The sequence below is a fragment of the Pleurodeles waltl genome, chromosome 6 (assembly GCF_031143425.1).
Source record: "Pleurodeles waltl isolate 20211129_DDA chromosome 6, aPleWal1.hap1.20221129, whole genome shotgun sequence".
Lineage (NCBI taxonomy): Eukaryota > Metazoa > Chordata > Amphibia > Caudata > Salamandridae > Pleurodeles > Pleurodeles waltl.
Genome location: NC_090445.1, coordinates 1,134,483,845 through 1,135,516,357, shown reverse-complemented (window position 1 = coordinate 1,135,516,357; position 1,032,513 = coordinate 1,134,483,845). Strand labels below are relative to the sequence as shown.

Below are 1,032,513 nucleotides of genomic sequence, written 5' to 3'. Positions count from 1 at the left end.
ACTTACAAAAGAAAGACCATTAAATAAATGACCTAAAAACGTCTTGAACAGTTTACATTCCCCATGTCTTACTAAGTGTTTCGATGATTTAATTAATACAATTTTAAAAAGCATTTAAAAAAAGTTAAAAATCCTGCAGCAAAACAGTTCATTTGGAGGGGTGAAAAAAAGGCCTGCAGTACTTCTGATGCAGTATGTAAAGAAAGTTGAAGGAAGAATGGTCGTGACCATCAAAGATGATATAACAACAAGACTGGGCAAATGAAAACAACATGACTCAGGTCATGGATGCCATTTTGACAGAATTTACAGGTCGCCAAAGATCCATACCCTCTTGCCCGTAATGTATTGAGCGGGAGCAGCCCCTGCCGTAATAGGAGCCATAACCGTCTGATCCTATGTGGCAGGTTCCAGATAAGATAGGGCTGCTTTTCCTTCAATAGTACAGTATCTGTTACAGATTGGAAGCTGCTTCCTGTGTGCACAGGCCCTTTTGTTCCTGGCAAAGGCTTGCAGACCACGTTGCTTGTCTAATAATGAGTTTTAGCTGTAACGAAGAAAGTGTGAGAATAGAGGCAGGATCTAACTGTAGTAGGTCTTTGGCATATGTGACATTCCTGCCAAAAGTGTATTTCGCTCTGCTGCCAGCCAAGATTTCTTTCTTTAACAAAGACCTCAAAGAATCATCACCACTCTTCTTAACCACCCAGCGTACAACTCCGGCCAGTCCTTGCACAAATGGGCCTCTTAAACCTCTTTTCTAGCCTTAAGATTGCTGCTGGGAAGGCCAAGTTAACAGATGTTAATGTCCTAAGGACGCGGCCCTCTGGATTATCTAAAAACCCCCATTTAGAGACTCCTACTTGCTCCAAACCATAAAGTAAAGCGGGAGGTATCTTTGCCCGGTATACATATAAGAGATGTTTAAAGTATGTTCTATGTGTGCCCTGTTGCTGACTTTCCCGCAAACAATTTTTCCCCAAAAAGTGTACGAGTTTACCCTTTCTAGCTTCTGTGTTCCCAATGACCAGTAGAAGTTGTCATACTTAGGTTTCTTTTTACCATGGAAGCATAATTTTACTTTTAGAGCAATTTATTTTTAGAAAGTGGGCCTCTGTGACTTGCTGTAACGCCTGCAGGCGATTATTTAACCCTTTTGGCGTGCAATCCAAAATGATTATATCATCAGCATAGAGTAAAGAGGTCTCCCCCCAGTATGGGAGCGAAACCCTCGCTCTGGGTTAGGTAGCTAGGTAAATCTGAAATATACAAGGAAAACAGCAACAGTCCAACATACAACCTTGTTTTAAACCATTCTGGGTTGGGATTTCATGAGACAAGCCTCTATCTTCACCTAACAACACCATTCTCCTGGTGGAAGAATGGAGGGCAATCACCAGATCTAGTAGGATACCTGGCATACCTAATCTTGAGAGTTTTCTCCATAGCGTAGCCCGATCCACTTTTGTCAAATACCATAGAGAAATCAATAAAGGCTGCATAAGCCACCCCATATTTCTCATTCATTACCTGGAGGGCCAAGATGTTATCAATTGTTCTATGTTTTTTTCTGAAGCCAGATTGCTCCAGAGGGATGATTTTGTTTCTTTCTGCCCAGTCACTAATTTGGGATGGCAAACATTTAGCAAATATTTTGCTTACTGCATCAAGTAGAGCGATCTCGCAGTAGTTCCTAGGTCAATTACGATCCCCTTTCTTAAATAAAGGAAATTAATACTGCCCTTCCAGGACAAAGGAATTTTCATAGTTTCATCACAGCACTGAAAGACCTGAAAAAAGATTTTTACTCCAGTTAAGAACAACATATTTCAGAACCAATATAAGGATTTCATCTGAACCCATGTAGTGCTTTCCTCTTATCTAGTTCCTAAGCACTAACATAACACAACAGAAATGCACTTGTGAGGTCAAAGAAGACTTTTATTGTTGTTAATTCTTCCCCAACCCCAATTTTATGAATGACGAATTAGTAGCTTTCAAGTCCGCGTTAATCAAACAAAATATATCAGTTTGCAATATACACAGCAGGTTATATTTATAAGATATTGAATGCAAAGCAAAACAAATACTTCACCGTGTGGGAATTATTTACAGCTTCATCTTTCTAAGGTCTGCAAGCTGATGACCCCTGTCAGCCGCGAGAAAGAGAGATTCATCTACCCACACGGGATTGCTGGCAGCCTGCGCCAAGCTCCAGCACGAGGTCCGGCAGATTCGAATCTGACTCTCTGCAGCCTGTTACATTCGTTACAAAGGTGTGCCCCCTCCTCTCAGACCTGGGAAACTGAGCAAGCCTTTTGGAGACTGGCCAGGTCTCCAAGACTACTCCTGTTCCCAAGCTCAAGCGAAGAAAAAACAACACCCATGTACTCTCTCTTATCATGTCTAGTCTGCTGTGAGAAAAACATCTTGGTTCTCTGGTGCAAAAACACAGCTTGGAAAAATACAGCTTGGATTCTCAACTGCAATGTCTAACTCCACGTTAAAGGAAATGGGCAGCTAACCGAGATATCAAATGCAATGTCTAGTGTCATGTCAAAGCCAATAAGCATCTAAGCTGAATACAAAATGCAATGTCTTATATCATGTCAAAGCCCATAGGCAGCTGAGCTGAATACAAAATGCAATGTATAATATCATGTCAAAGCCAATAGGCAGCCAAGCTGAATACAAAATGCAATGTCTAATATCATGTCAAAGCCAATAGGCAGCGGAGCTGAATACAAAATGTAATATATGATATCATGTCAAAGCCAATAGGCAGAATATCTAATAGCATGTCAAAGTCAATAGGCAGCTAAACTGAATACATCATGTCAAAGCCAATAGGAATGCAATGTCAAAGCCAATAGGCGGCTAGACTGGATACAGCATGTCAAAGCCAATAGGCAGAATACAGAATGTAATGGCTAATGCAATGTCAAAGCCCATAGGCGGCTAAACTGAATACAGAAAGCAATGGCTAATGCCATGTCAAAGCCCATAGGCGGCTAAACTGAACAAAACATACCATGTGCTACTGGTGAACATTGAGCAACTAATATGCGCAGTGGTGAAACACAAAGTCATTGGTCAAAACAAAATTGAACAAATGGCAGCACATTCCGCCCTTTGACCAATGAATTTTTGTTTCACATTTCTCCTGTTTCAAACAAAAACAAAAAACATCAGCACAAACAAAAAAAAACATTATGATCAAAGCAATCCCTGTAAAGCAATAGAAGTGAATTAACACATTGATTTCATAACCTTTCACATCAGATACATCTACATAGAAAAGACTGGGCAATTTTTATACTCTGAGTGAGTCTCTAATTCAACAGTGTTAGCAATTTGATGTGGCATGAGTTCTGCTCATGTAAAGGTGCACGGTCCACCTGAAAGGTTTGCTGGAAGATAAGCAAAAGTCAGAGTTCCATACGAGAGGGAAAAAAAAAAAAAAACATAGCTTAGTTCCAGTAGAAGAATGCAATCAAACAAGTTGAACTTGAACTGAAGGCGCAGTTTGCGCAAAATGGATCCATGGTGCTGGCACTTTACTCAGCCAGGTTCAGGTTGGGGATTCGGTCCCTTCCCCGACCCCACACGCACACACCGGAAGGGGGACCACACAGCACACTCAGGGACAGTGGCGAAACGTGGTAGGATCTGCAAAAGAAACAAGTATGACTTTTCTTGCAAATAACATTTTTCATTTAAACTGCACCCTTCCTCTTTCTTTCCCTGTTTTATAATCAGCAGGACGTTTTTGAGGCCCTTTGTTATATTTTCTGCAGGTTCTGGAGGATCACTTGGGGCTTCAGCCCACACATCAGCACTGAGGTTTTTATCTGCTGCGCCACAGCTTCCCTTTTCTTGCACTGTCAGAAGGGCTGGGGCAGACTCATTCTTTAACAAACCTCCATTCACTGCACTTTTGCCAATTTGGGCCATTCTGTCTCCAATTTGTATGAATGAATCAGATTCTTTTCTAGGTATCAGCATAATTTCGATTTTTCCTTGGTAATTTGCAGCAATCACTCTCCCTAAAACCTGATCAATTTGCCATTTCTGTCCTGGTAACTTTCCTCTCCCCAACTGCTCTGTGACTGCTTGCATGACAGATTGCTTTTGTGCGTGCTGCACAGTTTTTATCAAATCTAGGGGAATGTGCATTTCTCTCATCTCTGCCCACCTGTAAGTGGCTTTTTCTCTCAGCTGTTCACATTTCTGGGGCACCCACTTAGCCATCCCCACTAAGGCAGAATTCTGGGTGTACACTTCTCTCTCTGAATTTTTCTCATTAACATCTGCAAGGTAATTGAACCAGTTAGGTGCTAAAACATTAGCAATGAACCAAAAATCAGCATAAAAATGACACATCTCACGTAGCTCTTGCTTTAAAATCTGACACACATTATACAACTCTGTTCCTTCTACTGTGCCAGAAAACAACATTTCAGTCAATGAATCATTAGTAAAACAAACATGCTTTTTATCTTCAGTGGACACGAATTCAAATGGTGCATTCAACTTCATTGGTAACTCTTTTATCTGTGGTACTCTAGCCCTGTCTTGCAAATACCAGATCCATTGTATGATTCTAGCTAGGGGCACTATTTTCTTTCCTTGTTCTTGAGTTACATGTACATAAGTATTTCCTTCTTGCACTGCGCAGAAACCTAAAGTCTGCATTATTTCATTTGCCAAATCACAAGCGCGCAGCTGCATATAATTTTTCACAGTGACCATATACAAAAGTGTTAGGATTTCTCTCAAATGAGGGCTATTCTTTTTCCAAAAATCAAACAAGCTAATGAAACTCGGTGTCTCTTTCTCTAAAATCTTTCGTTTTACTTGGGCATTTTGCAACAGTAACTCGTAAATCACATTCTGAGCTCTCTCGTCCGTGTTATCAGTTAAGGAATGCATTTTGTCTGCCAAAAACCCTGGCTCACACGAAAACTCAAAGCAGCTCGGAGCTGTCTTAACCCCCTCATTACTGGAATGGGACAAGAAAGATTCTTCATTTTTATAACTTTCAGCATTATTTTGAATTATTGTATCCTGGCTAATTTGCTCACGTAAATTCCTATTTTCATGTTCCAACTTCCTACATTTCTCCTGCATTTCTCTGTAAGCAGATAAAGGTATCCAGACCTTTCTGTCATCATTACTTCCAAAACACACGTTTTCTACACATGCATTTTCTTCTGTAATTCCCCAAACAGAAAACAATTCACAGTTTTTCTTAGCACCATCAGGCAGTTTAACAACACATGACATGGTCTGCTGTGCTACTGTGATTCTCCAAACAACAAACAATTCACAGTTTTTCGTAGCACCATCAGGCAGTTTAACAACACATGACATGGTCTGCCGTGCTACTGTGATTCTCCAAACAACAAAAAACTATTTCTGTAACTCTCCAAACAACAAAAAAACAATTACACTTTTAAAGTGTGCACTTAGAAATCTACTAACTCGTCAAACCCCTTCTTAATCACCTCTTAATGACCGATCCCACGACTCCAAGTACCAATTGTAGTGCTTTCCTCTTATCTAGTTCCTAAGCACTAACATAACACAACAGAAATGCACTTGTGAGGTCAAAGAAGACTTTTATTGTTGTTAATTCTTCCCCAACCCCAATTTTATGAATGACGAATTAGTAGCTTTCAAGTCCACGTTAATCAAACAAAATATATCAGTTTGCAATATACACAGCAGGTTATATTTATAAGATATTGAATGCAAAGCAAAACAAATACTTCACCGTGTGGGAATTATTTACAGCTTCATCTTTCTAAGGTCTGCAAGCTGATGACCCCTGTCAGCCGCGAGAAAGAGAGATTCATCTACCCACACGGGATTGCTGGCAGCCTGCGCCAAGCTCCAGCACGAGGTCCGGCAGATTCGAATCTGACTCTCTGCAGCCTGTTACATTCGTTACAAAGGTGTGCCCCCTCCTCTCAGACCTGGGAAACTGAGCAAGCCTTTTGGAGACTGGCCAGGTCTCCAAGACTACTCCTGTTCCCAAGCTCAAGCGAAGAAAAAACAACACCCATGTACTCTCTCTTATCATGTCTAGTCTACTGTGAGAAAAACATCTTGGTTCTCTGGTGCAAAAACACAGCTTGGAAAAATACAGCTTGGATTCTCAACTGCAATGTCTAACTCCACGTTAAAGGCAATGGGCAGCTAACCTAGATATCAAATGCAATGTCTAGTGTCATGTCAAAGCCAATAAGCATCTAAGCTGAATACAAAATGCAATGTCTTATATCATGTCAAAGCCCATAGGCAGCTGAGCTGAATACAAAATGCAATGTATAATATCATGTCAAAGCCAATAGGCAGCCAAGTTGAATACAAAATGCAATGTCTAATATCATGTCAAAGCCAATAGGCAGCGGAGCTGAATACAAAATGTAATATATGATATCATGTCAAAGCCAATAGGCAGAATATCCAATAGCATGTCAAAGTCAATAGGCAGCTAAACTGAATACATCATGTCAAAGCCAATAGGAATGCAATGTCAAAGCCAATAGGCGGCTAGACTGGATACAGCATGTCAAAGCCAATAGGCAGAATACAGAATGTAATGGCTAATGCAATGTCAAAGCCCATAGGCGGTTAAACTGAATACAGAAAGCAATGGCTAATGCCATGTCAAAGCCCATAGGCGGCTAAACTGAACAAAACATACCATGTGCTACTGGTGAACATTGAGCAACTAATATGCGCAGTGGTGAAACACAAAGTCATTGGTCAAAACAAAATTTAACAAATGGCAGCACAACCCATTGCTTCCAAACTACGCATGCCTCTAATGACTTTTTTGATTTCTTTCACAGAGGGCGAAGTATATGAGTAATCATCACCAGCTAGAGGGCGCTTCTGTATAATCTAATTGGATGCATAGATGCCTAATTTGAAAGTGGACCAGCTCGCTTCGTTGATAACCATTGGAGAGATCTTTTTTAAAACGTGCCTTAGATGCCTCCTTCTTCTATTTAGTAGGGACAGCTGAATATTTCCTTCTAGAGAGTATTCGCTATATTGCTTGTGGAAAAGGGTATTGATCTCTCTATTCAATAAAAGTAGGGGGGGGGTTTATCATTTGCTTGCTCGAGGCCTTCTGGCAGGCGATCACAGGTAGCTGCTGCATAAACTCTGAAAACTTCTACAGAACATTTCCTGCCCAGCTTTAATGATTGCCTGAGACAGTAATTTGCCTTCCAGACCCTTGAGCCTGTCATAGGTCCAGTTTGTTCTACCAGTTTTAATATTGAATTTTGATTTTGAACCATCAAATCCCCAGGTGTCGGCTGGAGAACTTTCAGGTTAAGAGACAATACCAAAGTATTATGATCACTAAGTACTGTCTCTATCACTTTTATATTGTGTACCAAGGAGAATTCCTGATAGCTAGTTACCACATAGTCTAAAATTGATGCTCCCAACCATGATTTCTGTGTGTGATGAGCTGGCGAATCGAAGGGCAGTCTTCCATGTGCTATGATACAGTCACTCATCTTCACGTGCTCAAGGAGGAGCTTTCCTCGTTTATCAGTTCTTATTTTATGGGGAAAGACACAAGTGGGGATTGCAAAAGCGTCCTCTTTTTCCTCGTCCCAGAATTGGAATAGGGCAGGATATGAAATTTTACAGTCTAGGTCCCCGACCAACATAATTTGAGATGCAGGCTCCCTATCACAATACTCAATAATTAAAAGAAATATCTTAACTAAGAGGACTTCATGTGAGACACCAGGGGGATATAGGAATTTACCAATACCAAGGGAGCTCCATCAGACCCCTCACCTACTCCATATAAGATTATAGCCAAAAACAGATTGCTGGGATCTCTAAAACATTTGTAACAAGTTAAGCCTAATGGTCAGCAGGCATGCTACCCCACCCTTTGCATGACCTATCTTTGAAGGGGTATCGTTACATCAGAATGAATAATATTTATTGCACAAGAGCTCTCCTGCAGGCAGATTATATCTGCATTTAAAGACTTCAGGAACTCAATGTTGTCTCCATTACTTTTTATGCCAGCAATGGTCCAGGAAACAACAGTAAGCTCATTGCTAAAGTGATGATACCTCTGGATGAGACTTTGTAGAAGCATTGCTTAAAATGTCTGGTAACAAATTCCAGGAGTTGATGTTGGCACTTGATTCTTGGGGTAAACACTTCAGGGGTTCCTTAAACACCACCTGCTCACAATGCTTCCCACAATTTATTTTAGGCCTTGTTGACCCAAAGGGTAAAAGTTGAAAGTACAGAGGGTGGGGAATAGAGTTCTTCCCACCAGCACCTTCATGGGGATGCCCTTATCAACAACCTTGCTCTTTGCCTCCCCGGGATTAGAACAACATCAATACCTATACATTGCATCCATTCCGATTTACTTAAAAGTTTGTTAACTATCAATTTCGAGTAAAAGGACACTCTTGTTTTAGGACCATAACCCAAATCCTCCATAGATACCAAGTGTATATCATTACTTACAATTAACATAATTGACACTTCTTCCGAAAGACACTTGAGAAGAAGATATCTATATAAGATTAAATCTTTATCAAAAAGAAGGATAAAATCTAAAACTAAAGTGTCCACATAATTTGGTCTCTGCTTCCTTCCCTTGGGAAGCAACCGTTCATGCCGAGATATGAGCCACGCTGGGTCCTCAAATGGTTGTGCCAGGGGATTCAAATGTTGCATATTCGACTGTGATGGAGTCGTGTTATGACCCAAGATTGGACCGTCCACGCCTGACCCGCATGTTGTACATGAAGGAGCATCCAATACTCGAGATTCAAAGTTTGCAATATGGTGATGTCGAACAGGTTCCTCTAGAGTGTGAGGATCTTGCAGCGAAGTGGAGACCTCTGTAAATTGCACTTTTCTCCGACCTTTTTTAGTAATTGTACGATTTTGTTTCCTTGCCCTCTTATGATTTTTTTTTTTGTTCATAGGCTTTTGAATCCGTGAGCAAAATTCTCCAATCACCATATTATGTTTGGGCGGACCTTAAAGATCAGAAACATTTCCTGTTCTATACTTTGGGGTTCATAACTCAGGCTTCTTTCTGGAGAGAAGTCATTCAACACAAATCTGATAGAGTCTACCAGGCTCTCAATTGAAGCAGAGATTGTAGAGAGCTCCTTAACCTGGGGCTTAGCTAAGTCAATCCCAGGGTGAGCAACCTTGTTCTCTGCTACACAAGACCGTGTTGAAACTCCTTCCAAATGTAATGGGATCAGTTTATGACTGCCTCCTTTATTGGCGATCAGTTCTTTCAGAATAGCTGTAACAGTGTCAAAAATACAACCAGATCCCTGACAAATTTTTCCAATAGATTTAAAATGGATGAAAGAAGTCTCCCTAGACTAAGAAGAGAGGTAGATACCTGCATATTTTGATCCAGGGCATTGCTTGGGAGATTAACATTTATACCCAAATCAGGAGTCACAGAGAGATGTGAATACAAGGAGGGATGGTTAGAGGGAATACTGCTAAAGAGCTGCAGGCCTGTATACAGCAGCCGGGTAGAAGACAGAAGTGTATCCACCCCCTGTTGTGGCCCATATCTTTTATATAATTCTATGTGCAGGTCCGGGAGTGCAAAGTCTTCCAACCAGTGTACCAAGCCTATGCTTTGTGGGGGAGCTTTTGATTTCTACATATCAGCCCCTGGCTAACGCGGAGAGGGTTAGATTTAGTTTTCAAACAAGACCTCCATGGGAGCAAACAAACCAATCTCAGTTTTCTGGCTGTTATTGCGCCCTTCCAGTGCCTTTAGTAATCAGTCACAAGTATTACTTCCCACTTCTACTAGGCACCAATATATTATTCCGGTAATCAGATACTTCTACTAAAGATGCTTGGGGTGTAAGTGTCAGTCCAATCAGAGATAAGATACGCCACATTGAAAGTTTAGATCAAGAGTAACTTTACCACAAGGACAGCAATTCCTCTTTTGTGAAGGAGAGAAAACAGTTCTTAGTGTTCAGAGTTCTGAGCAATCAAATATCTGGGCAAGGTAAGCGGGGGGATAAGGTGTAGGGGAGAAAAAGGCAATAAGCTGCACCACAAGCTTCAGTGGCCTCTTCCATCGCCAAGTTGCTACTATCCTCTCCCGTATGTTATCTCCCCTATGTCACGCTAGGTGCTCTCCGGGTGCCTTCTGGCACTCCTAGTACTCTTTACCTCCCTTTCCAGCTGCGCCGCTCCCAGCGCCAAATGCCAGATGTGATGCTCGCGCAGCCACACGTCTTCTTTGGTGTCAGGTCATGCTGGATTCCGGGTTCACTGTCCACTTGGTCCCTTCAGTAGCAGACCGCGTGGGAAGCTGTATCTGCCAGATTCACTACCCCAGGCACGGCGGCCGCCTTTGTTCTTGGTCTCACCGTTGCTCAGGGATTGTGGCCTGAAGCCTGTGGTCAGGGGCACCCGGCCCGCGTCTCCACATCCTTAGGTTGTGGGCCACGCCGGCTGCAAGCCTCACTGCACAGCCTGCTTAGCCCCCTCAGTGGCGGCCCGTGTTAGATTTAGGGAGTCAGTGGATGAAAGTCGTACCTGCTTGGCTCCCGCACAGTGTGGTCGCGGCCAATGACCTGCAGTCACCCAGCCACCCGACCGTAGCAACATCCGGCCGGAAGTTTATAGTCTGGGCCTCCCATCCCGCGTCTCTATGTCCTTCAGAAACGTCTCCGCTTCCTTAAGGAGCAGCAGCCTCCAGCTGCAAACCTCGATGTATGGGCTGCGCAGCCCCCTCAGTGGCAGGGGTTTAGAGTGCCAGAGAGATGTCAGAAGGGCCGACAATCAGCAGTAAGCCTCCCAGCATCGACATAGCCTCCCGCTGCAGCTTCCGCTTTGAGCTGCTTCACGTCACATCATGAATTATGAGTCACCCATCTTGAGAACTGAAGCTAACCCAAAAAGCACCGGAACTTCTCTGAGTTTTTGACACAGCAGAGTCTTAAATGTTTTTTGAAGCAGCTAGAGGCATCATTGCCACATTAAAAAAATACAGGAAGGCTCTTGATGGTGCTTTTTCTACTAATGTCAAATTTAAAGTACTTTTGATTGAACGGGAGTGGTGTTAAACCCCAAACGTTTTGTTGCATCTCTACTGGACCTTATCAAAACATTTCAATGCAAATTACAATGTAAATAGTAAAGCACATTAGGCCTTACCATAAATATGAGACAACTATTAAAATAGAACCATGACGGTTTACTGAAGTTTTTTAATAATCACAGAAGACAAACAGCTGATTAAGACACATCAATTGGAATCCTAAAAAAGCGGATAGCTCAGAATAATAAAAATAGCAGAACAAAGTACAGTTCAGCTCAAATAAAATGCACCACAAATCAGGGGTCACAAGGGACACAGTTTCGCTTCCTACAGCTCCGGAGAGCGTGAGCCCAAAACCCTCCAGAAAGGCCTTCTTTCATAGTGCAAATTACAGCTAGAGCCATACCATACAATACATTTGTCCAGGAATCATAGGGCTTGAACCAAGTGGGATAAAGAAAGAACAATACAGTTTCTGAAATCGCACTATTCAGCCCTATCCCACAGATACATATAATGCAGTTCCCGTCCCAGATGCCCTTTCTTCACCTAACTTGTTATTACAAATGTTTCAACTTATTATATAAGGACAGATTCTCATGATAAATCACTGTGGCCCCAATAGGTGAACCTTGGTAACATTCACTATTAACGAAACCGTGCTCTACAGAACTTTAAAGAAAAGAAACATCTTTCTGTATCTGGGAAAGAGACATTAAATTTGAAAGCAGCATTTACAAAGTTGATTTATCATGAATAATCTGTGTGCAGGTGTTTTGCTTTTCACTAATGACCGAGCTGACAAAAATCTCTGGAATGCCAAAGAAGAGATTTATTATTTCAATACGCACAGTTCCTAAAAGGAGATTAGCATGTTGAAAGCACACATTTAAAAATAGTCACAGCAATTAAAGGAAAATATACCAAAATGATTCTCCACTGCAATATACACAGCAAATATATGTATCTATATTATAATGCAAAGCAAATGAAGAATTAAAAATGCATCACCATAGGGCCTGTCAGGTGCTTCATCTTTCTCATGCCAGCAAGACGATGACCCTGTTAGACTGCGAAAGAGAAAGAGATCTCTACCCTCACGGGAATGATATCAGGCATCCGACGTCTAGAATCCTGATTGAGGCCACTGACCCTCTCACTGTCACACTGGGTCTTTTTATATCTTAAAAACCCAAAAGGAGCTTTCTGGAAAAAACCCTCATTTTGCAATTCAAACATGCTGGCTAGTTTACGTATGCTTTGAAAATAACACATTGGGGTTTGGCCACAATCCCAAGATGTAAAGTCAAAACAAGGCCGTTCTCTGCCATCTGAGTACATCCTTATCAACAAAAGCCCTTGGTGAGAAAAACACGAAAGCAAGACAGAATGCACAGTTTACAATGTGGAAAATTATGGGCAGCCTTTAACATGGTAGTGTCTAATGCTACAATAAAGTCAATAGTCAGAATGAATCTAAAGCTAAACTGAATACAAAATGTAGTCTGTAACTGATGAACACTGGACAGCTAATCTAGGTGCAAAGTGGTACAACACAAAGTCAGTGCTCAAAACACATAGTTCGCTACAGCAGGGTGAAGCCAAAACAAAACAACAATAATTGCTCAAAGATGTGTTTAGACATCACCAACCATTTCGAAATTGAGACCTAGTTAGCTAACGTCAGCATAAGCACAGTTCCCTCAATGTAATGTCTTTATTTAAAATTTTCTTTTATTGTGATAATACTATTATGCATAGAATTATAGCATTCTACACCACTCAGCCCTTTCAGAACTACATAACACACTAATGTTTTATAATTGTTTGAACAGGACTGCAAATCCGAGCAGGCAATAAAAGTCCTAAATTGGATGACCTACTCAAGCATGAAGCTGCGTACGTTAAAAACTCAGTTCCTTTGTTGATGCCTGCTTGAGGTTTGAGTCTTACTATGACATCATTCACTGTATGGCCTCTTTATTGCTGCAGTGCTGAGTGGAAGGGATCATAGACTGTCTAAGTAGAATGTGCATGGGGATCTATTATGTCATCCTCACATAGCATTACCAAATCCATCGTTGGAATACAGTGGGATTCTGAAACTGATCCGGTTCCTGTGAGCATACCTTTGAAGTCCTGTATCTGTCTGTGCATACACATACCTATTAAACTGTTGACTCTTAAATGAGGGCTATATCACTGTAAAACACTTAGGAGGGTGATCCTATTAAGGAGAATACTAAAAGAACAGTTTTTTTGGAGAATGTTATATGTTTGAAAAAGGTGTGCCTACCTCATTGAAGTCAAAGTTGGCATTTTGTTTTTCAAGGGGGTGAATGTGAGTGAAAAGAGGGTGGCACCTGCCAAAGGAGGGTGAGTTGACAGCTATGCATACATACAGACATTTGTAAGCAGTGAATAGGAAAAGTTGAGAAATATATTCGGGGATTTAAGCAAGCGGTTGCAAAGCAATTCGCAGTTAACACCCACTTGAAGTGGGTGGTAACTCATTTGCATTTGCATGGGACCCCATCCCCTTTGTGAATGTCGCAGAAAATATTTTTTCAGAGCTGGCAGTGGTCCAATGGACCACTGCCTACTCTGAAAAAATGAAAGCAAATGGTTTCATTATTTTTTTGAATTGCAACTCGTTTTCCTTTAAGGAAAATGGGCTGCAATTAAAAAAAAAAAAACTGCTTTATTAAAAAAAGCAGTCACTGACATGGAGGTCTGCTGTCTCCAGCAGGCCACCATCCCTGTGAGTGCAGGGACTCGCTATGGAGTTGAAATTTGCGACCCACCTCATTAATATTCATAAGGTGGCTCTTTGCGACCCCATAGCGAGTCGCAGAAGGTGTCTGAGACACCTTTCTGCATACAATTTTGCGAGTTGCAAATTGCGAGTCGGTATGACTCGCAATTTGCAACTCGCAAAATTTTCTGTAGCTACATCTGTCCCATACTTCTTAAATTGTGAGTTTTGGAACATATGCTGTGAGCTTCTCAGTATTAGTCGAAGTTCCATGCTTCCCCCAAAAGAAGTATGGAGATGTGGCCAAAAGTTGTGGAGGGTATAATATACTATACTAAGCCCAGTTCTTAAATAATTGGGGAAAGACTTTTCAGGAGTCATGCCATAATTTTGACTACCAAAAGAAGTGAAAAACCCTGTCTGTCACAGCACCTATGTGAAATGAGTTAACATACACAGTAAAGGATAAGTTAAAGTATACACAAAGTGATATAATGCTTAAATTAATCTCAGACCTGGCAGTTCGGTTTGGACTGTTCCCATTGGAGCAGGGTCAAAAAGGATTTGAATATGGCTGGGTCCAAACTGAGGTGGTATAGTGTGCAAAATAACAATGGATGGGGATGCGGACTTGTGTAATTACCAGTGAATGAGATTAAAGCATTTCATCCATCACTTTTTTATGCTTACGTGTGTCACCCTAAATGGAACAGGTATGCCCAGATGTGGGCCCAGTGCACACTGTGTTTTTGGAACCAAGGTATACCAGGCTAATGAGCTCTCACTAAGGCGAAACTGGTCCTAAGTTGCTCCAGTTCCGGTAAGAGCTGGCCTGGCAGTTTAGTTTGGACTTTGCCCATTGGAACAGGATCAATACTGATTTGAATAGGGCTGGTCCAAATTGAGTTTGAATGGTGTGCAAAACAGCAATGGACTGAAATGCAGCCAGAGTAATTTCCATCGGCTAAGATTTATTCAGACATTCCAGCCATCACTTTTTGTGTGCTTTAGTGTGTTGCCCTAAGTGGGACAGGTATGCCCAGATGTGGGCCCCATGCACACTGTGGGGGTCATTCTGACCCCGGCGGTCTAAGACCGCCGGGGCCAGGGTCGGCGGGAGCACCGCTGACAGGCCGGCGGTGCCCTGCAGGGCATTCTGACCGCGGCGGTTCAGCCGCGGTCAGAAGAGGCAAACCGGCGGTCTCCCGCCGGTTTACCGCTGCCCTTAGAATCCCCCATGGCGGCGCAGCTTGCTGCGCCGCCATGGGGGATTCTGACACCCCCTACCGCCATCCTGTTCCTGGCGGTTCGCCCGCCAGGAACAGGATGGCGGTAGGGGGTGCCGCGGGGCCCCCGTAAGAGGGCCCCGCAAAGTATTTCAGTGTCTGCCTAGCAGACACTGAAATACGCGACGGGTGCAAACTGCACCCGTCGCACCCCTGCAACTACGCCGGCTCAATTCTGAGCCGGCGTCCTCGTTGCAGGGGCATTTCCTCTGGGCCGGCGGGCGCTCTTTTGGAGAGCGCCCGCCGGCCCAGAGGAAATGTCTAAATGGCCGCCGCGGTCTTTTGACCGCGGTGCGGTCATTCAGCGGCGGTACCTTGGCGGACGGCCTCCGCCGTCCGCCAGGGTCAAAATCAGGCCCTGTGTCATTGGAACCAAGCCATACCTGTCTGATGAGGCCTAACTAGGGTGAAACCAATCCTGGGTTACTTGTGTTCCAGTTCAGGAAGGACTTTGCCTGGAAGCTCAGTAAGGAGTATGCCCATTGGAGAAGGGTCAAAACAGATTTAAGTATGGCTGGGTCCAAACTGAAGGGGTTGTGGTGTGCAAAATAATGATGGATTGGGGCGTGGCCTGAGTAATTACCAGTGGCTGAGACTAATTCAAGCATTCTGTCCATCACTGTGCTTCAGTATAAAATATGTGGCATTGACGTAGCTTCAACCCGTGGAACACCAGCAGCTTTTGTAGAGCCAGAACCAGGTACCTGGCTGGCCACTGCACACCATCCTGCCAGTGGCCTCTTGAAATGTGCAGTTAGAGTTACTTACCACTCTGTCTCTTTTTTTACTCGCCTCACCTTTATTTGTAAGTCCAGACTTGTAAAAATATGGGGAAAAGCATTGAAATTCAGTACTTTTTACCATCTGAAACATAAACCTAAAACAGCAAACTCATGAGCAAATGAGTTATAAACAATTGCATTTCCTTTGTGCCTAAGTAGTGCCTTGGTTGGGAGCAGTTGGTTGGCACACACCATTAAGCCCAGATAAAACAGCAAACTTGGCCCCTACATCCCCTCGAGGAAATAAAGAACTCCTTGTAATGTAACTTCAAAAGCTGCCAACGGCGTTTTTACTATTTTGGGTCAATGTCTTTCTGTGTGTGTAAATACATTCATATTTTTCAGATTTTTAAATTGAGTTTTATACTTTTACATTAAGGAAATGAAAGAAACTGGAAGACAGGATGGCATACAAGCGTATATTTACACAGTAAGAGAGATGTTGAAATTGTGTTATATCAAGGATGAAAGGCTAGCTTGCCCTGACAACTATATTTGGCACCTGGTGTTTCCTAGGTAGGCTCGAAGTTAGAGCCCGGTACTGCAGGGGGAGTAGGTGGGGTGTGAGGGCTGTTGCTGGGTGCTGAGCCAGTTGTGTTTCTTACCAGCAGCTATTTGGCACATTAGAAGCAAACATTGCAAAACGTATGGTTTTAAAGGAGTGCTCAATGCAGCCAAGCTTGTTTCAAAACCATATGTTTTAGCATTTGGTTGTTTTATGTCCTGCAGGGTCATCAGGATCATCGCTGACCAGGGCCTTATCCAGAATGTGGAAGCTGTATGCTGATGCTTGGCTCAGAGCCGGTCCTAAACATATGAGAAGTTTAAATCCAGATACAGATGGTCTGTATATTCATGATTCAGACTCTTCAAGATCCAAAAGTGTTTTTACTTATAATGCAACAGTTGCAACTTATTTCAGTTTAGTATATTAAAACAGTGCTTCTCAAGCTTTTTAGACCCACAACCCACTTTTTAGAAAGACATACATTCACGACCCGCCTACCTTTAATGGACATGAGGGATGATTTAAAAAAAATAACTAAAGCATTGTTTGGTGTCACAGTGTCATTTACAGACAGCACATTTTCCATTGGAATTGCCACTAACTTTGCACAGACATACAGTTTTACTGATTAAACTATATTGCACACAAATGATAATGTGTGGAAATAAGATTTCTGTGTATATTTATCATGTGTGCATCACCAATTAACTTGGCTTTACTTGTTTTGATCCTATTTAAATGCTTGCTTCCAGCACACGTCAGAATTACAAAAAATGTACTTCATTTCTGGTTTCCTAACTGCTGAATGCATACATTTTATTTACAGGTATTTACATTTTGTTGTGAGTTGCAAAAAATCAACAGCCTAAGATAGTCATATAACTCACTTTGATAATGTCTCACCATGCAGTCAGAGAAAGAAAAGTAAACACCAACCTCATGTTAATAGAATAAGCAGCAGCTTGTCAGAAGACATAGCCTGACATTTGACCTCTTATCGTTTAAGCACAGCAAAAGTGACTAGATGAACACATAATTCAGTGGCATCTTAATTAATTGCTTGGACATTGGCAACCCACCAAATTTGCCTCACGACCCACAGTTTGGGAAACACCGTATTAAAGTGTACCCTTGAACTGAGTCTCAATCCAGGCTGTACATGTTTCACAAGAATCGGTGGTGGTATTATTTAGGGAGGATGTTGTTTTAATGCAGAAGCTAAACTGAAAACCAGAGCACACATCCATGATCAGTGCATTGAGACCTTTTCCTCCATGTAGCTGAAAATCTTAATTCATGTGCCCACTCCTGACCTATCCAACTAGTCATTCATTTATTGAGCCATCCATTTAATGACTGGACAAGGTTCTATAATGAAAAATGTGTTATAAAACACACCATATTTGCATTTTTTTTCCAAAAATGTTTTCTGTGTGGGAGAACCCTACACACAAAACCCACCTTGAGTGTTCATACTGCGCTCACTCACTACATATAGTATAAGGGCTTGTCTGACAAAATTTACTACAGCTGCTTTGGATTCTCAGTCCAGCGCTGAAGGCTAGTATTCTTTGATGGGATGTGACAGGCTTGTTTGCTTGGAGAATCTTTGGAGCTATATTCAAGCAGGCTAGAAGTGCGACTGGGTATTTGAGTTACTCTGGAGTGCAATTGAGCATTTGATCGGTGTCAGTGATCTTTTCAAGGAGGTTTAACTGACTGAAGATTTTTTGGCAAGGGAATTCCAGATGGGTCCGCTGGATGATAAGACATTGGTATTGTCAATATTATGATATTATAGGACACACAAAAGGAGCACTGCTGTTAATTGAGGGACTCGTGGTCTCAGAGGCCGAACATTGCACACCTGCCAAGAAGGGGCTGCATTTTCTCCGTGCACTGTGCGCACTAAACCCCCTTCCATCTCCCGTGGCATGTGGCACAGACAAGGAGTATACTGTTAATTGAGGGACTTGCGGTCCCAGAGAGCTTGGATGCTGCACATCTGGCCAAGGAGGAGGGGCTACTTTCTTTCCCCATGCTGCGTGCATTAAAATGCCTTCCATCTCCTGCTGCGTGGGACACAAACGAGGAGTATTGCTGTTAATTGAGGGACTTGTAGTCTCAGAGGGCCCAGGTGCTGCACACCAGCCAAGGAGAAGGGGCTGCTTTCTCTCCTCGTGCCGCATGCATTAAAGTGCCTTCCACCTCCCGCGGCACGGGACACAAACATGGAGTACTGCTTTTAATTGAGAGACTTGCAGTCCTAGAGAGGGCCCAGATGCTGCACACCTGCCAAGGAGGAGGGGCTGCTTTCTCTTCCTGCACAGCATGCATTAAAGCTCCTTCCACCTCCTGCAGCCAGATAAGGCTTGGCTGGGCCCCGGTGGAGAAGTGTGGCTCAATGGTTAGAGCGGCAGACCCTGATGCAGAGATCTGGCCCGGGACCAGGGTTCAATTCCCACCTCGGTGGGTCTTGGGCTCAATTCCATTGGACCAGATAATTCTTGCCTTGGTGCCTAATCTAATTGATGGGTCCCACTCTGTAACTCTGGGCAACAGCTTGCTTAATCTCCACAACAGCCCTCACAGTGCTTGGATGCCTGGCTTCACCATGGGGCTGTCCAGTAGTGGGTGCCTCACAGGGAAAAGCCAGGAGGGGTTCCCAGCGGTATGCATACAGCGCCTTGAGACCCTAACGGGTGAGTAGTGCGCTATACAAGTGCAAAGTTTACAGTCGCAGCTCGCAGGGATTCCTGGGGGCGGGGCGGTGTGCGGAGGTAGTAATTAACATTTAAAAAATAAAATTTAAAAAAACGTACCTCCACTCCCGTGCCGCCACACTCCTCTTCTGCACGCAGGCACAGCCTCCCAGCCTGCCATGTGGCCAATCCTGATGCTGCTCAAAGCAGCGTCAGGATTGTCTGGGAGCACCCAGCCATGGCGCTCCCAGGCAGAATGGGAGCCTGTGCAGGCTCTTTCCAGCCCAGCAACTGGGTTGCTGGGCTTCAGAGGGCCCTGTGCGCATTTGTGTTTGGCCAGCCCGAGACGGCACGCCAAACACATGTGCGCTCTGAGGGGAGCGCACAGTGCACTCCCCTTTGCTCATCGCCCCCAATGCCCCACCCTTTTCACAAGGAAGGGATAATAAACTGTGTTCCTTGTGACAGGATTTGCAGCAGTTGGTGCTGGCGTGGGGGGGGATGACACTCCTCTGCCGTTATGGAGGAGCCGCCCCTGGGGAATTGGAATGCCAGAATTTTAAAGAATACCAGAGACAAGGGATCTTCCATTACCCCTCCAATAACTTCTTATTTGTCTTCAGCAATGGGACCAATTTCGACTGAGCTAGAGATAGTGGAGAGTCATATTGATGCTGTCCAAAAGCTTACTGAAGTAAACAAGCCTTCTGGGCTCCCAAATTCCCCACAGGTGGACACTAATCGTGACCGGCCACAAATTCTCATTCAGCAAGAACCATAGTGCCCGTCGGCACTTCAAACCCTTGTGTTATTCACAAGACTTTGACAAATTCCTCCATTGTAAACTGAAGTAGCTCTCCCCCTGCGGGGGCGTAGGTAGGCCTGCCAGCATGATGGCCGTCACTTCGTGAGGCTCTTCTGGGCTGAGGGCCTCATCCGCGAATTTATCTGTTCAGAGCGGCCGACCCTGGCACATTCTTACTGGGGGGGCCCTCGGAACTCTGACGGATTCTGGTGGTTCTGGCCGGGTTTCGCCAGGGCCGTTTTCCCGGTATTGCATGACTGAGGGAGGCGGGCCCAGTGGCTCGGAGCCTCTCTGGAGCTTGAAGGCCAGACGGGGCCTGCGGCTCTCTGGGGCGCGCCTTGCTGGGGGCGAATATCTCTCCCCAGTGGGTCCCGCTGGCATAGCGGCAATGTTTCCTTTGCAGCACCCGACAAAAGAGGGGAGCGGTGAGCTCTCCCTCTTGAGGCCAGGTCGCGGTCAGATCGGACCGCGGCCTCGCAGCCTCGCGAACCCAGGGCCTATGTCGCATCCCTGCGCCGGCGGGCCGGCTGGGGCAGGCGGTGGGAGGAGGTCTTGGGGTGGCCTGCTGTGGTTGTTCCTCCCCATAAGTGGAGCTCTGACGGGAGCGGGGGGCTCTCCCAGCCCCCAATACTGACCTGGCCATACTGCGGTGGGTTGTTGGCCGGATGCTGTTGCCTGCGACGCTGGAGGGGTTGAGGAGCTCCTAGTGGCGGTTCCTGTCACCTGGATTGGAGACCTGGCGTGATTGCTGCTGTGTGTGGGTGCACTCTGGGTCCCTTCGCCGGTTGGTTCGGACCGTGGGACTATTTGAGGTGCTGAGGAAGCAGTGGGGGATGGCGTTGGCCCCTGGAACCCCACCTCTCTGGCTGCTCTGTTGCGGGAAGCAGGGTGCGGTTGTGCGGGGATTGCGACGGGAGTTGGACCCCTAGCTTCTCGATGCCCGGCTGTTCCCGGTAGGTGCCCTGAGTGCTGTGATAACTGGGGGACTACTGGCTGCAGTCTGCGGGCTGGGGCTCGGCGCGGTCCGGCCTAGGTGGTCGGAGTGACTGCGGTCGGTGCCTGGATGCCCCTCTCGACCTGGTGGGGTTGTACCACACTACCTTTCTGAGAACTCAGTGATGCTCATTGGTGTGAGGATCTTTTGTGTCCTGCTGCCTTTTTGATCTGGCTGTTGCTGCCTGTTGGGCCATGGCAGTGGCGGAGAATGGGCAAGGCGGAGCACAAACAGGCGAAGCTCACCTTTGATGGGGGAAGGAAGAGGGGTGGCATGTCTGCCTCTCAGCCGGGGGAGGTGCCTGTGGAGGAGGGGGCTCCGGATGCATCGGTCAAGGCTATGTTTCTGGACCTCAAGAATAGCCTTGCAAAATTGACGTTAAGCTTGACCACCTGACTGAGCAATTGGATCAAATTAAGGCTAGGGTGGATGATCATGACTCCCGGTTTGACCATCTGGAGATGCGTACATCTGAGCTGGAGGATCAATGTCAGGGTGAACGGGAACAATTGCTGCATATGGAGCGCATGCTGGAAGTTATACGTAAAAAAAATGAGGATTTGGAGGCACGGTCGCGCCGCAATAACATTCAAATAGTTGGCCTTCTGGAGTCCACAGACATGAGTAGGGCTTTGTGGAGGCCATGCTCTCTGACCTCTTCCCTGGTGAGCTCTCCCGGCTGCTGGTGGTGGAGAGAGCTCATAGATCGTTGGGACCTCGGCCCCCGCCTGGCAATCCGCCACGACCCATCATTGTCCGTTTGCTGAATTACCGTGATGGGGATACTGTCCTCATGCTGGCCAGGGAGTGGCGACCGGTGATCTACAAGAACTCTGAATTGAGCACATTCCTGGATTACACCCCAAGTGTACAGGCTGCACGTAGAGCCTTTTTGCCGATTAAACGCGCTCTGAGCCAGACAGATGCTAGATTCTCTCTTATTTACCCAGCAAAACTAAGGGTACCGCATGGGAGCAAACTACATTTTTTCACGGACCTGAAACTGGTGGCTAAATTTGTTTAAACGGTGCCTAAAAAGACGGTGGCGGGTGACCTGGATGCCTCCGGAGCTGAGCGAGCTGCATTAAGTGACAATGACTAAATCGGAATGGGTGGTGATGGTTGGGGATAACTCTGCGTTGCTGTGGGGGGTGCCCTGTTACTGTGTTATCTGTTCTATTGGCCGCTCTGATGTCTAGTTTGCTCATTGGCCCTTTGCCCTCCTCCCCCTGTCCCGTTTGGGATGGCTGGATGGATGGCTTGGCTCGTGCCCCTTGGATGAGTCCTATTCTTATGCTATTCGCTATGGTTGGGGTTATAGTTGCTAAGGGGGGTGGATTCTTTGCTCTGACCCATTTGGGGGGTCTGCGTGTGGGTGGTGGATGGGAATGTTTGGGTTCTGGTTTCTTCTTCCTCTTCCTTTCCTTTTCCTTTTTTTCTTCCGCTTACATGTGATTGGCGGTTATAGTGAGATGCTGTGACTGTGCGGTGTACTTGATAGAACGATGCAATGGTGCATGGGGATGTGACATCGGTTCACGGCCTCACTTGGAGCGTGCGTGGTCTGAATGACGGGCTTAAGGTGTGGCTTATGTCTGCTTATGTAAAGCGCCAGGAGATTGATATAAGCATGTTGCAGGAGACTCATATAGTGGCGGCTACGCAGAATTGGCTGAAGGCTGGCTGGATTGGACAATACCATGGTGCGGTGTTCTCACGCTATGGGTTGGCCTACTCAGAAAGTTATAGTGGATCCTAATGGCCGATATGTCTTGTTGAGTGGCATGCTGCTGGATAGAGCTTGCAGGCTTGTCTCGGTCTATGGTCAAATACTGATGACCCCGAATTCTTTCGTGAAGTGTGGCGCCTGATTGAGTCGCTGGGCAGCGGTGCTGAGATCGGGAGTGGGGACTTCAATGTGATTCTGGATCCGGGTGCAGATCGAGAAAGCCAGGCCAGGGTGCAGCACGTTGCTGCTGCTAGGACTCTGTCGTCTGTGATGGCTAAGGGTGCCCTGGTGGATCTATGGAGGGCGAATCATGGGTCTACCAGAGATGGTACGTGTGTTAACTATGCTGGTCCCGCATTGATCGTTAGTTGGGTACGAGGGATGTGGAGCTCGGGACACAGTCGGTGGAACACATGACGCGTACGTTATCGGACCACTCGCCGGTCAAACTAGTGCTGGCGGTGCCTGGTGGGCCTGGGCGCACATATATGTGGCGCTTCGGGATGGGGCATTCCGAGAGGAAGTTCACGAGGATATTACTCATTATTTTGCTGAGTATAGGGGTCAGTGAATTCAGCTGGTACACTATGGGAGGCATTTAAGGTGGTAATTCGTGGGATATGCCTCTCGAAACAGCATGGCATACTAAGGATGCTGCGGCGGGAGTTGGCTGACTTGGAGGCGCAGATAGCGGAATTGGAACAGCGCCGGTGGATGACCGGTCTGGAGACACGCTTGCGGCTCTGCGAAGTGCTGTGTCTCTGTACGATGAGGCATCTCTGTGGGAGATTTGTTTTTTGGGAAAGTATGCCAGGGCAAGGAGATATGGGGAGGGAGAGAGGGCTGGGCTCACATTGTCGAGCATGCTGCTCAAGCCATGGGCCAGTAATTACATCAATGAAATAAATAGTGCGGCAGGCGAGCGTGTGGTGGAGACGAACGGTGTCATGCAGGTCTTTTCCAATTTTTTTGCGGAACTGTATGCAGAGCCTTCAGGGCTGGACGTTGAGGAGGCACAGGACTACTTTTCTGAGATTAGCTTACTCTGGTTTGACGATGCGCATAGGTCCTATCTTGATGCCCCCTTCTCAGTTGAGGAGGTTAAATCGCCGATTCGCAGTCTGCCAGGAGGTAAGTCCCCTGACCTGGATGGCTTGACTCCCTCATTTTGTAAGGAATACGCAGATATCCTTGCGCCTCACCTCTTGGAGGTCTATGCGGAGGCTATGGAGATTGGGGTTCTTCCCGCTTCCCTTCGTGAGGCCCTTATTGTCACGATTCTTAAGCAAGGCAAGGATCCATGTAGCTGCGACTCGTATCGCCCGCTCTCCATGATTAACATAGATAATAAAATCTTGGCTAAGATGATAGCGGCGTGGTTGCAGCTGCTGCTTCCAAAGCTGGTACTACCGGACCAGTCTGGTTTTGTACCGGGCCAGTCTAGGTCCTATAATCTGCGCACGTACTTCGCTGTCGCAAGTACGATTGAAGCCGAGGAGGATGCAGTTGTGGTGTTTTTGGACGCCACTAAGGCTTTTGATTCGCTGGCATGGAAGTACATGTTTGCATTGCTTGACAGAGTGGGAGTGAGCATGCGTTTTGTGCAATTGATCCGCTTGTTGTACTCGGAACCCACTGCTAGACTGCGGTTAAATGGGAATATCTCTGGCCCTTTTCGGGTGGCTCGAGGGACTCGCCAGGGGTGCCCTTTATTTCCGCTGCTTTTCGCAATTGCAATGGAGCCTCTCGCTGCGTGCCTGCGATAACATCATAATAACAGAGGGCTGGCGTTTCAACAACGCCCTATATTAATATCCATGTACGCAGATGATATCGCGCTGTACGTTTGCGATCCGCAGAAAAATCTTGGTGCACTGCTGGATGAGATAGTGCGATTCAGCGCTTTCTCCGGCATTATGATTAACTGGTCCAAATCAGAGGGGATGCCCCTTTCTGTGGGAACAACACATTTTCCTTCCCAGTATCTGATTGGTTGGGCTCCGGCCCAGTACGCTATTTCTATACTTGTTTGTGAATCTCCCTCTTATACTTACTGCGAGCTTTCTGCGGTGACTCCGCTTTGCTCTGATACAGTTAGCTTGGCGGGTGGGCAGCCCGGAATTTCCTGGGAGAAGATGACGTTACCATTCGACTTAGGTGGCCTGGCTGCTGCTGACATGGAGCTCTATTATTACTGCGCGCAGGCCCATTTTGCATATTATTGGATACGCCCTGTTCGATATTTACCGCATCCTGCACCTGAAAGCGATGCGGTGTGGCAGGACGGACTATCTTGAGTGATCGGGACCCTCTCCCGGGCCCAGGCCGCGCGGAGTAGATAGCGCGGCTTGTTCTGCTAGAGCTTGGACCGCTTTATTGTGCCGAGTTGATGTGCGCGAGCCCTATGCTCCGTCGATGTCGGTACTTGATATCGCAGATGTTTCGAGATGTGAGGTTGCGCGACTTCCTCCGTGAATCAAATTTAACCGACTTAGGTGACTGGTTTGTGGAGGGGCGGTTGTTCTTTTTTTCCCTTTTTCTTTTTTTTTTTTTTGCATGCCCAGTGTACTTTTTCCCTACCTTTTTGGCACTACACTAAGCCATTCAGCTGCTGTAAGCGAATGCAATTATTTGAGATAGAGCAACTCAGCCATTAGAAGTCAGCAATGAAATAATGTGGAACAGACCAGCTTCTGTCTCATCTTAGCTGTTTTGGAGTATGAATCAAATGCTGGGGTTGAAGCCATGAGACAAGAGCTGATAAAATATCGCCGGAGTTCAACCAAAGTGAGAGAGCGTAGATTATATACTTAGAAATTAACATGAAATGTTTATGAACTAATGCGTAATAATGCTGCATAGAAAATGTATTAATATGTTTTGCTAAATGTGCGTTTGAAATATGCCCACAGGGAGTGGCCGCCAATGTATACAATGACTAATGAAACTGACTAATAATGATGAAATGTTATGTTAAAGTATGGTTTTGCACTAATATAAAAGGTTATATGTTAAAGTTCTGCTAATAAATCATTAGGCCTTAGTTAGCATGAGCTGAGGCCTAGCTGCCTGGTTTCATATTAAATGTGTTTTTCTAACGTACAGTGTGCTGACTTGCTGAAGGACATGAACTCGTATTTTTCCAAAGCTAGAAGATGAATGTAACTGTAGTAGATCCGTTCTCATGAAATTCGACTTGCTTTGTGAAACATTCTTGCTGAATGCAACAGTGTAGACTACTCGCAGGTACAAGGTCGCCTGAACTGGTACAGACAATGGAACCACTGACTAAAGATGCAAAGAGGACCACGAGAGTATGAAATCATACCGGATATTCTACCCGCTGAAGACGTCAATCATAAGGACCAATAAACTACATGAGAACTGTTCTGGGGTGACAATGTAGATTTTCCTAGTAATTTATGACGGAAAGTCTTAATTTTATTAAAGACACGGAGGCGAATATTATGCGTTCTTTTCTTACTTTATTTCAAATAGCAGCAGTCAAAAAACTACAACTCCCAAGAGGGTTAGAAACAAACTAACCAATGGGAGTAAAACAAGAACTAACGATGGACCAATCAGCTGAGGCCATAACCATAGAGTGTACACTTGACTGCAGGCAGCCCTCTTTTCTTGAACGAGCCAGTCAAAGAGAATAATAAAACAAAGGGTAAATGAGTCCCACAATCGCGAAGGCTAAGGAAACGGAACAAAGTTCTTGAACCACAGCAATAAACCGGGAGTACAAAGGTGAGATAAGCTGCTCCTGAGAGGATTGTGATGACACGTCTCGTGGGTTCCTCTTGAAAGATGCGATGAAGGCGCCAGCAGCGTTATCCGGAAGCTGGAGGTAATGCCGGAGTCGCTGGGAGGGAGAGAGAAAGTACATATTAAAAGGTACAGTGGTGGGATAATATTCGCCTCCGTGTCTTTAATAAAATTAAGACTTTCCGTCATAAATTACTAGGAAAATCTACATTTTATGACAAGACCGGAGGCTCTATTATGCGAGTTTAAAGCATATCAATAACTACTGAAGAAGCAGTTCTAACAGGTTTACAATAGAAAGTCTTGAAAACATTATCATTGGACCAATCTGCCGACCTGAGAATGTCCTCCAAACTAGATCCCAAAGCGAACGCGTTAGAGGCCATGGCTCCCCTGGAAGAGTGGGCTCCAAAAACAGAAGTGTCAATTCCCGCTAGGGACATAATGAATTTGACCCAACGGGCCAGGGTTGCGGAAGTCACCGGATTATGAGGTTTGCGAAAGGAAATTAATAGTTGGGTAGAGGAGGACGTTCTCAGGTTAACGGTTCTTTTTTCGTATTCTTTTAAACAAAGACCCACACATAATTTTGGTTTATCAGGGAAAAAGGGATAGAACACCGAATGTAAATTAGTTTTGGTGCGTTTGGCAATGTGAAACAAAACGCCTGAAGGTAGAAACTGGCGGGCAGAGACATCTAGGGCCTTAACATCGGAAACTCTTTTGATAGAAATTAGGCATAGGAGCATAGTGAGTTTGGCAGACAGCATTTTTAGGGAAAGACTCGGATTGTCTGGCCAAGAAAGTAAAAGTTTCAGAACCAATGAAACATCCCAGACATGGGAGTACTTGGCAGAAGGAGGTTTAGAGAGTTTGACCCCTTTTAAAAGGTGACAAATTAAGGGATGGATCCCGATAGGATTGCCATCGATATTAGAATGGTTCATAGAAATAGCGGATCTGTAAAGATTGATAGTACGATATGATTTACCCAGACCCGCCTGGGCCGCTAAGAAATTAATAATTAGATTTAGATCCGCTGAAAAGGGATCGGCACATTTTCCCACACACCAGCTTGACCAAAGAGACCAAGCTGATCTGTAGGCTCGCCTTGTGCCAGGCGCCCATGCATTATTGATGAGCTCTGAAGCTTCTGATGAAATAGGGAAGGACCGCTGGGTAGGCCGGAAATGAGCCAGGCTGATAGGACTAACGATTTGTTGAGAATCAGATTGTGGGGCCGTCCGAGCGGGTCTAGGAGGAGAGACGGAAATAAGGGGAGTAAGATTGGAAAATCTGCCGTGAGTTCGAGGAGGGGTGGAAACCAAACTTGAGATTGCCAAAAGGGGGCTATCAGGACAAGCGACGTCATTTGGCGCCTGACTTGATTTAATACTCTGTTGATTAGAATAAAAGGAGGGAAAGCATAATTGAGGGTGTTGGACCAATCCTGAAGAAAGGCGTCTGTAGCTAAGGCCAACGGATCCGGACGCCAACTGAAGAAGCGAGGAAGTTGAGAGTTGAGTCTGGATGCAAAGAGATCCACCTGAAAGGGGCCCCATTTTCTTTCTATTTGGCGAAAGACAGAATGGTGTAATTTCCAATCGCTGTAATCCGAGAAATGTCGGGAATGCCAATCTGCATTGGAATTCAGAGAGCCTGGAAGATACTCGGCAAGGAGAGAAAATTTGTGGGACAGACAAAACTCCCAGAGGCTCTTGGCCAGAAGAGCAAGGGGTCTGGACCTGGTGCCCCCTAGATGGTTTATGTAACGAACTGCGGATATGTTGTCCATGCGGAGCAGAAAGGAGCAACTTGCTCTGTCTTTTGTAAAACTTCTGATCGCAAAGGAGCCTGCAAGAAGCTCTAAACAATTTATGTGCAATCTGGACTCCTCTGCAGACCATATACCGCCAGTCGATATTGAACCACAACGGGCACCCCAACCCGTGAGACTTGCATCTGATTCTAATACAAGATCGGGCACAGAGGGGAAGATGGATCTGCCGTTCCAAGCCTCTAAATGGGATATCCACCATTGGATTTCGAGTTGAGATTCTTGGTCTAGATATACAAGATCGGAGAAGGCCAAACCTCGACGAAGGTGTAGGATCTTGAGACGCTGAAGGGCGCGGTAGTGAAGGGGTCCTGGGAAGATGGCCTGGATAGAAGAAGAAAGAAGGCCGACGACTCTTGCAAGAGTTCTGAGGGAAATAGAGTCTTTCTGGAGAATTAAAACCAATTCTCTTTTGATTGCGGAAACCTTGGCCCGCGGAAGAGACAGAGATGCCGAAACCGAATCTATTTGGAAGCCTAGAAATTCTATTTGTTGTGAAGGAACTACTACCGATTTTTCGAGATTTAAGAGGAAGCCGAGCTCTGCTAGGAGAGTAGATGTTATCTGTAGCTGAGACAGAAGAGAGGATTTGCTTTGATGCATAATTAGAATATCGTCGAGATAGATAAGGAGTCTGAAGCCCAGAGATCGAAGGTAGGATACAACCGGCTTTAATAGCTTCGTGAAACACCACGGAGCTGACGAAAGGCCGAAAGGAAGGGAGGAAAAGTGATACGTTTTTGAATTCCAAAGAAATTGTAAATATTTTCTGTGAGAAGGATGGATCGGGATAGTGAGGTATGCATCTTGAAAATCTAGTCTGACTAGCCAATCACCTTGGAGTAAAATATCCCTGAGATGGATAATAGTCTCCATCTTGAAGTGTCGATAGACGACAAACTGGTTGAAGGATTTTAGATTGATTACTGGTCTTAGTTTTTTGTTCTTTTTGTGGACGAGTAAAATAGAACTGATGAAACCGGAGGAGTCCGGGATGCAACTTTGGATGGCATCTTTTTCTAGCAAGGATTGGATTTCCGAAGAAATTAGAGATGACATTTCGAGAGAGAACCTTGGAACAAGAGGGGAACCTGACTGGTAAGGAGGAGAGAGAAATTCGATGCGATAACCCTGGATAGTGGAAAGTATCCATGGGTCTGAAGAAATTGACTTCCATTTTTGAAGGAAGAATCGAAGGCGACCTCCCACGGGAGGGCCAGAACGTTGGCTTACCTGAGGTATTGGCAGCTCTGGAGATGCGCTGGCCACGATTGCGGAAACCCCTTGATCTTTGGGGATAGAAGTGGGGTTTAAACTCTTGGTTGTAGTAATAGGAGGGGTTGGAATATCCTCTGGAGCCTTGGTTTCGATATTGGCGGCCGGTAAAGCGACTCCTACCTCTACCGTCCCAGGAAAAAACACGCTGGTTGAAAACCTTCTTTAGAGATTGTTGGGCTTTGGCGATAGACGAAAATGTGGAGACGAAACGACTAAGGTCCTTGATGAACGAGTCTCCGAAGAGTTTACAATCGGCCTGCATGCCGGGATCTCTCGTAGCAAGATTAGCCAGCTTAGGGTCCATACGGAGAAGGAGACCCTTACGTTTCTCGTGGATAATGGCGAATTAGCATTGCCCAAAAGACAAAAGGCTCTTTGGGTCCAAAGAGAAAGGTCCAAAGGATCGATAGGAGAATCCTCCAATCTAGCCGACTCGGCTAAGTCAAGTATTCTTGCAAGTGGACCGACCACGTCAAGGAATTTATCTTGGCACGTGGTCCAAGCTTTGTCCACCCCTTTACGGGGATCTTTGCCATATTTTGTAAAGAATGTGATGAGGGACTCATCAATAGCTGGGGTTACAGTAATGTTAGAGTCCAAAGACGGTCTAGAGCATTCAGATTTGAGTTTGGAGCGAGTCTGCTTGTCCAAAGGAAGGCGCAAGCGGGAAGAAATATATTCAGCCACGTGATCCAAAGGAAACCACTCCGTGGAATTGGGGTGATGAATGAGAGACGGGTCGAACATGGGAACACCTTCCGCATCAACCACACTGGTAGAGGGCTCACTAGAGGAAAATTTGATACGTTTGGAGGGGGGAGAAGAAGGTGAAAACGTATCATCAAGATTATCTGACAAAGATAATTCGTCCACGCCCTCTTCATCCGTGTCCAAAACCTTTGTAATAGCAATCTTTTTTTGGCGCTGATATATGTTTCGATTTTGCTTTACATTTAGCATGTGAGCTCGACTTTTTAATAGAGTTCCCCTCCTTAGAAGGAGGCCTGGGAGGAACCAAGTCCTCGTTCTGGTGTGAGGCAAGCTCACTCTCTGTATGTGCGCCTTTTGTTGTTTTAAAAGAAGAGTTTATTTTGCGTTTTCTGCCTTCCCCCGCAGAATGGGCCATAGGTTTGGACAACATGGACATTACTGAACTCTCAATGTTCTTTGACATTGTAACCATAGATGCTTTTAAGGCATTTTTAACTGAGGATTTTATAAATTTGTTTAAATCCTGTTTAAAGGATTCCTCATTATCCCCAGAATCAGAGCTGACAGACGAAATATCAGTATTCATATTTATTTGCAAGATGACAGACTGAGCAAATTAGTTGGGATAGTTGAAAATATGCCTTGAGAGAAACGAGGGAAGTTAGGGGTTAAAAGAGCAACACGCTCTATGAAGCTTGAAAGGCCCTCCTTTGGGCGGGACCGAGAGGGAGGGTCAAAGAATTCCTATGACGCGTCGGGAGAAGGAGGCCGGACTGCTCCGGAAACGACACGGAGCCGGCGTTGAGTTAAAGCTGCTTCGGCAGCTGAGGAGCGCGCAGGAAAGCCGGAATGCCTCGTCTGTCAGGCACGCAAAGCGAAATGCGCTGACAGGACGAGGAGAACACTCGAGAAGAACGCGCGACGGAGCGCGCGCGACACATTGAAAGCAAACGGTAACATGGAGGAGCGAGGGGGGGCAGGGGGGAGTCGAAGATTCAAAGTTACCACGCCGCCGGGAAGGTGCTATGTTTAAACAGAAAACCTGCATATAAATAAAACGATAGACATGCAGGAATAATAAAATAGCCAAATAAGTATACGCAAGACCAAAAGAGTGTACTTATCTTGACTGCGAGCAGCAAGAAAAGAGGGCTGCCTGCAGTCAAGTGTACACTCTATGGTTATGGCATCAGCTGATTGGTCCATCGTTAGTTCTTGTTTTACTCCCATTGGTTAGTTTGTTTCTAACCCTCTTGGGAGTTGTAGTTTCTTGACTGCTGCTATTTGAAATAAAGTAAGAAAAGAACGCATAATAAAGCCTCCGGTCTTGTCATAAAATTTTAATGAAGTCATTGCAACCCTATTGGAGGGAGATAGTGGGGTGAAAACTCCAGACCAATAGAAAATTAGGGGACTGTACAACGGAAAAGGGATAAAAACCCTTGACACAAGGAACTAAATCATAACGGAGAACCGTTTGATTAGAGGAGGGGGAGATGCAGTTGCAAACTTTTGCTGTGACCCAGACATTTTGTCACTCTGCATAGAGACTTTGCTGTTTGGTTCTTAAAACCATCCTTGCCTTTATATTGCCCGTTTACACTTTACCTCCTTATGAGGGAAGTGTCCCGTTTTACCCGATTTGCGGTATTCCAGTCTGATGGCGAATCAACTGATGTCCTGAGGACGAAGACAAAACCTGTTTGCTGACCCAATACGGAGGGTAACTATATGATGATGAATTTGTGATTGTCTGTTTGCTCTTCCTTTCTAGGTACCAACTGCTTCTTTTGACAGAGACCATAGTTAGATGTTTTCTAAATTGGTGTTGCTAAATCCTTTTGCATGAAGCCCAACATGCCAATGCTAATTCGAGGTTAGATGAGGGGTTCACTAAACAGACGCAAATAGACAAATGACTGAATCCATGCTTTGTTGGAATAATGTGATAATAATACTCTGCTAAGGATAACCTATGTTGATGTCGTGCTATATCGTGATTCTTGCTTTGATGAAATCTTATCAGTGTTGCCATATGTGACTATGCTAATGTGTTTCTTGGTATTGAGATTAATAAACTTGCTAGTAGAATTCTAATCAATAGGGAATAAATATCACAAGCTTGTACTAAACTGGTGTGGTTATTTATGACTGAAAGGTCATGGTGGTTTCCGAGTCTTATTGATGACGTTATTGACATATTGATTGACATGCTGATCAGCTATTTCATCCTAAGGTGTCTTCAATCAGGGTCAAAAGATTCATTGGCCTAAAACGAGTCCCAGAGTGAGTAAATTAGTCATAAGGGGACACGTTAGCAAAAGTGTCATGCTAATTTCTTCCTGTTCACTCCAGGCACCATTTAAAAAAATATGATAATGTTTTTATTTCTGAATCAAAGCCTACCCTATTTTGATATCTATACGGGGAGGAAGACGGTAAACCAATAGAACCAATAGAACCTTTCAAATAAAAATCTAATAAAAATGTAAACCTCTTACTCAATAATAAAGGTTTTTTTTAAACGCACAACATTTACTCATCAGCTGTAAGACCGTAACGCTTCTGTGAGGCCACCTCTTGCATGACTGTGTATGGTTGTTGCATCTGTATAGATTACTTACATGATGTCCGCCTCATTGCTGTTCTCGTCCTGTCCCAGCTAGCAGTGAATGGGTGTGGACACACTGCACAGGCTCCCAAATGGAAATCCAGAAGCTGCTCCCTCTCATTGGGCATGTCGGTTTGACCGCCCCAAGATGACCAGCTAAACCGACATTCACACTTACAGTGTGCCCAGCACTCCTCTTCCCCATGCTGTAGCTGCTGCCAGTCAGGATATTCCTACTCTAAGTCAGCTAAGCTGGCAGCCTGCAAGATTAATATAGAATGATAATAAAATAGTGTTATTATCATTTTATTTTAATGTTTGAATCTGCTAGCTGTCAACAGTGGGGTGACACTCCTCCATCCAAAAGGAGGAGCCATACCTGTGCGTTTCCCAACATCCATTTGCACAGGAAGGGAGATCACTGGAGTTCCCATCATTAATATGCTCAGGAAGGCACATCATTCCTCTCTCCTCTCAGGACCTATTTAATGGCTGCCATCACGTGGACATGTAGCTGACGTGCAACGGGCATGCCACTTTGAGCTGATTTGCACCGAATCACACCTGGACTGCACCCAACATCAGGAACCCCGCCGCTACCATACTTCGACCCTTTGGCACCTTAACTCAGGCTGCTGCTCCATGCACTGCTGCTTTGCCCCACCACACAACACTGAGAGAGCAATCTCCTGCTCTTCCTGCAGATTTACATGTACTTACCCTCACTCAACACTCACTGCACCAATAGCACTCAACACTTCACTCTCTGACACTCACACAGTCTGGCAATCACCAACCAAACACTCCACTCTTGCAACATGCTCCTCATCACCCTCTCACTCACCATATACACCACAGAGATCTGTGACCTGCTGCACAGCAATGCTTCTGACCTATATTTTCTCATGGAAACCTGGCTGACACCTGCATCACCCCCTGCCATTGCCCTCTAGCTACAAGATTGCCATGAAAGATAGACCTCACAAGCAAGGAGGCAGAATAGCCACCATTCACTAGAACACCATCTGCTGTTCCAAATCCACGGACAAGTAACCCTCCTACATGGAATACCTGTTGTTCAAGCTCCACATCAAACAACTTCACCCTGAGAGGCACTCTCATCTGCAGAACACCGGGACTGTGCAGCAACTCCACTGCTCGCTGTGCCACTAGGATCAAGCTAGCCAGGCTGATGAGGGGTGACACCCTGAAACCGGTCCTAGGATGCTTGTTTCCATGTCCAGTGAGTACGTGGCTTAGCAGTTAGGGCTGAACTGTTCCCAAGGTCAAAACTGATTTGCTTATGGCTGGGTCCAAACTGGGTGGCATGGTGAGCAAAAGAACAATGAATTTAACCCAGATCTGTGACTGCGGGTGAGTGTTTGAATTGTTTCAGCACTCCGTCCATCATCTTGTGTTTGCTACAGTCTCTTTAAAATTAATCCACACTAGCTCAGAAATGCCGGTACTTTCCCATTGAAAGTACAGCACATCTACAGTTAGAAGTGCTCTACAGCAGCCCCAACAAAGTATTGTAGGTCTGCGAGGAAGAAAAAATGTCATAAGTACAAGAGGAGAAATTCCCAGGTATTTCAAACATTACACAAGAGCGGCATACCTATGCAAGGACCAAGTCCTTTTCATACAGGTGTTGTTATAGTGAAATATTTTTATTGGCAGAGAATTCAAGATCTCTGATTTCAAATGCCTTGTCATTCCTTATTTCATCCTCGTTATCTTTGCATCCTGTTACTTGTAAATGTGCTTGTTCAATGGAGTATTTACAAAATAAAAGTTTACAAGTAATATATTGCAGATTGATGTGAGCTAAGAAGCCAAGTCCGGTTGAAGTTCTTACATCTGGCTTAGTACCTTTTTAGAGTTCTGTACCAGCTCTCACAGGACAAAAAAAATGAGTGGCGGACTAATTTAACATAGGCAATGCATACATGCCAACATTTTAGAAGAGGAAAGTTGGAGATTTGAAAAACATAATCAGGACAATGTATTTCCCCCTTTGGCTTCTATTGAAGCAGAGGCACTTTCAGGCGGGAGAGATCCAAAATAAAGCCATTTTTGCTTCAACAATCTGGAGTCTTGAGAACACTTTCTTTGCGCTTTGCTGCCGTCTCCTGGTATGGTATGGTAACACACATTCGTTTGTAGTATTCAGATATGATGCCACGACAGCTGAGTATTTTAAGATGCAGTTCTGCCAAACTTACTGGACAGAAAGTAAGCGCATAAAGGTGAAAAAATGTAATGTAGCCAAATGGAATATATCGTCTAGACCGAAGGTGACACAGGCACTTGACTGTAGTAAGCAACTCACAATTGAATTATAATTACATAGTAAACGGAGGACTGGGCGTAGCCTACAGTTTTATGGCGATGGACTTTTTACTAAAGCTGGAGGAGTTTCCACCCCGCTGTTCCCGGTGGCGTAGTAAAGGTGCTGTGGGCCCCACTGCAAGCAAGGGCGATGGGGCCCAACACCAAACTGGGTTGTATAAGATAGCAGTGGCGTCACCTTATCAGCTGAGCTCATGACAGCTCCACTAATTCGTAAAATAGAAAACTTACAGGCAGGCCTCTGAAAGTCTACTGACTTCTCAAGAGTCTTGTTCTCAGACGCTCTGGCGCCTTGTGAGATCTTGTTTTCCCCTTAGACCCGTCTGTAAAGAGGAACTGAGAGCCATACGGGCTCTCTGTATCATGTTAACGTGCTCAACGTGTCCGGGAGGGGCACGGAGCACGAGTGTATAAATAAAGGACGGAACTGCGGTGACGCAGTTCCGAGTGTGGCTGCAACACGACGAGGTCTGTGCGTGGTCTTTACATGCAGCGCGGCGCCACGTGTCTACAATGGCGACGAGTGGGATTCAAGAACATGGCGTTACAGTTAACCGAAAGTCATAAGATGATTCACGCGTAACTCATACCTGAAACGTGGTGTGGCGTTGGTCCAGAAAAAAAAAAAAAACAAAGAAGACCACGTGGTGCGGTGTCGGCGCTGGGAAGAGGCGAAGACCGCGGGTGGTGCCCGGGCGCCTCGTGTGGAGTCCTGCGTCGGCGGAGGTGGTGCGGTTTGGCTTCCCGATCGGGGAAGCCCAAGACGGTGAGCCCTGCCCCGCCCCGTCGGGCGTGTCCTTGCTGCTGTCGGAGCAGCTGTAGCTGAAAGCCCGGCCCCGCCTTGGTGTTTACTGCCACGTGGGGCAGTGATTGTCTGAAAAGGAAAGAACGCTCTGCTCGCCGGAGCGAAGCAGCGCGTCCATCACGTGGGGTCCTGAGGCCCTGAAACAACGCTCTGCTCGCCGGAGCGAAGCAGCGCGTCCATCACGTGGGGTCCTGCGGCCCTAATAAGTGCTCTGCTCGCTGGAGCGAGACAGCGCGTCTGCCACGTGGGGCCACGAGGCTGTAAATAGCACTCCGCTTGCTGGAGGAAGCAGCGGATGTGCTGAAGGACAGACGGCAAGCTGAGCGCTGCCCAGGAAAGGGCCTCAGCTATAGTTGACACGCATGTGGGAGCGTGTTAAAAAAAAAAAATATATAAAAAAAAAAAAGAGAGAAGGATTTTTTTTTTTTTTGGTGGAAAAAAAAGGCAACAAATAAACGACAAACTCGTACAACAGAAAGAAAAAAAAAACAAAAAAAAAAAAAAAAGTAAGGAACATTAGTGACTCGGGGAAGACTCTATATTGAAGGGGTGTAAAAATGAGTGCACCACCGCCAGACAATGCAAACAATGCCAATCCCCCTCCACCACCAGGGAATCCCCGTCTGCCAGCTCCACTACACAATAGCGTTCACTCCTCGATTACTTCTTTACCACCGTTTAGCCAACTGATTGACCCCGCCACTGCTGCGCCAAGGTGGCGTCTGTGGATTAATCGCCTAGAAAACTATTTTTCTGCAACCCGAGAAACGGATGGTGAGGTACGCAGGTCGGTGATGCTGTTGATGGGGGGAGACGAGTTACAAGAGTTGTTTGATTCGTTGCCGGATACAGGTGACAGGTCGGACTTTCCTGCAGCAGTGACGGCGTTGAATAGATATTTTGATCCTCAACTTAACTCGGATTATGAAAGGTTCAAACTGAGACAGGCGCAACAGACTGAAGTAGAGTCTATGGATATGTTTTACGCCCGATTGAGGAAACTAGCGAGTTCGTGCACGGGTCTGAACCAGCAAGAAGAAATCCGAGCGCAGATGATTCAAGGATGTCGGTCCAATGCGTTAAGAAAGCTTATCCTTCGGCAACAGGGCATGTCCCTTGACGATATTCTGATTTTAGCGAGGTCACATGAGTTGTCGGCAGTGCGAGCTGATGCGATGGCGGCGGTGAGAGGTCAGTCGTTGGCTGCTGCTTCTTCGACTCGTGCTGTTCAAGTCAAGGAGGAACAAGTAGAGGCTATCCAGACACGTCCGGCCACACCCCGCAAGTTGAACCCCAGCAGACCCGGTGAGAGAGTTTGCGGGAGTTGTGGTTATGAACATCGACAGAATGCGGGGTGTCCGGCCAAAGGTCAGTCGTGCAATCGCTGCGGGAAAGCTAATCATTTTGCGAAGGTGTGCAGATCCAGGAGGAACAAGCCCGGAGAACCGAAAGGAAGGGACACGAATGTCCGGGCTGTATCGAAAAGTGTGGAGGATGCAAGGGATCCAACGATGGCGAGTGGTCCAGTTGGTGAAGAGGACGACGAAGAAGACATTTTTGTAATATCTTTTACGGGGGGAAAGCCGGGGAAAAGGAGACCCCCACCCATGAGTGAGGTACATGTCAATGGCACGCTGGTGTCGGTACTCATTGATACGGGAGCGTCTGTCAATGTCATGGATGAAACCCTCTTCAAAAAGCTGGTACCTGCCCCGCCACTTACCATGACAGCAACTAAAATATACAATTATGGGGCTAAAGATCCGCTCCCCCTTAAAGGAACGGTAGAAGTGGCTGTGAACAGTGGAAACAGATCGACTGAGGCGAAGTTTTATGTAGTAGCTGGAGATCATGGCACGTTGCTTGGATGTCACACGGCCGAAGATTTGGAGTTGGTGTTCTTTGCGCGTCAGGTATATGATACTCAAGTGGAGTGCCTTCTCCAGGAGTTTCCGCAGCTGTTCGAAGGTCTGGGTCGTTTGAAAGGAAGGTGCATCAAGTTGCACATAGATCCCAATGTAGTCCCTGTGGCTTTGCGACATCGTCGAGTGCCGTTTCATCTTCGCCCGAGTGTTGAGAAAGAGCTGTTGTCCTTGGAGGAACAAGGAGTCATTGAAAAGGTGGATGGGCCGACACCATGGGTGTCACCGTTGGTGATAGCGCCGAAACCCAAACAGCCGGGGGCGATCCGTCTGTGTGTAGATATGCGCTTGCCTAATAAGGCTATCAAGAGAGAGCGACATATAACCCCTACTATGGACGATATTATTGCCGATTTGAACGGAGCCCAATGGTTCTCCAAATTAGATCTGAATGCCGGTTACCATCAGCTAGAGCTAGAGCCGGAGAGTCGGAACATTACTACTTTCTCGACGCATGTAGGGTTGCGAAGGTACAAACGATTAAGTTTTGGAGTGTCGTCAGCCGCTGAAGTGTTTCAGAATGCAATTCGAGAAACGCTGTCACGACTACCAGGAGTCATTAACTTGAGTGATGACATTCTGATATACTCTAAAACTAGGGAAGAACACCATCGTCATCTGAGGGCGACATTGAAAAGATTGGCTGGAGCAGGGCTAACACTTCATAAGAAGAAATGTGCTTTCTTTCAAAACTCAGTAGAGTTCTTTGGGTACGTGTTTTCTAAAGAAGGTTTGCAAGTGGATCCCAGGAAGGCTGAAGCTATCCGTCAAGCCCCTGTTCCGCTGAACCCAACAGAAGTTCGTAGTTTTCTGGGAATGGCTACTTATTGTGGAAGGTTCATACCCCAACTTGCCACCATGTCTGAACCGCTGAGACAGCTCACGAAAGGGCAACACCGGTGGGAATGGACTTCCAGTGCTCAGCAGGCCTTTATAGAGATAAAAAATGCCTTACTAGATAAAGCAACGATGGCATATTTTGACCCGAGTAGGAAAACGGAAGTGGTAGTTGACGCGAGTCCCGTTGGGCTGGGAGCTGTGCTCTTACAGGAACAGCGACATCAGGAGTGGATCCCCGTTGCATACGCCAGCCGGGCATTGTCGGCGGTGGAAACCCGATATGCTCAGATTGAGAGGGAGGCACTAGCAATTCGATGGGCATGCCGCCATTTTCATCTGTATTTGTATGGACACGAGTTTACAGTAGTAACCGATCACAAGCCTCTTGTCCCGTTGTTTATGGGTAGTCCGCGTCTTGCACCTCCGAGAATAGAGCGGTGGACAGTTTTGCTTCAGCCGTATAGATTCACAGTAGTGTATCGGCCTGGTGCTAATAATCCGGCGGATTATCTGTCTCGGCATCCGTCTCCCGATAGTGTTGATGGTCGCCAGAAACAAGAAGAAGAAAATACGGAAGTTTTTGTGAGCATGGTGGTACAGTCGGCATGTCCAAATGCTCTTCTCGTGACTGATATTGTGAGTGCCACACAGGACGATGTGCTGTTGAATGCCGTCAAAGAGGCCTTAGGTAGCAAACACTGGAAGAATTTTCTAGAGAAGACCCAGGTGTCATGCCCTGTGCAAAAGGTGGCTATGCAGAGCATCTGGAGGGTGCGAGATGAGCTGTCTATGGATGGTGATGGGTTAATTCTAAGAGGACGGCGAATTGTGCTTCCACAGTGTCTCTAATCAAGGGTCATCGAGTTGGCTCATCAAGGACATCAAGGGGCTGCCAAAACAAAAGCGAGGTTACGAGCTAAAGTCTGGTTTCCAGGAATGGATACGCAGGTGGATGAGATGGTAGGGAAATGCCATTCGTGTGTCATCACGTCTATAGAACCTCCGACTTGCCCAGTAATAACCGAACCGGCTACTCTGAAACCGTGGGCTAAAGTAAGCATGGACTTTGGGAGTTTCCCAGATGGAAGACTGACGGTAGTGTTAATTGACTCTTATACCAAATTGCCAGTGGTGGATGTGGTGGCATCGACGTCGTTTGAAAATATAAGGCCCGTTCTACAAAAGACTTTTGCTTTGTTTGGTCTGCCTGATGAAATCCGAACGGATAATGGTCCCCCTTTTCATGGACAAGAGTTTCAGTCCTATCTCGAGGGACTGGCGATTCGTCATCGTAAGATAATGCCTTATTGGCCTCAAGCCAATGGAGACGTAGAAAGGTTCATGCGAACTCTGAATAGGGCTCTTAGGATTGGAGTGGAGAAACATGAGAACAGTGAACAATGTCTTTATCAATTTCTAAGTGCTTACCGTCAAACTCCACATAGTACGACTGGTTGTGCTCCCTCATCATTGATGTTCAAGGTGTCTCCACGCGACTGCATTCCTGCCTACCCTAAATGGAAACCTCCAGCGTTGGATATAAAAGCTACTCAAAACAAGCGAAGAGCTACCAACCAAAGGGCGAGTAGCCAACGACGATCCAAGTATAGGGGTTTCCAAGAAGGAGATCGAGTGGTGGTGAAATGTAGGCGCGGAGGAGGGAAGTTCCGAACGCCTTTTGAGCCTGAGGTGTGGGGAGTGATCGGCATTAAGGGATCCATGATAACAGCAGCCCGAGGGAGACAAAGAGTCACGAGAAACGTGTCACATTTCAAAAGGGCTGGTCTACGAGAGTTGACCAGTGGAAGTGAGGAGATGGAGGACATCTTTGAGGAGTCACCTATTCTGGATGAAGAGAGGAAGAATGACCCGGAGCCTACTGGGACTGACCCGGTGGTACCTGGTTCGGTTCGGGAACACGGAAGCGGTAACACCAGAAGGGGAAGATATAACTTACGCCCTAATCCTGTGCCGAGTAGTCATCTAAAAGATTTTGTTTGGTGAACAATTTGCTCAAGCGTAAATGCCCTGCATGAAGAAAAGAAATGTTGGGAACAGTGTACCACAACCCCGGCCATGCAAAAGGGACTCTGTGAGTGACATTAACGATCTGGGTGCCTAGAAACATAGTGGGGGTATTGTCAAACGAGAACGAGTTAATTTAATCTTTTCAGTTAAAAGTGTGTCGTACTACCAAGGTTAGTGTTCGTTTAGGTTCCTTTGATTAAGCCCTCTCCATGTGGAGTGAAACATGGGGGAGATGTAAAGAGGAACTGAGAGCCATACGGGCTCTCTGTATCATGTTAACGTGCTCAACGTGTCCGGGAGGGGCACGGAGCACGAGTGTATAAATAAAGGACGGAACTGCGGTGACGCAGTTCCGAGTGTGGCTGCAACACAACGAGGTCTGTGCGTGGTCTTTACATGCAGCGCGGCGCCACGTGTCTACACCGTCCATCTCTGCCCATTCACTATCAGCTACGCATTTTAAGTTGAAGTGAGATGCTGGGAGCTAAGAGTGAGACAGGCAGAAGACATGGCTGGGAGGAGGCGCACAGAAAGCAAAGGAGGTGGAGGGCTTGCGAAAAATAGGCAGAGAAACAATGACGAGCAGAGCCCAAGGTCCCATCGCCACGCACATGTTTATCCATTATAAGAATAAACAATATTGGCAGTGCATTTACAGCCCCTTTATGGGATTCTGCCAGTCAGACCTCCCAACCCATATTTTTACTGCTTGTTATAGAGCTCTAAGTGAACACCATTTTATCCAGGGACCAGCAACCATCTCTTACCCACAGAGTAGGCAGAGCACAATGGCCTCAAGGACCAGTACATGATACTAGGTGCACTCTTCCTTTGACCGAGGACAGACAGGGAACCTTCCACTATCCCTAACCGGAGGAGCAGGGCAAGGCGAACCAACTTCCCTAAACCATAGAGTTTGGGGAGGTAAAACAAGAGCGTCCTAGCCATAAGGCCGGAACAGGCTCCTCAAGCTTCCCTACGCCATAAGTGAAAGACAAGTAAAGCAGACTTCCCCGTACTATACTTGTAGGACAAACAGAGCAGACCTCCATACAACACAGGATCAGGACAGGAGAACCAGTTTCCATAAAGTACAGGTGCAGCATGGGAGAACAATCTTCTTTTAACTACAGATGCAGGACATTAAGAGCAAGCGTTTCTAAACTATAGGCACGCTACAGGCAGAACAAGTGTTCTTCACTCATAGGTGAACAACAGAGCTAGCTCCCCTAAACCAAGAGGGAAGGAAAGTCTGAGAAGGCTTCCTTACTCTATAGGTGTAGCACAGGCAAAGCAATCCTTTCTTAATCTTAGGTACAGGAATCTTTAAGCAAGCTATTCCAAACTACAGGCTTATACCAGTGCTTTAAATGTAAATATAGAAATGCAGGTACTCACGATTTAAAGTACCTGTTCACTGCTGAGAAGTGCTGATACTCTCCCAATTATTGTATCCAAGCACTGCTGAGAAGTGCAGGTACTGTCCCTGTCAAATGAAAGAGGTGTAGGCACTCAGTACCAGACAGTACCTGCCCATTTATGGCACTGGTTTAGACAGGTAAAGGGAGTGTCTATAGCCAAAAAGGGCAAAAGAATCAGAGTAAGCTTCCCCTATGTTATAATCAATGAAGATGGATACTTGTAGGTTATAAAAAAAAAGTAGGTTTCTTAGCTTAGTTGTAGGTTACAGATAAAGCCCCACCAGGAGCAGCATCCTGCCGCTCAGCCCTTCTCACTCCAGCTATCCACTCATCCAAGCACAAACACCGTCAACATTCCAACCATACAATGACCTCACTCACTCGCTGAGCAGCAGGGAACATTAAGGTAGTGGGGAAAATGCATAAGATAGCAAGAGGCCCTAATCACATGGACAGGTCAAGTAGAGAAAGCGTCTCTAAACTATAGGTGAAGCGCAGGCAAATCAATCTTTTTTAAATCGCAGGAGAGTCACAGTAGGTTTCTCTAAGTCATGTATTCAAAAAGGCAGTGCAGGTTTCTTTAAATCAGCCGTAAAAATGAGGCAGGGCTTTTTTGGCAAGTCACACGCGCAGGATAGACAGAGAAAGCTTCTCTCAGTCACTGTCAGGCATTTTTTCTTCAGAGTCTGTTAATTGTAGGAGGCAACTAGTATTGCTGAATGAAAAGCCTCATAATCTCCCATGTTGGTCCAAGGTTGGTGATACTAGGTCTACAGTGATTAGGCAAGACTCACTGGCATGAGTATTCCGCGGTACAAATTGTTAGGACATAAAGGTCAAATACATAGGGATGCTGCGAGGGTTGGTACAAGTACACTGTAACACATAGCCTCGCAATAAATAAAGGACACTGTTTAATCAAAGGTTTTATATTTTAAAAAGTCTGGTCTTTATTTGGCACAAAAAGTATTATACTTTTAAGATGATTTTCGGAGTAAAAAGTAGCCGCTTTAAGTCTGTTTTTTTATGCAACAGCCCATCAAAAATGTTACTGTAACACAGCATAGAATAGCAAAGATGGTGACTACTGCCTACAGAAGTAATGGTGTCATTTTAAGCCGTGCGCAAGCTGTTCAAAGCCTCAGGAAATCTCTGATGGCTATGTTTTGCATAGCCCTCCAGCCCCCTTCTTTATAACATCTGTGGGCTAGTGTTACAATTGAGAAATACAAAGATCATTAAATGTGGCTCTCAGTGTCATTGTCTCTGTGAATGGAAGACTGACCAACCGCAGTTTTTAAGTCTACAGTAGGATGCTAAGATAGCATCTATTTCAACTCTCCCCTACACGTTCCAGACAATGCGTTCAACATTTTGAATTCAACAGGTAAAGGAAAGGGAGAACAGTGGGTTGGGTGGGTTATGGAGTCTAGCAACTAGGGGCCAGATGTAGCAAAGGATTTGCGCCTCGCAAACGGCGAAAATCGCCGTTTGCGAGGCGCAGATGCCTCTTTGCTATGCAGAAATGCATATTGCGAGTCGGGACCAACTCGCAATATGCATTTCAGAATCGCAAATAGGAAGGGGTGTTCCCTTCCTTTTTGCGATTCTGAGTGGTATGCAATACCATTTGCGACCGCATATGCGGTCGCAAATGGTGTCGCAAATGGTGTCGCAGTTACCATCCACTTGAAGTGGATGGTAACCCACTCGCAAATTGGAAGGGGTCCCCATGGGACCCCTTCCACTTTGTGAATGGACCCACAAATATTTTTTCAGGGTAGGTAGTGGTCCAAGGGACCACTACCTGCCCTGAAAAAAAAACGAAACTAAAGGTTTCGTTTTTTATTTTAAGTGCAGCTCGTTTTCCTTGAAGGAAAACGGGCTACACTTAAAAAAAAAAAAATGCTTTATTGAAAGCAGTCACGAACATGGAGGTCTGCTGACAACAGCAGGCCTCCATGTTTGCGAGTGCCTAGACTCGGTATGGGGCCGCAATTTGCGACCCACCTCATTAATATTAATGAGGTGGGTCTTTGCGACCCCATACCAACTCGCAGAAGGTTTCTGAGACACCTTTCTGCATAATATTTTGCGGGTTGCAAATTGCGAGTCGCTAGTACTCGCAATTTGCAAGTCGCAAAATGTTATTTTGCTACATCTGGCCCTAGATTGCTAAACGTCTGCAATCAAGGACTTGCGGCTGAATCTCTACACCCACATTGATTTGTCTACCTTATATACAGTGCACATGTGCAGTCAGTTTTGTGTTGTGCTTTATAAGAACAAAAATATACTGAATTAAAAGCCTGACAGGAAGGCAATCATCGAAAAAATGCTGCAAATTCCTTTACCGTTAGGTAAATGAAATAGGGTTTTAAAATGTTGGATTTTCTGGACGTATTGGACACTCAAACATGCTCAGCCCTATCTCGCGTGAAATCTCCTGCATGGAGTGAGGCCTCTTCATCTTGATTAGATTAGATAGAGTGCCACTCAGGGAATTAATCTCCAAATAGGATGGAGCCACGGCTATTTGTGATCTGTGCCAAAGGGGGGTGCAGTATATTAAGCACATATTATTTATCTGCCCTGCTCTAACTATTCACCAGAAAAAATGTCTGGAACTCCTCTATTTTTGATTAAATATTCAATCAGCTGAGGAAGCCTTGAACGCTTTATATAAACCACCAAATGAAATGTTCTGTATTAGGATTTTCAAATTCTTTAAATCCTTTTAAAATCTATATTAAATTCCTCTCGATTAGTGGGTGTGAGGGGTCTGCCAGCGCTGACTCAATGTAGTAATATTGGGCCAGTGCTGGAAGACTTGCTCGACCTACTTGGGAGGAGGGACCGTATAAGGATTTGTTGATTTTAAATGCGTTTTGTATATACATGCTGATTGGTTAGAGGGTAGCATGCCTATGTTAGATCTTTGGCTTCTGGTACCTGGAACATACTGCAGTTGTTCAACTGTGACTTTAATCTCGATATCCTCATAAGGTGATCAGGGAAGTCAATAAGAATGATCTCTTTTGGAGCCTATTTTCTCAAAACTTATTCCCGGGCTGCTATAGATGAGGTATATGGCAAAGAGTGGGAGGGGAGGACTTTCCTTTTATGAATTTATAGAAAGTAACTGTTAGAACTTAATTTTCTACAGAATTGTATTTAAATGTAGATTTTCCAAGTATTTTATGATGGAAAGTCTTAATTTTATTAAAGACACGGAGGCGAGTATTATGCTTTCTTTTCCTGCTTTATTTTAATAGCAGCCAAGAGGAAAACACCAATCCCAGAGGTTTGCGCAACAAGCAACCAATGGGAGGTAAGACTAATAACATCAACCAATCAGTACACTGTATCAGGTAACATATACCAATCCTGACTGCAGGCAGCCCTCTTTTCGGTTGCGAGACAGTCAAGAAACAGATTTGAATAAAGGCACTATACAACAAATTAAACATATTGCCAGGATTAGGGCAAAAAAGTCTTGAATTCTGTCCAAGTTAGGTGAATAGTATGGCTTGACAGGATGATGGATGCAGGGATCCGAGATCAATGGAGGTTGTGGTGAAGGAGTCCTTCGAGGAGAATCGGCATCCGATGAATTAGGTTGAAGAGGATGCTGGAGCGTTGGTATTAACTAGAGAGGGTGGGAGAGAACAACGTTAGTACAATAAGCGGTGGGATAATACTCGCCTCCGTGTCTTTAATAAAATTAAGACTTTCCATCATAAAATACTTGGAAAATCTACATTTTATGACAAGACCGGAGGCTCCTATTATGCTTGTTTAAAGCATGTTAACTACTACAGAAGATGCTGTACTAACAGGTTTACAATAAAAGGTACGAAAGGTAGCATCGTTTGACCAATCTGCCGATCTTAGAATATCTTCCAAGCGTGATCCAGCCCAGAAGGCTTTTGACGCCATGGCGCCTCTAGCAGAATGGGCACCAAATTTTGAAGTATCGATGCCCGCTAGGGTCATTACCCACTTGACCCAATGAGCTAAGGTAGGGGAAGATACAGGTTTATGGGGTTTCCTGAAGGAAATCAACAGTTGGGAAGCGGAAGATGTTCTAAGATTGGCCGTTTTTTGTTCATAAACTTTTAAACAGTTTCCCACACAAAGTTTTGGGTGATTTGGAAAGAAGGGATAGAAAACAGAAGTAATATTAGTTTTTGTACGACGAGAGACATTGAACATAACACCAGTAGGAGTGAAGTGACGAGCCGAAATATCTAGAGCTTTGACATCAGAAAGACGTTTGATAGACACAAGACAAAGTAACATTGTTAGTTTGGCTGAAAGCATTTTCAAAATAAGAAGTCGTTATCCTGCCATGAAACAAACATTTGCAAAACGAGATTCACATCCCATAAAGTGGAATACTTGGGGATTGGGGGATTGGAGAATTTTACTCCTTTTAATAGACGACAAATAACAGGATGTTCACCTACAGGTTTTCCGTTTATAAACGGGTGGTGTAGGGATATAGCTGATCTATAGAGATTGATGGTTCTGTAAGATTTGCCGGCGCTAGCTTGGGAAGCAAGAAAGTTAGCTATTAGGGTTAGATCTGCTGAAAAGGGATCGCGTGATTTTCCCAAACACCAGCTAGACCAGATGGACCAAGCTGATTTGTAAGCCTTGGAAGTGCCTGGAGCCCAGGAATTGTTGATATAGGTTGAAGCCTCAAGTGAAATTCCTGGGTAAGATGAGGAAGACCTGAAACCTTCCAGGCGGATAGGAGAAGAGTTTTGTTGAGAATGAGGTCGTGAGGGAGACCTTGAGGGTTCAGAAGGAGGGAGGGAAAGGAGGGTAGAAAAACCGGGAAGTCGATGGCTAAATCTAGGAGAGTGGGGTACCACACTTGGGCTTGCCACAATGGGACTACTAGAACTAGTGTGGCTCCTTGACGGTGAAGTTGGTTGAGGACTCTGTTTATCATGATAAAAGGAGGGAATGCAAAGTTTATTGCATGATTCCATTGTTGGAGAAAAGCATCGGTCGCCAGGGCGTGCGGATCGGGTCTCCAGCTGAAGAAGCGAGGAAGTTGAGCATTCAAGCGGGAAGCGAAAAGATCTATCTGAAATGGACCCCATTTGCGATGGATAGAGGTGAAAACTGAGGAGTGAAGCTTCCAGTCGCTGTAATCGGAAAGATGACGAGAATACCAGTCTGCAACTGAGTTGAGAGAACCTGGTAAGTATTCTGCTTGAACTGACATTTTTTGATGACGGCAAAATTTCCAAAAGCTTTTTGCTAGATCTGCAAGGGGTTTGGACTTGGTACCGCCGAGATGATTGATGTATTTTACAGCTGTCAGATTGTCCATACGAAGAAGAACGGAACAAGAGACTCTGTTTTTGGTAAAGGTTTTTATTGCAAAGGAGCCTGCAAGCATCTCTAAATAGTTGATGTGCAATGAAGACTCCTGTCGAGACCATGTGCCTCCAGTCAATATCTGACCACACCTTGCGCCCCAGCCTGTTAGACTTGCGTCGGATTCTAATACAAGATCTGGGGCTGAGGCAAAGATGGTCCTGCCATTCCAGGCTTCTAGATGATCGAGCCACCATTGGAGTTCTGTACGGGATTCGAGGTCGAGGGGGATGAAATCTGAATAAGCAAGACCTTTGCGCAAGTGTCTGATTTTCAATCTTTGGAGCGCTCGGTAGTGCAGGGGACCTGGGAAGATTGCTTGAATCGAAGAAGAAAGAAGACCTACAATCCTTGCAAGAGACTTGAGGGAGAGAGAAGTCTGCTGTAAAGATAGGGTTATCTCTGATTTGATATTTTTTATTTTTGAGGCCGGGAGTTGTAGAAGGCCTTGAGAGGAATTGATTAGAAAACCTAGGAATTCCGTTGTTTGTGATGGGATAAACATTGATTTCTCGTTGTTGATTAAGAAGCCTTGGTCTGATAGTAGTGAGATTGTGAAAGAGAGTTGGGACCGGAGTGTCGAAATATCTTGGTGCATAAGAAGGATATCGTCCAGATAGATTATGAGTCTGAAACCCTAAGATCGGAGAAGAGCTACAATAGGTTTCATTAACTTGGTGAAACACCAAGGGGCCGAGGAAAGACCGAAGGGTAGACAAGTGAACTGATAGGTGCCATATTTCCATTGGAATTGGAGAAACTTTCTGTGAGAGTGATGAATAGGGACTGTTAAATAAGCGTCTTGGAGGTCTAGACGGACCATCCAGTCGTTGAGGAGAAGCGAATCTCTTAGATGGAGAATCGTTTCCATTTTGAAGTGTCTGTGGACGACAAACTGATTGAATTGCTTGAGGTTGATGACCGGTCTTATTTTCTTGTTTTATCTGATTACTAGAAAGAGGAGGCTTATGAAGCCTGAGTGGATCGGACGAGCTGGTTGGATAGCACGTTTTTGAAGTAGATCTTGGATTTCTGAATCGATAAGATTTGACATTTCTTCTGAAAATCTGAGGGGGAGAAGAGGGGACGGTTGGAAGGGAGTTTCGTAAAGTTCTATTAAGTAGCCTTTGATAGTGTTGAGAACCCAGGGATCTGATGTAATTTCTTTCCATTTGTGGAGAAAAATGTTTAAACGACCCCCTATAGAAAGATGGCCAGAATGTTCGCTTACCTGAGTTATTATAGGACCTGCGATGGTTCCTTCCTCTGTAGCCTCTGGCACGTTGGGGATAAAATTGTGGGCGAAAGTCCTGCTGCTGTTGTTGTTGGTAACTATAGGAGCCTCGGAAGCCTTGGTTCCTGAAGGACCGGCCGGTGGAGCGGCTTCTTCCTCTACCGGCCCTGGCAAAAACCCGGGAGTTAAAAACTTTTTTGATTGATTGTTGGGCTTTGTCTAAAGAAGCAAAGGTGGTGACATATTTGCTGAGTTCTTTGATAAAATTATCTCCGAAGAGTAAACCATCAGCTTTAGATCCTGGGTCCATAGCTGCTAAGTTAGCCAGTTTAGGATCTAGTTTGAGCAGTAGTCCTTTACGACGCTCGTGCGTCATGGCTGCGTTCGCGTTTCCCAGCAAACAAAAGGCTCTCTGGATCCAAAGGGAGAGTTCTTCAGGGTCGATGGATTCATCATTCATTCTAGCGGATTCAGTGAGGTCGAAAATACGGGATAAGGGACTGACCAAATCAAGGACTTTATCCTGACACAAGGCCCAGGCTCTGTCCACTCCTTTACGGGGGTCTTTCCCAAATTTGGAGAAAAAAGTTAGAAGGGACGGATCTATAGACGGGGTGGCAGTAATGTGTAAGGGGAGGGAGGGCCTTGGACATTCTGAGCGAAGCTTGGCTCGTACCTGTTTGTCTAGAGGAAGACGTAGTTTTGCCAGAATGTAACTTGCAACGTGATCGGAAGGTAACCATTCGGTTGAGTTTGGGTGGTGAATTAGACTGGGGTCGAACATGGGGTTACCATCTGAATCTAGGAGAGGGGATTGAACGGATGATGTTGACTTGGATTTTTTGGAGGGGGGGGCCAATCCAAAAATTTGAGGAGTTGTCATCCTCATTATCAGAAGAAGAAGAGACATTGAAGCCATCATCATCATCGTCATCAGTGTCTCTAATGTCCGCAATCACAATTTTATGGGTCTTAGAGATGTTTTTTACTTTAGGTTTACTTTTAGTACCCATAATTTTGTTCCCCTCCTTACTAGGAGGCCTTTGAGGAACTTCGTCCTCCATCCTGTGTGAGCTTGGCTCACTTTCCAATAGCGCAGATGAGGCGTTAGCCTGATTAGGAGAAGCCTCAGAGGCTTTGTGCTTTCTGCTTTCCCCCGCAGAATGGGCCACTTGTGATTGGGACAAACAGGATGAAACTGTAGACTAGATTTGTTTGGAAATGGAAAAGCAGAAACTGCTTTTTTGACTGATGACTGAATAAAGTTATTTAGGTTAGCAGAAAAATTCTCATCCGAATCATCATTTTCTATGAAAAAATTTGAAAATTCCATGTTGCTGAAAGGAAGAGGCAAAAACTGGTAAGTAAGGGTTAAGAAATAAGGGCAGACTTTGAGGATAGACGTCGTGTGACTCACCAGAACACCAGAAAAAACTGAGCAGAATGAGGCCAAGAAACAGTGAAGCAAATAAGGGTGAGGAACGGAGCTCCGTGGCGTTGAAAGCGTGTAAAACACTGCAGGCGTCTTCAGTAGAAGGAGCGCTTCCGAAGGAATGCGCTCAGGAATGCGAAGAATGCGCTGATTAGCGCTCGCGTCAGCTGGCGTTCACAATAGAAAGTTCGAGCAAGCTGAAAGGGAGACGCTGCAGGCGGCCGATCTCTTCGCGTATTGAAGAGAAACGGCTAAAAATAGCCCACGCGCTACGAGAAGGCGCGCTAAGAAGATTCCACGTTAAGGAAGGTCATAAACATACACGCTACAATTAAAACAACATATTAACCCAAACAAGATACGATAATTTATCGAAATGTATGGAGCAAGTAAAGATATACTTATCTTGACTGCGAGCAGCAAGAAAAGAGGGCTGCCTGCAGTCAGGATTGGTATATGTTACCTGATACAGTGTACTGATTGGTTGATGTTATTAGTCTTACCTCCCATTGGTTGCTTGTTGCGCAAAGCTCTGGGATTGGTGTTTTCCTCTTGGCTGCTATTAAAATAAAGCAGGAAAAGAAAGCATAATAGGAGCCTCCGGTCTTGTCATAAAATTATTCTATCGGTGTGTGTATGATTTTTGCATGTGGACCGCTTCAGAGTTCCAAATCATAGAATAAAGAAATTGAAATTGAATTTAATTGGATGCATTGGTTTTGCATCTGTTTAGTAGACATTTAGTATCAACAGTACTGGTTTTATTTTGTGCAAATTGAAACTAAGGACTTCATGTGATGCACATAAGCACACAGTGAGGGTATACATCTTTGGGGATGCTACTTTCCTCACCCTAGTATATTACTAGAAGGAGATTGCAGATAAAGAATAACATCCAGTCAGGACCGGCTCTAGACATGGGCAGTATGGGCAGCTGCCCAGGGCCCCACATTCAGCCCACCAAATTTGGGCCCGCACCAGTGGACACAGCCAGGCAATGGCACGAAAGGTGTCTCTGCAATTGGGCCGCTATTGTCGAGCCCTGTCCCAGTTGCAAGGAGAATTCCCCCCCAAACACCCCCACACCACAAGAGGCATCTAGGATGACTACTGGGATTTTGATTGGTTGCTGGTTCTAGGACTGGGTCTGTGATTGGTGGTCAGGATTAGGGGTATGATTGGTGATTAGGGCTGGGTATCTCATTAGTTGTTTGAATCAGGGTTAGAAATTGGATTGATTATGGTTAGGACCCGGTTCCTATTGTCCTGTAGGGCTACTTAAGCCTAGGACTCAGGGCGTCTCAGCCCGGGCGTCGAGGCAAAGGGCGGAGAGGACAAGGGCAGTTGCCTGTTTGGGCCTGTTCGGGACAGGTAGGGACTAGGGCCTAGGGCCAGAAATGCTTCCCAATTCACCATGGACCAGGATTGATTTCAGTCCCTACACATCCATCAACATGCAAACACATTATCTGCAAAGACATCCAACTCATGCATCACAAACTGACCGCAGACAGATTGCAATGTCCCATCACCCAGCACTATACAACACATATACACATATCCTCCACAACTGCAACAGTCAAACACCTGCATTCTCACAACAAACACTACTCTGTCCACTCCCACTAACACAACCTGCCATCACCCACACAACACAAAACCACAGTATACATTTCTCTCAGTCTCAGCCTTCCAGATACACACTCTCTGCTCATACTAACCAACAACACTATCCGCTGTTTGCTCCACACAGACCACCTTTCATCATAACAATGCCAAACCCCAGCCTTCCAACACACCATCTACAAACACCCTTCCCCTCTCTTCACCAATTACACACAACCATACAATCCCCACACTTCACTCCGTCACACATATTACCTCTTCCAGTCATCACAACTAACACTAACTCCCCTGACACACATCCATCACCTCTTACACACCTCGTACATTCATCTCCAAAACACATCAACACCCCATCTAACACTCTAATTCCACTCACCAGCACTATTTCACATAAAAATCCCTCACCAAAAACAACTACACCAATATCCCCTCTCACTATTCCACAAAAACAATACAGACCACACACATCAGCACATCAAATCAACACAAACTTTCATTACACTTATCGTCACACCCTCACGACTACACAAAGAATACAAGTCCCGTCCTATCTTTACCCCTACTTTCTCACTCTTCACAAACACCTACCACAAGCACCACAACCCAGCAACTTTCATTCACTCGCCTCTCCTCCACTGCACAGTTTAGAGCCTTACATCATGATCCACATGCTCCTCCACCACCCCTAACCCATACTCCATCCACACTAAACAGACACAAACAAAATAAACAACATGCCACTTTTAGCAACCTCGCATCCCCTTGTCTATTACATAATAAGAGTTCCCTACCAAAAAAGTACACTCTTCATGTCTCTCTCAGCCACCAAGTCCACCACCCACACACACAGACCCAACAAAATGCCTCTTTAACCTGCTGGAAGAGGAACACTATATTGAAAAGCAAGGCTATTTTGAGCCTCAAACAGTTATAACAACTAACAACACTTCTGCTTCAAGCTCATATTATACTACTTACCCTTCTCCTAAACAAAACAACACTACCACTAACACACCTTTTCTAAACTGCCAGCTCATAAATGCTCGATCACCCTGAAAAAAACAAGCACCACATCTACAACCTGCTCACAGACACGCAACCAGACTTACTATTCATAACTGAATCCTGGTTGGGAGATGACATGGCCCCAGTGTTGCACGAAACCCTTCCTCCGGGCTATCATACCATCACACAAAACCGTATAGGCAAGAGAGGAAGTGGACTAGCTATTATATTCAAACAGGCAATGAACCTCAGTAAAACAGACAACATCTCCATACAAGGTAGTGAAGCCCTCCTCACCAGATGCCACCCTACTCCAACTTCCTCCTGTAACTTTCTCCTCCTTTACAAACCTCCACCTAACAACTCCACATTCCCAGATGCTTTTCTAGATACAGTCTCAAACCTTATTACACTAAACTCCAACCTATGCATTCTTGGGGATCTAAACATTTGGTTTGACAAACCCAATATACCCCATCCAAAAGCTATCACCACTGGCCTAGTCGCATTGAACCTACATCAGATTGTACACAATCCCACACACATCGCTGGACACATCCTAGATGTCATTTTTGCTAAGCCTGAACTGGGTACCGTTCATAGCATCATGCCAATCACTTGGTCAGACCACCATTTGATAATTTTCCGACATCAAACTCCACAAATCAACACACCCCACAACTACTTACATATATGCACCTATCGACCATGGATCAAACTCAATTTTGATGACTTAGAAACACAACTAACAGCCAACACAGATCTAGATACAATTAATTCTGTGCCAAAACTTTATGAGTGGCTACAGGAAGCTTTTGATATCCTAATACCACTCAGAAAAACTAAACACAACAAAAGAAAACCAACATCTTGGAGAAACACAGAACTTAAAAAGATAAAGCAACAAATCAGAAAGTTGCAGCGGACCTGGCTCAAGACAAACAACAGTCAAGACAAACTGCAGCTATACAAACGTAACAGAATATACAAATCATCAATCAAAAAAGCTAAAAAAGGTACTACTCAGACAGAATTCAAAATGCTAAATCTACAACCAAGGAATTTTATAAAATTCTCAATGAATTTCGAAAACCTACATGCATGGAAGGAACTCATTCCACTACTCAAGATTTCGCAAACAAATTGGCAACTCACTACACAACCAAGGCACACACATTGGACTCCTATTTAAAGCAGAAGAAAACCATCAGCACCAACCCCTTTCCAAAAATACCCTCTAAGAATAAACCAACCCAGCCTCTACAGTCCTTCCAACAAATATCCCAAGGTGAATATATGGATTTGGTCATAGCAAGCAGACCTCCTGGTTGCCCTTCTGACCCTTGCCGACCACAAATCTTCAAGAACATTCTTCTATCTACTTCTGCTTTCACACCTGTAAGAAGAATCATCAACAACTCTTTAATTACCGGAACATTTCCTGTAGACTTGAAAAAGGCAGACATATGACCGTTATTAAAGAAAACAAACCTAGACCCGCAAGACCCCAACAACTACAGACCAATCAAAATGGACCTTTCCTGGGCAAATTGATAGAAAGAGCAACATTCGCCCAGATGTCATAATTCATTGAAGACAATTCTATACTTTCAGACTTCCAACTGGATTCCACGCAGGAAGAGGCACTGAATCGGCACTCATAGCAATCTGGGATGATCTTAAAAACACAGTCGACCGCAATGGAGTTGCTGCCCTACTTCTCTTGGACCTCTCGGCTGCCTTTGATACGGTTGACCATGACACCCTATTTCAAAGACTCCACAAATCCGGCATAGAAGGGACTGCTCTCGACTGGATTACTTCCTATCTTCAAAAAAGATCTAATATCATCTACTCGCCCCCCTTCTCGTCCAAACCCTACCTCACAAAAGCAGGGGTCCCCCAAGGATCAATCATCTCACCTTTGCTTTTAAATATCTACATGATATTGTTACCAGAACTGATCAATGATTTTCATCTCACATGCTACAACTATGGAGATGACACACACATACTACTTAAATTAGAATGCCCCAAAAACATTGCAAACTCAGAAATCTTCAGTTGCCTCAGAGCCGTTGATCAGTGGATGACCTGGAGCCATCTCAAACTAAATACCTCCAAAACAGAAATACTCATATGTGGTGACTGGAAAAGTTATGACCCTCTGTGCGTCTGGCCTGACGATCTCGGACCACCTCCTCAATTATCCAAGGAAGTTAAAAACCTTGGAATGACTATGGATTCCAAGTTAACTATGAATGCCCAGGTGGTCAAATTAGCACGAACAAGCTTCATCACCTTGAAGACCCCACGACGCATCTTCTCCCACCTCGGATTTCCACACAAGGTGCAAGCTACTATCTCGCTTGTACTATCCAAACTGGATTATGCCGATCATCTCTATCTATTATGAAAAAACTACAACATATTCAGAACTCCGCAGCCAGGCTACTATTTCATGTAAAGCCGCAAGCCCACATCTCCCCTGCCTTGAGAGCACTACACTGGTTACCCGTTGCCAGAAGATGCACTTTCAAGCTGCTTTGTATCACTCACAAAGCTATACATGGAACAGGACCGCTTTTTATCAGAAACAAAATAACCAAATACATCCAACAAAGAAACCTCCGCTCAAGATTGGCACCCCGCCTTAGAACACCACCATACAAGAAAAAGACTATAGGTGGTACATCCTTCTCCATTCAAGCAGCCAAACTATGGAATTCATTACCCCCAACTATAAGAGCCACAGATAACTTTCTTGTCTTCAGAAAACTATTCAAGAGTTGGCTCTTTCCTTCATAACCACCATATTCAAACAACTATGGACTGCATATGCCTATGTTGATAAATATTTTTTTTGGATTATGTGTCTATTTCTGGTTATGTATAGTTGTTTAGAAAATATGTATTGCTACTATGTCATAACAATAAAATACACACATACTCTTTAAACCTGTTTGACTAAGTATATTTACCCATGGTTCTAATTATATATTGTATGTACATATATGTGTGCATATGTGTGTGTATTCATGTATGTATGTATGTGTGTGTGTATATGTATATATATATATATGTATGTATGTGTGTATGTTGTTCTGTGCTTGACATGTTCGTTGGTCATTGCATGGCTCCTGGGTGGGTTGTTATACTAGATATCTATGAATCCCTGCACTCATCTTATCACACTTATCTACCCATCATCATATGTCATGTCTCTATCAATCTATCCTCCATTCCCGCTCTGACTCATCCCAAATCCCTTCTACTACTTTCATCTCCTAAATAACTCTGCCTAAGCTTTTCCCTACGCTTCCACATCTAACTCACCAAACCTCACTCTACTACCATGACCTCCCAAACAACCTTACTAAATTCTCCCTCATTTATCTCACCCTGCTACTATAATCTCCCTAACCCTTTCACAGACTCTTCCCTCCTCCACCCCCCTTTACTCATCCCAAGCCTTTGGGATGAGTAAATGAAGGATATACTCCCAATTAACATCCTGATACTAATCCATCACTACTCTTGTTGGGTTCCAGAGCAGCGTGCTACTCGCCGAAAGGCGCTTCGACGCCTCGTCAGGGGTAGTAAGCGCTATATAAATACTATTACAATACAATACAATTGTCCTGTTTAGCGCCCTGGCAGTATTAACCCTCTCCTGTGACAAACAACCATCACATCTTCAGCTCTTTGTGAGCTCGTATGTGGCTGAGAGGGAGGGCAGCAGTCCAGGAGAGGTCTTCATGAAGCAGCTTCAGGGGCATCTATTGAGATGCAAACAGCCCCGAATGTGTATGCAATTTAAGGGGCCTCGCAGGTTCCCTTTCTGCCCGGGGCACCCTGAAATCCTAGAGCCGGCCCTGCATCCAGTCATGACAGGATAAGACTGCCCAGAGGCAGTACTGCTGACCGTGGTAACACACATCGGAGGCCTCTCATCACCATGATCCACTTATTCCCATACTGTGGAGCTCCGGATGTCAGAACAGTAGGGCTGCAACCGATGGTTCCAGAGTGTGCTCTTTGAGACATGCATGTCGTGTGCTTGGCCTGTTACTCAGGTGGACATGAGGCTCGGGGCACATACGTAAGTAGTGGCCTAGAACTGACTCTTGAATAAATTAGCAGGCTACTGTTGGCTGACAAGGGTTATTCCAACAGCAAGTGTGATGGGCCCAGGGGTGTTTTGGGTCATCACTTATGCGCCCCTTGTCTCCCTCATGCCAGTGTGTGCTGTCCAGCCTGTAACCCGCCACAGATACTAATGTGTCTGTCAATGGACGTCTGACCCTGCATTCAACCAATGACAAAGTAGTACAGTTCAGGAAGAAAAGCAGCACTACACTTGAAGTCTTTTAAAACACTGCCCTTCCCGCTGCAGCATCTACACCCTCTCAGTCCCCTCACCCGGAAGAGGAAAACACACAAGTCCCCTGACAGAGCTTGCAAATACATTCCTAGCTGGTGGCGGCCCGTAAACTAATTGGAACTGCTGCAGGGCTGTCTGGGCCCCGAGCACCTCTAGGCCTCGGTGCCACTGCACTAGCTGCATCACCATTATCTACCCACTGTTGGTGCCGTCCAAGCTGGGCTACCCGCTCCCAGCCCCCCACTTCTGACTGGTGCCCTGCTGAGTGCACTTGCAGGTAGTTTGGTGACCGTTCCTGATGAGTGCGCACACATCACTGATGCAAACCTACATGCTCCCCTTGCTCACCCGAATAGCTGCCACGGTTTCAAATTGATTATGTGTGACATGTCCACATTTTTTGTGAACTTATATATGGCATTTCAGTCCCTTGCGGGTGAATCTTTGAATGACACCTTATGGCCTTCGATAAAAGCAGTTGTATTGATTTAATTAATTAAATTACACAAATCGATACCGTTTGTGATGGTAAAGGTCTAAAAACAGCTCTTACACAGCTGCAATGACAAAATTATGTCACGTCACTAACCTACTTCCAATTTCAAACGCGATTGTCTTGGAAACGTTTTGCCACCAGAATAAACAATAAAACAATATTCTAGAATCAGCATTTAAATGTGGCCTGGATCCACTCATTCTCCAGTACTGTAAGGAATTTGCTGGCGAGAACACATTTTAAATAAGTCTCTGTTTGGTTGGTTGTTTCTGTGCAGTTCAGAGTCCAGAGAGATTTTGTCGCATGGTTTTCTAAACATCTGAGGAACCCAGGACCACCGGTTTCAGAACAAACCCAGAATTCTTAAAGCATTGGTTTCTGACTTAAAAGAGCGAATACTGCTGAGAAGTAAAACTTTAAGGCAGTCCATGTCCCTTCAACTCCACAAACATTTTCAAATTGACAGACACAGAAGACTTGTGTCCTTCCTAACACCACTGGATACACAGGCCCACAGGTGCTGGCTTTGGAGAACAACACAAAGACAAGACCATACTGACACAATTCGACAGCTATCACTCAGGTCACACTGTACAGCCAACAATAAATACGTACAATAAAAAATAAGTACATTAAGAACTATTTGCATTTTCGTGGTAGAGATTCTGTACTTCTCCCTCAACCCAGACTTATCTACAGCTCACATCATTTACTGATCCCAATATGCAGGAGCGGCTCGTGGTGCGTGGTGGGGGCAAGTGACACGTGGCGGGGAGGGGGCGAGAAGAAATGAATTGGAAAAAAAGGCTGCAAGAGTATTCCTCAAACATAGGATCATTTCAGTTTGGCAATCTGCAAAACTTTATTTCTTCAGATTGTCTATGACCTTTACACCATATAATTGGTTTAGGGCGACAACAGTGTAGTGTTGTGATGTCTGAACCCTATGTATTTTTCAAAATCTCTGAAGTTTTCAAAACTGGATTTCATGACCACGTTAAGAAGATCTGAATCAGTGCAAGAATAACCATATCAGAAGGTGTGCTTGGCCCAGGCACAACTTTCGAGGGCATTTTTCATCAACACCATTCGGATGAAGGTAATATTTGAATCGTTTGCTAGACCTGTATTTTCTAAGACTCTGACACATATCAGTGATCAAACTACTTTTTGACAATCTGATCCAGGAGAGGATGCATATAACATTTTTTGTGGCCACTGTGCCACAATGCTATTCATGAGCCAAGTAAATCCTCTTTCTTATGGAAGGTGTAAGGAATAGTAAAAAGGGTGACTGTTAGCAGTAACCCTTACAAAGAAGTGCTAATTCACCATGTATGTTGCAAAAACTTTCAAGCTGCATGCGACCAGATTATGTGCACTTTCTCAATGCACTCCAGATCTTCCAGCGCTGGGATTGGACAATGTTAATGATTGTGATGTATGCGGTGGCAGTCCTGGTGGCCTGCAGTATGTTTTTCTAGCTCAAGTCAGCAGGCTGTGCTAGTAGCGAGATGTAACATAGGTAGTTTTCTCCAATCATTAGTTTTGATAACACTGTCGTCAGTACAAAACATAAGAAAAATTCAGCCACGGTGTGCTTGTTTCCTGGCTTGTCTTTTTTCCAAGGCCATAGTCCTGTATACATAAACCCATGTGTTCGATCCAAGGTGGCATAATTTTCTTGTGCGTTATGAATATGATGATGATGATGTGAGGCTCTTAATCAGCAATGAGTGTGAATTCCCATCCATGGACCGCCAAATGAATTGTTCACATGCTTGCATCACAACTAATCCTTTATTTCTGCTTGCAAAAAAGGCTTCAGGCTGCATCTTGTATAAGGTATGATTTTGTTAGGGGCTCTAGGATTAACTGGGGCTACTGTTGTAAGTGACTTTGAAGAATGTTTTAGCCCTGGTGGATTATATGTTTTGTTCAGGGTCCACCACGTGACTAGTTAAGTCAAATAGATCTAATGGGATTGAATCTCAAATCTCCTAACTAAAAAAAGCAGTGGGGTTCAGGGTGGAGAATGAGATGACCAAGGTTCGGGATAGACTGTTTCAATGTGCAACAGAGTCAGTATTGATTTGTATTTGGTGGGTCTCTGTTTATAGCGGCACAGTGAGCAAATATGATGGTTTGGGATGCTTCCCTGAGTGATTGCTACTGGTTAGACTGTTTGCAAGCATTCATCTCATCACCTTTTGGGTGTTTGATTACCAGTACTACTGTGCCTGGAAAACTGAGACTGGTGCAGCTTCCAAGCCACCAACTGCCAATGTTGTAAATTCCAAAAAGTAGTAAATTCCCACCCTCTCTTTACTCCTTTTTTTGGTAAACCAGTCACTATATATATTTTAAGTTTCTGCTCCAAACAAATGAACAATTTAAAAGAGAATGTCAAGAAAAAGTGACACAGATATAGCAGACCAGACTCAGACCCCAAACCCCAACTACCAAGTCAAGAATGTATTTGGGGGTTGTCACGCCCCAAGTATGCCTTTGCCACCTGTGCCTGGTAGCTGTCCCTGGGAACTCATGACATGGTAGAGTACAGCACAACAGCCTGGAGTTTGTGCCTTGGGATCACATATTTTAAATTTATTTTCATTGCATGCAATCTTTTCTTCTCGGCTACGAGAAGCCTTGATGATGGTAGACCAAATTAATGCATGTAGACTGGGCTCCATGTTTCCAGCCCTTGCCTTTTACCGATTATTTTATCAAATGACTGACAACCTCTATACCTCTATGTACTAAGCCTGAGTTGAAAACAGAAGTGGGGGTGGCAGCAACTTAATAGGGTAAGCCAAGTTGGAGCTGAGCCAAGTGACTGGCATGGCTCTAAGAGTCCATGCACAAGCCAATCTATGAAAACATTTGGCATGCCTATCGATCTATGACATAATTTCATTAATATACAGAATAAATTCACCATAGAATGTCGGATTATATTGCTGCATAGGCAGATAAAGGGCGTAGTTTGGTCAGTGTGATGGAGGGGCGTGAGCTTCAGATTTCCCAACAATTACACTACAACATCTTATCTAAACACAATATATGACAGTCAGAACATGAAGAGGGCTTGAGGGGCAGTTGAAAGAGAGAGGTGTGTGGATTGTTAGGGATACTTAAATTGCAATACTTAAAATAATCAACATTTTTAAGGTCTTCAAAACATAGATGTGAGCGTATGGGCTTTTGACATTAGTGTAGGCATGTAATAACCCCAGGCGAAATCGAACAGACACTTCACATTACTTGACTGATAGCATTTGTCCCCAACTATTTGCTACAGATTACATTTATAGGGGGGTGAAATACCCCACACAACCCCCCCAGGAGCTGCACCCCTGGACAGACATTCATTAACTGTTTATAAACACGAATTTAGAAACATGAATGGCTTGCCTACAAAAGGCAATACCGTTAGTGAACTAAGAGACAAATCAGTATTCATGTAAACAATAAATGTAACCTACATTGTTATTATAGATGGAGCAACTTTATCATCTAATCAATCAAACATAAGAGGTGCTTGTACAGCACACATCCTGAACTCAAGTATTTCAAATGCCCTCATATGTGATCGGAAGAGGGAGGCTCTGTTTGCCTAAGATCACACATGTTTAACAAGTATGGAAGCCTGTAATGAGTCCAGGTTATCTGGTCTTACAGTTTGAAATTCAGCCACCAGATGGGTATCTCTGTCTATCTTATTTAATCAAAAGTCACTGTTTTGTTTTTTATCCTTGGCTCAGGACAAGAAAAACTGACATGAACATAGCAGATCCTACTCAAGTCCCCCAGACTCAACTACAAAGTAAAAAGTGCATTTGTTTGGGAGTATCGCAGCTCAAAATACCCTTCCCCTGAAGCTAAGCTCCTGGGTACCACTTCAAACACAGCAGAGCACCATTCAACTGGTGACGTTTGTCCTGAAATCTCTGAGCTAACCGTCTTTCCCTTTACATGGCCAGGCTGAGTTGCCACATGTCCACATAGATGCAAATCTGGCAATCAGACTGCCTTTTGGGAAGTGGAACAAAAGGAGGGGACCAAGGAGTGCCCCACATTGCAGGCTCAATGCGTCTTGTTGTAGGAGATTTGGAATTTAAACTTTAATGTCCTCTTGTTTTATGGCAGCTTTCTTTCCTCGTTGATCCCTGGTGGTTTTGTTGATTCTTACACCTTCTTAGATCTTGGAACAACTTCAAAAACAGGCACAGCACCACTTTTCACTCTGTCTATTCTGGCAATGAGATGAGAGACCAGCTGCAGCAAACAAATTAACTGTAATGGATGCACCGGGTAAGCTCAAATTCAATTATATTTTAATCAACTGCGTCAAAAACTCTTGCTTATGGTTAAATTTGTAATTTACTGTATCAAAGCAAAGAGGGCCAGTAATAGATCTCTTAAAAGCCTTATATGTCAAGAAATAATGAGTGAATGGTCAGTTTCAAACACCCATCTCAAGCAGGCTCAGCACCACTTGGATGAGGGTGATCTGTGGGAAACCTCTCTACCTCCAAATCTTTTTGTGAGGGCACTAACCAAGCAGGTGAAAATTATCTCAGCCCTGTTTGACTTGTCAAAGCGCACTCTTGGCAGCTGGGCATGCAAAGTCTATGACCCCTTGCATCTGCCTACACACCTAACTTCACCTCACCTGTAGCAGCAGAAACACTAGCTGATGCAACTACGATGTGGCCTGATTCCGTTAAAAGGTTATAGATATGGTAGACTGAAGGTATCCACGGATTTTGTATGTTGCCTATGTATTTATCCCACAGAATATTTTACCCATACTGTGTGTATTTGTGGAACACTGACAGCGAAGAGAAAATGTTGGGTGAGACCGATGATCAGAAACCTCAGCATCGGTTCTTGTAATGAGGCATTAGAAATCTGGTTAAAGGTTGAATCCATGCAATTAACGTCAAGATTTTTCAAAAGTTTTATGACGGCAACAAGCACCTTGAGAATGATAACTAATCCTCATGAATGTGGCAGCGAGGGCTAAATTATGGCAGCACTGTTTTAAATTGTTGATTTTCATAACTGTGTGACTCCCGCTTCTCCCGGATAATTATGGGTGGACTGGGCCTTATTTTTAATATTACATTTTCCGTGGTTTATGGTTCAGCTGAAGCGAAATTGACTCGGTCATCAACTTTTAGTACATTACTCTGTTTTCAGTTTTACTTTGTAAGAATGTGGCATTTATGTCTATCACTTGAGGCTTTTGAGACACGATTTATGGCTCCTACTGCTTGCTGTTTTGCATTGATCATTGATATTTTGTAAGTGATTATAACTCTTTGTGTACATGTGTCTGCATGATAATTTTTTAACTCGACTACAACACATCTAATCTAATCTAATCTAATCGGTAATTTGAAAAATAAACAAACACCCAAGTTCTATAAATACTTCTACATTTTACAACAGACATATCAAAGTCACTACATTGTCTTTCATAAGAAAGATACGGAGATATAACCCTTGCAGTAAAGGGGCCTTCACGAGCCATTGGCATAACTCTTGGCATTTGCTCATTTGAAAGAAATGTCTCTAAGTAACTCGGCAAAATCAGCATCCATCAAGACTTCACTTGATGCACCAGTGTTAACTAGAAAAGGAACGCTTAGGCCATAGAGATTGATGTCCAACACAAGTTCTGTGAGATCATCATTTTTTATAATTATGTTGTGTGCGGGGAACACTCTGACCATCAGTGTCACTTGAGTCATTTGAGACTCTGACAAGCTACTTGTGAATTTGCATTCAACCACAGCTTCAAAGGACTTGTGTTGGGAAGCGTGAGTACTGCATCTGTATTTTGTGGAATAGTTTGGGGGGACCAGGAAATAAGTAAGCATCTCTTCTTTTGCACACTTTCTGAAAATTACCTCTCTTACCCCACGATTTGCAGAGACTTGTGCATTTGGGGGAAGTGGCCTACAGGTGACCGACCACAGAGTTTACACCCTATCAAAAAGGCCTATGATGAAGAGTGAGTGCCTTTCAGGTGACATATTACGAAATACAATGGATCAGGGTATCTGCAACAACTCATAATTCCCGCCAGATCGTCAACATAGTGCAAACCAGGTGCAATAGCCAGAATGTCTTCAACACTCTGGCTTTGCAAAACTTTCTCCTCTAATGCCACAGACTCATGGCCTGCATCCATTTATAAATTCAGAACTTCGTTGTCATTGTTTTTGCCAAAATCAAAGTTCTTGATGCAGGCCTTCAGCCATGAAATTAACACATCCATTGATTTCCTAGAGTGCTGGGAGTTTGATAGAAGTAAACCCCTCACTATCCACATTTTTGTCGCTCGAAGTATTTCACAAGGTTGTCTTCGAGTCCTTCACATACGTTTTAGTCTCTAAGCCGAATTAGAAATGCCATGCCTGAATGTCGTGACCAGCATGGTGTAGCAAGATACCACTAATGCATTCATCATTCCTGAGTCTGAGAGCTGTGATCCTGACGTTGGATTGGCTGATCCATCATGCTCACACAGGTGCCAAATCTCCAGAATTGCTGACATAGAAATAGGTGGTCATGCAAAGCCTGATCGTGTCTGTCAAGGGAGAAGGGCAGATGGTGCCGCTTGGCTACATCTTCAGCCCTACACTGCTGGTGGGTTGGCGAAGTAGGCTGCATCTGGGGACTAGGACTCCTATCTGCACCATTCGCCAACAACATATTCTTCAATCAGCATCATATATATATATAATTTTTCTGCATATGAATTATTATTAATGCTTTTAATTTTGATGTGATCTTTGAATGGCAGATGACAAACCAGGTACAAAAGTTTCTGTTTTGCATAAGAATAAAAAAAGAATAAAAGAGAACATTTTTAATAAACTCAATTTGCACAACCCAACCTCAGGGAGGTTTTGTCAATACTATCCCCGTGGAAGTTGAGGCTTACACTTCTGCCGCAGGGACCGCTTTGGATGTTTTGACCGATTTACCCAGGTCCATGGGTGACAGGGTCTGCCCCTTTTGTTTAACATACAATACAAACAACAGATATCCTTGATATTAATGTCGCATTATGAGAGGGATAGGGAAAGGGGCTCAAACGCAACCTTAGGAAAGTTTTCTCACATAAATGGCGCCAGCAACAACCACTTAGCAGAAGGGGTGGTGACGAAACATTGCATTAATTTAAAAAGACCCGAAGAAGGCACGGAGGGTGACATTAGTAATTGGCAAACAAGGGTGAAGCTGGAGACCTGACATCAGCTGGGGCTAGAACAGGTAAATAGAAGTTCTGACCTGGGCAACCCACTTCCTTAGCCAGAGACCTCGCTTCGCAGTGAAAAATATTAATAATTCCAGCACTGACCAAGGAGTTCTGCCTCCCCAGCCTTTATCCATTACATTGTTAAACAAGTACTGGCGAAGGCAACAGGTCTTGTTTGCATTTTGATTCCTGACAACAAAATAAAAATAAAAGCCTGTTGCAGTGAAAAAACGGATTGTTCTATGTATGCAAAGCATCTCAGAGTTAAGTGGTTCAATGTGATTATCCGATATATGTGTGATGAGTTGCAAAACAGTCCCTCCTGCAATGAAACCACTCCATACAAGTGTAATGATATACCAACAGTCAAAACGATGAGGTGGTAGATTAATACTCTTTTGAACAGAGCCAAAGTTCACTCTCTATATATATTAAAGAACTGGTAACAATACGTTACAAACGGCACCGTGGAGTTAGACCTAAAAAGAGTGTTGTACACAGAGTAACCAATAGTGCAGAGAGATTTGTGTTACGTCACTGGGATGTATCAGTCAGAAGGTCACTTATTTGATTTAGAAACGAAGGGAGCTATTCATGGACGTCAGTTCATCGAAATGCAAGGGGTAGCGGAAGTGACATCACAGGCCTTTGACCTCCACTTTCAAGCACACACACACACATACCTATCCATGCACACAAACACACACTTGCTTACACTCTCACATAAACACACTTTCACCCACAAGCAAGCATACACCATACTTTTAAAAGCATTTTTACTTACCTCAGCTGCCATTGATGGACATATTTCAGCTAATTGTACTTCATTTTTATTACACTAATAATGAAAAATATATTATTATTCACTATTAGTGTAATAACAAATTGACAAAAAACAAAAAGAGTGGAGCCCTCAACTGAGGTTATAAGGTCGAGTTGTCGCTGTGTTCCTGACACTGTATTTGCCACCTCTGAGGCCAAGGGTCGCTAAGGCAGTGCCAGGGGTAGCAAAGGGCAAGCCACAGGCCGCCCCTAAATGACTTCCATGGAACTATTTCGTTTTACAATTTAGGCTATCATACAATCACTTTTCTCAGGTAGCAAACATGCATTACTCCAAGTGTCACAAGTATGACTAACATCACACGCGCACCGCAAATGTGGAAATGCCACAAAAAAATAAGCAAAGTTAAAACTTATGGATGCTAGTCATAGAAAGTAAGATCGACTCATCCATTCTCCCTAATACTTGGAGTATGGTCAGGTGTGTAGTGTCGCGCCAGTGACGTAACTGGTTGCTGGACACTACCATTAGCGATGAGACTGGAGGAATGTTAAAAGTAAAGTTTGGTCCTGTATTTTCCCCTTTTTGTCTACCCTTGATAGTCTGCCCTGGCCATGTGGTATTATGTATAAATAAAGGCGTGGCTAGAGGCGAAGTTCCAGATGAACAGAGGCCGGAGCGAGAGAGTGCCATCCACCAGCCACACCTTGTCACGAACAAAATCAAACTCAAGTGTGCGTTACATTTTGTTCACATTTAGTGATGGCAGCCCCCAACACTACATTTTGGTGATGAGGGTCGCACCTGCGTGCTGCTTGCCCCGTGGTGGCCGCTCCCATTGCGGTTCTCATGCCACGTGGGCCGACCCTTCAGTCCGGCACCCAAGCTGCCCCGCCCAGCTATCTAGTGCCGCTCGCCCCGACCGCAACCAACCTGGGGAGTGCCGATGATGCCAAGCGTGAGAGCCTGTGGTAACTCCTGGCAGATCTGCTGCGGGCGTGGCCTGTGCACGATCGCGGGACACGCCGCTTGTAGGAAGTTGGCTCTGTATGTGCTATTTCAAAGTAAGGAATAGCATGCACAGAGTCCAAGGGTTCCCCTTAGAGGTAAAATAGTGGTAAAAATAGATAATACTAATGCTCTATTTTGTGGTAGTGTGGTCGAGCAGTAGGCTTATCCAAGGAGTAGTGTTAAGCATTTGTTGTACATACACATAGACAATAAATGAGGTACACACACTCAGAGACAAATCCAGCCAATAGGTTTTGTTATAGAAAAATATCTTTTCTTAGTTTATTTTAAGAACCACAGGTTCAAATTTAACATGTAATATCTTGTTTGAAAGGTATTGCAGGTAAGTACATTAGGAACTTTGAATCATTTCAATTGCATGTATACTTTTCAAGTTATTGACAAATAGCTACTTTAAAAGTGGACACAGTGCAATTTTCACAGTTCCTGGGGGAGGTAAGTTTTTGTTAGTTTTACCAGGTAAGTAAGACACTTACAGGGTTCAGTTCTTGGTCCAAGGTAGCCCACCGTTGGGGGTTCAGAGCAACCCCAAAGTCACCACACCAGCAGCTCAGGGCCGGTCAGGTGCAGAGTTCAAAGTGGTGCCCAAAACGCATAGGCTAGAATGGGGAGAAGGGGGTGCCCCGGTTCCGGTCTGCTTGCAGGTAAGTACCCGCGTCTTCGGAGGGCAGACCAGGGGGGTTTTGTAGGGCACCGGGGGGGACACAAGCCCACACAGAAATTTCACCCTCAGCAGCGCGGGGGCGGCCGGGTGCAGTGTAGAAACAAGCGTTGGGTTTTCAATGTTAGTCTATGAGAGGGTGGGGTGGATTTAGCCACACTAGCTGCCTGGCCCCCTAACATGCAAAAATACAGGCAGCAGCTCTTTATTAATGGGACAAGTGTAGAGGGCCTGAGGGATACAGGTGCCAGTGTCACCATGGTGACAGAGAAACTGGTTTCCCCTGGCCAATACCTGACTGGAAAAACTTATACAGTCACCAATGCTGACAATCAAACTACAGCACATCCCATGGCAATGGTAACTTTAGAATGGGGAGGGGTCAATGGCCTGAAACAGGTGGTGGTCTCCTCAAACATCCCAGTAGACTGTCTGCTTGGAAATGACCTGGAGTCCTCAGCATGGGCTGAGGTAGAACTAAAAACCCATGCAGCCATGCTGGGTATCCCTGAACTAGTGTGCGTAAAAACAAGAGCACAATGCAAGGCACAGGGTGAAAAAGTAGAGCTGGAGTCTGGAAAAATGGCCCAGCCTACCAAGAGAAAAGGAAAGTCAGTTGGGAAACCAACTGCAACACAGTCAGAAAAAGGGAACCTCTCTTCTCAGGAAGAAGTTCTGCCCTCTGAGGGAACTGAGCCTTTGGAGCTTGAACCTTATCAGGTTGAGCTCTTAGGCCCAGGGGGACCCTCAAGGGAAGAGCTGTGTAAGGGACAAGAAACCTGTCCCTCTCTTGAAGGCCTTAGGCAGCAAGCTGCTGAAGAGTCCAAGGGCAAGAAAAATGGAACACATAGGGTCTATTGGGAAGATGGACTCCTGTACACTGAGGCCAGAGACCCCAAACCTGGTGCCACTAGGAGAGTGGTAGTACCTCAGTCGTTCAGAGAGTTTATTCTGACCTTGGCCCATGATATTCCCCTTGCTGGGCATTTGGGACAAACCAAGACGTGGGAGAGGTTAGTCAACCACTTCTACTGGCCCAATATGTCCCAGAAGGTTAAGGAGTTTTGCCTCTCCTGCCCCACCTGTCAATCCAGTGGTAAGACAGGTGGGCACCCAAAGGCCCCCCTCATTCCACTTCCAGTGGTGGGGGTCCCCTTTGAAAGAGTGGGTGTGGACATAGTTGGTCCACTGGAACCTCCCACAGCCTCAGGAAATATGTACATCCTAGTAGTAGTGGATCATGCTACTAGGTATCCTGAAGCTATTCCCCTTAGGTCGACTACTGCCCCTGCAGTAGCCAAGGCCCTCATTGGTATCTTTACCAGAGTGGGTTTCCCTAAGGAGGTGGTGTCTGACAGAGGTACCAAATGCATGTCAGCATACCTAAAACACATGTGGAATGAGTGTGGAGTGACTTACAAATTCACTACACCATACCATCCACAAACTAATGGCTTAGTTGAGAGATTCAACAAGACATTAAAAGGCATGATCATGGGGCTCCCAGAAAGACTCAAAAGGAGATGGGATGTCCTCTTGCCATGTCTGCTTTTTGCTTACAGAGAGGTGCCACAGAAGGGAGTAGGATTCTCACCCTTTGAACTTCTGTTTGGTCACCCTGTAAGGGGACCACTTGCTCTTGTTAAAGAAGGCTGGGAGAGACCTCTTCATGAGCCTAAACAAGACATAGTGGACTATGTACTTGGCCTTCGCTCTAGAATGGCAGAGTACATGGAAAAGGCAACCAAAAACCTTGAGGCCAGCCAACAGCTCCAGAAGTTTTGGTATGACCAAAAGGCTGCACTGGTTGAGTTCCAACCAGGGCAGAAAGTCTGGGTTCTGGAGCCTGTGGCTCCCAGGGCACTCCAGGACAAATGGAGTGGCCCTTACCCAGTGCTAGAAAGGAAGAGTCAGGTCACCTACCTGGTGGACCTGGGCACAAGCAGGAGCCCCAAGAGGGGGATCCATGTGAACCGCCTTAAGCTCTTCCATGACAGGGCTGATGTGAATCTGTTGATGGTAACAGATGAGGATCAGGAGGCAGAGAGTGAACCTCTCCCTGATCTTCTGTCATCAGACCCAAAAGATGGCTCAGTAGATGGAGTGATCTACTCAGACACCCTCTCTGGCCAACAGCAAGCTGATTGTAGGAGAGTCCTACAACAGTTTCCTGAACTCTTCTCCTTAACCCCTGGTCAGACACACCTGTGTACCCATGATGTGGACACAGGAGACAGCATGCCTGTCAAAAACAAAATCTTTAGACAGTCTGACCATGTTAAGGAAAGCATCAAGGTGGAAGTCCACAAGATGCTGGAACTGGGAGTAATTGAGCGCTCTGACAGCCCCTGGGCTAGCCCAGTGGTCTTAGTCCCCAAACCTCACACCAAAGATGGAAAGAAAGAGATGAGGTTTTGTGTGGACTACAGAGGGCTCAATTCTGTCACCAAGACAGATGCTCATCCAATTCCTAGAGCTGATGAGCTCATAGATAAATTAGGTGCTGCCAAATTCTTAAGTACCTTTGACTTGACAGCAGGGTACTGGCAAATAAAAATGGCACCTGGAGCAAAAGAGAAAACAGCATTCTCCACACCTGATGGGCATTATCAGTTTACTGTTATGCCCTTTGGTTTAAAGAATGCCCCTGCCACCTTCCAAAGGTTGGTGAATCAAGTCCTTGCTGGCTTGGAGTCCTTTAGCACAGCTTATCTTGATGATATTGCTGTCTTTAGCTCCACCTGGCAGGATCACCTGGTCCACCTGAAGAAGGTTTTGAAGGCTCTGCAGTCTGCAGGCCTCTCTATCAAGGCATCCAAATGCCAGATAGGGCAGGGAACTGTGGTTTACTTGGGCCACCTTGTAGGTGGAGGCCAAGTTCAGCCACTCCAACCCAAGATCCAGACTATTCTGGACTGGGTAGCTCCAAAAACCCAGACTCAAGTCAGGGCATTCCTTGGCTTGACTGGGTACTACAGGAGGTTTGTGAAGGGATATGGATCCATTGTGACAGCCCTCACTGAACTCACCTCCAAGAAAATGCCCAAGAAAGTGAACTGGACTGTGGAATGCCAACAGGCCTTTGACACCCTGAAACAAGCAATGTGCTCAGCACCAGTTCTAAAAGCTCCAGATTATTCTAAGCAGTTCATTGTGCAGACAGATGCCTCTGAATATGGGATAGGGGCAGTTTTGTCCCAAACAAATGATGATGGCCTTGACCAGCCTGTTGCTTTCATTAGCAGGAGGTTACTCCCCAGGGAGCAGCGTTGGAGTGCCAATGAGAGGGAGGCCTTTGCTGTGGTTTGGTCCCTGAAGAAGCTGAGACCATACCTCTTTGGGACTCACTTCCTAGTTCAAACTGACCACAGACCTCTCAAATGGCTGATGCAAATGAAAGGTGAAAATCCTAAACTGTTGAGGTGGTCCATCTCCCTACAGGGAATGGACTTTATAGTGGAACACAGACCTGGGACTGCCCATGCCAATGCAGATGGCCTTTCCAGGTTCTTCCACTTAGAAAATTAAGACTCTCTTGGGAAAGGTTAGTCTCATCCTCTTTCGTTTGGGGGGGGGTTGTGTAAGGAAATGCCTCCTTGGCATGGTTGCCCCCTGACTTTTTGCCTTTGCTGATGCTATGTTTACAATTGAAAGTGTGCTGAGGCCTGCTAACCAGGCCCCAGCACCAGTGTTCTTTCCCTAACCTGTACTTTTGTATCCACAATTGGCAGACCCTGGCATCCAGATAAGTCCCTTGTAACTGGTACTTCTAGTACCAAGGGCCCTGATGCCAAGGAAGGTCTCTAAGGGCTGCAGCATGTCTTATGCCACCCTGGAGACCTCTCACTCAGCACAGACACACTGCTTGCCAGCATGTGTGTGCTAGTGAGAACAAAACGAGTAAGTCGACATGGCACTCCCCTCAGGGTGCCATGCCAGCCTCTCACTGCCTATGCAAGTATAGGTCAGTCACCCCTCTAGCAGGCCTTACAGCCCTAAGGCAGGGTGCACTATACCATAGGTGAGGGTACCAGTGCATGAGCATGGTACCCCTACAGTGTCTAAACAAAACCTTAGACATTGTAAGTGCAGGGTAGCCATAAGAGTATATGGTCTGGGAGTCTGTCAAACACGAACTCCACAGCACCATAATGGCTACACTGAAAACTGGGAAGTTTGGTATCAAACTTCTCAGCACATTGTGATACCAAACTTCCCAGTTTTCAGTGTAGCCATTATGGTGCTGTGGAGTTCGTGTTTGACAGACTCCCAGACCATATACTCTTATGGCTACCCTGCACTTACAATGTCTAAGGTTTTGTTTAGACACTGTAGGGGTACCATGCTCATGCACTGGTACCCTCACCTATGGTATAGTGCACCCTGCCTTAGGGCTGTAAGGCCTGCTAGAGGGGTGACTGACCTATACTTGCATAGGCAGTGAGAGGCTGGCATGGCACCCTGAGGGGAGTGCCATGTCGACTTACTCGTTTTGTTCTCACTAGCACACACATGCTGGCAAGCAGTGTGTCTGTGCTGAGTGAGAGGTCTCCAGGGTGGCATAAGACATGCTGCAGCCCTTAGAGACCTTCCTTGGCATCAGGGCCCTTGGTACTAGAAGTACCAGTTACAAGGGACTTATCTGGATGCCAGGGTCTGCCAATTGTGGATACAAAAGTACAGGTTAGGGAAAGAACACTGGTGCTGGGGCCTGGTTAGCAGGCCTCAGCACACTTTCAATTGTAAACATAGCATCAGCAAAGGCAAAAAGTCAGGGGGCAACCATGCCAAGGAGGCATTTCCTTACACCGCTCTATTTGAGGCCCGTGTTGCCGGCCCCGCCCACCATGCCCGCTAGGCCTCTGAGCCTGCTGCCACCACGCTGCGGTTTCCTAGCAGCCCAGCGCGAGGCCGCCTTCGGGATATACGGTCCCACCTTCAACACGCTCCTGCACGTGTGCCAAAACACGCCCACGGCTTTCCAGCACCTTTGCAATTTCTGCTACAACTGGTCTGAAGACTACACGATGGTTGCTCCAGCACGCATCCCTGCAAGTTGAGGCCCGGTGAGTGCAACAACATCTTCTAACCCTGCTACTGACTTGCCATACAGCAGGCGTACGTACTCATTCACATAATGTCTGCCATTCCGCCCGTAGAACCCTTCATTGTCAACAGGGCCCCTTCTGCCCAAGCTCCAAGGTGGAGAGACTGGGTGGAGAGGGTCCTACTATTTTTTAAGCGACCAAAGTGGAGGATGCTCAGAAGCGCGCCATGATTCTGCATTTAGGGCGTAAGGATATCTATAAAATTTCTTAAAACCTCCTTGAAGACACCCCCAAAACGCACACCACCTTGATCGTTGCCCTAAATAGACACTTTGAGCCCATGACCAACACTGATTATTAGCGTTTTGTCTTCAGACAATTCCAACAACAAGCAGAAGAGTCAATAGACTCATTTCACTTGAGGTTGAGAGACCTGGCTAGCATGTGCAGATTCGCAGACGAAGCAGAAGAGTTAAGAGGGCAAATAATACAAGGATGTGTGTCAATAAAAGTCAGAGAACGGATCCTTGAAGAGTCAGGAAGGTCCCTGCCTGACATCCTCATGATGGGATGCACAAAAGAGTTATCAAAAGCCCGGGCATCTCATATGGAGGCAGCCCTACAAAGACCCATAAAAGAGGAGGCCGTCAACGCGGTGGTGCCACCTTCGAGCAAAGCAAAGTACCACACATATAAACCGCCGACAAGACAGTGCGGATACTGTGGCGGACCATCACACAGACCATCTGAATGCCCGGCAACGGGAAAGAAATGTGCAGGCTGTGTGAAATTACACCACTTTGTAAAGGTATGCAGGTCAAACAAGACACGCACTGACAGTGCATCTGTCAACGCGATGACAAGAAAATCAGAACACGGCAGCGACATGGACCATGATTAAGCTGAGGAGCACGTCATTCATTCCCTACTTACAATTGGAAATACTGCCCAATCATCAACGAAACTACCAAGATGCCAAGTCCAAGTAGGCACCCATGAAATTCTAGCAGTTGTCGACCCTGGAGCGTCTATAAACATTCTTGTTGCAGATGAGTACCCTCAGATGACTCCAGTCCCAAAGTTGACCAAAGCCAAGATCAAAGTGTATGCCTATGGGCAGAATACACCGCTGGCCTTGAAAGGTGTCTTCCAAACCACCATCACATATGAATCCAAAACCATCCACACAAGAGTGTACATAGCAGAAGAAAGGACGTGGAATGTTGATGGTTGTAAGACAGCGGAAGACATAGGAGTAGTCACTTTTGCATTTAGCATACACCGGGAATCAGTGACAGAACTCCTCACCCAATACCAAGAAGTGTTTGCAGGATTCAGTTGTTTAAGGGGCAAAGAGGTGAAGTTACACATTGACAAGACTGTGCTACCAGTCGCACTTTGCCACCGGCGCATTGCATTCCACCTAAGACCACAGGTGGAAAAGGAGCTAGATCACCTTGAGAAAGCTGGCATCATAGAGTGAGTGACAGGACCAACGCCTTGGGTTTCACCAATCGTAGTAGCGCAAAAACACAAACAACCTGGAGAAGTCCGCATCTGCGTAGACATGCGACTCCTCAACGTTGCCCTCAAACGAAAGAGACACCTAACACCTACGATTGACTACATAATAGATGAGCTCAGTGGGTCTTGCTGGTTCTCAAAGCTCGACCTACGGTCAGGTTACCATCAGCTGGCATTGCTTAAAGAGTTGTGTTACATCACGATGTTTTCCAATTACGTAGGATTGAGTAGGTACAAGCGTTTGAACTTCGGAATCTCCAGTGCAGCTGAAGTCTTCAAAATGTGATATACAAACTATTGGCAGACCTGCCAGGTACGATCAATGTCAGTGACGACATCCTGATTCATGGGCCGACCATAGCGGAACACCACTCATGGCTCAGAATTGTGCTACAGAGAATTCAAGAACCAGGCTTAACACTACACCGCAGAAAATGTGAGTTCTTGATGAACCAGACACAATTCTTTGGGTACGTGTTCTCAGCTGACGGAGTAGCACCGGACTGTGCAAAAGTGAGAGATGTCAAAGATGCACCCCACCCACCTGTGTGACGGAGGTTAGAAGTTTTTTAGGCATGGTGAACTACTGTGGCTGTTTTATCAAAGACTTGTCATCTCTCACTCAACCTCTCTGAAACTTGACCAACTCATCAGAACCATGGACCCGGAGCGCGGCCAAACAAGCGGCATTTGAAACCATCAAGGACGCCCTGTCCAGTGATACAACTCGGAGGTACTTTGACCCCAGTAAGGAAACCAAAGTCGCAGTCGATGTCAGACTGAAAGGATTGGGAGCTGTGATGTTCCAGAAGCAAGATGGCGGTGACTGGTCCCCGGTAGCCTTTGCCAGCAGGTCTCTAACCGAGACTGAGCAAAGATACTCTCAGATAGAGAAGGAAGCAATCGCTCTGTACTGGGGCTGTAGACATTTCCACATTTATGTGTATGGTCACCCCTTCCTAGTAACAACCAACCACAAACCTCTCATACCCCTGTTCAACGGCACAGCATCAAAGCCCCCTCCTCGGATAGAGAAATGGATGCTCCAATTACAGGACTGCAGATGTCAGTTGGAATATTGTCCGGGGGCCGATAATCCTGCGGATTATCTGTCGAGACAACCCAGAGCAGCCTCAAACAGTGAAATACATGACGCACAAGAAACAGAAGAGTATGTTAAATACATCTCAGACCGGTCCAGGCCACTGCCCCTATCCGTGAGCGAGATAGTCCAAGCTACGGCCAGTGACGAATGCCTTCAGAAGGCATTGAAAGCGATCCAGACCAACCAGTGGTTCATAGTGAAGAAGCAGCTGCCAACCTTAACTTCTGTCTCCCAACGAGTTCTAGGAAACTTGTACAGTGTTCGGGATGAGCTAACAGTGGATGCAGATGGATGTCTCCTCGGAGGGTGCAGGCTAGTAATCCTGTCATCTCTCACATCCAGAGTAGTGCTACTGACTCACAATGGTCACCAGGGCATGGTCAAGACCAAGAGCCGCCTGAGGTCCAAAGTATGGTTTCCCCTCATAGATGAACAAGTAAAAAAAGTGGTGAGGTCATGTGAGTGGTGCCAAGCATCCGGGAATGGCTCCAGTTGAAACCGAGCCCAGTCCCGAGTCGCCATGGGTATTACCTAGTCTTGACTTTGGGATCCTCCTAGATGGCTGCCACACTATGGTCATGATCGACGACTTTTCAAAATACCCAGAGGTAGAGATCATACCTGCGCTCACAGCCGAAGTGGTGATACCCCGCATTGAGAAGATCATGGCCACCCATGGTCTCATCTCCGAGATCAAGACTGACAATGGCCTGCCTTTTCAGAGTTGAGAACTGGCGGGGTATTTTGAAAGTGCTGGTATCTGACATCGGAGGATCACACCACGGTGGCCCCAGGCCAACGGCGAAGTTGAGTGCTTCATGAGCATTTTTAACAAGGTAATACACATTGCTCATGCTAGTGGTCAGCCCAGTGATTATGCTGTATATTCGTTTTTGTGAAACTATCGCCATACTCCCCACTCCACCACTAGTCGAGACCCTGGGCATGTGGCATTTGGGAGGGCAGTGGCTGACTCCATCCCACATCACCGGTCCTTGGTCCTCACTTCCATAGATCTTGACCAAGACCGAGAGCGACGATCTGCTACAAATCGCTACGCCAGTCGCCGACGACGGGCTATACCATCAGACCTCAAAGTTGGTGATAAAGTGCTGTTAAGGTAACTGTCCGCAGGCAGTAAATTCCGCATGCCTTTTGACCCTGTTCCCTGGACAATCATCCATCGGAATGGATCTTCAGTAGTAGCCCAACATGGCGCTGATGTCATGACCCGCAACATATCTCTATTTAAGAGATTTCATCCCTCAACAGGCACCCTGCGAGAGCCGGACCTGCCAGTAGCAGCGGATGATCTGTTGTCGCTACCTGATGGAGATGGCTGTTGTGAGCCTAGTCCCGAAGTGTCGGATGAAGCCTTTCAGATTCCCGCTCAAGATGTTATCACGTTTATGTGGCTTGAGTCAAAACACCGGCCCAGGAAGGTCGGAAGGCACAAGATACCATTTATGCAGCAACCCAGCTCCATCAGTGAGGCTACGTGGTCACCTGTTGGATGTGTGACTTGATAGTATGTGATCTAAGTATTTTGTTTTGATTTTTAGGAGGAATGTAGTGTCGCGACAGTGACGTAACTGGTCACTGGACACTACCATTAGCGATGAGACTGGGGGAATGATAAACGTAAAGGTTAGTCCTGTATTTCCCCCTTTTTGTCTACCCGTTATAGTCTGCCCTGGTCATGAGGCATTATGTATAAATAAAGTCGTGCTCTGGAGTGTGGCTAGAGTCATGTTCCAGACGTACAGAGGCCGGAACGGGAGAGTGACGTCCGCAAGCCACATCTTGTCACGAACAAAATCAAAATCAAGTGTGCGTTGCATTTTGTTCAAATTTAGTGCCGGCAGCCGCCGACACTACAAGGTGCTCGCTATTTAGCCCCCGGTCTATTTTTATAACTTAAGTCCTAAGCAGAGTGAATCACACCAGCAGGCTGCACGAGGACACCTCTTATTTATAGACGTGCATCCAAACTGCAAACCTATTAACTAAACACTCTGCTGCCGCCCCAGCTACAACATAATGGGGTTTGGTTTAAGATCGTTGCCAAAAAGTATGCAAGATTACCATCTAGTGGTGTACTCTGGAAGCACACTTCGACAAAGTAAAATACATGGGCTAAAAAAAAGAAAAACATCTTAAATAATTACGAAAAGGACATGGTCAGATAATAGTCTCGTCAAGGGAAAGAATGAAACCAACTAAATACGTGAGATTATTTTTTTTAAAAATCCATCCTTTTACATTATCAAACCTGAGTTTGTTAATCTGATTACAGTTGATGTCTGTGTATGTCTCCAGAGGGTTACAGAACTGAATCCTTGTTGGGGCAGTGAAGAAAAGTCACTTGTATATTCATAGTGCTGCGGGGTTCCAGACTGTGCCAGCAAGCATTGTAGGGTATCCAGATGCTCGGGTTTCCCCGGACACTCCCGGTTTTTAGAGGACTGTCCCGGTGTCCCGACGCTTCTCTTTATTTTAAATAAATGTCCCGGTTTTTGGGACAAAGGTCAGATTATTAAATAAATGTCCCGGTATTTGGGACAAAGGTCAGATCACCTAGGGAATAAGTTAATGAGGCCTACAAAGTATGAAATAATTAAAGTATTTTATCTGTTACTGTCAGGCAACGCAGTCCCCTGTCTGCCTCCAGCAGAGAGATGGAGTAGGAAGCAGAGAGAGGTGGGTGGGGGCGAGTTGGGGGTGCAGAGTGGGCGCTCAAGCCATATCTATTTTTATATGTGTAGTATTGTAAATGTGTGTGTCTATATATATATATATATATATATATATATATATATATATATATGTGTGTGTGTGTGTGTGTATACACACACAAACACACACACACACACGTATAGGCACACATTCATAAAGCTGCTAAAAAAAACGGGACAGGCCAGATATTAAAGTGAGAGTAATGTCTTTAGTCCTTCTTTTATGTCTGACCTGCCCCAGTTTTTGCTCTTCAAAATCTGGTCATCCTAAAGCATTGTCTTATTTTAAAATTGTACTACACACAGTATAAGGTAGGCTGTAGCAAAAGAATTAAGGACCTGATTCACAAAGGTAAACTTACACTTTTATGCAAGTTTGCTACTTTTCTGTACAGTATTCATAAACTACGTGTGGAGTTCCAAGGCTCTGCACTCCCTATATTTATCAATCAATCAATCAATCACATACATTTATAGAGCGTGCTACTTACCCGTTAGGGTTCCAAGGCGCTAAGGGGGGGGGTGACTGCTACTGCTCGAAGAGCCAGGTCTTGAGGAGTCTTCTGAAGGCGAGTAGGTCTTGGGTTTGTCATAGGTAGGTAGGGAGCGTGTTCCAGGTCTTGGCGGCGAGGTAGGAGAAGGATCTGCCGCCGGAGGTGGTTCGTTGGATGCGGGGGACGGTGGCGAGGGCGAGGCTTGCGGAGCGTAGCTGGCGGGTCGGAGTGTAGAAGTTGAGTCTGCTGTTCAGGTAGGTAGGGCCGGCGTTGTGGAGTGCCTTGTGTGCGTGGGTGAGGAGCTTGAAGGTGACCCTCTTGTCGACGGAAAGCCAGTGGAGCTCTTTGAGGAGTGGGGTGATGTGGGTGTGGCGGGGGGTGCTGGTGATGAGTCGGGCGGAGGCGTTTTGGATGCGTTGTAGTCGTCGGAGGTGCTTTGCTGGGATTCCTGCACAGAGTGCGTTGCCGTAGTCCAGTCTGCTGCTGACGAGGGCGTGGGTCACTGTCTTCCTGGTGTCGGTCGGGATCCACTTGTAGATCCTGCAGAGGGTGCGGAGGGTGTTGTAGCATGAGGAGGTGACGGCGTTGACTTGTCTGTCCATGGAGAGAGAGGAGTTGAGGATGAATCCCAGGTTGCAAGCGTGGTCGGTGGGTGTCGGTGCCGTTCCAAGGGTGGTGGGCCACCATGAGTCGTCCCAGGAGGAGGGGGATGTTCTAAGGATGAGGATTTCCGTCTTATCGGTGTTCAGTTTCAGGCAGCTGTTCCTCATCCAGTCAGCGACTGCTTTCATACCTTCGTGGAGGTTGGCTTTGGTGGTGGCGGGGTCGTTGGTGAGGGAGAGGATGAGCTGGGTGTCATCGGCGTAGGAGATGATGTTGAGGTCGTGACGGTGGGCCACTTGTGCGAGGGGGGCCATGTAGATGTTGAACAGCGTTGGGCTCAGGGAGGAGCCCTGGGGGACGCCGCAGATGACGTTGTTGGCTTCTGAGCGAAAAGGCGGGTGGCGGACGGTCTGGGTTCTACCGGAGAGGAAAGATGCGGTCCAGGCTAGGGCTTTATCCTGGATACCGGCTTCTTGGAGGCATGTCAGTAGGGTGCGGTGGCAGACCGTGTCAAAGGCTGCTGAGAGGTCCAGGAGGATGAGGGCCGAGGTTTCACCATGGTAGAGTTGGCGTCTGATGTCGTCCGTGGCGGCGATGAGGGCGGTCTCGGTGCTGTGGTTGCGTCTGAATCCGGTTTGCGATGGGTCGAGGATGTCGTTGTCTTCGATGTGGCGTGTCAGTTGAAGGTTGACGATCTTTTCTGCGACTTTCGCTGGGTAGGGGAGGAGGGACATGGGGCGAAAGTTCTTAAGGTCCTTGGGGTCGGCTTTGGGTTTTTTGAGGAGGGCGTTGATCTCTGTGTGCTTCCAGCTTTCCGGGAAAGTGCCCGTTTCGAAGGAGATGTTGATGATCTGCGGAGCTGGGGCGCGATGATGGAGTCGGCTTTGTTGAAGATGTGGTGGGGGCAGGGGTCGGTCGGTGATCCGGAGTGGATGGAGTTCATGGTCTTGCGTGTTTCGTCGTCGTTGACGTTGGCCCAGGCGGTCATGAGGTTGGTGGTGCTTGGGTTCGGTGTGGTGATGGTGGTGGGCGTGGTCGGGGTGTTGAAACTGCTGTGGATGTCGGCGATCTTGCTGTGGAAGAATGCGGCGAGGGAGTCGCAGAGTTCCTGTGAGGGCGGGATGTCGTTGACGTTGGCGCTGGGGGTGGACAGTTCCTTAATGATGTGGAAGAGCTCTTTGCTGTCGTGTGCGTTGTTGTCTAGGTGGTCTTTGAAGGAGTTTCTCTTGGCGGTCCTGATGAGGTGGTGGTGTTGGCGGGTGGCTTCCTTGAGGGTTGCGTGGTTGTCCGGTGTGCGTTCTTGGAGCCATTTCTTTTCCAGTTTCCTGCAGGCGCGTTTGGAGGCCAGGAGTTCGTCGGTGAACCAGGAGGCTTTCTTGCTGGTGTGGTTGCTGGGGGGTTTCTTCAGCGGGGCGAGGATGTTGGCGCAGTTGTTGATCCACTGTCTGAGGTTGTAGGCTGTGGCGTCGGGATCGGTGGGCTCGCTCGGGGGGTCCTGGGAGAGGGTGGTGTGAAGCTGTTCTCCGGTGACTTTTCCCCAACTGCGGCGGGGGAGCTGGTGGTTGTGGCGGTGTGTGGTGTTTTTTTTGTAGGTGAAGTGGATGCAGCTGTGGTCGGTCCAGTAGGGTTCGGTGGTGTGGTCGAAGGTGACGTGGTCGCTGGTGGAGAAGATGGCGTCTAATGTGTGGCCGGCGGTGTGGGTTGGTGAGGTGACGAGTTGTCTGAGGCCGAGGTTCGCAAGGTTGCTGATCAGCGTGGTAGAGTTGGTGTCGTTGTTGTTCTCAAGGTGGAGGTTGAGGTCCCCGAGGATGATGTAGTCCATTGAGGCGAGTGCGTGGGTGCTTGTGAGGTCGGCGATTGCGTCGCAGAACTGGGCCCGTGGTCCGGGGGTCTGTAGACGAGCGTTCCTCTGAGGGTGGTGTTGGGGTCGGTGTGGATCCGGAAGTGTAGGAGCTCGGCGGCGTTGAAGTGGTCGTCTGTATGGGTGGTGATCTTGAGGGTGGACTTGTGGATGATGGCGAGTCCTCCTCCGTAGCCGTTGGTGCGCTCCCTGCGGGTGATCTTGTATCCGTCTGGGATGGCGATGGCGATGTCTGGCGCGGATGAGTCGTTCCACCATGTCTCAGTCCAGAAGGCTACGTCGGGAACGGTGCTGTCGAGCAGGTCCCAGAGTTCGACGGCGTGTTTGCGTGCGGAGCATGTGTTGAGGAGTATGCAGCGGAGGTGGTTGGGTCTGGCAGTAGTTGGTTTGGAGGTTCGGTCGCAGGTGAAGTGGCAGTTGTGGCAGGCGAAGGGTCCGAGGGTGTGCTTCGGGGCGGCTTGATTGCAGTGCTGATCTCGGCCGCTGTTGAGTGCGTGGAGGGAGTTGGCGTCGTAGCTGAGGCTGGGTGTGGTGCGGTGGGGTGCTCGGGTACCAGGGGTTCTGGCGCTGGGCACGGTCCAGGCACGGACGGGCGCAGACGGGCTTGCCTCTGGTGTGTATCCGGCGCGCCATCGGCGCGGTCGCGCAGCGACGGGCATTAAGAAGGGGTGGAGGGAGGGAGAAGCAGCTGGGAGGCGGGTGAGAGAGCACAAATGGGGAGGAGGGGGGCGGGGCCGCGGAAAGCGGGGGAGAAGCGGCGATCGGGGTCAGGAACGGCGGCAAAAAACGTAGCCTAGGAGAGAGGGAACAGAAAGGTTAAAAACTTGGCGAAAAAACAGACTGAAATAACGGAGCCTAGGAGGGCCTAAGAGAGAGGGAGCAGAACAGTTGAAAACACGGGGAAAAAGCAGACTGAGATGACGGAGCGCAAGAGAGCCTAAGAGAGAGGGAGCGGAAGAGTTGAAAGCACGGGGAAAAAGCAGACTGAGATAACACAGAGGGGTGAGAGGAGAGGAGAGATATGGAAAGAAAGGCGGCACAGAGAGAGAGGTGTCAAAGAACACAGAGCACACAACAGTAAGGAAAATACAGAACAGAACAGGGCAACAGCAGACAGAACGATACTTACTGCCCACCACTGGGCCACCAGGGATGAGGCGCAGGCGGGAGCCTGCGGGTGGAGGAGGGCCTCGAACTCACGGGCAGCAGCAGCGGCAGTTAGGGCACCAGCAGGGTGCGCTGGGGCGGCGGAGGAGCGTCTTGGCCTGTGAACAGGTCAAAGATCGCACCCTTGTCGAGCAGCGACCGGCATTAGGAAGGGTGGAGCGAGGGAGGAGCAGCTGGGAGGCGGGTGGGAGAGCGTGAATGGGGGGGAGGGGGGCGGGCCGCGGGAAGCGGGGGAGAAGCGGCGATCGGGGTCAGGAACGGCGGCAAAAAACGGAGCCTAGGTGAGAGGGAGCAGAAAAGTTAAAAACCTGGTGAAAAAACAGACTGAAATAACGGATCCTAGGAGGGCCTAAGAGAGAGGGAGCAGAACAGTTGAAAACACGGGGAAAAAGCAGACTGAGATGACGGAGCGCAAGAGAGCCTAAGAGAGAGGGAGCGGAAGAGTTGAAAGCACGGGGAAAAAGCAGACTGAGATAACACAGAGGGGTGAGAGGAGAGGAGAGATATGGAAAGAAAGGCGGCACAGAGAGAGAGGTGTCAAAGAACACAGAGCACACAACAGTAAGGAAAATACAGAACAGAGCAGGGCAACAGCAGACAGAACAATACTTACTGCCCACCACTGGGCCACCAGGGATGAGGCGCAGGCGGGAGCCTGCGGGTGGAGGAGGGCCTCGAACTCACTGGCAGCAGCAGCGGTTCTGTCGGCTAATTCCCCTAGAAACAGCAGGGGTAATCTCTCACAGTCACAGAATTACGAAGATCAACCACCTAGAAGCTTGTAGCAAAAAATGGACGGCTTGAACACAAAAGATAAAACTAGTCCCATATTAAAAATTCTAAGCTGGAACATTGCAGGCCTAAAAAGTAAAATGGAAGATAAGGACTGGGTTGAATTCATTAAAAAACAAGACATCAGCTGTTTCCAAGAAACTTGGGCTATTAATGCTATTGACCTAGATGGGTTGTCCACTTTCCACTCACCCGCTATCAAGCAAAAAAAAGGAAGACCAACGGGAGGCCTGATCATTTGGTTCAGAACTTCACTACTGGGAAACTCCGTAGTAACCCATGCTGTATTAAGCAAGGAAATCCAGACGCTTGCGGTAAAATATGAGGAGTGGTCACTCGAAATAGTAAATGTGTATTTCCCTCCTATTAGCTGGGTTCAAGTCATGCCAGGTGTGCGGCTCCTTAAGGAATATATCCTAAATAAAAGAACTACGGGTTGGAGGAACCCAGCACTAGGTCATACGAACAACCGCTCTCCCCAGCCTTGTAAAACCTTTTCACTGATATGCGGTGATTTCAACACTAAACCTCATTCTATCCTCTGGGATGAACAAGTAGTAGAGGAAGACCATGCTTGGAATATTCCAACGCCCCGCATCCAATGTAGTAAAGACTCCAAGAAAGGAGAACTAATCTTTGAAGCATTAATAGACGGAGGAATCCGCACCTTAGCCGGAAGAACAAATTCAGATAGAACTTTCAAATCTACCTTTCGATCTGGAAAAAGGCAAAGTATAATCGACTACATGGCAATAAACATCGAAGCCTGGCATTATGTCATCGATATGGAAATAAGGGACAGGATTGAGAGTGATCACGACCCACTGCTAATGGAGATAGTCCATCCGGACATGAGCCCAGGGAAGGCCGTGTCTCCATTCAACGGAAATAGCTTAACAATAACTATGAGACCAAATAGGAAAAACATATTAAGGTCAAATGAGGATGAACCTTATACGAACACACCTAGTCAAACCTGGTTGCTATTACATAGCACGTTTTTAAATCTACCAGTTAACGAAGCCTTACCAATCCTGCATAATTTTAATAATCTGCTATTACAAACAACAAAGGAAAAGACCAAGCATCTTCAAATTAATCCTAAAACGATGGAGGGCTGGTTCAATGAAGAGTGTTTGAAATTAAAAAAGACCTTATCACAAGCACTAAAGAATCAGCATTTGAATGACTTTAATGAGCAATATTTTCATGAATGCAGGCAACAGTACAAAAAATTATTGAGATACAAAAGGAAGACATTCCCACATAAACTCTGGAAAGTTCTACTGCAGGTAATATCGGCAGGGAACTGCAAAACGTTTTGGGAGATAGTCAGGTGGGGTTGCGAAGGTCCTTCGAAAAACCTAGAACTGCATATTAACCCACAACTTTGGGTAAAGCATTTCACCGCCTTGTACCAGGAAGTTGCCAAGACGGCATCCGGGAGTACCAACAACCCAAACAGTCTTATTCAAGGGCTGGCAGGCAGAAATCAAAGATCAAGTAAGGTACTTCCACTTCAAAAGACCTATGCAGTACTTTCAAACCGGCTTGTTAGATCAGCAAATGAATCCCAGAATGAACTAGTTCCTAACGAACTCCCCAGCACAAATCCCATGCAAGCAACCCATGCCACTCCACGTGCATTGGAGTTAATACCGGAATTCAGTGAGAAAGAAATTAAACAAGTTATTCTCCTCCAAAAGCCGCACAAGGCTCCAGGCCCAGACGGTATTCCTTCAGACGCTTACCGTAACCAGCTAACGTTATGGCTACCTGCTCTAGCCCGTCTATTCACCAGTGTTTGGCACCACGATGTAATCCCTACTTCCTGGAAGAAATCAATAATTGTTCCAATTCATAAAAAAGGTCCTCGGGACATGGTGTGCAATTACAGGCCTATCTCACTGCTTGATAGTGTTGGAAAGATTTTTGCCAAAATGATTCAGTCGCGCCTAGACCATTGGCTAGAGGATGGAGACTTAATATCAATACACCAAGCTGGTTTTAGGAGAGGCCAAAGTACAACAGATCAACTTTTTAAGTTAAACTTGATCTGTGCGAAATACACCACCCTAAAAGACTGCCCATTATATCTGGTCTTTGTGGATCTTCAAACAGCCTTGGACAGCGTAAACCGCCAAACATTATGGCAGTTATTGTCGGAAATGGGTATACAGGGAAAAATATTAAGGCTGTTAATTCTACTGCATACAGGAAATACTGCCAGGGTCAGATATACTACGAGAAATGATTATACAGCAGAAATTCCAATCGAGCGAGGCGTAAAACAAGGCTGTGTTTGGCCCCAACCTTATTCAATTGTTATATAAATGAAGAAAGCCAAGACCTGAGGGAATTAAATCTGGACGTACCAAAACTAGCCAATGAAAGTACCTATCCTGCTCTTTGCTGATGACGCTGTACTACTGGCAAGAACGGAGATAGCAATGCATCGACTACTCAGGGGTTTCGAATCATTTTGCACCTCAAGGAGCATGGTAATTAATGAGGGGAAAACAAAGTTTATGATTCTTAACCAAAAACAGACGATGCAATCGACCTTTAGGGTAAACAACAAGCCTTTGACCCGAGTGGCTACTTATGATTACCTGGGTTGCAGATTAGACGAAAAACAGACATGGAAACCACAAATTTATAAAAGTAGCATCTCCCTGGCCCAACAAGCTGGAGCAGTACTCAGATTTGCAAAAGCTACAGGCAACCATTCTGTGAGTTCTGCACTGCTCGCATACAAAACAAAAGCAAGAGCCGCAGCACTTTACAGTGCAGAGATCTGGGGATTCAGAAAGACTCCATCAATACAAGTAACCGAGAATAAATTTCTACGCCGATTACTTTGTCTAGGCAATGCCACACCAATGAACGCAATAAGAATTGATCTACAAATGAGAAAGGTTGAGGACTACATTGCTCTGGCTCCAATAAGATACTGGATCCGTATTTGGTCAAAAGAGGAACTCAAACCATATAGAGATGTACTTATGGACATCATGAAGCTACAAAGCCATCTGAAATTGCCCTGGTTCAAACACATCTCAACTACCCTGGCTGCTATCGGCCAGGAAGACCTCTGGTTCCATCCAGAGAAAATCAGAAGGCCTAGTTTAGCTGTCATAAAAAAGGCATATTGGGAGAAAAAGACTGAGAGTATGTGTGAGACACTTAGCCCCTTATTCAAGCGCTATATCTTGTTTAACCAAGAGCTTAAACCAGCAATATTCATAGACAGTATTTATCCGGAGAAAAAAAGGCTTCTCTATTTTAAATTCCGCATGGGCACACTACCTGTGATGGCGGTGACCAACAGATGGCAACCCGTTCCTCCGGATAGATTAGAATGTTGTCCATGTCTTCACGGTGGCCCAGAAACACTTTCCCACTTCCTTTTATTATGTCACTTCACGCTTCAACTCCGCAAATTGTATTTACGTCCACTTTTTAGATCCTACGGAGTCAGGAAGTGCAATGAGGCGGAAGTGTTATGTATGCGATCAGACGAGAAACACATTGTGACAAAAGTTTCAACTTACATATTGGAAGCATGGAAGCTACGCTCAATAATGCACCCACAATTGGCACAAACATAACTACATGTGTTATCTCATAGCTATCTAGCCTGGGAAATTGGTGCAGGGTGTTGCAAAACTGGGTTAGGCAGTGGGCTTTTATTAAACGGTTGGCAGCCACCGTAAGGTCCCAAATGATTTGTGCCTGAACAAGATATTTAAATATTAGATTTATAATGTTTTTTTTATTTTTTTTAGAATAAGTTAAGTTTTATGCAAATTATGGTTACGCATTAAGTTTTATGATAATGTAGGGCAAATCGGATACATTTCGGCACATGTCAAATCAAAAATTCAAGCACAGTTTTCTTTTTATTGAGATGTTTTATTTAATGTGATTTTTTCCGAGTGTGATGGACTGATATTTATTGTGTGATTATTGTTATGGCCGGATAGGCTAACAACAATTAAATAAATGAATGAAATGGCAGCAGCAGCGGCAGTCAGGGCACCAGCAGGGTGCGCTGGGGCGGCGGGGGAGCATCTTGGCCAGAAAAACAACTTGAATCCTTCGTGGAGGTGAATTGATGATGCACTGGCGCGTAATTTGACTGTGACGACTGTGTTCTGTCTTCCTCTCTTAGCGACAGCAGAGTGCAGGGTTCACCCTTTATAAATCATCTGTAAGCTCCGCCCGCTGTGTAAAGCCCCGACAACCCTCGTAGTAGCAAAGGTCTTCCCGCCTTGTCAGGATGATGGACAGCTTTCCAAAGGGCCCCCACTGCGTTTACCGCCGATTCAGGTGGTGCGTTCTTGATGCGAAAGGAGCACGAGGGCATCTCCATAAAGACGCACTAGTAACAATGGCATTGCCAAAGGCACACAAGGTTGCTGGAGACGTTTACCCCGTGGTCCATCACGTAGCCAGAAAAACAACTTGAATCCTTCGTGGAGGTGAATTGATGATGCACTGGCGCGTAATCTGACTGTGACGACTGGGTTCTGTCTTCCTCTCCTAGAGACGTGAAGTTCTCCACAACTAGAGACTCTGCAATCAGGGAGGAGAACTCCACGCACATAAGTATAGGGAGTGCGGAGTCATAAAACCCTGCACATAGTTTGTCAATACCAAAAAATCTAGTAAACTTACACAAAAGTGTAAGTTTACCTTTGTGATTCAGGCCCTTACTCATTCAGATAAAACAATGGCTTTCAAAGTATACAGTTTAACAATACATAATAAGACAGTACCTATTGCAAACATTTGTAAAACTGACCATTAAAAACGTGCATTGCAGAAATCAGCAGATCACCCCCTTATGGTACCCCTCAAAAAGAATACATCTTCAAGTGCCTCCATCAATTAAAGTCTGTACAGGCTCTCATGCAGCCTCTGCATTTGGTGATTAATCAAATGCACACATTTACATTTCCTTTACTAGAAGACACTCTGGCAGGCAGGACTTTTTCTCCTCCCCTCTCTGAATTTTACAATAAAGAAGACATTTTCAGCCAGTGATACCTGAAAGTCTGCAATACACATCCTAGTATGAGAATAGTGTTAATAGGATTAAAAAAGCGTGGACTCGTCAAGCCCCATAGATCACATCCCCAAAGACCTCTATTTACATGCATATGTCTTTTCAGATGAGTCGAGGGTGTGGCAGGGAGGAGGCCAGCAGGGGCATATTCAGATGCAGAGTCCTTATGGTGTAGTCTTTTTTAATTTACAAATGGGCAGAGCCCACTTCCCCAGAGAAATACCCCGAGGAGAAGGGTGAGATTTGGAGGCTTATATTTTTTTTAAGGTTCATTATTGCTTTTAATGCAGCAGATGCAGTGGCACAAGGGCCAAGAGTGTGAGGGGTCACTGCACCCAATTTATGTCCGGTTTACTGGCAAAGTTGGAAATGGGAGACCCATTTTCCTTGCTACCATGAGGGCCCTGGTCACCCTTGCTGTGCATTGAACAGGACCCAAGCAACAGCAGTGAGCTGTGGGCCTTTTCCTCATCAGTTTTTTAAGGAATACATTTTCACTTTTGGCATGAAGTATGCAGTGACTCCATGATCTCAAATGGGCACTTAATGGCACATAGTGCTATGGGTCAGATTAACAAAAGAAAGCAGGAAATCTGCACCTGTAGCTGTGTGCCTGCATGTGGGTACAGATTGACTGGTTTCTGGAATTGACAAACATCCCCAGGCCTACACCTTGAAAACTGCAGCAAGTACATGTTTCCAGGCATATTTCTGATATTGTCATGAGACTCTCCCCCAGGCTCCTATTTCCCCTGTACATAGTTCTGCGTATGACAGAAATCCACACTCGGGGAAGGGAGCCTTCTGTGTATATGCATATGTTGTTTTCTCTTTTGGGAAATAATTTTCCCTATGGAGTAAGCCATTCCCATACAATTTTGCCAAATCTGGGGATACGTTGTTTCCAATTCCCACCCTAGAAGGGAAGTTGCTTCAGCCCAACCATTTCTATGGAGGAAAGAGGTTGGACCAAAGTTTTGGAATGCCCATAGATCTACTTGCTTGTGGGCGTTTACATTCTCCAAAGCAAACTACACCTTGGAACGCATACTTAACACCCCCTGTGTGGCAAATACGAGTATGAATTTATTTTCACATATGGATTTATGCCCTCAAGGAATTATTTAGTGGATCCCAGGCAGGCATTAAAATGTGTGTTTATGGCCCTACTTACCTTTTTGAATTGCTTATAGTAGGTTCAGTCTGTGACCCCCTCAGTAATGATGGTTCAATGCAGAATTAAATTGCGTTTCAACTCTTTACATTGATAAGCCTAATGATATGTTTTACATAATTTAACACTGCATTCGATCTAGTTATGGACTGCTCTTTTAAGAGTAATAAGAAACAACTAAAATGCCTTGACTTGAAACCTGAAAAACACTTGCAGATTTAAGCCTCACTGAGACTTCAATTGCACATTTGTTGTTCAACATCAAAAGCAACATGTATTTATGAGTCAGTAAAGGCTTCTCTTTAATTTAATAGCCACACTAATATTTTATGTATTTCATAGCCCAATTATGATATTGTATATTTTTGAAATAATACTTTCAGTCTAAAACCAAATCCTCTCACTCTACCTTTCTTTAAACACTTTTGAAATTTCATTTTTATCAACTATGCGTAGCACATTTAGAGTTAGTCCTTTAACAAAGTAGCATACGCTTTGCAACTTTCACGCATCCTCCAGAAAGTTATGCGGGGACTGTAAGGAAATGCCTCCTTGGCATGGTTACCCCCTGACTTTTTGCCTTTGCTGATGCTATGTTTTGAATTGAAAGTGTGCTGAGGCCTGCTAACCAGGCCCCAGCACCAGTGTTCTTTCCCTAACCTGTACTTTTGTATCCACAATTGGCACACCCTGGCATCCAGGTAAGTCCCTTGTAACTGGTACCTCTGGTACCAAGGGCCCTGATGCCAGGGAAGGTCTCTAAGGGCTGCAGCATGACTTATGCCACCCTGGAGACCCCTCACTCAGCACAGACACACTGCTTGCCAGCTTGTGTGTGCTGGTGAGAACAAAATGAGTAAGTTGACATGGCACTCCCCTCAGGTCCCCTCAGCCTCTCACTGCCTATGCAAGTATAGATAAGTCACCCCTCTAGCAGGCCTTACAGACCTAAGGCAGGGTGCACTATACCATAGGTGAGGGCACCAGTGCATGAGCACTGTGCCCCTACAGTGTCTAAGCCAAACCTTAGACATTGTAAGTGCAGGGTAGCCATAAGAGTATATGGTCTGGGAGTTTGTCAAACACGAACTCCACAGCACCATAATGGCTACACTGAAAACTGAGAAGTTTGGTATCAAACTTCTCAGCACAATAAATGCACACTGATGCCAGTGTACATTTTATTGTGAAACACACCCCAGAGGGCACCTTAGAGGTGCCCCCTGAAACTGTATCCAACTATCTGTGTAGGCTGACTGGTTCCAGCAGCCTGCCACACTAGAGACATGTTGCTGGCCCCATGGGGAGAGTGCCTTTGTCACTCTGAGGCCAGTAACAAAGCCTGCACTGGGTGGAGATGCTAACAACTCCCCCAGGCAAGAGCTGTAACACCTGGCAGTGAGCCTCAAAGGCTCACCCCTTTGTTCCAGCACCGCAGGACACTCCAGCTAGTGGAGTTTCCCGCCCCCTCCGGCCACGGCCCCCACTTTTGGCGGCAAGGCCGGAGGAAATAATGAGAATAACAAGGAGGAGTCACTGGCCAGTCAGGACAGCCCCTAAGGTGCCTGAGCTGAAGTGACTCTAACTTCTAGAAATCCTCCATCTTGCAGATGGAGGATTCCCCCAATAGGATTAGGGATGTGACCCCCTCCCCTTGGGAGGAGGCACAAAGAGGGTGTACCCACCCTCAGGGCTAGTAGCCATTGGCTACTAACCCCCCAGACCTAAACACGCCCTTAAATTCAGTATTTAAGGGCTTCCTTGAACCTAAGAATTTAGATTCCTGAAACTACAAGAAGAAGAGGACTGCTGAGCTGAAAAACCCCTGCAGAAGAAGAACAGAAGACACCAACTGCTTTGGCCCCAGTCTTACCGGCCTGTCTCCTGCCTTCCAAAGAAACCTGCTCCAGCGACGCTTTCCAAAGGACCAGCGACCTCTGAATCCTCAGAGGACTGCCCTGCTTCAAGAAAGACCAGAAACTCCTGAGGACAGCAGTACTGCTCCAAAAGAACTGCAACTTTGTTACAGAGGAGCAGATTTAAAGACTCCTGCAAATCCCCGCAAGAAGCGTGAGACTTGCAACACTGCACCCGGCGACCCCGACTCGACTGGTGGAGAACCAACACCCCAGGGAGGACCCTCCGGCGACTCCGAGACCGTGAGTAACCAAAGTTGTCCCCCCTGAGCCCCCACAGCGACGCCTGCAGAGGGAATCCCGAGGCTCCCCCTGACCGCGACTGCCTGAAATCTAATTTCCCGACGGCTGGAAAAGACCCTGCACCCGCAGCCCCCAGCACCTGAAGGATCGGAACTTCTGTGCAGGAGTGACCCCCAGGAGGCCCTCTCCCTTGCCCAGGTGGTGGCTACCCCGAGGAGCCACCCCCCCTTGCCTGCCTGCACCGCTGAGGAGACCCCTTGGTCTCCCATTGAAACCTACAGAGAACCCGACGCTTGTTTGTACACTGCACCCGGCCGCCCCCGCGCTGCTGAGGGTGTACTTTCTGTGTGGACTTGTGTCCCCCCCGGTGCCCTACAAAACCCCCGTGGTCTGCCCTCCGAAGACGCGGGTACTTACCTGCTGGCAGACTGGAACCGGGGCACCCCCTTCTCTCCATTGAAGCCTATGTGTTTTGGGCACCTCTTTGACCTCTGCACCTGACCGGCCCTGAGCTGCTGGTGTGGTAACTTTGGGGTTGCTCTGAACCCCAAACGGTGGGCTACCTTGGACCCAAAACTGAACCCTGTAGGTAATTTACTTACCTGCTAAATCTAACAGTACTTTACCTCCTCCAGGAACTGTGAAAATTGCACTAAGTGTACACTTTTAAAACAGCTATTTGTGTTTTATGTGAAAAGTATAAATGCTACTGTAATTATTCAAAGTTCCTAAAGTACTTACCTGCAATACCTTTCAAATGAGATATTACATGTAGAATTTGAACCTGTGGTTCTTAAAATAAAATAAGAAAATATATTTTTCTATAACAAAACCTATTGGCTGGATCTGTCTCTGAGTGTGTGTTCCTCATTTATTGCCTGTGTGTATGTACAACAAATGCTTAACACTACTCCTTTGATAAGCCTACTGCTCGACCACACTACCACAAAATAGAGCATTAGTATTATCTATTTTTGCCACTATCTTACCTCTAAGGGGAACCCTTGGACTCTGTGCATACTATTCCTTAATTTGAAATAGTGCATACAGAGCCAACTTCCTACAGGGACCCATGGAAAAATACAGCTGTCTGCGAGGAATGCTTGTAAGGAATCAGCTTATCTAGAGACATTCCGCTATTACCACAATTTGCTTATGGCTTCTTTAGATGAAAATTGGAAAAGCCGGCCAGTAGTATGTGGGTTTTAACGTCCAGAGCACTCAAGAGACAGTTCAGAACTGAAGCTGAATACGGAATCTTCCACAATATTTGGACATGCACAGCCCATAAAAGAATCCAAGACCTACACCACTCAAATTTTAAATAACTTGTGCAGAAGGTGGAATAACCATGGTAGATAAAACTGATATTCGTGAAAAATCATAAACAACTACATGATTTCTTTATTTAATTTTTTTAAATATTTCACCAGAGTTACAAAACATCTATGAAAACAGACCCCACCCAATCCCACAGAACCCCCCCCCCCCGGGGAACCTTTTATTATCCTCACAGTTATGTGCATTTACATACATTATCTGCTCAAGCGTAACTTTATTCCAGCATATTTCCCTCCCACAAGTACACATCAGTAAGCAAATACGACCGACGTCATGTCTCATTACATGAATGGCTTCGAAGCCCTCAGCATCAGTGGAGCAAAATGATGGTGGTTTTGTCTAGGTAGGTGCTGTATCAGTGGGTTCCATATGACTGCAAATTTCTTCTCAGTGTGTTTCGAAAGATGCAGTGAGAGCTAAGAAGACCCATAGCCTCCTAAACCATCACGCCATAATCAGTGCAGCAACCTTTTCCAGATGGTAGCTATTTGTATCGCGCTTCTCCCAATAATTGCAATGCAATAGTACCTGTTGGGAGGCAGTAGCCTCTACAACACTCTTCCATAATTGCTTTAATGTGGCTTGGAATTTCTTTCCAGAAGGCTGCTATGCCCTTAGACTCCCACCCAGTGGTCTCCAAACTTTTTAATGCCGCGCCCCCCAGTTGAAAAATAAAAAGCATTGCCCCCCTCAGCATTTTTCACAAGTAATTTATAAAGATGGCAATGTTTAAATATGTCTAGACCTATGTAAACATTGCAGTTAAATACTGTTACCTTTTTAAAAAAATGCAATAAAATGCTTCTGTTAAAAACAAAGGCCTGTTATCTATATAATGCTTCTTTTGGCCAGAGTCTGGCATCCACCTGGGATTATGTGAGGCCCCCCTAGTGGGGCCCACCCCCCAGTTTGAAGACCGCTGCGGAGTCCCACCAGATAAGTAACAAGTACCCTTCAGTACATGTCATTGCCTGCAGACATCTGAAACTGAATTGATGCAAGCATGTAAGAATGAGGTACCATTGAGAAAGCAGCTTGTACGCTGCCCCTTTGGGGAACCTCTGTATACCTTACAAATGGTCAGCTAGACCCTCTTATAGTCCTCTTCAGAAATATCTTTATTATGACCCCAGACCCATCCCTCGGAATTTCCAACTAACCCTATAAGTGGACTACTGCAATAATTTAGATAATCTGTGAGATCAGTCCCCAAGTACCCAGATGAGCTCTCACAAATCTTTCCATAGGGCCAGAGCTTGAGGTACTACCTGCTGGTTTACAGGGTGCATTACCCAATGTGGGATTCAGTTATACTGCAATCTACTTTTTGGTGATAATGTAATCCTTCAAAGTACCTGATTTCTCATGTCTGGACCTTATCGGGAAACGCTCTGCATTCCCCTTCATTCAGGAGTTTACAACCATCGCCTCACACATCGCCGGGCCAAGTCAGAGTTTGCGTGTATTAGCTTATTTGGGGATGGGAATGTAGTTATTGCCAGGAGTCTACAGACCTTGTCCCGTACTTCAAGTACTGTTTTGGTGGGAGTGGACAGATGTGCCTGGCGGGGTTGGTGATGTTTTTCCAGCCACAGGAGAACCCAAGAAGATCTAGCAGCTGCAGCCCTATCCATACATTTATATTTATATTTCTTGGCTTCCACTGGCACTCACTCCACTATGACTCCTACTACAATAGGAAATGATGTGTGGGCACAAAAGGCCACCATCTGTTTGGGGAGAGGAGAAATTACAGAGCTGGCCACTTACTCCAGGTCTTTTATCTGTCCACACAAAGCTAATTAAGTTTCACTAAAGAGACACAAAGTCCTCTGTCCAGGAAAGGTTCCAGAAGGGACTGGAACAGATATAGCAGCCACAGGAGAACAGTCATTTTGAGCAATAGGATATTACCTATCCTGAATATATATATATGTATATATATATATAATATGTACATATATATAGTGTATATATATATATATATATATATATATACATATATATATATATATATATACATATATATATATATATATATATATACATATATATATATATATATATGGAGAGAGAGAGAGAGATATGATATATATATCTGTGACATTATAATGTTTTAACCATCATCCGCACTCTTGAAATAATATGCACCGTGAGGCTTGTATTGACGTTGGGATAATATCTATCGGAGATGTGAAAATGCCCACGGGTGCAGTGAGTTGATTAACTTACAGCTTGTAAATCATGTTAAGATGGCGGCAGGATGATAAGGGATTTAATGAGGAGCAACAGTCCGTTTTTACTGATAGTGATCTGAGCACCGATGGGAGTGAGGGAAAGTTTGTTGCCGAAACGCGTCTGCCTGGGAATGAATAAATTGAAGTTTTGAAACCCGTGAGTGCCAATTGAAGTACCTGTGGGAGCATTGCTGTTTTGATTGATACATATATATATATATGCAAAAAAGGGAATAGAGAACTCTGGGTAGTTCTCAAGTTTAGATGGAGAGCAGCTCTGGTAAGGAGCACTCTGCAACACCAGCTACACTCTAGATTTGCTCACCTCAAATGTCTGTTTATCTAGCAAAGTTTTTAAGCATTGGATCAGCACAGTGCTATCCACGCCGAGCTAGATAGTGACAATGTCTTTTGCCATTTATACAGCAAAGTCTTTAAGCATAGGTCTGACACAGTGTCAACCTTGCTGAGCTGTAAAATGACTCTTCTCTTTTTTTGCATAATTTATGCGTCACTCTAACCCTGAAAGGGATTTGTTTTGACTTATACTGGGTGCTCCCTTGTGTCTGGACAAAGCTAAACCTCTCTGATGAGCTCTAATGAGAGCAAAACACGTGTCAGGGGTTGCTTTCACTCATTCCAGGTTGGCTTGGACGGTATTTTACCAGTCCATAGCTGTAATACTGTGCCTGGAGTGGTAAATGGCTTTTGTAGTGCTCTATCCGAGTATCCCCTGGCCTTAAACCTGTGTAAAATTTGTTGCTTAAGTCTCCGGTAACTGGATTCTGAACTACAATTGTGCTTAGCGGGCAACAGTTCACTATGCTCCACCTAAATTTGGCAGGTGGTTGCTAGAGGCATGTAAAATAGAATTTCCAGCTGTTTTTTTTCGAAATAACTCAGTAGCCCAAATTCCTTCACATGCAGTAAGCTTCACGTCTAGATATTCTGCAGATTCATTACTGTAATTCAAAGTGAACTATAAATTCAAGTTGTTATCATTCAGTAATTTGACAAAATCAACCAATTGTTGTTCCAGGCCATTCCACATGCAAAACACATCATTGGTGTAGTGTAGCCATAACACAAGTCAATTTTATCAGGCCACTGTTCTAGAGCACCTGATCCTATATATATATATATATATATATATATATATATATATATATATATATATATATGAAAGAAAAGATGTCCTGATCTGCGTGTTACGGCGCACTTAATTCTCCGGTGGTGCTGGTTTGAGGCAGGACAACCATATTTTCAAAAAACAAGATTCTCTTTCTGTTTTAGCAAGATAAAACCGCACTCTGTCGTTGTGCCAAAAATACCTTAACTTTTAATACATTAGTGAGATCATAAACAAACAAACAGGAATCCCTGGGATTCCTTTTTGTTTGTTTATGATCTCACTAATGTATTAAAAGTTAAGGTATTTTTGGCACAACGACAGAGTGCGGTTTTCTCTTGCTAAAACAGAAAGAGAATCTTGTTTTTTGAATATATATATATATATATACATAGAGAGAGAGAGAGAGATTTATGGAGTTCGATCTATGAAAATCAGGTTTAATTTGCTTTTCAGGGCTGGCCAATTACCTCTATACCAAGACTCCACTGCCCAAAGGATATTTAGGCCTACATGTCTAAGTAAGGGGTCCAATGAACAGGGTAGAATGCCATCCCTCGATTCAGATCCTCTCTCTGCTTCACCAAGGTCATGTTTCCTGATTTATTGTAATTAAACTTAAAGCTCGAGACCGCCTCAAAATCAGTTAAAATGGAGACTACTGCCAGAGGCAATTTGGTACAAAAAAAAATGTCCTTGTGTGCAATATGAATGTTTGACATTAAAATGGCAAATATAAGCAACCACAATCTATAAATTTTGTATTTCGAGTCTGAATTTTGTGAAGGTATCAAAGCACTTCTTTAACTTCACACATCAGCTGAGAAACAGAGACTCTCAGCAGCTCTGTATCTCATTAAAAAAAGTATGATTAGCTACCACGGGAGCCCAACATGCACTGGTGACTAGGTCCTGGTGACGAGGAAGCCTTCCACTGGTGGAAACATGCCACTGGCAGTGGAACAGTGTTACTGTCCTTTTTTTAAGAAATATCTATCTAGGCGTTCAATAAACAGAATCATTTTTTCTCTTAGACAGGGCGCTCTTCATTTCAACCATGCACCGTATGCAATTTACTTTAAAAGGATATCCCATGCAGCATTAATACTTTTGTCTCGTTTCCATGTTATTGGTGAAAGCGTAAATGGAACTATTTATGGCTGGGAATATAAATTTACAGCCATAAACAGTTTTGTGAATCGGTTCCTGCAGGACAAATTTCCCAGTTCCTAATTCCTTTAATCAGGATTGGCTGACATTAAACTCTGCACACGAACCGTTTTACAGTGCAAAATCCAAACCCAATGCTATTAATACAGTTTAACAAACAGGGTTCGAATTCTTGGATTTAATAATCCATTGTTTCTTTCTGATCTCCCATTAGACTGAAGACAGTTATATTGTTTGCAGTTATTGTGTAATTTCACAGTTACATTGGATGATAGCTGAAGTTCCTAAACCCTGCTACACTATTGTTATACACGGAGTAATGTATTTCCTCAAATGTTGCTTCTCTGCATCTCCTGAAAAGTGTTTAGCTATGTTTGGAGAGAATCAGTGCAGTGGATAGTGTTAGTTTTAAAGCAGTTGAATTATGGCTATCTAATGGTTCAGTACCTCTTTAATGACAAATGTTTCGACACATGAACACTTTTCCTGCAGCACCACCGGCCCCTAAGAAGCCACAATTTAAATCCAAACCGGTCTAGGGGTCTCACTTCACAAGAGAAAATATATTTAATTCTCCATTTCAGGGCAATTCCTCATAAGTATTTCAGTGGATTTGGAGCTGACCTTAGGACTGGGACAGTACTATTTTGACTATATGATTGGACTTAAAATATGTTTTTAGGGGCCAGTGGTGTCGCACAAGAGAAGTTACATTTAAAAAACGATGTTACTGAACAAACAGAGTCGTTTTTTCTGATTTCCAACTGCCACTGTTACAATGCTCTGATGAGCCCCCAATCTTTCAGACAGAATCTTTGAGAGTGGGGGTCACAATAATCTTCTCCTGCCGTTCCCACTGTTTTGATCTGGTAACTGGCAAATATTTGTTTATTGTTGTGCTTCAGAAGAAGTAGGGTATTTCTCATAAAACGTCAGGCAGGCTTGCAAAGCACCCCAACTCTGAGAGCAGATTTGTTTGCATATTCTTTCACGCTATACTAGGCCATAATTCAGTCAAATTACTCTGAAAGATGCTTAACAATTGGTACAAAATAGACAGTTGAGTTTGGTGAACAACTTGATTCAGATTCTGACAGCACCGTAAGGTACCAGAATTTCGCGACCATAATGTTGTGATAGAAACATTGTGTTATAAATATCATCTGCAAAATATTACATCATTAGAGCTAATAGTAAAAAATGTATGCCCAACGGGACAATATTTTTCAAGGATATTTTGGACACAATATTTCTGTCAGATGACATTTTTGCTAACAATTTTCTGACGTACAAATGTCTAAGGGCACTACTGCGTACGTTCTGCCACTTGTAGCCTACTAATTTTAATGTTAATATAACACTACATTGTACATTCTGGGTACCCCTAAGTATGTTACTCTGACATGTAAAAGAAACTTTGACATGCATTGGATGTAATCTCCCCAGTGCCAATTTGGTTGATGCCTCGCAACACATCCAGATATCATGGCTTTGGAGACGATGAGGGTAATTCAGAGTTTGGTGGTAAGGGTACTCCATCACAGTGTCAATGGAGTACCCTCTCTGCCAAGCTCACAGTCTGCCCATCAGATTTAGGGCTAGGTGAACCTTAAGTACAGAGACGAAAGAGCTTACTCCAGCTTCTTTGCAGATATACTCTTCTGGACGGCCCAACAACGTAGGTGCCATTGTAGGTTATGCACCTGACTATGCGCCTAATTCACACTAGGCGGTCGGATGGCTTTTCTTCTGCCCCTCACATTAAAAATAAATGTCCCCCATACCATGAGAGAATATTCCCATGGGGTTGGGGTCATTCATTTACCTTTTTTCAAGTAAAACTATGTAAACGTTTGGGTTGACAGATAGTCGCCTTGTTTATTCGAGCCGTTCATCAAATGTTTACAGCATATATAGAAACCGCAACGATGGCAGTTCCTGCCAATATCAAGGGATGTCTGTCAGGTTGATGGAGTGATTTACTCCATTGCCCTGACAGACATATAACCGTCCTCCAAACTCTAAATCATGCCCTATGCTTTTCATATAATATTAGGATCGTAACATAATTGCGCCATCTACACAGCATCCTTTTTGATCATGACGGTACTTCTAGTGGGATATCAATACCTTGGTATGTATGACTTTTGTCTTGTATTGGCTGGGGCTTGGCTCCAACGCAGTGCTTAATTTGTAAATAAAAAGGTGCTGGTGCTCAAAGTCCTCCTCTTAAACCCGCTGCTACTGCAATTAAATGTGGGAACACAGAATACTGAGGCGGAGTAATCCTGTAGCCATCTCGGGCCTCTTTAATCCATTTACAGCCACTCCCTGCCCCTTCAGATCTCTCTTGCAGCTTTCTGCCTTCTCCCTTTGTGACGCTTTTTTAGTTTTCCCTTCTTCTGTCTTTCCCATATGTGTCTTTTGCTCGCAGCAAATGCTTGAGGCAGAAGAATAAGTCCCGGCCCTCAAAAGTAAGTGCTGGAGCTCCGCACCGGAAACAACAAGCACAAATTAAGCACTGCTCCAACTTCAACCCTTGATTCCCACCATTGAACAATGGTATTCTGATTGAATCAATTGGAAATAGCCAATAACATTTTCCGTGCTGTTTTGCAATTATTGTACTGGGTTAGGTTGGGGCATAATAACATGCCCTCAATGCATTGGGGGCTCTAGACCAAAAAATACACAATTGCTGGCTTTTACTTTGCACGGGCTATGATAGACTCAAAGCCCTATCTCACGAGTATTTATCTGGGAATCAAAACGTATGTTGGGAGAAACCATTGAGCCACACGCCCACCCGTCCAAATACACTGTTGGTATAGTAAATTCCTCCTTAACCATAATCTAACAAAACAGATTTAAACAAATGCAGGCACAGTCTTAGGATCAGGTCAGGAACCCAGCCAGTCTGGAGGACGGGATTGGATTGTGCCTTAGGTGATATCTTGGATGTCCGTCTCGACCGGTCACAGGCTCCTGACTGCGTTCATTGTCTGGTTGATCTTCCTGAGCCAGGTCCCGAGCTGTCAAGGAGATGCTGGGGTACTGTGTAGCTCGCAGCTCCGAATGATGTCCAGAGGATTCAAGACTGCTTGATTCAACCCCGTTGCCCATCAATGCACCAGGGCCTTCCTTGGGATAATGGTCGGATTCAATGGGTACTCGAAATCTTCTGAAAAAGGACACATTTCTTGTAACCGTTTCCCCTCCTTGACATGCCACGATTAGTGCGCCATTCGTCTTGGTGACCCTCCTCAGTTGCTGCTCGAAGGGTAGTCGGAACTTGCTGCCAGGTTAGCGATCTCTGACAAGGACCAGATCTCCTGATTCTGGCTTGTCTGGGCCCTCCGTGAAATACTGGCTGGTTTATTGGTCTCTTTTCTCTTGTGCAGGACTTCTGAATAGTTCATTGGCAGAAGCACCCACAAGGGATGGTGCGGAATAGTGTTCATGACAACTCACCCCATGTTGGCATGTCCTGGAACCCGTCTGGTTGTCGAGTGGGGCATCTGGCGGTACTCACAGATGAAGCCTTCTTAACTGGCTGATCATCGACATGAGCAATGCAAATCACTTTATTGAGAGATCTTATAAATATTTCTACTTCCCCGTTTGTTTGAGCCCACCGTGGGGTTACTTTCCGGTGATGGATTCCCCAGGAGCAGAGGTATTCAGCGAATTGCTGTCCGTCAAATGAGGGACCATTGTCTGTCTTCACACTGGTCATGATGCCATGCATAGCAATGATCTTTTACATTTTTGTGATCACATCTGCAGCAAACTAGGAACCTACAACTTCTACTTCAGGATACTTCGTTTAGTTATCGATGATGACTAGAGCATGTCGCCCATCGGGGAGGTGTCCGAAGTCTAGACTGGCAGATTCCCAAGGCCGGTAGGGACCTTCTTTGGTGAATACTGGCGGGGGCATTCTTGTGGCCCGGCCATTTGGCACCATTGACAGGATTTGACCGCTTGCTCCACCATGGCATCCATTCCCAGGAACCGGACTTTGGTGCAAAGCTGATTTTTTGTCTTGGTGATGCCTTGATGTCCATGATGAGCCAGTTGGACTGCTTGCTTTGTTAGACTGGCGGAATTACCAAGCGGGGACCTCTCAGAAGGCAGAAGGCAGCCTCCTGCATCCATGGATAGTTCTTGTTGGATGTGTAGTAACAACTCCATTGGTCTGGTTCGACAACGGTGTCTTGAGAGTTTGCCAGTTGTTTGATTGGAGTGCATCTATAACAAGCTGTAGGCATTTGTGTTCTGTGGTGGCTTGCAGCAGCAATGCCATGGCTATGGGTAGGGGCCTCGATCTTTCTATGATGAATTTCACTTATGCTTCAGTGGTGTCTGCCTCCGCTGCTTCTTCAGGAGTCACTGCTCGATGGTATTACGATAAGTAATCAGCGGGGTTTGTTGAGCCAGGGCTGTACTCCACTCGGCAGTCATATTTTTGCAGTTCCAGCATCCACTTTTTGATGCAAAGGGGCGGTTTGGAGGCTGACTCTTCAAACAGAGGGATTGGTGATTGATGGTCCCTGGTGACAATGAAAGGATGCCCATATACATATAAGTGAAAATATCTGCAGGCCCAGTGGATTGCAATCGCTCCTCTATCTGCGAATACCTCTGCTCGGTGTCTATGAGAGAGCGGCTGGCAAACGTGACTGGAGTCCAGTCTCCATGATGTTGTTGCTGGGTGAGTACTGCACCTAGTCCTTTCGGGCTGGCATCCACAGCAATATTTGTAGGTGTGCTGGGATCGCAATAGGCCAACGTTAGGTCTGCTGACAGAACGTCTTTGATCTGGTTGAATGCTTGGTCTTCCATTGGGCCCCGGGACCACAGAGTTTTGGATTTAGTGAGTTCTCGCAAGGGTTGCGTGAGACCGGTCAGGTCTGGGATGAATCGGACATAGAAATTAACCATGCCAAGGAAGCTTCAGACTTCTCATGTGTTGGTGGGTTCTGTGGCTTCCTGAACGTCTCTTACCTTGTCAGGGTCTAGGGCGATGCCGTCCGAAGAGAAGATATATCTAAAACAACATATTCTCTGTTTGAGGAACTCAGATTTGTCTCGATGTAATGTGAGACCAGCATCACGGATTCTTTGGTGAACTCCTCACAAACATACGTGGTGTTCTGGCAGTGAATGAGCATAGACAAAGATGTCATCACTGACACTGAGGACCCCGGGGAGGCAGGACAGTAATTCTTGGGTTGTGTTCTGAAAGATCTCCGCCATGTTGGAGATGCCAAAGTTGAAGCGTTGATAATGCTGCAGGCTGAGATGTGTTGAGAAGGTTGTGATGTAACGCAAGTCCCAGTGAAGGGGCAGCGGGTAGTAGCAGGACTGAAGGTCAACCTTGGTGAACTATTTGGTGTCTGCCCGCTGATCAGCTTGCCCGTACTTCCTTTGACTACATAATTCACCATATCGATTTTGGAGTCTATGGACGATTGGAAGCACCCAAGGAGTGTTATTGGTGTGGTCTCACCAAATGCAAACACTCTTATCTTTGCTCTCTTTAGCTATGGTGTCCCCCTTAAGAACAAATAGGTGCTTTCTGACATTAACTCAATGGACGCACCTGTGCCAATGGTTGCTGTGTCCCTTTTGGAGCATGGGCCCTAGAGCAAAGAATGTATGGACTGCGTAATCTTCTATGTCGTTGTGCATGCCCTCTGGTTCTCCTGTGTCTTCGGAGACCACATGGACGACTACCTTGACTGTTTTGGGCTTTGATGATCAGCAGACCTTTGCGAAGTGATTATACTTCCTGCATGCTTCACAGCGTCAACCTTTTCCTTGGCAGTCATTGAGTCGGTGCGGAGGGCCTCCACAAATATCTGCACTCTTTGCACTTGTTGGCTGGCCCTTTGTGGGTTGTGTTGCTTGGACGTGTCCGGACAAAATTGACTTGTTCGATTTTGATTAGTCTGTAGAGGGCTGCTTTCATGTGTGAGGCCCTGACTTTGGACAACTCCTTGGATCGCCCCATGGATGCTTTGTAGCGGCTTGCCTGGTTCTTGGAGGATTGTGTTGAGCAGCTTGGTAGATGAATGCCCTTGTATTTTTAGTCCTCGTATTTTCTCTTGCTCATCAGTGAAACTGGTTGTGCGGGCTAGTTCTATTAGCCTACTCTGGAAACTGTCACGAGTCTCCCCGGGTTCTTGGCGAGCTTGTCGGAACACAAATCTCTCATAGTCTCTGTTAGCCATTGGTTCATAATGGTTGCTCAGGGCACGAAGGAGGGTGGCATATGACTTTGGCTTTCCTCTATTAACGTTTTGTATATCTTGTGAATGTCTTTCCTACCTATGTGTAGTAGTAAGGTTCTCTGTTGTTCTGCGGGGATATCTGGCCCTTCAAAATAGAACTGAAGACGTTCCACCCAGTCTTTCCATCTTGGCGCCAACACCGATGGAGCGCCATCAACAATGAAACATTCAATTGCAGGGATGGTGGCCATAGTAGAGTGGCAAGCGTGCACTTGGTGGAGGTCTTGGTGGCATAAACAGGTGCCTAATCACTTGGGTGGTCGTTGGACCAGGGCTCCTAGGATTCACTCCTCTGAATTTATTTAACATACTATGTTTGCCTCTCTGTTGGGTGTCTGTTGGGATTTGGGTGTCATGCAGGGCAGTGACGGCCTGGTGAGTCATATCAGTAGTTAAAGTTGCTGTGTTAGCAAGGTTGAATTCAGCTGTGTCGCAGCATGCGTTTGAAGTGATGTGCTTCATTCATGCAATTAGGTTCACTGCAGCATGTAGCACGTGGCCTGTGCTTCATTGATGCGATCGGATTCACAGCAGTGTGTAACACACGTTTGCTAGGGACACACCCGCTTATTTGTTCAAATTCACTGCGGTATAAAGCACTTTTTGAGCTGGAGACTCCTCCGATGCACCCTTCTGCCGGTTAGAATGGACGTGGGACATCGAGGTCGAGGTAGGCGCTGCACTCAGACTCAGACAGGCTATACAAATGCACGTGGCATGCTACCTCGTAGCTCCCGTGTTCTGTGTCCCCGGTTGCTGGGGTGACGTAGGGACAATTGTGCTGAGGGGTGGCAGAGTCAGCACACCCGCCTCGTCGCTCATGTATGGGGTAGGCTAGGGCCTAATTACACGCCCTTGATGCATGGGGGGGGGGCCTAGCCCAATAAAGACACGAACACAGGTTTGCTGTTACTTAGCACGGCCTATGAATGACTCGCAGCCCGCCTCACGCATATTTATTTGGGAACCGTAAATAACATTGGTAGAAACTATTGAGCCACACGCACAAGGGGATCTCGTCTGAGACCACCCGTCCAAATACAGGATCGTGACCCCAGTTATCTTGGCAATGTCATCTAGTTCTCTCCCTCATAGCGAATTGGCTTGGGCAGTGCCAGAGGAGATGAAGCAAAGTACCTGTATCACAGCACCACCATATTACCGCCCACTTCTCCTGCGGTATCAGTAGTGTAATCGGGCTAGGGTATAGTACCAATTTGTCACTATTTTGTCATGATTTTGCTGCCCGCAGCAAGTCGTGCAGTTGTCTGTGCCAGGTTAAACACATCTTCCCATTCCTTGTCGGTGAGAGTGCACCCCACCTCACTTTCCCACCTCCTCTGCCCTGCGGACTTTTCCTTGTAGTGTGTCATGTGACAAATTGGAATACATTGCAGAGTGTGTGTGCTTATCATCACTTTGAGAGGATGCGTTGCTCAGCAATGCTTGCAAAAGCTTTGGTTTATCTGTTGGACACTCAACGTCTAATTTGCAGGTATTACATGCATTCCATTTCGGGTAGGCTAAGTCTTTTTTTTAATTGATCAAGAGGGATCACCCCTGCCAAATCAAACAGGTCACCTATTTGTGTGAATCTCACTTCCTGGAAGGTTCTAAAACAAACTCCAGTGAGGGCAGGAGTAAAGTCCCAGTTAGATATTATTGGTGTTAGTGGAAATGGGAACATCGTCAGACCCATTTTAGGTTACAGAATACCAGGCAGTGCAGCTGCCTGGTATGCTAAAGACATCTTGGGTACATTCAGAAAGCTGCCCTAGGAATGCATTCTGTCCATTGCTTGCCATTGTGGTTTGTACCTCACATGTTTTTTCTTTCCGTTTGCTGGCTTTATTTGTTTTAGGCTGTCCAGCTTGAGTTTGTACCTTCCCTTTCACCAACCTTATTTACATGAATCTTTCAAGTGCTGCCTTTCTGTGAACAGGCCTGTAAATCTTGTTTTTATCTTGTTACTTTTGCTGTACATTCAAAGACTGAGGTCAAATGTCAGACACTGTCATCCAAGGGCACTTGTTTACTTTTCTCTCTCTGATTTCAAAGGGAGGTGCCTTACATGACAATCTTGCTAGATACTGGGGGTAGGAAAGAGTTTTTTTCTAGCACACAGCAATATTTAAATGAACTGTGCACGCATTTCAGAATATATCAGAATTAGGAACACAAATGAAGCACATTTTTGTTATTTCTGAAGTTTGAGGAAAACAAATACTGTAATATGATCAAAACAAATCATTACAGTAGGTGATGTAATTTACACATTTTCACCTGTGCACTGTATAGTTTTATGAGTAAAACTGTATGTCTGTGCAAATATAAAGATAATTTCAATTGAAAATGTGTTGTCTATAATGGTAGTGTGCAACCACACCATAAATACTCAACTCTACGCCATTCCACCCTACTCTGCACCATTGCACACTGCTACACTCTGTTCTGCACACACTACTTTACACCACTCCACTCTGCACCACTCCACTCTGTGCCACAGCACTCAGCACCACTTCACACTATACCTCTCTACTCTATCCTGTACCACTCTATCTATGCCAATGTACTCTTCGCTACTCTACACTACAGAACACAGCTCTTCGTCAATCCACTCTACACCACTCTAATGGAGGCCACACCAATCTACTCTTCACAACTCCACTTTACGCCACGGTACTCTATGCCACTCTGAAACATTGCACTCTACGCCACTACACTCTATGCCAATACACTCTGTGCCAATGCACTTTACTCTGTAACACCCAACTCTATGCCCCTGTACTCTACGCCAATCCGCTGTACACCACTTTAATCTACTCTGCACCACTGCACTCTATGCCATTTTGTCTGTGCACTGTACAGTTTCATGAGTTAAACTGTATGTCTGTGCAATTATAATGATAATTTCAATTGAAAATCTGTTGTCTGTAATGGTAGTGTGCAAACACACCATAAATACTCAACTCTACGTAATTCCACTCTACTCTGCACTATTCCACACCGCTACACTCTACTCTGCACACACTACTTTACACTCCTCTACTCTGCACCACTCCACTGTACGGCACTGCACTCAGCACCACTTCACGCTATACCTCTCTACTCTACCCTGTACCACTCTGCTCTATGCCAATGTACTCTTTGCTTCTCTACTCTACAGCACTGCACTCTTCGTCAGTCGACTCTACACCACTCTAGTGTAGGCCACACCAATCTACTCTGCACAACTCCACTTTATGCCACTGTACTCTGTGCCAGTCTGAAACACTGCACTCTACGCCACTGCACTTTATGCCAATACACTCTACGCCAATGCAGTTTACTCTGTAACACCTAACTCTATGCCCCTGCACTCTATGCCAATCTACTGTATACCACTTTATTCTACTCTGCACCATTGCACTCTATGCCATTGCACTCTACACCACTTTACTGTACGACATTATTCTCTATGCCACTCTATGCAACTGCATTCTACCCTGCACCCCTCCACTCTACGCCACTTCACTCTTCTTTGAAACAATCTACTCTACGCAACTGCACTCTCTCCTACTCTGCGCCAGTGCACTCTACACAACTGCACTCTACTCTGCATCACTATGCTCCACGCCACTATGCTTCACTCTACGCCACTGTACTCTGACACTCTTCTCTACAACACTGCACTGTCTGCCACTGAACTCTACGCCACTCCACTCAGAGCTACTCCACTCTAAGCTACTCCAATTTATGCCACTGCACTGCAAGGCACAATACTCTACACCACTCTATTCTACTCCTCTCTGCACCACTGCTATTGCACTCTATTCCACTCACCTATGCTCTGCACTCTATGCCACTGCACTTTATTCCACTCAACTCTATTCTGCGCCACTACCCTCTGCATCACTCAACTCTATGCCACTGCAGTCTGCGCCACTGCACTCTAGTATACACCACTCTAATCTATGCCACTAAATGCCACAAACTGCATTGTACACTGCTGAATTCAATGCAACTGCACTCAATGCCACTGCACTCTATGCAACTATACTTTTCCACACTCTACACTTATGCACTCTACATCAGTCCACTCTACTCTATGCCACTCCAGTGTATGCCATGCTATGATTCCACACTATGCCAGTCCAATACATTACACTCTCTGCCATTCCACTCTACAGCACTGCACCACTAACCTTTAGTCAGGCTGAACATGGAGAAACACATTGGCAATGCCATTAGCTCTTGCATAGGTGAGGCCTATTGGTTTTGCCAATGCTTGTTCTCTGTGACATTGTCCTATACTGCTAGGATGGCTCTTGTGATCCGAAGGACTACACACCCCAGGCCTTGTGCTCTCTGTGGAGCCAGTGGACTTTCCAAATGTGCATTCCGGCTATTAGTTGATCTATAAAACTCTTTCCCATTCCACCATGCTTCTAAATTGTGCAGCTTCGTAGTATTCTGTAGTATTTGGGATAAGTACCACTTCTTCCTTTGGATGTCTGTATGCTACTTTATGAGACATACGAGGCTTACATCCATCCCAGGTGAATTTTCCCCCCACTCACTGTAGGGTTTTCAATATAGAGGGTGGTGGCTGGAGTGAGAGGGATTGAAATGTGAAATGAGCCTTTGAACAGTGTTCATTTTTTGGGCAGCTATTCTTCTTAGACAAGAAAGGTTGCATTGTGACCAGGTAAGGAACTCATGCCCTGTTGAACGTAGAAGGTTTTGATAATTTACAGATGCTGTGGAGGCAAGTGTACTCATCAATTTTATTCCCAAGTAGGGTATGTGTTAGGTTGACCAAAAGATTGAAAATAGGGAGCAAAGAGTATCTTTTTGGTACAGCTGGACAAAAAGGTTAACTGGTAGCAATCTTTGCAGGTTTAAATTAAACCCGGAAGCATCTCTGAAACTACACATTTCTTTTACTAGCGCTGCGGGGGAGAAAATGGGGTCTGTGAGAGCTACAATCACATTATGTGCATAGAGGCTAATCAAGTGTGTTTCCCTCTCAATAGTGGTCCCTTGCTATTCGTGTTAGCTGTTATTTGTTGAGCCAGGGGCTCCACGAAAGGAGCGAATACACAAGACAAGCCTGCCTTGTCCCTCTTCAGAATGAAAGGGGGTCGAGAGGACCCCACTCACTCTTATTCGGACTACAGGGGAGGCGTGTCTGCACTGAGCCATTAGTGAATCTGACCCTGAACCCAAAGCACTTAAGTGTCTCCATAAAGTATAGCTAACGAACTCTATCGAAAGTTTTTTCTGCATTAAAAGCAAAAAATAATGCGTTATTTGCTGACCTATACACATTGTAAACAATATTGAGTATTATTTTTGTATTTTCGCCAGATTGTCTGGCAAGGACAACTCCTTCATGGCCCAGATCAGTCAGATCAGGCAGGTGTGGGTTAATCTTAGCTGCTAAAATACCGGTGGAAACCTTTGGGTCAACATTGATAAGTGAGATGGGTCTATGGGAGCCACATAGTGAACTGGCTTTACCTAGTTTAGGTATAATCACTATACATGCCCATAGCATAGAGGGGGAGAAGAATCCGCTTTCAACAAGTCAGTCAGTCTAAGGGCTACACTCAGGCAGAAGGTTTTATAGAGGTGAAGGAGTCCAGAGAGTGCTTCTAGAGACCTCCTCTAGATTATTTTCAGACCCATACTGAGTAACATCTAGCTGCATGGCATCCTTGTGAGTATCTTTCTGTGTGATGCCATATCTGAGCCTCCAGGACCCATGTAGACCTCTCTTACCAGTGAGGCATAAGGTGTTAGGTATTGGGGCACGGTCCGAGTGAGTCATAGCATCTTTTTTACTCTCCTCAACCCTCTCCAACAATAGCCGTACCAAGGAAGTGGTCTATGTGGGCATATGTTTTGTGCGAGGCCGAACAGTAGGTAAAGCCTAACTGTAGGGGTGTTGTTTTCTTCAAGCATTTTCTAAGCCTGGATCTCTGTCCTCTTTGCCTCTGCTAGAAAAGGCTCCAGACTGTCCGAACCTCTACCCAGTCCTGTGGGCTTTGCTGTCCATGACAAGGTTAAAGTCAGCCCCAACCAGGGTCAATTAGAAAATTTGTGCTCACCTTTTTGATAAATGTCTCATGGTCTTCATTAGTTGCATAGATGTTAGCCAGGGTGATAGCCTCGTCCCCAACCCCGAGCCACAAGGCTAGTACCCTGCGTCTTTCTCTGTCAACTTGTTCCTAATCTCCCCCCAACATTTATGTGACATTAGTACCCTCATCCCTTCTTTTTTTATCAGGACTCGATTATAAGTATTGCCAGGGAACACGCGTGATTTCTGTCAGTCTTTGGAGAGGAGGCAGTTCGCTTGGGTGAGACACACATTACAGTCATTGCAAGCATTGATAGCACTGCCAAGTGCTTCGCTGAGTTTTTCAATCCAGTGCCATTCAAGCTATTTTAACATCGAAGGGGAAGGTGGTGTCTGTCCAGGCACATGATCCCGCTGGCCCAGACGTGCATCGCGAGTCAGCAATTGCATATGAGTAGGAAATAAAAGCTTGAAATATAATTATGTGCAGATGGAAGTCATGATCAAAGTGGGTCTTAGTGCAACATGCATGTAAGAACAAATAAAAACAGCAAACCCAAAACTTATACCTGCCTGATATTATAGTGCATGCTCGACCTCTGAAGGGATATATGCCAAGCAGGATGAAACAGTGGCTCACAGTTAGCAACATAATTATGGAATGGCACCCCTCTGCTTGCTCTAGTCCTTGGTATGCTTTGGGCCATTGGGCCATTCCTTGGGAGGGAAATCTCGATAAACCATAATTTTTGCGCTGCAGGAGGTCGACTGGTTATCATGTGTGTCGTCATTGCACAACAGACTGCCTAGAACTGCCTGTCTGTCCGGGGCAATGGTAGATGGATCTAGTTACAGGTCCCTCACAGATTGTGAAATCTTCTGCTAATCGATGCCCTTGTGAGAAAGCAAGCATTGTTGAAAATGAGTCTCCAGCTGAGATTAGTCATCTGCAATAATCAGGGTTTTTTGCACTTTGGTTAGTGAGCGAAAGTAAATAATCCAGTCCTGCTATTTGAAATGAGGCGAAATAGATGCACTCAGCTATATTTTATGTTCTTTAACCTCAGGAAGTCAGTAACCTGTTTTAAATCTCTGTGTTTTTAGAGGGTGATCACTGAGAGGTTCTAAAATAGGAGATCCCATTGCCTCAGATCATGTCTCATGGTGCACTGAGGATTTCTTATTTCATCTTGAAGTTATAGATGAATTATCAAATGTCTGGTGCCTTGGAGCCTCCTGCACCGGACTATTCCTCCCTTTGGGCTTTGTCTGTTTTGATCACAAGGTTGTGTTTGGTTGACAGCATATGCTTAAACAGTATCGGAAGTTATTGCTCTATGTTGGCACTTTCCTTATCTTGCAGGACACCTCTAAATCTTATATTTTGCTGATAAAAATCATTTTTCCAAGTCGTCTGCATATGCCTGTATATCCAATTGCTGCTCTTTTAGTGTGACAAGTTCCTGTTGTAGCACCTCCACTTTTTCATCCTGCACCACACTGGACTACTCAAATACCGACACTCTGTTTCCTATATCCGTGAGATCCTGTTTCACGTCTCATAGTTCCCAGGTCAAGTCTTGTTTTACCATAAGGAAGTACGCCCTCAGGATTCCACAGAGGGACTCCATAGAGATTCTTGTTAGGATTCTGCATTTTGATGGACTGGTGGGACATCTGCTTAGGGCCCAGACATGAGGCCTTGTTTACTAGGCTGGTCTGGATTTGCAGGACTGGTCAGCATGCTCCTTAGGATATGGGCTTTCTTGGTTTTCCCTACTGCCATTGTGGTTGCAGCGAATATGATTTGTACTTTACATGATTATATATTGTAAGTTCCACAGCAATGAAACTGTAATTGCAGTACGTGATCCAACCTAGCAGAGTGTGTTGTGTCTCTGCAACTGCCACGGATTAGCCAAGGTGGCTCTTGGCACCTGAGCTGTCCTCACTTATACTCTGTTTTGTCAAATATTTTCAAGGGCAGATGCTCCTCCACCATGTTCATGTCAAGGCTTCATTTCCTAGCTCCTCCTAGTCACCAAGCCCTCACCGGGGCCTTCTGGGTCAATTCAGATATAGATCCAATGTAAGAGACCCAAGGTAGGCAGTGCATTTTTATGGTGGGTCAGGTCTGGTCCCTGGAGAGCCCATTGGATCCTCTGTGTAATATTGTAGTGGAGGGCACCACATCTATAAGGCCCGTCACCAATCTTGGGCCACCTCCAGGGCCACAGTCCTGAGGCGCACAAGGGCAGCAATGTCTCCTTAAATCCCTGTCCTTAAATACCTACCTTTGTCCGGCACCCTGCCTTTGGCAATATGAGGCAGATTGTGCTGCCCAGCAGCTGCCACGTGGTACCAGACATGCCCACACTCCAGCTCTACAGCTTCTTCTCAGTCTTAGCCTGCAGGCTCGCTGGACTCAAATTGTCCCCTGTATAATTTTCACTCAGCCTGGGACTTTTACAGGTGTCAGTTGGATGGCGGTTGCCATCTTGCAGATGCGCCAACCCTCAACTACAGTTCTCCATCCTCTTCTTTTGGGGCTTAGAATCCAACCTACTTTTATTGATTGGATGTGCATTGCCACCTTTGCCCACAGCTCGAGCCCACCGCTTTCCATGATAAAGACTGGGCTTCTGCGCCAGCATCAGGGCCGCAAATTTACTCACATTTATGGCTGGTAATGGGCTGAGGGACAGAATTAGCATCCTACCCATTTGCCATTTTAGGGCCCTATATTTATATATATATATATATTTATTTATTTCCTCAAGTCGGCTCCTAATCGCCAGTTGTGCTGTCCGCATGTTAATGATTGGTTCTTCTCCATTTGCGTGCATCCAGTCGATCCAATAAGAATCAACTTGTGGAACCTTCCGTCCATTATCAGTGGGTCCATTGTTCATTGCATTTCCAATACGCTTAGAATCAACAGTTACAGTGATGTAGAAACATTTTTAGGTTACACACATTTCCTCAAAAGGAATGCATTTCATTAATACAAATTCTGAACAAGTTTGAGATTCAAACAAAGGATTTGTTATACAGAGAACATGAGATCGTTCTACTAATGTTGCAACTTTCAGTATTTGGCAGACATTCAGTTTTAGTCGTGGCCTTGCTAACTTGACACATTTTAGTTAGCACAAGTGAAATTCATAATGTTTAACTGTAAGTATGACAGAATAATGCATTTTCAAACATATATAAACTATTAATACATTATTAGTGAATAACTCCGTATATGATGGTGGCCAATCAAGTAGTGAGTCACATGTTATTTTTCTATGCAAATATCAAAATCCCTTGTATTATCTTTATTAAGATTCCTTTTCCCAGGTTGCCAAGCCAATTCCCTACAGAAGCAAATCCTTTGCCAGCTTTTTCCCATAAAGTAGATTCTGTTAGTTCTTTCACATCAGTTTTATCTTTCGTTAGATTGTTAATAAAGCCTCTAATTACTTTGCTATTGTCTGGTATGTACTCACTACATTGTTGTGGACTAAGCAATTTACAAACTCCGCCCTCCTTCGCTAAAAGGATGTCTAACGCAAGGCGGTTCTGAAGAGTCATAGCTCTTACTGGATCAATTCAGTGTCCAGGAGAACAATGGCTACTGGAAAATCTATCAGCATGTTATCCACAACAGTAGACAATTGTTGAATTTTGATAGAATTCAGAACAACTCCCACTGAAGGAATTATTGCTCCAAATATGTCTCCAATAACGCCAGAAACTGATTCTCACTTTTGTTTCTTGTGTTGTAATTCAGTCATTTTAGGAAATTTACTCAAGTCTTCAAGTTGGTACATTTTCGGGAAGACTATCCCCATATAACGTGCCATACCATCCTCTATGCAGATGATAATTTGCATTTGTCCCACAGATGTCATAAATTCCAGGCACTGCTGGATCCTGACCTTTCTTCATAAACGCCTATTTCTTCTCTAACAAAAACTCATCTGCATTCACTCCTTCTCACAAATATTCTATCCACAGATGACTGTGGCCTATATATATATATATATATATATATACAAAGCTTACCTACATGTAGTGCATCTAAAGCTCATTTTACAGCTCGGCAAGGTTGACACTGTGTCAAACCTATGCTTAAAGACTTTGCTGTACAAATGGCAAAAGACGTTGTCACTATCTAACTCGGCGTGGATAGCACTGTGCTGATCCAATGCTTAAAGACTTTGCTAGATAAACAGACATTTGAGGTGAGCAAATCTAGAGTGTCGCTGGTGTTGCAGGGTGCTCCTTACTAGAGCTGCTCTCCACCCAAACTTGGGAACTACCCAGAGTTCTCTATTCTTTTTTACATAATTTATGCTTCACTCTAACCCTGAAAGGAATTTGTTTTGACTTATACTGGGTGCTCCCTTGTGTCTGGACAAAGCTAAGTCTCTCTGATGAGCTCTAATGAGAGCAAAACAAGTGCCGGGGGTTGCTTTTACTCATTTCAGGTTGGCTTGGATGGTATTTTACCAGTCCAAAGCTGTAATACTGTGCTTGGAGTGGTGAATCGCTTTTGTCATTTTACAGCTCAATAAGGTTGACACTGTGTCAAACCTATGCCTAAAGACTTTGCTGTACAAATGGCAAAAGACTTTGTCACTATCTAGCTCTGCGTGGATAGCACTGTGCTGATCCAATGCTTAAAGACTTTGCTAGATAAACAGACATTTGAGGTGAGCAAATCTAGAGTGTCGCTGGTGTTGCAGGGTGCTCCTTACTAGAGCTGCTCTCCACCTAAACTTGGGAACTACCCAGAGTTCTCTATTCTTTTTTGCATAATTTATACCTCACTCTAACCCTGAAAGGGATTTGTTTTGACTTATATTGGGTGCTCCCTTGTGTCTGGCAAAGCTAAACCTCTCTGATTAGCTCTAATGAGAGCGAAACACGTGTCAGGGGTTGATTTTACTCATTTCAGGTTGGCTTGGATGGTATTTTACCAGTCCAAAGCTGTAATACTGTGCATGGAGTGGTAAATGGCTTTTGTCATTTTACAGCTCAGCAAGGTTGACACTGTGTCAAACCTATGTTTAAAGACTTTGCTGTATAAATGGCAAACGACTTTGTCACTATCTAACTCGGCGTGGATAGCACTGTGCTGATCCAGTGCTTAAAGACTTTGCTAGATAAACAGACATTTGAGGTGAGGAAATCTAGAGTGTCGCTGGTGTTGCAGGGTGCTCCTTACTAGAGCTGCTCTCCACCTAAACTTGGGAACTACCCAGAGTTCTCTATTCTTTTTTTGTATATATATATATATATATATATATATATATTTATTTCCTCAAGTCGGCTCCAAATCGCCGGTTGTACTGTCACGCCACTTCGCCTCTGCAGGAATATCTTCTCACTTCCTCTGCGTTGTATAAAAGGGGACAGCACTCCAAGGCCTATATTTATACTTTTTTAGCGCCGCGTTTGCGCTGCTTTTTGATGCAAAAACGGCGCAAACTTACAAAATACAATTGTATTTTGCAAGTTTGCGCCGTTTTTGCGTAAAAAAATGACGCAAATGCGGCGCTAAAAAAGTATGAATATGGGCCCAAATGTCAGCTTGCAATCCTTTATTGTGCAACATCAACGGAATGAGTTTTGGCACTCAAGTGCCTTTCTCAACCTGAGAGGCGCACTGTTGCCTCCTCCTATCTACATTCCCACAAGAGTTATGTGGGCGTGTCAAGCCTTATCTGTTTAGTTATGATAACTAGTAAGGAGACGCGTCCTTAGTCCGATGAACCTTTTGACTAGTTTAAGATGATCACAGGATCATATCACATAAGTATCACCATTAAGTAAACAATTCAAATTATTAGCGTCAGTAATTGTATGCACCATGACCCATTCGGCCACGAATAACCACACCTTTTAGTATCACTTAAAATGTTTAGTTCCCTATATTAACAATGCTAAGATCACATAAATTAGTCTCAAAATCAGATGATACAGATACAGAAACAACACAGGTTGTCCGAGATCCCTAAAGAATGTTCATTTTATCAAAGCTACAATAACTAGGCCTTTAATAGCGACAGTACAAATCAATAGTAATTAAGCCAAGGTAATAACGTGCATTTGATCAGCAATTTGATGTCAGTTCATTGTCAAAGACAAATGAACAGAGAAAACACCTCTCTAATTCCAGATGAGCATTAGCATGTTGGGCATCATGCAAAAGGTTTAGTAACCCAAATTTAGAAAAGATCTAGCTATGACTCTATCAAAAGCAGCAGTTGGCACCTAGAAAACAAAGACAAACCAACAATAAAAATTGCAGTTTTATACATGGCCTTAAGGATCACCGTGCGGCATTGCCTTCATCAGGGGGAGATCAGCATCAAGACAGGAGAGGAGTAAGGAGGGGAATAATTCAGAATCGGGGCTCTAAGTTCTCGGAACCATCAAGTTAATGTCTAAGGCAAATCAGGAAAACGCTACAAGTTTACGCATTAAGCGCTAAAGTAAGCACCAGCATCATTGCATGGAGCATGGGAAAATAACTCAAAAGTAATAAAAGTTCCAGAATGTCAGTAGACAGGCTGGCAAGTGTCAAAGTGAAAGACTGTCCCAGAGTAACATGGGAATAATGGCTGCGAATGAAAGACTGCCACTGCCCAAAGCTCCAAGAACAGTGCGGTTAAGTTAAAGTTGTCCCATGTTTTCCATTGGTCAGAAGCTTCTGGCGATGATAATTGTCTGATTATAATTTTAGTACATATCAGAAAAATATGCTAGACAGACATCCGCACATTAATGATTGGTGCTTCTCCATTTGCGTACATCTAGTCGATACAATAAGAATCAACGTGTGGAACTTGCCGTCAATTTTCAGTGGGTCCATTGTTTATTGCATTTCCAATAAGCTTCCGATCACCAGTTACAGTGATGCAGAAACATTTTTAGGTTACACACATTTCCTAGAAAGAAATACATTTCATAAATACAAGTTCTGAACAAGTTTGAGATTCAAACATAGGATTTGTTATACAGCTGACATGAGATCGTTCTATCCACGTTGCAAATTTCAGTATTTGGCCGACATTCAGTTTTAGTCATGGCCTTACTAACTTAACACCTTTTAGTTAGCACAAGTGAAATTCATAATGTTTAACTGTAATGATACAGTAATGCATTTTCAAACATATATAAACTCTTAATATATATGAATACATTATTAGTGAATAACTCCGTATATGATGGTGGCAAATCAAGTAGGCACGCTATGAGTCACACGTTATTTTTCTATTCTAATACATTTTATATGTTAAAACAAATACGGAAATACATGTAATAATTATTAATGTTAATTTCAGCGCTCACAATTACTACCACCAATCACCTCACGTGTTGTTATTGTGTCTCTGATAACCAGTATAAACGACAGCATTTAGAATGTTCCTTCAAACAAATGTATACAACGCCTGCTTGTTTATAATATTCGCATCACAAAAGGTCATTGTCAAATACATCTTGTTCTTAAGTTAATTATATCCTTTGAGCTGATGCCAAAACGTGCCAGCACTTTGTGTAAAGTGCTTGCTTATTTACCAACATGGTAAAGAAAGCCCGGCACATTGTAGCCTTGTACACAAGTGAACGCACCATTTTGGAATATTAATATATACCATCACTCGATATGCCATGGAGAAAGAATAAATCCTAGTACATCATTATCACAAAATTCAAAAATCTTGAAATGTGACAATTTAAATTCGTCATCAGGTGTTTTCTGAATATTTCATTAATCCTTAATTTTCAAATATCATTTTTGTTGTGATTAGTATCTCAATTGGATCTATGCATATATTGTGACATGCACAATCTCCTCAAACTGTTATTATCCATCCCACACGTGGATAAGTTCATTTACAAAAACATGTTCCACCCCATTAAACTATTGTTATCGGATTAATAAATTAACACACTACCATATTATCACAATTAGACATCATAGTCCCCAAGGGGCCAAATCCTTATTTCATCCAGTGAGTCCTCACAAAGTCTTCACATTTCATACTTCAGTAATCTAGTCAGTCCTCCAATTTTGCCAAAGTTGGCTGAATGTCCTTACTCTTCACACTAGGGCCCTCATTACGACTTCGGGGGTCCGAGGACTGCCACGGTGGAGGTGGCGGTCGCACCGCCGCGGTCCTGGGGTAGCGGACTGCCATACTATGAGCACAGGGATAGAACCAACCGAGCACAGCCAGGTTGCTGGCCAAACTGCCACTGGGGATGGACCGCTGCGGCCAGCAGCAGGTATATCAAGGCCTGCAGTGAGGCTGTTTCCAACCACCCTAGTACAAGGCTGCACACCACCAGGATTTCTGGGGCAGTTGCACCGCCACGAAAAGGCTGGCGAAAAGGATTCACCCAAAAGGGAACACTGACCTTCAGGAACACAGGCACATCCGCAGGCGCCATGGCACGCAAATTGCAAGTCTTTCCAATGCTCCTGCAGGGTATTGAACTCCAGGACCAGCGAAGGTGACGAAGACACCAACCATAAGTACACCCGCCTAGCACACATTGGAGAGAAGGAGATTAGTACACACACAACACACACACACGGCAAGGCAAGCCACGCCCACACACACATGCATACAAACACCTGAACCAACACACACACACACACATATACACACACTCACACATGCCCAATCGCATATACACCACACATGCATGTGGAAGGAATGCCAGGGCAAGGTTGTTACCATCTACACCAATGGTGTAGTGCTGTATATATATATATATAGATGGATATAAAAACATTATAAGCAACATTATGAACTATGTACAATGGGGCCCAAGGCCCAGTCCATCATGCCCCTTACACACTGGGCACAGAATGGGGGCCCAGCTTGACTCCTGACTGCAAACTTCTGTCCCCCACTGGGCAGGGGCAACAATGGGGCATGCAGGCACCTCAGGGGCGAGGAAGGGGGTGCGGGTGGTTGTTTGAGTTTGGAGGGGTGGTTCTTAGGTTTTGGCTTGGAGGGGGGGTCCTTAGGCTTGGAAGGGGGGGTTGGGCTTGGACTTTGATTTTGGTGGAGTGGGTTTGGGTCTGGCCTTGGGAGGGGTGACAGTTGAGTTGACTTGGTGGGGGTGGAATTCTTAGGCAGGGAGTGGCAGGACGACAACCATGGTAGGAATGGAAGGTGGAAGGTAGGGGTGTGGGCAGGGTAACAGAGCGTTTGGGGGGCAGGGACAAGTTCACTGGTGGGGAACAGGGAAAATTCTCATAGGAAACGTTTCTTGGGGCACAGGGACGGTCATGGGAGTAAGGAATGGGAGTGAAGGTAGAGGGAGTGGTTGAGAGGTGGGTACGTGGAGGTGATTTGGGTGCAGGTGTGTGCTTGGATGCCATGTGGTTGCTGCATGACTGTTGGGTGGGTGACTGTGAGCATTAAGATGTAGTGGGGGGACGGGGGAGGAGATGGCATGGGGCATATGTGAATGTATGTTGTGGTGGTGTGTGCAGGTAGGGTGGGTGTGCTGCATGTGGGGGTGTTGACAGTCATGCTGAGTGTGTATGGGGTGCATGTGTGAGGGTCTGATGTTGTGGTGACGGCGGCAGTGAGTGCAAATGTGGTAGTATCTGGGACTGATGAGGTGGTGACTGCAGGTGTGAGTGGTGTTGTGCCGATGAGATGGGTGGTGGTGGGGAGTCAGTGTAGGGAGTGGATGTTGTCATGTCTGCATCTGAATGTTGTGTGTGTGTATGGTGGTGGTGTTTATGGTGCGTATGTCTGTACTTGCGTATGGTGTCTGTTGATGTGGATGCATGTGGGCAGAAAATGTGCCTTGGATGGATGAGGGGAGAGGGATGTGGCAATGGGAACTGGTAGCTGGAAGGGGTAAGGAAGAAGCAGGTACACTGTCTGCCGTCAATGAGGAAGCCAGAGTCTGAAACGATCTCTGCAGGCCAGCCACGGCACCGTGAATGCCTTCCAGGAACAAATTGGATTGCTGCATCTGCGATGCCAGTCCCTGGATGGCATTCACGATGGCTGACTGTCCCACAGAAGGGCAGAGGTGCCTGCAGCAAAGGAGATGCCCACCCTCCTTGGTGAGCGGGGCCAGGCAACTGGTTGGGGGAACTACAGGGAGGGCGGTGCTGGAAAGGGGGTTGGCAGACAAGGATGTAAATGGAGTGGTCCCAGATGGGTCCGCCACTACCAGGGAGCCGTCATCGGAGGAGGAATCTGAAGATGGTGTGGTCGATCCTGTCTCCCCGATGGCACTCCCCTCGCCCTCCGTCCCACTGGTCCCCTCAGCTCTGCTGGAGTCAGCCTCCTGGGTCCCGTGGGCTACAGCTTCCCCATTCGCCAGTGCCCCTTCTTCTTCGCCAGATAATGCTGATGCCCACAAAGACAGACGAGGAGAGGGAGGGAAGAAAGGTGGGAGAGAGAGACAGGGTGCAATGGGTCAATGCCAGCACAACAGTCACACAGTGGAACAACATCATCATCTGCTGACATGCCATGCCACGCCATGCCCTCACCTATACATGCTACAACAGTGGGACACCATGGGGCTAACAACAGCTATGCTGATCTGTACTGCTGATGGCAGTACAATTGTACACATGTACTTGATGTGACTCAGACTAGTCACACATGCCCAGTACTTGCCAACTCCACATGGCCATTTAAGGAAACAAAACCTGTACACCTGTATCAACTGAATCCTGCATGGGTAGTTAGCATGCCCACTAAGCCAGTGACAACTACAACACTGACATCTTGCCCCACTCTGCCTGACTACACATACAGTACAAAGCAGCAGAATGAGGATTCACTCATCTCCCCTGGCACAGTGTTGGGAAAACACAGATGACAATGCTCTGACACCTCAGGTGAACTGATGACGTTGGCAGGAGCTGCCTACCAAAACTTGGTTGTGGGTGACTACACACATTACACATTGGAAGTACTTGCTCTCATAAGTCACTAACAGAATGGAATGGGCACACATCTGTGATACAAATCCTGGCAGGGTGACTGAGACCCATAGGGGACAGGCATCTACCTAGTACCTATGCTACAGCTTCCCACTAGTCGACAACCCAAAAACACCTAAGCAACACATGAACGAGGTGAGAGTGTGTACTTACCCCCTTGTGGCTGCTGTGCTTCCCTCATGTGCCCATCCACCTCGGGGTAGGCCACCACAAAAATACAGGCCATTAGGGGGTCAGGGTCTGAAGGGTACCCGTTCCACTTTGGGAGGACATCCCCAGATGGGCCTCTGTGGTCTTATGGGCCCAGCATCTCAGGTCCTCCCTCCTCTTTCTGCAGTGGGTTCTCTGCCGGGCATGGACCCCCAGGATCCGCACTTGCTTGGCGATGGCCCGCCAAATCCTCTTCTTCTGATGGACACTGACCTGCATGGGTGACACAGACAGAAGGAGAAAGTCATGTAGAGTGGGTCACAGGGACAGCAGTGGACAGCACACATCTCATGGCAACATACACATGTCTACACGCCACTGACAGTCAGACTCCTCAGCCATCTCCATGCATCCACTCAATCTGCCACGTCCTGATGCCTTAAATCCACATACACATCGTTATCAGAGAGGATGGTGACAATACACTCATCTGCTGCTCTGGTGCCCATACAACTATCCATACAGGGGTAGGACCCCGTCCACAAGCTTCTCTAGTTCCTCCTGGGAGAAAGCTGGGGCCCTGTCACCTGCAGGTCATGGCATCTAGGCTACCACAGTCAGAACACAGCAGCACACGCAGTGGTGGTCTTGTGAGCAAGAGTGTTTGGAGTCAAGTGAGCATTGCCACATCAAATGGTGGTCATGTCCAACGCGGACATCACTGTCACCGCCGGCAGCGATCACCAATAGCTCTAGTCTCCCATAGACAACCATGTTATCCAATGATGAGTTGCATGGCCATTGCAACCCCCTACTGCCATAAAGTCTAACGCCGGTGGAATTAGGTCACTTCCATCTGTCGTATGCATGCAGGACAGCTGCCATTCAAGCGTATGTTGTGGATAGGGGCTGAATGTTAGCTGCGTCATGGGTGAAAATTGTTACTTATACACAGCTTTGCTGTGTCCACACAGTCAATGCAGCTTTTTCTGTCTTCTCACCCTCCTATTCACAGATACAGTGCAATGTTGGGGATGAGACATGCTCCTGTGTACCGGCCCCTTAGTCGAACTTGCCACCCTGGAAGAACGACACGTCATTCAGAAGTATCACCTGAACCGTCATACCATCATGAGTTGGTGACCCAGTTGGAGACTGATCTGTTGCCTGCCACCCATCATCCCAATGCCATCCCTCACACAGTACAGGTGTTGTCAGTCCTCCACTTTCTTGCCACAGGGTCGTTCCAGATGACAGTGGGCTTGGCAGCAGGAATGTCTCCGCCGATGTTCAGTAATGTTTTGAGGGATGTACTGTTTGCCCTGTTAAGACATCTATCCTGCTACATCAGGTTCCCCCCAATGTGCTGATTTAGCCACTGTTAAAAGTGGCTTCTATGATTTTGCACATGTCCCTCATGTGATAGGGGCCATAGATGGCACGCACATTGCCTTGGTGCGACCCAGGAGGAATGAACAAGTGTTCAGGAACCGTAAAATAATTCTATTCCATAAATGTGCAGGTGGTGTGTCTCGCTGACCAAATTATTCACAAGTGAGTGCCAAGTTCCCAGGTTATGTACATGACTCCTACATTCTGCGGAACAGCAACATCCCACACATCATAGCACCACTACAGAGGGACCAGGCATGGCTCATCCAAAATGTATCCAAATGTATGTGTGCCCCTGTACACTCAACTCTCTTCACAGCCTGGCCTATCTCCCTCCCGGTCTTGAAATGGTTACTGCCTCTGTGCACACAGGTGACTCTGGCAATCCCAACCTTCCCTGGCTACTGACACTTGTGAGACATCTGACTACAGATGCTGAACACCATTTCAATGAGGCCCACAGTAGGACAAGACATGTGATAGAGAGAACCTCCGGACTACTGAAGGCCAGATTCCGGTGCCTACGCATTTCCGGAGCTGCCCTACTCTACAATCCACAGAAAGTGTGCCAGATCGTGGTTGGCTGCTGCATGCTACACAATCTGGCCCTGATATGTCACACCCTACTGCTGGATGCTGAGGAGGTGGCAGCTGGACCAGTGGCTGATGAAGGGGACAGGGGGAGTCAAGAAGATGATGAGGATTCAGCTGACACCGGAGCAGGGATGATACGACAATACTTCCACTGAGCTTCAGGTATGTGTCAGGGGTATGCAATGTGACCTGTACTCCTGGCTGACTTGTGACATTGATCGTCCTGGAGTCTGTTAGCACTGGTGTAACTGGGTTCAGCCCTGCCTCTGGGTGGGGTGGGGGGGATCACATTTCACCATCATTGGGGTTGTTACTGTACACATTTCACTTCAATCATCTCCCTGCTGTTGTGTTGCTTCACATGTGACATGTTTGTGCTTTACTATTGTTCCCTGTACTGCCACTTCAACTACAATATGTGTGCTACACATTGTGGTGTCAACAGTATTGCTGCCCCTCCTAAGAGTACACATTGGGAGGCAGTGCAACATTACTGTATTGACTGTTGAACATGCCTTGAGTTTAGCTTTGTCTGCTGTAATGGACGGACCATTGGGGATGGTTGTTTGTTTGTGTAATGTGGTTCTCTCTTGGACATATGGCCAGAGCTGACACTTGCCAAATCACCCTTAGGACTTTCTTATTGTGGTTCATGTGTGTTGCGTGGACATTTTTACTCACTCCTATAGTAAATGTTGTTCCTGTCTTGTTCTACTTGGAGGGCATTTGTGTGGTGCACTCTGGTTCCTACATCACCTGTTACCTCCCTTGACATATGTGTCCAGCCCCTGGCTGCTCCACTATCACCCATGCTGCATATTGGCCCCCCTTCTGTCACTTACACATACTTTGGCAGGCCAATGGGTTGACAGTTACACATGTAATGGCACAGTACATTTTACTTCTTGCAATAAGGCATGTAGACACTAGCTGTGCTCTATAGTGTTTGTTTGTGACAAATACTTGCAAGAGGGATTTAGGGGGTCATGGTGGGTGGACTCATCAGAGCAGTCTGGCCAGCTGTGTTTAGTTCGGATCCAGTATAGGAGGCCACGGGAGAACGAAGAAATGACAGTGGACAGTCAACAGGGTGTCTCTGTGGAACACAAGGGAGAATGTTCAGGAGAGGGTCACTTCCTCGCGGTGGTGTTGGTCTTGGCATCAGTTCCTGCAGGATGTCTGGTTGGACGTCCTCGCTTGCATGGGGCTCCCTCAGCTACAGAGAGAGGGGTGCTGGTGGTCTGCGGGTCCTCAGGCATGGCCTCCATTCCACTAGCTGCCACTGTAGTGGAGGGCTCTATTGGGATGTGGCTAGTGGAAGGGGTTTGCTGGTGGGTAGAGGACTAGCGCAGGATGCTGGTCAGTTCCTTCAGCACCCCACAATGGTGGACATGGTGGCATTGAGGGCCTGCCACTGCTGCATGGCCTCCTGATGGTGTTCTCCGTGCTGCCCTCTTATTCTCCTGCACGGTGATGAGTATCTGGCCCATCGTGTCCTGAGTTTGGTGGTATGCACCCAGGACTTGGGAGAGGGCCCCCTGGGCAGTCTGTTGTTGTGCCTGCCCTATCCCTTGGACCACAGGTCCCCTCCCATTACCCTTTGTCCCCCGTGCCTCGTGCCCCAGGCACAGTGTGCCCACACCTTCATTGTCGTGAGTGTGTGCCCTGGACTCTGGCCCCTGTACTGTGGTGCAAACTTCTGATTGACCCGTCCCTGGGGCACTGATTTGGGGAGGTAAGCCTGGCTGAGGTGTGGCTACCACATGGAAGGGGGAGTCCGGTGTGTCCAGGGTGGGGCTGCTGGGTAGGGACTGACCAGTCGTCCCTGATGGGCCAGGCAAGTTGTCACTGTCTGGACATCATCTGGGGCCTTCATCCTGGGGAGGGCTGTCTGACCCTGGAATCCGCTGGCGTGTGGATGGAAATGAAGTGAGTTTAATTTTGTAGATGTCTTTGTTGTCCACATCAAAGTGGATGGTATAGCTTGACTTGCTTCCCAGTGATGGCAATGACAGCTGCAGTGATGCAGATATTTTTTGGGGATGCTGAATGTGCCATTGTTTCCATGTGCCATTGAGGGTGGAGGGTAGTGGATGACATTGCTGTCATTGCCATGTGTTTGAACACAGTCAAGGCTGCCAGTTGGTGTGGCATGTGGATTGGTTGTCCATGCAGGTGTTCCACTGTGAAGTGTGACTGTCTTCCTCTGTTGCATTGTGGGAGTTGTGGTGCTTGGCATTGTGCTTGGTATCCGTGCATTTGGGGGTGACTGTTTGGGATGGTGGCTGTGGGGTGGCGTGGCATGCAGGGGAGGGGTGTGGGGTGCTTGGGGGTGCAGAGGTGTGGGATGGGGTTGATTGGGGACTGATGGGTGGTGGGGACGCATGGTAGGGAGGAGTGGCTGATGGCTGGAGGGTGTTGTTGACTTACCAGAGTCGATCCCTCCGATGATTCCAGTCAGACCCTCTGGGTGCATGATGTCCATGACCTTCTCCTTCCAGGATGTCAGCTCAAGGGGTGGACGTGGGGGCCCACAGCCAGTCTTGTTCAGGGCGATCTGCTGCCTGGACACCATGGAACGCACCTTCCCCCTTAGGTCATTCCACCTCTTCCTGATGTCCTCCCTTGTGCGTGGATGTGTGCCCACTGATTTGATCCTGTCAATTATCCTCTGCCATAACTATATTTTCCTTGCCGTCAATGTTTGCTGGACCTGGGCTCCGAAAAGTTGTGGCTCTACCTTGACGATTTCATCTACCATGATCCTCAACTCATTGTCAGTGAAACATGGGTGCTTTTTAGGTGCCATTTTGGTGGGTTGGGGGTGTTTGGCTGTGGATGCAGGTGGGTTGTGGTGTTGGTATGTGTGTGTGATGTGTGCCTAGTGCAAAACGTGCAGTTGTGTGGTGTGTGCTGAGTGTTCAGTGCGAATTAGTCTGTGGTGCATGGGTTCTGTGTAACTGGGACATCGCTATGTGTGCTGTTTGTAAGGGTTGTAAGGGATTGAGAGTGTGTGAGGGGCTGGTTTATAGTGCCGTGAGCAGGTGTGTGTGGTTTGTGTATGTGTCTCAGGTGTGGGGTATTCAAACTGTCCAATGTGGTGTTGCCTTTTATTGGTGGTACCTTTTTTGAACCGCGGTGTTGCGCACCACCAATTGTGTTCCGCCTTACAGGTCCGCTGGGCAGGGATCTGACACGTGATAGGGCGGACGGAATGGTGTCGGCCTGGCAGGGCTGGTGGTCTGAAAGTCATTCTTTCGCCATCGGTCAGCCTGGTGGTGTGGCATTTATGGCTGATTTTGGGTGGTTTTTACTTTGTGACTCATAATACTGTGGTCACTGTACCGTCAGCACTGACAGTATAGTGAAGGTATTCTGCACGGCGGACTTTCCCGGATCCCGCCAAAGTCGTAATGAGGGCCTGTGTCTTCACAGCATGCCCCAATTCACTTAATTGCTAGTCTGTTCTCCAAACAGATAATCTGAAAAGAAAATTTAAATACAAAATCAAACCCAATTTTTTATTAAAATGTTACTCATGTCTAATCAATGTTAGAGGCAGTTGTATTGGTAATTATAATATTGTGGATGCACATATACTACCTCATCTGCGTTGAGTCCATTTTGTTTCCTTTTGTTCTGTTCCAATGTACATCAGGACTATGAATGAATGTATGAATGAATGAATGCATTTTATTTCAAATCATTGCAATTCCTCAAAACTGTATAATTACAATAATAAATAGTGGTATAAAAAGATTTTTAAAAACGTGTACAACAACCGTGATGTGGTACTTTCATACAAATTGTGTGTTTCGAATATGCGAGTATAAAAACATATGTGTGAATTAAAATTATGAAAAACACCATAAGATTTCATAAAAAACGGTTTCATTTCATTATAAACACATCAGAGTCGACAGTTTTAGAAGGAACAGCATCGATCAACTGAAAATGTGCATATGAGCAGTGTAAAGTGCAGGCTCCGCTAGCTTCAAGGCGGCTGAATCTTCCAAATAGAATTAATTTTGGGAAGTGGTGGTGATCGTCAGCCAGCGGCTTGGAGCAATGCAGATTAGCGAGATGAAGTGTTATGTCTCCTCATACAGGTAAACAAAATATCACATACTTCCTGCGGATTAATTACTAATAAAACTAGTACAAAAGACATAAGAAAATCTTTCATGTCAGTTAAACATTATGAAAAACACCACGATCAACATTTTTAGACAAGTCAAGGAACAATAATGATCATAGTGAACATGTGCAAATGAACGGGGTAAAGTGCTGTCTACGCACACCAGCACAGAATGGACAGCAGAGTCTTCCAAGTTCATTTTTAGGATCGAGCGCGCGCAAGCGATCTGGCCTCTGTTGCAATCTCTCTGTGGGCTTCTAACAACGCCCATCAGTTTGGTTGGTTCGTGGGCTTGCCTTTTAAAATTTGCTTGATTTCATTAGTGAAAGACAAGTATACGTCATGCCTTTTCCAGTGTAAACAGTGGTAAACTACTGAAAACATACGAGGCTCCGTGTTTTCCGAATGGCTTCTGCACTATTTCTTTTTATTTCCTATGCAGCGCGATGTCGCTTGGCAGTAGTCGAGCACTTTGCATGACATCGACCCTGCTACATGGATATTCTACTTTTGCTGGTTACACAGATAAATTTACTTTTGCCGGGCACATGGATAATTGCACTTTTGCCGAAACGTTTCACTGTGAGCAAACATCTGTTTCCTTTTCTGTGTCTCCTTCATGCTCATGGTGACTGTTGGCTCGCATGTGTGAAACTGTTTTACTTTTCATCATCGGTTTATGTGGCAAGAAAAGTCCGGTTAGGAGTTTACAACACTAATAGCTCCAACTCAAGCAAATGCGAGACCTTTTGCATTGCAAATGCCTGTAATCTTTGTTGGTATGCTTCCCAGTGGCTTCTTTCAGGGTGGTTTTTTACACCTGCATAAATTTGCCAAATCTGGACTATTCCGAGGGGGCCATGAGCTGTATTGCTTCTACACATGTAAATGTCTCCTAGACAGGAAAACTGGTCTTTATGATAATTTTTCCATCATGGCTGTAACGGGCTGGACAATAGCATATGAGATACAACAGAGACTCCTTTCTGTAATTACATAATCTGCATCCTATAATGTGAGATATCGTTTTCCAGTTACAATTTAATTATTTTATCTATAAAGGCACCAGGCTGGCCCAAAGGGTCTCTTTCAAGCACTTCTTTCCCAGGGCCTGGCTCATGTATGGCTGTATTTTGTGAATCTCATAGGATGCAATGAGAGTTGACTGACATTTTTTTCCTTGTGCCTAGCAATGTCGGCTTCCCATGACAACCCGTGGACTTGTGTGTTCATTGGACTCTTTAAAGCTGTGTAGCTTATTCTTTCTATTGTCCAGTTCTCAATTTCAGAGCTTAAAGTCTCCACCCCTTTGCTCAAATAGTTGCTCTGGTGGTATTCTTTACTACCAATATTGACTTTATCACCTACTTCATGGACTCTTCTGGGGCATTCAGAATCTGATAGTAATATTTCGCATGAGTGCCTACGCATTGATATTTCTGCTGCATGAGGCTAAACTCCAATTGTATCGGGCTGTTGCATGTATATCTTGGTATCCAAAAGATGTGCTTGCAGCCCTGACACTAGGCTTTCTCTAGTAAAGACTCACATAGCTCGAAAATGCATGTTTTATTTAAAATATTTGTATTGGCATTTCAACAGTTACATCTACAGAAGGAAGGTCTTTACAGAGGTGTGTGTAGCATAAATATTAGGAATGATGTAGCAGCAACAATGGGGAGATGGGGATTTTTGATGTTGCATGTGTGGTCACACCTAGGCACAGAGGATATTAATGAATGCCAAATGTAAACTGGAACAAAACTGGTTAAAACCACATAACATTTCTGACCAGCACTCAACATGTATGACAGGGGTAATGTCACAGCAACTGAATTAATGACTACTGTAAACGCATTTTTCATCCTTTACGGGAATCAAATGCACAACCAGGTCGACAAACCTTTTGACCCAGTAAGATGTGTGGTGAACCATAAACAATTTTCTTCAACACCACCCCAATAATTTAAACACCATGACCAATGTGGCCACGAAAGCAAAACTCCAATTAGGACTATAATTCAAAGCTATATTACAAACACAAGCTCAAAGTCATGTAGACTATTCGCAAAACCAAGTGATAGAGATACATAATCACCAAAGGTTGCCTAAGGCGATTAAATAAGTTCAGGATTTCTAACATTAACAAAACTAAGCATTCAAGAAGAATGATACAGAAAGTTAACAGAAGTATCTGAGACACAGAAATAACGCAGTGCTCAGATTGCACAATCATATAATCAATTCAAATTCAGTCAAATCTATAATCATTGGGTGGGTGCAGCACAACCTTACAGCAATTAGGGATATACATTTGTGGTGAGTAACACATGCGGGCAAAATACAAAAAGGGACAAAAATAATTTGGAAAAATAAAATAACTCGAGTTACAGGACACTAACTACAAAAAAATAAATAAGCGTCAGCATAGTGGAAAGTCTAACATAAAGGACATTTTAAGGGGAAAGGACAATTGGCAGAGAGGATGATACCTCTCCAAGGGATACAGCATTCAAGAAATCTTTGTCAGCAAAGCATCAGGTCAGCAAAGCATCTGCAATCATCAGGAGACACCTGGGGAACTCAGAAATTTCTCAGGAAAGTTCAAACAGCAATGACATATACATCCACATGAAATGTTCCGACTGGCTTCCATGAATAAGTCCATATTATGAAAAGGGAGGCATCAGCCAATCTCAATATTAGAAAACTTCAGGTTGCAACAGTCTGATAATTTCCCAGGTCTGTCATGAGAACATCTCCTCTTTCCGTGTGACTCCAATGGGTTTGAAACAAAAGTATGCCATGTTCCTGCAATATTAACTTTTCAAGGCCAAATAAGCTCATCTTCCACTGTTAGACAATAGAAGTTTTACAAGTAGGAGTTTGCTTTTCATGGGAAAAAATCTGAAGTTAGACTTCGCGTTATAAAAAATGTAAAACAAATCCGCACATTTAAATGACCGCAACACAAGCTCTGTAGGTCTTAATTACGATAACACAAGGAAATATAAATGTATTGAAAAAAAACCTAGTTTATAAAACTCACATAATATGAAACCATTATAAATTCATCACCAAATATTTCATCAGTATAAGTCATACGTTTCAGTATAAATTGTAAAAACGTTGTTATTACATTACATTAAATATAACAGAGAAGTGCATTTTTCTCATTTGCATGTATCTTTAAACTCTTAAAACACTCATTAATCATTAGAAATATAAATCGTTTCAAGGTGCACACTTAGGGCCTCATAATGAGTTTGGCGGTCCTAGGACAGCCAAACTTACGGTGGCAGTCAGACCGCCACAGTCCCAGTGGTCAAATTGCCAGATTATGATTGTGGCAGTCGGATCTCCGGGAGACAGCTGCTCCGCCAGGATCAGGGATCCCGATGGGTTTGCAGTGGTCAAAGTCGTGGTGGTCAGGCACAGAGGTGACTTTCCTTTCCACCAGGCTTTTTATGGCGGGGTCCCCACCATGAAAAGGCTGCCGGAAAGGCAGAGTTGGGGGCACAAGGGGGGCCCCTGTACTGCCCACGTCATGTCATTGACAGTGCAGGGGCACCCCTGTCAGCACCCTCAGAATGCGCACTGTCTTCTATGGCAGACTGTGCGTACTCCAAGGGTGCTATGTGCAGCCGCATTAGGGAGCCGAGGCCAATGCCTCTCTGCCTTAATCTAGACTGTAAATTACATTTTCAAGCATGTGATTAAATTAGAAAGGCACCAATGTCGAGTTTGAAATACAAGCAAATGGCACATTTAGAACTTGTGTCAGTGCAGCTTTCTACGTTAGGTTTTTTTTCTCTTCTATGTTTGTGACTGAAACTTGTCACAGTCCGCTGACTTTAATATCATGAGGAACAGAGCTAAAAATGTACGTTCTATCACTATGTACACATGGGGGTATGCGCATGGGGGTCCCACAGGTAGCAGGTTCACAACCATCTGTGGCTTGCATTTTTGTCATGGAAACGCCTGTTGCACGTAGCCTACTGTAGACAGAACTTTTGCTTTGATAACCCTCTTGATTGCTGCAGTCGTTGGGCTGCATAATTTTCCATGCAATTTACACAGGGCATATATGGTTGCTTGTGCCTTTGTCTTCATCCTGTTCTGCTATATGGTCACTTTGCCTGTGTCACTAATCCAAGCTCCAAGATAGTTATAACGTTTTGTTGATGTTATAGTCTGGAAGCCCAGCCTCAACTTGTGGCATGTCCTTCTTCAGTGGTTCTCAATCTGTGCACCGCAGCAACCCGGTGCACCATCACTATCCAGGGGTGCTGGAAACAGATGTGCACCTAGCACACAGTTTGGGAACAACTGCATGACTAACGGTGCAGAACTTGCAAGCCTGATGCACACAACCAATCAGGTGAAGGTGTGTTATATTCTTGGGGGAGACACTATGGTGCATTTCGATTGGCAACTCAAACACACGTAGTGGGCTTGATTGTCATGAGTTATTGTGAGCTATTCATAGGTTGCGGGGACTTGGAGCTTGTATCGTAGTTTGAAATAGGCTGAAAAATATTACCCACTTTTTTATTAGCAGTGAGGCCCCAGAGAGGCTCTGTTGATGGTAGTAGCTGGAAGATCCTGGTGACCCATGTGAACTGGATTGCTGCTGGCAGGTAGATTTCCCCAATGTGGGCTCACCTAAACTCGAACAGGTCTGAACCATTTTACTTGTGTATTAACTCATGTTGTTTCCCAATATCCGTTCCTGACGGTTATGCCGTACACTGGTCTGGAAAGTCACTTGTGTGCCGTGCTGCCAGCTGGAGCAGCGGGGAGTCAAATGTTTTCGACTCTTTTCTTTAAGAAAAGCCAATCACCTCTACATTTGTATTGTATCTAAGCTGAGTCTTGTATATGTTATCTTGTAATCCTTGAAATTGAGTGAAAATCATATTTGTCAATTTATTACGGGGGTGCTCTTATAATTAACCACATCTAATCTATTTCTTCATTGATTTGATAACATTGTATGTACATTTAAAGATGTTGCTTAATAAGCAATTTATTCTTTTCATAGTCCAACTTTAAAAGTTTTGAGAAAGAATACACTCCACTTGTAACGTAATAAGAAATATTTCCTTGCAATTTAGCAATGGTTTTTATTGTTCTTCATAAATTGCAATCAACATTTATAACTTTATTGCTTAGGTAGCTAACAGATACTTTAGGTTATTGAGTATATTCACTATTTATATTTCCATTACAAGTAACCAGTATAATTTTCTTGAAATGCAAAAGGATAGTTTATTATAGCGATATCTGAGCCCTGTGTCATGTAACTTGATATTAATTCGCCTGACAGCTATTTCAGGACACTGAAAACAACTGACTGAAGCCAACTCGTGAAAGGTGCCAATGAGAATTATTTCTTGCTTCCTCTGCCCATCTCCTGCTCTACTTGGTTCCCAGGAGTAAGCCCCTAGCTTACAAGCAATTTTTTAAAACAAAAAAATGTTTAAAAAAATTCCATATGCAGACCCCAGTGCTGAAGAGTATTGTTTATAGCTTAACCAATTTAAGTTTTTATTAAGCAACTGTTATATTTTATTTCATTATATCCATGATTATAATACCTCCATCCGAATTATTTTCAGGGAAAAAAATGGAAATACTCCAGAGGCTGGGCTTACATCCCCCCACCCGCCAAAAAATAGTAACATAATGGTGAGCAGTGGCCAATAGGTTAGGTGAGCCACTAGTCGAAAAAGTTTGGGAACCAAGTCCTTCTTGCATAGTGTCCAGATACCATCACTTTTGTTTTGTTTGGGTTGGCAACCAAGTGGTTACGTTCACGTGTATAAGGCATCTAACCTCTTCTGAATGCCTATTCTTGTTTGGTCAAAAGGTAGCTAATCACCCGGGTACTGCAATAAGTATACTTTCTTTTGGCCTATCTTTGAGATGGCTAGATTAGCACTTTGCAGCTCCTTGCCCAGATCCGCTGTGTATAAATTGAAGAGTGTCAGGGAAAGGACCCAACCTTGTTTGTCACCCCGATCTGTGTTGAATTTTGAGGATACCATGTCCCCTGTTAGGTTTACTTTCACCCAGGTTCCACTGTAGAGGGAAATTATGGTGTTCAGGAGATTATCTGGAATTTTCCAGTTTCTGATCTTTCTGCATAGATTATTGCGTACTATCCCATCAAACACAGCAGTATAATCTATGAAGCAGGCAAACACCGGCAAGATGTTCTTAACATTAGCTTGCTGTGCGATGTAAGATAAGGCGACAATGTCAATATTTAAACTGCCCTTACAGAGTCCAGTTTGGTAGAAGGGGAGTACGTCTTCTTCTTCAGTCCATGCTATGAATCCTGTTAATAGTGTGTTCGCATAAGTCTTCCCCTAAATGTCCAGGAGGGCAATTAATCTATTGTTTTTTGGGTCAGTGTTGTCGCCTATCTTGAATATTGGGTGTAGTAATGATCCTCCTCACGCGGCTGGTACATCTGCTTGCAGTCTGCCTGCTGTGTATAATGCAAAGAGGACCCAAGCCCAGAATGCCACAGCCTCCCTAAACATTCCTCCTGGAAGTCCGTTTCTTATCTTTTTTATTATTTGTAATACTGACTACTTATTTATTGTTGTGGTTACTTCAACAGTGGGATGTACGCTTTCCTCACCGGCTCTTGCTGGAGGTGGGCCAGGCCTTATCCTGACTGATGGTTTTCTGGGTTTCTCTCTGTACATTTTCTCTACATGGGTTTCCCACACTTCTGTGGCCACTAAATAGTGCCTATCGGTTTTAACATTTTCCAGCATGGTAATATATTCCTAAAAATTGCTGCTGTTTGTTATTTTTCCTTGGCTCATAGATTTTAGTCCATTCGACTTCATAGTGCTTTTGTTTTAGCTGCCAAATGAGGGTTTTATATTTCATGGTTGACCCCTGTTAATTTTCTCCTTGAATTAGTGGCTCCTACTCTTTCATGGGCTCGCTTGTCCTGCTTTAGCTTATGAGTGAAGTCCCTTAACTTTCCATTGTATCCCAATTTATCCATTGTTTGTTAGGGTCTGTTTACTTTCTTCCTGTTTCCTGCCCCCACTTAGGAGGATCGTATGTCTCTGATCCTGGTGGCCCAGTTGTTGATTATGGCTGGTGTGCTCCTATCAGCCAGCCTGCCTTCCCCCCTGTTCTTCCAAACCTCTAATTTGGCTGCATGGCAAGTGTTCCATTTGATCCTTCTCAACAGCATGTGATCTTCGACTCCTTTTGTGTAGTTAATTGTGACTGTCTGGTGGTACAATTTGCCATATTTTGACCAGGGCGGTAGCGCCGCGGTCACACCGCCGGGACCGGCGGTTTCCTGCCATCGTTGTCCCGGCAGTTATAATCCGCTAGGGCAGCGCTGCTTGCAGCGCTGCTCTGGGCATTATGACTCCCCTTCCCGCCAGCCTGTCCATGGCGGTAGAGACCACCATGGACAGGCTGGCAGGAAGGGGAGTCGTGGGGCCCCTGCACTGCCCATGCAGTTGGCATGGGCAGTGCAGGGGCCCCAATGCATAGCCCCACCCTGCTTTTCACTGTCTGCACAGCAGACAGTGAAAAGCGCAACGGGTGCAGTCTGTCGCACGGCTGCAACACCGCCGGCTCCATCAGGAGCTGGATACAATGTTACGGCCGACATCCCCACTGGCCCGGCGGGCGTAAACTCTGTTTCCGTCTGCCGGCCCAGCAGGGATGTTGTAATGCGGCTGGTGGGTTTGCGGCCGCTTGGCGGTTCAACTTTGGCAGGCGGCCTCTGCCGCCGTCCAAGGTTGTAATGAGGGCCAAAGTGTGTTAGACCGGTCTTTTATTGCTAGTTGTAAGATTGCAGAAAGTTGTTAAATCTCCTTCCAGCTAGGGTACACCTCCCTTTATTTATAATATCAACGCCAAGGTTGTGTAACTTAAAATTCCAATGTCCAAAGTTGGATATTCGCACAGTAACTGTTGAAGGTGAGCTATCACCATTTTTCTTATTTCTAGTTTCTTTGGACTATATGTGTTGAGGTATACACTTATTAGTAGCAGTGCCACATTGCCACCTTTACCGCAGTATCCTTCAGCTATGGCCGCCTGCAACATATCCGATACCAATTTAATTTCTTTAATGGCTAATTTTGTTGAGTGATTTATGTAAATTGATGATCCTCCTGATGGTCTTCCAAAACGGTGTAGTTTACTGGCTGGTTTGGGCAAGTCAGAAAATCCCTCCAAGTGAGTGGGAGTTACTGCCCAAGTTTCTTGAATATAACACAACTCTAATCTTCTCAATACCTTTTTTCTGTCCCCCTCAAAGTTTCAGGTGCAGCTTCAACCACTCCATGTTTGAGCTGTTTAACGTCTCTATTGTTGTATTCCAAGAAATGTAAGCCAACTAAGTATGTGTTTTCTCTGTGTTCTACGGCTCATTGGTGTTGCAATATTCTCTGGTGAACAGCTTGTTTTGTACTACCTTTATATTCTTTTATTGCATGGACACATCAGTATGTATATTGCATGATCGCTCCTGCAGCTGTAAACATCCTTTTATGGTCTTTGTGTTTGTGAGAAAGGCTAAACTAGTTTCTTTACATTTATAGCAAGCTTAAATGCCTAAAATGTAATACATTTGTAGAACAAAGGCTCAGTCTTCAACCAGCTATTAAAGTGTCTAATTATGTTACTCTTTACTAATTGGTCCCTCATCGACTGTGGCCTTCGAAATGCGAGTGCTGGTTTCTTCCCCATTCCTTCCATATTATGGGATCTTTTTGTGGTCTGGAATAATAATTTTAAGCTATGTCTTCCCCCTTTATGCTGTTGACCAAGTGTTGTAACAAATCTATGGAATATTTCAGATTCATCTTTCTTAGCCTCATCCCTCATGGAGATTACAATATCCTATTTTATTTTCAGCTCTTTCTCCCACTCTATAAAGTGTATTTTTTCTATAACCCCAATCTCTGAATCTTTGCATGACATTCAGCTGTGCTACTCTATATGCCTTGTCTGTGCTACAGTTCATTTTTGTCCGGAATAGTTCTCCATAGGGACTACTCTGATGCAATGGAACTACGTGGAAACTGTGTACATGTAGAATGCTATTGCCAGATTTGTGTTTTCTTTACATAGAAGTACATTGCTTCTTATTCTCTATCACAATATGTACATCTAGAAACTTCACAACTTTCTCTATTATATACCTGGTAAGTTGTAAATCATTGATGTTAATCATGCACATAAGCACTTCAGCAGTTTCTCTGGGATCTTTCCATATTACAAAAAGGTCATCAATGTACCTTAGCCAACATATGATGTAAGCTGTCTAAATTTCCATACCAGCACCTTGGATCACCTGCTCCTCCTACCAGCATGTATGCAAATAAGCATAGCTTTGGGCCAAGCAGGTGCTCATGGCAGTTCCATGCTTCTGACTGAACCATTCATTGTTGAACAAGTAAATACTTTCACCCAAGCAATATTTCACCAAAGCTTCTGAATGTGGTGGTAACATTTTAATCAATCACGACTCGCTGCGCTCTGAAGGGGCGGGGTGGGTGTGGCACACGGGTAAGAGGTGGAGACAGGGGGGACATTTAATAAAAAAAAAATTTAATCTTACCTGCTCCACTGCCGCAACGCTCCCTTTTGCTTCATTGCTACAGGGAAGCACAGGCTCCCAGCCTGTCCTGCGGCGAATCCTGACGCTGCTCAGCACAGAATTAGGATTGACTAGCCCTGCCCAGCCTGTGCCTGCTCTCTCCAGCCCGGCAACACAGTGCCAGGCTGGAGATAGCACAGTGTGCATGTGTGTTTGGCTGGCCCGAGACGGCCGGCCAAACATATATGCACACTGAGGGGGGTGCAAAGTGTACTCCCCTCATCCCCGTCGTCCCACATAGCCCCAACCTTTCACAACGAAATGATAATAGACATAGTTTATTATCCTTTTGGTGTGAAAGGTTTGCAGCTTCTGCTGCTGGTGGGGGGCGACGCTCTTCCACCATAGTGGAGGAGCCTCCGATGATTTTAATGGTTATGATCTCAAAACATAATTGGTCACTCTTATGCTATCTTCATGGTGTATAATGGTATGAATACATGACATATCCAATATTATCAAGAGAATACCCTCCTGCCATGCCATGCCAAATATATAGATTTTAAAAAACCCTCTGTTTCACATATGGAAGATGACAGGCAATATGCATGTGACTTAAGCAACAATCTATGTATTTTGACATATTCCCGAAGAAGTTGCAATCTGCCACTATTTTGGGTCCAACCAGGGGTTTTGTGCATTTGAATGTACTTTAGTGATCAAGTATAATAGCAGAGGACTCTTGGGTGTTCTGTTTTAAGAAACCTGTATTCTTGATTTCTTAAATTTCATATTCCCTCCACCTAGATTGGTTTTAGGACTCATGCCCTAAGGTAACTATAACTCATGCCCTCACCATGCTGCTAATTACCCCCACATAATACATCACTCATGACATCTTTGATAACATCATTGTTAATATAATTGTAACATTTGCAGTAAAATTATTTAGCAAAAAACTGTGCATGGCTGGGGTGTGAGTTATACTTACTTTAGGGCACGGGTTATAGTTACTTGAGATAACTCTAATTATAATTGATGAATTTCTATGGTTTGGTACGTTTGAAAGTGTGTGTGTGTATATATATATATATATATATATATATATATACATATACATATATACATATATATATATGAGATTGTTTTTGCTTTTTCTTATTACTTAAATTCTTTAATTTGTTTTATCAACACCGATACGTACCTTTTTGAGGGTCCGACCTGAAAAAAAAGAAGGAAAAATGACGCAGGACCAGACGTACAAAGAAAAGAGAAACCTCCTACCAAGAGAACGTTTTGAACATGTGCATGTATTGCCTCAAACCTATACACCTTGCCTTATCATCTGAGAAATCAATAAAGCAAATACAAACCCATGTAGTTTCTAACATTCAAGAGAAGCAGATCTCTTAGAGATGATCTGTGTCGTAATGACATAACAAGCAAGAGCAATATTAAGAATAATACAGGAAGAGGATTTTTCTGTTGTATGAAAAGCAAAGCTTATAAAGCAAGTAGCAATTGTAAGAAACTGAGAATTCCAGGGAGAAGTGAAGATTTTGTCATTAAAGGAAGTTTTGATTGTGGTACGACATATTGTGTATACTGTTTAGTACGCCCTTGTGACAAACTATATGTTGGGAGTACAATTCATAGTGCCAAAAAAAGAGTTTTGGATCATAGACGAGCGATCAAGAATTATGACAACAACTACCCAGTGGCTAGACACTTCTTTAATTATCACTCTGGCAATAAAACTTGCTAAGGTTTGTGGTTATTGACCAGGTTAAAATAAACAAGCAGGGTGGCAATAGAGAGCGATTACTGAGAATCATGGAATCAAGATATATAATTGATTTTGAGACATTGGACCCTGTGGGGTTGAACTCTAGTGAAGAGCTGAGCATTAATTTGGGTTAATTGGTGATTGTATGTTGTTTTGTAAGTCAGGGTGTTGTCTTAGGTTAGTACTTTTATGTAATGGGGGTTTGGACCTAACTATGCTCAAGAATGTTGCTAAGGACGACTTACCGGGATTGCAATAGGATGTAATGATGAGGTGAGGGTCTTTGATAACTACACTGGTTGTTTTTACCATAGTATAGAATCTGCCCACTTGGGCAATACTGGGTTTAACTCAATTATTGGCTAATACAAGTACAGCAAATTATGTGATTATTTATTTCGTATTTTTGCATTGCGTATTCTATACTTTAAATCATAAATCAAGAAGATAAATGTATTGAATTTTCTAGGTATGCCTTTAATGATTTAAAACTGTGGTATAACTTACTTAATGTGAATTTAAGTTGACCCGTCACTACCGAGACACATTATATAAATTATTATTGATTTATGTTAAGTTTGACATTTTAAGAAGGCCGCGGTCTTTAGAATCTAAAAGATGTATGAGCTGAGGTTGTGTCCGTTTTCTATGTCACTGATTTGTGTTATTTGAATGCGTTGTTATGGCAACACTCTATCCGTGACAAAGGCTTTTGCCGAAACGTATTGGAGTTTTTGCTGTTTGCTTAATTAAAGCTGGATTTCTATATTTCGGAGGTGTCCTGGTTCTCCTTGTATCGGAAGAAAGTGTTTGCCACATGTAACTTTGGGCGTCTCGGAGCCCGACCAGGACCGCTGTGTTGTAGCGTCCGCAATCCGACAGAGGCAGGGCCAGCTTTAGCAATTGCAAGCTGGGCCCGCACCCAGGATGCTGACCTCCAGAAGAGTTTTGGAGCTCCCTGTGGTAGTCTTCTTACAACTTAGGTCCAAAGAAAAGTGTGCTTGAACACTTTTTCTGAAGGTTCCTTGTGCCCTTGTCAACTTTTTGTGTGTTTTTCTTCTCATGTTTTGAGGCATGTTTTATTGATTTCATCCACAAATCACGAAACACAGGTTACATGCCCAATATACTGAATGGTACATTGCACAGATAATTAAGCTCTAGGATCAATAGTCTATTAGAGAGGAGTAGCCTAGCACAAGGAGAGTGCGGGGAGAAGGAGGGTCATACTATCTCCTGGAGCATAGTACTGCAGTAACAAACTGATGGCATTTGGCTAAAAGGGACAACAATGGAGGGGAAGGGCATTGTCTGCTAGGAAGGGGGGAGATGGATAAATTGCAGTTAATTGGAGAGGTGAAGAGTCCTGGCGCAGGCTAGTCTAACTTGTGGTAACAGCTCTAATAAGCAGGGGTGGAATTTGCCATGGGAGCCAGTGAGACAGGGGGTGCTTGTGGAGGAGAAGGGAACTTCTGTTTTTGGAAGTCATAGGGAGCAGGAGGAGAGGGCCTCCTGGTCAATGCCAAGTAACGGCTACAGCAGCTGTCCAAGAGTGAGGCTATAGAACGATGGCAGAGGCCTCTGGCATCCTCTCTGTGTAGTGCTGTTGCTTCTGCCCTGTGCACCACTGGAATCTTCCAGGCTGCATTGCGAGGGGTGGTTGCACTCTTCCAGCGCATTTTCACAGCACGCTTCACCAAGGTGAGGGCAAGGACTAGGAGTCTAGGAGTCTAGGAGTGGATGACCCGATAGTTGAGGATATTCTCCAGAGGACATCATGCCAATAGTGGCTGAAATCTGGGCAATCCATAAAGCATGCCAGAGATCCTCTGCTGCTGGATCCTGATATCAGGCACACGTGTCTGGGGCTGTTGGAAAGATGCAATGGTTTTGAGGTGGTGAGAGGTATGCCCTGTGTAGTGTATAAAATTGAATTAATTGGTGTTGGTTGTTGTGAGAGATCTGTGTGTACTCTAGCGCCTTTATCCACGCCGTGTTATGTAGGGACTTACCGAAATCGGACTCCTATGTGTTGTGAAGAGCCAAGTTACCATTCTCCTCCCATCCCCTAGTGTATGTAGGCTGTCAACTAGGGCATAAGAAGATGTTGTGGAGTTATCAAAGTGCCATCGTTCTTGCAAAAGCTTACGAAGAAGACCATATTTCAGGCATTGTCCCTAGTGAAGTTCATATTGTTCCACCAGTTCTTCAAAGAAGAGGAGTTGGCCATTGGAAAAGAGATGCCAGAGAGTTGATAGACTGGCTTGGAGCCAAGCCTGGAGATCACGCCCATAAAGACCCCTGGTTCCACTAGACAGGCCTATTAGGGTCAAAGAGGGAGCACTTGGGGGTGATCCGCAAGTGAGCCATCATCCCCACTGGGGACACTGAAGCCCCACCCACAATAGTTGCTGGTCTCTTTGAAAAGGTTGACCCCTCACATTCTAGGGGGCACCACAGTGCTAGAATCTGCCAGGTCATGGCCCCCCAGCAAGCAGGTCAACCATTAAAGTTGGTCCGCTAAAAATTACAGTTCAGAATTAGTGGTTCCAATGCCAGCAGATTACGGTGGGAGTTCTAGCTTTGTAAGAGCCACTGTGCGCCTACTACAATGCCAGATGAAACCCCCAACAGTTGCTGTAAATCTGAGAACAATTGCGGCAAGGAATCATCGGGAGAGTGATAAAGTAGTATAACAGGTGGGGGAGCAATATCATCTTCTCAAGAGCATTGCGCCCTTTTAAAGAGAGCAGAAGGGTTTTCCAGAAAGTGACCAGGGTCCTAAGGGAGTACACTGACTTGTTCAGATTATCGTCCAAGAGCTCTGGGTCGGTATTGACAACATTGATTGATGCTGAGGTAACAGAAGGACTAGTCCGTCCATTGCAGATAAATTCCACCCAAAACGACTGGTATGCAGGGCGTTAAAAGAGCCAGAAGATAGATACACACTTTTTAACAATCTCACTCTGTTGTGTTTTTCTTTTCATGGTGCTTCTTGATCTTGCCCACCTCACCCTCCTCCTACTTCTCCTGAATGCTCAATACACAGACATTAAAAAAGAATGAGAGCCAAAAGGCACCAGATTTGGTTTCCCCCAGGCCGCTCTCTGGGTAAATGCCAGCTCTGGATGGAGGGAAAGGGACTCCAACGTGATTTTCGCCCCACGAGCTAGGACCAGTGGGCAAAAGAGTTGTGAGAGCGAAGGGGGTAAGGTGTGAAACCTGAGCAGGGTTGCTCCTTTCAGGGCTGTGGCAATAAAGCCCAGTGAACTGCAGGAAATGGACAGCACTGCTTTCTAGATATAGAAGTGGCAAACACCACCGGTGTTAATATGGATGAGAGAAAGAGGGAGAATCCTGAGGTAATGTCAATTATAGACCCGGTAACAAGGATGTTGGGAACTGCACTTTGAATGTAGAGGCAGTGATCGTATGAGAAACACACCTGTTAATATGAGGAATTATGAGGTGTATTAACTTATATGCATTGCTTTTAATTACTTTACACATATATTTTTCTGTTTCTATGTTATAGTAGAAGAATGTGCAGTTTTGATGGATGGAGCACACTTGTTGGATAAAAAGGAGATGTGTGATTCGGTGGAAATAGCTCATGTTGAAATTCGTTGTGCGGGTCAAGGTGCCTCGTGAGGACGCTGCATTTGGGGAGGGTAGAATCTACAGGGTGGGAATGCTTTAGGTAAGGGGGTTCAGGAGAGATGGTTGCAGAAGATAGATGAAAGTTGGTTGCTTCAGTCATTTTCTCTATTCTCTTTCACTTAACTTATGTGTGCTTTTGTTAGACTGATGCAACTTTCTCTTCAATTTGTGGAGGCTGCAAGTGTTGAACGTTCATGACACTTGGGGACATAAGTGTGTTGGACATGTAGTTGTTTCTCCTTCTAATGGGTTACTCGATTAAATACAGGGCCCCGAAGTATGTGCTGGGCTACTGGCGTACAGAGACTAAACTGGTAACCTGTAACTCTGGCTGATCAATTTGTGTTATTGTTTCGCATGACTGAACTAGAAATCACAGCAGAGACCACTGGTTTCTTGTGAATCCCAGAATTCAGTTTTCTTTCCTTTTGAGAGTCCCTATGGACCAAAGTTCCCTGCTCCATTCCATTTGCCCCCATTCTTCTGGAGAGCGTTCTGTGATTTAGGGGGCAACATGCCAACACTCTAGAGCTGGAAAATTGTAGATTTTTTTAAAAAGGAGAATATATTTTCCCCACTGACATATTGAAGCAGAGGCAATTTGCCCGAAACGGGTCTACTGGTATGTATGGTGACAGGCAATCAGCATTTCATTTTTGGCAATTTAATAACATAGTGCAAACAAAAACAGAGTTATAAACTCTGTTTTTGTTTGCTAACTTGAACTGTCAAAAATAAAATGTTGAAGCCTGTCACATGCTCCAATATCCCCCGTTGGCATTAATAGGGAGGTGGCCCCACTGGAGACGTGATGCCGGAATGCCTCTCTCTCTCACTCCAGGACGTTATGTACACTCTCTCGTCCTGGACTTTTCACCTTCAGTCATTGTTGTTAGGGTGAGGAGGTGTAAGCAGTTTAACGGACGCATGGCAAGACTGCAAAACCAGAATACATTAGGTGATGAAATGAAGATTCGTGACTGGAATCATTGCCCTAATGACGCGGAAGGTGGTGGTCACCCTGCTGAAAACTATTGGGGTTCATGACGTGTCACCTCCAGGTACCCCTTTGGGATTCAAGGAGCTCTCTTCTGTCGCCACACTGAAACCCCTCGTGGGTCCTGGAAAGCCCATCTACAGAAGTTCTCAGTATTGCAAATTAATGCTACTAAACTCGGTCTCGTCTCTGCCTAGAGTGCACTGGGCTCTCCCTGCGGAGTAGGTAATTGCTGGGGTGTGATTGCAAGACAGGGCTTTCTTTTCCTCAAACTGAGCACTCAGGTGCGCAGCGAGGACCACCCTCACCCTCTCCGGTGCTGTCTTGCACACTGCGACCCGCACGCTTCGTGGGCGGAGGCCTGCCCTAGCCTAAATCTCCGCCCCGGGTACTCCCAGGCCGTCGGCAAGGGGCGGCGCTTCCTTGGCTGGGAGGTGCGGGCTGGGCTGCTTTACTCCACGCAAGGAGCCGGTTGGGGAGCGCGCAGAGGCGCCTGTACAGGGGAGGGAGGGTTGGGGCAAGGGTGGTCTCGACGCCGACACCCATCGCTGGACGTACGTCCCGGTCTGCTGCGGGACCAGCTGCAGACAACCTAGACCGGGCCTGGGAAGGGGAGCCACCGCCCCCAGGAGCAACTTCTGACACAACAACATAGACCCACCCTGCTGCACACATCGCAAAAGTTCGCGCCTGGAAGCCGGGCGCAGAAGTGCAGGGGTGTATCCTGAGCAATATTACATGAAGACAGAAGGTAGTAAAGCAGCCCTTCTCCCTAGGAGACACGGCCCGTCTCGATTTTGCCAAACCTCCACCACTACAGTCTGACAGATGCCTACACCGAAACTGTGTCCTGCGGAACGCTACAACAGTGCTGGGAGAAGTTTTTAATCCAGAAGCAGCCACCCCGTACCTGGAGAAGTTGGGTCATACAAAGCACCGCTCTGTGTTGGGATTTTTTTTCCACGGGGGAGCTGCTGCTGATGCACCAAAGCTGGCCTGCTACACTCCGGGCCACACCTGGAGGCCCCGGCCTCCCTTGCCAAAGCATCCCTCCTGGGTGCCTGGATCCAAAATGCCTGCCTGGGTGGTACTGCCCATTACCCTGCCGGCCTTCACCATCACGGGCATGTGGATAGTGTAAGTGAGCCTCCTTGTACCAATCCGTACATGTTCTCTGAAAATGTGTGCATGTTTATTTGTAGGCGGTAACTGTTTCCCTATTCTAAAGATGGCTGTTCGTGTACCAGCCTAGTGGAGAATTCGGTATGTTGTTGTACCTTTGTTTATTCATTGGCTTTGCGTTCGGACAGGTCGGCCCAGTACATCCCACACATTCAGAAATTAAGGCAACAACACGTTTCACATCTGCAATTCCACTACTAAAGAATAAATGCTTAAAGCCCCCCCAAGTTTTTCCCATAGTAAAATGTAAACACACTGTTCCATACGTTTCCAAAACGTAATCAAGTTAATTGTGATGTCTTTTTAGCGGATCGGCACAGCCTGGCCCTCAGTAACTCACATACGAGGGCAAGCAGCGCAACCAATTTGACACTTCTCGGCTCGATGAAAGATATATCCTCCGATGGAATTCTACACGCGCCACGCTGGAGCACTTAACAGGAAACCCGAAAACGTACCCGGGCATACCTATATCTATCCCATTCTTCCGTAGCGCTTTGAATCGGTTCAGTGTTTGTATAAACGCCGAGCATCTGTTTATTTAGCAGCATGCGCTGCGAATGGATGGATTTAATTTACAGCATTTTAACTAGCCCCTAAAAAGTACAAACAGGCAGGTTATAAAATGTGCTCATGAGTTTGTGCTCGAGGAGAAACAAGGATAGTGAATGTGTCGAAGTTTTTCAGCGGTCCTTAAAATTTCACTCTGTTAAATCGCTCACAATTTTGTCAACTAAGGCAACCAAAACCCAAGGGGATTAAACACTTATGCCAGGGTCACGCAGTGTGATCACGTGAGGAACCCGGGATTAGAACCGTAGGGGCCATTTAACCACTACAGACCGTCGTCTATGAATGGACTTGTATGTCACTTAACTTGCTGGTCTACAAGCGTCCATCTCCAACATTTGAAGTAGATTCGTTTCGGGTGTTTTCCTGGGACAGAAAGATGCCTTTCGCTCGAGTCAGAGAGGAAGGTTTATATCTTCGTGGCCTGTATTGGTAAAGAGTAGCAGTAGATGGATAGTCGAGTATTTCACTCGCACGTCTCTCTCTATACGTTTGAGCTCTGACCCCGTTCCTCTTCCAGCTGCCAATCTAAAGTCATTAACCGAGAAGGTATTAGAATGCTTGAGCCGGATTTCGGTTCAGTCTGTGTTCGAACGCACGGATATTTGAGTTGCGGCTTCAGATGAAAACGTGTTGATTGTTCTCCGTGTTAAGCATATTGTGTTCTTATAGCCACCCACTGGCCCAAGGCGATAAAGATAACATTAGCCACTCTCGTTTTGTAGCCAGCAGCCTAAAGTTTTCTGCATTTTAAGGGCTACGCTCCTAAACGGGAACGTGAAACCACGAGTCCCAGCAGGATTGGGTATAGTGCTTTGAAAACTCCGGACTGGCTTAAAGTTCACATAAGAGTATACAGCAAATCTAAACACAACTCATTGGCACAGTCCATGGCTATTTTGGAAATCCGGAGTGAATCAGAATCTCCCAGGGTTTAGAAGCGCCCATCAGTGAGTACTACATGATGTTTCTGACATTTGACAAATTGACTATTTTCTGTGGTGCTCGTTTTGGAGACAAATCCATTATTGAGCCAGAGTTTGGGACTTTGAGCTATACAGCCGTACCCGTTAGCACGCACATATTCCATTTTTCGGGTGGCTTCCACAGTGAGACACAGTAGAAGCCTACAATGAATTTACAATCCACCTCGTGTGTCATACGTATAGTGTACAGCTGGGCTTGGACAACTCCCCTGCCAAAGTGATACTAGTGTGCGTAAAAACGGATTATTTTATAATGAGCATGCATGTCCTGGGCCTACGTTAGCCATCGGGCAATTACATGACAAAAGTAAAATTTCTTTCTCTCTTCTTTCTTCACCTCGCCCCTCTCTCTTTAGCACCCACTTTCCTGCCTCTCTTTACATTTTCTGCCTACCCCATCTCTCTCTGCCTTTCTTGATTCTACCTCATCTTTTTTTTCCTTCCATACAACTCTGTGTCCTGCCTTTTTTTGTACCTCTCTCACATTCTCAACACTGCTCATACCTCCACCTTTATGCCTTTTTACCACTCCCTCCAAACCTCGGCTCTCTGTCCACCCTCCCACTTCTCTCTGCACTTCACTTCTGTTTCTGTCTCAGATATACTTATTTTCTGACTTTCTCAACCATCTGTTCATCATTTTCATCATCCCCTATCACACGTGTCCCTCATTTCTATATCTGCTTTACATCTTTTCCTCTGCCTCACCTCTTTCTACTCCACCTCAACTACTACCTAACTTCTCAATTTACGTCACTTTTTTTTGTTACCTTGCCCGTTCCCTCTATCTTTCTACCTTTGCCCCCTCTGCCTTCCCTCGGTCACTACCTAACTCCTTTTGTGCTACCTTTTTTTTAACTTTCTCAGTCTCTTTACCTTTTTTCTTTCTCTTTATGTTTTTTCTCACAGCCTTTCCATCTCTACCTCGCCATATAATAATCTACCTCACCCGTTTCTACCTCTCCATTTGTCTCACTACTCTCGCTACCTCAGCCTCTCTCCACCACTGCATCAACCTTAATTTTTTCTGTAACTTAACTTCTCCCCTCACTTCACCCTTTGTTTCTTTACACTTCCTTTCTGTACCTTCGTAGCTCTCCATACGTCTCTTGCTGCCTCACTACTCTTTAGATGATGTTTCTTTCTATACCTCTTTTAATTTTGCCCATCCCTACCTCACCACTGCCTCTAATTTGCATCTATCACTGCCTTTCTATCTGTCCTCCTCTATCTCTCTCTAGCACTACCTCTTAATAACTCACCTCTTTTTAACCTTACCTCTTAATCTACCTCAGCCCTCAATGCATCGGACCTCTTTCCTTATTGCTCTCCCTGTCTCGAACGTTCTCTGCCTCTCTCGCTAAAACCATATCCATGTCTCTACAGCTCTTTACCGCTTCCTCTTTCTACCTCTTTGTATTGTTAGTCTAGTTCTCACATTCTCTCTTCACCGGAAGCCTCTTCCTACATCCCCGGTTTATCTACTGTATCTCTATGCTTCCTTCTTCCTTCTTCTGTTTCACCTCTATAACAGATTTGTAGAGCGCACTGTCACCCAGAGGGTGTTCTGGCACTGAGCAAATTTGAGTCTAACCGCTCCTAGTGGGACTACTTGAAAAGCCAGGTCTTCAGCTTCTTGCAGGGTTCAAGAAGTGAGGAGGAGGCTCTTGTGTGTAACAGCAGGTTGCTCCACGCTTTAGGAGCAATGTAGAAGGCTCCACCGCCAGATCTGATTTTTCATTTGCATGGGATTTGTTCAAGTTGGAATCTGGGCAAGTGGAGTTGTCTAGAAGGTTTGTGACAGATGCAATTGTTGATGTATGCTGGGTCAGTGTTCTGAAGTGCCTTGAAAGTTTGGGTGAGGTGTTTGAATTATGCTTGTATGTGAATGGGGACCCAGTGGAGCTCCTTCAGGTGAAGTGTGATGTGAATGCGGCGTGGGAGGTTGAGAGTGATTCTAGCTGCCGAGTTCTGAATGGTCTGTAGCCTTCTGGTGATTTTTTTTTTCTTCTGTTGATCCCAGCATTACGGGTATTCCCCTAGTCCAGTGTGGTAACGTGTGTACACTGATGCGTGCACTGTATTCTGTAACTATCGTTGTGTTCTGTAACTACGGGAGCTCTGTAACCATATCAGCAGGGTGTCTCTAGAATGTAGAATGCATCATGACATAATAGAAGTCAGATGCAGTTGGCAGTTGATCTGAGACGCCTTGCTGGCAGGATGGGGGTTCTGTGAGACTGGCTTAACCAACAATAAAAGGCTCATCAACCAACCATTGGCAGTGCTGCACTTGTCATTACTTCATCCAGCATGTTTGTGATCAGAGCATGTGTGACAGCTTTCTGAGAACTGATTGGGAGCCATTTGAAAATGTTCTCCAGCATCATCAGGGTATGGAAGCGTGAGGCGGTCACAGAATTGACTTGGACTGTTTTGTCGAGTTTGCTGTCAATGCTGATCCCAAGGTTTTTGGAGTCGATGGTGGGGGTGAATGTGTGTCCTAGTTCTTTATGGCCACCAGGTGAAGTTCCACTGTGATGTGCTTTTCCTAAAGATCACAATTTCTGTCTTGTCAGTTTTCAGCTTTAAACAATTGGCCTTCATCCAGTCAGTGATTTCAGTCATGCAGACATTGAACCTGATCTGGGTACTATGGGGTCTGCCTGTGAGCTATACCCCTCTCTACTTCTGTCCTTCTCCTGTCTCTTGTGCATTTCTATTTCAACCAAACTGGACATCACTGTCTGTCCAGGGACATCTGCACATAAAAAATTGGATTGGAGAAGATGGGAAAGCCAGAGGAAGACAGATTAGTAAAAAAAAAAAAAAACATAGTAGTGCTTTGATATTCACTGGTACAGCGAAAATGGAGTTGTGAAGGTTTATTTTTTTTTGTCATTAAGGAAACAGTTATAACTACAGTTTCAAGCGGTATGTGATTACGCTTTCTTTGAACATTACGCACTAGCCCACAAAACATCCCCCAAATCACCCTTGAAGTGTCTTTGGTACAACGGGAAGAACAAACTGGTTAGAGACGGAATTCCAGGAAAAATTTCACTGCCAGACAATAATAATAATTAAAATAAAAAATAGACCCAAGTGCATGAATAAATGGCTCTATGTATGATGTCTGAACCTATGTTTAGTACTATTGGGCTAGCGGGTGCCTGGCAACTTGAGCTTTATTTACTTGCCACTGTTTTTGAAAGTTTAGCATATAATTCAGTATTGTTTCTCATTAGCGTTAGGTGGGCTTGAATTAACTGACAATCCATAAAACAAAGTTGATACCCTCTGGGGGCCTCAAAATATGCCTTGCTCAGTGTGCCAAAAAGCCATAAGATAGCACTCTTCACAGCTTGTCAAGAGGTGTTGGAAGTAACAGAAAACATCTAAAAAAAAAAACACTTCTTCCAACAAACGTTAGTCCTGTGTGTCACAATATAACTGTTGTGATATTTCAGTGTGTGTAAAGTGCCGGGGGTCTCAGCAGTGCCACGATGCCCATTTGTAGGATCGGCCCAGGTCAAGTAAATTACAATTTAGATCCAATATACACAATGTTTTTCATGTAGAAATTCTAAAAATCCATCATGTTTCAAAATTGTTCTTTTTTGCAAAATATTTTATTGGGTTTTAAAAATGCAAGGAACAAACATTACAAAGAAAAGGTTAGGGCAAGTTGTCACTGAATGTTGCGATATGGGTCTACTAACACGATTAGATGGATGCAGTATCGTAAGGTAGAACAGGGGTCAATGAAAGTTCTGGGATGTGTTCGGGGGAGTGGTTGTGAGAGAGTTGTTACTTTGGGAATGAAAAGTAAGGAAGGAATACGACTAAGGGGGCATGCACTGTAGTATGGATGTGGTTACTTGGGTTATCCGATGCTGTGGGCAGCATCTGCGTATTGGCACTGGGAGTAGTGGTGTGGGTCTATAGAAGAACCAGCGTGGGCCAGGGGTATGATAACCATGGTGGTGAGATCTGTAGTCATTAGTGCATATTTGGCAGCATGGGCATGTCGCCTTCTCGTTGGGGGGGAGGGAGGGGACGACGACGACGATTCAGCTGTGCTGGGGTCAGGTATGCCCTGTAAAGCATTTGGAATTGAATACTTTTAAAACAGAAATTACAAGATAGTGTTTTTAGGAATTGAAGCACTCTTTCCCACTCCATATCATGAAGTGCCCTCTCAAAGTCATCTTCCCAACTTTGGTGTAAGGGGATGAGGGAGATGAGTGTGAGTTCCCGAATTGCTTTATTTACCCATGTGACGAGGTGCCGGCTGTAACCATAACCAAGATGGACTGAAGGACTGGGTGGGTAGTTCTTCATCTATGATGCCCCCGAGAGTGCGAAAGGTGTTTGAGTTGTCTATGTAACAGGAACTGCCCTGGGGAAAGGCCATAGTCCTCAGCCAGGTGCTCAAAGATGGCTGTCTGAAAATAGGTCACCTGTAACTTGTACTGAATGCTCTGTCCAGGTCTTCAAAGTCTTAGTTGTGTAGAAGAACCCTGGCCGGCGACGTAATCCGACCAGAGGAAGGGTGGATGTGTATGCCAGTGTCGCATGGGAGAGGCAGTGTATGCAAGCCATGCAGGCCTGTGCCACTGAAACCTGAAGGGGCCACAGGGAAGAGGGCTGCACCTTTTGGAGTAGGAAACCCCTCCAGCGGAATACCTATTGGAGTTGTGACAGCAAGAAATGGGACTCAAAAGATGGGGCCCTCAAGTCTCAGCAGTCTGTTGGAAGCTGTAGTTTAGCTAGAGCCACTCTGTGTCGTTTGGCGCCCCATATTAGGTTGGAGAGGATAGTGTTTTGTTCCTTAAAAAAGGAACACAGGAGGATTACTGGCATGTTTGCGAAATAATAGAATAGTCTAGGTAAAATATTTGCTAATACTATCTTCCTTGTGGGGGCCTTAGTCCCGGCTAGAGCTTTATGGTGATTCCCCCCTACAGGTCAGTAGGGGTATGATATAGGTAGATATATAAGTAATGGGTCACTTGTGCCTGCCACGGTATATGGGTGTCCCCCAGTCGCAGCTCAAGTGGTGGTTGGTCTGGGCAGAGTGGGTATGCTGACAATTTCGACAAGCTAACTCGTAACCCTGCCGCAGAGGCAGAGTCTGCCAGGGTGGTCTGAAGAGGCGTAAGATCCATTGTGATGTATCATAGATATAAAAGCAGATCATCAACATAAAGAGAAACCAAGAGTGACCAATCCGTCCGCAGAATACCCCACTCTCGACCTTCCTCGCGGAGACGTATTGCAAGGGGCTTCTTCGCAAGGGCGAAGAGTAGTGGAGAAAGTGGGCATCCCTGCCTTGTACCTTGCTCCATGGGTAAGGGAGTCGAGATGAGGTGGCCTAGGCGGACTCGGGAAGTAGGACTGGTATACAATAACTGGGTGTACGCTAGCAGTTTTGGCCCTATCTCCATAAGGGAAAGTACTGTGAATAGATAGTGCCATGTCATGGTTCTAGTTAATCAATGTTGCACGTCTAGTGTGTATGGAAATGATTGGGTTTGAGTACAAATCCTTTTAACATAACCTGACACGTAGCCTACAGTGATGAGGTTCACCTTTGACCTGTCCTGACTTTTTAACTAGTAGCGCGTTTCATGCTGGGACCATGTTCTCATTGTCATGCAAACTACCACCCCACCCAAACCCTAAGTGATTTCAAGTAATATCATAGACTAAAGCAATATCACCATTAGCTGTGATGTCTCTGAATACTGAGGAAGAAAACTCGGCGTTATCGACAATATCCAAATAGAATTATTGTGTATAGGTGAATTTCCTGGCGCACAAGTAAAAGCACCCACTCTTAAGCTTAACCCATAGATTGGTTGAGGGAATTTAATAATGAGCTATAGGGCTGGCCAGGGTCAGACTCGGACAGAATATAGTCCTGGGTACCAAAATAAAAGTGGCCCCTATTAGTGAATTAAATAACTAAAAAAGTGCCCCATGTTTCCAAGTTGTGGTGGTTTGAACTTGTAAAACACTGTGTAAATGTTTTGCAAGCTAAGGAAGATTGCATGGATTTGAACGTGCTGCCGGTAATCGCAGGAAAATCAACAGTAAAAACCGACCCAGTATACCATAAAACAGGCCCACAAACTACAAACAAGCATTTGCAATGCAACGGGTCTCGCATTACGTCGAGTTAGAGCTATTAGCGTTGTGAACTCCTAACCAGACTTTTCTTGCCACATTAAATGAAGGGAAAAAAAAAACGAGCACAATCGATCGTGCTGCGAAACAAAGAGAAAAAGTAGTCCAGAAACCATAACGGAAAACATGGAGCCTTGTATGTTTCCAGTAATTTACTGGTGCTCTTGAGGAGGGCTAAACACCGGAAAAGGCATGACCTATGCCTTTCCCGAATGAAAACAAGCGGATTTTAAAAGGCAAGCCCACGAACCAAAGACAGTGACTGACGTAACATGGGTGTGGTTAATATCCCCCTACAGAGAGATTAGAAGAGAGACTGAGCGCTTTGCACTCGCCCCTAAAAGCGGCCCACACACTGCCTATCTGACCAGTCCTTCAGCAAATGCCTGATTGCCCTAAAGGCAAGTCCGACCCTGGCTCCAGGATTCAGGAGGGCCATGAAGAAGCATGTGTGGCCCATGAAAATGAAAGGAGTTGTCTAGCATCTCCTGGGTGTCTAAAAGCTGTTCCTGGGATTACTGAAGGTCTTGTAGGGAGATGAGCTGCAGATTTTACTTAGTGCGAGAGTCACGCCTACTGGTTTTAATTCTATTTCTAGGGGATTATACTGAAGCACTTTATTTCTTCTGCTCTGTTTGACTTCCCCCTTTCTCTGGGTCTCACCCTCCTTTTTCTCTGCCTCACTTGTTTCCCTCTGCCTCATCCTCCCCTCTCTCCACCTCAGCCCTTCTTTCTCTCAATTTCACCCTGTACTCCTCACCTTCTGCCTCCTCCTGCCTCACCCTCTTTTCAACACCCTCCTCCTTGCCTCATCCCCTGTCTCATTCTCCTCTCTCTGTGCTGTGGCTGCCTCTCCCTGTCTTTACCTCACCATCCTCTCATTGTGCCTCTCCTTCTACCTCATCCTTCTGTCTCCACATCATCATTCTCTCTTACCTCACCCCTCACTCTTTTCCATGCATGTTTCTCTTCCTCACCCACCTCCTTCTTTTCTTCACCTCACTGCCCACACTTTCCCTCACCAGCCTCCCTCTCTGCCTCACAATCTTCCTTCTCCCCCACGCACTCTCTTCTTCCTTCCTTTCTCTGCGCTTCATAATGCCCTCTTTCTACCACAATCTCCTTTCTCTCCTCTTCAGCTTCTTCGGCCCCTGCTGCTGCCTCTAGGCTGATGATTCTATGTATATAAAGGAAGCTTGAAATTATTTGTACAAGTTGTTGTGCTTATGTGGGTGCGTGTAGCTGGACCTTGCAATCTTGCTGCCTTCTACCTGTTCTTAAATGGCAGCTCTCAACATTTTGAACAAAAGGCATGGATTATAGAAAGTGTGTTCTTCAGCATGCAGAAGATCTACAAAGATCTGGGGTGGGGCGACATGCGTATTCTGAAGAGACAGAAAGGAGCTATGCATCTTTTTGTAGTTATGGGTAGTGCCCTACTGGGTGGGGGATACTTTTGACGAGGAATGAGGACAGGGATGAAGGAGAGGGACTACAGAACATGAACATGCAACATGAACTTACATGTAAGTAAAAAAAAAAATGGTTCAAAGTAGTACTTGGTCCTTACTCCATGGCATGGACGAAGACTCCAAAGTCCAGGAGACAGTCGGATGGCAGGAGGAGCAACAGACCAATTGGAAGCAAAGAAACGAGTGACGTAGGAGCCAACCATTGTTAAGTAAAGGTAATTAATAGGCGGGCTCCTATCCCCCCCTCCACACACCCCCCCACCGCCCCAGAAGATTTTTTTTTATTTTTTATTTAAAGGACACTAGCTTTTGCTGACAGTGCATGCGTGCTGTAGCCGATGCCTAAACCACTAATGCTCTGTCAGCCCATCTTGCTCTTTGCCACCTCTCCACCACAGTCCAAGGTTTTGCTCTCCACTCTGTGAGACAACAAAGAGCAAGCTCTGTACTACCATTGCCCTATCAGCCCAGAGAGAAATCTCCAATCAGATGCGAGTCCACAGACGCCACCCCGCCATCTCACGGGGACTTGATGGATATCAGTTTCAGAGCATCACCTGCATTCACCTCAGATCCTAGTGAGGTCGAGAAACGTGCTGGGTGCTCTAATGCAATGAAGAAAAATGACCACGTAAGGCCTTATTGGTTACAAAAAAGATAACTGAGTGGGCCTCTCACAGCCCGAAGCCACTGCGCCTGCTGCACCACTTGTGACTATGCCCTTTGGAAACGGGAACAGCAATCTGTTATTCTATCAACTCTTTCGGGCCCCTGGAGTAGGCAAAACAGTGCCCTTTGTATCCGTACTTCGATTAGGATCTGTGAAGACCCAATACGGCAGGGAAACGTTGGGCTAACGGCTACTTTCCTGTGAGAGGGAAATATAAAGTGTTCATGAGTGTTTAGAAGAAAATCAAAAGCAGTGGGACTTAATGGCGCTAAGGCTATATGGGATCCATATTTTAAGCAATATGCACTGCACACAGGTTGCCGCCTCACTACAGCAGTTCAGACAGGGGTTCGAGACTTCAATAAGCACCTTGCAACCACCAGTGAACATCCTGCCAACACTCCAGTTCTCGGGCCTGTCGACAGGAATTCCCCCATACTCCCAATAGTCCGCTCAATTTCACATCACCCCTCCCGGATATAACTCTTGTGTACTTCTCTCTTTTGACGTCAGTGCTGTGTTGTTTACCAGCGTACAACCCAGCTGTCATAATATCACAGACTGGATGGAGTTTTGTTGTTGTTAATTTCTTTCTTTTGTCATTAGTTACCACGACTTTGGACCTTCCTACCAAAGTAAATAACTAGTGTTTTTTTACTAACCAACGGAATGAAGGATAGTTTGAGTCATTCTTTCGAAAATTAGGTCTGGTTTAGTGACTGTAGACGTGACTCAGAGAAGTAGTGGCAAATGCCCAAATCTTAGACGCACACCTAAACGTTGCAAACATTTGCAATATTGTACATGCGCTCAAAAGTCTAATTCACCAGAGAAAACAAAAGGTTTCCTGACATTCCATGCACATCCCTTTGACCTCGTCAGTGCATTGCTCCCCACACCTGACAGTTCCGTCTGGTAGATGTAGCCCCTTGCACTCCCAGGTCTTGGGTTCGAGGCCTTGGCCGTATTGTCTCTCTGCTCTGCTTTTTCTCTCTGTCTTGCTTTGTTTTTCTATTGTGTTGTTTTTCTTGCATTTTTATTCCTCTTGTATCCTCTTTTCTATCCTCTGGTATTCTGTTTTGAGTCCTTCTGTGCCCCCTTGCTTCCTTTGCCTTCCTGCCCTCTGACCTCTGCCTGCCCCTGTAGCCCTGCCTCCTCCTCAGCACCGATTCCCGCCTCCCAGCTGCCCAGCCCTCCCCTACACTACTTAATGGCTGCCGCTGCGCGGTGAAGGAGCAACATCTCTGACCTTGTCAGTGTGTTGCTCTCATCTCACAGCTCTGTCTGGTAGCTGTAGCCCTTTGCACTCCAAGGGCTTGGATTTGAGGCCCCGCTCGTATTGTCTGTCTCTGCTCTTCTCTAGTTTCTCTCTTTCTGTTCTTTCTCTCTTGCTTTGTATTGTTTTTCTTGCATTTTTATTCCTCTTGTATTTTCTTTTGTCATTTTGCACCATTGCTGTGCCCCTTTGCTTCCCACCCTTGCTGCTTGCCCTCACCACATCTTCAACAGAGCCAAAGCCTCCATAGCACCCAAGCTCTGCCGCACCATCAACTGTTCCATCCAGTCCGCCACCATCCCTGAAAACTGGAAACATGCAGAAGTAATTCCCCTGTTGAAGAAACCATCCACAGATCCAACAGACCTCAAGAACTACAGGCCAATCTCACTACTCCCCTTTGCAGCAAAAGTCATTGAGAAGGCCACCAACCCGCAACTCTCTGAATTGATCAAGATGAACCACATCTTCAGCCCTTTCCAATGAGGATTCAGAAGCAACAATAGCACAGAGACCGCTCTCCTAGCTGCCACAGAGTACATCCGAACCCTACTCGACCAAGGAGATTCAGCTGCCCTCATACTCCTGTACCTCTCAGCTGCGTTCAACACAGTCTCCCACCACACACTCTGCGGAAGACTCCACAACGCCGCCATCCCTGAAAACACTAGCCTGGGTCCACTCCTTTCTACAAGCCTAACTCGGAGTCAGTCTCTCACCATTTCTGTCAGAACAGCACAGAAATCAGCTGTGGAGTGTTGTGGGGTTCAACATTGACATGGCCCTGCTCGCAACCATCGCCGGAGAACACGGACTGAACATCGTCTCTTACGCCGACGACACACAGCTGATCCTCTCCCTCACCAATGAATCCAAGGCCGCCAAGAACAACTTCCACAACAGAGTAAAGCCAGTCGCCACCTTGATAAAGGACAGCTGCCTCAAGCTCAACTCTGACAAGACTGAAGTCCTCATCATGGGCCCCACCGCCCCCACCTGCGCCAACTCCTGGTGGCAAACAGCGCTTGGAACCCCCACGGACCACACAAGAAATCTTGGCGTCATCCTGGACTCTTCTCTCTTGATGATCCGTCAGGTCAGTGCCATCTCGTCATCCTGCCTCCACACGCTCCGTTAACGCCAGAAGATCTTCAAATGGATCTCCATCAAACCCACGCACCTGTCAGCAGCTGCCTTGACTACGGCAACTCTTTCTATGCTGGCCCCACCCTGAAGATCCAAAGGAAACTCCAGAACGCTGCCGCCAGACTCATCCCAGACATCCCGTCACAGACCCATCTCCAGCCACCTGCGAGACCTAAACTGGCTTCCATTCAACAAGAGGATCACCTTCAAACTCCCAATCCACGCCTACAAAGCCCTCCACAATGCCAGATCCAAATGCCGCAATCACAGCCTCTCCTTCTACACACCCACCAGACACCTCCACTCTTCCCAGCTGGCCCTGGCCACCATCCCATGCATTTGCAAGACCACGGCCGGAGCAAAATATTTTTCCTACCTTGAGTCGAAAAACTAGAACTCCCTGCCTTTGCATCTCAGGCAAGCTCCATCTCTACCTCAATTCAGGAAGAAACTCAAGACCTGGCTCTTCAAATGAACCCTGTATGTCCCCCCCCGCACTCTCCCCCTGTATCGCCTTGAGACCCTAAAGGGCAAATAGTAGTGCTCTACAAACCTTGTTTGTTTGATTCCTTTTCGTTTTCAGGTTGTCTCCAGAACTGACATTCTATATGAAAAAGTTAAGGAAAATATTTGTTTGCACAGTTTGCCTTTTTCTTCACATGGAAAGGCCTTTTTCCCTGTCAAGAATCCCCCCTTGGTCCACACTCCCTTAAAAATTGGGAGCTTTTAGGACATTTTCCCACCCTTACTACACTGCCAATAGCTACTTTCCTAAATGTAGGCTAAAACCTGTGGTTCGGTGTCAGATGATTCCGGCAAATGCTTTTTATTACCTGCAAATATATTACTGCTTGTGTTTCCACATTTACATTTTCCATTTCACTGATACTCCCAAGATAATACCAACTTACCCACATCTTAGTCACCTCTGCAAAGAAATCTGTAGCTCTTAAGTTTTGCTTCACTCGTAACTGTGTTTTGTAATGAAATCTCCATTTGTTCTGCATCTGCAAGTTACACTAGTGTGAGTGAAAAATGTTTTGAAGTGAGCGCTGAATTGACGAATTTGGACGTTTCGCTTCACCTCAGTACCAAATTGAGCACATCTCACGTGGTTCCCTTACCGACTTAAGTTGAGAGCACGTCCACGAGGGCTAACATCGGTATTGGTATTTGGTTTTAAACCGCTTGGGATTCGAACTAGTTACTTGAAAGTTTCACACGCAATCTGGCACTAACCCTTCGCTGGCGTAACAAAGGCCCCCGGCGCTGGCATCCACGCCCCCCCTCCCCCCCCCCTTCCCCTCCCTCAGCACAGTAACCTGGGCTGGAAGCTCCCGCGTGTTCGGAGGGGGATCCTCTATGTACAGACAGATGGGGGGAGGGGCTCAAATTTCGTTACACAACTGTAACTCTTAGAACTATTTTGGCAGTTAGTTACGATGGCACTGCATTTTCCTATACCCGCGGGAGCACATTGTGAGTACAAAAATATTTGCCTTTCTACAATTTTCTGTAGTCCCAATATCCAGTACTGAGAATGGGTAAGTGAGCGTGGCTTATCCAGGAGGTATCGCAGTGTCCACTGAGCATGTGCAGGCAGTCTTTGTTGATTGTTTTGACCTTGTTTTGATCGACAGCATCAGCCAAATGTTGGATAATGCATTAGTTTAAGATTCGACATGTCCTCCCTTGTTCTGATACAGCTGGTCCTAACCGATGGGAAACCAGAAATCTGCTTGTATGTTTTTACTGAAAGTCTGCCTTGCACAAGTCATCAGCCACAACTCGCCAGATTTTTAGAAGCAATAACCCATTAGGTTCCGATTACTTGCGTCGCCCCCCCCCCACCCCCCCACCTCTTCACCTTCGCTAGTCTAGCTTGAGTTTAAAAAAAAAAAGTTTTTGAGTTCACCTTATGCCTGACGTCCCTGGTTCAAAATAGAATAGTCGTTTTTCTCCTGCTGGAGCTATCATGAGGAGCTCTGCTTTTTGTGCGTTCGCTATAGCCAGGGCCACTGGAATTATGCGGCAGGAGAGGGCAAAATTATGTGACAGGATTGAGTTAATTATGCAGCAAGAAAAGGCAAATTATGCAGCATAATGCTGCATATTTTGTAATAGTATTAATTTATAATTTCGTAATTTTTAACTTGGTAACACTCTCAGGGCATTGGTTGCACCTCATTAGTACCAATTTAACACCCAAATGTAGCAATAAGCAAAAGACAGGTGACCAGTCCAGCTTTGCAAAGGACCTTCCACTGCACAGCAGCATGTGCTGTCACATTTTCAGTAACCTTTGTACCGTTTGAGTTAGAATTTTTTTTTTGAATGTCAAAATCTGCAGAGTATGTGGCAGTTGATGGATCATGTGGCAAATCTATCAGTCATGGCTCACGGGTCTTCGAGGGTGCGGGACGGGGTGTTTAGGGGGGGTGACACAACATAAAAAAAAGAAAAAAAGATATATATATATACCTACCTCCGCTCCCGTGCCGCACCGTTCCTCTCCTCTTTCGTCTCGCTCTTGCACAGGCTCCCAGCCTGCCTTGCAGCCAATGCTGGCGCTGCTCAGAGCAGCGTCGGGATTGGCTGGGAGCGCCCAGCCAGGGTGCTCCCAGGCAGACTGGGAGCCTGTGCAGGCTCTCTCCGTTGCTGGGCTGGAGAGACTCTGCGCATGTGTGTTTGGCCAGCACTCCCCCCCACCCCCCTTTGCTCGTGGCCTGCCCCCTTTCACTAAAAACTATAATAAATAGAGCAACACTCCTCCGCCCTCATGCAGGAGCTGCCCCTGAAATCTATGTGTGAAAATCACTGCAAAACCGCATAATTCCAGGGGCCCCGGCTATCGCTTATTGCTAAAACACAGTCCCACACGCTCTAAAAATAGCATTCAGCACATGTACCCATGGACATATTTTATACTAATTTGGAATACAATACAAAAGTCCATCCTGTTCGTTAGCCTCCGGTTCAGGCAGATCACAGGACTGCAGATCATACCACAGCAGGTCAGAACATTGCATAACAGCAGTGAATTAAAATGGTCTACCAGGATTGACCAAGTTGAACAAGTGGGATACCCAGTATTGGAACAAGGCGATGTGTCCGCAATAAGCAAGTTAACACCCAGACCACAAAACCAGTAGCTCCCGCCTCCAGATAGTACCACATACAAACACATTGAAAGTACAAGTCTTTTGCTTGTGTGTAAATGGAAGAGACAGAAGGGGATCACAAACCTCAGTCGCTGGAGGAGTAAAGATTAGGCGAGAGAATGTTTTTTCTGTGTCTCACAACTCCCACGTCACCATGTCCTTTCTTTTGGCAGTCACTTTGCCATGGATATATCTTACTTTAGGTTGTAGACATTATAGGTAGTTGAGGGGTGAATGGTGTAGGGAATGTCAGGCAGAACTTAAGTTCAAGTTGACTGATTACTTATTTCTGTGGTATGGAAAAGACCTTTGAGATCCGTTTAAAGGGAAAGTAGGGAAGGGATGGCCTGAGTTCAAGTAGAAAGGCATTCCTGTGAAGCCAGTGACATGGAGTGACCACTAGGATGAGCACAGGAAGTTTGGGAAAGGTAAGGAGACGAAGACAGGCAAAGCAAAGGGGTTCGGAAACTGAGTAACTTGAATAAGTTTTAGACTTTGGAGGGATGAAAGATTTTAGATCGACTATACAATTATGATGAAAAGCTTGTACTGAGTTATTTTGCTAAGTGAGACATGGAAAGTCTGTTGTTAAAAGTGCCAGGAAGGCTGGTGATAGGAAAGGTTAAAAAAGCTTGTGGCTAGCAAAGTTCTTAACTTTTTCTAGGCTTCAAAAATAATATTTTGGAAGTAATCGCAAGTAAACTATAATGGTAGTGTAGTTTGCTCATGTCCAGTGAATTAATATGGCACCTAGCTGTATGGATTTGGAGGTGGAGAAGATTGTTTGATTTCTCAATACTTGGTATCTTGTTAAAGGAGCTGAAGTGCCGATGAGTATGGCCATGTTTCTGGTGTAGGTGGTGGGTATTTCAAGTGGGAAATAGATTAGTGGTGTAAGGGGAGTGTAGGTGAGCTAGGGGAAACAGAATATATAATTTCTGTACTTGATGATTTGAGCACAAAGGATCAGTAGCCCGCCTAGTGAAAGATTGATGTGGGACTGTGGCCACAACTTCTTTGACTAGCCTCAGATCCTACAACAAATGCATTACAGATCTCTTGAATGCCAATCTGCCTACAAGTTCACCTTAATAAATCCATGCACATGGTAAATTTAGCCTAAGGTTTTTGTATTATAGCCCTATATCATACCCGATTAAGGTGAGCTGGATCACTTCAGAGTGAATTTTATAATTCATGTTAGAGTGGTGGTGAAGGGCGGGTATTTCAGTGGCCAGACGGATATGGGCATGATTAGAGTGTGATGGGTCAAATCCAATTAAATAATGGTTGTCTGTTGGCAATGAATGTCAATGAAGAGGCACGCTAGGCGAGTGGGCGGGAAAGGTGTGATTGTTGGTCAGAAAATCATCTAAGAGAAGTTGTGTGATGAAGACGTTAAGACTCCGCTTTAAGATTGAGGTTCTTATTTCCAAGGACATTGAGCATTGATGAGGTGGTAGTGAGTTGAAGATGTCAGGCTCCTCCAAGCATGATTAAATAGTGGCCAGTGGATGATGGTTACGCAAACGTGGGCAACTACGTTTCCTCAAGACTAGAAACTGCATGCAACTTAACGGCGTGCCCCCTCTTATAATGTTGTGTAATAAGAGTGGGTGTGTACTTCTAGAGCGCTCTGGGGTCATAGGAGTCCTGTTCACTGGAGTCAGTGAGGGTGTATCCAGGGTCAAACCCCATCTCCTGCCAAATTGTGGACAGACATCAATAACGTACTAGCGCCTCACTTCTTGAACACCAACGTGTGTTCTATTTTTAAGCCCACCGGAGAACCATCAGCTGACTTGAGGGGAAGACGTTTTTCTTAAGCCTCTTTAAAGTGTGCTATCTCTTTCACCAATGTAAACCACTTCTTTTCACTTTTGCTACTCACTGTAATTAAGCGCAAAAGCACTTCCTGTGCTGCTTCTAGCTTTACTCTTCCCGCAGCGTCGAATGGTAATAGCGCTTGGAAATACAGCAAAAGCATAGATGCAGGTTGAACATTTGTGAAACAACGGGTCGAGGGAAAACGCACGCTTGCAAAAGTGATTGCTTTCATTTTCATTTGAAAACACTAGAAAGTTTCACACCCCTTGTCATTAAATGACTCCACTGCATTCTAGTACAGTTAGCCTTTCAATTTATGTTTAAATATATTCGTCAAAGACACCGTTGGCAAGAGTGTACTGGTGACACGTGTTTAGCAATAATTTGTGATCACCAGGCGGATTTAGTTTACCTTTTTCCATGTGTAAATAGGAATTTCTTAGACAATAATGTTCCCCTTTTCACCGGTCTCAAAGGCATTGCTTCATTTGTTAAAAAATGTTTGCATGAATAATAGACCTGTTTTCAATCTTGCTTGCTCCTTAGATTGTTCCCTAGGGTCTTCACTCAACCTTCCCCATACTCAAAGATTAAATAGGGGTGCTGGAGTCGCTAGAGGCCACAATACAAATATTGCATGAAAAAGCTGAATACAGATATTGGGTTGCATCAGTGACTGACATATATATGTTTACCTTGGTCATTCTGTGGTGGAAACTTCCAGTATTCCTTTACTGTTCACTTTACTTCTTACTCAACCTAATTTGTCGCAAATCCTTAATAAAATAATTTACACCTTGAATCAGAAATCCCCAGAAACAAGCTGATATTGAGAAGAGATTGCTTGCATTGTGCATGAGCTACGGCAAATGGGATTATATTTCTGGAATGCAGTGTCCTCCACCAGGCATCACGGTGCATGGAGTATGTTTCTGCATGGAGCAGTGAAATTACCTACCAGAAAACTGCTAAGAAAACATTTATATGAGGGAGTGCGAAAAGCAAGAAAGTACGTTTAAACTATCCAAAGAAGGGAGAGGCAGAAGGTTTAATGAGGAAAAAAGAGAAAAGATCAGTTAAAAGTAGAGATTAAGTGAATTACGATGTTCTCCCCTTCTCAAAAGCTGAACGGAAGAGTCGTAGATGCAGGACGCTTCCAGGTGAAGCATTGACTGGGACGCAGTTGATAGTGAATTCATCTTAAGTGCTTCTCTCCTGAAGCTCTTCCTCCGATGAAAACCTGTGAAACCAGAAATAAAACTGGGACGCATATCTATTTTTATCGTACTCAAAATCTACTCTGCTTCTTTAGCTTCGTGTCCTCAGACGGTCATTCAGCCCTTGCCAGTGTCGACTGCGGTAAATCAAAACGAGTTTGTCTTCAAGTGTGTAAAGGACGTATGAGTAGCAGGAGGAGCTTTTTTTTTTTTTTCTAACCTCTGCTGGGAATAATAATTCTGCTTTACCATATTATTGTAGACGAGCTGACAAGGGCGAGTCTCCTTCAGTTTCGCTTCTAAACTGGCTATCCGGGTCATTTCCTCATTGGAGGGACTGTTCTCTCATTTTCTGCTCGAATTTCATTGCTCAATATTTTTTATACAGCATCTTGAGATCTGTGCATGACTCATTCGCGGAGGGAGTTACTAGTTGGCGTTGATTTCACGTCTGTTCTTTTGATAGCTCTGTGTCAGTTTCTGATCTGGTAGAGTCCAGAAAGCGTTTAGACATCGAGTATGTCTCTCCTATTACAGCTATTGGTCTTGCCAATCTTTTTAGACATGCGGGTTATCTCGTAGCTGCTGTACAGAATGCTATTTAAAAAAAAAAAAGTGTGATGACGCTGCTTCCGCATTATTTTATAGAGATGTGCATTCATTTAAAACACGTGCACTTATAAAATATGTTTGAATTTTTTTTTTTTTTTTTTACCTTGCCAAGATGGATTAAAAAAAACAAGCACTGGCAAAGGCAGCAGGTCTCGCCTCTGCAAGCGCTATTGGCCTTTGCATATATGTTTTAGACTTGTTCTGCAGTAGCACAGCAGCTGTTCAGCATGGCTAAAAGTTTATGGGGTAAAGGATAGCAGCGTGGAGTGCCAAAGTGGAGGAGAGTGGAGTGTCATAAAGTGGCATAGAGTCAAATGGAGTGAAGTGCGTTGTTATAGAGTGGCGTTGAGTGTAGTAATGTAGAGTAGTGTGGAATGTGGTGGATAGAGTAGAATGTTGTCGAGTGGAGTAGAATTGAGTGGCGTAGCGTGTTATAGTAGATTGTCACAGAGTGGAGTGCCATAGAGTGGAGTAGTGCTGGAGATTGGGATGGCATAGAGTGGAGTAGAGTTTTGTAGAGTCAAGTGGAGTGGCCTAGAGTGGAGTATTGTGTCGTGGAATAGAGTGGAGTAAAATAGCCTGGAGTGGCATAGAAGGAATTGGATAGAGTGTAGTAGAGTGGAGTATAGTCATAGAGTGACGTAGAGTAATAGAGTAGAGAAGAGTTTAACCCCTTAGCTGCTGGGCCTTTTCCCCCCAGTGCAAGCCCTTTTTTGGTTATTTGGGGTAGTTCGTGCTTAGGCCCCTATAACTTTTTGTGCACATAAGCTATCCACACCAAATTTACGTTCTTTTTTCCAACATTCTGGGGATTGTAAAAGTACCCAGAGTTTGTGGGTCCCTCTGAAGGAGACCACGAATCTAGCCAAAATGTAGCTAAAATCTGCATAAGAAAGCATCTTTTTCCCCTGCAGATGGTATCAACAAAGGGTTTGAAATGCTGAAATCACCAGCTTTCAGGAACAGGCAGGTTTGAATCAGAAAACCAAATTTTTCAACACAGTTTTGACATTTTACTGGGACATGTCCCATTTTTTTTTTTCTTCTATTTTTTGTGCTTTCAACCTCTTTCCAGTTAGTGACAGAAATGGGTGTAAAACAAAAAGTGGATCCCGGACTACTAAACATTTCTGAAACGTAGATGAAATTCTGAATTCAGCAAGGGGTTATTTGTGTAGATCCTTCAAGATTTACCTACAGAAAGTAAGAGTTGAAATAAAAAAATATTGAAATTGAGTTGAAAAAAATGTCATTTCTGTCTATATTTTCTTCTGTAACTTTTTCCAACTATGATAGATATTTGAAACCAATATACCGTTAGGTTTGCTGGACCCTCCTGGCTGCGAGGATGTATAGGTCTTGTAGGTTTTTCAAGAACCCAAGCTACTCCGAGCCAATAAATGAGCTGAACCTTGCAGTGGGTTTTCATTGTATACCAGGTATACAGCAATGCATTTGGTAAAATATAAAGAGTGAAAAATAGGTGTCAAGGAAACCTATGTATTTCTGAAATGGGCACAAGACAAGCAGTTTAGAAATGATTTGCACATCTCTGAATTTGGGGGTCCCCATACTAGCATGTGAATTACAGGGCATTTCTCAATATTCTTTCTTACACACAGCCTTACATTTGGAAGGCAAAAATGTAGAGAAAGATAATTGGCAATACTACTTGTTCTTCTATTCTGTGTTTCCCCCAAGTCTCCTGATAAAAATGGTACCTCACGTCTGTTGATAGGCCTAGTGCCCGGACAGGAAACTCCCCAAAAAGCAACATGTTTTTCCGTTGCAAAATGATGTGTTTTTTCCAAGTGCCTAGCTTTGGATTTTGGCTGTAGCTCAGCTGGCACCTAGGGAAACTACCAAACCTATACATTTATGGAAAGTAAACATCTAGGGAATCCAGGATGGGGTGACTTCTGATGCTCTCACTGGGTTCTGTCACCCAGAATCCTTTGCAAACCTCAAAATTGGGCTAAAACAACACTTTGTCACCACATTTCGATGCTGCAGAGTTCAGTAATTTGAGGAGCGCCACAAACTTCCTTCCACCCAGCATTCCCCCAAGTCTCCCGATAAAAATGCTAGCTCACTTGTGTAGGTAGGTCTAGTGGCCGTGGCAGGAAACGCCCCAAAATGCAACGTGGACACATCACCTTTTTCCACTGAAAAATGATGTGTTTTTTGCAAAGTGCCTAGCTGTGGATTTTGGGCTGTACTTCAGCCTGCACCTAGGGAAACCTACCAAACCTATACATTTATGGAAAGTAGACACCTAGGGGAATCCAGTATATGGTGACTTGTTGGGCTCTCACTGGATTCTGTCACCCAGAATCCTTTGCAAACCTCAAAATTGGGCTAAAAAACACATTTCTCTCACATTTCGGTGCTGCAGAGTTCTGGAATCTGAGGGGAGTCACAAACTTCCTTCCACCCAGCATTCCCCCAAGCCTCCTGATAAAAATGGTACCTCACTTGTGTGGGTAGGCCTAGTGCCTGTGACAGGATTGTATCACCCAACGGTCAATATTAGTTCTTTAATGAGAGGAACTGTTGACCCTGGGGTGATCCATTCCTGATGCACCACTAGGTAAGGCACTCAAGTGGGTAGCGTTTTTATCAGGGCAGGTGGGGAAACACGGGTGGCAGGAATTTTGTGGATCTCAGCATACTCCTGTAGTTTATGTCACAGAAATGCAAGAAAAAATAGTTTTCATTCAACATTTTACCTTTGTAGGGTATTCTGGGTAAGAAAACTTTAAGGAATCCACACAAGCCACACCTCCGTGGACTCCCCCGGGTGTCTGGTTTCAAGAAATGTCTGGGTTTGGTACGTTTCCCTATATGACTGCCGATCCCACAACCAAAAACGCAGGTGCCTGCCTTACAAAACCGAGTTGTGTGTGATAGATAATTTTGATGTCTCCACAATACCATTTGGGTGGTGGAATTTGGGGCTGAACTAAAGTGGGGAGCTCCCAGGAGAGCACTCTCTCTGTGCTTGCCGCCGCATGCACCTGGTCTCTGGGTTGGGCTAACCCGCTATTGTCCTGCTGCACAGACTGTGCTTGCGAAGGGACAACCCAACTGTCCTCATCACCTCCCTCAGAATCACTGGAAGAGGAGTTGTCATATGGGACTCCGCTGAATGAAAAATCACTCCCAGAGTCTGCTCCATTGTCCTATCCCTCAGATGCTGTCTCAGTAGCCGCTGTCTCAGTCTCTGATCCTACATCAGAGCTGTCTCCCATAACCTGAGTTAGGGCTTGAACAGCAGTCATCCAACAAGACGCCATCTTTGCTACTGGCTAAAATGTCCCTCTAAAACACTAACCTATGTAGATGGTCACAAAATTGCTGGTGAGTGTGTGTGTGTGTGTGTGTGTGTGTGAGATACGTGCAACAGTAAAGGTCAGTCACCTTACCATTGCTTCTTCCCTCAATCAGCACGCTCTCTCAAGTTCATTAGCAGAGAGTGCAGTGTTGCAGAGTAGCGTAGAGTGAAGTGGCTTAGAATGGAGTGGTACAGGGTAGTGTGCAGTGGCATAAGTTTGAGTGATGTGTAGTGGCATAGTGCATTGGCACAGAGTAGAGTTCAGTGGCATAGGGTGCAGTGCTACAGAGCAGTCTGTCATAGAATGCAGTGGTGTATGGTAGAATGCAGTTGCCTTATAGTGCAGTGGTGCAAAGTAGATTGGTTTAGAATGCAGTGGCCTAGAGTGCATTGCTTTTGAGTAAAGTGGTGTAGAGTTCATTGGAGGAGAGTGCAGCGGAGTAGAATAAAGTGGCTTGGAGTGGAGTGGTGCAGGGAAGATTGCAGTGGTGTAGAGTGGAGTGTTATAGAGTGGAATGACACCAGGTGGAATAGAGTGGTGTAGAATGCAGTGGTATAGAGTAGAGTGCAGGGGTGCAGAGTAGATTGGAATGGCTTAGAGTGGAGCGATATAGAGTGTAATGGCGAAGAAAGCATTGGTGTAGAGTACAGTATCGCAGTATTTAGTGTGGTGCCGGGAGGCTCAGTGGTTAAAATAGAGTGCAGTTGCATAAAGTAGAGTGGTGTAGAGTAGATTGTTTCAAAATGGAGTGTTGCATGTAGAGTACAGTGGCGTACACTGCAGTGGCGCAGAGTAGATTAGAGTAGCGCAGAGGTGATTTACATAGAGTCCTCTGGGGTAGAGTTGAGTGGCACAGAGTACACTGATGTAGAGTCGTACAGTGTAGAGTGCAGTGGTATAAAGTCCAGTGTTGTGGAGAGGCACAGAGTGGAGTGGTGAAGGTTACAGTGGCGAAGAGTGGAGTGATATAGGGTGCAGTGGCGTAAAGTAGAGAGGTAGAAAGTGGAGTGGTGCAGAGTAGATGCCGTGCTGCAGTATGGAATGGCGTAGTGTGGAGTGGTTCAGAGCAGAGACAAGTGCAGTAGGCTAAGGTGACGTGTGCATGGTGTGATAGTGTTACTACCATTACAGACAGCACATCTTCAATTGAAATGACCATTACATTTGCACAGACATACAGTTTTACTGATAAAAGTCTACAGTGCACAAATGAATAATGTATGGAAATGTCATCACTTAGGGAAGTGATTTGTTTTCATCCTAATGAAATATTTGTTTCCACCACAGTTCAGAATTATAAAAACTGTGCATCATTTGTGGTGTCATGATTGTGAAATATCCGCACAGTTCATTTACAGACATTTACATTTTGTTGTGTGCTCAAAACAATAACAATATACATCCTTTTCATCCAGCACACCATCAGTAGCCAGCATGATTGCCACATAAATTCTCTCATTTTGTAGTCAGAGAAAGAAAAGTAAATGCCAAGCTCCCTTTAACACAGACCCTCACATCGAATCTCTGTCATTGACTGCACACCAATTGTAATTGTATTCATATAGCGCTTGCTATACCTTAATGGGAGTCGAAGTGCTTTTCGGTGAGTAGGACGCTACTCCGGAACCCAAAAGTATTAGTGGTGGATTAGTATAGGGAAATATGAGTACGGTATTAGTATAGGTAGGTATGAGTTAATTCGAACAGAGGACATGTGAGTCTGTTGGTTGAGTTGAATAGAATAATGGAGGAAGAGTAGGGAAGAACCCAGAAGTGTTGATTGGGAGATCATAGTAGTAAGATGAGATTCGGGAAGAGTAAATGAGAGGTGGAGGATGTTAGAGTCTGTAGAAAGTTATTAGGGAGATCATAGTAGTTAAATGGGGTTAGGGATAAGTCAAAGGAGAGATAAATGAAGGAAAATTTAGTAGGGTTGTTTAGTATTTCATAGTCGTAAACATGAGGTTTTGGGTGAGACAGGAGAGAAGAGTCTGGGAAGGGTTATTTTGGAGATCATAGTTGTAGAATGGGCTTGGGATGAGTCAGAGAGTGGAGATAGAGGATAGATTGATAGAGGTATAGGGTTATGGTCAGACAGAGTAACCCTTTGAGTAATTTTTTTCTCTTGTAAAGTAGGATTAGTGTAATAAATATATAGATACATGATTACACAATTACATAATCTATGTACCCCCTATTGTATTTCTTGTATGGTGGTGTTTTGAGGCGTGGGGCCAGTCTTAAGCAGAGTTTCCTTTGTTGAATGATTTTGGTGATTTTTTTTTTTATTCCTAATGAAAAGCGGCCCTGTTCCATGTATTGCTTTGTGGGTGATACAGAGCAGCTTGAAGGTAGATCTGGCAACCGGTCACCAATATAGGGCCCACAAGGCAGGGGAGATCTGGGCTAGTGGCTTTACATGATGGAGTAGTTTGGCAGCCGAGTTCTGAATGCGTTGTAGAGATGATCCATTGTGAGGCCATTGGCATAATCCAGTTGAGATAGTACAAGCGAGATAATAGCTTGTACCTTCTGTGGAAATACAAGGTGCTGGAAAGATCTGTTGCAGAGTTTTCATGGTGAAGAAGCTTGATGACAAGATTTAAAGACCTGTTTACCAAAACCCGGTATTGGGTGGAAGATACAGTAAATAAAGTTTGGGCAAGGGAAGGGACAAACTCAAACTGGACAGCCTAAAACAAATAAAGCCAGCAAATAGAAATCCAGAAAAGGTGAGCTACAAACCACAAAGTCAATAGTAAACAATGGGTGCAATGCATTCCAAGGGAAGCTTTCTGAATGTCCCCAAGATGTAGTTAGCAAATTAGACATGTACACTGCCTGGTAGGCTCTGGCCTAAAAAGAAATCAAACCACTGTTATGAAACACAAACCAAATGCATTTAAAACAAAATTAAAATGGATGACTCAGATGTGAGGGGGATGGAGGTGAAGAGAAGCAATATAGAGAGTAGTGGGAGAAGCAACACTAACAAATGGAGTAACATCTACCTTGGTAAAGAGTGAGGGGAAAGGCAGAGTTTAGAGCGCAACACAAGTGGGTGTAGGGGAGAGAAGCACGTCATTGAGAGGCAGTAAAGTGGGGTGAGGGGGAATAAAAACACACATCAAAACCCCTTTCAAAGGGCCACAGAACAAGCAGGATCTACTTGGCCCGGCCATGGTGGTTGGGATTTATTTATTCCTTGTGTCCCAGGTCTCGACCTACTATGGATCCTGAGCAACTAAGCCAAGTACTCCTTCATCATTTGTTTCTTGGTGGTAATGCAGATCAGGCAGTGCAAGGCTACTCTGTGGGGGGAGGTAGATCCAAGGTGTACACAGACTCTCAACTCACAAGCAACGTCAGTATCCCCAATAAATGAATGTCCAGCCAAATACTAGATTTTATTAAAAAAGTAGTTTTATATACGAAAGCAAAGTGAAATAACACAACAAATAATACACACAGTCTTCGTAAGGTCAGCACTCTAGTGTTGTCTGAGTAAGTATCTGAATTTCACTCACTCTTATCTAAGGCTGGTGGATTATTACTCATTCATGTGAGGCAGCATTCATGTTATGCCCTGCCAATCTATTCACGTCTTAGAAGTTCCACGCTTTTAGTCAGAGCCCATTCCCTCAGAGGTTCGGTGGCCTGACAATCACTCCTACCTGCTCTTGCTGGAGCTGTGGTTAAGCAGACCAAGCCGCGCATCAGCAGGCTGGTGGCGAACAGAAGTCTGTGTGTTGCAGGTGAGGTGGCAAGTGTCCACAGCGATCCTCCAATAATGTGATAAGTTTTCCTGAGTCCGGCAGCTGGTCTCGGTTGCTTCTGGGTTCAGGTGGTTGAATTCATGCTCTGCTTCCAAGAGTTGCAACCCGCTACTTTTCATTGTCACACCCTGCTCCAGGGCGACGCCCCCGTGTCTTCACCATGACACCATATAACATGCAGGGATTACGAACAGCGCACACAGGGTGATAAACCCTCTGGGTCACAGGACTGCATGGGCAGTAGACCACTTCTTGACACAGCGCTACACCAGGGCGATGGCCCTTAATCATCACCGTGGCCTCCACCTCATATACAGAAGTTGCAAACAGCACACCAGGGCGATAACCATTTCGGGTCACTACAGTGCCTGGGCAAACACCTGCACTGCTGCACTAGGGCAACAGACATTAATCTTTATCCCAGATCCCACCTGGCACACTTAGGTCAGGAAAGAACACACCATTGTGTAGCCATTTTAGCTATAGCTCCATGCACGTTAGTTTAATACACTAGGCCGCTGTGCACTTTGACCTAGATATATTTTATTCGGCTTTGCATTGTTATTTTTACAATAACCAAGTTTTAAGGTCTTGTTTTAATTTCTTCTATCTAACTGTTTTGCTTAGCCCAGCACTGTGTTCTCAAACAAGACATTCTTGATCACTTTGTGCTTCAAGGCTACAGTTAGGTACATTGCCGGTGAACGTGGTAGAAGGGACATTTTCTTAGAACATTAGTATTATAAAAACACTTCCTAGTCCCATTACACGCTAAGAGGGAGATTCCAGCCAGGGAACCACGACTGTATGGCGATTGCTGAATGCTGCGCTGCAGATGCTAACGCAGACTACAGGCATTTGCTCAGGTATGAGGGTCGATAACCTCCCAGGGGAACCTGAAAGGCAGAATTAGAGCTTAACATGCTGTGCTCAAATTATGACCCAGGTAGAAAATAGTCCATCGATTCTAGCGGCATTATGATAGCGTTATTCTTATGCTTCACTCTCATCGTCACCATTTTAATATTGTCATGTTGTGTCGTTCTAGTTATTGCAGCTCACGCTTTGCTATCTAAAATGCAGTTGTTTTATTAAACCAGTCTTTAAAACTCATACTGCTTTCATTGTCATTTATATATGAGACTGAATTGCGAATGAGAGAACTGGATGCGACCTGAGTGACCACGACTTCCCTGAGAAGTATGATATGTCATGCGCTCGGCTGCCCAATCATCTCTACCTTTCGGGAGAGATGAGACACAGGTGTCACCCACTGTGGGTCAGACTCAGTCTCCCACATCGTGGACGATCTTGCTGCTCAAAATCCAGTAGTCTCATTAGAATAATGAGAGCCTACGCGACTCTATGATGACTGCCTCTTCAGTAGAAGGTCCTCAGCGTGGGCCCAAATCTCTCACACTGCTTCAGGGATAAACTCAACAGAATTCCCCCCAGGACCTCACTGTTTCCTCCTTATAGGGTCCTGTGGTCTCTCGAGGCAGGCAGAGGAGTGCTCCAGGTTCCACTGTGAGTGATCTTGATTCTCCTGGGTGATATTCCCTCACTCAGCATGGTGGCTAGCATAACTTATTCTCCAGTCTTGGTCACAACAGGTAGAAGTCTTGCATCTCCACACTGATGTACAGCTCCAGTTTCACAATTTTAGGAGACTCAATGTCACCTTTATGTAATCAGCTTCCTGGCGCAGGTATGATTTAGTGTGTTAGTCTTTTGAGTTTGTGTTGTAGTTTGTGCCCACTTTTAAGTACCCACTCCTCTGCCCTGTCCTTTGTCTAGAAAGCAGTCTGTCACAGCAGGAGTCACTTTTTTCTTGATAGCCCCACAACACAGGCCATATGAGTGACTAGAGGATCACACCTTGATGTCAGACTCACTGATATCTGCCTATCCAAAGAAGCCTTCAGAGGCCGTCAGTCCGATTATTTATGATTTCCCTTATCGGCCCCATCTTCTCTCTGAGATATGCTAGTCCCCATTCACCAGTGACCTTTTCAGAATCAAAGAACTCTTTTATAGTACATAAGAGAGCCTGCCCCCACCTTCCTCATTACGGCACACACACACACACACGTGAGATGCAGAGCACTACATGCTAACATTATGATGTCCAAGCATGAGTTAAGCACACAGCAGCAGAACTTAACATAAGTGAGCCGGGATGCCTCACTCCACTATTACAAAAAACACGGTATGCTGCCACCACTGTGCTAATGCTACTTAACTCTCTGGTAAGGGCAGTAGCCTTTGCCCTCCTTATGAGGGAAGCGCTTTGGGTGCCCTTCCCTGTTCAGCAAGACTGCAATCTGTGAGACAGGCCTAGATCATGGTGCACATCCATGATCCTTGTTCTCCCATGACTAAAAATCAGCACCAGTGATCCAGATAACATTATAGCTGGGACATTCTTCACTATGAAAGAACCACATAAATTGTCTTTGCAACTGCCCTACAATAAGGTTTTTTTTTTTACCTGAAAACAGCCCCATTGAGTTGCAAAATAATCACTAGCTGCCAGCCGATGTGACGAGTAAGACTGCAAGAAGAGAAATGGATGCTTTAACACAGCAGAGAACGCGAAAGAGCCTTGGCTTTCTCATGAAGCAGTTTGGCTTTAGTCAATGGACCTATGCTTGTAAAGGTATACCTCTGATTAACACATGTGATGTGCTGGTGCTCTAGGAAACCTGACTTTGCAGGAGGTTGGATGAGGCTAGTGAGAAATCAGGGGAGTATTGCTTTATTATGCTGAGTAAAAGGACTTCTTTATGTGGATGCATCATTAGATCCTTGAAGGTGAAATGGCAGTGACGGGGATCAACTGCAGTGTATGTCTCAGGTACAGGTCTTCTGAACAATGCAGATTGGAGGATGTGCTGTTTGGTAAGCTATGTGAAGTGATTTGACTCCGTCAAGACTGTAATTGAGGATCGTTTCCACAATCAACCAATCCTCAGGGTTAAATCGAAGGAACCTCAGAGTGGGTGGTGTAGCTCAAAGTCGCTCCTGGTATTGTCAGTTATGCTAATAGTGTAGAACATGCACTGCTTTGCGTTGCAAAGTTCCCCATAACATGAACCTTGAAGCTCACAGGTAAAGTAGGTTATTGATTTGTAGAGAATGCATGTTCTTCTGTTGTTTGGTAATTTGAGGAGGCACATGCCAGAAGGATTCTAATCTCCATGGCCAAGTTGTAGGCTAGGTGCACCTACAATAATTGTTTACTATCAGTTTGTTGAGGGCTTACCAAGATTGGTTTATTCAACCACTTGGCCAACCACCCTTTTTAAGGTATGGTGTTAGCCAAGACCTTTTGAATTTACTAAAATTATCACTACAATAAACTTACTTATAAAGGCTTTGGTTTGGAGTGGTGGTTCATATTTTTCTTCCTCTCACTGCAGAATACAGCACGGGACAATAGATAGGTCCACTTCAGCTATTGACTCATTTCCTTTTAGCTATGGCATTCTGCTTTTTCATAAGGAGCAAATCCACACCCAAAGTAATTCCCTTAAGTGCCTGGGACCACTCTTGTAATGTGTGCCACATGATACCAAAAATACTTGAAATACTTGTGCTTTAAACCGTTTGTTAAGGTTGGTGAGGGCTCATCAGCTTTCCAAAAAATAAAGTTTTGCAAAAACCAGGGGAAAAGAAAACAAACATTGACAAAGCCAGAAGACTGATGTCCTACGTCAGACCAATTGGCTTTGCCAATTTTTGTTTGTTCTTGGAAAGCCATCTTTGGGGCTCTCACTAGGTTTGAACGTGGAGCTAATTAAGTAAACTATCAGTTCTAAGTAAGAAGAAGCTATTTTTCTCCTTTATGGCTCACTGTACAGTTGGGATTAAAAAATGTTTCAATATTCCAGTGACTAATGCCCCACGCTTACGAATACATACATATTTGTGCAAGGGTTGAAACTACAATGAAGATGCTCTTTGGTATGAATGTTCCTACCCACAACATCTGCTTTGCTGACCTATGTGTACTAATGGTTTATACTGTTTGGTTGCCGTTTACTTAAAGCTGCAGACTGCTTGTATCACAGACGAACTAATTTTTATTAGGGTGGTCCGAAGGTAAAATAAACCATTCTGAAAATATGCAAAACCAATTCTAGCCTTGTATAAACAAAAACGGTCTAATTGTTTATTCTGAGGTGTTGAATGTCATATGGGGTGGTTGCTAAAGTTATTGACTTTGAACCTAAAGATTGGAGTTATATTCCTGTCTTCTACATTACACAAAAAAGTCTAAGAAACAGAACTTCCGATCGCGTTACTAGCTGCAGATTCCTAACCTTTTAATACTCCCCAGTTATCAGACTGGATCCGGAAACTTTTCAGCAGTACCTCTGTGTGCTGGTGGGCGGTGCCTTGCGGCTCTGCACAGATCCTACTACGCTGTAGAAATGACATGCAGGCCTATAATGGCATCTCTCCTGCGCACTGAGGTCAATTTCTTTGTTTCGAGCCACCACACACGGTACAGAGCTCCCTTCATGTTTTTTTTAGACTTTTAACCTCAAGATTTCTTTCGTGTGCAAAGTATGTTACCCCCAAAACTACAGGTTTTAAGCTTTGTAAGTACTATCACAAACAAAAATTCCTTTGACACATCTCCACCAGGTATGCTATTGGTAACTCTGTTCGAGGCATAACTCCACATCCTTTTGCAACTATGCGTCAATAAACCCGAAGACCCTCGGTGAACATGAGGCAAAGCTCTGTGTTGCCAAGCACAAAGATTCCTCGTCTGGCCACTCCAAATCAATGCCTACGTCCACGGTTAGTTTGGGGTCGGGTTCCTGAAGTTCGCAGAGCCGCGTGAGATGTCGGTCTTCGTCACGCTGCCAGTCATCAGGTAAATCAAAAAAGAAACGGAATAATTTGAAGTGGGACTCTTCTCCCATGCACCAATCACATTCACCTGATAAGCACAGGGTCAAAACTACTTTTCTCGATGTTGTCCCACTTTGTAGGTGATCCCACAATGTTGCCGGCACAACCTTGGTTTCTGTTGCCAAATGCCACATTACTTCAGATCGAAGAGTTCTGCGCAGCCATGCTCTTTGGGTCCCTACTAACTCTTTTTGGCATGCTTTCTCGCCCCAAGGTAGGTTGGCTCTGGCTCCACTTTCGACCCTGCTTCCGACCCAGAGAACTATGCTAACCCTTGGTGCTTCAACGTAAATGCCTACTTTGTTGACGTTGGAGGAGAAGGATGTCTGTGTAATCCAACCTTGATTGAAGACATGCCTGATTCAACTCTATTCCCACATTAGATACACATGGAGGTAAAAACTAACTTTGTTACTTGGTTCCTGCAACCAAGACAGATTCCACTGAGCCTCTTCTCCTATTCAGTGGGGCACTAACAGATACAATATTAGGGGCCTGAGCCAAACTTTACTGTGGCCCCACTTTCAACAAAAAAATTGCCAGGCACCATCACCTTTCTCTGGATGAGCCTGCTTTCCTTTCGCAGCACCCTTCTCCTGATAGAATTGTGGTGCAGGCCTCTAAGAGTCAGTCTAATCTGAACACATTCCCTACCACTCCTCCTGACAGGAAATCTAAGGGAATGGAAACATTTGGCTACAGGATCTTTTTCTCTTCCAGCCTGGCCTTTGCTCTATCATCACCAGCTGTTTTTTGGGACACTACTCCCATGCCCTTTGTGATTTGGTGGCACAGGCTCTCCTTGATGTGCCTCACCCTATCCTGGCCCAAGCACTTCTGGATGGTCTTGATATGTCCAAGGTGATGATTCGTTAACACCACTAATTCCATTGTGCGAGCCATTGGCACTTGTGTTGCCATTGCTGCCATTTGTGACTGTGATCAACTGGGTTCTCAGGCGATGTCCAGTCCTTGCTGATGGACATACCCTTTCACAGGAGGCTCCTTTTCAGGGACAAGTTTGATTATGCTCTCTAGTGATTTAAATAGAGCAGGGCTACTGCTCGCTCTCTGGGTCTCTCTGCTCCTGCATGCCAACTGCACCAGTTCCAATGCCGCTTTCTAGGTTTTGGACAAGGCACCACTTTACTACCAGCCTGTCCCTCCCCCTCCAGGGACCTAGTAGTTTCGCGACTGAGGTGCCTGGGCCCTGCCCACATGGCCAAGCTTCACGTGCCAACTCCACCTATCACACCTCCTTTTAGCATGCCCTTGACAGAGCACATCTGCCCGGTAGGAGGCAAAACCCAGCGATTCTGTCTGGTTTGGCAGACGATCACTTGGGACAGGTGGGTTCTGCAGATAGTTTGCAGGGGTTATGCTCTGCCATTCTTATTTCCCTGCTGTACCTTCCACCAATCCCCACCCAACGAATGAAGGACCATCCCTCCTCCATTTTTTGTGGCAGGAAGTGCAAGCCTTTTTTTTTTTTTTTTGGGGCCAAAGGGACTCTTTGAGAGGGTGCAGGTACCAGAAGTAAAGAGTGGTTGCTATTTCCACTACTTTCAGGAGCCCAAGAAGGATAGTGGCCTTCAGCCTATATTAGACCTGCACCCTACAACGCCTTCGTCTGAATGGAGAAAGTCACGATGCTCACTCTGGTCCAGGTTCTGCTGCCTTTGACCCTGGAGACTGAATGTTGGTGTTGGACTTGCAGGATGCCTATTTTCATATTTCTGTCTTGTCAGCCCACCAGTGCTACCGGCAGTTCCTACTGGGACTGGAGCATTTCTAGTTTGCTGTGTACCCCTTTGTTCTGACCAGTGCCCCTTGGGTCTTCATGAAAAGTCATGGCAGTGGTGGCAGGTCATTTTCAGATGTTTGGGGTGCCAGTCTTCCCCTATCTAGATGACCGGTTGCTGGAAGTGGGTTTCCCCAAGCAGTCGTCAATCACCTCTGGATTACGGTGGATTTAATTTCATTTTTATGGTTCACTAACAACATGCCAGAGTCACAACTGACTCCTTCTCAGACACACTTCTTCATCAGTGCCATTCTGGATACAATTTTGTGCCTTTCCCCTGATAAGGGGAGTCTATGACACACCCTTTCATCCAGTATCCTGGATTTCAGTGAGGTCGACTCTGAGCCTGCTAGGATTGATGGCCTCCTGCATCCTGCTGATTGCGCAAGCCAGGTAGAAGTGGGTCTGAATTCCCAGTGGGCCAAACATCAAGGGGATCTCTCTGACCACGTTTAGATTTTGTGTAAGACTGCAACAAATGTGCAAGGTGATTATTAGGCTGCATTTGGGTCAGTGGTAGACCCCTCTCCCTTCCTCACCCAGAGCTGACCTTGAGAACTGTATCTCAGTTGGGGCGGGCATCTGCTAGAGGTTGAGATCCGAGGCCTCTTTTCTCCAGTGGAGTCTCGGATCCATTTCAACCTTTTGGAGCTGAGGGCCATGCGCTTGCTGTTGAAAGTCTTCCTGTCGTCCATCAAAGGGAGTCTGGTATAGGTGCTCACAGACAACACCCCACCATGTGATACTGTAGCAATCAACATGGGATGGGGTCACAGACCCTGTTCCAGGAGGCCTTGCACCTCTGGAAATGTCTGGACCATCAAGGAACGTTCCTGGTGGTGAACCACCAGCCAAGGGCCTTTAATGCAATGGTGGACGAGCTCAGCTGTTGATGCCTAGCAGATCACAAATGGCAGTTACATCTAGAAGTGGCGTAAGGTCTATTCGGCAAATGGGGAGAATCTTGGCTCGATCTGAGACATGTCCCCCCCCCCCCCCCCCAACCCGAATGTAAACTTGGGATTCCTGTTTGTCTTTCTGCCGATATATCTCATGCCCTGAGTTCTCAGGAAGATAAGGATACACTGGGCTCAAGTCATCCTAGTGGCCCAAGATTGGGCACTTTGAATTCCTAAGCTTGAGCATATATACTCCGATCAGGCTGCCACTCTGGGTAGACCTGCTGTTCCAGTAACAGGGTAGAGTTCTGCACCTTGGCCTTAGTACTCTCCAACTTTATGCTTGAAGATCGAGTGGCGACAGCTGAACAACTTTGATCTTCCTCCAGAGGTGGTTGATGTAATCTTGGCTGCCAGGCATCCCTTGACGAAAACTGTATATGCCTGTCGTTTGGAGAAATTTGTGGCTTGGTGCTGCACACCCCCAATTGACCCTCCCTCTACTCCCAAGTCAATTTATCTGATGTTCTTTTGTTTGCTCCGTCTCTTGCCCAGCTAGAATTTGCTTTGGGCACTGTTAAGGGTTCTCTTTCAGCCATTTCTACCTTCTTAAGATTTTGGGGTCAGCCCTCACTATATAAGTCGCAGAGTATGATCAATTTCTGAAAGAATTTCAACATGTATCGCCCCCTTCTCCTGTTGTCATGCCCCAATGGGGCATTAATCTCGTCCTGTCTTATCTGATGTGCACTCTGTTCGAGCCACTTCACAGCTGCCCCTTAGGTCTTCTTACCATTAAGAATGTGTTCCGTCAATTTGTCATGGCGTGCAAGTGAGCTTCAAGTTCTTTGTGTCAATCCACCATACACTACCTTCTTCCCAGACAAACTGGTTCCGTCGATTTGGGCATCCTTCCTGCCAAAGTTGTGACGTTGTACCAGGTTTGTCAAACCATTACACTTCTAGCGTTCTATGCTTTACCTTACCCCTCTAAGGAAGAGGAAAGACTCCATCACTTGGACCCAAAGAGAGCACTGAGCTTCTATATAGATTGTTCCAAAGATCACTCGGTGAAAGATCAGCTCTTTGTGGGGTTTTCTGGAGTGAAAAATGCACAATAGTGCAGAGGAGAACCATCTCCTGCTGGATTGTTCTCTGCATAAACGTCTGCTATGCACTGACCAAAAAGCAACTTCCAGAAAGACTGATGCTTACTCGACCAGGGCCAAAGCTGATAATTCTGCATTAGCATGTTGGGTCCCTGTCCTAGACATTTGCCTGGCACCTGTGTAGGCGTCCCTCCATACATTCACAGAGCACTATTGTTTGGACAACCAGGCTCGCCAAGAATTTAATTTTGTCAACTCTCTCCTTAAGGACTTTCCAGTTGGAGTCCACTCACAGACCACCTCTAAATAAGTTCTCCTTTGGTACCTATTCAAAAGATGAGGAATCTGTGGCTAGAAGTCTCTGTCAGACGAACAAGTTACTTACATCTAGTAACACTCTTTCTGGTAGAGACTCTATCTAGCCGCAGATTCCTCATTGACTTTTCCTCCTCCCTATTTTGTGATTGTACTCTATCCAGTATAAAGATCCCAAGTCTAGTAATCTGCACATTGTCCATCAATTTTCTTTTGGGGCTCGGTGTCTGGAAGTGTGGACAGTCTCGAAGGTAGTAGACATCAGAACTTCAGCGTATATAAAGAGCACCCACACATCCGAGGCAATCAGCTTCCAGTCCACCTTCTGGCATACAGAGGTACAGCTGAAAATTTTCCTGATTCAGTCTGATTCCTTGGAAGTATTCAAAAGGTGAAGATTGCGGCTAGATAGTCTTTACCTGAATGAGCATTACCAAAGGTAAGAAACTTGCTCAACAAGAACACAATTAATGGAGTGGAGCAGAATAATAATACAAGTACAGCTAATTAAATTATAAAGCGGTGAAAGGCACAGACCAAAAAACAATGAAACTTACTCCAGAATACATTAAGGGTGTTGCAAAGGGCAGGACCGGAACAAATTAAAGGAGATAAAGTGCACAACAGGCCAAACTAAATAAATGTGGCTGTAGGTGCTTGTGCAATTTGAGAATGTCAGGAGCTCTGCATCGGCAACACAAACATTCAGAGCTGAATGTTTGCATATTCATCTCCCATCCTGGAAAACCTAGTCTCAAGTCCCCAGCGAACAGACTTTTTTGACTGATTGTCTTGGGGGTAAGAGCCTAGAAAATAGCACGTTTTTTTTTTTTTGTCCGGAATTTGTGCTTTAAATGGACAGGTACTGTCCAGTACTGAGTCCCTGCACTTCATTAATTGAAGTTGGAGTACCTGCACTTCTCAGCGCTACTGCAACACTTTTAATGGAAGAGTATCAGCACTTCTCAGGAGCAAAGGGGTACTGTGGATAGTGAGTACCAGCACTTCTGTGTTTCTATTTAAAGCACTGTCGGGAACTGACCAGTGCTAGGAACCTATACATTTATATTTCTTAGCTCCCACTTGCAGGTGTGCACTTGAATGAGACCAATTGAAGAGTTGCAAGCTTGAGAGCAGAAATTCCTCCTATTGGGTTTACCACAGCCTGCATGGCAGTTGAATTGAGGAATGAGTAACATAGGGCCTGATTTACAGTTTGGCAGATGAGGTTACTTCATCACAAACGTGACAGATATCCCGTCTGCTGTATTACGATTTCATTATATCCTATGGACATTGTAATATGGTGGACAGAATATCGTCCCATTTGTGATGGAGTAACCCATCCTCCAAACTCTAAATCAGGGCCTTAGTCTGCCAAAGAAAGGAAAGTAGTACTTATAGATTTGTGTAAGTTTGACAGTAAGAGTTTTTGAAAGAGGGCTTAGCTCAGATTTAAACTTAAAGAACAGGTTACGCGTCAAGAATAGGCCAGGCAAAATTTACATTAAACTGGTGAAATTTGTATAATTCATGAATTTCGTGTTGCAGGAAAAGGTGTGTATTTGCTCCAAGTTTTACCCCGTATGACTTTTTCAGGCAAAGTGTGTATTAGCACAAAAAACAGACAGGCGATGTCGGGCACCCATATTTCATCATAAAAGCATAATTTCTAAAAAAAAAAAATCAATGTAATGTCACAAATTCTAAAGAAAAAATCGCAATTTAGGGAGTACATTGTGTAGGGCAAGCACACTTGACTAGGGAGTGTAGATTTTGACGAAGGCAGTAGTGACATCTAAGATTTAAAAGGCAGCACTGGTTGCTCTCTTAAAGACCTCACCACTCCAGCTGATGGGACCTTGTCTCTTAAGAGAGCAGCATATGGATGCCTAGCCTTTAGGGTTGAAAGCAAATGGTCAACTCAGTTTGCCTTTTTTCTAACTGTTTGCTCTTTAATAAGCATGGTGCGCACATTGAGTACTGTTAATACATTGTTATGACTGTAGCAGTCTTTTGGCCAGATGTAATCACAGATTATAAAACATGGAAAACTCATCTTGGGGCCTTCAGTGATAGAGGGAAAGGTAAGCTGGTACAGCAATGACTGGAAGGAATGAACTTGCGGAAGAGGTGTCCCTGAATCAATCTGGCGTGGTAGTTTCAGCTTTTGTCCACCCTTGAGAAATCAACATAAAGCAGAGTTGATCATCTTTGCAAGGCCAATAATAGGATTGCAAACTTGGAGGTTGACAATGCCGTTAATAGCCTAGATTCCTTCGCCAACATATGGTCGTGTGTAAAGCATGCTGCAAAACCTCTGAATTGGTGTTCCTTTCTAATGTTCCTTTGTCGTCCACCATTCAGGGTCGACGACGCGTTTCGGGTGGGATGCCTGCTTTTGTCATATTGGTCTCTATTACTATAACATAAAAACGGAAGGTTGCTGAGTTGTGCATGCTTATATGTAAAGGTCTTACAGATCAGATTAATAACCTGTGTGCGTTAATGCACAACTCGGTTACTGACTGGGGTCGGTGTGGGTGTGTGGATTATTGAGTTACTGTGGCTTGGTATCCCCGAAGGTTGGTCATTTCTCTCCTGCATAAACAAAGCTTGGGGCTTGACTCTAAATCCTTCTAGGAGGTGGACACAGTCTCCAAACTCCTTTTCTGAGCAGTGTCACTTACTGTGAACTAGGCAAAGATATTCAGTGACTGGAGCGAAAACAAATGATATTGAGTGAAACCAGTGGATTAACATGAGTATCCCACTGCTGATAAAGTGAATGGAATTGCTAAAAGTACCTCTACGTGCTTCTCACTTCAGTGACCTGGTTTGCACCTTCAGGTACAGGTATTCAGACATAACACTTTGACTGTCTGGGGAAGCTATCCCCCTCCCCCATTGTATGCCATGTTACAGCCAGAGCCCTCCACAATGGATCCTGGAACCTACTTCAATTTTGTAATTAATACCCTGAGCCAGACTTTAAGGGTTAACTTCAGAATATATCCACCTCTCTACTTCAATTTGCATTATTTACTCAGTATACTCTGTCACATTTATTTGATCATGGATTTATTGCTGCCCTTTGCTGTAGCCTAAAAGCCTCCATATTTACTTCTACATGGGTTCAGCAATTACCTTTTGCTTCCAGGCCTTGCACTGATCAGGTACTCTTGCTGGAGCAGTTTTCTAGCTGTTCAAGGGATAGAATGTTCGCCTGATTCTAGTGCCTATTAAAAGTACCTAATATGGATAGACTTGCATGCAAACAATGTTGTTTGTACATACAGTTTTGCGTCCTCAGATTGAATGCAGTTTTTAAAAAGCCTCCTCCGTATTCCCCAGAAAATTGCTCTTGATTTAAATCTTCCAATTGGTACCTGCCCTTTTCTTTCAGCCGAACCTCTACTTGCTTTCCATCTTATGCATGTCTCCTCTCTCTGAGCACATCTTATTCTTAGTCACATTCAGGGTTGCCTTAATCCATATTATTGTATTTCTGCAAATTACCCCCACTCATACATGGCAATAGACCCACTTCAGGTGGGAGTCTCACTATTTTTTAAAAGACAAAAATGGCTTTATTTTGGCTGTTTCCCTTCTGAAATTGCCTTTTCTACGATAGAAGTAAATGGGAGAAATGCATTCTCCTAATAATAATTATTTTTTAATCTCCCACTTTCCTCTTCTAAAATGTTGGCATGTATGAACACCTAATTTCAAAGATCACAACCTATCATTTCAAAGTTATACCCTCTGCAACCTAACAACATCTACTCTCATGTTGCTCATCTATTAATACCGCTATTTGCACGAAATCACACGCCCCCTCTTCCACTAAGGATCAGACCTCTCTCTTATTAATTCAGTCTACTCTGTAGACACTGAAGTAAATGCTTGAAAGGATTTCCTTAAGAGCACAAGTCTAATCCCCAAAACCAACATAACCACTGAGAAAAAACCCTTAACCTTGGGCTCTGGAGCAGCGTGCTCCTCAGGGTGAAACGTTTTAATACCACTTCAAGGGTAGTAAATGCTACTTAAATGCAATTACATTACAATATTAAAAAAATACCCTATCTGACCCACACTAATTTTAATACCATAACCCTCAGCACTCTGACAGTCGTCTATAGTTCATGCACATTGTATAATATTCCATTATGTTGCTTGACACGTTCACATTCATATAAGACAAAACCTCTATGGGCCAACCATCACTCAGCAATGTACCAGTGCACAGCAATATTCTACCCATTAGCAACTGAATAGGCATGGAATAACTGAAGAGATCTGCTACATGCTGTTGGCCAACATAAGGCTCTAACTTAGTCCAGCACTGCAGGCCTCGACAAGCTACATACTATTATAGGTTTTTGGCAACTCACAATGAGAAATGGGATGAACAAAGTCTGACCCAGCAGATTTCTCCACCATTTCACCCTCCCACCTATGTCTGCTGTGGAACATATACTTTAGACAAAATATCTTCCTGTGGACAACCAGTGAAGTAACAATATAAAGAGGACTATGATCATCAACAAATAAAACAGAGGTTCCTGCAGAGCTGCCAGCTTACTAAAAACCATAAACTATGTGCCTCTCCCTCACAAGTCTTCATCCATCACACTGATAAGCTCTGCATCCCACAGCACGATAACCACATCTTTGTGGGCGTCAAGCAGTCATGGAAAGACTTCCCACACGGGATAAAAACGGAGACAACACACTTCCAACCACACATCCTGCATAACGTAGCTTGCTACCCACACAGACAAGCAGTGCGCTGCCTCACATGAGATAGTAAGCATTGTATAAATGTTCCAATGTAATACAGCAGAAAAAAGAGCTTTCAGTAGTATTACCTAGAGAGTGGTTTCTATGAGTCCTACATTTGTTTGGGCAGATATTGTGTGCTTCTGCTGAAAGAGTGTTTTAATGCAGTTTTTGCCTTTTGCTTGCCTCCATAACCAGCTCAGTCTGGCTGTTTTTAGCCTATAAGGAAAGCTACAGACCTAATCTATTTATGTTAAAACGTTATGATAAAGTCCATAGGCTTGATGTACTTATTGTGAAAAGCATATGTTAAAGTGAATCAGCAAATAAGGGTGGATTGTTTTTACTCTATATTAATGCGTACATAGTTGTATTTTGTTGCGTGTAATCTCTCAGATGATCATTGTAGGCAAGTGTTTCATGTTGGTTAGCACCTCAGACAAACAGTGGGGATATAAGATTTGCACTGTAATAATTACTGTTAGAACCTCTTAGCAAAGGTACTATTTTGCTTTTCCAGCCACAATTGTATATACGTTTAGATTTTTGACTGTGTGCCTTATGGTTTGTTTGCAGGAAAGCTTGCATTAAATATAGTAAGCTTAAAAATTGATTATGGTAACAAACCAGTGATAAGGGTTAAATGCCTGATTGGCTCACTGGAAAAAGGTTATTTCTGACGCCATAGGTCCCATTCCTTTATTGTGAAAAGTTATGACAAATACAGTAGGACTGGCTTATTTATTGTGAAACACATTTGTTAAAGCCAATAGATGTGTAATGGTGGATTGTTACTGCACTGTGTTAAAACCTGTAGACCTTGATCTTGTTAAATGAAATTTCAGATTAAGTTTGTAGGAAAGGATTTTTGTCAGATTGTTCCTTTGGCAGCCCATTGGGGAGGAAAATTTGAACAGAAATAATTCTTGCTAGAATCTGTTAAGACCTGCCAGACTTAGGGTTTTAGTTAGTTAGGCTTAGGTTAGGCTTGTAATACATTTATTTTTATATATATATATAGATATATATATATATTTGATCTTCCTTCGTTGTGAAAAAAGCCGCTCCTGCGTGCATGGCGCACATTTGCAAGTGCTTCACAGCCAGTCACAATATTATTCCTCCATTCAAAGAATACTGAGACCGGCAATCCAATTTTCTGCTCCATGCTATATCCTGGCGCACAACACATTTCGGCTATTTATATACATTCACTGAAAAAAGGCCATGGTTAAAGTCACATTATAGTTGGGTGTGATGAAAAGATCTGTTTTTGTTTAAAAAACAGAAAAAGTTAGAAAATCACTGAAAAAACGAAGGTTAAAGTGATGTTTGTGTTGGGTGTGTTAAGATCTGTTTGTTAAGATCTGTCTGTCAATGAAAAAAATCACTGAAAAAAAAACTAAAGTTATGATATAGTTACATCAATGTCATTGACAACATTGATTGTTTGCACTCATAAAACCACAGACATTCACAGTTATAATTAGCAGAGCTAACTAACTTGTGCCCAACACCCATTAGTTGGATACAGACTGTACATAATTAGGTAGAAAAGTAAAAAGGTATTTACCCGCTGCAATGTAAGCTAGAAAACAAACTAACACGTTCATCAGTGATGTCATCAATGATTAAATTTGTCGTAGAACATGCCATGGGTGATGTAATATGTGAGGTCATAAGCAGTGCATGGTGCAGCACAACTGGTGAATTTCTGGGGGGTGTGTTTTTTTTGTTTTGTTTTTTGTTCAGAATGTTAATGTTGTCCTTGACCGATTCACCAAACTATAACATTACTTTAGCCTTTGTTTTTCAGTGAATTTCTAAGTTTTTTATTTTTTATTTATTTTTTTAGTTTTTTTTACCAAAACAGTTCTTTTTATCACACCTAACTATCACATTACTTAATTCTTTGTTTTTTTCCGAGTGAATTTCTAGTTTAATTTTTTTTTTTTTTACATAAAGTAATTTTATTACCATACCTAAATCCAACCCTTTGCCGCTCACAGATTGGGGCATGCACAGCAGGCGGGGGTTGCAGGGCCAATGGCGATCCTCCCCCTGCAGACAGCCAGCCCCCCACAGCGCGCACAGCTATTGGCTGTTCACAAGAGGGAGTTGGCAAGAGGGCCTGGCTTTCGGCCAGGCCCTTTGGCCAACACTCCTGGAGGCAGCATACTTCCCTGCAGGCAGCCAACCCAACCTCCGCATGGCTTTTTGGCTTTTGGCTGTGTGTGTGGTTGGCCACAGGGCCAGGCTTGCAGCCAGGACTTTTATTGAACTCCAGGCAGCTAACAACCTTTGGCTGTGCACAGCAGGTGGGGGTTGGCCACAATGCTTGGGATACCCCCTGGCATTTGTCCAAACCCTCTGCAAGCTTCCAACGCCACACAGTGCAATCCTTTGACCTGTGGGGTTGGCCTTCGGGATCTAGGGACCCCATCCACTCAGGCCAAAACATATGAAGGGGAAATGGGCATGCAACTTCTCTCCCTTAGTCTAAACTGGCCCTGGGACACCATCCCCTAGAGCCAAATTCCAATAATAAGGGGAATGGGAGCTTACATGTCCCCCGTCCCCCAATCTTGCTTGGGCCCCGGGAACCCCATCCTCCTGGGCCAACTTCAAAGGGGATGGGGGTGCGCAGGCCCCTCGCCAAGCCTTGATAGGTCTCGGGGACACCACCCCACCGGGCCAAATATTCTAAAAAAGAGAGGATTCCCCCCAGCCTTATCACACCCCAGGGCCCCATCCCCTGAGGCCTCATGTTATTATAAAGGGGAAGAGGGGGACTTCGGCCCAACCTCCTGAGCCTTTTCAGGGGCGGGGTGGAAATCTCCAGGGTCCAAATATAATTAAAAAAGGGGAGGGGGCTGAGTGGCCCCCTTCCCAAACCTATTTTGCCCCCATTGGACCCCATCCCGCGAGGCTTGCATTATTTAATAGGTGGGTGCCCACCATGGGCCCCATCCAGCTGCTACACTAGGGGCCATGGGTGGAGCCCCAGGGCCCCCTCCGTCCCAGCCAGCTCCTCGCTCAGTGCAGGAGTCGGCATTTCTCCCGCCTGGGGGAGCAGCCAATTATACATGCTCCTTCTGGGCGGGAGCAATATGTGTTCGGTTTCTCCCTGCAAGGTAGTGGGAAAGTTACTTTAGAGATTCAACCATTAATATAAATCGCCAACCGACAGACGAGATTCCAGTTCTCCACTGAGCCTAAGCATGATGTTAAAAACTAGTAACGCAGGTCTGATTGAAGCTTGAAGTATGCAAGTGTCAGCACAAAGACGTGTACCAGAAAAATGCTTGTCAGCCAAGCCAGTGGCATTTTCAAGTGGTTCATTATTATTTGTAAAGTATCAGCCCTGTAAATTACACATCTGGGGTTAAATTAAGGCATTTTAATAAACCTCCGCATCCCTGCGAGGTTTGATCTTTACCACGTAAACCATGCTTACCCCAACATGTGTTCTCAGCCTAATCACTGCTCAGTCTTTGGACTACATGCCTTGTATCCAGACACCATGCGCTGTAGCTTTGAGGGCCAGACTACTAGTAGGGTGACCACCCGTCCGTAAATTTCACGGACTTCCTGTAATTTCGCCCGGCCGTCCGTTGTCCGTGACGAAAGGCTTAACGGACGGCATTTGTCCGTAATTTTAGCCTTTCACCTAAAAGACAACAGAGGCAGGGCGAAATTAGGGGCAGATGAGTTTCCCCAGCTGGATTGAAAGGTAGGGGGTCTTCTGTGCTCTGAGGGCGGGACAGACAGATAAGAAAGAGACCTTCTTGCCAGGGGGGTCTCCTTCCCTAAAAAAATGCAAATGTGGGCAACTGTTGAATCTGCAAATGCAAAGGGGCTTGAAAACCTGCATTGACTTGACTTTAATCAAAGGATTCACTTGAAGCTTTCTGATGACAAAGATATTTCTTTTAGAGAGGTACTATAATGGTGTTCCAAGTTGCGCTGTGGAGTGTGTGGTTTTAATGGACTGTTATAAAAAAATGTTAGTACTAGGTATAAACTGTATATTATTCAAATCTGTATTTTAGAAGGACTTTTTTTATTTAACCAAAATGTATTTGCGCATTTTGTAGCAGCCTAGATAATTATGTAAAATTGTATTTATATAGCGCTTACTACCCCTAACGTGGCGTCAAATTCATGTTTAAAATAAGGACTTACACATTCACAGTTCTTTCAGGGGCCTCGGTACCTCATTGTACTAACAAGCATCGGCAAAGCCAATAGGTCTCGTCTAACCTTGAGTTATTGGCTTTGCCAATGCGTTTTAGCCATGTTATACACCAGAGTGGCTGCTGTTCAGCATGGATAATGTTTGTGGCATAGTGGTGTGGAGTAGAGTGGCATAAGAGAAGTGGCGTAGAGCCCAGTGGTGCGGAGTGCATTAGCGAGAGTGCAGTGGTTTAGAGTGCAGTGACATGGAGTGGCATTGGGCAGAGTAGAGTGGCAGAGAGTGCAGTAGTGTAGAGTGGTGCAGTAGCATTGAGTGCAGAGTGGGCTCGCATGGCATAGAGTGCAGTGGCATAGAGGAATGTATGTCTCAACAACGCATGCTGGAACCACGCATGCCTAAACAACGCGGTCGGAACAACGACTGCGTTGTTACCACGAATGCCTTAACAATTTTTCGTTGTAAAGGCATTCCTGGTAATGGCATTAGTGAACGGCATGCATGGTTCCTGCATGCGACCCCCCCCACCCCTAAACATTACCCCAACCCCCCCACCCCTGCCCCTGAAACCTAAAACCACCCCAACCCCCCACCCCTGCCTCTAAAACCTAAAACCACCCTCACCCCTTAAACCTAAAACCACCCCAACCCCCCACCCGCCCCTAAAACCTAAACTACCCCAACCCCCCCCAACCCAAAAAGTAAAATACCCCGGACCCCCCACCCCACCCCTAAAACTAAAAATATCAAACCACCCCGACCCCCCACCCCCTAAAACTAAAAATACCCCCACCCCCTCCTCCCCTGGCCCTAAAACAGCCCCAGTCCCACCTCACTTACCTGATCACATCATCCTCCTCAGCTGACTACCTTCTTCTGTGCCTTAACCATGCATGTGCGTGGTTAAGACACTGAACACAGAAGTCGTGATTAATGAAAGCATTGTTCCGCTTTCGGTGTCCACGACTTCGTTGTTCATGAGTCTTGGTTAAGGCTGCTTCCCGGCATAGAGTGGTGCAGAGTGGAGAAGTGTAGAGTGGTGCAGTTCAGAGTGGAGTAGAGTGCATTGGCATAGAGTGCAGTGGCATGGAGTGGCATTGGGCAGAGTAGAGTGGCACAGAGTGCTGTGGAGTAAAGTGGCATACAATAGAGTGCAGTAGTGCAGAGTGGTGCAGTGGCATAGAGTGCAGAGTAGACTTGCGTGGCAGGGAGTGGCGTAGAGTATAGTGCTGTAGAGTGCAGTTGCAGAGAGTGGAGTGATGCACAGTGCAGTGGTATAGAGTGCTGTGGCATAGAACGCAGAGGCACAGAATGCAGTGGCCTAAAGTAGATTGTTTCACAATAGAGTGAAGTGGCTTAGAGTGGTGAGGTGCAGGGTAGAGTGGAGTTGCGCAGAGTGGCATAGAGTGTGATGGCATAGAGTAAAGTGGTGTAGAGTGCCGAGGCGCAGAGTGCAGAGGTGCAGAGTAGATTAGAGTGATGTACATTTGTTAAAGAAACACTAAGTATATTTTAACATTTTTTACATTTTGTTTGTGCAATTTACATCCCAAATATTTTGTAGATTCATGTACTTGACACTTGGGGATAACCCAAATCACTAATTTGGCTTTTGCTCAATTTCAAAACCATTTAAAGACATGGACAAAGCGGGCAATTGCCTTGCACAACCTTGCAAGGGGTCTGGCCCCTGCTCACTCTTCACAAGCACGAACAGCGGACCATTACACTAGAAGAGTTTGCCAAGGTGGATGGGTGTTGCTTGTTCCACCACTTGACAGTGCCTCTCCTGTTTCTCTCCTGTCTGCAGAGACAACTCCCCAGGTACCCAGTAGCTTCCGATAGTCTTGGTGGACCCATCTTGTCTGATTTTAGGAATTGTCCCACATTTTTCTTCTCTTCCTTATTTATCCAGTTCTTAGCAACAACCCTTTCAATCACTTGCCGTGGATCTCCCATTTGATCTCAATTTCATCTTCCTCTTTTGTTATCTAATTGGTAGTCTGGGCTCCCGTTTCTGAGATAAATGCAGAGTCCCAGACATACACTCTAGTGCTGAGAGACTGCAGGCAAGTTGTGGGTACCTCACATTCTGACATTAGGTGTGAGACTGTCGCTCACACCATCTGCCCTGCCTCATTCTTTTTTTTTTTTAGGTTGAAAGTCTTCGGGTGGTTGGGGTGAGTCAGATGATTTTGTTCAATTTGTTTAAACTAGCATAAGGTTAGTTACCTTAATGTTTCCCAAACTGTTTGCCAGGGGTTTTAAAATGTTCAGAAACATAATCAAAAGTTTGCTGTTACTTTCTCTTCAAGAAAGATTGGGTAGATTTGGCAAGGGGCAATGGCCTTGACACAGTGCTGAAGGGCATTAATTTACTACTAAACAAGAAGTACTGTGAGACCTGAATGTAGCATACCAGGAGGCAATCACAAAAAGACCACAGTGAATAAATAGTGCTATGTTAAAAAAGAGTAAATAAATGCACTGACAACATAGTGAGGCATGGTCTCTCTTGGGTGTGTCTGTAAAACTGACGTTTGATCTTGAATTTTTGTCCTGAATTTTGACCCTTTGTCCTGAATTTATTTACAGTCCTGTCCAGAATTTGCCTCAATGCCAGGTAGTCACCCTAGGCCAGAGTGGCTCAGTGGTTTCTCTTTATTAGGCAGATATCCTCACATACAGAAGTCTTTCTTCCTGGTTCAGTTTCTCTTATGTGAACAGTCTGGATATAAAACTCAAAGGTGGCATCTCATTTAATTACCACTTTCACCTAGCCTTGTGTGCTGCGCGGACTCCTGTCTCACTGCACACAGCGCGTGGCATCAGGAGGCAAACCCTTGGGTCTCGAGACATTGGGTGAGCTGTGTAGCCATTCCTGTACCGAAGCTGCCTGTACTTGTGGTAGGCTGCACCCGAGGCCAGGTGGCTATCAGGGAATGAGTTCCTGCTAGCCACGGCCTAGGTGTCAAGAGTGACCACAGGGTTAAGTGGAACTGCGGGGAGCGCATCTGCTTCGCTCCCAGCCCTATGGCGCTATGCGAGTGTGCCTACTCGGGGAGTCTGATGTGCAGGAGAGGGAGGTTGGGACCTGGGTCTTCACCTGCTGTCAGTCGTACAGGTCCTCCAGCCCCAGCTTCCGACGAGTTATTACAATAAAAGATTCTGGCATGAAGGACTTCCACACTCTTGGTTTTTCACGTAGCTCTACTTGTAATGCTGCTTTTTAGCAGTGTCGAAATAGCTCATCTGTTCCCGATATTTTTCTTGACTTATAATCGTTATCACTACCACATCTGCTAAACAGGTCTTAATCGATTCTGGACTGACCGCCAGCCTCGCCTTTAAGTGGGCAGGATCCTCCAGGTGTTAGACCCAGTAGTAATTAAAAACAGGGGCCCTATATTTATGTCCTCAACGTTACTGGCAATGAGTCTCCTTCTCTGAACAGTGGATGTAAACAATGTTAAGGTAATCCATGGCTGCGTTTTTAGTTGCTATTTATATTTCACTTGTTTTACTTAATCTTGCATTCCCTAAGAGTGCTTGCTGTTTCCAGAATGTTGTTTTTGTATATTTTTTCATGCAGCGTATTCTCTGGTATAGTGCATACTGTGAACTGAGTCACATCCATGTGGTTATAACAAGCCACCACTGTGAGCTCTCGACTAGAGGTTGAAGTCAGTGCGAGTTTCTCAGTTTCTTCTTTCAGTGAGTCTGAAGGGTGTTCAGTTATCCAGTGCTTGCCCTCTCTTCAGATCAGTGGTCAGGGATTCTGGTTGCAATTGCCATTCTGTGCAAAAGTGTGTGAAGGAGGTACACAGTTACCAAACCATTGACAAGGCCAAAGTAAAAGAAATTGCAGTGCTTACAGGTGATTGCGTGCCTTGCGTGTTTGGAAGGTGGTGAAGTGAAGGGGAGGGGGGAGTTAATTCAGGAGAGTGATAAGTGGTGCTGACAAGGAAAGAGATGAGGTGTAAGATATGCGGATGGACGAGATATGAAGGGAAAAAAGGGCATGCATGTCTAACATAGAGTGACAATAAAAGGAGTGGTTGAGACACTGAAAACCACTAGCCTCTCCACAGACTGCAGTAGTGTTTGATTTTCAGTCTCACAATTTCAGAAATTAAACATTTTCAATATTAATTGCGTACAACAAAACCATTTTTCTTAATTTATCCTAAACAGCTAAAAGCCAAAGACAAAACCAACTGTCCTGGCTGTTGAGAGTTAAATGTCAGTTGTAATATATATAGCTGAATTCCAAAACAGAAAGCTCAGAGTGGAACCAAAATATTGGTTGGGTGACGCACTATGGGAGGCAGAGAAATTTAGTTTCCGAGTTTAAGCCACACCCTTTGAGAGAGATCCTACTTTTTTGATCCAACTTTAAGCCCAGCAAACAGCACATTGCAAACTGCTCTTAAGCATCATCATGCCACTGTATCCAGCCCTGGTTTGCTTTCTGTTCTGGCTGTTATAGGTCCCTTTATCCCATATTACACCAAGGACTACAAGTAGCAGAATACAAAGAAAAAAACTGGAATGATGACTTTGAGGAAATTGGCTGTATTATATGGTGTGGTTGGGCAACCTGACTTTGTAATACACTTTTCCGCTCCTTTAGGACCCTTAAATTTCATCTGTCTAACATTCAGCTCAACCCTGGATAGCTGTGGCATTGAACACCAAGGCTTAGACAGAGGCACAAGTGTAAAGCAATTAAACACGCACCAAAATAATTGAAGAAGGAATCTACACAACACTCAAAGTCCAACACCAATTTATAAAAATAGACTGTATTTTTAGAATGAAAAAGGTCCACCGGAGGATTCTGGAGATATAGATTTTACAAGCAATAATAAATCAATGCAATTTCACTGAACTGCAAACAAGCCTTGGCAAAGCCAGTGAACTGTACGCTCTCCTTCTAAGGGTCCCAGCAACTCTCCAACAGCACACCTGGGTTCAGCCAACTCTGTGCAATTTTGTGCTTCGGATCTTGGTCCTCAGTGCCTCATGGCGGCACTGGTAGCGTCCTGAAGAGGTTAAGCTACCAGTTTGACCCAACAGTCTTCTTCAGCTGTTGTGTCCCTGTGCTGTGTACAGGAGGCCAGTCAGCTGGCCCTTTCAGCCTCTTGGCTTGACTGGGCTCTGGAGACAGCTTCTCCTGGAGCAGAACACGGCAGGCACCGTCCCCCTGTTCACTAGTCACCAGATGCAGCAGGTGCAGTCTTCGACAGTGCAGCCTCTTTTTTTCTGGTCCCCCTGTGCATCCTTCTTTGGTCCTTCTTCCAAGTCGGTTGAGATCTGAGGTTTTTGTGTCAGGGGTGTCCCCCCTTATAACCGGAGAGCACCCTCAGGGCAGGATGCTGTTGTTAGCCAATGGGACGCCAGGTTTCTTTCTACCTGGTGACTGCTTCCCGTGGAGTGCTGCATCTGGCTAGCACAGGACGCACCATTCTGCCCACTCCCAAGATTGTGAGACACCTGTCTTGGTGTTCAGACCTCACTAGTCCACCGCTGGGATATAGCTACCTCAGACCTACACACCCATAGGGAAACTGCTTTGGCAATTGGTTTCCCATCTCTGCTCCTCGTGCCAGCCTGTCGTCCGCAACAATGGGGCACCCCTCCCCCTGGTGTTACACATCTGCCCTGCAAAAGTGGCTTCACCTTTGAAGCCTGCCTTTTGGGGTTAACACCCAAATAGCTTCCTACAGGAGGGAGGTGACACCTCCCTGTCCTGCAATCCTTCATTGATCACCTTCCTGAGAAAATGGTGGTATGTCTCTCCAGTAGGACTCTCGTAGAACAGGCTCCATGTGTGCCCGGGAATGCACAGGAGTTTTAAAAGGCAACAAAGTGGTAGCTTTGCCGAAGCGGCACACTGCAACAAGTTACAATTAATTTTGACTTGGGATGCAAGTCGTGGTTAATGTAACGAGTTTTTTGATACCTTGGAATGCCCACTTTGGTAGCACTGTTCAGCAGTTAGCACAGCTGAGGGGTCAGCGTGCAACCATGTACTTGCCGATTGGGGAACTAAGTCTTTCAACATTAAAAATGTTGTTTTGAGTGTTTTAATGCTGGGACACTAGAGTGGCATAGAGTAGAGTGGACTGGTGTAGAATGCATTGGCAGAGTGTTGCAGAGATTAGTGACGTAAAGTGCAGTGGCATTGAGTTCTACAGCATACAGTGCAGCATCATAGAATTTAGTGGCGCAGAGTAAAGTGGCGTACAGTGGAGTCAAATGGGATGGAGCGCAGTGGCACAGTGTGCAGTGTAGTGTCAGAGTGTAGTGGCATAGAGTGGTACAGAGTAGAATGCAGTGGCATAGAGTTCTGTGGCATACAGTTTAGAAGCATAGAGTGGAGTAGTGAGGAGTAGAGTAATGTGCAGTGGCGGACAGTGCATTGTTTTAGAGTGTCAGTGCAGTGGTGTAGAGTGGAGTAGGGAGCAGTGGCATAGAGTACAGTGATGCACAGTAGAGTGCAGTGGCTTAAAGTGCAGGTGTGTAGAATGCATTTGTGTAGATTACAGTGGTAAGAGTAGAGTGCAGAGTGAAGTAGAGTGGCATAGAGTAGATTGTTTCAGAGTAGAGTGAAGCGGTGCGGAATGGTTCAGGGTAGAGTGTAGTTGCATAGAAAGTTATTTTGTACAGCAGTAATTCCCAACCTGTGGTCCAGGGACCCCCGGGGGTCCGCAAAGCCTCAGGGGGTTCGCAACTGCTTAGAAAATTAGATGATATTAACAGGTTATGTTCACAGCTTTCAGTAATGACTCTTTGGAGGCCCTGGCTTCCAATAATGATACAGTGGGGGTCCCGAGTTCCAGTAATGATAAAGTTAGAGTCCACAGAAGTCAAAAGGTTGGGAACCACTGGTGTAGAGTAAAGTGATGTAGAGTGCAGTAGTGCAGAGTAGATTAGAATGTCGTACAGGGGATTGATGTAGGGTGCAGGGGCATAGAGTTGAGTGTTACAGAGTAAAGTGCGCTGGCTTTGAGTGTATTGGTATAGAGCCTAGTGGCATAGAGTGCAGTGTTGCAGAGTGCATAGAATAGAGTTGTGCACAGTAGATTGGTGTGGCGTAGAGTGCAGTGGTGTAGAGTGGCAAAGAGTGCATTGGCACAGAGTGGTACGGAGGAGAGAGGCGAAGCGTGAAGTGGCATAGAGTGCAGTGGTGGAGAATGGAGTGGTGCAGAGTGTAATGGCATGGGATGGTGCAGATTAGAGTGCAGTAGTATAGAGTGGAGTGACGTACAGAGGAGTATGCATGGTATGGTAGCGTACTGCCATTACAGACAACACTTTTTCAATGACCATTACATTTTCACAGACGTACAGTTTACTTTAAAAAACTATCTAATTCACAAGCGAAAATGTGTGGAAATTACATTTCTTTTGATCAAATCAAAGTATTTGTTTCCAACACACTTCAGAAATAACCAAAAATATGCTTCATTTCTGTTCCTAATTTTGATATATTCTGAAATACTTAGATAATTCATTTAAATGTTGTAGTGTGCTAGAAGAAACCTCTTTCCTGCTGCCCAGAATCCAAGAAGATTGTCACATAAATTATCTCAATTTAAAGTCCGAGATGGAAAAGTAAACAAGGGCCTTCGGCAGACAGCACCTGACAATTGATCTTTGTCTTTGAATACACATCAAATGTGACAAAATAAGAACAAGATTTGAAGGCCTGTTTACAGAAATGTGGAAGAATACAGTAAACACGGTTTAGGCAATGCAAGGGTCAAACTGAGCCTGGAGAGCCTAAAGTAAACAAAGCAAGCAAACAGAAAGCAAGCAAATGTGAGTTACAAACCACAAAGGCAGTGGTAATCAACAGGCGGAATGGGAATGCATTCCTAGGTCAACCTTCTGAAAGTCCCCAAGATGTCTCTAGCAAACCATACAGCTGTGCTGTCTGGTAGATTGTGACCTAAAAAACGAGTTGGTATTTATCTTTTATTCTTAATATTAAATGGCAAAAGAAAACTTACAAATAAATGATACACTCTAAGAAACGTTTGTGGTTTGGTGTGAGAAATGATGTATTTTAAAGTACTTTTAGCTTGTTCTTTTCATAAAATAACACTCCACCATCAAATACAAGAAATTCTGTAAAAATCTGCTGCACAGGTGGATCCCCCCACTGTGAGGCATAAACACCACACTTGCCACTTGACAAAGTTAACTGCATTATAATTGCAGCCAAACAGCTGCCTACATATCCAAACTTTGGAGTTAATCCACGGACATTGGACGGAAGTGAATGTAGAGTAAATGCAACTAGACAAGGAACATCATCTCCAAAGAATTTTCTGATATTTTTTTATTTTAAGACACACTTGCCCAGTTATCATGTGAGCTCTAAATGAGACTGGCTTGGGGGAAGATGAAGGCTGGAATCTCCACCACAAAAATGTTTTTTTAAATGTGTTCTTCTCATTGAAAGCCACTGGCTGCATAGGTATTTTGTCAGAGTCCTGGTGTTTGGAAAACCTGAGAGAGTGGCTTGAAGGAAAATAGTAGTATGACTTGGTCATACTACTTTTTTTTCTTTTTTACTTTAAAGACATGTTGTCCAGTGGCTTGCGCTGCTGTGCAATATGTAAAAACAAACATTAAGAAAGCCAATAGATTTTGCATAGGTGAAACCTATTAGCATTGACAGCGCTTGTTTTAACATGGAAATTGTGGTTTACAAACTCCTCTCACTTTGCAGTCAACGAAAGAAGGGTAAAGTGAATTATGTGACATTCTTCGTGGGGTACCAGATGTGTGAAAGGAAAGCCTATGAGATGCTGTTTTTTGTAACATACCACCTTATGTAAATATCTGTAAATGAACTGCACACATTGAGCAATTCGGAAAGCAAACGTTAAGCACTTTTTTTCTAATTCTGAAGTGTGATGGAAACAAAGATGTTTATAGGCTCAAAACAAATCAATGCTACCGCCCTGATACAGTTCTTCTTCTGACTGCATTCTGCTGTCCAGACAGCAGTATCCACATTTCCCTCCACTTCGCTAGAAGCTACGCTCCTTACGGTTTACATGAGAGAGACAGAAAGAGGACACTCTTATCTGTTCTTCAACTATCTAACCCCCACAATAGATGCTCTTCCTGAGGCTAGGTTCAAGCGGGAGAAATAAGGCATGGGCATATCTGAGTAGGCAAGTTAAAAGCACCCCTTTGATTATAAACATAAGCTAATACAGTTCAAATACCTTCATCGGTACGACTAAACTCCTGCTACAATTTCTCAATTTGCTGGACATGACATTTGCACATTCTGCAGATGTGGCCTTATTAACGTGGACTTTCTGCACATGTCATGACAGTGTCCCGGGCTGGTTCCTTCCTGGCATGACATATTCCTTTTCGCTTTCTAAGATCCTAAACATCCAAGTCACACCGTCGCCTCATGTCGCCCTGCTGGGCCACACTTTTATGCTGCAGACATCCTGCTGGCGTCTATCCGCTATACTGCTGGTGCTTGCTAAGCGAAACGTTGCTATGGTATGGAAGCAGAAGAGAACTCCATTGGCACTGGTTACAAGATGCGCATACTGCTAGGATATGATTGATCAGTGTGCTGAACTGGCTCCCCACTCTTCTCGCCCTTTGGACATTTGGGTACCATTTCATTCCTTTTTGCTGTGTAACACCAGACTTCTCCCTCCTCCCCGCATAATGTGGGTGCATCTCCCTCCCCTTCCTTAGCTGCATTGTAATTCTGCAACTTATCTTTTGTTTTTCTCACCTTGATCAATAACTGTTGGTGGTAAACATTTCCTCATGTACTCATTTGATGTCTGATGTATATGTCTTGATCTCACTGTACTGACTGCACTTGTTTTGGTATGGCACCAATTTCAGTACACTAAGATTAAAACAGACAAAAAACAAATCAAGACACTTTAGTTGGGGACACACAAATGATAAATATTGAATGAAACACGGTTTCCACACATTATCGTTTGTGTGCAATATAGTTTCACAGGTAAAACTATGTCTTTGCAAATTTAGTAGCTGATTACATGGAAACAATGCCCATAAATGATAGTACACTACTACATAATGCTTATTTATATCAGTGGTGGAAGTGGGCGGGATCGGAGGAGCACAATGTGCCCATACTTTTATGATTTATGAAACGCTGTTACCCTAACTTTTTGTAAAAAGACATCCCCCCAGGGACAGTTAATTCAGTTTAAATGCCTCTGCTGAAGTGTCATTCAGTGAGTCTCCTGTGATGTGAAACCAAAGCTGGTTAGACTGGTAACAAGCCTTCCTGTCAGGGTGCCTGCTTGCCTGAAAGAAATGCAAATGTGTGCTATGAGTTAATCTGCAAATGTAAAGGATGCTTTGGAGCCGGTACTGGCTTTAATTGATCTAATCACTCGAAGCCTTGTGCTACCCAAGACTTATTCTTTTGAAACAGTAGCGCAAAGAGTTAACAACTGCGCTGTGAAGTACTTACTTGGTGAATTTTAAAGAGCTCTGGCATAGTGGGGGCATTATGTCCAGCCTAAAACAATTTGCCACTAATTAATGTCATTAGCAGCACAGTTATGTCCGAGTGTTAAATAAAGGTGGGAGTTAGATGGATCATAACCATGAATAAAGTGGATCTGAGTATTATACCAGGTGAGCAGTGGTTTTATCACTGATCTGGGCATTAAATCTGGACATTATTGCTGTGAGGGGATCTGGACTTTATTGATTATGGGAGGTGGCATTCATAGCTCTGGGCTGTGAAGTGCATGCTTTTAATTTTATTTATATTTATCGCGCTTACTACACCTGGAAGCGTTGAAGGGTCAGTAATGTAAAAAAAGTGCATTATGTACACTCTGGGTATTACTAAAATCTATATTTTGGAAGTACCATTTTATCTTAAACATTTTGCGCATTTTGTAGCAGTTTATCTTATACTATGTGTAATGCAAGTTTAAAATAATGAATTACATATTAACAGTGCTTTCTGTCACAGGCTGTGACCTTTTAGCACTAAGAATACAGTGTCCCGGGCTGGTTCCTTCCTGGCATGACATATTCCTTTTCGCTTTCTAAGATCCTAAACATCCAAGTCACACCGTCGCCTCATGTCGCCCTGCTGGGCCACACTTTTATGCTGCAGACGTCCTGCTGGCGTCTATCCGCTATACTGCTGGTGCTTGCTAAGCGAAACGTTGCTATGGTATGGAAGCAGAAGAGAACTCCATTGGCACTGGTTACAAGATGCGCATACTGCTAGGATATGATTGATCAGTGTGCTGAACTGGCTCCCCACTCTTCTCGCCCTTTGGACATTTGGGTACCATTTCATTCCTTTTTGCTGTGTAACACCAGACTTCTCCCTCCTCCCCGCATAATGTGGGTGCATCTCCCTCCCCTTCCTTAGCTGCATTGTAATTCTGCAACTTATCTTTTGTTTTTCTCACCTTGATCAATAACTGTTGGTGGTAAACATTTCCTCATGTACTCTTTTGATGTCTGATGTATATGTCTTGATCTCACTGTACTGACTGCACTTGTTTTGGTATGGCACCAATTTCAGTACACTAAGATTAAAACAGACAAAAAACAAATCAAGACACTTTAGTTGGGGACACACAAATGATAAATATTGAATGAAACACGGTTTCCACACATTATCGTTTGTGTGCAATATAGTTTCACAGGTAAAACTATGTCTTTGCAAATTTAGTAGCTGATTACATGGAAAAAATGCCCATAAATGATAGTACACTACTACATAATGCTTATTTATATCAGTGGTGGAAGTGGGCGGGATCGGAGGAGCACAATGTGCCCATACTTTTATGATTTATGAAACGCTGTTACCCTAACTTTTTGTAAAAAGACATCCCCCCAGGGACAGTTAATTCAGTTTAAATGCCTCTGCTGAAGTGTCATTCAGTGAGTCTCCTGTGATGTGAAACCAAAGCTGGTTAGACTGGTAACAAGCCTTCCTGTCAGGGTGCCTGCTTGCCTGAAAGAAATGCAAATGTGTGCTATGAGTTAATCTGCAAATGTAAAGGATGCTTTGGAGCCGGTACTGGCTTTAATTGATCTAATCACTCGAAGCTTTGTGCTACCCAAGACTTATTCTTTTGAAACAGTAGCGCAAAGAGTTAACAACTGCGCTGTGAAGTACTTACTTGGTGAATTTTAAAGAGCTCTGGCATAGTGGGGGCATTATGTCCAGCCTAAAACAATTTGCCACTAATTAATGTCATTAGCAGCACAGTTATGTCCGAGTGTTAAATAAAGGTGGGAGTTAGATGGATCATAACCATGAATAAAGTGGATCTGAGTATTATACCAGGTGAGCAGTGGTTTTATCACTGATCTGGGCATTAAATCTGGACATTATTGCTGTGAGGGGGTCTGGACTTTATTGATTATGGGAGGTGGCACTCATAGCTCTGGGCTGTGAAGTGCATGCTTTTAATTTTATTTATATTTATCGCGCTTACTACACCTGGAAGCGTTGAAGGGTCAGTAATGTAAAAAAAGTGCATTATGTACACTCTGGGTATTACTAAAATCTATATTTTGGAAGTACCATTTTATCTTAAACATTTTGCGCATTTTGTAGCAGTTTATCTTATACTATGTGTAATGCAAGTTTAAAATAATGAATTACATATTAACAGTGCTTTCTGTCACAGGCTGTGACCTTTTAGCACTAAGAATACACGAATCTCTCTTCTCCATTGCACCAGACCTCTGCAGTGCATGAACGAATAGAGGTTTCATAATGTACTACAGTGCATTTCCCAATGAGTTACAACTTTTCTTATTTATTTTTTATTTAAGTTCAGGGGTGTTGAATTTAATAAAATATCTACTTGTCGATGGGACAGGTTGCTTCATAAATCTACCTGTCCACAAAAAAAAATTCTTGTCCCTTTGGTTCCCTGTAGTGCAGCGACAAATTATAGCAGCAATCATATTATATAAGAGCTTTGATAATAGCCTTTCTGATTATACCAGGGCTAGTACTATAGGAGGGCTTGAATACTAGCAATGTACTTATTTTGCAGTCTTTCTACATATATAAGTACTGGGACTATAGCAGAGGTAAGCAGTAGTTCCAGGGTTGGAATGTCCTTTTGAGTCTGTGCACACCTACTAACTTGCATGTTCTAAGGGTTTCACCATCTCTTCTCTGATCTTTTCCCAAGCTGTGAAAGATTGGAAATTTACTGCTGACAAGGGGCAGAAGTAAAACTTCTTCCAGGGTTCCTTCCATTATAAATATTTTTTGGGAAATACTAGCATACAACAACATAAAATGTAACAATAGTTTAGCAAAGAGTTTTTTTTTTTTTCCCGGTTGCATTTTTTGTAAATATTTTATTTAGAAAGCAAAGAATCATCAATCTTGCTTTCAAGGTTCTAAAAATATTTGCATCTGTCCGGGGACCATTCTGGGAGTGTTATACATAGTCTTATATTGTTAAACTTTGCAAATCTGTGTACACTTTATTTTATTTTTTTGCTGGAACCACTGTCTGTAGTGCAGTCGAGCTTACAACATTTATTTAGAGTGTTAACCCTACTAGTAAAGGCTTTGCATTAATGAACCATAAATACAAGTGCGAACAGCATTAACATGTGGACATAAATATTACCTTAACTGCAGACAATTCCCTTCCCTGCCCCATAATGTGGTACTGTAAATTGGCAGTCAAAAGCTTTGTGCTGCAGAGAAGTAGGCCTACTCGTCCCAAGGACAAAACACATCTGAAAACTTGTCCTTGATCCTAAACAATATGTCCTGGGCATCGAGCTATAGGAATTTCATACTCTCGTAAGTTGGATATTATTTTATATTTAGCTATCTAATGGTGAAAGAACCAAAAAAAGCCCATGGTATATATATATTTTTTTTAGCTACACCTTTGACCCCGCCAACATGCTCACTGACCCCGCCCCTACCACATGCGGCATCAAAGTTCCCATCCTTTTTTAAATGCACTTCGGCCACTGAGTTATATTAAAAAAGCGTCCGTGAAGCACTGGTTTAGAGTAACACACATACAACACAGGCAAACAAGGTGTTCTGAAATGTGTTCTTAATAACAAATTACTTTCAAAATTGGAGTGTGAGTGATTCAAGGACACATTTAAATCTTGCTTTTAAATGCTATCTTTATTGTTCTTCCACAAAATAATCTAGAAAAATCGTGTCTTTGAAATGGGAAGCATTGCAATAGAGGGGTTGTTTTAGGGCGCTTTCTACTCCACAACTGTCACAAATGGTGATAATTTATGATTGCAGTTGTACCTCGGATGCGATTGCATTGTTTTATGCCTATAAGCCCGAGTGTCGCCAATAACGCACTGAAATGTCACACGTTAAGAACACTGAAAAAGTGGAAATGTTACACATTAGGAAACTGACAACTTGCCAGCTATGCACACATGTGTACAAAGACATACTATGCGTGGTATTCGGGCGGCCCTTGTTACATGGTTGTTAGAGGCGGCTCGGTTGCATCTGACGTGATGACTAGGGATCGAGTCGCGAGTTTACGCGAATCCCGTTGATTTGGAAATCGGCAACTGTTACAGCCATGTTTGCCCATGAACAGGGTTGAATTCATGAACCCTGAATCTGATTGGCAATCCCCGAGGCCAGAGCAGCGCGATAAGACAAATCCGTCTGACCAGCCACGTGGGCAGGTTTGACCATGAGGAGTTCTTGATCTAACTCTGGCATTTCTTTGACCTTTGTGCGCTGAGTGGAGCGTCAAGTGCCGGTTTAACTGTTACAGTGTGTCCGTTGCCTGCTTAGCAACGCAGTGGAATGGAGGCGCGCGCATTTTTAAAAGCGCGTTTTCTCCCTTTCTTTTTACGCCGCCTCTATGCTGTGTATAATCATTATCTTTGAACTGAGACAAAGGCAAATAAGGCGAGGTCCTCAATATCCACAGATTTCCTGGATCCACGGAATGGTGTACCAAGGATTCCAAGGGCCCTCGTGCACCAGGGAAATGCCCCCTCCGGTGCTGCTGGGTGGGTAAAATGAAGCAATTATCAGGGCTCACCCATGGAAGCTACGGCTCCGTACCTGGCGTCAACACCTTCATCAAGACCACATCTGCCTCCAGGTTAAAAAGTGTGTTCAGATTTCCTTGAGGCACAATTAATTGTTTCCTGCAAACTTTCCCTGTAAGGATTACATTTTCCCGCCCTAAAAAATCAGTTTCCCAGTTCTACACCATACAGTGTGCGGAGGCTTCCAGAGTTTAATTTGAATAACAATATGTTGAATTGCTGACGAAATGCCACCTTGTTGAACAGCTGAGCTTTTGTCTAGAATTAAAAAAAACAAGCATTGCAAAGTCAATGAGCCTCTCCTATGCAAGAGTTATTGGCTTTGTCAGTGTGTTTCAGACTTGTTGTGCATCAGTGTGGCTGCTGGTCAGCATGGATAAAATGTAATGGCACATAGGAGAGCGGAGCGGAGTGGAGTGAAGTGTCGTAGAGTGGAATGGAGAAGAGTGGAGTAGAGTGTTGTAGACTGGAGGAGTATAGAGAGTTGTGTATAGGAGCAGCATAGAGTGGAGTCACACAAATGTGGGTACAGTGCAGCAACCTTGTGTTCAGCAGCATACAGTGCAGTGGCATAGAACACAGTGTCATAGATTAAAGTGTTGCATAGTAGAGTGCAGTGGTGTAGAGTAGCGTAGAGTACAGTAAGGTAGAGTGCAGAGTAGAGTGGCATTGAATGCAGTGGTCTAGAGTATTATGCACAGGAGTGCAGTGGTATAGAGTGGAGTGCTTCAGAGTAGAGTGGTGCAAAGTGCAGTGGCATAGAGTGCTTTGGCATAGAATGCAGTAGTGCAGACGAGTAGCTTAGAGTTTAGTGGTGTAGAGTGCAGCTGCAGAGTAGAGTGTTGTAGAGCGTAGTGGTATAGAGTGCAGTGGCATAAAATTCCGCAGAGTACAATGCAGCATTGTAGAATGCAGTTCTGTAGATTAGAGTGGTGCATAGTAGAGTGCAGTGGCACAGAGTGGCAGAGAGTGCATTATCATAGAGTGTTGAAGAGTGCAGTGGTGTACACTGCATTGGCATAGAATGCAGTAGTGCACAGTAGAGTAGAGTTCAGTGGCGTAGAGTGCAGTTTTGCAGAGTAGACTGTTGTAGAGTGAAGTGATGTCACGTGCATAGAGTGAAGTGCCGGAGAGGACAGTGGTGAAGAGTAGATTAGAGCGGACTACAGTAGATTTGTGTAGAGTGCAGAGATACCGAGTTGAGTGGTACAGAGTTGAGTGCATTGGCGTAGAGAGTATTGACGCAGATTGCAATGTTGCAGAGTGGCATGGAGTGAGTGGCGTAGAGTGGAGTGCCCTAGACTGGAATAGTGTGGAGTTCAGTGGCGAAGAGTGCTGTGTAGAGCGCATTGGCATAGAGTAGAGTGCTGCAGCATTGAGAGACATAGAGGGCAGTGGTGTAGAGCAGTGGTTCCCAACCTTTTGACTTCTGTGGACCCCCATTTTATCAATACTGGAGCCCGGGGACCCCCACTAAATCATTATTGGAACACTGGGACCCCCAAGGAGTCATTACTGATAGCTGGGACCTAATATTAAATTTTTTAAGCAGCCGTGGACCCCCTGAGGAGGCTTTGCGGACCCCAGGGGTCCCCGGCCCACAGGTTGGGAACCACTGGTGTAGAGTGCAGTAGTGGAGAGTGCATTGCTTGGAGTGGTGCACAGTAGTGTGTAGTAGCGTGGAGTGGTCCAGTGTAGATTGGACTAGTGTATAGTAAGTGGAGTATGGATGGTGTGGTAGCACACTGCCATCACATGCAACACATTTTCATTTGAAATGACCATTACATTTGCACAGACATACAGTTTTACTAATAAAACTATATATTTTACAGAACATGCACAGTTCATTTAAACATTGTTGTGTGCTAGGAAAAAAACACTTTCCTACCCTCATTATCCAGGAATCATCTCACTTTGTAGTCAGAGAAAGAAAAGTAACACCAAGCTCCCTCAGAAGACAGAGCCTTAAATTTGACCTCTGTCCTTGAATGCACAACAAATGTGACAAGATGAGAACAAGGTTTACAGGCCTGTTTACAGAAAGGATCACTGGTGCAAGTTTACCAGAAGAGGTAGTGTGAAAAGGCTTTGATCCTTGGGAGGGGCAAACTCACTCTGAACAGCCATAAATAAAGCCATAAAAAGTCCGAAAATGTTAATTACAAATCACAAAGCCAGTGGTTAGCAACGGATGGAATGCACTCCTAGGGAAGCTTTCTGGATGTCCCCAACATGTCTTTAGCATACCAGATCGCTGCACTGTCTGGTAGGCGTTGACCTAAAAAACAGTATTTACTTGCTCTTACTGTTGCAGGTCTGTAGCTCTTATGCAGTGTAAATTCCAGACATTGTTGTTTCCCTATCTTGGATTTTCTTTATTAAGGGGGAAAGAGTCAACAGAGCTGCAGTTCAAACCTTGTTTGTAGGTTGCCCATGGATCTCGGCCTCAGAATCTTAACCCACTGAGCTATTGTATAAGCTGAACATCAAAAGTGTCTAACGATTGTTAGAAGTCGTTTCACATCTGAAGTTGCACTATACGAATAATGTGTATCCTCAGGCGTCGATTATTATTTTCTGAGGCAATTGGACTGGTTAATATTGGGTGAGATAACATTTTGGAAAATATTTATTTTGACCACATTAAATCAGAACAGATATTTCGGCATTTCAAATGTCAAGGGCACTTGAAGTTCGTTCATTTGTTTTGTTTGTATTTTTTGGAATTATGCCTATCAGCAGTGGTGACCGCACCACACACCTTTCAATGCCTGGGCATGGAAAAGTACAAGCGAGCCACTGTTGTCTCACAGTACACTTTGTACTAACAGAAAAACCCCACAAATGTTGCTTATTTGACGCACAGAAAAAATAGTATTACCTTCTTCATTCTGGATTAAAATGTGCGCTCCTAGGGAATAGTAATGCTGTGTTGCATTTATGGTAGAGTTACAGATGATGGAAAAAAAAAAGATGATGTCAAAGAGGGTAGCTCTAGTAAAAGATGGCATTGAAACATTGTTTCTTTGAAAATATCTCTTTTCCCAGAGTCAGAAATGTATGGGTTTCCTGCGTGCTGGAGCAGTGAGGTGCCGATGGCTAACTGCCCCGGTTAGCGGGTGCCCTTGGGGGAGGGTAACCTCAAGCCTACAGTGAGATGGCATTTGCTGGTGCATTTGAAACCGCCTATAATAGTGGAGGATGGGCCAGCATGCAGCTAAAAGGCAAGAAGCGGCGACCCCTCACAGTATCATTGCCTGAAACGTGCGTTGCCTCGCTTACAGAACCCGATTTGACTGCAGGAGGAGCAAAGCAACACATGACATATGGAGGACCAGCGATGGCTACAGTCAAGAAGGCCAGTGAGCAGGAAGTGGGGATAACGCACCACAAGCCCGCTCGCTGCAGGGAGAATGCAACGGACGGCGACAAGGAACATGAGGCAGAGCCGCACTCTGCCCCGCAGTGGGACCATTTAGTAAAGGGCTGGCCGGCAGGCTTGGCGCAGCAGGCTGGTAGTGAACCGCAGCGGATTATAAAGCAGGCCAGAGAAGTTGTGTAGCAGCGGGGTCCCGGCTAGTTACTGGAGCAGGTGCTTAGCCTCCTGCAGACTGGGAAAGGCAAACAGGTACACTGCAAGAGAGAGAAACAGCGAGCGAATCTGCTTTAAAGAAGGCCTTGAGGCTCGTGAAGGCAGCTCCCAGAGGGCGCCTGGAGCCCGAACGGTGACACCCAACAGGGAGGAGTCCTGTGAGGACAGCGATGAGCAGAACAAACATGCTGAACCTCAGGGAAGCAGCAGAACGGGGGAGGTAGGGCCCGTGCTTAATTTGTGCTTGTTGTTTCCGGTGCTGAGCACCGGCACTTATTTATCAGGGCCAACACTTATTCGTCTGCCTAAAGCATTTACTGCGAGCAAAAGACACATATGGGGAAGACAAAAACGAAAACGCGTCACAATGTGAGAAAGCAGAAAGCTGCAAGAGTGAGCTGAAGGGGCAGGGAGTGGCTTTAATGAATTAAAGGTGCCCGAGATGGCTTCAGGATTACGCTGCCTCAGTATTCCGTGTTAGCACGTTTTAAATGCAGCAGCAGCCGCGAGTTTAAGTGGAGGGCTTTAGGCACCGGCAAGTTTTTAGTTACAAATTAAGCACTGGTAGGGCCCCATGGGCTAGGCGCACAAAAGCAGGATGGTGCTGCGGTGGCAACGGGCATAGCTAACTGTGGCACCCAGGTAAGTCTGATCAGTTATATGCAGGACAGCACCCCAGAATAACAAGGTTCCCTTGAGCAGCATCAAAGGTGGCATCCATGGGCTCAAGGTGGCTGGCCCTATCATGTCCTACATCACACCCAAGACATGAAACAACCTCCTTCAACACATCAGAGCTGGCTCCTTATTTCTTGAGTTTCGCAAGAAGCTGAAAATCAGGCCCTTTGTACAAGCACCTTGGGCACCACAAACCAACACATCTGCCCAAGCACCTGGATACCCTCTCGGGTGATTAGTGGGCTATACAGATCATCATAACATAACAGTGTGGATCCAATGTGTTAGGACCCCCAGCTGGCACCCCCAAACTCATGGGTGGCATGGTGAACCTGGCAAGGAATGGGAGGCGCACTTCCCTCATACTTTGCACAATAGGACTGGTCAGGTGATGGTGCTGGCAAGGTTTGTTGCCCAATGGTACTATGGAAACAACACATTGACAGGCACAGAAAATGGCAGACAACCACCACAAGGAGCTGGATGCACCCTCTATAATTGTTGAGGGGTCAGGAGGTAGCAGTCAAGGAACCAGCAATATTGGGGCAGCCTTAAGAGGCCAAGCTGACGAACATGGCAGACAGCATACTAGCAGCCAGGTTCCAACCAGTGGCCAAAATGGGGAACCCACCAAAGTGACAGGGTCAGCAGGACCACAGGACAGTCAGGCGTGCAATGTGGAACCCACAAAAGCCTGCACCAGTGCAGTGTGACCGGGGCAGCTAGCGGGAAACCAGCCAGCAGATAAATAAAGCCATCACTCAGAACCACCCCTATCATTGCGCAGGAAACCGGTTTGGCTAGCCTCATTCTTATGGCCAGGAAGGAGAGGATTTTCTGCAGGGAATTTATTGAAATTTTCGCATTATTGGAAGTACAGCAAGCGGGGTTAGACTTGATGCGGGACAACTAGGATGAAGACAAGAGAGACTGACACAAGTCTAGAATAGAATAGTTCATTGATAACTGGCTCTAAGCATTCAAAATTCTAGCATGCGTATTTGAGGAGAAGTTTCCCCAGAGTGTGATTGCCCTCTTTCTATACGAGCAAAAGGTCCCGGAAGTGCAGCACAAATATCAGGGCGAGATATGGCTGTGATACGATGAGGGCTTTAGGGAAAAAATGGAAGCGCGTGAAGGGGTAATCGAAGGAGTTGAATTTTCAAGCGCAATGTTATAGAGGTAAACAGAAGGACCATCAGTAGAGCAACATTAATAGACCCAACCTTGGGAGAAGGTCAGAGAAAAGCTGTGCAACAGCATGCTGGAAATATGACAAAGACTAATGTAAGTGGGGTCAGTCTTGCAAATTCAGACAAATTTGTAGCTTTTGTGGGGGTTCGAACCCAGCGGATGCTATTGTTTAAAAATAAATAAATAAATAAACCCACAAACACTAATGCTTAATTGATATCACAAGCTTGAGGATGCACACATGCTAGCATAAGGTTTTCAAGTAAGGCTTCATCGTTCCTTATAAGGGTCCGCAGGTAGATCACTTTAGCTGCACCCTTATGTCAGTATCTGAGAATATAGAAACAGCTAGATTTAAAGTGGTAAGGGAGCTTCAGCTGGACTGTTTGGCAGGCCCATTTGGGCACCCACCGCTTAGGAATTTTGTGGTTTCGCCACTTGACGTGGTCCCAAAGGAGGTTGGTAAGTTCCGGCTCATCCACCATCTATTCATTCCTCCGGGGATTGCCAGTCAGTGACAGGCTGGAGGAGGAGCTCTGCTTTGTATCCTACACCGCAATGGACGACTCAGTGGATATCCTAAGAACAGCAGGGAAGGGGGGCTCTGACGGCCAAGGCAGACATAGAATTTGCCTTCTACCTCCTCTTAGTCTTCCCTAGCAGCTACCACCTGCTGGGTTTCCAGCTGGACTTTTTTTCTACTACGACAAATGTCTCCCCATGGGTTGCGCAATTTCCTGTTCTTACTGTGGAACCTTTGAGTACCTTCCTGGATTGAGAACTGGATGAAAGTCACCCACAGGATGGTGCCTGCAGTAACTTAATGATTTCCTCTTCATTGGGGACCCGGGTACTGAGCAATGTAGTGCCAGACTGAGTTACTTTATCACGCCAGCAGATCAGCTAAGCGTGCCTGTAGCGCATGACAAAACTGAGGACCCCACCATCCAGCGACCAGGGCAGACTCCTAGGAGGGAGTCTGCAGGCAGCCACTTCCACAGGGGGATGACCTGAAGCACACTATTGCAAACCCGTTAGTCAAAAAGAAGAAACCCTCAGCAAAATTCAAAAGATGCTGGGAAAACTGACCCACCGCAGAACATTTGCCCGACGCCTGACTTGGCTGACGAAAGGGCTTAGTAAAAACACCATGGGGTCAGACTATCACATGAAGTAAAAGAGGACTTGCAGCAGTGGGGTAATTTCCTATTGGACTTTAACAGGACTCTGGTGTGGTGGGGAACTTGGGTTTCAGCAAGGCAGATGGAATTATTCACAGGTGCAACAGGGGGGAAATGTTTTGGAGCCATTCTAGGAACGTTCTGGTGTGCAGCACGATGGCCTGCTTCCTGGCACGAGGGGTAGCTGACAGAGAACATCACGTTCCTCTAGCTCCTTCCTTCTGTGGTAGCCTTTTTGATGTGGAAGGATGGACTCACTAACAGACAGATTACGCTATGGTCACACAACCATGCGGTGGTGCAGGCACTCAGTCTGGTGGTGAGGCTGTTGGGCTTGTTGCTACACCTAGTCAACTGCCAGCTGAGCGCAAACATCGATCAAGGCCAGGCATGTGTCGGGTAGCGATAACTCTGCCACTGAAAGCAAGAAAGAGCTTTTGTGACTGAGGTTTCAGAACTTAGTGCCTGGAGTGTAACAGGAAATGAACCCTGTGCCCGGCGGGACTGTAGGTCCTGGCAGACTGTGCCCTAACAGCACTGGTGGAACAAGGACTAGCACCTAGGACAGCAGCCAAGCATAGATGCTGGACTCACTTCTAGAGGGTAACAGGTGCAAGTGGGTACGGCAACATATTCAGTCAAGAGGTCGAGCGCTGGGGCGTATTCCTCTAAATTACACTTAGAACCGATCCTACAAGTTTTTTATACTGCCAGGCAGCAATGAGAGTGTGTAGGTGTATAGAAACAAAGAGGGAAGACCCCAGGCAACTCATAGACTAAAGTTGTTATTGCAGGTACTGTCCAGTATATGCAGGGCAACAGGCGAGGTTGACCTCTTTCATGCTGCATTTGCACCGGCCTTCTTAAGGGCATAGAAGGTCAGTGACCTAGTTGCCCCTTCCAAGATCCACCTGGGCAATGCATGCATATGACGCGAGGACACTCAACTGGGGGAGGATCACATGATACTGAAGCTTAGGCGCTCAAAAAACGATCAGGAGGGAAAAGCAAACACTTGCGCCTGGACTGCCTAGGGGACCCCAAATGCTGCACGGTATGCCTAACTTGGCCGTACATTCAGGCGGTTGACTGGAGGGCCAGGAGGAAGCTTAACATCTCCATGAGTAAGTTCTGTAGGGGCAACAGCTGGGATATCGTCAGGCAAGGTCTCATTAACCTTAAAACCATGGGCAACTACATGGAAGGTAGGGCCCTCCTCTCCAGGGTAGGCATGGACATGTTTCTACTGAACATCGTGGGAGTGCTCAAGCAGTTAGGATTTTTTTTAGATTTCACAGCGGTGGGTAGGTTTGAGACAATGGGGGGAAATTTGATGACAGTTGAGGAACTGCTGGCAGCAGGTCGGAGACCTAAAACCTGCCAATAATAGCACAGTTGGGCCGGAGGGAGAGCTGCTCGAAAAGGTTGCTTGGGATGCCTCCATGGCAAACGTCAACAAAAGGCTTAGTGCAGTGCGGACATGGGACTTGCAGGCCAGCAGAGGGCCATCTACGTTGGACATCAGTAACAAGGAAAGTCCAGAGGCCGCAGTAGGTGACCCCAATGGGCCGCTGAGTAAAGTACATACTATGTGGGAGGTACTATCAGAGCTGTGATATGAAGACTTTTGGTGATCGAGTTACACGATCAGGCGCAGACTTTTAAGTGATTTAGGATGTCTGATGGAGACTACATGTTGAATGGAATGTTAATGATTTGCATGATGTATGAATCCTATTAATGACCTTTAATTCGTGATGATTTATGACCCATACTATGATGTCAATAAACTGTGTCCGTTGACCCACCAGAAAGGTCTGCATCTCCATTACTCAAAGAATGGGGGTGAGGCCGTGCACAGTAAATGGCTTGAATCCGTGAGGGGGTCACTCGCTCGCCTGGGGTAGGTTCACAGCTGGCAGGATGGCTCAGTAAGTGAAACACTTGCCACAGACATGTACTGGGACCTGCCGCTGCTTTCAACCTCGACTGCTAGTCCGAGCAAGGACGAGTCAACTTTCCTTACTTCTAGAGTTGAATTTCGAAATAAAAACACACCGATGCCCAAAGGTCTCCTCTGAAACTTGCGGTTGCTGCAATTAAATGTGCGAGCACTGAGTACTGAGGCTGCATAATCCTAAAGAGATCTCGGGCCTCCTTAATCCATTCGCAGCCACTCCCAGCCCCATCATCTCACTCTTGAGATTTCTGCTTTCTTCCTTTGTGACGCTTCTTTGTTTTTTTCTTCCTTTGTCTCTCCCATATGTGCATTTTGCTCTTAGTAAATGCCAGATGCAAAAAAATAGGTGTCACCCCTCAAAAATAAGTGCCCTTACGGTGCGCCGAAACCACTGCCTCAAATTAAGCCCTGTGATCTGCCCAATAGACTCCGTAGTCTGGCCAACAGCAGACATGATGTCCAAGCCTGAAAAAGTGACCCGAACTGCCATCTGTATCAGCGAGGTGTGTGGATCCTCAAAGCAATGAAGCACTTTAGCACTATATAATGACCTATGACACTAAGGTGTCACTAGGGATCTAAAACTTAGCTTTTCTTGATTTTTGAGATTCTAAAAGTAATTCTGTTAATATTTCTGCTTTCGACATTTAAGTCAACCATTTTGTGGACGTTGTCATTACACCTTAGTCTGCTATTTTCTTTGCATTGTCTTTAAAACAGACATTGCTAAACAGCCATTTAAGGGATATCTAGCTACAACCTTACGTAATCTCAAAATTGCTAGATATCAAGGGTCTAATGTGAGCATGTGGAGACAGGAGGACTTAGGATAAATGCCTTTTATGGGCCCTTAACTCTGAGGTAAGCTATATTTTGGTTCATTGTTTTGGTTACTGTGTTTCTTAAAATGCACATGTCCTAGCTGCTCCTAAAAAATTTATGTTAAAGTGTTGTGCAGTTGCGTATTTTGTCTGTCTCAATATATGTATATTTGGGATTTACTTTGTCGTACTTGTGACTGCCATTGCTTGTGCATCTTATTTTTAATTATTCCAGGACAGGTAGCAAAATCAATGGTCTTCTCCTCTCCAGCTAAGCCCCTGAGCTGTTGGAGTGATCATACTCATGCCATCAGTGGCTGTTTTAAGACACTGGGAAATATCAGGCGAATGTTTGGTGCGAAGGATGCGCAGTGCCCCTAGGTGTAGGGAGAGAGGGGCTGAGATGTACCACGTGGTGTGAGACTGTCCTGCACTGTGAGGTTACTGGATGGATGTAATCGACTGTGTGAATGAGGTTACTGAGAGAGCAGTACTCTGTACCTCCCTGGTTTCCTTACTTGGTGGATTTCCCTGCCCGCCTGAGCATAAGCTCTCTACTCGATTTGTCCCTGATACTTGCTAACAGGGAGATTACCATGCAGTGGAATAAATCCTTCACTCCTCAGCTACATAAATGTAGAAATGCTCTGTTACAATGGGCTGGTTGTGAGAGTAAGGTACTGTTTCACGAAGTGCGAAGGGGACACTGCACGATTGACAAAGCCAGGGCAGGGAAAGCCCTCTTGGACTTCCTGAAAGAACCGGCTGATGAGCCCCCTGACAGTTCCTTATCGCTCGTTGCAAAGGCTGGGGAGGCTTGAACACTACATTTCGCACTGCGGGGGATATGTTAAGTAAACCTACTTGAAATGTGATGCAAGGTGCTTTAATGCCTTATGGCTTGGGTGTTCTGTTAAGGGATTCAGGGGTGACCAGGAGGAAGGGGGTGGGAAGGGTGGGAGAATGCGGTGTAGTTTGGGATCATACATTGTGTATGAGGACACTATTGGCTTTGTCTTGTATTTGAACTTGTATTTATGTCGGTTAACCCAATGAGTGCTGATTGGTCTGTCTTGCTGCGTATGAATAAATGCAATATAAATTCTGCTTAAAAAAAGAAGAAAAAAATCAAAGGCTCTTTTAAGGCCACTGAGAAAAGTACAGGTGATGGGGCATCCATGGCGGCTCTATTCTTTCAAGGCAAAAAAACTGGGATACATCAATCATCTTCACTCTGGTTAGAGGTGCAGTGCAAAGTGGCTCTGACCACTTGACGTTTGCCTCGTTTTGATTTTCACAGCAACGATAAACAAATCTGACCACTCAGCTTCCAGGATGCTGCTGCAAGTCACTCAGGTGCCTGGATACTTCTGGTTTATCCAATACGTTTTCTTCCCTCGTGGTTCTGTATGCTTTTGAGTTTTCTTAACGCTACCTCAAAAATGGTGGTGTTTACAGCTGAGGGTTATTTTTATAGCGTTCAGGAAAAGGGCATACGAGGTGGGCCCTTGCTCCTTTTCTCATTAATTTCTGGGTATCTGTGAGTCGATCCTAATGGCTACGCCCCTTTAAAATTTTGTTTTCCAGCCACTCTATGTATCATTTCAGAGGGCTAGCTTCATATTTTAAACCTTGGCAACCTCATTGCCTTAAACTCCAAATGCACTGCTTTGTGCCTCTGTTTATTTCTTGCTTGGTACATTTCCTACAGATCTCAAGACTCACTTATTGTGAGCGAGACTCGCACTTTTGGAATGTGGAGCGAGGAAAGCGGGAGACTGAGGAAATAAATTGAGTGATTATTTTTTTTCCCCCCTTGACTATTGCAGTGAAAGTAAAGTTAAGCACGAGAAAGCTAAAATTAAGCCATTTTAGCTTTTAAAAATCAGATGCCTCCCTCCTAATTTAGACGCGTTAACATGTATAGGCGTCTTCCCCCACCCCAAGGTTAACATCACACATGCTAAAACCGGAACTTTAATGTAAGTTTATTTAGAGGTTTGCTGTTTGTAGAGCAGCTCCTGGAAGTTGTATAGGCATAAAGGAAGCAATTCCACTTTGGTGAAGTCCTTCGTTTAACATGGTGAGCACACAGTGCTTATTTACCTTTTTTAAACCAGAAGTCTACATTAGGACTTTTTGAGTTATTTACAGATTTTGCTTTTATTTTGATTTATGTTTTTGTAACTGTTTTACTCAAGTCACTGCTCGTGCCCTTATTTTCAAAGATAGTGTGATTCCACATCCTTTAATGATCCCAAATATGCTAATTAGTTCTCACTCCTAAGAATTCTCATAACTTGAGGCCTTTGCTGCCACATTGTAAAAGAGCAAGGAAATTCTTCATTCGAGCTCACCTATTGAATACTTCACCCGGAGCAACAGTCTCTCCAGCTCATCTTGACAGGAAATCCTGCTGCTGAACTGGAAGCTCCTCTTAAGAAAAAGTGGAGTCGCCTGAGGGATGACCTGATGTTTCTCCAAAGTACATATTATTTCTGCCTTCTGAAACCCAGGTCCCTGTTAACCCCACTCCTTCAAAAAATCCTTGCAACTACAAAGTTAGGGCGAATCTTTACCCCCTCCCCCCCCCCAAAAAAAAGGCTCTATTAAGATACGCTGGCCATCCAAGCCGAGTAACACTTTGAATCCTAATAGTTCACATCCAACGACTGTGAGACTTTCCCCGTGGGTAAAATGGATGTATGTGCCTCGGAGGACAGCTGAACAAACGCTACGCTGGCACGTTTATCACGCTTCCCAGCGTTTGCGGGAATAAAACACCCCTGCACTAAATTTGCAGAGAGTTCCAGTCCAGAGAGAACAGGAAAACATGTTCCTTATTTTAATCATTTCTTTTGTGGCTGGGAACATACTTGGCTCCGTTTAGGTAAACCCGAATAGGCTCTGTACGCTTTTGTGGTCATAAATCGATTCCAAAGTTTCTTGCAGACCTTGGGGTCAGCTTACACAGACCCCTTGGATGTTTGCCCTCCTGCCTCCACCAGGCGGGGAGAATACATTTTTAATGGCCATGAAAGAGACTGCTGGTTTTATGTCTGTTGCAAGTGCATTTATTACAATTGATTCGTTCCCTCTGCAGTTCGAGCAATCCTCACTTGTCATTGGAGGATAGCCGTCGGTGCCGACGCATCGTCTCACATGGAGTCTGTTGAATGTGCTTGACTAGCTCGGAAAGACCGATAAATAAAGATGGAATATACAGTGCATAAAACGAATTATAAAAAAATGTTTTACGTCCCCCAGAGTGGGGGACATTTGCCATGGGAGACCTTTCTGCAGTCAGCGTTATGGCTGGGGCAGGAGCTGCATTGTATTATGACGCCAGTGGTCGAAGTGCCCTATAATAAAAAGTATGGGAACTGTGACGATGCCTACAATGGGGGCAGGGTGAGGGGGCGTGGCTAACAAAAACAAAATATTCGCCAACGTTTTTCAGTTTTTCACCTTCAGGTAAATTATATATATATAAACAATGCACATGAAATGAAAAATAAATGCAAGTTAGGTTAATCAGTGGGGAATTGCAGTATTGTGCATTATTGTAATTGGATTGTATTGAAATAGTATTTATATAGCGCTTACTACCCCTGACGAGGCGTTCATGCGCTTTTTGGCGAGTAGCACACTACTCCGGAACCCAAAAGGAATTAGTGGTGGATTAGTATACGGAAATAAGAGTACAGTTTTAGTATTATTAGGAGTTAATTTAAGCCGCGGATATGTGAGTTTGTTGGTTGGATTGACTGGAGTAATGGAGGGGTATAAATCCTTTATTAATGGATGCACTGCAGAGGACTGTGTCTGTGATTAGAGAGTCACAGAATGAAACTTGGTTGGCACAGTAGAGGCTTGCCCTGTGCATGTTAAGTGTGACAACCTCACAGCCTGATAGGAAGTACTGTGAATATGTAAGTCATTGTTTTAAACTTGCATTACACACAGTACAATATGGACTGCTACAAAATGCACAGTACGATGTAAGATAAAAAAAAGTGTTTCCAAAATATAGATTTTAGGAGCACCCATATAATGTATATAGTTCAAATTATTTTTATTATTGTATTTTAAAAGCACACTTCACAACTCTGCTGGTAACTCCCTTGCCAGACTGTTTAAAAACAATAAATCTGTCTAATCGAGAAGCTTCAAGTGATTCAATTAATTACAGCCAATATCCGCTTCAAAGCACCCTTTAATTTGTACCTTCACCAGCTGCGCCATTTACATTTTCATTCAGGCAATCAGGCACCCTGAACAAGAAGGCTTGTTTAGCTGCTTGCGCTTTCCTAGGTTTTTACAGCAGATGATGCGGTCTGCCTTGACACTTGCTTTTACGCATTTGAACTCTAGGAATCAATCATCCCGGGATGGTTGTCTTTTCATAAATAGTAGGGGAACGGTTTGTCTACAATTTTTAAAAACTACAGACACGTCGTGCCCCTCAGATCAGCCGACTTCGACCACTGGTGGTTGTAGATACATTTTCATTGTGCCTCATACTCTGACGATGCCCCTAACCTCATTTTAAAGGCAGAGTTGCGTTGGGGTCAGCCAACACATCTGAATTTAGAAAGGTAGTAAGTACTATCTGATTGGCCTTGGACAGAGGGTGCCAGCACTCTCCATAGCACCTGGACATGTTTTCAGGTCTGCTCTTTCACGTGACAACCTAATGTTTTCCGGGAGATGTATAATGTGGTTGCTTCATTGAGCAAAGTGGACTTGCACATTTGACGCGCAACAGGAAATCCTCCTAAGTCAGTAAACACAGTGTCCTGGTGCAAGGAGCTAGGTGGGTGACCGACTGCCTTCACGCTATGACAGAGAATACGCCTTCTTGTGCTGAAATCCAAATGCTTTTTGGTAGTTTAACCCTTCTAAGTGTTTACGCAGGAAAATGGCAGTGATTTGTTTAATTTTAACCTTCTCTCACTTGATGACACCTTAAATAATGTCTTGTCTTTAAATATCATAACCCTGAATTCTGAGATGTTTGATTCTCAATTTATGGCATAGCGCCTCTGTTGCAGATGGTCTCTTGTACAGTGAGCTAGTATCCTCCTTTGACTGCTAGGAGTACAAGAGCAAAGCTTGACGCCCCGTCTTCCAGTTCTTACAAGACAGGATTCCTGCATTTAGATTGCTGAGCCCATTGGCTCTTCTCCGAAATCCCAGTTTTGTATCTGTGCTTTTAATTAGCTGTGATACTTTCTTTGGGCAATTCAACTGAAGCAATTGCCTGCTTTACAATGCGAATTGAGCTTAGCTTTATTACAGTTTGTGACCATTTCTGTTCTATGCATTGTCACCAAAGAGGCACCCTGGTGCCAAGGGAAAGGTTAGGGCTATTGATGCTCGACAAGTAGCTCAAGGGTGGAAGAAACTAGATGTGCTGAAAGCATTGTTCAAAGGAAGAGAATTCAAAAGATTAGTGACGAGATAAAATGAATACTGACAAGATAACAATCAAGTTGGTTGACAAAAATTCTTCGGTTTCACAGTGGATTGGTGATTCATGGACTCCCACTCATCCCTTTCACCTTAGTTTGTAGCATAGGCTTTCTTGGAGAAAATACCCTGTCCTTCCATCCGTTTTTTTATATCTCTGTTGTCTCTGGAAGATCACTGCACACTTGCCATTAAAAGCTTGTCAGACAACAAAGTCCTCATGGCTGTGATTCTCCCCCGCCTGGACTAATGTAACTCTGCTTGGGTCTTTCCTCACCTTCTCTTGTCCGACTGACCATGCCTCGGAACTCTACAGTTCATCTTATTTTCAAAGCCCTGGTAACACAAATCTCACCCCTTAATGTTCTCCCCTCCATGCCTGGCGGTACTATAATGCATTATTTCCTTTTCTCTTTGCCTCGTTTTGAATGTCTTTCTAGGTCCCATCTATCTTCAGTGCAAGTTCTCGTTGCTGTCCCCCTCTATTGCTCTATCCTCAATGTCTATACACCATGCCCAAAGTGGCCCCTTTTTAATCAACCAATGAACTAAGCTGACTTGATGCTAAGCATTCAACAGAACCCAGACTGGGAAGAGTCGAGTAGGTGATTGACATCTTTCCTCCCTTCTAGAAACCAATTAATATCCTTTTCAAGGATTTTTATGGGAAGGTGGAGATAAAAGCAGAGGAAAAAGTGCTCAAGATGAACGGGTCCACTGTAGGTTTTACGAGAGGGTAAAACTAAGGATTTTTCCAGACCTTAGGCCCTGAGCAGTTATTAACACATATGTAACAATGATTATTGATTACTGGAACCAGCTTAGGGGAGTAGCTAGTAGATTCAGGATCAAGAGGAGATCTCAGAATAAGAGAGCAAGAGCTGAGCTGTGTGGTTATGAACATGGGAAGGATCGGAATGAGTGTGATCAACGAAGGAACAGTAGCTATTTGCGGGGGTTAGTGAGGAAGAATGCATAGTATGGTCAACTAGAGCTTGCAGCTCTTTAAGAATTGTTTTGTGAAAAAAGGAGAGAGGGAGGATTATTGAGTAGACTCTCACTTGAAATTGCACTTCAGAGTTGGGTGAGAGATACTCGTTGAAGCCATCTATAATCAGCAAAATGGCAAAGCGAGGGGGGGCGATGTAGGCCGTTCTCCCTTGTCCTAGTACAGTCCTGCCTGGAGAGCAGTACTGCATACAGCACAAATATAGAGGGGTACAGTGGCTCTGGCTCTGTGGCCATGCTCAGAGTCGGGGAAATGGAGTGCGGCCCACACCTCTGAGTTCCTATGGCATTGTGGGCAGCTGTTCAGAGTTGGTTGGCCGGTGCTGGGCCCCAGGAAAATTAGGGTCCATTGGGTATATTGCACAGTCCTGGAGACCGGGGAAACACGCTCTGGCAGCGAAAAATGCACCCAAAAAATTGCTGATGAATGAGCTCAGTCTTTAATGTCCTGGAGACCTTGCACAGAACCTTGGGCAAGCCAACAAGCCTTTGGAGGCTCCTGGGGGGGACGAAGTTACAGAGTCCAGTCCCTCCCTTGTAGGATAGCCATAGCAGGCCAACACCATGCATCAGCAAGGTGACAGTCCCTCCTACAATCCAGCTCACAGCAGCAGCAGGCCAACCCAGCAATGCAGAGCAGAGCGGAAGTCCCTCCTGGCAGTCTCACACTCCTTCCCAGTAGAGTTCTAAAACTGCAGGGTTTGGGGTCCAACTTTTATACCAGAGTACCTAGAGTCTGGAAGGCAGGAGAACCTTCCAGTTCTTCCTTTGAAGTCCCCATGGTCCCTTCCTTTCCCTCCCCGGCTCTAGGTACTACACAGGGGGTTGGCAACCCTTTGTGTGAGGAGAGGCAGAGCCCTATTCAGAGGCAAGTGTCAGCTCCTCCCTCCCACTTAGTCCATGAAGGCCCATCAGCCTGGTTATGATCTATCAATATGCTAACCCCACACCCAAGCTCCCTTTTTGTGGGGCCTGTTTAGCCGGAATGCACAGAGCCCAGCTTTCAGCTAACCATCATGTTCCTTTGCCTGACCCTAAATACACGTCTGGGGTAAAGTAACAAAATGTCAACTTTCTAAAAGTGGCATTTTCAGGCTTGCAATAAAAAATCGGATTTCACCATTTTTTGTGATTTTTAGTTTTGAGTCGAGTGACCTCAAACCCCATAGTTCTATCTCATCCTATTTGGAAGTTAGACTTAAAAAGATGTTTTAAGGCAACCCCATTGCTTTTCTATGGGAGACACAGGCCTTGCAATAGTGAGAAATTAACTTTAGCAGTTTTCCACTATCTGGGCAAGGTACACTTAAAAAGCACATGGTCAGTCTTTTATGTACAGTGCACCCTGCTCTTGGGGCTAACAAGAGCCTACCTTATGGGTGACCTACAGGTGATAAGAAGGAAGGTTTGGGCTTGGCATGTGGGTGCACTTGGCCTGTCGAAATAGCTTTAAACTGCACACACAGACTGTGCAGTGGCAGGCCGGAGTCATGGTTGATAGGTTACTGTGGTGGATGGCACAATCAGCACTGAATGCCCACAAGCAGTATTTAATTTACCAGCCCTGGGCACACAGGGTGCACTTTACTAAGGACTTGCAGGTAAATTAAATATGCCAGTTTGTGAGAAGCCAATGTTAGCATATTTGAGAGGACAAAGCACCTGTACGTTAGCACTGGTCATCCGAGGTAAAGTGACCAGATCCCTAAAGGTCAGCAAAACTAGGTAAGAAAAACTAGTTGGAGGAAGACAAAAGGTCTGGGGGTGACCCTTCAGAAAGGGCCATTTCCAACACTGAGGTTAGCGCCAACCAACAAAAACAACCAAAATCTCCACTGCCCTTAATCATGCTGCTGCAGAAATAACCTGTGGCCTTAACCTATCAAATCTGTAATATCATAGATTCTTTGATCACCCAGTATGCTGAATAAATACATACGCACAAATACAAACACACACTCGCTAACAAAACACATGGTCTATGAAGAAACTCAAATGCACACGTTCACGGATGCCTTGAACACCATTGTGCACACAGTCTTAATTACACAATGACCACGGAGTGTGAAACTTAGTTGGCCTCTCAATTTAAAATCAGAAAACCAAACAGGTGTTTGGAGCTACTGGTGGGTTCAGTTCCTTGCAAAAAGGCTACAGCAAAATATATTGTATTCATCACTGATCTCTCTGTTTTCAAAGCGAACTGACTGATAAAAGCGCATGCTTCATGTGTACCTAATTCAGGAGGACCATAGCCCTATTCCTGACCCACTGGATCTTCTTGGTCCTTTCTGCTTTGACACAGCTTCTATCTGGCTCATAAACCATATGCTATGTAAACCTAGTAAGCCCTTAACTATGCAGTACTAGTACCCAGGGCCTTTTGTTTGAAGTTGTCCACTAATAAGCTTCCCATGTATTATCAGCCTAACTTCAGAGCTCCATTTCACCAAAAAAAGTGGATGGGCTGCTTCTGGACACCTTTAATAGATCTGCCGTCAACTGTTCTAAGCAAATAGTCCCTGCAACTGGTGAAGTACAGAATCGTGGCAGGAGAGCCATTAATCTGTATTGGTGAAAACTTAGATGAGAGTTTGTGGAAAGAAGAGTCAACGAGGAACTCTACTTATATTCCAATATAGCCACTATTTTGTCTAGTAAGTGCACCCAGGTGAAAAACCCATTCTCCTATCCGATTGTTAGCGGCCTTATGTTGTTGTAACAAGGGATTTGAAAGTTTGTTGGTGTAGAGCTTGTGTCACGCTGAAAGGTAGCTTCAGTTAGGCAGTCATAGGGAGAGAGAGCATGGAGCTGGGCTTTAAGAGAATCGCCCACCAGAGCTATTGCGCCAGAGTTTTGGGATGAAGAAGGTGCAGGTGGCCCCTCGTGTACACGAGCAGGCTTGCGCTAGAATGAGCTGGGGGGGAGGGGGGTACTGAAATTGTTTGTTATAGGCACCTTTATGCGTGAGGAAGAGTTGCGGACTGCGTTTCTACCTTTATGTAGCACAAGGTACCTCTGTGCCATTCTGCTGGTTTTGTTAAGAATGATTTCTTTGATAAACGGTGAGGTTTTCATTTTTTTGTGTTTGTGGTCTTTCTTCCAGGCCCAAATCCCATCGCTTACATCTGTAAATTTCTGACTCTCTAGATCTGCTTTCTTTGTTCAAACATGTAATTATTTTACAAGGAGCATATGCCACGCCCTGACCTAATCTCTAATGACAGCGGGCGCTTTATATAGTTCTAGGGTTATGTTGGAAGGTAGGGATGCAGTGATTATAGTTTTAGGGGAGGATGAGGCCCTGGTTATTGGTCAGAGATTTTTTAAATTGCAGGAGTGGAGTATGGACGTTTTGGATGGTGAGTGGCTCAGAAAATGTTGTGTTGCATTTTTTGTGTAATGAGAGGTACAGAAGATCTTGCCTTAAAATAAGTAGATTGAGGTATTGTGTATTACAGGTGCAGGTAAATGAGTGCCAGAGTAGCCATACATTTTTTTTCTTTTCCAAATGAGGTTTCAGTTTGTACAGTAACTTTAGAAGCCCCACCTATAGATATGAATTTCCACCGCTTTATTTTTGGCCCTTCATTTACCTTTGTGTTGGAATGGATAACGGGAGAGAGGGGTGTTTGACAGAGAGAAAATGTAGTTAACACACTGGGGCAATTTGTCTCGGATCACTATTTGACTCCACACTTTGGGGTCATCTTTCCGTATGGCATGCAAATGTATGTATTGTCCCGGTGGAAACTGCTGTGAGAACGGCCTGAGTCAGTAGGGGATCTTCTGAGCACAAGCCTGGTTTAGTCTTAATCCACTCAGTTCTGATTCTTTTATCAGATTGAGATCCGGTTCTCTTTTTCTTTTACAAGCTTTACAGTCTTTCCTTACTGAAGCACTACCTTGGTCTTCAGACCTCGTTGCTTCTTGACTTGAGGATGAGAGACTTTATATGCAGTTGAAGTGGTTATTCAGTGATAAAATAAATATTTGTTATTTAACAGTTTACAGCGTTTTGCAATTCCCCGTGGTACCAGGCAAAAAATGTGAGCTTTGCAAAAAAAATATTAAGTACAAATTGTTGCCGTCAGCCCAAGATGACCCACATGTTGGCTCACTGTCACCAGGTCACTTTTTTCTGTCTGCATGGGTATTTGTATGCAGGTCTCGAACAATAAAAACAAAATCACTGGTAGTGTGTATGGACAAGTGAGGCGCCTAAACTGGTGTAATACTTGCTGCTTATTGTGCTATTTTTAAGTAATTAATATCCCACATGCACTGGGTTCAATCCCAGGAACCAGAAAGGAAAGCTCACTTGTCTAGCTGGATCAGCTGTTTGCACGTAGGCCCATAGGTTTGCGAAGATAATGCCTCCATTGCCTGATTTCCTTCCTGTGACGATGATAAAAGGGCAATCTAAGGCTGCATCTCAGGATGCGCCTTGCATTTCCCAATAGTGGTAAGTACTGCTGCTGGTGGACTGTGGATCAGCTAGTCCTTACTGGGAAGGTCCAGCTGTATGTGGGGAAACACCAAACAAAAGGGAGCTGTGCTGGTGCCTGAGGATCATGCGAAGGAGCAAAGCAAGAGGAAGGGATCTTGACCGCTGAGTCTGGGTGATAATGGTGGGTTCAACCCGCACATAGACTGACTGAGACAGAGGAGCATTGGTGGGCAAGCCACTAAACACAACTGTGAACATTTTTTATTTTGATATGTAATTAGTGACATTACCAGCTCCAGTTTCTGGATTTCTTTCTAGAACATAAAATAGAAATGAGTTTTGCAGACCTCTGATGCCAAAGATTTAGTCAGTGTACCAGCCTGAGACAGAAACCCCGAAGGACTTCAACCACAGGGCAACCCCTGATCCTTACTTGAATGATGTGCGTTAAACATCACGGTCAATCGTGTAAGGTTTATTAGAGATAGTTAGTGGAGCCAAGAACCACTTTTATCATGGAAAGGCACACTCAAGAACACAAGGAAACCAGGAATATAGCTTCAAGATTTATTTTAAACCAAAATCCTATTCTAGTGCACAGAGTATGAGTAGTAACTATTACAACAACAAGCCGATTAGTGACAATTATACTTATCAGGAGGGCGAATAATAAAAAAATATTTTAACACTGTGATGAGATCATAACATTTCCTTATATCAATATCTCCAACACCACCATCCTCTCGGCTAACTAAGCTTAACTTAGCACCTAAAGAGGCCTACTGTTTCAGAGATGGTTCACATCCAGTGTTCAGCAAAGAAAAGGTATCTGCTATTCCTGTCTGCAGGCAGTTAAATAAGCCCTCAGAGTGAAGGCTGGATGTGCCTTCAGCGAAGATGGTGATTACAGCTCTGTATGACTCTCAGTCCTAAATCCCTGCTACGGAGTTCCTCTATATGCTGTTGCACACTGTTCTTAGTTTACATATTGTATCTGAACATTGTTGAACATTTTCAGAATAAACAATTGGTAGCAAAACACCTGCAGCCTCTTAATTTAATTATATTATGTGAAACCTTGCTTTTGTTCAATAACAATAAGTGGGAAGTAAAGATAGCAATTTCTAACAATCACTGGAAAATAAAACTCAGTTCATTAACAAATGAATATATTCTACCAGACTTAATTATCACGTTGCAGGGAATAACACCAGAAATATAAGTTTGTTTATATTTGAGACATGCACCTAAGCCAACAGCATGTGTCAGTGGTTCTTAACCTGTGGTCAAAACCCCCTCAATAATATTGAAACTCTTAATGGCGTTTGGGTCTACACTTTTAGATCCTGATGACATTAAGAGTTTCAGTTTTAATGAGTGTACTGGGGTGACTGATGTATGAGTGGGTGAGTGAGATTTTGGTAGGGTTGTTTGTGGTTTGGGTCTGAGAGGATGGAGTGGTTATTCTCCTTGGCTGTATTTAAATGTGTATATATTTAATATGAATTGAAAATATAATTTCTACGACATTTGATATAAAAGTTGTATAATACATTTAATTAAATTCACATTTAATATTTTATTTGACATGTTCTATATACCTAGTGGGCTCTGTTTTAATCACAGTTGAGTGTATTTTAAAATTGGCAAATAACTTGTGACTGACTAGCACCAGCAGTTAGACGGGGTAGGCCATTTTGTCCACTGTAATTTTTGTTCCACTGAACCACACCCCATTATACATTGTCAGCGGCCCTCAGCTTTGTTAGATTTGGCTTAGCCTTGGCCCCTGGGGACTGTCTTTAAAATAGAGCTAGGGTAGGCACCCCATCCACGGTCCCCTTTACTCCCTCTTGAAGTTTTTTAAACACAAAATGTTAAACCTTGGACAGTGTAGTGGATAAATAAAGTCTGTTTGAAATAAAACAATATAATGTAAATCAGTGTGTCATCGTAACCACAAGCACTTCATAAGTGTCTTATAAAGACCTTTAATCCAGAGCACGATCTGTGGGATCTCCAGCGCGGCTTTGCTAATCTATTTAAAAGCCCTCATTGAGCTGTTGAGCCACATATGAAATCAATCTGTATTTGTTAAATCAGGGCCAGCAATATTAACATAATCAACAGGAAAGGCAGGAAACTTTATTTGTATTAACACTACACAGTGTCAGATTGATTTAACATGATATTTGGCTTTCTTGAACATCGTGTACTAATTTAGCTTGTGCAAGGGCTGAATGCTTGGTTGTTAAATTCAAGATTGAAGGATTTTTTAAATCCAGAGGCTGAATTGCTTTATGTGTATCCAGGAAACCTGGGAGAAATCCCAGCTTCCTTGTGCAACCAATTTGAGAGAACCTTGAAGTAATTTAAGCTCAGATGTGCACTGCTGTACTAAAATGTGACTCCTGTATGGTTTAATAAGGCACTAATGTTGCGTCACATATAACCGTAACATGGGCGCTATTTACAGTATACATGACAAACAAATTATTGGTTGACTCGGGACACAAAGTTGTCTTTGAATGTTATCTAACTTTATATTTAGAACTCATTATTTTCACCAAATGTCCTTCAACACACTGACATAATCTAATGTATTAAATTGAAACGGATGGCAAAGAAGTAAGTTTTACATTTTTATAGATGTTTTATTATGGTTTTCGTGACATTTGTTGCATGCTTTACATCTCAAAAGTTGTGATGACATTTCCCGAGATTTGGCTCTTAGGACCAAGCAAATACTGTGGCTGGGCTCATGTTCGGCTCTCTCTCTAAGAATTTGGTGGTCTACCCACCTCTGCCTGACAGCACAGGCCCAAGACACTGAAGGTGATGTAGAACACCTCTACAACAATATAGAAGCGGAAATTATTTTTCTTATAAAATGTAATTGATTAGAAATGCTGATATCCTAGATAAACCTCTGGCTTCCACCCTGCAAATTAGTTTCCTGTTTCTTCAATGGAAGAGAATGAAGGTGATGGAGCGTTTTTTGAAGCAAACGTTTCTGGTATCTGAGAAAGAATTTATGTGGTCTTTTGGGTTTTAATTCCAACTTTCTTGCTAAATTTATGTAACAGTTTGCTGCTCATTTGTGCTACGTGAGCTGGTTAAAGGCATTTTTGTGAGATATGTTTTTCACCAAAAGAAGGAGTAATCCTAGTTGGATGATGGCATCGTTTTAGGTGATGTTTAATTGTCTTTTTTTAATGCACAACTCCATTACCTATCAACTGATCTACAAAGCACTAAAGCTGCCTAGTTTTAAATCATTTGGCAGTGTCACAAGTTGCTAATGTTTGAATGAAGTAAGTCTGCTGTTCTAATTAGACAATTCAGGTACAGTCACAATATCATGGCTAAGCCGTTTATGCACATAAATTATGGTCCCAAGAAATATTGTAATACTCTTAAGTTGGGGAGGCGCATTAATTTATGATGAGATGGATAAATGTATTGGTTCACTGAATATTATTCCTCCATCTACTTAGCATAGTGGCTGAAAAATGAAGAGTAAATCAAATGTGAGGGTGTTTCTTATATTGCCAGTGGATGTTAAGATGCTGCAGAAGATGGCATTCCTAGGTAGGAGGTATTACAACTCATTTATTTTCTAAAAGAAATGTCAAAGCCCCCGTGACAAACATTTGCCCCTTTATTATCGAAAACATTTGCGTGGTCCTTGTAGGAAACTATTTTTATAAAACAGCTTCTCCAGGGTATACAGGTAGAAATCTACATTGCTGCATCTAGTGAAAACTGAAGTGGACCTTTCTGAATGTCCCTCTTCCCTCTCTGTAGTGCTGTTTAGGGAGTGAAGGCCTACTTCTACTTTGTTGGATTATTGCCATGAACCAGTCTCCTAACTTTACTTTATGTTGACAAATAGATGCCGTAGATGCTTGTTATATATCTTATCTCTGGTAGCCTTTCTCTCCCCCACTCCTGATAAAGCATTCAGGGTCAGATGTATCATATTATCCAATAGCGATTACCTAATTGCAATTTATTGTGAATCGCAATTAAGTAATCGCTATTGGAATGTATGAATCTCCAGAAGTTTCATACTGCGATTCGCAAGGGCTCGTAAATGGACCTACCTCATTAATATTCATGAGGTAGGTCGCAATGTACGAGCCATGACCTGCGGGGCTCAGCAGACCGCCATGTTTGTGATTGCTTTTCAATAAAGCAATCTTTTTTTTTTATTAATGCGCCCCGTTTTTTAAACAAATGCAGCCCATTTTCCTTAAAGGAAAACTGGATGCATTTAAAAATGAAAAAGAAAAGTTTTCTTTTCATTTTTTAAGAGTAGGAAGTGGTCCCTAGGACCACTGCCTGTTCTTAAAAAACGTTTTCGCATGCATTCACAAAGAGGATGGGGACCTTCCTCTTTGCGAATGGGTTACCACCAATTTAAAATTGGTGGTAACTGCGATTGTTTTGCAACCGCATTCACGGTCACAAAACAATCATACATACCTCTGCGATTCGGTATTAGGAAGGGACGCCCTTTACACGCCCTTCCTAATACTGAATCGGTATGTAGTCGCAAATTGGACTTGTTACATACCAAAATGCATTTTAGTGATCACAAACGGCCGTTGGGCCGTTTGCAATCGTAATAATGTTTGATACATCTGGCTCTCAGTTCCTTACATTGGACTTTCAGTTAAACGGCTCCAACCAAATTCAGACCAGGTCTCGAAATTTAAAACTTTGCTTTAGCTAACATTTCGCAACCAAAATCGGGGTAAATCTTTAGATGACTAGTTATGGGAGTGGTTTGCAGCTCCGCAGGTTCCCCCCCATCTCCACTGACGTTCCTGTTATTGGTGGAACCTGTGTAGAAAAAGATAAGATTATAGTGTCTTGAATATTAAAGGCCAGTACACAAAGCAGTATTATTATGTGTTTGCTGCATGGGCATCAGTCTGCTACATCAGTGCAGTAGCGGATGGAGCTGTGTTTTACAGTCTGTAGCTGTCAAAATGTATTGCACTAAATCTACAACTTGGAAATATTGCCTGTCAGCATGGTACATTATGTCGTTCTGAAAATAGCCGAGTAACAGATAAATAACTATCAATTTCTAAGCTGTGCGTTTGTCTCGGGTTGTTGATGTAATAGCCGTGGCCTACCTAAGGCCTTTCCATCGTCTGGATCTTAACAAAAGACCCGAAGGATTAAGGGTAGCAGAGTCATTGGTATGGCACTGAACTGCCTTTGAAGCTTACTGTTGTTTTCATAGTCACCCAAGATTTCTAACTGATGAAATGGTCAGTGGTTTGATACTGAATGGTTATCAACTTCTCAAGAACTTTAATCAGGTAACCAATCAATCCATCTTTATTCGATCATTAAAACGATGATTATGAAAGAAACAATACAAACACAATTAAAAAAACATATAATAAATATAAACATACACCAGAAAAAAGATCAGAAAGATTTCATAGTGATGAAAAACTCAGTGGATAACACTCTAAAACCTGGAGTATGACACCACAATAAAATACATATATGCGACTAATCCAAATGTGCAAAGGTCAAATAGTTAAAAAGCAGTCGTAGATAAAACAACATACTATTAACAGAACATTTTTTTAAACCTATATTTTTGACATTTTGTTATCTACAAACATAACAATAATAGCATGTCACTTTTTTTCTTTCCATGACAGTGCAAAGCAGGGATACATTAGGAGAAAATAACATTACAATATATGGATTGCTCAAGTACATCAGAAAAACAATATATTAGGTGCTTAATGCAGTATCGATCTGTACCCTGTATTGGTAGTGGGGTGTTCTGACCTCGCTATAGTAATGTAGCAGTGCCTAATTAGCCCTTCCCAGCCTATGCTAGCCCCAATTTAGTACTCATGTCCTATAGTCAGGCCACAGGGGTGTCGACGTAGTTGCATCTCCCTGCTTCAGCACTTCTGGTCAGGCATACTTGTATCTGGGAGCTTGGTTGAGGAGGATTAGATGAGGATTAGAGATGCTGAAATATGAACTGAAACCCAAACTTAAAGAAAATGTAATCTGTCTATGAGGTCTCGATGGACACGCTGCGATGGGGAGCCCACTGCTCCATCTCGGGGACCATAACCTCGCTCTGCTTATATCCATCAGGGCAGTCGGGTAGAGAAGAAGGGTCACCTATAAGTTCAGTGGGGAACAGACCATAAATCGGATCGTGTAGGTAGACGTGGGCGGGGGGCGTTTGTAATGCGCTCTTTGACGCATCACCAATCTCCTCACACTCTCCTTTCATCATCTGACTTGGTCCGACTATCAGGGCTCCCATCTGTGTCTCGCTTTCACCAAGGCCGAGTCCATGAATTTTGACCCCACTTTCTGATTCCTAGGTCTATCAAACATTCCCAAGAGGCACACCTCCATTATGCATGAGTACGGGCCAGTGTTGCCAATCGTGCGAACAACCAGGAACCACTAAAGTTGTACTTGGGGGCAACCTCGTCTAGAAATGCACATCTGTGGCAGCCCTTCTATACCATTAACAGAACTTTTAGTCACGAATGAAATACTGGAAGTGGATGTTAGTCTTTTTGGTTGCGAAGAAGTCTATTTATTTGTGGGGTGGGGGGGTCCAGTTTATTTTATTTTAGAAGAGAGTTTAAGATCAATCCCAGTGCAAACCAAGTGTTCACTATGAATGAGCTCAGGCTGTGATGGATTGCATTAGGGAAATTAGGAGGGCAGAGAAGCAAGTGATATGGAGTTATCCCGATTCCTAAATAGTGAGTTGGAACTGTCCACAGTTTTTCAGATATTAGTAGATGAGAGTTGGATTGTTGACCGTTTTGGTTTGGTTTCAGGCATGTCTCTATGGGTGATATGTTGCATTTGTTTGTTGATACGTATGAGATAGATTGTGCTTTGTTGTGACTGAGTTCCCGCATGCTGTAAAGCGAGGATGAAGGCATTTGGACGAACGCGGTGACTGTTGAAGTGGCATTTTGTTTTATTTGATACGTACACAGTTATGTTTTAAAAATATTTTGCCATGTATATGGCGACTTTATAACCATATATGCGGGTAGATGTCCTTAGCCCGAACAAGTGAGCCTGTCTTTTTTTGTTCTTTTAAATGTGGGGATGTAACTGCTGGCACCATTTTTGAGGTAATATTTACTCCAGGACGCTGGAAAGTACACGGTGCCCTCGATAGCTCTGTTGAAGTTATGGACTCTGGGATCTAAAAGAACGAAGGTCAGTGACTAACAGTCTTTGCTGTGCTTTCATAATGTCATTCTAGACATTTTGAACTCTATAAAATTACTACTTTCTCACTATAGATTAAAGTTGACCATCTTAAAACAATGCAATAACTCATGAAAATTCATCTATTAAACGTTTTACGTGTAATGCCTTTTAATATTTCGTCCTTCAATTAAAAAACTGAGCATACTTTTAATATTGGACTAAATAAACCACATACGCTTGAAGCATCATAGCAATTAGAAAAACTTTTGTATTGTAGCTTCCCTAAACATTTTGGGACCCTTGATAATAGAGGGTGCAGGACCTGGACCCTTGAGGCCACAGTGGTTCTAGAGAGTACATGCACCCTTTTTATAATCATTGACGGAGGCAGTGGTGGGCGCTGCCACAGTTTTTTAGTGCCTGAACGTGAGCAGGGCAGATAACACTGTGGCACATTTGCCTATCATGGGAGCATTCCAAGATCTCACTTTGATGCCAAGTCTGCAGTCTGTCCGACACACCCTTTCCCCACTAATACAACTTTGAATGTAGTTAGCTTTGGCCTAAACTGATAATTTCACGCCTGTCAAGGATCCCAGGAATATTGATGTTATCAACCAATTCGACTTGCTCCTCCAATAAGTTGCACTTCCTGTCCTTGATTATTGGCTTTAATTGGACAGCAACAGCATTGCATTTGTCACGCCAAATCCTGCTATTTCCTCAGCCTTCATCCTTTGAGCACACCTCAGAGTCTCACATTTGTATCAGTATACTTCCTTTAAGGGCCACTTTTCAGACACTCGCCCTGCCATCAATGTATGTCATCTTCAGCCTGCAAGTAATGTGATGTTTGTATTTCTTGAACGGAGTGTACTAATTTAACTTGCAAAGGGGTTGAACACTTGATTGTTAAATTCAAAATTGAAGGATCTATTAATCCAGAGACCGAATTGCATTATGCGTATCCAGGAAACCTGGGTTGAAGTCCCAGCTTCCTTGCGAGAGAGCTCTACTGGACCGCTCTAGTAGTAGCAGTACCGTCTATTAATATCAAATATCGATACCATTTTGTTGCATGTTATTAGCAAGCATAAAATGGCAGATTAATATGTGCTAATGAGGTTTTGAATTTGGTGTTGTTAAAGTAAATCTAATTGGCTTTTTTGTTGATGTGAAGCTCCACAGAGCAACACATAATTCACGCAATATCCAAATGACATTTGATATAGTTACAAATCATAATACGCAAATTACATTTGATATAGTCACAAATGATTTAAAGATTTTGATGGCCTCTGACAGATATTAGGAGTGATTGTGGTGATTTCTCGACTGACAACCTAGAACTTGTAGGTATAAGGGCAGGAGGGACGCTGGACGGATTTGGCCTCTGTTAACCATTTTATGGGATTATGGCGCACATGCATAAATCACACCCTTACTTGAATCCATGGAACACCCCTTTCAGTTAGTGGCAAACCTATTTAAAAATTTACTAAAAAACAACATACTCAGGATATGTACAATTCTATTCAGCTCTAAGGATTTCAAAACTTGCATGTTTGGCTCTAAAGTTCATAAAATAGGATGGCTGGGATTTATGTCAAACACTCTTTTATGGGTGAGTCGAATTATTGTTTCATCATAGATTAAACAAAACTAAGTAAATGTAATCCTGCAGATGTTTTCCTTGCCACCTCAGAAGGAAGATGAGATTTTCATGGGCACATTTATTGACAGTAACTTTCCACAGTTATGGCTGGCTATTCTCTCATTGCTTCTTTATTTGTATTCTCTACGTATTCCCTAACATTTGCTTTGGAACTTTTTTCTGAAAATCATCTTTTTTGTGTTTTTCTGGTTAAGCTGCATTTTATTGTGATATGGATAGTCCTGTCAGATGCAGCTGCAGATTTATGGCTTGGGGTTGAATATTGTATTTATATATGCTACACACTTGTAGCTATACATATGTTAAGAAACTATAACCCATGGCCTAAAGTTACTTAATGCCGTGAGTATAGTTTCTTCAAATAAGTATAACTATAACAGCTTAATTTCTATGGTTTAATATGTGTAGAACGTCAACCTAACTATAAAATCCCTGTAACCTTTGTTTTTTCAGTAAATTTCTATGTTTTTTTAAACATAGTAATATCTAATTACTACATGTTAATACAACACTGCCATGCACAGGCTTTGCCCGTGCGCAGCGAGTTTTGGTGTGCGAGTAAAAAAAAAAATATTGTTTTTTTGGATCTGCAGGTTCTTCATGACTTTGCACGGGGGCATCACTAAGCGCCGCTTTGGATCTGCGGAATGGCCCAGGAGAATAAACTGCAACTTTTCCCCGTGAGGGGTCCCCCAGAGACCCCTCCATCACCCCTGTGGGGTTAGGATACCTGTATTCTGACCCCTAAGTCAGTTTTTTAGTGTTTTCTCCCTACACCTCCACAGATGCAAGAAAGAAAATGGTGGCCACAACTTTCCTCTCAGGTTGCGGCCAGCCAATCAGTGCTTGATTTTCCCCTGGATCTGCATACACCCTGCAAGTGGATCCGTGAAGGATCCGTGTCCCTACATATCTATATTTCTTTTTCCTTTATTATCTCCAAAAACTTCTGAGCAGAATTAGAGCACATCACAAAAAAGGAGTCTCTCAGGACCAAAAGCTAGTTTTCTGCCAAGTCTTGTGTAGTCCCATCCAGCGGTTCAGCTGTAGTCATGTTCAAAATCCCTATGGGAAATTTAATGGGGAAAATTTATTTTTTTGCGCCCCCTCCCCTCTTTCTTGGCCCCCGCTTGATGGATCACCCCTAAGCTTTCCATGCAGAACTAGGCAAAGTAGGGCACTTTTTGTGAAAATTATGGGATGATTCAGTGAACAGTGCCAAAGGTATTTGCAAACCAACAAAACACTTTATCTATGGGGATTAGGTCTTAACTATAACTATCTACTGGTGACTACCAGTAGGTAATATATATTCGGTGAAAGCACAGAGCCCCCAAAACGGTCTGAAAGGAGCACATTTTGTTACAGTAAACTGTTAAATCGACAAAATAAATTAAAAGAAAAGAGGTGCAAAGTAGTACCCCTGTTTCAAGTCATTATGGACAAAGGGTTCCCCAGTAAACTCATTATTTAACCATATGAATATTTAAATCCAGTTATTCATGTACAGCTCAATGAAGATACCCAAAAGACCTAGTGGAATTCCCTGAATCTTGAATTTGGCATATAAAGGGAAACGGTCTACAAAAGAAAAAAATACTTAAGTACTTGATCTAATGATATTAAATGTTTTGGTATTTTATGCAAAACATTATTAATACATTTCTTAATTTTTAGGTGGTAGCTCTGTAGTGTCTTGTGAACTAATTGAAATCTGGGTTAGGAAGGGACTTCCTCTGATATTTTTGGACTGGCCTTTCAGTTTCATCCGTTTTGCAAGTGTGTATGTATGTATGTGTATATGTGTGTATGTGTGTATATATATATATATATATATGTCTGTGTATGTGTATATATATATATATATATATATATATATATATTATTTTTTTTTAATTGTTAAAAAGTATACATACCAAGAGAGCATTTCCCTCAGTGGATGTCAACCACTGGTCTAATCGTCACTCACATTTTAATTGATTACTTCAGATAGATTTGGTTGAATGGTCAGATCACTTTGCCCATTAGTGCCTTTCATTTTAGGAGACTGCAGAAAGGTTACACATACTGTTCACATCTGCCTAAAAACGTTTTCTTCTCTTTAGTGACAAAGCAGGTTGAACTTTTTCGTTTTTTTTTTAATTATATTAATTTTAAATATTGGCTATTACGTTTTTGTTTTTTTTGTCTGTATTTCCGGTGCCCAGTAAGTGGTTAGGTCTATTCTGAGCTTCCATTTTTAAGTTGTTTCATAAAGTGATATTGTAACATTGCAGCTGCTTTTAATTTTGGTGGTGATTTATTCTTGTTTCCTTTAAAAAATAACATTAAAAGGCATGATGCGACTACCTTATTTAAATATATCAATAGTAAAATAGAAACATCAATGGTTTTTCTAAACTTTTTTTATTGCAAGGGTATGGCATACATCTTTAAGTAGTGGCTCGTTTTCTTTTTTGCCATTTGCTTGCAATAAAAAAAATAACCATTGCCAAAGTATGCCATGACCACAGCAATTGGCATAGTGCATGCTAGCGGTGTAAAAGTAATCACAGCATTTAGTAGTTTGCCAGAGGGAGGTGTCTGATTCTGTGCAGCCACTGCCACTCATGTAGCATCTGAAGCCAGATCCTTACTGGGCAAAGTCCATAGCATATCACAACTGGCTTTGCAAATAGAATACATTTTACAGGCTGTTAGTACATTAGCAACAAAATGTAATATGGATAATCATGCCTCTCCAATCACATTTACAATACCAAATTAGTAGCAAATTGAGACCACACCCATATCTAGTGGAATAAACAAGAATCCGTTTTGATACATTATTAAATTGAATTACAACAAAGCAAGATGAATCTGAGGTCCTTGAAACGCTAAATCCTTAGAAATTCTTAATGTCACATGCCAGTGATCAGCAACAGGACAAAATGCTTTAGGGCATCTTTTGGCTTCAACCAATTAACAGTCAGTCACTAAAATCATGACCCAGCCTGAACTCCTAAACCTTGCCTTCTGAGGCCTACTCTTATGCTTTTAGTTGACTGCAGGCAAAAACATCTTGTGGACCATACCAAAAACGTAGAGGGCTTTAGAGCCCGACCATTGCTTAGAACGGTTTTGCTTTCTTGTCACTGTAATTTGCTTGGTTCTTATTCATTGGTTTTCTTACTCTTTTTGTGTTTGTCCTTCCCCTGAAGCACAGCCTGTTTGCCATCTTGTCAGCTGGCGGACTTGTATCCTTCCACTGCTCTCATTCAGGAACCTTCTTTATTCCTTTTTGTTTCAGTACTCCATGAAAGTGAATGTGTAGCGCTTCTCTTCTCAACCACTACTGCACCCCACTCCATGTTTCTTCCTTGTACCTCTTACAGAGCTCATCCATTGCTTTCCCCAACCTTCTCTGGCTTTTACTATTTTTTTTAAAAGCCTCCACAGCCTCGTGTATCTCTTTTTCTGCCTGGCCCACTACCTGTTGCTCTGACCCACTTACTCTCTATACTTAATTATTTGTTGCTCTTCGAACCCCTCAATGTCCGGATTTTTAGAAAATGTTGTTTTTATATTTTTTAGACGGCCCGCCACCTGTGATTTGATAACTGGCCTCTCCGCAATAGTAAAAGCACTTTTGAGCCACTAAAATATATATATCTATATGTTTAGTTCCTGATCGAAGTGGCTTCTACAAACGTGGATCTGTAGATGAAAAATGGGGTACAAGCCATTTCCTTGGCATACACATGCATAGTGATGCATGCGCTCACAAACCTCATTGCAAATGTGCACACCTAGTTACTGTACTGTTTTTCCTTTTTTTACCGATGCTACACAGCTTTGGCAAAAATGTAGGAGTAATCTGTCACTAGAATTTTTCACAGGACCTACTGAATGAATGTGGTGCTGTACGCCTTATGGTGAAAAAGGTCATGTCTCATATTTACTATTGTTACCGCGGGATACAAGGATAAGAGAGGTCATTCCTCGACCCTCCTCTCCCTAAAAAGCTGTCAGTGGTGGCTGGGCCCTCGAGCTTACCAGAGTTATTACATTTATTGAAGGTTGAATACATTTTACTTACTGAATGTAGGGTTATTGAAATGCTTGCCTTCAAATTTGTTTTGCAGAGCAGGTCGACCTTTCCTAATATCTTTTAAAAAACACGTGATGGCCTCATAAGCTTTGACGGGAACCTGACCCGCTAGGTGTTTTGCATTGATGCACTCTTCCCAATCATGCTGCAGATTTAGCAGCAGGATAGGAGTCAATTGAGAATCGAAAAGATCAGGCTATACATTAAAAAAATGTATAGGTTTGTATTTCGGCTTTATATAGACATGTAATGTCCATTTAGCATTATTTAAGAAACTTCAATCGTAGAGATCCGCAGAAAATGACCGGGAAGAACACTGACCTAAAAAAATATGTATTCAGCACAAGTTGAATATTTTATCTTTGATCAAATTCGTCCGTCAGCCTTCATATTCATACACTTGAAGCAGATTAAATGCTGATTCGAATGAAAAGCTTACCTTAGTTCTGGATGTTGCTCTTTGCTACAAATTGAAATGAAATCCTTAGTTTTTGATTAACGGATTCCTTCAAGCTTTCATGATTTTAATGTACAAGTCATGCAGATGAATGTAAGCGCTGTAGAAGTAGTCCAGGGACTCAAAGGTGTGCTTTTTTGCATTACCACTATGAAGCTTTTTTTATTAGGTTTGACGTTTTTAATCATAAAACAAACTATTCTACCTTTTTGAGGAAAAATCATTGAGTCGAATTCTAGAATATGCAGAATTTAGAAAATGCGTATTTCTCCTCAAGAAATTGTGTTAAGTACAAGAAAGCCCGGAGCTAATTAGATGTGCAATGGTTGTCCAAAGATTAAATCATTTTATAGACAATTGGATCAGGAAACGACTGTCAGGTTAGGTATTTCACATTTACGCGCCATAACATCTTAGATTAAGCTGCTACTGGGATACTGGTTGCACCCTTAATAGAGTCCGTTACTTTTAAAGGGTAAATGCAACTGCAAGTATGCATAGGCCTATTGGCTCAAAAAGCCCAACTGCTTCTTACTAGCAGTCACTAGCAGCGAATAGTGAGCCTTGAAAGTGGTACCGCGTAGTACTTGGCTCGAACTCCAGTCAGGGAAGTGAGCAAGTCTGACTTTTTCTCCCAGAGTACGAGAATGTGGTTCTCCTGCGCGAAAATGTTGAAAAAATTGGATCAACTAGTGCATTTATTATGTGAGAACAATTCTCACATAACTTTTGCTCAAAAGCCAAGGTTTTGAAAGACCAGTATTTAAAAATAAGTCTGTTCATGTTGTGCCAAATTAATGAAATGTGATTCCTCCAAGGAGTTGACTGCATTTTTTAATCTCATACTGTGGGCAGTCATGTATGTCAAATATGACGTCAGTTGTGGGTAGGAAAGCATTTTGTCATGGCCTCTCTCATCCCCAATTACCTCTGATGCCCCCTTAAGCAAATGTTGCATACAATATGCCAGTGCCAGAAGTTTGCCATTTATGCCATCCATATACCACGGGTGACCCTTCCGTCAAAAAATATCTCTAGTATGTCTTCGCCAGCATTTCATCTGCCTCCCTCTCAGATGTAATAGTTGCCCTCCTTTATGCCAAGAACTGCCTACAGCATGATGGTGCCAGCATTGTATCAAGGATGCCCCATGTACCAATAACTACCTCCAGTATGTTAGTGAGACCATTTTCAATGTGCGCTCCACATGCCAAGGATTACCTCCAGCATGCCAGTGTCAGTATTTTGCCATGTGTTCCATATGCCAAGTACTACCTCTACTATAACAGTACCAATTATTACTTCTAGTATGCCGCTGCCACGTTTGACATCTAGCATGCCATTGCCAGTAATTTTCACATGTGCTGTTCTTCAAAAAATTACCTTCAGTGTACAGTGCCTCCGTTTTGAACTGGCTGTCTTTGTAAACCAAGAATTAAGGTCGGTATTCCAGGTACAACTGCAGAGTCACATGCACAAGATCACATTCTCTCACACGCCCTCAGGCACGTCGCCACCCTCACTCATGCTCACTTACAAATCCCACACTCACTCACATTTTCACTCCTGTTTACTCACCCATTTGTACTCATTCATACTCATTCTCGCTAATTTATTCCTACTCACTCTGATTTTACTTATTCCCGCTCAGTTACACTCAGCCACTGTCACTACTTTCTCTCTCACATTCATTTTCACACACTCATTTTCTCACATTCATTCACGCTGATTCATTTCACTCATTCACTTGCCCTTACTCATTCCCGCTCAGTTACCCAGTCACTGTCATTCACCATTTCTCTCTTACATTCATTTTCACACACACACACTTTCTCAAATTCATTCTCACTTATTTATTCTTGCTTGCTCTCACTCTTTCTCTTTCTCCCTTGTACTCTAGCACACTCACTCATTCTCACTCATATGAACTTGCACTCATCCTTACTCGCTCATACTCAGTCATTCACTCATTCTTACTCAAATTAATTCTCAATCCCAATTCCTCACATTCATTCTCACTCATTCATTAGCAGCCACTCTAACTTGCACTTACTCAAACTCACTCGAAATCACTTGCTCAAACTCACTTTTACACTCTCTAACTCACTCATTTTCTCATGGTCATTATGTTCACTCTTATTCTGATTGTGTTCACTCTTATTCATTCTCACTCTTTCTGACTCAGACTGCCTGTCACTCACTTTCTTGCACTCTCAGTCAGTCAGACACTCCAACATACCGTCTTCGGCACTCTTGCACACATCCACACAGCAGCATTTTAAAACATTGTTTTTACTTTCCTTGCTGCCTGTGCAGGTGCCTTTTGAACTTCTGGTGCCACCCAGCAGCCAAGCCGAGCCTTCACTCTTCAAGCAGCAGTGCAGCAGAAACTCTAACCTCGAACTTGCAGGTACCAGCACTTTCCCATCTCTGTGGCAAGTTGGCAAAGGGTGAGGAGACAGTTCAATTAGCCTGTAGCCCCAGACACTATAGGTCTTAAGCACACAGCTACCGGGGCTTCCTTTAGCAGTGATGCTTCAGAGTGTCCCTAATGGGAGAGACTGAGTAGTTCAAGGCATATGAGGCTAGGGTTGAGACTTAATTGCTCACAAAGCACTGCACAACACCAGACCAGAATACCTCAACAGACGGCTTTCCTTCTACACCCCGACCCAGCATCTCCAGTCCACTGACCTCTCCCTCGCAACCGTGCCCCGCGTCTGCAGAACTACAACCGGTGGTAGATCATTCTCGCTGCCAAAACGTGGAACACTCTACCCACCCACCCACCTGCGCCAGACCAAAGACCTCCTTACTTTCAGGAAGCTTCTCAAGACCTGGCTGTTCGAGCAGTAGCAGCACCTCCCCTCCTCCCCCTCTCCCCCCTCCTTCCTCAGCGCCTTGAGACCCTCACGGGTGAGTAGTGCGCTTTACAAATTCCTGATTGATTGATTAATTGAATCAGCAGTGGACAATTTCCATGATGGCTCTTGCAGGTACCTTTGTGCACCAGCCATCAGACCATCTCACTGACTGCTTCAGGAAGCTGTACCCTTAGGTCGCGTACAGTTTGCCATTTTTTATTAGACCAAAAGTGAATCATAGATTATTATGTACTTCTGGTATAATTAAAAGGCAGAGAAAACCAGGAGGATGTAACCCTGAAGTCTTTTAGGGTGATCAACCATTGCAAGTCACCCTAACTTCATGGGGGCGTTGATGCCACGCCTTCACTAACCACAAAAAATTATGGTTTTATTTTTAAATTTTAGTCAAAATACTAAATTAAATATGCTTTCACAAATCAGTTGTAGCACGTTTGCTGTTATAAGTGAGGAGTCTCTTGTGTCTGTAATTCCAGAAATCCTTTTACTAATCTATTTTAACACCTTCACAGCCTTTCAGCCAAACATTCTAAATCAGTAGATCCCAACCTGTGGTCTGGGGACCCCTGGGGGTCCGCAAAGCCTCCTCAGGGGGTCCGCGTCTGCTTAAAAATTAAATAATACTAACAGATTAGGTCCCCATCTTTCAGTATTGACTCATTGGGGGGGTCCCTGGATTCTTGTAATAATAAAGTAGGGGTCCACAGAAGTCAAAAAGTTGGGAACCACTGTTCTAAAGGAAGTCCCCCTTCAATGTTTGTACAATACTTCCCTCCTTATTGAATGCCCCCGGGTCCTACTGAAGCTTACCCCATGGTACCTGCTGTATCTAACCAATTGGACACTCCTGTGGTATTGTTTCTTTCTGTTCACATTTTAATGGGTTGCGCACCTAGCATTACAGCCTAAATACTTTCTTCTGCTTACCAAAGTTGGGATGCTTTCTAAATGTTCCAGGCTAGACTGGCAGAATGAGATTGTGAGACTTAAAATGCTTGCCTTAGCATAGCTGTTACTGCTGCATCCGTCTTCATGCTCATGCTATCCATGCTTTCAATCCATGCCTGCCTGACGCATAAAACCTTGTTCCATTTTGGCTCTTGAAGCGAGATATTTCAGATTAGCTTGCTCAGCAGCAAGAGTTTACATTTCGGTAACTTTTGAAGATTGCATCTTTTCTCATGACTTCCGAATTTTTCTGTTTCATCAAATGATCTAAAAATGTCTCTTTTTTTGCCTCTCCTTGTGCTGCCTTTGCTTTTTTGGAATGCTGGGCAATTATGTGGTTGAAAGATTGTTTTCTTTGTTAATATATATTTTAAGACTTCAAATTGGTGTGTGGGTGGATTTTCCTTAACAGGAAATGGCAAAGACATATTAGACTGGGGAGCAGGGGCTTGCGTTTAGGGCCAGATGGACTGACAATCCAGCCCTGGCCTAAACTACTGGAAATACTTTCACTTCAGAACGACCTATAAGTCATGTTTTTCTATCCAATACAGTTGTAAAATTGTACTATAGTAAATACTCTGTCGTTTTGCCTAAAGCTTAAAGTTTTTTTAAAAATTGTATGAAAGATTAGGCTGGTTAAGGGAAATTAGTTTCTTGTTGGCACTTGTACGCTGCTCTAAGCCAAGAGTTGGCGTGGAAATAATATCACCATGCGTGGCTCTACGAGCCATTAGTGTGAATACCATATTCAAAATCTAGCTATTCATTATATGCCCTAGCAACAGTGGGTAACACAATTGTTTGCTACTTCCAGTCTCTGCCTTGTAGAGGAATTCCAGGCCGCTCTGAGAGGCTGTCAGTGTGGCACAGGCTGTCTGCTCCATTGACCAGCAGAGACCCTGTCTCTGGTGGCTGTTGTCTGGTATAAGACGGGTTGGCGGGGGTGGTAGGAGGCTGTGTACTGTTTTTTCTACACATCTCGGACATGTTATATTGTAGCAGTGGAAAAGCAAAGTCGGATGATTTTAGCAGCCATGCATAACATTAAAATAATAGATGGGTAAAGAATGAATAGTGAGCATATTCTGAGTGACTTCACAGACAACTCAGGTTTCACTGTTGTTGTCAGAACGTCTCTGTGAAAAACATCCCCGTTACTTACTGTTAGCCGTCTATAACTACATATTCTTGGTTTAATCAGAGATGATACACAGGCAGCAATGTCAGACAAAAATGATCATTACTGTAAAGGACGTCCTTGTGCTGATAAATCGAAGACATGTTGATCATAGTCTCAACGCACTTAGGGCCATATGTACGAACACATTTTCCCATTGACACAGAATGGGAAAAACCCTTTGCTACATCTGGCCCTTTAAGTATACAACTCCAAAGTGCTATTTGCATTAATCTACAGAGCTGTGGCTTGGTTTTTAGTTTCACTCTTATACAGGGAGTGCAGAATTATTAGGCAAGTTGTATTTTTGAGGATTAATTTTATTATTGACCAACAACCATGTTCTCAATGAACCCAAAAAACTCATTAATATCAAAGCTGAATATTTTTGGAAGTAGTTTTTAGTTTGTTTTTAGTTTTAGCTATGTTAGGGGGATATCTGTGTGTGCAGGTGACTATTACTGTGCATAATTATTAGGCAACTTAACAAAAAAAAATATACCCATTTCAATTATTTATTATTACCAGTGAAACCAATATAACAACTCAACATTCACAAATATACATTTCTGACATTCAAAAACAAAACAAAAACAAATCAGTGACCAATATAGCCACCTTTCTTTGCAAGGACACTCAAAAGCCTGCCATCCATGGATTCTGTCAGTGTTTTGATCTGTTCACCATCAACATTGCGGCAGCAGCAACCACAGCCTCCCAGACACTGTTCAGAGAGGTGTACTGTTTTCCCTCCTTGTAAATCTCACATTTGATGATGGACCACAGGTTCTCAATGGGGTTCAGATCAGGTGAACAAGGAGGCCATGTCATTAGATTTCCTTCTTTTATACCCTTTCTTGCCAGCCACGCTGTGGAGTACTTGGACGCGTGTGATGGAGCATTGTCCTGCATGAAAATCATGTTTTTCTTGAAGGATGCAGACTTCTTCCTGTACCACTGCTTGAAGAAGGTGTCTTCCAGGAACTGGCAGTAGGACTGGGAGTTGAGCTTGACTCCATCCTCAACCCGAAAAGGCCCTACAAGCTCATCTTTGATGATACCAGCCCAAACCAGTACTCCACCTCCACCTTGCTGGCGTCTGAGTCGGACTGGAGCTCTCTGCCCTTTACCAATCCAGCCACGGGCCCATCCATCTGGCCCATCAAGACTCACTCTCATTTCATCAGTCCATAAAACCTTAGAAAAATCAGCCTTGAGATATTTCTTGGCCCAGTCTTGACGTTTCAGCTTGTGTGTCTTGTTCAGTGGTGGTCGTCTTTCAGCCTTTCTTACCTTGGCCATGTCTCTGAGTATTGCACACCTTGTGCTTTTGGGCACTCCAGTGATGTTGCAGCTCTGAAATATGGCCAAACTGGTGGCAAGTGGCATCGTGGCAGCTGCACGCTTGACTTTTCTCAGTTCATGGGCAGTTATTTTGCGCCTTGGTTTTTCCACACGCTTCTTGCGACCCTGTTGACTATTTTGAATGAAACGCTTGATTGTTCGATGATCACGCTTCAGAAGCTTTGCAATTTTAAGAGTGCTGCATCCCTCTGCAAGATATCTCACTATTTTTGACTTTTCTGAGCCTGTCAAGTCCTTCTTTTGACCCATTTTGCCAAAGGAAAGGAAGTTGCCTAATAATTATGCACACCTGATATAGGGTGTTGATGTCATTAGACCACACCCCTTCTCATTACAGAGATGCACATCACCTAATATGCTTAATTGGTAGTAGGCTTTCGAGCCTATACAGCTTGGAGTAAGACAACATGCATAAAGAGGATGATGTGGTCAAAATACTCATTTGCCTAATAATTCTGCACTCCCTGTAGTTTCATTACTGGTAAAAAGCAGCTCTGGCTTATAGTACTCAGTTTCCTACCTGGCCATTAGGCTTCAGTTGTTGTTCGAATCTGGGTGGGGAAAATACTTTGGGACACAGGGCCAGATGTGCAAAGCTATTTAGCAGTCTCAAATGGCGAAATTTGCTGTTTGCGACTGCTACATGGCCTTGTACCATGTAACAACCCTATTTTGCGAGTCTATAACCTATTACCAACTTTCAAACAGTGTTTTCGACTCACTATTAGGAAGGGGCATGCCAAGGGCATCCCTTCCTAAAAATGAGTCGTGGGGGGATGTATGATTGTTTTGTGACCGAGAATGCGGTCACAAAACAATGAGTTACATCCAATTTCAAATTGATGGTAACCCATTTGCAAACGCGAAGGGGTCCCCTAGGGACCCCTTCCTCTTTGTGAATGGGAGCACTAACCTTTTTTCAGAGCACTGCCACTCTGAAAAATGAAAAGGAAACTTTTCATTCTATTTTTATTTTTTAATGCATCCCATTTTCCTTCAAGGAAAATGGTCTGTATTTAAAAATATAATAATAATAAAAAATAAAAAAAATAACCTTTATCTTAGAAGCAGTCACAGGCATGATGGTCTGCTAACCCCAGCAGGCCACCATCCTTGTGAATGCTGGCCATTCCCAAATAGGTCGCAAATTGCGACCTGCCTCATGAATATTAATGAGGCAGGTCCCTTGTGGTCCTTTTGCAAATCACAAACAGGGTTTGAGACACTGTTATACATCATCTTTTGGGACTTGCAAATTGCGAGTCACTAAAAATCGCAATTTGCGACTCTCAAAAGCTGACCATAGTCCACCTGGTCCTTGTGTTATATGGCAGTCTAAGGTCTGACGAGTCTTATAAAGTACCATTTATAGAAGATGAAAAGGTTTGTATATTAAAGTACAAGGAAGTGACATTACCAAGATGGCTCATGGAAACACCTGTACAAATAGTGTTTAGATCTGGTTTTTCCCTGCCTGATACTCAAAGACTCAAGTACGGTTTAGAAGATTGGTGGGTGAATCTCTTAGAACAGACTATGAAAGGAGACCTGAAATATTAAAGAATACATCTCTCTAATACAGAGACACACACCAGCACCACCACCAACACGACACACACCCACATGAGATGCAGATCCTCACACGAGACTTCACGAGTGCAGGTGTGACAGATACCTGTGTGTTGTGCATAGAACAGCACCTTCCACCAGTAAAAAACTCATAACAGCAGAATACTATGCGCACATTCAGCACTGCTCATGTGTTCCTTATAGTTGAGTATCTCTGATTAGACAACTGTATCAATGAAAATGGTAGGCAATCGCAACTTCCAAAACAAAATGTAGAAACTACCCACCACCTTGTGAGGTAGGCACTCTAATAGTTGTCAGGCCACAACCCGGCTACCTGATGCCCATGTAGCGAATGTTGTTATTCCCCATTCACATATGGTGACATCCAAGGAGTGTAAACTATTAGGCCCTGTTACTGGTTATCCTCCCTCTTTGACTCCGTTAATGAGGTGTGGTCACTTGTCTTTGGTGGACGACAGCCCGTCTTGGCAAATGTGGTCGCCAAACTCACAATGATTCACATGGGTGAAGGCCCTATCGGTGCGGCACTGCCTGTCAAACCTGGCTCAGAGGCCCCACATGTCTGGGTACCCCTCTGGATCTTGCTTCCTCCAACACACTTCTCTCACTCACGAGCACACCGGTCTTGTCGTGTAGGCAAGTACTGGTGCACCAGACTCTAGGGCAGGTGTTCTTTTTTCCCTTGGTGATGTCTCCTCACCCATCAGTGTGAATAGCATACTGTGCCACTAGTCCTGTCACAGGCAGAGGTCTTGCAGAGCTTCCCATTCACATGCAACACGGCTAGCTGCTTGCCAGATGACAAGTTGGGGGTCTCTGAGTTCCCTACTTATAGTTCTTTCCCAGATATTAAATGTGATCAGGGTCTGGACCTTTGAAGTTTTATGTTGAGGTTCTGCTTCTTTGAAAGTTACATTTCTTCCCTTCATCCTTCCTCCTGAAAGAACATCTGGCACAGCAGTCTGGAGTCCAAAGCTGATTAATCCACAACAATATTCAATGGAGTGACCAGAGTTCACACCTGGATGTCTACTACAGTGATATGTGCATCAAAGGTTAATTCTGGGCCCATCAGCCCTACCCTTTATGATCCTCTGATCAGCCCCATCCCCCTCTTCCTGAGATATGTCCAGGCCCCTTCTTTATGATCAGTTCCTGACTCAAAGTGCACAGGGAGATGTTGACAAACTAAACATGTATCCATGAATCACAGACATAAACTTATCCACTTTAAATTTCTCAGATTGCCTAAACTAACCCTAGAGCATTAGCGAAGTATGACCCCCACCAGATCCTTGCAGTCTCCCAAGTGTCACGCTGCTAAAGCTGATTTTGCACACTTGACGTGGACATGTCTCAGAGTAGGAAAGTTCTGGAAATATGTTTTCCTTCTACTGTCTTGCATGATAAGAACCACCTTGGACTTGAACCCGCTTGTTGCTTTGCTCGGATATGTGCGGGTGGTGCCACAGAAGGTGCACAAGTTTACTGCACTGGCGCTCCTGCTGGCAAAGAAGGGACTTTGTATCTGCTGGGGCAGCCACCAGACCGGACTGCACCAACTTGTCTAGCTAGCATGACTAATTGTGACACCAGCAGTGAAATATATGTAAAGGCACTGCCACCCACATCTAGGTCGACTGCCATCCGGGACCCACTCAGAGGCTACTTACTGCAGCAAGAAACTCCAGAACATCTCTAGCCTGCATGCTAACTATAGCACTTTTATTGCTTATGCCACTCTGCACGTCATTGTGGGGAACTGCAATTGCTGGACCTAAAACCTGGCCAATACTGGCTTTTTCATACACATGCATGTATATATATATATTGTTTTGCCTAGATTATACAAGTCACTAGTGGAATGTCTGTTTATCCATATAATGACATGACAAACCTGCCGGAATTGTATGGTTATATACTTTGACCATGCCAGCTGTTTTCTTCTTGTTAATGTTGTTTTCACTTTGCTTACTTTTATCTCCATATACCATTCACTCCTTACATCGGTGCTATAATGATACTATTGTAATGACTATTGTATACCTTTACTTTAAGGTATAAAACTGATAAAGTTTTTAAAAAATGCACAGGGAGAGCCTGGCTCCCTCTCATCCAGTGCTTGTCCCGCCCAGCGTACAGTGCACTGTCTGCACAACCTCTGTATAGTGTCTCTTGCGCTCTCACACACACGCACTTCCACATCAACTTGTTGAAGGCCAAGGGTGAGATAAATATCTTGTAGCATAACTTTTAAAAAGGTGAGTGGGCCTATAAGCCTCACTATAGTGACACAGGGTAAGCAGCATTGGCAAAGCCGATAGGTCTCACCTATACTAGAGCTATTGGCTTTGGCAATGTATTTTGCTATATTGTACACCAGTGTGGCTGCTCTTCAGCATGGTCAAAAGTTAGTGGCATGGAGTTCCAGAGTGGAGTAGGGGAATAGAGTGTTGTAGATTGAATTTGTTGTAGTGTCGTAGATTGGAGCTGGGTGAGTAGAGTTCAGTGGCAGAGTTTCATAGATTGGAGTGGGGCGGAATAGAATGGAGTAGGTTGCAGTGGATTGATTGGAGTTAGAGTGTGGTATATTGAGGTGGATTGGTGTAGGATCTGTTGGAGTAGGGTGGATTGAAATTGAGTGAAGGATTGTAGTGGATTCGAATTGCATGGATTAGATTTGATTGGGGTGAGTGGTTTGGATTGGAGTGATAGGGCTGGGGCAGGGTGGATTGATATGGGGAGGATTAGATTGGACTGGCGTGGACTGCAATGGAGTGGGGTGGATTGGATTCACTGGATTGGAGTAAGGTGGGTTGGAGTGTGGTGGGGTGAATTGGAGTGGACTGGATTGGAGAGGGGTGGGCTGTAGTGGGATGGATTGGAGAGGATTGGGATGGATTGGGGTGGGGTGGGATGGAGGGGTGTGTTTGATTGGAATAGGCTGTATTGGATTGGAGTGGGGGGTGTTGGATTGGAGCTGGGTTGATTGGACTGGGGTGGACTGGATTGAGAGTGGGGTGGACTGGACTGGATTGAGGGTGGGGTGGATTGGATTGAGAGTGAGGTGGGGGTAAGTGGATTGGGGTGTATTGAAGTGGGTTGGAGTGGGGTGGATTGGTTTGGATTGGAGTGTGTTGGGTTGGATTGGATTGGAGTGGGGTGGGTTGTATTGGATTGGAGTGGGGTGGTGTGGATTGGAGTGGGGTGGACTGGATTCATATGGGGTGGATTACGGTGCATTGGAGTGGGGTGGATTGGATTTAAAAAGGGTGGATCGGGCTGGAGTGGGGCGATCGGGCTTGAGTGGGTTGGGGTGTATTGGATTAGGGTGATGTGGAATTAATTGGGCTGATGTGGTTTGGGGTGAGGTGTGTTGGAGTGGGGTTGATTGGACTGAGCTGGAGTGAGGTGGATGGGATTGGTATGGGGTGGACTGACTTATAATGGATGGATTGTGGTGAAATGGAATGGGGCAGATTGGATTAGAGTGAGGTGGATTGTAATGGGGCAGATTGGATTAGAGTGAGGTGGATTGTAATGGGGCAGATTGTTTTGGATTAGAGTGTATTGTTTAGGAGCAGAGTTGAGCAGGGTGGAGTGGGGCAGAGTGGTGTGTGGCAGATTGTTTTGGATTGGAGTGCAGCAGATTGCAGTGGGGCAGATTTTTTTAATTGGTGCAGATTGGCGTGGAGCAGATTGTTTTGGATTGGAGTGGGGCAGAGTGGAGTGGGCAGATTTTTTTAATTGGTGCAGATTGGCGTGGGGCATATTATTTTTGATTGGAGTGGGGCAGCATGTTTTGGAGTGGAGTGGGGCAGAGTGGAGAGTGGCAGATTGTTTTGGAATGGAGTGCAGCATATTGCAGTGGGGCAGATGGTTTTGCATTGGTGCAGATTTGAGTGGGGGCAGATTGTATTAGGGTGGGGTGGATTGGGTTGGAGTGGGGTGGATTGGCTTGGTGTGGACTGGATTGAGGTCAATTGGGATGTTGTGGGGTGGATTGGATTTAGGTGGATTTGATTAGAGTGGGGCGTATTGTTTTGTATTTGAGTGGGACAGAGTGGAGTGGGCGGATTTGAGTGTACCAGATTGTTTTGGATTGGAGTGCAGCAGATTGCAGTGGGGCAGATTGTTTTGGTTTGGTGCAGATTTGAGAGGGGCATATTGTTTGGATTGGAGAGGGGGAGATTGTTTTTGTGGGTGGATTGGATTGAGTGGTGTGGAGTGGATTGAGTGGGGTGGATTGGAGTGGGGCATATTGTTTTGGATCAGAGTGGGTTGTTTGGGATTGGAGTGGGGCAGGTTGTTTTGGATTAAAATGGGGCAGGTGGTTTTGAATTAAAATGGGGGAAGGTTGGAGTGGGGCAGATTGTTTTGGATTGCAGTGGGGCATATTGCTTTTGATTGGAGTCGGGTAGATTGGAGGGTGGGTTGGATTGGATTGGAGTGGGGTGGATTGGGTTGGTGTGGGGTTTACTGGATTGGAGTGGGGTCAGTTTGGAAGGAGAGGGATTAGGTGGATTGGATTGGAGTGGGGTTTATTGTTTTGGATTTGAGTGGGGTGGATTAGAGTGGGGTAAATTTAAGTGGGACAGATTGTTTTGGATTGCAGTGGGGCAGATTGGAGTGAGGTAGTTTGTTTTGGATTAGAGTGAGGCGGATTGGAGTGGGTCACATTGTTTTGGATTGGATTGGAGTGGGGTAGATGGGAGTATGGAATGTTGTTTTGGATTGGAGTGGATCACATTGTTTTGGATTGGATGGGCAGACTTTTTTGGAGTGTTGCAGATTGTTTTGGATTAAAGTGGGGTGAACTGGAGTTGGGCAGATTACATTTGGGTGGGTTGGGAGGTTTGGAGTGGAGTAGAGCGGTTTGGATTGGATTGGGGTGAGTGGTTTGGATTGCAGTGGGGTGGAATGGTGTGTAGTTAGGTGGGGCGGATTGTAGTGGGCGGATTGTAGTGGGCGGATTGTAGTGGGCAGATTGTAGTGGGCGGATTGTAGTAGGTGGATTGTTGTGTACTGTAGGATTATGTGTTGTGGAGGATCATTGGAGGGCCTGAGGGTGAGATCAATTAAGTTGATCGTGTCCAGGGTTATGTCGTTGGCTTGGAACATGATACTTCCATGGTTGTAAGTGGATATAGAAAGGTTGCCCAATAGTCCAGAGGGGAAACAAAATTTAAGTTTGCATTCACAGGGGATGTTAAAGAGAGAAGAGGATGGGGAAAAAACTGCGTAACGATCTAATCCATAGGTCAGTGTTGTGTGTGAAGAGGAGGAGGTCAGTTTTAAGAGAGTGGGGTATTTGATCTTGAAAGTATTTGTGCCAGATTTGGAAAGGAGAGTTAGGTGGGAGGGCGGTGGCAGCTGATGAGGACGATATGTTGAGGGCTGACGTCAGGATCCATCTTTTCACAAATAGATCTCAGAGGTATTGTGTTTGAGATTTGTCGAGGAGAAGTGTGTAAGGATCTAACTTCTTACAGAATTATCCCAGTTGGGGTTAGTTGAGGAGAGGTGTCTGAGCAATGGGTTGCAGATTTGCAGCTGATTCTTTTTAAAATCACCACCAATCCTGTTGTTTTGGTCAGTAAGTGTGAGCCCCGTCCAAGATGGCTGCCGCACCTTGCTTTACAGTCTTCTTTCTAGTATTATGAGGTGGGGCTTGTGAACGTGAGCCCAATCTAAGATGATCCACTTTACTGATACTCTCAGTCTTCTTTTTACTGTTGCGAGGAAATGCTGGTGAGGACCTTCTCAGCTTCTATGGTTCACTTGTGAGGGAGATCCCTAAAATGTATGCTACAAGCAAGGAACATGGGAGTGCGGGGGGTGGCATTGGTTGTGTCTAGCGTGCAGCAGGGGCCAGCACTCAAGGCAGATTGGCTAAGAATATTCCTCCAGCAAGTAGCAGCGAAGTGCAGAACAATTTGCCATAAAGGGAGACCAGGTCGGGTAAGACTAATATAAACTGGTTAGAGTGCTGTTGCGTTCCAAGATGGCTGCTACATCTTCGCCGTGTTCTCAGTATGGTCTAGTATTTGAATCCTTTGTATTTCTTATGTACTGCAAGCCTCCCTTCAATGAGCCAGTCAGTCACCCAGAATGGATGGGGAGCTAGTGTGGCACATAGATGTGTTATGGCCAAGCTGTGCAGGCCTCTAAGGAATGCTCCTCCTGCAGATTCCGAACACGGAGGACTTCTGTGCCTCTTTTTCTGACTTGGAGTCCCTCGTGGCTGCCATGTTGCAGTCAGGCCGGCTTGACCTGATCCACGCTCTGGATGTAAAATACTATTTCCAGCCCCCAGTAAGTTTCACACAAAGTCTATATGTGGAGGAGAGGAAGGATTGGACCCAGGCCAATCTTCTGCCTAGGTGCGCCTGCAACTATCCTAGTCCTCAGGCGCCTGTAGAGCGCGTTTAGGTTCTTAATCAAACCACCCAGTGCTGCACCTCTGCACCACAGGATCACTGTAGTCCCCCCAACGTTCTAGCATACTGAAAGACAGCTGCCTACCCGAACCCAAACGGACGCAACCTTCCTTTGACAACTCAAACCTACTCCTTCTCCTAAAGAGCACATCTTCAAATTCCGCTACTCCCTCCTCCTATATTCCTGCTACCCCCTCCTCCTACCTTCCTGTAGGGGGCTGCCAGATTTCCACCATCATCTCTGACCGCATTAAAACTCATACACATCATCCCAGTGCATGCTCATCCCCTCTTAACTTGATTCAAATCCTATCTTCCTGAATCAGCCAAGTCAGAAAGACGACTGCTTCTCTCTGAACTGCATGCTACACAACTGTTGATCTGCAGTCAAACACTGTTTAGAGTTATCAGACTCAATCCTGACCCATAATCTTGACATCCTGAGCCTCACTGAAAGGTGGCTCAATGTCTAATCTAACCACACTCTAGACCTTCTTTTTCCTCCCAAGTACTCTATTTTGTGCTGCGACCGGGAAAACATGGTGGAGATCTCACACTCATTCACTGAAACTCTGAGATGCCGAACTCTCCCAATGACTACTTTCAGTCTTTCAAAAGCTTATCGGTGGAACTGTCCACATCCATTACCTCCAACTTCAGGTTTAATGTAATTTACCACCCACCGAAACAACACCTTCATTAAGGCATGCATGTATTTCTTCACCTTTCAACTTATCAACTCTGACAACACACTATCTTCCTTGGTGACTTCAATATCCACTAGGGAGACATGGGCAACAGTTATGTGTACACTTTTACCTCCTTTCTCAATGCCAACAATCTCCAACAACACTGCCATAAACCTACACACCACAAAGGCGCCATTCTGGATATGATAATCTCCAAGTCCTGTTACCCAAAAACATATGATCCCATTCCAGTCGACTGGTCTGATCACATGCAGATCCCGTTCTGTCTAACCAACTCTTACAACAAACCATTTGGGCAAAGTAAGAAAGAAAAAATATGGTTTAGAGGCACGTCCAACCTTGACACAGAAGCCATGGCCATCATGGCCTTTCCCGCCCCAATTGCGATCATACCTCATCCTGACATCAGTGAGGCCACTGTCAAGTTCAGCTCCTGCATGGAATCCCTTATTGACAAATGCACACACCTGAACTGCAAATTATCCAGACCTAAACCTTCTAGGTCCTGGTTCTCTAAAGAGCACGAAAGCTTATCAGAAAATACAAGAAAGAATGGAAAAAAGCACCATCTTCCCTGTGTATGACTAAGCTTCATAAAATGAGAAAATAATACAAACACCAAATCCTCCCATATCAGAGCCCTTGTGAATTCTGCAAACAGACCAAAGTGTCTGTTTGAGGTTATTTCACAAGTCTTCTACCCCTCTATCATTTCAGCTTCTAAGACATCTGTGGCCTGTTGACTTTGTGGATTTCTTTGATTAAAAAAAAGTTAGAGACATCCATATTTCGCTTCCCATCAACGACTCACTTGAAATGTTTGAGTCTTTACTATGCAAAGCACTACAATCATGGTCATCTTTCTCTCCAATCTCCATGCAGGACCTACAATGAACTATCTCTAAAGTTAAATCTTCAAACTATCATCAGGACACTATTCCAGGCTCTCTAAACAAATCTTTTACCACACACCTACTTCCCATTTGGACCACCGTGGTAATTTCCTCTCTCAAACAGGGTCTCTTCCCTTAACCTTTAAAAATGGGTCAAATCACTCTGCTGTCATAAAAACACCTCTTTATCTAGAGAACCTGAACTACTTCCCAATCTCCACACTCCCATTTTTAGGCAAAATCATTGAAAGTTGTGTAGCGTCTCAACTAGCCTTACACATCCAAACAAACAACCTCCTAGACAGCCTCCAATCAGGTTTCTGCCAGGGTCACAGTACTGAAACTGTGATCCTCCAAATAGTCGATGATTCTCTTAGAATTCCCGACTCCGACAACTCCTGCCTCCTTGTCTTCCTAGATTTAACCACTGCATTCTACACTGTCAAACCATCATGACCTCCTTTGTATTCTTCAACTAAACATTGGATGTGGAGGCACTGCCCTCAACTGGTTCTCCCCTTACCTATCCAACTGTTTCCAAATTGTGAAAATGGGCAACTCGTTCTCGAGACCAGTCAGCGTTCACCAAGGTGCCCCCCTTGGTTCGATCCTATCCTCAACTTTCTTCAACCTCTACCTAGAACTTCTGTGTGTTACTTGTCAGAAATTCTGGTGTTCTCTTCCACCTCTATGCTGACGATACCCAAATATACTTGAAAATCTCATCCCTGGAAGATGTGACCCTGCTTTCAAATACACTTGAAAAGATTCACAACTGGATGTCCAACTACCATTTAAAACTCAATCCAACTAAAACAGAATTTCTATTGGTCTCACCCCCGAAAGAAAAATGCCAGTTCAAGAATGGATAGCCAACGTTCCCGCCTTCGAAGGCTGCCCCGCCATTGTCATGAGTGCTGGATCTTTTGGTATCACCCTTGATAATCGTCTTAATCTTCACAGCCACGTAGCAGTCATGGCCAACAGAGCATGATATCAACTTAGACTGCTTTGGGGCATCAGACAATTGATTCCAGAACAGGACCTCAAAACAGTGGTGCAGTCTATCGTTCTCTCTAGACTATATATTATGGAATTGCCCTTCTCTCAGGCATTCCCAAAGTTCACATAGGCCCACTGAGAGCAACACTACATGCTGCAGCACACTTCATCTTCGGTCTCAAGAAATTTGATCAAATTTCCCCTGTCCTTCTAACCCTCCAATGGCTCCCCATTGAAGCATGGGCCCAATTCAAAATCACTTGCATTATACACAGAGCACTGCACTCTGCCTCACCCTCCTATCTAAACGAGAAACTGAAAATCTCCTGTGCAAATGGGAGTTCTAGAAATGCCCAATCCCTGCTCCTGGAACCCACCTCCTTCAGTCAAGAACGATACATGAACCAGTCCTTCTCTGGTAGCACCACTAGACTCTGGCACTCTCTGCCTCCCTCACTCTGTCTAACCTCCTGTCTAGCAACCTTCAAAAAAGGATCTCAAGCTCCTCCTACTTGACAGACATCTTGGTTAATTCACCCCGATCACACTTATTTACTTTCACCACTGCGTCCTGATCTGCCTTAGATCAACTGTTCATGTCCACTGCCCTATTCTTGTAACTGTGTCTTGTGTTAACTCCTGTTGTCATACAATGATGTAATTGTCCGAGCTTAACTACTATTAGAACATTGGTATGTTGGATGTTGAAAACAGTGGAGTGCTCCAGGCTTCCAATGGCCCTTAGAAGTCTAGAGCTCCAACATTCCAATGTTTTCATTCACAGCTGTTGCTGTGAGCAAAGGCCCACAGAGCCTGAGGGGATTTCAATCCCTCACTCTGTGAGACCATCGTTTTTCTTTATTAGAACATTCTGCCCTGTATGTTGTAAATGCAAAAAGAACGGTTGATGGACAGAATGTGGACCAAATCGAACATTCACTCCCAATCACAAATCTGGGTTTAATCCATCAGTTCTTTTTGCTCACCACGCAATTCCAGTTTGGACCCAGGAAATATGCAAATCAGTCTTGACCATGTTCCCCATGGGAACAGTCCAGCCCGAATGGACCAGAAACAAGTATCCTGGGACCGGTTTCGGGGTATCACCCCTCTTCAGCCAGGCTAGCTTGAATCTGGTGGCATAGTGAGCATGGGACCCCCGTCTGGGCATACCCTTCCCACTTGGGGCGACAAATGCAAAAAGAACAGTTGATGGACGGAATGTAGACCAAATCAAACATTCACCCCCAGTTACAGATCTGGGTTTAATCCATCAGTTTTTTTGCTCCCCATGCCATTCCAGTTTGGAAACAGCCATATGCAAATCAGTCTTAACCCTGTTCCCCATGGGTACAGTCCAGCCCAAACTGGGGTGGCATGGTGAGCAAAAGAACAATGGATTAAACCCAGATCTGTGACTGGGGGTAAGTGTTTGCATTGTTCAGCACTCGGTCCATCATCCTTTTGTGTTGCTGTATGTTGTAAAGCGCTCTAATGCCTTTGGGCAACGTCCACGCTATATAAAATTGTAAATAGATATTGCTTGCAAACATTGGCGCCCTAAGTCCAGGGTCTGCAACCCCTCCTAGGTCTTTGGCATTCCTAGACGTGGTAGGTTCATTGCACAGCATACCAGAATATGAATTTGTTAGTTATATAAAAAGGTAGTCATTCATATTTAAGTTTTGTTTTTTGCACTGTCCGGCTGCTGTCCTACAACAACGTTCTTTGGCTGTACGTTTCCTTAGGAGTGCAACAAGAAAAATGACAAAAGAATCATTCAATAGCTCATCGATTTTTTAATCGATCGAATTGCTGCACGAAATAGCTTACATATTTGTATGTTTTGATGTAGTTTTAAATCTGAACTACTGATGTGATTATTTTATGGTTTCTAAAATATGTTAATAAAAGGGTTGGTGCGTATATTACAGTTTTTTTTAAATGTAAAATAAATTTATGTGTAATAAAAAATACACTTTTTATTTTTTATCCTCCACTGTTTTCTGGTGCCCCATAGCCACATCCATTTAAGGCTCTCTCGCTATGATTGCACGAGGCAGTATGTATGGGGCAGGTATTTTCCAGATAGTCCAACTCTTAACATGTCCTGAGTGCCCTTCACGCTTCCCAAATGCGAGGAACGAAACATGGCCAAAACGTAGCCTTGTTCACCACACCGGCTAGAAGCTGGTATAAAAGTGCACTTTATAAACCTTACAGTGTGCCGACGCCTTTTTGATTTTTAATAAGACGAACTTTTGATATTCTGCATATCGAGGGAAGCGGACCTCGATGACTACCGAGCATCACTTCCGGTTGGGTGGATGCCGGCAAGACATACATTTTGATATAGATGTACACAGTACGGACTACAACATGCAGTGTGGGGTAATACCATGTGTTGTAATTGTAAACGCTTGGTAAAGATCAACCAGTTGTAATGACCGCGGAGTAAAAATCCTTGTTGTAATGTCCGATATTCCACCAGAGATCAACATACCATTGTTAAAAAAATGTAGATGTTACTCGTCCAGGTCCTGGAATATGGAGGAGGGAACTGAAACAGCAAATATACTTTCGGATAATATAAATAGCATCCAAATGTGCGTGCCTTGAGTATGTAGCCAGTGAATGCATTGCACGACTCACTGTATCAGTGCACCCACCTTATGTATAGAGAGGACAACTCCTCTGTATTGAAAATATCACAATTTTGAACCATTACTGAATTAACTTAAAAGAAGGACAAGTTAACAAATCTCTGATTGTTGGAAAATTACAGTTTTGCAGAAATAGTATATGTGCTTCGTTCAGTAGTATTATTTATATTGATGAAGGGTTTATTCTTTTAAGATGTCCCCATCAGCACATTGTGAAAAAATAAAAACGTGTTTGACTATGGCTGCTTTTATTACTTATAATAAAAGCATAAGATACTCTCATAGCTCTGATAAAAAGACCAAAATAAAACATACAGATTGATATTTGTGTACGTTCAGAATACCTACTGCCCTGCAACGCATTAATGGTATGAGAAGTGGAAGACTTGCTTTTGAGTTGGCATGTGTTATGAAATCACAGCTTGATAACAAAACGGGATGGAAGAGATATGTTTGGGTTTAGGGCACCATCATATTTCATATATTCACCCATCAAAAATACTCTATGCTTCCTTTTAGGTGGAAGCCTACGAGACAGCACAGCTGTCTGGTTAACTAAAAACAACTTGGGGACATTCAGAAAGCTGACCTAGGAGTGCATCCCACCTGTTGCTTACCCATCAACTTTGTGGTTTGTAACTCACATTTCCTGGCTTTCAATTTACTGCCTTTATTTGCTTTAGGCTGTCCAGCTTGAGTTTGACACTCCCTTTGTCCATATCTTGTTTACTATATTCGTCCATAGATTTGCTTTCTTTAATCAGGCCTTTGAATGCACAGCAAATGTGACAAGATGAGAACAAGATTAATAGACCAAGGTCCAATGTCAAGCTCTTCCAAGGGAGCTTGGTGTTTACTTTTCTTCAAAGTGAGAGAAATTATGTGACAAGCCTGCTGAGTGTCCACTAAGAGGAGAGGATGTAGGATGTCTTTTTCCTAGCTCACAAAAAATGAACTGTGCTGATGTTTCAGAAGATATCAGAAATAGTACAGATGAAGTAGATTTTGTTTTGTAATTCTTAAGTGTGGTGGAAAAAATATTTGAATACAATCAATACTCTAGGGGATGACATTTGTAGACCTTATCTTTTGTGTGCAGTAAAATTGTATTTCGATGCAAATGTAATGGTCATTTCAGTTGAAAGTATGTTGTGTGTAATGGCAGTGGGCTACCACACTATGCATACTCCACACTACGCTCCACATACACTCCACTTCATGCCCTTCTACTCTATGCCACGCCATTCTACGTCCCGCCACTCTAAGACTCTCTACAACACACCACATACTCCACGCCACTCCAGCCTACCCCACTCTCTCAACGTCACAAAATGCCACTCCACTCTACTCCCCTACACTCCATACCACTTACCCCACTCCAATTCAGTGCACCTCAGTCTAGCTCACCCCACTCCACTTCACTATAATCTACTCCAGTAGACCCCACTCCACTTCAAACCAATCTACCCAACTTCACTCCTCCCAAATCTATCTCACGTCACCCCAATCTATCCAACTCCACACCACCCCAATCTACCCCCTCCACTCCACCCATGTCTATCACACTCCATTTATCTCTACCCAATCTACTCTATTCCACTCAAATACAATCTACCACATGTGCCCAAATCTACCCCAGTCCAGTGTCGCCCACTCCCCCCTGCCCCACCCCAAAATACGCTAATCCAATTTACCTCATCCGGTCCGCCCACTCCAATCTGCCCCAATCTACTCCACTCCAATCTACTCCACCATAAACCTCTTACCCTACCCCGTTGTGCCCCACACCATACAACTCCACTCCAATCTACTCCACTCTACCCTACTCCACCCCTCTCCTGTCACTCTTCGATCTACCCCACTTAACTCCAGTTTACCCTACCATAACCCACCCAATCTGTCCCACTTCAGTCTACCCCACTCAACCCCCACTCCCTTCTGCCCTGCTCCACCCTAATCTACCCCACTCCAGTCTTCTCCTCCCCATTCCTATCTACTCCTCCCCATTTCTATCTACTTTCCCCACTCCTCTCTACCCTTCCCCCCTCCTATCTACTCCTCTCCACTCCATTCTACCCCCTTCCACTTCAATCTACCCCTCTCCACTCCTGTCTACTTCTGCATACTCCACTCCTATCTACTCTAAACCACACCACTTTACCCCAGTCTACCCCAATTCAATCTACCACACTCCTCCATCCCAGTCTACCATGTACCTTAATCTACTCCACTCTGTCCCAATCTACCCTAGACCACTTCAATCTACCCTACTCCCCCAGTCTACCCCACTGCACTCTGCCCCATTCTCCCCCACTCCATTCCCTTCTACCCTTCTATAATCTACTCATTCTAACCCACTCCAGTCTATCCAGTCCACTCCACTCTTCAAGACCCCACTCCAATCTACCCCAATCCAGTCTACTCCACTCAAGTTTACACTACTCCAATCTACCCTACCCTACTCTAACCTACCCTAATCTACCATACTCCAATCTACCTCACTCTAAGCTACCCAAATCTACTCCACTCCAATCTATCCCACTCCACCCCAATTCAATCGAACCTATCATGCTAATCTACCCACCTTCCCCACTGCAATCTACCCCACTCCAATCTACCCATTCTACCCCATTCCAGTCTACCCAAAACTAGCCCACTCCACCCCAGTCTACCTTAATCCACCCAACGTCATTCTACCACACTCCACTGTACCATAGTCTACCCCACTCTAATCTACGCCACGCCACTAACCTTTAGACATGCTGAACAGCAGCCACATGGCCAAAGACGATAGCTCTCACATAGGCGAGACCTACTGGCTTTGCCAGTGCTTGTTATGTTTGCTTACCAGTGGTGCTACCACCATATTTTAAGTGATCAACAGAAAAATGTGTATTCAGAAGCACTACTCAGATGGGATTTCTCTTCACCCACATGTTGATTCTCTTTCAACAGCCTTTGATTGGGTGGAAGTTGAGTGATTGTGCTGAAAGGTGGCCTGTTTTGCCTTTTTTGCCTTATGGGTGAGGTTCGGCTCAATTCATCAGGACCGAATTGGCTATGATGACAGTTCATTGATCAAGTCTGTAGACCAGATAGGCCAGACCTATTGCCTTTGTCATTCTTTAAATAATAAGCCTATTAAATGTGAAAAGCATTTCTTAAAGCCAGTAAGCCTTTAAGGTTGTGATGTTAGACAGATATTTTGCTACATGGACCATCATACATTAACATACTTAGCAATGTATTTGTCATTCACTCCATCTGTTAAAGCTTTATTGTTCAAGATTTCCAGTATGAAATTCCTTGTGGGGCCCTATTGAGAAGCACTACATATTGTTTTCCCAGCATACTTGCAATTTTAGAACTGTGTCTGGTGGTTGCAAGCATGTACACAGTGCAGTAGGCCTCAGGCATTTATCACGACAAGCTAATGATAAAGGTTAATGGCTTGATTATTTAATTGGGAAAGGTTATGTTGGATGCTGTTGGATTGAACGGTTTAGTAGGAAATGTTATGGCAAAGGCAGTAGAGCTGACTTATTTATTGTGAAAAGTATTTGTTAAAACCAATATGCGTCTAAGGGTGGATTGTTATTACACTAGGCTAAAGGTCGTAGACAGGTATCTTGTTATATGGAATATCACTGATCATCTAACAAGTTAACGTTTCTGGTTTTACTTTCCCTGTATGGCATTCCCTGAAGTTAGATGACTTGCCCAGTTAAAAACCATGTTAAACCTCCAAAAGAGGGGTTGTGTATTGTTTTGCACTCTGTTATTTAGTACATATTTATAATTTTGATTGTATGCCTGATGGTCGACTTTTGGGAAAGTTTATCCTTGTAATGCCTTCTTAGTAGGACATTAAACACTTAGCTGTCTGCCAACCTCTTGTAATAAAAACAAATCAATACCAAATACATGTATTAAAATATGGACATACATTTACCTGCAGAGAGGGGCTTTAAGTCCGCCGTCTTCGGCCATTGGTCTGTTTTAGTGTCATTCTCACTCTGCTTCTATCCAATGCAACCTGCAACATGTTAATCTCCTGGCTTCAACCAGATTGGAAGGAAATGAACCTCTAATGCCAAGTGAGATGCCAGCCCATTTTTAGCTCTTATCTGCATCAGCGCATGCACTGTCGCTTGCGAGACATTTTGTTTATATAAAGGGTTTAGTGCCTCCATCACTTTACCACTTGTTCTTTTCATCATCACTCTCATTTCCTTGCTTTTCTTTGGTCACTTCCACTTCTTGTGTTTGGCCGTCCTTGGCCCACGTATTGCTTCCATGCCCAGTGCCCTTCCACTATTAATTCAGAGCTACTGTTTTCTTGTTGTGGAAGCACTCAATAAGAGTGCATGTGTTTGCACTGTCTGTTGTGTTACTTGCCCCCTCCTGCTATCCTTCATGTTGCTTGGCCCGTCCTGCCATCCTCCCCTGCCTTCTTTTACGCTCCTCATGCTGTCCATCAAGTTGCTTGCTCCTCTGCCTTGTTGCTTACCTCCTCCTGCTTTGTTGTGTTGCTTGTGTGCACTCCTCCCTCTCTGTTATGTTGCTTGCCCCTTCTCGTCCTCCTTGTTGGACGTGCTCTTACCCACCAGAACTAAAAAAGATGTTATGACACAACTAGTGTTGGCTGCATGACAACACTTGCAGAGCCCATAGGATCTTACCTGTGTGAGAGCTGTTGATGTAACTGTTGTTTTTCTTTTGCCATGTTGTACAACAGCGCGTTTGCAGTGCAGTATGGCTGAAAATTTCTTTGGGGTATTTTTGTTCCTTTCAGCATGTCTAAGAGTGCAGTGGCGTAGAGGAAGAGTGGTGTAGAGGAAAATGGTAAAGAGTGGAGTGGGGTAGAGCGTTGTTGAATGGAGTGGTGTAGAGTAGTACAGTTATTGGTTAAGTAATTTAAGCATTGATAGAGGCAACAGATAGGGTGAAAGCAACATAAATAAGAAGCCATTTCTCAATATTCCCAAATAATTTATAGAAGTGGCCGATACGGTGAAAGCAACATAAATAAGAGTCCGTATGCCAGTCTTAAAAGTAGGGAAACATATTGCATGTCCAGGAATGATTCCAAAATGCTTATAAAAGGATGAGGAAGAACATGTACTTGGACCATGCTCCAGGAAGGAACTAACCCAAGGAACTAAGGGAAGCCTATGGGAGCTAAGCAATGAAAAGAGTGATAGTGAAAACCATGAATGGTAGGTATGCTGTGGGGAGTGTGAAATCCCACTAAATAGTGAACAGTACGCCTTGAAGAACAGCGCATGCACAGCGCGTAGGTGAGACCTAAAAATGGCTATTGGTAGTACTGATCCAGTGCTTTGGAAGACAAATGGTGTGGTCCATACAAGATAGTTCATAGGGTTTCTGAGTTAACTACGTGGTGGACATAGGACCTCAAGGGCACCAAACAGGTGTACCATGTAAATAGGCAGAATCTTTACCTCTGGAGAGATTACATTGAATATCCTAGCTATGGCAGAAGTTGAGGAAGACATTCAGCATCTTCCTACCTTGTTACACAGTGACATGAGGAATGGCACTATGAAAGGGTTTCAGTTAGCCCCTAAGTTAACGTCCAAACAGCAGAGAACGTTTTTTGTGATGGGTTTCCAATCTCTTATCTCTGACTCCAGGGTGGACGTGTGTGTGTGTGTGTGTGTGTGTGTGTAAGCATTAAGATGGAAGCTGCCAGGATGTTGGACCTAGGGGTCATTGAGATAGCTTGCATGCCATGCTCTAGCCCTGTGGTACTAGTACTAAAGCAACGGCCTACTGACTTGCGGTTTAGCATGGACTACAGAGCCCTAAGTGAGGTCCAAAGACAGGTGCTCATCCAATCGCAAGGGCAGATGAGTAAGTGTATCAATTAGGTGCTGCAAAGTACTTCAGCACCTTTGACCAGTGGCTACTGGCAGTTTGCCTTAGCATCAGGTGCCTAGGAGAGGGGTGAATCATTTTATGGTGATCCTCTTCAGATTGAAAAATGCTCCTGCCACTTTCCAGCAGCTGGTGAACCATGTTCCTGCAGGTCTGGAGGAGTTCTGTGTCACCTACGTGGATGAATTGCAGTGTTTAGCAGTTCATGGCAGGATCACCTGAGTCTCCCAGGATAGGTGTAGACAAGAATACAGGAGGCAACCAAGTGCCAGGTGGAGCAGTACTTCGTTATCTGCCTTGAACAAGAGGTGTGGAGAAAGAACATCTACCCATTGGATGTCAAAACTCAGTTTGTGATGGAGTAGGAATTGCCTACTACCCAGACTGAACCAAGGGCCTTTCTAGGTCTCACAGGGTAGCACAGGAACTTTGTGGCTAGTAATGGGAGTATAGTTGCCCATAGGCAAGAAGTAGCCAAGAAAAGGGATCTGGGCTGAGGTGTGTTAAAAGGCATTTTAAGAAGTAAAGAAGCTACTGTGCAGTGCTCTAGTACTGAAAGCACCTGTCTATGGTCAGACTTTCATTGACAGATGCCTCTGACAAAGTAGTTGGAGCAATATTAGCTCAATTGGATGACAAGGGGAGAGACCATCCAGAAGCCTTTATCAGTTGGCGGTTACTACCCAGGTAACAGAACAGGAAAGCTAAGGAGAAGAAGTGCTTTGTAAATAGTGTGGGAAGCCTTGTATTAGTTCTGCCCTTACTTTTTTTGCACTAGGTTTGTAGTGCCATCTCAGCATAAGCAGTTGATATTGTTGGTGGCTTTGAAAGGTGACAGTCCCAAGTTGTTGAGATGGTCAATCTCTCTGCAAGGCTAAGATTTTGTGGTGGACATAGATGTATTGCCACTGGAATTCTGATAGATTGCTAAAACAGCGGGAAATTCCAACAACTCAACCTCTCCATGTTAGAAGTTTGTTTGGGGTAGTCTGATCTTGCAAGGCTGTCTCTTTGGCCCGAAAAGTGTCTTGCATTGTTATAGACATGTGCCCCTGCCCTGAGTGCCCCAGCTGCAGTGATATTTGGATCGCTAGTAACCATTTGTGGTAATGGGTGAACACAGATCATGCGTGCACTGTGTAGGTGAGACCTAAAAAACGCCCACTGGTAGTATTAATCAGCACTGGCAAAATAAAAGCACCTTAATGTATATGTTCACATATGCTTTTGGAACAATAAAGTCCCTCACATGGTAATAGATGTGTACCCCTCTCCAGAGTGCCCAGCTGTGGTGTCCGGATCCTTGGTAACAATTTGTGCACAATGACCTAGGCCTGTCTCATGGATTGCGGTTTGGTTAGACAAGGAGGGGCACACAATGTGCTTCCCTCATAGTGGTGAAAGCCTACAGCTCTTACCAAGAGCTAAGTAGCACAGACATGGTGGTGGCAGCATACCCTCTTGTAATAAGCATTAGTATTATGTCCAGGGCGGTTTACCCCTTGTCATGGGAGTAGGGCCTACTGGCCCTCTCAATTGAGGTTCCATTACTATGTGCTTAGCTTGCCCTTGGCTTAGTTCAGGATGGACGAAGGGGTGGAGGATAAGCGCATGTGTTGCACGGTGTGCTGTTATGTATATGTGCCCATGACAGCAGTACACAGAAAGCTATATGTGGGTTTGTGTGCAGTGAACTGGTACAGTGCATGAGGCCTGTGGGTCCAGATTGGGAAACCCAGTGCTGACTCGAGGAACGAGTGGAGTTTGAGGATTCTCCCAGACAAGTTAGTGATTTGCTGCATTCCTGAGAGCAGGGTGAAACAAACTAGAGGATGGAAGAGGCAGGCTTTTCTTTATACTTCAAATGGTGCTCTTTGATTCTGAAAGAGATCACTGCTCAAGGGCTTGGCCTGGGCACATCTCAGGAAAAAAGGTTGGAGTAGGACTGATAAGAGAATAATAAAGAGAAGGGCTGGACCTTTTTGTAACTTTTTTATAAATAAGTCAATGAGGCTGACATCCAGGTGTGGACCTCCTGTCATTCCCTTGGCCTGCATTTGGGACTATCAAGTAGACTGCCCTGCTGTATAGACGGCTCTGTAGAGGAAGCGTGCAACAGAGGAAAGGACACTTCAGCGTGGTCGACCTCCAGAGTACAAACTTCAGAGGCAGGGACACTAAATCAGACCAGAAGTCCTTGTGAGGAGGAACAGATCACCGGGTGGGAGTGATATCCAGTGAGGATCCTCCTGAGTGGATCCTGGAAGTGAAGTGTGGGAATCCGGTCCAACAGGACTGCTGCACAGATCAGGCTGTCTGCTTGTGTGTGCAGTGTCGACACTTGTATGCCAGCTGGGGGGCCGCAGTGAAGAATAAGGGTCATCGCACTTGGTGCTGCTCTGCAATGATAAAAGGGATGTTGCTCTGTCCAGTGACTGTACCTGAAGAGAACTTCACTTTAATAATGCTGCTTGCGACCCCGCATGCTAGGTGAGGGTCCACGGGAACAAGAGGATAGTCTCCCTGGTGCATCGGTGTGGCAAGAGGAGGGTTGTCGCCCTGTGTGCCACTGTTCACGACCCAAGATATTAAAGGAGGGCGAGGTGTGGTGAAGGGAAAGGGCTGTTGCCCTTAAGCAGCCTGCAGCCATGAAGGAGTAGGCAGTGACAGGTGAAAGAAAAAAAGTATTATAACTTCCTTGTTAGAAATGGGGTGTCTAGTTGGCAGTGGTTTGCACCCTGTCCAAATAGGAACCCTTATTCCAGTCAGGGTATGGAAGTCACACAGCTAAGAAAACCCCTGCTCTCATCCCCCTTGATAGCTTGGCTTAAGCAGTCCGGCTTATCTCAGAGGCAATTTATGTAATGTATTTACACACACACAGACAAACACAAACGCACACACACAAACACACACACACACACACACACACACACACACTCACACACTCCACACACTCCACACAGGTTTAGAAAAATAGCCAATATTTATCTGAGTAAAACAAGACCAAAACAACAATCCAAGATACACAAGTAAAGATTTGATTAAATATTAGTAAAGCGCTCAGAAACACAATAGCTCCACTATCACAACATCTTGACAGTCGTTCCTCACAGTCAAACTCCACTCACGAGGGAGTGAGGCCGGTCACAGAGTTGCACGGATCCCAGATACAGTACCTTGGAAAATAAGGAAACAGATGTTGCACAGAGTTGGGCAGGTGAGGCATTGCTGGAGCCTGTACGCCATTGGTTCCTTGCTGCTACCGGGGAGGCGAGATGTCAGTTCCTTAATTCTAGGCAGGTGAGGTAAGGTGTCGGTTCCTTACAGTTGCAAGGGAGGTGATGCAGTATTGGTGGTGAGGCGTCTGTTATTTACGACCCAGCAGGGTCGGTGAATCAAGCAGGTCAAAGTGTGAGGCGTCGACTTTTCAGTGTCGCGGTCACACCACAGGGCCACAGAGTCAGGTGTCACAGACGTCGTTGCCATGGCACTCTGGACTCATACTGTAGCGGGACTTTGAAGGCGCTGCGGTAGCATCAGGTGTTTGTTGCAGCTCATGGTTGTTGCACTCAGCGAGCGCCACGGCTCCGGTGCAGGCAGCGGCACGGAGTCGGACAGCGCCGCCGGTTCCAAAGTCGCTCTGGAGTCGATGTGTTTGGTTTCTTCTTGGTTGCACCAGAACTCACTCCCGAGGGCACAGGAATTGGATTTGGCATAACTTGGCAAGTGAGGACTCTCAACTAGAGAGCCCAGGTGGTGGCAGATAAAGTCTTTGATGTCTCTGAGACTTACTGACAGAAGGGAAGCACAGTCCAAACCCTAGGGCACACACATTGCAGCTGGGGCATCACATCAGACCTTCCACGAGGAGCTAGGACTTAGGAAGATGTGCTAGGGAACACTAGTAATTCCTCTGTAAGAAGTCTGCATACATTATTTATGGTGTACAGTATTATACTTTGTGTGTGTGTATATAAATACTGCCTGTTATGTAAATGCAAGTATTTGACTTGACAATCAGCGATTGAGGAGTGCTCAACGTATTTTGAGTTGTGAGAAAGTGTTCATACTACATCTACCTCCTTCCTGAGAAACCTTGAACTGCTCAACCCGTGCATCACTGAGAGTCAAGTGCTGAAGAAGTACTTGGTCCAGCGGTTTGGAGCTCATAGTCGGGCCCTGGCACATCAGGAGTAAAGGGCCTCAACCTCGATGGTTGAGCCCAGTAGCTCCTGCTTGCCCTATGGCCCTCTGACGAGGGTTCTGACACATGCCCTTATGCTTCATAATGCTAGAGTGGCACAGCATCATTACGTACATGTGCACATACAAGGTGATCCATGTGCATGCACGTATTATAACAGAGGTGCACCGTAGCAGCATGATTGTGTGCATGGATGATGATGAACCATGGATGCATGTACATCAAACGTTATGGTTAACGTTTTTATCAATGATTTAACATAAAACGGATACTGCGTGGCCAGCAGCAGCACAATCATCCCTACAAAAAAAGAACAGGCACATGCCAGTGACAGCAAAATCAGTACATAGGGCCTGATTCTAACTTTGGAGGACGGTGTTAAACCGTCCCAAAAGTGGCGGATATACCACCTACCGTATTACGAGTCCATTATATCCTATGGAACTCGTAATACGGTAGGTGGTATATCCGCCACTTTTGGGACGGTTTAACACCGTCCTCCATAGTTAGAATCAGGCCCCTAATGCCCTCTCCCATATCCACATAAAACCAAACACACACGAAGTAGAAGTCCGGTAGCAGCAGTGTACCAATAACGCAGAATATGCAGCAGCACTGAAAACTTTACATACAGGAGGATATGGAATGAAAGTTTCTCAGAGTGTGTGTGCGATTGAAAAAGTGAGATTTGTTTTGTGAGGATGTGGCGGTGTATGTACTATTGCACTGCTGGTGTGTGCATTGGGATATGTCTGTCCATGTGATGTCGGTGTGATGATGTGTGCTGTTGTGTCTGTGTGTTATGTGTGTGTGTGATTGTGTATGGCTGCTTGAGTGACAAGTTGGTGGATGATACAGCGAACATTTTCCGTGATCTGTATAAGCATTCCGATGCCCGATAGCTACGTTTACGCTAATAAATAGTCTCGCGTAATTTCATAAACGTTGTGACTGTTGAATATCCGTGAGAGACTTCAAACTGTTTTTGGCAAAATCATTTTTAAAGTGAATATGAAAATTACTTCAGTTTGAACTTTTGTTTTACACATTTAGAGGGACATAGACAAATATCCATAGTCTGTGCTTCAGTTTTGGCAGGGCTAGCATTTGTGGGTGCAATAAGCGAGCCTTCTGGGAAATTGGCTTTGCTAATGGGAATAATGGGAAATAACTCTTTTCAGCTAGGCTTTCACAATAAAGGGCGAAAAGCATAGACCCAGCTCTGAGTTGTGTTCTTGCTTCAGCAGTGTTTGAACGGAACGTGGCTTCGAGTCCAACGCTCTCCTGAAATCTTTAATCCATCCATCCACCTACAACTACCGCCAACAACCACACCATCAGCAACGCCATGGAGTCCCAGGTGCGCCAGAACTACAGCCGGGAGTGCGAGGCGGCCATCAACTGCATGATCAACCCCGAGCTGTATGCCTCCTACGTCTACCTGTCGATGTCCTACTACTTCGACCAGGACGATGTGGCCCTCAGCCACGTGGCCATGTTCTTCAAGGAGCAGAGCCACGAGGAGCGCGAGCACGCTGAGAAGTTCATGAAGTACCAGAACAAGCGCAGTGGACGCGTGGTGCTGCAGGATGTCAAGAAACCGGACCGTGACGAGTGGAGCAACACCCTGGAGGCCATGCAGGCAGCCCTGCAGCTGGAGAAGACCGTCAACCAGGCCCTGCTGGACCTGCACAAGCTGGCGACCGATCAAGTCGACCCCCATCTCTGTGACTTCCTGGAGTCCGAGTACCTGGAGTAGCAGGTGAAGGCCATCAAAAAACTTGGCGATTACATCACCAACCTGAAGTGCCTGGGCGTGCCCCAGAATTGCCTGGGCGAGTACCTGTTCGACAAGCACACCCTGGAGGAAAGCAGCTGAGCTCCCCCAGGAGGGAACGCCAGCCTGCTGCACCCACTCCCACCAAATCTGCATTCTTCTATCATTTACACTGCTATGATGTCATCAGAAGGTGTGTGTGTGGGGTGGTATTATTCTCCTTTATGTATTTAAACTGCTTGCAGGGGCTGTGCTTGTCAGCACGTTTCAAGAAATCAAGTTTTTCAGCATTTAAAAAAAAAGAAAAAGGGAGAAATGCATTTATTTACACTTGGAGAGACTGACATCACAGGAGATAGGTAGGGTCTGTATGTCTTTTTTTTTCTTTTTCTTTTGAATGTAAATTCTCACACCACCTTACTGTAGTTATCTAAAAGTGTATCCTGCACAACCGTTTGTTGACATTTTGCACCCCACATGTAAATAGGACACACATACACTCCACAAAAAGGCTCACCTTTGCATCTGTCAAAAAAGTTTTCACACTCTGGGTTTCTTCAGAAGGCCCAAAATTAATCATCACTTTTCAACCAATGCATGTGGTGTTCCTTTTGACACTTGTTCCTCATAGAAGGTCAGTTTTGTATTGAGCAGGGCATGACTTAAGTGAGTGTAAAAAGCTATGGTTAGCAGCAGGCACGGCCCGTCCTTTAGGGCGGAGGGTCCACGCCCCCCCAACTTTTGCCCCTCATGAAGAGTGCCTATTAGGCTGAGCAAAGGTCAGCCTGACAGACACTCTTCATCTTCAGGCAGCCTGGAGCGAGACATGCGCGATTTGCAGAGACTCCTGGCTGCCTGAGCTGAACTTTGCTGGGTTAAAGAGGTCATAGCTCCTATGGGCGTGACCTCCTTGGCTCAGTAAAGGTGCCTCAAGGTCCTCCGCCTCGGTGACGAGGGGAAGCGTCACCCATTGACTCCGACCTGGGCGCTTCAGGTTTAACCCCTTCGCCTCCAGGCCTTTCCCCCCTCAGATGCCAAGCCTTTTTTTGGCTATTTGGGGCAGTTCGCACTTAGGCCCTCAGAACTTTTTGTCCACATAAGCTGACCACACCAAATTTGCGTCCTTTTTTTCCCAGCATCCTAGGGATTCTAGAGGTACCCAGACTTTGTGGGTTCCCCCGAAGGAGACCAAGAAATTTGCCAAAATACAGCAAACATTTTGTTTTATAAAACAAAATGGGGAAAAAGGGCTGCAGAAGGCGACTTGTGGTGTTTTCCCTGAAAATGGCATCAACAAAGGATTTACAGTGCTAAAATCACCATCTTCCCAGAATTCAGGAACAGGCAGACTTGAATCAGAAAACCACATTTTTTAACACAATTTTGGCATTTTACCAGGACATATCCCATTTTTACTATTTTTGTGCTTTCAGCCTCCTTCCAGTTAGTGACAGAAATGGGTGTGAAACTAATGCTGGATCCCAGAATGCTAAACATTTTTGAAAAATAGACAAAATTCGGAATTCAGCAAGGGGTAATTTGTGTAGATCCTACAAGGTTTTCCTACAGAAAAAAACAGCTGAAATAGAAAAAATATATATTGAAATTGAGAACCCTAGGTACCCAGAGCCAATAAATGAGCTGCACCTTGCAATGGGTTTTCATTCTGTACCAGGTATACTGTCATTCAATTGCTGAAATATAAAGAGTGAAAAATAGGTATCAAGAAAAGCTTTGTATTTTTAAAATGGGCACAAGATAATGTGTTGAGAAGCAGTGGTTATTTGTGCATCTTTGAAATTCCGGGGTGCCTATACTAGCATGTGTATTACAGGGCATTTCTCAAATAGACTTTTTTTTTTTTTTACACATTGTCTTGCATTTGGATGGAAAACATGTAGAGAAAGACAAGGGGCAATAACACTTGTTTTGCTATTCTGTGTTCCCCAAGTCTCGCAATGAAAATGGTACCTCACTTGCGTCGGTAGGCCTAATGCTCACGACCGGAAACGCAACAGGTACACATCACATTTTTACATTGAAATCTGACGTGTTTTTTGCAAAGTCCCTAGCTGTAGATCTTGGAAACCTTCCAAACCTGTGCATTTTTGTGGGGCTCTCGCCAGGTTCTGTTACCCAGAATCCTGTGCAAACTTCAAAATTTGGCTACAAAAACACTTTTTCCTCACATTTTGGTGACAGAAAGTTCTGGAATCTGAGAGGAGACACAAATTTCCTTACACCCAGTGTTCCCCAAGTCTCCCGATACAAATGGCACCTCACTTGTGTGGGTAGGCCTAGTGCCTACGAAAGGAAATGCCCCAAAACACTATGGCCCTCATTCTGACCCTGGCGGTCGGCGGAGAGACGGCGGTCGGACCGCGAACAGACCGGCGGTATTAAAAATGGCATTCTGACCGCGGCGGTCCCCGCCGCGACCGACCGCTACTTCTCCACTCCGACCGCCACGGCGGTCATGACCGCGGGGCTGGATTTTGCGCACTCCGGCCCGGCGGTCGTCCCAAGACCGCCAAGGGTATTATGACCCTGCCTACCGCCGCGGTTTCTTGCGGGCGGGAACCGCCGTGCGAACCATGGCGGTAAGCACTATCGGGGCCAGGGAATTCCTTCCCTGGCACTGATAGGGGTCTCCCCCACCCCCCACTACCCACCCGAGTCCTCCCCCCACACCCTGCCACCCCCCAGAGGTGGTACGAACCCCCTCCCCACCCCCACCCCGACATGCACATACATGTACCCCGACATGCACACACCCCCAACATGCACATATACACACCCCCTACACACACATACACAACGGGGACACATACCCGCACACATACATGCCGACACGCGCACCTGCCGAACAGCACACATTACCCATAGACACAGCAGCACCCCCCGCCCGCATACACGCACTCACACACCCCCTCTACACACTCACACGCACACCCCCATGCACGCCCACATCACACAACACCCCCCCACCCCCTCCCCTCACGGACGATCAACTTACCTTGTGCGTTGGTCCTCCGGGAGGTGACGGGAGCCATAGGGACGTGACCGCCAACAGAAGACCGCCAACAGAAGACCGCCACACAGAAATGTGGGTCGTAATTCTGTGGGCGGTGTTCTGCTGGCGTGGCGGTGGAGGTTGACCAGTCTCCACTTTCCCGCCGACCGCCAGTGTGGCTGCTGGCGGTTTTCCGGCGGAACGCTCCCAGCGGTCAGAATGCGCACAGCGGCACACCGCCGCGGTCGGCGGTCTTCACCGCGGCGGTAACTCAGCGGTCTTGCGAAAAGACCGCCAAGGTCAGAATGAGGGCCTATGTGGACACATCAAAATTATCAAATACAAAACTAACTTTTGCGTTTTTGGTCCTGGGCTCATCAGCCATATAGAGAATCCTACCAAACCCAAACATTTATGAAAACTAGACCACCGAGGGAGTTCAGGGAAGTGTGACTTGAGTTGATTCCCAAGTGTTTTCATACCCAGAATCCTTAGCAAACCTCAAAATATGGCTAAAAAACACGTTTTCCTCACATTTCGGTGACAGAAAGTTCTGGAACTTGAGAGGAGCCACATATTTCCTTCCACCCAGCGCTCCCCCAAGTTTCCCGATAAAAATGATACCTCACTTGTGTGGGTGGCTCAGGTGCCTGCAACAGAAAAAGGTCAAAAACGTAGCGATTGAGGGGATAGCACAGCGAGTTGATAAGCACATATTTTTCTTTTATACATCTTTAGGCTGACTCTGCTTTGGGTACCCACACAAGTGAGGTATCATTTTACTTGGGAGACTGAGGGGGAACGCTGGGTGGTAGGGAATTTGTGCCAGAGCAGTGATCCTACAAAGAAAAGTGAGGAAAATATGCTTTTTTAAGCACCTTTTGAGATTTGCAGAGGAGTCTGGGTAAGAAAATGTTGGTGGATCCAGGCAAGCCACACTTCCCAAGACTCCTTGGGGTGTCTAGTTTTAAAAAATGTCTGGGTTTGGTAGGTTTCCCTAGATGAAGGCTGCACCCAGGACCAAAAACATAGGTATCCCCCCGCCCCCACAAAACACAGGTAGGTTTACAATAGATCATTTTGATGTGTCCACGTACTTCTGTGATGTTCCAAACACTAAAATTGTGAAAAGAAACGCACTTAGGTTAAGTTAAAAAGACCCCTCACCCACCAACCAAGTTGGTGGCATGCTTCATCATCCCGGTCCCACCCGAGACACCTAGCGTGTCACTGGTGTGCTGCAACGCCTGATTACAGCGGAACAGGTTTTGTCATTTTTAGCACACATACTGGTTGGATTTGGCACAAGGGTGACTGATGGTTCAATAGATCAAATTTTAGTAACAAGAGATTTCACAAAAGTGAAATGCACTGTAAATAACTGAAAGGCCAAACAACTGAACCAATGACTCACAGCTCGTGAGCTCTAAAGCTGCGTCAAGGCACCAACTGCTTTACAGTCCATTCACACACCTTTCATACATGACATGCACAAGACCATTCATGCTGCCAGCTGTGGGCCCAGCACATTACAACACTCGCAGCAAGAGACAGCGCCATTCAAGGGCCCATCACTTTCATACGCCCTCATGCCTGATACAGTAATCACACCAGCTGATGGGAGTGTGTAGACCAGCATTTGGCTGGCACAGCCAGCCGAGCGCCACGCCACGCACACAGCCAGCCGAGCACCACGCCACGCACACAGCCAGCCGAGCGCCACGCGAACAGCCAGCCAAGCGCCATCCCACGCGAACAGCCAGCCAAGCGCCTCCCCACACACACCGCCACCCAATCAAGTCATGCATACCGTCATCGCTTTCTTTTTGTTTTTAAACAACAAAGAAACCACTAATTATAAATAAGTACAACACTACAAATACAAAAGCTCTAACTGAATACATGACAGTAATGCCAACTGTGAAACTAAACAGATGAAAATATAAAACAGCAGTTTATGCTCACAGTATTTCTTAATAATTCTTCTGTGTGTGGTAGCTACCTGAAACAGCCACCCACACACAGCCCAGGCTTTGAAGGACAATCAGGGCAGTACATCCTAGTTTACTTCCTGATACCTCTTGGAGCACAGACTCTACATCTCTTAGCAGGAAAGTTTTTTTTGGCCGTGGGAGGAATATGCTCAGCAAAGTAACAATCTTTCAATCTAGCCACACCCTCCACCATTGCTTCTCTAGGAGCTCTTGCCTGTTCCAGCACAACAAGGCTCGCTTCGATAGACTCCTGAAATTTCACAAGTGTCATCCTTGACTCTGGAGAACTATCCTTGAACACAACAAAAGCATTAAAAGTTACCAAGTGGAACAGGTGAACCGCTAATTTGTTATACTAAACATAAGCCTTACGAGCAGCAGTTTAAGGTTCCAACCTCTGATCTACTCTATCAACACCACCCATGTGCTTATTGTAATCTAAAATGCACACAGGTTTGTGCACTTCAGCAACTTGACCCCAAATAACCACAGTTGAAGTACTCTTCTCATGGATGTTAGTTAGCATGTACACATCCCTCCTGTCTACAAATTTCAGAGCTAGCAGCACATCATTCTGCAAGGCACTGCACTGTCCCTTCTCAAGTTTTTTTTACAGAGAAGTTCTCTTGGATAGCCTTTCCGATTAGAGAATATGCCGCAAACAACAGTGTCCACTCTGAACAATTCCTTGAATAACTGAACTCCAGTGTAGAGGTTACCTACATATAAATGGTGACCTTTGTTAAACAGTCGTCTACCAAGTTCCCACATATTTTTCTCACTAACTCCAAAAGGGGGGGGGGGTCAATACTAGAATCCCTACCAGTGTAGACACGGAAATTATAAACATATCCTGTACTACTTTCAGACAGCATATACAATTTAATTCCATACGTGCCCTCTTGCTAGGAATGTACTGCCTAGAAACCAAACGACCCTTGAACAGGAGCAAAGACTCATCTACAGATATTTTTTTGCCTGGAACGTAGATCTCTGAAAATCTATCTACCAAATGATCAAGCACAGGTCTAATCTTAAAAAAACAGTCAGAATCAGGGTGATCTCGTGGCAAGGCTAAAGCATTATCTACAAAATGCAACATCGGAAGAAGACGCTCATACCAGTTACAACTCATGATTGCAGGAAACATAGCAGTTGCCATCAAATGACTAGTAGACCAATATGGAGACATGGATGGCTTCCTTATCAGCCCCATCAAAGAAGTTAATCCCAAGAACTTTTTCAACTCTTCCAGATTTGTGGGAATCCACCGGCTAGCTCTAGAGTGTGGCCTAAGTCTGGCAGCATAGTCCCTCAAATACTGCTCTGCATACAAATTGACTCAACAATCTCTTCCAAAAATATATCGTCCATAAACAACTCAAAGAAGTTGACAGGCAAAAAGTTTTTCGTATTAACTCGACACCCTGGGATACCTTTAAACGCAGGCAACTATGGCTGCTCTATGTTTGGTGCAACCCACGTGTCCGGTCTTTCTGTGGGAAGCCTTTCAGCTGCTGGCTGCTGCACCATTGGCACATCAGTGTCCTCCACTAAAACAGGCCATTTGTCTGCACTGAGAGTGGATTCATCATCAGATGATTCCTCTCTGACAGAAAATTCACTTCCAGAATCTTGCACTTCCTCCTCTGCCTCAGATGCAGAGTCAGTCTCATAATCATGGTCAGAAGACGACTCAAAAAGCACACCACCAACCTGCTGAGCAGTCATCCTACGGCTAGCCATGATCCTTTCTACAAAAAGTAACTGGACAAATGCACCATCTACAACCAGCACTGTGTAAGATAAGTAATAAACAAAGTGTAGCTTTATCACTAAGAGTTATAAACTCAAAAACTACTCTGCCCACTTGCCAGAAACAGCTTGACTCACCAGCAACTATTCTGCACAGCCACAGCAATCACCAATGATATCCCACTAAAAAGTCAAAAGAAAAGCAAATTAGACATCAGACAACACAAATATCATTGCAGATGGCATCGCACCAGACTCTGACAAGGAAAGAGACCTACAGGAAGCCCCGGCCCCCACCAACATGTGAGAAGTCTGAAGCTTACTCGGCGTGGTCAATTTCTGTGTCCGATTCATCCCAGACCTGACCGATCTCGCGCAACCCTTGCGAGAACTCACTAAATCCAAAACTCCGTGGACTTGGGGCCCGATGGAAGAACAAGCATTCAAGCAGATCAAAGACATTCTGTCAGCAGACCTCACGTTGGCCTATTTTTACCCCAGCACACCTACAAATATCGCTGTGGGGGTGGAAAGGAAAGCGATTCCCCTTCCAACCTTGACCTGGGTTGTGGGGGGGAGGGGCGGCCCTCGGGGGCGTGCTAGCGCTTCCCCTGAGGGCCAGTCCCAGGACGTAATTCTTACGTCTGTGGTGCCTCACACAGACTTAACCATTACGTCCATGGCGGTAAAGGGGTTAAACCCTGAAGCACCAAGGGTGAGTGTCAATCAGTGACACCTTGTCACAGAGTGTGGTGGGGTCAGAAGTCTCACTGACCCCACCCCACATTGTGACGAAGGTGGGGACTGCTGCCTTCCCTCACTGGCTGACCTGTAGTCAGCCAGTGAGGGAAGGCAGCAGTCCCAACCCTCCTGGGACCTCCGAGCTTGAAGGTAAGTGTGTGTGTGTGTTTTTTTTTTTTTTAATGAATGTTTGGTGCATGCGTGTATGTTTGAATGTTGATGAGTGATGTGAATGGATGTGCGTGAGTGTGTGAATGAATGAGTGTGTGTGCTTCACGCCTGCCCCCCTTCATTCTAAAATTTCCTGCTGCCACTGGTTAGCAGCCTTGGTTTCCAGTAGCATGCTCCCTGTTCATTTAGCCACCTGACTAATTGGGATACATGCCAACATTTCAGAACAGGAAAGTGGGAGAAAATACATTCCCCGATTTTTTTTCAAATTCGGGGAATGTATTTTCCCCAATGACTTCTATTGAAGCAGAGTAACTTCAGGCTGGAGACTGCTACAATAAAGCCATTTTTTGCTTAAAAAATAGGAAGTCTCCAGCCTGAATCGAGTCTATTGCAGTGAAATAGATTTCAAAGAAGAAGCACTGACTTCTAATGAAACTAGAAGCCATGAGAGTTTGTTTAAAAAGAGAAGCAACAGAGAGAACTCTAAAGTAATAGCAAAACACTCAGGGTTGATTGAACGTGAGGGAGAAACGATCACGACTTAATTGTAAGTTCTCCGTGCTAAAGCCCTGCAACAGTGCAAAAAATGTAAAGATAATTCTATTGATGACTGTAATTGTCTTCCCCACAGTCAGGCTTCAGACTTGGACACAGCATGGACACAGACATGTAAAGCTATTGGGATGGGGGGTACTGTCTTCCCAGTTCCTATGTTGGGTATATCAGATTCTTTCAACAATCTGGGCCACCCATCTTTGTTGAGAAGGATGTCCGTGATGATGAATGCATCAGATAGTTCGGTCAAGCGCTTTCACTGCTTCTCGAGGAATTGATCTCAAAATAATTTCACTGGGCACTATCCAGGGAAATGACCATAAGATAGGGATGCTAAAGGTGTCCCCACCCTCACTTGTAATTGTCAGTTTATTTTCAAGTTCTTCAAAAACATAGAGGTTGCTATTCGGTCTTATGGTGATACACAGCTAAGAAAACTGAGAACACAAGACTGCAAAGCCAAGACATTGCGAGGATCACTTTTTAACATGTCACTTTTTGCCCACTCACTATCAGTTGGTGATGGGGAGTCAAGAGGAGGTCACTAGAGTGGTACTCACCATTCTTTTCCTCTTGCACTGAATATATTAATAACTGTCTCGCAGGAACATCTTAAGTTTGTACTGATTGCCCCCACTTATCATTAGCATTGTCATACTAACTGTATCCCATAATATTTCCCTCTAACATGTATTTACAGTTTTGCATTGTCTGCTGAGAATAAATGCTGAAGAATGTTATAAGTAAAAACACTGGCTGAACAATGATTTATTGACTATTATCATATGTCTCATTGCGTTAAGAGACTCTACCCACCCCACCTTCCAGAGTATGCCTTGGAGTACTCAGCTTTGCAAACCTGAGGGGGGGGGGGGGGAGTGCTAAAGGGATGTAATTTATGCTCTAGTTTGGGTCCCAAAATGAGGTAAATCCCCTATACCCCAGTGGTAAGGAGCTCTCATTGTTATAAATGTAGCCCTGTAACCCTGTTCGCCGATGCAATTCTGAAGAAGTTTCCACACTCATACTTGTGTTCATGTTCTTAGTCTCAATTTTAAGCTTTAAGCATTTGTAAGAAGTAGCAGTAGAAAAAGTTATTCCCAGAGCCCCAGCCAGTAGCAGCTGGTGTCAGGGGGAATTAGTGGGGCAGTGCGGGGAGAGCAATAAAACAGTTTTTTTTAAACTTACCTGCCTTGCTGCTCTTCTTCTGTGTGTGCACAGGCTGAAGCTCCCAGACTCCCCTATGGCCAATCCAATTGCTGCTGTCATGCAGGTAATACCCATGAGAGAGTTGCGATTGGGCGGAGTGGGCACGCTCCACTGAAGACTGGGACCATGTGCCTGCTGTTGTCCTCCTTCTAGCAATGCAGCTGGGTTGGTGAGATGTCAATGCGCATGTTGGTTTGGCCATCCTAAGATGGCTGGCCACACTGACGTGCACTGAGCAGTACCCAGCACTCCTCCCCATTCTTACTATAGGCTCACCCCCAAGACTTGGCTCCTAACGAAAAATAATGAGATAATAAACCTGTTATTATCATTGTATATTTCGTTTGCCTCTGTTTGCTCTCCTCCCCCCATAACACTTCCAAACTTAAGGAAATTCTACACATCTGTTGCAGAATACTGATTTCCTTGGTGTCTAATCTTTGTATGAACCGATAGTAGGGAGTGCACCTGCTTCCTGCCCGGGGGGGGGGGGCAGTTTATCAGCCACACATGAGTTTCAGCTGTGGTTTTGAAGTGTACCAGACATCACTTGCTCAATAATTCTCTGTTTCCTGACCTTCACATCCGTAAAGAACTTTACACCGTTAATGTGGCAGGATAGAACGCAAAGCCAAAAGCAGAAATAGACGTGACTATGAGTTGTTTTTTTTTCTTTTTAACTGGTGACTACATTTTCAGGACCCCAACATCGCAAGCCCATCTTTTGCCAGCCTGCTAAAACCAGCTGTGCTCTTCGATCAGTGGATGCAGCAATATTAGCGAGAACAAAGCACAGTTAGAATGTATTGTAAATCATTTTGCATATAATGGTATTTCACATTACTTTGTTTTTAATAATTTGTTCATATGCAGTTGCTTTATTCATCTACCTCTTTTACAGGATATTTGGTGTGTCCTTTATATTTAGATGTTAAAATGTCAGATATTTTATTTTCCTATATTAAAACCAGTCCAAACCCCTTTTGGAGGGCCATGGGACATCCACGGGCTTCTCTCCCAACCGTGGTGGTTGAGGCCTTTTACTCTTGATGTCCAGAGCCCTGACTTACTATGGATCCTGAGCAGGTGGGTCAAGTACCCCTTCTGCCCTTGACTCTCACCTGTAGCTGTGGCCAAGCAGTCAAAGGCTCTTTCTGGAGGGAAGTGTAGATACAGGATAGTGAACATGCCTCAACTCAAAATGTGCTCAGCAATGTCAATAAATCAATGTCCACTCAAATACTTATTTTTATTTTGAAAATAAATATTTAATTTTTTCAAAGAAGTAAAACGACATTCATAAGCAATAGCACAATCCCCTTGAAGTCTGGGTTCTAGTGTTTCACCTGAAAATCCCTTTATTATTTTCTCCTTGTAGTGTGGTCAGGGTTATTCCCCCATCACTGGTGGAAACATCCAGGGAATGCTGCCTAGTAGGCCTTACTCTAGAGTCCACCCAACTTTTAAGATTACAGTCAAAGTATCTATGGTGGCACAGCACCGTAGGCAGGAAGTTCCCTGGGGCCTGGTAGGCCCATAAAAAGTATTTCCCAGTCCAGCGTCGAGGGAGGGTTCAGTACCTCAGTGTGTTTTCCCCGACTGTGGGCAGTTGCAATGCTCTAGTCTTATTCAGGTCTGTTCTCAGGACATGCAGCAGCACTGGCAAGCGCAGGCTCTCCCTTAGATGTGCGGTGGCTCCAACAGTGAAAGGAGGGCCTTCTAGGATTTCATTGACACAATACATTCAGCACTCCCAAAACAGGGGAGTGGATTGTGTTGATCCTATTGCTCTCAATCTGATCCCAGTGATGTGGTAATGTGCTTCTTGGTGTCCTCCTGAGTCCATCGGACAGGTTGTGGGCAGGTCTTGATGATGGTTTTTACCTGTGGCATGCAACTTTCAGTTCTGCGTGTGACATCCTGGACTTCTCAGTGCCTGGTAACAGCAACCACTTCTGGCAAAAGGGGGTGCTGTGATATCTGCTAGCAAAGCATTGGTCTTCATTGGTAGGCAGTCTATACCACAGCAGCCCCTCCTGGCATCCAAGTACACCAATGGGGCCCACATAAGTCTTGGTGCTTTGTCGTCCGCAATCCCTTCTATGGTGACACTTCTGGCATGTGAAGTTGCTGCGAGAAAGAGTTACAAGCTTCAGGCTTCCCAAACGACACTTTGTTCATGGCTGATTCCTCAGCGGCGCTCTCTTGGCATACATGGGTACTGACCTAATACCGCACATGGCAAGACCTGTTTGGTGAACAGATGTCTCCTCACACCTCGCACAGAGAGTCCTCTTGATAAGGTTCCCCACTGGGCCTCATTCTCTCTAATGCGCTCCTCTTCTTGATGGGCACTGCTCTTAGCAAGCAGGCAGGAGCTCTAGGCTCCCAAGCAGGTGGTCTTGGTTTCCCTGGGTGATATGCCTTCACCGAGCCAGGAGACTAGCATGTCTTGGTGCCAAGTCCTGGTCACAGACCGAAGTCTTGCATATCTTCCTGTCCTCACACAGCCCATCTTGCTACTTGGCAGACATATTTTTGAGGTCGCAACCTGCCCTTATAGCCCATTTCTAAACACCAAATTTGATTTACGGGATGAGTCTTTGAAGTTTTGTGTTGGGTTTCTGCTTCTTTTGAAGTGTACACTCTTCCTTTCTCTCTTCCTCTTGAAAGGCTGTCTGTCACAGCAGGAGAGATTCTGAAGTCGCTAGTCCCATAACTCAGGCCATGGGGGTGATTAGAGTTTACAACTGAATGTTAGAGGCAGTGATATTTGGATCATAAGGTTAACCCCGGAATCCCATCCCTCTTCTTTATGATTCCCTTATCAGCCCCATCTCCTTCCTGAGGATGTGTCCAGAGCCTTTCCCTGTGATCTCTCACTGAATCAAAAAGCACTCTTTGAAGTGTAAAGGGGAGACACTCTTTCTTCTCCAGTGCCTCCCACCCACCTCACAGGAATACAGCAATACACAAATCTGTCTAGGGGGGATTCCACTACTCTTCTTGTCCTCACCATTTTGGCCAGGGCTTCCCAAAATGGAACCCAGGGTCCTCCATACAATGTATCACTGCAGACACTAGCATTCAGTGCACATACACAGCACACACTGTCCAATACTGTTCCCTCCATGTCTTGTGCCCTCAGACGCATACATTCTACACACACATTCGCTCGCGCAGCACAGCACAACATCTCTTGTAATGTGTCCCTCACAGGTACACATATATGCCCAGTACAAGCACTCACCCTGTGTGTACTACACAACACTACTCTAAACCTTCCCAAGCACAAATACATTTAGTGCAAAATGACCACTCTTGCGCTGTGCAGCATTTTACATCTGACTGATGTAGGCCAAGGGTGAGTTAAGCACACAGAAACGGAACTTTAAAAAGGTGAGTGAGCCTGTAGGCTTCACTTCACTGATGCAAGTTAAAAAGGACCTGTACACTCCTACTGATCACTGCATGGTATGCGGTCACCACCTCACTTGTGCTGCTTAGCTCTTACTGGAGGCACCAGCTTTTTACCATTATAAGGGTAGTGCTTTGGGCACCCTTCCTGGTCCAACAAGACCCCAATCCGTGAGACAGGCCTCTGTTAAGGCACACATCCATTATCTGTGTGTGCCTATGACGGCAAAAATCTGCGTTAAGGATCCAGATAACAGTACATTGGCAGATGTACACGTCCATTACTGTGCAGAGGACTTTTCCGTCCCAAAAAAACCTATTAGGCTCACACTTAAGGTTCATAATGTTAATGAGAATCCTCTGTTAAACATAAGGAGTAGCCCACTAAAAATCACTGACAGTTTCGCAAATTGTTTGTCATTTATTGACAATGCCAGTATGCACATCAACATATCCAAAGAAATGTATAGGTGTGTATGTGTACACTATGAATATTTTAAGTTTTATTCATATTTCTGGATGTGATGAACTGTCAGTAAGTATAATTTAAATTAAAAACAAGTAGAAAAGCACAATATAAGTATTTGGGACAAGAAACATGTTGCAAATGTCATCATAGACTGCCCCAAAACACATTCAAGATAATTATTTGCAAAAGACATTTGAAATAAATTAGCACCCAACATTAGCTTAAAGCTAGCTCTGCATCTGAAGAAAGATGTGTGCAACCTGCAGATCACAGATTTGAAAAAATAGAGAGCCGAATCATCCTTACATCTTTCAAAGAATGAATATCTGAGTAGCACTAAGTTGCAAAATAACACCTACTATTCAAATAGTTCAAAAACAGTAAAATATGACAGCAAGCTCAGGAGACAACACACATCATTATTACTACTAATCTGAATATGCATAGTTTGATTAATATTCTTATTTTGAATATGCGTAGAATGATTAGGTTTAAATACTAGTGTACGGTAATGCTGCAATGACAAGGCAACAATGCGGCAGGTTAACTTAGAAGAACTGAGTTTTGATTTGTTTGGAATCCTACAAGGCACCATTGTGTGGTAGCATGGCAGTGTAGGGGTGTTCTACAGTTTTGCATCATTTACAGAGAATCTACAGTACCTTAAAGGGATTTTTTTACTGACTGAGATCTTATTGTGGCAACTTGAACAAGGTTTATAGTTACTAGACTTAAGCAACAACAGAAATGTAACTTTACTGTGAAGATTTGTCACTCCTGGAAACAATTCATTTCAAGCCCAGGACAAAAGACGTCGTTCTATTTTATTTTTTTTAGCTGTATGTGACTGGTCAATTACTTTATCTCTAATCTCAAGTTTATTTTAAGTTTATTTTGCACTGTGCCAAAGATGGCTTCGTTGTACAGTTCATATGGTTTCGTATTTACTGGCAATATGTCTATATAGACATGTTTCAAATTATTACTTTGCAAACTGTTGCATCATAAAATTGACACTGTCCCATTCCTGTTGCAATTATTAGGGACCTCTCTGCATTTCCAGTTGTTTTTGTGGTTTTCTGCATTTCTAGCAGATGCTCACAGTTCGTTCTTTAAACAGATTCTTAGCCATGTTTGTGGTTTTCTTTTTCTTTTTTTATCACAATTTGTTTTATTCTGATGGATATTTTTAACTGTTGGTTGATTGTCCCACATATTTGGAATACCATAATGTTCTGTAATTCTCTGATTTACCTACTTTCCAAAATGGCTGGCAATTTTGTTGCATCTTGCTGTGTACACTCCGTCCTCTGAGACGCATACACAACACAAAACTGTACTTTAATCCATGTTAACATTTGCTAAAATAGCTGTTTATGTAGAAATTCACAAACTGAGTAATGCATTAAAATGCATAGATTTTTAAACCAGATATATTTTTCAAGTACATTTAAAACGTATATCTGGATATGAGACGTTTGCAGCTGTGATATTTCTTTGCTGCAAAATAATACGCTTCTGAAAGCTAGATATTAATACTGAGATCATTTTTGTGTAGATGTTTGCTCTTTAATGCACTTTCTTGGATTTTTAATTGTGACAACATATAGATTTGGCTAGCTAGATGGTCATCATTGATTGGTGCCAACTGCAGCAACCCCATCGGACTGTCGCCCCTAACCCCTTCCTCAATATGGCACCCCGTGAAGACTGAGATTTTAATGTCAGACAGTGCTGTGCAGCAGTTAATAACAGAGGATTTGTCGAGGGGCACAGATTGATATTCATGCCTGATGCAGGGAATACTTGCCATTGTAAAGCTTTAATTGCATGGTACTTTGTGTATTGCTTATACTACATGATTGAGGGTGTGGATATTATACGAGATACCTGAGATTGCACACATTACGTGGCTGAAGAACAAGAGCTATCTGACACTGTATGCAAAACTCGTTATCAAATGTATATGTTGCATATTGAAAGCAGGCATACATTCATCTAGTGAAAGCAGATGACTGTATTCCAGGTTTTCTTGTGCAATATATAAATACATTTCCCCTTCTATTTCGCATTCTGTAATATTATCGATCTATTCCTCACTAAGGATTTTGTATCACTGACTGTGTGCACACCCTTTCCCACATGATTACAGGGTTATACTATACGTTAGATCCTCTGCACAGCCAAATGCATACTTATATCACCTGTTTTCCCCTTGGATGTGTAACGCAGATAACTCTTGATTCAGAAATTTGGAAATGAAGGTGATAATCATAGAATTCTATATTTTAGATTGTCCATACTGCACAGAGTCCATCGAAGGACTGTCCTGAGGAGGGTTTTAAGCATGCCCCTAAACCCCCAACACAAAGGTTCTTTAATACCCTCTCATTACAAGAACGTGCTACTTCGGTACACGTTCTGCTCTCCAATGGCCAAATTGATACCCTGGCCATAATTGACAGTTCTTTATTAGATTAGTAAGGTCAAGTAATTTCAGAACGTATTAACTCACTTTTACAGTTATCAAAAGGAATGTTGCCCAATCTACCTGGTGAAGGAGAGTCTACTGACAAGAGCGTAGAAAAGAACACCTGTCATTGAAACATTTTTAGTGAATAATGTGGAATCTCCTATCGCCAAATGTTCTGTGCCTGCTCCTTTAAAGGGGCCATTAATAAAATGGTATTGCAATAGGGTTTGCAGCCAACTAGACATTATCCAACCAAGGAACATTTTATAACTCATCTTATGGGTGATTGTTGATGATACGAACTTGGGTATGAGAAATAGTTTTCCCTAAATGGCCCCTTTTAACGTATGGACCTTTGTTTACGATGGCATGTTCAGTACACCTCGTTTGTGTCTGCTGCTGTCAGTTAATCATGTGATTCACTTTACTTTATGGTTGTATTTTAAAATCGCAAAGCTACCAACAAACAGAGACGTCTGTGCAGTTTTGATTCATTTGGCCTTCAACAACGAGCTATGAGCGCAACCCGCGCGCTCCGTCATAATCTTACTCCGATTTTTGGAGAACAGAAATGTGACTATAATCCCGTACCGATAAAAGGGACCGATAATTTGCCTATAAAACGCAAGGTTAACTCTGGTCTGGTGGAATCATATGTAAGTAATACGGCGCATAAGTTAACCGTAAGAAAATAGTCTGCTGCCCCCTGCCCTAGTAAATGTGTTTTCTTACCTTGATGTAAGGGATTCTAATATATTTGCATCATTTTATGTGCGAACTTTCAAATAAAAAAAATACAGCTATACACAAGAGATGGCTTTTCGGAAGCCCCGGTGTACACAGCTCCTCCTTCCCAGTGTTAACAACATTAAATTGCCTCACAGACACTGCTTTCACTCAAACCATACTAAACATCTGTTGCTCAGGGTGGCACTAGACGGTTCTGTCGTAACGCCACTCTAAGCAGTGAAACACAAATACTGCACAGCACCAGGTAAAAAGTAAAACGCCAAATCACAACAATCGGTAATCATTTCAAAAACACCCTTGCATTAAAGTAAAACCAAAACTGTGTCGAAATAACACTTCTAACAGGCAGTTCCCACGTACAGAAATCCTAACTACACCTTACAAGTCGTACATACTGTAAATCATTAGGTAGTGCTATTATTGCTTCTCGTAAGTTGCACCAGTTAAACTGTAAACCTAGTTTACTGACCATAACCTGGAATCATAGTCTGACCAGAGGTGATGGTACCAAAAACTAGGGTCGGATCGCTATAATGTAGGTGGAGAAATTACTAGAACTAAATTGGTTGTGAAAGGTTCAAAAATAGATAACGTGACCATAAGCGACTGATGAGGAGGGGATTGCCACACTCCGTTCATTTAAGAAGCCTTATATCAACAAGTAGTGTCTACATTTTTCAAGGAGCTCTCTCATTTCCCAAACCCATCTGTTACTTAGCCCATGGTTATAGGATTTAGTAAAGTTTACTTAATACATTAGTGAATCTTAACTAACTTACTGTGGGGGGGGATTACTTTGTGTTGCTGGATGCTAGACCGTGGGATCTCTTAAATTGTTCTCTTTTAATCCCATTACCTCTGATTTAGGGTAAATTTGCCTCTGACCCTCAAATCTGTCTTTCTACTTACTCCTGGCCAAGAGGGCATTCTCCCAAAGATCAAAGAACATGAGGCCCAGTTTGTAAGCCCGTTACTTAACACTTCTCTTGCAGCAGGCCTGCTACTATAGGGGTTACCATCAGATATCATTATTACTCTCTTGGAAACATCTACCTGCACATCTTGGGACATTTTTCCTAATTGATTTTTGTAAGTCATGGTGGCCACTCCACTCTGAATTCAAAGTTCCAAGATCGTTGTCTTGAGTTTGAAGTTCGCTTTTGACTTTGCCAGGGCAACCATCCTGTCCTGATATCTGTGCTGGATGACCTCAAACTGATGGCTGACAGGCTGGCCAGAAGATTAGGTGCAACAGTGTTTTTCCAGTTACAACTGTTGAATGTATTCAATACTATCAGTTGTATGACTACTGTCACTGATATGTGTGACATAGGCACTACTGGCATAGCTTTGGACTGGCTAGGTCCTTCATGTGTGATGGGTCTCAAGATGTGTCAGCACCTTATGGGTCCGGGCACCAACTAATTGTCCTTGGTTTGCCTCACCTTACCGCCCTTTCTCTTCTTTCACATCTATATTTGTATTGAATTTAAGGAGTGACACAGCGATAGATACCAGGACTGCATGACCTCCCTACTGAATGGGATAGGGTGTCATTTGCTCTAACTGAACACCAAGCAAAGGTGAGCATGTTTTTTGTAGCAAGTGGATATCTTTCAGTTGATGACGTGTTCTCTGATTTCGGCATTTGCTTTGAATCATTGAAGAAACTATAATGCATAGGATTCAATGTTAACAGGAGTCGCTGACATAAAACTTTTGGGGATGGTGACACATCAACCTCCTTATTCTAATTCATTGCGTAGTGCCAGATAGACGTGTCTAAGTCAGGAGGATCCTAAAATGGCACTGATACCCATTGTAGGATTCATACTAGTTTATTGGAATGTTATTTAACTTGTCCTCTCATATTACCTTCTAAATAAGTCACAGACCATTATCAACTAGATAGTAGTACTCAGTGTTGGTAAATTCATCCTTGCTACATATTTGCTGGCCACCATCCACTGATTTCCCGCAGCGGCCAGGGTCAGGTTGAAGAAAGTGCGTGTCCCATTGTGCCATTGATGGCACCAGCTCCCTTTCTTGTAGGAGTACTATGAACTTTATTAACTTAGGAGGGTATCTGTTTGGCTTGCTGAAGATATCTTGGGGACCTTTAGAAATCTTCCCTTGGAATGCATTCCACCCATTGCTTACCATTGGCTTTGTGATTCCTAACTCACATCTGCTTGCTTTCTGTTTGCTGCCTTTGTTTTAGGCTGTACAGCTTGGGTTTGTCTCTCTCATGGCGCACACCTGTTTACCAGGGTCCCTTGTATTCTTCCACCAGGTTCCTTTCTATAAATAAGTCTTTAAATCCTATTCTTATGTTGTTCACATTTGCTGTGCATTCAGAGGCAGAGGTCAAGTGTCTGGCTTCTGACTTCTGAGGGAGCTTAATGTATACTTTTCTTTCTCTGACTTATGTGAAACTCATGCTGAGATCTGGGGTTTGTGCTGGAAGAAAGCTGTACAATGTTATTTTTTCTAGCACATAACACATTTAAATGCCTATAAAAGAACTGTGCAGATATTTCAGAATAGCACAAATTAATCACATTTTTTGGAGATTCGGAAGTGTGGGGAAACAAATATCTTAATATTATCAAAACAATCAGTACATTAGGGGGTTCCATTTCCACATATTATTGTTTGTGCACTATATAATTATCAGTAAAAATGTATGTCTGTGCAAACGTAACAGTCGATTCAGTTGAAAATGTGTTGTCTGTAATGGCAATGAACTAGCCCACCATGCATACTCATTAAGCTACTGCACTACACAACACTCTACTCTATGCCACTCTGCACCATTCTACTTTGTGCCATCTTTGACATGCTGCTCTAATTTACAACACCCACTCCACTCTGTGACGTGACACTCCACTCTATGCCACTCGACGATACACTACTCCACTCTAAGCTGCTGTACTCTGACACGTCACGCCACTCTACATCACTCCAGTCCACTCTGCGCCCCTCCACGACATGCCACTCCACTGTTTGCCACGACATGCCACTCCACTGTTTGCCACGACATGCCACTCCACTGTTTGCCACGACATGCCACTCCACTGTTTGCCACGACATGCCACTCCACAGTTTGCCACGACATGCCACTCCACTGTTTGCCATGACATGCCACTCCACTGTTTGCCACGACATGCCACTCCACTGTTCGCCACGACATGCCACTCCACTGTTCGCCACGACATGCCACTCCACTGTTCGCCATGACATGCCACTCCACTGTTCGCCATGACATGCCACTCCACTGTTCGCCATGACATGCCACTCCACTGTTCGCCATGACTTGCCACTCCACTGTTCGCCATGACTTGCCACTCCACTTTATTCCATGACACCCCGCTCCACTCTATGGCTTGACACACCATTCCACTCTACATCAATCCACTCCACTCAGCAACACATGACTACTCTATGCATCTCCACTCTTTGCCCATCCAGTCTACACGCCTACAGCACTCTACACCACTCTAGGACAATCTACTCCACTTTAAAACACTTTATGCTACTCCCTCTATGCCAATTTATGCCACTCCACACTACAGCACTCTACTCCAATCTATACCATTCCACTCTACGCCACTCCACTCTATACCATTCCTTTCCACTCTGCCACACTACAGAACTCAATGCCACTCCACTTTGCGGCCATGTACTCTGCTGTATGCCACTCTACTCCATTCTAAGCAACTCCCTCTATGCCACTCAACATTACTTTACTCCACTCGCTTCCACTCCACTCTGCCACTCCACTCTGCGCCACTCAACTCCATCCACTCTCTGCCCTTCCACTCTACAATACTCTACTCCCGCCGCAACACTCTACATCACTCTGTGACACTACAACAATCTTCTCTAATGTACGCCACAACACTCTACGCCACTCCACAGTACTCTACTTTATGCCACTAACTTTTAATCATGCTGAACAGTACCCACGCTGCAGTATATCATGGCTAAAACACATTGGCAAAGCCAAAGCTCTTGATAGGCAACACCTACGGGCTTTACCAAAGCTTGTCTGAATCTTGCAGCCTGCTGAAGGTGGCGAGAAGGAATCTAGGATTTGGAGGGAGAGCCTGTTATGTCCTTATTCTTAAAATGTACATTACTCTAACATTTGCTGTGTGAATTGGAAGCAATCATTTATCATTCAGAAAGATATTAAAACCCATCAGATTGTGGTCAGCTATTATCTATCTATTTTTACACCCTTTTCCTGTGTTGATGTCGACTAACCTTGAAGTTGCAGTTGCAGATGCAGTGTGTTTATAACACCAGTAACAGTGATCATGTGGATTATAAGATGGTCATACCAGTTGTGTTTCGCAGAGATAGTGGCACTAGTTCGGAGACGTTTTTCTCTTTTTGTTTACCCTTCTAATAAAAGCATGGAATTTGGTACCTCATCCTCAAAGGACACGGGATAGTTTCAGTGAATTTCCCAAAACCTATAGAACCGTCATAGGCTTGTACGGGTAAAATACGTTGCTGTTAAATTTCTAGCTGTTATTCCCAGTTTTGCCAGTCACCCTTTCAGTATGTCTTAAAAATAATATTATCTAAATATCCACCACATGGAAATCGTTATTGTCCTTTTTTTATAGCTACCTTGAAAATTGTTTTTGTAGTTGTAGGGTACTGGTTGCGTCACCTGTCTGGATCCTTACCAGAACTGCAGTGAAGAATTTAGCACAATCAATTACATACAAACTTCGTGCTACCTTGTATATTGTAAACAGGGCGTATAACGACGGATTGAGAGGCCTCCATCTTCCTCATTCTTTTCTTCAAGTCTGCAATGGATGGAGAAGCATATCTTGAATTCAGTGACGGCTATTTGTGTACTCTCTAATGTTGTCTCACGCACATCTTAATCCCATGTCTAAACCAGGTGTTATATTTATTTGTCCTGTTGCTGCATTCCTTATAAGTGTGGCTTCTGTGAGTGTGGTCACCATTCGATGCTACATATAGCTAGTGCTTCTTTCTTGGGTGAGGCCCCCTCGGAAGGCAAAATGTCCTGTTTTAGTGCCAAAGGGTGCCTTTGATAGAGCTTTATTACTCTTCAGCAAAATTCATTTAGGACCAATCCTTTGCTTTTAGATGTTTTACCATTTCTACAAATAAAACTGAGAATGACACTAGGGAACAATGTCACCAATACACTGGTGAAATTCGTAGGTTATCCAAAGAGACTGGAATATAAAACAATTTCCAAGGTGTAACTTTGTTTTTAAGAGCAACATTTTCTGTGTGTGTACTGGGGTGACTTTTTGGCTATTGTTCAGTTCCCAGTATCTCCTCATGAGAAAGAACGTTCTCAATAAGGGGAAGTGGTTTCATCATCCACACTCATATTAAAGTCTTCCAGTACAGTCATGTGACCAGAAGGCGACTACAGCACCTCACATTATTTTTGTAATTTTTAGGAAGTTGGGGCCAGATGTAGGAACCGGTTTGCATGTCGCAAACTGCGAAAAACTCCGTTTGCGACATGCAAAACGGCCATTGCGATGCTGATTCACATTTTGCGAGTTGGTACCGACTCGCAAAATGTGAATCCGACTCGCAAATAGGAAGGGGTGTTCCCTTCCTATTTGCGACTCGCACCGCAATGCAGAATTGTTTTGTGACCGCGAAAGCGGTCGCAAAGCAATTTGCAGTTAACACCCACTTGAAGTGGGTGGTAACTCATTCGCAAACGGGAAGGGTTCCCAATGGGACCCCTTCCCCTTTTGAATGTCGCTGAAAATATTTTTTCAGAGCAGGCAGTGTTCCAATGGACCACTGCCTGCTCTGAAAAAATGAAACCAAATGGTTTCATTATTTTTTTTGAATTGCAACTCGTTTTCCTTTAAGGAAAACGGGCTGCAATTCCCCCCCAAAAAACTGCTTTATTAAAAAGGCAGTCACAGACATGGGGGTCTGCTGTCTCCAGCAGGCCACCATCCCTGTGAGTGCAGGGACTTGCTATGGGGTCGCAATTTGCAACCCACCTCATTAATATTCATGAGGTCTGAGACACCTTTCTGCATACAATTTTGCGAGTTGCAAATTGCGAGTCGGTATGACTCGCAATTTGCAACTCGCAAAAATTTCTGTTGCTACATCTGGCCCTTGGTCTCGAGACCTCTAAATAACTTTAATATTAGGAAATGATTCTCAGTTGTGCATTTAGTACTGGGACTTTTCCTATGAAGGGCGTGTTTGTATTTCAGACACTTCAGAGCTGCTAAATATGGCCATTGCTCCTCTTCTGATTTGTAGCAGGGACCCTCTGCATTAGCAAAGAGTTAGAGGTTGCCTTCTTCAATCCAGTCCTGTAGGATGTCTCCTCATTTGGAGAGGTGGGAGATGTGTCCCTGTGCTCAACCCCCCCTAAAGATACATCTGGGAGTCGATCCATGTGGGTAATATCTGACTGGAACTGCGGTGAATATAACCTTTTATCGGTGGGTCATTGTGATGTCTTTACTAATCCTCCTTTTTGTTTCCATACCGTGTTGTTGTCTTGTTTTTTTCCTAAAATGCCACTTAGAACATTTTTAAAAAGATACATCTGGGAGTCAACTGTGTAGGAGTACAAGGGCCGTCCAACACCCCTGCATAGGATGCAGTGTGTAGCTATCAAAAAGTATAGATGAGATTGAGAACCCCAGGAGAGGGCAGCTCTTAGAGGAACAGACTCAGATTAATCTTCTATTGCCAGATTTTCGGGAATAAATTAAGTCATTCAGGTCTAGGCCCGAGCACATCAGTGTCTCCCCTTAGCCCTTTCTGTGAGTTTGTTGTGGGATTCTGCATTGCAAATGGCGGACAGCAGCTTCTGTGCCTTACCTAAGATGGAAGACAGACTGATAGTGGTTTGGTGTTTTGGTGAGCTATTGTGACATTACAGTTCTTCTGAGTCCTATTGAGGTGTACTTGAGACCGATATTGGAGTGTCATGCCAAAAAGCACACTGCCTCCATTTAGCCTGCAACTTGGCACTAATCTTTGAAAGCGACCTGTTATTACTCACCCAAAGAAATGCTATCTCCCAAACTGCATTTGCCCATTTAGGCCTCCTAAAAAGGGTTTTGCAGTCACTTCTCTCGCTAATCACCGAAATGGTCATTTAACTGGTCATTTCATACCGAACAATTTTAACAGTTTATACTCGGGCCTCCCCATGGTATCCCTCACCAAATCTTAGAAAGTTCAAGATTATACAGTCCTCCTGTATGGGTGGAAAAGATGTGACGCATAATACTGGCTTCAAGCAAAGGTAAAGGTGACATTCAAAACTCCCTGCCCATTATTAAGGCTCTCCATGGTCCATCACCAAACTATCTCACAAACCGTTTCCTTTCCTATCGATCCAAAGCCTTGGGTTTGCTAACAGATCTCCTTTCTAGCTGCCAAATTAGAGGCAAGAGGATGGTGGTCGACCCTTTCATGCTTAGGGCTCTATCCAATGGAACCCCCTTTTACCACATAAAAGACTTTTAGAGGTCTTCATCTAGTTTGGAAATTCCTTGTAGATTCGGCTATTCTCCCTGGAATTTAAATAATCAAGACGTTCCAACTCAGTTGGCTCTTAAACTCTTGGCTGGACAGACGCCTAAGACTTGCACACCATTCTCACTCTAGTTCCCAGGACTCTTAATTTAAGGCTTAATCATCATTTTTGGACATGTTAAATTCTTCTTGTTTTTTTATTGCAAAATCCATACCGACCTGATGAACTTCCCCAGTAGGTTTCAGAGAGTATTGTCCTGCACACTTGTTTTTTCATCCAGCGGAAAATGGGATTAGGGCTTTCTGTTATCTTTTCTTGGCTGATTTATGTCCATTTTCTCTTGCCAAAGCCAGTTGAAGTGTGTCATCCTGGGACATTCCCCCCCAATTTCAGTTGGAAATGAATTTGCCTTGTTCAGGGGAATAGGTAACTGGAAAGTAGTTGGAACAGTTCGAAAGTAGTGTACCTTCCAGTTGGGTGGTAGGGTTAAGCTAATACTTAATGATGCACGTGTTAACAAAGGGCAAGATTTTATACACTACAACGTGCACCTCTAGTTCTAGAGACTTTCATTTATCTTGTTGTCATCCCTGGGCAGAGCTCGGGGCAGGACATTTTGAAGTCTTTGTGTTTTAAGTAGCTGACACTGCTACGACCTTGAGTTTTTGCCTTTTATCCTTACAGGCGGATTGATTGACTTCTCAAACAGTATTACCATCCATCCTGAATCCAGGCTGAAATTATTGATGAGAAACTACTCCTTTATAACTTCTAGCTCTACCACCCTTCTCCCCCCTCCCTCAAAACCTTTAATAAATGCCTCTCACCATAGTGATATTAACTGATGTTCTAAAGTGCAACGGTCCTGCATGCTAAAAGCTGACCAGGAACTAGAGCACTTTTGTTCAGGATGCATGCATCTTCAACTCACATATTGAAACTGCCATCTTGTATGCTTTTAACATGCAGGGGCGTTTCACTTTAGTACCTCAGGCTACCTCAGGCTATGCCACTATATTGAGAGGCATTTATTGTAACCGTTACTGAATGTCTTTCAGTATAGTGATATACTAAAGTGAAACGCACAGGCATGTTAAAAGCATACAAGAGAGCACTTTTAAATATGTGAGCTCAGGATGTGCTCATCCTGAAGTGACATATTGAAAAGTGCTCGTCTCTTGTATGCTTTTAACATGCAGGATCGTTTCACTTTAGTACCTCAGTTTATATCACCATATTGAGAGGCATTTATTTTTAATAAATGACTCTCAATATAGTGAAATGAACTAATGTACTGAAATAAAACTGCCGGCATGATAAAAGCACACAAAAGGAACACTTTTAAATATGTGAGTTCCGGATGTGTGCTTTGCTGTGCCAGACTGCGGTTTGTTTTTATTGTTTCTGAAACAGTAAAAATGAACCGCTGGCTGGCGGGCATGTAGAAGGCCTCCAGCCCCCTGTACCACTTACCTGACAGATTCTGCTTCGGAACACGCACGGCGGCCCGCAGCAGTGTATGCTCCTGCTGTTACAGTCCAGGACGGGAGGCTGGAGGGTGCCAAGTGTGCCCACTCTATTTCCAAAGTAAAAAAAAGCATGCATGTGTCTCTAGGTCCCAGAGTCGCGTGACTGTGAACTCTGAGATTCTGTGACCACGAGTCATATGTCTGCAGTCTTTCACATGCTGCAAGTAACACCCTTTCCCAGCACCTCAGATGTTGAGTTGGGAAAGGGTGTTGCTTGCAGCGTGTGAAAGTGATTGGCAGGCAGTCCAGGGAATACAGGGCTTATGCCCTAGATGCCCAGGACTGCCTGTAAATGCGACGCCGCTGGCATCATGAATGGGAGGTCTCTTCAGACCCCCAGACATAGCAGGCTCGGGATGGCTCTAGGTCAGCGCTAACCCTGATTAGGATTTTTTTTTTTTTTTTTTTTTTATAAAAGGAAAATCCTGAGGGACATATGCTCATTAGAGCATGTGTCCCACTTGAAAGTGCGTGTCTGCCTGACTTACATGTAGGAAGTGCAAGAGGCAGCCAGGTACTTAAGCAGCACCCCACGGGCTTAAGGCCATTCTTTAAAAAATAACGCAGATTGTAATTGCTCTTTGTAATTAACAGTCTCATAACTTAAAAAAAAAACAACAAAAAAGATTTGCGGTGCCTTGCCACCTTCTAATAGCTGCTGTTCTTTCAGGGATGAGACTTAGAGAATGCCCATCTATCTGGGTTGCAATGCCTGTGTCACGGTTCCCTCCCTTTTCTTCCCATGTCATCCCAGTCCCCCATTAACATACGGGCCCAAAGCTAATAAATCAGTTACCACACGATAACTATCACGATCAGTATCTCCTAGGTTACCCCAGTTGCAGACTCCCTTTTCAAATTATTTCCCTCTTGTTACATTTTGACTTTTTGATATGAATTGTTTATTTGCAGTACTGCATAGGCCCTGATACCTGTGCCCACCCTCCGTCAGTCTTACAGGTTTGGCACATATTCGTAACCCACTCCACCAAGGCAGTGGTGATCGACTTCTATACCTCTGTTGCCAGCAATGCTATTATAGTTGTACAGTCTTGTGTGTATGGAGGCATTGACTCAAAAGGGGGTTGCTGTATTAAAGATGTTTTAACCAACAAAAATTACGTTGAAAAAATAAAAGCCATAGGCTTTTAAGATGAATTATGTTTACACTGTTTTAAAGCATGGAAGCTTGCATTTTGTTACATGACACAGATTACCACAGTAGGCAAGGGTTTTGGTTTGGTGACCCACCCAAACAAACCATGGAATCAAAGGAGTGCACTACGATAATCTTTATTAGGCTCTTTTAGTAGGGATTTATTATTGCTTTGAAAACTATAATTTTGTACATATTTGTAATTTTATTATGGTACCTGATGGTTCCTGTGATGGAAAGCTTATGCCCCACACAATATGTGTGAGTTGGTTATTGTGGTAAGTCAATGATAAGTGTTATGAGCCTGTTTTTTTATGAAACGTTACGATAAAGGCAGTAGGTCTGACGTTTTTATTGTTCAAAGCATATCATAACGTCAATACGGTTTTAAGGGTGAATTTGTTATTACTTCGTATTAACGCCTGCAGATAGACGTTTTGTCAGATATATTCACACAGAGTGCAGAAGTTAGTTATAACATTTTATTTCGGCTAAGTAGTCTTAAAAGTGCCGCGTCCACAAAATGTAATATATATATATATATATATATATATATATATATATATATATATATATATATATATATATATATATATATAAAATAAAAATCAATGGCTTAAAATAATATAAATGATAATATGAACATACATATACTGGGTGACCATTCAGGAATTCTCCTCGAATGCTACAATATACATATTGTACCATTCCGATGCCATCCTGGAAGGCCTAGTTTTAGCTTCCCTGGAGCTAAGATGTTTAGGGGTTGTTAAAGTTGACACTTTTGATCTAAACTTCCAGGTTCACTGAAAAAAACGTGAGACAGCAAACACAATTAGTTTATTAATTTCACTGCTAAAAATCCTTAAGGCATCCCAATAGTGTCTTGCACCTTTTAGTTTGCATAATGAAATGATCCATTTCTTTCGGGGTCGTCTGTAGAGGGGCAAAAGAAGAAAAAAATAGGCCTCCATCTGGCTAGATAACAGACAATGGGGGCAATAAGATGGCCAGCATGCTGCTTTGTCACACTTTGCAGTGAGTGATCTTGACAGTAAAGTGCCACACCTAAATTGGACATTGGCTTAGAGAGGGTGTATTCTATGTAAGTATGACTCAAAACAATGAATACATTCGTGGTCACAAACTGCCCTTTTTCTTCAGTTGTGAGGCTCTTTAGTGCAGAAATTACTAAGTATTTGAAAACTTGAAGTTGAGAGAGAGAGTTTTGACAAATGAGTTCTTTACTAAAGGGTTTTCCAGTAAACTAATTTCACGTTTTGTTCAGGTCGCGTCAAAGTAAATATAAACTTTCTTGAATAGCTTTGTATCATGCATAAACCACATTACTGTGAGAACCACAAGCCAGTGGATTAGCTGGATCCATTAATCTTCATAATGGACAGTGTTCATCCTGGCTGCCAACTGTATTATGTTGTAACAAGAGTCAATAAAAACCCTCTTGGCATATCATTCAATACCACATTCAGTAACCAGGGTTTCTCTGTTTTATCATTAATGGACAAGACTCCTGGTCCAAAGAAGACCTCTGCCAGTGGTTTTCAGCAGTGTGACTTCTATGATAATCAGCGGCTCAAAATTAATGGTGTAACATTTATCAGGATAGGTGTAGTAAAATGTTCTTTACCATTCAAATATCGTACATGGGTATGCATCCCACTGACTATACCAAGACCTGGATCATATAAATTGGCCAGTTGTACATAGGAGGAGGAGGTGTTGCTGGAATCAGTTGGGATTTTTCCTGGGCGATCTTAAACTTTTGAGCACAGAATATAATGATAAAGCTGATGTGTTTTTTTCGTAAAGAGAATATGAATAATATCTCATTTAAGCCAGATATATTTATACTGTGCATTGTTTTTTTTTCTTTCGATTCTGCTGTGCTATTAAAGTTTTTCTAAAATGGGAAGGTGTTTTTGCCTCATGCCTATAGTAGGATGTTAGATTGGGAATCTTTGGTGGATCTTGGAAAAGGTGAGAGAAGTTTAGGGGACCTTCCTAAACAGTAACGGGCTTCATTTCCCCTGCAGCATTAGGCCTTACAACAGCTTTCTGGAAAGCAGTAGTATGTCTTTCCTCATGTGTTATGAACGTAGACTGACAGCTGTCCCTCTAATCTGCTTGAGCTCTTAACAAGGGAAGATGGGAGTGAAACTGACAACGCAGATCAACAATGAGTGTTATTGTGGGATGAGCTGGCCAACTTGGCTGTGCGTCAGTCTCCCAGAACAACCATGCTGGCCAAGCGCGTAAGAGTGACGACGATATTCCTTTTACTTAAATCGATATAGAGCACTTGCTTTCATACTTTTTCATGCCAAGCACCCCTCCAGTCACATCACCCAGTTAATACTTTTTATGCCAAGTCTCCTACAGTTCATACTTTTTCATGCCAAAGCCTCCTTTTTGGCTGGGCACCCAGTATGATAAACATGTTCTCGCAACTATTGTGTGTAATGTTAAATCCTGTCCAAGCCATCACGTTAAATTGTTTAAGAAATATAGACGAGAAACTGCTTCATGTGTGTGTTTTTTAATTCATCGCAATAAATACACGCCATTGTAAAAGATTGCAAGTCGGGCAAAGTGTCAAGTGAAAACAAAGGGCATCTTAAAAGTCAAAAATATTTTTTAGTACAATAAATTGACTACATGAAATGTGAAATTTACAGCATTTTAAGTAGAAGGGAAAGAGAGAAATGGCTGTGGTGATCTATATATCTACCAAAAAACGTCTTCATAAATTGATGTTCACTGTTACCTTTTTAACCATCAATATACGTTTCATATTTTGTTACCTTTCTGAGATGTTGCGTGTTACATCTTACAAGTAAATTTTGACAAGTATATGGTAGAACAATTGTCTTTCGAGCATACTGTATTGCCTTTTGGGTAACTACCATGTTTTTAGTACTGCAAAAACACAGACTAAACAGAAACGTATATTAAACTGAGCTTTATAGAGTGTTAACAAACACATATTTGTAGGTAAAATATAGCCCCATGAAAGTCCCCACAGCCCTCGTCTGCCCTATACCAACAGATTATGCTGCTTTATGAAACAAGCATTAACAAAGCCAATAGGTCTCGCCTATACAAGAGCTTTTGGCTTTGGCAAGCTGTTTTTGCCATGTTGTACACCAGTGTGATTGCTCTTCTGGATGGCTAAAAGTTGGTGGCAAAGGGTATTGTAGAGTGGATTTGTTGGTGAAGAGCGCTGTAGAGTGGAGTAGTTGGAGTAGAGTGTCATACAGTTGAGTAGAGAGGAGTTTAGGTCAGTGGCAGAGAGTGACGTAGACTGCAGTGTTGTATAGTGGGGTGGAATACGGTCGAGTGGGTTGCGGTGGATTGGAATAGAGTGGGGTGGACTGGATTGAGGTCGAGTGGGATGGATTGAGTGGGGTGGAGTGAGTGGGGTGGATTGGATTAGAGTGTGATGGATTGAAATGGTTTTAGGTGGACTGGAGTGATTAGGTTGAGGTAGGTGAATAGATTAGAGTGATAGGCCTGGGGAGGATTGGACTGGAGTGGATTGGTTTGGAATGGAGTGAATTGGAGGAGGGTGGGTTGGATGGATTGGACTTAGTGGGGTGGACTGAACTAGGTTGGGGTGGATTGGAGAAGTGTGAGGTTGGATGGGAGTCGGATGGACTGGGTGGAGTGGGGTGGCTTGAGATTGGGTGAATTGGAGTGGGTTGGATTGGGGTGGATTGGGGTGGGATGGATTGCAGTGGGGAGGGGTGGAATGGATTGAATGGTGTAGATTGAATTCGATTGGTGTTGGGGTGAGGTGGATTGGAGAGGATTGGATTGCAGTGTGGTGGTTTGGTTTGAGTGAGATGGATTGATGTTGATCGGATTGGGGTGCGAAAAGGTGCATTGGATTCGGTGTGGTGGACTGGACCAGATAGAGTGGTATGGATTGGATTAAGGGAGATTGGATTTGGGTAGAGGGATTGGAGTGGGGTGGATTGGACTGAGTGGGGTGGACTGAACTGGGGTGAGGTGGGGTGGATTGGAGTAGTGAGGTGAACTGGATTGGAGTGGTTTGAAATGAGTGGATTGGAGTAGATTGGATTGGGGTGGGGAGGGGTGGATTGGAGTACGGTGAAATGGATTGAGTGGTATGGATTGGATTGGAGTGAGGTGGATTGGATGGGCATGGGGTGGTTTGGATTGGAGAAAGGTGTAATGGATTGAGTGGGGTGGATTGGAGCCAAACGGATTGGGGTAGATTTGTTTGGTGTGCAGTAAAATGCATTGGATTTGAGTGAATGGGGAGGACCGGATTGGGTTTGGGGATTTGACTGGGGTGGATTTGACTGGGGTGGATTTGACTGGGGTGGATTTGACTGGGGTGGATTTTACTGGGGTGGATTTGACTGGTTTGGATTTGACTGGTTTGGATTGGATTGGGGTGGAGTGGACTGGATTTGAATGCGGTCGATTATAATGGATTGGACTGGAGTGGGGTGGTTTGGAGTAGGGTGGATTTGAGTGGTTTGTATTAAAATGGACTGGATTAGACTGGAGTGGGATGGATTAAGGCTTCTCCAACAGGTAGCTCCTGAGCTACTAGTAGCTCTCCAACTACCTTGAAGTAACTCTCCTGTGTGCAGCCCACCCTACTAATTTAGAAGTGTTTGCTTCATGGAAATAATATATGTACCCAATAAATTGAAAAGTGTGTATTCAAGGCAAAAATGTGTATATTTTCTGAACCCATAGGCTTAGCTGATGTTTGAAGCCAAATTGCGAGATTTCCAAAACACATTGATAGCTAATATTTGGGTGATGAATCATGAGGGTTTGGAAGACTTACTACAAAAATTAGTACCTTGGTTCTTTGGGCACTGCAGGTATGACTATCCATAAATTGCCCTGGAAATGCATGGCAAATTAATAAAGCAATTTACGCAATCATTGCGGGCAGTCTTGTCTGAGGCACTGAGGTAATCACTGCTAGTATTTTTGCATGAGGTAGTCACTAATGTAATTTTGTCCCACAAGGTCAACATTATCACACTAAAAATATTAGTCCAATATGATTTTCATTGAACATAAGTAGTTCTTACAAATGAAAAGGTTGGAGAGTCCTGGATTAAGATGGATTGGATTGGATGGACTAGAGTGTGGGGTGGATTGGACAGGAGTGGGGTTGGTTGGGTTGCAGTGAATTGAATTGGAGGTGGCTGAAATAGATTCGAGGGGGTGGATTGGGTAGGGGAATGGTGAGGCAGAAAGGAGTGGGTGAATTGTTTTGGATTGGAGTGCATCCAATTGTAATGGGGTGGACTGTTTTGGATTGGAGTGGGGTAGATTAAAGTGGGCCAGTTTGTTTTTGATTGGAGTGGGGCAGATTGGAGTGGGGTAGATTTGAGTGGGACAGACTGCTTTGGATTGGAGTGTGGTGGATTGTTTTGGATTGGAGTATGGCAGATTTTTTTGAATTGCAGTGGGGCAGATTGTTTTGGAGTATACTGGGGTGGATTGTTTGGATTGGAGTGGGGAAGGGTTGGGAGGATTGGAGTGGGGTGTGTTGGGAGGATTGGCGTTGGTTGGGGTGAGTGGTTTGGATTGGAATGGTGTGGGGTGGATTGGATTGGTATGAGGGTGGATTATGAGGAGGAGGGTGGGGTGGATTGGAGTGAGGTTGACTGCACAATTATGTGTTAAACATAGTTTCAGAAATTACACATAACAAATAAATTATGTTGCTTTACATTATTTAGAACAAGATAATAGTCATCATTTGTCCAACAGGCAATCAAAACAAGAGTGCAAATTAAGAAAAAAAAGGCTTTGCAAAATAAAAGAAAGTTAACTGTAGAAAATAAAACTTTGCTATTTTGTTTGTCCTGCTGGGTACGTTTTAGCCATTCACTCTGCCTTGTGTTTGCGGGGCCCTAGAAATTAAACAGAATAAAATAGTACCTCAGTCATATCGGACGGGCACTGATTAAGTTGAAACAATCAGTGCTCCACAGAGAGGAATGGAAATGATGCAAGGCATGCAGCGATGAATTACGAGGCTTAACAAAAGAGTGCCATGCAAGCTAACAAATGGTAAGTAATGGGGGGCCTCCAAGCCCTTGTATGTTAACATAAGTGTCTTTCAAGCAAAGTGCCTGTGTAAGCGCTTGCCCTTGCAGGCTGGACGCTAAAAATAGGCAGAAGATCTGGGTATTCCGGGCCTTCACAGGGAAATGCCAGCTTTTAAGTTTAGATATTCTAAGCAAAAAGTCAGAATTACATTCTAAACTAAAGAGCCAATGCATTGACCTTGCCATCTAAAGACCGACAATCCTTAAACTTGTTCAAAAGTGATAGGCACATTTATTTTTGTTTCAGAGCTCCTGTCTCACTTCTTAACACGCTCTTAAACTAAACAGTTAAACCTCAAAGATAGCGAGAAGACAGAAAAGTGAAATAAACCTCTGCAGTAATTCAGGCCTGATGAAAATTAACCCAAGAGAGGTGAAAACCACTTAATGAGGGTGAGCCTGGGCTCTGACATAAGGTTGACCAAAATTATCCTCTGCATGGGTGTTAAAGCATAATACAAACAATAAACAAACATAGATTTTGACGTGCCATGCTTTCTATCTAGCTGCTACCGGTAATAGGATGGAGGATTCTGGTTACAGATGAAAGCAGTTTACTAACAAACTAAACTTAGTTTGTCTGTCATGCTATGTATGTGTGGTAAGGAGAGTCTTCCTTGAAGATGGGTAATCAAAATCTTCTTGAAGGAATAGACCTTGGAGAGAAGCTTTCACTCATGCTTCTTTGATACCAAGTACTTTGGTGTTTTTTCTCCTGTGTCTGTCCTTCATCGTAGCCTGGCAGATCAAGATTCTGATTTACTGGATCTCATGTTTGGACAGGTTTGAAGTTTAAGTGCTCATGGTCATGAGTGTAAGAGTATTACCCCTTGACGAGCTGCTGAGTAGTGACTGTATATCACCCGTCAGGGTGCCCATATTGTCCCATTATTAAAGCATCTCTGGACCTTGCTCTTTCAATAAAACTTTTATCAAATGGCATAAATATCAAACCTATGAAGCCCACATTACCAACCTGTCTAGCTGCTAGTGTTTTTGTACAAATAACTACTAATACAACACACCAAAGATAGCCTGGTCCATTCGAAACAATGATAAAACGTGGGGTACCACTTGTTGAGTTTCGATTTTTATAAATGAAGGGTTTCTGTACATTTTTATTTTTTAGAATGGCACATATATTTCCTTTTTATTAAGTCAAGTGTGCAAGCGCCTTTCGACCTGTTGTAAGTATTCTGTGGCCTTACACCACACGCCCATCACTTTTATAAGTTCATGGGCTTGCCTTTCAAAAATCCCTTAATGTCATTGGTAAATGCCTTACGTTTTTCTCGCATTGGGGTGCTTTTGTTACTGCCTTGCAAACAGATCCTGTTACATGGATTATTGTACGATTGCTGATATACTTCAGTGTGGGTGAACCGTTTTTTTCTTTTGTCTCTGCCGCAAACTCCCTCTACGGTACTGAAGCGCTGGTCACATTGTTCACACTGTTACCTAATCAGAGTAATTTGTTTTGGCACTCCCCTTCAAGCTCCATAGCTTTCACAATAACACTTATAATTGTTAAATGCTTTACCTAAAAAAAAAAAAACTAAAAAAAAAACCACAGAAATCCTCAAAGGGGCTTTCTCGACAAAGCGGGAGAGCTGATACTACAATATTCACTGCACTCGGGAAAACTTTCCCCATAATGCCTTGCATGCCATTACTTTTAGAAAACATTTTTGCTCATAGCTCAGCTTGTGGTGATCCTAGGGCAGTGGGACCACCACCAAAACGTTCATGACAACGTGCTCAGTCTGTCTACATCATCTCTGGGTTCCAACACTAGTTTAATGGTGACCCCAAAATAATAACCCCTCCCACTATGGTATCTTTTTAAGTTGGAACTTTTGTTTTACAGCTTTGTGTTTTTAAGGGCCTTGATTGTAATATCTTTGCAGTAGGCCTTTTAGCTCAGAAAATGTGTAAGGGCTCTACTCCTTCTAGGGGCTAGATATACGGTTCCAGTGCATTACTTTCTACCATTTTTACGCCCTCTAGGGGCTAACTATATGGTTACATGACCACATTTCTTACAAATACTATTTTCATTCTGATGTCCTCTAGGGGCTGTTCTAAGCATTACAGTAAACATATCAAGATATTACAGTATTCGCGGCATGGAAACTCACCCCATAATTCTTAGCAGGGCATTACTTTTACAAAACATTTTTGCTCATGACTCAGCCTGTGGTGTTCCTAGGGCAATGGGACCGACTTCAAAACATTCAACAGGACGTGCTATTTCTGTCTACATCATTACTGGGTCCCCACACTAAGTAAGTGGGGACCCCAAAATAATAACCCCTTCAACCGTTCAGTGTCTTTTTAAGTTTTCATGGCTGGAACTTTTTTTTGCAGCTGGCAGTAGTTTTGTTTTAAGGCCATTGTTTGGTATATCTTTGCAGTAGGCATGCTAGCTTTCAAGATGTGTAATACACTATGTTCTCTAGGGGCTAAATATATGGTTGCACTGCATTACTTTCTGCCATTCTCTTCGTGTGGTTATGCCCATCTATTACCATGTTTCTTCCAAGTGCTATTTTTATTATGGTGTCCTCTAGGGTTTGTCCTGAGCATTAAATTCAACATGCTACAATATTCGCAGGCACAAAAACTCTCCCCATAATGTTTTGAAGAGAATTACTTTTACCAAACATTTTTGCTCGTAACTCAGGCCGTGGTGGTCGCAGGACAGTATGACCACCTTCAAAACGTTCACCCCAATCTGCTCTTTCTGTCTACATCATCTCTGGGTCCACACACTTTAGCTTAGTGGGGACCCAATAACCCTACAACCATTCAGTGTATTTTTCAGCGCTTTCATGGTTGTAACTTTTTTTTAGGGCTGGGAGTAGTTTGTGTTTTAAAGGCCTTGTTTGTAGTTTCATTGCAGTAGGCCAGCTAGCCCAAAAATGTGTCATGGGCTATGCCTTCGATTGACTAAATATGGTAACTACGAGTACATTGCCTTACCTTGTCATTTTCTTTTCACATGGTTATGCCCTCTAGGGGCTACTATATGGTTACATGACCATGTTTCTTAAAATTGCTATTTTCATTGTGGTGTCCTTTAGGGGGCTGTTCTGAGTATTACAGTCTAATTCCAAAAGTTTATTTTTGATAAAGGTTTTTAATATGTTTACATGCTAATTGTATATGTTTGCCTAATCTCTCCTCGTTGCAATTATGACCACGATTCAGGCCAACTTAAATTCCTTATTACACTGACTGTTTGAACACTATTGACATGTTTGGGTGACCCTTCTAGTTTATTTCTTTCATTCCTCCTCCGTGGCTGTCTTGTGTCTTTTTTTCCTGAATTGTGTTAGTCAGCAAGCAACTCTGATGGCGGGTGGTGAAAGTGGTATTCTGTTGGAAATAGCATGGCGGATTTAAATCAGGATGCTAAATGGCAGCATTTTCATTTTTGGCTGCAGATAGAAGAAGAAGGTAAATGGAAGTGTTTTAGTAATAGGCAGGGCCACTGGAATAATGTGGCAGGATTGACCAATTTATGTGGCAAGAAAAGTCCAGTCATTAATTTATAATGCCAATAGCTGGAACACAAACTAATGCGAGACCTAACGCATTACAAATGCTTGTTATAGATACTGTGGTTTCGAAGCTAATTGTATTTTGAACTTTATTTGGAAAATTGACATGAATTTTGTTTGAAAATGTTATTTGACTATAATAACTAAATATCAGGCAATAAAGGTGTGACAGACTAGCAAATATTTTGCGCTGGATCCATTGCATGCATTGACAACCATGCAGAGGACCTTTAAATTAATTCTTTAGTCCGATGTCAACCAGAGTAGAGGCTCAGGGCAGGAGTGAAGATCCAAAAGATTTCTCTGCAGTCTTAAGTTAAAGCTTTTTTAATTCTTTGAAGCTTTATCCATTTTGAGAGGAAACCTGAATACAAGATCCTAGAATAAGCTAGATCAGATAAAATCAGTGTTCTGCACAGTGGTTAGATTGAAAGGAAGTGGTCAATGCTAATAATTCAGTGTACTGGAATGACTTGTTAGACTCAGTTATTTTATTCTGAATTGTACATTAATAATAATGACCATGCATCCCCATTTAAGAGAAAGAGCTGCAGATCAGTCCTATCAGAGGCGCAGGACGGCTTACAAATAGATGTTTATAGAGAATGGTGAAGCACAGACCATCAACAGTTTTATTATTGCTTATTTTGTTGTGCTTGACTAAATTCTTTTTCCTGGGCCTTGTTTCCCTCCTCAGATCTGCTTTCAGTTTGGCGCTGGTGTCTCTGCTGTTCTGGATCACACATCATTTGTTTTTCAAAGGGTGCAATGCAGACTGCTTTGTAACACTAAACTATAAGTGGGACAAAGAACCATCCCCTTGTTGCCATCTGGTGCAGTGGGATCCGAAGAGGAGTCAAGGTGCTCTGACCAGCTGGGCAGTCCGTGGTATTTCTTGATGGGCTAGAGCCACTGTCCCTGCCACTTCCTGTCCTTTATCAGAAGTTGGCTACAGCTTACATGAATAAGGCAACCACCCTGCAAAATGTCGATTTGTAGGAGGGAGGCAGCCATTCTATATCGATTATTGTATGGTTAACTCACCCAGTGATTCCTGACAGATCGTCTAGGTAAATTAATGTCTGTGGCCTCTGAGAGATTGAGATGAACTGTGTTTTTTTGCCAGGGGTCGGCATTTTTTGCTCGCGGGCTCAGACTCTCTTCTTTATGTTTAAGCGCTACCAGGAGAATGTCTGTCAGGAACAACTCAAAAAGTTGGGGATGGTTTGATTGGGGGAAAAAACGATTGCCTATGAGTGCAATGTAGGCGCACACAGGGTTTATGCACAAGTTTAAATATGTGCATTTACTTGAGTAAATTTAAGTTCATATCAGGCTGTGTGCACACACATAAAACACAAATAGACATTCAGACAATATGCACATTTAGAAACTTGAATTCACATTTGAGTGCACACACATACATTCCTCTCTAAATTGTTCTCCAGAGGATGCCCTTGTGTGGGGTGATGCGCCTCACAGCGGGATAGTCTCCAGACTGGAGTATCCACAACAAGGACATAAGGAAGTATGAGCAGCCTGCACCCATCTGTCAACAGCCACTCCTAATCGTTTTCAGAAAAGAGATAAAGACTGACCCCTTCTAAATATTTCTTCATTCCCTGACAGCAGGAACTGCAGTCCCATCCTTCACTCCTCCATCCTCCAAATGGTAGTTCTACAGGAAAGACTACCAAGTAGCTCCTCTCAGCAAAGACTTTCTAACAAAGCCTTGTCTCCCAAGCTCTCACTTGTGTCTAGGTCTCTTCGCTCCAGCTCAGGAATGTCAGCCATACACTTCCACCGTCTGGTAATACAACCTCAAATCCATCATGTGCACCGGAGCAGGCCAGGGTATTCAAATGGAACCCACAGGCTCCCACTACTCTTTTAACACAGTGCATTACCACACTGGCCACATGCACGGACACATGCAACATATACTTGAGATGCTAACGCTAGACACCTTTGTATCTGTCGTTCCTCTGCAATAAAAACATAGAATGTGATTAGGTTACATGGACTATAAATGTATTGTCAAGATGCTCTCGGCCAGTTCCAAATAACTCCTTTTAGTAAGTGATACAACCATTTAGTGCAGTGATGTTACAATAGTGAGGGAACACTATTACATGAGGCTTTGATGGAAAAAAAAAAGTCTGCACTATCTTCCCATGCGCAGTAGATCGTGTGCCAAAAGTGGGATGTTCCAGATTGTGCTTAAGAGGTCTGCCCTAGGCTTGGCACAAAACAGGCTCTTAAAGTTTAAATGGTCTGCACACTTGATATCTAAGCAATCTTCCCTTTACACAGAGCACAAGTGTTAGAAATTGGGTTGTTGGTTGACTGAGGTGTGATCCTTGGTCAAGCAGCAATCCTAGTCCTAGTCAGGGTAAGGCACAAGCAAACCCTAAATTAACCTGTGCTCACCCTCTGGTAGCTAGGCATAAAATAGCCAGGCTTAATTTAAAGGCAATGTGTAAAGTATTAGTGCAACATTTCAAACAGTAAACCAGTGATAACACCATACAGGAGATTCCACACCATGTTTGAAAAAATAGATCCGAATATAATTAATAAAACAAGACCAAAGCGACAAAAATCCAATAAACAGAACTGGAGATACTGAAATACAATGTTTTAAGTAAAAATAGGGCCAAGAAGAACAAAGCTCTGTTGGGGATAACTGGCTGTGACGGACCGGAACAAAGTCAAAAGTTCAGGCCGACCTCGATAGAACATGGACCAGCTACAGGGGCCTAGTTAGGCCTGCTGAACACAGTATCTTAAATCCTGGTTGCCAAGGATTGCGTGGATCCGCGTCAAAGATGCGGCAGGCAGCTGAGGCTTTGCGTCATTTACGAGATGGGGCGAGTCTGCTGTGGAAGGTCCTGTTGTGTTGAGGTTTAGGATCTTGTCAGTGGGGCTTGTGATGAGAGAACCAAAGTCGAGGATGCCTCACACAGTTGAGGCAATGCATTGGTTTCGATGAGCAGCAAAGCTGCGAGGCAGAGTTTTGGTGTTGTTGTTGAAGCTGCCGTCAACGGGAGATGTGAGGATCTTGCACTGGGGAAAAAGTGTCCCGCAGTGGTGGTTCGAAAGGCGATGCATTGAGCCCAAGATGTAGGGGCAATGCGGGTCTTTTTCGACAGATCCAGTCCACACAACAGTGGCCATGCTCGTGGATGTGCTGCTCAGACCAGGAGATGCATTGTTTCTGCCCGGGGATGTGTCGCTCAGCAGAGCCTGTTGGTTCTACTGAAAAAAAAACCTAGGCCCACTTCCAAGGGTCTAGTACTGGGTTGGCACTCCTTTGCAGGGTAGGCTCACAGATGGCAGAGTCCAGGTGCAGAAGCAGAGTGGTTGGAAGTTTTTTATGTCTCTGAGACTTCAGATCAGGAGGCCAGCCAACTAGCCCTTGTAGTCACACTGTGTTCTGGGTTCAAGTGATACAGGTCCTGTCCTTCTCACTCAGGCAGCAATCAGCAGGCAGCAGGTCAGTACAGCAAAGCAGACAGTCCTTCAGGAGCACAACAGTCCTCCTTCCGGGCAGAGTATCCACAGGTCCAGAAGTGTACTGAAGTGGTGGTGTCTGAGGTACATTGTTTATACCCAGTGGTGCGTTGGAAGTGTAGAAGACTTCAAAGACAGGTCTTTGAAGTGCATAGAGGTCCTGCCCTGGCTCCCGACTTCCTACAGGGATGTATGCACCCCTTTGTGTGGGTACAGAACACAGGCTATTCAGGTGTGATGTTGGGTCCAGCACCTCCCTCCCATCCTGCAAGGATGGACCATCAAGTCACACCTAAGCTCCAGTTGTTGTTGGTTGTCTAGTGGGAATACACACAGCCCAGCTGTCACACACCCTAGTCATGGTATCAGAAATAGGCAGCAGGCACCAAATGGCTAAAGTGAGCAATCGCCAACTTTCTTAAAGTGGCATTTTCAGAGCTGCAATTTAAAATCTGACTTCACTGTTGGTTGAATGTTAAATTGTCCTTACAGAGACACCAAACTTGAAAAGTCTTTTTTCACAATTGGGAATGACAGTTATAAAATGTTATAAGGTAATCCCAATGTTATCCTATGGGAGATAGGCCTTGCAGTAATGAAAAAGGCTGTGACTTTTTCACTACCAGGACCTGTATAACATAAAAATACATGTCCTGCCTTTTTAATACATTGCACCCTGTCCTCTGGATTGCCCAGGGTCTACCCTAGAGATGTCTTATATGTATAGAAAGGGCATGTGTGGGCCTGGCAAACAGGTTATTTTGCAAGGTTGACATGGCAGTGCACATACAAGCTCTGCAATGGCAGGCCTGAGACCTGGTTAAAGGGGTATTTAAGTGGGTGACACAACCAGTGCTGCAGGCACACTAGTAGCATGCATTTTGCATTTACAAGCCCTGGACACATGTACTGCAAGCCACTAGGGACTTATAAGTAAATTAAATGTACCAGTTGGGGATAAGCCCAGTACTACCATGTTTTAAAGCATAGAGCACAAGTGCACAGAGACCTAAAAACAACAAAAACAAATTCAGCAAAAATAGGAGGAGGAAGGTGAAAGGTTTGGGGATGACCCTTCAGAAAGAGCCCTTTTCCATTAACAACTCAGTCTTGTTTCTTACTTCAGCTTTAAGTCCTCAGATTTCATGCTATTTCAATAAAAATCCTACTGCTATGTTCCTAAAGCCCTGCTTGAAAAATTGATCTTAACTTAAAACTGTTGATTGATTCCCTAAAGTGACCCTACAGTATCCCCAGACATTCCTGGTTTTCAGAGGACTGTTATGATGTCCCAATGCTTTTGTTCAGTTTAAATAAATGTCCTGGTTTTCGGGGCAAAGGTCAGGTCAACCTGCAACTCAGAAGTGAAAGGTATGCACTCCTTTCACGTGCAGCTTTAGAGTCTTAAATAATTGAAGAAGTCATTTATTGGTTTCTGCCCGTCTGCTGCTGCCTATGTGTGTGCGTATACGTGCGTTTGTGTCTCACGTACTTTACAGGAAAGGCCAAATATAAAAGTTAGTCTAAAGGTTTTGGTCCTACTTTTATGTCCGGTCAGTCCCGTTTTTTTCTTTTCAAAATCTGCTCACCTGCCCTTCCATCCTCTGCATGACACCGCTTTCTGAGCATAGCCTTCTCAGTCACGTCTGTCTCCCTTGACCTCTGTCATTGGACTTCTACAAATGGCTTACACCTAATTTCATAGATCATAAGCTCTACTTTTTTAAAACCATATACCTCCAAACGAACTATCCCATCTCTGTCAGCCTTGCTGTTCATCTCACCAATCATTTGCATTTACCCACTTAGGCCCCACTAATGAGCACACATAATTTCAATTAATTTTATCTGCCACAGGAGAAAATGCATAAAAATGATTTCCTGACATTACATGACTAATCTCAGTAAGCAATAAATACTTTATTAACCACTGGCTGTGTGTTCCAGAGCAGCGTACTACTTGCCATAAAGCGCTTCAACACCTTGTCGGCGGTAGTATGGGCTATATAAATGCTATTACAATTACCATTGGCTGATGCGGGGGGAGATATTCAAAGGCCCCTCTGCACCAGCAAGAGGTCTTTATTTCATTTTAACTTCAAACTGCTCGGGCAGACCTTCCGTGAACAACCTGAGTCTTTTTTTTTTTTTTTTTTTTTTACTGTATTGACAATCTGCAACCATGGCGTTCTGATATGATTACAGTAAAGTGAAAGTAAATAGAGGCAAAGGGCTTTTTTTACTTTCACTGCCCCCCCCAAAGCTGTGATTGCTTCAGAAGAGATTTCATTAGAAAGGGGAGAATTTCCCCTTTCCAACGATATCTGTGCACTGTGGATTCCTCCTTGGGATCGCCACAGGAGAGTGGTCTTCAAGCAGGTATCCACCCACTAGATACCAGGAATTTTGGGGGAGCGGCCCCTTAGTCAAGAGCTTGTGCTTCCCCTCAAGCCCCTAATAATTTCATTCTCCCTGCCCCCTGGTGGCTGGGGGCGGATGCTGGTATTTACCCTTGATCAACCCCCCCCCAATGAGACAGCAAGCCCACTATTCACCAGGGTATAATATAAAACTAAATATAGGGGCGGGAGCTACCTACTACTGGCATGGCCATGATCCCACTGTCCAGAAAATCATATGACATCCTTTCTGTTCCCCCCAGAGCACAGATCATGGTGATTACGTCCAGGGTGGCAGAAAGCCCTCTAGAAATCAGGGGATTTTAAAAAGATACATAGGGGTGGGGTTTCCCACCAGGGGCATAGCCATGACTTTACTCCAACAAGAAATTAGACAGCCTTTCTGCATTCCCCACGGGATGGGGTGGTTACCCCCAAATCTGCCCCATGGAGGGCAGAAAGCAGACTAGAATACCAGGGCATATTATAAAAATAAACATAGAGGTGGGGTTAGCTAGCGTGGGAATGTGTTAGCATCGCCCTATGATGAAGCATGCCACTGCTAGTGGGTGAGGGCAGTTTTCTCAAAAATAATATGCTGTATCTCTAGCCAGTGGGCCTATGTTTGGGGTCTCATTTTTATTCCTTGTCCTCTGTGTGTGAGTGGTTCATTGATAGGGTGGGTTGGACAAGGGTTTTTTGCTCTCACCCCTCAGAAGGCCTAAATACAAATCAGATAAAACTTCAGCATAGTAAAATCAACAAAATCCTTAACACCATATTAAAATCATTAAAGAACAATTCCTATTTAACAAACTAGTAAAAAAAGACATTATTAATCATAAAATGTTCACAATAAAACTGGAACCATTAGCTCGTGGTTCTACGTCTCAGAAGCAGATCATTAGGGGGACAATAAATTATGGTGGGGCTACAAAATTTGCGCAGGTCATTTAGCTAACAACTAAAATATATAGTTTGTGGAGGTTGCCCACCTTGGGCATGGCTATGCCCGCACCCCAACAACAAGGCAGACAATCATTCTGCCTCACCCCAATGGTTATATGGGAATGATTCCCCATTATACCATCATTGCCTGGGAGAGGCGAAAAGCCTATTAGGCACAGGGTATCTTTAAAAAAAAAAAAAAACATTGGCGTGGGGGCTGCTAACAGTAGGCTTGACCATGCCCCCATGCTAGAAAGGACACATACTTTCTGCCTAATCTGTGGGGCAGATTAGGGCAATTACCCTAATATGCCTCACCCCAGGAGTCAAAAAGTACACTAGATACCAGAGACTGCATTTATGCAGTATTTTGTGGTGGGTAGAGCGACCCAACAGCATGGACCCGTGTTCTCTCTCAAACACAGAGGTATATCTGAGGGGGGTGTTACACCCCTCTAATAAATATATTTACTGATTAGTAGTTGGGTACAGATGCTTTCAGTTGGGTATTGTGAGATGTCAGTCGGATTTCACCAGGGATATTTACATACACACAGATAAAAACGCAAACACACTCTCTCCGTTTTTGCTTTGAAAGCTCTCAAAGTATTGGTCATTTTACAAAATATTGTGATTTCTCTCTCTTAGTACTCCCACCAATCCTCATTCCTCTCCCTTTCCACTGCCACGTAGGCTCCTCTCATACACCCTGCTTGTTGTATAATGTATTTAAACATTGTATGCCAGTGTGATTGTCAGGAAACCTGAAGCCGACACCCCCACCCCCAGTCTTACTTATCAGGCTACGTCCCTACTCACTCTGCGGCCAGTAAACTTTCTGCCCCCTCCCCTCCCAGGGGGCTGTATGGGGTTATTCAACCCTAGCAGCCCCGGAGGCAGAAAGCCACTAAATACCAAGCAATTCAAACCATAGCCAAAACAAGCAAAAGGAGAGTGCTGCCTACCCTGGCATCGAGCCATAACCCCACTCCAGAATGGCCCCTGGCCTCCTGGGAAGAGGTAGGACGTTTGTCTTGATTGGAGAAGATTGCCCCAATATGTCTCCAGGGCTGGGGTTTAGAATGTCTTCCTAACACCAGGGGTTTTCCCTCTGGGGCAAAAGAAAGTGAGGCAGGTGTGGCACTCTGTTTGTCCCATTAGGGGGCTGTGGTCAATGCCAGAGTGTAACACCTGCATCACTTTCTTTTGCCCCAGTGTCAAGTGCCCGACTATCAGGTTGACTTTCTACCACTCCCCTCCCACATGGCCTCCCCTACCCCCTCCCAGGGGAGGAAAGACACTATTGCGCCTTCTTGAGCTGGACTATGGCTCGATGCAAGGATAGACTGCACCATCATTTTTTTTAGGTCTCTGGTAGACAGCGCATGCACTGTCTCAGAGAGACGTGTTGTGTATAATCTGTGAGCTTCAGCCCGCCCATAAGCTTTCCATTTGCATGCTCCATCATCGGTCTTGTATCCTTTTTCCCCATTGGTCCATGGTATGCATGCGTCATGCCTCCTCTTGTGTTTAGTCCTCCCTCAGAGCATGGGCCAAGTACTTGTGTCCAACTACTGCTCCCATTTTAGGAGTTCATTTTTCTTTGTGTTTGAGCACTCTATACAAATGCTTGTTTTTGTACAAGCTCCGTCTCCTACCTGGGTTTTATTTCAAACCATTCCTGTTGTTTTTTTGGCTTCTTAAACAATAGCCCTATTTCACTATATCCAGCAAAAGTAAAAGGATCATTGCTATTTTAGCAATATCTGTCCATGTATTGCAAAAAAAAAAAAAGCAATGCGTGCATGTAGTGTCATTCCACATTTCAATTCGAGCTTTGTTTTACAGTGTGGTGGGTCCCTCTAGTGTCTGAAAACAGAGTAGCCACACAATAGTTCATCACATTCTATTTGCGTTATACATCGAAGCCTGGGTCATAGTGCTTTTTTACATGACTTCAGTTATGCTGAACAACAGCCATGCTGCTATTCAGCATGGTTAACAAACCGACCAATTGACTTTGCCAGTGACTTTTTGTTTTGCTGCCATTTTGAAGTCCGTGATGTTTAGTGGGCATTCTGCCCCCTCAGGGGCAAATTGAAGACAAACCCCCTGTCTAGTGCTTTTTGGGCTTGGATAGGATGCCTCCTGAGAAAACCTTCCAGCCTCAGGTAGTTCTCAAAACTAGACAACCAGGGGAGTTCAAAGTGAGGTTTTGAGTATCAATAACATCACATTTTCTTACCCGCCCCTCCCTGCAAAACAGAGACTGTGACTAAAAATACCCACTTTCCTCACATGGCTGTGAGGAAAACTTCTGGAATTTGCGGGTGGCCACAAATTTTCTACAATCCAGCATACCTCCAAGTCTTCTGATAATGGTAGAAACTAAGACCTGGTTTTTTTTAGCTGGCCAGGTACAGCTCTTGGGAAGACCATTTGCTCGCTTTTATTTAACTGTCATATCATATCCTTGTGGACTACAATTTAAAAGTTGACCTTCTGGTTGTTAGTCATTTCTCTAAAAGTAATTTAAAAAAAATATTAAGCAATATCTGGATGATATTTTTTTTAGGATAAGGTTAGGGATGGGTGTTAGGATCAAGTGTTTAGGGGTGAAGGGTTTAGGATCAGGGACTTACCCTGCACCTATTATTTCAGCTAGGAGAGCAATTGGTAGTTCTTGGTTTGTTCATTCTTGGCCTGCCCTTCTCTGACCCATGAGCCTTGTGAACAACACATTTAAATACATTCCCAAAAGTTAACATCCCTTCTGAGCGCCTTCATTTGGAATAATCCCACTCCACCTCTCCCCCAACCCTATTTACTCTGCTCCCACCCCTGTCCAGAGTTCTTTGATCTATAATAATAGCAGTCAGTAGGTGTCATTTCCTGTCATGGAGAAATGCTAACTCAACCCCTCTGAATGCTAGCTCCAGTCTGCAATGTTGTAATTGTGTCTACTGGATACTGCGGCTTCGGGCTGCCCTGGGAAATTAGAGTCTTACGTCCCCTGTTCATCCAAGATCTTTGTGTCCGGCTTTACAGACACTTTGAATGGATTATTAGACTACCCTTTAATATGTTAAGGCTGTTTATTTCTTGGACTAGCCTCACTAATTCCTGGCCTCTTGGCCAAGTCCTGCTGACCGTTCGTATTGCAAAGAGATGACCCGCAGTCAGCGTTTATCAGCATTGAAAAAAGGAAATACACACAGCCTTAAAAGTCAGGAAGAATCACGGTGCCCCTTACCACATTAAGATTGCTTAAAATGTTCCAGGCAAGCCTTGTGGAAAATTAGGCATTTGGCTTCATAGTGTAATTCTTCCCATTGCGGAGACATGACCCAGAATCTGCCTTTACTTGCATTAGAAGGTACAAATATGCAGAGTCTTGGCAGCCAGGAAAGTCAAACTACACCCTTTAAGGCTCGTCGCAATGGCTTGCACGAGCCAATTGATTCCTGCGCGTTTGGTCCGGCCCAGCTACAGAAGCGCTAGCCACATGGATAGCTAGCTACATATCACACTAGATAACTACTTGGTGCGACAAACTTTGCATTGTTTAGGTAAAAAGTGGAGATTGTAATTTTGGATCCTTTGTAACCGTAGTATTTGATAGACTAAAGGAAATAAAACGCAAGTGTAAATGTTACCTTGGTTTGTTCGGATTCTTGCGTTCTCCGAGCAGCACAGTGCTGAGAGCCAACAGCATGCCAGGAGTGTAACAAAGCCCCCCCATTCCAAATCTCAGGGGGCCCTGACCCCATTCTGTCGAGGGGGCCCATCATTTTACCTCTTGCCACCTGTGCATACATAAGGGCAGATGCCAGTGAAGGGGTTTCTCGCAAGAGAAATGGAATTGAGCTTAATAGAATTCGAAAAAGACTGCTTCTGAAGAGCCAGAGAAAAGTAATCCGCCATTTTGTTGGTGATACCAGTTAAGGTTACATCTGCGGAAAATATAGTACTAGCATGTGGCTTTCGAGAAACAGCTTAGTATTTCATTCATCAGCTTCACAGACTCTTTTTGTGTTTTATTCCTGCTTGTGAGGTGAACGAGAGCATGGATTAAATCATTACTGTGGTTTGTGTCCCAATGTTTACGCTCTCTGTTTTGTCTTAAAGTGTCTATGGTGGCGGTAGGCCAGTGTGCACATACACTGCATGCTTTTATCAGCAGATTAAATTTGCTGTTCTTGTACAGATATTTCGAGCTTGATGGCTGAGTGCTTTTCGGTTGGAAACACTGCACGCCATCCAAAAACATCTGTAAATCAATATGGTTTGTTTGAAAAATGAGAATCGGACTGCTGGATGCATAAACGTATCTCTGAATGGAACGGTTGGCTGCTAGCTATCCAAAAAGCAAACTAATAGTGTTTTCTCAGGGATAAAATACAACACCCAGACTTAAAGAGAGTGGTAATATGGTCCTTACAGTCCCAGCTTCTTTGTATTTTTTGGTTATCTACCTGTTCTGTAATTTCTCAGGACTTATTTGTACTAGTAGAGAGATCGTTTTTTTTTTATTTTTTACTCCTAATGGAGAAGCAAACCTTCTCCTGTTCCTAAGAGAGAGAGAGAGAGAGAGAGAGAATTCTCCCTCTCCCCCCCCCCCCACAAAAAAAAAAAGGTTTGTTGCTCACTAGCACAAAATCAGTGGAATATACCACAATTCAAGTCCTTCACTGTTTTTGCTCTTGGTAGTCAGTCTGTTCTTTCTTGTGTCATTTTAAAATGGTTGTTTTGTGTGTTCTGCGTGGGGTGGGGTGAGTTATTGGATGCATTGCATACCATAACTAACAAGCAGCTTTGTGGCTTTGACACAAAAGCATAAATGAGTTTCTAACTGTGGGTTTTCTCAGTGGATATCACAATTTTTTATGACGCACGTAATTGTGCACTGCCAGGGCTAGGCCCTGTATGCAAACAACCCCATGCATGCAGGTAACCCTAGTTGCGCATTGCTGCGGGGTTCTGCTCCCAGCATGGCTCACGAGTTCAGTGACCCTCATTGAGTATTGGAATCCCACTGCAACTTTCTTTGTCCCATGCCTCACTTTCTGGGGTTCTGTGGTCCCTATGCCATGACAACAAACTCCCAAATAGTGGGGATGTGTTAATGAACCTCACACTGAGTTTGTAGTACTCGGCAACGAAGCTTATATGGTCGATGGATCCTTTTGTAGGATTCTCAGTACTTTTAAACCTAAAATGGTTCCCGGGGTCCATGGTACCAATAGTCTGTGGCCACCAGGTGCTACTGTAGGTGTCACGACTCCTTGAATCTGTAAAAAGGATCCTCTGAAACTGCATTCATTTTATTTATTTATTTGCTTGTTTTTTTATTTAAACCAAGCAATATCCTTTAAGGATCCCATGATTCAGGCAGTGCTCATCCTACCCCCTTAGGTGGCCTTCAAAACTTGAAATTCTTTCTTAGGAACTGCTACAGCCTAAAAAGTCTACCACAAAAGAACTTTTATTTTTGTGGCCAGCCAGTCCTTGTATTGCACTCTGATCCACTGCTCCAACTAGATTGCATGTCACAATGACTTTGCACAGCTCTCCTACTGGTGAGATAGTCTCTTAAAAGGAATTTTACCTTACTGTACAAATTTAAACCATGCCTCCTGATTTGGGTTAAATATCTTATTTTCAGAGAAATATGTATGGAAAAAACGGCCTGCCATTAAACCATATATGCAAATGTGCAAAGTGTAATATGCTATTTCATAGTACTGTCGTGGCACGCAAGACATAAAACCTCTCTCGAATTATGGTCTCTGACCAAACTCATGAGACTTAAACATTGCTGCTGAATCCTCAAGCCCCATTACGAAAGCTTCCAGGCATATGAGGATGTTATTCGACTTTACCTTACGGCAGACCTTTCTTTTGTTTGCAGTAAAACCAACATTGTTTTTCCTATTCTGAATTAGCATATTCACATTTGTGCAAGAAGCAGTGGGGCAGGTAGGAAGGTGTTTTTCCTGCCTTATCTTTAGCAAGGGGCCAAGTATTAGCAAGGCAGTGGGAAATACGGTAATAGCATGCTGTGTCTTGTATCTGCACAGCATTGGAGGCACATTATGTGGGTTATGGTTCTTGGTGAACTTGTGACAGGGCTTTGTTTTCAGGTGACTTGGGAGCAGTTGCTGGTTTTGTTATGTGCTTCTGGAGTGGATGGTGGGTGTAAATAAAGAACATTATTATTGCTTTCTGAACTCTGTGTTGAATTAATTTTTTTAATGTATGAATATATGTTTACTGATGTCATTATATTTACTGTCATTTTACCCGCTCACCCCCATAGGCACTCTGCCCACTTCTGTTCCCAAAAAGCAAAATGACGTTCTGCACAGTTTATCTCCCCTGCCTAGACACATACGCTACTCTCCACCCCCCCTATGCTTTAAACAAATAAACTCTCCATCTGTTTGGGTCTTCTCCTGCCATCTCCTCTAGGTCCCAGTCCAATGACTTTCTAAGTTCTCAAGTAAGTTTACGTTATGAGAAGTCTCTCTGTTTGCTTGGTTAATGTTGGTCTATCAGTGCTTCCTCTTTCTGGACCTACATACCTATTTCAAGCCTATACTTCCCAAGGACAGAACAGCTGTACCTCCCAGCATTAACCTGACCTTAACTTTGAATTATCCATTCCATCTAAAATGACACACAATCTATGCCCTCCTGCTTTTTAGCAGGCATTATGTCAAACAAGTTTTCATTGAGGAAATCTGTGAATGTCAAAAAATATTCCACAAAGTCATGCTTATGCGGTTTCAGCTCCAGGAGTGTGTACCCCAATGCTACTCTTCAAGTGTCATCTTTTGTGAAGAGAACATCTCCTAATTAAGCAATAATCTTTGAATATGCTGCAATGCAAGCAAGGTTCCAAATTATTGGAGGAGCACAGAGGAGGATACACAAGCGTAATGACTCAACAATGGAATTCTCCTGGTGGAGAAAGCACCTCACGGTCATTCCCTACCTCTCTGACCAGACTAATTGATGGAGAGCAATAGCCCAAACGTCCCTGTCTACTAGGTCTCCATCATACATCTAATCACTGTGAGATGCCTGCTGCTGCACCACCCAGCTTATCCTTCGAAAAAAGGTACGCTTTTGTCACGGCAAACTATGTAAAGCTGTATTTAGGTCTCACCTAGGATCGTATATACGCTGTCTGTTCTGAGACATGTTAGCTTACAGCAGGCCTACTGCAGACCATTGATTGATTTCATTGTCCCTCCCGAGAAGCATGGGTGTATTACTTGTGTTCTTCCACTTTTCATTTTTCAGGCACGACTTTTTTCTTCATATTTAAGCACCCAGCGAGAGTGCATGTGTTTTTCAGCTGTGCCCTCCCTCCCCCCCCCCCCCTCTTTCTCGCCCTCCCTTAGTTGATGTTCTTACTTCCTCCACTCCAAACTCCCTTGACATTCCTGCTTCCCATCACCACTTGTCAGTTTGCTTTGCCAGCCCCACCTGGCACTCTGTTTTCCACTTGCTCCCACAGCCCCACTCGCCCACCCTCCATTGTCAAAGTGTTATCCTAGTTCCTCCCGCCCACCGTCAATTGTCCAGGTGCTCCCCACCCACCTGCCACTTGTGTGCTGCTCCAGCCCCGCCGACCTACCCTCCTTTGTCCGCTTTTTCCATCCCATCCCGTCCTCTGTTGTTAGTTTGCTTCCACAGCCCCTCGCGCCCCCCCTCCGTTGTCAGTTTTCTGCCCCAACTCCTCCCGCCATCCGTTGTCAGCTTTCTGCCCCAACTCCTCCCGCCCCCTGTTGTCAGCTCGCAGTCCTAGCCCCTCCCACCCTTGGTTATATACCAATAATAATGAAGTTCCTATTTGACAAACGTGTAGGTTTTGTGTTATGTAGATTTCAGATTTTGGAATCCTCAAACTTCGTGGTTTTTGTTTTATTAATCACGGAAGAATGAAAGACGGCGTCAGCCTCCCAAGCTTTTTAGTTTAAGAGAGAAGAAGGACGACAACAGCTAGAGTTCTCTCCCTCTACTCTCTTACTAAATAGACTGGCACTGCACCCTTATTAGCCACGTTTGCATAATCACATCTGCGTATTTATTCTGACACGTGTATGATAAAATCAGTGAAATAAACTTAAATAACTTATTTGAAGCAGGGGACTATAAAGAAGGAAGTCCATTAAAAGTCTCAGATTGTTTTTAGAGTTGTGGGTTAAGGCGGAGAGAACGCATATCTATTATCAGTGCTTTAGTATTAAAAGTTACTAATTTCGAGGAAAAAGAGGAGTCGGTATGAGGGCAAGACGATAAGAAATCTCCTGCTTTAACTACTCCCCCAGGTGCACAGGGCTTGACCGGACATTCCTCTGTGGCAGTGTGTGCCTTTCGCTCGACTCCCTAGTTCTGCGGGGTTGGCTTGTGGCCAGGCCCTCTCAGGCCTACAGACGTAGCTCTGTCAGTACATTGGTAGGTTGATGTAGGGGGCCTTTGTGAATGTGTTTGTTTACTTTACCACATGCTCCAGCACTGTATTTTATATCTGGCTCCTTCTAAAAATGCTATGATGGCAGGGGCCTGTTGAGGAGGTGTTTATGACAACAGCCAACCTTGAAACCTCGACTTTTCCTGTTTGCAGTGGTTACAAGTTTCTCCTTGCATTCAGATCCCTTTGTATTCTTAAAATATTGACATAGTGATGATCCCACCGCCCCCGAGTGTCAACGATGCGCTTTTCATACGCAGATTGCATTCCAATGTGGTATATTCCGGCACTCGCAGCAGGGGCACAACCCCTACGCCCACATTAACAAACGGCCCAGACAAACGTAACTGAGCCAGCTCTTACTCACTTAATGACTTAAAACACACTGCAACAGTGACCTAACGCTGACCACCATGAATCCTCCCCAAGAGAAAGTACATTGGTGGTTCCGAGTTTATTAAGACATCCACGGGAAGAGACACAGCAGGAAATGCTATGGCCTCATATGCCCCTGTGCCTTCCTAAATTCTACCATGCCCATATTCTAAGGGGGTAGCAGTGTTCCTACGCGCGGTGTGATCTGCTTCTTTGCAATGGTTATAAATTAAAGAAACAATTATCTAGGGCTGTTTTATGTACAGGGCGCACTGACCCAGTCTGCATCATGCGCACCCTTACCTGGGTGTGCCGGGTACACAGCAGGGCAGTGTGCCGTGTAACAGTTAATGCACTGTTTCCAGTGTAGGCACAAGCCGGTTCCTGCAACGTAAACAGTGCATTCGTGAAAGGCAGACGGGCCGGTTGAAGTCGCGAATCTTCCTTTCACTGTGCAGGAGCCAAGCTGACCTTCATGTCAAAGAGATAGACATCCCCGACACCTTTCATGCTGGGGATGCTAGAGGGGTGTCCTCCGGATCTCCTGGACTCGCTGCCAAATGCCACCCTTAGGTGGGCACCAACTGTGAACCATCGCTTTGTGTTGCAGAATAAATGTGGACCCTAACTTTCCCTTTGCCTCTGCCCCCATGTGTCTAATATGGCGCAGGCACGAAGCCCAAGTGTTTCTGCATTTCCATGGGTCCGTGCCCAATGCAACTGAGGGAATGCCGACTCGTTATCATGCTGGCAAAACGTCCACTGACATGATGCGCATTACAGAGGGGGCCGCAGATGCTTGTGGGAAGTAACAGAGAAGTACCCATAGCACGCAAGAAGCAGCTCACTCTCCTGTTGGGTTCCTAGGGTATTTTTGTAATGCGACGTCTAATCTTTTCTGAATCTCACTAGTGAACTACATTAGCAATGAAACGAAAACGTTTTCTTTTTTTGAAACCCATCCACTGACCATGGTGGGGGCTGGTTAGAGGATCTTGGAGCAGCGTTGGGAGCAGTGGATGTTTCAGATGCTTCCCTGAAAGTCAATAGCGATAGGCCAGTTTGAGGTGAAGAGGAATCTTGTTGAAGAGGTTGTGCGCATAGGAGAAGGTCCTTCTTGATGGTTTCTCCTTGCATGCGTGAGCTCGGGGGTTCTCATGTTAGTGCGGCTCAGGGCAAAGGTGGTGGCAGGGGAGAAGTTTGCAGCTAGGCAGCAAAATTAGGTATGTTGTCCACAACTTGTCAGATTGAGTACACGAAGGTAGTGCTAATGATTTGGCTGTGATATTTGTCGTTGGGACATTTGATTTGTTGCAGTTCTCCCAATGGTCATGGTTAATGAACGTTAACTGTTTTTAAACACAGGTGATACACTAGTCTAGAAATAAAGGCATTATTGTCTGATTTACTTGTGTACTGCAACTGAAAATGTACAATCTTCAACATGTATATACCGCTCCTAATTTTGACAGTTATGGGAACTGTAGAAGGGGGAACATATGGTGGTGGAACACAAGTTGGGGTAATTGGAAAGCTGGTTACAGCATTTCAGCATAAAGCATATGGCCCGTGCACATAATGAGCCTGGAAGCCTTAACAGCCCTGATTTCTCCTATCATGCAGCTCTCAACTCCATGGGGCTTCCGCACTTTCAATTTGCAACTCAGTCTGAAACCTGTGACTTAATCTGCATCCCTCACTGACAGAACCAGGACTTCATAGATGAATTTATGGTCCTCCTTACCACCTCATCCTTCTGGCATGCCTACACCATCCTCCATCAACCTCACTGATATAGCTAAAGAAATAAAATCATGAGACATCCTCTTCATCCACATTGCTAAACTCACCATGGCACAGCATGTCACTTACCCAATACATGCCAAAGGACACATCTTTGACCTTATCTTCATGATAAACCATCCACTGCAGACTTCCCATTCGACTGGACTGGCCACCTAGACGTTCCAATCACCCTGCTCGGCATCCAACTAACATACAGAGGTCAACCACAAAGTGAACAACAAACCTGCAGATTCTTTAAAGACGTCTTCATCAGCAACCCCAAGTTCAAAGCCCACTCTTGCCCTGCTACTACCTCACCAGATATCAACACCCTAGTGAACAAATTACCACATTCATAGAAAACCATGTGTACACCCGGTACCAAGTTCAACACGCAAGCTGAGGTTGAACCTTTCAGCACCAGTGTACTCTAACGACCTTGATATAGAAAGCAGTCTATCTGCAGACAGGAAATAAAGTGAAAGAAAAATGTAACAGCTGATGACCTCATGCTGTTGAGTGCCATCCATGCAACACTGACAGTTCATCACATTAACCAAAGCCAAGTACTACGCCAGCAGCGGCAGTGAAGCTGCAGATGACTTCGAGTGTTCTTCAAGATGATCAAGCACTGCATCAAGCCACGCCATCTAGTCCTATAATCACAGATTAGAACAATTCTACCAGCTTCTTCAGAGAAAAAATACAGAAGATCTAACGACACTATGTAGGAGGCTGGACTGGCTTGTAGTGAGTACCAAGGGGTACTTGCACCTTGCACCAGGCCCAGTTATCCCTTATTAGTGTATAGGGTGTCTAGCAGCTTAGGCTGATAGATAATGGTAGCGTAGCAGAGCAGCTTAGGCTGAACTAGGAGACGTGTGAAGCTACTACAGTACCACAAGTGTCACTTGCACAATATCATAAGAAAACACAATACACAGTTATACTAAAAATAAAGGTACTTTATTTTTATGACAATATGCCAAAGTATCTTAGAGTGTACCCTCAGTGAGAGGATAGGAAATATACACAAGATATATATACACAATAGCAAAAATATGCAGTATAGTCTTAGAAAACAGTGCAAACAATGTATAGTTACAATAAGATGCAATGGGGACACATAGGGATAGGGGCAACACAAACCATATACTCCAAAAGTGGAATGCAAACCACGAATGGACCCCAAACCTATGTGACCTTGTAGAGGGTCGCTGGGACTATTAGAAAATAGTGAGAGTTAGAAAATTAGCCCTCCCCAAGACCCTGAAAAGTGAGTGCAAAGTGCACTAAAGTTCCCCTAAGGATAAAGAAGTCGTGTTAGAGGAATAATGCAGGAAAGACACAAATCAACAATGCAACAACTGTGGATTTCCAATCTAGGGTACCTGTGGAACAAGGGGACCAAGTCCAAAAGTCACAAGCAAGTCGGAGATGGGCAGATGCCCAGGAAATGCCAGCTGCGGGTGCAAAGAAGCTTCTACTGGACAGAAGAAGCTGAGGTTTCTGCAGGAACGAAAAGGGCTAGAGACTTCCCCTTTAGTGGACGGATCCCTCTCGCCGTGGAGAGTCGTACAGAAGTGTTTTCCCGCCGAAAGAACGCCAACAAGCCGTGCTAGGTGCAAATCGTGCGGTTAGCGTTTTTGGACGCTGCTGTGGCCCTGGAGGGACCAGGAGGTCGCAAATTGGACCAGGAGAGAGAGGGGACGTCGAGCAAGACAAGGAGCCCTCTCAGCAGCAGGTAGCACCCGGAGAAGTGCCCGAAACAGGCACTACGAGGATGCGTGAAACGGTGCTCACCCAAAGTTACACAAAGGAGTCCCACGTCGCCGGAGACCAACTTAGAAAGTCGTGCAATGCAGGTTAGAGTGCCGTGGACCCAGGCTTGGCTGTGCACGAAGGATTTCCGCCGGAAGTGCACAGGGGCCGGAGTAGCTGCAAAAGTCGCGGTTCCCAGCAATGCAGTCTAGCGAGGTGAGGCAAGGACTTCCCTCCACCAAACTTGGACTGAAGAGTCACTGGACTGTGGGCGTCACTTGGACAGAGTTGCTGGATTCGAGGGACCTCGCTCGTCGTGCTGAGAGGAGACCCAAGGGACCGGTAATGCAGCTTTTTGGTGCCTGCGGTTGCAGGGGGAAGATTCAGTCGACCCACAGGAGATTTCTTCGGAGCTTCTAGTGCAGAGAGGAGGCAGACTACCCCCACAGCATGCACCACCAGGAAAACAGTCGAGAAGGCGGCAGGATCAGCGTTACAGAGTTGCAGTAGTCGTCTTTGCTACTTTGTTGCAGTGTTGCAGGCTTCCAGCGCGGTCAGCAGTCGATTCCTTGGCAGAAGGTGAAGAGAGAGATGCAGAGGAACTTGGATGAGCTCTTGCATTCGTTATCTAAAGTTTCCCCAGAGACAGAGACCCTAAATAGCCAGAAAAGAGGGTTTGGCTACTTAGGAGAGAGGATAGGCTAGCAACACCTGAAGGAGCCTATCACAAGGAGTCTCTGACGTCACCTGGTGGCACTGGCCACTCAGAGCAGTCCAGTGTGCCAGCAGCACCTCTGTTTCCAAGATGGCAGAGGTCTGGAGCACACTGGAGGAGCTCTGGACACCTCCCAGGGGAGGTGCGGGTCAGGGGAGTGGTCACTCCCCTTTCCTTTGTCCAGTTTCGCGCCAGAGCAGGGGCTAAGGGTTCCCTGAACCGGTGTAGACTGGCTTATGCAGAATTGGGCACATCTGTGCCCAAGAAAGCATTTCCAGAGGCTGGGGGAGGCTACTCCTCCCCTGCCTTCACACCATTTTCCAAAGGGAGAGGGTGTAACACCCTCTCTCAGAGGAAGTCCTTTGTTCTGCCATCCTGGGACAAGCCTGGCTTGACCCCAGGAGGGCAGAAACCTGTCTGAGGGGTTGGCAGCAGCAGCAGCTGCAGTGAAACCCCAGGAAAGGCAGTTTGGCAGTACCAGGGTCTGTGCTACAGACCACTGGGATCATCGAATTGTGCCAACAATGTCAGGATGGCATAGAGGGGGCAATTCCATGATCTTAGACATGTTACATGGCCATATTCGGAGTTACCATTGTGAAGCTACATATAGGTAGTGACCTATATGTAGTGCACGCGTGTAATGGTGTCCCTGCACTCACAAAGTTCAGGGAATTGGCTCTGAACAATGTGGGGGCACCTTGGCTAGTGCCAGGGTGCCCTCACACTAAGTAACTTTGCACCTAACCTTTACCAGGTAAAGGTTAGACATATAGGTGACTTATAAGTTACTTAAGTGCAGTGTAAAATGGCTGTGAAATAACGTGGACGTTATTTCACTCAGGCTGCAGTGGCAGGCCTGTGTAAGAATTGTCAGAGCTCCCTATGGGTGGCAAAAGAAATGCTGCAGCCCATAGGGATCTCCTGGAACCCCAATACCCTGGGTACCTCAGTACCATATACTAGGGAATTATAAGGGTGTTCCAGTAAGCCAATGTAAATTGGTAAAATTGGTCACTAGCCTGTTAGTGACAATTTAGAAAGAAATGAGAGAGCATAACCACTGAGGTTCTGATTAGCAGAGCCTCAGTGAGACAGTTAGTCACTACACAGGTAACACATTCAGGCACACTTATGAGCACTGGGGCTCTGGTGAACAGGGTCCCAGTGACACATACAACTAAAACAACATATATACAGTGAAAAATGGGGGTAACATGCCAGGCAAGATGGTACTTTCCTACACAACCCCCCCCCCCCCCCCCCCCCAAACGAAGGACAATAAGACTAGCCATGACCTGATGAGTCTTCATTGTCTAAGTGGAAATATCTGGAGAGTCCATCTGCATTGGAGTGGCTACTCCCAGGTCTATGTTCCACTGTATAGTCCATTCCCTGTAGGGATATGGACCACGTCAACAATTTAGGATTTTCACCTTTCATTTGTTTTAGCCAAAGTAGAGGTTTGTGGTCTGTCTGAACAATGAAGTGAGTGCCAAACAAGTATGGCCTCAACTTATTCAGAGCCCAGACCACAGCAAAGGCCTCCCTCTCTATGGCAGACCAACGCTTTTCTCTAGGGGTCAACCTCCTACTAATAAAAGCAACAGGTTGATCCTGGCCCTCAGAATTAAGTTGTGATAGGACTGCCCCTACTCCTAATTCAGATGCATCAGTTTGGACATAGAACTTTTTAGAGTAACAAGGGCTTTTCAGGACAGGTGCAGAGCACATGGCCTGCTTCAGCTCCTCAAAAGCTTTTTGACAGTTTGCTGTCCATAATACCTTTTTAGGCATTTTCTTGGATGTGAGGTCATTAAGAGGGGCTGCAATGGAGCCATAGTTCTTAATGAACCTCCTGTAATACCCAGTGAGGCCTAGGAAGGCTCTCACCTGAGTCTGAGTGGTAGGGGGAACCCAATCAATAATTGTTTGGATTTTCCTCTGCAGTGGTGCAATCTGTTCCCCACCAACAAGGTGTCCCAGATAAACCACCTTACCCTGCCCTATCTGGCACTTTGAAGCCTTGATAGTGAGGCCTGCCTTTTGCAGGGCCTCCAAAACTTTCCATAGATGGACCAGGTGATCATCCCATCTGGAGCTAAATACAGCTATATCGTTCAAATATGCTGCACTGAAAGCTTCCAGCCCTTGCAGGACTGTATTCACCAACCTCTGAAAAGTGGCAGGTGCATTTTTCAAACCAAAAGGCATTACAGTAAACTGGTAATGGCCTCCAATGGTTGAAAATGCAGTCTTCGGTTTAGCATCTTCTGACAATTTGATCTGCCAATACCCTGCAGTCAAATCAAAAGTGCTTAGATACTTGGCAGATGCCAGTGTATCTATGAGCTCATCTGCCCTGGGTATAGGGTGAGCATCAGTTTTGGTTACCAAGTTGAGACCTCTATAGTCTACACAAAACCGCATTTCCTTCTTTCCATCTTTGGAATAGGGTTTTGGTACAAGTACCACAGGAGAAGCCCATGGACTTTCAGAGTGCTCAACCACTCCTAGTTCTAACATTTTCTGTACCTCTTGCTTTATGCAGTCCCTGACATGGTCAGGCTGCCTATAGATCTTACTTTTGACAGGTAAACTGTCTCCAGTATCTATAGTGTGCTCACACCAAGAAGTGGTACCTGGCACAGTAGAGAAGAGTTCAGAGAATTGATCTAGGAGGTTTATGCAATGGTCTTTCTGCTCAGCAGTAAGACAATCAGCCAAAACTACACCTTCCACAAGAGCATCCTGTTCTGTGGAAGAGAAGAGGTCAGGTAGAGGATCACTGTCTTCTTCCTGTCCCTCATCAGTTGCCATGAGCAGGGTGAGATCAGCCCTGTCATAGTAGGGTTTCAGGCGGTTTACATGGAGTACCCTAAGGGGACTCCTTGCAGTGCCTAAGTCAACTAAATAGGTGACTTCACCCTTTTTCTCAACAATTGTGTGGGGACCACTCCATTTATCTTGGAGTGCTCTTGGGGCCTCAGGCTCCAAGACCCACACTTTCTGCCCTGGTTGGTACTGAACCAAAACAGCCTTCTGATCATGCCATTGCTTCTGGAGCTCTTGGCTGGCCTGAAGGTTTTTACTGGCCTTTTTCATATACTCAGCCATCCTTGATCTGAGGCCAAGTACATAATCCACAATATCCTGCTTAGGAGCTTTTAAAGGTTGTTCCCAACCCTCCTTTACAAGTGTGAGTGGACTCCTAACAGGGTGTCCAAAAAGAAGTTCAAAGGGGCTGAAGCCCACTCCTTTCTGGGGTACCTCCCTGTAGGCAAAAAGGAGGCATGGTAAAAGGATATCCCATCTCCTGCGGAGTTTTTCAGGGAGACCCATAATCATGCCTTTGAGAGTTTTGTTAAATCTCTCCACCAGTCCATTTGTTTGTGGATGATAGGGTGTAGTGAACTTGTAAGTTACACCACACTCCTTCCACATGGCCTTTAAGTAAGCAGACATGAAATTGCTTCCTCTGTCTGATACTACTTCCTTTGGGAAGCCCACCCTGGAAAATATTCCCAGGAGGGCCTTTGCCACTGCAGGAGCTGTAGTGGTCCTTAAAGGAATAGCTTCAGGATATCTTGTGGCATGGTCCACTACCACCAAGATGAATCTATTGCCTGAAGCAGTAGGAGGGTCAAGGGGGCCAACTATGTCAACCCCTACCCTTTCAAAGGGAACCCCAACCACAGGCAGTGGAATAAGGGGTGCCTTTGGGGTGCCACCTGTCTTGCCACTGGCTTGACAGGTTTCACAGGACTTACAAAAATCTTTTGTGTCCTCAGACATCCTAGGCCAATGAAACAAGGGAACAAGTCTGTCCCAAGTTTTCATTTGTCCCAGATGCCCAGCTAGGGGAATGTCGTGGGCAAGAGTTAGGAGGAACTTTCTGTACTCCTGAGGAATCACTAATCTCCTGGCAGCTCCAGGTTTAGGATCCCTATGCTCAGTGTACAAGAGGTTGTCCTCCCAGTAAACTCTGTGAGAGTCACTGACATCCCCATTAGCCTGTTTGACAGCTTGCTGTCTTAGACCCTCTAATGTGGGACAGGTTTGCTGTGCCACACTCAGCTCCTCCCTGGCAGGCCCCCCTTCACCCAAAAGCTCAGCAGTGTCTGCTTGAAGCTCCTCTGGTGAAGGTTCTGCACAGGGAGGGAATTCTTCTTCCTCTGAAGTTGAATCCACTGTAGAGGGAGGGATAGTAGGAAGTGGTTTGCTTCTACTAGCCCTAGCTTTAGGGAGCACTTGGTCCATTGTTCCAGGATCCAAGCTTCCCTGTCCTTTTTGCTTTTTGGCCTAAGCCCTTGTCAAAGCAAAAATGTGCCCTGGGATGCCCAGCATTGTCTATTAGGGAATGATTTGGAGACATCAGCTTGGTCAGATGTGGAGTTGGAGGCCCATGCAGCAGTCTACAGGTAAATCTGAAGCTACCACAACTTTCTTTGGACCAGTAACCCCCCCCCAGTTGAGATTTACAACAGCCATGGGGTGGCGAAGTGTGTTGTTGTGAGCATCGGTTACTTGGTACTGGTGACCAAGTAGGTGTTGTTCAGGGTGGACCAGTTTCTCTATGACCATAGTCACACTGGCACCAGTGTCCCTGTAGGCCTGAACCTCAACACCATTTATTAGGGGTAGCTGCTTGTACTTATCCATATTAAGGGGACAAGCAACTAAGGTGGCTAAATCAATAGCCCCCTCAGAGACTAACACAGCCTCTGTGGCCTCCCTAACAAGGCCAACCCCAACTAAGTTACCAATAGTGAGCCCAGCTACTCCCTTGGATTGGCTATTAGTAGGTTTGCTCCCACCACCACTGCTATTAGTAGGGACACTAGGTGTAGCAGTAGGGGTTGTAGTGGTAGGAGGCTTGGTGCCTTTCTTTGGACAACTGGGATCTGTTGTCCAATGGCCTTTTACTTTACATAAATAGCACCATGGTTTCTTTTCTTTGTTTTGATTAAAGGAGGATTTGGACCCACCACCCCCACCAGAGTGTTTTTGTGGGCCTGATGAAGACTCATTTTTAGATTTGTCCCCACCCTTGTCTGAAGACTTACCATCCTTCTTTTTGTTGCCATCTTTGTCACCTCCTGTATGAACTTTTCTGTTCACTCTTGTTCTGACCCATTTGTCTGCCTTCTTTCCCAATTCTTGGGGAGGGGTCAGATCAGAGTCTACCAAGTACTGGTGCAACAAATCAGACACACAATTATTAAGAATATGCTCTCTCAGGATCAAGTTATACAGGCTGTCATAATCAGTAACTTTACTGCCATGTAACCACCCCTCCAAGGCCTTCACTGAATGGTCAATGAAATCAACCCAGTCTTGTGAAGACTCCTTTTTGGTCTCTCTGAACTTTATCCTGTATTGTTCAGTGGTTAAGCCATAACCATCCAGGAGTGCATTCTTAAGTACTGTAAAATGATTGGCATCACTTTCTTTCACAGTAAGGAGCCTATGCCTACCTTTTCCACTAAATGATAGCCATAGGATAGCAGCCCACTGCCTTTGAGGGACATCCTGTACAACACAGGCCTTCTCAAGTGCAGCAAACCACTTGTTAATGTCATCCCCCTCCTTATAAGGGGGAACTATCTTGTGCAGATTCCTGGAATCATGCTCTTTTGCAGGATGACTATGGGGAATACTGCTGCTGCCACCATGGGTTTCTAAACCCAACTTCTGTCTTTCCTTCTCTAATTCTAAAGACTGTCTATCCAAATCCAGCTGTTGCTTTTTAAGCTTCAGTCTGGTTTGTTCCACCCTCAATTTATTGAGTTCCCTTTCTAACAATCTGTCATCAGGGTTGGTGGGAGGGACATTTCTAGATACAGAGGTATGATGGGAATGAACAGAAGGAGACCTGTCCCTTACAGAGGGCACCCTAACAGCTTGGCTAACAGAAACATCAGTACCACTGTGATGTGAATAAATGCTTTTGCTATGATGTGAGACAACACTATTTGTATGGTGTGGCTCTTCATCATTACCAACTATGCTAGACTGTCTAGTAATGGGCAGGCTAGGAACTTTCTTTCCTGACTCTTTGCCTGGGGGAGTCCCTGGATCAGATTGGGAACCATTTGCTACTTTTTCAACAGATGTGGCCCCTATGGCCTTATCTTGTTCTCTAAGCATATTAAGAAACAATTCCAAGGAAGGATTCTTCCCTACACTCAAACCTCTCTCTATGCAGAGACTCCTTGCTCTTTTCCAGCTAAGGTGATCATATGCAAGTTTGGACAGATCAACATGTTGGCCTGTGCCAGACATTTTTAGAGAGAGTTAAAGTGATAGCAAAAGAGAAAAAAGTTTGTCAGAGCTTTTAGAAAGACAGAGAAAAAAACTTTTAAAACTTTTTAGAACTTTTTAGAAAGTTAGAAGTACTTTTCAGCACTTAGAAAAGAGTGAAAGGAGGAAATGCAAAACTTTTTGGCTATGTGTATATACACTGAACTTGTTTTGTATATTTTTCTCTTATGAAAAGTACAATGACAAGAGTGGTAAGTAGTCTCAAAGCACTTATCCCACCGCTGCACAACCAATGTAGGAGGCTGGACTGGCTTGTAGTGAGTACCAAGGGGTACTTGCACCTTGCACCAGGCCCAGTTATCCCTTATTAGTGTATAGGGTGTCTAGCAGCTTAGGCTGATAGATAATGGTAACTTAGCAGAGCAGCTTAGGCTGAACTAGGAGACGTGTGAAGCTACTACAGTACCACAAGTGTCACTTGCACAATATCATAAGAAAACACAATACACAGTTATACTAAAAATAAAGGTACTTTATTTTTATGACAATATGCCAAAGTATCTTAGAGTGTACCCTCAGTGAGAGGATAGGAAATATACACAAGATATATGTACACAATAGCAAAAATATGCAGTATAGTCTTAGAAAACAGTGCAAACAATGTATAGTTACAATAGGATGCAATGGGGACACATAGGGATAGGGGCAACACAAACCATATACTCCAAAAGTGGAATGCGAACCACGAATGGACCCCAAACCTATGTGACCTTGTAGAGGGTCGCTGGGACTATTAGAAAATAGTGAGAGTTAGAAAATTAGCCCTCCCCAAGACCCTGAAAAGTGAGTGCAAAGTGCACTAAAGTTCCCCTAAGGATAAAGAAGTCGTGTTAGAGGAATAATGCAGGAAAGACACAAACCAACAATGCAACAACTGTGGATTTCCAATCTAGGGTACCTGTGGAACAAGGGGACCAAGTCCAAAAGTCACAAGCAAGTCGGAGATGGGCATATGCCCAGGAAATGCCAGCTGTGGATGCAAAGAAGCTTCTACTGGACAGAAGAAGCTGAGGTTTCTGCAGGAACGAAAAGGGCTAGAGACTTCCCCTTTGGTGGATGGATCCCTCTCGCCGTGGAGAGTCGTGCAGAAGTGTTTTCCCGCCGAAAGAACGCCAACAAGCCTTGCTAGCTGCAAATCGTGCGGTTAGCGTTTTTGGACGCTGCTGTGGCCCTGGAGGGACCAGGAGGTCGCAAATTGGACCAGGAGAGAGAGGGGACGTCGAGCAAGACAAGGAGCCCTCTCAGCAGCAGGTAGCACCCGGAGAAGTGCCCGAAACAGGCACTACGAGGATGCGTGAAACGGTGCTCACCCGAAGTAACACAAAGGAGTCCCACGTCGCCGGAGACCAACTTAGAAAGTCGTGCAATGCAGGTTAGAGTGCCGTGGACCCAGGCTTGGCTGTGCACGAAGGATTTCCGCCGGAAGTGCACAGGGGCCGGAGTAGCTGCAAAAGTCACGGCTCCCAGCAATGCAGTCTAGCGAGGTGAGGCAAGGACTTCCCTCCACCAAACTTGGACTGAAGAGTCACTGGACTGTGGGCGTCACTTGGACAGAGTTGCTGGATTCGAGGGACCTCGCTCGTCGTGCTGAGAGGAGACCCAAGGGACCGGTAATGCAGCTTTTTGGTGCCTGCGGTTGCAGGGGGAAGATTCCGTCGACCCACGGGAGATTTCTTCGGAGCTTCTAGTGCAGAGAGGAGGCAGACTACCCCCACAGCATGCACCACCAGGAAAACAGTCGAGAAGGCTGCAGGATCAGTGTTACAGAGTTGCAGTAGTCGTCTTTGCTACTTTGTTGCAGTGTTGCAGGCTTCCAGCGCGGTCAGCAGTCGATTCCTTGGCAGAAGGTGAAGAGAGAGATGCAGAGGAACTCGGATGAGCTCTTGCATTCGTTATCTAAAGTTTCCCCAGAGACAGAGACCCTAAATAGCCAGAAAAGAGGGTTTGGCTACTTAGGAGAGAGGATAGGCTAGCAACACCTGAAGGAGCCTATCACAAGGAGTCTCTGACGTCACCTGGTGGCACTGGCCACTCAGAGCAGTCCAGTGTGCCAGCAGCACCTCTGTTTCCAAGATGGCAGAGGTCTGGAGCACACTGGAGGAGCTCTGGACACCTCCCAGGGGAGGTGCAGGTCAGGGGAGTGGTCACTCCCCTTTCCTTTGTCCAATTTCGCGCCAGAGCAGGGGCTAAGGGGTCCCTGAACCGGTGTAGACTGGCTTATGCAGAATTGGGCACATCTGTGCCCAAGAAAGCATTTCCAGAGGCTGGGGGAGGCTACTCCTCCCCTGCCTTCACACCATTTTCCAAAGGGAGAGGGTGTAACACCCTCTCTCAGAGGAAGTCCTTTGTTCTGCCATCCTGGGACAAGCCTGGCTTGACCCCAGGAGGGCAGAAACCTGTCTGAGGGGTTGGCAGCAGCAGCAGCTGCAGTGAAACCCCAGGAAAGGCAGTTTGGCAGAACCAGGGGCTGTGCTACAGACCACCGGGATCATCGAATTGTGCCAACAATGCCAGGATGACATAGAGGGGGCAATTCCATGATCATAGACATGTTACATGGCCATATTCGGAGTTACCATTGTGAAGCTACATATAGGTAGTGACCTCTATGCAGTGCACGCGTGTAATGGTGTCCCCGCACTCACAAAGTTCAGGGAATTGGCTCTGAACAATGTGGGGGCACCTTGGCTAGTGCCAGGGTGCCCTCACACTAAGTAACTTTGCACCTAACCTTTACCAGGTAAAGGTTAGACATATAGGTGACTTATAAGTTACTTAAGTGCAGTGTAAAATGGCTGTGAAATAACGTGGACGTTATTTCACTCAGGCTGCCGTGGCAGGCCTGTGTAAGAATTTTCAGAGCTCCCTATGGGTGGCAAAAGAAATGCTGCAGCCCATAGGGATCTCCTGGAACCCCAATACCCTGGGTACCTCAGTACCATATACTAGGGAATTATAAGGGTGTTCCAGTAAGCCAATGTAAATTGGTAAAATTGGTCACTAGCCTGTTAGTGACAATTTAGAAAGAAATGAGAGAGCATAACCACTGAGGTTCTGATTAGCAGAGCCTCAGTGAGACAGTTAGTCACTACACAGGTAACACATTCAGGCACACTTATGAGCACTGGGGCCCTGGTGAACAGGGTTCCAGTGACACATACAACTAAAACAACATATATACAGTGAAAAATGGGGGTAACATGCCAGGCAAGATGGTACTTTCCTACACACTAACACTACTTTGACACTCATGCCTCTATTCTGCATCCTACAGTGGTCCTCCATTAACTCCTGTCTCTTGCAGATCTCAAAAACATCGTTTGTTTTCGTTGCTGCACCGCAGCAAGGGCAGTTTGGAGGCTTGGTCTGACAAGTAAGATGTGGGCAAATATTTTTGCTATAGGAGGGCATGGTGGGTCTGGTGTGCAGCGTTAGTTGATTTTCTCAACAATAGCGTACCTTGCCTGGAGCTTAACTGCAAGAAGTTTCTACCTTGCGATACACCTATGAAATCTAGCAGAGATGGCGGATGGAAGCTTTTTTGTTTTTCTTGCTCTGTCTGCTGCGAGTACAGTCCCTTCCCGAACTATAGAATCACAGGTCTGTGTGTGCGCAGACATTATGTGGCTGCTTGAGGGTCTTTTAGGTCTGGTGCGCAGCGTTGGGCTTTACTGTTGATTCCTTGCCCGTAGCTTAAATGAAGGCGTCTCTATCTTGCAAAATCACATATACAGCGGAGTTGGCAGACAGCAGCTTTCTTTTTCCTTGAGATGCCAGCTGCCAGTGCAGTCCCCGAATGACTGAACAGTGTGTTGGCTGTTTAAAAAAAAAAAAAATTGGGGTTGCTTGTGGGCTTATGCACCGGGTTTTACCATTGACTTCCCTGATATTATAACAAAGATTGCCGGTAGCAGACTTAGGTGCATGCAGTCTTCTATACATTGCAAAACACGACGATACAACGTGTCTTGGCAAGATCAAAACTGCTCTGATTTAAAATGTGGGCCAATTTTAACTAATTTGCTTAATGGGCGGGACACTTTTAGTGTGGTGTCAGGGTTTGTTTGCTATCCCAGTCCTGCCCAAGTGTTGGGGATTTATCCTGTCCAGTCTGGCTGGCAGACACAGGTTAGCTCAATGACAGGTCAGGACTGGACCGTCCGCAGCTCTTCAGCCTACATTAACCTATTATGCCACCATTCCATTTTTAGATATATTGTACACATACCCCGAAGCATCCTTTTCTTAATCCCTGCATATTTTCAGCTGCACTGGCCTCTAAAACTTACTTGGTCCCTGCTGCGTAGTGTTGATCCGCGACTGATGTCTAGTCAGGCTAAGCAAGTGGCTCACAGGCCCCCTGTAAACTTCCTCTTAGTGTGCCTTGATTGCGATGAAAGGCTTTGCCACAATTGTTTTACAGTATGGTCATGTTAGGAAGAGGTTGTAGGTCAGTGAGCTTTCATTTCAGGGGTTTCCATTAGTTTCTAGATATCTTTAGCGCTTATGATTGGTCAAAATGTTATCATTTCTTTAGCTCTTTCCGTACACTTCATTGCTTGACTTTAATGGGGAGAAAGTGTCACACATTTGGCAGCTGTATGTCACTCATATCGAAACTATTGAAATGTCACTTATGCCATCTGAAAACTTAGCAGCTATGCATCGGTGCATACTTAAACAAGCAAATACAAATTGAAAACACTTATAAATGTGTTCTAAAGCTGCGCTAACGATCCCTGACTAATAATTAAACTGAGACAGAAAAGTCTCAGACTCATAACGCAACAACAAATGGCCGGTATTTTGTCATGGAAAGGTGGCGACTCTGGTGCCAGCATACATCCTTTGTGGGGATTTCGCTCAGTACTGGTTAGGATGTGAGAGCGCGCGCACGCTGCCAACGAGTTTGCAAGCCCTTCGACGCGCGGCTCATATCTAGCGCTGACGTAGTGCGCTCAACTCATTTTACACTGAAATATTTCCGTCTCTTCCTTTTTCTGATCATTACTGGAGAGCATGATTGGTGTTTAACCTGCCGCTGACCTCCATAGAAATCCGCTCTTTCGGCAATGTTTTGTTTTGTAACGGGAAGGGTTGGTAGCCTGGGACTGGCGTGGACGCGGCCCAGCCTCGTGGCGTTCATTCTCCCCGGAGACCGTCGTTAAGAAATGCGCCAGTAATGCAGCCTTTGAGTAAACCCGACTCCTTCCTCTCTTTCTACCCACGACGATACATTTTTAACGGGCCTGTTTTAAATTCTGAATCCGAGCAACGTCAATTTGATCTCTCCATTGCAGCGTGACGCAGCTGAAAACTGTTCATTTTGTTATTGGGTCTGTTAACTGTATTGGCCACGCCCGTCTTCTTGTTTGCGCGCCTGTACGGAAGTTATAATCAAAATAAACCACCTCCGAATAGAGAGGTTGATGTACGGTGGGCTGATACAGGACTAGGGCCAACTGAATGTTGTTAAGCATTACACAAGGTGCACATTGTCTACGCCACCCCCATTTTGACATCACGGTAGCCCGCAATGGAGTATAAAGACAGATGCTATGTTTTCAGCTTCCTTATGTGTGACATTTCCATGTTTTCAGTTTGCTTACGAGTGATATTTCCATGTGTACAGTGTGCTTATTCCAAGCCTAATGTGTGAATGTTTTGGTGACACATTGTTGCAGCAGAAAAAAATAAATTGTAGACAGAGGAATTGATAGTCTATGGGCAGAATAGTATTTGGCTGGATGCTTACTGTCCACCTTAGATACGTGTGTCAGATCTGTAACAGCTACGAGCTTAGCTCTCGCCTATGCCAATATGTTTTAGCCATTTAGTACTCCAGCGTGGCTACTGTTCAACATGGTAAAAGATAATGCGTAAAGAAGAGTGACAGAGAAATATTGTAGAGTGTCATAGTGTGGCGTGGAGTACTGGAATGGAGAGACATAAAGCAGAGTGGAGTAGTATTGATTGGAGTAAAGTAACAAAGTTGTGAAGAGTGGAGTAGATTGTCTTAGAGTGGAGTGTGTAGAGGGGTCTAACGTATATTAGAGTGGCGCTGTGTGTAGTAAAATAGAGTAGCAGTAGTAGTGGCATAGAGGGAATTGAGTATAGCCTTGTATAGTGGCATAGAGTGGAGTTTAATGTCAGAGTGGCCCAGAGTGAAGTGGCGTAGAGTCCATTGGTTATGAGTAAAATGGTGTAGAGTGCATTGGCATAGAGTGTATTAACGTAGAGTGCAGTGGTTTAGAGAAAAGTGCAGTGCTGTAGAGTAGCATGGTGAAGAGTAAAGTGACGCAGAGTGCAATGGAGTAGAGTGATGTGCAGAGTAGATTGTAGTGGCTTTGAGTGCTTTAATGTGGATTGGAGTGATGTGGAGCGGCGTAGACTGTAGTGACTTAAAGTAGATTGTCTCAGAGTAGAGTGAAGTGCCATGGAGTGGTGCAAGTTAGAATGCAGTGCTGTAAACTGGCATGCCAAAGTGCAGTGGTGCAGAGTAGGATAGAGTGGCATAGAATACATCATGCAGAGAAGAGTGGCGTGGAGTGGTGCAGAGTAGAGTGACGTAGAGTTAATTGGCAGTGGCCTAAAGTGGAGTATGCATGGTGTGGTAGCCACTACATAAAAAACATCTTCAATTTAAATGAGCATTACATTTGCATAGGCATACATTTTTATTGATAAACATATACAACGCACAAATGATTTGTGGAAATGTCATCACCTAGTGTATTGTTTTGTATTGATCTATAAAATATTTGTTTTCACCACATTTCATTATTACCAAAAATTTGCTTAATTTGTACTTTCCTAATTCTGATGTATTCTTAAATCTTGCACAGTTCATTGACATCCTACAGCCTTCCTCCTAGCACCCTTCCCCCGTAGCCAGCATGTTTGTCACACATTCCTCTCACTTGGAAGTCAGAGAAAGAAAGGTAAACAACCCTCAGAAGACAGAGCCTGACATTTGACCTCTGGCTTTGAATGCACAGAGAACTCAAGCTGGACAACCTAAAACAAATAAAGGCTGTAAATAGAAAGTAAGCAAATGCGAGTTACAACCCGCAAAGCCAGTGGTAAGTAATGGGCAGAATGCATTCTCAGGGAAGCTCTGAATGTCCTCAAGATGTCTTTAGCAAACAGGATAGGTGCAATTTTGGGTAGGCTTCGACCTAAAAAGCCTGCGTATAATGGATAATAATCAGTTGTCATGAAAGGTCCAAATTGCTGTAGTACTGTCACGTTATATGCACTACATTAGAATACTGAGAAAGATTTTGTTGTTCTTGACTTTTGAAAGTACACGTTGAGATGTGACTTCTCAATACTAGGATCGCCATCACATTTCTCAAATGCTGTGTACCTGGAGCTCTTTAGATTCCCGCTGAAAAAAGCTCTAGGTTTTTCTGAATAGGGCAGCCAGGTTGGAGGTTAATGCCCCATGCTTTTCCCATGCTGCGTCAATTCATCAAAGTTACACTGGCTGCCTGTAAGTCAGCTCGTAAGCTTTAAAACCATATATATATCATATTTAAATCTCGACCTGAGAAAGCCTGCAGCTTCATTCCAAATAATCTATGGGAATAAATACAGAAGAGAAAATTACGCTACCCTAGTGCTTTAAACTAAATTCTGGATGCAGACTTAAATGTGGGACAATGCTTTTCTGTTAATGCACCTAACCTTTGGAATTCGCTCAAACTAACGCTCTGGAGCTTTTTTACTTAGACCTGGCTACAGAGACATTCATTTTGAAATTAGTATTTCAGGAGCTTTGGGTCGTCATTCTCACCTACATTTGGAAAACCACCTAGCGGCCTTGCAGTGATAGTGATGTTAACATAACATCCGAGTGGAGAAAGGAATTCTATAAATCAACATGGGTTGCTACTGCTTTAGTCTAATAACAGCCTAAAAGATGCTGCAACTCTCCTGACATGCTTGTGCTAGGTCAGTAACCAACTTCCTATTTCTAATATAATTTGTTCTGGAAAATTTTGTGACACTGGACAAAACAATGTACACACCATCTAAAGCGTATATTTAAGTTCGTGTTATCTGGTTAGCAAGCTGAAAAGAGTGTGTACGAGGTTCGCTACTTGTAACAATTTAAAGTTCATGGATAAATTGCAAATGAAAATTATAACTATGACTTTTAATCTTTTAAAGTTTGTGTAGTTTAAACTTGGTTTGTATAGGGAAAAATGTTTGCCTACTACAACTAAGCTTTAACCTTTGTTTGTTTTCATAAAATGTTTTTTTTTTTTTTTTTAAATAAAAATATGTTTCAAATTGTAAAGTTTAGTGTTGGAAGTTAAGAGTTATGTGGCGTGTCATACAATACAGGGGGAGAGTGTTGTAAAGTCTCCTGTCATAGATTGGAGTATTGTAGATTTGAATTGAGTAGAGTGTAGTAGCTTATCGTATAGTGTAGTAAATTGTTATGTAGTGTAGTAATATGTTGTCTCATATAGTGGAGTCAAGTATCGTAGACTGGAGCAGTGAGTTATACAGTGGAATGGTGTGTCCAACAGTAGAGTAGAGTGCCACAGAATGTCATAGAGTGGAGTAGAGTGATTTAGAGTGGCTTAGAGTGAAGTAGTGGAGTATTGTCAAGTGGAGTGCGTTAGAGTACAGTGGACGGGAGTGTCATAGAGTAGGGTGCAGTGTCACAGTGAAGTGGCATCTCATAGAGAGAAGTTGAGTGGTGTTTCGTTGAGTGTCATATCTAGTAGAGTGGCATAGAGTGAATGGGCATAGAGTGGAGCAGAGTGTAGATCAGTATTGTAAAGTGGAGTTGCATACAGTGGAGTAGCGTGTCAGACAAGGGAGTGATGTACAGCAGTGTGTAGCGTAGAGTGAGATAAAGTGTAGTAGAGTGGAGTGAAGTACACAGACACTTTTTCCCCACTCTACACCCCACTCTATAGAGTGGATTGGTGTGTTATAGACTCTGGTGCCGTGGAGTGCAGTAGAGTGGTTTGGCGTAGCATACAGTCGACTAAAGTTTCATAAATTGCAGTATTGTAGTTGGGCGCTGTACATTGTTGGGAAGTGATGTAAACTACAGTAGAGTAGAGTGGCATGCAATCTAGTTCATTTTTTTAGAGTGCTGAGGTGTACAGTACAGTGCTGTAGAGCGTGGTACAGTGGATTGACATATAGTGTTCTGTACAATGGCATTGAGTGACGTAGAGTGCAGTGGCGTACAATGGAGTAATGGAGTAGAGAGGACTGTGTCAGAGTAGAGTAAAGTGGGGTGCAGTGGCATGCAAAGAGTTGCATACAGCGTTGAATAGTGGACTAGAGTATTGTAGAGTAGACTGGAGTAGAGTGTTTTACAGTGGCACACAGTATAGTACAGTGGAGTGAAGGGATATAGGCAGGAGTAAAGTATCGGAGAGTGGCATATAGTGTAGTAGAGTGTTGTGGAGTTGCATAGAGTACAGTGGTGGGTGAAATAGAGGAGATGGATAGAGTGGATTGTTGCATAATAGTGTAGAGTGAGGTAAAGTCTCATACAATGGAGTAGAGATGAGTGGAGTGGTGTACCATAGTGTGGAGTAAAGTAAAATAGAGTATATTGTGTCATAGAGTGGTGTGGAGTGGACTGGTGTAGCATAGGTCATGAATTGTGTGAAATTGGAGAAGGGTCTTGTACAGTAGAGTGGAGTGCTGTGTCCTATAGACAAGTGTTGCATAGCAGAATAGAGTTTTGTATATTGGAGTGTACGGGTATAGAGTTGAGTTTAGAGTTGGACAATGGAGTGTACGGGGATAGAGTAGAATGTCAAAATGCCATGAAGTGTGGTAGACTTTTATAGAGTGCAGTTATATAAAGTGAAGGAGAGTTCCCCATAGTGGAGCAGTGTAGATTGCAGTATCGTACAGTTGGTGGCAGTAGGAGGACTACCGTAAGGTGGAGTAGAATTCGGTGGAATACTGTACAGTGGAGTGGCATAGAGTGGAATAGCGTGGAGTGGAGGAGTAGGGTACAGTAGATTAGCGTAGATTGGGTGGTATCTTTTAAAGTGACGCAGTGTAGAGTCTGGTACAGCATGGTAGAGTTTTGTAGAGTTATATAGACTGGACAAGAGTACACTGGATTGGTGTAGAGTGGAGTAGCATACAGTGGAGTGGCATAATGACAAATAACTTAGAGTGGAGTAGTGCAGACTGGAGTGGCTTACAGTGTAGTAGTGTAACAAACAGTGGAGTGGTGTATAGTGAAGTGATTTAGAATGGAATGGTGTAGTGCGGGGTAGAGTGCAATGTACAATGGTGTAGGATAGAGTAGCATACAGTAGACGGGCAAATATTGCAGTTGCATATGGTGTAATAGCAAACAATGGAGTGGCATACAGTAGAATAGCATAGAGTGGAGTACAGAAGAGTAGCGTAGAGAAATAGCTTAGAGTGGAATAGCGTTGACTAGAATAGCATAGAGTGAAGTGCTGTACAGGGGAGTGGTGTAGACTTGAGAAGTGTACAGTGGAGTGGAGTAAAGTGAAGTGGCATATAGTGAAATTGCGTAGAATGGAGTGTTGAGTGTAGTGGCATCCAATGGAGTGGTGTGGAGTGGTATACACTGGAGTGGTGTAGAGTGGAGTGGCATACAGCGGAACTGCATAGAGTGAAGTGGTGTGCAGTAATGACGTAGACTGGAATAGCGTATAGTGGTGTAGCGTACAGTCTAGTGACATACAGGGAAGTTTTGTAGACTGGAGTAGCATACACTGGAGTGGTGTAGAGTGGGGTGGAATAGCATGCAGTAGAGTGACATACAGTTGAATTTGGTGAAGTGGAATAGCATATACTACAGTAGCGTATAACATACAGAAGAGTAGCGCACACTGAAGCAATGTAGAGTGGAGTTGCATGCAGTGTAATAGCAAAGAACGGAGTATTGTACTGTGGAGTGCTGTACTGTAGAGTGCGTGTAGTGTAGAGTAGCGTACAGTGAAGTGGCATGTAATGGGGTTGTGTAAACTAGAGTGGCGTACAGTGGCATGAGGTAGAGTGTAATAGCATAGAGTGAAGTAGAGTTCAATCAAATAGTATAGAATGAAGTTGAGAAGACTGTCATACACTGGGGTGGCTTGGAGTAGCACACATTGCAAAGGCATACAGGAGTGGCCTATAGTGGCGCTGTGTACATTGTAATAGCGCAAAGTGGAGTCTCATACAGTGGAGAGGTGGAGAGTGGTATAACGTCTAGTGACGTGTGTGAGAAAGTAGCCTCTTTCTAGCCTTGTTACCCCCACTTTTGGCCTGTTTGTGAGTGTATGTCAGGGTGTTTTCACTGTCTCACTGGGATCCTGCTAGCCAGGGCCCAGTGCTCATAGTGAAAACCCTATGTTTTCAGTATGTTTGTTATGTGTCACTAGGACCCTGCTAGTCAGGACCCCAGTGCTCATAAGTTTGTGGCCTATATGTATGTGTTCCCTGTGTGGTGCCTAACTGTCTCACTGAGGCTCTGCTAACCAGAACCTCAGTGGTTATGCTCTCTCATTTCTTTCAAATTGTCACTAACAGGCTAGTGACCAATTTTACCAATTTATATTGGCTTACTGGAACACCCTTATAATTCCCTAGTATATGGTACTGAGGTACCCAGGGTATTGGGGTTCCAGGAGATCCCTATGGGCTGCAGCATTTCTTTTGCCACCCATAGGGAGCTCTGACAATTCTTACACAGGCCTGCCACTGCAGCCTGAGTGAAATAACGGCCACGTTATTTCACAGCCATTTTACACTGCACTTAAGTAACTTATAAGTCACCTATATGTCTAACCTTTACCTGGTAAAGGTTAGGTGCAAAGTTACTTAGTGTGAGGGCACCCTGGCACTAGCCAAGGTGCCCCCACATTGTTCAGGGCCAATTTCCCTGACTTTGTGAGTGCGGGGACAACATTACACGCGTGCACTACATATAGGTCACTACCTATATGTAGCTTCACAATGGTAACTCCGAATATGGCCATGTAACATGTCTATGATCATGGAATTGCCCCCTCTATGCCATCCTGGCATAGTTGGCACAATCCCATGATCCCAGTGGTCTGTAGCACAGACCCTGGTACTGCCAAACTGCCTTTCCTGGGGTTTCACTGCAGCTGCTGCCAACCCCTCAGACAGGTTTCTGCCCCCCTGGGGTCAAGCCAGGCTTGTCCCAGGATGGCAGAACAAAGGACGTCCTCTGAGAGAGGGTGTTACACCCTCTCCCTTTGGAAAATGGCGTGAAGGCAGGGGAGGAGTAGCCTCCCCCAGCCTCTGGAAATGCTTTCATGGGCACTTTTGGTGCCCATTTCTGCATAAGCCAGTCTACACCAGTTCAGGGACCCCTTAGCCCTGCTCTGGCGCGAAACTGGACAAAGGAAAGGGGAGTGACCACTCCCCTGACCTGCACCTCCCCTGGGAGGTGTCCAGAGCTCTGCCATCTTGGAAACAGAGGTGCTGCTGGCACACTGGACTGCTCTGAGTGGCCAGTGCCACCAGGTGACGTCAGAGACTCCTTGTGATAGGCTCCTTCAGGTGTTGCTAGCCTATCCTCTCTCCTAAGTAGCCAAACCCTCTTTTCTGGCTATTTAGGGTCTCTGTCTCTGGGGAAACTTTAGATAACGAATGCAAGAGCTCATCCGAGTTCCTCTGCATCTCTCTCTTCACCTTCTGCCAAGGAATCGACTGCTGACCGCGCTGGAAGCCTACAAAACTGCAACATAGTAGCAAAGACGACTACTGCAACTCTGTAACGCTGATCCTGCCGCCTTCTCGACTGTTTTCCTGCTTGTGCATGCTGTAGGGGTAGTCTGCCTCCTCTCTGCACCAGAAGCTCCGAAGAAATCTCCAGTGGGTCGACGGAATCTTCCCCCTGCAACCGCAGGCACCAAAAAGCTGCATTACCGGTCCCTTGGGTCTCCTCTCAGCACGACGAGCGAGGTCCCTCGAATCCAGCGACTCTGTCCAAGTGACCCCCACAGTCCAGTGACTCTTCAGTCCAAGTTTGGTGGAGGTAAGTCCTTGCCTCACCTCGCTGGGCTGCATTGCTGGGAACCGCGACTTTTGCAGCTACTCCGGCCCCTGTGCACTTCTGGCGGAAATCCTTTGTGCACAGCCAAGCCTGGGTCCACGGCACTCTAACCTGCATTGCACGACTTTCTAAGTTGGTCTCCGGCGACGTGGGACTCCTTTGTGAGACTTCGGGTGAGCACCGTTTCACGCATCCTCGTAGTGCCTGTTTCTGGCACTTCTCCGGGTGCTACCTGCTGCTGAGAGGGCTCCTTGTCTTGCTCGACGTCCCCTCTCTCTCCTGGTCCAATTTGCGACCTCCTGGTCCCTCCAGGGCCACAGCAGCGTCCAAAAACGCTAACCGCACGATTTGCAGCTAGCAAGGCTTGTTGGCGTTCTTTCGGCGGGAAAACACTTCTGCACGACTCTCCACGGCGAGAGGGATCCGTCCACCAAAGGGGAAGTCTCTAGCCCTTTTCGTTCCTGCAGAAACCTCAGCTTCTTCTGTCCAGTAGAAGCTTCTTTGCACCCGCAGCTGGCATTTCCTGGGCATCTGCCCATCTCCGACTTGCTTGTGACTTTTGGACTTGGTCCCCTTGTTCCACAGGTACCCTAGATTGGAAATCCACAGTTGTTGCATTGTTGGTTTGTGTCTTTCCTGCATTATTCCTCTAACACGACTTCTTTGTCCTTAGGGGAACTTTAGTGCACTTTGCACTCACTTTTCAGGGTCTTGGGGAGGTTTTTTTTTCTAACTCTCACTATTTTCTAATAGTCCCAGCGACCCTCTACAAGGTCACATAGGTTTGGGGTCCATTCGTGGTTCACATTCCACTTTTGGAGTATATGGTTTGTGTTGCCCCTATCCCTATGTTTCCCCATTGCATCCTATTGTAACTATACATTGTTTGCACTGTGTTCTAAGACTATACTGCATATTTTTGCTATTGTGTATATATATCTTGTGTATATTTCCTATCCTCTCACTGAGGGTACACTCTAAGATACTTTGGCATATTGTCATAAAAATAAAGTACCTTTATTTTTAGTATAACTGTGTATTGTGTTTTCTTATGATATTGTGCATATGACACTAAGTGGTACTGTAGTAGCTTCACACGTCTCCTAGTTCAGCCTAAGCTGCTCTGCTAAGCTACCATTATCTATCAGCCTAAACTGCTAGACACCCTATACACTAATAAGGGATAACTGGGCCTGGTGCAAGGTGCAAGTACCCCTTGGTACTCACTACAAGCCAGTCCAGCCTCCTACAACGTGGCATATGGATGCATGAACATGTAGAAGCAGTGTAGATTATGGTGTGCAGAGTAATGCAAAACAGTAAAGTGTACTGCCTCGAGTTTCTCCAGATTTACTAATCAACGCAGGGCCACTGATGGTTGCCTTGTGTTCCTTTGTAAATCTGACTTAATTCTTGTATTGCGCATGCAACACTATGAGGGACACAAGGGTATTGCAATGCAATAATACCGCTAGGCCTTAGTTATATTTTGGGCCATCGTATACCATGATAACTTTGCAGTATACCACGATACATGGTGATGACAAGCCACTATATAATTGGGTAATGGCTGTTCTTAGAGAATGAAAAGACAGCCATATTGTTTTTACTAAACTTTGGCTGTGTTCAGTGTTAGGGCCTTAAATATAGGTGAGTAGTAGGCCCCTGTCTATTACCACTTTATTTAAGTGGCAGCAGGTAGAGAAATGTATTTCTATATTTTTTCTATATTTTTAAATAAGTTTACTGCAAGGTACTGTAGTAGTTTTATAACATTTTATGAAATTCCGCTAAAGTACCGCAGTGACAGATATCACTGAGTTTAAATGCCTTAAAACGTAAAAAGACTTAATCTACTTAACTTCAATACCTAAAAAGCATCATCTCTGCACTGTAATGTGTAATCCTGCCAAATTTCATGTAAATCCATTTGGCCTTTTCGGGCTACGTCAAATAGAGTATTTTATACAAAATGCATTCGTGGAAAAACACATTTTGGGACCTTTGCGATCCCTTTAAGGATTTACCCAAAAAATTTAAATCATCTCAAAATGTAGAAAATGCTTTAGATCTGTAAAGTTTTGTTGTGATTTGTCAAACATGTGGATAGTGTTTAGGGAGTTAACATCCAATGAATTCCTGTCTTTGGAAATACTAACTAGAAGTAAAGAGTGGCAATCAGGTTCAATGTCATTTCTTTCTTTTTATCTATTGTATATGTTATGTATTTGCTTATTGGTTTACGTTATCATGCGACCATAGATGTGCCTTTTAGTTGTTCATGAAGTAATTCTGAAACTTTACATTTGCAGTGTTGTTTATTTTTTGGACTTCCTTGCTACTTTTAGTAGGTTTGTGCAACATATAAAGCCCAAATTGAATGAAAGCCAATCATTGTTTATATAAAAATTAAGATTTTTGTTTTTTACCTAATGGCCAATTATCATGTCCCTACTACAGTAGTTTGTGTAATTCACTGCTAGCTCACTTATCCATTTAGTTGCACAGGAGCAAATAAGGAAGCTGGTTTTTGTTTGGCTTGTTGGGCATAGTTTTATTTTGTAAGCCAGAGAGCATGAAAATAAAACTTTTCTAGAGTAATATGTATTCTGTTAATGATGTATTTGTTTATAGATTTCCATATCATGTGACCATAGTTGGGTATTTCCGTTGTTCATTTAGTAAATCTGAAACTTAACATACACATTCTAGTTTATTTTTTGGACTTCCTTGCTTCTTTTAATAGGACTGTGTTACACATGAAGGCCAAAGTGACTGAAAGGAAATAATTGTTATTGTTATGAAAAAACGATTCTTAGTGACCAGTTATCATGTACTCCAAATAGTGGCTTGTGTGGCTAATTGCTAGGTCAGTTTTTCATTTTGTTTCACAGTGGTGAATAAGGAATCTGATTTTTGTTTGGCTTCTTGGACCAGTTTTATTTTGTGAGCCAGAGAGCATGCACAAAACAAAACTTAAGGAGATTAAGGTGTATTCTATTTGTCATGTATCTGTTTATAGGTTTCCATTAGTATGTTGTCATAAATTGGTCTTTTATTTGTACATGTTATAAATCTGAATCTTTACATATGCAGTCTAGATTTTATTTGGACTTCCTTGCTACCGTTAGTAATATTGTGGTACAATATATTATGTATTATATTGTTCGATGGCATGTGTAGCTGCAGATACACATGCTTTGCACATCCCGCCATCTAGTGTTGGGCTCGGAGTGTTACAAGTTGTTTTTCTTCGAAGAAGTCTTTTCGAGTCACGAGATCGAGGGACTCCTCCCCTTTCGGCTCCATTGCGCATGGGCGTCGACTCCATCTTAGATTGTTTTCTTTCCGCCATCGGGTTCGGACGTGTTCCTTTTCGCTCCGCATTTCGGTTCGGAAAGATAATTAGAATCTCGGAAAATTCAACGGTATTGTTTGCGTTCGGTATCTGGTTAGTTACAACAGATCGACACCGAATTTTGAAGAGCTCCGGTGGCCCTTCGGGGTTTTCGATCCCCCGTCAGGGCCTGGTCGGCCCGACCACGTGTCTCTTTAAGGCTAATGGAACGGACCGCATTCTGCTTCTGCCCCAAATGTCACAACAAATATCCTTATACAGATCAGCATCTGGTCTGTAACTTGTGTTTGTCTCCAGAACACAAAGAAGATACTTGTGAAGCCTGTCGAGCGTTTCGGTCGAGGAAGACATTAAGAGACCGAAGAGCGAGAAGACTACAGATGGCGTCGGCGCCGACAGGACAAAAACACTTGGAGGAGGAAGAAGAAACTTTCTCCATCGAGGATTCGGACTCGGACGAGGTCGATCCCGAACAGACGCCGAACACCGTGAGTAAGACTTCGACACACAAAACTCACGGAAAGACCACTAAAGCCCAGGGGACGCCACCGCCAGCAGGCCATGGCTTAACCCGAAAAATAGGTGACCGATCATCGGCACCGAAAAAGGGCACGCATGTGTCGAAGAGATCCGACTCCGGTCGAGATACTGGCACAGAGCAGACTCGACCCTGAGACAGCGGGTCAGAGCAAGTTCGGCACCGAGAGGGCGGCACCGAAACGAGTCGGCACCGAGAGACCGGAAAGCCGAAAATTAAAAAAGTGTCGTCTGATCCGAAAAAGGCTGCCGAAAAAGTTTCCATACCATAACATCCGGCCTCGGAACCGAAAACAAGTTCCTACACAGAGGAACAGGGACTGTCCTCACAAATGCAAGGACATAGGTTCGGACAAGAACTAGAGTCAATGAAGCCAGACTACACTCAGAGAAGGCTCCACATCCAAAAGGACACAGGGAAGATAAGTACTCTTCCCCCAATTAGGATGAAAAGAAGGGCTTGCCTTTCAAGAAAGACAAGCAGCCACAGGCAAAGGTGGCAAGACAAGTAACCCCGCCACCAACTCCACCACACTCAACGCAGACATCACCGGTAGCCACTCCACCACTGATGCAGTCCCCAACTCATACTGGAATGAGTCAGGATTATCCCGACGCATGGGATCTTTATGATGCGCCAGTGTCAGATAATAGCCCAGACTGTTATCCAGCGAGACCGTCGCCACCTGAGGACAGTACAGCCTACACACAGGTGGGGCAAGAGCAGCATAATGTCACCCTGCATGCAGAGCCTATTGAGGATGACTTTTTATTTAACACACTATCCTCCACACATAGCCAATACCAGAGTCTCCTATGCTACCTGGAATGCTCAAACACTCCAAACAGGTGTTTCAGGAGCCTGTGAAGGGCAGGGCCATAACTCCAAGGGTGCAGAAGAAATACAAGCCGCCGCCAACAGACCCTGTATACATCACGCAGCAATTAACACCAGACTCTGTGGTAGTAGGGGCAGCTCGCAAGAGAGCGAACTCACACACCTCAGGAGACGCACCACCTCCAGACAAGCAGAGTCGCAAGTTCGACGCTGCGGGAAAAAGGGTTGCAGCACAAGCGGCCAACCAATGGCGCATTGCCAACTCACAGGCATTGCTGGCGAGATATGATAGGGCTCATTGGGACGAAATGCAACATTTCATTGAACACTTGCCCAAAGAGTTCCAAAAAAGGGCACAACAGGTGGTAGAGGAAGGACAGAATATCTCGAACAATCAGATACGCTCGGCAATGGATGCAGCAGATACAGCTGCTAGGACAGTAAATACAGCAGTAACCATAAGGAGACACGCATGGCTGCGTACATCAGGATTCAAGCCGGAAATACAACAAGCCGTGCTGAATATGCCATTTAACGGACAGCAGTTGTTTGGGCCGGAGGTGGACACTGCTATCGAAAAACTTAAAAAGGACACTGATACGGCCAAAGCCATGGGCGCACTCTACTCCCCACAGAGCAGAGGCACATTTCGTAAAACACAGTTTCGAGGGGGGTTTCGAGGACAAAGCACGGAACCCACAACCTCACAAACAAGGCCCACTTATCAGAGCCAATATCCGCGGGGAAGTTTTCGGGGACAATATAGAGGGGGCCAATTCCAAAAGAGTAGAGGGAAGTTCCAAAGTCCCAAAACTCCTCAAAACAAGCAGTGACTTCAACGTCACAAATCCCCAACACATACAACCTGTGGGGGGGAGACTAACCAAGTTCTACAAACATTGGGAGGAAATAACAACAGACACTTGGGTCCTAGCAATTATCCAGCATGGTTATTGCATAGAATTTCGCAAATTCCCTCCAAATGTCCCACCGAAAACACACAATATGTCAAAACAACACATAGATCTTCTAGAACTAGAGGCCCAAGCGTTGTTACAAAAAGATGCAATAGAGCTGGTACCAATTCATCAGAGAGGAACAGGAGTTTACTCGCTGTACTTTCTCATACCCAAAAAGGACAAAACTGTAAGACCTATATTAGATGTCAGAACATTATATATCTACATCAAATCAGATCACTTTCACATGGTGACATTACAGGACGTAATCCCATTGCTCAAACAACAAGACTACATGACAACACTAGACCTAAAGGATGCATACTTCCATATACCGATACATCCTTCACACAGAAAGTGCTTAAGGTTTGTATTCCAAGGGGTACATTACCAATTCAAAGTGTTGCCATTCGGGATAACAACTGCGCCAAGAGTTTTTACAAAATGCCTGGCAGTAGTGGCTGCTCATATCAGGAGGCAGCAAATACATGTGTTCCCGTACCTAGACGATTGGTTAATCAAAACCAACACGCAAGAACGGTGTTCACAACACACAAAGTATGTCATAGAAACCCTCCACAAACTAGGTTTCTCACTCAACTACACAAAGTCACACCTTCAGCTGTGTCAAACACAGCAATACTTAGGGGCGACAATCAACACAACAAAAGGGATTGCCACTCCAAGTCCACAAAGGGTACAGGCATTTCACAATGTAATACAGGCCATGTATCCAAAACAAAAGATACAAGTCAAGATGGTGATGAAACTACCAGGCATGATGTCCTCATGCATAGCCATTGTCCCAAACGCAAGGTTGCACATGTGGCCCTTACAACAGTGCCTAGCATCACAATGGTCACAGGCACAGTGTCAACTTCTAGATCTAGTGTTGATAGACCGCCAAACATACAACTCGCTTCAATGGTGGAACAATATAAATTTAAACCAAGGGCGGCCTTTCCAAGACCCAGTGCCTCAATACGTAATAACGACAGATGACTCCATGATAGGGTGGGGAGCACACCTCAATCAACACAGCATCCAAGGACAATGGGACACTCAGCAAAGACAGCTTCACATAAATCACTTAGAACTACTGGCAGTATTTCTAGCGTTGAAGGCATTTCAACCCATAATAAGCCACAAACACATTCTTGTCAAAACAGACAACATGACACCGATGTATTATCTGAACAAACAGGGAGGAACACACTCAACACAGTTGTATCTCCTGGCACAGAGAATATGGCATTGGGTGATTCACAACCACATTCGCCTAAGAGCACAGTTTATTCCAGGGATTCAGAATCAGTTAGCAGACAATCTCTCTCGGGATCACCAACAGATCCACGAATGGGAGATTCACCCCCAAATACTAAACACTTACTTCCAAAGATAGGGAACGCCACAAATAGACCTATTTGCAACAAAAGAAAACGCAAAATGCCAAAACTTCGGATCCAGGTACCCACAAGATCAATCTCAGGGCAATGCGTTATGGATGAGTTGGTCAGGGATATTTGCATACGCTTTTCCCCCTCTCCCACTCCTTCCGTATCTAGTAAACAAATTGAGTCAAAACAAACTCAAACTCATACTAATAGCACCAACCTGGGCAAGACAACCTTGGTACACGACACTACTAGACCTCTCAGTAGTGCCTCATATCAAGCTTCCAAACAGACCAGATCTGTTAACTCAACACTAACAACAGATCAGGCATCCAAATCCAGCATCACTGAATCTAGCAATTTGGCTCCTGAAGTCTTAGAATTCGGACATCTAGACCTTACACAGGAATGTATGGAGGTCATAAAACAAGCAAGGAAACCAACCACAAGACATTGCTATGCAAATAAGTGGAAAAGATTTGTTTATTGTTGCCATAATAATGAAATTCAGCCATTACACGCATCTGCTAAAGACATCGTAAGCTACTTACTACATTTACAAAAGTCAAAGCTAGCTTTTTCATCCATTAAAATACATCTTACCGCAATTTCAGCTTATCTGCAAATTACGCACTCAACTTCATTATTTAGGATCCCAGTCATAAAAGCATTTATGGAGGGCCTAAAGAGAATTATCCCACCAAGAACGCCACCAGTTCCTTTGTGGAACCTTAACATTGTCTTAACACGACTCATGGGTCCACCTTTTGAACCCATGCACTCATGTGAGATACAATATTTAACATGGAAAGTAGCGTTTCTCATTGCCATCACATCTCTAAGAAGAGTAAGTGAAATACAGGCATTTACCATACAAGAACCCTTTATTCAGATACACAAGCATAAAGTAGTTTTACGAACTAATCCAAAGTTCTTACCAAAAGTCATATCACCGTTTCACTTAAATCAAACAGTAGAACTACCAGTGTTCTTTCCAGAACCAGATTCTGTAGCTGAAAGAGCACTACATACATTAGACATCAAAAGAGCTTTAATGTACTACACTGATAGAACAAAACAAATACGGAAAACAAAACAACTGTTCGTTGCTTTTCAAAAACCTCATACAGGGAATCCAATATCCAAACAAGGCATTGCCAGATGGATAGTGAAATGTATTCAAACCTGTTATCTCAAAGCAAAAAGAGAAGTGCCTATAACACCAAAGGCACATTCAACTAGAAAGAAAGGTGCTACTATGGCCTTTCTAGGAAACATTCCAATGACTGAAATATGTAAGGCAGCCACATGGTCTACGCCTCATACGTTTACCAAACATTGTTGCGTGGATGTGTTAACAACACAACAAGCCACAGTAGGACAAGCAGTACTACGAACTTTATTTCAAACAACTTCAACTCCTACAGGCTGTGCCACCGCTTTTGGGGAGATAACTGCTTACTAGTCTATGCAAAGCATGTGTATCTGCAGCTACACATGCCATCGAACGGAAAATGTCACTTATCCAGTGTACATCTGTTCGTGGCATAAGATGCTACAGATTCACATGCGCCCACCCGCCTCCCCGGGAGCCTGTAGCCATTTCGAAGTTGATCTTGAACATTTGTAAATTTGTAAATATATCACTTTAAACCACATTATGTACATACATATTTACTCCATTGCATGGGCACTATTACTATAATACACAACTCCTACCTCACCCTCTGCGGGGAAAACAATCTAAGATGGAGTCAACGCCCATGCGCAATGGAGCCGAAAGGGGAGGAGTCCCTCGATCTCGTGACTTGAAAAGACTTCTTCGAAGAAAAACAACTTGTAACACTCCGAGCCCAACACTAGATGGCGGGATGTGCAAAGCATGTGAATCTGCAGCGTCTCATGCCACGAACAGATGTACACTGGGTAAGTGACATTTTCCATATATTACTAAGTTAGAAATCTTTATAACTTAAGAAATACTTACCAGATGTCCCAAAAGAATAATTAAAGAAACTTTATTATCGTCCCTCGTGTCACAGCGATCATCTATACATGACACTTTGTGCATTATGTTCATCAAAATAGTTTGACTGTGGATTGATGCACTGAGACAGTATGTTAGTGTGCATTTGTCTTAGACTACTTATTGAAACCTCAGTGGTTTAATGATTAAATTACATGTTTGAAGAATAAAGCTGACATTGTTATGTTATAGAGTCTAAGCCAATAGTCTGTATTGAAATGATATTGAATTTCTTATAATAATTGTGTTAAAATACGCATGCAAAAACCGAGAAATGCAGTTCTGCGTCACACTGACTAAAATGTAATAACAGTAATTTTGTTTAAAAGTTACTGTAACAAACACTATAGAAGACTTATTAATGCAGAATGCATAGCTTGCATATTAAAAAGTTGTATTTGAATGTATTAATGTGCTGTTTTAAATCACTTGCAGTAGCCTCAGTGAGGCCTGCTAGGCCCTGTATTTGTGACTGTGCAGAAAATGTCAAGTCATCTTGCTAACTTGCACCTTCCTTTGATCCTCTTTGAATTTCCCATGAGAAGACTAGTTTGGTAATAGATGCCTATTGTACTATACATAGAGAGTGTTAGAAAATGACATTGGATATAGAATATCCTGGACTGTGAACTCGTGTTTTAATCTTACGTGGAAGTATATGGATGGACGCGGTTCTCGTGACAAACCTGGGAAAGCATGTGGAAGTTTCAGGTTTCATGATCGATTTCTATTGGATGTTGCCCCTTCAATGTTAAATGAACTGTTGCATTGATGAATCAGCTTAATTTATGAACTTTAAAGAATTGATGTTCAACTGGACTCAGATTAGATTCATATTCTTCGGAGTAGATGCAACAAAACTTTGCTTGCCATTCTTCTCAGCATGTTGAGCCCCTTGGAGAGGTATCTTCCTCTCTGCTGTCGCCCCTTTGAAATGCATTGGTGGGACTTGCAGACTTTCTCCCTAGCCTGCAAAGAAGACTCCTGCCCGAGCCTCTAATATGCTGATGCTTTCCCTTTTTACCTACTTTTTGCCCCTGTTAGTTAGTAACCTCTCGGCCGAGATCAACTTTTGCCAAAGTATTGTTGTCCTTTCTGTTCTCTGTCTTTTGCCTGCATGTGTTCCTCCCTGCACATGTCATTCCCAGATTGGCTAAACTGTAAGGATTTCCCCTGGCCCATCTAAATTGAACTTTGATCATTTGAGCTGCCTTAATGCTTATTGAAACTGAGCAGTGTTTTGTTTTTTTCCGATCCATCAGGGTATCTTACTGATGTTTTGTAATGTCTTTTTTGAATGCCTAGTTCTCTTAATGTAATCTTGAACGTTTGTTGTCGCCTTGGACAGCCCGTGGTGAATCTGTACCTTTATAACTTTGCCTTGTTAATTGTCTGCGTGACTCCGAGCTTAAGTGTGTAATAAAGTCCCTAACTTTTTTCCTGACTGGAGTTTTACTTGTATGACCACATTGATCATACTGAGTAACTTAATTGATTGGTATTAAAAAGTTTGTTGTTTCGTTATGCAGGGTCCAAAGAGGCATTGACCTCGTTGAGCATTCCTGCGAAGGATGAAAATGCTCTACCAGATTTCAGCAATATCTGACTAGCACTTTTCATGCTACGCTAAATACAAACGTCTAAGTAAAACGCATTGGATTTCAAGCCCGTTTTTAGGACCTCCCTTTTTTCTTTGCACCTCCTGGGACCAAGCACCGCAAAACTTTCAGTACTTCGACAATGAAACGTGGCCAGCAGGTCTGCAAAGTTTTGTGGGCATTCATCAAATGGGTGCAAAGTTATTAAGGGACAAAAATCCCTTTCTCTGGTCACCCTAACTAAAACTACAGAGTGGCTACGACCACTCTGAAATAAATATTATATATATATTTTTTTTTGACCACATGAGAAGCATGAAGCAGCTTAAGAAACACATTTATTTTTCGTGATGCTAAAATGGGTGATTGCTCAAACAAACATAAGCATTCAGGGAACCATCCCTGCAGCCTATATGAAAACCGTCTTACTGGGCATTGGCAGAAAACCCAATAGTATTATCATCAAAATAGACAAAACAGGAGGGAGACAATGCCAAAAAATATGTCTCCATAAATCACGAACCCCACATGTTATATCTCTACCTTAGAACTTAAAGTCCTGTACATGTATGTGGTGCTTCTCCCTGGGTCTTTCTGTCAACAGGATTGAAAGCCCCCCCTCTCACCCAGGAGATGGCATGGCTCACCATCAGGTCTCTCCTGGCACTGGTCTTCTTGATTCAGGTGTGAGCTGCAACCTGTATTAGGGACACCTAAAGATTATTTTTTTGTTTTGGTAATGGGAAGACCACTCTGTTGCTCCCTTAGAGCCAAATGGTGGTGCAAGGCTGGAATAGCAGAGCGAATAAGGGGAGGTAATATAAAACTTGCTCTTGGTGGACAAGATCAAGCTTTAGTATGTCCCTGATACGTTGAGTTTAATCTAATGAGAGTTAATTTGACACATTTTGGGAGGTCAACAGTTACTGCCCTACACCACCTGCTAATGAGGTGTTGGAGCTTTCACCAGGACCAGGATCTTCCAGGATTCCAACTTCCCTACTGTCAGAATCCAAATTGAAAAGTAGTAATAAACAACCAGTCAATCAGTCAGTTACTTCTTCCCTCAATTGATAAGTCAGCTAGTCTGTCATCCCACTCTAGGACTGGCTCTGGGATTCTTGATTTGGGAGGGTCATGAAGAAGCTTGGCGGGTCCTGGTAAAATGGCGAGGCGAGAAGCAACTCGGGGTTTCAGGATATTACCATTTCGACACTGTGAAAAATGGTACAATTTTAAGCATGTTTAAGAAGAGAACGATACTCACATGTAGTAAATTTTATTCTAATGGATGCTTTACTTTCTCTGTTTATTATTTATCTTTAAAATATCCTAGTGCTTATGAAGTGTTTTTCATTTTGCCCCAGGGCGTTGGAGGGTGCTATGGGTAATCTGCAGGTCTAAAGTGCATTAGGGGTTGCTATTGTTTATAACAAAATTCTGTATATTTTTTTAGATTTTCTTCGGGATTTACACACGTAATGCAAGTTTGCCTAATATTCAGTTATTTAAAAATCTGTGTTGATGGAATGATATTACCATGGACAGCCCCTGTGCTATGGCAGAGGAGCAATGCCTCACTACTGAAAGGCAGAAAAATAAAGTGATATAGTTATTTACTATCATTTTATTTTTCTGTTAAAAATTCAGTATATCAGCAGAAAAGTGTACTTCTATCCAAATCTGGGGTCTGCTGCCATCTCCGTGGTGGCAGAGGACAGAGTAGGTCTTATGCAAAGTGCGCTCCTGATCACCATTGCTTTAACGGCAATGAGCGTCTTCCCTGCCACTCATGTTGAGGCATAATACTCTTCCTAATATTTTTTTTCAATCTTGAATGTATACTGTATACTTGTGTGTAAATGTCTTTGGGTACAATTATAACGTTTTGTACTTTTTGGTGACCCAAATCAGGTGTAGACTAGTATTCTGGTCATGCCGAATTGCTGTGATAAGTTTTGACATTAAATAGGCAGGAAACATGTTGAGCTTCTTTTAACATGTCACGTTTTGAGCCAGTTTGGACCATTGTATCTATTTTTGGCTAATTATATTTTAACAATATTAAGGGCACCTGTACCTTAAAGGACTAGGATATCCCATATTTGTTTTATGACATAACCTTGCACTAGTCTGCTCACATATTCACACTGCTCCTCACTCTTCACATCGGCAATGTACAAAAGAACCTAGGCAAAGAGCCCCCTTTCGGGGCCCAATGGGCATTGCAGCGCCGGCAAATCGAGGAGCTGCCCGATGATGAAGCACTATACACAGTTGGGTGTGTGAGGGCATTGCTCCTGAGCAATCAGATCCTCGGATCCAGTGTCTCATGTCACTTTTGACCTATATCTTCTCCTTTTACTTAGGAACTGCAAACTCCTTATATTTTCATGTATGGATTCAAACCTGGGCTGTGTGAGCTATCAGTTCTGAACCCTGTTTGGGATTTTAAATCTTCAATGTAATCTCAAACCTATATACAAGAAGCCTTCTTGTTGATCTAAATATCCAGTTGCAGTTGGGAGGCTGGAATGTTAATTTCCCACTAACTTTACCTTACATGAATATAAACTCAAATCAGTGCACCTTTTTGTATTCCTTAAGCGCACTTGTGTAGTTGAAATCGCAGAGAGTGCTATAATGGCTAACTGCATGCTAATGTTGTTTCTTAGGAAGAGGTTTCAGGGATGGTGTACTGTTGGGACCACCAAAATCCTCTGTGGGTCTTTCACTAATTGCATTGTTTTCAGAATCCCTTAAAGGTAATAAAAGAAGTGTGATGTGACAAATCGTGAATATTAACTGTAGTCCCTTACAGTAAGGAACATTATAGCACTATGTGGTATACAGAAAACTGGAAGCGAATGATGAATGCTTTTTGAGACCCAATTTTCTTTTCCATTTTCTCTTCAGGTATGCCATGGCTCTCTCCAACAACCACATATGTCCTGTCACAAACTTGTAAGTAGAGCATTTCTGATTATACCGTGATGCATACCAGGCTTATGTATTCATGATAGTTGCAGAGTAATCAATGGGTCTGAATGTGCAGCAGCTTATCCAATCTCCTTAAATTTTGAAAAAAGCATTACATCTGATGTTAAAAGAAGAGTTAAATATGACACAGTACCAACATCTGTGTAGATATCATTATTATTGATTGCTTCTTTATCAAATGGAAAAAAAAGTAATTTAATTTCAGAATACAGGACACAGGATTGATAATAAGGCATGCAAGTACAATCCACTGGGTATGAAAAATCCTTTTTAGGTTGAAGCATGCCAGACAGCTGTCTGGTTGTGGGAAAGTTTGCCTTTGTATTTTGTCTCTGTTAATTTCTTGCTTGGTATTCAGTGGTTTTATGTGTTTCCCATCCATCTAGACTTTGTGCCCCTTAAGAACCATGGTGTGCTTACCATCTCCTGGACTGTCTGTTTATCCTTCCATATGTGCCTGAACATTTTTTTTTTTTTTAAAACACTCCATCAGACTGCCTTGTTTCCCACAGTCTGTTTCCCACTCCCTGCTCATTTTGTTTCATAACATTATAGAATGTATTTTTCCCCACCTTTATCCTCGGAGCTGCTCTTATGTGTGCTTCTAGTTTTTTACAGCTTCACTCTGAGTCACTTTCCTGTTCTATTTTCTACACATTGCACCTCTCTTGTTTGTTTACATCTTCTCCTGCCTTGTTGAGCTTTTTAGTTTGCTTCCATCCATGCCCCCTTTGTGTTGCATCCCTGCCCTCCTATTGGTTCCACACTCTGCGTTGGTTACCGTACCTGCTTTCTTTCCCTGACCCACAGTTGTTCCCCTGACCAGCCTCTGCTGCCTTTTTTCATCCCAAATGAGAGACCTATTAGTTTAGCTAATTATAGTTTTTAAGTCGTGCCTAGGCATCGCGCATGTACTGTCTGCAAGACATGCTGTATTCAGTCTATGGGCTTTAACCACGCTCACTATTGGCATTCGTTCTTAGCTGTGCTTGTCTTAAATGCTACCTTTTTTTTTGGTGATTTTTTTTCTAAATGTCCCTCCTTTGTGTGCTTATTTCCCTCCCAAGCGATTTCACTAAGAGAAAAGTTTTGTTGCCCATCACACTAAATTCATGTGTGTTCACACTTCCTCCTGTCGGAGAGTGTGACGGCTCCTCCTCCCTCCTCCCGTCTGGCATTGCAGCATTAGTGTTTTTTTGGTTGTCCATAGCTATGTGTTCACACCACACCAGTGAAAACGTTTGTGTTTAGAAAGGCACAAATCTTTGGTTTGTTCTTGTATCTCTGCTTGGGTATACTTTATTGATGTTTTCCAAGTCACTTTTGCCTCCACTGCTGTTTTAGAACTAATTGGCTCTGTGTGCGTGTCAGACCCACACTCATCCACTTTCAGTCTTCCTCATTCTAAAGTCTTCTACACAGCGCTGCAGCTGCTTCTCTGGTCCCAGTGGTAAGTCCTCATTCTTAATCCTCAAGACAGTGCTGTTAGCTGCTTTTCTGGTCCCAGTGGTAATGCCTAATTCTTAGTCCTTTACACAATGCTGCAGCTTCTTCTCTGGTCCTAGTGGTAATACCTCATCCTAGTCATTTAGACAGCGCTGCAGCTGCTCCTCTGGTCCCAGTAGTAAATCCTCATTCTTAATTCTATTTGTATTGCTCCTTGCTGCTTCTCTGGTCCCGTTGCTAATTCCTCATTCTGTGTCCCCTAGGCAGTGCTGCTAGCTGCTTCTCTGGTCCCAGTGGTAATTCCTTATTCTTAGTCCTGTGGACAATGCTGCAGCTTCTTCTCTGGTCCCAGTGGTAATTACTCATTCTAAGTCTTCTACACAGTGCTGCTAGCTGCTTCTCTGGTCACATCAGTAACTCCCCCATTCTAAATCCCGTAGGCAGTTCAGCAGCTGTGTCTCAGGTAACCGTGGTAATTCCTCATTCTTAGTCCTGTAGGCAGTGCTGCTACTGGGACCCGAGAAGCAGCTAGCAGCACTATCTACAGGACTTAGAATGGCAAATTACCACTGGGACCAGAGAAGCAGCTAGCAGCACTGCTTAGAGGACTTAGAATGGGAAATTTCTGACGGGACCAGACAAGCAGCTTGCAGCATTGTCTAAATGATTTAGAATGAGGAATACAAATGGGACCAGAGAAGCAGCTAGCAGCACTGTCAAGAGGACTTAGAATGATGATTTCCTACTGTGACCAGAGACACAGCTGCAGCGCTGCTTAGAGTTTTTGGAATGGTGGAGTTACCGATTGAACGAGAGAAGCAGCTAGCAGCACTGCCTAGAGGACTAAGAATGAGGAATTACCACTGTTACCTGAAACACAGCTGCAGAACTGCCTAGAGGATTTAGAATGGGGGAGTTACTGATGGGACCAGAGAAGCAGCTAGCAGCACTGTGTAGAAGACTTAGAATGCGTAATTACCACTGGGACCAGAGAAGAAGCTGCAGCATTGTCTCACATAGGCATCAATGATGTCATTTCAAATATTGCAGTGATGTTATCAGTGTTGTCATAGAACGTGTCATAAATAATGTAATATGGGATGTGATTAGCAGTTCATGGCAAGGGCGTGAGTTATAATTACTTCAGGGCACCCACACCTTTATTTGGGGGCTCCGCGCACTGACCCTGCTGGCTCCCAGCCAGCAACCATAGTTTGTGCTGGTCGGAGACGGGAATTATATGTCTATGGGTTCTCGAGTGCCCACCCACTACATATAAATTGTTGGAGAACACAGGGGGGGGTCTAGTCACTAGCAGCTGCTGATGGCTTCCCAGCCTGCATCCTTCATGGGTGCTGGCAGGAACCTGCTTCTTTTCTTTGCTCCCACCGGGGTGAGAGCAGCTTTTTTCTCTGCTCCCACCTGGCAGGAGCAAATTTCTGTTCCCTGCCTGGAGGATAGTGGTCAGGAAATAAAGTTTACATTCCTTGCGAGGACAGGGAACACTGAGACAGAATGTGATCCCCAGTGACTCTCTGAGGCTTGGGGAGGGGTCTGCACCCCCTTTCCATATTTATTAATTTAGCCCCAGACTATGAGGTGCATGAGGCCTCTCAGAGGCTTGTGGAGGGGCCCACACCACCTCTCCCCATTAATTATCATATCAGCCCGGTGGGTGGGGTCCCTGGCACCTCCAGAAAGCTCAGGGAAGGGACCCTTTTGGGACTCCCTCGTTTTCGTAGTCTTTGCTTGCCAGATCTTCCTTTCCAGGAAGGAGCTAAGGTGGATTTAACTCTTTTTTTGGGAAGGTTTGGTACAGATTGGTCAATTGGTACCATAGTTTTATTAGCAGGCCAATGAATCCATTGTGGTCCTAATTATAACTACCCAGTGGTGACCTGGCAAAATAGCTCAAATATTTTTGCAGTGAGTGTTGGTTGGGAGAGAATGTTGTTGGTGATTTCAACCGCAAAACAATACACACAAAAAATACAGAAACATGCATTCATCAAGTAAATGCACAAATGATAACACATTTTATTTAATTTGCAAACAAATATAAATAAACAAAATATATATATTAAATTGTAATAGGACGGTTGGAGCTTTTAAAAATTCAACTGAAGCTACACAACATCCAATGCCATATTCTGTTTGATGCACCTTCACTGCTCCCACAAATCATTCCAAGGATATTCATTCAATTTTTAGCCTCCCATTTTCAAATTCCTTGCCATATTCAGTAAGTTTTATATTCTTCAGTTGTACACTTAGCCAGTTGACGTACATACACTTTAGTAATCTGTTAATATTCATTTTCTAATAAGTCGCAGACCCCCTGAGGAGGCTTCACGGACCCCCAGGGGCCCCCGGGCCACAGGTTGGGAACCACTGATATAGAATGTATGATGCAGACGATGATTATAAATGAAATTTAATTTGTAAATATTTTCTTAACTGCATCTTTTATCTAGGTCCCTACTTAAAAGAACCTCCTCAGTAAAGATTTATTAGCATGGTTTAATGTCCAACCTGGACAGTTTAGAGTGAGGTCGCTGTCCTGCAATTAGTCATGCAGAGGCCTCAGTTCCGAGTAACCTTCCATTCGCCCACAAATGAATGAGCTGCTTCCAATGCCCTGCCCCCTTCTTGTAGCCCCCAACGGTTTGCTTATTTGACTGGTGTATGGCGCAAACCGGGAAGGAGACACACTACACTGATTGAGTTGAGCTGGTCGGGTTGCCACTGTTCATTTGAAGAAAGAAAAAAAACAGCCACTTTTTACATTTTGCTATTCTACAACAAGCAAGCGCTCGAGCAGAGGAAGAGCTCATATAGAACTGTCAGGAATATTTTGCAACACGGCATTTATCCTCTGCTCTAATAATCATTCTGAAAACCATTTAGACATATCTCATTGCTATTTTAGGTTTCTGTTTCACAGAAAAGAAATAACACAACATTTTACTGTTTTTCTCAGTATTTTTCCAACCTGAGGTTAAACATACAGGACAGGCGGTAAACAAACAGCCAGGTGGCAACACTAGATCATAAGCGTCGTTGAACATCGACCTAGGTGAATGGTTTACGTGCTGCTTGAAAGTGAAATCACCAACATTGTTGTTGCATTTGATTTGAATTTAGCAAGCCTTTGTTGCTCATTGACACCAAAGTTGAGTGACCTGGGGCCATATTACTTACTGCGTATCACAGGAAATGTGCTGTTCCTGGTGGCTTCATTGAAAACAACGCACTAGAGAAATGAAGATAAGTTGTTTAAAGGCGATGCAACTTTCCATCTGCATATAGGATCCCAGATTGCATTTCAGCAGAGGTTATAGATCCTCTTGAAGATGAGTGCAGTGAGTGACTAAAGAGAAATGCTTTGAGCATGGCTCCTTGGACAAGTGGTGTAAAAAACTATAGGTGCAAAAGTCTCCTCTCATTTGCATAGTGCCATGCCTCTGTGCAAAGGAGGGAACACCCTATTAAGATTGTGCAGGCTTCCATTTAGCAGCAGCACAATATGTTATAGATCAGGCCATACAAGTAACTATTGCCCCTTGTATAATAACAGAAGATGCTGTGAGTGCACAAAGTAGGTGCACATGCCTGTTGCAACCCTGGAGCACTTTCAGGAATGTGGCCCCTGGTTCTTAGGACAGCTTCTGTCAGGAGGAAGTGGAAGATCACAAAAAAGAGAGATAGGTATGCAGTTGTTTGCCAAAGACAGGTAGTTTGGGGTGAGCCTGTAAGGTGGGGGCAGGGGGGAATCATATCAGCCTTTCAGGAATAAGGTACACAAAGATTCACCCCGCCCCCCCACCACCACCAATAAAAGCATGATATATGTTTGAGACAGTAAGGCATAAGTTTAGTTTAGTGTATTTGTAGAGCGCATGGCTACCCAAAGGCATCCCAACGCTAACACATAACCAAACTGACCAACATAGTTGCTATGCTCTAAACAGCCAAGTTTTAAGAGATTTGCGAAAAGGAAGTTCTTGGCTGGTTAGCCGGCGCTCTGGAGGGAGAGAATTCCGTAGCTTGCCGCCTTAATAGGACATGGATCTACCACCCCATCTGGCTCTCTTCACAGCAAGAAGCCTGACCAGGGCGGCCATCGAAGATCTTAGAGGCCTGAGAGGTGCATAGAAAGAAGCAACCAATCTTAGTAGGGCTGGATCTCTATTGTGTAATGCTCTATGTATGAACCAGAGGGATTTGAACTTTATCAGTTGTTCCACCAAAAGTCAGTGGAGGAAGAAAATGGAGGGTTTGGCAGATTGATGTCTTTGGATATTTATGAGGTGCAGAGAGGCAGCATTCTGAACCACCTGCAGTCTTTTAACTACATATTTGGAAGAGCCCAGATAAAGAGCATTCCCGTAGTCCAGACGCGAGATAATCAAGGACTGGTCTATGAGCTTTTTGGCTAAGAATGGAAGACTTTCAAAGACTTTCCTTAAAAGTCTTAGATGACTAAAACAAGTGGCGGCTGTCGTTTTGGATTGATGATCGGTAGTGAGCCGCAAGTCAAACCAGACTCCCAGGCTTTTTATGTTATGTTTAGGATGAGGCGGGGCTTTCAGTGGCTCCAGGATTTATGACTGAGGCCCCTAAGGGAAGTAATTTCCTAACAACATTACCTCAGTTTTGTCTTCATTCATTCTAAGTTTGCAGTCAGACATCCATCTGGTTACTGCTTGAAGACAGGGGGTCAGTGAAGAGTGGTCAGTGTTGGATTTAGTGGAAAAAGAAAAGACCAATTGAGTATCTTCAGCATAGGACACCAAGGACAGACCATATGGCTTTATGACCTCTGCTAGTGGAGGCATGTAGCGATTGTTCAATGTGGGGCTCAGGGAGGGACTCTGAGGGACCCCGCAATTGAGCGACACACAGTTAGAAAAGTAGGAGTGATCAAGAACTTGGAAAGTCCTATCCTCCAGAAAGGAGGAGAGCCATTTCAACGCACTGCCTGTAATCCCGGCGTCTAACATTCTCCAAACTAGAATGGAATGATCGACTGTGTCGAAGGCAGCACTAAGATCGAACAGGATATTGCCCGCCGTGCCCCCTTGATCGAGGCACCTTCTGACCTCTTCCAGGACTGTAATCAGTGCTGTCTCAGTACTGTGTTGAGGCCTGAAACCCATTTGAGTGGGGTGGAGGATGTTATGGCCCTCGAGGAAGCCTGTAAAATGGCTGTTTACGTGTTTTTAAATTAATTTAGACACAGCAGGAAGCAGGGAGATCGGCCTGTAATTATTGAGAAGAGCTGCATCAAGGTGGGTCCTTTTTCAGTAATGTGGCAGGCCCGTAGAATGTGACTGCCATAAGGGAGCATTGAAAGGCCATAAACAGCAGGACTGCCAGTGAACATCAGTTTCTGGCCAAGACAGACATGGTTAGGCAAGCCAATGTAATGTCTAGAGAAAATGACACAATGATACTTTTCTGATCACTCCCAGGATGAGCCTGGCTGCTGCATTCTGAATTGTATGCAGTTCAGAGGTCACACTATTAGGATTCTGTAGAGAGGTGGCATTGCCGTTGTCTGACCAAAAGATATCACAATCTGGGCTACCTCCCTGCAAATCATCAGATGTAGGCGATCAGAAAAGGCGAATAATACTCCGTTAAAACAGGGTGGCAGAGTTTGAAATATGTAAATGATGCAGCCCAAGTTATGAGCTTGGTATAATTGTTTGTTTCAGTAAAGCATACCATTTGCCTCATAATATGTTTGGCTGAAACCATTACTCAACCTCATAATCCAAAAACGGTCTCTCGGTTTGGATGGTCAGGCTGCACTGAATAAGAGAGTCTGTAGGTCAGATGCTGCAGAGGCCTAGGATTCAAAACGGTTTGAGTGTTCCCAGAGGAATGTGTCTGCCAAGCTTTAGCTTGACCTTGGCCAAGCGGTGCCTGCTCTTATTTGGAGCTGCCCATGATAGACTCAAGGTAAGGGCCTGCATACGGTTGCTGTGTTCTGTTGCAACGGGGATTGATTTTGCACAGTGTAGATTGTTGGAGCAAACTCAAGCACAAACTGCACTTTAGCGGATGAACCTTTAGTCCCAGGCTAAGGTTTAACATAAAAAAATCAATAAAACATCAATGAAAGTGAAGCACATCAGGCCTAACAAGGATGATAGAGTTGTAGTATTGCAAACTATGAAGGTTTATTAACAGATTGGTAAGGTTACAAATTCAAAATCATTCATATTAGTCATAAATCAGTGATCATCACCTACGTGTGTTGATCAGTATAACTCAAAACAATTTAAAATAGCTAACCCAAAGACAGACTGTTTACAATTTTCAGAAGCAAATTCAGGAAATTCAGTTTCCCATGAAGGGAAGTTTCTCTACTTTGCTAAACTGAGAGGAAATCGGAAAATTCCTGAGAGAAGGTGTCGGCAATTAAAGGCTCTGAAAGGCAAACTCACTTAAAGATTTAGTCAGGTAAAGAAAGAATGGTTTGGCTGAGAAGTCTAACTCTTTGAACTGGGGCAAAATAGGTAATCTTGTCTCAAACCAGCGGAAAGGTGCATCCTAATCTAAATAGCTCAGCAATGCACAATTAAAAATGCAATTCCTGACAAGGTACAGCACTCCCTGCTGTCCTCCGGGGCACCAATCATGATTGAGCATTTCACTATAAAATAGCTGCACCCTTCTTTTGTGTTACTAAAGTTGCCCTAAGTCGGATGGGTATGCCCAGACGTGGGTCCTGTTCTCACTGTGCCCTGGATTCTAGCTAGCCTGGCTAATATGGGGTGATACCCGAAAACTGGGTTCAGGATACTTGTTTCTGATCCAGTGTGGACTGGCCTGGCAGTTCGGGCTGGACTGTTCCATGGGGAGCAGGGTCAAGACTGATTTGCATATGGCTGGGTCTAATCTGGGGTGGCATGGTGAGCAAAAGAACGATGGATTAAACCTAGATCTGTGACTGGGGTAGAGTGTTTGAAACGTTTCAGCACTCCATCCATCATCCTTTTGTATTACTAATATTGGAGAATGTGTCTGATAGGCGTACAACATAGAAAAGCAGATTTTTTAATGTTAAAAGCTATCAAACGTGTTTGATCACTATGCTTTCTTGAAGCTCCGTGTCTTTCTGACGTTCAAAATTAACAAGATTGAAAAGGGAAAGTTTCCACTTTAGTGTTGCACATGCTGTAACTGTGGCTGCAAAGCAAGATGGCCTTGCAAGGATCCATCTTGGGAGAAAGATAAAAAAACAGCATTAGTTTCCATGTGTGCTTAAAAAGGGACAAAGTTTGCACATGTTTGCAGGAAAGCAGTGGTGATTCCCTCATCGCTCTAGAAGACATTATTAGTGATAAGGTATGATTGCAGGGGCAGGTTTGGACACGGATTGGTTGTGTAGGAAGGATGCTGATGGGGTCAAATTCCAACTGCTGACCGCAAATTACACATGTGGGAAACTGTACATGAATTGGCATAATTGTTTACTGAACTACCACAGCCATGTATGATAACTGACTTTTATACCTATTAAGCTTTTACTGTATCTCCTTCATTGACTGTGTGTTTGATTGAGACATGTCGTTCATGTGAGAGAGGTAATCTCCATTCAACCATAACACTCCCTGAGATGTAGGTAGGTTACAGAGTAGTATGTTAAGGATGTGAGATGAAATATGATTGTAATGTATCTAATGTTTGCCTTGATATTCAGATTTTCTGGATTGTTCGTAATACTTATGATCATTCTAATACACTCTATTTGTAGGCATACAACACTGAATATTTAATCCTACAGTTGCAAAATAGCAGGCCTTGCATGTGTCATTACATGCGGATAAGAGTTTCTCTCACAGAATCTCCTAAAAGTTCCTGTCTGATGGAACATAGCAAGCTAGAATGGAAGTGAGAGGCACCTGTACATTCTTTTTTTCTCTGAAAAGAGTACATTTTCTTTTGAGGCTAAGGGAATCTACTGGGTCTGACCCCCAATAATATTGGTGTGAAGGTCTCTGGTGTAGTCCAGGAAGACCCGGATAAGGCTGTAGTCAAACATCATTATGCCTCTAATGCCTGCTGTTTGGCATATGAAGTCTCTCTGTAGTTTCGTTTCCTGATGATGGAGGGGAGGCCTCTTCCTCAAGGTGTGTTGGGCTCTTTCAATGGCAAAAAAACAGGAAGCAGGCAGTTTCCCATGACCCACAAGCAGATCCACTTGTCTCAGAGGCACTCTGGTTCTATTCCTTATAGAGAGCCCACCATACTGATATTGTTTTGGAGTGCTCTCTTCTCTGTATCCTCCACTCGCTATGCAGAGTTTTGGAGGAGACCACTAAGTAGTCTGCTGTGGACTTGAGACTTTGCACTGTCTTTGAGCTCTGAAACTCTCTTCTCTTCCTCAGTGAGCCTGGTCATGAGGTTTTGCAAACCCTGGCACAGTAGCAAGGCACCTGATCCAGTTTTTCCAAACTTAGCTTCTAGTGTGAGAAGGGAGCTTCTTATGGCCTATTGGATTAATGAGGTACCTTGTGTTCCTAGAGGTCTCTTCACCATTCCACTGGGTCTGGGCTGTGCGGCCACACTTGAGGGTTTTGTGAATTTGTCTATTTTGGCATGCTGAGCTGTCTTTCCGCTTTTGTATTTAACCTTGCATAAGCGAGCTTGGGGGCATCCCTTGCAGAGTCTCCTGAATATCTGCCTCAGGCTTGTGTGCTGCCACCTCAGTGACGGCCAGGACACAATTCACTCCCGGAAAGAGCAGTTGGAACAATGAGGGGACAGATTTCAGGGGTTCCTCTTCACCCCTCACCTTCAAATCAACATTGGAACTCGCCCAGAATTGCGCTTCCCCATAAGGCACTCAAACTGCTAGCATCAATAGTCCATATGTCGGTGTCTGCCCCCACCTTCTGGTAGGCTGTTTTGTAAGTCAAGTCTCACCTCCCCCACATCTCTCACTTATTGACAGACCCCCTAGGCTGCTGATGTCTGTTGTTTTTGTCTTTCAACCAAGGGTCTCTTTCTTATCTGTACAGGTCTCTATCTCACTCCTGGGTCCTTGCACCAGGTCACTGTAGTAGTCTGACCCTTGCCCTAGGCAAGACTGCTGGTTTAAGGATGACAGTATTTATGTTTGTAGGTGACTATGCCAGTCCTACAACAAGTTGCAACTGTCATCCCAACCCTCCTGGCTTACAAGCAGTACATTACCAAAAACCCAATCAGTAAAAAATTATTTGTGGCAGCCTTTACGCATGGATTTGAGAGTGCAACATCTCAGGGAGTGTTATGGTTAAATGGAGATTACCTCTTTCTCACATGAACAACATGTCTCAAACAAACATACAGTCAATGAAGGAGATACAGTAAAAGCTTACTAGGTTTTTATTAACAATACAGCAATCTACGATAAATTGCATGGGCTGCAATGATTAGGATAATGAACAATGAAAGAAACAGAATTGTGAAAACCAGGCATTAGTACACAGACCCCCACCATCTTGCAAGAACTTAAAATTACGTTAGATAGGATGTATGTCCTAATACCCTAACATAATGAACCTAACCCCTAACCTGAAGAGAGCTAGGTCTGATATACCTGACCTGCCAATGGGTGTCCATGAGAAGAGCCCCCAACCCTCGTTACCCTTGAATGAGGTCTCTAGATCAGACTCCGTAGGGACACAGAGACTGGGCCAGCATCAAGGTGACATGCAGCACTGATAGCTTCAATGGCATCTGGTAGGAATCCCACTGACTGTGTGAGATCTATTTCTACATATCTGATCAGACCCCTGACATAGGTCTTTCCCCAAACAATAGATAACAAGACATGCTTGGGGCGACATTTTATATAAACAATTCCCTTGAAAACGCAAAGACTGAAAGTATCTAATGTGAATACCTACAGTTTGTTTATCTTTGTCGCTTCATAGTGACGCCTTAGCCGAGTGGCACTGATAGCATGAAACTAAAACATTGTCCTAACTAAAAAAGAATGCGGCCACCTTGAAAAGATATAATTAAATAATTGTGCTAAAACAGAGCAAGCTAAGTAGGGTAAAAGTCACTGCTGCTCTTCCCCCAATAAATAGGAAGCGCAAGAATATGTCATGAATATAGCAAATTAAGAACGAAAGAAGCAGAATAGGTTATCATTGAAGGTGGGAAAAGGAGGGGCATTTTAACTAAGCCCAGACATGAGTCCCATGCTCACTGTGCGACTGGAGCCAAGCTACACCTCACTGAAGATTCCCAATGAAGGTGAAACCAGTCTTGGGTAGGTACTGGCCTGATTTAGCAGTTCTTTCAGGAATGTTCCTCTTGGAGCAGAGTCAAGGCTGTTTTGCATATGGCTTGGTCCAAAGTGAGGTGACATGGTGTGCAAAGTACTAATGGACTGGAATGCAGACCTGAGTAATTACCAGTGGCCGATAATGTAAGCATTCCACCCAACACTTTTTTGTGTGTTTCACTGACTAAGTGCACAATGGGTATGCCCAGACCTGGGTCTCTTGCTCACTGTGCCACTAGAATCAAGCTACTTCTTACTGAAGAGGACCAGTCAGGGCAAAACTGGCATTGCATTGCTTGTGTTTCGGTTTGGAGAGGACGTGGCTTGGCAGTACAGGCTAGTCTGTTCCTGTTCGAGCAGGTTCAAGAATGACTTGCATATGTCTTGGTCTAACCTGACATAGCATACTGGGCAAAGAACGATGGATTAGAACGCTACACCAAGCATTTACCAGTGGTTACAATATTGGAAGCATTCCTCCTGTCACCTTTTGTGGGTTTGGTGTAACTCCGTAAGTGTATAAAAATATGCCCAGATGTGGGCCCCTTACTGTGCCACTGGAGCCAAGTGTCACTAAGCTACACCCGACAGAAGAGGCCTAGTCATGGTGAAATCAGTATTATGGTGCTTGTGTTCTGGTTTGGAGAGAAATTGGCTTGGCAGTTCAGGCTAGACTGTTCCAGTTGAAGTATGGCTAAGACTGATTTGCCTATAGCTGGTTCTAGTCCGAGGTGGCATGGTGGCCAGAGGATGATGGATTGGAATGCTACCAAAACCAATTGCCAGTGGTTAGAATTATCTCAAGCTTTCCTCCTTTCACCTTTTGTGTGTTTGAAGGTTACAAGTCACTCCCTGCTTGCGTCTGGTGGTGTATCAAATATAGTATTTCTGGATGTACCAGCATTCTCCATTTGTTCTAGGCTATTTCCAACAAGACTTTGGCTCTCTGAAGCCATTAAGGTTTTCCTCCTGGCTGCATTCAACTGTGCCTGTATTCTCTTGACATTTGTTGTCCTTCGCTGATGCCTCTAAATGCGTGTTGCTTTTGTCAAGAAATGCCACTGTCTCCTGTAGTGTTAAATTTTATGTTCAGACATAAGGTGATTTTTGGTTTCTTTGCAGTGCTCGACGTATCTAAGTCTGGGGTTGAATAATTCCCATTAGGTTCATAGGTTGAATGTTCCTGTGCATTCTTACTGGCTCTCTGGCTATATTTAGTTTTCTTGAGGCTAAGGACTATGTTGCTTTCGTAACCTTGAGGGGGTTCTTGGTGGAATTAGACATCATGTCAGGCACTTTCCATTGAGGTCCTTCACTCTCTCCAAGGATTCCTACTGCACCATCCTCTTCTCCAGGATGGCTCCCGCTGTGTTTCCCCTTACTCTCTCCTCATTGTTCCCTCCACCTGGGTACAATGGACTCACCTCCACTCTGCAACATAGCCCGTTCACATCTCTTTTTTTCCCCTTGCTTTTCAATTTGACATCCCACCCGCCACTGCTCAGTGACACCATAGCTGTGCTACGTGCCAGGCCACCACAAAACTCAGCTGGGCCAGCAGAAGATCACCTCATAGGTTCCACTGCCCCACTGAGTCTGAAGTCTAAAAGTGGACCCATGTACGCTGTCCTTTTCAGCCTCACAACCCAAGGCACTCCTTGGAACACGGAGCCTACTAGGAGCACATGCTGCTTTTGTGACATGCAGCCTGCAAGTTCTCGATTTATCGCTGTTTTCTTTTCATCTCTTCCTCCTTTTTTTTATTTTCTTCATTTCCTGCTCTGTGTTAGAGTCTAAAGAAGAGAAATAAGTCCTGGCCGCCAAAAATAGTAAGACAGAAGAGAAAGGTAGGAAAAATAGTGACTTAGGTAGACATTAAGGATGAAAATATAGTGTGACAGTAAGTTTAGGGTGGTGGAAGAATGAACGATGAAGTGCCTTATTATTTGGCAAACCCCGCGTTCAGCAGCGCCGGAACTGGGCTCCTAGGAAATACTTTTAGAAGCTGCATTTTTTTCTGTTTTCTTTTTTAAAAATTTTGCAAATAAAACGTTGACTGTCTTTTTCCGGTACCAACACAGCTCGCCTGTAGACTTCTTAAAACTTCATTTTCCTAATCACTGTGGTCTGGTATGAGGACGGGTTTAGCAAATTAAGGAGCAAAATAATCCGGTTTGCTAGATCCTCCGTTACGTTCTTATTCATTTTTTGTAGATTTCATTTTTATCTCTCTTGCCCATTCATGCTTGTCTTTATAGCTATTCAATGTTGGCTTTTCTTTGGTACTCACTACCTGATTTGTTCACATTTAACTACGTGGATAATGGCAGTTGTTTACCCAGGTGTACATTTTGAAGCGAAAGTGCGTAACAGGTCGTCCTGTCCCTTTAGTTAATGTGTTTTTTTCCTCTCTTCAGCTTCATTAGCTTTTGTTTTTTTAACATCAATTTATTGTTGCTCTGTCATTTGACTTGCCTATATTTTTGTTTTTGCATCACGGCTTACGTTTGTACCCCTCAGTTTTAATTGCTGCATGCTTTTTTGAGGTCACCAATAGGTTGTTTTTCTTGAGGAAGGTGGCAAGTATAGTACGCAGTGGGTATTCTTTAGCTCTGCATGGATGCTTGTTGTGGAGCAAAATTACTTGAATTTACCTATCTGTTCTTTTTTTTTAGTGAGCTATTTGCAATATTTTTCCTGTTGTGTTTATTGAAGCTTTTAAAAATACCCTTCTGCGTTGTTCAAGCCGCCAAATAAATGGCATGTTAATTTAATTGCTGTGTCTCACTATATAAACCAGGAAATAGCAGAAATAGCAGAAATGGCAGAGTTTCACCAAAGTCCATTTTTTGGGTGGTAAATGTCTGCGAAGTGTTGCCTGTTTCACTAGGAGTCTGTGGGTGTGAACCAGCATTTCCACGGATTTTATTTTTGGGGTTGGGAGTTGTGTATTGTTTTGCAATTTATAGTTTTAGTCGCACAAAAGAAACTGTAGCTCTAATCAATCAAGGACGTGACTTGCTTTCCAAATTTGGGTGGGTTTGGTGAGCTGTATGGTGCATTTCTGCCTGCTGCAGCTCATGCATTGAGCCTCTTCAGCTCTGCTTTGGGGTCCTGAGGTAGAAAACTAAGGTTACTAGTATTCACCTTTGAACCCATAAATATGGCCTACTTAAAATAGGATTTTGAAAAGTAACTAAAGTTAAACCGTAACGCAGCCAACACGCTCAGGCTAAAGGTTTATGTTGGGATTAACAAAGTTAACATTGCTAACCTTCACCCGCCATGCAAGTACTACATCTTTAATGTGATGTGGGCAATTGTGTAGCTTTGGAGCACACAAATTACCATATAATCATGGGTTGCGACATAGCTTGCTTTACTCTCTTCAGTTCAAATTGGGTTATTTCAAAAACAATTCATAGAATTTTGTACACATACAAAAAAGTTTTGCAGTGTCTTGACAAACATGCCTCCTGCCCCTAGCCAGTTTGTTACATTTCTTACCGCTTCATACTAAAGAACAGGTTTCCAAATTGTTTTTAGATTTCTGCAGTGAGAAACATATATCCTCGTCTTGTAATTCCTTATACCAATGCTAGGTAATTTTTCAAAAAATAGTAATAGAGTCACATTAATGTAATTAAAAATGGCATCCGTGCTACAAGAGTATATCGTCTCTGGCTAAAAGTTAAGTATACGCTACTATATGAAGCACATTACCCTAATTAAATGTAACACCATGCTTTTTTTGTACATAGTGTGTGTGTGTGTGTGTGTATATATAAATATAAGCGTGTGTGTGTGTGTGTGTATGTATATATGTATGTATATATATATATATATATATATATATATATATATATATATATATACACACACACACACAAACGCACAGTGTGTTTTTTTTTGTGTGTGTTTTTTTTACCATTGTCGATTTGTGGGGGAGTTCCCATGCTTTATGGGAGGTGCGGCCTTGAGTTTGTCATGATGCTGCTCCCTCAACAGTGGTAATAAATTACACTCAACTGATCTGAATGTATGGTTTATACCATACAATTTTTTCATATTCAGTAGTTATAAACAATGGTATATAATTCTGTCCCGTACACAAGTGTTAAATCCATGCAGTGAGTTAGATTTGTGAATATGGCCTTAGTTGTGTTTTTTCTTTCAGTTTATTCTAGAATGGAATCTTCAGCACAATAAGCATTGTTTTCTGAAGACAGTTAAACAGTACTATGGTAGGGTAGGGTGTTATAATTAGGTGAAAATGCCTGTTAAAACAAACCGTTTTAAGTGAACAAAACCACTGATATTTACTAATTATTGTTACCTTTGGTCCCACACCATCCGCAGTCTGCGGTCTTGTCATGAATGATGTCCTTTCTGATGTTGCAGTGATTTTATCAATAAACGTTCAATGTGTGATATAATATGTGAAGTAATTAGCATTGCATGGCTTGGACCTAAGCTATAGTTACTTAAGATAAGTATAACTGGTGAACTTTATTAGTTTTGTTCGCTTAAAACAATATGTTTAACTGACATTTTCACCTAGCTATAAGGTCCCTTTAACCTTTGTTTTTTTTCAGTGAAATTTCAATAGTTTAAAAAAATGTAAAGTAACATTATTATAGTTCCTAACTATAACGTCCTTGTTAGACATGGGGTCTTTGGTTGGCGGTCAGGTTACCACCCCCACAGCTTTGCGTCGATCCAGTGGGCTATGCGTCGAAGTTCCGGTTGCCACTCTGGCATTTCATCGATCTCCTCTCCGGGTGCCAGGCTGCGTCGTTCCGGCTTGGTATGTGGTGATTTTCTCACTGCGCTGCAGGCTGTGCATCGTTTCTTGCAGGCTGGGCATTGAATTTTCGCCCCACAAGGAGTTGTTTGCAGGATGTAGTCTTTTTGGTGCTGAGACTTCAAGGGACAGGAGGCAAGCTCTATCCAAGCTCTTGTAGAGCACTTCTCAGCAGAGCCAGAGGGCAGCAAGGCAGCAGGGCAACAGCAGGGCAGCAGTCCTTTGGCAGCCAGGCAGTTCCTCTTGGCAGGTTGCAGGTTCTGGTTCAGGGTTTCTTATCCAGTGGTATCTTGTCCAGAAATGACTGAGTTGGTAGGGTCAGAGGCCCTGTTTAAATACCCAAATGTGCCTTTGAAGTGGGGGAGACTTCAAAGAGTGGCTTAGAAGTGCACCAGCTCCCCTTAACGTTCCGTCCTGTCTGCCAGGGTCCCAGTAGGGGGTTTGGCAGTCCATTGTGTGAGGGAAGGCCACTGTCCTTTCAAATGTAAGTGTCAGGCCTCCCACCCTCCCCGCCCAGGAGGACCCATTCAGTATGCAGATGTGACTGAGCATCCTGTGTGTGGGGTTGTCTAAATGAAATGCACAAGGGAGCTGTCAACTAACCTAGCCAGACATGGATTGTAAGGCACAGAAGGATTTAAGTGTAGAGAAATGCTCACTTTTTAAAAGTGGTATTTCTAGAATAGCAATAATAAATCCAACTTCACCAATAAGCAGGATTTTCTGTTACCATTCTGTCCATACTAAATATGACCTGGTCACTCCTCTCAGATCAGAATCGACCATTCAAACCGTATATGAGGGTAGTCCTAATGCTATCCTACGAAAGGAGCAGGCCTCAAAGCAGTGTAAAATGAATTTAGGAGTTTTACACTACTAGGACATATAGAACATGCATGTCCATATCCTGCATTTTACCTACATAGCACCCTGCCCTATGGGCTACCTAGGGCTTACCTTAGGGGTGACTTATATGTAGACAAAAGGGAGTCTTAAGGCTTGGCAATTACTTTTAAATGGCACGTCGAAGTGGCAGTGAAACTGCACACACAGGCCCTGCAGTGGCAGGCCTGAGGCATGTTAAGGAGGCTATTTAAGTGGGTGGCACAACCAGTGCTGCAGGTCCACTAGTAGCATTTAATTACAGGCCGTGGGCAAATGTAGTGCACTTGACTAGGGACTTGCAAGTAAACTAAATAAGCCAATTGGATATGAGCTAATGTCATTATGTTTTAAGGAAAGAGCATATGCACTTTAGCACTCAGTAGTGATAAAGTGCACAGAGTCCTAAAACCAGCAAAAATTAGGTCAGAAAAAGAGAAGGAGGAAGGCAAACATTTTGGGGGTGACCATACAGAAAGGCCATTTCCAACAGTCCCTTTATCCTTTTTTTTCCTGCAGCAAAGTTCTGTTTTTTTTAAACATGAAGTAAGATGACAGTTGCCCTGCTCAAGAATGGGTGCAGCCAGGCCCAGCACACAAATCCCTGTGAACGCCCTACACACTACAGCACATGGTCTTTGGCCAGGGCTTGTGCCCAACTCCTTGCTACCACCCAACCCCTGTGACTTTTTGACAACCCCCGTAGCTCACTATGTGACAGCCCCAGACGGCTGACTAATTGATCTTACAATCTGGGGTGTTATTTTAGGAAGGGCGACTTACTGACTGTCCAAGGGTCAGAACACCGAAATATAAAATGTGGGCCTGTTGGCTTTATCCCAAGGTCAGCATATCAACATATTTAAAGCAGACTTATTGTCTTTGTCAATAAAATCACCAATAATTATAATTGAATGTATATTTAATTACTTCACACATTGCAATGTAATGTTTTTATTGAAGTCTTATTTAAAAAAAAACACCAACATGTTTTAATATTTTCAGGCCACAGAATGCAGTACTAAAAATAATCCCAAGGGGACCATGCAAAATGTGATAAGCTCTTCTGGGGCAATGGATTTAATGACCCAGGAGACTTTTTTATTATGTTGCTGGGGGGTTGTTGCAGTCCCCCACAACATAAAAAGTTCTTAGTGGTGCCCCTGGCTCCATCTAGGGGCACTACCTGGATACAAAAATGTACATAACAGCCCTCACAGGGCGTTACGGTGTGCTCCATGCCGGAGCAGTGAATAGTGAATGAGCAGCGTCTATTGCTTTTTTATTTTATTCTGTTTTGAAAAAAATTTTTTAGATGCCCTGATGTCCACTTGTGACACCAGAATCTAAAAATTTGGTTGGGAGCCGCAGGAGGAGCCCCAGGCCCCTGCGGCCCTGATGGATCACTGCAAGTGGCCCATGGGCCCATGTTTGGTGAGTAGGCTGTTTGAGGTTTGTTTGCTGGAGTCTTGGTTCAAGAATCAAGCTGCAAACATTTTCTTTGCCCACATTAGTTTATTTAGTCCCACCTCACCCTCTGGTGAGAACAATGCACACCCAATGGACGTGGAAACCTCTCAGACTTCAACTATGTTGTTGACAACCCGAGAAGTTTAATTTATGAACTAATTTGCACATTTTTGTTGGACTTTTGATATTTGTGATGAAAAGTCTCTTCAAGCCATTAGCAAATAAGGCCACTGAGTCCAAGAGATCTGACTTTTATTAGAGAACAGTGTTTTACCTAATTATTTACAATGGGCATTAGATGTTTATTTGTGATAAAAAATGAAAAAAGCCACCATCAAAAGTTTACTTTGGCATATGTTTGCCCAAAAATTTAAAAAACCTAACTCGAAAAAGAAAAATTAAGTGTTTAAGTTTGGCACACCAATCCTGGCAGTGGACTATTTTTTATGTGGATGTACACACGAAAAATATCATCACTCTCAGAGAAATTGCTGAAGTGGGCTGGTCCACGGCCCCATGCTGTACAATTTAGGGGGCAGAACAGTAGTATAGTGACCCCCCTCCACCCCCCCACTTGAGCAGCTTAAGCAGGGGCTTGCCATGGGTATCGTGGGCTGGTGGGGAACTGGATCCCACTAAAAAGATAATTACTTCTGTGTGGGCATCTTCTGTCTGCAGGTCTGTGGACTGAGTTCATGTAAACCAGACTTGTTAGGGAATATGATGACAGAGGTGGTCTGGGGGTGAACTAACATATACAGCAAAGGAAACTGAGAAAGAGAAGTGAGGAAATTATAACATTATGCTAACTTACAAAGAACGGGTCTAATACAAAAAGGGAGCAAAAGAGAAAGGAAAGAAAAAATTAATTTGAAAGACAAAAGGTGGGTGGTGGAAAGAACAGTAGGAAAAGGAAGGAAACGTGAAAAGAATAAGGAAGAAAAGGCAACACGTTCCAGGTAAAGGTGAAAGGAAGGGTGAGAGAGTAAATGGATATAATGGTGAAAGGATAGATGGAAGATTGAAAGTATGTATGTATACATGACCGGGTAAAAGGATGGATTATGGATGTGTGAGTGGAAAGGAGAAGAGATGTAATGAAGGAGGATGAAAGGGTGAAAGCAATAGGATTACTTGCTTCTCGTGTTTGGTATGGTTAGTGGTATGGTTGAGTGGGGATTATTTTAATTTTCTGGTTACTCCCTTGGTTCAGAGGCAAAGTGAGAATTATACTTGACCAGACCAATTGATGAAGAGGGCTGACCAAAACCTTTTCTGTCTTATCAGTCATGATTTTTTGGGAAAACATGAGACTGGAGAGAAATCCAAAGATGTCTCAGACCGAAAAACAAGTTTTATGGTGCACACGGTGTGGCCAAAGCCACAAGGCATACCAAGTATTTATGGGCCAAGGCTCTTTGGCTATTGCTGGAAGTGGTATTGTGCACAGGCCACTCTCTTTAACCAGGCCATGCCATTTGGGCACTGAATATAAGGACCCTGCACATACAGTGCAGCTGCTGGTCATGTCCTGTGGGTTCTGTAAGCATGGCTGCTGGCCCGAGGGTTATTTTAGCATGGTGTATCCTGTTGATGCAACATGCAGTTGCTTTCTCTGAAAACTACATGTACTGCTCTGTTTTATTAAACATCTCCTATAAATTACCTGAAAACAGTAAGAGATCATAATGGTGATCATACAGAATATTTTTTTTAAAAAGTGAATTGCCGCTTGTTTTGGGTAGGTATAAATGTGATGTGATAAATCTTAAAGAATCAGGTTTGATATGCATCAGGACAGCACTGCACGTAATCCATAGATATTGTTCTCCCCTTTAGCAGCCTGTATTTGAGGCCTAAGTCACCAAATTTGTCAACTGTGGGGGATTTGTTGAACCCAAAGTGGATTTAAACACTGCTTATTTTTTTTTTGTCCTCATTCACCCTAGGCAGTGTATTAAACCTCCTTTGCTTATCAGCCAGCACATGGGAAGTTATTTTCGGCCAGGGGTTACCCTCTCTTCTCGACCAATCCTTAGACTGTCTTAACTCCCTAAGGATTTCAGAGCAGGATGTGTAATCATCGGACCAATGACACAAAACCATATCAATTTCAACAAACAATAAAATAAAATTACATCCATCAATGATCTATTTTCCAATCCAACAAAGGTGTCCAGAAATCCCCTCGCGCCTTATCCCTTCCCCCTATGGCTTGATTCAAATCTGCTGTACTTAATACATCTCTAAGCCATTCTGCATAACCAGGCGGGGCCTTCGACATCCATTTCCTGCAGATTTCTCGCCTCCCCAGCACTATTGCATAAAAAACTAACTTTTTGTCTCTCGCTGTAACAAACCGCCCCAGCCAGTCCTGGGCTTGACCAAAAATTATCAACTTTAAGGAGGCCTCTATTTTCTGCTTCAAAATACTCGAAATTGTTCCACATACTTCTTCCCAAAAATGTCGAACATCCAAGCATTCCCAAAACATATGAATATCCGTAGCTTGAGCCAAACCACATTTTGAACAATTCACCCCCTGGCCTCCTTTCATTTTGAATAATTTCTCTGGGGAAATGTAAGCTCTATGTAGCGTATAATAGTAGTTTTTCTTTAGCGCAGCGGGTTTCACAGTACCATGAAGCAGTGCTAATGACTCCTTCCACCACCTCTTAACCAACTCTTCCGGAAAGCAATCTCCCCACAATTTTGCGGGAAGATCAAACTCGCCGTCTACACCTTCTAGGATCCCCCAATACCAAGCTGACAGTTTGTGGGGACCTACCAAAGGGCTCGGGATAATTACATCCAAAAGGTTATACTTCCCCACACCTTCCTTAATCCCTTTAGCCCATTCTCTTACTTGCAAAAATTTCCACCTAGACAAAGCACCCCCCGTTATTAACACCAATTCTTCCCAAGAAAGAAGGTCCCCTCCGGGAAACAACTCTCCCCAATGCTCTACTCCAGCCTGTTTTATCGGTAACGCTAGTATGTCTTGGAAACATTCTGGAGTACCCGGGGAATCCCATATAGGTGCATTGAAGTTATACAGGGAGTGCAGAATTATTAGGCAAGTTGTATTTTTGAGGATTAATTTTATTATTGAACAACAACCATGTTCTCAATGAACCCAAAAAACTCATTAATATCAAAGCTGAATATTTTTGGAAGTAGTTTTTAGTTTGTTTTTATTTTTAGCTATGTTAGGGGGATATCTGTGTGTGCAGGTGACTATTACTGTGCATAATTATTAGGCAACTTAACAAAAAAAAATATATACCCATTTCAATTATTTATTATTACCAGTGAAACCAATATAACATCTCAACATTCACAAATATACATTTCTGACATTCAAAAACAAAACAAAAACAAATCAGTGACCAATATAGCCACCTTTCTTTGCAAGGACACTCAAAAGCCTGCCATCCATGGATTCTGTCAGTGTTTTGATCTGTTCACCATCAACATTGCGTGCAGCAGCAACCACAGCCTCCCAGACACTGTTCAGAGAGGTGTACTGTTTTCCCTCCTTGTAAATCTCACATTTGATGATGGACCACAGGTTCTCAATGGGGTTCAGATCAGGTGAACAAGGAGGCCATGTCATTAGATTTCCTTCTTTTATACCCTTTCTTGCCAGCCACGCTGTGGAGTACTTGGACGCGTGTGATGGAGCATTGTCCTGCATGAAAATCATGTTTTTCTTGAAGGATGCAGACTTCTTCCTGTACCACTGCTTGAAGAAGGTGTCTTCCAGGAACTGGCAGTGGGACTGGGAGTTGAGCTTGACTCCATCCTCAACCCGAAAAGGCCCCACAAGCTCATCTTTGATGATACCAGCCCAAACTAGTACTCCACCTCCACCTTGCTGGCGTCTGAGTCGGACTGGAACTCTCTGCCCTTTACCAATCCAGCCACGGGCCCATCCATCTGGCCCATCAAGACTCACTCTCATTTCATCAGTCCATAAAACCTTAGAAAAATCAGTCTTGAGATATTTCTTGGCCCAGTCTTGACGTTTCAGCTTGTGTGTCTTGTTCAGTGGTGGTCGTCTTTCAGCCTTTCTTACCTTGGCCATGTCTCTGAGTATTGCACACCTTGTGCTTTTGGGCACTCCAGTGATGTTGCAGCTCTGAAATATGGCCAAACTGGTGGCAAGTGGCATCGTGGCAGCTGCACGCTTGACTTTTCTCAGTTCATGGGCAGTTATTTTGCGCCTTGGTTTTTCCACACGCTTCTTGCGACCCTGTTGACTATTTTGAATGAAACGCTTGATTGTTCGATGATCACGCTTCAGAAGCTTTGCAATTTTAAGAGTGCTGCATCCCTCTGCAAGATATCTCACTATTTTTGACTTTTCTGAGCCTGTCAAGTCCTTCTTTTGACCCATTTTGCCAAAGGAAAGGAAGTTGCCTAATAATTATGCACACCTGATATAGGGTGTTGATGTCATTAGACCACACCCCTTCTCATTACAGAGATGCACATCACCTAATATGCTTAATTGGTAGTAGGCTTTCGAGCCTATACAGCTTGGAGTAAGACAACATGCATAAAGAGGATGATGTGGTCAAAATACTAATTTGCCTAATAATTCTGCACTCCCTGTAATAGGTAAATTTTGCTAATCGTCTAATCTGATACCAACATTCTGCTAATCCCCGCATGATTTTCAGCCTTATCTTTTTGTAGAATTTAGGGTCCCCGAATTTAAAAATAAAATTAGTTGACGCACCCTTAATTTTAGAAACCATTGTTTTAAATATTAGACTAGCGGTTGTAGAGTCAGATGTGGAAAAAACTCTGAAATTTTTCAAAAAGAAGGCCCAAGCATAGTATTGCAATTCAGGTAATGCCAAACCACCCTTTTGCTTACGCCGCCTCAACTTTCTCCTAGAAATTCTAACCCCCTTAGAGTTCCAAATAAAATCACTTATTAGGCACTGCATTTTTTCTATATATTTTTTCTGCATAGGGAGTGGAGAAGTCGAAAACAAAAAATTCCATTTTGGAAGGATAGACATTTTTACCAAATTAACCCTGCCAATAATTGATAGAGGGAGATGGGTCCAGCCTTTTAATAGGCCCTTACATTCCAACAGTAATTTTACCTGATTCCTCTCTGCTAATTGGTCAATGTTTTGAGGTATCAAAATTCCCAAACATCTAATTTCCTTCTTGCAGTAAACCGAACTATAATCCATGTTCCAGGCCATTATCTCTGTTTTTTCCACATTCACCTGATACCCAGAAACCATGCCAAACTCTTCAGCTAGCCTGAGAGTCTCAGGAAATGCCGTTGATAGATTGTCTGTAAAAAGCAGAAGATCGTCTGCGTACAAAGATAGTTTTTTCTCCCAACCCTGGCAACGGAAGGGGGAAATCACCCTATCTTCCTTGCAAAGGGCTCAATATATAAATTAAATAATACAGGAGATAGCGGGCAGCCCTGTCTAGTACCCCTCGCAATAGCAATTGGGCCGGTAAGATTCACGTTCACCAATATTCTAGCAGTTGGGGCCTTATAGATTTGATTTACTACCCCACACACATTAGTTCCCAGGTTAGCCTTCCTTAACAGACACTTTAAATAATCCCAATGTACTTGATCAAAGGCTTTAGCTGCATCGATTGTAATAATCCCCAAAGGGGAATCAAGTGATACCGCCAGATCTATTGCCCCAATCAATTCATATGTCAACTCGTGGAGGTATCTGCCCTTTGAAAAGCCCTTCTGATCTGGATGTATTAAGTTATTTACAACTCTATTTAATCTGTCCGCTATGATTTTAGAAAATAACTTATAATCACTATTCAAAAGTGAGATAGGTCTGTAAGATGCACGATTAGTCGGGTTTTTACCCGGTTTCAAGATCAACGTAATAACTGCCTCATTCCATGAGGAAGGCATATCTATCTCGTTAAAAAAGATTTTGCCAAATAATTCCAACAAAATCGGGCTTATTAAGTCCCCTAAAGCTTTATACACCTCCATCGGAATTCCATCGGGGCCCGGAGCTTTCCCTTCTTTGCCCCCCACTAGGGCCGCCCTTACCTCCTCCGCCGTGATAGGGCCATTCAACAATTCCCGAGCTTGTTGCGAAATCTCTGGCAAGATATCTTGGGCTAGCCAGTCTTCCACCCACTTTTCTTGCCCATCCACATGTTCCGTATACAGAGATAAAAAAAAATCTTGAAACCCGCGTTCAATGTCCTCCCTATGTATCAGTCTTTCACCTGTATCCTCGATCCTTATTTCCTTAATCTGGTTCCTGACCTGATCTGATTTGGCTTTCCAGGCTAGCAGCTTCCCTGAATTTTCCCCTTATTCAAAATGTTTTAATTTGCTAACCTCCCATCTTTTCGCAATGCTTGCCTGTAAAATATCAGCGAGTTGTGTTCTTAATCCGGCCAATTCCACTCTTCCTGCCTCCTCCTCCTGAGACCCAACCCCTTTACCAACCAACATTTCGGTTTTTAACAGCATCTCCTGTTCTAAAACCCTTATTTTGTCTCTGAACACTTTACGTTTGTAACATGCTATACTTTTGAGCACCCCTCGTATTACTGCCTTAAAAGAGTCCCAAATCACTGATAATGATGGCGACCCTATATTAATATTGAAAAAGGCCTCAGATTCCCTACGTAATTGCAGCAAGACATCTTCATCTAATAATAGTGCACGCTCCAGTGTCCACCTCTTAACCAACCTTCTCTGTGGGGCAGTCAAATGTAGTATTACTTCCGCATGGTCAGATAAGTGTGAAGGCAAATATTCGACTCCTTCAACATTTTCCAACAACCTTTCATCCACTAGGAAGTAATCAATACGTGACGCATGACTATATTTCTTATTGAAAAAGGAGAAGGCTCTGGCCTCCCCTTTCTTCTTTCGCCAAATATCACACAAGCCATGATCCTTCATCATTCTCTTTAAAAAAACATTGCGATTTGGGTGTACCCAAAGATCTGCAAGAATCAGATCTATCCAATCTATTGTCCAAAACCACATTAAAGTCGCCCGCCATAATGACCGAATCTGAGAATTCAATAAGCTGGGAAAATACCTTCTTCAAAGGTTCACTATCGTCACAGTTGGGGCCGTAATAACCAGCCAAAACTAAAGATACTTCATTAACCTGTAATTTTACTATAATCCACCGACCAGCTTGGTCTGCCTTTATTTCGAAAATTTCTGGTCTGGCTTGAAATCCTTGTTTAATTAAAATGACTACCCCCCTTGTATGAAAATTGTGGGAGGTGCAAAAACACATTTGCACCCACTTTTGAGTCTTAAATAACTCTTTACATTCGTCTGCAGCCAAATGAGTCTCCTGCAAAATTAAAATTTGCGCCGGAGAATCCTTTAAATATTGTAGAATTTTGTTTCATCTCGACTTAGTCCTCAACCCATTAATATTCCAAGAGAGAAATTTTATCATAGACCTGCCCTCCCCCTGGCCCGTACCAATTTTAGTCATTTAAATCTAACCCACCACCCCACCGTCTAGGTGAATGAGGAACCATTTCTGTCCTTATCCCAAGGAACCAACCCCCTTGGACTCCCCCCTCCCTAGCCCCTCCCATGGAGAACCCCCCCACTATATCAGCCACCATGGGCCTAATTTTAGAGTACCCTGCCTACCTGGGGGGCTCAAAATTCCAAAACTTATTACAAATATTACACATGATCAGCCTGTTCTTTCCTTATAGCATCTAACAATTCATCTGCCTTATCTATCTCCCTTATATTATGCATTTTGTTATTATACATTATTCGTAAGAATGCTGGGAATTTCAATTGAGCCGTAGCTCCGAGTTTTTTAAATTCATCTAGCCTTTTTCCCAGCTCCCACTGTCTATCCATTGTAATTTTAGATAGGTCAGATCTGATCTCAAAAGTCACATTATCCGTCTTTAATGCTTTCTGTTTTAGCGCCTTGGTCAAAATTTTCTCCTTTAAATGATATGTTAAGAAATTAACCAAAATTTTTCTTGGTCTTGTACTATTAGGCCGCCTCCAAAAGGGATCCCGGTGGACTCTCTGAATGTCTCTTTCAATCTCTTCATTACTTTCCTCCAACTCACAGACAGATTTGATTAATGAGACAACATATGATTTAAGATTTGCTCCTTCTGCTCCTTCTGGAACTTTTAACAGTTTTATATTATTCCTACGTGAGTAGTTCTCCAGATGCTCAATCCTGATTTGCAAACCTTGCTCTTTTTCATTCAAGCCTCGGATTTAATCTTTGTGGAGTTTCAACTCCTCCTTCATCCCCCCCACCGTCTCCTCTAATGTCTGAATTCTCTCCATCAAGTTATCGAATTTCTTTTCCAGTACCTCGCAGGCTTCTCGAATTTCCCCTTGGTTACATTCCAAACTTGCAAACCCTTTCTTTATATCCTTCGAGATGGAGAGGATCACTTCCTCCATAGAGGGGGTATACCTCAAATCAGAGGCCCCAGTTTGAACTGGGGGGGGACTAACGACTTGTACTGCTAGGCCTAATTCCTCCTGTCGTGGAGTGGACAAGATGCCACCTTGACACATCATGTCGGCATCAGTTCCAACTTGTATCTTCTCGTGCAGGGGTAAATTCTCGACTGAGGAGGGGAAACCTTCTTCAGCCCCCTTGCCAGAGTCTGTGCCACTTCCAATATCCTTGACCACAAAGGTATCCATTTTCCCTTGCCCCGGCACTAGCACAATATCCTCTGGCCTAGTCCTGAAATAGGATCTTAAAGAGGGTGCCAATCTATGCTTTATTTTTGTTCTCCCTTCAATTCCTTCTTTTTTTTCTTTTTTCTGTGAATAGTTCACCTGGTCTGAGGTTTTTCCCTTCAACCTCCCTAGGTTATTGCTAACCACCAGATCCCTTCTATCCCCCTTATCCCCAACCCCTGCCCCCCTACCTGCCATAAGCCGATGGAGGACTGGGGTGGGGCGGGGCTCTTCTCCTCCTCTCGAGTCCTAATTGTAGCCCCAGCACCAGCTGCTGCCTCGCTGGCTTTTTTTGAATTTTCTGAAAAAGGGCGTGTAACCGCGCTACCAGGCTCCCGGGATACCTTCCCGGGAGCCTTGCTAGTGCTGGCATTACCCGGATTCCCCCGAAGGGGAATCCTTGCCGAACCTCTTCGCGCCCGGCGGAGCTCCAGTGCGGCACGGCCCCAGTGCCGGAGTCTCCCGCCGGGCGGCTCATCCAATTTCCGACGCGGGTGGCTCTCCGAGAATGGCGTATCCGTCAAACACATTCAGCCGATCTCTCCACGCAAGTGCCACGCCCCCCTGGTACGGCAGGCGTCCCGTCTAACGAGCTGCGGCCGTAACGCAGCCCGCCATGTCCTCCTCTGATCCGATTTAATCACTGCTTGTCTATTAGGAGTTGCCATCTTAAATAGGTGGCTTTGAAGGGTGTAACCTTCTGAGCACTTGCGGCAAAGTTGGCATGGTGATTCTTAAGCAAGAACTGTTATGTGATGGAAGCAGAAAGCCTTACACTTATGCTGAGTGTGGTGACCATAATGGCAATACTTTGTTTTAAGATACTGCAGACATCAGAGCTTAATAATGTGTAACTGGAAGTTGTTGCTCTAAACTTGTATTGACAATAGGTGGTATTTGCTAACGTTTACACATTTTTGTCCACCAATTCGCTTCTGTAACCTATTTGTATTATCTTTTGGCATTCATGTTCTCTCCCTTATAGCCAATTTATTCAAGATCTCAACAAGGTTTATAAGCCAGATAGTAAAGCGGGTGTATTATGCATGAATACAAGTCTAACTCTTAGTAATCTCAGAAGCACCACATAGTAGAGTCTTAACATTTATCATGTTGATACTAACACTAATGGATCTTTGCAGGCTCCCTTTACAAATCAAATGCAACTCATGGCTCTAGTAAAGGTCCTTGTTAGGTGTAACAGTGCAGATCAACTCACTTCACATCGCCATGTTCAGTGCAATAGCCTGGGAAATTTAACATGTGGTTCGTGCAGTAGGTTATTTGAGAAACAAAGACTCAGTTTATGTATAGTTAGCTAAGGCCATTTCATCTGTGGTAATTAAATCTTTGTGGATGAGTAGTAAGTCTCAATAACTCTACTTACTTTTGACCACTAAAGTTAATTTAAACTTTGGGGTTAAGCTCACTTGTTGCCATTAAATCTCTGGTACTGTTGAAGCTTAGTTCATCTGGCGTAATTTGAACTCTATACATCTGCCATTAAAGTTCAGCTAAGTGTGGTCATTACAACTTCCTTAGATGCTCCATTAAAGCTGAATTGAAATCTGATCATTAAAGGCCATTTCACCAGAATTCATGAAAGCTCATTTCGCTTTTGTTTATACAAGCTGAGCTCATACAGGGTCATTAACACTCATTCATCTATACTCATTAAAGTTAAGTGAACCTGTGGTCATTAAAACTCAGTTTGCCTGGAATCATTAAACCTTAGTTTGTGCCTTTCAAGTTTCAGTTTGCCTGTGTTTTTTAAAGCTCATTTAAAAATCCCATAATAGGATATATCACCTGTAGTCATTAAAACTCTGTTCATCTGTGGTAATTAAATCTTAGGTCCCCATTGTGCAATAAAGCTTAGTTTGTCTGTGGTCGTCAAAGCTTAATTTTTTTTGTTTCACCGAAGACCGGTTTACTTGGCCCCATTAAATCTTAGTGAACCAGTATTCATAGCTGTTTTTTTACCTGTGTTTATTAAAATCACTTTTTACTTGTAATCTCCCCCACAAAATAAAGTTGTTTAAAAATGTAGGGGACACTTTTTAATCTTCCCCCTTTTCCTACTCGGCTGACATAATTACAGCTGTGAAAACACACCTCTCTGCTAGGAATATTTTATGAACTGGACAGGATTCCTATTTAAATCGACCTATGTAAGTGACAAATGTACATTTAAATGTGTGTTTGGATTGCAAACTCTATTGGTCAACATTAAACTCTATTAATGTACCCTCCGAAATAGACTTAATTATTAAATTGGCCACCAGTGTACTGGTCATGTCAAATGCCTACTGGGTGCTGTGGTCTGGAACTTCCTCACAGAAAACTTAATATCCATTAAAACACACATCTGAACTAAATATTACACAGTTAAATTAGATAGGCAAGAATCGGGTGGATACCCGATTACAATCTCAGTAAGCGAATCACACCCCGATTGGGTGTTCTTTCACCACCCATTCCTCAGCACCATCATTGTTGGACGATTACAGCAAGGCAGGCCCAGATGTCACAATGGTTGAGGTCTCCAGGGCAGAATGCCCCCCCCTAGGAGCTATGCAACTTCTTTCCTTCTAGCAGCACCAGCTCACGGTCTGCAGGTGCTGTCAGTGGACCTGGCCACACTGGATTTGATGAAGTATTTAGGGAAGTTTTCAGCAGAAACCGTGCTGAGAGACACCAGAGGACCTACTCCTATTACAAGTCGCTCTTGTCTTTGCTCTACAATGCATTTTGCTTTCTCTGGATGCCTTCTGTACTCACATCAGCAGCTCAAAGGACGATTACACACAGTGGGTCCACAGTGGGATGATTACACACCGGTGCATTCTCCCAGGTCACATGTGTTCCATTCAGTGATGTTGTTGCCTCCCAAGTGGTCTGGGATCCATTTAGCTGAGAGACGTCTTCTTTAATTCTGGCAGCAGAAGCACCATCTTGCGGCATACACCTACTGTCAGTGGACTTGGTCACACTTGGATTGGTTTAGTCTTTGGAGCAATTCTCGACAGGAACCAGACAGAGAAGAGGAGACCAATTCAAGTAATGGGACTCTCCTGGCTTCTATGTCCAATGCATACCTCCTTTTCTGGGTGTTCCTTATGCCGGGAGCATGATTGTCTTTGCCTCCTAGACAGTTTCTCCTGCCACAAGGTGAGGGCCACTCCTCCCCTTGTAGCCGGTAGGCAGGCTTCTAGGTACCAAGCAGACACTTAACTGTTCCAACAGAACGTGCAGGCTTAAGGTGATGTCCATTCCCCTCTGCAAGACTGGCTGTCTGGTTGCACAGCAGTTGAGCATTCCCATTCCTTGGTCAAAATAATTTGGGACTGTAACAATATGTCCTGGTTGGAATGAGACTTTAATACACCTCTTCTAGACAATGGATGTGAATCTACTCTTCCAAACATCAAAATTGTTCAATGTGGTCCTCTTTCAAGTGTCTGTTTAAGTCTGCTTTACAAACAAAGCCTTTGTGTAAATTGACGCTTCTTACAGCAGGTATCACGGGGGCTGGCTCCATGCAAGTGTACCTTCAACATGAGCATAATAAAGTGAGAGCTCTGCAATTGGCTGGTATCATCCGCGCTGAAGCGATAATCATCAAAAGAGAAAAGGCTTTGTCTATAAAAATCCCTACCTTTAATAACAGACCTGTAGCCCTACCCCTAACACAAATTATTCACCAAATGCCAGTGCTCAAAAATAACTAACTAGTAGTTTTTTTAAAAAACAAAATCTTCATGGAAAAGGTAGCTCTGTTGTTATCCTCCTCACTTCAATGTCTGGATGTCCACCCACCACCACAGTATTGCAGATAGTACACTCCACGTCCTGCCGCAGCTTCCTCATCCTCCCTCTTGTACCATGCTAATCCACGAGCGTCCACAATGGATCACACTGGATTCAGCACTCAGCCTCTTACATACATAGTCCTGCTACCCTGCAGTACAAATAAAATGTTTTATTTGTTTTAGAGCTCCACTGAAATAAAAAATATAAAACATTTTTTAAAATGAGCAACGTAAAACAATTATTTCAGTGCCACATTACAGGGTTTAAAAGCTCTTCAGGAAACATTTAAATATTATGAATAGAAATAACATACAAACTCTTTTGCTAGCAACATTGTCTCAAACCCTGATTCCGTCCTCAACAAAGTTCAGATAGGCTATTATCATTTTTTTTATATCAGACCAGTGACCTTTGTCAGCATTCAGTGGTAAGATGCCTAACTGAAGCCTAAGTCCTAGTTTCCTTACACTAAGCTTCGAAGATAAAAAAAAATAGATAATTTTGTTCTTGTTTATATCCTGTGATTCGTGGAAAAGACTTAAACAATTTAAAATTCGTGCAGTGAGCACTTTTACATTTCACTCTTTCTAATATGAATGTAAGATTTTTTGTAAAGGTATAGTCCTTTTTTGATTCTGAAAATATTTAGTGCTTTAACAATTCTCTCCGGGCGCCTCCAGGTGCATGAATTAAGCAGTAGGCCCAAAAGACTATTTTTGCCATAGCATGAGCAAAAGAGCTAGCTAAAGCAAATTCTAGGTGCAATGCCTAGACAGGGACTGCTGAGCTTACTGAAGGCCATTTTGGAGAATCTTTCGTTCGTATTAATTCAGAAATTGCCATTTAACAGATGGAATATATCTAAGAACATAAAGAAGTGTACTAGGATTTTTTACTTTATAAATTTCCAATAAATACATAACATGTCTCCTCCCCAAAGAGCTTTAAAATGTGTTCAGCATACCAGCAAGTGCTAAAGCCTTATTCCCTAAATGCAATAAATGTTGTCTGCCATTACGATTCTGAGAGAATATTCTAGTACATTTCCACTCTAACATCACTAAGATTCCAATTATAAAGATGACAAAGCTTTCTACCATTGAAGGTTGCCACCTTGGTTTTGGAGATGTTAATTTTCAGAAAGTTCTTTTTAACATACTCAAGTAGTGCATTTAACTTGCGTTGCAAACCAATCAAACATGATCACGTCATCTACCAAAAGACGAAAGGGACAAGACACATGGCTTGGTGAAAAATTCATAGCTTTTACAAATTGGCTTGGTAAGTCTTGAAAAAATAGGGAGAACAAAAGTGTAGCTAATATGCACCCCTGTTTCAGGCCATTTCTTGTATGATTTGAATTTTTGGTGATAAGCCTTTGTTCCCTTTCATCAATGCCCTACAACACATATGGGTATGTAATGTTATAAGCAATCTCTGTAGAGTCAATGGAATACCTATCTTAGCCAGTTTACCTTACAAGACTGGCTTATCAACTCGATAAAATGCTGTTGAGAAGTCAACAAAAGCATTAAAGATAGTTTGAAGTTTTGAAACTTAATATTTGTCAATCAGTGCTTGAACAGTCTCAATATTGTCTGTTACTGAATTAATGGGACTAAATCAGGATTTTTCACAGGGATTAGTCCTTTCTCTTGCCCCTCAATGTTACAGATGTCCCAGAACGCTGTTGCAAAGATCTTTCCTGTAGTATCGAGAAAGGCAGACTGTCAGTAGTTACTAGACTCTGTACGAGATCCTTTCTTATGTAACAGAACCACAGTGCACCACATTGGCATTTTTTTTTAACAATATGCAAATAAGAGTCATGAATTCATCCTGCACATCTGGATCCTCTTTCAAGAACCCCACTGGTATTTAGTCCCGGTCTGTTGTCCCTGAGTAGCTTGCTCTATTTTTATAGGCCACTATTGGTTTGCTTGTTGGTGGCATTATTTCCTTGGAGTAGGAATGTTAGGGATAGTAGTGAATCCACCTCAACGAAAACAGTAGTTTTATTGTTGTATTGTCATTAAATAGCTTGATGGCACACTTTGCTCTCCGCTGATGACGGCCGAAAGCCAGAAACACGTGTCCGGAGATACGGCATTCGCCGCACCAACTTATGGTGAAAAAACTTTCTACAACGTTACAGCACTTGCTGCACCCATTTATGGTGAAAGACTTTTTGAAATATTATTCTAATTCATTCTAATGACTGCATTTATCATGATGCTTTGGGGCTATTCGAGCTGAAATGTAAGACAGGGTGCTCCCTTTTTTGGATTGTAGCTTGATGGCATAATCTATCCAAACCGAGGCTGGGATTGAGATGGTGGCTGGAGTTTTTTTTATTGGTCATTTAATGTGATTAGACTCCACAATTGTTTAGAATTGTTGTTAAGTGCCACCGGTGGAGATGAAAGCAATTCTATAGCAGGACCGGAGGCGAGGATTATGCAGATCTTTCTTCACTTTTTATTGTATAGCAAGTTCAAAGTTAAACACAAAATGAACAAAAAAACTACAAGTTCCATGAAGCCGCCGCCATGGTAACCAGTATCCAATGAGGTTCCGTTGCTAACGCCGGTATAAATATCCCCGAATGCGTCACACTTCCTCTTTCTTCACTACTCCAAAACCAGATAAGTGCCTTTCTGCCTCCGGTTATTTATGCGTAATTGCTTCACAGTGTTTGTTTGCTTAACACGTTTTTCCATTAGGGTTTCTGTGGTAGCAACGAGCGTTGCTGCGAACGTGTCTTCGGCGCGGCAGGCGTTCCGCTCGAGCGCCTTTGTATTCCTTTTGAAGACACGTCGAGCCCGACAGAGGGCGCGCGCTGTGTTTTCAACGCGCGTTTGCCTGCGAGCGATGAGTGTTTAAAACACACGAGCGCTCAATTTGATTTTTGAGCTTATTTTCACAATATTTGTGTTTCTTTTTTCCCTGACACCTATTGTGGTACGAATTACCCCTTTGGGGAAGAAAATCTCTTGGCTTTCACTGGCTATTTATTGACAGAGGGGGTGGGGAATACCCTTTATATAATTTTTTATAGGGTGTTTTCTCTGTCACACTGTTACTGTTTTGTTTGAACCTCAGGATGCAATCCTCTCAGGAACATGAGCCTTTTGCCAACATGTCCCCAGGTGAGGGTCCCTCTCACCGTACCCTCCCCCTGGGGTGGACGCATTGTTCTCGCAAGCTATTTCCCACGCCTTGGCCCCTCTTAAGGAAAGCGTAGCTAAACTCACAGAACAGGTGTCCAAAGGGAGAGGCATGTTTGGCGTGACGGGAGCAGAGGGTGGTACCTCTACCCTTTCAGCCCCCAGGAAACTGCGCAAGCGCGACGCAGGGCACCTGGATGATAGTGAATTTTTATCAAACAACCGCTCCAAGAGTGCGCGCATAAGCGTTTACCCTTCCGGGAGGGTCTGTTACCCGGGGCAATGGGTGACATGCTTCACCACCTATGGAACCCTGATATGGGGTCACCTTAAGGCATCACAGGAGGTTCAGACGATGATTCCTCATCTTTAGATGATGACTCAGGTCGCCCTTGGCGTCCTGGTGCTACCCTACCGGATCCTTCTGACCAGGGAGATTCTGACTCCGATATGTTTGAACCGGAGGGTATTTACCATCCGCGTTCCTCGGAGTGGCGTCCAGACCACAAGGTGGCTGAATATGTCGCCAGTAAAATTAGGCAACCTCTGGAAAAAGAGGTGCGTGCTCGTTTACGGGCGGAATGCCCACGCCCGTCTTTGTCGGATAAGGTCGCTTTCACACCTGATATAGACCCTAAAATGTGTACCTTTTTTGGCAAGTACACTAAAGACCCCAAGAAGGGGATCGACCGATCCTGGAGGGCATGCCAGGATAAACTTCTCGATGTGTTGGGACCCCTCACACAGATAATTCAATTGGCGGAGCGTGCCAAGCAATCAAACACTCCCCTTCAGACAGGCATTGTAGCAGGTTGGGCCCAGAGAGCTGTCTGTCTCCTGGGCAACGCAAACTGCGCCATTTCGGCTGAAAGGCGCAGGTCTTTACTAATCAAAATAGACCCCAAATTAGGAGAGCTTTCTAACTCGGAGGCAGGGGCTATTGCCCAAGGCAATTTATTTGGTGACCCTTTTGTAAAAGAATTGGGTAAATTTGTTGCTACTTTTTCGGCTCTCGATAAAGCCCAATCATCCATCAAAAAGATTTTCCCCAATAAGGTTTTTGGCGGGGCCGGACGAGGCAGGGGTCGCTCTTCCGGCCACCACTACCAGCAAGGCCCCGGCTCCTTCCGGAACAACGGTTGGCGAGCTGGCCGACAGGGAACTTTCTTCCCCAACAGAGGCAGGGGGAAAGGCAGAACTACCAGGAATGCACGAGGAGCATCTAATGCCCCAGGAGGACCTTCTGGTAAGGCTTATCCCTTTTCCGGCGCATCACCTCCGACGCATGGGTTCTACAGACTGTTTCAAGTTTTCAGATAGAATTCTGGGGTACCCCGCTCCAAGAAAACCTGCCACCACCCATAGTGTTTTCTGCAGCAGACTCCGAGCTCATAGACTTAGAAGTTCAAGCTCTTCTTCACAAGGGCGCCATATCCTTCGCGTCTCTTCATCCCACAGGTTTCGTAAGCAACATCTTCTTGGTAGAAAAGAAGGACAAGGGTTTTCGGCCTGTTATCAATCTTCGTGCATTCAACGAATGGGTTGTTTACAGGCATTTCAAAATGGAGGGTATTCATATGCTCCGCGACCTCCTCTTACAAGGGGACTGGATGGTTCGTCTAGATCTCAAGGACGCATACCTCACCGTCCCTATTTTTCCTCCCCATCGCAGATTCCTGTAATTCATCTGGAACGATCAGGTATTCAAATTCACCACTCTCCCCTTCGGTCTCTCGTCGGCACCATGGTGCTTTACCAAACTCCTCAAACCAGTGGTGGAAGCACTGCGGTTGCAAGGCATACGCCTCATCATTTACCTGGACGACATCCTTTTAATGGATCAATCCAGGTCTCAACTTTTATCCAATATGAACACAACTATTGCTCTTTTCCAGGAACTGGGGTTCGTGATCAACCAACAGAAGTCGGAACTTACTCCGACCCAATCGTTAATCTTCCTGGGTTTTCTCATAGATTCCCGATCGGCATCCCTCAGTCTTCCGACAACAAAGATATCGAAGATAAAGAAGGAACTGAGAAAAGTCCTTCGGCGCGACAGGATTTCGCTACGTCAGTTAGCCAGAGTGGTCGGCCTGCTTTCCTCCTCAATTCAGGCCATCTTTCCAGGTCCCCTACACTACAGAGCCCTTCAACGTCTGAAGGCTTTTCACCTTCGTCGAGGGGTGACGTATTCCGAACTGATCTCCCTCTCTCAGGAGGCAAGGACGGAATTACATTGGTGGCTGGACCACATGGAAGCATGGAATGGCAGGGCCATTTTCGGGGCCGCCCCGGACCTGGTGATAGTCAGACGGCAGTCGCCAGGGATGGGGAGCTCGATGCGGGGACATCTCGTTTGGGGGACGCTGGACCCCGCAGGAGCTCACCATGCATATCAATTGTCTGGAACTCCTGGCGGGAACGTTTGCGATCAAATCTCTAACGAGAGACAGGATCTCGTGTGTAGTACTACTACGGATGGACAATGTGTCGGCGGTACAATACATAAATTGTTTGGGGGGGACACGATCGAGGGCCCTAGCGGAGCTAGCAAAGGATTTTTGGCATTTTTGCCTCCAGCACCAAATCTCAGTCACAGCAGAGTATCTTCCGGGATCCCAGAATACTTGGGCGGACTGGAATTCCCGTTTTCTCACGGATTCCAGCGATTGGCAACTACATCGATCGATTTTTCAGGCGATCATGGCTCGTTGGGGTCCCTGCTCAGTGGACCTTTTTGCGTCCAGATGGAATGCTCATCTTCCCCTATACTTCAGCTGGCGCCCGGATCCGGGAGCTGCGGCAGTGGATGCGTTTCTCCAGAACTGGGGGAAGCTTCAAGGTTATGCTTTTCCCCCTTTCCTTCTTATCCCACGGGTCGCAGCCCAGGTTCGCCGTCAAGAGGCGACAGTGATCCTAATAACCCCCTGGTGAAGGTCTCAGGCGTGGTTCCCGACTCTGCTGGAACTCTCTTGCGAGTGTCCTCTTCGTCTCCCGGTCTTTCCCTCAATTCTCTGGGACCCGTCAGGTTTTTCTCACCCCCTGGTCCTTCAGGGTCATCTTACTCTCATAGCTTGGAAGATTTCAGGTATCGGTGGCAGGACGGCCGACTTTCGCAGGACGCTGAAAAGTTCATTGGACAGGCCTTGGCCCCGGGTACATGCAAACAATATAGATCAGCGTGGAATAGATGGTCTCGTTGGTGTGTGGGCAAACACTGCGATCCCATGGGGGCCAGTATTACCGATATCATCAATTTCCTTGCAGAATTAGCGGAATCCGGTCTGGCTTATTGTACGATCAATTCTTTTCGTTCAGCCATCTCCGCGGGTCACCCCCCTCTGAACAACCCCCCGATTGGCGAGCATCCCTGGATATGTAAACTTCTCAAGGGTATTAGACTCTCCAGACCTCCACAGCCTAGATATGCAGAACTCCGGGACGTAAACATAGTTCTTAATCTTTTAACCTCGTGGCAGGATAATCAGCATCTGTCGAGAAAGGAGTTGTCAGCCAAATTAGCCATGCTTTTGTGCCTCATCTCATGTAAACGGGTGTCAGATATCAGAGCCCTGGATATATCGGCTCGAGTCTTTACTCCAGAAGGCGTCACGTTTACTATTTCAAGGAGAACGAAGAATAAAACCAGGTCAGTATCCTATCCAGCTTTTCCTAATTCCCCAAAATTATGCGTCGTTAGATGTCTCAAAGTCTATGAAGAAGTGACGGTGAATCATAGACCTCCAGGTGAAAATCAATTGTTGATTTCCATAAAGAAACCGTTTAAGGCAGTTTCTTCTCCTTCCATTGCCAGATGGGTCAGATGGATTCTGTCCGAAGCAGGTATCAATATTCAGGTGTTTGGCGCCCATTCTACTCGGGGGGCCATGGCTTCAAAAGCCATACAGGTGGGGGGTAGATTAGAGGACATCATGCATGCTGCTGATTGGTCTTCTGAATCTACTTTTAAAAAGTTTTATTTTAAACCAATTCATGAAGCAGCCTCACTGGTGGTGGGTAAGCTATGAACTTGCATAATCCTCGCCTCCGGTCCTGCTATAGAATGCGAAATTTCCTAGCTATCGTGAAGGAAAGTTTCAATTCTATTAAGGACACGGAGGCGAGGATTATCCCACCCACATACTACTCACGAGTTTTGCTCCGACCCGAACACTTGGAACTTCGTATTGAGGTGGTATGCTTGCATTTATTCCCTTATTTATTGTCATTGGTCATATATCTAGTTTACATTAAGCTGAGTTGCTTGCTATTATGATTGTATTTCTGATTAAAGTATTTAAGAATTGTGTGTTCCATTCATTATTGCGACTGGAATGCGACATTGTCTTATCGGTTTAGTCCCGAATTACACAATTTTTTCGTAGGATCCGAAACTGCAACCAATTGACTCTTCTAGGATTCTTTCCGCAGTGAAGTCGAGGAAGTGTGACGCATTCGGGGATATTTATACCGGCGTTAGCAACGGAACCTCATTGGATACTGGTTACCATGGCGGCGGCTTCATGGAACTTGTATTTTTTTTGTTCATTTTGTGTTTAACTTTGAACTTTCTATACAATAAAAAGTGAAGAAAGATCTGCATAATCCTCGCCTCCGTGTCCTTAATAGAATTGAAACTTTCCTTCACGATAGCTAGGAAATTTCGCATTCTGGTCAGCTGCTTTTCTTCTTCTTTCTTCGCTCCCCCCCCCACCCCCCCCCTCCACCCCCCAAGCCGAAGACTTTAATGTCTTTATTTCGGAGTGTAGAGTATTGAATGAAGTGATGCTTTTGCCTTCTTTTTTCTTTGTTTACTGGCTATCCAGATCTCCCTTATTACTTCCAATAATCAGTTCTCCTATACGGAGATTAAAGTTTCCTCTGCACTTCTAGATAAGTTCTAGGGGGTATTAGTTGACTTATTAAGCTGGGTAATGTTAACCATGTTCAAATAATTTTGACTTGCTTAAGGTCAACAACTGCTTTGCTGTTACTACCCTCCAGGGACCAGTTCGAAATTTGTTGGGGCTTTCACTCGAAAGTGGCTTGAATATTCGAATGAAAGCTTCCTCTGGAATATTGAACATGTACTTCAATCATTTTACCAAATAAACCACAGTTGGAAATAATATAATCTATTATTGATGAGCCGATAGTACCTCTTCTTGTGGGTACTGCTAGTTTATCAGGATTGATTCCACCTTTAACTATCACTCCGTTAATAATTGAGAACGATTCAAGAAGCAATTTGCTTCCCTTATTAGCTTTATGATTGGTTGGATAGATGGATCCTGGAATGTTCCACGCTTCATCAAGCTCTTTATTCCTATTTGAGCTCCACAGACAATTTGAAATCTTGGCATTAAAATCATTTGCTGTCAATATCTGAGAATGTTGTTCTTTTTCATTATAATTTCAGTATGGGCAAACATTGGAAATAACGAGTTGGTTTGCTCTCCTGGGGGAACATAAGCATAAACATTCAACAAGAGAAGAGCATTTTTCTGTAGATATTCAAACTTCAGCAGATTTATTCAAATGCATTGTATGTTTCACAAGAGAGAGAAAAAACATCAAAGTCCCAATAATTGACGGTAGAAAGTAATATGGGTAGACCACCTCATACATCGTCTTTGCTAATACTCGGAGTAGGATTATAAATTACCTACTAGGATTCTGCGGAAAACTTTGTGATGGACCTGGTGTCCTGTAGACAAATAATTAAAGCAATTGAAACAATTGTTTGATCGCACAGGCCTGCTAAATTCCAGGACACTAAAGAAGGTTTAATGCTAAAAAGGTAGTTTATATACTTAATTCGACTTGTTTTCATTTATCTTTACAGCTGTAGGTGTCATTAGAAGGAACACTACAAAAGGGACTGTCAGGTGAATCACCCTGGACCGGCTACACCCATTATAGCGTCCATGATGGGTGAAAGGATCCCAGAGGTCCCAACATAATAGAAATGGACATTTGAGAAAGGGACCCAGATGCTCTGAAGCATATCCATCAATTTGTGTTGGAAGCTATTATCAAATGGATGAAGATTCCTGCCCTGAGAAATGTAGGTGATTGAGAGGAAACAGTAATCCAGAACAGAAAAAGGGCAGGCCTGATCTAGAAACTTCCTCACTTTAAACAACAGAAACTGCAGGTTTGGGATATATGTCCAATCACCATGCAGGGGACATTCCTACCCCAACAAGATATGAAAGCTGGCAAACATCATACCCGAAATGAGCATGAGGCTTGCCTTTTGGAGATTCATTTCTATACTGCACGTTTCCAAGAGTGGGAATAAGGATAGAAATCTCATTGTCTTACAAGGACAACATGCAGTGAGGTTGTTGATGATGGCCAGCATGTAGACCATGGAAACATCTAACATGGTAATGATGAACAGGAGACTCTTGAACATGTCACCTTGAAATATTTCTCAATTCCACTTGCTTGTGTTTTGTACACAGTCCAATAAGACAGAGGTACGAACCTTAACAGTGATCCAAAGTCTTGTCAGCTGTTTGGTATGACGGTTTTCTACCAGTTTTACCTTGTGTACTTTGCTGTGCAGCCACGCTGTGTTTGTTTCTGTTGCAACTAGGGGTATTTATTGAAGCAACCCAGACACTGCTGCCTGTTTGCATGCTAGAGATATAAACCGAAATTTAAAGGTGTACAGACATTTAACAAAGTCGCTCAATACTTTTCTGTTTTTCCAAAATCACTACCCAAAGAAGCAAAGTAATATTTTTACACATCGGTAAAGTGTGACAGTTCCTGCTAGTGATGTAGTGTGCACTGACATGTCAAAGTCAGGACCATATGGAAACATGATCAAGCCATATATTTTCTAGTTCTATGCATTCATAGAATGTGAACCACTAAATGCAGCAGAATTCTTTGATTCTAAATCCACATTGGACATTCTTCATGCCGCAGCATGCTTCAAAAAGATGCAGTCGCAGCATAGGTAAAATCAAAAGTATGGTGTTAGTGCAGGCTTCTCCAATGAGTAACTTGTGAGCTATTAGAACCTCTGCAGCTAACTGAGAGTAGCTTGCCTGTGTGCAGCCTAGCCTACTAAAGTAGAAGCATTTCCCTGGTTGAATTAATATATGTATCCCAATATTGAAAAGTGTGTACTTGTGACAGAAATGTCCCAAACCTGTATGCTTAGCTTAAGTTTGGAGACAAATAGCTAGATTTCCAAAATAAATTTAAAGATGATATTAGAATATTATATTATGAAGCATTGGGAAGACACTATTAAAATCCTTACCTTGATGCCAGGGGCACTGCAACATGAATTATCCTCATAATTTTCAATTGATAAACCCATTTTCACATTATTAATGCCAACTGTGCCCGATGCACTGAGGCTATCACTGCTGGTAATCTTGCACAATATGGCCACTAAAGTAATCAAGTCAAGCTATATTCGGTTCATCATGCAAACGTAAAAACAAACAATACCAAAATCCATCAAAGACCAAAATTAAAATATATACATCATGTCTAAAATTTTAAAATACAAAATAAAACATATCATCCGATAAACCAATAACACAGTTTATTCAAGGGCATTCCTCATGGTCATAGCAGCTTTTAGAAAACACCCCACAGAAAACACTTATATTTTCGTGTAACAACTGAAAAAAACAGAGGGCAGAGAGTACTTGAGAGAAATTCATTTTCTTTAGTAGTAGAATAGGTAAATCTTCCTAGGGCCCTCATAGAATCTACAGAAAATTATAAAATGGAAGGTGTCCTGTGGGGATAAATTATCTCAGCCACAAAGGCGGAGTACATGGCCCACTTGCCTCCCCCTTGGAAAAGCTAACATGAGGTGGGAAAGATCAAGCCTAAATCTAGCCAAAAGAAAGCACTCAGAAGTACTTTATACCAACATGAGGTGTAGCTCAGTAGCGGAAACAGTCTGTAGAAGATAATGGGCATGAACACAGGGTTTCACAAGGGCAGCCTCCTCCCTAGAGCTAGCCCTCAGCTGGAAAGATTTGCTTTGCCCACTTGCGGTATGCTCTGCTAATCCCCTCTGGGGTACTGAACAATTCTACCCTTCCTAGGATATGGATAAGGTCCTTGATTTGCTTGAACAGGGGATATTGAGTACCCTGTCCAGTGCCATACAGTCCTTTAGTACCTCCCTGTTCAGGGTAGCAGTGGAATGTGACCAGATGTCCAGCCATGGGGCAAGAGGACAAAAAGCCATTCGATCAGTTACGTAGCCTATACACAGGTCTACATGAACAGAAAACATCGGTGTAGCATGAAGAAGACATCTGAGGAAGATGTTTTCAGTCACTTGCAAGCCTTTTTGATTGGTGTAACCCCACACCCCACTCCCATTGACTGCCTTGGAAACACATGTCACTTGATATATCTGCAAAATAGCCTTAGTCATCCTACTCTCTAAACATGTTGTAAAGCCAAACACAGATGCATTCTCCCTTGCAAACTCCTCCTTCCTCTTAGACACCAAGAGTCGCCAACACTAGAGTGTCATATTCAGCCCTAGGTAGGAGAAGACTCTAGTTCTAGGGAGGAGACTTTTCCCCAGAGTAAACCTACATGTTTTAGTCCCACGGGGCCCTACCACCATCACATAATGTTTGTTTACATTAACTGTCAAGCCCAGGTCCTTCACAAAGTTAGCAAAGGCATTCAACAGGACCTGCAAACTCCTCACAGTTTTGGCCACAATGACAACATCGTCAGCGTAAAGAAGTTCTGGCAAACTGTGGGCCCCCACATATGAACAGTCTGCCCCTGCGTCAATCAAGACCTGCTCCAATCTGTTGATACACAAGTTAAAAGCAAATGGGACCAAGATGCAGCCATAGGGAATCCCCCTTTTAATGGCAAAGCTGCATGAGCATTTCAGGTCGCTCAACTAGCGCACTGAGGCAGTTGTATTGCTGTGGAGGTCTCTTAAAAAAAGGATAATGTCCCTGTCCAACCCACCCCCACCCTTCCCATGGTCCCCATTAGCTGGCAGAGCTTTTCCCTGTTGACCTGGTCAAAAGCCAAAGAGTGATACGTAAATCCCAAGTGTATTGACCTGGGGTGGGCTATGGTATACTTACTTAAGACAATATAAAGGTTTAGGCACTGGTCCTCAGTTGGGCTCCCAGATCAAAAACTATACTGTACCCCCTGAGAGGACAGCATTATCTTTCTCCCACTTCCCCAATCTGTCCAAGAGCAGACATTTTTTCGGTCTTTCAAAACAGAGACGACTGTGTATATTTGTCTGTGTGTGTGCATAAATGCCAGGTGAAATCCAACAGCGACTTCACCATATCTTACTGAAAGCAACTGTACCCATCTAGTCTTCAGAAAATGCATTTATTAAGAGGGGTGTAACACCCCAAACACCCCCCGTGCCCCCACCCAAAGCTATGCCTCTCTGAGGAGCTGGTGATAGTGCTTGGAGCAGAGGCCGGCGCTTCCTGCAGGTGGTGTGGGGCAGTTTCTCGGAAAAATGCGTAAGTAGCTTGGCATTTAGTAGCTCACGGTGATTTTCACTGACCATAAGTAGCTCTCACTACAGAAAATGTTGTAGAGCCCTGATGTAAATCTAAAGTGTAGGGATGGTACATGTACAGGTTTTCAGTAGGTTCAAGGTTTCCAAAGTCACTAAAGCCCTGGAGAACTGGCACAGCAATGTGAATCTGTGTACCCTCCCCTTGGGTACAGATACTATCCTCAGGACCATAACAGTAGTATTTATCACACCATCTGGTTCTACGTATCCCAGGGAATCTGTATATGAGTGGCAGACATATATTCTCCTTAATGCATCTCTAAGAGAACTTGTGAAATCTAGGGTTTGTAGGATTACAGTTCACAAAATGACATTTTTGTTTTGGTTCCTTTACACAGGGTCGCACCAAATGAAGAGTGGCCCTGGATGAGTATCCTCATGAGTATTCTTACTGTATGATTCCCTGATAGGTATAAGCCTGTATACAAGGCATTTCACATTGATATTCACAAATTAATCTCCCTAATGCTCATACGGATACTTTGTAAGACTCAGTTGTGTGTTCCTTTGGAATGCAAATGAGTCTGGCAAAAAATAGGCCCAATCACCAAATAAACGTGCCCCCCATTTGCGAATCAATAGCTAAAAAGGTGGCCCACATTTACAAATCGACACTTTTGAACGTGTAAAGACGCGCTGTATAAGTGTTCCCCAGGTGTGGGGAACTACTGTAATTTGTGCTTGCTGCAGGCAGTAATATCAGGGAAATAAAATTGAAAACCGCCGCACATGGCCATAAATCAGGGCTAAAAACTATGAAAAAAACTACCCATACACTGATCTTTCAGGCGAGCCCATCGGGCACTGCCTGATTTCCCTATAGGCCCGTCCAACTCTGCTTTAGTTAAACATTACAAAGTCCTATTTTTTTTTGTGTCCAACTTTAGTGATCTGTTTGTGAGCAAATGGCCTTTGCTGATATTTCTTGACTAGCCAAGACATAACCCTAAAAATGTCATTACGTTTTTGTAAGGGAATAGTTATAAATCCCAAAACATGTGGGTTCAGTTATTATTTCTCTGAAATCCTCAGTATGAGAGATACCATATGTGTTTCGGTGTGGGCAGGGAGTCTCACATGTACATAATCGGTCCTTTCCCTTCAGACCAGTGGTTCTTAACCGTTTGACTTCTGTGGACTCCTGCTTAATCATTACTGGAGTCTGGTGACACACACTGAGTGATTATTAGAATCCAGGGACCTCAGCCGATGTAATTTCGATGATTTGAACTGCAAAACAAAATTAAAAAATTACAAAAACGAGAATTCATCAAACAAGTACACAAATGATGAAATAATGTACTTAATTCACAATTCGATATATATATCATCCATGATAAATTCTATTTGATGTACTACCACAGTCCCCAGAAATAAATCCAAGGATACCAACTTAATTTTTTAGCTTTTGATATCAAATTCCTTCACATTTACTGAACATTCTTTTAAAAATTGAATTTGACATTTTGTTTCTTTATTTATATATTTTTATAATCTTCATTAACCTGTTAATATAATTTTATTTTCCAAGTTGTCACGGAACCCCTGAGTAGGTGCTGTGGACCCCCAGGTATCCACGGAACACAGGTTAAGAACCTCTGCTTTGCACAATATGCAAGCCTGACCCTCGGCCATATGGAAAGGAAAGCAGCTTTAGAATGGGTCCGTTCTAGCACACGAGTATGTAAATGGTGGATTCAGATATTAATTTCCTCTGCACTCCATAGTACAGTGACAACAAACAAATGTAGGTGTTCATAGGGAGAGAAAATAGTATCAGTGCTTGATTTATTGTTTGCCAAAACACCGGAATGATTTAAGCGCTATTTGAAGAGTGCCTCACTATTATGTATATATGAAAATCGTTCAACTGCTAAAAACAAACATAGAAGACCTTGCAGTAGTTGCTTTTGACAGTAGGACTCTTGGCCTCAAGGCAATTGGCAGCTTTTTCCTTTGAAATTAGTCTGCATATTTGCCTTGCGTTCTTTCCATATTGCCCATCTGCCAATGATCTTGAAAAAGTAATTAACTAACTGCATACCATGGCATTATTCGCATACTGTTTCTGTAGTTGAGAGTACCCCGCACATGCCAACATATTTTTCAAGTTCAAGATAAGAGTGCCAGTTTCTTTGGTAGTGTTAAACTGATAATATTGTCGGTGGTTTGTTGAGGTTGTGCTTGCACCTTATTTACAAGTGTTTTATCAGCCCAGTGTGTATTCAGTATACTAGAAGGCCTTAAAAAGGAAAGCCAATCGGTCTCGATGATGCAAGAGCAATTGGCATTGACAATGTGTTTTAGCCATGTGTAAACCAGCATGGCTAAAGTTTAGTGTCATAGAGTGGAGCGTCATAGAGTGGAGCGTCGTGTCTGGGAGTGTAGTAGCTCACTTATTTGGAGAGGCCTAGTCTCTGCAACTGGAAACGGACAAAACACACCATACTCACACTAGTGAGGCACTGTTTACATTTGCAGACTTGGGAAAATGCTAGGTGGAAGGAAATGTGTGTCACCTGGCAGATTCCAGAGCTTTCCATTACAAAAATGTGAGGAAAATGTGTTTTTTAGTCAAAGTTTAAGATTTGCAAAGGAGTCTGTGTAAAAAAACAAATGGTGAGTGCCACACAATTCACCCCACCCTGGATTCCCCTTCATGTCTAGTTTTCAAAAAGGTGCAGGTTTCATAGGTTTCCCTGGATGCCAGCTGAACTAGGCCCCAACATCTACAGCTACCCACATTGCAAAAAAAGTCAGTTTTAATAGAAAAATGTGATTTCTGTGTTGAGTTTTGGACCCTTTCCTGTTGTAGGCACTAGGCCTAAGCAGAAAAGTGAGGTAGCATTTGTATTGTCAGACTTGGAGGAATGCTGGGTGCTACGCAATTTGTGACTCCCTGCAGATTCCAGAACCTTCCTACTCAGAAATGTGAGCAAAACATGTCTTTTAGGCAATGTTTGAGGTTTGCAGGCCACCAGGGTTGTGGGGGTAAGAAATCCACACAAGGCATGCAACCCTGGACTCCCCCAGATCACCAGCTGTCAGGAATGTGCAGGACTGTAACTGCTCCTTCTGAGCCCACCCACAAGCCAAGCACAAATTAATACCGGGTTCTTTCGGAACTACCAGTAGTAATAGGGTCAAAGCGTCAACACTATTAACACTTTCTGACTACTAAACCCATCACTTAGTGTGAGTGAGCCAAAAAGTTGAGTCAAGACACCAACCACTTTACGGTCCATTCACATGCCTTGCATGCATACCACACAATGCCAATCATACTGCCTGCGGCGGACCTAACACATCAACAAGCTGCAGCTATTCAAGAACCCATTACATTCATACACCAATTGGACTAAAACACCAATCACACTGCCAGTCAGCCACTCATCAACTTATTATACAAACCCACATCTTGAAAGCCAATAGTAACATTCTGCCAGCCAACAGCCACACATTCCGCCAGCCAAGAGCCACACATTTCGCCAGCCACCAAACACACATTTTGCCATTCTGCCAGTTAACAGCCACACTTTCCACCAGCCGAAAGTCACACTTCCTGCTAGCCACACTTTCTGCTAGCCAACAGCCACATTTTCCACCAGCCATTCTTTCCACCAACCAACAGCCACAAAATCACCACGACACAAATACTGACAGCTGTAGTTTGGTAAGTGCGTTCAACAGTTTCTCGTCAACCATGATTATCTGCTTCTACCTACAAAAGATCACTATGAAAGCAAATCTAGGTTATGGCTTGACTTCTTGTTCATGTCCATCTCACCCGCTGTTTAATACGGCAAGGGTGCCAGGTGCACCTTTATTAATTGTATGTGATACAAAGTAAAGAAAACGTTGGGAAATACAGGTAGGTCAGGCTGAGATAGGCACTGGGGACAATAATATCTACTGTCTTGCATCTTTCCTTGCTGAGCACAAACTCTGCATCAGAGACATTGGCAACTTTTTTGCTCTGTTGGAGGAATGCAGTCAGCAAAGTGCTGATCCTGCCGTCTTGCAACATCGTTCACAACAGACAATGTAGAGGCTACAGCTTCTACTGCAGTAAGGGTTTCAATAACGGACACCTGAAAGTCCATGGACACCAGTCTGCTGATAGACAACATATGCATTGTACATTGCCAACTGAACCAGATGATTAGCTAACCTCATGTACCATGTGGGAGTTTTATGACTTGCTTTGTATGATTGAAGACCTTGGTTGTTTCTGTCCACTCCACCCATGTACCTGTTGTAGTTCAGTACAAAGGTGGGCGTGTGGACTTCTATCATCTGTCTCCAAACCATGACGGAATAAGTGCTCTTATTGTGAACTGTGGTGAGCACATATTCTTCCTTCCTGTCAGACTTGAGAGCTAGCAGTTTGTTGCACCTCAACGCACTACTCTGCTCTTCTTGGAGCTTCTTCAAACAAGCTCCTGATGGAATCTTTTGTGCTGCTTTCTAGTGGTATGCAAGCCCCAGGGCCAGCTTTGTCCACTTCACTGAAGAGCTGGACCCCTGTGTAGAAGTTGTTTACATAAAGATTGTGACTTTTTTGAAGTCGAGATTGGGAAAGCTTCCATACGTTCTTCTCACTAACTCCTCACATGGAAGGACAACGTATAGGAATTATAGTGGAGTCCTTCCCTTTATATACTCCCAGGCTGTACACATAACCAGTAGAGCTCTCACACATGTACATCTTGATGCAGTAATTAGTTATTTTAGTAGGTAGCTAATGAAACAGTAGACACCCTTTGTGCAGTATCCAGAACTCATCAACTGCTACATTCTTTCTGGGCGTATAAATCTCTAGAAGCTAGGCTGACAGATGTGTTTAATGACAGGCTGAATTTTGAGTCACTCGCCTGGTGTGGGTGGTCCCGGGGCAATACAGAATAATTGTCATTGAAATGCAGCATACGCTGCAAAATCAAAAACACATTTTTCTCAAGACCAATGCAAAGCAGGGTGTTACCCAAACCGCATAAGTAGATGATCAGAAGCACTGTACGGTTGGTTGGTTTGTGGATTACTCCCATCTTCAGTGTTAGGCCCAGAATTTGTTTTTCAACTCTCTAAGTGAACTGGGAGTCCATAGGTGTGCCCAAGTGCCTCCGTGCTTCCTCAGAAAATGTTCAGCATACAAATTTGTGTGCTGCACAATTTTCTCACGTTTGTCTGAATCCTGCTGTATTGACCTTACATCCAGCATCTCCAGTGAATGGCAGAAATAGTTCCTGAACTAAATTAGGAGTTTGCCAAGGGAGCAGTGTCTGTGCTTGGTGCCCTGCCTGCCTGCAGTCTACACAGTCACTAGTTCTTCACTGCACAGTTAGTGCTTGCAAAGGGACATCACAACTACCACGGACATGTTCCTCTGAATCACTGGAAGATGAGACGTCACTGGAAGGATCTCACTGAAAAAGCACTCCCAGATACTGCTCCATGACCCTCTCCCTCTTTTGTTGTTTAAGTATTAGACCCTGATTCAGCGATCTCCCCCATCATTCAAGAAGCAGCCATCCAATGAGATGCCATCTCTTTTTTAACTAAAACTTTCTGACTTAGGTTGAATACAGAGGTGCTTTTTGAAATAATTGCTTTGTGTGGGGGAAAAAAAGGCGAGTTATTAAGTGAGAAAATGTAATGCTGTGAAAGTGTAGTACAGTGTGATCCCAAGAACGACAGACTCAAGCTCGCACTTGTCTGACACAAAGAACTTCTCCAAAGATCCACCACTGCCAAAAACGTCTGCAACAATTGTAAGAGAAAAAGATAAGACAAATATTAGTTCCTGTTGCAACACATTCAATAACACAAAAGCACATTATGCTACAGTTGTCCCCGATGCCTGGAGAAAATGTTTAGCATTATGTGCGCCTTGGGAAAGAGCAGAATGAGGGTGACTCCCAGTGATTTGGCCAATGTGCCTTCCTGCTTCCCCCCCCACCACAGCCCACGTCAGACGCTCATCAGTTATTGTATCATTTACATTTTAATTTCCCCCAGCACATATCATTTTGAAAATGGGTGAGCACAAAATCAGCCATTTATCAGTTACCATTCACATGGTAAGGCTACAGCGCATGGCTGAATCCATTTTAGCCACTGCCACCTATTCAGTCTTACACATTTTGTTTCCACCCACGACAGCATAGGGCAATATGGCGACCCACCCTCCATGGCCTCCTAAAATACATTGGCCTTACTAAAATGAATCACTGAAGAACGAATCACTAGCTGAAGTGGGCTCACCACTGCCTCGTGATCGAGGCTGTAGTGGGTGTAAATAAAATGTAAATGTCATTCTAATCAGTGACTGAACTGCTGCCTGGGGAGGGGGCACCTACAAATTCCAAGGCAACTGTACAAAAGAATTGGCTGCCAGAAACACTCAGCACATACACATATAAAAGGCAGCCATATTTTCACTTCATAGGCAGGTTGATTGCGCTGCCCTCACGGGCCCTAATCATCCTCCCTTGGAAGGGAAAACAACCAAATGTAATACATTGACCCCTGCGTAAATTCACCTGTGAATGGGAGGAAGGGGCAGCAGAAGAGCCCTAGGTACATAAAAAAAAGAAATCGCTGGCAAATCTCACCTTCACTGGAGGGCCATTTGGGCCCACCTTGAGGTCCAAAATGGTTCCCACTCAGAGAAGGGAAAACATAAATATACAAGGAAGGGTTGAAAGCCCGGGGGCTGATCACTCCACACAAAGTAGAATATTCCTGGTGTCTAGTGGAATCCCTGTTCTTGGATTGCAGTGCAGTTGCGTTCCATAATCAGGGACCTGTTTCACCAAGGCATCACTGGAAGATGGAAGCTCTGCACCTCCCCAGTGATCTCTTGTCGCCTTTTGTGCTGCCCGGTATGGCTGAAAAGGCCCCAGGCTAAAAACCAAAACGGGTGCCAAATTTTCTGTTCTGGGGGAAGCAGGTTGGGTGGAGATTCTCCCCCCACCCTGTGCCTTATCCCCACACCCTTCCCAGGAAAAGAAAAACGTACATATGTAAAAACATAGCTCCCAGGCTGACCCACCCACCCAATTCTAAAATATTCTCCCTGGTATCTGGTGGTCCCTGCTCATGGATCTCGGTCCATCTGCGATCGATGTGCAGGGATCTGTTTGAAAAGGGCATTGATGGAAAGGGGAGACTATCCCCTTTCGTGCAGTGCCTCTCAAATCTGCAGAGGCAGTCTGAAGGGGCAAAACCCCACCGGATACAGAGGGAGCCTCCTTTGCCTGCTCCTCTATGCACTGTCCAGTGGGATCAGTGATGTAGCCACACACTGAGGCATGCTGATGTTGTTCATGAGAAGACGGGTGGGGGCTGACGCGGACATATTTCTTCATCACCCCCCACTGAAGCCACCGTGCAGGCAAGCCTCCAGTCAGAGAACTGAAGCTTCATCCTCAAGCCGCCAGGAGGATGACCCGTTGACGTCCTCTGCACTGCAGAGCGCTCAAGGCAGGAGCTCAATCCTCCTACAAAGCTGTGGGATAAAACTCCATTCAGAAGACACACACAGTAACATGTCTTACATGGAATTTAGAATTTCTCATACATATAGATGCACTAAAGGCCTAACCTGGATGTCAGCTGGATGAACAGTTGAGAATTAATTCTTAGGATCGAAACAAACTGTGTAGACTAGCATAACAAAAGAAGGGATATTAAATACACAAATAACTAAAAGAGAACTGATTTCCTATCTTTTAGACATTCATAGGTAGAGCTTTATAGACCATTCATGTGCTGGATGTTGTGAGGCATATTAAGGCTTACCAAGAATGTAGATGAGTTTGGGGCTCGCCAATTACATACCATTGGTTAGCTTTCCTTGTCATTCGCTGTTTCTTTTTCGTGCTCCCAGCTTGTTTATCTTGTGTTTCTATTTCACATGGAGCATTGCCTGTCAATGCTACTTTCACCGCTTGCTTTTCAAGCACTACTTTTTTGTGAGAAGCATTCCATTTTAGTGCATTTGTTTTCAAGTTGTCTTCCTCGAGTACGTCTCTCCTCCTGCACTTTGTTGCTTGAATGCTTCTCCCGCACTCCTCCCTCTTGCACTTACCCCTGTGCTTCTCCCTTTTGTTTCCCCCTGCCCCACCCGTGCTCCCTTTGTGGCTTCACTATTCCCACCCCTTCATCCTGTTGCTTCTCCGTTCCACCCATCCAACCCAATGTTGCTTCTGCTCTTTTGCACATATTTGTTTTCTTTTTAATTACCAATCCAGCTTGAATCAGTAACCAAAAAGAAAAAAAAAACACCAGCGTCTTTCATTTTGTAAGCACATGCATGTTTGGCAAGCACACTTATGAAATGACTTGGGCGGCTGCATCATTTTTTTTTGTTGTTTTTTTTTTTTTTTAACTTTAGGCACACTGCACAGCATCATAGATAAAATCTAATGGCAGAACCAATAGGTTTCTAAATCAAGACCTATTCGCTTTGCAAAGCTTATCACTTACCCTCTTTCTAATCTCCTGTTGGAAATTCAGTCAAAAACACGTCACAACGAATAGGAATGTTGCAAGTTATGTTGGGGGCGTTAATGATTAATATGTTAGGTCCTTACTTTTTTTTTTTTTGTAAAGTACTGCTTTTTAAAGTAGATACACCCATAAGCTCTAACTCACAAATTACTTGTGTGCCTAAATTCACCACAGTTAAGAATTGACGTGTCACTATTTTGGCATACATATATTGAACTTTGACAACTCTTGTATGTTTATTGTTAAAAATATGGCAAAAAAGGTTTTTGACCTAAAAAAAAAAAAAAAGTCTTTTGGGAAAAAGGTAAGAAGTGTTCTGTGTTATTTATGAAGAAATTTGCAAAATGTATTTGGATTCCGGTGTTTATGAACCAAGACTAACCTGTGTTTCGCATAGTAAATATCTGTGATGTTTATCACTGGTATGCCAGCATATATTTTCTTTTTTCTCTGTGTCATTAGTCACTACCCTCACGCTATCTTAAAGGCAGAATCTGTTTTTTCCTACCACGGACTCCAAGGTGTAGGGTCCTAGTCCTCGGAGCAAGTCCTTCCCTATGCCTTTATTCCCTCTTTAGATCCCTTCCTTATAGGTCTTCTTTAGGTTTGTTGTACTGTGCATTGGCACAGCAGGTCTCCTCCTGTGTGTGGCCTGTCACAGATGTTCATCCTGAGCACATTATACTTAAGGTCGTAGATACAGGGAGTTCTCTGCCCAGCGTTACTGAGCACAAATCAAGGTCTACACATTGTACACCAGCTCATGATTTGCAGATGTCTAAAAATAGTTTTATACCCAAACTGTTATCGAGTGAGCTAGGTGTGGGTGCTATTATCTGCACACTGTAGATCCATTAAAGGTGTCCTTCAGCTATCATTAGTCCATGTTAGCCGACTGTTTCTCATGCTCACATTTGGACCTTTAAACAACACTACATAATTGAAGTACTCTGCAGTAAGCTTAGGCATTGGAGAAAACCAGAAGTACATTATTTGGTAATATATGAAAGCTTTGAGAGATGCTTGGCTTTTCTCGAGCCTATACAAAATTATCACACTCACCTGTATAATTTATAATTACTCATATGTGATGGGTGATGTACAGCAGGGTCTAGGATTTCCAGCCTATCCTGTCCAGCTACCCCTTACAAGCATTTTCTTTATTTCAATAACTACCCTGTGATCACATGGAGTGAACTTAAGTTTGTCCTATAGTTGCATGATATTTCTTCACTGGTGTTATTTACTGTATGCCTGGTGTGTGCTAGTCATATAGTATAGTACATTAGTATGCTTGTAAGTTTCAAAATCTACTTTTTACTATATCTTTCTGCACAGGTTTCCTAGTCTCTGTTATCTGTGGATGTTCTCATTTCTGGTCTGATTAGTGATCATCTAGAACAGCAGATGTATCTCTGTGTGAATTTGATACAGCCTTCTAAACTTTTACTGATAAAGCAAATGTAGCTGATAGTCCCCCATATCTTCACAAAGTCTCCGGAAATGCCAGATTCCAACATGTCTAGCTCAACATAGTGAACCGGCAAACTTGACCCCTTAACGATAACACCAAATATATCCTGCCACTAGCTCTGATTGCCCCAGATGCACCCTACCGGACGCTGACCTAAAGCTTATGTTATGGACCTGCACTTGTGTTCACCTATTGAAAAGAGATACACACCACACTGGCATTTACAGTTGATGCGGTGGGAGTTGGACAGTTTAGAGGGATCCTTACTGGGACTGTATAGACGTCCCACAACTGGTAGAATGGAGACTAGATTTTTGGATCTTGCCTTACTTTTGGCTAAGCATTCCATAGCCATTAAGTAGAAGACTTTCTCCTTATTGGGACAATCAGCCTGGCACACAACAGTAAAAAATGAGCTGAAAGAAATCTACTCAATGCATGGGGACAAGGCCAGGACCCTTCAAAGGTACTCCATAGCATGTATTTGGAATGGCCTGATTACGTCTTTCAAGAATTCCACTGGGGATGATACACAGCCTCCTTGAAGTCCCTCCACATTCTCTCTAAGTTATTTAGCGGCTGACAATGCCATCCCCAGTCTGGGAATACTTCTTGCTCCTTCCTCTCATTTGCAACACTCCCCTCTCTTTTTTGCTCCACCCTCCACCTCTTGCGTCTGCTTTTATCCCCTGGCAACTAATATGCCATGCGGAGACACCCACATAGACATCATTTTTAGAATTACAATGACTATGTTCTACCTACTGACATATTTTTCTCCAGATATTTGAGTGCGAAGTAAAAACTAGCCTTGCCATAGTTTTTTTTCTGCCAGTTATTTAATGTACTGATTACCATACAAGCCATTGCCCAAATATGCACGCAGATGTGTTTATTTCTTTTTTTCAACTGTATGCATCTATTTCAGTTGTATGGATTTATGAAATGGCTCTTAGCTTAAAATAATGCCAGGGTGTCTGCCAATAATATTTAAAAAGCTCATTGGCTGCCTTATTTTCATGTGTAAACTGCTTTCGATCGCACTAGTGTCTTCTATGTTAAAAACACCTCAGTTGTGTGGTGTTGGACCTAATCGCTTTACATTGCTAATCCTGCCTCTTCCTATGATATGTTTTAAATTAAAATTATTTGTATTCCCAAATTTCAGTATATAAACTTAATTTTTGTTAAATTGATACTTTACTTCTGACTTAAGTATGTTTGATTCCCACATTTGATACATCCTGGCCTTTTGTTATCTCTTAGCATTAAGCAAAGTATTTATTTCAAAACCTCATCCCTGAAAGGTACATTAAATTATGTTTTTTTCTTCACGGTACTGTCGGGAATGTGCTGAAATGCCTCTGGACCCAAAGACAACCCTTACCATCCCTTCAGCTCAAACAAAGCTTGGGGCAACAATGTTACTCCAGAATATAGGGGAAGAGAGTAGGATAGATGGAGAGACAAATACTAGCTTCTCTTAGAGATACGGACAAATGCTCTAGAAAGACAGATGAATACATATTGAGTGTCAGTCAAATTCCAGGAGTTCAATGTATAAGGATTCCAACAAATCACTCCACAAATATTCCACCTGCTTCCTTGAAGGGAAACGGCCTAATGAGTCAATGGAAGACCAAGAAGCAACCTCTGTCCCACATGATAGTCTTCAGCCAAGCATAGTAATGGATGGCTCATGCGACAAATGAAAAGCCAGTGCAAAAACGCGAAGTTGCCAGCCACATGGGTTAAGGAGTTGCTTTCTTTTGTACTGTCACTTCCCTTGATAGCCACGAAGTGACCTACCAACGTGACAGTATCATCTTGGGCAGTAGTGTGTGCCCTTAGACAGTATCTCACTGACACCAAGCCCTGGTACTGTGCATTCGCCATGAATCATTGTTTCTTGCAAATATAGCTCTCCCCTTCCTCTGCCACATATTGGCACGGGGAGTGTGTACCCCCTTTTCTGAGCTGTCACAGGGAGAACAGTTTACAGTTAATTTGAGGAAGAATACCCTGCCATGTACCCTCACAGTTCCTCATTTAGCCTCTCCTGGTAAGTGAGATTTGAGTCATTTGAAAAATGTGCCAAATAATTTTATTTGTAAAAAGAAAATTGAGCATTATTTTTTAAACTGTTAACCACAACTTGGTCAAAACCCCTAGAACTGCAGTGGCAGAGCTTGAAAGACTGAGATCTGAAGGCAGTGTTAGATTTCCTAATTTTAAAACATTTTACTTGTTTCTTTTTTAATGAGCTCGTTGTTCATTTTATGGTTATGATTTTGTATAACGGCCTACTTGAATTGTTATTGAAAATTCAACTTTATTTTTCTTTCAAATAAGGTTTGCACACGTGTAGATAGTCTTCCCTAACCTTTCCTAATTAAGTTTCCAATTTTTAAGTAATCGTTTTTTTTTTTTTTTTGCAAAAAAGTTATTTGATTAGCTTTCTCCAGATACTATGTTTACATTTGTTATTTATTTGACCTAACAAGAATTTGAAACATAGCACAGACCTACGATTTGAACCAAAGTAGGAAGATCTTGTTTTTCATTGATTACACAGATTTATGATGGCAGAAACAGGAGTCCAGTTCTAGCTTTACAATCCAAATTCCCACTACCTTCTTCCTTTTACAAATATATTATTCCCTACCATCTAGAGTTATGCAGCGCTCTACAGTTAAATTAGTCAATGAAGATGCAGCTTCTTTGACACCCACAGCTTTTTAAATTTATTATCTAACATTTCTTTCAAAACCATATTAATTTACAAATCATTTGATATACTTGTTTGACATATACTTACATTGCCTTTCGAATTGTATGGGAGAAACATTTACTGCGCTTTTTTAAGTACTACTATTTGGGAGAATGTCTGGTTGAAAATGTATAAAATGTGAAAAACTGCAAATATCACTAAATGCTTCTTTTAATTTATAGCAGACGTTTTGTGTTATCCTATTTAGGTGAAGAATTTTTCTACAAGAATCATTTATTTTAGTCTTCTAAACCTGGTGAAAAATTAATGAGTTTCTCCAGTTAAATATTCTTTTTCCATTTATATTATTTTTCGTGGACCTATTGCTGATGGTAATATGTTAAGAGTTTTAGATCCTGACATAGCATTCAAACAAATTGCTTTCTGTTGAAGAAAATTGTAAACATTCTTGTTTTTTTTGGTGTAATGTAGTTTGTCATCAGCCATAGAACAGATGATGCTTGTTCTGATATTAAAAGTAGGATAAAATATGTATTGTGAGTTTGCAGTTTTCTATGTTTGTTTTGTGTTTGTCAAATAAATGGTTAGTACACAATTCAAGTTTTCATAATGGAGTTTAAAGAGGAGCAGATGTGCACTTATGTGTACATCAAAGGTTGTGTTTTCCTACGTGCATAATGTGGTCTAATAAATGGCATGGAAGTGTGAGTCTACATTAGTCTGTTACGTGCATGCCCAAATATACAAGCCCAGCTCGATTATTTCACAAAACACAAAATAAATGTGGATAAGCACAGAAAAAATAAGAAAACAAATGTGAATGCAGGCAGAAATGCTGTAGAAACACCATACAACAGAGAGCCCTAACAAAGATACATTAAGACCACTCCCATCCTGTAAAGCACGGTCACATCTTCTGGGACTGAATTTGTGCTATAACAAATACTAAAAAAGACATATTTAAAAAATGTAAAGTAGTCGTAACCTGACGAGAAAGATGCTTATATGTATTGTTAGTGCTCTGCTCCCCTCACTTAACAAGCGTCTTGTAGAACAAGACTGACAGCAGGAATATCATTGGTATAAGCCACAGGATCCAGAACTATTGTGTTTGAGATGTAGGGACTTGCAACATGTTGCTCCACATTCGCAAAGCAGTAAAAATACATGGTACACTGTTGCTGTATGGCCACAAAGCCATGGGTATTCACAAGTGCATTGCTACAGGGTTCGGTGTATACTTTCCCTGTCCACTGGTCCCCAAGGTAGACACAAATATGGACGTACTCATCAGTAGTGCGCTTCATTGTAACACTGTCTGCTGTTACTCTGTCTGACTGAAGCCTCTTCTTTTCAGCCAACAGACATCTTCCTTACACACATCTCTTGCTAATTTACGTGTGCTCATACGTCAAGCACATATTGACTCAGCTGTACTATGCTTCAGATGATTGATGAGTTAGTTTGTTTGGAATTGGCTCCTATTTTTGTGATTCTCTGAAGTTTCTCTGTCAGAAATCAGTGTGAGATGATCATCGGGATTATGAATAATCTTGCAGTGTCCTTTAAGTCAGGATAATGTTTGTTTTTACTTTTAATGTTTGTTTTCCGTCACTCGGGAGGAGTCCTTGTGTTCAATGGGAAGCTGATAAAGGAACCTTGTAGTAGAGAGGCACAATGGCGAAATTTTGTGAGGAGGCAATCACAGCAGGAGGGCACAGCTGTAAGGGTGGAGGGGTGTCATGAAAATGCTTCTTCGACTCTCGGTGATTAATGTGCTATACAAATCAAAATAACATAACCTATTTTCTCACCAAGTCTATGAATGAGCACCCATTGTGAGCACTACAAGTCGGCACAGTTAACCCCGATTTAATGCGAGTAAAACACATTTTAGAATTCTGATTTAAAATCATTGTGTTGAAAAACAAAACTAATTTTATATATACTTTCTCATATATATTTATATATATATTTAAAGTATTTTATGCGTGCTTGAAAGTAGCCCCTCTTCACTTTGTATCAATATTAGAGATTAGATTGCTATATGTCATATTTTAGTTAGATTTTTCTGTTTAGCATGCAAGAAGAGACTCTCTAATCCACTTGTTCTGCTTACGATTTTCTGCCTTTTCCTCCGTCCCTTCCCTGTTCTTTCAATTTTTGCCCTGATTAGTTAACCAGCCCAACACTGTGCCTAATTTGTGCTATCGGTAGCAGGTGATGGCACCAATACCCATATTTGGAGACCGGCGCTTATTTTTCATCAAAAGGCTTTGGCTCAGAACAAGAGAGAAAAGGGCAGAAGAGAACGAAATGTGGAGGAGGTGGAAAATAGGAAAACGGTGATTCAGGGAGAAAATAGGGGTGAAAAAAACTGCATTTGTCAGATAAGGAGGCAAGAAGCATGTGGTGGTGGTAGAAAGAGACATGAGGTGGGATTAACACTTGGTAAAGAGTTCAGTACGTTCTCAGTCGGCGATCAATCTGCTTATTGCTTACATAAGAACAATGATGACTACGCTACTGTTCTCAGAAGATACTTTCCTAATTATGTGGTACAGGTTCAAAATGGACAGTGTTCATTCATAGATTACTCCCAATTGTAGGGTGCTATTACACAGATCACTACAATAACTTGAACATTTCCTGCAATCTCTCTGGGCTGTTTGCCAGGCTGGTTAGCTGATAATCTCGCCTTCCATACACCTTTTTGTGCAGCCCCTTGCACTCCCAGGTTTCTCACTGTGCCCTATATGGACAATTTCATCCTGCCTGAGAATGGCCTGCTGAGGAAGTAAGGCCTTATCTTAAAGAAAATTTAAGCAAGAGACTTGTCACCTAAACGTCCTGGAAAAAGGAAAGCCTTTAGATACAAAAGTTCTCAGACTGCATTTGACTATCTTTTGAACGGCTTGTAGTTGCACTACTTATGAGCTTGGGGAATCTCACATGTTAGTTTTTTTTCTTGATGTAGGGCACTATAAGGTATAACGCACCTCCAGGTATTGATTGTCAAGGATGCTTTGGAGGGTCTAGGTCACGAGGCTTTAGTAGAGGCAAAAATGACTTATGCAATTTGGGTGGATACGTTTTTCTCTGTTGATAATACCTTCAGAAATGTACTAATTTGTTGATGGTTGAACGCCTATGCCCTCCCTCTTAATTTCACATGCATGGAAAATGATTGAACCATAGGTGAAAAAGCTGGCCTTTTAGCACTTAATGTATGGAAAATTACAAAAGTAAAAAGTAACTGAGTGGGAGAGTTTTGGGTGGGGGCGGTAGAGTAGCACACTATGAGAATTGTAGACAACCCATTAAGAGTATGGGTCCGGTCCATACACTAAAGACTAAAAGGAAAGGTCAGGGGTGGATATTCTAAACATTGTAATGAAGACAGAGGTCAGTTTTTACTGGATTGCAGATGTTATGTAAATCTAAAGATGACTGTGCCTCTTCAGGATCATGTTTGCTAGTTTTGCCAACTTTTTGTGAATGTGGCGGAAGCCATACAAGACACTGCATGTACATATGAATACTGCCAATTAAACTTGCCAGTTGCACTGTTTGTCAGTGTCTCAGAAGGAGAGATAGGGACGCTAGACAGTATGAAATGAGGTACTAAAATTTAGCAAGGAGAGGTCTGCAGCAATCTGCAAGGAAACAACCACACCTAATCTAATCTCTAGTGAGAGTTTGCTGGTAATCGTTTTTTGCTTTGCAGAAGTTTATATGCTTCCTCAGCTAGATTATGACAGAGAACAACTTGTCTGTCAACATCACAAAATACCTATATTCAACAAGATGTTGGTTAAGGTTCAAATTGAATATATCTACTCCATGCCCCCAACACAATTTGGGGAAACCAACAATTCCACTTAACACACCTAATACATGGTGTGCCCCAGTAACTTTAGAGGCAGTTGATTGACTTGCTGGGACTAAGTCTTCTCCCCAGTGTTTTGGCTTTTTAACTAGTGATTCCTTAAAATTATTGATAATAAGTCTAGATTCCTATAATTCTGCAGACCAATGCTTCGTACCACAGGGACATGAGTGTAGGAAGTGTTCCTCAGGTTCCAACAAGGAAGAAGCACCAGATTATTTTCCTTGTAGGCGAAATGAACTGAAACAAAGTGAGCCTATACATTTGGTGTCATGGAACTTAGCGGGTTTAAGATATGAGTTGATTCTTCCAGGTTTCCAAAGGTGCATTGAGCAGTTCCATCTCTTCTTGTTCCAGGAGAGCTGGCTGCTAGAACCTCTATACAAGCCAGGGTGTAAAGCTTTTTATGTTAATGCTGTGGCCTCCCCGAGTAGTAAACTGCCAGGGGGACTTTTCCTATGGATTCAGGTATTTATTTATTATATGGAAGTACACAAAGTTGAAGGGAGGTCACCTATATGTTGCATTCTTTGATCTAATGGTGGCATTTGATCTTGTCCCAAAGGGTCCCTTATGGGTGTCACTTAGGAGGCAAGGATCCCTTAAGAACTCTTAATCCAGATAATTTGACTGCATCAGGATCATTCCATTAAAGTTCGATGAGATCTTCGGGCAAGCTCACCGATCCTATCCCCATAAACAGGGAAGTGAGACAGGATTGTGTGCTGGCACCCATCTTCTTCTCACTCTCTTAACAATGTTATAAAACAACTCCAGGAGTGCAACCATGACGCCCCGAAGTTTAATGGTGTCCAAGTGCCCGCATTTCTTTTTGCAAACGATACTCTATTGATACTTGATAACTTTAATGACTATTGCGTAACCAAGGGCCTATAAATTAATGCCAGCAAAAACAAAATACATGGAAAACCTGACCACACAAGACCTTTAGAGGGAACATAGGCCTACTGCAGCAAAAGCTGGAGCATCTACCCTAATTTCATTATTTGGGTATAACGCTTAATTCCAATCTTTCTTGGTTCCCCTACATAAACAAACACAAAGCTGCCCTTGTTCACAGCTCCCTGGATATAATGATAAAACAGCAAGCTATTACATCTAGAGCGATCTCTACGACTATCAAAGTTTATATGTATAAAAGCCAGAGAAGCTGCACTTTATGGAACTGAACTGTGGGGAGTCAATAATGTTGATAAGCTCATTTTGGAAGCAATTAAGTTAATAAAATCGCTATTATGCCTCCCCAGTGGTACTCCTTTTATGCCATTGTATTGAGACATTGATCTCAAGAGAACAGAGTACCTAGTGGTTCTGAGACCTTTGCTTTTCTGGGTGAGAACATGGACTACACAGAAACTTGACCACTACAAGTTGGGACTAAGGGAACTATTGGACCTCAATAGGTCTTTTAGTTTCCCTTGGTCCTGGCATGTCCAGTCCTGGTTGGGTAAATTAGGCCTGAGTTCTTTTTGGAGTGACCCTCAATCCTTGACGGTACCTTCAAAAGGCACCTTAAAGTTGACCTATAGGAGATAACGTGCCTGAACATCTACCTCAAAATTATAGATTGGGCAAGTTAGCTGCACAATTTTTACTCATTAAACCCATCCCACAGTTTGAACCTTATTTGTGCAGCCTCATTGGGCCAAAACTCTTTAAATGAAGTTTCAATATGACATCCTCCAAAGTAGATTTTATACATGGAGATAGAAAAATGTTATTGATGTTTCTGGTGACATCAGTTGCACCTTGTGTACCTTGTACGCTAAAGAAAATCTAGTGCGCATTTTATTTTTCTGCCCTATATATGCTAACTTAAGAAGGAAATGGATTTGCCCTATATGCTGCAACATGGGCTTTAGGAAACATCTAGATGCATTAAGGATAGAAAAACCTATATCTCCCTGCATACAGACTTTAACCTAAGCAGATATTTATTTGCAGTTGGGCTTGTGTGAAGGAAGAAGGGCATACATTTCTAGGGTACACTGTATTTTCCAATGAGTAGTAGAAAAGTCATAATGCTTTATAATTTTATGTTGACCATATTATATAACTGAACAATTGATTCGCTTACAAGGCTTACTTTCTTATGTATTGTAGTCCCCTCTTAAACCCTCCCTTATCAAATTGACTATATAGGTGATTAATTTATTTAATGGGATGTATTATGTATGGGTAATCAAGTATAGGCATACATGTGCTTGCAGGTTTACAAAACCTGCTCTGTACTGCATGAGTAAGTATTATATCACATCACATGAGATATGTATGTGTGCTTTTTATGATTTTTAACCGAAATAAGTCATATAATCATCAACTAGAGGTTGCTGATACTCTTTGAAGTAAGACAGTATGCAAGATACATAAGATTTTTGTGAAATGAGGAAAGAAGTGATAAACTATAGTGGCAGTGTGTTCTGAAACGCTATATGTAAACCAAGCAGTGAATAAGATATCTGCCTGCATTTTTTGTTTTCAATGTTAAAATAACATGGACACTGTTTCATAGGTTATCTTTTGAATTCACCATCTGTTTGGAGATAGACATTTGGTGTGAACACACATAAAGTTACATTGTACTCTTTGGAACCAAGAAATAAACTTTGTACCACTACAAATCTTGATTTTCTTTAGTAAACTATGCAAAAGAAGCGCCAGCACTGACACAGCTTGGCTTAAATAGGAATTGATAAAGTAGTCTTTGAGTAGAAGGGCACAATAGCGTAATTCTTTCAGAAGTTCATCACAGCGGGAGGACACATCTGAAAGGTGGATGGATGGGTTAAGGGGAGGAGGTCACGAAAATGCTTCTTTATTCGCTCACCCGAGTCTAAGAACAAGCGCTGGAAACACCACAGATTTGTCATGGTTGACCATGATTTAATGTGAATAAACCACATTTTAGAATATCCCTTTCAAGGCAATTTATTGAAAAGTAAAACTCATTGCAAGCAAACATTGTAGCCAAAAATGCCAGGGCAATAGTGCCAATCAAGAGAGAGAAATATGTTACTTGGTGTACCTTGATTAAGAGGACTGAATTATTCAAATTTTTCTCAGCTAATAGTTGCATGGAATGGGCACTCTATAATGTTAAGTCAGAAAAACGCTGACATAACATAATCAAGTAAGCCATGTTTCTTCCAGGCAGCATTCTGAATTCTTGTTGAGTTAAAACCCTACAAAACCAGAGTTGTGACCTCTACTACAACTGTAATTAATATTGCCTATACATGTGCCAGGTATAAAAGCAGTGTTGGTCTCGTGATTTGCAGAAGCTGTTGTCCGGTATATAAATTGACCCCAGTACTGATGAATTTAAATTTGATATCCTTTCAGGTCTGCTTAAAAAGTCTGGTAAGGTCAGAAAGACAGGTGCAACTATCATGAACCCTCCAGCTTGACCCAGGTATATGACGACCTGCAAAGTGTGTCCCTTTTTATTCAGAGATTCATTCTTTACCATCATAATTTCTATCAGTTCTTGCATGCAAGCACCTCTCTACAATGATATTCTCTACATGTCATATGCAGACTTTGGTGTTGAGCTTAGCAGTGTATCCTCCTCTCTTGATATCACTTGTAGAGCAATGATAATCTGATTGTTGTGTGTAACAGTTTGCTCGAGGACCCCAGGGCCAACCACCACAGCAATAGGGAACCCTCTGAGTGATTTTTCCACTGCAGAAAATAAAACAGTTTTTGGAAAATGATTGGAAGCAGGAAACATAGAAAAATGAATGACTGAAGAAAAGCTAGGCATGCCGTAAAAGGGATTGCAGGGAGAATGCACAAGAACATGCCACACACAGAGTTCATACCTAACTTCTTTATTCCTCTGTGTACAACATGCAACTAACTTCTCAATATCCTGTAACTGTTAAAAACAAACCCCTAACACCTCCCAGATTAATTGCATAATCACCTTTCAATGATTCTGATCCTTGACCCGCAGGGTCTTAATGCTCAAAGTCCCAAGACACTACATCTCCTCTCACCCCCTTGTTAAACAGAAAGACACACAAAGAAGTATGAACAAATAGTAGCATTACAGTTTCTCAGTCAACTGTCAGTATGGTTGCACAGTTTGGCCAGATGAGTGACATGACGTAGTTGATTTGTACCCGGACAGAGCCCGGGGGTACAAGGTCTGATGTCTGATTAGGGATTTCAGGTGTTACAGCTTCCGCTGGACTTGCAGGGGCCGATGACCACCTCAACAGATGTCTGAAGTGGGACAAGTCCCTTGTAGTGAATTTGCCAGGTCAATGTGGTGTTACCCTATGTCCCTTGCTCTGCATTACTTTCAGATATTCAACATCAAAGGGAGGATCTTTTTAGTTTACATTTTTGTTTGATGAGAACCCATTAACCCATATCAAACACGACCTCCCGAGTCTGATGACGTTCATCAGCGTATTTCTTCATCTAATGTTTCAGAGCAGTGTCAGTAGCATGAACCTCATCCTCTTTCAGAGGTCCACTGGGGTAATTTGGTTCTTATAGCTCTCCCAAACATCAGGGTGGCAGGACTTTCACCAGTGGTAGAGTGAGGAGTCGAGAGATAGGCAGGGAGGGCTTGGCACAATGCTCGATTCAGCTCAAAGCCCTCCATCGAGGCACATTGGATCACTCAGTGCAGGGTCCCCTTAAATCGTTCTCGAACAACATTGGCATGCGTCCACAAGTGTTGTGCTTTTCTGATGCTTAACATGGAGACTCGTCAAAGTCCTTGAGCTCCATGCTTTCGAATGGCTGACCATTGTCAGATTTTAAAGTGTTCATTATGCTCAACACTGCAAATATGCTATCTATCTTCCCAATAACCTTGTTGTGAGTTGTCAATGACATCCTCCACCAGAGGAAATTGGGAATATTCATTGATGACCACCAAGAGGTGGTGTCTGTTTGCCAGGTGCCCAAAGAAGTCAACACCTATTTTCCCCCATGCATGCGCAGGAAGATCAAACATGGTTAGGGGATGCTCGGTCCCAGTGGGAGACAGGCAATTGCATAAGTAACACTCCTTTAACTCCTTTTTGACTTTTTCATCCAGTCGAGGGAACCACACTCGATCTCTCAATACCCTCTTGATGCCACAATGTCCTTCATCGACAAGTTTGATGGCTTGCTGACTCAGTCTCGCAGGTAAGACGATCAGGGATCCTCTTAGCACAATGCTTTCTTTGGCGACGGACAGTTCATCTTGGACATTTCGGTATTTTTTTAATTCAATGTAGTCATTTAGAGGTCTTAACCCAGTGCTTCTCCGAGCAGTCTGATGTCCACTATACTGAGCAAGGATCGCTCCAAGGGCCACCAGGCTCACATCAACAATGATCTCAGTGTGCGGTTTAGGATCAAAGTAAGCCATCTCTGTGACATTTTCAATTACATGTTTTATATTCTTGTTACTGTGGTCACATTCAGTAGACTATTGGAACTGAAAATTTTGTTTTGTCAAGTCTCGTAGTGGGGCACTCACTGTGTCAAAATTACGAATGTACTGTGAGCAATAACTGGCAATGCCCAAAAAGGACCTTACCATGGAAACATCTTCTGAAGGACTTGTAGCAGACAATGTGTGCCTTCTATCATTAAAAGGAGTCATCCCTCCATCAGAAAACACATGCCCAAGGAATTTGAGTTTCATTTTATGAAATTCACATTTTTCAGCATTTAATGTGACTGCTGCGTTTATAAGTAACGGACGTACTTGTTTGAGAGCCTAAGCATGTGATTTGTTTTCATCATGCAAAAAAACAGTATGTCATCACTGCAATTGAAGGCTGAATAATCCAAGGTATCACATCTTGAAATATTTCTGCAGCAGATGACTCTCCAAAGCTAAGTATTTTGTATCCGAACAAACCAACATGAGTCAAAAAAATGGTAATGTACCTGCAGTTTTCTTCCAGTTTGAGTTGATAGTACCCTTTGTTCAAGTCAAGCCGAGAAAAGACTTTTTCAGTTGAAGGCCACTTGCTGCCAACTTTCCCTGTCTTCTGCAGCTTCTTTGAGAACCAACAACCTTTTGAGCACTACCACTGTGTTTGCTCTCGACTCACCTCAACCGATTTTGAGATTGTAATGCTGGTGAGTGAAGTTCACTAGTTATACCTGGTTGTCGCTGCCCTCTAGCGTTATCTCTGGTTGCCGATGACTGCGCCGTACCTGGTTAACACTGCCTTTAGCATTTTCTATGTATGACTGTTGGCTCAGTGTTGTGGCATAGCACCTTCTGTTTTTTCTTAAACTGGCCAACCAGTCTTGGCAGACTTTTCCAATGTTGCTTCTCTGCTAGGCCTTCAATTTCTCCACAGGGCCTCATACGGGCTGGCATGGAGGTTTCACTCTACATACGCCAACTGAAGGCTTCTTTGCACCGGTTTGGGGAGCACGTGGCATGCACAAGAAATTTGATATATTCTTTGCACACCCCCAGGAAAGCAGTTCTGTTTTTTCAGGGCACTTATCCCCCACTAGTCGCCAGTTGTTGTGTCCTCCCCAGCTTGGGGACATGCACAAGAACACGCCACACACGGAGCTCGTATCTGTCTTTATTCCTCAGCATACAACGTGCAGTTAACTTCTCAATATCCCATAACCCTTAAAGACCACACCTTAACACCTCCCAAATTGATTGCATAATCCAGTTCCTTGAGTGGGCCCCTTATCTGCGGTGTCTTAATGCTCAGAGTCCTGAGACACTACAGTTTTGACTGCTCCAAACCCACCATTCTGAATGACCACTTTTTTTAAGGCTTGGGTCATGTTGTTTTTCAGATTGTTGCTTAGGCCCTTGGACTTTTGTCTGGGGTCATTGAGCTGGTTGCAGATGATTGATGTTTGTGTGGTCCTTGGTTTTGCTCAGCAGTTTGAGGCCTTGAAACTATTTCTGCCTCTAGCTTGTTTGGTTTAATGAAGCTTTTGCTGAGCATATATTTTCCTGTTCAGACAGTGCTCTCAGTTATCCTTATTCAACTACCCTGACTTCGAGACACATGATTAAATAGCATGTTGTAACATCTGAGTGGCAAGAATATGGCTGAATAGTGATAATGAGAAGCAGGTTCCAGCATCTGAACAGATAGTCATTTGGTTTTATTTATTTATGTTTGTGAAATAGACAACATTATTTAATTACCTTGAGGAACATTGCCTCATAGTTACATATTATCTGTTTATTTATATAACACACATGGCATCATTGTGCTCTGATCCAAAGCTAAATGTCATCAAAGCAGACCAACTACTGCAGGAAGAAGTGACAACATTGTTAGAAAAAATATGTTTGCACAGCCCTTAAAATTAATTATCCTTCAGTAAAGTAACCTGAGGGGAAGACAATTCAACATTTTGGAATCCAGTAAACAAAAGCTATCTCACCTCAACTGGTGCGTTTAAAAATGTTAAGGGGGTGCAAAGTTTAACTGGGATATGAGGTACCATGAGGTTGGTAAGAAAGACTTGTAGAAAACAGTGCAAATCATGCACTACATCTTTTTTTTTTTTTTAAATGTGTTTTTATTATTTATTATCACACAACAAAATTACACAAGTGAAAGCTGTCAATAAGAATAACATTTGCAACAGGTTCGTTCATCACATCATCCTAGACGGCTTATGTACCATGACTGGGCTATGCTGTACTTCGCCCACTTCCGCGCCACTGCCAGAGAGAACGTGTTGCCACGGGCTGGAGCAGGGGGGGGAATAGTCCTGACTGGGCATCATATTAAAGCATCCTGTTGCATTGGAAAGAAAGAGAAAAAAAAAAAAAAAAAACAGAAAAGAGAAAAGAAAGAAAGAGAAAGAGGGGAAATACTGTGGGGGGGGGATAAAGGCCGGGGGGGGGCCTCAAGACGGAGGAAGCGGGGGCAGAGGAGGAAAGGAAGACACGCGCGCGAGCATTGGGTCATGCGTCCCTTTGTGTGCTGGTGTTATTGCTAGTTGGTTACCGCCTGTTAGGTTATACAATTTCATGTTGTCTCTCCCAGCTCCTGTCCGCCTTCCTCTATTTGACATTCTGATTCGAGCCTGATGAAGGGTGGTTGCGCGCTATCACTGGGGGGTTACAGCTATTTAGGACTATAAAATGCAGATTTTAATGTTCGTTGGGGGGATCGTTCAGGGCGGGCGTTCGTCATCTTTTCTTTCTATTATTGCTACGAAAGAGTTCCAGGTGTCAAGACCTTTGACCAGAACACCCTTTGTTGATAAGAGCTGCAGCGTGTCGGCTTCGGCCCTGGCCCAACGCCGCAGCTCCGATCGCCATTGTTCAATGCTCGGCGCGGCTGGTGCCTTCCAGTGCATGGCTATGAGGCGTCTGTACAACACCAGTGCCAGCGCTATGCATCTTAGGGTTTGTTTCCGTCTTTTAAGGCTTGGACCTACACCCAGCAAACACAGCTCCGGGGTGGGGGACATTTCAACAGCTGTCCAATCAACAAGCAGTACTATTATGTCTTCCCATACTTTCCGGATTGGGGGGCATTCCCAGGTCATGTGGTAAAAGGTGGCTTCGGGAGTGGCGCATCTAGGGCATGTTTGCTTTGAGTGGGGGAAAATACGGGTTATTCGATGAGGTGATAAATATGTTTGATGTAAATAATTAAACTGGGTATAGCGAAAACGCGGGTTGCGTGATACTTCTTTTGTCATTGTCAACGCCTGATTCCAAGCGGGTTGTGGTAGAGGCTCTGCTAGCACTGCATCCCACTTGTTCTTTGATTGTACTTGTTTATCTTCAGCGCAAGAAGTTAAGATTATGTATGCTCTTGACACATTTATTGAATCTTCTATGCTACCTAGCAACTCATGCAATCTAGGGGAGATATTTGGTTCTGAGTTTTCATTGCCCCAGCAAAACCTTAGTGTCTGGCGTACAGCTCCATATGCTATAAAGCTTCCGCGCCCCAGTTCATATTTATCAATTAGTGTATTGAAAGTTAGGAGGCGTCCTTCACTATAGATGTCGCCGATGGTGCGTATTCCCTTTTCTGACCAACTGTTCAGGCCAACTCTAGCTGCTATGTTGGCTATTTTCGAGATGGCCAAAAATGGAAGCCTGGGGGAATATTGTGGTGTTTTATTGTTCATGATCACATGGTGGCCCCATATCCAGTGCGCAATTTTCAGTAGTATGTTGCGTGGGTGTTTGGGGGATTCGCGATTCATCAAGTATTGTATTAAGCCCCTGTTCCCCAAAGGCGAGTGGATCATCTGTGATTCAGCTCCGTCTGGACGGCTTAGCCAGGATGAGATCCATTGTAACTGGGAAGCTGCGTAGTACATTTCGAATCTAGGCGCTCCCATTCCACCCATTGTTAGTGGGTGGTATAATTGTGTTAGTGCCACTCGGCGTCTGCCGTTGCCCCATATGAGATTTATTAATAGGCTATTCAGAGGTTTAAAGAAAGAGGCTGGGAGAGTCAGTGGGAGGGCCATGAAGAAGTACAACAATCGGGGCAGGATCACCATCTTCGCTATGGCTACTCTGCCCAATGGTGATAGAGGGAGTGAGCACCAGAAGGGCAGGGAGCCTCTAATGGATCGAATCGCCTGCCCCAAGTTGCCGTCCCTGAGATCTCGTGCGTCGTGATATATGTTTACACCCAAGTATTTGAAAGTGGTGTAACACCATTTCAGTTCGCCAGGGTTGGAGGATAATCTGTGTGCTTCAGGGACAGGACACATAGGGAATATGCACGACTTAGACCAATTTACCTTGAGTCCGGCCAACGTGCCAAACCTGTGCAGTAACTTCAGCACTTCAGGTAGGGATTTTTGGTGATCTCGTAAGAAAATAAGTGCATCGTCTGCATATAGCGACACTATACGGTGTGTGTGGTCGTCTCGGATGCCCCATGCAGGGGCTACCGCTCGTAGGTGAGCTGCTAAGGGTTCGATTGCGAGGGCGAATAAAAGCGGGGATAATGGGCAGCCCTGCCTGGTTCCTCTCTCTATTTTAAACGGTTGCGAAATCGTGTCGCCCGTTTTGACTCTTGCAGAAGGGTTAGTGTAGAGTACCTCTATCCATCTGATGAATGTTCGACCGAAGCCCATACGGCGCAACGTCTCCATCAAGAAGGGCCAACCCAGCGTGTCAAATGCTTTTTCTATGTCCAGTGATACTGCCACTTGAGCATAGTCATCCGTTCGTGAGTTCGCCATAAGGCGCAATAAGTTTCGGATATTGCTAAATGTGCTCCGGCCAGGTATGAATCCAGCCTGGTCGTGATGTATCAGGTCCGGCATACATGGGAGCAAACGGTTGGCTAGCAGTTTACCGAGTAGCTTACAGTCTGTGTTCAGTAGTGATAGTGGTCTATATGAACGTACATCCAATGGGTCTCTCCCCGGCTTAGGTAGCACTGCTATCAGCGCTTCACGGCATGTGTCTGGTAATTGTCCACGCTCTAGCGCCTCCGTCAGCATCTCTAGATATGGGGTTTGTGTTTGAGTCGGGAACATGCTATAGTATTCAATAGGCAGTCCATCGTTGCCTGGTGCTTTGCCATGCGGCAATTGTTTTAGGGCCTGCTGTATCTCATTGATATCAATTGGTCTTTCCAGGTCTGCAACCTGGGCGGTCGTTAGTTGTTTCAGCTCGATATCAGTAAAAAACTCGCTCAGTGATGTTTCGGGTGGGGGGACGGGAGCTTTGTATAGTGTGCTGTAATACTCCTTAAAGGCTAGGTTAATATCGGCCTGTGCATTTACTATTAGTCCTGTTTCTAATCGGATGGCTCCTATGGGGGATTTCCGGCCACCATTGTGTATGAGCCATGACAGTAATTTACCCGATCTGTCACCCTCTGCGTGGTTACGAGCTATGTAGTGTCGATGGTCAAACAGACCTAGTCGTCTATCAGCTTCGTACCATTGTGCGCGCTTTCCAGCTAGTTCTGTGTGTGTAATCTCGCCCCTGGCGAAGTCTTTCTCAAAAGAATGTACTTCCTTTTCTAAGTTACTAAGCTCACGTGCTAGTGTTTGACGCGCGCCGACTGTTGCTGAGATGCATGTTCCTCGTATGACTGCCTTATGTGCGTCCCATTCTGTTGATCTAGAGCCCGTTGTCCCCTTGTTTTGGATGAAGTAAGAGGATATGTGTATAGCTAATTCATCTCGGAAAGGGGGGTCTTGTAGCAATCGGGTCTGGAGGCGCCAAGTTGGGATGCATGCGCGCGGGCTGCCCCATCTGAAATGAGCGATGAGAGGGGAGTGATCTGAGATTACCCTAGCGGTGTAATCAGCGCTAGTGATCTTGTGGGTGATGTCTTGGGAGATGAGGATAAGGTCTATGCGAGTGTGGAGGAGGTGTACTGGGGAGTAGTATGAGTATTCGCGGTCATGGGGGTGTATATGCCTCCAGGTATCTATGAGACGGTGGTCTACCATCCATTGACGCAGCATCTGCGAATTTTTGATTGCTTGGGAGGCTGCTATGGGGGGGTGTGATCTATCCGTATCTATATGTGGAACGCAGTTCATATCCCCGCCCCAGATACATGTAGAGGGTAGGTCGTTTGAGAAGTGTGAGATTGTTTTGTGTAGGAATTCACTTTGTCCGACGTTCGGGACGTACAGTCCGTTCAGTGTTACTGGTTCCCCATCTAAGTGGCCTGTTAAATGTATGTATCTGCCCTCTATGTCAAAAACGCCGCGCCGCACAGTGTACGGGACCCCCGGGGCTATCCATATCAAAACCCCTCTTGCGTATGATGAATTTCCCGACCCGTGGACCTGCCCGCCCCACTTTCTTTCCAACCAGGGAATATCTACAGGGGTAATGTGCGTTTCTTGGAGAATGGCTATATGAATATTGTGACGCTTTAGGTGCGCGTGTATCCTATTGCGCTTTCTTATGCCCGCCATACCCTTAACATTCCACGTCATTATATTATATGTTGGTTCCTTTTTTGTCATGTTAAGTTAGGTTGTTGCACACCTATTTTTTTGTACAGTTGGGTCGATCCCGTGACGCGTCCAGAGACTGCTGTTAGTCTAGTGCGCGCCGCCCACCCACGTCTCCCCTCCGCCACCAGCGCCCGCCCGCCAGCCCCCCCAGTCCTACAAAACAACATTATCAAAAGAGAATAATAAAAATGAGAGCAAAAAAAATAATAGGCAAAAGGATATTTCGGGTAAAGCCCGGAGATAAACATAATGGCACAACTGGTGCCTAAACTGCAAACTGCGAAGTTAAGTTCCATTCGGGAGTGACTTGGTTGTCGGAGAGCGTGGTTTTGGTATAGCCGGGCGGGAACCGACCAGTCTCCAGGATGATTTTGTCCCTGCTCGGTCCAAATTGTAAGTACAACCGCTTTGGTTACCCTGTTAGTCCCAGTCAAGGAAGCTAGCGGCCAGATCCCATCCCAAAGAAACCACCAAGCACCGCTCTAGGCCGCATAAGGGCGGGAGGTCGCGTGTCCCAACGCCGGACTCATGTCTGTGGCGCAGTTCATATTCCCTCACGAGGTCTAGAGATCATCCGCAACGCGCGGTGTAAGGTCAGGGCCGGCCAGTAGGAAGGAGGAGGATGCACTTGATTCCCCTCCTGGGGATCCGCTGTCTGTAGCATCTGTGTCACTTCGGGTTTTGGATTGTGGTCGAGTGAAGGAGCTAGTTTCCCTTAATATTTGAGCTTGCTCTGATTCCATTTGCGATTTCGTTGGGCGCAATGTGGTCTTGCTTTGTTTTTTTTTCCTCCTGGAGCTGGGTGTTATCCAGTCCTCAGTTGTTGTCTTTTCCGTTGGCGGGCTGATCAAACCTTTGGCGTGAATCCAAGTCCATGCATCCTCTGGGGTAGGGAATATGAGCGTTTTCTCATCTATGGTGATACGCAGGCGGGCTGGGAACATGAGAGAATAAGTTATATTATTTTGTCGCAAGATTTGTTTGATCTTTACAAAGGTTGCTCTTCTACATTGTACTTCCAGCGTATAGTCCGGGTATGCAGATATGTTATTATTTTCCAAGCTGATTTGACTGGAAGATCTAAAGTGTTGAAGAACAGAATCTCTGTCTCTGTGGTTAAGAAATCTAGCTATCATGGGTCGGGGTGGCGCTCCAGGCCGAGGGGGTCTGCCCGGTATTCTGTGGGCTCTCTCTATCATTGGTGATTTTGTGGCATCCTGAGTTTTCATTATTTCTTTCAGCCAGTTTTCTAAGAAATCCTCGGCTTTGGGTAGTTCCAATCGTTCTGGGATGCCAATGAATCTGATATTGTTACGTCTTGAGCGCCCCTCTGCTTCTTCAGCTCGGCGTTGTAGCTGTGCCAACTCAGTTTCCATCTGTTTGAATTTGCTTTTCATGTCTTTCATTTCCGGGTGAACCGTTTCTAGCGACAGTTCAGCATTATGCACTCTGTCAGACAGTTTGCGGTGGTCAGCTCGGAGTAGGGAGACCTCCAGCACTGCGGCATCAATTTTCCCTTCTAGCGAAGTTTTGGTTTCCATAATTGCCTGCATAATTTTATCAAATTGCTGGGAGTGTGCGCGTAGCGTCTCGCTCAGTTGAAGTTGCGTTGCCTTTTGCATGTCCAGTTGGCCCATGGAGGGGGGGGTTTCTCCCTCCGCAGAAGTCCCTGTTTTGGAATGCTTAGGCTTGACCATTGTGACCACTATGCGACCGGGGAGAATTAGGCCGTATGAAATCAGCTATGTGTACTGGTGGGGCGAAGCAGAGCCACGCACGTCAAAGTGGGTGATTTTAGCGTTATCAGTGGTCCAGGCGTGGTTGCTTATTTTCAGGGATATTAGGAGTTAGTATGTTAATTTGTTGACTGAGGCCCTCCTCGTTGCAAGGCAGAGAGCTGAATGCCACTGGCCTGGTACAGGTGCGTTGGGTTTTTCACTTATTTGCTTGTGGCTTGATACTTTGGTGACCCACCGTGGTTGTTTTATGTGCGTTTAATTTATTCTGTGCCAGCGCTCACAATCTACTTGCTTCAATTTCTTTATCTTCTTCCTGTTTTTGTTTTTTTCATTCTTTTTTTTTTTTTCTCTTTTTTATTTCTTTTTTTCCTTTATTCTGATTTTATTGGCTCCTCCTCTCTTTTTTATTTATGTATTTTTATTTTATTTTTTGTAAATTTTTTCCTTCTTCCTTTCTTTCCCGCTCCTCCGCCTCTGCTTCCTACTTTTTTATCTTCTGTGCTGGGTGCTGGTGCTTGAGGGTCGTTGTCGCTGGCCCAGTGCTCTGCATGGGAGGAGAGGCCGAAGGTCCCCCCAGCCGGTCCGGTACACTCCACCAAAGGCACGCCGGGGCCCCCACTCCACCCGGGCACGCGTCCGCCGGCCGCCTCCACAGATCAAGGGCGGAGTGCCAGGGCGAGCCAGACGCCCATTCCCGGCGCCGACACGTCCAAGGCCCGACCCCGCAAGGAAACACCGCCCAGTGCTCTCGCCGCAGCGTCACCGCACGACGCTGCTACCAGTTCTTGGTAGGGGGGCCACGTGGAGCTGTAGGGATGCTAAGCCATATCAGGGGGGGCTCGCTCACTGCCGCGCGCCCCCGTGTTTCTTGTTGCTCCGATGGAGCGCGGCCGAACCGGAAGCCGCGGCGTCCCCTAGGCCGCGCCCCAGCCAGCAGGCCCGCTCCCAGGGCCCACCGCAGTCCAGGCCCAACAGCCCTCGACCCCCCCGGCGATCCCACGGGGAAGCCGAACGGGGCGACCCGACCGCCGTGCCCACGTCTCGCCGGCCGCGGGAGGGCCGCCTCACCTCCCGATCCACAGCACCAGGCGCGTCTTGCTTCCTCGAATCCGGCAGTTGATCACGGGGCCATCCGCAGCTACTTCTGTGTCCTTGAGGGCTGCCCCCGGCACTGGGGGGGTAGCCTCAGCATTTTATGGCCGACCGGGAACCAGGGACCAGGATATTCGGCAAGAAGGAGGGCCGCGAGCGGAGCTCTTTTCTCAAGCGTCCGCTCCGGCCGCCATCTTGGCCACGCCCCTCCATCATGCACTACATCTTAAACTGAATTTGTTTCACTGAGAACTGGCTGCCAGTGAAACAAATTCACTTTAATCATTCAGAGCTGCTGAAATCTTAATATGCTTGTGAAATTGCATACCAATTCGAAAGCTCTGAATCTATTGAGGTTTTACAACCAATGATGCAGAAATTCAAATATGGAAAGCATTGCTGTAGTCAAGGCTCAAGAGAATTCAAGTGCCCAACACCATGGCATGTCATTGGGGTGAAAATAATTTGCACAGGATGCATACTTAAAAAACGCAGCACAACTTTGTTATAGGACTCTGTGTCGAAAGACAAATATTTGTCAAATATGACACCAAAATTATTGGCATTAGGTACTGAAGCAGGCACAGGACCAAGGGATTTGAGCCATCATCTGCTGTCTGAGCATATAGACTTTACTCCTGCGACCCTGTCCATTTTGCAAAAGTTGTCAGCAAAACATTTGTGAATAGCAGAAACTTATTCTCTGACACAGCCAATAGAGTTGGTGGACTCATGGTCAAATCTCAACTTATGTTGATATTGGTCACCTGTATGAGAGTGTACATTAAACCCAGAGGATTGAACAAAACAAGGCTGAATAGTGGCTGTACATACAGATTGGACATGATGGGAAAGACCCTTGACCTTTGAGGAACCCTTCACTAAAAAACAGAACCAGGCCTTTGATACCAATTGGGTTCATTTGCTGAATATGATCCAAATCATTCTAAGGAAGGACCGTTCACCAGTGGTGCTACAAGTTGAATGGTGAAATGGGTCAACCATGGTAGAAAGGTTGAACAGAAGAAACCTGTCTGTTTACCATCATTACTAATACTGTCAAGAGAGGCTAGCAAAATGGACTCAGTTTAATGTCTATAATGTAACCCAACCTGGGAAAAGAGTATTAGCTTGTAATGCCACAAAACATTGCATAGCCATTTTCCCAAGGTTTTGGTAGTAGCTTTAGGGGTAGTTGGCCTATATCTAATCAAATGCACCAAATTTAAGCCAAGTGACTTGTGGCGAGGGGTGGTCAGTCCTTTCGTGAATGATACAAGAAGGGATCCTGATTAAAAGTCATGCAGATCTGTAAAGCAATTATTGGGGCCGCTGCCTGATGTAAGGTATTCAGATGTGGATAATGCCTGCAACCAGTATTTAGGGAGCAAAGGGAGGACACAACTTCAGTGTTAGTTGTAGGAGGTAGCATACTGAAAACATTAGCAAGCATAGGTTCAATCAGGCCCATGGCGGATGTGTATTATTAATAGAACCTCTGGACCTTCATCAATAAAAACACTCAACATGACCGCCAATGCTGTCACCACCTCATGCTTTCATTTTTCCCAACCAATGATAATGTAGAGACCAACTAACTAATTCAAGGATGAGGCTGTACCGGTTTCCTACAGATTAGGCTTTTTGGCCTAGGATTGAATTTGAAAGCCGTTGATTCACCTTGCAAACCTTTCACTATCAATTGAGGCCTAACTCAAACGAGCCATCCATCAGTGTGACAAAACATTAATATCTTCAGTTCAGAGAATAAAAAAAAAATACATCACACTGAAACAGTGTACATTATACAGTAAAAATCAACATTAACTATAAAGTGGCTTTCCCCTTTCTTGGGCTCTGCAATTTAAGTAGGATATGGGGCAAGATAATGGGCAGGAAAACAAAAATAATGTCTAGTAGAACAAATCCCTTTTTCCTCCGCACTGCCAGCCTATGACCTGAGAGCATGTTCGATGCCATGTTCTAAGGAATGAGCTAATGTTGTCTTGTTCATATATTTCATTGCCTTTGCTTAGATATGTGGCTTCTTCGAAAGACGTTTGTTACATCGGGAAAGGCAAGTGACATTAAAATATTCTTATAGTGCCACTCTTAATTGTAGAAAACAGTAAATGCACCTTTACTATCATCATCTGCGATCATTTAGCAAATAATTGTTTGTAATTGAATCACAAGTTGTTTCCCAAAATATTTCAGCGAAATAGTTATTGTACTTGTTTAGGTGGTCTACATTAAATTACTATCCTTGCACAAATCCTGCTTGCACAGAGGTTGCAGTTACAAATGGTGCGATGTTTTTACACTCTGTAGCTGAGGGACACTCAAAGCCCACCACTTGGATAACCACTTCTGTTGTACACTTCACTTGTAGGTCACAAGTTACAACCCTTTTAATATAGTTTGGTGAGCTGTGAACTGGCATAAACCTGTGTGCAAAATGCATAAGTTTAGAACCTTGCCTTGTTTTTCAGTCTATAGTTATACGCTTGTTAAAAAGGGTGCCTTTGAGTACTAATAAAGGCTTATATGCTGTGTAAAGTCTTACTGCTATGTTACTGATATAGGTAGGTGCATTAGACTTTCTTATGTGCAAAGCTTGGAAAACTCAAAAACCTGCCCCAGCGTCAAACTTCTCTCTTGAGCACTTGTGAAGTAACAAGCTTATTGTCTTTGTTTCCTGGCATAAAAGCGTTGGGCACTATCCACGAGGAAGAGACTCGTACAAAAGAAGTGCTTTGGCCCTTTAAATGAGGCATTTGTGTTGGCCCAGCTTGAACTGAAATTAAAAAAGCTCCCCTTCATCCCCAGCAGATTGCTGCACTGAAAGTAAAGTTGCATGTCCCCTGCTGTCATCACCTGGATAACGCTGGTAGTTGTCTCTGAGGCTGACCTTGATGTTGCTCAATAATAACTGCCCGACCATGGACCCAGATTGATCACCCTCATTTCCTGCACTAACAAAACAAGCATCGGCAAAGCCAAAACGTTTGCAATTGCAAGTCCTATAGGTTTTGCCAATACTTGTTTTAATGTAGTGTTTGGACTGCAAGATCCTCACATGGAGAAAAAGAAAGTTGTAAATCGCCCAGGGGTTCCCTGAGGTGAACCCTAATTTACAAGAACTGTTGGTGAAGGGATTCTACCCCTGCAAATTATAGTATATTTTCAGCAACTACATCAGCCCAATAGACTGCAGCTCCTGAAAAGTGAGTGGGAGAGGCAGCAGGCGAAAGACAGAAAGAGGGTCATTGCAGTGAGTGAAAGAGCAATGGGGCTGAAGGGAGAGATAAGGTGCTGAGCAGAGAGGCGGAGGTTAGACAGGAAAGTGTGTCCGGGAGGGGGCGGGGGGGGGGGGGAAGAGAGAGAGAGAGAGAGAGAGAGAGAGAGAGAGAGAGAGAGAGAGAGAGAGAGAGAGAGAGAGAGAGAGAGAGAGAGAGAGAGAGAGAAAATGAATGGCGAGATAGAGGATGGGGTCTTTAGAAACAGAAGGAGGTTGTAGGGAAGTAGGAGTTGGGCAAAAAGAGGTGAGGCCAGTGCATGAGCAAGAAAGGTAGTGTGAGCTACCAGTGCGAATACTGCTGCATGGGGAACATTCACACCCTGTGTTTGCCAGGTATGGTATTGTGAGACCCAGCCTATCCATGTGAGTACAGATCCTGTCAGTACTTAAAGGAAATGGCCGCTAGATCTTGGGAAAACAAATTTGTGTTTGCTAAAAATCAGCACGGCTGCGCCTGTCTGCTGCCAGTCATGCTGCCAGTTTCAGGCTAGTTTTGAAAGTCTCCCATTTTGTTTTCAGTCCCAAATACTGCCCTGTTTAATCTCTTTTCATCTGTGTATGAACTTGTCGACAGAATGTTCACTGCCCTAAAGGAGTTAGACTTAATACTACTAAAAAAACAAAAACGTCTCCCTTTACCATGCCTCATTCTCCATGTATTAACATTCAATGTTATGTGGTCTGTTAATAAGTGCTTGTTTACATTTCTACATAGTGTAATTCTACACCTTTAAAATATTTGATGGTGAATTTTAAGCTAGAGTTTCATGCTCTTACAGAAACCTTGTTTACTGATAAATTGTTTTTTTGTTTACGCCGTATATCCATGAAGACATTACAACAGAGTTTTTCAATTCATGAAGTTCACCAAGGCACACCACTCAGATAAGAGTGGTGTACCTCATGAGGCGCCCTTATAATCAAAACTCCTGGAACAGTGCAATTTTTTTTTAAACTGCAATCCAGCACTGAAAATGCTTACTATAAAATGTAAAGGTCCCTCAGGTACTCTTTGGTCATAATTTTTAGGCTACTGCCTGCTGTCTGCCCTTGAAGATGCATATCAGTCCTTGACATTAGTACTAGCCAAAGCAGTTAATCCTAAATCACATCCGGGTCTCCAAGGGCATTTAAACATCACTCTGATCAACTTTCCTCACCTCTAACGACTAAGGGGGGGTCATTATGACAAACAATGATTCCCCCTGCCGGCCCAGCAGAATGTACATTTTATGCGGTCTGCGGGGCCCCAGGGGGGCTGGCGGTCAGTTAAATGACTGCCAACATGAACACGGCGGTTAACACTGCTGTGTTCATAATGAGGGCCTGAGTATCTGGATTTGTATACACTTTTTGATCTTATCCTCAGTCCCTCTTTTTCTACTAATAATATGGCTCATTTGTCAACATTATTTACTCAAACACTCAACTGCCTGACCACTTTGCCATAATTCATTTCCCTGCACTGTCCTTTGAGACATATCCCTTACTGCCATTTTGCTACACATAAAGGCAATGCTCAACTTCCCACCCCCCAGCTACTGTTATGAGAAATTAAAAAGGGTGTTTTGTGAGGATTTATGTAATACCATACCCTCAGTCGACCCGCCTGATTTGAATGTTGCTCGATCCTGGTGGACCAATACCATCTTCTCTACAGATATCTTAGCTCCAGCCAAGCAAATAACTAAAACATTTTTCAGATACTGGATTTTATACATTGGAGTTGAAAACTCTTAAGTAATAGCTGCACGTGGCCAAATGGTCCTGGCGGCAGGAGTATAATCCTAGCATCAATGCCAATGAGAAAAGTTGAATCATAATTGCAGACAAGCTATCTGGAAAACCAAATCTGTGTTTTATTCCAAGAAAATTCTAGATTCCACCAACCTAGCTACAGTTATTGTCTCTTAGTAAAAGCCTTTGGGACCCATCTCCTTGGGAAGCGAATAAAAATTCAAACTCAAAAGGAATTTCTTTTTCAGATTTCTTCATTACGAAAATTGAAGATATCCAACTGATCCTTGGCATATGTCCTCAATTCCCCACAGATTACGTTTCTCATCCTGATAATTCTACTGTACTGAACTTTTTGCCTGTAAATCAAAACTTGTCTTATTTCACTAACTAAACCTTTGGGGTCTCCGTGGGACCCTGTCCCTGTGTTAGAATATCGCATGTGTGATGCCAGCTGGGTGAAAACCATCATGAAGTCCTCTTTTACAGAGGATCCTGTCAGCAATATTTTAAAAAGTTTTATGTAACTCTCCTTCTGAAGACAACCTAATTGAATCCTAAGGTTTATTAAGTTGTGGACGTATTTAGCAAGTGCCATTTGTAAGAAAGTGAATTATTGATTGAGGTGGATGGCAGTCTGTCACAAGTATAAAGTCATTAAACTGTTAGGTCTATGCAATTGATTCAGTAATTTATATATGTTCAATCTCTTATAGCTAGAGCATAGAGCAGACAGACTTAACTTAGTGAACATGTGTAAAGCATTTAGAAAAGCGGTCTCCAAACTTTTTAATGCCGCACCCCCAGTTGAAAAATAAAAATCATTGGGCTCCCCTTCAGAATTTTTCACAATTATTTTATAAAGATGGCAATGTTTAAATGTGTCTACACCTATTTAAACAAAGGCCTGTTAATGCTTCTTTTAGCCAGAGTCTGGCGCCCCTCTGGGTTCACTTGAGGCCCCCCTAGGGGGATCCGCCCCTCCCCCAGTTTGAAGACCTCTGATTTAGATGTACTTTAGTAATGCATAATAACCCCCAGGAGCTTCCAGCAGATAAAAGTTAACTGTCTAAAAGTTACTTTTTCTAAATATTTATTAAAAATATAACTTTAACATTTGATGTGAGTTAATAAGTATTAAAAATAGTGATTGGATAATTTTTCTAGCTGGTCACAAACCTGAGATAGTAGAATTAGTTTTTAATCTGTACTCTGTTTTTCTCTTATGAAAGCCTTATCCTTCCACAGTGAAAATAGTTTTTATGGGACTCAACACTGCAGAAATATGGTAACCTTAAATGTCTACATGTCCGACTTTTAAATTCCACGCACTCTTCCTTGTGGGCTATAAGCTCTATGTAGTGGTGACTTATTAATATTTAAAGGGAAAGTTTTTCCCTTGTCAAAAGGGTTAGTTTGGCAGGTTTGGCTCCAAGTTTTAACTGCAGCAGACAGGCTACATTGGTAGGCCTAAATCCATGTTTTCCTTGTCACATTAGTGGATGGCACAATAGGTGCTGCCGCTTACAGGTGACATTTAAAGTTCCATGCCATGGATGAAGATTCTACACCATATACTATAGACTAAAGAACTACATAGGCCAGTCAGGAATCAGCAATTGTTCACATGTTTTAGGCATCAGAAGACATAAAATGGACAGCATTGCCCTAGTGTCCAAAGGTTAAAAGGCAGCAGTAAAGGTTTGACTGTACAAAAAGGGCATTTTCTTACACTATTTCTCAATATCTTAAGGGGAAGGGCAGTCCACCAACAACTTTGGGACCAACTACAAATTATTTCATCCTTTTCAGAGGGACATTCAAGCATGCTTTAGCATTGAACTCTAGAAACACAAAAGGATGATGGACGGAGTGTTGAACAACTGGCCTGGCAGTTCGGGCTGGACTGTTCCCATGAGGAACAGGGTCAAGACTGATTTGCATATGGCTGGGTCCAAACTGGGGTGGCATGATGAGCAAAAGAACGATGGATTAAACCCAGATCTGTGACTGGGGGTGAGTGTTTGCATTGTTCAACACTCCGTCCATCATCCTTTTGTGTTGCTAAAGTTGCCCTGTGTGGTAAGGGCATGCCCAGACGTGGGTCCCTTGCTCACTGTGCCACTGGATTCAAGCTAGCCTGGCTGATGAAGGGTGATATCCTGAAACCGGTCCCAGGATGCTTGTTTCCGGTCCATAGAGGAACTGGCCTGGCAGATCGGGCTGGACTGTTCCCATGAGGAACAGGGTCAAGACTAATTTGCATATGGCTGGGTCCAAACTGGGGTGGCATGGTGAGCACAAGAACGATGGATTAAACCTAGATCTGTGACTGGGGTTGAGTGTTTGCATTGTTCAGCACTCCGTCCATCATCCTGTTTTGTTTTGCACTGAACTCGCTATCTATGTTTTGCTGTGGCATAATACCATTATGTTATGTACTTCCATATATAACAGGTAGTGCCCACAATAATACCAAAACCATAATATGCAGCGGTCAGCTACAAATTGTAACGTATACCTATTAAATTCACATACAAATCTGCAATGATGGCTTCCCATCACCAGCACTGGTCAGCCAAAACAAACAGACAAACATCACCAAATGAACAGGCATGGAATAACAGAAGAGGTCTGTCACTCATTACTGGCCAATATGAAATGACTTTAAAATAGTCCATTTCTGCAGGTCCCAAATATCTATACAATCTGATGGCTTCTGTACATCTCACAGATACTCCAATATGGGATGTTAATAAAAATACATCCCAACAGATCTCTCCACTTCTGTCTGCCTCTAACCATGCCACCCCAGGACACCAACTTCACACAGAATCTCAGATTTGACAACCCAGTGTAGTAACTGGCTTAAGCAGACTATATCATATGAAATACCATATGAAATGCCATAAAGGCCCAGCAGAGTTGAGCAAAGTTGACCACGTAATGAGAACAATAAAACTGAGCAACTGTCTCTTACACCTGATCATCCAACATACTGCTACGTGTTGTGTCCCATAACACGATAATTGCACCTCGGTAGTCATCGCACACGACATGGAAACACTTACCACATAGGACTGTAACAAAAGCAACATTATTCCAACCGCACACCCTACATGTTGTAGCATGCCAGTGCTGTAGGCAAGTGCTTCAGCACCCTGCATAAGGGTAGTAAGTTCTATATAAATACTGCAATACAATACATCATTTAGTGCTTGAAAATCTGCGGTGGGCTGCTGAATTTATTCCTACTGCCAAGATCCTTTTAGATATCACAGCAGCCTTCTATATGGTCAGCTAACAGGCTCTTCTGACTAGGTTTTTGAACTGGGTATGCTTGTCTAGGCATTAGTCTGGAGTGTGAGTTATCCATCCCAGAGATCTTTCAGGATGGCGCAAGCTTCTTTCGAGTACTATGAAAGACTGTGTCCACATAGGGTGCATCAAGGTCCCATGTTATCCCCACCTTTTTGAAATCTTTGTTATCTCCTTGGCTCACCCTACAATGTCTTCTAGATTTAACTTCTTGTTATACTATGATATTACTCAAAATATTGTCAAATGTGTTGGTGAGCTTTTTACTGCTTCAGCAAAATTGCATGAATACCTCTGAAGGTTCCACGATTGAGCGCAAATGCTCATAAAGTGGATTAAGCAAGACTGAGATTTTAAGCTCACTAAAACCTCCTGAAATTCATGCTGGCCTTCCTCACTGGGTCTAGTAAAAATCTTGAAAAATATATGAATAAACATTGACTATGTGTTAATTCAGCAGCACTGGTGTCATAGGTGGTGAATTATTGCCTTTTCCATCTCCACACACAGAGCTGTGTGCTTTAACTTTTCAGCTCGGTCAAAAAGAATCAGTTTCTGAATTTGTCTGCATCCTCCCACTGAAAATACTGCAGTGCTATTTATCTGGGCCTGAACTATTGTTCTATTAGTAAATTGCAGTTGATATAGAATTATGCAGCCAGACTGGCTAATGACATCAATCGTAGGAAACGTTTCCCATGTTCCGTACGTTGTCTGCTGGTGAAGGAGGAAAATCTCTTTTAAATCACTTTGTCTAGTTCACAAAGCATTTACTCCATATTAGCTCATTACTCTCCCGTCGTTTTAAGCAATGTCTCCTCTCCCTTGCACTAAGATCTGCAAATCTCTAAATTCTCCCCCCCCCCCCCAAAAAAAATAAATCCCATCTTAAAATATGTGGGTGACCCAGCTTTTTTGGCTGCAGTTCTTAAGAACCTTTGAGTTTTAGCACCATGATACCTTAGTAAGGTTGGTAGAGCCCTTTAGAAAAACATAAATGCAAATAGCTGATAGTGACAAAAAAGCTGATTCCGGGAAGTGGCAGTCATTATTTTAGGAGAATCAGCTAATCAATAAAAATGAAAATCTTGTGTTTGGGAGTCAAATATATTTTTAGCAGGAACTATGATGCTGTGTTTGTGAAAACAATTGTTTAATAAGCATAAAAAGCTAATATTCTTTTACCAGAAGGTACATTAAGAAAATGCCTGCCTGGTTGGTGTTTGAAAACCAAGATTTGCATGCTGATAATTTATTTAAAATTTGTTTGAGTGATAATTGATGTTGCCATTATTTTCTCACTGTTCATTAAATCATTGTGGAAAGCCTTTTATTATCGGTTTCTGAGGCATAACATAAAAATATTGGTGTTTCCTACAGGTTATTGATGGGGCTGAAAGTCTAAGGTCTCTGTAACTTAAGCCAGTGTTGTATTGGCTATGTCTGTAATATCTGTTTAATTTTGTGGGCTTCCTCTTGTGTCCATTACCTAAAAATGTGTCGTGTGTGTGCAACTTTTCGTATTGCCACCCTGTCTCTTCCAAGCAAATTTAATGGCATAAAACATAACTGAGAAAATACGTGGAACGGAGAGGATGAAACAAATCAGTAAGTGGAATGTAGACTCTTCGGAATGATGGGAAATTATATCAAATTCTGTACTTCTTTTATCAGTTTCACTGTAGTACAGATGGCATTTCTGCTGTTTTACGAGCGAATTGCACAGAAGAAAGATACACTGTTTTGCCACTTTGTTATTTAAGTATTTTGGAGGGTAACTCCACCACTTTCCTCCCAGTTACTGCTGCAGAGGGACGGATTTGCTCTTCAGAGGTTCAAAGTATTGGAGTGTGAGTGCCTCTTCAGTTGGCTAGTAAATCCTTTGGCTTTTAACAAATGTCTAAGAAAATTATAAAATAAAATACCCCCTTTAGCCCCATTTTTCCCTATTTCTTTTGCGGAAGGACCCTTCATCCACCACTCTTGTGGAAGCCAGGCTTGCTTGTCGAGCCACTGCAAATCCTGGTAGTAATTAGCTTAGGGCATTTTCCAAGTTCACCAATTGCTAAGGGTTGCAGTTGTTTAAAATATTGTTAAATCCAAAGAAAGAACAATATGTGTTGTACTGTTGTAACATGGGGCCTCAATTAGAGTTTGGTGAACAGGTTACTCTCTGTCATAAATATGACAGATATTCCGTCGGCCGTATAATTCTAATACTTTGTGAGGGAGTGACCTGTCCATGACATTCTGAATGGGACCCTTGATGACACAACAGCAGACATGGGTGCTTCTAATTAAAGGGTTGAAATAGTTATTCATAAGGTGTCACATCAGGAAATAGATAGCATGTGTGTATTCTCCCATACTCACACCTTTTACAAAGTAAAACATTACAAAATGGTCTATAAAAGTTGCTGATCGAGCCAGACAAACTTCCCGTTGACAGTTTGCACAGCCAAAGGGTCATAATCAACCATCATGCAGGCTTTTATAACACGTTTTGGGAAGAAACAGAGGTTACACACTCCATGACAAAGGACGATATTGAACTCATAACAAATCCAGGCAAAGATGCTTGAGAATGCAGTTGATTTCACTTCTCGATATTGATGCCAAGCTTTTCGCCAGACTCCTCTAGGCCAATACTTGCAGGGGTTAATTGATGAAGATCAATGTGGCCTCATAGGAGAATTACAAATACAAGGTAATATAAGGAGAGCTCTCCATCTAATAGAGAAAGTAGCTGGAGAAAATAGGCAATCATGGCAGTGGTGGATGCAGAAAAGGCACTTGACTGTGTTAGTTGGTGTTTTTTAATGCCATAAGTCTTAACTAAGATGTGTTATGCTCAATAAAATTAGGTAAGAGAACGAATTCCATCGATTCCACACTGTATTAAAGTGACCAGGAACAATAATTCTTAGTGTCACATGCCTTCCGAGGACAAAGGAGTAAGGCTCTTAGGGCCAGATGTATCAAAGGGTTTTACCCATTCTGTGTCTATGGGAAAATGTGTTTCTACATATGGCCCTTAGCCCCTTCTAGAGCTACCTATGCATATGAGGAAAAATGCCGCCCACAGCGACGATCACAATAATGGAACAGGAAACATTTTTGTCTGTAAGTCAACATTATTATGATGTTTTATTATTGGGCTTCATATTTTTTCTGTATGATGAGTTAGTTGTTGGTAAGAAGGATATTCTTCTGGTTAAGGGCAACCAGTATGTACTTCAGCACGTGCAGCATGCAAGCTTGAGACTTTCAAGGGTGAAAATATGTAGAAAAAAAAGTCAACCAGAAGAGGCAAGTAGGGTAATGATACACAAAAAGGGTTTTAAAGAAATACGATTACTTAACATTTTGTAGTTATTGCTCTAAACGTGAAGCACATTAGTATGAATTTGCACTCATGATTGAATAAAAGTAGAAAAGTGTACACTCTGTGACTGGCCAAGCAAAGATATAAGTCTGTATGATAAATGCTATATTGCATAACGTGCGTTATGGTCACAAAAGGTGCAGTCTAGTACTCAAAATTCTATAATTGATATATATTTTTGAATGTATTTCGACCTTATCTGTAATATGAACTCATCGTAGACTCAAACATTGGTTACTGTTAGTGATTCAAATACTATCATATGTACTTATTCAAGGAAAAATACGAGACATGAAGAAAGCCGGTATCAGCATTCAACAAAGGAATGCACCATTCTGAGTTGCGGTTGTCCGAAAAAAAAAAAGATCTCTGTAGTTTAGAGAGGAGTAGAGAAAAATGGTCTGAATAAGAAAAAATAATTATTTAACCCCCAAAGTAAAAGTTTGGGGTGGGGGGCAAACTTCTAAGAGAAACTGGATTTTAAAAAAAGCGGCAGTTGTGTTGTCACTAAGAAGGACAAGCAGTAACAAGGCAAGTATTGTGACGTGAAAGCTATGGAAGAAGGTCGAGGAGCACGTAGCCTGTACGGGTAGGGCAGATTACTGTGCTGTCCCAGTCATGTCAGTCTCCTTGCGGGTGTTACTTGTGTAGTCTTAGTGTTCGTTTTAATCGCGCATGTGACGTGGTAGACATGCTGACGTGTCTTTTGCAGCATGCTGCCAGTTTGTATTTAGCAGACTAGTCGTTGTACGACATACATGTCTAACTATCAGGATTCTTATGATTACCAGCTCTAATCATGAAGATAATCAAATGACCTATATCGTTAAGTCCTGGAATTTTTTGCTTTAAGAGTTCACACTGTCTGGGGAAAAATAGATGTGATAAAATATCTACAGTTTCTCTACACAAGCGTTTAGTGAATGTTTTTCATTTAATATTTTACTCATATCCGAATGATATAATAGATGCTGATTGAGAAGAAAGACATATTCATATATATGTTATATGCTTCCCCCATAAAACCTTTGTGTGCAAGAGATTAAAATATATCAGGCATATTATGTCTTTCACACAAAAAACAAACTTATAGTTACTCTGTGGACTTTGAGTTGTCCTATATGAATTGCACGGCTCGTGATTTCTGTTATGTTATGGAGATTTGTAGCGCACACCATTACCTGGCAGGTTATCCTAGCACTTAGCAGGTGTGAATGACTAAACCTAGGGACTAGTCGGACTACTCAAAAAGCCAGGTCTTCAGCTTCATGCAGAAATCAAGAAGCGAAAGGAGGCTCTTATGAGTAACCGAAGGTTGTTCCAAGCTTTAGGAGCAATGTAGGAGAAGGCTTGACCGCTGGATTTGGTTTTCAGTATGCGTGGTATGTGTGCAAGGAGTCCGGATGAGCAGAGTTGTCTGGAAGGTTTGCGAAAGCAGATGCAATTTGTGAGGTATGCTGGGCCAGTGTTATGTAATTCCTTGAAATTGTGGGTGACAAGTTATGAGGAGCGAGTTGAGCTCCTTTTAGATGTAGTGTAAAGTGAATCCACATGGAAGGTTTAGAGAGATTCTAACTGCTGACTCCAATAATCTTCAGCCGCCTTGTGAGTTTTTTGTTGAGCCCAGCCTACATAGTGTTCCCGTAGTTGAGCTTGCTTGTGACAAATGTGTGGGTGTGATGGTTTCTGGGTGCTGATTTGGAGCCATCTGAAAAATTCCTCAGCATTTTCAGGATATGGAAGCATGATGTGTTGACTTGGTTGGGTGCTCATATCGAGTCTGTTGATGACAATCCCAAGTTTCTTGGCATGGGAGGTGTGGGTGGATGTTGGTCTTAGTTCTGTTAGCCACCTGGAGGAGTCCCATGATGAAGTGCTCATCCCGAAGATCACAATTTCGGTTGTGTCAGTGTTCAGCTTCAGACAAGCATGCATTGAACTTATTCTGGGTACTAAATGTCTTGTCTGGGAGGGAGAGAAGGAGTAGAGTTTCAGCGGCGTAGGAGAGGATGTGGATGTTGTGAGAGCAGATGATGCTGGCTAGAGGGATCATATTATGCATTGTAAAGGGTTGGGCTCAGGGAGGATCATTCCGGAACTCTGCATTTAAGGTCATGGGCATCTGAGGTCAGGAATAAACAGATCCGTTGGAATGCATGTCCTTGGGTTTGATAGCTTGTAGTTGTTGGATGAGGAAACCGTATGAAATGCTGCAGAGAGGTTGAGGAGCATGAGGACTGCCATACCTCCTCTGTCGAGAGTCATGCAGCTATCATCCATGGCAGCGTTGAGGGCTGTTTCTGTGCTGTGGTTGTGTCTGAAACCAGACTGAGTGCTGTCTAGGAGTTGGTGGTTGTTGGGGTATTCAGTGAGGTGTCAATGATTTTCTCTAAAACCTTGGCCGAGAATGGTAGTAGGGAGATCTGTCTGTAGTTGGTTAGTATTGAAGGGTCTGCATATGGTTTCTTCAGCATTGGGAGGACTAGTATATGTTTCCTAAAGTCTGGAAAGGTCACAAAAGACTTGATGCATAGTTGCATTTTACATACTCCCTTTGCCTTCATTTTGCTTCTGTCTCTGTTTACCTGGCATTCTTGCCTCGCATGGACTGCTCCAGCAATGAGCAGTTTTCTTCTGGTGTAGCACCAAAACTGGTCTACCATTGTAAAAGTGTAATTTTTATTCAATTTCAGATGTGCATGTTATGTTGATTTTGTATAGCGCACTAATCACCGAGAGGATAGCCAGGCGCTTGGGCAATGGTGTTGGTGTGTGGTCCCCAAGGTGCTTATATGAAGAGCTAGGTCTTCAGCTTCTTGTGGTACTCAAGAAGTTAGGGAGGAGGCTCTGATGTGTTGAGGGAGGTGGATCCATGTCTTGGCTGCCATGTAGGAGAGTGAGCGACCTCCAGTTTTGCTTTTGCAAATATGGGGAGTGTGTGTGACTCAGTGAGGTGTTGAATAAGTGTCTGGTGGGTTGGTGAAAATATATGCTGCTGTTCAGGTATTCTGGTTCTGTGTTCTGTAGGGCATTGCATGCTTGTGTGAGAAGTTTGAGTTGGCTGCGCTTGTGAATGAGGAGCCAGTGAAGTCTCCTGAGGTGCAGTGTGAGAGAGGAGCAGCATGGGAGGTACAGTATGAGAATTGCAGAGGTGTCCTTGGTGGTCTGCAGTCTATGTAGAAGTTGTTTGGAGGTTACGGCAGTGTGGCTGTAGTCCAGCCTAATAGTTATGAGTGCTTGCATGATTGTCCGTCTGGTGTTCTGAGTCAAACATGTGAAGATCTTTCGCAGCATGCATAGGTGTGGAAGCAGGAGATGCACACTTCATTGACTTGAGCTGTCATGTTGAGCTTGTCCTCTAGGATGATCCCTAGATTTCTTGTGTGATATGTGGGGTTGGGGGTTGGTCCTTTCTTTGACGGCCACCAGGTAGAGTCCCATAGGATGGTCTTGTTGCTGAAGACCAGTACTTCCATCCTGTCAGAGTTGAGCCTCAGGCAGTTGGTTTGCATTCAATATACTAACATGGTCATGCAGTTGGTGAAGTTGGTTCTGGTGGTGGTTGTCTTTTTTGTCCTGGGAGAGGATGAGTTTGGTGTCTTGTGAACATCTGATGTTGGGGAGTGGTGTCATGTATATTTTGAAAATGGTAGCGCTGAAGGATGATCCTTTGCTTGACTCAGCATATGAGTTTTGTTGGTCTCTACTGTGAAGAGTGGCAGTCTAAACCTTTGGATTCTTCCTATGGGGAAGTAAAAGATTAATTTGAGAGCTGATACTTAATGTGAATCTTGTGGAGTCTTCTGATGAGGGTGTTGTAGGCGACCGTGTTGAAGACCCTGGTGAGGTCCAGCAGGATGAGGGCCTTTGTTTCTCTGTGGTCAAGGAAGATTTGAATGTCGTTGGTGCTTGTGATAAGTTCTGTTTCAGTGCAGTGGCTCTTTCTGAACCCTGATGGAGTGTTTTCTAAAAGATGGTAAAGTTCAAGGTAGGTTGAGAGTTGCTTGTTGATTTACTTCTCAATCACTTTGGCTGGATAGGGGACCTGGGACATGGTTTGGAAGTTTCTCCCCTTGATTTGGGTCAACTGTGGGCTTCTCGAGGAGTGCGTGGATTTCTGCAAATTTCCATTCATCCGGGAAAGTGACAGATGTGAAAGAGGTGTTAATGGTGTGGGTTATGGTGCTGCTGAGTGGTGATGTCCCCCTGGTAGTATATATGGTAGGGGCCTGGGTCCATTAGGGCCCTTGAGTGAATGGTCTGCATGGTTGTCATTGTGGTGTTTCTGGTGAAGGTTGTCTATGTGGTCTGGTGGCTGTCTTTGTTGGTGGTGGGTAGGTTAGAGATGTGTTCTCTGGGATTGGATTGGTGTGCAAAGTTGCTGTAGAAGTTTGCAGTTTTGCTGTGGAAGAAGGTGGATAGATTGCCACAGAATTGGTGGTAGGCAACAATGTTGTTGACAGTGGCTGAGGGTGAGGTGAAACATCTCCTTGAAGCTGTTGAAGCTTCCTTCGATGCAGTCCACTAGTGCTTTTATTCTTGGTATTTGTTTTGTGGCTGATAATGTCTGAGTGCAGGCTTGTAGGTAGTTCCTTTGGTGGTGTCAAAACTGGTCTCCATTTAATTTCTAGCTGTGTATAATGTTGTTAGATGTCTCTGAGGTCTTTTGTGTACCAGCTGGCTTGCTTATTTGATCTGCTATGCTTGTTTTGTTTGACGGGCGCAAGGGAGTCAGTGCAGTTCTTGATCCATTTGTTGATGGCCTTGTCGACGTTATCCATAGGTCTAGGTTAATCTGTGGTTAGGACGCTGAGCCAGTCTGTTTCTGTGATTTTGCCCAAGCTGTGGAATGCTGAGTCTGAAAGGGGTGTTGACTTGAGGTGTGTTGATTTGGAAGTGGGTGATAGAGTGGTCAGCCCATGTGAGTGGTGTGGTGGAGTTGCATTTGATGCTGCCACTTGTGGTGAAGATGGGTCCAGGGAATGATCTGCTTTATGTGTTGGATCCGAGACAAGCTGGTCAAGTCCGATGCTGCTCAAGCTATTGAGGAGTCATGTGGCGCAGGGGTTGTTTCGGTCTTCTGGGTGAAAGTTAAAGTCTCAAAAGGGAATGTAGGCTCTGGAGTTGATGGTGAGTGGAGCGACAAAGTCAGTGATGAGGTTGGTAAAGGTGGCTTGTGGTCCGGGTGGTCGATTGGCAAGTGTTTCTTTTAGGGTGAGGTTCTCATAGATTTGCAGACTGAAGTGCAGGTTTTCATGAACAGGGTAGCATTATCTGTGGATGTTGTGCATTTGATGGATTACTTGTAGCTGACAGTGAGTTTGTGGCTTGTGAAGGCAGTCCTTTAGAGTGATCTTGTAGCCCACTAGGATTGCTGTGGCAATGACGGGAGTCAGTGATGGGGTTGAGCCAGGTCTCGGTAATGACTAGGATATTGAGTGTCGCTGCTCAGCATGTCCCATATTTCATTGTGTGTTTGCGGAGTGATTGTGTTTCAAAGCATGTATGCATGCATACATTTACTGCACATGCCATTACTACACATCAAATACAATGCAGTGCATTTACCAGGCAGTGCCTTCATCACTCAAACTTTTGCCATGCATTGCTTCAGAACAAAATTTAAGTATATGTAAGGTAAGTGAAATCCACACAAGAGAGATGTCTTGGTAGTTCCCAAGTTCAGGGGGAGAGCAGCTCCAATAAAGAGCACCCTGCAAAACTCTAGATTTGCTCACCTCAAATGTCTGTTTTTCAAGCAAAGGTTTTAAGCAAAGGATTGGCACAGTGCCATCCATGCAGAGAGTTATACTGGGTACTTGCATCCTCCCCATGCACAGTTGTCTTTTCAATAATTTTATTGCAAATTTTGCAGTGAGAATATGAAAGATGGCATTGAATTTGTCATCAATGATATAACATGTAGAGCAATTAGCTGTGCATGGCGAAGGCGTGAGTTATAGTTCCTTTAGGGTGCAAGTTTTAGTTACTTGAAAGAACTCTAGAACTGCTGAATTTCTATGGATTTTGTACGAGTAAATTCAGAAACTAACTATGTCCCCGTAACCTTTGTTTTTTTCAGTGTATTATTGTGTTTCATGACTATACGTTAATCCAGCCGCTGCCGAGCACGGCCTTTGGCCTTTGGCTGTGCGTGATGGCGGTTGGCCACAGGGCACCTATAAGCACCCAACCTTGCATTGTGCACAGCCTTCTCCCGTGAACAGTAGAGGTTGCCTACGGCTGGCCTGCAACCTATCCCTGCTGCCTACCCCCCTAATCAACCAACCTGATGCTGTGCACGCCCCTTTGCGCGTGCACTGCAGTAGTTGTCCGTCGCTTCTATGGGTGTGAGAATAGGTGTGAGAGGCTGTATCTGGGGGCAGAGGGAAGAGTGGCTGTCACTGTTTGTCTGGGTGTGAGACTGCATACATCAGTGTTTTAGTAGGTGTGTCATTATGTGCGTGGGTCTGTGAGTCATCAGGATGTCAGTTGGTCTGTGAGTGGGTGTGTGATGGTCTGAGTGGGTGTGTAACTGAGTTGGGTGCATGAGGGTGTGATTGGGGCTCTGACTGAGTGAATGAGAGTCTGAGTGGGTGCATCAGGGTGTCAGTATGTCTGCGAGTGTGTGTGTGAGACGGTCGGAGTGGGCGCATAAGTGGGTGCTTAACTATGAGTGGGTGCGTGAGGGTCTGATTGGGGCTCTGAGTGAGTGCATAAGGGTCTGAGTGGGTCTATGAAGTGGGTGCATGGGTGTCTGAGTCTGAGTTGTGTGCATGAGTGTCTTAGTGGGGCTGTGAGTGAGAGAATTGATTGAAAGAGAGAGCCAAAGAAAGTGAGAGGGAAAGAGATAGATAGTTTTTTAGTCTTTGATGTCTGATACACTTAGGAAGAGTTATTTGTTTCCAATTTAAAATCAAAAATCTATTTTTTTTAAATATATTTTTATTTTATTTTACAAAAACAAATTGAAAAGAGTCTAGCTGGACTCGAACCACTGAAGCTCAATGTGAAGGTCTGCGAACTTCACACTAAGCTACTGTTTTTTTGTAATGTTATTTTAGCCCTTTATTGGCTATCTGGGACTGTGAGGGAGCCCTTAAGGGCTCCCCCACGCTCCCTCCTTATTTGTATTCTATTATTATTTTTAAATCATTTTTTTTTTTTTTTATATAAAATGCCCTCTTTACAGGTTACTTCATACTACAGGGTAAGCTTTAAGACTTCCCCTGCAGTGCCATTGCTTCAGCAAGCACGGAACTGCTTTGACAGCAGCTCTGTGTTTGCTGAAGCATTTCCTTTCAGTCCTCTCCACACGTGCAGGAGACAGAGATTAAAACTCTACTGTTTGACAGCAGGACCTACTTTAAAGGTCCGGCTTTTAAACAGCAGAGTGTTTCCTGTGGCTTGGCTGCAGCTGCAGTGCTGCAGCTAAGCCACAGCAAATAGCTATGTCCCGGGGGTGGGCACCCCAGGACATAGCAGGAGCCGGCCCTGGGGTGTGGCAGTCCCCAGGGCCATCAAAAGCTCCAAGAGAGGGGCTGTGTGGCCACCCACCCAACGGGAATAGCTCTGGCGTGTGGTGGTCCCAGGGCTTGGTGGTCCCAAAGGGATCCCTTTCTGTTTTGTAGACTTGGCCCCAGAGGGTGGTGGTCCTTGGGGCGCAGGGTCAGTGAGCCTCCCTGCATGTATTCAACAAAGCAGCTCTGACTAGGTGGCGGACGCCAGGGCAGCGGGGGGGGCACAGGCTCCCCTGCATATTTTAAAAGAAAGCCCTGGGGAGGTAGCGGTCCCCAGTACCCCAATACGCAAAGATAAAAATGAAAGCCCTGGGACCCCCCACACCAGTGCTAAGGGGTCAGGTTGTCCCGACCCTGGCCCCTTTCATTTTATTTGTATTTCGATGGCTGCCAGCACCTCCTGGTTTGAAGTGTTGGAAGCCAATCCGAGCTGTGCATTTCCCTGCACAAGCTTGTCTTTGTTCGCAAATACTTCACGTCCAGAGAGCTACAAATTTGAATTTCCCTAAATTTCTCAAAAACTACTGAACAGATTTACTCCAAATAAGCAAAACCGTGATCTGCGTACTGACAGGTACTTTCTTCCAAATTTAATTTAATTCCGTCCTGTGGTTCGGCCTGTAGTCATGTCTAAAGAACCCTATGGAAATTACCATGGTTAAAACAACATTTTTTGAGCCCCTGATCACCCCGAAACTTTCCTTGCACAACAAGAATCACCACAACACTTTTTTGGGGAAAATTTGTTGAAGATTTATTCAACCGGTGCCAAAGATAGAGGCAAGTCAAAAAACGCTTTCCCTATGGAAACATGATCCTAACTCTACCAACTGGCAACCGCCAGTTGGTTATTTAGATATATGTGTATGTATGTATATATATATATATATGTGTGTGTATATGTATATGTATATATATATATATATATATATATATATATATATATATATATATATAAAAATAATAAGGCAAGTCACAAGTAGATATACGTATTCCCTAGTTTTCATAGGAAAAGTGTTTTTTGTTTTGCTAATACCTTTGGCACTGTTTGAAGAATCTTAACAAAAAAATTTAAACTGGTTTGCAACTCAATTTATCTTCAGTGTGGAAAGCTTCAGGGTGGTTTGTCAAGTGGGGCTGAGAAAAAAGGGGGGAAAAAAGCCTTAGAAATGCACTAAAAAAAAACAAAGGTCACTGGGGCGTTATAGTTAGGTTCACATTTTACACGCACAAAACTGTAGAAATTCAGCAGCTATAGTTAGTTATTTCAACTGACTATACCTTGAGCCCTAAGCTAACTATAACTCGTACTCTTGCCATCCACTGCTAATTACCCCACATATTACATCACTCATAACATCTTCTGTGACGTCATTGATGACATCACTGCAACATTTGCAGGAAAATAATTTTTTTATTAAAAAACAAACTTTTATATGAACAAACAGTACATAAATGCTCCACTGACAAAATCACATACTGCCAGTCAAACGGTACTTTACAGATCCTTATCACACTCCTTCCCCCCCACCCCTCCTACTCCACCGCCTTCCTCTGCCTCCATTGTAACTCTCCACTTTGTGGCCTACTGCTTCGGCCGATTAGTCCAGCACCCAAGTCCCAGGCCCCCTAGATTTTCTCAAACTTCTTCTTGCAACCCCTGCACTTAAATACCTCTTGTTCTGGGTTTTTGCAACATTCTATCCCTTCTTCCCATTTCCTGAATGATGGGAGGAGACTCTTACCCCCATTTCTAGGCTATATCTCTTTTTGCTACCGTAAAACCCAGATTCGCCAGTATCTTCTGATATCTTTTAAGGTCTGAGGGTTCCCATATTCCCAGCAGGGCCATTTGGGGCCTCGGCTCAGTGGGGTCACTCACTGCTCTAACCAGGGAGCTCGCTACTCGTTCCTCAAACTGCTGAATACTAGGGCATTGCCACCACGTATGGATGAATGTACCTTCTGCATCACATTCCCTGAGGCACAAAGCATCTGCAGTCTTTCCAATTTTGTGTTGTAGTGTAGTCTGTCCTATGGAGGAGCTTTAGTTGGATCAGTCCATCAGCCTTAGTGGCCCTTTCTGTAGGGAAACTGAGTGCCTCCTATCAGTCCTCGTCCTCCATTTCCCCAGTGTCCTGTTCCCAGCTATCTTTGAGGTGCGCCAGTGTTCCCCGAGTATTTCTCATTAATGTGCCATAAGTCAGAGATGTTAACTTATGTCTAATCCCCCCGTCTAACAGTCTTCTTTCTAACGGGAAGTCCTCCTGAGTCCCCTTTTCTATGTCTATACTGTGTGTGATTGAGTGTCTATATTTCAGCCATTGCACGGTCGGCATCTGATATTCCTCTTAAAGGTGAACAAAGGGGACCACCTTATTAGCGTACCATACATCTGCCAGTGTGACTATGCCTATCCTATGCCAGCTTAAGATGCCCCACAAGGTTGCCACCTGTCATAGTTTTGTGCCCTCTCAGAGCGGTGTTTTGGGTGTGAGTCTCGTGTTCTATTCCATCTCCATAGGCAGACTTCTCTAGACCGCTAGGACCACTACCATTGTCGTACTCTCCCGATTTGTTCAATCTGCTTCTCTACAGTACATGCATGCAGATCTGATAACCCATTCTCCATCTGTCCACCCGAATTGCCGGGTTGTCGCTGTCGACATAAACCGAATTGTTCACTATGCTGACCTGCACTGCCTCATAATACTACTTGATATTGGGGACCGTGATAACCCCCTCAAATTTAGAATGATGCAGAGACCGCAGCGCCACGCAAGGCTGTCCCCCACCAATAGCAGTGTCCTTAACAGGGCGTCCACTCGTGCAAAGAATGCCTTCGGCAGTGCATATGGGCAGTTTTGCAAAACATATAGCAGCAGTGGGAGGGCAACATTTGGAACATGGACCCTTAACTAGTAGGGATAGTGGCAGTGGATGTTTTACATCTTTCTCCAGTCTCTGAAGTAACAGAGTAACGTTTGCTTGCATGTATGATGGGCTATTTTTGGTGATCAAGATGCTTAAGTATTTGAAGCTATGGGTTTCTACTCGCAAAGACAATGCCACTGGGCTGCGTTGCTTCCATCCACCTATCAGGAAAAGAAGTGATTTCTCCAAGTTAATTGGGAAGCCCGAAAATTTCCAAAATATATGGAAGATTTCCCAGACACTTGCCAAGGAATGCACAGTACAGGTCAGGCAAAGTAGTGTAGAATCTGCATACAATTATATTTGTTCTTCCCACCCTGAGCCTCCCATCCTACCCCAAATTTGGGCATATACCCTCATAAGTGCGGCCAGGGATTCTACTGCTTATGCACAGAACATCAGCGAGAGAGGACAACTCTGTCTTTTACCTATCTCAATGCAGAACTCCTCTGATAGACAGTCATAGGCTTTTATCCTGGCAGGTGATCCCTTATACAGCAGTTTAATCCAGTTTATATAGCAGGGTCCAAACCCCATTCTCTTAAGAAGCTGAAACAGAAAAGGCCATTCTACTGAATCGAATGCCTTAGTTGCATGAAGCAACACTATAACCCAGTGATCTCTTTCTGCACGAGACTGTCATATTATTCTGGAGCCATTGCAAGTTCAATTTCATTGAACAGCATGGCATAAAGCCCGTCTGGTCTGCATGTACCAGATGCGCCACCACAGTACATAGTCTATTAGCTAAGACTCGTTTCGAGGAGTTTTGTGTCTACATTCGATAATGTAAATCGTCTGTGTGAATCACATGTGCGGGTTTCCCAGCCTTGGTTAGAAGGATTGTCATTGCTGCACGCAAGTCAGCCTGCAGCGACCCCACACGGAGCGTGTTTCAGTATATTAAGAGTATTGGCTTAGCCATTTTACGGAGAAACTCAGTTGACAGTCCGTTCGGGCCAGGTGCTTTACTGGCCTGCAACTGACCTATTGCCACTGTGATTTCATGCTATGTCAGGTCTGTATCCATTGTTTCCTGTAACTCCAGGCTAGGGTTTTCACTGGGAAGTCCAGCACAAAGCTCCTAATCTCGTTCTCTGTGGCCTTGGCTCTTGTTTTATAAAATGCAGCCATATAAGTTGCAAAGGTTGCTGCAGTTTGTCGACTCTCCCTCACAGTCTCCCCCGACTCTAGCCGAATCTCCCACAGCTGCATGGACTCCCTTTCTCTGCTACCTGTCCAAGCCAGCAATTTACTGCCTTTATTGTTTGCTTTTTATATTTTCTTTTGCTTGGCAATGAAGACCTTTTCACCTTGTGGCGCGCTACCTGCAGTATTCTGTGCGTTTACACTTCAGGTATTGTTGAAGGGGTGTCGTGGGCTGAAGGGCGTGTCCCCTCTCTAATGTCTATATTTCTTGTTCCAGCCCTTCAAGACGTTTGTTGATTCCCTCCTGTCTCCCACTTCTCCCGCTAAAGGCCCCACTCTGAGTGTTTCTATATATATGCCTCCCAGATTACACTAGCACTGCTTACAGTGCCCTTGTTTCCCCGAAAGTAGAACTCCATAGCCTTGTTAAGTGCTTTCACCACCTGTTTGTTGGCTAGACGCCAGGTAACCATCCTCCTACCCCAGCATTCTTCACCCTTGTTTGTGGTTAGGTGCACTTGCAATGGAGAGTGAACATAAAATACAAGAGGCACTCATTATAACATGAAAAATAATAGTACTCATGAGTCAGTATACATAGGCAATGTTTTGTCATATATTTCTGAAAATTAATAGGATTATTTCCAACATAATCCCCAATTACAGTATCACTGTCCAAATCCAAATAGTAGAATTAATTGATCTGTTGTTCCAAGTTTACTAAGATCTAAAGTCCAAGTCCAGATTTCTCTAATCAAAGTTCAATCATATTCTTCAAAAGATGATATAGCTTATTATTTAAACTTTAGCAGCCGCATCCAAATTGATAGCCAGTCCAGATTTTCTCAAATCAAGGTTCATTAATATTCTTCAAAGGATGATATAGCTTATTATTTAAATTTTAGCAGCCGCATCCAAATTGATAGCCAACACGTGTTTCGTCCGGGAGTTTCCCAATGACTTCATCAGGGCTAAACATATATGTAGATACGTCCTATATCATAAGTATTCCTTACGAGCGAATCCCAGAATAATTCCGTTAAGCAACTTATCTGCTAATATCCGTTATTTCAATCCACCTTCCAATGAGTCAAAACGTGAAGCGTGAGTACGCGTGTGTATCGATCAAGTATCAAAACCTTTTGGCATGTAAGTATGAATAGGAGTATTCCCTTTCCGGGCTATGGATGGTTGGCATACAGCCGTCAGCCTGTCTGACTGAAGGCCTGGTGGGGGGGGTATACATTGAGAAAAATTGTCTTTGTCTCCCATTCTTCTATTATAGCTGTATAGCAGCCTCCATTGTCTGACCACGTTTGGAGGTCATGGAATGCCATCGACTTCATGATTAGTATTGCCACTCCTCTCAAACCCAAAGTGTGTTGCACATAGGCAGCTACCCAATACTTCCCTCTAAGTAGGCTATAATAGTGTGCTTCCATCAAATGAGTTTCCTGGAGGAAAGTCACTCCTGCCTTCACTATTGAGTGCTCTGGTCACCAGGCCTCTCTTCACCTTATTGCCGAGCTCATTAACATTCCATGAATGTAGAGTTAAGTTTTGCATCCTTGACATTACAATCTAATATGGTGAAGTTAGGCCACCTTGTCCATTCCGGGGTGAAGGGGAGTGAGGGGGCACGTCATCTGCCATCTGTCTGGTGCAGTTTCCGTGTGTGTGTGTGTCAGCTTAAACAGTCTTAACAAATTCCCAAAATACCCCCCACCTAACCTTACTGTCCATGATCTGGAACCTGACTACTCTCCCTCCTCCCCCCCCCCCCCCCCCCCCAATTCATGGTATGTGTGAACTGTTGACCAAATAAGCATGCAACATATCTTTATGCACTATTCATGCGGGAACGTGTCCTGCGGGCTCTGTAGTAATAACCCAGAACAAAGAAAACCACTTGTTACCCATGAGCTCCCCTCAGTCTTCTCCAGGCCCTGAGTAGGTCAGCAAAATATTGTGGGTACACGATACAGGCCAAGGCTCGTTTCTGCTCAGTACCTGGGCACACAGAGCCACTGTTTGTACTTAGTCTTTGGATATAGGCTACATTCAATTTCAGACAATACGATCGTACATCATTGGGGTAATCACCGGCTGATATTCTTGGCCTATGTCCTTGTCAGAGCCTGCAGAGTCTGTCCCCCTCCCTCCCCCTCTGGTACTATTGCTCTCCATTTGTTGTTGTCAAAGATATCACTACAGTTCCTAATTGCTTCCACCTTTTTTCTCTTCTTATGTCTTTTTCTGTGCCTTCGCTGGGGAAGATCTTGGACTTGCCCTATTCTTTCTTCTGGATTTCCTTGGCTGCCAGTCAGTGTCATCAACCGGCACGTCTCCCAGGCCGGAGGCCGGTACTTGTTGCTCCAGCCATGTCTCCGTGGCGGAAAGAAAAAAAATGCATCCTGTGTTTGTGAACCACTCTCAATTTGCCTGGGAAGATAAGAACATATTTGAGAACCAGTTGGCGCAGTAATTTTTTGATTGGCATGAAGGCCCCCCTTGTTTTTGGACCAATGTTGTATAGTCCGGCAATATAGTTACTTTCTGTATTTCGATTAGCCACAGCTCATTGGTTTGCAGAATGTTGTCCTGGTCTCTGTAATTCATTAATCTCAGAATTAGCGGTCAGGGGACCCGGCCCGGGGGCGGGCCCTCACCAGTACCCCGTGCACTCTTTCCACAGAGAACAAATAAGAAGGGCGACCTTGCAGTACTATCTTCTCAAGCCAGTCCTCCACAAACAGTTCCCTGTTATGCCCTTCCTTTTTTTATGGGACCCCTATCAATCTCATGTTATGCCTTCTAGACTTCCCCTCTACATCTTCGAGGCGGTCACTAAGGGCAGATACCCCATTGTATACTGTTGGGTGCATCGTTTCTAACTTGGTCTCTGTTTCTCTGACTCTCTCCACTAGTTTCTTATGGTCAGCTCACAGGATGCCCACCTCTTTTACCACCACACTAATTGCGCCTCAAGTGTTTTCTTAGTGTCGTTGATAGCTGCCAGTATCACTACAGTATGAGATGCTAGGGGGTCAACCTCTGGGTCGCAGAATTGGGCGTATCTCACATCTTCCTCAAGGAGCATGTTTTACATTTTGCCGGCTTGGGTTTGACCATATTTGCTCGAGTGGCGTGGTAGCAGTCAATGCTAGGGTCCCTGCTCTGATTGTCAAGCAATCTCTTTTCCAAGAAGCTCTCAGGACTCACATAGTGACCTCCCTCTCCAGCTAAGGGAGCTGCAGGCAATACAGAATAATGTACTTTCATAGTATCTGAATAACCTAGCTGTAAACTCACCGTGTCCACCTTTTCGTTCTCATTTCATGAGCAGGAGCCGTTGTGGTCCCTGTGTCATTTAGGCCTCACTGCCATCCATGAATGTGTTCTGGGCCAATCCAGCTCGAGAACACGCCACCGTCTCAGTGGCAGCTGCAACGCAAAGCCAGCAGCTTTGAGTGTGGCTCAGAGATCTGGACTGCATCAGGAGGCCGCTCTGCTCTCAGGCCCTCCTGCGGTCTCCAGGCGTCTGCGATGTCCGGCCCCTCTAGGGGATCCCACCCGTGGGGGTGCCACATGCCGGCAGGGTCCTCAGTCACCCCTGTAGATCTAGGAGCGTGGTTCGGGATCCATCCATGTTTCAGTGGTGTTGCCCTCTGGAACATAGTCAAGCGCCATCTTGCCTGCTGCGTCTCGGCCACCCCTCGGGCTTCTTTAATCATCAAACATTGGGTACTTGGGTCCCTGGTGGCCCCCGCAGCTGTTTCTCTCTGTGTCCAGGGTGTGTGGCGCCCCAGCGCCAACTGCACCACAGATCTGAGCTCAGGATAAACATCTCTGTGGAATTGCAGATGGCAGGAGCTCAGTCTAGCACGTCCGCCACCCTTGCCTGCTAGGCCACAAACTTCTGCAGTAAAATTATTGATGACAAAACTGTGCATGGCGGGGCGTGAGTTATAGTTTCCTTAGAGCACATTTTATAGTTACCTGAGACAACTCTAACTGGTTCTGTGTGTCTAAAATGTGAACCTAAGTATTATGTCCTTGTAACCTTTGTTTTTTTTTAGGGAATTTCGAAAGTTTTTTAAACTCTATTTCCTAAGTTTAACGTCACTGTAACCTTTTTTTGTGAGTTTTTATACTGGTGTGTGTGTGTGTGTGTATATATATATATGACTCTAAAGTATATACAAAGTAGGATATATATATATATATATATATATATCTATCTATATATCCTACTTTGTATATACTTTAGAGTCATTGCATTGTAATGCTTGCATGGTAAAGGCTGTTTTCCAGTGTTGACATGCATGCTTGCTATGGCATGTTGTGTAGACTGGAGGTGTAGGCATTGCATGTGCTTGTTTGGCAGCAGGGAGTTGTGAGAGCATTGTTAGTATTTGTGTGGGGGATGTGTCTGGTTGGCTGCTTGAGAACCAGCAGAAGGTCCAGGTGAAAGATGGTACCATGGTATGAGGCACGGCAGGAGTTGGGGGAATGGTGTTTGGGGTCTAGTGACCCAAGGATTGCTAGCAACCTAATGATAATTGATAGACGGTGACTGGACTAGGGTTCCTGGTGCTGGGCAGGGTCTCGGCGTGGATGATGTTAGAAATTGGGTCTCTAGTTGGCACAGGTATGCACCCTGTCCAAGCAGAGACCACAGTTCTAGTCAGGGTAAGTCAGATACACAACCTAAATTAACCTGGCTCACCCCCTCTGGTAGCTTGGCACAGAGCAGTCAGGCTTAAGAGGTTGTGTGTAAACTATTTGTGCAACACTTAAATTACAGCAGCACAGTGCACAGCAGCTCCTGGCACCACAGCAGTCCTTCTTCCTGGTAGAATGTCCTTCAGATCCAGAAGTGTACTGAATTGGTTGGGTTTGGGTTCCAGTACTTAGACCCAGTTGAGCCGTTGAACTGGGGGAGACTTCAGAAAGAGGCCTTTGAAGTGCACAAGCTACCTGGCATTCCTTCCCTGGCTCCACACACTCTACAGGAGTTATGCAGCTCTTTGCATGGTGAGCGGCCCAGCCCTCTTGAGTTGTCCGCTCTTTCCTCCCATCTAGCCCAGGTAGGTCTATCAGCCTCCCGATGGGCCATCAGTATGCAAATTTCACACCCCAGCTCTCTTTGTGTGACTCCCTATAGGGAATGCACAAAGCCCGGCTGTCACCCTCCTCAAACGTGTATTCAGAGGCAGGCAGAGGTACAGTATGTTTAAGGTAACAAAACGCCAACTTTCTAGAAGTGGCATTCTCGGACTTACAATTTAAAATCTGACTTCACCATATGTTGTGATTTTAAATTGTGAGTCCAGACGCACCAAATTCCAAATTTCTTTCTCTTCCCAATTGGAAGTTAAACTTAAAGGTTGCTTCAAGGTAACCCCTATGTTAACCTATCTGGGACATAGGGCTTGCAGTAGTGAAAAACAAATGTATTAGTTTTTCACTACCATGACAACTTACACTTAAATATGCATGTCCAACTTTTTAAGCACACTGCACCTTGTCCTTGTGACTAATCAGAGTCTAGCTTAGGGGTGACCTATATGTAATAAAAAGGAAGGTTTGGACCTGGCTCGCAGGTACAATTGCCAGGTTGAAAGGGTAGTTTTAAACTGCACATGCAGGCTCTGCAGTGGCGGGCCTGCAGGGGCGTAGCTTGGTAAGTAAGATTAGGGGGTGTTGTGAGCTTCAGATTTTCCAACAATCACAGAGGCATATAATGACAAAATACATTATACAACAAGCAGGGCACATGACAGGGAGACAAATGTGGATTGGTTTTGGTACTAAAAGAAAACACAATGTTTTGTAAAATAACCAACTTTTTTGAAGACTTTCAAAGCAGAGAGGGGAGAGAATGGGTGTGTTTTTGTCTGTTTATGTAATAAACAAACAAAAAATCCTTGTGAAATCCCTCAGACACCACACAATAAAGCACCTATGCCCAACTATTTTTCAGAAAATACATTTATTAGGGGGTGTAACACCCAAAACACCCTTTCTGAAGCTACGCCCCAGCAGGCCTGAGGCATGTTTAAAGGGCTACTGTAGTAGAACGCACAATCAGTGCTGCAGTCCCACTAGTAACATTTAATTTACAGGCCCTGAGAACATACTGTGCACTTTACTAGGGACTTGAAAGTTAATTAAATATGCAAATTGTGAATAAGTCAATATCCCCATTTGTTAGGGGACAAAGCACTGGCACTTTAGCACTGGTTAGCAGTGGTAAAATGCCCAGATTTCGAACATCAGCAAACACAAAGTCAGAAAAACAGGAGATCAGAAGGCAAAAAGTTAGGGGGAACCACGCCAAGGAAGCCAGAACTAAAAGACGGGCTTGCCTTTGGCACGCTACTGGTGCACCCGCTGCATACGTTTGTGTTGCAATTACCATTATGAAGGTCCTTTCGGGGGTGGGGAGATGGAATGCAAGGTGCTAGGATGTCATTACCTGTCCTGATGGGTGGTAGGAGATGAAGTCCTCTTGCTTGGCTTCTCCCTTTAAAGATGATTTTGGAGGGAAAACCAGTAATGTGACTTCCTGTCCAGGTCTTTGCAAGTATTGTTTACCAGTGACAAACTGGTCAGTCACTAGTGCAGTACATGCAATCCCCTTCCCTTATATTCTGATGAGATATGTGGCACTGATGATGTCCCCCTCCTAACCTGCGTCATTATTGGAACCCTGGGGACAAAAGCTCGAAACTGACCAAACGACATTGCTTATTTCTGGATCCGTTTTGTGCTTCCAGGGAAGGCATTCTTATCACGTTATAGTCTTTTGGTTTCTTGGTATGCACGTTTAATGTTTTTTTTTTTTTATTTTTTTTACGAGAGCAGTGCTTTAGCTAACACCTGTTTAAGGTCACTCGGTGTATTCATGCTAGAGTATTCATCGGTGCTGGACCGGTTGTCTCGGCTTCTATGTTACTATAGCTTTTGTTTAATTTTGCACAGTGTCTCTAGGTCAGTGCGAGCAAATGGTCAATCCAGAGGTGATGTAGCGACTGTCTGATCGGTTATGTTGTAGTTAAAACTAATCATGCGCATTGCTATTTATCCAACAGGATATACAACGTGTCGTGTATGACGGAGGAACCCCTCGATTGCTGCACGATGGACCACATCCCCTTGGTCAGGTAAGAAAATACTCCATAGGAAGTCATACCTGACGACGAATTACGGCTTGAATATGTGCATATATCGACTATTTTGTATCGTATTTGTTTACAGCTACATCTGTATTTTACTGTGTGAATAAATGTACTGGAAATGTTCGCTGCTAGTGATTAGAGCTTCGGTTTTCGTGCCATCGATCGTTCCTATTGGACCTGTGGAGTACTGACTGCACGATTCAGTGATCTTACAAAAGAGGCAGAACACATGAAACTTCTACAGAGCAGGGAACCATTCTCGTCATATTACTAAAAAAAGCTTCAACGTCTGTAGCCAGAGGTAACCGACAACGGGTGCCTGGTGTTTTGACAGTCGGCGAGGTGACTTCCGGGGTTCTTCGCGCTCGTCTGTCGAGGCCTTCAGCGATTGGGCACCGTTACTGGAGAGCCGCACCTGGCTCCATGAATGCTGTTTTCTGCAAGAGCTTGGCAGGCTCCCCTCTTCGGGCACCTTGTGCAAACATCTGGAACCGTTCGCTCGTGGTATGCAGACTTATTACGCTGGAGCCTGTTTGGATACCTTTGCAGGCTTGCCTGATCGTTGCCAGCTGCTTAGCCTTTGGGGAGAATTCTTCAGGTTTTTCCTTTCTCCGCCAAAGCCATGGCAAAGCTGGTTTGCTGACTTGACGAGGTTTTTCCTGTGATCGGAGTGCCCTGAGGTTACTTTATTAGTTTAGAATGCAGGGTTGCTTATAGATACCTTTTTAATAGTTATATGCGTTTAAAAGTAAAACCAAGGCATAGAAGTTTCTCAGTACGGATCAAGAATAAATCCATCATAACATTGGATACACAAATTGAAATCAAAGTATACAGTCTTGGGCGGATATTCTGTCGAGGAAAAAACAGTTTACTTAACAAGGGGATGCTCACAGAAATATGAAGCGATATAAAATGGATTGACACGATGTAGGCTCATGAGACTATTACTTAAAGTGATGGGTAATGTTCCAATGCTAAAGTGTGCCGAGACCTTCCAGTATAATTACAAATGTACACTGTGTTTATGATGGTTTTGCCACTGTACTGCTTGCTTACGTTGAGGAGAAATAAATTCTTTTGAAAAAAAATATTCATGTACAGTTCCACGACCGGTGAGGATCTCACACATCTCTATTGGAAGGAAAAACTAATATCGTAGATGTGAAGAGTTCACTCCCAGTCCTCACCTGATAAATGAGAATTTCAACTGTCCTGTTCGCACTCACTCCTTGATGGTAAGATACTGCTCACTAGGGAGGGACTGTGGTACTCTCACATAGGAAACAAAGGACCAGGTAGATAGGATGTAAGTACCCTTTCCACGTGCCAGAATCTTTTGACGTTTCCGATTACTAATTGATTGCAGTCATTAGTAAAACCACGACCCAAACAAAATTACGATCGCTGTATGTGGAAAACTTAAGACCTGAACACATTAATATCAACATCCATAATGTTCGCACTGAAGACCTTTTGCCAGGAAACCCGCTTTGCCATCAAGTTTAAGGTTGAGCTTTTGATCCAACCTCAAAAGATGTGCATCCTGAGGCACTGGGGAAAGGTCTGTGTACAGAAAGGACAGATTTAACAATGAAAGGGTCCAGACATGGCTGTGACCCTTGGGGAAAATAAGGGTCACACCTAGAGGGTGCAGGACCCATGCCAAACCATGCATGGCGAGGGGATCTCCGAATCCCCAAGTGTGGCTAGGGGAGTGTTGAGGTGGAAAAGGTTCCCTTCATGCGTGCTTAATCCTACGCTCTTATGGTCCCTCGTCAGAAAAGGTGCGCGTCCTCTATGATTAACACATAAAGTGCTAACACGTTACGTGGTATCGCAAGTGGCGGCATCACTCTGAGTGATACCACAAGGCACAAGGAAGCAATGTTAGAATGACTTATCTGGAATTTATAATTATTAAAATCAATAAAGTATATGAAACCAAAACAAAGAAATGCCCTCATCCTACATAAACAGAAATAGGAAGCACAATTATATTAAGTGGCTACCCCTTGCATTATTCGCACTGCATGACAAACTTCCACTAGTCTCCCTAAAATGGATAATAATCACTCAAAGCATATCCAGATTGAATACAATTTGAAAATACAGTACCTGAATAAAAATCGATCAGACTCAAGATTTGAATAAGATAGTTCCCAGATACAGAGTGCCAAGGTGCACAAGTGGATGAGCATACATGGTGAATCTGTGGGGACTAGACCCCTGTATCTTTGCAGGTAAACTAGCTATAAACATATTGAGCCACTATGCAGACTACAGTGTTACAGTTTTCAGAGTTGGTGGTGCTACCATTAATGTTATATCACTGAACTCACAGCGATTGATTGTGAAAAATCCAAATGTCAACAAAAGAACGTGTACTAAATGAGCCAACCACGCCCATTCAGCAAGAGAGTGGTAAGTGTGTACTAGGTAGATGATGGTGCGTTTTGGAGCACACCGTCACAAATAAATGACAAAAGCATGGTGTGGTAGCACACTTATTTGCAGACAGAAAAATCTCTCTTGTAGCTTCCATTAACTTTACACAGACTTGCAGTTTTACTGATAAAACTATATAGCACACAAACGATACTGTGTGGAAATTTTGTTTCAATTCATATTTGCCATTTGCGCATCACCAAGAAGCATCTTGATTTGTTTTGAAGCTATTAAAATATTAATTACCATGTCATTTCAGAATTGCAAAAAAGTTATTCACTTGTACTTTCCTAATTGCTGATATATATTGAACTATCGCTACAGTTCACTGCTAGAGATTTAAATTGTGTTGTGTTTTAGAATAAAAATGACATCCAATAGCTTTCCTTTCACACCAGTAAGATAGTCTCTTAATTCACTTTACAAAAATGTCATCTGCTTTTAGAGAAACAAACCATTCTCCTTGTTAAAAGAATAAGCAGCAATTTATTAGACCTATCCTGACATTTAGCCTCTTTCTCTGAAGGCACGTCAAATGTGGCAAGATAAAAACAACTTCAAAGGCATCTTTATCGTTCATTCACCTTTGGATCTCCAGCACCGTTATTTAGGGGGGTGCAGCAGCACCCTTACGTTCAGATCTTACACTTACACCTTACACAAAGTTGTTGCACACAAAAACACACTTTGATTGGGTAAAAGTGTCAGTGGACTGCTGGCCAGGTTATGGTTAATTCGTCTGTGCCCATGACATCCCTTGGCACAAAGCACACATCTCCAGAGCCCCACCTCCGTTATTTGACATTATAAAGGTAGGGCTAAAAATACCACAAATCCAGCTAAACAGGACTGGAAAAATAGTCACTTCTATCATGGAAAAACCTCGGAATGGCAGTATCCGATTTAAGTTTAGAAACCATGCTGAAATATTTTGATATTGTATTGTTGAAGGTACACGATTCCTGTTGAAAAGTACTGGTATACCTGTACCATATAACACTAGTGAAGACCTCTTCAAAGTAACTTACTTTTGCCCTTGTTCTCTTTCTGACCCGCCCATGCAAATCTCAAACGCCAAATGTGATCGGTATTTCTTCAGAGATTACTAAAATCAGATTTTTTATGCATGAAAGGAGGCAAACTACAGCGTGATGCCCCATCCCACCTCTAAACATCCACCACTGCTATATGAGTCGATACGTGAAGCACAACAGGACCGCAACATCATCAAGAGGACTACGAGTAAACCAGTGTACAAAATATCACAAGTGAAAGAGCACAAACCTCCCCAGCCTCCTCACAGCGCTCAAACAACTATTGTAGGCATGACATCCTAACCTCAACCATTATGAAGGCTTCCTTTGGAGAAGCTCTCACCTCATTAACATTGAAAACACTTCCATCATTATACACATGTTCCTAGATACACTCAGGAGAAAGATACAGTCACTCCTGCAAAACAAAATCCTAACCCACCGCCAACTTGTGGGTGTGGGTAGGAGAGCATGCTCTGAGACAGTGAGTAAAAAGAGTGGGTATGTATGACACAAGAGATGTTTTCTGAGTCGTTCCCCCCCCCCATGCGAGGATCAGGGAGCTACGCTTTATTGGCTGAGCTGTATTGTGATTGGATGCCTGAAGTGTTAGGCATCCAGCGACAAAGTAACTCATCTCTAGGCCTGGCCTAAATTTCTAACTCAGCTGGTGGAATTGGAGGAATTTTGTAATCCTGCATTACTCTTGTAATACATAATTACTGATAAATTCCACCTCTCTGCTGGCTGAATTAGTCTGCAGAGGTTGGTTTCTAAACAGGGCTGGATAGGGAGAGCAGTCCCTGTATGTTTAAAAAAACACTGGGGATTGAAGTTTAATCTGCAGTGGTTTTTAAACATAGAGGCATTGCTCCCACTTTCGGCCCTGCCTAGAAACCACTGTCTGCTTTGCTGTGCGTACCCCCTTGGTGCCCTTACATATCCTGCAGTAATCACAAGGAACTGGGAGTAACGGACCAGTGAGAAAATCGACAGAAAGGGAAGATAGGAACTTTGTCACCGAAAGCACGAATGCATCAAATAAGATAATTTTTACACCTTTAAATAAGTCTAGAGGCTCACATGATATTTTGAACAGGGGTAATATTTTTAATCTATTGCATGCAATACCATCACTGTCAACATTAACATTGAATTATATAGTTTCAATTGAGTTTCTGGCCCATACCGAGGGGATGATGCAGGAAGCCACCATGGCTTCTTTTCAGAATTACTTACTGGCACAATCAGTAATGAGAGAAAAAGCTATTTTGGCAGCTTAGGGGATACAGTTATCTGTACCCCCACAAGATATGTATCCAGAACCATTTGTGCTAGTAAAACCCATAAATGAGGGGAGTAAATTTCACTCAGTTCTTAGAGCCGCCAGAAGAAGGATAGAGAAGCCAGAAGAGCTTCATCAACATCAAAGCTGAGAGGAAAAGGGAAGGGCTCTACAAGTAAATGTGGGTTGGCTAACTGACGCACTACATGGGAAATGTAGGACATGACCTAATTGGGATAATGCGGCAAATAGATGGTATGACGTTCTATCCATTAGCTCATGGAACATCAACGGAGCACAAACCAAATCGCAGAAGAAGGATTTAGCCTTGTTGCTAAAAATAAGTAAAATAATATGCCTCCAGGAAACATGGGCGATTGAAACTTTTTATATAATAGGGGTATGCAGGACATTACAGACCAGCAGTTAATCCATAAAATAAGGGCTGACCAAAAGGAGATTTAGCAATTTTCATCAAAATACCACTAAAAATTGAAGCAGTCCAGGTATCCATAAAAAAGTAGTAACATTCTGGTACTAAAACTTAATAATTGGATAGGAGATACAAACTCTCCATTGTATATAATTAGTGTGTATATTCCCCCAAATGAAAAAATAAAGTCTTCAATAATACTTGAGCTATGCAATGCGATAATGGGCTTGTTACAGGAACCAAATCTTTCAGACATAATAATAACAGGAGACTTTAATATGGATTTGATACATAATTTTGAGCAAGAAGAACAGGTAATCCAGCAAGATTACATGTGGTCAATTCCCCCGCAAAGGAATAGGGCCCCCTGACAAGAGCATATGAAAAAAAGCGCTTGGAGTCCCTAGGCATGACAATCCTAAATGGGAGGTTTCAATCAGACAGCCCACCAGGGTAGACTTACTACTTGGCTATGACTTGCTCTATAATAGATTGCACAATTGTAACACTAACAATTTGGAATAGGATAAAATCCTTTAGAATAGATAAAACATCAAGTAGCGATCATGGAAAACAAAGAATTGTGCTTTTAGCACAAGTACAGTATCACCAACAAGTACCCTTGTGGGTTGGGGAAGAAACTACAGTAAACTATTGAAGGCTAATCTGGTCTAGCAAACTGAATGCCCAAATAAAGGAGTTAGCTGAAAGACTATTAAAAGAAATAGTAGGAAGCAGTTGTGGTAATAAAGTCAACCAGTGAGGGAACTTTCTTAATAAAATAATAGAAGAAGGAACTGCAAAGATGCCCCATAAGTGCCCTCGAGAAAGGCTAGTGCAGGGAAACAGAGAAAGAATAAAACTATCGATTTCGGCTCAGAAGCTATGAAAAAAATGGAACACATTGCAAAGGAAAATTAGGAAAGACCCACAAAATTGTGATCTACGACATACCTTTGCTAAAGTAAATAAGAGTTTGCAAAAACTAGTCTGGGAAGAAAAAAGGGAATTAAATTATGATTTCTGGGCCAAGATGCTATATTCAGCGAACCAAAAAAATGCAGTGCAGTTCTGGAAAGTTGTAAATGGAATAAATCGCCAACAAAGTCCAGTAGTTAATTCCAACATGGAAGAACAGACATGGCTACAATTTTTAAACAAAATATTTAAATCATCATCAGTAGGGCCCCAAGAGGAAAAACCTATAAATGAAGATCAGGAAGGGGGGCTTAGAAAGCAAAGACTGCGTTATAGATAGTTTCCCGGAGAACCAAATAAGGAAAATAGTATTAAATTCCAGGAAGGATGGGGCCCCAGGACCAAATGGACTTCCTCAAGTTGTGTACACTTCAAATATAGACTTATGGATTCCAGTAATAGCTACAGTTTATAACTGTGTGTTACATCAGCAGATGGTGCCAGATTCATGGTGGGGCTCTATAATAAATCCCATATATAAGAATGGTAATAAGGATGCACCTGAAAACTATCGGTTGATAACACTACAAGATATAGAAGCAAAGTATTTTGCTAGCATAATACTGAGTGAACTGCGAGAATGGGCAATAGATAGAAAGATTGTCCCACTAAACCAAACCGGATTTACACAAGGAGTAGGAACAGAAACTAATATATTAGCATTATCGTTGTTAATGGACAAACAAACCCTTAAGAAGTTACCAAGGTACCTTTGCTTTGTCGATTTTAAATCAGCTTTCAACTCTGTGAATCGTAATTTACTGTGGAGCAAACTTACAGCATTGAGTATTCCATCCGGTCTTCTCAAGTCTATCCAGCTCCTGTATACCGAGACTTGGGTGAGGATACGGATAGGGGACGGGTCTGTCTAGTCAAGAAAAAAATATACCTTTCAAGGTTTAAAACAAGGCTGTGTCCTGGCACCCTATCTTTTTAATTTGATCCTAGCAGACCTTTCGCATGAACTAAAAGTAGCGAACTCACATGCACCGAGACTAGGCCGATGTCTATATCTAATCTGCTGTATGCAGACAATGTTGTTCTTATAAGCCAAACACAGATTGGACTACAAAGATAGTGGGAAGGTTATCAAATTACTTAATGGAAAATGGTCTTACAGTAAACTTAGAAAAGACGAAGTTCTGGAACGGAATGCAGCCGGAAGAAAAATCAAAAGCATAGATGGTTCATGAATAGAGAACAGATGGAGTTAGTCCAATCCTATTGCTATCAGGGAGTAAGGTTTGATGAAAGGGGATGCTTTACCCAACATAGGCTGGATGTAAAAAGGAAAGGTTTAACACTACGTGTATCCCTCTCAACTCTAAAAAGAATCCTGAATGGTCCTAGCATTCTACCATTATTAAGGGAGATATCAGCCAAATTGGCACCTAGCGTAACCCCTAGGGTGCCTTGGACGAGGTGATCTCGTCCAAGACACTGTTTCTCGGGTGCCTTGGACAAGATCACCTCGTCCTGCAACCGGGACCTGGGGGGAGCGCTAGCGCTCCCCCCATGTGCTCCCCACCCACTCCCCCAAGGCAGTGATGGAAGGGGAAGCCCTTCCCGCCCCGCCCCCGTGAGAGAGGACCTCCTCCCATCGCTGATCAAAAGAGAAATGCAAAGCATTTCTCTTTCGATCACGTGGGGAAGGCCCAGAGAGGCTTCAAAGGGAAGGATTTGAAGTCTCTCTGAGCGTTTCAAAAGCCGGATTGCAAAGCAATCCAAACACCCACTAGACACCAGGGATTTTCTTTTTTTTTAAAGTGGCATAAGGGAGCAACCCCTTGGGCAAGGGTCGCTCCCAGGGGGGGCATTTTTTTGGAAGCCCTTTTCTGCCCCCCCCTGGGGACAGATTGGCCTATTAGTAGGCCGATCTCCCCCCGGGGGGGGGGGGAGGGGCAGAAACCTCTAGGCACCAGGGATCTTTTTTTTTTTCGTTTTGTTTTGTTAGGTTTTTTTTGGAGGTGGGGAACGACCCCTTAGGCAAGGGTCGCTCCCCTAGGGGTCAAATTATATTTAGGCCTTTTCTGCCCCCCTTGGGGGCAGATTGGCCTATATTTATGAGGCCAATCTGCCCCCAAGGGGGACAGAAACCACTAGACACCAGGGAGTTTTTTTTTTTTTTTACGTGAATTTCACGCAAGGGGAGCAACCCCTTAGGCAAGGGTCGCTCCCCTGGGGGGAAAATTTATTTTAGGCCTTTTCTGCCCCCCTGGGGGGAAGATCCGCCTATTGTTATTAGGCCGATCTGCCCCCAAGGGGGGCAGAAACCACTAGGCACCAGGGTTTTTTTTTTTTTTGCGGCAATGTCACACCCATAGGCAAGGGTCGATCCCGGTTGTTGGGGGGGGGGGGATTTATTTTAGGCCCTTTCTGCCCCCCTGGGGGCAGATCGGCCTATTATTAGGCTGACCTGCCCCCGGGAGGGCAGAAACCTCCTAGGCGCCAGGGCAAATTTTTATTTTTGTGTTTTTTTTGTTTTGTTTTGTTTGTTTGTTTTTTTAGAGATGAGAAGCGACCCATTAGGCAAGGGTCGCTCCCCTGGGGGGCAAATTGTATTTAGACCATTTCTGCCCCCCTTGGGGGCAGATCGGCCGATTTTAGGTCAATCTGCCCCCAAGGGGGCAGAAACCACTAGGCACCGGGGATTTTTTTTTTTTTTTGCACCAATGTCACGCAAGGGGAACGACCCCGTAAGCAAGAGTCGCTCCCGGAGGGAGGGTTGGGGGGTGGAGGGCCAAATTTATTTTAGGCCATTTCTGCCCCCCGTGGGGGCCGATCGGCCTATTGTTATTAGGCCGATCTGCCCCCAGGGGGGGCAGAAATCTCTAGGCGCCAGGGCAAATTTTTTTTTGTGTTTTTTGTTTTTTTATTTATTTTTTTAGAGATGGGGAGCGACCCATTAGGCAAGGGTCGCTCCCCTGAGGGGCAAATTGTATTTAGACCATTTCTGCCCCCCCTTGGGGGCACATCGGCCGATTTTAGGTCAATCTGCCCCCAAGGGGGCAGAAACCACTAGGCACTGGAGTTTTTTTTTTTGCGCCAATGTCACGCAAGGGGAGCGACCCCATAAGCAAGGGTCGCTCCCGGGGGGAGGGGTTGGGGGACAAATTTATTTTAGGCCATTTCTGCCCCCCGTGGAGGCAGATCGGCCTATTGTTATAAGGCCGATCTGCCCCCAGGGCGGGCAGAAACCCCTAGGCGCCAGGGCAATTTATTTTTTGTGTTTTTTTTTTTTTTTTTTTTTTTAGAGATGGGGAGCGACCCCGTAGGCAAGGGTCGCTCCCGGGGAGGGGTTGGGGGGGGCAGATTCATTTTAGGCCATTTCTGCCCCCCTCCCCCCCCCGGGCTGGCTGAGCTAGAGGCCAAAATCCACAGGTAGGCACTTTGCAAAAAACACCTCTGTTTTCTGTGAAAAAATGTGATGTGTCCACGTTGTGATTTGGGCCATTTCCTTCCGTGGGCGCTAGGCCTACCCACACAAGTGAGGTATCATTTTTATCAGGAGACTTGGGGGAACACTGGGAAGGAAATTTGGGGCTCCTCTCAGATTCCAGAACCTTCTGTCACCAAAATGTGAGGAAAATGTGTTTTTTTAGCCACATTTTGAGGTTTGCAAAGGATTCTTGGTATCAGAACCTGGTCAGAGCCCCACAAGTCACCCCATCTTGGATTCCCCTAGGTCTCTATTTTTAAAAAATGCACAGGTTTGGTAGGTTTCTATAGGTGCCGGCAGAGCTAGAGGCCAAACAGGTAGGCACTTTGCAAAAAACACCTCTGTTTTCTGTCAAAAAATGTGATGTGTCCACGTTGTGTTTTGGGGCATTTCCTGTCGCGGGCGCTAGGCCTACCCACACAAGTGAGGTATCATTTTTATCGGGAGACTTGGGGGAACATAGAATAGCAAAACAAGTGTTATTGCCCCTTGTCTTTCTCTACATTTGTTCCTTCCAAATATAAGAGAGTGTGTAAAAAAGACGTCTATTTGAGAAATGCCCTGTAATTCACATGCTAGTATGGTCACCCCGGAATTCAGAGATGTGCAAATAACCACATCTCCTCCACACCTTATCTTGTGCCCATTTTGGAAATACAAAGGTTTTCTTGATAGCTATTTTTCACTCTTTATATTTCAGCAAATGAATTGCTGTATACCCGGTATAGAATGAAAACGCACTGCAGGGTGCAGCTCATTTATTGGCTCTGGGTACCTACGGTTCTTGATGAACCTACAAGCCCTATATATCCCCACAACCAGAAGAGTCCAGCAGGCGTAATGGTATATTGCTTTCAAAATTCTGACATTGTAGGAAAAAGTTATAGAGTAAAACGTAGAGAACAATTGCTGTTTTTTTCACCTCAATTTCAATATTTTAAGTTTTCAGTTGTTACTTTCTGTAGGAAACCCTTGTAGGATCTACACAAATTACCCCTTGCTGAACTTAGAATTTTGTCTACTTTTCAGAGATGTTTAGGTTTCTGGGATCCAGCATTGGTTTCACACCCATTTCTGTCACTGACTGGAAGGAGGCTGAAAAGCACAAAAAATCGTAAAAATGGGGTATGTCCCAGTAAAATGCCAAATTTGTGTTGAAAAATTGGGTTTTCTGATTCAAGTCTGCCTGTTTCTGAAAGCTGGGAAGCTGGTTATTTTAGCACCGCAAACCCTTTGTTGATGCCATTGTCAGGGAAAAAACCACACGCCTTCTTCTGCAGCCACTTTTTCCCATTTTTTTTTTTTAAACGAACTTTTCACTGTATTTTGGCTAATTTCTTGGCCTCCTCCAGGGGAACCCTTAAAGTCTGGGTACCTCTAGAATCCCTAGGATGTTGGAAAAAAAGGACGCAAATTTGGCTTGGCTATCTTATGTGGACAAAAAGTTATGAGGGCCTAAGCGCGAACTGCCCCAAATAGCCAAAAAAAGGCCTGGCACAGGATGGGGAAAAGGCCTGGCAGTGAATGGGGTTAACCTATGGCAGTGCTGCACTGCGTGGGCGCGACAAAGTAGGTTTAAACACAAGTATAATAAGAAGATATAGACAGATATTCGGCTTACCACCAAAAGCATCACCAGCACTATTATGCTTGGATTTCGGGCTAATAAATCAGATAATAGCTAGAAAAGGGGGTCTACACGAAAGCGATCTACAGAATAAAAACAAATCAGAGGAATGATCTGTGCCAGGTTTTGTGGCAAGAACTTCAAATAAATAGTGAGCATCCTGCAGTGCTCTACTTGGATGTAGTAATAAAGGCATTAGGGTTACATGAAAGTTGGTACAGTCACCTATCTGTTGCATGCTTTAAAAGGGTAGTAAATAGCAAAATGAAGATGCTATATTTATTGAAAGATAAAGAAACATTATCGAAAAGATCATATACATGGGGAGTGTTAAATGACTATAAGTTCCTTCAACATCAACTCTGTTTTGAAGTAGGCTGGTCCCTTGCCCTAAAAACTAAATAAACAGGAGAGGGTGAGCTCAAATGAGAGTTGTAGGTTCTGCAATAATGAGAAGAGGAATTTGATACACCTCTGTGCCCAGCCTTAGTGCAAGAAAGAAAAGGTTTGCTAAAATCACTCTTTAATCAGGGTGGTATAAGGACATGCAGACAAGCAGTAATAGCATGCCTCAAACCAGGCGACCCAATCTTGAACTCCAGAACAATACCACACTCTGAAATATGAGCTAATCGCAGTAAGGGTACCAATAAAGACTGAGGTCATGGGTAAAATCTGCCTTTTAAACTGAGTATTCTTTTAAGTGTTAGTAATATTTATGCATTTTATATGGTAAGACTGTGATTTTATTTTTGGTAACATAGGGTACATTTTTGTAATGGTTTTTATTAGCTGTACAATAAAGATTTATTAATGCACTGCAGAGTATGAAAGGAGGCCAAAAGGTATGCACTGAGATGCATTTGGTATTTGGCTGGGCTATTTTCTTTGTGCGAAATGCATCTTTGCATTGGTTTTTGATTCCACAAAATCAAACTGCCAATTCCAACCACCCCATCTCAAGCTTTTAGGAGCGTGAAGTAGCTGTAGGGCACTGCCATCATATTCGGCACATGTATCTCTGGTGATGGTTTACTGGTCAGTGTGCACTTGAGGGACTGAGACAAGGAAATGTGAACCTATGACCGAAACAGCCCCAGGTCCAAAACCTTTGCCCATGTTGTCGATTAACCCGTGCCCAGGTCACATATTCTTTTCCAAATTGTTCAAGAATTCACTTTCAAGCTAGTAGTGAAGCCCTGTGCCCTAATGCCCATGCCTCGTGGGTGATACAATTTGTCACTGATCTGATAATGTGTCTCCCCAAGCGGTCCCCTGCATTTTGAAACAGTGTTGCTACTGCCTTTTTAAACCCTCAGGCCACTTCCTCTGCAACTCTGCTTTTATTGTAGCAGGAGCTCCACGGTTCTGAAATACGAACAACAGAGTGATGGCAGCTCACCAGTGTGCTCCAGGTATGCCAGTGATGTGGCCCTCTGTGAAGTATGATCAGACTGAAGGCTGTTCTTTTCTTCGTTCTCGTTCCAGCAACACGGATCGGGTGAAGAAGGCAGCATTCCCTCAGATGCCTACTGTCCGTGTCTGCTCCGTGGCAATCAAGATTTTAATTTGTTTGTGCAAAAATGCATTGATGATATTAAAGTTATAGGAACCGGGTATCTTCCTACACAGGATCTGTGGTTTAGGAATGCTTGTTCTGCTTTTTATACAGTTAAGATTTATGGAAGTTTGCTTTGCCTGTTGTGCACGTCTAGATTAAGGACACTTGTTATGCTTACGCAGAACCTGCAGCTCACGAAGGCGGGTCTCATACGTGAGGAGTGAAGTTCATATCCTGTGCTTATCAGTGAGGCCATTATGATGCCTTACAATGGGACCATGGGCTCTGTTTGTCATTGAATGTTCTGTCTGCCACTCATCAGCTCTCCTCTTCCGTTCATTTTCCTGTACCTCTCCCAGCCTTCCTGCCTATACGCATCACTCAGTGCTCCCGTCTTCTTAATTATGCTTCAAATGTCTAGGATGTCCTGGATTCTGGATGAGTTAGAAGTGAGTGGGTAGAGACAGACAGGATTAAAGGGAAACACAAGGTTTCAAGACATGCCAAAGCATCTGAAAACTAGAGGGGCAGTGGAAAAGACAGATGGCTTTCACAGTCAGTGAATTGTTGGTCAGGTTCAGGTTTTACTTTTTACACTGGGAGGCAGTGGCACCATTGCTGTGGGATGTAAGGGGTTTCCACGACTCCCCAATTCATCTGTCTTTTAATACACTAATTAGGGTCCAGGGTGGTGCCTATTTTCTTTGCTGTCCTTGGGCCTGTGGTACCCTTGTGACACCACTCTTTCCACAAGCATGGGGAAGGCCTACTATGTGGTGACAAACACAGCGCATGCCACACAGACCACAACCTCACCAGGGGTGTAACACACGCCCCTGCAGCACAGATGCCCACCACCCCTCAGGGCGCACACATATGGGGTGGCTCCTCTGCTTGGGTGGAGGAGCGTCACCCCCGCCAGCAACAACTGCTACAAACCTTTTACAACGAAACGATAATAAACCATGTTTAATATAGTTCAGTTGGGAAAGGGGCGGTGCATGGGGGGAGGGGAGTGCACTGTGCACTCCCCTCAGTGTGCATGTTTGTTTGGCCTGCCCTCTCAGGCTGGCCAAATACACATGCGCACAGGGCTCTCTCCAGCCCAGCACTGTGTTGCCGGACTGGAGAGAGCATGCACAGGCTCCCAGTCTCCCTGGGAGCACCCAGCCAATCCTTACACTGCTTTGAGCAGCATCAGCATTGGCTGCAAGGCAGGCTGGAGGGATGTGGCTCGAGCGATGAGGGAAACAGGAGCAGCGCAGTGAAAACGGAGCAGGTAAGTGTTTTTTTAAATTTTTATTTAATGCCCCCCCCCCCTCCCACCTTTAGAGCGCAGCAAGCCGCGACGGCCCCTCATTCAGACCAAGGTCTTTGAATATCTGTGAGACATGGGATTGCCTGGCACTCTTAATATTCTGCAGGAGCACACCATCATTTAGTGTTGGGTCACTGAATCTCACCACTTTGTATGCTGTGGCAGGCGTGGCTCCCACAGCCCGCCAGAGATATTGGATGAGAACGCCTTCAGACCTAGGTCAGCAGTTAAAAAACACGACTGCTGCTGTAGGATTAGACATCCCCCCTTCCGGTGCTGTCGGTAAAGAACCCTCACACGTAAAAGGGCTCTTACTGGTTTGTAAATCATTAAGATTAACAAGTGCAGTTTTGTGGGGTTTAGTTAAACCACATAGTGTAATTGATTTAACTGCTGACTTATCCAGGCATCTGTTCACTAGAGGGGGCTCCAGTTATGGCAAGTGGCTTATGTCGCAGCTCCTTTAGAGTTATGTAAAGAGAAGGGAGCTCTTAAAACCAGGTTAAAATGAGCCAGATATTTCGCTATTTGAAGGGGCGTCAAGCATGGTTCCGCGAGGGAGGGGGTCTCCCCAGTTTGTTTAGTGTAATCATTAAGTATTGGATTCCAATTTAGATAACTGGGCTTCCTGCCCCATCCAGTGTTGGATTGGTCAGTTCACCAGCGCCTCGCCTTCCACTGCTGGCCTCGCTTTTCACTGCCCTCTTTTTACTGCTAGCCTCACTTTTCGCCATCCATCCTTCACTGCTGACCTCAGTTTTCACCAATGTCCTTGCACTGCTGGTTCACATTTCACCTCCCTCTTTCATTGCTGGCCTCAGCTTTCCCCAGTTTCTCCTTTCATTGCTGGCCTCACCTCTTCATACTGTTTTCCTGTTTATTGGATCTCATTATATCGCCATTCCAGCAACTGGATGCTAGGTCTGCGTTGTTGGCCCTTGCAAACACATCATCCTCAGATCACTGTGGATGTTAACGGTGAGCATTTAAGTACTTAGCCACTTTGACGGCTATGCAGGTGTAAAAATATGCCTCGTTTTGGGTACAGTTTGCATTAGTTTCAGGGTGGGATGTGCAGGACACTTTTAGTGGGAGTGATGTACGACCCCAACTCTATACCCACTCCATGGCATGTAACCTATAATTTCTATAATCTTAAACTAGACGTTTTCTTGCAGCAAGCACATTACTGCTGGGAGAACTCTTAAGTATTAGCATAGATTGTGGAATTGAGTATGTTTTATCCAGGATACTGTTTCAGAATCACCTCTCTATGAAGCCAATATATTTTCAAAATTTTCATGATTCATCGTAGACCTTAAAAAGAAATACAAGTCATACACTTCCATGCACATCTCAACTGCCCTTCACTTAATTGTGTGGATTGTCCACAGTGCGGATGATCCTTATTAAACTTGTCAGAAATGTGGATTTTCACTTTATATTTTTCCCTTTTTCCCCCAAAATAAAACCAATTCTTCCAAACCTTCCATTTCAAGTTTGTATAATAGGGAAAACGCAAAAGCCAGTTACATAGCCTACGTTTAGTTTTTATTATAGTTATACACTCTCTATTACATTGTTCCCTATGGATGAGAGAACCTGTTGTCATCCATGTAGTCCATGGGACTCAGTGCTGCATGCTTCTAGTGACCTCACAACAATGCAGCACCCATGATAATATAGGAGTGTTTATAGAGTTTTCACACCCAGTGTTCACGTTTATTCACAGATTGTTGTCACTGAATTGAAAAGTGCAGTTGTGTGTGAAAAACCATTTGGAACATGTATAAATACAAAGTTATATTAAGTGGAATTTAGGGTAAGAAAATCTCAGAAATCTTAAATATGCGATTAAGTACTTGGAATTACTGAGCCTGATATACAAAAGATTTTATTTAGCAATCACAAAGCTTGAAATGTGAAAAATCACACGATTTGTGACTCTAAAACCAGTATTGCAAAGTACAAAAAGTACTTATTGAGTCTGAAATATCTTTCCCTTCCACAAGTGCTTCTCTGGGACTCGTAATTTAGAAGGTTGAGGCAGGGACATCTCTTTCTTCTGAATGATAAAGGAATGTATCAATGATTCGCAACTACAAGACAGTTTAAAATGATTCCTTAGATACTGGCATATCAAGGCTGAGTGGCGTAGATTCTCATAAAGGAAGCTGTCATTGAAGGACCGCCGCCATTTTGAGAATGATAGCTGTGGGTACTGTGAGGGTGGTAGGTGGCGGGCGTTACAGCCACCTTTCTCAGTTATCCCCTCGCAGTAAACAATTCCTTTAGAGGTCTTTTCTCCCTCCCAGACCTCACTACCCCAATTCTCAGGCATTTGATAGGATTTGCAAAACTGAATCCTGCTTCATTGTGAATTGGGTAGGATTTTGCAAATTCCAATGAAGGAGCCTTTTGTGCAGCAATGCTGTGGTACATTTATCTCAGTGTATAATGAATGTGTGGTTGCAAAACAGTCATAAAAACAACTTAAGACTTCTTTGTCACCCTCACCTTTGTGTATTATATCCTCTGTTCCTGAATCAAATTTTTGGGTGTTTGAGTGTAATTATTGCGATAACAAAAATGCATGAAATAGCCATTTTTAAGAACTAGGCTTCAGTGGCCGTATTACCTTTGGAACCCCGGTGGTGCAGCTTATGTGCACTTGCTTTTGTTCCTCCGGGGCACTGTGGAATCGCCAAAGGGTCTGTAGATGCTTGTGTGGTCCTTTCTGTAATACTGATAGTGCTGGTGCATGCGCAATGCCAATGCTCCATATTTCAATGAATCTGCTGCTCCCAGAGCAGGTTGAGCTTGAAGCTACTTTGGGGCTGTACATTCATTCTAATTAGAGCACACTGTTCCTGTTTGCTCCTGGTGCACCTTCTTAAAGCTGCGCATTGGTGCAAACAAGGACACTGCACCATTTATCTGATAGGGACCCTAATGTTAATCTTGCTTAAATGGTACTCTCAAGAACTGTGCTCTTCATCAGCAGTCATATGTGAAGTCTGATGATAAAGAGCACTTATTTTGTGAATGGGCGTGACACCTTAAAATACTTAAGGACGTTATTCGTGGAACTGCAAAGGGGCACTAGATATTTCCAAACATTATGATTTTACTCTTTAAACTGTCAGGCTGATATGTTTAAGCATTCAGCAGAACAATGTCTTCAGCAGCGAGGTCTGTTAGTCAAAACGTGAGTGAAAGTTTCAAGTAGTTGATGGACTACCATGTTTTCCTCCCCCCCCCCCCCCTCCGGGTTCATTTCGACAAGATTTAAGCCTACCACTTGTCTTGGTGTTGAACAACAACAAGGAACAGCTTGGACTTTGTTTACTGTAATGACATGAATTACAGTACAGGGATTGTTTTAGCCTGGCATGTGACACTTCATGGGCTTAATTCCAGTCCTGAGAAAAATGTCCTGGCAAGTTCCTTTCACACTCAATAGCGTGAGTGGTGCAGATAATATTTGATCATGTTTATATTGCAGACCACACACTAAATGTTAGTTTGATTTTATTTTTGTTGTTAAATGATGTCCATTTTGCCCAATCCAGTGGTACTCACCGACCTCGGAATGATGCCAGTATGAGACAAGAGAGCTCATCCATGTCTCAATAATAACAGCTGGAATTGGGCATCCGATGCCACACATAAAGGGGCACATTACACTTTCAATAAATGCTCATAAATGTATCAGACTTTTAATTTCAGTTGAAATCTTTATAATATACTAGCAAATAATAAGTAGCCTGGCGAGAAAGTAACCATTTCTTGCAGTTCTTGTTTTGTCTCTTTTTTTCTATTTAATGTTTTTATTTCGTTTAAAGCAAATTCAAAACGCTATTAACGGCAATCCTACATATTGCAAAACATCTGCTTGTCATTGATAACGTAATTCGAGGGCGCCTCCCTACAAAGTACATAGTCCTCACCATCGCAGGACCCAGTCAGGATCTCTCAGGCCGGGGCCCCGCTGTCCATGCACATTGCTGGCTGTGCAGAAGGGGGCCCTAGAGCTCGGGAGCTAATGTTACACCGCCGCTTCTTGTCACTACCGAAGTGATGTAAAATGTTACATCACTTCCTCTTTCTTTCACTAAAGCTTTAAACAGTCTGATGTAAATGAAAACATTGGATTCAGTTTTATACTTGAAGATTATCTTCCCAGATCGTAGTAAATTATTTATTCCTGTCAGTTGTAGCTAACATTGACGGCCTGGTCATCTTTGCACGCCGATTTTTTGTTTTATTCCTTTAACCCGTGAATGCATGAAAGAAAGAACTTGTAGAGCGCACTGATGCTGATCAGGCCCGACTGGATTCAGCCAGTAGAATAAGGCATACTCTGGCAGAAAGATAAGTCTTAAAGTCTCAAAAGAAATGCAGTTCTCAATAACACAGTCTGTGAAGTTCTGTACCATCTGCCTATACCAAATGAGAGGAGACCTGGAAGAGGACCCTTATGTAAATGCCTTCATTAGTTTACCAGCATTCTTCATTACTTCAAGGCCTGGTCTTCGTCATCAGTTTTTGGATCATGAGGTTTGCCATATCGCTATTTTAGGGTCTACCTTCCTAACCTTCAATCACAAACCTTTGTCTAACACAGCCACAATACACCGTTGTTACCAACAGAAGAGCGGAGGAAAAGACAAAAATGCTGTTAAGTCTTGCAAGGCCCAAATCGGTCATATGGACTTGGACGATTTAATTCTTCTAAGTGCCTCAAATTATATTTCACATTTGATTTACTCTTGGTTAGATTGTCATATTCCACCTAAATCCTGGTTTTGTGACTTTCCCAGATTACACAGGACTAAGAGAGCTGATTACAGTAGATTGATTACATCCATGCCGGACATTATTTTTCAACATTTGATGCAAGTAAGGACAGTCCTGGTATAGTGTAAAGAGCTTATGCCAAACCATGGAGGATTCACCAAATTTGGCAGAGCAAAATAGAAAACCAGAAGAGCGACCATACACAGGCCATGACCTAAAACATTGGCCTGGCCTTGTGGTGTGTTTGCTTAGCCATGCAAGCCAAGTATCTGAGAACCAACTACTTATAGCACAGTATGGCGGGAGGGCGAGCACCAGTGGGACAGAACAGGCCAACATCAGAGTCAAAACAGAGGGGAGATATGGAACCCTAGCAACTCCAGTTCATCAGTAATGAGTGACATCTACGTGATGAGACTCTGAAATATGTTGGAGTATTGCTGGGACAGACCTGGCCCCATCATGGTAGACCTCCTGGCCAGGCGGCCACATGTCAGAAACATGTAGCTTTGGGGACAGGACCACAGGAGTGAAACCCGGAAGCAGTAATGCAGATCTCTCGAAGCCAGGTGCAACAACAAAAAAAAACGTAAGGCCCACCTGCCAAGTCCCTCTCTAAAGGGGCATAGGGGCAAAGTGGTGCAAAGCCAATGGTCCACCTCCTTCTAGCAAAGGATTTAGGAAAGTCAGGAAAAGACTTATAGGTCATACAAATGTCACATAAATGATAACATTCCTTTAGTGTTATATACGGTACACAGGTACTGAAAGAGACTGTGCTAGTTAGATGAAAGATAGAATGATTTTCCCAAAGGGAAAGAAGGCATGTGACTGTCATACGTCTGGATATTAAGAGGAGCTAGGAGTTGCATTTAAAGCTCTGATGTAGGTAATTGAACAGGTATAAGTGTTTGAGGCATCTTCTGGTGGGATGTCATCGAAAAATTAGAATTCTGTCTGTGGAATGTTATGATGTAAGAAGGAACATTGAAGGAGCATTGTTCTAAGAAGGAGTTGAATTGTAATTTGATTAGCTTGAGACTGAGGCATTTTTAGTTGCAAACACACTTCTTTTGGAATCTTTTCTGTAGCTGACTCTTACTGTTTCAGTGTCACACTTGATGGCTTTTTGTTCATGATTAGGTAAAACCTCTTTTGGTAAGGAGGCCAAACTCATACTGTGAGGACTAGAATGTAGAACATAGACAAGCTTTTTTCCTCATCACCCATCAGCACAGGATGACTGGATCTACCATTGTCCACCTACACACAGTGACATCACAAAATTTCGTATTATCCATCTGGACAGGAAGTGACATCACTGGTTTTCCTCCTAAAAACGTCTTATAAAGAAGAAGGCAAGCATGAGGACTTTAATTCCCATCACCCATCAGCAAACAAAGTGACATCACTGGATCTCTCATCATCCATCTATATAGAAAGGAGCATCACTGAATTACCCATTATGCCTCTGGACAGGAAGTGACATTGCTGGTTCTCCCGCCAAAACAGAATTTAGAAGAAGCCAAACAAGAGGACTTAATTTCCCATCAGCACTGGACGTTTTATCACTGGATCTCAAACCATCCATCTGGACAGGAAGTGACATTACTGGTTGTCCCAACAAAGCCGAATTTAAAAGAAGCTAAACAGAGGACTTCACTTCCCATCAGCACAGGAAGTGACATCACTGGATCTCCATCATCCACCTACACCAGAAGTGACATCACTGAATCTCCCATCATCCATCTGGACAGGAATTGACATTACTTATTCTCCCACTGAATTTTAAAGAAGAAGCCAAGCTAGAGGACTTAATTTCCCATCAGCACAGGAATTGACATCACAGCACCATGCAGTACTCCCCTCCCCAGACCTACTTAAAGGCAGCTGTAACATGGACGCACAGTGGATGTGCGGAGTAGGCAAGCTGATGGTGCGTCAAAAGTGAGCCCATCTGCACTCGTCCGTGTCTGGACAATGCCCAGCGCCAAGACCCTGGTCTGATGACCGGCGAGTGATACTCTCGAGCACTCCTTATGACACAAGACCCCGGATGCTGTTCCCCCAACTACTGTCATGCCGTGCCCCACACCGCAGTAGGAGCTTTTACCTGCATCCACTGCCAGTTCTCCAGCAGCCACCAACCCACAACCCCCACGCAAATACTAAGAACAACCTTCACACCCCCTCCCAACTCACACGTCACACAAGCACCAACAGCGCCTACAAACCCACCCCACAACACACGCCACAGCAAACATGCACAATGCCACCCTCTTGTATGCATACTTCTCAACACATAATCACTCAGCAAACACACAACCGAAGTATGGACCTGTGGAGTAGCAACAAACCCGACATCCTCTTAATCAGAGAGACCTGGCTCAAGCCCTTTGCTTACCATCGACTCCACAGCCTACATTCTCCTTGGCGACCTCAACTTTCACCTAGAAGAGCAAAACAACCCCTGATGCACAACACTCCTCGAAAGCTTGAGCAAAATCGGACTCACTCAGCTTGTCCCAGAACCAACACACACCGCAGGGCGCACAGAGGACCCCATCTTTACCACAAGTGCCTGCACCAAATACAACTCCACCACTCACATCACTCCATCATCCACCTCTAAATCAGCACACCTCAAGTCAACACCCCTACCTGGTTCAGCATTCCAACCCACAGCTGATACAAATTCAGAGCAGCAGACTGGCTCAACACCCTCAGCACAGATCATCGTAGCCCGACAGATACTTCAACAAGACATCAACAATTTCTACAACTGGATCATGAACTACGTGAATATTCTCACACTCATCAAACCCAACAAGCATAGTAGATCAACAGGCAGTCCAGCTGGTACACAAAATACCTCCAAGACACCAAACAACACTGCAGACATGGTATTTGTCCTGTCCACTTGGTTGATTGAGAAGTCCTATGTAATAAAGTGTAAATGGAGTGCCCTCCCCAGTAGCCTGCTACCATTGTTCAAATTGTGCAGTTGAGTGGTGGCATACAGGATAAAGCAGATTCAAGTGAGCATTTAAAAAAGATAACGTTTTGAGAAGTTTTGGCCATCCCGACGATAGGCTCCAAGGTCCACACAGCGCTTATAGCAGCTGAATATATACAGCTGGCCTACCCACTCCCTATTGGTCAGAAACAAATAGTATTATTTGGAGGTTTGAGACAGCCTTCCTCTGAGTCTCATCTCTGCTGCTGCTTGAAGCTCAGATAGAACAAAAGTTGTTGGTGGTGACAAAGAGTTCTTCATTTAACTGAGATTGGAGGTGATCCTGTAGCAGCTGGGGTTAGGTGGTGGCACCAACAAAACGTAGGGAGTTAAACCAGGTGAGTGATGCAGTTTTCGGAACCTTGAAGGAGGTTGCTTTCATCCTATACTGCACTATGAAAACATTGGGAATGAAAAAGAAAGCTTGCCTCATTTCCCTACGACATCCTGCCAGACTCTTTCTCCTATAGTTTGTTGTTGCAAGCAGCTTAGGTTCAGTGGTTTGGTATTGTTTACACCTTCATGCTCTGGAAAGAGAGCTAACGGAAGTGGAGGAGCGGACAGTCACTTTTTTGCCCACAGTATACATGCTGCAAAGAGGCTTTCTTGTGCAACTCTGGATATCTGTCGCCCTGTAATAGTTACTCTAACAATGGGTGAATCGTTGCCTGTGGACATGCTACATGACCTGCAGTGTACAGCTATGGCTATTATATGAAATGTGCCCCGGGGGTGCAGTTGGCATGTGCACCCACCTTTTATGTGACAGGGATCTTTGCTATTACAGAAGTGGCCATAGATGCTTGTGTGCTGCTATAATAATCTAAATCACACTCTGACTAATGTCAGGATACACTATGTGTGGTTGCATCAGACTCAGGAGATGGGACAAGAGAAACACAGACAATGGATATCATCACTGCCACGTTGCACAGCTAGGCTTATTCTGTACTGCATAAGTGTTTATATCTGTAAGGGAAAAGAGATGTTTTAGTGTGTCTGTAGTGTTAACGTTGATGTTAAACCTTTGATTTTTCATATGATCTCATGACTCTTTATTCCTCACTCTCTATTATGGATGAAACTCGAGATTTCTTTTCAAATGAAATGGAGTAATGTTGATCACATTTGGGACTGTTATATGTTGTTTGCTAAAGAGCTACCTTTGCTGTTATGAAATGGCTTTTTGTAATTCCGTTTTCAATCAATGTAACAACTCATATTTGTATAATAAAAGCTTTAATATTGTGTTTTTCATGTGATTCATAGTCATTAGTCATACGTTTACAGTTATCAATATCTGCAAACCATATTTCAATAATTTTGTGCCAACATAACTCAGCTGATGTCTTTGCAAGCTTGGTTAGTTTGTAGATTATTCCACTAAATCCTTGTTGTATGTGAACAAATATAATGGTACTCCTAACCTAATGGATGATTCCTTGTCAAAACAAATAAAAACAATAGGAGTTCACATTCCAAATGGATTACATCTTGTGAAAACTAGTGGAAGACTATATCCCTTGCAAGCATAATGCTTGAAACTCCTCTGATATCCAAGATGTCTTTCATCGACTTCACAAAATAGCAGACGTCAAAGAGTTTCATCAAGTTGCAGCTGCGCCAACTATATAACACATTTGCCAAGGAAGGATGGAATAGAACACAAAGAGGTTCTACTCGAGATATCCAAGGGTGCTTCCACCGTTGGCAAGTTTTGTATGAGCTAGATAATGGAAAAGTTCACAAATGAACCTGTAGTAACAAGAGAAGTAATTGGTTCCAAGAATCTTGCTGCCTCACAGCTGAGCCTTATTACATCAATATCGGTTTGCTAGAGTGAAGAGATCTTGCAGATGTTTTCCTGGAGGATTTTAGATCTTTGATGCTAAAGAGAGGTTGGATCCACAGATCCCTCCTGATGGAAGAGTCAAATAACCTTCTTATTCTTTCTTCATAACACTGATGAAAAATACTGAATGGGTCAACCAAGAAACTCCAACAATGTGTAAACATTTACAAGAATGTGAATAGAGGTTCCTTGGCTTCAGATGTCTCCTTTTTATAATGTACACTGAAACAACTATAAGGGGGTGAAAGAAAACATTGAAGGACTAAATAATTTACCCTTTTCTGTTCTACTCTAAAGTCAAGCTACTGTGAACTAAAGTGATTTCTATCAGTCAATTGAGTAATAGCTGAGATCTGTTAAAAGGCACAAGTGATCTTGTACAGTCTAATAGGCTTTAGCATGCAAAAAAGAAAAAAAACTCAGGTGTATCCAGGAACACTGTCAGCAGTTCATATACGGACTGGTAGCCAATTCTACTATACATTTCATCCTACTTTGCACAGTCCAGCAACAGAGTCAAATACAGCCACACCACAGACCTCACCTGGACACATCACGCCATCGTCCACTTCACCATCGCAGCATCACCTCCAGCCTTCCTTGCACCCCCTTTTGCAGCTGAGGCAAAGAGGCACAGAACCAGTGGCTGGATGCCTTCAACACCACCCAGCCCCATGCCGCAACCAACCTGAATCAGGCAGTCGAGAATTCAACACCTGGTTCACCAATGCTGCGACCTAGTCACCCCCATCAAACCAGCCAAAACCCAAAGATCCAACAAACAAACCAGCTGGTACACACCCGAACTCGGCACAATGAAGCGCAGCTGCAAGCAACTAGACAGAAGATGGTGTACAAGCAGAGACCACATAGACCACCTTCAATTCGGCTCTCAGCAACTACCACCATCAACTCGAGACACAAAAAAGAAGGGACTCGCAAACCGCATCAAGGCTAGCACCAACCACACCAAGAAACTCTTCACCAGCATCAGAGAGTTCATCTGCCTAGCAGCCACAGAAAACTCAATCTCTCCCTCACAGGAACTATCGACGCACTGGCAACCATTTCCATGACAAGATATCCACCTTCTACAGGAACTTTAACTCACCAACCTCCTCAGCTTCCCCACTCTTACCGAAACCACCCTCGACCACTAACTCACTGCATGGGAACATCTCATCACCCAAGACACAACAGCCATAACAAACTTGATCCACTCTGGCACACTGACTGACCATTGCCCCACTGCCTCTTCAACCTCAGAAGCGACAAGATCAGCCCCCACCCTCCCACCATCCTCACAAATTCCACAGCCACATTTCCCGACACTTGGAAACACGTCAGGTTCAGACCACTCCTCAAGAAACCCTCTTCACACACCATCGACCTCCAGAACTGCTGCCCCATCTGGCTATTCCTGTTTCCCAGCAAAGCCATGGAGAAGGCTATCAACCGTCAGCTCACCAAACACCTGGAAAGAAAATCCTGCTAGACTCCTCCCAGTCCGGGTTCAGAGACAGCAACAGCACCAAGACCACTGTGATTGCCACCACAGACGACATCCGCATCCTACTCTATAGGTGAATCTGTTGTCCTAATCCTTCCTGACCTCTTCGCAGCATTCAACAGAGTCTCCCACCAAACTGCCATCAAGAGACGGCACCAGATTGGAATCAAAGAAGACACTCTCAGATGGATGGCATCATTCCTCATGGGTCACACGCAAAGAATTCATATCCCCACCCTCTTCATTTGCAACCTAAGAGGACCATCTGCAGTGTCCCGCAAGGTACATCCCTCTACCCCACCCTCTTCAACGTCTACTTGACACCTCTAGCCGACATGTTTAGAACCCAAGACATCAGCATCAGATCCTACGCTGGTGACACCCAGCTCGTCCTCTCGCTCTCGGCGGACCCCACCACAACGAAATCCAGCATCCATAACTGCACGTAAGAATGTTGCTGCCTTTATGAAGAATAACTGCGGAAGCTCAACATGGACAAGACTGAAGTACTGATCTTTGACAATCATACATCCCTCTGGAGTGACACCTGGTGACCTGCGGAACTCAGACCCACCCCTACTCCCAAAGACCACACTTCACCATGAAATGACAGATCAACATGGTCTGCTCAGCTTGCTTCCACACTCTCCGCATGCTCAAAATAATCTTCAACTTGCTCCTCACAAGCACCAGGAAAGTCACGCAGCTGTCCGGACTATGGAAATGCACTATACACCGAGACCACCAGTGAACTCATGAGAAGGTTCCAGATGATACAGAACTCAACAGTCAGACTGATCCTCAACCCTCCCAAAAGGTCCCACATCACGAGCACTTGAGAGATCTCCAGTGGCTCCCTGTCCTGAAAAGATGCCAATTTAAACTACTGATACACTCCTACAAAGCCCCTCATGACCAAGGACCAGCATACTTGAACTCCTGAGCATCCACTAACCATCCAGAAACCTTCGCTCTGCCTCCCTCGCCCTAGCACAGACTCTGCACATCTGACAGCCACAGTGGAGGATGCTGCTTCTCCCACCTCGCTGCCAAGGCCCTAGAATGCCTGCCGCCTCCTCTGAGCATCTCCCTCGCTGCCAGACTTCAGGAAGAAACTCGAGACCTGACTCTTGGACTAACCCAGCATCCCAGCTCCTGGATACCCTCACTGGTGATAATCCACGCTTTAAAAGTACCGATTGATTGATTGCCCGATGGCGGGCTGATGCCTGATGGCGGGCTGATCTGTGCAATAGCTATGGTTTGTACTTGCTTCTTCATCCACAAGTGTTTGAGAATATATAGGAGTAAAGCTGGAAGTGGTAACATTGGGGGAAAAAAACAATTGTCTCAGACAAACAAGTTTTTGAATACTTCTATCATACAATTTGCCTCAAAGGCAGGGAGAGAAATTAAGTAATGTTCTACTTGGCATATTGTGTTAGAGGGGAAAGGTAACCTTTTCTCTATGTTAACTAACTTCAGCTATGGCTGCAGACAGTGTTCGCTATTTGAATACTTGATGCCAACAATGGCTTTAAAAGAGCACAAAGAGCAACAAAGAAATTGGACTTTGGGAGAGCCCACTGAAGACATTGAACTTGATTTGTTGGGTTGGTTGGGGTGTCGATAATGGTCAGAGCAGTATGTGGATGGTTATATTATTGATCAATATTCTGTCTGCGCACTCCTAATCATGATGTGGTTCAATGCTGTCTTAATAGTTTTTTCTTGCCTTGTGCTGCCCAGGAGGGTGCAATGTTTTGTTCTGCACCGCAATGTTCAAACTCCTATATTGCGCGCCAGTAGTGATAACTTTGGCCAGATCCGGGGCACACGCTTCTGTGATCTGCAGGTTCTCCCCGCTACTTTTAAGTGCTTCTAACTATCTGATAACATTGCAATCATGCCAGAGCGTCCGTTTAATTGCTGTTTTTTTTTTTTTGCTTTATACTTCATGTGAATGATCTTCATTCAACATCATATTGTTCCAAACGTTTAACAATCATCAAATCCGAATGAAGAATAAATCTTCATGAAACAATGGCTTATATTGCCCAATTCATTTCGGGTCATGTGACCCTTCTTCAGGGGTCTCTGTGAATCACAATGAATCACTCACCCAGATACAGCAATAAGCTACTGAAAGATAATCAGTCAGACTTTGCAATGGGTCTTCCGTTACGCTGCAACACGTTTCTCCTTTTTCTAACTTTTGATCCGTTTGAGCTAGAAACAAATATTTTTTTAAACAGGCCAATTATGGCGATTATGTGACATGTAACAAATTCAGAAATGTACAGAATCGCAGCAGAATTACGTAATTCGAGTAACCCCGCATTTAGTTTGCAATTGAGTCAGTGCATATATTTACTTTGCTGACACAAAATAATTTTAATAGCCATTTTATGGATAATTGTTCAGTAAGTACATGCATTTTGGATGTGTTAGCCTGTCATAAGGACACAGAGTTGCTGACCATTTGCCTTTAAATATTCATTTATTTAATTATACTGTCATGTTAAATTGTTGGTGGATTTACAGCTTTCTTAGTACTCAAACTAGAAATGTGCACATGGACTTCCTTAAGAATGCAAAGAAAATATTGCTATGACATATTTTGCTGTGTAGGCCATTTAAGGGGACCAATTACAACTCAAACTTAATCCTGTGAATCTTTTCATAATGCTCTTCATTGAGGATTTTTTCTAATTTTGCTAATGCTGTCTGTTCTGTAAACGGGCCTTACTCACAGCAACCTTGTTTCTGTAGTGCAACGTGTTGCTTTATTACTTGTGTTGCCTCTGTTGTAGGACTCTTACCATTGAGGTAAGATTGCTTGATTTCAGGTGGCAGCACCACAACGTGTGGATGACTGAGTCAGTCCCACACCGACTGGAAGCTGTCAGCCTGACCTTCTCGACTAGCTAGCAGCATCTCACCCAAACCTAGAAAGTAAGGGTGTTTTGTGGCAGCCAAAAAACATGACTCTGACTCCTCAGGGAAGTAGTGGTTGAACAGATCTTACCCTTTCTTTCATTTGCACAGTCTCATACATGCAAAGATAGACAAAGAAATGCAGGATAGGTTTCAATGTGTTTATTGAAGCAACCGCATTCTATGATAAAGGCATGATTGCGACCATTAGAGTGAAACATATAGAGAGTGCCACAATCCTGGTATAAAAATTAGTCTCAGAATTGAGAACATAGCAGTGTTAGCCCTTCTGCCTGTAGTCCACGGAAAGAGCCCCCTGACCTCATACCTGGATAAAACAAGGGCCTGTCTGTTGGTTTGCTGGCAGTACTCTTGGTTGACTTGAGAGACAAGGCCAAGATCAGCAAGCTCTTGAGAAAGTGGCACACAGCGTAAGATGGCTGCCTGGAATGTCCCCTGTATCTTTCTTCGGCCTGTGTGATGTCTATATAACAAAACGTGTTGTGTTCTGCAAACAGGCGTGACATGATATGTCTATGGTTATACATATAGGGATACACAAATGGAATGTGTATATAGATAAAAGGACACAGGCCTAGAGCTAAAATAAAGATGCATGCGCTAAAAGGGAACACATAACACCTCCCCCCTCCCATCAGTTGCAGAAAGAAAATCCCATGTAGTTGTTATATGTTTACAAAAAAAACTATAACAGAAGGTGAGACCTATAGACTTTGGTGGTGGATTTTAAAAAAACCCATTTGTTTTCTCTATTAGGTTTTGTACATTTTTCAGGCACTGCCTGTTGCCGTTTGGGCCTGCATCACGAAGGACTGCGCATACACAGCACAAAGCTGAACATATGTTTATTCGTGCCTGCAGCATGTAACGTGATTTACTGTAACCTTGTATTTCTATGAGTTAGAGCATTATTTTAGAAAGCACTGTTCAGAAACTCAGCGGGAGGCAAACCTTGCTCACTGTTTTAGTTGTACTATCTGAAAAGTACACTTAACTCTAGCAAAACTGGGTTAAGTATTTTACAGTTAGGGTTCAATAAGGATAAGGGGCAGTGTGAGCAAACATCTAGTCGATCTCTACTATTAGACCTCTATCATGGCTTCCCACATCGAGGCTGGTAAGCGGGTGGCCGAGTGAGCCTCCTAGCACATCTCCAGTACATGTTGGAGCAGTGTTGCAGAGAAAGCTGCATAGTACTCAACGAGCAAACCATGAGAGCCAGGAGCTTTATTCCTGGCAATCTGCGACACCGGTAGCTTGACCTCCTCTAATTGGACTGGTGCATCCAGGTCAGGCTTTTGAAGGTGAGTGAGACAGGCAAGGGGTAGGCCGGGTAGGAACTCGGGTGTACCATCAGAGTTAGGGGTTGGTTTTGCAGCATAGAGTGTACAGTAATAGTCACAAAATTCAGTATTAATCTCCCTCTGTGTATTAGGCATTCTAATTTCTCAACTTTAATGGCCCCCCTCAATTTATGTTGATGATCTCTAACTAGCCAAGCTAGAAGTCTACCCGCCCTGTCCCGGTCTGCATGGATCAAAGATATAGGTCGTCAATAATCATGACGGCTAAGGTGTACCACCACTTCTCTATATTGTTTATGCTTGTCCCTGAGACATGTGCCACCCACCGGGCTACCCACCACTTCCTGCTATAATTCACACAAGGAGCTTTCTAAAGAGTACTTCCGCTGTAAGAGTACGTTGGGCACCCCACAAGGCAGACATACAATGCACTCTGATAACCACTTCGAGCTTCCCATTCTGTCGCTGCAGAGGGCGTAGAGCCCTTGTTATGTGTAAAATATTGGAGTATGCAGTGAGATAAGTCTGCCTTGAATGGGGACTCTTGTAATCCTTTAGGTTGTAGCTGCCATGTGGGGAGGGTCAGAATGGATCTTCCCCATCGCAATTCTACCTGTAACGGGCAGTGGTCTGATAGGGTGCAAGCTAGATATCTTGCTCGGGTGATGAATGAAATCAGTATGCCAGTGCTAAGTATTAAGTCTAACCATGTGTGTAGGTTATGGACTGCTGAACAAAATGAGAATTCCTGGTCATTTGGGTGTCAGTCGAATAACTTTATTCGGCAGTTGCCATAAAAGTGCAAACCAGAACACATATTACCGATCTACGAATAATATAAAACACAATTAAAAACTATAAAACAATTTCTAAGAACACCATATAAGCATCCGATCTAAAACCCCTTGACATATAGCAGATAAATATACTAAACATGATTAAGAAATAACAAAAGCACAAAAATACAGATATTAGCTAAAATTAGTAGACTTTCACTAACATATACGAATTTAAAATAGAGTAGACCTTTTCCTAATACTTACAGAAGCTGTAACAAAATCTAGTACATGATGACGGGTTTGAATATCTGACAGTCTCTGAAAATATAATAGAACTTCCTTGTAGTGGATAGGTCTAAGGTGACGTAAAATGGGTAGGATAAAAGCCCTTCTGGGAGCAGCGTATAGAGGGCAAAAAAGAAGAAAATGCGAGGTACTCTGATTTGACTTGGAATCACAGGGGCAGAGTGGTAAATCCTTTTTCCAGAAACATGGTTCGGGAAAGGCTACCTTAAAATGAATTAGATTAAATCTAAAAAGTGTTAAAAGAGAAATTGTTCTAAAACTTGAAAACCAGGTCAAATAGGGTTCAAGGCATGGAGCAGTCGCAATCCGAGTATAGGGATCAAAGGATTTCAGTTTCAGGGAACTATAAAATCTCAACTCTGAAACGTGCTCAGAATAAGTTGACTTCAAAACAGTCCTAGAATTTGTAGTTAACAAATGGGGTTCGTCAAACATATACCTGAGCCCTAGCTTCTCAAAGGAGTTTCGCAGAAACTTAAGCCAGGGAATCCTATTTGAATTGTCTAATTGTAGGCAGTCAGAAATGCAGTCTTGAACAAGTTTTGCCGCAGGGTTTAGCCAGCATCTAATCCAGAGCAGTAGAGGAGCAATGGAGACCCTGTCCTCCAAAAATCGCTGACCCATTTCTTCATGGCAGATGATATTTGCTGTACATTTTGGAACCATCAGTAATCTACGCAAGAATTTATTTTCAACGCTCTGGAGAGAGGGAATTTTGTTATAGCCCCAAACTCCTGCCCCCTATAGGACTGCTGCAGCGCACTTGGAGTTATAGAGTGTTTTCATCTGTGCAGGGGGTCTGTGGCCTATTTTACTAGTAAAGCGAAAAATTGCTTCGTTATTCCTTGTCAGCTGTTGGAGCTTGAAGTTAATATGTGGCTTCCAGGACAGGGAGGAACTCATATGCAAGCCTAAATAACAAAAATTATTCACCTTGTTTAAAATATGTCCTCCCATACTAAATTGTTTAGACTTTGTATTACGTGGGCCACATGTCATAACAAAAGTCTTGGGGTAATTTACTTTCAGATCAAGGTTCAACATAAAATTGTAAAATAGGTCCAAAAGTCCCTGTAAACCGTTTGCGGTACGAGCAATTAAAACTGCATCATCAGCATATAATAAAACTGGAAGTGATCTCTGGCCCATCTTTGGTACATCTTTTGCATGTTTTACCAGCGAATCATAGAGCCCATTTATGTAGATCAAAAAAAGAAAGGGCGCGAAGATACATCCCTGTCTTACGCCTCTTGTTGATGGAATGGGAGAAGTTCTCTGCCCATGTAAACCAGTCTGAACAGAAACCGTTAAGTCTGTGTGTAGCCGTTTAATAAGCTCCAAAAGGGACGTATCACAGCCTAAAGCTCCTAGGGTTTGCCATAGATTCGACCTATTAACCATATCAAAGGCACTAGTTAGATCAATAAATGCCATATGAATGGACTCTTTTTTGACTATCACATATTTACTGAGTATCAGATGCAGATTTAAAACTTGCTCAACTGTACCTACACCGGGTCTAAAACCAAATTGAATAGGGGATAAAATCTGGGCTGCAGTCACCCAATCTTCTAAACGGGATAAGATCACGCTTCCTAAAATCTTTGCGGTCGAATCAATAAGGGAAATTAGTCTGTAACAGGAAGGATCTTGTCTGTTTCCTTTTTTGAAGATGGGAACAATAATAGCCGATTTCCATGAGATGGGTACGTTACTATTTACCGCGCTATTCAACACATTTGTAACTAGCGGACCCCAAAGGTCAATTTCAGATTTAAAAAGATCAGCGGAAACCCCATCAGGGCCAGGAGCCTTTCCCGGCCTTGATCGATTGATGGCACTTAAGACCTCATGGAGATCAAAGGTAATATCTAAGGCCTTAATATTAGGGTCTAAAATAGAATGTGCTGTAAGATTATCTTCTATATACAGGTTCTTATTATTTCCTGGACAAAAAAAACTTTCCTAAAATGAGTTACCCAGACGACCTCGGCAATAAGACAGTCATCGGCCTTAGTATTATTATCTGAGAAGTAAGAGTGATTTATCACTTTCCAAATTTGGAAGAATCCTTCAGCTCAGAGGCAGTCAAAGTTCATCCCAGGCCGTAGACCTAATTTCCGATTTCCTTTTTTCAATGGCGGCCTTATAATCGGCTCTAGCTAGTTTAACTAGTTGGTGGGAGAAGGGAATTGCTTTGAGAGCATCTTTAATTTTTTTATGGGCAGATGAGCACTCAGAGTCAAACCATCTGTGGGCCACTGGCCCCTTCAAGGGCCTGTCCACCACCAAGTCTTGCGAGATACCAGTACTTAAAGATTCAAATTCACAAACTATACATTTAGGATCTAGCTGCTGGGACAAACACATATGAATAGAGTCTGACCTACTTTTTACAATTTCATGGTTAAAAGTTTTAGGATCTATTTTGTCCCATTTTAAGCGTAAACCACAATTTGGATTAAAAACAGTAGTAGCTCTCAAACTTTTATTCTTAGGAACCTGGTTAATTTTTAAATCCAAGTTAATACTAAAGGGATTATGGTCACTGGCACAGTGAGGCGTGATCTTAAATTCTTGAATTAATTTAAAAATCAGAGGAGCCAATAAGTATAAAATCAATAATGCTCCTCTTCAAATTCCCTGTGAAAGTTGGTATTTTACAGGCGTCAGCAGGCAGTTTCTCTGTAACGTGTACCAGATCAAACTTGCAAATAAAAAGATTTAGAGCATCTCCTTCAGTAGTATGATTGAAATGAATTAATGACTCTCTACCCTCAGCAGGGAAAGCACACAGGTCCAGGTGTTCCTTGCTACACAGAGGAGTATTGAAATCACCCACCCATAGAGTAATTAGATCACTATTCGGCAAAACATTTGATGAATCTATAAGATCCGTTTTTTCCTCCAAGTGACCCATAAGAAGGCCCGAGGGATATTATTATAAAAATTTAAAATTAAGATATCTTTTTGTCTGCTAATGGAAACTAAAACAGCCATGAAGTAAGGGGAAGACCGGATTAAGGACACGTTTAAAAGCGGGAGATGTAAGGAAACAAGAACTAAAAGGCCACCACGTGCTCTCCCCATTTGGGAGGTTATCGCCGGCTGACACAAAGAAGTAAAACCGTTCAGAAGGAACGTGTCTTTAGACCAGGTCTCCTGTAGACAAACTATGTCATAAGAAGAAGTAAAGCTCCTCCAATCCAAATTGTCAGTTTTGGATCGCAGCCCTGCTATATTCCAGCTAAGCAGGGTTAGTGGTCTAGACCCAGGACATGGAGTTAAAACTCTAGTATTTATAAGAGTTGGCGAGTCCAATACAGACATTTCTGTGTCCAAATACATTCATTGTGAACATTCCCGGCTTTTGGTCTCTCTGTATTAGAGGAACAAGGGTAGACCAAAGCCGTCAGTCAATCATTTTCGTCAAGATAGTTAAGAGCCAAAAACCGGTTGCTAGTGGGTACGTTTACCTGTAATTGGGACCTTTCTGGGTCAGGTCTATGGATACTTAGATTAGTAACAATGCGTTTTGGTAGGAGCGCGGGGTCATAAAATTGACACAGGGGATGTATTTGAATCCTATTACATGACCTATTACATTGTTCCGAGTTGGTCAAAAGATAGTCCACTGAACGAGGGTTTGCAAAATTTAGAACAACATAATCTCCCTCCTCCATTTTCTTTGAATATCCAACCCTCCTCACTCTACGGGCCATAAGAATCTTGTCATTATGGTAAAAGTTTGATTTTATGTTGGATTTCAACCAGTGACCAGCTTTCCTAATTAGGGATTGGGTATCTTCTTGTTTGGAACTCTCCAAAAGGGGAACATTTGAGAGAACCAAAACATACGGATTGCAATCAGGAGGTAGATGTAAAGAATCTGCGTGACTTGTAAATTTATTTGATCCCATGTCTTGCAACCTAGAGGAGTGAACTGGTCATTTGGGTGGTTTGTACGCCATGTGTCATGAAGGTGTTGGTGCTCCAGCCACGTTTTAGGGTGTTGATGCAGGGAGCAGAGTGTAGAGGGGGTGTGGAGTGATTCCACCCCTCCCCCAAAGACTTGGAGTTTGAGGATCAGTGAATAGTGTCGGAGAGACAATGTCAAAGAAAGTGGACTGATTGGAATTCGGAGCATAAAGGCCCACCAGGGAGCCACCCAAATGGCCCTCTACAATTGCATATCATCCCTCCTAGTCTCTTATGTGTTTAGTGGCTGAATGGGCGCCCCCGAAGCAATCCATATGAGTACCCCCCGTGCATATGCCGAGGATGTAGTGCCGTAAACTCAGCCCCTCCATTTCGTGAGTGATTTGTGTTCAGTCACCGTGAGGTGGGATTCTTGTATATTAGCAATATGGTTATAATGGCGCTTGAGATATGTATGCACACGATAGTGCTTAATAGGTGTAGTTATGCCCCGCACATTCCCTGTGATAACATTTTAGTGTGGTATTCTGGTATCTAGTGTATCAGTCATAGGTTAAGATGAGCACAAAGAAATGAGGGTATGATCTCATTGCCCATTGAAACATGAACAATAACATGAGTTAAATTTGAAAGTGTTGTGGGGGCATAGTAAGTGAGCCCATAAGTTTATGCCCACAGCCTGTCACAGATGTTGTCCCATCCAACAGTTAAGGGAGAAATTGAGTTACCTGATCCGCGACACCTGTACCTGATACAGCAACCAATGATGCCTAATAGGGCGATGAAGGGCCATCACCGTCACAGGTTGTTGGGTGATCTCTGTCGCCGAGAGGTCTGATTCTTCTGCCTCAGAGTTGGAGTCTGACAGGTTATTCTTCGAAAGGGGGGCAAAAGTGTTATCACTGAATTGTAAAGCCTCCAGCACTGTCCTAGCTTGTTCATTGATGCTTGATCTAATGTGAGTTGGTGTTTGCCACCAAGTTTACTTTTTCAGTGGTTTCTACGAGGAGTCAGCCAATCCCTTGTGGTCGCGTCATCTGCTGTGCAAACCCCTTGACATGAAGCCACGTCCAGATGTCCTTGGGCGGGGAGAACACATGACTGGTCTCACTAGATGTAAAACTCAGCTTAGCCAGGAATAGGAGGGCATATTTGATACCAAGTTCTCTGAGTTTTTGTTTCACTTTGTAGTAGGACTTACGGACTTCAGTCGGGAAGTCTGGGTAAGCCGTGATCCTAATATTTAATAGGATTGCAATCATGTAAATTGATAAATCTGACAATGATCAGCTGTAGCAGAGCACTGGGGGGGTGGATATCGGTCTAGGATCCGATGCACTCTCTATCGAGAAGAATTTTGGGGCTTTCCAGCTAGCACTGTCTCGATCAGCCAATTCTCCACAAAGACTTACACATTAGGGCCCTCAACTTTCTCAGGAACCGAAGGTTGTTGAGACGGGATCTGCCCTCAGTGTCTTTAGCGCACTGATGTAGAGTAGCCACCTCAACCCAGAGGGATTTCACCTGGGCTTGTAGATCTTGCACTGTTGGGTGAAGGGGAGGTCAAGTGATGATTCCGCGTCCTCTACCCGGCCCACTAGTTTACGGTGATCAGCACATAATAGATTGACTTCCAGGGAGATATTCTAATCTTGATTCCAGCGAGGTTTTAGTCTACAATATTGCCTGCAATATCTTTTTTTCAAATTGCTTGGCATGAATTTTAAGAGTACTTTCCATTTGCTGCAGGGTTCCCGATGTGCTCTCTTTGGAAGAGGGGGAACAACAAAAAAAGCGGTCATGTCTGATGCCGTCGTTCTTGTGGGTTTTGGTTTCACCATGGTGTTAGGTATGATCATGAATCGCTGGTATGCTCAGGAGGCAGCCGATGTTCTAAAGCTCGCCGAGAACAGTGGAGACGCAAACAAGTCACACTCTACTAGGTTTCACCCTGGGAGCCATGCACCTGAATCAAGGGAGGTCCTCTCCGTCCACTCATTGCACTCACTCCCATAACGCACCCCCAGGCTCCAGCCTGAAACAATCTTCGTGGAGATGTGGGTCATCGTGGAGATATGCTGTGTGAGTGGTGAAGGAAGTGCTTAGGGAATGGTAATGAGCAGCACCGTGATAGATTCAGCAGAGGCAGACCCTCAAAGTCCCATCTCTAATGTTCAGGATGGCACAGTGTTGCAATGGTTGGCAGGGTAGTGCGCTGTCACATCTGAAAGGTGGTATTCCGCCAATATGAATGTGTAGCTCAGTGTCAATGCCTGTTTTTTTATCCGCTGTGCAACTTTAGTGAGTTTGTGGATTTATGATACCTTGAATCAGGGGCTGTTGGGTTCCAGTAGCACCTAGGCTGTCCTTGAGAATGGTATCCATCAGTGAAAGCTATCATTAGTCCTTGGTGGTCGGCAGGACAAGTTCATAGGGGGTACCACTGATGCAATCAAGTTGTGCCCCATGTGCAGCTCCCAATAGGTACACAGCCCTCCCAGTGGGAGTGTTTTGGATCACTGCAGTCCCTCTAGCCGCCGGCAGTATTATCAGGAGGAAGACGATCCGGTGCAGACTTTATGGTGCCGCGCGCTCACCAGGCACATCAACAATGCACAAGGTCAACGAAGACTCCATCTCCCCTGCAGCAACACACCATATCCATGGGAGGGCCAGAGAAGTAGAAGAGCCAGGAGCTGCTGTTGCTCAAACGAGAGGTAGGCCGCAGGGCTCTAACCAAGTGAGCAGTTGCAATTATGTGTGAAGCAGATAAGGCAATAGAGGGGCGCAGGTAGTTAGCTGTGCAGTCCGCGAATCACCAGGTTATGAGATGGGTAGTCCGAGCTCCCAGTAGACGGCCCGAGCAGCTGCACAGCTCGATCACCGCTTCTGCTCAGAAGGTAGGAAGGAGCCTCACTGTAAGGTAGCGGTGTTGGGAGCCAGGCACCATGTTGCTCGGTTGTCAGCGCAAGAATCAATGCATTCCAGATTCCGTCCTTCGCACCCGAGAGTTCCCACCAGGCTTGGCTCAGCACCACCAAGCCGTCTGCTTTCAAATCCTCCGATTCAGGTGGTCTGCAGTGGTTCAGTAGTGGGAGTGGGTGTGGGCCAGGCACAGCACCATTAACATCTACATCCTTCCAATAGTTAGAATTGCTGGATGGGCAGGTTATTTGAAGGAGTTGTGATCGGACTAGAGCGAAGCTCGTTACGATGCGTCCCATACGGCTGCCATTTTGGCTACGCCCCCTTGATGTTTACATCTTAACGTTACATAAACATGCCGTATTGTGGTCTATCTGTGAAATGAGCCCAGAAAGACCACTTCCATTTAGTGTGTTCAAAAGGCTGCTTTATTGGAACAGGTGAGTATAACAATTCAGCCCTTGGCATCCTGCGTTACAAAACTATGTACCTCACCATACAAACAACATCTGCCTGACACCTACACCCCCACCCCTAAAACAACACCCTCTCCTTGTACCTTCCAAACTACCCAATGTCATTCATAACACTTGAACTTCCCTGCTTAACTTTTAACTTGTGCCTATTTGTAAGTGCCAACTTTCTGTGTAAATAACCCTAATCCCTGCCCTCATTCTGTTTCTGATTTGTTGCCTCCTCTCTTAGGGCCTGGTTCCCCTCTGTAAACTCCAATGTCCTTCTGTGAAGACCCCTCCAACCTTCAAGGCATCCGCCCCACTGCACCTGCTCCAAGCGACAGCCGTACATCCTTGCCCTACGCACCTGCTCCAACAATGCAGCTTTGCTATCATTAACCTCTTCAAATTCCATTCCTTAGGTTGGGAGGGGAGGGGCAGGAAAAAAAATCCCCAGACTCCTAAGCAGGGCTGCTGTTACTGTGTGCTCTCACACAAAATGGTGGCTAGCCCTACAAAATGGCAGCTATATATCCCTTGGGTTACATCCTTTAACGGATGTAGCCCAAAAACAGACCAGTTGTTCTGCTGTGCCACCTCCCCCCAATGCCCCTGGGGGAGAGACTGCCTAGCGGCATCTGTCATCCAAAGCCATATTAGGTTGGGAGAAATACCTTTTTATTTTTTTTTAGTGCCTAAACTGAGATAAGAACCCATGCCTTAAGCCAAGTCAGCCTGATAAGTTTATATTTAGAAAGGAACCTGTACTATCCTTTGGTCCTCTGGTAGCGGATGTGGTCAACGTGGGATCGAGTGGGGCCACATTGCCTATCGTTTAGGGGCATTGCAATCTTCTACGGACCACATTGTGACAAACCAGCGTTGTACAAAAATCTTTTTTCAGGCATACACAAAATACTAAGTTGGAACCTTGACCCTCCTCACTTACACCACCGGAACAGGTGTGCGCACAGTGGAGAGTAGTGAGTGAAAACCCACACTGCTTTGGATAACATAAGACACAAGTGCATTTTATGTGCTCTACATACACCCCTTAATTGTCCCAAGCACCTCGAGCCTATCTAAAACGGAATGTGCCTCTTCCCTCAGTGGTGTTGCATAATGTGGAATAGCAACTAGGCCGACTCTCACTGGATTGTTGGACCAGGTCTGTTCTCATAGACTGAATACATTCATTTAGTGCATTAAATGTGGGACCTCATCGCAAACTAGCTTTGTGGAACATAGCGATTTTATGGCGTAACAGTTTGATTACTTTAATGATTTTCTGATTAGACTGAGGCCACCTTACGGGGCTACATTTGTTTTACAATGAATTCTTTTGAAGCATTTTGGGCCCTGAAACAAAAATCTAAAATAACTTTTTTTCTCTGGTCTCAACGCAAGTGGAAATGTAAGCAAAACTGTCTATATAATTATTTCTGTGTGTTTTTATGGTTTATCTTGGCACATTTTTCCCTCCTGGCTGAGTATTTTTGTGTTTTCTTTCTCTTTCTTTCATCGGGAATGTGTGACTCAACTGTTTGGCAGTTGCAGACAGTGGTTGAAACAGGAAGACATTGTTGTAGGGGCACGCCATACCCGCAGGCTTCAGTTTTTTGTGTAAAACAACATCAGCTCAAAGATGGCGGCTTGGGGTTCCCCTTGCCGAAGTGCAGGGGATGAAATCCAGAATTTGCGAAGATGCACACTATATGACAAAATATAGTCTATCTGAATGAAGGGGCAGCACAAAAGGCATTTCACAAAGGCCAGCACTCAAACTGGAACGAAGAATTTCCTCATACATAAAGTGTCTCCGGGTATAAAGCTTGGCCCACCAAGGGCATACAGGTGCTTTTTCAAGACTGTTCTGTTTGAAGTGTGTGACATATACCGGTTTCATTTGGAATCACTGAAGTGTTCACAATGGGTTAGGCATTTAGTTCTTTGTGTATTCTAAGAATTTGCTGTGTGTATTGTCTTTGTTTTTCAAGTATTAAGAATGTAACCTCCTAAACAAAAAAGTCATATAGATTTTTTTGATTGAAGCCTTAGTTCTTTCTGAATGTGGAACTATTCCCAAAAATGTAAATCTTAATATAACTGAGAGGTTTTGGCCCAATATTGTAGCGTCAATGCAGCTTTGAGAAATTTGAGTTGAACAAGGATAACGCTAGAGAATAGGAAATGTCAGGAGGTGGTGTAGTCCATATAGAAGTAACTTGACTGGAGGAGGACTTATAGTTGTAAGAAATTATTTCTTAGTTTCACATTTGGTGGCTCTGTATAAAAATACACATTTTTAGTAAGGGAGTTCTCTTCATTAAATTTCCTTTGGCTTCTCGCAATGCCATTATCAGAACCACAGCTCTCTTAATTAACTGTGCTAAACAGTCAGACCATATAACCATAATTCTAGTTTAGTCTAAACTGTTACTGTAGTTATGTTTTCTGTTTTACTTGAAAAAAAGCTCCACTGCTTATGTGGCTAGGTCAACTGTATATGCATTTCTCAGAGAGAAAGAATATGTTTGCAGTAACTTGTTTCCTGAGTATCTCACAGCGTGCCAAGGTATTTTAATAGAATGTTTTATGAGCTAAGGTGACCATTTAAACAATGGTAGAAGAACAATGCCATTTTAAAGATTGACTGTCATACGAGCCATCCTGTCAAAAAAATACATTCTAGGCAAAATCCTTCAGTGACGTGTTAGATCATCACTTTCACAATATTTCTGGAGCTTCCATTTTTATAAATGTTGACGTTTATCATTGCTTCTGTAGCATTTCAAGAGCTTACATCTTCTTAAAGCATCATTTTCAATAAATAAACAGAGTACACGTGTTATGCTTGCCCCGGTTTCAGTTTAAATTCATGTTCAAGTAGCATTTGTGATACAGTAACCCAGTAAACATATGGGGGAGTATGGTAGGTAAGGTATTTATCTAAACATTAATTTTCCTCATTGTCCATTCTTGGTCGATTCTAGACTTTCAAGGGCTCTTTCGTGGAATCCACCTCCTCAGAATAAATTTACCCTTTCCTAATTGTCAAACAGAATGTGAATGGATCTGGGCATCTTGAATTGGCTTTGCTCAGTCTATAACAAAACATGCATTGGCAATGCCAGTAGGTATGGCTCTAAGGCAGTGATACTCAAAGTATGGCCCGTGGGCCGCATGCTGCCCTCTTGACCTTTATATGAGCCCCCCCTGATGAACAGCAGCACCCTGCAGCTGTTCACTCGACTCAGCACTTACATAAAAAAATAAAAAACAGGCAAGTATTTCTTTAAAGGTTGATTTGAAGTTAAAGAAAGGAAGTAACTAGGTCGTCTACTTAACTATAAGAACACCTTCATTTTCAAAGCCATCTTGCACTAAAAGTGTAAAAATATAATAAGGTATCTTCAAAATTCTGAGGGTGTATTTCATTAACATGCAGACTCATTTCACTTTAGTACATCATATTACATCAGTGCATTGAGAAGTATTTTTTAAAGTGATAGTTTTGAAACATGAATTTAGAAACATTCATTGTTCTCCACACACTGACATCATTGCCAATAGTGAACTAAGAGGCAGGTCAGTTGTTGTTTGCACTCATAGGGTGGCCTGGGTTCCTATTACACATGAACAACACATGAACAACACCCACCTTACCGCCTCCCCCTCACCCCCCCCCCAAGACTGCCACTTTGCTGGCATCAATGCGGCCCTCGTCGCATCACAGACTAAACTTTGCGGCCCCCGAAACAATGTTTATGAGTACCAATGCTCTAAAGGAATATATTATGGTAATATGAAGCATTACATGTAAATAGAATGGGACTGAATATGTATCTGCGTGGAAAGAAAGAACTGTACAGAACTGTACATCACTAACCTACCCTTTCTTGCGAAAATCACAGAAAAATGTGTAGCGAAACAACTCTCTCGCCATATCAAGGAAAATGATCTTCTTGACAATTTCCAGTCTGGCTTCATTCAAAACCGCAGCACTGAAACAGCCCTGCTGCTAGTGATTGATGACGCGCTGCGGATACTCGATTCAGGGGAGTCTTGTCTTCTAATTCTTCTTGACCTTTCTGCAGCCTTTGACACTGTCAATCACAACACTCTCCTTAACACTCTTCAACAGAGAATGGGCATGGAGGGCACTGTGCTCAAATGGTTTGCCTCCTTCCTCTCTGATAGATCCCAAATGGTCAAAATAGCTAACAGTCTTTCAGCTCCTGTAGCAGTCAGTCAAGGTGTTCCTCAAGGCTCCACACTGTTCAATCTCTATTTAGAACCGTTGGGAAATCTGCTGAGTAAATCCGGGATCCACTATCATCTATATGCGGATGACACTCAGATTTACCTTAAGGTGGCCTCCAATCACGATCTCTCCTTCCTTAGCTCTACCCTCGACTCCATTCAAAACTGGATGGTAACTCATCAACTGATCCTGAATCCCTCCAAAACAGAATTCCTCCTCCTTTCCTCCTCCCTTTCTCATCCCCCAGTGCAAACATGGATGGATCAGATCAATCTAATGAACAATAAGCCCATCATTGTCGAGAGCGCAAAATCCCTGGGTGTCATTCTCGACAAAAAATTTAATCTACTCTCCCACATTAACTCCATTGCAAAGTCTGCTCGACACCAACTGCGCCTTCTTTGGGGGATTCGTCGCTTCTTCCCGGAGTGCGACCTTAAAACCCTGGTCCAAGCGCTGGTTCTCTCCAGATTGGACTACTGCAACTCTCTTCTTACTGGCCTTCCCAAATCCCACCTTTCCCCCCTGAAGTCTATTCTCCATTCAGCAGCTCGTTTCATATATGGGGCCAAAAGAAGCGACCACATCACACCCATTTTATCCACCCTCCGTTGGCTTCCCATAGAGGCAAGATCTATCTACAAAACTGCATGTATCACCCACAAAGCCTTGCACTCCTCCTCCCCTCGCTACCTGGTGAATAAACTGAAACTCTCTGGGGGCTCCAGACCATCACGTAATGCAGAAAAGTTATTGCTTGAACCTCCCATTTTCAAGAAGGAAAGATTGATGGCCCAATCCTTTTCAGGCAACGCGGTGAGAATCTGGAACTCACTTCCGCCTCAGCTTCGGACCACCACCTCTTCCCAGGCCTTCAAAACTGACCTCAAAGCTCTCCTCCTTCAAAGACACTTCCTAAGTTAATTCAAGCCCTCTGTTTTCAGAAGGAAGTCCTTCCATTATAGGATATTCTGTTCTCCATGCCTATAGAAGTGCCTTCCCAGGGTGTTTTTGTGTTTTGAGTGTCTGCCATTTAGTGCAGTATTTTACCTCTACCTGTATCTTGTACTCGTTTGTAACATGCACACGGCACCTTTCCTTTTCAACGTATCATTTGCTACCTCTTATATCTTGTTTGCTTTTGATACATGCACAACGGCCACCACTGCCTCATGTAACGTAACTATTGTTTTAGTGTTTTGAGTGTCTACCATTGATTGCAACTTTTTTACCTCTATTCGTACTTTATTTACTCTTGTAACCTGCACACGTCACTTTTTCCTCTCATAACGTATCGTTTGCTACCTCGTTTATTTTTTGCTCTTGATACGTGCACAATTATCACGATTGCCTCTTGTAATGTAACGCTTGTTTTTGTAACAGGCTCACTTGTAATTTGTCTCCTCTTGTATCTTTACTTTGCCTATTGTGAAGCGCTCTGACACCTTCGGGTAAAGTCCGCGCTATATAAAAACGCATTAAATAAAAAATTAAAAAATAAAAATATTGGTGTAGGTTAAAATGCCAGGTGGCAGTTGTACTGTCAATCCAGACCTAAAAAATCCATGTAGGTTAACGACTGCCCTTCTCTTTATCTGTGAAGCTGCCAGAGAAAAACAACATAAATTCTAAGACACTTTAATAGCATTCCAATGTCATGCGTCTGCCGATGGAAGTTCAAGCTTAGGCAGCTGGATAAATAACAAGCATTTGTAAAGCAGTGGTTCTCGCATTTGCTTGAGTTATAGCCATTGGTGTTGTAAATTCAAAACTGGACTTTTCTTTGCACATAAATTGGTCAACCCTGCATCATAATTTGGTCTTTTCCTGACACATAATTCCAGTGGTCCTGCATATAACTAAAGCACCTACATTTACCATCTTCCTCTGTCTGTTGCCAAAAATGAAAATCTGATCATTTAGCATCCTAATTTAAATCTGCCACGCTAATTCCAGTAGAATACAACTTTCACCACCCCACCATCAGAGTTGCTGGCTGGCTAACGCAATTCCCAAAAGAAGACAGCCACAGATGAGAAACGAGGGAAATAAACTGGAAGGGTCACCCAAACATATCCAGAGTGTTTAAATAGTCATAGTGTAATAAGGATGTTAGGATGGCCTGAATCATGGTAATAAGTGCAAGAAGGAGAGATTAAAACAACATATACAATTATCATATAAACCATGTGAGAAGGTAGCCTCTTTCTAGCCTTGTTACCCCCACTTTTGGCCTGTTTGTGAGTGTATGTCAGGGTGTTTGTCACTGTTTTCACTGTCTCACTGGGATCCTGATAGCCAGGCCTCAGTGCTCATAGTGAAAACACCATGTTTTCAGTATGGTTGTTATGTGTCACTGGGATCCTGCTAGTCAGGACCCCAGTGCTCATAGGTTTGTGGCCTATATGTATGTGTCACTAGGACCCTGTCACACAGGGCCCCAGTGCTCATAGGTGTGCATGTATATGTTCCCTGTGTGGTGCCTAACTGTCTCACTGAGGCTCTGCTAACCAGAACCTCAGTGGTTATGCTCTCTCATTACTTTCAAATTGTCACTAACAGGCTAGTGACCAATTTTACCAATTTACATTGGCTTACTGGAACACCCTTATAATTCCCTAGTATATGGTACTGAGGTACCCAGGGTATTGGGGTTCCAGGAGATCCCTATGGGCTGCAGCATTTCTTTTGCCACCCATAGGGAGCTCTGACAATTCTTACACAGGCCTGCCACTGCAGCCTGAGTGAAATAACGTCCACGTTATTTCACAGCCATTTTACACTGCACTTAAGTAACTTATAAGTCACCTATATGTCTAACCTTTACCTGGTAAAGGTTAGGTGCAAAGTTACTTAGTGTGAGGGCACCCTGGCACTAGCCAAGGTGCCCCCACATTGTTCAGAGCCAATTCACTGAACTTTGTGAGTGCGGGGACACCATTACACGCGTGCACTACATATAGGTCACTACCTATATGTAGCTTCACCATGGTAACTCCGAATATGGCCATGTAACATGTCTATGATCATGGAATTGCCCCCTCTATGCCATCCTGGCATTGTTGGTACAATTCCATGATCCCAGTGGTCTGTAGCACAGACCCTGGTACTGCCAGACTGCCCTTCCTGGGGTTTCACTGCAGCTGCTGCTGCTGCCAACCCCTCAGACAGGCAGCTGCCCTCCTGGGGTCCAGCCAGGCCTGGCCCAGGATGGCAGAACAAAGAACTTCCTCTGAGAGAGGGTGTGACACCCTCTCCCTTTGGAAAATGGTGTGAAGGCAGGGGAGGAGTAGCCTCCCCCAGCCTCTGGAAATGCTTTGTTGGGCACAGATGTGCCCAATTCTGCATAAGCCAGTCTACACCGGTTCAGGGACCCCTTAGCCCCTGCTCTGGCGCGAAACTGGACAAAGGAAAGGGGAGTGACCACTCCCCTGACCTGCACCTCCCCTGGGAGGTGTCCAGAGCTCCTCCAGTGTGCTCCAGACCTCTGCCATCTTGGAAACAGAGGTGCTGCTGGCACACTGGACTGCTCTGAGTGGCCAGTGCCACCAGGTGACGTCAGAGACTCCTGCTGATAGGCTCCTTCAGGTGTTAGTAGCCTATCCTCTCTCCTAGGTAGCCAAACCCTCTTTTCTGGCTATTTAGGGTCTCTGTCTCTGGGGAAACTTCAGATAACGAATGCAAGAGCTCATCCGAGTTCCTCTGCATCTCCCTCTTCACCTTCTGATAAGGAATCGACTGCTGACCGCGCTGGACGCCTGCAAACCTGCAACAGAGTAGCAAAGACGACTACTGCAACTCTGTAACGCTGATCCTGCCGCCTTCTCGACTGTTTTCCTGCTTGTGCATGCTGTGGGGGTAGCCTGCCTCCTCTCTGCACCAGAAGCTCCGAAGAAATCTCCCGTGGGTCGACGGAATCTTCCCCCTGCAACCGCAGGCACCAAAAAGCTGCATTACCGGTCCCTTGGGTCTCCTCTCAGCACGACGAGCGAGGTCCCTCGAATCCAGCAACGCTGTCCAAGTGACCCCCACAGTCCAGTGACTCTTCAGTCCAAGTTTGGTGGAGGTAAGTCCTTGCCTCACCTCGCTGGGCTGCATTGCTGGGAACCGCGACTTTGCAGCTACTCCGGCCCCTGTGCACTTCCGGCGGAAATCCTTTGTGCACAGCCAAGCCTGGGTCCACGGCACTCTAACCTGCATTGCACGACTTTCTAAGTTGGTCTCCGGCGACGTGGGACTCCTTTGTGCAACTTCGGCGAGCACCGTTTCACGCATCCTCGTAGTGCCTGTTTCTGGCACTTCTCCGGGTGCTACCTGCTTCAGTGAGGGCTCTTTGTCTTGCTCGACGTCCCCTCTCTCTTCAGGTCCAATTTGCGACCTCCTGGTCCCTCCTGGGCCCCAGCAGCGTCCAAAATGCCAAACGCACGATTTGCGCCTAGCAAGGCTTGTTGGCGTCCTTCCGGCGGGAAAACACTTCTGCACGACTCTCCAAGGCGAGAGGGATCCGTCCACCAAAGGGGAAGTCTCTAGCCCTTTTCGTTCCTGCAGAAACCTCAGCTTCTTCTGTCCAGTCGAAGCTTCTTTGCACCCACAGCTGGCATTTCCTGGGCATCTGCCCATCTCCGACTTGCTTGTGACTTTTGGACTTGGTCCCCTTGTTCCACAGGTACCCTAGATTGGAAATCCACAGTTGTTGCATTGCTGGTTTGTGTCTTTCCTGCATTATTCCTCTAACACAACTTCTTTGTCCTTAGGGGAACTTTAGTGCACTTTGCACTCACTTTTCAGGGTCTTGGGGAGGGTTATTTTTCTAACTCTCACTATTTTCTAATAGTCCCAGCGACCCTCTACAAGGTCACATAGGTTTGGGGTCCATTCGTGGTTCGCATTCCACTTTTGGAGTATATGGTTTGTGTTGCCCCTATCCCTATGTTTCCCCATTGCATCCTATTGTAACTATACATTGTTTGCACTGTTTTCTAAGACTATACTGCATATTTTTGCTATTGTGTATATATATCTTGTGTATATTTCCTATCCTCTCACTGAGGGTACACTCTAAGATACTTTGGCATATTGTCATAAAAATAAAGTACCTTTATTTTTAGTATAACTGTGTATTGTGTTTTCTTATGATATTGTGCATATGACACTAAGTGGTACTGTAGTAGCTTCACACGTCTCCTAGTTCAGCCTAAGCTGCTCTGCTAAGCTACCATTATCTATCAGCCTAAGCTGCTAGACACCCTATACACTAATAAGGGATAAGTGGGCCTGGTGCAAGGTGCAAGTACCCCTTGGTACTCACTACAAACCAGTCCAGCCTCCTACAAACCATATAAACATGGTCGTGTTACCATATAGTTAGCCCCTAAAAGGCATAACCACATGAAAAGAAAATGACTGAAAGTATTGTAATGTAACCATATATTTAGCCCCTAGAGAGCATAGTGCATTACACGTTTTCAGGGCTAGCAGGCTCACTGCAATAATCTTACAAAAAATATCCTTAAAACACAAACTACTCCCAGCTGTAAAACAAAAGTTACAGCCATGAGAGAGGTTAAAAAGACACTGAATGGAGGGAGGGGTTATTATTTTGGTTTCCCCACTAACATAGTGTGGGGACCCAGAGATGATCTAAACGGAGCAGGCTGTGCATGCCCTGCAAAGCATTATTGGAAGCCAGAGTGTTGCAAATATAGTAGTATGTTGAATGTAATGCTCCGAACAGGCCCTAGAGGACACCACAATAAAAATATAATTCATAAGAAACAAGGCCATGTAACCATATAATTCGCCCCTAAATGGCAAAACCATATGAAAATAGAATGGCACAAATTAATGTAATGCAACCATATACTTAGCCCTTGGAGAGCGTAATGTCTTACATATTTTTAAGTCTAGCAGACTTACTGCAGTACTAAGGCCCTTAAATCACAAACTGTTCCAAGCTGTAAAACAAAGGTTCCAGCAATAAGAAAGTTTAAAAAGGGACTGAATGGTGGGACGGGTTATTATTTTGGGTTCCCCACTAACCTAGTGTGTGGACCCAGAGATGACGTAAACAGAGTGCGTCATGCTGAACGTTTTATTTGTGGTCTCATTGTCCTAGGACCACCACTGGCAGAGTTATGGGCAAAAATGTTTTGAAAAAGAACGCTTGCAAAGCTTTATGGGTCAACGTTTCCGGAGCACAGTGAATATTGTAGTATCAGCTGTGCCAGGAGACCCCTTGCTGATTTCTGTGTTTTTTAGTAAGGCATTTATCAATTAAGTGTTTTGGGGAAAGCTATGAAGTGTGAAGGGGAGAGCCAAAAGAAATGATGACCCCGATGAGGTAACAGTGTGAAGAATGTGACCAGTGCTCCAATACCGCAGATGGAGTTTGCTCTGTTTGCACTCTAAGGGCCATGACTGCCGTGGAGCATGAAGGGGATAGACAAAAGAAAAAAAATAGTTAATCCACCCGGAAGTATATCTGCAGTTGTGCTGTTATCCATGTAACAGGGTCAGTCTGCAAGATGGTAACAAAACCACCCCAATGTGGGACAAACTAAAAGCAGTTACCAATAACATCAAGGTATTTTTGAAAGGCAATAGCATGAACGAGTGAAAGTGATGGGCTTAAAGGTGGGCGCGGTTTACAGCCCATAGTACTTACAACAGGTCAAAACGCTTGTGTGCGCACCCTTAAAATGATCACAGCAGTGTGGAAGGAAGCTCATTTTTGTGTAAGCATACAACTTCTGTCCTATCAAAATGTGCGTCCAATGTGTGGGTAGAGTCAAAGCCCCTCTCTAGTAATGCTCTCATAATTGCTGAGCGACAGCTGCGCTGTCAAGCTAGAATCTGGGCATTTGCCAGAGGGCACGCTTTCTTTTTTGGGTCCACACAGCAAGAGTGGGAATTTGAGGGTACATTTTAGATTTGAGCAGTCAGTCTTGCTTTGAGTTTTTGACTAAACGCTTGAAGTGGCATTTATCTATCCTGCATGCAATACCACTAATATATGGTCTTTTCTGATAATTGTTGCTGTTTCTAAACATACAATTTAAAACAGTTCATATTTGTTTAACCTTTTTTGATAGGGGATGTTCACCTGAAAAAGATGGTAGTGTGCTTCAAACAGTTCAATACATATATTTATTCAAATGTATTTAAAAGCTCTGAGTTGTGATGAAACATTTCATAGATATAAGGATGTCTCAACATTTTAACCAGTCAAACGAGACACACTTTTAAATGGGCGATATCGGGAATTGTGTCTGAAAGTATAAGTTGAAGTTTAAGGTTGAAGACAAAGTGTGTAGATGAGGGAGAGACAAAACAGGGGTATAGTGGTCTCAGATACAAGACGGGGGGATAAGAAGGAAGCCAGATGATAAGATAAAGGAGGGTGGGAGGGAGAAAGAAAAACGTGAAAACCGAGTACCGAGCAAAGTGTTCACAGGATTAGAGAAGGGTTGAATTCATATCTTATGTATTTTTTTTCTCGCAGTTGTGCGCTTGATAACTCATGGTTTGTCATGGATGTCATTTAGGAAGACCGGGTTGAAGCCCTGCGGATCCTGTTACGAGGCGATGTCCATGATGGTTACGCACCTGGTATGCTTTTGGTGTTTGGAGCACGACCACAACTCGAAATTGTGCTCTGAGTGTCTGACCATGCATGTGAAAGCTTTAAGGGGCTGGTTCCTAAAGCTCATGGTGGCCTGATGCTTGACTCCGCACAAGTCGAGGTCGCGCTAGAGAGGAAGTTCCTGGGTGTGTTCGCGGAAACCTCCCTCTTCGTCGTACCACTCCAAGTCTTCTGGACGATCGGGTAAGTCGAGGCACAAGAAGTAGAAAAAAGCAAAACATTTTTCAATTTCACCTCGCCCGTCATCCGACGAGGGAGCAGGAGCATCGTTGATCTAGGCTTTCCGCTGCAGAGCCTGCCTGTTGGCCAATAAATTCAATGTCTCCCTAAGTTTCTGGGAGCTGGAGTAACCCTTGCCCAACTCAAATAGTTTTATGAGGCCATGCGCCTTATTTTTGGGCAGTCTGTCACCGTTGGTGCCCCTTTGGGCCCCATGGATTCAGAAGGGGCCCCTTCGGGTTCCCCTGTCGGTGGCTTCAGCCTCAGCTGCTCTCAGGGGCACCCATGGATCAATGCTTGTATCCCTGACAGAGTTGGTCATACCACTTCATGCTTCCACGATGCCGGTCCTGACACCGACGCTGCCCCCATCCCTAGGCTGTGCCATCCCCATCCTCGTTGCTGACTCTGACACGCAGCCGGATGGGTGTCGTACAACTCTGACTTTGGAGCCGGCAGCAGCTAAGCCTTCTATGTCTGCTCCAGAGCCCCTTTCCTATGGGTTAGTTACTGTGAGGAATTGGAGGGGTCACTAAATCCTTTGGAATACCAGCTCCAAGATCATATGGACTGGCGTATGGACTTGGGTGAAGCCAGTGGAATGGATACCTCCCCAGATACTGGCATGCTTTCTGTCCCTACCGTGGCTTCAGAGGAGTGAACTTCCTATTCTATTGTGATGCGAAGAGCAGTAGAGGTCCTGGACCTTGGCCTGCCTTTGGTGGCAGTCCGACCTAACCTCTTGACAGAGGTGCTTGAACCTGGAGGTTCACCCTCCTGAGCCCCTGCTCCACTTCAATGAAGCCCTTACAGATGTCCTACTGGGTACCTGGTCCAGACTCAGCCAAGGGGCTCCTTTGAAGAGGACTATTGCCTGCTGCCATTGCCCTACTCCGGGCTGCCCACGTTTCCTTTCGCAACCCACCCCTGAGAGCTTGGCCATCTAGGCCTGTCTCTCCCATGGCATGTTCCTTCCGCACCTCGGAAAAAGGAATCTAAGAGGCTGGACACAGTATAGCCCAGAGGCCCAGTCTGTACTTTCCGAAGCAGCTGCTTATGGGAGAGACGCAGCAAAGTGCATAATCCCATGTGGACTGGACATGACCGACTCACTGGGCAGAGGGGTTGCATCAACAGTGGCCTTTAGGTGCCACCTGGTTGAGGACGTCTGGCTTTTTGGGGGTGTCCAAGTCAATCTTTTGGACATGCCCTTTGATGGCACCCATCTCCTCAGAGAAAAATAGGATTCTCGTGCTACGGCCAGGTCCGTGGGTCTCGCTGTGGACCCTTGTTTCCCCAGTCTATTTTTCACTCTGTTGGCGGCTATGGAATGGGGGCCCAGCCATGTCCGTTCCCGTCCAGCTACTATGTTGCGCATGCTGTCCAGCCTCTGTGGACCAGGGACGCAGGATCCACTGCCCTCTTGGATCAGGGAGCCTGCGGTCTGGACAGAGTACTGCCCGCCCCCATTCCCTCCTCTTTGAGATTACCCTTCCGTCCATGCCAACATCGCTGCGATCAGATGACAAAGGATCACTTGGCAGTTCTCCAAGGGGAAGTTACAGCTCTCTTGGCTAAGGGGAGCCATAGAGAGGATTCCTGTGCCAGAAATAGGTTGTGGTTGCTATCCCCACTCCTTCCTGGTACCCAAGAAGGACAAGGGCCTCCGCCCTATCCTAGTTCTTCTGTCCCTCAATCTCTTCCTCAAGAAGAAGTTCAAAATGCTCACTCTGGGTCAAGTTCTTTCTGCCCTGGACCCAGGCGGCAGGATGGTAGCATTGGTCTTGCCTGCCCACAGACGTTACTTGCTTTTCATGGTAGGCCACAAGCACTTTCAGTTCACCATGCTCCCTTTTGGCCTTTCCAGTGCCCCTGGGATGTTTACCAAGGTGACAGTGGTGGTCGCAGATCATCTGCGCATATCAGGGTTCAGTCTTTTATCCTGGTGACGGGCTGTTGAAGGTGGGCTCGCCCCAAGCAGTCGTCACTTCTGAGATGGAGATGCTATCTATGAGAGGCAGAGATTGGAGGCTTCTGGTCTATGGCAGTGTTCGGACTCCACATCAACCTGTTGGAGCGCCATGCGATTACGCTAGCATTGAAAGCATTTCTTTCCTCTGTCAAGGGGAAGAAAGTGTAGGTCTTCACAGACAACACCACCACCATGTGGTACTGCACAAAGCAGGGCGGGGTAGGGTTGTGGACCCTTTGTCAGGAGGGTCTGCACCTCTGGATGTGGCTGGAATATCAGGGCATTTTCCTTGTAGTTTGGTGGGCTCTCTGAACACCGGAGCATACAAACTCAGCCAACAATGCTTAGTCAGTCACGAATGGCGTCTACATCCAGAGGTGGAGCAAAGTCGGTTTCAGCAGTGGGGAGAGCCTTGGTTTAATCTGTTCAGCTCCACAGAGAATGCTCAATGTCAGCAGTATTGCATGTTGGAGTTTCCAAGGCAGCAGCCGCTCTTCGAAGCTTTTCGTCTCCAGTGGAAGTCTGGCCTCCTGCACTCCTTTCCATCCATACCACTTCTGCCCAGAGTTCTCAAGAAGATCAAGAATGACTTGGCCCAAAGAATCCTTGTGGGTCCGGACTGGTCACAAAGGGTCTTTTGTCCTGAGCAACTGAGCATAGCCATCAATCTTCCGATCAGACTGCCCCTTCAGGAGGACCTTCTGTTGCTACAGAAAGGGAGGGTTCTCCACCGTCTTGTGTGGAGATTGAGCAGCAACAGTTGACAGCTTTTGACCTTTGCACGAAGTCTGTAATTTAATCTTGACAGCAAGGAATCCCCCACCAAAACAGTATATGCCTGTTGTTGCAAGAATTGTGTGGATTGGTACACAGACACGTCTGGTAACCCTTTTCTGTTCCCCTCTCTGAGGTCTTATTCTTTATCCTTTTTCTGGCCCAGCAGGGGTCTGCTATGGGCACTCTCAAAGGTCATCTGTCTGCCATTTCTGCATTTTTTGTGGTTGCCTGATCACCCTTCTTTAAGTTTCCTGTTGTGAATAGGTTCCTTAAAGGCCTTACTCGTATGTCTCCCCCATCTCCATTCATTATGCCCCAATGGGATTTGAATTTAGTTTTGACATTTCTGATGTGCGCTCCTTTCGAGCCTCTCTACAATTGGCTTCTCACTTTGAAGACAGCCTTGTAGCCATTGCATATGCCTGTGGGGTGAGTGAGCTACAGGTTTTGTCACCTAAGCTGCCCAACCTTTCCATGTATCCTGAGAAAGTGGTGCTTCACACTAGGGCCTCCTTTCTGCCAAAAGTGGTTATTCTCTTCCATGTATGCCAATCCATCACCTTGTCTACTTTTTAGGCACCCCACATCCTTCTAAGGAAGAGAGAAACTCCATCAACTGGACCCAAAAAGAGCATTGACGTTTAACCTTGATCATACCAAAGAGTTCCGGGTGGATGATCAACTCTTTGTTGGTTTTGTGGCTGTGAAAAAATCTCCAGATGGGGTCATACACTGCATTAAAATGTGCTACGCACTGGCTAAGATTCAACCCCCTTGAGGGTTTGCGTGCTCAATCTACCAGAGCTAAAGCTGCAACCACTGCATTAGCATGTGGAGTTCCAGTCCTTGAGTTCTGTAAGGTAGCAACTTGGGCATCTCTGCACACATTGACCAAATCTACCTGGACAGTCAGGTCTGTAGAGATGGGCACTTTGCCAGTTCATTTCTGCAGGACTTTCTAATATATTAGTTTGCAGACCCACCCCCGGGGATGATATTGCTGGGGTATCTATTCTAAAGTATGGAGTCTGCAACTAGATGTCTCTATCAGATGGACAAGTTACTTTCCTTTGGTAACGGTTTATCTGGTGGAGACATCATCTAGTGGCAGATTCCGTACTGTCCCACCCACTCTTCCTGCTCTGTGAACTGATTCCTAGGGACAGGGACTCCCTTTCACGGTCCTAGTTTTGATACACCAGTAGTCAGTGTTCTTCATGGCTCTGCGCTTCTGGCGTGGGAAGTCGTTAAATGAAACTGATGTCAGCGCTCCGGGGTGGTGCCTAAATAGGACCCACAATGTCATGTCTGGCACGGTTGATGCCGACGACGGATGTGGAGCCGATCACCGCCACCTAACCGCATGCAGGGGTACTGCTCAAGAGAAACCTACGGATCTAGACTGACATTTGGGGAAATTTTAATGTAAGGATTCTGCAACTAGATATTCTTTTTACCAGATAAGGCATTAGCAAAGATAAGTGACTTATCCTTATAGAACTATAATAAGCAAAAAACACTGGCAAAGGTTTGACTCTTCTTAAGTAAAAAGACTTGTTAAGTTTCACGAATACAACAATGATTCACAATGGGTAGGAGCAGTTCAAGTGTCTATCATGCAAAAGAAAGCACTCAGAACAATTCCCTGGCAGCACTGGCAACATCTGTTGCCACTGTCCTGCCTAGTCTTATTCTCCGGAGGCACTCGCAGAAGGCGGGGTACGCTAATATAATTAGAAGGACTTTAAAAAACAGACCAGTGACTGTGGATTTATTCTCTCACAACAAATATTCTCATTTTGTCATAACAGACAGAAATAGTCATGGCAACTGGAATTATGCAATTCTGCGGCAGCAGTGTTTTATTCACAATTATGGATTTGTCATATTTGCTACATAAGCCATCATCTGCTGCATAATTTGTAGATTTGAACAAAAATCCTTTTTAGGATAATCAAAAGTTACTAAACATGCGGCCATGTGTTGCTGCACTATGGAAGGCCCATCGCAAAAGTGTACTTGTCACATTTCAGCTGCTTACTAGTATGCCTGAGTTTTAAACTGGTACTAACAATGTAAAATATGTATCCAGACAGTGTAAAAAATGACATATAAAAAGAATAATAAAGGAATGCCACTGTGAACGGGCGAGCCCGAACACAATCTCCAAGCCGGCCGGGATAGACGTGTCGGATAGGTCCGACACGTCATTTCCGCGTTCCCACGTTGCCGTGGGAACGCCCTCGGAGGACGGCTGGCGTCCTAGTGTTGCCGCGGCAACCCAGGAGGGTTTCCGGGCCGCGGCAACAACGCGGCCGGAAGTTCCCGATTTAAAGGGACGGGAACGAGGAGGAGGAGAAGGAACACGACCGGATGAGGACGGGAGACGAGAGAGAGACCAGGCCATCGCGGAGTGAGAAGAAGTCGGAAAGGATTATCCAGGACTCTACCCCGAGGGAACACCCCAGTTCCAGCCACGACCCAGGAGGGTTGTGGCTTGCTAAGGTACGGTCCTTGTGGGACACAAAAGGGAATATCACGGCTAAGAGGGCACTGGGGAAGGGGGCAACGACGGAGTGAGGGGAGGAGTGGAAGGGAGTTTTAGAGAGCACAAGTAAAAACCACAAGAGTCACATAAAGTGCACTAGAGAGAGTTTATTCACTTTACCCTAACTCACAACCATCACCACCCCACCTATGTTACCTCTTCCCCTTTAATTAAATAAACCATAAAAACATATGTAATACCCCACTTACCTTAGCCTTTTCCTTTTCTCCATGGTATCACATCATTGGAGGCCACCGACAGACAGGGAGAACACCCACCTGAAAGAAGAAGAGAGGAGAAAAATCAAGAAGAAGAATAGAAGACGACGCCATAAGAACTGAAACTATAGGAGAGGAAAAAGGAACAATTAGAGACAATCCCTTAAAACTTAAATAAATCACTTACCTGACCACCCCAATTACTCTCCGTGGGTTTTTATACCGTTCGTCCTGCCACAGTGGTGTCAGAAGTGGGATTTATAGGAAAGGAACCATCCCACGGGCAACCGAACGGTATAAATAATGAGTGACAATCCGTCTCTAGAAGATATGATTACACAAATGGCGGAAGGCCAACGCCATCTGCAGTTAGTATGGGAAGCTCACCAACGAGAGGCAAAAGAGGACAGGGAGGCCTTACAGTCAGCCTTGAAGAGCCAAGCGACGATATTAGCAAATAACCAATTGGTTCACGAAACGGCAATGAAGAAATTAACGGAAACAATTGCCGCCAGCAAAGTACACCCCAATGTACCCAGTTCGGTGTTGCAAAAATATCAGGAGGGAGAAGACCCGGAGTCTTTCTTCACTAACTTTGAAAGAGTAGCTTCTTCGGCTCAATGGCCAGAAGACAGGTGGGGGCAATATGTGGCACCGTTGCTTACAGGTCTCCTGCTAGCGGCTTATCAAGCAGCGAATCCCAGGGGAACAACCCCATATAAAGAGAGAAAGACCAGCATCTTAGAACGAGTAGGCCACGACACCGAGTATTATCGAGTTAAATTCCGGAAAGTAAAATGGGGACCAAATGAGGACCCCCGAACCTTCTACTTCCGCGTGAAAGATTTGGCCTTGAAATGGCTGGGTCCAATCGGGAATAGCAGAGAGGAGGTTATACAGACTATTATCCTCGAACAGTATCTAGACTCTTTACCTACTTCGACAAAAAATTGGATACGACAACATCCAAAGGTGGATACCGACATGGCCATTGATCTAGCCTGCGCATACCATCGATCCACAGATGTGAGAGGTATGCCACCCAGACCCAACATAAAACCTGTTGTACCCAATCCAAAACCTTCGCCTAGAATTCCCGTAGAAGACCCGGGGCCCTGCAGATTTACAGAAGGTCCTCCTTTACAGGGACCACAGTGCTACAACTGTGGAGAGTGGGGGCACATAGCTCGTATGTGCCCACGGAAACTAGAGGGAAGCGAACCTATGGAGATAGGAGTAACACGGAGACGCGTACTCTGTACAGGAAAAGGAGACCTTAAGTTTAAACAAACCCTGAGACTTAATGGTCGGTCTGTATGTGCTCTAATTGATTCGGGTTGCAGCCAATCCGTGGTACGCGAAGACTTAATAAGCCCAATCAATAGGGAATCAAGTAGGTGGGTCACGATTTGTTGTATTCACGGCGATAAGGAACAGTACCCCGTGACAGGAGTTGACATAGAGTGGGAAAACTATAGGGACTTACTTCCGATGGGAGTAATGTCTCAACTTATTGAGGAATGTATCATTGGTACTGACTATGAACACTTCACAGAACTTCTGGACCATGTTCAAAAACTAAAAATTCACCAGGATTGGTGGGTTGAGGCGCCTTTTTCCGAAAGTAATATTGACTGTCCTCTACCTCGTAGGAAACTTTCACGTAGAGAGAAGCGAGATAGAAAAGTACAGTACAGGTCTCATAACGAGCAGGAGCAAAACCAAAAACTTATAGCAGAAACACATGATGCACCTCTAAGTTTCCACCATCAACAGAGAGAAGATCCCTCCCTCGCTCAGGCTTGGAAATCGGCAAAAACATAAGAGACAGAGGAGGTGGGTCCTTACTTCCTGGTTAAACGAAATCTCCTATATAGGGTGACCACTACCCGGGATGGGGATCATAAACATCAGCTAATAGTACCAGAAAATTTTAGGAATCAAGTCTTGACCCTAGCTCACAATCAACCAGGGGGAGGACATTTTGGGAGGGACAAAACAGAAGAGTATCTCCTCAGATGATTTTATTGGCCAGGTGTTTTTGCCCACATCCGGAGGTATTGTTCCCAGTGTCAGCTGACAGAACCTGGTAGGCCTAGGAAAGCACCACTTTTGCCCCTTCCCATCATAGATATACCATTTAGCAGGGTGGGGATGGATTTAATTGGACCCTTGGTGCCTTCTTCTAAAGGACACTCCTACATATTGGTGCTCGTGGACTATGCCACCCGATACCCAGAGGCCATTCCCCTGACCAGTATGACCACAAAATCTGTCGCACAAGCAATGATAACAGTCTTCACTCGAATAGGGTTTCCCCGCGAAATACTCACAGGGACCCCATTCATGTCTAATCTCATGACCAAGGGACCCCATTCATGTCTAATCTCATGAAACAAGTTTGTAAGACCTTAGGGATTTCCCAAATAAGAACATCTGTTTATCATCCACAGACAGATGGATTGGTGGAACGCTACAATCGGACCATCAAAACCCTACTAAAGAAAATAGTCACCGATTCAGGGAGAGATTGGGATCAAAAATTGCCATTAGTTTTGTACGCTATCAGAACTCATGAACAGGCGTCCACAGGGCATAGCCCATTCGAATTAGTGTTCGGACGGCAACCACGCTCCCTTTTAGACATGGCCATAGAAACATGGGAGGAAGAAGCTGAGGAAGGGGGAAGACCATTGCTGGAATACACCCACAACTTGAAGTCTCATTTACAAGGGCTATGGGAGGAGGTACGAGAAAATATGGAACAGGCCCAAATAACACAAAAACACTATTATGACAAAGGGAGTAAGTTGAGAGTTTTTCAGCCAGGAGATCAAGTTCTCATAATGTGTCCCACGTCTGAACAAAAACTTCTCGCCAGATGGCAAGGTCCTTATCGAGTGATCCGAGCAGTATCTCCCGTTACTTACCTGATTGAGCTAACGACCAACCCTAAAAAGACACAAATTTATCATGTGAACCTATTAAAGAAATGGGAAGTATCCGAGAACACAGACAATGTAGTGGAAATGGGACAGTTTCTATATCCATGTAAGGAATCAAACATTGAGTTTTACCCTAAATACCAGCAAGAGAATAATAATTTACCCTCTATCAATGAGTCATTGACAAGGTCTGAGAAAGGGCAGTTATTTCTCCTATTGAGTCACTTCCAAAAGTTTTTTTCAGAAAACCCCAGAAAAACCTCTTTAATTTACCATCAAATACGAACTACTCCGGGTAAAGTAGTCAGTTTGCGACCTTATCGTATTCCGGAGGCGAGAAAGCACATCATAGAGGATGAAATCCAGAAAATGTTAGCTCTTGGAGTGGTGGAACCCTCTAATAGTCCCTGGTGCTCCCCGGTAGTCCTAGTACCAAAACCTGATGGGACTGTAAGATTCTGCATAGATTTTCGGAAACTTAATGAAATTTCTATGTTTGACACCTATCCCATTCCTAGAGTAGACGACGTCCTTGAAAAATTAGGAAAAGCTAAATATATGTCCACAATAGACCTAACTAAAGGGTACTGGCAGATTCCTCTGGCCCCAGAGGATAAAGAAAAAACAGCCTTCTCTACTCAATCTGGGCTGTATCATTTCACAGTGTTACCTTTTGGCCTACATGGAGCTCCAGCGACCTTCCAAAGGTTAATGGATAGGTTACTAAAACCCTTCCAAACATTCTCGGCAGCTTATTTGGACGATGTAGTCATTTTTAGCGAGACATGGGGGGATCATCTAAACCATCTGGAATTTTTTTTCCATACCCTGACAAAGGCAGGATTAACAGCCAACCCCAAGAAATGTGTACTAGGGAAAACCGACATCTCGTACCTCGGGTATAATATTAGTCAGGGCACTCTCCAGCCCCAAATAAAAAAAGTAGAAGCCATTAAACATGCCCCTACCCCTAAAACAAAGAAGGACCTACGCTCTTTCCTGGGTCTAGTAGGATATTATCGTAGGTTCATACCTGGATATTCCACCCTTGCTGCGCCCCTCACAGATCTCTTGTCCAAATCCAATCCTAACCAGTTGTTACCCTTTTCTGACCTTCAGACAAATAGCTTTGAGAGATTAAATTCCTATCTGACCAGGGACCCGATATTACAATGCCAATACTTCACCAAACCATTTCATCTGTATACAGATGCCTCCGATGTGGGACTAGGGGCAGTTTTGAGTCAGCTTGACAGAGAGGGCCGAGATCTCCCTATCCTATTTCTTAGCAGAAAACTATTTCCTCGGGAACGACATTATCCTATCATCGAAAGAGAGTGCTTAGCCATTAAATGGGCGGTGGACAGTTTACAGTATTATCTCTTGGGACGACCTTTTATTCTGTATACGGATCACGCTCCCCTCACCTGGATGGCCGCTCATAAAGATTCCAATTCATGGATTCTACGATGGTTCCTTGAACTACAGCCTTTTTCCTTTCAGGTTCGACATGTCCCAGGGTCGCAACAAGGACCTGCTGACTATTTGTCTCGCTACCCTTGCTCCTCTTCGGTCCTCGAACAGGACCGTTCTTGGGAAGGGGTGTGTGAACGGGCGAGCCCGAACACAATCTCCAAGCCGGCCAGGATAGACGCGTCGGATAGGTCCGACACGTCATTTCCGCGTTCCCACGTTGCCGTAGGAACGCCCTCGGAGGACGGCTGGCGTCCTAGTGTTGCCGCAGCAACGCAGGAGGGTTTCCGGGCCGCGGCAACAACGCGGCAGGAAGTTCCCGATTTAAAGGGACGGAGGGACGGGAACGAGGAGGAGGAGAAGGAACACGACCGGATGAGGACGGGAGACGAGAGAGAGACCAGGCCATCGCGGAGTGAGAAGAAGTCGGAAAAGATTATCCAGGACTCTACCCCGAGGGAACACCCCAGCTCCAGCCACGACCCAGGAGGGTCGTGGCTTGCTAAGGTACGGTCCTTGTGGGACACAAAAGGGAATATCACGGCTAAGAGGGCACTGGGGAAGGGGGCAACGACGGAGTGAGGGGAGGAGTGGAAGGGAGTTTTAGAGAGCACAAGTAAAAACCACAAGAGTCACATAAAGTGCACTAGAGAGAGTTTATTCACTTTACCCTAACTCACAACCATCACCACCCCACCTATGTTACCTCTTCCCCTTTAATTAAATAAACCATAAAAACATATGTAATACCCCACTTACCTTAGCCTTTTCCTTTTCTCCACGGTATCACATCATTGGAGGCCACCGACAGACAGGGAGAACACCCACCTGAAAGAAGAAGAGAGGAGAAAAATCAAAAAGAAGAATAGAAGACAACGCCATAAGAACTGAAACTATAGGAGAGGAAAAAGGAACAATTAGAGACAATCCCTTAAAACTTAAATAAATCACTTACCTGACCACCCCAATTACTCTCCGTGGGTTTTTATACCGTTCGTCCTGCCACAGCCACTTTACATTATTCTGCAAAATTAGTCACCCATGCGGCATAATTTGGTCCTTCTGTGTTGCACAATTCTAGTGGCCCTGATTAAAGTGTTGCTATTGCTCCTCGAATCCCAAACTGATGAGAGAAGTCTGAGATGGAGCAAGGGGAAGGTGAAACATAGGGACGGAAGGATAATAGGGAGGAAGCTGAGGTAGGATTGAGGATAATGAGAAACAAGCATTTGCAATGCAACGGGTCTCGCGTTTGCTCGTGTTAGAGCTGATCGCGTTGTAAACTCCTAACCCGACTTTTCACCTATCGGCAAAAGTGCATTTATGTACGTAACACGAAAAAGTGCAATTAACTGTGTAAAGCGCTCGACTTCTGCCAAGCGAGATCGTGCTGGGAAAATAGAGAAAAAGTAGTCCACAAGCCGGACAGAAAACAGCAAGCCTCGCATGTTTTCTGTACTTGGTCGATGCGCTCGAGGAGGGATATCCACCGGAAAAGGCATGACATGTGCATGCCTTCCACTAATGAAATCAAGCAGATTCTAACAGGCAAGCCCACAAGCCAATGACAGACACTGACGTGACGTGGACAGGGCTCCTAGCCCTTTTTAATTACTAAAGCGTCTCGCTTAGCGAAACGTATGCGCAAGCGACGCAGGCTCGACCCTAAAAAGGAGAATGGTGAAGGGGGAGAAGGAAGGAGAGTCAAAGACAGAGGAGGGTGCGAGGAGCAAAAGGGACAGAGAAGCTTAAGAGAGACAGGGGCAAGGAAGATAGAGGAGGGTGTGGTGGAGAGAGGAGGCTGAGGTGGTGAGAGATGTATGCAGTGAAAATAGAAGGGTGAAGTTGAGCGAGAATAAGTTGACCAAAATGAGAGGATGGCGAGGTCAGGAGAGAACGAAAGTAGGAGTATGCGGAAAGAGGCAGTTGAGGTGAGAGAAATATGAGGGAGAAGTGGAGAAAGACAAGGGCACCGCACTAAAGCAGGTGGATAAGTTGAGGAGAGAGTAGAATGATGTGAAGAGAGTGAGGTGGAAGGAAGTAGATGGTGAGATCCACGAACAGAAGAGTGGAGAGAATGGACGTGAAGTCGAATGAGAGGAAGGTGAGAAACAGAGAAAGGAGAGTGAGGCAGAGAGAGCAGACAACATCAAGCTCATATGTTTAAACTTCTAGAAATGTACAGTCTAAACCAGTGGTTCCCTACCTTTGGACTTCTGTGGACCCCCTCTTTAGCAGTACTGGAACTCAGGGACCCCCACGGAACCATTATTGGAATCTGGGGACCCCTTACTGAGTCATTACTGGAAGGCGCGGGTTCCCCGCCTAAACATTGTTGATCATTTGAACTGCAAAACGATTCACATAAAATTCAAAAGCAAGCATTCATCAAACACAAATGACAGCACATTTTATTTAATTTGAAAGAAGTATAAATAAAAATAAGAATATCAATAGGAAGACTAGAGGTTTTCTAAGTTGTAATTGAAGACACACATGATCCATACTATATTATGTTAAGTGTCCCTGCACTGCCCATTACGATCAATCTGAGGATACTAATTTAACTTTTATCCTCCAATTTCAAATTCCTTGACATTTAGAGTACGTTTTACATTTTTTAATTGTTCATTTAGCCACTTAACGTATATACACTTTATTAATCTGTTAATATTATTTAGTTTTCTAAGGCAGTTGCATACCCCTGGGGAGGATTTGCGGACCTCCGGGGGTCCCCGGACCACAAGTTGGGAACCACTGGTCTAAACTAGTAGATAGAATCTGGCAGTGTGTCGCATGTGCAGCTCACACACCTGGGAGTCTCTGGACAACCTCATTGATCGTCATGGTCCGCCATGCTTCTTCATGGCCCACACAGGTCTCAAATCCTGGAACCTGGTCTGGCTGTTTATATCCGGATTGAGTTTAGTTTTAATGGCTCATGGTCCCTCCGTATTTGGAGGGTAAGGATAGATCGAGAGTGATTCAGTTGTCTTCTGAAGGATAGCTTGAACGTGCTCTCTGCACAGTGCATATTCATAAGCTCCAAACGCTTTAATTTCCGCTGGCTTTCTGTGTGGAAAGTAGGTGAGGGGTCATCTCTTGGTGCCAGCAGTGTAATGGGAGAGCGAAAGAGAAGGGCGTAGAGAGAGAGAGAGAGCGCGACAGAATTAACTAGGGAGAGAGAAAATTAACCAGAGACGCAGGAATGCAACTGAAGCCAGAAAGGAGAGAAGGAAGAAAACTTGAGAGGAATGGGCGAGAGAAGAAGGAAAGAGAATAATATGAAAGTATAAAAGAATAAGAAAAGAAAGGAAAACAGTCGGTGAAGTGAACCAAACAGAAAAGGAAAGAGAATGAGCGAAAAGGTAGGCGAAACAAAATTAGTACTTCTGAGAGCAAATAATACGCAGGGGCGTAGTTTGGTCACTAAGATTAGGGCGGGTGAGCTTTAGATGTCCCAGCAATCACTGTGGCATAGAAACACAGCTTTGACAAGCAGAGCGCTCAAGAGGGGCTTCAGGGGCAGTGGAAATTCAGAAGAGTATGGATTGGTAGGGTTATTAACTGAGAGAAAATACAATATTGGGTAAAGTAACCATTATTTTTTAATACTTTCAGAACAGGAGAGGTTGAGAGTGCGTGTGCACTTTTGCCTGTTTATGGAAACATGCCTTGTGAATTCAGTTCCAGCTGAAAATACCTCTACCTAACTATTTTCCAGAAAATACATTTGTTAGGGGGTGTAACACCCCAGACACCCCCACCTTCTCCCCGGAGTTACGCCCTTGGTAATCAGAGCAGAGATATGGCTCTTAGCTGATTCCAGCTTTACGTCGTCATTCACCACCCCTGTTTGGAAAATATAACTAAACTAGCAAAGGCAGCCATCTGTATTCATGTGGGAACAGTGAGTCACGACAAGGTCACTGTGCCAATGCATGTGACAGTAATGCAGTGGTCTTCAAACATCTTCATTTTCTGCTGTTCCCCTCCGGTGTTAAAATAAATCACTGGGCTGCCAGAATATCAAACATATTTTCACAACTTATTCAATAAAAATGGTAGATCTGAACATGTTTAACAAGTTATACGTTTCTTTTGTTTTCAGTTATCCCTTTTACGAATGCAATCGAATTTATGATTGGGACATCCCATTGGGAAGCAAGGTCTCCCTAAAAGTGTAGAAGAATCCATAATCCTTTAGCAGAACTAGGGGGAAGTGACCTTGAGATTTTTTTTGATGTCCACTTACCCCATTTTGGCACCTACTCCAATCCACGGCTTAAGTGAAAGAAGATGTTACTGATGGTCATTACAGAGTGGCACATTGCCTCTCTCTCTTTTTTCTGCTTAAAAACACAGCACTGCTTTTAACATGATGTTTGCATCTGTCCTCCAGGGAAATAGTAAATGCTCCTAGTGTCTGGTCCCCTCCCACACCACCTCCTCGTCACACTCCGAAGATTAATTAAGGCCAACCCAGCGGGAGCTCATCCCACTGTATGAATACCACTGCAGCAAAGACGTGGAGTGGGCCCTAATTCAGTGGTGGGCATGTCCCAATAATAAATAGTTAAAGTCCTTGGTGCCCTATTTTTGTGGGTTCAGCGCGCTGAACAGAAATGGTAAGGGATACACATTATGTGAAAGGTAGTCGACCTGCCACGGCTACCTGCACCTTGCGCACACACACACACCACTGATAAAGTCTGTGAAAGTTACATTTTGAGGAGAGCAGGTGTCTGATTAGAGAAGCTTTCGTCCTTAATGATATCAAGCACGTATATAAACTCAAAACAGTTCTGCAACAGTGCAAGGGGAGATCCCTTGAACAAACACCATGGCGTATCTATCAGTAGTGCAGCAGAACTGGAAAAATGTGTACAGGTCTTGCCAACTGGATGCCTCACTTAAAATGAGACCCTTGTAGGCAGAGATAGTGGTTGAAGGAACTGCGTGTGCAATCAAGCCGGTTAGAAGTGGGAGAGGTGTTCCCTTTGAGGCACATATATTTCTACAAGTATCCCAATGGCCTGCCAGGGAAAATGACACAATATATCCATACAATGATTTACGAGGCAAAGGAAGAGGGCCAACTCCCGGAAGAGATAGGCCTAGCAAGTACAACTTTTACTCATGAGCGTCCTACATGCCGATTTCTCTGCTCAATGTGGTGATTAAGATACTGGCTAAAATATTGGCCAATCAGTTATACCAAGTAGTTGACACACTGATCTATCTGAATCATTCAGTATTTATGCCTCACTGCGCCACCATATGAAATTTACCCCATCTAAAGGGTTCTTTGGGGGAAGGTCTATCAGGAAGAAAAAAAACACTGTACTTTTGTCCTTGGTTGCTGGAAAGGTATTTGACTCTTAGTGTGGCCGTTCAGTTTCACACATTGAATAGAATGAGTAAGAGCTGTTATGTGGTTGCTAGACACAGCCCCAGTGGATTGAGTGCAGGTGAATTTGAACACTGACACATTCTCTCTGGGGATGGGCAGGAGATAGGGATGTCTGTTGTCCCTGTTCTTGATTGCGCTGGACATTGAGCTTCCAGCCTACTGGATCCATAGCAGTGCCCTGTTTTAGAGGACTGGAACTAGAAACATGTGATTTAGTTGTATATGGATGATCTGCTTCTTTATCTAGTGGAACCACATTGATCTACCCCCAGAGTTCTAAAGGTGGTTGAATTATATGGGACTTTTTCAGGCCTTTGAATCAGCTTACTCAAATCGTTTTTGTTTCCTTGGAGGACTGGTCCCCACTAATTGGTGCTAAATGCCCATTTAGGGTGTCATGGGATGACTTCCGTCATTTAGGCATCCAGTTTGTGAGAAGCATGGATAGTTTCATAAGAAAATTTAATGTCATTGCTGCCAACTTTTAAGGATGATGTAGAGCATTCAATAAAGCTGCTCTTCGCATGGCTGGAAAGAGCTTTCTATATAAAATGATTACATTACTCAAAATCCTTTTATATACTTCAAAATACCCCATAAAGAATCCAAGTAGAGTCTTTGGGATGTAGAACTGTTTTCTGTAGATTACTGTGAAATAGCGGGACTGCCAGAATAGCACTGAATACTCTGTGCTGAGAAGTTGAAACAAGCATTTGCAATGCAACCGGTCTCGCGTTTGCTTGAGATAGAGCAATTAGCATTGTAAACTCCTAACTGGACTTTTCTTGCCACTTAAATTGAAAATGAAAATAAAACAGTTTTGCAAAACTCACTAGACTTTTCTTGACATATAAACTGAAAAGTAAAAGTTTCACATAAGCGAACTGGCGGGCCGCCATCAGTGCAAAGCAGACACACAAACGGAAATAACAGTTCACTCGTAGTGAAACCTATCGGCAAAAGTGCAATTATCCATGTAACCAGAAATAATGCAATTATCGACCTAACCGGCAAAAGTTCAATTAACTATGTAACAGGGTCGATGTTATGCAAAGCGCTCGACTTCAGCCCAGCGAGATCGCACTGCGAAAAAAGAGAAAAAGTAGTCCAAAAAACGGACGGAAAACATGGAGCCTCCTATGTTTTCAGTACTAGGTTGCTGCGCTCGACGAGGGCTAAACACCAGAAAAGGCATGACGTATGCATGCCTTTCACTAATGACAGCAAGCAGATTTAAAAATACATGCCCACGGACCAATAAAAGAGACTGACGTAACATGGGCGTGGTTTGAAGATAAAGAGAGATTACAACACGGGACAGAGCGCTTTGCGCTTGCCCATAAAAAGCAGAGTCATTCTGCCCAATCAACCAAAAATACTATTGAGCGTCACAATTGATAGTTGTTAACAATTGGGCCTTTATTTTGCAACAGGAGCCTTCTATAAGGGCGAGAAGGGTTACCTAGGGACACGATACAGGGGACAAACTCGGATGACTTGGCTACCTCACATGACAACAGTGAGTAAAATATTACAACAAAAATAGACGGATGGGATGGAACCCATATGGGTATCAGCGACATGAAAGGTAAGGTCATAGTGATACCGGATGATTTCCAAAAATGGGATATGATTGGCATCTCAGAACTGTGAGAGACGTGGGACTCTGGAGAGCCGAAAACATTTGAGGAGTTAAAAGAAGAGTATCAACTGACAAACTCTCGTTATGACCACTGCCTCAAAATGTCACATGCACTGCAAAACCTATATACACAGGAAATAAGAGGAGAATTCTCATTGGAATAGTGGGTGCTTTTTCCATCACCATAAATATGCAGGAACCCTAGTTTATAGAAAACTAACCAATAATCTACATGGGCCACTTAACATGCTCAGAACTAAGTGGTAAAGAGGCCTAGAGGATGGTGAGTTGAATGAGTGTAGATAGTTACCCGAAGAAAGTGTCCATAAAAACAGGCTTTAGCCTTGTCCCACTTAAAATAGTGTATTGTACTTACTATACCCGGGTGCAACTAGCTAAATTTATATAATTTAGTGCCTGACAATAATTGTAGCTATCTCTCAAAAAGGTACACTGTTCCAAAGTATGACCACCACTGAAAATCTCCAGGCTGTCTTCAAGTATGGCTACTTCGGAAGCAAGGACCCTCAAGTGTCATCATTGGGCTTGATCCACGTCAGACTGGCACTGCAATGTCTAACAGGACCCTAATAGGGGCCACTTAGCCAAGTTTCTGTGAAAAAAATAGAATGAAAAAGAAGATGGAGAGAAAAAAGTGTTAAAATTGACTCAACTCTCCCTAAAGAACTCCTGTAATTAGTATCAGAGAGCGTTGGTCTGCGTGTAAGTCCCTAGTAAAGTGATATTACATGTACCTTTGGCCAGTAAAGTGCATGCTACATGTGGACCTGTAACATAGATTGTGCCACCCACTTAAATATTCTCTTTAGCATGTCTCAAGTCTGCAATTTCAGTTTTAAACTGCAATTTCAGCATGGCAAAATAAACCTTTTTAGGAGGCCTAAACCTTCCTTTTTAATAAATATAAGTCATCTTTAGGGTAGGCCCTAAACAGCCCATAGGGAAAGGTGCATTGTATTTAAAAAGTTGGACGTGTACTTTTAAGTTTTACATGCCTTGGTAGTGAAAAACTCTCAAATTCATTTTTCACCATTGTAAGGCCTACCTTTGCCACAGGATATCATTAGGTTACTGTATTACATTTCATAAGTGATACCTTTTATTTGGGAGCAGGTAGAAATTACATGTTTGGTATCTGAGGAAATGTAATTTTAAACCCTTTTAGTGGTATGTTTTAATTCTAGTGGTGGCTGGTGATTTTCTTTTTTTCTTTTTTATTTTTTAAAGTGGAGGGGCATAAAAAAATGTTCCTTCTTACTTTCACAGCATGAGACAGATAGCCATATTATCCCAAAGTAACGTGAATGCATAAATACTGAGACAAATCCTAGTGTCCTGTTTGACTGAACTGTCAACCTAGGCAAATATTTTGTTTAGGCAAATGTCCTTTTTCTTCATTATAGCATATGAGTGCATCTTAAACTATACAAGTTCAGGACATGATGTTCACAAGAGAATCTTTATTCATAGAAAATAATGTTTCTTGTATCAAAAGAAGCTAGGACATATGGATGTGGACATGGCGGACTCACCTCCTAGCTCAGTAATAGCATTGTTGATAGGGCAGGGACACAAGAATGTTTCCGGGCTCATGTTTTAAGTTTTAAAACAATTGTTTTTAACAAGAATTTCAGGTGAATGTGTGCACACGAGGAGTAGCGATTTTGTGCAAAGAATTCCACAGAAATCAAGCTGTAATTTCTTCAATGTAACTTGCTATTGTTTGATGACACTGGTGTGATAAGTAACCGAGAAATGCAGGCCCGAACATCGCCTGTACTCATGACATTGTTGTGGGTCTCAGGAAAAAAAAATGTTTTATGAATTTTCTCACCATACAACTCCTGAGTTTCTTGAGTTGTGCACGCTTATTGAATCCAATATTTCTCAGTTTGTTTATTTTTAAACAGTTCGACAAGTAAAAGAAAAACTTTATTTGAATTGTAAATATATTTCGGGCTTAGCTAGCGCAGGTGCTGTCAGAGCCAATCCACTGGATTCTTGGGTGGGCTCTCCGTTAATTAGCTAGATTGCCCGCAATTAGTGGAATGCTTTTAGGGCCTCTTTGTTTAAGGTAATCTCCTTTGTTCAAACAGAACTTTATGCAGATCTGCATCAGTCAGCCGCTTGTGTTGTAAGGTAGGCTCTCTTCCCTCTAACTGAATACTGCATGGAGCACAAAACATCAGGTGAAACTGCTGCATTACTCACTACGAGCCATAGAGCAGAGACCCCTCACATAGCGCTCATGCAGCAGTTAGATGGAAGACAGGTTGCTATGCAGCAAAGCAGTGGAGTGTTGAATGGTATTACTTTATTATGGACGGCCAGATTGTGGCACAGACAGCTTGATGCAAATGTTAATGTTCCCCGTGATCCCCATGCCAGCACTTAAAAAAAATAAGAAAAGACCAAGTACATATTTAGAACAGAAAACACTCACCAACTGCGCATTAGCCAGTCCAATGATTTAAGTATAGCAACATATGAGCATCGCTTGTGAAAGTCGAGAGCGGCAGTGAATCCTCCCAATTCTCTGGCAAATCCCGTAAGTGAGAAATACATAATGAAAAGAGGCGGCTACACCCAAACCTAGCCTACCAATTCCATCCCTTCCCACCTTGACTCTGCTAGCCCCTGCTCTCTATGATCTCTCACTGTCTTTGAGACTACGTCACTACACCCTGTGGGCCACAGTGTCAGTGCTGTAGCATCCTCCCCAGCCTTGGTACTCGCCAATGGATACACCACACACGGAGCTTTGTATTGAATGTCTTTATTCGTCTGCGTGTAACCGCACACTCTACATTCTAAACCTGCATTCATTTCACCACGTTCCAACACTCACATCATCACTCTACAGAGTCTTTTAGGAGCCAAAAGGGTTCACACTTAAACGACATTACAAGCGCCCAGTGACAGCCCAAATCAAGACAACTTAAAAACAGGCCGTGCCTTAAACCTGTAGTAATTGCCCTGGTTTATCTATCAACAAATGGGGAGCACTCAACTGTGCATGCGCAGTTACACACAAGATTACAGAAAATCTTGTGTATTTTTTAAAATGGAGCAAAGTTGGCATTTTCTTGCCCTAACCTTTTGGTGCCTGCAGTCTGTTCCTGTGTCACATGACGAGGTGTAGTTAGCAGTTGGTCTTTGTGTATTCCTCCTAGACAGCAACACATTAGAGAGTCAGTATGTTGGCAGGAGTGGTCAGCTTGATGTGATAATGGGGATGGGGCAGTCACCTGTCACACTTGCATTTATGCAATAGTGCCCTAGCTCCCACATAAAGAACTTCACGCTAGTCTGATGTGCCTGCAGACAGATTGAGACCAGGGAAACTGAAAATTCCAGATTTCTCTGTAGGGGGAAAACCCAAGAAGTTTCTCCCACTTCAAAGTGGGCACCAGATATATCAAGGAGCCCCTCAGACCCACTCTTAAGTACACTCCTGGACCTGTGGATACTACAGAAGGAGGACTTCCCTGCTGGCAGAGCACTACCCTGCTGCTTGAGACCTCTCTGCCACCGTCCAGCTGACCTGTGGTACCTTACTTCACTGGATCTGCAAATGGTCCTGCCTGAGCCTTGCTTTCCTCTGTTTAAGTGAGTTACTGATCACCAAGGGGTGCTCCTGAAGTCCTAGGCCCTTGGTGTGGCATCAGTGGAGCTACAAAAAATGAGAAATCCTGAAGTTTGGGCTCTTCCTGACTGCCAGTGGGCCAGTTCGTGCCAAGATCCCACGCTTACCGGCAGCCTCCAGTCAGTCTGACTCTGCGCTACAGTGACTGTCAGTAACAACTGAGAATGTGAGATCTGCACGTCATGCTACAGGATCGACAGCCCACAGTGACTACCACCATGAAGCTCCAGCAACGACCATTTAAAATCCAACAGGCTGTTCTCACTAAAGCGATGACCGTCCATGACACCAGGACCGGTCTTCACCCTACAACAACCATAGACAACGCTCTCAATGTTCTGCAAACGGAAATTCCGGACTTTAGAAGGTAATAATTTCAGCAGGACTGACCTTGTCCCTGTATCCGGCCTGTGCTCCATCGCGGTAGACCTGAGATTGATACTTGGACCCTGTCTCAAACAACCAGATAACTGCGAGTGGCACTTTGTGCTTTTAGGCACTATACTTATCTTACATCTTTGAAATTGCATATCTCGTGTTCTACTGATTTGATTTTTTTTTTTTTTTGGTATCAAACAATTTATTCAATTTTACTCTATTTTTTTGGTGTACGATTTTTTTTGTGTTGTGTTTCCACTTTATTACTGCTGGTGAGCTGCATAAATACTTTGGAGATTGTCTCTAAGTTAAGCCTGACTGATTTTGTGCCAAGCTACCAGAGGGTTAAGCACACTGTAATTTGGTTCAGCTTGACAAAGATTGTGGCTGTTGCTTGAGTACTGATTCATCCCCCCTCAGCCAAGAACCCAATTTCTCACATCAGTTCTTGAATGGGGGAAGTGGGAGCAGACAAGGTAGATGGCACTGTCGATTGACTCCGGATCAGAAGAGCCTCTCTCCTTCACGCCACGTTAGTATTGACGGGAAGCCATTGCATGTTAACTTGTTTCTCATAAATAGTACTTAGGAAGTAAATTGTTTATCTGCATCCAATCCCAATATGTGGTTATCTAATTTCAAGCACTTTAGACCAGAGAGCTAGAAATACCATACTCATTTCATACCCCTTAATCTTGTGCCCTCCTGAGCGCCCTGGTACTAGACATTTGTATTCTCAATATCATCTGACATAAGTACTGTGTCCTGAATATTGATTACAACAAATTGTCCCATTGGTATTAATAATAGAAAATTAACACCCAACAGGATGACATTTGTGGACACAATATGTCCAACTATATTTTTGCATACAAAATTCTGACACAACTTTCTTAGAGTTGTAACACTTTGACAGAGTAGCATTGGGGACCTTGCTCTGTGGAATTATACAAACAAGAACCTGTACTATCAGTGATGTAAACGGGAAGCTTTCAAACCTTAATATATACTTTATTAAAGGAAGACCTTTGTGTTTGAGATAACACAGAGATTAACCAGAAATAAATTATCAGACATTGAACAGACTAGAAACACTACACTACAAATATCACCAACCCTCTCACATTATGAGACACCAAGGAAGAGGAATTGACATATGATCACTAATAATGAATTTGCGAATGGTAAGAGGCAATACACCAATAGAGGTCAGGTGATCTGAGACTTGTTTAAAATCAAGCTGAGCTTCCTCACTAATATCAACATTAGATTGGTACATTCAGCCAGCAGAGCAATACATACTTTGTATCGGACTTTAGCTAAGGCATAAAAGTTTAGGAAAATATTGGTTTTACACCCATTTTTGTGAGCAGTGATTGTGTTTTTGGGCTTGAGTGGTGATTCAACAGATGTTACCTATTCCATTATGATGTTAGAAAAGCCGATCAAAAAGACAATATTTAGCACTTTGTATCTGGCAGATTTTGCCTCTTTAAAGCAAAAGCCCCAGGCCCTGCTCTTCATCGAATGTCCACCATACTAGTTTGTGCATGTTATGGAACGATTTGCTTTTTGTTCAGGGTTGTGTTATGGCTTGTTATGACCATAGGTTCTGGATTGCGTAACACACCCTAACTGGCTAGTTTCACAGATATACGTATATTGTATTGGACCCATGTTGACCTTTTCAATTAGTTTCTTCAGTGAACCTCTTTATATACACCTCTGTATTTAGCAGAATTAGCTGTACTTTTATTTCAAGACTCTCTTTGCTCGTATACTGCACGAGCCAGAGTCCTGTGACTCCATTCTAGGTAGGAAAAGCTGCCAGTAGAGTTGTTGGGTTGGTGCACAGACACAAAGCGAGTCTGAGTACCAGTACGTGCCAGCTTGGAGAAGATCCAAGGGAATACTTTGAATTTGAAAACCTATTTCTGTCCACCTACCTGGAATTGAGCTTATTGGCCACATGGTTTTTAACACTTCTTCAGTTAGAACATTCTCTTTTTCTATATCCTTGAGTTTTCACATGAGGGCCCGGTTCGCTTGTGTGCTCAGCCTTGAAATTCTTTGTGCCGGAGCCCGTGCCATGGCTTACTTCAGAATGACAAGCCAAGAAACATTCCAGAACAGGACTTACGTACTTGGCTGCCATGTCTCCGTCGTTTCAGCGCTGCCAGGTCTCCTACTGAAGCATGAAAGCTGAGTGGATAAACCTGCCATGCCACAGGAATAGAGAGCAGGTTGACCGCATGCCTTGAGTGAGACACCAGTGAGGTCTGACTGAAATTATGGGCCTCAGGCTATGGTCTGCACAGCAGGGATTACTCTTATGTGTGGGTTTGTAAAAAAAAAAAAAAAGAAAAACCAACAAGAACAAAACGTTCTAAATAAATTATTGTACTTAGGAAACAAAATTCACCTATGAAGGAGCTCTTGCAACATTGGCGGTCGACTCAAGAATGTGAAAACAATCTCAATAAGCTGGAGCCTCGAGAGGGCCTACAGTATGTTTTGTAAAGTCATGAAGCCCCCGGTCTTATACCAGGTCTTAGCATCAATAGGAAATCAACAGTCAAGAGCATGGAATGCCAGGAGCATCTGCAGACGACCTGTACGGGCAAAACATAATGTAGTAGTAATAGCGGGAGCTAAAGCAACAAACAGGGCAGAAGGCTCAACACACTTTAAGGAAGTAACCAACAGTTCTTAGGAAGTGTTAAACGCTCTCTGCTAACTGACCAATCCTTTTTGCCTGAAAAACTCAGTGCTCATCTACCTCCAAACACCTTGCAAGCCTGTCCCCTTTTGCATCCCTTCTTCTTGCCCTAAAACACTAAGGATAAAGTGGCAAGGCGAACAAACCTCGAAGCCAATATTTCGAGCTCTTGATCATGCCCCTCTTTAATAGAATTGTAATTCTAGGTTCCCTCCTGGGATACAAAAACGCTGAAGAGCACAACCTATTCAGAACCTTGCCTACCTAATCAAAATACTAGAAAGGTGGTCACACTGCAACTTCATATGTACATTGAGCAGAATTTCTTACACTCAGGTTTCAGATCCATGAGACTAACAGTAACTGCTCTTCTGAACATCAGTGATGACAAACTTATGTCTCGTAAGTGTCATTACGCAGTAAGTGTCATGATCCATATGTAGTCAGATATATCACAGACCACAAACTAAGACTGATTGCTAATTTCAAAATCTGGCCTATAGTGGAAACCGAAGATAATAATAATTGGGTTTGTCTGTTGGCATTTAGTCATCAATTTGTGTTCCTTAACATTAAGTAGAATGTAAAACAAGTTAATGAGCATAAACGGCATAAGAATAAATGCATTTTAAACAAGCTATACAATGTAAAATGTGAATAATGTGTAGCCTACCATGGATATGTTCTTAAACGTTAGAAAGTGCCAAATAACTGCACACTGTCTTTGCCATTTTGATAGGAAACTTCTGTTGTCAGTTTCCTTGGCAGAAAGTACCCAGTCCGTGGACCGGCTCGGAGCACACTTGAGAACAAAATAAAAGCGCTTGATTTTTAGGACACTTCTGAAAACATAAATGTTCAGTTAAGCCTTTAAATATGTGTCACATATGCAACCCTGATTAATGCAGGATATGAGACTGTCCTGAATCAATGGTATATGGTCCTCCTAGCTAATGGCCACCCTCCCATCCCAAACTCATCTACTGACAAAGATGTCTCATGCCCTCCACAGCAGTATAGTCCAAACTACATTCAATACCTAGAAACTTTAGAAGTCATGTACTGCAAAACCATATACATTGCGCTAACAGCAACATTGTTTCCTAGGGCATTGAAAACGCTAGGACTAGGCATTCACGTTTATTGGTGGGGACACGTCTTTTGAAGTGTTTATTGGTGTAACAACACCAGCATCGGGGGTGGAGAGTGAGTGTGACTGGGGGAGTTTCAGACTCTCTTCAACAGTAGGTTTTTGCTGGTTGAAACCATTATGTCACTAACAGTAGTTATATTAAATATATATTAGTGAATCAGAAGTAGGAAGGCACTAGCAATAAACAGGTGCACTAAGAGGATGAAATCACAGTACTTGAATCTGCAACAAGTCTTTAGTCTTTGACCAGATAAGCCGTAGAATATTCGAAGCCAAACATAACTTTAGGATAAGTGTGTAGAGAATATCATGCCAAAGTCAATAGTTTTATAAACACTGCATCTCTTCTGAGATATTTATTTTGCCTTTATCATTTGGAACATACTGGGAATTGTGGTCACATATCGTTTTTGTCTCGCATATAAATTGCTCAGTGTTTAAGGTGTGGCTAATTTTTAAGTAATGTATCTATTGCAATCATGTACACAGTTCTTAAACAAGTAGTGTTACTGTTATGTCAATTTTGTTATCACCCGTGAGGGTATCCACATGTTTGAGCTGGTATGTCAGCGTGTGCGCCCTGTAGAGTTATTAGAAAAGCCAGGTCTTCATCTTCTTACGGAACTAAAGAAGTGAGGAGGAGGCTCTGATGTATTGTGGGAGTTTGTTCCATGTTTTGGGTGTGAGATACAAGAATGAGCACTCACTTGCTTTGCTTTTGTGAATGTGGGGGATGTGTGGAATGTGTGCGAGTGAAAGTGAGGCTGGAGCATAGGTGTCTGCAGGTTCGTGAAAGTGTATGCGGTTGTTCAGGTATGCAGGTCAAGTGTTGTGCAGGGTGTGTAGGTGTGTGAGTGTTTTGAAATGTCTGAGGTCTGTTCAGGATTTGCCATAGTGGAGTCTGCTTGTGATGAGGGCTTGCCTGGGATTCTGTGGCACCCATTTTAAGATTGTTTTCACAGCATATATTGGATGTAGAAGCAGATGACGATCACTGCGTTGACTTGTTCCTTCATGTTGGGCTTGTTGTCAAGCATGACCCCCAGATTTATGGTGTGGTCGGAGGATGTTGTGTTGGTTCTAATTATGTCTTCCTCCAGGTGGCATTCCCTGGGGAGATATTGTTTTCATAGACCATTACTTCTTTCTTGTCCAAGTTGAGCTTCAAGCAGTTGGCTCTCATGATTCTGCTAGCATGGGCATTCAGTTGGTAACGTTGGTTTTGCAGTAGTTGTTTTGTCTGTCAAGGAGAGGATGAGTTTGGTGTCATCAACGTAGGAGATTGTGGATTATGTTGGTGAGTGGTGCCTGTGATGCTGAATACGGTTGGGTTAAGGGATGATTCCTAGGGTACTCCACAAGTCAATTCTTGGTTTCTGATGTCAAGGGTAGCATACTGACTCCTTGGGCTTTTTCCATGAAGGAGTAAATCCAGTTGAGTGTGGGTCCTTGGATGCCAAACTTGGCATCTGATGAGTGTGTGGTTTGAGACTGTGTCGAACCTGTGCTTCCTGAGAATAATATTTTGTCTATGTTGTTTAAACCCTAGGTAGTAATACATAAAATTATAATTTTACTCTAAAAGCTTTACGACAGTGACAGCTGCTACTCACCTCCGCAGAGACTCGCTTGCAGGTGACATTTTTAGGGAAAAAAGAGTATACAAAGAGATTTTTGACGCAAAGTTTTAGCAACTTAATTTGCTTACCCAAAAGTAGCTTTTGCAGTGTTTTTTTTATTCAGCAAAGCATATTCTGTGGAAGTTTTCACACTTTCAAGTTATTAAAATTTCCCCAGCCATACAAAGTTGATGACGTTTTTACTTATTTATTTATTTTTTTAATCAACAGTGACAACAAGTCACCTTTGTACATCTCGAAACAGGAATAAACTCATGGCGCCTAATTTTCTATGTTTAAGAGTTGTGCAGCTAGTCAGATGTCATCATATGCCCACTTGGGTTATCATCTCCCAATCACATGGTTGACCCAGTGATGTTTACACGGTTTCCTCACATTGGACGGAATCATGTGGCATACAGGTGAGACCCTTAAATGCTGACTGAACCACTTCCCATGAGAGAAATTCAAGATATGGCAGATTCACCTGTAAACTAATGATTCATAATCCAGCTGCACTATCATAATTGACTAGAGATAATAAGTAGTCTAATGGGAGAAGCCAAACTCGAAACTGGCCATCAGGTAGTGATGGAGGTAGAGGTAAGAGCATGTCAGTGAAAGGGGATTGACGAAGAGGAATGGTGTAGGAAGCCAGTGGGAGAGGTAATGGTGGTCAAAGAAAGTGGGAAGATCATGTGAAGAATAAGAGACATTGTTGAATGGAGCTAAAGTGCAATGGAAGAGTGGAGAAAAGGAATCTTAGAAGTATATTCAGAACCTAAGTGTCATCTTATTTTCAAGCAGATGCCTACATTTCTAGGTTATTGCCAGAGTGGCAATAGTCCTTGTTGGGTCTGAATTGGGCCTTGTAGCTGTGACGTTTTCAGAACGCAGAGCTCAGCACTGCAACTTTACTCTTAAGTTGGGGGAAAAAGCCTTATGGGCTCACTTAAGCTGTTTTGGTTTGCCCTACAAAGGCTGCTCACCTTGCCTATGTGTAATCCCCAGCCACCCTAGGAGTCCAGTGATGCCTTCACACCACATACAACCTCTTTTAATCCCTCGCTGGAGATTAGTGGAGAGCAGCCTCGAGGAACTATGCTTGAAATGTTGGTTAGATCTAATCGTGACTACCTCGGAACACACTCCCGGCCTTCAACAACTTTCCTTGTCCCGCCCATTACCAACGTGTAGTGCTTATAGTGCAGCGAGCCAGCACCCGTTTGGCTTGAGTGGCAGTCAAATCAAAAAGGGCTTGCATGGTGCACTAAGAGCCTGTTGTGCCCCTGAGCTTCCGTCCGATTGCTTTTGAGTCAGGTTGTGTCCCCTCCTCTTCCCACTCAATAAGGCTGCTGTTCCTTGAGTTGCAGTCCTCCGACCTGGAGCTGTTGAAGCCAAAGTTCCAAGAACCACCATTTCGGCCAAACTGTGAACAAGGAAATGGCGATCTCTTGTTGGACTCTGTCTTCAACCTTCTGAAATCTGTAACACTTTGCCTCCTAAGTGCAGGTTACTGTTGCACTGACTTTTGGTTGCCAGTGTGTTTTCTGTTTACGTTTGTTTTGAGTATTCGTGGTGTGTAGTTCCGTAAAAGGGTAAAGGTTTGAGAACCATCACAAAGTAACTTGATTGTATCCGGGTAACTGCGATCCTTCATTTGACACTTCTTTATTTTTACGGTGAGTGATTGAAAACGGTGCAGATTTATAAACATCATTCCATTTTTTCAGTAACGTGAGGTGTTGTGCTGTCTCTGTTTCAGCTGCTTTCATGTTTGTAATCATTTAGTGATTGTGTGCAGTATTCAGTAATCATATTCAGGTATCCTAATTATATCACTGTATTATATTGCAAAACATTTATGCCATTTACCTTTATTTTTATGGTAAATGTTTATATATTTTGTCATAATATTGAAGTGTTATCTGTTTATAAAACTTAAAACCCTGGTTGCAGACTCACACCTTATATTGCAGCTGCGATCATTGTGTTGAAATGTTCCTATAAACAGCCCTCCACGCCCTCCTTCGAGCTGGGGCTTGAGTGCTCGGCTTTGTTAACCCAAAATGTCTAGAAGATTCAGAGACCCACCACCGGTCACAGCCAGAGCTCCAGGTGGCCTACTTCAAGGGGAGCACCATCTCTCTCACCACTGACATTGCTTGTTTTCCCTGAAACGTCAATAATCGAGGAAAAGTCTGACATCAGGAAATAACTGTACCCCAGTACTATCAATTTGTTTGAAAAGAAAGCAAGTCTTATTTTTCTGCGTTAGTTGTTCGGATCTTGACCCCTGACTGAGTCATGGTTCTTCAATCCAGCTTGATTATAGTGGACAGTGGACGCCAGCCATATGCTGCAAAGGTTTCAAGGGAATACTCTGGTAAGGGGAATCAATTATATCCAGGTGCCTAAGTGATGCAGACAGTTACTTATTAATGAATATCATTTTAGTGGAATATATTTTCCTGCAGCTAGCAGACTCGCAAGCAAATGAGACAATATGTGCCAGACCGTGAAGGAACGGACCTCTGTCTCTTCGCTTGCTTTCCTACTCACCATCTTGTCATGCTGCCAGCTGATACTCAGGAAGTATTGATTCTGCCTCAAGGGTGTCTTTGTCGTGGTGAAACGCTGGAAAATCCATGTAACTGCTTGGGGGCCTAGTTCTTCTACTCCTTGTTGTGTGACAAATCATTCTTTGGTACATTTGCTATGTGGCATATATTGGTGTTCCAGAGATTGTATACCATTATACGTATTTAAGCCATTCTGAACAGGTTTCAATATTTTCTGACTCTTCATCAGCAGACGGTGTAACAACCGCATGCAGTAAGACTTTTAAATAAATTAGGACCAGGTTCACCGTTTTACAAGTCAATATTTGCTTCTTGAGGTGAGGGCGGCAGGGATTTCATATGGACAGCCAGGCCAGGGCTTCTGAAATTGGCTCTAAGGGTCAAATCTTGGCCAAAGCAGGAGCAGAGTCATCAAACACAGTCATGTGGGACATTTAGTAAATCACAGAAATTAGGTAAGTTGTGCTAACTTTCTGGCGTGTACCATTATAACAAGACTCTTTCCAAAATGAAAAAAACTGTATTTTCTTTATACATATGTGAATTAAATCTGTAATGTAATACGAGTGATAGTAGCCAGCAGCAGTGTGCATCGGAATTTTCAATCCTGTAACTATAATGCTAAAATAAAATGAAAATTACTAATTCCATAATAAGTGCTGTTGGTTACAAGCAAGACTGGCGAAAGGAATCACCTGATGGTTAGTCCACTTGGGCGGTTGTCCTGCTGGCTCCAGCTCGCGGACCAAATAATGCTTTCCATACAAACTGATTATAAAATGCTTGGCGCCCTGCTGCTGTCCTCACCTCAGTCTGCGTTTCACTCACCTCAGCCTAGCAGCCAGCTCCTTCCTTCTTTGATACAACGCTGGTGGTGGGGCAGGGACTTTGTGATTGGCACTGCTAATAGCGGCTTTCCAAAGCCGCAGGGAAACAACACTTACCCTCGCAACAGTAATTCACTTAGTTTACTTCTCCTTATTCTTAGTGGTTGCTTCAAGTGAATTGCGTACACAACAAATCATTGTTGGATGTGTTTGAGGGGTGACTGATTGGTTCGCCTGCATTCTGAGGAGCCATATTTAGGTGTAGTTCAACAGCGCAACTCTGTGCAAGATGTTGTTACCAACTCTTTAAAATATGCAATGGGTGCACTTTGGCTCAATCTAGAGGAGTAAATACTCTCTCACCTCATGCAGTTGCCAGTATTGTCTGTCATTCCACCTTCCAGGATGTTCTTCCATTAGACTACACGAGGGACTTTGTACATCTGAAAAGTTCCACTCGGGCATCACACTATTTGTGACATTCAGTTTTTATCCCCTTTATACATTTTTTATAGAACAGTCACTTTTTCCACATTATTCTCAGCGTTGTCAAAGCCAGTAGGGCAGTTTTTAGACTGATAAACAACAGTTGTTGATGCCTATGTTTACTTCCATTGGCACACCAAAGCCACACTCATTGATTGCCTAGTGAACTGAAAAGGCTGCCGAGGTTGACTGCCTGTTCATTTGCTCACTCTCATGGTTATGAACTGTACATGTTACGTTTTCACAGCAGCTATTTTCAGATTTGTAATAAGTCCCCAGCCGTGGCTGCTCGCCATCATAGCAGCGCCATGGCCCACAGATTACCCACCTGTTCTGGTGTGAACATGTAGCTCAAGACCCACCATCTAACTCAGCTTATTAAAGTAGCCCAAGGTAATACAGTATGGGATTTGCATTCCCGAAATTTTTTACATTGCTTTAATGCCATGTTATTCATTCTTCAAGCCCCCTTTCTGGCGTCTGTTTCCATAAGCAAGGCTGTCTTAATTCTGTTGTTACTCATCGACTTTGTGCAGGAATAGAACAGGGGACTTTTTTTCCAATTAAGTGCTTGCTTTGTAAAGAGTCTTTTCACCTTTTACTGAATGTTTTATGTTCCAGGTGGAACAAACAAAACTATTACCTAAATTGTTGTCCGTTCATTTTAGTTTTGTGATCCGTTTCCTTCCTTCTTTATCCTTTCATTCCCACAGTATCTATCAATTTCTTTTCAGCTTTTCTTCTCATCTTTAGTTTTCTTTTTTTCCTTTCTTTATTTGCACCCTTACTTACTTTCTTTACTTGTACAGTTTCTTCCTTCCTCTCCTTATATCCTTTGCATTTCTTCCTTCCTTCTTTCTCATTCACCGTCATTGCTATCATTCACCTCCCTCCAATTATTTGCCACCTTCCATTCCTTACTAGTTCTTTATTTGCACCCTTACTTACTTTCTTTACTTGTACAGTTTCTTCCTTCCTCTCCTTATATCCTTTGCATTTCTTCCTTCCTTCTTTCTCATTCACCGTCATTGCTATCATTCACCTCCCTCCAATTATTTGCCACCTTCCATTCCTTACTAGTCCCCATTCCTTCTACATGTGCTCCATTTTAAACATACCTTGTTGTGGACAATGGTTGGACCTATTCAGCACCTTTATCCACTCTTCACTCCTTCCTTTTATTTCATTCTTACTTTTCTCCGACTTGTCTGCTCTGGACTGTAGACTGTGTTGAATTGTGGTTGGGGGGCGTGGCAGGAGAGGCGAGGGGAAGGGACGAAGAACATGAGCCTTTCTCCCTGGGGAAGTGGGGGCTGCCAGCCTTGGAGGACGAAGAACAAGCCACGCACACTGCCACGCGGACGCGGGGCTGCCTGCCTCTGAAGTTTGGCACTGTTTTGACACGGAAGGAGGCAGGAGGAAAGCTGCAGCACAGTGATATTCAAAGCACAGTGAGCTAGTGGTGGTGCCACGCGTCCAACTGTGCGGTGTGGAGCCCGTGCTATATGTGCATTGCTCCCTGAGGTCCAAGACAAGATAGGATAAGATAAGTTATTGGGAGTCTCACTCCCCTCTCACCTCCACCCCTGCTGTTTTGCCTCGTAGCCTTGAGAGTACCCTGGGAAGCTGGAATAAAGATTGTTTTATAGACACTTATCTTTGTCTTCCGTCCTACCACCTGCTAAGCCTACAGTAGGCCTACAGAGAAGTGTGACCGTGACGTTATTGGTGACAGCGGTTGGAGCCCATTTATTCTTGCCACCAAATTGTTTAACTGCTCCTGGGGCCTTTGGACTAGTCAGCCTAATCCTCCCAGGCCATGGTGGTATGACAGTTTGGTTGTAGCAGGTGGCAAAATGAAGAGGAAATACCAAGGAGGTGAAGGAGCACGGCGAGGGCCCTTTGGTAGGGGGGCCTTGCCAGGGGGTTAAGCAGGGGCCAGCAGAAGTGGCTGAGCTAGGTTTTGGTATGGCTTGCGGCCCTGCGCACCCCTGGCCACTGCATCTTCAAATCCCCCCTCATCCCCAATCAAGCATTAAAGTCCTTGAAAATATACCACCCGGAGAGAATACTGCTGCCACTGATTTATCCTCTGCAAGGACTGTGCTCCGATAGTTAAAGTTCAGCCCAGAGTGTTTCGTAGTGGGATTAAATCTTCAAACTTAAATATAAGTAAGAACATTGGTACTGGCCAATAAGAACTATAATGACGGCAAAGAAACTGAAATCCAGGTGCTTGATTATGGGGAGGGCCTGTACCAAATCTAAATCTAACCCGTTGTGGAACAGAGCACCCCATAATAATGCACTGACAGTCAAGAACCAGATTTTATCCCTTTGAGGTAAAGAGAAACTGACCCAAGAGGAGTTGATTGACAGTATGACATTGACTACTGGTCTGCAACTTTTCAGCAGTATGCCCTTGGAACACTCCCTATTAATATCCCAAACATCGACAGCGCCAGATCTGGAACTAATTAACAGTCAGTCATGTAATTCACCTGACTAGGAGGCAAAGATCTCTGCTTTGCCTAGAGAGAATTGTATCCTCTATTTTATGGTTAAAATTTCTTTGTTGAATTTTCAATAAGAGAAATTAAGGGTAACACAGCACCCATCAATCTGAAAGAACAATTGGCCAAACCAACCCCCAACACCTTGACGGTCAATATCATTTAAAGTTCATTCACAGTAAGAAGCAAGCTTCGGGCAATCCCATAGATCCTCTATTTTAACTTTATTAGAAATATCTGTAAGGTGTCTGATACTATTCAAGATATTTTCACTATGCCATAGAAGGTCTTGATAGGCTGTAAAGAGGAAAGGTAACACAAGATAATCTGAGTGCATCAGGCCAAAGGGCATTTACTGCTATAGTCCAAGAAGTAAATCCAGAGTTTGATTTTAATGCTTTGATGTCATGGGGTTCAAGCTCCGATTTCTGTTCACAAGCAGGAAAGCCTCAGATGAAAGCATGTGAAGATTTTTCTAAAGAAGACCCCACTGTAGAAAGCCCTGTTCTCTCATTAAGATATAGTTTTGATTCTTGTTAGGTGTATTCTGAAGCAGCTGGGTCCTCCATAAAAACCCCAAACACGGACGTAAAGTTTTCTCAATGTTTTTTTTATTTATTTTTTAGCCTAAATGGAAGAGTGGGAGGGGAAAAAAAGACCCAACTGGTGAATTTCGAAAAAGGGTCATAAAAACTTTGTTTCAGAGACGGGGTGAATACTCCCAATGGACGGAGGGCTCTAGTCAAGACCATCAACTAGAACCCTTAATTTCGGGCCAACAATCTCCAACCATAATTGCCCCCCATCAAGAGGAGCGTTTCTGAGACAGCAGCAGTGCCCCGCTCCTGTCCGCTAACAATATATGCCCGTCTTCTCTTAATCCAGTAGCTTTGCTGTTGGTGGACTTATGTAAGACAAAAGGCCCTTCGACATGATTTGACCAGCAAAACAAACCTTTGCTCTTTAACGGCACTGATTCTTTTATGTTACTTTGTTGCTCTTTTTGATTCTGATTTAATCTTGAATCGTGCATCCTTACTTGCTTGTTTTGCTGATATTAAGATTCTGAACTTAATTCAAAACAGTGACAACTCATTGATTACCTTGTTGCATATTGGGCCAAGGACCAAATCAATGGTAACTTTCCATTCTAAGATCGTTGCGAATACAACACAGCAAAATAGTGAATATATGCAACGCGAAGGTATCAATGTTTTTACTGTTTTTGAAGAAGTAGATAGGCAGGGCGACGGGATGATTCTATGGCAAAGTAATGGGGCGGTGGTCAGCCTTACACCTTTAATGGGGAACCTTTAAAGGAGTGGGGAGAGGAGGAGGGGTGGGTATGAGGGGAGACTGAGAATTCCAGTAACTTATCTTATCCTATCTTGTCTTGGACATTAGGAAGCAAAGCACATATTTCACGGGCTCCATGCAGCACACTCAGCCGTGTGGCAACGCCACTGGCTTACCATGCTTTTAATCGTACTGGTCTGCGGCTTTCCTGCTGCCGCCTTCTGTGTCTAAACAGCACCAAACCTCAGAGGCAGGCAGCCCGCTTCTGTGCTGCAGTGCGAGTGGCACTTTCTTTGTCCTTCGTCCTCCGGGGCAGGCAACCCCTTCTTCCCTAGTGTGAGTGTCTCGCATTCTTTGTCCCTTGTACTCGCATCTCCTGCCACAACCCAACCATAGCACCACACAGTCTAAAGTCCAGAGCAGACAAACCAATGAAAGGTGAGAATGAAAGAAGAAAGAAAAGCAAGGAGTGGATCCTAATGTGCTGAAAATTCATATGGGAATGAATGGAAAACATGTGATTTTCAGGCGATCTGCAAATACTTGTGTTGAATGTGCAAATGATGAAATCCAAAAATGGAACACATTGCTGGGTGTTTTAAATACTGCACACCTTCTCCACTACTGAAGCCCCATAATTAGCAATAAGCTAAAAGTGGTCTCCTGGACAGTGGCAGAAATAAAGAAGTTGCAATTTTTAAGTATTTTAAATGTTGCCATCATCTGCCTCCTGGACTGCCTGGTGTAATGGGGAGCTCCAGATTGATGCTTTGTTCACTGTAGAATGCAAAGCCAGTCTGTCTAGGAAGGGTTTTGCAAAAGGGAGGGTAGTGATTCTTCTGAATAATAAGGTCAATGTGAAATCCAACCTTTTCCTAGTGGTAACATTGATCCCTAATGAAGGGGAGAAAGCGTCATCTCCTATCTTATTGGTAAACATTTATATCCCTCCTTATGTTTCGTATGACATGCTTGTGGACAAGGTTTTTACATTTGTTAAAAATATCTTAGACAAGGAGCAGGCTGCATATGTAATATTGGTAGGAGACCTAAATTGCGAAGTCTCCAATCATGCTCTTAATATATTTCGTGAACCAGAAAAAGAGGATGCATTGCGGATACCTCCCATTGTTTTCCCTGCCAAATCCAGAACCAACAAGAGAGGGAAACTCCTTATCGACCATTTGAGAAGTAATGACTGCTTAATAGCTAATGGGAGACTGCCTTCTGATTTCCCTGGCACAGAATATTCCTAAATCCCCATTGAGGGTGGCTATTTTGAATTATTTGGTTGTTGGGTGCTCCTTGTTCTTTCTGTTGGGTGTCCTAAAAATAGTTGGTTACATTTTTTTTCCCAGTCATCATTAGCTGGCTTTTACCCTGGGATAACTACTTGTCCCGTCAGTTCCTGGAAATGTGAGGGGGCCTTCTCAAAATGTGATTTAAAAATCATGTAGAGCTCAGCGGGTCCCAAGAATGTTCTCTGTCCTAAAGGGCAAACTAGAAAATGTGGTCATCAATTTAGACTCTTGGGTGGGTGATGTTCTGCATTGTTTTAATGTTTATGAAGCAGATTGCAACAAATTCTATTCAAAGAAGGCCCAAGGGAAACTTTAAGCCCATTCATTTACTGATTCTCCAGTTAAACAGGGAAATACATTGTTTAGTCAGGATACCATTTATATTATATTCGACTGAGAGGAATAACCGCTTATCCTTATTGAAAAGGCAAAGGAGTCGTTTAAAAACCCGCCTAAAATAGGAGGCTAATGTCTTAAGGGCAGATAAGAAATTTTTGGGAAACTATAGTAGAAGGGTGTGGGTCAGATCCATCCCCTTTACAATTGAGGAAGATAGTTTGACGAACTTCATTTCTGCCTTATATGCGGCAAATGGTGAGTTTGTAAATTCCCAGTTTCGGAATTGAGTACATCCACCCATAATTCTCCATCAATAAAGGAAATGGAGTTGGCCATCTCAGGAATGCGTTCATTTGCCACGATGGGTCCAGATGAAGTCCCAATATCTGTAGTGAAATGGGCCAGATGCTATTTCCGGATTATAAAAGCTGCCATGAGAATAGGAAAGTCCGTCCCTTGCTGGACCGGAAGCATTATTGTCCCTCTGTTTAAAAAGGGAGACCAAAAACTGCTAGGAAATTATCATCAGATTGTTATACTAGATGCTGTGGGTAAAGTCTTTACGAAATGCTTGTTGACACAGTTAATCTCATGGCAAGCATTAATAAAATGATGCCACTTGAGCAGATGTGTTTTAGGAGGAGAAATTGAACCATTGTCAATTTAGATGCTGTACAATTAATCAATCAGAAATATGTATTTATTAAAGATGGTATCACTTGTGCCGCTTTTATAGATTTTTCTGCTGCATTTGATGAAGTGGATCGATTGGTGCTGTGAGAAAAGCTATTGGGTTTAGGTAGGATGGGCACTATATTGTGCATTATTATCGCCTTCCTTTCTTTTACCTGGTGCAGCATACTATTAGGCGGTGATCGTGGTCTCTCAAAGAAAATAATAACAAATAATGGCCTAAGACCAGGGTGCATTTTAGCCCAGCTGCTTTTCTCCTTATATTTTTCGGATTTACCCATTTCCTTATCACAGTGTATGGGTATAGCCCCGACTATCGGGGAAGACCAGTTTCATATCTGTTACACGTGGATGACATAGTGATCCTGGATCTTACCTCCAAAGATCTTAATAATGCTGGAGGCATTTCTACAATTTGCTGATTCACATTATTTGAAGATTAACATTTCTAAGAGCAAAATACTCTGGTTTCATGGTGAGAAAAAAACTAAATATATAAATTTTTCCTGGCATCTGGGTGCCCAAAAATTAGAAGTGGTGAAGTCTTATACGGTTTTAGGGAAAATAATGTGCAGTAATCCGAGTTATGATGCTCATATTGTGTATAACACGTGTAAAGCTCAGTCGCAGGCCAAGGTATTGGGAGCACTCTATATCTGCAGGCAGAAGACACTTTCATCTTTTAAAGGTCTGTCGGGCTAAAACCTTGCCTCGCTGCTCTATGCAGTGGAGCTTATATATTTTGCATTTTTAAAAATAAAATAGAAGGGCAGATGTTAAATCTTACTTCTTGCAATCTCTCTATACTGGTGGCAGCATTAATACTGGAATTGAAATTAAAAGTCTTCTTGCTCAGGGACTGTTCAGGGGTTGTTTATTGGGTTACTTGCCTTGAGAGGAGTGAAGAGGACACACTAAGGCACTTCATGAGAACGGAAATGCTTGCAGACAAGAAGAATAAGACATTAGTCTGCAGACATTTCAAGTATGTTGCAGCTCAACTTGGGCTGGAGCCAAGCTTGGTACTTTCACTCCCTGTTCTACAATTAAAGACTTGCTTAAAACTGATCTCCCAGGCCTTAAGCTTTCACCTGGAGAGTGAGGTGTATATCAAAAAACATGCAAGTGCAAAAAATTGAGGGTTCGATGTTCATAAATAAAGCACAACATTATATTAACTGGAACATGTCCCACGGAGTTGCACAATTTTGGATCTTGTTGCAGCTAGACATACTTCCTTTCAGTGGGCTCACATCCAAATGGTATGGATCTTCCAAAGTATGTCATTTCTACCAGAATGGGATTCAAGACTTGAATCATGTGTAATTTATTTGCCCACTCTTCAACTGTGTCATCGTAACTGGTTGAGGCTATCTTTTTGAAGTTGTCGCTTTAGAAGTTTTACAGTTATCTATGACCCTTCTAATTAATTGTTTTGCAATTGAATTGTTAACGTTTTCAAATGCGTTTTAAATGTGTACTAATCATATTAAATATTTGGGGTTAGTGATCTGATCCCACGTGTTTTTTATTGAATTCCATGAATTTTAAGGTTTTGATGGTGTTTTCACTTTATTTGATTATTTGTATAGTTTCCTTTTTATGTGTATCTCCTCGAAGTTCTGTAACACGAATAAAAGAAACTTCAACCTAAACTTTCATTCTCTCTAGTCTTTCATTTATTCCTTGTCTTTCCTTTACATTATTTTCTTCCCACTGCCCTCCTGCCTTTCCTCTGTTTCTCTTTCCTTCCTTTTTTTCTTTAATTTCCTTCCTTAGCTCTCTCATCTTACTTTCCTTACCAGAGCGCTATTTTCCTGTGACCATCATAACTATCTCATTTGTCTTTGCAGTAAATGTGGTAACATGCCTCCTGAGAGCTGTTTCTTCAGCCTGATCTGCAGCCTCGGCTCTTTTATGGGTAAGTTCAAATTCCTGTAATTGTTTCTTCTGGATTGGAAAAAGTTGGGTAGTGATATTGACCTCATAGCACCTTAATCATATATTTAGAATCCTGTCTCTTCTGTTACCTGTCATTGGGCACTTATGCCACCATGGCCCTAACTGGAAACGATGGTGTAAAGCTGTTAATACCAAAGCAGAAAAGTGGTGAATGCGCGTCCCTGCACTGTCTCCAACCGCCTGCATAACTTATTATCTCTTCTTAACAAATTACCTATTATTCTGTCTATTTGGACTAATCAAAGATGAGATAAATGATCTGTAGAGCCTCTACCCCAGACGTTCCTGTTGATTTTCTGAAACATAGACCAGACACTGGAGCACTGTCAGGATCTGTAAAGTCCCTTTTTTTGGGGTCAAAACCTTTTTTACCCTCCAAATGTAGTAAACATATTAATTAAAGCATCAGGTGCTTCATGTTATTTTCTGTCGAGAACAAACACCTGTCTTGAAATCTGTTTTGTGCCATGAGGCACATGCCAAATCTCATATTTGTGTCTAAAAATGCTATCTCTTTCTTTCCTCACTGTGAATATTCTGATCCACCTGCAGTAGAACACTGATCTTTGTCACAGAAAACATCAACAGTGCTGGCAGAAATGGAAGAGGGCGTACTTTTTCTTGAATTCTGCTTTCTTATGTTTCAAATGCACGTTTTTATTTAATCCTTGCTTCATAGACCCAAATTGAAATTAACTTGGTCCGTGGTATCTGCTTATGGCTGGCAATCGATCGCAGGAAGTATGATTTGTCATTGAAGGCTTAAATTGAGGGCATATAAAAAGTAAATGCAAATGTTCACAGACCTTAAAAGCCTAAGAGAAGATGGTGATTTTGTAACGCTGCAACACCCGTTGGTTTATTTGTCATAATTTGCGTATGAAAAACGGTAAAAACATTTGTTCTGCACTCTGTTGTTTGACAACCTCCCACCACCGATCTTTAACGTTGATTAAGAGAGTTGGGAGTTCCCTGATGGCTCCATTTTAGGTGTTCGGAATGCCAAACGAGGTCTGCCTGTAAGTCTGCTAAACCATGAGTGGACTAACCTTGAAAACCCTGGTAAGAGAATTTGTTTCCTTTTGGCCAGTGAAAGCTACTATACTGATCTACCAGTATGGAGCACATTGAAAGCATAGAGATGGTCCTAACCCAATGAGGCGCAAGATGAGGAGGAATACCTGCAGATATCTGGATGCGTGACTTCGACCTGATACACTGGTCTGTGTATGGGTATAACAGTAGAACATGACGATATTAGGTCACCATATGTTTACCAAAGGGTTTAGTGCTGGGCCAACATATCTCTTGCAACTACGTCTCTCCTCTGGTACATTAATTAGTTGGATCAACTTAAAGCTAAGGACTTTCTATGTTCATTTAGGAATACATCTCAGGTATTCAGTGTAGGAAATTTTGCAGTCAAATCCATTTCTGCCCAATACTGTAACGTTATGTAATCTTTATGAGCCTCCTGTAATATAGGATTTTTAGTTCAAGTTGTGCGATGTGTTATGTAATGCACCATCATATCATGCTGTGTTGACCAGTGGTTGTACGGGCATTGGCAGTTCTTCGGCGTACCTTTGTTCATTGCTGAATTCACGTAACTATTATGTTTCAAGATCTCTTTTCCAAATTGATCCCTTTTGATTCCATTCTATCTGGGTGTGATAATTGTATATTTAAGTTAACTTCTGGTTTATTGCTACATAGATTGCTGAGAAGGTGTAGGTGTATTTTGGGGCAGGTTGGTGTAGTGTCTTGCATGATTTAGAACAGAATCTCTCTGACTCTGCGAGGACTCCATATCCGTATGACGTAATCGCCAGAATATAATGTAATGAAGGCGTGCATTAGAATGTTGGAGTTCACAGGTACACGCAGAGGAATAGACAAGTGATTTACAGCTACGTGTGTGTGCCAGTCATTCAACAGGTTCGAGGCTCGGAAGACGCTACATTAGCCACTTAGCCTGCTGTGTAACATGAACTATGTTGTGTGCATGGCAGTGCCAGGAATTTTATCTGCAGCTGAAGTAGCAGTGCTTAGGCAATGATATAAATCTGAGATTAGACATATCTTTGCAGAGTTGGATGTATCTAGTCTGTCCACTTCGTTTTGGGTTGGGTTTAGTTGTCAGAGCACACAAAGCAAACAACACACTTTGTAGTTACATAGCTCACATGTAGGGCATTACCTGCCCTTTCACATGAGGAAAGGCAAATGAGTCATTGGGCATCCTCATGAGGACTTTTCAAGAGCCCAGACCTTTCACGCCTTTCTTGTTATGTTTAAGCTTCTTGCACTAGTGAGCATTGGAACATGCAGCTTTCATCTGTGGCTCGCAACTGGTGGAGTTGACAACTCAGACGGGGTTAAGTAATAAGACCTCTAAAGGGAGTCCCAGAAAAACACACCTGGCTTGGCTGTAGCTTAAGTACCACAGTCTGTTGGTTATTGGAATTTGGTGCCAAAGGAAGTTAAACGACTTTGCAAGACAGTTGGAGAGGATGACCACCCTTTCTGCCATCAGACAAGGGACAGTGGTGGCGCTGCACCTGCTGCACAGTTTTCCACGTGCTCTTAGACGTTGTCATCAGGAAAGGTCAGATAATAAAAAAGTGCATAACGAGCTGTTTAAGGAGGAAGACTTTGGCCATGTGAGACGAATATATAAGGCAAAAATTAATTGAAATTGATAATCATGTTTCCTTAGGTTATGGATAACCTTCTTTATAGACACAGATATACATATATACATTTCCATATTCCATCGGCATGTGCCAAGCTATTAAAAATTAGCAACTGACCATCTGCTTGTTAACTTGATTATGCGCAATAATAATAGGTCTATAATAGTATTATGTGTGCATTTTCATATCTAAGAAGGCGCTAATGTTTGAGGTAGACAGAATGCTGTTGCCACTTGCAGGAAAAAACTTGCTTGTTTTGCAGTTTTTCATGTAGTGCCAAAAAAAACAACCTTTTTAGTAGCGTGTTGACATTTTATCGTAATTTATCTGTGGTACGTGAAAAACAAACTCTTTAGAAATCATACCAATATAAAACAAGCATTTGCAATGCAAGGGGTCTCGCGTTAGCTTGACCAGAGCAATTGTCATTTTAAACTCCTAACCGGACTTTTCTTGCCACTTAAATTGAAAATGAAAATACAACAATTTCAAATAACTAACTGGACTTTTCTTGACATATAAACTGAAAAGTAAAAGTTTCACATCCAGTGCAAAGCAAACCCTCGTACTGAAACCTATCGGCAAAAGCGCAATTATCCATGTAACCGGCAAAAGTGCAATTAACTATGTAACAGGGTCGATGTCATGCAAAGTGCTCGACTTCTGCCCAGCGAGATCGCGCTGCGAAAAAAGGGAAAAGTAGTCCAGAAACCGGACGGAAAACGCAGAGCCTCGTATGTTTTCAGTACTTGGTTGCTGCGCTCGAGGAGGGCTAAACACTGGAAAAGCCGTGACTTATGAATGCCTTTCACTAATGAAAGCAAGCAGATTTTAAAAGGCAAGCTCACGAGCCAATGAAAGAGACTGACGTGACATGTGCGTGGTTTGAAGCCCAGAGAGAGATTACAACACGGGACAGAGCGCTTTGCGCTCGCCCCTAAGAAGTATTTCATTTAGAAGAAGGTTGTAGCTTCAGCCCATTAATACACTGTGCAGAAGAAGACCTAGGATTGGTTTTATCGGGTTCTTGCTCATCACCTAAAGCATCTTTAGAGTGGTATGACCACTGTACCGAAACACGTAAGCAGTAATGAATGTCCCATTTTCAAACCGTAAATGCTTCACTGCACAACAAAATAAATAAAATCAATTTGCAGTTTTGCCAGATCTAGTATAGAAAAAGATCCAAACAAATGAAAAAAATTTGAAGGATGTCTGCTATATTTACGTCCCAATTAGGAATACAGGCTTCTAATTTTCTGTGCATAATTTTCGCTTTGCTAAAGAGCTTTAGTCTTCAACGTCATAAAGTAGATTTGTCCAAGTGGGGACTAAGTTCGTGCCACTTTTTTGAGGTGAGCTACAAGATTCATCTGCATTGACTGCTTATAAATGGAATTCACTTACAGAGCCAGTGTCTGCTTGAAAATTACATGTATTGGTCCATCTAGATGTGCATGGTACGTCATACCCTAAGCATTCTTCAGAATGCATCTTAACTTTAGGTTTACCTTGCTTGATTGTTAGACTTCTGCTTAACCATTACACATGGTAATATTTTCCAAGGAGTAGGCTGTCTTCTACCCAGCCAGTGACACAGCTGTAGTGCTACAAAAGACTTAAGATGCGAGGAGAATGGTTGATATTGAGGGGTCGTGTAAGAGTTGTGACTATTCCTACCTTAATTCAACATTTTCGTGGAGTATTTCCAGGAACAACCTTGTGTAAAGTTCTAAACTCCTACATGCTTATAAGATTAATGTCACTTGGTCCATTAACCTAATATCAGCCAGTTAAAGAAAGTGTATAATCTTACCTTAGCCTGATAGACTAGTTGACTAATACATTGATAATGCATCGTAAAATCATCTGTCATCAATAATCCAAGGAATTGGTCACTTGGACCAATCAACGAGTGAAAATTCCTCATCATCATAAAGGTAAGTATACAGTTATGAAATGTTTTTCTTATTATGCTGACCAATTATGTGTTACTTAACCCACCGCTGTAACAGCAAAAGACAATACAATGGTGCCATCCTGTAAGTGTGAAGCTGGATGCATTGATGTGAAAAATGAAATGTTGCGATTTACATATTTTGTCCACTATCACATCTGCATGCAATTTTGGGATCATACATAGAAGATGGTCGTGGAGATTATCTTTATGTGGTGAAAACCCCAACCGGATGATTTCTCAACTTGACCAGTTATTTCCTTTTCTTGACCTTGTATTTTTGATATATCACAGCTTAGTCTGACTCAGTCTAGGGTTGTCATTTCTTTTGTGCCCAGGGTGGTGGAGTTAGGCAGAGCGAATACTAGCATTTTGAAAAGTTATGGCTGTATGACACCATTCAGTATCAAGTAGCCCTAGTGGAGGTACAGCTTCAGGATTTTTATTATGCTAGCATAAAATCAAGTTGGTTTAATAGCAGTTGTTATGTGGCAGAACAAGCCCTATTTGGTTGCTTTAATTCAGGCATCAGTATTTTTACAATATTCAATTAATATGGTGCCAGCAAATATGTATGCCCAGGTTAACTGGAGTGTAAGTCAGCAACAGACAAGTTGCTTCAAAATAGATGGGGAGTCAGGCAGAGTTATGTCCTGATTTGTTTAGATTGTTCATATCCGTGTTTAAGTCGACCTGTTGAATGTGCAGTATGCTTCACTCACAATCAGTGGTATTCAAATATTATGATCATATTTCACCTCAAACTTCTGTGCAGGGTCTTGAACTTTTGCTTGCAAATATGCTCTGTATGCTAACATCAAAAGCCTAGATACTAATAGGGCAATGAGTATAGTATTTTGTTGCCGGCCTTTAGGCTCTGCACACCGGGGTGCTACCATCCAGTGCCTAGCTTATGTACTCTGATCCACAAAATATGTTAAAAATCAGTTAATCCTTGACTGACATATTTAACTATCTGGTAAGGACAGTGTGCATTGTGCTATCCTCTAATGTGACAAGTAAAGCATGGTTTCATGCCTACCAATGTAGCCTGACTACTGCAGTTTGACATGTCAAAATAACGTTTTTGGAAGGATTTGAAACATGAATAAGCTTGTGTAGTCTATAGTGACAAGCCCCCAACAGCTGTTTTCTTTGTGTAAGGATCTGGCTGTCTAATGAGAAAAACTAGAGTGCAGATTAAATTATTAATTCTGCTATCTCAGGTTTGGCACTATTTTTAATATTTATTAAAAGTCCAGATCAGTGGTGAAGTTAGATTTGTAATTAATATTTAGGAAATGTGGCTTTTAGAAAGTTAGCTTTTCTCTGCCTGAGGCTAATGGAGGTATGTCTGCATGACATTAATGAATTGTGAAAATCTCCCCCAGAGCAGGAGAATATTTAAGCCTGATGAAAGAATGGGCTGGATTTGAGGCTCATGATCCCAATCAGCTATGAAAGGGCAGCAACGGAGCTTCCAGGAACTTCATTAACTAGAAAGGAGCAGTGATGAGGCCTTCCCATTCGTAGTTTAATGTAGGGAGATTCCTGGCGGAAGTATAGTCTTTGAACCCAGTGCACAAGCTAGTCAGATTGGCTTCATCCCGGTGGAAGGGGGAGCTGTATAAAAACCAGTTGGTGTAGCTTAGGAGGAAAGGTCTACTCATTTCCCTAAACACATCCCTGACTGGCACACAAGCTCCTTCCAAGGGCAAGAGTCTGTGCCCTCTTGGATTTCTCTTAGACTAGTGCAGGGTTCTGCTAAGTCGGTCCTGCAGAGCCGGGTCCATGCCAGATTTTTTGCATATCCACAGTTAGAAAAATGTAGAATTCTGAAACATCTTGTTTCTAAATGTGGATATGCTAAAAATCTGGCATTGACCCGGCTCTCCAGGACCGACTTTGCAGAATCCTGGACTAGTGCACCCAGGAATATTTTGATGTAAGGTAAACAATATATGCTGTCTAAGTGCTGTAGAGGTTGTAGAGTTGCCTCTGGGAACCTTTTCTCAATTGGTTAGGGAGTGTCCAGGAGTTGGCCCACCCACTGGCTACTGGGCTGCACAAATGTCGTCTTCTCCACCAGCACCTCTGAATACTTTCTAGGCCCGTGGAGAAAGAGAAGAAGGGCTGCTCTAGCAATTTAGACCTGTATGGTTGGACCTGCGCTCACTTGTACCCGGGACAGAGAATTGAGCACCCTCCTATAAGACTACTGGGACATCAAAAGCTGCAAGAGGCCTCTTTCCTAGAGTGACCAGTTGCAACTGGTAGAGGTCCAGATCCTGCTGGAGTGAGTTCTGAACCTTAAGTGCTGTTCCTGAAGTCCTTTGAGCCTTGGTGGCGTCCAAGAAGACATATTCTAAAATCTCTCAAACATTTGGAGTTGGATTTCCAGAACTCCTCAGGACTTGGACCAACCATCCAAGTCAGTTTGTTTAAAGTGTGCTGGGCAAGGAAATCAGGTTGGTCCTGATCTGAGCTTTCTACTGCCAAAAAATCTAGTTCAGCTGAACCTTGCAGCAAGTCTATCCAACTTTGGTGCAATGTTACTGGATACAGCATGTCACCTTGCCCCGCTATAGAGGAAGCTGAGATGCTAAAAAGAGACTAAGTCTGAAATCTTAACCGGGCAAAGACATCAAAACTATCCGACTGACAAGAAGACTTCCTAGGCATGAAACATGACACACTGAGATTTTCCTGCCAAAACAAAAGCTTTAATTGGATGTCTTCTAACAGCTATCCAGTATTGAGATGACTGCCTCAGAAACAGTCTGCAACCTTGCCCTGCTGAAAGATTTTGACTTCCATTTCAGAGATTAAGTTAGAAGGTAAAAGCTTTGACTGGAATGAATCCGCTTGGTGTATCTGACCAGTGTTCTATTGTGGTATGCCTGAAATCGCATCAAGGTCTCGTCGTTTGTGCACAGTACTTTTTATTGGTGTTTTTGTTCTTTTTTTGACACTGTTTATATGAACCTCTTTAAACATTTATATCTCGGAGTCCCGCTAGATATTTGTCATTTTGCTCATAAAAGTTTTCTGTTTATAAAAAAGAGTGAACTTTTTATTGGGTTGTATTTTTGACTTTTAACTGTTTTGTTATTTCAAATTGATTTACTCCTTTTCTAAACTAAGCCTGTCTGCCACCGCTTTTAGGGGTGAACTAAGGTTAAAATTATTGAAACTTATGCGTGGACCTACCAGGTTGGTGGCTTCATTACTTGTGTTGGATTACCGTCAACTCCAATTAAAAACTCCCTCTCTTACCTCTACAAATTGTAGTTATGTGGGACAGCATTGACAGAGTTATTGAGTTTTTTACCTCGGCATACATTTCAAGAAAACTGGCTTTTTGAAGGTCAGTAAGCAAAAATCTACCCTGACCATAACAAACATGTATAGGCTGTTTCAAGGCATAGTGCTCAACTAGAGGGAAGGGCCAGGGACCCTAATCCTCTGGCACAAACTCTGCTCGCAATTTTGAATGTCATACAGGCCTGGGAATGAAGCCAAGCTCAAGCTGGGAAGAGAGGAAATACACTTTTGGAAACATTTGTTCATCGTACCCCAAGGTTCTCCCACCTTTCGCTGCTAGCTAAAACCTGCACTAAAGGAGTGTGGCAAATCGGAGGCAATCATCATTTTGGATTTGGTTGGTGTTCATCTTGGCTGGCTGTTTCATGGAAACAATTACAAAAGTGTTGGAGACCTTACTTTCTCTGTGTATCCCTTCTTCAGTTTTCAAAGCTACAGCCATTGTTTATTTACTGGTAAGCATTAAAAACGGTCTCAAACCGTCCTGTCTCCCCAACCTATTTACAGTTAAAGGACTTATCAGGCAGTGAGCAGTACCTCGATTTGATCAATCTTACCTATACCAAACTCCTTTATTGATGATTGATACTTCCACTAGCAAGATGTGCCAAATCTTTGGATCCTAAGGCTTTAATATCTCAGTTATGCTTTACTCCCTGACAATGAATAGCGAATGGACAACTTCCTAATCGACTGTCCTTTATAAATGGAAAAAATAGACGAAGCGTGGTTGTAGAGAGGCGTGTCAGTTATGTAGTGAAGTTACTGCCAGAAGCGTTACCTTCCCTGTTACTCAATAGATAGCTGCAGCCTGGTTGCAATGATTCTCTTTTTGTGTTCTAGCTAGGAGGTTGGGTACTACTCTGTCTTGCTAGTTGTCCTCATTTAATGTTGTGACTCAGTGTTTATCATATTTGTGTTTTGATTAGTAGGTGTTATGGAAATGTTCATTTTGATTAATTTGTTTTAATGCATTAACATGTTACAGTAAATTTTTCTGCAGTTGCTTTATTTATGATCTTTTGTAATTTATATGTTTCAAAGTTTTATTCTACTGTTGAAGTCTGGCTTGTTTAAAAAACCTATTATGATAAATTCTTTACACAGAGAAGGCTTTGATTCCACACACAGGAGTATTTTTCTCTATCCTTTCTTGCTTCTATTATTCCACATCCTATGGAGCCCTTGTCTTGGAATGCATTGGGGACTGTTTGCATCCCAAAAGTACACTGATCCATCACACAATAAATTACTTAACTCATACATACGTTGTTTTCAGAAAGTCTTCACCTATGTTTTTAGTGTTTTCACTGACTGCAGCAGTATTTTAAGATGTTTTAGCCAAGACTGAAAATGTAAGCCAAACCTTAATGGGTTTCCAATAATTGTTTTAAGGGTTCATTTGCCTGAAAGAAAAAAGGCTTCACTTGAGGAATGGCACACAACCACTTGCTGTAGTTATTCCCAAGAAAATACCTTTTCAGTATCCTCTTTGGTAGGCCAAATCATGGATCTACACAGATTTATCTTCCACAAAGTAAGAATGTTCAAAGCATAAATACTGCAGTCCTTCATGAGCCAGACTCCAACCGCAGACCTAATGTAGCACTGTGTGGAACCGCTCCTCTTGAACTGGTCTTACACTGAATCATCACATGTGAATGTGTGTGTGCATGAATCTTTATTTCTGGACTTGCAAAGTATGTCTAGTGTAGAACACTAACCTAGAGGCTGTTGAGATCCCCCTTAAGTTCCATAATTTCAAGCACAAACAGAAAATGTAGTCTTTTTTGCACTGTGTAAATATACTCTATTAATAGCCTGTGCCGCTGCAAGAAGTGGTAATACTGCAATGCTGAGTATTTTCGGCAAGTATTTCCATCAAAAAGATGCAGGTGTTACTGGCTGGAAAATACCTACTCAAAATCCTTTGAGGAAAACATTCTAGGAGGTATGCATATGACGAAAGGGCTTGTAGTTGACAGGGACCCACTGAACGACTAGAAGAACTCCTACCAGGTGTGTACACACTCACAGAAGGTAGGATGAGCAGACAGATGGCATGTACACTCTGAAACAAGACTTGTAACATCTTCAGCAAGGATGAAGCAAGGATAGGTGATTAAAAACTATGGGCCTGATTACAACTTTGGAGGAGGTGTTAATCCACCCCAAAAGTGACGGTAAAGTGACAGATATACCACCAGCCGTATTACGAGTCCATTATATCCTATGGAACTCGTAATACGGCTGGTGGTATATCCGTCACTTTACCGTCACTTTTGGGACGGATTAACACCTCCTCCAAAGTTGTAATCAGGCCCTATGTGTAGGTGCTGATCCACAAGTAGGAGGTTTGGCTGCATATTCCTGTTTCGATTTACAGGGCTTCTACCTTTGTAGGTTTAAGTGTAGAGATACTTTGGTATTGCTTTTAGTTGTTTTCCTTGTAGAGCTACAACGTTGCGAGTCTATTGCAATTTCAGAAATCTTTCTAAAACTGATACTTATTACATCTCTCTTTTGCTGTCCAATAGACACTTGTGCTCTTTGGGACTAACTCTGAAAAAGTTGCAGAAATCTTCACACAACAAAATTGTGAAGCAGATTTGCAGATCTTACAAAGCACAGGGCGTGTATTCCTAAATGGCATGATTGAGAGGCAAAGCATGGCAACACTACACTGCTTGTCACTGTAAACAATATGCCACAGATGGTTGTGCCTTACTTCTGAATATTCATTAAATGACCCTCTGTTCCACTCTGAACACACTGTGTCTCCAGACAGCAAGCATATACCCTCAGGTGCAGATCATCCCACTAGCCCTCCTATTTCTAGGACAATGGACAATCTCTCTGACACAAATAACTCTCTTGAATCAACCTGCTGGGAAATTCTGCAGCTGTTACAAACCCAGTAGGCTGAGGCTCAGCAACATTACTTGCAAGTTTAAGCGGATAATGCAGTCATTCAGCAGTCCTTTGACGAGGTTAATAGTAAAGTGTGCATCTTGTCTGCAGATATGGTGGAGCTACAGCAGCGGGTGGCGGATGCGGAAGAGATGGGATCCGCACCTGTTCAGTCTATGACACAACACAATAAGAACCTGGCTCTTATACAGTCTCTGATGGAAGATCTGGGAAATCATCACAGAAGGAATAACTTGCGGGTGTTCGGGATATCGGAAGGCACGGAGGGGGCGACCCCTGTCAGTATATCGTGTAGCTGTTTGGGAAAGCTTTCCCGAATCTTGCTTACTGGGACATGGATTTTCAGGTTCAGCATGCACATTGGTTGCCCATTAATCAGGACAGGAATAAAATATCTCCCCCGATCACACCTGGAGCACCCTCGCCCCATACTGGTGTTCATTGGGAATTTTTTGTTGAGGCAGGTGATCACAAGGAAAGCCCGCCCTGCAGTGCTAGTTACAGTGGACGGCTTGAAGCTTTTTGCTCTATCAGATCTCTGTAGGGCGACTTAACAGACAATGGAGTCTGTGTCAGATGATGGATCCTCTCAAGGCCCTGGGTGCTCAGGGCTTTCTACAGGAGCCAGCACGACTCACAAATATTCACAATGGACAGCCTCAGATGTGTTTCTTGGAGCAGGAAGGCATGATGGCTCTCAGTAATTTTAAAGTATCAGATAAGTGATTGTTATAACTTGTGTTTGTTCTTTTTTTTCCTCTTTTCTTTTTCTCTTCTCTTACCTAATGCTTGATACAAGAGCTGTTTGGAAGCTGTTGGGTCTGGATACAGGTTAGAGGAGCAGACACTTATTTTACGTTTTTCCTTTTGCATGCATTTTCCTCTGGGCAGCTCAGTGGGTTGGATGACGTCTGCAGCTTGGAGTGGAGGGCTCCTTGGGCTGTTCAGCCATCAACAACCTGAGGGTGGAGAAGATTCCCCTTGCCAGAAACAGGGTGGTGCAGGTGGGGCAATTGGCGAAAGGCGGGTCGGGGTGGGAGTTGGGTTTATCATAAAAATCTGAAGGGAGAACTTGGCAACTTGTAGGTTGGGGGGCCAAAGGGGTGAAACTAGTCAGAATAATCAGTGGCGATGGAATGCGGAGAAGCGATGGAAGGTGTGCATGCTTACTGGGTGAGTTGACAAAGATTGGGGGAGGATGCTGTGGGCCCTTTAAGTTAGTTAACAATGGCAAGACTAAAGGCAATGTGCAGGAACCTATCTGGGTTAAACGTGCTAAATAAACAGTGATTGCTGCGCAAAGAAATTAGAACGTGTTCCCAGCATATCATTTCACTAATTGAGATGCACCTGCCTTACAAAGATCACCATTTACTTAAACATCTTGGATCTATAGAGATTACTACCTCATTACAGAGGGTGTCCCTTAGGGACATAGCTATTTTGGCAGCTAAGAATCTACAATATACGTTTTTGAGGACAGCCTCATACCCGAGAGCTCAATGCCCCAGCGTACAGTTTTTGGCTTAAAATTTGTGATCTGTCCATTTTGAAGACCCGAGGATGGTTAACACGCTTTGTATGGAATTACTGGAGTTGCCTGGGGAAATGTTTCTAATGGGAGAGTTTGATTGTGTGATTGATTATGCTTTAGATTCTACAAACCACTCTGCCTCTCGGGTGTCGTGAAAATGTGGGCAGCTATTTTTGACTAGGTTTGGATACATGGGCTCACAGATGTTTGGCAGGGTTTATTCCCCACAGAGCTTGGCTATACCTTCTACTCCTCACCACAAAGGCATTATTCAAGGATCGATATGATCTTCATTAATTAGGGGCATCTGTGGGACGTGGATTTGAAGATATGCCCCGAGGTTTAATCTAATCATAACCTTATTTTACTCTGTTCTCATTCCCAAAATACTTGCTGGCTAATTTTAATTTTTGTCCGGTGGTATCCAACTCTCTTTAGGAGTTGTTCTAAGTAAATGTGGGCACCATCTCTCTCTTGGTGTTTTAGGACTCAATGAAGACCTGTATCAGAGGCATTACTGCACAGTACATTCACAAGTTGAACCGGGCCAAGCAGGACCGGGACAGTGTGCCTGCCCAGGAAATATGGCTTTTGGAAATGGCACACTCAACAGCAATTAGGCTGGTTAACTCTGACGAGCGAGTGCTGTATGCTCAGCACATCAGGACCTCATCCTTATTGGGCCAAGGTCTTAAGGACAAGGTGACAGTCAGCTGTTCTGAAAACTAAACCATGCAATGTAAGTATGGCTAGCAAGTAGGCCATATATTGGCCCATCAGATCTAGATAAAAGGGCTGGCAGCTTGATTGAGCGTATCTCCGGCTGCAATGAATCTGTCCACACACTCCCTCAATCTATTGTTCTGCAATTCTCAATATTTTATATGGGTTTATACAATCAACGCCAATTCTATCCCATTGGAATTTTATAAAATCTATAAAAGCATTGTACTATCCCTCCGTTCTTTGTGTCGTACGGTTTCTTCACGAGGTCGGCAAGGGTCCGGACTCCCGGAACATGACTAACTCATGGTCATTCTTAAGAAGAGGAAACCGCTATAATACATGGGCTCATATCACTTATTAACGCTGATGCCAAGATTTTTGCTAATGCTCTTGCCAATCGCTTGGCCCCAATATTGTCACATATAGTTTTTAAACAACATCATGGTTTTATCCCTGGACGGGATACCACCAGTCATAGCAACTCAGCTATCACGGTCTTTGATGTTACAGAGAAAAATGCGGATCAAGCTGGCAATGATCTAATTAGATGCCAACGAGGCGTTTGTCTGTGTGGCCTGGGACTGCCTGTCGCCACGATGGGGACCTTTGGAATAGGTGAGCGATTTTCCAAGTGGGTGCATTCCTAATACCAGTTCCCGGTTGCTAGCTTAGTGTATGCTGGCATAACAACAAAACCAGCGGGGCACCTGACAGGGTTGCCCGCTATCTCCCCTCCTATTCTTGCTATATATTGAACCATTTTGGCTGGCATTACAGAAGAACTTGGAAACAGGGTATCTGATGTCTGGTGATTGTGAACTGAAACTCTGCGCTTATGCAGATGATGTTGCTGTTTTACTGTTAGACCATTTGTTACAATGGAACCGATCATGGAGGAAAGGAAAAATTTGGTATGGTGTTTTGCTATAAATTGACTGTAGTCAAATACCAACTGTTGCTGAATTATGGACCGGTTACTCCATTGTCAGGTGTGGTAAATATGGTCACGTATTTTGGGGGTCGAACTAAGCGCCCGAGGTGATAAAATCTTCACATTAAACTATGAGGCCCTGCTTCAATCGGTTGCAATATGGTAAAAATTAATGTTCTCCCTAGATTTCTGAGCTCTTTCGGACAATTTGAGTGCCAAACTCATTTTTTTAAGAAGCTAAAAGGCACTATTAGCAGTTTTATCTGGGGATATAAACGAGCAAGGTGGGCAATAGATCAGCTAAAACTATCTTATAGGCAGGGTGGTTTACAACTCCCAGATTTTAAGTTATATTTCTGGCCAGCATTTGTGGGCCGTCTACGCAGCCTGTTTATCCTAGCAGAACTGGACCCATCGACCTTTTGCTGTTGTCCGGCTTTAGGGCCTGATCATCGGCTTTTTTTTTATATTGGATCACTGATCCCTATTATTATAGGTGGGGTAGGTTCAAGTTTGTCAGGGATACAGTGACTGTTTGGCGGGAAATCTCCTCCAAGTATTTGCTAAAGTAAATTCATCAGGAAACACCACTTTGGGATAATCCGGTGTTCCTGGGTGTCTTTAATGATTCTTTTTATGAGGTGTTGGAGAGACAAGGACTTGCCATTGTGAGGTAGTTATTCGATGTTAATGGTTTTCGATAATTTTCTGATCTGCAAACTGACTTTAGCCTGCCCCATAATAATTTTTTCAAATATCTGCAGCTGAGAGAGATTTTTTTCTCCAGAGAGTTTGGTTTGGAAGATTTGGAAAGTTCCTCCGTCTTGTCAGAATTTGTTAGATCTATTCAGAAGTCTCTGATTAGCAGTATCTAGCAGGGTTTTTGTGAACAGAGGAGCGACGACCATCTTTGGCTTGTGGCTAACTGAAGTAAAGTGCTCCCCTGGGAGGTGCTGCCCTCAGTGATACGTAGTGCACTAGAGATAGTGGAGGGTGTGGTGCACTCTGTGAATTTAAAGCTGCATCAATTTAAGACAATATGTATGCTTTAGTACACTCTGGAGAAAATGGTGAGATGGGGCACGAACCGCAGTTCAGACAAAGCTAAATGCCCCAAATGTAGCCTATTGGTAGCAGATATCTTACATATGTTCTTTGCATGCCCAGCTCTTAGGGCGGTGTGGGAGGAGGTTTTTAATAGGATTCGGACAGCTCTTCGATATGAGACCCCTCTTTCTCCAGAGGAGATCATGTTAGGTTATAGGTTGGAGTTTGATAATGGACTAAGGTGGCTGCTTTCGGTCCTAATTATATCAGCCAGGCTTTGCTTAGATAGATTTTGGGTCTCTGCTGTTTCTCCGTGCCCCCACAGGATGATGGGTAACCATATGGCAAATACATGATTTTGAAAAGGCCTTGGCCAAAGCAAGGGGTGTCAGTTCTGTCGAGAAATTAGAGAGAATTTGGGCGAGGTTCAGATGTATTAGACTACTTACAATGTTTGGGGTGATGTGTATGAGTGCAACTGCTTACTTTATGTAGTAATTGTCTTTACTGCTTGGGGCCTTCGTGCCAGCATTATTCTCTCTGAAATCCCTCCCCCCCTTTGCTGTTTACTGGTGCTATAGTAACCAGAAAATGGTTTCTCACCTGGGATTTTCCTTTGGTCAACATTTCTGTTTTGTGTTTTTTTTTCTTTCTTTTTTTTTTGTTTTCTGCTTTTCTGTAATATGTATTGGATTTGATTAATTGTGACTGAAAAATAAAACAAAAACAATATGACAGTCCAGTTTATAGTGATATGCACGAGACAGCAAGTCATCATTAGTGGGACTGCCACATTGAAAATGTAAAGTATACAAAAAAGTGATTGATGGAATGCTTGAATTAACTAACCTTAAACACTGGTATTTACTTGGGACCACATCACAGCCCGTCTTTACTTTGCATACCATCCCACCTCAATTTGGACCCTGCTGCAGTGAGAGCATTAAAGCCCGAACTGCCAAGCCAGAACCTCCTTGAACCGGAACACACAAAACCCAGAACCGTTTGTGGCTTAATTAGGGATGTTCATCCAGGTACAGCTTAGTTTCAGTGACAGTGTGCATGGGACCCATGTCTAGACATACCCGTTCCACTTAGAGTGACACACTGAAGTATTCAAAAAAGTAATGTATGGTATGCTTGAGTTAACCTCTGGCACTGATAATTACTGCGGTTACATCCCAGTCCTTAGTTCTTTTGCACAAAATGCCATCTCATTGTGGACCAAGCCACATGCAAATCAGTCTTGACTCAGTGCCAGTGGGAACAGTCTAGCCCGAACATCCAGGCCAGGTCCCCACTAAACAGGTACATAAGCAACCCAGGACAGATTTACCCTTATCAGGGCTGATCAACCAGCTACAGCTTTGTTACAGTGACAGTGTGCATGCAACCCACGTCTTGGAATACCCGCTCCACTTAGTGTGACCCAGTGAAGTATACAAAAAGTGATGGATGGAATGCTTGAATTAGTCTCAGCTACTGGTAATTACTCGGTTGAATCCCAGTCCATCTTTCTTTTGCACACCAGGTTTCTTCAGTTTTGACCCAGCCATATGCAAATTAGTCTTGCTCCAAAGGGAACGGTCATCCAGGACTGCCGGAAGATGAGGTCCTCCCTGAACTGAAACACAAGCAACATAGTACTGGTTTCACCCTTATTAGGCTGGGTCCAAGCTGCAGTGGCATGGTGGGTGAAAATTATGAATTGGAATGTGGCCCTGAGTGATTGGCATTGCCTCAGATTCATTCAAGCATTCTTTCCATTAACTTGTTTTCGATGCCCTAACTTTGAAATTTTAAGTGGTGGTCCTAGGATTCCTGTACACGGAGGAGTAAATACTCCCTCTTTTTATAATGAGTGACACAAGTACTATGGAACCCTGTTCATGCAAGGGCTGGGCGCTGCCCAAATAAAAGGTAAGCAGTCATAGACCTCACATTTGCACAGATGGACATCTGTGAGTACTCGCCCATACCACTTTAAATCTCTGTTGGTGAATGCACACGCAAATCCGCCCTTGGTCAGTAGTCAGCACTGACATTTTTAAAGGTTTGTGATTACAACATCCAGACACATAGTAAAATAAATAAAACACCTGGGATTTTGCCTCATCTCCTCTTTCCATATTTACTGTTGCCACTCAGGTAAGCCCTCAAATGACGTACATCTCAGAAGGCCTGCACTCAGGCACTGGTGATCGATTTTATCCACCTGGAGTCCAGCATTGTTCCGGTCTTCACTCTTTACATCCCCTAGTTCTCTGAAGTGGCTGCAAGAAAACAGGCCAGCGCTATTTAAATGCTTGCCTTATCTGGCGTTATTGTGACCACATTATGCTCATGAAATTTTCACGTCGACTCATTAGCTCAGTTGGTTAATGTATCTGCTGTAGATACATCTGATTGTAACCCGAGAATCTCCGCTTCTTCGGCCGAATCTTGAATCGCTAAGACGAGTATCCTCCAGATGGATAACACTAACTCCTGTTGTATACAATGTAGACGTGGCAAAGAAATGACTGCAGCAGCTCCGTAAACAATAGAAGGCATACCTGGCAGTGGGAAAGACAAAGGTGCCCCAAACAATTTTTGTAAACCATAAAATAATGTGAATCCTAGCATGTGCAGTACTGCAAAATGCCCCTAGTTTAAAAAAACGTGTATCCTGCAACTAGGCATTGAAGCACAAGAGGCTTAAGGGAAAATCCACAGTTATGTCAATGGATTAACATAGGGACCTGTGGACAAGTCTACCACACTTAGCAGATGAATAGACTTCAAAAAGTACGAAATGCTGTAGGGCAACTGGCATCCCTCTTAAAGTCCATTTAGCCGTTGTCAGCCATATCAGAACCCTACTTTGTCAGGTGCAGCTCAGGGATGAGATCCTGAGCCTGCTTCTGTCCAGGGTAGCGCCAAACCCGCATACCATGCTCAAGGAGGGAAAACAGGCCTACAGTGGTAACCAAGGGTTGTTTGACAATATTTTCGCTTTCGTTTTCTAGATTATCTTTAATTAAAGGAGGCGTTAGCATTGAATCTGTGTGATCCACCAGTGGCCAAGGCCAAACCTCTGCAACTGCCCTTCTTTGGTCATAGTGAGAACTTCTGCTTGGGGTCAGAAAACATTTTTCGGATGCTGCGGCTAAAAAAATAGAACTCTTTATCGAATATTCTGTGATTTGTACTATCAGTTACGAGTGTCAAGAAACAACAAAATGCATAACTGTTCAGAAAAGCTTTTTCTCACCCTTAGGCCCTCAGTTCTCCTAAAACCCGCATCGACCTTGGGATCATTTGCACTTAAGTTCGAAACAAATACCCCAAAAATAAATATGAGCATAGGTTGCATTATAGCAATCTTGGTATGTTGCGATACAGGACCAAAAAGTGTTGGAGCATTGTAGCATTATTGTAGCACTGTCCACACATGCTTTGCCGCCAGTTGGATAATCACTCATAAATAAATGACAGGCAATTTTAATAACTAGGGGGCACAAAAAATGTAGTTCAACAACGGTTCTAAAATATTTGCAAATGTCTGTATCTAGCCCTTTTTTGATTGATGCAATGCGTAGGTCCCCATCTTAGCACAGGGTGCTGGCCAGAGTCCTCATTTGATGAGCAACAACCATCTGGTGCCCAGTGTGGTGTAGCATGAAGAACCAATTAGCCATTTTCTGAATCATGGAGTGCTCTGTTTCAGATGGTGCCACATCCTCCCGCAGTCAAGGATCCGATCCCAGAGTCTGACTCATACAACTCAACACGCCCTGCCAATGAAACCAGTGTCTGATATTGAGACACTGGGCTTGCCTAGTTGCGTATCTCATTTCTGTTCTTAAGCGAAGGCATGTAGTCTTGGCTGATACTGAACACTGTATCACCAGTTAGATTAAACAGACCATACATTGTTAGGCAGAGAGGATTGAAAAACCTGTCTGTCCATCTTTTGTTTCAGTGATCCAAAACACCACCAGCATGTTTACACTTGTTCATGGTAGGAGTTTACAGAATATGGCTTCCGATGCTAGTCTTGCAACCAGTGTACCTCAAAGAAACGCTAACTGGGGCAGAGAACTCTGCTTGTTATCGCTGTTTGCTTTCAGAGGTCTTGTAAGTGATGTTCATGTATATTTGGTTGTGAAGGAAAAGTTCTGGATTGAGTCCGTTTTAATTGTATTTAACAGTTTTGTTGTAGTGCATGAAATTACTAGTACACATAAGTGCCACCCCATCCCACCCACTTTCCTGGGCAAAGAAATACTTGTGAAATGTTAACATACATATACTGTAGGCACAGAATGACCTTTGGTGCTCCTGGAAATAACCCCATCATGTTCCTTTATATCTACTTGGAAGAAACTGTGCCTGCTCTGTGCCTCAGTAAGATGCAAAGGAAATGTTGTGGTCATTGGCGTTCCTGTTCCCAGGAAGCTTTATGGTTGTCATCCATTGTGTGGTGAATGTGTTTGGTGAGATGAGATTACTATAGTGCAGAGATTTTTCCTGAGCTTCACATTTAATCGGCTAGATAAGTCATCCAGTACTAAAAAAAAAATTCAGGGGTGGTTGAATCTAGCTCACTTTTAAGGTGGAAGCCTACCAGACAGTGCAGCTGTCTACTTTGCTAATGACATCTTGGGCATGTTTGGAAATCTTTGGTGGGAATGCATTCTGCCCATTGTTTACCATTGGCTTTGTGGTTTGTGTGGGAACCTGGCACCTTGATGCAGTACCCTCCCACTTTTTGCCTGGTTTCTGAATCCGACTTGGACTGGAGTGCACTGGGATCCTGCTAACCAGGCTCCCAGTGCCAGTGTTCTTTCCATAAAACATTGTAAAAGTGATTGGATACACCTTTAGCTACCACTATAAATCCCTAGTAAAAAGTACTTAGGTACCCAGGGCGTACGGTACTAGGGGTAGACTCCTGAGGGCATCAGCACTGGTTGGGCCACCCTCGAGGGCCCTGCACCCAGACACACTCAGCACTGCCAGTGCAGGTGTCCTGGTGCAAACCTAAAATACAAACTCGACATCGCACACTCACAGTGTGCCCTGTCCACCCTATACTGCATATGTTATGCGTAAGTCACCCCTCTAGCAGGCCTTCTAGCCCTAAGGCAGGGTGTACCAAACTATATGTGAGGGCATAATTGCATGAGCAATGTGCCCCAACTGTGTCCTTGCTAAACCTGGGACATAGTGAGTGAACAGAGCAGCCATTTTAATATATGTGCTGGACATGGGTCAATACGAGTTTCCCAGCCACATAATGGCTACTCTGAACACTGGGTTGTTTGGTATCAAACAGCTCAGAATGGTAAATCCAAACTGGTACCAGTACTGGATTTATTATAAAATGTACCCAGGGTCTCCTTAGAGGTGCCCCCTGCATAAGATAACCCTAACTGGCAGAGCTGTTGACTGGTTCCATTCAGCCTGCCACTCCAGACGGCCAATGTACAAACCGGGGGGAGAGCCATGGCTCTCTGGTTTGTATGACAATGCCCTTCCTGGGTGGAGGAGCTAACTCCCCTCCTTCAGGAATGTGCAACACCCTGGTGGTGAGCTTCAAAGGGCTACAGCCCTTGAAACTCGATCCCCAGGCCTGCTGCTAGCAGCAGATGGCCTCCCCCTTTGCAAACCCCCACTTCTGGAGGGAGCAAAGGTGGGAAAACCACACAAAAGCGTAGGAGGCGGGGTGTCACTGAGTATGTACCACCACCATGTTGGATGGCAGGAAAATAGCCACTTAGGTTTAGGGAAGTGACCCTTTCCACAGGAAGTTGTCACTTTAGTGGGTGTAGCCACCCAAGGGTAAGTGTCCCATTGGGCACTACCAGGTTCCCCCTAAAACACCCACTAAATTTAGTATTTAGTGGGCTCCCCTAGACCAAGAAATCAGACTGGAAGAGACAAAGAAGACCAGCACCAAAGAAGATCCAAAGCAAGAGAACTGCGGACCTGCTGCACTAGAAAAGGTGCCAGACTCTGAGTGCTGCACCCAGGACCTGAAAATCTCCGCTGAGGAGGAGCTGGACACTGGACCGACCCCTCCAAGCTTCAGCAATCATCCCAGATCTCCTTTCTGAGGTAAGGCACCACTCAAAAACAAAGCAAGAACCAATAAACTGGTGAAGTTCACTTCACTGAATGGCCGATATCTCTGAAACCGGAAGTCGCATGCGGGCCTGACGACCACCCGGACGTGACCTCCAATTGTGCCAAGTTTGGTGCACTGCGCCCTCCAGTGGCTGAGTTACGCCTGTACCCTGGGTACTGGTCAGCTGACATCGGACAACCAGAAAACCAGCTCCCCCACTACTGAAAAAGGATCAGTAGGAAGCCCTAGTCGAGGGACTTCAGGAATACCCCGTACCTCCGACCAGATTGCCCCCATTGTCCTGTAAGCAGCCCTCTAAGAGACTCACCTCCAGCTCCAAAGGACTCAGTTGCGCCCAGCTCCTGGATCTCCAACTTGCCCTGCGCCTAGCTGCCCTGGAGCTTGCATCGTGGGATCTGCTTTGTGCCCTGTGTCCCAAACCCCTTGCGACCTGATCAGCCCAAGGGGACCCCAAGGCAACGTCTTTAAATCTGCAAACCAGCTAATTTCCAGGTGGCCCTGTGCCTGTGCCAAGAACCTCTCTACCACTGCTCCCGCCGGAACCTGGAGCCACCCGAGACTATTAAGCTGGCATAAGTTTCCTACCGACTGCTGTGACCATCCTGCAGAAGAAGAGACTGGTAACTCGCATGTATGATTTTTAATGCATTTTTAAAGGTGACTGTGCATTGATTCCAATGGGGCGTAAGTACGCACAGAAGGACTAACTTTACCAAAACTTTGAAAAGCTAGAACTTGAAGAGTACTTAAGGTATTCTAAAGATCTTGGTCTTAAAATTTAAAGAAAAGTCTGAAGTATGATTATACATTCTGGACTCGAGTTATTAATTGAGGGTGTTTGGTGCATGATTGTATTTGTGAGTACAGCAAATACTTAGCACATCTCTTGGATTAGCCTTACTTCTCGACCAGCTACCTTATAAATTGGAGCATATGGTGGTCTAATTTTACCTCTGGAAACCAAAGTGTGGTTTCCTGGACCCCCTGCATAATGTGCCTAGTTTTGCACCCTGCATATCAGCGGTGGGATAAAGACTTTGTGTTTGCTGATACCACTTTTTCAATAGTGTATACACATGAATAACTCTCTAAATTGTCTTTAGAATAATTGTTCTTGATTTTTCTAATTGACTAACATTTTTTACAAATTTTTTAAAGTAATTGTTAGGGCCCTGGTTCGGTCCCTACAACTTTTGAAAAAGTCTAAAAGTCTTTGCTTTAGTTGGTTATCCAAAAAGGGGAACTCTAAATTCCCAAAAGGTCCCAACTTTAGTAATATAAAAATATCCCAACTTTAGTAATATAAAAATGTCTGATTCAGAGTCCAGAACCTAGGAGCTCAACCTGGAACCTCATGAGGCATATACCTTTGACCAATTAAAGGGACTCTGCAGACTATACAAGATTCAAACTGGACAAAGCCCAATACAGAGAAACATAGGTTTCGGGTGGCCCAGTATGAAAATAATCATCCCCCATAATGATGATGCATCTGAGGAGGATGAAGACCCTGTGGAGATGGGGGTAGCTCCTCTTCCCACAACACTCTAAGGCACCCACAGACACAGACCTGGAACTTGCTAGGCTGACCAAAAGACTGGCGTTAGAAAGACAGCTTTCGGAAATAGAAAAGCAAAGAAAAGAGTTGGGCTTAGGACCCATCTCTGGTGGCAGCATACTAATAAATAGAGAGGAAGAGAAACCTTTCAACCTAAGACTCCAAAAAGGAGTTGTCCCCCTCCCCCCCCCCCCCCCCCCCCCCACCAAGAAGGAGATGATATCCAAAAATGGTTTATTGCCTTTGAGAGAGCCTGGATTGGGAGGGATGTCCAAAAGAAGCACTGGAGAACTCTATTATAGGAATTATTCTCAGGAAAGTCCAGGGATAGGCTCCTGACACTGAGTGAAGCAGATGCCAAATCCTATGACCTCATGAATGGTACCCAAATACCACATAAAGTTTAGGGGGACTCACAAATCCCAGTCAGTCCTGGGTAGAATTTGTGGACTTCTCAGTAAAAATGCTAGGTCGTTGGTTAGAAGGCAACAAAGTACATGATTATGAAGGGCTGTACAATTTAATGATAAAAGAATACCTTTTGAGTAATTGTGTCCATGAAAAGTTGCACCAGTACCTAGTAGATTTGGGGCCCGTCTCCTCCCCCAAGAGTTTGGGAGGACTGCTGATCATTGGGTAAGAACTACAGTGTCCAAAACTAGAACTGGAGGGGGTGACCAAAAGAAAGATTCAGGGAAGATCCCCACCCCTAGAGAAAAAGATGGAGCACCCTAGAAATAAAGGAAAGGAGTACTTAGGCCCCCAAAAATCTGACCAGGAGGGTGGGCCCAAAGACACCTCACAGAACAAAGGTGGGTACCAGGGTAAAAACTGGGATGCCACTAAAACTTGGTGCACAACTGTCAAAAGACAGGGCATCACACCAAGGACACTTCTTGTCCCAAAAACAGACCCAGTAGTAAAGCCCCAGGGTAGCCAGTGTAGCCATTGGGGATAAGGCTTCAGATGAGGAGGTCCTCAAAGCCTTTAACTGGAAAGTGGGCCCCACAAGTGAGTTAGAGTTTCCAGAAGGGGGTAGACACTTCCACCACCTACTGGTACCTGTATGGGACACGGAATCCCAACCACTTCCCTGAGAGACACCTATGCCATTCACAAAATTATGCATGACAGACTGGTGCTCTCAAACCACTACATCCCAGGAGAGACTGCCAAGGTAAGGGTTATCCCAGGCAAAGTCACTGATAGGCCAGTAACTGTAGTGCCTATAGAGATAGATGGGCCCCTCAGTTGGAGAAGGGTGGTAGTCAGTACAGACTTGACTGTCTCCTTGGAAATGACCACCCAGAGGTTGGTCAGAGCCCAAAAGAGGAACTGGTCTAGTGCCAGTCCTCTCCCAAGGATTCTGGGGGTTCTGCCCCTGCAGTAAGAGCAAGTAGGCCCCAGACGAAAAAGGGAGAAGGAAAGAAAAGGAAAGGTGAACAACCTTTAACTAAGGCACCAGGAAGCCAAGGGGTTTCTTATCCATTAGGGAAGAACTCCACAATTGGAACTGGTGAAGCCCAGCTTCACCCCCAAGAAAACCTGACTAGTCAGGTACCTGCTCAGCCTGAGTTGATAGCTCCCTTGGTTATTCTGCTGTGCCCTGAATTAAAATTAGGACTCAGGGGACGCGCAAGGGCTCTGGAACTGAAGGACCTAAAGCCTGGATGGCATGGGTGAATTAATTGGAAGAAGATTGTTTTGTTAACTGTTTAGTTGGTTCTTGCCTGTGCTGCATTACAGTGGTAGTCTGTGCCCCATTATGCTGTACAGCACACAGAAACAATGACTTTCGTTAGAGGTGAGAAATGGCTTCCTGTCATGAGTTACTGGCTTAATGGAGAGCCCAATATGCGATGTTATGTTTTTTCTTTTCTTCCCGGTATAGGAGGGTGTGTTACTGCCGTTGAGAACATAAAATAATGAACACTAAAAAAGCTTTCCAGTATTGACTAAGCAGATATTCACTGCAAATGTTATTGGAATGTTGCGACTGTGGCGCCCCACCACAATCAAATAACATCGAAAGACATAGTGGGTACTTCAATTACCAGAATGTCAGTGGAAAATTGCAGCTCTGCTTAAGAACCACCTGGTATTAAACCTAATCTGCCCAGTGGTGATATAGTGAGAAGTGTGGTGCCAGAAACTGCAGTGACTAGGAGGCCTTTGTGCAGTATGAACAGAGTTACGGCTGCAGCCTTTACATTTAGGAAATTGTTGATTTGTTTGGGGAGGAGTTGATTCTCTAAGGGTTGTTTCACGGTTTTTGCCTTATTTATTGGAATTAACAATGTTCCCCTGGAGGGTCTGTAGACGTTTGAGGAGATTTTGACCTGTTTTTTGGGCCTATAACTGAGCTGTATTTTGTTTTGGGGGCCAAGAAAAGGTTCTTAGCTGTGTTTATTATTTAGACTCAGTCTCTCTGGTTTCCAGTTTTTGTTTTTTACTTTGCATCCTCGGATGTGTATTCCTATTCATAACATTCTAATAGCAGAACTACAAGTCTTAGAATGCTAACGATCCACCGGGACAGGATGTGCTCCTCTCTCATGGAAATTAAAAAATGTAGTATGTAAGTGGCAAATGTTGATTACCAGCTGTTGAAAGTGTGAAACTTCAAAGTTCATGAATCGTTAGTAAATCCTTCTAATTTAAAACATAATCGCATGAAAGCGGGTGGGGCTTGAGAATACTTGACTGCTCTTGTGAAATGTGTGCTATTCCATAGTCGTTCTCAACCACAATACATCCCTTGACCTTCCTACTTAGCGCCTCCCCACCCAAAATGAATAAATCAGTTCCTTGAATGAGTGACTGAGCGCCTGGGGCATAGCTTCCATTGGTGTACAGGTGCAGTGCCACTGGGGCCCAAAAGGCCCAAGGGGCCTACTGTACTCCGTTAATGATAGAAACCAAGGGACCTATTCCATGGGGCCACTGACACCCACAAGAAACTGAAGGACCTGGCTCTTGGAATTACTCTGAGAGGACCTACACACCTGCTCAAGCGCCTGGATAGTCTCACGGGTGATTATTGCCATACGAATAGACTGACATAACACATTGCCTACGCTACTGCTGGACTCTCAAGAGTACGTTTTTGGTTGAGCCTAGACAGCGCGCACGTGCTGTCTGGAAGACCTGATGGAATGAGTAAAGGACTTTGCTCCCGCCTGCCTCTACCTGCTGCTTACCATAGGTTGAAAGCAATGTTGCTCTTCTTTTACTCCCTCCTTTTTTTTTTTTTTTTTTTTAAACTGTTTTATTGAGTTTATCATAAACAACTTAAAATAAAAACAAAACAGGCAGTGCATTTTCATATGAGATATCACAATGTCCATTGGACTCCCGGGCAGAGGCTGGTGATACCTGTAGGCAAAAACATGGGACATATCCAATCAGACCAGCAATAACCCCCCCCCCCCTTCCCCAAGGACCTTATATGTAACCAAACCGTTCATACACCTCGTTTACCAGCATGACTCTTTTACCACAGTTGGTTGTCACTTATATGCATAGTATAACATCCTATTGTCAAGGATCCTCATCGGCGCTGCAATCAGAGCTGGACTACTGAGCCCCCGTGAAGGTTTCTAACAGTGCACTCCAGGATGTTATGTCCTCCAGTGCCCCTTCTTCCCTACGTGTAAGTCTCATATTTTGATCTTCGGCCGCACCCCATTCCAAAACATCACGGGACCAGTGAGAGGGGCAGTGGCGGCCCGTCCTTTAGGGCGGAGGGGCCACGCCCCCCCCACCTTTTGCCCCCCATGAAGAGTGTCTGTCTGGCTGAACAAAGGTCAGCCTGACAGACACTCTTCATGTTCAGGTCAGGCAGCCAGGAGCAGACATGCGCGATTTGCGCAGACTCCTGGCTGCCTGAGCTGAACTTTGCTGGGCTGAGGAGATCACATCTCCTATGGACGTGACCTCCTCGGCCCAGCAAAGGTGCCTCAAGGCCCTCCCCTGGGTGATGAGGAAAGCGTCACCAATTGACGCACTCCCTGGGTGCTTCAGTTTAAGCCCTGAAGTGCCCAGGGCGAGTGTCAATCAGTGACACTTCGTCACAGAGTGGGGTGGGGTCAGCAGTCTCACTGACCCCATCCCACTCTGTGACGAGGCTGGGACTGCTGCCTTCCCTCATTGGCAAATGAGGGAAGGCAGCAGTCCCAACCCTCCTGGAACCTGGAGGTTGAAGGTAAGTGTGTGTGTGTGTGTGTGTGTGTGTGTATGTGTGTGATGTTTCAAATTGAATGTTTGGTGCGTGCGTACATGTTTGAATGGTATGAATGTTGTTAATGGATGTGCGTGCGTGTGTGAAAGAATGAGTGTGTGTGATGTTTTAAAATTAATGTTTGGTGCGTGCATCTTTGAATGGTAAGAGTGTTGTTAATGGATGAGCGTGCGTGTCTGTGTTTGAAAGAATGAGAGTGTGTGTGTGTGTGTGCCACGCCCGCCCCCCCTCCCTCCTAAAGCTGCCGGCCACCACTGGAGAGGGGGATGGACTTCGTACACCCATCCAGCCCATAGCCACCCTTCGCTTAGCCAACACCAAAGCAAGCTGCGTGAACCTGTATGGGTCGCGCCTACCCCGTGGTCTCTGTATTATACCAAGGAGGGAAGCCAATGGAGTCTCCTCGAGCCCCAGACCGGTGACCCCATCCAGCTTCCAAACCACCACCCACCAAAATTGCTGTACCTCCCTGCAGACCCAGGCCAAGTGGAGAAAAGAAGCACCCATCTCCCCACATCGAGGACACCCTGCCTCCCTTGTCGGGTCCATTTTATTAAGTCGAGCAGGCGTGATGTATACACGTGGACAGAATTAAAGTTGCAATAACTTAAATCTGTGGTCACAAGAAACCGTGCGTACCAGCGATAGAGGCAAATTCCAGTCCACATCTTCTATGGGGTTCTCCAGCTCTACCCCCACACTATCCCCGCGCAGCACTCTCTAAAACAGAGTCAACAAGTGGGATCATCTCCCCAATTTATTAATCCATTCAACACCTTTGACGCCACAGGGGCCACCGGAAGCCCAGACCAGACCTCTCGAGCCACACTCTCAATCTTGGCTTGTTACAAGAACTGGCCAGCACTCAATCCAAACGTATCTTGCGCCTCCTTAAAGGAAATAAACTCACCATTGGGATATAGATCACCCGCCAGCAAGCAGCCACCCATTCTCCAAGCCTCCATTGATATGAATGTATCCATATCCCGAAAGGGGGCTAGACTCCAGATCTTCAGTTCCCTTTCAAAGGGGGCACGTCGGAGTATCCTCTTAACCGCCTGTTCCCAGATCCCAGCTGTATTCTTGACCAGGTAGGGGGCAGGAGTCACTGACCTACCATCTGACATTAATGCGTGCACTAGTGCCTCATCTCCCAACATGCCAACAAACAGCCGCTTCTCCCAATTATCCGTCTGCGTCATTCACTTAGCAGCATGTTGTAAATGAGCCGCATAATAATAGAGTCTAATATTAGGGAGTGCCAAGCCTCCATCTTCCATATCCCTTTGTAATGTGGACAATGCCACCCTGCTATGGCGGCCAGCCCAAACCAAGGAGATCAAGAAGCTATCTAGGCAATTAAAAAGCCGAGCCGTCAATGGAAACAAGGAATTCTGGACCAGGTAAAGACACCGCGGCAAGAACACCATCTTGGCCACAGCCACCCATCCCATCACGGATAGAGGCAGCTTATTCCAGAACGAAATGGAGCGCTCCGACCCCTTCACCACCCATTCCACATTGTGCGTCAGATGTGCCGTCACCGTATGTGTGTGTGTAACCCAGATTAACAAAAACTTTAAAATTCCCACCTGAGCCCCACCTCAGGCAAATCCTCTGGCGGGGCATCACACAGCGAACCCATAGGAAACAGCGGTGACTTCTTCCTATTTCACCCGTAGCCCAGACAGTGCCCCAAATTCTTCCATCAATTGTAACAATAGGGGGACCGAGACGCGTGGCTCTCAGAGGTATAGCAACGCATCATCAGCATACAGGGAGACGATATGATTGACCCGGCCCACCTGAACACCCCAGTGCCCCAATTCCTCACAGCCAGGCCGCCAGCGGCTCAACCGCTAAAGCAAAGATGAGCGGTGACAATGGTCATCCCTGCCGGGTTCCCCCTACCAATCGTCCAAACATCTGATTGCTCCCACTGCACGCGTGCGGATGAGCGGAGAGCTGTGTACAATAAACAAAACCAAGCACAGAATTGAGAGCCAAATCCCATTCCCTGCAGAACTGACAATAAGTACTCCCACTCCACAGTGTCAAAAGCCTTCTCTAGATCTAGTGAGACTAATACCAATTCGTCTCCAGAGACTGCTGTTTCATATAAAATGTGTGCCAAACGGCGCAAATTGTAAGTCGTACTTCTACCGGGAATGAATCTGCATTGATCCTCATGTACCAGACCCCGGATCACTCCACGTAATCTAGTAGCCAAAATGTTACACAGAATCTTGACATCCGTATTGAGCATAGTAAGTGGGCGATATGAGGAAGGGTCATCAGGATCCCCCTCAGGCTTAAGCATTAGACAGACAACGCGCTGTCGCATGGTCTCAGGAAGAATATCCTGATCCCGAGCTTGCTCAAACACCGCCAATAACCTCTCCCTCAGCAGTAAAGGAAACGTCTGGTACAACTCTATTGGGAAACGGTCCCCATCAGGCAATTTAGACTTAGACAACGCCTCCTGAGCCGCACCAACCGTTATCTCAGCCTCTAGGCTCTCCACAGTGTGCGGCTCTAGCCGCCGAAGCCTCATCCGTTTCACAAACTCTCCTAATCTAACATCCGAGACGGGGGACCAGCCCTGTACACCACCTGCAAATGCTCCACTAATACCCAAAAATATCTCTGCGATTAATAACCTGTACCCCTTCCGCATTCCTAATACACAGGATGGGAGGAGAGTCAACCTTCTGCTTAAGGAGCCATGCCTACAATTTACAAGACTTGCCTCCCTCCCTGTGAAGACGCTGTCTATACGATCTAAGGGTAAAGTTACACAGCGTGTCCCAGCAGTTGCTGACCTTCTGAAACAGCCGAAGATGCTCTTGCTCAAGCTCTGAGGTCACCGGTGTCTGCTGCTGTGCAACCTCCAGTTCACTTTCGGGACCGCCTTCATGGCATCCCATTCCGTGCCCCTGGAGTTAGTCGTACCCCAATTTGAATCAAAATAGTCCTTGAGGGCCGCCGCCATTTCCTCACGACAGCCAGCCTCCATAAAATAATGAGGGAGGCATACGCTACCCACGGGACACATTAGCATCAGATCCCCACAGCACATGCATCAGCACTGGTGCATGATCAGACAAAAACCTCCCCAAATGCCTAACATCAATTACCTGTGAACAAGTCAGTCCGCCCAAGAGGAAACGATCCAACCGACTAAATGTATTGTGAGTCTTAAAGTGACAGGTGTATTCCCTGGCCTTGGGATGCAGTTCTCTCCAACCATCTCAAAGCCCTAGATTATGCATGACTTCTGTGAGGGATCTCGTCATCAATGGTTTTGTTCCCCACTTAGGAGGAGAACGATCCACCTCGTAATCCAATATGCCATTATAGTCCCCAACCCATATCAGAGGGGAGACTATCCCCTCCCCCAGCATTTCAGGTATGGTGTCATAAAAGGAGGGATCATCTATGTTAGTTGCATAAGTATTTAGAATGGTAAGGGGCATTCCATCCAATGTGCCATGTAAATGTATATATCTCCCTTCCACATCTGCTTCACTATAGATTTGTGTAAACAGGACCCCAGGGGCAGTCCAGATAAACACTCCCTGTGCCTAGAGTGAAAAGGATGAAGAGAACACCTGACCCCACCATTTCGAGCCAACCTATGTGATTCCTCTTCTGTCAAATGAGTTTCCTAAACACACTCTTCATGACCCTTAAGCCGTCTCAGGAAGGAGTGTACTCTGTAACACGTAGTGTAGCTCTTCAGACCCCTAACATTCCATGTCAGTATATTAATCTGTCAACCCATGTGTAGATTGTAAAGCCATCCCACCCGCTAGGGCCCCCTACTCCAGCCCCACACCCAAACGAAAAAGGCGAGACAAGTCCCAACCACCCATCTTACTCAACAATGTACTGCCGTTATAAACATCAAACCGTTAAGAACTTAGGCAAACTTTGTATCCCCGAACCTCCGTACCCACCCTCGGATGAACAGTAAAACATGCTTATCAAAATATACTGTAGATCCATATATATGTATGCTGCCAGGACAACAGCCCACAGCCCAACACCCAAAAGCCTACCACAACTGTGGAAGTGAACACCCCTCATCCCCACCAGTATACACAGTGCCATCCACCCCATTCAAACATCATCTAGGATAAACATTTCCCCCCAACCATATAGTACACAGACATATGAAGCCCCTTTAAACAACTTCTCTAAGAGTTTCATTACTCCCAATCATGCAGAACGTGGACCACAGGCCGATCACAAGGCCCCTGGCCGAGCCGCAAGAACAGTATCTCCCAAGAGCTTACATAGTCAAGAATCAACAGATAGCACCCCAGCCTCCATGTCCAATGGGCCAGCAGGTTCGACAACCTGCTCAGGATCCACCACCGCCATAGTACCATCCTTCTGGATATCAATTCTGCTGACAGAGTCATTACATCGCTACGCAGAGACCTGGGACGGGCCACCTCCACGCCTCCTCCAGTCCAAACCATCCACTCCAGAAGTGCGAGCTGAACCGACTCCAGACTGCCCAGATGGACCCGGGCCAACCCTGTCCCACATCTCCAGCCATCTCCAGATTTCAGGATGACTTAGATCCCCTTAAATCACCTTCAGCCGTGCCGGATACAACAACATGTCTCTGATGTTCATGGCCCGGAGCTTGGCTTTCACCTCCAGAAACCCTTTTGGGGAAGACTGGAAATTATTTGAATAGTCTGGGAAGGTGGAAATCTTGTGATTCTCAAAGACAGCCCTATCGGTCTCATGGGCGGTCCGTAGGGTACAGTCCCTGTCTTTAAAATTCAGTGGGCACGCTATGATGGCCCTCGGCGGCCCCCCAGGCCGAGATGGAGCAGCAAAAGCCCTGTGTGCGCGCTCCACCGCAAACACCCTGGACAACCCCTCCGGCTGCAACACTTCTCTGATCCATTGTTCAACAAAGCTTTTCACTGTGGAAACTGCCGCGTTTTCTGGGAATCCAAGGAGGCGCACATTGTTCGGTCGAGATCTGCCCTCTGAATCCTCCAACCGCGCCTCTAATGTCTCAGCAGTTGATGTGACCGGAGGTATCTGCTTGCACAATGTGCCTAACTCTGTTTGCAAGTCCACGATAGATCCCTCCGCCACGTTGACCTTATCAAATACCTTGCGGAGGTCAGCTTGCAGAAGTTTCACCTCCACAGCCACTGTTTCTATTTTCCCCTCCAGGGCCACTCTTGCACCATGAATGGCGGCTAACAGCTTAGCACGCGTGGGCTTCCCCGCTGAGGCTGGCGCCTCTAATGCCTCTCCTGACCCTCCCAACCCTCCTGTGCGAGTCTGTCTCCGTGAAAGCGGTGTAGGGGTAGTATATTTTCCATTGTGTTCCCCTATGATGGCGCAGTCTGCCGCTGTCACCCCATCTTACCTCAACAGAAGGAGAATAGGATATGTTACCACCAGGGCACTGCAGATCCACTGTTTAGCCCAAGTGTCCATCGCAGGGGCCCCCAAATGCCCGCACCGCCGTGCCTACTACTTCTGCCCAGCGTTGGTCAGGTGCGCACACTTACGTGCAGGATCACGGATACAAGTCCTCCACGCCTCTGCACACGCTCAAGAGGTAGGAAAAACAAACACCTCACTGTGGCAGTAAAACCATCAGTCGGACCCCAGTTCAGCCTCCCTCATCGCTGGTTACCAGTGGACCCTGCAGAGGAGTGCACCAACCCAGGCCACTCCCAAGGGACCCAGCCTAGGCCCCGACCTCCTTCTGTGCATGTGGGGAGCAACATACTTGCAGGCCATCCAGAGAGGGAGGGGGGCATACATGCCCCCCTCACCTCCTTCACCTCAGAGTTTCGTTACGGAGCGAGCTAGCAGCAACACCCACCCCGGTTCCGGCCGTCCTCTCTGCTGACTCTGTGGGGGGGGGTATAGCCATCAGCCCCCCCCTGCCCACACACACACACACACACATACTCCAGGCACCTGATCCGGGCCGGTAGGCTGCCGCACCCAGGTACGACCCCGTGCTCCAAGCTCGGAGCTCCAACTGGGGCCAAAATCAGGAGTGAACCCGCCAGCGACTTCAGGGCACCTCCTTTTGCCATTGCAAGGGGGAGTACTACCATCCGTCACTCAGGATCCCTGCCGGATAAAAACGGGACGGCGGAACGCACTAGAGACGTGTTCCGCAGGCCATCTTGGTTGGCCACGTCCCCCTTTTACTGCTTCTTAAGTGGTTTGGTAGCCAATATGTCACTTCCTGTTCTTGGCTGAGGAGCACCGGCCAAGTACAGTTTAATTGCACCTGAATTGTTTTTCTGTTGTTTGGATGGACTATTTTTTTTGTTTCTTCTGCCTCTTGTGTTTGTCAGTAAGTGCTCATGTTCACCCGCGCAGTTTGTTTTCCACGTTTGTACTTCAGTTTGTCCCTACTTTACACAATCAGTAAATATGTATAGTTGTTTCTTGTGTGTGTTTTGTACATTTTTTGTAGCTTTTTATAGCATGAAATCGACCCAGGTATTGAATCCTCAACAGCAGCTCTCACCGCACAGCGGGAGAGATGATACCACAATATTCTCTGCACTCTGGGAAACTCACCCCATAATGCTTTGCAGGCAATCCTTTTACAACACATTTTTGCCCAGACCTCAGCCTGTGGTGGTCGTAGGAGAATGAGACTACCACCAAAACACACAGAACACGTGGTCCTTCAGTCCAGGTCATCATTTAGGTCACACTAGGTTAGAGGGAGCCCAAAAAACATAACCTCTTCCACTATTCAATGTATATTTAACATTTCTTTTAGCTAGAACTTTTGTTTTCACAGCTGAGAAGCGTTTGTGTTATAAAGTCCTTGTTTGTAATAAAATTCTGACAGCCCTGCCAGGTCTGCAAATGTGTAATGCACTATGTTCTCCAGGGGCTGAAGGATAATAATTTACCTTAGGCACAACTAACTCAGTTGGCTCCACAGGGACATCTAGCCACGACCAGTGGTACTGCCCTTCAGCTGTTGGCTCCACAGGGGCATCTAGCCACGACCAGTGGTACTGCCCCTTCAGCTGTTGACTCCACAGGGACATCTAGCTACAACCAGTGGTACTGCTCTACAGGGACATCTAGACCCTGAAAATGTGTAAATGACCTATGGCACTGCACCCTTGTGCCGCTGAATCCACAGTTAAATGATATTTAAAATACCTGCTAGGCATGAAAATGTGTAATACACTATGCCCTCAAGGGGCTGATTATATGGTTACGCTGCAATGTTCTTTGTCATTCTTTTTTATGTGATTATGCCCGCTATGGGCTGACTATATGGTTACATGACCATGTTTTTTCCAAAGTCTATTTTTACTTTGGTGCTCTGTAGGGGCTGTTTGGACCATTACAGTCTGATGCCAATTGTATGAAGCAATGCACAAACACAGTTTATATCTGATAAAGGTTTAATGTGCTGCATGGCTAAATATTTATAAGCTCCAACTCTTGCTAATGCGAGACCTATTGCATTGCAAATGCTTGTTTGAGTTAAAATGTTAAAGGCCCTTTGTGAAGATGGTCTGCACATTAATTTTGTGCACCAATCTATATTGGATGTTTTGTGGGGCATGCCTGTACAGTGTGTAGCAACTGTATGCGATGTGCTCATTCAGAGACCAGATATAGCAGAAACAGCATCACTACGATACATGTGGTCCTAAAATGTGCCTCTTTTCCTTTTTTTTCTTTAGTGACACTGTCCAGAATAAGCATGATAAATTGTACTACATTTATGTTGATGAGAGGTGTAAGGAGAGAGAGCAGGGATGGAATGGTGTGAGTTCATTGGACGAGGCGTTTTTTAATAACAAAAAAAATGTTTTCTGGCGGTCCTGCATTACTCAGATAGTCTGTTGCAATATGCTGTACAGCATAGAGAAACAATGCCCTTCCTTAGAGGGCAGAAACGGCTTCCTGTCATGAGCTAGTGGAGCAATGAAGATTTTGGTTTTTTTTTTTTCCCATCAGGTTTCCTCATATCACCAAGCAGAACATAAATTAATGAGCAGTACTACAGATTTCCAGCACTGACTGAGCAGCAGTTGACTGCAAAGATTATGGAAATACTAAGACTGTAAAGCATATGGATGGTGGTAACGTCCTGCTCCATGGCCTCCCAGACTATATATTAGCTTCTTTTAGGGATATCCTACAGATTGCAGCACGTATCATCCAGGGTCTCATTACTGTGTTGGCATCCCATTTGCTCACTGTGCAGAGCCACACTTTTCCAAAATCAGTGGCATCATTTTCAAAGTCATCACAACTGGAACTCATCTTATTTTGTAGACACATGTGTAATCTCTCGACACTGTGCACACCTACAGCCAGGCCAACATCCTAATGCAGACTAATAAATGTAAAAGAAAAGGCAGCTGCCCTTTTCAGTGCATGCAACCAGGTACTGAAACATCACCCCTGTATCCGTCAGGACTGCCCCAAATGGTGCTCCAACTTAGGAAAGTGTTGAAGACTCTCATCATTAAAGAACACTACTTTCCAACAAATTTATAGTCCACAAAGCCACCTTTCATATCAGTCACCGACTTAGTGCTGGTCTTTGACCTGTACAGCACCAACCTGCCTTTTGGGTAGGTTTGCAACATACAAATACCATATATTATAGATGCATCCATACATATGTTTGAGATTTTTTAGTAGATATCAACTACAAATTGATTGGAGTCTGTTTTCATATACTACCAAACATATGGTAATGAGGTTGCTGCTAGCAGTCTGGATAGACTGTAGAACCAGTTGCAAGAAATGTCATCGTTGTTTAACTCTGTTCCCGTCTGTTAAGACCTCTAGCTAGTTAGTACCCTGTGAATTACACTCTATGGACCTAAATGTGACTATTCAGTTACACTGTACATAAGTGTAGCTAAAGCATGGGGGTGCCTATTGACTTGCTATGATTGTCTGTGTCAAGCTGACTCTGAATTGGCATCACCACTTAACTCTAGATATGATGGCATTGCCATCTGCAGGAAGAGTGGAAAACCTACCATGTTTGCCTTGGTTTTCTTCATGTTGCTCTGCCCTTTTTATATGGTATATCTTTATGATTTGCCTGACCTCTTACTGCGTGCAGTTCATGTGTTTCTGTTTGCAAGGTTGGCACAAGGGCTGCCTCCCAGACAAGCCCAACGCCATTTAAATAAGGGCATGGAGTTGGTGAGCTTTTCGTTTTTCCTTGGGTTGTATTCCATATGTGTGCATTGCTCAGTAATTCAACCCTGGAGGGGGTGTTTGTAGATTTAGATTGTCTTTGAGGTGCTTGGTAGAGAAGTAGGAAATCTTAAGGCCCTACACCTAACAGTAGTCTATTGTTGGAGTTTGACAGACATACTGGCTAATGCAACAATTGTTCTTTCTTTAGCAGTGGATGAATCTGTGGGTGGTCGTAGTAAAATGTATGTGGCTGGATGACCTTGTGTTGTTATTTCGTTAAACCTGGTACCAGGACTTGGGAGGCCTTTTCTATTCTTTAAATACGGAATGATTTGTTTTTTGATAGCTTGTTCACAGATCCTAGTTCCCCATGGCGGAGTGATCTTCTGGGTGACAGCATGCCCTAAATGAGGTCCACTGAGCCAGGGGACGTGAATAGGCGGCGTTCAACCTGGCGGAGCAGAGGAGACATCGATCTCGAGCGGCTGCACCAACAACAAGATGGCGGCTTGGGGCTGTGGATCAGGCCTCTGGGTGTGCTCCGTGGACTGGGTAGTGTGCGCATCCCTAAGTGACAGCGTGAAGATCTGCTGGGTGCCGCGATGCAGACCGACGGAGTGGCCGTGGCCGTGACCGGGCAGGCCTGCCTCAGGAGGAGTATGGCAACTGTATAGTGCCTGGACCGGTGACTGACATAGAGCAGACTAGGGGCATTAAAGTAGCCCTGTTGAGACACGACTCCTGACAGGCTGTAGACCGAGTAACTGATGTGGAATGTAGAATCTCTGAGCTGGAAGACACAATGTAGGGACTTCCCTCTGTAGTGGCTCGCCTCTCACATTTCACCAAAGTTCTACAGGGCCGAGCGGAGAACGTTGAAAAGGGGCCTAACCTAACAATCTTCTGTTTTTCGGTTCACAGGGGAAGCAGAGGGCTCCCCACTGGAAATATTCCTGGAGCAGTGGATTGGGTCATGGCTGAACAAGGATTTTCTGCCCCCTTGCATTATCATTGAGAGCTCAGAGGTCACTGGCTCAGAAACCTCCACCATGAGCCCCACCTCACCAAGTTTTTGAACTGCAGAGACAGGGACGCCATTCTGAAAGGGGCAGGGGTGAAGGGTCAAATAATACATCACTTGGGGCACATAATCTTCTTCCCAGACTACACTCACCATGTCCAAGCACAATGGATACCATACAGTCAAGATAAGCAGAAGCTGGGGAACATAAACCACTCATATATGCGTCTCTAAACCGCACAGTTGCGGGTGCTTCACAATTCAAAATCATATTTCTTTACTCCATAGGAGGCTTAGTTATAGAGAAGTGACCCCATTCACTACACCAACCCCTGAGATGGCAGACGACTACTCCTTTGAAATCAAGGAGGTGGGGACTGGGAGGACCTGCTGAAGGGAAGCGGAAGAAACGATCCTGATGGCAGAAACAAGGCTTAATGGATGCCAAAGCCTCTACGTAGTCAGACGGGAGACACCAGGAACAGACTGATGTTGATGCACCGCAGAGCAGGGGGGCGCCCTGCGGCTCTGCCACCGAGTAACAGGGACTGTTGACCAAGTCAGGGCCCTAGGACAGGAGGGGACTCCGCCGATGGCCATGATCCACACTAAACATTGCATGCCAGCACCACTGCATCCTAATGAAGTACCTACTGCTTATCACTCCCCAAGCAGAGTCGTAGGTGGGTTAATTGTCTCTACCATATAATTACACCAATCCTGAGTTACTTCTGTGTTAGTTTTGGAGTTTGGCGACAGATGCTTCTTCAGGGAGGGAAGTATAGGGTGCAGAGGGGTTGGAGGGTTGGTGGGGCCGGGGGTTCGAAAGGTCAGAGTTTGTTTTGGTTGTTTTGGTACTTGTTTACTCTGGTTGCTCAGCTGCTCTCAATACTGAGCTCACAATTTGCACAGCCATGATCAAACTTAGTGACTCCGACTATGGTCCTCACTAATATCCTAACATGAGCACCATGGGACTCTCCACTGTCCCACGCCATTGTCATGTGTGCCTTCACGGTATTGACATGCAACAACGTTAATAGGCTTCTGGGTTGATTTAAGAGAGGGGTGGTAATGCAATCATGCACCAACATACTCCTGCAATCCTAATGTTTCAAGAGATTCACATACCCGGTACTAGCTGCCCATTCCTAGCACGTTGGCTGTACAAATGGGTGGTCTATGCTGGTTGTTACCGAGGTTCGTGAAGGGAGTGGCCATATTCTTTCACAAAACCCTGTCCCTGGTGTCCTTGAAAGCATGCAGAAGGTTTGTGGTCCTTGAAGGCTCCATGGAAGGTACCCCTTACAATCTGATGCGTATATGTCACCTTGCCTTGGCATGATCCACAATGGTGAACCTCAGAGAGATCATAATTGCCCTTCCTCAGGGGCAGACGATTATATGGGGACATGTCAATGATCTCATGACTGACGAAGATTGGCACAGGCTCACTGAATTATCACAAAGGAAGGGGGAGGGGCTTGTCTGACTGGGCCACTGGAGTGGGACTTAGCAATTTTTTGAGAATATGGATTCACAGATGCCGTGGATATACACAAGCAGCGGCAGAATGTGGCTCATTGTCCCTCATCTACTACCTGTTACTCCTGGGCCCTGCCTTCATGCACACCACAGCATGGCACAAATTACCTTGAGGGATCTCTGTCCAGTAACCGCATACTTCCGTGCTCCTTCAACATGGGAAAAGCCCATGTGGCATCTTAATGCATGGCTCCTCACTGATGATCACTTCTCTGCATACTTGGCTGAAGAACTGAATACATTTCTAGACCTCACCAAGGGCACTGTAGACTCAGCCAGTGTGTTGTGTGGAGCCTGTAAGTCATCCATGTGAGGAAACGCCTACTAATAAGCTCAGGCAGAAACCGCAAAAGGCTGGTGAAGAGCACTGATCTAGAAGCATCCATACTACCCTAGGAATGTAGAAGACAAAGTCACCAAATGGAAAAGATGCAACGCTGCCTGGCCCTAGATAGAGACTTCCTGTGCCAGCTATGCCTGTAGGAGGCCCACTGTTGCTGAATAACCTCCACCCGGAATGTCTATGGATGAGGGGACAAATCTGGTACACTCCTCTACTGGCTAGCCACAAGGTACACAAAGTCCCGGGTTGTGCTCAAAGTGAGCCATGGTAATGAGGTGTTGGTGGAGACATCTGCCCAGATCGCTTCTGATTACACAATATTATGAAGCTTTATATGCAGAACAACCCTGCCCAGGACGTGAGATTGAGGATCCACTGTTTGAGGACATACTGCTAGCTTTGCTGTCAACAAGCGACAGGGATGACCTAGAGCAGCCACTTACGCTCTAGGAGGTGAGGCGATTTTCTTTATTACCTAAAATCAAGGAAAACTCCAGACCAGAAGGCTTTCCAGTTGTATATTACAGTAAGCTCCATATGAAGATCCTTCCCTCTATCTTGGATATGTTCATGTAGGAGAACTCCAAAGGACATTTTCAATTGGAGATGGACCTAACAACCTAGGTCATCCTGCCAAAACCTTGCCGCCTACCAAACCAATGTGCCTTATGCTGCCCCATCTCACTTATCAACACAGACATGAAGCTCTATGATAAACTATTAGCTAACCACCTCCTACAGGTATTACCCCCCTTAATCCATCTGGACCAGTACAGATTCATACCGCACCGTAGCACAAGACACTGTATTAGAAGGGTCCACCTGGCACTAGCTCACAATTGTTCACTAGGTGGCCCACAGTGTTTCTGCCTGTTGCTTTTGATTCCCAGCACTGGTCATACTTGGAGGAAACCCTTAACAGTTGAGCTTTGATCCATAGTGCTGGGTGTACACCAGGGCCCACAGGTGCAAGTGCGAATAAATGGAGCCTTATCCCCTAGATTTCTCAGCTGGCAGGGCACTAGACAGGGGTGTCCCTTTTCCTCCCTCCTGTTTGCACTACCCATAGAGCACCTGGCAGCCTGGGTGCATCGCTACACGCAGGTATGGGGCTTTGACTGGGGGCTGGCAAAGGAAGACAAGATCGCCCTCTATGCGGACAAAGTCCTCCTGCTCCTCTTTAGTCCCGCATTGACGGGTTCTTATCCAATCCATATTCTGTATGCCTTTGGCTCTGCCTCTGGTCGGTGGGTCAACTGGGATTAATCCCTCATGGTCCCTCTGCTGGGTGACTGACCAGATGAGACCGGGCACCTGGGGATCAGCATACTCCGCCTTAGTTTCTATTCCTGGAAATGCACATATCCTGGGAACTGGAACTCACCTGCAGTCATAACCTCTGACCCCTGCTACGGAGGGCCGAGAGGACATGACCCGATAGAACAAGCTGCCCCTTCATTTCATTGGCAGGATAGCCCTCATTAAGATGATTATCCTCCAACGGCTGCCATATGCTCTTCAGAACTTCCCCTTCCACATTCTACGAACCTGGTTTAACACCCTGGCTGCGCTCTTGAGGCAGTTCATATGGGCAAATAAGCCCCTGAGAGTCCCGTTTAGTAAATGCTTCCGCACGGTATACGAATGGGGACATGTTTGGGGTAGGGTGCAGCAAAGATTTGCCCAAATAACCTAGATACAGATGGGACTCATCAAGGTTCAGGGCGTACTGTCTACAGCAACAACAGGCTAGTGGACTCTGAAATTGGAGAATGGTTGGGGTCAACTGAATAAGGATTGGTGAGAGATAGCCATAATTGGCCTGGAAAACATAATGAGTATGTTTATGGGGCACCAGTCCCAGAACGTCTCCCGGAATTGACCGGAGAGTGGCTCAAAATGTGGAGGGCAGCAGTGCAGTGGACTGGGTGGGATTGTAGGGTTAAGCTGGAGTCTCCCCTGTGGTGGGCCTCTGGATATAGTTCATGTGGCAAACCTCAAAGGAGTCCAAGGGTGAGGACCGTATTGGGGATATTGAGCTTGAAATATATATGGGACCGACACCACATTAAATAATTTCAGAAACTTCAGTCTGAATTCCACCTGCATAAATTCTAGTTCTTTTGTTGCCTACAACCTAGGCATGCTCTTTCTGAGTACCAAGAAGAGCTGGAGAAGGGCCTGGACTACAGCCCATTTGAGGGGAGAGTACTTATGGGTCCACTGGAGAAAGGGGGATTTCACAAATCTATAATATCTTGGTTGCACATTCTCCTGACCTGATGGGACCACTGAGAGCAAAGTGGGAGGTGTGTGTGGGCCCCCCAGATGAGATGGACTAGAGGGATGCCTGTATGGTGCTGCACACTCTGGCAGTCTCTGCATGGCTTAGGCTCATTCACTTTAAAGATCTCCAAGTTCATCTCACACCTTCCTCTCTGGAAGGCCCGTTATGCCAGTCACCTATATACATTAGATATCCAGAGCTCAGAGGGGATTCCTACCACATTGAATGGGCCTACCCAGTCATGCAACATTATTGGTCGAGTATATTCTCCACTCTTCCTGGGGGGGTGGGACTGCATATTGACGTAAAACCTAGACTTGCTAATTTGGGCATTGTGGAGGACATGGGGGAGGGGGAACCCGTGTGAGGACTGGATGCTGGTGGTGTTGAGCACGCTTCTGGCCAAAAGGGATATGGCCAAAAACTGGAACTCCCCTGGTGCTCCTTCCATCACAGCTTGGAAGAAGTGTGTGGACTAGTGCAAGAAGATGGAAGAAACACTATATATATATATATATATATATATATATATATATATATATATACACAGGGAGTGCAGAATTATTAGGCAAATTAGTATTTTGACCACATCATCCTCTTTATGCATGTTGTCTTACTCCAAGCTGTATAGGCTCGAAAGCCTACTACCAATTAAGCATATTAGGTGATGTGCATCTCTGTAATGAGAAGGGGTGTGGTCTAATGACATCAACACCCTATATCAGGTGTGCATAATTATTAGGCAACTTCCTTTCCTTTGGCAAAATGGGTCAAAAGAAGGACTTGACAGGCTCAGAAAAGTCAAAAATAGTGAGATATCTTGCAGAGGGATGCAGCACTCTTAAAATTGCAAAGCTTCTGAAGCGTGATCATCGAACAATCAAGCGTTTCATTCAAAATAGTCAACAGAGTCGCAAGAAGCGTGTGGAAAAACCAAGGCGCAAAATAACTGCCCATGAACTGAGAAAAGTCAAGCGTGCAGCTGCCACAATGCCACTTGCCACCAGTTTGGCCATATTTCAGAGCTGCAACATCACTGGAGTGCCCAAAAGCACAAGGTGTGCAATACTCAGAGACATGGCCAAGGTAAGAAAGGCTGAAAGACGACCACCACTGAACAAGACACACAAGCTGAAACGTCAAGACTGGGCCAATAAATATCTCAAGACTGATTTTTCTAAGGTTTTATGGACTGATGAAATGAGAGTGAGTCTTGATGGGCCAGATGGATGGGCCCGTGGCTGGATTGGTAAAGGGCAGAGAGCTCCAGTCCGACTCAGACGCCAGCAAGGTGGAGGTGGAGTACTGGTTTGGGCTGGTATCATCAAAGATGAGCTTGTGGGGCCTTTTCGGGTTGAGGATGGAGTCAAGCTCAACTCCCAGTCCTACTGCCAGTTCCTGGAAGACACCTTCTTCAAGCAGTGGTACAGGAAGAAGTCTGCATCCTTCAAGAAAAACATGATTTTCATGCAGGACAATGCTCCATCACACGCGTCCAAGTACTCCACAGCGTGGCTGGCAAGAAAGGGTATAAAAGAAGGAAATCTAATGACATGGCCTCCTTGTTCACCTGATCTGAACCCCATTGAGAACCTGTGGTCCATCATCAAATGTGAGATTTACAAGGAGGGAAAACAGTACACCTCTCTGAACAGTGTCTGGGAGGCTGTGGTTGCTGCTGCACGCAATGTTGATGGTGAACAGATCAAAACACTGACAGAATCCATGGATGGAGGCTTTTGAGTGTCCTTGCAAAGAAAGGTGGCTATATTGGTCACTGATTTGTTTTTGTTTTGTTTTTGAATGTCAGAAATGTATATTTGTGAATGTTGAGATGTTATATTGGTTTCACTGGTAATAATAAATAATTGAAATGGGTATATATATTTTTTTTGTTAAGTTGCCTAATAATTATGCACAGTAATAGTCACCTGCACACACAGATATCCCCCTAACATAGCTAAAACTAAAAACAAACTAAAAACTACTTCCAAAAATATTCAGCTTTGATATTAATGAGTTTTTTGGGTTCATTGAGAACATGGTTGTTGTTCAATAATAAAATGAATCCTCAAAAATACAACTTGCCTAATAATTCTGCACTCCCTGTATAACACACAGGTGTCCCCACAAATATGAGAAGGTCTGGAGCAAATGGTGGACCTATCATGGTCTAGAAGGTTAAGGTTATGGACAGATACCGCAACATCATATTTTTTATCAGTGGGACTGTGGGAGGAGTATTTGTCTGTGCGAAGTACCCTATGCACTGTTTTTTTTTGTTTTGTTTTGTTTTGTGGGAGCAACCATTGTTCAAAAGTTTTATAAAAATATATAATTGGTATGTACTTGTTTATATATGTATTATTTACTGTATTGTATTACTTTTTAATCTAAAACACACTATTTACTATTGTTATTATGGAATTTGTGCAGTAGACTTTGTGGCATAGTGTGGTTAAGTGTGTGTGGGTTTGATATAGGTGATATAAGCGGTGGCTGATTGTGTGTTGAGGAACATGAAGTTTGATGTATATTAATTTAGCAATGGATGGGCGCGTGATGTAGTACAGTAGGGTGATGGTGTGATACACAGTTGATGTGGAAGATAATGATGCTGTATGGGCTGCAGCTTTATTGAGTTTCATGTGAAATTATGACATGCATGTTTGTGATATTGAGCAGTTCACTGTAGTACGATTCCTTGTGGTGAGACCAGTGTTCTATTGGGCTGTGTGGATGTTAGTGGTGACCAATATTACATTGGAATGGTGGTAAAGTGTGAGAGCGAAAGAAGGAAGATAGTTGGGGATGTACTAGGGTGAAGCGAGGTGTGGGTAGTGGGTGCTTGTGCACATGATTTGTGCTTTGGAGAAAATAGCTGAATGGCAATGTTTAAAGAGTTGACATAAGAATGAAATTCGAAATGTTAGATCGTGTGTGAGATGCGAGGTCATGGGATAAGTATTTAGGACTGGATAAAATAGTAGAAATGGTTTGTTAGGTGAGGGGAATGATGAGTGGAGAGAAGAAGGGCTTTGTGTCAGTCATGAATTAGCTATTAGGAGGTGGAGGTCTAGATGTGGTGAAATGGGAATGAGGCGTCACTGCGGTGAGGTTTTGGGTAGAAGTATTTGTAAGTGGGAGTGTGAATGAGGGAGAGGGGACGGAACGAGGGTTAAGCAAGAGTTCCGGTGGGAGCTAGGAAGGGATTTGAGAGTGAGGTGTGACTGGGAGGTGAAGAGCAGGCAGTGGGAAGGCTTAGACGTAAATTGGATGGACAATCATAGGTAAGGGGAGCTGAAAGCTGGATAAAGGTGCGGTAAGAGGTGGACATTTGTAGAGAAGAAGGATGGAAAGGGGTGCCAAAGGGGGAGGTAAGGTGTGACATGACAAGACAAAAGAAGAGGTCAGGGAGAAAAAGAGGTGTGTTCTAGGACAACTTTCTGTCTCTCCCTGTGTTAGTGACAGCCAAATATCTTTGCTGGACTGCAGGCGACCTCTGCCACATGGTTGCTGGATCTCGCAGTCTGAGTAGAGATCTTGACTAAATTTCACCAGTGGTTTGCTCTGTTTTGCTCTGCTTTGCTTGTACACATTGGGTGAACCCTGATCAGTGGCGGGTGTTAAGTCTCCACCAGCACTATTAACATAATACTTGACTCTCAAACTGCTATGAAACACAGGGTCCTTACCCCTATGCATACCGGTGACTGATTCCATTTTCTCGGTCTCCAAAAATTGCTTCTACACGGTTTGCTTGCCTGCAGCTTGTCCTGACACCGCACTCTCTCAGATGTCTGTCTGCGGCCCATGCTACTGAAGTGGGTATGATGTCCACTTTGCCCTGTACGCCTGAAATCCACTAATAGGCTTGATGACCTTTTTGCTTACTAACTGTAACTTTAAGACTCTGCCTCTGAATGAGAAGTCTGTGATAAACCGTTTGTAAGTTCTTAAGCATAGATGGCCGATGTTGAGCTAGTGTCTTAACTTATAAATTGCTTGTCATTTAAGATTTTGCGCTACAGCCACTATTATCCTTAACTCCCCTTCAATGTTGGGCTTTACCGCAATTTAAATATTCTTCAATTAGCTTAGTCCGACCGTGTTGTCCTGGGTCAGTTGGGTTATGGGGCTGAGGCAGAGACCTCAAAGCCACATTTGCCCTTTAGACAATGCGGCTATCTGTGCAACATTGACGTACAAAGCACACACTTTTGGAATGATGTGCTTAACTGTATGATGTGTTTACAAATTCCAAGTGGCTGCTTTGTGACATTGAAGAGCTGTTAACATTCTGTAGTGTAGCTGTTGTGTGAGAGCATTATTGCCACTGACATTTCTGCCTCCATATCCAGCACTGAGGCTGCTTTGTCCTATCAGGAGCCCAGTGCATTCTGGGAGTGTTCTGCATTACGGCGGCAGCTCTCACATTAGAAGCGCCTACTCGCACTGTGGCTCCTTTAAAAGAGGGTGGTGTTTAATAACGTAAGCAATTTTTGATGTTTTCTATCACCAGAGTTACATACGTGCATAGCTGGCAATATGGGAATAACAATTAAGACGTTGCCGTGAGGTTTATTGAAGACATTAACTCCTTTATTCCAGGAATTTAAAATTGTGTGTGGTGTTTTGGGTTTTGCACACTAGGTCTGTAGTCTTCATCACCTGCTACTAGCTAGAATGGGTCTATATTCCTTACAGTTGCTTGGTATCAACACTGGTGACTTTCGCAATAGTTGCATGTGATACCGTCAGGGCACTTTAAGAACTTGGGATGCTGGTCGTCATGCTCTGTAGCAAAATGTGTGCATATCGTCTCTCCTCCCTTTTGCTTTCCTATCCTGTACAAGCAATTAAGCTGCTTGAAACCAGTTTGCTTGTTCTTCTGTGGCGTTGTATGTACTCCTATGTAATGTGAGATCTCTTTGCATGAGTGGTTGCATATGTGCAGTCCATTCCAGATATTGTGTGCTGTTGTTGAACTCAGATCTATTCGTAACACGAATGATTCCAGTATCATCGCACTTGATGTCTTTTAACGCTTTTTATCGGTTCTTGTGACCTTTCTTAGCCCATAGTTGCCTTTTTAAATGGCCTCCTTATGTCTTTACACTTTTTTATAGCCACAATATGTATTTGTGACTTTTTATCGCCTTTTGCCCTCGGGTCCCTCGAAGTGACTTCATTTACAATGGTAGTTTCGAAGGTGGCGGTGTTTATTTAGTGTGATGTGTCTGAGCTGTTTCATCCTGAGGTGCAATATGCCTAAAATAGATGTCTGTGAATGGTCTCTATCTTGAAATTTTCCTCAAAGACAGTAGCATGTCCCAGTAGCTTGACTGGGCTGACGAAAATCTACATGAGCTGGTATTGTGCGATGTGTGAAACCTGCCTACTTTAAACCTGTAACTTGAAATATGAAATAAACATTCCCAAAGATAATAGGTCTGGCATTGGCTACCAGCCTTTTGGCTTGCCAACAGGATTGTTTGGAAATCTGCCTGGCTCTTGCCAATATAAACAAGCATTGACAAAGACAATAAGTCTCACCTGTGCAAGAGCTGAATAGAGTGCAGTGATGTAGAGTGTCGTAGAGTGGAGTGGCATAGTGTCATAGAGGAGAGTGGTGTAAAGTGGTACAGAGGGAGTTATGCATAGTGAAGTAGTGTGCTATAGAGTGGAGTAGATTGTAGTTGAGTGGAGTGGCATACAGTGGAGTAGTGTCACGGAGAGAGTTGAGTGGATGGTTGTAGAGTGAAGTGGCATAGAGTGGAGTTCAATATCATAAAGTGGAGTACGTCATAGAGTGGAGGGAATAGACTGAAATAGTGTGCTGTAAAGTGGCGTAGTGTGGAGTAAAGTGACATACAGGGGGTTATGCACAGTGGAGTAGTGTGTTGTAGAGTGGAGTAGATTGTAGTAGAGTGGCATGACAGACAGTGGTGTAGAGTGTCCTGGTGGGGAGTAGAGGAGAGGGTTGTAGAGTGGAATGGCATAAACTTGAGTAGAGTGAGGTGGCATAGAGTGGAGTCTAGTGTTGTAGAGTGGAGGGCATATATTGTAGTAGTGTGTTGTGGAGTGGCAAAGAGTAGAGTAAAATAAAGTGGCATGGTGTGGGGTAGAGGGAGTGTCGGAGAGTGGAGTATAGTGGCTTAGAGTGGAGTAGGGTTCCATGGAGTGTTGTGGTGTATTGTCTTAGAGTGAATGGGCCTGGAGTCGCATATCTCAGAGTAATGTAGAATGTCGTAGAGTAGTGTAGTGGCATAAAGTGAAGGGTCATAGAATGGAGTGGGTGGAATGTCACAGAGTGGAGTGTTGTAGAGTGGAGTATGCATGGTATGGTAGGGCACTGCCATTACAGACAACACATTTTCAGTTGAAATGACCATTACATTTGCACAGACATACAGTTTTACTGATAAAAATATACTGTGTAAAAACAATAATGTGTGAAAATGTCATCACCTAGTGTGTTGATTTGTTTTGATTGTGTTATATTTTTTTGTGTGCTACAAAAAAAGGCTTATCTTTTACTGTACAATTGTGACATAAATCCTCTCACTTTGAAGTGAGAAAAAGAAAACGCCAAGCTCCCTCAAAGACACAGCATCACATTTGACATTTGTCTTTGAATGCACCACAAATGTGACAAAATACAAACAAAATTTAAAGGCCTGTTTAACAGAAAGCAAGAATACAAGGAGCCATGGTAACCAGGCTATGCTCTACAGGATGGACTAACTCAAGCTGGACAGCCTAAAACAAATAAAGCCAGCATATAGAAAGCAAGCAGCTGTGAGTTACAAAACACAAAGCAAATGGTAAGCAATTGGCAGAACGCATTCCCATGGAGGTTTTGAGAATGTACCCAAGAGGTCTTTAGCAAACCAGACAGTGCAGGCTAAACACAAATATTTTGGGGTCTCAAAAATCAGATATTAATATTGTTGTTCATGCCACTGAGGGTACTACTTTGAGTGTGGATGTGTTCCGTGAAAGAACAGAATCCTGTTGCTCTCAGCGAAGTTAGCCATTGGCTGAAGAGGGTTGACCCATTATCCCATACTGTATGCTGTAGAGGGAAGAAGAAATTTGTGAATGACACAACAGATCAGTGGATGAAGGCGGCCTGCTGAAAAGAAAAAATATATATATATATTACCTAGTGGCAGTCGCCACTAGGAAGTTATAGTTAGGATCATGTTTCCATAGAAAAAGTGTTTTTTGACATGCCTATATCTTTGCCTTCGTTTGATGAATCGTCACAAACTTTTCCCCCAAAAAGTGGCCTGGTAATTCTTTGTGTGCATGGATAGTTTAAGGGCTGAGCTGATCCGTGAGGTGGTGGCCGAGAAAAAGGGGTCTAAAAAAACGTTGTGTTTTCCAAGTTAATTCCCATAGGATCCGTCAACACGTCTAGAGCCCAAACACTGGATGGAATTACACCAAATTTGGCAGAAAGGTAGCTGTCAGTACGCAGATTGTGCTTTTTGTTAATTGGTGTAAATCAGTTCTGTAGTTTTTGAGAAATTTAGGGACATTCAAATTTGTATATGTCTGGCCGCGAAGTATTCACAAACAACGAAGAGCTCGTTCTTGGAATTGCACAGCTCTCATTGCCTGTCAACACTTCAAACCAAGAAGAGTTGGCAGCCATCTTGGGACTTGGCTTGAGCTGAGTCCCAGCAAAAAAATTGTAAAAAACAAAGAAAGAAAGAAAATAAAAAAGGTGCCAGGGTAGAGACACCCTGACTCCTTTGCGCTGGGGTGGGTGGGGCAACTGAGAGCGGGGGCAAGGTCTCAGAGGGACTCCTCCAGAACACAAAACTTTTTTTTTTATTATATTTTTGCTGCACGTTCCCGATATTTGCGAATTTGCGGCATAAATGTAAAAAAAAAAAAAAAGTCTGGGTTCCCATATTTGTTTTTATAGGCCCCCGGGTGGGCCAGGTCCCAGGGGCATTAAAAATCTAGTGTGGGGGTGCCACCCCACAGCTCCCGGACCACCACCATCCTGGAGCTTTCATTTTTCATATATGTGAGGGGACCTGTAGGCCCCCCCACTGCCATGGGGGCATGACCCCTCCCCCCTTGCCCTGGGGTCCGCCACCTTCCCAGGGCTTTCCTTTTAAAATATGCTCACAGCCCCCCCCCCCCCCTCCACTGCCCAGGGGACCACCACCCCGGGGCAAATATTTTAAAAAAGAAAGGTGGTCCCTTTGGGACCCCCAATCCCTGGGGACCACCACTCCCCTGGGCTATGTCCTAGTTGGAGGGGGACGCCGTGGGCCCCCCTTGAAAAGCCACTGATGGCCCTGGGGACTGTCACCCCCCCCCCCCCCCCCCCCAAGACCGGCGCCTGCTATGTCCCAGGATGCCCACCCCCAGGACATAGCTGTTTGCTGTGGCTTGGCTGCAGTGCTGCAGCCAAGCCAAGCCACAGCAAACACATTTGGGTTTTGACAGCGGGACCTGTAAAGCAGGTCCTGTTGTCAAAATCGGAAATTTCATCTCTACCTCCTGCACGTGTGCAGGGGACAGAGATAAAATGCTTCAGCTAGCAGGGCTGCTGTCAAAGCAGCTCCCTCCTAACTAAAGCAATCACATTGTGAGGGAACCCTTAAGGCTTCCCACGCCGTGCCAGGACGTAAAGGGCGTGGTGGTTGGATTGAGATAGAGCAATCAAAATTACTATACGTTTAAAAAAAAGAAAAATCATAGAAATTCACTGCAAAAAACAAAGGTTACTAGGACGTCATAGTTAGATTTTGAATTTACTCCTACAAAAACATCGAAATTCAGCAGTTATAGTTAGATTTCTTTCAAGTAACTTAAACTCCTGCCTTCGCCATGCACAGCTAATTACTCCACGTTATAATCATTGATGACATATTCTGTGCCATCTTTCATATTCTCACTGCAACATTTGCTTTAAAATTATTGATGAGACAACTGTGCATGGTGAGGGTAAAGTTACCTTAGGGCGCACGTTTTAGTTACTTCAGAGAACTCTAACTATAACTGCTGACTTTCTATAGTTTTGTACGGGTAAATTCAGAATCTAACTAATGTCCCTGTAACCTTTGTTTCTTTTCAGTCAATATATATTCACTTAAAAAAACAAAGGTTACAGGGTCGTTATAGTTAGGTTGATGTTTTACCTGTACAAATCCACAGAAATTCAGCACTTGTAGTTCTAGTTCTACTTAAGTTAAGAAACTATAAATCATTGCCTAAAGTTACTTCCGGCACGAGTTATAGTTTCTTAAGACAACTATAACTACTGAATTTCTATGTTTTTGTAATATCTACATACTACATGTTACCACATGTTAATGCAACCACCACTTTCCGCCATGCGTGGTGGGGATTGGCCTCAGGCCATGTGGCCAACCCTTCTTCTTGCACCTAAACCCACGGTGTGCAAGACCTTCAGACATGCGCAGCAAAAGGTTGGATGCACTGGGTGTATTTTTTCCATTTTTCCCTGGATGCAGTGGATGTATTTTTTCAATTTTTCCCTGGATCCTCGGATCCTTCCACGTTTACAGGGGTGGTGGGGCTGGCACTGAGACCCGTGGTGGATCCTCAGATCCATGGATTGGTCCCAAAAAAACAATTTGACAAATGTTTTGCTAATGGGGGGGGGAGGTACTATTTGTATTGTGTGGTTTGGATACCTTTAGTCTGACCCCTTTATATGTTTTTACACTTTATTTTTGCCTCCCCTGGGCCGATACAAGAAACAAAATGGCGGCCGCACCTTTCCTTTCAGATTGTGGCCAGTCAGTCAGGGCCTTGCGGATCCACGAATCCTCATCGGATGGATCTGCGAAGGATCCGCCTTCCCACATAGCTATATTTTTTAACCTTAACTGAAAAATTAGGAACTGATTAACTCCAAATTATAAAAAGCATGCTTTCTGGACCAAGGTCTAGCTTCCTACCAAATTTGGCATAAACCTGTTCAGCGGTTTGGGCTGTAGTTGTGTTCAAAACTTCCCATAGGCATAGAATGGGGAAAAAGTGTTATTGGACCCTTCCTTTTTCTCGTCCCCTGATTGACAAATCACCTCCAAATTTTCAACACAGCATCTGAACTAAATGTCGAATAAGTTTTTTAAATGTCATGAAAATTCGTCCAACAATGCCAAAGTTATTGGCAAAAAACGCTCTGTCTATAGAAAAAGTTATAAATGAAAAGGTCTTGGCTACCGCCAAACGTAAAATGTCACCTGTTCTTTGCTCTGTGCATGGACCTTGGTTACAAGTCAAACCTGAAGAGAGGCATTTCAAAGTAATTGAAACTAGTGCTGAGAGATTCGGCTCCGACGTTGGGGGAGACCCTAGACAGTAAAAACTGCTCCGCAGTCTGTGGTTGAGAAAGAAGACACGTGTTACTCGAGCGATGCCAAGGTCTGCTTGACAGCTGGAGCAGCCATAGCTGCTATGTGTATAAAGTGTCAGGTTAAAAGAGGCTCCCCACGAGAAACCTCCAGCGTGGGAAATTCCTGGGTGCATAGAGGAGCCTGAATCCATAAGGTCGCACGAGGAGAAGATTCCTGGTGGGACCACTACAGCCGGTCCTCTGAGGGACACGAAGCTGCTATATTGATTACTGTATGTCCACAAACAGAGGGGAAGCAGGCAAGGGTGTCAATTTACCAAAATGCCAGGGGTGGCGGAAATGACGCCACACGCCACGCCATTTGACGTTTACTTTGACTCACACACAAATGCTTATACATACATATTCACACTCTTTCACTTAAACACACTCTCACCCGCAAGCATGCATACAACATACATTTAGAAGCAGTTTTTCTTTCCTTAGATGCCAAATAGGGTCATATTCCAGCTTATTGAACTCCATTTTTTATTACGCAATAGTGAATAATAATATTCACTATTTGGGCAGTAAGAAATTGACAGGAAACCGGGTCCCCAACCGAAGTCCGTGAGGACCCACCTGCCCCTGTGTTCCAGGGACTCATTTTGCCACCCTATGAGGCCGGGGGTCACAAAGGCCGTGCCCGGGGGTCACAAAGACAAGTGCCAGGGTTCGCAGCTGCGACCCCTAAATCACGTCCATGAATGCAGGTGCACTACAAATGTCTAGTGTGCGACATGTCATTTAATTCCGTTGTGCTGCTCGGAAGTACACCAGTGTGTTGAGCAGGGTGTTTTTTGTGTGTGTGTGTGGTGGGTGAGGAGCTGGCGAAGGACAGTTTGTCCCTCAGAGTAGAACTATAGGCTACTTAGCTGAACAACAAAAACGTCTTGTGCTTTGGAACGGGCTCCGACGGGAGAGAACTGTCTGCGAACATACAGAACAGGTTGCGAGGAGCTGTCAGAGGGCAGTCTATGCCTCACCAAATCTATGATGGCGCCAGCGACTGTCGCTAATCTTGTCCCTTTGTGAGCCTCGCAAAACCTTCTAAACACGAAAAGTGAGATATCAATGTGGTAATATTGTTTTAAAGTATGACAGCTGGATTTGATGGTCACTTGCTTGCTGCTATTGGGGAAATAATGCAGGTCACCCAGGGCAAGTATCCGATAAACGGAATGGGGTGGGGGGGGGTGGATTTGGGGGAACCGTCTGACCAACGGTCTCAAGGAAGCTGGAAGTTGTGATGGGAGACTATGTACTGCCAAAGGAAACAAGCATTGGCAAAGCCAGTAGGTCTTGCATGCAAAAGATATTGGCTTTTTTTTTATTGTTTTAGCCGCGCTGCTGTACTACATTGCTAAATGTGTTTTTATTATGTTCTATGGTTCCCAACCTTTTGACTTCTGTGGATCCCCACTGAATCATTATTGGAATCTGGGTCTCTCACCCCGCCCCCCCCACTGAGTCTTTCCTGAAAGCTGCGAACCTCATCTGTTAAAGTTATACAATTTTCTAAGCATGTCCCCGGACCACAGGTTAGGAACCACTGTTATGTGACACGGCCAGTGTTGGCCCTGTCATAACACTTTTTAAAATGTTTGTTATTGCTGGAGGGAGACGGGGGTGACAACAAGGTGGGAAAGTGAGAAGTGTGATGCAATACTGAGGACGGGTGTAGGAAAAAAAAACACTGTGACTCGGCCAGCGGCGCTAGTGTCATAGCACTTTTCTTTTGTTATGGGTTAGGAACAAACATGGAAACACAGAGGGTGAGGCCGAAGGCAGGCAACATGGAGAGAGGGGCAAGGCAACAACACATGGTGGGCAGGGGAAAAACGCTAGTGGTGTCCACGTTATAGCTCTTTTTTGTTATTAACATTGGCAATCGAGATAGGACCGACGAGTGAAAGGAACAAGCAGCAACGGAAGGAGAGAGGGGGTGAGGGTAAGCAGTATGGGCAACAATGGAGGGAACAGTGGTGGAGGCAAGCACACAGCAACAACGGACGGAGGGGATGGGGGCAGGCAAGGTGGGCAGCAACAGAAGGAGGGGTGACAAGCAACATGGGCAACAAGAGAAGGATGGTGGCAAACAACATAGGCAACAACAGAAAGAGGGAAGCAGGAGTGGGCGAGCAGCATGGCCAGAGAAAGGTGTCGTAAAGGAACTTGGGAAACGATGGAACGAGGGTGACAGGGTGGGGCCAAGCAACAAAGGCAACGGATGGAGGCAGTGGGTGGGCAAGCAACACTGGCAACAATGAAAGGAGGCGGCAAGAAGGCCGACAGCAGAGGGTGGAGAAGTAGACAAGGGAGTCAGTAAAAGAGAAAACAGCCTGTGGAGGACAAATTGCTGAGACAGGTTTCAAGAATGGGCTACAGAGAAGCTACAGGCAGAAGATCCAGCCTGCAGAGCCCAAATCAGAGAAACGCGTTTCACGGAACAGGCTGGAGAGACAAGCAAGCAATCTATTTTTTGCTAGTACACAACACACAATACTGTGCTTGTTAAACAGTATACATGTGTAAACTAGGCTTATCTGGGCAACAGGATTCTGTCTCCTGTATACCCCAGCAGAGATCTCAAGTGGCAGTGTCTGCGTCCGCCTGCAGCATTACTGCCTGTCCTTGGGAAGCTGTGAAGAGCACTGGGCCTCTCACACCTCCCTGTTGTTCTTAGTTTGCTTAAACAGCAATAAGGTGTCCCTGTTCCAGTTTTCATCTGACTGGGCATGCTGTGTCATCCTTTCGTTAGCCACCTTTCCCCCGGCTAGCACCAAGGCCAGCTGCGAATACATGTATGCCATCTTACATCCCTTAGGCCTTCAAATGTTCCCCAGTAAACAGAGCTGTGGAGTAAGGGTGCCCGTACCCCTGTGGTATGTGTGAGGTTGTCTAAAATCCTGGTCCAAAAGGCCTGCACCTGCTGGCAACCTCAGGCCATGTACAGGGAATGGTAAGTACATGTATGATGCTCTGATCTCTTGCGCTGCTGCTGTTTCCACCGCTCTTCTGGAGCCCTTCAACCGCTGTTGCAGCTTGAACCTGGATAACCTACATAAGTAGCTTCCTATTTTCCCCGCTGTTTCATGTTTCTCCCTACTTCTCATGTGCTGGAAAACCTCTCAGAGGTTTTTCGTGATCAGTGATGAACTTCGAGCTGCAGACACGGTTTCATTCTTGTGACTTCACCATACTCTTTCATCTTTTGGTGTTTTGTTTGCAACTCATTTATAGCTTTTTGGGCCGGTACTGTGTGACATAAGGAAGACCAGTGCATCTTGTGCACACTTATCCAACATAATTGTTGATTCATATTTTTTCTGTGTTTTTTTGTGATTCCTTTCCCAAGAAGGGTCTGGTCTTGGAGCACACAGCGCTGCAAATGTGTCAATCTCTGTGCCATCCTGATCCCTGGAGTTGCTTTGAGCCCCTATCAGAGCTGGATGCCCAGGACTGACTCGGGCAGGGGACGGAAACCTTGCGGCCCATGTCCTTTAATGTCTTACAGGCACAATCAAGGTCTTGAGTTGAAATATTGCTGGGATTATAGAGAGATTAGGGGATGAGGAATGTACTTGACCTTCTGTGCCTCTTGGACATTATATGTTTACAAGAGTCACAGCACCCCGGGGTTCCCTTATTTTAGATGGGTATGCCTCATTTGTGTCACCGGCCATCTCCTCTCCCCACGGCAGAGCAAGGGGTGTTCTAGTTACGTTTGTTAAATTGAGCCAAAAGTGTAAATTGCAGAGAGTTGTTTTTCCTCACACTATCTTGGGCATGCTTCTGAGCTCCTCAAATCAGTTCAGAATACTTGTTAATTTCTATCATTCTGCCTCAGCCCAGGGGGAGGTTGCTGTTGCAAGGGAACTAGGTCAGTTTCTCAGTAACTTTGTTGTCAGCTCTCCTAGGTTCACAGTGCTTTTATTGATGGAAGATGTCAACCTACATCCATGCGTTGGTTGTTTTATGTATGCGGACTCAGCTCTAGATGACGACCTAGAGGCTGTGGACGAGGTACATTTGAAGCATACACCACAAGGTGATCTGTTCACCACCTTGGTTTTAGAACATAATCTTGTGAATCTTTTAAATAATGGGGACATTAACAGTGCAGCACAAGCCCTAAACCTTAAAGTAGTAAGCTCAAGCTCAATTATTGATTACATCTATGTTTCTGACGGTCCCTAATTGATTTCAAGGTAGTCTGACATGCTCAGAGTGACCACAACCCTCTCTTGGCTACTTTCAAGTGGTCACAGACCCTGAGTCAGCCTTATGGCTTATTTCAGGAACTGGCTATATCCACCGCACAGGGGAGAAGACTTAAATGGGCTTAGATGGTTCCGGCTGATTTTATTCACTCCCTTGAATCCTCTTGTTACTCGGATATCTGCATTTGTTTGGACGAAGGGACCTTTGCCTCCAATATCTTGAAGGCTTTCGCTAATATTGGGGAGAGCATTAATACTGCTCTCACTATCCCTTACATCAGTCCTACGCTAGCGCCCTGTAAGTGGTTTGACAAGGCCTGCTCCCAGGCACATAGAGCACTCTATGGTCGCTTTGCACAGGCAGTCTCGCAATCTGGAGGAAGTGAGGAAGGCCAGGGCGAGCTTTTGTGGGGCACTTTTAGAGAGGAAGAAGACACTAATGAGAGAGCTATGGGACAAGTTGCTGAGGACTTGTGCTCTACGGGACAGTATGGAGTTTTGAAGGGTAGTGAATCACCCCCTCCTCTCCCCACACCATGCGAGCATGCAGGCCCTGACTATCACTCGTCAAGCCTGGTTAGATCACTTTGGGGCCATTTACGACCTTGAGTCCAGTGAAGCCCCGGTGCCTGAAATATGGAAGGTGGACTGGTCTTTGCTTCCAGTAGGAGTAAGTTAGGAAAGCTATCATGTCCCTCCTAAATGGCAAGGCCCCGGGCCCAGATGGTATTCTGGGAGACTTGTTTAAATCTGAGGTTGGCCTGTGGGCCCTTTATTGACTCAGCACTTTAACACAGCCTCCTGTGGGCCGCTTCCCCCAGCTGGAAAACAATTGATGATCGTCCCGATCTTCAAAAGGTGGAATAGGGCTGACCCCACCTTCTTCCACACCATTTCCCTGGTGGGTAGTGAGGGTCAGGTGCTGGGGAGAATCTTGTTAGTTTACATCACCACCTGCGCTAAAGACAAGCGTGTTTTGTCTGAAGTACAATATGGGTTTAGGGCAGTGTGGGGCACTGTAGATCAGACCCTGAATTTGTATAGGTTGATTGCAAAGTACACCAGGGCGAAGGAGGGGGTGGTTCACTTTGCCTAAAGGACCTAACCTTGGCCTTTGACAGAATAAATAGAGCTAAGCTCTGGGGTGTGCTTGGGTTCATGGGGGCTGACCTGATTCTAATCTCCTTCCTGGGTAGTCTTCATGAGGATTTGTCAGCCTCTGTTAGGTATGGACTGAATGGGGAATGCACCCAGACCTTTAAATTGAAGAACAGGGTGTATTGTGGCCCCTTTTCTCTTCTCTTTTAATATTTATGGTCTGGAACAGGCTTTATTGGACCAAGGGTTGGATGTACTGAGCCTGGGTGATTGTCATCTGCCTGTTCTCTTATGTGCAGACTACACTGCCTTAATATCATGCACAGCCAAGGGTTTACAGCGCTTGTTAGACCTTTTTGTACATTTTATGGTGGGGCTGGACCTTACCACACGTAACGCAAAGTCCCATGTAATAGTGGTGGGTCCCTGAAACACTAGTTCTAGAAGTTTTTTCGATTAAGGTCAACCTATAGCTAGGGTTGATCATTTTTCATACCTAGGGATCCTACTGGATTCCAAGCTTGCCTGGCAACCCCTGCTTAAGAAAAACACCATTAGGTTAAAATCAGCAGTTAGTGGGATCAGTGTCTTGCCTAGGCCCTTAGGCCATGCATATGTGGAGTCCATGCTCAAAGTATTCAGGGCTAAGTGCATTACGGTGGCCTGTTATGGGTGCAACATTTGGGGGTTACCTGTCATTTTCCCAATTACAGGTCATTGCAAACTCTTTCTTGAAAGGTCTTCTCAGGGTTCCCCAGAGTGCACCTTCCGAGATGGTTTGTGAGGAAGCCGGGTTGGGGTATATTTCTGACCTCATTGGGCTATGCCCTCTGCTTCTGTGGCTGTTCAATTAGGTAAAGGAGGTCTTGAACCTTAATAGACTTATTCAAGACTTGCTGGCTCTAGAATGTATGTTGCACATTCCATGCTCTTATAAATTAGACGAACTTTAATCTCTCTGGTTCGCCGTTAGCTCTTTGCTGAACCAGAGTGCATTGTGAAGGCTGACATCTCTTTGATAAAACAGGCTTTTTTGGCTAGGGCGGAGGCTGAGCGAGAGTCCGTGGCACTTCTTAAGCACGCTATGTGTCATTTCATCATGGTTAAAACTGTTCCTGGGATGGAACCCTATCTGACATTGGAGATGCCGATTTGCGATCCCAGTTGTTAACTTATTTTAGATTTAACTTGATTTACCAACTGCTGCCTAAGGGTCCTGGCCCAAAGTTTAGGACTTACAGGCATGTTCCTGTGATGAGATTTCCACTCCTGACACCTTTCATATTGTTATGAGATGCCCAAGATTTATTAATCTCCTTTATAAGTATATCCGTCTGTTCCTTTTGCCTTTCAATTTTAGTCAAGTGAGACCAGTCTTCTTGTTCTTGCAAATGTTAAGGTCTCCAACTATTTGCTTTTTAATGACTCATTTTTTATCTGGGATCCTGATCCATTTTTATAGCGTAAAGCCGGCACTGATGTGCTTTTTATGCCACTTCTTATATTTCACTCTGTGAACTGTAGAGTTTTGTGTTAGATTTGTTTTACATTTTTGTGATTATATCATTTTACTGTGCACACGCTTGTGATTTTCTGGAAAAATCAAATAAAGTTTATTGATTGTTTGATTGACCCTGGCGTTGCAATGAAGATGCTGTTACTGCAGCGCTGACTGTAAAATCTGATAATAGATGTCAAAAGAAGGAAGGGGTAGGAGGGTTGATGAATGATGAACATCACTAACCTCTGTCACTTTCTGGCATCTTAGGGGGGCCTTTTACTTCTGTTATGCAGTGGTTAGATTTTACATGTGTTCTTAAACATAGATTTGGAAGTTTCTAGTAGATGCATACAAGATTTCTGGTATTATTGCATCATTTTCTTATTTTCATTATTGGTTTATTTATGGTCAACATTTCAAGGACTTTACTTTATCAGTAATGAAAATCTTTGAGAGATTGTAATCATGTCTCATTCCAAGTCTGAACAATGTAAAATTGCCACAAAATTCAGGAGGCAAACCTTTCAATACCCAGAATTCTTCTTCTTCAAGCATCTTCTACCGAGGCCAATGTTGTTGTTTTGCTCCATATTTACTCAACATTTCCTTCACTATTTAACCCAGGCTGAATATTCAACAATCCGATTTTGCATATGCAGGTCACCTTTTTAGGGCCGAGCGCAAAGCGTTCCGTCCCTTGCTCTAATCTCTCTTTGGGCTTCTAACCACGCCCATGTCACGTCAGTCACTTTCATTGGTTAATGGCTTGCCTTTTAAAATCAGCTTGCTTTCAATAGTGGAAGGCATGCGTACGTCATGCCTTTTCCGGTGTTTAACCCTCTTCGAGCGCACCGACCAAGTACTGAAAACATACGAGGCTCGATGTTTTCCGTTTGGTTTCTGGACCACCTTTTTTCTTTATTTCACAGCACGATCTCACTGGGCAGTAGTCGAGCGCTTTGCATGACATTGATCCTGTTACATAGGTTATTGCACTTTTGCCAGTTACATGAATAATTGCACTTTTGCTGATAGGTTTCACTGCGAGCAAACTTTTATTTCCCTTTGTATGTTTGCTGATGGCGGCTGTTGGCTCGCTTATGTGAAGCGTTTACTTTTCAGTTTATATGGCAAGAGAAGTCCGGTTAGTTATGTGAAACTGTTTTATTTTCATTTTCAATTTATGTGGCAAGAAAAGTCTGGTTAGGAGTTTACAATGCTAAAGCTCTAACTTGAGCAAACACAAGACCCATTGAATTGCAAATTCTTGTTAAGTATTGCATAAAATAGTGATATTGGGGGCCCAATTGTTGTCCATGCAGAGAAACATACCTTGCACCAGTGTAGGTTGACCTTTGAAAAGGAAGCATAACTGTGCTTGGTTGACACAACATGCTGGTGATAGCATCTGAAGAGTCGAAGAAGTACTGTTGGGAAGGGCCAACGAGCTATAACAATTACTATGGTTAATGGGGAATTACTGGGAGATTCATGCAATGTGTTGTATTCCTCATAAGCAGGCTGAAATTCTGTGTCTGCTCCACAGCTCCTAGCTCATCCCTGAGGTGTTTTGTTGGCTTTGTACCAAAAGAGAGCCAAAACAAGGGACAATATCCCCAAAATGGGTGTGGCCTATCATCAAGCAAAAGGCTGTTTAAAGACTTGCCAAAACTTCGATTTTTCTCCCCAGTCTCAAATATGCATTGTTTTCACAAAACCTATGTATCATATGAGAAGTACATTTTGCTGGTCGTCAGAGTTTTTTAAATCCAGAGCTTAGGCAGAGGCCCACCTAATGCAAATCAGTATTGATCCTGTTCCTCATGGGCAAAGTGTATCCTAAACCTTGGTTATCCCTCCACCCTTAGGCATACTGTGTTTTTTAGGTTGCAAATTTACAGCTCACACCACCCCTAGCTGACTGACTAAGCTACGCCCCTGGCCGCGCACACTAGTGGCGCAGAATTTGCAAGATGTTTTCTACTCGAACCAGTCCCCAAAAGGTGAAATTAATACAAAAACACATAGCCTAGAAATTGCACAAATATACCTTTTAATGCAACAAATGGAAATTAACTAAGATTTTGCTTGCGTTATAAACATTTCACCCATGGTGGTATTTTCCAACAAACAACAACCGACCTGTCCTTGATTTTGTTTAGGAAATTATATTATATGAATAACATGAGTAATTACAAACTGAGAGAAACTGTTCCTTGTTTCTTTACACAGTGATGATTGTGGGTCTGCTGAGATACGCACATGTGATTGAACATTACGGCCCATCTCTCCTGAACACAGTCGCCTTTGCGCTGGGCTGGATCTGTGCGGCTGGTCTGACCATGGTTGGCAGCTTCCAGGTAAGGCTTTGGTGGCATGTCAATTGCGTGCTTTATATAACTTTTTTGGCAAAATATGCACAACCCGAATAGTGCTTTATTTTACCGTTATAACTCTCACCCCGTTGTCCGCGCTGCACACCCCAGCAGCCCCGACTGTCCTGCTGCCCAACCGCCATGAGAAAAAAAAGCGCTACGATGCGGAGAGCGCTGACCACGTCATATCACTTTTTTTCTAACTTTACTTTTAGACATGCTTTGCACCCACGCTGCTGTAAAACAAGGCTAAAAGACATTGGCAAAACCAGTAGCTTTCACATAGGTGTGACCTATTGAGTTTGCCAAGGCTTGTTGAAATCCAGTTTAAATGGTCTCTACTGCCTCGGGTGACATATTTTAGCCTATTGAAGGCGCAGCAATCAAGGCTTGTGAACCTGCACTTAAGAAATACACTAACCCCATTTATTATCTTTTTTTTTTTTTTTAGCATGGAAACAAAACCAGTAAAAAAAGAAATGCACGCACACACAGTCTGAAGCCCAGTGTTAAGTTTATAAAAAAACATATATCTATATTATCGTAAGTGCAGGGGGGGTGCTACGTTTTTCTAAGCAGTCCCCACTTGCACTGCCAGATGTTGAGTTGCTGAATACCAAGGTTACCTAGTCGTGACTCCACCTGTTGCCACTTTTTTTTCCAGCACTCCCACACTTCCTGTTTCTTTATCTCATTTTTGCAGGTTCATTTTCATCTCTCTTTCTGTATTTGTCGTTGTTTTTTGTGCTCCCATACAGCCTGCATATTCTGTCTTTCTCTTGCTCTGGGTCATAGTCTGATGAAAAGTAAATCCCAGTCCCCAAAAATGAGTGGTGGTCCCCACCACCTGCAACCATGGCACACACTAAATATATTGAACCATGCTCAAATTCCACACCCACATTCCTCCACTTTTATAATGGGATCATAGGAGCAAACTCTCTCAATAATTGCACACTACTTGTAAATGTAAGGAGCTGGGGTTGTGCTTTCTTTGAAGTGTGACAATGGTTTTCCAGAGATGTTTCCCAAAACAATGCTTTATATATATATTTTTTATTTCTGAATAAGTGTGTGTTATGGCAAAAGGCACGTTTTTTCTGTATGTTTCCAGATTAGAGAAACATCTGTAGCCTAATGGTCAAGCCCCTAGGATTCAGTGAGACAGGATCAAGTAGAGAGGAGAGGAAATAGTGAGACAAGGAAGGAAGACCCATATGGAGGCTACAAAATAATATTCCCAATGACCCCATTGGAAGTCCACCAGTCAAGAGCTATCCAAGCCACATTAGGCTATATTGCTGCAGGTTTATCTAAGCAGCTGGGAGATGTGGTGCAAATACTGTACCGCAGGTTTTAACCCCTTCGCTGCCAGGCCTTTTCCCCCTCCTGTGCCAGGCCTTTTTTTGCCTATTTGGGGCAGTTCGCGCTTAGGCCCTCATAACTTTTTGTCCACATAAGCTAACCAAGCCAAATTTGCGTCCTTTTTTTCCAACATCCTAGGGATTCTAGAGGTAGCCAGACTTTGTGGGTTCCCTTGAAGGAGGCCAAGAAATTGGCCAAAATACAGTGAAAATTTCGTTTTTTTCAAAAAATTTGGAAAAAGTGGCTGCAGAAGAAGGCTTGTGGATTTCCCCCTGAAAATGGCATCAACAAAGGGTTTGCAGTGCTAAACTCAGCAGCTTCCTAGCTTTCAGGAACAGGCAGACTTGAATCAGAAAACCCAATTTTTCAACACAATTTTGGCATTTTACTGGGGCATACCCCATTTTTGCAATTTTTTGTGCTTTCAGCCTCCTTCCAGTCAGTGACAGGAATGGGCATGAAACCAATGCTGGATCCCAGAAACCTAACCATTTCTGAAAAGTAGACAAAATTCTGAATTCAGCAAGGGGTCATTTGTGTAGATCCTACAAGGGTTTCCTACAGAAAATAACAGCTGAAAAAGAAAAATATTGAAATTGAGGTGAAAAAAACATCAATTTTTCCTCTACGTTTTACTCTGTAACTTTTCCCTGCAATGTCAGATTATGGAAAGCAATATACTGTTACGTCTGCTGGACTCCTCTGGTTGCGGGGATACATAGGGCTTGTAGGTTCATCAAGAACCCGAGGAACCCAGAGCCAATAAATGAGCTGCACCCTGCAGTGCGTTTTCATTCTATACCGGGTATACAGCAATTCATTTGCTGAAATATAAAAAGTAAAAAAATGCGATCAAGAAAACCTTTGCATTTCCAAAAAGGGCACAAGATAAGGTGCTGAGGAGCAGTGGTTATTTGCACATCTCTGAATTCCGGGGTGACCATACAAGCATGTGAATTATAGGGAATTTCTCAAATAGACGTCTTTTTTACACACTCTCCTATATTTGGAAGGAAAAAATGTAGAGAAAGACAAGGGGCAATAGCACTTGTTTTGCTAATCTATGTTCCCCCAAGTCTCCCGATAAAAATGATACCTCACTTGTGTGGGTAGGCCTAGCGCCCGCGACAGGAAACGCCCCAAAGCGCAACGTGGACACATCCAAAATTTTGGGAGAAAACAGAGGTGTTTTTTGCGAAGTGCCTACCTGTAGATTTTGGCCTCTAGCTCACCCGGCACCTAGGGAAACCTACCACACCTGTGCATTTCTGAAAACTAGAGACCTAGGGGAATCCAAGGAGGGGTGACTTGCGGGGCTCGGACCAGGTTCTGTTACCCAGAATCCTTTGCAAACCTCAAAATTTGGCTAAAAAAACACATGTTCCTCACATTTCTGTGGCAGAAAGTTCTGGAATCTGAGAGGAGCTACAAATTTCCTTCCACCCAGCGTTCCCCCAAGTCTCCCGATAAAAATGATACCTCACTTGCGTGGGTAGGCCTAGCGCCGGCGACAGGAAACACCACAAAGCGCAACGTGGACACATCCTAAATTTTGGAAAAAAACAGAGGTGTTTTTTGCGAAGTGCCTACCTGTAGATTTTGGCCTCTAGCTCAGCCGGCACCTAGGGAAACCTACCAAACCTGTGCATTTCTGAAAACTAGAGACCTAGGGGAATCCAAGGAGGGGTGACTTGCGTGGCTCGGACCAGGTTCTGTTACCCAGAATCCTTTGCAAACCTCAAAATTTAGCTAAAAAAACACATGTTCCTCACCTTTCTGTGGCAGAAAGTTCTGGAATCTGAGAGGAGCTACAAATTTCCTTCCACCCAGCGTTCCCCCAAGTCTCCCGATAAAAATGATACCTCACTTGCGTGGGTAGGCCTAGCGCCGGCGACAGGAAACACCCCAAAGCGCAACGTGGACACATCCTAAATTTTGGGAGAAAACAGAGGTGTTTTTTGCGAAGTGCCTACCTGTAGATTTTGGCCTCTAGCTCAGCCAGCACCTAGGGAAACCTACCAAACCTGTGCATTTCTGAAAACTAGAGACCTAGGGGAATCCAAGGAGGGGTGACTTGCGGGGCTCGGACCAGGTTCTGTTACCCAGAATCCTTTGCAAACCTCAAAATTTGGCTAAAAAAACACATGTTCCTCACATTTCTGTGGCAGAAAGTTCTGGAATCTGAGAGGAGCTACAAATTTCCTTCCACTCAGCATTCCCCGAAGTCTCCCGATAAAAATGATACCTCACTTGCGTGGGTAGGCCTAGCGCCGGCGACAGGAAACACCCCAAAGCGCAACGTGGACACATCCTAAATTTTGGGAGAAAACAGAGGTGTTTTTTGTGAAGTGCCTACCTGTAGATTTTGGCCTCTAGCTCAGCCGGCACCTAGGGAAACCTACCAAACCTGTGCATTTCTGAAAACTAGAGACCTAGGGGAATCCAAGGAGGGGTGACTTGCGGGGCTCGGACCAGGTTCTGTTACCCAGAATCCTTTGCAAACCTCAAAATTTGGCTAAAAAAACACATGTTCCTCACATTTCTGTGGCAGAAAGTTCTGGAATCTGAGAGGAGCTACAAATTTCCTTCCACCCAGCGTTCCACCAAGTCTCCCGATAAAAATGATACCTCACTTGCGTGGGTAGGCCTAGCGCCGGCGACAGGAAACACCCCAAAGCGCAACGTGGACACATCCTAAATTTTGGAAAAAAACAGAGGTGTTTTTTGCGAAGTGCCTACCCGTAGATTTTGGCCTCTAGCTCAGCCGGCACCTAGGGAAACCTACCAAACCTGTGCATTTCTGAAAACTAGAGACCTAGGGGAATCCAAGGAGGGGTGACTTGCGGGGCTCGGACCAGGTTCTGTTACCCAGAATCCTTTGCAAACCTCAAAATTTGGCTAAAAAAACACATGTCCCTCACATTTCTGTGGCAGAAAGTTCTGGAATCTGAGAGGAGCTACAAATTTCCTTCCACCCAGCGTTCCCCCAAGTCTCCCGATAAAAATGATACCTCACTTGCGTGGGTAGGCCTAGCGCCGGCGACAGGAAACACCACAAAGCGCAACGTGGACACATCCTAAATTTTGGAAAAAAACAGAGGTGTTTTTTGCGAAGTGCCTACCTGTAGATTTTGGCCTCTAGCTCAGCCGGCACCTAGGGAAACCTACCAAACCTGTGCATTTCTGAAAACTAGAGACCTAGGGGAATCCAAGGAGGGGTGACTTGCGTGGCTCGGACCAGGTTCTGTTACCCAGAATCCTTTGCAAACCTCAAAATTTAGCTAAAAAAACACATGTTCCTCACCTTTCTGTGGCAGAAAGTTCTGGAATCTGAGAGGAGCTACAAATTTCCTTCCACCCAGCGTTCCCCCAAGTCTCCCGATAAAAATGATACCTCACTTGCGTGGGTAGGCCTAGCGCCGGCGACAGGAAACACCCCAAAGCGCAACGTGGACACATCCTAAATTTTGGGAGAAAACAGAGGTGTTTTTTGCGAAGTGCCTACCTGTAGATTTTGGCCTCTAGCTCAGCCAGCACCTAGGGAAACCTACCAAACCTGTGCATTTCTGAAAACTAGAGACCTAGGGGAATCCAAGGAGGGGTGACTTGCGGGGCTCGGACCAGGTTCTGTTACCCAGAATCCTTTGCAAACCTCAAAATTTGGCTAAAAAAACACATGTTCCTCACATTTCTGTGGCAGAAAGTTCTGGAATCTGAGAGGAGCTACAAATTTCCTTCCACTCAGCATTCCCCGAAGTCTCCCGATAAAAATGATACCTCACTTGCGTGGGTAGGCCTAGCGCCGGCGACAGGAAACACCCCAAAGCGCAACGTGGACACATCCTAAATTTTGGGAGAAAACAGAGGTGTTTTTTGTGAAGTGCCTACCTGTAGATTTTGGCCTCTAGCTCAGCCGGCACCTAGGGAAACCTACCAAACCTGTGCATTTCTGAAAACTAGAGACCTAGGGGAATCCAAGGAGGGGTGACTTGCGGGGCTCGGACCAGGTTCTGTTACCCAGAATCCTTTGCAAACCTCAAAATTTGGCTAAAAAAACACATGTTCCTCACATTTCTGTGGCAGAAAGTTCTGGAATCTGAGAGGAGCTACAAATTTCCTTCCACCCAGCGTTCCACCAAGTCTCCCGATAAAAATGATACCTCACTTGCGTGGGTAGGCCTAGCGCCGGCGACAGGAAACACCCCAAAGCGCAACGTGGACACATCCTAAATTTTGGAAAAAAACAGAGGTGTTTTTTGCGAAGTGCCTACCTGTAGATTTTGGCCTCTAGCTCAGCCGGCACCTAGGGCAACCTACCAAACCTGTGCATTTCTGAAAACTAGAGACCTAGGGGAATCCAAGGAGGGGTGACTTGCGGGGCTCGGACCAGGTTCTGTTACCCAGAATCCTTTGCAAACCTCAAAATTTGGCTAAAAAAACACATGTTCCTCACATTTCTGTGGCAGAAAGTTCTGGAATCTGAGAGGAGCTACAAATTTCCTTCCACCCAGCGTTCCCCCAAGTCTCCCGATAAAAATGATACCTCACTTGCGTGGGTAGGCCTAGCGCCGGCGACAGGAAACACCTCAAAGCGCAACGTGGACACATCCTAAATTTTGGAAAAAAACAGAGGTGTTTTTTGCGAAGTGCCTACCTGTAGACTTTGGCCTCTAGCTCAGCCGGCACCTAGGGAAACCTACCAAACCTGTGCATTTCTGAAAACTAGAGACCTAGGGGAATCCAAGATGGGGTGACTTGCGGGGCTCGGACCAGGTTCTGTTACCCAGAATCCTTTGCAAACCTCAAAATGTGGCTAAAAAAACACATGTTCCTCACATTTCTGTGGCAGAAAGTTCTGGAATCTGAGAGGAGCCACAAATTTCCTTCCACCCAGCGTTCCCCTAAGTCTCTCAATAAAAATGGTACCTCACTTCTGTGGGTAGGCCTAGCGCCCACGAAAGGAAATGGCCCAAAACACAACGTGGACAGAACATATTTTTTCACAGAAAACAGAGGTGTTTTTTGCAAAGTGCCTACCTGTGGAGTTTGTCCTCTAGCTCAGCCGGCCCCGGGAGGGGGGGGGGGGCAGAAATGCCCTAAAATAAATTTGCCCCCCCCGGGAGCGACCCTTGCCTAAGGGGTCGCTCCCCCTGCGTGACATTGGCGCCAAAAAACAAATCCCAGGTGCCTAGTGGTTTCTGCCCCCTTGGGGGCAGATTGACCTAAAATCTGCCAATCTGCCCCCAAGGGGGGCAGAAATGGCCTAAATACAATTTGCCCCCCAGGGGAGCGACCCTTGCCTGATGGGTCGCTCCCCATCTCGAAAAAAACAAACAAACAAAAAAAAAAACACAACAAAAAAATTTGCCCTGGTGCCCTGAGGGTTCTGCCCCCCCCTGGGGGCAGTTCGGCCTAATAATAGGCCGATCTGCCCCCAGGGGGGGCAGAAATGGCCTAAAATAAATTTGCCCCCCCCAGCCCCCACCACCCCGGGAGCGACCCTTGCCTACGGGGTCGCTCCCCCTGCGTGACATTGGCGCCAAAAAACAAATTCCCGGTGCCTAGTGGTTTCTGCCCCCTTGGGGGCAGATTGACCTAAAATCGGCCAATCTGCCCCCAAGGGGGGCAGAAATGTCCTAAATACAATTTGCCCCCCAGGGGAGCGACCCTTGCCTGATGGGTCGCTCCCCATCTCGAAAAAAACAAACAAACAAAAAAAAAACACAACAAAAAAATTTGCCCTGGTGCCCTGAGGGTTCTGCCCCCCCCCCCTGGGGGCAGTTTGGCCTAAAATAAATTTCCCACCCCCCCCGGGAGTGACCCTTGCCTACGGGGTCGCTCCCCCTGCGTGACATTGGCGCCAAAAATCAAATCCCAGGTGCCTAGTGGTTTCTGCCCCCTTGGGGGCAGATTGACCTAAAATCGGCCAATCTGCCCCCAAGGGGGGCAGAAATGGCCTAAATACAATTTGCCCCCCAGGGGAGCGACCCTTGCCTGATGGGTCGCTCCCCATCTCGAAAAAAAAAAAAAAAAAAAACACAACAAAAAAATTTGCCCTGGTGCCCTGAGGGTTCTGCCCCCCCCCCCTGGGGACAGTTCGGCCTAGTAATAGGCCGATCTGCCCCCAGGGGGGGCAGAAATGGCCTAAAATAAATTTGTCCCCCCCCCCGGCCCCCACCCCACCCCCGGGAGCGACCCTTGCCTACGGGGTCGCTCCCCCTGCGTGACATTGGCGCCAAAAAACAAATCCCCGGTGCCTAGTGGTTTCTGCCCCCTTGGGGGCAGATTGACCTTAAATCGGCCAATCTGCACCCAAGGGGGGCAGAAATGGCCTCAATACAATTTGCCCCCCAGGGGAGCGACCCTTGCCTGATGGGTCGCTCCCCATCTCGAAAAAAAGAAAAAAAAACACAACAAAAACATTTGCCCTGGTGCCCTGAGGGTTCTGCCCCCCCCTGGGGGCAGTTCGGCCTAGTAATAGGCCGATCTGCCCCCAGGGGGGGCAGAAATGGCCTAAAATAAATTTGTCCCCGCCCCCCCCCCCCGGGAGCGACCCTTGCCTACGGGGTCGCTCCCCCTGCGTGACATTGGCGCCAAAAAACAACTCCCCGGTGCCTAGTGGTTTCTGCCCCCTTGGGGGCAGATTGACCTAAAATCGGCCAATCTGCCCCCAGGGGGGCAGAAATGGCCTAAATACAATTTGCCCCCCAGGGGAGCGACCCTTGCCTGATGGGTCGCTCCCCATCTCGAAAAAAACAAACAAACAAAAAAAAAAAACACAACAAAAAAATTTGCCCTGGTGCCCTGAGGGTTCTGCCCTCCCCCTGGGGGCAGTTCGGCCTAATAATAGGCCGATCTGCCCCCAGGGGGGGCAGAAATGGCCTAAAATAAATTTCTCCCCCCCCAGCCCCCCCCGGAGCGACCCTTGCCTACGGGGTCGCTCCCCCTGCGTGACATTGGCCCCAAAAAACAACTCCCCGGTGCCTAGTGGTTTCTGCCCCGTTGGGGGCAGATTGACCTAAAATCGGCCAATGTGCCCCCAAGGGGGGCAGAAATGGCCTAAATACAATTTGCCCCCCAGGGGAGCGACCCTTGCCTGATGGGTCGCTCCCCATCTCTAAAAAAACAAACAAACAAACAAACAAAAAAATTGCCCTGGCGCCTAGAGGTTTCTGCCCCCCCCCCCCGGGGGCAGATCAGCCTAATATTAGGCCGATCTGCCCCCGGGGGGGCAGAAATGGCCTAAAATAAATTTGCCCCCCCAACCCCCACCCCACCCGGGAGCGACCCTTGCCTACGGGGTCGCTCCCCCTGCGTGACATTGGCGCCACAAAACAAATCCCCGGTGCCTAGTGATTGACCTAAAATCGGCCAATCTGCCCCCAGGGGGGCAGAAATGGTCTAAATACAATTTGCCCCCCAGGGGAGCGACCCTTGCCTGATGGGTCGCTCCCCATCTCTAAAAAAAGAAACAAAAAAAAAAAAAAACACAAAAAAAAAATTTGCCCCGGCGCCTAGAGGTTTCTGCCCCCCCTGGGGGCAGATCGGCCTAATAATTGGCCGATCTGCCCCCAGGGGGGGCAGAAATGGCCTAAAATAAATTGCCCTCCCCCCCAGGGAGCGACCCTTGCCTAAGGGGTCGCTCCCTTTGCGTGAAATTCACGCAAAGAAAAAATTCCCTGGTGTCTAGTGGTTTCTACCCCCCTTGGGGGCAGATTGGCCTCATCAAAATAGGCCAATCTGCCCCCAAGTGGGGCAGAAATGGCCAAAATATAATTTTCCCCCAAGGGGAGCGACCCTTGCCTAAGGGGTCGCTCCCCACCAAAAAAAAAAGAAATGAAACATAAAAAAAAATAAAAAAAATAAATGGTCCCTGGTGCCTAGAGGTTTCTGCCCCCCCTGGGGGCAGATCGGCCTAATAAGGCCGATCTGCCCCCAGGGGGGGCAGAAAAGGCCTTCTCCAAAAAATGCCCCCCCTGGGAGCGACCCTTGCCCAAGGGGTCGCTCCCTTTTGTGTGTTTCAATAAAAAAAAAAAAAATCCCTGGTGTCTAGTGGGGTTTCAAAAGCCGGATTGCAAGCAATCCGGCTTTTGAAACCCTCGGAGGGACTTCAAAGGGAAGGAAATACTTTTCCTTCCCTTTGAAGCCCCTCCGGGCCTCCCAAGTGATTGAAAAAGAAATGCTTTTGCATTTCTTTTTCAATCGCGCTGGAAGCAGAGCTTCCAGCGCGACTAGGGAGGCCCCTGTGACAAATCAGCGCGCGCTCGCGCGCTGACGTCACAGGGGGGGGTGGGGGGGGTCGGGGGTGGAAGGGGAAGGTCTTCCCCTTCCATCCCGACTTGGGGGGGAAGGGGGGTGCACGGGGGGCGCGCTAGCGCGCCCCCAAGTTCCCCTGTGCCTAGGACGAGATGATCTCGTCCAAGGCAGAGGGGAACTGTAGCCTTGGACGAGATCATCTCGTCCAAGGCACAGAAGGGGTTAAACTGCCTTTGTTTTAATAAGGCCTATGAAGTGTTTAACTGCTGTTTTTGAGTTTAAGCAAATGTTTTCTCCAGATATAAAACTTCACATTTATGGTAAATAAGTAACCATGGATGGTGTCCACTTTGATTGAAGCTCCTAACTTCAAAGAGGACCCAATTACTTGTCACGATCTTGAAAATCTGGGAAAATGAACATTTTTGAAAAAAAATATATATTTTTTTTGCAAAATCAAATCACAGATGGTGAGAAATAAACATTAATATACGCCCTTCAGGCAAGCATGCTATCATATATGATGGCCTTTATGACCTCTTTAGATAATTGTTTATCGTAAATATGAAGACCGATTTAATATCTTTAAAACCGAGGGAGGGGAGGGAGAATCCCTCGGTGCCCACCATGAAAGAGAAGATTGAGCATATGGCTAGTTTGGAACCAATGGTGGGAATTGTCAAATCTAAAAAGTTGTTTCCATGTTTTTGCCGGTGAGAAATTGAGTTTTTTCTGCTTGCCCGCAGCGAACTTAGTACCAACAATCTTTTTTGTGATGTTCAATTCTTAACGGGACAGAATTGCCAAGTGAGACTCATATATTCAAGTTCAAAGGCCCCATACTTAGCTCCAGCGCAGCAGTGCCTAACTGCAGGTTATGAATTAGTGGAAGGGGGTGTTTGCATCAAAACACTGTAATGCATGAAGGAGGGCATCACTTGCATGGAGTTCATTGCAAGGCCAGCATGTGGGTTTTTATTTTTTTCCCAAATTTCAGTAGAATCTCCCTAATGCTCAAGGTCCTCTGGAAGAGGTCTACACCGAGGGCTACCTGTGAAAGTGATTGTAATTAGGCATGATGTTCGTTGAATTTTTATTTTTCTGGCCCCAAAGTAATCTTCTTCTGGAGTTTGTTTTGTTACCACCTGACAATTTAAAAGAGGATGCAAGATATGAGAATGGAATGCATTGAAGATAAAATGGGTGACGTTTGAACAGAAGCTTCTGTTAGGGTGTTTTTTTTTTTAAACACTTTTTCACAGCTGATATCTGTCTTGTTGCGGAATGCAACACAGATTTGACCAGTGCTAAGAAGGGTTGTACTACTACCTATTTTGCTGATTAAGGTTATTCTCTGACCCATCACATCACATGATGCAGAATGTCAAGGTATACAAAAAGCTCAAAAAATAGTTGCAATTATTACTAAGAACCTATCCTGGCACAGTTTCCGGGAAGAGTTTTATCTTTGTAAGATAAGTCGTGGACAACTTTTTGGCATTCAAGAATTTCATCCAGTTGCAGGCATAGGTGTGGAAATGAAAGTTAAGATGTGATTAAAGTTATAAGTGTGTGAATTAATTGTATATCTGAAGTTTCTCATTTTTTAATGGAATTTTAAATCCACTCCAATAAAGGTTTTATTCTTAATGGGAGCAGGGATTTGCCTGGAAACGTAATTTTGAGCACTTGAACATGGTTGGAGTTCTTTTTACACAAATTATTACAACCAAACCCTATTCAAATACCCCTTAATAAATCACATGCAGTACGTGTCTCTTTAGTTGCTTTTTCAAGACGAAGTCGTTCTCAGTTACAGTTTTTGCAAAGTGCAGAAAGGTAATTATTTGTTGGAAAGAGATATTTCGAGGAGTTCTTAAGTATTTAAGCAGAGTCTGCAATCGTTATATGGAGGATCATTATTTTAGTCATACCTGTATAACAATGTATACAACTGTGATCTTGTTTGTGATTGATTTTTCTTTTCCTGTTGGCTTCATACACATAGTCTAAGGTGCGTCTGCACTGTGACAAAAATGCACCAATGTTACAACTGCGCCAGGACGTGCAGTTCTTGACAAAACCAAGGCACACTAGTAGTTCTGCACTTCATTCAAAACTCTCTTCCAAGAGTCTCTAAGAACTTCCTTCTTGCTAATATCAGTTGCACTCCGAGGACTGCTCTTAATACCTCCCTGAGAGCTCTGATCTGCTAACGCCTGGAGTCACTCAGTGCTCGGCGCCTGGTAAACTCCAGGTTTACTCAGACATCTTCTCATTTTTAAGTGTGTTCATAGCGCAGCTGTATTTGCAAAGAGCAGCAGAATACTCTACTGACGACCAGTTTATTGTACCAAATCAAGTAAAGCAAAGGTGATGCACAAGGTCATATGACGTGGGGTTCTGATTCAACAGGGTTTCAGACACGACTATGTCTTTGAGAGTTGCGTTGGACAAATGGGGGTGGAACCTTGTAGTATAAAATTGCATGACTACATATTTGTATTTTAAGACACAGGTGTATAAAGTAATTTGACCCACATTTTTCCGTTTTGCTAGTATTATTATAATTTGTATTGCTATAGGGTAGCCCAGCAAAACCCAGGAAGATGTGACTGACAGTCTAACTAGATTCTAATATAGTCAAACATACTTCCTGCCAAAAGTCGATGTAACACAATTAAATGTACTGTAGGCTATTCTGCTTATGTTAAGAAACTATAACTTGTTGCCCTAAGTTACATTCTGGCACAAGTTATAGTTTCTTCAGATAACTTTAAATATAAATGTCCCTGGATTTGAGGAGAATTGGAGGATGATTCGAGGATTCAAGGATCGGCCCAAAAAAAGGACTATTTTTTTGCCCATGAGGGGTCCCTGTGGCATCCCTCCATGTGTCCTATGTGGTCAGGATACCTGTAACCTGACCCCTTTTATGTTTTTGCACTGTTTTTTCCACCCCCAGCCAATGCAAGAAACAAAATGGCGGCTATATTTTTTCTGTCAGGTTGCGGCCAGCCAATCAGAGCCTTGCTTTCTGTCAAGCAGCTCGGGCTGCAGTAGTGTTCATACTCCTACGAGAATTAACATGGGAAGCTCACTTTTTTTGCCCCACGCCCTCCCCTGTTTTCTTGGCCCCCTGCTTGATGGATCTCCCTGAAACTGTCCATGCGCTACAAGAATTACCGCCACACTTTTTTGGGAATTTTTTGTGAAGATCTTTCAAACGACGCCAAAGGTATAAGCAAGTCAAAAAACGCTTTTCCTATGGAAACAAGGTGCTATCTATAACTACCTACTGGCAACCGCCAGTAAGTAATACATATGCAGAGGGCCAAAGTTTTGCTTGGATGCTAAGCTCAGGGATTACTATAAACTAGAATTATTTGTGGCACTTAACTTGTTTTGGTTGCAACTGGAGAACTTCAGACATTCACAAAGAAATTAGAAGTGAGAATTATTTTTATCATATGTACAACAGAGAACAGATTCATCCTTTATTGTTGCATTAGGTTGGCTTGTTTAGACCCTTCTAGAAATGTTTGTTCACCCAGATTCAGAATTATGAGGCAACGTACATCATGTGTGAACCCTCGGGCCCCAAAAATCCACAAGATGGTATTGTCCCTTAAATCCACCACTTGCTGGCATTGTATAGGTGGTGCCTGACATGTCTGCCATCTCACACACTCACTCTTCCGCTTTGGTGGCTTCTGTCTACCATTGGGGTCTGTAGGTAGAGAGAAGCACTTTGAGAAAGGTGTATCTTTCAGGGGCCAACCAATCAGGTGTTACAGCCTTTGATAGATCAGAGACTATTACCAGTCTAGTGGATCAGCGCAACATCACCTGGACTGGACTGCTGATTCTGTCTGGAGCTGCTACACTCTAGTGACACTGATAGCTTGAATGTGCCAACCCGCACAATGTTTTCTTTGAAGCAGCACACCACTTATCAGCAAGCCATAGTCTTCTGTCAACAGTAACATGCACATGTTCACTTGAGCAGGTCATCACTCGCTCGAGGCAGCCAGCTTCATTTAAAAGGCTCATACCTTTCTGGCCTTCACCAGTGAACGCAAGAGGCAGACTTCTGTTGTTCAGAAGCAAAGCTTTTCAGGCAGTGCCACAAGTACACGTGAGGATCGAGGGTAGAAGATGGTTCCACTGGACAAGTACAATAACTGGATGCCCCACAGTGGGATGGGCAAGGTTGCCTTCTGCTCTACATCTTTGAAGAACTGCCAGAACTACAAATTCAACTCACTTTGGCATAATAACTCTCTGGAAGCAGCATCGTCACTCCGGCTGAGCAGGTGGACATAGAACGCTAAGGAAGCAAGGTGCAACTTAGTTGCAAACAGTGTCATGTTTGTCACCATTAGAAAGTGCAACCGGCCATAGCTTTTAAAACTTAAGTTATTAATTATTTTAAAAATCTACACAAAAAGAATGAAAAAAATAATTTATAAGGTGCTTTGGTGGTTTCTAGAAGTGTGCGTGGTGTGTGGAAATAATAGGGAATCACAATTGTGTCCATTCAACCACAAATAGTGGATTGTGATGGGTACAATGAAGAATCAAAGCTATTATGCCAAAACGACGGGTAGGAAATACAAATACCTTAAGAGCATGACCATACACCCTTTATCTCAATTTAACTCTAATGTATGTGAACAGGAATCTATTCAGTGAGCAAAAACGTTTTTAGATTTGCAGTTTAAAGTTCCACAGGCCTCCAGATCACGTTTTTTTATCCTCCTGGGGAGCTCTCTTTTCTAGGTTGAAAGCAACACTGCACAAGTGTGCCCACTTTACTGGGCACGCTTTAATATTGTTTGCATCCTGGGGCTCCAGGAACAGCTAGTAAAACCTGTTACAAGGACTGGCACCTTCCCATTTTATGAGTACTGGAGCACTTGCATGAAACTGTGCATCCCTTTAAGGTCAGTAAAATGAATCTGCCACTGAATTTGGTGGTAGTTTAGCTCTTGTTCCCCACGCTATTACAGTTAGAGCACCTCCAGCTCCTGAGTAGCATTGCTTGCAGAGATAGAGAGAGAGCTGTGTTCCATTGTTTGGTTTAAAACAGGTTAAATTGTACAGATGGGATACTTATTCAGATTTCCGACTAGCCAAACTTTAGAGGAGTCAGGGTGAAAAAATGTAACCATTCATTGTATCGAACAAGGATAGCAAGTGCACCAGACTACCTGAGGGTGGTGTTTATTCCCGTACCATTTTGAGATCTGAATTAGTCAGTACTTTTTGATTTTATTAAAAAAATAATAATAATATATATATATATATATATATATATATATATATATATATATATATATATATATATATATATATATATATATATATATATATATATATATATATATATATATAAAATACTTAATGAAATGGGCTTTTAGCCAGTCCTCTTCAACTATTGGTTTGTTATTGACATTCACATTGTAGCTTTCCCATGATGCCTTACAGCATGGGGCAGTGGGTCAGTCCACTTCAGCCACTGGATAAATTCACAGCTTTAATGTGCCTTTTTGAGACCAAATACATTTTTTGCGATTAGACACACTTTTTCAGTTTTAGATTCAGGTGAGCAGGTAAGCTTCCCAGCAGCAAAGTTTAAAAAAATAACGTAACTAAACAACAGTTGACAAAGCCAAAAGTCTGGCAGCCAACACCAGAACTATTGGCTTCGCCAATGCTTGCCCCTAATTGTGACGAGATGGTGCATTCTCCAACACAGTTCACCAAAACAATGGGTCGCGAAGCTATAAATATCATCGGCTGTTCTGCAGGTCATTCATTTTGCATCACTTTGTAGTCTGCCAATCAAGCCTTATCTACCCTCCTTGTGGGCTTTTGGAGGTAGGGAAGCAGAGGACATTTGCATCGGAGAGGACTCTATTATGGGATACCCGGTAATGCTAATTCCCCGGTAAACCTGCGCACATCTAACCAGGGAAACCCTGTGGCAATCGGTGCTGAAACAGATTCCTATAGTTAATCCTGATGCCTCGGTGAAAACATGCGATAACTTGTTATCCTGCCCTCGGACCCAGACCTCAATGGTAGTGGTGCTTTGAAGGCTAGGATTGCTAGTTATGTTTATCTGCGCCTAAAACCTTGGAGGCCTAAAAGGATTTTGGAATAAATGAGACAATAATGTGGATTTTTGCAGCACGTTTTTCCCTCCAAGAAACACAGGTGTCTGTGAAGGGAAAGTCAAGAAATATTTCAGGTCTTCCAGGGTAGAATGAGGGTAGTCAAGTGCTTATCAATAAATTGTGTGTTCAATCGAAACACTCAGGTCCCAGAAGAAACATACATCTGCCACATAACTGAAGCACTGCCTGATTTAATATATCACTAACTCACTCGGAAACTGCCAATGATGAAACTTATGCCAGTAGAAAGAGCATCCATCTTATTACTGGAAGACATCACAGCATGTGTCCTCTGCGAATTAATAGTTCATCAGTATACATATACCAGAACATATATGATGATAGGAATTGTTATTAAATGGCAGGTGCCTCCAGATGCTAAGGCTCCTCTAATACGTCATCGTTGCTCAAGTATTATTAGGTTTTGCCAGTAAGAGCATGGAGCTGGCCTGGTGGCTCCGTGGCTACTGAACCGACTGCAGTGTTCTGTGCTTCACCTCACGGGCACAGGTACTAATGTTGGTGGCTCCACTTAGCCTCTCATCCTTCTGTGGTTGATAAAATGAGTGCCATTGAATCCGATAACACCTAATATATTTTTTCCTTCATTTGCTCCAAGAGACACCGCAGGAGTAAACATGCGCTGGATAAATAGGTCTGTCTTGTTATTATATTATCTTTCAGAGTGCCTTGATAAAGAAGAGGTCTACACAGACTGGCAAGCAGGCGTGTGCCATTGAGTCTTTAGAAATCCAGTCCCAGACACTGAAGGCAGACTAGACCCCACAATCATTGCAACTCCAGCACCAGTGACTGAGATCCGGCTATTAAAAGTGAGGCCCTTGGACATATGCATCCGGCCATTCGCCCTAACCGCGTTGCCATTTGTATTTGGGGAAGTCCGCGGTGACAAGCTTTTAATCTGTCTGTTTAATGGGACCTGAAACCTCTTACTCTAGGGCTACAGAACAGATGACTTAGTGCCCAGGACACATTGTTCGTGAGAAGAAGAATTCTTCATTTACTGTCCAGTTCAGAAGTAGGCTCCGCCTTCCAACCGCAGAAGTCGCAAGGTGCCAGTTTGCAGTACCACCAGATTGATATGCAACAGAGGAACCTTTTCAACTGCTATAATGCAAGGCACGCATACAAACAAACAAGATGTTCAAGTTTATGTAAATATAATAATGTAAAACCTTTTACTAATTGGCCAAATGCAAAGAGGCAGTGCAGTAAAATGAACGCTTCCACAAAGATCTGAGGTGTTCCACTCCCCCTTTCCACTGGGATTTTCTCCAGGCTTTGCTTAGAGTACATCTCTGACCATTTACAGGGTTGGCAAGGTTGAGAGTAGTTTGGAAATGACCACAAGCTGGTGTTTGTGGATGTTCACAAACTGTCAAGGCAGAACATGCCATGAAACACCCACTGTCGACTTCTTGCATGGGATTTACTCCCCATGTATCATTACGCTGCTGTGGAGTGTGAGTGAATGGATTTATCGTACATGGGAGCCTTTTATCTTGAGACCACACTCGCGTTACCGGTCTTACCACTGCAGACCCAGCGGTAAAGACTGCCGCATTACAAGTCTGGCGGTTTGGCCTAAGTTAAACCGCACAACACCACAAGTACACCCAGGGTGGTTGGACCTCTGGGCCGAAGGTGAGCACCTCCTGCCCTGTAGCAGCCGTAAGACTGCTGGCAGTATTACGACTCGGCAAACCGCCAGGCTTTTCGCGGCAGTCACCCCACCATGAAAACACTAACGGTAACGCACCCGGTGACAGGAATCCCCATTCCTGGCGCCAGCACCCCCCCCACTCGGCCACACACCTGCAAACACCCCGCCACCCATCCACACGCTTGCAGACACACACCCTTGACAGCACGCATCCCTCCAGACACCCCACTCGCTCGCACACAGACACGCACCCCTACTCATCAACACACTCCCTGACGTACACCCCACTCACTCGCTTGCACCGACACAAATACCCCTACTCACACGCATTCCAATACACACACCTAATCACTTGCACCCTAACACCCCCTCTGCTTCCATTCAGACCACACACCCTCCGCGCACACATACATACACACAGTCATGCACACTCATATCGCTACACACACATGCACAAAACACCATACCCCTCTCCACCTTTCGGACGGTCCACCTACCTGTCTGGGCGAGGTGGTCGTCTGGGAGGGGAAGGGTGTTGGCGTTTTCACCACAAGCGCTGCACCGCTGTGCAGGAACAGCCAACACTGGTGGTCTTTTGGCGTCCGCGACTCCAGCGGTCTTTCCAAAAGACCACCAAAGTCGTAGTGAGGGCCTAAGTCATTACCAAACTAATAGAATCTCAGAGCTTTAACCTCACTTATATTAAACTAATTCTAATATCTTTTCCTAACACTGATGTATTTAGTTTCACAGTAAATTATGCTTTTTATTCTTTACATCTGCAATGATACTACCACTTTTAAGTGGAGGAGTAAGGACTAAGGTTTTCAGTGTTTGTCGGAAGGGTGATGATGTGACCATGTATTATAAGGAATAAAATACCATGTGCAGTATAGTTTAATGATATTTCAAATCACCTGGGAATTCCATATCTTTAAAAAGGAACTCTGCCTTCAGTATTATTTCTCTATATGATCAAAGTATTATTTCTCTAAATGATCATGGAACTCTTTGCTGACTTGCAATATCATTATAGAGTATACCGGGATAGTTTATCCCATATATAATTGCAAGATAACCCTTAGTTCAATTTCTAGCAGTCAACTGGCACTTGTAAATTTAGAAGCATTTGTAAACGGCTGTGTGACTCATTCAAGCCTTCTGTTTTTGCTTTAAAGCTACAATTATTCACTGTCATGAGTTTTTATGCTGTGGGCTCCAGACGACCCCCAAACCTCTCATTGTATCAGTGTTGCTGCCAATGACTCAGACTCTATTTAGTCTTTAGCTCTGTCCTTCGTCTCATAATATAATTGCCTTTCTGCTTTCTGTGCTCTCAGCCATCCTCTAGGTTTCCCAGGCTGCAAACTGTGTAGTTTTTCCTGGTTGATCATGCCTACTCCTAGATCATCTTTTTCTCTTTAGCTTTGTCTTTGCTTTGACGGTATGAATATTTCCCTTTGATGCGTGTGCATGCTGTGATACCCCTAACGTGCCCAAGCGGCACTTTGTGTGTGAATATCGCAGTGCGAGCCTGAGGTCTTTGGGAGTGCCTTTCAAGATGCATTTTGGGTTCTCTTGTTCAGAAGAACTTTAAATATTCAAGTTGAGCTAATTCATGCACTCATTTCAAATAATACTGGATTAGACCTTAAACTTTCAGAATTACAGCACACAAAAACAGATAAAAATGCTCAAGGTGCCTTGCATTAGCCCCCACATAGTGCCACAAGCGTAAGCTAGAATTTATAATTAAATTTCTTTATTTGCTTGAATCTAAATTGTTAGTGTCACAGTAATATTTTACGTAAAATTCAGGGTCTAATCAATTGTTCCTTCCATTGTATGAAATACACAGTAGGGGTAAATTGGTGGATGTGTAGAGGAGGAGTAATATCAAAATAAAAAGGTAGACATGGCACTTGAAGTTGTAACTTTAATTGTTTGGAATCTGATATAGATCTACATTCACAAACGACTTCTTGCTGTATTAGTGAAAATTACAACACACCTTTAATGGTTTCCAGTAATCCCTAGAGTAGAAACTGTTGGTTTCTTTTTTAATGCTCTAGCCCTGCCTCACATCTCTCTGTACATTGTATGTATATACTTCTCTGGCTAGACATAGATCCCCAGCTCTGCTGAGTAAGAAAAATAGAGGTGGTGGGAGATAGAAGAAGGTCAGAGGCGTAATAAGAACGGTATAGCGAGAGAGGTAAATTAGAAGAAGGAAAGTAACACATAGATGAAGTAGAGTTATGAGAGGTAAGAAGAGGCAAAAAGCGAAAGATGGGGCAGCCTGAAAGAAAGCTAGAGAGGTAGAATGCAGAAGATATTGGAGCTAGCAAGATAGAGAACTAGCCTGGCAATCAGGGTTGGTTATGCAGAGGAATGAGGTAGAAAGAAGTTTGCAGTAGAAATAAGTGAGCTAGACAACTAGAGTTAAAGAAAGAGAGGTACAGTTAGCTATAAAGATGAGTTAAAGATAGAGTAAGTGAGGAGGTGGAGGGGGGCCAAAATGATAAGTGAGATATAGAAAGACAAGTCAAGTAAAGAGAGGAGTGAGGCTGAGAGAACGGTAGGACAAAGGGGTGAAGTATAGAAATAATCATCGACCGAGACAAAAGAGATGAAGTAGAGTAACAACTCGAGCCACAGGAAGGGAGGTGAGGCTGATACACGGCTGAGGGTGTGAGGTTGACAGGAAGAGGTGAAGTAGAAGCATATAGGTGAGATATAGATATACAGAGAGTTAGAGAAAGATGGTGAGTTGCAATAGATGAGGGAGCGGAGGTCATGTATTGATAAAGGAGATAAAGAAGCAAAGGTAGTGAGTAACAGTGAGGTAGTGAAATAGGTGAGATAGAGGTAACAGAGCTAGGAGGAGGCGATAGGTAGTGAGTGAATGAAGGAGGAGGTGGAGAGGGGATAGTGTGTAAGATGTGAGGTAGTGAGAAAGGTGAGGAAGCGAGTCGTAAGGTAGAGAGTGAAAGAAGTGAATTATAAAGTGAGGTGCAGGGAGATAGGTGAGACATGGAGAGTGGGTAAAGAAGGTTGAGGTTGAAAGATGCAGTGAGATGGAGAGTGGTGGGTAGGGTTAGGTCTAAGCTTAGACTGGTAGAGAGATAATGTGAGAAAGAGGAATGTAAGAAGGGGGGATGACTTAGAGTTGAGAAAGAGGGGATTGGTACATAAAGATGTCAAGGGGGAAGGAGAGGAAGAGCATAAGAAGTGGGGAGAATTAAGGAGAGAGACGTTGTGAGTAATGTAGCAAAATAAGTAGAGGTTGATCGAGAGGGATGGCAGAGTTGGTCAGAGGGGTAGATAGAGAAGAGTACTACAGAGAAGGGCAGGGACTTAGTGATTGATGGGGTGGCGTAAGATACAAGAAGATTTTGAAGTAGAGAGAAATGGTGAAGTAGAAAATGCTTGGCAGGAAGGGAGAAATATTGAAGTACACAAGACAGAATAAGGTGAGGTTACAAATAAGTTAGAGGGAGGTGGTAAAGCAGAGATTGAAGTAAAAAGTGGTGAGGTCTGGTAAGGAGAGGTGCCTGACTAAGAGATGTGAGGAGAGCAAGAAAGATTGGTAGAATGTGGTGATATATGGATAGTTTAGGTATATTTGAGAAAGTGAAGCAAAAGAAGATGAGATAAAGAAAGAGACTGAGGCAAGAAAAAGATAGAAATCACTTTATTAGGGGGCCTCTTGGGTGGCGCAGCCCTGATTAATTGTGTACTTTGCCCATGCCTTAAAATAGCTCTAGTCGCTGTTCCATTATTGATGCCTATAGATTTGTTTTTTTAATTGTTTCATTGAGTTTAAACACACAACAATATAGAGGAAAAAACACGACACCCCATACCACAGATGGTGCAAAAAGTGGGAAGATGGGGAGGGGACAGCAAGGGGGCAGGGTAGCAAAAGACATCCCATTTACAATGCTGTATTAAAGCAGTTATTTACTGGTGGTTCACATCCCATTTTGATGTAGATAGGAACTGTCTATATGAGGTGGCAGGGTGACAGGAAGGATGGGCGCTCAGTGTACTGTATACTGTGTTGATATCGTCTGTGCTCAGGTCGCTGGTGGCAAGTGGGCGTGCTGTGGACAAGGGGGTTGTAACCGCTCTCCAAGGATTGGAGCATCTCTTTGGTACAAGGAAGATAGAAATGGCGCAAGAAGGATGGAAGAGGTTCCCAGATACCTCTGGGGTGCGAGCACACTGGCATCTGCTCCTAGAACATGGACAATTGTGCTAGGCAGTATGTGACGTCCTGTAGCCAGACCTTGAGAGTGGGTTGTGAGTGCCAGCCCCGGTGCATGACAACTCTACGTTTGGCCATGAGCAGGAGCATGCCTGTGAAGTGACAGTACTGAGCAGGAGTATCCTTTGTGTAACACAGGAGGCCTACTAGTGGGGGGGGCTCAGTAGCACGTTTTCTCTAATAGTGTGTATATGTGAGAAGATTCTCCTCTCAGAACCGCACCACCCTGGGGCATTCCCTGGAGAGATGCAGAAAGCTGGCTTTTGGTGACCCACAATGGAGGCATGGGCTTCCTTCACAAGCCTTGTCCTGTGTAGCTGTTAGGGAGTGTGATACAGGCGGTGTGGGAATTTGAAGTGTATTAGCCTCAGTATATAGTTAGGTGCTAGAAGTTTAATCTAGTTGCAACAGTGGGCCTACTGGGCATGTGTAATAATGAGGTCAAGATCTCTGTCCCATGCCGCAAGTGCTGTGGGGGTTGCACTTGGCACAGTGGATTGCAAAGTGTTGTACAGCCTGGTCACAAGCTTGCACGGTGAGTGGTTAGTGAGTATATGTTCCAGTGATTGGAAGATTGGGGAGGTGCAGGGAAGGTGATATGCAGTGTTTGACATGTTGCATGCAGTTGGTGGTACAGCAGTGATTCTAGTGCAGTGGGGTGTGAGGTTACAAAAGGCAGGATTAAGTGGCCATCTGGGTAGAGATCAGAGAAGGTCCTAAAATCCCTCCTATATGCCCTCGCACTGAAATCAGGTAGGGAGGGGGGTAGCTGAGGGTTGTCTGGAGTGGGGGCGTTCATGTCAGAGAGCCCCATGTGTTTTTGCAAAGTATTCCAAGTCCAACCTAAGCAGTCCTTCAAGTCTGTTGCAGTCTGCAACGCCCTGTAGGGGGACATATAGGGCAGTGGTTAAAGTCCAGGGATCGACAAGGCCTGTTTCTGTGGCCACATGGGGTTGAAAAAGCGTAGGGTGGATCCAAAGTGTAAAAATGTCGCCTGAGTGCAAATGGCATAGAGTGGCATGTCTGAAGCGGTCAAACCACCTTAGGAGAGCGATAGAGTAAGAAGATCCCATTTAATTCCAGGTTGTTTGCCAGCCCATGTTAATGTTACCAGATTGGAGCATAGGTGCCATAAGAAATGTGATGTGAGAGGACTTGGGATGTTGAGAAAGAGGTACAGGAATTTGGGTAGGATAACCATTTTTGCGATCGCAATAAGTCTGGCAATTGACAGCGGAAGCCAGGTCCATCGGGATATCCTGTCCCCGAGCCAAGACTTAGCATGGCCATAGTTAGCTGCCCATAGCTTGTTTGGATTGACAGCATATGGGGGTCCAGTAGAGGCACAAACTCAACATCTTAGCTGCCCTTGACACAGTTATCCTTCCTACCCTCATATGCACCCTTGTATCTTGAATGGGAATCATCAGCAATGCCCTTCACCGGTTCTCTTTCTACCATTCAAAACAATACCAGTTTGTTCATATGGGCACCTCTATGTCACAAAAGATCCCTATTACTCGTAGAGTCCCCCAGGGGCCCATAATGTCTCCTGTGAACTTCATCCTTTTCATGGAGCCACCTGGAATTTTTATCACAAATAACAGCATCCATATTCACCAGTGGGCTGATAATAAATAACTCTGCTTGAAAGTATTTTCTGCTGAAGACATCCAACGCCTCTACCATTGTTTGGACATCATCTTGAAAGCCCAACCTGAAGCGCAAACCAACCAAGACAGAAGACCTGTTATTTGCATGACAACAAACAAGAACAGTCATCAGGATTCAGCTTAGACACCAACTTCATCCTCAAGCAATACATTGCCAAAAAACAAAACAAAGACAACATGGTAATAGCTTTCTCTTCTTAACAAGGTCAAAATGTTTCTCCCAAAAAGCGACTTCAGAACTGCTGTTCAAGCCCTCATACTCTTGCACCTTGAGGGTGGTAATGCCATATTCCATGGAAATCCGGACTCCACATTAGCATCCCTAATGGGCATCACACACACCGCAGTACGTCTGAACCAAGGCCTGAAGATATATGATCAAATCATCACCATGTTTATGGATCTCTTTTGGTTCCCCTAGCCAAACGCTCACATCATCTTCAAAAACAACAGCATCATGTACAAAGTCCTCACGACCACCACCCAAGCTTATCTTGTAGACAAGCTCATCATCTCTGGTGGTTCTTGGCACATCTGCAGCGAGGACCCTATCAGACTGCAGACTAAGAAGTGTAAAAATAACCAAGACAACAGGCCTTTTCAATCTTTGCAGCCAATATCTGGAACAACATTCTTGTATCCATCAGGACTGCACTAACCCTGTGTTAATTTAGGAGAGAGCTGAAGACCCACACCTTTAAAGAACACTACATCACAAGGCATTAGTCATCCACAACCGATTTCCTCTCGTGGTGTAGTTATTTTAGAAACACCCATGTTTTTACCGGCCTTCTTATCTGTAAATTCTCCTGTGTGTTTCAAATCATGGCTGATAATGAGTTCCAGAGCTTTGCAGCTTGTGCTGAGAAAGAAGTGCCTGGATGTCTTCTAGAAAGTTGGTATGATGATCTACGCTTGCAACCTGAAGCGCAGGGTCCTATTTTGTTTGTATAACTTGAATGCAATTTGTATGCATAGTGGTCCTTGTCCTTTTCCCTGTGAAGCTCTGCGGGTGATACAAAGTGTCTATAACCTTGCTCATCTAACTACAGGTAGCCAGCGAAGCACTTGCAGGACTGGTGTCATGCATCCTCTAGGGTGAAGGGAGGGAAAGACTCTTTTGGATTTGTTGTATTTTAAGTATGACACTGGGGTGCCTAGGTATAGGCTGTTGGCATAGACTAACTTAGAGATTTCAAGTCTGAGAGTAGATGAAAGCTATTGTTCGATTCCAAGGGATGGGAAGGTAAATTGCAGTCTTTTGTCGTGTAGAAGGTGCTCTTTGTGACCTTGTTGACGTGTACTTTCAAGGGTAAATCTGAATCCTTAGGTTTCTTACCTGTCTTGATGTAGTTAAATGGCCATATTGCTGTAGGCTGGTGTTTCTGACATAATCCATGTGTCTGACTTAGCAGTGTTCAGCTCCAGGTGGTCTCATCATCCGTGCATTTCAGACACTGAGGCAGTCTTCAAGTCTTGACTTGTAGGGGTCTTCTAGTGCAGTCCATTTTTTTAGTGATTTACATATTGTCTGCATAGTTGTAACAAGTGAGGATGAACTATCTTTATTTTGTCTAGTAAATGGGTTGGCTAGATGTTGAATGAGAGGGGATATTATGGCCCCAGGAGAGACAGCCTAATGCAGGGTGTGAGGGATTGATGTGGTAGGTACACCATATGTTATCCGCCTTTGAAGTGGGAGGCAATCCATTTGAGATCATTTTCACTTATTTCGAGATGAAGTCCTCGTATTAGTGTTTGGTGCATTGAATAGGTTCATCATGCAGGTATTCCCGTCTAGTCAGAGCGCTCATTAGAAGCATGCTTTGTCTTTCCCAGAAGGGACTTATCATTTATAACCTATATTGAAAATGTACAAATGTCATTTACATTGGGCATGTCCAACCTTAATCTTGACACCTTCTCATTAATACTCTATTTGATATCAATTGCAATCTGTCCCTGACAATATTGAAACCCTTTGCAAACTGAAACGTTCCTGATATTAACTGTATTTTACCAGGAATGGTTCTTCACCTACCAGTCTTGTACATAGCATAATCATTTTTCTTTGTCATTCTTTCTTAGCCACAGTGTGCCAATATTTCTTGTGTTTAAGCTGGTGTTTAGTTCCAAAAAGGCAAGGTATTGTCTGCTTTTTGAAGTTACCAGACTTCCATTATTCTGATATAAAAGTCTGATAAGATAAATATTCCTCTGTGCTGTAACCCTCGTGGAAGCCTGGATAGGATATCTTTTCCAAATACTTTGGAATGCATATCCAGTAACAAAATTGGTGTGTAATGTGTTGGATTATGTATGTTTGCCATTTTATAGCGGGACACTATTTGAGACTGTTCAGGAGCTTTGGGACGTGTTTTCTTTTCTTTTTATATGAACAGATTTTATTTTTGTGAAAACAGCAGTATACAATACTGTTGCTCTTCCTATAACACACTTTGCATACATAATGCCATCCATTTCCCATTTGCCTTGCCCCTTTCCACCCACTACGAACTAGCGTTCGGGTACAAACATGTCCAATTCTAGCCCTGTATGCCATGGTAAGTCCACCATTTTATGAGGGCAGCCCCTTGCAGTGTATATTTCTTCATCCAGTTTGCCACACCAGTCCATGCCCTTAATCCAAGTTGTCATGCGTGGGGCGATTGCAGTGTTCCACTGTCTAGCAGTATCTCTTTTGGCTCTAACAGTTCCCAGCCCCACCAATATCCTATCACTCCTGGGCCCTCCCATATCATCCAGTATACCAAGAAGTATACCTAGGGAGTTCCTCAATACCATCCCCACTACCCGGTAAAGAGTCTTTACTATGGAAACCCAAAACGTGTGTCTGAATGGACAGGACCAAACCATGTGGTAAAAATCTCCCCTTAAATCTTGGCACGTCGGGCTGTCCCAGGTCCTGGCTTCCCATAACCGTAGGGATGTGAGGTAAGTCTAAAATATTTGGACTTCACCAGGCGAAGCCTTGCCGATAATGCCAAGACCCAGGGAGCTATGCATGCATCTATCCAATCAGCCTCATCCATTTCCCCCACTAATCTTTCCCATTTGTCTTTCAAAGGATTCCACAAGCTTTCTATAGATCTGCGAGATCCTGTCCTTCCCTAAGTGGCTCATAAGTAAGCTCCCCTCAAGTGGACTGTATTTGTGAATCCTGTCCGATTTCTTATGGTATTTGTGAAGTGTGTGGCAGAGCTGGTGGTTCTGAAAGAACTGGGAGACATGCATTTGAAATTCGGCCTTCGTGTCTTGAAATGCCCTAATGTGGTCCTGTTCCCAGACATCTCACTATATCGAGATCCTTATGGAATCCCAGCCCATAAAGTTTACAATTTTGGCATATGTGCCAACCATCTACCCTTCCAAAGGGGGTCTCAAGCTTGAGTTTACAGACCCAACCAGTCCAGCACAATACATCCCTCCATGCGCAAAACACCCCCTGGGTCACCTCCTGCAGGGGAGTTGGGTTAGAAGCACCATAAATTATGCCCATCACTGTACACAGATCTACAAGAGACTGCTCACACTGGTATGCTAGGTCCCCTCATCCCCCATGCATCCATTCATTGATAGGCACCAATTGGGCTGCCCAGTAGTAAAGACAGACATCTGCCATGGCGAGTCCGCCAACATAAACCAAGCGGAGGCATGTACCCAATGTTACTCTCTGGGGTTTACTGTCCAAGATGAATCTGTGTCCCATGGAATCTAGGGCATTGAACCATGCCCTTGGGATGTGCTGCGGATGGTTTTGAAGAACATAGAGGAGCTTCTGGATGGTCATCATCTTAAAAATTACTGTCCTGCCCTTAAGAATACGTTGTAGCTTTTTCTATCTCGTCATATCCTATGGAGCAAGATTAAGGCTCCACTTGAGGCCCAGCTCCCAGGAGATATGTATCCCAAGGTGTTTAAAACCAAGTTGACCCATCGGGACCCAAGGTTGCACCAATAAGGATTATTCCCAGTTTACCTTCAGGCCAGAAGTCTCCCCAAAGGTTTCCAGAATGTAAAGGAGCTGTGACCCGTATCCCCCGGCCTGGACAAAAACAACAGCACATCGATGACATATAGGGCTATAGGAATCTCTGTTGCCATGCTCCAGTCGAACCCCCAAACCAGCCGATCACAGCGGATCCAAGCCGCCAAGGGCTCTGGCCAGTGCTTACAATAGGGAGGGCACCCCTGCCTGATGCTTCGCCCAATGAAAAATTGGTGGGACAATACCTCATTAATTCGCACTCAGGCCTGAGGTCCGGCATATAGGACCTTGACGTATACACAAAACTTAGGCCCAAAGCCCATCTTAGTAAGGGTCTCCTCCAGGAATAGCCAGTGGACAGTATTGAATGCTTTATCGAAATCTGTCAAAAGAATGCCTGCCAACCACCCCACAGCTCTAATACGGTCTAGCACCAAATGCACCCCTCTAAAGACACTGTCTAGTGCTCTGGCGTGGGATGAAGTGGCATTGGCCCGGATGCACCAGATGGGGAAGGACCTGAAACAACCTCATGGCCAGTAGTTTTCTGTATAATTTGACCTCCGTATTTATAAGGGTGATGGGTCTGAACGATGCACAGTTGCTGTGTGAACAGCACTGTTTAGGTAGGACGACTAAAGTTGCTACATCTATATCAGGGGAAAAAAATGGCCATTAGCTATTGCCTTGAGGAATAGGTCTAGAATGGGCACAAGGATATCTGGCCAAAGGTTACCATAGAATTCCACCAGTAGCTATCTGGTCCAGGTGTCCTCTTGGTATTGATTAATCCCCTGCTCTAGTGCTATCCGATTCTCTGCCGTGAGATGAGAGATTGGAATGTCTGCTACCAACGGGGTTATTGATTCGCACTCCGGGGGGATAGTGCTACATATAGCTGTTTGGAGTAGCGAGCAAACACCTCTGTGATCCCCTGGGAATGTTCAATGAGGTAGCCAGTCTCGTCCCTTATACTGGTTATCACCCTGTCTGTGACCTCCCTCATGGCTAGCCAGTGGCAATGCTTACTCAACATGTCCCCACACTTGTACACTCTCTGCGTGGAGGCCATCCAGCATATCCGGGCTGCTTCTAAGCACTCCTAGCGTAGCGTCGCCCTATCTACTGCCTACCGGTGTTGTGTTTGGTCCGTGGGTTCAGTCGGATCCTTTCACTCTCGCTCCAGGATCTATGCCTCTAGGTCTACTATGTGGTCCAGTTTTTCATATTCCACCCCTTTAGCGTACGTATGGGCTATCCTTCTCATGGAAGCCTTGCATGCTCCCCAGACCACCCCTGCTGATTATACCGTGCCCCTGTTTAGGTCTATGAAGACTTTCAATTCGGTGGATAAATGCTCCACAAATGGTTCAACAACCAGAAGCCAAGCATTGAGCTGCCACACTGGGCATTCTCCCAAGTGGGGAGTCCCAACTCTGGTAAGGACCAGGGCGTGATCAGAAATCCCTCGGGGAAGGATATCCGAACCTGAGGTTCTTAACATATCAGAGACAGGAAGAAACAAATAATCTATACGGGCCCACAATCTGTGTGCTGCTGATGCATTTGTGTATTCCTTTTCCCCAGGGTTCCAGACCATGAGTCACTAATCCCCAGTTCAGCTGACCATTCTGAAAGACCCTCCCCCTGCCTCTGTGATCCTCTCTGGGGCTTCTATCCCTTAAATGCTGTTGGAGTCACCCTCTACTATAGTCTAGTCACCCCCGGGGGCATCTCCGCAATCAGGTTTCTGAGGATGGCCTGGGAGGACTACTGTGTTGCCGGTAGGACATATGCACTGATTATGTTGTACCTAGTACCTTTCAGGGAACCCTCCACGAGCACATACCTTCCCTGGTTGCCCCATATGACCCTTTTAGGGTTAGTGTCTTATGAAGGGGAATTGCCACACCACGGGAACTATGAATGTACCCCGCATGGTATACCCTGTCTTTGCCCTTATGGGCCAAGAATTGACAATTGTGGCCACTCAGGTGGGTCTCCTGAAGCAATAGGCTTGTAGGGTTGTGTCTATGGTGCAAATTGACGTATGTCCCCTCTTTACATGTGATCTAGCATGCCGTTAACATTCTAGGTCATGACCAAGTGTTCTCCCATGCTAGTAGGAATAAGACTATATATGGGATTCCCATGTGATTTGGCCTCCGCTCCCTACGAGGGGCACCCAGCGACGCCAAGTATAATGATGTGTTGCACTAAGTGTTGATGAGCAATTAAACAAATAAAACAAAGCGAACGTTTGCAATTGAAAAACAATTTCTCATCCCCCCAACCCACCCACCCTACATTTCCCACCCTACAGATGCATCTGTCAGCCACCCCACACCTAAACTTCAGAACTAACTAGGGAGTGATGTACTTAGTTGGCGGGGGCTGGAGCACCCTCCCGTGAGAGACCTTAGCCACCAAACTTGTCGTAGGATGCAGATGTGCTGGAGTGCAATAACCTGGTCTCAGTTTCCCCCAGTGGTATTGTCATAGTTCAATCCCATTTCAGGAGCAAGGTGAAGCTGAAGCGCCGGGCCAGAAGCCGGTGGGGGAGTCTTTTCCCTCTCATATTCTGTAGACACATCCAACTGATCTCCCTGTCTCTGATGAGACCCATTCCAACTCCGATTACCCTTCCCCTTCTCCTTCTCAAAGCTGTGTCCCTTTACCTTTGTTAAAGTGGCCGACTGCGATGGCTGTGGGCGATTAGCAGTCAGTGGCCTCTGCTTAGTGACACAGGTCCAAGCATCCTCTGGTGACTCGAAAAACAGTCTTTGAACTATGAATCATTTGAAGCTTGGTGTGATAGAGAAGCAAATACGGCAGCTGCATATTTTGTTTTACCTGATCATAAGATTTGCACTGTGCTTGTACCATCTGGGTGTAATCAGGGAGAGGAGACCGACAGTCCCTGCATCAGTTTTTGATGTGGCTGAATGGAAGAAATCCACTTCTATATTTTACAGCTACAATTACTACGGAGTCTCTGCCATTTTGGGATTTGGAAGTCAGGCCAACGATGGGGAGATTAACCACCAAAGTGTATCATAAACCAACAGAGAGAAACAAACTGCTCTCATTTAAGAGCTTTCATCCCAAATAATTAAGAGAAAATCCACTGTACAGACAGTTCCTACGGCTTCCTAGGAATTGTTCCAAATTAAGTGATTTTAAATAGGAATCCTTGAAATTGGAGCAGAAACTAAAGGATCAAGACTATCCGTCCCTGATTATTCAGAGAGCGCAGAAGAGGCCGAGGAATTGCAATAGGAATGTGCTGTTGGGGGAAAGGATTTAACCCAAAACGGATCGACCTATGGTGTCACAACTTTTAGCACAGCCTCCAGTGAAGTGAAACAAATTATCAATAGAAATTGGAGGATCTTAAACTCCAGTGAGCTACAGCTGGCTAAACCTTTGTTTTCGTTTAGGAAAAGTGTCAATATTTGGAATTGGTTGATCCACACAAGACCCCAGCAGCAAATATCTACCGAATAATTGAATATGTGAGACTTACTACCAGTGAGGGGTCACACAGCTTGTGGTTCTTGCAGTGTCTGCTCATTGACAAAAAACACCAAAATGGTGGATGTGGGTCTGGCGTCTCCCTGGACTGCAAGTCCGAGAATGTAATCTATTTAATTAGGTGCCCATGCAATCTTCTCTATATGTGGATAACCACACGCAAGGTGAAGACTTGGATCATGGACCATAGAAGTAATATCCGATGCAGAAATACAACAACAAAAATAACTACTAATTTCATTGAGCTGGGGGTTTGGCCTGGACAGTATTGGATAAGCCCACCATACCGCCTCATATGATGGATATCAAAGGGTGTCTTTTTAAATGTGAACAACAGTGGATCTATCACGTTCGGAGCCATCAACAGGGACTGAATGACGATATACCCTGGCACCAATTAAATTGTCAATAATATGTGCCATTGAGGTGGCAGGAGGAGCACTGTACTATTTCAAGAGTGGGTCCACCTCCTTTGTTGGGGTGGAGTATGGGATGAGGAGTACTCCAAGATGAAAGAATAAAGTTGGTAATGAAACTGAGTATCTATAATAATCCCCCTCTCCCTGCCCGCCCCACCACCACCACCACCACGACCTCCCTTTTGTCATCCGGTCAACTGCACCCCAAACAGAGAGCGTCCCCCACTCCTGGTATATAATCATCAATAATCCTCAATTTGGAGATCATATAACTTTCCCGTCTTTCTGTGGCTAATTGTTTGACATACTTAACTAAAGAAAGTTGCTGATTTAATTTGAGCTCTGATTAGGAGTTAGATTTGTTAAAATATGGGTTGGCCCCAATCTGAATAGGAGATGGATCTGTTGTGCTCTTTATTCGAAGGATATAGGAGTTTCTCATACATCTAAGATGGCTGCAACAATATGTAAGAATGGTCACCTGACCTGCCTAGGATGCGCGCACTGATACGCGTGACATCAGTGTAGATCACGTGCCCTAGAGAAAGGGAGACAAAAGACTGACGTTGGCGTTGTCCGAATGTAGTCACAGAGTTACGTGTAGTCGAATAAGAGGTGCCTGTCCCTTGAAAAAGTAAGCTACGAGTTGGGTGGCGGGATTTTGGTTGGTGGATGGACGGACCACTGTCTGTGTGAAGAGATAGTGAACACATGTTGTGAGCTGGGGGAGGGGAGGTCTCTGATGGGGGATAGGTGAAGTTTCTTCCTGATATGGGGGAAGTGATACACAGTGCACAGATCACAATGCTGGACAAGGGAGGGTCGGCATGAGTAAGGGATTTGACATTGGGATGCAACCAATTATTATGAAAGTGAACTGTGACATCCACTGAAAGAAATAGAATGTTACAGTGACAACCTACCATTAGGATGAAAGGTAGATTGCACGAATGGCAAGATGTCTTCAATAAAGGGGAACAGTGATACATTGTACTATTAATTTTGATCAGTGTGTGACTACAGGGCGGCGCTCCCTCTAGCTCCAGTTTAGGAGATAAAGCAATGAATACTCGGTGAGTGAACATGTACATTGGATGTTTTTTGTTTTTTTGTTTTTTAAAACCTCACTGCCTGGAGTATATCACTTAGGGTGATAATGTGGAGGATGGTGGTTATGACATACAGTGTTTATGATAAGCCCCGAATTGGGGGTCACGTGTGTGTGCCGATGAATTCAGGTGAGGGGGAGACGGACACATGCATTATTAATGGGAATTGGAGATATTTGTTTGTCCTCTTTTTGGTTTTATTACAGATGACTAGAAGTGTGTATACTGATAAGGGATGAGTAAGTCCAGACACCCTATTTTAAGACAAGAGGTAGGGGGTACATTGTATGGGATCTAATGCCTGATGATTGACCCTTTTGGGCAACGAAGGCGGTCAAAACATGTTGACGTATAGCAGACCCTTTGGGATGAAAGAGTGATTGGGCTGCGATATCACCACCATTCATTTATAACATTGTAATCCTATCCGGGGGGACCCCAAATAAAGAATCAAACCGGATACCCATGAGATAGTTTAAACCATTGTAGGTTTTCTGTTTAATTGATCCCTACATGTTTTTGTGTTGTCCTGTGTTTCCCCTATTCCTATTGCTCTATCCCTGGTGTGGGCTTTCACAGGGATGTGGAAGCAAAGCCCGATGATAAAGCAAGCCACTATTAGTGGGTGAGGGCAATTTTTAACTTCCTAGTGGTGCCTGATATATAGGTAGAGATCATATCTTGGAGACATTCATGAATTTTCTTGTCCTTGGTGTGTTAGTGTAATCAGGGAAGATCATTATGCATCCCATTTGGAACGCCAGTTGCTCTTTTGCCCCAGCACCCAACAGGATGGCGTCTCAGTCCCTCTTATTCAAGAATTGCATGATCAGCTGGACCCCGGGCAGAGGTCTCGGGCCAGAGATCTGTGTACCCACTCGAAAATGAAGCGAGAGGGAAAGGCTACGTCCGTACCCATCTCCCCTATCTTGGTCTCCAGTGAGGCTTTGTAGTCTTGGATAGCTTGCAGGATAACCAAGATGCTATCGCTTGGCGGTGGCGTGCCCACAGAAGTGCTCTTTGTTTCTCCTACTGGAGCTGTGAACTTGTCCATTTTGGGTTGGCTCGTGGATGGGGGGGGGGGGGGGGGGGGTCTCGTCCCTTCCCCTGATGCCCTGTCCCAGAGGTCGTTCTGTCCTGAAGGGTGGGGATGTCAGCGGGGGGAATCTACTGCCTCTGCTCTGTGTTGCCCATCGTAGAAATAAAGTGTCCAAATTAATTAAAATAAAGTGTCCAAATTAATTATTCTGGGGAGGCTACCCACTTGTACTAGCGAAGCCTGAGGTCAACTTACGCAGCTAGCCTCCAACTCTGTGCGACGGCTGTGCCTTGTGGCCTCAAGTCCACCAGTGGGGAAAATCAAGTCCCGGTCTGTTTTACTTTGTTCCTCCCCTGTACCCCTCACTTCAGTTTTGCCGCCTGGGGCCCTATTTTTTCTGGGAAGTTTTGAAGGAGAAAGGGAGGGGGGCCCCCTCCGCATGGCCTCCACCTCCCTCCCCTGTGCATCTGATCTAGTGTTTGGAATGCAGAGTGAATGATGTAATAGAATGTTGATGTGTGGTCTGCAGATGAAAGCCAGGAGGTAGACAGTTGGATGGAGGATGCAATCCCGACAGGACTTATCTGCTGTTGCGGTACCCAAAGGGTCTAAATTGGAATAAAAAAAATTACCTTCTACGTGAATGGCACCAGACTATATGAAGACCCTGCCTTCTAACTTTAAAAGTTTGTTGATGATTTTTTAAGGACATGCATGAAGATGTTGCAAGATTCTGGTGGCAGTTAGAAGCCATTTCTGGCAGAAGGCGAGGCTTGTCGTGAGAAGCCATGTGCCCATTAAGGACTAGTTTGTGGCCGCTCACCCTCAAATGCAAACTGTGTTAGCTTAATCTGTGGGGCAAGAGGAGCCAAGTGAGGAGGTTGGGGAAAATCTTGCAGGGACAAGGAGGCAGCTGAGAGAAATTATATGCTGAGATGTGTATGGTCCTAAGCTTAAGGGTTGTGCTACAGGGAAAGTGTTATAAGCTCGGAGCTGTGGAGGCAGTGATAAATCTCCTTTACAGTAAATTTAACTCTGAAATGACCCATTGAGCATTTTTGCCTATCAACATGCCATATACATCTTATTGGTAATGCATATGTTGGGTTTGTAAGATTCCATGCAAGTTGATTTCCGTTATTTAGGAATTTGGTGGGTCAATGGTTGTGGCATGCTAAATGCTTAGTACTGCAAGACTAGTTGAGGAGTTTGTTATCCTCTTGGAGGTTGTTTTGGGAGTACTGGGTGCACATTTACTTTTGACTCTTTATAATGTTTAGATGGCCAATTTAGGGGAGAGGGTTTAGTACAATCTGCATGTTGTTGTGTAATATATGTTCTGTTTGTGCTCAAGTGTCACAGATGTGTGGAAGAGAGGTGTTGCATAGGTTCTCATTCTGCTAATGAGGCTACTGGATTTGGGAGACAGGATCTACCTGGATTGTGTGTACTAAGTATGATTCCACATGACACCTGTCGGCCTAATACGGGTTCTCCAGCTAACTAGCAGCGAGTCATCTCTGGCCAAAATGATTGTGGCAACTGAGGGCGCATGACAAGGAAGACTCCTCAGAGGAATCGTGGTCGATCAGATCCCATCCCCTTCTCTCAGTTACCGAAAGTCTCATACAGGCAAAGACAACAGAGGCAGAATATAGTTCAATAAGGATTGATTGAAGTAACTGTATGTTATATAGAAAGGCATTTATTGCAATTACTAGGATGATAAAACACAATAAAAAGCAAGCAGGTGACTAACAGAGTAAAACACAAGAACAGTCCTACCATATTGTCACTAGGAGTGATAAGTTGGGAAAGAGTTTGTAACTGATGTGAGAAGTTGCATGCTGAGATACCCTGTGGTGTGCTAAGTTGGGGAAGAGTAGTACCCTGTTGTGAGAAGTTGCATGGGGCCAAGGGTGCGACATGGGAGAAGAGAAGAGCCACGTGCCACAAGACTGCAAGGAACCTACACTGTGGGTTAAAATGTGGGGACTTGTAGTACTTTGTGGTTTTGTGTGTGATAGCCTCAAATTTGGCTTGAGTGTGATTAGGGCTAGTCACCTTTCTGTACAATTGGGAAACATAGTACAGAGCTCAGTACATGAGACATAGTAAGTTTTTCATAGTACATTTGTGACTTTTTTTTTGGTGGTGTATTTTATTTTGTTGTGTGTAATGGCGTTGGTCAGGTTTGTGTGTGATAGAGTTTAATGCAGCTCTTATATGTTGTAGGTGAGTACTTTACCTGGTGACATAAGTTGATGGTTGTGTTGTTTGACTGCTTATTTGTTTGATTATTGTGATGTCATAATTTGTTCAAGATGCATCTAATAGAGATTGCATTAATTGGTTGAAGACGTCCTGACATCTTGTGGTGCAGTTTGCAGAGGACATGGTACTGCAAGCGGATTAAGTGATTTCTTTGGCTGGGCACTTGGATATGTTGGTTTGGAAAGCGAGTGTGGCTGATCATGAGCTGTGTTGGAGTACTCGGATGCACTTTGCAGTGTGTTGTCCTTGTGGAAGATGGAGTAGTTGAGAGTGTGTTGTGTGTGTTTTTCTAAAAGTGAGGTTTGGGGGCACTGTATTTGACACTGTCTCACACCTCACCCTCTGCTCCAGGCTCCACGCAGCCGGCATCCACAGAAAGGCCCTACAATGGATATGCTCATTCCTGCCAGGCCAAACACAGAGTCAGACTCCCACCTTACCTGTCAGAACCTACAGAGATCAGCTGCGGAGTTCCACAGGGCTCCCTCCTCAGCCCCACACTCTTCAACGTCTACATAGACCCTCTCGCATCCATCGTCAGGATTCACGGACCGAACATTGTCTCCTACACTGACGATACCCAGCTGATCATCTCACTGACCGAAACTCCACTACTGCCTAGAAGAATTTCCACAACGGGATGGAAGCCATCGCCGCCTGGATGAAGGACACCTGCCTCAAGCTCAACTCTGACAAGACTGATATCCTCATCCTGGGACCATCCACAGCAGCCTGGGACAACTCCTGGTGGCCCTTGACCCTTGGCACCACCCACGACCATGCATGCAACCTCAGCATCATCCTGGACTCAACGCTCACCCTGACCCACCATGTTAACTCAGTTGCATCCTCCTGCTTTCACACACTCCGACTTTTCCGGAATATCTACAAATGGATCCAAAAGGACTGCCGAAAACTGTAACCCATGCCCTAGTTACCTCCAGAAACGACTATGGCAACTCCCTCTATGCCGGTACCACACAGAAGAACCTTAAAAAGTCACTCCGCCAGACTCATCCTGGACATTCTCCACCGCAAACATATCACTAATGACCTAAGAGACCTCCACTGGCTCCCTATTGAGAAGAGAATTAACTTCAAGCTCCTCATCCACACTTACACGCCTACCTCAACCACCGCATCACCTTCTACTCCCCCACCAGACCTTTCTGCTCAACAAGTACTAGCCACCGTACCCCGCATATGGAAGAACTCAGCAGGCAGAAGATAGTTTGCCTACTGCACGGCAAAGAGCTGGAACACCCTACCCCTGCACCTCAAGCAGTCACCATCGCTACCCCAATTCAAGAAGGACCTTAAAACCTGGCTCTTCAACTGAAGCTCAGAGTATAAACCCCCTTAGTGCCTTGAGAACCTTACGGGTGAGTAGTTGAGCTTTATAAACCCTGATTTGATTTGATATGTCCTTTATTGCTTTGCACCTCACAGCAATGGCATGGCAAGGTCCCCGTTTCATTTTTTGACTATGTAGTTCCTGCACCATGGAGTGCCTTTGAAGCAAAGCCATCTCTACCTTTCTGCTGTAATCCCTCTTTTGCATGAACACATCTCCTAATCCAGTATTGCTGGCATCTGTCATAATGATTTTGCCGTCTTGGGTATCAAATGGTTTTAGAAGTTTTACTTCTACATTATCTGCATGCATTTTCTCAAAAGCACTCTGATAATCCGGTGTTGAATCTACCCAAACATTACAAAACAAATGTTAAGAAACTTGCATACCCACTCATTTCTATAAGATACATTCACACAACTGATAAAACTACTTCCAACCACTGTAGACTTTGTGTTTTTATACCAAATGGTCAGGGTAATTAAGATCTGATAAAACATCTCCTACACCTTTGTTGTTCCACCCCAACAAATTCAATCCCTCCTTCGCAACATAAATGGAGGCACGCTTATCCTCAGACTGTGTCAAATTTACCCATACTTTCAATGACTTTCTCTGTGTATGCAAATATATTTAGCCTGGAGTTTCTCAATGTCAACAGTATTTTTTTTTTTTTAATTGCCCCAGTTAAAGTACACGGAGACTCTGTACCTATACTGCATTGATCAGAATGTACAATGCTGGGGCTTTCGTTTTTCATTCTCGCTAGAGACACTTTTTTACGACTTCCATCCCCAGCTGCTTCTTCCTTGTAAACACACAGGACAAACTCAGTACTGTCACTTCCTCACATTCATCATCCAGGTTGGACATCACAGCTTTCTTTGTTCCTGAGGACAGACACATTTTTGCAAAGTGCTGTTGCATCTGAAACATGATTGAGCCAAAGCAGGACAATTTGTAGTAGAACTAGTGTGGTTACGAATGCCACATGTGAAACAATGTGTTGTCACTGTTTTTTAGGTTGAGCGTAAGCGTACAACCTCTTGTATACTTTTAAGTATACCTCTTCTGTGGGCTTCCTGCTATTTCATTTGTTGGTATCAGTGTCATTGCTAGTGGTCAGTCATACCTCCTTTTCCCTTCTTCTGTGTGGGAGCAGGGACAGACCACTGTATAATTACGCTTTGTCCTGTCTATCTGGTCGGTAGGGGCTTTTTTTTTTTCCTTTGCTTCCTGCTCCTGTCCAGGGAAGCTTCCCTTTTCATTTGCATAGCATAACATTCTTGTGTTGAGCTTAGCTGTAAACAAGACTGTTATCTTGGTCACATTTGGTCTTTGTAGGCTCTCCGCACCCTCTCTTAGCAGCCTAGTTCCTGTCTTTCCTTTGCCCAGTGCCAGGAACCCCAAGCATGCTTTCTGCCAGAGCACCTCAGTTATTCCAGTCAGTACACTGCTGCTCCAGTACTGGGACCATGGGCGCAGCTCCATCAGTGCACCTCAGTTCACACACTCCAAATCCTTCAGCCGTGCCAGTGCAAGGAACCCCACACACACTTTTACGAGAGCACCTCAGTTCCTCCAGTAAGTACACTCTGCTGCTCCAGTACTGGGACCTTGGGCTCAGCTCCATCAGTGCACCTCAGGTCACACACTCCAAGCCCTCAGCTGTGCCTGTGCCAGGACCCCACTTACCCTGTCTGCCAGAGCACCTCAGTTTCTGAGTTTAGCTGTAAACAAGACTATAAATCAGGCTATTATCTTGGTCACATTTGGTTTGCCTGCCTGTTGTCCCTGGTGCTGAGAGCAAGGGAGGATTGCTTGTAATTGCTTATAGCCTAGCTGCCCAGGGCTTCTTACATCAGGGTCTGCAACAAAATTAGCAGTGTTATCTGCACACCCCAAATAGTTTTCATGCACTTTGGAATGAACTGTGACTGCTTAACATTTCCTGCTTTCTTAGTCAGATCTGCCTGACCTTTCCTAATTAAGCAATTCAGTGGCATTGTAAATTAACCTGCTACCCCCACTTTTGTCCAAACAAGCATACAGGAATGTTTTCCCATCCAGATGCCCCGACCCCAGATATAACCTGATGTCACCTAGGAAACCTTTGTATGGCGTCCCTGCTCTTTCAGCTCTGCTACCCAAGTGCAGCTCAGCCAGAGCACCTCCTTTCAAGTACTCAGTGCCCACTGCTGTTCCAGTGCTGGGACCCCTCATCCAGCTCAACCAGGGCTGTGCAAACCTTAGAGAAAGTGTCCACTTCTGATCCATACTAGTATCCCACTCACAGTTCCATCAGTGCATCTCAGTTCACACACTCCTAGCCCCTCAGCCGTGCCTGAACCCCAACATACGCTGTCTGCTAGATCACCTCAGTTCTTAGTCAGTACACTAGGCTATTCCAGTACTAGGACCTCGGACGCAACTCAATCAGTGCACCTCCGTTTGCACAGTCCAAGCCCTCAGCCGTGCCAGTGCCAGGACCCCCAGACATGCTGTCTGCCAGAGCACCGCAGTTCTTACAGTCAGTACACTCTGCTGTTCCAGTACTGGGACCTTGGGCACAGCTCCATCAGTGTACCTCAGTTCTACCCTGGTAAGGTCACTTCCTTTCCAATACTGGGACCCCACTGACATACAGTTTAATTACAGCAGCTCAATTCTAATATTCATTCCCACTGCCAAGCCAATATTGGATCCAAAAGAGCGAAACACACCTCAGCCAGTGCACCTTAAGTCTAACATCCAACACCACTGTTGATAGGAACCACCACAGCACTGCTAGAATCCATCAATTCTAACATTCAGTGCTCATTTCTTCTCAGTAATAAGGCTCACACACAGGCCCTTCAGGGCTCCTCGCTTCTGTGGTTCAGAGGCAATGCCATTATCATGCTGGACACCACTCGCAGTTTCACCAGGGCACCTCCAAGCAACACTGGCATGCCAGTACTAAGTTCCACACATAGCTCCATTAACAGACCTCACTTCTGACCTTGTGTGCCCGTTACTATTGCAGTACTGCAGCCCACATACAACTCTGTCAGTGGACCTTAACTATAACCTGCAGCCCTATTATTCCAATACCAGGAATTACCCGGCGCTCCGTTTCTCATTCCTCACCCGCTGCCTTTCTGTTATTCCACCACTGGGCCAGGACACAGTTCTGTCTATTCCCCAAATCCTGATCTGAAGCACCCCCAATATTGCTGTATTGGGGTTGACATACAACTCTGCTAATACACCTCCTGCTGTTCTGCAGTGCCCCCTGCTGTTACACACTCTGACTTCTGTTTGAGGACTTCTGTTTGGGGGACCCAATTAAATCTATTCTTAGCTACCATCTTTATTTGGGAGGGCCTGTTTCACCTATATCACTCCATTCTTTCCTTTACTCTGGTTACTCTCAATGTTTCCTTTCTCCTCCACTTTTCTCTTTCCAGCTTTTAAAATGCACGCTAACAGTTTCGATCTTTCTTTCAACTGTTTGTTTATTTCTACTCCTCTCCTTTTTTCCCTCTACCTCTTGCTACCACCTCTTTCCTTGTTTCGTTCCTCTCTTTTTCTTTATCAGGCGTTCATTATTTCTCTGTTTTTTCTCTTCCCTTCATTCTTTTTGCCTTTATTTGCTCTTTCCATTGACTCGGTGTGCATCCTTTCACTTTTTTTTTTTTTTTTACAGATTTCTTCCTTCCTTTTTTTTTGTGGTGTTTTTTTAATCTTTATCTGTCAATTCACATTTTACTATAAATCCCTCTTTTTCCCATCTTTATGTGGAAGCCACAAGTTACTTGTCAGGATCCGAAGTATGGGAGTAGTTTTCGCATTCTGTGTCTTTGGGAAGTGTCAGTACATGCATGCTCTGGTTCTTTCAATGCTTGTTTCTCGCTCCATCTCTCTTTTTTCTCTAATGTTAATTTTTCTCTTTCTATTCACACTTCTTTCTTTATCTTTCGTTCGCTAGCTTCCTTCCCTTTTTTCTTTTGTCTCACACGTTTGCTCTATTTCTTAGTTGTTTTCATTTTTTGTTCTTTCTTTCCCTTCTTTCTTTTATTTCCTTGTGACCCCCTTCTCTTTCTTCCTGTTGTCTGTTGTATTCCTTTTGCTTCTCTTTTTCTGCCCTATCCGCTTTCTCTCTTAAGGCCTAGTTATCAATGGAGCAGCAGGTGCAGTGACGCGGGGGCCCAGAGACCTACGGACCTCACTTAACTCTAATTACTGCTGTATTTTACAGAAATTTCAGCCAATCATTTTCATTTCTTACTCCAGGGCCCATGACACCGTTACTACGCCACTTGTCCTCTCCATCTTTACTCCCGAATCCCTCTTTCATCACCCTCCAATCCGTCCCAAATGATAATTTTGTTATGATGTTTTGAGCATTACACTCTAATGGCAAGTTTATTTCTGATAAAGGTTTATATGGCAATTGTATATGTTTTAAGATAGAGGTAGAAGGTAAATGGAAGTGCTTTAGTTAAATGCAGGGCCACAGGAATTATATGGCAGGAAAATATGAAATTATGAGGCAGGTTGACCAATGTATGTGGCAAGAAAAGTCCAGTTATGAATTTACAATGCCAATAGCTCTAACAAAAGAAAATGCAAGACCTATTGCATTGGAAATGCTTGTTTCTATTTTCCTCTTTGCTACTAAGTTTACTGGTCTTAATGTTCTTCACGGTTACTCCGTGAGTTTCTTTTTCAAGTTGAACTTTAATTTCCTTGCAGAACACTGCATCAACTGGAAATATAATTTTATTGAACTAAGCTTCTGAATTCTCTGTACGTCTCACAGTACATAAAGCAGTATCAAGATCTGTGTTTTCCGTTGACAGTAGTAGCTCCCTGGATTATTCTGTTGCTGGCTTTCTCAATTATCTGATCATGAATAGTTTCATCCTTTAAGTCGTGGTAGTTACATGTGGTTGCTAATGTCCTCTACAACGCAACAAAATCATCCTTAGGCTCCCCAGGTTGTTGTGCTCTGTGTAAAAACTTGTGTTTTTCCAGAACAACATTGCTGGCTGGATAATGCATCTTGTCTGAAGCTTTCAATACTGCATTCCCATACCCAAAGTCCCCTTCCTGATTCAATTTATCTTTTATTTCTTGAACTCGTATTTATTTTAATTGTTCTACCCCCTGGACCAAGGTTGTGCCCCTGCAATGCCTTTTATTTTTATTTGTGAACGTGTCACCACCTATGGTTTCCAAATATGCTTTGAACTCCCATTTTCACCTTTGCCTATCTAATATGGGTGTGCCTGTTGTCAAAAATAGAGGCGGAGCAGATATGCATTCCAATATCTTTGTTACGGTGGAGCAAAAGAGTGCAGTGGCAAACGTTTTTATATAATACCCCACTGTAATGAATACACATGCTTGCCACAATTGCAGAAATATGGCAGAGATGACACAATTGTAGAACAGAAATATGGCAGAGATGACGTATACTGAAAGTTTACTTAGGTGTAGGGCTGTTTCTCATTGTATGAACTTCCCAACAGTGAGACAGGAAACAAAATGGCGCCCTTAGTGGACGTAAATTGATGTATGACGTCAGCAATATACGTTGGTGCTGCATCATCCTCAGACGGCAGTGAAGAGAGAGCTAAACAAACCTTGATGGAATGTTAATAACAGAAGGCTTTGTTAGGAGCAAGCCAGTACTTCGGCCACCAACACCTCACCACGGCCTAACTGCCAATAGTGTTATGTTGGGGCAAGAAGTGAATACTCCATTGCCACAGTCTAGATAAATTCTATTTAAGCAAGTCAAAAATTTATTATAATCTGTACATACTGAAATGCTGAATGGGTCTCAGGTTGGAACCATTGGGTATTGTGTGAGAAAATATATTGCAAGTCCTATTTCTTCTAATTCTGATCAGCCTTTCTTTACATCTTTAATTATTATGTCCCATAAATTAAAAAATTAGAAAATTAAAAAGAAATTCATCCAATATTCTGTTTACATAAAAACACAAATATGCTGTTATATCAAATCTGTATTTTATCGTAGCTCCCTAATCACCTACTTTTGGATAAAATCTACAGGAAAGAGCCGAGTCACTGATCCTGTCTCTCGTGTGAGGTTAATGGCAGAGGCCTCTGAGGATTCACCCACTTTGAGGCTAATAGTCATGGCTAGAACTGTAGAGTGCCATAGGGCATCCAGGCTGCCAATCAGTCATTTAGCACAACCTCAAGACAAATAAAAATTCATCTAGTAAACACTTAATGACGATTGACAATATATTCAGCTGCCCTCCACCTACAAATACTGTCTTGCAAAGGCGTGTTCTTTAAGGGGATGATGGTGTTTTTGCAGACTGTCCTAACTAGGTTACTTATTGCCACTCATTAAAAACTGACTCCCCTGCCTCAGTGACCACAATACCAATGATGAGGGAACGGGGGAGTATATTGTTCAAAGCAGCAAAGCCGCCATGTTCAGGGCACTCAGGCAGACACCAGCAACTTATCTTGAACCTCACTTAAAAGATTCTTAGGACACAACTTTGACATCATGTCATTCTAAGTAGAACAGGAGACCCAGTCCATAACACATTTAAATCACATTCCTCCAGCAAAACTGCAAGTAATGTGTCACTAGAACCACCCCTTTAAGGAATGAATTCAACTATACCAGCACCACACCCCTCCCATGCTTGTCGATCTCATGTCATATCTCACCTTTTGGTTACTCTTTAAATAGGAATAGAGATGGCATTTGGGAATCTCAGTGTAGATCTCAGACTTATGCCAGAATATACACATACCAGACAACATGTTAACTAGTATTAGTTTTAAATGTTATGGTTGCTGAAACTGAAATCAACAAGCACAAAAAAAACATAAAGAATGTATCAGTTGTAGACCTTAAAAATCACAGTTCTTCAAAGCTGTCATGGTGATTTTAATGAGTTAATAATGACACTTATTATTTAACAAATGTAACGACTAATTATCCAATACCTAACTTAAAAATTATGAAAACAGATCTTCAATGGGTTACAGTTAAGGTCCCTTATAATCAAGGCCGGTTCTAGGATTTGTGAGGCCCCTCTAATTTGCATACAGCGTGAAATCCATCTACTCCTCCTATCACATGTTGACTGTCTCTTTGGCTTTGACCCTGTTCCTCACTTCACAGTCTTTTGACTAGGTTGACGCTATATAAATACTCCATACATAGCTACCTAATGCAATCTGAAAACAAATTGTTAGCTGACGATTAAAGATATACGTTTTGGAGAGACCTCGGCCAAACCTTTCCATCATCCAGTGTGACTAATATAATGTATTTCCATGTAATACAAATTAAAAATATATGTACATATTGTATTAGTGTTAATGTTTATCTTTTTATTGTTTTACTGATATCAGCACCAAGAAAATTGCTTCTTGTGAAAGCGTTTTAACAATAGGCAATTGAGGGTAGTTTCTGTGACGTTATTTCCTGAGATTGTTGACTGCAACTACATCCTGACGTCGTTTTTTTAAAGAGTTTATTATTCACTGTTTTCCAAATTGGAGCTGAGTTCCAGCTATCCAGGTGGATAAGAGGATGTACTTCCGAATCCTCGGTGATAGCTGGGAAAGGCCTTTTGCTTGCTTGTTTTCTTTTTAGCACTTCTTCTGTCTGAAGGTTTCCTTGCTGAGGGTGTGTGGAGAGCCAGTGGTAAGGACAAGTTTGTCATTCAAGTAGACAGGGGTTTCAATTATGCTTATGGGGTACTTTTACGGTGCAAACCTAGCCAAAAGGCAGTGGATTACTTACATGGTCAATGACAAGCACCAAGTCAATGAGTGGTAGGAAAGGTGGCTGGTTTGTGGCCTGTTAATGCATTGTGATGGCACTTTAGATGAGGCAGCTGTGTTTCAATAAGATCCTGGTTGGCAGGGACAACTGTGTAGTTCTGTCAAGGTAGAATGATGTGATCGCATTTCTTCATTCCCTAGTGAGGTGTGTTGCTGCATGTATAATGACCTTCAGGGGGCCACTGTGATAGATGGTTTCCCAGATACCTAGAACAAGATAAGATATGTGCAAGCAAGATATGAAAGTAAATCAAAATTTTGAAAATAGCTTGACTTCTATTAAAAGCATCACCTACGACACTGTAAAACACCAGAAACTAACAGAATATAATCATATGTAGGCTAAAAGGATTTAATGTTGTGTGCCAGGAGACACGGCTACCAAAACCCCTATCAGTGACCTCTGAAGCCTTTAAATGTTAGGATACTAATTATTAATACACTTACGCTGTTCCAGACTTCATTTTCTCTTGTTAATTAGCATGATGCAGACCCAATTAACAGTTTTGAAATGCATGTCCTTTCACTTGCATATGATGATTTCTCCCAATATTGCAGAACAGCTAGAAAGTACACGTGCAAATTGAATTAAATAATGCTGCAAGCCTGGCTGACTAACCAGCACATTTCCTTGGGCCCCACTTAGCTGGACTACGGTTTGAAGGCCCAGGACAGGGGAGCCAGGCCTCTAACGTTGCATCTAGTCAGTATTTTGCCTCAAGGGCTAGTATTTCTGTTCTTAAACCCGAGCAAAAGATCACAAAACTCAACAGAACTTCTTGGGATATTAAAATATAGAACAAAAAATCCTTGCCTTATCAACAAAATTGAATATCTCAAATTGGAAGGGCATAAAGACAAATGTTCTAGAGCAGAGATCTGCAAACTGGGGTATGCCCGCCCTGGTGGACCTCCATTGATCTTACGGGCACTAGCCTCCATTTATGAAAATCATTTATTATGCTTCAGTGTAATAGAGACCTTCATTGTGCTTATTAAAACAGTGCAGCACTTTTAGTGAAATAAAAAAGTGGCAGTGAGTCATTCTGGGAATGGGCTATCAATTTATTTAGCCATTTCAGCGGTGGACTGGGATGGGGGGAGATTAACACTGGTTACAGACAGGAAAGTAACTGGAAAAAAATATTGCTTGAGCTTCAGAAGGTATCAAAGGCAAACCACTGGCCGACTTCCCCTGGACTCACAGTGCTTGACCAGGGCTGCAAAGTCCAAGGGAGAAAGCCATCCTCCCAAAGTCTTTCATCCATGGTCCAGCACCGTAAGGCTAGGGCATGGCCCTTCTTCGAGTCTTGCAGCACTTGACTGGGGCTTTAAGGCTCGAGGAGGAATGGCCTTTCCCAATATGGTCCAACACTACAAAGCACGGGGTGGGCCCTTCCTCCCCTGGACCTCACAGCAGTGAACCATGCCTGGGAACCCTTGATGGCAAGAATCAATCCCTAACTTCTTCAAGTCAGGAACAGGCTCCACCGTCACCCACCTATCCTAAGGGCTCACTCTCGGTACAGAAGGCAAATGTCCATTATCACATAGCAGGACACTTACTGTGCTTGTAGTTTTACCAAGAAGATGTTTATATGGAGGTTACCAAAAATCACAAAGTTTCAGAGTTTTATTACAATTAAACCATGTTTTATATTAGACACTTATTCTCTTTAACAGCTAAAGCATGTGACATACTGGGAAAGTTATGCATCTTGAAACAAGCAGTCCTGTATTGCAGTCTTGGTTCTTCTCCTTGATTATATTATTTGATCTTGGGCAGATCAAGTTCTTCCTCGACCTTTTCCTCCTTATCTGCCATTGTCTCATGGGCTGACTGGCCAGTATTTTAAAGTAAAGGTTTTAGGGTGGGTCCTATTTGTTCAGGGATGTTTCATTCTCAGTTTTCTCTCCTTTTAGAGCCCCTAGAGGTGAACATTTTAATAAGGTGTCATGTGTAGTTCACTTCCTGTGATATAACTCCCCCTCCCAGTTAACATGTTAGCAAATGCTGGCACCCTCACACCTCTGCACAGTGGTTGCTCCCAGAGCCAGTGTTGAGGCATCAAACTGGGCTGGGCTGTTCCAAGATTTCCCAAAAAAGGTGTGTTTTACACCCATTATTGGTTAGCCTGCTTGCTTGCATCATTCTCTTGGCAAGCAACAAAAGGTTGGACATTTGACATCTGGCAGGAGCCTGCTACACGATGAAGGTCAAACATCTCAAAGAACAGTCCTGCACTCTTCCACCCTTCTTTGGTTGGCCTCACAGCACTGGATCATGGCTGTGAGGCCCAGGAGAGATTGGTGTAGCAATGGTGCCATAGACCTTGGTGAAGAAAGGCAAATGGGCCCCTCTCTCTACACGCCTCCCCTTTCGAGACATTGAATACATCAAAAATCTGGGTAAATTGGAACTATGACGCCCCTGCACTCCATTGTCCTTGTACCTGCTGCACTATTGTTAGATATGCTCCCGAGAGGACTCATCCCATGGGTCCCATGGCCATGGTGCTGTGATGCAGGCACCCACCTCCTCTACCCTCTCCACCCTCTTTAGGCCTTGCAGCAGAGGACCATAGCTATAAGGCCAAGGAGAATTGAGTCTGTGGTGGATCAATGGTGCAGTCAGCGATGGTGCAAATATTGTAAATTGTTCCTCCCCCACTACACTTTGGTCACTGATTGGCTAGTAAAATACAGCAATAATTTGGGTGCATTGGATCCAAAACCCCACAAGGACATGGTCCCACTGCACCTGCTGTTCTGGTGATAGCTATGCCCTTCAAAAGGGCTTCTTCCCTTGGGCATTTTAACCTTGGGTCAGTGCTGCAAGCGTCAGGGCAGCAGCCTCCCTCTATGGATCCTGGCTGTAAGGCTTGAGGGAGATGGGTCTCCCTGGGCTTCGCAGTTCTGCATCATGGCATAGTAATGTAGCCATGTGCCATGACATGAGAAAATTATGCCAGACAATAAAACACAATCATAATTTGGATGCACTGGCTCCCTAACTTCCATGAGCCCTGGTGCACTGCACTATAGCTACACTCCTCCCTCACAATCGCCCTAACACCCATGGTCCAGTGCTGCTAAGCTCATGAGTGGTTGCATCCTCCCTTGATTGTCTAACCCTGGCTGTGAGGTTCAGGGGAGAGAGGGCCTCTCCCGGGCCACACAGCTCTGGGACATGCTTGTGAGGCCCATGAAAGAGGGGCAAGTAGCACAGCAGGGGTGCCCTGGTAACAATTAAGTGTCTCTTCACCTCCATCCACTGGCTGGATAGTAAAATAAAGACATAATTTGGTAACATTGGGCTCTTTCTACCCTTGGGCCCAATACCACTGCACCTGATGCACTACTTGTGGCTATGCAGCTGACCTGGACCCATGCACAAAGCTGTGGTACAGAGCTCTGAGATCATTTCAGTTGGTTTCAAGGGCCCTAGCCACATGGGCACCCACCACTCTCGGTTATGGTGTAGCACTGAAAGGATTAGGGGAGGGAGCACCACTGCAGCGAGGGCCAGGAGACAGAACCCAGAATATCAGACCCTTTTTCCTTGGGCCTTGTAACAACAGTGTAGCCCTTGACCACCCCACTATGATCCAAAGCTGTGAAGTGCAGGGGAGGGTGGTGCTATGCTCTGGGTTTCACAGCTGTGGTCTAGTGCTGCAGGGCCCATAAGATATGGCCCCACTGCCCTGGCCTCACAGCTATGGTCTAGTGCCCCAAAGACCAGGGCAAGAGAGTCCCTTTCCCTGGGCCTCGCCGTCATGGTCCCCGTCATCATTGCGAGGGCCAAGTAAGGTGGCCAATTTTCCATCATCACTTCCTAGGACAACTTGTGAATTGGTGACACCTGGGCATTTGGAGACACTTTGTGTGTGCAGAGACATCAGAAGATGTTTGTTGGAGAGCAGGGGAACTGTATGTCATAGAGGATTTTTGGGGGTTCATTTTAAATCCTCCCACTAAAGCAGGCTATGTTAAAAGATAACTCAACTGGTGATTATATTTATTGAGCATGATTACTTTTCATACTGGATGTGAACCCTGATCCCTTTACCACCTCCTAGAGTAAGCCTTGACTGCTCGCTGTTTCAAATTTTGAGTAATATGTTTAGAAAATGAACTGTGGTATCTAAATAGAATGAAATAGCCTTTATCTTCAAAACACCAGTGGTAAATATTGGTATCTACCACACATACTGTCCATTAACCTCTTTGGTGCGGCCGACGCCCACACACCCTCCCTGGTGCGGGTCACGACCAGTGGCCGACACCAGGAAGGGCATTAATAAATCCTCGGGTGCGTCGCACCCGAGGATTTTTTATTTTTTTTTAAAATTCCCTCGGGAGACACAGAAGCTTCCGTGTCTCCCCCCGCCCCCCACCCGCCCCTTTGTGACGTCAGCGCGCCGCAAGGCGCGCTGACGTTTCAAAGGTGTTTTCCCCATCAAAGCAGGAAGCAGCCTTGCGGCCGCTTCCTCCTTTGATGGGGATAACGGCCTTTTACACGTTCGGGAAGGCCTCGTAAGAAAGGGGAGAGTCTCCCCTTTCTTACGAGGCCTTCTGAAACTGTTTCCTGGCCCCCGATCGCAGCTGTGCTGCGATCGGGGGCCAGGAAACACCACTAGACACCTGGGATTTCACTTTGGGGGGGCGGCCCCCCCGGAAAACGGGCCGCCCCTCTCCCCCCCCCCGGCATAATTATAAAAAAAGGTAGGTGCCCCCTGGGGGGGGGGGGGGGGGGGGCGCAATCGCACCCCCCCAAGGGGATTTAAAAAAAAATGAAATGACAGGGGGGTCGCCATTTTGGCCCCCAAGGAAACCATACAACAACTAAAAAAATATATGTATATATAGAACTATATATATCTATGTAGATATATATATATACAGGGAGTGCAGAATTATTAGGCAAATGAGTATTTTGACCACATCATCCTCTTTATGCATGTTGTCTTACTCCAAGCTGTATAGGCTCGAAAGCCTACTACCAATTAAGCATATTAGGTGATGTGCATCTCTGTAATGAGAAGGGGTGTGGTCTAATGACATCAACACCCTATATCAGGTGTGCATAATTATTAGGCAACTTCCTTTCCTTTGGCAAAATGGGTTAAAAGAAGGACTTGACAGGCTCAGAAAAGTCAAAAATAGTGAGATCTCTTGCAGAGGGATGCAGCACTCTTAAAATTGCAAAGCTTCTGAAGCGTGATCATCGAACAATCAAGCGTTTCATTCAAAATAGTCAACAGGGTCGCAAGAAGCGTGTGGAAAAACCAAGGCGCAAAATAACTGCCCATGAACTGAGAAAAGTCAAGCGTGCAGCTGCCACAATGCCACTTGCCACCAGTTTGGCCATATTTCAGAGCTGCAACATCACTGGAGTGCCCAAAAGCACAAGGTGTGCAATACTCAGAGACATGGCCAAGGTAAGAAAGGCTGAAAGACGACCACCACTGAACAAGACACACAAGCTGAAACGTCAAGACTGGGCCAAGAAATATCTCAAGACTGATTTTTCAAAGGTTTTATGGACTGATGAAATGAGAGTGAGTCTTGATGGGCCAGATGGATGGGCCCGTGGCTGGATTGGTAAAGGGCAGAGAGCTCCAGTCCGACTCAGACGCCAGCAAGGTGGAGGTGGAGTACTGGTTTGGGCTGGTATCATCAAAGATGAGCTTGTGGGGCCTTTTCGGGTTGAGGATGGAGTCAAGCTCAACTCCCAGTCCTACTGCCAGTTCCTGGAAGACACCTTCTTCAAGCAGTGGTACAGGAAGAAGTCTGCATCCTTCAAGAAAAACATGATTTTCATGCAGGGCAATGCTCCATCACACGCGTCCAAGTACTCCACAGCGTGGCTGGCAAGAAAGGGTATAAAAGAAGGAAATCTAATGACATGGCCTCCTTGTTCACCTGATCTGAACCCCATTGAGAACCTGTGGTCCATCATCAAATGTGAGATTTACAAGGAGGGAAAACAGTACACCTCTCTGAACAGTGTCTGGGAGGCTGTGGTTGCTGCTGCACGCAATGTTGATGGTGAACAGATCAAAACACTGACAGAATCCATGGATGGCAGGCTTTTGAGTGTCCTTGCAAAGAAAGGTGGCTATATTGGTCACTGATTTGTTTTTGTTTTGTTTTTGAATGTCAGAAATGTATATTTGTGAATGTTGAGATGTTATATTGGTTTCACTGGTAATAATAAATAATTGAAATGGGTATATATTTGTTTTTTGTTAAGTTGCCTAATAATTATGCACAGTAATAGTCACCTGCACACACAGATATCCCCCTAACATAGCTAAAACTAAAAACAAACTAAAAACTACTTCCAAAAATATTCAGCTTTGATATTAATGAGTTTTTTGGGTTCATTGAGAACATGGTTGTTGTTCAATAATAAAATTTATCCTCAAAAATACAACTTGCCTAATAATTCTGCACTCCCTGTATATATATATATATATATATATAGAGGTAGATCTATATCAAAGAGATTTATAAAGCGCGCTACTCACCTGTGAGGGTCTCAAGGCGCTGGGGGGGGGGGGGGGGGGGGGGGGGGGAGGGAGAGGGGCTGGGAGGTTCACTGTTCGAAAAGCCAGGTTTTGAGGCCCTTCCTGAAAAGAAGTAGGTTTTGGGTCTTGCGAAGGTGGGTTGTGAGGGCGTTCCAGGTTTTGGGTGCAAGGTAAGAGAAGGATCTGCCCCCGGTGGTGGTGTGTTTGATGCGGGGGACAGAGGCGAGAGAGAGGTCAGCTGAGCGGACGTTTCGTGTGGGGGTGTGGAAGGTGACTCTCGTTGAGGTAGGCAGGGCCTGTGTTGTGGAGTGATTTGTGTGCGAGGATGAGGTGATCCTTTTGTCAATGGGGAGCCAGTGGAGGGATTTGAGGTGTGGAGAGATGTGTTCGTGTCGGCGGAGGTCGAGGATGAGTCGTGCTGCTGAGTTCTGGATGCGTGTAGTTTGCGCTTGAGTTTTAGAGTGGTGCCGGCATAGAGGGTGTTTCCGTAATCAAGCCTGCTGCTGATCAGTGCGTGAGTGACAGTTTTTCTGGTCTCTGTGGGGATCCATTTGAATGTTTTTCAGTATACGGAGTTTGTTGAAGCATGAGGAGGTAAGAGCGTTGATTTGTTGGGTCATCGAGAGGGAGGAGTCTAGGATGATGCTGAGGTTGCGTGTGTGGTTGGCGGGGGTGGGTGCAGGGCCTAGCGTGGTGGGCCACCATGAGGGGTCCCAGGTGTTTTTGTGTTGGCCAAAGAGGATTATTTCGGTTTTGCTTGAGTTGAGTTTCAGGTGGTTGGCTGTCATATATATATCACTTTTGTCAATATGTGTGTGGTTTCCCTGGGGGGAAAAGGGTCCGACTTGTCTAGTGACAGTTTTAGTGCCATAAAGAAGCGCAGAAGGTTTATATGCCTACTGCAAAGAGCACATCTGTATTTTATGTAAATAGCTGAGTACATTAGTAAAGTCTATGGAGAGATGAAGGGCACTTTTGCTGGGTGGTAATGAGGGAATCCGAGGAGGAGGGAGTGGGAGCACCAATAATGATTGTTGGACTGGGCGCAGGAGGTGCTAAAGACTGTGACGAATGGTATGTGACAAGGTGTTTTTTGAGTGTCTTGAAAGTACGTGCTGAATGAGGGAAGAAGCGCAGGTAAGGTGGCCTCTACTGTTGCACGTATCTCACACACACCATCGATTTTGTGACTGTCTACGTAGGCTAGTGTTTTAGAGCAACAGTTTAGCCAATAGCAGAGATGGCATCTTGATGGATGACTGCTGCCTGCACTCGGATTATAGAGGACCGCTCAGACATAGGATCAGAGACTGAGACATCAGATACTGAGACAGCATCTGAGGGATAGGACAATGGCGCAGACTCTGGGAGTGATTTTTCAGTCAGAGGAGTCCCATTCGATAACTCCTCTTCCAGTACATTATGAGGGAGGTGATGAGGACAGTCCTGCTGTCCCTTCGCAAGCTGTTCGTGCAACTGGGTAATAGTGGGTTAGGCCAACCCAGAGAGCAGGTGAATGCGGCGGCAAGCAGAGAGAGAGTGCTCTCTTGGGAGCTCCCCAATTTAGTTCAGCCCCAAATTCCACCACCCAAATCATATTGTGGAGACATCAAAATTGTCTATGGCAAAACAAACTGGTTTTGTAAGGCAGGCACCTGTGTTTTTGGTCCTGGATTCGGCGGCCATATAGAGAAACACACTAAACCCAAACATTTCTGGAAACTAGACATTCGGGGGAGTCCACAGAGGTGTGACTTGTGTGGATTCCCCAAAGTTTTCTTACCCAGAATACCCTGCAAAGCTGAAATGTTGAAAAAAAACGCAATTTTTCTCGCATTTCTGTCACACAAACTACAGGAATATGCTGGGATCCACAACATTCCTACCACCCAGTGACTCCTCACCTGTCCTGATAAAAACACTACCCCACTTGAGTGCCTACACCTAGTGCCTGTGTCAGGAATGGATCACCCCAGGGTCAACAGCTGCCTCACGTAAGGACCAACATTGACCGTTGTGTGATCTATTCCTGTCGCAGGCACCAGGCCTAACCACACAAGTGAGGTATCATATTTATCGGGAGACTTGGGGGAATGCTGGGTGGAAGGAAATTTGTGGCTCCTCTCAGATTCCAGAACTTTCTGTCACCGAAATGTGAGGAAAACGTGTTATTTTAGCCACATTTTGAGGTTTGCAAAGGATTCTGGGTAACAGAACCTGGTCCGAGCCCCACAAGTCACCTCATCTTGGATTCCCATGGGTTTCTAGTTTTCAAAAATGTGCTGGTTTGCTAGGTTTCCCCAGGTGCCGGCTGAGCTAGAGGCCAAAATCCACAGGTAGGCACTGTTTTCTATGAAAAAATGTGATGTGTCCACGTTGTGTTTTGGGGCATTTCCTGTCGCGAGCACTAGGCCTACCCACACAAGTGGGGTATCATTTTTATCGGGAGACTTGGGGGAACGCTGGGTGGAAGGAAATTTGTGGCTCCTCTCAGATTCCAGAACTTTCTGTCACCGAAATGTGAGGAAAACTTGTTTTTTTTAGCCACTTTTTGAGGTTTGCAAAGGATTCTGGGTAACAGAACCTGGTCTGAGCCCCGAAAGTCACCCCTCCTTGGATTCCCCTAGGTCTCTAGTTTTCAGAAATGCACAGGTTTGGTAGGTTTCCCTAGGTGCCGGCTGAGCAAAAGGCCAAAATCTACAGGTAGGCACTTCTCAAAAAACACCTCTGTTTTCTTCCAAAAATTTGGATGTGTCCACGTTGTGCTTTGGGGCGTTTCCTGTCGCAGGCGCTAGGCCTACCCACACAAGTGAGGTATCATTTTTATCGGGAGACTTGGGGGAACGCTGGGTGGAAGGAAATTTGAGGCTCCTCTCAGATTCCAGAACTTTCTGTCACCGAAATGTTAGGAAAACTTGTTTTTTTTTGCCACTTTTTGAGGTTTGCAAAGGATTCTGGCTAACAGAACCTGGTCCGAGCCCCGCAAGTCACCCCTCCTTGGATTCCCCTAGGTCTCTAGTTTTCAGAAATGCACAGGTTTGGTAGGTTTCCCTATGTGCCGGCTGAGCTAGAGGCCAAAATCTACAGGTAGGCACTTTGAAAAAAACAGCTGTGTTTTCTATTAAAAAAAATAGGATGTGTCCATGTTGTGTTTTGGGGCATTTCCTGTCGCGGGCACTAGGCCTACCCACACAAGTGAGGTATCATTTTTATCGGGAGACTTGGGGGAACATAGAATAGCAAAACAAGTGTTATTGCCCCTTATCTTTCTCTACATTTTTTCCTTCCAAATATAAGAGAGTGTGTAAAAAAGTCGTCTATTTGAGAAATGCCCTGCAATTCACATGCTAGTATGGGCACCTCGGAATTCAGCGATGTGCAAATAACCACTGCTCCTCAAAACCTTATCTTGATCCCATTTTGGAAATGCAAAGGTTTTCTTGATACCTCTTTTTCACTCTTCATATTTCAGCAAATGAATTGCTGTATACCCAGTATAGAATGAAAACCAACTGCAGGGTGCAGCTCATTTATTGGCTCTGGGTACCTAGGGTTCTTGATGAACCTACAAGCCCTTTATATCCCCGCAACCAGAAGAGTCCAGCAGACAACACGGTATATTGCTTTCAGAAATCTGACATCGCAGGAAAAAGTTACAGAGTAAAACATAAAGAAAAATGGCTGTTGTTTTCAGCTCAATTTCAATATTTTTTTATTTCAGCTGTTATTTTCTGCAGGAAAACCTTGTAGGATCTACACAAATGACCCCTTGCTGAATTCAGAATTTTGTCTAGTTTTCAGAAATGTTTAGCATTCCGGGATCCAGCATTGGTTTCACACCCATTCCTGTCACTAACTGGAAGGAGGCTGAAAGCACCAAATATAGTAGAAATGGGGTATGTCCCAGTAAAATGCCAAATTTGTGTTGAAAAATTTGGTTTTCTGATTCAAGTCTGCCTGTTCCTGAAAGGTGGGAAGATAGTGATTTCAGCACCAGAAACCCTTTGTTGATGGCATTTTCAGGGAAAAAAACACAAGCCTTCTTCGGCAGCCCTTTTTTCCCATTTTTTTGGAAAAAACTAAATTTTCACTGTATTTTGGCTATTTTCTTGGTCTCCTCCAGGGGAAACCACCAACTCTGGGTACCATTAGAATCCCTAGGATGTTGGAAAAAAAGGACGCAAATTTGGCGTGGTTAGCTTATGTGGACAAAAAGTTATGAAGCCCTAAGCGCGAACTACCCCAAATAGCCAAAAAAGGGCTCAGCACTGGGGGGGGAAAAGGCCCAGCAGCTAAGGGGTTAATTATCCACTGGTACAGGACCTGGTGCAGTGGGTATATTTTAACTATGGATCAATACTATATGACAACTAATAACCGCTTTAAGGTGGAAATAAACATTGTGGTTGAAAGCTGGCAGGGCTGGGCCTGTAATAGAGTGACAATCCCATGGAAGGGGCAGCCCCTGCGCCTTGCCATCAGAATCACTTATACCCCCGCTGTGGTCTACTGGACTAGTTGAAAATATGGAGTTAGGAGACGCTGCTTTTAATCCCAGCTTCCCACTTGGCCCAATTGTGTTCTCTTGGGCAATCACTTTGTGAACTTATTGGCAAGATTGGGAGTATTTTGATTCAATGTAAAAACTGCTAATGTGATTTTAAAAATGGACTTAAAATTACCTTGAAGAAGAGTGGTGCCCAGTCACATGATATTGTATTGTATTGTATTGTAATCGTATTTATATAGCTCTTACTACCCCTGACGAGGCATCGAAGCGCTTTTCGGTGAGTAGCACGCTACTCTGGAACCCAACAAGAATTAGTGATGTATTAGTATCAGGAAATAATGAGTACAGTTTTAGTATTATTATGAGTTAATTTGAGCCGCGGATATGAGAGTTTGTTAGTTAGATTGACTGGAGTAATGGAGGGGTGGAGGAGGAGAGAAATACAGAAGTGTTAATTGGGAGTATATCCTTAATTTACTCAACCCAAAGGCTTGGGATGAGTAAAAGGGGATGGAGGACTGAAGAGTATGTGGAAGGGTTAGGGAGATAGTCACCTAAAAGCTGTACAGTGGTAAATATATAGCCTTTGCACAAAATACCACTGCACAGCACTCATGGCTCTACGAATGTAACCAACTGTTTGATCCTGGGAAAATAATACTCTCCTTGTGCCTCGTCCGATAGTATAGCAGCATTTTGAAACAGGCTTAATGTGACAAATAGATACCATAAGTGTATTCCTTGAACAGGTCCCGAGCATGGATAGAGGAGGGGAGAGGATGTGGCGCTACAGTTAGAGCTGCCAACCTGGAACTCAAGAGCTAGGTTCAAGTCTCGGCATTTGGACAACATTCTGTTCCGGGCAAACCAAGTAATCTTCTTGTGCCTAACATATGAATATTCAGGGCCACTGGAATTATGCGATTCTGAGGCTGTTGCGTTTTTTTTGCATAGTTATTGATTTGTCACATAATCTTTCATCTGCTGCATAATATGCAGATTTTAATAAAAAAATGTTTCTTGCTCATATTGCTGTGGTTCTGCACCTTTCAGTTGCATATTGCTGTATTTGGGTTTTATACCAGTACTAATAAGGTCAAAACTTTGTCCAGACAGCGTTAAAGTTTTTAAAGTTTAACGTGTAGAAATGACAAAATAATGAACTGGTACTATCTCAAAATATGCTGCATTACCCTGCATAATTTTTCATTTTATTGCAGAATAATTTAGTAAGACAAGCCGCATAATTTGGTCCTCCTTTGCCACTTCATTCCAGTAGGCCTGGGACTATGTCCTTGTATAATGCAACCGGTGCCCATGTAAAGCACTCTAAAACCTTCAGATAAACATGGCGCTACATAAACCTGCAAAAACAAAAAATCAAAATTGGGTTTCTCTAGCTCATTCAAGGCTGCTTGCATTTTATTAGCTGAAGGTGCTCCTGAAACTGGATGCTGCAGGATCTCCACTGTGCTGTAACAACTCCCTGCCACTTACAAGTACCTCTTTCACAGCTCATAGAGGCTGAAATTGTGACTGTTGTGTGTCCTTTGAAAGTGTTAAAAGTGCATAGGACCCTAAAATGCGGGACAGTGTGTGTCAAGTAGGGCCTTTGAGTGGGCAGCAGATGGTATTAACAAGCATTGGCAAAGCCTATAGGTTTCACCTCTACGAAATCTATTGATTTTGTCAATGTTTTTAGACATGTCACACAGCAGCATGTCTCAAACTTTAAAAAAGAAAACGCTGCATTGACCGCATTCAAATTTACCGGTGACAATGTCAGTGTTTTGTTTTAACTTTAAGACATGCAGCACAGCAGCTATTGCTTCTGTCACATGTCTAAACAAACATTGACAAAACCAATAGATTTCATAGAGGCAAAACAGCCAGTCATGCAGATGTTTTATGACATGTGGCATACTTGGATTGCCAATGATTATCAACAGTAAATATATCTTTGTTTACCAAATATTCTGAAATGTCTCTGACACGCATAGCACTTTATAAAAACAGCCCACCGCCTAAAATTCCTCCAATGTCCATGATTATCAAACATTGCTAAATGAGCCATTAGCAGAGTCGTGGGCTCAGTCGGAAACCACTGTCACGCATTAGAACATACCTTTCAACTTGTTGGGTCATGAATGAGATTGAAGCTGATATTTAATAGGGTGGTTCTGTGAAAGATAATGAAGATTATAATATTATGAGGGTGATGCGAGATGGCAGAGAGTGTTACCCTCCTAAACTGTAAGGGAGTACATTGCTGTGAGCGAATTTCACTGAAAAGACGTACACACTCTAAAGGCTAATGTGGGATGAATAGGTATGAAAGTGACCGTTACCCCAACCATGATGGGATAACTCTATATGTTCCCTTTACTGTCCCTAGGTGGTAGTAATGTGTGTACTCACTGAAGAGCTGAAAATTAGCATTACTTGAGGACGCTCGGAGTGGCTGTAAGCGGAGTTTCCGTGCACCTAGAGCAACTCTTTCCATGGACAATGACTAGCCTCTGTCAGAGGAAACAACTTTTCAGTGACCTAGGGCCAAGCATGCAAAGCATTAGTTGCACATGCGCTTATCCTTGGTACAGCACTATTCAAGAGTTCACGTGTATTCGAAAACTATGGTTACGCCCTTCTTTGATAGTGCAAGGGCAGATGTATTCTGCTGTTGTAGAGAAAGATAAAACAAGTGGACTAGAGTGCTGCTCGGAAGACAGTGGCATCTGCCGTTGGCGACAAGTACTGCATTGTACAGCTCATAGTGAAACTTCAACCAGATTGGCTATCATCATCCCGTATTCGCACCCTCCCAAAAATCTCAGGAAAAAATATGAATGTATTACTTACTGAAGGTAAGTCAAGCTGGACCATGTGTGACTATGAAGAGACTTGGAAAATGAGGGGAAAAGTTTGTGGTGAATTCTGGGCAAATCTCATAATCTCCCTTTACTTAAAAAAATGAATGAATGAATGACTTTGTGTAATGTAACTAGTGCTCATGTATAGCCCTACATCGGGTAGAGTTTGCGTCAAATAAAACTGCAAAAACAAGTTAATTGTGCTATTGGGCAGAATGGAAACGGTGAATGTGTCTTAAGTGATTGTGAGTTGATAATTTGAGTGGTTGTTATGAAAAAGTGTCATATTAGTCCAGCCCATTTATGTAGTGTCATGCTATGAATTTGTGTGTTGTATTGTCTGAAAATGCTTTAAAAGATGCTGTATCTTTAAGACAAGATAGTCTTTTGGCTTATCCCTTTGGAGGCAGACTCTGTGCTAGTCTGTTAGCTTTATGCTTAGACGTTCTTGGGCTTTTTATTGAGGCAGACTTTCCATCCTCCTTCTTGCTGAATTATACTTCGTTTTTTAAGCTTACTTGCATGGAGACTGACTTTACATTGATTCTCTCACATCATTTGACTTTGATTGATTTCCCATGAAGACATTGATTGCTGATGCATTACTCATTTTTGCTTTCTATAATGATTTTATTTTTTAATAAACCCATGAAGTTTAAACCCGGAACCCTGTCTTGCACAGGTTTACGATAATTAGCCTTAGACTACGTTTTCCAGAGACTCCCAAGGCCTTTCAAAGACTCATTTAGTCCTTTTCTTATGCATCAAGCCTCTTAATTAGTGAACTAGAGCGTTTATATGGGTCAGGCAAAATCTTTACAGAACTGCTTCAACTGAGCCACTTTATAGCTCTCTAGTTTCCCTAGGTCAAAAGCAGCTCCAACTGATGCATCTCCAGATTGGGACATGATGAAAAGTCAACAAAGTGCAAAGTTCCAAAGGCAGAAAACAAGTTCCCAATGAAGTTCAAGAAAAGTCAATCAAGGGATCAGCAAAAATATGGAAGTAGAACAAAAAGAGTCCCACAGAGAAAAAGCAAAAATCACAAGACAAGTAGTATGTGGTCACGTAGTGGTCTGCACTGAAAACAGTAGTGTACACTTAATCACTGTATGTCAAGTACAAATACAAATACAATCTCAACCAAGTGTAGAGTACGGTCCAGTTTTTATGAGGTGCCGTTTATCCCAGACCATAAGCACATATGTCTTAAACGGATTCCTGGCCCTGTCTTTTAGAAAGTGACCAGCTAATTAAATTCAGTGTTAAATAAAGAAAAGGTTATTCTAAATAATATTGGGACACCTTAATATTCAACTAAAAATGTAACATATAATGTGTACCTCCAATCATATATTGCATTATACATTCTTGCATGTCATCACAGGTTACTTCTCAAATTAAGTCATTCATCACATCACTAATTAAATCACCAGTGAACTTAATGAAGATACTAATAACACTATCAATTACATCATCACAGACACTTGTTAAACAAATCTGTATGTCAAAACACCTCATTCTCGGTCCATTCTACCCATTACTGTAGTTGAATTCTCGGTCCATTCTACCTATTACTGTAGTTGACATTGCTTCACGTTCACAGACTGAGGCATGGTTCATAGTTGAATGGGGTCCCCTGGTCTGTGTTTTAATCCTGTGTTTGGTGTTTCCATTTCTAAACCACATCCTCAGCCTCATCAAATGTTCTGTGTGCTGCTGAACATTTCATTCTCTGAGAAGCAGGCAAAAAAAAGCTTTTGCTCGTTGTTGCCCTTCCATACTCTACTGTACAAGCATGTTAGTACTATGGAGTACAGTTTACCTTTCTCTTTTATATCTACTCCTGTTGGCTTAGAATAATGGAGAAACTTCCACCATACCCTACCCCGCTTCATATGCATTAAAAAGGAGGGATTGCGTTGACTCTTTTTCTGGGATGCCGGGCATATTTGTTAACTTGGGACCATAGACTAAACCTGCACTTACCAGCGGGACTGACTTTGGGAATTGGTCTTGATTCCGTACAAACACAAGGTCATTGATTGTGTGATTCCGCCGCAGTCCCCATTTGCTATGCCTCTTCTATACTAGCTGGCTTATCTATTCTGCATCCATCCTCCAGAAGGTGGAGGTAGGGGGGCTGAAGACTGGGCACCTACAGTGGCTCAGGCCATGTCTGGTGTGAGCCTGTCCAGCACCTAGGCTACCTCCCACTGTAGCCTTACACTGTGGGGCAGGGTAATGGGGTTACTCCATGGTTGGGACCCACACAGAAGTGCTTGGGTGTTGGGGAGATACATCCAGCCCTTCTGCTTATGTCTGAAATCACCATTGAACTGTCTCTCTTTTTGCACTGTTAGTGACACCCACAAAGCACTTGGCCAATTGTACACAAATGTTCCGAGTATTAGATCATGGCCATGGGTAGCCAATTAAACCACAGTCATCAAGGATACCAGCAACCACTCCCTTTGCTATAGTAGCAGAGTGCACTGCCCTATATCTGGCCGGTCAGAATAACTGCAGGCAAGCATTTGCTCTCGTTCACTGTTTAGCTATGTAGCAAAAGGATGCCTACATTCCAAATGCAGCACTTCGGTTATGGGCACCTCCTTGTCTCACCAGCACGATCATTCCATCCTGGATGCTGAGTAATGTATCACAGTAAATATGTAAGGAGTGTTCATTCTGAGCGGGACAGAAGAGCATTTTTGAAACATGAATTTGGGTAACTGAACTTGTGAAGGCACTTTATATAGAGTGGGTGGACAATTTTAAACAACAATAATGTGTGCGGTGGGCAGGTATGCTACTACTTTAACCTTTGGTCGTACAGAGAGTGTATAGGTTGATGGTTATCAGGAGTGGGCAGGATCCACGTGATTGGTAGCAGAGCACAGGAGAGCATACAGTACTCAAAAGCATTGCATAACACACAGTTAAAGGTTGTAAATGTTTGAGAAAAATACATAAGCATAGAAGGCAGACACATAAGTATACTATCAGTATATGGAGAACACTGCTGCCTACAGCATATTTTGAGGATGTACTCCCATGGTTTCTAATATGAGGCAACTGATTGTCAGAGAGAAGCAAGCTATGTGTGCTTTAACATAATAGGAATAACTGGTGTCGATGGTGTATTTGCTGTCATCAATGATATTATGAGCATTGCATGGGGGACCATACAAAAAGACTCATTCAAACATGAACGTCTTTAATATTAAAGCTGCATTAGAATTAACCTGTTGCTACCTAACATTTCACAGCATGCTATTCAGTGTTGTTTATTATAAGTGTCATTAACACATACAAAGCTAGTTTTCATATTAAACTATTATGAATGCCTACTTTGCACCTATTGTTCTGTGAAGTTTGGGCTTTTACATATAATTATTTGGTTTTGTGTGTGAGAATACCCAAAGATTAATGTATTGCTTGATTCATGTGTACAGCTAATGTACCATGAAATAACTTGCCATTTCCCTGTTTTTAGTGGCATAATAGAATTTTAACACAGATATCACAATAAAACCACATGCTAAAATGGGACAGTTCTCAATAAAATCAATCACATCTCTTTACGAAAAGAGCATAACACCTTCATTAATGTGCATGTTGGACCTGCCTTTCAATACTTGAGTGGTCTGAAGCAATATCTTTATGAAAGATGCTTCATATGTATATTTGCACAGCACACTATCACATGCAAGGGTATTCTGGCACTGGGCAGGTGTTTGCCTAGCCCAGCCTATGGTAGGTTGGTTTGTTGGGAAAAAAAAAGTCTTCCTCTTCTTGCAGAATTCAAGGAAAGAGGAGTATGCTCTGATGTGGAATAGGAGACCATGTCACGCTTTAGGAGCAATGTAAAAGAACAAGAAAACGTCCGTCCTTCTGATCTGGTTCTGTTTCTCCATGGAATGTGTGGGAGTAGGAGTTCTGCGAAGCAGAAGTTTGTGGGTGGTGAAACAAGATGTGACTGTTGAGGTGGGTGGAGCCTAAGTTGCGTAGGTCCTTGAATATATGTGTGAGGGGTTTGAAATGAGTGTGTTGGTGTTGTGTATCCGGAGCCAGTTGAGTCCCTGATATCTGGTGTGATGAGAATTCTGTGTGTGAGATTGAGGGTGAGTCTGGCTTCCGAATGCTGGATGGTTTGTAGTTTTTTAGTGAGTTAACTTGGTGATCCTAGTGTAGAAGGTATTCCCATAATCCAAGTTGCTGGTGCCTAAGGTGAGTGGCAATTTTTCTAGTGTTGCATGGAAGCAGTTTGAAAATCCTCCTTAGCATCTTCAGGGTTGGGAAACAGGATGCATTAACAGCGTTGACAATGTCCAGTTTGAAGGCAATGATTATTCCAAGGTTCCCGGCGTGGGGGCTGGTTGGGTGTCCAAGATCGGCTGGCTGTCAGTTGGAGGCCCATGCTGAGGTGTTCTTGGTGAAGATCATGCCTTTTGTCTTGTTAGTGTTCAGATGCAGACAGTGGGTGTTCAACTAATTAGCGACTTCAGTCATGCAGATGATGAACTTGTTTCTTGTGTTGGGAGTCTTTCCGAAATAAAGAGCATGAGCTGTGTGTCATATGCGTAGGAGAGGATGTTGATGCCCTATACGCAGATGATGTTGGTCAGAGGGATCATGTTTTTGTTAAAGTGAGTGGGACTAATCGAAGAACCTTGAGGCACTCCGCAGATGAGTTTGTGGGTTTCCAAGTAGCAAGGTGCCAGACTGACGGCTTGTGTTTTATCCATTAAGGAGCAGATCTAGCATAAAGCTGGTCCTTGGATTGCAGTCTTGTGCAGGTGCCTCGTGAGAATGATGTGTGAGCCCATGTCAAATGCTGAAGAGAGGTCCAAGAGAATGAGGGTTGCCATGTCTCCTCTGTACAAGTCTTTGATTTGTTCTTTAATTTATGAGGTAAAAACTGCCATACTGTAAGTTGAAGTCTACGGTATATTTGGTTGGTATCAATCTAAGTACATTACAAGAAGCGGCCCTAACCTGTTGCCCATTCTCTGAATAGTGGTATTGTTATGTCACCTGAAACCTAGATCATTATTTTCAAGATCAAAATACTTTTTCTCCACAATATCATCACCTTGTTTACTGAAAAAAAGTCTGAGGCAATGTTGGAGAATGTACTATCTCTCGAAAGGGTAATGTTGGTTTCCTTTCATCAATTGATGTTTAGAATCTGAAGATTTAATACAATGGGCCAGCTAATATCCTCTTTTTGCACAATCACTTGATTGTTTATAGAGAACTTTAATGGGTTTTGTCTTTGCAGCATTGCTCATATTAAACACAGTATCAAAACAGTAGGTTAAGGTAAAAAAAATATTAACTAATAAGTTTGAAGTAAGACGTGATACAGAAAAAAACTCAATTGGTTTTATGGAAAACTGCTCATTAAATTGATGATTTAATATTGGAAAAATCTGAAAGAACTAAATGAACCAAGACTCGACTGACTCGCTTCTCTTTATTTTGTGTTCCATCTGGAGCCCACAAACATCCCCCGCTTCCCACACCAAGAAGTAAAATATTTTTATTTAATGGTATAATCTTTTAAATACGGAACAAGCAGTTCTTAATCAATGGACCTCCGACCTCTGGGGGTCCTAGGACCCTCATAACTTTTGTTTTCTGTCAATTATCAAAAGCATTTGAACTAAATAATTATATAAATGTGGTGCTGGCGAGGGTAACTGTGTGTAGATGAAGGGCACTTTAGAAATGTACTAATATATGTCGTCTTTGTATGCACTTTTGTTTCTTAATGTTGTAGTGTCCTGCTGGACACGTTCTAGTGTTTGGCCAGCCTCTCTGCTGAGGGCTGGCCTCCCACATACACCCCACACCCACCCAACACAGGCGTCACCGGTCAGGTGACCCTGGCAATAAAAGGGGCCGGGCGCACGTGCCCAGGGCCAGTTCCAGATACCAAACACCAGTGTCCGTGTCGTACATTCTAGTAGCATGGGGGCCTAGGGCCCCAACACAACATTGGCGACGAGGGCGGGTACAGCAACCCCACGTGGCCGCAGACGACTACTTCCCTCATGGAGGGAACAGGAAAGTAAACCAGTGGAGAGACTGGTGCCCGCTGTGAACCCTGAAAAAATGAAGGGAACGGGAGCGACATCCCCCACACACCGAGCATGAGGTGAGTCCGGGGGTATAAGCAAAAACCCCATCTGACAATAACCAACGCGGCCCGCAGCTCTGAGAAAACAGTTGCGGCCGCAAACAGAAAAGTGCGACGGTGCTAAAAAGCACCCACCAGCGGCGCGGCGACCACAGCACTGCCAGGACGGCTGTGATCGCCGTGAACAGGACGCCGCTATTGCGCACCAAAAGAAGCGTGCGATAATGCCCAAGGCCGCCCCCCGTGTCGAGTGCAGCGCGGCCGGCAGCATGTGGGAAGGCTGCTGGGCCGCATAATGTGCACATATGGTGCTGTCACGCACCACAACTCAAAATAAAGAATGATCCAGGTCCGCCCCGCAGCGCTAGGAAAGGCAGCTGCGGCGGCCGCGGTGAGAAATGCGATGGTGCTCCCAGGCACCAAAAGTACATGACACGCCAGAGAGCATGAAGTAAAGCTGCCCCAATGAAGCTGAACAATGGTGCAAACACGCACCGAAACAAAGTGAAATATAAGGTGCAGACACGCACCAAAGTGCAAGAAAATGCCCAGGGCCGCTCCCTCTACAAGCGACCCGACCGAGAGGTGCTGACCTGCACCAGAATAAAGAAAAGCCCAGGGCCGCTTCCCCACCCTCTTTTTTTTTTTCTGAAAAGAAAATGTTGAAATGCGGCCCGCAGTGTGAGGAAATGCTGCGGCCGCGTAATGAAAATGGTGCTGGCCTGCACCCAACTGACAGCAAAATGCCCAGAAATGCGTGGGAGTAAGTGGAGAGGTGCTGACACGCACCTAAAAAAAAAATAAAAAAAATAATCAAAGTGCCCGGAGCCCCCACACCCCTCACAGAACCTCATGCTGTCTGCCTGCTGCCGGCCTTTTCAAACGAGGCTGAACAATGACATTTACATTTTACAAGAAAAAAAAAAGACAGAAAAGTGCAAAAAAGAAAAACGTCACTTACCTGCTGCTCCAGTCACCAGCAAAAGCCCCCACCAGCCTGAAGAACTCCTCAGCTGCATGGCTTCCAGCATGGTTTCGGCATCTGCTTTCAAAACAAACGAAGCCCGTAGGAGGAAAGACTGTCCTTCAAGGTGGAAAAGGAGTGCACTAGTGGCATCCAGTGGCCATAGTCGGTACTGCACCATTTTCTATTTTAAAGTAAAAAAAAAAGAAAAACAGCTTTGTTAAAAGAAAGTCTACAGCAACACCCAAGAGAGTGACTGCACAAGACTAACAGCGCGCCTACGGAGCAAAATGGCGCAGAAGACGGAAACGGCGCAGAAGATAACGACGCGAACAACGCTACACAGGGACAGAAAGGACTACAGCTGTCCCAGCCAAGCTGCAACGGTGTGAAATGAACGCAAGTGCCACGTGAGGCACAAGGAGAGCGTGCATGGACTGCGCAGCCCCTGGCGGCCATCCACCGCCATCGCCGTAAGAGCACCACATGTCCCAGCAGTGATGGACATCACCACAGGACAAGAAAGGGACATGCCAGGTGCTAACAAAGGACGCCCAGAAAAAAAAAAAGAGACTATGTCACATGCGCAGAGAGCTGCGCCAGAGAACGCAACGACTAAGGCAACGCCCGCGAAGATGGAGAGAGCACCCGAGAGCGTGACGTAACGCACGGGACGAGAGGCCGTGCCAGCCGGCCTTTCTGCAACACAAGATGGCCACCGTTGGCCCATCACACAGCAGGTCGAGAGAAGCAACCAACCCCTGCAAAGCACACCCAGGTTCAAGCAGGACCCAGTGCCAAGAAAGCACTGCCTTGAGGCGCAAGCACTGCGCCCTCAAGTGAAGAGGAAGCGGAAAAGAAAGTGACCCTCCGTCCCTGCCCTGCAACGGGCCAGAGACTCAGCAAGGAGTGTCCTCCCCCACATTGCCTCAAGACGGAGTCGGCAAAGACTCGCAAGAGGAGAGTCGCACAAGGAGTGTCCTCCCCCACGCTGCCTCAATACTGAGTCGGCAGTGACTCACAACAGGCAAGAGGAGAGTTGCACACCCCAAATGGCACGATGCCACCCAGCAACACTGAGAAACACCTAGTCCTTGGACAGGAGAGGAAAGGACCTTCTAAAGGTCCACACAACAAAGGAGAAGAAAGCGTGGCGCAGCAACACGCTATGAAGAAGGAAGAAAGAAGATTGTGTGACATCACCTGTCACACTGCAACACCTGACGACCACAGAAGAACAAGAACGGAAGATCAACAGGGTGGAGAGTTGGAGGACTCATGCAACAAAGAAAGAGTGCACCCACAGACAAGACCGCCACAGGGGTGCGGGGACGTCACTGGAGACAGCTCAGCGGGAGTACCAAACGTAAGACGCCATGTGCGGACCGCGTACTTGCCCCACGCTTCACAGTGTGACCGTCCAAGCCACCTGTCACCGGCTGCTTAAAGCAGATGGCATCACTGCCAGCATCTGCACATGAGGAAAAGAAAGACTGCACTAGCTATGGCGAAGTCCCTCCAATCACCCTCACTCCAGCAACATCACTTGTCGTCCAGGTCTCCGAATGGCAAGCACCATCATTGCCATGTGCATCACGGTATCCATCAAAGGAGCAGTTAAACAACCAGACTGGAATCCTACACCTCTGCTTTAATGCTCTGAAGAACCAGTCAACCAATGACCAACTGCTCGCCCTGACTGTATCCTGCTCTCGGTGACAAGAGCAAGTCGTGACCTAGACCCATCTACCCCTGCAATTGCACGAGCGACTAGGCAGTGGCTCCTAGGAGGTCTTGCAGCTGCCCTATGTGGCACACAAGCAGCCCCAACGCAGACCACAAGCAGTCCCGTGACAACCCAGACAAGGGGCCTCTCAAGCTTGAGAGAGGACTGGACATTGCCCCACCGATGAAGACAAAGAGACAAACAGGGCTGTGCATTGGAGACTCCAACAGGTCACAGCACACCAAGACTGTCTTCAGTGAATAAACATGACACCAACTAGACACCCGCCTGGCAACGTGATAGACAATTGCCCTGAGTCCGTCTGAGAGCCCGCATGCACCTGATCCATGTCGGCAAGCGCCCTGACCACGGAACATCCACCCTTGTGGTTGCACGAATGAGTTGGCCATGGCTCCTGTCGGAGAGCCTGCTGCGGCCGGCAGATGGCCCACACGCAGCCCAGCACAGTCCATGCCAATCCCGTGGCAAACCCTTCGAAAGGGCCTCGAGGAAGTTCCATAGTGAAGAATCCAAAACCGAGAGGTGGTCTGGAACCAGCTTTGCCATCAGAGGGTCAGAACATACAAAGGCTTCAGAGGAGGACCTCACGCCATCACAGATGTCATCCGTCTTCAAGGGATTGGCCTTCGTGAAGCCAGGATGTCTCGGCAAGCAGATTCACAGTAGACTCCACCAACGCTCGTGATGCACCCAATTCGGGTGATGCACCCAATTCGAATGACACACCCAATTCGAATGATACGCCCTATTTGAACAAATTGAACTGTAAACACCACCAGCCTCGCCACGAGTGCCCACAGGACTGAAGCACGGTGCATCAGTGGACACTTGTCCAACCATCTGACTGTCAGAGTCCGGATTTCTTCCACACTGTGTTCGTGCCCAGCTGTGACTGGTTAAATCATGAACTCATGCAGAAGGATCCGGGTGCTCCCAGCTGCACCTGCCCACGGCAATCCTGCAGCCTGCCTTCTTGAGGCCGAGAGACTGATGGTGGTGTTTTTGTTACTCTGTTTTTCTCTTTCAGGTGGGACTTTGTTTTTGTTCCTCAAAGTTTTGGAGGAATGTAGTGTCCTGCTGGACACGTTCTAGTGTTTTGCCAGCCTCTCTGCTGAGGGCTGGCCTCCCACATACACCCCACACCCACCCAACACAGGCGTCACCGGTCAGGTGACCCTGGCAATAAAAGGGGCCGGGCGCACGTGCCCAGGGCCAGTTCCAGATACCAAACACCAGTGTCCGTGTCGTACATTCTAGTAGCATGGGGGCCTAGGGCCCCAACACAACAAATGTCAGTTCTTGATGGTTCGCCAGGTCTTACTCCCTTCACCAGCCAGCTGCAGTGCCAACCAACTGACTATTCTTTACTTGGCCAGGTTCATACTGTTCACGTTAAATTGCAGTTTCTGTGGAATTGATAGAATATGGTGCCAGAACTGCCAAAAGGATGCCGTTTCAGGTTCTCTCATGCCTGATCTTGCCCAAGCAACATTATTTTCTCGTATTTTTTATTCCAAATATTCCCCTTCCTAACGCTTCTCACAAATACTGTTTACTTCCGCATAAAAGCTCCTCAAGAGTGCACGGAAAGGTCAGTCTGTGTCAGCGGAAGGCCGCGCAAAACCAGTCTTTTGTTCTCTGGAGACCGAAAGGAAATTAATTCTCCCCGAGATGTACTACCGTTTAAAAACACACATACCCCAGAAAACAAAAGCAGAAGTTCAGCCAAAATGTTCCTTGTTCAGATAATGAAAAACATGGGAAATTATATCTCTCCCAAATATCTTACAATGATGTAGGACTTTAGAGCATTTTTTTCTGTGTCATCTGAAAGCGCTACAAAGCCATTCTGATGGCTAGCTGTGCTGTACAAATGGATTCTACCAACATAACACCCCGTATTTGTTCTGAATCGCTCGTGAACAAGGCTCGGTTTCCATCGAAGGGAGAGGTCTTCTCTGTTCAAGGCGCGCCCTGGCACACTGCGAAGATGAGATCATGTTAATATGCGGCGTTGTCTTTCGGCAGCCGCCGCCTGATCACAGGGACTGTCTTCACTCGCCTGAAACAGGAGGAGGTGCCAGTCCAACCCCCTACTGCCAAGATGGCTCTGAAACAGAGAGACGGCGATGGCAGGAGAAAAGGGAGGCGTGGTTGACTGTAACGCAAAGTCAAAAGCCAACTCAATAATTTAGCGTGGGATTGGTAGTGTTGCAGATCTGAAAAAAAAAAATACGTAGGTAATTTTCCACAAGCAGAATCCTGCCAAAGGACTTGAGCGAATATTTCGACGTTAACTTTTGTTTTCCGGTTTATGCTGGTTGCTCTATTGTGGTGTTCACTCTGCTATACAATAGAGCACAAGTCTTAAAAACAGAAGTGGGGAGCTAACCAAGTGAGACATGTACACATGATGTCATGGTGCATGCCATCACATCTAAATACAGCACACGTATGTTTAGCAGGTATATCATGAGCGCATTGCAATATTTCACACATGAGATTTTGCGCCAGGGTTGTGCCAAAAAAAGTGACGCAACCACAACGCAAAATGTGATCTTAAGCATATACATTTTTTTTTATAATTCTTCCACAAAGATATTGCCAACTAGTAGGAAATCTGTTCTACTTAATTGGTTTCAAGGTCTTCATTTTAACATATCTTATGGGCTTAAATCACCTGCTGCAGAGATCTTTATGTGCCAACTAGTTCTCAGGGAATAATTATAATGGTAAAACAATTTGGAGGTTAAGGTATTTGTTGGAGAGTTTTGAATGGGAGTAGGATAGAATTTTAAAAGTTAGAGGCGTCAAAACCCGCTGCCAGAAGAGGGTGATTGAGCACCTGTGAGAATTGGTATCTAGTAAGTGCATGTACCAAAACCGCACCCATTTTCCCCAGTGTGCGCTGTGCTAGGAAGACCTCTTTGTTACGTATAGGACAACACGCACTACCTGGGGCTCTATGCAGTAGGATGTGGTCCCCCACCTTTCATCTTGATCCATCTTGGAGCCGGGCACGGTGTTCACCAGACACCCAGATCCCTCTAGCCAATGAATATCTGCCAACTGCAGTCCCCCAGAGGTGTCCCTTTTATTTTGCGTGAACAGCTCGCCCAGTCTAAAAGGCCCATAAAAAGCCAGGGTAAAGGCTGATTTAAATGAGGCGTCCTCCCAAGGAGAAGTACAAATGCGATCCAAAATGACTAGCAAGGCCCCCAACTTTGCCGCATCTATGGGCCACCTAGAGCCTAGCTTGCACTGAATGCACTGCCAGCTCTTAAGGGCCCTTCTAACCATAAATGATTTTGTGCCATCGGGCACCCCCCACAGTTGCGCAAAGAAGGAAATAGCAGCAGAGTAACGCCTGGTGCATGCAAGTGACTTCCCCTCTGCCCTCAAAAACTCTAAAAATGCCAAGACTGAATACAGATCAAAACAAGCGGCCGATACCATCCCACCCCGGAAATTAATATATGCTGCAAATGCTCCCTGATAAACCTTCTGTGTTCTGGGTGCTAAGCTGGCTGCCAAGAGGTCCGGTATTCCTTGGCACCAATTTGCCACAGATGCTCTGGAAAAGGCATTGGGAACCCCTCTGCTCTCGGGAGGTGAGACCTGAAAACCTGCATCTTAAAACGGGAGAGTGTGTCAGCAGCATTATTCAAAACACCAGGTACGTGCTTAGCTCTAAAGGTCACATTCAACCTTAAACCAAGTAATACTGTCTCTTTAAGCAGCCTTAGGATCATCTTGCACCTACCTGCCTGCTGGTTAATGCACTCAACCACTGACATGTTATCTGACCAGAAAATCACAGACTGTTCCGAAATCCCTCTGGCCAAATCGACAAAGTCACTAGAATTGGGAATAGTTCAAAGAAACCAATGTTAGCTAGGCCCTCCTGGACCCAGTGTAAGGGCTATTGCTGAGCGCATCAGGCCTTACCAAATATAGCCTCAAAGCCTTCGCTGCCTGCCGCGTATGTGAAAAGGCCCAATTCCTCGTTGAATCTTGTCGGACGGGGCCACACTACCGTCCCATTAAAGTCACGTAGAAAGGTCTCCCAAATTCTCATATCTTGTTTGACTTCGTTGGAAAGCCTGGTGTGATGATGCTTGACTTTCAACGCTGACATGGCCTGAGCAATGGACCGAGAAAAGGGGCCCCATGGGTATGATTCGCAGCGCAAAGTTGAGCTGTCCTACCAAGCCCTGTAACTGATGAGGTGTCACCCTCTGCGCCCTCAAACAAGACCGCAACGCATGCGAGAAAGACACCACCTTCTCCCAAGGTAATCTAGACACACCTGCCACTGAATCCAACTTTATCCCTAGGAATTCAATCGTAGAACAGGGGCCCACTGTCTTTCCCTCCGCTAGCGGGACACTGAACTCCCTCATGAGTTTAAGAAAAACCTCCAATGCACCAGCACATTGATTAGATCCAGCTGGACCCAGGAAAAGGAAATCATGCAGAACCGCTCTGTGCCGTGCCCTGCCCTGTCCCTAAACACCCACTCCAAAAAGGTACTAAACTTCTCGAAATATAAACATGAACACAGAGCAGCCCATAGGCATACACCTATCAAAGTAAAACCTCCCTTCCCACTGGAAACCGAACAGATGGAAGTCATTGGGATGCACTGGCAACAACAGAAATGCGGATTCAGTGTCAGATTTTGCCATCAAAGCCCCAGGACCCAGCTCCTGTAGCATTTGAATTTCCTGATCAAGAGAAGCATACCTAACAGAACACAATGCCCCATCAATGGCCTCGTTCACCGATTGCCCCTTTGGAGCCAACAAATTGTGAATCAATCTGAACTCCCCTGGTTCGTTCTTGGGAACCACCCCTTAAGGAGAACAAACAAAGCCCTTCATGGGAATTTTATCAAAAGGTCCCATTACCAGCCCCAAGTCCAGTTCCTTTCTGATTTTTGCCCCTGCCACCCTGGGGTTGGACCACAGACACAGCTGATTCCTGCAATGGGGCGAGCCCACATAGTCCTGGGCTAGTATTCTAAAACCGTCTTTAAAGCCCAAATACAACACCTGCGCAGCTGCTTGATTGAGGTAAACAATAAGCCAAGGGACTATAGCCAATAGATTAATTGGGGACGAAGCCTTAACAAAAAAGGAAACCGTTTGACCCTTGCCCACCAAATTGTCAGTCTTGTTTCTCGTCACCCTTGTCCCGTGATTTCTTAAAACACTTGAATTCAAGGTGGGAGGCCTGGACACAAAAGGAACAGCAGTGTTTGAAACTGCATGTACCAGGGGACCGCGAGCAAGTGCGCCGGTTGAAAACCCAGCAGGCCCCCCTTCTTGGCCCCAGACCCTCCGAGGGGCCTGAGCCCGACCCTGTAGTCCCACGAAAGTGCTGGTGACCAGGCCCCTGAGTGCGATTCGTATAACGCAACCAAGTGATTATGTGTATCTGATCCCTTTCCAACAAAGACTTATATGCCTTGATTCTTCTGAATTCCTTATCGTATTCTTTCCATGCTGTGCCTCCATACTCATTGTGCGCTCCCACAAACCTGCTAACTGGGCACCTAAGTCACTGAAATGTTCTGCTAGAATGGCTTGGTAAATGGAAAAGGTTCTCAACCAGTTGGACAACGAGTCCTCAACCTTCTTCCTTTGGGGGCCCATGCCTACACTCTCTTGAATGCTCACATTCTTTGCAACTCTTCACTGCCTCCTTATCAGACTAGTAAATCAAAGATATCGATATAAACCCCCTTCCAAATCTTCTCCCTCACCTCTCCCTACTGGTACATGTAGCCCCAATTGTTCATGCTTAGAGAAAATGTCCCCCAAGTCTGTAAGGGGAGAAGCGTGACCAGTACCTTAACTTGAGATTCCCCGGGCCAGAGAAGATGTTGCTGTAGAGGTCACCATCGTTAGGTAATTAACCGATTGTTGTGCGGACGCGCCTGACGCAGGAGTAACCGGTTGTACTATTTCTTCCTGTGGTTGCTGGGGCCCCTAGACCGTGACGCCATTCTGTGTGTGCAAACCCGGAAGCACAAACAATGCATCCGGGGCTGCGGCATCATTACAGCCAATCGCCTGTGATTTTGTACCAAGGGTGGAGACCGCCACTCTCCCTGGCCCGGCGCCACTGCCATAAGTGGCTCCCCCAATTGGGGTGGCCCGTGCAAAAGCATGTCTCTATTAAGTACTTGTGAAGTGATAAGTTGTGTGCCATTGTTTCCCCTCCACTGCATTTAGTTGTGAGACTCTTGATAGCTCCCAGCTAGGATACCCCAACAAGAGGCGGTTGGATGGCTCTTTAACTTCACTGCGACAAGTTCAGCATATTTTTGTTGGGACCAACCTCTTGTTAGGGGAGATGGCGTCCATCCTGTGAAAAGAGTGGGTAGATGCTGTCTTACCCGAGCGTACACTCAACTTGTGGCCTGCTATGCAAAGGAAATCACTGTCTTTTTTTATGTATATACTTATTTATGCAACTTATTAGTATACCTTCTCTCGACGAATCACAGAGAACAGTTCCAGTGAACAGACACTCAGTATCCATGCCCCTTTCCCAGTTGATAGAGTGAATCATCGAGTTTAATATTAAGGGCATTCACATCTCCCACTGCTTTGTAAAATAACCTTGCACCAACTCAGACCACGAAAAAAATGAGAACTTGTTGGTTCTTTCATCACTGAATGGTCATGTCAAAACCACAATTGAAATGGAAGGCCAAGCAACAGTTGTCGCCACCCTTCCATTTGGATGCTGCGCTAACGTCAGATGGAAAGTTTCTTGTACACAGTGCGGACAACCTCAAGTATTTGCTTACTGTCAAGCAAAATATTTAAACTTTCTAATCCATGACTCCCACTCCTTTCAACAATCTAGGTCAGCATGCCTGACCCATATTGTAAGGTGCAGTGGAAATGGTACTACAACCTACATTTACCCCCTCTGAATCTAAGTGAAATCCTACCATCCATATATAACATTGAGACGCTTCACTAAAAGCAGGCTCACACACACACCAGTGCACAAACAAGATCACTGTCTCCAATATCCTCTCTCTCCAGTAACGTGCTCTTGTCAAATCCTCATTAGCGCTAATAGACGACTGGTGCCAGAGCACAAATAGTTGAAACAAAAACATGGAACACCTCACGCTGATGGACTCTACCTCCAGTACTAAGCACCTGCTGAAACGTCCTATTGTACATAGTGATGGCTGGTACCAGGGCATACACAGATAGAACCCCTGACTTCAAGCCAAAACACAGAGGGTGGGTAATACACTTCCTTGAGCTTCCTCTCATGACAGGGTTCTCTTCTTTCTGTAATGGTTATCTTGTGATAGGGTAACTTCTTTCACACCTTTCATCACCGTAAACAATTTTTTATTCACTTTCTCAAACAAAAAGTATAATCTCCTCTTCCCAACCTTCACAATGGTGACGTACTGCTGTTCTGCGCCCATAATTTCATACCAAACTCAAGGTTGCTACAATTGCTCGCACTGGCAAGACTAAGAATTCTCAACATGGCAGGGTACTGACCTGCCCCACATTTTCACACCAGAATATATACATTGTTTGTAATCCCAAAGCACCATGCATTTAGTTATAATGTACCACTTCCACAATCTGCCAGTCACTCTCTCTGGTTTAATCTACACTCTGTGACAACGTACATACATCTCACCTTTTTAAATTGATCTTTATTTGCTTTTTAGCTATGACTTCCCATAACCTCATTCCTATGTGATGCATGGGGTAATATACATCACATAACAGTGTTACCATCATGCAATTCAATGTCATATATCTAAAACATGCTCAATCTCTATGTATTTTGATCAAGTAATATCTAAATTACAAACAACTTTTGAATCCCCAATCTCCAACCCCGCCCCAGTCAATCATGTTGTCATTATGACAGAGGCATAATGATGTTTACAAACCAGCCATGGCAGCTAGTCCACAATCCCCTGAAGCCCACTCTGTCAAATGAGTAAGCAGTATGTTGAGTGTTCAGTTGTAAGGTGGCTCAAGGCGGTCACTTATCAGTTTTATCTTATTCAGGGGAAGTCGGATAGTGTCCCAATCATTCGTCAGTGGGTCATTACTGTTGCATCTGTTGCTGTGAGATCCGTGTACTTCTGCTCTTGACCATTTTACCGCAGTGAGCAGCCATTCTGGCACCGCCCAAGCCTTCTAACACATTACAGTGTTTGTTTGGGCGATTATTAGAGCCAGATGAATAAGCTTACAGATCTGCTGAAGTGGCTAGGGCCTGCAAAATTGGCATAGGAGATACAGAAGTGGCTCTAATTGGGATTCTTTTCCCTCTCATTTCCGCCAACACTGCCCATCTCCTGTCAGAATGCCTGAATGTTGCACACTCCAATACCATGTGATAAATGTGGGCCTGCAACTGCAATCTTACACAGCACTCATCACTGGCCCTCTGGTACATCTTATCTACCCTGTGACAGGACAGGTAAGTTTGGTGTATAAAGTTTAACTGCGTACATTTGAACCAGCCATTCCTAGCAAGCGGGCTAACACCAGCACCCAGCCCCAGACATCGTCCGATAAGTCAGTGTCCCTAGCAATGCCTCTCATTTCATTTTAGATCAGTTAGTAATGGTGTGAAAGGCAGGTGACTACACCATTTAGATCGGACACCTCATATACAGCAGCTCCCGGGAGTGAGTAGAAGTGTGAGCTAATCGGATGTCAGGGTTCATCGGGTATGGTGGGAAAGGTTTGTCTTGCAGCCTCCACTACAACTGTGTGCACCGAAAACTAGCCTGCACACAAGCTTGTTTGCTCTCTTAGACTATCAAATGTCATGAATGTGAGGTTCATCACATCCATCATGAATGTCTCTATTGTACAGATTCCCGCCTCTGTCCACAACTTTGTATCGACAGGTCCTGACAGAGCACTAAAATTGATAACCTCTGTATCAGGAGCTCAGGAGAATTAGGGACATTTCCTCCATACGCATGCTCCGAGTAGTTAGGCATTATTGGTCACAATCTCAACAGATTGTGACCAATAATGCCTAACTACTCTGAGCATGCGTAGTAGTGATCCTCGCCATGCAGTCCCACCAGCAGAAATCCTATTACTGAAACTCCCTGCTATCCTGCCTCAACCTCCAACATGTCACATCCTTAAGTTCCCACATTCATCCGTTATTGGCCAAAGCAGCTGCACAGCTAGGTAATCTTAAAATTTGTTAGGCCAGTCTCCACCGTGACAGTGGCATCATAGCCTTAGTTATGTAGATTCACTTTCTTTTCCTTGCCCAAACCAGATCTGAGAGTAGACTAGTCGGGCTAAAAAAGTATGGGGATGATCAACATCTTCACAATAGTCACTCTGCCCATTGGCAACAACAGGAGACCCCTCCAAAACTGAGTGGAGGGTCTGATGATTCACATATAAGTTAATCATCAGAATGTATCCATACTTCCAAGTATGTAAAAGTGTCAGGTGCCCATGCCAATGGAACGACCAAACCCAAAGGGGCGATCGTATGCACTGAAAAAAGGAAGGACTTGCTCCAGTTCATCTGCAGACCCGTCAAATCACCGACTTTGGATACCATCATTACCTCCACTAAGCTAGTTTATGCGTTAGCCAAATAATGTAAAGCATCATCCGCATATGTTGAAATAATGAGGTATGTAGCAGCAGAATACCCCTTTCGGTGTTGAGGAACACAACCATAGAATCTGTTTTTCCTGGGAAGACCAATCCAAGATATTTAAAAGCCTTCTAAAGTTGGTATGTGTGTTTTACCAAGAATAAACCTGTTCTGGTTGGGGCAAGATCACAAATGAAAAGTGCAAGTCAAGTGGCAAATACCTTCCCCCATTATCTTCATTCTCAGAATTGATTGAGAAGGGACAAGGGCCTGTAAGAGCAGACATCCAAAGGGACCAATCCCTGTTTCAGCAGAACAACTATGGATGCCATCTTTGTGGACACAGGAAGTCCACAGCATCAGCTGTTTTGTTGTGTTATGTGGACAACTTTGGACCAACTGCTGTCTATAAATTGAGCAAAAGTCTGTTGGTTGCCAGTCAGTCTCAAGAGTCTTACCTTTAGCAAAGAGATTATTAGCTGTATTTGATCGCCTTGGTCATTAGAAATTCACTCAACTCACTCCACTGTACTGCATTCAGTGCAGGTGAGGGGATAGGTTGTATGAATGAAACTACATCAGGATACAAAGCCCCTGAGGCTGGGTATATAGAGAGGCATAGTATGTGGCAAACTCAATGTTAATTGCTTCTTGAGTGTAGATGATATTGCCTCCCCCAGTTCTAATAGAACATTTGGGCTTTCTTTTTATGTTCTTATGTAGTAGTTAAGCCAACACCTGTCCTGCTAAAGCCCCATCAGCTTGTTGTCAGGCCAAAAACTCTTTATAATGGCCATGACAGACTCTGGCTACCAGCGCCGTAAGTTCCTTAGCAATCTCCAGTTTGTGCTTTCCTACCTCTGTTCCAGACTCTGTTTCCCTCAACTTATTCTTTATCTCTTTTTTGTTTTATATAAAATCTGTTGTGTTTACAACTTTTTGACCCTGTGTGTGGTTTTGAGGCAGACACTGTGTGTCCCCATTTTATAAGCATCCCACATAACTGAGTGATCCTCCACAGAGCTGTAATTTTTCCTAAAATAGAAATCAATGTTCATGCCCAGGTCAGTTTGGAAAACCAGATCCAGTAAAGCGTCAACTTTTAATCTCCATGTGGGGATAGTTGGTCAGGCCCCTATCTCAGTCAAAATGAATAGCAAAGGACTCTGATTAAAGTGTGTGCAGCCCAGGCATTCTGTCTCCCAGAATCCCCCAATCTTATTAAAAATGTTCAACCTATGCTTTGGGTGATAATATCAAAACTCTAGCATGTCAGAATGCAATTCTCAACAGGACTCTACTAAGCCCACAAAGTGATGAGAATGTGCCCCCCATAAGTGGTTGGATGGATCTATCTTTGGTTAATTCTATTAGTGTTGTAATCTGCACCCAATGGACGTTGTGGCTTGGGTGGCTGAACAGTAAAGATTGACGCCTTGTCTGAGGGTGCCACAGCAACCTCATATGCCAGTGGGTGATGCTAGCCCCAAGTATTGCAAAGTTGGGGGTTGTCACCTAGGAAAACTGAAGCTGTGGCTTGCGGGTTGGAATTAAACACCAAGACATGCCCTGTGACCTGCCCAGATGATGTTGAGAGGACTGCGCTCCATGGTTGAGATGGAGCTGTATTGTGAAGATTAACCCTCCCCCCTGTGTGGTGAAAGGCTGAACCAACCGCACCAAAGGAAGCCTGGAGCACCTCTGACCGCTGTTAAAGTCAGCCATGCCGTTCAGAAGAGAGCCTGGGGTTGGGGCACCTGCTTAAATCGCTGAATGCTTCCTTACTGTTGGAGCGGGTAAGAATTGATAAAGGCCTGTGGACCCCAGATGATTCACTGCTAAAGGTGCTGTGGCACCATAGACAGGGTTTACTATTTTTTAAGAGTTACAGTGGACTTTTGAGGAAGGCCTACTATTGACCGTTCCCTGGATGCAGCCACCAGTGAATGGGAAATAACCCCAACCACTTTACAAGGAAGAGGCTGGGACAGGGATTTGCCGTTGAAACACTAGAGCCCCAACCTCAAGGGAATCGTGTTATTCCAAATGTTGTAATACTTTTAGTGCGTAGTTTGAAATAAAATACTAATTGAAAATTGAAAAAAAAACAAGTATTTAACTGGACATTTATTTATTGACATTAGTGAGTGCACTTTGAGTAAACAGTTGTGTTCACTAACCAGTATCTGCACTCCCAAACCTCCCTGGCAAAGAGGGGTACTTGGACTACTTGTCCACAGCTACAACTGAACGTCAAGTACAGAAGGGTACGCCCAGGTGCTCAAAATCCATAGTAGGTCAGGCCCTGGGACATCTGGAGTAAAAGGCCTCAACCACCATGGTTGGGCCCAATACTCCTTTGGTGCCCGGTGGCCGTCTGAAAGGGGTTCTGACAGAAGGGTACTGTCTTTCTTCCCCATTTTACTCACAACAGAAAATAACGCAAACAAAATGTGTTAGCTCTTGTAATATACACAAAAACAGCTAATGCATTACATCATACGTTTTACTTAAACACCATGGCCCTGATTATGAATTGGTCGGTGTGTTCCAACCGCTGTGCAAACTCTGTGTTTGTGCAAGGGTCGAAATTGTGAGTTAGCCATTATTTAAGGCACGCAGTCATCACTGAGTACGGGAAATATCTCACCCTTTGTTAAATTTCAGTTGGACAAAGCTACTGGAATTTAACAGGAGAAAAAACAATCAGAATTTACCATACCATGCGAATTTTGGTTCAGTAAGCACCAAAATCTATATTGTAATAGTTCAAAAAACTCACCATGTGTATTACTTATTGCATCTGATATGAACCCTGTGGTATCGTTATTTAGGAGGTGCATTAAACTGCAGATGTACTCGGAATCTGGGTAAATGCAGCATAAGTGCACACACCTGAAAATTCATGCTCAGCCATCAAACATGTGAAAACACTGTCCTCCATGCCAGATTTTTAAGAATTTCAAATAGCATGAACCTAAATGAAACAGCAGGAAACCATTTCCTCTTATTTCCCACTGTTATTGTAAATTGTATTTATATAGTGCTTACTACCCCTACGAGGCATTGACTCTCTATGCAACGAGTGGCACAATACTCCAGAACACAAGTTTAGAGTTAAATAGGTGGTAGCTTAGTAAAGTGAACTTGCTCTTCCTCGTAGGATTAGTTGTGTTAAGCTTGTGGTCATGAGAGGCCATGCCTTTACTCCAGTGTTTGGATAGGGGGTAGGTTAAGTTAAGCGGTTTTGTAAAAGGGTTTAGGTTAAGTTAAGTGGATTCGTAAAAGGAAGACGCAAAATGTTATTAGGGGTATTGGTCATGTAGGCCTATTAGGGGGATGAACTGGAGAGAAATGAGACAAGACCTTGGAAAGCTTGGTTGGTAGTCCTTAGTTGACAAGTGGTTTGGAGCAAGACATGTCAGTCTGTGCGCAGGGTTTTTTTTTTACATTTTTTTTTTTTAGATCAGCTCAGACCAGCACAGGACAATCTTGAGAAAACTGCTATTCCTTATTCCACTTTCAGCAACAAGAAGGTAGAGAATGTGGCCCATCTTTATTGTCCACTACCATCAGTCACTACCGGGCTTGTAGCCCTTCTTCACTGTTGATACTCAGTGCTAAAACATTTTAGGTTGAAATTATTTCACCTTCCGCAGAGCATGCTTGCGATGGCTATTGCCAGTACTCTGCCGTTAAATCCAAAATGAAAGTAAGCACTACCAACTTGGCCTGCTGTAATTCCACACACATCACAGTAACAAGCATTTTCAATGCTAGGGGTCTCGCGTTTGCTCATGTTAGAGCTGATAGCGTTGTAAACTCATAACCCGACTTTTCACCTATCGGCAAAAGTGCATTAATGCACGTAACCCGAAAAAGTGCAATTAACTATGTAAAGCGCTCGACTTCTGCCAAGCGAAATCGCGCTATTAAATTAGCGAAAAAGTAGTCCACGAGCCGGACAGAAAACGGCGATCCTCGCATGTTTTCTGTACTTGGTCGATGCGCTCGAGGAGGGCTAGCCACCGGAAAAGGCATGACGTATGCATGCCTTAGACTAATGAAAGCAAGCAGATTTTAATAGGCAAGCCCACGAACCAATGAAAAACACGGACGTGACGTCGACAGGGCTCCGAGCCCTTTTCTAAACACTAGGTGTCTCGCTGCGATATGCATGCGCGAGCGCATGCAACGCAGGCTCGACCCTGAAAACCAGAGCACACCACTTGTCCAAACAAAGCAGTGGTGAGGCTGTCATCGCACACTCTTGTAGAATGTAAATGGCTGTGCTAACATTATGATACGACAGGTGTCTTTCACATTGCATCACCTCAGCCATCTTTATTGGCCTGTAGCAAGTTGCTGATCTCCTATCTCAGACAACTCAGCATATTCACGAGGCTCTTGAAGTGTTATCGGTTGTGCACGCTTTTGTCATGTAGACCATTTTCGTTCACCTCTGTGCCACAGCTTGTCCTGTGGCTCTTGTGTAACAGGCTAACCACATGTACATTAAACTGAGCACCAGGAATTTACAATTAACTGCCTCCCACACCAGCCCGCACAGTAGTTAGTGCTGCAATATTTTAAATACACACAGTATGGTCACTGTGGCTAGACCCTGGGTCTCCCCACTCCCATTGAGTCATGCAAAAAAGTCCTAGGCTCACTGAATCACTTCGTAACTGACTGTTGAAATACACATGTTCCCTGTCTCTTTTCTTTGAGGTAGATCTTTCCTGCTGGGAGAATGCTTTCTGTTCTATTTTCCTATATCCGTCATCCAAAATACTACTTTATATTTCAGAAAAAGACACTTTAACAACTTCTTAATTGTGTGACATGTGTCTGTCCTGTACCCACCCTCCTCACTGCAACAACAGCCAGCTTTCTAGGGGGGCCGGTAGTGCCCATTCTAAACACATCAAAAATAAAGAAAACAAGTGTATACACAGCGAACAATTGTTTAATATTCAAAAGAAGAAATATACGTTCATTTGTCACAGATACTCACAATCTGTAGTTCATCCAAAATATGTTCTAAGCTGCCCCAAGTGAAGGTGCAGTGCAAATGAACAAGTGAAAAGGTGCAAGGTGAAAGGGAAAGTGAAAAATAAAGTAACTGTTTTGGCTTACATAAGAACACCAACTTCATCAAATGTTTGGCTACCAAATGCGTACAGAAGTAGTAAACCAAAACTGTAGACGTATTGACGCTTCAGCCCTGAGCAACAACTTTTCCTTCATCAGGGTTGAAACTAAGGTAGCACCATCTCTGCGGGTGTCAAACAGTATTTCGAACACAAACATTATTTACAGTGCATGGTTCCAGATCTATAATGCTTTAATTTGCTCATTGCCCAATGGCAAATAAGAGTTAATGAAATAAAAACGATACAAGTGGTCTCTAATTCAAGCCATTTATTACTCAAAGAATGCTGAAGAAGCACTATTCTCTGAATAATGAACATTTGTGTCCTATAACATTGGGATGTTAGCTGTCAAAAAATGTTTAAAGAGTTTGCAGAATTCTGCGGATAAACAGTCTGTGCTTCCTGCAGCACAGATGGTGCATCCTGGGCCAGCTCTCTCTGCTAATATATGGTTTCTGGGGTTCAATTTTCTCAAAAGACTAAAGATCTTTCTGAACTGATTAGTGCATTCTTTATTACAGATGTGTTGCTTCACATATGATTGGCTGCAGTAGCAGTGTACATTATGTTCAGACTTCCTATCCATGTCCCAGGTAGGATGCCCACAGAAAAGGGATGATTACTGTGAGAAGTAGTTCAGCTGGTGAGAGGAACACAGCCACCAGGGTGGCAGGTAGGCACAAAAAATAGTTCATGTATAGGGGGTTCAGGAGTATTCGTTTTCCCAGAATCACAGGCAAAGAGATATGACTTGATACATTTGAAGAAGGAATTGATCACATTTGTCCCTGAGTGGGTGTTAGACACCTTGGCGGACTTGTGATGGTGTGTATTCATAGAGAACATTTTTTTTTTGCTGGATGCTGCCACTCAGTCTTTCCTATATCAGCCTTGTGGGCAAATCAGCATTTGATGTTCCTCAGATAGAGGCATTAACATCCCTAGAATGTGTGATCTCAGGACTTCTCAAGAGTAGCATTAGAAATGAGAAGCCATAGAAAGGGCAGTTATTGCATGACACTCCAAACTAAGAGTTAGAACCTGAACTGTAACTGCATTGAAATTGTCCCACGACAGAACCAGCAGAATGATGGTACTTGATAGGCAAGGCTCAAGCTGGGGTTCTTGTAAACTTGGCAGGTGGGCATACGAATGGGAAACCTGGAAGGGCCTCGCTGTCCTTCTTTACCATCATTGTCTCTTTTTGACTGAATTGCTTGTTATTCCTTATGACATTTTCAGTGTGTTTTGAAATAAACCATCTGCCGCAGACTTTCTCTCCTCTTTCCTTTTCCCAGGCTATGCACACGTTTGTGCCCAAAAAATGTCAAGAGGTCAATTTTTGCCATGACAACAAACACTTTGTGCTAGGAATGTTTTGAATAAGAGATATGTATGTGTGGTGTGATGTGATTCTGGGAGTGGAGTAATACTGGCTGTGTAGAACACAGCTTGAGGTTTAAGTGCTGTTAAAAGGATAGCCAATATTTCATTTCAACAGCTTGCTTGCTTTTCTGGTGCGCATTGGGCCATTAGGCCTATCTGGATCTGTTCCCTACAGAGGCCTCACTTCAGGAGCTGCTATTTTGGAATCTAAGTTGAATTACCCAACTGTTTCTAAGTAGCAGAGGGGGCACAGCAAGAAAGGATTCAGGCTTGTCAATAAAAAAAACACTGCTATCCACCTGTAATAGTAATATTCAAATGTTGTTGCTGATGCACAAGTAAAGTTGTAATTTTACTAGTCATAGACTTAGACCAATTTGTTGGAGTAGTTAAAAGAGGGACACGTCTCCCTTGTCACTGACGACATCTTTGGAAGTTTTGAGTGATGTATCTCTGAGGGGTAAGAGAGAGACTTAAAGGGTTTCTAGGGACAAGTTCAAGATCAGAGGGCTGGGTGGTGCTCTGATGAACAGCTGATTGGGTCAGGCTGTGAGTGCCAAGGATTGCCCCAAGGTCTCTGAGGGGACAGTGATGTCTTTTGAGGGCTTAGTAGGTATTTCCCAGGTTAGACTGAGGACAGCTAAGGGCCGGATTGGAGGATGTAGTGATCAGCTGCTGGTGACTGAAGAGAGGCTTTGGGCCTATTGAGGGCATGCTGGAGGAATCTATGGTAGCAGCGGTATAGGATTACCGCACTTCCTATGAAGTAGGGAAAGTGTGCAGAAAGGTACATATAGTAGCAGGTGAAGGCACTATGCTACCCAAACAGTGTCAGTTGTATGTGAGAGAGACTCCCACACAACCATGATATACGGAATACACCCAGAACATGGAAAATACAATTTTATCAGGGAACATAAAAAGTTGGTCCAATCAATTGACTGCAAATATGAGATTCAGTAATAGGGTGAAGCATTTAATCCGCAAATTCAAGGTAGCAAACGTCCTTCGTCTATGACAACTTTTTCAACGCTGCAAATTCAATATTGCAAACAAACATTTAGTTCATAAATATATTCAAGACAACAGCATAATAAAAGACCTGCACTCAAGTGTGCAATTGGTGGGAATAAGCACAAAACAATATATATATGGAAAAAACCTACAATTAGCTGATTGTAATTGCATCACAAGAGGCGCTTCGTGCAGAGAGTGCAAGGAGGCCCGTGTAAAGATAGCGAAAAACATGAAAGGAAGAGATAGTTCACACAATAACACCAACAGTGAGTATAATCTCATGCCACATGGTCGTAGAAAAAATGAAATTATATTGCTCTGAGGTAGACACACAACACTGATTGGTACCTGTAGAGTCAAATGTAACCACCAGAAGTAATGCATGCAGAGGGAATTCTGCAAATGCATGGTATGTACAAGGGTCCTAATTTGTGAACACACGCCTTTGTCAGACTATAAAACGGACACAATAACTAGAGAAAGAAAAGGGAAAAAGGTGAAGGTCATAATTACGAAGGTAGGTGAGGTATTTCCAAATGATAGGAGTAATCTCAGAATGAAGAGAAGTGTGCATACCTTATAGGCAAAGTAAGGCTCTCTAGGAAGCAGTCAATGCAGTATACGTGGGGAAACCATTATAAGTTTACGTATTATAATGAAAATTATAGTGGAAAGTGGATCAGAATAATGTCAGAGTGCTTATACGTGGACCAGCAGATAAAGTCTATGTGTTGTGTTGGTGGCAAAGGTCTAGCAGGCACTACCATTTTAGAAATCTTTAATAGTGTGTGTAATAGCAGAGAAATTGGACTAGTACAGCCGAGGTGTCTGGTAAAATGAGAATTGCGCACCATATTTAAAGTTTCTAATTTATTTATATTATGGATATTACTAACACACCTCCAATCATTAAAAAGGAGGAAACAGGCAGGGCAGACCACAATTAATTAAATGTGATGGTAAAACATATATTAGAACCTCTAAGGGAGTAACTTAGAAAAGGGGATATAAATAAAAAATGGTAAACGTAGCGGAAACACACGTGTGCCAAGGAAATAAGGAGTAGGTATTCAGACACTTAAAAAGGTGGATGTGAACCCAAGAAGTGGAAAGGAAACTCAGGTACAAATAAATATATCACAATGTGAACGTGAATTGATTATGAGCCATGGTCCCCCTGAGCAGCCGTAGAGGAGAACAAAGACGCAAAAGTAGAACATCCATCCAGAGACAAGGGATGAAAGTAAGTCAAAAATAAAGTACAAAAAAACTAAATAGTGAAAGAAAATTGACAAGAAAACTCAAAATGCGTGATCATTACTACAAGAAGGTACATGATATACAAGTATGGGTATGCTGATAAAAATGTATAATTAAGAACAAGTCTTATTGGGGAAGAGCGCCCAAAAAGTATAAACCGCAAAACCGTAAGTACACACTTGTAAATGCTATACAGAATGTCAAAGTGTCTGTGGCAGCAACCACATTGCACATGTTTATGAATCATCCAAAAAGACATGAAGCTCACGATACAAATTTAGTCCCTGACCGCAGTACTAAGTTTGGTGATCCAGTTAGTTTCTAGTTTGCGTAGTTCTCGACCTATGTTGCCTCCTCTTGGATTTTCTAAGGCCATTCTAATTGCATGAAACTTGATTTAAGATATCTTGCAAATTCTGTGTTCAGCGTTAAAGTGAGTTGCGAGTGGATAGTTCCCTTTACTATTCCTGATGGCACTGATGCGCTCCAGAATTCTTTCTTATAGTGGTCTTATAGTTCTTCCTATGTAGATGGGGTGGCAATGCAGTAGACCACAAATTTGGTTTTGCAATTAATTAAGGAATTGATAGTATCTTTGGTAGGAGTGTTATGTTGGAAGCATTTCAGTGCATCCAGGGGAAGTTTATTTTTATTTATTCAGGGAGTTTGGTGGTGGGCTGAAAGTGTTTGAGTAAGGATTGGGGATGTATGAAGGCAAGCCCATAGGGTTCTAGGGCTTTACTATGGGTCTTTGATTGCCTATTGTGTTTCCCTGAATGTTTTTGAGAGTTTATAAGGACCAGCTGTAGGCATGTCATAGAAAGCTGTGGGTCACTGGGAAATGAGATGACAATGTTGTTGGTGAACTGGTGACTGATGACCCTTTGGCTGGACTCTGACCCCTTTCAGGGTTGATTTATCATGTCTTAGGGATAGTTTGGTGTCTGAAGGCTTAACAGGGGCACTAATGGCCTGCTAGCTGTGTATGGACGCAGACTGAGAGCCTTTGATGGTCTGTTGTCTGAAGTTAAGTTGGTGATATTTGTAAAATTCTGAGGCTTTTTCAAGGCCGATGGAAGTTGTCTACATGCCAACAGAAGATGTCTCTGAGACATCTGGAGGATTGTTAGGATCAGATTGGGATGACTGAGACTTCGCTGAAGATTACTAAAATGATGCTGGTGTCTCAGAGGTCACACTGCATCCATGGATTATTCTGAGCACTGACTGGGGTTTGGAAAAGGTGGAACCAAATTGATTATAATTTGCACCTGAACACTAACACCACTGGATACTGGCTATTATAGCAGAAGACTGATAAACCCTGTGGTCAATGTTTTCAGCTACACCTATGGAATGTTTGTGTCCATTTGCCAAATTACAATAAAAGGAACCACCTTCATATTATCCTTGATGCACAATATATTACATGTACACACGAATCATAGAGGGCAGAATATTTGGCTGAAATTACTAGTGCAGATTTACCTCCAGGGATAGGAGATTCGAGGTCAGGAAGAATGTGCCAAGAGATAAGTTTTAACACTGGACACTTGAACTACATGTAGCTAACCCTTTTGAAAAATTGCCATTATATTTGTCTAAAATAAATTGATATTATCAATATAATATGATTGCTGCAGGAAACATTTAATCTGAGCTCCTGACCATGAAACTGTGCACTAGGGCTGGGATTACTGGTTCAAAGCTGGGAATAAATTAAACTATGTAATAAGACGTGGACCCTGTGATGGTATCTCTTGTGTTGAAAAAACTGGATGTTCATTTGCTTTTTTTTACTGAAATATGCAACTAGACAGCGTTTGTGACAGTCAATGGTGACTTTATGGCGAACTGCTACTGCATTTTAAGATTTGTAAATGGCCCAAATCTCTCATGGGCTATACAGAGAAGACTGTAGGTTTGCAGTGTTTTCTGAAGAGCTTTAATTTACAGGGGCTGCCAAAAAAAGGTAAAAGAGGAGATGATGATTTTTGATGTGGATGAAGATGTCTTGACATAGTTGCCATCTCAGTTACCACTTGTACTTTGAGTTATCTTTACAGGTTACCAGACTGCCACTGTTTTACAGACACTGGGAGACGTGGTTGTTAAAAACAGTGCTTTTTTAATCACAACTTTCAGTGTTAAATAATTGTTCAACAGAGGGGGGGGGGGGTGATCACTCGTGGCTCGCGGGGATTCCTGGGGGTGGGGCGGTGCGCGGGTGGTGGTGGATGGATGCACAGGGGAATTAATAACCTAAAATAAAATAAAAACGTACCTCAGCTCCTGCGCCACTTCTCTGCTTCGTTGACTGCAGGTACAGGCTCCCAGCCTAGCCTGTTGGCCAATACTGACACTGGTCAAAGCAGCGTCAGGATTGGCAGGGAACGCCCAGCCAGGGGGCTCCCAGGCAGACTGGGAGCCTGTGCAGGCTCTCTCCAGCCCAGCAACTGCATTGTTGGGCTGCAGAGAGCCCTGTGCGCCTGTGTGTTTGGCTGGCCTGAGACAGCCGGCCAAACACAACTGCTCTCTGAGAGAGTGCACAGTGCACTCCCCTCTGCTCGTCACCCCCAATGCCCCGCCCCTTTCACAAGGAAGGGATAATAAACACAGTTTATTATCCCTTCCTTGTGAAAGCATTTGCAGCGGTTGCTGCTGGCGGGGTGGTGTGATGCTCCTCTGCCCTTATGGGGGTGGTGCTCCTGGTGGTGATAACATATGAAGATTAGAGCAGAACTTTCTTACAAAAGTTCTAAACCAAGAGCTCTGTGCCATTCTGGAGTGTGATAAAAATGGCTCGCACTTGATGCGGACTTGGTATAGAGAGCTCTGGTTTAATGGTCTTATTGCAAGGACGAAGACACACTACCACACTAGCTGGATGCTTCAACAGAGAGAGTTCCCCCTTTCCAGTAAATGAGTTGCTGGGCAGTCTCATCTCGAGCTGTCTTTTTGTGAGGATTATATGAACCTGTGTGACCTGCATAGGTCCCTTCTTTCGAAAATTGTATCAAGTGGAGGGTTTACAGTTTTCATTTTTTCTTTTGATCGTGGCCTACTTGTACAAGTTAAAATCAGTTTAGATGGGGTGTTTAGTTAGTTATTAAACCACTCGTAGCATTCAAAATACTGATTGATATGTTACAGCCACAATTCCATACCCATTCACTCTAGGGGAATATTTCAATATGTACCCAAGATCTGGAACATGACTCCCATGCCCATGATGACAACCCCAACGCTGCTCCAATTTAGGAAAAAGTTGAAGACACCCCACCTTATTTGAAGAACAAAACATCACAATGTGTTAACAGTCCACAAACCAGCTACCTCTTCTATCACTTGTTGACTTTCTTTGACATTTTACAGCCTTGTGGCTGGGTTCACACCATAGAAATACCACATAAATTAACATCTACATATACACAAACAAGCACATTAAGTCTGTGTGTCTGTCTCTCTCTCTCTCTCTCTCTCTCTCTCTCTCTCTCTCTCTCTCTCTCTCTCTCTCTCTCCTCTCCCCCTCTCTTTCTCTCTCTCCTCTCCCCCCCCCCCCTCCCCCCCCCCCAATTAAGAAACCTAAGTCAAGCAACATTCTGGCTATCCTTACCTTGTGTAATGTGCCATGAGTCAACCTGTTTGCCAGGGAACTCTGTTGAAGTGTTAAATAAGCTTCTAATTTTTCTTATTTTCTTAAGACTGGGGCTAAAGACTGTTGACCTCGCCGAGGACACAGTTACGTGTTGGTCACTAGTAGTCTGTTTTCTAGTTCTGCCACTATACCTTTCTGTAACCGCTGTCATTATTCTTTTAATGAGATCATTGCACCACAGCTCCCTACCAAGCCTGCATTGTGGGCGAGTCATTTTATTAGACTCTGGATTGGCACTGCCCTTACTTTAATAAATTAATTGGTCCAAGTCCATCAAATGTTTTTTCAAAGTATTCTCAATGGAGAAGTCAAAGAACTTAAAATAATAAACTTCTTTACGAAGTTAGCAGCCATCCCGTACATGAGGGTCATCCGCATTCAATCCCAGTTTTGAGTTGACAACAGTTTGCATGCTTGGACCTGTCACATTGTGAATTCCAAGTATGATGTACAAGTCCAGAACTTGGTTACTCTACTGATTCTCAAATCAGACAGATCTGAATATATTCCGCCGAACAGAAAAATGGTACTGCTCAACATAATGGGTTACTCATAGTTTCCAAAATCAAATCAAATCAGGGTTTATAAAGCGCAACTACTCACCCGTAAGGGTCTCAAGGTGCTGGAGGGGTTTGTCCTTTGAGCTTCAGTTGAAGACCCAGGTCTTAAGGTCTTTCCAAATTACTGTTTTCCCAAGTTTAAAAGGGCCAACACAAACCACCTTGGTGTATATTTGAATATTTGTTGCTTTGCCTTTGAATCCTTTAGCTGAAAAACAAAAGTGTGCATATTTATTTATATATGGATGTGTGTGTATGTATATTTATCACCACTGGGTAGTTATATTTAGGGTCCTGTTTCCATAGAAAATGCATTTTTTGGTGTTGCCAATAACCTAGGCACCGTTTGCTGAATCCCCACAAAACTTTCTAAAAAAATTGTTTTTTTTTGCCTAGTTTGAGCATGGAATGTTTCAGGGTGATCCGTCAAGCAGGGACCTGGAAAAAAAGGGAGTCCAAAACACATATACCCCATTTATGTTCCCATAGGAACTTTAGACACAGTTACAGCCTAAATCGCTGAACAGGTTTGCTCCAAATTTGGCAGAAAGCTGGATCTAGGTCCAGCAAGAGTAATGTTTTTTGTATTTTGATGTGTTTGAGGGATTACTCCTAAAACAACTTTGTATATCTAGGGACGTAGAGACTTAATAGATCCCAACAGACCTCAGAATGAGATCTAATTGGCTGCCACCACCTCAACCAGGAAGTGGTGCAGCCATTTTAAGACTCAGTCCTGAGTCGAAAACAAAAGACACAAGGGGCCAGAGTAGGAATACCCTGACCCACTAGGCCTCGTGGCGGGGTCCCAGAGAGACCCCACCTGGGGCCAATTAAGATGTATTTTTTAACATTTTACCGCAAATTTGCAGGGATCAGCAAATCTGTGGCAAAAAAAAGCATGGTCTCCTGTTGTTTTTTTACCCCCCCCCACCCCAAGGGGAACAGATATTTATAGTTTGGGGGAGGGAGGTGCATGTGGCCCCCTTTCCCAGGTAATTTTGAGCCCCGGTGTCCACATCTCCTGGGGCCCGGTTGCATATGTGAAGTGGAGGGGGTCACACAGCCCACTTCCCCAGGCCACTTTCAGCCCCAGGGACCCCAGGCTCTCGCCTCATTAGTAAAGAGGAAGGGGAACACGTTCCCCCTCTCCGGGCTGTTTTCAGACCCAGGGACCCTGCAAAGTGTGAAAAGGGAGATGGGGGGCACATGCTCCCCTTCCCTGGCCTATCTCGGTCCTAGGGACCCCATCCTCTAGGGTCTGCTGTATTTGCATTAATGGCCCTGGGGACCCCATTCCCCCAGGGCTGACTCATATGCAATGTCCTGGGTTGCCCACCCCAGAACATAATGGTTTTTCTGTCCACACTGGTGTGGGCAGGGAAACCTATGTTTACTCTCGCTCAGCAGGAGCAATTTCAAATCTCACACCAAGTCTACTCCAAGCAGGCAGGAGCTTGAAAAATGCTATTGACTGCTGGGAATGGACTTTAGATCGGTTTCCCTGCCCATTGTGATGTGGGCAGAGAAATATATCTAAATATTGCTCCTATCTGCAGGGAGCAGCATTTTCAGCTGCTTCTGTGGAAGGGAACTATGCTGGCTCCTACTGGATGTGGGGTGCTGGCTGAGGCTTGTGGCTCCTCTGTTGCCCCACAGTCTTGCGGCTCCTCTGTTGCCCCACAATTTCACCCAACAAAAGTGTGGTGTGTGCCGTGGGTGAGCACTAGTGCACCCACAATTTGTTGGCTGGGCCCTGGGGGATGGAATCTCGGAGGCCCAAATTGTCCCGGGGAGGGGAGTGGCGTGTCCCCCTCCTCCCACTCAAATACGTATGCAGAACCCAGGGGATGGGGTTCTTCAAGGCGAAAGAGAGCCAGGAAGAGAGGCCACATGCCCCCTTTAACATATGCGACTGAGCCCCAGTGGATAGGGTCCCCGAGACTCATATTACCCCAGGGAGGGGCTGCCTGCATCTCCTAAAAAAAATGTGTCCCCCTCCCAATAATTTTAATTAGTGGCCCTGGTGGAGGTGGCCCAGAGGGCCATAATAGGTTCGGTGAGAGTGGCCATGCGGCTGTAAATATTTATATGAACCAGACACTGGCTCATGCTGTTTTTATTTCTCTCTCAAATAGTAGCATGGGCTCTCACTTTAAAAAAATAAAAAATGCCCAGGACCCTGCACGAATTTGCATCACCAATTACATATTAAAAAAAAATAAAAAACATGTTTTTGGCCCTTAGGGGTATCCCAATCTTTGCAACCTTATGTCTGCTTTATTACGTGTTTTCAAGGACTCAGGCCTGAGTCCTGAATCCTAAGACAGCAACCTGCCATATCCATGGACGTCGTTTCACCAAAATGCCAGAGGTAGGTGTGTCAAGGCAATGAAACCTGAAGCTAATGAGGTGAAGACCCCCTTTGTTTTCAGCATGTGCTGTGGGTGTCCTCAAATGTCAATAATTACCTCCATTGTGCCAGGGCCAGCATTATATCATGCAGGCCTCTCATATGCCAGGGATACCCTTTTATGCCAAAAATTACCTACAGTATGCTAGTGTCAGAATTTTGAAATGACTTTCATTACTGTCTTATTTCAAAGTTACCTCTAGTATGTCAGGACCAGTATTTAATCCTGCCCCCCATATGCCACAGGTTTCCTCTCTTATGTCAGGAAGTATCTCCATTGAGCTAGCTCCACAGGTGCCCCAGTGCCAACATTTTCCTCCTGTGCAAGTGAAAGATTTTTCCATGGGTGCACCCGGAGTCCAATAATTAACTCTGGTATGCCACTACCAGTATTTTACTTATGGGTGTTACTCTCTAGTATTTTATTTAAGGATTATGCCAATAATTACTAGCATCCCAGTGCCAGTATTTTGTCACAAGTGCCTGTAATTCTAACAATGCCTCCAGTTTGCTAGCAGTTATATTTATCCTGAATGCCTGTCAAACCAAGAATTACCATCAGTATACCATAGCCAATGGCAGACACTAGATTTTTACCCATGTTCGCTTACTCACTCACACTCCTTCATTCATCCTCATTTAGTTGCACTCATTCAGTATCTTGCACTCACTCACTGCTCATCCATACTCACGGACTCTTCAGTCATCCTCACTCACTACCTATCACCGACTCTTACTCACAGTTACAGATTCCCATTCACTCACTCAATCATGCTCACACGTATAGACAGATGCTCGTGAACAGACACGCTTTTGCACACTCTCTCTCTCACCCACAAGCATGCACACAACATACATTTAAAAGGTTTTTTCACTTACATCATCTGCAACTGGAGATCTCCTTCCAGCTGTTGGTGCTCTTATTTGCGATTGGTATAGTAAAACACGTGCAGAAAAAAGGATGGGGCACCAATGACTATAAGATCAGGTTGCCTTATTGTTTTTGGCAATGAGTTTGCTACCATTGATGCCAAGACTTGCAAAGGCAGTACCAGGGGTTGCAGGGGGCAAGCCAGGGGTCATAAGGGGCATGTCAGAGGTCGTAGCTGCGACCCCTAAATTAAGTCCATTGTTGATGTGGTGTCAGCCAATCGGATCTCATTTTGAGATCTGTCAGCTCAGCATATCCTCTAAGGCATGGGTACTCACAAACATTATTCCAGGGGCCAAAAGGTATTGTCTGTGATGTGACCGAGGGCCGCATGGATGCCAGCAGGGTGGCTGTACATAGGATGCACTGATATAATATAATAATGCGATGTACTAAGGTGACACAGTTCTGCATGTTAATGAAATACTCTCTGGAATTTTAAATACCTTATTAAATTTTTGCTGCAGGATGCCTTTAGAAACACATTTATTTTTAAAGTTAGCTGGTGCATTAGTTGCTTCCTTTTTTTAACTTCAATTAACCTTTAAATAAAGGCTTGTCTTTTTAGTTAACTTCCTTCTCAGTGTTAGTGCTGAGATAAGAAAGCAGCAGCCCAGTGCTCCTGACCAGGGGGCCGCATGTAAAGGTCACGAGGGCCGCACTTTGAGTATCACTGCTCTAAGGTGTGAAATTTACAATCTTTTAGGCTTAATTACTCAAAAACTAGTCGGGGTTTACACCAAATCACAAATAGCATGTTTTCTGGACCAAGAGTTAGCTTTCTGATTTGGTGTTCATCCATTTGGGCTATAACTGTTTGTAAATTTCCTTGGGATTCCCTTTTTTTCTTGGCTCACTGGAAGAATACATTTCAAACACAAGGATTCCTGTGTGTGCCGTGTTTGACCTTGTGTCATTTGGTGGAGAAGTGTTTACAGGGCTGGCCCGTCCCTGACACGAGCACCGACTCAATGGAGCGCACCCTGTTAGGGGCCATTTGGAGAAAAATATATATATAGATAGAGAGATATAGCTCCCAGTCAGCAAGAGATTTAAAAAATACTCCCACTGGCTGGGAGCAGACTTGTGTTCTGTGGTGGGGGACCCGGGGCCTATGAATGCTCAGGAAGATGGGGGCATACATTATTGTATTGATCCCCAGGGATTTGGGTCCTCTGGACTATTAAGGCTCGAGGATGGCATGGTGCATACCCCATCCCTTAGTATATAAATTTTGACCTTGGGAGATGGGGGTCCCCGGAGACTGAAGCCAATACTATGACCTGCATACCAAAGGCTGTGCCTGAGGTTGGCAGCCTGCTGGGGGTTTAGGTCCAGGGCCTGGAAGCAGGCCAAGCCCTGTGGCCAAAAAGGACAGTAGTTTGAAGGTGGTGTATAAATTATAAATTTAAGGTCTGCCTATAACTGTAGAATGTATAATTTTTGTGCATTTTAAGTTTGGTTTATATACAAAGAATACAGTTTTTCTAACTATACCTAAGTTTTAACGTTTGGCTTTTTTCAGTGAATTTTAATGGCTTTTATTTTTAAAATAAACGTTGTTTCAAATTGTAGATTGTACTGTTGTAGAATGGAGTGTTGTTAAGAGGAGTGATAGAGTACATTGTAGCACAGTGTTGTACAGTGTAGTGTCGCACAGTGACATCCCTTGTAGTAGTGTCAAGTGGTGTACAGTGAATAGAGTGGAGTGGCATAGAGTGGAAGGTTGTGGAGTGGTGTACAGTCAGTGGCGATGAGTGAAATATGGACTGGAGTTTCATAGAGGGGAGTAGTGTAGCGTGAAGTGGCATATAGTGGAGTGGTACATAGTAGAAAAGGGTAGAGTGGAGTGACGTAGGGTGGTTTTGAGTCGGCAGTAGCATGGAGTGGGAAAGTGGAAATAGGGACATTTATTTTTATGCGGCAGGGAGTTGGGTTAAGTTTATTTTTTTCTTTATTCATTTTTTTTGTTTTATTGTCATCCCCCAGTCGCCCGCCCACCCCCCAGCCACACGCCACCCTGCCACCTTAGCGAGCTGCAACTGCTATCTAGAACTCTTTTTGCCCTATAGGCCAGTCCGACCCTGTTCCCCAGTTTATGAAAATAAGTATTGTAAATGCGGAACTCTGTCAGCAAAAAACGCATCACACTTTATTTTCTTTCTTGATGCCTTTTAAACCTACAAAAGAAAAGCGCATTTTATAATGCTTGTATTTGAGTTTCTTACACGCTTTGTATTCAAAACTATGATTGATGCAAATACACATTTTCATAAAACACATTTTAAATGTTAACACTTTTCAAATCATTGACAGACGTACCTGTTGTCTCAGGCAAACAATGAATAGTAGTGAATAACATGTAAATTGTTCTATAGAGTACTAAATCCATTAAAAAATCGTAAAGTACAAATCACAATACGAGTAGCATGGTTAATATGGTTCTATTTTGCCATCTCAGGATTTGAGTGACATTTACCAACCTCTCTGCCTTTTACTATGTGGTTTATAAATGTCATCAGAACCCGTAGATGGCAATATAAGCGTATATGGCACACCTTCCTGTTATGCAGTAATATATATGTAGATATATAAATACATACATAAATATTACAGTGACACTGTGTGCAATCTGATTATATAAAACCTACTTTTATTCCTTATTTGTATTGAGGCAAGTGGTGAGGTTTTAATAAGAATGATCTGTAGCACCCGTTCATTGAAACACAATTCATCGGACAGGCCTGTGGGGGGCACATCATCTCCAAAATAAATCCTATTTGTGCTTTGTCAGCCACCATCTTTAAATAAGTGTCATTTCTCACCCAGCTCACCACGCCAGCCTTTAAAGCAGCATTTTATTCTCCCACTCCGCGTTCTGCTGACTCTCATACATGGCGAAGACACTACATCTTCCTTATTGTTTACACACGGTCCAGATTCAAAAAACTGAACCTCCCACCATCAAATACTGTATTACCAGACCTAAAGCTAGGGTTCTGTCTCACCACATAACACTTACCTCATCACTTCTCACCCTCTCTTATAAAAGAGAAGAATGCAGAATCGTTCCTCACCCAGAAAAAGACTCAGAAACGCTTCCACAACACACCTTCACTGAGGACTTTTTGAAACCAAATAACTTGCTAGATGTCCTCTGAAAGGTGTCTATACACCCCCACATGTAATTGTCCACATCCAAAGTCGCCATTCCAGCTTGTTAAAGTATTTATCTACTACATACTCGCTTCTAGATACCACATCTCTCTTCATGCAGCAAGTTAGCTGTGCAATAAAGCTCCTTACCAAAAATATCTTCCCAGCAATGTCCCTATATCAACACCAGTACCACTGTAATTATGTGGGCATGGAGGACCAAATTACGTGGCTGTGAGAAAAGGCCTCGTTTGTCATGGTTAGCCCCCATTTTTGCCTGGAATTTAATGTAGTCTCAAAGTTGTTAGTGCCCAGTGCCCCTGCTAACCAGGTTCCCCGGGACAAGATTTCTTTCCCTAAAACTGTTGTGATGCATTGGCACAACTGGCAACATCATTAGCTGGCAATATAATTCCCTAGTAAATGATACCCAGGCCATGGGGTGCTAATGGTAGGCCCTGATGGCAGCAGCACAGATTGTGCTATCCTCTAGGGCCATGCATCCAGAAGCACTCAGCACTGCCACTGCAGGCTGATTGTTCTGATCCAATCCTAAAAAAAAACAAAGTTGACATGGCACACAGCCTGTGTGCCCTGTCCACTACACACTGCATGCACTATAGGTAGGTCACCACACTGGCAGGCCTTCCAACCCTAAGGCCGGGTGCACTATATGGTATGTGTGGGCATAGATGAATAAGCAATATGCCACTAATGTGTCCTTGCCAAACCTGGGACATTGTAAGTGAACAGGGCAGCCATTTTAATGCATGTGCTGGACACTGGTCAGTCCGAGTTTCACAGCCACATGATGGCTACCCTGAACCCTTTGTTGTTTGGTGTCAAACAACTCATTAATACATCCAAACTGGTACCAGTATTGGATTTTCTTTTACAAAATGTGCCCAGGGGTCACCTTAGAGGTGCCCCCTGCAAAAACTAACAACCCTGGCATGGTTGCTGGCTGGTCACAACCAGTCTACCACCACTAGGCAAAATTCGGAGCCCCTGTGGTGAGAGATCCTGCTCTCCGGGACTCAGAACAATGCCCTTCCGGGGTGGAGGCACTAACACCCCCTCCCTCAGGAATGTGCACTGCTCTGATACCGAGCTTCAAAGGACTTACTGCCCTTGATACTCGACCCCTAGGCCTGCTGCCAGCAGCAGATGGCTGCCCGTGTTGCAAACCCCCACTTTTGGCAGGAGCAACAGTGGCAAACCAGACAAAGGGCAGGGGGAGTGGTCAGTCCTGGCTTGCACTACCCGTAAGGTATTGCATGCGAGGTGGCCCCGCCATTTCATTTTTATCCATCTTGCATGGAAGGAAAATAGCCAATCGGGAGTAGGGAAATGACCTCTGCCCACAGGAAGTGGTCACTTAGAGGGTGTAGCCACCCTAAGGTAGATGACCCATTGGACCTAATAGGTAACCCCTAAAACTCCCACTAAATACAGTATTCAGTGAGTATCTCTAGACCAAGAAATCAGATTCCAAGGACAAATGAAGACCACCAACAAAGAAGACCCAAGACTCAAGAACTGAAGTCCTGCTTCACCAAGAATAGGCACCAAATCCTGCGTGTTGCACCCAGGATTCGACTATTGCCGCGGAGGGGTTTCTTGGGCATTGGACGAACTCTACAAACCCCAGGAGGATCTACACTCTTCACAAATCGCCAAAGATCTCCCCCCAGAGTGAAGGCATCACTCTACAGCAACAAGGAACCAAAGACCCATTGAAGACCACTTCTGTGACCAGCTGCTTACTAAGGAGCCGGATATCACAGCTGGACCAAACTTTTACTGCCGGACCATGAGGACAAACCCTGCCAGTGTGCCACGTTTGGTGGCACTGCAGCTTCCAGTGGCCAGACAGTGCAATAGCCCTAGGTACTGATCACCTCACATCGGACACCCAGAAAGACGGTCCATTCCGGACTGAAAAAGACCCAGTCAAGAGACTTCAGGAACCACCTGGACCTCCCACCAGAGTGCCCCTTCTGACCTGCAAGCGACCCTCAAAGTGACCTACCTCCTGCTTCCAAGGGCACCTTTGTGAACAAATCTAGGCTCAACGATTTGCTCTGCACCCGGCCGCCCTGTGCCCTGTAACAAAGATCCAGCTGTGCTCTAAGAGCCCCCAACTCCGTGCGACCTCGACACCCCAAGGGGACCCACCAGGCTTATCTTTCAGTCCATCTGTGCAACGCTTTTCCAAGTAGTCCCTCACAATGGCCTGGCACCAGCTCCAACAACTTTCTTCAGCTACTCCCACCAAAACCGGGAACTGTCCAAACCTCTCCAGCTGGTCCATAGTGCCACTGACGACCTCAACATACCTACAAAAGGACACATTGGTAAACACATTGCCTGATTTTCTATGCATTTTTTAAGTATTTTCTCCATTGAGTCCTACTTAATTACACACAAAAAGACTATTTCTACTAAAACTTCAAAAATTCATAATTTAAAAAGTACTTACCCGATTTTGATGATCTTGCTCTTAATTATTTTAAATAAATCTGAAATATTGTTTCAAGTCATTCTTTTGAGTGTGTGGTCTCATTTTTTGATACTGTAAGTACAACAAATGCTTTGCACTTCTCCAAGATTAGCCTAACTGCTCGACCAAGCTACGGTAAAAATAAGAGCATTATGTGGTCTAGTGTTTACCTTTGTAAACCAACATGTGGTTGCGAGGACCCCCTGCACAGTGTGCCTAGCTTTGCACAGTACATAGAGGGACGGCTTCCTGTAGCGCCATGGCTGACTAAATTCTGTGAAAGGCAAATCATGCAGCATAATGCGCCACATTTCGTGATGGTAATTCTTCAATATTCTGTCATTTTTATATGTTAATGATTTGTCTGGGCAAAGGTTTCATTTCAGTAGTAACAGTTTAACACACATACACAGCAATAAGAAACTGGAAGGTGACTAATCAAGCTTTCCAGACAGCCTTTCACTGTGCTTGAACATGCCTTGCCGAATTATTCGTAACTTTTGATCAGGTTGAGCTACAAACAATTTTTCTCTTAAATGTGCACACTAATGAAGGATTATGGAGCAAATGCTGAAAATCCTCAAATATGTGGAAAATGCCACGCCAGCAAAATATCAATTTCAGTGGCCCTGCTTAACACTAGTATATACACGTCAGTAAAGCCCAGTGCTGCAAGTCAACACAAGCACTGTACACACCCTTTGCATCCAGAATCCACTTTAGTCAAGCCCTTTCATTGACAAGCAGTGGCAGTGCTAACTGGCGTGGTACAAGCGGGCTCAATTCACACATAAATGTTAACACCAAATATACACATAGTACTAATATGCACACAGAACTAATAACATAGTGCACAGCAACTGACACACAACAAACAGATCGTAAATTACGTAGAAAATATATTGCTCCTAACATTTTGCTTCTACACCCAAGCACAATTACTCACCTTCCCCTAACAAACATCCAGTGGCCTAGCAATGATTCAGAAACTTGTGCTGTATTTAAATGTATACTGTTTCATTCCACAACACAAAACATGTCAAAAATGTCACACAGCATAGTTAACAAGCATTAGCAAAGCCAATAGCCCCTACCTTTGTGACCTAATGGCTTTGCCAATGCTTTTTAACAACGCCGCTCAGCATGCAGATGTTGTGCATTATGGCTAAAGTTTTAAAAAACAAAAAATGTTATTGATGTGCTTGTCCACATCATTTTATAGGCACGTGCACCACGCACGAAAGTGGATCTGTAACTAAAATAAAATAAAACTCACAAAAGCATTTTTAGTTTTTTAAAAGTGGTGAGGGGAGTGGGAGAAATGAGGGGGGAGGTAACATGGGAAGGTAGAAACAACACGAGCAGAAGTAACACGGAGGAAGGCTGGGGGACGCTGATGCAGCATGGGATACGGAGACAACACAGGGAGGGCAGTTGGGACACAACATGAGGAACCATCACACAGGAGGAGGGCAACACAGTGTTTGGGGAAAGCAACACAGAAAGCGCTGGTTGGTAAAGCATCTGCGAAGAAACAAGCTGGATGGGTGGAATCAATTTGGGAAGCACAAGGGTGAGAGCAACAGTGAAGGGGTCTGGGAGAGGCACATGCGCGGCAAAGAAGAACATGGAGTACAGGATTAGTGAAGTACACGAGCGAGGAAGCTTGAAACACATGCACTCTCGTGGAGGGCCTAATGAGGAAGAAAAAAGTAGTGCTTGAAAAGCAAATGGTAAAAGCAGATATTCCAGCCATTCAAATGTGATGATAGAGAGGAAAAGATTCATGGGAGGGTCAAACAGAAGACTGACTAGCTAAGGCAAAAATAAGTAGGCAAATGAGATTGATAGGAAACCCAACAAATGGTAACCAAAAGGAGGGTTCCAAACCCCCTATGTCCTTGATAAACCACAATATGTCTTGCAACAGACTGCGCATGCACGGTCTAGTAGGCTAGACCTAAAAATGTCAACCATGCTATAAAACAATAAAAACTGGTTTGCACATACTCAATGAAACAGCAGACTCCTAGACAAGCCTCCTAGACCAATTGACAAAACATACATATGCACAAGCACACTCTCACCGCCTAATGCATTCCAGTATCAGTGGTGTAACAATTACCCCTGCAGTGCGGGAGCACCCCGAGCACCAGGGGACCTCCTCAGCGCCATACACTGTTTGCGGGCAGCAGGCCCCTGACACTCTCCAGAGAAGGAGGGACCCCCCCTACAGGTACTTGGCAGGGGGACTTCCTTAAGTTTTGTTACGCCACTGCCCAATATATATGCCTCACAATTGTGAAAGCGATAAACTTCTCTCTTCATTAACAATTGTGTCAACCGTGAACATCATACACCAAATTTAGAGTAATAAAACATGTCACTTAAATGAAAACTGAGTTACAAGCAGTGTCACTCTTCACAAGCCGAACTATTCGGCTAACTAAAATAATAGAACCCCAAAAGTCCTGTAAGCTTCTTGCTATACAAATCAATTGCAGCTCATGCCGTAGTCATTAATTACAAATAGTTCACGAAAATAAATGCCCACCACCAGGCAAATATTAAACAAATAACCCAAGCCACAGCTATATAGCAGCTTGTAAGTATGCATCCAATGAATTTGTCACGAAAACCTGGTATTTGGTTTGTAAGGGAACAGTTTACATTTTTCTAGAGTTTCACAGATGACTTTGCAACTGAAAAATGTTGTGCATTATCATTCACCCATGATTCTCCAAACACTATCTCCTTGAATGCACCCAACATGTCACTACTACCTACGATGCTGCTTGGACTTAGAGATGCAGGCCCAGAGGTTTCTGGGCTGAATCCAAGCTGCCATGTTTTCTTCCTCCACAGCACAGGCTATGCAAACCTATCAACAGTTCAATGCACCGCTGAAGTTATTGCTCAAGCCTTTGTACTTTTTGAGCTTCCTTTCCTGGTGTTGGTCCCCCTACTTCTGTCATTGGTGTTGCAGTGCCTTCCAATTCCAGTAGTGACACCATGCCCGAGACCACTGTACAAGTACCAGCATCTGCGAATGTTATCTCAGTTTTAACAATCTTGCATCATCAGCTGATGTGCAGAATTTAGCCAGTGCTGCAGCCTGGTACCACTCAGCGGTAGAGTCTGTAAGTAGGTGGAAGACACTGTGTGGTTGCGACACAATGTGCACTCCATGCCTGCCATTCCAACTATCGTGCGATGTAAACTTGCCTGGCATTATATCAGGGAAAACTATTGGATTCTACAAATCAGTTTATCAAATAGCAGCAGGCCCCATATCCCCTTTTTATACCTGCGTTGTCTGTTGCGAGGCGTTTTGTTAGCTTAAGTTGCATTCTGAGCCCACCCTTTGCTTACCATTGATTGTCTCAATTGTCACCAATTTTCTTGCTTCTTATTCATCAACTGTGTGAGCTTTCCTTTCTCTTCTGGTATTTGAACCTCCCCTGAAGCATGGACGCATTACACTGATCTTCCTTCCACTGTTCTCTTTTTCGGGTACCACTGTTTTCTTTTTGTGTAAGCACTCAACAAGAGTACTTCTCCCTCGTGTACTCGTCTTGCCTCCACAGCACTCTGTGTTCCTCTCTCGCCATCGTGCTTCACCCCCACTTCCCCTGCGTTGCCTTCTTGCCTCTTTGCTTTCTTCACCCACCTCCACATTGCTGACTTTTGCAGGAGTTGCTTCCCCCACACGGGCGCCACGTGCTGCTTCTCCCAGCCACAGTGCTTCTGACGCCCTGTTGCATTCACCTCCTCATGTTGCTTCCCCCAATCCGCTTAAAAAAAGCCAAGCATGTTTTTTTCCGTTTTATTTACTGATCAACTGGGATTTGTAAGACTAAAAAGAAAAAAAACGATCACATCATTTGTAGGCCCATGCTTGCGTGGTGCCAGCACCTACAGAATGATGTGGACGGCTACGTCAAAAGATTCTTATTTTGTTTTGTACTTCCTTAGCCATGTGACACAGCATAGGGAATGCTGGGGTGCATGGCTAAAACTATTTGTAAAGCAAAAAAGGTCGTAAAAGCGTGACCGCCTGTTGATTCAGCACCAGTTCTACTTAACAGCGCTCCTTAAACCCTCCATCAGCACTTACCCCAACCTTTTACCTCAAATACTAGAAGGTCTCTCGCAGCCTGGCACCAGCCACCTGCACAGCCGTTCTTGGTGATCCAACTTCTCTGGCTTTGGCTCAGTGCCAAACTGTTCTCTCCTCCTAGCAGGTGGTTAAAGTCAGAATATGGCTACCGAGCCACATGCCCAAAGAGTTGGTTGCTAGCCTCAATAGGAGTCTAGCCGAATTTTTCTTTGGGACCCTCTTGCACAACTGGTACAGACCTAAGATTTGTTAATATGTTGATGTGTTGGTTATTTTCACTTTATTTTCTATTAACAAATCGATAATCATATGTGTTAAATGATTCCCCGTATCTATTCTGACCTCCCCTATTCAGCCTATGACCACTGTTCTAAGAAAAGTGAGAACGTACAGAACACTTCTGTCAAAAGTTAGGGGGCTGGTAAAGTTGACCGAGTATCTAAAATCCAAATTACGCAACCATCAGATTTATGCCAATAGCTGTATTTACTTTGGCTGACTTCTTCGCAATCTCACGCTTCATTTTCCGGTTTATCTCATCAAATAAACTGAAACCATCTTAAACTAAGGCACAGTTCTGAGGATCTGCTTTTTTTACCATGGTTTAATTGTGTTATCCTCTGTAGTTGGCATCACAGCTCTCTGAATATGCTAAAATCGGCGGGTTGTGATGTCAGTTAAAACTTCTAATAGGGTGCAAAATTTGCAGAAGCTGCCACATCCCCGAAGGTCCTGCTCACTTAGAAGAAAAGAAGGCTGGGCGCTGTAACTCGTGGACAGCCGGTTGTCCCATTTGGAGAAAAAAGTGCTTTATTAAGGCTGAAAAGTTTTTTCCCCCTAAATTAAGGTCAGTGATTCAGTGCCTCAAAGTCAAGTAGTACTACTACATTGACACACTGATATTAATACTTACAATACTACTATTTTCTCATCTGATATTTCATTACCCACGACCCACATACTGTCCAGTGGCTTTTTGGGCACTGGGGCATTTTCCTTCAGGGCCCTTTGCATTGCATATCTTGTCCATGCATTGTATCAGGCCAACAATCCTACAAAAAAAAATCAGTCCGCTGGCCCAGAACTGGGACTTTAAGTGAGATTGTGGCCCAGATTTTCTATTCTGAGACTGAAACTGATTCTGTTCCGTTTTCGGGTGTGCTGGTCAGGCAGTGGTACGTGTGTGTTGGACCTGGATGGGATGTTGAAATTGACAAGGACGTGGTCTGTCTAGGGAACTGGTGTGGGTTTTTTGACTGGGTTGTTGCAGAACTTTGTGAAACAGGGTCCAGGATGTGTCCAGAAACATGGGTAGGTCCCATTACTTGTTGGGGGATGCCCAAGATTTCAGGGTCTTCTATGAGTGGAGTTGGAGTCAGCATGGTCCTTCAGGTGGGCGGTCAGGTCTCTGAGTAGGATGTAATTATTAGCATCGAGGGAGAGTTGTGCAGCAAAGTCTGTGATGGTGTTGGTAAAGTTAATACTCCGCCCCAGTGGCCTGTAGGTGAGAGTGCCACTTACAATGAAGATAGTTGTGACGTGAAGCTTGAACGACAGGTGTTCCTTGCTGGAGGATGACACATCTGTGGATGTGGTGCAGCTGATGGTGGCAATTCCTTGTCTGGGCTGGTTTGCTTGGCAATCGTGCAACCGGTATTGGGGGAGAATGAGTTTGACAGTGCTGATGCAGGGTTCGGCCAGGTGTTCATGAAAAAAAGGGAGGTCAAGGGCATTGTGCAGCAGGTGCCAGATCTCTGTGGCATGTTTAGCCGGTGTTGAGGAGCATGCATGTGAGTGTGGAGTATTATGTGAGTGGTTCCAGGACTGTGTGAGTGCCAGAGAGTGGGAAGTTGATTGCTTTCTGGGTGATGAGAGGAGTATTAGTAAGTTCATGAAAACTTGCAGGAAGAGCAGGAGAATGTTTCTTTGATGTTGTGTGGTGCAACAAGGCAACAGCTTGTGGAGCAGGGGCCTGGGTTCATGGTGTGTAGGGTTGCAGCATGGTAGCAGTGGGAGTAGGAAGGACCAGGGTTCCTGGTGCTGTGCTCAGTCCAGATACGGATGGGCGCAGACAGGCTTGCCTTTGGCGCAACCATTACGTGAACCATTAAGCAAGTCATAAGAGGAGAGAGGCATGATGTCACTTCCTGTGCAGTTGGATGATGGGAAATCCAGTGATGTCACTACCTGTGCAGGTGGATGATACAAATGACTCCTGTTGTTTGGCTTCTTCTTTTAAAGACTGTTTTGGCGGGAGCCCAGTAATGTCACTTCCTTTCCAAAAACCTTCTCTGAAGAGAATATCCACCCACAATTTCAGCCATCCTCCTTTTTACATGAGTCAGATTCTTTAATCCCTGCCCCTTTGAACATATCCCATTTATTCTTACAGCCCCCTCTGGAATGCTTGGCAATTTGATCCATGCTCTTCCTTTGTGTAAAGTCCAGGTTGAGCAACGTTGGAGTGTAGGAAGATGGCAAGGAGGTGCTGTTCTGATTTTTAGTCACCAAATCCCGAACTTCTAGCATGGGGAGCAGAATTTCCAAGAAGTAGCATTTTCAAGAAGTAGCAGTGATCTAGCTGATCTGGGGAGCCATGCCACAAGGCTCAGCACATTATAGCCGACTCTATATGTATCCATTGCCTTTCCTTATCGTATAAGAACCATTTAAAGAGGAAGAGTTGGGTTGCTTGATAATAACACTTGATCTCTTGTAAACCTAATTCTCCCGCTCTTCTCCCTGCTTTTAATTTTTCCCAGCAACTTGTGGTCATCTCCGCCCAGATGAAGGAATTCATTGCTACTTGGAGAGGCTCATGTCTTTCCTTGATATCGCCACAGGGAGGGTCTCAAGTAAATACGGCTGCATAGGTAGCACATTCATTTTCACAGTTGCTACTTCTACCAGAAAGGATATAAAAAGGAATTGCCAGTGACAGAATAATTTTAAGGATAATAAAAAGTCTGTGATGGTTAACAATGTATAGGTTCCTAAGTCGAAAGAAGTGATGCAAAGCCCCAACATTTGATATTGACTATGACCATTCAGAATTGATAAATGGTAGAAAGATGGTCTGTTATATAATGTGGCAGTCCCATACTTACCAAATCAATCTTTTCCAGATTAAATTTAAAGCTAGCTACTATGCTGTATTCTATTATCGCATCAGGATCTCCTTTAAAGGATGGCACTGGATGGCATGTGAGGTGGAGGAGCTGTACCGTGATCAGTGATGTCACCTCCCTAGTGCAGTTCCTGGGCCCACGAGTCTGTGTGGCACTTTCCATCTTAATCAATTGGGTGGAGGGGGTGGGATTTTTTTTCCTGAACTACATGTCCCTGGGACCAGCATGACCTGCTCTCTTCCTGAACCACACTTCTGACTGGGTGGAATTGATCCGCGGAGCAAATGGAGTGATGTGGCCTGCCTGGAACAACATAGAGGCCTTTGCACCCGTGAGGCATGTTTACCAATACTTAAGACTGGGATTCCACCTGGTACACTACCGTGCCCCTCTTGGCACCACTGGAACATAGCACAGATCTCCTACTTCTGAGGGCAGATTCCCGAAAGGTGCTGATGCTACTGAATGGACGTGACCGAACAGCTGCCTCTCAGATGCGTTTGTTAACTGCTCTGCTTCTACCTTCAGCTGCGCAGCCTCCAACAGGAATGAGGGCGTACCTATTGCGACCTCTGACCACTGAAGGATCTTCTGCTGGGATTGGGACAGCCAGCCATTATTTTGGAATGGGCAGACCTCTGAAAACCACTATAAGGACTCAATTGGGCACGATCCTGAGTCCTAAACTACACCACCATTACATCGAACAACTCCCTCCAGCCATTTAGCTAGTCCTAAGAGGTGCTGGTCCTGCTGGACAGACACAAATGGTAAGCCGCCTCTCAGGCGCAATCTCACTTTGTTCTGCATCTTCCCCCCCTGCACAGCCATCCGGGAGGCCAGAAGATCACAGGAACCTCTGACGAGAACTGAGGAGGGCCCACCATAACCCCAACTACCAGAATCCCCCCCCCCGCCCAGGATGCAATCTTCTGGTCCCCTGTGAACTAATATGCCCGAAGACCGACAGGTGCCAGTACTGCCTGTCTACTTCACCTCTGCCCACGGACCTTGGGGCCTACAGAATCAATTGTCAAGGACTGAGGAATTCCCTGCAGTTCTACGCTAACCAGGCGGTTAGAAGCAGGCCATCATTACCTATCTCCTTCAGACTGCCTCTCCCCACAACTACAGTGGGAAACAAAGATCCACAGCCCTACTACCATACTATCAGAATGATTGCTGCAGATCCCTGCTCTTCAGCCTTCTTGCTCACCACTTCTCCCTGCCAACACCACCAATGTCTACGGGCAGGATGACTCAACATTTTACCTTTGCTAAAGCCACATAACATTCCAAAGTGTCACCCCCAGTTTCCACTATGCCTAGTCCCGAAGTCACTTTGGACTCCATTATTGTTGCTCGGAAACTTGTAGAAGGCTCTATTGCCACAGTAAATCTCTGGACTACACAAATGAATACGCAACTCAAACTGCTGAAGGGGGACATGACTCAACTACGACACTGCATGGACTTTACGGGGCGAAGAATCAACTATCTCAAGATGAGAGTGATGGAAACCATGACATGGAGCACTGAGCTGTAGAATATCCTGAATGAAATAGAAGACCCCTGTTGCAGGAACAACCTCCTTTTATATTGGGTGTCCCAGTGATGGAAGGCACTCAAGATGTTCTACTATTTCTCCAAAACTTTCTTCCACAGCTACTGGGCTTGACCTTCTCACTTCCCCTAGAATTTGAACAGCACATTGCACCGCTATATGGTCCACATCTGCACATCATGGGGCCACCCAATTATTGCCTAGGTCCTACGCCATCAACAAGTGAGTGATCATTTTGGAGGCCAGAAAGCATTGCCCTTACCAGCATAATGGCTGTAATATTTTTCTGCAGATTTCACACACACTATGGAAGAAGTTCCTGGCCCACGCCTATCGCTTAGAAGGCAAGACCTCAGCTACTGCCTCATGGAACAACAACCATGCTGGCGATAGTCAATGACACAATCAAGGAATTTTGTGCACCAGCTGAACTGGAACTCTGCCTGGAAAATAAAAAGGCACGGCAGCATCAGAATATGGACACTACACCACCCCACAAATCGACACCCCAGGTATCACAAAAGGAGGCCACTAAAAGGAACCAAGACTCAGACAGGGTCCTTAGGCAGGAATTCTGCCAGCAGGCTATAGATGAATTGAGGTCCCACACTAACCTTAACTGAAGTTACCTAGTCTTACCTTTGCGTATTGACCCCTGGAATTTATTTTTCTTTATATTTTTCCCTGTCCCAGATCAGGATGCTCCATCCCACTCTCGTACCATTGAGCAGCAACCACTTGAAGTGGTCCGTCCCCACCACCTTCCAAAAGTTTAACTTGGTATCATCGTACTGTGAACATGACCCTTTGGTTTCTCATGTCTCGTGAAAGGGAGGAAGATGCTCCTCCCATAAGCGTCCCGGGGCCAACAGAGGAGGACCCAGGGGCACTGGTGAGTGGCGCTCACCCAGAGGCACCTCTGACGTCGGGACAGAGCAGGAGGGAGAAAAGACGGCAAGGACGGAAGACGTGGAGAGGAAGGAGACGGAACGGGAGGAGAGACAAGGGAAAGAGGACGCAGAGAAGAATGAGACAGCGCAGCAGCAAAGACGGGCGAGAAAAGATGTGGAGACGAAGGAGACAGAGGTACAGAAGGACAGAGGGAGAGGAGACGCAAGGGTGGAGATGGACGGGACAAAGGATTCCTGGGATGCCGCAGACTCAAGATGGAAGAGCAGCAAAGCCCCAAACCACTGCGATTTCTCCAGCCATGTCTCAGGAGGGACATGGCTTACCAAGGTACGTGGCCAGAGCTGGCACTGGTGACCCAAGAGAATTGGAAAAGAGGGAGGGGAGAGACAGATAAACTCCAAATAAAGGAGATAAAGCATAAGGGAAATATACCATGAAAACAAAGACTACACACGGGGTGTTTAGAATTGGATTTAAACTATCCCCCCCCATCTCTCACATGCATGGGACCTTCCCTCCCCCTCCCTGAAATAATAAATCTGAGGGAAAGTTTTATTCGCTTACCTGACAAAGAGTCCTTGCTACTTTTCTTTCCTTTGAGGGAGGCCTGGATCACCACCACCTTACTGAAAACCTAAAGAGTAGAGAAAACGAAGGACTGTAGCCTCAGAGCGACTTACAGTATCTCAAAACTAAGAAGAAACTGAGAATAAAATAAATCTGATTCTAAAGTATCCTAAGTTTACTAGTTATTTAGCCCTAGCAAAATCACCTACTTCATACCCCTACGCCATACCCTATCACATCCCATTACATCAGATGTCAGAAAACGCTATCTGTCTTATGCTCCAAGAAGATCGACATTGTCCTCATGCAAGAAACACACCTCAAGGCTGAAGAATCAGCTAAACCTAAAAACGACTGGATTGGAAAAACCTTTTTTCTACCAAACATCGGGGGTCATTCTGACCCCAGCGGGCGGCGGTCGCCGCCCGCCTGGCGGAAACCGCCATTTGGCCGCTCCGCGGTCAAAAGACCGCTGCAGCCATTCCAACCTTCCCGCTGGGCCGGCGGGCGCTAACATTGTTGGCACCCGCCGGCCCAGCGGGAAGGGGGCCTGCAACACTGAAGCCGGCTCCGAATGGAGCCGGCGGTGTTGCAGGTGTGCGACGGGTGCAGTTGCACTCGTCGCGCTTTTCACTGTCTGCTATGCAGACAGTGAAAAGCAGGCTGGGGCCCTGTTAGGGGGCCCCTGCACTGCCCATGCCAGTGGCATAGGCAGTGCAGGGGTCCCCAGGGGCCCCTAGACACCCGTTACCGCCAGCCTCTTCCTGGCGGTGTAAACCGCCAGAAACAGGCTGGCGGTAAGGGGGTCAGAATCCCCATGGCGGCGCTGCTTGCAGCGCCGCAATGGCGGATTCGCCCAGCCGGGGGAAATCCGGCGGGAAACCGCCGGACCTGGTTTTCTGACCGCGGCTTTACCGCCGCGGTCAGAATGGGCAGGGAAGCACCGCCAGCCTGTTGGCGGTGCTTCCGTCATTCGCAGCCCATAGTCTGGTGACAGGGGTGCTACATCTTCACTGGAGTGAAATTCTCAGACCAGACCTTGATTGTTGGCTTGGTCTATGCCCCATGGGTGCGAGACTATCCTGACTATCTAGACTACCCAGACTGCTGGTAAAATTCAGCTCCCATAAACTCAATATTGGCAGAGACTGGACTCTGATTCAAGACCCCTTTTTTTAATATTTTTTTTATAGACAAAACAGAAAGACCTGATACGAGACACAACAACAAAAAGGCACTACTCTGCAACATAATAGATGATTACTCCCTGCATGATATACATGGTGCTTAGTACGCCCCACAGATCGTGAGTATACATACCTCTCTGATGTCTACAGCTCAGAATCCAGACTAGATTATTTTCCTTACAAGATTGCGACTCTACCTTTAACTTGATTGTGTACTATTGTCACAGAGACAGTGTCTGACCATGCTTCCATCACAACCACCTTAGATTTGTAACTGAGCCTATTTAAATTCTGCATGTGGCAGCTAAGTACGGCACACCTCAAATCTATGGAGGAGAAAGTCTGACTCAAGGCTCTCCTGGATAAATATGAAGCTGGCGGAGCCCACCACAAATCTATGCAACTCCTATTGGCAGTGCATAAAGCCTGCTTGCACAGCATGTTTATGAGAGATGCCAGCATTGCGAGAGCTGCTGCTACTGTGAAGAAGAATGCACTGCAATTAGTGGTGAAAGCCCTCAAAGATTACTCCTGAGCCCACCATGTTCTAGACGACTGAGAGCACTGATGAATTTAAAATGTAAACTCAACAGTGTCTATACACTGGTGGCAAAAAAAGAGCTCTCTCACCTCAGGCAGATGACCTACGAACAGGGTGAGAAGGTGAGGCATCTGCTAGCAATGCAGCTAAAACAGATGGCAGTCCAATCATCAATTAGGGCCATCTGTACAACCACCTGGAAAATCCTTACCCACCAACTAGATATTGCAAGAGAATTCTCGACATTTGATTTGACGCTTTACACAATAGAATACCGGGTGGACACTATGCAGAAAGACACGTTCATGTCAGACCACTGTCTACCCACTTTGCCTGCGGATGCCTGTGAATAGCTAGATCTAGACATCAGCATTGAGGAAATCACAGATGCCATCAAACCTCTAAACACAGGAAAGACACCTGGGGAAGATGACTTCCTGCTGGAATTTTTCACATCTACACAGGACCAAATTTTGTCCCACTCCTGACAGCAATGTTCTCGGAAGCCAAGATCATTGACTTCCTATGACCAGAATTCTGCAGATGACAGGTATCACTTATCCCAAAACCAGGCAAAGACCACCAGTCCTGCACCAACTTCTGTCTCATTTCGCTGCTGAACTGGAATATGAAGATGATGGCTAAGATCCTGGCCACCAAACTGGGCTGCATTATCCCGCTACTGATCCATCACAACCAGGTTAGCTTTGTCCCCATACAGTTCATCCCGCAACTGCTTACAGGCTCTAGCTCATGTTTTATGGTCTACTTAAAATTATACGGATGATAAACTCCTACTCTCCCTCGATGTGGAGAAGGCGTTCAATCAAGTCAAATGGCCGTATCTTTCGGCTGTATGTCCAGATTTGGTATGGGCTGGAATTTATCCAAATAGTTTGCTGGCTGTATCACCCCACTACAGCAATGATCTATTGTAAGGGCATCCTCTCCTACTTGATTTTTATCAACAGAGGGTTCGAGACAGGGTTGTCAACTTTCACTGCTCCTTTCCCCCGCATCTTGGAACCAATGGCCATGCCCAGTCGGTGTCAACAACAGGTGTCCAGACACTGGCTTAGGGCCTGAAGTTTCTGCTTTACGTAGACTATATATTCCTAACACCAAGTAACCCTGGGGTATCGATTCTAGCACTCATGGATCTGGTTGATTCCTTAGCCCACTTTTCCAGTTATAAGATCAACTTGAGTAAGACTGGGGCTGAGGCTGACACTGATGCTGCGGACCTCTAAGTTTTCTCTACCTCACCTCTGGGCCAGGTGGATACCAAATGGCCTATAATACCAGGGCGACTTGGTGAGCAAGGACTTTGAAGCCATGGTTAAGGATAACATTCTACCCCTTCTTGAAACCTCAAAAGTGAACTTTGTCAAACAGTCCGCCCTTCGATTATCTCTCTGGGGCAGAGTCCAAACTGTCAAGATGATTATAACCCCTAGATTTAACTACTTGTTTGGCTTGCTGCCTCTCAGTATTCCTGCCAAAATTATATTGCAGATTAATTCAGCTGTCTGAAAATTAGTGTGTGGCTCGACACCTCTGAGACTGTCTTCCAGCAAATTATATACCGATATGACCTTCGGTGGCTTTGCACGCCTCACTTGAAAACCTATTACATGGCCCGGCACCTGTCACAAATGGCTTCCCATTCGAGCTCACACAGCAAAGCGCCCCTCAGGGTCAAATTAGAATGGCATCTGCATAATTGAACACAGGGTTTATCGGTCCTATACGCTTGCTCCCGGCCTCAACTGACCCCAGCAGCCCGATGCTGATGGAGATGAACCCACTGTGACTATAAATTGACGGCTTCCCGCGTTTCCCTTCAAATATCTAAGAGACCATATTCTTGAACTCTGACACAGTTTCTGAGACTTAGCTCCTTATAAATACCTGTGTTTTGGATGCATATTCTGAGCTGCATCCGAAATTACATTAAAGTTTCGCACCCAAATGAGGTCTCCCGGACCCAATGTTTCAATTTTTCAAACAGAGGAGTAGATAGCTTTCTGGCATGTGTTCTGTGCATAGATATTGACTGTAGCTATATTTGCACCTCTTTGTAGTCTTCCAAATACACAAAGCTACAATCTCTTATGTTGCAAATCAGGTTTTCCACCCTCATCTGTAGGTCTTTACAGAATCCTGTTGTTGCTCTCCCCTCTTCGTCACAGCAGTTGCACAGTACTGAAGTAGGTATGCATTGTTTTTCAAAAGTGAAATGTATTTCTTAACCATAGAAATTTCTTGGAGGCATATCATGTCAGGTATCACTTCTTTCACTCACCTTCATATCTTATGTCTCTTCATTGGTGAATTAAATTCCCTCACGTTTTATGGAATGTGCTTTACCATACTGTTAACATAAATGAGTTTGCGTACGATCTGCAGCCTCCATAACCCCATGTGTCCATGCAGTCCACAGAGTTACTATATCAACCATCGCCAGTAATGCTGATCCCTGAAGATCCATCCCCAATCCCCCCTTTACCACCCCCTTCAAAATTCTCAACTAGAACCTCTTACTTGTACATCAGCAGATCGGGTCCCTCTTCCTGGGAGCAAATAGATACTTCCCCAGTGTGGTGATGAAGTGTACCATAACCCTCAACTGCCCCGTTTGACAACTCCGTACTTCACAGCCCAAGAACTCGTCCAGTTAACTACTCCTAATGGATCATCCTTAATGAAAGAAAGAACAGTGTGGCAACTGATGCAGCATGCCCAGGTCTAACAACAGAATTGCTGGATTCTCAAGTTCAGTTCACTCCCCTTTGAATTTTATTATCACAGTCACATGTCTTTTGCCTTGTAGACCGCAACTTCTCCCACTTCTCCTTAGTTCTCCATTTTGATTCCTACAATTCCTGAGTCTCTGCTGGGGTGCTCTCCTCAGTGTTCTCAAAGATCCCCTGAGCGTTTTCACATGTAGAGACCGCAAGCTTTGGAATCCAGTTGAAACCTTCGAGGAAATGGGTATGCCCATTGGTATTGCAGTTGTCTCCTTTGTAGTTCTGCATGGATGGTTATCAACAATGTTTTTTGTTCAACATCCTCTGTGACGGGTCCTGGTGCAAGGTCAGCCTGTAGCTTTTGCCTTCCTAGCAACCTGCTTTTTTTCTGTCCCTAAGCTGCGATGATAACAAGTTAAATATAATGCATCTCCGTGACCTCCTGGTGCTTCTTGTATGGTTACTCTTCTGTGAGCCCTACTAACTGGTGTTGCAGAATTCTAGTCCTTGTACAGTATTGTTCTGAAAACTCACCTAGTACTGGATAATGTCAGATCCCACTTCTACTTCACGTACATTTTGTACTCTGATTTTGTCTTTTCGTGACCTGTTCTCTAAACTGGTGCACTTGTACCACTGGTCTCTCACCTCTTCTTCCTAATGAGACTGTGACATCTGGGATGAATCCATGTCTTGGTTCCCAGTGGCTGTCATTCTTGTTGATGGCCTCTCCACTCTCCTGTGGCATTAATATCCTTAATCAAATCAGTTAGAGTTGCCATTATGTCCTTTTTTTAGGGTGGCAGTTGTTTTGTAATCTTCTGGTGAATATCAAGCAGGCATCTCTGCAGTTCTTGCTTTGTCAGGGGCGTGGGAAGCTAGGCTGTTTTTTGCTGCCATGTCGTCCTAGGTATCAGAATCAGAATGCGTAGCCTGACCAGCCCCTGTGGCATTATTGCCTGCTATACCTCACCATCCGTCCTTAAGGTCCTCCAGTGTGCCAGTTCCTTTTGAATTGGGCATCTAGCCATTCCCAGAAGCGCTTTGTAGGTTCTCTGTTAACTTTTAGGACATACAAATCGTCTGAGGTGAAATTTCCAGTATCCCGAAGATAGTTCTCATTAGCTGGCCATAGGCCAACACTTCCTCTTTTATGCTGTGCACAGAACATATCATTTTCATTTGCTTTGTATTGTAAAATGCGCTTTCAAAACATGCCTGGAGTTTAAGGGCCTGAGCATTTGTGCTAACAGTTCTTTAGCTTTTTTTTTTCTTTTCTAAAAACAACACTTTGAGGTTTTGCGTTGTCCGCGGTGGTTACAGAGCAAAAATGTAGCATCAATATCATAGAGGTAAGAGTCCGGCATGGTACATTGCAACACACTAAAGACATTAATACATAGAAAAATTAAATGACCATCAAAGCGAGGATAATCACGGATGAAAGTTCGCCTGCACTGGGCTTTATTATAGTTAGAGTCAGTTTCAGATATTGAGAATCCTCCCAGGCGAGACCTCTGCAAAGTGTCAGGCATGGCAGACACTGGGGTAATCCGATCCTTTGTCTGTTCCATCTCCCTCTTAACATAGGTTTTCAATTGTCAAACATGTACATTCTGTCAGAGATTCTAGCAGTCAGTAGCTCCAAGTCGTAGATATGCCAGCCTTTAGACCACCACATTGTAAGGCTCGGAGAGAAGCAGATACTTACAAGTGTGGGCGATCAGGAGTCTAGCTGCTAAGAGTAAAGAAGTCAGCAACTTGCGTGTAGGCGTAGTATGCGGATGTATCAAAGCCTCTGCAGCCGTGCCCCGCAGCACCAGCGGATCAAGTGGCAAGTCCATTGAGCAAATCCGTCTGAAGGACCTCAAACTCAGAATTGCTTTACATGTGTACTTTGCCATCACATGTTAAAATAGTGCCTTGGGCCTCACAGCCTTTCCAGGAGAGATCTGATGTTCCAAACATAGCGTGTAATCTCACTGGTGTGAAATACCCTCACGTGAGAATCTCGTATGAGCTGGACTTGTGTTGCAGGCAGATCGAAGTTTTGGCAGCGCATGACCAAATTTGTACCTGGGTGTCGTCAGCGATTACTTTGCCAAGTCGTGCAACAATTTCAGTTTGTAGTTGTGTCATTGTGTATGTATGAGCCTGCGGAAGGTAGTATAAAGAGGGGGCGATACCTTTCGTTGTGGCCCCCTGGGTGAAAAGCTGTTTTAAAAGTGTTTTAGCTCTTATGTCTGGCTCCTTCATAGCCTTTGTGCTCGCTCAGTGGAGGAGTTGGTTGAGCCGAAACTCATCAGCACTAGACAGTTGGAATAGCTGTTTGCATTTGCATTTATCCATGGTGTTCCCATTACAGTAAAAGTCACCTAAGAATGGGGGTGCCCCCCTTCAAGTTTCAAGATGTTTATTTGTTGTACCTAATTTGAACTCTGGGTTGTTCACAATGAGAGGGGTATGTGGTCGCCTCATGATGTTTATTAATCTTATTCCAATATCTCTAGAGCGTAGATTTAGCACAGATGGGCGCCTGAAAAGGCGGGAAGCGGTCTCTGTGTTTTATCCACAGTATGTACTGACAGCACATTGCATTCATAGAGATTGCTAATAGAGCTGGTAAGAATGACCCCAGATGCAGAGTGGATGTGCCATCACATGCCAAGCCCGACGTGGAAAGTAACCTTTGTGAGCTATTAGGAAGATCCGCCACCCCTGTGCCCATAGACTTTGCATAGCTGACCTGAAACCCCAAAGGGGCTTCAAATTGCTTCAGTTTGTCCATTATGCATGGGAGGAAAGTGTCAGTATGCCTCAGGAAGCATAATGCATCAACAGCAAATAGGGCCCGTTTACATATACTGTTCCCCGTCCACCTCGATCCCATGGACATCAGGGTTAGTTCCTAAGCGGTAGGCCAGGGGCTCAATCGTTAGTCAAATATCAGTGGGACCAATGGTCACCCAAGTCTAGTACCCCCTACAAGGAGGGATCAAGACAGGAAGGGCACAATTGAATTTGATTCGCATTACCGGGGCAGCTTAGTTGGCCAACGCGTATGTTGTCATGTAGGGACCAGGCCAGTTTTCGAATTGGACAGCTCACAGATATTGCCTACTCTATCAAAAGCCTCCTCAGCGCCACGCAAGAGAAGAATCATCTTGGTTTTGGTCTTCTCTACCTCGTTGGCAGTATTGACTGCCAAGCACACATTATCTCGGGTCTGTCTGTTATAAAGCCCTTTCCAAGTCCTCTTTCCTCATTAACTACAAAGGCCGCTTGTATTGTAAATGATTGACTTTTGGAAGCTTATTCTTTCCCCTTCTGTGCTCCTTTGGATGCTCGTGCTGGCTCAATACTCCAGGTTCCGTTCCAGTATCTCGTGTCAGGTTGAGCTCCCACTGGAGGCCAGCCTTGCTGTCAATCTACGAGCAAAGCACAAGCGTCAAAATGGTTGACTTGCGTAGAGCTCGCTTCCACAGAATGGAGCACCAGTTTGTGTGCAGCGGGCTGCTTCTGCTACCAAAAAGGAGATTGGCGCTCTCTACACTCCTGCTCACCAGCGCAATCCTTGAGTCAGGGGCTAACATATTGCTGGTCAACCACCTGAAAGAGCATCTCTGGCTGGAGCTCACCAGAGAGAAACCATTCATGCTGCACCGCTCACGTTATTTATATTTACTTTAAAAGTCAGCTATGTGTTTTTTGCTAGCACTTTGGGTGCCTAGATATTTGGTGCTATATTTTCTCTCTCCTTTTCACAGTTGCTGTTATAAAGTGTACAAGTATCATTTTCAAATTGTAGCTGTCTGCAATTTGAGTGCGTTGTTAGGTGGTGATTTATTCTAGCCCCCTTCACAGATTTTTTTTTTTTTAATTTTAAGATTTTTATTGCAAGCATACAGAGCCACATTTAAGTGATTGTATAGTTTTCCTTTTATTTTCATTTTGTGGCTTATACTTGCATTAAAAATACACAACCATTTCACAAGCTTGCAAATGCCATACCCGTTGGCTTTACCTGTGTTTGTTTTTGCTGGTGAAAAATATACGTTTGTATCTTCGCAAGTGCATGAAAGGAATTCACAAACCATTTTAGAATTATGCTCTGAAAGCTGCAACTGGAATCAAATCAAATCAAATCATTAGCATTTATAAAGCGCTCTACTCACCCGTGCGGGTCTCAAGGCGCTAGGGACAAAGGGGGTGGTTATCGCTGCTCGAACAGCCAGGTATTTAGGAGTCTCCGGAAAGCAGAGTGTTCCAGGGTGGTCCTGAGGCTGGTGGGGAGGGAGTTCCAGGTCTTGGCCGCCAGGAAGGAGAAAGATCTCCCACCCGCCGTGGAGCGTCGGATGCGTAGGACGGCGGCGAGTGCGAGGCCAGAGGAGCGGAGGGGGCGGGTGGGGACGTAGAAGTTGAGGCGTCTGTTGAGGTATTCCGGTCCCTTGTCGTGGAGGGCTTTGTGTGCGTGGGTGAGAAGTCGGAAGGTGATCCTTTTGCTGACTGGAAGCCAATGCAGGTGTCTCAGGTGTGCGGAGATGTGGCTGCTGCGGGGTACGTCGAGGATGAGGCGGGCCGAGGCGTTTTGAATGCGTTGTAGGCGATTTTGGAGTTTGGCTGTGGTCCCGGCATAGAGGGTGTTGCCGTAGTCCAGGCGGCTCGTGACGAGGGCGTGGGTCACGGTTTTTCTGGTGTCGGCGGGGATCCAGCGGAAGATCTTGCGGAGCATGCGGAGGGTGAGGAAGCAGGCGGAGGACACGGCGTTGACTTGCTTGGTCATGGTGAGAAGAGGGTCCAAGATGAAGCCGAGGTTGCGGGCGTGGTCTGCGGGGGTCGGTGCGGTGCCGAGGGCCGTGGGCCACCAGGAGTCGTCCCAGGCGGACGGGGTGTTGCCGAGGATGAGGACTTCAGTTTTTTCAGAGTTCAGCTTTAGGCGGCTGAGCCTCATCCAATCTGCGACGTCCTTCATACCCTCTTGTAGGTTGGTCTTGGCGCTGGCAGGGTCCTTGGTGAGGGAAAGTATAAGTTGGGTGTCGTCGGCGTAGGAGGTGATGATGATGTCGTGCTTGCGTACGATGTTGGCGAGGGGGCTCATGTAGACATTGAAGAGTGTCGGGCTGAGTGATGAGCCTTGAGGTACGCCGCAGATGATCTCAGTGGGTTCTGAGCGAAACAGAGGGAGGTAGACTCTTTGGGAGCGGTTTGCGAGGAAGGAGGCGATCCAGTCCAGGGCCTGGTCTTGGATCCCGGTGGAGCAGAGGCGGGTGATTAGGGTGCGGTGACAGACGGTGTCAAAGGCAGCCGAGAGGTCGAGAAGAATGAGGGCGACTGTTTCACCGTTGTCCATCAGGGTTCTGATGTCGTCTGTGACTGAGATGAGGACGGTTTCAGTGCTGTGGTTGGTTCGGAATCCGGTCTGTGAGGGGTCGAGCAGGTTGTTGTCTTCCAGGAAGGTGGTCAGCTGTTTGTTGACGGTCTTCTCTATTACTTTGTCTGGGAAAGGCAGAAGGGAGATGGGGCGGAAGTTTTTCAGGTCGCTCGGGTCAGCCGTAGGTTTCTTTAGTAGGGCGTTGACTTCGGCGTGTTTCCAGCATTCGGGGAAGGTAGCAGAAGAAAAAGAAGAGTTGATGATGGTCTGGAGGTGCGGGGCGATGATGTCGTCGGCTTTGTTAAAGATGAAGTGCGGGCAGGGGTCCGAAGGGGCGCCGAAGTGGATAGAGTTCATGATGGATTTGGTTTCTTCCGTGCTGATGTGGGTCCAGTTGTTGAGGGTGATGGTCGGGGATGTGGGTTCTGTGGTGTTTGGTTGGGTCTGGTGTCCGAAGCTGTCGTGGAGGTCGCTGATCTTGCGATGGAAGAAAGTGGCGAGGGATTCGCATAGATCCTGTGAGGGCGTGACGGCGGCGCTGGGATTGGAGAACTCCTTGATGATGCTGAAGAGTTCTCTGCTGTTGTGGCTGTTTTTGTCCAGTCTGTCGGTGAAAAAATTCCTTTTGGCAGCGCGGATCAGGTGGTGGTGTTCGCGGGTAGCGTTCTTGAGGGCGGTCATGTGGTCAGCGGTGCGGTCCTTGCGCCAGGCTTTCTCAAGTGCGCGACAAGTTTTCTTTGATTCTTTGAGGGTGTCAGAGAACCAGAGGGGTTTCTTGGTGTTGTTCTGTCACTGCGAGCGTTTGAGGGGAGCAAGGTTGTCTGCGCAGTTGGAGATCAAGTTTGTGAGGTTGAGGGCTGCGTCGTTGGGGTCGGTAGTGAGGGTGGGTTGGTTGGCGGCGAGTGCGGAGAAGAGTTGCTCTTCAGGGATCTTGTTCCACTGTCGGCGAGGGATGGGTTGAGTGCGGAGGTGGCGGGTCTCGCGTCGGAATGTGAAGTGGACGCAGCTGTGGTCGGTCCAATGGAGGCGTGGCTGAAGAAGACGTGTTTGCTGGCGGAGAAGATAGGGTCGAGTGTGTGTCCGGCGATGTGGGTGGCAGTGTTCACCAGTTGTTTGAGGCCGAGGTTGGCGAGGTTGTCGAGCAGGATGGTGGTGTTGGGGTCGTTGTTTTGTTCCAGATGGAAGTTGAGGTCGCCTAGGAGGATGTAGTCCGGTGAGGCGAGGGCGTGCGGGGAGATGAAGTCGGCGATGGTGTCGCTGAAAGGGGCGCGAGGTCCGGGAGGACGGTAGACGAGGGATCCTCTGAGGGTGGTCCTCGGGTCGGTGCGAATCTGAAAATGCAGGTGTTCAGCGGCGAGAGGGGAGTCTTCAGTGGAGGTGGTGATGCTGATGGAGTCTTTGAAGACGATGGCGATACCTCCTCCTACTTGGTTGGTGCGGTCTTTCCTGGAGATCTTGTAGCCTTCGGGGATGGCGGTGGCGATGTCTGGAGCAGAGGAGGCGTTCATCCAGGTCTCCGTGATGAAGGCGACGTCCGGTGCTGTGGAGTCTAGGAGGTCCCAGAGTTCAACGGCGTGTTTGTGAACGGAGCGAGCGTTGACTAGGATGCACTTGAGGTGGTTGATGGCGCGTGGGCTTGTGGTCGTAGTTGTTGCGTGGTGGAAGATGCGTTTGCAGGAGTTGCAGGCGAAGGGTCCATGGGTGCGTTTGAGGTGAGCTTGGAAGCAGGTGTTGGAGCGTCCTGGGTTGAGGGCATGGAGGGTGGTGGGATCGTAGCGGATCAGCGGGGCTTGGGAGAGGTGGGGACCAGTGGTCGTGGCGCTGGGCGCGGGCCAGGCGCGGACGGGCGCAGACGGGCGCAGACGGGCTTGCCTCTGGCGCGCCAGCGGCCGCCATATGAGGTAGGAGGGTGGGGGAGGGGTCAGCTGGGGGCGAATGGGAGCTGGGGGGCGGGAGCGTGCAGGAGGTCGCGGCGGGAAAGCGCGAGGGGGGGGACAGGTAGAGTGAGAAGAGCTGGGGGAGGGGGGTTTAAGGGTGGAGGGGGGAGAGTGTTAGGAGGTTTAGGAGATAGGGAGAAAGATAGGTGTAGGGTTGTGAAGATAGGGGAGGGGGGGTTGTAGAGGTGGGTGAGGGTGAGAGGTAGACTGGAACAGGTTTTCAGGCACAATGTCAAAACGTTTTCGGAATTCCTGGACTGAGTAAACCTGTACCCGTACGAGGTTGTAAACCTCGTGGTGCAGATTTACTGATTTCTTTGCTTGCTAGACACTGAGAAGACCATGTCAGCAAAAACCCAGTATGGGGAAAGGATCTCTCCATCAAATATTCAGACGGTCAAAATTCGAATGTCAGGCTCGGTACCACGTGCACTCTGATTCTTCTGAGGCTGATGTAGATTTCGGAGACTATAGCATGCAAATGCTTTTTCACTAAGTGCCCTTCAAAGGGTTTTTGCTGGTACTCGGTGACAGTTTCTGGTTTTCAGTGTCTTAACCTCTGTCTCTCGAGTCTGACATTTTGTGTAGTGAAGCTGCTGCTTGTTATTGAAGTTCTGAGCTGTGGCACGTCAACTTTTGATCTCTGTGACTTTGAGATATCATGTGATTAGAGATACTCTTTTACTTACTTTTATTGGTTTGATTCTGAGCTTTAGAATCCGTGGTCGTCATGGAAGCACGCGCCCTGCAACAAAGTATGTTTGTAATTAAATAAATGTCATATGCTGGAGAATATTGCTTCTTCTTAATTTGCCCTAACCCTGTTATCTTCAAAGGACAACAGACAACAGCCTCCTAAAATGCATGGTAAATGGGCTCCTCAGATCAACAGGACAGGTCTTTGTAAATCTGCCTTTATTTCTTCTTGATCAGACCAACTGCAAAAAACATCTAGCTTCAACCTGCGTCAGCAATTTAAATTAACTCACCCTCTGGATTTGAGGGTGATTACAGAGACACGGCATATTAGGATAATGTTGGTTGAAATTAACATGCACTTCAGTTACAGCTTTTTTACAACAGGAACAGATTTACTTACATTCTAATTTCTATATTTGAAAAGATTTTTTGTAATTTAGTCGCATAACTGCTAACCTTGCTATGTGGAGGGTATCAGTGACTTTCCTCAGTGCGACAACTGAACGTTAGGCAACACGGTAATTTAGTAATCTTCCTTCTCTTCCTTTTGCAAGGAGATTAGAACCGCAAGCACCCCTGTGCCCTTCCAATCATTTGGGTCACCAGTGCTAAGGTAAGACAATAATTGTTGGCTGCTGAAGGCGCATCACAAAGGGGTGGAGCCAGATTGCTCTTGAAAACTAAAATGGGGCATCAGTGTCAAGGGAACTGGAGCAAAAGTTTACTTTTGAGATAGGGTGGCAAAAGTGATTGCACCAGCTCTGTGTGCCGTGTAAATGGCTGGTTGCATTTTTCAAGTGTCTCTACTGATTAGCCATCAATCACATAAATAGTGCTTACAAAAAGTCTAACAACTGGCATTTGAACCCATCGTTTTTGCCCCCTGTGCCACCCCAGACAAGGTTTGCCTTATGCAGCTCATTACTGACCCTGTTCCTCCTGGGAAAAGTCAATTCTGAGCTGCCAGATGAGGCCCCTGCTGGAAGGGAACACAAGCAACCCCTTACCGGTTTCGACTTTGTTAGACCTTATCACTGAAGTATGGCTTGGATCCTATGGCACAGAGAGCAATGGTCCCATGTCTGGGCATAGTGTTAACTGCTTAGGGCGTAAAATCAATCACACAAAAAGTGATGGGAGGAATACTTGCAAAACGTTTAACCACTGGCATTTTCTCAGGTTGCATTCCAGGCCATTGTTTTTTGCCCACTGTGCAACTCTAGACCACCTTATGCAAATCACTCTAGACCACCTTATGCAAATCAGTAATGACCCTGCACCTCTTTGAAACGGTCCATGCCGAACTGAGACAATCCACAGATCAGGTGAGCAAAGACAGAAGTAATCATTAGAGTGCTGACTAAGAATCTTTTGTACAGCTGGTTGATTGACACTGACCATGTCTGGGCGAATTGTTGTGGATCTGCATCCGCCTGCTCTGAATAAACAAAAAAACACATAGGAAGCAGTCATTGCGCTGCCCACAAGCTCTGTTGTGTGTGGGCAGCTGGACAGTGTTTTTCTGGACTGGAAGCAGAAACCCTCTGCTGATACAGTTCTGAGCTACTCGTTGAAAGCTTGTTCTCTGCTACTGTTACTGTGCTGTTTAACTTGTTGTTTTTCTGCTTAGCACCAAGAAACCCCAGTGGTGTTGAAGTGTTTTATAAATAAATTAGAAATTGATGTAGAAATAGTAACCTCACGGACTGCAAAAAGCGCACAAAATCTGCCTGTCTCTTTGATTCGCCCATGTTGCCAACTTGGGATGCCTTTATTGCTCAAGTTTGCTCTGCAGATGGATTGAGAAAACAGTGAATTCCACCCATTTTGTGATTCTTGAAATGTTTATGCCAAGCCCTCACAAGTACTTAATATGGTGCAATGATTCATGATGGTCAACACCAACTCTTAATTCTCCTCCCAATAGCCTGCAAGGCTACCGCAGGTGTCTGTCTCTGAAGTTCCTGACTGCTGTGTCCTGTCTGCTAATAGTACCTCACCTAGGGCTATGTGTAGATGATGTGTGTCATGTCAGGGCATCCCTGTAAGGGTACAGTCCCTACCTAGACAACCATTCTCTGTACACCCTAAACAGACCCACATACAGTAGAGTATAAAATGTCCTAGTTACAGTGAAGGAAACTTTCAATTCTATTAAGGACACGGAGGTGAGGATTATGCTTATCTCTTCCTTTAGTTTGCATTTAGCAGCCTTAACAAAACAATAATTTCAAAGACTGCATGTCCCATAAGTCTTTGCAGCCACCAAACAACCATAGAGATAGTCTTATGAGTATGGCTATCCAGATCTCTACTTCCTCTGTCTTCAAGCGTGCTGCGGATCCAGGTAACTTTCAGAAACCCTGTTTTTGTTCCTATCCTACGAAGGAAACAAACAACCAATGTAATAGAAAATTCCAAAATTCATGCACCAATAATGATCCAGCAGAAAAAGTATAACTGAGACAACAGAGGTATACAACAACACCATTCAAATCCTAATAAAGAGAGTATAGTATAGCAGAAGAAAATCAAACAGAAGTATACTTATCTCAAAGTCCATATGACTAAATAGACTGGGAGGGTGAACAGAAAACTGTATGGGAGGGATAATTCTTGCCTCCGTATCCTTAATAGAATTGAAACTTTCCGTCAGGGTAGCTAGGACATTTTGTATTCTATGTCAGGACCAGAGGCTCAGATTATGATAGTTTAAAGCTGATTGGCAACTAGAGCAGCCATGCTAGGAATTGGTTTAAAATGAAAGGTCTTAAATGTAGATTCTGAAGACCAATCTGCTTCTCTGAGAATATCCTCCAGTCCACCTCCCTGATAAAAAGCTTTGGAGGCCATGGCTCCCCATGAAGAATGGGCACCAAAAGAGGTTGTCAATCCCAGCTTCCTGAAGGACCCATCACACCCAACGGGCAGTGGTGAAAGTTGACACAGGTTTGAAGGTTTTTTTGAGCAAGAGAAACAAAGGAGCTATCCCAGCCGGCCTATACTCTTTTGTCATGTTTACATATGCCCTTAAGCAACGGACCACACAAAGTTAGAAATGGCCCTGAAAGGGAGGGTAATGATGGTGTTGGATTTGGTGCATCAAGAAACTGTAAAAGAAACTCCCTCTGGAGTAAACATACATGCCGTAATGTCCAAAGCATAAACATATGATACTCTTTTGCAGGAAATTAAACATAATAACATCGCCAACTTGCCTGAGAAAGATACTGATTGTCTTGTCAAGATTGTAACATATGCAAAATTACTTTAACATCCCAGAGAACGGAGTACTGTGGTTCCGGTGGAACCAATGATCAGATATCCCTAAGCAGGCGACCAACAAGCGGTTATTACCCTATCGGGACATCATGAAGGGAAAGTGACCGGTGGAAATGTCTGATCTGCTTTTGTTTATAGTACGGTATGCCAACCCCCTGTCTGGGAGCGAAAAGGAAATTGACCGTCTGCACTACATCTGCCACCACAGGATCCCATTGCAAACATCAGGGTAACCACTTATGCCAGGCTGATCTGTACCGTTTGACTGTAGAGTCAGACCAGGCTCGTTTGATGAGAGCCAAAGCATGTTCGAAAGGTCTGGGTCTTCCCAGCGACCCCTGTAATCTTCCACACCATCAGAGTGAAACGGTTGTCCTCAACCAAAGGGTGTGAGTTGCTTTGCGGATCCTTCAATGTTTGAGGGGTCTGGGGAAGCTGGATTGGAGAAGCCATGAAAAGTTCTAGAAAAACTGGAAACCAGGTTTGAGATCTCCAGAGCAGTGTTACTAGGATCACTTCCGCTTTCTGCCGCCTGACCTGGGCCATCAGCCTGGTTATCATAGAAAAGGGGGGAACGCATACCCCCGTGTTTGGGCCCAGTCCTGGAGAAAGGCATCGGTAATCTAAGCCAGAGGACTCGGACGCCAGCTGAAGAGTGGGTAACTAGTAGTTGAGGCAAGATGCAAAAGGTCCACTTGACAAGGGCCCCACCAATCTATGATCTGCTGAAAAATAACTGTGTCTAACTGCAAACTGTAATCCTTTAGTTGGCAAGAATGCCAATCTATCATCTGATTGAGGCTCTCTGTAAGGTATTCCGCTATCACTGAAAGGTTGTTTTGTAGGCAGAAGGACCAAAACTCCTTGGGCAGGTCTGTCAGGACTCTGGACCAAATGGCAAAGGACCCGCCAAGGGTTCCAAGCAATTGATATGCAGGGACTCTTCTCTCTCTCTGACCACTGACCTCCTGTGGTAACGTCTCAACAGCGAGCACCCCAACCCTTCCAGCTGGCATCGGACTCTATTACCAGGTCTTGGGCTAACCCAAAAATGGCTCTGTCATTCCAGGCATGCATGTGATTGAGCCACCATTGCAGTTCCATATAAGCTTCCGGGCACACAGAGATCTCTTGGGCATAGGATAGGCCCCTTTCTGAGGTGTTGAGCCTTCAAATGCTGGAGTGCATGATAGTGCAGTGGTCTGGGAAAAAATCACCTGAATAGATGCGGACAAGAGGCCCACTATCCTGGCCAGCTGACATAAGAGAAGTCTTCTCTCTCTCCAGTTTTTCCACAGCTCCTTGCGAATTACAACTATCTTTGCCTGGGGAAGACAAAGGGATTGTTGTACTTAGTCCATTTCAAACCCTAGAAAAAACATTTGGTTGGCCGAAGTGAAATCAGATTTTTGACAATTTATTATAAAAACCAAATCTTATAGAAGAGAATTGGTTATATCCAACTTGTGGAGGAGTCTCTCTCTGTTTTGGTGCATCAAGATAAGATAGTTTAGATACACAATAAGCCTGATTCCCCTGGTGTGCAGCCATTCCACTACCGGTCTCATCACTTTGGTGAAACACCAAGGCGCTGAGGAAAGACCAAATGGAAAGCAGGTGAACTCAAAGATCTGACCGCCCCACTCCAATTGGAGGAACCGTCTGTGTGGTGAGAGGATGGGCACGGTGAGGTAGGCATCTTTTAGGTCGAGTCTCACCAACCAGTTGTTGGTCAGTAGTATGTCCCTGAGGAGGTGAATCCCCTCCATTTGTAAATGGTGGCATACTACCCACCTGTTTAAATTCCTGAGGTTAATGATTGGACGGAAGCCCTTGTCCTTCTTTTTGACAAGGAAAATGTTGCTTACAAAACCCCTGGGATGGAGAGTTGAGTGAGATATTCCGGAAATCACACGAAGAAGTACGGGGTTCACTAATAAATCAAAGAGCGAAAGTCAGGGGTATACTTGTGCCCCTGGCTACTCGAAGTCCTTATTAGGAGAATGAGGTCAGTATGATGTTGTGGAGTATTGAAAGGACACGGGGAATTCCCTTTACGGACTAGGCGGTTTGACACACCATATAGTGTCATGCTTCATCTTTTGACCACCTAGTCCCACCCAGGTAGGACAGTGCCACCTGGGCGGACTCAACCTCACTGTTAAAAGAACAGGAGGGAGTGCGTAAATTAATTCTTGGTCTGGAAAGATTTGGGATCCATCTAACCTAGGGAAAATAAAAACACCTAACCAGTCACCTGTGCGAAGTTACAATTTAATAATGGTAGCCAACATGTTCCTGCCCTTAATAGTGAGCCAAGGAAGATCTCGGGGCATTCATCAGGGCCTCAGATCCCTAAGACTCAAATTAGAGTGAAAGAGCCTACTCCAAATTAACGGAGAGTGAAAGAGTTAAGATGATGGGCCTACCTTACCCAAGGAAATACCTTGAAGTGGCCCTATCCCTAGAGGCTAATGGCCTCTGGTATCCAGGAGGGGGAGTGTACCCTTATTGTCAAACATGCTTAAAAGGGGGCACTCGCTGTGTGCCTATGCCGTCCTCTCCCTGGACCGCTTGGTAGGGATATTCCACCTTTCTTGAAAAGTTTGGAAACTTCATGATCTACTACCAGTGTGCCTTCCTTGGAATTTTTTTTTTTTTGAGGAGGAGCACGTTGGACCAGAAACCTGTAAAGTTCTATATGGAAACCCTGAATGGTTTGAAGAACACACGCATCCCCTGTGATGGATGCCTACTTTTGACCAAACCACCTGAGCCTCCCCCCTACCCTGGGGGGTTACCAGAGGCACCTCCAGACGCACTGCTTGCTCCTTGAAACACTCTTCTGATGCCGCAACCACTGCAAAGTCCTCGCGAGGGATAGAACCCTCTGAAACATTTAGGATCCTTCCAATGGATGGACCTCTTTGTGTGTACCCTGTTGGGGTTTGTGAGGGTGCGGCCGGAGGAGCGCTCCCTACCTCTTCTGGCCCTGGCAAAAATTTGCTGGTTGAATTTTTTTTAAATAGATTGTTGTCTTATCTAAAGATGAAAAAGTATTTACAGACAGAGTAAGGTCTATAATGAAGGGATCTCCAAAGAGACCTCTTTTTGCCACTGGGCACACCTCCGTAGAGGCTAGCTCCCGCAATATTTTCTCAATCTTTATAATGAGAGACCACCTCTTCTCCATGGAGAGGTCACAGTTTGCATTGCCCAAGAAACGTAGTCCTCGTTGGGCCCACCATGAAAGGATAGTAGGGTCAATGAGGTTGCTGGATTCAATGGCATCTTCAGTCCTAAATTTTCATGAGTGAGTGACCCCAGGACGTCCAGGACCTTATCCTAGCAAGCCCTGCAGGAACATTTGAGACCTTTTTTGGGCTCTTTAATAAATGTGACAATAAATGTAACCATCTTAGAATCAATTTCAGGCATATCGAGCACTTTATTGGCTGCGAAGGTCTAAGCCATTTTGCCTTCAGACGAACCCGCACATCTTGTTCCATGGGCTTGCATATCTGGATGGCATCATAATGTGCCACTTTTTCTGCGAGGACCCAGTCAGATGAGCGGGAGTGGTAAATGTCTTCTGGGTTAAGCATCCCTGGTACACCCTCCGAGGGCCGGTTGCCTCATCATCCCGCCTGGCTTTCCTGGCACTGCCATCTGGTTGCCTCGGTCTACTCGGGCCTGGCATACCTCCCGAGTTCCCCTCAGGGTTATCTGAATCTTTCCCGGTGTTGTCATCTGTTCACCGGGGGAACAGGAAACGTCCTCGCTTATACACACAGGCTGTACATTCACCCGTGTTTCACAGGTGTCAAGGTGCCTCTACATAAAGGCAAGTCTTAACCGCTCAAAAGCATCTGAAGAGGTAGTTGGCATTTTAGCACTGGCGTACAGTTGAATGGTGAGTGTGGATACCTGGGTATGTGCAAAAGGTCTTCCCTAACGGGGGTTGTAAAAGAACTTTGGACCGCCAGATCCAGAAGTTGTTGGTCAGGGGTTGTAAAGCTTTGGCAACCACCCTCCCTAACGATGTGTCACTGACATCTGTCAACTCCTCATCAATAGGGAGGAGGTTGAGTCTCCTCCATGGATTCCCATTCGTCATTAGACTGGCAGGCCACAGTAAAAACATTTTGCTGGCCCACTTTAATGGCAAAAGGAAAACAAAATCACCAGTATTGGAAAAAAAAACAAGGCACAAGTTTTTCAGCAACCAATGCTTGTTGAGTTTGGAACTGCCAAGGTTTTTTGTCGGGCAGTTTTGCTACCGCCACCTAGATCGAATTAGGCACAAGAAAAGAGAAAGCTCAGTGAAGAACTACGTATCTGGAGCCTAGAAAGCCTGAGGAAAGGAAATTGCTCGTTGAACTGACGCACGCTCGTTGCTACACCCGCAGCTGGAAGCGGAAGGGATTAGCAACAACGTATCAGCTCAAGAATTCCTGGCATGCCAGGAATGTGAGAGGAGCGTGTTCTGGAGACTCATGCCTTCCTGCGGTGAAGAAGGCGCACCGCTCGTGTACTAAATAAACAAAGGGAGAAAGGGAGGTGTGATCGCCCAGTGGCCGAGTTGCGCCTCCCAATGCGTGAAATAAGGCTATCGACAGCCACCCCAAGGACTGCCAGAAGTAAGAACAGCAAGCTGATCGAGGCCGCCACAGAGAGAAGACCTCTGATCACATAGGGGAGCGCCCACGGCGCCGAATGCAACTCCTGTGAGCCCAATTAAAAGAAAGGTATTGCCAGCGCTCGCTCGCTCACTCACAAAGTAAGTAGCCACAACAAAATATATATTAGACTGATCAATTGTCAAAAACAGTAGGAAAGGTACTTATCTGGCTGCAGAGCAGCGAAGAAAGAGGAAGTGGAGTTCTTGAAGGCCATACTTACAAGACTGTACCTCTATGGTTGTTTGGTCGCTGCAAAGTCATATGGGATTTGTAGTCTTTGAAATAAACGTTTTGTTAAGGCTGCTGAGTGGAAAACAAAGGAAGAGTTAAACATAATCTGAGCCTCCAGTCCTGACATAGAATTTCTCAAAGCCAAATAATCAGCGCACTTTGATTGTTAATTGTCCCCTGATGTGACTTCATGTGCTCTCCAAAGACTACCCCCGCATGCACTCTTACATAAATCTCTTTCCCTAAGCATACCCCACTATGCTGCTGTTGGCGATCGCTGGGGCCTTTTAGTGACTGCAGGGGCACCTGCTCTTTCCTGAAGCCAACATTCCTACACTGTCCTAGCCAAAATGGCATCCTAACGTCCCCAGACGGTGCGATAACCTGCTGCTGGTGAATCCAAAGGCAGCACCAAATGGACTTTGTGATGTGGGTGCATAGAGCAGCTCGCGTATGGCACTGCCAGTCCCGTTTACACTGACCACTGAGACCTGGAGAATCCAGTGAGCATCTGGCGATATCATAGGCGGGTGATCATGGAGTGTGGCTTGGGCTGCAGTAGAACGAAGTGCTAAGACCTTGTTTGTTCTTCCCCCAGAGAACTCGTTCGACGTTGCTTACATGCTGGTAGATTTCGGATGGGTTGGGATTACCATGCCCTTTCTACATGCTGAGGCCCTGCTGGTGCTCTGTTTTTTTAGATCATCCTCCTTGACTCAGGGTCCTGTATGGTATGCCTCCATGCACAGCATTCACTCAGTTCATTTGGACTGCTTTCTGCTTATCTGTATTAGAATTGCTTGTCTGCACTAGAATTGCTGATGCATCTGATAAGAACAATATTGGGGTGAATGTACCTGTGCATTGGGTTTCCGGGTTTGGGACATTGATGTGATCTTGTAATCTGGGGTGCTGAGCGCTCTGGCTACCTGGTTGTTTGGCTTCTCAATTGTTTGTCAATATTGAGTGGCCTACTGGTGCTGCCCTTCTGGGGTTTTCCCCCGGGTGCCCTGATCATCAAACGTAAACCTGTACATGCCTATTGGAGATCACTGGGATTGTCACAGCTGGGCACTACATGGTGATATAACTGAGATCTCTAAGGGGCTGAAATGGAGTCCACTGATTGAAAGACCTGCTTAGATTCATGGTGTAGTGGTGCAACGTTAAATCTAGGACCTTGCCTTCATCTCAAATGCACTCGCTTACCCTGGGAGATCTGGGCAAGGTGGACAAATCACAGCCAAAGCTCACCTTTGACCCAAATAGTCTATTAGGGGCCATATTGCCGGTCCCGCTGCTTATCATGTGGTTGACCCATGAGACCTGAGACGTCCATAAATGACTTGCGCTCTATCCTGCAAGACGTCAGGCACAGCACACTGCTTTGACATGCCAGCACCCAGTTCACTCAGATGGACTCTGGTAAATGGAGTGCATAATAACACTTACTTCCATTAATCAATATTTTGTTTTCACCATGGTTGGTGCAGCTAGTGCTGAGTATTTCTAGACATCTCCTGTTTCAGGATAGTTGTCCTTTATCAGTAGAGAGTAACTCATACATTTAGAGATGCAGGTCAGTAGTCTTTTCAGTTGACAGTACCACTCCTTGAGTGCGGCACACCACAAACAGCTCATCAGTTCCACCAGCTCAAGAGAACCTTATGAAAAAAAAACAGGATGGGACACACTGCCTCGACATCCCAGCACCAAGTTCTTTCTGATGCATTCTGGTAAATGCAGTGCATGATAATACTTACTTCCATTGAGCAATTTTACGTTTTCGCCATGGTTGGTGCAGCCGGTGTTGAGGATCTCTAGACATAAGCTCATGTTTCAGGACAGTTGCCCTTCATCAGTAGAGAGTAACACATAGAGGTGCTGGAAATGCAGCTCAATAGTCTTTTCAGGTCACAGTACCACTCCTTGAACACAGATGTTTCACAAACAGCTTGCCAGCTCAAGAGAGCCAGTTGAAACAAAAACAGAGCGGAAACACACTGCCTTGACATCCCAGCATCCAGTTCCATTAGATGCATTCTGGTAAATTCTGTGCGTACTAAAAGGGACATAAGTGGTCTGCTGTTTACTTCAGAGATGCAGATAGGATGGTGTGCTTGGCTTTGGGTACATTTGGAGAAAAGAGTGAGCAAACAACTGAAAAGATTACAAATTGCAACTATGGGGGCCTATTTCACGAATATAAATGTAAGATTTGAAATCAGATCTGTATCAAATATCTAGCCCTTACAGCCCATGATATTTGTCGTTACTATAGAATACATACTGCATTTCAAGATGTGGTTCTTCGTTTTCCTGCTGAACTGGATTCCTTTTCACCGTTAACAAATCTGATACAAAATGTTAGTTTTAAACATATAATTTCCCGACTGTACGGTCTGGCTTAGTGTAATTGACCCCTGGCCAGGGGTGCTGCTCAGCTGAGTTAGGCGCTGGATACTCACTGTGATATATTGATGAGCAGGGGCTGTTTTGCTGCTTACCTATTAAAAACATCTTTCTTAATAGCAGACATAGATGTATACAATTTAAGTACATTCAGAGATTTAACTGCCCACCTCCCAATCTCCAGCTATAAGCCCTCATTACAACCCTGGAGGTCAAAGAGCGCCAGGGCTGTTTTGGAGGTTGTACTGCCAACAGGCTGGCGGTACAAACTAGCATTTTACGACCACAGCGGAAATGCCACGGTCGCACCGCCGGGACTGGCGGTTTTCCGCCATGGTGGTCCCGGCGGTTTTCCGCCACGGTGGTCCCGGTGGATTTAATCCTCCAGGGCAGCGCTGCTTGCAGCGTTGCCCAGGGGATTACGAGTCCCCTTCCCCCCAGCCTTTCCATAGCAGTACGAACCGCCATGGAAAGGCTGGCGGAAAGGGGAGTCGCAGGCCCCCTGGCACAGCCCCACACAGCTTTTCACTGTCTGCACAGCAGACAGTGAGAAGCGCGACGGGTGCAACTGCACCCGTCGCACGGCTGCAACACCGCCGGCTCCATTTGGAGCCGGCTCCCATGTTGCGGCCCACATCCCTGCCGGCCCAGCGGGGATGTCATAATGGGCACCGTAGGAGTGTGGCCGCATTGGCGGCCACACAGCGGTTACAACTTGGCGGGCGGCAGTTGCCGCCCACCAATGTTGTAATGAGGCCCATAGTGTCTTAGTGAAAGGCTAGATGCCATAGGTGTCAGGAAGAGGTGGCTGATCTTTAGCATTTATCTCGAGGAAGTCCAGCATGTAAGCTTTTTGGTGTGCTGAGTTCATTGATTTAAGTAAAATGATAGCCCTTAGAATTGAGCCAGATCCTTATAGATTTACCTAGTATGTGAAAGAGATAAGCGCATCTGTAAGAAAATATACTGCATTAGCATTTACACCAGCTACAAGTTGAATTTCAGTGAGATGAGACTGGGGTCCTCTCCCCATTACTAATGACCCAATTTTTAATTGTGAAGAGACCAGGCAAGAGCCTGGGCCTATTGCGCCGCCAGGTGTAACTATTGATATCAGGAGACCAACTCCATCCTGTTACTTGGACCTTTACAAAATGGCTTTTGCCATTCAGGGGTTCTATCATACCAGATGAAATTCCATACTTTTTCTGTATGGACTTAAGCAAATCCAATGGAAAAATCGAAGACCGTGTTCTCACAGCAAGAGTTTTGACAGAAAGGTCATTTTCATACTGTTAATCTGGCCTATCCATGATATTTCAAGCATCCTTCATGTGTATAGGTCTTTGAAAAAGTGTGTCTAAGAGTGACAGGATATTAACCAAATTAGTCTGTTCCCAGGTATTCTATTCCTGTTGTGTAATATATAAAGCCTAATATTTTGAATATCTGTTCACTCTCTTCAGCTGTTATTCCCTTCCCCAAAGCCACAGATTTGCTGTGATAGACCGTAAAGCATGATATCATTTGGAATTTCGCCACTCATTCCAGTAATTTAGGCAAAGAAACCTGGGGTTAGCAAGGACATAAGGCACATCATCTGCAAAAATGGTGACAAAGGATACACCGGTCTCATTCTTCTTTGTACGTTTATGGGATCTGAAGCTTGCGATCTTATTTGTATGCGAAGAGAGGGCCTTTGGAAATTTTCTAGTACTGGGGTTAAACATTTGGGTCCTACACCAGGGTCCCCCGGACAAATGCTCAGTAAATCCTGTCTAAAGCCTTCTCTGCATCAAGCAAAGCACTAGTTGTACATTTTTGCTACATGCTTTGTCTAACAGATTAAAGGTGAGGCATATAATGTCTCCTATCTGCCCATCCCTTATAAAACTTGCTTGAAAAGAAATCAAAAATTGAGAAACACGTATGGACATTAGAATAAAAAGAGTAATCTCTCTCACCTTAATGCAGAAGGATTGTGCACTTTAAATAGGTTCAAGTCCGTCATCCAAGCTATCAACGAGGATGGGGAAGGGGTGTTCAACATGCCACTGAGAAATAGACCTATTGACATCTGGATTTAGCCTCACATTGTAATCTTCACCCATCACCTATCTATCTTAGGGAAAAGTTGATGACAGAAGAGTTCCCGAAACGTGTGTATTGCCACCCCACTGCCATGCCACCTCAGTTCCTCAATTAGGAAACAAAAATATTCTGAACACCAGCTCGGACCAATATAGTGACTCATCTGGCCTAAGATGTGGCCGGGCAGTGCATCTGCATGAGAAAGAATTGAAATTTCAAACGTCTGAGGATAGAAGTTGAGCCTTCTGAAGCAGAACAATGTTTGTTCATTTGATATGAAGCCAGTGCATGAGGGCCTTGCTCTTCAGTGGAGACTTCAGCCCTTGAGTGTTAGGTGGCAAAACACTTATTTTGTTTGTACCTGGACTAATTGCCTAATAGTGTGGGTGTCATCGAAGGTCACCTCTTAACTCCCTTTAAAAAACGAGGCCCATTAAATCTCTATCAAGAGTACATGCGTAGAGGGTTACAGCAACACTAGTGTCACAGCTCAGTGTCATCTCCCCCTCTTAGTTATCTCTCGACATTGTGTGAAATAAGTAAAACAAGCAACAAAATTTACGATAAACACTGCAGTCAGCAGAAATCGGACATATAAAAATACCTCATCATGATGTTCTCAGTCAGTTGTGTAGGACTAACGTCCATCTAATTCAGTTTTGAGGGGCAAGCTCCAAGGCTATCTGAGGTTGGAAAAGAAGAGACAAAAAAGCACGAGTGTTGGGGATAAAGGTGGGTAGGGGGAGAGGTTGAAAAGAAAGGGGCCCACGTTCTCAGTCTAAACATTTTTACTGACCGTGTTGAACCAAACACTACACGATCCGAAAGCAGTCTACAAAAATCACTTCCAATCAAAACACTGTCATATTCACACTGCTCTTTGTGTAGTAAACCTGTCAGCATTCTGTTTATAGTTCTTGTATAAGTTCCACCTTATGCCTCTACAGACCAACCTCGAGAGAAAGTCTCTCATGTAGACTCCAACCCGGCATCGCTGTCCGGAGGATCCTCACGTTGAGTCTTGTTCTTTGGTTTTCACTTGGCTCTTTATTGCTGCCTCTACCGTGTTGATTTCGACTCCGAAGGCGTGTTTGAATTTTCCGGTCCCACATTCATTAATGCTTCCCCTATAGTCAATGTGGAAATTGGTCTGCCATTTAGTGTGAACATTATTTTGAACTGGAAAACCCATTTGTATAGACCGGGAACGTGCTCCATGGCAATCGTAAGCTATCTGCATTCACCAATATCAAGGCCAATATATTTTGAAAAAGAGACTTTAGAACCTTTACATACTACGGAGTCGGTTTTTCTTTTTTTTTTTTCCTCTTTTTTTAGTCCTCATACACCTCCAGAGTTTGTCACACCTTTATTCTCCAAGTTTACTGTTTCCACAACCAACAGTGTAAAGGTGGACACACGGCCCAAAGGAGGCTCATCTCACCCACTCAGCCTTCCTAGGAACACCCTCGTGGCTGGCATGGATGGAAGAAAGGTTTTTAAATCATTGGACTGTAACCCCACAGTTGACTTGCTTTAAGCGACTCCTTATAATAACTGTATCCTAACTTTTTGATTTACAAAAGGTGGGGGGAGAGGAGGGCCAAACTCCAAAAGAGGAGCCCATAACTTCTTTTTCTTCAATCTCTGCTCGGGGCCACCCACCTTTAGATCTAGTTTAGGCCTGTTCAGAAGAGCTTCAAACCAACTTCTGTACAAGGGGGGGGGGGGGGGGGGGGGAAGGACACCGTAACCCAGCTCAAACAGATTTCCCTTCTCGCCAAAAGAAAACCATAAAACAGCAGGTTCCTCTTTTCTCTAGACCAACCCTTCAGATCTTGTGGATTTACAATTATCCCTCCCTAAAACCTGCAACAAAGTTCCTGCCACCTCTGTCAAAAGGAAACTATTGCTGGACAGTCTATGAACATATGGATATCAGTAGCATTTGGGCCCCCGCATTTCACACAGTTCACCACTTCCCCTTTCTTTATTTCAGTAAGTCTTGCCGGGGTAATATAGGCTCTGTGTATCACATACAAGTGATTTTTCCTCAATGGGGCCACCTTTACTACGTCAAAACACATTCTCATTGATTCTTGCCATCCTGCCTGTACCAATTCCCTCATCATGGTGCCTCCCCATAGCTGCTCAGGCAATTTAAAATCGCCATCAATTAGCTCCAAAATCTCCCAGTACCACATTGAGACCTTATTACAGAGAGGAGCCATTAAAAAGGTCTTCTGCTAAGGGATTTTCCCCCTGCCGACTGAATCGGATGGATTGTGCCCAAGCTTCCACTTGGATGTATTTAAACCTGGTCAGAGTGCCCCCTGTTTTATCCCTTAATTCTTCCCAGGGGAGTACCACTGCTTTCCTTAAAAGATCACCCCAAAATTCCAGACCGGCTTCCTTTATTGGTTTGGCCAATACATATTTCAGGCATTCTGGGGTGCCTAGAAAGTCTCAGATCGTAGCCCGCTGATTGTAATAAGCTATCTTGGTGATCATTTTAACCTGATGCCAGCACGTTGCTGCATCTTTCAATACTTGTAGTTTTATTTTCTTTAAAAAATTAGGATCGCCGCACTTAAAAAGAAAATGATTTGCAGCTCCATCGATAGTTTGTGTCATAGGCTTAAACTTAACGCCCATCGCTGTAGCATCCGGTGAGGCAAATAACCTTGAATTCCCCAATAGGAAGGCCCAGGCATACAGTTGTAGATCCGGCAATGATAGGCCTCCCTTCTCTCTCCTCCTACGCAATTTCTTCCATGCAATTCTGGTGCCCTTGCATGCCCAAATAAATGAGTTTATAACTTGTTTATGCTTATTTAGGTACCGGCTATTCATTTGTAACAGGATAGCGTTCTGAATGAAATTTATTTTGGGCAAAATAATAATCTTGACCAAGTTTACCCTCCCCAGTATCGTCAGCGGAAGATAAGCCCATCCCTTCAGTAAGTTAATGCACTCCTCTGAAAGCTTTTCCTGGTTTTTCTCTGCAAGCTTCTCAATGTCTTGTGTGATAATTAAACCTAAATACCTCATGTCAGTCTTCCCCTGCCGTATCTCCCCTTCTTGGTTCCATGCCATTATTTTGGTCTTTTCTGAGTTCACCCGATAACCAGAGACAGTGCCGAAGTCCTCAACTAACCTTAATAAGGCTGGAACTGCAGTGGACAAATTTGTGGAATACACCATTAAATTGTCTGCGTAGCGTGCTAATTTCCTCTCCCACTCCTCCCACTTAAAAGGGGCTATATCAGGCTCCTGTCTTATTCTCCTAGCAAGGGGTTGAATGTACAAATCAAACAACAATGGCGACAGAGGGCAACCCTGTCTGGTACCCCTAGATATCCTAAAGGGCTCTGTTAGTTTCCCATTAATCAAAATTCTAGCAGAGTGAACTTGATAAATCTGTCTTATGGCACTACAAAAGCTATACTTTGTGTTTGTTTGCTTTTGACGCCATAAGTGCGCCAGGTATGCCCAGACGTGGGTCCTGGGCTCACTGTGCCACTGGATTCAAGTTAGCCTGGCTGATGAAGGGTGATACCCCGAAACTGGTCCAGGATGCTTGTTTCCGGTCAAGGGAGGACCTGGCCTGGCAGTTTGGGCTGGACTGTTCTCATGGGGAACAGGGTCAAGACTGATTTGCATATGGCTGGGTCCAAACTGGGGTGGCATGGTGAGCAAAAGAATTGATGGATTAAACCCAGATCTGCGACTGGGGGTGAATGTTTCATTTTTTCTGCATTCCGTCCATCATTTTTGTTTTTTTGCTTTTGTCGCCATAAGTGCGCCGGGTATACCCAGACGTGGGTCCCGGGCTCACTGTGCCACTGGATTCAAGCTAGCCTGGCTGATGAAGGGTGATACCCTGATACCGGTCCCAGGATGCTTGTTTCAGGTCCAGGGAGGACCTGGCCTGGCAGTTCGGGCTGGACTGTTCTCATTGGGAACAAGGTCAAGACTGATTTGCATATGGCTGGGTCCAAACTGGGTGGCATGGTGAGCAAAAGAATTGATGGATTAAACCCAGATCTGCGACTTGGGGTGAATGTTTGATTGGTTCCGCATTCCGTCCATCATTTGTGTTTTTTTTGTTTTGTTTTTTTTCCCCTACAAAAGCTATCTCCTAAATTATGATTCCTCAATATTAGAGTTAAATAGTCCCAGCTGACCCTGTCAAAAGCTTTTGTGGCATCCAGAGTTATGACTCCTAAGGGGATCTTATAGGCAGTTGCCAGATCTATTGCCCCAATTAGAGTATGTGTAAGCTCATGTAGGTGCCTACCCTTAATAAAACCCTTCTCATCTACGGTGATCAAGTCTTTTACTACGACATTTAATCTATCCGCTAATATGTTTGCAAATAACTTATAATCACAATTAAACAAAGATATGGGTCTATGTGACTCCCACCTAACCAGATTTTTACCTGGTTTCAGAATCAGTGAAATGATTGCCTCATTCCAGGAAGATGGAATCGGAGAGTCATTCCCAAAAACCTCAGAGAATAATTTTAACAGGAAAGGTATTAATGCTTCCACCAGTACTTTATACAATTCGCCCGGGAGACTATCTGGACCTGGAGCTTTGCCTCCTAAACTACTCTTTAAAACAGCTGTTATTTCACCTAATGTGATTGGTCTATTTAACCAGAGCTACTGCTCTGGTGATAAGATAGGAGGAGTATCCTTCCCTAGCCAAGTTTGAAACTCTGTTTCCCCAACCCTTATCTCTTCCGTATAAAGTATGGAAAAAAATGCGAAAAAGCACTATTTATTTTTTCACTCTGTGTGGTCTTTCCCCCTCGGTCTAACTCAACTTTCTTGATGGAGTTTTTCACTTGATCTCTTTTTACTTTCCACGCTAATAACTTCCCACGCTAAAAACTTCCCTGGACTTTCACCATATTCGAAATGCGCCAGCTTTCTTACCTCCCATCGCTTTACAACTCTTGATTGTAAAAGGCCTTCAAGTTGCTGTTTGATAGTGTCCAGGTTTTGTTGCCCCACCAGCTTCTCCCTTTCATCCGTACTCTTCAATAAGTGATCTCTACATCCCTTCATCTCTGTTTCTAAATACTCTAATTCTGCCCTATACTGCTTATTCTTGTAACTAGCAGTATTCATAATTACCTCTCGTATCAGTGCTTTATAAGCGTCCAAGACCACATTAAATGAGGCTGAACCTAAATTCTCCTTAAAAAACTCCTCAGTCTCTACACGCAGCTTGGTTACAACTTCTTCATCTAACAATAAGGTACGATCTAATGTCCACTGATTCGCCTCTCTCCCCTTTAGTAGGTTCATTTTTTATACTACAGCTCCATGATCCGATAAATGAGGGGAGAGGTACACTATATCTCCTACCGCATCACACCATGCCTGATCAACCAAAATTTTTTAAATATGTGAGGAATTACTGTATTTGTTATTATTATATGAAAAGACCTGCTGCAGACCTGCTTTGTCCCGCCACCAATCTTACAACGCCCTTTCCCTCATCATCCTTCTAAAAAATTGCTGAGATTTTGAATGAACTGCCGATCTGCTTTTTGTTGATCTATTAAGCTTACTATCTAAAATTACATTGAAATCTCCTGCCATTAATACGGGATCAGGAAAGTCCAAAAGCTGACAAACCAACTTTTTGAGTGATTCTATATCATCGCAATTGGGGCCATAATATCCAACCAATGTAACAGATCTTCCAAATAGCCTTACTTTAGCTATTATACATCTACCTGTGTTATCTGTATTAACCTTTGAAATTACTGCCTCAGTCTTATATTTGAACAATATTGCAACCCCTCTAGTATTAAAATCCTGTTCGGTACATATACAAAGACAGATCCATTCTGTTTTCTAAACAGCTCCTTACATTCATCTCTGGTTAAATGAGTTTCTTGCAGTATCAAGACCTGGGCGGGTGAATCCCTCAGGTACTGTAAAATCCTGTCTCTTCTACCTCTCACCCTTAAACCATTCACGTTCCAAGACAAAATTTGAAAACCTTGATTACAACCGATCCCTTGGGCTGCTCCTTTCCTATCTATGTCTTATGGTTTGTTTAACGACTTCTGAGGTGCACAGGACTTTTTTTCCCAAAATGTTCTCCCATCTGCTCCCCACCCAGTGCTCCGCAAAACTCCCCACCCCACCGTAGACCCCTTTATACCCTTGGAGAACCCTCCCTTCATACGGACCGATAATGGCCCAATTCTGAAACACCTCTGGGTCTTTCTCGGCAGGTGCAATACCCTCAGCTATTTCTAAATTCCTCTATGTTTAATCGTCTCCAGTAACTCATCCGCTGCTTTAACCTCTCTTATATTATACATTTTGTTATTTTACATAATCCTGAGGGCTGCTGGTAATCTCATCTGTACAGATGCACCCAGTTTCTTAAACTCATCCATCCGCCTCCCAAGCTCCCATTGCCTGTTTATAGTCACACTAGAGAGATCTGACCCGACCTCAAAGGTAAAGTAATCTCCTTTTAATGTTTTCTGCCTAAGCGCCAAGGTCAGGATTTTCTCTTTCAATGAATAAGACTGAAAATTTATCAAAATCTTACGGGGTTGGAGGCTATCTGATTTTCTCTTAAAAGGATCCCTATGAATCCGCTGAATGTCATTCGCTATTTCTTCTGGACTTTCTTCCAATGAAAGCGAATCCTTTAGAAGAGAGCTCAAAAAATCTTAAGATTTTCACCTTACGTTCCTTCCGGGACATTCAACACTCTCAAATTGTTCCTCCTAGAGTTATTTTCTAGATGTTCCATCTTATTTTGCGAAGTCTGTTTGTTTCCCTTTAATATATTGATTTCTCCTTTATGAGCTCTAATTTCATCCTTCAATATTTCCACTGCCTCTTCTAACGCTTGTATTCTTAATACCAGGAGGTCCAGCTTTTTTTCCAGGGCTCCACAAGCCTCCCTTATTTCTCATTGATTATTTTCAGAGATCGCGAACTCCCTTTTAATATCTTTAAACAAGGCCAAGAATGCCTTCTCAGTAGGGTAGTCCAGATTGTTTACAACTAAAGCAGAACCTGAAATGGGGACAAAGACAGGGAGGTAGACATGATTGGTGCCTCGCTTCCTGGTGGCACCGGTACTGAGGGGTGCGCAATAAAGGGCACTATAACCTTGTTACTGGTGCTCTCTCCACTTTCTTCCTGATAGTCAGCAGATTTCTGGGACCCCATCAATGACTGTTGTCGCAATTTATATGGAGAGCTTTCTACATGATGTCCACCCTCACCCTCCATACCCAGCGCCCATTAAGCGTTAGCACTCATTTCTTCTTCCTGTATAACAGTCTTCGCTGGAGGCCTCACTTTAAGCAAAGCTTTTAAAGATGGAGTCAACTTGGAGCAAGAGAGGTTTAGTAGTACAGGTTTTTTTTTTTTACTTTAAGATTTTTTGCAGTTTTTAGGGCCCCCTTTCCACTTCCTTCCCCAATTAAAATTTTGGTACTAGACAATACTTGCCTGTCTAGTGAGTTATTGCGCCTCATAGAAGCCACTATGGATTGAGCGTATCCCAGGTCCCTCCCCCCTCCAGCCACCTCCTACCTCACCAGAAAAGTCCAATCCTTTCCTGGACGGGTGAAAGCTGCAGTCTCCCCTCCACAATACCTTTGTAGAAAGTTCGTGCCACCATCAACCGGCAGCCTGTCAGTGCTTGTGCTGACTCTGCCGGTCTTGCCCCTAAAGGAAACCCGAGCCGGAAGACATCTGGAGCGTCTAAGCTCCGACCTCACCCAGTTCAGCTTCGAGGGGACCTCAAAACCCCCAAAAACAGCCCCCCGAACTTGCGAGTCTACTTCCATTCATAGAAACAAGCGGGTCCACCGAAGATTAATTTCCAGCGCCTGCCGAGACCCGTAAGTATTTCAGCACGCTGCAAACCGTGCAGCCGCCATGTTCTCCGCAAATTCTGGAGTCTATTGTTCGTGGAGCTTTCAGAATCTCTTCTTTAACCTTAATAAAAATGGACATGTCAACACATCTAGCCAGATTTTTTCACATTTGGTAGGTGCTAAACACTTGGTGTGCCCAGTCTAGAATAATGTTGTGTTCTTTTGGTTTCCCCATGAGAGGACTGAAGAGACTCCCCAATATTTTTTCCAATTTGCGGTGTGGGATGATTTCCAGAATCCCTCAATCGTTCAAATAATTGCAGTGGGATCTATTTTTACTGTCATCAATGCTATCCAGAATTTGTTGGTGTATTTTATCCAACTCCTTTATTCTGGTTTCTAATTTGTATCTGTGATGAGCCTCTTCTGCAGTGGCTTTTTCTGGATGCTCTACCCAACAGACAACTTATGGGATCGAATTATCAAGCTCCAATACAGCTTTAGTGAAATCTTGTCACAAGACAAACTATCTTCACCTTCAGTTCGGTCATTAGAAGGTGAATGCTTGGTTTAGTTGGCAGGGCCTCCATGTTTCCTCTTGAGGTTATCTCAGCCTGTTGATCTACTGTGTCTAAAGAGTCTTTGGAGCATGGGCCTTCGGGTGACTGTCTCTGATACTTTACTTGAATCACCCTGTGAGCACTGTATTTTTATTTCTAATTAAAACCTCTTACTGTGTCGAAGTTTGGAACGCACTTGCCCCATCCCTGCCTTCGTTCTGTGCCCTTTCCCCGTGTTGCTTTTGGTCCTTGAAGAGAGTTGACACTGCGCCATTATTTTTTCCTCATGCGTGCATGTGTTCTCCTCCTCGCGCTTTTCATCATTTATTTTGCTCTTGCCACATTACTACCACGCCCCTCCCTCATTGCGCCCCCTCCTCCCCTCTGTTTTTCCCAGGGTTCCAGCGGAGCTGCTCATTTTGGAGCCACGTAATTACAGCCCCTGTGGGAGTAAGTGTACCCTGGATATACATCTCTCTGGAGACCTAGACTGGACAAAGATACCGCGGTAAAGTAGTGTTGGCGTCTGGTACAAAGCATTTCAAGGCCCCTCGGGAGGACAGTTACACGGAAATCAGTTTCTGAGAGTGAGCAAGTCATGCTCTGACAGCTAAAAACCACGGGGCGTGATTTACCGTCGTGAGGGCCATTCATAATTCATAGGCAGAGTCCTGTTGCCCTGTCGTCAGCCTCGCATTAGTGGCCAAGCATGCCTTCCTGCCCTGACCAGGCCTGTCATCCTAATTCTGCCACAGTACCGGCTCCGGGAGCGCAGTCGAGAAGCCTTGCCCCATTGCTCGCATGTTCTTGCACTGTTCCTGCTGGTGGAGCAGTTAATTACCTCGGCAGTAGCCCCACCAGGCAGACTTTTAAGTCACAGTATTACTGTAAAAGGAATGTGCAGGCAGGGTGTGTGTGTGTGTGTATGTGGTGTGCTTGTGGGATCCGGGGATGGTAAGGCGGATACTAGTACCTTCCCAGCTTCTGTGACTTTATGAAAGGTGCCAGGCCCTCACCTCGCTGAAAATTAGATGCCCTGAAAAGCTAATAAGCGGCTATCGCTTATGTAGGCCTTAAATTACCATTCGGTTAGTATCAATGCACCTCCGTGACTGGCGTCTCGTTTATGCTCCGCTATCCAGGTATACTGTGCTAGAAATGGGCAGCTTGTGGCCTCTGGTTTAGTAGGCATGCAAGGGGTAATTTTCGGAAATGTGATACTTCCAAAGACATCAAAAAAGTTCTGTCATTAAAGTCAGACCTCGGGCAGGCCCAGTCAGTAGTTATTTTGGTATTCTATTAAGAACTGCATATTTAAATGAATTTGTTTTTATTCTTCTTGGTTTCTGTAATGTTGCTAGCCACCAAGATAAATTGTGCTCCCTATGCACAAAGAATACTTAAATATTTCGTCTTTATACGTCCAACGAGTGTTTATAACGCTGAGAATGCTCTCCTAAAAATAATCAACATTACTCTTAGCGTGTGGAGCCCTTCAGCGCTGAGCTCCTCACACAACTTTGATTCACACATTTCAAACTCAGAAGCGCTACCTCAACTTACAGTATAAAACTCTGCTTTCTCCTCAAAATGCATACCTCAGAGGCTTTCCTGCGCCCTAAATTCTTTTAGTTTCACTTTTTACCCTGCAGCTGTGCCGTCTGGAAAGCCCCAGAGAATTTCCTGTGACTGTACATCCCTAAACGTGGTCGATAAAGAAATTGTCAGTTTTTTGTTTAGCAGAGGAGCATTTCACCGACGGTCAGTGAGTCAATCTTATTTTTTGCAGTTTCAAATGTGTCAAAAACACTTAGTGTGTCACTCATATTCTAAACCTCCTTATATGTCCTCTCTTTAGTTTGACTGAACATTAAAGACCTGAACTGCTTTACATGGGTCCCAGCAAGGGTGGGTCTGCTTCAAAAGGCACAGGCGTATTGCTCTCGGTATAGAAACATACATGGTGTGACACTGCGCTCATTTGCTGTGAAGTATATGAGCGCTACTTAATAAACAATACCATTAAATAAAACACATCACTACAGAAACAAGGTAGGAATTGGAACAATGACAGGAGGAATAAAATAGTCACAGCCCGATTCATTGTATGTTTGTCCAGTTGGCAGTAGATCAGGAGTGTGTGGGCAAAGGAGGCCGAGGTCAGAAAACCAGACTAGGTGAGGGTTTAAAGGGCCTTTGGTTTAAAGTAAGCAGACCTTGACTGAATGCAGGAAAGATTGTTGTACAATAAATGGTAATGTAAAAAATTTAGCCAAAAGAGTGCACACCGAAGAACAATTTGAGGTATTTAATCAACAGTTAAAAAGGAGAGAATTATCAACAGTTCAGTTCAAGGTGTGAGAGTCCAGATAATAGTGTCGTACTTGGACTCATGCTCTAGGCAAGACTGCTGGTTTAAGGATGACAGTACTTATGTTTGTAGGCGACTACGCCAATCCTACAACAAAACGCAACTGTCGTCTCAACCTTTCTGGCTCACAAGCAGCACCTCACTAAAACTCTAAGCAGTCAAGGTGATATGTGGCAGACTTTACGCATGGACTCGAAAGCATGACATCTCAGGGAGCATCGTGGTTAAACTGATATTTCCCCTTTCCCACATTAACAACATGGCAATAAAGAAGATGCAGTAAAGTTTCATAATAATTATTTCATCAAAACTGCAATCTGCGATAAGTTGCATAGGCTTCACTGATTAAGATAATGACCAGTGCAAGAAACAGAATTGTAAAGACTTGAGTCATAAACACAAAGACCCCCACCATCTTGCAATATCACTCGCTATCATGAAGTGTGCGATATGTCCTAATACCATAGTCTGTAGGCCTAACCTCTAACCCAGAAGAGAGCTAGGTATGTTAAACCTCAATCTGCCAATACCATGTCCATGAGAAGAGCCCCCAACCCTTGTTATCTTGGAATGAGGTCTCTAGCTCAGACTCTGCAGGAACACGAAGACTGGGACAGTGTCAAGGCGACGTGCCGCAGTGATAGCAGCGATGGCATCTGTTTGGAATCCCTCTGCCTATCTGATAAAGTGAGGAGTATATATACAGATCTGCTTGGATCCCTGACATGGGTTAGCTCCCAAACAATAGATGAGGCATGCTTTAGACGGTAATTAGCATAAACAATTCCCTCGAAAGCATGAAGAGGGAAAGTATCTAACGCAGACACCTTCAGTTTGTATTTGTCGCCTGATCTGACGCCTAGTGCAGTGGCACTGATAAGGAAAATCAAAACATGGGCCTAAGTCAAAACAAGGCAGCCATCTTAATAGAATTAATTAAATAAATGCACTAAAACAGAGCAGGCTAAGTAGGGTAAAAGTCACTGGGTGACCGGAGCACAAGTCTGCAAGCCAAAGGTTAAGCTAACTCCTGTATCCCTTTTAAAACTAACTAGGATTCACCACAATAGTAAATGACATAGTAGCTGTAGCAGGCCTTGGCTGACTGCAGCAGAAGCAGTATAAGAGTAGAAGTGTGTAAGAGGCCAATGGAGGTTTTCGATCACTGCCTGATAACTGAGAGGTGTTCATCAGTGAGAAAGACTCACAGCCTTGAGGAGAAGTGATAATGCACAAATGTAGGACAAGGGAAGGCAGAAACTAAGTGGCCATAGAAGAGAAGCCTTAGGAGCCAAAGCAGACTAGAGGAAGAGTTGCAGGGACTACCGGTTGGGAGCGTGGAAGTATTGGGTGGAAGAGAATAGTTAAGTAGCAAATTAGGGATTTTGAGTTAGTGAAGTCCAATAAAGTGTGTGTATAGATGCTGCTAGAATAACAGTAAAGTGAGTTTTGTTTTGATGTCTGTTGGTAGAGGGCTCCGTAGGAGATCCAAAGCTTTTGAGAAAGGCTGGTGTTGGGTGTGCATTGTTCTGAAGCTTGACTTGTTTTTACTTCTGCGTACTCTCAAGCTGTCTGATAATTTGAGTAGGTTGGAGAGTAGGGCGGTGAGTTAAGATGAACTGCTTTGTTTGTTAGAAAGCCGGATATAAACTTTATTTTTGCCTCAATAGATAACCAGTGTAGGGCAAAGAGAATCGGGGTAATGTGATTTAATTTCTTGGAGGAAGAAAGAAGTCCAGCTGTGGGGTGGACATGAGGTTTTCTGATAAAGAAGACAGGACTACAAGTTACAGATCCAAAAAAAAAATAAGCAGGGTGCTTTAATTGCTGCCCCCTTTCATAAAGACCTTCCTGCAACCTTCCAAGTTGTAGAGCGTTGAAGAATAAGGTACAGCATCAAGTGCCTTGTTTTAATCTCTCTTGTTTAAAGGTGCATTTTCTGTTAAGTTCATTTAGATGTTTACTAGATATTTAAAGATTCACTTATTGTGCTTGACATGGCTGCATTTTCACACACCAAAACAGAACGGTGACACCAGCTAGGAAGGGCAAAGCCATAGACATAGCCATAGGTAAAAGTCAACAGAAAACAACGAACAACATGCGTAGAAACAAAAAATGAGTAATTAAACAGCAGCACATTGTGTGCCCCAGGTGAGTTATCTAGGAACAGCACTTGCAAACAAAATCTCTTTTTTTACTTTGGACAAACATAAAGTATGATTTCAGTGATAGATTCTGATCACTCTCAAACCTCCAACTTACACTATCAGGATGCTCGGTTTTTCTAATACACTTTTTCCGGTTGAATTCTTTACCTTTTGTGCTAAGACTAATGATATGCTTGGTGGTTTTGTGCCATTTGCAGCAGCTTATCCTAAATCACGAGGTAAACTCTCAGCCAGTCACACGATTTCAACATTACTCAGTGAAAATGGTGCACATTGTAAGTCCTCAGAACTAATAGGATAAATCAAGCTATAAGTCCAAGCTGCCATCAGTTCGGCGGATAAACAAATCGGGGCTAGTCAGGGTGGGGGGCGGGAGGGGAAGGGTAAGTTGACAAGCAATCCAGAAAGAGGATGTGCTACATAGAAAAGACTGACATATGAAGCAGTGTGCTCTGGCAGCATTTCAGAAGCAAAGGCCTGCCGTGTGACTGATGCCACCACGGATCCAGTGACTTTAGAAGCGTAGACCAAGCTTGTGTTGGAGGTGGCAGGGGTTAACATTAAAGGAAGATACATCCAGTCTATTCCATTTCCGTAACTTAACTGGTGATCTGGTTAACAAACAGTTGATTGGGAGATAGTAGAGCGTGGGCGGGAGGGAAGTTTTGGGGTTGAAGGGTGTGTGTGTGAATTCACATAGGGAGTGTTCCCTCGCCCTGCAAAAAAAAAAAAAAAAACATTTTGGTGGTTTAACACGCTGAGGACATTTTTCAAAGGTTCGGTCTTGTGCCTAGCTCAGTGACTGTGTTAGAAAAAAATGCTTTGTTAGGACACCTTGTTTGGGATAGCACCTAATAAGTGGCTTTATGTGTTTTGGTCCTTGCCATTTTTTACCTTTCGATCTTTAATATTTTCAGCTTGCTGTTCGATTTGGCCGTGATAAAATGTGTTTCTTTCCACATTAACTGGGGTAGGAGGGCAGGACAATGGGAGGTTTGTCGTTTTTTTCAGTTGGATGCCCATGATGCAACCATTGATGGAAGTATTGGTTGGACATTGTAGGAAGCTGGCCCATTATGTGGTGAGTACCTAAGGTACTTATACCAGGTCCAGGTATCCCCTCTCAGTGAAGTGTGGGCAGCGTCTAGAAGCCAGGCTCTCTAGAGGTAGCTGTGGACGAGCAGCCAAGGCTTATCTAGGAGACATGCAAAGCTCATGCAAAAACACTGTAGTCACACAGCACTTACACACATGAAAGAACAGCCAGTTTTACAAAAATAAAGGTACTTTATTTTGGGTCACACAATACCATAAACTACTATAGAGGTAATCCCCCCAATAGGAGGTAAGTAATATGCTAAATACATACACTAGTAAACAGCAGTAGGCACAGAAAAGGTTAGAAAAAGTGCAAATACAGTTAGACATTAGTGACCCTGCGGGAGCCCAAATCATATACTAAAAAAATGGAATGCGAACACAGGACCCCCACCTAGGTAAGTGGAATGTGTAGAGAGGAGCTGGAAGTACTAGAAATCCATTGAGGTAAGTAACACATTACCCCCCCAGCAACCTGGAAAGCACAACTAATTCACTAGAATTTCCCCAAACCACCAAGAAGGAAAAAAAGAAGACACCCAGACATGACTGCAAGAAACCAGCATTGGATTCCTGGAGAGAAAGACCTGTGGAGAGAGGGGACCAAGTCCAAGAGTCACAGTGGAGTCCAGGAAGAGTAGGAGCTACTACCCGCCCAGCTGTAATTGCAGGAGTTGGTCTACAGTGATGAAGATCAGGTCAGCACTGAAGCCCTGGAGCTGGAGAAGAGTTCCTGAAGGATGCAGAACATGTCCCACGCTGGAATGAAGATTGCAGATGGGCGTTGGTGCAGGAATTCCACCAACAAGCCTTGGTTAGTGGAAAAGTGGTGCTTCTGGGGACCAGCAAGGCCTAGGAGGACTCAACCCAGGAGGGGGAGTCAGGGGGACCCTCAGCGACACGGAGGCAGCACCCACAGGAGTCCCACAGGACGGGGACACATATGTCACAAAAGGAACCCTTGCAGCATTACAGCAAGGGATCCCACGGCGCAGGAGACCCACGCGAGGGCTGTGCATTGCTGGAAGGAGTGCCGGGGGCTGGAACTACGCGTCGCCTGAAGATTCCTTGAAGAAGATGCAAACATGCCTTGGCAGCTGCAAGAGATGCGGTGTACGGGGGTACTGTCCTGCGTGGGAAGTCAAGGGCTTACCGACCACCAAAGTTGGACAGCTGGCAGAGAGGACCAAGAGAACTACTCTGGACCACCACCCGTGATGCAGGATCCACGCAGCTCAAGATGAGAGGAGATCCATGCAGCTGGTCGTCATTAAAGTAGGTGCCTCCAGATGCAGGGGAGTGACTCCTTCACTCCAAGGGAGATTCCTTCTTTCTTCTAGTGCAGACTGAAGACAGGTCACCCTCAGTGGATGCACAACCGGTGGAAATGTTGCAGTTACTGGTAGGAGTCTTGGAAATAAGGTTGCAGAAGAATTCTTCTTGGAGGCAGATTGTTGGGTCCTGGAGGATCCAGTTGCAGTTCCGGAGGCCAGCAGTCGAAGTGAAGGTTGCAGAGGAGTCCTGCTGGAATCTTGGAAGCCGACTCTGAATACCCACCCAAGAGAGAGACCCCAAATAGCCCTGAAAGGGGGATTGGTCACCTAGTCAGGTAAGCACCTATCAGGAGGGGGCTCTGATGTCACTTGCCTGGCCACTCAGATGCTCCCAGAGGCCCCTGCCAACCTTGGATTCAAGATGGCAGAACACAGGGACCCTTTGTAGGAGCTCTGAGCACCACCCCTGGGGTGGTGATGGACAGGGGAGTTGTCACTCCCATTTCCATTGTCCAGTTTCACGCCAGAGCAGGGATTGTGGGTCCCTGAACTGGTGTGGACTAGTTTATGCACGGAAAGCACCAAATGTGCCCTTCAAAGCATACCAGTAGCTTGAGGAGGCTACCCCTCCCAAGTCAGTCACACCTATTTCCAAAGGGAGAGGGTGTTCCCTCCCTCTCCCAAAGGAAATCCTTTGTTCTGCCTTCCTGAACTTGATCAGTTCAAGCAGCAGGAGGGCAGAAACTTGTGTGAGGGGTAGCAGCAGCTCGGGCTGCCCGGAATCCCTGGAAGACTGGTGGTAGCAATGCTTGGGGTCCTCTAAGGAACACCCAGAGTGCATGGAATAATACTTCCAATACTAGCAACAGTATTGGGGTATGATTGACATGTTTGATATTAAACGTGCCTAGGTTCGGAGTTACTATTATGTAGCTGGACATAGGTAGTGACCTATGTCCAGTACATGCATAAAATGGCATTCCTGCACTCACGAAGTCCATGAAAATGGCACTGGAGTATGTGGGGGCACCTCAGCTGGTGCAGGGGTGCTCTCACACACACAGGTACTTGGCACCCTTACCTCTGGGCTAGGAAGGACTGCCTTTGGGGTGACTTATAGTGACCTGGTGCAGTGACCTATGATGAAAAAGGGGTGCATGCACCCTTTCACTCAGGCTGCAATGGCAGGCCTGCAGAACACTTTGCACGGGCCCCCCATGGGTGGCATAATACATGCTGTAGCCCATGGGGATCCCCTGGCACCCCAATTCCTCGGGTACCAGTGTACCATATACCGGGGACTTACATGGAGGCACCCACATGCCAAATGTGGGGTGAAAAAAGTTCCAGCAACCATTTTCAGAAGGAGAGAACATAATCATTGGGGTCCTGTTTAGCAGGATCCCAGTGAACACAGTCAAACACACTGACAAATTGGCAAAAAGTGGGTTAACCATGCTAGAAAGAGGCTACTTGCCTACAGTCATTAATGTTCGGCTAAAGGGCTTAGTGGAACCACATCCTTGTATGTATAAGTCTAAATGAATGTGAAGCATGTGACCCCAGGTATTGAAACTGTACAGCAGTGTTGTATCATTGTAGCTCCATCGTAATATAGCAAAGAAAACCAGCCAAAAACAATGGCGTCACTAGAGGGGTGCAAGATGGAGCCCAGGCACTCATCCATATTTGTCCTGGTTCCCCCCCCCCTGCCCCCCCCCCCGGTGCCCCACCACTGAAGCTGTTGAATGCCCAAGCGCCAAAAGAGAAAAACAAACAGGCACTGCACTTCGGATTTATTTCCCCATCTACCCTTCACATTTCAAAGCAGCGTTTGTTTGAGGGAATGCACAAATCTACTACATGTTTACTTTAACTTTAAATGTTTAAATCTGTATGTGTAGCTGTATTTACATACATAAATATATATACACTATTGATACAAAGCCAGATTTAAACATTTTAAGCAATTGTGTAAATATATGCACACATTAATATTGGCACATGTACATATGCGAGCAAAGACACTCACATTTTAAGGTCGAGTGCACAAGCGCTTTGATCTGTTCTAAGTATTGTGGGCTTTGAACCATGCCATTCTCATGCCCATCACTTTCACTTGTTCGTGGGCTTGCCTTTCAAAAATCCCTTGATGTCATCAGCCATTGCTTCACGTTTCTCCTGCCTTGGGGCGGTTTTGTTACCGCCTTGCAGAGTGACCCGGTTACATGGATAATTGCAGGATTGCAGATATACTTCAGCATGGGTGAACTATTTTTTAGGTCGAGCATAAGGGTACAACCTCTTGTCTACTTTTAAGTATACTTCTTCTGTGGGCTTCCAGCTATTTCATTTCTTAGTTTGTGTCATTTAAAATTCATTGCCTGCTAGTGGTCAGTCATGCCTCTTTGTCCCGCCTTCTTCTGTGTGGGAGCAGGGGCCTACTACTGCATAATTACACTTTTTCTGTTTATCTGGTCTGTAGGGGACTTTTTTTATACTTTGTTTCATGCTCCTATCCAGGGACGCTTTCCCTTTCATTTGCAGAACATTCTTCCTCTGAGCTTAGCTGTAAGCAAGGCCATAAATCAGGCTGTTATCATGGTCACATTTGGTCTTTCTGGGCTCTGTGTACCCTCTCTCAGCTGCCTGGCTCCTGACCTTCCTTGGCTTGGATTTTGTTTATCAAGTGTGCCTGCCTGTGTGCTGAGAGCAAGGTCAGAGGGTCCCTTGTAATTTCTTATAGCCTAGGCACCCAGCTCTACCAGGGCTCTGCAATCCTTAGAGACCGTGCCCACTACGTCTCCAAAATGGAATCGCACTCACATGCTTAATCAGTTCACTACAGTTCACACACTCCAAGCCCTCAGCCATGCCAGTGCATGCTGTCTGCCACACATGCTGTCTGCCAGAGCACCTCAGTTCTTGCAGTCAGTACACTCTGCTGCTCCAGTACTGGGACCTCAGGCGCAACTCCATCAGTGCACTGCAGTTCACACACTCCAAGCACTTAGCCGTGACACTGCCAGGAGCCCCACACACGCTGCCTGCCAGGGCACCTCAGTTCTTGCAGTCAGTACACTCTGCTGCTTCAGCCCTGGGACCTCGGGTGCAACTCCATCAGTGCACCGCAGTTCACGCACTTCAGGCCCTCAGCATCCCGGCGCCAGGAACCCCACACATGCTGTCTGCCAGAGCACCTCAGTTCTTGCTGCTGCTCCAGTACTGGGACCTCGGGCGCAGCTCCATCAGTGCACTGCAGTTCAGACACTCCAAGCCCTCAGTTGTGTCAGTGCCAGTGACCCCACTCACGCTGTCTGCCAGAGCACCTCATTCTTGCAGTTAATACACTCTGCTGCTCCAGTACTGGGACCTCTGGAGCAGCTCCATCAGTGCACTACAGTTCACACACTCAAAACCCTCAGCTGTGCCCCTGCCAGAACCCCACACACGCTGTCCGCCAGAGCACCTCATTTTCTGAACTTAGCTGTAAACAAGGCTGTAAATCAGGCTGTCATCTTGGTCACATTTGATCTACCTGCCTCTGTCATCCAGAGGTCCAGCCCCCAGATGTAACCTGATGCCAACTAGGAAACCTTTGTATGGCTTCCTGAGCTATGCTACCCACATGCAGCTCACCCAAAGCTCCCCCTTCCAAGCACTCAGTGCCCACTGCTGTTCCAGTGCTGGGAACCCTGACCCAGCTCTACCAGGGCTCCGCAATCCTTAGAGGCAGTGCTCACTTCTGCTCCATACTGGAATCCCACTCGCAGCTGCATCGGTGCACCTCAGTTCACACATTCCAAGCCCCTCAGCTGTGCCAGAACTCCACACACGCTGCCTGCCAGAGTGCCAGTTCTTACAGTCAGTACACACTGCTGTTCCAGTACTGGGACCTTGAGCGCTGCTCTATCAGTGCTCCTCAGTTCACATATTCCAAGCCCCTCAGCAGTGCCTGTGCCAGAACCCCACACATGCTGCCTGCCAAAGCACCTCAGTCCTTAGTCAGTACACACTGCTGTTCCAGTACTGGGACCTTGGGCACAGCTCCATCAGTGTACCTCAGTTCACACACTCCAAGCCCTCAGCCGAACCCGTGCCAGAACACCATACATGCTGTCTGCCAGAGAACCTCAGTTTTTACAGTCCATACATTCTGTTGTTCCAGTACTAGGACCTCGGACTCAGCTCCATCATTGCACCTCAGTTCTACCTGGGTGAGGTCACTTTCTTCCCTCTGCTGGGACTCCACTCACATACAGTTCCTTTACCGCAGCTCAATTCTAATATTCATTCCCAATGCCAAGCCTGGACCTAAAGAGCAAAACACAGCTCATCCAGAGCACCTTGAGTCTAACATCCCACGTCATTGTTGATGGGAACCACCACAGCTCTGCCAGAATGCATCAATTCTAATATTCAGTGCACATTTCTTCTCAGTACTAAGGCTCACACACACACACACCCTTCAGGACTCCTTGCTTCCGTGGTTCAGAGGGCATGCCTCTCCTATACTGCGCCCCACTCGCAGCTTCACCAGGGAACCTCCAGGCTAACACTCAGCAACACTGGCACGCGCCAGTACTAGGTTCCACACATAGCTCCATTAACATACCTCACTTCTGACCTTGTGTGCCCATAACTATTACTATTCCAGTACTACAGCCCACATACAAATCTGTCAGTGCCCCTCAGCCCTAACCTGCACCGCCCCATTACTCCAATACCAGGAATTACACGACGCTCCATTTCTCACTCCTCACCCACTGCCTTTCTGTTATTCCAGCACGGGGCCGGGACACAGCTCTGTTGATAATCCCAATACTGATATGAAGTGCCCCATTAATTGCTGTATTGGGGTTCACATACAAATCTGCTAGCCCTGCAAATGTGTAATGCATTACACCTCCTAGGGGCTAAATATATGGTTACACTGCAATACTTTCAGTCATTTTCTTTTCATGTGGTTTTGACCCCTAGGGGCTAACTATATGGGAACATGACCATGTTTATTACAAATGCTATTTTCATTGTGGTATCCTCTAGGGGCAGTCTGGCATTACAGTCTAACGCCAAATTTGTATTTCTGATAAAGGTTTTTATTGGGTTTATGTGATAATTGTAAATGTTTTTAAATCTCTTCTTATTACAACTATGACCATGATTCAGACCAACTTAACATCCTCATTACACAATGACTGAACACTCTTGATATGTTTGGTTGACCCTTTTATTTTATTCCTCTCGTTAGTCCTCCGTGGCTGTCTTGTTTTGGGAATTGTGTTAGCCAGCCAGCAACTCTGATGGTGGGGTGGTGAAAGTGGTATTCTATTGGAACTAGCATGGCAGATTTAAATTAGGATGCTAAATGTCAACATTTTCATTTTTGGCTGCAGATAGTCTGAAGTTAATGGAAGTGCTTTAGTTATATGGAGGGCCACTGGAATTATGTGGCAGGAAAAAACATATTATGAGGCAGGGTTGACGACGATATCTGGTCAGAAAAGTCCAGTTATGAATTTACAACACCAATACCTCTAACTCAAGCAATTATGTGACCCATTGCATTGCAAATGCTTTTTTATAATATTTCTTTGCAAGTGGCCCCACCAGTTGTATGTGTGGCCCTGCGTGTGCCCCTTCGATAATCATTTCTGGATATGTCACAGGCCATGACCTTGATATTATACGTGCATTCTGTGTCGTGTGTGGTGAAACCCTGACTGGAGGTGGGGCCGTGGTTCTGTATGCAGGGAAGGGGGGTGTCTCTGGTGGATGGTGCTGAATGCCACTACTGTTCCATGCATGAACAAGCCCTCTAAATATGGTCTTAGAGAGGCAAAGGGTCTGGGTCTCAGATCGTTTACCTACCTGGATCCCTCCAGGTCTTGGCAGGTGACAGTCCATTAGCATCTGTGTAAAACATAATTGCCAGCTATTTATATGACATTACAGCGGCTTTCCTTTGCCCGGATATGACTTGGAAATATTTCCATCACAGATATGTGGGGGAATGAGTGATAAGTGTTCTCAGCAAATGGTGCCTAGCTGTGGTCACTAGCACAGGCTGTAGAGAAGTATTATGGTCGTGGGGTTGGAACATTTGACCATAAACATGGCTTCCGTGCCGCCATACTGCTGATATAGAAATAAATCTATGCACTAGGTTCATTGTGAATATTGTCGCCTGCATACCTGACTGCATCACTGCACCAGAAAGGGATTGGAACTCCATGAGATGAGTCTGAAACTTATCGATGGGGGTTCATTTCTTCCTTCTTCCTCAAGTATTGAATACCAGTAATCCTGAGAAGATGGAGGCATTAGAGAGCCCTCTATCAGAGCTCTTGGATTCATTAGAAAGAGAATTTGTGATGGAAAGGGACTATTCTTTCTTCAGGCATCGTTCCTTTATTCGGATGTCTTGAGGGTGGTTGAATCGGACCAGAGAAATCGTAGCCTCTTGCAACCTTTATAACTTGCACTAAAGGCCATAGAAAGGCTGCTTTTACAGCCAGCATCCATCATTGGAACTTGGTGTTCCAGAGTTGTGCTCTCTGCGCATTAGAAGCTGCACATACGCGTTTGTAAGTGTATTTTTATCATTTCTCTGCCAATAGTTCGGTTGAGAAACCTTTAGAAATGGATTTTCCATATTAGGCATCGAGGCTATTTCTCCAAAAACACCGCTAGTAGCTGAATATTTACTAGTACTGTTCACGAGCAGGTTTAGCCACCTGAGTACCACACTTGACACTAAAAGGCACTCACAGGGCTTAGTCAGGGAGTCCCCAGACCTCACCACATTTAGACTTAGTAAAAGTGCCCTGTGGGCCACGCTGCAGACATATTATATGTGGAGTATGACAATCGAGGTCATGCTTTGCTGTTTATGTATTTCCCTGCTAAATGTAGTCTTCAAGCAGGGGGATCATGTTACAGTTGTTCTGTTGTGAGGTGGCTGTTTTGTGCTCTCAAACCCTTTCTAGTACTCCGAGGTTTAAATTAATATTAATCTGTTGGTAAAGTATGTTGGCTGGGTATGGCTTTATAATACAATCCCCGTATAAAAGCTCGTATAAAATGTTCTTATTACAAGCGACTTGTGACTCCCTAGTCCCTCGTAATAAAGAATTGACATAGCTGTTCAACTGTGATAACTTATTACAGTTGTGTTCTGACGTCACAGAGCCTACTGCCAGTCAGCAGGGATGGGAAAAGCAGGTCGCAGAGCATAATTCAAGCTTCAGTTTAAAATAAAAAAGATACTTTTTTCCTTATCAGCTCTGATTTTAAAGATGACCATTAATGAGCAACAAGCATTGGCATAGCCAATATGTCTCGCCTTTGGGGTAGTATAAGTATTTAGCCATGTAGCCATTATCCAGCTGCAATTGAATTCAATCCTTTCCTCGTGTGTCTCGGTTATACAAAACAGCATGATTATCACATGGCTTCAGCTTTAAGAAAACTGCTACCGAAGACTCCCAACCAGGCCTAGCCCCCCACAAGTCAGTAGGCCCTCCACATGTTTTCCAGCATCTACTGCGAAATAATGAATGGTACCTAGATTGCACTGAGCTAAAAACAAAACTCTGGAAGTTGTGGGTCCTGGAAGCGCTCCACAGATGCAGAAACACAACTTTCACAGATTTCTGAAACTTGAAGTTCCCATGCTGACAGTAACATGCACACAATGCACAGAAACAAATCCGTACATAAAACCTTCAAGACCTGCACTTGAAAACACTACTGTTATGACCGTAAAACATGGACAGTCAGACGAAACGTCATTGACACTGTGTATTATGAAACAAACTCTACTGTTCTATAAAACTCACATCCAGTAAAAAAAAAACACCTCCTCCAAATGCACCAACTTCTGAATTAACAATAGGTGGAGCATATTCCAAATGCTGGATAAAGCATAGACAGAACACACCGGTCTCTGAACTGACAACTGCTGAATTACAGAGATATACCCCACAAGCTAAATCCGCCTTCCTGAGGGATGGCACAGGCCAGTTTCTTTATAAAGAGTAATTACTAAGAAAAGTTGGGCACTGAGGATAGGCTTAGCGCAGTTCCTATACATTATTTTGAGCTGCGTGACCGATTGATTCTGCATTAAGGGAAAGTGACACTGGAGATGCGCTCTAAGGGGTGAAGTAGAACCCATAACAGATGGTGTTTTGGGGCCTTAGTGGCACGAACTGGAGTCCGGGCATGAAAAAGAGACCACATGTGGGTTGGTATCACAATCCGGTGTTTCTAATAGGAGAGATGGACTACATGCTAATAGATGTACATTAGACAGGTGCCAACTGCGTGAAGGTCAGATTGCAATATACGCCATTTTGTGCTTTCACGGCCATGCATATGGCTCTTTCAAGATCATGGACCAAAACTGCCCCATTTCCAGAGTAAGTAATAATAGAAGGTACCTGGCAGTACAACTGGGCTTACCTCTTCCTATAATGTTCAGGGGTCTCCACATTCTGTCCCAGGATCTGCACTCTCTGGGCTCTTGTTTATCCTGCAAGAGTCTTTAGTTAGCACTGTACACTGTAGATTCTGACTGGACTGGGGCACCAAGTGATGACCTGTTGTACTGCACCCTGTGCATCAGACTATCATCCGGAACACGAGCAAAACATCGCTCACTGCATAAGCCATAGAGAGAAAAGGGTGGCTAGAGAGAGTTACAAAATCAGAGAGAGTGAGCAGTGCGGCTAGACATGCACGTGGCCATGGAGATCAGCCTACATCCGAAATAGAGTTTGCACTACACAAAACTGCAAAACAAGCAGACTTGATTACATTGGACAAAAAAGGCAAACAAAGGACTATTGTGACAAGGAGGTGGGAGAGAATAATGCTATTTTGAAATGTAACCAGCTACGGCGTTGAAGCTGAACACAGGCAAACAGTACCAGGAGCTGGAAACCACTAAAAAATAGTCCTCCAATGACCAGATAAACAGACAAAGCAGATTGATACCGTATTTGGTCCCTGCTCCTTGGAAGGTTCAAGGAGGGACAAAGAGGCAGTACTGACCACTAGCAAGCAAAGATTTTTAAAGGACATTGAAACAAACAAATGAGAAGCAGGGGGATGGTTTTAAGCGCACAGAGAGATGTATACTAAGGTATACTTGAGGTGGTATGCTTACGCTCGACCTAAAAAGGGGATATGTATGGAAACTGGTTTGTTTTTTGCACGCTTTAGATAATTATAGGTGAGATCGAGAATTATAGGAAAAATCGAGTCCCTCTGTATGTATTCATAGCTGCAGCTTTAAAAAAAAAGAAAAAATCTGTCTTGTACCAAACTGAGTCTAACATCATTTTGCCACACATATCTGACTGCTTTTTGGTGTGTTTAATTTGCACCAGAGATTCTAATGTTATTTTCACATTTATAAACATTGTATCTCATTCATATGAAAGAGCACCACACCAAGGATAAAAGTGGTTTGTGGGAAAGATTATGGTGTACAGACTTCCATTATCTTACAAAGGAACTTGGCATTCGGCCATGTTTCTCTACATTGTCACCAAACTACTTTTGGTAGATTAGATTTTCAGCGTATGTATTTCTAATATAGTTAATAAGTTATTTAACTTCTTGTTACAGCTTAGGATCTTGAAAAGGAAACGTAAATAGCCAATCCTATCTGTGTGTGAATTACATACCCCTCTTAAGATTTGTCATTAGTTGTAGGTGAACAAGCCTGCTTTGCTGCCTGATGAGTGAAGTTTTTGTTAACTCTAGCAGTGGGATATTAACAATTATTTTGAAAAATGATATGTAAAAGTCATGGATCCCTTGCGTTTTGATAATGAATGCAGAGTCTACTCGCTTCTCTTGGGCCTTCTTGGAAGCTTATGCCACCTGAAAACTGGATTGATTCACATTACCTTGGAAGGAGGACACCTCATAATGACGCGAGTGTTGGGTCAGGAGAGCACTCCTCCAGTGATCACAGTACTTTAGAGGATGTTCTCTCAAGATGTTGGAGGTGGAGGAAGTATGCTTATGGTACTCCTATGAGCCAGGAGAAGACGATCTCCTCTAGTGATGTCAGGGCTAGTTATGGCTTGATGGGGACAGTGCTGTTGCTCGCTCACTTTATCCCCAGAGAGAGACTGCCTCCTGACCACCCCCAGTGTAAGCTGGTCTAGTGTTGCTGGGAGGATTCCTTAATTGCTAGAATAATGTTGCTTCCTCAGCTGCCTGCAACTGCATCATAATCCTGTGCATTCTTGGTAAGATAAGGCAAATATTTACAAAGGTAAGACTGCTTGAACTGTCGTCCTCGGTTCTCAGGAAGAATGTGTGTTTCCATTTCTATGATAAAAAAAGACAACACTTTTCCTGTAGAGGCTGGGTCGATTGTGTTGATCTTAGTGGAGTCCCTTTGAAGCTGATTCTGTTTATATATAGATTTTCTAACCCACATGTTTTTTTCGCCTTTTCACAGGTAGACCATGCCAAGGTGCTGCATTATATTGGTGCTGGGGTGGCGTTTCCGACTAGCATGCTCTTCATTTGCCTGCAGTCGCTTTTGACGTACCGCATGGCGCGAACCCGCTCACATTACTGGACAGGACACCTACGCTCCCTGCTCACCTTCTTGGGTCTGGTCACCCTTGTCCTGAGTATCCTTTCCAAGCATGTACTTTTGGTTGGTAACCTCTTTATTGCCCCGAAAGCCTCTTTATGGCAATTGCACGAGAAGCTATGTCTGCATTTTCAATACATATAAAATGTAATTTGCATCATGTTATAAGCTGGACTGGCCTTTGGCCTCAGAGGGTTGGATTGAAGTATAATTTGGCACTTCCCATCACCATGCGCAATGGATCACCTCTTTGCCCCACATCTGGCCTTTTCTCCTCACCCAAACTCAAGCAAATCTTTCTGAGATAGTTAGTGGCAGCTTATAACAATCAAAACACCAGAAAAATGACTGTCTTTTACCTCTCTGGCTGCACCTTTCCAATCCCACATGTCATAGTAGCTATTCACATTTAGTTTCCCTAAATGATCTCTTTGTGTGAGACAGGTGCTGACGTATCCAGACCATGAAGGGTCAGCTTGGCAGAGAAAGCTAGTTTTCTTGCAGACAGTGTAATATAACACGATCTTGTCCATTAGGTACCATTAACTGCAGTAAACTCGTGTCTGTGTCCTTTCAGGCCACAGAGAGAGGAAAATCTAGGGCAGAGAGCTTCGGTCTAGGAATGGCAGACTAGTGTGAAGATCTTCTGTTCTTGGAACACAGTGTAGTTAAAGTCCTTCCTTTTCTTGTTAGCAGCAAACTAGTGCAGAACGCTTCTGTCTTTGAAGGGGCAATCTAGAGTTGCCCTCGGGGGCGACGTTGGGTGGGAGAGGGCAATCTATTGAAGAGTATGTTCATGGAATTGCAGCCTAGTGCAGAGACTTAGTATCCTTGGAGTGAGCAGTACAGCACAGAGAGCTCCTGTCTTTGGAAGGGCAGTCAAGTGAGAAGAAAAGAACCGCTCTCCAGTGGTGTCAGTGTAATGCAGGATACCCCTATGCACTAGGGGCAGTCTAATGCAGAGAGTTCTTGTCAGTCGTCATGGCAGTTTAGTGCAGGGATCTCTTGCTTGTGGGGTAGCTGTATGTTTGCTATTGTTTTCAGTCATTTGTATAGGACAGTATCTGATATTAGTGTGGCATTAGAGCAATTCCAGTAGTCCAGTCATCACTTTCCGAAAGGCCACGAGGTTTCAATCAGAATGGAGTCTAATTCACTTTGTGGTGCTGTGCATTCAGTTGACTGAAGAAGTTCTGTTATGTTAGTTATATTATATGCTGCCAAAATTGTGATAATGACGTGGCTGCTACTTGAGAATGCACAGTGTTTGCAAAATAGATTAACAGGTGAATGTTAGTTAAAAATAAACTAAACTAAGATCTTCAACTTCCCTGTAAATTTCTTGTGATCGTGTATGGTCGTAATTCAGCCTTACTCACCGAGGACGGGCAACAGCGTGTCATCATTCCGGTGGTCCTTGAGATCTTGGACCCTGAAACGTATTTCTAGAATGATTCAGTTCCCTTATCAAGTTTGAAATGTACTACAGCTCTCTAATGCAACAGTTTACCTTTCTGAGATGCCTGTATTCTGTCTACGTCAATTCTGTGATTGGGTGATTGCTTGCTTTTAATGGCTTCTTCCAACTTTCTCACACTCAGGACACTAATTTTTCAGTCCCACCTGATAGTCCTCTGGACCAATCAGACGACAGGAAAAAAGAGTAAATTACCTTCAGTGATGCTAAACTTTGACATCGTGACAGGACACTAGTTTTTAAGTTTCACCTGATATTTATCTGGACTAATCAGGGGTCAATAAAAAGATTTAATTACTTTTAGTGATGCTAAACTTTGACATCATGACAGTTCACCTCAACACTAATTACTTCAGGGTCATCCTTTTAATCAGCATGGCTTTGAATAAAAAGCACGTGTTTTTCCTTAAGCCTCTATTTGTAGTCTCTTAAACGTGACCTGTCTCATTATAAACCCAAGAGTGGCCTCTGACAGGACTCTAACTTAAGATGTCCTCTGGGGCTGCCTCTACCACTCCATACCAGACCTTTTTGATCCCCTCAGCACCATTTCCAGTATTCCATTGACAGCATCATAGGAGTGTGCAGCTCTGGCTTACACTGGATCATTCTCCGCAACAGAACATATACACAGACGTGTCCTAACAATAAGAAAACAGTGAAACCCTGAAGATTTGTAGTTCCCATTTAGCAAGCCTATATTACTATCAATCCTGTTTGGGGTAAGTGACGCTGACAAGACTGTGAATGACACTTGCTAAGATACCTAGAAGATGGTTGAACACAAGGTTATCTTGTACAGAGAGTCATCCCTGTTAAAATAACATAGCACAGCATTTAGCACAATAATAAATAATACAATTTAATATATGTAGTAAGTATGCATAAAAAATATTAGATGACCTACAAGTTAGGTATGACAAATTTTCACAGAATAAGCGCACCCGATCTGTACAACAATGAAAGTTCATCATGAGGCGCCAGCACATTTCCCAAGTATTTTGTTTCTAAACCTACAAACCATATAAGCCACTGATCAGACATTCTGTTAAGAACTGGCTTCTCATTACCAGCCCTTGCAAGCTTCCCGGGAAGGTGGCAGAGCATGGTGTGACATGGCCGATTGTATTAGTAATGCATGACTGTCTGTTTTGATTCAAAGCTGACCATTTCAAGGCATGTATTTTTGTTGCACGGATGAGTTGGACAGCAATACATAACCAAGAAGTGTCAGTAGGTCGAGCTTGTCTGAACTTGAAAAACCCGTTAACGGTTGGAGAAGGAAGACTGTTTTCAGACTTTGTCCAAAAGGATCTTCGATTGAGCAAATGGATAACTAGTCTTGGTTCTATCACTTTCCCTTATGTGCAGCAGGGCATGGCCACCGGCGAACCATGGATCTTTAGTCTTTGCACTTATGCGTCTCAACAAATCGAGCTGGTTTGTTGAACATGAGAAGTCAATGATTGACAATGCATGCATTAAAATGTATATCATACTATCTTTTAGGTGTATTCCAGGGACCTAGCATTTGAGGCAAAGTTCCTGCTAATTCAGGCTTGCTGCTTCTGTGACCCACTGACACTAATCTTACACTATAGAAAAGAGGCTGCGGGGGTCGCCTTTTGAACTACGTACTTCTTACAAAAGATAACGGAGAGGTATACGTGGTTCAAAATGGTGGCTGCTGAAGGGCTTAAACTACTGATCCCAGTTCATTCAAAATTTTCAGGCTTTTTAAGCATCTGCAAAGTTGTTCTGTTTAAGAGACCATCTGTAATTGTACACAAGAATGTTTCGCTATAGGATCCTGGCAGTAGAAGGGTAACATTCAGTGTAGTTCTCAACTGAAATCCTTCCACCCACTAAAGGAAACGCCCCTTTTTTAACATATCTAGTTCTTTACATTGTACACATTCTGAGCCCAGAAAAGACAACTCAGAAGACACGTTTTTCCCTTTACTTAGTCTTTCAGGTTTAGTGCACGAGCATTGCAATGTTTTAAGTTAATGCATTCTATAATTATAAGTCTACTACTACAGAGAGTCGATCAGGCCCCTCTCGGCCTGCTACCAGCAATGGGCCCTGCAGTTCAATAACTACTGACGCCATGTATTTGTGATCAAGTGGACAACATACTGTAATACCTTTACCACTTAGCAAAATGTGGGTTAGTAACATCTCCATTCTTGCTTCCCGATTTCCTTTGACACTTCAGACTGTCTCCTTAAAAGATAATGATTGTTGTTGCCACACGTATTATTTCTATATAAAACAAATGCCTACAAATTCTATATTGCTTAACACAAATTGAGTGTTTAAAAATATTCATAATATACTTCTGTATCACCTTCGTCATCTTTAGCCATAATACGGTTAGTAACTCCATTCCAGGTGCATTGTGTTGAACTACGTACTAGGAAAGTGTTTACCTGAAGCTATTGTTGTAATATTTCATTCTGAGTAAAGGTCATCGTGAGGAAGGCCGGTTGTCCTTCTCTAAACGGTAAACATGTTAATCTTTTTGCACCATTTTTGATCGCATTTGTGGCTCCAACCCTACCTCAGGCACCGACGTAATCAACTGTATGTAAAAGCGATATTCGTGCAGTAGCACTAATGATTGTCAAATCTGACTTCTGCAGTGATTTGCAGTTGCTGACCTCACACGTTAAACATAACCTTCACAGCTAGAACATTTTTACAGTTACATTGTTTTTTTTTTACAAGAGGTGGTTGCTTACTTTAGTTATTTTACTTAATGCCGGGAAATTTGCTAACAGTAGGAGACGTAAACCCTTACTTTAGTAAGGCGCATGTTTTGTACAGACCACAGCAGCCATATGTAATATAAACATAATAAATTGTGGTGGTAACAAACTTTGTCTCATAGGTCCTTTCCTCCACTTAGATACACGATTGTATGAGACAATCACGTTTAGAGTTTAAAAAATATTTTGCAAAAAAGTTGCCTTTTATTAACTTTATAAATGTTGAATTTGTATTTAGCTTTGCATGTCTATTATTTGTCTGGTTGTAAACAAAATTTCCCACAGCATTAAGGTGACCTCAAAGACGAGACCATGCGCTTTATCATTTACCAGTCTCATGTACCTTTTGTAGGTGAGGGCTACTAGAATGTTCTGATTAGCCTCTGAAGAGAAACAATAGCTTGAGGGCCAATTATTGGTCCCTTCAGGTCAGAGAGATCAGCAGTGTCATTTTGTCAAAGATTCTGGTACGTAGCCCCATCAGATGTTCCACATGGAGAACTGAACATGATGGCTCCACTGCGGAATTTTAGTAGTCATCCCACCCTATTTTTCACCTATTGGGGGATGGGAATTTACTGTAATGGTATTTCTATGAGCTGTTTTACTGGCACCTTGTCTGACAACGTGATGCAACCACAGCATTGACATTTACACAGTGTGCCTGTCATGTGTAAAGCATACATGATATTAGACAAAATCGTGAATTGCATCAAGTTGGAGGTTACCGAAATGCTGGATTTAGGAGTCATTGAGCCGACACCGAGCCCTGTAGCATGCTCAGGGCTCTTGTGTCAAAGCAGGTGTTGATGAGCCTCTGCTTTTGAGTACGTTACAGAAGACTCAACTTAGTGTCTACAACTAACAATTACAGCCCGTCATCATACCCTGCTCCTGGCACATTCCCCAACCATGAGACAGCCCTCTCAGTCTTCTCACGCTAAAGGCTGCCCCCAGCAGAACCCCTACCCAAGATACTGTCCTCTCAGTGCCTCCATTGCATGTGGCCGTCAGTGCCACCAGAGACCTCCAGAACTCAAACCTAATCCAGGCGTGCAAACAACTCTAGGTGAGTGTCCTAGCTGGTAGGATTCACGGTACGACCCCCGCATCTCCCGAACTGCTACAAGATTCTCCAGCGCAAGTACTGCAGGAGACTCAACCTTTTGCTGGATTAGCACAAGAATGTCTTATCTTGCAGGGTCCAGCGGCCATGTTGGGTACAGTGATATCTAGAGTGCATCTCAACCATCCACTTTTCTTAGTTTGCCAGTTCTTCCAGAGACCCATCCTGCCACAATCCTAGTTCTGACACGTGCTCAAACATGGCCTCTGGTGGTGCAGCTGCACCATGGACACCTTTATTGACAACAGTATCTCCTGTAGCATCTGGGAGCATCAGCAAGTGGTCAGTGCACTAATCCACTTCCAAGCCACAGCCCATTTTCTGCAGTGTGTTCTCTCAGACATTAAGTACTATGCTTTATTCACCAGCATCAAAGAAGAATTCCAGCAATCAGAGCTACTCTCGGGTAAAGAGTAAATCTGCTGCACAATTGAGCCGTATATCGGGTTGAAGGTCCAGAGACTGAGCACGGGAAGCTTCAATAACTTGCAAGAACACTATAACACAACCAGTGTTCTTAGCTTGCTCTATGAGATGTAACAGCTTGAGTCCATAGGTTCATTAATAGCTTCATTCAGCTATATTGAGCTGCATACTTGATGTTGCTACAGATTGTTGTGTGGGTATAGGATGGACCGGAGTATAATTACTTCACTTTCAGGTCGATTTCTGATGTCTTGGTTCGTGTTATTAGTCGATCAATCGAATAGCTTTTATTTTAGTTAAAAAATATTCAAAGCGCAAATACCTATCTTACAAATACCTGTAATACATAATCAATCAGTACTAGGCAGTACAAAAATTTCATCATAGCACTTACACTCACAGCTATTATAAATCAAGCTAAAATCATCTTCAATTATATAATCTAAATAAGAAATCGTTGGTGTGGTGATAATAGCAGACAAACTAAAATTATAAAACATTATAATTTCCTACCATTCGTTAAACATACAGTATACCTTAAAATTTCGAACCCCTCTTCTTTCGCACTAGCCCAACTGCAAGTAGGTATCTGCTTCATTTAGAAACTATATGCGGGGTAGTATCAGTTTTTAAAATACGCAATCCATCTGCTTCCTGAATCCAGTGTTACCACATATAGGGCGAATCAATTTCCTTCAAAAAAATTAGCATATGCTGGACAGAAAAACACGTGCAACATTTTTTTTTAGTATTCAGAATGCACAGGGTGCAATTGATATCTCCCATTACGTTTTTCCATTTTGATGTATAAAATTTAATTTGAAGAATATTGTATCGGAACTTCATATAAAGTGTTTTTGCTAACAAGTGCTGTACAAAAACCAAGCAGAGTTCAAAATAAGAAATAGGTTTGACGAGAAAAAAATGTGTGGATACCTTCTCAGCCTGGGATTTCGATGTAGGATGTTGGACATTTATTCCCACTAAATCCGCTTCAAATGTTTCTTGGAGCGAGATGTCGAGGTTTGGGGGTCACTCCAGAAGAAACTCACGCCTACTTTGGCAAACCAGATCTGAACATGCTGCGAATGAAACCTGGTGAAGGTATCAAGCTCCAGCAGTTCTCTTGGTCCCTCCCTATAATAATCAAGTTCCGATGTGGCCCATACTCTTATCCAAAAGAGCAAGGGCCTCAGAGTAGCTTGATGCTGTATTCTTTTGAAGTCAATGGCTTGGTACACTGGGATCAGTGGGGTGGTACTGGGGAGTCATAATAACAATTTTATAAACTTATTCTCACCCATGGTAAGCTCATCTACGTTAACTGCCTACAACTCTGCACCATACAGTGCAGCTGCTTGAGCCTTATACTTGTATACCTCGGTGCCTAAGAGATCGCATTGAATGTAGTGGCTTAGTGTTTTTTTAAGAATTGTCCTAGAACTGAGAGTTAGGACAGCTGTACATTTGTTTATATTGGGGGGGGGGGGCTAGACACACACTCCAATTTATGTAATCCTAGGCCAATATATGTCCTAAAGGTCTTATGTGGCCAAACTGTTACGTATTTTGTTTTCTGGCATTCATATCTAAACCCAACGCCCTAGATCCTCTAGGGCCACCTGGCTCTAGAAGCCCCCTGTGTGCCTTGTGATCGCCACACATCCTGTTGGACCTGCTTAAGTCACTCCCTGCCGTTTAGTCATCTTAGTACGGTTAATACATGAGCTATTAGGGTACAATAAAGGTCTGTTTGGCAGGAAGGGAGCCAGTGCATCCTGACACCGAGCCGTGTCCGTATGGGGAAGTTCAGTGAATGTGAGACATTCCTCCCTAGACATACTATTTGGTCTTTCCCTTTGACCTTCGAGATGTTTCATAAACCCAATTAAATCTGTGACTTAATTTGTAAATTTGTCAATTTTCGATCTTAGGGCTGCCATTACTGTCTCACTCTGTTTGCAATGTAACACGTTAGTAGGACCATAAAGGCCACTCGCTAGCTCCCCTTGAGGTGTGGAAACATTTCTGACAGGATTCAACTGACATACTTAAGTAACTTTAGGTGATTCAGGAGGGTGCAAAAGCAAGATCCGTTGGAAAAAGTGATAACCGGGATCTCTTCCCTTCTCTCGTAATATCGGGGCCTATCAAATGTGCGTTGTCTTTGGAAATAGGCCCAGAGTCTTGTATGGGAACAGGTGACGTTTAGAAGTCTCGAGTGAAGGATATTTACCTCCCTGTTTCTCACAAGCTGTTCCAGGGCAGTTTTGGGACTATTTGGAGGTTGTTGTGCACTGTCATGTTTCTGAGTAAAGGATGTTATTTCAGAAGACCGTTGGCTTCCCGTTTTCCGTTTGTCACCCACCATTGACTCAAGCTCTTCGATTAAATCAGCAGTTTCTGATATGATACAATTGTCCCCTGCATTTTTCCGAGTTTTTACCCTTAACAGGTGATGCCTCCGATGTATTTTGAAAACAATTGTAACTTGTCTGTAGTACCGGCACCTGGGGCCATGGTACTTAAAGTCCACTGAATGCTGCCAAATGCGTCCCCGTTAGTTATGTAAACCAGTCTCCTTGTCCCCTTGCATATCGCATAATGCTGTTGTCGGAACCCCCCAGTGGGGTACAATCGAGCCAAGCTGAGAGTAAAGGGGTAAGGGGAGCAAGGCAGTCACAAGCTGTACTGACAACTAATCGGGCTGATTCTGTGACCCACCACGCTCCCCCAGGATCCAGGAATCTAGTGCTCAAAGCTTCAAGCTCCTACTCCGGAGTCAAGTGCTGGTACCGAGCAACCAGAGTCAGTAGCACCATGTAATTATGTGCGCATGTGCTCACTGCTCAACTCATGCATCTCCCCACTCATCCTGCAGCTCTCCTGCTGATCTCAGGCTGTGCTCCTACTGCCCGGAATAGAGTGCACAGGTACGAAGCGTAGGGGAGATAAGGGCTTTTGAGAATGACTCGACTCGCTAACCCCCCAGTATACTCCCTACAGTATTTACTTGCCATGTGATGGAGGATTTTAGGGACCGGGCAGGGGAGCACTTGGTGGTCACCAAGTGGCTGGTAAAAATGTGCAGTATCTCAAAGCCAGGATTCAGGCTACCATGGATCTTGCAACCACAACCACCAAAATCCATCCGTTAGTACAACTAGAACTTTTTTCGGAGCCAGTCAGGTTGCTGCTTCACTCTTGGCACTGACCTCCATGAATTAGTCCAAGAAGGTGAATTGGAATGCATAATGCCGGCAGGCCTTTCGTACATCTGAAAAAGCCTTGGTGTGAGGCATCAGTCTTGAAAGAGATTTCATCAGCTTTTCATTGTTCAGAGTGATTCTTCAGATTGTGGCATTGGGGAAGTTTTCACCCGACTCAACAAGAAAGGCAAAGCGTTTATTGACCAGTGATTATTACCCAGGAGAGAGGGCTTGCAGTAGTTGATGAGAAGTGCTTTGCAATCATGTAGCCATTAGAGAGGTGCTTCCCTTAAGATATCACAAGACCCCCTCCTGATGGGTCCTGGCCATATAAAACATACAACTACAGGATCCACGATGCGGTGGAAGACCAGAAAGAGAGGAGGTACTATTAAAGCCAGGAATTACAGAAAGCTGTTACGGATGTTTTGATGGGTGCACCTCATTACTTATTTAAAAAAATATGTGAAGTCATCCGTTCAGCATCATATTTTCAAATTCTACTCACCTTAACCTAGGGAGACTTGCTCACAAGGTCAGTAAGGATCCAATTGATAGATTCTTTATATGACTATTTGGAACTCATCCTGCACTTTTCAGGACTGCATCACTCTCACGGATGAAAACTGGTTGAATTGGGCTGTAAGTGCACAGCCAAAGTGTGGAACACTCAGCCGGGGGCAAACAGCATGCATTGATTTGGTTTGGTAAAACACCATATTTGGTCAACATGTACATTGGTCAAGGCCATTTCTTAAATGTACCTTTCAGCTCAAGTGGAGGGGCAAGGTGTTAAAATATAACCGATAAATTATCTCCCGACCTCGCGTGAAGACACAAGTGAAAAAATATATAGCCAGGGCCGGCTTTAGGGAGGTGCGACCGGTGCGTCCGCACTGGGTGCTGACCTGGATTGGGTGGCGCTGACCTCAGGGAGGCGCTGTATTTAGCAATAACTTACAAAACTTGGGATTCAAGAGCACCCGCTAAAAAGTTCCCTTTGCGTCCAGCCTTCATGAAACAATTAAAATGTCAAGATACCTCTTGTGATTAATGTTCCTGCTAGGGAGAGAGATGGGAGTTTTGTCCAGCGGCAGCTTTGACTCCCCATAAAGTAGTGGAGAGTTAATGTGCCTGCTGGAAAGAACATAACTGTATTGTATATGGATAGCTGAGTGGATTAGTATAGACTGTCTACTGTGCTCAGGGGGTCCCCCACACTGCAGGGGCTGCGGAGGCCTTTGTTACACCACTGGGCTACGGAGATATGAGGGTCACATTTGCCGAGTGGTAGTAAGTGAATCAGAGGAGGTGGTCATATGTTGGGTGGGGGCGGGGGGCAAAAAAGACTCGCACAGAGCACCACCAGCGCTAAAGCTGCCCCTGTATATAATATATATATTTTTTATTAAGGTGAATCCACCTATATTTACGCCGGACATCTCAACATTTTCTTTGTAGGAAGCAGTGAAATTGTGACCAGTCCTCAATTATCCCATGTGTTCTCTCCCCGAGTCATCATGCCTTGGCACAGTAGGTCAGCTGAGTCTCAAATTGAGAGAGGAAACAAGAGGAAGTGGGGAGCACAATTACATTCAGTAATCGATCACCGCTGATTGAAGCAGCCTGCCCTCTAAACTTTGTCCATTTCTTGTTGCTGTATCGACTTTGAGTTATCTACTAGAAGTTTCCCCCAAAAAATCAACGCTACGTTTTGGACTTCAATAAAAAGTTGGTCTGAGTGAGAAATAGTACAACGAATATGGGCGTTTTTTGCACTGACTTAACATAAACGCTTTATGGCAAAATCCTCCAATAAAATGAATTTTGGTTGCTTGCCATTACCCTACATTATTATCATTTGCTTTCTTAGAGTGCCAGTCAAACTCCTACCCATCTGCTGCAGAATGTGCTGCTAATTCTACAAAGGTCACTGGTATACAATCTACCACATTTGGGACACTTCTCATCAAGTCCCAGCTTTTTAGTCAACGTTACTTTGGATGCTGGGAGAAGTTATGCCCATTATACTTGCAAAGGGAAAGGTAAACTGCTAATCGCGGAGCTCGTGCGTCTAAAGCCAGGATTGGCTGAAAGTATCACACAATCTAGGACAAGCATGCATCCACATAACCATACATGGGTCATGGACTCCGGTTTTACTTTGAGCTACTCTGACCTATTACTTTCCCTAGCCTGTCCCAGGGTATCTGTTTAGTAATTAAACATGCTGGTCTTCTCCTTAGGCCCCATGCTGAAATGTTCCTTGAGTGATGCGTTCATATCTGTTTCATTAAATCAATATTTTTGCTGCTCCTTTTGTACTTCACCATCCAAGCACATATTAGCAATCAGCATACATGTTCTCCCCGACACTGCCCGGCTCTCACCCACGATGATTTGATCATATTACTCTTGTGATTGTAGGATTTAAACAGGTACATCAGATTAGTGGGTTAATGTGTATGCTGTGTAAACTGTGAAACCTGCATGTTATGAACTTGAATACTGGCGATGTCTCTTTCATCCACCCTTAGTCATCTGTGTATTTGAGTCATTTAATAGCAACGTGTTATTTGCAATGCTTCTTGTGTGTAATTCTGTGCATGCAACCATAGCTATATTGCTACAATTTCATGTTTTAATTACACGTTATTCCACACTCCCAGTGAAACATCTAAGGCACCAATGAGCAAGGTGTTCGGGACTGGCAAAATGTCTGCAACATCAATAGTAATATCATTGTTAATTTAGGAAAATGGCGGCCATTTTTTTTTTACCCGACAAGTTTTTAATATAAATGAGAAAGGTAAAGGGATAGTCAGATTCATGTTATATAAGTAAGCCATCTCCAAACATTAGTTAGCTAATACATTTGTATACTGCAAACAAATATATCTATAAGTTTCACGTGTATCTTAATCTTTGGCTTGTGACACATCAGGCGATTGGTTAGTTATTCTGTCCCATTGACTACTGTTATGGTAAACAATTCTTTGAGGTGTAAGGCTTGTAGCTCTAGTAGGAACAGCTCGATTTTTCATTTGCCAGACTCCATGTTTATAGTATTGCATTTTATAATTTGTGTTATAGTGTTTCAGTACTTGCATTTTGTTGTCAATGGCAAGTTTCCTTGACTTTAGTTCTTCCCAGGCGGTGTGTTTTTCATCCAGGAGAGCGTCTTGTTGCAACATGTGGCAGCACTCTGTGAGTGGATCTTCATCATCAACATCCTCATCTTTTATGGGACCTTTGCCTTTGAATTTGGGGCCATCACAACAGAGACTTTCCTGGTGCTACTCAAGGCAAGTCGCGCTCCCAAGTCTTACAAGTCGGACAGCAGCACGGCCACAACGCCGCATACACACAGTACTTCAGAGAACCTTGCAATGATCTGAGGGCTACCTCGAAAGTAAAGACATTTAGAGTTTTTATGCCCACCTGCTAACGGTTTCCAAAGACTGTTCTACAGCGTGTCAGGGATGGTTACTGCAAAGGGCTTTCATTCCAGACCAAAAATACAAATATTTCCAAATGTATTATTTTTCAATTTCGGATGAAAACAATTTTTGTCTTTGTCAAAGGATGCCTCACCTCCTCTTAAGTCGCAAAATTAATTCTGTGATGGAGGATCATTGGAGTAACATTGTGATATATATATATATATATATATATATATATATATATATATATATATATATGCAGTACTTACACATTTCCATTGGCAAAAGATACCAAAATGCCTTGCTTCATCGCCAGTCTAGTGCTTAATTTTAGGAGAAACTGTATTACTGAAAAATTACAGACTTTTACTGTGCTGCTGATCACCAGAATCCTACTACGTTGCCATTACAAAACATGTAATATCTGAGGTTCTTGGACAGCTAAAGAATCCTAAATTGGGATTTACAGCTACTCCACAAATAGGGCGAAATTGCCCAAAATGCAAGAAAACATCAATGATGCCTTCAAAGCTATTGTTCTTGGAACTCAAAAATGAACAGGGAATTAGACAAATGCAAACAAAATAATAATAAAGTGTATGAATGTTCACACTGAGCAAGAGGAGTGGGCTAATGTATATAAGACAATCTAAAAAAAACTGTTCACCTAGTTACCAAAGAAGTTTCACTTTTGCATGGGCCAGACCTAGACAGGCCTGGAAACAATAACAATGGAAGTTTATTGATCCTTACCAAGAAAAAGGGATTTGTGAAATGTCGAGGGCTTAACGAGTGGAAGAGGAGACTGTACGGTACCATTCTGAATGCTTGAGAGCGCGTCAGAAGCGCTCTGGGAGTGTTTCAGTAAGCCACGCCTACTCCATTGAGAGTTTGACACGGTTTTTCCACAAAACCTTCACCCATGTTGTGAAGGCCCTGTTCCTACTAGAGTACTATGAAACCAAAGTTCATGACTTTGTTTTGCAAAAGTAGTAAGTTACAGGCTGCTGAGCCGGAACATCGACCAGTACTCGTATACTCATCTGATCAGAACTTTTTTTTTTTTTTTTCTTTCAAATTACAGTTCTCCTGCTTCGGTGTACATCCCATGTTTTTTTGTGTTTTTCTTGAGACCTCATAAAAGAGAGACAAAACTTTAGCTTTCGAAGTGCTTTTATTTTCTCATTGGGGGGGTGCCATGTGCCTGAGTCTGGGCTTCCTGTTAGTCACAATGTCCACAGAGGAGCCCCTTCCTCTACGTAAACAGTGCTATATGAGCTGAATAATTTACAGCGGTCTTGTCTCATTGTCTCACTTCATAAGCAGGGTGACTCTCAAAGGTTGGAGATTTTTCAAAGGCTATTTGTAGCACCCTTAAAAATAACAGGAGGACCTTGAGAGGTCCTGGGGGATGGGGATTCCATAACCAGCTGGGAAATTGTCAGGAGTTTCCGCCTTCAAAGAATACGTGGTAACACATGTTTTCATACTAATATTTGTGCCAATAAAGGTCGGTATCTTTCGTATTTTTCTGAGTTGGGAAGAAAAATTTAATTCCAGTGAGCTTTATCAACTGTAAAGTCTTGACCACCCAATTGATTTATTAGTGAACATTTAAAATGTGTTCGACAAGGTTTGATTTGTAATTTCATCAAAAATGAAAGACTGGCTGAAAATGGGTCACAGAACGTGACGTAGTCTTCATCACCTTTGTGCTTCAACAAATCAAATTACCTACATTGAAATACTTCCCAGAATGTAATCACATGTTCCAATAAATTGCTGCTGAATATCATTATCAGATACATTGACCTTTATTTTTTCGAATGGGTTGTCTCTTCATAAGAATCATTTTCTCTCCAGAATAAGAAAAATTTAAGGAAGCAAGGTAAGTATGTAAACGTTAGTTGTCCTGTAGATGTCGTCTGATTTGTTGACCTCCTTATAGGAGAGTTCAGGTACTTAACACTCCAGTTATTCAATATATAGTCATTTCACTGTAACATTGGCTATCCTCGTGGTCATCTTGCTTTTCATCCTTGTTCAATAATAAGAGTGCTACTTTCCATTGGGTAACAATGTTTCAGTAAAAAATGTACCCATGAAATGCTCAGTAGGTAAAAGTACCATGTAAGTACCAAGGTTTTCTAGGTATCACTTACAAAGAGCAACGCACGACGGCCAAAGGCTCTGTTGGACGATCCGCTGCACATTTCCTTCAAGCCAACTTTCTAATCTTCTCAATGGGCTGTAATGATGACCATTTTTCACGGACAAATGGACATTTAAAACAATCATGTTTAATATGTTGTACAGTGAGCCAACGATTACAGAATATTCCATGTTAGAAACGTCTCATTTTCCATCTTTGAGAACAAGATCAGCCCGTGGGAAAAACGAACCCAAACTCTGCACCCAACGCAACTGAGGAAATACTAGCAGTGTTCATCCAAATCTCTCCTTTCTTGCTGCTGGCCCGATACAACACTTATGTGAATGTTTCGAGAATATGGTTTAAAGCAACATTAAAATGTTATGCCGAAGTATGAGAAGTGTTGTAGATCATGTGGCATTCAGAAAATACTTGTAGACCTTGTTGAATTAAGGTCTAGACCCATGCACACTTTGTTTCCATTACATTTGACCCAGTCAACCTCTAATCTGATCAGTTTTTGTTTGTGATTTCTTTGAACGGCTCTGACTCCTGCTTCTTTTGTATTTCCATCTCTGCGTGTTAGTATTTTGTCTTCTGTTCTCTTAACACATCTTTTTCTTTTATGTACCCTTGCCGCAACTGTGCATCTTCTCCTTTTGTGTGCCCTTTTTAACCTTGCATTCTATTTGTGTTTTCTCAGCTTAGTGCACTGTCTGTTGCAAGGTGTTTTGTCCACTTACAGTTGGCTTAATGTCAACCCATTGCTTACCATTGGTTGACTTCATTGCCTTGCTTCTCTTATTTGCTTGCTTATTTGTTAGCTTGTGAGCTTTCCTTCATCTTCTTCTATTGCACTACTTGTGTCCTCCCACTACTAATTTGCTGCTTTTATCTTTTCTTTTTGTATAAGCACTTCACAAGAGTGCATGTGTTTTTCAACTCTCCCCTTAGTGTGCTTCTCTTCCCTTGTCTGTTTTACGCTTTCCTGCCTGTGTGCTTCTCCCATGTCTGTTCCTGTTGCTCTCTCACCTGTTTATATTTCTTCCTCTCGCACTCCACATTGCTTTTGATACCTATTAGTTTGCTTCCCTCTCGGCATCCTCAGTGTTGTTTCCACCTACTGTGCCCCCATGTTGCTTCCCCCCTGACCTCTGAATTGCTGCCTCCTTCTGTTGCTTCCCCCTTGATTTTGCCCTCCCCATTGCTTCTGTAGACCCACTGGCTCCCCCTACACACATCTTTCTCTCACCTGTGTTTTCTCCTTCGCGCTTAAACTCAAGAGAAGCTGAGGATCTGGATATTCATCGCCCAAGGGCAAATGACCAGCATGACGTTTGAATCAACTTTGCTGTGGAACAAATGCTGCAGCACCACTTCTATGGGGGCACAGTGGTACCAAGAGCCCCGGGATCTATAATCATAGACTGGGTATCACAGTGGAGGAGGTCAGGTCCTCTGCCTACTTTAGCTGAAGTGCATGACTCTCCTCCTCTGACATGCTACACCAGCTGTGCTCCTGCCCTCCCAAAGCCCCTGCAGAGAGTGCTGCAAAGCAGCAAAGGTCTAGCTTTCTGCTCCACAAGTGTTAGATTTGACTCCAAGGACTCCACAGTTGTACAACATCAAATGTTTTAAGTCTTGCCAAGAATAGTGTCCCAAATAATTAGAGCATCACTTGAAACATGTGAACAACAATCCTGCTTTTTGCACAGCATGCTGCCTGACTGGTATCTAGTTGCCTCTTTGTGAGTTTTTTGCTATTACATCCAAACATATCAGACAATGACAATCCTATGCGTAAAACAATCCAGACATATTGGGACTGAGTGATTTTTAGCAGTTTTGTATAAACGCGTAGCAACAATGACTTGCAAATAATTACAATGGCTAATTGCAAATGGTACATATAAGACCATCACTGTGTGAATTGGAAAGAGACCATGCATTGGATAAGAATGTAGTCTGAACTCTGATATGGCCCACTGACTTGCTTTGCCTTCAATCTCAGCTTCAGAGAGCTCTCAATCATGCCCCATCGTGAGCACCCTCCCGCAACCAGAATTCCCTGGGCACATGAATGTGACTCAGCTCACATGTACAAAAAAAACCATTGGAAAACACAATAGCTCAGCTTTTTAGAGGGAAAACCTTCTGGCTATGAAAATACTTAGTATAGCAAATTACAATTACAGTGCAAAATTGCAGTTAAGCAAAGAGGAGTTAAAAATGTTAACATATTCAATGTTTACTTTTTTCTTTAAAAATAGCAATGTATACACAGGGACATAATGCAAAAATCATTAAGAAAGCCAATAGATCCCAAAGGTGAGCCGAATGCTTGTTTGAATCCTTGGTCTCCACTCTGGCTTCATGTGTCTCTTCTTCATGTTCCTGCCCTTTGTGCTTCCAAGGTGTCGGTGTAGCAGATAGGGTCCATAATTACATTTTGTTTTTAAACCACTGTGTAAAATAAATAGTAAGGATGTTAACAGTTCTGCTGTCATCTAGATTAATCTCATTAGTAGGTGATCTGTAAGTCTGAGCCTCAGCTGTTCACGAAGACACAGATAGCACTGGTTTGTGTCCCGGTACAGTAATTTCTAATCTCTTGTACTCGAGACAGGTAAGTATGTCCGAGGATTGTAGCACCACCTTGCTTTACAGAAGGATAAAGACCCATTTTCTCGTTCATGATGCAGTGGGAGCTTGACATTAAGTGCAGGTAGGTAGGGACACAGGAGACCCCACTAAAAGATAGCACAACAGGAGGTGGTTTGCCCTATAGTGACAGTAACAAAGCAACATTCAAAGAAAATAGATCCTTCCTTCAGTTAGATGCCCCACGGAAACAAACTCTTCAGACACAACAAAGAAGTAGAACAGTTGTTCAGGGTAAGTCCTGCTCTGCTCACTCTTTCTCCAATCCAACCCCCCCCCCCTCCCAAAGAATCCCCTGCCCACAAGAGCACTCCCCCTTGGGTCTTCTCTGACACCAGAGGATCTCCCATACGTAAACTGCAGCGATTACCAGCTGCTGGCCAGCTGAAGTCCCATAACATCAGGCATTTGAGAGGAAAGCTCAATCATAGTGCCAGACTGACAGGGGCTTCTGTACCGCAGTAGGTGAAGCAGTGACAAGTCTTCCAATGCAGGCTGAGGATTAGACAGTCTCTTATCAGCTCCCCTTCTGCAAAGTTGCAAGCTGAGAAAAATGCATCACTGAGGGCCTGAAGCTAGAGTTTTTAACAAGGCATCGCCAGAACCATCTCTGAAGGTTCCTAAAAAGTTCTCTCAGAGGTCAGCCCAGCCAATCTGAGAAGATAAAGGAACTCTCCACTCCAACCAACCAAAGGATGGCTTGTCTCGTCAGAGGAGACAAGCACCTTCCCTTTTAGCCACTGTGATCGCTCTCTCTCTCTCCATCTCTCTTCTCTCTCCTCTCTCTCTGATTTTGAGAGCCACTGTGGCATAGCTGCTAAGTGCTCTTCAGAACCACAATAGGGTCCCTGCAACCTATGAGCTTTTACGCTTTCTCCAATCTAGGCTGAGGCAGTAGGACATGTTATTTAACACCGCCCACACTTCCAACTGCCCTCGTTGTCAGACAACACTGTATTGTTCGTAAAAGTTACCTTAGGGTCTATGGGACTGAGATGCTGCCTCGAAGTCTGGTGGTGGTCTGTGCTGTGCCTCTGCTGGTGTGGGCTGTGGACCACATGTGGGGCCATCGTTGGTGTTTGCTGAGGGCCATGTCTGAGCCAGGTAGAAGTGGGTGCAGGGTGCATGCATTCTCTGTTTTATCCCAGGCAAGTGCTAGGCCCAGAAAGATATGTTTCATTCCTGGATTGACGACCTGGATTCAACACTACACCCCATTATTGCATCTGGAAAGGTGCATGGGTGCACTCCATGCCACCATAGAAGAGAGACAAACAACTCAGCAGAAGACTACAAAATATCCCATACTCAGCAACTGGAATCCTCAACAACCTCCCACTCAGAACTCAGTTCACACCACCCTCAGAGAGCTCCACCGGCTCCCAATACACACAGGAGCTAATTTTAACAACTAAGGCAACACCTACTTCAGCAGTCACATCTTTTTCCTAAAACCACATGGACACCTCCGCTCCACCTCCTCTCCGGCATCTACTGGCTTTCATCCCACTTGTACACAGAACAGATCTACACTGACCTTCCCAAAAGCCTCCATGTAAGTTGACAGCAGGTTCGAAATCATGCAGCAAAGTTATCCCTATATTGAAAGTAACCACTTCATGTGAAATCCACTCTAAATGATAATCACTAACTTTCTGTGGAATCCTGAATCACTAGAACATTTCTGTAACATTAGCAAAGTACCTATAAGCGATGATCTAGGATACTTGTAAAAGTTAACTGTACATACTGGGAAGTCCCTTTCAATTAATAATTAGACTAACTACCAGTAGAAATTAAAAAGAATGAAACATGAGGGAAGATCCCTTGCCCTACAGGGCTATAGCAATGGAAAGATAATGCATTAACTGTAGGAGTACATCAAAGCATCTTGCCTTTTAGAACACCGAATTTGGAAATATTGAGCCAGACCCCTGAATACAATTCTCAGAACATATAGCAAAACAAAGCTGGGTGAAGCAACCTCTGCTGGATACAGGTGAATCAAGTAAGTCTGCCCCACCCCCGTCCACAAGTCCTTACTATAATGACCTTCCAACCAGAACACTGGCCCATGCTATATGTATTTATTGGCTGAATGTCGACTGTAGCAAGTCGCCTAACTGCAGCACACTATAACCCAAATCTACCCATCATCTTTGTATACATAGCTTTGAAGTGACTCAAGCACATCTTGTTGTTGCTAAGATATGTAGCTAATAAGGCAGTTAGGTTGAGCCGTCACTCCAACTGAAAGTTAACTTTTTTGTGGTGCTTTTTACTTTAGTTCCCCATGACCACACAAACTTTACAGAGTTCAATTGTATTCTACATATCTTTTGCCCACTTCAGTGAAGACTGGTTGGATAAAGAGATGAATTTGCCTTTCAAACACTCCACAGTGATTTTTTGTGGGGAAACTAAAAAATAGTGGACAAAAGATTATCAACTTTGGTAGGCAGATATAAATGTGCTTCATCCACTGCCTTTTGATGGTTTAATGATAGGTTTCTCACCACACGGATGGATAAAAATAAAAGTAACTTAAGTTGTGAAATACATTGAAATGGCCCTTAATAATCAAAACTTTAAATCAAGCCTTCTGATTGGTTAACTTCCTGCTGTTAGCAAAAATAAAAGCAGTATGATTAGTCAAGTCCTCTTAAAATGACAAGAGGGTAGGCATCTTGTTGCTTTCAAATTTGTCCAATCACTGCTAATTCACTGCTGAGAGAAGAGGAAAAAAGGCCTTAACTGAATTCCCAAAAGAGGAACATCTGGGAAAGTAACAGAGTGCAAAAATGACTTGGGACAGAATGAATTGAAGTAAAAAAACACAATAATAATTATTCAGCTGTTACTTTGTGGTGAACTAAAAGCGTTAACACTAGATAAAGCTATAGAAATAGCAAAGAGTTTTGAATATAAGTAAAACTATCAAATATCTCGAGGTAAATAGGTCAAGGCAAGCTGATATTCATGAAGTGAACTCAAGAGCTCATAAAGGTTTCAGAATGCACAGATGTAAAAGATATTTTTAATGTAAGAGATAAGGACTACTTGAAAGCTCACAAGACACCATCAGAATGAAGGATGAAAGTAACATGTTTCAGTTATGGCAATAAAGGACATGTGGCGTTAGATAGAGGATGCCCTTGTATTATCAGATTTGTAGAAGGTGCAATGCTACAGGCCTGAAACAAATTGGCCACAGCACACAGAATATATTGTCCAATCATGTAGTGAGGATAAGGGATCCCCGGTGGTATGTTGAAGGTTTTGAAGAAGTATAGGTAAAGAGACAATCTTGAGTCTTGTTGCTAGATGGTGTCTTTAATTGTGGAAATTAGAAATCATGATGTCATCAGAGAAATACAGCCAACACGTGTTTCGTCACACAAGTGACTTCATCAAGGCTGCAAAGAATAGTAATAAGAGCAAACATTGGTATGTACAAGTGTGAGGAATCCAATAGTGGGTTCTTTGGTGATCAAGGAAAAAAAGAGTCCAAAACCTGGTGCAGTGACTAATGTTTGGTGTCTAAACTTAATTAGGATGTGACTAAAACATGGCAAAACGAGCAGTGTGAGAGGGACCGTTTGCTACAAAGTACACATCAGGTGGAGTAAGTCAACATGAGTCTGTGATTTGAGTTTGCAAGTAAAGACATCGAATGGAAGGCCCTACCGGTGTGAAAGGGGTGTACAAGAACTAAACGATGAAGTGTGATACTAAGTACACATCAGGTGGAGTGAGTCAACATGAATTTGTGACTAGAATTTGCGAGTAAAAATACCGAAAAGAAGGTCCTACCGGTGTGGACGGAGTGTACAAAGACTAGAGGATGAAGTGTGATAGATACAGGAGTAAAATAGGACTAAGAGAAATCAGGTACGTATGTGTGTAAAAAACAATTAAAGATGAAAATACAGAGCCAGACAAAGTACATAAGTAACGAGGAACGGCCGCTTAGGAGCCAAGGTCATGAATTCCTACCTTGGCCGTGCGGTCAGGGTAGTAGATAGTGGACAGCTAAGTGGACTTAAGTAGGAGAAAGAGGAAAAAGATCTGGGAAGAGAAAGGGAGAGAGGTTAAGTATAGGTAGGTCTGCCATGGGTGGGCACAGGGAACACGATCAGAACGTAGACATGGAGAAGAACGGGATAGGTCGAGAGAAGGGTGGTCAGGAGGAGGAGGAGAAGTGGTTAGAGTAAGTATTGTAATTAAAGCACAAATTGAGTCAGTGTGTACATACCTTATTGTAATAGTAAAACTAAGAATAGTCACGCTGCTCGAGCAGCGGCAGGAAAGTTGGATGTTGAGCGCGTAGGTTGAAGTGTATGAAGCCCTGATAAGCCTCAAAGTTAAACCTAAAAAGATGTCAACCACAGATTAGGAGAGAGAGGGGAAGCCTGTATTACTATGAAAAAAGCGAACTTAATCTCCCCAGAGGAGTCTAGGTAAAAGAGAAAGTTAAGAGCGACTGTTAAAAACATTTAAAGACCTTGAAGTAGTTCATTGTAGTATTGGAATGTTAACAAGGCAATGTAAGGGCCTAAAATGCAAAAACATTGGGGCTAGGGTAAACGGGAGACAAGCGTAAGGCAGAATCCGAGGCTCGGATTGTCGGCAATGACTCAATGTCAAAGACCAATTGGTAGAAAAGGAATGAAAAGTGAAACTGGTAGCATGTACCAGATGATGGCCGTGGTAGTGAACAGTAAAAATACGCTAACGTGAGCTCAGCAAGTATACACTTTAAGGAAAATTCCATGTGTCAAAAACGGCGGCCACAAAGTGCCCGTGAAAGCAGAAAACGAGATGAGCAAGTACGCGAGTGTATAAATAATTGATAGTACCAGCGGTGTTTAGAATTTAAATGAAAAAATAGTATTTAAATTTACGAATGGCCAAGTAAGAAAAGCCGATACCGGGGTGGACTAATCCCCCAGAGTTAAGAACATACCTGAGCTTCGTTGTTTGTAGAAATGAGGTGAGTTGTCTGAGAGCGTCTAGTGGTCGGTGAGGACCCGCGCTCGTGTATTTGTGGTGAGAGGAAGCGCTGTAAAAGTAAACGAAGGACCAGAGAATGGGTCCATGGGATGGTATGGCGGCCATGTTGGGTGTGGGGGAGGGACATGTGACAGGAGTGGAAATACAGGTATGGCCGCGGAGCACGTAGGACGGTGGCCATTTTAAGGTGGTGTTAGGCATTAGGGAAAAAATGGAGCATACAAGAACAGACAATAACCAAGGGGGGAGAGGCAAGGAGATATAATAAAAGGAAGTTTGTATAAAAAATAGTATAAAAAATAGGAGAGCAGCGTTGAGAAAGTTGGAAAGGGAGGAATAATAAAAAATTGGAAAGTATGTTATAAATAGCCGTAGGCTAGGAAGTGTGCCAGTGGGATGATGGACAGTAGTACTGTAGACACTCTCGAGGACAGAAAGGTAAGCTCTAAAAATGTGGAACAATGAGAAAGAAACCGGAGAGAGAGAAAGGTGATAGATGAGCTGTACAACTTGTCGGAGGTTGATAAAGTTACTTTGGTTACCAGTATGGTAGAATAGTTAAATTGGCATGTACACATTGGTAGAAGTGAAAAAACAATGACAAAGGTAATGGTGCCTGTGGAGAACGAGACTAAGAAATATAGTAACCCTATTTGACAGTCATGACGTCTCGTCTCACATGGCCCCAAAGCATTGGTGCCTGTGACAATCGAAACCATGAAGCACAACAACAAAGTACAATGGTTCCCTTCATATATGGATTAGAAAGCATTGGTGCCTACAAATTACATGAACGAACTGTGGTACCAAAATTCAATAATGTCATCAATACACGAATACATAGGTAAATTGGTTGAACACAGAGTAAAGGAATACATGTTAAAGAACAAGAAGAGGTGTACATAAGTGAACACGATGCAACATCAGATAAGCAAAGAACGGGCTACAGTGGTTATGTCAGAAAGACATGTAATTCTCGGTCCGTGTTGAGGCCTAGTTCGACAGCACGGAGTTTTATGATCCACTTTGCCTCGCATCTGCGCAGGTCCCTGGTTCTGTCTCCACATCTTGGTGAGTTGGGGACCTGAGCGATGCCATGGAATCTAACCTTTAAGAGATCGTTATCCCCGTGTGCAGTGTTAAAGTGAACAGCAAGGGGATAGTTAGTGTTGGCATTTCTAGTGGCCCTGATGTGCTCCTGAATGCGTTCTTTCAGTGGGCGTATAGAGCTTCCAATGTAGACCAGACCACACACGCATATCAGGCAGTAAACAGTGTATTTTGTGTTACAATTGATAAAAGTCCTGATGTGGTACGTTTTTCCAGTGTTGTAGGAAAAGAAAAGGGTTTTGTTGAGGGCTAGCTGGCAGGATATGCAGCAGCCACATTTGTAAAAACCATTAGGTTTCTCTGGCATCCACCCCAAAGAGCGTGTGGGAGCGGAGGGGCAGAGAAAGCTAGGGCACAGGATGTTCCTAAGTGTGCGTCCCCTGCTGTGCACAATGGTAGGTGAGTCACCTACAGAGTCTTTGAGACATGTGTCCAGCAATAGCAAGTGCCAATGTTTCTTCAGAATCCGTAGTATTGTCCTGCTCGCAGAACTGTATTGGGTAATGAATGAGACTGGTCTTTGTCTGGAGAGCTTGTTCTTACCAGGATTATGAGGGCTCTTGATTAGTAGGTCGTGTTGGTTCTTGTTGAAAATACGTCCGCTAGCTCTTGAGAGGAGTTTGTTTGGGTAACCCCTGGCACGAAAACGGTGAGTGAGATTCCTGAGTTCTTGCTTAAAAACACCTGTGTCTGTGCAGTTTCGTCGAATCCTGACCATTTCCCCATATGGGATGGCCCTTATCTGTGTGAGAGGATGCGCGCTCTGGGCATGCAGAATGGAATTGCAGGCAGTGGGTTTCCTGTACAGTCTAGACATGATCTTGTTGTTAGTAGTGTACAGCAATAGATCCAAGAACTCAATCTGGGTAGTGTCCACTTTGTGGGTCAATGTTAAGTTAAAATCATTGATGTTGAGGTGTTCAATAAGTGAGTGTAAGTCAGGAATGTTGCCAGTCCAAATGGCAAGGATATCGTCAATGTACCTTCCCCAGTAGAGGATGTGTTGGGTAAGATGTGTCGGACATTTGGACCAGAGGTGTATTTTCTCAAATTGACCCATGTATAGATTGGCATACGATGGAGAGAACTTAGCTCCCATGGCTACACCTTGACAGTGCCGGAACCACCTTCCGTCATGTAGAAAAACATTATTTTCCAACACTAGTCGTGTGAGATCAAGTAGCATGCGTGTATGTTCAAAAAGTGTTGCATCACGGGCACTGAGCGCAAGTTGGAGCATTTCGAGACCCTTTTCCAGGGGAATGGATGTGTAGAGAGAGCTGACGTCAAGACAGATAAATACACAATCATCAGTCCATTCAATGTCTTCAAGTTGACACAACAGATCCCTAGTGTCCTGTATGTATGAAGGTAGGTTGCGTACTAAGGGTTGGAGAAAAGAGTCAATGTACTCCGAGATGTGTTCTGTGGGTGAACCAATCCCGGAAATGATTGGTCTCCCAGGAGGAAAGCCCCCTGGTTTGTGGATTTTAGGTAGGATGTATATGCAGGGAGCATGTGGTGCCTCCGAGTACATAAACCTATACTCTAGGTCAGTTATAAGACAAAGATTCTTCCAGGACGTGAGTTTAGTTTTAATCAAATTGGTGATGTCAAATAGAGGGTTGGTTGGAACCACAGAGTAAGCCTGAGTGTCATGAAGTTGTCTGTCGATTTCAGCGATGTAGTCCATCTTGTTCATGATAACAACGTTGCCCCCTTTGTCAGCCTCCCTAATGACTATATCTGTGTAAGTAGAGAGTTTATACAGTGCTCGAAGTTCGTTGTGGTCGAGGTTTTTGTTTGGTCTGTGGGTGCATGTGTTCGCCTTGTCCTCTAGGATGTGAAGTTCTGTGCTAACTGCTTTGTAAAAGACGTCGATGTTGTTATCTGGAGGTAAGATGGGGACAAACATGGATCTGGGTCTAAGCCCACTGTCCACTTCCAAGTTCGGTGTAATGCTTAGTTCAGTCAGTAGTTCGTCAAAACTGAGTGGTGACGAGGATGTATTGTCCAGGGAGAGAACCGTATGTATGTCCTGCAGGTCCCTAATGGATTGATTGCAGATGGGTAGTGCCGTGCGAATAGTTTTGTTAGTGTCTGGTTTGTTGTGGAAAAACTTCTTTAATTTAAGGTTGCGTATGAACTTAAAAAGATCTATGTGTATGGTGGTAAAATCCGGTGAAGAAGTAGGACAGAAGCCGAGACCTTTTTTTAGGACATTTATTTCATGGACGGATAGTTGTAAATTAGAGAGATTCATAACCTGTACATTCTCTTCTGCAACATTAGAGGTAAGCTGTAGGGGGTGACCTCTCATGGTCTCTGGATTTTCGCCGTCGAGCGAGTTGTCATGCCCTCCCTGGTGTTTACTGCGGTGTATCTTGCCCCCCCTGCGGGTGGGTTTGTGTTTGTGCCTGACCTGTTGTAATTCTGTTGTAGTCCCTTTCTGTATCGGCCAAGTTCTTCTAAAAAAGAAGAACTAGACTGTTGGGTAGTGTTTTGTGGATGTGTGCTAGCAGAGGACCCTTCTACAGATGATTCCCCGCAGTCACTGGATAGGTTAGAAATGTCGGATAAGCTACCCGCGGTGGAACCTGCAGGCGTGTTGGATTTGGTGTGTCTGTTGCCGGATTCTTTGTTGACCTGATCAAATTTACGTGCAAAAGTATAAATCCTGCCATTGGTGTAATCGTTGTCATCTCTGACCAATTTACGCATTTTTTTTGTCTTTAATGTATAGTTGATACCCCGTGAGTATCTCCCTCATAATGGTATAGTTTTTGTCAGTAGCTTCTGGGAGGTTGAGATTTTTAATCTCCTCCTCCAGGGATGTGATGTCCTGTAGTAGTTTGTTACGTTTTCTATCAGCATGTTTAATCAATATATTGATCATGCTAAATGAGGTGGATGAAATAAGGTGTTCCCATTCCCCAAGTAAGTCGGGGTCAAGATCTTCAAAGGATGGAAATATAATCACACGTAGTCCTCTAGGGACTTGTTTGAGTTCCAAGTAGCGTTTAAGTGTGGTAATATCCCACCAGCGGGATAGTTCTTGTTTCCTCAGTCTTTCTAATTTGATAAATTTATGTCTCGGTCCCTCCTTGAGAGGTGAGGAGTTCGTGGTGTGTGGTGCTAGAGGTTTTTTGGAGAATAACTCCGCAGCTAGGGTGTCCCGGTTGTCATCAAATAAAGCCATGTTTAGAAACCTGAGACTGGGGTATGCCTTCCGATCAGAAGAAATACAAATAGTACAGTACAAGAAGTTAATGTTAACTAGAGTGCGGCTCACCCTATTCTGACAAAATATAAAGTAAAGATACACTAGGGTAGTAGGGGTGATTGCAGCCGCACTTCTAGGCAGTACAACAATGATTAGAGACAGGTATATGCGATGAAGCAAAGTCTGGTGCAGCTTGGCCCAGTGCCCTACTACCCAGGAGGCACAATCACGGGTATCCAAGTACCCAAGAACAAAATTGAAACAAATTGGCCACAGCACACAGAATATATTGTCCAATCATGTAGTGAGGATAAGGGATCCCCGGTGGTATGTTGAAGGTTTTGAAGAAGTATAGGTAAAGAGACAATCTTGAGTCTTGTTGCTAGATGGTGTCTTTAATTGTGGAAATTAGAAATCATGATGTCATCAGAGAAATACAGCCAACACGTGTTTCGTCACACAAGTGACTTCATCAAGGCTGCAAAGAATAGTAATAAGAGCAAACATTGGTATGTACAAGTGTGAGGAATCCAATAGTGGGTTCTTTGGTGATCAAGGAAAAAAAGAGTCCAAAACCTGGTGCAGTGACTAATGTTTGGTGTCTAAACTTAATTAGGATGTGACTAAAACATGGCAAAACGAGCAGTGTGAGAGGGACCGTTTGCTACAAAGTACACATCAGGTGGAGTAAGTCAACATGAGTCTGTGATTTGAGTTTGCAAGTAAAGACATCGAATGGAAGGCCCTACCGGTGTGAAAGGGGTGTACAAGAACTAAACGATGAAGTGTGATACTAAGTACACATCAGGTGGAGTGAGTCAACATGAATTTGTGACTAGAATTTGCGAGTAAAAATACCGAAAAGAAGGTCCTACCGGTGTGGACGGAGTGTACAAAGACTAGAGGATGAAGTGTGATAGATACAGGAGTAAAATAGGACTAAGAGAAATCAGGTACGTATGTGTGTAAAAAACAATTAAAGATGAAAATACAGAGCCAGACAAAGTACATAAGTAACGAGGAACGGCCGCTTAGGAGCCAAGGTCATGAATTCCTACCTTGGCCGTGCGGTCAGGGTAGTAGATAGTGGACAGCTAAGTGGACTTAAGTAGGAGAAAGAGGAAAAAGATCTGGGAAGAGAAAGGGAGAGAGGTTAAGTATAGGTAGGTCTGCCATGGGTGGGCACAGGGAACACGATCAGAACGTGGACATGGAGAAGAACGGGATAGGTCGAGAGAAGGGTGGTCAGGAGGAGGAGGAGAAGTGGTTAGAGTAAGTATTGTAATTAAAGCACAAATTGAGTCAGTGTGTACATACCTTATTGTAATAGTAAAACTAAGAATAGTCACGCTGCTCGAGCAGCGGCAGGAAAGTTGGATGTTGAGCGCGTAGGTTGAAGTGTATGAAGCCCTGATAAGCCTCAAAGTTAAACCTAAAAAGATGTCAACCACAGATTAGGAGAGAGAGGGGAAGCCTGTATTACTATGAAAAAAGCGAACTTAATCTCCCCAGAGGAGTCTAGGTAAAAGAGAAAGTTAAGAGCGACTGTTAAAAACATTTAAAGACCTTGAAGTAGTTCATTGTAGTATTGGAATGTTAACAAGGCAATGTAAGGGCCTAAAATGCAAAAACATTGGGGCTAGGGTAAACGGGAGACAAGCGTAAGGCAGAATCCGAGGCTCGGATTGTCGGCAATGACTCAATGTCAAAGACCAATTGGTAGAAAAGGAATGAAAAGTGAAACTGGTAGCATGTACCAGATGATGGCCGTGGTAGTGAACAGTAAAAATACGCTAACGTGAGCTCAGCAAGTATACACTTTAAGGAAAATTCCATGTGTCAAAAACGGCGGCCACAAAGTGCCCGTGAAAGCAGAAAACGAGATGAGCAAGTACGCGAGTGTATAAATAATTGATAGTACCAGCGGTGTTTAGAATTTAAATGAAAAAATAGTATTTAAATTTACGAATGGCCAAGTAAGAAAAGCCGATACCGGGGTGGACTAATCCCCCAGAGTTAAGAACATACAATAACAATGCTACAGGCCATTAAGCTCTTATGCCCAAGGGGCTACAAGCGGTTTACCTAATAATAATAGAGGTGTAAGCAGAGTAGACAAGGAAGATATGAATTAGTCAAAGGACCAATTTCTAAAGCAGATTTATGGTCCTGAAGATGAAAATGATACACCATTTTGTGAAATAAGAGTAGATGGAAAGCCAGTAACAGTTATGGCAGGCTTTGGTGCTAGACCCACACTCATCGGTGATGATACAGTTCATGCATACCAAGGGGGAAATTTGTGAGAATCAGATGTCATGATGATGACGAGGTAACAAATAGAAGTTGTGGCTTGTTTCAAAGCACTAATCAAATTTGAAGGTCTGTGTTCAGACTTTAAGGTGTATGTAGCTAAAGATGTAGGTTGCCTATTTGATTGGCCACAATAAAGATAACTGAGAATTACCTTAGATTCAAACCATGTTGCTTAGAGTCTGTGTGCATGAGGTATAAATTAAATTCTCATCAGGAGAAAGATGGAAAGAAAAATATTTTGAAGTATTAAGCGATAACCTGGGCTTACTGAAGAGGTTCAAACACAGTATCATTTTGTGAGATGGTATCGAAGCTAAAGTGCACAAGTTGAGACCTACAGTACAAGACTTGAGGGCGGAACTGAAATTAGAACTTTATAAGATGTGTAAAGAAGAAATATAAGAGGCTATTGGGGATAATTATCCCCAATAGTTTTGGGAAAGAAACTGGGAGTTGGTGTACTAGGGGTTTGCATAGATTTGAGAGACCTAAATAAGTGCATCTGTGTAGACCGACATCATCTGCTGAACATCAATGAAGTGTTGAAACATTGAAATGGGCCACAGCTTTCACAACTTTGGAACTTTTATTGAGCTACTACCAGATAGCACTTTATGATAGATAACAATCACCGTCATCAATCCGGAAGGAGCAGTCTGATTCTGTAGGATGCCCATTAGCCATGCATTGGCCTAAGCAGTATTCCAGAGAGGCAGACAACAGTATTTTAGATCTTTTCACAGCCCATGGGCCTCAGGCCAGTGAAGAAGCTGAGAGGTTTAGGCAAACCTCAACAAGGCACTCAGGATACAGACAGAATGGATAGCTACTTTGAATGGAACACTCATCACTTTTTAAGAGTGTACTGTACCATGCTGCATTGAATGACAAAGAATGCACCAGCCAACATACATTTCAAAAATTCAGTCATAGATGCGATTACAAACGTGCCTTAAAGGAAACTGCCTGTGTTAGGCACTGACAAAGGCAGTAAGGGTGCATTTCAAACAACATGAATGCCAGCATTATGAGAGGTGTCAGGTAGAACAACTCCAGGAAGCGGGCATGGTGATAATTAACTTCAGAACCTCTTGAATGGAATCCCTGTATTAGCACTTCCATTGCAGGGACAATTATAATGGCAAGAAATAGATCTGAAACAACAGGCAGCAGTATCTCTATGCTCAAGTGATTCCATAGATAGTTGAATGAGCAATGTCTTTCGAACTCCAGGAACCAATGAGCGAAGATGCTGGAGTAGGCATGCTCTGATAACAATGCTCCCATGCATCCACCTATGCCGCCTAATGGTAGTAATGTGCCCCAGCTAAATTGGGAACATGAAGTGGCTTCAGGAGACGAGCAGGGGTAGCTCCAGATAGGATTAAGGGCAGAATCCCCAGCTCTGCCCCCTGCTGTCTCAGAGACAAGAGAAACTATATGGTAACTCCAGCCATTATCTCCTGCCTGTCTGCGCCACACTAAACAACCTCCATGCCTTAGGGTTTTTATCACAATTGAGTCTCATGCCTGTGCATCTCTAACTGATTCTTGTTGGCACTCCAAAGGGTCCTTTGGCTGGAGCCTTGCAATGGCATTGTCCTGTTGTGAATGTCAGTCTCTTATAGTTTGTCTCTTAGACTGTGTCTCTCTACTCGCTCGACCACGTTGTGGTGGTGTATGCAGTTCCCTGACAGTAGCCTCTGGGGAAAGGGTTTTATGCTAGTAATGCTGTGTTGTGTTCCTTCTCATAGCTTCCCAGTGGGTGTGTCTGATCGGATTACTTGATACTTATTCACAAGTAGGACTGGGACGAGGAAGGAGATGAGGTGGTAATTTCCCAATTACTTAATGGTCATCTTCATTACTCTAAGTTAGGCCTTCCTCATCAGTGTCCTTCCATCCTACCCTTTTTTATGATCAGTCTAGGCGTAAGATGGACAAGAGATAGACAAACTAATTATCAGCGGGAGGAATCAGAGAAAGCATGTTCATTTAGACTTAACTCTGTTGCTCATGGGCAGACTCCGTAGCTTCACATGGCTTGGCTGGATGTTCCTTGATCTGTCCTGCACATTGTGAAACTTGTGTATGTATTTCATATTCTGGCAGCTCCTTGTGAGTTTCAAGAGACTACAGGGAGCATAGATGAAAATATTACCTCCATTGAGGATATCTATGCTGGACAAGTGGGTAGGAGGTACAGAGATCGAGTGGCAAATACCAATTCAGAGGATCTCGCAGTTGGACACCACTGTCGTAGAAGTACACAATGACCAGAAGAAGTTAAAATCTCAAGCCATACCTGCAATGTTTTTACTTGAAACGCAGCTATAATGTATGGAGAATGCCGTTTGGGCAGCAAATATACATCCAATCGGTGTCCACGACAGAGGGCCTCTTAAGGCAAATGATAAGAGGTTCCTTGAGGGTGAAAGGATGTTGACCAAACCCGCAGTGGAGTATATAAAGAGCTCAGGTGTCTACAGTTGGTTTGAAGGGACCTTCAGCATCGAAAGGTTCTGTAATGGTACGTAGCCCCTCCTAGAAAGAAATAGTGCTGCATGAAGCCAAAAACCAGCTGGATGCCACACTGCATGTGAATAATGTCCTGATCACACACATCAACAGTTTAGAAGAGGAAAGTGGGAGAATTTAAAATATAATTTGGAGAATCTATTGCCCTTGTGGACTTCTATTGAGGCAGATGTAATTTCATGTGTTTGACAGCCAAAATAAAGCCAAAGGCTTCCTAAATCAGGAGTCTCCCACCTGAAACGGGTATGTTGGCATGTATGTTATCTTTCTGCCTTATAAGCAATCAACACAGTGGAGGAGGAGCCATCTAGAGTGCATCAAAAATGACTGTCTCAATTTGAATAACAGGTACCCAGCAAAACTCCAGGTTAGGAGACCTAAACTGTAACTCCTTGGAACGGCAAAAGAAACCCAGACTTCATCTTAGTGGGGTTCCGACTTGCCCCCTTCCTTCCCCACCTTGACCACTTTGATGTGCTGTTGGTGAAAAGAGTAAGTAAGGCAGGGATAAAATTAAGTGATGTCTGTTCATTTTCGTTGTGGAATTGATGCATTTGCAACTATAGGGGACCATCAACTCATTCTCGGTTTCTCTATGTTCTTTCATCAAGGTCTTTTTCCCAGACACTCTATTAGTAACACAATAATACATAGATTGCCAAACTAACATATTCATGTGAATGCACCTGCAGCGAAATGACATATTAACAGAAATTGAAAACAATTTTTCACGTTAAAAGAAAATACAGGCATAGTTTAATCAACGTTAGAATACTATTTACTGAATGCACTTTCAATTTCACCTTATTTATGCACATTTTAATTCCAAATAGATGTAAATGTCAATGTCACAATCTCAGATAAAGCTTCATGTTACAATTAATATAGATGCAATATCTCTTCTAAATACATGAACGTAAATGCGACTGAGAACTACGTTTTAACATTGAACTATAAAACATTAGTGCACACATCTTCAGAAATTAAATGCCCTTGATTAATGAGAGGATGGTTTCAAATTCACTTCAGATGATTACATTTCATTTAATAAGGTTAAGGCACACAATATACATGATTCCATAGTTCCACAGTTAATGCACTTCATTTCTGAATTCGAGTGCAGCACTTTACATTAATAACTTTAGAACACGGATTATATGAAATGTTACATTTACATATATGTTGAAGTTGTGACCTCAGGGGTGTAGCCAAAACTTAGGCTGCACCACAAACTACTGGCGAATTACAAAGAAGTTCTATAATTTTAAGAAATGTCCTGCCGTGAATGGATGAAGATTGCCCTCTGGTGGCTATTTATTATAGTAGACATGCATTTCAGAAAAATTACAAACCGGTATATGTTGGTGACATATTTTGCAGCACTTATTATACTGCTTTTTAACAACTACTAAGCACTGAGAATGTCTTTTAATATTTTATTATATTATATATTGATGAATTAAGAAATTGTTGTTGTTAGGAACAATCGATTCGGAGTTACTTTAACGTATGCAAGTTTGAAATATATTTACAATTTTGGAGTCTCTTGAGTCCATGGAGAAACTTTGGTAGGAAGCTTTGGCTTACATTTAAGTAATGGATTTTCTTTTTTTAACCGCTTTTCTGTTTCTGTGTGCTAGTACTACGTGGTGCCACTCCAGCGAATGCAAATGAAGGCTATTTTCAGTACATGGAAAAACACTATTCAGGTGGTGTAAATGAACCATAAGAACATCACCCTCACGCCCAGCATCGCTCTCTTCTGCGCAGTATATGTCGTGTTAATAACCTAGGGTCCGTGTAAGCTAGGCAGTCCCATTTAACAGGCATTGTTACTATTAATGGAAGCACTGGAACTAGAAACTACTGCAAATTCACTGAAATGTTAAGTAAGCCATTGTGCAATTGATGCACAAGGAGGCCGGTATGTGTGGAATGCTTAGGAGGTTTTAAGTGAAGGTTGGAAGTCAGCTCTAACCGCAGGTGTGGGCATTTTCATATTGCTCCTTGTTACCAACTTCTTCTCTGAATAAACATTGTTTCTGTTTTCGCTTTGCCTGATGGGTGCTTTCTCAAGTGCAACAGAAGGGTTTAATATCAATAGTACGTAGCCAGTGATGGTTTTTGAGGCATTAGCAGTGTCAGAATGGCTTACAAGGCAACCAGGCAGTGCCTGATGGGCTGGTCTGACAGGACCGTGTGAGGGTCGATTGTTTTTTTGCTCTTCTGTGGGTCTGTTTTATTGTCTGCTGGGCCGATTTCAGAAATCTTGGGGGCATTCAGAAATCTGACGTAGGAATGCATTTTGGTTGTTGCTTGGCATTGGCTTAGTGGTTTGTGTTAGACATGGGGTCTTTGGTTGGCAGTCTGGTTACCCCCCTGTCCAAGCAAGGACCCTCACTTTAGTCAGGATCATTCACACACAATCCAAAATATCCTGTGCCCACCCTCTGGTAGCTTGGCACTGGGCAGTCAGACTTAACTTAGAAGGCAATGTGTACAGTATTTGTACACACAGGTTTAGAAACATATAGAATATTTATCTGAGTAGATTAAGGTCAAAATGATCAAGATTTGCAATAAGTAAAAGTTAAAGTATGAATTTCAAGAGTTGTAAAATAGTCTTTGAACAAGAAACAGACAATTAATGCTTGGTTGTCAAAGTACCTGGTGTGCGTCAAAAATTACACACATGAGGAACGCAGAGGAGGAGGTTGCGTGGAAAAAGAGAGGGTGTGCATCAGATTTTCCAGTCCCCACAGACTATACGTTGTTTCTTTTCCCGCAACACGGGACTTCCGTTGTTTGGTCCGGGTTCCTCACTGCGGTGCGCCCGTGGGATGATGCGTGGAAGTCCTGAGCGTGCTGGGCGAAGTCACAGGCTTGCATAGTTCCAGTACCGCGTGCCATCGGTTTTTCTGTTGCACAGCAGGCGCTGCGTCGATTCCCCATCTGAGAAGTCCTGCTGCGTCGCTCCGTCTCTGCTGTGCATCGATCCAGGGTGCTGTGTGGCTAATTTCCGGTCGCAACGCAGGTGCTGCATCGATCTTCACTCGGGAAGTTGGTCTGCGTCGTTCCGGTTTGGCTGTGTGGCGATTTTCTCATCGTGGTGCAGGCTGTGTTGTTTTCAGCAGGCTTTGCGTCGAATTTTCGGCGCACAAAGATTTCTTTGCAGAAAGTGAAGTCTTTTTGGCCCTGAGACTTCAGCAACAGGAGGCAAGCTCAATCCAAGCCCTTGGAGAGCACCTCTCAGCAGAGCCAGAAGCCAGCAAGGCAGCAGGGCAACAGTAAGGCAGCAGTCCTTTAGAACAAAGCAGTCCTGGTGAGTCCTTTGGGCAGCCAGGCAGCTTCTCTTGGCAGGCTGCAGGTTCCAGTTCAGTGTTTCTTTCCCAGGAGGTATCTTGTCAAGAAGTGTCTGAGTTGGTAGAGTCAGGGACCCAGTTTATATACCTAAATGTGTCTTTGAAGTGGGGGAGACTTCAAAGAGTGGCTTAGAATTGCAAAAGGTCCCCTTTCAGTTCCATCCTGTCTGCCAGGGTCCCAGTAAGGGGTTTGGCAGTCCATTGTGTGAGGGCAGGCCACTGTCCTTTCAAATGTAAGTGTCAGGTCCTCCACCCTCCCATCCAAGTAAGAGCCATTCAGTATTCAGATGTGTTCAGGTGTGACTGAGCATCCTGTGTTTGGGGTTGTCTGAGTGAAATGCACAAGGGAGCTGTCAACGAACCTAGCCAGACATGGGTTGTAAGGCACAGAAGGATTTAAGAGCAGAGAAATGCTCACTTTCTAAAGGTGGCAATTCTGAAATAATAATAGTAAATGCAACTTCACCAGACAGCAGGATTTTGTATTGCCATTCTGGCCATACTAAATATGACCCTGTTACTTTTTCAGATCAGAATCTACCACTCAAACAGTATGAGGGTAGCCGTAATGTTAACCTGTGAAAGGAGCAGGCCTCACAGCAGTGTAAAACAAATCTAGGAGTTTTACACTATCAGGACATATAAACTGCACAGGTATATGTCCTGCCTCTTACCCACATAGCACACTGCCCTATGAGTTACCTAGACCCTACCTTAGGGGTGACCTATATGTAGAAAAAGAGGAGTTTAAGGCTTGGCAAGTACTTTTAAATGCCAAGTCGAAGGGGCAGTGAAACTGCACACACAGGCCTTGCAGTAGCAGGCCTGAGGTATGGTTAAGGGGCTACTTATGTGGGTGGCACAACCAGTGCTGCAGGCCCACTAGTAGCATTTATTCTACAGGCTCTGGGCACATGTACTGCTCTTTACTGGGGACGTACGAGTAAATTAAACAAGCCAAGTGGGTATGAGTCAATGTCACCATGTTTTAAGGTAGAGAGCATATGCACTTTAGCACTGGTTAGCAGCGGTAAAGTGCGTAGAGTCCTAAAATCAGCAAAAAAAGTGGAGGGAGGCAGGCAAAAAGTTAGGGGTGACCACCCTAAGGCTGTCTGGTGTAACAGTTTGTAACTCACATTTTGTTGCTTTTCATTTGCTGGTTTTATTTGTTTTATGCTGTTTAGCTTAAGTTTGTCCCGTCCGTCCGTTGTCCAAAGCTTATTTACACTATCCTTCCAAGTGCTCCCTTTCTGTTGGCAAAACTGTAAATCTTATCTCTTCACATTTGCTGTGCATTCAACGATCAAGGTCAAATGTCAGGCGCTGTCTTCTGAGGGTGGTTGTTTATTTTTTGTCTCTGACTTTAAAGTGAGAGGATTTATGTGACAATCTTGCTGGATATTGGGTGTAGGAAAGTTTTTTTTTTTTTCAAGCACACTGCAACATTTAAATGAACTGTGTAAGTATTTCAGAATATAGCTTAATTAGGTACAAAAAACAAAGCACCCTTTTTTGGTATTTATGAAGTGTGTTGAAAACATACTTTAATATGATCAGAACAAATCATTACACTAGGTGATGCAATTTCCACACATTTTTGTCTGTGAACTGTATAGTTTTATTACTAATTAGCCAATGTGGCAATGTAATTATCATTTCAATTGAATTGTGTTGTCTGTAATGGCAATATGCTACCACACCATGAGTACTTCACTCTACGCCACTCCACTCTGCGCCATTCCACACCACTGCACTCTACTCTGCCCCACGCTGCACCACACTATGCCACTTCACTGTACAGAACTTCACCATATGCTTCTCTACTCGACCCTGTACCACTGTATGCCACTCTACACCACTGCATTCTTCGCCTCTGTGCTCTACACCACTCCAGTCTAGGCCTCACCATTCTACTCTGCACAACTCCTCTCCACTGTACTCTATGGCACTCTCCAACAGTGCACTCTATGCTACTGCACACTATGCCAATACACTCTATGCCAAAGCCCTTTACTCTGTAACACTCATCTCTGTGCCTCTGTACTCTACGCCAATACACAGTACGCCACTCCAATCTACTCTACCCAAATGCACTCTATGCCACTTTAATCTACGCCATTACACTTCTATGCTACTCTATACAGCTGCAATTTACCCTGCACCCCTCCACTCTATGCCACTTCATTCAACTCTACACCACTTTACTCTAAGCCATTACACTTTATGCCACTCTACACAGCTGCATTCTACCCTGTGCCACTCCACACCACTTCAATCCGCTCTACAGCCCTGGACTCTATGCCACTGCACTCTACTCAACTTTACGCCATTACAGTCTATGCCCCTCTACGCAGCTACATTCTGCCCTGCACCACTCCACTCTACACCACTTCAATCAGCTCTACACCACTGCACTCTATGCCACTCTACACCACTCCACGCCACTGCACCCTACTCTTAACCACTGCACTCTACCCAAATACATTCTACACAACTGCACTGTCAATGCTCTCTACAACACCACTCTATGCCACTGCACTTTATGCCACTCTACTCTGCCACTGCCCTCTTCATCACTCAACTGTACACCACTCCACTCTTCATCATTCTACTTTGCACCACTGCACTCTGTTAAACTTTAATCTGCGTCACTGCATTCAGCAGCACTGTATTGTATGGCATTCAATTCAATGGCACTTCACTCAATGCCACTGCACTCTTTGCCACCATACTCTGCCACACGCTTTGCCAATGTACTCTACACCAGTCCACTCTACTCTATGCTATTCTAGTGTATGCCCCTCTACTCGACTCCACACTATGCTACAACAACACTCTACCAATCCACTCTACAACCCTTTAATCCACTCTTCACCATTCCACTCTGCGACACTCCACATACTTGCATAGGCTTATTACTATTTTTTTTCTTCAGTCCTCATACGAGACAAGAGGTGAGGAGTGCATTGCGAGATACCCACATGGCTTGTCCACCTAAGGGCAACTTCCTTCTGGTCAGGTCCTTTTTCAAACTTTCCTTGCACGTTTCCACAACCCAAACTCTGCATACTCCTCCCTTGTTGATTTTTGTCTTTAATCCTTGGACTTCTGAGCTATTTCTTGTACCATGCCAGAAACAGTTCCCACTTCTTGACCTGTTTTTCTAAACCATTTATACAGTCCATCCTACTAATTTGCTCTGCTGATCTGGCCCATTCATTGCATGTCGGTGGAGTATTGGACATTAATTTCATACAAATTTCTCTCAGTGCTATTAATACACGTATAATTGTGGTTGTAGCTTTCCGACTTTTCTTTTAGGTCCTTCACCTTCAGGAATACCAAAGATTATCGGTGCTGGGCTTACCTTGATTTCTTTTTTCATTGTGTCTCCTATTATCTTCCTGCCAGAAGAATAGGATGCTCGAACACTACCAGAATAGAGGAACATCGTCTGCTTTCTCCAATCTGCATTTTGTTCAGCACCTCACCTTCTGCTCTCCCTGCTTCGACAATCTCTTGGGACACCAGTGTGCCCTGTGTATTGTGAATAAATGATTTGTCGCAGAGGTGTGGGTTTTTCCAGAGGCCCAAGGTGTAGGCATTGATACTTGCCATAAGTATGATAGCTTCTGATGCCCTGTTCGCGTGCCCAATTCATGATTTGGTAAAACTTCAATTTAGAGAGCCTCTAGTCTGTGAGGCGAAATAGTGTTTCCCATGGCCTCAGGGAACCCCCCCTCCATCAGTCGACCTCATCTTGTTGTCCCAGCAGCCATTAAACACTGCACCAGTATGTCCTGCAGACAGCCCAGCGTTCCTGGTGAGTCCCATATTGGACTCAAGTCACTGTTGTATGGGATTCCTAAAATCGAGCTAACCTGGAACCAACCCTAACACACCGCATTCAGAATCCTTTGCCTGGTATTTTTAAAGTATTTGGGTGGTCTAATTTAAACAGGAAGTGATCACCAAGTTAGGGGTTGAAAAAGAGGGGAGGTCTGCGAAAGCCAGTCGTTAGTAAAATTCTTACATTTTTCAGTTGAAACTCCCAGTAGTATAGCGAAGTCTGGGATAGCTATCCTCCCTCTAATTTGCACTTATGCAGCTTCCTCCAGGCAATTCTCGTGCCTTTGTAGGCCAAAATGAAACTGCACAATTCCTCCTGTAATTTACTAAACAATTGTGCCCTAAAACTCAGACATAGCGCATTAAAGATAAAATTGAACTTCGGGAGAATCATCATTTTCATTACATTACCTAATGCCGAAAGCGGGATATAACCCCTTGACTGCAAAAGTTTCTACGTTTCTGACAAAAGCTTACTGAAATTTGTCTGGGCCAATTTATCCAGATCTTTTACTACCTGAATTCCTAAGTAACTCATTTCTTTCTTTTCCATAGGATTGTGAAAGGAGTCATTCCATGTCATCACTTCATTTTTCTGTTGATTTACAAGGTAACTGGAAACCCTCCCCAAGTCACTTAGTGTATGTAAAACAAGGGGAAAGGAACTCCTAAAGCCTTGCGTATTTATCAATAGATCACCTGCATAGAGCACCACTTTTTTCGCCCAGTCATTGTGTTGAATGGGGATGATCTACTTTTTCCTGATCCAATTTGCTAAGGGCTCGATGTAAAGATTGAAAAGTAGGGAAGAAAAAGTGCAGGTTTTCCAAGTTCCTCTACCTATCTGAAATTGCTTTAAGTTTCCGTTAATTATTATCCTTGCTGTTAGTGTTTTGTAAGTAGCCCTAATTGCTCCAAGGAAATTTTCTCCTTGGCCATTTTGTTTGATTACTTCATATAAAAAAGGCCAGCTCACCCTATCGAAAGCCTTAGCTGCATCAAGGGTCATAATAGTAAGAGGGAGGTTTGTATCCACCTACACATCTATTGCACTCACTAAATCATAGGTCAATTCATACAGTTGTCTATAAAACTTCGTACTTCTATAGCGCACTACTCACCCGTTAGGGTCTCAAGGCGCTGTACGCATACCGCTGTGGAACCCCTCCTGGCTTTTTCCCTGTGAGGTGCCCACTCCTGGGCAACCTCCAAGGTGAAGCCAGGCATCCCAGCGCTGTTGGGGCCGTTGTGGAGATTAAGCAAGCTATTGCCCAGAGTTACAGAGTGGGACCCATGAATTAGATTAGGCACCGATGCGAGAATTATCAGGTCAGAGGAAATTGAGCCCAAGACCCACCGAGGCGGGAATTGAACCCTGGTCCCGGGCCAGATTTCTGCATCAGGGTCTGCCGCTCTAACCATTGAACCACACTTCTCCACGTCTACTTTTATAAAAAAAATGTATCTTCATGCACGAGCCCTTCCAATCACCTTCTCCAGCCTTTTTGCCAATATTTGTGAATACATCTTGTAATCCTTGTTGAGCAGTGATATTGGCCTGATTGATTCACATATTCTGGGGTCTTTGTTAGTTTTTCGGATTATAGTAATTATCGCCTCCACCCAAGAACGTGGCTCTACCTGACCTTCCATATATGTTTCATTTAATAAGCTAGTCAGAAACTGGGTCAGTTCCTCTCTCAGAGCTCTGTACAGCTCGTATGGTAAAGAGGGGCCGGTGCCTTCCCCTTTGTTTTTTTAACCCTCTAAGAGTTTTCCATACTTCCTCAGCACTTATTTCTTGATTTAAACTCTGTTTAAGATATATTTGTAATACAGGGAGAACATCCTCTTTGTGCCAAATATCTGCCTACTCTTCCGTGGCTTTAGTCATTTGTATACAGATCCTGAAAGAATTTAACAAAGACTGAATCTGTGTCAGATTCTTCTAAGCAGTGTTCCCCAGTCTCCTTATTTGATATTTCTTTGACTAGATTTTTGGAGCTATCCACCCTCGTCTTCTAAGCCAATTATTTTCCACACCCTTCCCTGTATTCATGATACGCCAATTTGCTAGCTTTCCACTTTCTCATTTCCACTTCTTTTAAGTAGTCTGCTTGTTCTTTTCTCGCATCTCTGATTTTATTATTTAATGCTATCTGTCCCTAGGGATCATCACAGTTATTCAGATCTTTTTGAATCCCCTCAATTTTCAATTCCAACTCTCTCACTCTATGCCAATTCTCCTTCCTTTTATATACTGCATAGCTAACATTCCTCCCCCAAGTAAAAGCTTTATAAGTATTCCATCGGAGTCTCTATTTGCCTCACGAAACTCAACTGTGGCACTTTTTAGTTGTTGAATAATTAATGGGACCCCTAATAATGTCCTGTCCAGAGTCCATCTAGGTGAATGCAGATTTTTTGTCTAGCAGAAACTCTAGCTTCACTGCAGAGTGGTCTGATAAATGTTCTGGTTGATGTGCTACATCTGTCAAGGAAAAGTCTATCGGGGAGGCATGACCGTATTTTTTATTGTAGTAGGTAAAGCCCTTCTTCTGACCTGCTCTCTGCCTCCAGACGTCCTCTAGACCCACATATTTTATTATCTGGTGTACACAGTCCCTCATCATAGAAGATTGATGAGGAACTCTGTACACCACATAATTAAAGAATGCTTGTTACAATTGTTTTCCGCCATAATGCCACAAACATTGCCTGCCGCAGGCACAAATGCATGCAGTCTCTGATACCATGCAAAACACCTATATTGGATGTGTCTTTACAAGTTTACCAATGTGGGGCAGTTGTTTGGCTATTTGCTTCTCTAATGGGGCCATTTTTAGTTTGGTCCACTGGGCGTAGTTTCTGTCCCAGTCTGCCCTTGGACATTAGCACAGATCTCTCTGGTTTCCAAAGTCCATGAGTAGCTCATCCAGTTCATCATTTCCCTTTGCATTCTGGTGCTTCCAGACCCAAATTTAAGATGGGACAAACAGAACTACAGAGCTACCCGAATGCAAAGAAAACCTCTGAACTGACTCAGCTACATGTATGGATCTGGGAATCTTAAGAGCTACCCATATGCCTTTTTGCTGAACTAGTTTACAGTAGTGGCCATGTTTACAAGGTGTAGACTTAACAGAAATGGCACTATGAATATAGAGGTTGGCTTCCAACTATCATTGATGACCTCTCTCAATGTTGGGTTTAACGTTATATGTCTCTGAATATATTTTATTTAAGCGATTCTACTCGTTCTTTCACAGAAGGACAGTTTCAGAGCTCTTCCAATGTAGTATTAAGTTTGAGACCACTCTGTGTGCTCTCTGCTTATCATTTAATCTTATCTACTGTTTAACGCCAGCACTGGAGGTCAAGATGCTGTATGTGTATATAACCCCTTCTGTGCCCAGGACGAATGGTTACGTCCTGAGGCACAGTGCTCCTGTGCCCAGGACGTAACCATTACGTCCTGGGCACAGAGCCCAGAGGGAGCGCTGGCGCTCCCTCTGTGGGGTTCCCCCCTAACCCCCAAGGCAGGGATGAAAGGGGAAGCCCTTCCCCTTCCACCCCCGACCCCCCGCACCCCCTGTGATGTCAGCACGCGATCGCGCGCTGACTTTCATAGAGGCCTCCTCCCATCGCATCGGAAGAGAAATGCAAAGCATTTCTCTTCTGATCACGTGGCGGAGGCCGGAGAGGCTTCAAAGGGAAGGAAAGGAATTTCCTTCCCTTGGAAGTCTCTCTGAGCATTTCAAAAGCCGGATTGTAAAGCAATCTGGCTTTTGAAATGCCCACTAGACACCAGGGATTTATTTTACAAAAGGAAACTGGCATGAGGGGAGCGACCCCTTGGGCAAGGGTCGCTCCCGGGGGGGGCATTTTTTTTAAGGCACTTTCTGCCCCCCCTGGGGGCATATAGGCCTATTAGAAACCTCTAGGAACCAGGGATAAATTATTATTATTATTATTATTTTTTTTTTGAGGTGGGGAGGGACCCCTTAGGCAAGGCTCGCTCCCCTAGGGGGCAAATCATATTTAGGCCGTTTCTGCCCCACTTGCGGGTAGATTGGCCTCTTTTTATGAGGCCAATCTGCCCCCAAGGGGACAGAAGACACCAGGGAGTTTTTTTTTTCTCGTGAATTTCACGCAAGGGGAGCGACCCCTTATGTAAGGGTCGCTCCCCTGGGGGGCAAATTTATTTTATGCCATTTCTGCCCCCCTGGGGGGCAGATCAGCCTATTTTAATGGCAGAAACCACTAGGCACTGGGGATTTTTGTTGTTGTTGCTGTTTTACAGATGGGGAGTGACCCCTTAGGCAAGGGTCGCTCCCCTGGAGGGGCAAATTGTATTTAGGCCATTTCTGCCCCCTTTGGGGGCAGATCGCACCGGGGATTTAGTTTTTTGCGCCAATGTCACGCAAGGGGAGCGACCCCGTAGGCAAGGGTCGCTCCCTGGGGGGGGCAGGGGGGGAATTTATTTTAGGCTAAATTTGAGGTTTGCTGAGGATTCTGGGTAAGAAAACATTGGGGGATCTATGCAAGTCGCACCTCACCGAACTCCCTCGGGTGTCTAGTTTTCAGAAATTTCTGGGTTTGGTAGGTTTCCCTAGAAGGCTGCTGAGCCCAGGACCAAAAATGCAGGTGCCCCCCTGCAAAAACAGGTAGTTTTGTATTTGATAATTTTGATGCGTCCAGATAGTGTTTTGGGACATTTCCTTTCGTGGGCGCTAGGCCTACCCACACAAGTGAGGTACCATTTTTATCGGGAGACTTGGTGGAACGCTGGGTAGAAGGAAATTTGTGGCTCCTCTCAGATTCCAGAACTTTCTGTCACCAAAATGAGAGGAAAAAGTGTTTTTTTGGCCAAATTGTGAGATTTGCAAAGGATTCTGGGTAACAGAACCTAGTCAGAGCCCCACAAGTCACCCCATCTTGGATTCCCCCAGGTGTTTAGTTTTCAAAAATGGACTGGTTTGCTAGGTTTCCCCAGGTTCCGGCTGAGCTAGAGGCCAAAATCCACAGGTAGGCACTTTGTAAAAAACACCTTTGTTTTCTGTGAAAAAATTTGATGTGTCCACGTTGTGTTTTGGGCCATTTCCTTTCGTGGGCGCTAGGCCTACCCACACAAGTGCGGTTCCATTTTTATCGGGAGACTTGGGGGAACACAGAATAGCAAAAAAAAGTGTTATTGCCCCATGTCTTTCTCTACATTTTTTCCTTCCAAATGTAAGGCAGTGTGTAAAAAAGACGTCTATTTGAGAAATGCCTTGTAATTCACATGCTAGTATGGACACCCTGGAATTCAGAGATGTGCAAATAACCACTGCTTCTCAACACCTTATCTTGTGGCCATTTTGGAAATACAAAGGTTTTCTTGATACCTATTTTTCACTTTTTATATTTCAGCAAATGAATTGCTGTATACCCAGTATAGAATAAAAACCCATTGCAAGGTGCAGCTCATTTATTGGCTCTGGGTACCCAGAGTTCTTGATGAACCTACAAGCCCTGTATACCCCGCAACCAGAAGAGTCCAGCTGACGTAACAGTATATTTCTTTAAAAAATCTGATATCGCAGGAAAAAGTTACAGAGTAAAACGTGGAGAAAAATGGCTGTTTTTTTCATCTCAATTTCAATAATTGTTTTATTTCAGCTGTTATTTTCTGTAGGAAACACTTGTAGGATGTACACAAATGACCCCTTGCTGAATTCAGAATTTTGTCTACTTTTCAGAAATGTTTAGCTGTCTGGGATCCAGCATTGATTTCTCACCCATTTTGGTCACTAACTGGAAGGAGGCTGAAAGCACAAAAAATAGTAAAAATGGGGTATGTCCCAGTAAAATGTCAAAATTGGGTTTTCCAATTCAAGTCTGCCTGTTCCTGAAAGCTGGGAAGATGGTGATCTTGCCACCGCAAACCCTTTGTTGATGCCATTTTCAGGGGAAAAACCACGATCTGCCTTTTGCAGCCCTTTTTCCCCCATTTTTAAAAAAATAACAAAATGTTCACTGTATTTTGGCTAATTTCTTCGTCTCCTTCAGGGGAACCCACAAAGTCTGGGTACCTCTAGAATCCCTAGGATGTTGGGAAAAAAGGACGCAAATTTGGCGTGGGTAGCTTATGTGAACAAAAAGTTATAAGGGCCTAAGCGCGAACTGCCCCAAATAGCCAAAAAAAGGTTCGGCAGAGGAGGGGGAAAAGGCCTGGCAGCGAAGGGGATAATGGTGGTCATTACAACCCTGGCGGTCGGTGTGAAAGCAGCGGTAAGACTGCCAACAGGCCGGTGGTAAAAAAAATGGAATACGACCATGGCGGAAACCTCCAACATAGACAGCCACTATAACACTCCGACCGCCACAGCGGTACAAACAAACAGCTTGGCGGTCACCGCCAACAGACAAGCGGAGGACAATGTACCGCCCACAGAATTACAACCCACCAATCCGCCACCTTTTCCGGGGCGGATTCACTGCGGACAAAAACACGGCGGAAACAGGACTTCGAAGGGAAAACACTCAACTCTACACACCCCACGAGGAACCAGGACGCCATGGAACCAGAGCGCCAGATTTTTCCAGCCTTTATCTTCCTGCTCCTCTACCAGGAGCACGGATGCCGGCGGCGAAGACCACAGTGAGTACTGCACCTACGACACAGGGGAGGGGGAGGGAAAAAAGAGTGACGCACACACGCAACACCCCCACCCTCACCCACTACAACACACACGCTAATTCATCATGACACATCACAGTTACACCCCTCAACCCCCATGTGGAAGAATGCAAGGACAAAAGGAAATGAGTCGAATTATTGTGATATATTCAAAAACATAATTCGAAAATATTTACAAATATATACATTTATACTATATACAATTAAATACACCAAGAACACAAGTCCAAGGTATTCCACCATCATAGTCCGTGGATCACTGGGCCCAAAAGGCATGGGTGAGGCCCACACAAGATACCCGAACAAGACGGAGAGAACACTGTAGGGGCATCAGATAGAAACAAAACAGGCACCTCAGGGGGAATGGAAGGGGGTGCACCTCAGCCGGTTGAGTACACGACGCAAAATCCACGAGGGGTCCACATGCCCACTGTTCAATCCTGGGGAGTGCAAAGCCACAGTCTCTTAAGTCTCTACAGTGGGTGGTTTGCCCACTGTTCAATCCTGAGGAGTGCAAACTCACAGTCTCTCAAGTCTCTACAGTGGGTGGTTTGCCCACTGTTCAAACCTGGGAAGTGCAAAGCCACAGTCTCTCAAGTGGATAACAGTCTCCACTGGTTCTGGAGGGGGCTTTGTGCCCAGAGTGCTTCATCCTGCCAAGGACTGAGGTAGTGGATAACAGTCCCCACTGGTTCTAGAGGGGGATTTGTGCCCAGAGTGCTTCATCCTGCCAAGGACTGAGGTAGTGGATGCTTTTCTTCGCTGGTTCTGGAGGGGGCTTTGTGCCCAGAGTGCTTCATCCTGCCAAGGACAGGGTAGTGGATGTAAATCTCCACTGGTTCTGGAGGGGGCTTTGTGCCCAGAGTGCTTCATCCTGCCAATGACTGGGGTAGTGGATGCCTTTCTCCACTGGTTCTGGAGGGGGCTTTGTGCCCAGAGTGCTTCATCCTGCCAAGGACTGAGGTGGTGGATAACAGTCTCCAGTGATTCTGGAGGGGGCTTTGTGCCCAGAGTGCTTCATCCTGCTCGTGCCGGCCTCAGTAGCGTCAGAGCTTTTGGCGCTCATGGGCCTGCTGTGCTTGTGGCGGCGGTGTCCTTGGCAGCGGTGCTTGTGGCCGCGGTGTCATTGGCAGCGGTGCTTGTGGCGGCGGTGTCCTTGGCAGTGGTGCTTGTGGCGGCGGAGTCTTTGGCAGCGGTGCTTGTGGCAGCGGTGTCCTTGGCAGCGGTACTTGTGGCGGCGGTGTCCTTGGCAGCAGTGCTTGTGGCGGTGGAGTCTTTGCCAGCTGTGCTTGTGGCGGCGGTGTCTTTGGCAGCGGTTCAGCCGCTGGTGGTCCTGTCTGTGGGGCTGCTGGCGGTTGCCTCCTGGGCAGCGGGGCTGCTGCTGGCGGTCCTATCTGTGGCAGCGAGGCTGCTGGCGGTCGCCTCCTGGGCAGAGGGGCTGCTGCTGGTGGTCCTGTCTGGGGCAGCGGGGCTACTGGCGGTCGCCTCCTGGGCAGCGGGGATGCTGCTGGCGGTCCTGTCTGTGGCAGCGGGGCTGCTGGCGGTTGCCTCCTGGGCAGCCGGGCTGCTGCTGGCGGTCCTGTCTGGGGCAGTGGGGCTGCTGACGTTCGCATCCTGGGCAGCGGGGCAGATGGCGGTCTTCTCCGCCGTGCCGATCTTCCCAGACTTGCCGGTTTTCTTGTGCCCCTTCCCCACCTTGGAAGGTGTCGCAGCTGACTCCACAATCCCAACTGTACCCCTGGGAGCGGCTTTGGTGGCTGGTGTCTTCCCCCTCTCCCACCGGGCACTGGCCAACTTTTGATGCTTGACAGGTGGGGGACTGTCCGTGCTGTGGCTCCTTGCCACACTGGCTGCCCTGCTGCCTGGTGCACTCCAGAATCCGGTGACTACTGGCACCACTGGTCCCACCTATGTTGTGGCTAAGGTGCTTTGTTGGGACCTAGAGAGTCGGGCCCTAGGAGACTGACGGGGTGGGGGAGGTGAGGGAAAGAGGTCAAGGGTGGCCAGGAAAAGTTTCTTAGGATCACTGGGACGGGTAGATGGAGGGGGTTTGGGAGTGGAGGAAGAGGTAGTGGTCGTAGGAGGTGTACGTTTGGTGACTTTGGGTGAAGGTGCATGGGCTGGAGGCTGTCGTGAGGTGGATGGCTGCTGGGTGGGTGTGTGGCTGCGTTTGTGTACCTTGGACGGTGGGCTCACAGACACACTGGGAGAGGACACGGGATGTGTGAATGGTAGTGGGGGTGGTGACTGCACGTGAGCGGGGTGTGGTGGTGGGTGTGCTGGTGAGGGACGTAGTGGCTGAAGATGTAGTGCATGCGGGTGTGAGTGGTGACGAGACTGGGAGGGAGGAGGGAGGAGGGAGATGAGGAGGAGGGGGACACAGTGGATGTTGGTATGTCTGCATGTGTCTGATGCTTGCGTGAGTGCCTGTGGGATGTGTGGTGCTTATGTTTGCCTGAGCTTCCTTTGTGTGTTGAGGTGTGTGCATGCTGGTCTGATGGTGTGCTTGGGATAGGCTGAGGTACAGGGGTGTGGGTGTGGGAGGAGGAAGTTGGAGGGGGGAGGCTAGAGACAGGGACAATGGCTGCCATCAGTGCTGAGCTCAGAGTCTGAAAAGCTCGCTGAAGGGCTGTCTGACCAGAATGAATGCCCTCCAGGAATGCATTGGTTTGTTGAAACTGCCTCTCTACACCCTGGATGGCATTCAAAATGGTAGACTGCCCAACAGTGAGGGACCTGAGGAGGTCAATGGCCTCCGCACTGAGGGCAGCAGGGGTGACAGGGGCAGGGCCTGAGGTGCCTGGGGCGAAGGTGATTCCCACCCTCCTGGGTGAGCAGGCACGGGGCAAAGGCTGAGGGGCTGCTGGGAGGGCAGTGCTGGAGGGGGGGTGGTGGCTGTACCTCTAGATGCGGGGGAACAGATGGGCCCGCCACCGCAAGGGAGCTCCCATCAGAGGAGGAGTCCGTATCGCTGGTGTCAGCTCCTGTCCCCGCCGTGGAGCTCCCCTCACCCTCCGTCCCACTGGTGAATTCGGAGTCTGTAGTCTCGCCCTCCAGGGCCATGTGGAATGCAGCTCCCTCCTGCTCCGGTGCCACCTGATGATGCTAATTCACCCAAGTACAGGGAGACCACAAAAAGGGGGGGGGGGGAAGAGGACAGAAGAAAGACATGTTGAGTGCATGCAATACCGCTAACGTTGGCGGACACGACAGACACAGAAGCCCCCTGCACTAGGCAGCGCACTTGGGGTCCACGATTCAATCCCTGGGACATGGCTTACAAGGCTATGGCCGATTTCTGCACACATGGATGTCACTGTACCCAGGTGGGGTGGGGTGACACAGGGTCTGCCTGAAAAAGGGGACTTCACTAACAACCCACAGCCCACCTCCCTCACCCAGACACCTACAATGCGCGCTGAATCAGCTGAATGAGAGTGTACTCACCCCCTTGTTGCTGCTGTGCTGTCCTCAAGCACCCATTCAACTCCGGGTATGCCACCGCCAGGATCCTGAACATCAGGGAGATCATGGTGCGACGGGCACCCCTCCCACGTTGGGAGGCCATCCCCAGCTGGGCCTCTGCCGTCTTCTTGCTCCAGCGGCGAATGTCCTCCCATCTTTTCCGGCAGTGGGTGCTCCGTCTGTGGTAGACCCCCAGGGTATGGACGTCCTTGGCGATGGCACGCCAAATATCCTTATTCTGGTGGGCGCGGACCTACAGGAATTGTACAGGGGAAAAAGAGAAGTTATTACCAACTGCACAGTCATTGGCCCGCATCCCTACCCTTGCCATGTGGCACATGCACTCACAGTCGTTTCATGCACGCCTCATTCTCCCCCCCCCCTATCTTTCATCCACCCCACTCCACACAGCCATGCCCATACAGCATGCTTCCAGTGTAGTTACCTGCTTGTCTGGAGGACCGTAGAGTAGCGTGTACTGGGGAGGACCCCATCCAGGAGTTTCTCCAACTTTCCCCAGACGCACAAGCCCTTGTCTCTTCCAGACTGAGGTCACAGCAGCACTTGCAGTGTAGGTCCTCTCCTGTCGAAGATTAGGTATCGAGTGATTGAACAGATAGAAAATGGCGGTCACGTCCGCGGCGGTGCGTACCGTCACCGCCGGCGTACATCATCATTGGCTCCTGGGACCCATAGGGTCCAATGTTAACCAATGCAGAATTGCGCTGTGGTCTTCGACCGCCTACCGTGACGGTGTACAACGCCAGCGCAGTTACCTCATATCCCATTGTCCCACTTTACAGGTCAGGCAGCCGCCATTTCTGGGGCCCACATGGCTTTATTATTTACTGTGTCACACATACCTAGGCCTTGGCTCAACACTCATACAGGCAAATTTCGGGTTATGTATAGTTTACTGAGTAAGCTGTGTGTACGTACCTCAGAGTTGGTTGACTCTGTGCTGGCTGTTCTCCTCCATAGGCACCGTCCACTGGGGCATGTGAGAAGATGGCGGCAACCTCTGGTGTACAGACCGCTGGTGGACCTGTCGACAATCGAGGAAAGACATGTGATAATCACCTACAGGCTTGAACGTGCCACAATCCTGGAACTGCGTGCCCAGTTGGAGCCAGACCTGATGTCAGCCATCCGCCATCCCACAGGAATCCCCCCTCAAGTGCAGGTGCTGTCAGTACTCCATTTCCTTGCAAGTGGGTCATTTCAAACAACAGTGGCCATAGCATCAGGGATGTCCCAGCCTATGTTTTCCAACGTGTTGTCCAGAGTGTTGTCTGCCCTGCTGAAACACATGCGGAGCTACATCGTTTTCCCTCAGGTGGAGGATTTGCCTACAGTGAAAGGTGACGTCTATGCCCTGGGACATATCCCCAACATCATAGGTGCCATTGATGGGACCCATGTGGCCTTGGTCCCCCCCGCAGGAGTGAACAGGTGTACAGAAACCGGAAGAGTTATCATTCGATGAATGTGCAGATGGTGTGTTTGGCAGACCAGTACATCTCCCATGTTAATGCCAAATTCCCTGGCTCAGTGCATGACGCTTACATCCTGCGGAATAGCAGCATCCCTTATGTGATGGGGCAACTCCAGAGGCACAGTGTGTGGCTATTAGGTAAGCACCTGGAACCAAATCAGTGGGAATAGTTGTCTGGGGATATCCCTAAGAGTTAGTGTGTGTCTAACAGTTGTCCCTCGCCATTTGCAGGTGACTCTGGTTACTCCAACCTGTCATGGCTACTGACCCCAGTGAGGAATCCCAGGACAAGGACAGAGGAACGCTACAATGAGGCCCATCGGCGAACTAGGAGGATTATAGAGCGGACCTTCGGCCTCCTGAAGGCCAGGTTCCGGTGCCTACATATGACAGGTGGTTCCCTATTCTACTCACCAAAGGAGGTGTGCCAGATCATCGTGGCCTGCTGTATGCGTCACAACTTGGCTTTGCGACGACTGGTGCCTTTTCTGCAGGAGGATGGTCCAGATGGAGGTGTTGTGGCAGCTGTGGAGCCTGTGGACAGTGAAGACGAGGAAGCAGAAGAAGAGGACATCGACAACAGGAACTCGGTGACCCTGCAATACTTCCAGTGAGATACAGGTAAGAAGACAAACTTGCCTGCCACATGTACTTTAACACTACTACCTCTCTACTGCCTGTCCTTTTCACCCAGTGTATGGTCACTGAGTTGTGACTTTCCCTTACCAATTCACACATGTGGGTCCCACTGTCTGACATCTGCTTTGTTTACTCACGGACTAGAGCTGTGTGACATAGGTATGTTGACATTACATTTGAAAGAGCATTTTGTCACTGTAATTGCTAATACACTAATTAGAAATCACAGACAGACTCCAGATAGTTTTGTGCTTTAAGGGTGTTTATTTTAGTGCTCAATTTTGGAGTGGTTTGTAAAATGGTGAGGGGGTGATGGTGGAGGAATGTCCATGGCAGAGTCCAGTCTATTAGTCTACAAGGTGCATTGTCCAAAGAGGCATAGGAAGTGGAGCTGGGGCAGTTTGAGGATGGACAGGGTGACAAGGTGGGACAAAAGGATGACAATCAGAGTGGTCTCATTTCTTGGCGGGGGTCTTTGCATAATTCTCTGTCTTTGTCCTGGATCTCAGGGACCGTTTGCAGGGTGGTTCTCCATCTGCAGGGGGTGGGGTGCTGGTGTGTTGGTCCTGTGGCGGTGCCTCCTGTCCACAAGCAGCGCAGAGGTGTTGGTCAGTTCATCATCCAGGCTAGTGTCAGGGGCCCCTTGTTGTACCACAGTGTCCCTCCTGGTGTTGAGGACTTCCTTCAGCACCCCTACGATGGTGCCCAGGGTGGAATTGATGGATTTGAGTTCCTCCCTGAACCCCAAATACTGTTCCTCCTGCAGCCGCTGGGTCTCCTGAAACTTGGCCAGTACCGTTGCCATCGTCTCCTGGGAATGATGGTAGGCTCCCATGATGTTGGAGAGGGCCTCGTGGAGAGTGGGTTCCCTGGGCCTGTCCTCCCCCTGTCGCACAGCAGCCCCCTGTTTCCCTTGTCCTCTGTCCCCTGAACCGTGTGCCCACTGCCAATGCCCCCAGGTCCCTGTTGTTGTTGGGGTGGTGGGTTAGCCTGGGTTCCCTGTAGTGGTGGACACACTGCTGATTGACGTGTCCTGGGGACAGAGGTATGGGCCCGCTGGGTGGGTGCTGTGCTGGTGTTTCCAGAGGGGGCAAGCTCTGTGGTGGCCTGTGCCAGTGTGAGGGGAACCGACTGTCCCGAGGTCCCAGATGGGCCGGGCTGGTCGTCTAGATCCAGTTGGACAGAGCTGCTGTCATCACTGTGGGCCTCTTCTGTTGGTGGTGTGGACATGTCTGGACCCTCTTGTCCGGTGACGTTGGGTAGGGGTCCTGCAGGGATGTAAAAGCATGATTATTGCATCTGTGTGTGCCATGGTGTGCAATGGGTGGGTGACCGTGTACCCCAGTGCTTGCATTCCTGTTTGGGACCTTGTGTGATGAGGGTTTGGGGGGGTGTATGGGTATGTGCAGTGGCCATGCTTTGGTGATGGGTGTCCATGCTTTGGTGTTGCATGCAGAGCTTGGTGTTGGGATGGGTGGTTTGTGATATTGGGACATTTGTGAGGAGTTGGAGTGATGGGGGTGAGGGCGAGGGTGGGGGTATGTGATAGCATGCCGGTTGGGTGGGGTATGTAATAGTTAAGATTTGACTTACCAGAGTCCATTCCTCCAGCTACTCCTGCGAGGCCCTCAGGATGCAGAATAGCCAAGACTTCCTCCTCCCATGTTGTTAGTTGTGTGGGAGGAGGTGGGGGTCCGCCGCCAGTCCTCTGAACCGCAAGATAGTGTCTTGAGACCACGGAACGCACCTTCCCCCGTAGGTCGTTCCACCTCTTCCTGATGTCATCCCTATTTCTTGGGTGTTGTCCCACTGGGTTGACCCTGTCCACTATTCTTCGCCATAGCTCCATCTTCCTAGCTATGGAGGTGTACTGCACCTGTGATCCGAATACCTGTGGCTCTACCCGGATGATTTCCTCCACCATGACCCTGAGCTCCTCCTCAGAGAACCTGGGGTGTCTTTGCCGTGCCATGGGGTGGTGTGGGTGATGTGTGGGTTGGTGTGTGTTGTGATGTGTGGGTAGATATTTAGTTGTGTGAGGTGCGTGGATGTTGTGTGAGTGATGGTGTTGAGTGCCTGTGGATGCTTGTTTGTAGATTGTGGTGTCTATCTCTGGCCTTCTTTCGGAATTTTTGGTAGGAGGGGTTTGTGGGTGATGTGGGTGTGTGTTTTATATTGTATTGGGTGTGTGGGAGTGATGTGTGTATGTGTATCAGGTGTGTGTATTTCGAATTGTCCAATGTGGTAGTGTTTTGTAAATGTGTGTGCATTTTGAGCGCGGCGGTGTGTACCGCCAATGGAATTCCGCGGTTGAAAGACCGCCACATGGATTCGTGGGTCGTGATAGTGTGGGCGTATTCCTGTTGGCGTGACGGTGGAGGTTTTGTTTTTGCCAGTTTATCACTGACCTTTGGCGTGGCTGACTTGTGTGGGTGTCTAAATTTTGGCGGATTCCGAGCTGTGGGTCATAATGACTGTGGCGGAATTCCGCGGCCGTGGCGGTGTGTTGGCGGTCTTCTGCACAGCGGTAAGCGGCTTTTACCGCCAATGTTGTAATGACCCCCAATGTGTTTACATGGAGTGAAACCACAATTATAGCAATGTCTAGGGGAGGCTTTGCCAGCGAGTAGATCGCAAGCTACTGGTAGGTCTCCAGCTACCTATAAGTAGCTCGCCTGTGTGTAGCCCATCCTACTAAATCAGAAGCTTTTGCGTGGCTAAATTACTAATAATTGAGAAGTTTGCATTCATGGAAAAAAAAAGTGTGTATGTTTAGATTTCCTACGCTGTTTGAACACAGAACATATTGAATTTTCAAAATATATTTAAAGCTAATATTTGAATGATAAATCATTTGGGGTGGGGTAGACTTACCTTGGTGCCAGGGATGTTGCAGCTATGACTGTTATTTATTTCTAATGTAAATGCATTCCAAATTGTCATTCTTTTTTACATTACTGCTGGCAACCCTGATTGATGCACTGAGGTGACCAGGGGTTCTAATCTTAACAAGCGTTTGCAGCGCAATAGGTCTCGTATTTGCTTGAGTTAGAGCTATTGGCATTGTAAATTCATAACTGGACTTTTCCTGCGACATAAATTGTTCAACCTTGCCTCATAATTTGGTCTTTTCTTGTCACATAATTCCAGTGGCCCGGCATATAACTAAAGAACTACCATTTACCTGCTTCTTCTATCTGCAGCAAAAAATGAACATTTTCCCATTTAGCATCCTAATTTAAATTTGCCATGCTAATTTCAATTGAATACCATTTCACCATCCCACCATGAGAGTTGCTGGCTGGCTAACACAATTCCCCAAAAAAGACATAAGACAGCCACGGAGGAGCAACAGGAGAATTAAACTAGAAGGGTCATCCAAATATATGAAAAGTGTTTAAACAGTCATAGTTTAGCAAGGATGTTAAGTTGGCTTCAATCATGCTCGTAATTGAAATAAGTAGAGATGAATAAAACATATACAATTATCATATAAACTCAAGAAAAACCTTTAGCAGAAATACATTTTAGCATTAGACTTATGCTCAAAACAACCTCTAGAGGACTCCACTTACACGCTGACAAGACCTCTGCATAGAATGCATTCATTATGCAAATAAATGCACAAGTCTAGCACATTGAAAGTAACTGGGAATTCAGACTGAACATCTAGTAAGTTGTTTCTGCACTCTGCTACCTACCTTTAGGACGATGTAATATAAAATGTTTTACTGTGATTTAACTTGACAGTTAAACCAATACGGACCAGAAAGTTAGAACAGGTGTGCAATACTCCTTGTGGAGTATACTGGAGAGATATACTTGTAAACACAGCTAAATTTCATGTTACATTAACCTACAATGATGTGTAAAAAAAAGGAAGGTAAATGCAGGCTGATTACTACTGAGAAAGAACTCTGCTACAATGACTTAGTTGTAGTATCATGCAGTGTTGAGATCAACACCATGAATACAGTCTTTAGGGGTTATGGGGAGATTAGAGAAGCATTTAGTAATTATTTTTGGCTGCTTTTACCAAAAGGCTACGTGAAGAAAGTACTTTGACTACCAATTTCATGCAACATTAACCCACTCACTAATGTAGTAACATGAGACTCCAAAGAGCTATGTATTCAAACCTGTTGTCTCAACCAGCACCATGCTGATGAATCCATAGAATCATAAATTACGTACTTCTCAGTTTATACAATTGCCACTCCTTGACCAAGGTGCACTGAAGCAATGTGTCAAACAATTACAAAATAATATTTGATATTATTTTAAAGAATGCACAAAAATTAAAGATGGTTCAATCCCCCTAACAATGCACACCACTTCAAGCCAAATCAAAAATATATCTGCTACAGAGTGAGAAAGGAATAAAGATGGGCTCCAAGCAACAGCGCCATACACATTTCTATCAAATAGCAAAGAAGCTGTGTGGGAAAACAAAGCGCACAACAAGGAACCACAACCTCTGCTACCTTTCTGCACGCTGGATCGGTGGCATGCTCCTGTTCTTGGATGGGACTTGGGATTATAAATACATCTGCCAGGTTTTCAGCCTTGCTACATGGATGCGCGAGCACTAACGAAGCCAGCAGCCATTCTGTACTCCCCAAAACAAGACAAAGCACATGACTGATGCTGCAGCCCGCTGTGTACCGACCCATCTTCTTATCTTCTGTATGTACAAAACAGAGATTAAAAACAAAACAGAAACGGATTACCGACCAGCTGCAACACGGGGGGGACAAGATCTGGTAACAGATGCCAACGCGAAAGCATGACTCTTGCAGGTTTGTTAACTCTGATCAGCCTTAACAAATACCATTATCCACCATGCCCGAAGGACACTGGTTGCAGAGGAAGATTCAAACAACTCACAAACGTCACATGTCGCAGAAACCGCACGCCACCCAAGGAAACGCTTATTTTTTTTTACAGAATTTCTAACAACGCTACATCCCCCTACCAGCAACGCCCACTCCTTGAAGGTTACAGAAAAGAAGCAACTACTTAGGGGTGGTGGTGGGGAAGGGCAGACACAAACAGGAATCTCAGGGATGGACGGGAGGTGCTGGGGGCGGAAGTGCGAGCTGATTCAAAGCACCATGGCTGCCATGGGCGTGAAGGAGAGACACCAAAGAAAAAAGTTCACTCACAGTAAAACATATCGGCAGTTGTGGAATAATCCATGTAGCAGGGCTGGTACTCAAGGTGGTAACAAACACGCCCCCAAAGCGGGACACACGTAAAGCATTTACCAATTGACATCAAGGGATTTCTGCAAGGCAAGACCAGAAACGAATGAAAGTGATGCGTGTGATGTGGGCGTGTTTAAACCTCACAGATAGATACAACACATCGGAAAAGCAGTGCTTGTGCGCTACTATGCTCCACCCAAAAAGGCTAGCCACTAATGTAATCTTGTTAGATGTGTTCACTATTATACTAATAATATTAGTAGTTCTAGGTGATTTTCATTGAACTTAAGTAGCTCTTATAAGGAAAAGGTTGGAGACCCCCGGTTTAGGGGGATCAGGGCAATGATGAATTAGGGGGGTGTTTCCAGTTCAACAACTTTTCTGTTCCTTATAAAGAAACAGCAAGAATTGTTTGAAATAAGGCATAGTGAGTACGAGAATGGAGAGAGGCATGACATGGAGGAGCAAGGGGCTGTCAGGAGAGAAGCAGAGCTACTGGGTGAAGCTGTTTCTGGCCTGTGAGATAGCTAGGCAGTCTGGGAGGACATAATGAATGTTATGCTCCCTAAGTTGCACATTTTGGAAAGTGCAAGCATTTCAGTAATCAGTGGAAATTAGTGGACTGATGTCGCATATTTATTAAGAGTGGGCTTCCTTCTAATTTATGTGGTTGAAAAAAACACATCTAAACAGTGTAAACGTACCTTTACAGTGCTGTTGCATAAGTAATTGTCAAATTTCAAAATCACTTTCTATATATTGTGTGTGTTTGTAGGTATCTGATTTATAAAGCAAAGAGTTAGCTGAAAAGCAACTGAGACTGAGATTTACAGTGAATGTGCTTATAAGTTACCCTTTTAACCTCAAGCAGCCATCTCGATTAGCTCCACTCTCCTGCACAATGAGATGCTGCCCCAGGTCCTTTTCACTGCTTAGACCAGTAGGAGCACAATTGCCTTGGAAGATGTGCTGATGTTTGTACATTGCAGTCTGACACACCGAATATAGGAGGCCCAGCTCTCAAGACATATGGAGGCAAGATGATGGTGCCAGCCTTCATTCAGAAAAATATCCTGGAGTGGCATCTGTCAAAGGCCGAGTTGAATACTGTGACACAAACAACATCCAGTACCTCACATTAAACCAACTGGAGTGTTAGGTGCATCTTCATTGGTGAAGCACAGAAGGGGGTGATTGAAGGTGCAGTTAAATTGGAGAATGCTTCCATCTCTGTCCTCCAAGGGCTTCCTCACCCTGACCGCCTCTTTCGAGTGAAACTTAGCACCAAGAGACTGACAGGGACTAAGGGTCTCAACAACGGGAAGACTGTGATATGAAGCCTCATTGCTCCTCCACGGATTCCCCCTGCCACAAAAGGAGTGAAGGGTTAGTGGTCCTGAACATTTTGCTTTTGAGTCGGTAGACTTGCACTAACGATGGTTATCATGTAGCGGGAGCTATCTGGATCCCATGCCCCCATTAAACCACCTAAAATGCATTATCTCAAGTTTGTTTTCAGTGGCATGTTCGTCTCCACGCTGCAGGCACCACCAGTGAGGAGGATGGTGATGGAGAATGGCTAGTGTTGTCTCAGAAAGATGTTGCAGTACCCACCGACTTCTGAATTATTCAGCTTAAAGACCTCCACCATAGCGTTCACCCAACATAAGCTGTGGAGGTTTGGGAAGGTCCCTTCTCCTAGTAATGGGCAGGGTTGATATGGCCAAACATTGGCCAGACAGTTAACTCCAGGTTTTGAGGAGTGAGCTAAAGCAATGGATTGGTCTAATGCGCTAGAAATTCCTATAGACCAGTATAGAGGTTTCCCCCACAAGCATGTGAAGACCTGAAGGGTTTGGATGAGATTCTGATGCATTAGTGATAATATGGATTGGCCAATGAACACAGTCGGAGATGTGAGGACTGTTTAAAGGCGAAGTGTACAGCAGAAAATGTCTTTTTTAATGCATGTGGTGTTTAATTATGTTTTCTTAATTGTGGTGATGGCTAACAACCCTCTTGCGTGGTGAAACCCTCCAAATGGCATCCCTGGAAAAAAGGCCTGCCATATTGCACTATGTGGAGAAGAGGCAAGATCCAAAAACTGGAGATGGCAGTCCAGCTAACGAGGGATGAGGCTCCCAAATCGTATGTTCCAGCATTGTATGTTGGTATGCATTGCTTGCTTTGATAATGAAGTTGAAAACCTGAAAAATGTACACAATTCTTGTTCTCTGCTGGTTATGTGGCCAGCCAGCAATGAGGATGCTTCCCCTCTTGTCTCTGAGTGAGACATTCCTCAATCCTCATTTCTGCCCAAAACACTGGAAAAGTATTTCCCCGGGTGAGCATTTCTTTCAGCTGTGTGTTCCGCTACACACTGAAGAAACCATAGATTAGGATGTCTGGGGACTTGTCAAGAAGTGTGAGACTCCTAATTGCATTTACGGCAAATCTGCATGCCAAACTGGACAATTTAGATGATAGGGTAGTCTTTGACTGGAAACTGCATCTAGTAGTATCATGTAGAACTGAGGGAAATCTAGGCCTACAATACAATTATGCTGATGGAAGGCAAGATCCAAAAATTCGACGTGACAGTCTAAAAAGAGGGATAAATCCACCAACACATCATAGTTACAGTAATGGGTGATGATGTCTCAAGGATGTGTTATGTAAATGTTTTGTGAAAACAGATAAGACTCAACAACTCATGCCTTTACCACACATGTAATACAAAGATTTGACCTTTACAACACATTGTATTACACTGTGGATGTTTACCACACATCTATCTATCTATCTATCTATCTATCTATCTATCTATCTATCTATCTATCTATCTATCTATCTATCTATCTATCTATCTATCTATCTATCCTTCTCTTTATCTCCCTAGCTGTCTGCCTGGCTGTCTATCTAAAATGTAACATTTTAAACTCTAAAAACCAATGAAATCCACCAGTTACAGTTGAATGAGGTAACTATAACTAATGCCCGCGCCATGCACATTGTTGTCTCAATGATGTAATTTCAGATGTCTTCAATGATGTCATAGAATAAGTCATGAGGAATGTATTGAGGGAGGTAATAAATAGTGTATGTTCTGTTTAAACTGATATTTTCACCTAACTACATCACTTCAACCTATGATAATTTCAGTGAATTTCAGAGGTTTTTGTGTAGTATAAAGTTAGATCATAGTACCATACCCAACTTTAATGTCACTTTCACCTGTTTTGTTTTTCAAGGAATGTCTAATTTTTTTTAATGTAAACCAAGATTTTAGAATACGTGCTCGACGGTAACACAGTGGTTGCGGGATATAGCCTATTGTAGAGATCAGCTGGAGACATGTGCAGAAGGACTTCTCCGATCACCCGCCCTAAGGATTACTGGGCGCCCATGAAGCCATATCTCCTAATTCTGGCGGCTGAGAGGTCCTAAAATGCCAGCTACCGCTGTTATATTCTTGTTAAACATGTTTGATTTGTGTAATTCTTTGTAATGTTCTGCCCTAAAATCATATCGTCTCCTGGCAACTGGACTGCTGCTTCTAGAATCTGACATTGAGGTGGCAGAGTCATTTGTTGTGGAGGACGGATGAGCCAGGGGTCGTTATCTGTGAACTTTTGACCAATAAAATACACTTCACGAACCACGTCTCGTATCTTAAAAGTGGCGACGAGCAGGAGAAGATATACAGGGATATGAAGGAAGCTTAAAACAAGACAAGTGACCCATGGTTGAACTTACAGTATGATCCACTTCACAAAAGATGAGGCAGTTAAAGCGCAACAGCGTGATTGTTGAAAGATGGCAGAGTGAGACACCTTTTCAAGAAAAAAGAAGAAAGAAAAAGGAAGGAAGCTGACCTTGTTACTAATTGAAATGGCACGCGAGAAGCTGGGCGCGCGTACCGACTTTGTTACCAATTGAAACTGCACGCGAGGAACTGCGCGCAAGTATGAACACAGTTTACTCAGGAGACGAGTGAATGACGACAAGGTACGTGCGCACTCTAGGAAAAGTACAGTGTGTCCTAGCAACAGGGGCATTGCATTCTGATGCTAGATGTGGATTTAGCGTTAGGCGCACAGCAGGAATTTGATTCACTGATGCACACAGCAGTAAAGCTAACAAATTAGTACAACAAGAGGATTTATTCACAAACGTTGAAGGAATTAGCGCTTACAGTCATTAAAAAAACACATATTAAATACGATGATGCACACAACTGAGCTAAGAAATTGTTTATTATACGTTGCATTAAATATATACAAGGAAAATGGCTTCACAAATGATACCACCTCCTCCAATATTTTTACAGGATTCAGGGGAGCCTTGTATGATATGGGAGGTTTGGAGAGAGGTATTTGAAACCTATTTGGATGCTTTAGGAGGTGAATCTTACGTTGAAAGAAGGAAATTAGCTATTCTCAAACACTGCCTAGGTGTGGAAGGCAGAAAAGTTTTAAAAACTCTTCCACCACATAATACAAGAGGAGAAAGTGGAGATGCTGACCAAGAGGAAGAAGAAGTGCATGAATGTGCCATAAAAGCACTAGCTGAGCATTAAGGAAAAAAAAATCAATATTGTCGTGGGGTGACATACATTTTTTTTGTGCACGTAAAAACAAGAAGAAACTGTAGACCAATGTATAACCGTGTTAAGATGATTGGCCATAACTTGCAAATTCAAAGATCTAAATGATGACATTATAAGAGACCAATTTATAAACAGAGTAGGAGATACAAAAATAAAGGAGAAATTACTAAGTTTAAGAAACCCCACATTGGACAAAACCATAGAGGTAGCAAAACACATGGAAAATACATCTCCATATCTTAAAGAATTGAAAAGCACGGATTTGGAAAATAAAGAGCATAATATAGTAAATAATGTGAAAATTAGCAGGAAAACTACGAATAAACTTGAGGAAGAAAAGCAGGATTTGGAGAGGAGTTTGGAAAAAGGAAAGAATGTTTTAGGTGTGGCAGTAGTAAACATTTAGCTGAAGCAAGCAATTGCCCTGCTTTTATCAGCAAATGCTTTAAATGCGGGAAAGTTTGAAATTTTGCAAGAGTATGTAGGACATTTAAGGGAAACTGATTTAGTAAATCTGTGAATATAGTAGAAGATGGGGATGCAAAATATAAAACGAATGACTTATGTATATATGAAGAAAATGAACCGGAAGTTCTAGTGGTTGAGGAAGAAAAGACACTGGTTAGTACTCAATATGATAAGAAGGATAATGAATACAACCCGCCGAAGTGTTTTATTGAAATAAATGGGAAGCAAATATAAGTGTGGGCAGATTCAGGCTCACCTTTCACCTTGATAGATGAGCAACTGTCGGAAACTTTAAAGAACAATACACTTACACAAACAGATGTGGAACCGGAGGGTTATTGTGGTAGGAAAATTCCAATATTGGGTTCATTTCAAGCGGACATTGAATTTAAAAACAAGAAGGCATGTGGAAAAATATATGTATTAGAACAAGGGAGGTCATTGCTGGGTTGGAAGGAACAATGTGCGTTAGGTATGGTGTTGAACCCCAATCATCCCAAACAAGTATTACTGATGGAGTCAAACAGTGGAAATGAATGGGTCGCCAAGTTTCCTGATTTATTTAGTGTGAAATTAGGATGTCTAAAGGGTTTTGAACACCATATTGTTTTAAGAGAAACTGCCATACCAAAGGTACACAAGGCACATTGGGCCTGATTACAACTTTGGAGGTGGGTGTTAATCCGTCCCAAATGTGACGGATATACCACCCACCGTATTACGAGTTCCATAGGATATAGTGGACTCGTAATACGGCGGGTGGTATATCCGTTACATTTGGGACGGATTAACACTCTCCTCCAAAGTTGTAATAAGGCCCATAGTGTACCATTAGCTCTGAGAGACAAACGTAAAGAAAAAATTACAAAGGTTGTGCAGAGAAGGGGTTATTGAACCTATAGCAGCATCTGATTGGTTAAGTCCAATAGTGATAGCAAAGAAACCTGATGGGAAGATCCGGCTGTGCATTGATTTAAGAGATCTGAATGAAGGCATATTAGTAGACCGATACCCTTTACCAGAGATAAATGAAATGCTTGCCAGTGTTAGAGGGGGGCATTTTTCACCACATTACACTTATCCAATGCTTACCATCGGATACGTTTGTTGAAATGTTCCTGTATTTTAACTTCTTTCATCACAACGGAAGGTACTTTTCAATTTAAAAGAATGCCGTTTGGGCTAGCCTCAGCAGCCGTTGTATTCCCCAGGGTGATGCAAAAAGTTTTGGGTGATGTGTCTAATATGTTGGTGTTTCAGGATGACTTATTAATATGGGGAGAAAACAAACAAATGCATGATGATGTGTTGAATGAAGTGTTGGGAAGATTGGAAAAACCAGGCCTTACAATCAGTAGAAACAAGTGTAATTTTTGTGTGAAGGAAATATAATATTTAGAGCATACATTGAACAGGAAGGAATTAAACCAAAGTTAAAGCTATTGGATGCAATAGAAAAGGCCCCTCCTCCACAAAATAAGGAACAACTAAGATAGTTTCTTGGGTACTAAATGTATAGATCATTTTGCAGAGAAAGTGCATGTCCTGATCGAATTGATGAAAAAAGGTAGTAAATTTGAGTGGTTGGAGAGTTGTCAAGGGGCATTTGAATTGGTTAAACAAGCCATAGTAAAAGCAATAACACTGAAACAGTACAATCCAGAGTACCATACCATAATAGTATCAGATGCAAGTGATTATGGGTCAGGTGCAGCATTGCTGCAGCAACATGATGGTAAAGAAAGAGTCGTGGCTTTTGCATCACAAACAATAAAGGGTGCTGAAAAAACATATTCCACAATTGAAAAAGAAGCTGGAAATGTAATAACATTCTGTGAAGATATTTTAGGAGAGAAGGTTGCCCCATGGAGATTTTGACAGATGATGGTCCACAGTTCATGTGTGTGGAATTTGAAAAGTTTCTCAAGAAGTGGGGAATAGAACATTGTAAAACACCTGTGTGTCATCTTAGGGGTAATGGAACGATTGAACGCTTTAATCGTTTTTTCGGAGAAAGCATTCAGTTAGCTTTATTCAACAACTCCTCATGGAGGAATCAAGTCAGAGATATGTTGTGGAGTTACAGAGCTACCCCGCATGGCGTAACTGGAGAAACACCTTTCTTGCTTTTGATAGGGAGAGCACCAAGTACGGTAGCTGTGCAAGCCTGGATGTCCAGAGAAAGGAGTCGTAACATAAGTCACGGGGAAGTGAGTGAAAGAGTGATAAAGTATCAAAGACAAAATGAATCTAGACACAATAGCAAAATCAACAGAGAACATGTGAAGTATGAAAAGGGCATGTGGGTGAGAATAACCTTAGGAATCAGTGTTAGGAAGGGAGAGTCTAAGCTATCAGAACCAAGATTTGTGACAGAGGTGCATGGCAATAATGTAAAACTATCGGATGGCAACTAGTGGAATGTGATAAGGGTTACTAAGTGTACTGATGTGGAAAGGGAAGAGTGGTTGAAGAAAATTAAAAGAGGCAGAGTGCAGGTTGATGGGGATAGATTAATAGGTAAGCAGGGAGAGAGCGAGTAAAAAAAAAAAAAAAAAAAAAAAAAGAGGACCTAGTATGCGTCTAAAAGAAGGAACAAGGTTATTACGTGATTGTGTGCTATTGATATTTTGGTGGATATAAATTTGTACAGGAAGTTGTAGGTAATTTAGTAGTGTTATTATTTGACAGTAAGGAAGCTTATGTTAATATATGTAGTCAAATTTGCTTAATGTGTTAAGTTTCAATATAGAAAAGGAGATGTGTTATATTCTTGTTAAACATGTTTGATTTGTGTAATTCTTTGTAATCTTCCCTGGAATCATGTTGTCTCCTGGCAACTGAACTGCTGCTTCTAGAATCTGACATTGAGGTAGCAGAGTCAGTTGTTGTGGAGGACGGCTGAGCCAGGGATCGTTATCTGTAAACTTGTGAACAATACACTTCATGAACCAAGTCTCATATCTTAAAAGCCGCGACTTGAGGATTATATTGCTGACACAAATGTACAATTCGAGGTTTGCTGCTTCATATGTACATGATGTGATGGAATGATACCGGGTACATTATATGTTTGAGCACCGATTGTTGTTTTTGGTGGTTTTAACATGAAAATGCTCAATAAAAAACTACATATGTATAAGGTCTGGCTATCACAATATAAAGAACTGTCATTTTTATTTTTAAATAAGACAGACATACTGGCTTTGTCAATGATTCAAAATATCAATATGTAAAATGCAGGCCTATTGGGTTTGTCAGAAGGTCAAAATATCTATCTCTCTCTCTCTCTCTCTCTCTATATATATATATATATATATATATATATATATATATATATATATATATGTATATATATATTTATATATATATATTAACTGAAAACAACAAAGATTAAGGTATCGTCACTGTGAGGTGTGATTAAAAAAAAAAAATCTGTTTTCGTTTAAACGAAACCTTAGAAATTCACTGAAAAAAAACAAAGGATAAAGTAACGTTATTGTTGATTGAATTTGTCAGTAACATTAAAGTTTTTAACTAAAAAAATGGAAATTCACCAGTTATAGTTAGCAGAGCTAAATATAACTTGTGCGCCCGCCATACACTACTTATCTCCTCATATATTACATCACTCATAGCCTGTTCTATGATATCATTTATGACCTCACTGACGAAATCTCAAATGACATAATTGATGACATCACTGATTACATCATCCAAGCTTCCTTTGTGCACATTGCTCTATAAACGGGTACAGCACTGGAGCTCTGAAAGTGAGTGCAAAATAGCTCATCACTAATGCCATCACAAAAACAACTCCCTTAAATGTCGAAAGCATAGGTTATGTGCCACATTGACCCTATACCAAACACTTCACAGGTAGAGTAGTTCACATTAACAACTGTTCAGAGAAAGCCAAGTTCCTAAAAATACTGATCATCTCTTTCAAAATGAATGCCCTATGACTGACAGCTTTTATCTGTATCAAACCCTTGACAGTCACTGAACCTACATTGAGAATGAAAGTTGATATGAGTTAAGAAGTGAGTACTGTAACCAGTATTCACTCTATGGAGAGAGTTTACCTTGTACCACATTGTTTGCTGACAGTGATGTTCTCATGAGACATACACTATAGGCTATTAAAAGGCATCTACAAAGAAGATTGTACACTATATGCAACACTTGGCAAAAAAGAAACTATTCACTTAAAATAAACAACGTCTGAAGGTGCTAAACTTTATACTACGTGCAGCCTTCATACTGTGGTGAAAACTTTAAAAATAGCCCATCTTCTGAAGCTAAACGAGCACATGTGCATTGCTTAGTATGTGGTGCACACAGGCTCGTTTTACGTATAAATTGTCATGCTTAGAGATTATGGCCCTCATTCTGACCTTGGCGGGCGGCGGAGGCCGCCCGCCAAAGTCCCGCCGTCAGGTTACCGTTCCGCGGTCGAAAGACCGTGGCGGTAATTCTGACTTTCCCGCTGGGCTGGCGGGCGGTCGCCTTCAGACCGCCCGCCAGCCCAGCGGGAAAGAGGCTTCCACGATGAAGCCGGCTCGGAATCGAGACGGCGGAGTGGAAGCTGTGCGACGGGTGCAGTTGCACCCGTCGCGTATTTCACTGTCTGCGCAGCAGACAGTGAAATACATGTAGGGGCCCTCTTACGGGGGCCCCTGCAATGCCCATGCCAGTGGCATGGGCACTGCAGGGGTCCCCAGGGGCCCCGCGACCCCCCCTACCGCCATCCGGATCCCGGCGGTCGGACCGCCGGGATCTGGATGGCGGTAGGGGGGGTCGGAATCCCCGCGGCGGTGCAGCAAGCTGCGCCGCCGTGGAGGATTCAATGGGGCGGCGGTACACTGGCGGGAGCCCGCCAGTGGTGCCGGTCCGACCGCGGCTTTACCGCCGCGGTCGGAATCCCCATTGGAGCACCGCCGGCCTGTCGGCGGTGCTCCCGCGGTCCTCCGCCCTGGCGGTCTTTGACCGCCAGGGTCAGAATGAGGGCCTATGTGTAATAAATCAAGATTGCTTACAATAATTAGTACATTGTATGTAGAATCTTTGCCCTGTTGCAAAGTTTTTCTGCAGAGCCTAAAAGCTTGTGTGAAACGTCATTGACACAAGTTATCAACTGTCACCTGCTCAGAGGGTTGCTCTTCAATACAAACATGTATAAGATGTTTGATACCTCTACACATCTATGATGCATTCGGAGCACATGCGTTTTCGTCAACGCTCAAATCCACTAGCTGAATTCACGCTGTACAAAATTAGGTAGAAAAGTATGGTAGTGACCCGCCACTATGTAAAATATAAAATAAACTAAGCACACTCATTGCATGATGTCATGAATGATGTCATAGAACATGTCATGAGTCATTTAATACAAGAGGTCATAAGCTGTGCTTGGTGGGTGGATATGTTATAGCTAGCTCTGCTAACTAGAACTGGTGAATTTCTGTGTTTTTTTTACTTCAAAACATTAATGTTGTCACTGACAAATTCACCTATCTATAGCATTACTTTCTTTGTTTTTTTTCTCCTCAGTTAATTTCTAAGATTTTTAAAAATAAAAACAGATCTTTTTTGTCAAACCTAACTATTACTTTAACCCTTGTTTTTTCTTTGAATTTCCAATGTTTTTTTAACGTAAAGTAATATTTTATTACCATACATAAAGCCATCCACCCGCCGTGCACAGCCTTTGGACACGCAGGTTTGGCAATGGGGCCTTATGTTTTCTGAAGGGGGAGGCCACACATGTCCCCTCCCCAAGTAGTAAATATAGACTCTAAATTTGCCAACCCCTGGCCCTGGATTACCGTGGAAGGATTTTATTCAAACATGGTGTCCAATCCCTTTTCCTCCACATTACAGTGGGATATCAAAAAATATATAAATACATTGTTATTTGCCCCTGGGGCCCTACTGGAACCCCCTGCCAAAAAGGCCTAGGAGGTCAGGGTATCCCTTCCATGACCCCTTAAATGTTTTCTTTCTTTCTGGATGAACCATTTGTTGGAACGTTTAATTAAGATTCATCTAACGGCACCAAAATATGTATCCTTTACCTGTACCATCCCAAAACCCTAAAATGACCCTTACTTCCTTTTACCTTTACCCATCCTAACTCTATAATCACCCCCTAAACCCTAAAATTACCCTTACCACCCTTTACCTCTACACAGCCCTATACCATAAACGTATCTTACATACCTTTACTGCTATCTACACCATCATCCTTAATTCAACCTTACGATATCACTACCTGCCCCTTAACTTTAGAATTACCCTTACCTCCCTTTACGTCTACCCCCACCTCAAACCTTGATTTAGTTTTTTAGTAACATAAAAATTGTCATTTAAAAAATATAACTAGATTTAGCAACATACCATGTCGTAAAGGATATGTGGTAAAGGTTAAAACCTATATTGTGTACTTACCTGGTGGTAAAGATTATGTGGTAAAGGTACTGGCACAGTAAAGGCTCATGAAAGTGGAAGTTCATGGTCTGTTTACAAAATATCTGAAGTGTGGTGGTATACTTTTGCATTTCACACAGACAGTGCTCATTGTTGCTTGAGTTGTAAAGATATCCCTGCCCTTCTTTACTTAAAGTAAAGTATTCCAACATGATTAATAAAATAAAAAAAACTTAATTTTCCATATAGTTATATTCATCTGTTGAAATAAACTAAAGGGTCAGCGTAAATTTGTAGACTTTAGTTTCCAACATAATCACAGCTGTAGTATAATAGTTTGCAAAAAAACCCTCTCAATGCACTTGATAAATTAATTGTACAGCAAACATACCAACATGCATAGACATAAGTTTACATTTTTGAAATAAACAATATAGTAAAATATTATTTTAAGGGACATTGTGGTACAGTTATGATACAGGTTCAATCCTGGCATCTACTACGATCTATAAGTCAAAGGTTTGACTCCCAGCTAGGCTGACTAAGGCTTCCATATTTCCTAGATCAGAATTTAAGTACTCTAAAGGTAGGTAATAGTAACTGCTTACATTTACAACACTTGGAAAAAAGCAGTACTGCATCCTGGACTGCTACATGAAAGCAAATTATTATAACCGTTAGATTCTCTTTGTCACTATTCCGTATCATGAAAATAGGGCTTTTGCCATAGTAAATAAGATATTTTTTACTTGTATAAATCTAAGATAAATCCTTCAGTTAAAACGTCAGTGTTTCCTGGTTCCTTAAGATTTGTGAAGAGACTGTGCAGGCAAGTAGATATGGTCCAGTATGTTATTTTCTCTTTCTTCTCTCACACAGCCTATTGAATCTCCATTATAGACACTATTAAATCATGTTTCAATAGAGAATTTTGGGAATTTTGCATCAATTTGTATTACAAGTTATTGCAAGAAAGATAACCTTTACTTCACCCTCTTCTGTCTTTGGGTGAGAGCTAAAAAGATAATTCACATGTATATCAATCCTGCATTTTGTTGAACTACCACCTTTTGAGAACTAAGACATTTTCTCCTGCTATCCATTTTGTTTTGGGTGCATTTCATTCCGATAAGAATCATTCCTGATGTAGAAGCACAGATGGTACCTGCTGCAGTCATCCAGTAGGAATAGCCAAGCTCATAGGTTACACCAGGAACTCCGAAGCCAACCTGAAAAAAATGGTTTAAACCACATCAAGTTGGAATGAACAGACAGGCAACTACACAATATTTGCTTCTTAAATGCCTAAAGCAATAGACCTATGTTGGAATAAAGAAAAATGTATGAAGAAATAAGTCTATCAAGAACCTACTATTAAGAATCCTCATAATGAAAGTTCCAATTAGTATTGGATGAACTACAGTCAGGAAAAATTAGTAATGAATTGTGAAGAACATCATTTTTTTAACCACTCTCACCCTGACCAAACTTAACCCTATTTCAAATCAATCTCTGACCTTCATTCCTTTCCTTACTCTGATCCTATTATCCCTGACCCTTGCCGTTAGTCTAAATCTTTACTGATTAGTAACCCTAATCATTTTAACACCCTTCAACTTGTATTTTTATGTCATGCTATTACTTTATCTTTATAACAAAAAGTAAAATACATCAATTATATTTTTATTTTTGTTTTAGGGACTTAAACATAAAATTTATCATACTTTACTGTGAAGTGGTTTCTTCTAGATCACCCAGAACAGTGACATCACAATCAGTGAAGCACGTTTCTGTGAGCCCCACCACAAGCCATTTGGTTTCAGCTAGAAATTCCTGAGTGTCCAAAGCATGTTTATGGCCCTGTTGGGTGTTTGTAAAGGTCTACCTTTAGATAGGAAGTGGATTCTTCTGTAGATTTCAGTTTACCACGGTTTCTGGGAGTAAGGCGAAGTTCCAACGGCTGCATAATGGGATAGTCATTCGAAAGGAGGAGAACTTTCATAAGTGTTGGCTGTTGTGGCTCATTATACCTGGTATTTAGAGGGAAGTACTTGAGCTATTTGCTGGATATTAAATTGAGTCCAACCTGTGCCTGTACCATGGTTTGCATAGTCACTGGATGCCTGTGTTAAGCAGTGACTTGCTGAGTCTTAGGAGGCAGTATCCCAAACCTGGTCAATTGTTATCTAGTGATGTCACCCTATGGCATCTTTGGCAGGCACTTTTGAGTTTGTCATAAGGTCCTATGAATGTTGATATATATTTTGCCATTGGCTTTGTCCATTACTGATAATTAGTATGGATGTAGATGTGAACTTTTTGATGGAAACAGTCACAACAAATCCTTTCAGTCTATAGTTCTTGTGGGAGGTTAGGCTTTTCATTGTGGTGAGTTTTTTTCTGCAGTGTGGAATCCAAGTTTCTGTGTTTTTCATGATGAGAATATGGTTGGTGTTAGTGATTGCAACTTCAGTGAATGAAATCTCTCGGAGATACCCAGTGGTGGCATCTTTTAACCTTTTCATTCAGTTTTGGGGTATTAAGTTTGGGTGGTACGGAATGTGAATACTCTGCAGATGAGCTGCTAGGCGATTAGCCGATAGGTAAAGATTTCTCTGATTGGGGCTGGCATGCTGGTACTGCGATGATAGGACCGTGAAGGTTAAACCTGGGAGGATCTGTTTATGCCTAGCAATGGCGAGGAGTAGCATGCGTGGTTAGGTAAGGAGTTCTAATGCACTGACATCTGAAAGGGTCGTAGACTCTAGTACAGAAGAGGATGAGAAGGTATGGCTGGAAAATGCTGGGATATGGTACTAAGCAGCAGGTGTATGTCAAGGGTAAGACAAAGTTCATGAACACTAAGGAGGGTCAGGTGTGGAATGGGATAGCTCATGGGAATGCAGGTTGTTAAAGGACTGATGTGCTGTGGGCTTCATTAATGCAGTGTGAATGAGACATCTTCATGGTATATGTATGTTTGTTTAGGAGTGTTGCCTCCTGGTGATGGTTTACAATACTGATATGCTGAAGGGCCTGATTGGCCTAAGATTACAAGGCTGAAGGCAAAATGTTTGAGTGTGTGTGTGCATGATATATCAGTCAAGTTGCATGGTTACTTCAAAGTCAGTGTTCCGACATTGACTCAGACTGTGGATGTTGGAGCAATATTGACAATTGAGCTTTATCAAAAGTGACATTTACCATTTTGCCTAGTGTTAGTACTTTGGCCATTGGCTTACTACAGTATTTTATTTAATCTAATAATACATTTGTTTTTAAACATATGTTTGCTTTATTGTCATTTCACTCATTGACAATATGTTAGGCAGAAAGGAAACAGAGAAGTGGTTGGCAGGGAGGGTTAGTCTAGACTAATATGAGACCAAGGGGCAGTACCTTATTCAGGGAGTGACTAGATCTTTTCATTCAAAAATGGCTGTCAAAATGTAACAGTAGAAGAAATGCCACTATTGACTGGAGCACAGATTGTGATGCATACCTTACAAGGATCACTGTGTCTTAGACTAGGCTTCTCCAATGAGTAGCTTGTGAGCTAGTGTTAGCAGTAAGTAGTTCCTCTCTCTGCATCCCAGCTTGTTAAGTTAGAAGCTTTTGCTGGGTTTAATTAATATATGTACACACATTTGAAACATGTATGTATTTATAGAATTCCCAAGCTAATGTTAGGGAAAGTTGGTTGAATGTACAAACCATATTTAAAACTGACATGTGAATGATAAATCATGCTGCTTTGCGGAGACTTAGTACTAACTGTATTACATTGATGCTACAAGCATTACAGCTGTGTCTGTTATCCATGTTGAGGCATTCCAAAATGATAAAGCATTTTTTGCCATTACTGCTGATGCACCAAGGCCATAACTACTGGTAATTTGACAACGAGTGGCCCCTAGTTTTACCATGTCTGATGTGGTAACTATTACACACAATAGTATTTGGTGTGGCCCAGGATGATTTTTATTGAAAATAGGTAGCTCCTATTATAGAAAAGGTTGGAGATTCCTGTTCTAGCCCATGAGGGGTGGCCAATGTGTGCCAGTAATTTGAATCTCCCTCTTCCTGTTAATTGTCATTTGTGTTTCTTGTAGCAAGACTACACCTGGCCAGCCCCTGTGCAACATTTGGATTAGTATGACCGCTTAATCTTTGCTTCCCAAACCGCAAATATTCCAGGTAAGGATGTTTAGACCGATTTTACTTGACGTTATGTAGTGTATAACATTTTCAACTATGTGAATGTAGTAATAACCGCGTCTCTAACTTCATTTTTTTCCTTGTCAGTTCTTTTAACAAAACAACCAAACAACATAACAGCTCCCCCCAACTTACAGTTTCACATGATGGGCCTAATAATGCGCCTCTCCCAATGCAAGTGTCTGTCACCTCAATCTGCAAACCATAGGTTACACCTGAGGACCTAATTTTAATATAGTTTGTGCTAACAATTGTGAAGGAGTTTGGTACCTTCTTAAAGCACGCCATAGCCTCTTGTATCATTGCACATTTCCACTTACTTAAATGCACTGCCACTTTGTCATCCAGTGTGTTACAAGGCACATTTAGCCTGATCGTTCAAATAGGCAAAGCCTTGTTGTGAAGCTGGCAAAATGAAGTGAGAACTGCAGATTTATCGTAGCTTATTGTATCTCCTCCTCAAGATCTCCTCACACTCTTCCAATGAGAAGACTTCCTGGCACCTGCCCATTAGTGTCTATTTGTTGTGTCTGTTGGTGACATGTCATTTCCTCCGCTTGTTGCATTAAAAAAAATATAAATGTAAGGTTGAAATGTATAGAATGTAGTGTTACATGCTCCAACTGATCAGACAGCGAAGCACAAGCCCTCTGAAATGGAAATTTCCACATAAAATATTTTTGATTCTGTCTGACTGTCTTTGCATTATATATGTCAGACTTCTATCAGCTTTCAGATGTCTCATTTTATTTCACTCGCTTCTTTTACAGAACTACAATACGCATATTTCTTAAAGGGGTACACACAGTTATCCTAGCATTTGCCTTCTTGCCACTCATTACGCCACCCAGTACGTGTTAGTATTCAGTTTGGAGGAATTCAGCAGTTTCCCAAAAATCAGTAGTTGGAGTTTCTCACAGCATTGAACTCGTAAAACCAAGCAGATGACAAGCGATAAGGGGGTTAGTCTCCAGACAACTTAAACTATGCAACCAACTGTTGTAGCAGTTCCTTAGTTTCTTCTATCATCACCTGTAACATGAGACTTCAAGGCTGTCGAAGATGGCCACCACTGGCGCCAGAAGTCTTCCTGGAGGACCCTAAGGTTTCCGCTACAGTCGCAGCGTGGTCTTCCGGCACTAAAACAGAGCCTTTCATTGTTTCCTTCTCAACTTCTGTCTTGGGCAGTTCTTCTTGTTCTTTGCATTGTAGCCTACAATCTTCACAATATAAAGGTCTCCTGCCGTCTAGCAATTCACATACGTCATCAGGAGATAAAGTACCAGGATATACCATCAACAAACCATATTATGTAGGCAGGGAAAAACATCAGTTATTTAATGTTCCTTTTCAATAATTCCTTTTTCACTGCTTTACGTGTACATCGTTGTTTTTGAACAGCATGGTTAAAGTGCAGGGAAATGAGTATTCCTGTGCTCTCATGAAGCACTCTGGTGTGCAAGTCGAAGAACAGCGTCTATAGAATTAAACATGCAATTTATGATAGCTTTGGATGGGGCTCAGGTCACTTTGGTGGCACAGTGCTCTCTAGGCTTTTTCCATAGAGTAAACAGAGGAAAGTCATTCCAGCTTCATGTCTTACAAGATTAGTTACTTAACAATGCGTTCACAATTATGGCCTATTACCCTGTCTGCACACCCAATGTTTGTAGGGTATTACACCTTGAACATCTCTCTGCTTCGAAGTTACGGAATGTAATCTGGTGACTTTAGTTCATCACCTGTAGTCTTTTTTTGTTACCTTCTCACTGTTCCCTTTCTGATATTTTGAAGCCTGCACTGAGAATGGTTATGATGCACCCATACAGTATTTGAAGTGCTGATCAGGGCTCTGTTGCTGCCACTTGGACATAGGTTTGAGGGTTCTGTTGTCAGGCCCTGGTTGGCTGAGGATGACTGATCTATCTCTTGCAGCTGCATTATTTCAATTGTGCATAAGAAGCATATTGTTCTAGTACAGTGGTGGTCAACATTTTGACTTCTGTGGGCCACCACTGAAACACTACTAGAAGCCTGGGACTGACCTTTCTACAATTTGAATTTCAAAACAGAAAACTACAGAAACAAGTATATCACAAATAAATAAACGCATTTGAAACATGTTATAAAATCCAAAAACAAAAAATCCAAAAACTACATTTTAATGGGAAGACTGGATATTTTCAAAATGTCCTTTCATTTCTTTAAAAAAAAAAAAAAAAAAAAGAAACCAACGCGATGTACTAGACTTGAGCATATCTCCTTGTCTTTTTTTGCTCCTAATGCATGCTTTCTTTTTATCTTGGCATACCAGTGTTTCAGTTGAGATGACCAATTATCCATACTAGAATCTGTTTGATGTACCTGTGCTGCTCCTCCGAATACAGCAAAGGATGCCCCAACTTACATTTTAGCCTCCAGTTTCAAATTCCTTCACATTTACAAAGCGTTTTAACATTTTCAATTTTATATTTTGTTTTTCTCTGTATGAATGAATCTGCTATTATTTAATTTTCTAAAACATCATAAGCCCCCAGAGTAGACATTTCAGATTCCCAGGGGTCAGCAGAACCCAGGTTAAAAACAACTGTGCAAGTGGTACAACTACGTTCTATTCCTATCACAAACTATCATACAGATACAGTGCGGTAAACCGTATGATGCACGGGGTATCATTCATTCATCAATGAGCTTCAAGTATTCGTTTCATCGATTTCGAATCGTTATTGGAGGCTGCGATGCCTTAAAGGTTGCCCCCTAGAGGAGTTCAACTTTAGCTTATTTAAATGCATCAGCGTGCAGGGTCCCTGCATTCAGATGTGCCCCAACTGGGATCACTGGGTCTTTCCCACATTTATAGTTTGCTGTACATTTAGAAGTGAGGGGAGGGTCTATGCCGCTAATTAGGGAGTTTGCTTAGTACACCTCAAGTTAGTGGATTGGGGAACATCCTACAGCCTGTCAGCCCCACCCATCCCCTCACCTCCACTGGCCTCTTCCTTTAAAGACACAGGACACTAGACCACAAGTTCCATGTTACATTTCGTCCATTGCAGCATATATTTCCTCCTCTGGGCCCAGACATCAAGTCTTCAATTCCATTTGGCTCAGGCAGCCCTCCCCATCTCAAGCACTCCTTGTCTGGGAGGCACGCACCCTGTTGTGTTTATTGGAGGCTCCTTACCATGAACTGAGCCCAGGTCACAGCCGCTTCCACAGGTCTCTCCCACAGCATTCCGCAGCATCCACTCTTTGGCAGAGCCCCTGCACCTTCTCCCTCATTCATCTCGGGTAATCCACCAGGGGCTGACCCAACTCTTCTACTCAAGCTACAGAGAGTAGCCACAGGGACTACCGGTTCACTAAGCAACAATGTGTCTCCGAGCCTGGGGAAGTACCGTGATGAGTTTTCATGCCCTGATCCTGACTCAGCCCCTAGCTTTTCTCCACTTGCTAGGCTGGTAATTCAGGTTGCTTTACTTCTACCTAAATTAGTGACTAAAGAATTACAATGCTAATCGGAATAGTATTGCAGTCATTGCATATTCAGTCAATCTCCTACGTTCCTGGTCTAAAGAACTAAACATTCAGAAAATGTTTGTGTGGTTATTAGGAACTAACTGACTAGAAAAGGTTTTGAAGATGAAGCAGTCTCTGCCAGGTGATTTATAATTAGCTAACTGGAAATTTACAAATTACACCTCAGCCTCTCACATACCTCTGTTTGGAAACTCCGTCTTAGATAGAATGTAAAGTTGACAAAATGAGATCTTTAATTCCGGACCATTGACTTAATCTTATAAGATCTTTTTGCCACTAGGCAGCACATTAAAACTCAATTGAAAGTTTTTATCTAAACAGTGAAAGTCTTTGTCTAAACACTATACCCTTGCTTATATTTGGTCATTTCTATGATTGAAATCCACTCTACACTTATTGGCCTTTTCAAGGCGAAGGACTGCACGGTGTTTTTTCCCAGAGCTTAAAACCTGGATTTTTTAAATGTCTGTAAATCAGACATGCCATCATCCTAGAAAGATTTTGTAGTATTCTTGTAGCAAAGACAACCTTCTAGTGGTCTCTGTGATTTTCCAACAGTGAGACCGGAACATCCTTGCACTGGTGAAGACTTTCAGACTTATAACATCAAAAGCCAGTCCTAGTTCTGTTTGAACCAGGAGGTCTGAGACGATAGGTGCTTGAGAAATGGAGACTGGATTAAAAGGAGAAGACCAGAGCTATTCCACTTTGTTTGATCTCTTTTCCTTTTTTTTTTGCTCTAGAACCTCGGGGTTAAACTGACAGTGCAAATGGTAGATTTTTATGAGGTATGTGGAATGTAGAGTTTGGGGCTCTGAAATACCAGTGCAGAAAAGGTGTTCTTGGCTCTTAGCCGCTCCATTTATCACCTTTGAAGAAATGGCGATCTGAGGTTTTTTAACAGAGTCTGCACTTAGTAGAAAGATGTAAAGGAAAAACAATTAGGTTTCTGTAGAACTAGATTAGACGAGATCTTACACCAATGCTTCGTAGAAAATGGGACATGTTTCTTTGAGGAGAAAAATGATTCTTAGATTCACAAATGTTTTTATACAAACTACTTTCCCGCAAACGATATTATATTTGGATCAGACGAAACTGTCAAGTAATAATTTCTGGTTGTATCAGAACGAATGGTTTCTACAGCAATGTCGGTATACAATACTTGGGAATTTGTTGATTCATTTAAAAAATATATTTTTAGTTATATGTTAACAGTACTGAAAACGTCAAGAATGAAAACCTTCCTGTAAGAAAGGAAAGATACCAGTTAAGTTTCTTTTCTTTCTAGGCCTCTGGCTCCAACTTCATTGACTACCCGACTTAAAACAATGCCCTCTTGAATCAAATGTTGACTCTAGAATAACACCATTCCAAGTCTTCCCACCGTGATCCTGCTTCTCACCTCCTCTTTTACTCTGTCTCCCTCTGTTTCTTTCCCTCACTATCTCTTAGTTCTAGTACTTGCCCAACAAACTGATAAATAATCTGAAGTTGCCTTTTGTATTCTGTATTATTCGAACTTTTCCCAACAGTGAAAGTTTCTGTAGGGTGACTTGCTTTTCAACATTAGAGCTGCTATGCATGGCTGTGTTAGGGACACCTCATCTTGAATACTTGATTCCGAATCCAATTATTCACAGCTACTACATCCCAGGAGCAGGCCACAAAATATGATTCTCACCGTTGTGATGTCAGAAGGGGAAGTGGCTACTTCCCCTGTGCTGGCGTCTGCATTTACCGAGAGGTGATGTGCTGGATAGCAGGACAAAAAGGTGTCTTTTTTCTATTTGGTTGGGAGAGCGGATGCAGAGAGGGGCAATGGTGGCGGCAGGAGGCCAAGCATTACTATTTTTACATTTTAAGCGAACTGGAGGGAGGTTAGTGTATGTTGGAGGTAGGCCAACAAGTCCCTTTTTTAACTTGAGTGAGAGTTGGGAGGGTTAATGTCGTGACTGGTGGAGGTGGACTGCAGAATACCGGGTATTATATGTGTTAATACTTGCTATAGGAGGGGAAAGTGGCAAAATACCAAGTACCATTTTTATAATTTGGGTAGTGGACAGGAATGGCTAGTGGGTGGTGGGGGTGGATGGGAGGGCACCAGATTGTATATGGGGTGGCGGCAGACACAGGTGAGGTCATGTTGTCTATTGCTCTGACATGACTACTATTCTCCTGCGCAGCTGATGACAGGTGAGGGAGAAGAAATGAAGGGGCAATAAATAAATATAGGTAAGTATAAATTAAAGGAATTATTTGTACCTCTGAGTGATATCAGAGACAACTCAAGCTTTGCTCGCGTTATCTATTTAATGTCACTCACCCTTGGTCAAAAACAAAATATTCCCGTTATTCTTATTTAACCAATCATATTATTATATTTCCTCTTTTGCAGTTAAGCTTACATTATCTGTTAACAAAGAGCTATATTTCAAGTTGGCTGTGTAAGTTCACCTTTTGATAGGTACACAATGAATGCTTACCTCTAACCTATATTTCAGCACAGTATCCACAGCATACCAGAAAGATGCTACTCCTCCTGAAAGCCCTTGAAAAGGAAAGGTAGTTCTGTTTTAGACTACATTATGTGCTATAAAACAAAGTGAACATAAATAACATTGGATAATATGAAAACCCTCTTTTCCTTGGCTGCTATGATTTACTCATGTGATCAAATTCTTATCATTCAAAAATGGCCAACTTTTCCCATCTGAGCAACAGTTGAGACAACATATTTAATTACACTTGTTTCTTCAGACACTACCTCTTTTGTCAGTATTTGAAATATATGGGTGCTGAAAATACTTTAGGTTGATGGAGTGTGTTCAAAGCACATTTTTGAAAGAAATTATTATCAAATAGATAAGGTCTTCTTATCCCAATGGGGGATAAAAACAAATGTCTTTACAAATGGTGCTGTGGGGTTGGGCCAGTGGGTATACAAAAAAACAAAGTGAAAAGACCATTCTAAAGTGCTATATACCAGTATTTTCACTTGAGAGGATTCATGTAATGGGTGAAGTAGCAGGAACTAGTTCTACAAGTCTTGTGCACTCTGGCACGAGTTTGAAATGTTGATGGATATGTTTGTGGGAAACTTGGCTGCAACAGGAAATCATCTCCACTGGAGAGACCTGAAGGACCTCCAAGGGTGTGTTGGTGCTTTTTACATAAAAAGGGCCGACTGGCGGATTGGTACTATGTGTGAGTCTTTAAAGAGATGAGCCCTATCACAAATTTGCTTACCCCAAAGACTTCACAAAGGAAAATCCACACAGGAAAATCCACACAAGACAGGATTAAGAGTGCAAACAATGAATCACGTGCAAAAGGCAAGGGTAAGCCAATCAAATTAAAATATTTAAAATGCAAATACATTGAAATATCATTGGCAGTGGAAGAGCCATTTATCCAGGCAATAGCAAAGCCCAATATGGTCTAGCACAAGGTGAATAATCAGGAAAGGTTCATGTGGACGGCTCAGTTCAAGATAGGAGACAAGTGTGGAAATATTCTGAGTTATAATAATAGGAGACCTGACACAAACCCTGCCTCTAAAGAAAGTAAGAAAAAATCATAGCTGCTCTCCTAAATAGAGAGTTTCTGTATACGTTCAGACCGAGAAACTGTACAGTCACTGTGGTTTAATATAAACGTTATATTTTATAATCAGATAGTACAACAGAAAGCACATCACATGGAATGACTTTTACTCTAAATCTTTTGAATAATTCAGTATTATGCATAACAGAAAACAAAAGGACATATAACATTTAAACAACATCTAATTTCGACCAAAGGAAGTGGCCTTCAATCAGTAATCCCCAGGAATAACAGCAACATAAAATAATCTATTTAAAGAAATGTTACAGTGCAAGCAAACGGTAGAACTAACTGAATTTCATACAATTTATATAATAATGACGGCCACATTTGAGGATCCCTAGTGCAAAAGCTGGGCAAGAGATAACAAGATAATGTGAGACACTGCACCTCAAATGCATTTTAAAGTGCACGTTTTCAAATCAAACTTGGCCTATTTGTGTCAAGCATAAATCTACATTATATTAAATACTCGATTGGCATATCCTAGCATTAATTAAAGCTCACTATTATTAATTGTGAAATCTGCTTCCACAGGTGTCAACAAGTGAAGATGATCACAAGACTGGAGTGGAAGGGGTTATGGTCAAAGAACAACTAAAAGGGGAAAACCTATAGCCAACTGCCTATAAAGGACCAGAAGGAAAAGGAGACAACCATATGTCGCCGAAATAAAATTCACCAGAACCAGAAGAGACAACCACATAAGAGGGACCTACAAAGTGGGCTTTGTAAATCACTCAGGACCCTAATGAGCCATTGTACTCATCCAAATTTGGGTGTGTAGAGGAATACAGCTGAAAAAGGCATGTCCCCTCAGACTTCATAAAACATGCATCTTCTGGAAGTCCACTGCGCTGAGGTAAGGGGCCATGGATGAGGAAGGCCAGTCGAGTGACCCCATATCCATAGGAGTATGTAAAATGAGGTAATAAGGACACACGGCATCATTGCAAGGCATCACCTACCCAAAGTGCACAGGCTGAGAGTGTAGTTACTCTGAAAGGGAGGAAAGATGTCCTGTAGACAGACTCCGTGTGCTGAGTCCAGGGAGTGACAGTTCTCGTCTGGTGCATATTCATACGTGGTCCTGGTATTTACTTGGGTGTTTTGTAATCATAATGCGTTATTATTACTGAGTACCCGTGTGTTAGACAAACTGTAAATGATGGTTCCTTTAGAAGAGTCACAACTATTATCAAACACATTTTGCAAGCAAGTTTTTCCACCTGGGTCTCTGGATCAAGAATTCTATCACTCTCATGTAATAATGACTCTCACACAAAGCTGTTGTCACCCCTGTGGTTCTTGCAGTTGTGGCAGTCAATTCCTTTCAGTTCCAATGTGGTCAATGCTGTTGTATCTGACCTGCTGACAGCTATTGTTGCTGTTTGCCTTTGTGCCATCTGTGGCCCCTGCTTTGGTCATTGACGCCCCAACAACTGTGACAAATACTCTTGTTACAGCTGTTATTGCTTCTGTTGTCTGCTGTCTGGGGAGATACTGTTGCTTCTCTGGTCCATGCTGAAGTTAAGGTTGTTGTTGTTGTGCCAGCTGTTGAAATTGCTGTTGACCCTTTTGTGCTTTTAGCTGTTGTTGTAAAAGTTGTTGCTGCTCTCATTCCTTCTGTTGTGGCAGCTGTTGCCTTTGATGTTGTAACAGCTGTGGCCAGTGCTTTTATTCTCATTGCATTTGTAGCTGCTGTTCTTCCTGTGGACCCTGCTGTGGTTTCCTTTGCATTGGAATCTGTGTCAGTTGTTGCTGTACTGGGGTAGTGTCTTCGGCCAGGACTGTAGTCACTGATGTGATAAAAGCTTTTGGTGCAGCTATTGCAGCTGTTGAGGTGGCAGCTCTGGTTGAAGCTGTGGTCCCGTTTGTGGTTGTGGTCACTGTTTTGGTTCTTGCAATGGTGGCAGCAGTCACTGGAGTGAGAAACAGACTTGCACGTGGAGTAATTGCTAAGTCTAACTGCAGGCATGGGACAATGTTTTAAACTGTTCTCTACCTCCGGAGAGTGTGCATAACCACTGCTAAAAGTGGAATATGATAAAACATGCAGCGATCCTGTGCCTCTTTATCTCTTGTTTTCCACACACTCATCTTTTGCTGAATGAGCGATGCAGAAGCAGCATCACCCATATCTTGAGATGGTCGGTCCCAATCTATTACATCCTGGGGACTCTGTGCTTAATTTGTAAAAAGAAAGACCTTAATCAAATGCTTTTTCAGTGTTGAAGGAGAGAAGCACTGGATCCCTCACCCTTCGCCTAGCTCTATAAAAAAAAATACAGAGCTTCTTAATGTTACAACTGCCGTTCCCAAGAAACCTTCCTGATCAGTTCGACTCAATGGTGGCAACACCCTATTACAAGAACTTCTACAAGCACCCTTGAAGTACAGCTGTTTAAATGTTGGAATGAGTCAGGTAACAATTCGTTCCTCTCTCGGCACAAAACAGAGACAACATTAGTAAAAGAGAAATATAACGTAGGAAATTGGTAATCCCTAGTGAAGAGTTCTAACACTGAATGTAAATCATTAGTTCTGTTATCCTTTAAGCAAAGGTCACTTGAAACCGATATATTGAGATCGTTATTGAAATGAGGATTTAAGTATTTAACAGTATCTTTGGCAGACCACATTATTTAGCATATTCCTTGGAGGCAGAAGTAAACACACATTGGGAAAGTCAATAAGTCTCGCCTTTGGCACCAATAGGCTTTGCCAACAGTTTTAACAATGCTGTACAACATACCGGATGCTGTGGCAACATGGCCAAAGGAGAATTCAAAAAGTTTATGATGCGGCCACTCACATAATTTTGTAGGCACATGTATGTGTGCCTACAAAATGATGCAGGGACTTTTTTTTTCCTTTTTATTTACAGATCCGGGTTGGATGCTAAGTAAAAGGAAATAAAAGCATGAAAGTGTTTTTTTTAAAGTGGGTGCGGCGGAAATACCACCAGAGGCACAGATGGAGGGAAGCAACATGGGGGTGCAGGTGGGGCAAGCACCAGGCAGGGCATGGGTGGGGAGGAGAAAAGCAACTGGGCGAGACAGCAACATGGAGCACATGGGGAGAATAGCAAACAGGCGCGGGCGAGCAATATGGAGTTCGGGTTAGAAAGCAAACACGGGGAAAAGAACACAAGGGTGGACGCATAATGGAGGGGGTGGATAGAAGCACACTGGCAAGAGAGAGCAACGGACTAGGGAGACAGCTGGAAAACACATGCACTCTTGTGGAATGCTTAAGAGAAAAGAAAAAAGTAATTTCCTAAAAGTGGATATCGGAGGGACATATGCAAATTGGCAATGCTGCAGGGGAGTGACAGACGCAAGGTGGACAAGGCAAGCCATTGAACAAGGAGGAGGCAAATGAGAGTGACAGTAAAGCCAGCCAATTTTAAGCAATGGGTGGACTGCAAGGCACTCTTAAGTTTTAGGTAATCCACAATAAACCACAATCTGCCTTTAGCAACCAGACAGATTGTGCTGTCTGGTAGGATGACCTAAAAAAAGGACTTCCTTTGTTTGCAGTTATTATACATCGCCTTAAAGTACTGGACGGCTCTTGTAGAGCAATCGTTTAACAAAACTGTGTCTGGCACTTCTGTGCCTTCATCTTAGAGCCTGAGACATCTGATAGGTGTTTGCCATGCACTACCTTCAATTAAGTTCCTACAAAGAGGTATTTAGAACCTAATCCTGCTGTAAAACTAAGCCTCTGTAGTAAAAGCAATGGGTATCATCAGTCGAGTAGTGAATTTTCGGAAGACTGTCATTTTTCAAACTTTCTTTAATCACCTTTAAATAAAATCCTAGAGAGCAGGTGACATAAAAGAAATTCCATTCTAGATAAACATTTCAGAGCCTCTTGACACTCCTTCACCCCATGTTTCAATAAAACTGGTTTTAAAACATTACAACCACATAGCTAAAAAAAACAATGCATTCAAATATGCACATTCATCCCTAATCCACAGCTATAAAAAAACCATCGGATTCATTTAGCCCCACAGCTATCTCATGAATGATGAGGATTAACTCCAATTCAAAATGTAAAAATGCCCTGTCTCATACCCATATTTGCTAGTGCCGTATGTTAGGGGAGGGAGACACAATCCTGCCAGGAGTCCTAACATGGTGCTGTGGACTTCTTTTTCTTCACATATATGAAGCTATAGCTTTGAAAATAGACTCAGATTTTGCACATATATCCCACCTGGAGTGCACCAATGAACAGTGACTTATTACCTCTAATAGTGTACATCGTAAATTGACGGCCCATTTTCATCCACTCTTCATGATTACCTCCCTGCACTGCAATGAAATCTTTACATCGCTTGCCACCAATAGCTTATCCCAAAATGTCACTACAGCTATTTTGGAAAGGCAGGACCCCAGTTCCGGCTCATAGGGGTAAAAAGGGGCGGGGAGGCCCGAGGCAGGGAAGGGGGATTATTAATGATGTAAAAAATGAAAATAGTAAAAAATAAAATAAAAGAATACGTGCTGTGCCGCTCCTCCGTTCCCTCATCAGGCACAGGCTCCCAGCCTGCCTTGCAGCCAATCCTAATGCTGCATGAAAGAAGCGTTAGGATTGGCCGGAGCACCCAGCCAGCGCGCTCCCAAGCAGACTGGGAGCCTGTGCCTGCTCTCTCCAGCCCAGCCGCACAGTGGCGGGATGGAGAGAGCACAGTGCGCGTGTGTGTTTGGCCGGCCCGAGACAGCCAGCCAAACACACATGCGCACTGAGGGGATTGCACAGTGCACTCCCCCTTGTCCCGATCATCGCCCATGGCCCCGCCCCTTTAAGAACGAAACAATAATAAACGTAGTTTATTATCGTTTCGTTGTCAAAGGTTTGCAGCGGTTGCTGCTGGCGGAGGGAAGACAGTCCTCTGCCATAGGGGGGGAGCCACCGCTGCAGGACCCTATTATTAACTCGTGTTATCGCCTGGACTATAGAGGATCTGGGAAGTTGCAATATCTGGGATAGACACTGCCCTTCAATTATATCCCAGTTCTTAATCCCACTTAGATACACAATTTCTGAACTATATAGCCGTTTTTTCTGAACCAATGCTTTATACTCCGTTAAGAATGGGTATAATCTAGGGTCCCTAAACTCTTTCCTGAACTTACTTAGTCCCATAATTGTTGGCAGGACAGTGGCTTTAATTACCTCCAAATGTGTCATCCAACTTAATTTTGAAGTAAAATGTATACCCAAAAAACTATACATTGAAACTTCTATCCTTCTCTTGCCCGGATAACAGTTATTTTCCTTCTTTCTTTCCTCAAAAAAAACATGTTTAATGGTTTCCATCTTGGCAAGGAGCTTTTGTCCTCTATATATCTTTCAAATTTTTGCTGCAAGTCAGTTTGCGTCATATCCATTATGACTAAGTCGTATGCGTAAAGCAGGCAAGCCACATGATGCCCACCTATCTTAGGTGAGAAGATCGCTATCTCATTCAGTGTCCTCGGCAGATTCCTTAAATGCAATTCAAGTTACGTTTGGGCTAAAGCACACAGAGACATACAGATTGGGAACCACTGTGGTAGAGTGTTGGCTTTCCATTTGAAGTCATATGAAGGGATGTATTTGTTTAAGACTAATTGATATGTATTTGTTTTAGTGTGTGTTAATGGAGTTACTGGATACATATACTTGTTACACGCAACTGGTATATTGTATGTGTGACAAGGCTCATCTGATGAGTCGTGACACAAGAAGCATGTTATATGTTATTCATTAATGTAGGCTTGTCTTCCACACTGGGGTATGATTCAATGCATGTTCAATGGGTAATGCATAAACTCTGAACTTTTCTGTGAATGAACACTGCAATACTGATCTCTGAAGGAATTGCACAATCTGGAGGAGAATCCATACACGTCAACGTTCCTCTACCATACTACTGCAGGGATGAATGGTAACCTGGAAGAGGGAGATAACGAACAGGAAGTCAGTAGCGTAACATAGTCTGCGCAACCCCCCGGTGATGGGATCTGGAGCTCCGTGGGACCCCCGCCACACAGTCTCCTGGCCGGAGAGCTAACAACTGAGTCCAGAAAGGGGGGCCTCTATGTTCTTTGCAGGTGGGCCCCCTCAGTTTTCGTTACAGCACTGCAGAGACTGTCTGACGATGGATAAAACAGAGTAGGGTGGAATCAAGACTAGGCATCCTTGGTACTAGGCAACCTTTGCTTTCTGCAATACTGTTCAGAAAAACGCTGGAACCTGGCATGTACTATTTTAAAAATTAAGCACTGTTTCTGCTGCTGATTTAGCATTTACTCCAGAAATTGAAGTATTTTTCATTACCGCTCAACTCTAAAACATGGCCCTCTGCCTAAAAAAACAGAAACAATTGACAAGCAGACAGGAAAGGCGCTTGGCAGTGGATCACTCCGCTCCCACTTCAATGAAGAATGCAGCTAGCTGTGAGAATTAGTGTGAATTGCAGGACACATTGATCATCAACACTTTGAACGCACCTTGCGGCCCTTGGTTCCTCCCGGGGCTACGCTTGTCTGAGGGCTGCTTGATCTTCAATCGCCCCTGAGCGCTATTGGGAACGTCGCAGGGTATCTCTGCTAATGCCACGCATGGCTGTCCGTGAAGACAACATAGCAAAACCCTCAGGAAATATTTGCAGCAAATCAGGTGGAGGGCAAGAGGGAGAGCCTCTGGACAAAGACAATCTTTTCCCTGCCCACTAGTAATCTAAAAGGTTTCTGGCGCATTTCTAACAGTATTCTCAGGCTAGTCACAAAAATTAGTGCAATATCAATCCCTGAAGATACCTGGGTTAGTTAAATCTCTGAACTGTATAAAGTAAAAGATGAAGGCAGAGGAGCCTTGGGACTTCCGCAAATGAGTATACCTGTCTCGTGGGAGGTGGTCCGCTCCCCTCAGTTAGTGGCATTGAAGTTGTGATTAAAGGCCTGAAAAGCTCAAGGGTGCAAGGGCCAGGCAGTATTCCCTCAGACATTATTAAGCTTAACTCTCACCTTTGGGCGCACAGACCATGGCTCCATTGTTCAGAGAGATAATTGGTAGAAATGATTTGCCGGAATCCTGGAAAGGATGTACTAGGGTGTCTTTGTTTAAAAAGGGCGATAGGGCTCTGCCTTGTAATTATCATATGATCATATTGCTAAACATTGCAAGTAAAATGTATGCAAGGCATTTGTTAGGCCTACTAGAAGATTGAGAGAGCACTGCCAAACTCCTACCCTTGACTTTAATGGGATTTCGGAAAGTGCACTCCACTATAGATGGTTGCCTGATATTAAATCTGTTAACAAAAGCATATGCCCTTTATCGGAATCAGTCCCATTACGTGTCATACATCGAATTGCCAACTGCGTTTGACACCGTAAACAGTTCTCTTCTCTGGGAACAGATGGCCGGATGGAATTGTCCCCGGGATCTTTTGAAGCTGGTAGTTCAGCTGCATGACGGCTCATGGACTAGAGTGAAACATGGAGGTAATGGGGCCTGGTCTAAAAAGATTAGTACCCCCAATTGGTTGAGACAGAGGTGCATCCTCAACTCTTTCGTTTTCAATCTATATAGTGGAAGCCAGGGCAGGCTTAAATCAGAGCAGGTCATTTCCACCTAAGTTGGGGATGGAGACTATATCTGCTTTATTTTGTGCAGATGATACAGTATTATTAGACCTTATGCCGGTTGGTCTTCTGCGGCAACTTGATGCTTTCTCATTATATTGTAAAGGAAATGATCTAAAGATTGACACGCCCAAAACTAAGGTGATTTTTTTTCCAAGGGAGGCAGATGTCCTCACGGTTTAGGTTGCCGAATGGTGTTCAAGTTGAGTTGGTTAAGAAGTATAGATACTTGGGCCTGTTATTTAGCCATAATTCAGTTCTCTCTAAATCTCCCTGACAAATATGTCAGTGTTCCAACAGAAACAAGCTCTAAAAGTTTAGTAAAGAAGTGTTCATGGAATAATGACCTTGATGATGTCCAGAAGATGCCTAATCTGCAGCACTTATTGGATTCCAATTACAGTGGTTTATTGCAGTCCTAAGTGAAGGACATAAAGAGTAGATCTGTGAGTTGATGGGCCCTAGCAGTTAGTCTGGGTCCGGTCCCCTCCTTCATTAGGTGGAAAGGGGTTAGAAGGGAGGGGTGGGACAAGGATCCTTGCCCTTTCTGCAAGCTTTATGCTCTGTCGCTTTAGCATATTTTGGTGTTTTGTGCAGACATTGCTGTAATATGAAAAAGCCAGTTAATATGTTGGTGTGTTGGGCAGTAGCAACATTTTTGTCTGTGATATCTGAAAAGGCAGTCATCATATATACATGTAGCTAGAGACTGGTGGTAGCTATGCAATTGATATTTTGCGTTGGTTACCATTTTGTTACATTGTGGAATGTGAATTTGCATGCAGCTTTGCAGAATTTGCTTCTATTGCACATTTTTTTGCTGCTATAGTCAGTTTGCCTTAATTTAACAATTCGCCTCTATGGTCATATTCGGTATTTTTAGGTCTGGGACTGTGTTGTTTACGTAGTCCTGTGTCCAGTACTCAGGTGGGGCTAGTAATTATCGTCCTTACACGTATATGTGTCCTAATTTTTTATTTAGGAATTGACCCGTTTGTGATCACAGGCTGTTTCGAATGGTAATTTTATGATTATCCTAAAAAAAAATTCTGTTATTGTCATGTTATGATATGTACAGTTTTTATTGCGTAATTAGCAGGATATCAAACAAATAAATACTGAAATATATGGTATGACATAAATACACATAGAAATGACAGTAGATCCCCTTTCCTACCACCAAGATTAGCGCCTCTCAACGGTAACCAGTAGCAGAAGAAATGGCAACATTTTTATTTAACCTACATGCACCCTCCCTCACCTCCAAAAAACATTACACGTGTTATGTGAAGAACCTTTCGCTGGGTTCTGGAGTTACTTTTCGCTGCTCGGATATACGACACATACAAAGTCAACTGAGATACCAGCATGATTTGAGCAGAAAAATGTCTTGAGACCATGACCACTTCCTAACTAGTCTCCCACATCCAAAAATGACACAAACTAGAGTAACCCTCGAGGGCCCAGTGGGGGCAAGAGGTCTGCTTGAACGGGAATTTTCATGAGAACAAACTCATTTAAACAAACATTTGCTTGGCCCTACCATAGTACACACATAATAGAATAACATTTACAAAACGCATTGACCAAAAATATTTTTTAAATAAATCAGCTTTTATCCGCAGTTTGAGAAGCAAATGACACGAACAATGCTCAGTTTACTGTCATTAACAGTATCTCACGGCCATGACAACAACAATAGATGTAGGATGCCATATTTGAAGCAATTATACAATAAACAATGGATTGTATAAGCCTCGTTGTAGTAGTTTACATTAAGCGGTGACATTAAAAATGTGGGATGAGATAAGGATCCCTACCTCCCAGAAGAAACAGGATTCCCGACGATATTGAAAATCTAGATTTGTGGCATTTCTTGTTGACAAACGTGGTGCATTTCATTCCTATGATCAGAATGGGTAGGGCCACGATACAAAACACTCCTTGCACAACCATCATTGCTCGTGCAATTATAAAAGAAGCTGTAAAGAAGAAACAATATATAACATTTTTTTTAGCTGCAATTTCACATAAGCATCTCCATCAATGTAAGACAAAACACTCTAAGTAAGTACTATTTGCTTGGCACCTGCAAATAAATAAAACTGGAATTCCTTACACGGTATTGCAGTAGCAGAAGATACATAGGTCTTTACCCACACAATTGTTATTTCAAATCTAGGTACTCCATCATTCAACTTTTCTCTAAAATAAACATTTCATTCGTTGTGCAATGCTATGCATAACCACGCATGCTTGGGTAAGAGGAGTGATGCAGGTACAGTTTTCTTTCAATTATTTACCAAACTAAGATGGCGGCCATCACTTAGATTGGTAAATGAAAGAAAATTAGTGTAAAAGCGCTTCCTGCAATGCAAAGAGGCCATCCCAAAAAATATAAATACATTTTTAAAAGTGTGAAAGGTCCACAAAGTGTTCAGGAAACAATGGATAAGTGGGTCGGGTGAAGCAGGATGGGGGAAAGCAACGGGGTGGGGCGTCTGATGCACTGGAGGCGGGCCCGGAGGAGGTAAAACAATTTAAAAGAAAGTCGAGGAAAGAAATGAGCAGGTAGGAAGGGGGTGATGTTTTAGAGGTGGTCAGAGGAAACAAGGGAGACAGCAAAAAAGCAAATGCACTTTCATGAAGTGCTGAAAGTAGAAGAAAAAAAGTAGTTCCTTTAATGTGAGCAGTGAAAAGAATAAAAGTCATCCATTAAAGAGGATGGTAAACACACTATGCTCTAGAGGAGGAACAAACACAAGAAGAGTAAAGCACAATCAAATAAGAAGCAAGCAAATTTTAGTAACAATAAAGACAATCAGTGATAAGTAGTGAGTGGGCTCAGTTTTTGGTTCATCCGCAAGAAGCTTTTGCATAAAAACATCAAGGAGTCGTCTGTTAAAGAAGTTACAAAAATGTAACCCCTTTCATTTGCTTAACCTTTCACCTGGAACTTCCTGTTTACCTTCCTCTTGAACATTTAAGCACCTCACTGTAATTGCCCCCCTTAAATTTATTTTCTAAATGCACTATTTTCCTTTTATTCATTGCTGCTTTTCTGGGCCAGGATGTGATGGTCTCCTGAATGACAGTGTTTATGTGGCTTTAAAGCACTTAGTTGATTACATTTCAGCTGGCATGGATGAGTGCTATGACTGATTGTGTGATTTATGCCACCTTCGCACAGGTAGGGTGGATTGAATTATGCGGCTTCAGCTGACATCTGCCTCAACTGGGGTCCTCTATCACAACATAATTAAGTCTAACTCTAGAATTGAATCTATTGTATTTACTTTGAGCCAGGCCACACTCCCGGGTTTTATGGACACATTGTTTGTATGTCAGTATCTGCAGTGTGCATCTATCTTTGAGAGTACTATCTTTCCCATGGTACACTCTGCATTGATTTCCAAGGTTTTAGTATTCAACTTGTCCTTATGAGATGATTTGTTTGTGGTTAGTGGCTGTTGGTTATAGTTGGAAGGATATCAGATATGAGGTGTCCTGTCACTTCCAGGTGGTCTTGTCAGAGCTTCCTAAAAGCTTGGTTTCTTTGGCCTTAGTAAGACAAGTAGACTGCTTGGTCATACCCATTTGCTGGAGGTGGCATGCTACTGTTTACAATTATCTGTGGTCGTCCTGCTTTTCATCTTCTTCTTTTATCCTTATGAAAGGTTCTCACACGTAGTCTGATTTTGTGTGAGATCTTGATTGTTAAGTAAATGCATTTCCTTCAGTTCGTTTTCTTTATTCCTCTTACCGTTGTTCACATTTGCTCAGTCATATGGAGTTATGGGTGCATTTTGCAATAGTTATGTTTGCTCCATTTCACACATTATAGGTTTTTGGTGGCTGATTTCCTTCCATAGCTGCTAAATGTATAGATTCACAGTTAACCAAGTTACTCAGCCATCTTTTGATGCCAGGAACCAGATTGTGTAATGTGTTGTGTTTTTAAGTGTAAATTTCAGCAGGGTCAAAGGGGTATTGGTGTAAATCTGAGCACTGCTTAGGTATTTCTTCAAGAAGTAAGGATGGGAGAGGAAAGAGAGAAAATGTGACAACTACCAGCTAACCAACCCATACTTCGTCATCTTAGAGTCCTCACATCCCTCACCCACAGCATGCTGAATGGCCTATATCTTAGACTGAACCAGGAATGGTTGGGTATTAAATGTGCTTAGGTTGAGGGATGGGGTATAAGTGTTGGTAGATCAAGGAGATGGGGCTCAACATTTTGCATGGATTGTAAAGGTCTAGCAAGGATCTCTAGTATGGATTCATTCTCTGGAATAAAGAAATTGTTACGCCCAGTCACTGACAATGGAGATCTGACTCTCAAATTGGCCAAAGCAGCAGCAAGGACGTAATACCCTTTCTGGAGTGGGCATCCCTAACAAACGCTCAGTTGGGAATATTCTATAGCCTTGCAAAGGGGAAGTTCCTGACTTTCAGACTATACAGATGAAATATGAACTTTGTACACCCCTAACAAGGACTCAGCTAGCTTTGAATTCAAGACATCAACATTATCTTTAAAGCATGCCACTGTCCTCATGACTAGGTCTGCCCTATAGAAATATTTCAAATGACTAATTACCAGGACCATCTGCTATATTATCACTGGCTCATAAAAATATGTTAGACCACTTTGGTTGGCAGTACCTCTTGCCGGCCACATAAAATAGGGGGTTTAAGGACTTTATAATAATCAATGTAAAATATATAACTAATAGATGTTCTCCAATAATTTTTCTGGAAAGCTGAACCACTCCTAACTTTCTGGGAGTATACTCCTGCAAAACCTTTGTGAATTCCCAATTACGTTCATGTGAAGGCATTCCTGTATGTATTATTGAACACAGTCTACAACAGTGCTTGTGGAATCTCCTTCACATTTGTTCCATTGCAGTTTTTATTGTCCCCTACACTTGGAAAATGTTATTCCGTCCACGTTATCACAACTGCATTAGGATATAATACACATATAATAAGGCAAGAGGGATATCCATCACGTTTGTTACAGAGCTTTCATCTGCCAAACTGTAAATCAAGCCCTAAATATTCAAACATTTCTAGGGGGGAAAAAGGTTGAGAAAGCGTTTGTGAATACTCAAACAACTAAATTTATTGGTGTACAAAACATACAAAGCATTATTGCTTTTAAACTCCCTACCCATGGATTACGTTTCGCGTGTGTGTGTGTGGTGTCTGTGTGTGTGTGTGTGTGTGTGTGTGTGTGTGTGTGTGTGGTGTCTGTGTGTGTGGTGTCTGTGTGTGTGTGTGTGTGTGTGGTGTCTGTGTGTGTGGTGTCTGTGTGTGCGTTTAGCCTTCCTCGGATGCTGATGATGTCCCTTTATTCTCTCGCACTTGGCTCTGCAGAGTATCCCCGGCAGAGTCTGATTAGTTTGCTATTTCAACCTTGTCAGAGGCGTTGACCATTTTAGGAAGGACTGTAGCTGGAATAGAACCAATTACATTGATTGATAATTATCTGTTTCTGTCCTTCAAGAATCGAACTGTTGATTGTATGTCCATGTAGGGTTTCTAAATATTTTTTTGTAACAGCTGTCAAACAGCACAGGGTGAACCTCAGAAGGGCTACCCCTCTGAGCATTGCTGATGTAAAGAGCCTTCTCTTCTAAGGCTCATGTTACCATCTTAAGACATGCTCAGGGCCACTGGAGTTATGTGGCACAGGAGGACCAAATTATACCGCAGGTCAACTGATTTATACAGCAAGAAAAGGCAAATTATGTGGTGTCTTGTGCCACATTTTGTGATAGTATTACTTGATACTTTTGTCATTTTTACACATGGAAACACTGTATGGACAAAGATTTCACCTTGTTAATACCAGCTTAACACCCCCCATGCAGTAATAAGCAAATGAAAGATGAAAAGTCAACCTTTGTAAAGGGCTTTTCACTGCACAGAAGCACGTGCTGCTACATTTTTACTACATTTTGATCCATTTGAGCTACAAACAATTTCTGGGAGTAAAATCTGAAGATTATGCAGCAGATGATACATTATGTGGCAAATTATGAAAATCCAAAATTATGTGGTAAAAACAGCGGCCGGGAATCCATTGGCCCTACATCTTTTCTTTTTCTATAACATAAATACAGAACTCATAATTATAGCCAATTGATTCTCTGACTTTCAAGATGGTGAATAAAATACTCTCACAACTTAGAAACCTGCTTATTCACAGGTAAATTTAATGCCACACTATTATTTAAAGAACTCTAGGAAAGAGGGGCCAATATATGAAGGTATGTTCAAAAGGTAGCCTGAATGATTATTGCAAAAGCCTGGGGAACCAGAATCCCACTGGATGAGGAGTTCTGGAAGCATGACATGAACTAGTGTATGATGGCGGGAACAGTGATCTATGAAGGAAGGGGCTCCCCTAAGAAATTGTAAAAGATTTGGAGTAATTTGAACTCTTACCGTAGGTTGGTGCAGTCAAGGAGGGAGCCAATGTCTCCAATCAACGATGACGGTACTTCCACCTCAACATAGGCCCATTAGAAGAAGATAGGATGGGGGCAGGGATGACAAGCCTAAGGGTTGGGAAACAGTCTTGAATGTAAAGACTGTGCATACAGCAGTGAAAGTTGTGAGCTTTGTTGGTTTAATTCTGAAACGTCTAATAATTGTAAATATATATATATATATATATTATGGTATGAGTCACATCTGCTGCATTGGACTCATAGAAATATTGCCTCTTGAAAAATATTGAGGTAAAACCTTCTGTACAGTTTTCAAACAAACTGCGGTTTCCTACTATTGATAGTTGCCTTTGCCAAAATTATTCTATTGTCTTGCTTGCTTTACTTTTTTTGCAAACAAACCGGTTGTGGTGTACAAGTATATATCTAAAACGCTAAATACCTTACTGCTTGAGTTCGTTGGTGAAGTAGATGTAAACTGTCACCATGGAAACTACCGCTGCCTGTGTACAGGGGCGGTCATAATGCCCAGGACCGCCCCTGCAAAGGGTGTCTAGGTACTATGCAGAACCTCAAGCAAATGAATCTAAATATATAAACGGAGCGAACTGTGGTAGCCAGTTGGTACAGAGGTGTTATTGAAGAATGCCAAGAATCAGGGTCCATCCAGACTGCTAACAGTGGCAAAATACAAGAAATTGCTTATCTACAACTGAGGCAACAGTGGCCTATCGCCTGGGAACCCCACGGTCGCTCTAAACGCGTCTCAGGAAAATGAGTGCGCAAACCAACGCTCAGTACTGAACACCATGGACAAGAGCTGCATAGTCAACCGCGGAGACATGTATACTGAACAAACATTAATGACCTTTGATAAACAGCATGAGTGGTATAACCTACCTGCAGACCAATCTGTGCCCTGTGGTACTATTTCTCCAGCCCTTAAAAGTGTCTGGAAACGTAGGACTGCTGAGCCGGATATGCACAAAACATTACAAATGTTGTAGACACATGGGAAGAGCTGGAAGGCCGAGTGGCGTAATATAAGGAGACCCCGAGATCCAGGGGGCCACCTCAGCAATAGTGGTAGGTGGTGGGCCAGGGAGTGGGGGGCCCGCCATGTACTTTGTAGGGTGGCCCCTTCAAGTGTTGTTACTCCACTGGGCAGGCCAGTACGAAGTTATATTGTGCTGTGACTTAAGAGACTAGAATTAGCCTCGACACACTACGGAAGAGATTGGAAACAGATTTTCCCAGACAAATCACCACTAAGGAGCGAGTGCAGATTCTTGAATATCCCTCAAAAGTGTCTTGGAACATAAGAATTAAATGAATCCTATATAAGATATTACACAGATCTTATCCTACCCCCTCGGAATACACAGGATTCACCATTAATCCATTATGCCCCAGTCGTTGTCAGACTTGATTGACATCTCTGGGGCTGCACAGCCCTCAGCGGACATTGGAAGGAGGTTGCAGATGTGCTATCTGAGATTACCAAAGTAACAGGATTAGTACACCTGAAAACTGAATTTGAGAACTAAGACCGAGACCTAAAAAAGGGATGTTATCAACTTAGATTCATTGATTTGGTCCTGTTGGTAGCCAAATGTCAAATCGCTATGGCATGGAAGCCCCTGCATGCACCACCACATGAGCTAATGCCACGAGAGTTTCACAAATGGACTGAGGCAGAAATCAGTGTATTGTCGCTCAAGCATACACAATCCAACCACTTACAAGTGACAATGTGTGGGATGAATACCTGCACACCCTGAAATCTAAATTTTTTAAAAGACCTCTATGATTGGTAACGCTGCAATATTCCCGCTTTATTGTTTTTTAGCAGTGTAGTACAAGGGGAAGAGCTGGACGAAGATTCACAGCCTATTTCCCTGTTAGTAAGTAGTGGCCAAAGGGAGCCACAATATGTATGAGATTGTGTGCCTGTCGTTTTCAAGCCATACACACACCTCGCTTTGAAGTTGATAATCTCGTATGTGCTCGTTTACATGAATATCAAGCCTGAAACTAAAGTAATGCATATTGTATGGATCCGCTGTGACTGGAGGACCGAGTTAATGTTATTTGTGTTTGTTTTGCTTGGGCACTTATCTAAAATGTATTGTGAAACCGAGCACAGATTATTAGTGAAGATGCTTACTTGTGCCCAACAACAGCCTTGTATATCCTTAAAAACAATAAAGAATTATAAAAATGAATATTAATTACGCAGGCTTCTGTCTGCGAATTCGTGTGAATGCTCCTAAAGCATTGGAGGAGAACCTCAAGGCACAGCCGACCTACATCCCTGCATCTGCAGTCACATAATGGCTACCCACAGCTCATGTTCTTTAAGGGGACATGGTCTGCAATAAAAGCAAGCATTGGCAAAGCCAAAACGTCTTGTGTTGGCCACCAGACCTTTGGTTTTGTCAATGCATGTTTAGTTTTGTATTCTTTTTTATTTATTTTTTTAGCCAAACATTATTGTTAGTGAATCTTCCGGGCCCACATCAACTTTAAACAATCTGCTATAAAGAAAAATGTTTTTGGTGTGAAAAATCGCACATTACCCTAGTAGTCCCTAGCACTTATGTGAACTAATTTTTGTGTGGTTTTGCTCCTTGTGAAATTGAATGACACTGTCGCTTGCAGTGAAATTAGACAGTGGCTGTAGTGAGTTGCACCATGCTGTATTCTGTTGTGGACGGCAGTAAAATGGGACTGACACAATAACACAACAATAGGTGAGAAGGGCTTGTTGATCAAAGGCTCCTATAAGATTGTATAATAAATCTATACTTTTGGTCAAATTAAAACGTTTTGTTCAATGTCGGACCTAAAAATGCGACACAATGTGAAGGTGCAGTGGAGGGAGCAATGCGCAGTCTCTGGGACTGCTGCTTTCTTCATCCAAAACCTGAAACTGACATTCAGTTTGGGACAGCCGTCTCTCCAGGTCAGATTCTACTCTGCGGATGCTTACCTTCTGCCTTCAGGATTGGGTAATCTGTCAATGTACTACTGCGGGAACGGTCACAAATCATCAATACATATCCTTGCAAGTCGCAAGAAGAGAGACGTTGCTTTACCACACTTTTTACCTTGTGATTGGCAAGGGATCACAATGCGGATATTGAGAGGTGCAAAATGATTTGCAGTGACACTTTGTTATATAGTGATTTCATTTTTTGCTGCCAAAGTCTTCACAGTCGCAAAGCCTAACATTTAGGACCTCGTAGGCGTTAGAAGTGATTTATGGAAAACCTATTTCTCCTACCTGTGCATTGAAAGAGGCTGTTCATGAAACCTTGCATAAGTTACAAAGCATTCTTGATAGTCCCTTTTATCGTTAAGCGCAGATTCTCCATCAGAATGAGTAGCTATTCATAACAGGAAAAACGTAAGCAATTGAGAAAGTGACAGTACGAAGGAAAGCTATAGAATCCTAGATCTCTTCTACAGCCTTGAAAATTCAGGGAGTCTATGATTTTTATCTATTTGAAAAAGAACAATGCATCCTTCTCCTTGCATTTCGATTGTACTGAAACGGGTTTCCAAGTCATACCCTTATTGCTGACTCCTGATGTGTCTGCTTCTGTCACCTAACCCCCTATCTGAGTGGAAAATGGGGCAGGTATCCTGCAAGAAACTGTAGAAGGCACCACTGCCCTAAAATCCGTTTTTTTTTTAAATGGGACAAAATAATAAGTGGGGTGGCCCCCACTTCTCCCAGCTTTGTCAAAGTCACGTCTTACAAAAACTCTTAGGTGAAAAGACTGAGTACGTGATGGTGATTGCGGCTCCCCCTCTGACCATTAGCTGACATTGCTCCACTCATGGAAGCCAAACAATTGTTGCTTTCCACATTTGGTTTTCTGGAGGACGCCTTGATCCTTGCAAGGCAGGGAAGCTATGAGATAGGTCGGGATAGTGGAGTTAAGTTTTTGATAAGTTACCCAGAGGGGACAAGGGGGAATCCCATGCCCACCACTACATTCTACTCCCAGCCCTGGAACTAGACTTGCTGGCATCTCTAGCCTAGTGGGTCCAGAATGCTTGCTGAACAAGTTGCGTGACAGAAGTTTCCATTCTACATAAAATGGACTATAAGACCTCGGAAGGGTGAGATTCCACCACTGTTTGAGGATAATGTTGTAACACATCAACTCTATGATTTTAATCATTATCTGGGCCCACGACTGTAGCCACACACAGAAGGCAACATAGGCTTCTGCGGTGCAGGGGGGGCCCCAATCCTTGAGTGGCCCCCAACCCATTCAGCCCAAGCACAATTACCAAGCTCAATGCATATTTGTGCTATATGGAAGACTTTGGGGCCCCTCTTCACATTTAGCACAGGGGGCATCACATTATGTTACACCAATGACCACACAGGGTCGGTAAAGATAATAAACTTCTGCTGTCTGAGAAGTAGTAGTGAAGTGATTCCACTGACCAATTAAGCATGAATCATTCTTTTTCAATTGTGGTTTAGGACAAATCATGAGGCAAAAGGGTCTCGTTCACATGTAACAATCAAAGTCTAGAAAAATGGCAACAATAATGGCCAATCTCTGAGATATCAGTCTGCACACAAAAAAAAGAAAATCAAACAAATGCAACACAGTGCATTATGATATGGCCTGTTTTTAAGGGCTTAAAAGGATGTGGTATCTTCACCTTAGCAAGGAACATGGTTGGGACTGTACTTCTTCAAATGGGCGTTGGTGGGTGCTGCGTGTCTGACCAAAGAAGAAAGAGCATTTGGTAATAATCGACCAAAACCTAAAAAGGACTGATACCTCCTTTTTTGTCTTGGTACAAGAGTTCATGCCTAGGGCTTTCTCGGTATCCATTTAGGCTCAACGATCCACAGTCTAAGATATATACCCCAAAGTATTTTACTGATGACCTGCCAATGTGCTTTTAGTGGGGTGGACTGTCCGTCCTGTGGATTTTAGGGAGGATAACACCGCCTCTAGGTGGTGGTAAACAATCTACTCTGATTACTGTAGATAATTATGTAACCCAAGTATATAGAAGAATACACTTTGTGTTGCTGTATGATGGCATACATCTTTCCCCGAAAGCTTTCTAACACTTCATTAAGCCCGAAGTTAAGTTTTTTATTTTTTTTATTGGAATAAACCTGCAGATGTGAAGAAAGCAGGTTTTCACCTATGCCTCAGGTGAAGAGGAATCTGCCAATAATCCATGATTGGTTCAATTGTGCTCATGCGTACTGCTTATCTCAACTGTAATTGAAGCAAGGCATTGAGTGTGCATTGAACGTATAGATACTAATAACCTCTCAAAAGTCTATTCAGGGCCATATTGAACCATCAGGTTTTGGGACAACAACTATAAGGAAAGACCATTCACTTGGAGAGGATCTGATTTTTTGAAGGACCTGGTTATGGCATTCTATTAGTCCCATCTTTAGGTTTAGCACAGTGGCCTCCATGCAGAGCTCAAAAGTGCAAAGTCTCTTGTCATGTTTACAGCAAAGTCTTTAGGCATGGGAATTAGCTAGTGCCATCCACACCTAGCTAAAAAATGACAAAAGCCTTTTACCATTCCACACACAGTATTGCAGCATTGGATTGGTAAAATACCATTCAAGCCAACCTGGAATGAATAAAAGAAACCAGTGACACATGTTTCGCTCTTGTTGTGAGCTCTTCATAGAGGTATAGCTTTGTCCAGACAAAAGGGAGCATCCAGTATAAGTCAAAAAAGTACACTTTCAGGCTTAGAGTGCAGTATAAGTAATGCAAAAATGGAAACAAGGAACTCTAGGTAGTTCCCAAGTTATGGCACTGCACTAATCCTTTGCCTAAAGACTTTGTTAGAAAAACAAATACTGAGGTGAGCAGATTCACAGTGTTGCTGGTGTTTTAAGGTGCTCATTACTGAGCAGGTCTCCAACTAAACAGAATGCTGAGCCAAGGCCAATTAAAACATGTGGCTTCTGCTTGTTTCAGCATCAAAACAATAAACATGCATGTACACCCTCACATGCAAAGAAGAGAGAACCAGGGAAGGAGGAGCTGCAATTTTAGATCTGTATAATGGGCACTATTCACATAAGTATTTTCAGACGTTAATGCACATTTATGGATGGAAATAACTCATTAATGCCCGACACGAGTTCACAAAGAGATTCCTGGCAGGGGTAAATGCGTTTAATGGTGCACAGCAATCTCATTATTAAATTCCATGGAAGTGGTGGACAATGGGTGTCACAGATTTTGGTTTAGAATTTTCTTGTGGTCAATCACAAACTCTAATTTATTCTTTTCCCCACCACAGAAATGGGTGGAAAGTAACTCCACTTCTAGGGCAGAAAGGGGAACCAATAACCCACCAGATTTCGTAGAGATATAGGTGAATGGCTGTTTCCACAGTTAAAAATGTTCTCTTGGAGGAGTAAAAATGTACATTTGCATAGCGGGCTGTGCAGAAACAGGATCTGGTAGGAAATGCCACAAGACATTCCCAACAATGCGAAAGGAAACTTGCTCCTGGAACTACTTTCCAGGTTTTTTTTTTCTGGGAATGTTTGTGTATTGGGGACAAAAAAATAAAAATACATTCAGACGAAGATGTAGATCTTCACCCACACAGTTATTCTTGTTGTGAATCGGGCCCATTTTGTTATTGCTATTTACAGTTCTTAATTTGAGTGAGAGGGCGCTGGTGCGGCCACAGGCACTTATTTTTGGGGACCGACAATTATTTTCCTGTATTAGATATTTACCAAGCTCAAGAGAGGGAAAAACAACAGAGATCAGAAAGACGCAGGGAGAGAAAGTCGTTAAAACTGTCACAAAGTGAGAAAGAAGCAGTGGCAGCTGGCTTATGTTTACAGCAAGGGGAGGGGTGGGCACAGTAATAATAATAATAAAAATAAAAAAGTCACTTCTCTGCCGACGTCTTCCTCATGGCCTCCTCCTGCTCCTGGAAGCTCCAATGCGCGGGGACCATGAAACACTACTAACCAATATTGACCCTGCTTTCATGGTGGTAACCAGCATAAAAGCAACGTCAGGATTGGTAGGAGGGGCCTCTCTCGACGCTCGCAAGAGCACTGGAGGCATGTGCTTTCTCTAACCCAGCTGTCTTAAGACAGCTGGGTTAGAGAAGTTTAAAGTTTGCATGTCAGGCTGTCCGTTGCAAGATGGCCTCCATGCAGAGCTCAAAAGTGCAAAGTCTCTTGTCATGTTTACAGCAAAGTCTTTAGGCATGGGAATTAGCTAGTGCCATCCACACCTAGCTAAAAAATGACAAAAGCCTTTTACCATTCCACACACAGTATTGCAGCATTGGATTGGTAAAATACCATTCAAGCCAACCTGGAATGAATAAAAGAAACCAGTGACACATGTTTCGCTCTTGTTGTGATCTCTTCATAGAGGTATAGCTTTGTCCAGACAAAAGGGAGCATCCAGTATAAGTAAAAAAAGTACACTTTCAGGCTTAGAGTGCAGTATAAGTAATGCAAAAATGGAAACAAGGAACTCTAGGTAGTTCCCAAGTTATGGCAATGTTTACAGCAAGGGGAGGGGTGGGCACAGTAATAATAATAATAAAAATAAAAAAGTCACTTCTCTGCCGACGTCTTCCTCATGGCCTCCTCCTGCTCCTGGAAGCTCCAATGCGCGGGGACCATGAAACACTACTAACCAATATTGACCCTGCTTTCATGGTGGTAACCAGCATAAAAGCAACGTCAGGATTGGTAGGAGGGGCCTCTCTCGACGCTCGCAAGAGCACTGGAGGCATGTGCTTTCTCTAACCCAGCTGTCTTAAGACAGCTGGGTTAGAGAAGTTTAAAGTTTAAAGTTTGCATGTCAGGCTGTCCGTTGCAAGATGGCCGGCCAAAGAGACATGCGCACTTTAAACATGTGCACAGCTCCCTGCTGCCACTCGGCAGCAATTGCCCCGCCCTGTCCTGACACTCGGTTCAGGACAGGGAGCTGAAAAATAAAATGGTAGTAAACAAAGTTTATTACCACTTTATTTTTCAGTTCTGGGGACATTTTTTAGCGGGTAGACACCACATTGCTCACACGGAGTGGCCGCCCCTGGAAAGAAGTAACCTGCAAGAGTGAGCTAAAGGGGCAGAGAGTATTTGGTAGTGTATTTAAAAAGACTGAGGTGGATTTAAATTAAGACTTTGGTGCCTTGGTACTCAGCACGCCAATGTTTAATTGCACCAGTTGCATGCTTCTGAACAAAACTTTGGGCACCGTCACTCTTTCTTTCACAAATAAGGCACTATCTATTCAAAGGGCATACTGTCCAGCAGTCGTATGGTCCTGAAGCACTCTTAGCAGATTGTGAAATCTTCTTCGCAGTCGAGAGTCTGAGTTATCCTGTAATTATCTGTTTCAATTATGTTTTCTGCCTATTGCTAAGAATCTGTAATATAATTTGTTTGAAGTGAGAGTGGGCTTTATAATCTTCATGAAAAGAACAATCTGAAGAATACAACAAAGGTATTGCTTACTAACATAATGTTAATATTAGGTAAGAAGCACATACCTTTGAAATAGTCTGCTCCTCGGATGCAGCCAGTGTGCTTCAGACATATTTGGGAGAGATTGTAAAGTTCTACAACCAGTACTCAGAACAAATGCGCAATTAACAAGAACATATTTAAATTATTTATAAAAAATGATCTCTATTTTTACATAATGGAACATCAATACATTAGTTCTTATATACAACTTGACAGATTTAGCTCTACCTGTCCAAAACACAACTCCTAACAGTCATATATCTTACAGTGTACTTTTCCGAGGATTTTCAAATCGATCATGGAGTTAAATCAGTGAAAAAGTGTAACAAATATCGAGAAGCTGACATTCATCAGGTGTACTGGAAAAACAACCCATTGACTACCAACTGACAGTGAGATACTTAGTGCCAATGATAGCTGCTATATTTTACTGACGAGTTTCCAGTTAATAATTTTATCTAATGAGAGCACTAGTTGACCAGACATGTTTGCAAATCAATTTTTAAATGTATTCCCTGTTTAGAACTTTACTGTGCACTTACCAGGGTGATCATTGAGATAAGAGACTGGAATATCACAAGTCCAAAGATTAGCCATGTTATCAAAGACACATTCACTCCACAGTCCACGGCATCGAGAGCTCAATCCTACAGATGAGTGGGGATCTTTTGCATCTTGCTAGGATGAAAACAAATCAAGTATGAGGCACTGGAAAGCTTGAAGATAAGGCATATGTGATGTATATATTTTGCCACATTTTCCCTCTATTATTAACACAAACAGATTTAATGATATACTGTATATGGGTAGCCACTGTTTGATGCACTGATTTCCTTCTTTAATTAAGACAGTCACATATTTGTGTACCTTGTCTGTAGTGTTTTAAATACTGTAGAGGTCTGTTTTGTAATATGGATAGGTAATGTGAGAGCAGAAATTTTACTGATAAAATGTTGAGTCTTTATGTAATTATACTTACTGATTAATGTATTAATTAATTAGATAATAGGTGTATGAAAAATGGGACTTACTGAATTGCCACCATCTTATGTAAGGCCTATATTTTATCCATGCTAATTTAAGCTGATGAAATGATTCTGTCTTTACAAGAGAGTGTGTTTCTTAACTAAAATGATTGGTAGAAATAAATGTGCATTTAGTGGCCTCTGCTAGACTAAAGTAGAAGCAGATGCAAGGTCATTGTGTAATGCAAGCTGTATCAAATGTTTCTAGTATGTTCCATAGTCTGACTGACTTAATTGTTTGAAGATATGTTTCTAACTTGTATGTCTTTCCTCGAAGGTAAAGAAATGGTGAAGTAACATATTTTGTAATAGTTTTTCCTCTGACTTCATATTTCGGTGGAGTGGAAACACAGGGATCCACAGATGAGCCAAAAGAAGAGTAAGTCTAGGATACTAATGTATTAGTTTAGATGTCGTCAATGGAATAACAGCAAATAAAAGAGGTTGGAGTAAACTAATTGTATACGTTTGATATCTGTTAATGTTCTGATTGGTCATAACTTTCTCACCTCATACTTTATCCAATCATTTCCATTTAACAAGTTTAATTGAATGTTCAGTCACCACTGGTGGGGGGTCTGTCTCTCCTTTGGGAGAGCAGTTGCTATTTGTCCATGTTCCAGGTTCCTAAGTTCCTAAGTATTACTTTGTGATCTGACACTTTGACATTACATGTTTTCCAGATAGTCTATTGACATTCTGGTACTTTATTAGTTTATGTCTGTTCAATACTGAACTAAATTACCCCTATCCTTATTCCTGTTCCTGTTCTGATGTTGGTGCCTGATATTGCTGTCCCACTGACAAAGTGGACGTTGTTGCTGATTACTGTAGTGATTTGGTAATGTATGGATTGTGAATTGTTATTTGTCTTTTGTTTTTCAGGTACCAGCAGCAAATGTTTATTTACTGCTGCCTATGCTTATTTTTGATAGCGCCATAGCTAGATGTTTTCTAAATTTTTGTTACTAAAACTTTTACATGAAGGTCAACATGTTGATGCTAATTAGTGGATAGTGAGGCATACTCACATGCTCATGAATTGTTTTTGATAATTCTATCTTATCATTATGCAGATGCATTGTATTTCTCTTGCTCAGATTCTTTTGTTATGGGTGTTATAACCCTTGAGATAATTTGTATTTTTGCATTGATTAAACGTAGATATATTTGGCGTTCAAATCAGCCTTTGTTGTTTCTCTATATGTATCATTTGTGTTTGAGAATTATTTTCGTGACCTTAACGTTGTTAATATAGAGAAATAAATCATTAACTTCTTAATAAACTGATGTGGTTCATAAAGTTGAATTGATTATTATATGTTATATGTGATGTTTATGACGTATTCTGAATTACATTTTCTAAAAAAACAGATTTGGTTCGGTTCATTGACCTACCATGTGAAATCCACTATCCAGTCCTTGATGACTGAAATATAGCTATGGTTTCTCCGCGTCAACAGTAACAACCAAAATGAATAACCTATTTAGTATGGGCCATTTTACAAAGTATTTGAAGACTCCATCTATGTTTTTAATTTGTTGTTGATCGAGAACCTCCATACTGATTAAAAAATGTGGGCCACTCTTGCATTAGGCACTCAACAAACAGCAGCAAGACACTGCCAGGAAAGAAGTTATTACCTATCAGATAGAGAACCTTGTCGAATCTTCAGTAGTCAACATAGGTGAGTCTGGTGGCTAACACAGCAAATCTTGGGAATGGTCACAATTTACATTTGTCCACATTGTTCAGACATTGTGCATCTTCTAGACTAATACTTCTACCTCTGGACAAATTCTCAATGCTGCTTTACATAAACTGGAAAATAAATAAATCTTTCTTTTGATAATAGTCAAAAGTCATTCCCTGACCCGGTGAGCAGCATTCTCCTAAATGTATAAAGTGTCATTGGTACCTACAGGACTACTTGAAATATATGGAATTATACACAAGTAATTTCTCTCATGAAGTTAGCAACCATGCAACATCTGCCACGCTGAGCTCAATATTTGTCTCTAACATTCAATCAATAATTTATTCAGCAATTGCAAAATAGTAGTTAAATCGTAATCTAGAGATACAAACAGCATCAATTAGCAAATTCAAAGGTTAAAATATAAATTCATAATAGAACATTAACAATTGATAAAAGTGCTACTAAGCCCATGATACAAATAAAGCCAACTGTATCTAAGTATTGAAACATATCAAAATAAATATTTAAATGTATAATTTACAATCATCACAAGCTTTCAAAGAATCTTTTAGTTAATGTACAATTTTTTGTCTAACAGATAGTGCTTGACCAACTACCATCTTGTAACATTAGCAACCGTGAAACTGCTCATTAGCATTGATGTAAGCCACAGTTTTTCAAAAAGGTTTAAATGGCTTTACCTCATTTTAGAGAAAAAAAGTAGAACACCTGCCTCATAATGCCAGAATGGTGAAAATTCATTTTGATGAATTTCCCCAAAAAATAACTATTCATTTTCGTAAAATATCTTTGAAAATGCAACAAAAATACTTGAAAATAGGACAAGGTATCAAGCAAATAGCAGAAGAAATCAGGTTAGGGGAATGGTACAATGGAAATATGGGTGGAAGTTGAGGTTCTAATGGTATATCCAGGGATAGAGGTAACAAATTATAGGCACTAGGCTACAAATATGGATAGAGTTACAAGGTTATAGGCAAGGGCACAATTACTAGGTGATAGGTAGAAGTGAAGGGATCACGGTAGTAGTATAGGTAATATATAGGCAGGAGAAGTTGTACTAGGGTATAGAAAAGATTAGAGGCACTCATATACAGGCAGTGGTAGAGAGCAGGGTTGAACAAGAAAAAGTTATGGATAAGTGGGTGGAACTGGCTCGAGTTTGAGGGGGCGGGCGGGGTGAAGAGTAGAAAAGGGGAGTGCATTTTTCTGCTTCCAGAACTAAGACAAGGCAAATGCATGAACGGAGAGGGAGGCAATGGAGATCGGGGATTTCCACCCTTAAAAAAAACTAGAACTCCTGAAAACTGCAGGGAATTTTTCAACATGAATGATATTCACAGAAGTGGAGTAAGCATCCTGGGGATTGCTATTCTTTTTTACACACTCAAGGAAACACGTTTTAAGACTAAATTGATCCAGAACAGGTTTCCTCAAGTATGTTTTTTCTCCAAGATGGCACATAATGGGTTTCAACATGTGCCACAAAAATGGGAATAATATTTAAAGAAAATGGTCAAGTGTGTTTCTATTGATACTTTGTCATAGGCACATATCTGAATCAAAACTGAAATACTTTTTATAGTGTATACAACTTGCTGCTAAATGAAGCAGGCGCAGATGACATTGCGACAGGAAACATCAAGTTGCTTGCAGCGTATGAATTGGTGGGTCCCATTCTGGTTGCCCTATGATGAGATAAGTTTTTGTTTGGACCTGAGAGGACTCAATAAATTGATAGGCATGTACTTCCAAACAGAATCAAGATACTTTACATTCTTGGGATTCGTTAATGTTGACAACCCTCAATGTATGGCATATCACCACATCACGTTGTATCCTGACCCGAGTATGCTCCTTGTGAAACTCCTGAGGGCAATTTTTAGTTTGGCAGGAGATATCTGGTCTATTGGCTGCAGTGTTGATGTTTAAGAGGACCATGCACCACCTGTAGGATGGCACCATGCTTGTAAGGGCTGGAAACTGGTTTGTGTGGCTAAGGTGGTGTCCCAAAGCCTCATAGAAGAGAACCAATAAGGAGCCCCGCTCTTGAGGCTTCGCAGGACAGATAGTTGCTGGCATTGTCCACTCTGTTGCCCTTCACAGGCCATGGGTCAGTACAATGGGACAGTAAATGAGATATTTATGATTCACATTAATTGGACTGTAGTATTAAGCTGGAGGTTTTGCCCATGTACGTTTGTCTGTTTCCCTATCACATTATTAAAGAAGTGATTATGTAGCTTTACCCTACGCTTTCACTATTAAAGATGTGATCCTGTGGGGTGGAGCTAAGCCGGAAACCAAGATGGCAGCATCGTCTTGGTACTTCAGTGAACTCAGCCCCTTAATCCAGAAATCTGGGTCATCCTCCCCAGCTGCGATGCCGGAGATGCAGCCGCTAACACCTCACTGGCTGCGGCATGAACAGACACGATCCTGACCGTCTGGCCTCCTAGGGTGCAGAAGATCCATAAATGTGGTTGCCACCCCTGCTCATGCCTTGGAGGCCTGCGGCAACAGGGGCCGTGGGTGAGCCTGAAGCCAGGGGCTACCGAGCCCCACCAAAGTGTTCTTACTGCCCACGTTATCCTGACGCCCACCCTGGTTTTGCACAGTCGGACCCGGGGTAGGTGTCAACTGGCTGCAGAATGTCAGGACGCTCGTGATCCTCTGGGCAGACAGCGCATCCTCTGGACACTGCTGTGTGAGTTCAAGTGACGCCTAGCTGTGCGGTGTGTGACGTACTCTTGCATGGCCTGGCCGCCTCAACAGACTTCGGCCCTGAGCCCCCAGTGAACTTTGGTCTGGAGGCCCCAACGGACATTGGCGCATCGCACTGACACTGGTAGGTCACTTGAGGCTTGAACTGTACGCATTGTGGGAGTCAGGGGCAGAAGCAATGTCTGTGCTCCTGGGTTACCTGCTATCCTGGGCTCACTGAGGCCCCACTGCCAAGGCTTCCAAATCCCCCAAGCTTCCTGGGGCCGGGCCTCAACGACACAGACACAGTGGTGCCCACCACAACTGCACTCCACCCCCACCTCCCCGCAGACTTTGTTAATGCTCATTTTTTTGGGGGTGGGGGGGCGGTGCCGGTGACACCAGCCCCCACCTGCACACCCTGCTACGGCTACTGAGCCCTCAGCTTAGCTATGCACCACAGACAAATGATTCGTCACCAACGGGCACACAGACTAGCACCATCATCAGTGGCTCCACCACAGACTGGTGCCATTATCAAAGGCTTCACCACTGCTCTATCCTCCCATCCTAAGCACTGCAGTGATCTGAATGTACTTGACCATGGCGCTCAGTGACCCCAAACCGCGCAATATGCCATTCAAGCCCCCCCATGTCCCTGATCAACAGGAGGCTCAGACGGATGCAAAGGCTGGAGTGACTAGCCACCAGGAATCTGACCAGATGGCAGAGCTCCGTCCGGGCTTCCACTTCATTGATGCCCAGATCAATATCCTTACGAGCAGGTGCGACAACATAGGACATGCCTGGATCGTCAGAATGTCCAATTGGATGGGGCGGAGAAGCGAATATCTAGCCCGGAAGACAGAGCAGCGTTGGTCACCAAACGGCTGGAGAAGGTGGAGCGACTTCTGAAAACTGTAGTTATCAAAAATGAGGATTCGGAGGGCAGATCCTGCTGCAAACACCCTTGCATCTTGGGCTTAGCGGAACGGAACCAGGCTGTATTGACACGTTTGATGGGCGTCTACTCTTAAAACTCTTCGGACTCCACAGCGTCACGTACATCTTTTGTAGTGGAATGCGCTCACTGGTCTCTCGGCCCTCTACCCACACCCCACGCCACGCCCTACTATCAGGGACATGGCACTCTGACTGGTATGCAAACAGGGCCCGGTACAACACCACGACGCCACTCTCGCCCTGTATCCGGACTCTACGATGAAAATGCAGAAGGTGAGATGTAAGTTCACAGATGCCACTCTCTCCTTGTATCCGGACTCTATGATGAAAATGCAGAAGGTGAGAAGTAAGTTTACAGATGCCAAGACTTTGTTGCGGAATCTGGGCCTGAAGTAAGTAATGCTCCACCCTGCCAGTCTACAGATCGACCTCAACGGCAAGCCTTGTTACTTTGATGCAGCATCTGACACAGATGCCTTCTGTAAGCAGTATGCTAAGGAACACTCTGCCCCGTGCGACCCATGCCTGAATGCACTCCCCTGGACCTGCACGCCTCGGCAAACTCACCCCGGTTCCCACTGGACTGATGGTCGTTTCTGTCCGCGACCTCAATGGCTGTTCACTCTGCTAGTTCCTAGCCAGCCTCATCTAAGACACACCACGGATCTCTTTTGGATTGTTTGCACCAGGACCCTGAATGCATTTCAGGAACGCTGTTTTTCTTACCCCCCCCTTTTACGACTCATATGCTCAGGGGGCTCGTTTGCCATAGCATTGCTCCCCTACATGGCATACGCCGTAATGATGTCTGCATGGTTCCATGTTGTTTTTTTTTTTTTTTTTTTAGTTCTGCAGTTTTGGGGTTCGCTGGGCGGATTAGTGCCTAGTTTGGGTGTGGGGAGTGGGTGGTTGTGATTTTGTCCCTTGTTTATGTCTGCCACATCATCACACAGAAAGGTCCGCTCCAATGTGTTCACACCAATTTGTCTCAACTGCGCTTCCCAATGATAACCACACCTAAATGTAGGGGGTTGGTGGGGGTAATCATGTTCCTTTCTTGGAACATCAGAGGCCTCAATTATCCATGTAAGTAGGGTGACCAGATTTTGAAAAGGAAAAACCGGGACAGGTCACACTTAAAAGTAGGAATAAAGCCCTTAGTCTCATTTTTATATCTGAACTGTACTGTAAATGTGTGTGTATATGTGCGTGGTCGCACACATACATACATACACACACACACACACACACACAGAAGCAGGCAGCAGCAGACAGGCAGAAACCAATGCAATTTGAGCCCAGATTCAAACATTTCCACTGGAAGAATTTCCCCCGTTGACGCTGGTGATAAGATATTGAGGGGAGGAAACTAGTTTCCAAGCTATATCGCACCAGTGTAGCTCTCCTGCACCCACACAATGAGAAACTCAGCAAGGCCTGGGAACATGAAATAGGAAGCCCTCTGACTGGCACTATTTGGTACTACTACTGCAAACAAACTCAACTCGTCTCCCCAATCATAGACACAAACTCATACATTAGAAGTTTATGTGCAAGGCACACACCACACCTCGTGCACTTGCTAAAATATACCCTTTTGAGACCTGCTACGTGTCCCAAATGTCATGCCAAAGATGCCAATGTTGCACACTTGACATGGAGATGGCATTGCATTGGGGTTTTTGTGGAGCGATGTGTTCTACTGACTCATTAATTATAAGGTCTGAGCTGATTGCGGACTCACTCGCGGCCCTGCTGGGTTATGTTAAAGACATTCCCAAAAGAGTCCGCAGGTTCACTGCTATAGCTCTGTTACTGGCAAAATGAGAGATAGCTGCCTGAATGCTACTGCCTGGTTGAGCAGCCTGCTCTATTGTGACACCAACAACGAACTATATACTATGTTACAGCCCTCTTCTAGGCCTAAACACATTTGGCAGCTGTTACGAGATTACTTATTGTCTCTAAACCTGCAACCTCAGCCTGACCTGGGAGGCCGGCTTGTTGGGTATGTGTCATTGACTGAACTGGTCATATTGGTATATATGCTGGTGTAATCGTCCTATCCTGCGAGAGGGCCACAATCACCGCCGCCTTGTTCTCCCTCCCCCTCCTTTATTCCTAGACGCACTTATGTTGCAGTGATGTGTTTATTACTTCTGCTGCCCTTCCAGGTTCACGGACACTGTACTATTGTTATGCATTGTCACTCACGATGTAGGTTGTCTACAGTATATTCCTGTGATTTAGCATTAAATGATAAAGTTAATTAAAAAGATAGGATCCTATGACTTTTAGTCACTCCTCCTACGTCCCGTCCACACTGGGATTCATCCCTTATTGAAGACAAGGCACCAAAAGGTGCACAGTCCAGTTCTCATGGGGTGCGTGACAGGGCGCTCCACCCCCAGCCCCATATAGAAACAAGGCATGACATTTTCGGCGGACATCAGTGCAGGGCTTAAAACGCCACAGGATCAGGAGGCGTCCTCTTTGTTCTTCGGGCACGCAATTCAACAGATGGAAGATCCAGACACACCTATCCTGCGGCTGAGAGCCGTTTTGCGAAACACCCACCCATTCTCACCTGGAGCAAGAGGCTGAAATTTTCGCTGAAAGAAAGGGGATACCTAACAAATTTGACTACTTTGCCAGTTTGTCCCCTTCAATGAGTATCTGGGCACGGGCTGGTTGGAGGACGGACTGACCTTCTGGTGGTTCTGGAACTTTCAGCCCTACCTTGGATTGCCTGGGATTGATGGGGACTTTGCTTGGAGGCAGGTTAGGCCACAGGTGTCCTGGCAGGGAAGGTGCGTAATACGGTTCCCTGGTGTTATGTGTGTTTGTATTAATTTGAATGTCATTCTTCATCCCTCTCCTAGTCAAGGGTTCAACTTAACCAAGTGAATATTGATGGCATTATTTGCCTCTGACCCTTGGAGGAGAGAATTTGTAGCACCAGCTTACTGCCCCTACGGGGGATGTAAATAAGATGATGCTTTGCTGTGTGCTATGCAACCACTTCTAGAAGCATGCAACTAGGGGAGTTGATCCTTAGTGTTGAACTATTTACCACTGCCGAGTCATGGCAGACTGTATTTTGATCTTAGGTATTTTAAGTGTCACTTGCTGTACAATCTGTGTGATGCTTTTTCTTGCTTTGAACTGAATGTGAATAGATTAAATGGCTACACCATGGTAGAACACCCACCTGGGTGTCCGTCTCCTCTTCCTTCTTATGGAACGGGAGGGAGAAATGAGCTGCATGGTGTTCCTGTCCGTAGTGTGGAGTTAGTGGTTGTCACGTTGTGAGCCCACTATCAGCTTCCCAGCCCTCTGAACAGTCTGGCCTAAAATCTCTAAGAGGATAGCAGCAGTGGCCCGAAAATTCAAAGCAACTGCATTAATAAAATGACAACTTATGTAAAACTACGTCTGCATGCTCTATATAGCTATCTGCCTGCCTGGTAGGGATCTGTTTGCTGAAAGTACAGGTGCCAGTGCAAAAGATGCCCTTTTGGCAAAGTTGGATGCCGAGCAGTGCTGCAACTCTGGGGGGCCTTCTTCAGTGCCCATGCAGTGGTACCAGTAGTATCATTTACTAGGGACTCACAAGGCTGGCTGAAGTGCCAAAAATAGTACAGTTTTGGGGAAAGAGATCTGGCCCTGGGCACATATTTAATAGGGGTCCAGGGCACATACAGTCGGAACCACATCATTTTCTGGGCAAAAAGTGGGGGACTACCATGTTAAGAGTCCCTTTCTCACATCCACCCACTCCAATGCAGTCCAATCCACCTCACTCCACTGCAGTTCTAACCACCACACTCTACTCCAGTCCACCCCACTCTAACCCAATCTACTCTATCCAATCTACTCTACTCCAATCTACCCCACTCCACTCCAGTCCACCCCACTCTAACGCAATTCACTCTACTCAATCCACCCCACCCCAAGCCAATCCACCCCACCCCAGTTCAGTCCACTCCACTGGTCCAGCCCACTCAATCCAATCCATCAAGCCCACTCCACTCCAATCCACCCCAAGTCACCCCACCCCCCCACTCCAATCCAACCCATTCCATTCCACCCCAATCCAGTCCAGTCCACCCCAATCCAATCCATGCCGTCCAGTTCAGTCCAATCCACCCCACTGCAGTTCAGTCTAATCCATTGCACTCCACTCTAGGACACTCCACGCTACTAACTTTTAGCCATGCTAAACAGCAGCCATACTAGTGTACAGCATGTCAAAAACACATTGCCAATAGCTCTTGTATAGGCAGGACCTATCGGCTGTTCCAATGCTTGTTATATTTCTGATGGTTCCTTTCTATTTTCTCCCAATTTCAGTCCATCTATTTAAGTTATTGCCCAGTTGTGCCGGAAGAATCTTCTTTTATCTTGTTTACCCTCATTAAATATCATGTTGGTTTCTTTATATCATTGTTGTTTGCATCTTATAGCAACCTTGAATACCACCGTTAATGCAACCGTGCATATGTCTCATGGAGAAGTATCATGCTATAAAGGCAGCGCTCTACTTTCATGACTACTTCGCTCCAGGTGCGGCCCATCCTTTAGGGCGGAGGGGCCACGCCCCCCCACCTTTTGCTCCTCATGAAAAGAGTCTGTCAGGCTGAACAAAGGTCAGCCTGACAGACACTCTTCAAGTTCAGGTCAGGTAGCCAGGAGCAGTCATACGCGATTTGCGCAGACTCCTAGCTGCTTGAGCTGAACTTTGCCGGGCTGAAGAGGTCACAGGTCCTGTGGGCGTGACCTCCTCGGCTCAGCAAAGGTACCTTGAGGTCCTCTCCCGGGTGACAAGGGAAGCGTCACCCATTGACTTCGACCTGGGTGCTTCAGGTTTAAGCCCTGAAGCACCCAGGGCGAGTGTCAATCAGTGACACCTCGTCACAGAGTGGGGTTAGAAGTCTCACTGACTCCCATCCCACACTGTGATGAAGTTGGGACCTATGGTCAGCCAGTGAGGAAAGGCAGCAGTCCCAACCCTCCTGGGACCGAGGCTGAAGATAAGTGTGTGTGTGATCTTCTTAAATGAATGTTTGGTGCGTGTGTGCATGTTTGAATGTTGATGAGTATTAACCCCTTCGCTGCCAGGCCTTTCCCCTCCTGTGCCGAGCCTTTTTTTGGCTATTTGGGGCAGTTCGCACTTAGGCCCTCATAACTTTTTGTCCACATAAGCTATCCACTCCAAATTTGCGTCCTTTTTTTCCAACATCTTAGGGATTCTAGAGGTACCCAGAGTTTGTGGGTTCCTCTGGAGGAGACCAAGAAATTAGCCAAAATACAGAGAAAAATTCTTTCTTTTTTTAAAACAAAATGGGGAAAAAAGGGCTGCAGAAGAAGGCTTGTGTTTTTTTTCTCCTGAAAATGGCATCAACAAAGGGTTTGCTGTGATAAAATTACCAGCTTCCCAGCTTTCAGGAACAGGCAGACTTGAATCAGAAAACCACATTTATCAACCCAATTTTGGCATTTTACTGGGACATACCCCATTTTTACAATTTTTTGTGCTTTCAGCCTCCTTCTAGTTAGTGACAGAAATAGGTGTGAAACCAATGCTGGATCCCAGAAAGCTAAACATCTCCAAAAAGTAGACAAAATTCGGAATTCAGCAAGGGGTTATTTGTGTACCTCCTCTTTTCATTTTTTGATGGTGACTTATAGCACCCTTACTATAGTTGAACTTTTTTGAGTCACTGTTTAAAAACATTGGCTGAGAGCCCCCGCCCTGGGGTGCCCACTAGGCATTGCAGTGCCAGCCTAGTGAGGAGCAAATCCCGATGATGATGCTAGTCATCCATTAGGATGCTTGAAGGTTCTCGCTCCTGTAATTACGGGTTTCTCCTGTCTTTATTATCTTTCACACATATACATCTCTTTTGGAACAGTGTACTTATATACAGTTACTAGTGTTGGGAGACTGTACACTGGACCACTAATACTCCCGGTCCCTTTCTCTTTTTTGTTGTTAGCATTTCATGTACAGCTGCTTAGCTGTGGGACCACTTTGCTGTTACCAATTTTCCTCTCGTCCTCCCATAATATTGGTTAAGATCCGTACAATGGATAATTTTCAGGGTCTGAGTTATGATGACGAAATGGTAACAGCCATTTTACAAACACCTTCTATTCTAGACATCGATGGTTCTGCCCTGTCGGGCAGTTTGAAAACTGAATGGGACAAACTATCCACCTTGAAACGAGAACTCATAAAGACTGTAATGCACGGGCCAATAATGACCGAATATTTACGTGCCAATATCGCTCCAAATGGTCTCCTTGTATCGAATATACCACGCATTTTTCTGCAAGATCTAGCCTTTAGAAAAGACTGGGCTCAAATAGCCTGGAAATGTACGAGAGATTGGCTTGTGCTAATTATCAACACTTCTAAGAGGTTGGCTGATACAATCACCATTCAGATCAATGCTATTGAAAACACGCTTAAAACCACCATCTCCATCACTGCATTTAAGTGTCGTTTTTCTGAAATCACGGTCGAGTTAAATGACACTAAAGAATTCTTAACTCAGCAGAAGATCTCTAAACTCCAAAAAGACATCACCAAATTCAGCCGCGAGAAAGTATACCCTTATATAAAAGACGACTTTGAGGGGGATAATCGATCCCTGTCATCCGACGAGGCCCCTGCACCAATTAGAAAATCTCGGAATTACAGCAGTGGTTCCTCGTCTGATGGGTGGAGTACGGATGATAATCAACCACAACAATAATTTTATAATTATCCTCCGTACCCGATACACCAAGCAGTACCGTGGCAAGCACCGTTTCCCTTCTTCCAACCTCGACCAATGATGCCTTTTGCCTCTTTTTTAGGCCGAGGCCGGGGCAGAGGCAGAGGCAGAAGAAGAGGCAGAGGCAGGCATGTTCAATGGTCCAGAGACGAACCACAGATGATTACCAGGAGCCAGTCAAAAAATCCCCCACCGAAGACTTAGTTGTTAATCTCTCATCCAGGCAACTTTCAGAAGAAGAAACATCTGTGCTTAACAGAGGGTTAGGTTTTGTTCCAACCCCTCAAGACGATTTTTTCCGTCTACACATCGAGTTAGCACAATTTTTCCGAAAAATCAGTCTGAAATTCTTTTTCAAAGACACGACTGAGGAACCTCAAGCCCTTGACTCTGGTCTCAAAAAAACCCTCGACCTTTGTCCCTCCTCCTACCATGATACCAAGCAAAGTTCTAACTTTTGAGAAAGCAGTGATATCTGATTTAAACAAGCTCCACCCTAAACAAACTTACATTAACATTCCGACTAAAGAAAGATTAGCCCTGACCTCGTTAGCATCCGACCCTGAGATAACTATAAAACCAGCTGATAAGGGAGGAGCTATAGTGGTTATGGATTCTGCTGACTACAGAAGGGAATGTTTACGTCTTTTGAGTGACTGTACCTACTATGCGGAATTTAACATTGATCCAACTATGAGACTACAGACACAGATTAGAATTATGATTGAGGAAGCCAAGAACAACTTGTGGATCTCCCCCAGGGAAGCCCAATTTTTAGATAGACTACATCCACGGATACCATATTTTTATTGTTTGCCGAAAATTCACAAACAAAAAACTCCTCCTCCTGGACGCCCCATAGTGTCAGGATTGGGTTCTATTTTAGAACCACTTTCGATCTTTTGTGATCACTTTTTACAACCACTAGTAAGAAATTCTTCGACTTACTTGAAAGACACGAAGGAGGTGCTTAATTTGATAGAAATTATCAATGAGAGCGATATCATACAAGCGATCATTACACTAGACGTAGAGGCATTATATACTAATATTCCTCAAGAAGCAACCTTACAGGTTATAGAGACTGCCTTATATGAAGTGTCATCAACTCTATCTTCTCCAGTTCATTTTATCTTACAGTGTGCCAGATTAGCCCTGACTGAAAATTTCTTCCTCTTCGAGGATCAATTCTACCACCAAATCCAAGGCACCTCAATGGGGAGCACTTTTGCTCCGAGCCTAGCATGTCTTTACATGTATGATTTTGAGAAGAAACACATTCTACAACCGACTAATCCATTCTTCAATTTTGTTAGGCTATGGCGCCGCTATATAGACGATATTCTCATCATTTGGCAAGGACCCATGACTCAGGCAGAGGATTTTGTTACTTGGATCAACACTCTTGATCCTTTTTTGAAATTTACAGCCACTGTGTCTGTTCATCAACTACCATTTTTAGACCTGATGATTACTATTAACGATGGCAAATTGCAGACCAGTGTATACCACAAACCTACGGATCGTAACTCGCTTTTACTCTATCAAAGTCACCACTCTAAGGCTCTGCGGGACAATCTACCCTTTGGTCAATTTTTACGTCTGCGTCGCAACTGCAGTCTACTGAAAGAATTTGATCAGCAAGCGGAGATGCTACAAGAGAAACTCCACGATCGGAACTACCCAACAAAGATTATCACCCAAGCACGCAAAAGAGCCAGGAACAACAACAGAGAGGCACTATTAGCGCCTAGAGAACACCAAGCTCAAACTAAGCTGACATGTGTCTCAACCTACACTCCATTGTCAAACTCGATCAAAAAAATGATCAATAAGAGGTGGTCTATCCTCACAAGTGGAGGTTACGACTTACAAAAACCTCTGTTTGCATTTAAACGGACGGCTAATATAAAGGATCTGGTGGTTCATACACGCCCACGAGTTTTAGATAACCCTACTAACCAAAAGACCTTATGGGATCTCCCACCAGTTGTGGGACACCATCCCTGTGGGACCTGCAATGTATGTAGCCTTACTAGACACCTAAAGAAACTCGACTTTGATTCAATTGGATCTTGGTACCTCAAGAAACACCCTAACTGTAACACCAAGAACTGTATTTATATGATAACGTGCCCGTGTGATTTGCATTATATCGGGATGACATCAAGACCTGTCAAGATTCGTATCAACAAACACAGAAGTAACATTAGGTGTAAAAAACTCACTACTAAATTGAGTATTCACTTTTTGGAGGCTCACCACTCCCCGAATGATCTATGGTGGGTGGTAATGGAAGCACCTTCCATTCGTCCTGATGACTCTCAATCCCTTTTTAGGATTGAACAAAACTGGGTGTTCAAATTGGGAACACATTTACGGGGACTAAATGATGATATCCCTTGGTCCTCCCTCTCATCCTAGATCCTGACTACCACGCCCTGTTATTTTTTGCATTTTTGCACATTATGTAGCACATCTCCTGTTTTGAAAATAATGATTTCGTATTTGCTCTTAGTTACCACTACGAGACAACATATTTGGGTGAAATAACTCCTGAACGCTGTTTATTTGTGCTGGTTCTCAGATTTTCATTTATAGTGAAGGTGCCAGCCCCCCCTGCCTTCTCGATCTATTTTTAGTCCGATTTCGGACATCGGTGCTAAGAATTCACAACATGTTCGGTATTCCGGTTTCCTTCCCCGGTCTACCAGCCTTCCCTGGCGTTTACAATAAGTCCTTTGTTAGTTTCTGACAGATGGTGCTCAAGAGATACCTTGTATCTCCTCGCCGGGACTTCGTCCCTCAGTAGTCCTTCATCTATTTTCACTATTAGACGCGCGCAAAGTCAGCAGCGTCTATTTATAGCTCGGAAACCATCCGACCCGGTTGTTTCCGGGTGACGGTCTCCGAGGGTAGGTCCCGTACAAGGACCTGTGACAGAAACTGTGAGTATTCTTTTGCCGTTCTAATGAGAACGTCCTTCTTGATTCTGTTACAACTTTTTTGACATTTATTTCACCAATTAGCTGACAAGGCGTCCGTGCCTCTGCTTAACACGATGTTGATTTTTTCAATATGAGCGCATTGAGTATTTCGCTCACAACGAGTAATATAAACCATGTAAGAATTATAAGTTCAATGATATATATTAATGTCTAAATGATACCACACTTATAACTACTGAAGAGATTTGTAAATTTTTTGATATAATGATGAGGTGTTTTCTAACTTTATTCAATTTGTGCTAACTACCAACCTTGTCTTTATGGCACCATAAGACTAGATATTTAATCAATTGCTCTTCTGTACAAATTTCTTTTAAACATTCTACTTTGAGGATAAATTATTAGATGCCCACGTCTTTAACTTTCATTGTACAGTATTGACCTTGTCCTACTATCATTTACAACTAGTGTCATCCTGAGTCATAGAGACGCTTTACCCATGGAACCTGCTCTCGATTAGGGGGTGGTAAGCTTTGTCTTTTGTGTGATGTCCCGTTCACTGTTTTTATACCTTAATTTGGTTGTGTTGAATACTATTTACTTTTGAGATATATCACAATTATGAGATTTGGTTTTTCCTCTCCTTGTTCCTTTTCTCTTGTGTTGCAGGGTACCTGTATTACCAGTCATCTTAAGTAAGTGACCGGTCTCATTGTATCTTCATTGATGATACTTACTTAAAAGAGGTTAGTTATTTAGTTACTTAGGTCCTGATGAAGGGTCAATGGATCCGGATGGACCAACAGACGCGAAACATGTCGACCGTATTATAGATGTTCTTTTTAATATTAGGAACACTCTACCATATTCTATTACTTTTTGAAAGGTGTTTTGAGCATAATCCTCTCCTGAACTTTCAAACCACTTTTTTAACCTTGGTCTTCATCCTTGTAGCAGTAGACTGATTAAATAATGGAGTTTAATGGATGAATAACCAATTTTAAACCTCCTCTTTTCATTTTTTGATGGTGACTTATAGCACCCTTACTATAGTTGAACTTTTTTGAGTCACTGTTTAAAAACATTGGCTGAGAGCCCCCACCCTGGGGTGCCCACTAGGCATTGCAGTGCCAGCCTAGTGAGGAGCAAATCCCGATGATGATGCTAGTCATCCATTAGGATGCTTGAGGGTTCTCGCTCCTGTAATTACGTGTTTCTCCTGTCTTTATTATCTTTCACACATATATATCTCTTTTGGAACAGTGTACTTATATAGAGTTACTAGTGTTGGGAGACTGTACACTGGACCACTAATACTCCTGGTCCCTTTCTCTTTTTTCTCTCTCTCTTTTTTGTTATTTGTGTACATCCTACAAGTGTTTCCTACAGAAAATAACAGCTGAAACAAAAAAAAATATTGAAATTGAGGTGAAAAAACAGCCATTTTTCTCCATGTGTTACTCTTTAACTTTTTCCTGCGATGTCATATTTTCAAAAGCAATATACCATTACGTCTGCTGGACTCTTCTGGTTGATATATAGGGCTTGTAGGTTCATCAAGAACTCTAGGTACCCAGAGCCAATAAAGAAGACGCACCTTGCAACGGGTTTTCATTGTATACTGGGCATACAGCAATTAATTTGGTGAAATATAATAAGTGAGAAATAAGTTTCAAGGAAACCTTTGTATTTCCAAAATGGGCACAAGATAAGGTGTTGAGAAGCAGTGGTTATTTGCACATCTCTGAATTCCGGGGTGACCGCATTTGAATTACAGGGCATTTCTCAAATAGACATCTTTTTTACACACTGTCTTACATTTGGAAGGAAAAAATGTAGAGAAAGACATTGGGCAATAACACTTGTTTTGCTATTCTGTGTTCCCCTAAGTCTCCCGATAAAAGTGGAACCTCACTTGCGTAGGTAGGCCTAATTCTTGCAACAGGAAACACAACATGGACACATCACATTTTTACATTGAAATCTGAGATGTTTTTTGCTAGGTGCCTAGCTGTAAATTTTGGCCTCTAGCTCAGCCGGCACCTAGGGAAACCAACCAAACCTGCACATTTTTAAAAACTAGACACCTAGGGGAATCCAAGATTGGGTGACTTGTGGGGCTCTCACCAGGTTCTGTTACCCAGAACCCTTTGCAAACCTCAAACTTTGGCCAAAAAAACACTTTTTCCTCTCATTTCGGTGACAGAAATTTCTGGAATCTGAGAGGAGCCACAAATTTCCCTCCACCCAGCGTTCCTCCAAGTCTCCCGATAAAAATGGTACCTCACTTGTGTGGGTAGGCCTAGCACTTGTGACAGGAAATGCCCCAAAACACTATCTGGACACATTAAAATACAATACAAAACTAACTGTTTTGGTGGGGGGTGGTGGGGGGGGGGGGGGGGGGGGCACCTGCGTATTTGGTCCTGGGCTCAAAACCCTACCAAACCCAGACATTTCTGAAAACTAGACACCCAGGGGAGTCCAGGGAGGTGTGACTTGCGTGGATCCCCCAATGTTTTCTTACCCAGAATCCTCAGCAAACCTCAAATTTAGCTAAAAAATCAAATTTTTCCTATATTTCTGTGTGGGATCACCACACTGGGACAAATTTCATACCACCCAACATTTCCCTCAGTCTCCCGGTAAAAATGATACCTCACTTGTGTAGGTGGGCCAAGTGCTTGTGACAGGGAAGAGCCAAAAACATGTCCGAATTGAGGGGGGTCCAAAAGGGCAGTTTGAAAAAAAACATTTTTAGGCTGACAAGTGCAGCAAAAGGTTTATTGGTATAGAAGAGACAATGCTGGGTGGTAGGAATTTTGTGGATTCTGGGAGGTTCCAACACAAAAATATGGGAAAAATGTGTGATTTCCAGCAAAGTTGGAGGTTTGCAGGGCATTGTGGGTAAGAAAATGGTGCAGGTGCATCTGAAACACACCACCCTGGAATCACCCAGATGGTTAGTTTTCAGATGTATCTAGGTCTTGTGGATTTTTCTACATGGCAGCGTCCCAAAGTCCATAAAGCGCAGCCCTCACCATTCTAAGTGGGACCATTTTGAGAGTTAGTCAAGCTCTCATGGCCAAAATGTAAAACCAAAACCCAAAATAATCAAATGTCCTCTTGCTTGCTGTGGGATAAGATGTTTTAGTGTGTGGGGGAGAGCTGAAAGACTGTTACCCCCTTCAGTTGGGACGGGGGCATAACCAGGCCCATACTGGTTGGTAGCCACCACCCCATTATTATTATTTTTTAATTCCCTGGCATCTAGTAGACTTTCTTCCCCCCCCCCCCCCGGGTGTGGATCAGGGGTAATTGCCCCATCTCCCATCTGCCCACTGGTGGGCAGAACAACTTTGGCCCCATTTATTTGGGGTGGGGGCATGGCCATACCCCCACCCTCTTATTTAAAAAAAAAATTATTCCCTGGTCCCTGGTGGCCAACGGTAATGTGCCCCCATGGGGAGTGACCCTTACCCACAGGGCTGACACCCAAAGAAAACACACACATACACACACACCAATCCTTGGTGCCTAAGTGGTTTCTGACCCCCCGGGGGCAGATCGGCCTAATAGAAATAGGCGGATCTGCCCCCAGGGGAGCAGTAATGGCCTCATATAAATGTCCCCCCCCCCCGCCAAGGGAGCGACCCTTGCCTAAGGGGTCTCACCTCTTGCGTGAAATTGGCGCAAAAAAAAAAAAAACGGTGCCTAGTGGTTTCTGCTCCCCTTGGGGGCAGATCGGCCTAATAAAATTAGGCCGATCTGCCTCCAAGGGGGGCAGAAATGGCCTAAATACAATTTGCCGCCCAGAGGAGCGACCCTTGCCTAAGGGGTCACTCCCCAACTCTAAAAAACAGAAAAACAAAACAAAACAAAAAAAAAAGATCCCTGGTGCCTAGAGGTTTCTGCCGCCCCTGGGGGCAGATCGGCCCAATAACAATAGGCCGATCTGCCCCAAGGGGGGCAGAAATGGCCTTAAATAAATTCCCCCCTTCCCCGGAGAGCGGCCCTTTCCTAAGGGGTCGCTCCCCTTGTGTGAATTCGCCTTAAAAAAAAAAACTCCCTGGTGTCTAGCGGTTTCTGCCCCCCTTGTGGGTGGATTGGCCTCATAAAAATAGGCCGATCTGTCCCCAAGGGAGGCAGAAATGGCGTAAATATAATTTGCCCCCCAGAGGAGTGACCCTTGCCTAAGGGGTCACTCCCCACCTCTAAAAAACAAAAAAATGATCCATGGCGCCTAGAGGTTTCTGCCTCCCCGGTGGCCGATCGGCCTAATAACAATAGGCCGATCTGCCCCCGGGGGGGCCTAAATATAATTTGCCCCCCTGGGGAGCGACCCTTGCCCAAGGGGTCGCTCCCCTTATGCCAATTTCTTTATTTGAAAAAATCCCTGGTGTCTAGTGGGCATTTCAGCAGCCACATCGCTTCACAATCTGGCTGCTAAAATGCTCTGAGAAACTTCAAAGGGAAGGAAATTCCTTTCCTTCCCTTTGAAGTCTCTCAGGCCCCCATCACATGATCGAAAGAGAAATGCAAAGGTCAGCGCGCAATCGCGCGCTGATGTAATCAGATGTCACTGGGGGTGTTGGGGTGGAAAGGGAAGGGCTTCCCCTTCCATCCCTGCCTTGGGGGTGGTGGGAGGGAAGCCCACAGAGGGCTCCCTCCGAGCTCATGTGCGAGGACATAACGGTTATGTCTTCGGCACAGGAGCACTGTGCCTGTGGACGTAACCATTACGTCCCCGGCACAGAAGCAGTTAATGGATGTGCGTGCGTGCATGCATGTGTGTGAGAGAAAGAATGAGTGCAGTGTGCTGCCCGCCCCCCTCTCTCCTAAAACTCCAGCCACCACTGCTTCACTCTCTGACCCTTGGGGCAGGCCTGTGACTACAAAAGAAGGCTGCACTGGTAAAACGTCCAGTAAGTACCCTGGCTTGCTGAAAGCGACATAAGCCTCCCTGACATCTTCAGAAATGGATAATGGTAAATGCAGGTGTTCTGAAAATAGTATTGACTGATATAAACAAAGATGATGCTTATATAGTTCTACACTCGGTAGGCCGTGTTTTAGTTCACCTTTGAACATATATGACTATACATAGCAGTACACTTAGAGTATATTCATATGCGCTCATAACCTTATGCACATACCCTTTGAGTAAACAATTATTTTACTTTAAATCTGTATTTCTTCTAATTAAACCTTAGACTATTATAGATGTGCATTAATAGTTATAGGAGGTAATACCATGTGGATATTAAAACAGAGTTCCCATTGGTAAACTGAAGTCAATAAATATATATATTTTTAAACAATTCTTAATGCGCACAGAAGCAGTAATTAAGCAAATGTATTCTTGGTGAAAATGACTAGCTTAAGATGTGGAAAACGTCATAGGATCCCTTTATAAAATATGTAAAATTTTCTTTAAACAAAAAAAGAAATACCTTTACATATATATGGTTGTTTATGTATTTAGCAGGAATTCTCCCAGTGGCTACTGTTGCAAGCCAAAATAAATCCTTTCTGTGTTCATGAACCTTTTTATGGCTATACATGTAAATGTATGTATTAGGGGCAAATTATTCAAAGAGCCAGATTTTACAATGATCTCTCTTTGGTACTACTTTGAATTATTAATGTGCTAAGGCTATCATTATTTTTTTCTACTTCACTTGATTTAAATATAACAAATACAATGATCCTGTCTTTGCTTCCAGTGTCATATTTACTTTCAGCAAGTTGAAGGGGCGCCTGGTGGTCTGTTTTCCCTCTGGACTCTACACACACCCACCTTCAGTTTTGTCTATGCCAGGGAGTATGATATACAAGGTAAGAGATTTTAAAAACTTTTAATGAGCAGTCAGTGCGTTTTTATTTGCCTACGTGACAGGTGCATATCGATAGTCTATCTATCAGACCTCAGGTCAAAACTATAGTTTTCTAAATTTAATAACAGGTTGATTAAAAATCAGTCTTTTAAACGCGGAGATTTTTAAAACTGATAAGAAATGCAACAACCAATGTATATATGCACTGCTTTTGATGATTAATCAAATATATATTTAGCGAGAATTCCTAATAGATGTGCTTGGCGGGGAGGCATACATTTTAATATTTACTTTGCAGCCTTAAAACTGTGACAGAAAAAACATAATATACTTTAGATTTTCAATACTGAATGCACAGAAGTAGCACTTCTGCTTGGCAATCAGCATACGATACAATCCGCACTATTTATATCGCTGACAAGGGGTCAAGTCTCATTAGAATCACCATCTTCGTCAGTAGCAGGGATTTAAATTGATATTACGTTGTAAATTGGATGTTTCTTTCAAGAGGGTACAATAGCTCTTGTATGATGGTTTATTTAATATGTATTCAATAGCAGTTTTGATGGGACCATATTTAAAATAAAATGTATTCTTGATCCAGGATTAGAGAAACCGATTTTAAGTCCACGTGTCACATCTTGGAATATATTGAATACATAAATAAGGTGAACTACTGAAAGTTAATTCTTGAAAGATCTATCTTGCATGTGTACTTGATATCGAGTTCATCGGAGTGCAATACCATGCAAGCGTCGATTGATTGAATCTGCAGTAAATGAAATATTTCTAATTCAAATTGCATCGCCCCAGGTTGCACTCTGGTTTAGCCCTACTGATAACCTACACCGAGCAAAAGCTTCGGATTCCACAATTTCGTTCACACAGGCAAGGAACCATATTTCAGCAGCATAAAGCACTACTGAAAGAATGTCAACATTACAGGTCTTAATCATTTAAGTTACTGAGACCCCTCCATAAGTTAAGGTAGATCTTAGGTGGTAATTGGTCAATAATTTATTTGCTTATATTTTTTAATTTAAAAAGGACCCCAAGGTATGTTCTTTTTTTACTACTATTTCAAAATGCCTATATTTATATGTGCTTTTTGCCTTTGGATATCGATAAACCAAGAGCCTTTATTCTTCATGGGCTCGTATGAAAGGATTCGACTTTAACTGATATTAATGTCAATTTGATGTTTTCATTCATATTTGGCTATATTGGTAAATCTTCCTTGTAGTCCTACTTCTGTATCATCCAATGCTAAAAGATCATCTGTATACAACTGGGCAAAGATTTACACAAGCTCTAGCCATGTTGCATTGGTTCTAATGAGGTCTAAAGTAAATATGGGATCAAAACACACCTTTGCTTAACTTTAGAGTGGTCATACATATTAATAGGCAACTCTTTTCTTGACGATTTTTGAATTACTGCCCAGGTCCAACTGAGATAAAATATCTAATTGAAAAAGCAGTATTCCAATATTAGGTAACTTCACCCACAATCTAACTCATGGAATAAAATCAAACACTTTAGTAAAATCTTTAAATGCATATTACAGTGGTGCAGCTACCCATGCACCAGTTCAGTTTGCCATCAAGGTTTGCCAGAGCATTAGAAGTAATGATGAGTAAGTAATGATGAGTCTTCCTGAAGCCTGTCTGAAATGCTGAGATGATATTATTATTTTACCAGTTGAAACGTCCATCTAACATATGGGAAGCAAAAATGCTGACTGTTGGACGTAACATGGTAAATAAGCAGTAATTTTAGGGCCTCAGTTAGATCCTTTTTAGGTCGAGGCCTACCAGAAATCACAGCTGTCTGGTTGCGAAAATACTTCTTGGGGCCGTTCTGAAAGCTTCTCTCGGAATAGATTTGCCCATTGCTTACCATTGGCTTTGTGTTTTGTAACTCACAGTTGTTTGCTTCCTATTTGCTGGCTTATTTGTACCCAGCATGTCTATGTCCTCCTTTTTCCACCTCTACTTCTATTCTACCACAAGTGCTCACTTTATGTAAACAGGCCTTTAAATATTGTTCTTATCTTGGCACCTTTGCTGTGCATTCAAAGACAAAGGTCAGCCAGACTCTCTCTCCAGAGGGAGCTTGGTGTTTACTCTTCTTTCTCTGACTTCAAAAGTGAGAGCATTTATGTGACAATCTTGCTGGATACTAGTGGTGGGAAAGGAAAGTTTTTTTTTCCTAGCACATAACAAAATGTAGATGCCTGTAAATGAACTGTGCAAATATATCAGAATTAGGAAAGCACAAATGAAGGACAATTTTTTGTAATTTTGAAGTGAGGTGGAAACAGATATTTAATATAATCAAAATAAATCAATATTCTAAGTGAAGCCAATCTCACACATTGTTTGTGCACTGTATAGTTTTATCAGTAAAACTGTATGTGGAAATTTAAAGGCCATTTCAATTGAAAATGGGTTGCCTGTAATAGCAGTGCGCTGCCACATCATTCATACTTCACTTCATACCACTCCATTCTACACCACTGTACTCTATGCCACTCTACTCCACTCCACGGCACTCAGTGCCATTCCACGCCACTCCACTCTGCGCCACTCTATGCTACTCCACTATACGACATTCCATGCTACTTTACTCCACTCTGTGCCACTATGTTCTATGACACTTTACCCCACTCTACGCTATGCCACTCTACTCTGACACTCTACGACACTTCACTTTAGGCCACTCTTTTCCACTCCACTCCACTCTACTCTACAACAGTTAACTCCACTCTACACCTCTGCACTCTACACCCTTTCAAGCTACGCCACTCCAATCTATGTCCTTCCACTCTACAACCCTCCACTTCTCTCTACGGCACTCACCGCTACTCTGACACTCCCCAACGCTCCACCCTACGACATTCCTCTCTACAACACCCTACCCCACTCTATAAAACTCCACTCTGCGATACTCCACTCTATGACACTCTACTTTACTCTGTGCTACTCCACTCTACACCACTTCACTGTATGCCACTCCACCCCACTTCACTGTATGCCACTCCACCCTAAGATACTCCACTCCCCTCCACGTTACCAAACTCCACTCTACGCCACTCTGTTCCACAACACTCTACTCCACTATGTGACATTCTACACCACTCCACTGAATGCCGCTCTGATACTCCACCCTACAACACTCTATGCCACTCCACTGTACTCCACTCTGCTCCACTCTCCTCCACGCCTCTCCATTCTATCCCACTCCACTCTACAACTTTCCAATCTACACCACTCCATACCACTCCACTGTACTCTTTTCTACGCCATGCTGCTCTACTCTATTCTACAAAAGTTTATTCCTCACCACTCTATGCAACTCCACTCTACGGCACTCTACTCCACTCCCTCTGTGACACTTTACTCCACTCTACATCAGTCCACTGTACTCCACTCTACAGTGCACTACTTCATTGTACACCTCTTCAATGTACGCCACTCTATGCCACTCTATACCCCCTCTCCTCTGCAACGGTTTGCTCCACTCTACATCCCTGCACTTTACACCCCTCCAATCCATGCCACTCCAATTTATGCCCCTCAACACTACGTCCCTCCACTCCACTCACCGCCACTATGGCACTCGATGACACTCCACACCACTCTACAAGGGCTTACTCCACTCTTCACCACTGCACTCTACACCCCTCTAATTTATGCCATTTTAATCTATGCCCCTTCACTCCACGACCCTCCACTTCACTCTACGACACTCAGCGCCACTGACACTCCACAACACTCTACGACACTCCTCTCTACAACATTCTACTCCACTCTATGCCACTCTACAACACTCTACTCTGACATTGCACTCTACAACACTCTACTCCACTCTATAACACTCTACTGCACTCAATAACACTCCACTCCACTCAATAACACTCCACTCCACGACACTCTAGGCCACTCCACTGTAAAAGGCTCTACTCCACGCTACTCCACTACTCCACCACACCACTCCACTGTATGCCACTCTGTGCCTCTTCACCCTACAACACTGTATGCCACTTCACTCTACAACACTCTACTCCACTCTACAACACTCTGCTCCACTCCCCTCCACGCCACTTCACTCTACATTTCTCCACTCTACTAAACTCCACTCTACACCACTCCACAACACTCTACTTCACTCAGTGCCACTTCACAATATAACACTCTACACCCCTCCACTGAATGCCATTCTGATACTCCACCCTACAACACTCTATGCCATTCATTCCCCTGGATGCCCCTCCACTCTACACCACTCCACTCTATACCACTCCACTCTATCAAACGTCAATCTACAACTCTCCAATCTATACCACTCCACTGTACTCCACTCTAAGTCACACTACTCCACTCTATTCTACAAAACCTTATTCCTCTTCACTCCATGCAACTTCACTCTACACGGCTCCATGATGCACTACTCCATTCTACACCTTTTAACTGTATGCCACTCTATGCCACTCCACTCTACTACAATCTGTGCCACCCGATTACAATCAATGCCACTCCTCACTACTACACTCTAAACCAGTTTAGGACACTCCATGAAACTCCACTACACGACACTCCTCTCCACTTTATGACACTCCACTCCATTACTTGCTACTCCCTTCTACAACACTCTACTCCGCTCTTTGCAACTCCACACTAAACACTCTACTCCACTCTTTCTCTCTCCACTCTGACACACCACACTATGGCCCTCATTATGACATTGGCGGTAAATCCCACTTACCGCTATGCTGACTGACGCCAACATACCACCACCGCAGCGGATATCTGTTCGCCATACTATGACACAAACACACACCCCAATCCATCACTATTCAGCCACAGACACAATTCCACCACACCAAAGGTCAGTGATAAACTGGCAGTACCAAAACCAACACCATTATGCCAACAGAACAACGTCCATCACATTATGACCCACGAATCATCACAGGGGACATTCAACGGCGGTAAACCATTGGCAGCACATAACGCCGCACTCAAAATACCCACACACAAACAAAACAACACCACATTGGAGAATTCCATCAACAGACACCTGACACCCATACACACGCCACACCCACACACCCACACAACTATAAAACACCCACCCACATTATCGACAACCCTTTACGACTACAAACCATTGGCACGAGACAGACACCACGACCACAAACAAAACCAGAGACACACACCACTCACACCCATACACCACTCACGTACCCCACATCACACACCCCAACACATTACCCAACACACCCTCACCTACACACAACACCCATGGCACCACAAAGACACCCCCGATTCTCAGAGGAGGAGCTAGTGAAGGAGATCATCAGGGTAGAGCCTCAGTTATTTGGAGCACAGGTGTAGCAGATATTCATTGCAAGGAAGATGGAGCTATGGCGGAGAATGGTGGACAGGGTCAACACCGTGGGACAGCACCCAAGAACTAGGTACGACATCAGGAAGAGGTGACACGACCTACGGGGGAAGGTACGTTCCATTGCAGCGAGACACCAACTCGCTGTACAGAGGACTGGTGGTGGACCCCCACCTCCTCCCCCCAACTAACAACATGGGAGGAGCAAGTCTTGGCAATCATGCATCCTAAGGGCCTGGCCGGAGTAGGAGGAGGACTGGACTCTGGTAAGTCAACTCTTGTAGGAAAGTAGCCTCTTTATAGCATGGTTACCCCCACTTTTGGCCTGTTTGTGAGTGTGTGTCAGTGTGTTTTTACTGTGTCACTGTGATCCTGCTAGCCAGGCCCCAAGTGCTCATAGTTTGTGGCCTTATGTGTATGCCTGTGTAGTGCCTAACTGTGTCACTGAGGCTCTGATAATCAGAACCTCAGTGCTTATGCTCTCTCTGCTTTTAAATTTGTCACTGTAGGCCAGTCACTTAATTTACCAATTTCAGTTGGCCTACTGGACCCCTCTTATAAGTCCCTAGTATATTGTGCCTAGGTACCCAGGGCATTGGGGTTCCAGGAGATCCATATGGGCTGCAGCTTTTGTTTTGCCACCCATAGGGGTCTCAGACAAACCCTTACACAGGATTATCACTGAAGCCTGCGTGAAATAATCCACATGTTATTTCACAGTCATTTTCACTGCACTTAAGTAACTTATAAGTCACCTACATGTCTCACCTTCACTTTCTGAAGGTTAGGTGCAAAGTTACTAAGTGTGAGGGCACCCTTGCACTAGCAAAGGTGCCCCCACATAGTTCAGGGCCATTTCCCCAGACTTTGTGAGTGCGGGGACACCATTACACGCGTGCACTATATGTAGGTCAATACCTATATGTAGCTTCACAATGGTAACTCTGAATATGGCCATGTAACATGTCGAAGATCATGTAATTGTCCCCCATTCCAAATCTGGTATTGGGGAGCCAATTCCATGTATCCTGGGGGCTCCACCATAGACCCCCAGTACTGCCAAACCAGCTCTCTGAGGCTTGCACTGCAGCTACAGCTGCTGCCACCTCACAGACAGGGTTCTGCCCTCCTGGGGTCTGGGCAGCCCTGTCCCAGGAAGGCAGAACAAAGCATTTCCTCTGAGAGCAGGGTGTTACACCCTCTACCTTTGGAAATAGGTGTTACAGGCTGGGGAGGGGTAGCCTCCCCAAGCCTCTGGAAATGCTTTGAAGGGCACAGATGGTGCCCTCCTTGCATAAACCAGTCTAAACCAGTTCAGGGACCCCTTCCCCCCTGCTCTGGCAGGAAACTGGACAAAAGAAAGGGGAGTGACCACTCCCCTGTCCATCACCACACCGGGGGTGGTGCCCAGAGCTCCTCCAGTGTGTCCCAGACTTCAGCCATCTTTCTTTGCAAGGTGTGGGGGCACTCTGGAGGGCTCTGAGTGGCCACTGCCAGCAGGTGATGTCAGAGACCCCTCCTGATAGGTCCATACCTGATAAGGTAGCCAACCCCCCTCTCAGGGTTATTTAGGGTCTCTCCTGTGGGTTCTCTTCAGATTCTGCTTGCAAGTTTCCTTCAGGAATTTTCTGCAACAACTTCAGATTCTTCTGACCTCGGATCAACCACAGTCTGCTCCAAGAAATGCTGTAACTGCAACAAAGTGTCTACAAGAGACACTTTTCTTCAGCAACCTCAGCTCCAAGTCAGCAACTGCAAAAGTTTCCATGGTGTGCACGCTCTGAGGACTCCTTGTCTTCATCCTGCACCAGAAGGACCAAAGAAATCTCCTGTGGAGTGACGGAGTCACTCCCCTGCTCCAGCAGGCACCTTCTAAGACGACGACCGGTACACTTGGACTCTTCTCACAGCGACGAGCGTGCTCCTAAGGACACAGAGGTTGGACCCCTTCGACATAGACTGTCCTGAGGTCCTGCTGATGCAATTTGGAGAAGGTAAGACCTTGCCTTCCCTGAGAGTGACAATAACCCAGTGTACTGTGTCTTCTTCACCTCCTGAGGCCTCTGTGCACTATTTGCAAAATTTGTTCGTGCACAGCCTGGCCCAGATCCCCTGCACTCCAACCGGCGACGCTCAACTCGCTGAGTTGTTCTCCGGCAGCGTGGGACCTTTCTTTGTTGTGCTGCATCAACTTCGTTTTGCACCTCCTTTGTCCCTGTGTCCTGGGGCCTCTGGGGGTGCTGGCTGGCATCCTGAGGGCTCTCTAAAGTGCTGAGAGCCCCCTCTTCCTCCTCACACAGATTTGAGACCCTCAAGTCCCTCCTGGGTCAATTCAGCACCATTTTGACACAAAACAAACTTTTGTCATAGCCAAGGCTTGTTGGCGCCTTCCAATACGAAATCTCATCTGCAACGATCTTCATGCCGTGGGACATCTTTTACATCACTCAGGAACCCACTGGCATCTTCCTAGGGTGCATTTCAGCAGTCTTCGACTAACCGGGGACTCTTCTTTGCACCCTCTTCTGGGTTGGCAGAGGCTCCTGTCCTTCCTGGAACTTCTTTCGACTTCTGGACTGGGTCCCCTTCCTTTGCAGGCCTTGAGGTCCAATAATCTAGCAGTTGTTCTTTGCAGACTTGGTTGACTGCTGCAAAATCCCAAAAAACGAGGTGTATTGTGTCCTAAGGAAACTTGCAGTACTTTACTCCTGCTTTTCTGGGCTCTGGTGTGGGGCAATTTACTTACCTTTACTGTATTCTTACTCTCCCAGCGATTGTGCACACACTACACTTGTCTATGGGGGAATTCGTGATTCACATTCCACTTTCTTAGTATATGGTTTGTGTTGCCCCTATACCTATTTTCTCCCATTGCATTCTATAGGATTTCCTACTGTTTGCATTGTTCTATGACTATTTACTTGTATAATTTTGGTGTGTAGTGTATATATTGTGAATAATACTTACCTCCAGAAGGAGTATTGTCTCTAAGATATTTTTGGTACTGTGTCACCAAAATAAATACCTTTATTGTTGGTAACACTGAGTATTGTCTTTACTTGTGTATACGTACTGTGTAGCTATAAGTGGTATTGCATGAGCTTTGCATGTCTCCTAGTTCAGCCTAAGCTGCTCTGCTATAGCTACGTCTATCAGCCTAAGCTGCTAGAACACTGCTACTTCACTAATAAGGGATAACTGGACCTGGTATAAGGTGTAAGTACCCAAGGTACCCGCTACAAACCAGGCCAGCCTCCTACAACTCTTTACTATGATCACCCCCTACCTGCATGCCATCACATACCCCCACCCTCACCCCCACTACCATTACCCCACCACCTCCCAACACACCCCACCATCACATCTCACTCATCCCAATGCCAAGCCTTGCATGCTCTGCCAATTCCGGGACATCACTCACAGCCCTGCATGGACACCTACCACCAAAGCATGCACACTATTTCTGTACACCTGTTCATTTTGACAGGGGGGGTACAAATGCAATATGTGTTCCATCAATCGCACCAATTATGTTGGGGATATGTCCCATTGCAAAGAAGTCAGCCTTCACTTTGCAAGGTGTGGGGGCACTCTGGAGGGCTCTGAGTGGCCAGTGCCAGCAGGTGACGTCTGAGACCCCTCTGGATAGGTCCATACCTGATAAGGTAGCCAATCCCCCTCCAGGGTTATTTAGGGTCTCTCCTGTGGGTTCTCTTCAGATTCTGCCTGCAAGTTTTCTTCAGGAATTCTCTGCAACAACTTCAGACTCTTCTGACCTCGGATCAACCACAGTCTGCTCCAAGAAACGCTGTAACTGCAACAAAGTGTCTACAAGAGATACTTTTCTTCAGCAACCTCAGCTCCAAGTCAGCAACTGCAACAGTTTCCACGGTGTGCACGCTCTGAGGACTCCCTGTCTTCATCCTGCACCAGAAGGACCGAAGAATTCTCCCTTGGGGTGACGGAGTCACTTCCCTACTCCAGCAGGCACCTTCTAAGACGACGACCAGTACACTTGGACTCTTCTCACAGCGACGAGTGTGCTCCTAAGGACACAGTGGTTGGACCCCTTCGACATAGAGTGTCCTGAGGTCCTGCTGATGCAATTTGGAGAAGGTAAGACCTTGCCTTCCCTGAGAGTGACAATAACCCTGTGTACTGCGTCTTCTTCACCTCCTGAGGCCTCTGTGCACTATTTGCAAAATTTGTTCATGCACAGCCTGGCCCAGGTCCCCAGCACTCCAGCCTGCGATGCTCAACTCGCTGTTCTCCGGCGGCATGGGACCTTCCTTTGTTGTGCTGCATCAACCGCGTTTTGCACCTCCTTTTTCCCCATGTCCTGGGACCTCTGGGGGTGCTGGCTGGCATCCTGAGGGCTCTCTAAAGTGCTGAGAGCCCCCTCTTCCTCCTCACACAGATTTGAGGCCCTCAAGTCCCTCCTGGGTACATTCAGCGTCATTTTGACACAAAATGCACTTTTGTCGTAGCCAAGGCTTGTTGGCGCCTTCCAACACGAAATCTCGTCTGCAACGATATTCATGCTGTGGGACATCTTTTGCATCACTCAGAAACCCACTGGCATCTTGCTAGGGTGCATTTCAGCAGTCTTCGACTAACCGGGGACTCTTCTTTGCACCCTCTTCTGGGTTGGCAGGGGCTCCTGTCCTTCCTGGAACTTCTTTCAACTTCTGGACTTGGTCCCCTTCCTTTGCAGGTCTTGAGGTCCAATAATCTAGCAGTTGGTTTTTTGCAGACTTGGTTGGCTGCTGCAAAATCCCCCAAAACGAGGTGTAGTGTGTCCTAAGGAAACTTGCAGTACTTTACTCCTGCTTTTCCGGGCTCTGGGGTGGGGCAATTTACTTACCTTTACTGTATTCTTACTCTCCCAGCGATCGTGCACACACTACACTTGTCTAGGTTGGAATTCGTGATTCACATTCCACTTTCTTAGTATATGGTTTATGTTGCCCCTGGACCTATTTTTTTCCATTGCATTCTATAGGATTTCCTACTGTTTGCATTGTTCTATGACTATTTACTTGTCTAAGTTTGGTGTGTAGTGTATATATTGTGTATAATACTTACCTCCAGAAGGAGTATTGTCTCTAAGATGTTTTTGGTACTGTGTCACCCAAATAAATACCTTTATTTTTGGTAACACTAAGGTGGTCATTCTGACCCTGGCGGTCTTTGACCGCCAGGGCGGAGGACCGCGGGAGCACCGCCGACAGGCCGGCGGTGCTCCAATGGGGATTCCGACCGCGGCGGTAAAGCCGCGGTCGGACCGGCACCACTGGCGGGGTCCCGCCAGTGTACCGCCGCCCCATTGAATCCTCCGCGGCGGCGCAGCTTGCTGCACCGCCGCGGGGATTCCGACCCCCCCTACCGCCATCCAGATCCCGGCGGTCGGACCGCCGAGATCCGGATGGCGGTAGGGGGGGTCGCGGGGCCCCTGGGGGCCCCTGCAGTGCCCATGCCACTGGCATGGGCATTGCAGGGGCCCCCGTAAGAGGGCCCCTACATGTATTTCACTGTCTGCTGCGCAGACAGTGAAATACGCGACGGGTGCAACTGCACCCGTCGCACAGCTTCCACTCCGCCGGCTCGATTCCGAGCCGGCTTCATCGTGGAAGCCTCTTTCCCGCTGGGCTGGCTGGCGGTCTGAAGGCGACCGCCCGCCAGCCCAGCGGGAAAGTCAGAATTACCGCCGCGGTCTTTCGACCGCGGAACGGTAACCTGACGGCGGGACTTTGGCGGGCGGCCTCCGCCGCCCGCCAAGGTCAGAATGAGGGCCTAAGTATTGTCTTTACTTGTGTATAAGTACTGTGTAACTAGAAGTGGTATTGCATGAGCTTTGCATGTCTCCTAGTTCAGCCTAAGCTGTTCTGCTATAGCTACCTCTATCAACCTAAGCTGCTAGAACACTGCTACTTCACTAATAAGGGATAACTGGACCTAGTATAAGGTGTAAGTACCCAAGGTACCCACTACACACCAGGACAGCCTCCTACAACTCTTTACTACGATCACCCCTACCTGCATGCCATACCCCCGCCCCCACCCTCACCACCATTACCACACCACCTCTCAACACACCCCACCATCACATCTCACTCATCCCAATGCCAAGCCTTGCATGCTCTGCCTATGCCTGGACATCACTCACAGCCCAAAGCATGCACACTATAGAGAATCAGCTAGCCCCCCACATACCAACTTAAACAAGTTAAAGCTGCCAGGGCAAATACAACCAAAGAGGGCAACCCACTGATGCACAATATGTCACACACAGAAACAATAACACATCATTTACATCCCCTCAGGTATCCCAGCCAATGTCACCAGAGAGGAGGTGCAAGCAATATCCAGTTCCCCCCACAGAAGAGGCCCACTGTGATGACAGCAACTCTGGTCGCCTGGATCTGGATGACCAACCTGGCCCATCAGGGACCTCTGGGCAGTCGGTTACCCAAGCCCAGTCACACACCACCACAGAGCCTCCCCATCTGGAAACATCACCACAGCACCCACCCAGCATACCCATACCTCAGTCCCCAGGACAAGTCAATCAGCAGTGTGTCCATCTCTACAGGGACCCTAGGACACACCTCATACCCAAGAAAATCAGGGACCTGGGGTCAGTGGCAGTGGGCACACAGTTCAGGGGAAAGAGGCACAGGACAACAGGGAAACTGGGAGGGCTGCTGTGTGCCAGGGCAGGACAGGCCCAGGGAACCAACTCTCCAGGAGGCACTCATCGAGATCCTGGGAGCATGCCAACATTCTCAGGACACAATGGGCCAGATCCTGGACAATGTGCAGGAGAACAGATAGCTGCAGGAGGGACAGTACCAGGGGATCAGGGAGGTCTTGCAGGCCATCAACACCACCCTGGTCTCCATAGCAGGGGTGCTGGCAGACATGGCCAACATTATGAGGGAGGGAGTCTCACACCAGCGGGCCGCTGCCACTAGCCAGTCATCTGAACTGCCTTCCACCTCCGCTGTTGCTAGTGGCCTTATGGAGTATGTCACATTTTTCAAGTATGTATTCACTTAAAGAGGTACAAACAATGCAATTCAACTGTACAGTAAATGAGCACATAAGAAACACCTGTAGTTGGCTGTAGTGATCGCACCAGGAGCTATAGTGAGGCACCAACATCTATAAAATGAATTGCCAAAGGGTACAGTAAGTGGGCATGGAAGTGGAAAATAACAGCATGCCAGTGCCAAAGAATTTCAAAATAATGACAGTGAAATGTGAAGTAACACTGTCTTACCTGTGTGTCATTGGAAAATTGTTGTGTCACTGCTGTTCTGTTTTCCTCATCCTCATCCTCTGCCTCCTCATCCTCACTGTCCACAGGGTCCACTGCTGCCGCACGGCCATCTCCAGCCTCCTCGTCCTGCAGAAAAGGCACATGGCATCTCAGGGCAAGGTTGTGCAACATGCAGCATGCCTCTATTATCTGGCAGACCTTCTTGGGTGAGTAGCACAGGGATCCACCTGTTAGATGGAGGCACCGAAACCTGGCCTTCAAGAGGCCAAAGATTCTTTCTATGATCCTTCTTGTTCGCCCATGTGCCTCATTATAACGTTCTTCTGCCCTTGTCCTGGCATTCCTCACAGGGGTCAGAAGCCATGATAGGTTTGGGTAACCAGAGTCACCTGCAAATATTGAGGGACAACATTTAGCCACACACTATTCCATATGGCCCACACCATACACCAACATATACTGGGTGGGGACCAGCACTCACCTAATAGCCACACCCTGTGCCTCTGTAGTTGGCCCATCACATTTGGGATGCTGCTATTCCTCAGTATAAAGGCATCATGCACCGACCCAGGATACTTAACATTGACATGGGAGATGTACTGGTCCGCAAAGCACACCATCTGTACATTCACTGAGTGGAAATTCTTACGATTTCTGTACACCTGATCATTTTGACAGGGGGTACAAATGCAATTCCATCAATCACACCAATTATGTTGGGGATATGTCCCATTGCATAGAAGTCAGCCTTCACTGTGGCCAAATCCTCCACCTGGGGAAATACAATGTAGTTGCACATGTGTTTAATCAGGGCAGACAACACTCTGGTCAGCACTATTGAGAACATTGGCTGTGACATTCCTGCTGCCAAGCCCACTGTCACTTGGAAAGAACCAGTTGCCAGGAAATGGAGCACTGATAGAACTTGCACAAGAGGGGGGATCTCAGTGGGGTGACGGATAGCACATATCAGGTCAGGCTCCAATTGGGCCCACAGCTCTGTGGTTGTGACCCTGTCAACTCTATAGGTGAGTATTATGTACCTGTCCCCCATTGTTGCCAAGTCCACCAGTGGTCTGAACAAGGGGGTATGCCTCCATCTCCTATTCATCCGCAGTGGTAGCAATCTATGGGACAAAAGAGTGAGGAGCCGGTCACAAACTGAACAATGGGCTACAACAGTACAATGCATGCTGTAAAATTGTAAAGGGTAAGTGAGAATTGGCCTGTATGTCAAAATTTAGACAGTGACGCAGTAATTATCCTGGGCCTGCCACCCCCCTGAAATGGCATCCGCCTGTCCTGTGTGGAGGGACAGGTGGAAGTGAGGTAATTCTGCTGATGTTGTGTGCCATGGCCGGAGGCGGTCGAGAACCATCGTGCAACTCCTCATTGGTTAACATTGGGCCCTATGGGTTGCAGTGGCCAATGGTGATGTACGCTAGCAGTGACGGTATGCACCGCCACAGACGTTGACCGTAATTTTCTATCTGATTCCTCACTTGCTACCTGACCTTCCACAGGAGAGGGCCTACACTGCATGTGCTGCTGTGACCTGTGTCTGGGACCTACCATGGCCCCTCTGACTGGGGAAAGGCCCCCTGCCTTCACCTTGGTGGAGTTGGAGAAACTGGTGGATGGGGTCCTACTCCAGTACGGACAGCTGTAGAGGCCTCCAGATCATCAGGTGAGTACACTGTGGGCATGATGCATGTGGCATGAATGCATGGAGTGGTGTGTGAAGGCCTCGTGTAAGGTGGGTGGGTGGATGTCCCCTGGGTGGCGTACAGGTTGTGTGCTGGGCCATGTGTGTGTAAATGGTGATGTGAAGGGGTATAGTGGGCCATAAGTGTAACAGGCAGGACTGCCTGACTGATACTATTTTCCTGTTTGTATTCCCTCTGCAGGTCAGCGCCCATCAAAAGAAGGGTATATGGCGTGCCATCGCCAAGGAGGTGCGGACCCTGGGGGTCTACGGCAGGCAGAGCACCCACTTTGGGAGGACCTGAGACGCTGGGCACGGAAGACGGCGGAGGCCAAGCTGGGGATGGCCTCCCAACGAGGAAGGCGTGCCATCGAACCCTGACCCCCCTGATGGCCCGCATACTGGCGGTGGCCTATCCTGAGCTGGATGGGCGCTTGTGGGCAACACAACAGCCACAAGGGGGTGAGTACAGTGCCAATCATCACAACATATGCATGGTAGGGTGGCATCTGGGTGGGGGATGTGTGTCAGTGGGTGCCCCTAGGCCAGGCCTGACATTGCAGAGTAGGTCCCCTGGTGGCAAGGGTCCTGAAGCTGGTACCTAGCTCCTAGGCATCCACTACTGGTCAGGGCTGCGTTCGTCCTAGGTGTGCATCACTTGGCGGTGTGTGCACCTCCCCATGCCTAGGTGGCCAGCAATATCACTGGTAGTGCAATGCATATTGCGTAGGCCTGTTCCCTGTGTGTGTGGGTGCTGTGTATGCCAACTGTGGTGTTGATGCAGCCATTGACCAAGTGTATCCTTTGTCTCTTCCCTCCCCCTTTTTGTTTTGTCACCCTGTCCTTATGTGCATTAGCATCATCTGGCGGAGGAGCAGAGACACCGGCGACGGAGGGAGCTGCATCCCACAGGACCCAGGAGGTGGAGTCCACCGACGGTGAGGGCACCAGTGGGACGGAGGACGAGAGAAGCACCACGGCAGAGACTGGAGGGGACAGTTCTGACACAGATACCTCCTCCGATGGAAGCTCCCTGGTGGTGGCTGACACCTCTGTGACACCCCAGCTACAGGTAAAGCCACCACCCCCGTACCAGCACCACCCTCCCAGCAGCCCCTCATCGAGTTGCCCGTGCCTGCTCACCCAGGAGGGTGGGCATCTCCTTCGCCCCCAGACACCTCAGGCCCTGTCCCAGTGAGCCCTGCTGCCCTGAGTGAGGAGGCTATTGACCTCCTGAGATCCATCTCTGTAGGGCAGTCAACCATTGTGAGAGGGCATTCACACTGGATTGGCGGCCCAACAGATATCTATCCAGGCTCTGGCCTCCTCTCTGATGGCAGCCATTTTCCCAGTTTCCACCCTCCAACTTCGTCTCCCCAATCCCATTCCCCTCAACCCCAACCTATCCCATGCACACAAAACAACACACAAGAGTGGCAAAGCAAACACAAGCACCACACATCATCCCACAGGTACTCACACAAACACCATCCATATGAGACACAGCAACATCCACAATTTCCACTGTGTCCCCGTCCTCCTCTGCCTCCCTCCCAGTTCCATCTACACTCACACCTGCATGCACTACATCCTCATCCACTACCAGCATCACCACACCTAGCAGAACACACAGCTCACTGGCAGACACCTCCACAACAGCCATGCACACGTCCCCTGTGTCCTTTCCAACTGTGTCTGTCCCCCCTTCCTAAAGTACACAAGCGCAAGCACTCAGAAACCCAACAGCCATCCACCTCACAATAGCATCCATCCCATGCACCTGCATCCAATATCAGCAGACACCTCCTACAACCACTCCCTCTTCCTCCACTCCCATACCTTCTCCCTCTTCCCATCCCAATGTCCCTAAAAGTCTTTTCCTATCCACCATTTACCTCTTTCACCTCCCCCTCCCCCCGTCCTGTACGTCTGGCCAGGGTGGCAAAAACCCAGGCAAGCACCTCAGCAACCCAGACCATGGGCCCAGTAGTCACCACACCCACTTGTGGTGGGAAAGGATCCAGGGCACATGTCCTGAGGGTGAAGAAGTCTGCACAGGCATCCTAAAGGGTAAGTAGCCTGCCCCAGATGCTGCCAAAAAGACCAAGGAGCCTACCCCAGCAGCTGCCAGGAAGAGCAAGGAGCCTGCACCAGCTGCTGCCAGGAAGAGCAAGGAGCCTGCCCCAGTTTCTGCCAGAAGACCAAGGAGCCTGCCCCAACTGCTGCCAGGAAGACCAAGGAGCCTGTCCCAGCTGCTGCCAGTAAGAGCAAGGAGCCAGAACCAGCAGGCAGTAAGGGCAAGGGGCCTGGGGCAGGGACTTTGATGGAGTCCCCACCACCAACCATGGTTGTGCAGCCATCCGAGGCTGCAGGGGATGGGCTGGAGCCTCCCCCCCCCCCACCAGTAGCAGTAGCAGCACCACCACCACAGTAGGCAGACATCCGAGGCTGCAGGGGATGGGCTGGAGCCTCCCCCCCCCCACTAGCAGCAGCAGCACCACCACCACCAGTGCGCAGCCATCCGAGGCTGCAGGGGATGGGCTGGGGCCTCTCCCCACCAGCGGCTGCAGGAGCAGCACCACTGAGCAGTCGTCACCGCCGGCGGACGGAATGTAGTCCTGCCTCCATGGGCTTCTGTGTGGCCTGCCCAACTGCAAATCCAGTGGGTATGACACCCACCTGAGAGACTGTGACCATGCACTCCCCAGGATCAAGAGCACAGGGCACGATGCCCCCTCCAGAACCAGTGGGTAAGACTCCCACTTACCCCAGCCTCCTCAGGATCATGAGCACAGGGCACAATGCCCCCTCCAGAACAAGTGGGTAAGACACTGACCAACCCCAGCCTCCCCAGGATCAAGAGCATAGGGCACGATGCCCCCTCCAGAACCAGTGGTTAAGACACCCACCAAACCCAGCCTCTCCAGGATCAAGAGCACGATGCCTCCTCCAGAACCAGTGGGTAAGACACCCACCTGAGATACTGTGGCCTTGCACTCCCCAGGACCAAGCATAGGACATGTTGCCCCCTCCAGAACCAGTGGTTAAGCCACCCACCTGAGAGACTGTGGCCTTGCACTCCCCAGGACCAAGCACAGGGCATGTTGCCCCCTCCACAGCAAGTGGGCAAGTCACCCACTTGAGAGACTGTGTCCTTGCACTCCCCAGGACCACGCATGGGGCATGTTGCCCCCTCCAGGACCAGTGGTCTTGTTTCATCTCCCAGCTGAGGTGCCCCCCGTCCCTCTGAAGTGCCTGCCTATTTACCAACTAATGCCCCTGCAGTGTTCTCTCCGTGTTGATGTAGATGACAAGTGGGGCCTTGGACTTTGACCTGTGGCCCTGTGGCCCACGCACACTGAGGACTGGACAGTGTCCTTTCAACTGTACAATTGTATATATCTGTTGCATTGCATATTTCTTATTTATATTGTGTTGATCTTATTACACTCACTTTAGTAAATTCCTGTTGTCCTTGCATTATTCAATCGAGGTACGGGGTAAATATGTTTTAGTACTGCATCTGTATGTGTGTATGGTGTTGGGGTGGGAGAGTGTGTGTTGCGTGGGGGTGTCACTCTCTTTTTCTTCCCCCCCTCGCCTTGTGTGCTAGGTGTTTGTACTCACTGTCGTCTTCGCCGTCGTTGATATTCGTGGTGGAGCAGCACGTAGAAGAGCATGGGGAAGACATGCAGCTCGGGTTCCATGGTGGCATGGTTGTTCCCTGTGTTTCCAATGGTGAGTCCTTTCCCTTCTGTGCAGTGTTCCTGCCAGGATTTTGATGTCGTTAGTACCGCCCCGGAAAAGGTGGCGGTTTCCAGGTTCTTAATATGGTGGGCGGAACATTGACTTCCGCCTGGCTGTAGGTGGCTATGGCTGTGGTGCTTGTTGTTTGCGCCCTGGAGGTCGGTGTGTTAAAATGGCTGGCTATCTGAGTTCTCACCACCATGGCCATAATTTGCCGGTACTTACCGCCAGTCTGTTGACGGTATTACCGCCACCTTAACACCAACCGCCAGGATTGTAATGAGGCGCTATGTCACTGCACTCCATGCCATTAACCTTTAGCCGTGCTGTTCAAAAGCCACTAGTCACCATTGATTTTAAATTTGGGCAAAATAAAGTGGTATGGGCATCTCACCCTGGCTTGGGCCATATTCCTACCCCAAAGGAGGAAAACATGTCTTTCTTTCTGCTCCCACAGGGAGCAATGAAGGGGGTTGCCTTCAGTTTACCCCCGTAAACAGAAAAGCCACTAGAAAGCATGGACTCCAAAAGGGGAAACAAAAGAAAAAAAAGGATGGGGGCCTCCTACCCTACAATCAGGCCATACCCCAATCCAGTAGGGGCAGAGTTATTCTTCCACTCTTGGTAGAAGGTGGGAGATTTGTACCGGGAAGGATTTTCAAAGCCTTCTAGACACAAGGGATTTACTTATGGGCATAATAAAGAGTTGTGGGTGTCCTACCATCCACTGGGCCATGCCCACCCCCCAAAAGGGGCAAACCTCTTTCCACCCCACCACTCAGGATTAGAGAGGGTGTTTGCCCTGAGGGGGGAACTCCCACGGGATGCTAGAAATATACAATAATGGGTTGGGGTCTGGCCCATCCTGACCTCAGATCTCACCCCTAAAGCCTCAACTGTTTTTCTGCTTCCCTCGAGACTGAAGCATCCCTATCCCAATGGCAAGCTATAGGAAATTTGAATTATTTTCTAATTTGTTTTTACATATGGCCCCACAGAGTGGGGCTAGATCCCAATACTGCCCCACTTGCCATGCTGAAGGGCTGCACTTCTCAGGCTTGGAGTAAGGCGCTACATAAGAAAACCTACTAAACCCAGACATTGAGGAAAACTAGTCACCCAGTGGAGCCCAGGGTGGCATGTGTTGTGCGGGTCCAATAAAACTTGTGAACTCTGCAGGGATCCTCAAAATTCCTACCACCGATCATTCCCACATTTATCCAGATAAAACGCTACACTATGTTTGTGGGAGGGTCCAGTGCCTAAACTGAGACATTATTAGATGGCCGCAGTTTTGGCTCCATAGATTAGATTCTTTTTGCAATGACTCTGGCAAGATTTTACTTGTCGCAGTAGCGCAAGCCTTTCTCTGCACACTTCAATTAGAGAACCAGAGGAGACAAGTGTCTTCTTCCTCTGTCTCCTGACAACAGATTTCCTGTTATCGCAGTGTGAACCATGAGGCTTCATTGTGAATGGCCATCGAGGAAGTAGTGTCCCCGCTTCACACTGACTCCTCCATTTCCGAATTTAAGGATTCCCTGCTTCAGAGTAAAAGAGACAGCAGTGTCTTAGTAGTGCGTTTGCTCGCATCTACTTACTGAAGAAGCTCAGACGCTCATAGGAGAGCAGCGTTTCAATGAGTCAGACTCTTCATACAAAGTCCGTAAGTGACTAGTGTTTTGAACAGGGTTCATTTTTTTTTGGCCGTTTTTGTTGCCCCCCTAGAGATTCCCTTCGGGCCGTCATTCCTTTTCTCTGCCTCCCCAGTTTATTATCTTGTTCTGCATTTCGCTCCTGGAAGAGCCTGAGGGCAGTTCTGGAACAACAGCTGGTCTTTATGTATTAATGCAGTGGTTCCCAACCTTTTGATTTCTGTGGACCCCCACTTTAACATTAATGCAACCCAGGGACCCCCACTGAATCATCATTGGAATCCAGGGACCCCCGCCTGGGTCATTACTAGAAGCCGGGGACCTAATTTGACAATATTTGTTAATAATGTTTAATTTTCTAAGCAGTCCCGGACCCCCTGAGAAGGCTTTGCGGGCCCCCAGGTGTCCCCGGACCACAGGTTGGGAACCACTGTATTAATGTGAACAGTGAGAGAGAATATTTCCAATTGCAAATGAAGTGAGTAAGAAGACTAGTATATTGTTACCAGTTACCAAGTACAAAAAAAAACCTGTGAGGAGAGTGGCTGGTACCACCTGCATTTAAATGTGAATTCCTCAGTGCCATTTATAGTAGAGAGGCTAGATTCTCCTGATAGTAGGGTATGTGTTAGTAAGCTATTTAGATTAGAATTTGATTATAACAGGAATAATTGCATAGAGTTGTGTTAATTATCCTGCATGTTGTCTTTGTATGTGTGCATTAGGTATTCTTTTCCATTGGAAGTTTGCTACTTATCAAAAGACAGCTAAGGGAAACAACTGAGAGTAGCAGATTGAACAGTCAAGAGAGTATCCAGCGGATCAGGAGTTTACTCTTCTCTATCCCATTTCCCTTTCCCTTCTGTGGGTGTAGTCTGGCCTGAAATTCAAGGCAAACAATACCTGAGGGAGGGTACTGAAAGTCCACGTCAATTCTGCTTCCATGGAAGAAATGTGGTACCTGGCACTGATAAAAACCCTACCCCAGTTCATCAAATCAAACTAGGGACAATAGCAATCCTTGCAAAGGATTGCATTTTAACCTGGTTTGATGCGTTCCTGCTGCGGGAACTTGCTCCATCCAGACATATGGGGCAGCATTTTTATTGAGATATGTGTGAACATACTGGGAGGTAGAACATGTGGATCTACACAGATTCTGGAAAATTCCCTCAAAGAAATGTGAGGAAAATGCATGTTTTTAGCTATTTTTGAGGCTTGCAAAGGCTTCTGGGTAAGAAAACCTCATAAGATGTATACAAGTCACACCACCCTGGACTCCCCTGGGTGTCTAGGTTTCAGAAATTTCTGGGTTTGGTAGGTTTCTCTGCGTGGCGGTCCAAAATCCACAGCTACTCACATTTAAGAAAGGCATTAGTTTTAGTGGAAAAAATTCATCTGTCCATGTTGGGTTTTGCACTAGGCCCACCCACTCAAGCAGGGCACCATTTTTATCAAGAGGCACATGGGAACGCTGGGTGGTACAAAATTTGAGGATCCGTACAGATTATAGAACTTTCCTTGACAGAAATGTGATGATAATGTGTGTTTTAGCCAAAGTTCAAGACGTACAAGGGCTTCTGGGTAAAAAACCTCATGCACACCACACAAGTCACACCACCTTGGACACTCCTGGATGTTCAGGTTTCATAAATGTCTGCATTTGGTAGCTTTCTCTGGGTGACGGATAAGCTAGGGCTCAAGTTCCACAGCTACCCACATTGTAAAATAAGGATTGATTTTGCTGGGTGAAATGTGATATCTCCAGGTTGCATTTTGGGTTATCTTGTGTGGTACTAGGTCCTGCCACACAAGTGGAAATCTGTGCTTATTGCGAGATGACTGAGAACACAGAATAGTAGAATTTTTTTTAACCAATTAGGTGTCTCTGCTTTTGTGTCTTGCAAATGGAATCCAGCGTGAAAGAAAGAAGACATTTTACAGAAAGCCCTCTGAATCACATGATAGAGTAGGTTACGACAATTCAGAGGTGTACAAATAACCACTATTCCCAAATTCAGTATCCTTTGTACATTAGAGATACCCAGGTTTCCTTCATAATGTTTTTTCACTCCTTATAATTTACCATAATAATTGCTGTTTAAATGGTACACAATGAAAATTCATTGTAAAGTGAAGCTCGCTTGTTGACTCAGGATATCTTGTGAAAAACATATCTATCCCTATGGCCAGAAGGCTTTATCAAGCGTAATGGGATATTGCTTTTGTTATTCAGCCATTGTGATTATAAAATTGTAAAACGCTGCCACAAATGCCCCCTTTATTTTTTATTTTTTTTGGTACTCATTTCGTTATTCTTTGTTTTCAACAGTTTGTTTCATTGTTAATACCTAGAGGGAGCTACACAAATGACCCCTTGCTTGCCCCTTGTGTCATCCATGAGTTTCACTAGTATTTCTACCACTAATTGCAAGTAAGCTGAAACGACAAACATTAAGAAAAATACACAAACTGTGTTAAAAAATGTTTTATACAACTGCTTGTTCGTGAAAGCTCAGAAGAAGGTGATCCTAGCGCTGCAAACTTCTTGTCTCAAAATGTGGCTTTATTTTGGCTATTTTCTCGGCTCCCTCAAGGAGAATCTACAAACAATGGGTACCTTTAGAATCCCCAAGAAGTTGGGAAAAAACTCATATTTGGTGTGGATACATTTTCTAGAAACAAAAGCATGAAGGTTTAAGCGTGAGCTACCCCAAACCTCCATGGATGGGCTTGGCAACGGGGAAGGGAAAGCCCACGCAGGCAAGTGGTTAAGAGGCTATTGGTTATAACATAGCATTTGCACAATAAATATGTCAGGCCTACTGCCTTTGTCGTAACTTTTCATAATGATTAGATCAGCCCTTAACCTTCATCAGTGGCTTGCCACCATAACCAAATAGGTCCTGCTGTGCCTTGGCATCTTATTTTTTTACAAATTAAGAACTGGACATTGGGATGCCACTGATGAGCACTTCTACGTGGACCAGACCGCAGCATGACACACAAGATGGTGACCACTCCCTGGGGCTTGTCACAGAGAGGCTCACCAGCACCTTAAGTATTGGGCAGCAGGGCTAATGATTTAGAGGATACTGCCCTGAATTTCGGCAAATGCGGGAACCCTGACGACTAGAGCACACAGGTCCTCTTTGCATTCAGGTGGATGGCAGAGGAGCAGCAACGTGGGTCTGAGAAAAGCCCTGGGACTGACTAGGTCTGTTTGAATGCGAGTGCAGAGATGCCGCAGCCTGGTGAACAATGCTGAGGTGCCACTGGGGTGTTACTCAAAGTGATTGCTTGGGTCCCACCCACATCAACGTGACAGCTAGGTGAGGTCTATAAAATGGGCTGCCCTTGATTGCTGGAGTTTGAGGGATGGCCAAGAAGTTCTTCAGGAATTGGACCCTGCCCTTTGTCCTCTTTAGAAGACAATGCTTAGTACTGTGTGTGATGACAACTGTGATTGAAACCAGACGGGCCCCTTAGATGAATGGTGCTAATTGTGAGGCACAGATCGCGGCATGGGGTGCCTGTCAGCTATGGACTTCCGGTTATCCCTGATAGCCCTGCTGAATCTACGGGCTAATGGTGAACTTTGGTCAAGTTACCACCTTTTCCTGCACATGCTTTCACCCCATGGTTGGATACTGCACCTCACAGGAAGCAGTTGGCTGGATTTCCTGCCCTAGACTTTATGGAAGTGCACATTGTGTCCCCTGTAGCTGTCTGATTGCTCTTTTAAAATGGAGGGGGGCAATAGGTGGTACACCTGCATCTGTGAACAGTCCCATGACTGTGTGAATCGGGTTGTCAAGGCTTGGTAGTTAGTTTGTTCTATTGGTTGGAACTGCGGGAGCCCCCCCCTACAGACACCCCCAATAAAGGCCTATGACAGGGAAGACTTGGACATGATTACTTGAATCAATGACTGGTAGCACTGCTGATCATAACCAGGAAACAAAGGCACAAGGATGAGCCTATGGGAGAGGCCCTAGCGGAAGTAAGAAAGACCTTATGTGCTGAAAGGGTGACAGGTCTGGCAGACACATCTGCCGCATAGGATGAACTGGATACTATCCTGGCGGCCATCTGTCTGACATGATACTTACTGGAGAATAAAATAAACACCCTGGCAGTGGAACTGAGATTGTTGAGGGACTGTCATGGGTGGATGTCAGAGAGCGTGCGCAAGGCCAAGGCAATTGTGACAGAACTGTTACCAGTTTCTGTGACACTCAGCAGAAGGTTTGTCACTGTGACCCAGCGGATGTAAGCGGAGACCAGAAGGAACAATATTTGAGTTGTTGGTCTCACAGAAAACATTCAAGGTTCCTCCATGATTATTTTTTTGGGGACTGGATACAGGAGGTGATTGCACCAGAGGGCCTTTCTAAATTCTAAGCAATTGAACAGGCACACAGAGTTCTGTCACACCCCTCCCCAGCGCCCTTTGGTAGCCATTCTGCTGCACTACAGGGACGTACTTAACCGTAGATAGCACACACACAAAAGGGCCCTTCATTGTTGAGAAAATACAAAATGTCCATGTTTCCAGACTTTACTGCATAGGTGCAGAGACAAAGGGAGACATAGTATGCATGAGTTAAGAGTCAAATAGGCTCTAACTGATCTGGTGTCACGGTTCCTATATAGGCGCCACCCAGGGGTGCCGACGTCAGTTCTTTTCTTCCCATGCGAGGCAGTGCTGATTGAAAGAGAGCTACACCTCAGTCACCTTTTGACTGGTCTTTTTTCAATTTTTGTCAAATTCTTTTTTTAGATCACTTCTTGTGTGTTGAGGGATGCCGTCTAGGTCGAAGGGTTTCAAACCCTGCTGTTCCTGTCATCGGGCGATGTCCCCAATCTATCCCCACCTCATGTGCTTGTGGAGTCTGTAGTGCAACCACAACTCGAAGTCGTACTCCGAGTACCAGGCCATGCATCTGAAGGCTTTGAGGGAGCGGGCCATAAAGCTGATGGGGGCCTGCCATCCGACTCCGCGCCGGTTAAGGACTCAGTAGAGAGGAAGGTCCCGGGACCCGTCGTGGAGTCCAAGGTCATCATCATTCCACTCAAAGTCCTCTGGGCTATCCGGTAAGTCGAGGGACATGAAAAAAAGTAAAAAGTCCAAGGGCTCTTTGACTTCTCCTTGTCCGTCGGCCGACGCAACGAAGGAACATCGTCATTCTAGGCCTCATTCTTCAGAACCAGCACCGGGGCCGACTCTGCACCTCCCCGAATTTCTAGAAGCCGGAGCGACGCCTGCCCAACTGAAAGAATTCTATAAGGCCATGCGCCTCATTTTTGGGCTGTCTGACCCTGCTGGAGCACCTTCAGGCCCCACAGAGTCAGAGAGGGCCTCATAGGGTTCCACTCCGGCGGCTTCAGCACCAAAAGCTCTAAGGAATCCAGTCCTGGATCCGGACCGGCACTGGTCATACCATCTTGACCTTCCCCAGTGCTGATCCCAATGCTTAAGCTACTGGTGGTGCCATCCCCATTGTCATCCTGACTCCAAGCTGGAAGGGCATTGCTCGATGCCAGCTCCGATGACGGCAGGAGCTTTGCCTCCTTGTTCAGATTCTGAGCCCTATTCTGCTGGGCTAGGCCTCAGGAAAGAATGGCAAGGGTTGCTGGACTTTTTAGAGTACCAGCCTTACGAAGAAGAAACGGACTGGCATAAGGACTTGGGTGAGGCCAATGGACTGGACACATCTCCAGATACTGGTATGCTTTTTCCTCCTACCACAGATATAGAGGAAGGCGTCTCTTATGCAATGGTGGTGAGCAGGGTGGCTGAGGTCCTGGGCCTTTAGATACCCTGAATGGCTGTCACGACTGATCACTTGACAGAGGTGCTGCACTCGGAAGCTTCCACCTTCCGAACACACTGCTTCCATTCAATGATGCCCTCACGGATGTCCTTCTGGGTACCTGGTCCAAACCCAGCACAGAGGCTCCTGTGAATAGGACAAGTGCCCGCCGCCATAGCGCACACCTGGAAACCCAAGTTTCCTGGTGCAACACCCCACACCTGAGGGCTAGGTGGTCCAAGCTACTACTTCCCATGGGGCGTTCCCTACCACTCCCCCGGATAGGGAATTCAAGAGATTGGATTTATTTGGGGAGAAGGAGTTTTCTTGTGCCAGCCTTGCATTGCGGTCTGTGAACACTGCATGACTTTTTGGCCATTATTCCCACATGCTAGGGGATACTGTTGCACAAGTGCTGTCACAGGTCCCAGATGAGTCCCGGACTGCACTTGCCGATGAGAGAGACGCAGTGAAGTTCATGAACTGTTGAAGACGGCACATATTTGGCTCACTAGGTAGAACAGTTTCAAAGACAGTGGCCCTGAGGCGCCACATCTGGCTGAGGACCTCTGGCTTTTTGGGGGATGTCCAAGCTTCCCTGATGGACATGCCCTTCAATGGCACCTGTTACTTCATAGACAAGGCAGATTCATCCCCTCATTCCCCGCCCCCACCAAGTCTGACTTTCGCTCATTTCGTGGCCACGGAAGGGGTTACCATCCGCACCAATTGCTGGTCAGCCACCGTGCTGCGCATGCTGCACAGCCTCTGTGTGACCAAGAGCATGGGACAGCCGACTGGTGGCAGGATTCACCATCACCTGTCCAGCTGGCAATCCATTCCTTCACACAGGTGTGTTTTACTGATAGCCCAAAAGGGCTACTCCCTCCCCTTCATGACTACACCGCTATCCTTTCCACCATCTTACAACCGGATGACAGAGGATCATTTATCACTTCTCCACAAGGAAATTGCAGCTCTTTTGGCCAAGAGAGCCATAGAGAGGGTTCCGGTGCCAGAAGTTGGCTGTGATTGCTATTCCTTCTACTTTCTGATCCCCAAAAAGGACAAGGGTATTCGCCCTATCCTAGGCCTTCCATGCCTCAATCTCTTCCTCAAGAAGAAGTTCAAAATGCTCATGTTGGCTCAGGTCTTGTCTGCCCTGGACTGCAGGAGACTGCATGGTAGCGTTGGACTTGCAGGGTGCTTATTTTCACATCCCCGTCCTGGCTGTCCCCGGATGTTACTTGTGGTTTACGGTAGGCCACAAGCACCTTCAGTTGTTCATCGTGCTCTCCTTTAGCCTTATGAGCATTCCCTTGGGTGTTCATTGAGGTGATGGTGGTGGTTGCAGCTCATCTGCAGAGTCCAGCTATATCAGTCTTCCTCTATCTCGACGACTGGCTGTTGAAGGTGAGCTCACCCCAGGCTGTTGTCTCCCACCTCCAGACTACGGCGAACCTCCTGCATTTTCTGGCGTTCACTGCAGACATGCCGTAGTCACACCTGACTCCCTCTAAGATGCTTGTTTTCATCAGAACTGTTCTGGACACAGTGCATTTTCTGGCTTATCTCCCCAAGGAGCAAGCCCAGGATATTGAGGCTATCATACTGAAGTTTCAGCCGCTATCCTGGATTTCTGTGAGAGTGACTCTGAAGCTGCTGGGCCTCGTGGCCTCCTGTGTCCTGCTGGTGACACATGCCAGATGGCATATGCATGCTCTGCAGTGAGACCTGACGTTCCAGTGGGAACAACATCAGGGGAGTCTCTCCATTGTGGTCCAGATCTCAGATGGAACTGTGAAATATCTGCAGTTGTAGTTAATGAACCACGATTGGGCCAGAGGCAGACCCCTCTCCCTTCTCCAACCAGATCTGACAGTAGTAACAGATGTGTCACTCCCGTGATGGAGCAGTCCTCTGAGAGGTGGACACTAGAGAAATCTGGTCTGTGGCAGAAGTGGGACTCCACATCAACATGCTGGAGCTCTGTGCGATCCGATTGTCATTGAATGCATTTCTTCCTTCTATCAAGGGAAAGATAGTGCAGTTGTTCACAGACAACACAATCACCATGTGGTTTTACAAAAGCATGGCGGGGTGGGGTCGTTGACCCTTTGTCAGGAGGCTCTGAATCTCTGGAGATGCCAGGAACAGCAGGGCATATCCCTGGTGGTTTAACATCTGGTGAGCTTTCTGACGCCAGATCAAACTAACTCAGCTGAAAAAGCCTAGCAGATCACAAATGGTGTCTCCGCCCACCTTTTCACCCATACTACTCTAGCCCAGAGTACTCCAGAAGGTCAGGAACGACCAGGCCAAAGCAATCCTTCTGGTTATGCACTGGGCAGGGAAAGCCTGGTATCCTGGGCTGTTGAGAATGTCCATCCTATTTGACTGCCCCTACGGGAGGATCTTCTGTTGCAGCAGCAGGGGAGGGTTCTTCACCCGGTCCCGTCCACTCTCTGCCTTCTTGCATGGATGTGAAGCAGTGGCAGTTGACAGCTTTTGACCTTCCTCCCGAAGTATATAACAGCATCTTGGCAGCCAGTTGTCCCTCCACCAAAACTGGATACGCCCATCATTGAAAATGTGTGGCGTGGTGCATAGACAAGTCTGTTAATCCCCTTTCCGCCCCTCTTTTGGAGGTCCTACTGTTCATTCTTTCCCTTGTGCAGTAGGGCTTTGCTTTGGGCACTCGTATTCGCTATTTACCTGCTATTTCTGCTTTTTTGTGGTTGCCTGATCAACCTTCCCTAATCAAGTCTCCTATTGTAAATAAGTCCTCAAAGGCCTTACACACCTCCTCACTCCATCCTCATTCATTATGCTCCAGTAGGATCGTAATTTGGTTCGTACTCTTTTGATGTATGCTCCTTTAGAGCCTCTTCACAACTGTCCCCTCAGGCTTCTCACCCTGAAAACAGCCTTCCTTGTGACAATTACATCCGCCTGCAGAGTGAGTGAGCTGCAGGCCTTATCATCCAAGCCTCCCTACTTTTCTCTTTATCCTGACAAAGTGAAGCTTCGCATTAGGACCTCTTTTCTGCTAAAAGCAGTCACTCCTTTTCTGTAGGCCCATCTATTACCTTGCCTACTTTTTCGCACCCCCACATACTTTTAAAGAAAATGAGTGACTCCACTGCCTGGACTCAAAAAGAGCATTGGCATCCTACCTTGATTGTACACAAGAGTTCCGTGTGGATGATTAATTCTTTGTAGGGCATGTGGGTGCGAAGAAAGGTCAGGCAGTACAGAAGCAGACCTTCTCCAGATGGGTCATACTCTGCATTAAGGTCTACTACGCAATGGCCAAAAAGCAACCCCCCAAGGGTGTGTGCACTCATTCTACCAGAGCTTAAGCTGCGGTGACTGTGTTTGCATGTGGAGTTTCTGTCCTGGACATCTGTCAGGCAGCCACATGGGCCTCTCTGCACATGTTTTTGAAACACTACTGCCTGGCCAGTCAGGTCTGTAGGACGGGCACTTTGCTTGTTTGGTCCTGCAGGACTTTCTTGTTTGAAATTGGTTCGCAGACCCACCTCCGGGGATTGTATTGCATAGGTATCTATTCAAAGGTAAGGAATCTGCAGTATCAGATGTATTAGTTACTTACATTAGGAAGCACCGTATCTGTTAGAGACAATAAATAGCTGCAGATGCCTTACCGACCTACCTATCCTCTGCTCTGTGAACAGATTTCTAGGGGCAGGGACATCCCTTTCGGGTCCCTAGTTTTGACACACCTGTGGTCAGTGTCCTTCATGGCTCTGCGCTTCTGGCATGAAAAGGCGTGAAAAGAAACTGATTCAGCGCACCTGGGCACTCCTATATTGGAACTGTAACTAATTTCTGGCACTGAAGACACTGACGAAGGACACGGAGCCGACCTACACCACCTACAGGCGCACAGGGGTACTGCTCAGGAAAATTGTATGGATCCAGGTTGACGCCTGGGGAGAATTCAAAGGTAAGGAATCTGCAGCTAGAGGTCTCTATTCGATGTTCTTATTTTAGACAGGTTGCATCTTTTATTGACCACTACTAACATTCATAGAACAGCTAAGGGTTTTCAGGCTGATTATAGCAGTGGCAAGTGCTTGCTCCCTGGAAGACACTGAACCCAGGTGCTGGGGAACACTCCTATTTTTCAGGGATGCCTGATGTATTCGTTAGACTTGATAAATTTGCATGCAACAGCCTGATGCATGCAAGGGCTAAACAAGCTGAATATCTTCCCAAAACACATTCACATCATAATCCTTTGCTTTTCTCCTTCCACTGGGATACTCCCCAAGTGGCTAACCAGAGCTAGAGACCAAATGTGGAGTTCTTCAAAGAATCTGCCTTTAAAGTCACACTTGGGTGAGGGAGGTTCAGAACCATTTAAATGACAACAAGGGGGACTACATCCTCTATATTGGTAGAGTGGGAGGTGTTCAATGTAGTAGTTAGAGGCTACTGCTACTAAGGCTGAGGCTACTAAGTCAGGAGTCTGCAGGCAGCTGAATGAGGACATCCAAAAATAAGAGATTCTAGTAAACAACCTGGATAGGCAGAAGCTGATGGCCTCCACGATGAGATATGAGTTAAAGGCTGAACAGAACAGTTGCTACTTTTAGTAGAACGGTTGAAAGGGCATGGCTATCGGCAATAACTTAATAAGATGTATGATTAAAGGGACGAGGTTGGGAGCCTATTAGCATTGATTGCTAACTCAGACAGTAGAGGGTACCCCTTACCTCAGATTTGGGATGATACGCACTGAGGCAAGCTCCCAATGAGCAGATTATACACGATTATGTAATACGCCTTTCAACACACAGGTTATAAATTGGAAGAGATGGAATTCCTGGGCTGGGAAATATCTGTACAAAAAGTCTGATGTGCTGGTAAAGAATTAGCAATGGTTACAGTGCCGGATCAGATGGCTTACGTACATGGTTGTATTTGATCTTCATAGATGTTCTTCTCCCAGACTTGCCGAAAATGTTTAATGAAGCCAGGAAATCGGGTTGTCGCCCATAAACAAAAAAAGTTAATAACTGTTTCTGTGCTGAAAAGGGGGTTGGGATGTAACACAAGTGAACCTGTGAGACATGAGAGACCACCCTCAGTGCTCAACACCAATGTTAAAGTGCTAAGTAAAATATTCAGGGATAGGCTATTACCTAAAATCGGTATGTTGGTTTGTACCGACCAATCAAAATTCATCCATAAAGGTCACAATTCATACTCCACAAATGCCCCTTTAGACGAGGATAGACTACCAAAAATTGGTACCTATATCCAGTGGAAGCCTACCACCTTTTGATATAGGGGGTGTGCGTTTTCCGAATTGAGGACAAACTATTGGAGGGAACTAAAAAGGCCGCCCTGTCCTTGGTAGTAAATGCAGTGAAATTCTGGCCTTCGCTCCCTTTATCCATAGCTGGGAGAATAGCTCTATCCAAAATGGTGCTACTCCTGCTGCTGCTCTATCTTTTTCCCATCCAACCCATACAGGTATTGGGTGTGTTTCAAGAAATAGATAGGGTGCTCAACGATTCGATCTGGGAAGCGACAGGGTGCGGGGTTGTGTTGACTAATGCTGGTTAAAGAGGGTGGGTTGCCTGTTACTGATATTGAGATTTGTTGCCTTGCTGCACAACTGCAGTGGGCACCCTGGCTGCCGGAACACCAAATGCCCCCCTGTGACCTTCTTATGAGACTATTGCTTAACCCTTTCTGTAAACACACTTCCAGGAAGAGGGTATCCTGGTTGAGGCACTATGTTTGGGTTGCAGCCCTTCAGATATTGAGCACACGATCGTCATATGCGCAAGAATCCCGCTGCTATCATTATTAGTACTAACATATGAGTGCAACTGGAGCAGCCTATATGACTGGGCTGAGAGATTAATAACCCTGGGTGAACTGTACGGGGGGCACCATAGCTGATTTTCAGTAACTCATCAATGGGTATGGGATCCTGCCACAACACTATCTGACATATAGGGCCATGCTGGCTACGATACATGTTTGATGGAAAGGGGGAGCACGGGAACCACTGTCCCATTTTTGTTTATAAGAAATATGGGGCATATTTACAAACTCCTAGTGCCTTCTTGCGCCACATTAGAGTATTTTTTTTACTGTAATGTGGCTGCACTAGCATCAACATTTTTGATGCCATTGCAGCAAAGCGCCACAATAGTGCCAAAAATGTTGATGCAATTTGCCTAATGACCACCATGGTGCGCTTAATCATAAATAGGGCACTACCATGGTGTCGTTAGTGGCGGTAGGAGACTCAAGAAAAATGGCACTTCATTTGTGATGCGCCACTTTCTTGTAAATATGCCCCTATGCACTTTAGATGGTAAGCTCAGAGCAATCATTCTCCTAGACAGATCAGTAGCTCTGTAGTCAAAGTGCAAATTTAGCATAATATGCGATCAGTGGTCTGGGGATTTGGGATCACCAATCAATTAGGGTGACTGGGCCACTATTTTACAGTGGACCCCAAAAATATCTAAATTTCAACTGATTCAATCTTATTTTTGCACACGTTGTCCATAACCCCAAAAAGGATTAACCTCGTGTTCCCCGCCACACGGGCGAAATACCCAAAGAGTGATGTAGAGGGTGTAGATTTCTATCACATGGTGTGGAGCTACCCTTTACTGTCTAATTTTTGGATATAGTGGTGCAATATATTAACAATGCTACTAGTAGGAACATCTCTGGAGCACCAGTGACCTGCTAGCTGCGCCTTTATCTAAGAACAAGGCACCGTCGGTAATATCCATATTTGTGGATTTGGCACGAATTCTGGATAACTGCAAGATACTGATGAGCAAGAAAATCCTGGGGGTTCTAGCCTATGGAGCTGGAGCAAAGAACTGAGCGAATAGGCAGAATGTGAAGGGATCACATTAATCAGGGAAGTAAGGAGTGGATTGAAGACCACATTAGCTTGAGAGACGAAACTATGGACCTGTCCATCCCGTGATAGAAATGGAAAGAATAATCTACCTGCAGCGGAAACAGAGAGTGGGTAGCAGTGTTAAGGCCCAAACAGTAGCTGCTGTTTGACAGTGTTTGACTATTCCACCCAATTACCAGTGCATCGACTCTGTGGGAGGTATCATCAGCTGCAGATGTTCTGTCTCTCTCGGGTTTGGTGATGTCTTGTTTTTCTTTCTGAGTTTTATGACAATGACTAGTGACAACAAGTTGTAATAGCAGCTCATTGCTGATGGGAAGATAACTGCTGTCGTAACTACGTCAAAGGTTATGACAGCCATCCGCAGGCAAGGACTTCAATGCACCCTTTCGCTTCATTTATTTGTGAGCTTTACGCTAATGTACCTGGAAGGGTTGTTGTGGCATTGACGATCGATATGACTTGTGTTGCTGCTTTAAGTGGCAAAATCAATAAAACATGTTACAAAAAATAATTCTTTTCTGCCATATGGGGAAGTCTGAAGTCTAAATGTGGTGTTTGGGTGTGCACTACAAATGGGGCCCCTGCCACTTGGTGGCCTGCTCCCGGTTCTACATGGGAATCTAAACGTACTTTTACTTACATGGGCGAAATGGGTGCAATGCTCAGATGTGCTTGTAAAAAAGGACGGGAGGATGAATCCTAAGTAGCTTTTACAAGCAAGGAGTGACCTTCAGAGGCTTTAAATCACCGAATGAAAGAAAAGGGGCGCTATTAGGACACCACATCTTTATCAGAATTGTATTTATGGAAGTGGGCTAGGAAGAGACAACATGAGGTCATGAAGACTACACTAAGGCCCTCATTTGGACGTTGCCATAATCTTCCACAAAGATAGCTTTCAGACTGACTCTTAATGAAGGGCTAAGTAAGCAGGGCACTGGGCAGCCTCCCCTCAAAGCAACAATATAACTGCTCAGTATAGACTATTGAAATACCATCGGGGAATAACCGTGGGCTTAATCAATTATGGATTCCCCATACATTCCATATGGCTCGTGATCTTTCTTAGACATTGAAGAAACAGCATGTGACTGTGAGATAAACACCCTAGCAAATGCTAAAAAGCATTTTGAAATGTACAAAAGACAAATTGTGATTTGGAAGCTTGCTACTGAATTATGCAATTCTGTATTTGGAAGGGGAGTGTTTAGTGCGCCCCTTCCAAATACCAAATTGCACTGTATGTATTAATGAGTTGCAGCTGACTTGCAAAACATTTATATTTTACACCACCATCTCCTTGAAGGAATGGTAACCTGATAACCAATTTGCAAATGCACAGGGGTCCCCCAGGGACCCCTTTCCCTTTGAGGATACCACTGAGTAGACCACTACCTACTCCTAAAAAACAAAACCTAAAAGTTTAATTTTCTTGTTTTTTTAAATGCATCCCGTTTTCCTTTAAGGAATTATTTGAGAGCAGTCATAGACATGGTGGCCTGCTGATCCCAGCAAGCCACAATTCCTGAGTTGATAACGATTCTTAGTGGGTCACCAATTGCGACTAATCTCATAAACATTCACAAGGTAGGTCAATTATGCGACCCTAGTAGGAATTACTAATTCAAAGTTAGATGGATACTTACAATAGGAATAGCGATTTTATAATTGCAGTTTGGAGAAAATCGCAATTTGGAAATCGCTATCACCAGTTTTTCTACATCTGGCACCAGGCTTAAATCCCAGCATAGTTACAACATTCTGCAATTTAAATTACTTTAGGCCAGATATATCAAGCCTATATGCATTCACAATCGGCCTGATACACCGGATCAGGTCATTTGCGAATGAAAAAAAGGTATTTTGGTAAATACTAATCCAAAATTGCAATTCAGTAACATTACTGAATCGCTGTTTGGGATTAAGTATGCATCCCGATTTGGTATTTGGAAGGGGCATGTTTAGGACAACTCTTACAAATACTGAACTGAAATGGTATGTATTGTGGTTGTATGACACAACCACCCATGCCAAAACAACCCATGCCTGAACAATGTGGTCAGCACCTCGACCGCGTCTTTACCACGCATGGCTTTGCCACCCATGCCTTTACAGCTAATTTTGCTGTAAAAGCATATGTGGTAAAGTAATGTGCATGGTAAATCCCCCCCTGTCCTGCACCCTAACACACCCCTGTACTTAAAAACACCCCACTACCCTGCTCTGAGCTCTAAACCTAAAAAACTACCTCAACACCCCACCTGACCTCCCCTGCTCTTAAAACTACCCCAAGGCCCAAATCCACAAAACTACTCCAACCCTTCAGCCCCCTACCCTTAAATCTAACCCTCCAGAGCAATAAAACACACCAGCCATCCACCCCTCTACTGCCCGTAAAACGACCCGACCCCTCTGCCATGAGCCCTAAAACACCCATGCACCCCTCAATACTTCCCCACACTACCCCAACACCCCCACCCTACCCTGAGGCCTAAATTCTCAAAACTATCCTGCCCTAAGCCCTAAAACCCCCCATGAACTCCAAAAACCTCCCCAAACTACCCCAACCCCCCGTCCTGAGGCCTAAATCTACCAATCTACCCTGGCAACCCCTCCCCCACCCCCCACACCTCATACCCTTGGGCCACCTACCTTGACCCACACGCCAGCCCTGAGCTCTAAACCTCCCCCCCACGCATCCCTAAAATCAAAAAATCCCCCACCCTTAATACAACTCCAGTCCCACTTACTTCGACCGAACCTCCTTCCTGCTTATCCACCCATCCTCCCTGCACTGAGCCCTAAACCCCCATGCACTCCTAAAAACCTCCCCCTGGCCACCTGCCCTTTAATCTACCCTGACCACCTCCTCGGCCATGACATAAACCAAACTACCCCGACCCTCCCAGCCCCCCTGCCCTTTAATCTACCCCAATGCCCTCCTGGCCCTGACCCCCAACACCCCTAAAATAAAAATTAAAAAACGCCCCCCAAAAAAACTCCAGCCCCACTTACCTCGACTGATCTGTCTTCCTGCTCCTTCCTGCTTACCCGCCCATCCCCACAGCTAGACCGCCGCCTGAACCACGCATATGTGGCCTGCCTTAGCCATGCAAATGTGTGGGTAAGACATATGCGCGGTTCACGCAAGCATTGTTCAGCTTGTGGCCTTCCGGTACGTGTGGCCGTGCCTACATAGTTTAGGTCATTTCCCATTTATTACTGTTTTGGGATCCAGTTCTGGTTGAAAAACAGTAATACCCTACCACCAATTCCAAATTGGTGGTGACTGATTCGTAAATGGGAATGAAACCCTTTGAGAATGTAAAAAATAATTTTTCATTGAGGAAACAGGCTGCATTTCAAAAGAAAAAATTGCTTTATTTAAAAGCAATCATACACATGGTGGTCTTCTGAGCCCTGGGATTGATGCGATTCCTAATGTGTTGCAAAATGCGACCTGCCTCATTAATATTCATGAGGTAGGTCGATTTGCAACCTACTAGGAACAGCTATTTGGAAATAAAAAGGTTCATACATTAGGAATACCGACTTCCTAGATTTGGAGATAATCACAATTAGGAAATCAACATTCTTAATGTTGGTGCATCTGGCTCTTGTTCAGTTAGGACTAGATGTACAAAGACCAGAAATAGCAATTTCCAAGTAGCTAATTTATCCGAATTGCTACTTGGAAATTGCTATCCCATCTGTATGAAACGTATCGTTTCATACTTATGATTCCTAGTGGGTCGCAAAGAGACCTACCTCATGAATATAAATGAAGTACGTCAAAGTTTGTGACCTCTTAGGAATGTCTGCCTTAACTGGGATGGTGGCCTGTTGAGGTCAGCAGACCACCTTGTCTGTGTCTGCTTTTGAATAAAGGTCTTTTATTTTTTTGTAAATGCAACCCAATTTCCTTTAAGCAAAACAGGATGTGTTTCAACATTTAAAATTTTTTACGTTTTGTTATAATTTTTTGAGAGCAGGCAGTGGTCCGTTGGAAAACTGCATGCTTTAAAAAAAATCTTTTGCCACATTCAGAAAGGGGAAGGGGTCTCCATTCAATTTGCGAATGCATTTAACCAACTTTGAGTTAGTGGTAACAAATCAAGGTTTTGCAAATGCATTTCGGATGCTAAACATTGATACATAACACTAGAAATCACTGTTTGAAAGGGATGCCCTAAGCACTCCCTTTGTAATTAGTGATTTCTACACCTAAACTGCGATTCTGAAGAATTGCAGTTTGGATGTTTGTACATGAGAAAAAGCATGTTTGCTGTCGCAAACGGACCAATTTTGCAAATCGAACCGTTTGCAATTGCAAAAATGCTTCATACATATGGCCTTTTGTCAATTACCCTTATGCCTCTAAGAAAAAAAAAACGTTATGTCTGGTTCTCATGTAAAACCTGCAATGCCCTTGGGCCAAGGTCGCGCAATGCAAAACTGCAAAAAAGAAGCTGTCTTTTTACCTTATAATTTGCATTTCCCAATAACTTACATTTGCCTCCACCAAAAGATTTGGAAAGCTGTTGTGTATTAAACGAAATTCTAAATTCTTGAAATTAAGTTTTAGACTTTCATTTTTCTCAGGGCAGTCGTTAATAGGGAAGTAAGCAAGGACAGGTCTGCCCTATAATCTTATATTCACAGCTGTAGGCCTCAGCTGGAAGTCGGTGGCATTTCCAACATGGATTACCTTTTGACGCTAACAAGCAGAAAGTGGCAGGCGATTCCCTTCGCTTGGAAAGTTAATCCAGCCAGGTTTTCCTTAAACGCCCTTTTGTTTTTGTGAATTGTTCTCTTGCTAAAATGACTTCTGTATCTAGTTAGCGGTGGGAAAAAGCGAAATGGTTGTGTGCGAGGCAGAAATGCATTTATTGACCACCAAAGGAGCTATCAGCCTTATATATTCTCAAATATCAAATAAAATAATCTAATTTCCTAAAACATTTCAGTAACACAAGTGCGCCTGTGTTCTACCAACCGAATCTTTTTTTAATGTTCATAGCCCTTACTCCTGTATCCACCTAGATTACAAAAATGCACTGATACAATTTAAAACCAAAATGTCCAATTTACATGGATTACACTAGTGCTATTTTGAATGAATATTCGGATAGATTGAAGGAAATGTGTTTTTTTGCCTCTGTCTTTTGTGTGAATGTTGTTTCTACAGCTCACTGCAAATGTTATTGCACAATTTGTCCAATTACCTCCGGGGAGTAGAGAAATTTAACCAGACTACCAAACGCCTTCACTTGAAATAAGCATACAAAAACGTCTACAATTTAACCGTCACCGATATAAACTATATAATCTAGACATTTGAAGGAAAATAGCACCATGCAATCTATGCACCCCCTCAATAAAAAAAAAGAATCCTTTAATATGCATAAAGCAACAGACACCTTATTTTCAAGGAAGAACACTGGATGTTTGAAAGTATACTTTTCAATAATTAACCCTGCATATGCCTGCACATCAATCTCCACCTATACATGGCAGTGTGAACCTCCTCCCTATAAAGTCTAAAAGTGAAGTGCAAATGGTTATTGACCAGCTTTTGAACTTTTGTGTTAGGGATTTACAAACTCTACAATCTGAATTTGAAGTGTCCTGGGACAAGGAAATAACTAGAAAATGATAATACCCTCTCTCGAACCTTATATTTAATCACAACAAGCAGGAAACGTCAGCAAGCACAATCCTCCTTCTAACAGTTCCTTTCACCCTTTCATTCTCCTTCCAACAATCTGTCCCCCATACTTTCATGTATATTTATTCTAGCCATCCCTTCATATTTCTACCCACCCATCCTTCCAGACACCCTATCCTTTCCCCCTTTCATATATACATCCTTTCACATACCCACCCATCAATCTATCCATGTATGCATCTATTCATCCATCCAGCCTTTCACTCTTCCTCATCTGGCTACTCTTCAGCTATCCATTTATCCTTTCACCTATTTTCCTTACCCCATCCATCCTACCATCCAACCTATCTTGCATATTTCCTTCCACATTTGCAGAACTGGGCTGATGCCATCCGTAAAAATATTTCACCATATATACAAAGCACAAATTGCAAATCAATAACATGTTACTAAATCACCATTTGTGTATAGCGCTTCTGTATTTGGAAGGGGCTTGTTTAGGGCGTTCCTTCCTAATACTGATTCACAGTGGTATGTATGAATGTTTTGCGACCAAATTATGGTTGCAAAACATTCATTTTTTACCGACACCTCAACGGTGGTCGTAACCATTCACAAATGGGAAGGGCTCTCTAGGGGACTCTCTTTCCCTTTCTGAATGTTGACACAAATATGTTTTTTAAGAGCAGGCAGTGGTGATCCACTGCCTACTCTTAAAAAAATGAAAGTTAAAAGTTTCATTTTATTTTTTGAAAACGAATCAAAAAAAAAAAAGTAGATTATTGAAATGCAATCACAGAAATGGGGGTCTGTTGACCCCAGCAGACCACCATACCTGTGCTGGAAGCAATTCCTAATGGGTCACACATTGCGACCTATCTCATTAATATTGCGACCCCATTAAGAATCGCTACTACTGACTTGTACATTTTGTAAACTAGGAACTCGCAATCCCTAAATTCTGTCCATAATGCAATCAGTTCCTTACATGGTGATGCAAGTCTCTCAGAACTAAATAACACACGCATCCACTATACTCACTCTCCCATTCTGTTTGGTGGATTGTCCTATATTCTAATATGGATCTTTCACATGAACACTGACAAGAGTTTACCTACTCCTGTCGACCCATAGTTTTACAACAAATTGTGCAATTGACAGTCATTTGAGACGTAACTCTCTCTGACTTATATGCATAGATGTCTCACTTTATACTGAAAACTTCAGAAAAATTGAACTTGAACTCAAAACCCTCTTATTGACGCAGTCTTACCCCCACGATGGTGTAATTTTGCATATGAATAAACCCCACACAAGGGGTTGAGAGTGGGAGTTCCATTGCCATGTTTTCTTATCAAGTATGGGAACACCCACAAATTTAAGGGTTCGTGGCTATTCTCTGACCCCTTTGCAATCCCTTCCCATCACAGAACTTGTCAGAGAAGCGGGTCCTTTCCAAGGACGGGAAGGGAGCAGCCTCAACATTTGTCTAGTTAGAGAGTAAGGGCTTTTCTACAAAACTGGAGGGCTAATTTTTCCATGGCGATAAAACACTTACAACGCGCATGCGCAGTGGCGAAAACAAAAAATCACAAATGATTTCCAGGATCACACCGGGAAAACGTTCGTGCATTCTTGATTAAAGCCTTGTGAATATCAGAAAGTTGCAAATAGGCGACTATATAAGGCAGTAAACTTGTGGGCCCGATTTGTAACGCTCCTTGTGAATTGGGCCTTCATTAGTTACATTTCAGGAATCTTCATCTTTTGTCAAGAAGAATGCACTAAACAAATGGCACTTACGATGTATAAACGAACAATTGATTTCAGAACGCCATAATTGTTTACAAATCCTTAAGACCTTTTCACTTACAAAAAAACAGACGAACTGACAGCCATACACAAAAATAACGCGATAGGAAACCTCACAAGAAGGCAATAATACTAAGGTGCAAAAAAGTGAAAATATATCTTACTCTCCAACAGTCTGTCACACTGGAGACAACGAGAGACAGCACGGCTGTTCCTCCCAGAAGAAGCACAAATATTTCTGCTGCTACGTTTCCCATTTCTGCTTGTGATCGAACGTGCTGCGCGTTGTTCCTCTTAATACAGTTCTGGATGTGAGGAATGAAGGTTTGGGAGCTCACGCTGTGTCTGGCAGCAACAGCGATCTGAACCCACAGCTTCTCTCTCCCGCAGCGTGCTGCGCCAGTGAACCACAAAATATTAAATTAGAACTCCCACCACAAATACTGAGTGATCGCAAATGATATTTTAACATCTCAAACCAGTTTTATAGCTCAACAGGTCGATGATGTGTGCTGTAATCCGACCATTCATACACTTAAAAAAAATTTTTTTAAATTAATTTTATGTTTCAGATATACGTTACAAGTTATACAATTATCGACAACAGGATCCCATTGATCTGCATGAAAAACATATGACAACCCCAAACTCCACACATTAATTACGTCTCGGACCACTTCTTAACCTTCAGTAACATTACTTGCTGCAGTGGCTGGAAACTATAGCGTGTGTTACATATCTGAGGGGTTGCGCGCGTGTGACCAGTGTGGGCCTTTTACTGCTGAACCTGTACCGCATGTCGCCTGGTGGTGGCCGAGTGTGGGCCTTGTAACGGCAAATGGTGATGGAGGTTGAATGTTTGCCCTATGTGTTATGAATATTCTTGCGCTGATAAGCTAGTGGGCCGTCAGCGCGGGAGGGGGGGTGGACGAGCCCGTTCAATGATGGCATGCCACCCGTCGAGTTGAGCCTCCGCGTGGAGCGCGCAGGAGGATTTGTGCTGTGCTTATTCAGTCTGTGTATTCCCCGGTTCATGGGGGCTTATCATCGTTTTTTGCCTCAAGTTTAGTTACCAATATTCCCCAGGCGTCACTCCCTGTGTGTTGTTGTCCCTCCCGCGCCAGCTTTTTTAGTACCTGGTGTTCCGTGCGGGCCCAGCGTAGTGTTAGGGTGCGCCAAGAGTTCAGATCGGGCGCTGAGGGCGCCTTCCAATGCATAGCTATCAATCTTTTATACATCAAACAGGCTAGGTCTACAAATTTGTGCAAGTATCTTTGTTTTTTAGCTCTTGTCCTCAGCCCCAATAGACAGGACTTGGGGTCTACTTCCAAATCGAGCCCCGTTAGTTCGGATTTGCACCACCTCCGTCCAAGCTTTTTGTATGCTAGGGCACTCCCAGACCATATGATAGAAATGTGCAGACGCCTCTTTATATCTAGGGCATGTTGGTTCAGAGTCGGGGAACATTCGCTTTATCCTGGCCGGGGACAAGTATGTTTGTGTGAAGTTGAACTGGGTGTACCTGAATCTGGGGTTCCCTGACACTCCACGGGCATGATACAGAGCTTTTGGCCACTCGGCTTGTGGAATCGGGTCGGGAAGAACGGCGTTCCATCCCTCCCTAGCTCTCTCCTCATGCGGCTCAGGGGGTTTATTAAGGATTTTATACAGACTTGATGTTACTTTTGTTTGGGCATCATGTTGTAGAATATGATGGATTACAGTGGAGGAGGCTGGTTCTGTGGTGCCTGCCCTCCACGTTTGTTTAATTGTATGGCATATGGCGTGATATGCCAGGAATTGGCCGGGGCTTACCTCGGTGAGGGCCTGCAAGGCCTCGAAGGACATCAGCTTGCCGTCTTCGAAGCAGTCACCCACTGTATGTACTCCTGCCTCTGTCCACGCTGTCGGCGCTTGCGTACCGGCCCCTATCCACCCCGGGAGGTGTTCCAGCGGAATGTACGGGGAGTAGGGGAGCTTGTTACCCCCACTTTGCACATATTTAGCCCAGCACGCATGCGCCACTGCCAGCAGTGGATTAATAGATTCCGCCTTTGGGCGTTTGGACGCCAGCCACTTTCACAGGGGGGTTCCTTTTAACCAGATCTCCAGCCGCGTGGATTCTGCCAGCGCCGGTCTATGGATCCAATTCTGGACCTACTCCAGCTGTGCGGCTGCGTAGTACCTTTCGAAGTTGGGGACTCCCAGGCCCCCCCCATCTACTGGTCGTTGCAGCGTGGTTAGGGCCACCCGCGGCCTGCCCCCGCCCCAAATGAGTTGCAGCAGTGCTGTATTCAGGTTACCAAAAAAGCTTTTGGGGATAATAATCGGTAAGGCCGCGAAGTAGTATAGCAGCCTAGGTAAATGCATATTCGCGATCGCCACCTTCCCTGGCAGCGAGAGCGGTAACTTGTTCCAAAACTGCAGCGAGCCTTTTATGGGGGCCAGCGCCCTGCCCAGATTCCCGTCTCTGAGATCTTCTCTACTATGGTATATGTTTATCCTGAGGTACTTGAACGTTTCAAAGCACCATTTCAGACGCCCCAGTGGGGGAGCCCCTTGTCTTTCGGATGGCCACTTTACCAGCGGGAACGCACAAGACTTTTCCCAGTTTACCACTAGACCTGACAGGTCTCCGAACTCAGCCAATAGAGATATTACTGAGGGGACAGCCTCAAAGCCTTTCCGGATATATATTAAGGCATCGTCTGCATATAGTGAAATTGTCTGATGGACCCCGTTCCTGACTATTCCCCAGCTGCGTTCCATGGAGCGTATTTTTGCCGCTAGTGGTTCCATTGCTATCGCAAACAATAGTGGGGATAGTGGGCAGCCCTGTCTCGAACCCCTAGTGATCGGGAAACTGTCGGAGATCACCCCGCCCGTCTTCACCCTGGCTTGTGGGCTGGAGTACAGTGTCCGGACCCAGCGTATGTAGGTGGGACCTATTCCCATGTGGCTCATTGTGGTCAGCAGAAAGTCCCACTCCAGCGTATCAAACGCCTTTTCAATATCGAGCGAGAGCACCATTTCTTCGCATGCATCCGGGGGGTGTCTCCCATTATGCTCAAAAGTCTACGGATGTTCAAGAAGGTGCTACGCCTTGGAATAAAGCCATTTTGGTTGTCGTGTATTATGGTGTGCATGATAGGGGCTAGTCTATTCGCCAATATTTTGCCTAGTATTTTGCAGTCTAAATTTAGGAGCGATAGTGGTCTGTAGGATTTGACATCCGTGGGGTCACGGCCCTGTTTGGGGAGCACCACTATCATGGCTTCTCTCTGGGATGTGGGCAGGTATTCATTAGTCCACCTTCTTCGAACACCTTCAGCAGCTGGGGCTTTAGGCAGGACGAATAGGCAGTGTAATACTCCAATGGGAGGCCATCTGTGCCAGGCGCTTTGTTCCTGGGCATCTGCGCTAGGGCTAATTCTATTTCTCCCATTGTCAGGGGAGCTTCTATTGTTTCCCTGTCAGTTTGTGCTAACTGCGGCAGGACGGAGCCCGCGAGAAAGGACTCGAGTTGCGTAGAGGTGCATGAGGTGCGTTTGGTATATAAATTTGAGTAATAGTCTCTGAACGTTCCGTTTATCTCGGCTTGTGTGGTAGCCATGCCATGTGCGTCGACGCGTATGGCCCCGATTGGGGATTGCTGTCTATCCTCACGTAGCAACCACGCCAGCATTCTGCTCGATCTATCCCCTTCTGTTTGCAGACGCATTAGGTGATAGTTATAGTCATGACATCGGAGTTTGCTGTCAGCCTCGTTATATTTTGAGCGCCTTTCTAATAGGACTGTGTGGGGGATTTCCCCTTGCGCTACTGCTGTTTCTGTTGCTCTAAGCTCCTTTTCTAATCTACCGATTTCCACCTGTAGAATGCGTCTTACTCCCCACGTGGAAGATATGCATTGTCCGCGGACCACCGCCTTGTGGGCATCCCACTGTATAGCACGTGATGTTGCGGTCATGGCATTTGTTTCCCAGTACTGGCTTAATGTGGATTTCAGCGTTTCAGCAAACGCTTGGTCTTGTAAGGCCTCCACTTGCAATCGCCAAGTGGGGATCGCCTGGCGTGTCCTACCGCAGTTCAATGTTACTCTCAGTGGTTCATGGTCCGACAGTGTTTTCGCCAGGTATTCTGCCTCTCCAACCAGAGCTCCTATGTCCTGGGTGCCCCATATTATATCTCTTCTAGTGTGGGTTTTGTGTGGGGCTGAGTAGAATGAGTATTCCCTCTGTTACGGATGCCCTAGTCGCCATATATCGTATAGCCTCATACCTCCTGCCCATTCCTTCAGGGGCCCCAGGGTTTTCCTATTTACTATCGAGCTCGCTCGGGAGTGGGATCTGTCCAGTGCCTCAGTTGGGGTACTATTAAAGTCTCCACCCCAGAGGGCCGGTGCCATTGGGTTTGTCAATAGGGACGGAGTGAGAGAGCCCAGGAAACCTGCAATCCCGCTATTTGGAGCGTATATGCCGACTACAGCTAGCTGTCTGCCGTCCAGCCGGCCCTCCACTACCACGTATCTACCTCCTTGGTCTATTTTATGTGCTGATAGGAGGAATGGAACCCCGGCCGCGATCCAGATCAGGACCCCCCTCGCGAAAGCTGAGTACGTGGTACCTATCAGCTGGCTCCCCCATCTCGCGCGCAACTCCTGTAGATCCGCTTCTAGCATGTGCGTCTCTTGTAAGATGGCAATGTGTACTCCTAATCGCCTAAGGCGTGCAGGTACTCTGGACCGTTTACTCGACGCTCCCAGGCCCCTCACATTCCATGTTACTTTGACAAACTGATTTTTGTTATTTCTCCCATGAGGCGCCATGCGGGTTTCTGGGATATATCTCTGTGCTTGAGTTCTGGTCCTTAAGCTTAGCCCACCTGGGAGCTGCACCTCTGACGTAGCTGTTTATTAAATGGGGCGTGTGCAGCTGTTTTCCTTGTGTTTTGAGTGAATCCGGCGCGTGTGTGTTTACTAAACTACTAACCCCAAATGGATCCCTAACCCTGCTAACAACTTGTGTGAATCTACAAAACCAGTATAACTGTGTGAAAAACCCCGTATCCGATTGGATTTCCGTGGTGGAGTAATCATTTCTACCAGATGTGGCTCTTTTGCGGGGCTCACATCTTTCCGCAGACTGAGTCTGCTAATAACGTTGGGTGCCCCCGGGAAGTGAGTCTGCTCTACTCTCCGCCCCCGCGCCCACCCGCCCGCACCCCCCACCCACCCCACATCAGTTAGCTATCCATTTATACCAAAGATACTCATTTCTGGAGGCGCCACCAGCTCGGCCCCCGCCGCCGCCCCGGGGCACACAGTGGCTCCCCAGTTCAGCCATTGTTAGTGCCAACAGTCCGGTGGAGCAATTGAGTGCAGTTAAAGTTCGTCCGCTGATCTGGGAGTGATCCTCGGCCCTCCCAGCTCTCCTGTTATTGTGGATACGGAGCTGGCCGTCACGAAGTTGTTTTGCATGAGCAAGGGAGTCTCTTTCAGTACCCTTGCTCTCTCTTCTGCTACTTGTTGGTCGTTAGGTTGGCCTCTGTCTCGCCTCCTGGACTGCTTCCTTGAGGCAGAAGTTTGCCATTCCTCATCTCCTTCCGCGTCGTCCCGGGGTCGGAAGAGGGCCTTGGCGTGCAGCCATGTCCAAGCATCCTCAGGAGTGGTAAATATGTGGGTGCGGTCCTCCGATACCACCCTTAGTTTCGCCGGGAATAGCAAGGCGTACTTTATGTTGTTTTCACGCATGCGCTGTTTGATTTTGACATAGGAGTTACGTTGACTCTGCACCTCCTGTGTGAAGTCCGGGTAGGCATTGATAGTCGAGTCTTCGTATTTATATGGGCCTTTGTTGCGGAACTGTTGTAGTATTGCGTCGCGGTCTCTATAGTTTAGGAATCTAGCGATCAGTGGTCTAGGCGATTGGCCTGGGGCCGGGGGTCTGCCCGGGACTCTGTACGCCCGCTCCACGGAGAAAAACTTAGATGGAGCTCTGTTTAACACCTCCTTGATAAGCCATTGTTCCAGGGATATTTCCGAGTCTGGTTGCCGCAAGGTTTCAGGAAACCCCAGAAAGCGCACGTTGTTGCGGCGCGCCCCGCTCTCCATCTCTTCCGATCTCCTCCAGAGCACTTTCAGCTCTGCGTCTAAGCGCTGGATCTGTTTTTGATTATCTTGAGCCATGGGGGTTAGATCGGATAGCCCTTCTTCAGCCGTTTTCACTCTTTCCGCTAAGTTACGGTGGTCCACTCGCAGAACATTTAGGTCTTGTGAGACTGCATCTATTCTGTTTTCCAAGGAGGATTTAGTGTCCATGATCTTTCTCAAACTGTGCAGAATGCGACATGAGGGTGTTTTCCAATGACTGTAGGGACAGGTTTGTCTGCTGGTCATTGGGTGTTGTTCCGAGAGTATTGCGGTCCGGGTTCCTGGATGATTTGGCCCTGCCGGCCATTGCGGCTGTCTAGAAGTTACCTTTTGGGATGTTGTCGCGCACGGCGTGGCGCTATCCTCTCGGCGGGCTAGCCTTGACTGTTGTTCTCGGTGTGACGTGTACTTTTTACCCTCCGGGTATGACGCTAGTTAGTAGAACCAAGCGGGAGCTTGTTCTTATCTTTTAAGTGCCCAGAGCGTGCGATCGTATGCTCACAGGACAATGCGGTGGTCGCCAGTGCGCCCGTATTTCTCAGCGTTGGGTCGCCCCGAGGCAAAGTGTTGCATCCCCCGCAGGGAAGACTCCCGTGTGTACAAGGTTAGGATGCAGGTTCTCCCAGGAGCAGTGTCAGGGCCAGGCAGTAGCAGCGCCTCTGCAGAGGAGGGGGGGGGGGGGCGCAGCGATGAGGGGGAGCGAAACGGAGCGAGCCACTGAAGGGGGGGACGGGTGTTTGGCCACTCGTCCAGCCGCTGGCGTAGATCCGAGGGCGTAGAGGGAAGTCAATTTCCTCCTTTTTGCAGCAGGTCTATGGGACCCGTGCTGGGCCAGGCTCGCCGCCAGTGCAAATCGGCCCGTGGGGGCGAGGTCAGTAATGCCCCTGCGCAGGTTTCCGGGTGTGGGGCAGCTCCCGTGTTCAGGCGGCATGCGTCGCCATCTTGGAGCCACCCGTCGGTAGAAGAAGGAGCATGGCGAGGAGGGGGAAGGGGGGGGGAGGGGGGAAGCTGTTGGTGGCTCCCCTCCCCGCGTGAGCCAAACTTCCCAAGGTGGTCCTCCTCCTCACCTCCGAATCCTGCGACGAGTACTCAGGCACTTTTCTTGTCTTGGGCCCACCTCGGGCCGGGATCCACAGCGCGTCCCGCCTGCGCGCTGGTGAAACCGCCCGGCCGATGGAGGGCTCGTTCCCTCTCCTCCTCCACTCGGCCAGCCCCGGCGGCGCGGGCTGCGCCCGGATCCTCGTCCTCGCCCCCGCGGGCGCCCCGCACGTTGCGGGAGCGCCGATTGCTGCTCCCGAGTTCCGGTCTCGGTCGGCGGGCCCAGGCCTGCAGGCGGGGACGGAGACTCGTGTCCCCGGCCCTCCGGCTCCTCCTGCTGACCAGTAATTTGGGCGGGCGCGAGCGCCGCCGAGAGAAGGCTCGCCCAGGTCCGCCGGATCGACACCCCCTACCCGCAGCCTCGGCCGGGTTAAGGTCCGGCCCGTGGGCGATTTCCAGGCCGGCCGGCGCACAGCCCCCACAGGACGCACCGATGCTCCCCGGGTGGACCGCCGCTCCCAGTCTGTATGCTAGATTCCGGGGGGCGCCTCACAGGATGTTTTCGGCGAGCCCTGGACGGAGCGCTCGATTCAGGCGTCCATCCCAGCCGCCATTTTGGCTCCTCGACCATTCATACACTTGTTAACATTTAAAACGAATTTAGTTACTGTTGTAATTATTATTATGTTATTATAATCAATGTTCTCATTAATACCGCAGTAAATTTGCATGAAGCAGAATCTGCAGCACATGTTGCTCCTTAATACCCAGTGCCTGTTGCAGAGGGGCTTCAAGAACGACGTGTACTGAGGCGTCGCCCCCATTCGGTGCAGGGGTGCTCTAGCTCAATGCACGTGCTATCTACTGAACTCGGAAGCAGACACCCGGACCAGATCCTTTCACCCTTTTATTTGTCCGACCACATCACTGCTTAATGAATACCAACTGGTGGGGGTGTCAGGGGCCTCATGGGGCATACCATCCTAGAAACTCATGGACTTAAGGCGACCAGAGTGGGGGTGGCTGTGATACCCTCACACAGGGTCGGCTTTTGGGGGAGTGGGCGGATTGGGCGCTGACTTGGAGGGGGCACCGACCTCAGGGGGTAGGGGCGCTGTGTTCAGCAGTAACTTTCGATTCAAAGTTCCTTGTGCGTCCGGCTTTCAGGCAGCAATAAAAATGTCGAGATAGCCCGTATGATTAATTTTCCTGCTGGAAAGAGAGATTGGAGTTTTGTCTAGTGGCAGTTTTGACTAGAGAGAGTTACTATGTCTGCTGAAAAGAACAGATCTGTATCATCATTATCATCATCTTCATTTGGTTACCATAACCATTAAAGAGTACAACAAAACATCAATAGTAAGAAATGAAAAACTGTTTAATATAACTATAAAACAGACAGTCCTAAAAATGTGATTCTCATTTCATTATTTGTTACAAAAGACCTTCACAGGACAGCTCAGGACAGAAAAAAGCTTACATGTAGAGCCTATATACAGAGTAAGCATCACAAAATATAAAATCAGATTAAACCGCTAATTAAAAAATGTATCAGGGTAAAACCAAGTAAAATGCAAGGATTTCATACAAGGAGAGACTACCACTCCGCAACATCAGAACTGCTCAGCGCACCTCTCTGCGACGTGGGAGCAGCTCTGGTAGAGTCAGTACAAGTTGCTGGAAAAAGGAGGGAAGGACTCTACCCAGCGAGGAAGGGCAGGATGGGTTTGTTGGTACTGCTTCAAACCCACAAGAGGGATATGGCTGACTGAGGCAGCAGCTGCAGAGCCTATGGAAGCTGAAAGTCAGCAGCTGGAGGGTAAGACTACCTTTGGGGAGACTGGAGGAGCTCCAGGAGAGTACAAGGGCCTCGAAATGGGCAGGCAGGCTCTGGGTGAGGAAGCATTTGGCAAAAGGTATAGACTAAAGTCAAAGACCTTATTGCAAGGGGAGTCTGAACCCTGAGCTGTTGCTGTTAAAGGGAAGGGTAGTCTTCAGATTAAGCAGCTAACTGGGTTTAGGCCATGGCGTACAAAGACGCCTGTTAACTAAAACCCACCAAAGAAGGACCCTGTGTTAAGAGACAGAAACAGTAACATGTTCTAGAGTAATGTCCTCGCCTAGGTCTTATTTTAAGGTTGCTGCAGTGAGCAGTGTAGGGACTTCAGTGGGAGATGGGAAGTTAGTGAATCTGGATAAGAGTGAGAGGTGTAGGACTTAAGGGCAGGCAGGAGTGGAAGTAGGAGAAGTGATGGAAGGTACCCCCACAATACACTCAAACATTGCAAACAGATTTACACCATTGGAAGGAATGAGTTTACTCAAAGGTAGTGGGGAGGGAAGTGAAGTAGTTGGAAGGGTAGAAAGGATGGAGAATTCCCTGCGCCCTTTATCACTGGAGCAGGCATCAGATAGTGAGGGGAGCAGCTTCGCTGGCTGGGGGTGCGGTCCAGATGTTTAGTCAGCTATCACAAGAGATTAGGGAACACTTTTTGACCTCTGAAGCTAACTAGAGAGATATATAGGCTACATGTTTGAGTCTGGAAGAGAAAATGTCAAGTTTGGCTCAGCGGACTGATGCCTTAGAAAGTAGGGTGCAGGAGCTAAGCTTGACTGTGAGTAGAAACACACAGGAGGTAGCCTTGCTGAGGCATAGGGAAAGGGAGCTTAATGAGAAGTTAGAAAGAGTTGAGAATAACTCAAGGCAGAACAACATTAGGCTTTTGGATGTTAAGGAAGGTGAAGAGAGGGCTGAGGTAAAGTTGTTTGTGGTGGATCTTCTGACTAAAGCCTTCCTTCAGGTGACCGCTTCTATAGATCTAGAAGCTGAGATCCAAAGAGTACATCACACACTTTTAGAATGAATCCCGGGTGTAAGAGGCCTATGAAGATTCTGGTTAATTTTCTGGCGTATGCTGTGAAAGAAAAAATTCTGGGCATGGCTTTGAATTAAGTCTCTAGGAGAGTTCAAAATTAGGTCCGACATCTCTCGTACCACTGAGTATAGACGGTGGGAGTTAGGAAAACGTATGAAGGACCTCAGAAGAATGGGGGCAGTAGTGCAGTTAAAGATTTCCAGCAATCCTTAAGGTCATGTTGGCCAATAAAATGCATAATTTCTCAGTACCAAAAGAGATGGACAATTTCATTACTCAGAATGCATCCAGGGGAAAGTAAGAGGTAGTTGCACAAGTATTATGTAGGGCAAAAGCAAAGTATTCTAATAGGCCCAGTGGGTAGGAGCTCAAATTGGCACGTAATGCCAGGAGTGAAGTGCAGGAGAGTTCAGGGGGTGGGGGCATGTACAAGAGGTGGGGAGCATAGGGAGATAAAAATAAGTCTTCATATAGGTTACATAGGGTCACAGTAGTGGGGAAACCCAGTAAAGGATTTTGGGTGAAAAGGGAGATATGTCAGGGAATAACTCCCTCTCAGTTTTATTCTGAAATGTAAATGGGCTGCAGGTTAGGAGAAGGCAGCGCCTGTTGCTTCAATATTTGAGAGAGAAACCCACTTGTTACAGTTGGAGTGTATGAGTCTCTTCACAAAGCAAAGTTGGGTGGAGAAAGTAGAGGCCACTGATCAGCAGTACTGTACAAAAGGAATCGCCATAATGGTCAAGGCGAATCCTGGGGTAGAAGTGGTGAGATGTAAGGCAGACGAAGGGGGGTGTTGGAAAGTAGCAGACATTAAGGTCCAGCAAAGGGGGTATACCCTATCTAGCTACTACAGCCCCAATGTGGATGATGTTTCCACAGTAATTTGAAGCCTCAATTGCTATGGGGGAGGGAGAGGGGGACTTTATTATCCTGCTGAATAACAACCTAGATAGGTCATCAGCACACACACAGATTAGTTCTCCAAAGATGAGGACCTACCTTCTTTCACTGTTGGAAAATTTGAACCTCTGTGATGTGTGGCACAGAGTATAGGGAAAATATAGAAGTTATTCCTTTTATAGTAAGAAGAATGACCGTTACTCGAGAATCGACTATTTTTTGTAGATGAGGGAGAGGTAGAGAAAATCATGGATATAGAATATCTCCCAATCCACATATCGGATCATGCAGCTTTAGTATTAAAATTGCGTTTGCCAACAAGTTCAATGTTAAGAAGGTGGACGGTCAATAGAAGATTATTCCTCCATCAGGGGTTTATGCATGATATTGAGGTAGATTCAGGGGACTTTTTTTTTAGGGAGAATATGGCTTCTGCCCCTATCCATCTGGTTTGGGATGAATTTAAGGCTTGGTTGAGGACGGTGCCGAAAAGCTACTCAATTGCTTGGAGTAGGAGAGAAAGGAGGGAGGTCACTCTGTTGTAAGGAGAGATCATTATAGTGTAAACTGAACTGAAATCATCACATGTTCAGGGGGAGATCATAAAAAAGCCTAGAAGGGAGGCTGTAGGATCCGCAACTGAAGTTTAAGTTGGAGGAGAAAGTTCAGCATCAGTGGGAGGCGAGTACGCTGAAGGAGTATGAGCATGGTGAAAGTTGTGGGAAGTTGCTGGCATGGCAAAATAGGATGGATAGAACACAAAATTGTGTTTGGAAAATCAGGGATGAGGAAAGGGACAAGGTTTTAAAAGACTCCGAAGGGATTGAAAGGGCATTTGGTAAGTTATATCAATATCTTTATTCTTAAACACTTGAGGTAGAGGAAAGAGAGCTGGATAATTGGTTACTGGATATGGATTTACCAAAGCTTTCCTCTGAGCAGCAGGAATTCCTGAGTAAGGAAATCACAGGGAACAAAATTTTGACAGCAGGTAAAATATTTAAGAGGGGGAAAGCTGCAGGTCTGGATGGGATCCCAAATGAGTTATATATATTGATGTCAGAGGTAGTGATTTCAATCTGGGAGGAACTATTTAATGCGGTTCTATTGAGAGGGTCTCCTTTACCAGAGTCATGGGATGAGGCAGTCGTCACAATAATTTTAAAACCAGGTAAGATTTCCATGCAATGCCAGTCATATCGCCAGATTTCGCTGCTGAATTGCGATTATAACATTTTTCTGAATCATTTTGTCAGCTCGTTTGTATAAGGTTGTGGGGGTCTAATTAATGAAGATCAGAAGGCTTTTCTAACTGAAAGGCAGATGAGAGATCTTACTTATACTTGAATAGGATCGATAGATCTTGCTATCACTTATGGGGCTCAAATAGCATTCCGGAATGTGTTGAGCAAGATTTACAACGCTTCATGGGCTGTGATCTTAGTTAATGGTTGTCTTACTTACCCAGTTAATATAGGTAGGGGTAGCCAGGCAGAATTGCCACTTGTCTCCAATTTTTTTCGACCTCTATATAGAACCTCTGGCACAAAGTTTGCGGTCTAACAGTGGAATCAAGTCATTCACAGTGGGCACCTTTTCTAGAAAGACAGCCTTGTATGCTGACAATTTGATGTTGTATACCTTAAACATAGAAAAGGCTCTACCGTATCTGAAATAGGAGGTGAAATCATTTGGAAAGTTGTTCTAGCTATGAAATAAATTATAGTAAAGCTGAGATAACTGGACTACGGCAATGCCCTCTATGCAGGAACCATGACCAAACTCCAGAAGAGGCTGCAACGCATTCAGAACGCCTCTGCAAGCCTCATCCTGGACATCCCCCGCCACTGCCACATCACAGACTACCTGAGAAACCTGCACAAGAGAATCACCCTCAAACTCCTCACCCACGCTCACAAAGCACTGCACAACACCGGACCAGAATACCTCAATAGGCTGCTTTCCTTCTACACCCGACCCAGAATCTCCGCTCCGCTGACCTCGCAACTGTCCCATGTGTCCGCAGAACTACAACCGGCGGTAGATCATTCTCGTACCTCGCCGCCAAAACATGGAACACTCTTTTTACCCACCTGCGCCAGACCAGAGACCTCCTTACCTTCAGGAAACTTCTCAAGGCCAGGGTGTTCGAGCAGTAGCAGCACCTCCCCCCCCCCATTCCCCCCATCCTCAGTGCCTTAAGACCCTCACGGGTGACTAGTGCGCTTTACAAATTCCTGATTGATTGATTGAATAGATAATGGTTTGGAATGAGGACCATCAGGCAATTCATGTCTCAAATGAATTGAGGTATTTGGGGCTAGCAATATTGCATGACCTTGAGGCTCCTGTGGTGAATATGGAGAGAGTCTTTAAAGAGCCAGATATGATTCTAAAACAGTGGCAGAATCTCCCCCTTACTTTGTATGGCTAAGTAAGCTTGGTTAAGATGTCTGTTTTACCCAGGTCTTCATATTTATTTGACAGCATACCTGTAGAGTTCTTATAAAAATACAGGGGAGAATTACATCCTTTATATGGGCCAATAAGAGTGTCAACCTCTCATGGAAGAAGCTGAGAAGGAGAACAGGGAGTGGAGGATTAGGGATTCCGTACTTTTAACTGAATTGCTGAGCGTACTAACTGAAGAACAGTAGGATGCTTGTGATCCGCCCTGACTGCTCATTGGTGGGTCTTATGTTTACCGCAGTGTTGAATGACCTGCCTGAGATAGGTTTGTTGTATAAGTTTGGAGCTTCCAAATTCTTCAAGAAAGTCTGGTTGAAGCGCTTGAAGGCAGCAGAAAAAATGTGGTACAGGGTCCGGTCTCTTTTTTGGATACCATACTATAGCAGTTAGTCACCAATGTGGGACTCACCGGGGACTCCGGGGTGCTTGTTAGATAGTCTGGTAAGACTCCTGAGGGAGACCAGGATAGGGTATTGGGGACAGGTGGTAGAAGGGGTGAGGTCCTGACCTGGGATATCTGTCGGGTAATTGACTGATTGAAAACATTCTAGGTTTAATATCTACCAGATATTTCCATGGCTTAAAAACCAGGGGAAGATTGTTGGTGAGGTAAACCCAATGGAGAAGGATCTTCTGGATGAGAAACCAAGAAAGAAGGAGGTCTCATGATGGTATGGATACATGGTGACAGAGGCAGGCGAAAGCATGCAACCTCCTCATCTGGTCTAAGAAGGATACTTGCCGAGTGCGGAGTTGGAAGAGTTATGGCAAGTATCTATAAGCATGCTTTATTCAGTGATTAAATTTGCTGCTGTAAGGAGAAATCACTTCTTTATTTTGCAGAGTCTATTGGCCCCCAAAGAAGCTGGCCAAGATAAGACATGATGGGGAATCTAAATGCAAGCGGTGAATCCCGTGAGGCGTATGACATACATATGTTCTTCAGCTGCCCCACCCTGGAAGAATTTTGGAGGACTGTGGGTAGGACAATTTCTGACATCCTGGGATGGGAGATGGAGGTAAGGCCCACTTTGGTCATTTTTGGTTTGGTACAGCAAGGATCTGTTTTGGGGAGCTGATCAAAACTTCAAAGCCTATTCATATTTTACTTAATTCTTCTGGCAAGGAGAGAGATATGTAAAGTGTGTTGTCAACCTTTAACCCCAACTGGATGGGAGAGGTGGAACTCTGTGAGATATTTTAGAGAGCTGAAGAAGGCCAGTTGAAATAGGAATGAGGTAGAATCTGGGTCATTCTGGAACTTGTTGGAATCGGATGGATGTTAATGATGTCCGATGATTATAACTCTTGGTCAGATTCAGATATATGAGGTAGGGCGGTGTCTCAGCTTTGACTGAAAACGGACCCGATACAAGCAAGAGGGGTAGATGGATCAAGAGGGAGCTTGTTTATTCGAGGTGACATGAGGACTAAAAAAAATGTTTAAAAAAAAACCTACCAGTGCAAATTAGAGTTAGGTCAAAAACTTTGCTCATTTAAAGCAAACATTTACTAGGAAGCAGCTGACCGAGCATAGAATTGGGTCATAGGTATCAGTTTAAAAAATTTGCTGGACAACTGAATAGTGAATGGTCGACAGATTCAGGCACACCGGGCGTATCCACTTACTGTGTGAGCCGCAATACACCAAAGAACAATATGTGCTCCTGTGTTTCAGGGACCGAATTGCAGGCTGGACACATGCCTGAGGTCTGGTCTTTATTCTATTTGCCACAAAATGCCTTCAAGGGCAGAAAGTCATGTAAAAGGTTTTCACAAGGGGTGGTGGAATAGTGTCCATGAATATCTCAAAATGCAGGCTTAGTTTGAAGTCCAGAAACTGTTCCGTAAACTGCCCATTAGTCCCCAGCCTAGCCTGTTGGTTATACACATAGGCCCAGTTTGTTGATTTAAAAAAAGCAATCTCTGCCTTTCGGATTTTTCCAGGATCTTCCCATGGTTTAAGTAGGCCTAGTTTCTTACACCGGATAAAAACTAACTGTATCCAAGGAATTTTCATTGCACTGCCCGTTTTCATCAGATCCCCTGGGGAGACCCTTTAATCTAGTAGCTCGGTGGTTGACCAAATGTGAATGCAGTATGTTAATGGTTTTAGTTGTGCCAATTTCGAAATATGTTTTATACCTAGGTTGAGTCAGAGTGGAATAAGAGGGATGCTGGTCGGGACCAAGACATGTGATCTTATAAAATTAATTTCAGCTACAGCCAGCATCTGGGTGTCAGTATAACCCCAAATTTCGGCTCCAAAAAGGGCTGCGCTTTGGGCTTTGGCACAATCTGCCTGGAGCGCTGGTGAAATTGAGCAGGAATATGCCCTCCTGTGCAATAGGAGCATGACATTAGCTATGCGGGCTGTTAAAGGGGAACTTTTGTTAGTTTGGGATCCCATTTAACCAGTTCTGTGCCACGTACGTAATGGTTACATCCTGCGGCACAGTGCTGCTGTGCCCAGGACGTAACCATTACGTCCTGGGCACTCAGCCCAGAGGGAGCGCTAGCGCTCCCTCTGTGGGGTTCCCCCCCACCACCCCCAAGTCAGGGATGGAAGGGGAAGCCCTTCCCCTTCCACCCCCGACCCCCCCACCCCCGTGACTTCAGCGCGTGCTGACAATCACAGAGCCTCCCCCATCGCGCTGGAAGCTCAGCTTCCGATCACGTGGGGGAGGCAGAGAGAGGCTTCAAAGGGAAGGAAATGTATTTCCTTCCCTTTGAAGTCTCTCTGTGCGTTTTGGCAGCCGGATTGAAAGCAATACGGCTGTCAGATTCCAGAACTTTCTGTCACCGAAATGTGAGGAAAATGTGTTTTTTTAGCCAAATTTTGAGGTTTGCAAAGGATTCTGGGTAACAGAACCTGGTCAGAGCCCCACAAGTTACCCCATTTTGGATTCCCCTAGGTCTCTAGTTTTCAACAATGCACAGGTTTGGTAGGTTTCCCTAGGTGCCGGCTGAGCTAGGGGGCAAAATCTACAGGTAGGCCCTTTGCAAAAAACACCTCTGTTTTCTGTAAAAAAAAAAAAAAAATGGGATGTGTCCACGTTGTGTTTTGGGCCATTTCCTTTCGTGGGCGCAAGGCCTACCCGCACAAGTGAGGTACCATTTTTATCGGGAGACTTGGGGGAACGCTGGGTGGAAGGAAATTTGTGGCTCCTCTCAGATTCCAGAACTTTCTGTCACCGAAATGTGAGGAAAATGTGTTTTTTTAGCCATATTTTGAGGTTTGCAAAGGATTCTGTGCAGCAGAACCTGGTCAGAGCCCCACAAGTCACCCCATCTTGGATTCCCCTAGGTCTCTGGTTTTCAAAAATGCACAGGTGTGGTATGTTTCCCTAGGTGCCGGCTGAGCTAGGGGCCAAAATCTACAGGTAGGCACTTTGCAAAAAACACCTCTGTTTTCTGTCAAAAAAAATGGGATGTGTCCACGTTGCGTTTTGGGCCATTTCCTTTCGTGGGCGCTAGGTCTACCCGCACAAGTGAGGTACCATTTTTAACGGGAGACTTGTAGCAACGCTGGGTGGAAGGAAATTTGTGGCTCCTCTCAGATTCCAGAACTTTCTGTCACCGAAATGTGAGGAAAATGTGTTTTTTTAGCCAAATTTTGAGGTTTGCAAAGGATTCTGGGTAACCGAACCTGGTCAGAGCCCCACAAGTCACCCCATCTTGGATTCCCCTAGGTCTCTAGTTTAAAAGAATGCACAGGTTTGGTAGGTTTCCCTAGGTGCCGGCTGAGCTAGGGGCCAAAATCTACAGGTAGGCACTTGGCAAAAACACCTCTGTTTTCTGTCAAAAAATGGGATGTGTCCACGTTGTGTTTTGGGGCATTTCCTGTCGCAGGCGAGGTATCATTTTTATTGGGAGACTTGGGAGAACATAGAATAGCAAAACAAGTGTTATTGCCCCTTGCCTTTCTCTACATTTTTTCCTTCCAAATATAAGAGAGTGTGTAAAAAAGACGTCTATTTGAGAAATGCCCTGTAATTCACACGCTAGTATGGGCACCCCGGAATTCAGAGCTGTGCAAATAACCACTGCTCCTCAACACCTTATCTTGTGCCCTTTTTGGAAATACAAAGGTTTTCTTGATAGCTATTTTTTACTCTTTATATTTCAGCAAATTAATTGCTGTATACCCGCTATAGAATGAAAACCCACTGCAGGGTGCAGGTCATTTATTGGCTCTGGGTGCCTAGAGTTCTTGATGAACCTACAAGCCCTATATATCCCCACAACCAGAAGAGTCCAGCAGACGTAACGGTATATTGCTTTAAAAAATCTGACATTGAAGGAAAAAGTTACAGAGTAAAACGTAGAGAAACATTGCTGATTTTTTCACCTCAATTTCAATATTGTTTTGTTTCAGTTGTTATTTTCTGTAGGAAACCCTTGTAGGATCTACACAAATTACCCCTTGCTGAATTCAGAATTTTGTCTACTTTTCAGAAATGTTGCGGTTTCTGGGATCCAGCATTGGTTTCATGCCCATTTCTGTCACTGACTGGAAGGAGGCTGAAAGCACAAAAAATCGTAAAAATGGTGTATGTCCCAGTAAAATGCCAAAATTGTGTTGAAAAATTGGGTTTTCTGATTCAAGTCTGCCTGTTCCTGAAAGCTGGGAAGCTGGTGATTTTAGCACTGCAAACCCTTTGTTGATGCCATTTTCAGGGAAAAAAAACACAAGCCTTCTTCTGCAGCCCCTTTTCCCCATTTTTTTTGAAAAAAACGAAATTTTCTGTATTTTGGCTAATTTCTTGGCCTCCTTCTGGGGAACCCACAAAGTCTGGGTACCTCTAGAATCCCTATTATGTTGGAAAAAAAGGACGCAAATTTGGCATGGGTAGCTTATGTGAACAAAAAGTTATGAGGGCCAAGCGTAAACTGCCCCAAATAGCCAAAAAAAGGCTCGGCACAGGAGGGGGAAAAGGCCTGGCAGCAAAGGGGTTAAACCTATCAGACAATTTGACTCTCAATCAAAACAGAAGACCCTTTCAAGGGGTTCACAGGCAACCTTTACAGTGCTGCTTCTAGCTGTGACTTTACTAAAGACAATATATTTTGTTTTTGTCTCATTTGGTTCTAGACACCTTGCCCTGAAGAATTCCAGAAGCGTATCAATTAGGTTTTGAAGACCCATAGAGGTTTTTAAGATGAAAGCAAAACATCTGAAAAAGGGAGTAAGGGTATTTTTCATGGTAAGGGCATGGGGAATCATTCTTAGAAGCCAACAGTGCCTCCACCACATCGTTGATGTACATTGTAAATAGGGTAGGTGCAAGGACTCAACCCTTGCGGAACAAGCGAAGATGAGGAATGTGGTTGTCAGTTCACCCCTGCTACCCCAACAAACCTGAGCATAATTTTTATAGTCTAATCTAGCAATAGGACTAATCAGTCTTTTGGGGTGCCCCATTTCTAAGTGCTTTCTCCAGAGATTCTCACGGGGGACCAGATTAAATGCAGCCCACAAGTCAATGAAGGCCACGTATAGTGTTTGGTTGCAAGTCATTAGTTTGAAAATCTGCTTGGAGCGGGGACAAGGACCTGTCCGTTATCTATCCAGTTTTGCAGTTTATCAAGAATCTGTCTTGAAAACACTTTCTACAGGTTGTCTGTTAGGCTTATGAGCCTTTGACTAGACGGCCTGCAGGCATCACCCTTTTTGAAAACTGGGATTATTTCCCCTGCAGGTGTCTAGGATTTCTCCCCCAGCAGCTACTGCATTTAATATGAGATTAATATAACTAGCCAACATCTGTGGTTCAGATTTATACACGTCACCCGGTATTCGATCGGATCCGGAAGCTTTTGCTGGATTAAGTCTTTTAATAGGAGAAAGACTATCCTCCAGACTAAAGGAAAGTGCTTCAATAGTCTTCCTATGAGCTACATTTAGTGCATCTTCAATGATGGTTCAAGTGCATAAAATACAGAGAAATGGTCTACCTGTTTCTCGGGGTGTATATGATGGTGGGTATTCACACTGTCTGTGCTCCAGTTTGAGATTATGTGCTGGAAGGCTCTGCTGGCATTTACTTTAATAGCCTGTAGCAGATCCTGCCAGTTATTTTCCTCTCAATCGCCCTTGGCTTTTGCAAGTGCCAATTTATACTTAGATTGCGCTTCAATAATGTCTGCGTGTCTATGCCCTTGAGCAGCCATTTTGAGCAATTACTTTAGTCAGTCTGCATTCTGAATTATACCAATTGTGATCCCTCACAAGAGCTGACTCTATGTGATCAGTTTTTTAATAGAAAATGCACTGAAATTTATTAAAAAGGCATTCATGAATGTCTAAAATTGGGACTGCAGTATTCTCATATGCAGACAGAAAAAACACGAACCACTGATACATCTCTGCGATCAACCCGCGAGTTATCATTACTCGAGGCCAGGATACCCTCCTATAATTTTTGGCTAAAATAGGCTCCGGGACCACAGTGTGGGAAGAGGCCGAGGGCACCTCCAATCAGTTCTGTAACCAGCTAACTATATTCGCTATCAGTGCATGTTGCGACCTTCGTATCTTCGGGTAATGGCCAAGACTTACTTCAAGTAAAACATAATCAATAACCTTTAAGTAAAAACCCCTTTTGAAGTGTGGATGACACATTACCAGATTTACCAGAACTAGTAGACCTAAGAATATGCCAAAAAAGATATGCCTTCCCAGGTCAGGTATAACAAGGAGAAATATCTTTATTTGTCCTTATTACTTCTTCTTTCTCTGTATGCTGCATTCTGCAGCACAAACAGAAGGATGAATATACCTCTCGAGGTTGTCTTTGTTTTGGAAGATGTCCCTTCCTGCACAAAAACAATCCTGCATGCAACGGACCATGGTGCCTCCATTGGCCCTAGGCTGCCAAAAATGGCGCCAGCGCAGGGGGAAGGGAGGGATATGCTGTATTGTCCTAAATACGTTGCATTCCTGCCCTTTTCCTGTGGTGCGATGCTGCATTAATAGGCCCCTGAGTATGTATCAGGTAACAATCAATAAATCAAGGTATCTAGCCATTATTTTTATTTAAAAAATAACATACTTTATTTAGCTGCATAATGGAAAATACTTTACATTACAAATAAAGGTTTTTACTGATCAGTCCTAATAGGAACAGTACTCATGGTAATCAGGGACAGTCTTTTTTGGTATCGTTTATTAACCTTTGGCTCTATGGGGAGATTTCACTGACACTATTTGGGCTAGGCTTGGCAGGGTCTCAACCCACCATATAGAAGCACACACTCCACTCGTCCATCTCAGGTACAACCCACCGTACCTCTCTGTCGTTTAAGAAGAATTTGTGAATTATTTTCCAAATAGGCTGTGTTTGCAGGTATTGATGTCAGTGGGAACAGAAATTCTCCCTGTGGTGTGCGCTCTGCTTGGTCCTCTAGCCAGGGACGTTGCTTTGCTTGCTCTGGTCCAACAGCCGAAGTTGACTTTACGTTACGAGCAGTGGCATCCTCGGTCTCAGGGAAGTCTGGCACTGGCAGCACCAGATGAAAGGAGGTTGCATCGTGATCACAATACTCTTGGGGCCATACTTATGACCAAGTGACGCTGTGCCGCGAAGCATAGCAAGTCACCTTCCTGAGCTGTTTCACAGAGAAAAGGCAAGAATGCACTGTATTTAAAATAAAACTGCACATTCCCATCTTTGTCCCAGTGCTGGTGCCATTTTTGTAGCCTAATGTCAATGCACGATTTGCGCTGCATTTCTTTAATCCAGATTTATGAAGCCACTCAGGGCCATGCATGGCTTCATGAATTGCATTTTGGGCATGCGTTGCACATGGACCACATTGCGTGGTGCAAGTGTGACGCAACTACCCTTGTAAATATGGCCTTTGGACCATTTCTTTAAGTCAAATACTCTGGTGGCTGGCATTGAGAAGTATCGTCTGAGTGAAAAAAAGAATCAGGAAGTCCCGTTGAGTAGGATAGAGCAAGTACTTCCAGATGACTTTCAGTGGCAGCAGCGGGAAACAGTCTGTGTCATGCCATTTGCTGTGTTGTAGTGTTCATGCTTCACTCAGTTTATTCACCTTTGTAATTCTGCATCTTTGTTGTCCCCTTCTTACCCCTTCTTCTTACTTAGCTGCTGGGCTATGACTTAGATAACACAATTAAGGCTGGTGATTCTATGTTGCCATACAAACTGCTACCTCATGGGCCCCTGAACTAGTATTGGGTCTCCTGGTACTGTCTGGTTTTGTCAACAGCCCATTTTATTGAGCATTGAGTAAGCCTGTCTATTGTTTAAAATCAATCACCGGTGATTATGCTAATTAACAAGTACTTAAGGATTCTTTCTTTGCTCAAAGATTTCACGTTTTTCTGCTAGCTGTTCCATTGATAACCTGTTAGCAACATCCTAACAGTCTGAGTCCAGCGGAAGAGGTGCTGCAGCCTTACCTCTTTCCCCCCCAGACGAGGGCCTGGTGGTGAGCCTTTATTTTAGTGTTCACTAACCTGCCCTCACAGGGGGGAGGCAGAACCTGTCTCAGGTTTGTCCCATTGGCCGAGTCATGAGACTTTGTAGGAATAATGATTCATAGCAACCCTAATGATTTTGTGAGAGTTTTACCTCAATAAACTTCTGATATGCTTGATCAAATCCCATCTTCTCTGTGGTTGCAACATGTTAATACTGTTGGTTACGTCTTACCTGCTAAACTGATTAAAATTATGTTTAGTACAATTGTCGTGAGTACACCTAAGACCAAAAGACCCAAGACACTGCGATAAAGTATACAGTTTTGGAAACTTTATTCTGTCATAAGTCTCTACAAGTCCCTTATCTCTCAGGGATGGTATTTGAGCTTATGGAGTCCAAAAGCTTTACTCTCTGCTGACCTGGCACCTCATTACTTATCTTCTTCTTTTTTATTTTTAGGTTACTGCACCATCCTTAGACCACTCCCGGACTGTCTTTGCCTGTGGCATCCCTCGAAAAGGAACAACTGTAAAAAATTATGCTAACCTGTGCCACCTGTCAGGAAGAAAAATGACGCTAATGCTGTAAAAGTGGTGTTGTGGTGTCAGAACATTTTACTGCAGATTTTTTTATGCTAAGCGAGTTAGCCCTTTATATTTAACAGCATTAGTGTAAAAAAACAAAATGTGCAAGCAAGAAAAAAATTGGGAAACAAGATGAAGAATGCAGGCCAGGAGAGACCCCAGTGAACCCAGTACGAGCCAGGAGGGACCAGCAAAGTCCCAGGGGAAGGAGAAGAGGAAGCGGAAGTGTTGCTTTAGTGAGGAAGAGAATGACATCTTGGTCAGAGAGTTGACGGAGCACCAACACCAGCTCTTCATCACCTCCAAATTGCCAATTTTTAGGAGAGAGGCCATATGGCAGGCAATAGTAGACAAAGTGAACAGCGTGGCAGAGGTGAAGAGGACTGTCACCGATTGCAACAAGTGCTGGCGAAGAGGAGAAACTGGCTAAGAAGCGAAAGGCAGCACTGCAGCCTGGAGGTGGAAGTCCCTCACCCCAGGAGGACCTGGATGACCAGGAGGAGATGGTGGCAGCCATCATCCCGGAGGAACGGGTCACTGGTATTGCAGGACAGGAAAGCGCAGACTACCAAGACCCACCACAAATGCACAGTAAGTGGCAGGGGGGCACTATCTGGAATTTTACAAATGGCAGAATGGGGAGGAACATAGGACACACTGAATGCATGCAAAAGGGTTGCATCGAGACACATAGTGCCAGAATCAAAAGGCCCCATCGCCACCGGAGCCTCACTTCGCCTGGTTCTGCCACAACAACACTCATTGCATATTGTTGGGGCCCCAGATTTAAGTCTACATGTAAACCTGAGTCTGCGACTAAATCCAACTACACCCCAGGGGTGGTGTTAAAATGGCACAACAAGGCAAAATGCTTTCCTTCCTCCTCGTGCCATTCCCCTTCTCATGTGTGCTGCATCCTGCAGCACATATAGAAAGTGCAAATGCCCAGAAAACATTGTATTTTCAGCAGGAAGGTGTCCCTTGTGCAGCGCAGCCATCCTTGCACCATGGCGCATGGTTGTGTGCAGCAAAAATTGCGCTGATGCAAGGGCCAACACAGGGCTGCACCATATGTGCTTAAAATGGTGCACCAAACGGTATTGAAAGTGGCGAAGTGTGGCACTGCTAAATATGGCGCTATGTTGCACTCTGTCATTTTCCTTGAAAGCTGGGCAATAATGGGCTGACACTTCAGACATGCACACACCTTCCCCCCCATATCCACCAAACATTTTTCACCCATCCCAGCAATCGCTTCACTGTTATCACTGATCCTCCTGCCCATGTGTAAAAAAAAAAACGACAGTAGCGCTGTGCTGCACTAAAATCAACAGCACTGCTCTTCACCAGTTTTGAAATGCAGGGCTGCGCCATAATGACAAGAGTACGGCACAGCCCTGTGTTTCCCCCTGCACCAGTGCTAAATTAAGCTGCCTGCACCAACGCAGGCATCCTTGCACCACAGTGAAAGGGTGGCTGCGTTGAGAGGAGTGATTGTTTATGTGCAGGAAGGTAATCCTTCCTGCACAAAAATAATCTTCAATGGCAATTGGCACTGCTATGTGTGCTGCAGAATGCCGCACACATGGAACTACCAAAGCGTCATTTTACAATGATTGTTTATGTGCAGGAAGGCACACCTTCATCCACATAGACAATCATCCATGGCATTTTGCTTCTTCTATGTGTGCTGCAGGATGCAGCACACATAGAAAAAGTAAAAGAACAAGGAGTAATAGAAGCATTCCTCCCCGTTTTGCCATGCTAATGCCACCCCTGGGGTGGTGTTAGTTTTTGGTGTAGCCACAGGTTTGCAAGTTCTTGTAAATCTGGGCCAGCGTCAAAAACAGTGGGTGTTGTGATGGAATGCCACTGCAACACCCATTGCACTCCCCTCTGACTCAGAAAACTGCATCGGAGGGGCCCATATTTACAAGGGGGCATAACGCTACAAAAAGTGGCAATATACCTCCTTGTAAATACGGAGTAGTGAAAAGCACCACCCGAGCGTCACTGAAAGTGATGCTCCGGTTTGGCTAGGGGCTTTTAAATCTGGCCCTCAGTGTGCAACATGTCCTACGCTAGTTGCCCAACAACAATTCTCACATATCTCCGTGCACCATTTAGGAATGGGTACAAAAGTGAACATATACAACATATGGGGGATGTCTGTGATCATAATTTGAGCTGCTGTACACGTAGCTTCCATTTCGCCATGTAACAAGGTTGCCTGTGTTGTTGGAATGGTTGGTGTTGTAAACAAAGGGACACCTTCATGCGTAATAAAAAACATAAGTGGCATCAATGTCGCCCTGCAGGCCCAGTGTCACTTGCCCATAATGCAACAGTACCATCATACAAACAGTTGCCAATGTGGATCCAACCATCCCATTCCTAGTGTGCCACATTAACAAAGTAAAAACATGCATGCATTAATCCACGTTGTACATCCTTACACCAACATATGCCTGTGGTAGATATGCTGTATGCAATGAAATGTCCCTTATGCAGGGAGGGAAGAACTAACGGCGCTGACAATCCATAAAGGTTTCACTGTGCCATCTAATTACCACATGTGTGAGGACTACTAACGACAGATGATAAAGTGACACAAGCATTGAAATGGACTTTCCTGTGCTTTGCTGCACTAGTGCCAACATTCATGGTGCCAATGCAGTAAAGCACCAAAATAGTGACAAAACTCATTAGACTACTGTGGGAATGTCCACCATGGTGAACAGGACTGTAAATGATGTGCTTCTGTGGTGTCAGTGGCTGGGGCAAGGGGCCTCCTACCAAAATGGTGGTGTGGAATCAATGCACTAAATACCTTGGAAGGGTGCCCTATGTGTGATGCATAATGCAACACATAAAAAAACAACTACAACCTGGGGTATGTAACATGCCACCGAGCCACCAATAGCAAGTAAATGATAAGCCATGTCAACAGCCACTACAGTTAAAGATCGACCTTTCACTATCCCATTGCAGAGGATGTTGCCTTAACTCCTGCGGACCTGTCTTTCCTGGACTTTACAGATGACATGAATGACCAGCTGCCGACCATCAATGAAGAGACTCCAGGATGTCCTAGGTTCCTTTCAGACACCACCGCCAGTTGCAGGGAAGACACACAGCATTGCGGGATCTCCACATGAACCACCCAACTACCAACACACAGCACCAACCAGTCCTGCCACAGCCCTGGACTCTGAGGAACCAGACATCACCTTTCAGAGGACAGTGATAGGAGTCCAGCGAAAGCTGACACAGCAGGAGCGGGTGGGGATGGAGACATGGCAGGCAGCCTAGAGGGAGTGCAGAGGTGCCTCAGTCCAAATAAGGACAACTCAGCTGTCATCTGAGGCACCCACTCGCTGTTAAGTGGACTCCAGCAGTCCGTGGCGGACATAGCTGCTGTCATGCGGCAGGGGCTTGAACAATTGGCCTCCCAAAGTGGCAGCAGCATGATATAAAACTGGGTGGGGGCTATACAAAATGCCCTGGAATCCATACAGATAGAATTGGCCTCCCTCAGGCAACACATGGCTGCCTACCACTGTGATGCAGCTGCAGTGTTAAAAAATCAGCAGTTCCTCCTTGCTGCATTGATGCCTTATGTGTTCCCACAAATGGCAGCTGCCGGGATCTTTGATTCCACATCTCTATACCCTGATGTGTGTGTGGCTCTCTCAACTTCAACAACAGGAGTACCCATAGCACAGGAGACACCACACACCTCAGAGGATGAAGTTGTTGAAGGAACAACATTCACACTTAAAACCACCCGGTGGCACTAGTCTGTGCCACATGGAGAGTATCTCCTTATTTCTGTGCTTAAGACCATGCCAGTGTTGTGACAGCTGGCAATGTGCCCTCTTCACTCAACCACTGTTGATTTATCTTCTATGGAGTGTCATTGTCTCTATCCCTACCTGTTGTCAATTTGGACACCTCCTTATTAATGCACAGTTCTCCTGCACATGTCTCATGACATGTCCCTCACCATTGGACTCTGAATGTACATCAAAATGCTCAGGATCTCTCGTGGAGTCAGTGACCTGGACATTGTACTGCATTGGAAACTAAACTTGCACATGTAAATAAATCACCATAATCACATGCATCATGCACTTCTTCGTGTTTAATCACCTCATATAAATGTCTGCATTGTGTGAAGTAATGTCAATGAGAACAGAACCAAATGACGTGTGGCTTACTGTCAGACACAATGCACACATTAGGACTCAAACATGATGGTGACCAATAGTATCGTGGACTATAAACAACTTACTGAGTCTCCCAAGCATGTATTGAGCATTTATCCATGCAAGTTGACATATGGCATGAATGGTTCAGAACTCAAGTGCCAGGAAATTTTCCTTGTACCAGTACAACAAATATATGAGGAACTGAAGAGCATATTTAAGACTGTGACAGGCAACTGTCATTGTGCCAGTATCTATACCCAAAATAAGGTGGAGCCTAATGTGCAAACCTTTTCTAAAATGATTGTGACAGACTTTAGCAATGACAATTAATGTTGCATCATTACCTGTCAAAGATATTATATCCATACACAATCTGAGTGTCAGGAGCTGTGCTAAAAACTGTCTTGAGTCGCTGATTTCATAGCACTGCAAGTCAGACAGCTCCTTGGTCAATGGGGATACACATTCATACACGTAAATCAATACTGAATGCATACCCTATGCATTTCCCCAACTTGGCCAGTGTAGACATGAGAACACCCAGTCAATCACCATGGGCACCTAATTGTCAAAAAATAACAGGATTTATTGGTACCTAAAAACACAACCTATTTAAAAACGAACCTACTCACTAACTGAAACTAAGTTAACCTATACTAACTTATCTTAACTTAACCCTACAGCTATCTATCCTATTCTAAACTTAATTTATACACATAACGCCACTCAATACACATTGTTCCCCCACCCACCCTTATGAGGCAATAGACGTGTAGGACAACATGAACTAAAATTACACATATGCTTACTAATCCTATGTTCTAAACCATGGGTACTCGCAAACCTTTTCCCAGGGGCCGCAAAATGTGTTCTGTGATGTGCCCGAGGGCCGCACTGATGCCAGCATGGTCGGAGTAAGACTTTGTGACAGGAATGGTTAAGGTGGGTGCTATTGCTAGCTTGGGAGATTCAAGTGTAAAAAGGAAGAAATGTTACTTATTTTTCCACATTTGTTGTAAAATGTCTTAAAAAATTAATGATTTCCTAGAGTGAAGTGGTAGTTTAGTTAGTTTAAGTAAACGCTTGCCATTCACTTAACATATTTCTGAATGTTACTGTTCGAGCAAGCAGCCCAGTGCAGTTGTTCTGCTGGGGGCTGCATGTGAAGGTCAGTGGGGACGCATGTGTCCCTCCAGGGCTGTAATTTGAGTACCGCTTTTCTAAACAAATATATTTTTGTATTTAAAATACAGGAAAAAAAAAAATCTTTTGGTATTCTTATTTTTTTTTTTACATATACCCCTACACATAACACCCCCATCCAACTACCCCCAAACAAAAACAATCCCACCCCACAAACTACACTAACTATATCCTACCACTAACCTGCTCTATCCTACCTAACCTATTTCTAACCCCCTAAATTCCAATAAAACATTAAACAATGCAGACTGGGAAAGGGAAGGTCCAGGGAAGTGGGGAGTGGCCACACCTAAAGCTTCTTCAGCTTCCTCTTGATTTATATTAGTATTTTGTAATTTCTAGCATTGCCTGCCTCAAGTCTGGCCAACCTAGCCTTGACCTCGGCCAGGTCTTTACACATTTCCACCTAAAAGCTGGACAGATGGTGGTGGCTGTTGTGGTGCTGGGGCCGTCACATGTGCTGCAGATCAGTAACTGTGTTGGTTAGAGGAAGAAAAAGCATGCATTTTAAACATCATTTTCTGATGACATGTTGTCAACCAGTAAGCCAACAACAAGGGCAAGACCCACGTCCATGCAAATCTTCCTAGCAAGCATCTACAGTATTTGGTTTATCACAGGGATAATGGCTCTCCAAAGATGCACACTAGGGCCAAGATGTGAGAGGGTCTAGGGCTTCCTTGCACATTAGCGTCATAAGCAATATGATGCTAATAAGGCACAATAAGGCCAAATGGTCAGCAGTGTATCAACAAAGTGGCGCAATACCTGTATTGTGCCACTTTGTCACCCCTTGCCCCACATTAGGGCTGAGCCAGGCATGATGTATGCAAGGGTGGCGTTACCCCAGTAGGGTGTATGCCAAAATAGCGCACTGCAATCTCAGAGATTAATCTGCCTCATTTTGGTTTTCCTACTTTTAATGCCAGCTCAGAGGTGGAATTAAAAGGGGGCACTGCATTGGTCACAATGGGCCCCTATCTATAGGCCAGTGTTAGCATTAGATTCTCTTGAACTAATCATAAATAGTACATAATTTCCATCAAGATGTTAACCACAATTGGCACGTAGCCAGCGCCATGGTGTGTCTTATATCATATATGGCACACACACATGGTAGCGGATGGGGGGGACCTAGCGCAGCACTGGGTGCAGCCCTGTTTACTTGTATTAACCCCTATCTGTGCACAAACTTGATACACCTCCAAACTACCAAGAACACACTCACCATGCACATTTCCTACACACGTGATGTGATCATGCTTGCTCACAGCTATCTTGATAGTTAAAACCTGCGGTTCAACTGCACACATCTTATTTGCCACAATCCATGGACTTGTCTCACATCCATCAGGAGGAGAGCCCAAATCTCAATGTGTACTCAACAGACTGTTGTCCTTCTCAAAAGAGCTCCTTGCACGTCCGGTGCCTCTCTTCATTACTGAAGAGCAGTGAAGCACCAATGGAGCAAGTGTCTCCTTGCGAAAGGCCTTTGGTGACCTCTACCCAGGTACATATATTGTACCATGTCCTGACTACATTTGTGCAACGTGTGGCACAACAGTGCAGGAACGGGTGCTGTGAAAACATATGTTTGCAACATCCATGCATTGCAGAACGCCAGCACCTCTGACACATATTGTGGCTGACTTCATTGTGTTTGTGGCCATACAAAACATTTCCTTATACCCACTAATCCATGTCAGCACATATTGGCACCTGTGTAACATTCAATTTATTCCACATCCTCAGCATACCATCAGACATGATGTCGATACCCAAGGATTGTTGATGGTGTCCAAATAGACACACATGCCATTTGTAAATGGCTTCTTACACATCAAACCCTCTCAGACACAACACTGTATGTACACATGTGACATACAAGGTGACACTTATTGGTTGCATCAGGGTCTTCGAAAGTGGAAACGTCTTCTATGGTGTAGTGTGGAGGTCTGCCTGCAAGACATGACAGGAAAACATAGCTTTATGATTTGTGAAAAAGATTAGCATGGACAACTGTTACACATTGCACTCGTTTAGCTGAGTGAACTAGTCAACTTAGTGTTAGGAATGACCCACTGCCATCTAGAACATGTCAGTCAGACAGACTTTAGGTAGCACTCACCTATCCATATATGTCTCTGATTCATATGTCACACTTACTGGGGGACAGGAGACAGTTAATTGTGCGAAGCTGAGGGGCGAGTGCACCGCCGCTTTCCTTGCGCCCCTTAGCACCCCCCTTACTGCCACCATGTGTGCGCCATATCTAAGATAAGGTGCACCATGGCGCAGGGTAGGGGCAATGGCATCATAATTGTTGATTCTATTGATGTACAGTTCAGTGTTAGTGCCAGGATTTTGGTACAACACTGAACAGTACATAGGGGCCCATCATAATCAATGGTGTGCCCTTTTGATACCTGGTCTGAGCGGGCGTAGAAAATGCCAGAATGATTTCTACAAAGATTTCTCTCTGTTTTCATTGTGCCTTTCGTTTTTGGCACCCCTTACGGGGGAATGGCCCCCTTGCATACATCATGCATGGCATAGGCATAATGTTGCCCATAGTATGATAAAGTGGCGCAGTGCATGCATTTTGCAACTTTATAACCCTTTCTGCTCCATTATGCCTGCGTCAGCCATTTTGTATGCAAAGCGTGCGTTTGCCATTTGGGGGGGGGGGGGGGGGATGAAGAAATGGAACATTGAAACCTAAAGGAACATTTTGCTTCATCTTGTTCTGCACATTTTAACTCCTGCTCAGAGCATGTGTTAAAAAGGGGGCACACCATTATACTTTAGTGGCCCACTATGCACTAGTCAGGGGTTTTGGCAAATTAATGGGAAAAACCCTGAACAGTACGTCAATAGCATAAAAAAATTGCGCAATTGCCCCTAACCTGTGCCATGGTGCGCCATATCTTATATATAGCGCACACATGGTGGTGGTAGGGAGGTGTTAAGGGGTGCAAGGAAAGTGGCGCTGCACTGGGTGCAGAGCCACTGTCCTTAAATCTGCCCCTTGATGTCCTAACCTTTTTCATGACATGCTAAAGTTATACTTATGCCATACTCTTATGCCCATGCAAAGGAGGATGTTGCAATATTACAGGTTTACTCACCAACAGGACCGCCAACCCGAACAACCAGCTGATCAAAGAGATCGCCATCCCTGGCAATGAGGTCTGCCCACAGGTACTTGATCTGGTGGTCTGTGCGCTTCACCTTGAAGATCCTGCACAGCTGGAACAGCACCTTCCCTCAGCGCACCTTCCTGGCCTCCATAGGGTAGTCCATGATTACACAGCCACCCATTTTCAACATATTGAAGAGGTAGTGGCATACTAACCAAATTAACCCCCCCCACCCCGGTTCATCTGGACTCATGCACTGTGCCCTTCTCTTGCCAGAAATCCTGCTGCCTCCCTCCACAGCAACCAATGACCCCCCAAAAAGTATATAATAAGCCCACCTAACCCTAAATGCCCTCCAAAAACTACACTACTCCAAGACTAACACCCAACAAAATAAATACAATGACAGGGCAATAACACTACACAAAACTTACAAATACAACAAAATGGACTGAACAGCAACAGGACACAGCACAAAACTCTCAGCAATCACTACTCCTCAACCAGCACCCGCTCCACACAACCTCTCTCATCCACAGACGGAATAGACTGTAAAGTAAAAGTGAAAGTAAATTCACTTTATCATGTGTGCAGCAAGGAAGTCCTGTACCATGTGTGCAGCAAGAAAGTGGTGGAAGTCCATCACTTTCTGGGCATATGCGTCATGTTTTCTGATATGCGCCATTTTTCTGACGCATAACTGCCATGCATGGATTTTTTCTATGAAGGCAGACAAGGCCTGTCGACTTGTAATTGACACCCAGAGGCCATTTTTAGGTTGAGCATAACTGTACTGTGGGCTTCCAGCTACTTCATTCGTTAGTTTCAGTGTCATTTAAAATTCCTTGCTTGCTAGTGGTTCCTCATGCCTCTTTGTCCCTCCTTCTGTGTGGGAGCAGGGACCAAGTACTGTACAATTACACATTGCCCTGTTTATCTGGTCTATAGGGGACTTTTTTTTAACTTTGTTTCCTGCTCTTGTCCAGGGAAGCTTCCCTTTTCATTTGCAGAGCATTCTGGCTCTGAGCTTAGCTGTAAACAAGGCTATATATCAGGCTGTTATCTTGGTCACATTTGATCTTTGTGGGCTCTCTGCACCCTCTCTCAGCTGCCTGGCTCCCGCCCTTCCTTCCCTTCCTTTGCTTGGATTTGGTTTACCAAGTGTGGGGTGCTGAGAGCAAAGTCGGAGGATCACTTGTAATTGCTTATAGCCTAGGCACCCAGCTCTACCAGGGCTCCACAATCCTTAGAGACAGTGCCCACTTTTGCTCCGTACTGGGATCTCACTTGCAGTTCCATCAGTGCACCTCAGTTCACACACCCCAAGCCTTCAGCCGTGCCAGTGCCAGGAACCCCATATGCGTTTTCTGCCAGAGCACCCCATTTCTTGCGGTCAGTACACTCTGCTGCTCCAGTACGTGGACCTCGAGCGCAGCTCCATCAGTGCACCTCAGTTCACCCACTCCAAGCCCTCAGCCACGCCAGTGCCACCAACTCCACACGCGCTGTCTGCAGAGCTCCTCAGTTCTTGTGGTCAGTACACTCTGCTGCTCCAGAACTGGAATCTCAGGTTTAGCTCCATCATTGCCCTTCAGTTCACACACTCCAAGCCCTCATCCCTGCCAGTGCCAGGAATCCCACACGTGCTGTCAGCCAGAGTACCTCAAATCTTGCGGTCAGGACAGTCTGCTGCTACAGTACTGGGACCTCGGGCGCCGCTCCATCAGTGCACCTCAGTTCACACACTTCAAGCCCTCAGCCGTACCAGTGCCAGGAACCCCACAAAAACTGACTGCCAGAGCACCTCAGATCTTGCAGTCAATACGCTCTGCTGCTCCAGTACTGGGACCTTGGGTGTCGCTCCATCAGTGCACCCCAGTTCACACCCTTAAGTCCTCAGCCATGCCAGTGCCAGGAACCCCACATGTGCTGTCTGCCAGAGCACCTCAGTTCTTGTGGTCAGTACTCTCTGCTGCTCCAGTACTGGCACCCTGTGCACCGCTTTATCAGTGCACCTTAGTTCACACACTCCAAGCCCACAGACGTGCCATTGCCAGGAACCCCACACATGCTGTTTGCCAGATCACCTCAGTTCTTGCGGTCAGTACACTCTGCTGCTCCAGTATTGGGACCTCAGGCACTGCTCCATCAGTGCACCTCAGTTCAACCCCGGCAAGGTCACTTCCTTTCCTATACTGGGACCCCACTCACATATAGTCCGATTACAGCAGCTCAATTCTAATATTCAGTCCTACTTTCAAGTCAATACTGGACACCAAAGAGCAAATACAGCTCAGCCAGTGCCCCTCAAGTCTAACATCCAACGCCTCTGTTGATAGGAACCACCACAGCTCCTCCAGAATCCAGCAATTATAACATTCAGTGCATATTTCTTCTCAGGACTCCTCACTTCTGTACTTCTGAGGCAATGCTTGCAGCTTCACAGGGTACCTCCAGACTAACACTCGGCAACACTGGCATGAGAAATACTAGGTTCCATACATAGCTCCATTAACATACCTCACTTCTGACCTTGTGTGCCCATTACTATTCCAGTACTGCAGTCCACACACAACTCTGTCAGTACACCTCAGCTCTAACCTGCAGCGCCTTATTATTCCAATACCAGGAATTAAACAGCGCTCCGTTTCTCATTCTTCGCCCACTGCCTTTCTATTATCCCAGCACTGGGCCTGGACACAGCTCTGTCTATACCCCCAATCCTAATCTGAAGCGCCCCAATATTGCTGTATTGGGGCTCACACACAAATCTGCTAATGCACCTCCTGCTGTTCTGCAGTGCCCCCTGCTGTTCCACACTCTGACATCTGATTGAGGACATAGGGGAGCCAATTAAATCTAATCTTAGCTGCCATCTATATTTGGGAGGATCTGTTTAGCCTATCTCACTCCGTTCTTTCCTTCACTCTGTTTACTCTTAATGTTTTCTTTCTTCCCTACTTTTCTCCTTCCAACTCTCAAAATCCACATTTGCTCTTTCTTTCAACTGTTTTTTTTACTCTTCTCGCTTTGCTTATTTCCCTCTTCTTCTTGCTCCCTACTGTTTCAAACTCGCAAAAACTTGGTTATTTCTTTCCTTGTCTCGTTCCTCTCTTTTTTTTCTTCACCAGGCATTCATTCATTCGCTATTTTTTCTCTGCCCTTCATTCTTTCTTTGTCTTTTTTGTTTGCTTTTCCTTTGACTTGGTATGCGCCCTTTCACTTTTCTTTTTACATCTTTCTTCCTTCCTTTCTCTGGTGTTTTTCTTATATTTATCTGTCAATTCACGTTTTACTATAAATCCCTCCTTTTCCCGTTTATATGTGGAAGCCACAAGTTCCTTGTTGGGACCCGGAGTGTCAAAGTGGTTTCCCTTTCTGTGAGAAATGTGTCAGTACATACATGCCTTGGTTCTTTCGCTGCTTATTTCTCTCCCCAGCTCTCTTTTTTTCTCTAATGTTCATTTTTCTTTCTTTTCCCCTTTCTTTCACTATTTTTTTTCCTCTTTATCTTTGGTTCACTAGCTTCCTTCCCTTTTTTCTTTTGTCTCACACGTTTGCTCTATTTCTTTTAGTTATGTTTTCATGTTCTCGTTCTTTCTTTCCCTTCTTTCTTTTATTTCTTTGTGACCCCCTTCTCTTTTTTCCTTTTGTCTGTTGTATTCATTTTGCTTCTCTTTTTCTGCCCCATCCGCTTTCTCTCTTGAGGCCTAGTTATCAATGGAGCAACAGGTCCAGTGGCACCGGAACCCAGAGGCATACTGACCTCACTCAACTCTAATTACTGCTGTATTTTCCTACCGAAATTCCAGGCAATTATTTTCATTTCTTGCTCCAGGGCCCATGACAGTGTTACTACACCACTTGTCCTCCTCATCTTTACTTCTGACTCCCTCTTCCGTTTCACCCTCTAATCCATCCCAAGTGATATTTTTGTTATGGTGTTTTTAGCATTACACTCTAATACCAAAAGTTTATTTCTGATAAAGGTATGATAATTGTATATGTTTTAAGATAGAGGAAGAAGGTAAGTTGAAGTGCTTTAGTTAAATGCTGGGCAACTGGAATTATATGACAAGAAAAGATGATTTGTGAGGCAGGGTTGACCAATTTATGTGGCAAGAAAAGTCCAGTTATGAATTTACAATGCCAATAACTCTAACTAAGTAAAATGCAAGACCTATTGCATTGCAAATGCTTATAGGAATTTGCGATGTTTGTAGGACAATGGTATGCATCAAAAAAATGTACGCATACTGGACATGCGTGGATTTTTGAGGGAAGTCTGAGACAGCAAGACAGTTTAGACGCGCATGGCGTCATTTTAGTGATTTGCGCTGCGTGGAAATGTACCATATACGTCAACATTTTTGAGCAATAACGACCATGCATGGATTTTGGTGGAAAGGCTGAAAGTGCACCCACATTCCTTGTTACAGGGGCTATGCATCTATGTAGCTTGTATGGTATGGCTTCATGTGTGTGCATGTGCATTTAATTGTGTACCGGTAATATAGGAATGTGTTACCATATGTATGCATGTGTGTATGTGATGCATGTGAGGACTCAGTGTTTGCAAATGTGAATGTGTAAGAAGATTCTTAGCCACGTTCATGTTTACACATGTGCACTGACTGTACATATGGGATGCTACTCATGTTGTAGGTCTACCATATTGTCATGTAGGAATTCTGACTGTACATTACTATACACAACATAAGATGGGAAGGGCCATGTGCAATACATGTTTAGGCATATCATACCCTTAACAAATCTTTAGCAAAGGATGCTGTTGACTAAGACCGGCATAAGATCCGTGAGTGCACGTATGTGCACTCTGGTTTGTTGTAAGGAGCAGATTTGATGCACAGCAACACATATAATGTATGATTCCCCATGCATGCAAAATGTTGGAGATGGTGTGCCGATGTGTCATTTTAGGTATATATGTGACATTTGTTTTGTGTGAAAATATGTGTATCACGTCTGATAAGTGCTCCATGATACATTTTAGGGATCGGCCACATACCAAATCTCCATTCCAGCTATCCTATATGTAGGTCATTGTTCCAAAGCTGTGTACTCATATCTGTGTAAAATATGTTTCACAATGGGGGGACAATTGTACTGGTCATGATAAGTTGTAAGTTATCATGTGACACATACACATTTTATGATGTAAATTGTACTAATTTGTCCATCTGCAAATTGACCGCAACAAGCCTGGTCTAAGCAGCTGGGACATGTGTGGATACATTTAGGTATGTTGTGTTAACAACAGATATTTTCAATGTTCAATTACTCAGACATAGATGTCATTGACAGATTGATGAAACTGAATACAATCTGTACTGCAGGACTGCTCTCATGTAGTGATGACACCCTAGTCATCAGTGCTCCTGTTGCAATTTGAATGGTCATTGTTAGACCTGACATGCCTTAGGGTGGTCACCCCTAACTTTTTGCCTGCCTCCCTCCACTTTTTGGACTCTGTTTTTGCTACCTTTTAGACTCTGCACACTTTACCCCTGCTAACCAGTGCTAAAGTGCATATGCTCTCTCCCTTTAAACATGGTAACTTTGGATCATACCCAATTGGACTATTTAATCTACTTATAAGTCCCTAGTAATGTGCACTGTATGTGCCTAGGGCCTGTAGATTAAATGCTACTAGTGGGCCTGCAGCACTGGTTGTGCCACCCACTCAAGTAGCCCCTTTACCTTGTCCTAGGCCTGCCATTGCAAGGCCTGTGTGTGCAGTTTCACTGCCAATTCGACCTGGCATTTAAAAGTACTTGCCAAGCCTAAAACTCCCCTTTTTCTACACATAAGTCACCTCTAATGTGTGCCCTAGGTAACCCCTAGAGCAGGGTGCTGTGTGGGTAAAAGGCAGGACATGTACCTGTGTAGTTTACATGTCCTGGTAGTGTAAAACTCCTAAATTCGTTTTTACACTACTGTGAGGCCTGCTCCCTTCCTAGGCTAGCATTGGGGCTGCCCTCATACATTATTGAAGTGGTAGCTGCTGATCTGAAAGGAGCAGGAAGGTCATATTTAGTATGGCCAGAATGGTAATACAAAATCCTGCTGACTGGTGAAGTTGGATTTAATATTACTATTCTAGAAATGCCACTTTTAGAAAGTGAGTATTTATTTGCACTTAAATCTTTCTGTGCCTTACAATCCACGGCTGGCTGGGTTTAGTTGACAGCTCCTTGTGCATTCACTCAGACACACCCCAAACACAGGGTACTCAGCCTCACTTGCATACATCTGCATTTTGAATGGGTCTTCCTGGGCTGGGAGGGTGGAGGGCCTGCTCTGACACAAAGGGCTGCCACACCCCCTACTGGGACCCTGGCAGACAGCATTGAACTGAAAGGGGACCTGGTGCACTTCTAAGCGACTCTTTGAAGTCTCCCCCACTTCAAAGGCACATTTGGGTATAAAAAAGGGCCTCTGCCCTACCACCTCAGACACTTGCTGGAGAAGAAACCTGAACCAGAACCTGCATCCTGCCAAGAAGAACTGCCTGGCTGCTCAAAGGACTCACGTGACTGCTTTCTACAAAGGACTGCTGCCTTGCTGTTGGCCTGCTGCCTTGCTGAACTCTTGCCTTGCTGCAGAAGTGCTCTCCCAGGGCTTGGATAGAGCTTGCCTCCTGTTTCCTGAAGTCTCAGGACCAAAAAGACTTCCATCTTTCAACTGGACTCCTTGTGTGCTGAACAATTCGCCGCACAGCTTGCTCTGCGGTGAAAAATTCACTGCACGCCGATCGGGAAAGACGCGCTCGACCCCGCAAGTAAAAGATCGATGCGACGCCTGCGGTGCAACCAGAACTTCGACGCATGGCCCGCCTGGACAACACCGCCCGACTTGCAGAGAGGAAATCGACGCGACTCCTGACGTGAGGGATAAAATTCCACGCACAGACCACCGGAACGACGTGCAGCCGGATAATAAGCCCAGGATTCCATGCACAGACCCCGGGACATCTGGTAATCCCGCAACCCACAGAAGGAGACTGTCCGCACCCCGGAAAACGACGTACGTCTTCCCCGCGTGGAAAATAACGACGCAAGTCCCTGTGTGAAGGGGCAAAACCGACACACACACCATTTTTCCACACATCTCCTCCTCTGCGGCCCTTTGTGGAGATTTTCTACTCCAAACCAGGTACTTTGTGCTTGAAAGAGACTTTGTTTGCTTTTTAAAGACTTAAGACACTTCAGGCCATATTTATACTTTTTGATGCACAACTGCGCCAACGCAGTTGTGCGTCAAAAATGTTAACGCCGGCTAACGCCATTCCAATTACCGATTTAGCACCATCACAGCCTGCTCCCAGCCCAGCCGCAAGACACTTTAGGTGCATATCCAGTGCCACATTTACGATCCCACAAGCCCCTCTTGTCTCCCCATGGGTCCCAAGAGTTGTTTCGGTGATCAGGAGGATGCCCCAGGCTAGGCGTTATATGTTTTGACTCACACCTCCATTTCAAGTGTTTGCCATGCCACCACCCCGGCACCTCTTAGAGCGGTTGCAGTGTCTTGACCCTCCTGCCACCTGGCATTCAATCCAGCCAATCACAAACAGCTTCTGGGCTTGATAAAGGTGAGTTTTGCATGCTGTGACTAATCAAAGCAGCACCGGATAATTCATTGTTTAATTGACTTCTTTACTGAGAGAAAACTGCGGTGCAGCCTCTGGACCCAAAGACACAAACTGGGGATGAAGGTAACCCGAGATTTACCTATATGCAATGGAGGGGCACTGCGAGCTGGTTGGTGACTCACATCCTGGTATTGGACGTTTATGAGTCTTGCTATGATGGGGCAAGGGTGTGCTCCAGGCTTTCATGGTGTACCTAGGATGCGGTGGGCTCCCTCCACCTAAAAGATTTCTGGGAGTCCACGTGTTTGCAGCTGTTTCAGAATGAGATTGTCCACAAACAGGTCCATGACCGGACCCTTGGTATTTAGAGGCACAATTAGTGTCCATACATCATTTCAGCAGGACCAGCCTTCCAAGTCTTCCAACTTCTCTCATAACTGTTCTGCTGTGGCTTCACCTCATTTTTCATACATGGCCACATGCTCATATTTGCTTTCCACAACCTATGTCACATTCCGAATTAGTGTATTTTGGTACTGTGATTGCTCATGCCAGCTATTAGTAGAGGGGATGACACAATAAAGCTTACTATGTCATTCTTCACACATACAATTTGTCAAGGGTCTGTGACTTGTTAGTACATTGCTTGACTTACATGCACATTCCGAGTTGATTGGGTGTGATACACCTAGACATTTGTGTTTATTGGTCCCTGTATGTCACTCTCTTGCTAATACATGTGAGTTGCACTGAGAGGTATGTTCTCAGTACTCATGTGTTATATTGTCATTCAGACTTAGCTAGGATACATAACAGACACAAACTTGCCTTTGTAGGTACTTACTAGCCTTTTCCTACCTAGGCCATACATCTGTACAGCAGTCTTCACATATATTTCATGGATTGCTACAGGCATATGTCAAGCCAACACACTTGGGTTATATCTGTGTGACAATGTAAAATGTGTTAGCTGCAGACAATGCCTACATTCCACCAACACATTCACGTGGTAGTGAATTATTTAGGAGTTGTTTATTGTTCCTGACTATGGGGACAGATTAAAGTAAAGTGGCATAGGAGCCAGTGCATGGCTACTTTTCTTTCCCCACTGACAATCACCCTAACACAACTGATGTGTGCACTGTATTTTACAGACTCCACACCATGGGACAGGGTAGGGGCCAATAGCGTATGAGGTATCTGACGCAATTGATGTACTGTTAAGGGTCAAGTTAAGATTTAGGCCCTTACCATGAACAGTACTCAGGGTCCTATTGGTACTAATGGTGTGCCCCCTTTAAACAGTTGCTCTGAGCATGTGCCAAAAGTAGCAGCAATATAATGCACAGTTGTTTTTGTTAGATTACTCGGCACCATTTTGGCTTCCCCCTAACAGCTGTACACCCCCCCTTGCATACTTAATGCCTGTTGCTGGTATTTTGTGGCACAAGGTGTTATAAAGTGGCACAATGCCTGACTTGGACCACTATGAGTTTTAGCTGCTTAGATATTTGCATAGTTGTGCCAAATTAGCGTAAGATGTTTGACATTAATGTTGCACAAGGATGCATTAGGCCCTCTTAAATCAAGACCTATGTCCCAAAGTTGTTCACAACTGTTGTGGTGTAGTCATGCTGTCTGAGATATCAGCAAGTTACAATTGGTATGTGATGATGTAAACGAGTAGGCCATATACGTTTAGTTTATGTTATTTTATTGAATTACTTACATGGTGATTCTTGGAGTACAGTTCTATGTGAAAAGGTTTTGCACAATGAGGTCTCTTCTGCGTACACCATCAGCAGCGTCTTGTTCCCCCTCATCCAATTGTACACCATTCTTGTCATTCTTCTCACTGGGAACATCTACTTGGTCATCCCAGGGGACATGTGCGTAGAACAATATTGTGCAAATTGGCACACACAAGGATAATTTTGCAGACAGGGGGTGGTGCATATAACTGTCCTTCTCCTGTAAGATGTAGGCACCTGAACCTTGATTTAAGAAGCCCAAATGTCCGCTCCACTAAACTTTTGGTCCTTATGTGGACTTTATTGTAGGCCCGCTGTGCATCCGTTATAGGATTTCCAAATGGTTTCATGATCCATGGCTGGATGCCGTAACCTTGGTCAGCTGCAAAGGAATGTGAGAACATGTGTCAATCATGCACATTAGTTAATTGCTAGATGCCATGGCCCATATTTGTTTTGAATTGAGTGGTGTATCAGACTTACATCTGGCATTGTGTGTGTTCCTGTCTGGATGCATGGTTGTCTTGGTCTGTGGTGGTGCACTTTCCAATCATGGGTTGTGGCTTAGGTACATGCTGATTGTAATTGACATTTTCGTCTGACAGTTCACCTATGCCATATGTGTGCGGTGTTCTCTATATCTAAGCCAGGGTCCAAATTTACAAGGCCATAGAACTTCCTTGCACCACATTAGCCTCGCTTTTGTAGATACTATTGTGGGACAACTAGCAAAATAATCACAGTGCCATGTTTACAAAGTGCCATTACCCATGCAGTGCAACACCTGTACCTTTGAAACACATTATGCTTGTGCAAAGCATCATGTATGCACAGGGTGTGTTTCCCCAGTGGGCTAAAGCTAAAATGGTGCAGAGGACTAAAAGAGGTTCCAAAGCATAATTTTTATCTGGCATGTTTGACGCCTGCACAGAGCAGGAGTAAGAATGGGGCACACCATTGCTTTCAATGTGACCCTATGTACCATGCAAGATTTTCACCATATATTTGGCATTTATCCTACACAGTCCATCGATGGCATCCATCATGTTCACACTTTTGCACCTACTCTGCACCATGGTGCACCATACATTGACTACGGCACAAACATGTTGGGTGTAGGGAGTACTAAGGTGCCCAAATAAAGTAGCACTGCTTTAGATGCTGTCCAACTTTTCTTACATGTGGCCCTTAGTACCTTAACTTTAGACCTGCAGAAGAGAGATGTATTAGACATGTGTTCCTAATTTGTGTGTTGTGTGCCATGTAACAGGTGTAGGGCCATGTGTGTTGCATGTAAATCCCACCCCTTTGCCCTAGAATAACTCCCTTGCACAAAGTGTTGTTTTTGGCAATTGCTGGTGCATGAGGTTCATATGCACAGTGTGGCACAGTTGTATGGGATGTATTGTGATGCATGCATGATTTTTCAGACAGATGTGGGGCAGGACAGGGCATGCTGTGCCTTTCAGCAATGCCCTGCATCAGAAGTCCAGCCCTACTAAGTTCCATGTATCCTCATTCATGTGCATTTCTGGCCTCTCCCGGTACACTCTCAGTAGTACTTCTGGTACAGTCTGTTGTTGGCACCCTTGAATCATGTATGGAGATGTGGGATTTACCAATATGTTTGTTGTTGTGCTGCGAGGTGTCCATTCCTGCACATGACCTTTCATTGATGGTGATTTTGTATTTCAATGTGTGCTGCACTATGCACCACCCGAGGGAAAGTTGTACACAATGAGTATATCTATTGTATTTAGCTCATATGTAGATGGTGATGGGACCACTCGGGTGGCAATAGATATCAGTGCTGCCTGAGACTTCTATAGCATATTAATTGTGGGGCAGTGCCAATATGTAAGTTGTTTGACGTTTTAATGCCCAGTGCAAATCACATAGCAGCGTGATTTATTGGTAAGTGTTGTAGGATCTGTGTTTTGTTGTGAACATATGGACACGTAGTTGTTTGAGTCCAGCTTTTGTATTCAAATGGACATTCCTCCATCTGTCTGACCAGTGATATGTCAGTCAGGTGGTACCAGGCATTTGTAGATATGGGCGTATGTGAGGGTGATGTGCATTGAATGCATGTGGCTTATGTGTTCTGGTCTATACATCTGTGTTTCCATGTATGTTTGATGTTGTGTTTGTATTGTTTGTACTACAAGGTTTGTGTACAAGGTTTGTGTGTTGTGTGGTATGATTTGTATGTTATCTTACCTACAAGTGGCCATTGCCATATTGTCCATCCTGGAATTGTTGGTTTATAGTGGAGGGCCTAAAGACGTAAGCATCATGGATGCTTCCAGGATATTTTGCTAGGATGTTTGTGATAATTCCACGGTGGTCCATGATGGCCTGCACATTGATGGAGTGGGTATGTTTGTGATTCATTTAGAGGTGTTCGCTTGTGGCAGGAGGGACAAGTTGGACATGGGTGCAGTCCATTGCACCCAGCCCATGCGGGAAGCCAGCCATTTGGTAGAAACCTTGCTTAGTCTCCTGCTGCAGTACCTGGGTTTTGGGGAACCAGATGTGGTGGGGTGTGAGTCTGATGATGTCATCCAGAACCTTTGTAAGGAAGGCAGAGAGGGATGGTTGGGAGATCCCACCCACTTCTGCCACAGTCGTCTGGAATTAACCTGATGCCAGCAAATGGAGGACAACCAGGAGTTTGGTCACTGGTGGAATTGCTGTGTGACTCTGCAATCTTGATGTGGTGTCTGGCGCAATGTGGTGGAGCAGGCGTATAATGGACTTCAGTCTCAGACGGTAGAGTCTGATAACCTCTTCTTCCCTGAGGGCCAGGGTGCTTGCCCACTGGCAAAAGATCCTCTCCTGTCTTCTATGCTGCATTTGTGGCTGCTGTGGTGGGGTTTGTGGTTGCTGCAGTGGTGCTGATAGCACTTGGTGTCATCGCTATTGTCTTCTACGGGTGCCAATCTATGGGAATAACACTTACATGGTATCCAGTTGCTTTCCAATTCCAAAACCTTGACGCTAGACTGTTCTAGCGTCAAAATCTAAATATGCTGTTAAGTTAGCACCGTTTTTGCATTAAAAAAAATGTTGCTAAATTTTCTTAAATCTGGACCATGGTTCACTGTTGTAGGTTTGTACTCTACCTTTTCTCAGTTCCTATAAACCTTGATAGCAGGTTTTTCGTTGTGTTCACATTTTTGGTAGGGACATTACTTTGGATCAATAGTCCCTCGCAAGTATATGGAGTCGCTTTCTGTCTTTTCACAGGCAGTCACCTAGACACAGCTGACTTTCCAGGCAGATGTAAGTTGCTTCGATTTGTTGAAGATTTGTTGGTTGCTTCAGACTTGCTGGACCAATATAAGTTTGATTCTCTGTATCCGCTCACTGAACTAGCTAAAAGGGGTGATAACATTTCTAAAGGGAAATTTGCAGTTCTGCTTGCCGTATGTTTTCTATTAGGCTTCCGTATGTTTCAGAAACCTGGTTGCCAGTCACATCATAGACACCCATAAGCTACCCAGACCAGTTACCATCTCCCAGGTATTAAGGCCCTCATTCCAACCCTGGCGGTCATGGACCGCCAGGGTGGAGGGACACGGAAGCACCGCCAACAGGCTGGCGGTGCTTCCAGGGCGATTCTGACCCCGGCGGTAAAGCCGCGGTCAGAAAAGGGGATCCGGCGGTTTCCCGCCGGATTTCCCCTGGCCCGGAGCGCCGCCATGGGGATTCCGACCCCCTTCCCGCCAGCCTGTTTCTGGCGGTTTACACCCCCAGAAACAGGATGGCGGGAACGGGTGTCGTGGGGCCCCTGGAGGCCCCTGCACTGCCCATGCCACTGGCATGGGCAGTGCAGGGGCCCCCTAACAGGGCCCCATAAAGATTTTCACTGTCTGCTTTGCAGACAGTGAAAATCGCGACAGGTGCAACTGCACCCGTCGCACCCCTGCAACTCCGCCGGCTCCATTCGGAGCCGGCGGAGTTGTTGCAGGGTCTTTCCCGCTGGGCCGGCGGGCACCCTTTTGGCGGTCGCCCGCCGGCCCAGCGGGAAAGTCGAAATGACCCCGCGGTCTTTTGACTGCAGAGCGGTCTTTCGACGGGGTTACTTTGGCGGGTGGCATCCGCCGCCTGCCAAAGTCAGAATGACCCCCTAAATCTTTTGGAAATTTCAGGCGATTTAACTCAGTGTGTTTTGAGTTATGCTAATATTCGTATTAAGAAAGACAGCCCAGAACTATTGCCTTGGTGTACATGACTCACTCTACTCACCACTGCCCCTTAACAAAACCTTACCTTAATCTCACATACACAGCCTCACTGAATTGTAAATTTGAATATTAATTTGATGGTGCTTGCCTCAGAAGTGATAAAGGAACCGTTCTTGCTATTTGTACAATATATGAAGTTACTAGGAGTGAATATTCAACTCATGTACATTTTTCTCAAGTAGTCAAACGGAATGGATGTGCTTATGTTCGAACTGCTTAGAAAGATGAACCATTTTTGATGACTCAAAATATACATTTGGAGATGCTCATGACTTTGGTCTTCTCTGGATGATATGAGGGTTCCTCAGCTCAATGGGGTGCCCCAATCAAAACTGGGCTTTAAGTAAAAGGTTTTGTTGATGCTTTTTAGTTTCCTTCTGACGTTGCTGTAGTTAAATGTACTGCTCACCAAACCACATAGGACAAAGTATCCAAAGGTAACACTTCGGCTGATGGAACTTTCAAAAATTATGATGTGACTTTAGAAAGCTGCTAACCATTTGCTGTCTTATCAGCTTCTCATCTCAGGTCCAAACTGCACTGTCCTCCACCCCATCAAAGCCTTCCATGATCTACAGCTTGAAGACAGGATCAATATTAAGATTCACCAGTGAGTCAGCACTCCAGACCTGGTGGTGAGGCCAATACCAGATCGTGCTCATCAAGAACACTGCCATACAGTGTTGCAAACTGCTTGCCTGCATCCACACATTGATCTGCAACCAGAAAACTGAATCAAGAGATGCTAAACCTGCAAGCTGACATGCCTCAGCTTCTGCAACCCCGAGTGTTCCTGGACTGCAGTGTACAGACCTTTTTCCCTGCCCTCCACAGCTATGTTCAGTGACACCAGTAGTGGTAAGTGTCCCATCTACCTGATGCCTCGTTGTGTCTGGCCTGTCCTCTTGACTGCTAGCTTTCTAGCTGTCTCATCATGGCTCTGTGTGGAAGAAATCAACAGCACTGAACCTCATACCCATCTATACGACAAATGCCTACCTCTGCACAGACAACACATTCCAGCATTTTCTGGAACTGCACAAGAAGCATATAAAACTTGTTCATGCTGGATGTGAACCCACTTGCCCACTGATTAAAATGGAGGCGTGTCCAACAGTGCAATGGACTAAAAATACATGGGCATTTCATTTCTGAAGGTGATAATGTCACGACTCTCATTCCGTGTTTGAGCAAGGATCTGAGGTTGCCTTACCGGCATATTTGCCCCCTATGCCAATACTCCTTATGGATTGGCTTGTAAACTAGGGAGTCGTATGATTTTTGTGCGAAACGGCAAGTGTAAATATCTCTTCCTGTATTAACCAAGCTGATCTTCTTTCATTTTTGTTTTAAACTTGTTTTTGCAGTCCTTTTCAATGACAGCGGCACAGATGACCACACTGGGACCGTCTGTGTTAGTGGGAATTGAGCTTACCTTTGGCTACCGAGAGGCCTGGCTGAATCGTGTTACCCTGCCTGTGTTGTGCCAGCCATCAGACACTCTGAATTGAAGCTCCTCCTTTGCGAAAGAGACTGGCCAAAGCATTAGAGAAGGTAGCAAACTCAATCTCAATTGCCTTAGTTTAAATCTCTGACTGATTAGAAACAAAAACAAACTGTGATTTTGCAGAATAGAATGTCTCTTGATTTATGATGGCTCCCAAAGGTATAGTTAGTGCAGCTATAAGTAGAGTTCTGTTTTTACTCCGAACATTTCTCTAAGCACACATGAATAGTTGATTGTGAATTTTTAAAGGGATCACACATCACTGATGATGTAATAGGCTATGATGGTATTTGGTCTTGGATGAAAAGCATTTTTGGAGCCTTCTGGATTCTTGGTGGCATGGCCCACCACTACCAAAATATACTCGTTGCATGAAGCAGAGTGGGCATCAACTAGACCAACCATGCTTATGCCCATACTCTAAAACAGCACATCAACCATTGGTAGAAGTACTAAAAGTGCCTGGGCTAGGCTTGCATACTAAACCTCTCCACATCTTTTCCCATACCTGCCAGTAGAACAAGAGTTTCATTCTGGCCTCTGTCTTCCAGAATCTCAGGTACCCTGCTAAAAGTTTCTACATGGGTTAGTCACAATGGGATATCCCTGTGAGTGTGCTGAACCACTAGCCTTTTGCTGGCCTCTGGTTCTAGAGCCACATAATTATACTGTAACTCATACTCCCAGATCATGCCAAACACTTTGGTGGAAACTAGTTTCTGTGCCACCTTGCATAAGCCCACAAGAGTAGCACACCCTCCCTGGGCCAGGTGAAACTACTCACAGGATGATCCTCGAGCAGCCAGCAACTACTGCAGTTCTAGTAGTGGCCAAAACTCCAACACATTGTCTACCTTTGGGGTCGTACCCTCCTCTTTGTCTGGAGCAAGGGCATTGGACTTCAAGGACGGTCTTCGTAAGCCTGGGAGCCTGCACTGGCCCACACGACTCAACCCTCCTGTGATTCTCACCCCGTCTCTTTCAGAATGTCTACATCCTCCTCCCCAGATTGACTGTGCTGCTTGTACCCTGTTAAGTCCCCGCTGACATTGTCCAGGCCACATAGGGCTCTGGCACTAGCATGGGTGCAATGGGGTGACTGCTCAGTTGGCAGCCAGAACCCTGTTTCTCTCACATCTCTACTTTGATTATGTCTAGCTTGCTGTTGACTTCTTCCTTGATTATGGCAGGTTGGTATTCCATGTAGTTCTCATTGGCAATCTGGCCTTTGCTAATGGTACCAGGGATAAAATACTTAGGTTTGAGATACGTAGGTGCAAGTATCTGTTGTGACAGAAACCTTCCATCCATTGATATCCATCTTACTGACACTCGCCATGATGTTTTCATTAATGTGATTCAGAGCCTCGGGATCCCTGCTAAGAAAGTCCATAAACCTGATGTAAGACAGATTGGGCATTCGCTCAAATAGCAGCATCTCTAAAATCAAAGTGTCTCGATGTAAGCAGTGCATGTCAACACAAAATGCATTTCTTAGTTCAAAAAAAGCCCCTAACAAAGAGTGTTGTTTGATGATTAAAACCATTGAACATTAACAGCACCAGGGAGATATTTACCTCCAATCAGGAGAATTGCCCTCTTGATCTAATGGATAGTTAAAACATCCTTTAACTAGGAGCAAAAACCATTAACCGTACAGAAAGTGCATTAGCCTTAAACAGTGGCTAGGTAAATGATACAGGGGCAGTATGAGATAAGGCACTGGAAAGTCTGCCCTTATTGCCTTAAATTTCTTCAAAGCCTCTACCCTTTTCGCAAAGGCCTCTTCAATTTCTTGAATCCTTATCATTTTACTAACCCCTTTATGATATAACGGGGCCACTGCTGTTCTCCAGCCCTACAAAATCAGGGAACGGGCCACAGCACAGCTATTGATACAAAGTACTGCTGATATTTTCACAGGTGGCCTACCTCATACGATGACCCAAACAGCACCAGCACTGGTGTCGGGGAGATCTTGGTCCAAGTACTGCAGCTAATTGGGTGAAGTACCTCACACCAAAATAGCTTTAGCCTAGGGCAGTCAAAAAAGTAAGGACCCGTCCACCACTCCCAATTGCAGAACACCCTAAAACACTGGTGAGGCAAAGACGAAAACATCCTGTGGAGCCTGTGGGGTGTGTAGTATGCTAACCATCTGGACAGAAATGTCATACGCTGCCCTTAATGATCTGTGTCCTAGCTCACTAAGAAACTGCCATTCTTTACTGTTGAACCTACAGAAAGTTTCTTGAGAACTCTTTTGCAGCAGCTCAGGTAGTAATTTCTGATTGATATGCTGGCGTAACAGGTGGTACCAGTTCCTCACCCCTGTCAGTTTGGTTTCATTTAAACGGTGTAATATCAGCTGAGAAGGCTCCTTCATTACCATGCAATTGTTCTTTTAAAAACGACTAATTTGATTAAAACTAAAAGAAAATGAGGAGCTCTGATTGCCCAGTTGTGGAATTAAGCAATCCCATGTTATCAAATTTGCCCCTTGTAAAAATCTCCTAATTTCTTAAACCTTAGTGCTTCCAGTCTCCTAAAATTCCTTGAGATAATGACAGTCCCCAAATCTCAAATTCTTGCAGTGGAATGCAGCCATGACACACCCTGACACCCCAAGATTAAAAAAAAAAAGCCTGAATGCGTGATGAAAAGGCCAGTGCTGTCTTATACCTTGTTTTCTAAGGAAGTTTTGTGGTGCGTAGAAACACTGATAATTTAATTTGACTTTCAGTAATCATTAAAATCAGCATGAAGTTATCGTTAACTGGGGATGCTACTACTAATTGAAATATAAAATCAACTAATGTGGCCTAGTAATATGTCTGCAGATGTGGTAATGCTAGGCATCCCTGGGCCACGTCAACTTGTAAGAGACATTTTCATCCTGGGCTGTTTATTCAACCATATGAAGGTTCTGATAACATTGTTTACTTCATCAAAGTAAGAACTAGGAATTCTGAGGGGAACATTAAAAAATAAAAATAGAGCCATGACAGACATCTTTATTAATGCAACCCTACCAATCAGAGACAGATGTAGAAGGGTTCATCTCTGTAACAACATTTTAACATTGGAGAACATGGCCCCATAATATAACTCAAATAGCTAGGAGTAGTTTGTCATAAAAAAAATCGTAAATATCTACTAGGACGGTTTGGAATTGTCTGCAAGCAAGTGGGGGAGTTCAGAACAGGCTGCATTACACACCAGGAGCCCTATTTTTGCTTGGTTGACTTTATAACCCCGTCAGCCTTCTAATATAACATCGCATCATCAGCTAACAATTTGATATTTGCCATCCCATCTCTGGGAGGCGAAATCAATGGGTTGGTATGAATCCTGAGAGCAAGGGGCTCTATAAAAAAGATGAAGAGCATCGGGGACAAGGGCATCCCTGCTGAGTGCCATGCTTTATCCTTATGGCCCCTGCCTCTTTGGTATTGATAATGATCTTAGCCTCTGCCCCACTATAGGGTTTTTTAAGCATACTAATAATTGGGACAGAAATCCAAAATTTCCCAGGATGAAAAACAGTGCTTGCCAAGTAACAAGGTCAAACGCAGTTTCCGCATCCATCATTAATATTGCCGCCTTCTCCTTGTTAAGTGTAAAACAGTCAATGGCTTGAATCAATTAATGGGTACTGGCAGCCATCACCATCTTCAGCACAAATCCATTTTGGTCATGGTGGATTATCTATAGAGCACAAGGTCCAATTTGTTTGGCCTGACTTTCATGAATAATTTATAATCCACATTCAACAAGCTTATGGGCTGATAAGAATTGGGGTCCATAGGGCTTTTATCCTTTTACAGGAAGCTCACTACCACTAATTCTTTAAAATTCTGTGGCATTGATACAGCTTCCTTCATATGATTAAAAAACATTGTTAAAAAGTGAAGCAACTCCACCTCAAAAGCTTTATATTCTTTGGTGGGAATGCCATTGCTCTCACTAGCTTTTGCATGCACCATATTTTTTAGGGCAGCAGCGATTTCACCGCGCTATGTTTTCTTCAGCAAAGCGTTTTCTGAATGCTGGAAACTTGCAGTAGCTGCACTGAAATACAATGGCCAGACAGTTCATCTCCTGTGACTGCCTAATTTTCTTCATAAATCCACCTATACTGGTGAAGAAACATCTCTGATATCCTTTCGGTATCGGCCTCCATGAACCCAGTAGCAGGATATTTTATTTGATTAATTGGTTGCCTATTCTTCTGAGTTTTTGTCAACCATGTCAAGCACATTCCAACGTGCTGACTCTCCTTGTAAAGCTTCTGCTGGAAAGCTTTACTCCCTGCGATCACCTCTAACAGAAAAAAGTCCGTCAGCTCTTGCAAGCTGATATTGTGCTACCTGACAAGCTGATATTGTGCTACCTGACACGCTGTTGAAGAATGGAGACAATTGAATGGCTTTGAGGCTTCCCTCATAGAGGTCTCCACTGCAGCATGAAGACTCTGAATTTTACAAGACTGGGCACTAGCTAAAATGGCTTCATAAGATTTTACCTGCCCCCTAAATGCTGCCTTTAACACTTCCCATACCATAAAGATCGGAGTATTGTTGGAATGTATCTCAAAGAATTAATTAATAAACTGTCTCATTTTGGTCGACCAGGTTTGGTCAGAGAGCAAAGATTTATCAAATTGCCATCTTTGCCTTTTTGCCTCTACAGCTTCCCAAGTTACCTCAAGGAAACTAGAGAATGATCTGAAAAGTGGTTTTACCAGTGTCACTATCCCCCCTCTTTTCAATAACTTCGTCAAAAGAAAAAAATCTATTTGAGAAGCTGACCAGAACCTAGCAGAATGACAAGTATATTGTGTAAACTCCAGGTATGCGAGATGCCATGAACCCACCAATGCCAGATCTTGTTTAACTATGCTATATTCAAGAGCTTGGCTTTCTTAGGCTTAAGCTACCACTTATTTTTATTAGAGGTATCTAAAGGCAAATCTTGTATAACATTAAAATCACCTCCCAACACTAATGTGCCCTCTGCCTGAATCGTAAGATTATAGATTTGTTCCAAGGCTTCTGGCTCATTCATGATGGGACCATAATAGTACACAAAATGTGAGGGCTTATCAACTAATCTGGCTTTTATCCAAATCCACCTACCTTTGCTATCCAGTAGCACTTACCTTATTTCCCAGTCTACCGTATTTAAGAATAATACAGCAACCCCCTATGAAGCGAAATAATTCCTGCAAATATTTCACTGGGATAGATACTTAAGGGAAGTTACTCTTGAATGAGTTTCCTGATAAATAAATTATCTCAGGGTCAAAAAAAGCTATCTGGTTTGGGCACTACACTTTTGTTTGTCCAGAAGACCATTCCCATTTAAGTGACAATTTATATACACAGTGCCATTATCACCTACTGGATAAAGCTTCACCCCTATCTGACCCCTCAAAGCATCATTACACCAACTAGAGTGCCCCTCAAACAACAGGGAGAGCTCAACATAACCACCCGTGGTTACCAAAACGTTTTGACCATTATACAGACATACATACTCCCGCTCTCACTCTGTTCATTTTTTTACTATGCCCAATTCCCCCCCTCCACCATTGCCACCCTGCTAACTCCCTAAACCTTTACCCCTAACCTTGAGACTACCCCAACCTTGTGGCTGGGGAATACCCACCATCCCTCCTCGAACCCACCCTCCAAAATTGGGTGCCATGACTTAGCACCAGGTGCCCCCAACCTCGACCCTCCTCTGCCGACTTATCATTTACCCATCGTTGACAAAAGGTCTTGTGCCTCTTCCACTGAAGTAAAGAAATTAAATTGACAACCCACAAGGACCTTCTATTTACACTGCTGTACTAGAGAAGCTTTACCCCCAAGAAGTTTAAATTCCTTGCTCAAGCCTTGGAAGGCCCTGCAGCAACAAGCCGCTGCAGCTGACATATCGGAAAACACACTTAAATGGATATTGTCGGCAGTAGTGAAAGATCTTGCTGAATTTATGCAGTCAAAATCTGTTATTTTATATGAAAGTCAGAGAAGGTCACCAAAATTGTCCAAGGGTAACTTGATTCAGCTGACCAGTGGGCAGCACCTTATGTGCCCTCATAATTGTTAGGTCTGAGGCTACGCCTGGTAAAATAAACTTCTTAATCAGGTAGTTTATTAACTGTGGAATGTTTTGGGGGCGTGGCCGGCAAGATGGCCGATCGGCAGCACTAGAAGAGTGCTCCTGGCCCGGCTCACTAATCCTGTAAGATCCTGCCACCCCGGACCCCCGCGGACCTGGCAGTTGGGTCCTGGAGGCCCCTGGGGTGGAGGGGAGGATGAGGAGAGCAGTGGGGAAAAATAAATAGAACCAGGCGACGAAATTCGGCCGCAGGGGAGGGTGTGGGAAGAGCGTCTGACCCCAAGTTGGCAGCCGCGAGCGCGATCTGAAATTCAGCAAAAATCGACTGAATGAGGCAGTGGAGTGGCGCGATCTAGAGGAGGACGATCCTGATGGGGGGGCCCCTCAAGGTGAGGTGTCAATTGGACTTTGGCACCGCACACCCCCTTGCCCCCTCCCCCCATCTCCCCCTTAAAGTGAGCGCAGAACTGGAGTTGGGCCTCCCCGCTGGATTGAAGGCCCATCAAGGTTGATGGGCAGCAGCGGGTGCGGTTTGCTTGCCTCCTGTGGAGGGCGCCCAGGCCTCAGACGTTTGGGGCTGACAGCGCTGCACTGGGCATACAGCAATAGTTGGAGCCGTCGCTGGACTGGTTTTTGAGGGTGCACTCCCCTGCGATGGTGATCTGACTAGTGATCCTGGGTTGTCCAGTTCTGGAGTGTGAGACTAGCAAGATGTGAGTCAGATACTTCGGACCAAGTGCGACGCTTGTGCTGCTCCTGCCTGTGCCGGCACCCCACTCATGTGGGGGGGGGGAGGTTAGAGACTGAGAGGTGTTGGGTGGCGAAGACACAAGGCTCGACTGACTGCGCTGCGCCTGGAAGGGTTGTGCCCGGCATTAGGTGTTTTCATTCGTAACTGCCGCTCCATGAGGTGCATACCATGGGCAAAGATAGAACGCATAAGGGAATGCAGCAAACTCGGATGGACCAATACACAGCGCAAAGTTCGGTTGTGAGTCTGCAAAAAGATCCCCCAGGCCCTTTGGAGAAGGGAGCGGAGCCCACCGGGGCGCAAATCCTGGCTGCCATTGAGTCCTCGCGGCATGCAATGCAAACTCAGATTGCTGCTATAGCGGTTGATATCAACCTGCGAAGAGCTGATCTGAGAGTGGTGGCGGAACGATCGGTGGCCACCGAGAAACAAGTGACGTGCCTTAAGTCTGATATGAACACGCTGAAGGCGTTGGTGGCCATCCTTGAAGCTAAAACGCACAAACTGGAAGCAAGGGTCGAGGATGCGGAGGGTAGGGCAAGGCAGTGTAACCTCCGTATAGTGGGCTTTCCCGAAGGTGTGGAGGGGCAAATGTTGAGGCTTTCCTGGAAGACTGGATCTGTAAAACATTGCCTGACGCCCCCTTGTCGGCGGAATATGTGGTGGAGCGTGCGCACAGGACCTTAGCAGCGCCACCGCCGCCGGGAGCCCCCCCAAGAACGATTATAGCCAAGGTCCTTAATTACAGAGACCGAGACGTAATTTTGCAGGAGGTGCACAAACATGGAGATCCTACATTTGAAAATCACATCATCTGCTTCTTTTCTGATGACACCAGGGCTGTGCAGCTCCAGAGACAATCATTTACTGGTGTTAAATGTAAGCTAAAAGAACTGGGCTATACTTATATGCTGCTGTATCCAGCCAAGTTGAAAGTTCTCCATGCGGACCGCTCGCATTTCTTTCAGTCTCCTGAAGCGGCTTGGAACTGGTTGGAGCGGAATGATGTGATGGAAACGCCAGACTCCCACATGGGAAGAGTGGCAGGAGACCCCGAGGGACAGCGGAGGTGCATACTGCAGCCTGCAGAAGCACCCGACGCCAACGCGCCAGCCGAGGAAGCTGAGTGATTGTTCGTTCGGACGGCACCCTGAGTTTTGAACATCGGAGACAGGAGCGAGAGGAGGCTAAACTGTTGGTTCAAATTGTCACGTCGGAGGCATCCTCTCGCTCCGGGTTCCCCTGTGTTACAGGCAGACTGTCTCCAGAAGTGGGAACTGAGGACACCTGAATACTTCATTGGTCCTTCTGTTGTGGTTGGAGCCAAGTACTTTGGTTTTGGATTGTTCTTTGAGGTCTTCCCTCTGTTGGCTCCTCTTTCTCTCTCTGACCCTCCCCTCTCCTCTTTACTGCTGCCTTTTGATGAAGGGTGGCGGGGGTCCGGGTCAATGATTGTTCCGGGGCTGAGGCGGAGTGATGGAACTGAGCTACCCCCCCCCCCTGTTGTTGGTTATCTTTGTGGGTACGGTGTGTGTGCGGGCCAGACGATTGGCGTGTGATGGGAGTGTCGGAGCGCAGTCCAGACCTGAATCTAGCTATCGAGCGGGAACGACGATTGCTTCCCACTTCTGTGCTATAGAAGTGATAGCGGGGTACACGCACGATTGGGCAGACACTAGTTGTGGGAGGTGTTTACCCGGGGTGGGATGGGGAAATATTATGCGGGTTCTTGTTTGAGTTGGAGTTCTGTATTTGACACTGTGAGCACTGTGGGCATTCTTCTGTTTAGGGGGCATCGACTTACCTGGTTGCACATGCGCCGGACTGGGGGATTGTGTTGTGGGGGCTGCGTGTGGGTGAGGGGTGGGTGGGCCGGAGATGTGGAGGGGTGTGTGGATTGGATCAGACTATGGTGGGTACCCTGACATGCATAGTTACATGTAACATTAGGGGGTTAAACTCCTTTGTGAAACGCTATAGAGTACATACGTATCTTAGACAGCTTGGCGTAAATAATGCTCTCCTACAGGAGACTCATTTGGTTGAGAATGAAGCACAAAAAGTGCAGAAAAATTTGAGGGGGCAGCTTTATTCGGCGACCTATTCCTTCTACGCTAGAGGGGTTTCTATTTGGGTGGCCCCTGGGATTCCCTTTATATTACGAAGCCTAAAAGCAGATGTGGAAGGTCGATACTGTGTTGAATATTTACGTCCCCTAACACTGATGATGCAGGGTTCTATCATCAGCTTCAACATTAATTAATATCTTACAATGGGATGGCCATCCTGTGGGCTGGTGACTTTAATTGCGTCCTAGATGGAGTGCTAGATAGGGACCGGCTGAAGATAAATACGAAAACACATATGACTGCCAAACTGCGGAGCGTTATGAGAAATCTCCACTTTGTAGATGTGTGGAGAGAAATGTACCCCACATCTAAAGTATTTTTGTGTTATACGCTCACCCATGGGGCTTACAGCCATCAGGATAGATTTATCCTAGCCAATGATGGCTCACTGGACGTTTGCCGAGTCGTTTACCAGGTCCAGTTTTAGTCGGACCATGACCCCCTCCTTTTGGAATGTGAAATGCACATGCCCAGGCCTGCGATCCCCCTGTGGCTTTTGCGTCCGGACTTACTAGGCGATCCTGAATACAAAAAAGATCTTCAGGGTGTGCTGGATGGATATCTTCATACGAATTGGGGTACGGCAACGACTCGAGGCTTAGAATTGGAGGCACTGAAAGTAATTATCAGAGGGGAAAGCCTTAGTAAAACATATGGTATCAGGCAGCGCCTGTACCGGGAGCTCACACAGCAGGAGGAAGTATTGGCAGCCATACAGCGCCAAGTCGATAGTGGCGACACTTCGGAAGCGGATTGCCTTGAGGTGCGAGGTAGAATTGTGGACCTCTGGGATAGACTGGATAATTATGTCCGCCGGAACTATAGGCTATTCCGGGAAGGAGACCACTCCGGGCGTATGTTGGCTTGGTTCCGCCGGCGGGAGCGACCCATCCCCATTATCCAGATGCTCTGCGGCTCTTCTGGAGAAAGGATTTTAGGGCAATTGCAGGTGAATACGCACCTGCGTGAACCCTTGCAAAATATCTATACCTCACCACGGAGTGTGGGCGTGACCCAGATTCAGGAGTACTTGGATGGTCTCCGGATGCCTCGCCTTACGAAGGCCCAGGTGGAGGAATTAGAGGGAGAGGTTTCATTGGAAGACCTAGTGGAAGCGTTGGGTGGTATGGCGACCGGGAAAGCACCTGGTCCAGACGGGCTACCAGTCAAATGTTATCGTACTTATTCTGCTGTGCTTCTTCCACAGTTGTTGGAAATACTCCATGAGGCGCTAAGTGAGGGTCTGCTACCGGAGCATATGCAAGAAGCTTTGATAGTTATGCTACCAAAGCCAGGAAAGGAAGTTGATGACCGGAGCTCGTATAGGTCGTTGTCCATGCTGAATGTTGATAATAAATTATTAGCTAAAGTTTTGGCCTCTCGTTTGAGTCGAGAGGTGACGCTTTTAGTGCAGGGAGATCAATGCGGTTTTATACCGGGGAGGGGGACTCATATGAATATACGGCGCTTATCGCATATACTGCACAAGACTCATAGCTCTGCATTCCCCGCAGCGCTAGTGGCGCTAGATATGGAGAAAGCGTTTGACACCTTGTCCTGGGACTACCTATGGGAGGTGATGGGCAAGATGGGCATAGGCCCCGTCTTCTTATCCTGGGTGCGTCTTTTGTACTCAGCGCCCCGGGCGAGAGTGCGTACGGGGGCAATAGTGTCAGATTCCTTTATTATCGAACGAGGTACACGGCAGGGATGCCCCTTGTCACCACTGCTGTTTGCGTTGGCCATGGAGCCTCTAGCCATACAATTCCGGACTAGCTTGGATAGATGGGGCATCCGTGTGGGGACGAGAACGCACATAATCTTATTGCATGCAGATGATGCTCCAGTGTACGTCACAGACCCCGAACGGGCGGTCCCCCTCTTGTTGGGTATGATGGATAATTTGGGGCAGGTGTCGGACCTCCACGTTAACCGGCACAAAACTGTGTTATTCCCAATGGCAGGTCTGTCAGCGATAGCGGCGTCACAGCTGCCCCAATTGGGCCTATCCTGTGAGACTGAGTCCTTTTCATATTTAGGCATCCGGGTTGTGCACTCACTGCAATTGCAATTCAATTTGAACATGGGAAGAGTACTGAAGGGCCTCCTTGCCTCTGTTCAGTTTTGGACCTCTCTCCCATTATCGGTTATGGGTAGAATTGCACTCAGTAAAATGATCTTGCTACCTCATTGCCTGTATGTTATCAGAATTCACTTTGTGAGCTCCCTCTTTCGATATTCCGGCAGCTTGATAAATTGCTCTTATCCTTAGTCTGGGTGGGCAAAAGTTATCGAGTCCACATGGAAGTTCTGAAATTGGACCTGGTTGATGGAGGCTTAGGGCTGCCAGACTTATACTTATACAACTTAGCCGGGTTACTACAATATGCAGTCTGGTGGTGTGAGGATGCTCCCAATTGGGAAAAGGATTTGTTAGCTGGTTCTGTTTGTGTGGAGCGCCTCCCGGATATAGTAATGGGTGGCTCTGGGGTTCTGCAAGGTGCCCCCTATCTGGTGGAGCAGGTGTCGAGAGCTTGGGAGGGTGCGGTAGTGCAGGTCCTGCGCAAGGCCCCATACGCGCACCTGCTTCCTCTATGGTGGGTCCGACCTTTTGCCAAGGCTGCTGAGGTAATGGATTTTGCGCAATGGCGAGCAGGTGTTTGCAATACTGCAGGTGACTTATTTCAAAATGGCACGTTCATTACGAGGGATGAGGCAGAATCCTTGTTTGGAATAGGTCCAAGGCAGTTCCACCAATATGCAAATATCTCGCAGACGGTCAGAGGTATTTGGACGTCCTTTCCAGAGGAGCCAGTTGAATCTCATCTCCTGGTGACAATACTTGATCCTGGAGGTGACCGTGGTCTCCTGTCCCGAACTTATGAAGCTCTCAAGGGTGACAGCCTAACTGGCACTCAGGGGATTAGAGACTGCTGGGAAACTAGCCTCGGAACGATGCTCACGGATGGGGAATGGCATAGGGCCTGTTCTCTGGTGCTTGATGCGACTAGCAATGCTAGGTTTAAGTTGATACACTTCTATTACTTGCATAGAGCATACCTAACGCCTCAACGCTTAAATAGAGTATTTCCCTCAAGGCCTGATAGTTGTGGCCGTTGTGGCGTACCGTCGGCTTCATTTGATCACATGGCGTGGGTCTGTGGCTCTTTCCAACCATATTAGCATCAAGTGGTGAAGGGCCCTTGGAGTACTGGGTTTGGGGGTTATTGAGGCATTGATGTGTGTTTTGGTGATCATGGGGGGGTGTACTTCCAGTCTTGCTTCGGGAAGGGAGTAGCCATGAGTGAGACACCCCACCCCCTCCCCTTGGTTCCTGTTTTCTTCTGGGATGCTGCTGTGATACGTCCCCGGGCACCCCGCAACCGTATCTTCTTGTTGCACTGGATGAATGACGGTCACCAGTAGCGCTGTCTTCTGGTCTTTCGATGCTTACTATAAGTACGGTGTACTGTTGTTGGTTAATGTGTTGAAATGTACTGCACTGACTCTGTAGGGGTGGGCACTGCTCTCTATCGGTCTGCTTGTGGAAGTTGTAGTGGTTGGGTCGACCTAACCTAATATCATTGATGTCTTATCTCTTATGCACGCTAGGATAGAGCAAAATGTGTGGACTCGGACCTGGAGTCTTGAAACTGTTACTGGCATAGACTGCGCGATTGGACTGATATTCCTCCCTAAAGTCATATGCTACAATGTAGTACATAGTTGTATGTGTTTTTTTTTTAATGCATAAATAAACAATTTTAAAAAACTGTGGAATGTTTTGAACATGTCTCCACTGCCCTCTGGAATGCAAATAAATCGAAGATTAGAGCATCTGGAATGATTCTCTATCTCCTCAAGCTTATTCTCTAACTGAAATCTTTTTTTTGCTCTGAGGAAATGTCCTTGTGGTATACCCTGATCTTGTCCTCAAGCTTAGATATTCTCTGCTCAGACTCCTGAAGGTGTTTCGGTAAATGAGTACAGATTTCCTCTATCTTGGGTGGAGTATTTCAATTTCCAAGGCTTGTTAAACCTGTAAGTCTCTGACCTCCACCAGTATAGTTTTCAACAATGGCTTTAAAAACTCTGGTTGCGGCACAGCTAGCTGATGAGCGTGTTGAGGATTGTTATCTGCCTGGTATCAAGTCGTCTGTTTAACACCCGGTGCTTAGGCTATATCTTGAGCCAGATTTTAGACAAGGACTAGCTCTGGCCCTGTGTGAGATATGGTTAATGAATTCACCATTTTAATACTGCAGTTTTTGAACTGATGCCGATCCCTTGTCTGAACTGGAACTTGAGTTTGAACTTGGATCTGAACAGAGGGCTTGCTTTGACTCATCTATGCATGCAGAGGATGGACTTTTAAACTCAATGTCACTGCAAAAACGGTGCAAACTTACAAAATACAATTGTATTTTGCAAGTTTGCGCCGCTTTTGCGTCAAAACATTATGGTAATGTGGCGCATAAAAAGTATAAATCAGGGCTTTAGTGCTGTGAGGGGTTTTGGGCAGGTTGCACTTTTTGCTTGCTATGTCCATGAATACTGGTCCAGCCAAGATTATTGACACAAGTGTGAGCAGGATGATAGGGGAGCTGGGACTATTATCTCTGGAGCGAAATAAGAGAGCAAAGGCAAGGGAGGCTACCCCTCTTAACTACCTGTTAACCAGTGGGGCATATCCTTTCCTGGTGAACAATTAACCAGAAAATGATGGGGAAATTCCCTCGGTTCAAAGGGGCCATCTGTCTTCTTCCTTAGCACTCCTCTGTCTGACCCACGATAAAGGATCTCTGGAATACTCTGTTGTGAAGCACTGAAATTGATATCTGTTGTCTGGGGCTGTTCTTTTAATGCCCCATCATAATGTACCATGAAGTTCTAGCCAATAAAAACATAACCTGTTGTGGCCACAACCACGTCATATGCTTCATATGTTCTTCACCAGTCTTATCTATATATACCAAAAGATGTACTCATTTACAGCACCCTTATCCCACATGGATGGGCAAAGGAGCAGGATGCAGTTGACTGGCAGAACAATTAACAATATGGTATAGGCCAGTAGGCCGTTCACCATAGCACGTGACAGGTAAAAAGGCCTTCCCAGGGAGGCGTGGCTGACGCAGATAAGATGTCGGGCACAACTTAAAATGCTCCCGCAATCTCCCGAATCAACCTAGTTTATCCGCCACCCTAGGTCCACTTTATAATATCTCCGAAGGTCCCCTCGTTGTGATGCTATTAGTTTTGTTTGACCAATGACTTTGTGTTTCACCACTGCGCATATTAGTTGCTCAATGTTCACCAGTAGCACATTGTATGTTTTGTTCAGCCTAGCCGCCTATTGGCTTTGACATGGCATTAGCCATTACTTTCGGTATTCAATTTAGCTGCCTATTGGCTTTGACATTGCATTAGCCATTACATTCTGTATTCTGCCTATTGGCTTTGACATGCTGTATTCAGTCTCGCTGCCTATTGGCTTTGACATGCTATTAGATATTACATTCTGTATCCAGCTTAGCTGCCTATTGGCTTTGACATGATATTAGACATTACATTTTGTATTCAGCTCAGCTGCCTATTGGCTTTGACATGATATTAGACATTGCATTTGGTATTCAGCTCAGCTGCCTATTGGCTTTGACATGATATTAGACATTGCATTTGGTATTCAGCTCAGCTGCCTATTCGCTTTGACATGACATTAGACATTGCATTTGATATTTAGGTTAGCTGCCTATTGCCTTTAACGTGGAGTTAGACATTGCAGTTGAGAATCCAAGCTGTATTTTTCCAAGCTATGTTTTTCCACAAGATGAACCAAGATGTTTTCTTCTCACACTAGACTAGACCTGATAAGAGAGAGTACATTTGGTGTTTTCCTTTCTGCTCAAGCTTGGGAAGAGGAGCAGTCTAGGAGATCTGGCCAGTCTCCAAAGGCTTGCGTAGTTTTCCCGAGTCTGAGAGGAGGGGGCACACTTTTGTAACGGATGACTCGGGCTTCAGAGAATTAGATTGAAATCTGCTGGACTTCAGGCTGGAACTTGGCGCCAGTTGCCAGTCTCCTGTGTGGGTAGATAATCTCTTTCTCGCAGTTGACCGGAGTCATCAACTTGCAGACCCCAGAAAGATGAAGCTGTAAACAGTTTCTCACACGGTGAAATATTTGTTTTGCTTTGCATTCAATATCTTATCAATATCATATATATATAACCTGCTGTGTACATTGCAACTGAGATATATTTTGTTTTAATGCTGTGACTACTTTTGTGCTTGAAATCTATTAATTCGTCTCTCACGAACTTGTGGGTGGGGAAGAATTAACAACAATAAAGGTCTTCTTTAAACTCAGAAGTGCATTCTTGATATGTTCTGTAAGCTCTGATACGACATAGGTAGGAAAGCAGAACATTTTGGTACCAGGAGTGGGGTAGAGTCAAATTATAGATTTCTACGTGCACAATTTAAAAGTGTAATTGTTTTTGTTGCTTGGAGAATTACAGAAGCACGGCAGACCAGGTGCTGTGAGAAACATGTTTTGTTGTGATGAAGCATATTTAGAAAATGTGCTTTTTGGAAGAAGTGATGATCCTTTTGTTTTTGACAGAAGGGGTTGGGAACTTTTATCTGCTTACAGAGAAATGCAGGAGAAATGTAGGCAGTTGGAACATGAAAATAAGAATTTACGTGAGCAAATTAGCCAGAATACATTAATTCAAGATAATGCTGAAAGTTATAAAAAAGCTGTTTTAGAAGAATCTTTCTTTTCCCATTCCAGTAATGAGGGGGTTAAGACAGCTTCGAGCTGCTCTGAGCCTCCGTGTGAGCCAGGTTTTTTGGCAGTCAAAGTGCATTCCTTAACTGATAACACGGACGAGAACAATGAGAGAGCTCAGAATGTGATTTACGAGTTACCATCGCAAAATGCACAAGTAAAAAGAAAGATTTTAGAGCTTCTTACTGTTTGCATTAAGCAAGAGACACCGAGTTTCATTAGCTTGTTTGATTTTTGGAAACAGAATAGCCCTCATCTGAGTGAAATCCTAACACTTTGGTATATGGTCACTGGGAAAAATTATATGCAGCTGCGCGCTTGTGATTTGGCAAATGAAATAATTCAGACTTTAGGTTTTCTGCGCGGTGCAAGAGGCAAACACTGATGTACATGTAAATCAAGAACAAGGGAAGAAAAGAGTGCCCCTAGCTAGGATCATACACTGGATCTGGTACTTGCAAGACAGGGCTAGAGTACCACAGGTAAAAGAGTCACCAGTGAAATTGTGTGCACCATTTGAATTCGTGTCCACTGAGGATAAAAAGCATGTTTGTTTTACTAATGATTCATTGACTGAAATGTTATTTTCTGGCACAGGAGAAGGAACAGTGTTGTACAATGTGTGTCAGATTTTAAAGCAAGAGCTACGTGAGATGTGTCATTTTTACACTGATTCTTGGTTTATTGCCAATGGTTAAGCCGTTTGGTTTTCCACATGGCTTGCACCTAACTGGTTCAATTTCCTTGCAGATGTTAAAGAGAATAATTCAGAGAGAGAAGTGTTCACCCAGAATTCTGACTTAGTGGGGATGGCTAAGTGGGTGCACCAGAAATGTGAACAGCTGGGAGAAAAAGCCACTTACAGGTGGGCAGAGATGAGAGAAATGCACATTCCCCTAGTTTTGATAAAAACTGTGCAGCACGCACAAAAGCAATCTGTCCTGCAAGCAGTCACAGAGCAGTTGGGGAGAGGAAAGTTACCAGAACAGAAATGGCAAATTGATCAGGTTTTAGGGGGAGTGATTGCTGCAAATTACCAAAGAGAAATCAAAATGATGCTGATAACTAGAAAATAATCTGATTCATTCGTACAAATTGGAGACAGAATGGCCCAACTTGTCAAAAATGCAGTGAATGGAGGTTTGGTAAAGAATGAGTCTGCCCCAGCCCTTCTGAAAGTGCAAGAAAAGGGAAGCTGTGGTGCAGCAGATAAAAACCTCTGTGCTGAGGTGTGGGTTGAAGACCCAAGTGACCCTCCAGAACCTGCAGAAATTATAACAAAGGGCCCCAAAAATGTCCTGCTGATTATAAAACAGGGAAAGGAAGAGGAAGGGTACATTTCAAATGACAAATGTTATTTGCAAGAAAAGTCATACTTTTTTCTTTTGCAGATCCTACCACGTTTCGCCACTGTCCCTGAGTGTGCTGTGTGGTCCCCCTTCGGGTGTGTGCCTGTGGGGTCGGGGAAGGGACCGAACCCCCAACCTGAACCTGACTGAGCAAAGTACAAGCACCATGGATCCATTTTGCGCAAATGGCGCCTTCAGTTCAAGTTCAACTAGTTTGATTGCATTCTTCCACTGGAACTAAGCAACCTTAACAGTTAACTGTCTGTGTTTTCTCGTATGAACTCTGACTTTCGCTTACATTCCAGCAAACCTTTCAGGTGAACTGTGCACCTTTACATGAGTAGTACTCATGCTACATCAAATTGCTATTTTAGAGACACTATCATCTCGTTCAGAGTATAAAAGTTTCAGTCCTTTCTGTGTAGATGTATCTGAGGTGAAAGTTTATGAGATCTATATGTTAATCCACTTCTATTGCTTTACAGTGATTGCTTTGATCATTCAAATCTGACTTGCTGATAATGTTTTTTTTTGTGCTGATGTTTTTTTTTGTTTTTGTTTGAAACAAGAGATATGTGAAACAAAAATTCATTGGTCAAAGGGTGGAATGTGATGCTATTAGTTTTGTTTGACCAATGACTTTGTGTTTCACCACTGCGCATATTAGTTGCTCAATGTTCACCAGTAGCACATTGTATGTTTTGTTCAGCCTAGCCGCCTATTGGCTTTGACATGGCATTAGCCATTACTTTCGGTATTCAATTTAGCCGCCTATTGGCTTTGACATTGCATTAGCCATTACATTCTGTATTCTGCCTATTGGCTTTGACATGCTGTATTCAGTCTCGCTGCCTATTGGCTTTGACATGCTATTAGATATTACATTCTGTATCCAGCTTAGCTGCCTATTGGCTTTGACATGATATTAGACATTACATTTTGTATTCAGCTCAGCTGCCTATTGGCTTTGACATGATATTAGACATTGCATTTGGTATTCAGCTCAGCTGCCTATTGGCTTTGACATGATATTAGACATTGCATTTGGTATTCAGCTCAGCTGCCTATTCGCTTTGACATGACATTAGACATTGCATTTGATATTTAGGTTAGCTGCCTATTGCCTTTAACGTGGAGTTAGACATTGCAGTTGAGAATCCAAGCTGTATTTTTCCAAGCTATGTTTTTCCACAAGATGAACCAAGATGTTTTCTTCTCACACTAGACTAGACCTGATAAGAGAGAGCACATTTGGTGTTTTCCTTTCTGCTCAAGCTTGGGAAGAGGAGCAGTCTAGGAGATCTGGCCAGTCTCCAAAGGCTTGCGTAGTTTTCCCGAGTCTGAGAGGAGGGGGCACACTTTTGTAACGGATGACTCAGGCTTCAGAGAATTAGATTGAAATCTGCTGGACTTCAGGCTGGAACTTGGCGCCAGTTGCCAGTCTCCTGTGTGGGTAGATAATCTCTTTCTCGCAGTTGACCAGAGTCATCAACTTGCAGACCCCAGAAAGATGAAGCTGTAAACAGTTTCTCACACGGTGAAGTATTTGTTTTGCTTTGCATTCAATATCTTATCAATATCATATATATATAACCTGCTGTGTACATTGCAACTGAGATATATTTTTTTTTAATGCTGTGACTACTTTTGTGCTTGAAATCTATTAATTCGTCTCTCACGAACTTGTGGGTGGGGAAGAATTAACAAAAATAAAGGTCTTCTTTGAACTCAGAAGTGCATTCTTGATATGTTCTGTAAGCTCTGATACGAGATAGGTAGGAAAGCAGAACACTCGTGCCCCTCCCCTCACGAGTGATCACCGGCGAAGACCCCATGGTCACATCCTTGAATTTTTGCTGCGCCGTGAGGACGAGGCCTGTGGCTTGCATTGGATCCAGGATGGCTTACAGGAACCCATATGCCCCATAGGAGCAGCCGTGATGGATCGGAGGAGAATCATGGCAAGGACCAGCAAGGGAAGGATCTGGGCCGGTCCTCTTCAGGTACAGCCCCCTTTGCCCCCAAAATCTCATCACGGTTGCTGGGGAGGCGACAGCCACGTAGGCCTGCACCCCCTTGGAGACTCAGGACCTTGGGCTGGCTGTGACCTGCAGCGGGGCCTTGCTTCTCCACGTCTTGAATTGGCCCGATTGCTGCTGACACGCTGTTGCTCAGCCCCCACCCTATACTGCCCGTGACTGGACCCGCAGTAGGGGTGACGGCCATGGAGTGGCCCTGCCGCCGAGATGCCTTCCGAAGGGGAGATCCAGCGTTAGCCCTTGCCTTGAGGAGATCATGCACTGCCTTGGTGGAGGACAGGGCATCTCCAACCTGCATGTGAGGTGAGCGGGGGCAAACTGCATGAATATGACCATGAATCTGCAGGCAGTCAAGCAAACCTCCTTGGAAGGGAACAGCCCCTTTGTGGCACTATTAATCTGGCCTTCATCACCTACAGCCCACACGCATCACCCTTCCACTGCCTGCCCACCACCTATGAGTCCTGCGTGCCCCTCTACATGGTGCATGGGACAGTGCAACCACTCTCTTATTACTTCTCGCCTGCCTCAGAACGGGGCAGGGATCTCCCCCACACCTTCCCCTCCCTCCTACTAAGATAGCTCCATCACCCATTCTTTACTTTATCCTCTCAATTGCTCTTTGGTCCACCGGTGTGTCGTTGTATTCATACAGTGGAGGACTTGGTGCAGATGGCGCCTCAGTGGTTATGCACGGACCTCACCAGAGTGAGCTCCCTTTACCCCAGGACAGCTCTTCATGTGTTATACTGTTCCCCTCACAATCAATTCCCTCCAACACCAGCACTTGACGACCTCGGGTGCCCACCCTGACTAGCCAGTGGATTACTCTGCCCGACTGCTCGTGCTGCCTCATCGGGGGCAAGCGGGTCATGGTGGTGGGGTGATGATCCCTAAATCCACTGGTTGTTACACCGTCATTAAAACAACCCGGATGCCAATATTTCACTCTCCTGTCTCTTCATCTGCACCCAGAGGGGTATCTCAAGGCAAAACAATCACGGAGGCTGATACTGAACATGGCCCTCTGATCTTCAGTCATTATGGGTAAAGATAGACCCCGCCTCCTCTTCCCAGTCTAGAGGACAGGTTTACCACCCGCACCTCACCACGAAATCATAGGACAGAGACCCCAACCAGGCGCAACCGGCCTCCTCCAATCTACTGTGTTTTCCCCAGGCTGCCCAGCCATCTAGAGAGGCCCTTGACGTAAAGATTTAGGAGGTTGGTGTAGAAGTCGGGTTGTCACGTCAGGACCTCCACTTGGTCACCAGCAGAGTATCTGAGGTGGAAGTACGCATTTTCACCTTGGAGTACGACTCCTCGGACCTCAAATCCAAACTGGCCGCTCTAACGGTGAAGGTCCACACCCTGGAGACCAGAGTGGAGGACTCAAAAAATTGCAACTGGCAAAACAATCTCTGGCTAATGAGCTTCCAGGAGGTGGTCGAATCCCCCAAACCAACCGACTTCATAGAGACTGGCATTGATCCTGGATGTGGATGGTCATCTTGACTTGCTTTGTGGCTCAAAGTCCCAGGCCCCACAATCTGTCGGGTGCTCCGTCGCAGTCAATGATCGTCAAAATCTTGAAAGTCTGCGACCGGTATGCAGTCCTCAAAAAGGCCAGAAATCAAACCTAGCTCATGTACCAATCCTCCTGAATCATGATCTTACTGGACTATACCAAGGCCACGCAGGCCCACAGTAAATCATATGATGCAGTCAAGGAAAAGTTCAGGGCAGTGTCTAACCCCTGCGCCCTACTCTTCTGCGCCAGGCTCCAAGTGAAGCACAACTATAAATTCCAAATCTTCGACACCCTTGAAGCTGCCTGGGAATGGGCCACCAAGCAACGCTTACTTAGAACACACAATGTACCACAGAAGGGTTCTTGGATTGACCCTGTGGTCCAGAAACCAGCTGGTCCACGCTCTAGATCCTGCCACCACCCCAAACGTAGGAACAAGAACAAGGAGAGAGGGGAGACCCGCTGTCCAACGGCGATGAATCTCACCCGGACCCTCAGGCAACTCCTTTCCTGTAACTTCCCACGCCTTGATGGGAGAGGGTATAGAGGTTGCCGGGTCAGCCTCTGACCTCTCATCGGGCTCCTTGATGGATGGAATAAATTACACAAGTAAACTATCAGGAACACTTAAGACCCAGGTTACCCTCATAGAGATGTACCCTATCCTTTTGCATATATACTTTGACTTTAGAGAGATGCACATTCAAAAGCCCAAGTTAATGAGTTTGTTTACTTTCGCAGGTGTTATGCAGGTGACAGATACTTAATGGGTGGGGGGTGTTCTCTTGGGAATCAAGTACGATATGTTTTATGTTTTTTGTTATTGTTTACCAGCAGTCAGGCATGCTTTTCCACTCCTCTTACGTGTTCAGACTCCACCACTCTTGCTCCCACTGGGCGCTCTCATTCACCACACCTTGACCCTACGATTAAATTAACTCATCTCTTGGAACGCCTTTTAGACCGCATCAAACACATCAGTGTTCTTAAGTCCCACCAGCGCATCCGTCCGGCAGTGGTCCTGCTGTGTGAGACACATCTCCTTGGCACACAATGGATATATTAGTTTTCCACTCAGGATTCACCAGAGGTCTATGGGTCTGGCGACTTTATTCCACCAGTCTTTTCCTCTTGCAAACATTCAAATATTCCATGACCCTCTTGATAGATACGTGTAGGTGACGGGTATACTAGAGAGGGCACCTGACGCCTTTTTCAGCATCTACGCCCCGATGCACAAACATATCTTGCAGGTCCTCACCAATGTGATAGCAACGCTTCTGCAGTGCGTCCTCTTCATAGGAGGAGACTTTAACATAGTGGCGGACCCAGATCTGGATGTCTCTGGGCTAACTACTCACGAACGCTGAACTCAATCCAAATTGCTCACAACCTGGTGGGATTCTCTAGGGCTCAGCGATGTATGGAAGGCCTGGAATCCCAGAGGCACTGAATACTCACACACACACGTCTGCTTCACATCATACTATGTCCGGTATAGAATACATTCTTCTCCCAGCCACTACAGGAGCAACCATGTGCCTAGAAGCACCTCAGACCACTCCCCACAACTCCTCCAATGGGGATCCTTGGTAACACTTGGTTCCTCATTGATGAACAGTCAACCGCCCAAATGGGGGCGAGCTAGCCAACGATTCAAGGAGTAGCGAAAAGATACCTGGGACGAAAAGAGCACCAACGCGACATGACTGACCTAGAGGCGTATATACTACGCACTGAAAGAGAACTTGCCCTTTCCCCATCAGAAACACTCACCCAACAACTAGACCTCGAGAAAACAATGCTCCAACAACTCCTTTTCCATGAAACCCACCATTGTTGGTGAGCAACTGTCCAGTGAGTGTATGAGCAAGGAGATAAAAGTGGTCCTGCTATAACGGCTAAAGGCTTGAATTGCGCTTCATACCAGCAGTATAGTCTAGATTGGGTGAGCTGGTCACTACTGCACAAGGCATAGTAGCCACCTTTGTGGCTTACTACCGCAACTTGTATGCTCAACACCCCCAAACCCCCGTGGAGCATCCCCATCCTCTTTTGGTGGACATACCCCTTCTGGTTCTCACTGGAGTTGAACATACCTCCTTAGATCAGCCTATTAGGGTTGAGGAGATCCAGGGGGCCATACATGACCTGAAGTCTAGGAAAACTCTTGGTCCAGGTGTTTTCCCTTGTTTTCCCTATCAACTCTTTGTTATACATTATCCTCCTACCTGCTTCGTCTCTATAATGAGGCACTGCAGAAGGGAGGGGGTTTCCCCAAGACCAAGACCTGGACCTGGCAACCATTGTCGCCCTCTCCAAGACAGACTCACCTTCCGAGGACTGTAGGGCATATCGCCCCATATTCCTTATTAACACAGGTATTAAAATATTTGCTAAACTACTAGCAACTCGACTTCAAGCAGACATCACCTCCCATCCAGATCAATATGGCTTTATGCCCAATTGTAGCACATGCCAATGTATACGACGCCTTCAAGTCACTCTCATCCACAGAGATAAATTATCAGCAGACATTACCCTCCTCCTCTTTAATTTTGAAAAAGCCTTTGATACCATGGAGTGGGACTACCTAGGGCAGGTGCTTGAGTGTATGGGATTTGGGCCTCGATTTGGCAGACCGATATCCCTTCTAAACTCACGCCACCATGACGTCCTTATTATCTGCTTCTTTCCTTATCGAGCAGGGAACCTGCCAGGGCTGCCCCATTTTCCTCTTCCTCTTTCCTCTGGCTATGAAGCCTTTAGCGAGACTGATCAGATGCAATGCACAGATGTGGGGTGGAGTGGGGGAAGGTCTCAGTAGGGCAGAATTGCCCTCTACGCCGATGATAGTATTTGAGAAGGCCTCCGACCTACCCCTAAATGCGGACAGATCCCTCCTGGCCCAGCTACAAAGTGACAGTGCATTGTGAGGATGGTAGATGAACATTCCCATACGCCACCTGAACTTTAAATACCTAAGGATTCACATCACCACATTGCCAGAACAGGCTTATATTCTTAACTTAACAACACCCCTCAAGTGTGTGAGGGTACAATCCTCCTCTTAATTTGCTAGGCAGGGTGGCTCTGATCAAGATAATGGTGCTACCCCGATTTCCTCTTTACTCTTCATAACTACCCACACTATATTCCTGAGGCTTGGTTTTGTGAAGTGGCGGTGCTGCTATGCTCTTTTCTTTGGAAGGGACACCCCCCTAGGATTGCTCGCACTAAGGGGGTCATTCCGACTTAGGCGGGCGGCTACTGCCGCCCGCCAGGCGGAAACCGCCATGCGGCCGCACTCACGCAGCCCCCATTCCAACATTAACCAAGTTAGCGCCCGCCGGCCCAGCGGGAATGAGGCCGCAACACAGAAGCCGACTCCAAATGGAGCCGGCGGTGTAGCGGCCGTGCGACGGGTGCAGTTGCACCCGTCGCGCTTTTCACTGTCTGCTAGGCAGACACTGAAAAGCTGGCCGGGGCCCTGTTAGGGGGCCCCTGCACTGCCCATGCCAGTGGCATGGGCAGTGCAGGGGCCACAAGACACCCCTTACCGCCAGCCTCTTCCTGGCGGTGAAAACCGCCAGAAACAGGCTGGCGGTAAGGGGGTCATAATCCCCAGGGCAGCGCTGCTTGCAGCGCTGCCCTGGCGGATTATCCCAGCCGGGGCAGAAATGGCGGAAAACCGCCGGCCCCGGTTTTCCGACCGCGGCTCTACCGCTGCGGTCGGAATGGAGAAGGAAGCACCGCCAGCCTGTTGGCGGTGCTTCCGTCATTCTTGCCCTGGCGGTCTCGGACCGCCAGTGTCAGAATGACCCCCTAAATGTCAGAGATCGTACTATGATGGAGGGAGTGCTGCTGTAGATGTCCAGCCTTATAACTGGGCGTCCCAGCTCCTGGTAATGAACGATTAATTTACGGGTGGTTGGAATGACCCCACACACCACCTGGAACTTGACTGTCTCGGGCTGGACAGCATGCTTGACTATCTCTATGTTGTCCGATACCTCTGGTGCTTCCAGCGATCAACATGGTAATCGTTCTAATATGGAAGAGGGCCCTCCACCTTATGGGATGGAAGGTCTGTCTGACGGGCCAAACCCCTCTTTGGTGGGGCTGCCAAATCCTGCAGGTGTCGCCACTGGAGGGCTTTCGGAAATTGGATCTATTGGGAATTACAATACTAGCTGACCTGTGGGGTGGTTCGACCATGTGTTTCTTTGCTGACCTTCAGGCTCAATTCTCCCTCTCCCACACACTATCCCATAAATATCTTCAAGTGTGATATGCCTTGGGTTGATACTCAAAGAGCCTCCAGAATGTATCAGAATTTAAACCACTCGAACGCAATACTGTTGATGGGAGGGATTGGGCGGGCTGGGATTCCCTCAACTATATTGCACTTTGATTAACAACAGTCCTGAAATGTTGGAACTCCTGTGTCAGACTTGGGAGAACTGGACTGGGGAACCTGATGAGGTGGGTTGGCAGGAGGCTGGGATGGCCAGACATGAACACCTGTGCTTGAAACAGCTACACTATCCCCATCACACATATATGTCCCCTCTATGCCTCCGCACAGCTAATCTTCCTGACTCCAATTGTGGGAGGGGCGGGACCCCCCAAAGTTGACTTCCTCCACATAGTATGGCCATATTCCCCTATACCTAGATATTGGTCTGCAATTGAACGCACACTTTTGGCTGTTCTAGACATCCCGGTGCAGTTGACCCTAAGCTGGCGCTGTCGGGGTGATGTCCCATAGGTGTTATTTGGGGGTGGGTGGTGATACAGCCTTGGTGGGCATTGTAACTTTGGTGGCCAAGAGACATCGCCAGGGCCTGGAAGACCCAGATCCACCACGGATGGCTCAGTGGTGTGCTGGGATGGACTGGTGTGCCAAACAAGAAGAACCAATTCATAAGGCCTGAGGGCACCCCAAGAAATGAGAAAATTTGGGGCAAATGGTGAGAATACTATGAAGTGTATGTGTGACTGTAAAATAGCTATTGTATGTGTGCGTGAGATTGGAAAGCTGAAACGAGGGAAGGAGATGTCAAGGACAGATATCATGGGTTGTTCAAACAAAAATATTTCTCATAATTTCTCCGTTCCATTTTGCAATGCCTGCTATGTACCTTCTTATGGAAACTCAATAAAAAGTTGTTTAGCTTAAGAGATAAATAAAAAAAAAGGCCTTCCCTGCTACTATAATTTCTGTGCCACCGTTATCAGTCCTCTACAGTTGAACGTGGGGACAGCAGTCACACTCATCGAAAGGAGAGTACACCAGGTGTGCCCTTACGCACACAGAGCCCAGCTCAGAGTGTCACTTCATGTTATAGAAAGGCTTCAGTGCTCATGCTTTACTGGCATGTGTGAAGTGGTGCCATCAAAAACATTAGTTTGCTATGAGGAATTTGAGGCAAGGGTGCGCACACTCCCCGGAGTCATGGTGGGGACCTTTTTCAATCTAAATACTCACGAACAGAGTGTTAGACTTTGTTGGGTGATAGGAGCACCAAAGGTGGAAGTGAAAAAATGAATGCTTTCCCTTTTATCATGCCATAGCATGGCTAATAGTTGGTGCTAGCTGATTCGCTATCATGGTTCATATGGGGAGACTGCTGCTCGCTCCTCCTGAATGAATCTGGTTAGTGTATCAAGGATCAGCTGCGATTCCCCCAGATGATTATATGATGTGCATAATTAGTGACTGGGTGCTCTGTGATAGTGCTCTTCAATGGACATATACCATGCGATTAATGGTAGCAAGTGCTGCTGACTTCCCTTTTTCCCACAAATCCCTTGAACTGCTGTGAATTCTCCATCCCTGCAGAAACAGTTGAAAGGGCAAGCATTTTGTGTATTTTTTTTATTTTTTATCACAGCGACTAAATGGAGCACGAAAATCCTTTTGTGTTCCCTTTCTATAGACCACTCCGGTTCCTGCAGGTCAGCCTGTGACCTAAGATGGGCAACTCCTAAAGAACTGACCACTGCTTCACCGTTTATAGGGGGTCGTCTAGCCATTCATTCCACAAAAGATTTTACAACCCAACCAGATGTCATAAACAAAATAGATCCAGTTTAGGCATTTGCCAGAACTCCTGAAGGCTCCATGACTTAGCTATAGTCCGAAAACAACTCGTCCGTCTGCAGTCTCAGCAAAGATTTGCTTTGCCCGTTATGTCACTGGGAGTGAAGCAGGTGAGGGTTTTTCATCTCGTTAGTCCTGAAGATCCTTGATAGCTTGTTTCTACTGAGTAAAGTCCTAAATGATCTGAGAAGCAATGTCACTTTGGGAATATGTACCCCTTAAATATAGCCCTTGAGAACTTCCCATAGCCTCCAAATGGAGCTGACAAAGCACATATTATTCTTTGAATGTAAAGTGTTCCCTGCCACACCACAAAGTACACTGCCCTGCAAACTATCACATTTATTTATGGATGAGGCAATGCATTCATTTATCAGTACAATGCTGATAGGAGAATGTGAATAGAAGCATTTCACAGTCCTAAACTCACTGAGACACAGCTCTTGAAAGCAACATATTGTCATTTCTAAGGTGAACTTATTTAAAACAGTACTCCCTGCTTAAGTGGTGACAAATTTCACGAGGCATCAAAGCTTGGATCAGCAGTGCATTAGATCCAAGAGGTTAGTATATTTGCTACAAGGTAAAGCAAGCCACCAGTAGATGTGTCAACAATGGGACCGACACTAAACTGAAGCTCCCTCCCTAAAGATTTACCACATCCGGCTGAATCAGAAATGTTTTTGCAATATTTTAATAAAAATCAAGATAATCAGTCCTAGCACTCTACATATTCAAGAAACACTACAGTAACGCCATCCTTGAAAGGAATAGCTGTTCCCAGGGCCACTGGAATTATGTGCCATATGCAGCATGTGGCATACTGCAGCACACCCAAGTTATGAATTATTTCACTATTATGTAATTTTAACACACATTTTACAGCCTGGGCATAAGCTTAAACTCATACATCGTCAACTCAAAGGTGACAAATGTATCTTTCCAAAGGGCCTATTACTGTGCAGCCCCACATGTGGTACTTGTAGGAAAATGGCCCTCGTTGCAGCTACCCCCAACTTTTTGCCTGATATTGATGCTGACTTGATCAACAGTGTGCTGGGATCCTGCTAACCAGATCCCAGCACCACTGTTCTTTCACTAAAAATGTACCATGGTTTCCACAATTGGCACACAGATAAGCTCCTTGTAAAAGGTACAAGTGGTACCAAGGCCCCTGTGACCAGGGAAGGTCCCTAAGGGCTGCAGCATGTGTTGTACCACCATAAGGGACCCCTCACCTAACACATACACACTGCCGATTGTGTGTGTTGGTGGGGAGGCAAAGGCAAAGTCGACATGGCATCCCCCTCAGGGTGTCATGAACACAAAACACTGCCTGTGGCACAGGTAAGTCACCCCTCTAGCAGGTCTTAAAGCCCTAATGCAGGGTGCACTATACCACAGGTGAGGGCATAACTGCCTGAGCAATATGCCCTATAGTGTCTAAGTCCATTCTTAGACATTGTAAGTACAGTGTGGTCATATTAAGTATATGGTCTGGGAGTTTGCCAAAACAAACTCCACAGTTCCATAATGACTACACTGAATACTGGGAAGTTTGGTATCAAACTTCTCAGAATAATAAACCCATACTGATGCCAATGTTGGATTTATTAGAACATGCAGAAACAGGGCATCTTAGAGATGCCCCCTGTATTTTACCCAATCCTTCAGTGCAGGACTGACTGGTCTGTGTGTCAGCCTGCCACTGAGAGATGAGTTTCTGACCCCATGGGATGAGAGCCTTTTGTGCTCTCAGAGCCCAGAAACAAAGCCTGCACTGGGTGGAGGTGCTTCACACCTCTCCCCTGCAGGAACTGTAACACATAGCGGTGAGCCTCAAAGGCTCAGGCTTCGCGTTACAATGCCGCAGGGCACTCCAGCTAGTGGAGATGCCCAGCCCCGGACAAAGCCCCACTTTTGGTGGCAAGTCCAGAGGGAAAATTAGGAAAAACAAGGAGTCACCACCTCAGCCAGGACCACCCCTAAGGTGTCCAGAGCTGAAGTGATCCCCTCTTTGCAGAATCCTCCATCTTGGTTTGGAGGACAGGGACCAATAGGGTTAGTAATGTGCCCCCTCCCCACAGGGAGTGGACACCAAGAGGGTGTAGCCACCCTCAGGGAGAGTAGCCATTGACTACTGCCCTCTGATCCCTAAAATGCCCCTAAATCTTGTATTTAAGGGCTCCCTAAACCAAGCTAGTCAGATTCCTGACGACCTCACAAGAAGAAGGACTGCTTAGCTGAAACCCCAGCAGAGAAGGAAAGGAGACAACAACTTACTTGGCATCAGCCCTACTGGCCTGTTTCCTGCTTCAAAGAACCTGCAGAAGAAAGGCGACGCGTCCTGCAGGTCCAGCAACCTCTGAAAAACCTCCAGAGTACTGCCTGCATCAGAGAGGATCAAGAACTCCCGTGGACAGCGGCCCTGTCCAAAGAAAAGCAGAAGAAGAAACCTCTGCTGAAGGACTCCCACCTCACTCCAGAAGCGTGAGTCCTAACCACTCTGCACCCGACGCCCATGGCCCGAGTCCAGGTGGCCCAACCGACCAGAGAGGACCCTAGGCGACAGCGACCAAATGCCCACCCTGGGTTGACCTCTCCACAATGACACATGCAGAGGGAATCCCGAGGACCCCCTGACCACGACTGCCCTTGACGAAGATAACCAACGCCAAAGGACCCACTGCACCCGCAGCCCCCAGACCTTGAAGGAATTGACACCTGGTGCAGCAACGATCAACAGACGGCCCTCTTCCCTGTCCGACTGGCGGTGTGCCTGAGACACCCTCCCTCCCCCCGGACCTCGTCTGCAGCGCCTGAGTGACCCCAACACCCGGTCCCCTCACAGAGTTTAATTGGAAACCGAATGCCCTGTTTGCACTCTGCACCCAGCCGCACCAGTGCCGCTGAGAATGTGGGATTGGCGCCTTCTTGGGGCCCCTCCAGTGCTCCTCTAATCCCCCCTGGTCTGCCCTCCGAGCTGCGGGTACTTGCCGGTCTGGTAGACCGAACTCAGAGTAACCCGTCTCCATAGGAGCCCACGTTAAAATTGCTCAACTTTGACCCCTGCACCCGATCGGCCCCGTGTTGCTCGTGGTGGGTGTTTGGGGTTAACTTGAACCCCCCAATGATGGACTACCTAGAACCCGGAGACTAGAACTGTAAATCATGTACTTACCTCTAAAACTATACTTCATTTTCTTCCCCCAGGAACTGTTCTGAAAATGCAGTGTCCACTTTTAAAATAGATATTGTCTGTTTTCTTAAAAATTGTTTACTTGACTAAAGTGAAACAAAGTTACATTGATGTCTATGCTACGTACTTACCTGCAACAGTATTTACTTCTGAACTGAGTCTTGTGGTTCTAGTAATAAAGTAACACAAATATATTTTTCTATATAAAATCATATTGGTCCTGAGTTAAGTTATTGAGTGTGTGTTTCTTCTATTGCTTGTGTGTACAACAAATGCTTAACACTACCCTCTGATAAGCCTAACTGCTCGACCACAGTACCACAAATAGAGCATTAGTATCTATTATTGCCTCTATCAAGCCTCTTGGGGAACCCCTGGACTCTGTGCACACTGTATCTCATTTTGATATAGTATATACAGAGCTAGCTTCCTACGTTGGAGGATCAGCAGTGGGGCCTACTACTTTGCATTTGCTGGGCTACTCAGCCAATAGCTGATCACATGACTAAATTACAAAATTGCCTTTAGAAAACTGATTTATGAATTTGACCATTTTTTTTCCTAAATTTTTAAAAGTCCTGCTAGGGCCTTGGTTAAGTCACCTTAGCAGTCCTTTTTTAGTTTTAAAAATCATTGTACGTTAGGGATTAGTAACTAGAATTAGTTTTAGTGCCTAAAAGTAATCCCCAACTTTAGAAACAAAATGAGTAGCTCTCAGGACACAGTGATAGAACTCAACCTCACCCATTACCTCCATCTTGGGATGAGTGAGTTAAGGAGTCTCTGCAGCTTCAGAAAAATCCAAACAGGTTGCCACTCTACCAAGGTCAAGCTCCAGGAGCTCTTGGCAGAGTATGCAAGGGACCACCCTACTGAGGAGGAAGACCTTCCCTCAGATAGGGAAGAAGTTAGGGATCAGGAGGTTGAACTCCCCTAATCTAACCTAACTTGGGAGACCAGGGTTCCAAGATCCCTATCTCCAAATATAGTACTCACAGGACCTGGATCTTCCACAGGGGGCCCAGCCCCTATGAGAACACTGAGGGCAGCCTCAATGAAGAGGGCATCCTTTTAGCAAGGATGGCCAAAAGATTAGCTTTGAAGAAACAGCTCCTGGCTATAGAAAGGGAGAGAAAGCAAATGGGTTTAGAACCCATAAATGGTGGCAGCAACAAAATAACTAGGGACAGAGAGTATTCTGATACCCCTAAAATCCCTAAAGGGATTGTCCCCTAAAATGAGGATGATGATGACATCACCAACTGGTTCATAGCCTTTGAGAGGGCCTGTAGAACCAGAATATTTGTTTTTTTTAAAGTCTCTTTGGGGAGCTCTCCTGTGGGAAGTGTTTACTGGTAAGTGTAGGGATAGGCTCCTCACACTCACTGGTGCAGATGCTGAATCCTATGACCTCATGAAGGCTTTGGATTCACCACTGAGGAGTATATAACTAGGTTCAGGGGGGCTCACAAACCCTCGAGCCAGTCCTGGGTTGATTTTTGTAGACTACTCAGTCTAAACACTGGATGGTTTGGTAAATGGAAATGAAGTGCATGACTATGATGGACTTTATAATTTGGTTATGAAATAACACATTTTAAGTAACTGCTTCAATGAAAAGTTGCATCAATATCTGGTAGACCTACATCCAATTTCTCCCCAAGAATTGAGAAAGAAGGCAGACCACTGGGTCAAGACTAGGGTAACCACGACTTCCACTGGGGGTGACTAAAAGAAAGGGGTTACAAAGCCTCCCCAGGAGAAAGTGGGTGACACTCTTAGATATAAAGAAAGAGTCCTCTGTAGGCCCCCAAAAATCTGTCCAGGTGGGTGGGCCCCAAGACACAACCCAAAACAAAAGTGGGTACCAGGGTAAGAACTGGGATGCCACTAAGGCATGGTGCCACAACTGTAGATAGACAGGGCACCACACCAAGGACACTTCTTGTCCCAAACACAAACCCCCTAGCAAACCTCCAGGGGTGACCAGTGCAGCCACTGGCGATGACTCCTCAGATGGGGAGATCCTCATAGCCTTCAACTGGAAAATGGGCCCAACAGGTGAGTTGGAGATTCCAGAGGGAAGTAGACACATCACCTACTGGTGAATGGAATCCCAGCCACTGTCCTGAGAGACACTTGTGCCAGTCACACTATTGTGCATGACAGGCTGGTGCTCACAAACCAGTACATCCCAGGTGAGACTGCCACAGTAAGGGTTAGCCCAGAAAAGGTCATTAATAGGCAGGTGGCTTTAGTGCCCCTAGAAGTGGGTGGGACCTTTAGCAGGAGAAGGGTGGTAGTCAGCACAGACCTCCCAATTGATTGTCTCCTTGGAAATGACTACCCAGAGGTTAGTCAGAGCCCAGAAGAGGAACTGGTCCAGCACCAGCACTCTCCTAAGGATTCTGGAGGTACTGCCCCTGCAGTCTCCAAAGGTAGGCCCCAGAAGAGAAAAAAAGAGAAAACAGTGCATGAAAGGTGGACAACCTTTAGCCAAGGTTCCAGTAAGCCCAGGAGATTCTGCTCCCGTGGGCTCCCTGAACCAAGCTAGTCAGATTCCTGACAACCTCACGAGAAAAAGGACTGCTTAGCTGAAACCCCAGCAGAGAAGGAAAGGAGACAACAACTGACTTGGCCACAGTCCTACCAGCCTGTTTCCTGCCTCGAAGAACCTGCAGAAGAAAGGCGATGCATCCTGCAGGTCCAGCGACCTCTGAAAAACCTCCAGAGGACTGCCTGCATCACAGAGGATCAAGAACTCATGTGGACAGCGGCCCTGTCCAAAGAACAGAAGAAGAAGCCTCTTCTGAAGCACTCCCACCTCACTCCAGAAGCGTAAGTCCTAACCACTCTGCACCCAACGCCCACGGCCCGAGTCCAGGTGGCCCAACCGACCAGAGAGGACCCCCAGGTGTCGGCGACAAAGGGCCCACCCTGGGTTGACCTCTCCACCAAGATGCCTGCAGAGAGAATCCCGAGGACCCCCCTGACCGCAACTGCCCTGGACTCAGATAACCGACGCCAAAGGACCCACTGCACCTGCAGCCCCTAGGCCTTGGAGGAATTGACACCCGGTGCAGCGACGATCAACAGGTGGCCCTCTTCCCTGTCCGACTGGTGGTGTGCCCAAGACACCCCCCCAGACCTCACCTGCAGCGCCTGAGTGACCCCCCGGGGTCCCCTCATAGTTTCATTGGAAACCCAATGCCCTGTTTGCACCCTGCTGCGCCAGTGCCGCTGAGGGTGTGGGATTGGTGCGTACTTGAGGCCCCTCCAGTGTTCCTCTAATCCCCTCTGGTCTGCCCTCAGAACCTTGGGTACCTACCTGCTGGTAGACCTAATTCCGAGTACCCCCTGTCTCCATAGGAGCCCACGTTAAAATTGCTCAACTTTGATGTCTGCACCCCGCCGGCCCGTGTTGCTGGTGGTGGGTGTTTGAGGTTAACTTGAACCCCCAACGGTAGACTACCAATAACCTGGAGACTGGATCTGTAAGTCGTGTACTTACCTCTAAAATTGTACTTTATTTTCTTCCCCCAGGAACTGTTTTGAAAATGCAGTGTCCACTTTTAAAATAGATATTCTGTTTTCTTAAAAACTGTTTACTTGACTAAAGTGAAACACAGTTACATTGATGTCTATGCTACGTACTTACCTGCAACAGTACTTACTTCTGAACTGAGTCTTGTGGTTCTAGAAATAAAGTAACAACAATATATTTTTCTACATAAAATCCTATTGGTCTGGAGTTAAGTTATTGAGTGTGAGTTTCTTCTATTGCTTGTGTGTGTACAACAAATGCTTAACGCTACCATCTGATAAGCCTAACTGCTCAACCACACTACAACAAACAGAGCATTAGTATTATCTATTAGTGCCTTTGTCAAGCCTCTTGGGGAACCCCTGGACTCTGTGCACACTAAATCTCATTTTGATATAGTATATACAGAGCCAGCTTCCTATAGTACTTTTTTGTAACTTTTGAGATACAATTGTTTGTGGTGACAAGTTAATCTTTGCAAAGGACCTATCACTGTGCAGCCCCACATGGTACTTTTTGTAACTTTTGTTCCGTTTGAGCTACAATGGTTTGTGAACTGCAAATTATGGAGTCAGATGGATTATGTAGCAACTACAGTAAATACATAACTATGCAGAAATGCAGGAGCTGCAGATTTGCATTATTTATTGACTGTAGATACAGCAGACTTCAAAGGTACTTGACTCTGAGGTTCTTTTAGATGGCACCTGCCACTCATTCCTTTCTCCTATTGGGAGAGCCAAATGATCTTGGTTTCAAGTAGGAGCAGGAAAAAAAAAGCGATCACGTTACTTATTTCTTCAAGTTTTGTTTAATTTATGTGAAAATCAGACCAGTTTTACCAAAATAATGGGTGTATTCTCACAATTAACCCATCTTTGTGTTGAAGTGTGCATGGTTTGTACTGTACAGTCCGATGTAGTGGCTACTAAGAACACAGCTTTCCGTGCTAGATACTGTAGTGTAGCTTTGTCCATGTCTTCAAAATACAGGACCTATTAGTTGGGAAAGAATAATAAGCTCTCATGTGGAAGCTCTTCCAAATCTGGTGGGGGTAGGGGGAATAAGAAGAGTGGGGTTAAGGACAAACAGTTTCATATCTTTGAGAAAATCCTTCGCTACAGGTGAAGTGGAAAGCAATGACACTTGCAAAGGGTCTTCCTATATGCTGTTAAATGTACTCTGTAGGTGCAGTGTAAGAGTCCAATGTGTGATTATATGCACCAGATATGGCTGCTTCCATCTGATGCCCTAAGAGAAAAGTGTTAAGTTTCTTTGGAAATGAGCATCTAGCCCAGAGGCAATTTTAGATGGTTTTATTGCAAAATCTCAGGAGTAAGTAAGCAAGGTCAACAATGATAAGTGAGGACTTATCTTCCAGTCTGGACAGAAGAGCCACTTTAACTGGCACCCTCCTGCAAAGTGACCCGTGTCAAAGGTCTGGGTACCAACACATTGGCAGCACCACTCCCGAGCGAAAGGGGTAAACCTGCCTTTGCATCTCGTGAGTTTACAGATGATCACTGAAATCAAAGAGATTGTTGGAAAAGGATAGAGAAGAACAAGCTACTTCCCTTCAGTAATGCCTTTTCTGTTAGATACTCTCATTGCAGATTCTGGATCTGGTGAATACCCCCAGGAGCCAGACTGGATCAGATTTTTTTATAGCAATTCCCTTGCACACTGATAGGTGGTGTTGTGCAGCTGCAAGTCAGATTTGTTCCATCCTGCTCCGGATGTCATATTGGGCCCACTGTATCTGCACCACCTACACGCACTCTGTTTCTTTCTGATCGTTGTCGGACATGTGGCCCAAAGAAATCAGAATATGCCAGTGTGCAGATCTCAAAATTGTGATCTTATTAACTAATCATATGAATCCTTTTCACAGACCAGGGAGAGGGTGGGTTAGTAAGGAATCTGCAGTTAGTCTCAACCAGAAAAAGCATTAACTGAGGTAACTTGTTCTTCTGATAGACTTTAACCGCAGATTCCTCACTTTGTGAACAGAAAGCTGTACCTTCCCTAGTGTTGGGTCTGTGCAACGGCTCAGAACAGGAAATCCTGGCAGATCAGAGCCTGGCACACCACGCACCAGCACAGTGGTAGCAGTCTTTGCTCTGGTGAAATGAGCATGCATTCCTTCTGGGCTAGACCATAGCAGATCTCAATGCATAGAACTATCCAGTGACAAGTTATTTTCCTACACTGCTTTTATGCACCAGGGAAGCCCACAAAATGTTAATTGTCCAATAAATAGTTTCTGGTCTGATCAATGGTCGGATCAATGTAAACAAAAAAAATGTGGGCCTTCTTAGGGTCAAGACGATGGAGACGTTCTTCCTCCATGGAGGGGTGAAGCAGAGACTAGAAGTCAGCAGGGTGATGAACTGCCCCATGTGGACAGGTCTCACTACCTTACGCAGGATGGCGCTTTTGTATGACAGTCTAGCTTGTCAAGCGACAAGGATGTATATGGCTGTTGGAACAGACAAGGCATGGAGTTTGCTCACCCGTCAGGCTTAAATAACAGCAGTGAGGATACAGTGGGCATCAGGTAGGTCAGAACCAAATTAAGGCCTCCCCGTGGATCATGAAAGGTGTTGGTGCAAACACATTAATCATTCACTTAAGAAATGCATGTCAACAGGTGATTTGAAAAGAGGCGCCTGCACTGACAAACGTAAAAAAAAGCCAAAAAGGCCTGAGAGCTAACCCTTAACTGTTGCCACAGCGATTGCCTTTTGGGCCAGAGACAAACAAACAGTATGATGTTAGACAATTTTGTCTGCATATTTAGGTTCTGTGAACAGACTTCTGGATGCCAGGATGATTGCAACCACTTCAGGAGGAAGATCGAAAGCCATTAACTATTGCTATTCAATCTCCACACCTGGAGGTGTAGATTGGGTAGGTGTGGATGCAGAACCCAGCCCTGCTGTTAAAAAAAAAAGGTCCACCAGATAGGCAGATGGATCAGAAGACAAGCTCCTGGCCAAAATTTCAAGACCCCACACTCTCCTCGCCCACTCTGAAGCCATTAGGATCACTTGGCTATTTTTTTCTGATCTTCAGCACTCTGAAATTGAAGGCCTACAGGAGTCCTAGCCCCATTCCTGGCAGAAGGCATCTCCAATGTACAAAATGCTGAACTCTATGCAGGCGATTGGTTTTAGAACCTATCATACCCATTGTTCAAAGATGCCTTATGCAGTGTCTAATTAGAGCTGGTGGTTGTCAATGTGGGCCACCGGCACTCATTTTTCTTCATCAGGCATTTCCCCAAGATCAAGAGAGGAAAAAGAAACACACAAAAGCAGGGAAGGAGGAAATGAAAGAGAGAAAAGGTGTCACAAAGGGAGAAAGCAGGAACCCATAAGAGGAGTGTAAGGAAATGCCTCCTTGGCATGGTTACCCCCTAACGTTTTGCCTTTTATGATTGAAAGTGTGCTGGGACCCTGCTAACCAGGCCCCAGCACCAGTGTTCTTTCACTAAACTGTACCTTTGCTTCCACAATTGGCACAGCCCTGGCACTCAGATAAGTCCCTTGTAAATGGTACCCCTGGTACCAAGGGCCCTGATGCCAGGGAAGGTCTCTAAGGCCTGCATCATGTCTTATGCCACCCTGGGGACCCCTCAATCAGCACATGCACACTGCCTCACAGCTTGTGTGTGCTGGTGGGGAGAAAATGACTAAGTCGACATGGCACTCAGGGTGCCATGCCAACCTCACACTGCCTGTGGCATAGGTAAGTCACCCCTCTAGCAGGCCTTACAACCCTAAGGCAGGGTGCACTATACCACAGGTGAGGGCATATGTGCATGAGCACTATGCCCCTACAGTGTCTAAGCAAAACCTTAGACATTTGTAAGTGCAGGGTAGCCATAAAGAGTATATGGTCTGGGAGTTTGTCAAACACGAACTCCACAGTTCCATAATGGCTACACTGAAATCTGGGACGTTTAGTATCAAACTTCTCAGCACAATAAATGCACACTGTTGCCAGTATGGAATTTATTGTAAAATACACCCAGAGGGCATCTTAGAGATGCCCCTGAATACCCGTCCGACTCCTAGTGCTAGGCTGACCAGTTTCTGCCAGCCTCCCACAACCAGATGAGTTGCTGGCCACATGGGGAAAGTGCCTTTGTCACTCTGTGACCAGGAACAAAGCCTGTACTGGGTGGAGGTGCTTCTCACCTCCCCCTGCAGGAACTGTAACACCTGGCGGTGAGCCTCGATGACTCACCCCTTTTGTTACAGCACCACAGGGCATACCAGCTAGTGGAGATGCCCGCCCCTCCGGCCACTGCACCCACTTATGGCGGCAAGGCTGGAGGAGATAATGAGAAAAACAAGGAGGAGTCACCCACCAGTCAGGACAGCCCCTAAGGTGTCCTGAGCTGAGGTGACCCTTGCCTTTAGAAATCCTCCATCTTAATTTTGGAAGATTCCCCCAATAGGATTAGGGATATACCCCACCCCACCCCTCCCCCCAGGGAGGAGGCACAAAGAGTGTGTAGCCACCCTCCAGGACAGTAGCCATTGGATACTGCCCCCTAGACCTAAACACACCCCTAAATTTAGTATTTAGGGGCACCCCAGAACCCAGGAAATCAGATTCCTGCAACCTGAAACAAGAAAGACTACTGGCCTGAAAGCCCTGCAGAGACGACGGAGACAACTGCTTTGGCCCCAGCCCTACCGGCCTGCCTCCTGACTCGAAGAAAACTGCAACAGTGACACATCCGACTGGGACCAGCGACCTCTGAAACCTCAGAGCACTGCCCTGTGCCAAAGGACCAAGAAACTCCTGTGAACAGCGGCTCTGTTAAACAACAGCAACAACTTTGCAACTTTCAAAGATCTCACCGAGACGACCCCACTGGACCCCCACAGCGACACATGCAGAGAGAATCCAGAGGCTCCCCCTGACCGCGACTGCCTGCAACAAAGAACCCGATGCCTGGACCAAGCACTGCACCCGCAGCCCCCAGGACCAGAAGGAACCAAACCTCAGTGCAAGAGTGACCCTCAGGCGACCCTCTGCCTAGCCCAGTCGGTGGCTGGCCCGAGAAGCCCCTCTGTGCCCTGCCTGCACCATTAGAGTGACCCTCAGGTCCCTCCATTGAATCCTATTCAAAACCCGACACCTGCTTTGCACACTGCACCCGGCCACCCCTGTGCCGCTGACGGTGTGTTTTGTGTGCCTACTTGTGTCTCCCCCCCAATGCTCTACAAAACCCCCTGGTCTGCCCTCTGAGGACGCGGGTACTTACCTGCTGGCCAACTGGAACCGGAGCATCCCTGTTCTTCATAGGCACCTATGAGTTTTGGACTCCTCTTTGACCTCTGCACCTGAGCTGCTGGTGTGGTAACTTTGGGGTTGCCTTGAACGGTGGGCTGCCTATGCCCAGGAACTTAGACTTGTAAGTATCTTACTTACCTGACAAACTAACCATTACTTACCTCCCCCAGGAACTGTTGATTTTTGCAGTGTCCACTTTTAAAATAGCTTATTGCCATTTTTACTAAAACTGTGTATGCTATTGCTCTAATTCAAAGTTCCTAACTTACCTGTGCGGAGTACCTTGCATTTTAGGTATTTACTTCAAATCTTGAACTTGTGGTTCTAAAAGTAAATTAATAAAATTTATTTTTCTATATAAAAACTATTGGCCTGGAGTCCAGTCTTTGAGTGTGTGTTCCTCATTTATTGCCTGTGTGTGTACAACAAATGCTTAACACTACCCTCTGATAAGCCTTCTGCTTGACCACACTTCCACAAAATAGAGCATTAGAATTATCAAATTTTGCTACTATCATACCTCTCAGGGGAACCCTGGGACTCTGAACACTATCTCTTACTTTGAGACAGTATATACAGAGCCAACCTCCTACAAGGAGATAAAGGAGTAGGGAGTGTTTGGAAGTAGATTTAAGTGGCCTCTGGTGGATTGAAGACTACGCATATATTTAATGGGACTCGGGCACCTGCACTCATTCTTTTACAAACTAAGCACTGTCCCTGTGCCTCAGCTGTGTTACTGCCATTTGCGATATGATAGGCAACATCGGCTATGCTTGTCGCTTTGGGGTTTAAAGATCCTGCCGAGTAATCAGGGAGATTATCCCATTCCAGAGAAGTACAGCTTACTGGCTCAGGACCCACAACTGCATGGCGACCTGTTTGTTGCAATGCCACATGTTGGTGAAGTTGTCCATGAGAACCTGCACCTGTTTCTCCCTTGATGGACAGAAGGGATGCCTTCAATGCCAAGCTCCGTTGCTTGCAACTCCAGAAAGTTGATGTGGAGACAAGTCACTGGCTGAGACCAGAGTCCTCGGATGATCACCTATCCCAGATGACCTCCCCACCATGCCAACGGTACATCCTTCACAACCGTTAGACCCCTCTCCCGACCATATACACAGCTGTCGCCTGTCCAACTGCTCTTGAGCAGCCACTATTGCAGGTCTTTCAGTCTCCTCAGACACCAGACTGGAATCTGGAAATTACCCTGGTGCAAAGCCCACTGAGACTTCAGATCCCTTTGCAGAGCCTGCATTTGCCACCAGGAGTGGTTCACAAGCAGGATGCAAGAATCCTCATAACTGCTCTTACAGAGACCTAGGTCAAAGGTTGAAACATCAGGTTCATTGCCTAAAGGTCCTGGACTCGCTGAGGTGGGGAAAAGGTTCGGAAGAGCACCCTAACCAGAATGCCTGAGATTAGCGGGAGCCATTGTGAAGGAGTAAGGTGTGACTTTTGCCAGTTGATGGAAAAGCCCAACAATGTCAAGAAGTCAGCTGTCATCTGGAGGCGGTTCACGAATGTTTGAGAGGAGCCTGCCTTCAGCAATCAGTCATCATAGTTTGGGAGGACTGATATTCCAACCTCCTCACCTTTGTGAACACTCATGGTGCACTGGTATGGCCAAAGCGATGCACAGAGAACTTAAAGTGCTCTTAGCCTACCTGATAATGCAGGTAGCGTCTGTGGGACTGCACGGTGGGAAAGTGAAAACAATCGCCCCTCAGACCCAGTCCCCTGGATCCAGGATGAGCATTTTGAATTCACAAGAGCTCTTCAGAAGAGGGTATGACATCCACAGAAGAAGGCACATTCAGAATACACCTCCAAGTTCTGTCATTTTCTGACCTCTCAGCTTCATGAGACAAACAGAATTCTCATGTAGTGCTTTAGGCGCTTGCTGGAATGTACCTTACTGAAGAACCACCAGAATCTGAGAAGCTCCTAAATTCTTTAACCACAGGTTGCTCACTGTTTTATGCCACAACATGAAACAGGTGTGTTAGTGCCTGAGGGCCCTAATTGGGAGTAGGGGGATCTTTGACTTGGTCAAACTAGGAGCTGAAGAAGAGGGTGAGAAACCTTGCTTGTGTCTCTGGAGCTGGTGGACTGTGAGGTAGAGCACTAAAGTTCCTTTGTAAAGCCACAAAGCCATCTCCCTTCCCTGAAGAACAAGTTACTTTTTTTTGGTATCACTCTTTGTGGTAGAAAATGTATCTGACAGCAGATTCCTCACCTTTGTAATATTCCCAAAGGCATCCGACTGGATCCGGAAAATATTCATCAGTACCCCTGCACCCAGCAGGAGGTGCCATCGGCTCTGCATCAGTCTTTATGTGCCAGAAGGGACGTGCATGAAACTATGTAGGCGCCACCCTTACAGACTGTCATCCGTTGCTTTCTGGCTAGTCTGCGCCCTTGGACACAAAGCCAACATCAGATTGATTGGAACCGGTACACAGAAATTTAGCATGGAATCTTTTATGGTGGATGAGTCCAGTTGACGGAGTGGTGAGGATGGAAGGGCTGGTAAGGAAACTGCAGTTCGAGTCTCTACCAGAAAGAGCATTACAGCAGGCAGGTAATTTGGTCTTAACTGAAGATATCTCCCCTTTTGAATAAAAAACAAAGCAGAACCTTCAAGGAGGTGGGTCTGTGAACTGGCTCAAACCAAAAAGTCTTACTGAACTCATAAGAAGCCCATTTCAATGGACCTGGCTGTTCATACAGCCGTGCTTTGTGAATCTATGGAGGGACCCACATAGCTGCCCGATAAACGTCCAGAACTGGCACCCAGCGTGCCAACGCAATGATAGCAACCTTGGCTCTCTTAGAATGAGCCAGCGGGCGGCTGCTTTTTTGCTAATGCTTTACAGATCTTAATTCAGAGTATGATACAGCAAGAGATGGTCCTACTCTGCACAGCCTTGCCATTCTTTGCTTCAGTGAATAAAATAAAGAGCTGGTAGTCCACCCGATGTTCTCTGGTACAATCAATATACACACTGAGCTCTGTTCTTGGATCCAGCAGGTGGAGTCTTTCATCCTCCTTAGAGGGTGTAGGCAGAGCAAAGAATGTCAGAAAAGTGATATTTTGACAAACATAAGAGTCACAACCTTAAGAAGGAAGGAGTCTTGACTCTGCAGAACCAGCTTGTCTGGGTAGAAAATGGTGCAAGGCAGGGCCTGTAGCTTGTTCACTAGCTGTGCCGATGTTATGGCGACAACAAAGACTGACTTAAGACTAATGAACTTGAGACAACCACAGTGTAAATTTTCGAAGCGTGCAGATGTGGAAAACGTGAGGACTAAATTCAAATCACGTTTGGACATAAATTGGGAAGAAGGGGGTACACATTATAACCTCTTGATGACGAGCATCACAACTAGTGACTTGAACAACGAGGGTTGAACCAGCAACCATAAAAAGGCAGAAGGTGCTGACAGGTACCCTATAACAGTGTCTAAAGCAAGGCCTTGATATGTTTGGCATGAAATGGGTTGATCGGTTTATAAGTGCACTAAGTCATAAACGTATCCCAACTGCAGGCATATACAGATTTGGTTGAAAGATACCTGGCTGTCAAGATGGCATAAACAACTTAAGGAGGAAGGTTTAAGGCACTCCACTGTCGTTGGTCAATCTCCAAACATTGAGGTGTATGCCACTGTGACAGAAGGTCCTCTCAAAGTGGGAGTCTGAACAGAGGGCAGACACTCAAGGCCAGAAGTTCAGGATAGATCACTCTCCGTGATCATTCCGGCGACACTAGGATGACTTGGGCTGGTTGGTCCTGATTTTCTTCAGAATTCTGGGTATGAGAGTTATCGACGGGAAGGCTGACAGGAGTACCGAGTTCCACTTGATGCCGAATGCGTCTCAGAGCGAGTCCTACCTTGGAAACTCCAAAGAGCAAAATCGCTGAAATTGCACATTCTTGGTGGAGGCGAAAAGTTTGAGCTACAGTACTCCCAGAAATGACCCAGCACCACCTCCGAATGTAACTACCATTTGTGATCCGCAGGATGTTGACGGCTCAGTCTGTCTGCACTGGTGTTCAAAGAACCCGCCAGGGGGTACCTCACCACAAACATTACTTGCCAAACTAGCACATCAAAATGACCCCACTCCGCTCGCTCCAGTCCCACTTGACTGTGGAGTTCTTTTTGAGTACTTGCACCAGCAGTTCCATCACTAGCACCCAGACCCTAGGGTTGAAGGCAGACAAAACCCGATGATGGTAGGAGAGCTGTCAACACCAGGCAGATGGCTCATTGCTCTTGAAGGCTGATATGGAGCCAGGCCACCACCAGAGACCAGATGCCTCTGATCTCCTCCTCTCCCAAGTGGCCTCCCGAACCCAGAAGCAATGCATTGGTCACCACTGCTAGTAGTGGGCTGGGTAAGGAGAGGGTCTGCCCCCGACCTAATGGTGGTCAAGAACCCACCCCTGCAGGTCTCAAAATCTGGACCGGATGTCAGATCCCACTGCAGATTCTGAATATGCCATCTGGCATCCTCACTGAGATCTAGGACAGAGATTGAAATTCGGTAGCATAGGCCAAATGTCCTGCACTCTCCTCTCGGGAGGAATAGGCATATAACTGCACTGTGTCCAGAATGGCTCCCAAGAAAGGGAGCATCTGTGAAGGAGCCAGGGGTGGCTTTGACCCGCTGATAGTGACCCTTAATGATGTTTGCCATAGTTTGAAGTTGGGTGACAACTGCGTGGGGCACACCTGTCTTCAACAGCCGGCCATCGAGGTTTCCTTACATCAAGGTAGAGGATAATTGAGATCCCCGCTCTCCAAAGGTGTGCTGCAACCACCACCATCACTTTCGTGAACACACGAGGGGTGCCGTTGAGATCAAGGGGAGCACAGCAAACTGAAAATGCTCCTTTTCTACAGTGAACCTCCGATATCTCCTGTGAGCCTTCAGGATGGGGATGTGAAAGTAAGCATCCTGCAGGTTGATCACTACCATCCAGTATCCAGGGTCGAGGGCAGACAAAACTTGAGCCAGGGTGACCATCTTGAATTTGTCATTCAGCAGGAAGGCATTGAGACAGTGGACGTCTAAGTTGGGATGGAGGTCTCTGTCCTTTTTTGGCACCAGGAAGTAGGAGGAATAACAACCACGGCCCACTTCTGGCATCAGCACCCTCTCTCTGGCTCCTTTGACCAAAAGAGCCAGCACCTCCTTCTGTAACAGGGGCAGATAGTCCTCCATCAGCCGGTCTAAGGATGGTGGAAGATTTCAAGAAATGGTAACACAATTTTCAGGACCCACTTATCTGAAGTTCTCGACAGCCATCCTGGCAGATGTCCCAACCAGGTGGCACTGTGGCATCAAGTGAACCCTAAAGAGGCTTTGGGGGTGAAATGACTGGCTGGACGCTGCACCTTAGACCACGTATCGGTGGGTACAGCAGTCGAAAAAAGACTGGGGGGGATTGTTGCACTGGCTGGACATGTTAGTGATACTGAAAGCCTCTGCCATGGAGAGGGCAAAGTTGCTGTGTGGAGAAGCAGAAAGGCCCAGGGAGTGCGTTATGGCCCCAAAGTCTTTAAAGAGCTCCATGGCAGAATCTGCTTTGTCCCCCAAGAGACTGGAACCGTCGAACAGCATGTTTATAAGACTGGCCTAAACTACCCTCAAAAGGGCAGTCAACCACATCCATGCATGCCTGCAAAGGGACACATGGGTGCCTATGAGTCTAGCAAGCATGTCAGCCCGCTGCAGATAGTAAACCAACGTGCACAGCCTGACAGGGGATAGTCAAGCTTCTTCCGAAACCAAGGGTAATACCTGGGCTACTGAGTCCCACAAGGTGAGAAAGTAGCAACACAGAAGGCAGCTGGCTTTCACTGAGCGAATGGTCAAGCTTGTAGATGGGAAGACCGTTTTACCAAATATTTCTATCCCCCTTTATTTCTTGTTGGGGGGAGTAGACCGGAACAAATTTGAGTGAACCCTGTGGGCTGAATCCTGCACCACAAGGATCTTTGGAGTAGAATGCTGGGTTAGTCAGAGTGGGGCAGTAGTGCCTGGCACACTCCAGATTGATATGGAGACCTGAATAGGGCTTAGCCAAGGACCACAAACTGCCCTGAGGATTTCACTGCGACAGTGATCCGTTGCAGGACTGGCATCGGCAGCAGGACCGGGACCTCAGCTTGGATGTAGACTGGTCATAACGTTTTCAAATGGCCTGGGGTGCCATCAAGGTGCAATCACCGCAAGCTGAGATCTGTGGTCCAACATCAGGCACACTATGTGTGGGTCAGTCACAGGCATCTGTTTGCGACATTCCCCACATGGCTTGAACCCTGTAGATTTGAGAGGTGGCATTTTCCCTTGCACACTGTAGAAACTTTTGGAAAAAGAGTCTCAAACAGATGAAGTGTAGCTCCTGATCAGAATTATGCATATGGGCTCTCCACACAAATTTTACACTTCCATGATGGAGTGAGAATATGGAAGACAGACAACACAAATGCTGTTTATCCTTTCAGGACTTCATTCCTCCACACAAACGTCCAAAAGAGCCAGCATGGTGACTCAAAGGAAAGGTGAGAAATCACTTCAGGAGAAAAACAAGAATCATTATGTACTCGCATCAAAACAAAAATGTAAGAATCCAAACAAGATTAACCAACATATGAATAAAGCAAAGAACCTGATGGAAAGAGATATTTTTAGCCAGTCAAGGAGGATAAAAACATCTGCTTCATTCACCCTGCACTGCATGATGGAAAGGCTGACAGTCTCTGGCATCCCCATAACGGTGCAATGTCAAAGAGAACATTATGTGTGTGTCTTTCTGCTAGAGGCTACATATTCCTTTTTCTTTGGGTTTTTAAAAAGACTCTAGTACAGCAGTGTTCGCAGACAAATGTATTGTAGCATTAATGAGGCTAACTAGAACTGCTTTTTCAAACAAATAAAAAAAACTAATTAAAACATTTGTCTCTTATAAGCATGCTTACATTATAGAAGTGTTTTATGTAGACCCTTGGAGCTGGCAGGTGGGCGGAGATTTTCTACTGTACATCGATATCAGGGAGAATCGCTTAGCAAAGAATTATACTAGTAAAGATAGCATTCAATCCAGAGTTGGCATCACTAGAAATGTGCCACTTAGTGTTAATCGGGTTTGAAGCTCTTGGAGTTACGGAAACGTGGAAAGCCATTGCTATATCTATGTGGATCATACTTTTTTAAACTGGCAGAAACAGGGAAGTCTCAATATATATTAATGAGGTTGAATAATCAACTTATAAGCATGTTCAGATTTGGAAGGAAATTTTATGTCCTTTCTACTCCCTCAAGCAGGGTAAAAGAAATCTGCAAAGTAGACACCTAAACAGTCCCAGTTACATTTTGGGGTTAGAAAGGCACATGAAAGAACAGAGTACAGGCCAACACAAAGGGAGAAAAACATAAATGACAGTTTATCCGCTAAAGAAGAGACAGGGGACAAATATACACTTTTTGTCCCTCTAAGTGAATGTCAACAGTATTGATTCCAGAACAAAGCCAGGGGCTCAGGTATTATGCCACACCCGTACTTTACAGTCACCCAAAGTAGCAACAGTACCAGGAGCTTGTTTTCTTTGGCACTTACATGGTGACAAGAGGATATATCAAGGCTGTAAGGTCTAATAGCTACAATGTTGGCATCAGTTATGACTAAGAGGCACAAGGTAGATTGAAGAAGGCAATCAAGAGACTAGTCTCTTGTTTGAAAGAAAGCAGTGAGCCGGGTCACCTATGTGCCATCTGAATCCAGGCTCTTAAGGATCTTGTAGAAACATGGCCGATATGCATGCAAAGACAACCTTGTGGTCTGCACAATCTAATGGTGGTGGATTCACAGTCCTTGTAATGGAAGGCAGAACCTAAATGGTACAGTGACTCTCACAGTATTCAAGTACAACAAACCACAATTATGCTACTGAAAGGCATGACACTGGTCTGTGCTTTAAAAGCCTAGCACAAAAACGCAGTAAAAGCGAGATTAAGTTTCATCACTACTGGGGAGTCTTCTAGGAGGATACGACCTGCAAAGACAACTGGAGGACTGCAGTAATATTTACACTGTATGACTGAATGGTATTTGCCCCAGAATTAGGCACAGTATGCGGATCTATAAATGCCACTGACAGGTAGAAAGGAGGATTAACCAGTGGGTATAAGTGAGGTAGGTAACCAGTGGGTTAGGCCAATATTGAAGACTTTTAATGTGGTGGCTTCAGCCACTGAAACGTAATGGTGATAATTCTAACCCTTTTAAATCAATAAAGATATATTAAAACGAAATAAATGGAGGATTAGACTTTTTGACCCCATTATCGGCCTCAGAAATAATAGTGTGAAGAATGGGAAAAATAAGTGAACCAAAGTTAGAAGCCTGTGAAAACAAAGCATGGGATTATTTGGATATGTAGACAAAGCCTTTTAATTCCATGGGAACCTTCAATCTTTCTTGTAGTCATTTTCTGAAAGGTCCTGATAAAAAGAAATGAAGTTTGGAGTGGCATTGTTCCAAGTATCACAAGGGTTGTTTGTGCACGCCAAATGTTGAGGCAGAGTAAAGCAAGATCACTAGCTTCACAACTGCTAGAACATAGGAAGTTAATCAGAATGTGCAATTAGTGAAATAAACATAGCAACGATGAAAACTCTACAATGGAAAAAAACGATAAGTTGGGTTCTGCTTTGTATCTAAATTGTTTGTGCACGCAAAATGTTGAGGCAGAGTAAAGCAAGATCACTAGTTTCACAACTGCTGGAACATAGGAAGTTAATCAGAATGTACAATTAGTGAAA

General features: G+C 44.5%; 2 protein-coding genes, 1 long non-coding RNA gene, 1 other non-coding gene and 1 pseudogene across 6 annotated transcripts; 3 read left to right on the top strand and 2 right to left on the bottom strand.

Moving 5' to 3' along the window:
* The first annotated feature begins 143,321 nt into the window (after positions 1-143,321).
* LOC138300679 (transmembrane protein 150A-like) lies at positions 143,322-789,212 on the top strand. Of its 3 annotated transcripts, XM_069240339.1 has the most exons (8): positions 143,902-143,980; positions 239,531-239,624; positions 358,203-358,250; positions 464,291-464,362; positions 552,884-552,951; positions 613,917-614,044; positions 774,825-775,002; positions 787,128-789,212. In XM_069240339.1, exons 3-8 carry the CDS (start codon positions 358,210-358,212, stop codon positions 787,370-787,372), a joined length of 732 nt encoding a protein of 243 aa, XP_069096440.1. In that variant the 5' UTR covers positions 143,902-143,980; positions 239,531-239,624; positions 358,203-358,209; the 3' UTR covers positions 787,373-789,212. The 3 variants fall into 3 exon arrangements, with proteins under 3 accessions (XP_069096438.1, XP_069096439.1, XP_069096440.1); XM_069240337.1 differs by lacking the exon at positions 239,531-239,624 and having other exon boundaries at positions 143,322-143,980; XM_069240338.1 differs by lacking the exons at positions 239,531-239,624; positions 358,203-358,250 and having other exon boundaries at positions 143,780-143,980.
* On the top strand, positions 268,220-268,880 carry LOC138300678 (ferritin heavy chain B-like; annotated as a pseudogene).
* On the bottom strand, positions 683,121-742,217 carry LOC138300677 (uncharacterized). The gene is made up of 5 exons (XR_011204982.1): positions 736,284-742,217; positions 723,806-723,875; positions 722,592-722,772; positions 704,558-704,722; positions 683,121-684,051 (listed from the first exon to the last, which is right to left on the bottom strand). It is a non-coding gene; the product is annotated as an uncharacterized lncRNA (long non-coding RNA).
* A 53,728-nt stretch (positions 789,213-842,940) lies between the features above and the next one.
* Positions 842,941-938,943, bottom strand: LOC138302104 (claudin-16-like). The gene is made up of 5 exons (XM_069242486.1): positions 938,811-938,943; positions 877,185-877,320; positions 863,466-863,627; positions 852,880-852,944; positions 842,941-843,864 (listed from the first exon to the last, which is right to left on the bottom strand). The coding sequence occupies exons 1-5, from the start codon at positions 938,901-938,903 to the stop codon at positions 843,664-843,666; spliced, it is 657 nt and encodes a 218-aa protein (XP_069098587.1). The 5' UTR covers positions 938,904-938,943; the 3' UTR covers positions 842,941-843,663.
* Positions 860,401-860,554, top strand: LOC138302324 (5.8S ribosomal RNA). Its single transcript, XR_011205396.1, has one exon. It is a non-coding gene; the product is annotated as a 5.8S ribosomal RNA (ribosomal RNA).
* Positions 938,944-1,032,513: the final 93,570 nt, after the last annotated feature.

Excerpts from the sequence above, each read along its gene's own strand:
- LOC138300679 (XM_069240337.1), top strand. The coding sequence starts at position 143,916 with ATGCCTGCCTGGGTGGTACTGCCCATTACCCTGCCGGCCTTCACCATC. Across the intron at positions 143,981-358,202 it reads ATCACGGGCATGTGGATAGT|GTATGCCATGGCTCTCTCCA; the intron begins GTAAGTGAGCCT and ends TTTTCTCTTCAG. Across the intron at positions 614,045-774,824 it reads CCATGGTTGGCAGCTTCCAG|GTAGACCATGCCAAGGTGCT; the intron begins GTAAGGCTTTGG and ends GCCTTTTCACAG.
- LOC138302104 (XM_069242486.1), bottom strand. The coding sequence starts at position 938,903 with ATGGGAAACGTAGCAGCAGAAATATTTGTGCTTCTTCTGGGAGGAACA. Across the intron at positions 877,321-938,810 it reads GTGTGACAGACTGTTGGAGA|CAAGATGCAAAAGATCCCCA; the intron begins GTAAGATATATT and ends TTTTCATCCTAG. Across the intron at positions 863,628-877,184 it reads TTATCTCAATGATCACCCTG|CTTCTTTTATAATTGCACGA; the intron begins GTAAGTGCACAG and ends TCTTCTTTACAG.